Source organism: Phascolarctos cinereus, unplaced genomic scaffold (genome assembly GCF_003287225.1).
Source record: "Phascolarctos cinereus isolate Bilbo 61053 unplaced genomic scaffold, phaCin_HiC Scaffold_3;HRSCAF=262, whole genome shotgun sequence".
Taxonomy (NCBI): Eukaryota; Metazoa; Chordata; class Mammalia; order Diprotodontia; family Phascolarctidae; genus Phascolarctos; species Phascolarctos cinereus.
The window spans coordinates 49981775-51028886 of NW_027555736.1; the positions used below are offsets into that span (position 1 = coordinate 49981775).

A 1047112-nucleotide genomic window follows, 5' to 3' on the forward strand; every position below is an offset into this window, starting at 1 on the left:
AGAACAGTGGGGTCAAACTCAAATATAAATGGATCCCTGAAGCATGTTAACTTAGAAAACTACAAATTAACATTATCTATGTTGTATTGTATTTTGAGGCAGCTAGGTAGCTGAATAGAGTGCTGGGCTTGGAATCAGAAAGACTCATTTCTCTGAGTTCAAATCCAGCCTCAAATGCTTACTAGCTATGTGACCCTGGGCAAGTCACTTAACCTCTATCTGCCTCAGTTTCCTCATCTGTAAAATGAGTTGGAGAAGGAAATGGCAAATTGTTCTGATATCTTTGCCAAGAAAACCCCAGATGAGGTCATAAAGAGTCAGGCGTGACTGAAACAACTGAACAACATTCTGTTTTTATTTATTTTGATAGACATTTTCCAATTATTTTAATCTGGTTCAAAGAATTCCTAGGCCCCTTGTGGGCTGTGGAGGTGTTGCTTGAGCATATCCTGAAGGAAGAGAGCGATTCTGTGAAGTAGAGGCAAGGAAGGAGAGCATTCTGGGCGTAGAGAACTGCCAAAGGTCCAGTGATGGGAGATGGACTGTCCTGTGTGAAGGACAGAGAAGGCCAGTTGGACTGTATTCAATAGTGTGGGAGGGAGAAAAATATTAAATGAAGTTGGAAAGAGGTTGGGGCCAGATTGTGAGTCTTTAAAAGCTAACCGAGGAGTTCACATTTATTCCTAGAAGCAATAGAGATCCACTGGTGTTATGAGTAGGGAAGCAGTTGTGTGGAGGATGGGCTTATGGGAGACACCTAAGAGACCAGTTGGGAGGTGGGTGCAAAAATTGAGATGAGAGGTGATGACTGTGGGATCATGGATAACGATCTGGGAGGGATTTCAGCGGCCATCTAGTCCTTCATCTTACAGATGATGACATGGAGAGAGGTTATCTTACCAGAGATCATAGAAGTAGGAAGCCAAAGGTGGGATCTGAATTCAGGTCCTCTGACTCTTTTCATGGTGGAAGTGGGCTGTGTGAGTCAGGAGGAGTCATATGTAAAAGGTGTTATGAAATATACACATGTAAGGCAGAGGCTCTGCCCTTAAGGAGTTTAGACTCCAGTTGGGGAGATGCTACCATTACCTTGGCGCTCCCCTCTCAGAAGATACAGCTCTCTAGGAATAATGGACAGCCCAAGAACATTTCGGCCTAGGGCCTTTCTTTGATCATTACCAGGCAGCAGTTTTTGGAACAGAGTCACAAATGGCCCAGCAACTGCTCTGAGCTGTCTGGATTTGTTTCAGAGAGACAAGTGGCTTATGTTTGCCATCCTGTACATTTCACGGAGATTAATGAAGGGGGTAAGGGCTCAGTGAAAGGCTGTGAACAAGGCCATCAACCCCTAACTTCCATGGGGGCCGACGAAGGCAAGATCTAAGAAAAGAATTCTTGGGCTGACAGAGTTTTGGGCAAGTTAATTAAATGAATGTGGCTGACTGTGAGATGGACAGCCAGGCTGAAAATTCTAATCTGACTTTGCTTGTAGTAAATAAAACTCACCTTCCCCCTCCCCATCTCCTTTCACGTCTTCTCTGATTCCTTATGGTACATTTAGATCTCTGACTCTCTGCCTTGATTTCCCTTCTGGTACTTACTTATTGTTACCTGTTAACTTGTCACTTTTTCTGACCTTTGCTGATAATTACCTATGTTTTGGGTTCTACTTGTTTACCAGGTTCTGAACCTCAGCCCCTGTTAAGTAACCTCTGATACCTGCTTCAATCCTTCCAGGCTCCCTTGAGACCTGGTCTCTGGAGCTCTTGCCTATTCTGACCCTAATGCCTATCTGGTCCTTTAAGACTCACCCCTCAGTCGCCAAATCCTGGGCCCTGGCCTGGTAATGGTCACAGACATTTATGTAGTTTGGTAAAGTATCTTACAGACATGACCTTGTTTGATTCTCATGACAACCCACTGGGGAGGTATTACAAGTATTTGATATGTGTGTGTGTGTGTGTGTGTGTGTATCTGTATCTATGATTTCCTCTTTGTAGGGAGGACCCAGTAAAGGGAACCCCCATTGCCCCTGTAGATTGGCAGCTCTCCTTGGACTGCTTGGCTTAAAGTGTTGCCTGAACTCTGAGAGTTTCTGTGACTCGACACCACCAGCGTGTGTCTGAGGTAGGTCTTGAACTCACATCCTGACTCCCCGCTGTAGCTTTCCATCCACAATTCATTCTATGCTGCCTCATCCTACCGAGGTTAAGATGCCCACTTTATAGATGAGGCAGCAGAGACTCTGAAAGTTAGATGGACCTGTCTGTGATCAGAGGAAGTGTTTGGGCTCAGCTTTCGGTAACTCTGTACTGTGCCACGGCCCCAGAGACCCTCCTGCCCTTTATTTCCTGGTGTTACACAAGCCATTTGGTTTCTTTTGTTAACTCTTAGCCCCCAACAAGCCACTTCTCCCATTATGTCATTGGGCTGAATTTGGAGTAAAAGAACTTGGGTTCAAACTCCAGTTTGTCACCTATTACCTCTCTGACTTTGTCACTTAATCACTTAACTCCTCCATGCCTCGGTTTCTTCATCTGTTAAAAAAATGAAGGGCTGTACCTGATGACCTTTAAGGACCGTTCTGGCCCTCAACCTTTGATCCTATGATTCTCTAGGCAGGGCATCCAAGCCATTTGCATTTGCCAGGGGAGCTGGGCATCCCTCGCCTTGAGAGGGCAGCCCGTTTGCAGTGTCATCAGGAGCAGAGGACTTTGCTCTCCAAAAGCAAGTTGCTACCACAAACTCTTTCTGGCTCCAGCCTGCTTGCTGCTGCTAATTTCATGCCCCTGTGATCCAGGTAATGCTCTGCTGCCTTGAGCCACCACCCCCGGCTGGAATAGCTTTTTTTCACCCAGCAGGAGCCCAGCTGCCTTTGCTGCAGAGTTCTCGAGGCGGCAGCTGAACAAAAGGTCTTTTGCAGAAACCACTCCGAGGCTCAGGGGCCCGAATCTGCTGCAGCTCATGACTAATTTGCTACAGTTTCTAAAAAGTGCCCAAATAGCATTCAGTGGAGAGAAAGCCGGACTGGGGTCTGCCAGAGATAAACTGGCTAATTTCAGACTTGCCTTCCCCTTCCCCAAACCTCTTTACCTGGCCTCCAAACCCGGAATTAAATTCTTCTGGAGGAGACCCTTAACACAAGGTCTCAGCATGGCAGAGGAGAGAAAATGTTCCTTGTCATAAAATGGGACTAAAATCTGGCCAGCTGGCTTTAGTGGATTTTTAAATTGTGTTTGAAAATGAGGCACTCATTTTCCCTTGGCATCCATGAGCAGGGCTGGAGTTTTACAAATGAAAACGAGTTTCTCCATCAGTATCTTAAATGTATTAAGCATCCCAGGGTCCTGGATCCAGTATAGATTGTGCCATAGACATGACCCCGGTAATCTGGAAATCACTATTCAGCAGTAGAGCATTAGGAGACCCCCTGGGGCAGAGCCTATCCCCTAGAATTAGTGCAGGGCACGTTCCAATATTCCCATAAAAAGGGCCGTTACTGGGGAATGTACCATTAACTGAGAGAGATTTTGGAGAACTCCATGTACTCATGAATTGCAACAAAGCTTAGAGGTTTCCCAAGAGATTGGTTACTTAGCCCAACAGTGTCTTTTTGGAGGTGGCACTTTGTTAGGTGACTTGCCCAAGGAGATTCCACCCCACGTCCTCTGGCTCCAAATCCAGGATTCTTTCCACTGTGCTTCATGAATGTTTATGTTTAGCTATGTTTAATGTGGTTCATTCGATAGGAACTTAAAGGCTATCATTACATTCTTGGACCAAATAGAGACTGCTCTCCTAAAATGAGATCTCATTGAAAGGAAAATAAGGTATAGGTATACACTGAAAAATAATTATCCAAAATTGCCACATGAAAACTCTATTTCCTGTGAAAGGTTTGGCAATGGGTTTTTCAAATAAATGTTTGATTCATCCCCCATCCCTATTATTTTCTTTGGCATCATCACCTTGGTTGGCATCTCTTACTCAGGAGTGATGATAGATCTTTCTTGAGTTTTGTGTGAGCCAGCTTTGGGAAAGGGGCCTCTATGAAGACCAATATGGTAGTTCTAAGTTGTCTCCAGAAGTAGACACATTGTTTTTGGTTTTTTGTTTTTTTTTTTAATGTAAAAACAGAACTCAAACTCAGAGAAATAAAGAAACATTGACAGGGCATTGCACAATGTACCCCAGTGGAGAGAGTCCTAGATTGGGCATCTGAAGTTTTGGGTCCTTTCTGGTGTGACCTCAGACATATAAGTTAATTTTTCTGTGCCTTAGTGTCCTTATCAGTAAAAAAAAATTAAAAAAAAGGTGTTAGACTAGATGGGCTCTGAGGTTTCTTCCGACTCTAAGCCTATGATCCTCAAGGCAGGAAGGCTTTTCCCTTTCGGTCATGGGTTTCACCCACTGATATCAGTGAGAAGAAGGCTGTGGGGTAGGGGCTGAGGAAATCTGTCATTTCCTGGCTGAGATGGGTCTTTTATTTTGGGGAAGAAGGTACCTCCAGGGAAAGATGCTTGATGTCAACCATAACTTCAGATTGCATCTTCTGGTTTTCACGAAGTCCTAGTTAGGTCAAGCAGTCTCCTACAGAGGGCTGGATGTCTGAGCACCCTCATGGGGGAGTACCTGGTATAGGTTGAGTCAGGAGCATTGGGTTCTTGTCTGACTGTGCCACTAACTTACTAGATGTGTGTGGCCTTGAATAAACACTGTAACTGATTTGGGCTACATTTTCCTTATGTGTAAAATGAGACATCACAGCAACTGGAAGGGAACTTACAGGTCACCTGGTCCTACTGCCTCAATTTACAGATGAGGAAAATGGGGCCAAGAAATGTTGTGACAGTCTTCATGTCTTGTAAGTAGTAAATCAGAAAACCAGAATGTGAACCTATCTCCTCCAGAGCTTTTTCCCTTGTATCTGCTCTCTCATAGGCTAGAGTCATAGTTGTAGAGCTGGAAGGAGGCTTAGAGGCTGTCTTTGGGCTGCTGGGCTTGGAAGACAAGTTCAAATACATCCTCAGGTATGGATTTGTATGACCCTGAGCACTGTCACTTAACCACTGTCTGCTTCAGTTTCCTCAACTGTAAAATGGGGATAGTAATAGCATCTACCGCCCACGACTATTGTGAGGGTCAACTGAGATATTAGTAAAGTGCTTAGCACAGTGCCCGGCACAAAGGATGTGTTTAATAAATGCTTCTTCTCTTCTTCCCCTGGCCATCTGGTTCAACATTCTCATTTTACAGATGAGGGAACTGAATCCTGGAAAGGTCATGGGACCTCTCAGATACATTTAGCTCTCACATTCTAAGAAATCACATGACTTAACACATGTGAAAACCTTTGAAATCTGTCAAGTATGATTATGCTTTCAAAGGCATGACCAATGATGATGTTTGGCTCTCAGAGACTACCACTATCCTTCCTCAGGAAGCCAGTGAATTGAAAGTACAAGATAATACCTAGTCCTTCCAGAGTATCGTCATAGGAGGGTGTATGTTAGCAAAGAAATTAGATTAAAACAACTGGAGGAAAGGGAAAGAAGGATGATTACTTTAGCAGCTTTTCTTTGAGATTCAAGATGGTGACAGATCCTTCCTGTTTGTCTTCCATGGAACTGACCTGGGAACATGGTTTTTTTGTTGGGTGCCTGAGGACCAGAATCTCTTCAGAATTGGCCTCAGAATTCCACAGACTTCCTGCCACCTCTGCAAGCCTCCCACTGAACTGAGTGGGTGGCAGGAGTTTGGTTTAGCTCTTTTTGAAGCCTGCCCATGGTTAAAGAAAGCCTCAACAGACAGATCCTATAAGTGACCCACCCCCACCCCAAGTCAAAATACTATAAATAGCAAAGCAGCTGTCCTGGCAAAGCTGAAAACAAAACTGGGTGCACATTTTGGTGGGTAAGGAGTCCGAGGCATTTGTCCTGGGTCATATGTCAAGGTAGTTCAGAGAATCCTAGTCAGGGAAATGAAATTGACCTTAGATACCATCTAATCTACCTCATTCATTTTTAAAAATTACTTTTTCTGGTAAATTTTAAAAATTTATTTTAAACTTAAATACAAAATGAGAAAAGTAAAAAAGTTGCCATGTATACAGCAGAACATGAGAAAGGATTCAATATAAAATAATGAATTTCCATTTCAAGAAAACTTCTATAATAAATACTACACATGGTTTTCAAAGCTGACCAGCTTTTCTTTGCTTCCTTGTTGGTTTTCTTTTGTTCTCTGCTGTGTGTTTTGACTTTATTTTTTCCCCTCTTTCTCACTTTCTCTCCCTGCTCTAAAGAATGCTACAAGTAAACATGAATACACATACATATACATATATACATACACATAGATAGCTATAAACATACATACATATACACATAGACACTCACACACATATATGTAAGACCATACTATGTTTATTTCTATTTGACATCTGTTTATCTGAAGATGGATAGCATCTTCCTTCATAGGTCCAAGTCTTTCCATGTTTTTCTCAATTAACCAGCTTATCACTTCCTACACCACAGCGGTATTCCAACACAATCACATCTTATCCAAGAGATTGTCTATGAAAAATTTCCCATTTCTGTATTCCTTCTATTATTTGACTACATTGGTTTTATTTATACCAGAAAATTTTAATTTAAAATAATCAAAATTATCCATTTTTCATTTCAGCAATGCTTTCATGTTATAATATAGTTTAAGGTCTGATACTGCTGAATCTACTTTCTTCACTTTTTTTCCTCTGGTTTCTTTGAAATTCCTGACCTTTTGTTCTTTCAAATAAACTTTGTTATTATTTTTTCTAACTCAGTACGATAATTTTTTTAGTAATTTAATTGGGATGCATTGAATAAATAGATTAGTTAAGTAAAATTGTCATTTTAAAAAAATTATATTGACTTTGCCTACCCATGAAGAATAAGTATTACTTCAGTTTTTTAGATTTGACTTTATTTGCACAAAAAGTGTTTTATATTTATGTTCATATAGTTCCTGTGTCTATTTTGGCGGGTATACTCTCAGGTGTTTTATACTGCCTAGTTATTTTAAGTGGTCTAAAACAATATTGAATAATATTGCTGACATATAGCATAGTTTCCCTATTTTTCTCTTTTGATTAAATCTATTTTAGCTTTAACTTTGAGATCATGATTACTACCCCTGCTTTTTTTTTACACGATAAATTATACTCCTGTCCTTTATTTTATCTTTGTGTGTATCTCTCATTTTTATGGTGTTTCCTGAAAGCAACGTGTTGTTGAATTCAATTTTTAATCTGCTGTCCATTTCTATTTTATGAGTAAATTCATCCCATTCACATTCAAAGGTATAATTACTTGTTATGTATTTTCATCCTTCCTATTTTTCCTCACTATCCTTCCTACCCTATTTATCCTATCCTTCCTCACTCCTCTACTTTCTTCTACCCACTACCTTCCTATTCCTTAACTTACCCACCCCTCCAAGAATTTCTCCCTTATCCTCTCCCCTGCCCTATCCCCTTACCCTCTAATTCTTTGTGAATTTAGAAGACATATGTACGGATATGTTGTTCCATCTTTAACCCATTCCTAATGAGAGTAAGGTTCCAACATTACCCACCTCCCCCCCCTACTGGCTTTTTCTGTTTGAATTTTTCCTTTTGAACCTTTTTTATCTCTCCCTACACAGTTCTATTTTTGTAAAATCACCCCATCATACACATCATAGAAAGCCTTTCTTTCAAATTGCCCAAATAATGATAACAGTCATAAGAGTACTGCTAATATTTTCACATATAAGAAGTAAGCAATTTTACCTTTTGAGTCCCTTATAATTGGTCTTCAATGTTTACCTTATATTTCTCCTGGATTTTATATGTTGAATTTTCCCTTAACTTCTGCTGTTTTTGTTACAAATGCCTGAAAGTCTTTGAGTTCATTAAATATCCATTTTTTTCCATGAAGGATTATACTTAACTTTGCTGGGTAAGTTACCCTTGGTCATAGTCCCAGCTCTTTTGCTCTAGGAAATATAGTATTTCTAAGACCTACTGTCTTTCCACATAGTAGCTTCTAGGTCTTATGTAATCCTTATTGTTACTCCATGATATTTAATTTCTTTTCCTTGTTGCTTGCAATGTTTCCTCCTTAACCTGGGAGCTTTAAAACTTGGCTGTGACATTCCTATAAGTTTTCCTCCTGGGACATCTTTCAGGTGATGATCAGTGGATTTTTTCTATTTATGTTTTGTCTTCTTGTTCTAGAACTTCAGGGCAGCTTTCCTTAACAATTTCTTGTAATATTGTATCAGGATTCAGTTTTTGATTGTACCTTTGAAGTAGTCTGACTATTCTTATATTGTCTCTCCTTGATGTGTTCTCCAGAGCAGTTGTTTTTCTGATGAGATGTTTCATATTCTCTTCTATTTTTTTATTCTTTTGATTTTGTTTTAGTATTTCTTGGTGTCTTAGAACATTAGCTTCCCCTTCTTCAATTCTAGATTTAAGGAATTATTTTCTTCTTTAAGTTTTTGAGTCTCTATTTCAAATTGGTTGTCTTTCTTTTCACAATTTTCTTGATCTTCTTGGATTGTTCTTTTTTTGTTTTTCAAAATTTTCCCCCTCTATTTCTCTTATTTTATTTTTAAATTTTTTTCAAGTTCTTTCAAGAACTCTTCTTGTGCTTGGGATTATTTGACATTTCTCATTGAAAAAGAAATGGCTTTTTATTTTAGCTCCATTATCTTCCTTTGAATATGATCCCAGATCTCTATCCCTATAGTAGCTATCTATGGTTGGGTTCTTTCTCCTTTGCTTACTCATTTTTATTTTGTTTTAAGCAGCTATTAGTATAATCAAGTTCTAGTCCCGAGTTATGGGGAATGATGCCCCAAGCAGGTCCTTCTTACTGTTATTTTCTGAGGTCTATTCTGGGGCCCAACTTTGGGCTCTCCTCTTTGCCCCTAAGCCACAGCTAGGGCCCCCAGTCATCCTGTCCCACAAATACTGTGGCTGAAAAGTACAGGTGGCCTCTCTGCTCTGGAACTGATACCAGGGATTCTGCTCTCCTGCAAGTGCTCACAGCTAGTAGGGTCCCCACCCCTCTGCTGCTGCACTTGGCAGGCATGTGCTATCTCCTTCTCCTCCTGCAGCCACAGCCCAAGACACATCTGGTCATCACCACTGTGCTTGGCATCCCTCCATAGTGGAAGGTCCTTCAATATTCTCTTACTCCACCTTCACCCCACACCTACCATCTGTTAGGTGAAAGTTCCTGAGGCTGCCTCCCAATCCCAGCTCCCCCAGGGCTTGTTGTTTGTTGATTCTGCAGACCCTGAAGGTGTTTGCACTTCACTCAGACCCAAACTCCTCCCTTGGGGGTCAAATCTCTCCTGGGGTATTCTCAAGTTGTTTTAGGAGGACAACTACTTTATCTCAACTTCTGTTTATTTATGCTGTTCTATGTTCCCTCTGAGGCAATGTTCTGTCTTTTTTTTTTTTTGAGGAGGAAATTTGGAGAGCTGAAAGTTTTCTGACTTACTTTACCATCTTCCCAGAATCCTCCTCACTCATTTTCCAGATGAGAAAACTGAGCCCCACACAGGTTAAATGATATGCTGAATATTGTGTGTGTGTGTATGTGTGTATATACATACACACATATATAGCTCTGGATATGAGGTGAAAGGGAGGGAGAAGCTGAGGATGAATCTGAGGTTCTGTTATTGGGGGGACTACAGAGGAAGGTTTTTTATATAGTTAGATTTAGGGGAGAGAGAGAGACAGAGAGAGAGAGAGAGAGAGAGAGAGAGAGAGAGAGAGAGAGAGAGAGAGAGAGAGAGAGAGAGAGAGACTAATATAGATAGATCTAGATTTATAGATATAACTGTCTCTATATAAATAGATACATCTGTCTATCAATATCTATCTCTATTTATTGGCTTGTGTGGAGTGTTCAGGAGTAAGGTGTAAGGGCCTGCAGAACTCTTTTCAGGGTTGCCCATCCACCTTTAGTGACACTTGACTCACTCACCTCTCACCTGTGGCTCCAAGGTAGCATACACAAGCAAACCCCAGTAAACCATCTCAGCAGACAAGCTAAATCAGGCTGAGGGTAACCAACAGACCCCAGACCTGTCCTTGAGTTAGGAGGAGGTCTATCCCAAGCATGTGAAGACTTTCCTTGGTGGAATGGGCAGATGAGAACAATTTGTTCCAATGACTGTGAAGGTGACTGAAGCAGGTGCTGTGGAGCATGTAGAGCTTGGTCAGATATAGAAGATGCCAAGGTCATCCACTGAATCCTGGGTCATCACCAGTTGGCTTGGCTTTTGTTTTGTCACTGGACTTCAGTGACTCAGGAAGAGAGAGTGAGGCTGATGACTTTGTGCAGCTCTGCCTCATTTAAATCTAATTCACACCCACGAATCAAGAAGTCACACCATGATGTCATTGGTCCTCTTTGAAAAAAGAATGACAAACAACAACATCTCTCTCCTCTCTCTCTCTCTCCCTCTCTCCCTCTCCCCTTCCCTCTCCATCTCCATCTCCCTCCCTGTCTCCCTGTCTCCCTCCCTCTACTTAGAATTCACTCTGTCCTTACCACTGCCTCCTAGAATTCCTGGCTTCTGTCAGATCTGAGCTAAAGTCTCATTTCTTGTATGAGTCATTTCCTGATCTCCCTTGCTCCAAGTTGCTAGCACCCCCTCCAATTACTTTATAATTATTTTGTATATATATTGTATTTACTTATGTGTACATGCTATTTCTTCCAATAGAATGAGCTTCTTGAGGGGAGGGGCTGTGATTTCCTTCCTCCCCTCTGCCCCTGGCTTCCTTCAAAATTCTGCTCAAATTTCACCTTCTTCAGATGTCCTTTCCAGGTCCACCCCTCCCCCCAGCCATGGCTAGTGTCTTACCTTCCATTCCTTCCACTTACTTGGTAGCTATTTTAGTTTACCATTTTAAAAATGTTGTCTTTCCCCTTTAGAATGTAAGCTCTTCAAGGGTAGGGATGGTTTTTGCCTTTCTTTGTATCCCCTATGCTTAGCACAGTGCCTGGCACATTAGTAAATGCTTACTAAAGGCTCTTTTGAATTTTTGTTGAGTGGATGGATGAATAAAGTTTTTTTAAAAATGAAGTTACTTGGGATAGGGAGTAATGAGGACAGGCTTCTTATATGTGGGGGATGTCACTTGAGTTGAGTCATGAAGGGAGCTAAAAATTCCAGAAGAAGAAGGTAAAAGAGAGAGCATTTGGGAGCTGTGGGGGTGGGGCGGGCCGTGGCTTGAGCAAAAGGCAACACAGGGGAATGTAGGGCATAGTAAGTAGACTTATTTTGCCAGAACAGAGATATGTGTGTGTGTGTGTGTGGTGTGTGTGTGTGGTGTGTGTGGTGTGTGTGTGTGTGTGTAATAGGTCTGGGAAGATACACTGGAGCCAAATTGTAAAGGAATTGAAATGCCAAGCTGTTAGAATGACCAGCCCCTGCCACCCCTGGTCTGTGACCTAACTGTCTGAGTCTAAGACTCATGGGAGAACCAATTTGTCTTGGGGGATCAGAGATGGAGCCCTTGTGACTCATCAGCCTCCTCCATGATGATTGCTGACTGACTCATCATCCTTTCCTCCCAATCATGCCAGCCTCTAACTGACCGCCTGTACTGTCTATTTTCACCAAGGTGATGCCATTTTCCTCATTCCTTCCTGGTTTTCTATGTCTGCGGCTAGAGCAGGCCATTATCCGCTAGGGTCCTTGTGTTCCTCTTTGTACCTTAGGGGTGGTTTCACTGACTGGCCCCTCAGGGTGTCTTGAGGGATAAATAACAATAGAAACCCTACGATCAACCCCCAGTCATTAGTGCCAGGGAGGGGAGCATTGGCATGAATAATCCCAAAAATAACTTCTATTTGACTTTGAAATGTACTGTGCTCAGGGCTCAACAAACCCTCCCCCTGTCAGCCGCTGAGACAGTTCAATTTCAAGTCAACAATTATTTAAGCATTTCCTCTGTACACAACACTGTGCTACACACTGGGAAACCAAAGAAAAAGTGAAAAATGTTTCCTGCCCTCAAGTAGCTTCCTTTCTACTGGAGAAGTAGAATGGGCACATCAATAAGTAAATTAATAAGTAATTTGCACTCCTTCTTCAATTACTTGTTAATTTATTTATTGATGTGCTCATTCTGCTTCTCCAGTAGAATGAAAGTTAGCTTATGCATAAGAAAGGGGAGGCCCAAAAGAGGTTAACTGATTTGTTTAAGGTCACAGCAAAGACATGACGCCACTTTAGCTGAGCTTTGAAGTATGCTAAGGATTAAAAGAGGTGAATGGTAAGGAAGGAGTGACTTTTTGCCTAGGATGTGTGGTCTGTAAAGGTAGATGAAAGCCAAACGGTAAAGGTCCTTAAATGCCAAGGTAAGGAATCTGAATTTTGTCCAAGAGGCATTAGGGAGCTGAAGTTTTTTTTTTTAAGCTTTTATTTAGAATTTTATTTTTACCCAGTTGCATGTAAAGACGATTTTTAACATTTGTTTGTAAATTCTATCCAAATTCTCTCCCTCCCTTCCCACCCTCCTTCCCCCTTGAGAAAGTAAGCAATTTGATATAGGTTATACATGTGTAGTCATGCAAAACATATCCATAATTGTCATGTTGTGAAAGAAAACATAGACAAGAAAAAAAAACTCAAGAAAAATAAGTAAAGTAAAAAAAAGTGTGCTTCAATCTGTATTCAGACACCAAGAGTTCTTTCTTGGGGGATGGGTAGCATTTTTCATCGTAAGTCCTTCAGAGTTTTCTTGGATCGTTGTATTTCTGAGAATAACTAGGTGATTCACAGCTGATCATCTTACAATATTGCTGTTACTTTGTACATAGTACATTTCACTTTGCATCAGCTCAAGTAAGCCAGGTCTTTCTGAGAGCATCCTGTTCATCATTTCTTATAGTACAATAGTATTCCACCATAATCACATACCACAACTTGTTCAGCCATTCCCCAGTGGGTGGGTATCCCCTGAACATCTAATTCTTTACCCTCAGAAAAGAGCTGCTATAAATATTTCTGTACATATAAGTCGTTTTCCTTTTAATTTTTTATCTCTTGGAGGATATAGACCTTGTAGAGGTATTGCTAGGTACAAAGGTATGCGTGATGTTATAAAAATGACCCCAGACTCAGTTCAGAAGACTGGTGTCTCAAAGACTTTTTATTAAAGAGGTTGAAGTGCGTCATTTCGATTCTTGAGAGAAGCGGGGCACCTCCTTGGAAGGAGAGAAAATGAGTGAGGTGAAAGAAGCCAGGGCAAGCTTCATACTTAGTAATTGCCTAACTCCTCCCTTCTGGATCAGGATTGGTCCTAATCCTTCTGGGTTACAATCTTCCTTATATGCCCCACCTCTAACATACATCATGTACCTAGAATTGTGTTATCATTCCGCCTAAATGGAGAAGTTAGCCTGTCTGTGCTGATTTCCTATCTACCTATGTGGAAACTTAACTCTTTCATTTCACACATGAGCCACTGAGTTTTTTGAGCAGCTGTGTGGAGGATGTATTGGAGAGGTGAGAACTAGAACCAGGAGGGCCTCTTAGGAGGTTTTTGCAATTGTCCAGGGGCTAAGCTAGGGTGATGGCTAAGGGAGTGGTGAGTAGGGGATAGATGTGGGAAATGTGTTTGAGATAGAATTGATAAGTCTCAGTAACAGATTGGCTATAGAAAGATGAGGGGGAGGGAAGAGTTGAGGATGACTGAGGTTGTGAAGGCAGCTAGGTGGCACAGTGAATAGAACACCGGATCTGGAGTCAAAAGGACTCATTTTCCTGAGTTCAAATCCAGCCTCAGACACTTACCAGATATGTTACCCTGGGTAAGTCACTTAACCCTGTTGGCCTCAGTTTCCTCATCCATAGAACAAGCTAGAGAAGGAAATGGCAAACCACTCCATTATCTCCACTTAAAAAACCCAAATGGCATCCCAGAGAGTTGGACATGACTGAAATGATTGAACTACGACTGAGGTTGTGAACCTGGGGGACAGGAAGATGATGTTTCCTTTGTTAGAAATAACAAAGTTTTTAGGATGATTGGGTCAAGGAGGAGAAGATAATGACTTCCTTGACAGTATTTATTTGAAACTTGTGAGGTTTTTTTTCTTGCCTTTGTCTTCCTTGATTTGTTGGGAACCAGCCTAGCGGGCCTGTGGAATTGTAATAGCTTCTTCTGAAAATGATTCCCCTTCCCACAAGTTCCTTCTTTTTTTGTCTTCCTCTTTGCTTTTTTTTTTTTGAAATGGCAGAACCAGCCCTGTGCATTTACAGATCTCCTCTTGCCAGGCCTATCCCAAAGAGTGCAGACTCTTAGACTTGGAAGGAACCTTAGAGGCCTTGGTCACCTGGTGACCTACAGAGAGGACCAGAGGTGGCTGGTGTAATGAACACTGGCTGATCTGCTTACTGTGGCTGACGGGCCATCCACCTCACCATGAAGGCCTGACAAATCAATGTGGCCCAAAGAATGCTGAGCTTTAGGCGGCTTGCTGTGTTTGGACTGCCTTAGGCAAGAGATCTCTTAGACAATGATTCAGCCTATTATTCTCCCTTTCCCCCTTGTAAACAAGTCAAGTTTACATGCATTTATTAAGGACCTACTGTGTGCCAGGCACTGTGCTAAGTGCTGGGGGATATAAAAACAAAAACAGATCCCATTTTCAAAGAGTCCTGGTCAGGGTATACAGCTTATCCCCTGGCCCAGTTAGAGTTGTCCTCACTTACTCTGGGACAGAATGATTCTCTGGTGGTCTCCATAAGCAAGAACATATTTCTCCCTGTTGGGCGGATGAGACAGCCATTGTATCTTGGGGAGCAAAGTTAATGAGCCCAAGTATTCAGTGATGATCCTTATTCCACAGGTTTTAGCCTGATGCTGAAGCTATGGAGATTCCACCTGCCCCACCGTGGTAGGGATGTGGGAGATTAACCCATTCCTTACTGAGACCAAAATTCCCTCAGAAGAAATAGGCCTGGCCATCTCCCCTGGACAAAGTAGATGGCAAACATGTATTGTCAGATTATTATGACATGCAGTGAGATAGGCAGCCCATTGAGTTAGTCATCAGTGTGTCTGTGTATTTATGTCTTTGATAGACATTGCTGATGGATAGTGACCCAGAGCTGAACATGAGGAAGAGTTTAGCCTTGTATATCATGCTAGGCAAATTGAGCACCATTATTTCAGTGATCCCATGCTACTCATTCCTGCAAAAGTCCATCATTTTATTTTATTTTATTTTATTTATTTTTTGGTGAGGCAGTCAGGGTTAAGTGGCTTGCCCACAGTCACACAGCTAGTAAATGTCACACAAAAAAGTCCATCATTTTAAACACCAGAATTCTCCCAGGGATGCTATGACTACCAAGCATGGAACGTGATCTTAAAAGAAACAAAATTGTAGGCGACTCAAAAGACAACAGAAGATGTTTGGTGGGTGTCCGTAGGCCGTAATATGTGGCCGATGATGACTTGGAGTGGACTGGCAAATGTGGGGGACAGAGGGACCGCACAAGGGTGTTGTGCTGATGTCAGTGGATGAATAATAAAAAAAATAGAAGACTAGGTCCTTTATGAAGAATTTCCTGAAAGACACAGACAAGAATCACATTAGAGGGTAAAGTTTTTCTTCCTTTGTTATGTGAAGGATTGATAACAACAACAATAATAGTATTTATATAGCATTTTAAGGGTGTAAAGTGCTTTACAAACACTGTCTCATTTTATCCTTGCAACAACCTTGGGAGGTGGGTGCTCTAATTATCCCCATTTTACAGGTAAGGAAATTGAGGAAGACAAAGGTTAAGTAACTCACCCAGAATCACACAGCTGTTAAGTGTCCAAGGCTGAATTTGAACTTAGGTTTTCTTGACTCCAGTGCTCTAAGTAATGGTCAGGAAGACCACAGCCTACCTGAGACACTTAGTAGATGTGTGACCCTTGACCAGTCACAAGTCTTTTCTTAACCACAGTTTTCTCATCTGTAAAAATGGAGATGATGATGATGATAATAGCACTTACCTTCCAGGGATTTTTTGAGGATCAAATGTGATAATATTCATAAAGGGCTTTACAAACCTTCAAAACCTACATAGATGGTAGCTATTTTGTTAGTATTATTAGGTAAGTTTCCAACAATACCTGGAGAGGGAATACCCACCCCAGTGAGCTTCCAAACCCACTGAAGGACATATTGACTGACAGTGTGATCATGGACTCACCGAAGTGTGTAGTAATGGCCATGGCTCTGTGTTACAGGTCTCCACAGTGCCTGGCAATTTCATATTGAGTATTTGGGGCTCTGTCTTACTACTGAAATGTATTTCATTGTTCGTGCTCAAAAGCCTTCACATTTTCCAGCCACAGTTGAAAAGAAGTTAGCAGTTGATGACCCCACACAAAGACTTGTCTATGAAATGGGGATCTAGAGGGAGTAAGGTTCTTCACTGTTTTGTGTCCTGGCCCCCTTGGGTGGTCATCCCAGTGAAGCCCATGGGCTCCTTCTCAGAATCATATTTTTGAATACTTGAAGGCAATCCTATGTTTCAGGCAGAGCTGAATGAAAAGCAAGATGTTATCCCCACCCCCATCCAAGTTCTCAGACCTCCTGAAATCTACCCATGGACCTCAGATTAAGAACCTGTGAACCTCTATAGGCTCCGTGGGCATCTTCACCACTGCCATACCCACTCTGGCTTGGACTTGGCTTCCTCTGCCCATCAAACAGTGGATAGAGCACTAGACCTGGAGTTAGGAAGATGTGAGTTCCTATCTGACCTTAGACATTTAATAGCCTTGTGACTCTGGAGAAGTCACATAATCTCCATTTGCCTCAGTTTCCTCATCTGTAAAATGGGGATAATAATAGCACTGTCCTCTGGGGTTGTTGTGAAAATCAAATGAGATGATATTTGTTAAGTGCTTAGCACATTGCCTGGCGCATAGTAGGTGCTGTATAAATACTAGGCATTATTATAATTTACCTGAAGGGGACAGGAGAGGAGGGGCTCCTTGAGTTTCATTTTTGTTTTTATATCCCTAGTACCTTTCTCAGTGCCTGGTGTGTGTGTGTGTGTGTGTGTGTGTGTGTGTGTGTGTGTGTGTGTGTACGTTATATATCACATACATATCATATATTTCATATGTATATTATGTGTGTGTATTATAATATATATATATATATGTATGTATGTTTCATATATATATTGGACTAGGTCTGTGCTTTAACTGGGATAAATCACTTCCACAAGAAACTCCCTTCACTAATATAATTTGACAACTGTTCTCTAATTTCTTATCTTTGGGGCACTGAGAGATTAAGTCATTGGACTCCACCACCAGTGGGTGAGTCTGACCGGGGATTTGAACCCAGGTCTTTCTGGCTTGAGGCTACCTCTCAGTACAGATGCTATTCTGCTTTTCTGCCTAGTACACAGTAGGTGCTTCACAAATGTTTGAATGGGAGTGGGGAGAATAGACTAGGGACCACCTTATAAAGTACCGTGGCCAAATGAAATCAGAGCCACAAATTCAAAATTCAGAGGGATGAAACACCAGTGAATGTGGTCCACCCCAGCTCTTCCTTTGAACATTTCTAGGTCTTTTCAGATCTTTCTATAGACCTTTAGGTACCATAATTTGAGACACAATTTGCATTTGGCAGCCAGTCTACTTAGGATAGCGAAATGCCTTCTTTGGTCCTTTTTTTTTTTAACTGTTTTTCTCCCTCTTCTTAAAACCTGAAAAATTGAAACCTGCCTTTGACATTGTGTGCCCAGTTCAGTCTCTTAGACTGGAAGCCAATTTGTCTAATCTTGGATCAGAGGTGTGAGAACAAATGCTGAGGATGGGGATAGGGGAAGGAGATGCGTGGTGTTTCTGCCATCCTGATTGATCCCTTTCTGGCAGGGCTAGTATTAGTAGGTCTCTGTTCCCCCTGAGCACACATCAAGGGACTTTGTGGGCAGGCAGCCTCAAGGTACTGGCGGTGGGGGGATGATGAAGAATAGACTGTGTGCCTTGCTTAAAACTCTTGGGCGTCTTGGCTTTTCCATTGAGCACGAACCATTTCCAAAGATTATAAAAGTTTTGGGAAATCATGCTGTGGCAAAGGCTGGTTGATTTGGACCAGAGAAGTTAAGCCTCAGAGGAGCTCAGGTCTTCATGGCTGTGCAGGGGAGATGAATGGAGGACTGAATGGAACATCAGTTACTATTGGGGACAGGACAAGGCAGTTCAGAAGAAGAGGTAGTGGGGAACAGAGGAAAAAATACTGAGCCTGGAGTCAGAGGGCCTGGGTTCAAATCCTGCTCCTGATACTACCCCACCAGCGTGGCCTTCAACACATGACTTAACCTTAGCGTCTGAGTCTGCAAAATGAAGGCGTTGCACCAGATGGGCTCTAAGGCTCCTTTCTAGGACTAGACCTGTGACCCTAGATTCAGCTAATGTTTAAGCAACTGCTCTCTCTGTGTGTGGAGAACTATGCTGGGATTGGGAGCGAGATAGAAAGATGGTTACAACATGGTACTGGTCAAGCCTTAAAGGGACCTCAGATACTCACTAGCTGTATGACCATGGGAAAATCACGTAGCCATTGTCTGCTTCAGTTTCCTCAACTGTAAAATAAAGATAATAATAGCACTTATTTTGCAGGATTGTGAGAATTGAGATAATACTTATGAAGAGTGGTTAGTGCAGAGCCTGGCACTAAGGAGGTGCTATATAAATGCTTATTTCTTTCCCTTTCCCTACTGTATACCTCTCTTGTGTACTTATCTGAACTCAGGTCTTCCTGACCCTAGACCCAGCGCTCTATGCACTGCACCAGCAGCTGCCTCTATACGATAAGGCTTCGTGTGAGATTCAAGGGAAGAAAAGTCATTGGTGGCCATGGGCAGGGTGTCAAGAATCAGGGAATGCTTTGTGGAAGAGATGGCATTTGGGTTGGACTTTAAAGAGTGAGTAGGAATTCCGTAGGATGGCCAGGTGGTACCATAGTGCACAGAGCATTGGGCCTGGAGTCAGGAAGACATGTCTTCCTGAGTTCAAATCTGGCTTCAGACACTTACTAGCTGTGTGACCCTAGGCAAGTCACTTCACCTCTGTCTGCCTCAGTTTTCTCATCTGTAAAATGAGCTGGAGAAGGAAATGGCAAACCACTCCAGTGTCTTTGCCAAGAAAACCCCAAATGGGGACACAAAGATTTGGACATGACTGAAAAATGAACAACAACAAGGAATTTGACAGGTAGAGAAGGAGAATATTTCTGTTTATTGAAGTTTTGATATATTTTGTTCTGTAAATCAAGGCTTCTTGTCCCCACTCTCCTTGTTTCTGTCTCCTGGTACATCTTAAGGAGTAGATCAACCCCTTCTTAAAGACCCTCAGGCCTGTGGCTCAGGTCTCGCTCTCTTCCCTGCTCTGTCAATAAATCAGTTTAGAAGCATTTAGTAAGTTCCTACCATGTGCTGGGCACCAGGCGTTAGGCAGAAATGGAATAGTCCTTGTCCTCAAAGAGCTTCCCTTCTGTCAGGAGAGCTGGAGTGTGTGCGCGGGTGCATGTGTGTGTGTGTGTGTGTGTGTGTGTGTGTGTGTGTGTGTGTGTGTGTGTATGCACGACACACTTCTAAGTTGAATCTACAGTATTAACATTTCCCCCATCACTTTCTCGAGTCTGGACAAAGTAAGAGCCAAGCCCTGATTTGTAGCGTTTGTTGATTTCACGCTGAAACTTTAATAATTGCCTCAGGAGCGCCTTTTCAGTGGCTCCAGCTCCCCGGCTCCCCCCTTCCCCCAGCGAGGAGGCATTGGCCCCAGCGTCTGGGGGCCCAGGAAAAGCTCCATGTAGAAGGTGGCCCTTGAGCTGAGTTCTGAAGGAAACAAGGGGTTCCAAAAGGTGGAGGTGAGGAGGGAGGGCATTCCAGGCATGAGGGATAGCCAATGCAAAGGCACGGAGGTGGGAAAAGGAGGGCCATGTGTGACAAATAGTGAGAAGGCTGGTCTGAAGAGTGCATGGAGAATAATTCATGATGAAGTCAGAATAGCAGGAATTACAGAAGAATCTCAGAGTTGGGAGGTTCTCATGGGCCACCTAGTCCAGCTTGTGCTGAACAAGAGGCTTCTCCACAACATAACTAAAAAGGACTCGTCTCCCTGGGGAGGACTGGGTCAGGAAGAGCAGAGCAGATCCCAACAGAATAGTTCAATGGAGACGTGATGAGCGACTGAACTTGGGGAGGGGGTGGGGCCAAGAGGAAGAGATTTTGTGAAGGTAGAAGGGACAAGAAATGGCTGCCTATGGGAAAAGGCAGGGAGAGGGGGTCCTGCTTGCCTACTCTGATGCCACAATGACCATCCTTAAGATAACATAAAGGTCAGCCTACAGGGATTGGCCAGCTCTGCCCAGCTCAGTCCCAGGCTGCCAGCTGACACTGCCTGGGCACCGAGGGGTCATCTGGCACCTGAGTGCCTGGGACCACCCAATCTCCCACTAACTTATTGTTTCTTTTTTTTTTTTTGGCTTTTAGGCAATTGGGGTTAAGTGACTTGCCCAAGGTCACACAGCTAGTAAGTGTCAAGTGTTGGGTCTGAAGCCGTATTTGAACTCAGGTCCTCCTGACTTCAGAGCCAGTGCTCTATCCACTGAGCCACCTAGCTGCCCCTAACTTATTGTTTCTAAAACTCCCTGGAGCAATCACTCTGTGTAGTTCCTGAAATTGCCGAAGTTCTTAAAATCAATGGGTGATGGATGGCTCACTCTTTGGGGGAGACGAGAGAGCCTGGGGATGACAGAAGAGCAGAGGGGAGTGTGTTAAGAGAGTTAACTCGGCTGGGCAGAGGTGGCGGGAGGACATGGCCTGGCTCATCAAGCTGCAGCCTGACCTCCCTAATAAGCATCTGGGTGTTGTGTGTGCTGGGTCGTGATGTCCCCTTGGGCTGTTATGGTATCTGTCACTCTCACTGAAGGGACGCGGGCAGCTTGCCCTCTCACGTGCCTCTCTTTGGCCACTGTGCCTTTTTGCTGACTCCAGGAAAACACACTTCAGTATTAGCCTGGCCACACCACTGCCACAGCCTGGTTTTGACCTTATATAATAGCTCTGCTGAAAGAGTGAATCCAGCAGCTGGACAAAGTTTCCCAGTGGGGAAAGGGACGGGCCACATTTCCAGCAGCTCCCAGCTTTATGTGTAAGGACTGAGACCTTTAGCTGAGCTGTAACAATTGCTGGGTCACTCTTGGAAGTTTTGCCCACAGTAGACAGCTAACCTTAGAAAACTAGGCTAGATGGGTGGTAGCAAAGTGGGCCATCTGGTCTTTCTTACAGCACCAGCATCTAAAGCACAGTGGCCACTTGTGTCTGGAATACCCAGCATCCCACCACTGTGGTGCCCCTCTCCTGGGGTCCACCTCTCCCTCACCATTTGGTGAGGTCTGGTCCAGCCTCTCTGAATGATAGAAAGGGCTCCCCTTTTCCTAGCACAACTGTACCGAGTCAGACTGTTCAGCTGCTGCTCCCACTTCCCACCTCCCTCCCTGAGTTTTCTTCAGGAACAAGAATTCCTAGTTATGTATGACTCTACTCAGGATGTTTCATCATTCCCCCCAACCCTGGCAAAACTAAGGATTTATTCTTTTTTCAGTTTGAGAAACAATTATTGAAATCAGTGGCCTGAGCCTGGCTTCTGGAGTCAAAGGCCCTGGGTTCAGAAGCCGCCTGTGATGCTTTCTACCTCTGGGACCTTGAGGGTGTCACTTCATCATCTTTGGCCCCAGTTTTCTCATCTGTAAAAGGAAGGATTTAGACTAAGTGGTCTCGGAAGTTCCTTCTGATTCAAGATCTGTGGTTCTTCTGTGTGAAAGGCACTGCACAATTAATGGGGATAGAAAAAGACCAAAATGAAATCATTCCTGCCCTCAGGGAGCTTACATTCTACTTGGGGGTGTGAGGGGTGTGCTTCCTTCAACTGTTCCTCATACAGCAGGATTTCAAGCTCCCTTCTTGGCCTGGTCACCCCTTTCTGGATATTCTCCCATCTGCCAATGTCCCTCCTAGAATGTGGGGCCCAGGAATGAATGAAAGAAAAAGCGTTTATTAAGTGCTTACTGTGTGCCTGCCACTGTTACATGCTGATAGTAGAGCTGTAAGGAAGCAAGCCAGTTCTTACTTTCAAAGAGCTTACATTCCAGTAGGGGAATTTAATGCATATAGAGCAGCTAGGGGGAGAGTAGTTATAGGTGTGAAGATGGCTGGGAAATGGCCCAGTGGCCTGGTTCCAGGCATATTCAGGTGAAACCTCACCTTCTCAGAGCCCAGGGCTGCAAGGGGCAGGAGTCTGAGTCCTACTGGGAGGAAGAGGTGGGCCAGAGTGTCAGGGACACGGTGACCCAGTACTCCAAATGTATTCAGAGCATACCATGGACCTAGGATCTCCCTACAAATGATTCTCATTAAGACAAATGACTTTTTTTGTTTCTTTTTTGTTTGGTTGTTTTTTGTTTTTGTTTTTGTTTTTGTCTAGGCAGTGGGGTTAAATGACTTGCCCAGGGTCCCATAGCTAGTAAGCGTTATGCGTCTGAGGCTGGATTTGAAGTCAGGTCCTCCTGAATCCAGGGTGGTGCTCTATCCACTGTGCCACCTAGCTGCCCCTCAAATGATTTTTTAAAAATACAATCACTTGCTTTCCCATTGCCTCAGGACTCATCTACTCAAATTATCCACAAGGTGGGGAAGGTGGGGACACCTTGGGCCACTGGGAATGTGAGAAGGAGGAGGGTTTTGGGAGCTGGTGGTCAAACAATTTCATTCTGACCTAGTAAGGAACTAGGGAAAGTACCACTGATCTCACTGGATTCACTTCATTGTCAGAGTAAGCACTTAATAAATATTCATTCATTCCTTCATTTACTCATTCACTCATTCATTCATTCATTCATTCATTCATTCATTCATTCATTCATTCATTCATTCCTGGGCCTTATAGTTAAAGAGGGATGTGGAGAAATTGGATCCTAACCAGAGAAGGGCTTGGTGTCTGTTTCGAGTATCTGACTCGACTCCCTTCCTACAGTTTTACAACATTCTACTTTCTTTATTTACAGAACTATTTCGAGAGTTACATCTCCATCGCCTCCACAGTGCCTGCTGTTCTGTGCCTCATAGGGAACTTCTTGTTAGTGAACAGGTAAGTGGCCGTGGAACTCTCCCTCACCTTCCTCTGCTCAGAACTCCGCTTCTGCGCTTTTCTCTTCTGTCTTTGGCCGTTCTCGTCTCTGGAGGTAGGAAAAAGAACGCCACTGGTTTGGGAGCCCAAAGACCTGGGTTTGAGTTCCAGCTGAGCCATTTTCTACCTCTGACCTGGTTAAGTCGCTTCCTATCAGTTTCCCATTTGTACAGTGATTAGGGTTGGCTGGTCTGTAACATCCCATCCACTAGTGTGAAACCTTTGCTTTAATCTACTGCTTTTCAACCATTTGTTTTGTCATCGTATAAACAACACCTAAGTCCACAAATGTGACCCCTGCACTCAGACTCAACTGTTATCTCCAATTCCCATCTCTTCTGGGGACCCTGTTTGATCCCACACCTGCTTAAAGAACAGATTCCAGTGACAGGGCATGTCTCCTGAGTGGGAGATAGAAGAAATAAAACAGCCGTAAAATTAGGATGGCCCATAGACCTAAGGGCTTGGTGGCTGTGGCCCATCCCTTTATAGGCTTGAATTTGCTAGGCTTCAGAGGCTGTTCTTTCTTCTTAGATCCTGGGCTTATCATCCAGGTAAGCCTCCTCGTGGTCTGAAGAGCCTGGCTTCCTGCTGGCGTAGGAACAGAGATAGAGACTAGCATGATTTACTCCTGAATCATACTGACAGCAAAGGGCAGATAACAGAACAGGGAGGAGCTGCTGTAGCAGGAATGAATTTCAAATTAGAGCATGGAGCCTCGTGAATTGGTTGGAAGAATTAGCCTGATCACTTTTCTGTCCTTTCCCTCTGCTAGCTGCCCTTCTTTGCCCTGGCTCTCATCTCCCATGGATCGGCAGCCTTGGACAGTCAGGACACTCAGAGTTTCTTCTGAGATGTGGGTGCCCATGGAAATGTCCCACTCAAGGAACAGAAAAGTTCACTTAGAAGAGGAAGTAGTAGCTATTTGGCCTGAGGGCCTCTGTGCCAAAGGGTGCCGCTGGCCCAGAGACCTTCAGACATAGGCACAGGGGAGGAAGTAATGGCGAGTGGGAAGGGGGAAGGGAATAAGCATTCCTATAGCGCCTACTGAGAGGCCAAGTCAAGGTCCCTTCCGGCTCTCAATCTGTGGTCTGAAACCTGATTGTATTGAAGTTGCTGTCTGATCTGATAGACTCATGTACCCTGCTTCTTTTTGACCCTGTCTGTGAATTCACTTTCAGAGCTGGGATAACTCCCCTCCCATATAGCTGAGGGTGATTAGCCACAGAGGTTACAGATCAGAAGGCCAGTCTTTAGTGAGTTGAGGGCCCACTCTGTGGAAATAGGAGCTGGACCTTCCAGCCTTTCCTCAGCATGAGGGTCTAGGCCCTGGGGAGCCCAGAGACCTCAGAGAAGATTGAGTCTAAACCTTGCCTTTTATAGATGAGGTAACAGCCCAGAGAAGGACACCGGCTTGCCCCAGGACACACAGATGGCAGATTTAAGGTCCAAACGCATGCCCCCCCCAATCTGACTTCACTGTTCCTTCCACTATAGGAAGCCTGTCGAGGGAGGCAAACATCCCCCAGCTGGGTGTTGGGGGCTGTCACATGGAGCTGGGAGAGTGACCAGGCTTCAACTCTACCCCACTCCACTGTCTGTTTTCACTTCCTCTGCTGGGGTTCCTACATTCTGGGCTTTAACTCTCTCTGACTCACAGTCTAATCTCACATACCCACAAGCCACTGCAGCACCCCCACGGCTACTTCCTGATATGCCTAAATACCCCTGAGGAATCACAGACCATTTCTTCCCCTTGTGGCTATCCCCTTTCCTGCCCCCACGCCCTGGCCCATTTCTGCACCGCAGAAGGGGAGGAAACCCTCTACAAGGGAATATACTGGGGGTCTCTCCTAACCCCTATAGGATCCCAACCTCTCTGGGGCAAATCTCTTACCCTCCACCCAGCTCGATTTCCTCCTCCTCCTCCTCAGAAAAGAGGGAGAAAAAGCAGCATGTCACAGTGGATAGGGCACTGGACTTGGATGACCTAGATTCAAATCCTGCCTTAGATACTTCCTAGCTGCATCACCTTGGGCAAGTCATTTAACCCCGTTTGCCTCAGTTTCCTCACCTGTAAAATAATCTGGAGAAGGCAATGGCAAACCACTCCAGTATCTTTACCAAGAAAACTCCAGATGGGGTCACGAAGCATTGGGCATGACTGAAATGACTGAACAGCAAATGAGCCCTGCCTTCTGTCTGTCTCCGTCAGAAAGCTACCTAGCTCCTGCTGCGCTGGTGGGTCTGTGTAGGAAAAGCCCTGATGGCTTAGCTCTCCCAGTGCTCCTCTTAAATCTCTGCTCTTTCAAAGCAGCCGTTTTCTCACCCTCTTCTCCCTACTCTCAGATCCTCCTTTCCCATCCTGAACCTAGACCCCAGGTGCATGATAAGAACCCCAGACAGCCCAGATGAGAAGAGGCTTCCCCACGGTGTCATGGACATTGAGTGCCTGGTGTGATTTCTTAGAAGTCGGCTTGTGCCGGGTGGCTCCCGGTTACAACAGGACTCCTGCTTCTCTGTTGAGACCTTTCCCAGCACCCACCAGGTCTTGGGGTGCCAGCTATATAAGCGCACCTGCCAGACCCACTAGGATGTTTGGGATAGGGGTCTCGGAACGCGTCACTCCAAGCTGCCTTCAAAGTCCCCCTGTGTCACAGTGGAAAGAAGACCACGCTTGGAGCCATGGGACCCGAGTTCAAATTGTGGCATTGCTCCTCACTATGTGGGTGACTTTACGTGAGTCACTTACCAGATCTAGGCCTCAGTTTTTTCATCTGTAAAATGAGGATAATAATAGCATCAACCTCTCAGGGTGGCTGTGAGGACAGACTGAGATAATATTTATATTGTGCTTGGCTAGCCTTAAAGCACTAGATAAATGCTAGTTTTGTTATTGTTGTCGTTAATAATGTTGCATCAGCTTTAAAACTCTGGTGGTTGGCTAGCATTGGGCCGTCTGTCCTCCGTCAAGGGCCCCTCAAATCCAGGCCACGCCATCTTAGCTGGCTAGGATGCAAATGTGCAGGGCCGTGTCCTCAACACTAGATGGCGCTGCTGCAGAAAAGCTAAAATCGGCTTCCCTTAAAAACTAGGACAGGGTATAATCACTTGGAGGGGTGGGAGGGAGGATGGGTAAAGGGGTAATGAGTGCCCTGTGGCCAGGCGGGGCAGTCTCGTTGTGCCAAGCAGGGAGCCGTAAGCTCTGTGCACCCCCACGATCCAGCAATTCTGTGCACTTTAGGGTGCAGGAAGCACTTAAGATATATAGATAGATATGATAGACATAGATAGATATTGATAGATATATAATTTATACATAAGTATTGATATATAGATATAGATAGATATTGATATATAGATATAAATTGTTATATATGCATATATGCATACATATACATATGTATCTATATACACATACATACATATACATACATATACACACAATATTTCCATTTGACCCTAACAACCTTCTTGTTATTGTTGTTGAGACATTTCAGTTGTGTCCCACTCTTTGTGACCCCATTTGGGGTTTTCTTGGCAAAGATACTTGACTGGTTTGCCATTTCCTTCTTCAGCTCATTTTACAGATGAGGAAACCGAGGCAAACGGGGTTAAGTTACTTGCCTAGGGTCACACAGCTAGGAAGTGTCTGAGGCCAGATTTGAACTCAGGAAGATAAGTCTTCCTGACTCCAAGGCCAGTACTCCATCCACTGTGCCACCTAGCTGCCCCCTAAAAACCTTACAGGCTATGGTATGTGATACGTAATGTGATCATCACTAATTTTTTTTTGTTGTATCTTTATTTTAAATATTCATTTTTTCAAATTTGAGCTCCACATTCTCTCCCTCCAGCCCTTCCTCCACCCTTTGAGAAGGCAGACAATGTGATTCCCATTACACGTGTGAAGTCACCTTTTAACAGATGCGGAGGGATGGCCAGGTAGGGTGGTAGATAGAGGGCTGGACTTAGCATCAGCAAGAATCTGACCTTCTTACCAACTCTGTGGCCCTGGGAAAGGCATTTAGCCTCTGCCTCAGTTTCCTCATTTGCAAAATGAAGATAATAATAGCACCTACCTCCCAGGGGTATTATGAGGATAAAATAAGATAATTTTTTTTTGTTTTTTCGCTAGGCAATGGGGTTAAGTGACTTGTCCAGGGTCACACAGTTCATACGTATCAAGTGTCTGAGGCTGGATTTGAACTCAGGTCCTCCTGACTGCAGGGCCAGTGCTCTATCCACTGCGCCACTTAGCTGCCCTTAAAATAAGATAATTGTAAAACACTTTACAAAGGGTTATATTAATGCTAGCTATTATTATCATATTATGGGGAAACTCAGGCTGAGGGAGATTGACTTGCCTGGGGTCACACAGCTAGTAACGTATCATTCTGTAGTACCATAGATTCATGGCTGGAAGGTCTCTAAAAGTCCACCTAGTTCATCCATACTGGGAGGATGTCACATGGTCAGACCTACAGGCAGATAACACAGCCCTTTTCCTGTCCCTTTTTCCTCCTCCCTCTTCTTAATCTCACCCCAAGTCCCAAGTGCATGGCTGGCACCCAAGTTTCCACATGCACACTCTGACCCGACTCTCTAATCTCACACACCGACACACACCAGGAATTCTCTGCTGCCATAACCCACACTACTGGTTCTCTTTCCATGCTCTGAGACCTCCGGCTCCATGAATCCCCAGTGGATGTCTGGAAGTCTCGAGGCTCCTTCCTGGTTCTCCTCGATGCCCCTGTACAACTCCTTCCCCCAGCAGCCACTTTGCTGAGGTTCACATGGACCTGCCTTCTCCCCTCCCCCTCCCCCAGCATCACTCCACCTGCCCTTCCCTTCTCCCTGCTCAAGCCACCAAACGCAGGCTTCTGGAGAAAGGAAGGAAGTGGGTAGAGCTTCCTTCTTTTCAGAGCTGGAAATACCACAGGTGTGGGACATTGCATATATTCTAAGGATTTTTCCAATGTATTGATTGTTTTTGCTGATTTTTTCTCTTTTAAAAAAATTCTTTGTTGCAAAGAATGCATCTCTTGAAGGAAGAAGAGGAAAAGGAATACAAGGAGTAATATAGACAATGTGAAAACAAAAGATATCAATATATTTTTATTTTTTTAAAGGAAGAGGATCTGTGCTGGCTCCCAGTAGGGGAGGAGGGCAGGTTAGCTGCCTTCACTGGGACTGAGGCATGAAGGGGGTTGGGGACATTGGATTTCTCAAGTCATATATGGTCTTTCATATCTAGGGCATGATACAGCGGTGTAATGATAAGCCCACACCAGGACCTGCCCTTGCAGAGGGAGGAAAGAGTCAACTTAGGAAAGTATTCCAGTCTTCCATCTGTTTCCAAGCTGGGGGGGAAACAGTTTTTGGCTAAAGTGGTTTTTTATTTAATACGCGAGATTGAAATGTTGCCTCTTTCCCCCTTGTGGAGGACTCGGCTCTTTCTGCCTGGCTCATCTATAATCGCCAAGTGTTTTATTATGTTAAATTTGCAGCATCATAAATACTTATGAGCAGGATTTACATTTTGGAGATTTGTGAGGAAATCAGTCCCCTGGGGTTCAGATCCCTCACGAGAAGGGGTATGGGGAGGCTGGGGGAGACTGGCAGCTAACATGCAGCCTGCAGCCCATTCCCATCATGAGTCAGATCTCAGGAGGACGGCTTTTTGTCAGGAGAGTCAGAACAGGTCTGCCAGTTTAGCATAAATGTGTAGCCCAGACCCATCTGAGACTCCCTGGGTTTCTCCACCTCCCCCCTCCATTGACCCATACAAAGGATCCCACAGAGAAAGTCATTGTCAAAACTTACCTCTGCTCCTTGCTACTTCTATAATCTTGGGCAAGCTACTAACTGGCCTCAGTTTCCTCCTCTGTCAAGTGAAGAAATCTATGCTCACTGCTCTAAATCTATAATCCCATGACTGGATTAGAATTCCCATGAGCTAGCTGAGTTATTTCACCTCTCTTGGTCTCAGTTTTCCTCTATGTAGAATAAGGGGGTTAGGCTATGAGGTTCCTTCTAGCTCTAAACTGGGGGTACTGAGCTATCTAGTCTTTTCATAACTCTTGAAGGGATGCCCCGACCTCCCTCCTAAACCCAAGCAGGCTGGGACTTGGTTACTTTCTTCACTCAGGGAGGCAGGACCAGATAACTGAGCCCTGCACTGAACATTAGGTGCGCTTGGGTGGGCTTCTTTGCACATGGTACCATTTCATAAATTTTTATGATCATTAAAAATAGCCCAGGGCATAATTACTGAGGGCTTCAGGCTCACGTCTGGAGGTTCTGGTCCATGGGGTCAGTTTATTCAGCAGGTTATTAGGAGACAGAATATGCTCGGGGAAACTGGGGCCTCTTGGACTGGAGAAAGCCAGTTAGCTGAGGGACCTTCACTTGGGGGCCAGAGGAACCTTTCAAATCCACTCCCTATGAAAATCCACTTAGGTTTCCTCCTCAGATTCCTTTCTTTCCTGGCCCCAGTTACTTGGATAAGACGTCCTGCTATCTATAAGTAACCTCACATGACGGCTTCAACTGTACTCTGGCTCATTTTATCTAGATGGTTGTTGTTCCTACATTTAGGAAGGACATCTTCCCATCCAGTCGGGAGAGTCACAGCCCAGCTGGTGAAGGGGACTCCACAAGTCAGTTTGTAAACATTTATTAAGCACCTACTATGTGCTACATGTTCCAAAAGTCAATCCCTGTGTGAGCGGCTCACGGTAGATGACATGCCAGCAACTATGTACAGAGGGGCTGCAGAGAGGGTAAATGGGAAATGAGAGGGTTAGACTGGGTTTCATTTTTGTTGTTTTCTCCACCCCCTCCTTGGGAGGAAAGTACCCTCACCAGCAGCTGTTCTGCAGTTGTCTTAAAGAGGGTTAAGGATCACATAGCTAGAATGTGTCAGGTACAGGATTCGAACTCAGAGCTTCCTCACTTCCCAGGCTATCTCTACCTACTACATCCTGCCTAAGAACTGATAGGAACCTTAGAAACCACCCACTCCAAGGGATCATCACCTTTTTTTGTGTTGTTTGACAGTCCAAAGAAACTTAGAGACTCAGTATTTTTTAAAAATTAATTCACAATGAAAGGAAATGCTAAGTTTCAGTTAGAGATTAACAAAAACAATGAAATGAACATTTTAATAATAATAATGATGAAAGTTTTATTCCCATCTAAGTTTGCAGAACACTCCCCCCCGGAATTATTGCCAGATTAAGAACCCATGATTTAGTCCCCCTCATTTTACAGCTGGGGAAACTGAGGCTCAAGAAGGTTTCATGTCCACATAAACACATTCAGCTGGTAGATAGGATCCCAGGTTTAGAGCTAAAGGAAACCTCAAAGACTCTCTAGTCCAACCCCCTTCCATTTTACAGTTGAGGAAACTGAGGCACAAAGCTAGAAACTTGCCCAAGGTTACACAGGTAAGTATCAGAGTCAAGATTTGAACCTCTGACTCCAGAGACCTGCTTTCCCCCTGTACCCACCTTGGAAGTGTTTGGCAAGGTTGCCCTGCACTCTCTTCACTCTGGTTATTCGTTTCTTCAGGCTTTCCTCGCCTAGAGGAATGGGTCGTGGCCACATGGGGCCTGGCCTTGCCTCTCCCTCTCCAGCTGGCTTCCTTTAGACTCACTACTTCTTCTCCCCATTGGCCTTTTGTTACCTTAGTAGCCGGCTGTCACCTAGGCAGCTGTCAGGGTGTGCCTTCTGCTCCTGCCACTGCCAGGTGAGCGCTCCTGTGATGGAGATCTCTGTGGACGGGCTGGGACGCAGGCTCTCCCTCAGTGGAGCAAAGGTGAGAGCTGCTCCCCAGCCCTCGTGGCACTCTTACAACAAATGCCTTCAGCTCCCCCGGGGGCTGTCCAGTTAGCGGCCTCTGAGGCCGCCAGCCAGTGCCAAGCTCCTTGGGCATCCTGGAGACGTGGCAAAGCTGCTGCTGGTCCTGTCCTCTGGCTCTCGGCCCCGTTTGGCCTTTCCACAGCCATGATGCTCAGGATTCTGGGGGCAGTAGAAACCACTGAAAGGTGGGGCCATAGAGGGAGGACAGGGTCTCAGAACCCAGAACTCTGACTCATGGAGGGATCACTGAGCTGGGCCTCTGAAGACCTGGGTTACCATTCAGTGCTTAGCAGAGTGACTGGCACGTACTAGGTGCTTAACGAGCATTTATTGACTGGTCAGTTATTGATCTCAGTCTTGCTTTGACTCAATGGGTGACTTGGCCAGCCATTTAACCTTTCTACTTCATTTCTCTATCTAGATTTTAAAGCAGAGACACCATCTAATTCTCCTTATTCATTTTACAGATGAGGAAATTAAGGCCCACAAATCTCAAGTCCCTGGCCCAGCATCCCACATTGTGTTAAATGGGGCTGATGAAACCTGCTTTGTTTATTTGAAAATTTATTTATGTATACACATATAGAAGCATTTATTAGCCACCTACTGTGTACCAGGCCCTGTGCTATGCCCTTTGTAAATATTATTGCATTTGGAGCCTTATGAGAACCCTATGAGGCATATCTGTAAAAAGAGAGGGTTCAACAGGATTACTCTCTTAAGATCCCTTCCAGCTATAAGTGTGTGTTCTTAAATAATAGATATGAAAGTACTTTGAGAAAGATTCACAATTATTAATTTTTTGTTTTATCCAGCATCTCGGTTCTATAAACTGTTTTTTTTTCTTTCAAGCTTTTATTCCTAAAATTAAAGCCAAACATTTTCTTTTTCTTCTCTTCTGGCCCCATTTTCTTTGGCAACTTTGCCCCTTTCCTCTTTCCCTTGTTCTTTTTCTCGCTCCTCTCCACCTCTACCCCCCCATCCCTACCCAAATTTCTGGTGAAGCTTCCGCCTCCTGGCTCTGTGAGTCCCCCAGTGTGGACAAAGCCATCAGAGAACGCCTCCATCTGGCTGGGGCTCTTTATTTCTTCACCGCTGGGTCTCCAAGTGGAACATTAAAGATTCCCCCTGGGACCTCCACACCAGAAATTTAGCCAAACAAATTAACCCAATCTCGTTGGCAGGGTGTCAGTCCACGTTCGCGTCTTGACCTCCTTGGCCATTCTGCTGGTGGTGTTCGTGGTGATAACGGTTTTGGTGAAAGTGGACACCTCCTCATGGCCTTTTCCTTTCTTTGTCGTCACTGTCATCTGCATGGTGGTCCTCAGTGGGACCGCCACCATCTTCAGCAGCAGTATCTTTGGCCTTGCCTCCTCCTTCCCTATGAGGAATTCTCAGGCTCTGATGTCAGGTGAGTGCAGCCATCTAGATGGGATGGGACCCAGGCTGGCTAACTTCTTCCAGGGGGGGAGGCAGTCACAATGGGGCTAGAATCTGAACTATGAATTGATTAGCTTTGACATGTTATTACTGAACTAGTAGTAAACAAGGCTCCCACCTCCCACTATTATACAGCTTAGAAATGGAACCAATGAGTAACAGACTGTGAGTGGGCAGGGCCTAGGATTGCTAGATTCTTCTGACCTAATTTGGAGTTGACTTGCTTTCTCACAGTGTAGGCCCAGGTGGGGTGTGGTCCACAAGCCCACAGCACTCCTAATTCTGGCCCAAATTAAATTAAAATGTGATTGGGAAATATTGAACAAAAGAAGTAAATCATAGATAATGTTAATATGTGGTTTTCTAAGTGTGTGGCCCCTGGGGATCTTTATACATGGCTTAGTGGTTCCTGTTTCCATGATTTGGGTACTACTGGTGTGGGGGCTACTTTGCTCATTCAGAAAGGATTTATGTGCCTGCTTATGGCCACGTACACGAAAAATGATAACATTTTGAGGGGATGTTTGATTCGATTCAAAGCATTTATCAAGTGCATATTAGGTGGCCAGCACTATACTGGGCACTGGAGATAAAACCTGAAAAAAAGCAGCCCTTCTCTAAAAGGAGATTACCTTTTACTTAAGCTTTTTTGTGTCCTGGGCCCCTTTGGCATTAGACTATAAGCACCTTGGGGGCAGAAACATCTTTTGCCTTTTTTTGTATGCCTATCAATTAGCACAAATAAATGCTTATTGACTGACTGACTGACTGACTGTGAAGCATAGGGACCCTTTTCAGAATAATGTTTTTAAATGCATTGAATAAAATACATAGGATTACAGAGGAAACCAATTAAATTGAAACACAGCTATGAAAATATGGAGGGGTGAGTTCACAGATCCCTTGGAATCTCTCCACAGATTCTCTTGGGGGTCCCTGGACCCTAGCTTAGGAGGAAACATGTCTACGCATAAAATGTGCCTAAAGAGTGATTTTGGCAGGCATTGAGGAGAGATCTGACACTGGGGAAATCAGGAAAGGCCTCGTGGGAGAGTTGTCCAGACCTTGAAAGGAACTAGATATTCCAGAAGACAGAAGGAGGGAGACCCCTCTTGGAATAGGTGGCCAGGCCCTGAAGTGGAAAATGACTGCTTGTAGATGGAGAAGGATTAGAGAGGACCGTTTGGCTGTGACCCATAGAACAGGGGGACTGGAAGGGTGGGCTGGAATAGCAATGTGAAATCATCTTAGAAAGGCAACAATAACAAATTTATAATAGTGCGCTCTGTATGACTATATGTCAGGCACTGTGCTGAACACTTTACAATTATTATCTCATTCAGTCTTCACAGCAGCCCTGGGAGGTAGGCAGACAACATGTAAGTGACTTGCCCAGGGTCACGCAGGTAGTAAGTGTCTAAGTCTGAATTTGAACTCAGGTCTTGCTGACTCTAAGCACAGTGTGCTGCCTAGATGCCCATTTACGCCAACTCATTTAACCTCTTTCTGCCTCAGTTTCCTCATCTGTAAAATGAGGGAGGTAGACTAGATGACCTCCTGGATCCTTTCTAGTTCTAGATCTGTGACTGATGACTGATTTCTAGACCAGTCTTATTAAGAACTTGCTGTGTGCCAGGCACTGTGTTAAGGACCAATACCAGGGAAGCAAAGACAAGAGTATGGTCCCTATGCTAAAGGAACTCATGTTCTCATGGGAGAGACAACATGCAACCAACATGTAAGATACATAGAGTATAGCTAGGGCAGCTAATTGTGCAGTGAATAAAGTGCCAGCCCTGAAGTCAGGAGGACCTGAATTCAAATCTGGCTTCAGACACTTCCTAGTTGTGTGACCCTGGGCAAGTCACTTAACCCTTTTTGCCTCAGTTTCCTCATCTGTAAAAGGAGCTGGAGAAGGAAATGGCAAACCCTCCAGCACCCTTGCCAAGGAAACTCCAAATGGGGTCAAGGAGAGTCGGATGTGACTGAATAACAAATAAAACCCATTCAGTCCTTCCCTTAGAGAGCTTAACTCTAGTTGGGAGGGATATATTATGATTACCTTGGCGTGCACAGATCATAGAGGAGGCAATTAGAATAATGCTATGACCAACTAAACAACCACAGTAACAGGAAAGTACAAATGGGAGCTAATCTCAGAGGGAAGATCAGCAATGTGAAAAGCAAGACCCCTCCATGCTGAAAGAAAAGGCCACCAAGTGTTGGGTACTTTCTTCTGCCCAAGCTTAGAGGCCAATTCTTTCTTCCCCGGGTGCTCTTACCATCTACCAGACTATGACAAAAAGTGACTTCAGCCCTTCCATTTGCAACTGGCTATAAGTGAGTGGTCTTCCAGTCACTCATATTGGTCAGTCTGACATTTGCATTCACCTCTTATGTCATGGCAGATGTATTCAGAGGAAGGGAGGGAAAGATGGTACAAAGCCTGGAAGAGGTTAATGGATGTGGTACTTAACCTGTAGTGTTAGCCTGGGTGTGAACTCTTCACAGACATCTGCTAGGCTCCGTACAGAGAGTGAGAGAAAGGTGAAGGTCCCTCATCATCCCTTTGAGGTTTGGGGGGCACTCTCCATTTGGAATATCATGGCTCCAACATGATCTCTGGTTGTTGTCGCCTTTTAACTGAGGGGAGAAACTACCCTGGAATTCTGTAAGTGTTCATATCTCAGGAAACAATTCATTTGCTTTATACTGGATTTTTTTTTTAAAAAATCCTCATTTGCATGCATTTCCATAACTGATGAGATAAAAGTATGGAGTCATGAAGGATGAGCTCCCTGAAGGCTTGCCTTTTTGTTGATGATAATATTGTAAATTCTCTACAAGGGGGAGAGAGCGCGCTTGATCGAGAGGAATCAGTAGACAGTGATTTTTAGATATTCTTCCTCGGGGCAGACTGGGAATTTCTTAATGAGTTTAACCCCAAATACTACAAGAAGCCCAGGTAGTAATCCTGGTTCCTTAGAAACAGCCCCCTGCCCTGCTGGCAAAGCTTTCATGATGTTATTGCTGTTGAAGGGGGAAGGAGAGGAGAATTGGCAAATACCTGAGGAAAGGGTAGAGAATGTTTAACCCTTTCATCTCCAAATCACCATATCCATAAGTATTCACTGGAGACCAGTGAGCTGATCTCCTTTGGTGACCATATTCTCACTGTTTCTCATATAGCTCTGAGCCATAGAATAGGCAGAGAGTGGGGAGGATGCTGTACGAGGCATCATGCTTATGTCCTACCTGAGGCCAAGATGACAGGTGCCACTGATCAGACAATATTTCAGGAAGAGGGGAAGGTCAGGAGAAGAGATAAGGTCCAAGTTAGGAGAAGGGTTCAAGGATAAACCAGAAGCCAGGTCAGGGTTGGGGGGGTACCACGGTTTCTGAGAAATAGGGGGCTGAGCAGAGCAGGAAGATCCGTTGCCAAGGAAGTCGACAGCAAAAAAGCAGGGAGTGCTGGGGGCTGGAGGGGGTGGGGCTGACTGATTGTCTAACTCAGTCTGATCCCCCAGTTTCAGTCTTTTTTTTTTTTTGCAATTGTAACTGGTTTGCCCTTGTATCCCCTAGCCAGACCTGGCACTGATATGACAGTGTGGCCAGAGTCAGGATCCTTCCAGGCTTCTCAATCAATCAAGCCTGTGCCAGGCAATGAGGAAATGAGAGCAAGAGAGATGGTCCCTGCCTTTGAGAACTTTACAACCTAGTTAGAAAAGACAACATGTAAATCTATAATTATATACAAAATGCACACAAAATAGATACAAGATAATCTGGGAGGAGGGGAGGAAGGTATTAGCAACTAGAGAAATCAGGAAAGGCTTCACATGGAAAATGGTGGTTAAGCTGAGCCAGAAAGATAAGTAGGGATTTGAGGAGGTAGAGGCAAGATGAGATGTGTTCCAGGCACTGGGGCCAGTGGGGTGCGGTGAGGGGGAAGTTGTAGCTTCAGTAAACAGACAAAAACAAGAGATTGAGCGCTGTGTGTGAGAAGCTGTAAGAAGACCAGTTAGATTGAACCATAGCATGCATAAAGGGGAATAATGTGCAATGTGTCTGAAAAAATAATTTGGGGCCAGTTTGTGAAGGGCTTTAGATGCCAAACAGCTTGAGCTTGAGTTAATAGGGAGTCACTGGAGTTGATTCAGTATGAGAGTGACAGGGTTGGGAAAATCGCTTTGGCAGCTGTGTGGGAAATGGATTAGAGCAGGGCATTGCCTGATACAGAAAGACCATGGAGGAAGCTACTGCCATAGTCCAGACAAGCGGTGACTCGGGTGAAGGTGGTGGCTGTGTGAGTGGAGAGGAGGACACAGCTAGGGGAGATCCTGTGAAGGTAGAAAAGATAAAGACTAGGGATGTACAGTGAGTGTGAGTGAGGAGCTGAGGATGGGTAGGTTCCTGATGGGAGTCAATAAGGTATGTTTTGTTTTACTAAGAAATTCTTTGAGCCCATTTGCCGTGGAAGTAGTCCTGAGGGCTGGAAGAGGAGTCATTGGTTGTAAGCTCCCTGATGGCAGGCATTGTTTCATTTTGGCATTTGTATCTCCAGGACTAGCAAAGTGCCTTCTTGAATTAAATTGAGTCTATAGAGTATCAAGGCCAAAGGGAGGGAAAAAGTGGAATGGGTAGACAACATAAAATACATACACACACTCATATATTTATATATATATTTCTTACATACTTGACTCTTTATTCACTGCTCCATTATCTGCTTTTCTTTCTATGACTATTGTCTGATTATTCACAATAGGTGGGGCCATGGGTGGGACCATCAGTGCAGTGGCCTCATTGGTGGATCTGGCAGCATCTGAAGACGTGACGGACTGTGCCCTGGCTTTCTTTCTGACAGCAGACATCTTCATCGTGATCTGCATTGGGTTGTATCTGATCCTCCCCAAGCTTGAGTATGCCAGGTAAGGGCAATCTGCTACCTTGATATCTTCCATGTTCTTCTGAGTGTAGGTGAATTGTTGTGTTTCACACAGCAAGGAGATAAGGGTGAGCTGAGGGCAATGGAAGTGAGAGATGGGATGCCCAACAAATGGTGGAAGTGGGCTTCTTAATCTTGTCGTCAACTAGAGCTTACAAGTTGAGAACAGAGGTAGGGGAGTCTCCAAGATTGGTCTTACTTTTTCCACCAATGCATCTCTTACCCTACCCCACCCCCAGCCTCCCTTCTTTCTCCCCCTTTTTTCCCCTCCTTCCTTTTATGTTCTGCCATTTCCTTTTTAAAAAATAATTTGGTCCTTTGTGCTTTTCAAAGTGCTTTCACATTTGTTATTTCAATTGAGCCCATGGTGATCCCTGGGAAGAAGAAAAGGCAGAAAGTATTATTCTAATTTTTCACATGTAGCAATTGAAGCAAGTATCAGCCTGTTACTCAAGATCACCCAACTAGTCAGTGGTAGAGCTGGATCTACAGAACCCAGGTCTTATGGTGCCCTATGCTAATTTTGACCTGCCAGGTGACCCCCGGGAGCATTATTTAGCTGGAGTAGCAGCATTCAGGTGCTGTGAGCTTGCTGACCCTAGGGTATGGCACTTGCTAGGTGATGAATACATATTTGTTAAGTTACTTGTTTTTCCTTCTTGGGGGGTAGTGGTGCTGAATCTATGATTTGGTTAGTGAAAGAAATTCTCTGTCTCCAGAAGATTGGCAAGTCAAGGTTTTGACAATGGTCTCTAAGCTACTATGTGTCAGGGCAGGATTTGAACCTTACATTTCCTGACTCTAAAACCAACCCCAGCCTCTTTGCCATTCCACCTCTCAGAAGGTGTGAATGAGTGAACACGTGAACCAATCTACCTATTTTGGGTTCTAATGGAAGAAAGTATAGAAAGATCCTCTTTCTTAAAGAACCAGTATTGCTGTTCTATTCTGATCTTTCAGGCATCATCTCCAGTGCCTAAAGGGGGTCCATTGTAGGATTCTATAACCAAGAGAGGAAAGGAGATGCTCTCACATTCTTTTTTTTTTTTATCAGAATACTGATTCTAGTTGGGTGGCTGAGTTGCTTCACCAATTAACAAGGATTCATCATAGGCTTAGCTAACATCAGCTGATTAAGGCTTCTGGAAGGAAGAATTGCAAAGGCCATGTGAAAATGGGTCCTGAAATATTTAGAATTGTCTGGAAAACTTGAACCAACCACTTCAAGTGGCAAGCCCCTGTAGGGGCCAAATTCTGTGTTTCCATTGCCAAGTGATTCTGAATAATGCTGGCACAAGAGGGAATAAGAGGGGTTGGTGAAGCCAAGAAGAGTCCAGAAGACCCCTAGAATCAAACACCATCTCCTCTGGAAAACACTCAGAACAATTCAAAGCTAGTTCTGAACTAAGCATGAATTAAGGGATGCACACATGAATGTCAGCTTGGGACAGCATTTAGTGCCTTTGTTCGTTCAGTGGTCAAAAGTTCTGGGTTTGGATGAAACTATTAGCAGAGAGAGACCCAGGTGGTTTTTCCTGAGTCCACTCAGTCTGAACCAAATGAAGAAAATGCATTTTAATTAAGAGTAAAAGGTATAGCCGTTCAATGACAATGAGTTTGACTTATCTGGCTAACTTGTGAAGGATAGAGGGGTTAGGTAGCATTGGGAGGATATTCCTGTTAAAAAGAAGACTGCTGAAAGGGACAAAGGTGAACTGCTACAATGGAAAGAGAACTGAAAAAAAAAAGAAAAAAATTTAAAAAAAGAGAGAACTGGACTTGGAGTCCAAGGGTCTGGTTTGAATCCCAACTCTACTATTTATTTACTCACTGTGTAACCTTGGGCTAGAGATTATTTTCTGAAAAGTGAGGGGATTGATAGTATTACGGGAAAACAGGGAGCTGTCATCTCCCCCATTAGGCTGTGAGCTCCTTAAGAATGAGGACTGTTTTAGCACAGTAACTGGCTCATAGTAGATGCTTAGTAAGTGCTTGATTTGGCTACCTGGACCCTTCCACCTCTAAATTTGGGGTCATACATATTCATAACCAAAAGAGAAGAAATGGAACAGAGGAACAAAACAGAGCTTGCTCTACCCAATCCAGCTGAGTTCAGACCTGTGGTGACTCCCAGTATGAAAATTCTTTCCACTGGCACAGATTGGCAACTCCTCTGTTGTCTTAGAGAGTTGCCTGGGGGCATCTATGGTGACTTGCCCATGAGCACACAATCAATATGTGTCAGAGGCAGGATTCCAATTTGCATCCTCCTGGCTCAAAGGCTAGCAGCCCTCTACCCACCAAGCCGAGGTGCTTCTCAAATAGAGTGGTGTGCCAGCCAAACCAAAAAGGCAAAGGAAATGGATAATTATCTACAAAAAAATATATAAAATATCCAAATTAAGAAGACAAGGATGAAAAAATACTGCGGGCTGGAACCTGGGGATAAGTGCAGGAAGATGGTGGTTTGGTAGGGTTTGCAAGGCAAGGAATCTTTAGTCAGAGAAACTTAGCCCAGAGTAATCTTCAAGCTGTTTAGAGAAGGGGGAGCTAATGGGGGCAGTCGGGAAGTAAGATGGTTCCTTTCTCTAGGTACTGCTTATGAAATCAAGCAGAATTCAAGACCAAATGAAGCGACCTGTTCAGCTGTGTGTAATTTTAATGCAGGGGAATTTCTCCCCAGCCTGACCTGACTTCATATACATTATCTCATACATCCTTATTGGCTCTCTGCAAAGAAAGTGCAACCCAGATAGTCTCCTGCTGGTTTTCCAGAAACTTGAGGCCCACAGGGGTTAAATTACTTATTCAAGAGTCTTGTCTTCATCCTCTTTTTCTTCTCTCCCTTCTGGAATGTTTTAGAATAACTTTGTCCATAGTTTATATGTCTGCACACATGAACTCTCCCAGGATAATGTAAGCTCCTTGAGGGCAGGCTGGCCCCTGAAGGGCCTTGCACAGCATAGGTAACTGATGAATATTTGTTGAATTGAATTGTGTCTAATCAACTTCAGGGCAGGATATAAGGCCTATTAAGGACTGAAACAACCCACTTTCTGCTGACCTTTGTCCAGGACTCTTTTTCACTAGCCCTTATGTTAGTTGGGGGTATTTAAATGAACTGACATAACTATTGAATTTTTATTTTTAAAGACTGTAGTCTGTGGCTTTTAGTAATTCAGATAGCTTATCAGTAAAATGTTGAAGAGGCTGAGTGCAAAGATTGTCAGAATCAGCAGCAAGTGTCCACCATGTCCTAATCCAATAGAATCCCCAGGTCTGGGTGACTTCGAGAGAGGATTGTTGTGACTTTACATAGTGGGAGTTCCAGGCGGTGCCAATGCAAGGCTCTATTGAGTTTTCTAATGCTTTCATTTGTCATCCCAGCTCTCCTACCCTGCCCAGCCTCAGGGGTCCTCTCTTCTTGTTCTCTGATTGTGTTTTTTTCTTTTGTAGTGGCCAGAGTGCTAGAACACCTGGGTTCGAATCCTGCCTCTGACAATTACTGATTTTGTGACCATGGGCAAGTCAATATCTTTGAGCCTGTTTCCTCATGGAAACAGGAAAAATCCTCAAATGGGGATAATAATACATGTACTACCTGACATAGTATTGAAGGAGGTTTAGATGATGTAACATATGTGAAGTGCTTTGCCGTACTTAAGGTAATATAATATAGTATTCATGTATTTATAAATAAAATATAAATGTTAGCTATTTTTTCAATTTTTAAGTAAATATAAATTTTTATGTATCCATGTTTTCAAGCTGTCATTAATATCCCACATATCACAAACAGTATTCAATTACCACAAAATTCTAGCACCACAGAGTAATCTGAGAATTCTCCCTCCCCAGTCCATACTCCAAGCCTACCTTGAAGGTCATTATGACTGGATTTGACCAAATCTTTCTAACATCAATTCTTATTGTTTTCCCTTCAGGTATTACATGAAACCAGCTCAACCACACCACATATTTTCAGATGGTTCCTTTGATGATGAGGAGCAGCCTTCAAGCTTCCCTAAACCTCTACCACAGACCAGCAGGACAGCAGAACACAGCATGCCACCTCTCCCCTTCCTCCTGAAGAAAACAGCTGTGCTGGGCTTCTGTGTTGTCTATGTCTTCTTCATCTCCATCATCATTTTCCCTGCCCTTTCTTCCAATATCGAGTCAGTCAATAAGAGTTCTGGATCTCTGTGGACCAATAAGTTTTTTGTCCCTCTCACCAGCTTCCTCCTATACAATGTTGCTGACTTGTGTGGCCGACAGATTCCTGCCTGGATTCAGGTCCCACGGCCCAAAAGCAAACTCCTCCCTGCACTAGTTCTCCTAAGGACATTTTTTATTCCCCTTTTCATCTTCTGTAATTATCAGCCCAGGCACCACCTGGAGAAGGTATTCTTTAATTCTGATATATACCCATCCATCTTCATCTCACTTTTGGGATTTAGCAATGGCTACCTCAGCACCTTGGCACTAATGTATGGCCCCAGGATCATGCCCAAGGAGCTGGCTGAGGCTACTGGGGTACTGATGTCATTTTATCTGTGTCTGGGTTTAGCTTTGGGTTCAGCCTGCTCTGCCTTGGTGGTCCATCTCATCTAGGAAGACAGAAAAATATGGCAGTCCTTGTACCACTCTGGCCCTTGAAGACATTTCAAGAACAAAGGAAAACATCATGGGAAGTAACAGATAAGGTACCCATGGTGCCCTGGAGAAGGTGCTCTGGGTCTTCTATAAGGAATCTTTTGAAGAAGAGAAAGATCTGTTGGTCAATCATGGACCATTGGTTGATTTCTATTACCTGCTGTTTTGGAGAGAAACAAAGGAAGCTGAAGACCTGGCTGCACACAAGCAATTGGAAGGCTAAATGGGGAAATAAAGATATGTCCAGACATGTAAAGAACATATGGTTCTCTGAAAGAAGCATTATATGTTAGACATTTGAACTTCACTAAAAGGGACACTGAAAAGAAGGGTCTTGGTAGAGAATGGAAGGCCAGCATTGGAGTCTTGAAGACCCACTGTCAATACACGCAGCTGCTGCTGTGGTCAGATCTCTTCCTCTCTCCATGGCCCAGGCAACTCTGTAAGACTCAAGGTCGTAGATGAGTTGTCAAGTTACATCGTTGGAGGGCATTTCCACTCTGGGATTTCCCTACATTGGTGAAATCATGAGCCCAGGCCAAAATGAGACATTCTGCCTTTAAGTATATTCCTTATTTGCTATGGGTCTTACAATCATATTTTTTAAATAGTTGGGCACTGGTTTCTTACTCTTTTCATCTAGTCATTCACCCTCTTACTTTTGTAGTTTGTGCCAAAACCCACGAAAAAAACTCTTTATACTAAGCTTGAGTTCCTTGGTGGAGCCTTAAAGCCTTGTCTCTCCCTGGGATGTAGTGATATAGAATTTTTGGCTGCTTTCTGGATAGCTCTGGACTGTGTCTACAACTCTTTTCAACCCTCAAGGATTCTTCCTGGGGTGACTTGGCCAGAGGAGCAGTCCTTAGATAGACCTTGAATTCCAGAAGAGATCTTTACATTCAGTTAGGAAGATTCCACTTGTAAGATACATTATCACAAATCATGGCCTGAGAGGAACCTTAGACATTATCTATTCCAGCCCCCTCATTTTACAAATGAGGAAACTGAGGCACAGAGAGGTACCAGAGGTCACACAAGTATTAATAAGAGACATTTACCATTTGCTTTAAACTTCACAAGCACTTTTATTATTTTGTATGGACCTCAAAACAGTCCTATGGGGGTATTATCCCCATTCCACAGATGAGGAACCTGAGGCTTAGCAAGTAACCATGAGCACATAGCTGGTAAGTGCCAGGCAAGATTCGAACCCAGGTCTTCCCAACCCCCACATTCAATGCTTTATCCACTCTGTCATGCTGCTGACTTCAAATTCAGTACTCTTACCACTATACCAGGGATTCTTTACCTTTTTTTGTGTCTTGGACCCCTTTGGTAGCCTGATAAAGCCTGGGGACCCTTTCTTAGAAAGTGTTTAAGTGTATAAAATAAAATGCATAGGATGACAAAAGGAACCAATTATATCAAAATATAATCATTAAAGTCCATGGACCTCCCATTGGGCTGTATCATGGGATCTCTCTCTATGTATGAATCAAAAACTATATATTACATGCAGCATTTTTTCAGCATGAATATAAGCTTAATTTTCTCTGTTTTGCTCCAAAATTTCCCTGTCCCCCTCCTTCCTGGACCTTTGGACCAGCAATGATGAATTCTGCCATTATAGCCCAGAAGTGATCCATAGCCAGGTTACCTTGGGAAACTCCATTCCACAACATGTCTCCTGCCTATCTTATGAATTATCATAGATGATATTGTTGGACTAGTATGAGTGTCTCCTAAAACTTAACACAAAGCATATTTGGAATCAGGAGCACTGGGGCTTGGAAGCGAGTTCTTAGGGGAAGAAGGTGCAAATGGGAGACACACTGAGGGAAAGGAAACAGTCCCTGGGTGACCATGGGAAAGCCACTCAACCCCCATGAGCTCCAGTTTCCTGAAACATAATAAGGGGAAAATACAATACCTACCTCATGAGACTGTGGTGAGGAAAGTGATTTTTCAAACACTATGCCACTTAACAAATATATACAACTGCATTGAGCATTAGTTGAAAGAATGAGGGCTGTTCTCTCTGGAGAAGGGAAGATGAAAGGTGGAGACAGTAGCTCTCTTCAAGAATTTGAAAGATTGTCACATGGAAGAAGGGTTAGACTTGTCATTGCCTGCCCCTGGAGGACAGATCTAGGAGCATCAGGTAGAATTTCTAAGAGGACAACTTAGGTTTGCTTCAAGGAAGAGTTTCCTAACAATGAGAGCCATCCCCAAAGTCAAATGGGCCATGTAAGGAAGGAGTTTAGTTCCCACTTATTGATGGTCTCCAAGCAGGGGCCAGATGACCCCTTGTGGTGCAAGGAACTGTTGGTCGGCTTGGGTGAGCAGACCCTTGAGACCTCTTTCAACTCTGAGATTGTTTGAGTTCTGCCTTCAACAACTACTGATCCTGCATCCGTGGCACACAAAATTGAAAAGGACCTTCCCTTCTGCATTATTGTCATTCATGAGCTTAGGTGGTAATGTGTCTCCTCTCACTGAGCATCTCATATGGATTTACAGATATCCAAGAGTGGTCCAGAGTGGTCCTTGGGGACTGTACAAGTGGGACTCTTGTACTATTGCCATTTATAACATGACAGTATGTGGACATTTGTTTCAGGGACCAACTAATACTTGTGTATTTAATAAAAACTAGATGGTATCTCACTGCTATGCCCCCTCAAGCCGGGGTGATCATCCCATTTATTCTGGGGGGGGGAGAGAGACAGAGACAGAGACAGAGACAGAGAGAAGAAATGGAGGGGGAGAGAGGTAGTCTATTTATTCATGAGCACTGTGTTCCTGAATAAGCTGGTTTGGAAACCGAGAACCACTGATGCTCTGAGCATTTGATGTTTTCCAGGTCCCTGCTGTGCCTTTCGTCTGGTGTTGGGGTATCTGGGTGACTTATGAAGGAGCAGTGTAAATAAGAGGAGAAATGGGACCAGCCCAGAAGGTTGTTCTTTGTGGCCCAGTGACAATGACCTGTCGACTACACTGTAGCTGCAGGGCTCTCTCCCTCTCCTCAGTTGCTACCGCAAGACAGCTGATTAAAATGGGAAACAGTCAGTAATCCACTCACTGGCCGCAGCTTCTATTTTCAAAAGTTTCAGTCTAGTAAACTCTCATGCTTTTTAGCCAGAGAATTGAAGAGGATACTCTTGATGGATTTTTTGAAACTTTAAATCTTTTCTATTTTAAAAAGAACTGCTGCTCCCCCTCCCACCCCACCTTGACCCCAAACACACATTTACACACTCACAGACACTGTCACATGCACACAACCCTCTCAGATATTCACATCCACACATTCACAATACACACATTCATGCACATACACATGCTCACACTCAAACATACACACACACACACACACACACACACACACACACACATTGTTCATGACCCTTTGGGAGCCTAAAACTATCTTCTTGTAAATGGGGGGAGGTTTCTCACTCTCTTTTTGGCCCTGATTTTTATGTTGTTGCTCAGTCATTTTCTAGTTATGTCAGACTATTCATGACCCGACTTGGGGTTTTCTTGGTGGAGATACTGGAATGGTTTGCCATTTCCTTCCCTAGCTCATTTTACAGATGAGGAAACTGAGGCAAACAGGGTTTAGTGACTTGCCCAGAGTCATACAGCTAGTAAGTGTCTGAGGCCAGATTTGAACTCAGGAAGATGAGTCTTAGAGCTGGAAGGGACCACACAGACCATTTGGTCCAAGTGCCTTATTTTATAGATAAGGAAACTGAAGCGCAGAGAAATAAATGACTTGGCTAAAGAAAAATGGTGGACAGTCTTCTGTGTGTTCTCTAGTAACATCCATCCACATTCAAAGACTTCCCAGATCGTCAGGATCTGCCAGAACCTTCAAGAACCTTTGGGCCCCTTGCACACCTTAATGAACCTCTCAATGTTGATTCTTTGAGGGTAATTTTCAATGCCTTGCAGGATTCTTGTGCTAGGATCACTGATCTTGAACACTAGTATTTAGTAATAGAAAATTTATGGATGGAGTATAGGGAAATCTGACCTAAGGAGTGGGCAATATATCTAAGAACTCAGGTGAAAGAACAAGTCACTTTGTGGTTTGGGGGGTAATGAGACTTTGCAATGAAAGTTGGGAGAATCAATCAGTCACCAAGAGTTCAGACACTGCTAGGCTCTGAGTATACCAACATGAAGAAGGAACAATTCCTACTCATGGTGAGCTTATAATCTAGTGGAGGAGACAAGTGTATGTAAAAATACATACAGAATAAATATAAACTTAATAAATAATACATGTATTATATGCATATAGACATATGTATGTGTACACACATACATACACACACATATATGTGAAATAAGCAAAGTAGTTAAATACAAGACCCTCCTGGGTGGGGGGAGCACTAGAAGCAGGACATCAAGGAAGGTTTCACGCAGAAGATGATGTCTGAGCTAAATTTTTTCCTTTTTAAATTTTATTATATTTTTAATGAAAATTTTTTTCTCTTACTCCCCTCATCTCCCCATTGAAAAAGAAAAAAGAAAAACAAAACCCTTGTAATAAATATAAATAGTGAAGCAAAACAAATTCCTGCCTTGTCCTTGTTCAAAAAAAAATGTCTCGTTCTATGCTATCAGTCCATCACCTCTCTGTCCAGAGAAGGGCAGCATGCTTCATCACTGATCCTTTGGTCATTCTATTAAGGAGGGTTCTTAAGCCTTTCAAAGATTTTGTCCTTACAATGTTTAAGGAGTATCTTGAAGAAAGGGACTTGATGAAGTTGAGGTAGGGAAGGAGTCCATTTCAGACATGAGAGACAGTCAAGGCAAAGGCGTGGACGTGGTAGTGGATGAGGAATAGAGAAAAGACTGATTAGGCTGGATGTCAGAATGGTGAGGGATATTTATAGAAGCTAGAAAGGTAGGTTGTCAGACTCTAAAAGCTAAACAAAGGAGTTCATATTTTTTTCCTTAACAGCAATAGGGAACTACTGGTGTTGATTGACAAGGGAGTCACATGGTCAGATGTGCGCTTAAGAAATAGCACTTCATTTTGAAGGAAACTCCACAGTTATGGATATTTACAATTCTACTAGACCTAGGACTGAAGAACGTGGCCAGGGCAAGCCTGTTGGCTCAGGGACAGAAAAGGTGGTTGGAACCGGTCTTCACATTTCCAATCGATTGCTTTATTGGGGGAGAAAATCACAGGCAGTGCGTGACGCATAGGGGCTGTCTGATTATGCATTTGGTGGTCGATTCAAGCCATTTGCTTCTCCTGTTCTTACAGCTGCTCATTTTGGGGATATTTCAGGGTGCATTATCCCCTCCTACAGGGAGTGAGTGGAGGAAATAAAAGTCTGTTTGGCAGTTCTGGTAAAAGGCTCAGTCAGAGAGGAAATTGGAATAATTGGTTCATAGAAAGATCTGTTTCTGGGAACCAGTGATCTTTCTATTACCAACTATTTCAATACGATTTTTGCATTCTGATTGCATATGACATTTCTGGGCCTCTTCAATGAAGTCTCTGATTAATCAATATAATACAAGCTCCTTGAGAGCAAGGACAGATTTCTTTTTTTTTTTTTTGTCTTGGTATCCTCATTGCATAGGACAGTGCCTCTCACACAGTTCAGGCTTTAAAAAAAATGCTTATTGATTAATTGATTACTCAAAAGAGATTAATCTAACAATCCACACAGGAGAAACTGAATGGATGAAGACTGACTTTTGTTTAGACTCTGGCCTGCCAATTGGCAGGCCAGGCCATTGAGTGGATTCCATCATCGTGGATTTTTTTTTATATGGATTTACATGGACAGGCATTGCAAACAGACAATGAATTTGAGTTTAGGATTGAGTAAAAAGGAGGGAGCACTTGGAAAACCCCATGGGACTTTTAATTATCTCAGCTGCTTTCAGGAACAAACCTCATCTTTTTAACACACATGCTTTCTTAGTGATACAAATCCTAGGATACCACAATCTCCGAAAAGTCCACGTTACGAATGGACCACCAGTCAATAAAATGGAATTTAGTGGTTTACAAAGCCCTTTATGTATAATCTCATTTGATCCTCACAACAACCCTACAAAGTAGGTGCTATTATTGTTTTATTCATTTTATAAACAAGGAAACTGAGGCAGAAAAAGGTAAAGTTATTTGTCCAGGATTATATAGCCAGCAATTGGTTGAGTAAGGATTCAGCCTCAAGTCCAGCACCTTCACTGAGGATAGAAAGGGAGATTGGGCTGATCTAAATCACAGATTAACCAAAAGACAAAAGGGAGGTGTATGGTAGATACAAACAGGCCGTGGGATATTATCCAAAAGGTGATAAGAAAAAGCATCCAAGAAAGCGATGATCAGAAAAGGAAATGAGTTGACTATGTAGTAAAAGCAAAGAACCCAGGAAATGTAAGAAAATCCAGGGAAAATCTCTAGTACATTGGGAATATCTTCTATGGAGGTTTGATGGAAAGACATGTACAAGAATCTAAGGGAAGGAAGGGTGTGGACGAGTTGTAGTTTGCACTCAAAGTGTGTCCTCATTCATGAAATCGTGGATTTATTGAAGTGTAAATACTGAGAGACTATGGGGCATGGGGGCCAGAGAGCTGACCTCAGCATCAAGTCCTGCCTTTGACATTTCCTAGCTTTGTGATCTGGTCTTACTGTCTTGGTGCTTTAAGCAACTCTCTAAGACTATGGGTTAAAGAGAAAGTAGCATGTACATTGGTATAGGGATTTCCTTACCAGAAGTTCTCTGTACTAGGGCCTCAGGAATAAGAGTGCCCCACCCCCAAACTCTAGCTTTGTTTCTATCTCCCTCCCCACAGCAATTGTCATGGGGAGCAGTCTTCTGGAAGAGGACCACTATCCTTTGCTACCAACAATACCCATCACTGAACAATTGCTACCAGTGAGCTGGTAAACCCAAGAGTCCTGGGAATAGCAATGCCCCCCTCCCCAAATGACCGGCCTTGCTTTAGCTCACCTTTAAAGCCATCAATCAGTGAGCAATCTTTGTGCAGAGGGAATCTGGCAACTGTAGGAGCTTCAGCGCCTAGCTCTTCAGCATCCAGAGTTAAGGAAGATCCAGAAAAGAAAGTTCTTAACACTGAGTTCTTTTGTGCCACTGAATGGTTCCACAGAGATGGGTTTATTAATGGAAGTGACACTAAAGGTCATGGGTCACCTTCTACTTTGTCCCTACACCCTAAGGACCTTAGGCCTAAGGACTTAGGCCTGCCTGTCTCATAATTGAAATCTTAATATGTATTGTCTCCCAAACACTGCCCCCCATACCTTCCCCATTAGTATAGATGGTAATGTTTGTCTGACAAACTGAACCCTGTGTGAAAGTATTGAGGCAGAAGACAGAAGTGTGCCATATTCCACCACCATGCTTATAATGAACTTTCCTGTAGGAGTCATTCCTACTGTTACTAACATGGCCTCCCCCCCCACCCCAAGACTTTAAAATAGAAAAGAGATCCCAGGCATTGATAAGCCTTTTGACCACTGATGGGTCAGATTCAACATATTCCTCTCTGGGATAGGGCTGCTGATCTCCAAGGTGAATGGGCTATGCCAATGCCCATTGCCCTAAATAACATTTTTCACATGGAGGGATAGTAACAAGTTTTCTCATATTGTAGGTTAAAAAAAAAAGATTATGTGGTCCAATGATAAAGGATTGGATTAGGCTTTATGAGTTTGTGCCTCAAGATAAGCCCCAAATAGTTCTTTGTCTCAGAGCCCTGAGGGGGTTCTTTGCATCACCTTGCCCAACCCCCATATTTTATCATTGAGGAAAGTGAAACCCATATTGGTGAAGGGATATGCCTAAGGCCACACAGCTAGTGAGGGGCAGAGTTGGGATTAGGATCCACGTCTTTGGACTCTCAAGCTAATGTCTTTCCACTCTGCTGAATTCATCCCCTATTTGAAAAACAGACCCCTGAAACCCCCACAAAATGTTAATAAAACCCTGCCCTTTTCTATACTTTTTAAAAATAAATGTTAACCATTTTTTCTAACCATGAATTCTGGAAATGTGATTCTCCTTCATCCTTTTAAAAGTTAGAAGGCTCTTTTAGCTCACAGGATGCTGGTTTTGTCATCCTAACCCTAAATGAAGGCTTTGGTACATTTGACACAGAATTATATTTATTGGAAGCTTGTCTGGTCAAGTGTCTATCCGGAGCTCAGGGCAGAGGCCCTTTCTCCTCTAGTCCATCCTTTGTCCTCTTACTAAGTAAAACAATCTTCCTAAGGCACAGATCTGATCATGTCCTCCCATGCTCATAAACCTTCATTAACTCCCGTTTTGTACAGAAAGAACAAAATGCAAATTTCTTTTCCTTGTGCTTTAGACCCTCCTCCATTTGCTTCCCATCCACCTTTCCAGTTTTATTTGACTCCGCTTGCCTGTTATATGAAACGGTCACATCTTCAGTTCATCAAAATTAGGCTTTTTGTTACTCTACAATTTTGTCTTGCTCTCTCCTGCTTCTGCATATCTGTGCAGGCTGTTTGTTCATCTGCCAGACCACACATTCCTTCCACATGTCGCTGTGGGAAAGCCTTCTCTCTTCCCTCAAGGTTTAGCTCGGCTTCCACCTCTTCCATGAAGTCTTCCGTGATCACCCTCCTCTCCACTCCACCTCCCTGAGCACACTCCTCCTCTCCGATCACCTCCTCCTCAAATTTCCTGTAGCATTTGGTCATGGCTTCGTTTTTGTCCCCACCACATTCTACCTTTTTTAAAAAAGCAGACCTGTGATCTCATAGATGTAGGGAGCTTCCAGGGAGGAAAATTCCTCTACTGATAAAGATCATTACATGTTCTTTCACCTGCAGAGCTGCTTAGGGCATCAAGAGACAAAATGACTTGCCCAGGGTCATACTTGTTCATTCATTTTTCAGTCATATCTGACTCTTCCTGACCCCATTTGGGGTTTTCTTGGCAGAGATACTGGAGTGGTTTGCCATTTCCTTCTCCAGTTCATTTTACAGATGAGGAAACTGAGGCAAACATAGTTAAGTGACTTCTCCAGGATCGCACAGCTAGTAAGTGCCAGAGACCGGGTTTTAACTCATGAAGATGAGTCTTCCTGATTCCAAGCCCAGTGCTTTATCCACTGTGCCACCCAGCCGCTCATTAACAACAGATCTTTATATTATACAGTAAGGTTTGCAAAGCAATTTTACAAACATTAGGTCATTCAATCCCCACGATCACCCTTTGAAGTAAGCATCCCCATTTGACAGATGAGAAAACTGAGTGTCAGAGATGTTAAGTGATCTGCTCATGGTCACATAGAGCATAAACAAAGGAGGTGGGATTCAAACACACATCCCTCCTCACTGAGGCTGCAGTGATCATTCCATTACACTTTGCTGCCAGTCACTAGATTTCAAGCTCCTTGAGGGCAGTTACTGTACTGTACCTTTGTATCCATGGTGCCTGGCACGTAGTAGGGACTGGAGAAAAGTTTGTTGAACGGCATCCTTCTAAGTGAAGGGCTTCTTCCTGGACTCTACCGAGCCGTTGGGTCTGGGGACGAAGCCCAGACATAGCTAGATCGGAGACTGAATGGATCTGTGTAAGGGGAATGACAGCAGTTAGTGAGACTGGACTAAATGTTTCTGCAGTATTTAGCATGGGATCATTGGTAATTGGTAATGGAGGCAGTGGTGCTTTATAGACAGACAAGACATAAAACTCATCCAAGCTGAGGGGGAGATTTACAGGGCATGTGGTAGAGAAGGGGAAGCTTCAAGGCACGGGCTTTACGTGTCAGACACTTAGAATGTCTCAAGTGAAAACTCCCCCTTCCCAGGCTAATCTTCTGGAGTGTGCAGAGAAATATGGCCCAGACAAACCCTTCTGAATGTATTCACTCTTTGGGTAGTGGTTCCTTCTTAGGGGGAAGGAGGGAAAGGAGATAAAGTATGAAATCCTTGCCTATCCTGCTGATCATCCCTCCACAGAGAGCCATATTTGGAATCAGAGGACTTTGATTCAATTCTTAGCTCTCTGAGCCTGGAGCTGAGAAGACCTGAGTTCAAATCTTGCACCAGACACTTGGCTACATAACCCTGGTCAAATCACTTGCCCTCTGTCTGCCTCAGTTTCCTCAACTGTAAAATGGGAATAATAGCACCTACCTCCCAGGGTTGTTGTGGGATAATACTTATAAAGTATAAGCATAGTGCCTGGTACTACAGTAGGCACTTAAAAATGCTTATTACCTTCCTTCCTTGGTACCTTGGGCAAGTCCCTTCATTTCTCTTGGCCTAGGTTTCTTATCTATAAAATGAAGGGTTTGGATTAGATAATAATAGTAATACAGCTCTTTATAGTTTATATAGATTATCTCATTTGACCCTCAGGACAACCCTGAGTAGTAGGTAGTATTATTAATCTCATTTTAGAGATGTGGAAATTGAGGGAAGTTAAGTGACTTGCTCAAGGTCACTCTGCTAGTCAGTGCAGTCACACACCTGGCTAAGCCTGGCATTAAACTTGGGTCTTTCCAGCTCCAAGTTTGTCATTCTGCCCCTATGCCACTAACCTGCTGCTTTTAGTTCTGAATTGAGGACTCCATGATCCTACAAGTTAAATCCAAAAGTCATAGAATTCAAAGGCTAACCGGGCATCCAAGGTCCCAGGGTCCCATTCCCTGAATCTCTGATGGATTACACTTAAGCCATTGTTCTAGGGCAGGTTCTTTAAGGAGTATAGACCTACAGCAAGGGTGTGTGTGTGTGTGTGTGTGTGTGTGTGTGTGTGTGTGTGTGTGTGTGTGTGTGTGTGATGGACCCTTTTGGCAGTTTGGTGAAACCTATGGACCCCTTTCTTAGAATAATATTTTAAATGTAATAAAATGAACTATGTAGGATTTAAAAGAAACCAATTATGTTGAAATACATTTATCAAAATGGTAAAAAAAATTGTAGACCCCAACAATAGAGTCAGAATCCATAACCTCCAGTGATAATTCAGTGATGCCTCACTGTTTAGGATCACAGAATTAGACCCATAAGGAACCTTAGAGGGCATATAGTCCAATTGTCTCATTTTACAGATAAGGAAACTGAGATCCAGAAGGATAAGGGACTCTTCCACAGTCACAAAGGTAGTAAATGGCAAAGCCAGAAATTGAACCCATGGCTTCTGAATCCGAATCCAGCAGCATCCCTCCCATGGCAACAGCTCCCCCTTTCAGGTAGTTCTTTTTCCTGTCCAACCTCATTCTTTCTCACTGAAAATGAAACTGTTCCCTCTGGTTCTGCTTCTAGTGGGGGCAGGGAGCTGCTGGCTGGTGATCCTCTTTATTCTAAGTCTTCCTGATCTTTGGAACAACAACCAAGTGACCTATTGTTCTTCTCTTTTCTAGACTCAACGATTGTACAGCCTCTGGTTTCCCCTAAAGGTCAGTTCAGGTTATCATTTGGGTTGCTTTCTCTAGATGTTGTGAGGACAAGCTATCCTTAGCCCATGCAATCGCACACCTTTTGGAATGCCATCTTCCCAGAGGCAAGGACCAACATTACAGGCCAGTCTTGGAGTATGACTGAGCGCTAACAAGCTACAAGGCAATAGAGACTTTCTTACCAGTTCAGCCTGATGCCTTAATAACGATGTGAAACTGGGGCTGCCAGAATGATTATCCTCATTTGTACAAATGCTTTACATCTGACATAATGATGTCTTCAGAACCACTTTAGTTGCAAGTAATGAAAATGTCATTGTCCCCATTTTACAGGTGAGAAAGTTAAGGGTCTAAGATGTTAAAGTGATTCAAGGCCATACATCTAGTTACTAGTAAGCTGGTATTCAAACCCAGGTATCCTGACTCTATGTGCAATGCTCTTTCCACAATCTCTCTCCAGTTCCACCACAGTGGAGTTAGGAGAGAAGACTGAGGAGCCAGAGTTTTGGTATGGGTTTAGGGACTAGTAGTACTCCCTGTCTCTTTATTAAGTCACTCTGACCAATCCCCAAGGTGGAAAGCCTCTGTAGACTGGATAAGGACTCATGCTACAGCCTAGCTGAAGCCTTTCTGATCTTCCCAGTTTCTAATGCCTTCCCTTTAGAAATGATTTAATATTTATTTTGAATATATTTTATATTGACTTTTCTGTGTACACATTGTTTCTCCCCAATAGAATGTAAGCTCCTTAAGGGCAAGGATTATTTAATTTCTGACTTTGCATCTCTAGTGCCTAGTACATAGTAGGTGCTTAATAAGTGCTGGGTTAATGATTGAATGAGAGAAGGTATCTTTAGTGCCTAGTACATAGTAGGTGCTTAATAAATGCTGGCTGAAGGATTAAATGAGAGAAGGCATCTTTCATGCCTAGTATATAGTAGGCACTTAATAAATGCTGGGTAAATAATCGATTGAATGAGCGAAGGGCCATGAGGAGTCACTAGCAATCTTTACCTGAGTGCATTTAGTGATGGGGGTACAGGGTAAGATTGAGGAAGAGGGCTAGCTCCAGAAGCAGAAGACTTGGGTTTGAATTCTGGCTCTGGCACTTACTTCATACATGACCTGGGTAATTAGCTTCTCCTTTTTCAACCTCATTGGAATGAGGAGGTTGGACTAAGGTTACCTCTTGGGCTCCTTACAGCTCTAAATTTTCTATGATTGCTAAGTTAGAAGAACTTGTGTTTTCACTTCCACCTAAGTGAAAATTTTCACCTACCTTAAATGGGGGGGGAGGGGAGCAGTAGAGGTGGGGATCATCAAAGGTAGGTCACTCAGCATGGGGTATAACACCTCCTTCTTGCCACCCAATGTTTGCTAGCTACTGAGGTGTTAACTGTTTCTCATTTTGCTGAGTCTTTGCTGAAACTCAAAAAGGGAAATGAGGCATTACCAAAGAGCAAACTCTTCTAAAATGGAAACTGAATTGATTGCATTTTCTCTTTTTTTTTTGGGGGGGGCAGGGTTCAAACTTACCAGTCTGGCCTAAGTTTATTGAAATTGGCTTTCTGGGCACCTACCTTCCTTGTTTACAAAAACATTGTTGAGAAAGATAGAGAAACGATCTCCTGGAAAACAATTCTGACCTGCTGGTTCTAAAACAAGGGGCTCATCTGCATAGAATGGCCATGACCTTCACTATGCAGGGTCTGGTTCTTGCCCAGTGACCCCTCTTTTCTTTCCAGTTGGGTTCAATAATTTCCATTGGGTAGAGTAAAGGATGCCTTGAGGATGGAGCTCCACTTCAATTTTGGTTTCTCTTAATTCTGTTCCCCATCATCTGAGCCTATATAAACCTCCCAAATATTGTGTTCTATCCTTTCTTCTTTTCCAACTTCTCTTGTCCTCCCAAAGCTCAGAGTGGAACATAGGGAAAGAATATGGTCAGGTATAGTAGGGAGCCAAGAATAGTTATTGTCTAGTGAAGGGAATCATGACCTTTTGTCTTCTTATCTTTTTCCCTCTTATCTCAAGTCCTGGCACACAGTCCAAAAAATCTAGTTGTCAGTAGTTATGCAGAAGATTGTTTGAATTCCCTAATGATCAGAGAAATGCAAATCAAAACAATCCTTATGTCCATTAAATTGGCAAAGATGATTTTAAATGTTAAAGGTCAATGCTGATAAGGCTGTGCAGAAACAGGCACACTAAACCACTGCTGGGAGAGCTGTGATGGCTTTGGAAAACAATATGGTGGTGTCTGATAAAAACAAAAGCATCTCAGCAGGTACCTTTGGGTCAGCCAATTCATTTATGTGGATGTTTTGGAAAGAACACTGCATTTGGAATCAAAAGACTTGGGTTCAAATTTGAGGTCTTCTGTTCCCTGACTGTGTTGCCTTGGGCAGAGAGAATCCCTCTCAGGTATTCAATTTTCTCCTCCGTAAGATGGGTGGTTAGATGGGATGATCTATCTCTGAAGTCCTTTTTACTTCTAAATCCTGTGACCAACCTTTTGGCTTCCTATGCAACCTTTAGATAATGGCAATCCCCACTCAGACAAGATAAGAAAACAAAGATCTAAGGTATCAGCAAATACCCAATTTCCCTAGCAAGAGGATATCTTCCATTCATATCACCAAATGCCCAAGCCATCTCGACCAGCTGATCCGCAGGTGAATTCTGGGCTTCATTCTGATCAGCTTGTTAGATCCAAGAGTAGCACCCCTTGGCCTTTGCTCACTCCCTGTGCTTCTGGGAAACCGAGGCTCTTTTACACACTCAACCTCATTAGAAGGATGCTTAGACACTTATTACTCCCAGGATTATAAAGGACCAAAGATTTAGAGGGGGAAGGGTCTCAGAGACCATCTGGTTCAACCCCCTCATCTTACAGATGAAGAAACTGATCCTCACTGAATGACTTACTCATGTTCACACAACTAATAAGGAGCAGAACCAGAGATGCAAACATCCAGGTCTTTCCTGACTCCCAAAGTATGGCATGCCACCCACTATACCAAACTCCTTCTTCTCGTCTGCCTGAAGGCAGGGGGCTGGATCAGGTAATTTATCAAAGTTCCTTCTAGCTCTAGAATGCAATGACGAATGCACTTTATTTTTTAATAATGCTTTTTGGCAAAGATAGGTGAGGGGGAAAAGTATCTGAGGTTTCTGATCCTCTATTTGAAACTCTCTGGAGAAAGTCAATTACTGAGATGCCTAAGGAAAGATGCTCATAAAAGAGACAAGTGAATGTATATAGAAAGACTGAAGAACAAGAATAAATATCTATAATACACATATACATTGTATATATATGTAATATACATCTACATATGTACATACTGATACATGGGCAGACTGAAAGAAAATCACATGTGTCAACTGAATTTCAAAAGAAATAGAGGAAGTAAAGTCAAAACATTTTGAAAATTTTTTAAGGACTTGAAACTGCTGGGGATAAGCAGAAATATCCTACAGCTCAGCCATAGAGTGAACAAAGGGGTCTGCATTCTGATCCTTGTCTGATCCAGACTGAACCTGGGATGGCTCCCTCTTTTAAGTCCATTCCAACTCTGGTACAGAATAGCAACCCTTTCCGTAGGGCTTAGGAGTCAAAGGGTATGAACACCTTTGACCTCCTCATTATTCCATATTGAAGATCACAGCTTTGGGGGCAATGTATCAGTGTGCCTGTGTCTCCACAGTCCTATTATCAATTGATGTGATCATCTTAAATGATATTTGCCAATTTAATGGGTGTAAAGCATCATCATGGATTTATTTTGATTTGTGTTTCTCTGATCATCAGAGTTTGAACAACTTTTCTGGTACTTATTGGTAATTTGTGTTTCTTCTTTCAAGTACTGCCTGTTTGTATCTTTTGCCAATTTTTCCATTGCTGAAGGGATCTTACTATTATAAATTTGCACCAGTTCCTGATGGATGATGGGAAATAGATCTTACTATTACAAATTTACATCAGTTCTTTATGGATGTAGTATGTTAGATTTTAATCTGATTTTCATACACATAGGATGTGCTTATTTTAAATATTTACTGCAAAGACAGTTCCCCAATCTGTTTCTTTCCTTAGTACTTATCATTGGATAAAATGATTAGTTTTCATGTAATCAAATCTACTTGTAAAGAGGTCAGTCAGAGCCTCTCTGGAGGAACAGGGGACCTGCGTTGAAATCCCTCCTTGGTCAGGTCACTTAATTTCCCTCCTCCTCAGTTTCCTCAGCTATGTTCCTCTGATCTTATACCTGATCTCTATTGTACCCAATCTCCTCATCTATAAAACGACAAAAAGACTAATTACCATGGGGGTTCTGAGGTCCCCCTTTTTGTCAATCTGTCACCCCCAATCTGTCCACTTTGCCTCCCATAATGTTTCCTATTTGTTCGATAGATAAGAATTCTCTTCCCCTCCACAATCTCAATAAAGAAATCATTCTACTTTCTTCTAATTTTTTTATAATGTGAAGCATGCCGTGCTCCCACTCCTGGCAGATGTAAAATGCTATAGAAATACATGAGGATGGTTTAGCCCCACTGAAAAACCCAGTCTACTCCGGAGCCTGCCAGCTGCAGTCTCTCCCTGCTGGCATCTCCTTGGGGTATTTTATCGTGGGAGATTTACAAGGCAGTGACATGCCATTTCTTTAAATGAAATCACCAAAGAGAAGACCATGCTGAATGAATCCTTGCAAAAAAAAAAAAAAAGGTCCCACACCCACTGTGCCCGGAAAGAAATATGTAAAAGCCTCCATCTCGGGGACATTCAGGTAGTCCAAGTGGGGCCGTTTGGCCGGTGATTTGTGGTCAGGACACGTGGGGGCCAGCAGCGCAGATGTGTGCTGTGTTCTGCCGGGAGCGCACACACGCGCTTAAATCACACCCAGAATTTTTTACTAGTGCTGCAATTGTACGGTATTGGGCCAGGCTGGCCTATTTGGCTGTGCATTAGTAATGAGATGCTAAACAGATGGCTGCCTGAATGCTCCACGAAGGATGGGGGAGCTCAGAAAGTCCTCTAGCCTCAGCCCCGGAGGGAAGGGGGAGGAGCAGTGCAGTGAAGCCGGGTTTGGCTAGTCTCAGGTAAGCCCGAGGGGGAGAAGAAGCAGGCACACCTAGGCTCATACAGCATTAGTTCGACAGGATCTCAGAGATCATCTAACCCAATCTCCTTATTTTACAAATAAGGAAACTGAGGCTCAGAGAGGCCCAGGCCAAATTCCCCTAAAGCCATTTTTGTACTAAGTGGCAGAGACAAGTTTGGAACCCAGGTACCCCAATTCTAAATTCAGTGAACTTTCCGTTGGACTAGGGGTTCTTAATCTTGGGGTCCATGGAGTCTCATTCCCCCAAGGGTCTGTAACTAGATATCAAAGAGTCTATGGGGGAGGGGTGGAGAAAAAAAAACCTCTTTATCTTTACTGATTTCCAATGGAAATTTAACATTTCCTTTAATTACTTGAAAACCTTCTTCTGAGAAGAGGTCCGTGGGTTTCACCAGACTGCCAAAGCAGTCTATGACACCAGAAGCATTAACTGCTGCCACCAATTTACAGCCTTCCATCTCTCAAGAGCCGCAGTCTCTGCATGATACAGGAAGGAAACAAGCATTTACTAAGCTCCTACTATGTGCCAGGCACTGTCTAAGCATTTTACAAATATTATCTTATTTGATCCTCACAATAATCCTAAGAGGTAGCTTCTATTATTATCTCCATTTTGCCACTGAAGAACTGAGGCAGATGGAAGTTAAGTGACTTGCCCAGGGTCATATAGCTAATAAATGTTTGAGGCTGGATTTGAACTCAGGTCTTTCTTCACTGTATCACCTAGGTGCTTCAGGCCCTTACTAGCTGTAAGTGGAGACACTGTTAGATTTGGGAACCTGAGTTCAAATCTGGACACTACTGCCCATACCTATGTGACCTTGTCAACCTCCCTGTCTTGGGCTTTGGTTCTTCATCTGTCAAACAAAGGAGTTGGATGAGATAATCTCTAAAGGCCCTTTCAGTCTATATCTATGATCCTATGACTGGGCCAAGGTCACACATGTGGCAAGATGGTGGTAGAGGTGGCGTCCTAAGTCCTAATGTAGGTGGCATGGTCCAGTGGAAGGAACAATGGACTCGGAATCAGAGGATCCAGGTTCAAGTCCTATCTTCGCAGCTATGAAGCAGCTAGTGAGTAGAGCCAGTGGGCCTGAAGTCAGGAAGATCTGAGTTCAAATCCAGCCTCATACACTTACTGCCTGTATGACCCTTGGACAAGTCACTTCACCTGTGTCTGCCTCAGTTTCCTCAACTGCAAAATATGGATAATAATAGCACCTGCCTTTCAGGGCTGTGATTGTGAGGATTAAATGAGATCCTATTTGTAAAACTCTTAGCACTGTGCCTTGCACATAATAGGTACTTATCAATGCTTCTTTCCTTCCTTCCTAGTAGCCAGCAAAGGACAACTTTGCTCTGAGACAATCAATCAACTTCCAAAAGAAAGACTTGTACTGGGCAGCCTCTACAATGGTTTCCAGGCTGAAATTTGTAGGTACGGAGCAGGTGGGGAGATTAAGTGACGTGCAGAAGGAATCATGGGAAAGAGAATCAGGCAAGCGGGGCTCAGCTCCTCTGTACCAGCTTGTGAGAGTTATGGGCAGGGAGCCTGAGTTGACAGCCTTCAGTTATCCACTTGAGATCAAATTTGGCCCAGATGTGGAGGGATATCATATGAAGATGAGAGGAATCAGAAAGAGCAGATAATCAGGTAAACAACAGAATGTCTAATGGTGGAATTGACTTTGTCAGGAAGAAATGGTACTGCTGATCTTCTGGCTTGGGGTAATTGGGGGCCTAGGATGGAACTTATCTATTGGTCCTTTTCTTGGAGATGGGGCTACCAATGGGGGGCAGCCCTGGTTCATTGGAAGGACGAATATCGAAGCTGAATTTTAAATACTTTGGCCACATAATGGGAAGATGGGACTCACTGGAAAAGACCCTGATGCTGGGAAACATTGAAGGCAAAAGGAAGGGGTGGCTGAGGATGGGATGGATAGATAGTGTCGCAGAAGCAATGAACACGAGCTTGGACAGACTTTGGGAGATAGTGGAGGATAGAAAAGCCTGCTCCATAGGTTCATGAAAAGTCAGACATGACTGAATAAATGAACAATGAGCCTAATGGCCTGCTTGGCCTCCTGCAGATGGGCCCCCTCTGCTGGGGGAAGAAAATTCTACCCTTCAATTAGAGCCAGGACAGCTAGTCACACTAGCATGTACTAAAGAAATCCAAAGTCTTAAGATGGGTTTAAAAAAAAAACCTAACATAACAAATTCTGTATCTCCTTCCAATTCCTTTAAGATTTGGAATGACATGAGGATTTCTGGGTGTCTAAATCAATCAATTAAAATATCTGTGGTAGGTACTTAGGAGAGCTTGGAAGGTTACATAGAGTGATAGACTCAGAGTAAGGAAGATCTGAGTTTAAATTCCACCTTGGACACTTCCTACCTGGGTGACGTTGGGCAGGTGATTTCATGTCTCTGGTCTTCAGTTTCTTCTCTGTAAATTGATGGAGGAGGTTGGACTAAATGACTTCCGAAAGTCCCTTCCAGGCCCAAATCTAAGATTCTATGAAGCCACAAAGTGGCAGGTTAGAGTGTCAGCTAAGACCACCTTGTCTGGGGTGTGGTAGAAGGGATTTCTGCACTGGGTGGGGAGTTGGACCTGATGAACTCTGGGGCCCCCTCTAACTCTGGAAGGACTGGAGATACAGATTTGGGCAGTCTGAATAGATGTTGATTCTGAAATCATGATAGGGCTGAGATCTCTCTAGGGAAGATGAGGTAGGAGGGAGAGAAGAAAAGACCAGGCTTGCTCAGGGCCAGTGCTTTTCAAACTTTAAATGCTATAGAGATGCCAGCTGCCACTATTTTTATTTTTATGAAGACTGAATGTCACACCAAACACTACTTTGGAAAAAATGGGTCTGTCCAGCTGCCAGCCTTCATGTGCCTGAAACTGCCCAGGTGTGCAGACAGAGCCGCAGTGGGCAGCACTTTTAACATGCTCACAGCCAAGGGGCTGGGGCTGCTCCTTGCCAACCCCCTCTTCTGTGCCTCCCTCCCCATCTCCAGATCTTGGCCCCCAGCTCAACACCTTTCACATAAAGCTGGAGTCTTTGATTCCAAACAGGCCTGGAAACTGGGGCAAATTCAAAGCCAGAGGACCACTGCTGGATGCCTCTGGCCATTGCTGGCTGGCCCTTTTCCTTGAACTCTTTCCCGTTCTCTGATGTCTGGTGGTTGGAGTTCTTAGTTCATCCATGTTCAGCTTTGCACATGCTCTATAGAGGCGCCCACTACCATCTCTCCATCCCTATACCCCTGCTTCACTTGGTGAAAGGTCTGATGCATTGGACTTGTACCCCCAGCCCCAGGAGTGGCTGGTTGTGGCATCGTAGACCCCAGCTTCTGCCTCCCTTGGGGCCCAAAACCTCCTTCAGCTGTCTGCCTGACTGATGAACCTTCTTCCCTGAGCTTCCCTACATCCCTGGAAAGAGATGCACTTACGGCAGGACAGTGCAGCAGGAGGACCATTGAATTAGGAGACGTGAGCTGTTACTCCAGATTTGCCACTTAAATTACAATAAAATAAATTAAATTAAATTACGTGATCTTTGGAATGCTGCTGAAGAGAGTATGGAGAAAGAGTTCCGGATCTGGAATTAGGGAAGGTGTTAAAATCCTGCCTCAGGCACTTTTTAGCTTTGTCATCATGGGTGAGTCATTTAACTTCTCGGAACCTCAGTTTTCTCAGTGAAACAGATTATTCCTACCTCATTCTACTGAGAAGGAAATCAAAGTCCCAAGGTCACACAGCTTATGGTGACAGGAACTCTCTGAATCCAAATCTAATGTTTTTCCATTCATGATGCTTATGGTTAAGACACTTCCCTGAATCACACAGGTAGTCAGTGACAGAGCCTCCCAAATCCAGGGATCTTTCCACATTTTCTCTAATCAATTAGTCATTCAATTAACCTGTGCCTACTATGTGCCAGGAGCTGTGCTAGGTATAGAGGATACAAATGCAGAAGTTGGGTAGTTACTACCCTCAAGGAGCTTACATTCTACATGCTATAATGCCATGTTGGGGCTGGAGCTGAAATTATGCTTCGATGACCTGCCATTTCCTAGCACTTTTCCTTCCTTTCATCAGCTAGCTGCCTGTCTGGAGTCAGGAAGACTCTTCAAATCAGGCCTCAGACACTTATTAGCTATGTGACCCTGGGCAAGTCACTTAATCCTGTTTGTCTCAGTTTCCTCAGCTATAAAATGAGCTGGAGAAGGAAATGGCAAACCATACCAGTATTTTTGCCAAGAAAACCCCAAATGGGATCACAAAGAGTCATAAATGACTAAAAAAATTACTGAACAACAACACACCAGCTAGGTGGTGCAGTAAATACAGTGCTGGCCCTGAAATGAGGAAGACGAGTTAAAATCTAGCCTCAAACATTTACTAGCTGTGTGACCCTGGGCAAGTCACTTAACTGCTGCCTGCTTCAGTTTCCTCAATTGTAAAATGGGGATAATAATTGCGCCTGCCTCCCAGCATTGTTGTTAAGATCAAGTGAATTAATATTTGTAATGTAATTAGCATGTGCCTGGCACATAGTAGGAGGTACTTAATAAAAGTTTGTTTCCTTCCTTTTCAAGGAAAGAGGAAAAGGGGGTAGTGGAAGCAACACCATCCTTTTCTGTGCTCATGATCTCCACTCCCCCTGCCCCCCTCTCTCTTTCCTCCTCCTCCTCCTCCTACTCCTTCTCTCTCTCTCTCTCTCCCCCTTTCCCTTTCCCTCTTCCTTTCCTTCTCTCAACTTGTCCTCAGTTTAGTGGGGCAGTGGAGTCCCCAATCCTCTCTTAGGGCTTTAGCCTGTTACCCCTGAGCTGCTAATTCTACCTTCTGACTTAATCATCGTACTTAGCACATTCAATAAGGCTTTTCATCTCCAAAGCCCTGTGCAGGCATTAGCTAATTACTGTAATCTACTCGGCTCTCAAGGCATCCCAAGGTGGTGAGAAACAGGAGGTTTGGGTCTTCCTGGTGGGGAAACCGAGAATAGAATTCAATCATCCATCCATCTGTGAACATTTGTTAAGTATGCGGGTGTGCCAGGCCCTGTGCTGGGCCCTACAGAAGCTGTATAATTTAGGTCAGACACATATCTTGTCTTGATAGTCCATAGCTCATAGTCCAGTAGGGGAATAAGACAGGAATAAGGGAATAATCAATATATACATTTCATAATAAGAGCATAAGCAGAATCCAAAGAACAATTTACACAATGACCACGGTAAGGTAAAGAAAAGAATCACTGAAAAACTTCAATCTCCTGATCCATGCAGGAAGCAGTCATGATTTCTGGGATCCCAAGATGAAGCATGCTTCCTGCCTCTTAGTAGAGAGGTAGTAGGCTATTTATGGAGAGTGAGGCATCCATTTTCAGGCATGGCTATGGTATTTGTTGATTTTTGGCTTTTTAATATAAGGGACAGTTTTATTGGGTTAGGAGAAGTGATTGGTAAACAACATGGATGTAAAGAGATGAAAAGATCATACGATCATAGACCTTATAAATCATCAAGTCCAACCATGTCATTTTACAAAAGAGGAAACTGAGGCATAGAGAGGTTATGTGGTTTTCCCAGGGCCACACAGGTAATAAGTGTCTGATGTAGAATCTAAGCTCAAATCTTTTCAACACCAAAACCAGCACTCTTTACAGTATGTGATGCTACATCAATAACAACTTTTTGAACATGCATTAAAAAAAATGAGGTCTAAGCAGGAAGATTGTAAAAAAGGATTTTTTGATAGAGATGACATGTAAATTGGGCTTTAAAGGAGGAATCAGAAATCACGAGACAAAAAGAGGTAGGAAGGATATTTCAGGCACTGGAAAAAGTGTGGGCAATGCCATAGGGTCAGATGCGTCCTGGAGAAATTGTGGCGGATCCCAGAGTAGTATGAGACAGGACTGGAAAGGCAGGGCAGAGCTGGAGTGACAGAGATGAGGGAAGAAAATGAGGTAAGTGGCTATTGAGCCCTTTGGGCTGTGAGGTCACCTGTGACATCATCTCTGCCACTGGCAGAGTTGAGCTTGCATTGCCCTGAAAGTGCCACACTCCCCTCCTCCCACCTTTAGCTTCTTAAGGGACAAGGACTATCTTTTCTATTTCCTTGAATGCTCCCGATCATTAAGTTAGTATAGGAGTCTGCACACAGTTGCCTCTCAATTACAAACCAATGCAATAATGCAATACAAAAAAACCACATTTCTTAGATGCCTACTATGTGCCAGGCACTGTGCTGAGCACTGAAGATACAAAAAGAAGCAAAAGGTAGTCCCTGCCCTCAAGGAGCTTACAGTCTACTGAGGGAGATAATAACATGCAAACAAATACATGCAAAGCAAATTTGATAGAGGGTGAATAGGAAATAATTAACTGGGAGAAGGCACTGGAATTCAGCAGAATTAGGAAAGGCTTTCAGTAGGAGGTGAGATTTTAGTTGGGACTTAAAGGAAGCCATAGAGGTTAGTTGTCAGAATGGAGGAGAGAGAACATTCCAAGCATGGGGGACAGCCAGGGAAAATGCCCAGAGTAGAGAGGCTAGTGTCACTGGATTGAAGAATACACGGTGGGGAGTAACGTGTAAGGAGACTGGAAAGGTAGGAGGGTGCTAGGCTATGAAGGGTTCTGAATGCCAAACAGAGCGCCTGGTATTTGTACCCTGAGGCATTAGGGAACCACTGGAGTTTATTGAGTAGGGGGTGACATAAATGGAAGATGGATTGGAGTCAGAGAGACTTGAGGCAGTTAGACCCACCAGCAGCTATTGAAACAGTCCAGGAAGGAGGTGAGGACGGTCTGCACTAGAGGGGTAGCAGTGTGAGAGAAGAGAAGGGAGTGTGTATTTGAGAGATGTTGCAGAGGTAAAATCTCCAGGCTTTGGCAACGGCTTGGATATGGGCAGGTGAGAGATAGTGAGGATGGTTTGAGGTCATTTTTATTTGATTCCCCTTAGAGGAGTGGGGAGCCACTTCCTAGCAGGTCTATAGAGGAAATTTGGGCAGGCAGGTGGAATAGGAGTAACAGTCACTGAAATGAGAGGATGCACAATTCTTGCAATTTCCATTGCACAGGAATTCCAAGAGTAATCTCTGCTTTGAGGGTTCGAGTAACGAATGAGGGAGGGGTCCACTTATTGCACCCATGGGAATGCAGTGTCTGATCAGCTCACTCTTCATGTCAGTGGCAAGGGTCTCAGAAGATCAAGCCACTGTAAGTTGGAGGAGAGACCTGCCTTCAGATATACAGCTTGAGCCTGGGGTGGATGACAGAAAAAGAAACATGTAAAGCCAGAAAACAGAGATCCTGGACAAATCAATCAATCAATACACATTTACTGGGGTATTCAGGGAAGACTAGCACCTCTGGTGTGAGGGTTTGCTGAGCCCTTTTCAGGACTAGCCCACCTTTGGTGTCCACCTCTCACTCAGCTATCACCTGTAGCATCTTGTGCAATGGTCATACCCCAGCAAACTGTCTTAGGAGATGGGCTAAACCAGGTTGAGGTAACTGACAGGCCTCACACTCATTGGGGAGTTAGGGGGATGTCTACTCCAGACATGTGAAGACTTCTTGCATAACGAGCAGATGAGAACAATTCGTTCCAGAGGCCACAAAGGCAGCTGAAGCAGGCTCTGTGGAATGTTTAGAGCTTGGCAAGACATCAAAGATGCTAAGGTCATCCACTGCATCCCAGGCCCATTGCCAATGTCCTGATTCTTGTCTTACCACTGCACTTTGATGACTCTGGAAGAGAGAGTGAGGCTGATGACTGCATAATTCTTCCTTACCTTAATCTAATTCATGTAAGAGTCCAGCCATCACATCACGATATCATTGGTCTTCATTAAAAATGAAGGATGAACAACATTTAGTACCTACTACTGCTAGACACTATCCTGAGGCCGGGGACAAAAAGAAAGGTAAAATTCAGTCCCTGCCCTCAGGGAGCTTACAATCCAGAGGGAGACAACTTGCAAATAACTAAGTACAAACATGATATATACAGGATAAATAGGAAATAATCAACAAAGGGAAGGCTCTACGAGGAGAAATTCATGGGAATTTGGCTGGTACTCAAAGCAGTACCCAGCATTCTGAGTACAGCTGACGTCTAAGAGGGAAGCATGGAAGAGCCTGGGAATTCTCAGGAGGGCGCTCATGAAGAAATAGAGAGAGACATTTTCTAAGTTTTAATTCTGGAAAGTCTGAAGCCCTGGGGATGAAACACAGGGCTGGACATACAGTGAGTGATAGACTAGTAGGGCTTCTAGAGAGCAAGACGGGCAAGATTTCTGAACCTTGGGTCCATGGACCTCCAAGGAATCTGTGGACGGATTTCAGGATGCCTGTGAACTTAGACGGGAAAAATTACAACTTTATTTTCACTAACCTCTAACTGAAACTGAACATTTCCTTCAATTATTTTGAAACATTATTTAGAGGATGGATCAATAGATTTCACCAGACTTCCAAAAGGGTCCATGACACAAAATAATAATACTAATAATAACGATGATGATAGTAATTTATTTAGTGCCTTAATGTTTGCAAAGCACTTTAGAAGTATTATCTAATTTTATCCTCACAGCAACCCTAGGAGGAAGGTACTATTTTTTGCCTCAATTTTCAGATGAGGAAACTGAGGCAGACAGAGATCAAATGACTTGTCCAGGGTCATCGGGCTAGTAAGTGTCTGAAGTAGGATTTGAACTCAGGTCTACCCTGACTCCAAGTCAGCAATCTACCCACTGTGACACTTGGCACAAAACCTCTGATCTTGTGCAAACCTTTCATTATCTAGCTGAGGAAATGAATGTTGAGAGAAGAGCAATGACTTGCCTAAGGTCACACAGCCTCCATTTCTAAATTATTTTAAGATATAGGAAAAAAGCCTTTTCTTGCAAAAATAAAACAAAAATCAAACCCCTATAGGATCAGTGTTGCCAGGAGTGCAGGAGCATGGGGCCCCAGGAAATCTGTTAGGGGAGAGAGAGGACTACCCACAGCTTCAGGGGCCATAGGTTAGTGTTAGGCTTATCAGCCTCAAAGAACCCTGCTAGCCTGAAATCTCTGATTCTATGGTCCCTTCCCACCCTGGCTTTGCTGCCACTGGACATCTTGGGAGAGTGCATGCATGATGAAGTAAGCGGCACCCAGGACACCTGGGTCTCCTCCTAATTTAGTCCATGCTTTGTTGCCTTGGCAAGCCACTCCCTATCCTCATCCCTCTGCCGGTACATCTTGTTTTCATTTCCAAACCCAGCTGAAGCCCATTTTCTTTAATGGAATGGTAATATCTCACATCAGTATTGCGCTTTATATAACTTCATCTTCCTCACCTCCAAAATGGGGCTTCACAGGACTGAATAAAAGAAATTGTACAGGCATAGATTTCATGTCCACAGTGCCCCTACCAGTTGGGTAGAACCCTGCCTCCTACACTATGGGTATTTATGAAATGTCCATTGAATTGAACTGAATCCTTATTTTAAACTGAATCCAAGAGAGGTTGAATGGGGCTGCCCAAAGTCACACAACTAGTTAGTGACAGACCAGGACCGTACTTTCCCAAGTCCTAGCATGAGCATAAGATGATGCTGTAGATGCTTTCTAGATGGCTGGGTTGGAATCTTAGGACCTGGGTTCAATTCCCAGCTCTATTTCTTTGCTATTTATTGTCTGTGAAGAAGTGATTTCCTTTGCCTGATGCTTGACTTCCCTTCTCTATAAAATCAGGCATTTGGACTACATGATTTCCAAGTTCCCATTTCCCACTTAGCTGCCTGGTGTTTTTAATTATCTTTGCACATATGTGTTACTTTCGGGGGCATTCTGGAGCCACCTTAGACCAGCTTAAGAGCCCATTGTTAAATTTTCAGTATGGGTTTTTACACTCCAGAAACCCACAATCATTGTGAATCAAGGCTTAATTTATTGTTTTTATTGTTCAGACTTAAGAAAGAATTAATGATGCAGATTATACTTAAAAGTGTGTATGCATACTGGAGAGCCTGGTTGTAAAACATTTACCAGCACACTGTATTGCTCTATAAACATGGCTTGAGCTCAGCAGGAGCTCAGTAGAAGGTTTAAGGAATGAAGTTATCAACAGACTGGAGGCCTGGTAATATAATAATAATAATAGAAATAATGATAATAATTTATATAGCACTTTAAGGTTTGCAAAGTGTTTTACACTCATTAGTTCATTTTATCTATGCCCTGGTTACCTTCCTAACAAGGCTGTAAATTTGTGTTCTCTCAGCACCTAGGACGGGGCCTTTAACACTTGGTGATTGCTATTATTCAAGAATCGCTGTCCACAGTAATTCAAACATTTCTAGAGAGGTTCTTGAAATTCCTGCATGAACTAAAAAGTGCCAATGGATACTTTGGAAAGGAAGCACAGAAAGGGGAAAATTAAAGGTGTTTTTTTTTTCCCTTCCACTGATGTAGAGACTGTCATTGAGTGTTCTAGTGGCTGGAGCTGTCTGCCATGCTCCTTGGCAAATTAGCATCTTTCATTGTCTAGTGTTTATATTTCCCATAGGTCATTACTTCTCAATCCTGGATGGTCTCTAGCTAAAAGTGTGATGCTTTTTAGCCAGGCATGTTTGCCTTGGTGACCCTGTGCCCTCCATACCATTTATGGGAGGTATTCCATCCTCCCTTGGGGTCTGAAGAAAGAGAATGCTGATATGGCCCTGAGGATGGCTCTTGGCTTCATTGGGTTTCTCTGTTGGAGCAGACCTTTGAACTGGTGCCTTGGTGTCCCTGACCTGGTCCCCACTTTAGTTCTGGTATGTGCTAATAAGGGCTTCAGCTCTGATGCTTCTGCCCTGCCTTGTGTGCCAGCTCCCCCCTCTGAGAGCTGCAGAGCCAGCACAGATGCTCTATGACCGGAAGCGCCTGGTGAGGGAGGCCCACTCATCTGCCATTGCTTGCCTGAGATGTATGGTTATTACAGGGCCTGGAGCTAGAGAGAAGACTGCTGATGCCTTCTCTCACCTGCCAACTCGGTCCCTGGCACAGTGCCCTCTTTGCTTCAGTGCCCTGCTGATAGGAATCCTGCCCCAGGGTCAGGCAGAGCTCTTGGCAGAGAAGGAGGATTTCCTAGTTCTGGTTGCAGGAGGCAGACTTTGAGGCATCCTTTTATCTCCAAAGGTGGGGTCCGATAGGTGACCCTGAGCCTGGGGGAGGGAATAGAAGCACTCTGAGTAGCTTTTCCCTTTTCTTCTCAAGGTCATTTTAAGGCAAGCTAACCAGGTAGCCAGAGCCTTAGACTGAGAAACAGGGTTGCTGGGTGGGTAGAGTGACCAGATCACCAGGTAGGCAGGCAAGAAATGTTAGTTTGGCTCCCCATTGTACCACGGATTCCCATGTTTATCCTATCTCCACAAAGTAAGAATAGGGCATGAATTGAACTAATCAATCAACAAGCATTTATTAGGCACCTACTATGTGTCATGTCAGGTATTATACTAGGTGCTGGATACATAAAGGCAATAAATGCAAAGTCTTTGCCCTTAGGGAATTAACATTCTATTGGATTACATTTGGAATGGCTATACCCTTCTTACAAATGGTAGTTATGAGAGGCAGGGAACAGAAACTCAAATACAAGTATGAGTCATATGGCCTCATTTAAGCAAACTCCTTTCCTCTGGATCTTGGATCTTTCTAGTACTCAGCTCCTCAAAGGAGCTATGTGAGGAGACATCTATATAGTAAGGGCACAGAAATCCCCTATGAAAATGTACGGTAGATATAAATAAGAAATAAATGTAGAGTAGAAATAAAGTAGAGGAAGATGGGTGGGCAGGTCTTCTTTTATTAGCACATGGAACACATGTTTATTTTTTCAAGTAGATGATCATTACCCCTGGAAATAAAGGAAGCCTGGCCTCAAGGGGATTAGCTATAGGACATGGACTTCTATGTGTGTGGGGATATGAAACAAAGCAGAAAAGAGCCTTAGGCATCTTGTAAGAGTAATAATAGGGCACTGGGAATAGAAAATAGACTGGGCCCCAGATTCAACATTTGGCCCTGACAGCTGCAAACCCTTTGGAAACGGAAGAGACCTGGAGCAAGAAATGGAGAGGATAGATTTGTACTTAACCTGTAGGTGGTCTCAGAGACTTCAGTGCTGAGGTGGGACTCGAGTGGGGAATATGTACCCATAGCTGTTCCCATTCCTTTCAACTCAGCCGAGGAACCTTCCCTATCCAATGACTTGTTCAACAGGAACCTATCCTGAAACCTTCTCACTGTTCCCACCATCTCTTAGCATCTAAAAGTTAGCACATGTATGATGTTGTAAGGTCTACAGAGCACTTTACAAATATTTCAGTTTATATTCATAACCACCCTAGGAGGTAGGTGCTATTTTGATCCTCATTTTAATAATGAGGAAACTGTGGCAGACAGAGGTTAAGTAATTTGCCCAGGGTCATAAAGCTAGTAAGTGTCTGAGTCTGGATTTGAACTCATCTCCTTAACTCCAGCACTCTATTCATCGTACCGCCTAGTTGCTAGTTATCCACTCATCCATCCACCTACATCACTTAGCACACAGAGAAAATATCTAGAAAACTGCAAACCCGCTGTGTTTCAACAGAAACTTCTAAAAAACACATACAAGCAGTGTTCTTCTTCACTATGCATAAATAGCCTTCCCTTACACCTTCTGAGCTTTGTCCTCTGTAAACTTGACCCCTCCCCTCCAACAAGCCTCTGTTCTGCTGAGCTCAGGATTCTGAGCAAGGCTACAACAACAATTCTCAAATCTTTTCTCCTGACTCCCAAATCTCTCCCAGCCATCACTCTATACCTGTCCTCAACCAATCTGGGATTCTTAAATCTCGCCTCACCCCTTCCCTTTCAGCCACACCCAGAAACCACTGCATACCACTTCATGCTAGAGCAACATTTGTTTCCCTAGGGAATCCAGCAGGCCCAAATACGTCTGGCCAGAAACACCCCCAAGTACTTCCTTGACCGATCAACTCACCAAATTTCTAACATACCTCCATAGTCCATTCAAAGAATCCTTGAGTGAGACATGACTCTGAACTCTTCTTGAAATGCCCTACGGAGGCTCACCCATGTCCTCAGAGATGTGTGACTATAGTTCATAGCACTTAGAACCAGAAGGGACCTTGGATATTTTTTATAGAAAAAGAAACTGAGGCCCAGAGAGAAGTGACTTACCCTCCACCATGCCACTCTGATTCCCCCACATCTTTTTCAGATCCTTAGACTCTTGTTATCATTCTCAGGAAAGGATTTAATAAACTATTACATACTAAAGTGCAAATGACTGATACAGCTCATCCCTCCCCTACATGGGAAAGAGTGTTTGTAATTCGATACCATTCGGTTCCACTCAAGAAGCATTTAATTAAGCACTTGCTAAGTGCCAGACTGAGGACAAAACCCTTAGGGAAAGGAACTCCATTGGTAGAATCCATGCATCAAGTGACAGCTTGTAGGGGAGATGGTTTTTGGACAAGAGACTTGCTCAGAGCCCCTGGCATGCAACTATATTGATGGACACCCATTCCACCACAGAGAAAGTCACCTTGGCTTCATCTCCCCATGACTTCCCTCCACCTACACAAGTCAGTTTCTCACTCACAGAGTGTTGGTGATTGTCCTTCCCTCCCTTACCAAAAATGTCTGAAGCCTCAAGAACCTGCTTCAGAGGAGCACCTGTTCATGACTGAGCTTTCACAAAATGAGAGACTGAGGGAGCAGGAAGGGAACAGCGCCCTCTGCCTCTTTAATAAGAATAATAATGATAACAATAATTGGTCACATTTATATAGCCCTTTACAATAACAGCCATCATTTATTTAGTACTTTAAAGTTGGCAAAGTACTTTATTACTAAATAGCATTTAGTATTGTTAAAGATTATCAGATTTGAATCTCATGACCAACCCATGGGGTAGATGCCATTATCATCCTTATTTTATAGGTGAGGAAACTGAGGGTCATAAAGGTTATATGACTTGCCCGGGGTCACACAGGCAGAAGGTATCTAAAGGAGAATTTGAATTCAGGTCACCTTGTCTGCACAGCCAGGACTGTGCAGGCTGCCTTTACGATCACATCACAATTTCTATGCATCTCATCTGACTCATAACATCCTCATAATAACACCATAAGGTAGGCAAGGCAAGCATCATTATTATCTCCATTTTTATAGATGAGGAAAATACATTTCAGAGAGGTTCAGAGGTTAGCCCAGTGTCGTTCAGCTAGTAGGTAGCAAAGCTCGTACCTGAATCCAGGAGCTCTACCTCTTAGCTTAGCACTCTTTTCACAACATCCAGGACTGTCCTCTGATGCAAAGGGAAGGGAAAATGAGCAGAGAGCCTTTTTCTAGGCACCCTCATCCAGGACCATGGCCAGGGCCAACCTATCAGTGATTATTAATTTGCATCTCTGACCACTCCCAAGCAAAGCCCTGGATCCAGATAAGTAGAGGCTTCAGGGAGCAGGCTAGCTAAGAAGGGTCGCTTCTGTCAGATGAGAACAGAGTTTTTGATTACTTATACTGATGCCTTCATATCACTGGATGCTGTTCTCCAAAGGGAAAGCGGCCACTTGGGGATAGTGATTGAAGAAGCTCTAGTTCCCCTCTAGAGTCAACCCATGGGTGAAGGGCATGGCACAAAGGTCAGGGAAGTTGGAGTAGATCTGATCTGGGGAGCCCAGTACTCCCCAGTGCCCATGGCTCTGTGTGCCAGGCTGTGCCACCATCTCATATCCATGTATAATTCATGCTCCGGCATGCCAGCCTGTGCCAATTTTAATTAGCTTCTAACTTTTTGCCATTCATTTTACTATGAATACTTTATAAATAAATGATGGGAGAGGGAGCAGGAAACAGGGCAGGAATGGGTACAAACAAGCAATGGGTCTTTTGGGGGAGAGAGGGTGGCAATATTTTCTGGGCCAGGTTGTATTCTGGAGCAGAGAAAGCTTGTGACGGAAGAGGAATTTATTTGGGTGTCTTCTCTTGTGCTGACTTGGCAGCCCTCATGCAACCCTATATGCATGTTTTTCATTTTTTTAAAGCTAGAGTTGAACAGACACAGATGTGCCAAGCTCTGCGGGGCCCACAAACCAAACTCCAGAACATACATGCCTGTTTTATAGAGGCAGGCACAACCCCGGGAGGGAGTGAGCTCAGGAAACAAAAAGAATTTGGAGGGAAAAAGAGCCCTTCTCTAACTAGATTAGCAAAGAGAAAGAAATAAAGGGAAAATGTTGCCTCTTTGCTACACAAGGACAAGAGCAACTGATAATAAGGATACCCCAAAGAAAGATACATTTTAAACCCCCCCCCAAAAAGCATGCTGCCTTCATTATCCTCCCTCCAGTTAAGGGGAACATGACAGACACCTCACCAGAGTGGGGGTGGGGCTTGGAAAAGATTCATAGAAAATTAGATCTGGAAGGAATGGTAGACTTCATTTAGTGCAACCTGCTCATTTTACAGATGAAAAAACAGAGGCTTAGAGAGAGCAAGAATCTTTTTCAAGGCAGCAGAGCAGGATTAATTAGCAGGATTTTGACTCCAGGACCCCTTACTCCAGTGCTGTGCTTTCAATATCGTCAGGGGCAAATTTGTTATCAGAGGATTTTGACAGGTTTGATATTTGCGAACAAGTTCACCCAGACATGATGCTTTATTCAATAGGTACTTAGGAGAGCTACCTGTGTACTGAGCCCTCAGTTAGCTGCTGCGAGTGATAGTGATACGCAACATTTAAGACTTGGTCTTTGCCTTTTTGACCCTCTGGGTGTATGTCAGGGTCCTAAAAGAATGAACCTGAACCTAGGAACAGGAACTGCTCCTGTGATTTCATGGGAATAGGGAACTCTCTCTACTAACGCCTGTCAGTAACTTTTATCTACCACTTATAGTCTTAGAGAGTTGTTAAGAAGTTAGGTGACTTGTCCAGGGTCATACAGCCAATATATATCAGAGGTGAGACTTGAACTCAGTTCTTCTTTGGCTCTAAGGCCAATTCTTTATCCACTATGACACTAAGCACTCATCAGACTAACCTGACTTCCTTATGGCACAGGATTAAGTTTCTGTAGATTGAGAGGGGAATATTGGGTGGATCCAAGATATTCAGGTCTGGATGGCGTATTTTAGGAGGCATGTCAACAAAGGGTCATCCAGGGGAGGGTGACCAATATACAGATGGTTCTTGAAACTGTGCCATATAAGGATGGGTTGAAAGCCCTGGAGATACTTAGCCTGGAGAAGAGAAGAGTTGGGGGAGGATGTGAGGGGAGCAGGCATGATAACTCTCTTGTAGTGTTTGAAGTGCTGGCATGTGAAAGAGGGATTAGATTTATTCAGATTGTCTCCAGACTCTAGGAATAGTAACAGAGAGGAAGTTATGAAGAAATCAGCTCAATGTGACAAAAACTTTCTAATCATTGGAGCTGTCCAAAGGTATAAAGGCCTTCCTAGAGATGTAGTGCATTTCTATCACCAGAGGCTGAATGGCTTGTCAAGAATATCATAGAGGGAGCTTAGGCTTCAGATATGGTTGGGCTAGATGACTTCTGAGGTCCTATGCAGCTTACAGAGTCTATCACAGGCTTTTGGGGAAGTTACCCCTCTGTTCCAAAACCAGCAATAGCTCACCTTTGCCCTAAACATAAAATCCATTTACTTTATCCTAGCACTGGAGACTCTCCACTGTCTGGTCTCAACCTAGCCTGCCCATTTAATCTGGGCTCCTAATGTTGCTCTCCACAAACCCTCCCTTTTAGTCAAACTGGTCTAGGTTATCCTCACCACTAGGCTCATGCCTATCCAATAATATAGTGCAATAAACATTTATTAAGCGCCTACTATGTGCCAGGCATTGTGCTAAGCTGTCACCACACCTTTGCCTTTCAGAAATGCCTTCCCTTAATTTGAATCCTACTCATCCTTAAAGGTCCAACTCAAGTTGTGTTTCCTTAAGGAATCCTCCCTTGGCTATCCCAGCCTACACTGATCTCCCCACTCTGACCTTGCGTAGTACTTATTCTCATTATCATTTTTTCTTTCACATTTATCATATACTGCCTTGCCTTGTTGTTAGTGATATTTTCATGTGTGTGTTTATTGTCTCATTAACTAGACTGACAGCTTCATGAGTTCAGTGAATAGCTTATACTTTATATCTCCAGCACTGAAAGAGTAAAAATATTTTTAGCCAGATCCAGAGAGAAGAGTAGGTTCCAGTTACCTAGTTACCCTGTTCACCCAACACTCAGAAGTCCTCTAGTTTCAAAAGGAGCTGGAAACATTTGACTCTCAAAATTTTTTTTAATCAATAATTTAGATGCAGTTTTAAAAGCAATGTTTTCCATTTTTGATTCAAGACCATGAGGGCTAGCTAATGTTAGAGATGACTGAATCAAGATTCTAACTATCTCAATAGATTGAAATGATGGGCCCAGATCAGCAATGTGATATTTAGGACAGATGAATGTAAAGTCCTGTGTTTTGGTCCAAAATACCATGGATCAATGGTTCCTGGCTTAATTACCTCCTTGATAGCCAGCTTTCTACCCTGGGGAAACCTCTCTTTTTATGCTTGCTTTCCTGATTTCGTAGCTTGGACCACTATTTTATGAGATGCCTCAGATATGTTCATTGTCTGTCTCTGTCTCTGTCTCTCTCTTTCTGATATCCTATTTTTATTTTATATATAATATTTTATATAATATTGTGTATATAATATTAATTTCCCCCCAATTACATGATAAAACAATTTTCTTAAATTTGGGTTTTTTTGAAGTTTTGAGTTCTAAATTCTATCCCTCCATCCCTTTTGACCCTCCCCCTCCCTAAAATGGTAGGTAATCTGATATAGGCTATACATGTACAATCATGTAAAATATTTCCATATTAGTCATTTTGTATAAGAAGATTCAAATGAAAGAAAGAGAATGAAAGAAAGTGAAAAATAAGATTCTTCAATCTATATTCAAACACCTCTCTGGAGGTGGATAGTATGCTTCATCATTAGTCCTTTGAGTCTTGGATTATTGTATTATTGAGAATACTAGCTATGCTCTTGATTCAACTCACTCTCCAAACTTCACCTCCTGGTCATCTGCCTTGTGGTACAGCAGCACTCTTTTTCCTTTTTCTGGCTCTCTTTTATGTGTTTTCTTCCCTGATAAGAATGTAAGCTCTTTGAGAGCAAGGTCTGTCTTGCTTGTATCTGTATCCCCAGTGCTTAGCACAGTAGTATCTGTTAATAAATATTCTGTCTATGTCTCCTCTCCCTCCCTCCCTCCCTCCCTCCCTCCTTCTTGCATTATCTAGTTATTACATTTTTGGGCTATCTCTCTCATTGGAATAGATTCTCCATGAGCATAGGGATTGCGTTTTTTTTTAACTTGCTTTTTATCCCTAGTGCTTAGCACAATGCCTGAACTTTGTGAAGACTTAATAAATACTTGTTGACTGATTGCCCAAACAAGCATTTATTAACCACCTACTATCTGCTAGATACTATACTTGATGTTAAGGAGATAAAGACAAAAAATGAAACAATACCTGCTCTCAAGCTTGCACTCACATAATGACTACACCTCTGTAAATGGAAAGAACAATTACAAAACCAACAAAATTGAATTCTATGAAGTTATTGATGAACTTTAGCCTCAAAGATGACATATAAAAAGTACCTCTTTGGAAGCTCATTTATGGTTTGTTCAATTTCTTTCCTGGAAATTGGTTTGTTTAAATTCCCTATTTCTTGTTAAGTTGGGTATTTTACATTTTTGTAAATATTTATTTCATTTAAGTTATGGGTTTTGTTGGTCTAAAGTTTGGTAAAATAGTTTCTTAAAATATCCTTCATTTCTTCTTCCTTTGTTGCAAATTCTCCTTTTTTCCTTTTTTTTTTACTAATAATTTGGCTTTCCTTTTTCTTCTTTTAAATCAGATTAACTGATCATTTATTTTATCTTTTTTTAAAAAAAAGCTTCTAGTTTTATTTATCAATTCAATAGTTTTTTTCCATTTTCAATATTTTAAATTCTTTAATTTTCAGGAGTATTTTGTCATTTAATTAAGGCCCTCTAATTTATTTGGTTTTCTACTATTTTTCACTTGTATCCCCAATTCATTGGCCTGTTCTTTCTCTTTTGTGCTAATATGTTTAGAATTTTAAAAAATTCACCTAAGAATTGTTTTGTTTGCATCCCAAAAATTTTAGAATATTTCATCATTATTGTCATTATTTTTAAATGAAATGTTAAACAATTTCTATGATTTGTTTTTTTGGCCTAATGATTCTTTAACCTTCAGTTGATTTTAATAGCCATATTTCAGTATAATTTTATTGCATTGTGATTAGTAAAAGATGTGTGTGTGTGTGTATGTGTTTGACTAGCAAAGGACATATATATATGTATATATATGTATATATATACATATATATGTATATGTATATGTATATATATATACATATATATGTTATTTTGATTTTCTGTATTTATTTGTGAGATTTTTATGTCCTAGCACATGATTAATTTTTATAAAAGTGCCATGCACAGATGAGAAATATGTATGCTTTTTTCTATTTCCATTTAATAATCACCAGAGTTCTAGGTCTGTCATATCTAATTTTAAAAAATTTATTTGTCATCAACTTCTTTACTGTTTATTTTTTTTTTTTGGTTAGATTTGCCTTGGGCTGATGGGGTAAATCAAAGTGCCTTATTACTATAGTTTTATTATTGATTTTCCCTGTAATTTAATTTTCCCTGTAAGTATTTATAGGCTATGCCATTAGTTTCATACATATATATTATTGGAATAAATTAATTATCAACATTACTTTTCAGAAAAATGCAGTTTCCCTCTTTATCTCTTTTAATTAAGTCTACCTTTGCTGTTGCCTCATCTGAAATCATATTGGCTACTCTGTTTTTAAAATTCAGCTATGGCATCGTGGATTTCTGTCCAACTTTTTAATTTATCTCTGTATGAGTGTTCCTTTATGTTTCAAGTGTGTTTCAACATATTGGTAGCTTTTGCTTTCTAATCCATTCTGTTAATTTCTTTGGTTATATGGGTAAATTTATCCCATTCACATTCATAGTTATGATAGCTAATTTTAAAATTTCCCTACATTCTTTTCTCTTATCATTTTTTCTTTTCTCTACTCCTCTTCCTTGTTTATTTCAAGTTACTACCCTTTCCTTTTTCTCCTTTTAACCTTTTCTTCACTATCCCCTCTCCAAGTTTAAACTCTAAGAACACCGATCAACACAATGACTATTCATGATTTCAGAAGCCATGTGATGAAATATACTATCCATTATAAAGAGGTGATAGATTTAGAATGAGACATATATTTTTGCATAGTCATTAAGGAAATTGGCTTTGTTTGACTATGCAGGTCTATCACAAGAAATTTGTTTTTTTTTTTTTTTAATGTGATGGGAGTGGAAAGTAGAGAAAAAATAGATTTTGTTCACTTAAAATATTTAATAAAAATTAACATACATGAAATGTTTCATGAACTTTCAGATGAAGTCATTGTATTATTAGTTTTACTTAACTATTTTACTTTATTACAAGAGATCTCTCATGAAGTGAGAGTAATCTGAAAATACTTGTAATGTAAAAACAAAACATAACAATAACACCTTTAAAAAATACCTCCTATCATTCTTTGCAGAGGCGGAGGACTATGGATACATACAATTCTGGACTTTGGTTGAGGTGTTGGTTCATTTTGCTGAACTGTTTTTTCTCTCTTTCTTATTATTTGTTATAAAGAACGACTCTCTTAGAGGGAGCAGGGCTATATTGGGAAATGTGGATGTAAAAACAAAAGGTATAAATATTTTAAAAAATCAAGGAAGTGGGTTAGTCATACATACATCTAAAGCAAGGCTCAGCAGCATGACACTGATATCCATGATACATTAAGGATCCTGATACATTGTGTAGATTCTTTGTGATGAAGTCATAGGACATCATGAATAAGAATCAGAGAGGATGAGGAGACATAAGTGGACTGTGTTCTTCACTCTACTCTCTAGGAACAGTGACTTTCCTGAGTAGTACTTTTAATGACTCTGCCCCTCACTCCCCAATTAATCCACTCAGCTTTGGCAACTAATCTGGGGCCAAACTGTTCTGGATTGGACAAGGAGCGAGTCAATTTTCACTGCAACCCTTAAAATCCAACAGTGCCCAGACCATGCATCATCCCATCAAATTCAATCCAAGTGCGTGCTATATGCCAGGCATTGTGTTAAGTGCTGGGGATACAATTAATTTTTTTCAAATGACAGTCTCTGCCCTCAAGGATCTTACAATCTAGTGGAAGGGGGAGACGACACACAAAAGGAGGCAAGAGAGTGGTCGTGGGGTAGGACAGATGAGGAGATATTTTGTTCTGTGGAATTGAAACCAGACAGAGCAGCAGATACAGAGTGGAATGATCCAAAAAGACCAGTTTCTGCCCTCTATAGAAAAGGCATTGGGGGAGTTTGGTATTTCACCCTGCCGTCTTCCAATGTACAGAATGCCAGGGGTCTGACCACTGTGAACATCCTCTCCTCAGCCCTTAATTCTGCCCCCTGCTTTTCACCTCTTGTTCAGGGTACAATAATCGAATCAATATTACCATAGCCTTGGGAAATGGTGTGACAATCTGCTGTCCTCTCACTTCCACCTGTCACCTTCCTAGTCTTCCTTTGAGAGTCAGATCAAATCCCATCTACCGCAGGAGGCCTTTCAGGGCCTCTTCAGCAGCTAGTGCCTCCCCTTTCAGATCACATTCCATCTACACCACACAGAACTTGCATGTACATAGTTATTTCCACACTGTCTCTTGTTTTAGAATGAGCTAATTTTTTTAAAATACCCCAACACGCAGTGCCTAACACATAGTAACTGCTTAATAAATGTTTGTTGACTGACTGAGGGGCTTGACCAAAGGCACATAGTCACAGAGCCAGAAACAGGGTGGTGGTGGTGGTGGTGATGATCTGAATTTTCTTCTGATTACTTAGTCTATGACTTCCTCCATTCTATACCATGACGGTTCCCAAAGAGGAGCCAGATGAAGGTAAACAATATGGACCCAGGATATGTGGCTTGGATAACAGGAAATTTAGAGGGACAGAAGACCTGTCTTTCTGTACTTGAAGGGCTACCCTGCAGAGCGCCACTATTATTCTGTGGGGCTGCAATGGACAGATCTGGGGCCAGTGGGTAGAAGACACACACAAAAAGACAGCTTTCTGTTCCACATGAGGCAAGACGGTCTAACAATTAGAGATGTCTAATCATTGGAATACACTGACTCAATAAGTAGTGGGATCCTTTTTGTGGCAGCAAAAAACCAAACAAAAACAGAAAACAAAATGGGTGCCCATCAACAGGAGGATGGGGGGGGAATCTGTGGTTCTATGAATGTAATAGCATATTATTATTATGCAGTAAGTATGAAGAATTAAGAGAAACATGGGGCAATTTTGTGAACTGATGAAGATTTAAATAAACATAAGCAAAAGAACAATATATGTAATCACTCCAACAATGTAAATGAAAAGATCACCGAAAGGAATCAATGATTATTTCAGAGAAGAGATAATGAAACATCAGAGGGGTGGGGGACTACCACGGCAGAATGCAATATGCATGGTCAAGCGAGGTTCCTGTATTGAGCTTTTATGTTGTTTTTTCTTTGATACGTGGGAGGTTCTTTGGTATATGGATTGGGGGGGAGAAAAATATTATTGGGGTTTCTTAAAAATTTTCTTCCAGAAATGACTGTTGTAAAAGCAAAAGGCAACAGTAAATGCATTTTAAAATTAGGTAGTAAACTGTGAAAAAAAAAGAGGTAAACTGGCATTGGGACTGAGTTTAGTACTAGAAATCAAGATTGTTTGGATTGGAATTCTGACTTAAGACTTTATCAGCTGTGGGGCAAGTAGAAATCTGAGTGTCTGCTTCCCTATCTTTAAAATGGAACTATTAATACTCTCTCTACCTCACAGGGTTATAAGGTGCAAATAAAATATTATGTGCAAAGCCAATTGGAAACTTGAAAGTACTCAATGCTGGCTGAGTGGCCACTTATCCAGGATGCTACAGGAATTTTTGTCAACGCGTCTCCTCCGTCCTTGTACCTGTGAATCAAGATGAACGGCTTCACCTCTCTCCTGGGTAAATTTCACGTTGCTGGTTCGGGCCCAGCGTTTCCATCTATCGCAGGTACTCGAGGGATAGGTTAGACTAGATGACTTAAGGTAAAGATCAAATCTGATCTGCCCCCTCCCCATTAGACTGAATCCGAGAGTGCAGACGCCGTCTTTTGCCTTCCTTTGTATCCCCAGCACTAAGCACTCAGTGCCTGGAATATACTAAGCGCTTAATAAATACTCAGTCACTAAGATACTGTGACTGAACGTTCGTTAAAGGTGTACAACTGCGTGCAATCTTGTGCCTCCAAGGTCGCTTCCAACGCTAAGATTCTGTGATTCTTTGCCTTACTATTATGGTTTGAGGTGTTTATTGTTGTTTTCTGAAGACATGGTGATAAAATTATGGAAAGAGCGTTTCAGCAAGGGGGCGGTGGAGTGTGTAGAACGGAGAAGGGTGAGGGCTAACAGCGAACTCGCTTTATTTCCAGGGAGCCAGAGGGGTTAGAGAGCTCAGCCGGGTGTGCCTGCCCGCGCTGCCTGCCTGTCTTTCTCTCAGTGTCTCACCAACTGCCAGAGCAGAGAGGGGGCGCTTAAAGCCAACAGATAGAGCTAGCACACCTAGACAGGCCACACGTCCCTGTTTTCCTTAGTGCTTCCTTGTAGATTCAGCCTGGAGGCGACACTGGAGGGGATGGGGGTGGGGAGGGACGGCTAGGCTTTCCCATTCCATCCCCTTTGGCCCCTGGCCTCTTGGCTGAGGTGGGAGTCTTCTGCAGGCTCCAGCTTATAATACCTGGGCCAGTCTTTTCTTCCTTCTTTGGGGGGCTCGACGCGTAGAGTTAGCAAAGCAGCAAGTACCGTGACATCAGCCGAGGGCAGTTTAACTCGCACTGAAATATTCATGCCCTGAGCGACCAGAGCCACCGCCTCGCCTTGGGCTTCTCAGACGCGCTCCCCTCTGCAGCCAGGGAGGGGGGTGGGGAAGCAGTGGACCCACTCACTGGACAAGCTGCCCCACCTGGGGACCGGACTGGGGGTCTCGGCTTAGGCGCTGTGCCCCGCGGGAGCGCGAGCTGCAGCCGCTCCTCTAGGGTACCCGCTCTGTTGGAGGAGGAGGAAGAAGAGGAGGTGGAGACGGAGGTGGGGGGTGTGTGTGTGGAGGGAAGGTGAGGTTAGCGTCAAGGAGGCGGGGTCTGGGGGTAGAGAGGGGCGGAGGAAGAGAGGGAAAGTTGTTCGTGGACTTGTGCCTGCCGCGGCTAGGCGAGGATCGGGGTTCGCAGGCCAGCGATGATTTACCGAAGGACTTGTCCGACGGCAGAGGGGCTCTGAGCCGGGAGTGGGGCCGTGCCAGATTGACTCCACCCGGGCTGGGGTAGCGGAACGGATCGAGGGCTCAGCTGGGCCGGCCGGGTGGGCGGAGGGCTGCTTGTCCGGGGAGATGTCCTGCGGCGGCCCCGGGCTCCAGGACCCTCTATCGGAGCCCGCGGACGCCTGTGTCCCGCTCTGCTCGCGTGCGCCGCGGTCCTGAAGTTGCGAACAAGGAACTCCGGTCGGGGGGCGAACAGGAAGTCTTCTTCCCCGGGTGCACCCCGTGGATACTCATTCCTCCCCTCGGGAAGCAGTGGAGCGGGCCGAGCGAGGTTCCCCAGCCAGGGGCCATCGGGGTGACGGCGGTGGCGAAGGAGAAAAACAGCGGAGACCCCTGAGGCGCGGCGCTCCCGCCAGGCAGACTGAAGGTAGGTACAGAGTGAAGGCAACTTGGTTTGCTCCCTGCCCCACGCCCTCTCCCAGTCTCCCAGCTCCCGCGCTCTCTCGCTGTCATCTCTCTACTGAAAAGCCTTTAAAGTTGTAGCCGCCGTCCCTGCCCCGAGCCCGGGAAGCAACCACTTGTTCCCGGCGCTCCCGGCCCTTCCCTGGGGCCGCGTGCGCCTCTCGCCTCCCTGCTGGCTGCCTGCTGCCTGGGCTCGTGCCGCTTCCCACCGCCTGTGCGTCCGCCCGCAGCACTCGGCCGGCTTCGTGCCTTTCCCCCTCTTCTCCCCGCTATCCTCCCCGCTCCATCTCTTTTTCCTCTTACCCCCAGCAGCCCAGAAGCGGGCTTCGCGCCGCTCCCCTGCCCGGGCCTGGACAGGCTCTTGCACCTTTCTTCCCCCGAGCTCGGCCCGGCGGCACTAGCGCTCCCTGGGGGAGGCCTGCCCCGCGGGCGGTTGAGCAGGTTGTCTAGCGAGCTGACTCTGGCAACTTGGCTGCCCGGCTACTGCTACCCTAGGAACTCTTCTTCCTTATCCTTTGGATTGGGAAGGGGAGAAACTTCCTGCCCCACCATCCCCGGCCTCCCAGTTCTTAGCCCCGAGATAGTGAGCGAAGTGGCAGCGCTTGGCCAGCCTCCTCGGGGGGGAACGAACAAGGCTAACAGATTAAGGTCCGTCTGTGTGTGACCAGGGTGGCAAGTGAGCAGCTGCGGGCCGCCCAGCCCTGCCGCCCTCCTGCCCTTTTGCCTGTCCTCCTGCTTCGTTCCCTCTCCTTTTTCTCTCGGGTTCTCCTCTCTCTCTTTCCCAACTCGAGAGCTTGAACTAGGGCTCGGGTACGGTGGAGTGGCAGAGTGGGGCGGGGCGACGGTTCCTGGCACCTGGGCAGATCTGGGGGGCGGGGGTCGCAGGAGCCTCGGCTGCCAAAGGCAAAGCTGTGCTCAGTCCCCACCCCCTCCCTCAGGAGGAGCTAGGGTCCTGGGGGTAGGTGCCACCGGCCGGGGGGTGCCTGGGAGTCCACTATGTCGAACGGGCATCCTCAGAGCAGTGCCTGTGTGGCTGAGGGCGGCTAGCTCCGGGGCTGCTGTGGGCTATCCTAAGTTGTCCTCAGGGAGTCAGGGGAGATTAGTGACACAGTGCCTCTTTGGCCACCTCCTGGAGGCAGTGGCAGCAGCAGGCGGTGCCCATCTGGATCGTAAGTTTGTATTTTAAAATTTTTTACCAGTGGATACCTGGACCTGCCGGTTGGCAAATAGAAAGCAAGCTTGGTGCCCTTGTTGACTGCTGCTAGCCTCCCTGGTCACACCAGTCACCTGCAGACTCCGCCCTCCCCCACTTTTAACCTTTCCACAAGGAACAACGCTATTGATGTTCTTACCCCTCCATCAGGAGAAGGAATTGACTTGCTTGGAGTGGGGTGAGGAGGGCAGGGTGGACTCCCAATCCCACCTCCACAACTTGAGAAAGACCCCTTCCTCTGTGGTAATGTATTTTTCTCTCCCCATACCAATCACTAGATTTATTCTCCGTCCTACATCCACCCTACCCCATTACACACCTTACCTTTGATTTTGAAACAGCGTGCCAATATTGATGCTGCTGGGTTTATTCTTGGGTGATTTTTTAGGGGCTGAGAAGAAATCCAGGGAAAATGAAGGGCTGGGTAGTGATGTTTGCGCACTGTTTTAGTGGGGAGGCAATGATAAGGTGATTTGGGGTTCATTTCCAAGTACTGGCCTGGAGTAAGCTTTAAGGTAGAAGGGACGATGGGCAAGGTTGAAACTGGCAGAGCAGTCCCCTTTTCTTCCAGGGTGGCCCCCTTTTCTTGCAGGGCATCTGGGACAAGGATGTAAGAAAGAACTTGGTAGTCACTATAGCCGTTTAAGGGTTGTGGTAGGAGATGGCAGGCGACTTCCCTGGGCTGGAGATGTACTACTGCTTCAGTTGAGAAAAGGGTGAAATCCACAACTTAGTTAGCCATCAGGAAAGAACAGAGGGGTAGGAAGGGGAAGGGAAGGACAAAGTATATGTGTTAGAACAGACCCTTCTAGTCTGATCATGGATCTCTGAGTTATTCTCCTTCTACCAAGAGCCTAGGGATCCATTTTGATTTTCCCAACCTGACCATGTTCAGTGCTCTATGCCTATTTGGTATGATATGAGGTACCCTTGGAAGGCTTCATTGTCTCCAAGGCTTCATCTGCCCTACCTGGATACTGGAGTGCTTGAGATTCCACCATTAGAAACTTATTCCTTTGGCTTACCCATTTAAATAGATTCTTTCAAAAATGTTGATTCTTTAAAAAAAATTTAAATAACATTTTTAAAATGTTGATTCTTCTGGATAGAGTAATCAATTAAGTCCCTAAGCCTTAGCGTGAATGAATTATCCCTCCAGTGGATATGATTTTAAGGGAATGGACTGCATAAAAGAGGAGGGGGCAAATATAAACTTTGCCTTATACTTTTGCCAAGGCTGACTTTAGCTTCCCTGCCGTTCTCTGCAATTGGGGTTGGTAAAAGCGAAGCCCAGCTATTATTCCCATCCCCATCCCACATTGTGTCTTTTTACTGTGCCTGTGGCTAGATAATTCAAAGCTGGTCTCTCTGTGCTGCTACAGAGCTATAAGCAGATGCCCATTAGTTCTTGTGGGTCCCCATGGAGCAGAAGTAAAATGATGCCACCTGAACTGCAAAGCGGGATTAGTGAAAGAAGGTGGGGGGTGGGGTGGGATTGGGCCTCCAGCCTGAAAATGGAATGTTCTTTGTGCCACCAGAAGGAGGCAAGCTCTGTGAATGTCTCCTGTCGCTTTCCATAAGGGGAAGAAATTTCAAATGTACCCTTTGCTCTCATCAGTCTTTCCCCAGTTTCCTCCTTTCCTGGTGGAATGGTCCATTAATAATGTCTCATGAGGGCCACAGCTCTTTTGCAAAAGGAGATGTTGGCATCTCGGAGTCCATCATGCCACCCGAGTGGCATGTTCCATCACTTCCTTTAAATGCTGGAATTTCCCCCCAGGGAATGAGTAATGGCCTGGCTGAGGGTGCTGACAAAGAACTGGGGTCCACAGAGAGCTTCAAGTATGATGCAGACCTTCTATCTTTCTGTTCCTCACTGCTTCCTATCCCACAGATGTGGGGGAGCTAAGGAGCATGATAACGTTGTTGTCCATAAGCTTCAGGGAGGACAGTGACCCTCTCATCCTCTTGAGTCTATTGAGGAATGGAATGAGAAGACTGGATCATGTAATAATAGGAAAGAGGGGAGGAATTTAGGTTAGGTTGAAAAAAGAATTTCCTGATGGTGAAGGTGATATGGCTTAATCTTAGGAGGCCAGAAGGCACTGAAATTGTTGGGATTTTTCTGAAAAGTGGGATGGTCCAAACATTGCCAAGAAAATTCTGTAGGGCCCCTTTAAGAAGAGAATGGGAAGAGCAGGAAGAAATAAGGAAGGAGGCTGTGTTCAGATCTACATGTAGAAAGCAGCCTTTTTGCAAAAGGGCAAATGAGAGCTGGCCAAGTACAGAGAATTGTTCAAGGGCTTAAAAACAAAGATTTTTTTTAAAAAAAAATCCTTTGTTGATTTGAAAAGCAATGAGCTAAAAACCTGTTTCACTGAATTTTAAACTCAAAGGCTTTACAATTAATTTCAATATTTTAACCATACTGTTAATTAAATGAAGAGTAAAAACCCCACACCTTGACTGCCTTCATTTTCAGACTGAAAGTGCTTAAAAATTTAATGCTGATATATTTTAAGCCTGAATCAAGCACCTCTCTGCACCTGGTCAGTTCCTATCTGCCATATGATAGGTGGGCAGGATCATTTGCAAATGATATAGTTTCTGCCGACAGACCATTCAACATTTATTAATAGCCTCCTATGTGAGATGCACTCACTGTGCCAAGCAATGCAATTCCATAAGCATTTATTAAGTGCTCACTATGTTCCACTTACAGGGCTAGGTAGTGTGGATAAAAAGACAAAATTTAAACCGTGCCTGGTTTCAATGAGCTTCCATTCTCTTGGGAATGGGGTGGCAGAGACACAATCCAAACGCTTAAAATTAAAGACAAAAGCAAAAATAATTTCTGAGGGAGAGGATACTACTAGTTTAACTTGCCACAGAATGAGTTCCAGGGGGTACAATGTAAGGAATAGAGATCTGAGAAGGATGGGGATGACATAGGTGAGTATGAGGGAGCAGGGAGTGGTGGCTTAGGAATAGACTATCTGCAACTCAGAATCACAGGAACTCTTATGGAGCCATAGCATGGTGCATCATCATGCTCTTTCCAGAAGCAATGGTAATGCGACTGAAGATACATTATTTAAAAAATAAATTGTTTCTTGCCCTCCAGGAGTTGGGGTCTAATTGGAATAAATGGATAGGACTGTGTTAGAAATACTCTTCCAAACAGGGTTCCCCCCTAGAAAAGTAAAATTAGAGGCAAAATCATGTAATTGTGAGGAAACACCTTGGGGTCCACCTGTCTCACTTATGGAATATAGATACAGCTTTAGCTTCAGCTACTGCCTTTGACCATCATATGATTCTGTTGGCTTCGCTGACTCACAATGAGCATTTCTCCAGGAGTTGGACAGGTCAGTTCCCCTCTTTCAGCCTCAGTTTCTTTTTCTGTAAAAATGATTGCGTTGGACTTGATGATCTCTAAAGTTGCTTCTAGATGTAACATTTCCTAATGATAAGCCAACAGTTCTGAACTGAATCAAGGAGAATAGTGGCTTTAATTAATTATCATTAATATGATTTGGTTAGTGTTTGGAACAGAATGTTTCTCATCTTCATCATTTCCTCCTTGATGAAGAGTCGGAAGACTGTAATTTCTAGACCTGGCTCTGTCGGTTTACTGGCCACTTGGTGTAGGCTAAGTCCCTTCATTTCTCTGGGCCTCAGTTTCTTCATTTGTGATAAGAACAGGGTAGACAAGAGAATTGACCTGCTTTGATAGTTTATGGTTCTATGAGTAGATCTCTGTTGGTTGTTTTGGTTAAAGATCAAGACTGTTCCAGGCTTTAGCCATGTTCTGTCTGCACTCAGTGATACAATTCCTAGAACCTGGACTACAAATCCAGTGTTCTTTCCATCACCACACACTGCCTCTCTTCAGTCTCTAAAGACTTTTAGTAGCATGATATGCTTCAAAATGGGGCACTCTGTTTTGTTTGTTTTAAGACAAAGACAGGAACAGCTACATACGAATCTCAACATGAACCCTTAGGAAAGAAATAGTTTTCACTATTAAGGATCAAGTTCTGAGACATTAGGGAAGCCTCAGTACAGGAAGGGGCCCCAGCATTTTCCAGAGGATGTCTACTACAATAATGAGAGGACTGAGACTACATCCTATGGGGAACAGTTGGAAGAGCTGGGGTTGTTTGGCCCAAAGAAGAGCACATGTAGAGAAAACATAATGGCCATTGTGAAGGATTTGAAAGGCTGTAAAATTGGCAAAGTACTAGACTTGTCAGACAGAAGCCCAGAAGCAGGACGTAGGATCAATAGGTAGACATTACAGAGAGGCAGATTTTAGCTTGATCTGAGGGAAAACTTCAGGGCTGTGAATTATGTCAGGAGGACCTGAGTTCAACACTGGCCTCAGAGACTCACTAGCTATGTGACCCTGGGCAAGTCATGTCACCCTGTTTGCCTCAGTTTCCTCATCTGTAAAATGAGCTGGAGAAGGAAATGGCAAAGCACCCCAGCATCTGTGCCAAGAAAACCCCAAATGGGGTCAGGAAGTGTTGGACACAACTGAACAAAAACAAAAAAGGGGAAAATGTCCTAGAAATTAGAGCTGTTTTGAAGTGCAATGGGTTGTCTCTAAAAGTAATGAATTTCCATTTACTAGAGATCTTAAAGTGAGGTTAGCATTAGGCGATGATTTGTTGGTGGTATAATCATGGGGATTCTGGTTCAGGTTTGGGTTAGACCAGATAACCCACAAAGTTCCTTCAAACTCAGGGATGTTCCTGTGATTTTTTTTAACTAAGAAAAACAATATAATTTATTGTCAGAGGAGAAAGAATATAAAAACCTTCCTCTCCTCAGCCTGAGAAACCACAAGGTATTGAGTTGAGAATTCAGTGTCCGATTCAGGTTTAGGGTTCACATTTTTAACAATTTGTGAGCCTCTGGTGGGTATTAAAATGCTTCCAGTTCTATACAATGCGAGAAGGATAAATTTATCCTTCAACTGGAAGGTTAACAGGAGCGATCATCCTGGATTCTTGGAGGTGGGAGAGGGGATGCTATTCGCTGACTTGGGAAAAGTAAACCACCTCTTCATGCCCAAAGCCAGTGGTCAGGTCTGTGAAACATAATCATAGAGTCACAGGGTTATAGAGTGTTAGAACTGGCCCCTAAAAGATCAGCTAATTCTGCCTTACAAGTGAGGAAACTGAAGACCAGAGAACTCAAGTGCACTGCTCCAAGTCACACAGCCAGTTATGGGTAGGATGAGATCTCAGCTATGGCAGTTCCCCTTAAGGCACACACGTAAAGGCCCTGAGCATCCCCTCCTTGAAAAAGGTCACTTCCTATTTGGATCAAATGGAAAAAGCCACAGACAGGGAGCCAATAGACTTTGGTTCTGGTCTGGCCTCCACCAATAAATGCCTGAGTAATCTTGTCCAAACTACTTTCTCTGTATTTCACTTTCTGCATTTGTAAAATAAAGAGTTTGGACTAGAAGTTTCCAAGATTCCTGTAAGCATCTAGAAATCCAGTCATCATTTAAAGTAAGGGCTTAGCTCATCACCAGGATGGTAGTTGCTCTGGAACAAGGAAGCTGTAATTTGGGAGCCACTGAGGGTGAGGGAGCAAGCAAAAAGGGGAATTGGAGGCAGATGGAATCTCTCATTAAACTTGCTTCTTTCTCTTCCCCTGCAAATAACAGAGGCACTTTCAGGACCAGGGAAGACCCTGGCTACTAGATGAAGCCAGGACAGGTTTCCCCAAAGAGATTTCTCTTCAGTTTGGTCCTCTTCACCTTCTTATTTTTCAGTCTCAGGGATATAATAATGATAAATAGTGGGCTTTCATGGACCAAGAGGCCACAAATCCCCATATCTTGGAGCACACAGCCAACCAACTATGCTGGAACCTGACCCAACTGTTGCCCACACTCACCCAGACATAACACTGGTCCATAAAAACTTAAGAGCAACCTCTTTAATAGATGTGGCCATATCAAATATTCAGGATCTCCGAGCTACCTGTCATGAAAAGCTCATCCTGGGGGATGACATCAGAATCATGTGGGAATAAAATGAGGTCCAAATCATTCCTCTTGGCCTGTCTGCCACTAGAGTGGTCCTAAGGATGTGGGGATGTGGATGCTTTCAGTGACCCTACAGAGGATGAGCTTACATGCTGATACTTCTATTTAATTCCAAAAAGCAACACATCCCCACCCCCACCCTCACCCTCCATGTTTGGTGGTTCATAGAACATTAAGAATAATAGCAGGGCAGCTACTTGCCCTAGTACTATTTAATCTGAACCTTATTTTAAAAAATGAGAAGAATGAAATAATAATAGTAACAATAATAATATATACCATTTGTATAGGGCTTTATGTTTTTGAAATCACTTTCACAATGGTGTCTCATTTGGTTCTTTTTTAAAAATTCCATTTGGTTCTTGGAACAGAGGTAAATAGTTGAGGCAGTGAATAGAACACTGAGCCTGGAGTCAGGAGTTCAAATCCAGTTTCAGATACTAATTAATTGTATGATCTTGGGCAAGTCCCTTAACCTCTGTTAGCATCATTTTTCTCACCTGTAACATAAGGACAGTAAAAGCATCAACATTCCAGGGTTATTGTGAGGGTCAAATGAGATAATATTTATAAAGACATTTGGCACAGTACCTGGTGCACAGCAGGCAATATACAAATTCCCCTCATTCTCCCCCTCTTCTTCCTCTTCCTCCTTCTCCTGCTATTCTTTCTTCTCTTCCTCCTTTTTTTTCTTTGCAGTTGGCTGGGCAAAAACTTTTAGCCTTATTTTTGTGGAGAGGAAACTGAGATATAGACTTACCTAAGGTCATATGCACCAAGTTAGTTGTAAAACTGTGACTAGAACCCTGATCTTACTTTTGAGTCCAGTGCATTTTGCAGATGAAGAAACTGAGGCCCAGAGAGGTGATGAAACTTTTCCAAGATTACTCTGGCAGCTAATAGTAGAACCAGGCCTGGAACCCAGAGGTTCTAACTCCAAGTTTAATGTTCTTGATATTTCACTTCAGTATACAAAAAGGGGGATGAGATTGGTATATAGCCTGCAATCCCTCTTTGCTGTCCTGTCTTGCTCCCTTATTTACAAATGGGGAAAGAGACTCAGAGGAGGAATGTACCTTGCTCAATATCATACAGCAGATTAATAGCAGAGCTCAGAACTGTCCTCCTCCTCAATACCCCGGTTAACTGGGCTCATGACTTAGTGGTCACAGGGTTTCCTTTTTATGAGAAACAAGTGAGGTGTAGGAGCTGGAAGAAGAATAAGTGATCTTGAAACATACAGACACAGAGACACATCATAGACACAGACACACCACATGCCACACATACACAGACATACCACACATGGCACATATACACACCACATATACATATATACTACCACACACATACACATATACTACACCACAAATCTCGCACGCGCGCACACACACACATACACACACACAATCTTTCTCTGTGGATCATCTCTGTACCTTTTTCTGTGCTCATTCCATAAGAAAAAATAAAAATTAGGTTTAACTTAATATCTTGTTATATTTTGGGTTTTTTAAAGTGATGGATAAGATTGCTTCAGAAAAGGACATTTCAGCAGTTTTGAGGATTTAAAAAATTTTCTTCATTCATGAAAGAGGTGGTTTTATAGAAAAGAGGAACCAGGGACATTAATGAGTCAGATCAATAAACTGTTCCCACCCTTTGACCCAGTAATTTGACTATACCACTAGGCATATGCTCTGTTGAGTTCAATGACAGTCAGAAAGATCATACGTAATAACAGATGGTTCTCAATTGATAACAGGGTATGGGGCCTTTGGGGTCCCCTTCTGATAGAATGGAAACTCCTCAATTTCATTTTTGTCTTTGTATTCCTGAAGCCTACCACTATTCCTGGAACATAGTGGGTCTTAATATATGTTTGCCTGTCAGGCAATGAATGGATGGACTACTGATATGAATGAGGGCAGATTTTCCCTTTTTATCCATTCCCATTCTCTATGCCCTTAATGATCTCTGCCAGGTAGGAAGTTCACCTCTTAATCCAAATGGACATCTGAAGTGTGGGGGTGGGGGGAAGGTTAATCTATTATTAGAATTGTTTTTGATTGGAGAACAATGGGGGAATTCACTCGTTACATCAGTGACATGTAGGATCCCAGAGGATCTCAAAGTACTTCAAGGAAGTAGCTGTAGGGTTTGGTGTCTTTCACTTAAAATAAAGGGCCTGCTCGCTCTATTATTGAGGCTTGGCAGAAATATGCCTTAGAGGAAATAGTGCAGAAGGGCCTTTGTGTCCTAGCCTGTAACTACTCTTGAATGTGTTTTTTCAATACTGCTTCAAAAGGTCTGATTTTCATCAATGATGAGTATTCCTCTACCAACCAAGGTGACAACACACTGTTGCTTCATAGCTGGTTTCATTAGTTATAGTGGCCAAAGAAAAGCTTCAAGTGGTGTCCAACTTAATGACAACGAGCATCTCTCCATTTAACTGGGCTGATCCTTTGAGGTACATACCCAAAGCCTTTGTAGTTTGGTGGGACCTTTCAGAGCTTGGGCTCTGCAGGTGCAGCTCTGCTGGTGCAGGAATTCAGGGTTACCCACATAGCGTGGTGGAGCATCTGAAGACTTGAGTGGAGAGCCTTGTATGTAAGGCTTTGTTACTGCAGAGGCTCAGTTGGTGAATGACTATCATGTCCATTATAGAAGGTCGGAATTGGATGGTAGCTTAATGACAATTTAGTTATAACATCCCTAGTTTCCTTCTAGGCCCAGCTCAGCTGCCATCTCCTGACCTCTCCCCTTCCCCCTAATTATTAGTCTCTCTATACTAAAATTATGTTGTATTACTTTATATGAATAAACATATGCACCTCTATAAAATATGCAAATATAAACATAGTATATGATATATAATAAAATATAAGTATATAATTAATAATAAATAATAATGTATACTAAATTATATATGGTGTATTCCCACCATAGAGTAATCAACTTCTTGAGAATAAGGATTTTTCTCATCTTTTTGTCTTTATGTCCCCAGCGCCTCACCTAGAGTGTTGCACATAGTAGTTACTTAATAAACATTTGCTTGCAAAAATTGCATTAGTCCAATCTTGTTTTCCAGATGAGGAAACTGAGTCCCAGAAATTTGTCCAAAGATACACAGTGTTGGTGTCAGAGCCTGGGACTGGAAACCAGACTTCTGGACTGTTTTCTCTCTACCATGGTGACTTTCATATGATGGTGTGGTTTTGAACCCACAGTATATTTAAGTATCCATTTTAGCAGAACAAGACTTATAGATAGAGCTCAGTGGGCCAGAAGCCAAGGTCTCCTTGCCTTTACCCGGCCATAACTTCAGGTCATTGTGCCCAGCTTGCGGGGATTTCTATCCAAGATCTGATCTGGCGTTCACAGTCAGTCCGGTGATGTTCCAAAGAACTATGATTCTGGAATCAGGAAAAATGAGGTTCTAACTAGCTCCATGACATAGAATTCATTTTCATCACTTAAAATGAGAAAGGATTGGACTGGATACTCTCTAAGGTCCTTTATGCTCTAAAATTTTGTAATTCCAGCTCAGTAATGCGTCTGTGGAGGCTATCATTGGCCATCAGACAGTGAGCTATTAGTTTTCTTTTTGAGAGGCAATCAAGATTAAGTGACTTGCCCAGGGTCACACAGCTAGTAAGCATCTGAGAGCAGATTTGAATTCAGGTCCTCTGACTCTAGGGCAGGTGCTGTATCCTTTGCATCACCCAGCTGCCTCACTATTCATTTTTCAGACTCATGCTAGTCTTGATTCTTGTCTCTGTCCTCTGACGAGGGTAACATAGGATTATAGCTAAAGACCTAGAAGGAACTCTAGGTCCCTTTGGACAATATCTCATTTGTCCTAATTCCCCTCATTTTATTATTTATTCTTTTTTAAATGTTTTATTTATACTCTATTTTACACTGATGCCACTCCCCAATGACACCTTCACTCCCAGAACCTTCCATTGTGACAAAGAAGCAAAAGAAATCCATACATTGTCCATACTTGAACATGTATGTCTCATTCCACAACTATAGTCCACCACCTCTATACCAGGAAACAGCTACAGAATGTTTCCCTTCAGTCCTCTGAAGTTCACTATTTGTTGTTTAATCATTTTAATTCATGTCTTACTTTTCATAACCCCATTTAGCATTTTCTTGGCAAAGATACTGAAGTTGGTTTGCCTCTGCCTTCTTAGGTTCATTTGACAAATGGGGAAACTAAGTCAAGCAGGGTTAGGCAATAGGGTTAAGTGACTTGCCCAAGGTCACACAGCTAGTAAGTGTCTATGGTTGGATTTGAACTCAGGTCTTCCTGACTCTAGGCCTGGTGCTCTATCCACTGTGCCTCCTAGCTGCCCCAAGCTAATATTTAACTCTTCCAGCTTACATATAGGGAGACTGAGAGCCAGAGATGTTAAGTGATTTCCTCAACATCACATACATAGTAAATGGCAGACAATATTTGAACCCAGGTCCTTTGGCTCTAAACCCAGTGCTCTCTCTACTACAAGCTAGCAATATTTTAATATTAGCTTCAGCTAAGCATGATTTTAAAATGTGATGTTTTCTAAAGCTGAATATTGATTCTGTGTTCTCTGCCATTTGTACACTGCTTGCTTTGATTAACACAAATTATTTGAGAGTTTAGAATCATCCTGTGGGATATCCATTGTAAAATGGAGTGGGAAGGATGAGAATGAGAGCAATAATAATCCATACATATGGAATGTTTATGTGCCTCAATACCTCCTTAGGATAGCTCTGAATCCCTTGCTTATTTGATCCACTCTAGGTTTTCTTTCTTCATCCATCTCTGTTCAGGGTTCTGGTCTTACCTCCACTGACCTCACCTCAAGAAGGAAGTTTAGCCCTTAATCCAAAGTGAGATCTGAATGTTGGGGGTTGCTGTATTGCCGAACCTACCATATATTAATTCTTACAGGCAATTGGGATGAGATCTCCAGCCTGGGGCTGCCCAATCTAAAGAGGGCTCCCACCTGGGCTGGGGAAACTGGAGCTGGGCCCTTAAAGGAGGGAGGCCATGAATTATTCAGTGGCAACCTGTTAAATAGGTGACCTTGTTGCACCAATATATTTCACAGCCTGGGAAGTGGGGATACATTTTGGAAGGCCCTGGTGTTACAAGAGATGATATTTTGGTTTGGTGTGTGGAAGTATTGCTCCCTTTAATAAAGCATACTTTAATTTTTTTTTCTTTTTTTGTTCCTCATTCTGTTTCTATTGCCAGAGGCTTGAAAACTCAGCTGTTCTCCCATTTCTCCTTCAAGGTGATGACTGTTGTCTACTGGGACATCACACATTTCCTAAGTGCCTTCTCTGGAGTTGAATCTCTGTTTTGCTACTTACCCCTTATATGATGCTGGGCAGGTCACTTCATTTCTGTGGGCCTCAGTTTCTTCATTTATAAAATGAAGGGTTTGCTCTAAATCCTGGAATCCTGGCCCTCTGCAGGGGGTACTCACTGTGCTGGGTGCTGTCCTTTCAGCACTCCTATAAGATGCACATCCTCAGAGCTACTTGAGTGACAGGCAGGTACTGTGAGGTGCCTTCCTTCAAGCAGGCACTTACTCAAGACAAAAGAGATCACATCATTTTAGGGGTCATAGGTGCTCTTGACTTCCTCTAAATTCCACTTGACTCTTTTTGTGTGGATTTATCATATCTTGTCTCTCCAGAAGACAAAGAGCACACGACAAATGCATGAATTATTTCTTAAAATATCTTCTTCATTTTTAAATATTTGAATTACAGTGGCTTATGAGAATTAAGTTTTTATTCAAAGGAAGTACTTCCCAATTTTTTAGCTTACTCCTAAATTTTGGTTATCACTTATTTTTTTTAATCCAGCATTTTTTTCCTCCCTCCCACCCACTAAAGAAAGAAAGAAAAGGAAAAAAAAGATAAGGAAACAAAATACTGAATCCTTGTATCATATAAGCATAGTCAAGCAAAACAAACTCCCAGGTTATCCATGTCCAAAAATGCATTTTTCATTCTTAGTTAGTCCACTATCTCTCTCTAGCATGAGATGGGCAGCATTCTTCATCACTCCTCTGGAATCATGGTTGATCAGGAATCTTGAGTCTTTCAGAACTGTTTGTTTGCTATAGTATCATTGTTTATAAGTATAATTTTTTTCTTCTCACTTCATTCTGCATCAATTCATATAAGCCTTCCCAGGTGTCTCTGAAACTCTTCCTTTTTTACAGTACAATGATGTTCCATTATGTTAATGGGCATCCTATAAGAGTTTCCAGTTCTTAGCCACTACAAAAAGAGCTGCCAGAAATATTTTGTACATTTAGAACATTTTCCTTCTTTCTTTGATCTCTTTGGAATATAGACCTAATTCTGGTATTGATGGGTCAAAGGGCATGAACACTTTAGCAGCTTTTTAGGCATAATTCCAAATTGATTAGCTGGACTGGTTCTCACCTCCACCAACAATACATTAATGTGCCTGTTTCCCTTTAGCCCCACCAATGTTTGTCATTTACTTTTTTTTTTTGGTTAGCTTTGTCCATCTGATGGGTGTGGAGTGGAACCTCCAAGTTGATTATCACTCTTAATGGTTTATCCTTTAATACATGAAAGATTTTATATACACATGTGTGTGTTTTAAAGGTATAATATGTAATATAAAAAGTACATATAAGGTACACATGTATGTATACATATATAAAGTATAAAAGGTATATATGACAAAGATTTAATATATAAACTAATATGAATATAAATATAATTTATACATAAATATATATATATATGTATAAAGGTTTAATATATAAACTCATGATAAATGGCAGTGCAACATAAGAAGGAGAATGAGATTTGAACTCAGAAAACTTAGGTTCAAATCCTTGTTATTGTTATGACCTTGAGCAAGTCACTTTGGTGCCTTGGTTTCCTCATCTGCAAAATGAGGGGGTTGATTTGAATTTAGGGGGTCTTAACCTGGGGCTTTTAAAAAAGTATTTTGATCTCTATATTTCGGTGTAATTGGTGTCCTTTGTAATTCTGTGTATTTTATTTGATGCAGCTAACAACATTATTCTTTTTTTAAATTTTACTAATTTATTTTGATTTATCAACAATCACTTCCATATGCTTTTGAGTTGAAAATTTTTCTCCCCCTTCCTCCCCCCCCTCCCCAAGACGGCGCACAATCTGATATAGGCTTTATATTTACATACCCATGAAACATATTTTCACATTAGTGAAGTTGTAAGTAATAATTAAAACCAAAAGGAGGAACCATCAGGAAGATGAAACAAAACTCAACAGAAGGCAAAAATAAGTGATAGCGATTCGACTTCCATAGTTCTTTCTTTGGATGTGGACAGCATTTTCCATCCCGAGGCCTCTGGAGATGTCTTAGATCCTTGTAATGCTGAGAAGGGTTCCATTTAACAATATTAGTCACTGCATAATGTGGCTGTTATTGTGTACAGAGTCCCTTGGTTCTGCTCACTTCACTCAGCATCAGACCATACAAGTCTTTCCAGGTTTTTCTGAAGTCAGCCTGTTCATCATTTCTTATAGCACAATAGTATTCCATTACATTCATATACCACAACTTGCTCAGCCATTCCCCAATTGATAGGCATCCTCTAAATTTCCAATTCTTTGCCACCACAAAAAGAGCTGCTATGAATATTTTTGTACATTTGGGTCCTTTTCCCATTTGTTTTTATCTCTTTGGGATATACCCCTAGAAGTGCTGTTGCTGGATCGAAGGGTATGCACATTTTTGTAGCCCTTTGGGCATAGCTCCAAATTGTTCTCCAAAATGGTTAGACTAACAACATTATTCTGAGAATTGGTCCCAGGCTTCACCAAACCCTGCTCAAAGAGTCCAGAACACAAAAAAGGTTAAGAACCTCCAGGCTAAATGATCTCCAAAGTCTCTTTCAACTCCCTAATTTTATGATCCTCATCTTCCTTTAAAGCATAGCTCAATCACTACTTCCTATAAGAACTCCATGCTACAGGCGGAGGCCCTTCCTGATTCCCAGGCTCTTAGGCCTTTCTCCTTGTTGAATTACTTGGTGTTACTTTGTATATATGGTACTTTGTATTTATGTCTCTGTATACACTGTATCCTTCCTATCCCCTTCCTCTCTCCTCCTTCTCCCCACCCTTCCCTACCCCTTTTAAAGGTTCTTAAAATCAGGGATTGTTTTGTTTCCGGCTGACTGGCCCACAACTAACAGATGGTAGGCATTTTAGTAAATATTTTCAATTGACTTGAGTAATCTTAGATAAAGCTTAAATTGCAGCAGGAGAGACCTCCAGGCCTGGGGTGGAGCCAGTCCTACCCATGTGTTTGGAAGGTGGGATTTTTACGTTCAGAGGGAAGGGAAGAGGCTGTGAGTCAGCCAGCATGTTCTTGTGGGTCAGTAGCCGCATTTGCCCTTGCTGTTTCTACACATTGAAGGCCACCATCTTTTAAGAATGGGTGAGGAGTGGTCTAGCCTAGAGGCAGGTAGATGGACTAAATGACCCAGAGGTAGTCTTCTGACCTGGGCACCTGTGTCCAAAAGCCCCCATCCAGGGCTCTGCAGCTCTTTAAATTCCCAGGAGCCTTGTGTATGGACAGTAGAACTCACACACTGTCTGCCCCCTCTTCTGTCTCTACCAAGGCCTTGATTTCTCACAGCAGTCCTCACAATGGAGCCCATTCCCCCCAGCAGGAGCCTGGCTGATGATTTGAGTGGTGGCTTCTAGGGATGCTCATCATCTTTCTGTCCTTTCCCTTGAAGGATCTCTAAGCATGCCTGTGATTAGGAAGAGTGGGAGTGTGGGTGGCTGGCAGGAGGGGAGGGATTGGCTTTCTCTCTGCTTTTGCCTGCCACTTTTTGGGTAATGAAATCCTCCTTCACTGACCATCCATTGTGGTCTTCCCCTTTCTTCCTCTAGTCTGAAAATTGTGCCTCTAAAAGGTTACCTCTTCCCTGGGTTCATGTTGGCATCATTATTTATGTAACAGAAGGGGTCCATTAACCCCTCCTGGACTGGGCTGATGTGCCTACCACTCCAGCTGGGCTCACCACAGTCTCTTTGATCATATAAGGGGGGCAGCTGTGGGCTCAGTACCTTCAGCTGGGTAGTGAACATTATATGAAGCAAGGTTGTTACTAGGCAAAGCTAGAGTCCTCTAACAAGGGAGTCCTCAGAGCTTCTAGCCTTCCTTTCTCAAATCCCTTTCTCCTTGTTCTCTATTAAGACCATTTCTCAGAATAGGATATAACAGAGATAGATAGCCTCATGTTCTGGAAAGAAAGCTGTCCAAAAGGTCTGGTGGACTCCACAGAAAGAGCCCAGAGTACACTGTGCCAGAGTGCTGAGTTTGGCATCCAAAGACCTTGGAGGGCTTGTAAAATAAGGAACCATATTAGATGATCCTCCTAGCTCTAAAGATTGTGGAATCCTTCCCAGACCAGGACATGCAGGTACTAAATCCCACTGGCATATTGGCATGTGGGAGCCAGGGGAGAGTACAGAATACTCTTCAGATCACAAAGTGGGAAGCTTCAAGGAGCTTTATCCTATGCTGCAGTAGGGTAAACTGAGGTACTAAGCAGTGGATGGATATTTACTGATATTGGGGAAGTACCTTCACTTCTCTGGCTTCAGTTTCCTCATCTTTAAAATGAAGGGGTTGGATTAGATGACACCTAAAGTCTCTTCCTGCTCTAAACCTTGCTATGAAATAAGATAATCTATGTAAACACTGTGTGGAGTGGTAGTAGTATGGAATATATATACTGAAAGTTGTAATAATTGTCAGTCAATTATATCTGTGAGAATTAGTCTAAGTCAATGTATTGCAGCCTCACTCCTCCCACTCCAACCCTGATATATTTCCATTTCAGTAATTCTTTCTTTCTTTCTTTCTTTCTTTCTTTCTTTCTTTCTTTCTTTCTTTCTTTCTTTCTTTCTTTCTTTCTTGGCAATTGGGGTTAAGTGACTTGCCCAGAGTCACACAGCTAGTGAATGATATGTGTCTGAGGCTGTATTTGAACTCAGTGCTCCTGACTCCAGGGTGGGTGCTCTATCTACTTTACCACCTAGCTGCTCCCAATAATTCTTTCTAATTTTGGAATAAAAGTGTGGATCTACTGCTAAAGGATTTTCAGGCAATGTCAAACTTGTTGAGAAAGGTCTTTCTTGATGGGAGCAGGAGGGGCTGGACCTCCTCCTTGGAGTCTGGGTTCTCCATTATCACAGAAGAGGGGAATTGGAAGCCCTTGGAGGAATCAGCATGGCTTCATTAAAGAGAAGGCTTTTCTTCCTCTTGCTGACAGTGTTACTGGACTGGTAGTTCAGGGAAATACCATGAACTTCATATACATTCCTATTTACTTTTTATATTTATATTTTATTTTTTCAATTAAAAATCTGTTTGCTCTCTTCTCCACCTCCTCCACCCCCAAAAACCAAAACCTTGGTAACAAATAAATGTGGTCAAGAAAAAAGAAATCTTCACATTGACCATGTCTGGAAAATAGGTTTCATTTTGTATTCTAAATTGATTACTTCTCTGTCAGGAGGTTAGAGGTAGCCTGCTTCATCATTGGTCCTTTGGAATCATGGTGAGTAATTGCATGAATCAGAGGTCTTAAATCTTTCAAGGTTATTTGTCTTTACACTGTGGTTGTTATTGTCTAAATTGTTCTCCTGATTTTATTCAGTCCATTCTGCATCAATTCAAATAGGTCTTCATAGGCTTCTCTGAAACTGTCCCTTTCATCATTTTTTGTCACACAATAGTATTCCATTACATTTATATAACATAATTCATTCAGCCATTGACCAATTATTGGGTACCCCTTGGATCCAAGTTATCTGCCACCTCTAAAAAGAGCTGGTAGAATTTTTTTGTACCTATAGATCCTTTTTCCTCTTCCTTTGATTACTTTGGGGTATATGGCAAGTAGAGGTATTATTGAGTCAAAAGGTATGCATAGTTAAGTAACTTTGGGGGACTTTGTTCCAAATTGCTTTTAAAATGGCCAGACCAATTCACAGCTCCACCAGCAGTGCATAATGTGTTTGTTTGCTGATAACCCCTCCAACACTTGTCATTTTCTTTTTTTTCATTATTTTTGTCATTCTGATGTGTGTGAGTCAGAACCTCAAAGTTGCTTTAATTTAGATTTCTCTAATTATTGGTGATTTTGGGGCGCTTTTTTCAAAAGGCTATTGAAAGTCTAAATTTTTCCTTTGGCAACTGACTTTTATCAATTTGGTAATGGCTTTAAATTTTGTATTTACTTTCACGTGTGTGTGTTGTTTCCCTAGATAAAATGTATGGTACTTGAGAGTAGGAGCTTATGTTATATTTTGTTTTTGCTTTTGTATTTCCAGCGCCTAATATGTAAAAGGAACTTAAGTGGTTCATTGAGTAATTGATGGTATAACTGGATTTCAGCAAGCCATTTGATAAAATCTCCCTTGTCCTTTCGGACAAGGTGGAGAGATATGAACTGGATACAATTCATTGGATTCTGTACCCAAGGAGTATTGGTTAATAGATTAAGGTCAACCTGGAGGGAGGTATCTAGTGGACAGGGTTCTGTCCTTGGTACTATTTACTTTAAGATTTTTATCAATAATTTACATGAAGACATAGATGACATACTTATCAAATTCATACAAAGGTGGTACAAAGCAGAAAGAGATAGTTAATGTATTATAGGACTGAGTGAACATCTAAAAATATTTCAATAAACAGGACAAATGGGCATAATCTAATACAATAAAATTTAATGGGAATAAATGCTCAGCCCTACTCTTTAGTTCAGAAAATCAACAGCCTAAACTCAAGAGATGTCTAGACAGAAAGCAGTTTGCGTCAAGGGCCCTTACTTCCAGTCTTATACTCTTCTATTCCTTGAAACCTGTGGATGGGGGAGTTGGAGGTCATTTGGATACCAAAGGGATCATGCATTTGGATAAAACTAGAACTCCTAATACTAATGAAGTGTTAGGAGCTGCTTCCCCAGGTATGATGTTGGAATGGGTATGAAGTCAGCTTCTGAGGAAGGTATGTCCTATGAAGACCAGTATGCCAACTACTTATTCAGTGTAATTAATCAGACTTTTTAGGAGCACAGCTTGAGAAAGGGTTCGTTTCAGGAAGTTTTCAGCACTTTGGAAACTTTTTGTCTCTACCTCTGACCTTTCTGAGTGGAAAAGGTGCTGTCTTAGTGCACATTTATCATTTGGTGAGGAATCTGACCACAGGTACAGAGCTGCGATTAGATCCCAGACATTCCAGTTTAACATGCCCTCCTCAGGGCCACCCCAACTGGTGGGTGGCTTTCTGTGTTTGAATAAATGTAGCAGGGCCCAATGACTACAGTGCCAGAGACCTGAGAGAGGGATAGAGTTGAGGATCAATGTTTCCCCTCTTCCTGCCTCTGGGACGGCTCAGGGCTCTTACAGCTGTGGAATTCCCTTCTGCATCTCCTCTCCCCCCCCCTTTTCTCCTTGGCAGTCACTGAGTGATTTAGTCCCAGCTTGCTTTCGGAGTTCCGGGAGCCTGCCAAGCCTGCCTTTCATTAGCTCAGACAGTCAGTGGGCCTCGAGCAGTGCCCGAATGGAGACCCGCTGCTTGTCCAAAGTGAAGTGTTCTTTGTGCAGAACAGCAAGCTCTTTTTTGGCCTTTTCCCCCACCCCTGCATCCTCCTTTGCCCTCAACTTCAATGTAGAAATGGTCATTTTCAGTTGATGCTTTGTGCGAGGAGGACCAGTTAGTGCAAAAAGCTAGAAATGAGTTGCTTTTAGGCAAAGATGGGAAACCTTTTTTGTCTTTTGAGGGCTACTCAGAAGTAAAAACAAATTTAAGTCTTTTTGAGGAAGGAAATAAAGCTAAACTCACAGTGGTTTTAAAATTGAGAACAGGGAATGTAAAACTTTATTCAACATGTATAATAAATATTTGAAGGTCTCTCTCAAGTTGATAATTTCTTGAACTATCTACTTCATGGTTTGTTCTTTGTGAAGGAAGTGTTTTGTAAATTTTAAAGTTCTATATACTTACTTGTGTCCGTATTTTATTGCTCCCACCCTCCTCCCCCAATTCTTTGTGGGCAAGGATTGTTTCAATTTGGTATCCTGAGGACCTAGTATTTTGTTTTAATGTTTAATAAACACTTGAATTTGTTAAATATAAGTGTGTGTTTTCACCATCAAATAAGGGAGTGGGGGTTTGAAAAAGAATGACTGAAGGACCTAGAAGTATTTAATCCAGAGAAAACTAAAGGGATCATGATGTTGGCTTTCACTCATTTGAAAGGCTGCCACTTGGAGGAGACAATAGAGTAACTCATTGGGGTTATTCTAGGAAGGACTTATGGGTAGAGATTATAAGAAAGCAAGTTTTGGCTCAATATATGGAAAAAAACTCCCTAGCAATTAGAGCTAACAATAGAATAAACACAGGATGGGACAGTGGACTAGATGACCTCATAAATCCTTTCCAATTCTGAATCTATAAAAATACAACTATCCTTCAGATGGATAACCTATTAAACCCTTCAAAGGCTTTCATGGCAGTGTGGTACAGTAGAAAGAACGTTGGACTTGGAATCAAATCAGAAGAGACCTGGGTTTCAATGCTGCCTCTCACACTTACTACTTGTGTGCATACAGGCAAGTCATTAGATGTCTCTGAGCAGGAGGGTGCCAGTAAGTGTTTAATAATTGGCTTGCAGAAAAAAATGTACTCATGATATGTTTTCAAGTTTAATTTGCATTATTAGCATGTTCTCTATCACTTTAAATCTATGCAATTAACAAAACAGTAAGTCAAACCTTGATTTGTAATGTTTGCCAGTTTCTGAGATGTAAATGTTTGCAATGAAAATTTAATAATCGCTGTAAGAACAGGCTAGAGCATCCCCCTGTCTCTGAACCTCAGTGACTTCATATGTAAAATGGGATAATAGTACCCATAGTACCTACCTCAAGAGATTGTTGTAAGGATTAAATAAATAATGAATGGAAAGTGCTATATGAAAGTGATCAGTTCACATAGATGGATAGACATATGGACCTGTGGACATATATACATATGCACATGCACATACATACACATGATACTTCCTCCTCCAATGGTGTGCCATGAAGATTTGGTGAACTGGAATTTGTAATCTGTAGACATGCATGTGTTACCTAAAGTGTCCTGGGTCTTCTAAGCCTTTGGGGTGGGGGGATAGTGAAATGGAGAATAGTACAGGTTCTGGCTCCTACCACTGAACTTGCAGGGAAAGAGGATGGGTCCAGAGATTATTTATACCCTAGATTGGCTTTGGAACTGGAAGAGTCTTTTATTATTATTATTATTATTATTTCCAATTACATGTAAAAACAGTTTTTTTAACATTCATTTCAAAAATTTTTGAGTTCCAAATTATCTCCCTCCCTCCCCTCCCCACTCATTGAGAAGGCAAGCAATTTGATATAGGTTATACATGTGTAGTCACGCAAAAAGATTTCCGTATTAGTCGTGTTGTGAAAGAAAACATAGACTAAAAAACTCCAAAGAAAATAAAGTTTTTTTAAAAGTATGCTTCACTCTGCATTCAGACTCCAATCAGTTCTTTCTCTGGAGGGAAGATGGCATTTTTCTTCAAAAGTTCTTCAGAACATTGTATTGCTGAGAATAGCCAAGTCATTCACACTTAATCATAGCACAATAGCTGTCACTGTGTATGATATTTTTCTGGTTCTGCTCACTTCACTTTGCATCAGTTCATGTAAGTCCAGGTTTTTCTGAGAGCATCCTGCACAGTAGCATTCCATCACAATCATGTGCTACAACTTGTTCAGCCATTCCCTACTTGATCCCTCAATTTCCAATTCTTTGCCACCACAAGAAGAACTGCTTAAACATTTTTGTACATATAGATCCCTGTCCTTGGAATGCAGACCGTGTAGTGGTATTGCTGGGTCAAAGGGTATGCCCTTTGGGCATAGTTTCAAATTTCTCTACAGAACTGCTGACTCAGTATACCACATCGCCCACAGATCATTAGTATCTCAAATTTCCCAAACCCCCTCCAACATTTGAATGACTTGTTTTCTTCTAAATTTAACTCAGTTCTTTATATATCTGAGAAATGAGACTTTTATCAGAGAATCTTGCTGTAGAATTTCCTCCAGTTTTTTTCCTTCAGTTTTCCTTTTAATCTTGGCTGTATTGATTTTGTTTGTGCAAACTCTTTTAAATTTACTGTAATCTAAATTATCCACTTTACCTCCCATAATGTAAATTCTTCAAAAATTTTTTCCTTATCCACAGATCTTATGGTATTATGTCTAAAGCATGTGCCCATTTTCACCTTATCTTGGTCTATACCTAGTTTCTGCCAAATTGCTTTGAATCTGGAGAACCTTAAGGAAGAAATGAGCCATTAGCAAGGAGAGATGGAAATTGGTGTGTTTCTTCGACTAATCAATCCTACCCTGTATACAGCACCCAGTCACATGCCATTTGGCTATGTGGATATATGTATTAGAGCTTCAAATATGTGCTTAGTACTCTGAAGATCTATCATTTCTGTCTATCTCCTCTCTTCTGGGCAAGGAAAGGCAGAGATTGGTCTGGTGACTTATCCTAGATCACACAGCAAATCTATGGCCAAACTAGAGCTTGGGTCTAGTCCTGTATCTACTTGAGGTAGAAGCTTCCTTTAGCACTGCCCCACCCACCAGCCTGTGTAGACTACTGGGATCCCATTTGGCTGGCAGGGGTAGAGGGTGAGGGGCATATGGGAAAGGGAAGAATAGAATTTTTCACTGGGAACAAATCTCATTTTCAAGAAAGTCTTGACAAAATGAGCCATAAAATTACAATATTTCAAAAAGCATCGTAATTCTATTGCAGATGGCCCTTCATCATGGAATCTGAAAGCTAGGAAAATACAAAACTCATTAGATTAAAATAAACCACCTACTGCTCTGGAGAAAAGCTTATTTATCAATATCAATTTACTTATGATTACTCCGGCCTGCAATTTGTTATTTTTAGGAATTATGATTTGTATATTGCTCATATGGATGTGAATTTTTTTTTATTTACATTGAATTTTGTTTTATCCATTTCTTGAAAGGAGTTTGGGGTGTCATCTTTTGTGAAGGGGGGAAGGGGAGATGGAGGTTCCAGTTACACAAAAACATCATAATCAAAAGCAAGGCTGTCATTTCGAGCAGCTGAATGGATTTTTGTGTGTATGTGTGAGGTGGAGATGAGCCAATGTTTACAGCACAGAAACAGAGGTAAGCTAGGTCAGAGAAGCCAGAAAGGGGAGTTTTGATAGATATTTAAGAAGCTAGTGGTACAGTGTAAAAAACACAGAATTCTAATCCCCCACCCCCTTTGCCACTCACTTGCCATGTGATTTTTAGCAAATCATTTAGCCTCTGTGAGCCTCAGTTTATTCATCTGTAAAATGGGAGGACTAGTCCAAATGACCCCAAAAGTCATTTCCATTTATTTCCATTCCATTTATGAACCTATGAAGCTAAGAACAAGACAGAATCCCTGGGAAGGGAGGAATCAGCAAAAAGTCACCTTCTTCATCCCTTTGCCATCCCCTAGAGACCTTCGAAGGTGCTATTTTGTGCCCCAATTCACCCCTTTGGAAGATTCTTAGAGACTAGAGAAGTCTTGGCCTAGAGGTTTAGGGAATAGCATATTCAGGGCATCTCTCAGAATACCTGTGTCAGCACAGCTGTAGCCAAGCCCAGTCCTGCGCACCTGCAACCCACAGATACTGAGCTGGTTGGCCTGGATGTGAGTGTTATTAATAGACAAAAACTAGGCTTAGCCTATCAGAACATTGAATAGTAGTTAGAATGAACAGCTTTTAATGCTCTGTGTTTACCTTGACCTCTCCCCTCCTTGAGAAGTTAGCAAAGGACCACCATAGCCCTCTGTACATAGATGGGAGACCTGAGGCCCAGAGTGATGCCAGCTAGTTCTGATATGGTTCCAGAGTCAAGATTAGAGCTTGGCTCTTTGGATTCCCTCAAAGAGGTGTAGCATTAGAAACCTGCCTTCCCATTTCCAAATAGACCCAATCTCTTATCTCCACTGAGGTTGTAAACTGCTTGAGGGCAAGGACTATGTTCTGGACTTCTCTATATCCCCTGTAAAGTGCTCTGGGTACAGAGTGAATACTCAGTAAGGACTTACTGACTTGGAAGAGGTTTCAGCTGGGGGTTGAATCCCTTTGCCTCTGGAGTTGTGGTTTGAATCGATATCCAGACCCTTAACAAAAATGAGCACCTGAGCATAGATTAAGAAAGGAAAGAGAAGGGGAGTTTCTTTTTCTAGAAGAAACTTGGAAGCGGCCAGGTTAGCACAGAGGAAGCAGCACCTTGGATGGCTCTATGTGACTCCTTCAGGACCAAGGTGTTATTTGGTTGTCCTGTGGAAATTCCAGTTGAATTTCACCTCTGAATTTGGCAGAGGAAAGAGCAAGAGGACAAGAGAATATTATAGATCTTGGAACTCATCATGAAGTTCTAATTCGTTAATAAATGTTTATTGAGCATCTACTATGGACCATACAGCTTTTTGGGCAAAGGTAGCTTGCCCTAGTGGATAGATAGCATGCTGAACTTAGAGTCAGTAAGACTTGGGTTTGTATCCCACCTTTGACTCATCTAGCTGTGTGACCCTGGACAAGTCATTTAATTTCTCTGAACCTCAATCTTCTCACCTGTAAAATGAGGGTGATAATACCTGTGGTACTGACCTCACAAGGTTATTGTGTCAAATGATAGTGTACATAAAGGGCTTTCCAAGCCTTAAAACCCTATGTAGAAATGTGATTTATTATTTTTTATCATGGAATAGGAACACAGTGTGATGAGTGTGAAGCTTACTTGACTTCTTTGGGTCAGGATTATTCTATGAAAAGGACAAGGGGTGTGTGTGTGTGTGTCTGTCTGTCTGTCTGTCTGTCTGTGTGTGTGTGTCTGTGTCTCTGTGTGTGTGTGACACCACTGAGTTTCCTGCTATTTCTTCAACAGGAAGCTTAGAGGGTGGACAGCGGTAAGATGGCCTTTGGATATGGAAGACTTGAAGTGTCTTTCCCCTGCACACACCATATTTTCATTTAGTTTCCACCCATCCCTTGATATATTCCATCTTTCTGTTGTAAGCATGTGTCACCAGATGACCTATGATGGACATGCATAATATGGTGACAACAGGGTGGTGGGGATCCAACCTAGCAGAAGGTAAACAGTGGGGGGAAGAGGAAGGGATGGATGAGGTGGTAGCAGTGGGGATGAGCCAATACTGAGTCTGAGGTCTGGTACCTGAGCACTGAGCCCCAGTGGCACTTGGCCTCTGGTAAGAGTGGAGTCACAAGAAGAAGAGAGGCATCTCCTCCTTCCAGAGGGATTCTTGCCAGGCTGGCCTGGACACCTGGTTCTAGCATTATGATCCTGGGTAGTTTCATCACCTCTCAATTTGCGTGTTAGTAACTGGGGGTGGATGGGTGAGAATCCAGAGTGTGTGATGCTGCTCAGAACTTTGTATGGATTAGCTGGCCAATTGGAGATGGACTTGGGATTCAGTGTGAAACAGTGAAAAGAATACTTGGAATCCAAGGACCTGGGTTAAATCTAGACTCTGCTTCATATTAACTGTGTGACTGTTGGCAAATCACTTCACCTTTTCCCACCTATAAAATGTTGGAACAGGAGTAGTTGACCTCTGAAGTTTGTTTATAGGATGAAGGATTTAGAGTTGGAAGGGACCGTGGAGACCATTTAGTTTAACCCTCTCAATTTACAGACAAGGAAACTGAGGCCCAGGAAGGGAGACGTGACTTACTCAAGGTCACTATTCAGTCAAACTTCAGGGGCTCCTCTCACGTCCAGGATCAAATTTAAAACCATCCATTTGATGTTCAAAGTCCTTCACAACCAGATTCCTTCCTACCTTTCCAATCTTCATACATATAATTTCCCACCTCCTCTTGCAGTTCAGTGACACTGGCTTCCTTGCAGTTGCCTGAGAGCAGGGACTGCCAGTTGCCTTTCCTTGTGTCCTCAGATCTTATCCCAGTACCTGGCACATAGTAGGTACTTAGTAAATGTGTGTTGACTGACAAATAATTCACACAGACATATTAATAGCTTCATGTATTCCTCTCTTTGAGAGAAAGGTCAGTGACGAATCCAAAGGAATGACTCTCTAATGGTGGAATTTTAGAGAATATGGCAGGTCAGGAAGATGTTTGGGGGGAGGGAGGAGGGAGAGGATCATTTTCTTGGTGTTCTTTTGGTCCTATTGTATAGGTGGACACCTAAATTATCTTAAGGTAAATCTGATCCTTTGGGGCCCCTCATTTCTGTGTGAGATTGGCCTCCTTAAATAAAGAGGCAATGTAGAATAGTGGGTAAAAAGATACACTTGTAGTTACAGAGATCTCAGTTCAAATCTTGCCTCAGCTGGGCACCAATTGAGTGACCTTTAGCCTCAGTTTCCCCATCTGTAAAATAAGGTTGTGTGTGATGACTTCCTTGAAACTATAGAAATGTGATCTTGTGACCTGAGTGTCACTTGTAAAATGGGGGAGTCAGACTAGATGATCTCTGAGGTCTAAGAATCTGAGTCTATATAGATTTTGCTTGCTGAGAACACTGAATTTTAAAAAAATCATTCCCCCATGCCTTAGTCCCAAAGCCTCCGCACCCATCTCCCATTCCTTCTGAAGTCCTACTGCACAGCCATGATATTAATGAGTGCAAAAGCAATCCGAGTGGCATTTTATACAATTATGTAGAGAGGAAGCGGCTGTCACGGGCAATATTGAGAAGATTTATCATTCACCTTAGAGGGAAAACTGTCAACTACTTTCCTACAGAGCATCCATCCCCCTCCACTTCCTCAGTCTGGTGGGAATATAATCCCATGATGGAAGAAATGAGTTTCTTCCCAGCTCATTGTACCTTCTCCCAATTCTTTTTGCCATATGTTACTGTCTCTGTCATCTGGTGACAGAGGTGAATAAGCCTCACCTGGGAGAGAAGATGGCTATATCTGCATTTAAACAGGTTTTGGAGCAGGCAAGCCTTGGCTTCCCAGAAAGGTTGGTGCCTCAGTTTCTAGCTTCAGATCAGAGGACCGTGGTGTTCAGTGACAAAAGTACTGGATCCTGACTCAGAGGATCTAAGTTCAGCTCCTACTCTAACAGTTATTACCTGAGTGATCTGGAGAAAGTCACTTAACTCCTGTAGGCCTCCCTGATAGAATGAGTCAGCAGGATCAATGGCTTCTAAAGCCCCTTCAATCCTGTGAGTATGCTTATTCAATCTGGGGTGTCACCATCTTTTCCGTCTTGGGACAGCTCTCACTACCTGGAATGCTTTCCTTACATTGAACCTAATTCTACCTCTCTTCAGTTTCGGTTCACTGCTCCTACTTCTATCCTTTGGAGTCAAGCAGAACAAATCATCGAGTCATCATGTCTTCCTAAGTCTTTTCTTTTCCAGGTTAAAACACCCCTAGTTTCTTTAAGTGATCATCATAGCACACAGTCTTTGGGCTCTTCTCCCTCCTGGTCACCTTGGAGGCTCTTCAGCCTAGCAATGTCCTTCCCCAAAAAAGGGTGCCCAGAATCCAACGTGACATTGCAGATGTAGTCTGTGCAGGGAAGAATGTGGAAGGATCATCCTCTCCCAATTCCTGGATATTCTGCCTCTTTTAATAAACTATAAGATTTAATTAAATTTTTTAGGCTTTAGTATTATACTGATGATTCATATTTAGCTTGCAGTCCACTAAATCCCCCAGCTCTATCTAGCCATACCTCCCATACATTGTAATTGTGAGACTGGCTTTTAGAAATCTAAATATAAGACTTTACATTTATCCCTTTAAAATGTCGTCTTCTTAGATTCTGCCTATGGCTTTAGTTTTTTGAGATAAAAAAAATTCTAAATCAGTCATCCTACATGTTAGCTGTCTTTCCCAATATTCTGTTATTTGTAAATTGGGTGAGAATGTCATTTATATATTGATTTACAAGTCATGACAAAAATCTTACATAAAGTAGGGCCAAGCATAGGTCCACAGAGCCTTCACAGAGACTTCCTCCTTGACATGACGACTCTTTGGGTTTCACCATTCAGCTGGTTGCTGAATCAAACAACTCCATGTCTCCCCTTTTCTGTTCATAAGGATAGGACAAGGGACACTGTCACATGCTTCCCTAAAATACAGATAAACCACATCTGTAGCATTCTCCTGATCCCAATAACCTGTCAAAGAGGGGAATGAAGTTAGTTTTGTATGACTGGTTGTGGAAGAAGCCACACTGGCTCCATGTAATCACTGCTTCCTTTTCACTAACCCATCCCTTTGAAAACATATTCTAGAACTTTCCTAGAACTACAAGTCCAATTTACTGAGTTCTCAATTTTTTGTAAGCTAGAATAACACTTGTCTTTCTCCACTGTTGAGGTACTTCTCCAGTTTTCCATGATTGTGTCAAGATCACTGCCTATGTTGAAGCAATCACGCCGCTGATTCTTTCAGTTCTCTTGGATATCAAGGAGAGCTAAATGTTCTCTTACTAGTAAGATGTTCTCTTATTCATGTTGCTGTTCAGCTTCCTATTGCTTGTTTTTATTCCATTCACTTTAGCCCAAAGATTATTCTTTGACAAAATTAAGAGTTAAGCAACCCTCTTTCATCTATTATCATTATCTCACCTACTAGGGACAGTGATTCTATCACTTTTTTGATCTTTTACTCCCCAGTCTTGCTTAAAAAACTTTTTATTAGCATTCTTTACAGTCTACAGTACATTCTGAGATTTAGTGGTTCTAATGCTAGTCTGCCCTGCTTGTCATATGTATACACGCACACATACATGTATACACGCACATATATAGTGCATTTACATATAGACGTGAGCATTTACGTATAGCTATAGGTTTTATTCTTGGCTCCTTTCTTAGATTTTTTTTTCCCTCTTGTGAATTACTCAAAATTTCTATTGCTTTTCTTTTTCCTACCTTGTTATTACTTTCTATGGTATCTAGTTTGGCAAATATATGCAAGCAGTTTTCTCCACCAACTTCCCTTTCTTTTCAATTTAAAGTCCATTTGATTAGATTTTCAAAATTCCAAGCAAATACATTTTTATTAACCCTTATTATGTGAACTACATCCTTAGCCAAGCACCTGTCATTTATATATTTTAAACTGTTGCCTAGATATCCAAATTCCATTCCCAAACAACATTGTAAAAATTAATAATATTTTATTTTCCCCAGTTGCATGTAAAACAATTTTTAACATTTGTTTCTTAAGTTTTGAGTTCCAAATTCTCTCTTCCCCTCCTTTCTCCTCTCTGAGAGATGGTAAGCAATTTGATATAGGTTATACACGTGAAATCACGCAAAACATTTCCATATTAGTCTTGCAAACAACATTTTCTTAACTAGCTGGTCATTTCCCAACTCTATCTTTCTCCTCTGAAATCCTATGTCCATTTAAATCCTTTTTAAAAAAAGTTCAGGCCTTCATAATCCTTAGTGGTTTTTCCTTTTTAACATTTCCCTCTGATAATACCATGCTGATAATACAGGCATCATGAGTAAGTGGTGGTCTTATAAGACACAGAATCTCAGAAGTTGAGAGTCAGAAGAGACCTCAGCAGCCATCTAACCCAATGCACACATTAAAGGAATCCTCATTATAATGTCTCTGACCAAATGGTCATCCTGTCTCAGCTTGACAGCTCCTCATTCCAAGGCAGCCCACCATATCTTCAGATAGTGCTAATGGCTTGGAAGGTTTTCCTGACTTCAAGCTGAAACTGGCTGTTTCACAACTTCCACTCATTGTTCTGTGGTGCTGTTTTCTGGAACTAAACAGAAGAGGGATTACTCTTCCACATGACAGCCTTTCAGATCCAGGCTAAACTTTCCTGGTTCCTTTAATGGATTCTCATCTGGTAGAGCATGGTGAGGAACCATGTGGTGTAACAGAAAACTTTGACCTTAGTTCAGGGAACTGTAGGATCATGGGATTTGGAACCTTAGCAATTAAAAATTTAGCCTAACCTCATCACTTTCTACATGTGGAAACTGGGGCCCTGAGGTAGGAAGGGACTCACTCAAGATCATATCACTAGTGGCAGAATTGGGATAAAAATCTAGGTCCTCTCAGTCTAGATGTAGTGTTTTCATCACTACACTGGGTTCTAGACCTTGTTTTGTCAGTATATTCAGCTCAAGTTCTCTCAGAATATCTCTGGATAGCAGAGAATGTCTATGCCAGGGGAGCAAGGAAAAAAGGCCAAGTCTCTTTCCACTCCACCCCCTGTGAACAAGTTCTTCCATCTGAAATCCTGTAAGGTGGTAGCATCTGGGAAGATGTGTGCCCTGGATCACTCCCCAGTCACTAGAATGCTACTGAAAGATGACAGGTACACTAGAATCTTGCTGCCAAAGCCAGCCATCCAGGCCAGGCTGATGAGATGGCAGGCAGTGGAATTCTTATGTAAATGGAATGGTCTGTCTCGTCCCTGGCCTCACACTGCTGACTCAAGGCTCAGGGCTGGGCTGACCCTACCATTCTCACAGACACCGTGAAAGGATGGATAGAAAAGCAGCATGGAGGGTAGGAAGAATTACCGAAATGTTAGATAACCTTATTCTTTCACCAGCAGCTTGGAACTGATGGCTGCTGGGGAAATTGTACTGTTTTCTTTCTCTTCAGTGTAAACCATCACTGCTGGACAGGCAGCTGGGTCAATCAGTCAGTTGCATAGGACCTTGGGGGTATAAATACAAAAGTGAGACACGTGCTGCCCTCATGGAACTTACCTTCTAATGGCAAAGATACCTTCTGTTCATAAATTAGTCAATACAAGATACATATGAAATGAATACTAAGCAATTCAGGTTGTGGGTGTCTACTAGCAAGTGGCAAATCAAGAAAGATCTCTGGAAGGAGATGGCATTTGAGCTAAGCCTTGAAGGAAGCTCAGAACGATAAGGGAGAGCAGTCTAAGTACAGGGGGCAACCTGGGAAAAGGTGCAAAGGTGGGGGATAGACTGTTGCATATGGGGAACAGGAAGAAGGCAGTTTGGCTGCAACATAAAGGGTGGGTATGAGAGAGAATTATGTCTAATTAGCTTGGAAAGATAGACTGAGGCCAGCTTTTAAAGTGATTAATGCCAAAACGATCCTAGAAGTAATGAGGAATAATAATGAAACTTGTTCAGTGCATCGGTGACAGTCAGATTTGAATTTTAAGAGTTAGTTTGGAAGATGGGGAATGAATGAAATGTGCTAGATTTCAGACCTGATTCCTTCTAGGTTGTTTTGGTGTCCAGGGCACGGAGAGGTGGGGAGGGAAGAGAAGAGAAGGGGGTATAGCTTTTGTTTTTTATTTTAAATTATTTTTTCCCACATAATTCAAATTCATCTTCTCTTCCTCCTGCCTCCCCAAGTGAGAAGCAAAACTCTTGTAATAAATACGTGGTCCACTCGTATTCCCTCTGCCCAATGAGAAAGCAGAGATCTCCATTCCTTGAAGAGTATGAATTTGGAAAAGGTATCTAGCAATCATCAACTGGAGAGAGAGGCTAATGGCTAACATTAGCTATCGTTCATAAAGCAAGTGAAGGTTTACAACCTTAATTTATCCAATTTTTATATATATATTATATATATATATATATATATATAATATATATATATATATATATTTCCTCATTTGGTATTAACAGCAACCCTGTGAGGTGGGAGCTGTTATTAGCCCTATTTACAGAGGAGGAGGCTAAGTGACTTGCCTGGGGCCATACAATTAGTACATACCTGAGGCAGGTTTGGAACTCAGAGCTCTTGGACAACAGTTCCAGCACTCTACCCACTGCACCACCTAGCTAGCTGCTAATGCTGATAAACTGACCGGTGTAATCTGAGCTTGCCAGGGAGTGGGAAGAACACTCGATCTTCAGTCAGAGTGTCTGAGTTTGAACTTGGCTCTGCTCCATGCTTAGTCATGTGGTCCTAAGCAATTGTTTTCCTCTCTCTGGTCCTTAGTTTACTTCTCTGTAAAATGAGTGGCTTGGACTAGCTCTCACTGTGATCCTTTCCAGCTTGGATACTGTTGCCATCCAGGAAGGCTTCAATGCCCCCCACCGTGGCAGTGACCATTCAGGTCATTAGTGCCAGGCAGCCAGTATTTTGCCGTACACTGCCCAGAAGGTCATGTGACTTCTTATTGTTCCAGTCCAACAAATTGTTGACATTTTGCTGATTGCATTTAATGCACATTTAACAAAAAAGTTTTAAAATAATATTTTCTTTGGAGTTACTTGCCCTTTGCCTGTTCACTCATATTACAGAAATGTGTGGTCTATGCTACAAACCTTTGACTTGTGTTTCTGCACCTCTTGCCCAGTTCTGCTGGGTGTAGGCTGTGTTAAATCATCTTTGGCTGAGTGCCTCTTCCTCCCTCTTCCTTCAACTCCCAATGGAGCTGAAGTTGGGGAAAGGAGAAGGTGGGATAGAAGATAAGATGGCAGCCGCCAACCATGGTCAGGATGTGAGTACAGGGGAACAGAAAGACCTGTGCCAGCACTGGGACCATGTGGTTGTGTGTGGGGGTGGTCATTGCGTCTTTCAGCATCCCCCCTTCCTAGTCCGTGGAGTAATGTCATTAAGTTATCCTTCGATTCACTTTCCCTCCTCAGCCTCCAGGATTCACAAACTCATAGATTTAGAGATAAAAGGAAGCTCAGAGGTCATTTAGCACAACCTTCCTGTTTTGCAGATGAGAAAAAACAAGGCCCAGGAGATGTTAAGTGACTTGGCCAAGGTCACAAGTAAGAGAACTGACATTGGAAGCCAGGTTCTCTGACTCCAAATCCAGCATTCTTTCTACTGCCTAACCTTCCCACATGGTGTTCCCATAAGATGCATGCAACCTAGGGTCTTGATGAATGCTTGTGTGGAAAAAACAGGATCCTAGGTAGGAGAGAGGGTCAGCCAAATCTAGACCCATTTTAGCAAGGTTGAGGGGGTGTCTCATTTTTATTGCACATTTTGTCTTATTTCACCTTTACTTCCTTCCCCTCTATCCTTCCCTCCCTACTGAAAAAAGAAATCTATAGAAAGGTGGTCCTTCTGTATCTATTCCTGCCACCAGTCTTTCCCTAGGGCAGCCCTCATGTCTCTCTCTCTTCCCTTAGCTCAGTGTCTGCAGGGATGTAAAGCCTTTGACTTTTTCTGGGCCTATTGTCATTGAGAGATGGTAGTATGCTTTGGTAGAAGTATGCCAGCCAGAAAATTCACAGCTACTTGGAGGACTGAAGCATGATTTACTTCACACGCTGCTACAGACTTAAATATGTACATGTTGTCACCTTCTCCACATCCCCTAGGAATCTTGTGGATTTGATTTGATGCATTTAAAAGACTTCTTCTGAGAAGGAGTTCATAGGTTTCATCAGATTGCCAGAAGTATCTGGGACATGAAGAAGGTGAGGAAGGGCTGCCTGAGCATGTAGAACCTTGGGGGATGGCATGGTACACTGAAGAAGCCTCAGAATTTAGAGTCAGAGGACCTGGGTCAAATACTGGATTGGCCAGTTTCTAACCATGTGACACCTTGGCCAAGTCATGTAACCATATCTGAATCTATGGTAACAGGACAGGAAGTATGTGGTCAGTAGGAAGAGATGTCTCATAGGGTAGAGGGGTTCGTTTTGCCCATGCTTAGCGCCCTTGCCCTCTTGCTGAAGTGGGGTAATCCTTTGGTATGGGAACCAAGTCTTTGCTAAAACTAGTCTCATCCATTTCTAAATCTATGATGGCAAGCTAGGGCATATGTAGTCAATAGGCAGAGATGTTTGGTATGATGGACAGATTCAGTTTGCCCAGCTTAGCATCCCTGCCCTCTCACTGCAGTGGGCTAATTTCTAACTCTCACCTTGGGATAAGCTCTCAATTAGTTCAGTTTTTTTACTTTTTTGTTTTGGTGGGGGGAAACTTTCCCATCTGGCCATTCAGCTGCCTCTGCCTACTTCATCTGGAGTTTCTGATAGGGCTCTGAGGGTTGGGACTAGATGATAGATTCCAATCTGGAAAACCATTTAAGCCCCAGGGATCCTGAGGCTCCTGAGCTCGGATATCCTGAGTCATCAAAGAGAGTTCCGAGCTGGCGGCTGGAACAATAGCTTAGCACTTGGAGTATCACAGGGAGCCTGCACTGGATGTGAGAAGCTCTCAGGGGTGGATGAAGGGGTGGAGTTTCCATGTTACCTGGAAACTCTTTGGCCATGGTCAAGCTGCTGGGCTGGACCTGACCAAAACACAGGCAGATGTTTATTCCCTTTTCTATGGAAATAAATGAGATGGGAAAACATGGTCAATATTAAAAGAGACCTAGTGATGAAGAAGGCAGCTAGGTGGCTCAGTGGATAGAGCACTGGGCCTGGAGTCAGGAAGACCTAAGTTAAAAATCTGACCTCAGATGCTTCCTAGCTGTGTGACCCTGAGCAAGTCACTTAACTTCTGTTTGCCTTAATCCACTGGAGAAGGAAATAATAAACCACTCCAGTATCTTTGCCAAGAAAACCCCAGGGACAGTATGGTCCATGGAGTCATGAAAAGTCAGACACAACTGAATGGCAGATGCTTATGAGCGTTGCCATGCCAATTAGAAGCTGTGTATCTGGAGCAGGGAGGTATCCTCCTCTACACAGGGCTGATTCATCCCTATGTAGAAATCCCTTGCATAGACATTCTTGATAGGATGACTAATTGGTTAATCATCCTCCTTGTCATACAAAATTCAGCAGGTGTTGCTAGGTGCTCCTGGGAGCAGTGGTGGTGACCCTCATCCACAATCTGGCCCAGTCTACCTCTCCATTTGTTTCTCTCACCCTCTCCCTTAGAACCTGCACTAGAGGCACATTGGTCTTCTCACTGCCCCCAGAATCTAAGGGGTGCTTATGTTTTAAAGGATTTTTTCAGTGGCAGTATTTTGTTCATTTTAACCATTTTTGATGGAAATCATTCTCCACTTCCCTGATTTTTTTCTACTATTGTTGCCTTTTTCACTAGTCGTGCCCACTTTGACAACTTCCCCTCATCAAGGAACCTTTCCTTGTAACAAAGAAAACCATTTTATCAAAACCAACTGACGTGGTGACCATATCTGTATACCATGTTTCAGGTAAGGGGTGGGGAACCTGTGTTCTCGAGGCCCTTCAGTCAGAGGGCCGCACTTGAGGACCTAGAGGGCCACATGTGGCCTCGAGGCTGCAGGTTTCCCATCCTTGTTTCAGGTCAATAGCCTCCGCTTTTCTTTCTTCTTTATAACAGTGATTAGCATTTATACCATGCTTTAGTGTTTATAAAGCTTGCATTATCTTATTTGATCCTCAAAACAGCCCTGTGAATGAGGTAGGTACTATTATTAGCCCCTTTTGATGCATAAGAAAACTAAGGCTGAGAAATAATTTAAATGACCTGCTTAGGGTCATACAGCAAGTGTCTGAGGCAGGATTTGAACTCTGGTCTTCCTGATTCATAAACTTGACATATCCCATGCCACCTTCCTTTTCTACTCAAAAGTGAAAGGCATGTTTCATTATCAGTTCTCTATGATTGAGATTGTTCATTACGATTCATCAGAGTTTCACTGTGTTTTTGAGTTGTCATCATTTACTACCCTGGGCTCAATGAGTGTGTTCTTCATTCTGTATCACTTCTCCAAAGTCTTTCCCAGTTTCTCTCAATTCCTCAATGTCTTTGTCTCTCACAGCACAATCATATTCTATTACATTCATGTTCCACAATTTGCACAGCCATCCCTTAATCGATGGGCACCTATTTTCCTTCCAGTTTGGGTTGTTTTTTTTTTTTTTTTTGCTGCTGTGGAGAGTGCTGCTATGAATATTTCATATATCTGAGAACTTTATTTCTGTCATTAATCTCCTAGGGTATATGCCTAGTAATGGGATCAATGGAGCAAAAGGTATGGACAGTGGTGACTTTATGCGCATTCCTCCAGACTGTTTCCCAGAATGGTTGGACCAATTTGCAGTTCCATCCATGGTACATTTGCATTTCTGCATTAATTACTGCAGTATGGTGCATAAGTATTGGCCTTTGAGTCAGAAGACCTGGGTTGAATTCCATTTAAGATACTTACTAATGTGTATGACCCTGAGCAGGTAACAATCTTACTGACCCTCATTTTTTTTATCTGCAAAATAGGATACATGTTTCTTTTTTTTTCCTTTTTTTTCTTTTTTTTTTCTTTTAGGCAATTGGGGTTAAGTGACTTGCCCAGGGTCACACAGCTAGTAAGTGTCAAGTGTTTGGTCTGAGGCCAGAATCAAACTCAGGTCCTCCTGACTTCAGGGCCGGTGCTCTACCCACTGAGCTACCTAGATGCTCCCAGGATATGTGTTTCTACTCCCTACTTCATAAGGTTGTTGTGAGGGAAGTACCTAAGTATTAATAAAAAAAAAAGTGTTACATTACCTGGCATTGTTAGTTATCTTTTGAGGTGCATGCCCAGTCAATCAAAAAGTCTTTATTAAGGACCTACTATGTGTCAGGCACTATATTAAGTGCTAGGGGGATGGAATGACAAAAATGTCCTCAAGTAGCTTAAGTTATATTGAGAAACATAACCTGTATGTGCAAAAGTAAAGACAGAATATGTGCAAGGTGAATGTAATTTCCAAGGAGGGGAAACCCCTAGCAACTGGGGATCAAGAAAGGCCATGTCGGCAATGGTGCTTGAGCTGAGCTTTGAAGGAAGCCAGGGATTCTCTAAAAAGGAGGCAACAAAAAGCACATTCCATGGATAGCATGGGGGTGGAAAGTACAGCCTGTGTATAGTGTGGCAGATAAAAGTCATGTGTGAGGAATAGCAAGAGGGTCACAAGTGAACAGGAAGTAACGTGTTATAAACCAAGAAAAATAGGATGGATCCAGATGGATCCGGATCCAGGCTTTAGATGCCAAACAGAGGGATTAGTATTTTATCTTAGCGTCGTTAGGAGAGTGGCTGAAGCTTCCTGAGCAGGGAAATGACATGGTTAAACCCATGCTTCCCCAATATCATTTTGGCATCTGTGTGGAGGGTAGTTTGTAGAGGGAAAGACAAGGAGGGGCCCTGATTAGAAGAGGATTAAAGTAGTTCAGGTAGAGGCCGTAAGGGCTTGAGCCAGGGTGGTGACCATGTGAGCTGAGAAAAGGGGATGAAAGTGAGAGAGAATTCAAAGGAAGGACTGATAAGACTTGGCAATTGAATGAGTGAGGGAGAGTGAGGATTTGGGAAAGGCTCCAAGGAGCCATTGAACTTGGGAAAAGAAGGATGGTGGTACTCTTTGTAGAAATGGGGAAATTGGCAGAAAGATAATGAGTTATATTAGGACAGCCAGTTGGAACTGTCCATTAGGTACTCCAGGATGAGAAGTCAGGAGAAAGATCATGGAAATTGTAGTTTTCTACATAGAGATGAGAACTGGATCCAGGGGACTGATGATATCAGAGAGAGAGAGGAGGAAGAGAATCTTGGACGGTGCCTTGCAGTACACCCACACTCCCCAAAGAAGACTGAAAAGCAGAGGTCAGATAAGAGAACTAAGAAAGCAGCTTCATGAAAATCCATAGGGAAGAGTAAACAGGAGACCATGGTCAACAGTGTCAAATATGGGAGAGAGGTCAAGAACAACAAAGATGGAAAAAAGCTCAATAGATGCGGCAATTATGAAATCAATGATTACTTCAGAGAAAACTTTCAATTTGAATGATGATGTCAGAAGCCAACTTACAAGGGGTTGAGAAATGAGTGAGAGGAAAGGAAGTGAGAATAGGCAGTTCTTTTTAAAATTGACTTTGAAAGGGAAGATATATAATGATATCTTGAGAGGCTGGAAGGGTCAAATGAAGATTTTATTTTTTAAGGATAAGCTAGAATGGGAAGAGCAGGGGCAATTAGTAGACAGCAGAGAAGAAGCCTGTAGACAGGGAGAGATAGAGGATTAGGGAGAAGGGAAATGATGGTGAGGGTAATCTATTAGAGAAGATGGAAGAGGGTGGGAGCAAGGGTAAAAGAAGTGAGATTGGACTTAGCTAGAAGAGCCACCTCTTTATCAGAGAATGGAAGTAAGTAGGAGAAAATTAGAGATGACATCAAAGGGTTTTGAGATTTCAAATAGAAGGGAAGTAGGAGCTCATGGCTAATGGCTCTTTTGTTTCCCAGTAAACTATGAGACAAGTTCCTTTACTGAAAGGAAAGGGTGAGGAGAATGGTAGAGAAGGCTTGTGGAGAGAAGGTTTGGAACAGTTACTGTGTCAAATGGGATGGAGAGCTGATTAGGGAAAAGTAAAAGGATTACTTGTGGTAATGAGGACTGAATTGTGCTTAGATAATAAAAATTTGTAATGAATCCAGTCAGCATGGTTGTGTGATTCCTTCCACTGCTCTCCTTAGCAGAATATGACTAGGAGGGGAGGAGGCCAATGGTGGAGGTCATCCAGGGTAGAGTTTGACAAGGCATTAGCAGTGATCAAACCAGGGGCAAGAAATAAAATATATATACAAATACTATATATGATAGTGTGTGTGTATGTGTGTGTGTGTGTGTGTGTGTGTATATATATATATACACACACACACACATACATCTATATGATAACATAAAATTGAACTGATTAAGTAACTATGATGTCCTGGAGACTACTGACTGAAGAATAGGTTTAGGCCTAAGGGGCTGCCCACCTCTCAGGGAGTGCCTAAACAAATATGGCATAGGAATGTAATGGAATATTCTTGTGCCATGAGAAATGATGAAATGGACAGTTTCAGAGGAAGCCAGGAAGACCTCTATGATCTGTGGCAGAGTGAAGTGAGCAGAGCTGGGAGAACAATTTACAAAATGACAACAATATTATAGAGAAAAGCAGCTTTGAAAGACTATAGAACGGTGATGAATGCAATCAGAAAACACAAGTCCAGAGCCTGAAGAGAAATTACACCATTTGGCCCCTTCCAAAGAGGGGAGATGTGCATTTTTGGACACGGCCAGCGGGGGAATTTGATTTGCTAGACTTTGCATCTTTGTTGTGATTGCATTTTAATCATTCATTGGGGGAGGGCAGTGGGAGAGACAATAAATGTTTGTAAAAATAAATTCATAATTTTAAAAAATAATAGTTTTAGGGGAAACGACTCATAAGGAGGTAAGGAAAGATGGGAGAGTATGGCTGGATAGAGGAATTTCAAAGTTCTTGGTCCTGTAAGTGGGACGTTTGTGGATTATGGTAAGATAAAGGATGTGACTTTCTGAATGTGGCTGAGAAAGGGAGTGAAGGAAATGAATAAGAAGGCCACAGTATTTTGTGGCAGTATCAATAGGCATGTCTATATCCCCTGGTAGAGGGGTAGCAATTGGGATAAAAATGATGCCTGTGAGCCAGACACTGAATTCCTTGAGAGAGCAGGGAAGTGATGTCAGCCAATAACGGCCAGGTTCTTATTTGGGCGATAGATTTTCATGGATCAAATCTCCAAGGGAAAAAATGGTTGCAGAGTGATGGCAACAGGAGGGTCTGGAGATGACACTGGGGAGTCAGGAGCATGCCTCATCCCTGCAACAGGACTGGGATTTTTTAGAAGGATTAGATTTCATATTTTCTTTGTATTTAATTATCCAATGCCTAGTATAGTCTAGGGCAGCTAGGTGGCTCAGTGGATACAGTGCCAGGCTTAGTGTCAGGAAGACCCAAGTTCAAGTGTGGCCTCAGCACTTACTAGCTATGTGACCCTGGGAAAGTCCCTTATCCCTATTTGCCTCAGTTTCCTCATCTGTAAAATGAGCTGGAGAAGGAAGTGGCAAACAGCTCTAGTATCTTTGCCAAGAAAACCCCAAACAGGGTCAGAGTGTCAGACATGACTGAAACCACTCAACAACAATGACAAAGTCTATAGTCAAGGGGTGGGGAACCTACAGCCTCGAGGCCACATGCAGCCCTCTAGGTCCTCAAGTGTGGCCCTTGGAATCCAAGCTTCACAGAACAAATCCCCTTAACAAAAGGATTTGTTCCATAAAACTTGGATGTGGTCAAAAGGCCACACTCAAGGACCTAGAAGGCCACATGTGGCCTCAAGGCCACAGGTTCGCCACCCCTGACTATAGTCAGTACTCAGTAAATAGTTGTTGCTTGATTGCAGCAGGTAAGTCTTTTAAAAACTCTGGCCCTGCCCCTCCAGGTGTTTGTACTCTGAGGATTTCCTGTAAGATTGGGGTTTAGTGGCAACATCTGCAGGATGGGCAAGAAGGACTAACATGTGCACCTAAGACTAACCCTTTGGTAAAAGGAAAAGAAGGAAGCAGTGCACTTTGATGGCCACGGAGGCTGATTGGTTCAGCTCTCATGGAGGAAAATTACACTAAGTCCAAGTACGCCTTAAATTCAGTAGCTCACATTTAAGAGCCTTTTTCTGTTTACAAAAGGGTATGTACATAAAGTCAACTATCCCTAATGGCTGAGGCTTGGATTTGAAGCCACAGCTCCTGACCACTTTCAGCGTTCTTTGTCTACCCTACCCTAGCTCCAAGGTGCCCCTAGTTAAACTTAGGCAATCTACCTAAGCACTTTCAGCCTCAGTTTCCTCATCCATAAAATGGAGATAAAAACAGCACTTATCCTACAGGATTGTTGTGAGGATCAAATGGAATCAGAAATGTAAAGTACTTCATAAACCTTAAACTGCTACATAAATGCTAGCTTTTCTTATTGGGAAACAGCGGGGGTCAAAAAACGGAAGGTTTTGCTGAAGCCCTGACTACAGGCATGAAGACACAGAAAGCTCAGGAGGAGAGTTTGCTATGACTGAGGAGAGAGGGATGAGAGTTACAGAGAGACCAGCTGCTGCTCAGGACAGAGAGAGGTTACACTGTCCCCAGGGAACCATGCCGTTTGCTCCAGCTCTTCCTGCTGAGAGAATCTCTGGGAGCAGAGAAGAGGGGAAGCTCTGGCTGTGGCTCAGCCCAGCCCTTCTGCTGGCTGGGGCTCCAATCCCTCATCTGCAACCTTTACCAGTCAGGGTGGATGAACAAATGGGACTAGGAATCTCAGAGGACCAACCCATGGTTATCTTTGTCCCCAGTGTCTAGTACAGTGCCTGACACGTGGTAGGTACTTACTAATCTTTTTTTAAAAATTGAATCAGAACAGAAATCAGAAAGACCAGGTTCTGGGCTTGGATCTGTCCCTTAATAGATCTGGGATCCTGGACTAGCCACATACTATCTCTGAGACTTTTTTGTCTCATCTGAGAAAAAGGGATAATGATACTGAGCAGTGCACCCATCTCTCATGATTGTTATGAGGAAAAGGAATTTGCAAGACTGAAAAGTGCCCCCCCCAATGTTAGGTATTACTAAGAGACCATAGATCAGAGAGTTTAAAGCTGGGAGAGACTTTGAGTCAGCTGGCCTGACTCCTTATTTTCTATGTATATTAAATACAAGCAGGTAAGGAGAAAAGTTGGGACTCAAGCTCAGATTCTCTAGCTCCTGATTAGGCATGCTATCCATAAGGTTATTACCATCTGCATTAGAGGCAAGTTGTTAGGGTGAAGCAAATTAATAGGCATAGCAGATTGGCTGCTGGACCTGGGTTCAAAATTGTTCTCACTCGCTGGATGGTTATGTATGGGCAAATCATTAATCTCTCTGAGTCTCAGTTTCCACATCTATTAAATTAGGATTAATAGTACTTGTCCTTGTATCTCACAGGGTTGTTGCGAAGCTCATATTGCCATGATGTGTGCAAAGTGCCTTGCAAAGTTTAAAATATCATGTAAGTATTAGTTATTGTTGCTATTATTTGGAGGAAAAATAACGTGAAGCAGAAGTAAGCTGTAGCATTGAAATGTATCACTGATGTCCATAAGAATGAGGATGTTGGGTGCCATGTGCAACAGGCGAGGAGGCAGAGGCTTGCCAAGACAGAGTTCTTTCCTGGACTCCTCAAATTTTTTTGAGCTTCGCCCCCATACCCTCCTCACTAGAGCTCTGGAAGTCTCTGACCTCTTGAGAACCCAGGGAAGGAATAGGTTTCTGGCTCTAAATAAAGATATCTGTATGTGTACATATACATATGTGTTATAGCACATATATTTATGTATAGCCAGTATGCATATATATATACACATACATACACACAGGTTGTATTATCCCCATCGCTATCCTATCAATAGCATAGAAGCTACTATTTTTGTCCTTGAACCCCATTGCCTCCCATAGGTCCTGGCACATAGAAAGTCCTTAATAAATGCTTACTGAATGAATGAATGAATGAATGAATGAATGAATGAATGTCTAGGATGGTAAGTAGAGGAGCTTATTCTTTGGGGTTCCCTCTGTGGAGAGGAGCAATGCTCAGGAGTTCAGACTGATACGTGATCACACCAGATGGGGATGTCCCATGACTTCTGGGAATCTGTGCATACTGGGCTGCCCCACATAGCAAAGGTGCCACAGAGCTCTCCTTTTGTATCCCAGAGTTTGGGGCAAGCTTGATAGAGATAATCAAACATGGCACCCCACGACATCATCCAATCAATAAGCATTTCTTACATTTGTTTTACACATCAGGCCCTTTGCTAAGTGCAGAGAATATAAAGACAAAAAACAGAAGTCGTTTCCCTCGAGAAGCTGATGTTCTACCTGGAGAGACAAATCTGTCAGTATGAGACTTTATAAAGAGCAGATGCAAGGCAGTTTTTGCTGGGGGAGGTGCTAGCTGGAGGAGGAGGCAGAGATAGCGAAAAACCTCATGTAGAAGGTGGTCCTTGAGCAAAGTCTTAGAGGAAACTGGGAATTCTACAAGGTAGAGGTGAGAAGAGTGTCTGCTCTAGCCACAGGGACCATGCAGTGAGTGCAAAGGCACCGAGGCGGAAGAGGGACGGGCCAGCAAGAGGAACTGTTAGAAAGCTAATGCAGCTGGTCCAGGCTCTGAATGAAAAGGAGGAATATATGATAAAGGTGCAAAAGTATATTCAGGCCAGGTTTTGAAGAGCTTTGAATGCCAAAACAGTAGAGAGAGAGAGAGAGAGCAGGACAGTTTTTCCTGTATAGGCCCATCCGCACAGCCAGCCGTTCCAGAGATATCATGAGAATGACAAGCCATGGGCCAGAGGCTCCATAGGTTCCAGCCTCTTCTCTTTCTATCCCACCCCACTTCCACTCCCATGAATATAAATGAATTTAAATCAATTCAACAAGCATTGATTAAGTACTTACTATGTGCAAAGGTACCTACTAGGTGTTCGGCAACATAAGGAAAGAAAAATAAATTCCTCACCATCAAGGAACTTACATTCTCCTGGGGATATAACATCTATGTTTCCCTAACGCAATATAAATCTGTACATAATAACAACAAAATAAACATTTGTTCAGTCATTTTCAGTTGTGTTTCACTCTTTGAGTTCAACTCAACCCATCTGAGGTTTCCTTGGCAAAGATACCAGGGTGGTTTGCCATTTCCTTCTCCAGCTCATTTTACAATTGAGGAAACTAAGGCAAACACAGTTAAGTGACTTGCCCAGGGTCACACAACTGATAAGTGTCTGAGGCCAGATTTGAACTCAAGAAGGTGAGTCTTCCTGCCTTCAAGCCTGGCACTCCATCCACTGTGCCACCTAGCTGCCATTAAGTGTTAGTGACTATTAAGCATCTGCTTTGTACTGGGCACCATGCTCCCTTCCCAGATACTCCCAAGTGAATGCCTCTATCTGTCTTCATTTGATGCCTGTGCCCATCATTTGTTAAACAAAACTGCTAACAACTAGTTGTGGGAACATGACCACATCATTTTCCTTCTCTAAACCTCAGTTTCTTCATCTGTAAATTGGGGGTGCTGGATTAATGTTTTCTAAGATGCCCTTTGGCTCTAACATCCCATGACTTCAAGTTGCTTGGTTCTTTCCCCTCTTTCCCTTCACTGTGCCCCTTCCCTTGCCTATCCTCCTAACCTGACTTCAGCCTTGGTATCTCTGTTCCCACTTCTCATCCTTCCCCTTTCCCTATTACCATCCAACAATTCTTACCTTTCCCCTTTCTTTATCCACAGGAAACATGAAGTGCCACATGCCCACCAGCCACCTCTTCTTCTGGCTTTTCGTGGTCAACTCTGGATGCTGGGGTAAGTCTAATCCTTCCTCTACCGTCTGAGCTTGGGGACCAAGCTGATGACATGAATGGTCAAGAGTTCAGACTGATACGTGATCACACCAGATGGGGATGTCCCATGACTTCTGGGGATCTGTGCATTCTGGCCTCTGCTTTAGCATCACCTTGCCATGTCATCTTAAACAAGATGCTTACTGCTGGCTCTCAGCCTTCTCTACAATATGAAGCTAAGAATACCTGTTTTCCCCAAGGGTTTGGGCTCCAGGGCAAACCAGGAGAGATAGGTTACTTGAGCTCTGAAGGGGAGGGTTGCTTCTGATGCAGTGGGTTCCCCTTTTCTCTGGAGCAGGTGTGAGGCCCAAGGTCATTGTCTCTCCATCAGCCCAAGGACATCCTCCTTGTGTGAAAGGCCAGATCCTGCCTCTTTTACCCCACCTACTTGTACAGTGCATTTAGCAGGAGAAGCTGACCTCTGTGATATGGCCCTCTCCCTCCTCTATGAAACCCGGACCCACTGGAGTTGGCAAGGGAAGCAATTCGGGTATAGGTGTGGGATCAAAGCAACAGGTGTGCACCACAGAACATTGTGGAGGGCTGGGGCTTCCCCTGGGAGGAATCTGAGCCCAGACGTGGGTAGAGACACCACCAAACATGCCTACAGAGGCAGCCATGGGGAACAGGAGGCCCCATTACCTTTGAGCCCAGCAGCCAGCTTGCCTCCTTCCCCTAGGAGAAAACCCCAGAGGAGTTTCTCAAGCCCTGCATTTTTATAGCAGGGGTTCTGAACCTGGTCTACAAATAGACTTCAGGGAGGCCATGGATTTGGATGGGGGAAAAAAACCACTTCTTTATCTTTACTGACCTCTAACTGAAATTTTGCATTTCCTTCAATTATCAATGTTGTCCACAAACATTATTCTGAAGCTTCACTGGGCCACCTGCCAAAGGGGTCCGAGACGCAAAAGAGGTTCAGAACCCTTCCTTTATAGTGATGCGATGATTGCAGGAGTGATCTCTGTGAAACGTGGCCCATAAATCCAAGGTGGGATTCCTAATAGGGAAGAAACTCAGACACAGAGGGGATACCCAGAAGTTCCGCAGCAGAGCTGGGCCTAGAATCGAGGTTCTTAACTTTTTTTGGACCATGGACCCCTTTGGCAGCCTCTGTGAAGCCTATGGGACCCTTCTCAGAAGAATATTATAAATGCATAAAATAAAATATACAAGATTACAAAGGAACACATTATGTTGTGATGTGTATATGTGTGTGTATGTATGTATATATCCCTGCAACCAGACCCCAGGTTAAGAACCCCTGGCCTTGAAAGTAGAAGCCACTAACTCATTGTCCCACTCTGTTCCTCTGGTTGGGAGACTTCCTTGCCCAATCCAATTCTTAATTCTTGCCTTGTTTCTTTCTGATCTGGTTGATGCTGTCCTATAGAGTCATAACAGACTCCAGGCCCAGCTGTAGGCTAAGGCACCCTGGGATTTTTGTGTGAGTAGCTCAGTGGAATGTGCTTCAGTTTAATTTAAAATCTTATCCTCAACCCCACCCCTACCTTGAGTATCATCTGCCCTGGCTCTTATTTTTTTTTTTCATTTTTAATATTTTATTTTTTCCAATTACATGTAAAAACAATTGTTAGTATTCATTTAAAAAAATTTAGTTTCAAATTCTCTCCCTTCCTACCTCCCCCCTGCCCTCTCTGAGACAGCAAGCAAGTTGATGTTGGTTATACATGTGCAGTTATGCAAAACATATTTCCATATTAGTCATGTTGTGAAAGCAAACACAGACTTTAAAAAACCCACCCACAAAAAGTATAGAAAGTGGAAAAATAGTATGCTTTGATCTGCATTCAGACTTCATCAGTCCTTTCTCTGGCAGTGGATAGCATTTTTCATCATGAGTCCTTCAGAACTGTCTCAAATCATTATAACTATCAGAGCAGCCAAGTCTTTCACAGCTGATCATAGTACAATGTTGCTATTACCACATGTGATGTCCTCCTGGTTCTGCTCACTTTCCTCAGCATCAGTTCATGTAGGTCTTTCCAGGTTTTTCTGAAGTCGGCTCATCATTTCTTTCTTTTCTTTTTTTTTAGGCAATTGGGGTTAAGTGACTTGCCCAGGGTCACACAGCTAGTATGTGTCAAGTGTTTGGTCTGAGGCTGGATTTGAACACAGGTTGTCCTGACTTCAGGGCCGGTGTTCTATCCACTGCGCCACCTAGCTGCCCCCTCATCATTTCTTATAGCACAATAGTGTTCCATTACATTCACATACCACAATTTGTTCAGCCATTCCCCAGTTGATGGGCATCTTCCCAATTTCTAATTCTTGCCACCACAAAAGAGCTGCTGTAAATATTTTTGTATGTGTGGGTCTTTCTTTCCTTTTTTTTTTTTTTTGTCTCTTTGGGATACAGACCTGGTAGACCCTGCCCTCACTCTTGCCAGCTAAATCAAGCCTGCCCATCCCAGCCTGGTCCTCAGCATTTTTCCCAGGTCACATGATCCTGCTGGTGTTTACATTGGCTGTCCCCTCATGCCATTGGAAATATCTCCCTCTGCATCTCTTCCTCCTAGCTGCCTTAGTTGCAGGAAGCTGTTCCCAGTCCTCCCTAATCTTAGTACCTCTCCTCTGAGATGACCCCTAATGGATCCTGTTCATAGCTTCTTGGTACATATTTGTCTGTGTGTCGTCTCTTCCATTAGACTGCGAACACCCAGAGAGCAGGACTGTTTTGTGTTTGTTAGCGCAGTGCCTTGCGCATAGCAGGTGCTTAATAATTGCTTATTGACCAACTAAAAATGAGAGAAGTTAAAGGACTTGCCCAGGGTCACACAGCTAGTAAGTGTCTGGGGCTGGATTTGAACTCAGGTCTTCCTGACTCTACCAGTCTCTCCACAATACATACCACTAAGCCGCCTCTTTTTTATTGTTGTCCCCATCTTACAGATAGTAAACTCAGAGAGTTCAAATGGCTATTGTCCCCACAGTCCCATGGCCAGTGAGCATCTGACTTGAACTAGGTCTTCCTGGTACCAGGACCAGCTCTGGAAGCTCTCTCCCACGATGCCCCTTGAAGGCCTGCTAGTTCTAAATTCCTTGAAACCTATTTAGGATGGGATTAAAAGGACAAGAATAAAGCTTAAAATGTATCTAATAGGGGACGAGGAATTGGAGTGACATGAAGCCATCAAGTGCAGCTGAGTCTAGAAGCAGAATTTCTTTCCTGAGCCCCTAGTCCTAGCTGACCCATGACAATGGCTAAGTCAAAAGATTTTGTTGTTCAATCATTTCAGGCCTGACTCTTCATGACCCCATTTGGGATTTTCTTGGCAATGATGCTAGAGTGATTTGCCATTTTCTTCCCCAGCTCATTTTACAGATGAGGAAACTGAGGTAGACAGGGGATAAGTGACTTGCTCAGGGTCACACAGCTAGTAAATGTCTGAAGCCAAATTTGAACTCAGGTCTTCCTGACTCTAGGTTTGGTACTCTTTGCCACCTAGGTTGGGAATGCTAAGGTGCAGCTTCCATCTTGAGTCAGGAAAGCCACAATGTACCACTTCTTCTCAGCAGGCCTCTTGCCAGAACCCCTATTTTCCCAGTTTGCTCCCTGTGGGCCCCAAATCTACCCATCTCCTGTTTTTGCAGACATAATTCACTGGCAGGGTTGAGAAAAACTCTGTATCCTGGTGTGATGACACAAATAACTCCATTTATTTCATGGCTCTCTGTCCAAGGAAGCATACTAGAGTTGTGGGTGCAGGACAGACTGTCTTCTGGAATTAGGGAAACTGGGTTCTGGTCTTGTCTTGTGTGACCTTGGGCAAGTCATATAACTTTCTTGGGCTTCTATTTCCTCTTCTTCAAACTGAGGTTGCACCAGATGAAGTCGCTTCCAAGTCTAGCTCTCTGAGCCATTGGTCCTATAACCAGAAGGCCCCTGAGGTCCTTTCTTGTGCCAGAATCCATGAACTTGGCCTAAAACACCCAAAGAGAACCATTTCCTTACACACAGCCCATTCTGCTACTTGCACCGACACTTGGATTCTCTTCAGCCCGCTCTCAGGAACAGCCAGTACCCAGCACAGCAAAGCCAAGCTTCGGTGATTTGTTCTTTATGGACCCAACATCGTTTATGGCTCCTGACACTGCTCCCCTATAGTTGCTTCATAAAACCCACTTCACTGGACTTAACACAGTCTCCCCCTTGGCCTTGCTCTCTTCACACTGTTTTCCTAGGATTGGGGCCAAATGAAGTTATTTCAGGACCTGCCTACCCTAACTGCAGCGGCAAATGTTTCCTTCTTGCCCCCCCCCCAAACCTCGCCAAAAATCAGGCTGGTATGAATCCTTTAAAAGTATTTTAAGTTATATTTTTTAACTTTACATGGTTTCAGCTAGATTCCCCAAGACTTTGGGCCATGTTCACGGCCATTTTATTCCTTATCTTCTGACAGAGAACAAGCAGGGCAGGTTCTGCCCAAGATGGCCCTTGGACACATGTCCTAGCATACCTGCAGCTTTGGCAGAGTAGCTCAGGAGTTAAGTAGTTATTGTTCAGTCATTTCAGTCATGTCTCACTCTTTGCGACCCTATTTGGGGTTTTCTTGGCAAGGATAATATAATGGTTTGCCCTTTCCTTCTCCAGCTCATTTTACAGATGAAGAAACTGAGGCAGATAGAGGTTATGTGACTCCCCCAGGGTCACACAGCTAGGAAGTGTCCGAGGCTGGATTTGAACTCAGGCTTCCTGACTCCAGGCCCTGCACTCTATCTACTGCACCACTTAGTTGCCTCAGAGTCAGGCAGACCTCTTGGTTTAATTCCCATTTTTATGATGCTAGTATGAGCTCCTAGAGAGACCCTCTCAGGGATGCTCACAGAGAGATGAACTATTGCTTGACCTATTAATCTGGGTTAAGTAGCAAGATAGCTCTGGTTACCTAGAGAACTTTCTGATGCCTTGTTGGGTTATTTCCTTCAGCTTTCAATCCTTTGACCGAGGGTAAGGGAATTTCATCTTTGTGTCTATATCCCCAGTGCCACATGGCACCTTGGCAGCGTATGGTAGATGTTTAATAAATGCTTGCTGACTGACTGATGGACTTTCACATTTCTACAGCTTAAGACCCTGCCAATTTTCAGAGCAGGGGCTCCTGCCTGTGCCTTGGGATAATCACTTTGTCATGAGTGCTAAAAGGTGTTGAGGCTGGCCCAAAGATGCCAAATTAAAATTAACAAGGAAAAACAGTGCCAGCTCCTTTCTTTGGCTTTTGGCTTGGCACTGGTATCCCTCCATCACAGTATGAATGTAAATGAGTTATCTGAGAAGGGCATCCTATTCATTCTTCTCTCTTTGGGCAGGAGTATGCCTCAAGGGTCTGCCTGGTAGAAGCCTATTTTTTTAAAAAAAAAGACATTATTGAGCCTACCTTGGCAGTCTGTTGTTTGGCCTCTGCTTGAAGAGTCTTGCTGGTCTACCTGGACCTTCTGAAGCTTCGGCCAGTCTTCCTTATCTGCTTTCCACTGGAAATGAATGCTCTCTGGCTACCATCTCTAATAGCCTTTTTATGGCCTTCAGGTACCAAATCACTCACTGTTCCTCCCTTTCTCATTATTGCAGCGATTACTGATTTGGGAAAATGACTATTTGGATCAGCATTGTCTGGGCAATATTATTGACTCATTTCAGTCTTGTCTGACTCTCCGTGACCCCATCTGGAGTTTTCTTGGCAAAGATACCAGAGTGGTTTGTCATTTCCTTTTGTAGCTTTTTACAGATGAGGAGAATGAGGCAAACAGGGTTAAGTGACTTGCCCAGGGTCACACAGCTAGTAAATGTCTGAAGCCAGATTTGAACTCCTGAAGATGAGTCTTCCTGATTCCAATCCAAGTACTCTATCCACTGTACCACCTAGCTGTCTAGGTAATGGGACTGGCCATAAGGAGTTATTTTATATTTATATTATATATAAATATATATATATAAAAAATAAATTACATATATATTATATATATTATATTATATATGTTTATATTATATTTCCCTCCCTTTATTTGCCCTACGGTCCAGCCAAACTGGCCTTTTGGCTATCCCCCAAAACCAGGAAGCCCAGCTCACATTGTCTTCTCAGCTTTGAATGGCATTCTACTTCACCAGTCTCCATTAGGCTCCTTAAATGTCTTCAAGGATTAGCTCACATGTGTGAGCTAAAGGAATCTCTTTCAGATTTTCCCAGATTCTAAGGTCTCCCCCTCCTTATATTGTGTTGTATTTCCTTATATTTGTCCCCCTTTGAAGAGATCAGAGAGTGATTTTCATTCTTTCATAATTACCTCTGTGCACTTAACCCAGTTCCATGTATGCATTAGGCACTTAACAAATGCTTGAATTGAATTGAACTAAATCTATTCTATATGTTATCTCAGGCAAGCCCGTCCCATCACTCCAATCCTTCAAGTTCTTCCATCTTTCAGAAGCCATGACTTCCAAAGTCTTGCTGACCTTTTAATGCCATTTCTTATGCATAGTATAGTGACAGAGATCCCAAGGCCCAGCAATTAATCCCTTCCTCCCTGGGGCCTCGTTTTTCCTGTCTAACTGAAGATGATTCCTGACTCCAACAGGGTTGGAATGCCTTCTCATAGGTGTGCACAGAGGACAGATTGGGCGGCCTACCCCGCCTATATTCTATGTGTATTTATGTTCCTTATGGAGAGGGGCTGGGATTGGCCCCTCCTCCAAAGGTCCTTCAGATTTGGCTCTGGCTTCTTTAAAAAATACACTTGGAGTTTTACTTGAGGTAGAATCCCCTCTGCCTAGCAGACGTCAAGAAGCCAGAATCCTGGGCAGAATTATCTAACATGTCACTGTCTTTTTATTTTGAGAAAATTTCAACCTACTCCCATCCCTCTGACACATGCCCCCATGTCTCTTGGAGATGATGCTTCTGATTTCTGGGCACTCCTTCATTCCTGACCCCTATACTCACATCCCTCCTCTGGACTTTTGTCTTAGCCTGATGTCATTCTGTGGGTGCATTCTACATCAGGTCAGATGCTCCAGACTTCCAATGCATCCATTTTAGTATGAGATGAGGTGCTTGAGCGTAAATGGGGAGAACCCTCCCACCATCGACCAATCTACCCTACTCTTTGTCCCAGTTGCTGGTGCTCAACGCTCAAGGCCACACAGCCTTTCGAGGGAGGCGAGTGCTGGCAGAAGACTTGGACAGTTAGTCCAGTGACGCAGAGATCTGCTTGGTATGTGGCACATGATGTCCGAGAACTGCTGCCCATCCGCCCGTGCAGAGCTCTCAGCACCTGATTATTGGCAGGCCCTTTAAAATAAAATTAAAAAATGAACGCGGCTGCCGCAGGCAATTTTCCTCCCTCCCCCCACTGACAAAACCCACTTCTGAATTCCTCCCTGACATCTCTGATCTGTCTGCTTCACATCTAGCTCTCATCACTATGCCTGAATTCTGAGACAAAAACCCAAGGATAGAAAAAAAGGGCTCGGGTTCTATTTAATCAGCATCTTTTGGAGGGTACCACATTTCACTGATTGGAAACTGAGACTCTGTGAGGCTACGTGACTTACCCAAGGTCAGCCATGCCCAGGCCGTGGCTGAGCTGAGCCCCTGTGTACTCATGAGGAGCTAATGATTGTTGTGTGTCTCTACCCAGCAAAGCAGGGGATGGAGCTTAGACTAGGGGCTGAAACAGAGCCAGAAGTGGCAGGGACCCTCCCACCTGTCTGCCTGTTCCTTCTTCCCACTGGATCCAAAGTCAAGTGGTTGTTTTTCCTTCTGGGGTCCTGAGTCAGAGTCAGGGTCTGCTCCATTTCCTGGCCTGTGCCCTGGGAAACCGTGTCCTGTCACCATGACCAAGCCATTTCTCCTCTAGCATTTAACTTAGAATGACTGAGCTGTTCTGGGTGGGGCTCAGGATGGACCTAATTCTTTTCCACAGTGTGACCCCAGCTCTCTGACCTGATACATTCCTGTCTATTCTCCTTTCTCATCATCTGTCACCCAGTTATCAGACCTTTCCATTGTCTCTCCTTATTCCCAAACCCATACCTCATTCCCATCCCCAATCCCCATCCCTAATCCCAGCCATTCACCCCTGGAGAGGCAATGCTGAATAGTGGATGGTGCACTGGACTTAGAATCAGAAGACTTGGGTTTGAATCCTGCCCCTGGACAAGTTACTTAATCTCTCTTTGCCTCCCTGTCCTTACCTACAAGACGGAGGTGCTGGGCATGTTGGCTTATAAGTTTCCTCCCATATCTAAGTCTATGATCCTTTGAGCCTGGAATCTCTTTGGCCCCTCTTCCCTTCACCCCTCACTTTATGCCCATACTTTTTTCCAATCCCACTCCCTATCTTACAAGCCTTGGTCCCTTCTTCTGTTTCTACCTCCCTTCCCTAGTCTGTTAATCTCATTTTTTATGCTGCTCCACTCAACTCATTCCACCCCATCTTCCATGGCCCCACTTTATGGTTGTTTAGTCTTTTTCAGTCGTGTCTGAATCTTTAGGGGTCATTTCTTGGCAAGGACACTGGAGTGGTTTGCCATTTCCTTCTCCCACTCATTTTGCAGATGAGGCAGACTGAGGCAAATAGCATTAAGTGGCTTGCCCAGGGTCACACAACCAGTAAGTGTCTGAGGCTGGATTTGAACTTGGGTCTTCCTGACTCCATCTTCACCTTGTATTATGAGGTAGCTTGTAAATAGTACTAGACTTGTACTCAGGAAGACCTGGGTTCAAATATTGCTTCAGACACTTAATAATAGCTCTTACTTCACAGGGCTATTATGAAGATCAAATGAGGTAATATGCAATGTGTGCCAAATGTCTCGGTGCAGTTTTAAGCTTTTAATTGCACAACTGCACTCAGACTTTTGGGACACACTGTATGTAAATATAAAGCTGAGAGAATCTTGAAGTGCTATGTCTGTGAACTATTTTTGGTAGGATTCCTACCCTCCCCACCTGTTCCTTCCCTTGCTTTATCCCCCTCTCCATCTTTGTTTGCTCCTTTTTTCTGGCCTGGGTTCTCTTCAGCACTTCATTTGGTTCCAGGGATTTTATACGCATGTTTATCTGTGTGTGTGCACACTCTTGTGGTGGGGGCTCTCCCATGTCTGCCCTAAGCAGAGGCATCCTGTGCCCACCAGGAGGCCAGTTGTGATCTGCGTTCATGGAATGCCACTCTGCTGGCACTGCCCACTCCAGGTGAGCGGCTCCTTGGCTCTCTCTTTTTCAATAGGGGAAACAAAGGCACAGGTGTTGAATTGTCCCATGGGGTGGTGGGGAGAGGCACCTCACTCCTCCAGAGGCCTAGATAATGGAATTCAGGAGTTAAGGCCAGTAGGACTCATAGGTCAGAATGGAAGGAAAAAAGGAAAGGAAAAAACCAACCCCGACCTGTCAGGTATTGAGCTGACACAGCACAGTGCCATGAGCTGTGGGGAGCAATGCACAATATTAATCATGCGATAAAACAATAATTGCCTTCTCCCTGGCCTCTAATGCTTCCCCTCCCTCAGGGCCCTTCATGCCAATAACGGGAAGGAAAATGGCCCTCATCTCCCTGGCAGAGACCTGCTTTTCTTTGGAAAAGGTGGAGACTGGCATGTTGGTGGGAGTTCTGGGGTGACAAGGTGGGTGCGTCGCTTCCTCTCAATCATTCAGCACGGGAGGATTTAGACCCTAAATGTCTCAGGCCAGGACTGGCTTTAGAGTGAGTCTTTCCTCCTGGCATCTTGATGGTCCTTGCCTCACCCCCCTTCCCCAGAAGACCTGACATTTTCTTTTGAGCAGCTCAAAGCACTTATTACGTCCTTATAACAGTTCAGTGAGGTGTGTCGGCATGCTTATGATATTATGTGTGGTATTGTAGAAAAGGCAAACCCAGGCTACCAGATCTAGGGTTTAGATGTGGTTCTGTCTCTGTAATTATCCTAGGAAAGTTCCTTCATCTCTCTGGGCTTCATCTTTCAAATGAGTGTATTGATCCAAGAGCTATAAAGAGCCAACACAAATATTTAATGGTCCCATGCCACTCAGTTAGCTTCCCTAATCTTCTGCCTTTCCTTTCAATGTACTCTTCAGCCCTAAGCTTGCCTCAGTTCATAGAATGTGTTCAATAGGTTTTTGCATGACTCACTTTCTTTTTTCTTTGATTCCTAGGTCAGGTGAACCGGCTGCCTTTTTTCACCAACCATTTCTTTGACACATACCTGCTGATCAGTGAGGATACACCAGTGGGTAAGTGCTAAAGCCCTGGGGTGGACCTATGGACTTGTGGAGAGGGTCTGGAATTTGTATAAGACCTTAAGAATCACCTGACAATAATACATTAACATAGGTTTGCAAAGAGCTTAACGCATACTGCCATTTGATTCAAATAGCAACCCTATGATTTAATTACTATAGTTTTTATATCTGCTTTGCAGATGGGGAAACTGAGGCTGAGAGAAGCTAAAGTGACTTGTTCATAATCATATAACTAGTAAATGTTGGGGTCAGTATTTGATCTCTGGTTTCTCCTGGTTCCCCTGACTAGCACCCTTATCACTAGACGCTGCCTTTCTGGTCCAACCACCCATCCTCAACAGCAGTTCTTTGTATATCTAACATTATTAAGAGATGGTCATCAACATCCTGTTTGGCCATCTCCAATGATAGTGGTTTAGCTCTAATTGTTAGAATGTTCCTCCTTCTATTGAGCTAAGATCTGGTTACTTGTAACTTAGACCTATTCGTCTTCTCTCTGGAGTTATGTAGAATAAGCTTAATCCCGTTTTCAAATGTCAGCCCTTGAAATACCAGAACCCATTTGCCACGTATCCCCTTAATCTTCTCTTCTCTGGACAAAATGTCCCCATTCTAGCAGTCTCCTTCCTTAGGATAGAATCCCAGGCAGGCAACCCCACACCAGAGAATCAGCCTTGGCAAAAGCTGAGGAGCACTTTGTCTTAATTCCCTATTCCCTCAGGCCTACTCTCCCTAAGCGAACACCCTCATTCCATCCCCAGCCTGCCCTGTCTTTCCCAAATCCCCCACTCTTTGTCTCCCTTATTGAAACTTATCTGTCCCAGATGTCAAACTCTCAAGGTCCAACACACCAACTAACTCTCTGATAAATAGACCTGTGTTAATGAAAGAGAGAGGACCATGGTCACCCCACGTGTCATTTCCAATTTATGTAGGGCAGGGTTCTTAGGCTTTCTTTGCCGAAGACCTCTTTGGCAGTATTGGAATGCCTATGGACCCCCTTCCCAGAATAACATTTTTAAAGCATCACATAAAATACATAGGATTTCAAAGTAAATCAATTATATTGACATGCAGTTATCAATATTTTTTGAGCATTCCAAGTTAAGAACTCTTAATAAGGCCTTCTGGAGGCAACATCCCCTGTCTTTATAGTCTAACCTGCTTATGATTGGAATGCATTTGGGGGCAGGTAGAAATTTGGGGGGCCCTCATGCTGCAACGTGCAGGCGGCTCCTTTGCTATTCCAATGTGTCGGATTGCATACCAAGTCTTGATCATGGGTGCCCATTGGAAAGGAAATCTCCTTCTGTGATTACTTCTCCTGTAGCAGTGATCAGGGGGTAACACATTGACCCCTTTGATGTAGGTGCCCCCAATGTATCTGTCTCCTACCTCTTTATTATTTCTAACTCTAGGAAATTTTTCTTGAAATCTTGCAAATGGAGGCCGGCAAGGTGACTGGGATGAGGAAAGGTGTAATAGGAACTCAGCCATTTGCAGAGATGTCATGAGGCAGCTGGCTGGTCCACTTCAGAAGTGAGTCACCGCCAGCTGTGACTGGACTGGAAGTTCTCTTTCTTTCTTTCTCATCCAAGACTTCTTTTGTCCATCTGTCTATCTGTGCCTCAGTCTGTCCCACTGAACCACACTGCCACCCGTGGGGGAATCTGGCTGAAATCATCTTTTTGTGAATAGCAAGTGGGGTGAAGGTTATTTCTCAGATTTCGAATAATTATAAGAGCTCAAGTTTATATGTGTGGTGTTGTTGTTCAATCATTTTCAGTCATGTCCAGCTCTCTGTGACCCTGATTGACATCTTCTTGGTAAAGATATTGGAATGGTTTGCCATTTCCTTCTCCTGTTCATTTTATAGATGAGGAAATTGAGGAAAACAGGGTGAAATGACTTGCCCAGGGTCACACAGCTAGTAAGTGTCTGAGGCTGGATTTGAACTCAGGTCTTCCTAACTCCAGGCCTGGTGCCCTACCCAATGGTCCACCTCACAGTCCATATACATAATGTTCATATACACACACACACACACACACACACACACACACACACACACACACACAGTATTTTAAGGTAAAAGACTATGTTTATTCTCTCCTTTGATCACTAATTTTTTGCCCAGAGCTTTTCTTTAATGGATATTCTCAAAACGATTTGTAAAAAGCAATCTGGCCTATGGGATGATAGTAGACTAGAGTTCCTTTCTTATTTTTAAGGCCCCATACATTGTTCTCTTGTAAATAGTGTCAGTGGAAGTGGGTGTGAGGATTGGGTTCAAATCCCACTTTACCACCAACTAGCAACGCAAACTTGTGACCAGTCACAGAGCCTCACTTTCCTTATCCATAAAATTAAGATACTTGGATCAAATGGGGGTTGGGTGATCCCTTGTCAGGGGCGATAAAAATCCCCTATTCAGGTAGGGCCTGAAATAGATTCTCCCCAAGGCTAATTTAGACTCTGACATTCTGTGACTCCACGAGGTAATTTGTCCTTGAACATAGGTCTCAGTATTTCTATCTGTGAAACAGGCAGGTAGGCTTAAGATTCTGAAAGAAAGTATCTATGGGAAAATGAAGAACATTTACTCTAATTCCTCCCTTATTTTAACGTTAATTATTTATAGGTATGTTATATTTTAGGATTTACAAAGTGCTTTTGATTTGATATCTTATTTGATCTTCATAATTCTGTGAAGTAGGTTCTATAAGGATAATTGTACCTATTTACAGATGAGAAAACTGAGGCTCAGGTGACTAGTTCATACTGTTGTTCATTCTTCATTCCCACAGAGGACCAAACAAGTTCATATAGCTGGTATGCATCAGAGCTGGGTTTGAAACTACATCTTCTCCATCCAAATCCAACATTTGTTCTGTTATTTTATTGCTCCCTGGTCATCTCAACCAGGCGGGGTGGAGGGAGGAGACTCAGAGTCCTAGCAGTTTAGAGCAGAAGCCACAGGCCAGAGTGTGAACCTTTGTCCTGTGGAACATGGCTGCCCTTAGTGGGGCAGGGGGAAGGTGATCCTGCTGACTTCCCTTCTGCTGTGATCACGGCTGTGCCAGGAGAAGCTCCCAGCCTTTGGAGTGCTGCTGTTCCTACTGCCTTGGGTTCCCTCCCCTTCCCCAACTCCCAGAGTGAGGATGTGGGTGCATTTCAGTAACAGGTCTCGAGAGACGTGGAAGCCATGAGCATCCTCAGGGAGATTCATTCAAGTTCTTAGATAGTCACCCACCTGGGTCCTGGGTGAGAGCCATGGTGACGGGTGCCATGGAGACATCCCTGGAGAGAATGGAGGAAGTACTGTGTCCTCTGCCAGCCAGCTTCCACAGGAGACACCAGCCCACTGGCCCTAGGGCCTACATTAGGGCATGAGTATCTCCTCAAAGCAGACCGAGTGGTTTGTCCAATGCCAGGCCCCTACACTGGGCATTGAAGGAGGTGTGAGAACATGAAGCCTAGCCTATTTTAAGCATAAGTTTGAACCTGTGTTCTCCCTCAGACCAGGACCCCTAATAGTGTTTCTTGGGTATGTAGTCCTATGAGCTGGGCTGTCCCCACCACTCCTATTCTACCACCTCTTTCTTCAGCATTTGGTCCATTTTCCTTCCTATTCCTCGGCCCTTCCCTCAAAGCTTTCCCTCCCACTTTGGTTCCCTGCCTATGATCCTGGTATCTTCATCTCCTGTGTTATCCCCCCATATTAGTAATAGATAGTCTAGTAACTTGTGAAGTTTAGAAAATGCTATTTTACAATTGCCCTGGCCACCTTCTGAAATAGACATTTGGGTTATTTGTGAAGCCACGGTACAGACTGTGGTCACCATCACCCTGGTGAGGTCCTCTTTGTCTAGAACATAGAGGATCAGTAACACTGATCTTTTGTAAGAGCCCAATAGTCAAGATTAATTTTGAGAGAGGCCTCTAAGTGGTGCAGCCTGGAGTCAGGAAGACTTCTCTGTCTGAGTCTCAATATGGCCTCAAACACCTACTAGCTATGCAACCCCGGGCAAGTCACTTAACTCTGCCTCAGGTTCCTCATCTCTCAAATGAGCTGGAGAAGGAAACGGCAAACCACTCCAGTATCTTTGCCAAGAAAACCCAAAATAGGGTCATGAAGAGTCAGACATGACGTAAAAAGGGAAGACGTAACTAAGCCCTACTGGGGTAGTATGCATATTTAAACTAACATACCTATTTTATCATGTTCTGACCACCATACATACAGACACTCATGATTGGAATAGACATTAGAAGCTATTCTTGAGAATGACTCTCCTCTACAACATGCCTCCAAATGGTCATCCAGTCTCTGCTTGAAGACGGGGAACTCATTACCTCCTGAGGCAATCAATTCCGTTTTTGGACAATTGTTAGGAAGTTTGTCATTACAGTGAGCCTAATTCTGCCTCTGCAAAGTCTGCTCATTGCTCCTAGTCCCACCCTGTAGGACCAAACAGAATAAGTTTCATCTCTCTCCTTCCTGACTGACCTTCAAGGACTGTGAAGATACCTGCCATCCTTCCCCAGTCCTCCCAAGCTCCTTTTCTCTAGACTAACCATCTCCAGTTCTAAATTTGAGGTCATTCACCATTCTGGGTGCTCATCAATGTCCTCCCTAAGACATGGTTCCCAGAACGGAACAAAATCAATTCTGAAGTTGATTTTTTGAACCCGAGGGTAAGACTTTACATTTATTGCTATTCAATTTCATCTCACTTGTTTCTGCCAGATTTTAAACTAAATTCAGTTCACTCAATATTTATTAAGTATCAACCATGTGCAAGGCACTCTTCTGGGAATAAAAAGACACAAACAGAAAGGTCTTTGCCTTCAAGGGGCTTAGGTTCTATAGCTGTTTTTGGATATTTTTAGATCTTGATTCCATCACTCAAAGTGTTATCTGTCCTTCACAGCTTTGGGGCATATGCAAATTTGATAAGCATGCTAATTATCTAGGGCCAAACCCAGATCCCTGGGGCACTCTACTAGAGACCTTCTTCCAATTTGTTATTTCTATGCTGTTTTTCTTCACTAAAAGAAATTAAATTTCTTCCTGTAAAGCAGAGATGCCAAAATGTTACTGGATTCTTTAGGATCTCCTTCTGTGTTATGGTGCCTTTTATGACCTCTCCATATTCTGTATTTAAGACTTTCTAGCAGTGTTTATATGTGTGTGTGTGTGTGTGTGTATGTGTATATATGTATATAGATTTGTGTGCGTCTATATATTTGTATACACTATGTAGTCTCTCTCTCTCTGTCTCTCTGTATATATATAAAATATATATAACATATATATATTATATATGTGTATATATATATATATATATATATATATATATATATATATATACACACACACACACATACTCCCAATATATTCTGACAGTAAAATTTTCACCTTAGTGAATAACTCTGTTCCTTTCACAAGGAGCCTAATAGCAATAATGATATAATCATCATCATCATCATCATCATCATCATCATCAATAGACCATATGCTTCACAGGATATCAGAACTGAATTTTGGTAGAAAGTAATTTTAAAGACCTATTCCAACCTCTTAACCATTCAGAAATCCCTTCCATAGTATCTTGGCACAAGTTGCCCAGTCTTGACTATAGCAATTAACTAGCCCATAGCCCTAGTCATTGGTAGACAGTTCCTGTGTTTAGAAGGTCTCATTGGAATGAGCCAAAATCTTTCCTTGTATCTCACACCCTTTGATCCCTTGGGCAATATAAAACAAGTCCATTTCCTCATGCAGGTGCTAGCCCTTCAAATATTTAGAATGAGAAGGGACCTTTGAAGACACCGTCATGCCTGCTCCAGGTTTACCTAATTCCTTTGACTGTTCCTCATCTGTCATGGTTTCTAGACCTTTCATTATTCTGAGGATGGGTCAGGCATATCATTGTTGTTGCAAAGGAAAAAGATACCGTGCAACATTGCTAAAGAGGACTTCTTCCCACACTTCCCACTCAACTCTACTTTTGTTAACAAAATATACAAACTATATAAATACATACACATATGTATTATGCTAGCAAACATCCACTCTTCACTATTCATCTTATGCTGGATGTAAGCCTTTGAGGAGTCACCTGATACCAGAATTGACTGAAATTGTATACAGTAAAAATCAAAGAAAAAAATCAAGCCAGAAGTAACAGAGTTTATAGGTTTACAAATAAATGCAAAAGGGAACACAGCAAACATTTTTATGGATTGATTTTGTTTTGTTAAAATGTTTAATATGATATTGTAGAGTGGTTTTTTTAAATTTTTTTAGATCTAAGATGTAACTGGTTCAAGTTTGAGGGGTTAATTATTGGTGATTCAGCCCATGTCTGGTTGGTTTGCTGATTAATTGAAGTCTGCTCTCGTTGGTTTGCTGATTAATTGAAGTCTGCTCTCAATGTTGCATTTATAACAAATATATGTTCTTAATTTTTTTTGAGGGGAGGGGCTAGGTAATGGGGTTAAGTGACTTGCCCAAGGTCACACATAGTAAGTGTTATGTGTCTGAGGCCAGATTTGAACTCAGATCCTCCTGACTCCAGGGCTGATGCTCTATCCACAATGCTATTTAGCTGCCCCAAGATACATTCTTTAAAAAGTGACTAGAGAGAAGGATGGTACTGAAGAGGTGATCTGACCATCACAGAGTATGATAAAATTATTGCTTTCAGGGATTGCACACCCATTTGTAGCAGCTTTATCATACTCATATTCAGCTTGTGCTCAGCTCAAACCCTCAAATCTTTTTCATACGAACCTCTAAATTTCCAAGTCTCCCCAATTCCATACTTATGTAATTGATTTTTTCAATTCTAGAAGTTGATTCTTTCCATTTTTTTCTATTCTATTTCACAGTTTTTTCCATTGTCATTTATCCCTACTTAATTTCATACTGTTTGTTTTGACCAAACCAACAAACCTGTCAAGATCACTTTGAATTTTGGATCTGTCATCCATTGTATTAGTATATCAGTTCTCCCTCCCTGCTTGGTGTCATCTGCAAGCTTAATGAGCATGCTTCTAAGTTTTCATCCAAATTACTGGTAAGTGTTACACAGGACAGAGCCAAGGGTAGAATCCTGTAGCATGTCACCAGAGATCTCTTTTCAGATGAACATATTAATCTGCTAATTGCCTGGTTGATGCAAATTTAGTTCACGTTCTTCTCCAGCCCCACCTCCCCCTGCAATGATGTTGTATAAAATCAGAGTATGATTGGTGTTATTTTCAGTAAAACAACATTTTTTTCTATCAAAATTCTCTTATTTAGGGTCAGGGATTACATTCCAGGAAACCTGTGTTTGGACTGAATGGTAGTATTGTTTAGGTAAGTTTCAGTTTAAATAAGGTGCAAATCCACCTAATTGAACTATCACATAGCTCATCTGTTTTTACCACTGTATCTGCAAGGATAGCGTGAGTTACTTTGTTGAATCCTTTGCCAAAATCAGTATGTGTCTATGATACTTTCCTGGCCTACCAAACCTATAAAACCTCTCAGAAAAGGAAATGAGTTTAGTTTGTTATAATTACTGATGTGTGAACTCATGTTGGTTCCAGGTAATCACCACATTTTCTTTCAAAAGACTCACAAACCATTTGTTTAAATAGTCCAGCCTTGAATTTTTGCTGGCACTTCTGTCAGACTTACTGACTTTTAGTCTCTGTAGTCTAACATTTTCCTGTTTTTGAAAATAGTAAAGATATTTTCTTGTCCTCAGTTTGGTGACTGTCCATAGTTGTGATAGTCACAAAACTGAGGACGAGAAAATATCTGAAATATTCTGAAAAATAGGTGATGGTGGTACAGAGATCTCCTCTACTTGGTCCTTTTGGAAGCTTGAAAATGTCATTTAAAAATTTTAAGTTGCCAGATCTTATCTCTTCATCCAAGTTTGGCTTTAATTCTCTTTTGTGCTGCCTGTCTTACCCCTTCCAATTTGAAGATCATTCTCCTTGTTGGGCACAATAGATACAATCCCAGAGCTAAGTAACTCTTCCTCCTCTGTCTCATGTGGTGTGACTTTCCCTCTAGACTATGGCTCTGTCCTCTCCTCTAAACATGCCATGACCTAGCATCTGTAGAGTCTGCCCCCAGGTGGTTGTATGGTGGGTAATAGAGCCTGAGGCTAATGAGACCATGGTCATCATAAGTTTGATCTTTGACTAGTTATCTTCCCCCAACATTCCCTGTCACCAGAGTGTACCGTACAAGGCAGGAAATGGGTGAGCAGGCTTAGATCCCCATCTACCACAAGCAATTCAAGCATCTCTTACCAAGGATGAGTCAGGCATGTCGTTGCTGTTTGTGAAGAAAAAAGACACCTTGCAACACTGCTATGGAGGACCTCTCCACACACTTCCTACCCAACTGTGCCTTTTGTTAACAAAATTTACAAGTTATATAAATTGTAGTTATACAATATATATTATGCTAGCAAACATTAATTATAAATTTAAAGTTGCATGCAGCACTTTGGGTGAAGGTACAAAAAACCAAAACAACCCAACCCAGCAGTTGTGCTCCTGTCCCCTGTACTCCTATGTAGCATCCTAAGACTAAATAACTCCCATCTCCTTTTCTCACTATCTGAATGGCAAAGCCAAAGGGGCAGCTGAGCCTAACATCCTCAGGGGTGGTCCTATCACAAAGCAGTATCTCATTCAGCTTGATGACACTGAATCCATTCCTCCTACTCCTGTTTTGGAGGCTCCATTGTACATAGTGTCAACCCCTGGGAATCTCTGCTTTGACCCATAGTCTTTAACTGCCCCCAGGAAGACCCCCCCCCATACTCTGGTAGTTTCTACTCACCCCTGTTCCTGGACAGAGATAATCACAAGGATACTCTGCAACCCTCCCTTGCCATAGTTAGGCTGTTCTATGTAGCCAAACTATAGTCCCTCCTATTGTTTCCCGTGACTCTGCCTGGTAAGAATCCCCTTTCTCTCCTCCCTCTTGGGCAGCCCTATCTAAGTAAGGCAGTGGTTGCCCAAATTATAATTCCTCAGCCTCAAATAAACGTCTCACTTTATTTATTGATTACCTAGTTGGTCTGAGTTTTTGTACATGTTGACAAGAGTCACTATTCAATTTGAGTCAACAGGGGCAGTTAAGTGGCACAGTGGACCAGAGTTCAAATCTGGCCTCAGACACATAACACTTACTAGCTGTATGACCCTGGGCAAGTCACTTAACCCCATTGCCTGGCAAACAAACAAACAAACAAACAAACAAAAAACCAATTCAACTCAACAAGCATTTCTTAAGTACCTACTATGCTCTAGGCACTGTGCTAAAAACAGCTTATATTCTAATGGAGGAAAATAGGATGTCTAGAGGTAATAATTGATAGCAGTAGCAGTAGTACTAGTAGTAGTAATAATAACTAGCATTTACATATCAATTTAAGGCTGCAAAGCTCTTTACATATATGTTAACTCATTTGGATCTCACAACTCTCTGAAGTAAGTGCTGTTATCCTCATTTTACAGATGAGGAAACTGAGGCTGAGGGTGACTTGCCCAGGGTCACACAGTCACACAGCTAATAAGTGACTGAGGCAGCATTTGAACTTATGTCTTTCTGACTCCAAGTGCAGTACTCTATTGACTGAGGCTCCTAACTGCCTCAGAAAACTAAAACTATATATGTGTGTATGTATGCAGATACACATGTATGCATGTATAGATATATACATTATATATAACACATGAGTGTAATACATAAATGCATGCATATATGTATACACACATTATATATGTATCTACATTGTGTTTTTGTATTATATACACATAAAAAATCACAACAATTTTGAGAAAACATCAATAACTAAGGGAATACAGAAAAGTATCTTGTTGTTCTAAGAGAAAGGGTCTCTTGGTGGTTCTAGTGACCCTTGAGCTGGGCCTTGAAAGAAAGTCCTGGCTTTCGAGGAGCAGAGGTGGGGAGGGAAAACATTCCAGGCACTGGGGGCAGCCTATGGAAAGAGACAGCAAGGGAACACTATTTGCATGGAATAGTTTGTCTGGAATGTCGAGTGTATGAGGGGGAACAGTGTGAAATCGGCCTGGAAAAGCATTCCGCTAAACAGGGGCTTCTGTTTTAGAGACAGTAGGGAGTCAGGGAACCTTCTTGAGCTGGGCAGTATCACCGTCAGACTGATACATTAGAAATATCACTTTGTCATTTGAGAAGGGGGATGGGGTTGGATTGGAGAGAGACTGGAGACAAGGAGACAATGGGGAGGTTTTTGAAAATAGTTCAAGCAAGAGGAGGTGAGGGCCTGGGCTATGGTGGTGGCTGATTGGTGATGTTATAGAGCCAGGCCCAACAAGACCATGGTGGGAGGGATGCCTCTTTGCCTCTTTGAGGGTTCTTGACCCTTACTTTTTCTGCCCGTTTCACCTACCTTGGTGCAAATGGCCCTGAACTTTCCCAGGCAGAACACCCCCAAAACGTCTTAAGCAACAATTAAGGTGATAATGCTTGCTCTAATCACTTACATGAGTAAATTAGTCTTGTCAGGAGCTATTAAGGCGGGAGTGCGGGATTCATTAGGATGGATCTGGCCCAGGGAGCGGCTGGCACTGCTGCCAGCCTGGGCTGATTAATTTCTCTGCAAACACCATCAATGCCCATCTGTTTCATTTGGGCCCAGGGAGAACAGTTTTCAGGTGGGCTGACCCCATCGTCAGCAATCTCCCCCAGACCTAATGAGATGTGTACATGCCTCCTGCAATCACACCTGTGAGTGTGTGCATGGGAGACTGCGTGTGTGTCTAGGGGGGAGGGTGGTCTATGTGGACACCAAGGCATCTTATTCCAGGGGGGCTACCATGCAGATCCCCAAAATGTGGCTAGATAAACAGAGGAGAAACATGCCAAGAATGAGGGAAGGGAAAGGGATGTCATCAGGAAGATTTAGACATCTTACCATCACTTGATGTCTTGATGCCTGTTGTACAAACTACAGAAGACAGAGGTGAGTGAGGGCAGGAGTAATCAGGGAAAACTGCTTGGGGGAGGTGAGATTCAAACTAGGCCTTGAGGATAGGTAGTATAGCTGGAGAACCTGGAGTTTTCTAGATGAGTGGAAAGCCGTGAATGAAGGTTGGCAGACCTTCATTCAGGGTGAATTGGCCAAGGATCTGGGCCAAGGAAAGAGCTTCTAGGAGGGGGAGAGAGAGTGGTCTTTCTCCCTCAGTCATAGGCATCCTTCCTCCTGTCATTCTAGATGAATCCTCTATGGGGATTATAGGAATAAGTGTGTCCTTCATGTGGCCAGAGTCTGTTGCTTAGGTTCATGGGAAAGGGCAGGTAAGGAGAAAATGAGCTCGTCTGCTCTGAGTGAATTATTTCCACCATAATCGATCATTACATTACCCAATCTTGCTACTTGGAAAGGATAGGAAGGGGACCATGATTTGGATTTAAGCAAGGCCAAGAAGAGGATGGAGGGTCTTTCTCTGGAGGCAGCATGATGGCTTGCCTTGTGGCTGGGCTAATCCCAGGACTAGGTAGATGGGAACAGGGCTAGTTAGCCCAGGAAACCACTTACTTCTTGGTTGCCTTAAGGATTTCTTCACTTTAGCTTTCCACACCCTGCAACTCATCAATCCTATACTCTGTGAGTTGTTTTATCTTCCCTTCTTACCTTTAATTGTTAGCAAAAGCCTTTTGAAAACCCCCTTTACTGAATTAAAGAGTAAAAAGAAATATTGAGGCTGGAGCTATGAGTCTGGAGAATCCAGAGGGAGAATCAGAATCCACAGAAGCAAGGCAAAAGACTGGAGGCCATAGGAGAGAGACTGACTGCGTTGTTACCAGGATGGCCCAGGGGGGTGAGTGCAGCCAGATCAGTAGACATTGAGTAAAGGGAGGGAAAAAATCTCAGATGGAAGTGGATCTCAGGTATGTCTGTTAGAGTCAGGGAAAAAGGCATTTTATCCATGGACAGGGGGGGACAATTGCCATTGTAGTCTAAGTAAAAGGGAAAGTCATACTCTGTAAAAGAGCAAAGGGAGACAAGGAGCACCTCTGGAGGTCTTAGTCCCCAGAGCAGCAGAGGCTGATTTTCTTTACAGAAAGCTACCTGTTTTTTGTTTTTGCTTTAAAAGATTATGCTCGCCAGGACTCAGTCTCTCTCCATTTCAGTTTTTTTCACCCGAAGTAAGAAATGCTTTACCCTGGCAAAGGCTGATACCATCAATGACTGAGGACTGGAAGACACTTGGAAGATCGTCTACTCTAATTTTACAGATGAGGAAACTGAGGCTGAGAAGAGAAGGCACAGTTGCTTAGTCATACAGCTCATAGTCAGACATAGTCATAAATGGAAGAGCAGGGGCCAGAAACCAGTTCTCCTAAATCATGTCTAGCCCAGTGCCTTTTTCATTCAACCATGTTGCCCCCCAAGGGGAGAAGCTTTAGGAAGGCTTAAGGAAGCAAGACTCTTTTTCTTTCCCACTCTTCCCTCTCCTCTCTCTCCCTTTGTCCTCTTCTACTCTCTCTACCTCTCCTTTTCCCTCTCCCTCCTTCTCTTTTCCTTTTCCCTCTCTTCTTTCTGCCTCACCTTTTCTTCTCCCTCCCTTCTCCCTTTCCTTTCCCTCTCTTCTCTCCTCTTCTCTCTTTCCCTTTCTTCTTCCTCTCTCATTTCCCTCTCCCTCTCTTCCCCATCTCCTCCCTCTCCTGGTCTTCTGTCTCTCTCCCTCTCCTTCCTCTCCTCTCTCTCCCTCTCTTCCTTCTCTCTCCTCTCCCTCATTTCTCCTCTCCTCTTTTCTCTTTTCATTTCTTCTTCCTCTCTCATTTCCCTCTCTTTCTCTTCCTTCTCCCTCTCTTCTGCATTGCCTCCCTCTCCCATTCTTCCCTCTCTCTCTCCTTTCTCTCTCTCTCTTTTCTCTCTTTCTCTTCTCCCTCTCCTCCCTCTCCCTCTCTTCCTTCTCTCTTTCCTCCCTCTCCCTCTCTTTACCTTCTTCTATTTTATCCACCTCCCCCTTTCCCTCTCCCTCTTCTCCTATCTCTCCTCTTCCTTCTTGTCCTCTTCCTTTTCTTTCCTCTCCTCTTCCTACTTTCCTTTCTATATTGTTAATGTCAATATTCATATAGTTCTAGGTCTTCTAACCTTGCCCCTCCATGTCCTCATATACATTTTTTTCATATTTCCTCATATGCTTCCTATTTATTATTTTTGTAGACCTGTAATATTCCATTATGTGAACATATCATAATTTATTCAACTAGTTCCCAACTACCATTCATATAGGTTGCTTCTGTTTTTTACTCTTAGTGATAGAGCAGTTCTGCATATTTTTGTACAGATAGGTCCTTCTCCCCATCCCACACCTAACCTCCCCACGTCCCCTTTTTTGTGTGTTTGGGATGAAATCCTAGCAAGGTAATCAATGGATCAAAGCGTATAAGCGGATGATCCGATTCGTGGCTTTTGTTGCCTATTGCTGGGTAGACCCCAGACTACAGTCCTGCCTACTGTGTGTTTGTGGCCCCCCCCACCATCCCCCTCCCACCCCAGCCTCCAGGGGTTCATTTGCATTGTAATTGCCACCGATTAGTGGAATCACTCTGAGATTCTGGAGCAGGCTCCCATTGTTATTCTCCAACTTCAACAATGGGAAATTGTTTCTACCAATTATTACATCAACAACCTTAAGTTGTAACATGAAAGGCTTCAGTACATGACCGGCAAGAAAATCAAACACTGGAACTGGAAGCTCAGGGAGTTCTGGCGGGAGAATCGCTAGTCTGAGAAATCTCAAAAAATAGCATCAACGGCATCAACGGCGAGTGTCTAGAATGCTTTGGAGAACTGAAGGCCCCAGACCAGAGAGCCTCCTGGCGCTTCCACCATCCCGTGAGGCTGGCCGTGTCCCCTCTGCAATCTTCCTCATCCACTTCTATTGATTCTCTCTGCTTTTCTTCAGAGCAGTTTAGGTCCTCAAGTGGTTGACTTCTTCAACTCCCAGCTTTGTGTCTTGCTCTTTTAACTACGTATCCAGTTAATTCTCTGTTGGAGAAAAAAATGTTCTGGGTAATGTATTGAGCTCACATCAGCCCAACTGGGGGACCTGTTTAGACTATACTACTACTACTACTACTACTACTACTACTACTACTACTACTACTACTACTACTACTACTACTACTACTACTACTACTACTATCACCACCACCCCACCACCACCCCCCCACTACTACTATTACTACTACCACTACTACTACTGTCACCACCACCACCACCACCACTACTACTATTACTACTGCCACTACCGCTACCATCAGTTTTTGGCCCACCACCATCCTCCATCACCACCAGTACTCCTGCCACCCTTACTCACCCATTTAATCATAATCTTATAGAAAAGGACATAGGCAACCCAGAGACACTTCTCAGGACTTCCAAGATGTGGGAAGAAAGGGCTATAGGAATGTGCCTCTGGTGAGCTAGGCAACAAAGAGGATAAGGGAAGGAGGATAGATACTTTAGTATAAAGTATCTTACTAAAGTATACTTTACCCATAGAGAAGGAACTCTTGAGCCACCAGCAGGAGGGCCTATACTCTGAGCTATTTCTCCATCAATGTGGATGGATTGCCCTTCATTGATTTCCCATAGTCTCTTACCTGAGGCTGTGTAAGCAAAGGTGTCTGTGAAATAGCTGGTCAGCTTCATAGTGCATTTGGTGAGCATGAAATGGAATATAGCTAATAAAGGAATCAGTGTGGTATAAAAAAGAACCCTGGATTTAGAGAAAGAGGACCTGGGTTCAAATCCCAGCTCTGCCACTTTCTACCTGTGTGACCTTGGATAAGCCATTCCCTCCTCTCTGGGCCTCAATTTCCTTATCCTAAAAATTAAGGGGTTGGCTTAGATGACTTTCAAGGTCCCTTCCTGTTACAGATCTACGATACCATGATCCTAATATAGTTATCATGTAATGGAAAGAGCCCAGGTTTTGAGTTATGTTCTGCAAGTTTTAACTTTTGGCTTGGCTGCTAACTAGCTCTGTGATTTTAGGCAAATAATTTTTCGCTAGATTTCAGTTTCTTTCTTCATTCATCAAATGGAGATATTAGTCCCTACCCTTTTTAACCCATACAGGTGTTATAAGGAGCATATGAAATAACATATGTGAGCAGAAAGATGAGGGCCTATACAGATGGGCCAATGGGATGACCACAATTCAATTAATCAACAATATTTATTAAGTGCCTACTACGTGCCAGCCATGGGGGTACAAGTACAAAAAATGAAACAATCCCTACTTGAGAGGAGCTGACGTTTCAATGGAGAATACAAGAAATATGTATATGTATGTATGTATGTATGTATATATACCTAAAGCACAAGCATAAAGTGAATAAATCCAAAGACAGACATAGTCATTAAATGCAAATTAGTTTGGGAGGGAGAGCCCTAGAAGTTGCGGGGGGGGGGGGGGGGGGGCAGGAATCAGGAAAGGCCTTATGTAGAATAGTGCTTGAGCTGCATCTTTTTTTCTTGGGGGTGGGGGGAGGCAATTGGGGTTAAGTGACTTGCCCAGGGTCTGAAGTTAAAGTTGAACTTAGGTCCTCCTGACTCCAGGGCTGGTGCTCCCTCCACTATGCCACCTAGCTGCCCTTCTTGAGCTACATTCTAAAGGAAGAGACCCAGAGTCATGTCCTGGCTCTGCCATTAAGTTTTCTCAAATGTCAGTTAAGGTGCTATAATAGATGATCTTGAAGATCTCATTTAACTCTGACATCCTAAGATAATTCTATATTTTTGGGTGTAACATTTTATTATTAAACCACTAACTTTAGCCCTGTTGGCTCTAAATTCAACTCAACACAAGGCCAACAGCTGGGTATAGTATCTTTTAGTAGTTTGGCCCCATTATGGTCCCTATGAGTGAGGCTGCCCTTGCCTGGACTGCCAGGGGTTGCCAGGGCTCAAAGCAAGTGAAAAATAATTAGAAATTGGGCAGCTGCTGTGGGATTTGTTGGGTCAGCAGCTATATTAGGAGTGGTTTTACCCTCTGGAAACAAGTTATAGGTGTTCTTCGCAAGAGCTAATCCTTGACTAGTTCAGTTTCAGAATGGCAGAGAGAGCCACACTTTAGCCCATTTCCCCAGTGGAGTATTTGCTTTTTAAACAAGTCTTGGGGATCTAGCTACTCTGCCACCACCCAGGGCATATGTAGTGTGGTGGAAAGATGCCGGCTTTGGTGTCAGAGGAATTGGGTTTGGATATTGGCTTAGCCTGTGTGGTGTTGGACAAATTTCTAATTTCTCCGAGTCTCAGTTTCCTCATTTGTAAAATGAGGGGGTCAAACCAGATGATTTCTGAAACTCTCCTCCAGTTCTGGATCTCTGGTTCTATGTACTCTGATAGTCACTCCTGGACCTGAGCACGAAGAGAAATTATTTGAGGCTGTGGGTGAGTCTAAGTTTGGATTAAGGGAGAAGATCTGGCCCATAGTTGAAGTCCTTTCATTGGAATGTTCTCTGTCTCTCTCTCTCTTCCCCTCCATCCCCCTTCCGTCTTCTTCTCCTCCTCTTCTCTCTCTCTCAACAGAAAGTTTACAAGTAAGAAAAAAGAGGCTACAGTTCTGGTTCTGCCTCATGCTAGCTTTAGGGCTTTTGTGAGCATGTGACTCAGTTTTGTCATCCATTAAAATGGGTATAATTACACCTGCCCTGTCTCTCCCCCCTCCCCCAGTCAAGTTGTATCAGGAGGAAAAGAAAAAATTCCATGAAAGCATTTAAAACCTTTAAAGGGCTTTTCCCTCCTCCCGCTGGGTTGCATGGACGTAGGGAGCTTTGATTAGGAAATTCTTTGTCCAAATAAAGCAACTGGTCTGCAACTTGGAGTGTTGGAGAGTTGTCCCAGGAGGTGATTTACTGAGGGTCCCACAGCCAGGATGTGTCAGAGTCCACACTTAAACCCAAATAGTTCTGATTCCAAGTCTTCCCCTCTGTCCCTATCCCACTTCTGCCTCTCATGAAGCTTGCCACAAACATACGCTGAGCCTTCCTTCAAGGCTCATCGAAAAATTCACCTCCTCTAAGAAGATGTGCCTGACAACACCAGCCTTTGTTAATTCTCTCAGTCCTCTGAACTCTGAAAGCAATTAGAAGATGCTAAGACACGATTTAGTACTCAATTATTTCCTGGCTTGTATTGTTTGCTATTGATTCATGTCTCTCCCCAGCTGGATTGTAGGTGCCTTGAGGACAGGAACTGTCTCATATATCTTTGTATCCCCAGAATGCTAAGCATTTAGTGCTCAATAAATAAATACTTAGAAGGGCCTAATGAGTCATCTGTCTGAGGGGCATTTGTGTTTTCCTAGATACATAGGTCGATCTGAGGCAGGGCAGATGATTAACAATTGTGGGAATCTGAGAAAGGAGGAGGCAGCATTTGACCTGGGTAGTAGGGGTTGGGGCAATCCAGACACAGGAACAGTAGAGCCAAGAGTTGGAGGCAGAAGAGCACGGGCTTGTATCAGGAGCAGACAGTAATCAAGGTTAGCCCCAAGGTAGAGAATACATAAGAGAGTAGTTTGTGACATACCTGGAAAGGGAATGTGATGCAAGATTGTGGACAGCCTTAAATGCTGGGCTAAGAAGTCTGAACTTTACTTTGTAGGCAATAAGGAAGCCATTGGATGTGTTAGGTCAGTAGAGTGACATAAAGAACAGTGTGCCTGCAATTTATTTGTATTTTTTGAGACTAGGTTTTTCTATCTCACCCAGACTAGAAGTTCAGTAGCTACTCACAGATCTGATCCCCAAACTAGTTGGCATGGTAGCTTTGACCTCCATTTATGACCTGGGCTGGTTTGGCCCTGATTAGATAGCCAGGTGACCCTCTGCTCCTAGGGGTTCATCCTATCAATGCCAGACTTAGTGCAGACATCAGATTGGCTTATAGACCACTGGAGCTCCCAAGATCAAGCCATCCACCAGCCTTAATTTCCCCAACAGCAGGCATTATAGGCATGTGCTATTACACCCAGTGGCACAGAACCATTTAAAGATTGCTGGATTTGCAGACTGGGGTTCAGATCTCAGTTTGTTACTTGGGTGACCCTAGACAAATCAGTTAACATCTTCTGACTCAGTTTTTCTTATCTATAAAATAAAGAGGTTGGACTAGGTGACTTTTGAGATCCCCTTTCAGCTCAAAATCTATGATTCTCTGACCATAGCTACATGTAAGGAAGATATTTGGAAGAGCATTATAAAGGACGGGCTGGAGGGGAAGCCCTGTTAGAAGGTTAGTGCCATAGTCCAGGAAAGTGTTTATGAGGATATAAACTAGAATGCTGGCAGTGGGAGTAGAGAGAAGGAGGAAGGTTTCCAAGGTTTTGCAGACATTAAATTAGCAGGACTTGGTAATTGATTGGATATGAGAGGTAAGGAGTGGAAGGAGTGAAAGTGAACACTCAAGTTTCATGTGTGGGAGCCTGGGTTAGTCATGGTGCTGCTAACAGTGATAGTGAAGTCAGGAGAGCTGGGTGTTGTGGGGAAAGATAATAAGCTCTATCCTACAAATGTTGAATTTGGAGTGTTGGGACATCCACTTAGAGATTTTCTGCAGGAATAATCATGAATCAAGCATGGTCTAGGTGTGCCAGCCCACACTAGGGGACTATTCCCAATGGCTCTTCCCTAGGAGAGAGCATTCCCATTGGGCCCTCCCCCAAAGGAAAGTGGCAAGAGAAATGACCAATAGGAATGCTTCCCCAGAGTGTGTCTGCATACCTATAACTGTGGGTTCTTTAGAGATGGCGGTCTAGCACTCAGCTGAAAACTGGACACAATCAATTTGGGAGTCATCTGAGTCCAGATGAGAGTTGAAGACAAGAGAGTGAACAAGATTGCCAAGGAAAAGAATGTCCAGCTGAGCTCCTCAACCTTTTATGGGGGTAAATGGACCCCTTGGGCAGTCTAGAGAAATCTGTGGACCCTTTCTCAGAATTGTTTTTAAATGAATAAAATAAAGTGCATAGGATTACAAAGGAAACCAACTATATTGAAATAAAGATGTACTTTTTTCCATAAAAAAAACTGGGACCCTTTGAAAAGTACCCACAGATCCCTTAGCAGTCCTTGGACCTCAAGTTAAGAACACTCGGTATAGAGAGAGAAAAGAAAGCTAAGAGCAAAACTTTGAGCAACCTGTACCTGAAGGAGTTAGAAGAAGCAGAGAAAATAGAGAAGGAATGTTTAGACTGGATAAGAGAATCTAGGGTTGGAAATTATCTTAGAAGTAAGTCTGCCATTCAACTCCCTCATTTGGAAGAGGAGGAAAGCTTCAGAGAGGTTAAATGACTTGGAATGAGAACCTAGATCTCCTCATATACTCAACCAAAGAGATCTGGGATTTGAACCCATGTCTTATGACTCCAAATCAAGGACTTTTGCCCCTATAGTACAACTACCTCTAAAACCATGGCAGGAAATCAGGAGTGTTGCTAATAGAATATAGAATGGAAATAGAATAGAAATGTTACTAATGAAAATAATAGCGATATTTGTATAGCATAAAGGTTTATAAAGCACTTTACATATATCATTTCATTGGATTTTCACGACAACCCTGTGAGGTAAGTACTACAAGTATTATTATTTTATATACAAGCATATAGAATTTTCCAGATAAGAAAAGTGAGGCTGGAAGCTGTTCAGTGGCTTGCTTGGGGTCAACACAGCTGGAAAGAGGCAACTAGATGGCTCAATAGATAGAATGCTGAACTTGGAGTCAGGACAACCTAAGTTCAACTCTTGTCTCAGACACTTAATATTGTATGGCCCTAGCCAAGGCACTTAACCTGCGCCTGCCTCAGTTTCCTCACTTGGAAAATGAGAATACTAGTATCCACTTCTCAGGGTTGTTTTGAGGATCAAATGAGATAATATTTCACAAATGCTTTGCAAACCTTAAAACACTATATAAATATTAGCTGTTATTCATAGTAAGTCTTTGAGACAGGACTTGAACACGATCTCCTTGATCCCCTGAATCTAGCATTCTCTCTAACCCTTACTCTGTTAAAAGGAAAAAAAAACTAAGCAAAAGAAAATACAACAAAATTCCATGGATCTGCCTTAGTCTAGATCTGCTTCAAATTAATGTTAGATATTGAACATTTTTATATCACGGAAATAAAAAATTAAAAAAATATATTTCCATAAGATGAAAATTAAAGAAATTCTCATAGGGAAAAAAAATTCACTGTCGAGGCTGCCTCAGGTTCAAATGCCCTGTACCCATCATCATACAATGAATTTGTAGTAGTGCAAAGATGAAAATCCAGGTGTTCATGGTGCTTTCTACTATCTTGCATTGTCTTACAAATGACCATATCTAACTTGGTGCAACAGAAATACAAGAAGCATGATCCCCTGCCCTCAAGAAGCTTAGCATCTACTTGAGAAGGCAAGATATAAACATATGAAATAGTAGCAAATGATACAAGATCAAATAACTAATAATAAATGAATGAATCAATTATCCCATTGCTAACAGGTGTTGTACAGACCCGGGGAGGCAGAGATTAAATGCATGAATAAGATTTGAAGAGACAGAAAGGAGGGAGCATTCTTGGGGAGGGAAGATATATGCATGAAAGTTTGGAGTGAAAAATGGGAATTGGCATTGATTACCTTGAGCAAAGAGAAGAGCTTCTGAGTCATGAGGATGGGGGGGGGCTCATGCCCATGGTCCCTGGTACTGTCTTCTACTTGTCCCCTCTACTATTGTGACAGAGGAGTTGGTGTGAGCATCACACTCACCTGTTCTGAACCACAGTGATGCCCATTAGCCATTTGCCCCATTGGCCAAAGAGCAGGTGCCACCCAGCTTGGCATCAGCATGACTTGGGTATTACATTGTGACTTGGTCTTAGCCACCTCTGGACCTCACCTTTCCTTCCTGAGTGCGTCTGTGTATGAACTCCAGAGTGAGCATTTACCAGAATTGATTTAGCCTTTGAAAAGGATATTTCAAGATGAATATGCTGGCATCTGACCGTGAATGAGATTGAGATACTATTGAGTTTTGAAACTGCTCAGCTGCTCTCTAAGCACTGGAAAAAAGCCCACAGTTTCAGCCTGGCCAGCAGGGAGCATTTACTTATTGAGCATTCTTAGAGGAATGAGGAGCTGTCCTACTCCCTTCATGAGTTCTGCTAAGAGAGCACATGTCCCTTCTTTCCATGTTACCCTATTGGTGTGCCACACCAAACAGACTGTAAGCTTCTTCAGGGCAGGAACTGGTTTACTTTTGTTTTTATCCCCCGTGCCTAGCATAGTGTATGGCGCATAGTAGGCATTCTCAATTGATTAATCCTTGTTAATTGATTGATTGATCCTTGTGCTATAATCATTCTCCGGGATTTTAGGTGGCAGCTTCTCTTGAGTTGAATATAAGATTCAGGGTGTTGGAGGCTGAACCCTGGGATTACCAAGGAAGGTGAAGGTTTGTCAATCAGTATTTGAGATCAGTCTATTCATCCAAGGTCCACAGACTTTGTTGCTATGATGGTCAGGTTCCTGATGAGGCCAGTTGGTTAATCAGTTAACAAGCATTTATTAAGCACCTACTTTATGTCGGCACTGTGCAAAATACATGAGATACAAAAATATGTTCAGAAAATAGTTCCCATTCTCAAAGAGCAGAGTCTAATTCAGGAGACAGCATTCAAACAACTGACAGTATTCAAACACATTGTACAAATGATAGAAGATAAATGAGAAATAATCAACAAATGGAAGGCACTGGCATTATGGGGATAGGAAAGGCTTCTTGTAGAAGGTGGGATTTAAGCTGGGGCATAGAGTCCAGGAAGGCAGTAGATGGTGATCAGGAGGGAATGAATTCCAGGCATGGGTGACAACCAGTGAAAATGCCTGGAGTCAGCAAGGCATCCTTTTCACAGAACAGGAAGGAGACCATTGCCATTGGACTGAAGAAGACTTGGAGAGGGCCAGGTTGTGAAGGGCTTTGAAAGCCAAGCAGAGCATTTTCTATCTGATCCCAAAGGGGATAGGAAGCCACTGGAGTTTTTTGAGTAGAGGTGACATTGTGAGACCTGTGCTTTAAGGAAGATCAGCTTGACAACTGAGTGGAGAATAGACATGGAGTAGGGGGAAACGAGGCAGGGAGGCCAATAAAAAATTTATTGCAAATAGTCCAGGTGTGAGATGATGGCTTGTAGCAGGAAGGCATCAGAGTCAGAGGAGAGACAGAGGCATATGATAAAGATATTATGAAGATAGAAATGATAAGCCTTGGCAAGAGATTGCTTCTAGGCTAGGGGCTGAGAGAAAGTGAGGAGCTGGGGATGACACCTAGATCTTGAGTCTGGGCAACTGGGAAGATGATGGTACCCTCAACAGTAATAGGTGAGTCTATAAGAAGGAAGGGTCTTGGGGAAAAGATAAGGAATTCAGTTTCTGACGTGATGAGTTCAAGATGTCCAGTTTGAAATGTCCAGTAGCAATAAGATTAGTGATGAGATGGGGCTGGATCCATAGTTGACAAGACGTTGGTGACTTGGAGCAATCCTCTGTGGGAATGGGAGGTGAGAACGGGTGGGAATAGGATATTGCAGAAAGATTTCACAGAGTTAAGTGGCACCTGAGTAAGCAAGAGAAAGATTCTGAAACAGAAAGGTGAGGAGGGAGTGCATTTCAAGCACGAGGATTATCTCTGCAAGGTACCAAGGCAAGCGACGGCATTGGAATTCAGCAAACAGCTAGTAACCTAGTTTTGCTGGGCAGCTAGGTGGCACAGTGAATAGAGCATTGGGCTTGGAATCAGGAAGACCTGAGTTCAAATCGGGCCTCAGTTACTAGCTGTGTGACCCTGGTCAAGTCACTTCACCCTGTTTGCCTCAGTTTCTCATTTGTAAAATGAGCTAGAGAAGGAAATGGCAAACTACTCCAGTATCTCTGTCAAGAAAACCCCCAAAAGGGGTCAGGAAGAATCAGACATGACTGAAAATGACTAAACAACAAATCCAGTTTGGCTAGCCTGTGAGTGAGTGAGAGAGAGAGAGAAAGAGAGAGAGAGAGAGAGAGAGAGAGAGAGAGAGAGAGAGAGAGAGAGAGAGTGTGTGTGTGTGTGTGTGTGTGTGTGTATGAAAGGGAATTATATGAAATTATATGAAATAAGGCTGAAATAGGTCAGACTCTGAATCCAAACTTCACAGAAAAAAATCCTTTTATTAAGGGGATTGTTCTGTGAAGTTTGGATTCCGTCAAAGGGGCACACTTGAGGACCTAGAGGGCCACATGTGGCCTCAGAGCCCAAGGTTCCCCACCACCTGGTGTGGTGGTTTTAGAGTCAGGACTTGCATTCAAGTCTCTGATAACAAGTGATATAATCTTGGACAATTCATTTCCTTCCTTTGGGGCCTCAGTTTCTCCTTCTGTAAAATGAGGGGGCTGAATTAAATGAGCCTATACTCCTGGGCAGGGTTGATAGATACCTGTTTCTTCCATCTGCAAAACTGGTTTAAGGTTCTATTTCTTAAGAAGATCTTAGTGAATTAAGTTACTACATAATGATAAACAACACTTCTTAGCTGAATTTCTATTAGGACTTATGGGGGGGAACCCTCCCCCCTATAATTACATATTACCTGCTTGTGTAGATCTTTTCAGCCTGAAGCTTTGCCTCCACAGGTTTGTAGCTTAGATTGGAGCAAGCAGGAGTAACCTTGGGTTGGGGCTCAAAGGAGGGTCCAATCTTGTATGCCCACTGCAGAGCTTCCTACCTTCACCACATCTGTGCCAGCTCCTGTGTGGAAAAGAGAAGAATTGCTATCTCCAAGAAGAAATAGCTACCAACAAGCTTTTGTGTTGGGGAAGGGAGGTGGGGTAGGGAAGGGAAGAGACCAAAGGAAGTCACCATTCCTTGCAATCCATTTATTTGGACAGTGACTAGAGTAAGGAGATTCTTCTCAGCAGTAATGGAAGGGAGAGAGGACTGGTTCTAGGATCTGAGGACCTGAGTTCACATCTCCATCTCTGCCACTTACTGTATACAGTACCTCTGTGAGCTTTGGTATACTATTTAACCTCTTGGCCTCAGTTTCCTCATCTAACATGACCCCTAAAATCCCAAGTAACTCTTGATATTGTGACATTTTCTGGGAGGGAAACCAAATTGCAGTCACTACCACCCTGGAGACAGTGTAGACTATTGAATTTGGGTGTAAGAAGGGGAAGGAAGGAAAAGTTATGTTGTTTCTTGAAATATTGGTTTTCCTGGAAGATTAATTGTTTGAGATTTAAGGAAGAAGAATTCCTACCAGGTGATTGAGCACCCAAATCCGAGCAGTTAACTGCTATTTGTTGAGTTCTTAATGTATGCCTAGCCCTATGCTAGGTACTCTGGAGGGGAGGCCAAAGCTATAAGTGCCCTTGAGGCACGTATGATCAAGTTGGGGAACAGATCTGAACCAAAAGGGCTGAGTAACCTGGGATTCAGAGTCCATGCTACAGGGTTCAGAGCACCAGTCTCTGTTGAAAGGTAGCCACTGATGGTAGAATTACAATACAGGGTTATTACGTGAATGCTCGGCTTCCTCTCTAATCTTGGTACCTCCACCGGCACCTAGCAATAGGGATTCATGCCTGGGAGGCATTTAATTAATGTTCATTGAATTGAATTACTCTCATTTCTAAAGGTACTTGACAGGCCTTGTTTCTATCTTCATTCATCCTCAGGGTGCCCTTTTGAGGGAAGCTGTCCAATGTACTCTCGTCCTTTCCAGGCAGAGAGGTTTTCAGTAAATGAGAGGATGATCTGGGATCTGGACCCTTGTCCATCTAGGCATCTTTTCACTAGACCTTACAGAAATATTTCCACATTCCATACTCCCTGATCAGGTAGGCCCACGACCCTAAAAGACCCTCTAGGACCTTTTCAACATGGGACTATAGATTTAGAGCTGGAAAAGACCTTAGAGGTCATCTGATCCAACTCCTTCATTTTACAGATGAGGCAACTGAGACCCATGATAGGTAGAGTTTAAGACATCTATGGGAATCCAGTTCAAGATATCTAATAGACTGTTAGAGATGTGGAAATATTTCCACATCCCACACTCCCTGATTGGGTAGACCCCTGGCCCTGAGACCTCTCTGGGTCCTTCAATATAGGACCATAGATTTAGAGCTGGAGGGGACCTTAGAACTCATCAAATCCCACCCCATCATTTTACAGATGAGGAAACTGAGGCTCAGAGAGGTTAACATTAATGTTCCAATCCTAACCTGACACAGCACTTCAGTGGACCTGGGGTAAGTTACCTAACCTCTCTGAGTCTCACCTGTGTAAAATGAGGATAATAATATCACCCACCTCATAAGCACCAAATGCCAGGCACCATGCTAAGCACTGGAGATACAAACAGAGGCAAAAGACAGTGCCTTCCCTCAAGGAGCTCACAGTCTAATGGGGAAGAAAGTGGGTAAATAACTCTGTACAAACAAGCTGTGTGCAGGATGAATAGGAAATAATCAACAGAGGGAAGGTGCTGCAATGAACAGGGGCTGGAAAGACTTCCTGTGGGAGGTGGGATTTTAGCTAGAACTTGAAGGAAGCCAGGGAAGCCAGGAAGTGGAGATGAGGAAGGACAGAACTGAAAATGCCCAGAGTCAGGAGATGTTCATGGATCAAGGAGACCAGGGACATTAGATCAAAGAATATTCAGGGAGAGTGTAAGGTGTGAGAAAACTGGAAAGATGGGGAAGGAGCCAGGTTAGGAAGGGCTTTGAATGCCAAACAGAGGATTTTGCGTTTGTTCCTGGAGACTGCTCCTGGAGATGATAGGGAGCCATTGGAGTTGACTGAGTAGTGGGGGTGGCATGGGCAAACCTGTGCTTTGGGAAAATCACTTTGGCAGCTGAATGGAGAATGGACTGGAGTGAGCATAGTCTTGAGGCAAGGAGACCAACCAGCAGGTTATTGCAATAGTCCAAGCTCAGGTTAATGAGGGTCCGCCATCTTGATGTTGTGAGGATCAAATGAACATTATCTCATTGAATTATCACCCCAACCCCGTGAGGTAGGTACTATAAAATTATTATGTCAGTTTTATAAATCTAGAAACTGAGGCTCAGATTTGCCTAATGTTACCCAGCTGGAAAACATCCAAGGCCAGTCTTCCCTGACTCCAACTGTCAATTTCTTTCCACTATATCCATTTTCTTACATACCTGACTTTGCCTGCCCTTGCCTAGGATACGTTCACTTTCCTGCTTCCCTTTGGATCCTTCTCTATCAATCAATCATAAACATTTATTCAGTACCTACTATGTGCCAGGTACTGTACTAATAGCTGTGTGCTCAACAAAGATTGTGGAATGAGGGAGAGGGGACATGTGAGTGAAGGGCACTGGAGACTGGCCAAGATGGGTGGCTGCATCTGCTTCTGGACAGGCTCATCATTTTGTGTTTGTAGAGTGTCACAGGCAGGAGCCAAAATGGACATGATTACTACTGACAGGCTTCATTTAAGGAGCTCCAGAGCAATTTATGCAGCCGATTAAGAAGAGGAAACCACTTGGCCTCTTCAGTCTCCCTTCCTTCCTCTCCAGGAGGAAGAGCCCAGTGCCAGGATACAGAGAAGCAATAAAGCTCAGGGGCCCAAGTGGCAAAGGGTGATGGTCAGAACCATCATCATCCCCACCACAGATCCTTCCTAGACATCTACTCTGTGCGAGATGTGATGCTAGGCATCGAAAAGGGATCAAAATGACCGAGCAAATTTATCGTCAACTCTTCCCTCTCCCTCCCCTCCAGATCTCTTCTTGTCTGTCCTCTACAACACCTGTAGCATCTGCCCCTTCTCTCAGTTCACATGACCACCACCCTAGTTCGAGCCCTCAGGCCTTCTTGCTTAGATTATTGCCTTAACCTCCTTGCCTGCAGTTCATACTGTTCATACCCCTCCTGTTTCCAATCCATATTCCACACAGCTGGCAAAGTGATAGTCCTAGCACAAGGGAAAGCATTTATTAAGCACTTACTGTGTGCCTGGAATATGCTAAGCACTTGTTGTACAAAACCAAAATTAAAAGTCCATGTCTTCAAGGGGCTGAGAACTTGAGTGGAACCATGGGTCTCATATAGGAAAGAGACAACTAATAAGGCCAGGTAACTTATGATTCAATAGAATTCAACAGGCTTATGGCATATGTTGGGCTTATATACATACATACATACATACACACATACATATATATACACATACACATACACACATATGCATATATGAAAGCCCAACATGTGCCAGGTACTGCCTTTGGTGTTGGAGATAGAGAAACAAAAAATGGCTTTATGAGATTAGATGGATAGAATGTAAACTCCTTGAAGACAGGGATTATTTCATTTTTGTCTTCTAGCTCTTCAAATGCCATCCTTCCAAGGCCCTTCTTAATTATTGACAATAGACAAAGTGTGTCATTGGGAAGTCCCTGTAGGCAGGGTATTACCATAATTTGACAACTCTCCCCATTTCCCTCTACCATTTGTCTCCTACTGTACAACCTGGTCCCTGCCTTGAGTATATCATTTCTACCCTACCTTCCTAATCCCAATCTAGTGCCTGGGGCTTCATGTTATATTCCTCACTCCTTTTGGAAGTTTAGTATGGCAGATTTAGGTAGAGGTTCAGTTAGGATAGGCCAAAACAGCGATGCCCTGTCACCAGAAACCACCGATGCCTGTGGGAACAGAGCTGGCTGTCAGAAGAGGCCCCAGTAGCAGACAGCAGTGCTCAGAGTTATGGGAGCAAGTAGCTATAGACCGCTATGGACTGGGCCATAGGAACTGGGGCTCAGGAGCATTATTCTGTCCCTGGAAGAGAAGTTCTGAATTTAAGGTTCATGAACTTGGCTTTTTAAAAATATTTTGATGACTGTATCGATAACTGTAATCCTATATATTTTATTTTTATAATTTAAACGCATTGTTCTGAGGCAGAATCCATTAGGCTTCACCAGACACACACAAAGATAGAGAACCCTTGGCCTAGAAGAATTAAGAAGATGACAATAACTCACATTTGTGTAAAACTTGAAGGCCTGCAAAGTATTTGACTCCCAGCAAATCTGTGGGTCCTTCCTCCAAATGATGGTTCTCATTCTCCAGCTCTTCCATCCTCTAAACTTTCCCATTTCTGTTGATGGTTCCACCCTTCTTCTAGTCATCCAAATTCATTGCCTCAGACTCATTCTGGACTCTTTCCGCTTCCTCAGTTCCCATAGCCAATCCTTTGTCAAGTCTTGTCAGCTACCTTCCCAACATTTCTTCACATCTGTCCCTTCTCTACATAATAAGCATCACTCTACTTAGTTCAAAGCCTCATTACATCTTGCCTAATTTTATTAACCTCCTAATTGGACTCCCTGTTTCCTGTCTCTCCCTTTTCCAATCCCCACATCATTGCCAAACTTCACGTTGTTCATTTGTGTCCGATTTTTGTTTTTGCTTTTTGGTGAGGCAATTGGGGTTAAGTTATTTGTCCAAGATCAGACAGCTAATAAATGTCAAGTGTCTGAGGCCGGATTTGAACTCAGGTCTGCCTGAGTCCAAGGCCAGAGCTCTATCCACTGCACCACCTAGCTGCCCCATTTTGTGCCCGATTCTTCATGATTTTAGGGAACATAATGTCCATGAGGTTTTCTTGAAAAAGATATTCAAGCGATTTGCCGTTTCCTTCTCCAGTGGATTAAGATAAGCAGAGGTTAAGTGACTTGTCCAGGGTCACACAATGAGCAAGTTTCTAAGGCCAGATTTGAACACCGGTGTTCCTGATTACAGGCTCAGTGCTCTATCCACCAAGCTAGCTAGCTACTTCCTAATTGCCAAACTAGTCTCCCTAAAACACAGATTGGACCATGTGAATCTCCTGCTCAGACGTCTTCCCTGGCTTCCTATTACTTTAAAGGAAAATATAATGCCTTTGTCCGGGATTTAAAACCAAGTTCCAACCTGCCTTTCCAGACTTATTTAATATCACTTTTGGTCATGGACTCTACACTCTGGATAAAGTGCCCTACAAGCTGTTCCATGAACTCAATCAAAAATTCCATCACTCATCTCTGTGACTTCACACTTGGAATATATTCTCTCCCAATCTCTGCCTTTTAGAAACTCTTATTTTAGTACATAGTATGTCCTAAATAAATGCTTTTTCAATCACTTTGTTCATTCACCTTCCTTTAAGACTCATCTCAGATGCCTCTTCTTGTATGAAGCCTTCTAAGAGGTTTCAAATTGTTAGTATTTTCCCACCCCACACATTACTTTTCATTTATTTCTCTAGGTACCTGTTATCTCTGTCTCCGCTCCTCTGGTGGCTCCTTCCCCATCATAATGCCACCTCCTACAGCATAAGGATAGATATTTTGGTTTTGTCTTTGTACACCAGCACCTAGTCTAGGGCCTGGTAAATGCATAGTGATGACTATTCCTTGAATTGAATTGGCTGGGGATCCCGCTAAGTTATGGCTGGAGGAGGTAGATGCACCTGGGTCCCATGGGTCATCATAGATAATCCACTCATTTGTAATTAATGGTTGATTGGACTATATAGCATAGATGTCTCTCAGTGACTAACATACAGTCCTTTGTTCATTGCATAGAGAGAAAATAACAAAGCAGTTTATATTAGAGACCCTTCCCCATTTTCTGATTCCCCTGAGGTTTCACCTCTTTTTTCTATTCTCTAGTAGCTCCCCAGGAAGCTTTTTTTTTTTGGTTGTTCTCTTTGTTCTCCTTGTCCTGGGGGATGTGTAACAATCTTCCCATTTTGCAGATGGGAAAATTGAGTCACAAATAAATAGTAACTTGTCTAAGTTCATCCACAACAGCTGAGAGCAGGATAGGAAGGATAGGGGTCTTGACTAAGATACAGTTCAGAACTCATTATCCAGGACCTCAGTTTCCTCATCTGTAGCAGGAGAGCATTGAACTCTTTGAGTTCTGAGATCTTTTCTAGTGCTAAATACCATGTCTGACACCCCCCTCCCAGGGGTTAGCCTAGCGGTGGATGTCAGAGTTTTCCACCCCCACCTTCCCTTCAAGCCAAAGGCAGCTCTGCTGGTTATGAATTTTTACAGCTGTTTACCTGAAGTCATGTTGTCCAGGAATGAAATAACTCTCCCGAGGCCGCTATGAATTCTTTGCTTCCCTGGGGGAAAAAAGTCCCAGTGATCGGAACATTGTCTGCAGTCCTGTCAGGTACCCAGTGGTGAATGACAGGTGAGAGAAAGCAAATCGGCTAAAAGCTATTACCCTCGTACTTCAGTGGAGTTGGGAAAATAGTCATAAATTTATGCTGTGTGCTGAAAGAGGGGGACGGAAAAAACTTTGGGGAAAAAAAAAGCAAAGTCTCTTCACTGGGAAAATTGCCATTTCCTTCCTCAGGGCAGGGAGGAATAGGATGTTCAGAGGAAAGATAACTGTTGAGGCGCCTGAGGCGCCTGCCACATCTGCCCCTGCCTGGGATTGGTTCTCCCTGAGCCAGGGGCAGGGGCAGGGCAGGGGCAGACAGTCCCTGGAGGGCATTCTCCAACCCCTCACTCCCTCCTGGCTAGTTCCCCAAAGCTGTCGGCAGAGAACAGCCCAGGCAGCTTCCCTGCCACTGCCCAGCTACACATCCCTCATCATTAAATGGCTGAGATATGTTGAATGAAGACTTCGTTTGTGTCTCTTCTTCATTTTATACTTTGCTCATTTCATATCCGGTGGAGACGGACACAGTACATCTCAGTTCCATTGAGAAAATAGCTTGGAGGGGTGTGAAGACATCTAGATGGTTATAAACTCTTTACAGGTTGCTGAAGGGATGCTATTATATTCTATTTGGGATTGGGAAACTGAAAAACGATGATGCCATGTAAGCTGTGAGCAGGGTATTAGGTTTGGTGATGCTACCATTTTGTCTTTGGTAGTTAAAGGGAGTCAACTTTTTTTTTTAACCATGCCAACTAATTAAATTTAAAAAAAAAATTACAAAAACTTCTTTTGTCCTGTATACTGTGCTAGGCAAAATTTTTAAACGGTACAATTCCTACCCTCACAGGGCTTTTATTTAAGCATGCAGACTATGATATGTGCACATAATACTGGACACAGAATGATGGGAGTTAAGAGAATCCTGGGCAAGTACTCTAGAAAATTCTGAGCAGAGAGAAGCTCTTTATTCATATATCCCTTTGGGGAGAGATGGCTTGGTGGAACAAGGCTGAAATGAAGAAGCCATCCTGCAGCTTGGTGTAATGGAAAGAGGCCTCGGTTTGGAGTCAAAGGAGCTGGGTGCATATCCCAGCTCTATTCCTTACTATTTATGTGACATTGAACAAATTATTTAACTTCTCTGGGCCTCATGTGGAGGCTCAGAATTTTCTCATCTGGAAGATGATATGGTTAGACTAGTTTCAGTTCTGTGATGCTATGATCTCTTGCATGTCCCACACACATCAAAAAACAAAACAAAAAAGCAGATTCCAGAGTTCAAAACATAATAATAGATTAGACTGTCAGCCAATTTAAACTAGCCCAAATTAGAATAACAATGCCTTATGGGCATTATAATCCTTTGTATTTTTCAAAGCACTTTGAAAACTTAAATCATTAAAATGAAATAATGTTATTTAATCGTCACTACAAACTTGTGAGATTGTTTTGCTGTGGAGTATTCTTTTTCTTTTTTGCAATGAAAAAAACTGAGGGCCAGAGAGAATTCATCTAAGTTCACAGGACAAAGTACAGGCAAAATCAGGACTATGATCAAAGTCTTTGGACACCTAACTAATCTGCCTTGCCTCTCTCACTGCCTGTCTATTCTATCAGAGATATTTCTAATCATTCCCAAATCCTTCCTTTGGAATCAGATTTTTTTTCCCCTAAAGTTATATTTGCTGTCTTTTGTTTTTCTTTCACTGTCATTTTCAGAGAGGTGCTCTCCACTCCTCCCTACCCAGGGAGCCTTCCCTAGTAACAAAGAAAAGCAATTAAGAAAATCCAGCTAACCTAACATCATTTAGTACCTACCTCATCTCTCCAAGGAAAGGAACAAGATGCACGTGTTTGAAATCAAAATCAAGCTCCTCCTCCCTCTCCTGATAAGAGAGATGATTAAATCAACCTGGATTTGCTTCATTTTGAATGCTGCTACTGGCCATACTCCAGCATCCCCCCTTCTTCATCTGTGGCAGTGTCTGTTCTTTTCACTTAATCCACAATCACACAGTTTGACTAATCTCTTCTTGTTGAAACCTGGCCTAGGATTTTCCTGAGGGTCAAGAAAATGGTGGAATTTATTGAAGGAGAACTTTGGAAAGTAGGTATACAAACACCTCCTTTGGGTCCTAGGCATCTCATCTCTTTCAAGTTAGAGAATACTGTGAGTTTATGGTTAGGGCTGTCCATAAGGCATAAGGTAATGAAAGTCTGGACTAGAGTACCAGTAGTAGGGATGGAAAGGAAATACGGAAACTAAGATTTATTGCAAAGAAGCAACTGGACCGGTTAGGAGACCTAAGGTTTGCTATATCTGGGAGAAATGGGGGAATTATTTCTCCCTTTTTGTTTCAGTTTCTTCTCCTCCTCCTCCTCCTCCTGCTTCTTCTCCCTTCTTCTTTCTTCCTCCTCCTCCTCCTTTCTTCCTCCTCCTCCTCCTCCTCTTCCTTCTTTCTTCTTCTTCTTCTTCTTCTTCTTCTTTTTCTTCTTCTTCTTCTCCTCATTCAAGAGAGAGAGAGAAAGAGAGAGAGAGAGAGAGAGAGAAGAGAGAGAGAGAGAGAGAGAGAGAGAGAGAGAGAGTGAGAATGCAGTGCACAAACAGCTGACTTAAGAGTCAGGAGACCCAAGTTCAAATGCTGCCTCTATCTCACACTGAATACGTGATCCTGGGCAAGTCACTGAATATCTCCATGCCTGAGGTGTATCTAAGACTATAAAATTGCTTGGAAGGTTTGGATATGCTTTGATAGAATGAATTTCCTCCTGAGGAACCAAGCTAGTGGTTCTCAAACTTTTTTTTTTTAATCTCAGGACCCCTTTATATGCTTAAAATTTCTTGAAAACTACTCCAAGAGCTTTTGGTGTGCGGTATATTTATTGGCATGACCATATTAGGAATTAAAATATTTTTATATTATTATGAAAATATTTTTGATCTTGAAGACCTCCTGAAAGGGGAAGAGAGAGGGAGAGAGAGAGTATTCTATTATGCCCACTATGTGTCTGCTGTAGTGCTTACTATGGCATTATACCTAGCATTTACCAAATGTTGTCTAATTTGATCCTCACAGCAATGTTGAGAGGTAGTTACTATTATCACCCTCATTTTACAGATGAGTAAACTGAGGCAAACAGAAAATAAAGTGACTTTGCAGGGTCACACAACTAGTAAGTTTCTGAGGTCAGATTTGAATTCAGGACTGCTTAACTGCAGGCCCATTGCCTCTCCACTGCACCAGCTTCTGTCTGAAAGCATCTCAGGGATCCTGCCAGGTTCTCCAGATCATACTTGGAGAACTGCTGCTCCATACCAATGAAATAACAGGTCTGGTTTTTTAAAAAAGAGTAAACTCTGAAATCATTTGGCCTTTGTAACTGTCAAACAAATTAGTTTCAGAACTCCTAACTGCCCAATCTGAGAAGCAGTGTGATACAATGGAAAAAGAATCTGTTTCCTCTGATTCCTTCTACTTGTATGACCTTAGGCAACTCACCTAACCTTCTCTGCCTCAGTTTTCTCATCAGTAAAATGAGAGGATGGCCTTCTTAGGTCCCTTCCAGCTCTAAATCTATGATTCTGTGACTTCACTAATCAGAGAAACAGCAGGGTAGAGTAGAAAGAGAATTGGATACATAGTCAGAGGACCTGAGTTCAAATTTCAGTTCTGCCGCTAACTGGTCAGTTTAACCTCTTAGAGTTCTGCCACTTATCTTCCTTATCTCCCTTATCAGCCTATCTGCCACTTATCTAGCATGTTTCTTTATGGATGTATGTGTATTATCAATGTGCTCAGCAAAGGTGTATGAAGTCTTTCTTCTGAAAAGGCCAGTTTGTCCATAGGAGACTGGGGCAAGGGGAATCAGTGTAGACAGCAGAGTTTGGAGCACATATTCTGGAACCCATGTAGGGAGATGGATATGAATGACCAGTACCTTGATGCTTAGATGAATCTACAGTCCCAGAATTGGGCCCCATTCATGCCTTCTCCTCAATATCACTCTTATTCATGTCTTTTTTGTGACTCCTTCATAGAGTAACCACCCAGTGGCTGGAGGGCTCCCTCTCGTTTGTACATACAATCTTCCCCTAGAATGTAAGTGCCTGGAGGGTAAGAGCTTCCTCAATTTTGTTTTTGTAGTTCTAGCACCTAGCACCATGCCTAGTGTGTAGTAGGTTATTTGCTAAATCCCACAATCCCCCTTAATGCTAGTCCTTTCCCTCTGTTGATTAACCCCTACATATCTGGTTTGTACATTGTTGTTTGCCACCCATTAGACTGAGAACAGGGACTGGCTTTTGCCTTTCTTTGTATCTTCAGTGCTTAGCTCAGTGTCTGGCACATAGGAGGTGCCTAATCAGTTTTTATTGACTCACTAATGATTTATTGAATTTAATTGAATTCTCCTAATAACTCAAGTGTTGCATCCTTAGCATCTGGGCTGACCATTGGTTGTCTCATTATTGCTCTGACTAGCCAACCTCCTTTTCTGGTGATAAACATGCCTTTAACTTTGTCTTTCATTGGCATTGTTCTTGCAAACTGGCAATGTGCTGTAGCCTACTGAACTCCCTCCTTCTCTCCTCCCATCCCCACTCCAAATCTTCTTTTGCCTTATGGGTTCCTTGTGGTCTAAATTTTCCTGAGATCATCGTAAGAGAGAGAATGGTTTAGTGAAAATATCCCTGGCCTTGGAGCTGGTAGACATGGGTTCTGGTTGTGACATTGAGTGAGGTATTTTAACCCCTCAGAGCTTTGATTTCTTCATTAGCAGAATGAGGATACATAATACTTGCATTACTACATAGTGGGATTGTGGGGAGGGAGGGAAGCATTTTGTGAACCTTATGGTGGTAGGTGAATGGGGAGTTGGGTTATTAGTATGTGATCTGTAGCCCTACAGGATCCCCAGGGGAATCTTGGGGTTAAAATAAGAAGTTTTATTACAATGAGCATTTAGCAATCCCACTGAAAGCATTAAGGGATTGCCCAAATGGGATCCAGTCTAATCTCCGTCTTCTACTTACCTCATCTGCATAGTCTATGCTGGAATACTTCCATAGGTCATGGATCTCACACTCAACTAGTATCTAATTTTCAAAATTTTCATTTGAATTGCAAAAGTGCATTCTTAGCTTGTTAGGCAAATGGTGGCTGAGGTCTGAAAGTACTAGGACAATTTGGTCTTTATTGAAAATCCTACAGGAGTCATGTATCCAAAATAAAAGTTTCTCTTCCTTTGAGCAAGAAGTTTAATACTGGGCTCCCTTAACCACTGACTATACCCTGCACAGTTCCCTTGGCAAGGGAAATTTGGAGTAGGGGACCATTTAGGAAAGAGAAGAAATGCCCCTGATTTATTTTTGTAACTGCTTCTATCCTGAAAGGAATCGTTAGGGAAATCAATTGAGTTGCCATGATGTCCAAGGAAAAGAGGGAGAGTTAGCCCTGTTTTCTGTGCCCCCCTCATTTGTTCATATCCCAGACAGATGCTAACAAACTACAAATACAGAGTGTCCCAAAAACCTTAGTGTAGTTTCCAGGAATTAAAGCCTATGACTGCACTAAGACTTTTGGGACACCCTATATTCAAGGTAAATGATCTCCTTTCTACAGATGGGAAGAATAGGGTATATGGTGGTGTTAGGTGAGAAACCAAGGCAAACCTGGGTATCTTCTGGTATCTTCATGGCACCTAACTTCATGCTATCTTCTGTGGACAGGCAGCCTATGGCTGGGGTGGATCCTGAAGTACTGTTTCTCTTTTCTCTTTTTTCTTTCTCAATCTTCTCCTTTCTTACTATTCTTTTTCCTCTCCTATTTTTCTTTTTTCATCCTTGATATCTTGAACCTTGTATTATCCATGAAAGATTACTAGCTTAATCTGTCTTCTGAACCAAAAATGGCATTCAGGGCTCACGGGGTGACTTATTCCTGCAATCTGGACGAGATCTTGCTAACAGCTGTTCCCAGTGTCTAGCCATGCTGGTCAGGTTCACTCATTCATTCATTTATTCATTGTTTTTTAAGGTTTTTTATTGATATTTTTGGTTTTCACATCATCTGTATTTCCAAATACAGCCCTCCCTCTTCCTCTCCAAGAGAGATATCCCTTACAACGAAGAATAAAAGAAGAGGGGAAAGAAATTCAGCAAAAACTAAGCAATTTATCAACCAAGTCTAATGTTATATGCAGTGTTGCATACCCATTGACCCCCATCTCTGCCGGGAAGGAAGGGTGGCTCATGCTCCTGTTTCTTTGCTTGGGACCAAGCCTGGTCCTAGCATTCCAGGTGATTGTTCTGTTCTTTCCACTTAAAGCCTTTAGGTGTATTGTTTTCCTAGTTCTGCTATCCATTCCTTTGCAAAATTGAAAGCACCATAGAAATATGGTTGCCATGATAATTGGAGCAAACACCTCCTAGTTTAAGGGAATAGAGACAGAGAAGTGAAATCTCAAGTTTCTGCCTTCAGGGAGCTTAGAGTCTGGTTGGAGAGACAGACTTAGAGAGTTGAAAAGGCATGTATTTCCTTCTCTACTTGAAGAATCATGATTTTAGCTGTGTGAATACTCCCTCCACTGATCAATTCATTCATCACCCACTTGGATCTCAACCCCTCTTTGACTTAGCACTCAGTCTTTGTGAGTTGCTCTAGTCTAAAAATTAATAAGATTATAGATTTTGATTTGGAAAAAGATCTTAACAAACATCCCATCCAACCCCTTTACTTTATAAATGGGGGAACTGAGGTCCAAAGAGATTGATGGACCTTCCTGAGGTTACCAAGATATTGAGTGGTAGGCTCACATTAGAATTCATTGTTCGTTCCACTCCCCTTTGCTGGCGTGTTGCCTCCGCATTCTTTTTGGGTGATTTTCTGAGCTTCTTTTCTGACTCTAATTGCATTATCTTGCCAGCTGTCTCCTTTTTCTCTTGTGTGTACCAGTTTGCAGATATGTTGACCCTTTCATTGGAATGTAAACTCCTTGAGGGCTAGGACCAGTTTTGCTTTTTCTTTATATCTGCAGTGATTAGCATACATAGTTAGCACTTAATTGGTGTCTATTGATTAATTCCTTATCTGATTTTTTTTCTGCCTTTGAAATTTTCCTTTCACAATCTAATCTGTTGCCAAATCACTTCACTCTAACACCCCCCCCAAAAAAAAACCCTTCTTTCCACTCCCAGTAAAACCACTGTTATTCAGACCTGCATCTCTTTTTGCCTAGATAATTATGTTGTTATTTGGTTCTTTCAGTGGTGTCCCACTCCTTGTGACCCTATTTTGGGGTTTTCTTGGGGAAAGACATTGGGGTGATTTGCCATTTCCTTCTCTATCTCATTTTACAGATGAAGAAACTGAGGCAAACAGGGTTAAGTGACCAGCCCAGAGTCACACAGAAAGAAGTATCTGAGGCCAGATTTGAACTCAGGAAGATGAGTCTTCCTGATTCCAAGTTATCCATTGCATCACCTAGCTGCCCCATCTAGAGAATTTTAATAGCCTCCTGATTGGTCAGTTTGCCTCCAAACTATTTTCTTTTCAATTTATCATTCACACCACTGCCCAAGAATCTTCTAAAGGATTACCCTAGTCATATCACTCCTCTCCTTAGAAACCTTTGGTGGTTTCCACTGAATAAAGTATAAGCTTTTATAGTGGGGTTCAAGGCCCCCTGTTTGCCCTTCTCTGTCCCAGCCTTCAGTTGTCACGGGCACTTGGAGCAGCAGTGTGCCCAGCTTCTCCTGCTCTCACCAGCACCTCTTACCTATTATGATATGTAATACCATCCACAGCAGCTAAGTTTGTACTTGCCTTATTAGTGGGCCACTGAAGGCTCAGCCTATTGGCAGGAACCAAGGCAACTCTGGGGCAGTTGTTATGGTAGACGCCTCATGGGAGCTGGGCAATGGAGAGGAGATATTGGCAGTGCCACAACTCCCATGGTTTGCTCATGTCCCTCCTCATGTCCCCTTTATCTATTAAGCCTGCTGTGTTGTAAAAGCCAAAGTGGCCCCAGGTGGCAGGATAATAGAGTCTTTAATTGTGCTCAGAACGAGATTAACTTCTTATCTGACAGTTTGACACCTTTATTGTTATTAATGCGGGAATAATGCATTGTTATTTTTATAAACTCCATGGTGGCAAACACTTTCCTTTTATTTGGATTAAAAATAGACATATCCATTTCTTCTTCTTGCCATCCAGGGGCTGAGACTCCAGGTCTCTAACCAGGGAATAGGAGCTGGGAGTAAGAGAGGGGAAGCCACATACCCTTGGCATTCCCCTTTGGCAGTAAGGAGAGAGAGATCTGTGGCCTGTGGGTGAGGAATCATACGATGTTCCCACTTGAAGGGAGAAGCAGCCTTCAGGTCCTAAATCATTGTACCTGAGAAACTAGGAAACATTGGCTTTTCCCTCCTCGTGACCTCAGTTGAGTTACTGGACCACGTTGAGTAGGGCAGAGATAATGATGCCTAGTGGGGGCTTTGAACTTGTTCCCTGGACTGAATTTTTGTGCAACTGAATCGAATGGTGAAATGGGCCACTCTGGGAAAGTAAGTGTGACTTACACACCAGCTCTGGGGGTGTCTGCTAAAGTGCCAAGCTGTGGGATCAGAGGGCAGGACTGGGAGGGACTTTGGAGGCCATCTTGCTTAATCCTCTCATTGTACAGATGGGGAAATTGAGAGCCAGAGAGGTTAATTGACTTGTCCTGTAGAATATAAGCTCTGCAATTTCAAAGACTGGGATTTTTTTTTTTGTCCTTGCATCCTCACAGCTTGGTCCTGTGCTGTATACATAGAGGCTTAATAAATACTTATTGAATCAAAACCCTTAGAGATTGGTTGGGTAATTAAGGCTTGACTTAAGAGAAAACTTCCTAACAATTAGAGTTAACCACTTGGGAAGTAGTGGGTTTCCAACCTTATTGGAGGCCTTCAGGCAAAAGCTGGCTGACCACTCTGGGGGCCATCTCCAGTCATTTTGATCTATATCTGGGCTGTGGACCCAGATGGCTCTAGAGGATAAGGTGAGGCTGGTGACTTTGCACAGCCTCCCTCACTGTAATCCAATTCCCTTGCAAGTCATGGTGTTATCTTCCTGATGTCATGCTCCTTTTCAAGAACAAAAGATAAACAACAGGTTGACCACTTACCAGCTATATTGCAGAGGCAGATTCTTTTGCAGGGATGGGATTGGGCTACATAGGTTTAAGATCCTTTCCCACTCTGACATCCCATGGTTCTATAATTCTGCAAGTGAATGACAAAGCCCAAGAAGAAACTTAGTTTTAACTCATGTTTCAAAGACAGTGTTTCTACTATACTGTATTTCTTGAAACATAATAATACACTTGAAATGTAATAATAACAGTTTACACTTACATAACAATATAAGATTTTCAAAGTACTTTACATATATTCTCTCATTTGATAGCAAGAACACTCTGAAAGATCTCAAAGCACTTTAGAGAAATAATCCAGTTTGTCTACACAAGTCACTGGCAAGGAAAATGGGGCTCAGAAGGTATTGGCAATGTGGCCTTGATTCATTGGCAGAGCTAAGATTGGTATTTTGGGATCCTGCTTCCTAATTCAGGAATTTCTCTATTAGATTTCCCTTGCTAGCTCAGTGCTCCCTTTGGAAGGTAAACATTAGAGTGTGGGTACACAGACAGGTTTGCAAGGACCCTTTGTGGGTGACCAGGTGCCAGGGCCCTGGATTCACTGGCAATGCCACTTAGCCAGTCGTTAGACAGGCTGACAAGGTCGATAATGCCTTCGCCTCAGAGAGCCAGTGCCAACGTCTTTATCAAAGCCAATATTAATTTTCACTAATTAGGAGATGCCGCTAATGAGCGTCACAGCTAATTTAGCTCATCTATAACCCAGAAATGGATATACTTTCTCACTTATGTGCCCGGGCTCCAGCACACTGGATGCTGGCACAAATCAGCCTCATCTTCTGCCCATCCACAATGCTGAGGGCTACCAGCTGCTGTGGGCAGCCTGCTCCTTGAACTGTCTCACCCACTGCCCTTTCTGCAAATCCATGGTCACCCTCCTTCTCCATAGGACTTGGGAGGGGAGACAGGATGGGGTAGGCCTCCTCTGAAGGCTGATTTAAGCTGGAACTTCAATGCAACACTCTCCTGTGGAGGGGGATTTTGGTATCTGGTAGGGTTACTTTGGGTCCCTTTGGTGACTCATGTCTTGCTATGAGGCTGCCCCATAGCATCTTGAATCCATCCTCTGCGTAGTTTGTATCCTTAGCCACTGTCCCTGCCTGGGAGTAATCATGACCAAGATTAAGTCCTTTCTTCTCCAAGAAGCCTTCCCAGTCTGAACAGCTCTTCTTGATAGAGATTTCTTCCTCCTTTGAACTCATAGTAGCTCTTCATATCACTGATTTGTCAATAACTCAAAACCATCTCTTACAGCTCTGTATTATTATTGTCATAATATTGTCATTTTAATAGCATTCTAGAATTGGCAAAGCCCTTTATATTATCTCATTTGATTCTCACAACAACCCAGTGGGATCAGTGCTATTATCATCCCATTTTACAGATGCTGAGGCAAGTGTCTCAGTTAAGTGGCTTATCCATAGTCACACAACTAGTAAGTGATTGAGACAAACCAAGGTCTTCCTGACTCCTTATCTGGCCCTACAGATGTGGCCTCATTTGGCTGTATAGGTGTTTCACTTGGTAATTTAGGTATCATTATCCCCATTTTGCAGAAGGGGAAACTGAGCTATTGGATTGGAACATTCTCAAGGTCACGCAGCTACTAAGTGTAAGAGCAGGGGTTCAAACCCTGATCTTCTGGACTCAAATCCAGTTATCTTTCCTCCATATCTTTCTAGGATTATCTAATTCCTGTATTGCTGAAAATTCTCGTCTCCAGAAGGTTGGCCACACTTTTCGTTACTGCACATATGTTTGCACCATGTTTAAGATGCATATTGGCAGGGACTGTGTCTTATAATTCTATGTACTCTCTCAGCATCTAACACAAGACAATACAGTGGACCCTCAGTGTCTGATAATTGCTGGATTGGAAGTTGACATCTGCCTGATCACTTTCAAGAGGAGAACTAGGACCAGCCCCATCAGTCTCCCTTTCTCACAGGAGTCTTAGGGAGAGAGAGGACTAATGTGCATGGCACTGTGTGCGTGGCCAGTAGTGTGCGTGACCTCCAGGACAGCTGCCCCGCCTCCAGACCAGTCACTCACTGAAGTTACCAATCTTAGAATAACCATCAGCTGTCTTACTATGGTACTTCTTGACTTGAGGGCTGCGAACTTGATGGGGTTTTTTTGCTTTTATTATTTTGATAACTATATTTTAATATAACTGGCTTCACCTATAATCCTACTTATTTTATTTTATGCATTTAACAGCATGATTATGAGAAGGGATCCGTAGATTTCACTAGACACTTCCAAAAGGTTCCATGACACTAAGAAAGTAAAGAACCCTGGTCTTCTACAATAATGATAATTAGCTACTCACACTTATAGAGGGCTTTCCTCCCATCAACCCAGAAAGTACCATCTCCATTCTGCAGATGGGGAAGTTGAGGCACAAAAGTGACTATAACAAGACAACTAATAACTAAAATGTTTGAGTTGGGATTCAGACCCCATTGTCTTCTGGTTCTAAGTCTAGCCATCATTCCACTCTACCATCCAAGGAAGTTACAACTTCTAGCCCAATGTTTTCTTGCCCAATCCCCAGTTCTGTGGCTTCTCTTGCCATTGCTGTCTCCATGCTGTCTCCTTCCACCCCAAGCACTAAATAGAGCTTATTCATCTCATTTTTCTTTAAATATACTTGAAATGTAGCATGAATTTAACATCAGTTACTTAGAGCCTAGAGGAAATAGAGTTTATGGCCAAGAGAGAGGTGATTTCTTATTCCCTTCTCTCTTTTTCTCATTCCTCTGATGTACCCTGTGCTGTGGCTTGAGGGAGGGACTGAAAGGGTGAGTGAGGACCTCTCTTTGCACTTATCACCCGGGAAAAGCGACCTTCAGGCCGAGCCGAGTTTTGGGGAAGCTCCTTCATCCGTGACAGATTTGACTATAAATCTTCAGTATTAATGCCCAGGCTCCCAAGGTCTGTCATCCTGCATTCCAGTGAGACATGAGAAAACAACACACTAGCATCATTAGTCACTGATGACGTGCTCCCGGTCCTGTTGCCATCCCTGGGTGTGTGTTTCAGGAGGTGGGCTAAGAGTGTGTGTTTGGGGGGAAGTTGGAGAGTGAAGGAGTTAGGGAAGGAGGACTGGGCTAATCTGTGGATCTGTGGATGAGAGGAGACAAGTATCTGTCACCCAGTGTTGTATAAGGTGGGCAGCTTTGCAAAGACAGAAAGTTCAGAAAGAAACCAGGAGTTTGGGGATTGGTGATCACAGTGCAGTTAATACTGTGGTTTCATGCCTAGATTATAGCACTCCTGTGGTACTGTGGAAGGAACATTGGGCTGGAAGCCAGGATGCCTGGGTTCCTGTCACAGATTCTTAGAGATGAAAGAGACCTTTGGGAGCAAATAATCCAGTGCTCTCATTCTATAAAGGAAGAACCGAGGCCCAGAGAAAGAGAAATGACTTGTCCTAGGTGACACAAGTAGCTAGGGGAAGAGCCAGGACTGAAACTTGGGCCTTCTGACTCTCAATTCAGCTTTCTTTCTTTTAGACAAGGTTCTTTCTGTAAACCTGGTTCAGCCACTAGAGACCATGAGCAAGTTGACCTTTGGGTCTCAGTTTCCTCATCTGTAAAATGAGGGGGTGGAACTAGATGACACCTAAAATTCCTTCCAGCTCTACAGGTCTAGAGCTCTCCATAAGATCCTTCCAAACCATTATTTGTTTGTTTGTCCAGACCTATCATTTCAGCAGTGCTGGGAACTTCTGTGAAGAGACGCTGTTGTACTCACAGAGCCAGTATACATGGTGGCAGAGGCTTTGAACTCTGGTCTTCCTTGATGTCGAAGTCAGCTCTCTTTCCGCTATCACCCACTGCTTCTCTAAACCTTATTCTGGTTTAGTGAATAGTATAATTGTGTACGTATAGACACCCATAGATACTTATCCCTATGATTAGAAAGGGAGTCATTACTTAGTCAGTAACTTCACATACTTATTTAGCTCCAGCCTTTTACTTTACCTGTCTTCTGTTGATAAATTCAGGTCAGTATTTATGACTAGAAGTTATCAATAACTTCATGTACAAAAGCAGACCATTTGGAAACTTGAAATCATAAGATGTACAACTCGCAGCACATCCAGTTCAACCCACACATTTCATGGATGGGAGAACTGAGGCCCAAGAAATAGTGTCTTGCCCAAGTGAACAACAGAGTTCAGGGGCCTCTGACTCTAAAACCTAGTGCTTTGTTTTACTGGAGAGAATGGAAGATGCTATTGAGGGGACTTGAGGTGTAGAACTGGGAAGAGGAGGGAACTCACAGCTGATGGGCTCGAGTTTTTCATTTTTGTTTTTATTAAAATATTAACAGAAATCCTCTGCTGAGAAGGAAAGAGGTGAGATGGCTGTGTTATATTTGTCCATTAAGCTTCCTTGAGGACAAGGACTGTCTTTTGCCTCTTTTTGTATCCTCAGTGCTTAGCATCATACTTGACAGTAGTGGACACTTAGTAAATATTTGCTGAGTTACTGATTGATTGATTGATTGATTGATTAGCTATACTGATGAAAGAGGAGAAGGTTTAGAACAAATTTAGTGGGGAGCATTGCAATAGAGAATCAATCACAGAAGAGTGTATGAACTGATGTGCAGCAGTGAGGGCCTAGATGAGATTGGGTAACATAAACTTGTCATGGACACAGTCAACAGAGTTTCATGATCCCCTTGCAGCATTCAGCAGCAGGAAAGTAAGAGGACAGAAGGCAGATAGTGGTAGTGATCCTGGGTTGGGGTGCAGAAAGGGATTAGTGGGATAGCAAAGAAGTCAAGGAATTGAAGGGGAGAAAATAATATCAAGTTCAACTGGTCCCCGCTGTGCTTCTGTCTTGACGCATGCCAATCAATTGCCAAGATCAATTTTACACCCACCACATCTCTTATATCCATTCCTTTTCTCTCCTTTCATACAACCAGAACTCTGATTCAACCTCTCATCATCTCTCACCTGGACTATTCAAATAGCCTCCTAATTGATCTCCTTGTTTCCTTTCTCTTCCTGTTCAAACTCATTTTCCGGCAAATGCCAAATTACATTCCTAAAGATATTTCTAAAGTACACTCTCTTACTCAAGACTCTTCAACAGCTCCCTATTGCCCTCAGAGTGAAATACAAAATTCTCTGCCTGGCATTTAAAGCCCTTCACAGTCTGGCTCCAACTTATTTTTAGACTGTTTTCATATTTCTCTCCCTCATGTGCTCAATATTCTAGTCTACCTATCCCATTTGCTGTTCCCCACCCCTACCCCAAATTATATTGTATTATGTGTATTTTGTATGTACTTATCTGTTTATTCATTCTTTCCACCTTACTAACTTCATTGGAACTTTATGTTATGACTAGGGCTTGTGTATTTCAGGAGGATGTTAGGGCTTTATGTAGTCCTGATCTATTCTATCTTGGTCTTGCCACTGAGTTCTCCAGGTATTAAGTGCTGTGTTCTTCAAATGTCCTAGAGGTAACTAAGGCCAGCAAGCTCTAAATTTTTGATAAGCCTTAATTTGTCTGAGCTGGGGTACAATCTGATCATTGCCCTCCTAGTCTGAGCTTTGCAGGCTCCTAACCCCAATTTAGGTCTGGGCAACACAGCTGCATGCTTGTTCCTGTAGACCATTGCTGGCCTGGCCCCTGTAAGCTGACTAGGAAGCTCTGTAGGTTCAGAGCAATAGACCTGTAGGTGCACCCTGGCCCAAAGTTCATAGTCTCAGCCCTTGTTATTCAGGTCTGTGGGCTGAATCCATGATCCTGTTCTGAGATCTAGAATTGCAAACCCACTCCTGCTTGCAGCCTATGCCCTGGTTACTCACTTGTGGGTTGAATCTGAACTCTTGAACTGGAAAAATAATTCACTGTGGTTCCTCCCTAGTTTTCCTGGTTGGTCTGGTATTCCCTCTTGATATTTCTTGGAGTAGTCATGGGAGATCCCTGTATATAGTGCCTCCTCTCACACTGCCATCTTTGCTGGTCTCAGTATACATGAAGTTTCATCCCAAGTAGAATATAAGCTCTTTGAGGACAGGGTCTGTTTCCATTTTGTTTTTATATCCCGAGTGCCTAGCACAGTTCCTGAAACAAAGTAGGCACTCACTAAATGCTTATTGAATTGAATTGAATCCCTCCTCTGTCCCCACCCCAATACTTACCAATGTACACAGAGGTTATGTATCATCCATAACTAACGGTGCTGGTACCTTGTTTTCTAGTGTCTTACTCGCATTCACTTCCCTCTCTCCATCCCTTCAGGAGAGTTATAGATCAAGACATGGTCCACTTTATCTTCTGATGGTCAAATTGGCTACCATCACCCATTCTCTAATCTTAATTTCTTTCTTTCTTTCTTTCTTTCTTTCTTTCTTTCTTTCTTTTTCTTTCTTTCTTTCTTTCTTTCTTTCTTTCTTCCTTTCTTTCTTTCTTTCTTCTTTCTTTCTTTCTTTCTTTCTTTCTTTCTTTCTTTCTTTCTTTCTTTCATTCTTTCTTTTTTAAAAAATAGTTTCACTATACTCTGTACTGTTCAGACCATATTTATGTTGCATTCAGTCATGGACAACATATTTTAATAAAGATATTGACAAACTAAAGTACACACAGAAGAATACAGTGAGGACTTTGAAAAGTCTAAAAACCTATTCATATAAGGATTTCTTGAGGTAATTAGGGACTTGAAACCTGGAAAACAAAATATTGGGCAGAGTTTGGGTTTCTTTTACCAGTTTTCAAACATTTTAGGTGTAGACAAGTAAAATAAGTTTGTATTTTTTTCTTTCTTTCTTAAATTTTTTTAAATATAAATTTATTTTTAGTTTTCAACATTCACTTCCACAAGTTTTTGAGTTCCAAATTGCTCACCCCTCCCCCCACCCCAAGATGGCATGCATTCTGAATACCCCTTCCCCTAGTCTGCCTTCTCTTCTATCTCTCCCCCCCCTTCTCTTATCCCCTTCCCCTTCTATTTTCCTATAGAGCAGGATAGATTTCTGTACCCCATTTCCTCTATTTATTTCCCAGTTGCATGTGAAAACATTTTTTTAAAAAAACATGTGTTTTTAAAACTTTGTGTTCCAAATTTTCTCCCTTCCTCCCTCCCCACCCACCCTCATTGAAAAGGCAAGCAACTCAATATAGGTTACACATGTGCAGTTATGCAAAACACTTCCATAGTAGACATGTTGTGAAAAACTAACTCTATTTCCCTTAATCCTATCCTGCCCTCCCATTTATTCTATTCTTTCTTTTGACCCTGTCCCTCCTCAGAAGTATTTGCTTCTGATTACCCCTTTCCCAATCTGCCCTCCTCTCTATCATCCCCCTGCTCTCTTGTCCCCTTCTCCCCTATTTTCCTGTAGGGTAAGACAGATTTCCATACCCAATTGAATGTGTATGTTATTCTCCTTAAGCCAAATCCTATGAGAATAAGATTCCCTCATTCCCTCTCACTTCCCCCTTTTCCCCCCTCCACTGTGAGAGACTTTTCTTTTCTGTTTTTTTTGTGAATTTACCCCATTCTACCTCTCCCTTTCTTCTCCGAGTATAATCCTCTCTCATCCCTTAATTTTATTCTCCAGATATGACCCCTTAATCTTCAACTCACCCTGTGCCCTCTATCTATCTATCTATCTATCTATATATACATACAATAATTTTTTTCCTCAACTACCCTAATACTGACAAAGGTCTCATGAGTTAAATATCATCTTTCCATGCAGGAATGTAAACAGTTCAATCTTAATAAGTCTCTTATGATTTCTCTTTCCTGTTTACCTCTTCATGTTCCACTTGAGTCCTGTATTTGAAAGTCAAATTTTCTATTCAGCTCTGGTCTTTTCATCAGGAATGCTTGAAAGTCCTCTATTTCACTGAATGACCATTTTTTCCCCTGAAGGATTATACTCAGTTTTGCTGGGTAGGTGATTCTTGGTTGTAATCCTATCTCCTTTGCCCTCGGAATATTATATTCCATGCCCTGCGGTCCTTTAATGTAGAAGCTGCTAAATCTTGTGTTATCCTGATTGTGTTTCCACAGTACTTGAATTGTTTCCTTCTGGCAGCTTGTAATATTTTCTCCTTGACCTGGGAACTCTGGAATTTGGCTACAATATTCCTAGGAGTTTTCCTTTGGGGATCTCTTTCAGGAGGAGATCTGTGGATTCTTTCAATTTCTATTTTGCCCTCTGGTTCTAATATATCAGGGCAGTTTTCCTTGATAATTTCTTGAAAGATGATGTCTAGGCTCTTTTTTTGATCATGGCTTTCAGATAGTCCAATAATTTTTAAATTCTCTCTCCTGGATCTATTTTCCAGGTCAGTTGTTTTTCCAATGAGATATTTCACATTGTTTTCTAATTTTTCATTCTTTTGGATTTGTTTTACAGTGTCTTGATTTCTCATAAAGTCACTAGCTTCCAATTGCTCTATTCTAATTTTTAAGGAAGTATTTTCTTCAGTAATCTTTTGGACTTCCTTTTCCATTTGGCCAATTTTTCTTTTTAGGGCATTTTTCTCCTCATTGGCTTTTTGGACCTCTTTTGCCATTTGGGTTAGGCTATTTTTTAAGGTGTTATTTTCTTCAGTATTTTTTTGGGTCTCCTTTAGCAAGCTGTTGACTTGTTTTTCATGATTTTCTTGCATCACTCTCATTTCTCTTCCCAGTTTTTCCTCTACTTCCCTTACTTGCTTCTCAAAATCCCTTTTGAGCTCTTCCAAGGCCTGGGACTGATTCATATTTTTCTTGGAGGCTTTGGATGTAGGAGCTTTGACTTTTTGTCTTCTTCTGATTGTATATTTTGATCTTCTTTTTCACCAAAGTAAGATAATATAGTCTGACTCTTTTTGTGCTGCTTGCTCATGATCCCGGCCAATTACTTGAGTTTTAAACTCTTTGTTAAGGTAAGAGTCTGCTTCCAATGTGGATGAAGTGTGCTGTCCCAAGCTTCAGGGGTTTGGCAGCTGTTTTCAGAGATACTTGTAGGGACCTGTAAATTTTCAGTTCTTCCAAGGTGGTATGATAAGGGCGAGGTGTTTACTCCTTTCCTGGCCTGACACAAGTACTCCTTTCTGTCCTGTAACTGTGAGGAGGGCTCCTCTCCACAACCACTACAAGCTCCACCACACCAGCGCCCCTCCTCACCCCAGCGCCGCCGCCCAGAACTGTGGCCCAGATGCAAACAAGGACAAAGCAAGAGATTCCTGCCTCAGCACTGACAAAGAGATCCCTGATCCCTCTCTTATCAGCCACTGGATTCCCCCTAATTAACCTGTGGGCTGGAAGCTCGGGAAGCAGCTGCCCCCCCAGCGCCACGCTCTTGGGGAATGGAGCTGAAACCCCGCCTTCCTTTCTCAGCACCAACAGAAACAGAGTTTTCCCACTGATCTTCTAAGTTGTCTTTGGCATTGGTGGATTGAGGAGTCTGGAAACCTCCACAGCTGCCCGAGATTCAGTCCTCTGAGGCCTGCCATGCTGCGCTGCGCTCCCAGCCCAGTGCGATACACCTTTCTGATCAATCATCCAGGTTGTCTTGGGCTGGAAATGTGTTTCACTCTGTCTTTTTGTGGGTTCTGCTGCTTCGGAATTTGTTTAGAGCCATTTTTTATGAGTATTTGGAGGGGTTAGGGGGAGAGCTCAAGCAAGTCACTGCTTTCACTTGGGCCATCTTGGCTCCACCCCCCTAATTTATTTCAAGTACAGGAATTCCACACTGTGGCTTTGTATTTGAGGTCCCAGAGAGAGGTTTGAGACTGAAACAATAGTAACTGAGAACAGTGTAAGAAATTAATGGCTCAGTTATTTGGTAATAGGAAGAGCCAAAAGGCTAAGTCTGGAGAGCTTTGGACTGAAAAGACAGACAATAGGCCTCCTCTTGCCTCACTTCTCCTCCTTTGTGAAGACTCAAAGGTTATGAGATCTTGATATGGGCCTGGGGTGGGGGTGGGGGCAGAAATTAGAGAAGACACAGTGGTCAGAGTGTCTCCTTGGTGTTATACCATCAACTATGTTGGCGTACCTGGGACTAGCAAAGGCCACACTTTTATTTGTTTTTGCTTAAGCTTCTATTAAGTCACCAGGGAGGCCCCTGGTCTGAGGTATCATGGCAGGTGTCTTCCTCTAAACATTGCCCATTTTTCTTCTTTTACTTGCATGGATCCCCTCTGTGGACAGTCACCTCAAGTTCAATGGGGCATAGTGGATAGGGCCCTGGATTTGGAATCAGTGCATTAAGGCACTTAATAGCTCTGTGACATTGAATAAGTCTCTTAATCTCTTGTTTTCAGTTCCCTCATCTGTAAAATGGGAATTAGAATAACATTTGCCACACAGGGTTATTGTTAAGATTAAATGAGATATAGTGATATATGTAAATCACTTTTTGATGGTCTTTTATCTTTTAAATATTTTATTTTTTTCCAATTACATATAAAAACAATTTGAAACTTTAAAAAAAATTTCAAATTCCAAATTTTCCCTCCTTCCCATTCCACTCTCATTCAAAAGGCAAACAATTTAATATAGGTTACATGCATGTAGTTATGCAAAATGTGTTCCATCTTAGACATGTTGGGAAAGACGATACAGATCCTCACAGCTCCGTCTCCCAAAAAAATCCAATAAAAATAGTTGTTTAAAAAAAAGTGTGCTTTGATCTGCATTTGGACTCTATCAATTCTTTCACTTTGGACTTGTTGAAGCACTTTTCAAATCTTTTTTAAAAAACTATGTACATTTTAGCTATTATTATTATTATTAATTTCTGGGAAGAAATCCAGAGCAATTTGCTTAGGGAGACACCATTAGGCTTTAACAGGAAACTAATTTTTCACTTAGTCTTTTTGGAACGAAGGATTCAATTGAGAAAAGAATGGACTTAAGGCACATAAGGACAGTGGATCCAGCACCAGGGCATCAGGGAGGCTTATTGGTGCAGATATTAAGAGAGGTAGCCCTTGACTTAATTGTCCTAGTTACTTAAAGTTTTGATATTACTTTGGGTGCAGGTTCTAAAAAACAACTTAACAAATTCAGGATGGGGGAGGAGTGGGCAGGCCAGAGTTCTTCTGAAAAAGATCTAGGAGACTTCATGGACTCTAAACTCCATAGGAGTCACTGGTATGTTAATGGCAGTCAGGAATGCTAAGAAGGGAATCTTGGGCTGCAGTAAGGGAGGCATGACATCTGGAGAGGTGATGGTCCCACTGTCCTCTGCCCTGGCCAAATCCCATCTGGAGTATTATGTCCAATTCTAGACACTGCATCTTAGGAAGGGTGTAGATAAGCTAGATCAGAGTATCAAGATGATGCCTTGGTGACAGGCTTTGAGAACATACCATATGAGGATCCATTGAATAAGCTGGGAATGTTGGGAGAAGACTTAGAAGGGGACATGACTACTAACTTCAAGTATTTATGGAACTGGCATGTGGAAGGGAGATTAGACTTGTTCTGCTTGGCCCCAGATGGCAAAACTAGCTATGGTAGGGACAGGTTTTAAAGAAGTCAACAGGCTTAATGCAGGGAAAAAATTCCCAACATTTAGAATTATCCTAAAGTGGAATGGCTTGCCTTTAGAGGCTCTATAATCCTCCCTATTAGAGTTTTCTGAGCAAAGGCTGGGTGACCACATACTTACCAGGTATGTTTTGAGGTATGGGTTGTAATAAATGGCCCCCCAAAACCCTTCATACTCCAAGATTCTATAATTCTGAGGTCTATGAGGTTTTGTGAAGTCAATGAGCTTCCATGAGGTAGGTGAGCTTTTGTGAGGGCAATGAGCTTCTAGGATGTCTGTGAGCTTCTATGAGGTCTATGAGCTTCTTTGAGGTCTATGTGCTTGTATGAGGTCTATGAGCATTGGTTCTATGGTTTGAAGCCATTGAGATCTGTCAGTGTTCAGGAGGACCATGGCAGTAATTGGCTTGGATTATTCCTTCTTTCTTTTCTTTCTCCTTTTCTTCTTTCTCTTCTCCTACCTCCACTATCTTGGCTGGGAGTTTCTAAAGTGGTTCATTAGTGAGGATGGTCTTCCAGAAAGCTGTCCAAGCAGGGAAGAGAGTGGTTGAATAGGTTAGGAAGAAGAGCAGAAGGTTGAGAATAGCTTAATTAGGTCATGATCATAAGGGTATTGACCTTACCTCAACCATCTACCAATAGAGATTCATTCCTTTGGTCCCAAAGCCTTTGGGGGTCCTCTAATTTTCTCTATTAAAATTTAAATCTTTCTGGGAGAGATATTACCTTAAGCTAGTTATCAACTAACATTTTAGCAGGTATTAGCTGATAACCAGATAAAAGTACGGAGTAGTACATGGGATAGCAGCCTAGGAAAGGGGAAAGGAGGATGGGCTAGGGCTGATCGAAAGGGAATGGTAGAAGGGTACCAAAGATAAAGCAGTGAAGTTAATAGGATAAGAACATTATTCTTTGTCTGTATCTTATTAGAATTTTTCTCCTTTCTGTTCAATTTTCACAGGAATTTGGGAGCCCTAAAATTATGGGTGACATTGTTAAATATGGGCATATCAGGACAAGGGTTTTTAAGGAGTGAAAATGTCAGCGATTACCAAGACTGATAAAACTTTACACAGTATAGTTTGCTTTTTTAGTGTTCTGTATTCAAATTTTAGCATGTAATTTGTAATAAAAAGTAGAATAATATATCGTACGAACCTGAATGGAGATCTGGGTCCTAGTTTCTTCATCTGTAAAATGGGATAGTTGGACAAGATAATCTTTAAGGACCCTTCCAGCTCTAAATCCTCTAATCCAATCTGGACTGTGCAACTCATGAGATGCGTGACCTTAGCCAAGTCACTTTAACAGCTTCTGTTTCCTCTTCTGTAAAATGATGCTGCCAGACTACTCTTTGTTATATCTAGATCTCAAAGGCAGAGTGGTTTGAGGATATAGGGCCAGCTCTGCAGTCATAACAATTTGGTTTCAAGTCCTGCCTTTCACATAGACTAGTTATATGACCTCAAGAAAGCAAGGTAGCCCATTTAGAGAGGGATAGGAGGCGCAATGGGTCTCTATCTACTGGGCTTGGAATCAGGAAGACTAATCTTCATGAGTTCAAATCTGGCCTCATACACTTATCAGCTGTGTGACCCTGAACAAGTCACTTAGCCCTGTTTGCCTCAGTTTCCTCATCTGTAAAATGAGCTGGAGAAGGAAATGCAAACCCCTCCAGTATCTTTGCCAAGAAAACCCCAAAATGGGGTCATGAAGAAGTGAGGCATGACTGAAATGATGGAACAACAACAAAGATGGTTGTATTAAGTGTAGAGATGTGAGAAGAGAAAGCATAGAATAAATTCTCTTTGTACTGTAGAACGCACTCCATCTAGATCAGTGGAGAGAGTTTTTATACTGGAAATTTTCTGTGCTAAGGAAATCAAAGGTCAGATGAAAAAGCAAAACAAAACAAAAAAGAGTATAGATCTAGCCACGTCATTCCTCTTCTGAGAACTCTTCACTGGCTCCCCATTGCCTCCTCCAAGGATCATGGTATCACTAGAGATCATTCAATCCAACGTCCTTATTTTACAGATGAGGAAACTGAGGTGCACAAAGGGGAACTGGCTTGTCCAAGGTCAGACAAAGCTGGGATAAGTGAAGTCCAAACTCTTTTGCCTGGTATTGAGAATGCTCCACAAAATGGCTTCCTTCTCCCTTCCTGGTCTCTTCTATCACTTCCATCTAGGTTGCAGTCAAACGAGGCTGGCCACTGCATACCCCCTCCCCCTTTTCATTTTCCTGTCCTTGCTCATCCTATGCCTGGAATGTCCTCCCTCCATCTCTCCATCTGCCAAATTCCTATACATTCCATAAAGGCCCCACTGAAGTGCTACCCTCCTCCCTTCCCCGATCTGTTCCTCCCCCAACATCTCATAGCAATTTGTTTTATACCTTCCTAATGCACTTAATATTGTAGAGTATAGAAATCTGTGTTTGTCTTCTTCCTGTGCTAAGCTCGGGGCTCCCTGAGGGACCATAGAAACCAGCCAGGCCAATACTTTCATGGTACAAATAAGAAACTGAGGCCCAGAGAAACTGTACAGTGTTTGAGCTGAAGAGCCTGTGACTGGCTGTTCAACCTTCTTTCCATAGCATCATTCTACAACTAGGTTACTTAAACTTTGTGTTCCTGCAAGGTCTGGGGCAGTGCACATAGTAGGCACTTAAAAATGTGTCTGGTTGAATGAATGTATGTTGAATGTGGGGTGGGGGAGGAGAGATGCTGCATTCGATGAGCCCTAAGGTCTCTCCCAGCTGCCAGATTCTATAATTGCTTTGCAGTCATTCAGGAGTCATTTTGCGTGAGTCTGAATCATCTTTCTGAAAACCACTAACCACAGGAACACCAGCTGAGATAGTTGCTAAACCTCAGAATTGCACATTTAACAGTATTTTCCTCTTCATCCCAGGGACTAGTCAGTCAGCAAGGCCAGATTGGTCAGCATCTTGAGCAGAGCAGTCAATGCTGATGCTTAGCACAGTGCTGGGCACATAGTATTTGGCCAATAGATGCTTATGGGTTGATGGATTGATTGGTGAACAGCTGTTTGTTGACCGGGCACACAAAGTCGTATTTTGTGAAGCCAAAAAGGTGGGGGGGGGGACATTTGCATTAAAAATCATCAGTAGGGTTCCCTGAAATAGCAGTAGTGAGTTCTGCAGGTATGTTTAGGATATGATTTAGTTTATGCAGTAGCCCCTCCCACTCCCTGCCTCCAATCAGCATTGCATTGAGGGGTTAAGCTTGAGTCCTGATTCTTGACAACTTAGGTAAGAGTAGAAGGAAAGGGTAGAGATTAGGGCGTATCCTCCATGTGTACCAGAGGATTGCATGAGATTCAGAAAACATGGATGTGAACCAGAGAAGGAATTAGAAGGAATCTTTGAAGAAAATGATCTTTAGGTAACTCACCTGTCTGAATCTCATTACCAATGGCTGTATGTTGTCCCATCCAGCCCTTCCCTGTTCTGCACAGCCCTCCCAGTCTTCCTTCTGCAACATTTGGTTTTTTGTAGTTCTTTTAAGCAAATGGTCTCTGAATTTAGGAGTCGATACCAGCCTCTCACTAAACAATAAGCAATTAGGGCTCCTGGGGGGAAAAGCTTTTAAAAACTGTTGTCTGAAGGATTAGAAGAGGGTGTGGGAGGCCGGGAGAGAGGGAAGAAAGAGGAAGATTCTGACACTGACTTTTGTGGGATCAATTTCTTCACCAGAGATTTCTATCCAGCCCACAATTCAGGAATCAGGAGACTATACTCTAAGTTGCAGACTACCAGATTTATTGGGGAGAGGGTGGGTAGGTTGGTAAGGGTGGATTGGACCTGAAGTCTCATATCAGTAGGGGCTCCTTTTCTGGAAGGCCAGAGGGTCATAGATATAGACCTGGGAGGGACCTCAGAGACCATTTAGTCCAGTCTCCTCATTTTATAGATGAGAAAACCGAGACCTATGGATGGTAATAAGTATCAAAGATGAGGATTGAACCCAGGACCTCTGACTCCAAATCCATTGCTTACAGTCATGGTAGCATAGATACAGAGTGGAAGGGACCTTAGAGGATATATATTTTAGCCACCCATTTTATAGATGGAGAAACTGAGACTCAAAGAGATGAAATGACTTATTCAGAGTCCCATGGGTAGTGGTGCTGGATTTGTACCCGGCCTCTCTAGCTCTGAATTCAGGACTTTCCTTTACACCAGTCTACAAACGATTGTTGAATGAATGAATCTATCCCCCCACCCTACCCCCACTTTCTCAAGTACCATGAGCAAGGAGTCTCATAAGCTAGTCCTGCTCATCTCTGCTGACTCTTCTTCAGATAGATGCTTCAGAGACACTGTTCTTTTATACACTGAAAATGTCTTGGAGATGGGACTTAGACACCTGGCCACCATTAGCAGGGGATTTGAGAGATAGGTATATCTCTTTGCCCTGAAGCATTCACTCAGAATCTGACAGGGACCCCTTATGGAGGGAGGTCATCAAATTGCCCTTGCTGCGGGTCTACCTTTTGTGAGGCAGAAGTGGCAGCTGAGTAGAACCACTCCAAAGAGCCTGCAATAGAATCTGCAAAAAAGCCTTACTCTGGAGACAAGGAGACAGGTACAATGGCATCTTAAGGTCTGTGGCCGCCTGAAGCAGGGCTTTGCCTCTGTCATTTGTTGTGATATTTAGGGAAGAGGAGGAGGTCACTGGAGGCAGGAGGGTGTTTGGGAGTTTGGTTTTGCATCTGATACAGGCTGACTTTTTGAGGTCAGTGTATGGCTGTTCAAGGTTTGCTGACCCAAAAACCCCAAGCTTCTGTACCTCTGGGACTTGCAGGACTTGGCAGGGTGATGTTTGGGAGCCAGCTCATTATAGTCTGGCAGAGTTGGTCTATCCAACTCTTGCCCCTGCCCTAGTAGGAGTAGAGGATGGCATCCTCCCATTCATCCTCCACAGATGTGTAGCAGGGGATTTAGAGAGGCCAAATCATAGGAAGCTTAAGAAAGTCCCTTTGCTCTTGGTTCCAGGTAGAGGTGCAGACTTGCTCTATACCCAGTATTACCTTTGGTTCTCATTCAGGAGAAGTGGCCAGAATTCATTCATTCATTTTCTCATTTATCATTCATAAAAATATTTTTGAACTGTTACTGTGTAAAGTACTGTGCTAGGTATTTAATGTAGAGAATGATGAAAAACATTGTGTGATCTTGGCTAAGTCACTTCCCTTTGGGCCTGTTTCCTCCTGAGAAAAAATGAGAGATTTTGATCACATGGCTGCTAACATAATTTCCAACTCTAAATTCTATGAAGCCTTGAAATAATCTTTGCCATCAAAGAACTTTTGCAGTCCAGATACCAGAATCAAATTGCAGGCTGGTCTTCCTCATAGAAGAAAAGGTAAAGGGGCTTTAAAAATGTCCTCCTTTACCTGGGGAGATGACATTTTCCTTTAAAAGGAGGAGAGAAATTTCAGGGTGGAAACAAAGAAAACAAGAGATCTAAAGAGATAGAAGGAATCCTTATATGTCACAAGAGATAGAAGTAGGTAGGTACATAAGGGTAGGTTGGTGGATGGATGGATAGATATGTAGATAGATGGATAGATAGATGATAAGTAGTTGGAGAGATAGAGCATTATTAAACACTTACTATGTGCCAGGCATTGTGCTAAGGGCTATAGATATAAATATAAGCAAGCAACACAATCCTTATTTTCAAGAAGCTGGCATTCTATTGAGGGAAAGCAATATATAAAAGGAAGCTGAGAAGTGGAGGAGAAGGGAAGAGTACCTGCTTAAAAGCAAAGCAGCAGTTGAGAAGGAGGAGAAATCTGGACATAGAATCCAGGCTTGAGTGAGGTAAAGCATGGCTAGTGTATTTCCTGAAATGGTGGTCCCAGGGATGGATTCATATATTTGTAAATGAGGACTTCAATGTGGAGGTTTCTCCAGGATGGGAAAAGGAGGAGGGAGGGAGGGAGGGGGAGAGAGAGAGAGAGAGAGAGAGAGAGAGAGAGAGAGAGAGAGAGAGAGAGAGAGAAGAGAGAGAGAGAGAGAGAGAGAGGAAGAGAGAGAGAGAGAGAGAGAGAGAAGAGAGAGGAGAGAGAGAGAGAGAGAGAGAGAGGAAGAGAGAGAGAGAGAGAGAGAGAGAGAGAGAGAGAGAGAGAGAGAGAGAGAGAGAGAGAGAGAGAGAGAGAGAAAGTCTAGGTATGAATAATAGAGCAGAGAAGAACCTCCCAGAGAAGAAAAGGAAGAAGGATTACTGGAGCTGTGAAACAGATACAAGACTCTTGCAGAATGGAGGGAGTTGAAGAGGGAGCAGCGGCTTCTAATCCTCCAAGAAATGATGATGTGCATCCACAGGGGCTGTCAGGTGAACAACAGAGGGGAAAAAAAGATGAGGAGTTGGCAACTCCTTGTTCTCGGGTACTGAGGCAGCTATTTTTCAACCTGATGACTACAGTAGAGAAGTCTGCTGTCTTTTCAGGGCATGTATTCAGAATCCGACAGAAATGTCCTAAGATGTGTCAAATCAGATTATTTCTACCCACTTTTGGTGATTCATGTGGGCACAAATTATATGACCAGAAGGAATTTAGAAAGAATTGATAAAGATAATTGGGCAAGTATTGGGCAAGAAATGAAGACCCACGCACGGGTCTTTAAGAAATGAAGGTTCCAGTCACCATTATCTGCTAATGGAAAACAGGGGCTTCAGAAAAGAAAGGCAGATTCAGGAAAGGAACAGCTGGTGGAGATGATGGCATGTGGATATAGAATTGTTCATTGAATTCATCTGGGCCTCTGAATCATAGCTGAACTGCTAAACTCCCGACCAGGGATGGAGTATACCTAACAAAAGCTGGCAGTCTGTTCAAAGAGATTCTAAAGTGAAGAGGAAAAAAACAGCTTAAGAAGATCCACTAAACTAGAGATTACAATAGCTACAGTGCAGCAAGAATACTAGCAACGGTACCTGAGGATGGGCCTTCACTCCTGGAACGACCCTGGGCTTTGATGGTCTACTTTTGACCTCGTCTTGCTTGGTTTCAGGCTTCCGTTGCACTTTCTGGACATCTCCAAGTGTGACCCTCACCCCAGATTTCTAACTCAGAATGTAAGCTCCTTGAGGTTAGAGATTGTCTTGCTTGCTTTCGTTTTTATCCCCAGCAATTTACACAGTGCCTGAAACGTAAGTATTTAATAATAATAAATGTTAGCCCTCTCTACCTGTCTACCTATTTATCTAATATATATGTAAATGTATACATACACGTATACATAAATAACAAATGTATGTCATATACATGCCTATACACACATGTGTAGGTGTCCAGAAATTGAAAAAATTTCTTATATTTGGAGACAAATATAAGAAAGGTACTAGGAGTTAATTTCATGGCCCTAGATACAAATGCACAAGTTATGGGTAACAAGCAAGATGAATTCTAGGGATTCTAATAAAGGCAAATTTGTCCTCACTTAGTAGTCTGATGTCCTTGAATATAATATGGCTCTGGAGGAATACGCCTTATTTTTTTTTTAAAAGGAAGTAGTGAATGTATTTAGGACAGCATTTTTATATTAAAAAGTTAGACTTAAGAAAATCTAGGAATCAGAGTGGGGAAGTACAGAGATGAACATTTATATAAAGATCAATGGTGGCCAAAACAGAAGCAATGTGCTCACCAATCCAGCCCGCCTGGACAGAAAGAGGAAATAAATCGGTCCTTGGATAGTGATCAAGATGAAGTTCAATTATTTGGATATTTGACAGAGCTCTCTCTGTCTTTCTATCCTATGCCTCTGTCTCTATCACCCTTTCATCAAAGCAGGGCAGCAAATAATGTATTGACTTTACTTTATGATAATTTCATCCACTCCATCTTCAGAGAAATACAGGATCTCACAGTTGGAAAAGATACCAGAAGCCATCTAGTTCAACCCACAATTGAATATGAATCCTTTCTACAACATGATCTGGCAACTTTTTCTTAAATACTAATACTGAATGGGAACTACTGCACATTCTACTTTTAGACAGCTCTAATTTGGGGGAAGTTTTTCCTCATACCATGCCTAATTTTTTCCCTTTGTAAACTTTCACTCATAGTTGCTAGATCTAGAGGCAGAAATGGAAGGAAATATAAACCTAACTCTTACAACTTTAAATGTGAATGGATTAAATAGTCCAATAAAATGAAAAAGCAATGGATTAGATTTTAAAAAAAAAGTCCACAATCTGTTGCTTAGAAGAAATGCATCTAAAAATCAAAGACATACAAAGAATAAAAATAAGAGGCTGGAAGAAAATCTGTTGTGTATCAGATGAATAAAAAAAAATCAGAAGTTACAATCATGCTATCAAACAAAGCAAAACCAAAAATTCACAATATAAACAGAGCCAAAAAGGAAATTATGTTATGCTGAAAGGAACCATAGATAATAAAGCAATATTAATATTAAAATTATAAGCTCCAAATGTCATAGCATCCAAATTCATAAAAAATTAACTATTATGAGAAGACATGGATTATCTTTCTAATTTTATTGGATCAAACCCCCATTCTATTGTTCCCCCCTACTGTTAGCTGCCAGTGAGTAGGGTCCCAATCCATTTAATCAATTAACTTTTACAAAGGAATAATTACAGAGAAGATATTGCAAGAACACGAGTGCAAACATTCCTTTCTGCAATCATTGGACATTAAAGTCTCCCTTATACAACCTTTGGTCCCTGAGAAGAATGGGCTCAAACCTAACACAATTTCTATAGGCTTCACCCTACAAAATTCCCTGGCAAATATGTAATTGCCTCTGGATGAGTCCTCATTTCAGGTACTTCTGGATTAGGTCCCTCTGGTTATTCCAGAAAGTCTCAATTCTAGTCCTGAAAAACCTTTAGTCAGCGTAATTACATAAAGAGAACAGAAATCAACAAAATTAAAAATGAGCAAAGCAAAATTATAACAAAACCAGAGGAAATAAAGAAATATCAGAAACTACTATGCACAATTATATGCCAACAAAACTGAGAACACAAAATAAATATAGGGTTACCTACCAATATATGAAATACCCAAAGTAACAGAAAATTGGTCTACTTACTTCACTCATCATCAGTTGAGAGAAGACTTCCTACTTTGCACTGAAATCATCCATAAAATGATTGTCTTATAAGATGATGAGATGGATAGTTTCACTCAAGTTTCCAGGACCCAACATCTATGCCTTTTCCATCACACTAAGCTATATCTGAAGGGAAAAACAAAGTTCTTTTTTGATAATGTGGAAAACTAGGCAGTATGAATTCTACTTACATTTTATGTGTGAGGAAATCAGTTCAGAGCTGTTGAATGATTTGCCCAGAGTCACAATCTAATGCCAGATCCTCAGTGTCATCCTGGCAATAGTTTCTGACTTGAATGTGTTGTCTAGTGGAACTGGATGTCCACAACCATGGAGAGGCCATCTCTTACCCCATAAGGAAGACCTGGACCTTCTAACTCCATCTTATGATTGGGAAGGGAAGAAGACATGGTGGTTGGACTTACATGGTTCAGTTAGTCAAAGAAGACATGGTGGTTGGACTTACATAGTTTAGTTAGTCAAAGGACAATAATGAAGTAGGCCTCTGTCTTCTGCTAGCAACCACAAACACAAGAGGAGAGCTCTTTTATGGGATTCCCTACCTTCTGAGGTAGTCTTTTTGTTAAACCTAATTCAGACAGGAGGTGAGAAAGGGAAATACATTTATATTAAGAGTAGGATGATTATTTATTGAAGATTTGAACTCTTCACATGCTAAAAGGCTTGAAATGGTTCACTGAAGTAAATAAGCAAGACATATGGGGAAGCATAACGGGGGGGGGGCGGTCCATGCCTGTGATTCTAGCCAAAGGGAGACTGAAGCTGGCAGAACTCTTGAGCTTGCAGGTTTTGAGCTGCACTAAGATTTCATTGGGAACTTCCACTTATTTCAACATCAGTATGGTGAGCCCCTGAGAATGAAAGGCACCAGGTTGCTTAAGAAAGAGTGAACCAGCTCACCTCAGAGATGGAGCAGGTCAAAGGTCCCATGCTAATCAGTAGTGGGATAGGGCCCTTGAATAGCCTTTTTATTTTCAGCCTGGGTGAGATGGGGAGACCCAATCTAAAGGAATGGCAGAAGGAATGGAGAGGAGGAAGGAAAGAGGGAAGGAAGGAAGGAAGGAAGGAAGGAAGGAAGGAAGGAAGGAAGGAAGGAAGGAAGGAAGGAAGGAAGGAAGGAAGGAAGGAACAAGGGAAGGAGGGAGGGAGGGCAGACAGAAAGGGATAAAATAGAATAGGGCCCAAAGGAAAGAGGAACAGAGAGCTTTACTGCTTTACTAAATCATATCATTTGAGGAAAAATGGAAAACAACATTTCATCTATATAAGTTTATTTCTTTCTGGAACTAAACTTTAGCAAGAATTTATCAAGTGGGTCCATGAATAGAGCCCTGGGAGTTTCAGTGGTCTATCTGACAACTTGGATCCTTAAAACATAATGCCAGCTTAGACTACAATAACAGAAGCAACCCATCCATCCTAAGGGAAGTTTTAGATCCACCATGCTCTGCCCTTGTCAAGTATGTTTGGGGTGCTGTGTTCAGTTCTGGGTGTGGTATTTTTGGAAGGACATTGAGAAATTGGAGTGCATCCAGAGGCAGGCAACCAGGATGGTTAGGAGATCAGAGACCAAGCCTACCATTTGAGGACCAATTAAAGTGGCCCAGAGATGTTTTAGCCCAAAGAAGAAAAGACTTGGGGGGGCATATTCACTGTCTTCACATTGTTGAAAGGCTGTCTTGTAGAAGAGCCTCCAGAGGGCAGGCTTAGGAGAAAGAGATGGAAGGTACAGAAAAAAATAGGCCATTTCTGTTCAACATAAGGAAGAACTTCCTCACTATTGGAGCTAACCCGGAAGAGGATGGGCTGCTTTGGCTTCTCCTCCACTGGAGGTCTATAAACTGGGAGTTTGTAGAAGACATTCTTGGTCAGATGGTGGTCTGAGTAGATGCCTTCTGAGGTCCCTTCAAATGCTAAGATCCTGCCCCTTTGTAATAAAGGACCTCAAAGGACACTGGGGAAGAATCTTCTGCCATAATATTACAAGAGAAAAATACACTGTTTACCCAGGAGATTCACCTGTTGACCTTCCGGGAAGGTTGAAATCATAACTGAAGTAAGATATTTTGGGAAAGAGCTTAGACAATGTGGCCCAGTGTTTTCTTGTCTAGTCCAAGGAATAGAACTTGGAACACACTGACACAGTGATACACTGATTTTGTTCATAGCAAGCATTTGATTTTTGGTTTGTTTTTTTATATCTGATCTCATAATCACACACTTATACCTATGCTCTCCAATTCCCCCTGCCCCCTACTCCCATTCTTTTGCACATGCTCTCACCCTTGATCTCACACTATCAGGCTTAGAGTCCCACAGGTACACAGAAACACACATACACATGCACACACATACTGAAGAGTTCTGAAACTCCATGAAGCTTCTCACCAAAAGCTTTCCAGATGAAACCACTGTTCCCTATAGGTCCCCTACTGCATTCCTGATGATCATGAAGTCTAGCTTTAGTTTTCTCAGGCCCAGTGCCCTGATGTGTGGAGTGAGGGGTGTGAGGTCTTGTAGCAGAACTGCCCCATTACTCACAAGTGGGAGGATGCCAGACACCCAGGGCCGCTCTTAAATGTCTCTCCACGTCGCCCTCATTAATAACCGTAATGCCAGCATCACTCGCTCCTAAATAGCCTCATTCATCAACAAGCAATTTACCGTGGCGGGTGGCAGGGATGCAGATAAGCAGATGAGACTGAAATGCCCACATGACACCTGCCAAATCTTTCCCTTTATCCTTCTCGTTCCCTTTCTCTTCCTTCTCCTCATCTTCCTTCTCCTAGGGGAGAAGAAGAAAGATGAAATAGCAGACGAGACATTCATCTAGGATGGGAATTCCTGCTAGGAATGGAAAACTCAGAAATAGATTATCTTATAGAAGAAAAAAAAATCTTAACTGGACCTACTTGAGGCTATAATAAAAGTGGTATGGAGTCCAAATTAAGGGATGGGATAGTATCACCATACTCTGCCCTAGTCAGCCTACATTTGGAATATTGTGTTCAGTGCTGAACACTGTCCTAGGTGCTGATACACCAGACAAGGATCTCACCTTCCATGGGCCAGTGAATTTATCTGGAGATAATTCTTCTCTTATCTTGTTGTCATCTGTCTACCCATTTCACTAGGAGGGAGATAGCTCATGTGAGGATATTTCCAGAGTAAGTAGGACACTGGGGGAGTTTAGAAATCATGTATAGGTTCCTCCTTCTCTTCCTCCTCATCCTCTCCTCCTTCTCCTCTCCCTCTCCTCTTCCTCTCCTCCTCCTCTCCTCTTCCTCTTCCTCCTCTCTTCCTCCTTTCCTCTCCTCCTCCTCTTCTCCTCCTCCTCCTTCTCTTCCTCCTCCTCCTCCTCCATCTCTTTTTCTCCTCCACCAACATTTCACTCCAGTCACATTTTGGAAACCATGCCAATGGAACCCAAATTCTGTAAGACTCACCAGGCTCCAAAGTATATGGATGTAGCAATGGGTTGTGTGTCTGTAGTCTGAAGACCAGTTAGCTGAATTTTGAGGGTCTGGTCACCAGGTGGATTATAGGGTGATGAAATTTTAGGCCATAATACTGCCTGAAGACTGACTACTGAGTCATGATCTATGATCTACATCAGTGGAGAAAGGCCCCTCGCTGAAAACCCACAGAGCCTTGAAGTATTGGTGTCTGCATAGAGTCTGAACATCATTGAATCTCATTTTTACATGCTTTTTTTGTAAGGCAGGCAGGGCACATTATCCCAAGCTTACATATTAGAGTGTTAATTGACATTTGCATAGGGCTTTATCATTTATCCTTTACTCGCAGCAACTCTCCATAGTCTGTTTTATTATCTCAATTTTACAGAGAAGCTAAAGCTCAGAGAGTTAAGTGAGTTCTAATAATGGCAAAGTTGGGATTCATACTTAGTGTCCTTGTTACATACCACTACTCTGTACTATCTCTTGTTGTAGACAAAGAAGTTAATACACAGACTTGCCCAAGGTTACAATGTTGGGTAATGATAAAATTGGGTCCAAAAATGACACATCCCAGCATCCTTTCTATTATACAAAACTGCCAAATCCCTAGGATTTGGGGCCACTGGATAGGATTGCTAGAACATTGGTCCACTGCAATTTTCTGTCCCTGGTGGCTAATAGGTGGTACAGTGGATGGTGTTAGACCTGGAGATGGAAATCCTGAGTTCAAATGTGACTTTAGAAACTTACTAGCTGTGTAACCCTGGGCAAGTCACTTAACCTCTGTATGCTTCAGTTTCCACATTCATAAAATAGAGCTAATAATAGCACTTACCTCTTAGAGTTGTCAGGATAAAATGAAATATTTCAAAAGAGCTTCGCAAACTTTAAAATATTATATAAATACTATATGAATATAAATAAGTACTATATAAATAAAGTATTACATAAAGTACTATAAAATACAATAAAAATTACTAAATATAAATACTATATAAGTACTTCAAAGTGCTATATAAATAAATTTTTTAAATTGCATAAATTATTGCAAGTCACTGGGCATATACTTGATGAACCTTTGGTGATGTTGGTGGTAATAGTTTTGTTCTAGTGCTATCTACTTCTGGTGAGTAAATAAAGGGAGAGGTAGTATGGCACCAGGCAAGGGCTTTAATTTTTTTTTTAGTCAGCCAAAACACATCTACACATTTATTTGCTCTGTCCAAAGTTGTATGCCTTATTCTGCACCTTGAGTCTGTCACCTCTCTGTCAGATACTTCTTCTTCAGTCTTCTGATGTCATATGATTGGCCACAGTATTGATCAGCATTACTAAATCTTCCCAAGAACAAGCTCATACTTTCAAATACGTTGCATTCCCCAGTAAAATGTAACTTCCTGGTGTTCAGGGACTTTATGTATTATCTTTATGTATTTAGCTTTGTACTCTCAAGACCTTTGCACTCTAATGTGGTCCCTTATACATTATAGGTGCATAACAAATGTCTGTTAAATCAAGTTGATTCATACTTTGGTAATTTCATTCATAGTTGGGTAATTAGAAGGTTTAGGAAAAGATACAGCTAGAATTTGAGATTATACATTTTAACATTTTTTTAAGTCATATGTAATATTGAATTTAGAACTAAGGAAGGGCTTTTTAATGTTTTATTTTCTTTTAACACAATACCTGTCATGTAGATACTTATTTATGCTTATTGATTTTAAATATTTTTTAAATCTTTTGTATATCATCTTTATTTCCCAACACATCCCTTTCTCCAATGGAGAAAGAGAGCATTTCAATAAAAGCAAGCAATCTATCAACCGAGTCAGATAGTAGAAAGAGTGCTCCATATCCAGGCCCCCATCTCTGCAAAGAAGAGAGGGAGATGTATTCTTATCTCTTCTTTGGCACCAAGCTAGGTCACTATATTTACATAGCATTTAGTTTCCATTTTTTCTTGTGGTTATTTCCATTCACATTATTGTAGTCATTGTGTATGTTACTTTCTTGGTTCTGCTTATTTCATTTTGCATCAGTTAATTTAAGTCTTCCCATGCATCATTGTAGTCTTCACATTCATTTTTTCTTAAGATATGATAATATTCCATTCCATTCACATGTCACAATTTGCTTAGCCACTCCCTGATTAATGGGCATCTATGTTGTTTCCTTTTTTTTTCTTGCCAAAACAAAGAATGTCAAGGAAGTTTTTGTTTTTTAACCTGCCTCCTTTAGTCTTTCGTTCATATTCCTTACCTTCATGAATACTTCATTCAAGCCAGATTGTATTACTAGCTATTCCCATCTCCTGCCTCTGTAATCAAGGCATTCTGTCCTCCATGTTTGAAGCCAATTCTTTCTAATGTTCATCTTTCAGACACCTTTCCTTTCTTTGAGGTTTAGCACAGGTTCCAACCTTTTCAATAAAACCTCTTTTCTCCTCCTCTTCCTCCCCTTCCCATCAGCTGAAAATGTTCTCCCTCAAAATTTTTAGAGTGCTTTGCCCTGATCATACCTGACCTTGTTTTATACTTCTCTATAATGCTGTATCCACTCTTCCCCAATAGTATGTAAAGTCATTAACCTCTGCAATTGGCATTTAAAAAAAATTTGCATTGCCAATTCCTGGCACAGTGACTGCATGTGTGAGTCCTTAGTAAATATTTGTTGAGCTTAATTTAATTTCTACCATTTCACACCATCTAAAAGAATGGCCAGTATTACTGTAGCCTTGACAGCAGATAGCAACCAGGTTTCATGTGGAACACTTACCTGTAACTCCCTGGCACTAATTGACAGGACAATCAAAGAAGCAGCAGCTACTGTGCATTCAGTTCTGTGTCCTAGATGTTCGGGAAGGGAACAGAATCTCCAAGGTGGAAGGAGCCTCAGTGGCCATGTGGTCCAAATGAGACCTGAAGAGGAATCTTCTCTCTCACATCCCCAACAAGTGGTCTTCAGGTAAAGACCTGAAGACATCTAGTGAAGAGGATGCTGCTACCTCCAAAGGCAAGGGAACTCACTCCATCTTGGAATGGCTATAATTGTAAAGGACAAAAACCAAAACAAGACAAAACAAAACAAAGCTTCCTTTCATCCAGCCCAAGTTCTCCTTGCTCCTGATTCTGTCCTCTGGGGCTGAGAAGCATAGATCTATCATCTCTTCCACATTATGACTCTTCAGTTACTTAAAGCCAGCTATGCTGGTTTCTCCCTTCCTCCCAAACCTTCTCTTTCCTGGGATAAATGTTCTTAGTTTCTTGAGCTGACTCTTACATGCCATGAGTTCAAGATCCTTTACTATCTTACTTGGCTAGTTCTGCTGACAGCTTATCACTGTCATTTAAAATGTCTTATCTAGAATTGAAAACAATGCTCCAGATACAGTCTGATCAGGACAAGGTATAGTGGAATTATCACCTTTTTTGTTACTGGAAGCTATGTCTCTCTCTGTAGCCTAAGATCACATTCTTTTTTTGGCTGCCTTATCATCAAATAAATATCAAAAAATCACTAAAAATCAAAAAATATCAATAAACATCAAACAAATATTTATGAAATGCCTACTATGTGCCAGGTACTGTGTTAAGCACTGGGAATGAAAAGAAAGGCAAAAGATACTTCTTCCTCTCAAGAAGCTCACAGTCTAAGGGGGAGATAATGTGCAAAAAAATGCAAACAAGTTATATGCAAGAAAAATGGGAAATAATTAACAGAGGGAATTAACTAGAATTAAGGGAGATCAAAAAAGGTTTCCTGTAGAAGGCGAGGTTTTAACAGAGAGGAAGTCGGGGAAGCCAGGAGGAGATGAGGAGAGAGAACATTCCAAGCCTAGAGAACAGCCAATGAAAATGCCTAGAGTCAGGAGATGGGGTCATTGGATCACAGAGTATGTGTGTATGCACATGGGGTATGAGGTATATTAAGATTAAAAAAGTGGCAAAGTATTATAAAAGGCCTTGGACATCAAACAAAGGATTTTAGATTTTGTCCAGGAATTGATAGGGATCCTGTGGAGATTTTTGAGTAGGGAGGTTGTCAGTATGAGTCAAACCTACACTTTGGAAAGATCACTTTGACAGCTGAGTTGAAAATGACATGAAGTAGAGAAGAGATTTGTGGTAGGGAGCCCATTTGTTGTTGTCTAGTTGTTTCAGTTGCATCTGACTCTTCATGACGCATTTTGGGATTTTCTTGGCAAAGGTACTGGAGTGGTTTGTCATTTCCTTCTTCAGTTCATTTTACAGATGAGGAAATGGAGGCAAAGTTAAGTGACTTGCCCAGGGTCACACAGCACCAAATTTGAACTCATAAAGATGAGTGTTCCTTATTCCAAACCCAGTGCTCTAGCTACTGTGCCAGCTAGCAGCCCAACCCCAGGCTGTTGCAACTATTCAGGCATGAGGTGATGAGGGCCTGCAACAAGATGGTGGTAGTTGGTGTCAGAGGAGAGCAGTGGGCATATGTGAGACATGCTGTAAAGGTAAAAATTGACAGGCCTTGGCAACAGATTGGGTGAGAGAATGTGAGGAGTCAAGGTGACATGAGGGTTGTAAGCCCAAAGCCTGGGAGGATGGTGGTGCCATTAACAAGAATAGAGAAGTTTGGAAGTGGGGAGAATCTCAGGGGAAAGGTAGCTTGGAGATGCTCTACTAGAAGGGAGCAGAGAGGGTGGGGCTGGAGAAGTAGACTTGAGAATCATTTCAAATAGGCCATGAAGACAGTAATAAATCATGGGAGCCATTGACGTGACCAAGTGAAATACCATAGAGGGAGAAAAGAAGACTTGGGGGGACATCCACAGTTATTGGATGTGATCTGAGTGAAAGTCTAGCAAAAAAGATTGAGAAGGAACAGTTAGACAAATAGGGGAACCAAGATAAAGCTGTGTCACAGAAACCTAGAGAGAAGAGATGGTGATATACTATGTCCAAGCCTGCAGAGAGTTCAAGGATGAGAATTGAAAAAAAGCCACGAGATTTGGCAATTAAAAGGTCATTAGTAACTTGGAGGAGAGCAAGTTCAGTTGAAGAATGAAGTCATAAGCCACACTGTAGAGATTTAATGAGAGAATGAAAGCAAAGAAGAGTCACCTACTTCAGAGAGATTTGAGATGATAGCTAGTGGGGGAAGGATGGAGCAAGTGAGGGTTTTTTGAAGGTGAGAAAAACATAGGCATGTTTGTAGGTGATAAAGAAGCAGCCAGTAGACAGGGACAGACTGAAGATAAGTGAGGGAGTGGGGATGATAGACAGTCCAGGATGTTGGAGAAGATGGGAAGGAATGAGATCACTTGTATATTTAATGGAGTTAGTTTCAGCAAGGAGAAGGGCCATATCTTCACGTTAGAAGGGTGTACGAAGAGTGTTCCCCTTGCCACCAAAACTGCTAGAAGCAAGATGCTCAGTCAGATAAAGTAGAAAGAATGGAGATTTCAAAGACCTCACAGTTTGGTTGGTGCCATAGGGAGGCTGGTAGACCAGGAGTGAGGCCATACAGAGTCAAGTCTCATCTATTTCATTACCCACTTGGATCACTTGGAACAAATCACTTCTCCACTTGGAAACTCAGGTTTCCTTACAGGTGGATTTGAGGAGTTTGACTAGATGGTAGATAAGATTCCTTTCCAATGAAAAATTTTGTGATTCTTTGAAACAATAGTGAGCAATGCAGATCACTACAATTTAATTATGTGCTTAAATTGTGTGGTACATCTGACCATGAATACTATAGGAGTTTGTAGCCCATGAATGGTATGGAAATTCACAGATCATGAATGCTATAGGAATTCAGAGAAGAGGAAAGTCATTGAGGATTGGGGTCATCAGAGAAGGCTTCATGAAAAAGATGGAACCTGCGATGGGTTTTGAAGGAACAGAAGGGTAAGCACAAGGAAATAGGTTGGGAAACAGCACGAGCAAAGGCAAGGAAGCTGGAGAGAACATGGTGTTTGTGGAACAGTAAAAAGACAAGACTAGGATAGAAAGACTGTGTGTTCAAGAGTAGCAAGGTGGGGGAGGGAGGAGTTGGACAAGTAGGACTAACATCATATGGTCCATGTGTCAAAATTGAAGAATCCCTGGCCTTTTCTCTAACTGCAACTGACTTCTAGTCATTGATGTTAATTCAGTTTTACAAACATTAAGTATCTATTATTGTCAAGGCATAAGCAGAAAGAGGGAAAATATGTAGTTAAACAGTAGTTTGTGTGGGGACAGAAGATCTGTGGGTCTTAATAGACTTGAGTCAACAATGTGATATGGCACCTAAAAAAACTAATGTGACCATAGGCTATATTTAGAAAGGCAAAGTGGGAAGAACAAGGTGAGTGACCCTGGACAAATCACACTGAAATTTTGTGGTCAGTCCTGGGTGCCACATTTTAGGATGGACATTAGGAAGTTGGAGAGTCTCCAGAGGAGGGCAACCAGTATGCTGAGGGGCCTCGAGTTAATACCATATGAGAATTAGTTGAAGGAAACAAGAATTCTTACCCTGGAGAAGTGTTGTATTGAGGGAGGGAGTAAGGAAGGATGTGATGGCTGTGGTCAAGTATCTAACAGATCACTGTGTTGTAGAAGGATCAGACTGGCTGACCAGAAGGGGCCAGATGAAATGCAATGGGTGGAAGCCACAAAGAGGCAGGCTTAGGCTGGAAGTAAAGAAAGGCTTCCTAACAACCAGAACTGCTTAAGACAGGAATGGTTTATAGCTAAAGGTGCCAGCTTCTCCTTCCAGATAGGTCATCAAAGGAGACCAGGTTTGTCAGGTTTGTTGCAAAAATCTCATTTAAGTCTGAGTGGACAAGTTGATCTCTGGAGTTCCTTCCAATTCTGTGATTCTGAACACAAGACTAAGATGGTGCAGCACCTCCTCTCAAGGAGTTGCCATTCTAATGGGGACATTCCTGAATGCTCTGTCTTAGGCTCCCTACACTTTTCTCCACATATACTGCCTTGGGATGACCTCATCAACTCCTGTGGGTTTGATTATCATCTTTATGCAGATGATTCATAGATCTGTGTATTCAGCCCCAGTATCTCCTCTGAGTTTCAATCCTGTATCACCAATTGCCTATTAGACATGTCAAACTGGATGCCTCAAAGACATCTCCAACTCAAACACGAAGTAAGTATCCTTCCCTGCAAACCAATGCTTCTTTCAAGCTTCCTTGTTTTTGTTAAAGGCACCACCATTCTTCTATTCTCCCAATCTCCCATGTTCATAACTTTGCTCGCTCTCTCTCTCTCTCTCTGTCTCTTTCTCTGTCTCTCTCTCTCTCTCTCTCTCTCTCTCTCTCTCTCTCTCTCTCTCTCTCTTTCTCATGTCCCCCTCACCCCTTCTTCCCCCTTTCCGTTTTGATGGGTTAGATGACACATATTGTTAGGGAAGGGTGTTTCACTTTGGACAGTCCTAGAAACTCTTCATCCTGGAGGATTACTTCAGCTCCAGAACTCAAACTCATAGCTCAGAAGTACCTTGTGCCCTCGGGGCCCGGGCTTCTCTCAGAACATCCGTTAAAGTAAGGTGCCCAGGCCAGCCCTCTCTTCATTCGTACCAGGCTGCACTGGTCTGAACTTCTCCAGTTCTGGCATTTTCTCTCCCTCCCCCCCATCTTCAGTTTTCTTTTACGGTCTTCCACATTTGAAAGTAAGCTCCTTGAGGGCAGACACTTTTTCTTTTTGCTTATTTTTGTGTTCTCAGCATTTAACACAGTGCCTGGTGCATAGTAAGCACTTAACAAGTTTGTTGACTAAAGGATTATTGAGTGGAACCATAGGGAGCTTGATTGACACACACTTTCCATGAACAATGGCAAGATTGAGAAAGGCTGGTGGTAGCGATAAGGTGGAGGGTGAATATATGGTAGCAGGGAGGATGACAAGAAGTTGGCTAAGTGAAATGAGTCCAGGCCCTCATCTTACAGATGAGGTCCACAGAAGTTTATCAGCTTATCCCAGATGACGCAGGTATTAGTGACAAGAGGTAAAACTTGAATCCAGGGCCTCTGTCTCCAAATCCATTGCTCTTGCTACTGTCCTGCTTCCCTTTTCACTTAAACCTAAAAAGATAGTCCTATCCCTATATCAGGAGGCTTCCAGGGAAGGCCTTCCCATTGGCCCAGTTGGAGGACCAAGCCCTGAAAGTCCTCCCTTTGGGCCAAGAAGAGAGAAATGTGGTGAACATGGAGGGTGGGGAGCAGGCCACTGGATGGGTGGGGAGCAGGCCACTGGATGAGTGGGGCTCTTGGCTACCACCCCATTTGCTCACCATTTGGGAGAAGCAGCTCAACCAACTTGAATTTAGATGTCTCCCATCCCTCTTACTCTGCTCCTTCATCCAAATCTCTCTTCTCCAGCCTACTCCCACCCCTGTGGGGTATGGGCCTGTCCCACAATAATGACATGCATAACTGCAACACTTCATTTTACCTATTAATGCTCTTCATGATCACTTATGCAGGCAGCCTGGCGGCAATCTGCATAATTTACACACATCATGCATATGGCTGGAAGTTGTTATATAATGCTAAGGAATTCATCCAAACAAGAACTCTCCCAGAAATGTAGCCTCATTCTCATCGGATCCTTTGGAAAATTGGCTGGGAAACTTCTGGTCTTGGGATCCAAGGGAGCCTAATTATGGCTCCTTTCAGACTCTTGAATGGACAGAGCTACCACTTCCCCAAAATGTCTCCCAAGCCCTTCGACCTCATTTCTCAGTTCTCAAGTTGCCAATGCCTCTCAGCAATGACTTTTCCTCATGGTTCCTGTTTGGCTCCCTCATGACCTTGACCCAAGATGCCCTCAGTCCCAGGTTCCCTTTTGTCTTTCCCACTCAGCTTAGCTTTCTTAGACTGGTGGAGTTGAAAGGGACTTTTCAAGTCACATGGCCCAACTTCTCCACTTCGATAAGGAACATTGAGTGTGTGTGTGTGTGTGTGTGTGTGTGTATGTGTGACATACACATATTAGACTTAGATTATGTGTAAGATAATTTTGCTTACCTTCTTTTTGCTCTTCTATTTAATTTTTTATTATGAAGGAAGGGTCACTGAGCAAGAAAGGGATGGGAGGCATGTATTTTTAAATGAAGGCAAAATAAAGGAGAAATACAAGTAATTTTTTTAGAAAGTGGAAACACTTTGGCATGTGTGTAGTGGAAGCATGGTTATGGTAGACTCCTAGAATTAAAGCCAGCAGAGATGTGGTTTCAAATTCTACTTCTTGCACTTACCTATGTGGACAAGTCATTCTAAGACTCAGTTTCATCATTTGTAAAATGGGAATAATTGGATCATAGATTTAATCTTGGAAGGGATCTTAGAGGTCATTGAACACAACCGTATCATTTTACAGGTAAGGAAACTGATGCCCAAAAATAATAAGGAAGTGGCCTAGGAGCACACAGCTAGTAAATAGCTGAGGCGGGATTTGAATTTAGGTCCTCCTGATTCCAAGTCCAGTGCCCTGTTCACTAAACCTTACTGCCTCTCATAATACCTTTAGTATCTCCTTCACAGAGGTATTGCGAGACTGAAACTGATGTGTATAAAGTGTTTGTGAACCTCAAAGTGCTGTATAAATGTGTGCCCTCTTATTCTGGCAATTCTTTCAGATAAGTTGAATACCTAAAATGAGTCAAGTTAGCCCCAGCTTGACCTGGTGTCAACTCCTGGGCCTTGCCTACTGAGGTGCGATAAATAAGGACAGAATGGCCAACAGAGCTTATTTCAATTCAGAAATATGGTCAAAAGACCTTTGTACCAAGGAGTCAGAGTTGGTCATTACTGAGGTTGGACAGCTGAGAATATCCAAGCTGGAGTAGGCACAGGTCAGGATCTGAGAGAGGGCAAGGCTGAATCAGGATCCTCACTGAACCTGGGAACAGAAAAACAGAGTGGGCATCCGTGAGCCCTGTGTGGATTAAGAGAACCCAAAGGGCTGTGGGGCAGATACCAGACTGAATTTGAATGCAATAGCCAGGCACTTTCTTAGGAGACCTGGGTGAGAATCTCAGCTCACTCACTCAGGGACTATGCCCTTTGGCTACATGGCTTAACTGCTCTAAGCCTCATTGTCTTCATCCAAAGGATGGGAATGTTAATGTTTTAATTATTTCCTTCATAGGGTGGTTGTTCTAAGAAAACCATTTTGTAAATTGTGAAGTACTATAATAATGTGAAAATTATTTTAAGCAGAGATATGGTGCCTTCTGAGCCACCTCTGGTTCTAGAGAGAGTATATGGGCTGCAACCTTAAAGAGATCAAGCCTTTAGAGTGGTATTGTTTCCATTAGCCCATTATCTTCAGCTTCCTAACCCCAAAGGCCTTCTGAGTACAAAAGTAAAGCTGCGTTTTTGGCAAAGTCAGAGGGCATCACACAACCCAGGGATGTGACTTCCCCCACTGCCTTGGGTTCTTTATCTTAGGTTAGGAGCTTTCTGATTGGCCCATGGATACATGGCTAGAGATCTTTGAGCTATCAGCATTTTGGAAGAGTCCTGACATTGGGCTTCTAATAATGGTTCATTTTTTAAGTTTTCTCATATCTCTTTCAGGAGCCCAGAGCTGAGGCTGCCTTGGGTATCTCTAGACTGACAGTATATTCCAGTATATCTTTCCCTACCCCATCGTTACTGGCTTTGAGAAGCGTTGTCTAAGAAAAGGTGCTTGATGAATAAGTGCCCCTTGACCTTGTAGTGATTGGCAGCTGGTGCGTTCCCATGAGAATCACTCTCTACTTTTCTCCATGTAAGGAGATACCTATGGGAGAGCTGTTAGAATGCAATAAGCCAGAGGAAACCAACATTCATAGGTCTGGATAAGGGAAGAAGAACAGTGGGAACCTCGTAGCTGAAAGGGACTTTCTCTCCTTCTCTTTGTCAAGGCAGTTAACTATGAAAAACAACAGTGGGTATAGCCTGGTAGTGGTGCCCCGACCTAGCTGCTTGTCTCCCCTCATAGAAAGACAGTTACTATTTGAGAATGTGGATCGAGTCTTCATCCAGGATGCTTACGAGACCACATAAATAGGAACTTGTGTTGGTTTTCCTTTCTTCTCTTGCCCACTGATAGGAGTTAAGTTAGCTCCCTTGAAAGCTGCCCATTTGGATCTGGTTCTGCTTCTGGGGACTAGTGTCTCATATGTGTGTTTCTAGGAGAGAGCAGGGATCCCTATTAGAAAACCCACTTGACTCTTTGTGGGTAATAAGAAGCTGAGTGGCTGCTGTGGAAAAAGGGCTTACTTTGGAATAGGAGAACCTGAGTTCAAGTTCTGTCACTATCCCTGGGTGACCCTGGGCAAGTCACTTTACTTTTCTGCATCTCATCTAAAAACAAGGTGTTGGACCAGATGACCTTTGAGGTCACTTCCAGCTCTAAGTCTATGTGCTGAGAGCTAGGGAGCTGGCCTCAGTAAGACTAGGAGGGGGTGTCACAACTGGGGAGAAGTGGCCTCCAACTGAGCTGTTTTGGCTTTGGTCTGAGAGTGAGCTCTGAGATGCCCTATCACGATTTCATCAGTGCAGGGCTTGGGGGAAGATGCTCTTGTCCATTTTACAGCGAGAACTTAATTGATAATGGTGCTCTTGACTTGAGTTTGGCTACAGGACTTTTTTTATAACTGGTCATAAATGGAGAGCAGAGGGCTTTCTGTTGGAGTTGATTTATCAGTGGATTTCTGGCCCAGAGGAGGGTCAAAGGGTATATTCCTGGAATATATTGCAAGGATAACCATTATGTCAGTTATCATGTATAATAGAAATACATGTGTGTGTTTTTGTGTATATATGTATAAATGTATATATGTGCGTATATATGTATATACATATATACATGCACACATACATATGTATCATAGAGAAACACATTTGGAAACACATTTGGTAGAAGATCAGAAGATATTCTAGGGTATATATATAAAATATAAGTGAAGCCAAGGCACCCTTCTCCCCTTGAGGAGTGAGTTTCTGGCTCCAGCTACAAGATGCCAATGTGGTATTCTCAGGGGATACAGTGCTTCTCTTTTCTTGCCATATATATACCCTTCTCATTGGGTCCTTCTCTGTCTTTCTTTGGAGGAAATAGAGCCCATTGCTCAAGCTTTAAAGGGGCACTTTGCTCCAGTTGCTAAAGGGCATCCTTATTATGGGAGTCAATGACTACATGGAGAGAGATGAGAGACTGAGTGGGTAGAGACTAAGCAGAGAAGCTCCCTTAAAGAACATGGTGGCCGGCTGCCTGGCCTGGCCTCAAGGAGATGGGGGAGCCCATGGCAGGATAGTCTGGAATCAGGGGCCAGCAGACCCACTGGCTCCTTCACAAGGGAGAAGGAAAGGAGGAAAGAAAGGCCAAGTAAAGCCACAGCATCTGTTTGAGGGCCCTTCCCCCCGTCCACCCCCCCCCCATCTAAACTTCTCTTGGCATAAACAGTGTTGGGAGCGACATTTGCATAAATCTCATTAGAAAAAAGTGCAAGTTTCATAAATCTTGTGATAAATTAGTACGATATCATTCTAAACATGATGTATTAATTTTAGGGCAAAATGAATAGTGCTGTGATCATTGTGGGTAATTATGAGTCTCCCCAAAGAGTAAGTTATTTCTGAAGGGACTTTTCTACTTGTTGGGGGGGGTGACAAGGGGTGATAAGGGGAGTGTCTTTCTCACCTTTATATTTATTTTTGAGCACCTGCCTTCTTCAAAATAAATTTTTTTCTTACACTTTAGCCTATTTGGTCAATGTCAGTTTTCCTCCACAACCTCCTTTCTGTTTTCCTTGGTTTGGGTCACAGTCCAGAGCTAGCTCCCTTGGAGATGGCCAGTCACCCACTAGATTGAGTGTTGACTGCTGGGGGACTGGTTCACTTTTATAGGAAAGATAGATAGGTCAGGATGTTTGTATAGTTGTATGCCTTAGAAATAAAAATACCAGAAAGGACTTTTGAGATCATTGGATTCATGTGTCATTCATTCATTCACTAAGCATTTATTAAATGCCAACTATGTCTTGGGCACTGAAACATAGTTGTTGAAGCTGTGAAGACAGAAAAAAGCAATCCCTGCCCTCAAGGCACTTCCATTCTGGGGTTAGGATGGGGAAAAGATATTAAAACAGAGAAGGAAACATATATAAAATAGATAAATGTGTTTTTGAGGGTAGAGTTAAGAAGAGTAATAACAACAATAATAATATTCATATAATGGTTTAAAATTTGCAAAGTACTTTATGTATTATCTTGTCTAGCCTCATAATAGTCCTGTGAACTGGATGCTATAATCATCTCCTTTTTTTACAAGTGAGGTAACTGAGGCTGGAGAGGTTAAGTGACTTTCACAGGGCCATATGGGTAGTAAGGGTTTGAAGGAGGATTTGAACCCAAGTTCCAGCACTGCACCAGCTTGTTTCCTCCCAATACAGGGCATGAGGATGGGTTTCTAGTAGAAAGTGGCTTTTGAGTTGAGTCTCAATAGAAGCTAAGGGCTCTCAGAAGCAGAGTCGGAGGAGGAGTCCATTCTAGGCATGGTGGGTAGGGAAATGGAATGTCTGTTGTATACAGGGAATGCTGAAGAGGACAGTGTTGCTATAATGCTCTGTGTATGAAGGAGAATGTTGTGTAATAAGTGAGCTTGGAAAGAAAGGCTGATCATGAAGCCAGATTGTGAAGAACTTTAAAAAGAAAGAAGTTTGCATTATATCCTAGAGTTAAAAGATGGTGCAGTGGATAGAATGCTGGGTCTAGAGTCAGAAAGACCTGAGTTCAAATCCAGCTTTAGACACCTACCAGCTGTGTGATCCTGGGCAAGTCACTTAACCTCTATTTGCCTCATTTCCCTCAACTGCAAAATGGAAACAATAACAGCACCTACCTCACAGAGCTATTACGAGAATTTGAAGAGTGCTTAGGCCAGTGCCTGGCACATAGAGGTGTAATATAAATGCTTATTCCTTTCCTTCTCTCCACTGGAACTTCTTTCTCAGGAGTGACATGGTCAAACTCATTTTGCACATGAAGAAACTGAGGCCCAGAAGCAGGAAATGATTTGTCCAGGGTCCTACAGTGTAGCTCATGGCAAAGCTTAGACTAGAACTCATGTCTCCTGACTGCTTGTGTCATGATCTTCCCACCATGCCTTCTTCAGACTTAAGGAGATTTTTGTTGTTTAGTCATTTTCAGTTATATCTAACTCTTCATGATCCCTTTTGTGGTTTTCTTGGCAAAGATACTGGAGTGTTTTGCCATTTCCTTCTCCAGATCATTTTATCAATGAGGAAACTGAAGCAAAGAAAGTTAAATGACTTGCCCAGGGTCACACAGCTAGTCTTTGAGGCTGTTTTTGAACTCAGGTCTTTCTGACTCCAAGCTCAGCACTCTATCTACTGTGCCACCTAGCTGCCCTCTAAGGAGGTTATTGTGGTGTTTGGTTGATGCCAAGCTGTAAACTTGAATACTAGATTATTGTAAGCTCCATGAATGTCAAAGGCCCAAGTTTTATCTAACTGTTGTACTTTCTCCTAGCACCATCGTATGCCCTACATACACTGGGTGCTTAATAAATGTCTGTTGCCATTTATTTTATGAATTTATTGAATGAATGGGTGCAAATATGAAGCTAGCCATATGGATGTTGAGGTAGGGTAAGATATAGCAATTGTGAGTCTTTCGGGGGTAAATGCTAGAAAAGGAGACCTCCAAGGAAAAGGGGATGAGAGTTCTAAGTCCATTTTCTTTAGAGGGGAAGGAGAGAGAGAGAGCTCGTGATAGGAGAGAGAGGGAGAGAGGAAGAAGGGGAAGGGGGAGAGAGAGAGAGAGAGAGAGAGAGAGAGAGAGAAAGAGAGAGAGAGAGAGAGAGAGAGAGAGAAGGAGGGGGAGGGAGAAGGGGAGAGAGAGGAGGGGTGAGAGGGAGGGCAGGAGAGAGAAAGGGAAAGGGAAAGAGAGAGAACACCAGCATGTGTCTGCCTCTGTTTGGATAATCTCTTTGAGAGACCATAAAGGCCTGCGGTGCTCTGTTTATTTTAATGATAATGTCAAGTTCAATTTGCCATCAGTTTTCCACATTTCCTTTTGTAAAGTTAATATAACTGTTCAATGAATTGAAAAGTTTCAGGAGAGGGGAAAGAACCCACCCCACTATTATCACTGTTATTAAATCTGGAAACCACCACTTGGTTCTGTGGGCTTTTGTGACAGACGTCCAGCCCCGCTGGCCTCTGCTCTCACATAAGGACAATCGAAGGTCGAAGGGACACTGCTGCCTCCCTCTCTGCCTCTGCTGAGGGGCAGAGGGTCCTAAATGTGGATGGCAGAGGCCCCTGCCCTGACACTGACCTCCCCGGGGCTCAGCGTCCTCCACGGTCAAAGAGGATGCTAATCCTGGTCCCCTTAACCCCCAGCATTGCTGAAGTAAAGGGAACCTTCAAGGGCATCAGAATTGGGCTTTTGTGCCTAAGGTGAAATTTTCAATCTGATACATTCAAACAAGTATTTATGAAGCCCCTGGATTCCTGGGATTTGTGGTTGTGGAATTTAGAGACAAAGCAGTGTAGTAGAATGGATAGAGGGCCAGCCTCAGAGTCAAGAGCCCTGGGGTACGTGGTCAGCCTTGGACAGGGACAAATGCTAGTCATGAGACTACTCTCAGGTGCCTCTTCAATATCATTCCTGAGGAGCTGCCAATCTGTGTCAGTGAAAGGATTTTCCCGAACTGGTGCTCCCTCCACTAAAGAAATCACAGATTCGGACCCAGTCTCCCAATATCCCCCTCCCCCCGAATGTGCTGGAGGTGCACATTCCTGCTCTCTCCTGGCCAGTTTTGCGCTTCTCCTCACCCCAGTTTGATTGGGAACTCTGGAGCAAAGGCATCTATGTCTGAGAATAGTAACAGCATTTACATAACCCTTTACAAACATGATCTCTTCTGATCTTCCCAGCAACCCTGGGAGTCAATCTACTGTCATCCCTATTTTACAGGCGAGGGATCAGCACCAGAGAGGCTAAATTATTTACCCAAGGTCACACTAGTAGTAGTAGTAGTAGTAGTCAGACACAGGATCTGAACCCCGAGCCGTGTGGACTTCAGATCTGCTCCTTTCCCCACTCCTCATTGGTGCTGCTTCTCTGTGTTTCTTCAGGCTCTTCACAGCCCCAAGCACAAGGCTCAGCAGAATCCTAGAATTAGAGTCAGAATAACTGGAGCTAGTTCTAGCTCTCATCTAGAATAGGAAGGGGGGGCAAAAGAAAGGGGGCCACTAATCTGCACAGAAGGCTTCCTGCAGGCTGCATACTGACTTCATTTTCAAATGTAATATTATCTATGTTTTATTGTATTTTTATTTATTTTGTAAAGTATTTGCCAATTGCATTTTAATCTGTTTCAGGCAGGTCAAATGTGGTCTGGGGCTGTGTCTGACATTGCTGGTCTAGACCAACCCTTCCATGTTGTAGTTGGGGAAACTGAGGCTAAGGGAGATTGTGAGTGCCCGTCTCAGATAGTTAGTGACCAAGCCAGGAGCAGAATCCTGTGTCCCGGTTCCCAGTCTGGTGTTCTTTCTTGTTCTTCCTACCATGCCTTACTGCACAGAAATATTAATAATATATGATAATTAATATTAATAACTAATCCTGCTCCTCTGCAGTAGAGTATAAGCTTTTTGAGGAAAAGAACTGGGTGCTTTTCATTTTCTCTTTCCATCCTTTATACTTAGCACGGTGCCTCACACATTTTTATTGTTGTCATTTCAGTCATGTCTGACTCTTCATGACCTTATTTGGGGTTTTCTTGGCAAAGATACTGGAATGGTTTGCCATTTCTTTCTCCAACTCATTTTACAGATGAGGAAACTGAGGCAAACTGGGTGAAGTGACTTGCCAGAAGTCACACAGCTAATAATCATCTGAGGTTAGATTTGAACCCAGGAAGATAACTCTTCTTAACTCCAGGCCTAGTGCCCTATCCATTGTACCACCACGTAGTGGAAGCTTAATGAATGATTGATGAATTTGAAACTTTGTTGATGAATTGTCCTTCTTAACCAGCTATGGTCCCAGTTCCTTTGGCTCTGTTGACCAGTATACTGAGTTCTTTGAACCAGAAGCCCCACTCAAGTACTCCTGACTGAGGAGGCAGATACTAGCCAGCAAAATGTGTGAGCAATCCTGGCTTCTCTGCAACCTGTCCCTTAGTAGTAGCCTTGACAACTTCTTGCTCATTCTTTCTGAGCATCCATATCAAAGAACAAGGGATATCTGGTAACATTTAGAATTAGCAGGTCTCATATTTTTTATTCTGTTTTTATTTTGCAGGAGGCAGTTGGAGGGGAGAAAAATGTCAGTGTGTTAGAAGATGGAGTACAGATGCTCCTTGTCAGGTTCAGAACAGCAACTTGGGCTCTAAATGGAGCCAAGTCATTGAAACATAAGGGTTAAAGTTGTTTTCATCCACCAAGACTATTGCCTTTAAGAAGGAAAAAGAAAAAGAAATAGAAACATCTCTTCCTTCTCAGAAGTCTTCTGTATAAAGTGCATCCCTAAAAGATGTATTTAATACATCTTTCTTATGTGTTAATTAGACTTTCCCCTTTGACAGTTAGACTGCATCTGTTTACCCCAAATGAGCCTGGGTGCTGCTTTTCCTCCATCTCTCACAGAGGGTAATTATTTATTGTTTGCTGACTGTTGACAAGTGTGTAGAGAGCACTGGAGAGAAAGTGGAGGGGGAAAAGAAAAGGTCCCTGCCTCAGGGGCTTCAATTCTAAGGCAAACCAAATGAGTTATCTATTAACAGCTGCTAAGGTAGTAGTGTACATACCCTGTAGGGGCTCAGTCAGTGTTGGGAGGTTGTGTGATGGCGAAGAGAGAGAGCGTCATGTATCTGGAATATGAAGATTGGGCTCTAGTCCTGCCCATTCCACCCCTTCCTACCAGGGCCACCTAGCTGTGAGGATGAAGACCTCATGAGCTGATTAGTCAAGTCGTCACCATTGTCTGAAGATCAAGGTGGAGAAGAGGAAGCATGTAGGGTTTATCTGAAAGGTTAAGCCTATTTCCTGAGTCCAAGGGATGAATGATGGGGAGAGCAGATGTGGCATTCTCAAGAATGGGCAAAAGGAAGATAAACCTAGGGAACCATGGCAGCTATTTGGTCAGCACCAAACTCTATGGAGAGAGGAAAGCCATGCTCCGAACCCTGAGTTGGTACAGGGAAGTTTGGGGAAGGAAATAAAGTCACTTGAAGTCAAACTAAGTTCAGGAAGCAGGACAATGAGCAGTAAACAGAGACTTGGTTAAAAGACGTAGTCTCAGGAAAGCGAAAGCCAAGACAAATGGAAATTATCCATAGAAATTAAGAAACTTGACTTCTGTCTGGCCCCTGAGGAGACTAATGGAAACCATGGCTCTGAATTGGATGAATCCCTGAACCTACCTGTGGAATTCTTCCTTGGGCTACTGGCCTAGGCAGAGCCTTTCATGACCAACCATAGTTGGGTCTCACATGAGATTGGGACCCACTCATTACCTGAAGACATACTTTTACTTCTGGCTAATGTCAATGATAGTTGTTTGAGAGTGGAGAGGGCGGCTCTAAGTTTGAATAATAATAGTTATTGGGCTTTCTTGGCTTCTTTGCCTTCCTTCAAATCTCAGCTAAAATCCCCCTTTCTGCAAGAAGTCTTTCTCAGTCCTTCTTAATGCTAGCACCTTCCTCTGAGATTACCTCCAAGTTATCCTGTTTATATCTTGTTTGTACAGAGTTGCCTGCGTATCGTCTCTCCCATTGGATAGTGAGGTCCTTGAAGACAAACACTGCTTTTGCCTTTGTTTGCATCCCAGCACTTAGCACAGTTCTTGACATGTAGAAAGTGCTTATTAACTGCTTGTTGACTGTCAGATGCTTGTCACATCCTTCTTTATAGCCCCAGAACTCTGGGCTTGGGAATCCAGGCACTGGATCCCAATCCTGTCTATGTTACTGACCCATTGCATGCCCCTCAGCCAGTCTTTCATCCTGGCATGGAAGAAAGCACCACGGATTTGGAATTAGAAGACCTGTGTTTAAATCCCAGGTTACTATCAATATGATCCTTTCCTTTCTCTGGACTTCATTTTCCTTATCTTTAAAATGAGTGGGGTGGAGTAGTCTCGGAAGATCCTTTCAAGCTCAAATATGCTCTGATTCTGTGATCTGGATTTGAGTACTATATCTTCAACTAGATGACTTTGGACAAGTCACTTAATCACTCTGACTCAGTTTCCTGGCCTGTCTACTTGAACTCTCTCTCTTTTCATAAGGTGGTTGTGAAGATCAAATATACAAATTGAGTATGACAAGCACTTCCCAGTCCTTTGTAAATGGAAGCTATTCTTCTGCCTCTTATTTGGGAATGTAGTGTCTACCTCTGCAGAATATGGAGATGATTAGTGTGATTGTATGTCATTCCTACCTTCTCCAAAAATGTCACCGATGTAAAGTCCCTGTTCCTGGCTCTTATACAATCATGAAATTGGAAAGGTCCTCAGAGGTCCAAGTCAGGGAGTTCCTCCACAACGGAAGTGTTAAACACATGGCCTCTGGGCCACATGTGACCCACACTACTGCCGAGTATAGCTCAAGACAGATTAAAATGTAGGTCCTTTTAAATTTTAATAGATCATTGTATTAATAGGGGAAAAAAAGGAAACACATTAACACATGCGGTTTTTTAAAGTCAATAGGGATTTTTAAAAATGGTTTAGTTGTCCCTGTTTCTATTAGGATTTGACATCACCACTCTACAACATTCCCTAACAGTCTTTGCTTGAACACTTATGATAATGGAGAGTTCATTACCTCAAGAGCCAGCCGGTTTTATTTTTAACAGTTCTAATTATTGACAAGTATTTCCTCATTTTGAAACTACCACCCACTGATTTTTTAAACTCTATAATATCACAGAATATCTAATAATTTTTCCCTGAAATAAGCTTTTATTTGAAGTCATCTGTATCTTGTCTTCTCTAAATTTTTGTCTTGTTGAAGCTGTACATCCTCATTTGCTTTAACCACTGAGGAGCCATTCAAACTTTCAACATTCTGCCTTTCTATGGATATCTTTTAGTTGTTACTATACTTTTTAGAATGTAGCACCCAGAATGGAACACAATATTCTGAATGTGGTTAGACCATTGCAGAGTACAGTGAGTTAATTTGTTATTAATTTCCCTTGCCCTATCATGGTTTTGTGTTAATATTTGCTTGTGTGTGTAAAGGGGATTTGGCACATGGCCAAGATGGAGTCATGCACATGGAAGATGCTGGAGGCCTACTTCTGGGAGGCAGGGAATTTGGCGCTTGTGTTGATATTCTGTGTTGGCCTACCATGTGGTTGAAAGCAGCCTTTTCCATTAGCTGTGTAACTGGAACTATCCACGCCTTTAAAATGACCTGACTGAGCACAGTTGCTCCCTTTTCCCTGCATTCCTATCTAAGGGTGAAGATTGCCTTCACTTACAGCAGAATGTCCATAGATGCACTAGTTTTCCTGTCTCCCATGAGCAGGTGCCCAGGATCTTCCATATGGGGGACTCCATCTTAGGTAACCTGAACATGCTGTAAACTCCATTACCTATGTCTTATTTTTCCCACTAGAGTTTAAGTTACTTGAGGACGAAGGCTACGTCTTATGTGTTTCCCTCAATACCTAGCACTGTGCTTTGCATATAGTAGACAGTGAATGTTGAGTGAATGTTTCCATGAAGCTTAAAATAATACCTGTCAGTCACCTAGCATTTATTAAGCACTTCCGATGTATCAGGCATTGTGCTAAGCACTGGAGATACAAAGGGCTAAAAACCCATAAACCCACTATTTCTGTCTACAAGGAGCTCACATTCATTAGTTCACATTAAGCTTGCATTTAACTAAATTTCCTATTCCTTTTTCACATCAGCTGCTGTTAAAAAGGACTTAACATTTATCCCTATTAAATATTCATCTTGTTAGTCTCCTCTGGTGATCTTCAGGCCAGACCTGTTTCTCATACTTGTATCCGCCATGCTGCTCACCTTGAACAGACACAGAGAGAGAATTAGACAGCTTTGCCAGCTTCTACCTGGGCTATCATCCCCTTCCCTCATCCTATGGCCATAGCTCCTCCCCTGAATTTTCTGTCCTGAGGACCTAGGTAAGAGGCTGTATGTACCACCCAGCCCTCTTTACCCAGGCCATTTGCTGGCCCATGGCAAAGAAAAAACCGTAGTGGTTTTTACACTGAAGTGTTCTATGTGGTCCCATGATACTCTCTGCACTTTCTTGACATCCTCAATCTCTCTCCTGAGGAAAAACCATGGATCTGGGTCTCCCTAAGCCATTGGGAAATCTACTTCCTGAGATTTATGTCTTACCTGCCTTTGTTTCTAGCCCCTCCCCCTCTTGGTGGTCTAGCTCTTCTTTATCCATAGAATGTGAACTCCTTGAAGACAGACTATTTTTTGGTTTGTCTTTACATTTCTAACATCTTGCATGTTCTTTTTTCTTTTTTACTGTATCTGTAAATTTTTTTTATTGATACAGGAAACTCCTGGTAGGGAAATCCCTTCTAACAATGCACATGGGCACCTGTTCTTCAATTTACAGCCTTGGAGAAGATGTAGTGGATAGAGAGCAGGACTTGGAGTTAAGAGGAAGCTGGGTTCAAATCCTGCCTCTGATAATTATTGGCTATGTGATTCTGGGCAAGTCATTTAATCTCTTAGTGTTTTATACATAGAAGGTGATTCATAAAAAGTCAGGTCAGACCATGTCACACACACACACACACACACACACACACACACACACACACACACACACCCTCCCCCAAATTCAGTACACTCCAGTGGCTCACTGTTGCCTCTAGGAGCAAAAACAAAATTCTCTGCTTGGCCTTCAAAGCCCTTCATAACCTGGCTCCCTCCTTTCTTTCCAGTCTTCTTTTACCTTACTCCCCAATGCATCCAATGATACCAGTCTCTCATATTCCTTGAACAAGACACTCCATCTTTCTTAGCACTGGGCATTTGCTCTGGCTGTCTCCCATACCTGGAATGCCCTCCCTCCTCAACCTTGCCTACTGATTCTCTGGCTTCCTTTAAGTCCCAACTAAAATCCCACCTTCTGTAGGAACCACCAACCCCTCTTAATTCCATTGTCTTCATCCCGTATATAGCTTGTTTTTATATATTTGTTTGCATGTTGTCTCCCTTAATTAGATTGTAAGCTCCTTGAGGGCAGGGACTGTCTTTTGCCCTTTTTGTATCCTAGTGCTTAATACCATGCCTAACGTGGTAGGTGCTTAATAAATACCTATTGCTTGATTAATTAAAATGCTATTTGGATGGGAGTGGACTAATGAAATTCTGGGCAATTCCATCACAGATGTTGCACTGGAATGCAAATAATAATGAAGATAATGAAGATTATAATCTTTTTCATAAACAGCAAGTCTTAGGAGGAGAGAATGGGACATTTGGCTTCTCCTTCCTTTTTCTGTCAAAATGAGGTTGAGCATTGCTGTACTGTGGCTTCAGCCTTGGCCAGACCTGCCTCTTCTATAGGATGTTTGGTGTAGAATCTCTAGATTTGTTTACAGAGTTTACAAAGAAGAAAGTTGGGAGGAAAAGGCTCCCATCTGGGATAGTGGTCCTCTGTGAGAAGCTCTGCCTCATAATAGCACCTTAGATTCATAGTCCAGTGAGGCTGGGGGTGAGTCAGGGAGTACCAGAACATATGCTTATCATATTTACAACCACATTTTTTTAAAGTTTGGGGATTACTGGTTGTAGAATTCCTAACCATGCTTTCCTTCATTAATGCAGATAATGAAGAGTTAACACTATTTAGCTTCTTCCACTAGAGCGGCCCTTAGCATATTTTTGTTTCTCTTATGATATTTATCATAACCTCTCTGTGATGCTGGGAGATGACAGTCTTAGGCTTCTTTCCTGGTCTTCTCTCTCGATTGGCCTCAAGCTGGCTGGTATAGCTAGAAGATGGACGTTGGGGGAGTAGATAAATCAGGTTCAGCTAGGCAGGGGGTTTCACTTAATTCTCCTCTGGTGTCATGATTTGAACTTGAAACCCAGGGCACAGAGTCCTGAAATGATTATTATTAGCCAGCATTTATTTAGCACTTTAAAGTATGCATAGTCTTTTACATAGATTAACCCATCTGATCCTCACATCAACCCTGGCAAGTACAGTAGAGGCTATCATTATCAGCCCCGTCTTATAGCTGAAGAAATGAAGGCTAAGAGAAGTTAAATGATTTAGCTAGACAGTTAGCACATAACTAAGGCAGGATTAGAACTCAGGTCATCCTGATTCCAAGCCCAATACATTGCCTGTTCCCATCTTTAAAATGAGTGACATTGGTGCAACCTCTAGACTAACCTTATGGTGAAACCAGGGAGGTTGAGAGCATCAGGTCCTTTAGACATATTGATGTATCTTATTTGTCCGTTCAGATCATAGATAACAGAGTTAGAGCTGAGCAAAGGGACCTGAGAGGCCATTAAATCCAACTTCATTATTTTACAAGTGAAGAACTGAGAGCAAGAGGTTAGATGATTGCCCAGGGAACTAGACATAGTAAAAGAATAGAATCAAGCCTTGGTCCTCCAACTCCAAACCCAGCCCCCTCCCCCTGCACCACCCTATATCTTGATCTATATCCCCAGAGGATGGGCTAGTTTCTCTATTTTACACATAAAAACCTTGGATCCCAGAGCAGAACATGGTGGTCATACTTTGTTATTGTTCAATTATTTCTGTCATATCCAATTCTTCATGATCCCAATTGGGGTTTTCTTGGCAGAGATCCTGGAGTGGTTTCCTACTTCCTTCTCCAGCTCATTTTATAGATTAGGAAACTGAGGTAGAGTTAAGTGACTTGCCCAGGGTCGCACAGTTTGTGTCTGAGGCTGTATTTGAACTCAGGAATATGAATCTTTCTGACTCCTTGCCTGATACTCTATCCACTGTGCCACCTAGTGGCCCATTATACATAGCAAAATCAATTATTAGTGCCTGTTACATGCTAGGCACTGCTCACAAAACTAAGACAGTCCCCACTATCAAGGACTTGCTATTTAACTGGAAGTTGATGGCAGAGCTAGAATTAGAATGTAGTAGCCTGACTCTCAGGCAAGGGTTTGACTCTAGACTAGGACACTAAACTGTGTCATGGCTAAGCCTAGAAAGGAGGCAAAGTCTCTCTGGAGATTTCCCTGGGGACTCCAAGATAACATATGATGGAACCAGAAGACTTGGGTACAGATCTCAGTTCTTCTACTTACCACATGTGTGACCTTGGACAAGTCACTCCTCCCCTGTGGGCCTCAGCTTTCTCATTAATAAAATGATGGGGGAGAGGGGTGGAGGTGGGACTGGATGGTCTCCCGAGTCCTTTCCAGCTCTAAAGCCTATGGCTTATATTCTATGATAGTGAGAAGCATGAAGAGCATGCGTGTTGGTGGAAAGTCTACTACTGTTCTGGGAAGGTGGAGAATGTGCCAGCTGGGTAATTACAGTGCTTCTCACCTTAAATATAATGTGAAAACTGCACCTTTAATTAGTGCACTTAGAAAAGGTCACTAGCAATTACCTGGGAAACAAAGTGGGAACACGCATGTAATCGGTTACGAGAAAGCCAAGAAGGACCATTCTGAGCGGCGTATAATTGAGGAGAAAATGGATAAAAGTCCAGGAAATTATAGGGTTAGTGACAGCTGAGGTTGCACTGGCCCATCCTCACTCCTCATCCCTCCTTGCTAGGGGTCTAGGCACCAGATCCTAGAGTGCCATAGTTAGGGACATCCTTCACTGTGTGTGGCTGTCTGTGCTGGGTAACTGTATCTCTGATTGATTCTTCACAGTACCAAGTCATCCCCATCTGGCTAGTGACAGTGTACTCTCCACCCCTCACCACTCGGCAGGGGCCACTCAGTGGAATCAGCTGGACACTGAGGTTTGGGGAACATGATGTGGCTAGACTCTCTTAGGTAGACCACTGATTCATTGGGATACTTTGGATGAAGTAATTTGCATGACAGTAGCAGAATGTATAGCACTAAATTTAACTCAGAAGACCTGGTTTTGAACCCCAGGTACTTTATTTACTACTTGCAGGACCTTAAACAAGTCACGTAATTATGCTGGGCCTGTTCCTGTAAAAAAGGGAGTTAGATATGATCATCTGTACTTTAAATCTGTGATCATATTCTCATCATAAAGTGATAGATTTAGAGCTGGGAGGGACCTTAGAAAAACATCTAGTCCAACTTCTCATTTTACAGATGAGGAAATTGAGTCCCAGAGAAGTTAAATGAATTTGCCAGGTTGACACAGCTAGTAATTGTCTGAGGTGGGATTTGAACTCCTGGGTCTTCTTGACTCCATTATATTCATTACATAACACTGACTCTCCTATGATTCAGTTACCTGGCTGACCAGTGACAAAGAGTTATTCAAGAGGCTTCTACTTTCCCTCTAGCCCCAGTCCCCTTATTTCAAAACTAAAGTTCAGAGAGGTTATAGGATATACCCATAGCACCCAGGTAATAAGCAGAAAATATGAGATTCAAATCCTGCTCTTCTGACTCAGAATCCAGCAATCTTTCTACTTACTGGGCACCACAATACCCTGCTTCTGTCCCCTCCAATCACCTTAGCTTATTCCCCATTGGCTTTTGGAACTTCCCTCAGCAGAAGCTATGTCTGACTGCTTTTCATGGAACCTATCAAATGGTGATTCTCTGATGTCAGTGATGTACTATATTTATTTCATCTTGTTTTCAACTGTTACTGCTATTTTTTGTTTTTATCTCACCTATGTTTTCTGGTTCATATACTCCTTTTTCCAAGATCAACACATCAACCACGTCTAATATCATATGCGATAGTTCATACCCACAGTCCTCCACTTCTGCAAAGAAGGGAGGAAAATATATTCTCATATGTCTCATTTGGGGGTCAAGTTTTGTCATTATTGTTTCACAATATTCCATTTTTATCATTTTATTTTATTGCTTTAGAGGCAGCTAGGTGGCACGGTAGGTGGCTCTCTGGATCTGGAGTCAGGAAGACCTGAACTGAAATCTGGCTTCAGACATTTACTAGCTATAATATATACTATATGTAGTATGTGTACATATATATATGTGCATATAAATACACACAGAGAGAGTACTATGGGCAAGTCTCTTATTATCTATCTGCCTCAGTTTTCTCATCTGTAAATGGAAGTAATAATATTACCCATCTCCCAGGGTTGTTGTAAGAGAAAAAAATAAGATAATATTTATAAAGTACTTTGCAGACTTTGTGCTATAAATATGTTAGCTAGTGTTTTATTATAATTTCCATTTACAATGCTGTATTTATTGTGTATAGTTTTCCTGGTTCTGATTATTTCATTTTGCATTGGTTCATATAGGTCTTCCCAGGCTTCTCTGTACTTACCATGTTCATTGTTCTTTAGAAGACAGTAACATTCCCTTATATAAGTGTATTTATTCAGCCATTCTCCAACAAATGAGATAATAATTATAAGGCACTTAACACAGTGTCTGTCACATATTAAGCACTATATAAATATTATTATTATTTTGTTTATAATTCTTTGCTTGAAAAAAAATTGTTACTATACATATTTTGGTGTATATTGGAACCTGCTTTTTGTCATTTACCTCCTTTACCATCTGTTCTCTCCTCATTTAGTGTAAACGTTTTGAGAATAGGTGTTGTTCCATTCTTTGTATTTGCATCTCCCTAGCGTGGTGCCTGGCATACAGCAGGTACTTAATAAGTGCTTATTAGCAATGGAATCCCTAGATTAAAGGATGTGAAATTTTAGTCGATTTCTTATGAACTCCATAAATGCTAAAACTACCTTTTATTGGTGAATATAGAAAAAAATCACTAGCCCTTTTCTGCCAAAAGAATTCCAACCACTTTCATGTCCATTTTCATCTTGACCTTCACAACCTCCCTATAAACTGAATAGGAGAGCATTGTGGGAAAAGTGGGGAAGATGGTATTATCTCTAGTTTTAAAGGAGTACACCCAGAGTGCAGGAATGGTTTACCCTAAGGTCATCTATCATGTAAACACCCTAATCAGGGTGTACTATACATTAGGCTATCTTGCTTAATCAGAATTCACATCTAGATGGATATTAGCTTTGTGAGAACAAGGAACTTGTCTCTTTTGGAGGCTCTAGAAAGCACCTAGAATATGGTAAATCATTAATCACATCTTAAAGCCACCATGGTGCCTCAGAGTGTCCTATACCTAAAGACTGTAATAAACAGGGATGGAAAAGGAGAGAAGGTTTAAGAGTCTCCCCAAGGAGAAGAGAGTGCTGTGCCTGGGGTGTGCTAGGATAGAGGACACTCAGGCTGTGCTTAGAAATCAGCTTTCAAAGCTCTTCCCAGGAGGCCCATGGGCTTGTGGAATAAATGCTGAGCCTGAAATCAGGAGACATCTGGGTTCAAACCTATACTGACAGCAGCTGGTATGTCACCTCAAACAAGTCAACCACACACTTCCCACACCTCAGTTTTCTCATTTGTTGTCAAATTGATCTTCCATAAGTGTGTTTGACCTTGGCACCTCTCTATTCAATAAACTCCAGGGGCTCCCTGTCACCGCCAGAATAAAACATAAAATTTTCCGACTTCTAAAACCATCCATATCCTGGCCCCTTCCTATTTTCCCAGTTTTCTTATGCCTGAAATTGCTCCCTTCTCAAAACTAGATACCCCATCTCCTGACTTTGCATTTTCACTTGCTGTCTCTTATGCCTGGAACTCATTCTCTCTCTCTCTCCCTTCTCTTTCTTTCTCTCTCTCTTCCTCTCTCCCTCTCCCTCTCTCTCTCTCTCTCTCTCTCTCTCTCTCTCTCTCTCTCTCTCTCTCTCTCTCTCTCTCTCTCTCTCTCTCTCTCTCTCTCTCTCTCTCTCTCTCTCTCTCTCTCTTTCTCTCTCTCTCTCTCTCTCTCTCTCTCTCTCTCTCTCTCTCTCTTCCCTCCCTCTCTCTTTTCTCTCTCTCTCTCCTTCCTTATCGCCCTCCCTCTCTCTCTGTTTTTCCCTGTGTGTCTCTCTCTGTGACTATCTCTCTGTCTCTCTATCTGTCGCTGTCTGTCTCCTCCTCCCTTTCCCTGGCTTCCTTCAACTCCCAACTGAAACCTCACCTTTCACAGAAGCCTTTCCTAATCCCAGTTAATGCTGGTATCTTCCCTATGAAACTCTCCCCCTCCTCCAATTTGTCTTCTCTATGTCTTGTGCTATTTGCATGTTGTCTCCACCTTTAGACCTTGAGTTTCTTGGAATCAGGGACCGCCTTTTGCTTTGCTTTGTATCCCCAGAACTTAGCCTAGTCCCTGGCACAAGTAGGCACTTAATAAATGCTTGTTGGCTGATTGAATCATGAAATGAATATAGTAATTCTTGGACTACCTGCCCCCACAGTGTAGTTGTGAGGGAAGGGCTTCGTTTTAAAGCACCACATAAATGCCAATTACTTTTCTGTACAGCTGCCACCCCACCAAATTCCTGCCTTCTCCCCCTTCTGTTTCTCCAGGCACCTCAGTGACGCAGCTGCTGGCTCGTGACATGGATAACGACCCCCTGGTTTTTGGTGTGTCTGGTGAGGAGGCTTCTCGGTTCTTTGCAGTGGAGAGTGACACAGGGGTCGTGTGGCTGAGACAGCCCTTGGATAGAGAGGTATGACTGTGTCATTACCCAAGAGTCTTCATCTCATTTGGGGGAGATGGCCAGCGAAGCTCTACTTAGCTAATTCAACTCTGCTTACCTGGTTCCTTTCTACTAATGACTCCATTTCCCCTAGCAAGTAATGCCATCTTACCAGGTCAAGTCAGATCTCTCTTAAAGGGTTAATAGTTTTCATTTTTTTTTTCTGGGAAACCCCAAAGGAGCTATTAGCCCTGGATTTAGTCTCGAAAAGCAATATAGAGGGACAGCTAGGTGGTGCAGTGGAAGGAGTACCAGCCCTGGAGTCAGTAGAACCTGAGTTCAAATCCAAATTCAGACACTTGACACTTACTAGCTGCATGACCCTAGGCAAGTCACTTAACCCCATTGCCCAGCCAAAACAAACAAACAAACAAACAAACAAAAGCAATATAGGAATGTGAGAGGAGCAAGAATTCTCTCCTGTTCTTTCTATCCCTCAACAAAGCAACCCCTAATCTATGTTTTTCAGACGAGTAGGAAGTGATGATAGACCAGTTCTTAGCCTGATTCCTAGTAGGATGTAAAGTCCCTGAGCACTGAACTGTATGTCTCTCTTAATGTCAGCCAAACCTGCCTCAGACCAATCTCAGAAATCCCAGTCTCCAAATGGGCCTCATGACTACTATCTCATTGCTGGGGGGCATCTACCCCATTCATCCTCTATTCTCTTTATTATTCCTTGGTCTCAATTCTCTGCATAAAAAGCAGGGCTTAGTTCTAGGGAAGCCTCTGAAAACCCTGATGGAAGAAGGTGGCCTAATCTCCTGGGACCATATTGGTATCTTTCTACCCAGATTCCATACCCTCTTATCAGCTATAATAACAGAATGAACCCTACAATGTTTAACTCTTCATTTCTCCACTCTCTTCCAGACCAAGTCAGAATTCACTGTGGAGTTTTCTGTCAGTGATCATCAAGGGGTAAGTATCCCAAGAACCTTATTACCCATGAAGAAGTGTTCCTAAACTTGAGAGGTAGGGGTCCCCAACTTTCTGGGCAGGAACCTTGGGAATTGAGGTGCTACCTTTCTCTCTTTTTACATAGTGGGGTATAGAACATTCCATATCAAATAAGCTAACATATGTAAAGTGCTTTGCAAATCTTAGGGTCAATAAACAATAGTTGATAACATTTATTAAGCACCTGTTGTCCACCTAGATTTTAGAAGTACATGCTGACAGTGGGTATCTTGGCTCTTTTTCGTCCTAGGTGATCACAAGGAAAGTGAACATCCAGGTTGGGGATGTGAATGATAATGCTCCCACATTTCACAATCAGCCCTACAGTGTCCGCATCCCCGAGGTAGGAGCCCAGTACGCCCGTGAGAATGGTGGAAGGTGGGAGGGGTCAGGAGAGTAACAACTCTGTCTCTCCTCCTGACCATGCCACAGTCTTGTTTCAGCAGCAGCAGCTACCACTGGCAGGGTAGTGAATAAATGGGCACTGTAGGGGTTAAGGAGGAAGGTGGTAGTGGTGTTGATTATTGGAGAAACCAGGCTGGTCTAGACTAATGGGTTCTGTCAAGATTGAGGGGAAGAGGTTGAATAAATAGATTTGCGGAGTAGAATTTGGCAAGAAAAGAGTCATGAGTTTTGCCCTTTAATTTTGTTCTTTGGGGCATTGGAATCTGTTTGGTGTGGTTGGTAAAGGGTCGCCCCTGAAGTAGGCTATATCAGGCACTGATTCTGCTCTTCCTAGCCGTGGCTGGATCTGGCCATCACTGATGAGAAGTGAAGGCATCATCCTTAGAGGACAGCGTTCTCCTTAACCATTCTTTATTTCTTCCCCCAAGGACTCGCCGGCTTAGTCTTCTCATTGTTGGACTTTTGACCCTTTAGGGCAGGCTATGAGTGGCTGAGTTTGCAAAATTGCATGTGTGTGAAGTCAAGTAACCTCTGGCGACTTGAGAAGTACAAGTTATTATGTTCCAAAAGCCTCATTAATAAACTGACCCAGTGAGACGTCAATCTATCATCCTCCCTCTCCTTGGTGTCCAGGGACAACTTCACATCTTTAGAAAAAATGGGCTTCAAAGATAGTCCTTGGGATGGATGGGGAATGTGGTACTATTGTCTCCAATATTAGCTTTTAGAATTAAAAGAGAATTGGTATGAATGGTGGATAGAGTGGAAGACTCAGAACCTAAAAGGCCAAATTCAAATCCTGCCTCAGATCTGGTATCAGTTTCTTCCCACGGGTGCTGACAGAGTCTACTACATATTTTTTATGCTCACAACTGAGCTCTTGCCACTGCATACCAAGATCTTCCCTGGTTGGCTATCATACTTTCTTCAGCACCTTTTAAAAATGATTTCTATCTTTATTCTTTTCTGACTTTATTGTTGTTAAGTCATTTTCAGTCGTGTTCAACACTTTGTGACCCAATTTGGGGTTTTCTTAGCAAAGATACTGCAGTGGTTTTCCATTTCCTTCTCCAACTCATTTTGCAGTTGAGGAAATTGAGGCAAACAGAGGGGTTAAGTGACTTGCCCAGGGTCACACAGCTAGTAAGTGTCTGAGGCTGGATTTGAACTCAGGTCCTCCTGACTCCAAGGCCACTGCTCTATCCACAGCACATCACTTCCATATCCTCTTCCCCTCCCCCAACTCTCTCCTCTTTAACTCTAGTATCAGGTGAAAAAGAAGTGACACCAATAGCCAATGACATCTTTGGGAATCCCAGATCCACCCATCCCACTTTCACAAAAGTATGTAAGTACTTGCTGTATTCATTCAATTACTGATTAAATAAATATTTATTGGTATTAGTATCTACTTGTGCCTTTGATCTTATCCCCTCCCCCCCATCTCCATGAGCTTTTCCTTTCAATTATTCCATCTTTTCCTTAATTTTAAATTTCTCCTTTATCTACTGACCCCTTTCCTATTGCTTAAAACCATGTCTGGATCTCCCCAATCCTTAAAAACCCCCAATTATTGAGTCTCCAGCACCCAGCATAGTGTCTGATACTAACACTAATAAATGCTTATTTAATCAATAATTGAATGAATACAACAGGTGCTCCTATGCCTTTGTGAGAGTGGGAGGGGTGGGTCTGGGATTTCCAAAGATTTAGCCCCCAGTGTGTTACTTTATAGCCTTAGGGAAGATGGAAATCTACTAAGTGCCCCTAATACCAGCTCATGCTTTTACAGCCTCATCTCATCCATCTGTCCAGCCTTCTACTCAGGCCATTTTGACATCTTTCTACTTCAATACAGCATACCCCATCTCCTCCCTTCCTTTCCCTTTCCCTTCCCCTACCCCTTTCCTTCCACCTCTTGCTCTAAGAACAGTCATTCAATCAGTAGAACCATTTCTTCTGGAAAGGGCATGTCAACTGACTGCCCTGCACATCCACTCACCATCTTAGTAACTCCTCAGACCCAAATTCCCTGCCATGGCCCCTACTTCCTTTATTGTCTTCTCCTATTAAAACATAAGCTCCTTGAGGGTAGGAACTGTCTCTGTTTTCTCATTGACATTATTAGCCCAGGGCCAGATATAGTGAGCTCTTAATAAATGCTTTTTCCATCAATTCATTCATTCACAGAAAAGTCAAACGGAATGTCCTACTCTGTTTGGAGAGGGAGAGATCCATTTTGATTGGAGGAATTAGTGGAGATAACCCGAGCCCTGAAAGAGGAGGATGCCTATTGGTTAAGGCTAGGGCAGAGAGGGGGAAGAAGAGTATTTCAGGCATGATGAATGGTACATGCGAAGGTTCAGAAAGAGAAGCATAAGGTCAAAGAATCACAAAGAGTTTGGCTGAAGTATGAGCTCTTCAGAAGAAAATGTTATGAATGAAACCAGGCTGGAAAGGTAGGTTGGAGCTGCATTGCGGAGGGTTTAAAATGCTGGGCTGAGTAATTCAGAGTTTATTTGTTAGGTGACAGTGAGCCACAGAAGGTTTCGTAGCCATGCAGTGGGGTACTGATTCAGGAGCTCTGATAGAACTAGCAGTATGGGGCAACGCACTCCAATGCACCATACACTGATGTGGGACTTCCCGCCAACAATACAGATTGCAGCCCATCTCTTCCTGCCGGGTCTTTGTGACCCTTTTCTATGTCTTCCTCTAATTCTGCCAGAGGGGAAACCCCCAAAGTGTCAGGAGCCAGCCTCACTTTCTCTCGCTATCATGAAGATGCTAGTGGCTCATACAAACTGTATTCCTTTGCTTTTTTCATTATATTGATACTGAATATTATTGTACATTTAACACAATTTTATATCCCATCTACAAAATAACAATATTAACAATAGATGGTACATTCACTTAATCACAGGTTACTAAGAAGTACGTTGTATATACATTACATCTAGATCCTAAAATAGGTAATACAAGGGTTGTTATCTCAGTTTTACAGGTGATAAAATTGAGGTCCAGAGAAGGAAAGTGACTTGCCCAGGGTCACCTAAATTGTAAGTGGCAGAGATGATGATGACCAGAGCTAGGATGTCTGGTCTCCCTTTAAGGTTTGCAAACCACTTCACATAGGATATCTCTTTTGACTGAATACTTGCAACAACCTTACAGAGTTCTATTATTATTATCATCCCCATTTTACAGATGAGGACACTGAGCCTAAGAGAAGTTAAATGACTTGCCCACGGGCACACAGCTGCTGTGTCTCAAGTCCTGAGTGCTATGTATGGCACCATCTGGCTCCCATATAAACATCAATCTAGAGCCATAAGGGCCTTGAGAGATCAGCCAGTCCATTCACATCATTTGCAGATGAGGAAACTGAGGCCAAAGAGTTTAAGTGACTCATCCACTGTTAAACCGATAGTAATGGGAGATCTGGGATTCAGACTCAGGTTCTGGGACTTCAATTTGAACCAAGGTTTTCTAATTCCAAACTCAGTGGTGTACCCTCCCTCCCCAACACAGGCACATCCACACCCACACCCACCCCTAAACACCTCCTACCACCCCCCCCCATATCCACCCCACCTTACAAACACCTCCTACACGGCCAAACACCCCCCCACCCAACCTCACACACAAACACCCCCTACACACATAAACACCCTCCCCACAAACACTCAACCCTACCCCCCACACACACACACCACATACATGCCTCCCCAGGTACAATGCCAAATAGATAGTACAAAGTTCAGGTGAGAGGACAGAGAGGTCAGTATTAAGAAAGGGTTCATGTAGGAGTGGGATGGAAGAGGAAGGGGAGACATTCTCGTCTAAGGAAGAGCCTGAGCCTGACTGCCCAGGGAGAGATGTGTATGACTGTCCAATGATCAGCACCATGTGCCTAGAGCCAAGGAGGGGCTGTGCTGGGAGATAAGATCAGAAACACTGCTAGGGCCACAGTGTTCTGGTTCTAGTTTATATTTCCGAAGGTAGCTCCAAACTGAACTAATTACTGTTATTTTATCTTACTCTGCTGTCTCTTTTTACTTTTGCAAATGTCATTATGTCATTCCCTTTGTGCCTAGAACAGGCTTTCTTCTGCTTTTTCCTCAGCTCCCACCCCATGGCCCCTTCCCCAGCAGTACTCCAGTCTGTGTTCCATCCCTGATCACCACCCTAAACCACTGACACCCTTTTCCTCAGGGTCACTTACTCCAAGATGCCTTCCACTTCTGTTTTCCCAAGAATAGAGGTCTCAGACCCTATACCTGGTAACTCTAGCTCTACCTGCAGCTAGACAAGCCTGATTATTTCAGTTATACTCTTTTCTCTGTCCTGACTTCCTGCTGACACTATGAATCCCACCCTGTGCCTCAAACTACAAAAGGACTTTGCTAAAAAAATATGGACAAAATGTCTCCTTGTGACAGCATAAGGTGGGGGTGAGGGGAAGGTGGCATATGTGCCTAGAAGGAGGGTATGAGTGGGGACCCTTCCCTGGGATTCAGGGTGAGGAATAAGGCCCTGAAAGCCTGTGCTTAGAGGGACTTCAGAACTCCTTACTTCAGCTGTTTGCCCTGGGCTTCCCCCAGAATGCCCTGGATTGCAGCTTCATTCTGGGTGCCCTCGCCTGTTTGGAAGTCACCCTAATTTAATTAAGGGTCTCTACGTGCCAGCCTGCAGCCTCAACCCCATGCTCTTTAAACCAAGGGCACTGATGAGAGTTAATGAGCCACAAATCCATTGCTTAGCTGGCATCCTGGCAGATTTGGCTGGCCCTCTGTCGGGTGGCACTCTTCCCATGGTGGAGGGCAGCAGAGAGAGGAGGGGTAATGGGGGAGTGAAAGTGGGAAGGAGAAGTCAGACTGACACCTTCTAGACTCAAGTCCTTTTCATTGCTATAGATATTCTGTCCCCTAAACCAGCAGCCCCCCATCTCCTAGGATTATAGAGCTCAACCTAGAGAAAATCTTATATACCACCTTTATGGTTTATTGTACCCTTGAGGAAACTGAGGCCCAGAGAGGTTAAGTGACCTGAAGGTACCCAAGTACTGACAGAGACAGCATTTCAGCCCAGGTCTCCTGACTCCAAATTCGAGGCTTCTTCCACTGAACCACACCCAGAGTCCTGTCCCTCCCTCCTGTGTCCTGATCGATTCCTGCAGGGCCCAGTATCTTCAGCAGGGCCCCTATCCCTGCTGCTTCTGAAGTTAGAGCAGTTTCATATGGATTCTGTTGGTGGGATGGTGGAACCTGGTGGATAGTGGGACCTGGGACCATAAGGCAAAAAGCCCTGGGTTCTAGTCACTTCCATGCCTAACTCCCTCTGAAGTTGGCAAGCCATTTAGGGGAAACTGAGGCTCTTGTCAAAAGGAGGCTGAAAATGGCCTTCCCCCTGCTCATCTGACAGAGAGGTGGGTTACATGAGAAGGGTCTGTAACACTTAATCCATAGAAGGAAGGAGCCAAGTTAAAGTACATATTGTTTATTTCTTCAAGAGGCCTTGGGTGGCTTTTGCCCAGCTGATACCTGATTCCCTCTTTGCTACTGGACCGTGGACAGGGAGGATGGGGTGACAACCTTGGCCCTCTGCTTGGACAATACCTAAGTGATGCGTGACCTGAGATGGTCTTAGAAGTGGTCAGCAACTGGGCCTGGTGGGGGCTTCCCCCCTTCCAGTGTTGGCCAAGGTCAAACCCAGGCTGTGAGGTCCAATCCTGGGGGTTCAATGACATCCCTCAGGCTCCACCATGGTCTAAGTTTGCCACGGGTGCTGAGTATTTCACCAGGTACCAAATGTACACATACCCTGAAGGAATGGGGATGGGGGAGGCAGAACATAGGCATGAAAAAAAAATTGGTACATGTAAGAGAAAGATAAATGAGTAGGAGGAGAAAGTAGATGCACAATAGACAGGACATTGGACTTTTAAGGGCATCAGAATTGGGAAGACCTGGGTTCAAATCCTGCCTCAGCAACTTACTAGCTGTGTCACCCCTGGGAAAATCACTTAACTTTTCTTTGCCTCAGTTTCTTCATCTATAAAATGGGAGAATAATAGCACCTACCACCCAAGTAAAGATCAAATGAGATATTTATAAAGTGCTTTCCAAACCTGGAAGCACTATAGAGATGCTCGCTATTGTTAGCAGTAGCAATAACAGCTTACTTTAGAGCAAGACAATGTAGCCCAGTGTTTAGAGAGCTGGCCTTCCATCCAGGAAGACGTGTGTTTAAGGCGTATCTCTGATACACATTGGCTCTGTGACCCTGGGTCAGTCATTCAGTCTCTTGGTGCTTTAAGCTGTCAAACTCAAATAGAGATCCCTGCCCACAGTACACTGACTTAGGAAACCACAAGTTAACATCACCTGTGCTGCATTCTCTTTTTATTTATGTTGTTAAGCATTTCCCAATTTCATTTCATTCTGGCTTCACTCGGGAGAAGGACAGAGGGCCTTGAGTTTGGCACCTCTTCCCTAGTGGTCAGGAAGGTGCCCCGGACTTTGGTGGAGGAAGTTTCCTTCCCTGGTTGTTGCCTACAGCAATGAAATTACAGGTTCACTCCCTGCTCCTACCTTTATGGAATACTTGGCAGTTAGAAAGGACTTGGTATACCTCCTAGGAGGTGTGGTAGCCAGGGCACGGGATCTGAATCCAGAGGGACTCAAATTCAAATCCTGCCTCTGCCAGGCATGCCATCTGTGTGTCTTTGGCCCTAGACAACTCACTTAGCTTCTCTTTGCCTCAGTTTCCTCATTTGTAAAATAGGGACCAACAATAGCATTTACCTCTCAAGGTTATTGTGAGGATCAAATGCTATTATATTTGTAAAGCACTTAGTATAATGCCTGGCACATAGAACTATATTAATGTTTATGTTTTTTATTATTATTATTATTATCATCATCTGAAAAGTGAGGGGTTGAACTAGGCTAACACTAAGGCCCATTCTAGCGTTCACACTCCATTATGCTTTACAGATGAGGAAATTGAGGGGCAGAGAGCTTGGGATGTGTCTGCATAAAGCACCATAGCTGCGACTGAAGCCCAGCCCCCTTGACTCCCAGATTTGGGCTCCCTCCTCCCCACCTTCAGGCTGCCTCAGCTTGGCCTTCTTGAGCTGCCATTATACAAGTTGGCAGGGGGAGCTGTGGGAGTGCTTAGAGGGAGAGTTTTGGTGATGATTTTGAATATAGGGAGGAGGGAGAGCTTGAGTATTAAAAAAAAAAACACCCCCCCACCTGCCTGGCCACCTCCCTAGTGCTCTGAGGTGTACATGACCCTTTATAGACATAATGCATTTGAACCTCACAACCTGATTCCAATGCAGCTCCTGCCATTAGGATCCCATGAGATAATATATAATATATAATATAAAAGACCTTTAATCCAATCAAGATTAAAGCTGCACTCAGAATTTTGGGACACCCTGTAGCAATGGTAGTAGTAGTAGAGCAGCAGCAGCAGCAGCAGCAGCAGCAGCAGCAGCAGCAGAAGCAGCAGCAGCAGCAGAAGCATCCCTATTTAATAGATTCATCTATTTCATAATCTATTTCATAATGAAACTTTGCTAAACCCATCAGGGATATACTCAGATAGAGCCCTGAGCCCAGAGTCAGGAATATCTGAGTTCAAACTCAGCCTCAGACGCTAGCTGTGTAACTCTGGGAAAGTCACTTAACTTACATCTGCCTCAGTTTCCACAATTATAAAATGGGGATAATACTATTTCAGCACTAATGGGCAGCCTGCCTAGAGATGGAGAGCATTCTGCGGGAAGCCCAAGGCAAACAGCTGAAGTGAGTACAATAACTTGTACAAAACCGAGGCCCAGAGAGGTTAAGTGACCTGAAGGTTACCCAAGTACTGACAGAGAGAGAGTTTCAGCCCAGGTCTCCTGACTCCAAATTCAAGGCTCCTTCCACTGAACCACACCCAGAGTCCTGTCCCTCCCTCCTGTGTCCTGATTGATTCCTGTAGGGCCTAGTATCTTCAGCAGGGACCCTATCCCTGCTGCTTCTGCAGTTTCATATGGATTGCATTGGTGGGTTGGTGGAATCTGGTGGATAGTGGGGCCTGGGACCATAAGGCAAAAAGCCTTACAATAACTTACAGTGATATAATGTTTTAAGGGTCACAAAAAGCTTTATGAAGATAAACTTAGTGGATTCTCACAACAACCCTGTGAGGACGGTACAATGGGCACTATCCCCAGCTCTTTACTAAAGCTCCAAGAAGGTGACTTGCCCAGAATCACAGAGCTAGTAAGCACCAAAAGTGAACTCCTATCTCTCCAGATTCCACATCCAATACACCATGCTTTTTTCAATACACCATGCTTTCAAAGGGCTGAGATCCCACCTCTATCCTAACCTGAAAGGTTAGATCATCCCCAGGATCTAACACACACCCCACTGAGCCAGTTCTAACCTTCTTCTATTTGGAAGGAAATAAGCATTTATTAAGCACCTACTGTATGCCAGACACTGTGCTAAGCACTTTACAAATATTGTCTCATTTGATCCTCACGACAACTCTAGGAGGCAAGAGCTATTATTATCCCCATTTTATAGTTGTGGAAACTGAGGCAGATGTAAGTTAAGTGACTTGCCCAGGGTTACACAGCTAGTGTCTGAGTCTGAGTTTGAACTCAGATATTCCCGACTCCGGGCTCAGGGCTCTATCTACATGGATGTCTACCTTCCACTCTACAGCTGTCTCCATTAATCCACTTCAACACAAGCAAGGGCCCTTTCCTCTTGGCAGGGCATTTTACATTTTGACTGATCTTTATAGGGAGCTCCAGCCTGCGGAATAGGGTGAGTTTGGTGTTCCTGACACTCTGAGAAATCAAGGCAAAGAGGAGGGAGGGGCTGCTACAGGCAGGACACTTAGTTCTCTGATGGCAGAGCTGCCATTGGGAGGGCACAGCTGGGCAACAGAGGCCCCTCCATCTCTAGGCAGGCTGCACGTTAGCGCTGAAGCGTCACTCAGTCTTGGAGCCTGGACTGTCCATCCAGCAGGTGGGCATGGGCGCAGAGACCAAGTGCTGGCTCATACAGAGGCAAGGGGACCTGCACGCAAGCCTCCCTGGAGCCCAGCTGCCCCCTTGCCACGGCACTAGCTGGGGAAGCAGAGCAGGTGAGTGTTTGGGTTTATTTGTTCTCTGCTCCATCCACACTCCTCTCCCTAAGTTGTTCTACATGTAATTATCCATTTTATCAGGGCGCAAGGCCCTGCAATTCACTTGTCGAACTCCTAACGAGGCAGCGTGGAAGCTTTCAAGTCCATAAAGAAAGGGGAAATCCTGCTAGAATTGGCAACTTAATTCACCAAGCCAGCCTCGACAGACCTCATTAAGTTCCCGTGTATTCATTTCAAGCTAATGGCTGTCATGCTGACTGCTGTTTGATTTGCTGTAATAGACTTTTATAGCTTTCCAATTTGCTAAAACGTGTTTGCCTGTGTCTGTGCCCGGCTCGACTGCTGTAGTACATCCGTTAGGCGTTGGTGCGCCTGCCACACTGACCTTCAGGCGCTCTCCTCTGCTCGCCTGAGCTCTGCTGCTGCTCTGCCCACCCTGGGTGGCTCCCTGTCCCACTGCTTCCCTCCGTGGCTTCTCCCTGTCTGGTGTTCTGGATCCCTGCACAGAGACGTCAGCAAGGAGAGAGCCATGGGCCACCCTCCTCTGGGTGGGGGAGGTAGGAGATACACAGCAGCTGTGTCTAAAGGGGGAGGGGAAGATGATGATGGGCAGAAGTCTGGTTTAAGGTAGAGGGCCCCTTTGCCTTGTCAGATGGGATGGGAAGGGGTCAAGAATGACAGAGTGTATAATGGGTCCAGATAATAACTCAGATATCCTTAAGGAAGAAATGGGTGGTCTTCCTCAATCACTCCTGTTCTTTTCCTCCCCAAATGGTTGTTGTCGTTCAGTCCTTTCAGTCCTGTCCAACTTCCTATGACCCCTTTTAGAGTTTTCTTGGCAGAGATACTGGAGTAGTTTGCCATTTCCTTCTCTAGGTCATTTTACAGATGAGGAAACTGAGGCAAATAGAGTTTAAGTGATTTGCTCAGCTAATAAGTGCCTGAGGCTAGATTTGAACTCAGGAAGATGAGTCTTCCCCACTTGATGCCTGGCATGCTATCCACTGTGCCACCTAGCTGCCCCAAATGACCTTTTATTTATTTGCATATATGCTGTATCTCCACTCCCAGCAATCTCTTTGAGAATAGAGATCATTTTGCTTGCTTGTATTTGTATTGCAATGCTTAGCCCTCTGCCTGGACCACAGCTAGCACTTGATAAAGGCTATATCTATCTATACCTAGCTATCTATCCTCTACCTATCTATCTACCCATCTCCACATGTATTTTTGTTAGAGACAGGACCTGACCCAAGACTTTCCTGTCTCAAAGACCCCATCTCTCCATAACATCAAGTGGCATCTCTTGCCTTCCCAAATTCTCATGAAGCTTGGTGGGTTCTTATTCTACTGCCTTGCATTGTTAATTCTCTTTATAAATGTTTCATCTCTACTATGAGATTATAAGTTTTAACAGGTAGAGGCTATAGCTTACACCTCAAATCCATTGTGGTTCCTATCTGATGTCAGGAGCTCCAGTAAATAGTCATTTGAACAAAACCCAAGATAAATCCTGTGACTTATAAGCATCATGGGAATCCTGGCATCACAGATAGAGAACCATCCTTTGAACCAGGAAGACCTAAGTGTAAGCCTAGCTTCTGATCTACACTGGTTACGAGATCCCATCCCACTTAACTCTTGGTGCCTTAGGCAACTCTAAGACCATATATTTCGCGTGCCAACTTGCGTTGGTAGTGGGAAATCTGGAAGCTCTCTAGGCCAGTGACATTATAGATCCAGTCCCTGTCCCTATATTTATTATAGCCAAGAGCCTAAGGTGAGGATTGAACTCTGTCAAGGGATCCCACTTATGTGTATGTGTGCTGCATGGGCACATCTGTCTCTGATTCTGCATGGTTATTCCTAGACATAGCGTTAAACAGCCCAGGGTCATCTCTGCACCATGATGAGGAACCATAGTAGGACTTCACTGGAGGATCCATTCATTCATCGAATATTATCGAGTAGTTCCTATGTGCCAGGCACTGGAGTAAGGAGGTACTGGCCCTTCCTCATTCCCACAGTTGCTGGTGCCCTCCCCTCAATCACTTTCCCTTGTATTTCTTTTGTATATACTTATTTAGGCATGGAGTTGGTTCTTTGAAGACAGGGACTGTTTTAGTATCCCCAGTATTTAGTATAGTGTCTGGCACATAGTAGGCACTTAATAAATATTTATTGCCGGCTGATATAGGATCATAGGTTTGAGCTAGAAAGGACCTTAGGAGCCACCTTGTTCCATCTCTTAATTTTACTGATGAAGAAAGTGAGGCCCAAAGTGACAATGACGTGACCTGCCTAAGGTCACACAGCTGCTAAGTGTAAGAGGTTGGTCCCAAGATTTGTGCATTGTTAATTCCCTATCTTTGTATTTGTGTGTAATCTTGGATCTCTAGATTATATGTTTCTTGGGGGTAGAGACTGTACTAAGCTTCACATGGACCATAGTACCTACTTCATGTTAACCCAGATTTTGTTGACTTCAAGGCCCAGCACTTTCTAGACACTGCACGATATCTCTAATAGAATGCAAACATCTTGAGGGCAGGAGCTGTTTTGTTTTTATCTCATTCTGCATCCTGAGTCCATCATCCAGGAGGCAGCTAGCCAGATTTCTCATCTGTCCTCTGGAATTGTGATTGGTCATTACTTTGATTGGAATGCTTACGTCTTTATAAAAGTGTTTTGAAAAGGAAGATGAGTATAAAAAAACTCAGGGTATTTTATTGTAACTCACATTCAGCAAGATAAAAATCCTGGCCCTGAGTCTGGCACCCTTACGCATCTTCTAGCTTCCCGTCTAATGCCCATACATGCCCTGGGTGGAACTTTACCCAGGTGATACTTGAGACGGTTTTTGTCCACTGCTTGAGTCACCCGTACCCTCAATTTCCTGTCAACTGCCCTCCCCACAAATATCATCTAGAAATACATTGCTCCATGTAAGTGGGGATGGGTACGTGGGAAGCCCCCTGGTGGCTTAAAAAGTCAGGTGTCCTGTCATGGTAGACCTAGCCAAGGAAGGGCCAGCAGTGATGCCTGAGGCCTCCACCCCCCCCCCCCCCCATCCCAGTCACAGGCTGAATGATTTATAAATTGGATTCTCCAGTTGCAGTGAGAAGAGCTCTCTGGCTGGTATGTTCTGTTCCTTCTAAGCTGCCACCATGGTTCACAAGAGCGCCGTCTGCTGTGCCAGGAGAAGGCACCACTTGACAGGTGGTATTAATTCCTACCATGGGGCCGCAGCTCCTGAAAGGCCCCTCTGCATCCATAACCACCTACCTATTGATCCCGTGGAAGGAGACCAATAAATCATCTCTGGGTCTCACCAGTCTTGCTGTACAGAGCCTAAGTGGCTCTGAGGAGTTTGAACAGCAGGCTCTGATGATGTCTCTGCAGCCCCCCAGGTGACCATTGAGTAATCTGAGCTTCCCAGGCCTTTTCTCTGACCTCCATCCCTTCCTTAAACCAGGGCAGTGATTAACAACCTGGGAAACCTCTTGGTAACATCAGAAAGGTGCCCCAGCCCACAGAAGCAATGGCAGGCATGTTTTGTGCTTTTAGTAGTAAGGTATGGGGACAGGAATGAGGGAGTATACAATGGTGGAAAGAGTCCTGAACGGACCTGGATTCAAGTCCTTCACCAGCACTAGCTGTGTGACCTGGGCAAGTCAGGAGGCAGGACTGGATCAAAGTTCTTCCTGAATAGAAGACCAGTTCTCTCATTGCAACACGGTGCGTCTCTTTCTGACAATGCTATCTCTGAGCTCTCATGCCATTTACTGTCTGCATCTCTCATTCAGTACTTATTATACCTTTCGTTTTTAATTATCTAGTTTGAGCCTCAGTTTCCTCATCTGTACCATGGATATAATATTATATATTATTATTATTATATTGGCTCCCTCAGAATTATGGAAAAGAAAGTGCTTTTCACTCTTAAGGAGCTACATCAATGCATGTTGTTATTATAGCAGCAAAACAACAGTCCCTCCCCCTGTTTCAAAGATGTCCAACTCTTTAGACGATCTGAAGAATGTCATCTTTTGTTTTACCAGTGCATTTCTTCAGGCACCTTTACATCCCCATCTCATTGGGTTTCTTGATATCCCTGTGATGTTAGCTGAGAGCTGTTCTTCCCACTTCATAGAAATATAAAAGCTAAAGCCCAAAGATGATCAGGAACTTCCCATAGTCACACAACGAGTTGGTAAGCCTCGGGTTTCCCAATCCCTCCATCCTGCCTCTTTCTGTTCTGTGATAGACAGTTCGGCATTTCTTCATTCGAGGCAGCTTTCAGTTGACTTCAAGTGGCAGAGTTGGGCTCTTACTCAACTGAACATTTCACATGGAGAGCAGAATGCCAAGGCAGCCTGTTGTCTAAATCCGCCTTGGAAGATGGAGAGCTAGAAGGTCTGGAGGTCCTCTAGCCCAACTCCCTCAGTTTGTGAAGGGGAAAACTGGGGACCAGCAAAGGGAAAGAACTCAGCCAAACCCTCACATCTACTAAGGAGCACAGCTGGAATTCATTCTTAAATCCTTTGTACTCAGTCTAGAGTTCATTTCACATGCATGTGCATGCATGTGTGTGAGCACACACGTTCTCACACACACACACACACACACACACACACACACAGAGAGAAACACACACACACATTACTGCCTGCATAGTGTGAAGTGGCTTGGTTGAAGAACTCTATGTAAAACCTCCTTCCCTCCTTCCTTTCTTCTTTCTTTCCTTCCTTCCCTCCTTCCTTCCCTCCCTCCCTTCCTTCTTTTCTTCCTTTTTTCTTTATTATCTCCATTCATTTCCTTATTTTTAAACTCATTAAAATTTCTGTTGATCTTTTGGGTTTTATATCACCTTAATTTCCAAATATATCTCTCCCCCACCCTCTGTCCAGAAAACCATCCCTTCTGACAAAGAATTTTTAAAAGACAAAAAGAAAAATATTAGTTCTGCAGAGTTCACTGCTGCTATACTATCTGATTCTTCCAGGACAAGAAATGTTCCACTGCCCACTTTCTTGCCTTTCCAACCAAGGGAAGGAGGAGCATTTTGTTCCATCTTCAAGCCCAACTTTGGTTAGTTTAATTAGACAGCCCTCAGCTTCACTGTCGTCATCATCTTTGTTGTTCTTCTTGCCAGTTACACGGTTTCTCGTTCTGTATAACATTGTCCTGCTTCCTATAAGTCTTCCTATGCTCCCCTGAATTCTTCATATTTTTTCATTTCTTCTGACACAATAATTTTCCATTCCATTCCTGTGCCTCAATTTGCTTAGCCATTCCCCCAATCAATAGGTACCTCTTGCCTGCTTTTAAATAGGCCAAGCTAGGCTTTTGACCGTAACCATTTCTGTCTTACGCTGAAGGATACTTACGGCACTTCTGATGCTTGAGAGTATGGATTGTTTCATCCACTGTATTTGTATCACCATTGATTAGTATAGTGCCTGGCACAGTGCAGATGCTTGATATGAATTGTTCCCTGGTAAAGACTATTCATATCATTCTATAGATGAGACATCAAGAAGTCTCTTCAACATGAATCCCATTCTACCATCATAAGAGTTAAAATCAGGACCTAGCCAGATGCCAAACCCAGCCTTTCTGACTTCTGTACTATCTCCCCAACCTCCACCCCTACTGCCAACCTCTGGTATTAAGCCCCCAAATCTTTTCATCAGTCAGTATGTGTAAGGGAAGCATGGAGACCCAGTAGCACAAGACACAATTCCTGCTCTCTCCTCTTATAAATGTAACAATGAAAAATAATGGCTGATATCTACATAACACTTGGCAAAATTGGGTAAAGTTCTTCACATGTCTCACCAGATCTGAATCTCCTTGTAACCCTGTAGGAGATGTACCCTAGGAATTACTATCTGCATTTTGAAGATGAGGAAACTGAGACTTAGAAAGTTTAAGTGACTGTGGTCAAAGGAAGCAAATGTCAGAGTCAGGATTTGAATCCAGCTCTTTCTGATTGCTCTTCCCACATTTTCTATCCACTTGAGCACACTACTTCATTCTACCCAACTGACTAAAACAGCAGTCCCTTTGCCCTGACCAAATGGGCTGATTTCTGCCTGCTGGTTTGGTTTTTTGTTCATTTTGTTTTGTTTTGGCCCTCAGACCCCAACAAAGGAAAACCAGAGGAAAAAACAATGAATTCAGCCCAGCTCAATTTCCCCAAGGGCTGTGAATTTGGGGAAGGAGAAGCGAAGGGCATCTGACCTCCCATTTTTGCCCTTATTATCTGTTGGAGTGACACAGCCCCCGCCCAGGACAGAGCATGGCCTCCTCATTCCTCACCAGCCCAAATCAGAAAAGAGGACAGTGAGGGAGAGGAGGGGGGAGGGGTTAAAAAGAGGAACTAAGATGTAATTAAAATTATTATTTTGTTTTAATGGTAATAATGTTCTTAATTACATCAGTTTCCTAGCTGACTCTGGCTGGGAGTCTTTGGGGGCCCATATAATTCTATTGCAATGACTGCAGGACCCAGCACTATGAATACGAAACAGCAGGAATGAGTATGGAGCCCGAGCTATAGCACATTAGCATTCTCTTACACATGCCAGGACAACTTTTATTATTTTTTCCCCCCTTTAAATAAAGAACCTTTAAATTGAAGGAGATGATAACAGCCCTGATAGGAGAAGATATTCCTGCTGCATTGTTAAGCTGTCAGCAGCCTCACACTGGGCATCTACTTGTCCTCTTCTCTTCTTTTCCTTTTAAAATGGTCTCCTCCTCTGGCCTGAGGGTAGGAAGGATTGAAGTAACCCTTTAGAGTCTCCCCAATCCTCCAGGCAAGGGCTACTTAATTTTATCAAAGAGAAGAAGCCTGTAGTCCAGGTGGCCTTGGGAGCAAATTCCTTTCCCGGGGTCCTGCATGTTAAGTTACTCTGGGCTCAGTTTCCCCATCTGTGAAAGAGGAATAGGCTAATGAAGGCTGTTAATTGAACTCTTAGTGAGAGGTAAGTCAAGTCAGCTAGCACTTTTTAAAGAGTAAGTAGTATTTTATTTTTTTCCAATTACATGTAAAGATAGTTTGTAACATTCATTTTAATAAGATTTCAAATTTCAATTTATTTCTCCCTTCCTCCTATCTCCCCTCCCCAAGATGGCAAGCAATCTGATATAGCTTATACATGTGCAAATCATGTAAACATATTTCCACATTACTCATGTTGTGAAAAAAGAAACAGAACAAAAGGAAAAAGCCACACAAAAAAAGTGAAAATAGTATGCTTCCTTCTGCATTCAGACTCCATAGTTCTTTCTCTGGACATGGATAACATTTTCCATCATGAATCTTTCAGCATTGTCTTGGATCCTTGTATTGCTGAGAAGAGCTAAGTCAATTATAGTTGATCATTGCACAATGTTGCTGTTACTGTGAACAATGTTCTCCTGGTTCTGCTCACTTCACTCAGCATCAGTTCATGTCAGTCTTTCCAGATTTTTCTGAAATCATCATTTCTTATAGCATAATAGTATTCCATTACATTCATATACCATAACTTGTTCAGGCATTCCCCAATTGATAGGCATCCCCTCAATTTCTAATTCTTTGCCACCACAAAAAGAGCTGCTATAAATATATTTGTACATGTAGTCCTTTTCCATTTTTTTCCTTTTCCCTTTTTTATAATCTCTTTGGGATACAGATCTAGAAGTGGTATTGCTGGATCAAAGGGTACACACAGTTTTATAGCCCTTTGGGCATAGTTCCAAGCTGCTGTCCAGAGTGGTTGGATCAGTTCACAACTCCGCCAACAATATATTAGTGTCCTCAATTTTCCCACATCTTCTCCAATATTTATCATTTTCCTTTTCTATCCTACTAGCCAATCTGATAGATGTGAGGTGGTACCTCAGAGTTCTTTTAATTTGCATTTCTCTAACCAATAGTGATGTAAAGCCTTTTTCATATGTATATAGATAGCTTTAACTTCTTCATCTGAAAACTGCCTGTTCGTATCCTTTGACCATTTATCAATTGGGGAATGACTTGCATTCTTACAAATTTGACTCAGTTCTCTACATATATTTAAGAAATGAGGCCTTTATCAGAAATTCTGGCTATAAAAATTGTTTCCTGTCTTTCTGCTTTCCTTCTAATTTTGGCTGCATTGGCTTTGTTTGTGCAAAACTTTTTAAGGTAATGTAATCAAGGTAATTCATTTTGTATTTCATAACGGTCTCTATCTATTGTTTTGTCATAAATTCTTCCCTTCTCCATGGATGTCAGCTAGCATTTATTAAGTACTCACTATATGCCAGGCACTATGCCAAGTGCTGAGAGTACAAAGAAAGGAGAAACCAGTCCCTGCCCTGAGAGAGCTCCCCATCTAATGGTGGAAACAACTTGCAAACACCTATGTACAAACAAGATATAAACAGGATAAATGGAAGAAAATCCCAGAGCATTCAGGGGGACTAGAAAGCCTTCTTGCAGAAGCTGGGATTTCAGCTGAGACTTGAAGGTGGAGCTGAGGAGGGAGAGAATTACAGGTGTGAGGGACATCCAGTGACTATGCCCAGTCAGGTGAGTTAGGGTCTTGTGCAAGGAGCAGTAAGGAAGCCAAAGTCATTAGATCATAGAGGGAAGTGGTGTGTAAGGAGATTGGACAGATGGAAAGGAGCCAGGCAATGAAGAGCTTTAAAAACCAGAGGATTTTCTATTTGATCCTGGAGGTGATAGGGAGCCACTGGGTTTTTTTTGAATAGGAGTGTGACGTGGTCAGACTTGCACTTTGGGAAGGTCACTTTGACAGCTGAATGGAGGATGGACTGGAATGGGGAGAGGCGTTAGGCAGGGAGACCAACCAGCTGGTTATTGCAACAGTCTGAGTTCATGGGAGTCATCCTTGACTCCTCACTCTCTTTCCCTGCCCCCCAATATCCAATCTATTGCTAACTCATGTCAAATCTACCTATATAACACCTCTTGCAGATGTCTCCTTCTCTCCCCTGACGCTGCCACCACCCTGGTGCAGGCATTAGAGGGATCACAATAAGCTTCCTGTAGATTTTACTTGAGCTGAACTTTGAAGGAAGCTAGGAATTCCAAGAGGCCGAGGTTGAAGAGGGAGGGCATTCCAGGTGTGGGAGACAGCCTGGGCAAAGGCATGGAGAGCAGAGAATGTCATGTACAGGGAATTACAAGTAGGTAAGTCAGTTTTGCTGGAACATAGAGTGATTAAATAGACTAATGTGAAATAAGCCTGGAAAGAAATGTTGACTTATTGCTTGGGAAGGTGTTTGGGCAATTCTCATCCTTAATCTGGAAGCTCTAGGGTTTTGAGGGTCCATATTACCATGGCCCACCCTAATGAAGCAGCCTGATTCTGCATTCCCAGAAGAGCCAGCCATTAGCATCCAGATCTACCTTCCTCATCTGCCTTGATTTTTTTACTTAGGAACTAAAATGCCTTGATGAATCCAGCTTTTAAAATGGTGGTGGGGGGGAGGGGGGTTGGGACTTTTCAGCTGTTTGTTTAACCTCTTATGATAATGATGACAGCTAGCATTTATATAGCACCTAGTATGTGCCAAGCACTATGATAAACACTTCAAAAATATCTCATTTGATCCTTGCTATAACCCTTGAAGGCAGGTGACATTATGATCTCTATTTTTACAGTGGAGGAAACTGAGGCAGAGGTTAAGTGATTTGCTCAAGGTCTCACAGCTAGTAATGACCACAAATCAATCAACCAATGAGTATTTATCAATAAGTATTTATTAAACACCTAGATATAGGCACACTATATTCCTGACCCTGTGGCAGCTCTGTAGAATGCTGAACTCAAGGATTGAAAGAGATGGATTCAAAGCTAGACTTGCCAACTGTATGACCCTGAGCAAGTGTCTTAATCTCACTGAGCCTCAGTTTCCTCTTCTATGAAATGAAGGGGTGGCCTCTGAGGTCACTTCTAGCTCTAAGTCTTTGATCTCCTCTGACAAAAAAATTGAAACTGTCCTGACTCTAAAGGAGCTTATGGGCCTGAAGTCAAGAAGATGTGAGTTGGAATCCAGCCTCAGACACTAGCTGTGTGATCCTGGGCTATTCTCTTTACCTCTGTCTGCCTCAGTTTCCTCATCTATGAAATGGGGAGAATAACTGTACCCACCACCCAGGGTTGTTGTGAGACCAAATGAGATACTATTGTCCTTACCAATCATCCCTACCACCCAGGGATGTTACAAGAAGGGAGGAGAAATCTACTAAAGTTCTCTGAACAGTTTGGGGGAAACTTACTTTTAAATCCAAATTGTTAATCATATAGTCAATTATCATCGAATTTTTGTTGATTCCTCCTGACTGACCAAGAGAAAAAAGGAAACAAGGAAGAGCTATACTCAAATAGGATGGGAGAGCTCAGCTCTTTCTTTTCCCCTCTTCTTTTCTTTTCTTTAAATGACTAAAATCCTGAATCTAGAGCTTTGTACATAAGACTGAGTTCAGCCAGGCTCCCCTTCCAAGCCAGGCCAGTCAGTGGCTCCAACTAGGTCTTCAACCTGCAAGACACCACTAATTGAGAATGCAGGGTGGTGCTTTATCAGGTCCTTGGGGAAGATACACAGGGAATGGAGAATGGCACATCAAGCCCTGACCAGAGAAGCCTCCATTCTGTGGAGTGGGTGAGACATGCCCATGAGGAAAAAGATGGACGACCTAAGTCCCAGTGGCTGCCCAGAGCTTTCAATGCTATACTCTCAAAATAAATTATGGCCCATAGATGAGATTCATTAGAGAAGGAATTCTTAATCTGGGGTCCACAGACTTTTGGTCTGAGGATAGATTTCAGAGGATCTGTGAACTTGGATGGGAGAAAAAGTTGCATCTCTGTTTACACTAACTTTTGTCTTCCTTCATAATCTTATCTTTCTTATTTTATTCATTTTAAAGCATTATCCCGAAAAGGGGCGCGTAGGTATCATAAGATTGCCAAAAGCAGAGATGTGCTGAGAGATGTTTAAGAATTTATCCTTTGGAAATATAGGACTCACCTTTAATATAGGACACATTACTAACATCTTCTCCATCACTTTCTTAATTTTAGACAACAAAGTAATGAATCTGGCCCACATTTATAGCATTTGCTGATTTCCGAGGTATAAATGCTCATATCAGAAATTTAACAATCAGCTCTTTTAGCTGACTTCTACATACCCTTGACCAAAAGGAGCTATGACACAAAAAGGGTAAGGGTTAAGAATCTCTACATTAGGAGAAATAGAATAACTAGAGCTGGGTGTGATAACATAGGAAGACTTCCCAGAGAAGGTAAAATTGGAATGGAATTCCTCGATCCTGAAAACTGACTTCATCTCCTTTACCAACATGCCAGTGGCATGAACATCATAGATTTAAAGATGTGTTGTTGTTCAATCCTTTCAGTCATGTCTGATGCTTTGTGACCCCATTTGAGATTTTCTTGGCAAAGATACCAGAGTGGTTCACCATTTCCTTCTCCAGCTCGTTTTTGCAGGTGAGGAAACTGAGGCAAAGAGAATTAAGTGACTTGCCCAGAGTCACACAGCTAGTAAGTGTCTGAGGTTGGATTTGAACTCAGGTCTTCCCGACTCCAGGCCTGTGCTCTTATCCACCATGCCACCTAATTAACTCTAGATTTGTAGTTAGGTACTTACAGATCTTCCCATTCAGTTCTTGAATTGTCCAAATGAGACAAATGAGGCCCAGAGAGAGTCAGTCAATAAACATTTATTAAGCACCTGCTATATACCAGGTGCTGTGCTAAGTGCTGGGAATACAAAAAGAGGCAAAAGACAGTCCCTGCCTTCAAGGAGCTTACAATATAATGGGGGAAACAATAAGCAAACAAATACATAGAAACAAGCTATATACAGGATGAATAGGAAAAAATTAACAGAAGGAAGGCACTGGAATAGGAAGTTTGGTGAAGGCTTTGTGTAGATGATAAGATTTCAGTTGGGACTTAAAGGTAGCCAAAGAAGTCAGTAGGTGGTGATGAGGAAGTAGAGCATTCCAAGCTTGGATGACAGCTAGAGCAAATGCCCAGAGCCAAGAAGCGGAACAGCCAGGAGGCCAGTGCCACCAAATTGAAGAGTACATGTTGGAGAGTAAGGCTTAAGAAAACTGGAAAGGGAGGAGGGGGCTGGGTTGTGAAGGGCTTTGAATGCCAAACAGAGCATTTTGTATTTGCTCCTGGAGACAATAGGGAACCACAGTAGTGCATTGAGTAGAGGAGTGACATAATGGGAACCGCACTCACAGGAAATCATGTTAGTATCTGAATGGAGGATGGATTGGAGTGGGGTGAGACTTGAGGCAGGCAGACCCACCATCCAGGTGTAGGACGATTGAGGCAGCAGCAGCACCCATAGAATGGCGGCAGTGTCAGACAATTGTTTTCCAGAACATTTGGCCATTTCACAGCTCCAACAGCAATCTATTTATGTGCATATCTTTAGCATTCTTCACTGTACCCTGCTGCCACCTAGGACCTGGATATCTCTAAAGCCCCAACCAGCTTTGGGGCCATCTCCAAACTGGTGATCCTAGAATGTATCTGGTGTGCTGGCAGTGGAGATGGATTCACGGAATCTCTGTTCCCAAATCAGCTCCTCTGAGAAGTCTTCCTGGCTATCATCACCCACCTCTCAATTTAGGTTATAGCCCCATATTGTTCATCGAACAGTCATTTCTATTTAGCTAGCACTTCCACATATGTGAGATTCACAACATCGCTGTGGCACTGAAAAGGCAGGTATTATCTCCATTTTGCAAATGAGGAAACTGAGGCTTGGAAAGATGAAGCAACTTGGTCAAGGTCACATCAGTAGCAAGTGGAAGAGCAAGAATTCACATGAAGGTTTCCTGTCTTTCAGGCTGGGATTCTTGGTGCCCCTACAGCTGCCACCGAGTTGTGAGCCCTTCCTGGCACCCAGGAGCGTTTTAGCTCCCAAGAGCAGCAGTCCAGGATGCAGCTTTGCACTTCTTATCTTATTTGGGCTCCCCAGCTCCCCATCGCACATCCTCTGCCCTGCCCACTGTCCTGACAGGTTAATCTGTTGGCAAAATAGCTGAGGGACAGGGCTTGCAGTTCCTGCCGCGATATTGAAACCCTGAGCACAATAGATTTGTTTTGATGTGTTTTGCAGGCTGCCTGGCCCACCTTATTTTCTAGTCAGGAGTGGGGGAAGGAGAGAGAGAGAAAGAAAGCTTTTGGTTGGCAGAATTATAATAATTTCTCTGATTCCTTAGCAGCCTTTAATTACTTTGCAACTTTGTAGGACTGGCTGAGAAGGATGCATGGAAGGGGATGGGCTCTGCCCCGATTAATAATTGTAAGTGGAAGCATTTTGTTCATCTATTAAAAAGCCCTCTCTTCTCAACAGATAATTCCACTGAGAGTCTTCAGCTGAAACATAATCACTAGGTACAATGTAATCTCCCCAGGAGAAGCAATCCACACTGTCTTTCCCACCAATTGGTCAGTCTGTATCTGCACACTTTCTCCTCACCACCCTCACCCCACATCACTGGTACCCGTATGGAAAGAGTGCGACTATGGTGTCCTTGAGAGGTGGGGTCACTATGTACAAATTGTCTCCACGTGATCCCAGACAGAGAAAGACAGAGACATAAGAGAGAGATAGAGACAGAGAGACAAAGAAAGACAGAGACAGAGAAAGAGGGAGGGAGGAAAAGAGGGAGGAGGGGAGAGAGGGAGGGAGGAAGAAAGGGAGGGAAGAAAGGAGGGAGGGAGGGAGGGAGGGAGGGAGAGAGAGAGAGAGAGAGAGAGAGAGAGAGAGAGAGAGAGAGAGAGAGAGAAATGTCATGTGAAGAAATTTCCCTCTCCCCCTTCCCATCTTCCTTTCTTTTTTTTTTCCCCATCTTCCTTCATCCCTAGCATAGTGCCTAGAATAAAGTAAATACTTCATGGTCGATTGGTTGATTGATTTTCTTTTTTCTTCAGTAAATCATCAAGTACTCAGTGAGTGCCTATTACATGCTTCCTCTGGGCTAGGTCTTTGGGTTATTGATGTGACCCATAGCCCAGACTGCAAACTCTGTATTTAAATGTTTGGGAGATTTCACAAATTGTACTTTGTGCCTTGTGCCCCTATACAGGATTTTCCTTGGGAATACCCAAATGTGTCTCATGTCTACATCTCCTTAACCCAAAGAAAAGTGCCATGTAAGCACTCAGGCTAATAGGACATTGATATAGAACAGACTTTCATTCCCCTGAGTCCATAAATAGTCAAAACAATTTTCTTTCCCTTTTTATTGAACCCTCTCCTTCCCTCACCAAGTATCTATATAATCTTCTAGACTCATTGTACTACTCTAAGGTTGAAGTCCCTACCCCACCCCAAACTCCAGCAAAAGAAAACACTCTGCATTGTGAGGATTTGAAGTGGTGTTGTGCAGTCATTTTCAGTCCTGTCTGACTCTTCATGACCCCATCTGGGGTTTTTGTGTCAAAGATACTGTAGTGATTTCTTATTTCCCTCTCCAGCTCATTTCACAGATGAGGAAACTGAGACAAACAGGGTTAAGTGACTTGCCCAGGGTCACATAGCCAGTAAGTGTCTGAGACCAGATTTTAACTCAGGAAGAGGAGTCTTTCTGACTCCAGGCCCAGAGCTCTATCCACTGTTCTATCTAGCTGCCCTGAAAATTTGAAGTAACCCACCTCGATAGTGGACCCCTCCTCCCTAGGGCCCTTATATAGCCATCTAGTCTGCTACTATTTAAAATAAAGGTTTCTTCTCAAGTAGAATGTACTTGAGGTCCACAGAGGGTCAGTCTTTTCCCCCTGGACCTTCAGTGTCCACATCACTCACGGTACCTGTGAAGGGCAAAGTCCGCATCTGTTTTCCTACATTGTTGTTCTGTCCATGGATGCTTCTCATATATGATTCCTGTTTGGCCTCACAATTTTGGCAGTTGATTTAGGAATTCATTGTTTTCTGAGAAATCTAACCCCAGAGGAATCCTTGACTTTTCTTTCTCTGCCACCTTGTACAATATCTAGACATCCATGAGGTCTCTGTCATTCACATCCATCATTCTCTCATGCATGTGGATACCACCCTAGTTCAGATCCTCATCTCCTCTTGCCTGCATTATAGCAATCATCTTCTAATTGGACTCCTAGCTTCTGGTCCCTCCTGCTTCCAATCCTTGTCACATTTCAAAATAATCTTCCTAAAACAGTGACACTCCCATGCTCAAACATCTTTGAGGATTCCCTATAGCCTCAAGGATAGAATATAGACTCCTCAGGTTGGCTTTCAAAGCCCTTCTCAATCTGGCTAGGATTCACCTTGCCTACATTCTTTCTCTTCACACATTCCCTGTTCCTGCCCAACTGGCTTACATCCTATTGCCCAAACTCAACATTCTATTTCGTGACCTCTGTTCTTGGAAAAGCGCCTTCACCTTCTCTCCCTTAGAATCCTTGGCTTCCTTCAAGGCTTAGCTCATGTGCCACCTCCTTTGGGAAGGCTCTCCTGATCCCCTGAATTGTTTGTGCTCTTTCCATTCTCCTAGAATTATCACATATGTATGTATCTGTCCTATGTGTCCTATCCCCTTAGTAGCATGTAAGTTCCTTGAGGGCAGGGACTTTTTGTCATTTTAGTTTTGTATCCCTACAATCTAGCATGGTGCTTTTTACAGAATAGGCACTAATATGGTCCAGTGGATGGATAGAGCCCTGGGCTTGGAATCAGGAAGACTCATCTTCATGAGTTCAAACCTGGTCTCAGATACTTACTAGCTGTGTGACCCTGGGCAAGTCACTTAACCCTGTTTGCCTCAGTTCCTCATCTGTAAAATGAGCTGGAGAAGGAAATGGCAAGCCACTCCAGGATCTTTGTCAAGAAAACTCTAAATGGGGTCATGACTGAAATGATTCAACAACAACGACAACAAATACTGATTGAACTTCATTCTTTCCAGGATCAAATGAGATAATATCTGTAAAGTACCTAGCACAGTGCTGGGCACATAGTAGGTCCTTAATAAATACTCACTCACTTCCTTTATTCCTCTCTGGGAGGTTTGTTCCAACCATTGGGTATTGTCCAGGAGCTCTTCCTCTCTATTCAGGAGGCTTGGTCTCAGAATTTCTCAGCTTGTCTAAGGACATTTTCCTTCCTCGGCCACAGTGATACCATTTGGCTTGCTTCCCTGAAGCTTCACTTTGGTACAGGAATTCCTCTTCCTCCCACTATTGCCATCTGTGGCATCATGTGGTTCCCTTTCCTCTTGGAGTCACGGGGTTCCCTGGTACACATGGTTTCTTGTAGATGGCCTGGGGGCTAGAATCTGTGTGTCTTCAAGCAACTTCTTCCTGGCCCATCTCTATATCTTGAAGTCTCCATTCTCCCTTTTAAAGTCCCAAAGTTACAGCTCAGGAGTATGGCTAGCCATGACTCAGTTAATCAGTGTCAACAAGCCGACTAGGACTCAAAGAAAGAATACCCAGAGTTCACAACTGGTCAAAGAGACAAATTCTCAAATGTAATATCACTAGGGATATTTGCCTTATCGTATATATAGTGTATAGGAAGACATTCTTAATAAATGAGCAAAGACCTAATCTTTTAACCTTGACCAAGCTAAGACCAACATATGCTCCTTCCTTCTAACCTTTTAGTTGGGATAAAAAGACAAGACATGGGCCTCAGTTTCCTCATCTGTAAAGCTTAATTCATCAAACATTTATTTACTGCCTGCTATGTGTGAGGCACTGTACTGAATGCTGAAGATTCAAAGGTAAAAAAACAAGGTAATTCCTTCCCTCCAGATGTTTATAATTTCTGCACCTTGAAGCCCCTCTTTTCTTTCAGGGTCTATTTCAGATGCCATTTCCTCCATGAAGCCTTCCCTGATACACACTCTCGCCAGGTTAAAGTGAACTTTTCTTCCTCAAATTTTTCAGTAAGGGTAAATTTTCAAAAGCAATACTAACCTATGGTTCAGAACTCAAAGAAGAGAACAGCTCCTCTCTAGTTGAGAAGGGACAATGAAACAGAGCAGATTATAACTTTTTGAGCCTTATCATTGCTGCTGCCATCCAAGCCTAGCTCTCAACCCAAGACCAAGTTACACCAAAGCTATCTGCAAAGGGAAGACCTTCCTTCCTCACCTAGGAGATCATTCATCTTTGATGTAATAAGAGAGCAGAGTGGATACATTTAAGACTAAAATTGGTAGAAAAGGTCTTAAGCAACCATGAAAACATGAGAAGTTCTTGGGGGTGAGGGGGATCTCAAAGTAAAAATGCAAATAGGGTAGGAGAGTCAGGAGAGAACTGGTATGGTATGCTGCTCTTGACACTTACTACTAGCCTGATCCTCAGTTTCCCCTTCTGTAAATGAAGACAGTAAGAGCACCTACCTCATAGTATTGTTGTATCAAATGAGATAATATATAAAGTGGTTTTAAAAGCACTATAAATGTCGGTTATTTTTGTTATTTTAAAAGGTACTTACATGAAACACACCTTCCTCTTCTCAGTAAGAGGCAGAGAACTGCCAGAGTCTCCACGGCCAGTGGAAGTCATACTATACTGGATATTTTTGCTCAGCTAGTTTTCTTGTGACATTCTATTCAGTGTGTGTGTGCATGTGTATGTGTGCACATAAATGTATGTGCGGGCAGTGTTGGGAGGAGGAGATCTAGAAATATCTCTTATAAAAAAATAAAACTTGTTAAAAGGAATTTCACAAAGGGCTATCTATTGCTAGCCAATATGAAAGGAGTGTTTTGTCTGGCCCTGATACACTTTATTTCCTCTGATCCCTCAAACAAGATTAGGAGATTGGTGTTATTTTTTTCTTCCTCATTTGGTACTTCTTTCAAAGTTATTTATTTTGTTTTGTATTACCTTAACTTCTGAATATATCATTCTCCCCTTTCCTTTACAATCAAACACCAGAAAAAAGCTGTCTACCCATATTGCCTCTAATTGCTTTCTTCACCTTCTACATGAGTCTGTTCCTGGTTCACACATGCGCGCGTGCACATACACACACACACTGCTTATGCTTCTTCCAATGATGGTGATGATACCTAGCACTTATGTACTACCTTGAGGTTTGCAACATCCTTTACAAATATTTTATTTGACCCTCACAAAAATACTGGGAGGGAGGTGCTATGATTATCCCCATTTTACAGATGAAGAAACTGAGGCCAGCAGAAGTTAAGTGACTTGCTAAGGCTTACATAGATAGCAAGTGTCTAAGGCTGAATTTGAACTCAGGGCTTCCTGGCTCTAGGTCAGTCTTCTGCCTAGTTGCCCCATGACAACTCTGTATTTATCTTACATATATTTTTCATATACTTATAGGTTTATATATTATTTCCCTAATAATATATGAGATCCTTAAGGACAAGGGTTTTTTCATTTTCGTCATCAATTCCTTGGTTCCTGGAACATATTAGGTAGGGACCTAATAAAATGCTTGTTGATTGATTGATTCATAATTACATACATACCTGCTGTCTCCCTTTACTGCTCAATCTAGTTCACTGGACAAACAATTCTGGGTTTTTTTGTTAGTGACCTTGGTCTATTTTCTTAGTAAATGATACTAAATGACTACATATTGTCCTGATGGCAGCCCTCTGTAGGGACCTATGCCCTGTCCTGCTTTCTGAGTTAAGGTCTCTGGACTGTCCCCATCTGCTTCTAGCACGATGGTGCTGTGGGAGTAACAGAGAGAGAAAACCTTGATCCTCAGGAGGAAACAGCAGGCCAAGGGAATCCAAGTGAGCCAACCTTGTGTGGAGGGCTGGCCTTGGATAGAGGTGACAATGATCAAGACCCCTCACCTGTGGCCAGACCAAACTGAGATCAGAGCAGGGATTCAGCCAGTCCATTGATGCTGAGTGTGATGTGTTTGAAATTCAGGGTGTTGTTGCACCAGACCCAGCACGGAGCCAGCCAGTGCATGACAATGAGACTCCTAGCTCCCCAAATTAAGCTCAGTGGGGCAGGGAGGCCTGGAGTGCCCAAAGCTCACAAGCCCTTCTGCAGTTAAGCCCTAAAACAAGAGAAACCAGTAGGAAGCAGGCATGGGGTAGAGGGGTGAGGGATGAGGAGGTCGTGTTGGATGCTGGAGAAATTTTGTTTGAGTTGAGTCGACCTTTGTGGTCCCCACCCCACCAGCCAAACTGGATGTCTATGTACTGACACACCAATCCTAGCCTCCTTTTGGGAAAATATGAAAAAAATCTTTAAAGGCTTCTCATGTTTTCTTCTTTGGGGGGCCAAGACTAGAGGTGGGGAATGATTTGAAGGGAGGAGCAAAAAAGGTAGAAGATGGTTGAAGATATAATTCTACCAAAGCATCACCTTTCTCCTCTCTAAATACCCCTCCCTCTAAGAAGAAAAAATGATAAGCTCACTGGGTCTTCGGGCCTCCGGCTCTTTAAAAAACACCAGGCTGAAAATGGAGATGGAGGGAGATGCAACAGCAGCTACTGGGGCGGAAAACCCTAAATGGTTTGGAAGTAATGTCTAAAGTGTGCTGGAGATTACAGTCATTTCCACCAAGCCACACTCTGGCTCCGTAGGTTGGATATCAAGGTGGTAGAGAAATAAATAAATAAAGGAACGAAAGCTGCAAAGCTAAAAATTAACTATTGCCTTGCTGGGAAGGATGGGATGGGCCGCTGGGGTGGGGGTGGGGCAGTGAAAAAGTATGCGGTCATTCATTCATATGAGAAATATTCATTGACCCTCTGCTGCAGTCAAAGTACACTGTTAGATACAAAGCCATCCAAGATGAGATCCTGCCTTCCTGCCTTGTCACTTCTTCCCTCCCTGTATAACACAGGACAGAGGATAAAACCATCATGCTGAGAATACTTCAGAGTATCGCCCTACGGCTCGCTACCCAGACAAATGAGGTAGATTGGGTTTATAAATCTCAGCAGAAGGATTTAGGTTAGACCTTAGGGTCAACTCCTTAGCAATAAATGTAGCTAGAATGGGAGAATGGATCAGGCCATCGTATCAATCAGCAAGAATATATTAAGTTCCTACTATGTGTTAGGTTCTATGCTGGATGAAAAGACAAAAGTGAAGAGTCCCTGCCTATAAGAAACTTACAGTCTAGCTGGGGGAGTCAACATGCTCATATATAGGCATATGTAAAATAAATAGATATGAGTGATGGGAGGCACTTTTATGGCTATACAGTTGTGTCCAACACTTTGTGACCCCTTTTGGGATTTTCTCGGCAAGAATACTAGAGTATTTTGCCATTTCCTTCTCCAGCTCATTTTACAGTTGAAAAAGCTGAGGCAAATAGGGTTAAGTGACTTGCCCAGGGTCACAGAGCTAATAAGTGTCTGAAGCTGGATTTGAATTCATGAAGATGAGTCTTCTTCCTGCAAGCCCAGTACTCTATCCATTGTCCCACCTAGCTTCCCCCAGGGAGTGAGGGGACATTAGCAGCTGGAAAAATCAGGAAGGCCTGAGATAGAAGGTATGTGAGTTGAGCCTTGAAACAAAGTGGAGATTCTGAGAGATGGAGGTGAAGTGGGAGATGGGATGCTGTGTATGAGGAATACCAAGAAAGGCAGGTTGGATGGAGTGCAGTGGGCATGGACGGCAGTGATGTGCTAGAAAGGTAGATTGAGGCCAGGTTGTCAAGGGCCAAATAGAAGATTTTATATTTTAATTTTGGGGTAATAGGGAACCCCGACCTCATTTTACAGTTGAAGAAACCAAAGTCATGGCAGGTTAAGTAATTTGCCCAAGGTGGTACAAGTAGGAAACCTCAGAGATAGGATCTGAACCCAAGTATCTGATTCCAGAACCACTGTTCTTTCTGTTGTTTGAAGGCAGTCTTGCCTAAAGGTGAGTGGGGAGATAAATGAGATGACATATAAAGTGCTGAGCACATAGTAGATTGCTCCTGAATATGCATTGACTTGATTCTAGTAAACTCTTCACCGTAGACAATTTTCTCAATACAAGAGCCAGGTGTCACTGAACAGGAAAAGAGAAACATTCCTTGTTCTGAGTCTCCCCAAAGGATCTAGCAGTGGGCTCTCTCTCTTGTCTTCACAGCCGTTCCCTTGAAAGGTCCATTCTTGTGGTTGCAATCCATTAATACTACAATGAAGACTCTTCAGTCAGTTTATATTTCTGGCCCTTACCTCAAAATGAACAGGTCTGGAACCAGATGTGGCATCTCTCCCCACAAGCCAGCTCAGACTTGCTTCCTTATTTTTGGTCATTCTACCAACACCTTTCCAGGTTTCGGACTAGAAACCTCTGTTATTATGGACTCTTCTTTCCCCTCTCCATTCTCTATTACCATTGCCACTGTAGTCTATATCTCCATCTTGGAATGTAGCAACAACCTCCATCTAGCCTTCCATACTCCAAGCTTACTTTCTCCACCCCAATCTATCATGGAGACCAGTCAGTCACCAAGCATTTGTTAAACACTGTGTTGAATGAGGAGATCCAAAGACCAAAACAACCCCTATTCTGGACAACCTTATCTTCTAAAGCCAAGATAGTTTTCCTTTAACCTTTATTCTCTTCATTTTGTTTGAAATGCCTAAAAACCTACAGAGGCTTTTTAAAAATTATTTTCAAAACAATTTTAATTGATTCTTTTGTTTTTGCATCTCTTACCTTTCCTAATATATTTCTTGCCCTCTCTCCTCCCAGAGAGCCATTATTTAAAATAAGGAATAAAAGAAGTCAGTCAGTCAATAAGCATTTACTAAGTACCTGCTATGTGCCAGATACAATGCTAAGTGCTGAGGACACAAAGAAAGAGAAAAGATGGTTCCTAAAATCTCAGGAATCTTAGAGTCTAATGAGAGACACAAATGCAAATATCCATGTACAATTCAGATATAGACGAGATAAATTGGAGATAATCAAACAGAGGAAAGGGATTAGCATTAAGAGGGATTGAGAAAGATTTTTTATAGACAGTGGGATATTGCCTGGGATTTGAAACCAGGAAGTGGAGATGGAGACAGAGAACATTCCAACATGGGGGACAGCAATGGAAATGCACAGAGGTGAAGGATGAAGTTTCACCTTCACGGCAAGGAGACCAGCATCATTGAACTGAAGAGTATGTGGGGCTGAATAAGGTTTAAGAAGACTAGAAAAGTCTTCTTGTGATGACAGAGGGCTTGGAAAGCTAGACAAGGGATTTTATTTTTGATCCTGGAGAAAATAGGGAGTTGACTGAGTAGGGGAGTGACATAGTCAAATGTGTACTTTAGATCAACTTTATAGCTGAATGGAGGATGGATTGGAAGGGGGAGAGATTTCAGGGAAGGAGTCCAATCAGCAGCCTCTAGCAATAGTCCAGTTATGTGGTAATAAGAGCTAGCATCATGGTGGTGGCAATGTCAGAGGAGAGAAGGGGAGCTGTGTGTGTATGTATGTATATATGCACAATATTATGAAGGTAGAAGCAACAGGACTTGGCAACAATTTGGATATGGGGATGAGAGACAGTGAGGAGTAGAGACTAACTCCTAGGTTGTAAGTCCTGGTACCTGGGAGAATGGTGATACCCTTGACAGTGATAGGAAATTTAGGAAGAGGGGAAGGCTTGAGGAGGACAGAAGGGAGAAGATAATGAGTTGAGTTTTGTACATGTTGAGTTTAAGATGCCTGTGAGGCATTTGGTTTGAAACATCCAATATGGAGTTGAAGAAGTGAGACTGGAGTTCAGGAGAGAAGTTAGGGCTGGACAAATAAATATGAGAATTATTTATATGGAGATGATCATAGAAATCATAGGAGCTGATACATAGTTTAGAGGGAGAAGAGAAGAGGGCCCCAAAGAGAGAGCATTGCGGGACATCTATGATAAAGGGTCTGGAGCCAAGAGAAAGCAGTGTCACAAAAACCTAGGAAGAAGAGAATATCAAGGAGAAGAGGGTGATGGACAGTGTTGAAGGCCACAGAGAGGTCAAGAAGAGAGAGGATTGAAAAAAGACCATTCGATTTAACAATTAAGAGATCAATGGTAACTTTAGAGAAGATGATTTCAGTTGTGTGATAAGGTTGAAGAAGAAAAAAAGAAATGAAGTTCAGGAAAATTAGCTAACCTATCAAAAAATCTGATGCTATATGCAGTCCCCCACCTCCCCAAAGAAGCAGAGGGAATGTGTTTTCTTGCATCTCTTCTCTGGCGCCAAACTTGGTCATTATAATTTTGCATTTAGTTTTCATTATTTTGTTGTTGTCATCCTTTCCATTTCCATTTTGGTAGTCATTGTGCAACTTAGTTTCTCCATTCTGCTCATTTCACTCTGCCTCTGTTGATCTAAGTCTTCTTACTGCTATGGCTTTCTCTTCTCTAGTGCGTCAAGTCTACATCCTCTGCCTTACAGCCTTTCTGGCATAATCTGACCACGTCCTACTCATTCCACCTCATTTTGCACCACTACCCAATTAAGACTCTCCTCTCTTCTTAGTCTAGTCTTCATACTGGCCCCTATAAATGTCAGGATCATTCCTATGACCCTTTCTTTGGTCATGCTGTAGCCCTTTTCTGGAATGCCCTCTTCCCATCCAAATCCTACTTATCAATCAAGCATTTGTTAATCACCTCCTATGTGCAGGCACTGAGGCATTGGAGACACAAAGACAAAAATGAAGCAGTCCCTGCCCTCAAGAAGCTTACATTCTATTAAGGGAGACAATATGTACATATTGCTTTATGTATATTTGCATTATGCTTTAGAATTTGTTTAGAGCCATTTTTCACAGTTATTTGGAGGAGTTTGGGGGAGAGCCCAAGTAAGTCACTGCTTTTACTCTGCCATCTTGGCTCCACCCTTCCTACATTTGCATTATGCAAATTTGACTTTACTTAAAGAATTCTGAAAGAAATCTGCATTCCCCTAAAAAACTTGTATGTTAATTTTACTGTACAGTACTGCACTCTCTCTCCACTCTTGCCCCTTTGCCTGCTCCACAGCCTTTCACCACCCCCATATCCTTGGATGGACATGGGGTTCCTTTCCTGCCTCCTTCCCTTCCTTCCCCATTTCTGCAGGCAAATTTGCATTACATCAATTTACATAAAGGTCTGCAGAATAGTCCACTTACAGAAAGTAAGAACTGAATCGATGTAAATACATACAATGTAAAAAAAATACTAGGGAATAGGGAGAGAGGTTCTAGATAAGGAGCTGGAAAGAATCTCAGAGGCCATTTTAGTTAGACATCCGCATTAACAGCTGGAGGGAGTCAGGAAAGGTTTCATGTAGAAGGTGATGTTTTAACTGAGCTTTGAAGGAGACTAGAGATTTTAAAAGATAGAGGTCAGGGGAGGGCATCCCGAGCATGGACAGTCTATGCAAAAACCCAGAGACTGGAGACTGGGTATGTAAGGTCACGTGTGAGGATCAGTAAGACATCTAGTTTGTCTGAATTGTAGAAAGCTTAAAAGGGAGTGTCACATAACAAGTTTGGAAAGATCATTTGGACTCTGGTTTGAAAGGCCTTTAAAGCCAAACAGAGGAGACTGTATTTACCTGGAGGTAATAGGGAGTCACTGGAATTTATAGAGCAAAGAAATGACATGGTTAGACTCATGCTACAGGAAACTCACTTTGATGCCTCTAACGAGGATGACTCAGAGAGGGGAGAAGCTTGAGGTAGGGAGATAAATTAGGAGAGCAAGTACCCATCATTCAATGCCCACTTTATATCCCACCTTCTCAATGAAGCCTTTTCCTAAATAGTTTAGTTCAAATGGATCTCAGGCTGCATAATTTCATATCCTCTTTGTCTTCTAGTATGCTGATTGTTGCTTTCACGGGTGTTAACCCTTTCTTTCCAAGTAATCTGTAAGCTCCTGAAAGGAAGGGACCCTATTTTATGTTACTTTCATGGCCCTTGTTTGCCACTGCATCAATCAATTGACCTAAGCTCAAATGAAAAATGATTCCCTACCTCACCCAAAACATAAAGGGAACAAAACCACTTCATGTAAAGGGCACTTTCTTCTGCTCAGAATTCTTTTCTGTTTTCCAGGCTCGTTTCATCAGCTTCTGATGACTTCTTCACTTTCCCTATTCTTCGGACAGAGCAAATTTTGGCTTTCTTTTGGGTCATTGGATGCTCCTTAGCTGTAAAAACTACTAGAGATGTTAACTTACCTTTCTATTACCTCATCAGTTAGTGAAAGGAGCTAGTGAGAAGAGTGTAGAGGCAGTCATAAGGACGTCTAGGTTTGGATATCCCAGATTTAGAGCCAGAGATCATTTAGTCTGGCCCCTTTAGTGTTAGAGGAGAGGGACTCAAGACCCAGAAAACTGAGCCGACTTAGCCAAGATGGTAGCGATAAGACTCAAGCCTGGATTCTCTATGAGCATGAGATTTTGAGTGAGAGGTGCTGGATTTGAATCCTAGTACTTACTATCTATATAACTTTAGGTGAGTCACTTTCCCTAGCTTCCTCGACTGTAAAACAAGAAATCTGACATAGATGCTAGCCTCTAAGGTTCTTTCCAGATATGAATTTATTGATCCTGTCTTTAAGTCCAGCATTCTTTTCACCAAACCAAAGAATTCTTAATCTGTGGTCTGTAGATAGACGTTAGGGGGTTCATGAACTTCGGTGGCGGAAAAATACACCTTTATTTTCACACACTTCTAACCAAATTTTGGCATTTCCTTAACAATGTAGGAAGCAAACTTTCTTCTATGAAGGGGTCCATAGGCTTCACCAGACTGCCCACCCCAAAGAAAGTTAAGTGCCCTTTCACTCAGCCAGATTATTTAAAATTTAAAAATTAAATTAAGATTAAAAATTAAAATTAAAAAATTAAATTTAAAAATAAAAAAACTTATTTTTTTAAATAAACAAACAAAAAGTCTTTCTCTTTTTCCTTTTCCTTCCCTTACCTTGCCATGAACAAACATGGAAATGCCTATTATGACTAGCCTTGTCCTAAATACTGAGAGGGAATGCAAAACATGACAACAACAAAAAAAATCATTTTCTTAAGGTGCTGCCATGGAAAGCACTGGAAGGCAGGAAAGTTAGAAGAAGGCTACCTATGATCCAAAGGACACAGGACATATAGAGAGAGGTAGAAGGAGTGATTGACCTTCTTTCTCTCCCTGTTACTCAACAACCTCTCTGCCTTTGAGGTTCACTCCACCTGGCTACATCATCCTACTCAGATCCTGCTGATTCCCACATCAATCATTCTTCCTCCCTTCTAGAGGAGTCCATTACATGACTTTTATCCCTGAGGATTTCCACAGATGTTTTGCTTTTCCTTCAAGGTCCTTCCAGGTCCTCAGTGTCCTCAATTGCTATGACTTGTACCTTCACACCCCCTACCCAGAGTCAGACACAAATAAAGTCACACCCTAAATTTACCATCACTCACAAGTTTTCCATGGTCATGATCACGAATTCTGAAGCCTTTCTGTTTGATTAGAACCCCCTATCATTTCATCTCTCCCTGTGCCTTACCCCTCCTAAGCCTATTCTTCATTCTCATCATGATTTCCAGTCCATCCATCTCTCGATCAGGACTGTCTCAGGCTATCCCCCTTTCTATGACTTCACATTCCCCTCTACTAATATATGTTAAAAGTTTAACTTTAGGCTGTCCTCATCTCTAGAATCCCTTGTCCAATCATTTCTTATACCTTTGCAGTGAGCACCTCTACTCCTACTCTTGAAATGTAGAATAGTCCTAGAGGACACCATTCTACCATGCTGTGTCAACTGCAAACTTAGTTAGCTAATCTCAATTGGGCCTCCACTGCTACAGGCTGATCTTTTTGCTCTTCTCTAATTTACTGTGACACCACACAGTTACTGTTCCAAACCTTCTAATTTTCTCCTCAAGCCTCCCATACCAACTTTCCTCCACCCTCTCAGCAGAGAATTTCTGTTGAGAAACTAGATGCTGCTTGCTATAAGTTCCCTCTCCTCCCCTATTTGAAGCGGAAAACCTCTTCATATCATACCTATTCTCTCTTCTTTTGATCTAGTCTCAGGCAAAGAAATGGTCCTTCTCAACAAGACTAATCTCCCTTCTTGAAATATGCTTTGGTCCTACAGTCTCCTGTCTCCTTCCATCAATGGCTCCCCAGATCATCCCTTCTTGCTCTCTACTGTTTCATATCTTTTGTCTATTTGTTTTAGCCCTGCTGCCTCTAAACATGCTCAGGCTTCCTCTATCCTTTAAGAAATTGCTAAAATTTCACTTGATCCAACCATCCCCTCCAGTTATCATCCTATATTTCTCTTCCTTTTCACAGTCAAGCTCCTAGAAGGAAAGAAAAAAAAACTTTCTATACTCATTGCCACAACTTCCCCTTTTACTAACTTCTCAACCCCTTATAATCTATCTTTTGATCTTATTCCTAAACTGAAACTGCTCTCTCTGGAGTTACCAGTGACCTTTGCATCGCCAAGTCCATTGGTCCTCTCTCAATCCTCATTCTTCTTGACCTCTCAGGTGCATTTGACACTACTGATCACTCTTTCCCCCTGGATAGTCTCTGATTCTTCATGACACTGCTCTCTCTCTTGTTTGTTTATTGCCTGTATGGCTATTCCTCAGTCTGCTTTATTGTGTCATAAGCCAAGTCTTGTGCCCTAACTCTGGGTGCACCCCAAAGCTCTGACCTGTGTCAAGCAATGCAAGCATTTTAAGCACCTACTATGTGCCAATACCTTCTTAAATGCTGGGATGCAAAGAAAGGACTGTTCTCAAGGACTTCACAGTTTAATAAAGGTTAGAGGAGAGACAACATGCAAACAACTATCTACAAATGAGGTATGTATGTCCCTCTTCTGTTTTCTTTTTTTTCCCTTCTGTTTTCTCTTTTGGGGATATCATCAGCTTCCATAGGCTCAATTATTGTCTTCTGGATAACCAACCCTCATCTCTCTCTTCAGATCCAAACCTATGTCACTAACTTTTATTGGTTGTTTCCAACTGGATGTCTTCTGGGAATCTCAAAACCAACATGACTAAAACAGAATTCTTCCCTGCCCCCTCTCGAAGTCATCCTTCTTCCTACCTTTCCTATTTCTGTGGAAAGCACTACCTTCATCCTTTTCCACTCTATCCACCAGAGGGAATTTATCAGCCCACCAGGGTCAGAGGTGGAAAAGCCATCATTTATGAGGTAGAACAATTTTAAGAGTGTTGGTAGAGAGCCAAAAGCTGGTAGAACCACTACAGAAGAAATCAAAACAGGAAGAACTACACTCTAATCTCTTAAGCTGGCAGCTAGGTGTCACAGTGGGACAGAGCACTGAGCCTGAAGGCAGGAAAACCTGAGTTCAAATACAGCCTCAGATACCTACTAGCTTTGTGACCCTGGGCAAGTCACTTACTTCTGTTTGCCTCACTTTCCTCAACTGTAAAATGAGGATCATAATAACATCTACCTCTCAGGGTTTTTGTGAAGACAAATAATGAGATAATATTTGTAAAACACTTAGCACAGTGCTTGGCACATAATAATCACTTCATAAATGCTTATCAATACAAAAATATATATTCATATTTGTTTGCATGTGTGTCTATTGTTTCTGCCAAAAGACTCTTAAGTTCCTTGAGCACAGTGACTGCTCTCATTTTTTTTAAATATAAATTTATTTATTTTTAGTTTTCAACATTCCCTTCCACAAGTTTTCGAGTTCCAAATTTTCACCCCATCTCCCCCTCCCCCCACCCCAAGATGGCGTGCGTTCTGAATATCCCTTCCCCTAGTCTGTCCTCTCTTCTATCTCTCTCCCCTTCTCTTATCCCCTTCCCCTTCTATTTTCCTGTAGGGCAGGATAGACTTCTGTACCCCATTTCCTCTATTTATTTCCCAGTGACTGCTCTCATTTTTTGTCTTTGTATATGCTGTATCCAGCTTAATACCTGGTAGACAGTAAGTGCTTCATAAATGCTTATTGCTTGATTGATCCATGAGTACAGCCCCAGCCCCCAGAGCTGTCTCCATCCTCTGGGCTTATCCTTACCTGCCTTCCTCATGATGTCAGGATTCAAAGGTGGCTCTGAGGCCTGGCACTAAACTGGAGCATCTGTCTTCCTTTGTCTGTCTCAGACTAAAATACCCCCTAGCCCCCTGCCATGTAGAACATGTCAGTGGCCTGAGCTAAGCCAGTCACCTTGGATACTGTTTCATTTGGTTTAGTAGTGAGGTTTGGGTTCCTGTGTCATCCTCTACTCCACCTTCCACACTGCCAGACCTTAGGTTATGGGTGGGAGAGTTTTTAAGTGCTTGGAGATCTTCAGTGGATGGGTAACTGAAGATTAATCTTTGTTTCTGTTAATAAGTGGCAGCTCACTTAAGCCAAGGTATTTGCTCCTGCAAGAAAAACCAGGCTCCAAGGCTCCCAGCAAAACATGCCACAATCCCAGGCAATCACATTCTACCCCCAACCTTTGCATTCTCTCCCCCTATGATATTGTGATCAGGCACATCCCCCTCGGAGCAGCAGAATTGGACAAATGTGCAGTAAATGAGCTTGGCAAATGTGCTTTCTGTTGTCTCCCTTTCCTCCCCCTCCTTTTCTGCAGCTGGTCTGTCCCTGCCACCTGGAGCATGACAGCTTCTCTCTCGCCTCTGATCTCAAGGGCCCCCTCACCCAACTGGGGCTCTCTTTTAGGACTTTCGCTTATAACAGCCCTCATTCCCAAGGATTCAGAGACAGAGTGGCTCCTACAAATCGTATAGCAAACTTTGACTCTGGCCAGACTGAGCTCACAGAGCAAGGATGTGGCCAGCACAAAATGGTGGGTTCAAGCCAGAAAGGGAAACCAGGAAAAGGGAGGCAGGGTTAGGAGGCTTTAATGAGTGGGAATGAAAATAATAGGAAACAAAGAGTTGTGAGAGCTCAAGATATCAGAGGAAAAAAACCCCAATAGTTCCTGTCTTCAAGGAACTTCCATTTTATTGGTCACCACTCACGTGGTGCTTAGCACACGCTGCTCTGTATTGGTAGCTATTGTCTAATAATGAATGTATCTCAATAACGAGTCAGTGGGGAGTAGGTGAAAGATCTCTGAGGAAGAAGTCAGGAGATCCTGAATTGTCTTACCTTAGTCACTAATTTGTTATATGTCCCTGAGCAAGTTATCCCATTTCCCTCAGTTTCCTCACCTGTAAAATAAGGGGATGAGACTAGTCCCTTTTTATCAGTCTAGATTGTCAACTCACTAAGGACAGGAATTGTGACTTCTACTTCTCTTATACTATTAGGCTTAGGCACACAGTAGGTCCACAATTCATATTTGTTGAATAATTGCTGTTTTTTGTTTGTTTCTTTGGAGAGGGGAATTTTTGTCCACTGTGCCACTAAATCAGGGCTTCTTTACCTGGAGTCTGTGGATAGATTTAAGGGGATCAGAAAACTTGGATGGGAGATCTACATCTTTATGTTCTTTTGTACACTTTGGTTTCTTTTGCAATCCTTTGATTCCATTTCATGCATTTAAGAATATGATTCTGAGGAAGGGTCCATAGGCATCATCAAACCACATCCAAGGAGTCCATGACCCAAAAGTTAAAGGTTAAGCACACCTGCCCTAAATAAAGAGCATTACTTCTGTGACAAGAACCTGAAATTTTGCTAGGGTGTGACCTTGATTGACAGATTGTAGCCCTTCTTAAGTGACCTAGTAGGTGGTCTCCTTCTGATCACAGATTTAGAGGTGGAAGAGATCTTACAGATTGCCTTGTTCAACTTCCTCAGTTTACAGATAAAATCATAGCGTAAGGTTCTCGAGGGCAGGTTCTGTCTTTATATCTCCACAAGCACTTGACATATTTGTTGTTCAGTAGTTTTTTGTCTGACTCTTTGTGACCCCTTTGGGGTTCTCTTGGCAAAGATACTGAAGCAGTTTGCCATTTCCTTCTCCAGCTCATTTTACAGATGAGGAAACTGAGGCAAACAGGCTTAAGTGACTTGCCCAAGGTTACACAGCTAGTAAGTGTCTGAGGCTGGATTTGAACTCATGAAGATGAGCCTTCCTGACTCCAAGCCAGTGTTCTATCCACTGTGCCACCTACTTGCCCCAAATTGACATGTATTAGGTGGTTAATAAGTGCTCGTTGACTGATTGATAATCTCATATATGGGCAGCTGAGTGGCATATTGGGAAGAGTACCGGACTTGGAGTCAAGAAGACCTGTGTGTAAGTGTTGACTCAGACACTTACTAGCTATGTGACCATGGACAAGTCTCTTAACCAGCATCAACCTCACTTTCCTCATCTATAAAATGAAGACAACAAAAGCACCTCCCTCACAGAGTTGCTGTGAGATTCAAATGAGGTCATATATGTAAAGAGCTTTGCAAACCTTACAGAGCTATATACATGTTAGCTATTAGCATTATTTTTTGGGGGTAGATGTATTTTATTTTTTTCCAATTACTTGTAAAGATGGTTTTCAACATTCGTTTTTTATAATATTTAGAGTTTCAAAGTTTTTCTCCCTCCCTTCCTTCCATCCTCCTTCCGCAAGATGGCAAGCAATCTAATAAAGCTTATACATGAGCAATCATGTAAATGTTTCCACATTAGTCATGTTGTGAAAGAAGAAACAGAACAAAAGGGAAAAGCCTCAAAAAAAAGTTAAAATAGTTTGCTTTGATCTACATTCAGACTCCATAGTTCTTTATCTGGATATGAATAACATTTTCCATCATGAATCTTTTGGAATTGTCTTGGATCCTTGCATTTCTGAGAAGAGCTAAGTCCATCATAGTTGATCATCACACAATGTTGTTGTTACTGTGTACAATGTTCTCCTGGTTCTGCTCACTTCACTCAGCATCAGTTCATGTAAGTCTTTCCAGATTTTTCTGAAATATGCTTGTTCATCATTTCTTATAGCACAATAATATTCCATTACACTCATATACCACAACTTGTTCAGCCATTTCTGATTGATGGGCATGCCCTCAATCTATAATTCTTTGCCACCACAAAAAGAGCTGCTATAAATATTTTTATGCATCTGGGTCCTTTTCCCCTTTTTATGATTTCTTTATTGCTGGATCAAAAGGTATGTCACAGTTTTATAGCCCTTTGGATATAGTTCCAAATTGTTCTCCAGAATGATTGGATCAGTTCATAACTCCACCAACAATGCATTAGTGTCCCAATTTTCCCACATCTTTTCCAATATTCATCATTTTCCTTTTCTGTCCTATTAGTCAATCTGATAGGTGTGAGGTGGTGCCTCAGAGTTGTTTTGATTTTCATTTCTCTAATCAGTAGTGATCTAGAGCCTTTTTCATATGTATAGATAGCTTTAACTTCTTCATCTGAAAATCGCATGTTCATATCCTTTGATCATTTACCAATTGGGGAAAGACTTGTATTCTTATACATTTGACTCAGTTCTTGATAGAGTTGAGAAAGGAGACCTTTATCAGAAATACTGGCTGTAAAAAAGTGTGTCACATCTTTCTGCTTTCCTTCTAATCTTGGTTGTACTGGTTTTGTTTGTGTCAAAAAAAAAAGGTTAATTTAGTGTGATAAAAATTATCCATTTTGCATTTTGTAATGTTTTCTATCTCTTGCTTGGTCATAAATTTTTCCCTTTTCTAAAGATCTGACAGGTAAACTATTCCTTGCTCTCCTAATCTGCTTATATCTAAATCATGTATCATCCTTCATATCTAAGTCATGTATCCGTTTTGAGCCTATCTTGGTATATGATGTGAGATGTTGTTCTATGACTAATTTCTATCATACTATCTTCCAGTTTTCCCAGCAGTTTTTGTTAAACAGTGAGTTCTTATCCCAGGAGCTATAAGTCTTTGGGCTTATCAAACAATAGATTACTATAGTCATTGACTACTGTATTTTGTATACCTAATCTATCCTACTGATCTGCCACTTTATTTCTTAGCCAGTACCAAATAGTTTTGATGATTGCTGCTTTATAATATAGTTTTAGATCTGGTATGGCTAGGCCACCTTATTTCACATTTTTTTTTTATCAATTACCTTGATATTCTTGATCTTTTGTTTTTCCAGATAAATTTTTTAAAATATTTTTTCTAGTTCTGTGAAATAATTCTTTTGGTACTTTGATATGACACTGAATACTTAGGTAGAATTGTCATTTTTATTATATTAGTTTAGCCTACCCATAAGCAATTGATATTTTTCCAATTGTTCATATCTGACTTCATTTATGTGAAAAGTGTTTCATAATTGTGTTCATATGGTTCTTGAGTTTCTCTTGGCAAGTAAACTCCTAAATATTTTGTATTATCTGCAGTTATTTTAAGTGCAACTTTTCTTTCTATCTCTTGCTGCTGGACTCTGTTGGTAACATATAGAAATGTCAATGATTTATGTGGGTTTATTTTGTTTCCTGCAACTTTGCTAAAGTTGTTAATTGTTTCAAGTAGTTTTTTAGTTGATTCTCTAGGATTCTCTAAGCATACCATCATATCATCTGCAAAGAGTGATAATTTTATTTCCTCATTACCTAGTCTAATTCCTTCAGTTTCTTTTTCTTCTCTTATTGCTAAAGTTAACATGTCTAGTACAATATTGAATAATGCTGGTGATAATTGGCATCCTTGTTTCACCCCTGATATTACTTGGAAGGCTTCTAGCTTATTCCCATTACAGATAATGCTTGCTGATAGTTTTAGATAAATACTACTTGTCATTTTAAGGAAAGCTCCATTTATTCCTACATTCTCTATTTTTAATAGGAATGGGTGCTGTATTATGTCAAAAGCTTTTTCTGCATCTATTGAGATAATCATGTGATTTCTGTTGCTTTTGTTGTTGATATGGTCAATTATGCTTATAGTTTTCCTAATATTAAACCGGCCCTATATTCCTAGTATAAATCCCACCTAGGTATAGTGTATTATCCTCATGATAAATTGCTGTAATCTTTTGCTAATATTTTATTTAAATTTTTTGTATCAATATTCATTAGGAAAATCGGTCTATAATTTTCTTTCCTTGTTTTGGCTCTTCCTGTTTTGGGTATTAGCACCATATTTGTGTCATAAAAGGAACTTGGTAGAACTTCTTCTTTGTCTGTTTTTACAAATAGTTTACATAGTATAGATTATTCTTTAAATGTTTTGAAGATTTCACTTGTAAATCTATCTGGCCTTGGAGACTTTTTCTTAGGGAGTTCATTGATGGCTTGTTCAATTTCTTTTTTGAAAATGGGGTTATTTAAATATTTTATTTCCTCTTCTGTTAGCCTAGGCAATTTATATTTTTGTAAATATTCATCCATTTCACTTAGATTGTCAGATTTGTTAGCATACAGTTGGACAAAATAGTTCCTAACTTTGCTTTAATTTGTTCTTCATTAGTGGTGAATTAATCCTTTTCATTTTTGATGCTGTTAATTTGGTTTTCTTCTTTTTTTAAGTCAAATTAACCGAAGGTTTATCTATTTTATTTGTTTCCATAAAACAAGCTCTTAGTTTTTATTCAATAGTTCAATGGTTTTCTTTCAATTTTATTAATCTCTCCTTTCATTTTCAGAATTTCTAATTTGGCATTTAATTGGGGATTTTTAATTTGTCCTTTTTCTAGCTGTTTTAATTGCATGGCCAATTCATTGATCTGCTCTTTCTTTATTTGATTCAAGTAGGCATTTAGAGATATAAATTTTCCCCTAAGTACTGCCTTGGCTGCATCCCATAAAGTTTGGTATGTTGTCTCATTATTGTTGCTCTCTTTGATGAAATTATTGACTGTTTCTCTGATTTGTCATTGGACCCACTCATTCTTTAGGATTAGATTATTTAATTTCTAGCTAATTTTTCATCTATCTTTCATTGGCCCTTTATTACATGTAATTTTTATTGCATCATGATCTGAAAAAGATGTGTTTAATATTTCTGATTGTGAGATTTTTATGCCCTAATGCATAGTTTAATTTTTGTGTAGGTGCTGTGTACCACTGAAAAAAAGGTATATTCCTTTTTATCCCCATTCAATATTCTCCAGAGGTCTATCTTATCTAACTTTTCCAAAATTCTATTCACCTCCTTTCTTCTGTCTTATTTATTTTGTGGTTAGATTTATCTAGTTCTGAGAGGGGAGATTGAGATTGCCCACTAGTACAGTTTTGCTGTCTATTTCTTCCTATAACTCACTTAACTTTTCTAAGAATTTGGATGCTATACCACTTGGTAGATATATGTTTAGTAATGATATTACTTCATTGTCTATGGTGCCTTTTAGCCGTGTGTAGTTTCCTTCCTTATCTCTTTTAATTAGATCTTATTTTGGTTTTGCTTTGTCTAAGATCAAGATTGCTACCCCTGCTTTTTTTTTTAACTTCAGCTGAAGCATAATATATTCTGCTCCAGCCTTTTATTCTCTGTGTATCCTTTTGCTTCAAATATGTTTCTTAGAAACAACATATTGTAGGATTATAAACAACAAAAACAGCATAAATCATATGATTATCTCAACAGATGCAGAAAAAGCTTTTGACAAAATACAACACCCATTCCTATTAACATATTGTTTTTAATCCACTCTGCTATCCACTTCCATTTTATGGGAGAGTTCATCCTATTCACATTCACAGTTATGATTACTATCTGTGTCTTTCTCTCCTTCCTATTTCTTCCCATTTATGTTTTTCTCTTTCTTTTCTCCCTTTCCCTCCTCACTAGAGTTTTGCTTTCAATCACTGCCACCCTCAGTCTGCCCTCACTTCTATTAGTCCCCTCCATTTTCTTTTCCTTTTCCTTTACTACTTCTTCCCTCCCTTCTGTCCACCCTTTCCCTTTTCTTCCCCCTTTCCCTTCCTATTTCCTATAGGGTAAAATAGATTTCTCTACCCAACCAAGTGTATATGTTATTCCCTCTTTGAGCCAAATCTGATGAGAGTAAGATTCAAACAATGCTCACCCCCTCCCTTCTCTCCCTCTACTGTAATAGGTCTTTTGTGCCTCTTCCTGTGATATAATTTGCCCCATTCTGCCTCCCCCTTTCCTCTTCTCTCAATACAATCCTTTTTTCATTCCTTATTTTTTTTAACATCACATCAAAGTCAACTTATACCCACCCCCTCTAAGTTTACTCCTTCTAATTAACTGCCCTTAAATAAGTTCTTAAGAGTCACAAGTATCATTTTCCCATGTAGGGATGTAAACTCTTTAACCTTATTGAATACCATGGGTTTTTTTTCCTTTCCTGTTTACTTTTTTATGCTTCTCTTGAATCTTGTATTTGAAGATCAAATTTCCTATTCAGCTCTGATCTTTTTCCTCAAGAAAGTTTGAATGTCCTCTATTTCATTGAATAGCCATCTTTTCCCCTAAAAGATTATGCTCTGTTTTCCTGAGTAGTTGGTTCTTGGTTGTAATCTAAGCTCTTTTGCCTTTTTTTATATCATATTCTAAGCCCTCCAGTCCTTTAATGTAGAAGCTACTAAATCCTGTGTAATCCTGACTGTGGCTCCTTGACCTTTAAACTGTTTCTTTCTGGATGCTCGAATTATTTTCTTCTTGATCTGATAGTTCTGGAATTTGGCTACAATATTTCTTGGAATTTTCATTTTGGGACCTCTTTCAGCAGGTGATTGGTGGATTCTTTTACCTTCTGGTTCTATGATATCAGGGCAGTTTTTCTTGATAATTTCTTGAAAGATACTGTCCAGACTCTTTTTTTGGTCATGGTCTTAAGTCTTAAGTCATCTCTCCTGGATCTCCTGGATCTATTTTCCAGGTCAGTTGTTTTTCCAATGAGGTATTTTACATTTTATTCTATTTTCTTTCTTTTGATTTTGTTTGACTGATTCTTGATGTCTCATAGAATCATTAGTTTTCACTTGCCCAATTCTAATTTTTAAGGAATTGTTTTCTTCAGTTAGCTTTTGTACCTCCTTTTCCATTTAGCCAATTCTACTTTCAAAAGAGTTGTTTTCTTCAGTGGATTTTTTTTTTCATTTGTTTTATTCAGTCAATTTTTGTGTTTCCTTTCCCAAGCTGTTGACTTTTTCATAATTCTCTTGTATCGTTTTCATTTCTTTTCCCAATTTTTCTTCTACCTCTCTTACTTGATTTTTAAAATCATTTTTGAGCTCTTCCAAGAGGACTTTTTGGGCTTGTGACGAAATTCATATTCCCCTTTGAGGCTTTCTCATGTAAGCATTTTGACATTGTTGTCCACTTCTGAGTTTGTATTTTGATCTTCCCTGTTAACATAGTAGCTTTCTATGGTTACAGCTCTTTTTTGTTTTTTTTCTCATTTTTAAAAGTTGAGCTCTGCTTCTAGGGTATGGGGGGCACTGTCCCAAGCTTCTTGCACTGGGGGACAGGGGCCTGGTCACTGGCTATCCGCACCAGGGTCTCTGACACTAACGGCTTACCTACTGCACTAGGGTGGCCCAGCCTAGTCACACTTATCATTCCCTGGATTCTAGAGGGGGCAGTTTGCCTGCTGTGCTGGGGCTAGAGGCCTCATAGCTGACCTGATGCGCCATTGGCCTGCTGAACCAGAGCCATGGAGTTGATCTGTGCTTTGGCTAGGAGCCTCTCACTGGTTTTCCCAGATATTACCTGCATTGGGCTGTGCTCCCTTTTTACCCAAGAGAGACAGACCTTTCCTGAAGTCCTTCTAAGTTATCTTGGACTGGAAAATTGTGGATTCTGTTGATCCAGAATTCTTTTAGAGGCTTGATATAATGTTGTTTGCAAGGGAAAATAGGGAGAACTCAGGCAACTTCCTGGCTTCTCTCTGCCCTCTTTACTCCACCAGCTATTAGCATTATTGCCCAAGGTCAGTCATCTATAAGCCGGAAGTAGCAAACAGTCAGAATTTGAATCTAGGTCCTTTGACACCAAATCCAAGTCAAATCAACAAGCATTTATTGAGCACTTACTATGTTCCAAACACTGTACTAGGCACTAGAGATAGAAACAGAAAGATAGTCCCTAATTTCAAAGAGCTTGCATTCCAATGGGAGAAGACAATACATACAAGGGGAGCTGCAAAGCCAGGGGAGACTGAGGTGGGAAGGAAAAAGGGGGAGGTATCCACAGTGGCATGGAGGCCAAGTCTGGAGAATGTGGGATGGCTAATCTGGGTCCTTCCCCTAAATGGTTAAGAAATGAACTTATCAATGGGAGAATTGGGGCACACAATAATAGATTTAGGAGGCATCTGAGGCACAGTGGCATAGAGAAGAAGAGACAGCTGATCTGGGCTCTTCCAAAATGGAGACTCTTGGGAGAACTCACCAGTGGGGGAGGGGCCTACAATGGTGGCATAGTACTCTTCTACTATGCTATCCCTCTGTTGTTGCTCTGGCCAAAAAATTTATTACTCTGCCTCCAAACCTGGTGATGGAGCTTTTTTGAGCATGGCTGGCCTGGTCCTTACTAACTAGACATAGAATTGAGTCACTAGACATATTGATAGAAATTAATAATAATGATAACAATAATAAAACTTAAATTTTATATAGGACTTTAAGGTTTACAAATCCCTTTACAACAAAGCATTTTATACATATATTGTTGTTCAGTTATCTTTAGTCACGTCCAACTCTTTATGACCCCATTTGGGGTTTTCCTGCAAAGATACAGGAGTGTTTCCCATTTCCTCCTCCGTCTCATTTTCCAGATGAGGAAACTGAGGAAAACAGGCTTAAGTGACTTGCCCTGGGTCACATAGCTAGTAAGTGCCTGAGGCTGGATTTGAACTCATGAAAATGATTCTCCCTGACTCCAGATTATGTGCAAACCACGCCCATTTTAAAAATTAGTGTTCTCAGGACTTAGGTGTCTGGTGATAGGACAACAGTCTTGAGTTCTCTACTGGTGGAACAAGACCTTCTCCATGTCCTCCTCTGTTGTATGGCAGCGAGATTGGTCGCTAAATCTAAATGGACACTCCAGGAACCCAGCAGGAGAGGAAGAAAAGGTTTGAGACATGGGTTATTCTCAACTGATGGGCCCAGCTCCACAGCCAAGAATCCTCGAGAGCCAGACTTTGTGTGTTCCTGGAGAGTTATTCCGTGCCCTCCTGCATCAGCTTCCCCCACCCTCTGCAGGCACCTCTGTCTCCTCTCTCCCTTGTGGGTCAATGCATCTAAGAGCTAAATCACAAGAAAATTGGCTGCAGCCAGCAGGAGGCCTGGAGGACATGGGGAGGGGACTTTGTCAAGGCCATTAAACATGTAGTTGGTGGTAAGAATGCCAACCAGCTAATCAGGAGAGGAGAGACGAACTGCACCCAGCCCAGCCTCCTTCTCTTCTTCACCTTGTTTGTCTGCCCTTTGTGATGCTAGGTTGGTCTCTGCTAATGTATAACATGCTTGCCATGTCTGGACACACACATGTCTGTTGACTGCTCGTGGGGAGATTTGTAATGTCATTGCATTTGACCCAGATATTTGTTTCAGCTTGAATGTGAGCCCAGGGGCCTACCAGAGATGACTTAGATAGACAGGCATAGAGCAGAGAGAGAAGAAGTAGATGACCTTTAGGGGACATAGCCTAACTCCAGCCTACAGTTGGACTGCCTCCCCTTTAGTCCCAGTGGGCTGGGGCAGGCAGAGAGATTGAGCAATGTTGGAAACATTGGAGACAATTATTTCTTGGAGCTGCCTTCAGTAGGGGCTGATGCCCTTTATGACAACATACATAATAAGAGGTATACCTTATGTAGTCGCAGACCACTAGAATACATTTCTATTTTTCCATTCATCCTCCACTTTGCTGCTGAACCTTGCAGTCCAGCAGACCCCCAGAGAGCATGCCTTTGGGTACTCAATCCCTGAAGTGGTGGAATCTCTGCCCTGGGGCCTGGCTATCTTGATTGGTGAGTGAGGGAGTACCAATTTATGTAGCCTGCTGTTCCTAGCTGGTCCCATGCCATCATATCATGCCCTGATCCCCCCTCAGACCTCTTGTAACCTGTCTTTTATATTTATATCCCCAGCACTTAGATTAGTGTCTGGCACAAAGCATGTTCCTAATAAGTGATTTTGATTCAATCATCCATTCACTTACGCATTCTACACTCCAGCCAAAATAACTTACTTGATATTTGTGACATATTCTGGGTTTTTTTATCTTTGTGTCTTTGCTCAAGCTATCCCACCTGCCTGGAATGCATTTCCTCCTTACTTTTCTCTCTTAGAATCCCTTTCTTATTGTCCAGTCATGTCCAACTCTACATGGACTTTGCCCATAGGGTTTTCCTGGCAGAGATACTGGAGTTATTTACCATTTTCTTCCCCAGTGTGTCCCCATTTTGCAGTTGAGGAACTGAGACAAACAGGTTAAGTGACTTGTCCAAGGTCAAGCAGCTAGTAAGTATTTGAGGCTAAATTTGAACTCAGATCTTCCTGACTCCAGGCCAGGTACTGTATTTACTGCACCGCTTAGCTGCCCTTAGAATTCCTAATTGCTATCAGAGCTCAGCTCAAGTACCACCTCTTCTGTGAAGCCTTTCTTGATTTCCCTCTCTCCAGGGGCTAGTGCCTCCCCACCCTAGATTAATTTGCATTTATTTCTGTATGTTTTGTATAGACTTATATGTATACATGTTGTCTGCCTGAAGAATGGAAGTGACTTGAAGGGAGAGATTTCTAGCTCAGTATTAGATATATAGTAGGTGCTTAATAAATGTTTGTTGATTGATTAAGTCCCTCAAAGATAGAATAATCCTTAACATGTGGAATAGTCCCTAGCACAAGGACTAGCATAAGTCAGAATCCATGGGTTGAAAGAAAGTCCTATAGGTCGTTATACCTATATGCAGGAATATGTAGAGGGCCAGAGCTAGACAGATAGAACCTGTCTGAGCTGGGCTTACTGCTGCAGTCAGGATCCATGCATTGCTGTGACCAGAGCAGCTTCTTGGAGCTGCCCAAGGGCTGAATGTGTGTTTGGGGAGTGGGTTTGGTGCTTCCATAGTGTTGATGGTGGTAGAGTATTGCTTGAAGGTCAGTAGGATGTAAGGGCATCCTTACATGTTCCTTCATGTCTTTTCTTACTAAGATTTCAGGGAATTTTAAAAAAAATTCTCTCAAAGACCTAGTGAGCACTTTAGATGAAGCCCTGATTGAAGGGAGAAATTGTGTCCCAGTATCAAGGGATGTAGTAGGAGAGGAAGTCTTTGGGCTATGGTGTTGACTTTGTTCAGCTTGTCTTCAGTAGGTGAAACCAGAAGCAATGGGTAGAAATTGTGGACAGTCTGATTTAGGTGTGGCAGAAGAAAAGAAAGTCCTAACAATCAGAGCTGTCCAGCAGTGTACTGGGCTGCATAAGAAGGCACTCCCTGACTCCCTTTTCTGCCTCCCCTAAGAGAAAATGGCCTTCAAGTAGAGGCTGATGACCACTCATCAGGCCTGTCACAGAGAGGATTCTTGGACACATATAGGCTGGATTAAATGACATCTGAAGTGCCTTTCAACTCAGACTATGATCCACAGAAAGCTCAAGGAAGAGCCCTCATTGTGTTCCCTCTTGCTCGAGCTCATGGATTCCTATTACCTTCTGTCGGTCTCCAGCCTCTGTCTCCCTCTCACCTAGAGTGGGGAGAGGCTGGGCTGGGCTGGTGTTAGGGCTGGGCGGGGCCTCCCATTCTGCACGGTTGCGCTTGTGGCCAAACTGCAGCAGACATGGCTTTTTCGTTTTTGGTTAAAAAGCCTCATTGGAGCGTTATGGAATTGGAATGGGAAGGGTAATTGAGCTGAAAGCCATTCTCTTCCTGCGGCCTGCACGATAGACAGGCGCGATGGAAGCCCCTTCCTCCACCAGCTTCAGAATCTTGATAAAAGAGTCCCTGGTAACCAGCTAGGGCTGGGGAGGGGGAAGGGAGAGAGAAAGAGAGAGAGAGAGAGAGAGAGAGAGAGAGAGAGAGAGAGAGAGAGAGAGAGAGAGAGAAGAGAGAAGAGAGAGAGAGAAGAAGAAGAGAGAAGAGAGAAGAGAGAAGAGAGAAGAGAGAAGAGAGGAGAGAGAGAGAGAGAGAGAGAGAGAGAGAGAGAGAAGAGAGAAGAGAGAAGAGAGAAGAGAGAAAGCACTTATTATATCGATCTAAGCTTTTCCCTCCTAAATCCAGCCCCCCCACTAGCCATGTCCACCAGCCATTTATAGAGCTCAAGGAGAAGTTAGAGGCCAAATGCTCTAATGAGGAAACTGAGGCCCACAGACATTAAGTCAAATATGTAGTTGAAAGTTGCAGGACCAGGATTCAAACTGAGGACCTCTGATTCTAAAGTCAATCCATTTCCTAAGATATTTTACTTCGTCTGGGGAAAGACAGCCAAGGAGCCTTTCTTAGCAGAGTAAGGACAGAAGGAGGCTCCCCAGAGCCTCTAAAATATTCTATATGGTCACCATCTTAACAAGGTATCTCTCCTTTATTTCTCCCAAACTGCCCTTCATCCATGCTTTATATGCCTTTTTTCCCCACCCCACCCCATAGGGTCCTCCCTGTGTATAGGATCAAATGACTAAAGGCTCTGAGAAAGAAGCAGGTCTATTACCTAAGTCCTTGGATGAGGAAGATAACTGAGACATCCAAACTGCGGACTTGCCCAAACCACTAGTCCCCTGGTAGCCTTGAGCTTTTAACACCTTTTCATGTACCTTTACTTCTTTCCTCAGTCTCCCTGTCCTCCCTGTCAACACCCCTACTTAACCATGCATACCAGCTCTCACAACCCCTTCTAATAGTGTGAGTAGTCAGAGTAGAAAAGGATGGATTATGGAATGAGCCATTCTCACTGAATCACCTGAGTTGCAATCCCCCTCTCCATTCATCCCAAGGGTCCTAAACACAGTTCAGCTAGGGGTATGTCTGGAGGAGTACCAGACCTATTCAGTCCCTTCTTTGGTTCTGCTTTCCCTTTTCAGAAATCCAAGTCTCAGTGAGAGGTGCAGGGAAAGGTTTGGAATAAGAGGATGTGGGTTCAAATTCTGGTTGGGTCTTAGTTTCTTCATGGGCAAAACAAAGGGATTGGACTAGACCCCTCAGATGCTTTCCAGCTCTAAATAGATAAATGCCTGATCCTCTGAGAGGTGTTAGGCAGAAAAAGTTGCAGAAGTCAGCTTAATTTCCTTCTGTTATTACTTCTGTGAAAAGCTGGGGACAAGCATCAAGGTAGGAATGACATTCTGAATACCATTGGCCTTCTGCCATGAAGGACAAGGAGAGACACTTTCTCTTATTTCAGGTAGAGGTGGTTAAAAAAAAAAAGCTTAGCCCCAATTCCCATCTTCCACCTCTTCTTCCTTCCCGCTCCCACTTCCATAACTAATACACACACCATGCAGCTCTCCAGTCTCCCCGAACCCCCGAGCACTGGTTATTAATTGCAGTTTGGGCTGAGCTGAATGAGTCCCATTAATATGTGCTCTGGTAGTTTCGGTGAGCCCTGTTGTGTGGAGGAGATGTGGCTTATCTCCCTCGGCCAGGCTTCCCTTCCAGAGGATTCCATTGGCATGTAACGAGTCTGGACACGGTGACTTGTGGGACTCGTTAGCCTTGTCCCAGGAGGGGAGAGAGAACTAGAAGCTGGAGCAAACATATGGAGTACTTGGCAGAAACCTCCCCACCTCATTCCTCCACCCCTACCCCCGGGCTCTTTAAATGGCCTTCCTGACAGCTCATGCCAGAGCCAGAGTCTATTAGAAAGAAAGGGACCATCACCACAATGAGGGAATTTACTTGGTTGTGGGCATAGAGGGTGAGAGGAAGAAAAGAGGGAGGAATCTGAGACAGAATTCCCAAGCACAAATATGATTTCCACTGGAATGGAGTCTCTTCTTCACCCTTCTGATGTGAGATCTCAGGATATTCTTATACAAAGGAGCCATTTACCATCATCCTCATCATTACTGCTCCTGTTAGATGAGGCACCATCAAAAATGATCTGAATTTTATTTCTAGTAGGAAGGACCCATTCATACTCACTGTTCTTTCATTTTTTCATTTTTGTCAACTCTCAGATCCAGTCTTCCTTGTCAGTAGTGGTGATCATATGCACTGCCCAAGGGTTGATGGGTATCCTGTGGCACAGTACATGGCAAAGCTCATGGAGCTGCTAAAGAACTGAACTCACGACTTTGTACAGGCTCTAAACAAGTATACTATATACAAGGATTCTTCCATATTAATCCCCTCTCAGTATAGATGGGTTCCTCTTTCTCTGGGATCATTCTGATTTATGGGTACCTGGACATTCTCCTTTCTAGCTTGGAGTTCTTGTTTCTTTTACAGTGGTTAATATGTTGTAGCAAGTAGCTTTCTCTACTATCAGAAGACATTTGTGCATTACCCTTGAGTCTCCTTTCCCTCTGAATTCAGGACACCTGGCATTCCCTCATCCAGTGTGCTCATAGAATCTAAGCAGCCCTTTGTTTGGTATAATCAACAACCTGCTATAGTTCCAATGCTGGCCTTGAATGAATAGGGCCCTGCCATTCCAGTGGCTAAGATGAGGTGCTGAGGACAAATTGTTGGTTTGATCCCCATGTAAAACAGTTAACTTTACTTTGTCCCCACACCCCCGTCCTTGACCATCAGTTTGTATGGAGCTCAGTAATGGAATGTCAGTGGTATAATATAATCCATCAAAAAATTTAAAAAGATAATATAATCCATCCCTACTACTGGAAAAGCAACTAGAAACATGTCTGATGATAGGTCACCAGTATAATCTCCATGAATGGAGAAGCATGATACTTTTTTAATCTAACAATGCAAAAATTTCAAACATGGAATATCTAAGACTGGGTGGTCAGGAGGAGACACTCTCTCTTGGCATGTACCCCAAAAGGAGGGTCACCAGGGTGGGGTGATGAGACCTAATGTAGTCTCCACAGCTCCATCTCCTCATGAGTCCTACTCCAAACATAAGGACACGTGCTCCAGATGAAAGCCAAGGTCCACGGTTGCTCTTAAATGCTCCACCCTGTCCCTGTCCGAAGAGGCTACTCTAGGCTTAGGAATTCCTCTTAGGGTACATCTCCACTTCAAAAAGCTATCCTCAGCCCTATACTACCTCTCCCATTGTTCACAGCAGAGTAGCTTAGCTATGGGGTTGGTTTTCTAGCCACTGAACCTGTTAGATACTTAATTTTCAAAGCAATTGTAATTAGATGTATAGGTAGAATACACTCAATTAGAAGACAGCCTCCAGGCAAGTCACTTCTTAGCACATCTCAGAGAGAAGCAAGCCTATCAGCCTGACCCTCAGGGGTACTGTGGCTACGGTATTGTGGAGAAGAGGAATGGAGAAGATAGAGTCCTCTTGGGCAACCCAAGGTTTGGGTAGTTGAGTCATCTTGACCAGTGAGGTGATGCCACAGCGAGCCTTTGTCTAAGAGAAGCCGGGTCCAGAATCCCAGCCCCTCCTTCCCTTTGCAGAAAGGAGGCCCTAATTGATGGACTCATTTCTCTGTAGCTGTCACGTGTCATCAGTTCATTACAGCCCCATCTGCCTATGAGTGAAGATGCTCTTGTGCCAGCTTCCCAGGCTGTGTATGAGAGGGAAAGACAGAAAGAGGAGCAGCTGGGACCTGAGGCCCTCAACAATTATCTTGGAGAGTCCAATCAGAGTAATAGCAGGCCCTCCTTTGTAGGGGAACTCAGTGGCCCGGGTGGTGTGGGGGCAGCCTCTGAACTATTGGCCCAGGAGGTTGCAGACTGAAAAACAGGGGTGGGGCTTATCAAAGCAATTAATACCTCTTTCCTCAATAGCCCCAAGTGCCTGGGGCTCAGTAAAGGAAATCCAAAATCAATCCCCGAGACCAGAGAATAATAAGAATAACAGTAAATACTAATTAATAGTGGGATAATGACTTCTACTGGACTGTTCCGATCTAAACTCCTTTGAAAAGATGAGGGTAAGCACAGCAGAGAACAAAAGAAAACTTACAAGGAAGCAAAGAAAAGATGGACAGCTCTGAACACAATGCATAGTATTTATTATATAGGTTTTCTTGAAATGGAAATTTATTGCTGTATATTTTGAATCCTCTCTTGGGTTCTCCTATGCACATGGCAATGCTTTTTTTTTTCTTATTTTGCATTTAAGTTTCAATACGTAAGTTCATAATATGTTTCTTTTTCTTTTCTTATTGTGTATTTAAGTTTTGGGATTTAAGTTTCAAATAAATTAATTTTTTAAAAAAAGAAAAGATGAGGGAAAAAGGGTAAAAATAATATTATCCCTTAAGGTTTGCCAGGTGATAAAAATAAATCATTGCATTGTATCCTTATAAAAACTGTGTGAAGTAGGTGGCCCCATCCCTGTTTTGCAGATAAGGAAACCCCTGAGAAGTTAAGTGACTTGCCCAGGGTTACATAGCTAATAATGTCTGAGGCAGGATTCAAACCTAGATCTTTCTGACTTCCAAGGCTAGTACTTTCAGATATTTGCCAGACTCTCTCCTGGTGCTGGGTGTGCATGTCTGTGTACATGTGTGTATGAGTGCATGTGTGTGTGTGTGTATGTGTGCACGTGCGGGTGTGCCACATGCAGTGAGTAGCAGAAAGTGAGATCTCTTGCCTTTCCAATCTCAGCATTATTTTTAAACCTATCTTAAAGTTTAGATTACAACCTACATGGGACTATTAAATTTAATTAATCATTCCTTCAAGACATAATTACTGTACACTTCCAACCTAGTTGGGAAAACTGGACGGTGCATGTGAAACAGCAACCAGCGTAAGACAGAACACTACCAGGTGCTGCAAATGCCTTTATACAGCTGATAAGGTCTGTAGGACTACAGGGGTGGAATGGAGGATACAGGGTGGGGGGGACAAGAGAGGACAGAGCAAAAGGCTTGTCAGTGGGTAATGGGAAGGCCCAGGGCTCAACCTGGTTTTTGAAGGTCTGGCATGATGGACTAGGAAGAGAAGAGGGAAGAAGCTGTTTCTGGACTTGGAGAAGCAACAGGAGCATAGAACAGGGCAATGAATGTGGCATGTGCAGAGGATGATGGAGAGATTAGTGTGACTAGAGAGGGGAGCCCATGGAAGGGACCTCTGGGAAATAATGGTTCACACCCAAGAAGATGGCATCCCATTCAGCAGAACATTTAGTTATTGAGTGTTGCAATTGAAATGATATTCATTATTTATTATGTGAATGTCCCCTAGCTAAGAATACAGAGTGTACAAAGGGCCTCAGAACTGCTCTTGTTGGAGTGAATGAGTATAGCCAGAAGGATCCGTCTCAAGAGGGCTACTGGAAGACTATTCATGTGAAGATTGTTGAACACGATTGGTGTCCAATCGGCCCTCCAGCTTCTGAGGCTGGGGCAGTGGTTTAGAACTCAGTGTTCCTATCAACCTATCAGGAAAGACAAATGCCACCTGCTGGACCCTGCTAATGGTTGTTGCTCCTCAGCCCACAGAAAAGTAACTAGGAGCCCCTGCCATTCTATGGAGGCCAGAGAACTCAGAAAACTGAATCCTTAGTTTAAGAACTAGGAGAGTCAGAGAGGGCTCTGGGATTAAGGCAAACTTAAGAATTAGGAGAACTTTAGGATCCCAGCCTTGGAAGGATTCTGAGAAGTCCATTAATGCATCTCCCTGCCTTCCTAGGGAGCTTGCCTAGGCCATCAGCTACAGATAAAAACAGATCTCCAACTTTAAGATACCAAAGATCTCACTCAGTCACTCTACATGTTCTAATACTCCTTAGTTGAGAAAATTCTTTCCTGGACCTCATCCCAGTTCTTCACGCTCCTCTTCAGGAAGAAACCCCTTTTTTCTCTTGTTCAGTCTTTGTGGGGGATGATTCCCATAAAAAATGGTGAAGCAAAGAATTAATTGTTAGACAAATACTTATTAAGTACCTGTTGGCTTCATGCCTGAGCCTGTGTTAGATGCTGAGGTTACAATGAGATACTACTGAGGCAGGATTAAACTGAGATAAAAGGGAGCCTGAAATGAAAGGAAAGGAAAGGTCAAGACAGCATGCCTGGATGGAAGATACTTTGCAGCTGCAGAGGAATAAGTTCATCTAACAACTTGGGAGTAAAGCAGGGATATCAATAGATTCATTTGGGGGAGGTTTGGTCCATTCCAGACCTTGGAGAAAAATTTGAACTAGGACACAGCAATGGAAGAAGGAAGGACAGGAATGGGGTGGGGGGGGGCAGAGAGTACTCCAGTTTGACTGAACCATCAAACCACATGGAGAGAAATATAAGATGATAAGAATAACCATTGTAGCTTACATTTGCATAGCCCTTTAAAGTTTGCAAAGTGCTTTATAGATATTATCAGAGGAAGGAAAAGTATAAGCATTTATGTAGCACCTACTGTGTGCCAGGCACTGTACAACACACTTTACAGATATCTCGTTTGATATTCACAACAACCCTGTTAGGTAAATGCTATTACTTTAATTCTCACTTTACAGGTGAAGAAACTGAGGCAGAGAGCAGTTAAGTGACTTGCTCAGGGTCACATACCTAGTAAGTGTCTGAGGCCAAGTTTGAGCTCAGGTCTTCCTGACTCCAGGATCAGTGCTGTATCCACTGCACTACCTGTCTGCCTCACATATGATCTTCACAAAAACTCTGTGAGACAGGTACTATCCTTATCCCCACTTGACAGATGAGGAAACTGAGGCTGAGAGGTTAAGTGACTTGCCCAGGTTCACACATGTAAGTATATGAAGCAGGATTTGTTTTTGGCTCTAAGCTTAGAGCTCTATCCACTGAAATCAGACTGGACAGGTAGATTAGAGTCAGTGAGTGGAGGACTTTGAATGCCATGGTCAAGAATTTATACTTTATTCAATGGTAATAGGGAGCCATTGAGTAGATGAGTGACATGGCCATAGTGATTAAGCAGTTGGGCAGCAGGTGGAGGATGGGTGGGAGAAGGGAGATGGACTAGAGTCAAGTAGGCCCAGGTAGTTGATTATTTGAATGGTGAGGTGAAGAGAGAGGGAGACTTGAGCCAGTGGTGTTTTCAGTGGGAATGGGAATGAGGGATTAGATTGAAAGCTTTGGAAACCCTTTGGGTGTGAAAGGGAAGGGGAAGTCCCATTGAGTCAAAGATGGCACTTGGAACAGCACAAGGAAAGTGAAGGCAGGAGCATGGCTGAGGAAGCTGGATTAGCTGCTGGTGTCAATGGACTTGGTATTTTCAACAATGATACATTGAATAACTGTTTTATGCCTAATGTCTGCCAGAGTCAGTATTCTTGAGCTTCCAGGGATATGCTAGATTATATTCAGGATAATTTATTATTATTGAGTCATTTCCAGTTGCATCCGACTCTTCACGACCCCATTTGGGGTTTTCTTGGCAAAGATATTGGAATGGTTTACCATTTCCTTCTCTAGCTCATGATATTTAGAGCCCATAAAAATACCACACTGTATGGAGGCAGGGCAATAGAGACTTAATTATTCAAGGACTAATTCCAAAGTAGGAATAAAAGAAACTCAATTTCCTGTTATCTTAGACCCCTAAAATGTTAGAACTGGAAGTAGCCATTACCGTCAAATGCAATGACTTCGTTTTAGAGAAGAAACTAAAACCCAGAGAGGAAATGACTTGCCCAAAGTCATACAGCTAAAATCATGAAGTAGAACTAGAACACAGGTCATCAGGTGTCTCAGCCTCTATGTTGGACATGCAGGTTTTAATTGTTTCTGTTATTCTAAACTTCTGATTAGTTGCAGTACACATTCATCATTTATTATCCAAAACTTTCTTCTTCAGTTTATGGGCATGGAATTCTGATTTTCTCTATGTTTTCCGCAAACTGACCAAATCTGTAGGCTCTATATACTAGAAAAGGGATCCCTGATAAATTCAGTTTTTTCTCAATGCAGTTTTTTAAAATAATTTCTGAAATTTTTAAACCTCCAAAGTTTCAGTTGGTGTTTCCTTTTCAGGGTTCCCTTTCCTTATTCCCAGCAAAGGATAATGGATATAGAGTCACAAGGCCTCAGTTAGAGACCCGGGTTTGAGTCCTGATTTTGCCACTTACTGTCTGTGTGACCTTGGGCAAGTCACCTCCATTCTATGAGCCTCAGTTTCCTCATCTATAAAGGAAGAATAATCAAATATGCCCCCTTCCATCACAGGGATGTTTTGTGCCTTGGAGCTCTTTTGTAAATTGTTGAGTCATGTATAGATGTGTTGTTGTCATTATTATTATTATTATTATTATTATTATCCATTCTGCTTTTTTTTCCAATTTAGTTAGAAAATGTTAAATCTTTTCATATGATTTCTCAGAATGAGTCAATGTCTGGAGATTGCTTCCTTGTTTCAGAGTGGGGGCCCTGTCTTATTTCTACCCTGGACCCCACTGGCTCATTCCAAATATCCAGTGGCTTTCCAATTCATTCTAGATCATATGTAGTTGCCTAATATGACAGAGAAATTTATCATCCAAATGTTGACTTAATTGTTTTAATATGAGAGTAAAGAGGGGTGTGTGTGTGTGTGTGTGTGTGTGTGTGTTATAGTAGCTGTTATGGATTGCTGAATTGCCAGCTGCTAAGTAAGGCCTTGGATTTCTGGTCTTAGCTAACTATACCAATCCCAGGTCTGATACTCAGTTGCTGTGTGACTTTCAGCGTGCAAGTCATTGAACTGCTCTGTGCCTCAGATTCCCCATCTACAAATAAAGGGATTGGGTTAGATTATCCCTAAGGCCCCTTGCAGTTCTAAATCCTATGAGCAAAATTTGGAGTCACACTGGTTCTTAATTTATGGATTCTAGAGCATAAATTAATATGCCAATAGAGATATTTTACCTAATTCTTGCTGCTCTCGTCGGCTTTTTCCAGCCCTAGCTCTCACTCCAGTTCCCATCTCCAAAGTCTGTTTATCAGAATTTTTCCACTGCTTCTGAATAACCCCCATCCAATCTTTTTCAGTCCTGCAGTTGTTGCGCTAACCCAATTCAGTCTTTTGGAGTTGACACATATAAACCAAATCCCTTTAGTTAAAACTCTCCCAGCCCAATCTTTCTTAAGTTACCTGTGACTCATAGAGTTCAAAGGAATTCCATTCAATTTATTTGTTGACCCAGCAGCTGCCCTTATCCTCAGCAGCAGATGATCCCCATTTTCCTGAGAATTGTTTGTATATGGAAGCCACCATCTTTTGTGGCAGCATCTGACATGGCCAGGACTCACTGGATTGGGCATCTTGTGAATGGACAGCAGCATCTTCCTGAAAAATTCAGCAGGCATTCTTTAGAGATCCTTGGCTCCCCCAAGACTAAGCTTTCTTCAAATTCCCCCTCTAGTATCCAAAAGAAAAGAAACTTGCCTATTAAATACAGGGGAAACTAAGGTTTTTTGGGAATGTCTCCAAAGTTCTATAATGAGCCACAAAGCAAGGCTGACCGTGGCTTTGCCATAGTATCCCTTACTATCCTAATCATTCACTGTTGAGTTGTCAAACTGTAGTGTTCTAAAGGGACAAAGGCAATATGTAATAGTGGAAAAGGCACTGGACTGTGGTTTGGAGGTCCAGGGTTTGAGTTCAACTGCTGATGCTCACTACTCATGTTGTCTTGAACTGGGTCATTTCATCTCTCTCTACCTCAGTTTTGTCATCTGTAAAATGGGCATAGTAACATTTACATCACAAGACTGTTGTGAGCAAAACAATTTGTTAACTGTAAGAAGCTAGATACATGTGAGTTGCTATTTATTATCCAAATTCAGTCGTCAGCTCTGGTTGAAGGATCAAAGAGGGAAATTGAGTAGAACCAATTAGTCACCTGGAGATTCCAGTTATCCGCTATCAAACCCCACAACAGAGTTAATCAAGAATCGACATATGTTAAGAGAGAGAGAGAGAGAGAGAGAGAGAGAGAGAGAGAGAGAGAGAGAGAGAGAGAGAGAGAGAGAGGGAGAGAGAGAGAGAACTTTTAGTTAAGATTTTCCTACAGGATAATTTCCTGGAGTGTGGTGTTATTACTGGCCTTGCACTTAATAGGCTTTTGGAAGCCTTGGCTGCATCGAGGACTCCAGGCCATTCTGGAGAGTCCAGCAGGCTTGCTACAGTGTCTGGAATGGAGAGAAGTGGTTTCCAGATAACCTGTTGGCCCCTGGGAAGCTCACTTCTCAGGAGACTTTCCCATCAGAAGCTGATTGAAGGGTTTCCGTAGGTTAAACAAACTAGCAACTGAGGGAACTTTTCATTACCAAAATTCTTTAGGGAAGTGTTATTGTATTAGTAATTTCTATGTCTAATCTTCCTTCTGACTCTTTTCTTCTAGGCTTACTGGTCTTTGCATATTTTCCAACTCAGAGCTAAGAATTTATGGAACAAGAGAAGGGGAACAGTAGGGCTGAAGGAAGGAGAACATTATTAGCTTGTCTTAGGGTCTACAAATTATCTCACTTGTGTCTCCCTCACCCCCTCACCCATTAATCTCAGACCAAGTTACTCAGCCTCCTTTGTCCTCAATGAGTATTTATGGTTCCCTCTCGCATCCACCCAGTCCTAGTCCATTCCCTTCTTCACCTCCTTCCTGTATTAACCAACAAATTCAATTCAACAAGTATTCTTTAACCAGCTACTAGGTCAAGTAAAGTCAATGTGCATTTATTAAGCATCAGCTATATGCAGGACACTGTTCTGAGCCCTGGGAGTATAAAGAAATAGAAAGGATATAAATGTTCTTAAATTAAATATGAAGAAATATAAAGAGTATAGAAACAGCCCCAGCCTTGGAGGAGCCCACAGTCTACCGAGGGAGACAGCCAACTATGTACAGACAAGATCTAACCAGTCTGACCTGGAGACAACTTCAGAAGGAAGTACGAGTGTTGTAGAGGATTAGGGTGGGCTTCTTGCAGAGGGTTGGATTTTCGAGGAGACTTGAAGGAAACCAGAGAAGCAAAGGGGTAGAGAAGAAGGTGGAGAACATTCCAGGCATGAGATACAGCCAGGCAATACGCCCAGAGTTGGGAGATGTAAGTGTCTTGGTCCAGTACTACTGGGAACTACATGGAGTATGCAGAGGAGAATAAGATGGAGGAAGACTAGAAAAGGTGGAAGGGGCGCAGTTACGGAAGGCTTTAAAGGTCAAACAGAGGATTCTACATTAGATCCTGGAGGTAATGAAGAAGCACGAGAGTTTATCGAGTGGAAGGGGCTGTGTGACACGGTTGGACGTATGCTTTAGGAAGATTGCTTTGCTAACTGACTGGAGGATGGACTGGAGCAGGGAGAGACTTGAGGCCTGGATACCAGCCAGCACCTTTGACAGTAATCCAGATGGGAGGTGATTAGGGCCTGTACTAGGGGTTGCCAGCTGATAAGCACCAAGGATGGAAAGATAAAAATGAAAACCCTCTCTGCCCTCAAAGATTTTACATTCTACTAGGTGGAATCCACATGTACATTGAGAACTAAATCCCAAATTATACAATATAAAGGCAGTGCTAATTTTATGCTTATAATTAGGGGAATCTGAGGACTTCTGTAGGGGGTGACACTTGACCTGAGGGTTCAGGGATTCTAGAGATATACAGGCTGGGGATGGAGGATGGGAAGGGAAGGAAAAAGATTCTAGGAATGAAGGACACAAAGACACAGGGATGGAATTCTGTGTTTGGGGGAGAGCAAGTAAGTCAATTTTGGCTAGAATGGAAAGTATATGCAATGGGAAATTAATCTGGAAAAATATATTAGAACCAGATTGTAGAGGCTTTAAATGCCAGAGGGCTTTATTTTTTATCCTGGAGAAAACAAAGAACCACTGTGAGATGGGGAGTAACTATTTGCAGACCTATGCCAACGAATGTCAAGGGACAAGGACCATGACTTTAACAGAGGCCTAGGGGATGGATCAGGGAGACGTGAGGCTAGAGGCAAGGAGAGCCATTTGGAGGCTTCTCTAGTAGTCAAGGCGAGGAAGAGGTCATAAAGGTCTGAAAAAGAGTGGTGGTCATGTTGGTAGACAGAAGATATTCTGGAAAGGTAGAATCCACAAGACGTGGATGCTGATTGGATGTGGCTGGCTAGGATGTGTTGATGGAGGGTAAGGCGTCAAGGATGGATCCAAGGTTACAAACCTGGTTGACTGGAAGAATGGTGGTGTCCTGGACAGAATTAAGGAAGTTAGGAGGAGTGGGATTAGAAGGAAAGAAAATGGCATCTGTTTGGGGCATGTTGAATTTGAGATGATAGGACACACCCAGGTGGAAATGTTCAAATAAGCCTTTGGAGATGTGGAGCTGAGAATAAAGAACCAGGCTGCATACATAAATTTGGGAGCCATCTAAGTAGAGATGACATTGGATACCTTCAGGGTGGTGGGCAGTGTGGCCTAGTGAACAGAGAGCTGGACTGAAGAGCCAGGAAGGAAGATGGAAGGTTTGAGTCCCTCCTCTGACCTATACTAGGAGTATTACTGTGGGTGAATCACTTAATTTCCCAGCATTGCAGACAACTTTCTTGTTTTAAATTTTTTAACATTTTTATTTAAAGTTTTGAGTTCCAAATTCTATTCCTCTCCTTTTCCCTTCTTGAGATGCTAAGCAAGCAGATATAAGTTATGCATGTGCAATTATGTACAACATTTCTATATTAGTCATTTTGTACAAGAAGACTCAAGTAAAAGGAAAAAAATGAAAGAAAATGAAAAGTAGCACACTTCAGTCTGTATTCAATCAATATCACTTGTTTCTCTGGAGGCAGATAGTATGCTTCATCATTAGTCCTTTGGGATTTTCTTGGATCATTGTATTACTGAGAATAGCTAAGTCATTCACAATTCTTCATCTAACAATATTGCTGTTACTGTGTGCAGCATTCTCCTGGTTCTGTTCACTTCACAGTTCATGTAAATCTTTTCAGGTTTTTCTGAAATCATTCAGTTTGCCATTTCTTACAGTGCTGTAATATTCCATTATAATCATATACCACAGCTTGTTTAGCCATTCCCAGAAACATGGGCAGCCCTTTGATTTCAGTTGTTAGCTACCACAAAAAGAGCTGCTATAAATATTTCGTATAAATAGGTGCTTTTCTCTTTTTTTGAATGTCTTTGGGATATAGACCTAGCAGTGATATTGCTGAATCAAAGGGTATGCACAGTTTTATAGTACTTTGGGGATAGTTCCAAAATGCTCTCCAGAATGATTGGATCAGTTCACAACTGCACCAATAGTGCATTAGTGTCCCAATTTTTTCCACATTGCCTCCAACTCTGATATTTTCCTATTTTGTTATATTAGCCTCTCTGATAGATGTGAGGTGGCACCTCAGAGTTGTTTTAATTTGCATTTTTCTGGTTAGTATTCGTATACAGCATTATTATATGACTAGACAGCTTTGATTTCTTTGTCTGAAAACCTTGTTCATATCATTTGGTCATTTATCAACTAGGGAATGACTTGTATTTTTATAAATTGGACACACTTCTCTATATATTTGAGAAATGAGGCCTTTATCAGAGACACTTGTTGCAAAAAAAAAAAATTCCCAGTTCTCTGCTTTCCTTATAATTTTGGTTGCATTGGTTTTGTTTTTGCAAAAACTTTTTAATTGTATATAATCAAAATTATCTGTTTTATATTTTGTAATGCTTTCTACATCTTCTTTGGTCCTAAATTCTTCCTTAATCCATAAATCTACAGATAAACTATTCCATGCTCTTAGTTTGCTTATGGTATTGCTCTTTATGTGTAAATCAAGCACCTATTTTGACCTTAGCTTGGTATATGGTGTGAGCTGTTGTTCTATACCTAGTTTCTGCCACACTGTTTTCCACTTTTCCCAGCAGTTTTTGTCAAATAATGACTTTTTGTTCCAAAAGCTTGGATCTTTGGGTTTATCATATCCTAGATTACTATGATCTTTTCTTATAATGTAATTTGTATAATGTAATCTATTCTACTCATCCACCACTCTATTTCTTAGCCAGTACTAGATTGTTTTGATAATCACCTCTTTATGATATAGTTTGAGATCTGGCATGGCTAGACCACTTTCTTTCATATTTTTTTCATTGATTCCCTTGATATCCTTGAGCTTTTATTCTTCCAAATGAATTGTTATTATTTGTCTGCCTCTATGAAATAATTTTTGGTAGTTTGATTGGTATGGCACAGAATAAGTAAATTAATTTGGGTAGAATTGTAATTTTTATTATATTAGCTTGGCCTACCCATGAGTAATTAATATTTTTCCAATTGTTAGGATCCGACTTTATTTGTGTGAAAAGTGTTTTATAGTTGTGTTCATATAGTTCCTGGGTTTGTTTTGGTATGTAGATTCCAGGTATTTTGTATTGTCTACAGCTATTTTAAATGGAATTTCTCTTTCTATCTCTTTTTGCTGAGTTTTGTTGGGAATATATAGAGATGCTGATGATTTATGTGAGTTTATTTTGTATCCAGCAACTTTGCTAAAGTTGTTCATAATTTCAAGTAGCTTTTAGTTGACTCTCTAGGATTTTCTAAGTGTAACATCATATCACCTGGAGAGAGTAATAGTTTTGTTTCCTCATTGCCTATTCTAATTCCTTCAATTTATTTTTCTTCTCTTATTGCTATAGCTAACATTTCTAGTATAATATTAAATAATAGAGGTGATAATGGGCATCCTTGCTTCATTACTGATTGTATTGGGAAGGCTTCTCGTTTATCCCCATTACAAATAATGTTAGCTGATGTTAGATAAATGTTACTTATCATTTTAAGGTAAGCTCCATTTATTCCTATGCTGTCTTGTGTTTTTAATAGGAGTGGGTGCTGTATTTTGTCAAAGGCTTTTTCTGCATCTGTTGAGATCATCATATGATTTCTGTTGGTTTTGTTTTTGGATGGTCAATTATGCTGATAGTTTTCCTAATATTGAACAGCCCTGCCTTCCTGGTATAAATCCCACCTGGTCATAGTATATGATCCTTGTGATATATTACTGCATCTCTTTGCCAGTATTTTATTTAAACTTTTTGCATCAATATTCATTAGGGAAATTTGTCTATAGTTTTCTTTCTCTGTTTTGGCTCTTCCTGGTTCAGGTATCAACACCATATTTCTGTTGTAAAAGGAATTTGTAGGATTCCTTTTTCATCTTTTTTTTTCAAATTGTTTATATAGTATTGGGATTAATTGTTCTTTAAATGTTTGGTAGAATTTGCTTGTGAATCCATCCGGTCCTGGGATTTTTTCTCCAACAACTTTTTAAGACTAAAAATTATAAAGTATTGACCTACATTGGTACAGGAAGTTTTCCTTATCTGGAAGTTCCTTAAACCAGTGAAATCACAAGTATGGTCCCTATCCCTATCCCTGACCTGAGATGGTAATGGAGTTCACAGGCACTGATGAGGTCACCAAGAGGAAGAGTGTACAAAGAACAGAAATGGGCATAGAACAGAACCCAAAAGGTATTGAGAATACAAGTCAGACAAATGAGAGTGTTATCAGGGTTCATGGGACATGGAAGGGTTGTTCCAATCTTGAGCTCATCAAATTTCAGATTCATAGAACGTTACTGCTGAAAAAGAACCTTACAAACCATCTAGTCCAATTCACTCATTTTTATAGTTGAGGAAAGAAACTGAGGCTCAAATCTTCCAGCAAGTTAGTGGTAGAGTCACTATTTCATCCTGCCAGAGAACCCCTGATTTATTCAGCTTTATCACAAATTACTCTCTTTCATGTAGTCTACAGTTCAGCCCAACTGGGCTTCTTACTGGTCCTTGGAAAACTGTCCATCTACTGCCTCTGCATTGACTATCCTAGTTTCCTTCAAGACTGAGATCTAGTACCACCTTTTACGTGAACTCATTCCTTATCCTTCCCAGCTCTTTCCCCATCCCCCACTGCCATCTCCACTGGGTTGTTTGTGCTGTCGCTTCCCAAATTACTTTGTATCCGCTTTGCATGTGTCTATACTTGTGCGTGTTTTCTCACCTGATAGATGTGACCTCCCTGTGTTACATTTTATTAGGAATGTAACACATTCTTGAGTGTCTCACTTTTGTTCTTTTTTTTCTCCATTTATCTGTAGGGGATTAGTCAATCAACCAATAAACATTAAGTGCCTACTTTGCGACAGGCACTTTGCTAAGTACTGGGGATACAAAAAGAGGCAAAAGACAATCCTTGCACTCGAGGATCTTACAATCTGATGGAGGAAATAGCATGCAAACAAAAATACAAACAAGATATAGCCAAAATTGGGGGCAGCTAGGTGGTGCAGTGGATAGAGCACCAGCCCTGGATTCAGGAGGACCTGAGTTCAAATCCAGCCTCAGATACTTACTAGCTGTGTGACCCTGGGCAAGTGACTTAGCCCCATTGCCTGGCCAAAAAAAAAAAAAGATAGAGCCAGAATAAATAGGAAATGATTACCAGAAGGAAGGCATTAGAATAAAAAGGGGTTGGGGAAGGTTTCCTGTAGAAGGTGGGATTTTAGTTGGAACTTAAAGGAAGCCAGGGAAGTCAGTAGTCAGAGCAGACAAGGGAGAACATTTTAGGCATGAAGGACAGCCAGAGAAAATGCCCAGAACTAAGAGATGGAGCTTGTTGTTCCTGGAACAGCCCAGGGGGCCAGTGTCACTGGATAGAAAAGGAGTAAGATGTAAGAAGACTGGAAAGGTAGGAGGGGTCTAGGTTTATTAACAAATTACTAATAATTTATTAATAAATGCTTCTGTATTAAATTGAATATGGAATTCCTTTTTAATGCTGCCATAGGGAAAGTGGACTGACCCCCACTTTATAGTGACAGAGTTTTAGCAGGGCTGTTCTGTATTTCTCTAGACGCGGTTAAATGGGGGAGAAGACCCTCTTCTGTTACAGCCAGGAAGTGGGTGACTTTGTTTATGCTACATAAGGAGAGCTTGGCTCCTTATATCCCCTTGCTCTAGGAGAGCAGTAATTAAGACGGGTGAATGAATGGCTAAACAGCCCTCCTTTATCACTTAGAGATGCTTCCTAAGCAGTTCTCCAGATATGACAGCGAGCCAGATACGGTGCTGCATGCTCTTTCAAGAGATGTTTGGGGACAGCTAGGTGGCACAATGGACAGAGCACCAGCCCTGGAGTCAGGAGGACCTGGGCAGACACTTGATACTTACTAGCTGTGTGACCCTGGGCAAAGCACTTAACCCCAATTGCCTTAAAAAAAAAAACATGTTTGTCAGTCTCAAATAGGTTTGGATGGAGGGTGGTTAGTAGAGGATGTAGAGACTGTGCTCAGCGCTGGCTGTAAGACACAAGGCCTGCCCTTAAGGTCCTTACAGACCTAGTTGGAAGGAAAAGACATGAAATGATACCAAGCAATAGAAGACAATATGTTAATAGGATCTTAGATCTAACATGGGAAAATATCTCCAAGGCTCTGCACTCCAACCCCCCCACCACCACCACTTGTACAGCTGAGCAAACTGAAGCCCAGGGAGGTCAAGGACTTGCCCAAGGCCACATGGATCTTCAGAGGCACAGTTTGGGCTCCAGAATAAATATCCTTTATACTAAATTACATTGCATATAATTGTTCTCTATTTCAGAGAAGAGATGACCATGAGGACTAAAATATTCAGGGAAAGTTCTATCTCAACAAATGATAAATATAAAGCATGTTGGAAATGTGAAAGCCCTATATCAAGGTTAGATCTTTTTTTTTTCTTTTTTGAGAGGTACTGTGGTCTAATTAAAAGAGTGCTAGACCCCAAGTCTAAGCAGCTAGGTGGCATTGCAGCAGATCGAGTGCTGAGGTCAAATCTGTCCTCAGACACTTCTGTGTGACCCTGAGCAAGTCATTTAACCCTGTTTGCCTCAGTTTCCTCATCTGTAATGAGCTGGAGAAGGAAATGGCCAACCACTCCAGTATCTCTGCCAAGGAAACCCCAAATGGGGTCATGAAGAATCAGATAGGACTGAAACAACTAAACAGATTCCAAGTCAGGAGAAACCTGGGTTCCATTTCTGCCCCTGACACAGCTGTGTAACCTGTAACTAAGTAAAGTCATTTCCAGTGAGCCTCAATTTTCTCATCTATAAAATGGAATTAATGCCTTGTATCTCATAAGGTCACCATAAGGATTAGGTGAAATTGTATACTTTATACACTTTGCATACCTTCAAACACCATAGTAATGTCACCCTGGTGCTTATCATTCCTAGCAATGTGAAACTTGAACCTGGCTTTAAAGAAGATGAGGTTCAACTGAGTGAGAAGGACATTGTTTAGGAGAACAATTTACACAATGACTGGGAAGTGAGAAAAATTCTGTCATGTTCAGGAAACAGCAAAAAGGCTTACCTAATCAGATCAGGTGACTGGGCCAGGACAGAAGACTGGGCAAGTGAGATGAGGCCACGTTGTACAGAGACTTGAGAAAGCAAGGTGGAGTTTGGATTTGACAAAACAGGGAGCCATTGAGGATTTTGGAGTGAGGGAATAACATTAGGAAACAACTAGTTGAGCAAAAGGAGAAATAAATACATAAGTATGATTTAGGAGATAGCTGAGCTTGGAGTCAGGAAGACCTGAGTTCAAAGCTGTTATCCAATACCAGCTGTGTGACCCTCAGCAAGTCACTTAACCTCTGTCTGCCTTAGTTTCCTCAACTGTAAAATGGGGATAAAAAACAGCACTTAACTCTCAGGGTTGTTGTGGGGATTAAATGAGGTAAGATTTGTGAAGTGCTTAGCACAGTGCCTGGCACACAGGAAGTTCCTAATAAATCCTCATTTTGTTTTTGATGGCTGTGTGCTGAACAACATATAATGTTGGATTTGCTTGATGAGTTTTGACAAATTGTTTTTCCCTCTTTTTAATTTCTTTATTATAAGGGATGATTCTCTTGGGAAGGGGACAGAGAAAGGATAGACTGGGAAATAAAAGTGATTTATAAAACCAAACGATAACCAAAATATACATTAGCAGGATAAGTGAAGCAAGAGTCAGTGAATCCCAATAGTCTTTTGATCAATGAAGGAAGGATTCTGGAAAAGTTAAGACTTCAGAAGCTAACCTGAATGACTAGTTGGGAATGATGGCAGCCCAGTTTGAGCTGAGACTGCATCCAGAAAAGGCTATTAGTGGTAAGATTGTGATAGTGGCGAGTTTGTCACGGAACAGGGAAAGAGAAAGGAGGGAATCCAGAGAGAGAAAAGAACTGGTGTGGGCTGGGGTGCCCTGAAGGAGCGGTCTGGAAACAAGGATAAATGTCTAGGCCTGATCTATCATATGACAGGAAGCTAGTGCCATTTTGTTCTGATAGAAAAGAAGATGATTTGGGGAAAATTTGTTGTAAGCCTGTATTTCTTGCTGCAATGCTATTTTTAAAGACCCCCAAGTTCTGTCTTGGCATCATGCTCTGGAAACCTGTGCCCACTTCTCCCTAAAGACTCTCCCCATACCAAAGTCTTGCCAAGCCCCACCCAAAGCTTCCAATGGACTGTCTATGGGCAAGTGGCCAATGCCTCTAGGGGAGGGGGAGCACCACCACCCCCAGTCCTATAGTGTAAGAACAGCTTGACTCCCCAATTGAATAATATTGTGGAAATAATGGGATTTCTCCTATAATCATCGTTTATATTTCTGAGCCAAATCATAATGAGAGAGTCATTATAAGTAATAAACACAGCAGAGAGCCCAGGACATGATCTGTCATGGACCTGACTGATGGGATGGGATGGGAGGGAGGAATCCCATTTGAGTTTTCCGTTAGCCAGCAGAATGGTGATATCTCTCCCTCCCCCCCTCCCTTTTCCCCTCCCCAAGAAAGCCAGGGTGAAGAAGAGAACATTAAGACAAGGGATTTTTCTCTGGTGTCATTGGAGATGAGGACAATGCAGACAGTAATAGCTTGCCTCTTGCAAGCTCCTCTTTGTATTTCTTTAAATACTGAACCATTATCAAGGTAATTTCCACATCCTAGCCTTCCTCACTTGACATGCCCTGGAGGAGGCAGATAACGAGTGAAATGCACACATCTCTCTGGATGGTGGCAGCCTCCAACTCTGTTGTGTGTCCTCCCAACAAAGTCTCTCTCCTTTTCTTCTGACTCCCATCCGACTGTTATGTATTCATCTTGATTGGGGAATAGTAAGAGCCCAGCTTAGAAGAGGGGCCATTATAGCACCGAGCGCAGCGCCTGGGACGTAGGAGGCATCCCATGAACACATGCTGCTTGACTGGGCTCCAGACTTCTTTGGATTGTGACCCAGGAAGGAGATGATTGTATCTACCATTTTATACATGAGAGAAGGCAATGCCAGAGGACAAGTGACCAGCTCCAGATTGCACAGCAAATCAGAGAGTGAAGGCAGGGATGTGTTCATCTTGGTTTTAGATCTGCCTCCATTTCCCCAGGGACAGGGAGAGCCTATAACACCTGGCAGAGGGGATAGGTGGGAAACTCATGAGTTGATCTCTGGCTACAGCAAGTGTTAACCTGAAGTTCCATTTCTCCCCCATCTGCAAGTGTATATTAGTAGCTTGTCACCCATTCCCACAGAGGAGTTGTGAAGATGGCAGCAAGGATGTCTGCAAAGTGCTTTGAGGATTTTCAGCTCATAACATTTTCACCACCATCATCATCAGTATTCTCAGATAAGTCTCATATTATTGAATCATGGCTAATGCACTTAACCAAGTGTATTAACGTGGTCTGTGGTTGAAATAAGAGTCTTCTGGTATAGCACAGGTATCCAACAACATTGACTTCCAAACATATGCCAGTGCAGATGCCATTGTATGAGGAACTTTTAATTCCTCAAGACTCTGAGTCATGGGCAGTGGCTGGGACTGGAGTCAGGAAGACTCATCTTCCTGAGTTCAAATCTGGTCTCAGACACTCACTAGCCATATGACCCTGCACCCTGGACCCTGTGTGGCCCTGGACCAGTCATTTAACCCTGTTTTCCTCAGTTTCCTCATCTGTAAAATGAGCTGGAGAAGGAAATGGCCAATGACTCCAGTGTCTTTGCCGAGAAAACCCCAAATGGGGTCACCGAGAGTCATACACAACTGACAATGATGAACGACAATATGAGTCATTGCTGGCTCATTGCTGACTCATGCACAGTAGGGCATATATTATCAATAGACCCTAGGTTTAGATTTTGAAAGAAGAGATAGTGCAGCTTTATAACTGTTTTGCTGTATAAATCTAAGCAAGCCACTTTTCCTTTCATGGTTTCTCTGTGACCTTTGGATAGTAGTTCTGGTCATATCTCCTTCTTTACCCCACCCCTTGCCAACCCCAGCCTGGGCTAATAATGATAGCTGACATTTCTGGAGCGCTTAAAATGTTGTGAAGCATTTTACCTATATTACCTCATTTTAATCTCACAACAACCCTGTGAGCTGGATGCTATCATTTTTATTTTCCCCATTTTACTGATGGGAAAACTGAGTCTCAGGGAGGTAACATCCATAAAGAACTTGGAGTTCCCAGGGAGAATGGAGCTGTAGCTCTCCTACCAAAGGTTAGGAAAGAAAAAAGCATTATTAAAGTACCTACTGTATGCTGGGCACTGTGCTTAGCACTTTGCAATTATTTCATCTATATGCCAGACACAGCGCTAAGCATTTTGCAAAAATTATCTCATCTGATCCTCACAACTTTGGGAAGTAGGTTCTCATTATCCCCATTTTATGGTTGAGGAAACTGAGTCAGACAAAAGGTAAGTGACTTGTCCAGGGTCACAAAGCTAGTAAGAATCTGAGGCTGCGTTTGAACTCAGATCTTCCTGACTCCATACCTAGCTCTCTATCTACTGCTTCACCTAACTGCCAGGTTAGGGCATACTCCCTTTGGTTACTTTGCCATTCTACCATCAGGCACTGGGTTCCCATCAACACCCTTAGAATTGCTCCATCTCATAAAAGGTGAGCTTCCCACCTCTCACCCTACTGGGCTGACGAGCTCCCTCTAGTGGAGACAGAGAAAAAGGATTTTGCTTTTGCTTTCACAGTTCTCTTGTTCCCACAATCTCCCAAAGTTAGTAAGCACAGCTTCTTGTCCTCAGGACTGGGCCAGGCCCCCAAGTACATAAGTGAGGACCAATCTTTTTTAGTTACAAGCCTTTCCAGTCCTGGATCCTCTTATTCAATAATTTAAAAATATCCCACTTGTTTTATTATTGTGCGTGGACACCCCTGCTGATGCTGAAGGAGACAGTCTGTTCCTTTTCCTTGGAATGTGGGGTTCACCTGACCTATTCAGGGTACTGACTTGGATTCCTCTTAGCTCTTCATTTGTTCTCATACCTCTTCTGCCTACAAATTGCTGAAAAGAAACTTTTCTTCAAATGGCAATGAGAAGTCTGTAAAATGCTTCCAGAAATCCATGAGCTCAGGCCCCCCCCCAGTTCCCCCAGTTCTCTTGCCCATTCCATGGCCCTGCCTCTATTCTCTGCCTTTACCCATGTCTTTCTTTCTTGCTCCTTGCTTATGGCTTTGTTTGTTAGACACATGTCAAGCCTGATGAACTAAATGATGCAAAACCAGAGTTCTAACAGCTCTTTTTATCTCCCTTTTCAAAACCCAATTTGTCCCTGCTGTGTCCTGAGGGCTGTACTACAAACTCAACCACTCTCACACTATGAGGACTGTGAGTGTGCACATGTGCACACGGACACACACACACACACACACACACACACACACACTTTATCTCCTCCTCCCCTCTCCTTCCTCTCTCTATTCATTCTCATTCTGTTTCTCCCCCTACTCACTTCCCCTACATTCTCTCCTCCCACTTTCTGTTCTCTCCCTCCCTCCCACCTGATTTTTCATTCTCTCCATCTTTTCCCTTCCCATCCCCACCTTTACTAAACTCATCCCTATCCCTCCTTGGGAATAGGCTGTATTTGTGTTTACCTTACTATTAAATGGTGAAAGAGCAGGTGCGCACACTGATGGAGAGGCTGGCAAGGTTGGCAAGGGTATCCAGGGAGTAAGCTGGCTTCCTAACCCTTTCCTTGCCATCTGGGTCAGGTATATTTTCCCATTTAACAAGAAGCTCCTGAAAGTGCTAATGACTACAGAGGAAAGAGCCAACCTCCCCCCAGCTCCAACCCGGGTGGGGCCTGGTCAGTCAACAATCACCAGGGAGCTGTCATGCCATCCCCTCTCCTAGGGTGCTCACGTTCTCTCCAGATGCCCAATGCTCCCTTTGGGAAGAGTTGAGGTAGACACTAATGCCATCTCTCGTGAATTTCACTCATTCTTTCCCAGTCATTCCAAAGCAAGTGGTTACCCGCATTTACTTGAAGATCTTCAATGATGGAAAATCCCACATAGAATGGTCCAATGAGGAGAGTCAGAGGCCTGGGGTTCAAATCCGACCTCTGCTGCTAGCTAAGTGATCTTGTGCACATCATTTAACCTCTGGGGGCCTCAGTTTCCTCATTTCTAAAATGAGAGGGTTGGTCCAGGTCAACTTAGAGATCTTATCTAAGATCCTATGTAACCTTTCCAAGCAGCCACTTGTGGCCCAAGTCCACTTGTGGCCAGCTCTGATTTCTGAGTACAGGAAGCCAATTTTGGCCTCTCCCACCTTCTTTCCATTTTTCCTAGTTCTACTCTCTGGGGCCCAGTGAAACAAATCAAATCCCTCTTCTCCATGATTGTCCCTCAATTACATGGAGGACAGGAGTCCTGTGCTGCCTATGTCTTCTCTTCTTCAGGATAACCACTCTGTTCTTTCGGTCACTCTTTGTCTGGGATGATTTCAAATGTCTTTTTCATCCTGAGAGCACTTCAGCTTGCCCACGGCTTCTTCAGAAGGCAGAGCCCAGAACTGAAGCCTTCACATGTGGCGACCATGGCACAGGATAGCAGGACTAGATAGTTTCTCTTATTCTAGACATTCTTCTTCTATTCATCAGCTTAAGACCATGGAAAACAATATGGTATAGTGGATAGAAAGCTGTCCCCAGAATCAAGGGGCAATCACTTGTCTGCTACATTATAGAGGGGATTCTTTCATCTATGAGTCAGATCGTATGGCCATGGAGGTCCCTCTAACCTCAGACTCTGTGATTTGGTGAGATCTCTCTGGGTTCAAATCCTACCTCTGATTCCTGCCGATTGGGTGATCCTGAGTAGGTCACTTATTTTCTGAATTCCCCCAAACTGTTCTCTGAGACTCTAAGTGACAGAACAGATGCTGGAATGCATTGGCAGAGGTAATTTCGTCACTGGGAGATGCCTATGCCAATTAAATTATAGGCTTAGTCAAAAAAAAAAAAGGAAAAGAAAAAGAAAAAAAAAGGAAAAAATCCTGCTAGTTTTGATGGATGCCATGTTATGTTATCACCTTTCATTGAGATTCTAATCCACTAAAAATCCCAGTTTTTTTCCTCTATGAATGGTTGTCCTGATGAATTGCCCCATTTTGCATTTATATGCAAAACTGATTTTTTTAAAAACACTTGCAAGGAACTTTGTATTTGCCACTCTTAAACTTTATTTTACTGGATCCTGATTCTTTCATACAACATATTCACTTTCCAGCTTCACGTCATTCACCAATTGGTTAAGCATGACATCTTTGCCTTCTTCCAGGTCACTGATAGAAGTATCAAATAGAATGGGGCCAAGAACTGAGCCTTGTGGCACTCTACTAAAGACACCTTCCTTGACATCAAACCAATAATCCTAATTTTCAGGTGTTTTCATTGAATTGTTTCTGAAATCCACCTAACATTCTTTATCTAACTTAACCATGGATGGATGAAATCCATCCATCCATATGCCACTCTGGTCCATAACAGTATCATTAGAGACATTGTCAAATACCTTGCTGAAATCCAGGTATACTATATCTACAACACTGCAATCATCCATCAGTCTAGGGACTGGCAAAAAGGAAATGAGGTCAGTCTAGAATACATTGTGATTGACGAACCTAGTCTGACTTTCATTGACCATCACTTCCTGTTCTAAACGCTCAAAAGTCAACCTTGTTCCACTGGACATAGGTCCAGCCAGATGTGTGCCACTGGGGACATGAGGAAGATATGACCTGAGGGCGGCCCATCTCCTCCACTGGAAAAACAAAGCATCTGCTCTATTTGGGATGAGTCTGTAGTGTTATCTTCCTATCTCAAAGAAACATTTTATCATTTTCAGAGATCCAGGCAGACATGGGAATATAAGAGCTGTGCTGCTGAGCAGAAGGAATGCCACTGTCTCCTGTAACCATTACCAAGCTTGGCTGATCAGTAACAGAACTTTGGGGTCCCCAATGGCCAAGCTTTAAGCTGTATGTATAGGCCTGTGCCTGGATGATTTCTTGGGTTCTTAGCCTCTCTGTCCAGAGCTGGGAAAATTGCAGGTCATAGAAGGGAGATGACTTCAAGATTACATAGCAATTTTTCCTGGGGCTGGTCCCAAGCTCCCTGATCTCCTTTATGTCTTTTTCCCTCCAGACTAGAGTTCTCCCAAATTTTTGCCCAAGGTCCTTTGGAACTTGAGTGTGTCAGTGCCCCAGTGGTCTCCCAGTTTTTCCAGTTCAAGACCTTGCTCTCTTTTCTCTTAGCACCTCCAAACCAACCTTCCCATTTGGCTTCCTCCCACATTGTAGAGAAGAGAGAATGGACAGGAGGAATGTAAAGAAGGGGCCACAGTGTCACAGAAAGGGCCCCACTTGTTCTTCTCTTTTCCCAGAATTGTCAGTGGAGCAAATTTTCATTCAGCTGATCACCTTCTTGGAAATAGGCAGTCATCATGCACTTAGGGATCTTTCAAGCCCCTTTCTCTCCCTAATAATCCCTCCTCTTGGGGCGGTATTGATTCCCAGCCACCAGCTGCCTCTTGGTATTCTGGGGCCCCGTTTGGTCTGGATAAATCGCTGTGCTGTCATTTTCACTTGGCAATTACCTGCTCTGATTCCTTTCCTCCTGAGCCCTTGTGCCAGCCCATACCACCACACGCCTATTGACAAAACACTCAAGGCCCAGAAAGGCTGGCTGAGAGCCTGGGGGACAAGCAAGCAGTGGCAAGTGAGCAGAAACTCCAACTTTGTGTGGGAAGAAGGAGGCCCTTGATCTAGTCCTCTGGATTATCCTTGGAGGGAGGGAGGCAGGTGCCAAGGACTGAAGGCTGATGCATAGAAGGCTTTGAGGCAGTGCTTCAGAATTTGTGCATAATATTGCACAAGGCTCAAGGTGCTTCTTGAATGGGTAAACAAACCTCACTAGAAATCTGCAGCCTTTGCTCCTTTCCTGCTCTATCTCCCAGTTCAGCTCCCCAGCCTCACCTGCCCCTCCCTATCTATTCTCAAAGTTTGAGGTCTAGTTCTCTCACTAGCTAGTTAAGTGACCTTGAACACTTACTTTCCCTGGGCCTCAGTTTCCTCATCTATAAAATTAGGCAATTGGATTTGATGGTTTTTAAGGTCCCTTCTAGCTCAAAAAAATTCATTTAAAAAATAAGATCCAAGATTCTCTGATGCTTAGCTCTTATTCCTTTTCCTAGCCTGACCCTAAATGTACCTGGAGATCCTCATTTAAAAGGTATTCACTTTTTATGGCGGGGGCTCTGTTACCCCCAGGTCCTCCAGCTGCTCCAGGTCTCTGCCTCCAAGTTCCTGAATGATTAAGGCTCCGTGCCTCACCAGCAGCCCCCCTGCCTTGAACAGCCTCCTTCTGTCTCCCAGGCAGCAAACTCACTGAGTCACCCGCCCAGGCAAGAGGCTGAGATAGGGGCCAAGAGACAGATAATACCAGCCAGGACCAGACCACTGATACCTGGCGTGAAATTGAAAAGCCCTCGGCCTCTGCCCGCCCTCCCTCCCTCCCTGCATCAGCTTCTACACTCTGGTACCCCTTGAGCACAGGGAGCCAAAAGATTGGGAAATGAAATCCAGACCTGAGTTAAAGGAAAAAGACATCCTTCCCAGAGCCTACCAGGCCCAGGCCCATCCCCGTGGGGCCAACCCTGGACAGGGACAAGAGGCTCTGGAAAAGAGCACATGAGGGCAGTTCTGTTCCCTCTGTCCTTCAAACCCCACAACCATTCCACTCACATCTGGGACTCTCTGCCATCCCAATGGCTGAGATTTTCTGGGACACCTTATGGAGCTATTGTTTTTGCCATGGCCCCCCATGGGTCCTGCTGAAACCAGAGAAAAGTCTTATGAAGAAGAAAAGGGTATATGTGTGTGTGGGTAGGGGTATCTATGTATAGTTTTGGAGATCACAGCAACAGTTGTATCAGACATAAGAAGGAGATGGATCAGACAAGGGCTACCTCTCCCTTTCTGAGTTTTTTGGTATTCTGCCTTTTCTTCCTCCTCTGGAATCTGTCTACATTTGCTCCTTTGAGAAACTTGGTGGACTAATGGAAAGAAACAATGAACTTGAAATTCAAAGGTCTTTCTAGTGCTAACTAGCTAAGAGACCTTGGGCAGGTCCTGAGTCTTGGTATGTTTCCTCATCTGTAAATTTCATCTCCTTGGAAAAGCAGGAGCTCATCATGGCTTTCCCCAACAACTGCCCATCTATATTCTGGGTTTTGTTTTATTTTATTTCATTGTTACATTTTAAGTTCCAAACTGTCTCCCTCCTCACCACACCCTAAAGAAGGCCACCATTTGACACATATAAGTAGATAGATAGATAGACAGATAGACAGAGACAGATAGATGATAGATAGGTAGATAGATAGATAGATGTAAAATCATACTATGAATACTTCAATTTATCAGTTCTTTCCATCTATCCTTCTATGAAGAAAAGTAGCATCTTTCTTCATAGGTCCTGTGTAGTTGATTTGAGTGTTGAAATACTCAGAATAAGTTAGTCATTCGGAGTTGTTCTTTGAACAGTTTTGCTGTCACTATATACAACATTCTCTTGGTTCTGTTCATTTCACTCTTCATTATGTTATGCAAGTCTTTCCATGTTTTTCTAAAATCAACCAGCTCATCATTTCCTATAGCACAGTAGTATTTCATCACAATCACATACCATCCCCCGATTGATAGGCATCCCTTCCATTTCCAGTTCTTTGTCACCCCAAGAGAGCTGCTATAAATATTTTAGAACATATAGATTCCTTTCTTTTTTTCCCTTATCACCTTGGGAAACCGACCTAATAGTGGTATTTCTGGTCAAAGAGTATACACAATTTTATAACTCTTTGGGCATAATTCCAGATTGCTCTCCAAAATGGTATCTTCTGGGGTTTTTGTTGTTGTTGTTGTTTTTGGCAAATGAAAATGCAGCCTGATAGAATGTATTCTTTTTCCTCATGTGTGATAACATTGGTTAAGTTAGTATTCTGACTTGGAGTTCTCGATTCACTGGCCACCAGACAACTGTGAACTGGGAGGGGTAACTTTAAAACATTTCTCCCAAAGTCATTGGGTATGTGAATAGATTGAAAACCAGCAGAATTAAGTGTACCCAACTTATGAAACCAAACCTGGAAGAGAGACAGAGAAAAAAATGTAAGAGAACGGTGAGAGAAAAAAGAAGAGGGAAAGGAGAGACAGAGAGAAATAGAGGAAAAGAGAAAAGATGTGAATCAAGAGGAGATAACATTGCATTTCCAAACCCTTTAACCACCTTCTTCTATAAAAGGATGGCTGTGTCTTTGTTCAGGGTGGAAGATGAGGAAGCAGGTCTTGGCTTTTAATCAAAGTTACATTAGATGAAGCTTTTATTATTCACCCAGCTTTATTACAGCTATTTTTACACTGGGGTTAGAAGTTAATATTTCTGGTTTTTACTGAACTCTGGCCAGCACAAGACTGCTGTAGACAGAAGCAGAACTACTCCAGAGTGGAGAGAAAATGGGGGAGAAAAAAATCAAATCAAATAAACTCAATTCACCCAGTGGACTGAAAGAGTGGACGAAAAACAACCTTAATAACATAGGGGGAAGGTTTCAGAGGTAGGAGTGAGATGGTGAAATCAGGCCTAATCAAGCGAGCCAGGAGGGGTTCCAATCACCTTCTGAGTATCCAAGAAGGAAAAGGGTGTAGTGGGTAGGGAAAGATAGGGGTTCCTTGATGGAGGTAGGCTAGGGGCTGGCCGGGCAATCAGTGTTCTGTGGACAGAGCTTGCCATGTAGCTCCCCCCTTATTCATGCTTGCCTTCCTTTTCTCCTCTGGCTAAAGGTTTAGACTTTTGGAGGTGGATGTGCTGGCTGGGGGTTAACTCCTCGGTGGCTGAAATTGAGCACAGAAATAGTGTGGTCAAATGGTAACTGTGTTCTGTACAGGGGTGTGTGTGTGTGTGTGTGTGTGTGTGTGTGTGTGTGTGTGTGTGTGTGTTGTTCCCTCTTAGTATTTGAAGACAGTGCTACTATAATGTGGCTGAAAAAAATCCTACATGATATGAATTATCAGATAAGACCCACACACAGAGGACCTCTGGTCTGTCTGGGTTGGGGAAGAAAGGAGCATTATAGGGGATCTTTTTACTCCTTTCTCTCCCCAAGGGGGTGGGCTGCCAGATGTCATTATTGCCTACCCAGTAAGCTAGGGCCAGTGGTGGCCTGTAGCTGAGACTAGGTGCCCAATTGTGGTTAAGGCCAGGGCTTACAAGTATAGGGCCAAAGGTTACTCTGTGTGTGTGTGTGTGTGTGTGTGTGTGTGTGTGTGTGTGTGTGTATGGCCAAGGTCAAAGTGTCATTCTGGGGCCAAGGTCAGGGTAACTGTCTGTAGCCAGGGTTAATGGAGTAATGGTCTCAGCCTGAAGTTGGTATCAGGGTTTGAGTCTCTGGCCACATTTAGAGATATCAGCAATACCCTGTGGCTAGGGTTAGGTGTGATGATGAAATTACCCTCTCCTCCAATTCAGGAGAAATTATTATCTTTGTTACTGCTTTCTATGGGAAGTACTATGAACAAATATCTGGTATGGCAACTCTCTTTGGGGCAAAGAACTAGTATCTCAAGAATACAGGGAAGTGGGTGGATTCAGAAACAAGGCTGAGACAGGGGTAGAGTACAGATGTTATGGCCCCAGAAACTGCCAATCTCTCCAAGTTCTGAATTTGAAGTACTTGGCTGGAAACCTGAGCTGATTGAAAAGCAGTTTAAGCATACATGTTTACATGCATGTAAACATACACATAGGCAAAGAGATATGGGAGATTTAGAGTCTCCTAGAGGCCAGATAAAATCTGGAAACAGCAGAAGAAAAAGATTTCTACATGCTCTGCTCCACCCCACAATAGTAGGAGATATAGGTCTGTTCTTGAGTAAGGAAAGTTCAAGTCAAATTCTAATCTAACTCCAGCCTGTCTTTCCACTTTGTATTTAGTGTTTATATGTCCCATACTTTCCTGAGAATGAGTTGTACAGTAAGGTCTTGATTAGTGTGAATAATGAATTTCTTAAAATGGTTGCTGTTATTTCAATTTGCACTATTTGAAGTTATATAAAATATGGTGATTGGTTCCAGCCCAATGGAAATAGGTTGTACAAATATGAATAACAACCGCTTCACAGGATTTATTATTCTACTAATTGAGAACTAGTTGTATCTCTCTCTCTCTCTCTCTCTCTCTCTCTCTCTCTCTCTCTCTCTCTCTCTCTCTCTCTCTCTCTCTCTTTCTCTCTGTCTTTCTCTCTCTGTCTTTCTTCTCTCTCTCTCTCTCTCTTCTCTCTCTCTTCCTCTCTCTTTCTCTTCCTCTCTCTCTCTCCTCTCTCTCTTCCTCTGTCTGTCTGTCTGTCTGTCTGTCTCTCTCTCTCTCTCTCTCTCTCTCTCTCTCTCTCTCTCTCTCTCTCTCTCCTCACCAGTATAAGCTGTCTGAAAGCATAGGATGACTCAACCTTTGTTTTTGTATCCCTAGTGCCTAGCACATAGCAGGCAATTACTAACTGCTTATCAACTGATTGATGAAGTAGCCTGATGGAGGGGGGTGGGGTTAGCTGTTGTCTCTCTTCCTGTATTAGGGTATTTCTTCCTAAGTGGTGCAATTTGGAACTAGATAGGGGGTCAGCTTGTAATTCAGGGACATCCTTTCTGCTTTCTCTCCTTACCATCAGACAGTAGCTACTACCGATGGTATCCTCTATGTCATTACTGAGTGTGACCCTCACGTCCACTGTACAAGTTATTGGGGTCTTTGCTATTAGCCCAGTAGCAGCAAATGCAATAACTTGAAATAGACCCTGGTTTTTACCCTGACCTTTCCTGGAGCCCAGAGTTCACCCTATTTGGCCACTTAAGCTGCTTGTTCTGAGCAGACAGAGAGAGAAAAGGCAGGTGTCAGAGAAGGAGTGGGAGTCCGGATATAGAGAGATTGACTGCCAGCCTATCAGCTCCTTCACCGGCAGAAGAGAAGGTAGAAGGTCAAGTTCTGGAAAGAACTGTTAGAGAGAAAAATGAGGGAATGGTGCCCTGATGGAGAGGTCAGTGGCCTGTTGAGGAAGCAGTTTAATGATTCTTATCAAGCCTTGGGTCTCATTAAAAATGGCCACAATACATTTTCTACTCTTCTCTTTATCTCACTGTTCTCCTAACCCCTCCCATCATCCAAGAATGTTGACCATGTTCCTCTTGGGACCTGACTCTCTGGTGGTGCTGTATAGAACTCAAAGCCTGTGCTGAGTAACCTCAAGAACCAGAAAGATTTTATACTGATGACATTTCTAATAGCAGTTTATGGTTCACGAATTGCCTTCCCACAATGCACATTTGTTCTTCCTAGTGCCTGAGCGGGGAAGCTAGGTGACACAGTGGATAGAGTACTAGCCTGGGAGTCAGGAGGACCTGAGTTCAAATATGACCTCAGATACTTACTATCTGTATGATCCTGAGCAAATCACTTAGCACTGATTGCCTCAGTTCCTCACCTGTAAAAATGAGTCAGAGAAGGAAATGGTAAACCACTCCAGTATTTTTGCCAAGAAAACCCCAAATGGGGTCACAGAGAGTAGGACATGACTGAAATGACTCAATAATCCAAAAAACTGACTGAGAATGGGCATCATTATCTTCATCTTACAAATAAGGAAACTGAGACTCAGAGGAGAACCAGGACTCAAACCCAAGTCTTCTGTGTTTGAAGATCCTTCCATTACTTCATATTAAGATTAAGATGTTGTTCACCTTCACCCAGGTGGGGAAAAGTGAGGCACAGAAAAAAAAAAACTTGTTTGAAGTCAAATGACAGATTGATGATAGGCTAAAAGTCAAGCTTAGCAGCCTTGCCCACTAAATATCTTGTCACTGGTGATGGCTCAGCTTCTATCCGTAGGAAACCCTGTGGAAGAACTCCCAGGGCTTGCAGGTAGCTCTTTTTGATATGATGGGGCCCAGGAGGGGGGACAGAGAGGGGCAGAGATGGATGACACAGGGGAGGAGAAAGTTCCAAGGTGGTTGGGTATGTGAGAAAAGAGGACACCTGAAGTTAAAAGGGTCAGTCTGTGGCCTTTATTTGTATCACGGCCCCCTTTGGCAGTCTGGCGAATCCTATGGACCCCTTCTCAGAATAATGTTTTTAAATGCATAAAACATATATGATTATAAGGGGAAACAATGATATTAAAATACGGTTATCAAAACAAAGTTGTGATGCACTCATATCTTTATCAACACATTAAATATCAAGACCACATTTAAAATATAAGAAAGTTAATTTAGAATTGATTTTTATAGACATATCAGTGTGAAGGCTATCGTTGCTTAGCTTGAGTAAGAATATTAAACTGTGGGATGGTCTTTGACAAGACAATGCTTGTGTCATGCTAGGCATCCAGTGGATTTTTAACTGTAACAGAAGATGAAAATATCTGATTTCTACTGGTGACGAAATAACAGGGCCTGCTAAAACAACTGTGATTTGTTGCCAATATTCATAATGGGAGGAAATGCTAAATTCCAGGTAGAGGTTAGGGAAAGTAAGGTTTCTCTTCCCATCCAAGTTCATGGACCCCAGGTTAAGAATTCCTAGTCTATGGCTAGGTTAAGGCTTCGGTTTGTGATCAGTGTTAGGAGGTGCACACCTCCTTCCTCCTCCCACCTGATGAAAGAAAAAGGAGAGATCCCAACCTAAATGGGAAAACTGGCAGCCACTCTACAAGGCCTGTCAGATGCATGGTGAAGGAGTGAATTTCTTGGCTGTAATAGATTTGAGCCCAGCAGTTGGCTCTAAATGCCTCCTGCCCTGACGCTCTGAAAGGAGCATTGAGGGCAGTGGGAGGGCTGAGAACGGGGGAGGGAGCTTCAGAGATGGGGGCCACAGCCTGCCTGTGCCTGCCACTTGCCTGAATAAATACATGTTTACCCGACAGCCACACTCTTCACATCACATGCTGTCACCCTGGCAGCTGGCTCTTGCTGCAGATCTGGGGGCCTCCCTGGGATTTGCATACCACAGTGTATAAGCAGTCAGAAGCAGGGGCAGCAGGAAGGAGCTGTGAAGGGGTGGACAAGGACAAGTGGCTTATTTTCCTCTCTGGTGCCAGTTTTTTAATACTCTCTTCCCTAATTTTGCAGGTTCACGGACAAAAGTAAAAGATGTAAGCTCAGAGGGTGGGATAGGAAAAAGGTGGGAGATCCTGGCTGGGTAGGAGACAGGGAATTGAACCAAGTCACTTAGCTTCGGACACAGGGGAGACTACTTCAGAAGTATAAGCATTTTAAGATAAATATTGACCAGACCCACTGTTGGATTTCAATGACTTTGTATCCTATAAATAATCTGGTGATTTACTGATTTTGGGTTCATCCACATATGTTGCCTCTCTCTCTATAGAATGTGAGCTCCTTGAGGGTAGGAACTGTTTTGGTTTTATCCTCATATGCCCACTGAGTAGCACATTACCTGGCACACTAACCACAGGCTTAGTAAATGCTTATTCTTTGATTGACCCATGTAGTGTGATTGAAGCTAGGGCAAAGCTTCCAGGAGCCTTTCTTTGAGAGATCAGAGTACATGCTAGCCATCTTCCTGTCTCTGCACTCAGGGAGTGTCATCAAGCTTCCAATCACCATAATTGATTGCTTGTGTGAGAAAGACAGTACAGTAAATAATTGCCCCACAAGTTCTGAAAGTGAGCATAATTAGTACACAGTTAACAATCTTGAGTGATGAATTGGTTCATTCAGTACTAGTGTGAAAGGATGAGAAGGGGTGGGGGATGGGCCTGGAATCTTCCCCTGAGATGAGCTTTGTGCTGTTATTGACTTCATCATTGCTGATCTACTACTACTATCCAATCTCTGACTTGGTTTTGTGATGAACTTTGTGAGGGGAACGTTTCTCAGGCCTAGATGGAATGTGTGTGTGTGTGTGTGTGTGTGTGTGTATGTGTGTGTGTGTGTGTGTTGTATGTGTGTGTGTGTGTATGTGTGTGTGTGTATGTGTGTGTGTGTGTATGTGTGTGTGTGTATGTGTGTGTGTGTGTGTATGTGTGTGTGTATGTATGTGTGTGTGTGTATGTGTGTGTGTGTGTATGTGTGTGTGTGTGTGTGTATGTGTGTGTGTGTGTGTACACCTGTATGTTCTGTTGGTGGCCTGCAGAATTTTGTTTCAATAGAGTAGACTCAGAGAGGGAAGAAAGGACCTGGCTTCACAGTCACCTTCAACTGTCATATCTCAGGACTCAGTTGCCAGTGAAGTAAAAGATGAAATTGGACCAATTGACTCATCCGCTGAGAGAACTAAAGAACAGAATTGGAGAATTCCAGGCTTCTGGAACCACAAGGGTCTCAGAGAGGTCATTTAGTTATTTAAAGGCTTCTGGAGAAGGATATCACAAAATTCCCAGGCCTTCAAATAACCTTCCTTCCCTGGGCCATTTTTCTTTCAAATGGACCTGAACTCCCTTCCTTCTCTTGGCCTCTGGTCACAGGGATTGTCTACAAATACCATTCTTTAGAGATTGCTGCCAAGATTGGAGATGGACACCAGAGTGATAGTGGCAATAATAACAGCCTCACTCACATAGGGATCAACAGTTTACAAAGCATTTTTTTACAACCACCCAGTGAAGTAAGAAATAGAGATTTCTTCATCTCTTCCTCTTCAGACTGTTTTCTATTTACTTATCTCTGCAGGTATTTGTCTTTGAACCCCCAGGATTTAGGATAGTGTCTTGCACATAGTATTTGCTTAATAAATTAGTGCTGTTGTGCTATATTGTGTTGTATTGAATTGAATTGATGTGTCCCGTTAGACTACATGATCTCTAAGGTGCCTCCTAGCTCTAATGTTTCTATTTTCATACTATTATATTCATTTTTGACTGATAAAGAAGCTGAGTTTCAGAGAAGCTTTACTCAAGAATAAAGATGTATCCAAATCACACAACTAATAAATGTCAGGTAAGAGAAGGCATTGTGGCATCATGAGAAAAGAAGAGGACTTGGAGTCATGAGTTCATTCAAAGACTTGAGTTTAAATCTTCTTTCCGCTACTTTGTGACCTTGGCGACCTCTCTGGGTCTCGGTTTCTTCATCTATGAAGTACAGAAGTTGAACTAGTTGGTTCTTTGATATGTCATAGCTGAAACTTGAAGCCAAGTGTTTTGATGGTGCATTTGTATGTAACTTGATCAGGAGAGGTACAAAATCCAAATGTTAAAAGGGTCTTCAAGGAGTCATCTAATTCAACTCCACCTCTAATCAGGATAATTGCTGTTATTGTTGTTGTTTGGTCATTTTTAGTTGTGTCCAACTCTTCATGACCCCTTTTGGAGTTTTCTTGGCAAAAATATTGAAGTGTGTTGCCATTTTCTTCTCAACTCATTTTACAGATAAGGAAACTGAGGCAAACAGGGTTAAACGACTTGCCCAGGGGCACACAGCTGGTAAGTGTCTGAGGTCAGATTGGAACTCAGGTCTTCCTGACTCCAGGCCTGGCATTCTCTCCATTGCATTATCTAATCAAGATAGTATCCTAATCCTATCCAACCTCGATTTCTTAATCTAAAATAATCTGGGTTGGAGCAGAGGGATCTTTTAGCTTCAGACCTATAAACTTCTAACAGTGAAACCTGATCTCTCCCCACCTCCCCCATCTCTTGAATTCCTTCTTATCATTCCCTTGTTGTCTCAGCTCTCAGTCTTCTTTGATGATTTTGCTTATATAAGCACATACGAAATAAAGATAAACACAGCCCCTGGCAGCACCTTGGACAGTTCTTCACTTCGTCACAGTCCTTCCTTAGGCAAGACTTCCAGACCTGCAATGGAGACTAAGGAATCTTGGCCAGCCCTTCAGACCTAGGGCTATTCAGTGTAGACTTCTTTTGCCCCAAATGGCTTCCAGAAACACATACCTTCCAACCTCTTCCAGATTGTTATCCACAAGCTCCTCAATTCCACCGTCCATGATAACTCCTGCAAAGATAAAATTCAGTGGTTATGCAATCAGTCATTCAACAAGTATTTATTACACACCTTCTATGGGTAGCTGGGCTAAGCCCTAGGGAAAAAAGGGTCATATCCCCTTTCCTCAGAGAGCTTACATTCCATTGCAGGGAAACCTTATGTATTCAAAGTCATGTATGTAAAATATGTGCTAAGTATAAACAAAACAGGTTTTTGGGGGCTAAACCTTGTCTTCTAAAGCCTGTGCATATGATGACTGCACTTCCCTGTTATTCTAGGCTGGTCTCAATTTCAAGGCAGGGTGGTGGGAAGTGTTCATTTTTTAAAAGGCTTGGAAAAAGAGATGTCCTTTATCTGGTCATGTGTCCTGATTTTTTGGTTTGGAAAACACAGTCATAATACCAGTGAGGGACTGTGCTGGGAAATGGTTGCAGTGAGAGAGTGAATCCTGCAGGTTAGGAGGAGAAATTGCTCCTGGAGGCAAGGGCAGATCCACTGCTTTAGGGAGGTGGGGAGGAGATGAAAGTGCTTCAGGAAGGAAACAGAGAAAGACAACAGAAGGAGGAAGAACAAGGCCCCTTCTGATGTATAGAAGAATGGCCCTAGACCCAGAGCGGAGAGACAACTGACTCCCACTCCAACCAGCAGGAAAAGACAGTCTGGAATATACACACATATCATACATATTTGCGAGCTACAGTACAAACGAGCAGCAAACCTAATGATTCGTGATTATTATTTGAAGGGTCCTACTGTTACAGATTTATTTGTCATTTCTTGTAATAACACCAACGGTAATGAATTCATTTGTATTAATGTGAGTGTCACGAGGACTTCCGTTGAAATTCCGCATTAATTAATGTACCATTAAAACAAAGTGTAGCCCAATTAATATCAAACGGAGGTAAAGCTGCCAGGGTCCCTATCATCAGGGTTTCATTTGTAAATTCATGGTATTAACACCAGGCTTAAAGAAAGTTATTTGCAATTCCCACTAGTGACCTCCCCACCTTCCCCAGGGATGCCAGCATTCAGGTGTGGATGGGACTTAGACTGGATTGATAATGTACTCTAAGGACTTCCCAGAGAAAATAAAGGGGAAACTCAGGATGAAGCCAGTCAAGATGTGAAAGACTGACCTGTTCCCACACCCCTACCCCTGCCCAGGTTGGTCCTTCCTAACTGCCATACCACCATTCCAGGAGGGGAATGAGCATAGAGGTTAGATCTAGAACTGAACGTGACTGTTGTCATGTGGACAAATCCCCTCATTTTCTGGATGAAGAAACTGGGTCCAAGAGAGGCTCAATGAGTTACTCAAACTCACCCAGGTACTGAGTGGCAGAGACAGTGTAAGTTATTGAGAAAGTGGAAGGATTCTTTTTTTTCTTTTTCTTTTTTTAAAATTTTAATTAATTAATTTATTTTTAATTCTCAACAATCATTTCCAAAAGCTTTTGAGTTTTAAATCTTCTCCCCCTTCCTCCCTGCCTTCCTCCCCTTGACAGCATGAAATTTGATATAAGCTCTACATGTACATTCCAATAAATATATTTTCACATTAGTCATGTTGTGAAGAAGAATTAGAACCCATAAGAAGAACCACAAGAAAGAAAAAATAAAACAAAACAGAAGGAAAAAAAGAGCAAATAGTATGTTTCGACCTGCATTCAAACTCCATAGATATTTCTCTGGATGTGGATAATATTTTCCATCATGAGACTTTTGGAGATGTCCTAGATAGTGGAAGGATTCTTTATTGGGGCACAGCATGCCTGGGGCAGGGGAAGCAGATCTCCTCCTGGGAAAGGGTAGCTTTGCCTATAGGTGGGAGCAGGGCTCTTCTCAGCAATCCAGACCAACTTTTATGTTTGTGTCAAGTATCTTAAATCAAGAAGAGGGGGACAAATCTTGAACTCGGAGCAGTATGGTACAAGGAGGACTGGCTCCAGAAGGTGGGGACCTAGGTAAAAAATCCTGTCTCTGACACTCACAGCCTAGGTGACTGGTCAAATACTTTCACCTCCCAGAGACTCAATTTCCTCACCTGTAAAATTAGAGGTTAGACTGGATGGGCTCTGCTGTCTTTTGCAGCTCTAGAGCTACAATCCTATGATCTTACAGAGGTATCTGGAAATGTGTTGAGTAGTTAGTCAATCAGTCAGACATTAAGCATTTATTAAGTACCTACTATACACAAAGAGAAATAAAATACAGTCTCTGCTCTCAAGGAGCTCACAGTCTAGTAGGAGGACATGATAGAAACAACCATGTACAAATAAGCTACATACAGAAGAAATTGGAGATAGTCAATAGAGGGAAGGCACTAGAATTAAGGGGGATCAGGAAATGTTTCCTGTAGAAGGTAAGATTTTTTATTTGGGAATTGAAGGAAACCAGGGCAGCCAGGAGGTAGAGATGAGGATGGAGAGGATTCCAGGCATGGAGGAACAATCAGTGAAAATATCTGTAGTTGGGAGGTGGAGTTTCTTGTTTGAGAAACATCAAAGGAAGCCAGTGTCACTGGATTCTGGAGTGGGGTATGTGTGTGTAAGGTATGAGAAGACTGGAAAAGTTGGAGAGGGGAAGATTATAAAGACTTTGGCTGCCAAAGGATTTTCTATTTGATCCTGGGAGTAATAGGGAGCCACTGAATTTTACTGAATAGGGCAGTGACAGGCTACTCTTTAGAAAGATCACTTTGGCAACTGAGTGGAGGATGAGCTGGAGTGGGGAGATATTTATGGCAGAGAGAACAACCAGAAGATTTTACAATAGTCTAGGTGTGAGGAGATGAGCGCATCAGGTGGGGAGTAGCAGTGGCAGAGGAAAGAAGGGAGCTTATAGGATAGATTTTATGAAAACAAAGTCAATAGGCTTTAACAGCAGATTGGATATTGGAGAGGATGGGAAGAGAGAGTGAAGAGTCAGGGATGACACCTAGGTTGTGAGCCTGGGTGAGTGGGAGCATGGTGGCACCCTCAACAGTAATTGGAAATTTACAAGCAAGGAGGATTTGGGGGGAAAGATCATGAGTATTGTGGATGCCCCCACTTTCAAGTCAAGATCAGCCTGATCCCTCAGACATCAATTATGATCAATGGAGTAGACACAATAACCCATGGTTCCCACACACTTATGATTACCTTAGCCCCTGCAATTGCCTTAAAGACAACTCTGCCCTCCCTTGCTCCTCTCCTCCAGTTATTTTCTTGCTCAGTGGGATTCCATGGGCTCCAAAATGCTCACAAGACTACTTACTCAGTTCAGAAAGAGCTGGCTCAGGAACAGAGGATTCCAGCGTCATGCGACCAAGTATCCAGCTGGAGTCAGTAATAATGATAACAATAACAATAATAGCTAGCAATTATATAGCATCCGCTCTGCCAGGCACTGCAGTAAGTACTTTACAAATATTATCTCATTTGAGCCTCACAACAACCCTGGGAGGTAGGAAGCATTATCCTTTCTCTGGTTCTGTGCTGACCCACTACACAATCACATTTTGATTTCTGAAAACTAATGACTCATTTGAGTAGTGCTTCAAGGTTTATAAAGCATTTGTCTCCTAACTACCCTGTGATACAGATAGTACAAGTCTTACTTGTTTTATAGGTGAGGAAAGTGGGTATAAAAAGGGTTAAATGACTTGTCCATGGTCCCACAATTGGCAGAGATAAATTCCAAGATGTAAAGCCAGTCTCCTGATTCCAGTTCCTTTGTTCTTTTAAAAAGGAAAAGAGAAGGTTTTCTCAATGCTTTTTTTTACATTATGTCATTCTCCAACACACACAAACACACACAGAACCCATCCTTTACCATAAAACCAAACAAACTGACTCATCAACCGTGTTTGACAGCACTTATGTGCTACATTCTTTGCCAGACACCCATGGTCAGCGCCCCTATTCCGCCTTCTTAAGGAAAGACAAGGATACAGCCCAGAGAACTTTGTTTTTGAACTTTCCTTTTGTCAATATAATCATATCATGTAGCTTATCTCTGGGAAGGACAGAGTAGGAAAACGGTAAATTGGAAGCATGGTCTTGAGAGTGGCTCTCCAGTGCTCCCTGACCCTACAGGCGTACAGACCTACAGACCTTATCACTAAGCTGCCTCACTGGCCTGAATCATGTCTCCAAAGAGATGGTCACATTTCCCATTCCTGCTAAAAATGAAATGTAGTGCTCACTGAGAGCACATCATCTCCAGTTGGTCCACCGGTTCATCTCATATTTATGAAATGCCCTTTTCAGGGTCTTTTCCATTGCCTGTCAACCCCAATATGATTGATAGGCAAGGCACAAACAGAGAGGTATCACCCTTTCTCATCACTCAAGTAATCAACCTAATTAATTATGGCTTACTGATGAACACCTCTCCAGAAAATCTCAGAGCTACAAGGAATATCAAGTCATTTAGTCTAACTCGTACCTGACCAATAATGCCACCTACAATAGGTTCAGTAAGTGGTCATGTGGCCTTTATCCGATGACCTCCAGTGAAGAAGAAACCATTACCTTTCTAGGCAGCCCATTCAACTTCTGGTTACCTTAATCTGTGAGGAAGTTTTTCTCCTATCAAACCTGAATCTGCCCCTTTCAACTCTGACCCTTTCTTCCATTTCCTTCCCTCTGTGGCCAAACAGAACAGGTGTAATCCTTCTTCCATGAGAAAGGCCTTCCACATGACGACCACCATGTCTTCCCCATGTCTACCTTTTGTCAACTAACCATATCATGTAATCTATCCCTTAGGGAATTGAAAAAAAAGAGAAATGGAAGGATCGTCCTGAAGTGATATTTCTTCTCCATGCCTCAAACCACTTTGCTCCCAGTATCCAGTGCAAAGAATACTCAATTTAGAGTCAGAAGACCTGGAATCATATCTTGCCCTTGTCATGTCCTAGCTGTGTGAAGTTAAGCAAGTCACTTAACCTCTCTCAACCTCAGTTTCCTCAGCTGTAAAATGAGGATATTGGGCTAGATGCCCTCTAAGGTCCCTTCAGCCTCTAGCTCTCTGGTCCCATGAGTCATTTCTTCCTCATCCGTGCTGTGGTAGAGGCAATTCTTTGCCCATATAGGTTGGACTGAATGGTTGTTGAAGTCCTTTCTAGCTCAGAGATTCAGTGAAGACAGTAGTTCCAGTGACAGGTGTCAAATGCTCAAAGCAGAGGCTGTCTTTGCAAAGGATTACCGTCCCCTTTCCCAAACTTGAATGTGGAAGAAAGTCAGGAAGAAGAGCTCCCAGGACAACAGGTTTAATTGAATCACATAGGAAATCCAAAGACCAAGGTCTGAATGCTGTCTCTACCACTTATTTTGTGTGAGAGCTCAGAAAAGTCATGCTCCTTCATGGGCCTCAGTTTCCTCATCTGTAAAATAAAGGGCGTTGGCCTAAATAATCCCTAAGATCTTATGCCTTTAGTGGCATATGTTTTTGTGACTGGCAGAATTTTTTTAAACCTTTGCATGCTGAAGACTTAGCATGCTTCTCCTAGACTTCTGTATCAAGTTGGAGAGAATTTGGAACTGAGAAAATATTCATAGCTTATAACACCTTTAACTTTTCAAAGTTCTTCATATGTACTACTTTTCTTTTTCCTTATAATAACACTACAAGGTCAGTGGTGTTAGGTATTGTGTTTTCTATAGGTGGAGAAATTGAGGCACAGAAAGGTTAGCTGTCTTTAAAGTCAGATAGTGAATTAGTGGCAAAGTCAAAAATACAACCCTGCTTTCCTAGACTCTGGTCTCTTTACTAGGTAGATTCTGCATATTCCCACTACCTTCTCTTGCATCTTTCATCTTTTTTGTTTGGTTTTTGTTTTACAGCTAGTTCCCTGCTATTTGCCACCTCCCTCAGATAGTACAGTGGGAATGTAGAAGAGAGACAATTAAAAGCCAACCAAATTTCTTGACAACGTGGCTATGACCTCATCTCCTATCTGAATTTTTTCTTACCATTTTCAAGATGAAGGCAAAGGCATTGAGAGACCACTGGACCACCAAGAATCCAGGCTATTTAAAAAAACTCACATTTATAGAGTACTTAAAGTTAATCAAATGGTGTCTCTATCTCTGTGCCCAAATTGAGAATGTAAATGGAAAGTGTTTTAAAGGAAAGGGCCAGAGATTAGACCAGTGCAGATGCCAAGGCAGTATCACCACCAAAGTGACCATTTGTACTTCCTGCCTCAACTTGTCCCTCCCTATTCCCTTTGCACGTCTCCTCTAACCTTCAGCCAGCTGTTGGGCCAGATTGCCAGCCATGATATGTGCTTTCTGTGATGGGGGCTTATGTGCATGTCTCTGCATCCTGATCACCTATATCTGTCTCCATGTGCCCAGTCCTTGGTGACTTTGACCAGACAGATCAGATAGGTGCTATGAGCATCAATTTGAGGAGATTTGAGAAAGCATTTGGAGCTTTTTGTAAAGGAACTGCTACCAATATCCAAGGGATTCTGACGTTGCTCTTTAAGGGTGCTTAAAAGTGGTGTCATATTCTGGATAAGGACTCCCTCGTTGAGGGTTACTCAATGTTCCCCAGTAAACAAAAGACTGGGCGTAGGATGGATTTGTTGGAGTTCATCTCGTCTATCCCTTCATTTGACAGGTAAGGAAACTGAGGACCCAAGATGTTAAGTGATTTGCCCAATGTTTTCAAGCTAATAAGTAATGGAGCCCACATTCGAACTCAGGGCCTATAATTTCAAAGTCTCTTTCCATTATATGACTTTGAAACTCCTTTGAGAGCAAAATTTCCAATCACATATAGCTTGGAAAGTAGAACATCTGTGGGAAGAGGCTTCAGAGAGCCTGAATTACAACATGGTGGGAGAAGTGACATCATCTGAATCTTCCCATTCCTACATGCCCCATAACAGATTCCACCCACCAGGCAGTCAGGTCAAATATATCTGTTAGTCTTTTCATCAGGGCTTGGAAGGGATAGGGAGAAGCAGCTGTGATGTGGTCCCCTGGATGGCTTTTTTTAGTGGCTCAATCTCTTTGGGATAGATACCAAGTCATATACAGGGAGAAAACTTTCCCCAGGGAAAGCAGCATAAACTGCACCAGGAATAAGCAACATGAAGCATTCTCTCAATTAAGCAAGGGGCAGGAGGAGCAAAGGCTTCTGGGGTACCAATGTGTGGAAATTTCTGGGGAGACAGAGGAAGGGAAGAGCTCATCTCCACCTGACATCTGTTAGCTTTCTAAATTTAATTTAATAATTTCTGATAATTAGATACCAAGGTCTTTTGTTCCTATGAAATCAGCCCCCTCTAAACATGACCCTAGAAAAGCCCTGATTGCCACACCCTAGTTACACCTAGGAAGGTTACTTTCCCATTCTCATAGGTTCTCCCAGGCCCAACTCTCCATCCCAAAGGTCGACATTAAAGTAGAGGGAGCCTCCTTGGTGAGACTGATTTTTATTCCTTGAAGGCTCCTATAGGGGTTGTTTGCCTACCATAGATCATGGCCCATCGCAGGTGCTGGTGCTTAATTCACACTAGAGGTAGATAGGTAGAGGAGGGTTCTTCTGAGGTCCCTGCACATCAGATAGTGCCATGGGTTTTCCTCATCATGCCATTGCTGTGCCTGCTGTCCAGCAGATTCCTGACGTCATATTTGTGCAATTTGTCCAACAGCCATGCCATCTAACAAATATTTATTGAACGCCCCCTATGGTATCAGTATTGTGCTAGGCATGGGGGAAAGGTAGGGGAGACCAAAAGAAGTATAAGATGTCATTCCTTCTCTCAGGAAGTTCACAGTGTGATTGGGGAAAATAATTCAGCAGACATTTATTAACAACCTACTGTATGCAAATAACTGTCTTAAGTACTAAGAGAAGTGAGATAAAGTGCTATGTGGAGTTTTAGAAGGTACAACTCAGGTTCAAACATAAAAATCAAAGAGGGCTTCATGGAGGAGAGGATATCTATGTTGGACCTTGAAGGTATTGGAGGATTTCAACAAGTAGAAATTGGAGGGGGGAAAGCAGAAAGCCCAGAGGACAGTCCAACAAAAGGTGAGTATAGGAGAAGGAAAGGGAAAGGCCCAGTTTTGAGCACATGAAAGAGCCTTTCAAGATCAGAAGCAAGACTCAGGAAAGATTTGAGTGCTGGATGCCTAGATAGGGAGCTAATGCCTTATTCAAACTAAGATCATATGGACTTTTCCCTGTCCATAATAGGGAGCTATTGCAAGTCTTCTCTGACCAAACGTACACTTAGGAAGCTAAATCTGGAAGCTATGTACAGAATAGGTGGGGGAAAAGTCTGGTGAGGCTGTTGCAATAGTCCTGGCACAAGGTGATAAGGTCCTTTTTTTGCCTAGAACAGTGGTGGTAGAAAAAGAGAGAAAAGGATGGATATGGGAGACATCATGAAGGAAGAATCCACAAGACTTGGTGACTTGTTGGATTTTGTCTTCTGATTGGAAAGAGGAAAATATGAAGGAAGGAGAGGGCAGGGAATAAGCATTTATATCGAGCCTACTATGCTCCAGGCACTATGCTGAGTGCATTTTACAAATATCTCATTGATCCTCACAGCAACCCTGAGAAAGAGATGTTGTTATTATCCCTTTTTTACAGTTGAGGGAACCAAGACAGATAAAGGTTATGTGACTTGCCCAGGGTCACACAGCTAATAAGTGTCTGAAAAGGGACTTGAACTTGGGTCTTCCTGATGCTAAGCCCAGAGCTCTATCCATGATGGTACCAAGTGCCTCATCACAGATGCCCCTGAAGTGTAGAAGTCATGAGGAGGAAGAAGTTTAGAGAGGAAATGATGAGCCTGGTTTTGGATACATTGAATTTTAGGTTCTCATGGAATACCTAATTCAAACGGTATTTATTGCTTAACATTGTGTGAAAAGACACAAAGAAGATACGACTGCAGTAATATTTACAATCTGGTTTGGAAGACAAGCTTCCTGCATGTGGTGAAATGACGAACTACCCACGTGAAAGAGTGTGCAAGTGAGTTCCCTGCTCATTTGCTATGACCTATGACCTATCCAGCCCCCATATGGATCCTGTGGTTAATCCCTAACTCTTCAAAGAAACTCTTCTAACATCCCAGATTTCAAGTGAATGACATTTCCTCAAGCTTCAGAGCTGTTGGAATCCTAGCTATTTTGGATCAAAAGAAGATTAATAATAATAATAATTATTATTATAATTATTATTATAAATAGCTAGCATTTATATAGCACTTTAAGATTTGTAAAGTGCTTTACAAATATCATGTTATTTGATCCTCACAATATGCCTGGAAGGTAGATACTGTTATTACCCACATTTTACAGATGAGGAAACAGGCAGGTTTTTTGGCATGTTCATGCATCTTTTAAACATTTTTGTATAAAAACATTTTAAACAATAAGCCATGATCTTGTCTGTCCCATGGCAGATAAGTCTTGAGTTTAGGGGAAATGCCTTCCTAGGCACATCCCTACCTCCTCCTTCATCAGCTTGCAAGGAGGCTCAGTAATATCCACAGAGGAAGAAGTAGAGGAAAGCAGCAAGCGGCACTACCATGGAGACCTGAGCTGGAAGGAGGGGGAATAAAGAGTGACTTGTCCAGAGTCTCTCAGCTAGGAAAGTTCCCAGACTGGATTTGAATTTGGGTCTTCTTGACTTCAGATTCAGAACTCTATCCGCTGGGCTATCTACTTGCCATGATGGTTGGGAAAGAGAAATTGTGATGCCAGCCAGCCATGGAATTTGAAGAGATTTATTACAGATCCTGAGCTGAAGGATTGTTGCTGCTGCTACTGCTGCTATGTGTGTATGTGTATGTGTGCATGTGTGAGGCACACACAAGTGGAATAAATGTGACTTCTCCCCGGCCAACAGCCTAGAACTCTGGGAGGCAGTTTGATTCCATGTCTGAAACTGGAAGCAAGATATTTTTCCCCTCACTTCTCTTCATGCCTCTGTTCCTCCAGTAGAACCTAGCTCTCCTAGCTCTGAGTCTAAGACATAAGAACCCTGCTCCTGGTCCCACTAGAAAAAAAACTAGCCATCATATCCTCTTGGATGTAGGCACTCTCCTATCTCAGCCCGACTTTTTCAGAGCCCCCTGAGAAGGGCTCTCTCTAGGGAGCATTAAGACGACCTATAGTACCCTTCAAGGAACCATAAGCATCATGCCTGGCAAGTCTACAGTGTGTGAGACCTAGAGCAAGGAAGAGCTGGGTGCAGATTTTGCCTCAAATACTTCCTAGCTATGTGAACCTTAGCCTCAGTTTACTCATCTGTGAAATAGAGATAATAATGGCTGTAGCACTTACCCCCAGAGTTGTTGAGGTCCAATTGAGAATGATGTGTGCAGGGAGGTGAAGCCAAGATGGCGGAGTGAAAGTAGTGACTTGCTTGAGCTCTCCTCCAAACCCCTGCAAATACTCATAAAAAATGGCTCTAAACAAATTCTGAAGCAGCAGAACCCACAAAAAGACAGAGTGAAACACATTTCCAGCCCAAGACAACCTGGATGATTGATCAGAAAGGTGTATCGCACTGGGCTGGGAGCGCAGCGCAGCATGGCAGGCCTCAGAGGACTGAATCTCGGGCAGCTGTGGAGGTTTCCAGACTCCTCAATCCACCAATGCCAAAGACAACTTAGAAGATCAGTGGGAAAACTCTGTTTCTGTTGGTGCTGAGAAAGGAAGGCGGGGTTTCAGCTCCATTCCCCAAGAGCGTGGCGCTGGGGGGGCAGCTGCTTCCCGAGCTTCCAGCCCACAGGTTAATGGGGAATCCAGTGGCTGATAAGAGAGGGATCACAGGGATCTCTTTGTCAGTGCTGAGGCAGGAATCTCTTGCTTTGTCCTTGTTTGCATCTGGGCCACAGTTCTGGGCGGCGGCGCTGGGGTGAGGAGGGGCGCTGGTGTGGTGGAGCTTGCAGTGATTGTGGAGAGGAGTCCCTCCTCACAGTTACAGGACAGAAAGGAGTACTTGTAGTCACAGGCCAGGAAAGGAGTAAACACCTCGCCTCTTATCATACCACCTTGGAAGAACTGAAAATTTACAGGGCCCTACAAGTATCTCTGAAAACAGCTGCGCAAACCCCCTGAAGCTTGGGACAGTATATTCTCCACATTGGAAGCAGATTCATACCTTGACAAAGAGTTTAAAACTCAAGTAATTGGCCGGAATCATGAGCAAGCAGCACAAAAAGAATCAGACTATATTATCTTACTTTGATGAAAAAGAAGATCAAAATATACAACCAGAAGAAGACAACAAAGTCAAAGCTCCTACATCCAAAGCCTCCAAGAAAAATATGAATCAGTCCCAGGCCTTGGAAGAGCTCAAAAGGGATTTTGAGAAGCAAGTAAGGGAAGTAGGGAAAAACTGGAAGAGAAATGAGAGTGATGCAAGAAAATCATGAAAAACAAGTCAACAGCTTGCTAAAGAAGACCCAAAAAAATACTGAAGAAAATAACACCTTAAAAAATAGCCTAACCCAAATGGCAAAAGAGGTCCAAAAAGCCAATGAGGAGAAAAATGCCCTAAAAAGAAAAATTGGCCAAATGGAAAAGGAAGTCCAAAAGATTACTGAAGAAAATACTTCCTTAAAAATTAGAATAGAGCAATTGGAAGATAGTGACTTTATGAGAAATCATGACACAGTAGAACAAATCCAAAAGAATGAAAAATTAGAAAACAATGTGAAATATCTCATTGGAAAAACAACTGACCTGGAAAATAGATCCAGGAGAGAGAATTTAAAAATTATTGGACTATCTGAAAGCCATGATCAAAAAAGAGCCTAGACATCATCTTTCAAGAAATTATCAAGGAAAACTGCCCTGATATAGTAGAACCAGAGGGCAAAATAGAAATTGAAAGAATCCACAGATCTCCTCCTGAAAGAGATCCCCAAAGGAAAACTCCTAGGAATATTATAGCCAAATTCCAGAGTTCCCAGGTCAAGGAGAAAATATTACAAGCTGCCAGAAGGAAACAGTTCAAGTACTGTGGAAACACAATCAGGATAACACAAGATTTAGCAGCTTCTACATTAAAGGACCGCAGGGCATGGAATATAATATTCTGGAGGGCAAAGGAGATAGGATTACAACCAAGAATCACCTACCCAGCAAAACTGAGTATAATCCTTCAGGGGAAAAAATGGTCATTCAGTGAAATAGAGGACTTTCAAGCATTCTTGATGAAAAGACCAGAGCTGAATAGAAAATTTGACTTTCAAATACAGGACTCAAGTGGAACATGAAGAGGTAAACAGGAAAGAGAAATCATAAGAGACTTATTAAGATTGAACTGTTTACATTCCTGCATGGAAAGATGATATTTATAACTCATGAGACCTTTGTCAGTATTAGGGTAGTTGGAGGAAAAAAATTATATGTATGTATATGTAGATAGATAGATAGATAGAGGGCACAGGGTGAGCTGAAGATTAAGGGGTCATATCTGGAGAATAAAATTAAGGGATGAGAGAGGATTATACTCAGAAGAAGAAAGGGAGGGGTAGAATGGGGTAAATTATCTCACAAAAAAAAACAGAAAAGAAAAGTCTCTTACAGTGGAGGGGAAATGGGGAAGGTGAGAGGGAATGAGTGAATCTTATTCTCATAGGATTTGGCTTAAGGAGGGAATAACATACACATTCAATTGGGTATGGAAATCTGTCTTACCCTACAGGAAAATAGGGGGAGAAGGGAACTGCAAGAGAGCAGGGGGATGATAGAGAGGAGGGCAGATTGGGAAAGGTGGTAATCAGAAGTAAATACTTCTGAGGAGGGACAGGGTCAAAAGAAAGAATAAAATAAATGGGAGGGCAGGATAGGATTAAGGGAAATAGAGTTAGTTTTTCATAACATGTCTACTATGGATGTGTTTTGCATAACTGCACATGTACAACCTATATTGAGTTGCTTGCCTTTTCTATGAGGGTGGGTGGAGAGGGAGGAAGACAGAAAATTTGAAACCTAAAGTTTTAAAAACATATGTTTAAAAAAATGTTTTCACATGCTGCTGGGAAATAAGAAATATAGGAAATGGCGTACAGAAGTCTGTCCTGCCCTGCAGGAAAATAGAAGGGGAAGGGGATAAGAGAAAGGGAGAGAGATAGACGAGAGGACAAACTAGGGGAAGGGATATTCAGCCTGCATGACATCTTGGGGTGGAGGGAGGGGTGAGATGGGGTGAAAATTTGGAACTCAAAAACTTGTGGAAGTGAATGTTGAAAACTAAAAATAAACAACTTTATATTAAAAAAAAGAGAGAGAGAATGATGTGTGCAAAGTACTTTGTCATCCTTAAATGTCAGCTGTTCTTTTTTTTATCTAGTCCCTGTTGGAATGGAAGTTCCCTGAGATGCAGAACTATTTCATTCTTTGTCTCTGTAGCCCCAGGACCTGCCACAGAGTAGACACTTAATAAACACCTACTGATTGATGGTCCATCCCCCTGCCTCCAAGCATATATTACTAAAATCAATTTATCTCTTGTGAAGAAGATTCTGGTTTATATTTCTAATTTAAACCAGACATGAGAACCTGTCCTGTCCTCCATTTTGCAGGGCTTCTACTCAGGAGATTTTTCTTTACAAATAAACAGCATTGTAACTAGCTCCTCTTGTGCATGAAACAAGAATGTTTTGAAAAAGGAGAGGTCTCTCTGCTGCCCCATCCCCCATCCACCACTGCCAAAGGCCTGGGAGTGCAGATGCACCATTTACATATTTTTCTGTGCCCCTTAGTTTTGCCCTGCATTGCTTAGCTTGCTCTTGTTATGGTTTACAATCTAACCTCATAAGCTTCATTTGGCCATAATGGAAGGCCATTTCCTCATCCTCTGTGGAAACAACACTTTTCCACTTGGGAAACTCTACATTCCTAAAGGCCATCATTAGTGCTCTCTTCTCTGAATCATTGAAATCTCGACTTTTTTGTCCCTGGTCCCTCTTTTTGGTTTTCCTCTACCAAAATGTATGGCATTTTCCAGATGATTCCCTGGCCCTTCCCCAGAAGCTCATGGTATCATAGACTCAGAGCTGGGCATAGACTCAGAGCTATCCAGACCTCTTATTTGGCAGATGAGGGAACTGAAGTTTAGAGAGGTTAGTGACTTGACCAAGGTCACATAGGTACTGAGTAAGAGAGCCAGACTCTAAATCCAGGTCCTGTAGTTCTGGGGGCATTTGGCTGTATCCCCTTGTCTCTGTCTCTAATGAGTCTGTCCAGATGTTCCCACTCCTGGCTAGGTTTACCAGCCTTTCCCTCACTTCCCTGGGACTGTCCTAAGAAGGTCTCTGTATCTCCATGGATGAGAGGATGGGGCAGTAAGAGTCCCATGCCTGCCTCAAGAAGAACGGCTGCTCCCCCTTGTAAGCCACTTCAATGCTCCTGCACCTCGGCACAACACCATCTGTCAGAAATTTATGACTAATGCATTTTAGAACAGGCTTTATCATAAGATATTAAAGACTGTAGCTGCATCTAACATGTATTTCACAAATATTAATCATGCCTTTAGAGATGGTACCTCCAATGAACATGTATCAGCTGTAGAGCCTGGTCAGGGTATATTATATAGAGACACAGAGGCATAGATATGCAGAACAGGGAAGCAGGGTGCACCCTAAAAATGAAAGAATGTACATGGCTTACTTCCTTTTTGTTCTCTTTCTCACCTATCCTTGTCTTTTCATTCTTTCCCCTTTTGTTTTTGACTCATTCTCTCCCAGTCTTTCTAATACTCCCTCTCCCTTAGTGAATTTCCCCTTTCTTTCTTTATCTTCTTGTTTCTGTTTCTTCATTTCCTTTGTGGACAAGTCATGTGACCCAAAGGAGGCACTGGAAAGAGAACTGGGTCCAATCAGGATCGTCACTGTATCCCTGGTCCTGCCATGTGGCTTTGAGAAAGTTGCTTCCATTCTCTAGGTCTCAGTTTTCTCAGCTATAAAATGGGGATGGTAACTCGCACTGCCTTACAAGGTCAAAAATCAGATGAGCTAACCCCAAGAAAAGCAGTATGTAAATGTAAGTAATGAGGACTAAATAAGATGACGTGAGGAAGAATGTAATTAACTTAGAATGTTATGTAAATATTAGTTATCATTAGTAATAGTATTACTAATGACACGTATTTTGAGCTTCAATCTCCTTAATAAAATAGGGCATAAAATATATGTGCTGCCTACTTCACAGGATTATCTAACAACTACAACAATAACAATAATAATTTTGCTAACATTCATATAGAACTTTAAAGTTTAAAAACATTTTATATTTCTTGTCTCACTTGAGCCTCTCAGTAATTTGGTGATATAGGTGCTATAGTTGTCCTAGATGAGGAAGGTGAAATGACTTGCCCAGAGTCACACAAGTGGTAAATGAATCAGGTGGGATCTCCGGTCTTCTGGCCTCCCAATTTGGCTCTTTCTCCTTTATGAAGGGCTGTCTTTCTGTCAAAGGAGAAGAGGACATGAATGACTTCATGATCATAAATCATACAATAATGTGAGTCATTCCCATTTGCCCCATGCAGTCTTCTCTCCATCATTTCGCCTTCCTCTCTTCCCCTCTCTCTCCCTTTTCTCATATATTCCACTGTCTCTCCCACTCCCCACTGCCATCTCTTCTCCTTTGCTATTTCTTTGCTCCTCCCCTCCTTCCTCCCAGCCACTCCTCCCCTCTCTCTAGTTCCCTTTCTCTCTGGAGATCTCTCCTTCTCTCTGTCTCTCTCCCTATAATTTGTCCCCACTTCTAATGCTCTACTGAACACACCAAGTCCCCTCCTCCAGAACCCAGAGTACAATGCAGTTCCCACTGCATGTGAGAAGTATGGTTATTTATCATTATTATTAACGAACAAGATCCTTTGCACAGCAGAACTTTCCAGTAGTCTATTCCCTTATCACTCCAGGAACAAAACAAAAAATAAAGATTTCTTTTTCTCCGAAATGCATAGGGTGGCCCACTGTGAAGCAGGCCCTGGAGAGGAGTAGCCTTTTATAAGATCACAGAATTTCAGGAGCAGAAGTGTCTAAACCAACCCTTCACAGGAATCCCTTTTGAAACATTCCCAATAAATGACCCGTCTAGCCTTTGCTTAAATGCCTCCAGTGGCAGGGAACCCTCTTGAGACATTTTATCCCATTTTTGATAGTTTTCTATTGATGATTAGGAATGTTTTTCTTATATTAAGCTAAATTCCCCTCCCCTTAATTTATACCAACAATCCTAGTTCTTACTTTTGAGGCAGAGCAAATCAAATCCCTCTTCCCCTCAACAGCCCTTGGAGTACTTGAAGGTAGCTATAATACTTCTCAGTTTTCTCCAGAGTAAATAATCTTGGTTGGGTTTTTTTTTTTGGTCTTTCTAACCAATGCTGAAATATAGCATAGTTTCAAGTCCTCTTACCATCTTGGTCTCCCAAGGAGGAAGCTAGGTGGTGCAGTGGTTAGAGTGATGGACTTGGGGTCAGGCTTTGGGATCCTGGACAAATCCCATAATTTCTCAGTCTCAGCTTAAGCCTTTAGGGTTTCCTCAGCTGTAAAATGGGTCTAATAATACTGCCTGCCTCACAGAGATGTTGTGAGGATCGAGTGACACCATATATGTGAAGAGCTCCATGAACCTCAAAGTGCTATATAAATGCTGTTATTATCATTACCTTTCCATGAACGCACTGTAGCTTATCCACGTCCCTTCTGGTTTTCTCAGTGGCCTTCTTATTTATTGTTGTTGTTGTTCAGTCATGTCTGACTCTCCATGGTCCCATTTGAGGTTTTCTTGGCAAAAATACTGGAGTGATTGGCCACTTCCTTCTCCAGCTCATTTTACAGATGAGGAAACTGAGGCAAACAGGGTTAAGTGACTTGCCCAGGGTCACAGAGCTAGTAAGTGTCTGAGGCCAGATTTGAACTCGTATGGATGTGTCTTCCTGACTCTAAGTCCAGTGGTCTATCCACGGCACCACCTAGCCCTTCTTACTGGCAGCTCTTAAATATCAGTTGTCTAATGTGTTCTTGCAGTGCCTTCTGTATACAACATTCTACCTTCTCCCTTCATGCCTTTGCCTCGGTTGTCTACTATGGCTGAAAAGTCAACTCTAGTCACCTCTACCTCATAGAATCCCCAGCTTCATCAAGGTGAATTCAACATCTCCACTGTTTGCTCCTACAAAAGACCTATTCTGATCCCCCCTGTTGCCCCACCCCCCAAATTGTTATATTTATTTTGCATAGATATTGGATGTAAGCTCCTTGGAAACAGGAATTGTTTCATTCTTTCTATTTGTATCCCTAGAACCTAGCACTGTGTCTGGCTCAGGGTGGGGAGCCAGTGGCCTCAAGGCCACATGTGGCCCTCTAGGTCGTCAAGTGCAGCCCTTTCACTTTCTGTCCTAGAGGCTGTAGATTCCCCACCCCTGGGCCCACAGTAAATGCTTAAACAGATGATTATTGAATGAATGAATGAATGAAATAAAGGTGTAACTTAATAAAGGATTCTCAGTGCCTGCCTCGTCTGGGCTTGTGGTAGAAGGACTGAGGCAGACTTTTACCTCAGACCCCTCCTCTCTCTCACCCTCATCTATAACCGGAAAGGTGCCAAGAGTTACAGGGGCTGTGTGGCTAGAGGATGCTTAGGGGAGAAGGGGGCTCCAGGAGGAGGAGGGAGGACAGATTCTCCCAGGCAGAGAGGGACATCTTGTCCTCTTCCCATGACAGTGATCTGCCCTGGACCCTTCCTGGAGAGAGTCTCACTGACCCCAGGGCTAATACCAGAGAGTACAGAGTAGCCCCCAACCTTCTTGGGTGGTCTCCCTGACCTTGGGTAGGAAGGCAGGGGTCAGTCTAGCCCATGTGTCTCTCTTCCAGGCTCATCTGCTTGACTGCGGGATGTGCAGTAATCAAAGGGTCCAATTCACCGCCCTCCCTCTCCCTCATCCTCCATCACCACCATGCATACTGATAATTGCCGGTGACCTGAGAGGATTTGCATGTTAAAAGGGGTGTCTGGGGACACTTGAAAAGAAGCCGGCACAGCCATTCTTCAGGAGTGATTTTATTCTTTTCCCTGTTATTATGTCCAGGTCTTGAGTCTGCCTGGCCACCAACCACTTCATTAGCAGTCTGTCTGACTAGAGGTGGAGTTCTCTGACTCCTGGCCACCCAAGGCAGAGCGGGTCCGTTCTTAGGGAAAAGGGGACAGCTGGGCACCAGAACTCAAAGATGATAAATCATTCACTCATTCAATAATCATTTAGTAAATTGCTTTTTTGTATAGCAGACTCTGTCAGGCACTGGGGGAGGTAAAGGTGATCATTGCCACAACCCCTATCCTCATGGGGCTTACTATCTAATAGGATGAATGCAGTGTATTCAGAGATATACTATAACTACACAATAGCTATACTGTGTGATAGAGTAAGAGAGGTATAATCATTATGCAAAATCAGGAAGAGACTAAATCTCTTCTAGGCAAAGTATGGTGGAGCCAGCTCAATCAGGTGAGAGATGAATGTTAAATTGTGAGCATTTACTCATCAGAAATAGGAAAGTGCTACAGACTAGGGCCTCATTGATTGTCTTCTTGAATGGCTATACTTAAGAAAGTGCGAATGATGTTGATGAAATGTATGTCCTTTGGACTTTCTGGACAGTTGGCTGTTAAATATTTGCCAGCAGTCCCCTGCTTCCAGGGATTATAAGTGAATGCTTTATGGAAAAAATGACACTTGAGTTAGGCTTTGAAGGATGGGTAGTTATTGTGCAGTCATCCCAGTTGTGTCCAACTCTTTGTGATCCCAGGTGAGGCTTTCTTGGCAAAGATTACTGGAGTGGTTTGCCATTTCCTTCTCCAGCTCATTTTACAGATGAGAAAACTGAGGCAAACAATGTTAAGTGACTTGCCCAGGATCACACAGCTAGTAAGTATCTGAGGCCAGATTTGAACTCAGGAAGATGAGTCAGGAAGATGACTTCAAGCCTGGCATTTTATGCCCTGCAGCAGCACCTAGCTGCCCTGATTCCACAGTCATCCCCTCTCTATTATGCATCTTCAACCTTTCCTTGCATTTTTTCTTATCTGTCTGTAAGCTTGTTGAGATTCCCCCACTTCAAAAACATCCCTTCTTTTGTCTCCTTACTATTCCATCTAGCTACCGTCCTCTTTCCTCCCATTCACAGTCACACTTCACCAAAAACCTGTTTACCTCCAATTCCCAAGTCCAGCACTGTGCCACCTAGGGGCCATCTAGTCCAATCCCCACCCTTTTTAACACCTGAGGAATCTGGGAACCAAAGCACTTGAGTGACCTGTTCATTGCCATACAGGTGGTAGCCTCAGATAAGGTAACGAAACTCAGATCATCTAACTCCACATCTAATTATCTTTCCTCCACATCGTGCTGGAACTCCTTCTGACTATTATTTCTGTCAGTGGCACCAGGGTTATTTCATGTTCAAGACCTAAGCACCATCATTTTCTCATTCATCCCTCTCCATCACCTCCTAAATCCCATCCATTATCAAAGAACTCTAAATTCTGTCTCGGTGATATCTTTGCCCATGTCCCCTCTTCTTTTTTCTTACTGCCACGACCCTCATTACCACTCACTAGGACTACTGTAGTCATTTCATAGCAGGGTTCTTTCCTGGGGCATTACCTAATGGGTCTGCACAATGGCCTTTCAAATTAAGAGGAGCCAGTTTTCAGCCCTTCTCCATAGTAAGTCCACAGAAAGTGAAATGATCAATCCGATTATTTTTTTCCTTCTTATCTCATACTAATCCTGGTTCTTTTTAAGCACATGAGTAGGTCTTTGCTCATCCAGTTTAGAAACTTTTCCCAAATTACATTGGAAGAGGTATTAAATGTAGAAATTAGATCTTGAAGGAACTTCAGACTCTCTCTAAGACCATAAAAAAAGAAAGGGTTCTTAACCTGGAGTAAGGGAACTTGTTTTTAAAAAATAGTTTGACTACTATATTTCAATATAATTAGTTTCTTTTGTAATTCTATGTATTTTATTTTATGCATTTAAAAATGCAAGAAATTCTAAGAGAGGGTCCATAGGCTTCACCAGATTGCCAGAGAGCCATGACCCAAAAATGGTTAAGAAATCCCTGATCTAATCCAATTTTATACCATCTATAGATAGAGAGGAAAAATTGATTGCCCAAAGTCACATAAGCAAGGTCATCAGTCTAGAGCTGGGAATAACCTCAGAAGCTGCCTGATCCAACATTTTACACATGAGGAAAATGAGGTCAAAGGGAAATTAGGTCACAAAGGTAGTAATTGTCACATTTAGGATTTGACTTAGGTTCTCTGACTCTGTATCCATTCCTTTTTCTACTGTACTATGCTACTTTGTCTGCAATCCAGAAAAGTCAATAACTGATCCTTAGCTAGAATTTTTCCTTATTTCCTTGATCCCATTTCCCTGGAGCTTGGACTTAAGGTCCCTGATAATTGAAAGGCCAATATGGCACCAAGGATAACAGGTTATATGTCTTCCCATCCTCAAGGAACTACGTTGAAACCTGGTGTTCTCACAGTCATATCCAGTCTCCTACATTATAAGAATTCTAGACAGATTCTACTTTTAGCTGGATGCTAAATGATCAGGAATGCCATTTATCAGCAACGCAGGGGGTTGACACTGCTCTGAAATCTAAATGTGTCCATCTTGACTTGCAGGGCTATGCTTGTATGGCATGAACTGTGTGCTGATGGAGTGTTTTGCATTCAGTTCTGGGGGGCTGATTCCTAGCACTGGCCAGAGACCAAGTAGCTTAGCTTGCTTAACAGAAGGATGATGGTAAAAAAAAAAATGGTAGCATGTATAGGGGAACTTTTTCCATGACATTAATCAAGGCCAGAACTAGGGAGGTGTCCATGACACACAATGGAGGCATAACAAGGGAGACTTTGAAATTTTATTTTTTAATCAATGCACATAATTTAAATGCTAGGACATTCTGCTCCCCATGCCACAGAAGTGGTTGTTTTTGAGATTAAGTCAAGCCCTACATGTTACAGTGAAGCCTCAGGGGGATAATAATACACAGAGGCAATTTTCAACCCTTTCTTAAGGGGTACAAATGCCTTAAGAGGCAGCTGGGTGGGAGAAGGGCTAATGTTGGAGACTTGGAATTGGGAAGACCTGGGTTCTACTCCTGCCTCAGACACTTGCTGGTTGCATGACCCCGGGCATGTCAATTACCCTCTCTTAGTCTCAGTTTTCTTTTTCATAAAATGATAATATTAGCACCTACCTTCCAGGGTTGTTGTGAGGATAAAATCAGTTTAACAGATGTAAATGCTTCACAAACATCAAAGATCCATAGAAATGTGATATATTATGATTATATATCAACTCCATCTTTAGTGCACCTTTTCTCTACTGCTACTGCTGCTGCTACTACCACCAGCACCAATGAGTCCCATCTCAATGTGTGCATGTATGGGGAAGAGGGAAAGCAATGAGCATTTGTTAAGCATCTATTATATACAGGATGCTGTACTAAGCACTTTACAAATATTTTCTCATTTTATTCTCATAACACCCCTGTAAGATGGGTGAGGAAACTGAGGTGGAGAGGGGTTAAATTACTTGCCTCAGGTCACACATCTAGTAAGTATCTGAGACCAGATTTGAACCCAGGTCTTTCTGACTCCGTGGCCAACGTTCTATCCACTGCGCTACCAAGCTGCCTAAATGTGCATGTATATGCACATATATGTGTATATATAACATATATATGCACATGCATATGTGTACATGTATGTGTATATATGTGTTATATATTTATATGTGCATACATACACATATAGAAGCAAAGTGTCTTAGTATTTTAAATATGTGCATTTATTGAATAGCAATTTAAAAATTTCTCCCCTGTTGTACCTCCACTGTGTGTCATGAGCAGCTTCTCAGTTCTGGTGTTAAATGATGTAACAAAAACAGTTAACCTATAGATACTGCTACCAGAACCCCTCTCTCACCCAAACTGAGCTATTTTCTCTCTGACCAGTGTTACCAATCAGTCCCCAAGAATTTAGTACAAAACACTTCATTGTGTATGTGTATGTGTCTGTGTGTGTGTGTGTGTGTGTATGTGTGTGTGTGTATATATATATGTAGGACATAAATCTGTGTGTATATACACACACATATGTATATAGGTAACTATAAATAAATAATTCATATTTATTCAGTTTGTAGCTATGCTTTATATATATACAGGGGAGGAGAGGATATGTGTGTATATATAAATGTATATGTGTATGTGTGTATACATAAATACATATATACATACACACATTCATTCATGAGAACATAAGCTCCATATGTGCAGGAACTGTTTTAGTATTTGTATCTTTATCTTTAGGGCCTGGCACATAGAAGGCTTTTAATAAATGCTGGCTGATTAATCTATTGATTCATCCTGGCTTATAATATTTTTCTAGTTTATAGCATTTCTTATGGTTTGTTATTCTATTTTCTGTTTTGTATATTTCTTATGCGCTTTCTTATATTTTAGTTTATAGCCTTTATAGTTGTGCCTGTCCTGGACCCACCCAACCTCTCCTGCCTTATTCCACATTACTCCCAAGGGTCCAGTTGGATCAGGAACCATGGGTTGCTTCCAAAGACCTCTCCTCCAAGAGGGCCTTTCCATTTGCCCTGAAACTGAACCCTCCTCCCATTAGAGTGTAAGCTTCTTGAGAGCAGGGAATATCTTTATCCTCAGAGCTTAATATAGTGTTTTGCACACAATAAGTGCCTGATTCATGCTTTCAGTCCTTTTCCATGTCATTCTGTTTCCCACCACAGACTGAATGGTGCAGGCAAACTGACTTCTTGCTGTCCCTTCCATAGTTCATCTTCCGCCTTTGCATGGGATGTACCTCCTGCCTGGAATGCACTCCCTCTTTACCTCCATCTCTTTGGATTCACAGCTTCCTTCGTTCCTCAGTTTCAGCACCGTCTTCTGGCTGTTCCTTCTTCTCTGTTGTTCCCTATCCCAAAGTTATATTGTTTGTTTCAGTATTTGGTTTTCACATGTACACATGCATGTCTATATAATGTCTATTATAAACATATGTATACACATTTGTGTGCACATGTAAATATATCTGTGTGCATGTGTATATGCACATGTATACGTACATATATATATGTGTATATATACTGCCACTTCCATTAGAGTGTAAGCTCCTTGAGGTCAGTGACCATTCAATGTTTGTTTTGCCAGTGGCCAGCCCAGTGCTTAGCACTCAGTAGGCACTTGATAAATGTTCTTCTTCCCAACAGCCCTATAAGGCAGATAGTGTGAGTAGTATTTTTTCCATTTTATGGAGAAGCAAAGTGAGGCCCAGAGACATAAAATGCCCTGCACAGTGTCAAAGAGCAGGACTGTTTGTGTAACTTTAGACTCCTACCTCCATGGTTGACACCACAGGTAACATCACACTGTCCCTCAAATTGCTCACTTAAAACTAGTAACAGTTAATGGCGGCTCTAGCCTGGTTTTATTAATCTTACTGCCAGGGTTAGGGTGGATTGGTGAGCATTGCTTTAAAAAATGTGTAAATGTGAGATGAGTGCATTTGCAAAGTTGTCCTAGAAAAGCAGCTATGACATAGGAGAAAGTGCATTAAATTTGGATTCAGAAGACCTGGGTTCAAATGCTGTCTACACTACTTTCTAGCTGTATGACCATGGGCAAATTACTTAACCTCTCTAGAGCCAATTTTTCTCATCATAAAATGGGCATAATAAATAAGCTACCTTGACACCCAAAGGGTAAGATCAAATAAGTAATTTATATAATTTGTAAGCCAATGAGAACTATAGAAATGTTCCTATTATTAATGCCCTGTTAGCTAATTCTTCTAGAAAGGCATAGTAGATAGAGAGGCCAAAAAACCTAGATTCAAGTCCCACCTACAGCACAGACAAGCTGTGTGACCCTGAGCTAGTCATCTTACCCTTCATCATTCTAGGCAGCTGAGACTTTAATAACATGGAGGAAAAGTGCCATTTTTCACTGGTAGAGGGAAGTATTCCTCACCTGAGAATTTCTTATACCCATAAAACCACAGGTTCAGTCCCTATCTCTACCTTTTATAGGACACTTTACAGGCCCGAAGGCATGGCATGAAGGGTGATGAATCTGGGTCCAGGCTACCTATGGGCAATGCTCACCACTCAGAAACCCAGAGTTCCAGGGTGGGGAACATAAACTACAGGGTGAGAAGTAGAGGCTGGGGCATCAGAGCCTAGCAGAATGAAGATGGCTAGGGAGGAGTAGAGGGTCGGGGTCCAGACTATGTACCATGTGAATCCTTGAGGGAAATGGAAGCAGCTTTGGCCTGGTATACTGGGGATGGGCCCATCCTACTTTGTGGAAGATCTGTCCATACCTCTGGCCTGTTCACACCCATGTTTGTGCCCTCAGCCTGTCCAACCTCTGGCCTATTCACCCCTTTCATACCCTTAGCCTGCCTGCACCTTTGGCCTGTTCACATGCATGTTTATGTTCTCAGCCCGTTCATGTCTCAGCCTGTTCACACCCTGGCCTGCATCCATCTAAAGAGGTTTAGGGGCGAATACTAGAAAGCACTTTCCAAATGGTCTCCAATCCAAAATATATCATTCCCTAATGACTGTGGTCAAGACACACAGGCCCTGGCTCGAATTTTAACCACATAGTCACTCTTCACTCTCTTGTTCATCTCTGAACTGCCAGATCCTTGGGTTGCCAAGAGCCACTCTGAAACCAGACTCTGTGTTTAATCTCACAGCGTTACTCTTGCCAATTTGACTTTTTATCCTTTAGGGGGAAAAGTATGGAGATAAAACCCTTTATTGTTATCTCCCTTATTGGCACATTTCTCCATCTCACCCAAGGTCCTTCTGTCTCTGCCTAACCTGGAGGCCCAGGTCCTGAGAACAATGCCTTGAAGTAATAATTGGTTCCTAATGAAAATTAGTGATCCTTCTACGCCATCAAGCCTGCCTGAACAGGCAGAATTTTCCTGGCTTTAGTCAGCTTGGAAGGCAGAAGCCAAATACAAAAATTGTCCCCTAACACTTGGCCCTCTTGACAGTAATTGCCCAACCTTGGGGATCCTGGCCGGGGGGCCTGAGTGGGCTGAGTACTGAAGTATGGACAACAAACACCGATGGCATTGGGCCATGTCTCTGACCCAACCTAGCCGAAGAGGGTGGCAAGCAGGACTCCTTCACCTTTTTTGTGTCCTGGACCCCCGTGAAGGTCTGATGAAGCCTCTGGACCCCTTTCCAGAATCATGCTTTATTGCCTACAATCGTGAAGGAAATGCTAAATTTTACTTGGTTAATGAAAATAAAGTTGTTATTTTTTTTCTCTATCCAACATCATGAACCCCCTGAAGTATATCCACTGACCCCTTGTGGGTTCATGGTTGAGTTAAGAACCCATGGCTTATGTGGTTAACAGTTTGCTGTGTGAACATCCCTGTCCTAATCCTCAGCCCTGAATGGGAGTGAGGAGGATATAGAGTTTCTACTAGGCCTTGGTTTTGTAGACTGTGGACCTGAGTTCAAATTCTGCCTCATCCGCCTACTCTCCCCATATGATCTTGGATAAGATACTTACCCTCCCTAGGCCTTTTGACTAAATGTTCTCTGTGGTTGCATCCATCTCGACATTTGTGATCCTGTCATTCTATGACCCAAACCTCTACCTGGGTGGGTGGCACAGAGACCATATAAACTGGCATCATTTGGGTAGGTAGGGGGAGTAATTCTATCCCTATTTTCTCATAAAGAGCAAGACTAAATTCTCACCACAGTTAAAGGAATAAATGTAGCAAGTTCAAGGGTCTTTCTAACAGCAGCCAAGAAACCATCTCTAATGCCCAACCATCAGGTAAAGTCTCCCAAGGACATGGGGCAAAGTGGAAAGGGGGATGAGGAAATGAAGAGGATACTGTTGCTTCTGACTTCCTGCTGCCTAGGAAATTACAGGTGCCCAGCTCCCCCATTCCGTTCCCAGAAGTGGCCCAACCCTGATTGATGAGGAGTGCTGAGAAATAGGGGCTTGAGAACAAGTCCAGAACATGATGATCACTGTATTGGGGACTGTTACAGCTACCAGGAGGCCATCATAAAAAAATAGATATGGCATTTTAAAGTCCTTTGAACCCACTCAGAATAAAAATGACAAAGCCTTTGGCTTGGTTGGTTGAAGGGATGAAGCTAATGGGCTTTGGGGGAATAGTCACTGATAGATGCAGCTGTTCTGTTCACCTCACTCTTTATTTGCTTTTCTCTTTTCCCCAGAACACACCAGTGGGAACACCCATCTTCATCGTGAATGCCACAGACCCTGACCTGGGAGCAGGGGGCAGCGTCCTTTACTCCTTCCAGCCGCCCTCTGAATTTTTTGCCATCGACAGTGCCCGGGGCATCGTCACTGTGATTCATGAACTGGATTATGAGGTTACTCAGGCCTACCAGCTTGTGGTCAATGCTACGGTGAGTTACAAAGGGACAGGGCTTTGTGTTACCAGAGAGCATGACTCTTCCTGTCCTGGTGGTTTTCCTACCTGTCCCATCTTCACTGGTCCTCCCTGGAGTTAGGGTAACAAAAGGTTCTGTTTTTAGTGGACACATGGATCCGGTTCCATCTGAATCTGGGAGGTGTGTTCACACTGCAGAATGACCACTTTTATTCTCATCTGTGTAAAATGGATGTGTCAGGTATAAGATGCCTCCTGACCCCACTTAAAATATACATGCTACACCAAGGCACCGTGGAAGTTCCTTAGTGTCAGCAAAGCTCTTCTCTATCAGCTTGTCCATCCATAAGCCTTGGCCCCAGCCAAGGGACTTGGGGTAGGGGAGCCGCACCCCAGGGGACTGAGTCGCCTTCTGGCCCACCTGCCAAGCTGATGATTTACAGCACAAGTGGCCTCAGGGTGTACGTGTCCTTTGCTGTGAAAGGTTCAGGCCAACAGCAGAATGAGCCAAGCGAGTCCCTATGAGCCCTCCAGGACCCATTTGCTCATCTCACAAAAATTGCCACCTGGTGCGCTCTTACTGGCAGCCTGGGCATAGAGAGAAGCGGTAGAGAGCCTAGAGCCAGAGGAAGGAGCTGCACATCCACCCCATGCCCCTAAGCCGAGCTTGCTGGGGGCCAGGGGAGAAGAGAGAAGAGGGAGACGGAAATCAGGAACGGGATCAAAGTCTAGACGAATGGAGTTCTAATAGCCCAGGACCAAGAAATACAAAAATCATACTACCTGCCCTAGGTTAATGGGACTGGAAAATTGGAAAATTAATCATATTGGAAACTAATTACGTGGGAAAAAAGAGTACAGAGTGGTCCAGTGGACCACTTACTCTACTTGTTGTGGAGCAAGAAGATCTGGGTTCAAATCCTGGCTCTGATACCCATATGACCTTGGGCAAGTCCCTCACCTCCCTGAGCCTTAGTATTTTCATGTATAAAATGATGGGATTGAACTGGAGAGCAGGCAAAGTGTCTTACCACTGTACATCTAAGATTCTTTGACCCTACAAACATTTTTAAAAACCAAACCTAGGAGAGCAACAAGAAGATAAATTAACATCTTCTTCTCCTCCCCTACAAAGTACAAATGGATAACTAAGTTGAAGTCTGCTTTCTACTGTCACTATAAATTTGGAACATTTGCAAACCTTTAACAGGCATTTTTCTTGTCCATGCCCACACAAGGCCACCCAGGCTGCCACACGCACCCACAGACCAACACAACACCCTCTCCCACATAGCCAGTGAACATAGCCAGACATATAACTAGGTGGATATATGTGCACACACACAGTCTGTACTCCTTGCTGGGTAATTTTCATCTAGTGGGAAGGTAATTCAGGGTGATACCAGAGCATCGAGTGGGCGGGTGGGAGCCTGTGTGACCACAGGTTATCAAGAGGCCCGCACCCAAGCTGTGATGGTGAATACATGGCAAATACAGCTAAATTACTACTAATCTCCCTGCAATCAGGCCTCGTGTCCTTGAAACTGCGAGAGGAAAAGGGAGGGGGGAGGGCATGGAACTCCCACTGATGGCTGTTCTTTGCCATAGTAATGTCTTTCACTGCCTTCTCCTTGGGTAAGTGGGTTGTATTATTGAGTCACATGAGGGATGGCATTGCGCCCTGTGCCACTGAGCATCTCTCCATGGAAGCTCATTGTAATGTCTAGTATCTAGTGGAGTGGTAAGGGGTCACCAGGAAGGCACTAGAGTGGGATAGCCCATTCCACTGTCTCTGCCAAGAAAACCTCAAATGGGGTCATGAAGAGTCAGACATGACTGAAAACAGCTCAACACCAACAGCAAAGTCCTAGAGGATGACACAGGAGACTGTTTGCCATTCCTCATACATGACTTTCCATCTTCCACCTCTGGGTAAAGTGTGTATGTCTTTTGTTTTTATATCTCACATGTTTCCCCCTTGTTTCTCTCCTCTGCCCTCCAAAACAGCCATCCTATTACAACAAAGAATCTTTTTGAAAGAAGAAAAAAAAATCAGCCAAACTGATCAAAACATTAAAAAAGCTGGCTATATTTGCAGTTGTAGTTGTAGACAACTCCCTCCCAACCTCCCCCTTCCCCTTGCTCCAAGCCTGCAAAGGAGTAGGGCAAGGGGGATTGTCTTTTGAGATCCCTTTTTAAAGTTGTTGGTGGTTTGGATTTGTTACTAAAGCTGTCCGAGAAAAAACCAAGTAAGATCTGACATAAGAGCACAATTTCCTGGAGCCAGGGGACCTAGATTTGAATCCCATCTCTGGCACATACTACTTGGGTAACTTTGGACAAGTCCCTTGACTGTCCTGACTTCCAGTTTCCTCATCTGTAAAATGAGGGGGATGGGCTAGAGGGCTCTTGTGGTCCTTTCCTCCTTTAAAGAAACCATCTCCCACCAGGGAGGAGCCATAGAGGAGTCAGCTAATCTTCCCTCTGCTCATCTTACAGATGAAGACTCTAAGGCCAGAGAAGGAAAGCCATTTGTCCATGAGACCAAAGCATATATAACAAAGCCAAGATATGAACCCAAACCTTCTGACTCCAATGCCAACCGTTTTTCCTACATCATGCTGAAGTACCTTGGAAAAACCTAAGATGGGCTTCTAACATCCTTCCTGGGTGTACTTTAAAACCAGCCAGATGGCCATCTCTCTAGAAAACTTTAGACATCACCTGCCTGAAGGCAGGAGATTGTACCTCATGACCTGTCCAGGTTTCTTGACAATGGAGTATCTTTGAAATGTTGTAGACCCTGGGACTCCCACTGGGGATTCCTTAATAACTAGCAATGCCAGGACCCTCCAGCTGTTCATTACTTCTCACGTTCCTAGAATCACAGGTAGGATCAGAGAGTTGAAGAGAGACTTAAAGGTCATTTAGTCCAACACTTCATTTGACTTTTGAGGAGACTGAGCCCCAAAGAAGAGATATGACTTGTCCAAGATCACCCAGCTAGACCTGTGGGTCTGGGTCCCTTGTTTCCCAGCAGGGAAAGATTTAGCTCAATGTAAGGAGAAACTTCCCAACAATTGGAACTATCCAAACCAGTCTCAATGAGAGTCAGAATTTCATGCCCTGAAACGTTCGACTGCAAGCCCCTTGAGAGCAGGGACTGTCTTTCGCCTCTTTTTGTAGCTTTAGTGCTTAGCATAGTGTCCGGAACACAGTAGGTGCTTAATAAATGTTTATCAATTGATCAATTGGTCAATTGAAACCTACCTCTCTTCCTAACTTCCCTGTTTTTGCCAAGGACTCCAACATCTTTCCAGTTACTTAGGTTCTCAACACTTTTCCTCACTCCCCGTATAGAATCAGTCACCAAGTCTCTACAGCCTAACTCACATCTCCCCCCTTCCCTCTCTTCATAGTCACATCACTCTAGTGCAAATCTCCCACCCAGATCATAGCAATAGCTTCCTAATGGTTCTCTCTGCTTCCAGACTTTCTCTTCTGCAATCCATTATTCATACAGTTGCCAAGTTGATATTCCTAAAGCATAAGTCTGGCCACATCGCTCTCCTTCTCAACAAGTTTCAATGTTACTGCCTCCAAGACAAAATGTAAAGTCCTCTGTTTGGTATTTAAACCCCTTCACAATCTGCCTCAAAATGACCTTCTCAGACTTATTTTCCATTATTCCGTTTCACAAACTCAACTTCCTGGCCAAATGAGAGTATTTTCAGTTCCTTGTACATGACATTCCATCTCCCACCCTTCTGCTTTTACACAAGCTGTCCCACTCCCTTCATTCCATCGGAATGCTCTCACTCATCACCTTTTTCTCTTCCCTTCCAGGTTCATTTCTAGTGCCAGCCCCTACATGAGACCTTTCCTCAACTCCCCAGTTGTTACTCCTCCTCCTGACCACCAGAGATCGTGGAGTAGGCCTATAATCCCAGCTGTGATCCCAGCCAAGACCAGTAGATCTCTTGAGCTCAGGAGTTTTGAGCTCAGTCTTTGACAATCATGCGTCTATATTAAGTTCAGCACTGATTATAGTGAGCCCACAAGAGTAGGAGACTACCATGTTGCCTCAGGAGGGGCGAAACAGCCCAAGTTACAGAATAGGATCCACATAAACCTTCCACTTCTAGCCTGGGCAAGATAGAGAGACCCAAGTCTTTAAAAAAGGGAATGATTCCTCTGCTCTAAAATTGTTTGTATATATTCTGTAGTTATATCTCCACATGCATGCTGTTCTCCTAAAGAATGTAAGCTCTTTGAGAGCACAGACTGTTTTCATTGAGTGGTGGTTTAATAAAGGCTTGTTGACAGGGCAGTTAGGTTACCTTTTTTCTTGACATTGAGCCTACATTTGCATCTTGACGACTTCCACCCCTTGCTCCTGAGTTCTGCTCTAAGTGACACAGTGGATAGAGCACCGGCCCTAGAGTCAGGAGGACCTGAGTTCAAATCTGGCCTCAGACACATAACACTCACTAGCTATGTGATTCTGGGCAAGTCACTTAACCCCAATTGCCTAGCCAAAAAAAGAAAACCGCTTGTTGAATTTGAACTGAATTAAATTTTTAAGAGTACTCTTAGATCTCAATCCCATCTGAATAGAGAAGCCAGTTTTCAGAGGAGGTCACTTGGGGAATTAGTAAAATACTTAGGGTAGGTCAGAAATATTCTAGGAGGGAAGATTCTGTTTGATATTGTCCCCAACATATGTGTACATATATGTTACTCTTTGTATATATGTGTGTATTCTATGGATTTAAGAATGTCGTCTGATTTTTAAAATTTTTAAAATTTGTTTCTTTTATCTGATTTTTTTAAGGACCAAGACAAGATGAAACCTCTGTCCACTCTGGCCAACTTAGCCATCATCATCACGGATATACAGGATATGGACCCCATTTTCATTAATCTGCCCTACAGCACAAATATCTATGAACATTCTCCTCCGGTAAGTGCCTCCACCAGTCTCCCTTTACTCACTTCCAGCGACACCCCCAGTGACAAGCTGGCCTTGAGGGAGAAAAGCCAGGGAACTAGGGCTTCACATTCTGACCTCTTCCAAATTGGAGTGCCTCCTTGAGTGGCACATCCTTGGGAGGTGTTGGGAGTCAGTGAGGCATAGCAGAAGGAGTATTGGATTGAAAGTCGGTTGATTGGGGCAGCTAGGTGGCAAAGTGAGTAGAGCACCCACCCTGGAGTCAGGAGTACCTGAGTTCAAATGGGGCCTCAGACACTTAACACTTACTAGCTATGTGACCCTGGGCAAGTCGCTTAACCTCAATTGTCTCAAAAAAACAGTCAGTTGATCTTAGAATCATAGATTTAGAGTTGAAAAGGACCTTAGAGGTCACAGAATTCAGCTCCTTTTTTTAATTTAAATTTTGTTTTATTTTCAAAGATCCATCTTTTTTCCCTTGTCCTCATTAAGAAATCAAGAGAAACAAAACCTATGTTACAAACATGTATAATAAAGCAAAACAAATTCCTGCATTGACCATGTCCAAAAACAAAACAGTCTCAGACTGTATTCTGAGTCCATTACCTTGCCTATTTTATCACGAACCCTATGGAATTATGATTGGTCATTATGTGGATCAGAGTTCCTCCAAGTCTTCCCAAGTAGTTTTGTCTTTACAATGTTGTTATGATTGTAGAACTTTTTCTCTTGGTTCCACTCATCTCCTTCTGGACCAGTCAGTACAAGTCTGCCAGGTTTGTCTGAAACCGTGCCTTTTATTGTTTCTAGAAGCACAAGAATATTCCATCACATTCATTTAACATAACTCGTTCGGCTATTCCCCAATAGAAAGGCATTGCATAAGTTTCCAATTCTTTGCCACCACAAAAAGAGCTGCTATAAATATTTTTGTACATATACAACCCCTTCTTTTTAACTAGTATGGAACCTAAGACCCCAAGAGGTCAAGTAATTTGCCGTGGAGTCAAGTCCCATCTTGGCTTCTTGTGATAGGTTAGGAATATCACCTCATCCAGAACCTCAGCTTTCTCCTATAAAGTTAATTCTTGTGATGCCTTTGAGATTGAAACCTTATAATTCTTTAGCTGCTCTCTTGGTCAGTCTCTCTCCTACCACCTCAGGCTTGTCAAAAAGGTGATAAGAAAGTGTGACTAAAACAGGGATGTCCCTTAACTTTCAAAAGTCATGGTGGAATCTTTATGCCTTTTGAACAGAAAGGTGGACATAGGATCATAGCCTTTGTCAGCCAGAAGGTACACTAACTGAGAGAAGGCTGGAAATTATGGTGATTACAGGAGAGAACTAATGAGGAACTATAGCAATAGTGAGGAGAATGAAGTCATATTAATGTTCCATCCAGTGGAAATCCATTTATGATCATTCCTATGTGGTTAGGAGGTTTGAAAGCTAGTCTTGCAAATTACAAAAATCTGGTTAGTTCAAATCCTGCCTTAGATGTTTACTTTGCTGTGGGACCTTAGATAATCCTCTCAGCCTTAGTTTCTTCACCTGTAAAGTGGGGTAATAATAACACCTGCCTCACAGGGTTGTTGTGAAGATCAGGGAAGATAATATATGCAAAAATATCGATGCTGGCTTTTATTATTAATATTACTGTTACTAAGATAGATCTGTGATGTCACTGGCATGGATTCTTTGCACTATCCTTTCCATGCCTTCTCATCCAATAAAATTCTAGTTCATATCTCCATGTAACTCCATGTTAGAGGATCCATCCAACCCTCTGGAAGCCTTTCTTTTCTTCGTTTAATATTTCATGGTACCCAAATAGTACCTGAGTTATCCAGGCTGCTACCTCTCACTCTCAGCATTTGAGAGTCCTGCTGCCTCTTTTCCTGATCACACATGTTCCCAATGGAATCTTTTATAACCCCTCTTGAGCACAAGTGGCCATTGGTGAACTGCAGGTGACCTATGCCCCCATGTCTTATCCTTGGGTCATCTGCCATTTTGATTCTTCTGAAGTCATAATGTTGCTCAGACCTTGACATCCCATTGACATACCTGAAGTTGGAGAGAAGATTGTTATGATCATGGATGGAGCCAGTTCCATATATTCTGTGGCACTTAGATGATTCACAGCCATGTGGCTTTGCCAAGAGAATGCGGATTTTAAGAAGAAATTTTGCTGCAGCAACTTAGGCTCATTGAAAGCTGGGTAGTTTTCCATATGTAATCAAGCCCAGCCAACTCTTATGAGATCAGCTCGTTGTCTACCCACAGCACTTGCCCAAGATCTGAATCCCAGTTCTTGTAACCTTGGGAAAGTCACTTAACCTCTCTGGGCCTCAAGTACTTTCCAGCTCTGTGCTAAGTCATAAATGACATTGTACTAACCTAGGGCTATAAAGTATTCTATATACATTATCTCATTTCATCCTCTTGATAGCCCTGAAACAGATAGTATCAGTTATCCTCATTTTACAGATGGGGAAACTGAGACTCAACCTAGTTAAAGTGATTGGCTGAAAGTTACCCAGAGAAAAGTTACCCAGTTCCATGATTTCATTGGTACAGGAAACTTAATCCACTGATCCAGAAACTTACATTCTCTTGGAATCAGGGTCTTAAACCTAGGTCTTTTGATGCCAAATCCAATTCTCTTGCAACTAGACCACATCGTCTTCTAGTTTTAAGAAAAACTGGTCTATTCTCTCTTCTGGCAATTGAAACTTTGTTCCTGTGTGCCTCAGTTACCCTGCATGATGCTGGGTTTAGGATGGAAGAATTAAGCAAACCAGTTGCTTTAAAGTATGTGTTTGAGCATGCTTTAGGATGTGGAGCTGTACAGGGTAGAAAGTATTCTGATCTCATCAAGATGGAGCTCTCAATGTCATTGCCATTCTTATGTCCCCACTGAAGTGAGCAATATCGTTCAGGACCTTACTCTACATTTCCAACCTTATTATCCACTGCTTTGCAACACTCGCCATCCTTTCTAGTTAAATTAAACTTTCCACCATCCTGCCATATTCTCTCCTACCTCTTCTTCCTTGCTTATGCCATTCTAAGCTACTTGAAATGCCTCCTTCTGTCCTTCCCACTTCCCAAATTCCTGCCCAGTAAGATTTTGTGAGTCTTGAAGGCACGACTTATTGCCACTTTCTCCATGAAATCTCCTTGACCATTCCATCCTTCTTTCTCTGACTCCGTTCTCACCATCTCTTCTTCCGCTGACTTCCTCTACTGCCCATTAGCCTACACCACAAAATTGAGCACTTAATTCCTGCTTTGTGTTCTTCATTATTCTTTCAGTAGATTAGTTTCACTCTCTACCTAGATTGGATGGTCTACAATTTTGTTCTTCTTTTCTTATCTTCTTTGATACATTTCAGGATGTTGGGCATATTAACCATGGGGGGGGGAGCAGTTCCATGATTTCATTGGTACAGGAAACTTAATCCATTGATCCAGAAACTTACATTCTCAGAGAATTGCCTGGGCCACTGAGAGCCTGACTGACTTGTGCAGTATGAGTCAGGAGCAGGACTTGGACCATTGGGTTTGGTTCTGGCTGCCCCATTTTAAGAAGGAAAATGATCAAGTGCAGAATGTCCAGAGGAGGGCTACCAGGAAGGTGAAGCGCTTTGGTCATGTCACATGAGGACTGGTTAAAGGAACTGCAGATGATTGGCTGGAGAAGACAAGACTCAAAGGAGACATGATTATGATTTTCAAGTCTCTGAAAGGCTGTTGTGTGGAGGAGGGATTATATTTGTTCTCTTTGACAAGGAAGGAAAGGAGGAAGGAAGGAAGGAAGGAAGGAAGGAAGGAAGGAAGGAAGGAAGGAAGGAAGGAAGGAAGGAAGGAAGGAAGGAAGGAAGGAAGGAAGAAGAAAGGAAGGAAGGAAGGGAGGGAGGGAGGGAGAGAGGAAGGGAGGGAGAGAGGAAGAGAGGAAGAAAATGAGGATTTATTAAGCATCTAATATGTGCCAGGCATTATGCTAAGGATTTCACAATTATTATCTTATTTGGTCCCCACAACAACTCTGGGAGGTAGATGCTATTATTATCCCCATTTCACAGTTAGGAAACTGTGGCATATAGAGGTGGCATGACTTGCCCAGAGTCACATAGCTAGTAAGTATCTGAGGCCAGACTTGAACTCAAGTCTTTCAAGAATCCAGGCTCAGCACTCTATCCACTGTGTCACTTAGGGCAGAACTCAGGAGCAAAGGATGGAAGTCGTCAAGACACAAACGTGGGCTTGACATCAAGGTAAAAGCTCATAGACAGCTGGAGCTTTCCAAAGTGGCCAGGCTGCCCTGGGAGATGGCAGCAACCCTGCCTGCAGGTCTTCAAGCGGAGGCTGGGTGGCCATTCTCCAGGTGTTGATGGCAGGGATTCCTTTTGCAGATGTGTTGAACTAAATGGCCACAGAAATCTCTTCTGACTCTCCAGTTCTGTGGCTTGTGACTCAAAGGCAGCCTTCTCTCCTCCCAACCACACAGACTTCTTAAGGTTTCCATATACATTGGCTTCGTAAAACAAACTGTATTTATTTCTTTTGTTTTTCTGTAAGCTAAACTTTGCAATGCATCTCTCCCTACTCCTTCCGGAGACTATCCTTTGTAACAAAGAATTTTAAAATGAAGCAGGGGAGGGAGGAAAAGTTCAGCAAAACTAAACAATATTTTTTAAAAGTCTGATATCACTAAATGCACTGTTTCATACCTATAGCTCCCCATATCTGGAAAGAAGCTGAGGACAGGAGTTGAGGAGGGGGGAGGAGGAAGAGGAGTAGGAAGAGGGAGGTGAGAAGGGGGAGGGGGAAAAGGAGAAGGAGGAGGAGAAAGAAGAAGAGGAGGAGGGAGAGAAGGGGGGAGGAAGAAGCAGGGTTTTTCTTCATTTTCCATATTTGTATCTGCAGTGCTTAGCACAATCCCCAGCACATAGTAAGTGCTTCATAAATGTTTATTGTATTATTTTGTGACTGAGTCTCCCATTCCTGAGGGATCAGCCCTAGTCCTCAATGTTAGACATTCATAGCCCCTTTCCAACCCCTGGTCATGACTCCCATATAGCTCTTTGGTTAAGTAGTGGACAAGTCAAGGAATTCCTTTTGCTAAGTCTGGCTGATGCAATGTTAAATTTAAGGCATTTTTGATACTCCCTAGGCAGCTATTTCTGGTTCCCTGGGCAGCTAGGAGGACAGTTTTAGCATCCCTTAGGAAGCCATTTACTCCCAGAACACCAATGTTTCCTCTCCCCAGCTCCATTTGCAAAAAGTTATTTCAATTCCACATCTCCTTCCCATCCCCAGATTTTTCAGTCTGTCAACCGGTCAATCAACTAGCATTTATTAAATGCCCACTACGTGCCCTGGCACTGTGCTAAGTGCTAGGAATATAAAGAAAGCAAAAGAAAAAAAAATAGTCCCTGGTCATACAGAGAAGGTAAAAAGTAGTCCCTTAGAGATTCCTAATTTCTTTGGCAATTTCCTTAAAGCCTGATTTACCCATCATCACCATCATCAGAATATTAATGAACATATAGCACTTTGCGTATATGACCTCATTTTATTTAAACATTTCCATGGCACTTCTTCATTCTTCCATAAGCCTTTTAAAGTTCAGAGCCCTGAATTAGACACAGTCCCATCATTAACCCAGACAAGTACTAAAAAGTTGATTACCCACCCTTTGTCCCCTCCATGAGGGAGTAGGACACCCCACATTTCCATCCCAGCACCAGTTAGTGAGAAGGCTTCACAGACCCTTCCACCACTGTCTCTCATGCTCCTTTTTTATCTGTGGCTCCCAGCATGTCTATGTTCCTCTATCTATGTATCAGGTGAGAATGCTTAATCTAAAGTGTATATATTACCTAATAAAATCCTTCTTATTTGGGATTATTGCATCAAATTTTAATTTCCTCACTCGAACAGCAGCATGTCAGCCTGCCCGTCAGTGCAGGGGCGATAGAAGGCAAAAAGAGCAGATAGACGGCAGCAAATTCCTGCCAGCTGATTCTATCAGCCCTTTGACTGGAATTGACTGGAATGAAGGACTGCAAAATAGGATTTTCTGCCTCTGAATCTGCTGTGGCAGCTCTCAGAAGCCCCCGCTGGCTCTCTTGCCCCATCCCTCTGCCTCCTCCCCTTTAAGGGACTCCTCCCATCCCGTCACGGGACTGTAGATTCACCTTTCAAGTCCTTAATCTCGTAATAGAAGCCAGGAAGGGAAGAGAGCAGATAAGAAGAATGTTCTCATAGTTATGTGTATAAAAGATGAGTATAGATGAAGTGTGGAAGAAGAGGAAATAAGTCCTAGAAAAGAGAACTTCCCTGCTTCCTCTCCAAGAGCCCTCCCAAATCCTGCTCCTATTCTTAAGGATGCCCATATTTGATAGAGAAATATCTTAAGCATTCCAATCTGTTCAATGAATATTTAAGTATTGACAATATGCAAAAGTGGCTATAGAAAGACAAAAACTAAGCAGCACCTGCCCTCTGGGAGCTTGTAGTCTGCGGGGAGGAGGATACAACATTCATAGACATGACACAAGGGATCTTGAAGAAGAGAGCTCTGGCCAATGGAAGGATCAGGGAAGGTTTCCTGAAGAAAGATGCACCTGAACTGAACCCAAAAGGAAGATGGTGGAAGGTGGCAATGACGGGTGAACGCATTTGAGGAATGAGGGATATATAACTTGGGGAAATGTTGAAGTAAGGAATGTAGAGGAAGCATTTCGAGTGTGGGAAATCACTGGCAGTCCATTTGACCTGGGACATCAAGCACTTGAAGAGAAGTGTACATGTGATGTAGATAGAAGTTGAGTGTGGTGGCCCACACCTATGTAATAGTCCTTACAGCTGGAGTGGCTGAGGCTGGTGGATTGTGTGAGCTTGGGGGTTCTGAGCTACAGCAGGGCTAAAGCTGATAGGGTATATGCAATCAACAGTATGGTGAGCCTCTGGCAGTAGAGGGCCACCAGGCTGCCTAGGGAAGGGAGAACTGGCCCAGGATAGAAAAATGAAGCAGGGAAGGAAGAAAGGAAGGAAGGGAAAGAGGGAGGAAAGGGAGGGAGGGAAGGAGGGAGGGAGGGAGAGAAAGAGCAGAGGGAGGGATGGGAGGAGGAAGGAAAAGATGGAAGGAAGAAGGAAGGAATGGAGGGAAAGAAAGAAAGAAAGAAAGAAAGAAAGAAAGAAAGAAAGAAAGAAAGAAAGAAAGAAAGAAAGAAAGAAAGAAAGAAAGAAAGAAAGAAAGAAAGAAAGAAGGAAGAAGAAGAGAGGAGGGGAGAAACAGAGAGAGAAAGAAATAGAGGAAGGGAGGGAGGGAGGAATGAAAGAAGAAACAAAGAAGAAAGGAAGGGAGAAACAGAGAGAGAAAGAAATAGAGGAAAGGAGGGAGGGAGGAATGAAAGAAGAAAGAATGAAGGGAGGGAGGGAGGGAAAGAACAGGGAGAGATGGAAGGAGGAAGGAAGGGATGGAGGAAAGAAGGAAGTGGGGAGGAAAATGAAGAAAGGAAGGGGGAAAGAAAGGGAGGGAAGAAGAAAGGGAGGGAAGAAGAAAGGGAGGGAGGAGGAAGGAAGGAAGGAGGAAGAGGCAAGGAAATGAAAAAAGAAAGAAAAGAAAAATTTCTGAAAAGGTGGTCAGAGGGCCCCCAAATAGGTCACCACTAATCCTCTGTGCCATTTATTATTCCCTCCTTAGGTACATGTCCGTAGCAACCTGAGAAGAAGATTGACACTGAGTTAGGGTACCTTTGATCCCATCCCCTCCCATCTTCACTAACAAACTGTCCCCTCTATCATCCCCACTCTCTTTTATCTTCACTCTCTCCCTATCTACTGGCATCTTCACTGCAGTCTACAAACATGTTCATGTCTCTCCCGTCCTTAAGTTGCTCATTTGATCTAACCATCCATGCTAGCTATTATCTTGTATCTCTCCTCCTCTTCTTGGTCAAACTTCTTGAGAATTCCATGGATGTCTCCAGTCCTCTCATCTCACTTGCTCCCACCAACCAAGGGGGTCCCCTGAAGTGCTCGCTCTCTCTCTCTCTGTCTCGCTGTCTCTCTCTCTCTCTCTCTCTCTCTCTCTCTCTCTCTCTCTCTCTCTCTCTCTCTCTCTCTCTCTCTCTCTCTCATCCCACCAGCTTCTGTAGTTTCAATTATGTCATCTTTATGCAGATAGTTTCCAGATCTATATATCTACCTATAGTATCTCTCCCAAACTCTGTCTTGCATTTCTAGCTGCTTTTTGGACATCAACATCATTATAATCACTAACATTTGTGTAGCACCTTTATGTTTGCAAAGTGCTTTACATGGGTTATCTCATTTGATTTTCACAGCCCTTTTAGTTAGGTGCTTTTAGATCCATTTAACAGATGAGGAAACTGAGTCTAGGAACTATTAAATATGACTTGCCTGGGGTCACACAACTGGTAAATTTCTGAGGCAGAATTCAGACCCAGTTCTTTCTGACTCCAAATCCAGTGCTCTACCCACTGTGCCACCTCTCTGCCTCTCTCATTTGACATGATAAGCATCTCAAACTCAACATGGCCAAAAAAAGAACTTATTATCTTTTCCCTGAAAGCTCTCTTGTCTTTCCAACTTTCCTATGACTGTCAAGAACCCTAGTACCAGCTCAGATTCTTATAATCTAGCCACTGCTTACTCATGTTCAGATTCCTTAAGAGTCTGCCCAATGTGATGGATGTTCCAATAAACCTTGTCTTTGGCTGAAAGAAGGGTTGGGTCAAATTCTTTTGGGCAGGACCCACATATTATGAGATTGGGGTCCCAGGACCCTGAACCCCTAAACTGCATCATTTTGGTGGGCCATATGGGGAAACTGCCTAACTCCAAGTTCTTCTCCAGCCAAGACTGGAAGTCTTCAGTTCCTAAAAGAACGCAGTGTTGCTGATCCAAGGAGAATCCCAGCCCTCACCTCTGGTTGGATGTGTGACTTTGGCCACCCCTTGGGGTTTCCTAAACCTGCAGCCCCTGGATCTTCATCTTATTGCGTGCTTCATTGTGTGCCCTGGACCAAGGCTCAGAAATCAGGATCAACCCTGTCTAGAGCAGACACAGAGAAGAGGGTCTCCTCTCCCTGTCCCCTCCTTCTTCCCTCTCCCCTAGGGCTCCACCTTGGACTCTGCTATCCATGTGCCCCCCATCGCCTTCATAATCTGTTCTTAAACTTAAATAAATGCCAACTTACAAAAAAAAAAGCACTACTACCCTCCCAGTTCTCCAAGCTTACAATCTTGGTGTCATCCTCAACTCCTCAGTTGCAAACCACACCCATATCAGATCTTGTTTCTACCACCACAGTCTCTTTTATAGATGTCCCCTTTTGTCCACTCACACAGCTATCACCTAGTACAAGTCCTCAACATCTCTCACTTGGACTGTTACAGTAGCCTTCTAACTGGTTTCCATCACAGGCATTTCCCCATTCCAGTCCATTATCCACTCAACTGCCAAAGTGAGTTTCCTAAAGGTCAGTTATGACTCCACCTTACTCATTAAACTCTAGTGGGTCCCTTTGAGGTTGCATTGAAGGAACTAGGGATGTTTATCCTGGAGGACCATCCAAGATTAAATACTAAATCCTCCATTTAACATTTAAAGTCCTTTCCTACAGTTTCCATCTTTTACTTTCCTCCAGGCACTCTGTGATTTACTTACACTAGCCCACACCTGCTGTCCTTCACACACAACAGTCCATTTCCAATCTCCAGGCATTTGCACTGGATGTCCCTCATGCTTGGAATGCTATTCCTCCTCATCCTTTACTCCTAACTTCCCTGGTTTACTTGAAGACTCACTTCAGATTCCACTTTCTGCAGATCTTTCCCAACCCTATGCTAATGCCTTCTCACTGAAATTACTTTCTTGTATGCACTTAGTTATTTGTGTTTCCCATTTCCATTAGAATATGAGCTACCTGAGAACAAGGACTGTTTTTGTCTTTCTTTGTATCCCCAGCATTTAGCACAGTGCCCGACACATAGCAACTACTTAATAAATGTTTGTTTACTGATTTCCCTATAGAAACTCACATTCTAAAAGATTACCCATACCTTGAGCATTTTAAAGGGGCATCCTCCTCCTTCCCAGCAGACATTCATCATCTAGTCTGTTTATTTAGTGTGAGAGGACCAGGCTGGGTATATTCCCAGCATGCTAAGCTGCAAGACAGGGGATCTGGACTGCCTGGAAATCTCCAAACCACAACTCTGAGCCCTCCACCTCAATCCATTTGTGCTTCTCATCTTTTCCCTGATTATGACCCTGTAGGACCCCCCTGGGCTGTAGTCTATTCCAGGAGCCAACAGAGTATATTGTCCAGCCCCATAATCAGAAAGGGCTTTCCCTTCTTCCTGCCTTTAGAAATAAATGTCAGTATATTGAAGAAATAATAATTTAGAAACTGAAACAAGTACTTCGTGTTCCCAGGAGCATCCACTCCTCCCAGTTAATTCCTTCCTATAATATCTCTAGCCTTCTGACTGTACCTGTATTAAAAGCTCAAGGTTTTTATTAAAAATGGATTTATTTACAAAAAAAAGGAAAGAAACCCCAAACTTTGTCAGATCATCAGATTCTGCTTGCAGCAGTCCAGGTGTGTTTCTCATCACAAGCTTTTGTCCTTGTCCTCTAATCATCCTTTCCTAGTTGAAAAAGCCACCTACTCCCCTGAATTTCCTAAGCACACCCCAGAAGACCCATATAGAACCCTGCAGGTAAAGAGTCAAGAGCCTGACACCTAGTCGCAGCTCTTCCACTCATGAGACATATGGGTTTGAGCCAATCACTTTACTTCTTGGGATTCCATTTCTTCACCTGTCAAACAAGTAGCATTAGATTAGATCAGAGGTGTCAGATTTGAGACCATATTGGCAGACCTCCCAGGTGTGTCCAGAACCAGATTAAAATGCAGTTGGGAAATGTTTACCCAAATGTATAAAAACTACAATACAACATTTGTTGTTGTTCAGTCATTTCAGACTCTCTGTGACCCCATTTGGGGTTTTCTTGGCAAAGATACTGGAGTGGCTTGCCATGTCCTTTTCCAGCATATTTTATAGATGAGGAAACTGAGGCAAGCAGGGTTAAGTGACTGGCCCAGGGTGATGCAGCTAGTAAGTGTCTGAGGCCAGATTTGAACTCAGGAAGATGAGACTTTGTGACTCCAGGCCCAATGCACTATCCATTGCTTCATCTCACTGCCTTACAATACAACATAGATAATCTTAATTTGTGATGTTTTAAGTTGCCTCTTAACATTTCAATTTGACACAACTATACTAGATGACTGGCCTCAGAAGGTGCTGTGCTATAATTATTGTAAGAATGGGCTCTCTACCAGGTGATGAGGATATTTAGAAGCTCTTTGAAGTCTTCTATGGCTAATGTGCCTTCTGCCCACACTGGACATCATTGGTTGTCCTGTATCCATTCTCTTTCTGGCACGTATTCCTATGATCTGTCACATACCTGTAGTAAGTATTTAATAAATACTGACTATACATCAGTTATGTAAGATTATATTTATGTATATTATATTTATGATATAATATATAATTTTATATATTTGTATTTATATATAATATATAATGTTTATTTTATATACTAATTATGTACTATGTTATATAGTATAGTATAGTACAGTACAGTACAGTATAGTATAGTATAGTATAGTATAGTATAGTATAGTATAGTATAGTATAGTATAGTATAGTATAGTATAGTATAGTATAGTATAGTATGGTATGGCATAGTATAGTATAGTATTGATTATTCAAGTGACTCCCTAAGTATGCTGCTATGTGGTGGCTGCATGCACAAATAAACTGAAAGGCCAGACCTGCTCTCAAGGGGTTCTTGATCTAAAATTGGGTGTAGACCACACTGAGTGGATAGAAGTTTGAGTCTTCCCCAAACTCACCTCCTATAATTAACATTTTTTAAATGGGATACTGATCAGTGTGATTTTCACTCTGACCTCCAAGCCTTGCCCTTCTCCTGAATTCTCCTAGTAGAAGTAGCTACTGGCCTCCTCTATCATACCCATCCTACTCTTAGGAACTAGTGGAAAGCAAACTGAATTGGGTAGGATAGAATTCTCCTAGCTGGGATCACAGCCTTGTCCAGAGGGAGGAGGAAAAGGATGGAAAAAAATCCATTTGCACTTTCTCGGAGGGAGGACAACGGAACAGGAGTCAGAACCCCTAGATACTTGGTTCCATGGGCTGACTAGGTGCTTATGGACCAGCCTGGCTAGTTTGACAAGCTCTTCCAGACAACTGGATTCCCTGCCCCTTCACACACTCAATATTCTGTCTCCCATCTGAGTCCCTTTGTACAAGCTTCCCCCCACCACCACCGTGCCTAAAACATTCTCTCACCATACCTCCGCCTCTTGGAATCCTTAACTCTATTGAAGGTTCTTATCAAATGTCTGCTCCTAAATGAAATCTTTCCTCATGCTTTCTAATCATTAACCTCCCCCAAATCACTATATATATATATATATATATATATATATATATATATATACACACACACACACACACATATACATAGATATGTATATATATGTATACATGTATATATATGTATATATGTATATATATGTATATATGTATATATGTGTATATACACACACATATATATGTATATAGGTATGTGTATATATGTATGTATATATGTGTGTATGTATATATATATGTATATATATATATGATAGTTACATAACTATTATATATGTGTGTATGTATATATATGTATATATATATATGATAGTTACATAACTATTATATATGTGTGTATGTATATATATATGTGTATTATATATATATATATATATATATATATATATATATATATATATATATATATATATATATATATATATATGATAGTTACATAACTATCTGCCTCTTGCCTTCATCCCACCTCCCTCAGCCCAAGGAGATCATAAGCTACTAGAGTGCAGATATTGCTTCATTTTTGTCTTTGCATGCATAAATGCATTATAAGTGGGATCATTTCATTCTCTGTGCTTGAAATCCCCACTGCTGAGGCAGTGTCTGCCATTCAGTAGGTGCTTAATAAATCTGATGATTGAATTCTTATTATTGAATTGAATTGAGGAAATCCAATGGGAAGATGACCCTTTGTATATTACAAGAGGGGAGGAAAGGCCTTATTGAAAAATACTAACTCTGGTATCAGTTCTGACAAATATGATCTCTTGAACTCTAATGGTTCCTTTATGAATTAAGATGAACCATTAGCCATTTAATCTTTTATCCTACCAAGGGGCCTAAAAGGGAGGGGAGAGGGCCCAAAAAAAGAGTAAGAGGGGAACCACCCAAGGAATGTACTAGGTGACTTATGAGTGGGATTTTCTAGACGAGCTTGAATCAGGGGAAAGGAACTAGGGAGCTGGGCATCCCATAAGCCATGTCAGCCAAGATATTGTGTGGCTGGACTTTGATTAAATACAGAATCTATCTTCTCTGAGGTCATCCATTTTTTATGCTTTTGTATATTGTGGAGGGACTTTTGGATTTTACTTTCCTTCTGCTTTATCATTAATTCAAGTTCCTTCTGAAAACGCCTAACTTTGTCATAGCTAGACTAAGTGTAAAGGAGATTTTTTTCACATTTTTGCAAGAAGGAACCAGTATCTCAGTACCACCAAGGTGAGGGTTAGAGCAGGAGGTTGGTAGCAAGATTGGGCCATCTCTCATATCATGGAAAACTGGTGAAATTGAGGAAGAGAGTAGGGATAGAGTTAAACTCAACCATGGCTATTAGCCTCTTCCCATCTTGGTGATAGGATTCAAAGATCATATATTTCTAATAGAAAGGAGTTTTAGGAATGACCAAAACCAGGAATTCTTTACCTTTTTTTGCCATGGACCCCTTTGGTAATATGGGGAAGCCTATATGCCCCTTCTCAGAATTATATTTTTAAAGGCATAAAATAAAATATGTAGGACTATAATCAATTATGTTGAAATAAAGTTATTAAAATATTTTTTAGAAGAAACAACGTTGTGCATCCCCAAGCTGGGAACCCCTGATCTAGTCTAATCCCCTAATTTCATGGGTGAGAAACTGAGGCCCCCAGAAATAAAGTACCACTTGACCAGAATCACAAAGACAGAAAATAGCAGAGCTTAGATTCATCAGGTTTGGGGAATCCAAAGATGGGGAGGGTCTCTTGTCTGCTTTTTTGCCAGAAGTGTCTGTTCCTTGGCAGTTTGGCCTCCCCTTTTAAGTTGTACATCATTCAGGACGTAAGGACTGATATTAAGGCAAGTCGGTATTATCAGCCTAAAAATCCAGCCAGAACAATGGGAGGAGGAGGCCTGAAGGGTGAGCTATACATTGGACAGGAACACTCCGTTCCAACCTTCGACTGATAGATGATGACACTGGCACAAGGCTGCCAGGGCCTCCTGGGTGCCCTATTAGTTATGCAAATACTTCTGCTGACATTCTCCCTGAGGGAAAAAGGAATGCCTCCTGGCCCTCTCCACACACCAATACAAACATAGGAGCAAAGGGCTATAAATGCAATGCACAGGACATTAATTGTGTCTGCTGTCTGGGGAGAGAGCAAAGGCCTTCATGGTGAGATGGGGAATCCAGGAATCAGGGGCTACCTCCCTTGGATCTCCCTAGGCTCTTCCCCAAATCATTGCATTCTTGGCCATGGGGCCCAATTGATTGAGCTCTGTGGTTACTGCTGTTGTAGCCTGCCCCATTACCAATTTTCCTGTCTGTTGGTTTGATAATGGCATTTAATATTCAGGGTAATAACCAAGCTAAGGTATCTGTCCTGCTCCTCTCAGACCCAAGAAAATTCCTAATAACTTCTATGACCTAGCCAAGTTTTTCCCGTTTTTTATACTCTTCATAGAGTTGGAAGTGACTTGAGTTAGGAGATGTTGGGTTCTACATTCCAAATAACACACTAATTCCCTCTACAATGTCCCTGGTCACGTCACCTCTCCTTAAATGTTACAAGGACAGAGAGCTCACCACCTCACAAGGCAACCCCCTCCATTTTTGTGTCAGCATTAGGCAGTGTGGTACAGCAGACAGAATGCCAGAGTTGGAGTCAGAGGACTTAGGTTTGAATTCTAGCTCTGCCATTTATTACTAATGTGATCATGAAGAAGTCACTTCAGGGACTTGACTCCTCTGGGAGTCAGTTTTCTCATCTGTAAAATGGATGAGTTGGATGAGATGACCTCTGAGGTACCTTTCAGCTTCTTTATATGGAGCCATAATTTACTTAATTATATAAATTACACAGTTTATTCCTAGTAACGTCTGTTCATTGGCCTAGTCCTTCCTTCTGGTTGTTTATCATACACCCCTTTAGTACTCTCTTCATCGGGCTAAGAATCCTTTTCTTCTCCTCATGTAAATGTAGTATTTCTTGAATTAAATTCAATTGCTTTGAATATCCAACAAATTCAAGATTCTTTACCATCTTCCAAACACACGCACACGTTTCTTCTCAATGACGCTTTTGAAGTGTGGAGCCCACAACTGATTATGGCATTGCAGGTGCAGGCTGACTAACATGAAGTACAGTAGATTTATCTTGTTCCTTAAGAGAGACAGCATACTTCTATTAATATTGTTGTTATTCAATTGTTTCAGCCATGTCTGATTCTCCATCACCCCACTTGGGGTTTTCTTGTCAAAGATATTGGAGTGATTTGCCCTTTCCTGCTCCAGCTCATTTTACAGATGAGGAAACTGAGGCAAACAGGGTTAAGCAACTTGTCCAGGGTCACACAGCCAATAAGTGTCTGAGGCCAGATTTGAACTCAGGAAGATGAGTCTTACTGACTGCAAGTCCTGTGCTCTATGCACTATGGCACCACCTAGCTCTCCCTTCTGTTAATATAACCTTAGGTTATGTTAGCCTTAGGATGGCTACATCATGCTGTTAGCTCATGTTGAGCTCGTAGTCAACTGAAGCCCCTCTGACTTTCTCACCTGAACTATTGTTTGTCTCAGTCTTCCCAGTCCTATACTGGTCACTTGATTTTTTAAAAACTAAAATGTATTTATCATCTTCATTAGATTTATTCTAGCCTGTCAAGATCTTTTTGAACATCAGTTCTGTCTTCTAACTATCCCTTCTAGCTTTGCCTCATCAGCGGATTAGATGCACTTACCTTCTAGGTCTTCATTCAAGGCAATGATGAAATTGTTGAATTAGATGGAACCAAGTACATCCCTGTAACTTGTGCCAGGACCTCAGGTTTGATGTTGATCCCTCAACCTTTCCTTGGGTGTGCTCATTCGACTAGCTGTCATTCTGCCAAACTGGGCAGTCGTTCAGCCTGTATTTTCAGACTTTTAACAAAATATCTTGAAGAGACTTGATCAAATGTCTTGCTGAAGTCGATATACTGTATTTATGTTATTTCCTTGTTTAACAAGATTAGTTTGGCATGAACTGATCCTTATTAATCTGTGTTGGCTCCTAGTGATCACCAAAATCTTTTCCAAATGTTCTCAAACCATCTTCTTGATGACATCTGTAATTTTGCCAAAGATTGAAGTCAAGCTCATTAGTCGGTAGTCTCTGCAATCTATTATTTTTTCCTATTTTGAAAACTGGAACTATATTTTCTTTTCTTTTCTACTAGAACCACTTAATTATAATTACTCAAAGATTCCACAGAATGGTTTGATGATTGCACCTTTTAGTTTTTTTCAGTGCCTAGATATAAAATGTATTTTACTTTCTAGAACTGATTTAAAAGCAATTAAATGTTTTCTTAACATTCCTTCACCTATCTTGGACTTCAATTATATTTTATCTATCTCTGTTCCATCCTCCTTGGAAGCAATGAACGTGAGCTTGGGCAGACTTCAGAACATAGTGGAGGACAGAAGGGCCTGGCATGCTATGGTCCATGTGGTCACGAAGAGTTGGACATGGCCGAACAACAGCACATTCTATCTTTTTCTTTTTGAAGATAATTCTTTCTGGTAAAGAAGATAGAAACAAAACAGGAATGGAGTAGTTCTACCTTCTTTCAATTCCACCAGCCTTTATTATGCTTTTTCTGGTTTCTCTTCATACTATCTTCCTCAAGCCATGAGCTTAATCCCCATCTCACTCTTCTTGCTGTAAATATAGGTGAGGTTTAACAGTCTCTTTTGTTATGCTTAGCACTTTTCACACAGCTTGGCTCCTTCTGAGCTTCAACCTTCCTGATACTATTTGTGTAAGTTTGTGGCATTCTTTTAAAATTCATCTTTGCTTGCACTCTCCTCTCCCAACTCTTGTACATTGGTTCAAATGAGTCTTTCTAATTCTTTGTCAGATACCCCCATCTCTCATGCCATAGTCCTGTTTAGAGGAGCAACATTCTATTTTGGTTATTTTGGTAAAATATTATTTGATAGAAGAAATTTCTTTATTTCTATATATCCTGATGAGGTTCAAGAAGGGACAATGACCTATGTCCATAAAGATTTGATGGTGTATACAAGAGTAGAACCCAGGTGTTTCCTCTTCAGGCCTACAATGCTATCTCTCCACTGGGTGACTCATTTGACTGGAAGGAGATGGGAGGTGAGGATGGATGTTGAGGAGAGAAGTCAGTCTAGTATAATAGAAAGATTGCTAGATTTGATGATAGGAGAGTCCTGGCTTTTAATCCAGCATCTGATACCATTTGGGTGACCACAGACAAATTATTTAACCTCTAAGTCTCTGCCTCCTTATCCATGATATGCAGAATCCCCATTGCTATGACAATCAGCTAAAGTGGGATGTGTATGTGTGTGTATGTCTGGGTGGGTGTGTCTATATGTCTGTGTGTGTCTATGTAAAGCACTTTGTAAAGTTTAGAGGACCATACTTGTCAACTATTATTACTTTTAGGATTAGCCTTCTCCAGAAGACATTTATCCAATGACTTTGGGGCTTAACCGCCCATGGCAGAGAGGGAGCAGAAGTGGCCTCAACCCCTGGACATTCTGCTAATTGGCCTGGCATCATGAGGATTTTCCCAGCCGATGTTGGGAGAGGTCCGTCCCTCCAGGGATTGACTTGGCTAGAGTGGGTAATAGGAACAGCTCTTGGAAGGACAGCTAACCAAGGGGGACATGAAGTGCCCATTGTGGTACTCATGGGCCTCTGTTTTTGTCTCTGGCAGGGCACAACAGTACGCATGATCACAGCAGTTGACCAAGATAAGGGCCGCCCTCGAGGAATTGGCTACACCATTGTCTCAGGTAAGTCTGTATTTGTGGGGAAGAACTCCTCTGTTTTACTGGTAAATAATCTGGGCTATTGGAAAACTATGTTTTTTCCAACTCCACTTGGACTGAATCCTGAGCAGAAATGGGTTGAGATAGCCCTCTGTAGAGAGCAATCACTGTGGTACTGCTATCCTCGGGTAGCTCTTATGGAGAAAACCAATTGTTAAATTTTTAGCGTGAGCACTTACAACTCAGAAATCTGCAAACACTACAAATCAGGACTTGACTTATATTTTATTGACTGTCTAGACTTAAGAAAATAATGGAGATAATAATGCAGATTAAAATTGAAAGTGCATCTTGCATCCTTTTTTTTTTTGGAGAGCCTATTGTTAAATATCTACCAGCACACTGTTGGTCCAGGGTTATGTGACCCCAGAACAAGGAGGTCCTTATGAGGATGCAACAGCTAGGGAAGAGGAATAGGGATGACAAGATGGTGGCTGACTGAAGAAAAGATTCTAGGGAGTGGAATCCCACAGGCTGGGGAAGTCACCCTGTGCCGTCGATTGAGTTGATCCATCAATTTCCTTTGGTTTGGTTTTTTCATATGAGGGAGTGTTTTTGAGCTGGGAGGACAGCTGAGAACTATAGCCTCAAAGAGAGACCATGGGTACACTTCCCAGGGAAGGGATACTGATGATGCTAGATGTCTAATTTTATCTGTCTTTTGCTACTCACTAAAGGTGCTGAGCTCTGTCCCCTCCCCACCCCCATCAATGAATCCCTGCGTCAGTGTCTGTTTGTTCCATGACAGCCTCTGGCTGACTCTACCAAGGAGCCTGGAGTTTTTGCTTTGATGCCAGACACTAGGAATGATTTTGAATGCTGGGAAATCACTGTCTCCCACCTTCCCCTCCACTAGCAACCCCACATAAAAACGCTTCTAGCAGCCGAGTGCCTAAGAGTACCGTGCATGATGCTGGTTTCCAAGGCACAGCGGCTGTCTGCTCCTCAATCATCCTGCCTTGTCAGATCCCTGCAGGGAGAAGAGGGAATCCGGCTCAAGGCTCTTGGGGCCCATGGAGTCAGCAGCACCAGGGGCTCTTCATGCTTCAGCCTGTCTGTATTTTTTGAGTACTGGCCTAGCTGGGCCTCTGGGTTTGAATCCCAGTTCCAATCAACAAATATTTATTAGAACACCCCCTTTAGATAAAAAGACGATAAATGAAAACAGTTAAAACCATATACGTGATGACCATAACATCATTGGAAAGAACGAAAGACAATCCAAAGCAAACATCATATAATTAGAAAGCACAAGCTTGGCCCCCAAGAAGAGAGAGCAGAATGCAATGCTCTCTCTTCTTTGCAAAGGTGGGAGACTATGAGGGTGGAACCCTCCACATACTGTGAGACGTGGCTAATGAGTAGGTTACCTTTGATGGACTGCCCTTCCTCTGTTAGAAGAGATGGCTCTGGGAGGGGCAGAAAGGAAGACTATCTAGGAAATGATCACATAAAAAGTAGCATTTTAAAAAATGAAAAACATCCCATATCCTCAGGGATTTTGCATTGTACCCCCAAGAATGGGACAAATGGTTTCCTTCCCTGTGTTGAAAACATCAGTGTTAATTTCTTTGTGTGGTTGGTTCCTCTGAGTTCCCTCTGAGGCACCAGCCATCCTGGTGAAGGATCAAAGGCTGTTTGAGGAATCTCTGCGCCCTCACTAGGGGGCTGGAGGGAGTCATGGGACCGGAGATATTGAAGCAGAACTGGGGAAATCCTGGGCCCTAGCCCCAGCTGGTAGAGGACATTGAGGGAATGAAGAGGGAAGCAAGCCCTTTTTGTTTTCCTAAATTACAAAGCTAAGAGCTGCCCAGGGCAAGGTGACATGTGGCTGGATCGAAGGAAATGCTGTGTGTTAAAAGGATGCCGTATGGAGTGGGGGAGAGGAAGGGCAGGGAACTGCATGTAGCTGGGTAGAAAGCTTTGTGACACTGATGATGTGTTAGCAGTGTCAGAAAGAAAAATCATAGGATTTATCAAAAGCTCTGGGCTGCTCTCCTCCTTTCCCTGCCTGGGTGTTATACAACAGAGAGCATCCTATATCTTGTCTCCATTGCCAGGGATTTCCAGGTCAACCTGATGGGTAAAGAGGACCAGTGGGTGGATGAGTTGGCCATAAGAGAGAGTGAAAAATGGTCAGTTGACATTTATTAAGTACCTACTATATGCCAGGGGCTGTGCTAAGCACTGGGTCCTGGCCCAAGAGGAAGCAGAGATACCTTATTACCAATATTGGTCCCAAGCCTGTCCCAAACTGCATCAAGGACCTTTATTAATTCAACAAGCATTTATTAAGTGCCTACTATGTGCCAGGCACTGTAATAAGCACTGGAGATTAGAAGAGCTTAGAATCATAGGTTTAGAGTAGAAAAAGTTCTTAGAGACCATCCAGTCCAGTCTTCCACATTTACTCTCTAAAGCCCAGAGAGTTTAAGTGATATCCCCAAGGTCACACAGGAATTGGACCAGAGGCAAGATCTGAACCCAAGTCCTCTGAATCCAGGGTCAGTTTTTGTTTGTTTGTTTGTTTTGTTTTTTTAGGCAACTGGGGTTAAGTGACTTGCCTAGGGTCGCACAGCTAGTAAGTGTCAAGTGTTTGGTCTGAGGCTGAATTTGAACTCAGGTCCTCCTGACTTCAGAGCCAGTGCTCTATCCACTGCACCACCTAGCTGCCCCCAGTTTTTTTTTTCCTGCCCTCTTACCCAGCCCATAGAATTGCTGACAAACTGGGATGATGTTGAAATTTGGGTAATTTGAGTATGCATCTGAGGATAAAATCGTAGGCCGCCCAGTCCTGAATCTAGCCCATGGAAGCCCTTTGTATGAAAGATGTTTCTAATTTTCCCCATCCATCATGTGTAGTTCTCAGCTCCTCCACTTATTCCAGCCCACACTGGTCTCTTCCTTCTCAGACCTCCTCTCACAGGGATAAGCAATGCTAAAACTATTCAGCATTTGATAGAGAAGGGGAAGCTAGGTGGCACTGAAGTGGATAGGGCCCTGGGCTTGGAAGCAGAAAGACTCATCTTCATGAGTTCAAATCTGGTCTCAGACACTTATTAGCTGTGTGACCCTGGACAAGTCACTTTAACCTGATTTGCCTCAGTTCCCTCATCTGTAAAATGTGCTGGAGAAGGAAATGGAAAACCACTCCAGTGCTTTTGCAAGAAAACCCCAATGGGATCACGAAGAGTGGGAAATGACTGAACGACAACAGGGATAGACTGAATTACTAATTTCATTGATTTAAGGAAATTCCCAGGTGAAGAAACTCTTTCTATCCATGAAAATGAGTGTTTTCTTTGCAGTTTATATTCTTAGAGTTGCCTAGAGCGAGGTGTCAAACCCTTCCCTTGCTACAAGCCCACAACACTACTGAGTGCTGCCCCAACTAGATGAAAATGTAATTGGGAAATATTTAATAAAAATAAAACTAAAACCTAGAAAATATCACATTTTGAAATAGCAAAGGGCAGGAATCCTTATGCATGGATTCATGGCCCTCTTTTCTATTTGAGTTTGATGCCACTGGCCTAGAGTACTGAAAGGTGAAGGATTACATAGCCAATAAAGAGAGAACTTGAACCCAGGTCTTCAAAGCCAACTCTCCACCCAATGCATCATGCTGCTTCTCACGTGAATGATCTAGAATTATATCATCTATAATTCTACCTCTCCAATTAGGCTGTCTATTCCTTGAGAAAAAGGTCTGTGCCTTCTCTTTATCTTGTTTCACTCACAGTGCCTAACATAGAATTGAGCCATAGGCAGTCCATGATGTTCTTCTTAGACCCAGGGCATTTGACCTTGCTCCTTGGGTCCTGGGCTGTCTGATTCTAAGGCTTAGGTAGGGAGCAAAGCACCTAGGAAAACAGGAGGGAGTTGGGATTTCAGTTCAATATCTGGCTTTTTTAGCCAGTGTAGGGATAGGGTGAATGGAAAGGGGTCTATTGTGTCCTGATTCCCTGTCCCTGGCTCATCCAGATGACTTCTGTAGCATTTGTGGGTGGCTGGTCGACTATCCCTTTTGCAGAAGAGACAATTGAGAATATCAGAACCTTAGGGTTGGCAGAGATCTCAGAGGCCACCTAGTCCAACCCTACCTGGAAACAGGATTATTCTTTATGGCATCCCCAACAAATGATCCCCAGCCTCCATTGGAATACTTTCAGGGACAGAAAACTCTCTCCCTCCCAAGCAGTTCCCACCATTTGTGGTTGGTCACCTCTTGTTGTTAGGGAGCTAGGTATTTTTTAATGTTGACCTAAAATCTATCTCCCTGGTTCTAGTTCTGCCTTCTGAAACCAAGCAGAATGAATATTATACATCACAAAGCAATTGCTTGAATATTTAAAGATTTCAATCATGTCCCCACTAAGTCTTCCCTTCCTTTGGATAAACCTCTAAGAGTTCCTTCAACTTATCCCTGTATAGTATGTTTTCAAGTCCTCCTACCATCCTGGTCATCATCCTCTGGGCCAGCACCAACTTAAATATCTCTCCTTAAATGTGGTACCTGCAGCTGAACCCCATCCAGTGATCCCCTCCACCTCATGACTTTCCCCATTGTGGTTTCACTATGTTGTGGGTTGGCATAGCTGAAGGGATCAGGAGAAGCCATTGAGCTGAGCTTTGGAGGAAACTCAGGATTCTCAGAGGCCAGGGTGAGGACGGAGTGTGTTACAAGCTAGGACAATGGTATGTGCAAAGGTAGAGGGACAGGAGAGGGAACACCATGTATGAGGGAGAGCAAGAAGACCAATCTGGCTGCACCACAATCATGTCAAAAGTAGGTCTGGCTTGCTCCAAAGGCAGTGTTCTATGGGGCATTCTGAACTTCTATAGATGTTGAATATAGACTTAGAGAATCCTTTTCTGGCCCTATTTTTGAAGGAAGCAGATTCTGCCTTCAACCCCTTTCCTCTCTGTTGATTCTTCACCTCTACCCTGTCATCTTTGGGCATCCATCTTGCCCCCTCAGCCACTGTATGGAGGGTAGATTGTAGGACTGGTAAGGTTGGTCAATAATCAAATCCATCCTATTCCCAAGAGTGTCATAACCTGGTTCTAGAAATCAGGGCCTGGCCATTTCCAACTGGAGAGAAAAGAAAGAACTGCTACCCCTGGATTACAGGCTTAAGAGTGCCAATTAGTCAGTAAAGACAGTGAGGGACTCTACAGCCTGAGGCAATAGCTGAGGCCAGCTGGGATGCCCCTAGCTCTTTACCTAAGCATCCCAAGAGCTGTGGAATGGCAACCTCTACCTGTTGGTACAAAATAGATCAGAACCTTAGAATATACTCTGAGGGCAAAGGGCATGCATTCCACACCAACTCCTAGACTTTGTAAATTGGATAATATTATAATTAATTGCATTACAAATATGTTCAAAGGCAGACCCAAATGGTGATGATTAATGAACTAGAATCACTCTGAAGGGAGGTCTCTAAAGTTCCACATGGCTCTGTCCTCAATTTGGCCTGATTCAATATTTTGATCAGCAGCTTGGAGGAAGGCATCAATGACACATGTATCAAATTTGTACATGGTACAAAACTGAAAGATATCTAACACAGATGATAAAATCAGACTAGAAAAAAGTTATCAAATTGTAAGAATCATAGGCAGAATCTGGTAAGATAAAATCAAACCGGGATAATCAGAAAAACAATTGTGTGAGTACAAAGAGTGGAGATGTGCATCTGCTGGATGGTGTTAAGGGTCATGCATGGTGAGGTCACACTTTGGGTGAAGGTGACCTGGTGACATTAGTGGGCTACAGCTTCAATGGGATGAGTCAACAAGATGGCATTTCATCAGCCACAAAAACTAATGCAATCCAAGTCTCATTCACCAAAGCATACTGTCCTGGACAAGCTCTGTCATGCTCTGCCCTGCTTGGACCACATATGGATATGGTGTTCAGTTCCAGGTCATATATTTGAGAAAGGACCTTGACAAAAGAATACATTCAGATGAAGGTCACCAGGATAATGATGGAGCTGGAAATTATTCCATACAAGAATTGGTTTAAACCATATTAGTGTCACAAGACACCTTGGACAGCCTGGAAAAGGCTATTGGAGCTACTGGAGAAGACCCTTTCTCAGAATAATGTTTTTAAAATACATCATCCAAAATACATAGGATAATAATAACTAACATGTATATAGCACATGCTATGTGCCAGGCACTATGTTAAGCACTTCACAATTATGATTTCATTTGATTCTCCCTGTGAGATTTTACAGATGAGGGCACTGAGACAAGCAGAGGTTAAGTGACTTACCCAGGGTCACAGAGCTAATAAGTATCTGGGGCCATATTTTAAAGCACATCTTCCTAACTCTAGGACCAGCACTCTATCCACTGCGCCACCTAGCTGCCCTCAAAGGAAACCAATTATACTGAGATAGTTATCAAACTAGATTTTTTTTAAGTTCATGAGCCCCAAGTGAAGAAGCAAGCATGAAGTGACACCCCCTCAAAGGGGGTATAATATCTGCCTTAAATATTTGAAGGACTCTCATGTGGAAGAGGAGAGAGATTGTTCTGCTTGGTCGCAGAGGGCAGGAATAGCTGCAATCAGTGGAGGCAGAGAAGCCGATTTCAGCTTATATAAGGGAAAACGTTCTGCTGATGAAAGCTGTTCAAAATGGCTTGGGGGGCAGGGGGCAAATCTGACTTGAGAAAGGATGGGTTCTCATCACTAGAGAACTTCAGACAAAGCTGTAGAGGCTGTTCATCCTCAGGCATGGCTTGGAATAGGCAACCTCTCAACTCCCTTTGAGCTCTGACTTTCTCTGGTTTTGTGATTTAGACAGGTTTAACCTCCTGCGGCACTCTGTTGTTCCATCCCCCACTGGGGCCCCAGCAGCAGGTGGGATTTATATCCTCCAATGAGCAGGTCTTCCCTTTACTAATGACCCTTCTGTTTTGCCAAGTACAAAGAGCCAGCTTCACAGTTTTATCAGGTAAGTTATGGCCCTATTTCCATCATTTTGTTCTCAGCCTGTCACAGCCAAACTGAGACTGAGGGATGACAAGGTGATTTTCCATGGGAGGGACCTGGCTCAGATCCCACCGTTCTCCTAGCAGCTGGCCCCTGTCCCCACCATGAGCCAGCAGCTCCCATTTCTCCAAGGCCAAACCTTGGCAAATAAGAGAGGAGGTATTCCAGATAAACTGAGGCAGAACTCAGTTTCCTCATTTGTAAAATGAGGTGATTTGACTAGATGATGTCTAAGGTCTCTGCCATCTCCTCATATGGCATGTAATAATATTTAGCATTTATAGATGGCTTTAAGGTTTGCAAAGCAAAGTGCCTTATTATATGTTAAATCATTTGAGCTTCGCAACAACCCTACGAGGTAGGTGCTATTATTGTCCCTATTTTACCAATGAGGAAATTGAGGCACCAAGAGGTTAAATGACTTGTTTAGAGTCACATAGCTAAGAAGTATCTGAGGCAGAATTTGAACTCAGATCTTTGTATCTACAAGTTTTATACTGCATCTACGTGCTACCCCATGTCACTATGGCACGATCTTGAAGCCCTTCACCATCTTGGTCACCATCCCTGATGCTTTCAGCTTATCAATGTTCCTCCAAAAACACAACTGGGATGTCACAGTCTCATGGCTATGATTAGCTTCTCCAGCCTCAAGTAAATAGCAGCAGCCACAACAACAACAACAATTGTAGACTGTGCTTGGTATAAGGAGACATTTAGTTTCCTTGCATTTCTTGACCAGACCTAGCAGTTTGCTGGCCACTTCAGGCATAGCTACATAAATGGTCATGACTAAGGTATGGGAACCACACTTGACATTAAGAAGGGAAACCCAGGGAGGGGGAGAAAATTCAAAACTCAAAAGCTTTTGGAAGTGATTGTTGAAAACTAAAAATAAATCAATTAAAAAAAAAAAGAATGGAAACCCAACTCAGAGTCACTTGGATCTGTCCCCAAGAAGCCAGACTCTGGAACAGAGTGTCCTGGAGCCTTGGGCCAGAGCCAATAGGACAGGATTATTTCTCTTCCCCCACCCTTTTTCCCTGAGCCAGGCAAGTACCCCATTGCCCCAAGAAAGATTTCCTAGCACCCTACCATCTCTAGGACATTCATTTCCCAATTCCTCTTCCTCTTTCCATCTAAGCTCAGACCCAACATGGCACATAAGGTTTCCCTGGATTCAACTCAGGCCCCTCCTTAGTCAACTCAGTTCATCACAGTAAACAATACCTATTATGAATACCTACTATGAACAGTATGTACACCATGCTAAGTGTCATTGTTGTTTGGTCATTCAGTTGTGTCTGACTCTTTGTGACCCCAGTTGGGGTTTTCTTGTAAAAGATACTGGAATGGTTTGTCATTTCCTTTTCTAGCTCATTTTATAGATGAGGAAACTGAGGCAAACAGGGTTAAGTGACTTGCCCAGGGTTGCACAGTTACTAAGTGTCTTAGACCAGATTTGAACTCAGGTCTTTTTGACTCCAGTCCTGGTGCTCTGTCTACTATGCCACCTAGCTGCTAAGTGGTAGGGACACAAAAAAAGATGAGATTGAAGAAGCAAGGCCTTCCACTAAGAGCTTATTTAGTAATTTGGCTTGGCTACTTCTGTAAAGATTGCTTACCTGTGGCCCTAAGAAATTAACGTGGGACTTGAATGGCAATTAATTCAAAGAATTTATTAAGCACCTATTACATGTAAGACTGTGGGGTAGGTGCTAGAAATTCAAAGACAAAAAGAACAGTCCCTGTCCTCAGGATCCTTACATTCTACTGGAGGGATGCAATATTTTTTTTTCAGTTAAGGAAATCAATGTATCTCAGCACTCTCAACAAGCTAACCCATAGGAATCTCCAGGCAGACTTATTCCAACTGTCTCTCATGTCAGACATGAAGATCCCCATTTTCCAAAGAGAGAAACTAAGGTATGTAGGGCAGTAGAAAGAACACCGGATTTGATTTTAGAGGACCTGAATTCAGATCTCAACTTCACCATTTTCTAAGGTTTGACCTTGGTCAAATCTCTTAACTTTTCTGGACCTGTTTCCTCAACTATAAAATAGGGTTGCAAGGGGTTGGATTAGATGGCCTCAGAGGTCCCTTCCAACTCTAAATCTATGAATCTTTGATTCTAAAGAAATCACCAACTAAGACCACAAACCCCCAACTCTTAGCTGGAAGAAGGGTGGCCTCTCTGAGTGATCATCCTTGGTCTATGGGGATTATAGAATCTTGCATTTAAAGCTAGGAAGGATCTTAAAAATCATTTACTCCAACCCCCTCATTTTACAAATAGGAAAAATGGGGCAGAGAGAGGTGAGTGACTTGCCCAAGGCCATTTAGGTAGCAAGTATGGGATTTGAATTTAGTTTCTCTGACTTCAAATCTCACACACATTTGGACCTGGCCCCAAGAAGCTAGGCTCTGGTACAAAGTGTCCTAGAGCCTTGGGGCAGAGACAACAGGACAAGATTATTTCCTTTCCCTGTATTACATTGTCTCAATCTGTCCTCACCATCGCACCTTCCTACCACCACTCCCCAAGAATCAGATTCTTTGCAAACAAATCAAGCACAAGAAGGAGAAAACTGCGCATGGAGTGTGAACTGACAAGCAGACTCACAGACCAACATGCCACCACATATGCCAATAACTTAATCGGTGCCCCTGGGTACAGCCTGATGGGGGGGAAGCTATCATAGCAGACAATCATGCAGAATACATCAAAGCCACCAGTGATTAAGCTGTTTTGCATTTTTCTCCCCCTTAAAAGATGAAAACCCAAGGAAAAGCATAACTGCCTGAAAAATCTCATTCACAAGCCGCTGTCCGTGGTATCAGACCATCACAGCCGATTTCTAGGAGCCCCATAAGCCTGCCATGGATTCCTGGCGCAACAAGGAGATTAGGCTGGAGCGAGAGCTCACACTTATCGAGTCATAGATTTCAAGATGGAAGGGACCACCAAGGTCAACTAATCCAACCCCTTTATTTTACAGATGAGGACAATGCAGCCCAGAAAGGTTAAGCTTCTTGCCCAAAGTTAACACCGGAAACAAATGACGGGGCTAGGCATTTGAAGCAAGATTCAAATTCCTAATCTGGTGTTTCCCCTGCCTCCATGTTAGACCTAAAATTCAACATGTGAAACAGGGCCAGGTTCTAGGAGTCCTTGAATGCTAAGGAGAGTTTTTGATCAGGGATGGGATAGAATCAAAGCTGTGATGATAATAAAATATAATAATAAAGGTAATTCTGGAAGAGATTGTTAGGATGGATTGAAGCTGAAAGAACCTGCAGTCAGAGAGCCTTGCAGACCAAACCTTGAGCTGGGCATTGGTATTTGTGGGTTGTGCCTGTTTCTACCCCTGTGTGACTTGGGTTTTATTGGCATTCCTTCCTAGATGTTGAGTTCCCTGTCTATAATGTTCTTCCTTGTCTATAAAATTCTCAGCCACTAGACATTTAAGTGCATTGAGATCTTCAGAGAAAGAGCTTTATGCAGAGAATGGCCTCTTTTGCATGCAAAACCTCAGTTTCTCAGCCTGGAATAGTAAACAGCTTGTAAGACTTGGAGTCAGGAAGACCTGGGTTTAAATCTGCCCTCCCTTTCTTTGGACTCTTCTCCCTCCCCCCTTTCCTTCCAGACCACTGGACCTCCAGAGGGTTCATGTCTCTCTCAGCTCTAGAACTCCACTCGTGGGGCCCAAGGTGCCTAATTGGTAAATGCACCATACATGTCCACCTCAGTCTTCCCAGGCCACAGAGCAGGAGAGGAGGCCTTTGTCTCTACTACTTGAAAGAAAGGTATCGATGGGGGCAATTAGTTAATGTCTCTAGGATGCTTTGAATGAGATCCCATCCCAGATTCCCAACTCCTCTTTTCAGTCAGCTCCCCAGATGGCTGCTCGATGAAACATGCTCTTGAGTAGACCCCAGCTAGCACTAATCTGAAATAAAAGTTTTTATTTATGTAGCCTGATACCTGGCACAAAGTTAAATCATACAAGAGAAAAAGCAATAAAAGAGAGAGATTACGTGTAAGGCACTGTCTTAGGCCTGCCCTCTTGCAATATGGTTACAAAGATATTAAGCTCAAACTCACCCATGCTCCTGCCCTCTCCCCTCTGTGTCTCCTGGATTTGCTGGGGGAGGGGCATGCTGGTCAATGCTAAAGCTAATCAGAGAAGAAGGGAGTGAAGTAGGGAGGGAGAAAGAGAAAGAGACAGAGAGACAGAGAGAGAAGGGGGAGAGAGAGAGAGAGAGAGAGAGAGAGAGAGAGAGAGAGAGAGAGAGAGAGAGAGAGAGAGAGAGAGAGAGAGAGAGAGAGAAACTAGGGAGAAAGTACAGGAACATTTATTCTGATTCTTACCCAAAGAAGGGGGATGGAGGAACTGGGTAAAGGCTTTGCATCTCTAACACTCCATCTCTCTCCCACCCCAAAATGACAGCTGCTGTTGTGATTTCCAGAGAAAATACTAAGTGCTGACCTCTACCATTTGTAGGGGAGAAGGTAAATTGAGTTGTTAATCAGTCTACCATAAACTACCACAAAGCTCACACCCCCAAGAAACATTAATCCCACGAACAAGCCATCTCTTGAGGGCCTGTGCTAGGCACTATGGGAGATATGCAGAATTCTAATTTGTTGCCTCTGCCACACAATAGAGGATCTCATATTCGAGGTGGGGAGACAAGTCATAAACACACAAAAATGAGATTAATTTTAACAGACAGGGGCCAAATGAGGGGTATAGACAGGAAGGTCTGTAGCAATTCGGAGGCTTGAACAATCACTGGCGATACAAGTATTATGAGAAGAATGCAAGGAAGAGGTGCCACAATCAGTTCACAACCATTTATTTAGCAGCTACTACGTGCCAAGCACCATGCTAGGCCAGGGAGTAAAAAGACAAAAAGGAAATTGTCCTTGCCCTCAAGAAACTTATATTCTACCAGGTGAGAGAACATATGCAGATATAAGTATATACAGAATAAAAGCAAGGTAGTCTTTAAATAGGAATAGGATTTACATAGATGGAAAAAACTTTTGAGGTCATTTAATCCCAATTCCTCCTTTGACAGATGGAGAAGAGGGGGGAAAGATATGAACATAATCTCCGAGATGGGAATGGGCATGGCATATTGGGTCCGGTGAAGGGTTGGGTGAAGGAGACATGATCTGACTAGAGGAAAGAGTTTGTAGACAAAACAGGGAGAAAAATCTGGGATGGTGAGTTGGAGTCAAACTATGGAAGCCCTTGAACACTTAAGAAATACCTACTCCTGGTGTTCCCACAGCCCCTAGGTGAACATTCAGATTGGCTCAGGTACAAGAATTAGAATGGAAGCTTCCCAAAGGCAGGAGCCAGTTCATTTTGCCTGTGTATTCCTGGTGCCCAGCCAAGGGCCTGCACAAATCGATGTTCATTGAATGGAATTGAAATGGGACAGTACAGCATTCCACTGGACTCCTTGAACACAGCAGAGGCCCGCTTTGTAGTCATGTCCTTCCCCTGAATCAATTAACTGGCTGGCCCTCATTCAAATATTTGGTCAATATTCCAGAAATGGTGATTTCAGAGGCAGATTGAATGAGCCAGATAGTTACAGACATTGATTGAACTGAATAAATATTCCCACACAGAATGAATTTATTGTGCCAAACCATGTTCTTCTTTACCTCCCTCCCATTCCCATCCTTCCAAAAAAGGCATCCTTTGAGCCGACTAAATGGTCTTAGGCTTTCCTGACTACAATCCCTAAACTACCTAGGTCCAGTATCATAATTTAGCCATGTCCCATGTCATTTAGCTCAAAGAGAAGTCTGAGATGGGGGCAACTTGGCACCAGCCTCTCTGCATATAGAAGGTTATTTTAAAGGGCAGGGTACCTTGCTCTTCAATGAAAATTTAATTTAAAAAATGAGCTTAAGTCACAGCAGTAGAGATTTAGATCAGACATAAAGAAGCACTTCCTCATTGAAAAAGCTAAAGATTCTCTTTAGATTTGTTTAAGTATCAGAGAGATGTTCATTAATCAGATAACAAGTATTTTTGAACACCATCTATGTTTAGGGCTCTAATAATATATGTTAAAGGACATATAATTAATTCATTTGGAAAATGCCGTGATACTTTAATGAGTCTGGGATCTCACTGATGTAGGTAGTTCCTTCAAGAGTGCACATCACAGCCCATCCACACTTTCTTGCCCTTGGGTGACTCTGTCCTTCCCCTCCAATAAATCCTCCCTATGGTGCCCACCTAACTGGAAGCCTTCCTCTAATGAATATCTGTTGACTTTGAATGAATCCCAATGGTGCACTCAGAATGTTCATCCTTCATTCTAGATATACTCCCATCTCATCTCTTTTTCAGAGGATGCATCTCTGAAAACATCCTTCATGCTGCCACTTTTAGGCAATGCTTCACTGGGAAGCTAGGTGGCACAATAGATAGAGTGGCTTCAGACACTAGCTAGGTGATGTTGGGCAAATCACTTAACCCTGTTTGCCTCAGTTTCCTCATCTGGAAGGAAGTGGCAAATCACTCTGGTATCTTTGCCAAGAAAACCCCAAATGGGGTCACAAAGAGTAGGACACAATTGAAAAAATGACTGAAAAACAACTCATTGGAAGCATATTCAGCATACTCCTACCCACCATCCTCCTCTCCATCACCCTTTGGGGAGCCCACAGCTTTGATTCTTCAGACTGGTATTTCATGACTTTAAGCCAAATAGTATCACCAGAATTATGTTCTGATTTTGAAGATGAACCTATTTTCCAGGTTAAAACTTGGAGTCATTAAAAGTACTGCAGAATTTCCCGAAGACAATCCAGCTCTTCTTCCTGTCTAGCTCTAGGCCAAGTTCATTGTTCAGTAACTCCACCAGGCAGTGACTGATCAATTCCAAACTGGGCAACTGGAGAGGATGCTAGAGGAAGTCAGAGATTCCGGATGGAGGATAAACAGCAGGTTGCATGGAAAAACTGTGATGGACTTTTCTTCATTTGTAAAATGGGGAGAGCAGCATCTGCTTACATACCCCATCACATTTCTTGAGGATGAATCATAGATTCTTAAAATCATTCAAAAGAATGTTAGAGATCATCTAATCCAACATTTTAGCTAAGAAAACTGAGATTCAGGGAGGAAAGTGATTGTCCAAAGTCTCCCAGGTAGTAAATACCAGAGCCTGGATTAGAACCTGTGCTTTCTTGGACTCTTAAGTCCAGTGTTCTTTCCACTACCCCTGCATCAGTGACTTTTTGAGTTGGAAGGGAGCTCAGAGGTTACCTCCTCCAGTCTTCTACCAGAATCATTATTCTCCTCTATTCTGTCCCTAGTAAGTGGTCATCTAATGTCTACTTGAAGACCTGTAGTGATAGAGAACTCACTGCCTACATGGTGCAGAACACTGGGCCTTGAGTCAAGAAGTTGTTGTTTAATCATTTGTTGTGTCCAACTCTTCATGACTCCATTTGGGGCTTTCTTGACAAAGATACTGGAGTGGTTTGCCATTTCTTTCTCCAGCTCTTTTTACAGATGAAGAAATTGAGGTAAACAGGACTAAGTGACTTCTTCAGGGTCACACAGCTGGTAAGTATCCAAACCACATTTGAAAGCAGCCCTTCCTGACTCTGTTCTGGGTGCTCTATTCATCGCACCACCTAGCTGCCCCTGGAGTCAGGAAAGACCCAAGTTCAAATCCAGCCTTATATACTTCCTAGTTCTGTGACCCTGGGCAAGTCATTTAACCTCTTTCTGCCTCAGTTTCATCTTCTATAAAATGGCAGTAATAATAGCACCTACATCCTAAGGTTGTTGTTAGGATAAAATGATATATTTGTAAAGTGCTTTGAAAACCTTGAAGTGCTATATACATGCTAGCTATAATTATTATATTTCATGTACAACATATCACTTAGCACTTTAGTAAACTAAAACATATCAAAATAAGATTTTCTTACAATTAAAACTTGGCTCACTTTGGAGAAAGGATGGGGAGAGCACTTAACAGGGGTAAGGGAGAAGGGCATGAACAAAGGCAGGAAGGTGAGATTAACTTTGGTGTACTAGAGGAACACAAATTAGAGAAAAAGGAACTTGTTGGTGAGTAGAGGGCCCAGTAAATGCTCCCCCTGGGTGTGTGATCAACTGAATCAGGGAAGAAGAGAATCTAAGTTCCTTGAACTGTCTGAAAGGCCAGAGGCTCTTCACCTTTTTGGTGTCATGGACCCTTTGACAATGTTGAAGCCCATCAATCTCTTCTCAGAAAAAAAAAAAGTTTCCAAATGTATAAAACAAAATATGTAACATTACGAAGGAAACCAAGGGTCAGTGAGTATGTGTGTATGTGTAGATATGTACATGTATATATATGTGTGTACATATGTATGTGTGTATAAAAAAAAATTTCTATCCAAGTTCATGACCCCCATGAAATTCCTTGGGTTAAGAACTTCATGTTAATGAGAGAAAAGGGACAGTCTCACTTTTCCATTTGTATCCCCAGGTGCTTAGCACAGTGCTACACACAGTAAGCTCTTAATAAATGCTTATTGATTACAGTTTGATGGAAGACTAAAAGAATTGCTTTGCAGCATGAAGGACCCATTTCAGGTTAAATAGTGTCAATGTGTGGGGGATCTAGTCTATGATTTCCCCAGCACCACTTGTTGATTTAAGAGTAGGAGCAGAGAAGTTCTGGTGGAGGTGGGGGGAGGGTGACTCAGAGTTGAGACCTAGCAGGGGATGGCCCAGGGAAGGACAATCGGGGCAAGGCATTCCAGGGTGGAAGATACTACCACCTTTGTTCACCAGTTTGTTTGCTGTAAAGTCAAGACAGTAAAGGGAGGAAAGTTAAGCTGGAACTGGGATGATGGATGGACCAGGAGTTGAGGGAAGAATTGGAGGAATAGACATACTGGTGAAAATGAAGAGCAAGTCTAAGAAGAGTAAGACAAGAGGAAAGATTGAAAGGCAGAAGATTGTTAGCAGAAAGGTGAATTTAAGAGTCCAATGTCTCTTGAAGCGAATCAAGTCTTAACGTGTGAGTGGCTAAGATAGAGTTGAGTCAGAAGTTATGGGTGTCACACCCACCAATGAACTAGGAGGCCAGGATTTTGGAATGATTTATTAATGTAAGCACTGAAGTCACTAGGTAAGAGGGCAGAGGTTGGGCTGAAAAGGAAGGTACCAAACTCATTGAGGAAGAAATTTGCCTAAGGACAGCAACTGGGAGGTTGCCCAGGGAGGGTCTGGGAGACACCAGACAGGAAGGAATATTCCAGCTCCTCTTCCTGGCCCTATCTGTGTAGGAGGGAATGGGGTGAGGAGGAAAGGGAGAATGGTAACAGCCAGTACTGGTCTGGAGAGGCAGGCAAAGGAGGAAGTACCTTTAGGAGAAAGCCAGGTTTCAGTGAGTACCAGAGGATGAAAAGTGTGAGAGGGAGAGAGACCTTGGAGGAAATGGATAGAGACTGTTAACAATACACTAGGCAGATGACATTTCAGGTCCTTTGCAATTCCTGTTCTCTGATTTTTGAGATTCAGTCCTAGAATGGTAACTCCCTAAATGACCCCCCCTCGAAGGGGGCATGATTTGTGCTCTCCTTACCAGCCGGATCAAATACGCACAAGCTTTTGTCCTCTTTAGAAGATACACAGCTGCCATGAATCATGGCTGTGCCTTCCTGCCTCTGGTTCCCTTCTGTAAAATGGGATGGGTCCCTGGCTCTCCAGGGGGTGAAATGCCACAAGGTTGAGCCTCAGCTCTTTCTCCTCCTTCAAAGTGTGGTACGGAATGAAAGGATTTGTTTGAACTCATAATTAAAAGAGACTCAGACTGGGAATAGAGACCTCTTCTGCCCCCAACCATCCCCCCCATCCATCCTTAGCATCTGGAACACCTGAACCTCAGAGAGAAAAGCATTTCTGTAAATGTTGCCTTATTACAAGAAAATCTCCTGTGGAGAACAGTCTGTTTCCCTTCTCCAAGAGGAACCACTTTATAGCCATGTCTGGAGACCCATGATTTAGGTCTTGTCCGAAGGAGAAGGACAAGAAATGGAAAAACCTGAAATAAATCCCTAACTTTCCAATACCCCCCCCCACTTCTACCCTCTGAATCATACTTGTACTTTTATGGTTCCCACAGGCTCAGGAAATTAAGGAGCACACAGAATGTTATCCAGGGAGTTAAAATACAAAATCTTATCCTTTGCATGTAGAGGGAAAAGTGAGGTACAGAGTGAGAAAATGGTGTGTGTCTTATGAAGAATATGTTCATCTTCCTCTCTGCCAATCCCTATTCCTCATCTCCTTCTCATTGTAGCTTCAGACTCACCTCCAACAGGAAGTCAGGAAGTCTGCCCTGACTAACCTTACCCAACTCTACTCATGACTTTGGATCTCTTTAGTTACCATGAACTTAGTCTATTTACTTGGAAAGGAACATGGTGCATTGGAAAAGGACCTGGAATTGGGGGTCCTGTGTTCAAATCCCAGCTCTTCTACTTACTCCCTGCATGGCTTTAGGGAAGCTACCTAACCATTCTGGGCCTCCCACATCATGCCAAGCACCACAGCTTGTATGATCCCTACAATCCCTTCCAATTCTACATTCTTTGGATCAAACTCTCATAATTATGTGCCTCATCAGTTAAAAAATAAAAGCACATACCCTCAATATATGCAAATTTATTTATAAATTACACACATGTACTACTGGGTGATTTACTCTTTCCAACCCAAAACAAAATGGGGAGATGAGGCTATTGTTCGCTAGTCATTGTGCCTGAGCTTACAGAGTCTACCTTCCAGTGGGGCAGGGGCTGAATGTTCATGGTGTTGGGGGTTAAAATTTTCCCAGAGATACCTGTTTAGCTGCTGTTATGGGTACACTGGCATCATCAGATAGGTTATAACTACCTTGAGGGGCCAATATGAGTATAAGTGAGGAGGGGAGGAGGTTGAAAGGGTATGGGAAGTTTGGGGATAATGGCTGAAGGATAGATGTGGTTATATTGAAGACAAGTCCCATGGCTGTCTGACTATTGGGAAAGGGATATTTGGTCCATCTTCCATGCCTTTGATTAGTTAACCACACGTCTCTTGGGGTTACGTTACTACTCCTCCAACCCAGTGTCCTCCCCCATACACACATTGGAGACCATTAGACCCAGGTAGCAAGTGGTGGAGTTGGGATTCAAACCCGTGTCCCCTTGGTGGGAGGTCCAAATACAACACACTTTCTACTACAACAAACTCTTATTTCTAGTTTTCTCCTTTTTCTTTCCCCGTATCTTCTTTAATTCTTTCAATGTTCCCAACGTATACTGTCTGATCAGAGACTGAAATGCGGTAGAGGGAATTCTTGCATTGGGTAAGGGGCTTCTTCCCAACTCTTAAGAGCCTGTGATTCTAGGATAAATCACGGTCATCTCCCTACCCTCAAGAAGCTTATATTCTAGCTGGAAAGACAAGACTAAGACTCATGGGGCAGGTATATGGATTCTGGAGGGAAGGCAGGAGAAGAGTATGGACAAAGACACAGAGGTGGGAATGCATTTGTTGTCTGAGTGGGAGACAAAGAGAACCCTGATTGATGAGATGAGAAATTGGCATATTGGTGAGGAGTAGGGGATAAGCTTACATACAAAGGATGTAGTCAGATTGTGTAAGACCTTGAGAACCAGCCAGAATAGTTTCAACTTGTAGTGGTAGAAAATAAGAGACATTGTAGGTTCTTTAACAGAGTGGTAATATGGTGGGCAGCTAGGGGGTATAGTGGATAGAGCCCTGGGCTTAGAATCAGGTAGACTCATACTCTTGAGTTCAAATCCAGCCTCAGACACTTACTACCTGTGCAAACCTGGGCAAGTCATTTAACCCGGTTTACCTCGGTTTCCTCATTTGTTAAATGAGCTGGAGAAAGAAATGGCAAACTACTCCAGTATATTTGCCAAGAAAACCCCAAATGGGGTCAAGAAGAATTGGACACCACCGAAAATGACTGAACAGCAAATATGACCTTCTCCAGCTTTGGTTCTGTGTTGTTTTAAATGTTAACTTTTGGGTTAGATAAAGGCATATATTGTATTTAAACAAGTTTGCAGACAAGATAGCTAAACTATTGGGTGACAGAGTCAGAATCCAAACAAACCTTAATAGCCTAGAACATTCATCCTAAGTCAGTCAGCTAGCATTTATTAAGCACCCAATATGCGCCATGAAACTGAATATGGAAATGCAAAATCTTACATTTAGGCTCAAAAAATCAACTTTGCAAATATAAAATGCAGGAGATACAGTTTTGATAGCAGTTCATCTGAAAAATATCTGGTGATTTGGGTGGACTATAAGCTTCATGCGAGTCAGCAATGCAACAACAGCGTCCAAAAACACTAAAATAATCTCAGGCAGCAATAGCAGAGATGTGTGTCCAGGACTAGGGAAGTCAATGTTTTGCTCTCTTCTGCCTTAGTCAAAATATATCTGGAATATCATGTTCCCTTCTGGGCTCTGTGTTTTAGAATGGACGTTGGTTAGCCGAAAAGTATCCAGAGAAGGGCGCCCAGGACACTGAAGGGCCTCAAGGTCGTGCAGATCAGCTAAAGGAATGGGGAATGTTTAACCTGAAGAAGAGGAAGCTAGGGATGGGGAAGGAGGAACACTCAAACACAGAAGGACTGTCTATTAGAAAAGGCATTAGACTTATTCTGTTTGGCTGCAGAGGTCAGAAGTAGGAATGGCAGGGAGATGTTTCAAAGAGGGAATTTAGGTTTGATGCAGGGAGAACTTCCTAACGATGGCCATCATCCAAATGTGGCCCGGTCTGTCTCAGAGTATTTGGCCTCACTAGAGATCTGAAGGACCGCTTGCTAAGGTGTCTTGTAGAAGGGTATTTTTTGTTTAGGCCAGGGTTCGAGTAGCTAATCTCTGAGGTCTCTTTCATCTCAGAGATTCCATGGGTGGTATTTTAGGAAGTGTCTTCATCCAGGAAACCTACCCTGCTTATCCCTGTGCCCAGCAGCCCTTCTCTCTGCCAACCAGAGTTCTCTTGGCAAATTGGCAATGCTCAGCCGCCGAGGTTAAGGCTTTGTTTGAAGGACAGATAATTAATCCTGCAAAGTAATCCACGTCACCTGTTTTGGCGGATTTATGGAGATAGCCTCTGTCCCGGGGACTCTGCCTCATCATCTTTCATTTCCCAGGCAAAGCAAGTGACTTGTTATATAACAGGCCCCTCTTCAGATAAGACTTTTCATTTAGGGGAGTTCTCCAGGCTAAGGGAGATTGATATCCCTTGGGCAGGGGCTGTAACCAGCAGCAAAATTGGGGTCAGGGCAGAGGGAACAAAGTCACAGGGAGGGAAAAGACCAGGGCTGGGGGCCAGCTGCCCTTGGCACTGCCTGCATCCTGACCTAACCCATTCTTTTCCCTACTTAACTGGAGACAGGAACTGGGTTTTTCAGAAAGGATTAACTTTTCAGCTCTGGGTCTGTGTTGTCTTCTGTAAAATTCTTGAGCTAGATAATAATTATTACAATTATGGTAATAGTAAGAGCTGACGTAAAGTTTACAAAGCATTTGTGCATCTCCTTTGGACCTCCCTAACACCTCATGTGGAAGATACCACTAGTATAATCATCCTAATTTTATAAAAGGAAAAAAAACTGAGGCTCAGGTAGGCCACACAACTTGCCCACAGTCACACAGCTAATTATTATCAGAGACAGGGTTTGAGCCCAGTTCTTTCTTGATGCCAAAACTAGCATGGTATCTACCATAAGAAGTCAAAACATGTCTTAATCTAAGGCTGGGCCATCCCTAGGGTCTGTAGATGAATGTAATAGGGTTACAGTGCCTGGCACATAGTAAGTGCTTAATAAATGCTTGTTGTTTGATTGACTGATAGAAATCAAGAGAGGCAGCTAGGTGGCACAGTGGATAGAGCACCAGCCCTGAAGTCAAGAGGACCTGAATTCAAATCCAGCCTCAGACCAAACATTTGACACTTACTAGCTGTGTGACCCTGGGCAAATCACTTAACCCCAATTGCCTAAAAAAAAAAGAAGAAAGAAAGAAATCAAGAAAATGATCTTACTGTTGTTGCTATTATTATTATTATTATTATTATTATTATTATTATTATTATTATTATCATAGCTAACATTTACATAGGGCTATGTGCCAGGCACTGTTCTAAGCATTTTACAAATATTATCTTATTTGATCCTCACAATAGTTCTAGGAGGTAGGTGCTATTATTATGCTCATTTTACAGGTGAGAAAACTGAGGTAAACTGAGGTTAAGTGACTTGCCCAGGGTCACACAGCTAGTAGGTGTCTAGGGCCAGATTTGAATGACTCCAGGCCTGAAGGTTTGTGCAGCATAGTGCCACCTCACTGGGAAATTATGTACTTAAAAAATAGTCAGAGCCAAGAACTGGTTCATTTAGAGAGCATGCAAATCTTACCCTGAGATATCCCTGATAGGACCACAGATAGCCCACTCAGTTCTCTGAGGCTTCTCTAACCCCAAATGACCTTGTGCCAGGCCTGGCCACCTCACTGACCCAGAAGGGCCCTGCAGGCCTCCAGTATGTGGCCAGTCCCTCCATCGCCAGCTCAATGCTAGCTTCTCTCCTCATTCTTCCTGCCAAGTACATGGTTTTATTTTTTTAGTTTGTATTTTTTATTTATTTATGTGTATATTTTTATTGACTCTTTTTATTCTTCTTTAAACAAGCAGCCTGAAGAATAGGGGAACAGGGCAGAGGGAAGGTCCAGACCTCCTTCACCCTTGCCCATTTATGTCTTTGTTAGGTTATTTGCCTCCTTTTCCTTATCAATAAAATGGGTATAATAATAGCACCTACCTCCCAGGGTCATTGTGACTATTGGATAAGATAATATTTGTGACATGCCTAGAGCACTGCCCAGCGCGTAGCACCATGTAAACGTTAGCTATAACAATATTAATAAATAACAGCAATGACAGCAATTATTATTATTCTCTTGATTTCTAGCAGTCAATCCAACAACAGTGGATGGAAGAACAGCTCCCTTAGCAAGGCTGGGGAGGATCTAGGATTCTTGTTCCCATGGGCCCCAAATCCTTCACTCCAGGGGCGGCACAGGGGGATGGCATCTAGCCAATCTGTCTAGCAAGCAGGCCTACTGGTAGAGGTCGACTTTCTAGTTGCTAAAAGATACCAGCCCTACTGTGTCAAGTGGGTGAGGCCTCCAACCAGGACCTGAATTTGCCCCATTTTTTATAATCCTGTACCTGCCTTAGTTATATTAAGTGTAGCTCGACCTGCCCTAAGTTGGGGATAAGGGAAGAGAGAGGTCTGGTGAGATGTCTGTCACCTGGGCTGCTGGACCACCAGGCTGAAGGGTTACAGGTTGCCCCAGGGCAGGAAGCTGAAACTCGTGGATAATTTGGACTCCACCCCTGGCAGGCAGCAAAACCTCCTTGCTGACTGAGGGCGGACAGTACGAAAGAGCTGCTAGGCTTTGGAGGAGCTGAGTAAAAAGCTGGGCTTGGGCCTGGGCAGAGGATGGGGGTGAAGGTCGAGGTACACCTCATGCACCATGTCGGCCAAAGGCTGATTAGTAGAGGGAGGAGGTAGGGATGGCAGCCCCAGTTGCTGCCTACGGTGCTGAAAATTTAGGAACCAGGCCTTGAAGGCTAATTTTCAAAGCAGGCAGGAGTTTGTTTTCAGCCCATTTCCAGGGCTGGAAGGAATGATATCTATCCCCAGATGCTGTTTAACCTATTACATCTCTCCCAGACCAATGGGTCTGCATCACAATAATTAAACAGCAGGTATATCTTCCACTACATTCAGTACCGAGGGTGTAAACATTCCACCAGCAATAAGAGCAGTGTCATTTTATCAAGAGTCTTGAAAGGTATTTAACCAAAGAGTCAAAGGGCTCTGAGCCCCTCGAGCGCACACCTTAAAGAGGGGATGCTTCTCATGGAAGGTGGCCTGAAAAGGATTTCATTCTCATTTCCCAACCCAGCTGTTGTTCTCCTTCTCTTCTCCCTTAAGGCATCTTCCAAGCCCCCCTTCCAGTGGAGGCTCATTCTTATTCCACCCCATCCCTCCTCCCCTGCTGATCCCCTGGCATCCCTCATCCCTCATGCTCCCTTCTCTAGAGGCCTGGAGCCCAAGCTCACCTGTTGGCTGAATGCTGAGCTTCTCCTACAATACAACTACAAAACCTTTACCCATGTGCACCCCGGTATGGAGCAAGACCCTAGGAAGGCCCCCTTCCCCAAAATGGAGAGAGGATCCTGAGATGCTAGCTTGAGGAGGGCTACAGTGAATTGGTGCTAGCCCAGATTTGTATCCTGAATGAGCAAGCACCCAAGCTCCTGTGATAACCCAAGCTCTGTGCTCAGCACTAGAGATAGAGACAAGTAAACAGTGCCTGCCCTCAGACAGCTGATATTCTATAGTCACAATTATTCCATTTGCTGCTACACATCCCCAGGCAGATCTCTTGTCCTCTCTGGCCTTGGTTTCCTATAAAAGGAGAGGATTGAACGGAATGACCTCTAAGGTGCCTCCCAGCTCTAGGTCTCCCCCTGAGGTCACCTGGGCCTCAAACACAGAAAGAGAGCTGAGAGTGAGAGAGGAGACAGTCTGCAGGAACCCTGCCAAAGATTCTAGCAAATGAACAGGATTCTTTTCCAGATTGACTCCCCAGCCTATCCTAATTAAAGCTCTATGTCATGAGGAGGCTGAGGGAAGAAGAGAAAGCTGGGAGGAGGGCCTAGAACAGCTGGTATATTGTCCTGTGGGCCGTACTCCAGCCAACGTCCCGATCCATCCTGCTCGAGCCCAAGAGAGAAGTCAGATGGGGGCCAACTCGACAACAGCTCTTGAGGGCCCAGAATAAACCCAGGTCTCTGTTCCTTCAGATCCTTGGGTGTTTTATGCTAAGAACCTAGAGTCAGCCCCCTTCTCTATAGTTTGATTTTGCATTTGGGAATTGGCACGGGAGTAGAGGTGATGGGGTGGGAAGGGGAAGGGAGAGAGAGAACCCAGTACAGGGAGGGACCTGAGTCCCACAGTCAAATCTAATAATCAGTGTTGCCAGGCAACTGATACAGGAAGAAGAGCACTCAGAGGATCTGGGTTTGTATCCTTACTACCTACCTGTATTACCCTGGGCAAGTCAACTTTCATTTTGTGACCCTCACTTTCTCATCTGTTGAACGGGGATACTTGTGTGCTATCCACTTCACAGATTGTTGGGAGAAAAGTACTTTGTAAACCTTTAAAGCACTATATGAACCGTCAATCAGTCAGCATCAGTTAAATGCCTGCTGTATCCCAGGAAGCAGCTCATGGGGAGAGAGCTGATCTCAGAGCTTGGAAGACTTGGGTTCAGGTCCCACTTCTGATGTATACTGATTGTGTGAGCCTGGGAAAATCACTTAACCTTTCTCTACTCTAAGAAAGTAGACAAGGTGTCAGGCTGCATTGGGAGAGGGAGTTTAGACACTAAGTCCCAATGCCAATAGGGTGAGTTCTTAGGAGTGTGGCCACCAGGCTGCCTAAGGTGAACTAAGCCGGGGGGAAACAGACCAGGTCAAGGCTACCTAGCCAGTCAATAATGGGGTCAGGTCTGTGAAGGGCCAGCTGTTTCCAGCCTTAACAAAATAGGGAAACCTAGCTTTTAAAAAAGTAAAAATAGGGGCAGCTAGATGGTGCAGTGGATAGAGCACCAGCCCCGGATTCAGGAGGACATAAGTTCAAATCTGGCCTTAGACACATAACACTTACTAGCTGTGTGACCTTGGGCAAGTCACTTAACCCCATTGCCTAGCCAGAAAACAAAAAATAAAATAAAAAAAAGTAAAAATAACTGAATAAGTGTGAGCTGTTACTCTATTCAGTGGTAATGGTAGGATAACAGAATAGCCTGCCTCCCCACAGCTGGGGTGCAGACCCAATAGAGAAAGAAGCCCATGTGGGGCACACTCTGTGCCCCTGTCCCCTCCCTGCCTGGGATCAGTTCTTTACAAGGGGGTGCTCTGGCGGGCCTGGGGGCGACACACTCAAGGTGAAGAGCAGTGTCATGGTTTAGGCTCTGATGGACTATTTCTATGATGATAACTGTGTCTGTGGCTGACTCCCTGAACCTCGTCCGACCACATCTATTTCTGTGCCAAGGAGCCCTGACGGAGCACAATTTGATTCATAAATTACCCAGCACAAAGTATGTGTGATGGGCTCCCCTTCCACAGTTTCTGAAAGTCATCTGCTCTACTTCTCCAGGTCAGTGTAGAGGCGGGAGTGGCTGGCACAGGCCACTCAGGAGACTGGCACCAGAGAAGGCAAGAAGAGCCAGCGTCAGCATTTCCAAAGAACTAGAGGCTCAGCAGGTAGTGACAGGAGAAGCGGGGGGCCTTCCCCTCTTTGCAGGAAGCAGAACACTGGGAACTGAGCCCAGAAGGCCACGTCTACTCTGCTTGGTTCTAGGCTGGAAGGAGAGAAAGCAGTTCTCCCAATCTCTAAGGGGCAGATAAACTGATACTCACACCAAGTCCCTGGCAAACCCTGTTCCCAAGCTCATCTCTGCCAGAAAGCCATCTCTAATGTGCTCCTCTGGCCTTTGGCCCTGCTGCTCTTAAAATCTGACTTAGAATTAAGGAAAGGGAAGGTTTTAAAGGTCATCTGGTCCAAACCATGCCCTCCAGCCCTCTGCCCTCCATAGCCAATGCCATCAGCTTCTACTTTTCTTAGGCCTCTTTATCAGGGCATGATGGTGGAGCAGAATGACTGTTACCTTGGTGTGAAAAGACCCAGATTTGGGGCAGCTAGGTGGCACAGCAGATAGAATCAGGAAAACCTGAGTTCAAATCTGACCTCAGACACTTACTAGCTGTGTGACCCTGAGCAAGTCATTTAACCCTGATTGCCTCACCAAAGCAAACAAAACAAACACCAAAAAAAACCCAGCCTCAGATCCTCACTCCAGGACTTCCTAGGCGGACAAATCACCTAAATTCTGTGGGTCTCAGTTTTTTCATCTATATATATAAAGGAGTTTGGGTCTAAGGTAGTCTCTAGTGCTACATCTAAGATCCCGTGAGGTAGGAAGCATAACCTACAGCAGCAGTGGATAGAGAACTGGTCTTGAAGTAGGGAAAATACGAGTTCAAATCCAGCATTTTAGCTGGGTGACCCTGGGGCAAATCACTTTGCCTCTGTCAGGCTCTGTTTTCTCACCTGTAAAATGAAGATAATAGTAGCACCTAACATACAGGTTGTTATGAGGATCAAATGAGGTAGTATGTGTAAAGTGCTTAGCCTAGTACCTGGCATACAGTAGGTACTTAATAAATGTTTATTCCTTTCCCTTTCTTCCCTTTATTTTTCTGGGTGAGGAAACTGAGACCAGAGGGTATAAGTAACTTGTTCAAGGTAACAGATGGAGTAAGTAAGCAGAGCTGAGATTCAAACTCAGATTCTGTGACTCTAGTTGAGTGTTAAAGGCTTTGTAAACAACAAAGTATTTTAGAAATAGTAATAACATGAATATCTAGCATTTATATGCTACTTTGGGCAGCTAGTAGATAGAGTGGACATGATGGATAGAGCAGTGGGCTTGGAGTCAGCAAGACTCATCTTCCTGAGTTCACATCTGGTCTCAGATACTTAACTAGCTGTGTGACCCTGAGCAAGTCACTTATCCCTCTCAGTCTTCTCTCTGTAAAATGGGCTGGAGAAGGAAATGGCAAACCATTCTAATATCTCTGCCAAGAAAACCCCAAAAGGGTCATGAAGAGTCAGACAGGACTGAAAACAACTCAAGAAAAATAACAAAATATGCCACTTTAAGGTTTACAAAGTGCTGTACAAATATTAATATTCCTATTTTACTGATGAGAAAACTGAGGCAGACAGAGGGGAAGTGACTTGCCCATGATCACACAGCTAATAAGTGTCTGAGGCCAGATTTGAATTCAAGTCCTCTTGACTCCAAGTCCCAAAACTCTATCTACTGTACCACTAACTCAGTGAAATGTGAATTATAATAATAATTCTCTATCTATCTATGTATCCATCCATCCATCCATCCATCCATCCACCCATCCATCCATCCATCCATCCATCCATCCATCCATCCACCCACCCATCCATCCATCCATCCATCCATCCATCCATCCATCCACCCATCCACCATCCATCCATCCATCCATCCATCCATCCATCCATCCATCCATCCATCCATCTACCCATCCATCCATCTATCCATCTATCTATCCATCTGTCTATCTATCTATCTATCTATCTATCTATCTATCTATCTATCTACTATCCATCTAGTATATAGAGAATTACTATTATAATATATGATATACTATACATAGACCATGTGTATATTTTATGCCTTCTGTATGCAGGTATCTCTCAATCAGTAGAACTGACAGTGTGCTCTCAGGGGCATCTGTGGCCCTGTTACCCCTTAGCCCCATGGCTCTTCTCTGTTCCCACAGACCTTGGCAGGGTAGACCATTTGTCAGGTTATGGACAGCTGGGATGATGGCTGAATCCCCCACCCCAACTCCTCTCCTTGAGTACCAGATCGTTGTCCCCTTTGTTTTCTTAAATGTCTACCCTCCCCCCCAACTCCCTCTGCTTCTCCCCTGAAAGACAAGGCCTTTTAGATCATCAAAAATGAAATGATGCTTATGAGAGGTCTGAGATGACTTTATCAGAGCGCGTAAATCACTGTGATCACACAGCTTCTCCACAGTGCCAAGATTCTGGTGAATTATGGTAGGCACAGGGCTGAGCAGTGGGAGAGGGGACACTGTACATCGGAGCAGCTCCCTGTCATCAGGGCCAAAAAGTGAATCTCAGCCCAATCTGTCCCACAAACCCCAGATCCTGAATGAAATTGGTCTCTGATCCGTCCTGTTGGCAAATAGAGCCCTCGGCTTTAGGACTGCCCTGTGTCCAGGTCTGAGCTATTCCCTTTCCCAGAATCTCTCCATCCTTGAGTGGGGGCTTACTCTGCCCTAGTTCCCCAACTAACCATCCCCTGGGAAAGTGCTGGAGTTGGGGAGGAAGGAAATTGGACCACATCAAAGCAAAAGCAATTAGATCAGGAACTGGGGTGAGTCTACATGCTTCTTCCTTCTTTAGGACCCCCTAGCAAATGCCAGGCAGGAAGAGGGTCAGCTCACCAGTGCTAATCCACATGACATTTCACTGTTAACTCTGATAGGCCCATCTCCCCAGTTTGCAGGGTAATGCCCTTACTTGGTTTCTGTGCCTTCTGTACCTGTCTGCCAGCTCCCCTGGACTGCAGAAACTTCTCTTCTTTAATTCAACTGAGACACTGGGTAGGGCTTGGAGTGGAGGTGATAGAAACTAATAGACTTCCCAAAATCTAATAAAATAAGAAAAATGCAAGGGAAAGAGAATAAGCATTTATTAAACACCTCCTAGATGCCAGGCACTGTGCTAATATATTATCTCTTCAGTCTTCACAACAACCCTGAGAAGTGGCTGCCATTATTATCCCCATTCTGCAGATAAGAAAGCTGAGGCTGAGAGAATTAAGTGATTTTCCCTATGGTTACACAACTAATAAATGAAATCAAATGAATTTGACCTCAGATCTCCTAACTTGAGGCATGCACTCCTTTCCAACACTAGGCTCTCTCTCAAAAAGTAAAATAAGGGGGGCAGCTAGGTGACACAGTAGATAGAGCACCAGCATTGGAGTCAGAAAGAACTGAGTTCAAATCTAGCCTCAGACAAAATATTCACTAACTGTGTGACTCTGGGCAAGTCACTTAATCCCAACTGCCTTATCAAAAATAAAATAAAATAAGGCATAACAGTTTAGGATGGTCAGTTTATATAGGCAATCTGTCCTTTAATTCTGTCTATCCCGGCCTGCCAATGAACATCTGGATTTGTGATCGAAAGACCTAGATTTGAGTTCTGACTTCCAATTACTCCCTCCTTGACCTTGGGTAACTTCCTTAACCTTCTGCCTCTAAGTCAATGAGCCCAGGACCTCTGAGATCTCCTCCAACAGCGTCTCCCTTATACCTCCTCTCCAATGTGCTCAATCCTAGGCTTCAAGACAAATCTCAAGTCCTATCTTTGCCAACAAGTATTCTCTGACTACCCCCAGTCTGCAATGATTGTTTACTCATTTGGGAACAATTGGATGAAAGAAAAATGCTTGTGTGTGTGTGTGTGTGTGTGTGTGTGTGTGTGTGTGTGTGTGTGATCTGTGTCTGCATATCTGTGTCTGTGTGTTTTATTGTCTTTGTGCTTTGAAAAACTTACAGCTGCCGCTGATGCTGCTACTCACACTTGGCATTTACTGCCCTATATTGATCTTTTCCTGATGTGAGGCTTGTCTCTTCAGCTAGATTGCAAGTCCTTTGAGCACCAGGACTGTGGTTTCTACAGGGGTCCCTTGTGCCTAGCACAGTGATCTGTGTGCAATGGGTACTCGATATATGATCATGGGTGACAATGGTGCCAGCGACCTGGAGAAACAGTCGTTTATGAAGGTGACTTGGTCAAACACCAGCATATTCATATCAGCTCAGAAGGCTAGACTCTCAGGTTCATGTCATATAAACTGGGGCATTCTTATCTCTGCAATAGACAATAATAATAGTCAAACATCCCACCGTTGTTATTGGGAGACAAGAATCCCACCTGCCCCATGGGCTCACTGCATGCTGCAATCTGTCTTTATGTCTACATGTCTACAAGGTCATCCTTTGACCCCAAGTAATCAGTAACCTAAGAGCTTTTGCTATACCTGCCCACTTGGGCTAATAACATCCTGTAAACTGGAGCCAGTTACTAGTAAATTAATTAATCAGGTCCTGTTAGTAGTCCTATTATGAAAGATATTCATTTAAATATGGTCCTGTGCTCCATAAGCATGATCATTTTAGGACAATGCTGAAGGAGACTAGGCCCAGACTAGGAAAAATAAGACTATGTAATTCACATATATTTGTGGAATTCAAAATGTTTCATCTAGGGGGGATAGGGAGGAAATAATAACTAATATATAAGTATATTAATATAAAATAATAATATTGTTATATAATTATAACAGCTATAAACTGAAGGAGAGTTCCTTTTACTTAAATAAGCAAATAATTATAGTTCACAAATGAGCTCTGTTAGAACGGTTCCTTCCCTCATCTGTGAAGTTGATTGTGTTATTCTTTGTTTTCAATCTCTGTTTTTATTTGTGGGTTTTTTGGCTTTTAATTTTGCTTTTTGGTGCCTGGGACTTCCTATCCAGTCTAGCCTGGAAGTACAGGGACCATTCACAAGGCTGAGCCCACCGCTTATTGTCATGGGAGCTTTGATCTGCTCCATTTTCTCCCTGGAAACTCCTGGAAGAATTTTCCCCTCCTTACACAGCTTGGTAGCCCCCAACCCCCTGCTCCCAGGAGCTCACCCTGTAGGGGCTAGACTTAGAGCAAACACCCTATTGCTTTAGCCCCCATTGCATCTCAGATGCTTCTCATTGCATCTTGGGAAACCAAGTTCAATGAACCCATTGGCATCCTCCTTCCCGGTAACAAGGACTACAGGAACATCCAGACTGTTCTCAGGCTTTTGGCTCGTTTCAATTTCCCATGATACGTTTTAATTTTTGAGGTGGGAAGAGTCTAGAGCTATGCTCTCTTGAGTATAGGAAATACCTGGTGTGAAAATTCTCTCCTCCCAATGCAAAGCAACAACTCCTATATAATGTAGAGTCATAAAGAGTTGTCTAGGACAGCGGTGTCAAACCAGGGCCCTGCCTGACAATACCAAGTACCTACCTGAACAAGATTTAAATGTATTTGGGAAGTATTTAACAAAACAAATAAAAATGTAAGAAAACATAAATGACATTACATTTTAAAACTAAGTCAATATGCAACCAGCAGGGAATCCTTATGTGTAGATCAGCCATTTCCCTATCTCTGTTTCTATTTGAGTTTGACATCAGCCCTAGGCTACTGTCCCAGGTCACCCTGAGTCACTATGTGTGAATAGAAGGTTTTCCTAAGTCTGAGGCCCATGCTTTGTGTCTCTGTTCGCTGTAGATCATCTGTGGGCAACTAATATTAATAGCCTGTATGTATATAGGGCTCGAAGGCTCACAAAACACTTTGTCCACATTAGCTCATTTGTCCCTCACTATGAGGGACCCTATGAGGCAGACAACGAAATTATTCCCATTTTATAGCTGAGGAAACTAAATCTCAAAAAAGTTATCACTTGAACAGAAATGTACCTACTAAGTGTGAGAGCCGGGATTTGAACCAGGCGTCTTCTTACTCTAGAAACTAAATGTTTTACACTCTCCCGACCACAGGCCTTTAGAACTGGGTTTCTGTTGGTTTTGCAGAGACTTGGGGGGTGGAAACTCCTTTCCATCCACAGCCAGAGAGCTTGAGGTAGAAAGGTCAGTGAAATTCTTAGCCTACCTCTCCAGCCCCAACTGAAAGAGCAGCTGTAATCCAAACCTCTATATGCCATATGTTTCTCATGAAGTTATTGACTCCAGCACAGCCTGTGGACAGCCCTAGTAGCTGGTCCTTTTGTCAGTGGGCAGCTAAATAACAATCTTTAATTTATAAGGCATCTTGCATTGAGCCCATATCTCAAACAGGCTTCCAGATTTAATTATACATTGACGGAATTATATGGCAAGCTAAATTATAGGCCCATGCTGGATGGTGTTGGGTCTGCACTCGAGTCAGGTAAAAATGCCTGGAAGGAGTAGGAAGTGGGGGGCTTTGGTGGGGGGGGGGAAGGGCTGCTCAGAAATAACTGTTTAATGGGATCGAGTTTGGCAGAGAGAAGGAGAATCCAGGGCCCTTTAGAGAGAGACCTTAACCCTTTCAGACCCATAGATATTGGGTACCAAGAGTTTCAAGGTTTAAAATAGCCTCGGAGAATCACAAAATGTCAGAGTTAGAAGGGACTTCCCAGGTCATCTAGTCCATCTCAGACCTGAACTAGAATTCCCCCCTCCAACAGCCATGACATGTAGTTATCCAGTCTTTGCTTAAAGGCCTTCAGGAAAGAAAACCCCACTGTTTTCCAAGGTAGCCCATTCCACTTTCAGAGACTTATTATTTCGATATAGCTGCTCCCTAGGTAAGCTGAAATTGGTCACTTCATGGCCTCCACCCATAGCTCTGCCCTCTGGAACCAATCAGTAAGCATTTTACAAATGTCTACTATATACCAGTCATGGTGGTAAGTGCTGGGGTTATATAGGACAAAAAAAAAATTCCTATCTTCAAAAAACTCATTCTGTGGGTAGGGCACCAGCCCTGAAGTCAGGAGGACCGAAGTTCAAATCTGGCCTCTGACCAAATACTTGACACTTACTAGCTGTGTGACCCTGGGCAAGTCACTTAACCCCAATTGCCAGAAACAAAAAACAAAAAACAAAACCAAAACTCATTCTATTGGGGGAGAATGGCATGTTAACCTATAAATAAATAAATAAAAAGTTACAAAATAAATTCCAGAGATGTATTAATATCCAGGGGACAGGGAGGAGTCAGGGAGAGCCTCATGTAGGAGACAGAACATGGGCAGAGGTTTACAGGAGTTGAGGACAAAGGCAGGGGTCCTTGAAGCATTCGGGTCTTAGGGGCATTCAGAGAGGACAATGAGGGCCTTCCTATGACTTCTCCTCTGAGGCAGGGACGGACACCTGACCTGAAAGAACCCAAGGTGGCTGGCCCAGGGAAAAGACTCTATGTTCTGATTCATGGAAAATGGCAGCTGAAGTAGCATTTGCAATTAGCGGGCTCTTTTGACATAAATATTGACATAATAAGGCCCCAAGGATATGCTGTGATTGAGTGGCTCTTAAGATAAATATAGCCAAAGCTCCAGGCCTGCCCACGTTCCTGGAGGCAGCCTGTATCAATGAGGCTCAAGAAGAGCTGATTGACTTCAGACCAGGGGAGTTTGGGGAAACTAAGAAACATCAACGATGTGGGAGCAGCAAAGATGGCTCATCCACCTCTTCATCCCCGGCCCAACTGAGTCCTGGGCTCAATCCCTGGAGGGGATCGGCATTTAAGAAAGCATGGGCCCTCAAAAGTTAATTAAGGACCAATTAGGCTACAAGCTCCTTGAAGCCTGTTTACTACCCATCTCTGTGCCTCATTTTCCTCTGCTGTAAAATGAAGGTGTTGAATGGGATACTCTCTAAGGCTTCTTCCTCCTCAAAATCCTGTGGTTCCACTGTGTGTGGTAGTAGACACTTGTAACTCCCTCTCCTGTGGAGGCTAAGTTGATAGGATGTTCCCACGAAGTGAGATAGTGATGCGGTGAGCCCTTGGGAGCAGCGGCACCGACAGGCTGTCTTCGGAGGGGTAAGCCAAGGGTAAGTCAAAGCTCCCAACCAGTCAGAGCAGGACCAGATCTGTCCAGGTAAGATAGGGAAACATCTTCTTAAAAAAAAAAAACTATGATTTTGCTTTTTAAAAATCATTATTCCTTACAGCTTCAAGCATAGAACTGGGCACACAGTAAATACTACATGCGTGCTGAATGATAATTCCAAAGATTTGCAGAGAAGCAATGGAAGAGGGGGCAGAGATAACTGAGATCTTTAACAGATTGGCCTTCTCTGAGGAGTGCTGTTAGGAACCGCATCTCCTCCTCCAGCCCACATCTTGCCCTTGCTGCCCATGTGACAAATTTCCAGGGGCCTGAGGAGAGCCCACATCTCCCTCCAGAGTCAAGGAGAAACCAAGACCAAGGGAGCCCTTGATGCTGGCTCTTCTCCAAAGCAGAGGAAAGGGACGGGGGGGGGGGGGAAGGAGGGAGAGGAATTGCTGTTAGCCCAGTAGAGCAGACAAACCAATTGAAAGCCATCAGCCCGTGTTGCCACACGCACTGTCAACCACTCACTAAACTGCTTTCAAACCAAGCCAGACCTCTTCACTGGGTCAAGAAGCTGACAGGGAGATAACAAGAGAACAAGGAATGGAGAAGAGATTTTCATAGATGGGAGGGGGAGGGCTGTTGGAGAGGAGGGGGTTGGGAGAGACCAGTGACAGGCCAAATATGTCCCTGAAAGAGGAAGGAGTGAAAAAGTCATGGTGGGGGCCTCAGTAAAGCTCTCCCTGCCATTCCTCTCTGCTCTCCCCCATCTTCCATCTTGTCTCAAAAGGAAGAGATGTCCCTTTTGCTTTCCATCTGTTCTCTAGAGCTCATCCTGACAACTCCAAAGAAAACTTGCTCCCTTACTTAAGCTCATAGATGTAGACCTAGAAGAATAGTCAATTCTGTAATTTTTCAGATTAAAAAAAAAAAACAAATAACTGAGCTGAGGTCCAGAGACTGAGGGACTCATCAACATTCACATAGCAAAGAAGTGGCAAACACAGGATTCCAACCCAGGTCCTCAGTCCAAACCCATCATTCTACTCAGTAGACTCTACTGTACCACCATGATTCCTCCCCTCATCATCATATTCCACCTCTCTTACAATTGATTCCATCCCTTCTGCCTTTAGGCATGCATAAGTCTCACCCATCTTCAAATTAACAATTCTATTCGATAAACATTTATTAAGTGCCTACTATGTGCCTGGCACATGCTAAGCCCTGGAAACCAACATCCAAATGACCCTTAAACTTGCTTGATCCTGGGCCTCCTTTAGCTTTCTCTGGCCTTCAGGGCCAAACACCACGTATCAGTGGACCCACTGCCTCCACTTCCTGATTACCAGTCCTCCAGTTATGAAAGTCATCATCACCATAGATACTGATATCATTTTTGAGGTTTACAAAGCATTTTGCACACATCATCCCATTCAAAACTCACAAAAACTCAGTGAAATAAACACTGCAGGTCTTACAAAGAAGGAATCCTGGTCTCAGAAAAGTAACATGATTTGTCCAGGGTCACACAACTAGTAAATGTCAAGGGTGAAATCCAGTCCCATGTCCTTCCAAACTCCAAGAAAAGTGCTCTTTCCACCCACTAGACCCCACTCTCTGACTGCTAATCTGCCTTCTATCCTCAGCACTCTGCTAAAATTACTATCTCCATAACTCCTTCTTGCCAAATCCCACAGCCTTTTCCCAGCTTCAATTTACCTTGTCTTCTCTTCAAGTACTTGATATGACTGACCACTCACTTCCTGAAAAAAAATTCTTTTCTCCAGAGACAGCCAAATGGTGCAGGAGACAGAGTACTGGGTGGATTTCTAGACTCAGGAGGTCTTGAGTTCAGATTTGGCCTCAGATACTTACCAGCTCTATGACCCCAGGAAAGACTTTCTGTCTACCTCAATTTCCTCAACTGCAAGATGGGGGTAATAATAGCCCCTACCTCCTAGAGTTGTTGTGAGGACCAAATGAGATCATATTAGCAAAGTGCTTAGCACAGTGCCTGGCACATAGTAGGTGCTTAATAAATGCTTATTTCCTTCCTTCTCTTGTTTTTTGTGACATAGCACAGTTCTGGTTATAATAGTAGGTCACATTAATGTAACATGTTACAGTTTATAAAGCACTTACACTGTTAGGTATGAATTACTTGCATTTATCATCTCCAAATTACAGATAAGGAAACTGAGGTTCAGGGACTCATTCACGATCACAGAACTGGTAACTGACTGGGCTCAGTACTTGAACACAGATCTTCTAATTCCACATTCAAGGTTCTTTGTCCTACATGAAAACTGCTTTCCTTTCTACCTCGGCGTGACTGGTCTAAAAGGCAGATCCACCTGCCCCTCTGACTGTCCCTTCTCTGCCTTCTTTTTCTCCTCAGACCACTCTATCTGTGCATAAAATGTGGAAAACAGGCTCCGACCTTGGCCCCCAATGGAAACGGATGCTGCCTTGCAACTTCCCCTCTCCCTTCTGTGCCAATGACCGTTAAATCAGTGACTCCAGCCCCAGCTACATTCATTTTCATCCAAGTTCCAATTCCATATCTCTTACTGCCTACAGGATATTTCCCCTTAGACTATCTGCCATCACTCCAAACTTCAATAATATTTAGGAGTTTATCTACATGCTTCCAGAACAGTTTATATTTTTAGCCTACACTTCCTCAAGCTGTAAAAATAAGCCTCATTGGTTTAATCTCCACTGTTTAAAGTAGGATTTTTTTATTCAGCCAAAATTTATCTCTTTCAAGTTTCAAATAGAGAGACTTCTTTCTCCAGTGTTCTAGTGAATAAGGTTATATTCTCCCAACCCCCTACACACACACACACACACACACACACACACACACACACACACACACACACACACATTCACACCCCTGTACCACGCACATACACCCACTTATAACAACTTCCTAGTTTTATAGACTTTACTCTTACCCTGTGTCTTGCCTACCTCAAGGGGCCTAAATGCTCAGGCCTCTTAGAGGTGGGGGCTACCCTGGGAAGAGAAAACCTCCCCTGCCCAAAATGAAGCACCTATACCCTCCTTGCCTAGGTGCTTAGAGTTGTGATTTCCCAGAATCCTTAGAGCTACGACTGAATTTTCAGAGGCCACGCCCCACCCTTAATTCAGCAGGGCATCTTCCTTTCCCAGTTATGAACCACCCCACCAGGGCATCGAGTATCCAAAAGTGAAGCTTCCCTCCTGCTCAGGGGTGGAGGCTGAACAGGTGAGAGACGTCAAAGGCAAGAGGGGCTTCAACCACCTTCAGTCCGTATGCCCATGGGATCTGGGAAAAGAATGCCTCAGGCTGGGGGCTGGGAGTATCAGTGGTGTCACTTTCCAAGTCAGAAATAAAAACCAGCTTGGAGTGCCACAGGGCCAGCTGCCCCATGGGATGGGACCTTCAGGCACTGAGGCAGGGGGCTTCAAACTATCAGATTTCCTCTGTCTTTAGATAGCTGCTTAACCCAGGATATGAGGATATAATTGCACTCTTGACATCGCTGGCCAAGGTTCTGAATGTGATCATAGCTCATAGGGCCATAGAGCTAAACCCGTAAGAGAATTTAGAAGCTGGAGAGTCCAGCTTTTTCATTTTAAGCATGAGGAAACCAGGGGCCATAAAAGTTGTGACTTACCCAAGGTCACGTATCTGTTAAGTAGAAAATCCGGGACTGAAGCTCAGGATCTCTGACTGCAATTCCAACACTTCAGCAAAGAAGTGCAGTGGGCCTGGAGTCAGGAAGACCTGAGTTCACATCCAGCCTCAGACACTTACCAGCTGTGCAACCCTGGACAAGTCACTTAACCTCTGTCTGCTCAGTTTTCTCAAGTATAAAATGATGTTAATAATAGCACCCACCTCATAGGGTTGCTGTGAGGATCAAATGTACATTTAGTACATAGCTCTGTGAATGTTGTCTCCCCCCTCTTTGAGGATGAGAAAAGTGTTTTACCTTTCTTTGTATCTCCAGCACTTAGCACAGTGCCTGGAAAATATTAGGTGCTTAATAAATGCTTATTTCCTTCCTACCATCCTTCCTTTCTCCCTCCCTCCTTTCCTTCTTGCCTTCCTTCCTCTCTTCCTTTCTTCCTCCCTCCCATCCATCCTTCCTTCCTCTCTTCCTCTGCCCCTCCTTCCCTCCCATACTTTCTTCCTTTACTGTGTTCAATAGCTATGGCCTATACCCTTGTGTTTACATATACAGAATCATATAAGGTCAGATCTAAAATGAACTATGGAGATCATCTATTCCAACCCATTAATTTTACAAATGAAGAAACTGAGGCTTAGAAAGAGGCAGCAGTTTGTCCACAGCTAGTGTCAGACATAGGACTAGAACCCAGGTCTCCAACCTCATATCTTTTCCTACCCTACCTGCAAATGTGTTTCCTTTAGCAGACCAGGTGAGAGCCTGGGGATAGGTAGATGCCAGCTCATCCGACTAATGGAAAAATAACTCAAAATCTATGTCCCTACTATTATTGAATTGGTAGCACCATCTTCATATACTGAGGATGGCATTTATTTTTGTATTTTTTTATTTCTCTCCCCTTCTTGTCTAAGCATCAGAAAATTATACAGTACCTTTTGCCAGACACTCTAAGCGAAACATAGCACCCGGTAAATTAGACTCAGGCCCCTGCCCACTGTGTCAGACACATCATGTGGGTGAGTGGGTCAAGGTCATTCACGCATGATTAAGCAAATGGCGAAATACACAAACCAGGCCGGGCAGAAAGCTCACTCCTAGGACCCACACGTGGCTGCTGCTCATTTTCCCCGAGAATGTAGACACTTTGAGGGAAGGGACTGTTCCACCTTTGTCTGTGTCTCTCCAGTGCCTAACACATATCCTGAATGTAATAGGTGACTAGTAAATGCTTATTATTAAGTGATTGACTGATGGAAGTTTTACAATATTACATTCATGTTAAGGATTAAGTGTAGTTTAGATTGAAAAAATAATTAACAGACTAAGCACCTCCCACTTCCTGATTGGAAAGAGGCAGGGATATCAGTCATTTCTGCTCTTGACAGTCTGAGAAGCTTTCATAGAGGAGGTGGGATTTCAGAGTCTATTTGAACATTGTAAGGGAAATGACTTGGACGACCCAGCACAACCCCGTCCTTTCTCTCTATCTTCTCTCTCTCTTAAGGAGGTGAAAATAGCTCCATGCAGGATAAATAAGGTTTGTTACATAGAGAAATTTCATTCCCAGTGAGGAATTCTATCCTCAAATGAGAGGTTCCATCTCTCAATGCAATTCAAAGCAGCAAACATTTAAGTCCCTATCATGCGTCGGACACTGTGATCTCTTCCCAGTCTAAGAAGGAATGGGGTGGGGGGGGAAGTCGCATCCCAAAAGGACCCCCTCAGTTGAGCCTACATTTGTTACTCTCCCCTTCAGTGTGAGCTTTCTTCCTCTTCCTTCACTTTCCATGGGGCATTGGGAATGCTCTGTCCCCTCCCAGAGCCACTGGGTTGTATTCATGCCAATTCATCAGTGAGGATAAAGTTTGTGGGTGACAGCTGAGTGGGTCTGATGCATAGGCCAGGGAGTTAGTCCTTTTCCATTAGGCAGGTGGCTGTGGCAGGTGAACTCTTCAGAGACTGAAGTGTAAGAAATAACAGATCGTGTGTAAAGGATGAGTGGGAGGGAGGTGAAGGGCTGGGTGTGGCTGAGTGTCTGGGGCTAGGTGGATGTGTGAGGCCGTGGGTGTTGGGGAGTAGCGGGGTGTGTGGGTAGAGCTGTGCATGTGGGTCTGCTCAGGAAAAGGTGGCTGCATGTGTGTCTTTTGGATGGTGGGTGGCCACATGTCTGGGAGAGCTCCTTTCAGGTCAGCCTACAAGGAGTGAAGAATAAGATGTGGGCCTGAGCCATGCCCAAGCCAGGTCCCCTGGGCAGTTCTGCAAACACTGATTATAACATCAAATCTCCCCCTCTGAGGGGAGCTGAAAGCAGGGAAAGGGCTCTTGTTTGTTCAGCTGGTTTCTTATTGTGCAATTTTATTAATAAGCCTCAACCCCACTGGCAGGGAGTCACTCTGGGGCCAGCCCCCTAAGACAATTAATTAACAAGCTTCAGGCAATTAATTTGGATCTTCTGGGGATTGGAGATACCTAAAAGAGAGAGAAGATATAGCCTGAGGATTTTTTTTTTTGGAAACCAACTACTTCCTAAGGTCTTGACCAGGAGGACCCACCGAGACTTTAGGGCCCCCCCCCCCGTTAGACAATTCAGCTGACTTTCCACCCAGCTTCTCATATATATTCTCTCTTAGAAGCCTCTTCCTCAGCTGCAGAGTACCTGGATGAAGTTACCGACTGTGGGCAGCCTTCCCTTTCATTTCTTTCCCCTTTATTCCCTCCTCTCCCATTGCTCAGTGCCTCAAGCCAAGTGAAAAATTATCCAGCCCTTTTCCCCAGCCTAAACAAATCCTGAAGAGTGTTACTGATACCTTGGGAATGCAGGAAGCAGGTGGAAGGGAAGAGAGATCAGGGGTGATGGGCTTACCACCTTGGCACCTTGTTGACTTCTGGCCCTTTTACTGGCTGTACCCAGGTCTGGGATGCTCTCCCCTCCCCTCTGACTCCTGGCTTCTTCCAAGACTCAGCTCAAATCCTATCTTTTACAAGAAGCCTTTCCTGTGGTGCTCTGAGATCACTTTCCGTTTCCATTCTGTATATTTTATATGCATGGTTTTTTTTTCATGTGGTCTCCCATTAGAACGTAAATCCGTGGAGGGCAGGGTCTGTGTTTTTGCCTTTTTTTGTATCCCTGTCACTTAGCACAATGCCTGGTACATCATAGGTGCTTAATGAATGCTTGCTGATTGACGGATGCAGAGCTCAAAGATGTCTCCGCTACAGCTGTGACTCTAAATCCACCCCATAGTCATGGAAGGCTTCCAGACCAGAGCTCCTGGGAGATGCCCCTACCTTTGCCATCACTGGAGGATAGTTCTGAGCCTCCCTCCTGGTCCCCTGCAGGAAAGCAGGGCTTCCTTTGATCCTGGCTCTACCCTATGACCCTTAAACTTACAACTCCATCTAAGGAGCTGCCACTTGGAAGAGAGTGAACATGGAACCATCAGTGGCATTTTCAAAGAAGCACATTTAGGTTTGATTGAGAACAAACTTCCCAGTCATTAAAGGTGTTCACAAGTACAGTGGGCTGCCTCAGGAGGAAGTGGGCTCCTCCCTGTTAGCAAAGGTCTTCAAGTCCAGGGTGGCTGGAGATCATAAAGAAGATTCTTGGTCAGGTACAGCTGGGGAGCATTTAGTCTTTGAGATCATCTTGGACTGAGATGATGTGATTCTGTGGCTCATATAAGCAAAGGGAAGAATGAGAAAGTTATGTGTAATCTGCCAAATGAGACTTTAAAGACTAGAAGGGACAAGTTGGGGAATAATGGGAAATGAAGTCGGTTGGGCAAGATGGGACCCAACTATGGAGAACCTGAAAGCCAAGCAGAGTTAGCTAAAGTTGACATCAACAGCAATAGGGATGCTCTCTAGGTTGTAGAGCAGGAGAGTAACCTATGCTATTTTCCATAGGAAACAAGTTATTCCCTGGCCAGATGAGCAACAGAAATCACTTCCTTTTCCATAGCTCCAGGTTGATCTGTGAGTTCAGTGACTTTTTGCTGATAGCAGTTGGTGTCTTTTCCAGGTAACACCAACAGTATCTTTGCCCTGGACTACATCAGTGGGGCGCTAACCCTGAATGGTGTGCTGGACCGGGAAAACCCTCTCTATAGCCATGGCTTCATCCTTACAGTAAAGGTAGGAGAGCTATTCCCCTTCCCAGAGGAGGTTGTGGGAGTCACCTTCCAAATCCAGGTCCAATCAGTGGGGTGAAGGGAACATACCCTACACTATACCCCAGAAAAGTGAGCATGTCCTAGGTCCTCTTTGGCTTCTTGGCCCCTCCATTGGGAACCTCCTTTCTTGTTTCTAGATGGAAGAAAAGGAGAGACAGGAGAGTATAGCAGAAAGAGGCCTGAGCTTTGAGTCTGAAGACCTGTGTCCGCATTCTGGCTCTGATGCTTACACTGGCTGTGTGACCATGGGCAAGACATGTCATGTCTCAGAGCCTCAGTTTCCACATCTGAAAAATGGCAAGAATAATACTTGCACCCGAATGACTGTTGCGTGAAAGGCACAACTGTTTGTGTAACTCTTATTATTCAAGACACTCTATTTCTCTGAGTCTCAAGGTCCTGATCTCTAAAAGGAGAGAGTTGGGCTGGAGAACCTCCCATGTCTCTTCTTGCTCTAAATACCTTGATCCTGTTACCAGCCCAGAGGGAATTCGCACCCTGCCCCAACCAGCTCAAGTGAAGGACTCTGGTGGAATGGTGATATGTGGACAGGATGATTGGATTCATGAGAACTGAGGCCTTAAAATGGAGTCAGAATGGCTGGGTCCGAATCTGATCTCTGTCCCAGTAGTACTGTATGGTTTGGGAACATATCAATGAGCCTTTTTTTTTTAATTACCAGAATTGTAATTTCATTGCTATAAGGAATTCCTGGGTCAGAACTCCATCTACCAAAACAGAGGGCACCTGAGATGTTTCACTAAGTCAACAGAGGCTGTCAGACATGAGAGGGGGAATGCAGCCAGTATGTGCCAGAGGTGGGAGGAGTCAGAAAGACCTGAGTTCTAATTTTGATTGTGTTACTTAGCAGCTGCATGACCTTGGGAAAGTCATTTGACTTGCCTCAGCCTCAGTTTCCTCATGCATAAAATTAGGATGATAATAATAGCACTTACTTCATCAGGGTGTTTTGAGGATCAAATGAGATAATATATAAAAAGGAGTTTACACCACTGAGCGCACTATATATATAGTCAAGTCAACATGTATTCATTAAGTACTCACTAGGTGCCAAGTTATATAATTATCATTATTACTATTATTTTGCCACACTCATCTCAAAACTTAACTTACTGATTTTTTAAAAGTTTAATATGGAAAAATCTGTTTGAAATTTGTTAAACTTAAGTTTTTCCAGTTATAATTTTGCATTATATGAAGCATTTAATGACACGATAGTAAAAGATCTTGAGAAATTGAAATGTGACACATTTTTCTCCAAATATTTTAAATTCCACAAATGTTTAAAAATACACATTGAACTCATGTTTCAGACACTCTAAACTTTCTAAAATCTCAGTACCACAAAAGATATAGAATATGCTCTACAGATGGGGAAAAATCTAGTTCATATATAATACTTTTCTCACCACTTACAAGTTTATTACATGAAATGCACATATTCACTTTAAAATCCTAACTTCTGAGTCCCAAACTATTTACTGATTTTTTTAAAAAGGAGGAATAATGAGCCAGCTCTACTGTAGTAGAAAAAGTATTAGGTTTGAGTCCAGGAGACTCGAGTTCAGATTCAGACTGCGCCACTGGCCAGCTGTGTGACCTTGGCCTCATAACCTCTCTCAGCCTCCAATTCTGTAAGGTAAGCTGGAGAAAGAAATGGCAAACCACTCCAGTATCCTTACCAAGAAAACCCCAAATGGGGTCACAAAAAGTTGGACATAACTGAACAATAACATGTGATATATATCTCTTATGTGTATGTGTGTGTGTATATATCTTGTATGTGTCACATGTATATTCATCTTATATGTGTATATGGCTTGTGTATATATACAGATATATGCATATGTATATATATTTTATGTACATACCACATTTGTATATGCATATATAAATATATGTATATATATTTTTTGTTTTCAGTTTTCTGTTACTCTCTGTGACTCCATGGACTTTGTTTATGGGGGTTTTTTTGGCAAAGGTACTCAAGCGGTTTGCCATTTCCTTCCCCAGTGGGTTTTACAGAGGAGGACACTGAGGCAAACAGGGTCAAGTGACTTGCCCAGGGTCATACAGCTAGTAAGTGTCTGAGGCCAGATTTGAACTCAGGTCTTTCTGAGTCCAGGCCCAGCGCTCTATCCACTGCACCGCCTAGCTCCCTCATGTATATACAATATACATACATATTTATTTTTATGTGTTATATATATATATATATCATATATGTATATATTACATATACTATATATCTTCTAACTGTATATGTATATAATATACATCTTATGTGTATCTTACCTGTGTATACTATATTATCTCTTTTATGTGTCTCTGTGTCTATAACTTATACGTACACAGCTGTTTGTATGCTGTCTCCCTCATGAGAACATGAGCTCCTTGGGGGCAGGGATTATTTGCACCCTTCTTTGCATCCCCAGTACTTCACAGATGTTTGTTGACTGACTAACAGAACAAGAATTGGTCCACACAATCCCTCCCAAGACATCAGTCAGACTTTTTTGAAGACCTCCAGTGAGGAGGCGCCCCCTGCTTGCCCAGGTGTCCCATTCCCCTTCTGGGTAGCTCTAGTTGTTAGGACATGCGTTCTTACGTGGTGCTCAAATATGTCACTCCTACCCATTGCTCCCTGGGTCAAACATATCACAAAGGCAGGGGAGGAGGGAAGGGGGGTGGGGTGAAGGGCAGGGCCGGGGAGAGGAGAACAAACAACGTTTATTAAGTGCCTGCTATGGGCCGCACACTGTGCTAAGTACATTACAAACTTATCTCATCCGCTCCTCATAACAATCCTGTGAGGTGGGTGCTATAATTAGGCCCATTTTACAATTGGGGAAACTGAGGCAGATAGCAGTTAAGTGACTTGCCCAGGGTCACAGAGCTAGCAAGGGACTGAGGTAAGATTTAAATTTATATCTTCCTGACTCCAGGCCCAGCATTCTATCCATTTCACCACTAATATTCCAGGCCTCTTTTCTCCGGGCTACACATTCCCAGTTCCTTCAACCACACCTCACATGGCACGATCCCAAAGCCCTCTGTTGCCATGGGTGGCTTACCCTGGGTGCCCTGTCTGTCCTTAAAGGTGGAGCCCAGAAGAGAACACAACGGTCTAAGTGTGGTCCGACCTAGGCAGGGAGCATAGCAAGAACCGCCTGCCTGCCCTGCCCTTGACTCTGGACCGTTCTTAATGGCATCTAAGGTCAGGTTGGCAGGGTTTGGGCTGCCATATTGGACTGTTTGCTCATATTCAATCCAATTCAACAAGCATGCCTAAGTACCAGCACCGTGCTAGGCACTGGCAATAACAAAGACAAACAATGTACTTCCTGCCCTCAGAGAGCTTGCAGTCCACTGAAACACTCAGGTATTTTCTTCCGACAAAGTGTTGTCCACTTTGCCCTGTTTCTGTCTCTGAACCCCTCTCACATAGGTGGCGCAGTGAACAGAACACCAAGCTTGGAGTCAAGAAGACCTGAGTTCAAATCTGGCCTCTGACACCTACTAGCTATGAGACCCTGGGCAAGTCATCTAATCTCTGTTTGCCTCAGTTTCCTCATTTGTAGAATGGGACTAATAATAGTACCTACCTTCCAAGGTTGTTGTAAGAATCAAATGAGATAAAATTGTAAAGTTCTTAATATTTGGCACACAGCAAACAATATATAAATGTTGGCTATTATTGGTATTATTAATATGCTATTGCAAGAGGAAGCACGGGACCGGGCCATAACACAGTCTGGGCAAGGAGGAATGGGATGGCCAGAGGATTGGGGAACAAAGTCTCTTAGGGGCCTTGGTGAGGAGAAGCAGTAAAGCATAGAGTATAACAGCCCAACCCCCTCCCCACTTACCGAACAACCCGACCTCTGATCACAACCTTCCTTTTAATTAAAATCAATATGGAGCTGGGTTTGTGGCTGGGAAAGCCATTTAGGAGTATGGATCCAGCCCAGGCCACAGGGTCCCAGGAGTTGGTGTGAGAGGGGCCATTGATTGAGGAAAGGGGAGGGGGGGGAGCAGGCAAAGTCGGGAAGCTCTGGGCTCAGGAAGTGACTGTGTTCTAGCAGGTTGGAACGGACAACCAGCGAAATTACTACACTTAACCTCAGTCAACAAGGCCCTCTGCTAATAGCCAGAAGTCAATAAGACTCCTCTCCTCTCCACTGCCCCTTCTTGCTCTTTCCTTTTCCATCAGGATGCCTTAACTATTTAACTCAATGGGGAAAGAAGTGTTTGAGTTGTTTGAGGGGGAGCAGAGGCGGAAGAGGAGCGCTGGTTTGGGAAAACGACACTATTGCAAAAAATCTTCTCTGTGCAAGGGTCAACTGACACATGTCCTTGCCCTACCTTGCATTATTCTCCATTAGATAATCTTTCCTTGGGGTCTAACTCTGCCTCTCACCCACTTCTTGCTGTCCTGCAGTCTCTGAGACTATATGACAGGATTCTTTCATCACTCCCTGATGCCAGCACTCTTGTGGCGCTTAGCCTAGTATCTTGACTGTAGTAGACATTCATTGAATGGTGGATTGCTGATGAGTCTGTGCCTCATTTTCCCCATCTGTTATTTTGGATAGGGCCCCTTCCTTGCTCTCAAATGGGTCCTTATACATTCCCTCTCCTCCTTCTTTCTCTCTTCCCTCCCTCCCTTCTTCCCCATTCTTCCTTCATCTCCTCATAGCTAAAATGTATTTTCTCTGGCACCCAGGGCACAGAGCTGTATGATGACCGAACCCCATCAGATGCATCCTGCATTACCACCTTCAACATCCTTGTCATTGACATCAACGACAATGCCCCTGAGTTCAACAGCTCCGAGTACAGTGTGGCCATCACTGAGCTGGCCCAAGTGGGCTTTGCCCTTCCCCTCTTCATCCAGGTGGTGGACAAGGATGAGGTGAGTGCCGTGGAACAGATACTAACCATCCCCCAAGATGTCCATGTAAGCCATATTGCTTGGATGCTTAACCACTGCTGCATTGTATGTGACTGTGAGTGGGTTATTGGCCATTTCTGGTGTTAAGGTTCCCCATAAATAAAGGAGGGATGCTATTAGGAAGATAAACACAACCACACACATGCGACTTTTAGAAGAAATACTATCCCTAAAAAAAAAAAAAGGAATACTATCCTTAAATTCCAAGGGTGTTCTCATACTGTACCACCTACTCTATTGGAAGAATGCAAAGTACTATGAAAAAGTGGAGACTTTGATTTGCTTCTAAAGTGCTTGGGAAGCAGTGGGCAGACATTAAGAAGGCTCCACTTGGGGTCAGAACCCAAGGAGCCTAGCCCTTGCTTACCCCAGCTTCCCAGGACCCTGGGGTGAAGATGGGGAGGTGGAAGAAGGTACAAGCAGAGCTACCTTCAGGCAACTTAAGAACAAGGCTGTTCCAAGTTCAGACTATAACCACTGTGCCCACATTCCTTACCTTCAGGTTGAGCCTATTCAGGTTCAGGCAACTTAAGAACAAGGCTGTTCCCAGCTCAGGTTATAACCACTGTGTCCACATTCCTTACCTTCAGGTTGAGCCTATGGTACCAGAAATGGGGATTGCTAGGCTCTGTCCATTGGGTTTGACCTCTTCTCCTGTCCTTGCTCCCTTTACCCCCTCCCAAGAGCCCATGCCTCACCTTCTGCCTGCAGCTGGAGTTCCTTTGCAGCCATTGTTAATGGCACTCCTGTTTATTATCCCCGCTCTTGGACCATTCCACTGAGAGATTCCATTAGATTTTCCAGCCCTGAGGTGGTGCTCTCCAATTACTCGTCTTGTGGGCTCCTGCGATTCTTGGCTACCTTTTTCCCACCTCTCTCTCCTCTCCCTTTCACCATCTTGCCCTCTATAGTGTCTGATTGTCAAGCCATCTCCCCCTGCCACCTTCATTAACCCTTTCTTCCCTCTATAGGTCTTTGTCAACCCAAATAGCTTTATCTTCTATTCTTGCCTACATTTCCCCAAACCAGTCTTTGGTCCCACATAACAACAGATCCCACACAAGGGAGTACGGCATTTCCAGGCCAGAAGAGAACTGCCCTGCCTCAAAGCTCGCGAGTCCATCCCCCTACCTACAGATGGGACAAAATCATTGCAAAGGGATGATGATGATAGCCAGCCATGATGGTTCATGCAGAGGCTGGCAGATCTGTTGAGGTTTCTGAATCACAGACAGCTGAGTCATATTCAGTGAAGCATTCATTTGGTGAGCCCCTAGGAATGGGAGGCCCCCAAGATGTCTAAGGAAAGAACCCATTAAAGTTTCCATGATTCCACGAGCAGCTGCTATTCTTCTAGCAGGTAGGGAGCAAAATAGGGATATCCAATCTTTACTGAAAGAAAAAGAAACATGGCTGATGGCCTGGATACCCTATTGTAGCAGAGAGTATGCACTGGGTTTGGAATCAGAAAACTTGGATTTGATTTTTCACTGTATGGGCCTGAGCAAGTAATGTAACCTCTGTGGACTTTTGTTCCCTTCACTATAAATACACCAGCTGACCTCGAAGGTCCCTCCCAGCTCTCTTGATCTGCTTCTAAAATATCTACATAAATGGAACTGCCATAGCTCCCTCAGTGACCCATCATTGTCATCAAACACATCGCTTATTGACCACCTGCTTTGTGTAAGGCATTGTGCTAGGCTCTTTGGGAGTGGGAGAAGAGTTTAAGAAACAGCCCCCTGCCCACAAGGAAACTTACTGATGAGGAGAAGGGATCCATACTTGTAAAATAAGAGTGTTGTCGGCAGTATACATGTGATCGGTAGATGTTATGGGGTCACCTCAGGCTGGGCTTACCAGGAAAAGTAATGGCATCCTAGGGAAGGAGCTTGGACTAGGTAAAGGTGCAAAGGCAATAAATTTCAGTTCAATCCAGCAATTTAGCATCTACTGTGTGGAAGGTACTCTGTTAGATGGTAGGGTTACTAAGATGGAAAATGGCCCAGTCCCTACTTTCAAGGAGTTTACAGGAAACTATAAAAGTCAGATTTAGAGCACAGTAAGCTAAAAAGTTTGACTGGAGCATAAGAGTTTTGATTGGGAGTGGGAAGAATGAAATTTGGGGGCCAGATTATGGAAAGCATTTGAATGCAAACCAGTGAGAATGTCTTTGGAATTTCCAAACTGTTTTCTGGGAAGTACAGTTACTATAAAGGGGAACTACCTTGCATGAAAGACAAGGAAGTCACCTTTTTAGCCATCTTACTCTTGCTAGCTATGGACCCCATTAACTCCAAGTTGGCCAGAGCCCACAAAGGCCAAGGTTGTGGATTGTTAGCATCATTCGGAGAATTTCATTCCATTGAATTCAATTCCACAAACGTTTGTTAGGTGAGAGCCCTGTTACTGGGCTAGCTGTTCCATAAATGCATCTTATGGGTCATAAGTGAGGCTGAGTGAGGGAATGTGGATGGCTCAGTGCAAACTTATCCTCACTACTAACAAATAATTCAGAGAACATGTGATGGGTTAATTACTAGATCTTGGTGCAGAGTGGGAGTGGGAGGCTGCAGAGACTGCGTAGAAAAAAAGGGAAAAGAGATTCACTTGGAAGAACTAGCAGGTTAGCCTGCAAGCTGAGGTAAGCGTGTGACACACCACTATACTAGGGAAATTACTCATTCAACTGAATGAAGCTAAATGATCTGTAAGGTTTCTTCAAAATCTAGAACTCTAGGTCACACCCCCGCTGGTTGTCAGGTCCTAGACTCACAGAATCTAGAGGTGGGTACAGCCTCAGAGGTCATCTACTCCAGAACAAGGATCTCCTTTCCAAACATCCCTAGCAAGCCACCCCCAAGCTTCTGTTGAAGCCCTCTGGCACAATGGAGCCCATCACCTCCCAAAGCTGCTTTCCATTTTGGAGAACCAGCTCTTTATGTATGTAACAACTTACATATATTATCTCCTTTGATCTTTACCCACTGAGGTAGGTGCTATCATTCTTTATCTGCATTTTATAGATAAGGAAACTGAGCATGGTAAAGGTTAAGTGACTTGCCCAGGGTCAGTAAGTGTCTGAAGCCAAATTTGAACTCAGCTCTCCCTGACTCCAGGTCCTGCATTCTATCCACTGTACCACCCAAGCGCAAAGTGATGTCAAAGGCTGTGTAGTCCAACTCTCTCATTATACGTATAAACTATGGTGAAGTGACTGGTACAAGGTCACATGGGTAATAAACATCAGAGGTGATATTTGAACCCAGGGCCTGAGCTCAGAGTTGGTGCTCCTCCCACTGTGCCACACTGCTTCCTGCCTTCCTTCCCCAAGTCCATCCTCCCAGAAGAGCTGGATGCCTTGGCCAAAGCCCCATGAGTAACTTTCCTCCCTGTCTTCTCTACTGAGACTAAAGCACCAGCAGCAGGGAGGGGGAGGGCATAGAGAGAGCCCAACCACAGCCAATTCATATAACGTGAGTCATGATGTGAGAAGCCCCAAGGTGAATGTGCCCATAACTCACCACCACGAGCCACTCTGGCCTTTTTCTTGGCAGAGCTAATGGTGGTGGTGAGCCAGGCTCTACACTGCCGCCAGCCTTAAGGCTCTCTCAATGTCGGTGTTGGGTTGTGGGGCCCACTAGCCCTTTCCCCTTTCCCTGGGATCTTAATTTTCTTTCTGCTTTACCTCTTGGGCCTTCTCTGGGTCTGCTCTCCTGCCCCCTCCTGCCCCCTTCCTCCCCACTGGGAACAGAACTATTCACAATAACATTCCTTCCCAGCTGAACCACGGGCAGTAATGTTGTTCTGTCTGGGTGGGGTATGGAGTATTGCTTCTCTTATTATTGTTTGCTTTAATTGTCCTGGAACCAACTGATGGCTAAGCACAAAATGGAGAGAGGAAAGGCTGCCTAGTTGATAGAGACTTGTTGGACTTAGAATCAGGAGGACCCGGCTTCAGATTTTGCTTTAATGACCGTGCGACCCTTGGCAACTTGCTTAGTCTATGGTGAGCCTCCGTTTTCCTCATCTGTAAAATGGGTAAAAGAATAGGCCCTGCCTTGTAAGGGTGTTGTGAGGATTGATGAGATAATAATGGACAAAGCATTTTGCAAACCTTAAAGCAGGGTGTAATATTCTCTTGCGGACGAACCAGGGCAAGAATCAGGCACTACTAGAGTGGTGGGGCCAGACCAGTTGTGGGGGGAAGGCCAGGATGAGGTAGAAAGATGACGAGTCTGTTCTAAATATGTAGAATATCCATCGTTTCACGTTCTCTATTGGCTGCTCTGTTCCATTAGCTGGCCTAATTGAAACGTGACTGTTTAACCCCTACCAAATCAGGGAGCCAAGAGAAATAACTTAGGTATTTAGGAAGTTTCTTTTCAGGATCACAGAACACCTCTGTGTGTGTGTGTGTGTGTGTGTGTGTGTGTGTGTGTGTGTGTGTGCATATATATGTATATATCCAGAAAGAGAAGTGTTCATCACACACACATTAAATACACACATACAGTTGTGCTGCTGAGTCATTTTTATTCATCCCCAACTCTTCATAACCATTTGGGGTTTTCTTGGCAAAGATACTGGGACAGGTTGCCATTTCCCTCTCCAGCCCATTTTACAGATGGAGAACTGAGGGGAAACAGATTTAAGTGACTTGCCCAGGGTCACGCAGCTAGTAATTGTCTAAGGGCGGATTTGAACTCAGGAAGATGAGTCTTCCTGACCCCAGGCCCAGCTCAGCTCAACTGAGTCTCCTCTCACTGATTCAGATTAGCAATTTACCTATAATTTACAGTCTTAGAGAGTTGTTTGGGGCCCTGAGAAGTTATTACACGGCTTTGAGGCCATTAAATGAGTAAGGACAGTCTTAGTGATGGTCCAGGCTGAATTTAAGGTCATGAAGACCTGATTTCAAGCCCTACCTCAGGCCCTGACTAGCTGTGTTTCTCTGGGCAAGCCACTTCACCTCTGTGGACCTCAGTTTCCTTATCTGTCAAATGAAGGATTGGAAGTAATGACCTTCAAGGTCCCTTCCAGCTCTAAATCTGTGCTCCTACGATCTCTTGTTTGCCCAAGGTCTCAGAAAACATCATGTGTCAGCAGCAGGACCCAACCCCAGTCTTCCTGAGTCCAAGGCTGCCCATTCTTTATCTGACATAGTTTCTCTTCTTTCTTCATTTTCTCCTTTCCTCTGTGCCTCTCCAGTGTTTTTGCCACTGTCCTTCAGAATAGCATCTAGAGGCAAGGCAGGCCATGTTGGATCATTTCCCCTCCATAGACGGCTAGAGCTGAGGTACCAGGGTTGCCACCACTCTGAGAATGGGAACCATATCACAACGACTCTCTGAGCTTCTCTAGTCCAGGCCCCAGGCTCCACAAAATGTCTCTAAATCACCCAGGACAGAGGAGGGGCCTTACCTCCTCCACACAGCCAGGGGAAGAGATTTCACAGCCTCCCATGTCCATCCGCCCCCAGTGGGAAGGTCTTCCTCCCACCTAACCTAAGTTTCTCTTATAGCTTCACTCTTTTTCTTTTTGTTTGTCCTTAATAAAGGCAGAAAAACCCTGTTTTCTGACTAATGAACCTTTAAAAACCCAAAGGCTTTTCTGAATTTATGCTTAAGATAAGAGAAATTGTCCTAGCACCCCTTGCTCTGCTGATAGAAATTCTACATCTTCCACTTCCAAAGGTCAAGGCTTAACAGGGTCTGAGGGGAGGGCTATGAAAAAGGGGATGTGACCTGAGTTTCAGCCACTGATCTCGGCATTCTGGGGCAGTATGCCAATTTAGATACCCACAAAGGTCAGATGGCTCAGTGCTAGGGTCTTAACCAGGCATCCTCCAACCTCCTAGGATCGCATGGATTCATTTCAAAGGGTCCATGAACTTCAATGGGAAAAAAAATCATTTTTATTTTCATTCACCTCTAATTGAAATTTAGTATTTCCTTCAATCATTTGAAAACATGACTCTGAGGACCCCAATGGCTTGACCAGACTCACTGCCAGAGGAGTCCATGGCACAGATGACCCCCAAAAGGCTCAGAATCCTCAGTTTAATGAAATGAAGACTGGCCCCAAATTCAAGAGACCTGGAGTCTCACCTTGGCTCTTCCGTTAACTAGTTGAGTATCTTTGTGTAAGTCATTTTTCCCTCTCCAAGACTCAGTTTCTCCATCTAGAAAATGAAAGAGGTGCATTTTAGCTCTAAAAATATCTATGACTCCAAGAGTTTAGGAGAGCAAGTAAACATCATCACCCCATCTGTTTCTATTGACCCGCTCCTCCTTGACCCTAATGCTCTGGTTTTCCTTCCTGTCCCACTGCTGTCAGGGTCACCCACATCACTTCTGCTCTCCTCACATACAAGCAAGGGTAAAACTGCCTCAACTCCTCTTTTCATCCTTCCTTGAGAAGGAGGCCTGGGACCATTCAGGACCCTCTGTGTATTTCTCCTGCCAGCTCAGGAATGTGGCTTTTCATTCCTGCCTAATACCTTCTTCAAAAAGGCTCAAAGGTATGATGCTTTTCAGCAGTGTGCCATTTATAAAACCACTTGGAGGATAGAAGATAAGGAGGAATCAGGGCAGCAGAGCAGTGAGCAGAGAGATGATAGGCCCCAAGAACAAAAAGAAAGGTTGGAGTGAAGAAGTAGAGCCTCAGGGCTTGAAATGGAAGTGACCTTAGAGGTCATGTAGCCTGATCCCTACTTGTGCAGATGAGAAAAGTGCATCTTTGAGAGGGTGGTCAAGCCCAGGAAGAGGACTCAGGAGCTAAGCCCTAGCACAATCTTGTTACATCATAGGAAATTACAGGAGTCCTGAAAAGGTCAGAGATCTTCTGGCTGTTGGTTAAGAGTCCGTCCTATCCAAGAACAGGTCAATAATCCTATCTGTGTCCATGTTGTCTCCCTTGTTAGAATGTAAGCCCCTTGAAGGCAAGGACTGTTTTATTTTTGTGTTTGTATCTAGCACCCAACATAGGCCGTGATATACTTAATACATCCTTGTTGATTGATTGATTAGATTCCACATTCTCCAGGTCAAGGATTCTAGGGCTCAGTCATGGAGTTGGGCGGGAATGAGAGGTCAGCCTGGAAGCTTCAGCCCACAGAGAAGGCCTCTCCTTGCCTCCATTGTGACAGAAAAGGATAGAGGAGGGCAGAGACAAAGGCTGGAGGGAGGGGAGGTTCTCTTCTCCCAACCCAGAGGTTAACAGGGACACATCTGGCAGAAGACACATCAGTACCATGGCGCTTCACGCTGAAGATGGCACAATTCATTTGTTTGAGGACCACAGGAAAAATAAAAAAAACTCGCACAAATCAATAATAACAAGAATTAGCCAACTCCCCAGGGAGAGAGTGCTCCAAAATAAATAAAGAACCAGGGTTGGGGAAAATCCAAATCTAGGACCAGAGTGGGGTTTATTGCTCTCCACCTTCCTCACGTCCCCTTCCATAAGTGCCCTGCCTGTCAGATACCCACTGTATGGAACCTTACATTTATTTTAACTAATTTATTCATTTTTATCATTTTCTGTCATTACCCAATCTGTCTGTGCCCATATCTCCTCATCTGCGAATTGACTTCTCACATATCTTGCGCATTAAGGCCACAAACTCCTCCCTTGCTGCATTCCCAGGGAGATCCAGGTGCCTCCTACAGACCCTCTCTCACCTTTCTTAACCACATCATATCCAGTCCTAATTCCTAGACCTGGGCAAATACCCCCCCCAACCCCCTGAACAGAGCTTTGACCACAAAACGTCAATATTGACTAACATTCCAATAATTGAAACCAGCACCCTTTGTTAGAGAAGAATAAGAGATGAGGCCCAGAGAAAGCCAGCAGTTTGCCCCAGAGTCCTAACAGGGCCTGGTCAATTGTGCCAGGATTAGAATTCCCTTCCCTGTACTTCTCTGGGATGTTGCTTAATTGGGCCCATGAGTTATAGCTGACTCCTAGTTCTATTCTTTGAGACTTTTGTGGCCAATTGCTGACCCTGGTGAAACACACAGTATGCAACCCAGAATCCTGTCTTCCCCATCTGTTCTCCCAATCCCCACTCAGAGAATCTCAGCTCATTTGCCTGAGAAAACCTAAGTAGAAAGGGGGGAAAAAATCCTACAAGGTCCCAAACTCAATGATGCTGGTTTTTATCATTATTTGGTATTTTGAATTATCTGAACTATTCCTATTCCTCCATTAGTGAAAGTGGTCAAAAGCAGCCTGTCATGCGAAGTGGGGGTGGAGAAGGAAATGTAAAACACTCTGGTGTCTCTGCCAAGAAAACTCCAGATGGGGTCACAAAGAGTCGGACAAGACTGAAAAAACAGCTGAACAAGGACAACATGCTGAAGGAGACTGTGGGGGCAACTAGGTGGCACAGTGGATAGAGGACTGGCCCTGGAATCAGGAGGACCTGAGTTCAAATCCGGCCTCAGACACAACACTTACTAGTGACCCTGGGCAAGTCACTAAACCCCAACTGCCTCACCAAAAAAAAAAAGAAAGAAAAAAAAGAAGAGACTATGGGGCCCAATGGAAAGTGGACCAGTTCTGAAGTCAGAGAACCTGGGTTTAAATTCCTCCTCCATTTCCTACCACTTCTATGACCTTGGGCAAGTAACTGAACTGCCCTGGGCCTTAGGTCTCTTATGAGCAAAATGAGATCAGGGATTATTAACTGGTGTCCATGAAATTCTTGGGTTTTTTTCCCAAAAATATTTTGATAACTGAAATTTTGGTGTATTGATTTCCTTTATGATCCTGTGTATTTTATTTTATGCATTTTAAGGCATATTTCTGAGAAAGGGCCCATAGGGCCTCACCATACCCTGCCAAAGGGGTCCAAACCAAAAAAGTTAAGAGCCCTGGGCTAAATGACCTCAGAGGTCTCTTCCACCTCTGAATCTGGAAGCTTCTTAATGGCCCCCTTCCATGCTCCTTAGGGAAGTGAAAGGAACTCATATAAATTACTTGTCCAAGCAGTCTCTTGGTTCAGGGTAAAACTACAAGGCACAGCCTGAGTTAGGGGAAAGACAGGAAGAGGGAGAGATGCAGGCCATCATTCTGTTCAGTTGTTTCAGTCATGTCTGACTCTCCATGACTGCATTCAGGGTCTTCTTGGCAGAGATGCTGGAGTAATTTTCCATTTCCTTCTCCAGTTCATTTTATAGAGGAGGAAAGTGAGGCAGGCAAGGTTAAGTGACTTGCCCAGGGTCACTAGTAAGTGTGTGAGGCTGGATTTGAACTCAGGAGGATGAGTCTTCCTGACTCCAGACCTGGTGTTCTCTCTACCTCACCATTTAGATGTCCATCATGCCCACCCTGCTCAAAATGATGCCCAAGCAAAGGTAGGAGGAACTGGGAGGTGTTAGGACAAGTCAGTGTCTCAAGGATGTCTGGAGAGGTGCTTGTACCACTTATGGCAGCTTCAATGAGTTCATGAGCCCCTGGCCTACTTTCACCACTCTGTCCCACCCCCAATTCCTCCCTCTTTGCAACAATAATAACAGCTTTTCTTTAAAAAAAAAGAAGAAAGAAATTAAAAAAAGAAAGAAACCTGGGCTAAATTGCCTGCTCCTGGTAAAAACTTCACTGACCAGCACAGATTACTACCTTCTCTCCAAACTGTGGTCTTAGAATGGGCATTAAGAGGTTAATGGGCTTGTCCAGAGTCATGCAGTCAGAATGTGCAAGAAATGGGACTCGAACCCAGGTCTTCCTAATGTTATATCGAACATGCTATCCATTAGACCACACTGCCTATTGCTAACTTTATGCCTGGGGTGGGGGTGGGGGGCAAGTCATATAATTTCTTTGAGCCTCAGTTTTTTTCATCTGTAATATGAGGATGGTAGTGTGACATAATGAAGAGAGTCCTGGGCTTGGAGTGAGCAAAGCCTGGTTTAAGTCACCCTCCTCCCCCGCCCCCTCGACACATTGGGTAGGTCTCTAAAGTCTGTAAGCTGTAGATGGCTCATAATCTGTGCTGGAGCTCCATGAATGACATCCAATGCAAAATTATTATGGGCATAACTGGACTACTTATCTTGCAGGGTCGTTGTGAAACAAGCTTGTTAAGAGCCAGGACTAGGGTAGTGCCATGTATACAGTAGACATTTAATAGATGTTTTTAGAGTGGGGAGCACTTTGAACCCATAAAGGGCCATAGACACAGGAGCTGTTATTATTGGCGAGTGAGTGACACTTGTGAGGCAGGCCTTCCTTAGGCTTTGGGCATCAGCTGACATTTCCAGGGTCTCAGCCCCCCACTACCATTGGAGTGCCCAAGGGATAGATGTGTAGACTTCAAAGGAAATTCCATCTCTGGAAGAGAAGCCAAGGACAGCACAACCAGCCAGCTGGTTCTTTCCTCCCATTAATTTCTCTCCAGTTGCCTTCACTGAAGTTCTTATTATGACAATGAGAGTTGTTATTATATTTTATCTAAGGCGGCCTCCCGTTGACTTATTTCCTCCCTGCCATCCTAAGCTGCTCCCCTTTCCCCAAGGATTATGTGGTATCCTCTGTGGCATTTCAAACACCTCCTAATTTAGCCTTATCGGAAAGTTCAATTAGCAATGCTTTTTACATGAGGCCCCAGATTGTTAGTTGGGGAAGGATGCCAGACATGTTTGGCAGCCATGATGCCCACCTCTAGTCTTATTTCTTTCTTGTGCCCAGACCCCCTGGTTCCCAGTTCCTTAACTGTACTCCCTAGCCTTCTGGCACTGAGCCAACGTCAACCTGTTTGAATTCATCTTTCCCACTGACTTCTGGAGTTTTCTTCTTCCCCCCTTTTCTGAGCTGCTGGAGAAATTCCTCCACTCACCACCTGGTAGGTCCTCTCTATGGTGCTTCTGCCATCATCCTCTCTCAGCGTTTTGCAAAACATGAAGTGCTTTATAAATTTGAGTTATTGCTGTTATCTGAGGAAGAGGATACTAATCATGCTTCCCTAAAGGCATCTCATTTAAAAGCAGAATGCCACAAAAAGAAGATAAAGAAGGATGAAGGGAAGACCCATCTTATTCCTTCCAGATCATAATCATTTCTTCTCTCTCCCAGATGTCACGGTACAAACCTGGCAGTCTGTATTTCCATTCAGCCATCCAGATTTTCTAGTCTGACTCCTCTTGGGATAGCTTACTTCTATGCCATAAGTGGGATGATCAATTTCATATAGAAAAAAATCTCTGTACCCCAAAGCCTCAGACTGCCCCCCTAATCTCAGCCAGTGCCATTCAAAGTTGTCATGATGGAGAGTGTGGATGGCTTAACGCATCCCATCCCCACTTCTCGAATAATTCAAAGCCTATGTCTTCCCGATGGGAGATTTCAGAGTACTAAATTTCGGTGGCACTTAGAATTCAGGATCCTATCTTAGTCTCTGCCCAGGGAAGCTGTATTGCTGACCTGAGAGTCATAGAATCACAGAATTTTTGAGCTAGAAAAGAACTTAGACATTATCTGGCCTAAACCCCTCATTTTAAAGATGAGGAAGCTGAACACCATAAGGCAGAGGGACCTGTGGGAGAGGGACTGATAATGACATTCAATTCTCCTGACTCACAATTGTCTTTCCCCAATTTCAAGGGTTCTGAGCCTTATTGGTGTCATAGACCCTTTTAGCAGTCTGGTGAAGCCTCTGGATCTCTTCTCAAAATAATATTTTTAAACACATAAAATAGAATACAAAAGGTAACAAAGAAAACCAAATATATCAAAATGCAGTTACCAAAAAAAACTTTTTTTTAAAACAAATTTATGGATCCCCAGCTAAGAACCTCAGCTACATTATGAGGCTCGTTCAGAAAGGAACTGGTTATGCCAGCAGCCAACCCCCATCTTTATGGCCTCCACAAAATCTTATCCTCATATTCCATCCATACATTTTAGTTGCCCACCCAGCCCAATCTCAGAGTTTGTGGCTTTCTGTACTCCTTCCAAAATTTTCCCTGGGGCAATTACCCAATTTGCCACCTCCTAGTTAAACCTCTGCTGGGAATAAATGGTCTTGTGTATCCTGCTTCCTTTAAGGACTAGCTAAGCACTTCTCAGCTGGGAGTTATACTTGTATCTATCACCCTATCACCGTGATCATGGGCTGTGAAATACCCTAATCAGCAAATAACAGGAGTATACAGATCCCTGCTGGGGCAGGTGGCAAGGGCATGAAAGAGAATGCAACCATCTTCTCTCCTCAGCCTCTTAGACCTTCTCTCCAAGATGCCTTTTCTGGTGTCTCATCACCCCCATTTCAAAGAAAGTGGGAAATCATGGGTGGATGATGGGAAAGGGGACATGATGTCCTTTAACATTAGACATATCCTAATAGCAGAATTAAAATACCCTGATGAGTGCCATCTTCTCCCAAATCTGTCCCCTTTCCCATCATGCACAACATAAGGGAAAGCCTCATCTTTGGTTTTCCCAATAGTTAACCTTAGAAATCAAAGCATTCGATAACTGTGTTGATTATGCTAGCAGTCCCCAACAAGGAAAATGTCCAAATAAACAAACCATTAGGTTGCAGTGAAAAGAGCCAACACAAATACATTCTGCTAATTTGCTAGTTGCTGATGGACTCTAGGACAGGTTACCGCCTTGTTTTTTCATAACTACCAATGGATTCCACCCTTGGCAACCTGTCCAATAATGATAACTCAATTATTCAATCTTTTCCAGTTGATTTGGTCCTTACTACAACCCTGTAAGATAAGAATTAGAAATATTGTCATGCCCATTTTACGGATGAGGCTCAGAGAGATTGAGTGACTCTACCAAGGTCATATAGCTAGAAGTAGGATTCCAATCTTGTGCTTCTGCCTCTCAGATGGATACAACAACAGAGTGCTTGCTAATTTCATTTTCTTCTTCTTAGTTTCTCCCACTGATGTCCTCTTGTACATACATGTACATATAAATTATGTGTATGTTCTATGCGCTCATAGACACCTTGGAAGTGTCAGAATGGTAGGGCTGGGTGGTAGCTACGGCTTCTAGGGGACACAGAAAATCAAACAGAATTGAACAGGTGAGCTTATCAGTCCTGTGTGTCTGGGGTCGTTAGCCTGCTAGATGCATGGTAAGTGCCAGGGGTAATTAGGTAGCACTCAAAGCTGGTTGGCTCCTCATACAGATCAGAAGAAAAATTGAGAGCAGTCACACGGCTGCCCAGCATCTTGGTTTTCCATTAGAAATAGGTCATAGATTATAGGAGCACACACTTAGAGCTGAAAATGACCTTAGCAGTCACCTAGTCCAAACCTAGTCAATTTTATGATTTATGATAACCAGGAAACTGAGGCTCGTATACATTAAGTGACTTTCCCAAGGTTGCACAGATCTAGTATTCAAACCCAAGGTCTCTGGCTCCAAATCCAGGGATCTTTCCATTGGACCACCCATTCACCACATTTTTAATCCTTACAAGTTCCCAGGGGGACATCTTCATTCACTTGATATTTCAGCCCTGCCCTGGAGGGAGGGGATTCCAGAAGCACTTTGGATAAGACTGAATGTATTTAAGCCAGAGCCCACCAATTTCCTCATTTTTCTAAGCTGGACCAGCCTGCTCTGATAAGAGGGGCTTAAGAAAAAGATATGGGAATGGAGAATAATAAGGGGATTGGGGGAGGAGGAGGAAGTGAGTAGGATAGGAGATTCCCCGCATCTTGATGTCAAATCAAGCGCTGCAAATTCAATGCAAATAATACCAAAAATTAGAGCTTCATTCTAGGACAGGCATTCTTAAGTTGGCATCTGGAAACTTTTTTAAAAATACAGAGATATAATAATACTTCATCATAATTGGCTTCATTTATAGTCCCGGGTATTTTATTTTATGTATCTACAACTATTCCTCTAAGAAGGAGTCCATAGGTTTCTCTAGACTGCTTCAAGGGGTCATGAAACAAACAAAAAAGAAAAAAAAACATTAAGAACTCCTGGTCTAGGGTCAACAGCTCAGGCACTTTTAGGAGACCCCTCTGCTTCCTCATTCCCCTCTTTTTCTTCATCCTGGGTTCTAGTCCTAGATTCTAGAATCATAGACAGAGCTAGAGGGCTTAGCCTGTCCAAACCCCTCCTTTTTCATATGAGTAAACTGAGGTCCAGAGAAGCAGCTTGTCTCAGGTCTCAGAAGTAGCAAGGAGCAGGGCTAAAGTTTAAACCAGCAGGCTTCCCTCTGCACTGGGTTCCTCTTTCTGTCCTTGGCATTTAGTTGTCTTGGGATGCCCAACTTTGGGCCAGTGATCTTCATTCTACTGTCCAGGCTCCCTCTAGGTGGCCACCAGAACAGAACAGGGCAGTAGAATCCACATTCCACTGAGACATCCCTTGCTACTTCCTACAGGCCGCGGTGTCCTTCATTTGAAAATGAGGACCAGAGAGGGCAAGGAGTCTTCCCAACCTCCCAGACATGAGAAAACCCCCAAAAGGACCCAGAACTCCTGCCTCATGTTGTTGTAGTTGTTTCTCAGTCATTTCAATCAGGTCCAACTCTTAATGACCCCTTTTGGGGTTTTATTCACAAAGATACTGGAGTGGTTTGCCATTTCCTTCTCCAGATGAGGAAACTGAGGCAAACAGGGTTAAGTGACTTGCCCAGGGTCACACGGTCAGATTTAAACTCGGGTCTTCCTGACTCCAGACCCCGGGCTCTCTGTGCACTGTGCCACCTAGCTGCCCTCCTGTTCATAGTCCAGGCCTATTCCCAGCTCTCTGTTGTGCTTCTGTTTTTCCAAGAAGGTGACACAGGGGGAGGGTGCTGCTCCCAGCTCCCTCCCTGCCACCCAGAGGGTTAGCCAAGATGAACCTGCCAGTGTTCCTAAAAAGGTTTGGAGTCCAGAGGAGAAAGCCCACAGCTGAATGCAAAGTAGTGTGATTAGTGGATGGCAATTCCCCCCTCCTGATTTCCATAAGGCATTTAGATTTCTTTGCTTTGCTACACATTCCTCTCTCTGTGGGAACAGGGAAATAGTTTTAGCATAGCAAATAAAGAGGGGCGGGCTATATTAGAACCAGAAATTCTTGACTCCATATCTTTCTCTCTCTCTCCCTCCGCTTCCCTGCTGTGCTCCAGTATCCACCAAGGTGGGGGGGGGGGAGGTGGGGAATGACCAGAGGGCTGAAGGTCCCCTACCAAGGCTGGACACCTCCTCATTGGCTGATGCAGGGCTTACTTTTCCGAGTTCCTTCAGCGGCTGGCCAGCACCCTCAGTGGAACACCGACTACGGACAGACCCTTGCTGTGAGGAGACCCAGAGACAATAGCAAATTTAGTCCTTGACCTCTGGGAGCTGTTGCTGTACCTGGCATGGGCAGAGCAGGATATTAAGGGGACCTGCTAATCAGAGCTTGATACCAGTAATCAGATCTAAATAACCATCTCTGAGTGGGAATGTGATGCCCTGACAAGGATGATCACTGGGTCTATGTGATTGAAAAAGAGTTGGAGAAATGGACTCTGGGTTACACCCATGGACACTGCTGACAGCCTGGAGGTGGGGGAATGTCTGTACCTGCAATTTCATTAGGCCAAAGCTCGAAAGCAACTGGCCCCTTTCTAGCCATGGTGGGCTATACACTGCTGACAATTCCCACCCAGGTAGCAAAATCACAGGGTGTGACACTGGCCTCCACTCATTAGAATGCTGAGATAACAAAGCTTAAGTCCCAAGTTCAATCCTTCTGAGCTGGGGGGGCAGACATTTCACCTTGCCCAAACCTATTCTTCTAATAGCTTGTCAGTTGCAAGGAGATGTTGCTCAAGGTATCTGCACATTGCAGCCACAGCCCTTCAACCACCTGAGAATTCTTCAAAGCATAGGAGAGGTGGAGGGGTGGCTGGTAAAAGAATGCTGGACTCAAAGTCAGGAAATATAGATTCAAATACTGCATCTGATATCTATTAGCAGTGTGACATTAGGCAAGTCACTTAATCCTTCTTTGTTTCTTCATCTGTAAAATGGGTATGATAATATCCATAGTGTCTCATTGGATTGCTTTAGGGATCAAATAACATAATGTATGTATAGCACTTTGTAAACCTTAAGGGACTGTATACATGTCAGTTCTCATTACTATACTGTGTGCAAGGTGATAATATCTAATACTAGCTAATTTTATATAGCACCCACCATGTGCTGGGCACTGTGCCAGGTGCTTCACCGTGATGGCCTCTTTTGATCCTCAAAACCAGCCTGGAAAGTAGGTGCTATTATTATCCCCATTTTACAGATGAGAACACAGGCAAAAGGAGGTTACATGACTTGCCCAGGATCACACAGCTGGTGTCAGAGGTCAAATGTGAATTTAGATCACCCTGGGCAGAGAATCAGAATCATCTTTGATGTGTAAGGTAGAACACATTCTTTTTAAATGTAGAGGATCAGGGTCTCTGAGCTCTGCCACTTACCTTCTGTAAGTGAAGAGGAAGCCACCTCCCCTCTGTGGGCATCAGTTTCCTCATCTGTAAAATAGGAGATTGTACTGGGTCCCTCAGAGAGCCCTGTCGGCTCTGCGCTCCTTTGTCTTTCTAAATCCTGTGGTTCCAGGTTACTCCTGGGTAGAATGAGAAACCCTTCCCTTCCTCTGTAGCATTTCTCAGAGAGACCTTTCCCAGCTTCATACAAAGATTCAGGAAAGCAGGTGGCTGGACATGCTAGGGGTAAAGTCTACTGAATAGGGACCTTTTGGGGTCCTCAGAGAGTTCATTGTTACTGAAGTAAGTGATACTTATAATGGTGTTCACATGCTCTAGGGAGGGCCTGAGGAACCGGTAACTTCAGAATCTACGGGCATAAAAGTAAGACAAGGACACCTGGGAGTGAAGAATTAGCCAGACTCTTGATTTGTCTAATTCTCATGGGAGCTGGAGGCATTTGGCTATATATAAGCAAATAGGACCCATAAATCAGAGAAAATGAGAGCTGAAAGACACCCCATTGTCTAGTCACAGGTCAGAGGATTCAGTGCTAGCTGGGGGGGAGGGGGCTTTAGAGATCATTCAACCCCCCTCCCCCACCCTTGTCTTTGTGCAGATGAGGAAACAGGCCCAGAGGGACCTGCTTGGGTCACAGAGCTCTCTAGGGGCAGTTTTGTTATAGACTCAAAGTCACATCTCCTGACTACAGAACTTTCTACTAAGAAAAATGGCCCCATTTGTATAAGACATTCCATTTGCATAAGTTGTCTCATTTAATCCCTGCAATGACCGTACTTTAGGCATCATCAATTCCATTAGGCAGATAAGGAAACTGAGGCTCAGAGAAGAACTTGCTTTAGAACCTGCACATTTCTGAGGTCAGATTCAAACCCAAGTCTTCTTGCAGAGCTCTGTCTCCTTTACTCCCCTGCCTCCATCCAAACTGTCTCATTTTACAAAGGATGAAACCAGGACCAAAGGCTCAAGTGGTCTACCTGAAGTCACACAAAGAGGGACAGTGCCAGGACCAGTAACCAAGCCTCCTGATTCCATTGTTCTCACCACAAAAACAAGGCGCCTCTTAAAAAATACACATCAAACCTGAGTCCGGGCAGCTTGCACATGCATATTCTAAATTCATTTGCCAGGAGTGCCAAGGGCCCCAATGTGCATGTGCAGGTGTCCCTGCAGACCAGAAGCACCTGCCTGCCCTCTTCCCTGCTCTATATCCAGCCCACGTTGGACATATAATACACACATACACAGGATGAAATTGACGGCTCTCCAGTATTCTTTCCCAAAAGTGCCAGCTGCCAATCGGATTGAATTAGATTTCACAGGGGTTTTTGCAATACATGGAATTCACCAGCAAATTACTCTTAAAGAGGGAAAATCAATCATTTGGAGCAGAGATAAGCTGAAGGCAAGGCAGCTTCGGATTGATCCCGTCTGTGCAGGCGTGTGCGGAATTCTACAGATAACCTGGGGAGAAGAGGGAGGGGAGGGAGGAAAAAAGGCAGGCAGGCAGGACAGAAGTAGGAGGGGGTGAAGGAAAGGAGAGGGCTCACACAAGGACAGAGAAGAGAGAGAGAGAAAGAGAGAGAGCAGTCACACAAGGGCAAGGAGACTGAAAAGGGGGGATCATGAGAATACAGCTTTATAGCAGAAAGGGAAATTAGAGGTCACCTACACAGCCCTCTTATTTTGCAGATGAAGCCGCACACGGTTAAAGGACTTGTCCAAGGTAACACAGGCAATATGAAGCAGACCGAGGGTGGGAATCCAGGTCCTTTGACTCCAAAGTTGGTGCTTTGTCCGGTAGCAGAGAGGAAAAGAAAGGAACAACAGAAGGGGTAGGCGGGAGGAGAGAGAAGCTTGGGAGGAATGGAAGAGCCCGAAGGGACCTTAGGGACTATCTAGCCCTACGACCTTATTTTACAGATGAGGAAACTGATGCCTCAGGAAGGGAAGAGACTGATTGAGAGACACACAAGAACTTTTTGGCAGGGATGGGGTTAAAGCCCAATTCTCCTGACTCCCAGGCTGGGATTTTGTGCCCTGTGCCATAGAGGAACAAAAGGGAGCCTATTTAAAACAAATCAGGAAGACCAAAGGATAAGATCTTTATGCAAACAAGGAGGTGACAAAGGAGAAGAAGAAAGTGGTTTGGGCTCTGCTGAGATTTTTGGAAGACATGAGGTGGGAAAGCTAACTAGCACTTATGTAGTTCTTTAAGGTTTGCTTTGCATGTTATCTTATGTGATCCTCACAGTAGCCCTATGAGATAAGTGCTATTATTATCCTTATTTTACAGAAGAGGAAATTGAGACTAAGAGAGGTTTAGTGATTTGTCCACGGTCACACGGTCTAGTAAGTGTCTGCGGCAGGATTTGAACTCAGGACTCCCTGATTCCAAGTGTGGTGCTCTTATCCACTATAGCACCTAGCTGCCTACTTCTCCAACATTTTCTAAGGCCCAGGAGTGATAGACTTTGGTCTAGGAGGATTGAAATGTGGAGGCAGGAGGATGGATGAGAACCCCCAGATATCCCTTCCCATTCCCAGTTTAGTCCCTTGACAGAGCAAGAGTACTCAGCAAGAGTGGGGAGCCTGGGTACATCAACAAAAGTCATGAAATAGCTGCTTCTGAAATCTCAGAATCTCTGAACTAGAAGGGACCTCTGTGATCATGGAGTCCAACTTGTCCCTGAACAGGAATGCTCCCTACTAAATACCTTGTCAGGTTGTCATCCAACCATCACTTGGAGACCTCTGGTGAGGGAAGACTCATTACTACCCAATGCAGCCAAATCCCCTTTTAGATATATGGAAATATTGCCGTATATGAAGCCAAAAGTCTGCCCCCTACCCCTTTGTTCCTAGTTTTGTGGGGACCAAGGCAGGCAGGAAGAGAGCAGAAGATCTCAACTTCTCTCCAAGGTGTAGTGAAACTGAAGATAGGGGACACCTCCCTAGCCACGGGCACTCTGGACATCTGCCTGGTCTTAATTAAGTGAAGCGATGGATGATGGAGTGATAAAGAACTCAGCACGGGGGCAGTTTGATTTTCTGTCACTCAGTAGCATAGATTAAGTAGGAACCACAAGAAAAGAGGGAACAGCCATTCCTTCATAGTCCACTGGGAACTAGGAGCTATTTGGGGGTGACCTGGCCCTCAACCTTGCCCATTTTCATGGCCAACGCCTCTCCCTCTAAGCCACAGCTAAGTCACGGACCTCTTTGGTGAACATGAAAAAAAGCCACTAGCATCTCTCTTCTCTTGCTTTATTCTCACTACCACCCCCCCCATATACTCACCCCTAATATAGTGGAAATGAAGATTCAGATACTCAGTTACTGGCCATTTGCAAGCATTGTGCAGACACATATAGCTGCCCTTCCTCCAACCCTTGGCCATATTTAATAGCACCAGAGAGAATGTCTCCTAGTAGGAAATCCCCTAGTATTTTCTGTCTTGATAGAAACATGCCACATAGGCTTTGACTCCCCAGGGATTCCACTAAGACAGGGACAAGTCCATGCAGAGTTCAGAGGATGGGAAGCAGTGCCAACAGTATACAGAATAAAGGGTAGAGATAAGTCCCTGTCTTTATGGATCTTCCGGTTTGAGAAGGGACGGCTCATGAGATCATCACCATAAAGCTGAGAGGGAACTCTGAGCTCATTAAGTCTAAGCATTCTTAACCTGGGGTGCATGAACTTGGGTTTGAGGGGTTTTGACTCACCCTAGATCAATGACCTGGGAGCAAAACTCAGATCTTCTGCCTCCAAACCCAGAAACTCTTTTCACTACCACCATGCCAGTCCTCCCCTGAAGCACATAAATACTGTGATTATCACGTTGTATGCTGGGAATGGGCAGTTTAGGGATAGTGGTGCTGACTGGACAGAGGGCATAAGAAGGGTATGTGTCTAAGGGTTTCCTCAGGAGGTTCCTAATACAGAATGTGCAAAAAGTAGAGACTGGGGCATCATCAGCCAGGGCTGTTGTGTATCAGCCAGGGGATGGACCAGATGACCTTTTGAGGCCCTTCTAACTCTGCAATTCTTTGATTTCTGAAGGAGATGGCTTGGAGCTCTCAGAGCAAGAAGATGACCAAGTGATTAGGGTAGAAGGAAAGGGGATGACGGCTAAGCTCTTCTCTGGCTTTCATCCTGGCTCAGCTTCACTTGCCAAATGATCTTATGTAGGGAAATGCCCTTTTCTGGACCTCTCTCTGCTCTCCTTTCTGAGAAATGACATTTTGTAGGATCTGAGCCTGGCAGGGAGGGTGGCAGAGATGCTGAGCAGGTTTGGCTCCTTGGTATCTGGGACTGTTTCTACAAGCGCCAATTTCTGGTGGTAGGCAACACCAGTGGGAAGCAAGGTGCTAGGGTGCGGCTGCCTTTGTGAGATTTCCAAAATCCCTATCTCTGATGTAGAAGTGGAAAGGGTGGGGAGAAAACCCATCTTTTCCCTGGGGAGGAGGGTGTACTTAATAGTGGTCTGAACCCCCTCAAAACACACTTCCCCACAATCTGGTCCCTTGAGGACAGACCTAGGACATCTTGGGGGGTGGCTCTCCAAATGAATATTTGATTTTTCACACACACACACACACACACACACACACACACACACAAGATATGAACACCAGCATGAGAGAACACTTTATGAAGTGTGGGAAGTGAGGGCCCAGATAGGACCGCTTGTTTCCTCCTCCCCCACCACTTGTTCCCTGATATGTTGGGCTTTTCAAACCCTAACCAAAGACAGAGAGGAAAACCTACCCAGTCAAACCAGAATAGGTGAAACCTGGTGGGGGCAGGGAGAAGGAGGGGAAAGAAAGGCCTTACAAAGAGACCACTCCATTCTTAATGCTCTCAAGACCCATCCTCTCCTCTTGTTGCAGGATCAGGGAGGTAGGAATAAGGGGGTGGGGGTGGGGGAATGGAGAAGTTGAAAGTTGCAAGCCAGCCCCTTCTGGCAGGCAGCTGATAACGGGGGACATGGGAGGATTGGCATTCTGCCCTCCACGGGGGGCACAAAGGCTTCAGTAACCAGGAGCAAAGCAAACTGCATGGGAGCAGAAATCATCAGGGGGGGAATTATTTTATGTGCTGAGCTCCCCTCCTCCTCCCTCCACCTCCCAAATAAATAAATAAATAAACCTGAGCCATCTCAACCAGCCTCCCCATGGGTAGATGGGGCCCAGCTCCCCCCCCCCCAAGATGACACATGGTGAGGTGCAGCCGCTGGGAATTGGGGATGGCAGCTATCGCTAGTCGGATCATATTTCCCAGCTGGAAAGGAATTTCATTCACTAGGCTCCTCTGGGCACATGCTGGGGTTCCTTTTGATGTCCTCCTCTATCATACTTCCTGACAAAATAGCCCCTCAATAACCCTTCAAGGACCCCCTACCACCCACACCGACCCACAAAAAGCTGCCCATGGCAGGCAGCCCAGGAAAGTGCTGGGTGTGGGACTCAGAGACGAGTCGTGACCCCTCTCTGAGTCCTTTGAGGGAGAAGGGGTAAACAGGCACTTTCAATCAATATAAAATGTTCTTCCCTCCTTGTGCCTTTGAGGTGATAGGATCTTGGACACTATCCTCAACTTGTCTTGGCCTCACTTTCGCAATCTATAAAATGGAAGCAGAATAGTTTTGTGTCTCTCTGCTTTACAAAATTTCTTGAAGAATCTTTGGCTGTCTCATTCCTTCCCACAGCTTCCAGCTACCACCTCCATTCAGATGAGTCTCCGCACCATGATGCCAGTCTCCTCGGTTCACTCCCATAGTCATTTTTTTACTCCTCAGCTTTCCCTTCACTTCTGATCAATTATGTCTTTCCCCTTCATTTTCTTAAGCGTCCTTCTGATGTGCTTTCTCTCTTTGCATTTTCATAACTCCCTGTACCTCAGACCTTTGTTACTTCCCACCTGCAGGCTCTGAGTTGGTGAGTGTCTTGGCTCAGAACCTGGAGAGGGTATCTATGGGCCATTGGGATAGGTTTGAAAATGTTGGGGGGAAATCCACATTTGAAAACTGTGCCTCTTCTGTGTCTCTGACCACAGTGGCTTTGAACTTCTACCGGTAACACATGTAATCAGCACTTTGAGAGATAACGGTTTTTTCTCTCTCCACCTAGATCCCTCCTTCTCCCCTTAACAAACAATCTTAGCATTGATATGGTTTTAAACTTTGCAAATTGATTTACAAATATCTCATTTGAGCCTTGCAACAATGCTGGGAGGCAGGTGTTATATTTTACAGATGAGTAAACTGAGGCAGGCAGAAGTTCTGTGACTTGCCCAGGGTCACTGCAGCTCGGAAGTGTCTGAGGCTAGGTTTGAACCCTGGCTTTCCTGACTTTAGGTTCATTGTTCTATCCACTGCACCATCTAGCTGCTAAGGCCCCACGTTCATCTTCTGACATTCTATCTTCTGGTCATGAACTTCTCTATTTTAATGTCAGACTTAAAGTCAGGAAGACTTGGGTTTGAATTCTGCCTCAAATATTAGCTATGTGACCTTGGTCAAGTCACGTAACATCTGCCTCAGATTCCTCCCTTTTAAATGGGGCTAATAATGGTACCTACTTCACAGAGTCAAAGTGCTTAGCACAATGCCTGGCACACAGTAGGTTGTGACAGGGATACAGTCTGCCACCAGATGCACACTGGGAGGCCATACTGTCCAGCTTGAAGGACCTGCCAGAACCTCATTCCCCAGCAGCATTGCCTTGGCAGACTCAGGGTCACCTCCATAAGGAACAGAAGGAAGAACTCAATATTTCCAATCCCCTTTTTATGACATTATTTCATTTGATACTCACAACCACCCTGTGAGGTGAAGAACCCAGTGAGATAACTTGACAGGCTCTGCTCACTCTGAAAGTCTACATTATTACATAATAAGCAAATACAAAGGATGTCAAAGTAATGCAACATAATATAAAGAGAGAGAGGGCATGGACAGTAGACAAGAAGGAGGAAAGGGCTCCTGTAGGAAGGGGGACCTGTGCTAAGCTTTGAAGGAAGTCAGGGATGCGAAGAAAGAGGGAGGACATGCCAGGAATGGGAGACAATGGATGCTGGAACGTCATATGTGGAAATCCTCTAGCATGTCAACATGACTGTGGGGAGGAGAATATTATGGAGTGAGACTGGAAAGTGGGTGGGAGCTAGATTGTGGAGGGCCTTCCGTAACAGGCAAGGAGGGGCCAGCCCTGGAGGTCTCTCCTGTCATATGCATCTGAAGGACCAAGGGGAAACTGCCAAAAGCAGATCTATAGCATGGGCCAATCGGGGAGGAAGGGAACCCTCCATAGAGAGAGGGCTAGGGCATTTGCTTTATGGAATCCCCATTGTCTGATCAACAGGTTTTTATTTATCAGGCATTTGCTATATGCCAGGGACTGTGTGAGGATTTAGGGGTACAAAAACAAAGATGAAACAGCCCCCACCTCCACAGTGTTCAGACAGGTCCACAAGGCCAGTGCTCCATGGCCTGACCCACCCCCCAATGCCTGCTGGTTCAGCCCAGTCACTCACAGGCTGCTGTTTGCTCAGCCCACCTCGGCATCTTTGCTCAGTCTGTTCACTCCACCTGGAACACTCTCTGCTAATCTGTGTGTGTGTGTCCTTCCTTTTCTCTCACACTCAGCTCAAGACTCATCTCAGCCAGGAAGCCACTGCTTAATCCTACCAAATTGTTTGATCTTGGTTTTCACTGCGATAATTTGCATGTTATTAATATGGCTGTCACAAATATTCTTCATTCATTGCGTGGCTGTATGTACCCAATTCTCTAGCCAAATGTCTAGTAGCAGGACAGTCATTCTTTCCTTCCTCCCTTCCTTTTCTTCTTCCTTCCTTCTTTCTTTTCTTTCCTTCTTTTCTTTCTTTTTTCTTTTCTTCTTTCTTTCTCTTCCTTTTTCCTTTCTTTCCTTCTTTTTTCTTCTTTCTACCTTTCCTTCTGTTCTCTTCTTTTATTCTTTTTTCTTCTTTCTACCTTTCCTTCTGTTCTCTTCTTTTATTCTTTCTTTATTTTCTCCCTTCCTTTTTTCTTTCTTTTCTTCTTTTGTTTTTTCTCCTTTTTCTTCCTTCTTTCTTTCCTCTTTTTTTCTTTTCTTCCCTTCTTTCTGTCTTCTTTTTTTTCTTTTTCTTTCTCCATCCTTTTGGCCACTAGGGTAGGCCAAATCTTGCCTCTGACACTTCATAGCCAGGTGACCTTGGGCAAATTCCTTCCCTTTCCTAGCCTCAGTTTCCTCATCTATAAAATGGAATGAATAATATCAGCATTATCTACCTTATGGGGTTGTTGAGTTAATACATATTAAGCACTTTGCAATCTTGAAAACACAATATGTCAGTTATCATTATTATTATTATTGGAGTCATACTGTGAAGGGCTTTAAATGCCAGGCTAAGAAATTGATATTTTGTTTCATAGACAATATGAAGCACCATTGATGATTCACAAGTAAGAAAGGGACATGGTCAGACTTGTGCTTTTGGAATATTATTTCGGCAGCTGTGGAGAGGACATATTCAAGAGGAGATAGACTAGAAGCAGGAAGAACAGTTAAGATGCTGTTGAAATAATCCAGGGAAGAGGTCATGAGGACCTGACCAGGGGCATGGGGGGGGAGTGGGGGTTGGCTGTGTAATAGAGAGAAAAGAACAGATGCAAGAGATGTGGCGGAAGCAAAGTCAACAAGACTTGGCAGCTAATTGAGTGCAGTGGGAGGGGCAGAGCCATCAAAGCCCCTAAATTGTAAACTTGAGGGAAGGGACAGACAGTGAGGCCAACAAGAGAAATGGCAAAGTTTGAAGGGAAAGAGGGATTGGGTGGGGAAAGGACAAATTCAGTTTGGGGCATCCTAAGTTTGAGATATCCACAGGATATCCAGGGGAAAATGTGTGGTTTGTGCTCTTAGACAACATAAAGAAATAGTAGGGCTAGTTATACAGTTGTTATTTTTTTTAAGATCTTAATTGAGCCTGTGGGAACAGACAAAATCACCAAGGCAGAGAATCTAAGGCCAGAAAAGGACCTAGGACAGCGCCTAGGACAAGCACTCATAGACAGCTTGAGATGGATGGTGATCCAGTAAAGGAGACTGAGAAGGAGCAGTCGGATAGACAAGAGGAGAACTAGGAGAGAGAAGGAGATGGCCCAGAAGCCAAGGAAGAAGAAACCATTCCGAAGGAGGCTGTAGTTGATGGGGGCAAAAGCAGTAGAGATGTTGGAATGAAGACAGGGAAGAGGCCATTGGATGTAGTAGTTTAAAAGTCATTGATCACATTGCACAGAGCAGTTTCACTGACACAGTGAAGTCAGAAATGAAATTATTAGGGGTTATGAAGGTTTGGAGAAGCCAAGTCTTCTCCCGAAGCAATCTCTCCCTTCTCAAATCCTACTAGAGTAATTTTCCTGGATTGCTCCTTTTGGCTTATATCTATTATTGGTCTATGTGTTCTATGCCCATCCTTTCCCAGCCCACTCCCAAAGAACTTGGAAGGCTCCTTAAGAGCAGAGAGGATGGCCTTTTTTCATCTTTATGTCCCCAGTGCCTAGGCTAGTGTGTTGTGCATAGTAGATAGTTCGTGGAAAGCATTAGTATTGAACCTAGAAGATCTGTATTTATGTCCCAGTGTTGAAACTTATTAGTTTTATAAACATGAGCAAGTTCTTGGTCATAAAATCACAGATTCAAAGCTGGAAGAGATCTGAGAAGCCATTGATTGCGACCCCCTCATTTCATAGATGACGAAAATGAGGTACTAGATCCCACAGGGAATGACAGAAGCAGGATTTGAACCTATTTCCTTTGATTCCAAAACCAGGACTCTTTCCACTGGACCATTGTCCCCATGACACCAGGCTTTGATAGGTAAAGTCTTGTCTTATCTTGTCCAGAAATAAACTGTCATGTCACTTCCTAGCTGCTATTTCTAAGTCATGCCACCCTCTTTGCACCCACACCTTTCTAGCTCCTTTTTGTATGTTATCTTTACTAATTAGAATGCAAACTCCTTGAGGACTCGCTTGTATTTGGATCCCCAAGACTTAACACAGTGTTTGGCACATGGCAAGTGCTTAATAAATTCTCTGTCTATCTGTCATCTATCTATTGATCGAGCTATCTATCTGTCTGCATATTGGTCCATCTATCATCTATCTATCCATATCTATTTCTCTGCATGTCAGTCTATCTCTCTGTCTATCCATCTATCTGTCAGTCAGCATCTCTATCTATCTATCCACCTATCTACCACACCACTTGTCAGAGTCACATTTTTTTCCTCATATGTAAATGAGGATAAAAATGCTTGGATAACCTAACTCACTATGTTGTCGTAAGGGAGGTAATCTGTGCACGATACACACACATAGACATATACATTTATATACAATTATTACTATTGCAATTAAAATTTTAATTAGCTGGGGTGAGGGCATGTCAAAGAGTGATAGTGGCAGCCCTGGCTTAGAGCAGAAGAATCTGGTCCTGAGTGTTGACTTGGGAATTGGGAGACGGTGGTCTGGGATATAGAGTACTTCCTGGCTCTTCTTCATGTTCTAATGTAGGCCACTGACCAGTCAGGTGTATCCCCAAAGCTGACTGCCAAGGGAATTGGGGAAGGGGCATGCAACCATGTGATCTCTGTCCCGGATCCTTGCTTAAGTCTCCCCCATGAGTTGCTGTCTTGTCTCTCTGTCCTGTTTCTCTGTCTTGTCCCTTTGTCTTGACTTTGTCTGTCTTGTTTCTCTGTCTGTCTTTCTGTCTTGTCTCTATCTCTCTGTCTCTCTGTCATGTCTCTCTTTGTCTGGTCTCTGTGTCTCTCTTGTATCTCTCTGTGTCTTGTCTTTATCTTGTTTCTGTGTGTCTTGTCTGTCGGTCTTGTTTCTCTGTTGCTCTTGTCTCTCTGGCTGTCTTTTTATCTTCACTTTGCCTTGTCTCTGTCTTGTCTGTCTACCTGTCTTGACTCTCTGTCTCTTTCCTTCTCTCACCACTTTAATTTCATTCCCACTTAGAGACCATGGTAAGTAACTTAGAGACCCAGTAGGAAGAACTGGATCAGGGAGGATCAGGTAATAAGATGTCTTTGCTCGAGTATCTCCCCATCCTCTCCCTTATCTCTGCAAAGGGGTCTCCAGAGGCCTGAAGCCTCTCCCATCCCTGTGGGACTGGAGGGATGGGAGCATCTCATCCACAGCTCACTCCCTCTAGAGGCCCTGCCAGGGAAGGACTGGTCTTTAGGTCCAGGAGAGGGGAGAGAGGGAGATCCTCTGTCTCTGTCACCTGCTCAAAACTGTTACGCTCTGACAGCTTTAGCTATTAGTGACCCTTCGGGCATTTAATTGATACCCTCCTAACAGGATGGAGTCCACAAGGGGTAAAATTGAAAATTCTCCTGTTAGGACCAGAGAGCTTTACCGCCATGGCCTATACCAGGTCACAGTCCAAGAAGGGGAGAAAAAGAAGATTTTTAAGTAAGAGAGTCTTGCAACAGCCATGTGCCCTTGGGGAGAAGGGTCCCCAAGGATGGTCAGGCAGATGCAGGAGAGGGAACCCAGGCAGGGTAGGAACCAAGGTGGCCTCTACATATGCCACCAAGGTAGACTATCTATAGCAGATGGCATACTCTATCGAATTTAACAATTCAATTGGACAAACATTGATAATAAGAGAAACAACAAAAATTTATAGAGTGCTTTAAAATCCACAAAGTGGTTTCTTCACAACAAGGTGTGGTGCAAGTATCTTTATGCCCATTTTAGAGATGAAGAAAGTGAGGCTTAGAGAGCTTAAATGTTTTGTCCACAGTCACCCCTCTAATAAAAATCAGAGGTAAGGTTAAGAAATAAGTCTCCTACAACTGAACCCAGAGTTCTTTCCATGCACCATGCTAGCATAGATGGGGGAAGAAAAGTGGCACAGTAGATAGTGTGCAGGGCTTGGAGTCAGGAGTTCAAATCTGGCCTCAGATACTTACTAGCTGTGTGATCCTTGGCAAGTTACTTCACCCTATTTACCTCAGCTTCCTCATCTATAAAATGAACTGGAGAAGGAAATAGCAAACCTCTCCACTGTCTTTGCCAAGAAAATCCTAAATGGGGTCACAAAGAGTTAAACACGACTGAAAAATGAGAAACAACAAAAATCATAGGTGGGCATGTGCTGTGCTTCTGAGACCTGAGGAAATACTGGGCCCATATGTGCCCTTTGCCCACATATAAAATGGTCAGAACCCAAGTGACTTAGTGACAGACACTGCATTTCCTTGTGTAATAGCAAGTGGGTTCTTTATGTTTGTCCCTCACCCTCCAAAAGGCAGCTGTTTATTTCATCCTCTTCAGAATAAGACTTCTAGGAGAGAAGCTGTATTATTGAGAGGGATGAAGCCGTCCATGACATCGTCCCCACACTCTTTCTCATGCAGTAATGCACGAAGTAGGGCTGGGGAGGGGGAATAGCTACAGGACAGCCAATGGGAGCCAGAATGGCAATGGGGTCTTCACCCTTACAGACCAGGAGATCCTGCACAGGCCAAACAAGGGACATTATACAGGAATCTCTCCTCAGGCAACAAAAAGAGAAATTTCCACCCTCACTGACCAACGTAATGTTTCCCCCAATTCAGTACTATCTGTCCAAAGGCATTACAGTGAGATCATATCTCAATTGGCAGAAGATCCAAGCAGCTTGTCAGTCAGTCAACAAGCATTTCTCAAGTGCTTGCTATGTGCTAAGCACTGGACATATGGGGGGGGGGGAAGCCACTGTTCCTGCCCCCAGGGAGCTTACATTCTAATGGGGGAGACAACATGCAAACTATCACGTCCATACAAAATGTAGACAGTGTAAATGGGAGGTGAAGATCCTAATGGAGGGAGAGAAAGGAAACTAGGAAAGTCTAGGAAAGGGAAGACTCTTGCAGAAGGCAGGATGAGGGATGAGTCTTGAAGGAAGCCAGAAGGTGGCACTAAGGAAGAACATTCTAGGCATGGGGAACAGCCAGGGAAAGGTGTGATATGTATGGGGAGATGGAATGTAACATGTGAGGAGCAGCAAGAGAGTTAATATCACCTCCTGTTAAAGTGACCTACCAAGTGATTGCAAAGAAACTCACGTGAGCCGAGGTCTTCATCACTGAGTTCATGCAGCCCATTGGAAAGGACTGGGGTCTTCATTGGCCACAAAGGTGTTCTTTTAGAAGGAGGTTGATCGGCGTCTATACCAGTATACACTGCCAGTGATGGTTGGTGTACAAGAGTTACCACTGATGACCAGTGTTCTTGATATTGATGTCAAGAGAATAGATGTAGTCGTGGTTCCTAGGATTGCTGATCTGAGGAGATGACCATATTGCTATATTATGACAGAATTTAGCCAATCTTAACTGGAAAGGCCCTAAGATCCAAGCCAAAAGAGCAAAGTGAGGATTTCCTTCCTTCCCATTTGTTAAGTCCATATCAGTATTCCCATCCTCTAAACCATTTTTAGAAAAAAGTCCAATAAGTTAGATAGATATCGAACTCCCTCCAACCCCCTCCTGAGGTTGTTCCAGACCAATCTTGTTTGTTGTTACTTCCTTACTTGCTACCCCTCTCCTTATGTGGCTTTGGTCTCCAACCAAGCTATCACCATCCTGCTCCACCCTCCCCAACTTATCTTCTGCCTAGACCCACATTCCCTGTGGCCCCAGCACCCCAGTCACCTGTGTCACTGTGTCATGGAGTTCTTTGCCTTACATTCCTTCAGGGTCTCAACAGCATGTTTGAAGTATATCTGGTGGGTAACAACTCTCACCACTTCATCGTCTCCCCCACCTCCATCCAAGGGAAGGCTGACATCCGAATGCGAGTAGCCCAACCACTGGACTATGAGACTGTCTCCCGTTATGATTTCGATGTAAGTATCCTCCTCTCCTCTTTCTTTCTCCTTGGGTTGAAGTGGAGAGTGCAGATTCAGGCAATTGAATATGATAATATAATATCTCTAATATCTCTGAGGGCCTAAGATGGGAATGGTCCTGAGTCAGGCAGGTGAAGAGACTGGGGCAGGTTAACTTTCACCAAGGACAACAAGAGAATTTCTGCAAAGCCAAACCAGTGGATGGTTCTTCACAAGGACAGACATGAGAGAAACCCATTTCTGAGTAATGGTAACAGCCCATCACTAAGATTCAGGAGTTAAATGCCAGAGCAGATTCAAGTTCACCCCAGAAAAATGCTACCCACTGAACAAATTTCCTGACAACATATCAAGTTAGATAGTGGTTTGGGCAGCTGTATCTGATCTTTATGCATAGGCTGAGTAGGAGGTGGCTGACTATGGAATATGAGTTGAGAAAATTACCACAAGGTCTCTTCTAAGACCCCAAATCTCTCACTTTGCAGATACCATCCACCATTAGCCCTCTTTCAGGGTGAAAATTATTTCTCCCTGTGAATCTCACTACCCTGAGAATGACAGGAGTACAGGAGGGAGAGGGGACACTTTTGGACATTTCAAGACAACAAAATATGAAGGCACAGGTTACCTGGGGGGGGAAGGGGACATTGAAAGAGTGAGGTTTGAGTTCAGAATGGAAAGAGAAGGGTGATCCAAGACCTACTTCAAAGAACCGCATCAGGTCCAACTCTGCAAGTGGCCCAGCTGCCCTGGGATTCAATGGGACTTGGGCTTTTTGGTAAAGCAGGGAAGAGGTCTAGAGGGGGCAGATCTAAAGGACCCTGGATCCAGGGTGCAAAGATGCCAAGATCAGAAATGCAGAGAAGAATCCACAAGCAGGAACTCGGGTATTCTCAGAGCGATGCCCATGGCCCAGGCTAGGAGTTGGGGAGGACTCATGATTCCTGTTTCTCTGGAGCTGCATACTGACCAATCAACAAGTAGAAACAGAGGTGCCAACCTTCTCAAGTCCCCTTCCTTCCTTTCTCCAAGCAAGAGCTGCCACCAAACACAAGGTAGCCACCAATAGGGAAACTACACGTTTGCTGAACATAAGCCAATGGCATATGTCCTTATCAGACTAGGTGATGGGGGTCCAGGTGCTCACGTTCCCCGCTGACCCAGTCCAACATCAGTCCTGGCAGGCAGGGCCAATAGCTCCAAATGGCTTTCCAGAGAGACCTGCAAAAGCAGCAGTTGGAAGAATAGAACCAGGCCATCATCCCTTCTTGAGGTGGGGGGTGGGTAGAGAGAGGCCCAAGAAAGACAGGTGGGTAGAAACTGAGGACAGATATTTTGGGTTGAGATGGGTAGATGTTCCTCACCCAGTAATAATACACTGAAGGATGATGATAGCGATACATTCGGAGGCAAGGTGCTCACCCACCCTCTTTCTTCTCCCTGCCAAGATGTTTGCCAATGAGAGTGTGCCTGACCACGTGGGCTATGCCAAGGTGAAGATTACCCTTATCAATGAGAACGACAACAGACCCATCTTCAGTCAGCCACTATATAATGTCAGCCTGTATGAGAATGTCACTGTAGGGACAACGGTCCTGACAGTTCTGGTGAGTCCTTCTGTCCTCCTCCTCACAGGTCAGTGATCTCCTCTAGATGGCTAGATTTGATAAGGCTGGTAATTAATAATCATCATCATATCATTATATTATTATTTATATTGTGTTTTAAGATTTGTGGAGCACTATATATATATATATATATATATATATATATATATATATATATATATATATTTTTCACAACAACCCTGGAATGGAGGTGCTATTATTATCCCCCTTCTTACAAATGAAGAAACTGAGACAGACAAAGATTAAGTGACTTGCCCAGGGCTGCACAACTAATAAATGTCTCAGGCTGGATTTGAATTCGGGTCTTTCCGGTTCCAGGCCCAGTGCTGTCCATTGCACAACCTAGCTGCCTCATCCAGCTGAATTTTACCCAGGCACCTTGGGCCATCCCTGGACATCTCCAGCCCCCAGTATTAGCCCTGACCAAGATTATGTATTCAGTTAATGTGTATTGATTGCTGGAGAACATCTAAGACTCTGCAAAAGACCAGGGCACCACTGGACAAAACTGAGCAAATGGTGTCCAAGGATCCAAGAGGAGAATCCCAAAGACAGAATGAACTTATACCTGAAAGTGATGGGGGAAATCTGCCCAATTGGGAGAGGCGTTTTAGCCATATGCCTGGAAAAATGCCCAACCACCTCTGGGATAGACGTCCTGTGTTGGCTAAGGTCATAGCCCCTAGGAAAGCAGAGGCAAGTGAGAGGCTTAAAGGTCCCTAGCCATCTAGAGTGGGCATACATCTGTCACCTACAACCTGTATCACCTTGGACAAATTATTCCTTCTCTCTGGGCCTCAGTTTCCTCATCTATAAAATGAAGGACTTGGACCACATGATTCTTAAGGTCCCTGCCAGTCTAAATATGTGATCTTACAGTGACTCCAACCTATATTCTCCCTTCCTCATTCTCTCTCTCACCCTAGGCCCCAAATTCAGGTGCATATGAATGTTCCCATTCCATTTCTCCAGATTCCCCACTCCCACCCCTAAGCAGAGACAGGAGAATGCCTCTTTGGCTCATGGGGTCCCACATTTAAGTGTGTTTACTCTACAGACAGATGGCGTGAAACTGTATTGAGCCCCCGGGCTCTTCCCATCTGACAGTTATTAATATTTCAAACAGATGTTTAGCTAGTCAGGCTGTCAGACGCTAAACTATAAGTCTGTGCTTGCCATTGGTTGCTTCGCCTCCCCCCACCCTCTGGCTCTGCCAGCCTTCACTGAGGCTTGCCCTTGCCATAAATCAGCCTGTGCACGATGCCACCCAGGGCCTCCAGACCTAATATGGAATGCTGCTGTATGAGGAGAGTCTGGGGATGGCTGTTGGCACACTCTTGACTCTGCTCAGCTCTGGAGTACAGATTATATTCACTCATTCATTCAGCAGGAATGTGTTGAAAGCCTACTGTGTGCCAGGAATTGTGCTAGATGCTGAGGATAAAAACACGTACAAAAAACCCAGTTTCTGCCTTCAAAAGAATTTACTTTCTATTTGAGGGGGGCAGGGAGAAACATGCCCCCAAAAAAATTAAGCATAAAGTATCTACATGAAGAGGAGAGTCTGAGAGGTGAACTTGGAACCAAGCCACCATGTCACTTTCTGGACATTTCCAAGCAATGCCACGTGCCCTTAGACCATCCTCCTTATCCTCCTCATCCTCCTTCTACCAGAACCTTGTACTCTGCCCCTGGAAGAAGGCTAGGCTTTAATAGGGGAGCTTTCACCCTACCTTGCTCAGAATCAGACCACTATGTCACTTTCCATTCATTTCCAAATCATGCCACTGAGTACATCCTTCCCACCCCCATCACCCCAACACACACACACACACACACACACACACACACACACACACACACATACCTCCTCTCCTGCCCCTCCCACTTTCTAGCTTTCCCTTCATGGTTGTGTCCCACCATTAGAATGTAGTCTACATAGTAAGTGCTTAAGAAATGCTTTATCACTCATCCATTCTGAGGGGAAGGGGTCTAGCAATTGTGGAGATGAGGAAAGACTTCCCGTAGGACGTGGCATCTGATTTGGTCCTTGAAGGAAGCCAGGGATTCTAGGAGGCAGAGAGTATATTCCAGGCACGGGGATGGCATTAAGACAGGAAGTCAAATACTACATGTGGACCAAGGTGAGCAGGCCTATTTGGCTGTGCATCAACGAGAGCAGTGGCCTGGAATCAGATTGGAAAAGGACTTTAGATGCCAAAGTGAAGAGTTGGTATTGTTTTCCTAGAGGTGTTTGGGAACCACTGATGTTCATGCAAGTGATATGGTCAGACTCATACCTCCAGAATAACAATTTGGAAACTGCATGAAGATGGATCAGTGAAGAGAGAGACTGATCACAGGGAGGCCAATTAGGAGGATATTGTTAGAATACAAGTGAGTGGTGATGAGACTCTAACCTCGGATGGCAACTCTGTGAGGGGAGAGAAGGAGACAGAGAGCTGTGAGTGAGATTAGGGGGGTAGAACCAAGACTTGGCAGTTGATTGGATATGAGGGGTAAGCAAAAAGAAAAGAGTTAAGAGTAAAAGACTTTGGGCAATGTAAAATGCTATGTGGTCAGAGGACTTCCTCTTATGCCTCTGCAACAGGGTTGGACATTCTGCCCACTTGCCATGTGCCTGTACCCTGGGAGGAGCCCTTCAAAGGGAAGCATCGTGTTCATCGTCCTGTAACTTTGGGCCTTGACACCACCCAGATATCCTGGTCGACAGAGAGACACCCATGGAGAGTTCCTGCTTCCTAGTGAACTGAGTATTTTTCCATCAGTTCAGACCTATGATTTCATCAGCGTGAGGAGCACCCTTTCCTCAGGCATCTTATTTGTAGCTTATTATCTTAGTGGGGTTCAATTTGTGTCAGTAAAGGAGGTCCACATTTTGACGCTCTTGCCAATGGCTCTAAAGCATCCTGCAATTGAGTTAAATCAATTTCACCTCCCAGGACAGCCATGACAGTCCATATGTAAAGGACCTGAGGAGTTCAGTGGGGTCCCAGTTCAATGTGGTCCAACGGAATTACGTGACAGTAAAAGCAGTGGACGTGATCAGTTGATGTGATCGATAAGAGCTCAGTGGTGAGAAAGGGGGAAAGAGGTCCCTGTCTTGCTCCACTTGGCCCCTGGTCAAACCACCTCCAAAGGGCTCTTTTCCATTTGGGACGCCACATTTTAGGAATTTCTTCAGGATGAGACTAGAACATGTCCACAGGAACATGGTTACAAAGGTAAGAAAACTAATAGTGAAGGTCTCTCTATTAGTAAGCACTAGATGCAGGATTGAATCCAGATCCTCTGACTCCAATGCCAGGAGCCTTTCCATCATTCCACACTGCCTCTGAGATGACCTCTGAGGTCCATTCTAACCCTCAGACTCTGTGAGTCCATGACACTATTCCATGCTGGGAAGGACAGGTCTTACATTGAACCCTTCACTATTCTAGAACTCAGTACTCTAGTGTTTCTACAGAGGAAGAAGATAGGCCATGGGAGAAAGACAGCTGTAGCTTTTACCTAAGAATAACAGCAGTAAACTCTTATTAGGCACCTTAGTAGTTTATTATTAGGTTAACTTATTAGGTTCAGAGATCTGTGCCAGGTACCTGGGGAAGGATGGATAAGAATTCATCAAATAAGGATGCGTAGGGAGAACATTCATACCAAATGTCAGGGTGTGGCAACTGCCATCCTAGTCTCATCTCACCCAAAAGCACAGACAATAGCACAAAGAAAGACAAAAGGGAGGAGGATTTATGGTATCTTAGTGGAGTTTGGGGCAGCCAGGTGGTGCCAAAGTGCATAGAGCACTGGACCTAGAGTCAGGAAGACTCATCTTCCTAAGTTCAAATCCAACCTCAGACACCTAACTAGCTGTATGACCCTGGGCAAGTCACTTAACCTGTTTGCCTCGGTTTCCTCATCTGTAAAATGAACTAGGAAATGGCAAGCCACTCCAGAATCTTTGTCAAGGAAACTCCAAATAGTGTTGTGAAGAGTCGGACATGACTGAAAAACAACCAAATAGTAGAGATTAGAACATTTTGACTAAAGTCAAGAGTGAATAGAAAGGAGTAATGTGAAACAAGTTTGGGAAGATGCCAGATCATAAAGGGCCTTGAATGCCAGCAAAATAAGTTTTAATTTAATTTAGTAGGCTGTAGGGAACTGATGAAGATTTTCTGAGCAGAAGAGTGATGGGCTCAGATCTCTGCATAAAAATACTAATTCAGGGAATTGTATGAAGGAGGACTTGGACAGGGGAGGCAGTAGAGTCAGGAAGATGTCAGTAGTCCATGTAGCCAGTGATCAGGGTTTATCCTAGGGTGGTTGCAGCAGGAATGGAGAGTAAGAGAAAGCAGAGATGTCACAGGGGTGGGATTAACCCCAAAACCCTGCTCAAGTCAGTCTTCCTTTCTATCTCTAGAGTCAATGTGTCACAGAGGATACAGTGTTGGCCCTAACAGTCAAGAAACCCTGAATCTGGCCTCATCCACTTATTAGCTATATGACCCTGGGCTCAGATCCTCAGTTTCCTCATCTGTAAAATGGAGATAATAATAACACCTACGTTGTTGCGAAGAACAAAGGAAATAATATATACTATATATAAATAAATATATACCATCTACTAATAATAAAAATAAATTGACTAATACCATACATATATAAACTAATTCTATAATTATAAATCTATTATATAAAATATATAAATATGTTATAAAATATAAAATTAAAATAATAAAAATATACTATGTAATAAATACTATATACAAAGGAAATAATATATACAAATACTCGGTAAACTTTAAGATATATCATGTATTATCATCATCATCATCATCATTATTATTATTTGTTATTATTATTATTATTATTCCATTCCCCACCCCCTACTCAGGAAGAGAAGTGGGATTGTTCAGGCTGAGGAACTGCCTTGGATTTGTTAGCACACTAACCACTGAAGAACCATGGCCCACCCCTAAGCTATCCCCTCCGGCTGCTGGGGAGCCTGGGATCTGCCTCTAGGCATAGAGGTAGCTTTTCTCCTGGAGGTACTGAAAGAATGGAGCAAGGCAACCCATTCAAAGGCAGCCCTGGTGAAGCCAGGCTACATCCAATAGTGAGAAGGCTCGTTGAGCCGGGACAGAGGCACACCTACTGCTAACCATTGTGGCCAGTTTCTCAAAGGAACCTGGCCAGATCATCTCTTCCCTTAACCTGAACAGAGAAGGTGGTGGCCTGGAAGAGTGGGGAGAGAATCAGACGGAATCCCTTGGAATCATTAGCTAAAAAAGACCTCAGATATGTAGTCTAACCATCCCACTTTGTATGGGAAGAAACTGAGTCCCAGAGAGATAAAGAGGTATCTCTCAAATAAAGCTAATTAGCAACAAGCCAGAAGTAGATCCCATGTCTCAGTTTCCCCTTATGTAAAACTAAGGAGTTAGAGTAGGTTATCTACCCTTTCAGACTTTTAAGAGTTTATCTGAAAGAGCATCTGTGCCTTCCCCAGTTCCACATACCCCCCTCTTTCAAGACTTGCTGAAGAAGGGCAGCAGCCCTGCTGGAGGAGATCAGAAACCTTGACCATGGTTCCTCTAAAAATGCAAAGTGATGAGATCGATCATGAAAGAAGTCCCAATATGGGGAGATCTTTACTGATTCTGGATAGCTCAAGATGCACCCCCCACCCCAATAATCACTCAGAGCTGCTGTTGAATGACAGAATCCTGTGCTGTCCCAACTAAGCCCCTCACTCACTGTGGCAATTCCCTTAGGGCATAGGCTGAGCCCAAGCCCTTGCCTTGTATGGGCAGGCTCAGACAGTCAGTCAGTCAACAAGCATTTCTTAAGCACCTACTATGCGCCAGGCATAGCACCAAGCATTGACAGCTAAGATGTGCATGGAAGGGCTGGGAGATGGTATTTCTGGATGACATCAAATGGCAAGGTCAGGACAGGCTTCCCGAGGCAGTCAGATCTTGCTATCACTGCCCCCTTCCTCCAGAAGAGCACCCAAGGCAAATGGCACCCTCTCCTCTGTGGTGCCTCCTTCTCACTCTCCCTCCCTTTCTCCAAATCTGTTTGATCCGAGGGATGGCAAAGCCCTTCCACCCAGCCCATCTGCCTGGAAGTCTTTTGTTCCAAGTCTGGTGAGGTTGTCTGTTAGCAGCGCACGCAGAGAGGACCTTGCAGATGACACGCAGGGGCTCCCGTGAAACTGGCACCTGCCTGAGGGGGAGCAGCAGGAAGGGAGCCCTGGGGTGGAGAAGGGGCTGGGAGGGGCTGCCAGGATCTGCCTTCTCATAGTCAGGGGAAGACTGCATCATGTTCCCAGGTTCAGAGACCCTTTCTGCAGGAACTGGGTGCCTGGCAGGACCTTCATGAGTCTTTGGGAAGGACGAAAAGGAGGACATGAAAAACTGAGACAAAGGCAGCATTAGTAGATATAGATATGGTTTTATAGTATTATTAATAATAATAATAATAATAATACTAGCATTTGTATAGTGCTTTAATTTATTTGATCCTCACAACAACCCTGGGAGCTGGATGCTATTGTTATCCCCATTTTACAGATGGGGAAACTGAGGCCAGGAGAGTAAGTAATTTGCCCAAGGTTACACAGGTAATAAGTCTCCAGGGCAGGTTTTGAACTCAAGTCCTCCTGATTCCGAGTCTCACACTCTTGCCAATGAGCCACCCGGCTGCCTGTGTTGGACTTGGAAGTTTGGAAGGCCTGAGTTTTGAATCCTGCCTGAGACATTTAACTGGCTATGTGAAGATGGGCAAGTCAACCTCTCTTGGCCTCAGTTTTTCTTCTTATGTTGCAAAGATCAAATGACGTGATTTAGATACAGTGCTTTGTCAGTCTGAAAGCCTTGTATAAATGTCATAATTTTTGAAAGGGTCCTCAAGGGGCTTCCTCTGGCCTCAAGCTGCCTTCTCCCCATCTCCCTCTTTTTTCCTCATCTTGGGAGAGCTGGGAGAAAGCACTGGAGGCTGGAAGGAGGTCACACATGCAGCCGAACCTCAGGGCCATTCTTACTCATGGTGGGGTCAGGAGCTTTGGAGACTCACTCCCCTTTCTGTCTAGGGCTGGTTCTTTGCACCTGAAGTATGTCCCACAGGTCAGATCACCTCCCTGCATTCCCAGCACCCAATTATAGTGGACAAATTTGTTTCTTTCAAATTGGAAACACCTGAAGATTGTTATGCTCAGTTCATAATCCCACCCCATCACTTAAAAACCAGGCTTGTCCTACTTGTCGTGTTGTGATAGGAACCCTCAACCCACTCTGTCCTTCCCTCCCCTCTCTCATGGCTCCAAAGTCAGCCTCGAGAGAACCCGCCTGCTGAGTGAGAGTCAGGAATCGCCAGGAACATGACCCACACACTGTCCTACCTTACCCATTCTGCCCCCTACTCCCCCCATCCCTGTCCTGCCCAGCTCAGCTCCTTAATGGGGCTGCACTCTTCTCACACCTCCCACACACTCACTTAATTTTGGGGAAGACCAAGTGTTTCTGTCTCCTTCACTGCTAAAGGGGATGAAGTTATAGCTGCTTGCTCAGAGACTGTGAAATTCCTTCTCCCTGACCTTTTATGTGATGTTATTAAAAGGTTTCATGGCCAGTTGTTTCAGAAAAAAAATTAAGAAAAAAAATAAAGTATTTCAATATCCATCGAGAGCAGGGACAGAATCTCCTGAGACTGGCTTCTCTCCTGCTTACTTCTCCCTCCCCCAACCCCTCACCACCCCCTCTGCTTGCCCTCAGGTACTGCCCTTCCTAATGCTGGAAGAAAAATGAGTTCTTTTTGAGAGGCCTATTGTTTAACCAGCAGAAAGGGTCATCTGGAGTGGTTACGGAGTCTCCCCCACTAAAGGGACAGAAAAGGCATCCTTTGGATTGGAGAAGAGTGAGGTGTGTCTAGGTAACAGCTAATCTGAAAGGACTTAAATAAACAGCAAGGTCACAATGAGTCAACACTATGATGTCACAGATGAAAAAATGCATATGATTTGAGGCAAAAGGAAACATCCAGAATGCAGGAGGTGAGAAAGAGAGTCCTGCTGTACTTGGCTTACATCAAGTGACATGCAGAGGATTGCCACTAGCTCTGGGTGCCACATTTTTTATTTTTTTTTAATAAAATTTCATTTTTTTCAACCAACAAATATCTGACTCCTCTCCCTCCCATATCTCCCTCCCCTACTGAGAAAGAAAGAGATAGATGAGCCCTGTTACAAATATGTATCATTGAACAAACAAATCCCCTCCCTGGTTGTGTGTGTGCGTGAGCGTGAGCCTGTGTGTGTGTGTGGGGGGGGAATCTGTGCTCTCAGGAGGCAGGCAGCATGGTTCATCATGAAGCCTCTGGAGCTGTGATTGGTCAGGGGGTTGATCAGAGTTCTGAAGCCTCTCAAAGCTGTTTGTCTTTATAGTATAGTATAGTATAGTTATGCTATAAAATGATCCCTTGGTTCTCACTCTATATCAGTTCCTACAAGTCTTCCTGGATTTCTTCGACACTATGTTTTCTTCCTCCCTTCCTCCCTTCCTTCCTTCCTTTCTTTCTTTGGCAATTGATGTTAAGTGACTTTCCCAGGGTCACACAGCTAGTAACTGTCTGAGGCTAAATTTGAATTCAGGTCCTCCTGACTCCATGTACCAATGCTCTATCCACTGCACCACCACCTAGCTTCCCCATTCTTGTATTTCCATCCCAGTATTCCACCCCAGTCCTATATCATAAGTTGTTCAGTCATCCCCCACTTGATAGGGGTGCATCATTTTAAGAAAGGCATTAATAAGCTAGTGAGCCTCAAAGGGATTGGGGGGGGGAGACAACCACAATGATAAGGAGGCTCAAAACCACACCCAGTGATGCTCTGCCCATATCACAGGATTGTATCGCATATCACATCGTACAGGGTATTTTCTGAATATGGGTTGAACTACATAATAATTAAAATTCACTAGCATATATGCATACACACACACACACACACACACACACACACACGGAGTCCCTTAAAGTTTATAATGTTTTCTTTTTTCCGCATGGGATTAAATAGTACAACTATAGTTGGCCCTTTTTCATAGATTAGGAAAGTGAGGCTCTTAAGAATAGATAAGTGTGACCCTCTGAGAGAAAGTCATAAATAAAAGGAAATGTGGATAGAATCAATGTTCATTGACTGAAAGACTCATGCTCTGACCAATACCCCACCTCTCACCTAAAGAGTTTTTCTGCCCATGGTCTTATTGATTTCAGCCCCACCTTGAGAAAAGGCCTTGATTGTCCTGGCCAAATAATTCCTCACCAATGTAGGCACTGTGCTGCTGGTCAGCCTCTCCATTCTTAACTCATCTGGGCTTTGGACAGGTACCATCCCTTGCCGAGACCACACTTGGGGTCTTTCTTTCCTCTTAGTAGAATCTGTTTGAGCTCATTGGTGTTTTCTTGTCATTTTCCAGACCCCTGGGTCACCTCCACACCACAATGAGGCGCTGACATAGTATTTGGAAAGGTCTATAGCATGGGCAAACTAACTTCCGTACAGGGAAAATTTACATGCAGACATGGACAAGCCCTACCTAAGAGAACACGATGGGGCTGGGTTGTGATCTTTATCAACAGGCATCAATATCAAGACCAGAACAGGGATTGTTATGGACATTACTTTGCTTCAGTTCCTACAGATCTTCCCAGGTTTCTTTGAAACCATCCTTTTCAGCTTTTCTTTCAGCAATAACATTCAGTTACATTCATATACCATCATTTGCTCATTGAGGGGCACTCCCTTAGTTTCCAGTTCTTTGATGAGTTGCAAAGAGCTGCTGTGAGTGTTTTTGTACATATGGACCTTTCCTTCTGTCTTTGATCTTTATCCTCCCACCCAATTTCTTGATACTTCATTCCTTAAGCAAGTTAATTCTCTTTCTAAACTTGTTTTCTCCCCTGTAGAAGTATGTCATATTAGATATCTCTAAGGTCCCTTCAACTGATCAATAAACATTTATTAAGCACTTACTATGTGCCAGGCACTGTGCTGAGCCCTTCAGATTTTAACTCCTATGATCCCATGTTGGGAATTCCACGGCCCACATCGAAGCGCCTTGTCCTTGCTCACTTCCTCCTTAGGCTTGCCAGTCATGCCTTCCACAATTCCTAGGAGTCTCTCAAGAGAGGGAAGTTGTTCTGCTTTTCCGGGGTCACTCCTGGCATCCCAGATCTGCCTCCACATTGTAGCTGAATACTTTATACCTCCTAGGAATCTGGGAGAATTTGGCTGGCGTAACTTTACCTCTGGTTTTCTCCCTGATTAGTTAACCCTTGGATGAAGACCCTACCTCACCCTATTTGTATCTCCTGACAATCCCCTTTCTCTTCTAAGCCAACAGCCTGGAGAAGAGTTCAGGGAAGGGGTATATTATCTACAGTTTGCAGCTTCTAATAGGTCCCTCATTCATGCAGTTGATACTATCTCTGTTTCTCACCCTGCTTAGCCCACCTTACTGTTGCTTCATTGATTCAGCCTTTCAGGGGCTCACTGGGACAAGAGAATCGATAGAAACTTTTTCTTCCCACCCCCAGACTCCACCAGTTCAGGCCAAGGTTGAGAGGTGGAGGAAGAGTAATAATGTGGCCCTTTCCAAGCTGGACCGGAGAGCAACCAACATCAATATCGTAGCATTTAAAATGCTGATCACCTTCCCTTTCAGCTGGCAGGCTGCATGTAGGGCCGGCTCTAGGAGTGGCTCGGGCTGCCCACAGCTTCCAGACCCGGAGTACACAGAATAAACTTGGCCCTTCCCTGTGGGACCACAATGCAGAACTTCGGGACTGTGTCTTGGTCTCTCTTGGTCTATTCTATTCCAAGAAATGGGCTGATCCTTCTGTGGCTCAGTTACACTCCCTGGTCTCTCAGACAGCCTCCCTCCCTCTCTGAATACCCTGTCATTCTGATTCCCGGCTAGGAAGGCACTATCTCCCATGATTGTTTTCTCCAAGCATAGGCAACCTCAGACAGGATAGGGGAAACCTGCTTCATTAACCCCTTCTATAGGGGGCAGATGCAAAGAGCAATAATGGCCTGAGTCTCTAGGTACTTGGGTCTTGGCCAGGCTTCCTTCCACATTTCAGTCCAACCCAACAAACATATGTTGAATACTCACTATGTCCAAAGGCCTCTGCTTGGAACCGGTGCTTAGGATGAATTACTCTTAGTCTGCCCTCACATAGCTTATACTCTAGCACAGGCAATGCGAGAAGCTCATTAAAGCACTTACCACGTAATATTTTGTGTTATACAATGCTAAAATACCAAATGAGTGGTGGAGACACATAACTCTGCCCTATAGGAGTTCAGGTCACTCCAAGGTGGAGTGATCAGGGCATGTTTCATGGAGAATGTGGGGCTTGAATTGAGTCTAGAACCTGAATAGAAAGGAAGAAGAAGAGAAGGAGGAGAAAGGAAAGAATTTGCAGAATGGGTTTATAAGGATTATGGACAAGAAGCTCATCCCACTTCTGGCTATCCCCCAATCCTTAGCTGCTTCTTCTTCATATTTCTAAGCCCCTGACTCCTGTCTCCCATGTTCTTCAGGCTGTCAACAGTCTTCATTATAAAAATAGTTAGCACTTACGTAGCACTTTAAGACTTGCAAAGCACTTTATAAATATCTCATTGCATCCTCAGAACACCCCCGGGAGTCAGGTACTACTATTATCCCCATTTTATGATAAGGAAACTGAGGCAGATAATGGTTAAGTGAATTGTCCAGAGTCACACACCTAGTAAATTTCTAATGCAGGATTTGAACTCTCAGCTTCATGAGGATAGGTCTAGCACTCTACACCACCAATGAGCTGCTTCAGTCTTCTATAATCATTAGGGTACTTGCAGGTCTCTACCAAAATCCTTGTTTGCCTAGCTCAACCCAGACTTTACCTCTTAAAGCAGAGATACCCATCAGTTCTAAAAGGTGCAAACCATTGTCTGGAATCTGACCAGCAAAATTTCTCTCTCACTCCAGTCAAATTCTCACTTTGGGGCCAATACCAGGGCCTGAGAGGCTGAATGAACTCCCCTGTGAGCTGGGGGCTGTGAGCTCCAAGAACAGACTAGGCAGACCCCCATAAGGTCAGGTTAACCGGGGTTGGCCACTGATGCTGCATGGTCTTGTTATTTTTCAGTTAGTTTTTAGCCATTTTTGATTCTTTGTGACCCCATTTAGGGTTTTCTTGGCAAAGATACTGGAGTGGTTTACCATTTCCTTCTCCAGCTCATTTTACAGATGAGGAAACTGAGGCAAACAGGGTGAAGTGACTTGGCCAGGGTCACACAGCTAGGAAGTGGCTGAGGCTGGATTTGAACCACAGAAGAGGAGCCTTCCTGACTCCAGGTCTGGTGCTGTATCCGCAGCACCACCTACCTTCCCCATCACTGCAGTTTGGAATGTCCAAAGAAAGCTCTACAGAATTATTAAATCTCAAACTTGCAAGGGAACCTAGAGGCCATCTAGTCCAACTAATAGCTGAATCAGAATCCCCTGTGCCACATACCCAACCAGATGCTCATCAGGCCTTGGCTTTAGTTCTTTTAGTTGGGGGTATGCTCTACCTCCAGAGGCCATCCATCCTGCTTTTGGATAGCTCTCATTGGTAGGCCTTTTTCCCTTGAACTGGGTCTAAATCCTCTGCACCACCATTTCTGTCCATTACTTCCTGCTCTGTCTGCCCTCTGGGCCAAGCAGAATGAGCCTAATCCACTGATGCCCTTCGAACCTTTCAGGTACTTGAACTCAGTGAGCATGTCTCTCCTCAGGCTTCTCTTCTCTAACCTAAGCTATTCTTGCCAGGAGAATGTTTTCTAAAAGTTGTCCATGACCTATATATCTCAAGGTTCCTGTTGAAGATTTAAAGCCTCAACCCCGCTTAAGACCTCTCCACTCATGGCTCAGTATGCTTTATGATGCTACAACTCATCACATCCTCGGGGCCAGAGGTCTCTTATGGTATCTAAACTCTTTTTGTCCCAGACTCCTTCATCTAGTCCTTTCCTGGCATTCTTGGCAGTTTGGGGGTAGATCCCAGGAAAAGAGCTGATAGTAAAATGGGGAACCTGCTCCCCAAATCCTAAAGGCCATTTAAAAGGATCACCGATACAGGGCTGGGAGGTACCTCAGGGATCATCTAATGTAACACCCCCATTTTACAGATGAGAACCCAGAGAAGTGACTTTTCTGTACACAGGGAGTAGGTGCTGAGGTCAGCTTCTCTGAGTCCTTTCTATTACATCACATGGTCTCCTGTCCTTGACTGTTGGGTCAACTAAGACAGAAGTCATGAAGTGTGGTGGGGCTGCCACCCTCACTCCTGGAGATGCTCCAGGTGTCCTAGTCTCAAGAACAAATAAGCATCTTACAGGGAAGGCAGGAGCAAAGAGAGTCAGAAAGCAGTCCTGCATCCCATGCCATAGACTCTAATTGGCAGACCAATGGACAATCACCTACTTCATCCCTTTCTTCCATAAAGCTGGTTTGAGAGAAGTCCTACAGAGAACTTTGGACTCTTAAGGAAAAGTACCCTCTAGACATCAGCCATTATTAGTCCTTGCCTTCATTTTTATAGCTAACTTGTAGTTTCTCAAAGGATATTTATCCACTTTGGGAGTTATTTCACATGAGAGCCTTCTCTTCTCCTCCCACTTGTAATGTTTGCCTGCTACAGTGCAGCCAGCTATCAATTAATCAATTATAAAGCACCTACTACAAAAGGACAGAGGAAGACAAAGTCAGTATCTGCCTTTGGAGCTTATAATCTATTGAGGGGAGACATGTCCATGCGTAGGGTAGAGAAAAATTAAACATGATATAGTTTGGGGAGCAAGTTCTAGCAGCTAGGGGTATCAGGAAAGGCTTGATGTAGAAAGTGTCAATGAGCTGTGATTTGGAGGAGCCAAAGAGATGTAAAAGGCAGAGGTGAGGAGGGAGTGCATTCCAGACATGGCACCCAGGAAATGGATTGCTTTGTATAAGGAATAGGAAGAAGGGAAGTTTGGCTAGACCATGGTGTCCTTGAAGGGGGAGGGATGTGTAATAAGGTGGAAGGCTGAGATGAAGCCAGGTTCCAAAGGGCTTTTAATGGTAAACAGAGGAATTTATACTTAATCCTGGAGGTAATGGTGAGCCACTCCAGTTTATTGAGTGGGAGCAGTGAGAGATATTGTCTGACCTACACTTTAAGAAAACCACTTTGGCAACCCTGTGGAAGATAGATTTTGAATGTATTTGAAACACAGAGACCAGTTTGAAGGCTCTTGCAGTAGTCCAGGTAAGAGGTAATAAGCCCTGAGCTAGGGCAGTGATCATCTGAGTGAAGAGAAGGGGATAGATATGAAAGATGTGGAGGTAAAAATGCCAAGATTTGGCAACTCAATGGATATATGGACTGAGTAAGTGCAAGGAGTTGACATTAATGTCAGGGTTTTCAGCCTTGGGTGGCTATGTATCTGACCATGTTCCAGACCCCAGCAGAAATCAGTTTTTTTTAGCATTTGTGATTTGGCATTGTGCTTACTCTTCTTTCCCCCTGTTTGCATGCATAGGTTAGGGTTTATCAATCACTGTCTGACAATGATAGCAATTAACAACAGTAATAATTATTATATGTCTGATACTGATAGAAATTATACAATAATTCCTCATTAATTACTGTAGGCCCAAGATATAACATGGACTCAACAAGTAAGGTCAGGCCTGGACTCAGTTGCATAGGACCAGAGAGGAAGGGTGGGCTGGTGACCCACTGTGCCCTTTGCCCAAGGAATATCAGGAGCCCCAGTTTTCATACAATCCCCTACAACCTCCTTCTGCCCTTCCCCTTTCTCTCCCTCTCTCCTTCCATCTCTACATCTCCCCCCTCTTCCATTGGCATCTTAATTGATCTCATTGTTCTCCAACCCCTTGAGACTGGAGACTCCAGCTGTGCTTAAACAGAACAAAATCTCTTCCAATTTCCCCACCGTTTAAAAGAAAATTGAATTCTTTATCTGCAGTGGGGGGAGGGGAAAAGGAAAAGGGGGGCCAATAAAAGACTGACAGGCTAAACATAAATAGTTAAATAATCTGAGACTAGCTTCTAAATTGGCCAAGAAGGCAAAGGCAAACAGATTCTTGCCTTTTGTTTTTGAAGGGGGAGAGGAGAGAAGAGACTCTCATGGTTGTATTCCTTGTTCCTTTCCAATCTTATCAGTTCATCTTTCTAAACAAAATTAAAGAGGGAGGGGATGGTGGGGGGGAGGAAAAAAAATGCCAGGAGGAGAAAAGAGACATCGTGGAGTGATTGGCAGCTCTGAAGTCCTGTCTGTCTGTCAGGCCTCAGTGCTCTTTGGCTGTGTTTATCTCTTTAATCTAAATATCAACCCGTAAAAGCGAAATGGGATGGAATAAAAGTCATGACGGGCACGAGAGAGAGAGAGAGAGAGAGAGAGAGAGAGAGAGAGAGAGAGAGAGAGAGAGTGCTAGCTACTGGTGGCAGCTTTTAACCACCATTGCCACTGTCCTAGGTCCTGATGGAGCTCTCATCAAAGTCTCGGCTTTCCAAAGGAGACACGAGGGGACAAAAGGGGGTTAGGGTTGAATGAAGACAGTGTCTAGACATGTGCTTACCCAAATACTGTCTTTGCTCTTCTCAACCTAAAGGAATTGTCATCATCCTTCCTGCTCAAGGAATCCTGGAACCTTTAAGGATTGTTTGATGCCATCCTGTCTATCCTCTGCCTCTAGGTGGGGTAGCTTGATTCTATTCTTTAAAATCTCCCATGACAGAGAGCCCATACTCTCCTCCTGTTGTTGGCCTAGCATTTTACAGACTCTCACACCAGGATGTCATTTCTGCATTTGACCTCAAGCCCCTCCACTGTGATTTAAGCTCGTTTGCTCTCACCTTGTCCTGAGAAGCCAGAGCCCTGGGCTCTAGCAATTGCCCTGTGACAAGTGACTTCTCCTCTCTAGGGCTCAGCCTCTAAAATGGGAGGCTGGACTTGCCAGGCATTGTCTCTGGCTGGCTGTCTCTGTGCCTCAAATTCTCTTCCTACTCATCTCTGCCTCCTGGCTTTCCAGGTTTCCTTTAAGTCCCAACTAAAATCCCATCTTCTACAGGAAGCCTTTCCCAGCCCCTCTGGACTTCTTCCTTTTAATCATTTCCTATTTATCCTGTATGTAGCTTGTTTGTTTGTTATCTCTCCCACTAGACTGTGAGCTCTTCAAGAGCAGCGATTGTCTTTTGCTTTTTTTTTTGTATCTTGGGGCTTAACACAGTGCCTGGCACATAGTAGGTGCTTAATAAATGTTTATTGACTGACTAGATGATCTCTGAGGCCCTTCCCAGCTCTCTGCCTCTGTGATTAGATGACCATTCAAGATTCTCTGAGAGTCTGTGATTCTATATATTCCAAGTCTATCAGAGTTATCCTTCAGTAATCTAACAGTTGGTTGGTTTTATTCAGCATAACTGCTAAGAATAGAGAGTTGTCCCTTGAGGTTAGGGGATGAGGGGTGAGGGGGACAAACTGCTAGTGGGCTGACAAGGGCCAGAAATGAGTTCATTGATGCAATGAGTTGAATGCTCTTTAAAAAGTCCACTCTATCAAGCACTAAAAAAGATTGAGTTCTAGGAGAGAGAAGGGGCCTGGAGGAAGCCCAGTGGTGGAACACTGGCGATCCTAGACTGGAAGGTTATCTGGGAAAAGGTCAGGGAGTGGGGAATTGCTGAACTGAAGTATATGGCCCTTCAGTTGTTTGCCCTCTGTAGCTGGGGAGAGTGGGGAGGGGGAAGAAGAGGGGCAAGAGAGGTGAAGAAGAAAAAAAGGGGAGTATTTGTGCTGTTTGGAGCCAAAAGAGGAAAATGGTTGCTAGAGTAATGCTACTGATCTGCTCAGGCTTTCTTACCAAGGAGTTCAAAGTCAGGCAGCATAACTTATTAAGCACCTACTGTGTGCCAGGCACTATGCTAAGTGCAAAGGATACAAAGAAAGGCTAAATAAAGAGATGGATTAATAAATATATACCATTGATAAATAAATGGATGGATGAATAGATAAATAGATAAAAAATTTTGAAAGGCCCTGCTCTCAAGGAGATCCCAGTTTAATGAGAAACAATATACAAACAACTATATGCAAACGAGATACACATTCACATGCATATACAGGGTAAGCTGGAAGTGATCAACAGAGGGAAACTGCATGCATTAAAGGCAATTGAGAAAGGCTTCTTGTAGAAGGTGGGATTTTAGGGTTGTGACTTAAGTATCATGTAACTTATTGTGAAAACAAAGTTCATCTTTGGAACATAGAAAAGGTTCCCTCTCCTGTGTTTTTCGTGGACCAAGGTTGTGATTTATTTCTTTACAAATTTTTAATTGATGCCTTTTGTTTTTTAATATTGCGATCAATTCCATATAGACTCCCTTCCACCTCCACCCAGTGACCCAGCCAACACACTGACCACTTTTCTAACAGTGTATGCAGCATTCCACACCCAAGATCTCCTACCTCTGCAATTAAGGGAGTGATTGTGCATCTTCTCAACTCTTCTCTCGGGACACAGTTAGTCATAATTATAGAGTTTCAGTTTCCTTTCATTGCTTTTGTTTACACTGCTGTAGTTATTTTGTATCTTGTTTTCCTGGTTCTCTGTACCCATTACACAAGTCTTCCTATGTTTCTCTGAACTATTCATATTTGTCATTTCTTATGGACAAGCTATGTGACATAGTAGATAAAGCGCAGGGCCTAGAGTCAGGAAGATCTGAGTTCAAATCTGACCTCAGACACTTAAGAGCTATGTGACCCTGGGCAAGTTATTTAACCTTGTTTGCCTCAGTTTCCTCACCTGTAAAATGAGCTGGAGAAGGAAATGGCAAACCACTCTAGTATCTTTGCCAAGAAAACTCCAGATGGGGCTATGAAGAATTGACATGACTGAAAAAAATGACTGAACAACAACATGGGACAAAAATATTCTATTACATTCATGTACCACAGTTTGTTCAACCATTCTCCAACCAATGGGCACCTCCTTCGTTTCCTGTTCTCCGCTACCACAAAAAGTACTGCTATGGATATTTTGAATTCTATGGGACCTTTCTTCCTGGAGTGCGTATGCCTAGCATGAGGTCTGCATAGGTCAACAAGAATGAACATTTTGGTCACCTTCCCAGTGTAATTCCAGATTGCTTTCCTGCAGGATTGACCATTTCACACCTCCACTAAAGGGTGGTGTGCCCCACACCTGTGATATCAGTCTTGTCGAGAATTCATAGAATCATAGATATGGAGCTGAAAGAGAACTTAAAGGTCTTCTAGCCCAAACTCTTCATTTTCTGAGTGAGGAAACTGGAACTCAGGAATCTAAGGGGTTTGCCCAAGGTCACATAGGCAGTAAAGCTGGGATTTGAACCCAGGGTCTGTGACCCTAATGCTAATGTTGTCTTCACTGTGTCATCCAGACTTCTCCTTGTGTGGAAGCTTCCTCAGTTGATGGCCAACTGCAGCTTCTCTACATAGCCTCAGAGATGCCTGGGACACTGAAGGGTTTGTCATGGATCACATATCTTAGGAGGAAGACTTGAACCCAGGTCGTCCTGAGTCCAAGAAAGGTTTTCTAGTTCTAATACCATGCCACCTATCTCCCCATTGTACACATGGGGAAAATAGAGGCTTATGGTGGGAACTTGCCCACTGTCACCCAGAACTCAGTTCTCCTACCTTCTGGTCTGGATATAGTCCATGAATAATATCAACTAGCATTTGTAGAGTGTTTTAAGGTTTACAAAGTGCTTTACAAATATCTTATCCTCACAACAATGTTAGGAGCTAGAAGCTATTATCATCCCTAGTGATGAGAAAACTTACAAAGGCAGACAGATGTTAAATGACTTGCCTAAGGTCACACAGTCAGTACGTGTCTTTTGAACTCAGGTCTTCCTGACTCCAGGTCCAACATTCTAGCTGTTGTTCAACTTAACTGCTATTCCTTTAGCTAAGGACCCTTCAGAGTCATCCCCATGGACCTCATCACCCAGAAAAGTGCCCTAGCAGTGAGCCAGGTGGTGTAGTACAGTAGGTAGACTCATTGTCTTAGAGTCAGAAAGACTAGGGTTTGAACATTTACTAGATGTGACCATGAACAAGTAACTTAAACCTTAAAATAGCACTTACCTCCCCAGGATGCTGTGAAGATCAAGTGAGGTGATGCATATGAATGTAATAATTCATGGTTTCATAGATCGATTGCCATAAAGGACCTCAAAAACCACCTAGTCCAAGCCCCTCATTTTACAGGGAGGCTTGGGTTCAAATCCTGTCTCAGACACTTACTGTGTGGTCCTGAGTTCAAACCCTGTCTCAGACACTTACTATGTGGTCCAGGGCAAATCATTTAACCTCTCTATGCCTCAGTGTCCTTATATGTAAAGTAAGGGTATTGGACTGGGTGGTCTCCAAGGTCCCTTCCAACTCTAAATCTATGATCCTGGGATTTGTCTAAAGTCACACAAATTGCAACCATCAGAAATAGGATTCAAGGGGCAGCTATGTGGTTCAGTGGATAGAGCACCAGCCCTGGATTCAGAAGGACCTGAGTTCAAATATGGCCTCAGACACATAACACTTACTGGCTGTGTGACCCTCGGCATGTCACTTAACCCCATTGCCTAGCCAAAAAACAAACAAAAGAGAAAAGAAATGGGATTTAAACCCAGGACCTATGACTCTAGAGGCAGTACTCTTTTCACAATGCCTCATAAAGTACTTTGTAAACCTTAAAATACTTTAATAAATGGGAGCTGTTGTTATTAGAAATAAGCCCTGGCCTTGAATCCTAACAACAGTGACGAGTTATGACTAGTCACCTTCCCGTTATCAGTCTCCCCGACCTTGAACCCCAGTTAGGCTACATGAGTACCCACCTCCTCCCTTAGAGGAGAAATCTGAGATGGCTTCTCCTCTGGGGTTCTTGGGAATAGTCTTTCTCTTGCTCGTCTTGTGCGTGGCCCATTTTATTGAAGCATTCCTCAGAGTCAGTTGGGACCCAGTTTTACCATATGACCAGTCATCTCCTTCACTCATTCATGGATTCATTCATTCAGCAAGCATTTCTTGAGGAGCTAATCCCTAGATACTGGAGGTACAAAAACAAAACACTGGTCTTTGAGGCTCTTGTACAGAGACAGGTGCCAGCGTAGACAAAAGGCCCAGGCCTGGATTTAGATCTGCTCTGGCTTCCATGATGAGAAGTTGGAGGGGGAGAAACTTACCTAGGACAGTCCCCAGGAAGGCACCTTACTTAGGTTACTTGATAGAGCTTCATCTTCTGTCTTCAAGGAATCCCCAGATTTTCCCCACCATCAGGTCCTGTCTTTTCTTGGCCCCTTCCAGTATTCACAATGTAAGAAGAGCTAGCGGAGGCTGCCGTATATCATTGAGAAGAGTTCAGGAGAGAATCTGCATATTCTCCTTCCATTTACTTATTCCCTTCCATTAAAGAATAATGCTAAAAGGCCCCATGGCCAATGGGCAGCTAGAATCACATGAGCTCAGAGCTGGGCAAGACCTCAGAAATCATATAGTCTAATCCCATGTCCTGCCCCACCCAAACTCCCCTTTACAAAGGTGGGGCCAGACCTAGGTTCTAAACCATATTCCTTCCCTTGCTCATTGTGTGAGTTGCTTGTCTTGGTGAGTCCAGGCTTCTCTTTCTGTCAAGTCAGAAGAATGACTTTTGCCTCTCTCTGCCTTCCAGGGATGGTTTCAGAAGAGACGAAATGACATGGATAAAATCCCTAGAGGTCCTGGGGAAGAAAGCCTATAAAAATCAGTGCAGTTACTCCTCTCTGAAGGAAGAGACACATTTTAATAATGATAACTCATATTTATATGGTGCTTTAAGGTGTACAATGATGCATCGTGCCAGCCTGGGTCAGGAAGTTCTAACTCCGGAGGGGGGGGGGAGGAAGGGTGCGCAGAAAGAAGTGAAAGAGTGCAGTCTGAGGATGACTCGGGTTTCACAATCACAGGTGCCTTGCCTTTCCCCCTCTCCCACACCTAACTGTACCCAGATATCACTGTTTTTTCACTGTCCAGCTCCTAGGGCAGCTGGCACTGCCCACTGGCAGAGACGGAGAAACACTGGGACTGGCTGCAGTAAAACACCCCTGCCGGCAACTATCTTAGAGATCATTGGTGATTTATATTTCCTACATCAGACTTTGACCTTAATTTCTGCTGTTGGGATGGGGCTGTAAAATTCATTAGGGGCCTAAGAGAGGAGTGATTGAGATGTCAGTCGGGCAATCGTGTGGTTATTTAATCTATCAGATGTGTGGTTTGCCATTTAGCTGGACAACAAGAGAATATGAAATCAATATGGTTCATTAGCAGGGAAGCTTGCGCCTGGCCCAATCAGCACCCGCCAATGACAGCAGCTGAGGCAGGCATGCGGGCACACCATCACTGTGTCACCTTGGAGAACGGACATGTTCCACCACGCATGGGCAGATAGGGTCCCAGCCAGGCAGAATCCCCACTCCTGGAGCTCATTCCTCCAACGGTATTCCACAGGCATTCTCTCCCTTTCTGTCATCACAGTGGGCTCCCAGGCTGGGAACCCTCATCTAGCAACCTGTACATCACCTAGAATCTCAGTCAAGGAGGGCCCCAGCTTCTGAGAACACAATAGATAGACACAGCAGGTGGGAGCTTTCATAACTCCCCCAGGGGGTTGATTGGACAATGTGGGTTTTTTTCTCCTCCTCCCCATCACATCATCATTTGCCAGGCTTTTCCATCTCCCCAGCTTCTCAAGTCCCCACTTAGCAAATCTCTGGACCTCCTGTCTTTCTCAAGGCATATACTTCAAAAGCCTTCTGCCTGCCCTACTCCCCCGCCCGTCACTCTGACCAAACACACACGCCTACACCCAGTCCCCATCATTGTAACTGTGATGAGCAGTGAGGCTCAAGTAACTTCTGATTAGGAGTTCTTCCTCTTCCTACACTGTTCTTATAGCTAAGAGTGGCAGGGTGGGGGGAGCTGGAGAGGCCTTTCCCTTTGCTCTCCAGCAGAAATCAAAATGCCTAATGTCACTCACCTTGGCTTGCCTTAGAGAGGGGGAGGTTTGGGGGAAGGGAGTGATGAAGTCAGGCTTGAGGCTAGAAATGGGTGACCATGCATAGGTTTGCTTGGCTGGGACCAAGGATCATGGGAGGGGTCCAAGGATGGTAAGAGATGAAAGAGTCATTGTTAAAAGAATCATGGATTTAGGACTAGAAGAAGTATAGTAGGAAGGACCGTGGATCTAAAGCCAGAGGCCGTGGGTTTGAAGCCCAGATCTGACTTTCACTACCTGTGACTCACCTCATTTCTCTGGGCCCTAGTTTCCTTGTCTACAAAATGGGGGGGTTCAGAAAAAAATGACCTTGAAGATACAAAGCCTCCAACTTTGTCTCTATCATTTTATACAGCTGAGTTCATATCCACATTTAGCTGCTTGATGACTACAGACTAGTCACTGCCCCTCTCTGGATCTCAATTTCCTTAGTTTCTATGCATAAGTTGGGGATGATTATAAGAAACAAGCCAACTCATAGCATTGTCATGAGGAAAGCACTTTGCAAACCTTAAGAGATCTCAAAAATATGAGCTATTGACCCTGATGTAATTAGATGGATGGTGATCTCAAAGCCTAGGCTAAATAGGGAAGATGGAGGCTGAATCAGAAGACATGGGGAACAATGGAAACTCAAGGCTAAAACAAGCTGTAGCCCACAGAGCATGACAAGGAACAAGGGCCATGGCATGGATGTTATTGCTCAGATGGGCTCAGGGGGTGATGCTTCCAGACCCATAGCACACAGTATGTCAGTGTCTATGCTGGAAAGCCAAGTCCCTGTACTAGGGAGATTTACTGTTGTCCTAAGGAAGGGACCCAGGTGGATTGGTACTAGTAGAACAGGATACGGAGAAGAGTGACTCACAGTACCAGCCTTGATGAGTCTCTGGTACTTGTCAGGGTTCTGGTTTGCAAAGTCTATCAGGAATTCAGAGTACCTTCCATTTCCCTATCCTCCCCACTACTGCTACTGCTACTACTACTACTACTACTACTACTACTACCACTACCATCATTACTACAGTTACAAGTAGTATGACTATTATTATAGCTAGGTGGCAGAGTGGACAGAGTGCCCAGGCCTGGAGTCAGGAAAACTCATCCTTGTGAGTTCAAATCCAGCCTCAGACACATACTAGCTGTGTGACCCTGGGCAAGTCATTTACCCTGTTAGCCTCAGTTTCCTTGTCTATAAAATGAGATGGAGAAAAAATGGCAAACTCCTCCAGTATCTCTGCCAGGAAAAGCCCAAATAGGGTCATGAAGAGTCAGACACAACTGAAACTACTGAACAATACAACAAAATTAATAATAGTAACAATAGCCACTCATTTTTTTATTGCACTCACATACAGCATCTCATGAAATCTTCATCACAGCCCTGTGAGATAGGTGTCCTTATTATTCTGACACGACAGATGAGACCACGGCTCAGGGCTTGACCTGCCCACACTCACACAGGTAGGAAGGATCTGAGGTGGGATTCAGACCCAGGACTTCTTGATTCCAAAGCCAGCATTCTGTCTGCTGCTTGTTTCCCAGTGTCCCTTCCAGACTCTCCCTTTGTGACCATCGCTCAAGGGATGTCTCCTCTTTTGGACTTTGGGCTATCCAATGTCATCACCAGCCCTGCTCGTGATGGCTTTGTCTACTAGCCCCTGACCATTCTCCTGCCTTTCTCCAGGAGTTCAGTGCCTGGCTTACTGGTCACCCTGCCTCAAGCCTCAAGCTTCTCCCCCTCTCCAATGCAGCCTTCACTCAACTGCCAAAGGGATTTTACTGAGGTCTGACCCTGTCCCTTCCCTACTCAATAAACCCTAATGGATCCTTATTACTTCCAGGGTCAGATGATAAAGTTCCCAGTTGGGCATTTAAAGTCCTTCATAAGTCAGCCCCTTCCTATCTTCCAGGCTTCTGATGCTTTATTTCCTTGTATGTATTCTTTGGTCCAGTGACATCGGCTTCATTACTGCTCCTTCCCCATGACGCTCCATCTCCTAAACCTGTGCCTTTTCTCTGGCCGTGCCTCCAGTACACTCTCTCCTGACCTCCACTTCCTGGCTTCCCTCAAGACTTGGCTCAAATCTCACCCTCCACCAAAGCACTTTTCTCATCTTCCTCTCTGCTCCCCCTCTTCCCATCCTCAACCCCACACCTTTCTTCTGAGACTACCTTTCATTTACATTGTATATATAATATGTGTGTATTATATATGTACCCATATTAGATCTGTGTGTGCATGATATATATACACACATGTATGTATCATATATATACATATTTTATACACACATAATTTTTTGAGGGAAATGACCATTTTTTCTCCTTTCTCTGTATCCTAACACTTAGCACAGTACATAATTAGCACTTAATAAATTAGCTTGCTGACTGACTGAGTATACATTCTTTATATAATGCTGTATGTATAAATTGTTTTCTGCATCAGATTGTAAGCTCCTTGAGGGCAGACACTGTTATTTTTGTTTTGTTTTGTATCCTCAGTGCCCAGGGCAGTGTGTAATACTTAGTAGGTCCTACATATGGCTAGTTCTTGCTTTATGTAAATTCATATTACACAAACTGTTTTATGTAAAGAATTCTGAAAGAAATCCGCATTCCAAAAAAATGCCTGCTCAGTGCACTGTACAGTACTGTGCTCTTTCTGTCCGTTCCTGCCCCTTGACTCAGCACCTCACAGCCTCCCATCCCTCCACCGAAAACAAAAACAAAAAAAACCTCCAAGTAAAAGCAGAAGAATGGACTGCAGAGATCACCATTGCCACCAGAGTGAGGGCTTGGTCTGAGACTCCCTATGCAGAGACAGGAGACCCTTGTCCTGTTCTGCCCACTCTTGGCCCCTTGGTGTCTGTTTTCTATCCCATGCTTGGGTACCAGGTATCTGTTCCCTGCCTCTACATGTCACCTGTCCTCTCCCGTCCTCATCTGTGTCTGGTCCCCACATGTCTGCCTCCTGCGTGTTCTTCTTCCAAGCCCTCACGTGGCTGGCCCCCTGCATGTTCCTCCTCCTGCTCTCACTGCTTTGTCCCCATGAGTTCTTGAACTGAGTGCTGGCTCCCTCCCTTCCCAAGGCCATGGCCCTTTCCTGCCTGCTCTCCCTTCCCCAAGTCTACTGGCAAATCCGCATTACATAAAAATCACCTTACATAGAGGTCTGCAGAATGGCCCATTTAGGTAAAGCAAGAACCATCTGTAAATGTCATCCATCGGCTACTACACCACTTCCTCCTCAAGCCTTTCCCCGCACTTATCCTGTGCCAATCTCATTATGTCCTGTGGGTCAGTGTGTGACCCTTCAGCTCCAGGGACTTCTACCTCAGTCACTCTTAATTATGGAACCAATGTACACCAAATGAACAGGTCTTTCTCCAAAGGCCATTGTGCCCAGAGAGTCTGCTTAACTTCGGGAGAAAAGAGAGAGAGAGAGAGAGAGAGAGAAGAGAGAGAGAGAGAGAGAGAGAGAGTGATGGGGAAGGGAGGGGAGGGAGAGGGAGAAAGAGGGAGAGAGAGAGAGAGAGAGAGAGAGAGAGAGAGAGAGAGAGAGAGTGATGGGGAAGGGAGGGGAGGGGAGAGGGAGAAAGAGAGAGGGAGAGAGAGGGGGAGAGAGAACGAGAGAGGGAGAGAGAGAGAGAAGAGAGAGAGAGAGAGAAGAGAGAGAGAGAGAGAGAGAGAGAGAGAGAGATGCCTCCTGCAATAATTAACATTCTGGCTAGGGCTCTTGAGAAAGCCACCAGCCTTAACAATCTCAACCTCCAGGTGACTGCAAACCACTGGCTCTTTCCTGATTTCCTTTTGGATTTGCATTGGGAAAGTGGACCTCCAACCCTGGGCCCTATCCACTTCAAAATCTGGTTGGTCCCCTCACTGTCCTGAATCACAAGCAGTTTTCTCAAGGAATGCCAAGACCTGCTCTTGGGATCTGGATGTGATGTGAGCTGTAAAAGGGTAGAGCCCCATTGCTTTTTCCAAAATGTCATTGAAGTGCCTTCAAATGGAAATAACAGGTCCATATGGGAAAGCCTACCTTCTCATCCTTCTTTACTCCTATTCTCCTGCAAGAACTCTTTGATGAGCAAAAAAAAAAATCATAATCTTTACTTATGGAAAACACCTTGCAAAATCCTGCCTCTTTATCTTTGCTCAAGCCATCCCCCTCCCCCAACCTCCAATGCTCTCTTCTCAATGTACCTTTATCTAATCCATCCTTCAAAGGATAATTCAAGTTCTACCCTCTTCTGTTCAACCTTAGCACAGTACTTAGCACCTAGTAGGTGCTTAATAAATGTTTGTTGAAATGGACTGAAATGGAACCTTCTATAATAATCCCAATCTAAAGTGATTTCTTTCTACTCTGAATAGAACATGGAATTTACCATCTACTCTCCTGTATGATTAGTTATCTATTTATATGAGTATGTCTTACCTGCCCAACAGAAAAGTCAGCTCCTCCATTGCAAGGACTGGTTTTATGCTTCAAGACCCCAAAGTGCCTAGAAGAATGGCTTGCTAGATGGTAAGCCCTGAATGCATGTTAGTTGACTGGTTAATTAGGAATCTAGTGTCATCTTGAAGGCTGGCTTAGTTGGGTTTCTTGGGGTCCTCGACTGACGTTTTAGAAATGGATGTATTATCTTCCCTTCTCTCTGCCTAGGGCCTCCCCATAGGATCAGAACCATAGAATGTAAGAATTGGAAGTGTTTAAAGGTCCCCTACTCCAGCCCCCTTGTTTTACAGATGAGGCCGAGAGATATTGAATGATTTGTTCAAGGTGTATAGCATGCGATTGGCAGAGCTAGGCCTAGAATCTAGGTGTCTCCTGGCTTCTACAACACTACATACAATTCTGACGGGTACCCCTGATTCCCTGTTTACTCCATTCCTTCCATGCCCCTCCTTCCATCTGCTGGCCTCTAACTCACCCCATAGTGAGACTCCCAGCAGTGCCAAGCAATCAGCTTTGGGTCGGTCACCCTGCAGTCCTGACAGGCTTTTGACATCCCATAATTGCTTTCCTGCTACGACTCCTTTAAGCACAGAACTGCTGGCCAGAGCAATTTGCTCCCCATCAATTTTTATTTCCTGGTTTTAAAATAAAATAAAAGGAAATAAAGAAGAAGGTGGAGGAGACAGGGAAACAACTTTTTGTCTGCAATAACAAACAAACTGGGAGCCCCATTCCACGAAGGCAGCTGTGTTGGCCTGAATTCCCCTCTTTGCCCTCTCTAACCCAGGCAACTCTGCCCTGCTCAGAACAGCATATTAATAAAAGTGGATCTTGTCCTGGCTGGCCCACACATCCTCATGGCTCCTGACTCTTATTTCCTCATCCTTCCACCACTGGCCTAGCCCCTCCGGAATCTGGAATAAAGTGTCATAGATTTAGAGCTGGAAGGGACCTTAGAAGTCATGGAGCCCAATGCTCTCATTTTACGTTTGAGGAAACTGAGGCCAAAAACAGTTAGCTGACTTCCTCAAGGTCACACCAGTAGTAAGTGGTACAGTGGGGGGAAATACGTTATTTACAACCTTCCTTTAAAAGGAATCACTTCTTTAAATTTGGTGGGGGAGTAAGAAAGGGAGTGGCCAGTAGTTTCCCCTCATCTCTATTTAGGACTCGGTATATTAGTCACCCGTTTATGATAACTCTTGAAGAGATTTTCACTCAAAAACAGTTACAATACAAGGCAGTGAGAATCATGATTTGACCCATAGAGAATGGAGTATCTATTGGGTAAGGGGGCATCTGATATTAGCCATTTCCTATAAGTACTTATAGCATAACAAAAAAAAAAAAAACACCATCATGCCAGGCTTCTAACCAGTCAGCTTTTGGCCTTGGGGTAGTTTGTTGTATAATGGTACAGTGAAAGTTAAAGCTACCCCAAAATGGTGGCTCACTCTAAAATGGTATTCTTCATAACAAGAGAAGGGAAATAGGTATTTCTTCTCTCTTTTTCTCTCTAGATCACTCTTTCTCGGCCACCATGGTGATGAGGTCAAGATTCAAACCCATGTAGTCTGACTACAAATCTAATGTTCTTTCTGCTACACTGCAGAAGAAAACTGGGAGATTTGGGGAAATGTATGCCTTCTGTGCCTCAGTTTCCTCATCTGTAAGTGGGCTGGAGAAGGAAATGGCAAACCACTCCAGTATCTTTGCCAAGAAAATTCACAAAGAGTCAGATACAAATGAAAAACAAGTAAATGATAACAGCATGCCCACATACATTTTCCTCACTTCTCTATTATTTTAGTGATCTATTTCTCTCAGTAAGACCTTGAGGTCATAATATATATATGCTATAATGTTCCGGAGTGAGGACGTTTACCCATGACTTTTCCCACCCAAAATCCTTTTAGTGTTTCTTTTTCATTGTCATTAGTTGATATTTAATGGGACCTCATTCTGTACATATTCCTAAATTGTGAGTTTCTAGGACTTTATGGAAAGCAAAAAAGAAACAGTTTACTCTCAGAGAGCTTATTGTCTAAATACAAAAAGATAGCCAGGTACCACTCTTCTCTTTCTTAATAGATCTCAAAGCCAATCTTCTTTTACTTGTACAGTTGCACTAATTTCCCTTTTCTTGATACAAATGACTACATCAGTATGCTTATTCTTTGCAAAAAAAATAATCAAATGTATTTACTTATACATTAGTTAGCCAACAAGTATTTATTAAGCACTCACTATGGGTCAGGCATTCTGCTAAGTGGTGAAGATATAAAGAAAAGCAAAAAACAGTCCCTTTCCTTAAAGAGATCATATTTTAATGGGGGAGATAATGAGCAATTAATTATATATGTTGTAATTATAGATAATATAAATAATTCTATTATAAATATATAAATAATTCTGTACAAGATATAGATACATATGTATATAGATAGATGTAAATGTTGATATAGATATATAGTGTAAATAGAAGGAAATCTCAGAGAAGAGCAAGTAGGGGGAGGGGGTGGTAGGTAAGTGCTCTTGCAGAAGGTGGAAATGGAGTTGAGTCTTGAAAGAGGTCAGGAAAGCCAAGAAGTGGAGATGAGGAGGAAAGATCATTGTAAGTATGGGGGACATCCAATGAAAAGGCACAAGGTCTATCAATGGAGTGTCACATGAAGAACAGCACATTGGCCTGGGTGGCTAGATTTTAGAGTAAATGAAGACTGATGTGTAAGAAGACTGAAAAGGGAGCAGCTAGGTGGCTTGGTAGATACAGCAATGGCCCTCAAGTCAGGATGACCTGAGTTTAAATCCAGCCTAGACACATAACACTTACTAGCTGTATGACCCTGGGCAAATCACTTAACTCTAATTGCCTCACCAAAAAAAAAAAAAAGAAGAAGAAGAAGAAGACTTGAAAAGATAGGAGGGGGCCAGGTCTTGAAGGGCTTCAAATGTCAAGTGGAGCACTTCATATTTAATCCTAGAGTTTATTAAGTTGGGGAGGAGAGTGACATGGTCAGGTCTATATTTAAGACAGCTCTGGCAGCTGAGTAGGGGGTGGAGTGGAGTGGGGAGAGATTTGATGCAGGGAGACCAGCCAAAAGGCTATTGAAATAGTCTAGGCATGAGGTGATGAGACCCTATACCAGGATGATGGTTTTATGGGTGCTCTGAGCCTTTTCATTGGCTGTCTGCCATACCTGGAATGTTCTCTCTCCTTATCCTTGCCTTCTACTTTCCCTGTCTTCCTTTGAATCCCACCTTCTACAAGAAGATTTTCCCAGTCTTCCTTAATCTTGGTGCCTTCCTTCTGAGATTACCTCAACTCTATCTTGTAGATATCTTGTTTCTACATAGTTGTTTGCATGTTATCTCTCTCATTAAACTATGAGATGCTTTGAGACCAGGGACTGGTTTTTACCTTTCTTTGTATCCTTTGCACTTAGCACGATGCCTGGCACATAGGTGCTTAACAAATGTAATTAAACTGACTGGCATACAAGAGATATTGTGAAGGGAGAAACAATGAAACTTGGCAACAGATTGGATATCTGGTATGAAGGCAAGAGGAGTCAGGGGTGATACTCAGGTATAATCCTGGGTATCCGGGAGGATGGTGGTGCCCCCAGCAGTAACAGGAAAGTTTGGAAGAGGAGAGGGTATGGAGAAAAGATAACGAATAGTGATTTAGACATGTTGAGTTTAAGATGCCTACAGGACATTCAGTTTGAGATATCCAAAAGGCAGTTGATGGTGTGGGACTGGATCTCAGGAAAGAGATTAGGTCTGGATATATTGATCTGAGAACCATCTGCATAGAGAAGAGTTAAACCTATGGGAATCGTCATGAGATAGCGTGAGGAAAGAGTGGAAGGGGGCATAGGAAAAATCTTTGGGGACACCCATATTAGTGGACATGTCTTAGATGAAGCAAAGGAGACTGAGGAGCAGCCAGACAGGGAGGAAAAGAAGCAGGAGACCCTAGGCAAGTCACTTAACCCCATTACTTAGCCAAAAAAAAAAAAAGAAAAAGAAAAAAAGAAAAGAAGCAAGAGATGGCAATTTCAAGAAGATATAGAAAGAAGAACCTCTCTTGGATCACTGTCTTGTCATGGCTGATGGATTTTTCCAATAGTAACATACAACTGTGAGAGTTGTACTATCAGGAAAGCTGAGCACAGCACCACAGAATCAACTCTTTCAAATTGTGGTGCCGGAAAACCCCTTTGAGAGTCCCTTGGATAGCAAGGAGATCAAATCAGTCAATACTTAAAGAAATTAATTCAGACTATTCTTTGGAAGGACAAATAGTGAAGCTGAAGCTTAAATAGTTTGGCCACATAATCAGAAGACAGGACTCATTGGAAAAGATCCCAATGTTGGGAAAGATTGAAGGCAAAAGGAGAAAGGGACAGCAGAAAATGATGTGGATAGGTAGTGTCATGGAAGCAATGAATATGAGCTTGGACAGACTTCAGGAGGTAGCAGAGGATAGAAGGACCTGGAATGATCCACAGAGTCAGACATGACTGAATGACTAAATAGTAACAACAAAGAGAAGAGAAAGTATCCAGGAGGAAAGGATGATCAACAGTATGCCAAATGTTGCAGATAGGTCAAGAAGGATGAGGACTGAGGAAAGTCTGGGAGATTTGGCAATTAAGAGATCATTGGTCATTTTGGAGAGAGCAGGTTCCTGGCCTCATCAGGTTAGGAATCAGTTTGCAAAGATCTTAGAAGCAAGTGAGAGGAAAGGGAGTGGAGCTACCTAGTATAGATTTTCTCAAGGAGTTTAACTAAGGAGAAGAGAGGTATTGCACAGTAGCTAGTACAGGGATGATTATATCAAATGAGGGTTAGGGTTTGAGGTTTGTTCATAAGGATGGATATGACATGACCATGTTTGTAAGTAGCGGGGAAGGGGGCAGTAAACAGCAACATACTGAAGATTAAAGAGATACTAAAGATGATAAATATGGAAATCGACTAGAAAAGCTGGGAGAGGAAGGGGATCAAGTGTACATGTTAGAGCATTTGCCTTGAAAAAGAGATAGGCCCCTTCTTTATGTAATTTGGGCTGAAGATAGGAAAGAAAACAGTCTGAGTAATATGAGATGAGAAGGGAAAAGGAGAGAGAGCTCTCAGCAAATGACTATAGACCTTTTTGTATCTTTAAGTGTTTTAATATAAGATGTGTTTTCTTAATTTTAGCCTGTCTAGTGGAGTGTGACAGGCAAGTTTCCAGGTCACTGAAACATGTTTATCTCCATATCTCGGATGAATTTCTTAACCTTATATGATGTATAGGATAGTACAAGGACATATGTTATGATGCAAAATCGTGTTGCTATATCATGCGTCCTTTTGGGATTTTCTGCAATTCCAGAATAATCCTTCTTCTCAGTACATCATTCCTTTAATGAGATAATACTTCCAAGTCAACTGGAAATAAAATATTCCCAAAATATTTGGCAGGATATGTTTTACACTCTGATGAAGATGCTTAGGTTTTATAAGCTCACCTGGACTTCTTCTGACAAGAATTTTGGCATAGACTTGAATGAAAAAGTGATCTCCATCAGTAAAATTACTTTTTTCCAATCTTCAGGTTTCCAGTCTTTATATTGTGTTGCCTGTGATTCATATTTTCCCATTATAAGCAATGAATAGCAACTGTTTATTTTTATGTTCCCCTAACTTAGCACAATGCCTGACACATAGTAAGTGCTTAATAAAGGTTTAGTTGAATTGAATTGAAGCCTGTATAACACTGTAGGGTATAGGTTCTTATATTTTATGTGCATGTCATAGACTGTTTTGACACTTTGGTGAAGCCTATTAATTCCTTCTCAGAAGTGTTTTTAAAGGCATAAAATAAAATACATAGGAAGCCATGCAAAAGAAACCAAATATATTGACATACACTTGTCATTTTTTTTAAAAATCCAAGTTCATGGACCCCAGGTTAATAACCAGGAGAAGTAACCTCTCTAGCAGCCAGGTCTGTCTGAAGGTCTTTGCTTATTTTCTAAATATAAATTAAGTTGTTTTCCTGCAATCGTTTGCCAGTTTGGCATTATTTTTCTTTCATAATTTTACTTTTCCTTTTATTTTGGTACTGATCCTGTTTCACTGTAAGCTTGAATCATCTTTGAAACATTTGTCTTACTTATACATTCAGCAGCTGCTACAATATCTCTAATAGTCATTGAAATGTGCTCCTTAAGAGCTATAATTTCTGCATGTTTCTTTGGACTAATATTCATTCTTAAAAAACACAGAATTAAAATATAACAAAAGAGAAATGAGCTAGGAGTATGGCACACAATCTAGCTCTCCTGTGATATAGAACTAACTAAAAGGGGAAGCGGGAGGGGGAGGGAACCAGCTTAATCCAGTCTCATTTAGTCGAGTTCAGATGTTCTGAGTCACCCTAGTGTCAGTAGAAGAGCATACACATGATCATTGCTGCCACAAAATTAAACCATTATATGGTTAACATTTATATAGATCTTTAAAGATTACAAAGTACTTTACATATATTATCTCATTTGATCCTCACACCAACCCTGGATGATAGGTGCTATTATCATTCCTATTTTACAGATGAGGAAACTGAGGCAAAGAGAGGTCACAGATAATATCTAAGGCAGGATTTAAACTTGGATATTCCTATTTCTAAGTAGAGCAATCTATCCATCGTGCCACCTAGCTTTTTTTTTAACTTTCTTATCAAAATCATTGCTTGCCTCAAGTAATTCATGCACCACCTTGTCAGTTACTGGCTTCTTTTCCCTTTGCTGCCTCCTCCCTCTATTTCCCTAACCATTCCATCCCCAGTCTCTATTACTCAGCTTCCCTAAGTAGGACTCCAATAACTTTCTCCAGTCCTGAGGACCTCTCTAATTTTCACTTTGGAAAACATAATAGTGCTTTATTATCCTAAATCTTTTATTCTTTTTCATCTCAACACTCCTTTCTCTCACTCTTCTTCACCCTCTTATGTTCCCATGTAGTTAAAAAGAAGTCCTCATAACATTCCCTACCCTGAACCATAACTCTTAGCTTCTTGCCTCTCATGTGAAATCCAGAGTTAGGCACTTCTTCTCCATCCCCAAAGTCATAGCCCCTGCTATATTAATCCCATCTCTACCCAGAAGCTTCTCCATTGTCAGCATCCCACAACCCCTTGACACAGTAACACCTGAGAAATGAGGGCAGGATTCAGACAATGTTGTCAAAGATACAGCTGTCACTGACTTTGTGAAACAACTCCCTTATTGCCAAATTCTTCAGCGTTCTCTGATGCAGATCTCAGGGATCTTACAGCACAGTGTGGCATTGTATCATAAATAAGATTTCCCCAAGGACACACCCAGAACTCAGAGGCACATGAGAAAAGCTACCCAGAAACTACAGACCACCACAGCAGTAGGGCTTCTCCATAAAATATCACCTGGGTTAGCATAAGTGATGCCTGACTTGAAAGAAAGACCATTATACATAGAAGGCTAAAGAGTTGCAAGGTCCTTATCAATAACCCCACCCAACCTGGGACAGTGATCAGGATATTCTCTCAACACTGGTATTTGGTAGAAAAGGCATGGTTAAGAAACAGATTGTAGGTGTTTGTACTGGAGAGTGTTAACTGAAACCAACTGATACAGTGGAAAGAGAGCTTAATTTAAAGCCAGGGGATTTGGATTCAGGTCCCGATTCTGCCATCTGTGCCCTGTGTGACTATGGGCAAGTCATGTAGTCTTCTCTGGGCCTCAGTTTCATTTGGGAGGAGGGATTGGATTAGAAGACCTTCAGCTTTGAAATCTATAAGCTCTATAAGATTCATTGGTCATCCACTTGACAGGAACTGGCTTTGTTTTCAGACAAAGTAGTTTCATACTCTTCGAATTACAGCCAGAAAAACTGAAGTACTATTCCATACCACCCAGGGGCCCAGGGATAGACTGTATGACCTTCTACCTCTAGGGTGGCCAACTGGAAGATCCCCTCCCCAGGCCCTGAAGAGGCTTCCTACCACACATTGAATTCAGAAGTCATGAAAATACTGAAGTGAGCAACAGGGCATCAAGACAGCTTAGCAGACTTGAGTAGAAGAAAGCGCTTTCAGTTTGCAGTCTCTCTCACTCTTCTCTCATCTAGTACATTCTTTCAGCTTAAGTCCTTCCTTGCTTCATACCCACACCCCTCCCTTAGCTATCTCAGAGGCCCCTCCAAAGCTTCCAAGACTGGAGTTAATCTCATACAGTTTAAAGAGTTATTCAGTGGGGCTTGGAGAATGATGAATGTTGAAACCATTACCGGCAAAGCACCAGGACTCCATGGAGCTGTTTAAAAATGCATTCTCCCATGTAAATTTCTGCTCCATCAATCCTTATGACATGTCAAACATTGCTATTGTTTCCTGAACAAATTGTACGACATGCCCTTTTCTGCAGATTTGTGCAGGCGAGTAGAACCACTCGGTGGCTTGGCTGCCACTTGCGCTCAAGACTGAGGGTAGTTGCATCAGCAGCTGTGCTCACATTGCTTCAGAGCAGAAACCCTGGGCAGAGCAGCCAGGTGTGCATGGAACTGGGAGAAACATGCTCCAGTGGCTGGGGAGGTGTGAATGTGGCCTCAGGTACAGTAGAGGAGAGGAAGTCTGTGTGTGTGTGTGTGTGTGTGTGTGTGTGTGTGTGCGCACGTGTGGGTGTGCATGTGAAGGAACATGACAAGATGGGGGAGATGTGAGAGAGAGAGAGAGAGAGATATGAATATAGGAAAGAGAGAGGAAAATGTGAGTATAAAGGCTTAAGGAGAGAGAGGGTTTAAAAAATGTAACAAGATCCTATTGATGGTGTAAGACAGTATAAGAGAAGAGAAAAATATAAGGTAGGGATAAAAGCTGTAAGAAGAGAGGAGAGGTAATATGAGGATTTAAGTATAGGATATAAGATAAGGTTGGGTGTATAAGGGTAAAAATAAACATGTGTAAGAGGTCATAAGGAGAAATGGGATAAGATTTGAGTGCATGAGGATATTAGAGGAGAAGGATATAAGAACATAAATGGAGAGGTATGTAAGTGAGCAAAGTCTTGAGTCATGTTGCCTGCTAACCTGTAGGTGTGAACATGGGTAAAGTAGGCCCTGAGATACAGCTGGGATATTGAGCGGTAACAAAACAAATCATCATGAGGTCATAAAGGACATGTGTATTGGCTGGACCAACTACTGTAGAAATGACATTGCTGCCAAGGGTATATGGAAAGTGGGTTGAGAAAGCTGTATGTGCTCAAGAAGGAAGTGGAGGAGACTCCCTGATAAAGCTATAGATTAGCAGAGTGTCTCAGAAACTGTGGTGAGAAAAGACTGTCACAGATATTGAAGGGTTTCTTGATATCTGTGGAAAGAACAAAAAGAATGAGTGTGAAGTACTCAGTGCTCTTCAGAAGTCCTTTCTTTAGATACACACAATGTGGGTCATTAAGGGGAGCCAAAGATCACAGAATTTGGGGGTTGTAAGAGACCTCAGTAGCCACCTGGTCCAAAACAAACCTAAGAATCCATACTCAATGAGGAGCTGTCCAGCCTTTGCTTTGGACCTCCAATGAGGGTGAACCCACATGGCCCCAGGCAAGCCCCATTCTACTTGAGGCTAGCAGCTCCTCCTCCCATCAGGTCTAAATGTGCTTCTCTGCATCTTCTCATTGCTCTTGGTTCTCTCATCTGGTCCTTTTTCACATTATGGCCCCTGAAATATTTAAATTCAGCTATTTTATCTTATGTATATACCCCACCCCCCAAGCCTTCTCTTCTCCAATTTAAATATCCCCTATTTCAGCTGATCTTTGTATGGCATTTTCAGTCATCCTGATTAACCTCCTCCAGACACATTCCAAGTTCTCAGAGCCCATCCTAAAATATGATGTCAAGGATTGAACACGATACTGTGGAAATGACCTATGTAGTTCCCCTGCATTCTGTCCTAGTAAGTTAGGACCACCCAAAGTGGCCATCAGAATGAGGACCATTTCTGGGACTTGTAGGAATTTCCAAATGAGATTTAATCAGTTTTCTTCTACTCATTTCATTGACCGCATTTGGTAGCAAAGGCTACTCCAAATGAATAGATTATGGGGTATATCAGCTTCTATACCAGGGAACGGAAAAGAAGAAAACTTCCAATTAAGATATGTCCAAACAAGATTTATTAAAGGATATTTTATACATCTAACCAAGACCTCAGAAAGATTGGAAATGAGAAAGGGTGGTGTAGTCATTCAAGTCTATGTCCAAACTGGCTGTTGGAACAACAACTTTCCCCCAAAAAATGCCTTCTTTTTATAGAAGTTCTATTTCTGATGTGTTAAGGATATTCCCTCCATTTTCAGGGTGGTAATTGGTGGGGAAACAAGATGTTTTCTGTTACCTCCACTCCCAGATTCATGGTTTGCGGTTTTTTAAGCATTGTAATTGGTTAAAGGGTCAAAAGAGGAAGGAAGGGAAGTGTAGAGTGGGAAAGGAGACCGTCAAATCTGATTGCCATTCTCAGAGGTAGGAGCCTGCTCTTTATGGCCTTAGCTGGGCTTCTGAGTCTCCTCTGCACAATTAGCTAAGAGCTCACACAATGAATGAAAGGGCCAAAGTTTTGTGCATGGGCTGAGTTTCTGCTTTAACTCTTAGCTCTCCTGAACGGGTCTCCAGATGTTCAATTTCTAAAGCATTCCACAAGTACAGGGAAGAGATAAAAGTTCACTCAAGTCCTCTTGGTCCGTATTGCTTGTATCAGGAGTGTCCCCCATCTGTTAGATGGGTCAGCAGGTTGCCCAGGGTTTCAGAAGACCCTAATACCTGCCCAGACCACATCTGGAATATTAGTGGTGTGGATATCAAATTTTGGGAAGGACACTGAATTGTGAACTAGACAGGATTATGAGCTAGAACTGAAAGAGAGCTCAGCAGTCCTTTAGCCTAGATCTCTTCATTTTCCAGAAGATGAAACCCAGAGACAGAAGTGGCTTGCCCAAGATTAGATGGATTAGTGAAAGGACTGGGATTTGAACTCACAAGATCTGACTCCAGACCCAGAATTCTTCTCAGTGTAATCGTCACTCCTGGATCATTTTGTAGCCACTAGATCTGTAGGGTAGAAACCTTTGACCTAGTATAACAAGTTAATTAATTATCTCTCCCAGGAATGTTTAAATTAGAATCAAGGAGATGGAGTTGGAGTGGTGGAGCAGCTAGAGAAATTCAAGAAAGAGTGTGGAAAAGGCTTAGATTGAATCTCAGGAAGTTCTACCATCTAAAACCTGGAAACCAGAGTTCCCTCCTGCCCTTCAGGGTGATTCAGACATGCCACTCCAGCCAAAGATGAGTGAGACAACTCCAGTTGGGGCCAATGGGGGGGGGGAAGGAAATAGCCACCAGGCCTCAAGAACCCTCACGGACCTGAGATTTGACTTTGGGTCCTCCTCCCTGGAGATAGTGTTGGGAAAGTAGGAATGTTTTTGCGGATCTATCAAGAACTGAGTCAGGAATTCTAGTTTGGCTTGTCAAATTGGCAGAGGTGGTGAGAGTTGGGGAGAAAGGACCTTGGTAGAAATTATCTTTTAAGGTCCTACAGAAATACCACCTTCCCACTTCCCTAAATGAGGGAGCCCACCAGGACATCTCTTGACCAATGGGAAAATTCCTTTCTCTTCCTGTTAACTGTGGACCTCCCCTTGGGGTAGTCATCATTGGCACAACAGTCTTCCCTTACGCCTCAGATGTCACTGCTAACCTTGTTTTAACCTTTAGTGAGTTTTTTCCTCTCCTCTGTCTGTATTTTGGTTTTTTTTCCATTTTTGTCAGCAGAAGAAAATTACACTTCAGCCAGCATTGTCCGTCACTCAAATAAGCACTTACAAACACAATTATAAAGACCCAAATGAGGGAATTAGTTTTGCTAGTAATGGCAATGCTCCTAAGTGTTTTCCAAGAGGCTTTCATAAATCATGACCTCATCACCAGCCATTCTTAATGGCCTTGTTCTCACCACATGCCACCCGCTTCGATGGGGGCATATGGTAGGAGCTGATTGGCCACCATTGTCTTTCCAAAGTCATAGAATGTTCCATTAAGGGATGGTGGATGGGAGAGAGCTGAATAAGCAGATATGTTCAGAGCACTAAATAGAGAAGAAAGGATCCTGAGGTCAATGACTACAATTGTGTCCTTAGTTTTAGTGCCTTGATTCTTGTCATGCTGGTGGGTGGTACGTACTATAAGCTGATGCCATTTTGGGATGTGTGTATAGCCAGACATGAATGCATCTTCCCAAAGAAAATTTTGTACTAGATTAGATATGATAAAAGAAGTAAGAAGATGAATTTAAATGATTATAGATTTAAAACTGGAAGGGACCCTCAAGGTAATTTATTGCCATGCTTTTATTTTATGTGTAAAGAGATCAAGGCCAAGGGAAGTGAAGCGACTTGTCTAACGTTACAAGAGAGTAACGGGCAAAGCTGGCATTCAAACCTAGGTCCTCTGGCTCCAAATCAAGCATGCTTTCCCACCACATCATGCTGTAAATTAGGGACCAGGCCCAAATAAGTTAAAGTCTGCCCTTTTAATCACCTTTTATATTGGTTTTCATAGGCATCTTTCCCTGCCCCCCTCTGCCAACCTGGATTATCAAGAAAATATCATGAATCATTGAAATCCATCATGGTCTCAGACCCATTTGAGCATTTGGGGAATGTGAAGGTTTCATAAGAAGAAGAGAGACTAGTAATGTGTAAAGCAATAGACCTTAATTATAGTTGGTGTGTTTTAATGCACACAAGAGTTACCCAGGAGGCAGGGCTAGCAGGGAACAGAGATAAGGGAAAATGATGCCATGGGTGGCTCAGTAGCCATGGGGAGGGTTAACTGCTGAGCCTCAGGTGAAATGATCTTTAGGAAAAATGAGGAAATGGGAGTGAGATTTGGCAATGATCTTGAGAGGTGCCATCTTCAGACTCAATATTCCTAGGTTCTTCCAAGCTCTCCTCTAAGATGGGGTGTAGGACAGTTGGTCCACCCCAACACCAAGACAGCCTGATGATGCAGCCAAAAGTCTTGGGTTTTATATGGAGCATGGGACTCATGGATGTCTGGTTTCCTATATCTGGTGTCATAGACAGGGAGATGTTAGGGGCTGGCCCACTGGGCCCTAGTTGCAAAAGCAAAGGGCATAGTAGTTTTCAGAACAAAGAATAGCAGATGAGGGGAGGATGGTGTTAGACAAAAAGCAGAGGAGGATTCAGAGTCAATCCAGAGTGTGCCAATCTGCCACAAATGCTCACAAGGGCTTTTGGTACTATCATAATAGATGATGCAAAATCCCCATTTTAGCCTGCTCCCTTGGACAGCATCAGACCTTTCACGTGGAGATGTGACAAAGAGAAGAATGTGCTCATGTGTTTTTCCTTCCCTTACCCCAACCTTACTGCAGAAAGCCTAGGATAATTTAAATGACCCTTTCCTTGTTATGAGCGGGAGGTGTACATTACTTTCTTTTTTTTTGATTAAAGTATTTGTAAAATTGTAAAAAAAAAAATGTAGTGTAGGTCTTAGACAAGCCAGCAGGCAGTAGTCATGGTTGGGTCCTTTCCAGCTAGAATATTTCTTCATGTATCCAAATATCTATCAATCAAGCAGTATTTATTAAGTATCTATTCTGTGTGTCACCGAATCTCACTGAGCCTCTGGTTTCTTCATCTATAAAATGAAAGATTTGGAGTAGATGACCTCAGTGGTCCTTTACAGGTCCACATTTGTGAACCAAGACACTGTCCCAGGTACCAGAGATACAGAGACAAAGTTGATACCAAAAGCATTGGTTTTGTGTAGTAGGAGAATCTGAACTAGAGCTCAGCCTCTGAGGCTCACTACCTATATCAGCTTGGGGAAGTCTCTTCATCAATTTGGGCCTCAGTTTCCTCATTTTTTAAATGAGGGGGTTAGAATAGATGGACTTCAGAGTCCTTTCCAGCTCTGGATCATTGATGATAATAGCAGTTGACATAATGGAGCTCTTTAAAGTTTATAAATATTATTTCTTTTTATCTTTGTAACAACCTTAGGACATAGGGGCTATTATTAACCCCATTTTAGAGATGAGTAGCTGAGGCTGGAAAAGTTTAATGTGACCTTCAGAGTCATACAGCTATATGAGGCAGGATTGAAGCTCTTCCTGACTCAATCAGTAAACGTTTATTAAGCACTTACTATATGCCAGGCACTGAGCTAAGCTCTGGAAATACAAAAAGAGACAAAAGACAGTTCTTGCCCTCAAGAAACTCACAATCTAACAGATTCTGAAGTGTCCAGAAATCTTTCTCTCCACTGGACCACCTAATCCAATAATTAGCTGAAAAAGGTTGGATATCATGGGGACAGCGTGTGGGGTGGATCTCAATTGGGAAAAAGGTAAATGGGGAGGGGCACCCTGGGGAAGCATTAAGGGGTTTGGGATAACTATCTGTAAAGCTACCATTACAGTTAGCCTGGATCAGAGCAGGGTGAATTAGCCCCTGAGAAGTATGGACCTGCCCTCAGGAGGCTAGGTCACTGGGCACAGAGCCCAGGTGCTCTGTTCCTTTGTCTAGTTAAAAAGGGCAAATACATACAAGTTATAGCCTGGATAGACACCCCAGTATCCTTGAGAAGAATCTGTACCTTTCTCTCCTATGTGACCAGTTAGAGATAAAAATGGTAATAATTATTATTAATGATAGTAACAATAATAGTAGTAGCTAATATTTCTAATATTTCTTTAAAGTTTGCAAAGCATTTTACAAATATTATCTTATTTGGTCCTCACAACAGCCCTGGAAGATAAATTCTCTTATTATCCTCAATTTATAGATGTGGAAACTGAGGCAGACAAATTGAGTGCCTTGCCCAGGATTACAATAGCTAGTAAGTGTCAGAGACCTGATTTGCATACAAGTCTTCCTAACTCCAGGTCCAGTGCTCTATCCAATTATGTTCAGCATCAAGATGTGAATTTGATATCTACTAGTTAAGGTCCCCCAAATTGTTGTAAAAGGTAACTCAGCAGGCCCAGAGCCTCTGGCCAAATAGGGGATGGCCCTGATGACTGGGAGGCTGTGTGAGCGATCCTGCTCATTGCTACTGGCCGGGAGAACCCTTCACATCAGCAGCTTACCAGCTGACACTTGCATCCGGTCTGAGTTGTCCCCACGGGAAGATGCACTAATTAATAGAACACACTGATGGATTGTGGCAGACAAACAGGAAGTATGGCGCGCCTGCTCGTAAGAAAACAGGGCCCGTTGCCAGGCTGGCAGCCTGCTGGCATCATCCTGGAGCCAGGCAGAATGCTTGGGGATGTGACCCTTTCCTGAGGTAAAGCTGACTTTACAAAAGAACAACCCTGGGCTTGTCCTCTGGCTCTGTGCCCCAAAGCCAAGATCCTGTGGCCCACAAGTCTCTCTGCCCATCAGTCATTCATTTAGCAGCTTTGACCAGGCCTGGGAGAGCTGGGAGAGAGACCAGGTGTCAGTGGGGAGCAGGGTAGGATGCTTCCTTTGCTGAGTATGATGCAGACTCTCCTGATGGCAGGCTGGTGGGCAGGGTCTCCAGGAATTCAGAGCACTGCTCCTTCCTCCCCAACCAGAAGAGAACAAAGGAGTGGGTGCTACACACACACACACACACACACACACACACACACACACACACACATACACACATGCACTGATTCTCTTCCTCCTTCTCTAACCATTCTTCATTCCTGTACTTTGCTTATTCTTAATTCTCTGCTTAATTTGGGCATTACTCAATGGTCTGACCATAGTCCTCTTCTCTCCCCTCTCCACACTCTGCTGGGTCAATCTCTTTCACTCCTATGGCTCCTTACCTCACAGAACCATAGACCTAGAACTTAAAGATGCCTCAGAAACTATTCTAGTCCAACCCCCCCCATTTTACAGTTCAGAAAACTGAGGCTCATAGAGATTAAATGATTGCCCAAAGTTACACAGTGCCACAGGCAGGATTTGAACTCAGATCTTCTGACTCCTTAGCCAGTGTTCATTCCACTGCACACTTCCCACATCTCTTGTTCAATCATTTCAGTCATGTCTGACTATTTGTGAGCATTTGGGGTTTTCTTGGCAGAGATGCTGGAGTGGTTTGCCGTTTCCTTCTCCAGCTCATTTTATGGAACAGAAAACTGAGGCAAATAGGGCTAAATGACTTGCCCAAGGTCACACAGCTAGTGTCTGAGACCAGATTTTAATTCAGGAAGATGAGTCTTCCTGACTCCCGGTCTAACACTCTATCCATTGAAATACCTAATTGCCCTGCACATATTTATAGATACATATATGTATATATAAAGCACTCTGAAAACCTTAAATTGCTATAACCAGCATTGTAAAGGTTAGTAGTAGTGGTATTATACAGGGCATCTCTATCTGGGTACTAACACTTCAAAACTTGTCCAGAGCCAAATTTTCTCCCTTCACTATGTCTACCTGTGGAATCAGCATTTGCCCTCTCTCCCATGATTAGAATCAAGGGTTATGGTGGCTTTTTCCTTCCCCTCATCTCTCACATCCAAAGAGCCACCATGTCCTTAGAACTCCACCTCTGCATAGTCCCCGCAGCCGCCACCCTCTGGACAATGTGATGCAGGGGAAATTATGACCCAAGTTTGCCTCGTTGAGCAAATCTTCCTTCTGCCTCTCCACCATTCTCTATCTTTTCATTTCCTTTCAGGCTTTTTCTTGACCTTTCCCCTCACCCTAATACTCTCTCCCAAGCACCTGGCAGGACCCCCTAAGCAACACAGAAGTTTTCAGCTTATTATTATTCTATTTCTCTCACTTTAAAATAAAATTCCTTCCCCTTTCTTGGTTACCACCTTGGACATACATATTTCATACGGTCATTATATGCATGACATTAAAGCTCTTATAAATCTCCTATGGCTAATGTCAGAGACCTGGGAAATTCTTAGCATCCTCGGGGATGTAAGCAGGTATTTGAGCCCCTACCTGTCACAGGGCTCAAAGGAGAAAAGCCAGTGTCTGCTAAGAGAAGGGGGGGGAGAGGAGAGGAGAAGAGAAAGAGAAGAGGAGAAAAGATGGGAGGAGAGGAGAAGAGAGGACAGGAGGGGAGGGGAGGGGAGGGGAGAGAGGGGAGGGGAGGGAAGGGAGAGGAGGGGAAAGAAGAGAGGAGAGGAAAGGGGAGAAGAGGAGAGAAAAGAAGAGATCAGGAGAGATAAAGAGAAGATAGGAGAGGAGGGGAGAAATGGTGGGAGAAGAGGAGAGACAAGAAGAGGAGGAGAAGAGAAGAGGAGGAAAGAGACAGAGCTCCATGTTCCCCCCTCAAATGGCTTCCACTCTTCCTGTTACTCCCACCTTCCCCATAGGTATATTGGATATCTCTATGTGGTTGTATGAGCAACTAACTGTCCCCTCCTGCAGTGACCTTCACAATTAGGTTCAGCCCACCTTTCCAGTCTTATTACACAACACTCCTTTCACACACTCCACCATCCAGCCACACCAGCATTCTTGCTGTTCCTGGTACACAATAGCCCATCTCCTACCGCCATGACTTTGCACAAGCTATTCTGCATGACTGGAATACCCTTAAATCCCAGTTCTGCCACTTACTACCTGCGTGATCTTGGAAAAGTCATTTAAACCTTTCTGGGCCTTAATTTCTTCACCTGCAAAATGAGAGGGTTGGGCTGGATGACCTCTAAGATCTCTTCTAGCTACAAATCTATGGTCCTGTTGAAGTACTGACTCACTCTGGAACCCAAGACAGTCTGGGCAGTTCAAGCCCGTATCCTCTGCCTGAAAGTGTTCCCAGGCTGAGAGTAAGGAGACCTAGGTTCATGTTCTGACTCTCCTAGCAATTTGCTGTTAATCCAACAGTTAACCTATAGACACTGGGTTAATCACAAAACCTTCCTGGGCCTCCATTTCCTCATTTATTAAATAGGGAAAATAATGCCTCTTCCTCCTCTTCCCTCTTCCCCTTGGGTGATTATAAAGATAAAGTGGAAAATTCCGTGACCAAGTTAAAGATACCACCAAAAGGTAACGTGCTGATGGTCTTCATTCCCAAGAGAAGCAGGTGGCAGGTCTCTCCCCACCCTTGCTACGGAGCCAATTTTCAGATGCTAATTACAGAAGTCAGAGCAGAATTTGAAGGTTTTGGGTCCAGGGCATCAGCATGGGTCTAAGTTTAAAAAAAAAAAAGTTGCTGTGTATTACTAGAGTCAGAAGAGAGGGAAAAGGAAATAGGGATCTCACCAAAAGGTTCTCCCACTTCCTTCACAGAAAGCCTCTGGGCTATAATGCCTAGCAGTTCACTGGGCAGATGACTGCCATGGCAGCTGGATCTTCCTTCCCTTTTAACTTCTATTTCACTGTATCTGGCAGTTATGAACTCTTATTCTCATTTTTCCTAAGGCAACAGACAACGATGCAGGCAGCTACGGAGATGTCTACTACTTCCTCAGCGATGACTCTGACAGGTGAGATTCATCAGATGCAGCAGCATCCCAGGGATCTTTAGGAAGCCTTTCAATGCCCGGCATTGGGGTAGTGGTTTCCCAGTGGTTAAAGTAATGGGCTGCCTGAAAGCTTCTGCTTCTCCTCCCCTCCTACCCAGTTAATGAAATAACCTTGGTCAAATCACTTAAACTCTCCAGGCTTGTTATCCACAAGAAGGCAGGACTCACAGTCCCCACACCCTGAGGGAGCTTAGAGGATAAATACCATCACATCTTAAGAATGCCTTGAACCTGGCCAAAGAAAGGTGCTTTAGAAATCACCTCTCAGTTGTCCACATGTGACTTGTTCACTTAGGATTACCTATAGGAGAGGTTAAATCCCCAGCTAGATTCACTCAGGTACCCAGCACTGGAATAGGAGGACTAGACAACAGTTCACATTTAAAGGGCCCAGGGGGCTCAGTGGAATGCAAACTCATTCTGCGTCAACAGAATGATGAGACAGCCAGAGCAGCTAATGTGATCTTACACTGCATTAAGAGGAGCGTGGTTTCCAGAATGAAGAACCCATCCTGCTGTCCTTGGCTACTGGTCAGACTACATCTGGAGGGTTGGAGGCAACATATAATAGGAAGCTTTTCAAGATGAGTCTAGTATATGTTCAAAGGATGTGGACTAGGGTGGTGAGTCGACTTGAAATTATGCCATATGAAGAGTAGATGAAGGTCTAAAAGGAGACATGTTATTTCTTCAAGTGTTTGAAGGACTCACATCTAAAAAAAATTGATTTTTTTTCTGGCTTGCCCCATAAGGCAAGGTGGGAATTGTAAAGAGATTTTGGCTCTATATAAAAAAAAATTACCAATGAGGGAGCTGTCCAAAGTGGAATACAGATAATTTGGAGACATGTTGCCACTTTATAATATCTGTCCTAAGCCAGTATACTCTTCCTTTGTTGGGTATTATTGAGAGCAGACTAGATGATTCTTACATCTGTTGGACTTCTTGTTTTATAATGAAAAAGAAAGCTGATTGTTTGAATGGTTGGTTGAGTGTTGTAACAAGGGATCTCTTGAAATTGAGTTTATGCAAGAGGCACAGAATGGAATTTGAAAATGTCCTTTTCCATGCTACCCGACTATGCCAGAACCCATGTATCCTGCAGGTAGACCCGTGCTTATCTTAGGTTTTCCTACTCCTGCCCTGATTGTCCTGACTGAAAGCTATCCTGATTTCCAATTTGAGGCCTGCCTGCTAGACGCCAGATATCAACATAAATGTCCACTGACAATTCACTGAAGGTTCCCACTCCCAAGGGAGAAAACTCAGAAGAAAGGGATAGAAGTTCTGTTTCACTTTCATGCCTATTTCAATGGCAAGGGCTATCGGCAAAGAGGCTCCAGGGTCTCATACACTTTACCCTAGGTAAAGGTGATCACCTTTCCTAGCTCATTGCCCTATCTACCATCTCCCAAGTGGGAATGCTGAGATTCTGAAAGGTTCAGGACCCTCCCCACAAAAACCAAAGTAACAAACAAGAGTCCAGGAGTCCTGAGATAGGTACCCTCTTCACCAGATCATATTACCTCTCCTGCTATAGACAAGATCCAGGAACTGATTGATGATTAAAGTAAGCTGAACATAGTCTTGGAAATAAACTCCTATCTGTTTGCCTTACAAGTAGAAAAAGAATGATGACTTCAAATTCCATTCACTTTTCTTTAAATGTAAAACTGCCTTGGTGGGAGATGAGGGTGGGGTTGACTGCTTACTTTGTGTCCTTATTTTCATGACTGCTCTAACTCTGGGATTTTTCCCATTTTCCTACTGGGGACAGGTTCTCTCTGGACAAGGACACAGGCCTCATCACACTGATAGCCAAACTGGACTATGAGCTGATCCAGCGCTTTACCCTGACCGTGATTGCCCGAGATGGGGGTGGTGAAGAGACAACGGGGAGGGTCCGAGTTAATGTGCTGGATGTCAATGACAACGTCCCCACCTTCCAGAAGGATGCTTATGTGGGGGCTTTAAGAGAGAATGAGCCTTCAGTGACCCAGCTGGTGCGGCTCCGGGTAAGGAGCCAGGCATCCCCCACCCTTGTTGGCAAGATGGGGAGGGGCCTCCCTCCCAAAGTAGCATGGAAAAGCACATCTACCCCAGAGGGTCATGTGCTTGTGGTTTCTGAGGCTGTGTTTTTTCCTGCTCTATACCTTCTTCCTCATTTTCCCCTCCAACACCGTCTAAAAGTGAAGGAGGCAATAGATTCTCCCTTTAAGGCTCTTAACCTTCTGAGGGTCACAGATCCCTTTGGAAGTCTGGCAAAGCCCAAGAATCGTGTTTTTAAAAGCAAAAAAATAAAATGCATAGGATGATGAAGGAAATTAATTGTATTGAAATACAGTATCAAAATTTTTTTAAGTTCACAGACTTCTGGTTAAGAACCCCTGGTCTGGAATCAGACAGACCTCAAGCCCCCCTTCCAGCAGGGATAGAATCATAGCTCTCAAGCTAGAAAAGATCTCAGAGGTCATGTGATCCAACTTCCTCTTTTGACTGATCAGGAAACTGAGGCTTATAGAGAGAGATGAAAGGAGTTATCCAAGGTCACACCATGATGGACATCATGGCTCGTGAGCTAGAAGGGACATTGGAGGTTACCTAATGCAACTCCTGCTTTGTACTAATGGGGAAACTGAGGCCAAGAGAAGTGACTTAGCTAAGGTCACAGAGAGTGACAAAGGCAGGTTTGAATCCTGGGTCCTCAGATCCACTGCTTTCCACCCCATCATACTGCCTCATGGAGTGGGAGCCAGCTGCTATGGAGCTGTGGCATTTCTCTTGGTCAAGACAGACAGCAAGTAACTACCATACCAGGTGGAAAGAGTACTGGGGGAGAGCAGGAACCTCAATATATATATTCTAGAACTTGTAGGGAGCCTCCTCTTCCCTTATAAGAGCAGCCCTCTTTGGGGCCTCCTCCCATTCCCTTCAGAAACTGCTTAGCATCAGAGTCTCTTAGACCTGCCTTAGGCACCTGTCAGAGCATCTGGCCAGGGGTTCTTAACCTGACGTCAATAAACTTGTTTTCAAAATACTTTGATAACTGTACTTTGGTATAACTGGTTTTCCTTGGAATCCCACATATCTCATTTTATGCATTTAAAAACCTTATTCTAAGAAGAGGCCCATAGGTTTCACCAGACTGGCTGGCAAAGGGGCCATGCCGCAAAAAAGGTGAAGAATCTCTGGCCTGGTCATAAGATCACAGACTTCGAGCTAAAAGGGATGGATCTTAGAAACCATCTAGTCCAATCACTTCATTTTACAGAAGAGAAAATCAAGATCGATAGAAGTTAAGTGACTTGTCCAAGATCACACAAGCAGTAAGAATCAGAAGCAGAGTTTGAACTCAGGTTCTCTGGCTTCAAAGTGTTCCTTCTACCATATCATGCTGCCTCCAACCTTATTAGACACTTACTAGCTGTGTGACTTTGGACAAGTCACTTAACCCTGGTTGTCTCCGTTTCCTCATCTGCAAAATGAGCTTGAGAAAGAAGTGGCAAACCATTCCAGTATCTTTGCTAAGAAAACCCCAAATGGGGTCATGAAGAGTCGAACACGACTAAAATTAGGAAGATTAGAATTCAGGACCTCTGATTCCTCAGCCAGAGGATGGTAGGTATACTGAGGTGACAGAGACTTATTCTCCCTCACATGCCTTCACAATGGGTTTCCCTTCTTGGGGGCATATGAGACCCAGGGCTCTTTAATAATTCCCTCAACCACCTAATAGGATATACCCCACCATGAGACAGGGGTCTTCTAATGTTCATTTCATCAGCTCTCATTTCCATAGGAGTGGTTCTGGGGGAGAAACTTGGAGGGGGCAGTGGGGGGAAGAGAAGGACATGGAAGCTGCAGCCCATCTGTTCACCTAAATGCAACAATTACTCATTAATGTGACTGCCTCATGGCAGCAGGTCTGGCATTTCTCTCCACACCCCTCCTCTTTTCCTCCTCCCCTCCTGCCATCATTCGGAGAAATTCCGTGGGACCAATCAGGCCCAATTATGTTCAGAGTGATGGGGGCTTCCCTGAAGGCTCTCTCTTGAGTCGGTGACAGGACTGGAAGGAGGCTAATGAATTCAACAAAATCAGAAGACAGGCCGAATAGGGGAGGGAGAGGAAGCAAGCAGCACACAATTCCATTCCATATGCCAGGGGCATCTCTGCTCATAAACTTCCTCTGAGCTTGGACGGATGTCCTGGAATGCAGTGCACTCACTGAAGGGAAAGGGAACTCCTGCCTGTGGGCAGAAGGATCACTGGACCATCAGGCCTGGCAGATAAAACAAGGGATGTACAATCTATATAAAACAATGCCTACCTTGAAGGGGATGAGCAAGAATAAGATATCCCTTTTGGAGACCCCCTCCTCTTCATACCTGAACAAATATAAGACTCTGCTAGTCTCAGAAGGGATGCCCTTGACTTTGTACGGCTCTGGGATCACACACTGTACTCTCCACCTCTCCCCAGGCCACTGATGAAGACTCCCCACCCAACAACCAGATCACCTATAGCATTGTGAATGCTTCTGCATTTGGTAGCTACTTTGATATCAGCGTCTATGAGGGCTATGCAGGTGAGTGTGGATGAGAGCTTTGAGTCTTGGAGGGCAAAAGAAAGAACGGGCTTGGATATATGGCTCCTCTATCCACAACCCAGAGTTCTGTTGCCCAGGAGAGGGAAATGGTCTTAAGACACCACTTCGGCAGTCTCTTCCAATCTCTTCAAATCAAGAGTGGGCTTGGTTAACTGGGTCAGGGTTGAGTGAGCGCTTCCTCGGGCATTGACTCCCCAGTGAGTCAGGATATTTTATCTCCCTCTTATATCATCTCAGTATATTACTGTTGGTTCCCTTTTGTCAGAACTGATGATGATTCTTGAGTACATTCAGGATAGGTCTGGATTTCTTAGGGAGCCCCTAGGCAGAGTTGAGAAGGAAGAGAAGTTTGTTCTTGGCCCACCACCCCTTCCATTCAGACAACCAGAGCCCTCAAGTTGCAATCCCTGGAGATCCCTAGTAAGCCCTGGAAAAGCTCTATGATCCAGATCTTCCCTTCCCTGAAACATTCACACACACACACACACACACACACACACACACACACACACACACATACATGCACACACCACACATGCACACACAAATTACCCACCATGTTTATCTGAGGGCTAAGATAAATAACCAAAACTAATATCGTAGAGGAAAGAAAAGAAAGAAGGTTGGATGGGGGAAAGGGGTAGAAAGAGGATCACCACCTTTACCTTGCCTGTCTCTCCTCATCATGGAATCCTAGGATTTAGAGTTCAAAGTAGCCTTTGCACCCATCCTCATTTTCAACAAGCTTTTTTAATTAGTTCAAGTACTGGAGATGTATGGAACTATTGAAAGCTACTACTGATACTAATAATAATGGTTCCCATTTAGAAAAAACATTGGGTTTATAATAAATATAATAATAAAATGCTTCCCTCACAGCAACACTTTAAGATAGATGATGCCAGAATTATTATTCCCATATTACAGGTCAAAAAACCAGGAACACAGAGAAGGAAATCAGTTTATCCCTAGTCATTTAGCTAGTGAGAATCAGGGTCAGAATTTGAACCCAGCTCCCTCGTCTCCTAATCTATTGCTCTGTCTACCATACAACACTACCTCTCACAATTTACAAATAGAGGGTGATTTATGGTTTACCAAGAACTCCACATTCATTTTCTCATTGGCCCATCACAAAAAAAAAAATGTGTGAGATGGGAAAGGCAAGTTGGGTTAGCATCATTTTCAAAGATGAAGAATTTCCTAACACAGCTATGCCAAAGCGCAGTGGCCTGCCTCAGGAACTAATAGGTTTCTCTTCATGTGAGTTCTTTAAAGGAAGACTGGATGACCACTTGTCGGAGGGGCACTATAGAGAGGATTTGGGGGTTGGACTAAATGGCCTCAACTCTGAGATTTTGACATGGTCCTAGAGTCTCTGCTTCCTCCCCCCCTCCTCCTACCACATCTCCTGTCATTTCAGTGATCAGTGTCAACCGTCCCCTGGATTATGAACAGATCCCCAATGGAATGATTCACCTGACCATCATGGCTAAGGATGCTGGCAACCCACCTCTCAACAGCACTGTCCCTGTCACCATTGAGGTGTTCGTAAGTACTCAGAAGCATCTATTTTCTCAGTTACCCAATCAACAAGTTTATATTCATCAACTTGATCTACAGAGCCCTAAGCCTACCCACTGGGTACCCTCACTTTCTCCCACTCTTTCCTACCCTATTCCTTGTCTTAGCTATTTCAGTCAGCAAGCATCCCAACCCAGACTGACATCTCCCCTGCTGTGGAGGGCACTGCCTAAATCTATGGCATGAAATGAGATTTCTTTCAAAATCTCTCTCTCTCTCTCTCTCTCTCTCTCTCTCTCTCTCTCTCTCTCTCTCTCTCTCTCTCTCTCTCTCTCTCTCTCTCCCCCCCCAACTCTGGCTCTCCCTTCCCTCCTTCCTCCCTTTCTCCTCTTCTATCCCCCCTTTCCCCCATTTTCTTCCTTTTCCCTTCTCTAAAAATCTAAAGGTGCCTGAACCCAAACTGCAGGGAGGCTCACATGAATATCAAGCATGTGTTAGCACTCCCCGTGTCTGAAATTATCAGTTACTGAATCAATCTCTGTGCCTTGTTTATTTGCCTGTCATCCCAGTTGATTCAGGGTTGTGTTGCTTCAAATTGTTGTACTGGAGGCCATTCTTTGCCTCTTCCCTCCTGAGACCCTGTTCTGATCAAAGCTGGTGTCCATGGGAGAGGGTGTGTATGTGTGTGTTGATGGAACAGTTAGTGCATTAATGAGACTCCAGCAGGATTAGATCAGATTGTCAGATCTGCAGATGCATTTTGATTTGATGAAAGCAGAGGAAAATCTCAGCCCTGGAGTATGTTCACTGTATAATCACCCAAGTTTTCTGAGACCCATGCTAGTGTGGCATGCTGACCTAGGGCCTAAGCTTACCCAGGGCACAAGGGCAAATGCCAGATGGGGTCTCTTTAGTCTCTGTTTAGCTCTACTCCTCTTTTTGGTGTGGTTTGGTGCTGGCAGTAGGATTGGGGTGGGGGGGAGAAGTTAGCAGATTGGGAAGGCTGGACAGAGTCAGAATCAGATAGAGAGAGGGAGCAGGCAAACCTCTGGACTTTGACCTTGTTCATAATGAGATTACCTGGAGAGCAGAAGGAAGAAGGGGGAGAAGTAAAATCTAAAAACTTTGGTTTGCAATCTCATATAAATTGAACTGTTTGTTAAGATGTATAAATTGGAAGAAGTAGTCAGATGAACCAGCAAACATCTTTAAGAAGTATTTGAAAATGCACATCTTTTTTTTTATCAAGAAGTTGTCATCTTGAATATTGCCATTACTAATGAAACAAATTGTTTTCTTTGTCCAATGGTTTGTTCACACACATGTGCACTCATGCATGCATACATGTATGCACACACATACCCTTTCTGGAAAATCAAAGAGTTGAAAGCAGGAGAAAAGCAAAAGAATTTTGAAGGGTCACCTTGCACTGGTTACCCTGACCTGCTTCCCCCAACCCTGAAAACATCTCATTCCTGAACATTACCCATAAATCCAACCATTACCCCAACCGCAGAATAACCACAATTCAATTTAGTTCAACAAATGTATTCGTTAAGTGCCTAATTATTTATGTGTAAGGCATTATGATGCAGATTGAAGATTCAGCGACAAGAGTGAAATATGTAACCTTGAGAAGCTTACCAGGAGATGCACCATGTATACAGATAAACAAATACTAAGTGACCAGAGAAGGAAGACTGGGAGGATCAGGGAAGACTTCCCAGAGGTGAAGTAAGCACCTGAAGTCAGCCTTGAAGGAAGAAGAGAAGGATGTGATAAAGGGAAGGAATATATTGCATAGGTGAAAGTCACTTTTACTCAGGCAATAAATCCCATATTTCCTGAGCACCTTCTAATATACAAGGCAAGGTGCCTTGGGTATATAGGGCAGGGCTGGGGATGAGGTAGGGAGGTGTTAGTGCTGAGATGAGCAAGACAAGTCTGTCCTGGAGGAACTTGTAGTCTAGTTTGGGAGAGAAAACTAACTCACGTGAAAAGATAATTCAAAACCCCAGGCAGTGTTTGGTAAGTGACACTTAAGTAGAATGTAAATACTTTGGTCCATAGAGGAGGAAGAAATTCCTCTTTGAATGATCAAAGAAGACTTCCCAGAAGGCCTTGAAGAATAGTGGAGAAATTATGAATAGGAGATTTAGAGAGGGAGGTGTTAGAAAGTCATGTGCTTAGCAATGGAGGAAGAGAATTAACCTGGTGAAAGAATAACCAAAGTTCTTGTTCCTCAAGACAGATGATTGTAGATGCACTTTCCTCAGGGAAGCCAGAGAAAATCCAGAATTGTGCACAAACCTCAGGTTAGGCATACCTGATGGTCACTACTCTCAGGAATTCTTTTCATGATCTGCTACCCAGCTGGGAAACTGACCATTAGGCCAGCCCTCTCCTCACCCCACCCCATGCCCACCTTCTGATAAACACTGGGATGTTACCCAAGCAAACAGGAGACAGAGAAGCCAGGCTCCCTCATTAATCCCTACTCTGGGTAAATAAAAGAGATAGCTGAGTGGCTGACCAACCAGTGGCCAGAGAATGGTCACTCGCACCAAGCACCTCAGCACAGTTGGCATCAGGAAGGCCAGACAAGGGAGACAAACATCTCAGCAGTGACCAGCATTGTCTCCTCCTCCACACTGGACTTTTGGAATAGACTCGTCACTTGTGTCCAAAGATCACACCTGAAAAGTTCATTGCCTTCTGGGCGATTTCACACGTGGGTGATTTTTAAGTAGCCCTCCCTTTCCTGGCTCTCTCCACTGAAGGGATTTTCTCTCAACTGAAAATATAATCAGCTGATGATACAGCAATTCATGTCATCACTTAAAGGAAAAAGAAGAAAGGGGCAAAAGGGGAGAAGAGAGAGACAAGGAACAAAGACAGAGCAGGGGAAGGCAGGAGGGGAAGAGAGGGGCAATGTGGTTTCTTTTTTTATCTGCTGCTTGTTGGTTTTTAATAAAGAAGTCAAACTCGCTTTGTAGATTTCCCATTAGGGGACAATAAGCTTTTGTAGTGGGAGCTGCTGATTTAGAACTAATAGCAAGCTCAGCGCCAGGATCCGGAGAAATATCACCATTAATAAGTTTCCGCCTCATGCTCTGTCACTGACATTCTGGACACCGTTTTGTGCAGTGAAGCAGAAGGTTTGAATATATATGTATAGGTATGATTCATGCATCTACATACATGTATGTGGGGCAGGGGTGTGGTACTAGGGCTTTGGCTAGAAGAGTTTGGGCAAATGGATTTCCCTCTTCCCCATTTGCCCCCATCCCCCAGCCCTAATGAAAAGCACTGTTAGCTTGAATAGGACCTCTCGGTCCTCTAAGATTAGGAATCAGATGTGAGCAAAGGACAGAGTACCCTCTGAAGGTAAGGGGCAGGTCTGAGAAGCCAGCCAGTCTTTGTGCCTACCAGTTGGAGCCATAACCAGGACAGTGTGAATGGGGCTTTTCACCAGGATGCTGAATTTAGAAGGTCCTGACAGCACTCATCTTACTACAACAGTATAGAAATATCAGAGCTTAGTGTCCATCTAGTTTTTAAAAATTAGTTAAAATGAGGATTTATTTGTTGCCCAGCAAGGGGGGGTTCTTCCCCCTCACCCTGCCTAACTCCCACCCTAACTTTCTTCATCTGAGAATACTATTCTTGACTCTCATTCTAGACCTGGTTTATGATACTTGCCCCAAAATCTGGAAAGCTGAGAATCCAGCTCAGCCCCAAATAGCCTGCCCTCCTTTATAGCGTCCTTCCATGGGCTGGGTGCTAAAAGGGTGGGCTGAGGAATTAAAAACCCACTAAGCTCAGGCTCTTCCCTCCAGAAGATGACAGTCTAATAAAGGAGACAAGATGGATGCATGTGAAATATGAAATGATAGTATAGAAGTTAAGTAGAAGTAAAGACAAGAATAGAAGGAATGTTCTCAAGACAGTAGGCAATTAATAGCCAAATGAGTGAGTGTTGAGGTATTAAGTGTTGCGCATTCAGAGGAGGGCCAGGTCACTATAGGCCAACATGGGTCTGGAAAAGCTTCAGGAAAGAAAAGACTTTGTGTTCAACTGGGAAGAAATAAGCTTGTTAACATTAGAAAGGTCAAGAATACCTGCCCTGTGCTCATCCTTATGGTCTTTCCTGGCTTTCTTTTCTTGTATTTGTATCACAAGAGCTTGGGACAGTGCCTGACATCTAATGAGGGCTTATGATTGTCACCTTGCCTTGACTAGCTTGAAGAGGTGACCTTCTCTGAAGGTGGTGCTCCTGTAACTGAAAAATGGGCTTCCTTCAAGCTCCAGGAGTCTGAGAAATGGGCCCTTTTTCTCCCTCCAATCATCTTCCCCTTCCCGTTTCCCACTAGCTTTGCTCCTTACATAACATTACTTAATGGATTTCAATTGCTTTTCCCCATGTCTAGATGCACTCCCTTCTTACCTCTACCTCTTGGAATCCCTAGAATTTTGGAATACCTGGTCCTCCTCCTCCTCTCTTCGCAGCTGTTACTACCCTCTCTCTCTAGAAATTACTTTGTATTCTTTGTATATACCATCTTAAATTATTTGTTTACACAATGTGTGAATTCTCTCTTTCACCAGCCCCACCAACAGAATGTAAGCTCCTTGAGGGCAGGGGCTGGTTTTTCCTTTGCATTGGCTGACCCTAGCAGAGCACCTGGCACATAGTAATCAGTTAAGAAGTATTTTTTGAATCAAACAAAGGGAGAGAGCCTGTCCTACTCTTGCCCTGTTGCGTATCAGCTGCACTTAGAGGCCAAGGCCACCCTAACCCAGGGGTTTTATCCTAGTGTGTGAATGAATCCTGAGCTGCTTTGCTAATTGTTCTTACCTTGTCATCTTCTCTTCAGGATGAGAACGACAACCCCCCAACCTTCAGCAAGCCCTCCTACTCTGTCACCGTCGTGGAGAACATCATGGCAGGTATGGGAACTCCAGGCCTTGTGAGTAGATGGCTGACCCATTTCCTGTTCTTTTGGGAGAATTACTGGTCAATTAACAGCTAACCAATCCATCAACAATGCAATTATTTGGGTACCTACTATGGGCCAAATACAATCCTGGGCACTGAGAGCACAGAGTATAGCTAAGCATAAGACATGGTCCCTACCCTCAATCATCTTATAGTCTTGCTAAGGAGATAAATATGAAGCAATTTCAAGGATGAACTATGTGATACTAACTGTAAGTACAGTAGAATTTTAGAAAGAAGAGGTAGGTGTGTATAGGCTAGAAATAATCAGGTAATGGATTCATAGAAGAAGCAGGACTTCAGCTGTCCCCTAAAGGATGAACAGAATTTAGATGGAGGAGTAGGGAGAAGGGTATTCCAGACCGGAAGAATTGCATGAGTGAGGGTGAGTGAGCATGGGAGACTCAGGGAGGTGAGAATGAGTAATTACAAACCTTAGGATCACCTACCATTGCTCTGTAGGTAAAAGTGGGTCCTATTTGCCATCTAAGCAAGTTCAGTGATAATTAGGTCTGGGGGTCGAGGTGAGGTAGGGGTGAGGAGGAGACAAGGTATCTCAAATAGACCCTATCTTCTTTGGGCATTATCCAGAACTGGTTTTTAGATGGGTTTCTCACATTCCCTCAAGAATGATTATAAATGAATGAGTGAAAAAACATGTATTAAGCATTTACTACATTTCAACACCATGTTGAAAGAGAGAGACAGAGAGAAATCCCTGCCCTGAAGGAGCTAACATTCTAATAGAAAGATATAATACAACAGAAGAGTGATGGTTAGGGTGTTTTGGTCTGGGAAGTCAGTATTTCATTCAATTCAATAATCATTTATTATTAAGTGTCTACTATGTACCAGGCAATGTACTAAGTGCTGGATATGTCCATACTCTCATGTGGATGTAATACCCACAGGTCCCAGTCACTGCTGCCTGTGGTCTGGGAAGCCCAAATAGAGACTCCTCTTCTTAGAGCCACAGCCCTCTCCACACCATCCCCTGCCCTATCCCTGCCCACTTCTTGAGGCCAGACTACCCCATTTCTATCCTGCCAGCTTGGAAAAAGAGAGGTCTTTATAAGGGCACTTAAACTTGCTTCTAAATTGAATTCAAGGGATTGATTTATCCTTGTCCTTTCTCCCTGAGTAGCAAAGCCAGCCCCAAGTGGACAGTAGTCATGACCAGGGACAGGATATTCCTGATTCCACATATCCAGAATGGCCAGGGTGTCCTCTCCATCCTTCAACCTCCACACCCCCAGGCCCTATACTCATCCCTGGAGACCACAGAACTATTTGATCTGATTGTTCTTTATTCCTCAACCACAGCAAAGCCATTCACAAAGCATCTCCAGGTGCTCAATTAATTAACATTTGCTTATTTTACCTCTGTATAAGACACATTTGCTAGGTATCGTGGGAATAATAAAAAAGAATGTTCCCTGCCCTCTGAGAGCTTCCAATCTGGAAGAGGAAAATGGACTCACCTATAAACAACTCTAATAAAAAGCAGACTGTGGAAGAGATTCATTAAATGGTATGGTAATACAGGGAAGTGTCAGAGTCAGGGGAGATAGGAGGAGAGGGGAGCTACAGCCCCAGCAGATCAGAGGCCCTCCTTAGGGTCTAAGACATAGGGCTAGGGAATGTTCCCTAGGTGACCAGGGAAGTCAGGGTGTGAGAAATGTTTTCAGACCCCTAAATTTTCAATAGTTTGGAGGAGGCAGAAATAGTCAATAAGAGAGAATAGATTTAAATGGATCTTGAAGGGAAGAAATATAACCCATAAAATCCTACTTTTAAACAAAAGATTGTGACTCAACTATAAGATTAAGGGTCATAAAGTAAATAATGTAATATAAATTCTAGAGAGATTATTCATAAATAAAAATGCTAGGTGATATCAAGTTTGTTATAAGTGCCAACTGGAAACACACACCAAGCACTCATTAAGTGATTTCTGTGTGCCAGGATGGTCCAAAGTATGTGAGAGGGAAGAAGGAGAAGGTATCCTGCTTCAGCCAGATGAAATGACTGATGATCCTTCAAGGCATGAGTCCTTGGCATTTTGGCTTCCTTGAAATTATGCTAGCAAGAGAATTAGAGTTGTGCTCAACAGAGCCACTTATAATTGCCAGTATCCAAGTACTTTGGACAGCTCATGTGGACAGAATCATGGGCTGTAGCAGGTCATTTTATCTTGAGATTTCTATTCGATTCTTGCCTCTAATGGGCAGGTACCATGATCCAAAACTGAGCTTTTGTTGAATAGAGCTTCCTCTGTCCTTTGTCCCTTTAAAGGTGCCACTGTGTTGTTTCTGAATGCAACAGACCTGGACCGCTCCCGGGAATATGGGCAGGAGTCCATTATCTACTCTCTGGAAGGCGCTTCACAATTTCGGATCAATGCACGATCAGGTGATTCCCTCTCCCAGACTCCTCTCCATTTGTTTTCCTTCTCTGATTGTGATTCCTTTCTGTCCACCTTCACCTCAGCCTCCATCCCTGAGCACTAAAGATGCCTTCAAACTCTTATCACAAGTGGGATGGATTATTTTTTAATTTTATTTTTATTTTTCCTTCCAAATTCTCTCCCTCCTTCCAGCCCCTCCCCCACCCATTGAAAAAACAAGAAATATGATAAAGTGGGTTTCATTTTAAACAAACCCAATATGTGAAAACCCAAATCCAAAATATAAATGACCCAATTCCCTAATGGGTCCATGACTTCATTTAGGTATACTCTTTATCAACACAAGTGGAAGCTCTTCCATGCTTTCCCATACTATGTACTTACTATTCATGTCTTTCTATAAGTTAGAACAGCTGGTGGTACAGTGAATAGAGTCCTGGACCTGGAGTCAGGAAGACCCGAGTACAAATCTGGCCTCAGACACTGAATAGCTGTATGATCCTGGACAAGTCACTTAAATGCTCTTAGCCTCAGTTTTCTCATCTTCAAAATGGGGCTAATAATAGCACCTACCTTCCTAGGATTGTTGAGGGGATTAAAGGACTATATAAATGCTAGCTATTATAAATCTTCCAGAAAGGATTACTTCGATGTTCTGGAGGCCTTCATCTTTAAATTTCTCAGTGGGTACCAATGTACTTCTTAAGCTGTTCCCATCTTATTTTTCTGCTTCCCAATACATGATTACCTCACCTCTCTTCTGAGCCATATATACCCCTGATTCTGTCTTTCATGCTGCTGCCTTCACAGGAGTCATCATTGGTAGGATGCTACAGCCAAAGGCAACCCTTTGAGTTATCTGTGATTAGGGTTCTTCAGACATGGTGATGTTCCATCACAAAGAGTTGGGCAGTCATGTCAGGAGAATATTTGATGTTAACAAGATAGGCTCTGGTCACAACAAGCCACTTACGAGCCTTGAAAATGTCAGCAATTTCCCAAATGGGAAAATATAAATTGATGGTTTTAAAAAGATAAAAATAAAGGACTAATTCACTTTACCACATTTAAAGAACTAAATTAAGAACCAATTCACTTTACCACAGAGTGATTCATTTTATAAAAGGATTCACCATAACATCCCTTGAAATTACTAGTTCTCCAAAGTGTGGTTTGATTTACCAAAATTTGTAGCATGTTCCTGAAGGAGAAAGAGCAATCATCAGTATTCAAGGGACTTGGGTTTCGATCCCAATTTTCACAGTTTTTAGCTCTGTGGCCTTGAACAAATCAGCCAGCCCCTCTGAACCTCCACTTCCCACTCTGCAAAATGCTAATCAGCTATATTGCAGCCTCCTCTGCCCAGCCAAATCCCTCTTCATCTTGCAGTTCCTTAAAGCAGGTGAGATATTGAGTCATCACCATTAGGGCACTGGACTTGGTCAGGGAAGGGTTGGGGGGGCAGCAGTTCTCTTCTGTTCCCTCCCTGAAGTCTTTGAAGTCCTTGGAGCTTGGGTAAATGAGCTTAAAAAAAAAAAAAAGAGCAACACCAGGGTCAGCTGAGTAAACTGATCCCCTTTCCACCTGGAGTTTTCCCTCACCAGTCACAGCTGAAAATTGATAGGAGAGGAAAATCAGAAGAAACCAAAATACCTCCACCAGCCTGGGTCTCACTTTCTAACTCTATACAAATGGGTACAGTTTCTCCCCTCCTTATAGATGTAGGCACTGACCATGGGCACATCTCAGCAGGATTTAGAATGATGAAGGTTATGGAAGGGTTAGAGAGACGCTCATCTGCTCAGAGAGTGGGGAATACACCCTCCCCAGCCTCTCCTCCTCCTTCTCTCTCCCCCACACAGGGAGTCTAGTTCAGCCGGGGGGGCGGGGGTATTAATGATGATATAGCCATTTTCTTCCTGCTTTGACATCTCTCCTTTAGCTCCAGACATGTGAACGTTTTCCTCCAAGCTCCTTGGTCAAATTAGCCAGCCTGCTCCGTAAAGGTGGCCTTAATTGGATCTAATTTCTCAGACAGGAGAAGCTATCCATCATGCCGACAAGTTCATATTTAAAACTTTTTAGAGATTAATTTCTTCCTCGCCCTGCCAATTAATCGACACCACCCCAACCCACAGAGCACATCTCTGTGGCTCAACCCTTTGCCAAGCTTCCCTGCATTGGCCTTTTCATCATGGTCGGCCCTTGATACCAGTCCCCAATTTAGTGGTCAAAGGAGTACCTTAGGAAGGGGGAGAAGAGTGAACTCATTCATCTCTCCTATTAACCTAGTGACTTTCTTCTGGTTGTCCCAAAGCCCTCAGCAGCCAATATAGAACTTCAGAAATGGAGGAAATTTTAAAGATTAGCATGGTATAATTAAATGTGTACTAGCCCTGGAATAAGAGGACCTGAGTTCAAATCCTGTCTCTAATACTTGCTCCCTGGTTGGCCTTAGACAAGTCACAGCCTCCTTGGATCCTGGTTTCCTCATTTATAAAATCGAAATCAAGGATTCTTAACCTTTTTTGTGCCATGGACACTTTTGGCAGTCTGACCAAGTCAACAAACATTTACTAAGCATCTATTGTATGCCAGACACTAAATTCTGGGGATACAAAGAAAGGTAAAAGACATCCCCTACTCTCAAGGTGCTTACAGTCCAACGGGTAAAGTCTATGAACCCCTTCTCAAAACAGTCTTTTTAAATGTATAAGATAAAATACATAGTAATATAAAGGAAATAAATTATGTTGAAGTAGTTATCAAAAAAAATTTATTTAAGATACAGTAATATATCTAGCAGCAGGTCTAATGACTAGAGTAATTTCAAAGTGATGATGAGCATAAGAGATATTTTGGGATATCTGCAACAACTATAGTATGATATGAAAATATCTGTGATTTCTATTCATCAATAGAACAAAATCACAGGTACTGTTAATGCTACTGTGGTTTGTTGCCGGCATTCATAATGGAAAGGAATGCTAAATTTCAATTAGAGGTTAGTAAAAATATTTTTCTTTTCCTATCCAAGTTCACAGACCCCCACTGAAATCTATCCATGGGTCAGTTGGGGGATCTGTGGACCCCAGGTTAAGACTCCCTGGACTATTTAAGAACCCCTAAACCTCTGAGGTCCCACCTGGCTCCAAATCTGTAATCTCATGATTATTTATGTAATTTTATTTATGTGATTTCATGAAGGTATAAACAGAGATGCTGCTTTGTTCCAGTTCTCATAGTGAGCCAATAATAAAACAGAATCTGAAGTCTAGTTCTCCTTTCTCATAATCCAGCTCTCTTAACATTGTACCAAGGGGCATTTTCTTTCTCCTTACCATGGGGTCATATTGCATGGCCTCAGAGCCCTGGCTCATACCCAAGAGGGAGAAAAGAGGCTTTGCTCCTTCCCCCTCTCAGATAATCTTACCAGCCTTTGGGTTTTCTACTGGTCCCTTAAAGACATAACAGATTTTGGTCCCAGATCTTCCTCGTGCAGGGAGCTGAGATGAATCATAAAGATTCTTACTTCATGGCCTGGAGAGGTAGAGGTATGAAAGAGCATGTGGTCTCACTCCTTCCTCTCTCTCTTAGGTGAAATCACAACTACATCCCTGCTGGATCGAGAAACCAAATCAGAATACATCCTCATTGTGCGGGCAGTGGATGGGGGCGTTGGCCACAATCAGAAGACCGGCATTGCCACTGTGAGCTCCTCATCCTTCCTGTCTCTCCCTCATCATCAGCTGGGGCTGCTTGATGGCTTTCCCCTCAAGCTTGTCCGAAAGCTTGGAGCTGCCACTTAAACCAAGCTCTAGCTATCTATTTCTGCAGACAGAAGGAAAAATAGGGGAATGGAGGAGGTTATTGAAGAGAACCAGGTCATTGCTAGAATTCTCCCATCCAGAAGGGATGGATCAAGAGAGTTCCACCCCCATTCTCAGCCTGAGGACAGCAAAAGGTCTGCCTTTTTTCACTAAGAGAAATACCAGATTCACGTAAGGAAGACAAAATGTTGAAAATGGACTATGAAACAGAGCTTTCCATAGAAGGGAATGGAAAGGCATTTCCTCCCAAGAGATGCAAAATCCTTGGAGAATCTGATTATGAGTGGGGCAATGGAAAGCAAGAATATGCCAGGGGCCCTTCCTTGTATTACCTCCAGCCAAGAACAGGATGCAATAGTCCCATCAGAAATATTTGCCTGTTGACAAGAGGCAGAATCCAGAAGAGCCTTGAGGGCTGACAAAATAGAATTTATGCACATGTGCATGTGTGCACACACACATGCATGCAAATATGCATGCAACCATTTGATGGAGATGCGGCGCCATTTTACCAGATCTGCTCATCTTGAACTTTACTGGTGAGACAAGGATGAGGGACAGATTCCCCCCGATTTCTTTGCTGCCTAAAGGCTCCCATAATCTCCCCCTCCCCCCCAAAAAAAAGCTGTGGAAACAGTGGGCAGCTGGCAAGAGGGAAACCAATTGGGTCCCCAGCTACAGAAGGGCATGGCAGAAAAGGATGTGACATTCTAACCAAGCATCAGTAGATTTCTCTCCTAAAGAGTGTCTGACTTGAATGGATGGTTGGTAGAATTGAGAGTGTTTAGCTTAGAGGATGGAACTCTTAGGAGGCTTATGATGGGCATCTTCAAATATCTAAAAGGCTTGTGCCCATTGGAACATGACCTTCTGGAGAGAAGGCAATGTTTCATTCTTGGTATCCCCAGCACCTAGCATAGTGCCTGGCACATAGTAGGTACTCAATAAATGATGACTGACTAATTGTAGTGTAAAAGAAGAAGCAGAAAGAGGAATGTAAATCTAGAAGGAACCTCAGAGGCCATCCAGCTCAATGCCCCCATTTGACAGATGAGCAAATTGAGACCAAGAGTAATTAATTGACTCACCTGTGATCACCTAGGCACCTGTGTCAGAAGTAGGCTTTGAACCCATGTTCTCTGACTTGAAAGTCAATATTCATTCCCCTGGAGTATGCTGTAGAGCAGGGTCCATTGCTCTTCAAGAGTGCAGAATTAGATCCAGTGCAAACAGGCAGCTTTCAGATAGAAATGAGGAGAAATGTTGTACCATGAGTTATCACATGAACTGGTAAATTTCCTATAAACTTTTTAAGAAGAAACTAAGCCACCTTCTATCAGGGACCCCAGTTGTTCAGTTTATTTTCTATGGACCTCAATTTCCTCTTCTGTAAAAAGAGGGCATGGACTAGATGACCTCTAAGATCTCTTTGAATTCTTGATTTGAGATCTATGTGCAAGAATGCTGTTGGAGAGGGTCCTGCCTTGGGAAAGAGGTGGTCAGATTGGCTGGATCAGAGATGTCAAACCTGGGGCCATTGCCCGAGACATCCTCTAGTTCAGACCAAACCAGATTAAGACGTAACTTAGAAATATTTAACAAAGTAAATGAAAACACAAGAGAACATAAATAATGCTAGTGTGAGGTTTTCTAAGTCAATGTGTGATCCACAAGGATCCTTATGTACAGTTTAGTGCCTTTTGTTCTATTTGAGCTTGACACCCCTGAACTAGGAAAGCTCTTGGGTCCCTTTCAACTCTTAGACTCTCTGGTTCCTTGATACTACTTAGGAGGTGGGGGAGAGCAGGAAACAGAGAGGAGCAGCCTCTGGTGGTGCAGAGTGGGGCTGCCTTTAAAGAAAAAGATGCCACAGCCCTTACTCAGGTGACCATGGTGACATTCAGGAAATCCACAAATCTCCCCTCTCCAGGACACAGGCCCCCTGGTAGACAACACTCTGATGGGCAGAGATGGCAATGTTTAATTCAATCCTATTCCATTCTGCAAGCATTTACGTGGTACCTACCATGTGCCATGTTCTGGGGATACAAAAGAACAAAAGCAAAGCAGTCCCTGCCCTCAGAGATGCTTAAAATCTACTGGGAAGAAATACATACACAAACAAGTCAGCACAATATATGTGTATGTGTGTGTGCATGTATAAATACATATATGCATACATATGCACATATACATTTTATATTATATATATATATATATATATATATATATATATATTTATATATATATATATATATATGTAAGCGAATACAAAATAATTCATCCAGAGACCTGGTCCCAAGCCCCAAATTACCCCAAACAGTATACTGTAGCCCCAGAGTGCCAAGCCTTCACTGAGGCTGATTCCATTAAGCTCTGAGTAAGAAGGAGCAAAGTTTGGGTAGAGTCCAGTCCTGCCCCTCCTCCCCCTTCTGAGCTGGGAGGGTGCCCCCTGGCCTTTCTCTGAAGTGTAGTTTAGCTCTGATTGCAGGAGGGAGGGCCAGGGGCTACTTTGGCAGAACAGAACATCCCCAGAGCTACCTCAAGAGCTATTAGGGGCACACTCTGATTAGGGTCCTAATCAGAGATCCAGAAGCTCCATGTTCCATTTTCTAAAGTGTCACTTTAGAGAAGGAGGGTGTTATTAGAAAAGAGAACTACCCTTCTCTCATTTGAGGTCCCAGAGGCAGGTTAGGGCCCCTGAGTCACATCACCCTACCCACAATCATGTTCTCCTTTTGTCTTCATCTTTCTTCCTAGCTCCTTCCCACTGGAGCACTGAGAGAATAGCTCTCCTTGAATTTGGGCAGAACAGCAACCTACTATGTGCTAGGCATAGTGTGCCTCTTTTAGTCTTACCTCATCTCTTTGCCTTCTGCTATTGACAAGAATGATAAAAGATTTGACCTAGAAAGAACCTTCCTTTGAGATCCTCTGTTCCAACCACTCAGTTAACAAATAAGAAAACTGAGTCCCCCAAAAATGAAGCAATCTGCAATCAATAGTAAATCAACATTTATTAAGTGCCTACTGTGTGCCAGGCACAGCAAATCAGTGACAGACCTAGACTGACAATTCAAGCCTCCTGACGCAGGGCTAGTTCCCTTTCAACCTTATCGTGACAGCTTCTACAGATGTTAGGTTACATTTTCAATGGTCTTCCAGAATGCCTGCAAGACGATGAAATAAAAAGTTACCGCCCCAAAAATCAACCAGGACCTCTGTAATTCACCTCAGCTCCCATCTCCCCCATTGCCTCTTTACATACAAACTAAACATCATTGCCACCTAGAGCTCCTTACCCTTTTATTCTTCTCTGGGATTTTCCCTCTGCTTTTGTATGCCCGTCAGTCCATTGTCTGTGATCTTCTCCCTTCTAACATACACATACATCCTTTCTGCTACTGATTCTCTCCAGTCCCTCATTGCCTAGTGTTGTTCCTTGCTCTCCCATAGATTTCGAACTCTCCCACTAGCTCATTTTCACATGCACCCCTTCCTAGCACCACCACCAGCCATCCACTGCTATGTCTCCTTCCCCTGCCTGTCAGAGTGGCTGAGGTGGATGCCCCATGACACCGGTGCTCTGAGGTGTTACAGTGTATCCAGAGGTCTCCTCAGTAAGTAGGCAGTATACCTGAAGGCCCCTCAGTAATAGGAATTTGGAACCTGTAAATAATTTACCATGGCAGCAAGAGAGTAAGGAAATTGCTTGGATTGAACCTCAACCAGGAAGCTCAAGGGATTCTGATGCACATCCCTGTATATGTACACACACACACACACACACACCCGCACACACGCACGCACACATGCACACATGCACAAAACACCCCTTTCTCACTGGCCAACACTGGACATCTCACTTTTGGCTCAGAAATCACTCCCTGGTGCCTGTTACTTTGCTCTCTGCCTGGCCAGGGCTATAGAATTTTAGGAAGGAAAAAAAGAATCCCTGGGTTTCAGGAGGATGGGTTTCCCAGAGGTCACTTTGTTCATCCCTTAGTGACATCACAACTACAAGTCATCATGTTTCACCTGTCAAATGGGGGCATTGATCTAGAACTGACCTTGAAGGTCCCTTCCAGCACTAAGTCTGGGATCCTGTGGTACTAGGAACCTGCCCTTCCTCTTGTTAAAACCTCCTAGGGAAGGGTCCCCTACAAAGACCCTTTCTCCAGCCTACCCCAATTCAAACCTCATTTGTAGGAGCTTTGGAATGACTAGAAAGAAACTAACCATTAAGGGGATGAAAATGATGCAAAAATGGCCCCTCTGAAGGCAAATTGGCATTCTGGAAGACCATTGAATGGACCTATCAGGAAATTCCGGGCATATTAGATGGTAATAATTATAATTATAATTATAATAACAAAAAACTGTACTGGAACCATGCCATTATCACAGACAGAACTGTTGCCCACAAGTTGCCTGGATATCAACATTGAGCAGTAAAAATTTAAGAACAATATTTAACCTCCATCCTATGTAGAATGGAATCAAAATCAAATAGAAACAGGGTGAGACCCAGTTTTATCACGTCACAGTTTAAGGTCCTGGGATTTCCAAGATGCTTTCAATGAGTCTACAGAAAACAAGCTTACACCCCAATCCTTTTTATTCACTTATAAAAAGTGATGATGTTATCCTTTTATTGCATGAAATACAGAACATTCAATATGAAAGAATAATAATAATAACAGGATTAGTGACGTGTGTGAACTGTTTCTGTATGAACTCAATTGAACAAGAGAATGAAGTTATCGTTACTTCTAATAATGATGGTGATGAACTGCACAAAGTGGAGTAAGGTACCAATTTTGCAGGCATATTTCCATTGGACTAAAACCAATTTACTGCATTTTACATGCTTACAACTTTCTGAATAGTGCGAGTTTGAATACACACCACTACATTGGGGGACTTGGTATTTGCACTAATCGGGACCTAGGTCTCCAAACATTCATGTGGACTATTGGTGCCCAACCTGTGGTAGAGCCTTCTGAGCTCATATTGGTCCGATCAGTCATAGTTGGACACACTGTGCCTTGACCCCAGTATAGCGGATGTCATATTGGTACTCTTTGAGAATGAAGGACAACAACCCATCAGGATCTGGGTATTGTTAGTATCTCCACCTGAGAAATAATCCACAGAACACTGAATATTAAGGATGAGAATAGCTGGATAGAAATTTGTCCCAGGAGGCCACCCCTGGGAGAATGGCCCATCCCACGTTCTCCCTCTTGACTTTTCAGGTGAACATAACTCTCTTGGACATCAATGACAACCACCCTACCTGGAAGGATGCTCCTTATCACATCAACCTAGTGGAGATGACACCTCCAGATTCTGATGTTACCACGGTAAGGTTGGAGAAATGAAGTCGATTCCAGTCCTAGGAAGAGGAAAAACACAGAGATGACAGATAGGTCAATAATCCAATGTGGCTGAACTGTAGAGGACAAAAGGGGACATACTGTAAGATAAAGCTGGAAAGAGAAGTCAGAACCAGATTGTGAAGGTCCTGGGATGCCGGGACATATAGTTTGTATTTAGTTTGGTAGCCTATGGGGGAGTCCTTGAAGGTTTCTGAACAGGACATAAGGGAGTTTGCAAGGGTAGTGATGTGAAGAAGGGATTGGAAAAGGAAACACCAGAGACAGAAAGGCCAGAAAGAGCCTATTGCTATAGCTTAGATAAGAAAAGAGAAGTCCCTGAATTAGGGCTAGTAGTGATAGGAACAGAAAGGATGAACGTAGAGGAGAGAGGTTCTGGAGGTGGAGTCAGCAGGACTTGGCATCTGATCAGATGTAGGGGAGGATGGGAAAGAGAGAAGAGGATCAAATGACTTCTTCCATGGGTTACTCTCCTGGGCTATTAGTAGTATACAGAAGGTAATATTTTTGCCCTAAAGTGTGGTGCCTACCTGGCCCCATCCCTACTCCAAAGCTATTTGCCATAAATCCCCTCTCAACAGAGATTCAGGTCATACCAGTGGCTGCAAGAGTGACCCAGGGCCAGCTAGGTGGCATAATGGATAGAGCACCAGCCCTGAAGTCAGGAGGACCTGAGTTCAAATCCAGCCTCAGACCAAACACTTGACACTTACTAGCTGTGTGACCCTGGGCTTACCCCAATTGCCTAAGGAAGAAAAAAGAGTGACCCCGCCACATCAGTTCTTCCCCAAGGCTACTCACTAGAGATGGCCTTGGCATCCTTGGACTTCCCACAGGGCACCAGAACCAGCTGAGGTCACAGAACTTACCTGGCATGTCTAGTAGCTAAACAGTCTGTGAGTACCCTGGTCAGTGCCCATTCATTGTTAAGTATGTTGGGATGTTGGGTATATTTGTGTGCCCACACACCCATTCACTGTTGCTTTTCACATGTGTGCATGCACTGCGTACATGCTTACATATGTACACTATAGGCATGCATGTGCATTCGTATATGTCTCTGTGCATACATGCATGTGGGGTGTGTGTGTGTGTGTGTGTGTGTGTGTGTGTGTATGTGTGTGTGTGCACACAGCTGCATGTGCTGATGAATTCCTGTACTGTAAGTAAGATTCGGGGCCAACTTTTCCTCCCCTCTCCTGCAACCTCCTTCAAGGACCTCTCTGATTCGCATTGATTTAGAACCTTTCAAAGCCCTCCAGCAAAATAAAAGAGAGGGGAGAGGGAGAGAATTATTCCCCGTCAGGCCAGGAGAAAAATGACGGGCGTGAAATGGGAAATAAATGAGGGGAAAGTGGTGAGAATCCACAAAATGATCTAACTGGGAGGAAGGGAGGTGGCAGGAGAGGTGGTGAGGGGCCATGTCCCCCCACCCAGTGCCCTGGGCTCCATAGAGAGCCCAAGTGGCCATCAGAAACGTGGCTCATAGTGGGGGAAGTGGGTGCCCCCGTCACCCCACCAGTGTGTGGAAAGAGCCTCTCTGGGACATACAATCGATGTGAAGGAGGAAAGGGCAAGGCATTACTGTGGGTGATGAACGGCCTGGAAGTTAGAAAACCTGGGTTCTAGCTCTATCTAGCCCCAGCCGATGATTGTCCATCTGGCCCAAAGTAAATCAATTCACTTCACTCTCTGGGCCTTACTCTTCCCATTGATAAAATGGGGAGAATAACAGCTGTCATGCCCATCCCCTAAATAGGCAAATGATCAGAAGGAGAGAGCAGAAGAGGATTTTCCCTTTTTTTCAGTTAGAACTATATGACACCATGACCAACCATGACTCTGGAGGACCCTCACAAACAGAAAGGGAGGGAATGGGTTCAGAGGGTAGGCAGGGACAGACACCTTCTGAACGTGACCAATGTGGGAATTTGTTTTACTTGACTATGCATATTGTTTGCAAAGGTTTGGGTTTTTTTTTCTTTTTTCCCCAGTGGTTAGGAAGTGGGAGATAAAGGGAATGGACATTTATTAAGCACCTACTATGTGCCCAGAACTGTGCTAAGCACTTTACAACTATTATTTCATTTCATCCTTACCAAAACTCTGAAAGTTATTATCATCCCCATCTCTGAAGCAGACAAAGGTTAAATGACTTGCCCAAGGTCACACAGCTACTAGGTATCTGAGGCTGGATTTGAATTCAGGTCTTCCTGACTCCTGGCCCACTCTGTCCACTATGCCACTTAGCTGCCTCTTGGTATTTTGTTTTGTTTTGGGGAGAGTTGTATACAGAAAATTAATTACCATCTTCTTATCTAAGCAATAATTATTGACACCCTATTATTACTGTTCTTTGAATCATCAGCCTTGAGCTCAAGGATGTATGCCATCTTCCCTGTTGTCAAGATGGGACGGGTAGCTGGCCAGTAGGGGAGAAAGTGAGGCCCAGAGAGAGTAAACAACCTGCCTGTTTTCCCAGCATGAACAGGGCAGGGCCCAGATGAGAATCCAAGGTTTCAGTCCCTGGTCCATCCACCTTCCTCCACCGGGGACAGAGAGCTAGCTAGGGATGAGGGTGCTGGCACAACTGGAGTGGCTCCTGGTGGTAGGAAGTCAGGGGTCCGTGCAGGGTCAGCTTACAGGCCTCACCTTCACCTCGCCTCCTCCATCAGTTTCCCAGCTCCCCCTGTCCCGCTCCCATGCCTGACTCCCGAGTCCCCGGGTTGGCCAAGTAAGTACTTCAGGCAGATGGGAGCTGGAGGCTTTTCAGCAGCCCATCTGTCTGTTCTGGTCTGCTGGCCCCAGAGACACCTCTGCAAGAGGATTAGGTGGGGGAAGGAAATATTCTGCTGACAACGCAGAAAAAAGTCCCACGTCAAGTAACACAAAGGAGCTGATCCCAGAGTGTCCTGGAGTTAAGGATGGGGCTGTCCTGGGCTCGGCCACTGGGACATCAGCTGGCCCCTCCCTGAGAGTGATTGTTCTAGTCTCCTGAAGTGCCACAGGTGAAGTGAAGGAGGGCATTGCTGCCTGGCTGAGATCCAGAACCCCTGGCTTCTAGAACCAGCTTTGGCCGAATTGCTTCCATTTCTGAACCTCAGTTTCCCCTACTGGAGAGTGGGATAGCTAGATCAGTTGAGAGAGCCCTTAAAGCACAGTAAGTCATAAAAGACAGACAAAGGAGAAGTTCTGCTGATGAACCCCTGGTCCTTAGTTGTGGCAGGGTAGAACGATGCAGCTTGGCCTGTGTGGATGGTGGGGAGAAAATGAGAGTGAGGAGGGGAAGGGAACCAACCAGTCAAGGACACTACTGGTGGTAGTTCCTGAGGGGAAAGAAAAAAGTCTTGGGCATTTTCCTCTTGGGGACCATCAGTCCCAAAGACCTCCCCCTCCCCCTGCTCAGCTGGGGGGCCAGAGAACAGAGGGAGCAGGTGGGCACAGCCCCAACTGCCTCTCCCCTCACTCCTCCATGCCGTAACTGCTCTAGCCCACACTGTTTCTGGCCTGGACCTTGGGAGTCCTTACCCCTCCATCCCCCTACAATGTCATCCCACCGCTGCCTTTTGACATCACAATTGGTGGCTGTGGACATAATTGTTGTGTTACCAAGATGAGATGAAATCCAGTCTGTGGGAAAGCAGCAGGAAGACCCGAAGCATCAAAGGACTGATTCTTATGCAAATGTCCCTGCTACTAGAGTGTCCCCTCAGAGGAAGGGAAAAGGTGGCTGTGACAAGGGGGACAGGCTCCAGAGCGAAATAAATGTCTGGAAAATGTCCTGTGACCTTCAGACACCTGGCCTCCAGCCCCCAATTCAACAAGAATTATAGCATTCTAGATTTAGAGCAAGAGGAGACCACCTTGGCAGACCCCCTCATTTTACAACTGAGGAAACTGAGGCCCACAAAGGTTAAGTGATTTTTCAAGGTCACACAGGTAGCAAGTGTGTGAGGCAGGATTTGAAGTCAGGTGCTCTGACTCTAGAGCCAGGGTCCCCCCCCACTGTACCACACTATCTTGTGTTAACACTCAGTAATGAAGCCTCTTTTCAGATACACTGAGCAGGAGGCAGCCTTTGGGACAGGCTGTGTAAGATGTCAATAAACTGCTGCTTCCCAAGGACCACAGAATAGGTTCTTTCTTCATCTTCTGCCAGGTCCTATCGGTATGCTCACATCCAGGTGGCTCAAGCCACCTACTGGCTCTTTGTTAAGAGCCAATTATTAAATTTGAAATGCTACAAATCAGGGTTTGGTTTCTTGTTGGTTTTCTTGATTGTCTAGGGTACTAAAGAAAATGATAGAGAAAATACTAACAGTGCAGATTAAACTGAAAAATTTGCTGTTTTTGGAGAGCCGGTTGTTAAATATTCATTGTGAGCATTTACGCCTCAGAAATTGCAAAATATAACAAGCCAGGATTTGACTTCTTGTTTTGTTGACCTCTAGACTTAAGAAAATGATGGAGAAAATATTAACAGAACAGATTAAACTGAAAAGTTTGTCATGTTTTTGGAGATCTGGTTGTTAAACCAGCCCACATCCTTCTTTCCCACTTACAGAACTCATAACGCAACACTGTCAGCCCTGAAAAGATTATAACTTTTCTATTTCTGAAGCCAAGGTCTGTGGAGTGGAGTGTACACAAAGCAAAAGTTCACCAATGTATTCACTCACCTATCAAAAACTTAGTAAGCACTGCATACGGAGGTCAAGGGCTAAAGGAGATTCAAAGTCTACTCAAGATGTAGCCCCTGCCTTCTTGGAGCTTATGGGCTAGCAGGGTAAGAAAATGCAAAAGCTGGATTAATTGGGAAATAATCTGGATGCTTCCATCAAGAGAGAAGCCCCAGTCTCTGAACTTCAAGCAAGGCAGAGCCCCTGGGCTACCCCCTTCTCAAGGCCCTGCCCTTTCATGCTCTACTAGCTTGTGAGATGCTCATTGCCCAGTGTACTCCATGTGTAAGTCCAAATGCTACTGGCTTTGTTGTCCAATTTATAGGATCAAGGGGTTTGAAATGGGAAAACTCCTTGGATCTCACTTTGTCCAGTCCCCGTATGTGAGAGAACTAAGACCCAAAGTAAAGGCAGTGACCCACCCAAGGTCACGCAGATAGCAAGTGGAAGAGCCAGAGTGCTAACGTGGCTCCATGTCCTCTCTCTTTTCCATTTTGCATCTTCCATCTGGCCTACAGGGAGCAGAGAGGTGCTGACTCATATTGGTAGGGAGGGTCTCCTTGTCCTAGTACCTGGCCCTTCTGGCCCAATGAAGCCCCTTCTGGTCCTGGGAGATGGAGAGGTCTTGACAGAATGGGAAAGGGGCCAGGTCTTTGCCCCCTGTGCTACAATGCCATGGAAGCAGCCTGATGAATTCCCAAACCCAGACCACCTCTCTCTTACCCGCCATGTGGGTGTCACGATCCTCAACTCCTCTCCTAGGTGGTGGCTGTGGATCCCGACCTGGCTGAGAACGGTACTTTGGTGTACAGCATTCACCCTCCCAACAAGTTCTACAACATCAACAGCACCACAGGGAAGATCAGAACCACCAACGTCATGCTGGACCGCGAGAACCCCGACCCCGAAGAGGCAGAACTCATGCGCAAAATAGTCGTCTCTGTCACCGACTGTAAGGAGCCCCACTCACCCCTCTGTGCCCCAACCTGCCTCGCTCTCCCAAAGCCGCCACTGTGCCTTGGCCAGTCCAGGCATGGGATGCCCCACGTTGAGAGCGCCATGGGTCCTTGGATTTGCTCTCACCCTGTCTGTGGAGGTTGCACCTCTTGTCATCGGACTAGCTAGGAACCCTGGTGCGGTCTCCCCATCTAGCTTCTCCTTCCAGTCACCCAGGTGATCCCTGGACACATCTGGAGAGGCATTCGGGGAGAAGGGGATGGGTCTTCTACCTACTCTGGCTTATCAAGGAGCCACCTCTGACATCCCTCCTCAAGGAACCACTTGAAAATGGGGAGGAAGGGAAGGGAACAAGCATTTTTTTAAGTACCTACTATGTGCTATACAATAAAGAGCTAGCACTTTACAACTATTACCTCATTTGATCCTGAAAACCACCCTGAGGGATAGGTGCTGTTTTATTGTTATCATTGTTTATTACATTTAATTATTTATTTATATTTGTTTCATTATTGTTCATTCATTAATTAATTTAAAAATTGCCATTTTCCAGCTGAGGAAACTGAGACCAACAGAGGTGAGGTGACTTACCCAGGGTCACACAGCTAGTGCGTGTCTAAGGCCAGAGTTGAACTCAAGTCTTCTTGATTCTAGTCCCAGCACTCTATAACTACTCTATCACCAGCTGCTTCTACCTGATTTCTTTCTTTCTCCTCTTTCCCCTTTCCCTCTCTCCATTTCCCCCATCCTTGCTTTCTTGATTCCCTTTAGGCGGCAGGCCCCCACTGAGAGCCACCAGCAGCGCCACAGTCTTCGTGAACCTATTGGACCTGAATGACAATGACCCCACTTTCCAGAACCTGCCCGCCATCGCTGAGGTGCTGGAAGGCACCCTCGCCGGGACCTCAGTCTACCACGTGAGTCTCCCATCCCCAGGAAGAGCGCCAGTTCCCACAGCAAGTCCTCCCTCCCGTCTGACGCTTCCTCCCGCAGTCTCTCCCTCTCTCACCCCATCTCGAGCGATCAATCCTGTCCGCCAACAAGCACTGACTGAGGCTCTGCTTTTCAGCCCTGTGCTCCAGGGCAAACAGAAGACGTGTGAGGACAGCCTCTGTCCTCACCAGGCCCACACTCATGTGGGAAAGACTTGAAACAGCCGAAAAAAATACCAGAGAGAAGTACTTAAGATTGCAATTTTAGGTGTGGTTTGACCTGTACGGCCTCTAAGGCCTCAGGGAGCTTACAGTCTGATGGGAGAGAAGCCAAAGAATGCACATGAGCACAAAATCAGCAGATAGGAGCCAAGCACTTAGAGCTCAGTTAGTTGAAAGGCATGGGGAATCTGGGTAAACTCAATATTCTAGATCCCTTGGCACTCAGCAAAAACACTCACTTCAGCACAAGTGGGTACAAATCCTTCCCAAATGTCCTCCCTTCCTTCTCCTTCAATATCCAGAAAAACCATATTTTAAGCCTTAATTTGTCTCATAGAAAGTCTGGAAAGGGTGCTGCCCTAGACTGGACATGAGGGCCTTAGGGACAGCCAGTAGCTGCCAGAGATGAGGCAGCTGCCAAACAGAGACTGCACGGTGCATTTGTGTGTCCTTGACAATTGGGCCCTGAGGGGCAGCTAGGTGGTACAGTGGATACAGCACTGGCCCTGAAGTCAGGAGGACCTGAGTTCAAATCCAGCCTCAGACTAAACACTTGACACTTACTAGCTGTGTGACCCTGCGCAAGTCACTTAACCCCAATTGCCTGAAAAAAAAATAATTGGGCCCTGGACGTTCAGAAAGGGACACAGATGAGCAAAACAGTGTTGAAACTACTGGGGTTAAATTTAATATATACTTTAAATAAAATATATAGCACTTCACATGTTATCTTATTTTATCCTCATATTAACCCTGGGAGGTAGGTGGTATTATTCTCCCCATTTCACAGATGAGGAAACTGAGCCTTGCTCAGGTCACATGGCTAGTATCTCAGCCAAGATTCACACTCAGAGGGGGCAGCTAGGTGGCACAATGGATAGATCACTGGCCCTGGAGTAGAGAGGACCAGAGTTCAAATCCGGCCTCAGACACTTGGCACTTACTATCTGTGTGACCCTGGACAAGTCACTTAACCCCATTGCCTAACAAAATAAACAAATACATAAAATAAAAGTAGAATTATAAAAAAAAAAGATTCATACTCAGGTCTTCCTGATTCCAAGTCCAGCACTCTATCCGCTGCATAACCTAGCTGCCTCTAGGTTAAAAAAGAAAAAAGAAAAAAGCTGTATGTAATAGAGATTTATGGTTTCATATATAATCCTCTTTTTCTTTACTCCTTTGGATATGGAAATGTTGATGTTGTTGATGTTGTCGAGTTCATAATTACAATTAAAAAGAAAAAATATTATTAAAAATGTTCTAAAAAATTTGCCTCCCCTGCCGCATGTTATAGACCAGCCGAGACTTTGAGGGTTTAAAGTGACATTTGCAATTTGACTTACTTCACTTAAAAGCATCTAGTATTTCATTGAGGTGGTTTTGCCTCCACCAATATAGATTGCAATCCTTAGTAGAAGTATTTGGCCAAAAGAATCATCACCTGATCGTAAGCCTCCCCCAACTTAGCTAAGCAGGTCTCCAGACAACAGTCAGCCCCAAAGCCATCCTCAAAGTGTTACCAGCTCAGTAAAAGCCTGTGTACAGTGGCTGCCTTAGTCTCTAAGAATCCACTCAGGGTCACCTCCCACTCCCCACACTCAGCCATCAAACCCTAGTAAAGATACGACTTTACCAGACCCAGCCACACTGGATGACTAGCTGTTCACCAAACTCAGCATTTCTCTTCCATCTCTGTCCCCACCTCCTGTGCCCCTTTCCTGGGGTAAACTCTCCCCTCAGCTCTGCCCCTCAGGTTCCTTACCTTCCTTTAGGTTCTGTCCAGCTGTCACCCCCCATTTGACACCCCCAATTTCTCCACCATTCCATCACCACCACCAAGTTGTTGACACTCTCTCTCTCTCTCTCCTCAGGGTGCTGTGCTTTGCACAGAATGATAAATATTGCTTGAATTGACTCAAATTGAATCACATCACAAGATAGGTACCTTGGAGAGAGGAAATATGTGACCCCAACAAGATGTGCATTTATTTTAAACAAGTGCTCCATACTGCCCACTTTCCTTATATTGCATGTGGGGGCTACCTCTTTCTAATCCCTTCTCTTTTAATAGGCAGCCCCCAGTCCCACACCAGTGATGTTCACAAACTAAAGAAAGCCCTGGAGAGAGTAGATCTGGGAATTAATTGACAATACTGCTTTCTTTCCTGCTGGAGTCAGTTCGCTTGACTGGAGTTGAGTCTGAATCAGGGAATATTAAGAGCCAGGAGTCAAGGTCAAGAAGGAACCAAAAGTCTTCATTTGAGTATAGGCAGAGCAGCCAGAAAATCTAGAGGAAGCATCAGTGACCTGTGGATACCAGAGGCTTTGATCCTGGGGGCCATACTCTCGACACTGATGTCTAGCTGTTCTTCTTACCAGGTGGTGGCCATTGACCTGGATGAAGGCTTGAATGGGCTAGTGACATACCGCATGCAGGTGGGCATGCCCCGCATGGACTTCGTCATCAACAGCAGCAGTGGCATGGTGACTACCACCACTGAGCTGGATCGTGAGCGCATCGCGGAATACTACCTTAGGGTAGTGGCTAGCGATGCCGGCACTCCCACGAAGAGCTCCACCAGCACACTCACCATCCGAGGTGAGTCAAGACATTGCTATCCATCCATATTGGAATGGGGTCAAGAGAGTAGGCATTTGGAGCAAGTGGCACGCCTGTCCCAGGGTCCTTTAAGACCCGTCTCTAGGGGTCTAGTCCACTGTCAGAGTTTCTAAGGCCTTCAATCATTGCTCTAGCTCCCATTCCTGGAAAAAGGCAAATAGAGACCTTTCCCTCTCTTGAGCTCTACACACATGGTTCCTAGTCCCTAACACTAGTTAGCTGCTAAGCCCCAAGTCCACCCTGCCTCTCTCTGGGATCTGCCTACTCCCAAGGGGCCTGGCATCATGGGAATTTGCTTGGTTACCCAACCTGGAGTACGTATACCCCTGGGGAGTAGAAATTTTTATGAAGAGGCACAGGAAATATTTGATAAATGTTAGTATTTGGTAAAATTTTAAGAAAAAATAAATACTAGCCTATTAAAATAATTTAATCCATGTTGGTTCTTATGAGTGGTAATGCATGGTAAATACTGGAATTTATTTCTTTTCATACTGAATAGTTGGTTTGAGGAAGGTTCACTGAATACCAAGGTGTATAGGAGTTGAAAAAAAGTGGGAATCCTTGGTCCACTTGATGGAGCTTGCCCCACCCTACCCAGACACCAGCAAGGGAATCTCATTAGGAGTCAGGGTCCCAGGGCCTAAGAGCAGTCACTGGGGAGGTTTCATTTTGCCTCCCCTGTATCTGTGATATTAAGAGGTTCTGATAAGAAGATCCCCAAGATCCTTTCTACGTCAAAGGAGAAGCACATGGTAGAACTCTTGCAAAGGGGCTCAGGGGAGTTAATGGATGGCAGAGTCATGCTGGGGTCTTAAAGATGCTTTGCAGATAATCTTTAACTCAAGGAAAATAAAAACTAGGCCTTCCTACTACAGATCCTTCAGTGACCCACAGACAGTGTTCCCATCTTGTTGGCAATGAGAGGGATAACTCTGATGTTATCATATCCATTAGGATTCAGTTGACACTTCACTGTGGGACCTTGGGAATATCACTAACCACTCTGTGTCTTAGGATTGTCTTCAGTAAAAGGAGTATCCTGTGACCTTCTCATGTTGAATCAGGGTCCAGCATCCTTCAGCATCCCCCCATCTCCCGTCACTATTTAGGGGGGCCTCCAGGAGCGTTGGGTCAGCCAGCACCAGTGAAACAACCAATTCAAATCATCAGTATAGCACAATGCCTATGGACTGTTCATCCAGATGGTGACACTGGTGGGAAGAGAGAGCAGGAATAGTCTTCCTGTCCATGTGTGCGTTCCCCGTGACTACTTCTGAGGCCTCATTAGTACAAAATTTCTGCAGAAAGCTGTGTTATAAAACCGACCCCTATCTTCTCTCTGTGTCCTCTCTAGTGCTGGATGTGAATGATGAGACCCCTACCTTCTTCCCAGCCGTGTACAATGTCTCCCTGCTGGAGGACATCCCCCGAGATTTCCGAGTGGTCTGGCTGAACTGCACAGACAATGATGTGGGACTCAACGCCGAGCTCAGTTACTTTATCACAGGTTCTGGCTCTCTCCTCTCATGGGCTCCTCTGCCCTATACCCATCCCCTGTGCCCCCCACCAATAGCAATACCACCCCATGCCCTTTGAGGGTCTAGATAATATCTAGAGGATTCGGGAGGGGCGAAAACTTTTAAATCAGAACTATCTCTCATTGGGTTGTGTAACTTATTGTTGTTTCACTTGGGATTTACATTCAGACACACATATATACACATGTGTACATACCTACACATACATACATGCATGCATTTATATGCACAAACATGTGTGTATACATGTGTGTGTGCACGCCTAACTATGTACACATGTGCATATACATGCATGATACATAACGCAAATAAGTTTGATGTGATGGTGGTTCTGTACATGCGTGTGTATGTGTCACATATAACCTACCTGTTCATAGCTATAGATAGGAGTATGGATCTCGCTCTCTCCTAGTGCTTTCCAAAGGACTCATTCTTGCCTGATTGATGGTACCTCTCTGGCCGGAAGCTGATTCCCTTGGGGCTCTTTCAGAACCTGCTTGAGCAGGGAGGGATTCTGAGATAGCCCCAAGCAGGAGAAGCAGTGCCAACCAGTGGCTAGAGAAAGCTGGCCAATAAGTCCAGAAGACCAGGGTTCAAAACCCTACCTCTGCCCCCCACACACACTGAATGTGTGACTCTGGGTAACTCACCAAACTCCTTGGTGCTTTAGGCAACTCTAAGTCTATTAAGGTGCAAAGAAAAGCCTGGCCTTCATTAGTGAAGGGAGTTTCTGGAGCCCGGCAGTCCACTCTACTGAAAGTGCAGGCCCAGTCCCTGGATCACATATAGTGCTTTTCAAATCTGAAAGCACTAAATCAGAGCTGCTTTAGGGTCATGGACACTTTGGGCAGTGTCTGATGAAGCCTGTGGACCCTTTCCCAGAATCATGTTTTTAAATCCATAAAATAAAACATATAGAATGACAAAAGGAAACAATTATATTGAAATATAGTTATCAAAATATTTTTTAAAAACCTCTTCTTCCTCTCCTCCTCCTCCTCTACTACTACTACTGCTATTGCTGCTTCTACTTCTCCTCCTCCTCCTCCTTCTTCTTCTTCCCATTCCCTGTCTCCTTCCCCCTCCCCTTCCCCATCCCCCTCCACTTTCCCTTTCCCCTTCTCCTCCTCCTCCTCCTCCTCCTCCTCCTCCACTGCTACTACTACTACTTCTACTGCTGCTGCTGCTGCTTCTACTTCTCCTCCTCCTCCTCCTTCTGCTCCTCCTCCTCCTCCTCCTCCTCCTCCTCTGTGGCCTAGGTTTAGTATCAGCATGGCAAGAAGGCAAGAGAGTGAGTGACTCCTGAAGTGATGACTATTTCTTAAGTGCCTACTATGTGTCAGGCACTGTGCTAAGCACTAGGGATACAGTCAGTCCCAAACAAAACAGTCCTGCTCCCATTCCCTTGGGGGGAACAAAATGCACCCCAATGACCATATACTAAATCTATGCAAAGTGAGTAAGAGACAACTTTGTGGGCAAGAGATGCACTAGCAGTTGGGGCTGGGGCAGGGGGAGGGCGTGGCGGGCCATGTTGAGCTGGATTTTGAGAGAAGCCAGGGATTCTAGGGGTTACAGGTGGTCAGTGTGTGCACTGTAAGCCTTGGGGACGGACAGCTTGTGCAAAGAAAGGCATAGATGTGAGAGGTCTGGTGTTATGTGTGAGGAAAGATGAGGAGGTCAGTTTGACCAGGGCATGAAGGGAAGTCACGTCTGTTAAAGCTGGAGAAGCTGGCTGAATCCAGGCTGGGGAGGATTTTGTGCACCAAAAGGAGTTCAAATTTGGTTGCTTGGTTTGGGCGGCTGTGTGGAGGGTGGATGGCAAATTAGTGTGCTGTTGTAATAGGCTGGGGAAAGGAGCTGAGTGCCCATATTGAAATGGTGGCTGCGTGAGGAGAGGGAAGGGAATAGAAACAAGAGATGTTTCTGAGGCAGAATCACAGTATCCAAGTTCACAAAGCCAGTGGTTGCCGTAAAGGCAGCAGTCTGAAGCGATACCTGAAAACAGGATGGAAACCTTACCATGTTTATCAAATACCTGAGTGACACAAAACTGGGAGGGGTGGCTGACACATTGGCCCACAGAATTGGGATCCCAAATTAGGACAGAATTAGAAGCCAAAAAGATCTCAACAGGACAGAATGATGGGCCTCTTCTAAATAAGATGAGATTTAATAGGGACAAATGTAGGACATATTTGGGCTCAAAAAGTCATCCTTCACAAATTCTCCATGGGGAAGATATGCCTAGACAACAGTTTAGGTGAGAAGGGCCCCAGAGGGGTTTAGTGGAATGGAACTCACTGTGAGTCAATAGGTTGGCATGGTAACTCAAAAAGCTGATAACCCATTTGGGACTGCATTGAGAAAGGAATAAGGTTCACAGTGGGAGATGTGATAGTCCTACTGTACTCTGCCACAGTTAGAGCCCACCCAGAGGAGTCTGATCAATTGTAGGGGCCATACTTTTAGAAAGACAGAGGAGGTCAACCATGATGGTAAAGAGCCTCAAGATCAGCCCCTAGGATTGGCTGAAGGAGCTGGGGGTGTTTAGTCTGGAAAAGAGATCTGGGGGAGACCCATCAGCTGTCTTCAACTATCTGAATGGATTTCAAACAGAGCACAGAGTAGACTTGCTCTGCTCGACCAAAGAGGGAAGAAGCAGCCCAATGACCTGGAAGCTGTAGAGAAGTTGAGTCCAGCTCAGGAAAAGGAGAAACTTCCTAACAATTAATATTCTCCCAAAGTGCAACAGACTGCTTCAGGAGGTGGTGGAATATGCCCTCACTACAGGTCTCCAAGCAAAGGTGGAAGGACTACTTGAGAAAAACGAGGTTTAACAAAATGGCATCTGTACCTCAGGGTCCTTTTGATCTATAAAAGGTGGCTGACAAACTCTTAGCCATCTATAAAGGTCCCATTGAGCTCAGCATAATGCTTCCCATTATTTTTAAATCTGTGAATGTAATAGTCCACACAGGGGGAGAAGTATTAAATCCATCCCCCACCTTCAACCTTGCCTAGTCCATCTAACCTTTATATTTATCTAGTCATCTGTGCATCTTGTGTCCCTAATGCATATGTCCACACGCCCACCTTCCTCACTCCTCCCCAACACAATCACCACCTCTTCTGCCTTCCACCTCACTTCCCCTAAGTCACAGATTGGCAGAGGAGAATAAGGAGCTATAGGACATCAGACCTCGATCAAATTGCAAAGCTTGTCTTCACTTCCCCCAGCTCTTTCCTGCAGCCTTCTCCCATTATCATGGTATGATTCATCTACCCTCCCTTCCAAGTGCCCACCACCTTGAGAACTCTTCTCTTCCCTTTGATAAGACTTGTTCTCAGAAAGTTATAGATCTGTATTTACTCATGTCAATTTAATTCAATAAGCATTTATGGTATGTGCACAGTACTAATATGCAGGGATAGAAAGCTGGGAAATGATACAGCCCCTGTCCTCAAGAAGTATATAATCTACTCAAAGAGATGATACAAAGTAGGACACGATAGGACAAAATCAGTCAGCAAGCATTTATTAAAAACCTGCTACATGCCAAATATTGTGCCACGCTCTAGGGATACAAAGAAAAGTAAAAGACAGCCCCTGCTCTCAAGGAGTTTACAGTCTAGGAAAGAGCCAAAGTTCTGTAGGAAAAGCTGAAGAGGGGAGATACTAGTTCCACCATAGTATGAATTTGTCCCCATGTACTTTCTCCCAGGAATCATCATGAAGGTGATTTCCTACTTCACTTATGCATGAGGCTGTCCTGCTGATGTCTGATAATATGATGTTGTGATTAGGGAGTCAAGATTCTTGGGTTCTAGACACTAACTCATTGGGTAGTCTGGTTCTCATTTATGCAATGACCAGTTGGAGCAGATAAACTCCAGCTCTAATGGTTCATGAATCTAGGTCTCCACAATACCCCCAAAGTGTCCCAGCATTCATTATGAGGAGCAGAGGCCTAACTGACTCTGTAAGAGCTCTTCTAGCCCTCAGGTTGTATCATACCAGCATTCCGTGAAAAATATTCCCTGATTGAGAGATGCTCATGAGAGGCGCTTTCAAACGTGGTAAAACTTGTGCTTTGGCGCCCTCTGCTGCCCAGAACCCAGCATACCATCTACCCCTTGATCGTGTCTTAATCCCGACGGACCAGACCTTAAAAATCATTCTCTTTCAATACTCTCATTTTTATAGAGGAGGAGATTGAGGCCCCAAGAAGGGCAAGAAGTGGCCATTGAGCACACAGGCAGTAAGTAGCAAAGCTATTGTGGAGGAACCCACCAACGAGGCCGTCTTCTCCTTTTCTCCAGTATGTCCCCTCTGTGCCTTGACCAAATGCTTGGCCCCTTAGTGACAGGTGGTAGCTTGTTGGGGCCTTTTTCCTCATTGTCCAAGAGGACTCTGCTGTTCCAGGGCCCTGCTTCCTGACCTTCATTCTTGGGCCCCCATTCCTAGCACTGAGATTGCACTCCTTTCCCACTCCCCACCCCCATTCATCCCTGCTATTCATGCTTGCATCTGGGGGCATTTAATATGCTTTGGATTGAGCAATTCAGGCTTATGAATCATCAGACAATGGGAAGGGCACTGGAGCAGGACTTGGAACCTCTTCCACCTCTTAAGTCATACTGGGCTGCTCTCCTTTTCTCAATCATGGTGGCCATTCACAGTCAGCATCCTCCAAGCCTAGAATGCATTCCCTCCACATCTTAAGCTGTTGAAAGTCTTTTTTTCTTTTCGAGGGCTATTTCAGACACATTAATAAATACTGGTTGGCTGACTAGCCCTCCAGCCTTCTCCATAAATCTTTTCTTGCCCCACCCACCTTCCAGCTGGAAATAATTCCTCCTTCTCCAAGTCACTCAAACTTTGCCCTTTGCCCCCCCTTACATACTCATCACATTTTGCCTTGTAACAGTCATTTGTGCACTTGCCTTATCTCCTACTTGATAGTAAGCTCTTTGAGGGCAGGGACTATGTTGTTTTCATCTTTGTTTTCTCCATAGTGCCCTTTCTGTTGTTGTTCAATCATTTCAATCAACTCTTCCTGACTCCATTTGGGGTTTTCTTGGCAAAGATACTGGAGTGGTTTGCCATTTCCTTCTCCAGCCTATTTTACAGATGAGGAAACTGAGGCAAACAGAGTTAAATGACTTCCCCTGAGGCTAGATTTGAACTCGGGTCCTCCTGACTCCAGGACCAGCACTCTATCTACTGTGCCACCTACCTGCCCAGATACTGCTCCCTAGCTGTTGCAGGTACTTAATAAATTTTTGTTGTTGAATAAACTTGAAGACCTGCGTTCTAGTTCTGCTTCAACCATAAAATTTCATGCTAATCATTTCCCCTTTCTGGGTCTGTTTTCTCAGGTAAAATAAGGAAATTAGATTACATTTCTAAGGACCTTTCCAGTTCTAAAAATATATTGCATATTCTATAGTTCCTTCCATCACTAACATTCTATATTGTGAGTTGTAAAATTTATCTCTAATAATCTATTATTTTAATATCTCAGCCACCATACAAAGCTCAAGAATCCCGGGGGTGTCTCTTACCTTCTGGATAAAATTCACACTCATTAGCTTGACCCTTTATACTCTCTCCCTAGCCTACCTTTCCAGACTTATTTCACATCACCCTCCATTCACCGTATGCACTAACCAAACCGGCCTGCTTGCTCTTCCCTAAACTCAGCATTGCATCTCCCACTTTGGGAGAGGAGATCCTCAGTTCCTGGAGTTCTCTCCTTCCTCATCTCAGCCTATTAGAAGTCTTAGTTTTCTTCAAGACTCAACTCAAGCTCAAAGGAAGACTTTCCAGATCCTCCCAGGTGTTAGGATTCTCTCTTCCCTCAAATTATCTTATATTTACTTATCTATGTGAATGTTGTATCCCCAAAATAGATTGTAAACTCCCTGAGGACAGAGGCTATTTTTCATCCTGGCTTTGTATCCTCAGCACTCAGTGAAATGCCTGGCACTTAATAAATGCATGTTGCCATGTTCATTGAAATTTGGGCTCACCCCCTTCCTCAACTGTACATCTATCCCAACCATGTGAGCCACACCCTGAATGAGCTCTGCTCTGGAAACTTAAATTAAGACTGACAGAATAACTGTAGCCTTTCCTCATATTCCCATTTGACTTGACCAAGTGTTTTCACAAGCATCGTCTTGGAAATTCTACAGCCCATGCTGACAGTGAACCTGTCTCAAGGTCCTGTTCAGATCTGGGACCACATATCTCTCTCATGCTCATTTTCCAAAAAGCACAGGTTCTTGACCTTGAGTTCATGGATAGATTGGGGGTAGGGGAATGAAAGAAAAAGGTAAACTTTATTTTCACTAACTTCAGTTTCCTTCATAATCCTCCATATTTTATTTTATGCAGTTAAAATATGATTCAGAAATGGAGTCCATAGGCTTAGTACCAGACTGCCCAAAGGTTTCAGTTCACAAAATGGTTAAGAATGCCTACCCTCAAGAAAGGACTTCTCTCTTTGGAATCCATTGTCTTTGGTGGGCTCTTTTCTGGTCTATCTCTAAAGAGCTTCATCCTCTTTTACCTGCAGGAGGAAACATTGATGGTAAATTCAGGATTGGCTATCGAGACGGCGTGGTCAGGACGGTGGTGAACCTGGATAGAGAGACCACGGCAGCATATACCCTGATCGTGGAGGCTATTGGTAGGTAACCCCAGTCCCTCTCAAATAACTCAGGCAAGGCAGCCCATTCCAGCCTTTTCTTTCTAATAGGGTGCAGCCAACATGGGGCATCTTTCCCCAGTTCTCAGTCTTGGGACCTCTACTGTACCTTCCCCAGCCCCAAGTTCTTGCCCAGAATCCTGCCTGCCCCCACATAGCCTTCAGATGAATGAATGAATGAAGAATATCTTAAGAGCTTACTATATACAAAGCACTGGGCTAAGTGTTGGGGATACAAATAGAAGAATAACACAGACCCTGCCCTCCAGAAGCTTTTCTTCTAATTAGGGAGGTTTCAGCTGTGAGTCAGATGGAAATGTCCCATGGCCCTTAGAGTTCATCAGCAAAGCAGATGTTAATGCTTCTTTTTTCCCCTGATAAAAATTACATCCCTTTCTGATGTTGAACCATCTGACCAGCATCAGGGACTTTGGTGGAAAGAACCCTCTTTTCTGAAAGGCCACTGCAGGACAGTGGCCAGGCTGTCTCTCCACAGCCATTGTTTTCCGGGATAGTGGCTGCAGGCCCTGGGCTGGGAGCATGGCTACTGCCAAGGCTTTGGGGTTCAGGATCCTAGCCTATCTCCATCAGGGTCTGAGGGGAAATTGAGGTGAAAGTGATGGTGGTGGTTTGACTCCCCTGGCACACATTGTCTCCCTCGGGGTACCTTGCTCTTTCAGCCTGCCCTGTGGGTGGCAATTAATTGGTTAGCAGCTCATGGGGATGAATTACCTGTTTCCATCTTCAGGTGGGATATGGGATCTGGCTAGAAGGTTGCTACAGAGTCATCTGAGAGAATCCAAGAAAACCTTCTGGGCTGGGAAGGGGCCCATCCTTCTTCCCCTAATATCCTTTCCCTAAGAGCCAGTCTTCTTCCTTTTATCCCAGTGGAATTGTTCTTCTCCCTAGAGAGTAACAAGATGTAACTTCCTCCTCAGGCAGCCCCAGGAGAGCCTTGTACTCCCCTTCCAGGGATAGCCCTGTGCCATGTGCTGGCACTGCCAATGCAGCTCAGTGACAGACTGGCTGGAGTCTTCTCTCTGGACACAGTGATGTCCACAAAGTGAGATCCATAATGGTTAGAACAGTGTCCTCTGGTGGCCTGGACAGCCCAGATGAAATGATTAACCTAGGACAAGACTGTAACCTGGGCAGTTACAAGCACGAATTTACCCCAAAATTCTCCACTTGATGGAGAAAAAAATTGAGACACCCATTTAGGGACTATTATAGGAAAGTAATAACCCCATCTACATCTAAGCTACAATCTCATCACTTGAGGTATGGGCTAGATGGGAGGGGGATGTTCCCTAGGAAAGTGTCTTCATATGCAAGGCTTCTCCAGCTACCCTCTGGTTACCTCCACAGTCCACTGGCTCCTCTCTGGCAGAATATTTTCCTTCCTTCCTGAATACCTGAAGGTTATTTCAACATAATACTTTCAAATTGTTTAATTTTTTAAAGTAGTTACTGATTTAATTAAATAGCAGTTACTATGCATGGAAATGGCTCTTTTGAGTAGAGCTAACTGGTCCTGTACATTACTGCAGGGTGGCCAGTACTCTGATGTTGTAAATATCAGTAGTAGTAGTAGTAGTAGTAGTAGTGGTAGTAGTAGTAGCTGCTTTTAATTCTATCCTATTTTGCCACTTACAAGTTATTTCTTTCAAAACAGAAATATGAAGTGGGTAAATGACCCATGGTGGGAAGAGGGACAGAATTCACAGATGAGCCCCCCGGACCTACTACTCTTTGTGAATTTTCTCTTTGCCGGCTTACATTCCTGAGCCTTGGGGTGACAGCCCCTCAGTCCTGACTGCCCCCTGTCTCTCCTGGGCCCCTGAGGCTCATGGACTCCCCAGCTCTCTCAGCCTAGAGTAATTGGAGCTAAGGAAAGAAGAAAGAATGTGAGGAGGGGGGCAGGCAGTGCTGCTTATCAGAGCAGATCAGAGAGGCTTCGAGAAAGGAAAACCAGGTCCACGTGGCCTATATTCTGATTTAGGTCCTTTCCCCTTGACCCATCTTACTTATGTTGGCTTACTCTGGCCTTATGTTAGGGCAGTGGGTTCTTGCCCCAGAGTCCATCAACGTTTTTATTAGCATTTAGATAATTGTATTTTAATGTAACTGGTTTCCTTTGTGCTCCTATGTGTTTTATTTTCTGAATTTAAAAATATGATTCTGAGAAGGTGTCCATAGAATTCACCAGACCGCCAAAGGGGTTCAGGACACAAAAAATATTAAGAAACTCTGGTTTGTGGGATTAAGAGGAGGGTCTTCATACTTGTTATTAGGTAGGTTATTAAAAAATAAAAACAAATCTTTAAAAGAGAGATGTCTGTGGCTCAGCTGCGTAGACTTTTCCCCTTCCCTACTGGAATATTCATGGCTAGTTGTCAGCCCTCCTCTTTTCCCATTTTTAAAGCCCAAATAGAGCCTTTGGGGTGGGGGTGGGAGTGGGAGGGAGAAGAGGAGACATGTCCCAAGAGACAAGCAAAAAGATCTCTGCTCTGCATAAAGACCTTAACGTCTCTTCCCCCTTGTCCCTTGTGGTAGGAAATGTCTCTGCACTCATAACCCCAAGGATGACTCCAGTCCCAGAGCCTTTCTGTAGAGGTCAGAGCTCAAGGGTGGGTCTGACATCCTGCCTATGGAGTGCCCACCTGAACATGGCACTAGGATGGCTGACTTTGTAAGAGGCAGAATAGTGCAGTGGAGAAGCCATTCTAGTTTTAGAGCCAAAGGACCTGGGTTCACATCCTGCCTCGGTCACCTTGGGCAAATCACTTGTCCTTTCTAGCTTCAGTATCTTTACGTAAAATGAGCGTGCTGGTTGAGATGCGCTTGGGCCCCTTCCAGCTCTAAGGTGATGATCCATACGTCACCCATGCCTTTCTGGAAGCTTGGTTATCTCCAGTATTCTGAGGCAGCAAGAGGGGTCCCCTTTGTTCCTAGCACCTAACATCTCACCGGCCCAGGAGTCACAGAGCAGCTGATCTGATCCGGTCTCTGTTCTCTTTCCTTGTCCCAGACAATGGCCCTGTAGGGAAGCGGAGGACAGGCACAGCCACCGTGTATGTCACCGTACTGGATGTGAATGACAACCGGCCCATCTTCCTGCAGAGCAGCTATGAGGCCAGCGTCCCCGAGGACATCCCTGAAGGCAGCAGCATTGTACAGGCAGGTGGCCGAGACCCTGGGGCAGAGCCATGGGTGGGGAGGGGGACTGACAAAGAGGACAGAGGACAGATCCTCTCTTCAGCCCTCATCATCACACATCAGTTCTAAAGAAGGAAAGTCAAAGGAGTGGGGAAAGGAAGGGGGAGACTGTGAACACAAGGACTCTGGGAAACTGGACTCAGAAGGAATTAGAAATAAAACCAGGGGAGCTGACCCTCCCTAGCATTGGGCCGGACCCACCTCCAGAAGGCCCCTGTTGCCTGCCTCCCCACTCACTCCCACCTTCTCGACTGGGCGCCCACACTGACATAATAGTAGGCCAGGCCCCTCCAAGAGGGGCCTGGTCCCTTTAGTTTGCCCCTCTTCCTCCCCCTTGGCTTTCCTGTACAGGGAGGGCTCTTCACACCCAGGCTGGGAGGGACAGCTTCCCAGCTTGGGGAGGAAGGGAGGGTGGCATAGGGGTGGGTGGTAGGAATGTCAGATTTTCCCGGAAGGGAGGAGACAAGAGGAGGCACAAGCCAGGACTCAGCCACAGCCCAGAACAGAGATGCTTTCATCAGGCTTTGGCTATAGCTTTCCTCAAGGGAAGTAAACAGGCTAAGGAAGAAAGGGCCCCTTTGCCAAACTGGTAGGAATGAGAGCTGTGAGGATCTGAGAGGAGGGAAAGGGAATGGGTGATTTTTTTTTAATGAGGGGGATGCATGTGAATGCCATTCACCATCCTCCCAAACACACACACACACACACTCACACACACCACATATATCTAGGGATACATCAGCTGCTGGGATAGGGGGAGGAGCAGAAAGATGAGTTGGGAATGAATGACTGTTTTCAACCATAGCCCAAGGGTTTCCGATTGTGAAGTCAAGCCAACAAGTGAGGCCAAGACTAGCTGTTTCAGCCTCTCCTGGGAGGGCTGCTCAGCCCACTCAGCCTCAGATGAGGATTCTGGGGGGAAGGGGCTGTGCCTGTACCCAGGACCATGGCTGGGAGCAGAGAAGGTTGGCTCCTGTGGGATCATGACAGTCACAAGTGGACAAAAGAGCAGGAGAGATGAAAGAAGGGACAGAGAAAGGTGAGGAACTTCTAGCCCTTTCTTGCCATCTGAGGATGGTAGGGAGGTTCCCAGAAAGACAGACAAGGAGATAACATTCCATTACTTGGAATTACCAGCTATAAGGATTTACACGAAGCCATGTTAACACTGACTCCCCTGAAAACGTAGAAGTGCCCCTTCCACCCCCGACACAAAAAAGGAGACTTTCCCTAGGCTCCTTCTCCCTTGAAAGAGCCCTGGTTATGGAATCAGAAGATCCAAATTCAAATTTCATTTCCACACCTGAAGGACCTTGGGCAAATCCCTCCTTGTCTCTGGGCTTCACTTTCCTCCTCCAAAGATTCCTTCTGGCTCTAAGTCTCTGGATCCACCATCCTTAGGTCCCATATTTACTCTCAGTGCTTGAAGGGACTTTCCTACTTTCTGGTCAGCCTTATTCTATCCCAGAGCCTGGCCCTGACAGCCTGGTGGAGCTTGGTTCTCCCTATTAACCTTTGCAGTTCTTCCTTCCCAGCCCCCTAGCTCACCTGGTTTCTGTTCCTGCCCACTGGCGTGCCTGATACATCACCAGCCAGCATGGGCATATGTGTTTAGAAGCAGTCACTCCAGAGAGAAGAGCATGGTTTTTCAACATTGACTATGAATCGGTATCCACTTCTGTTGTAGAAGGCAAGGCTGGGCATTAACAAGGACAGGGCTAGCCTATTTGTTCAAGAGAAAGACAGCAGGTCCTTCCATCAGGCAGACTTCCATGTGCCCATATTCCAACCTCAAATAATAAGACTTTATTCACCCAGTACTGTTTGAAAGAGGAAAAAATCCCATTCAAAGTATATAACTAAAAGGTTATTAGTTATTAACAACTCGAGTTCTTATTTCACAAGAGGGAAAACTGAAAGACAAAAAGTTGAGTGATTTGCCCAAGATCCCCTAGGGACTTAGTGGTCAGGCCAAGGTGAGTCCTTGAAGCCAAGGACAGAGAGGGAAGCAGGAGGAGGTCACGATCTTCAGAGGACGTTGGTCTTCATTGGAAGATCCATCCCAAGGAGGACCAGTGAATCAGTCCCAGAGAGCTCAGTTCCACTGGATGCCTTGAATCCAGCTCCAGACCTCACCCTGGCTTGAGGGGAGTGTTGTTCTCATCTCTTTCCTCCCCATCCCCTCTTGCTTCTGGGAGGGCCAGGAGGAGCAGCTGGAGGCAAGCTGTACTCTTCCGAGGGTGGGTTAGAACATCTCAAGCATCACACCTTCCCAAGGGCTGACACAGATATTGGTAGTGCCAGGATGGGGATGTGGCTGTATCCTTTACCCAGGTGAGCGTGGTTGAAATAAAGGAGGAGGTAGAGAGTGAACCGTAGCTGGTGCTGGCTGCTTTGCGTCCCTTGGCAACCCTTCAGCCTTGTCCCCTGGCCCACAGAGCTGTGGCAGAGGGTTACGCCCTCTTCATTTGTCATCACACAATAAATATAGTCACCACTTAGGGGTAGGAGTGAGGGGGAGGGAGCAAAAAAAGGATGACAACAAAGAGCTGGCACTTTGTTCTTAATACTTGGTGGCTGTGGATTTGAATATTGTGTCAGATAGGTGAGTTCACTGGGGCAGGGGCTAAGAATGATCTGGGCTTCCTGGGAGCTCTTTGTGACCAGGTGCCCAAGGACACAGTGATGGACGAGTGTGTCTGAGGAACTTGCCTTGATGTGCTCAACAGAAGCACTCCTAGAGAGTGGGATTAGTTAACTAATTGTCCATGAGGAGGATATAACTCAAAACCTACCTTCTCTCTACTTGGTTACAGCCTACCTCTAGTTTCTGTACACTCCTGTATTTTATATTTTTTTCGTCTTTTGACCTGGACCTGTGATTTTATAGTAGGGCTTAATTATTTAAGTTTCATTTTGTAGCAGTGCTTAATAAGTGCATGCAGAATGTGGGGTGGGGGGGAAATATCATCTGAGTGGGGAACTACTGGTATGGAAACTCTCTCCACTGAGTTATCCAGGGCATTGAAAAGTTAAATGATTTACATGTGGTCACACAGTCACCACTAGAACCCAGGTCTTCTAGACTCTGAGGTTGGCCCTCTGTCAGCTATGTTATACTGCCTCTTATATGGCCCTGGTCACTGACAGGCAAAATTGGTATGCAATACAGTCCTCAGACCCTTGTCCCATCCAGTTAATAAACAGAACAAGTAATTACACACTGTGCATTGTACATGATTCTTTTTGACCACAGAAGAAGGGGCTGGCTGAGGAAGGGGCTCTAAGGAGAAGCCTGAGGTCTGCAGAGCAGGTAGGGTGTTGCTTATTATCACTATGGGCCAGTAATACACTTCCCCTCTCTCCCAAACCCATTACACTCCCACAGGCTGAGCAGAAAGTAAAGGGTCAGGCAGAGGCAATAATGGGCAAGCCTCTTTTCCCTTAGGAAATGAGAGTGGCTGGTGACATTTCCTAATCAGAGCTCAGGTGTCACTTACAGCTGCAAACAGCACCTCGTCCTCTGGCCCCTCACTTTCTGACACCATGCCAGTGACAGGCTCTTAACACATCTGAAGACACCCCTACCTGATTGATCCTGAGGCCTTCTTATTGAAGGAGTGCCTCCAGACACATCTGCTGAGATCGTGATTAGATATAAATATATGACAGCCTCCGGCTCCCTCCCTCTCTGACGGGTAACTAGGCACCGCACAGAGAACACAAGGCCCCAGCTCTCTGGAGTTTGGCCATCCAGCAGCCCGCTGGGGAATAGACCAATGCCCTTGGTGGACGGGAGGCTCCCCCAATTGTCAATCAAGGCTGGTGCTTCCTCGTGGGCTGTCCAGCTATGGAGGAAATTCCCCCAAGCCTGGTAAGGATCAACCAGGACAATGAGATTTAGGTGACCTTATTGATGGTGCTCAGAGCAGTGTGGATAGAAATGGAATGGATGGAGAGCCAGCCTTAGAATCAGGCGTACATCAACTCTGTAATCCTGGGCAAGTCACATCCCTTCTGAGTCTCCCAGGCAACTCTCTTAAGACCATGAGTGACAGAGCCAGTGCTTTTCTGCATTGGTAGAGGGAGTTTGCCCTCTGGAAGTTCCTTATACCAGTAAAATCAGAGGTCTAGTTTCTTTTTATAATGGCCAATGTAGGATCTAGGGTGAATGTGCCCTAGGGTAGGAGCATCTCAACATCCATCCCAGACCTCAAATTCTATGGCCCTCAGTTCAGGGAACATTTTGTATTAAATGATCCTCCCATTCCCCAAATAATGACCTTGATCCAACCCCACCCCCATCTACAAGGCCCCATCCAGTTCGGAAACATCATTTTAGAAGGATGTCAATATATTAGAATATGCCTGAAGGAGGGTGCTAGGATGGTGAGGAATCAGAGCCCTTTGCATGAGAGGACTAGTTGAGGGAACTGAGAAATGTTGAGCCTGGAGAGGAAGAAGCCAAGGAGAGAAGTCTCATTTTCAGATACTGGAAGAGGAAGCAGATTTGTTCTGTGTGACTGGAGAGCAGAAGTAGGAGCAGTGGGTGGGAGGCACAGGGAGGCTGGTCTCAGCTCAGTAGAAAGAAGGATGTTCAGCCCATCCTGGCTGCTGACCCAGTCACAGAGCTGACCAACACTGAAACAGGCTGACTCAGGAAGAACCAAGTTCCCCATCACTGGGAGGAATCACACGGCAGCCAAATAATCTGACAGAGGACAGGGCTTCTCCATTGGATGGGAGATGGGCCACGTTACCTCTGACTCTTAAGGCTCTATTGGAACCCAGAGCCCTGAGAAGTGTTGGGTTATAACTGAGGAAGCATGGTCTTTGAACCCTCTCTGTCAGCCTTATGGGGACACCTTTCAAGGTCTCAGGGGAGCATTCTTCTGTCACCCTCAGAGACCCTGGAGCAAGACCATTCTATTGGGAAAAACAATACGTATGTGGGGTAGTGAATGGAGGGCTGACTTCATTACTAAAACAACCCAGGTTCAAATTCTGCACCTTCAACACACTGTTGTTATTCAGTCTTTTTCAGTCATGTCCAACTTTTCAAGACCCCTTTGGGATTTTCTTGGCAAAGATACTGGAGTGGTTTGCCATTTCCTTTTCCAGCCCATTTTACTGATGAGGAAATTGAGGGAAATAGGGTTAAGTGACTTGCCCAGGGTCACATAGCTAGTAAGTGTCTGAGCTGGATTTGAATTCAGGTTTTCCTGACTTCCAGCTCAGCGCTCTCTCCACTGTACCACCTGTTTTGGCTGACTGACCCTGAGGAAGAACAACTTAACCTCTCAGTACTCTAGGCAACAAAGGCTAAAAACTTCAGGGAAGGTGATGACTTGCATTGGTGAAGGGAGTCTCCAAATCTGGGAGTGAACTCACAGGTGTGGTCCCTGCCCCCTATAAGTAAGTCCAGGATATACACAAGGTAGGTACAGAGTGACAGGGAGGCAAGAGGGAGAGCAATCAGGAGGAGCTTAAGGTGGGATATGGCAGGAGCTGAGCTTTGAAGAATCATCCTAGATAGGAGGGAGAGCCTGTGCAAAGTCCCGGAGGTGGGAAACACAGTATGGGTGACTCCAAGCACACCAATTTGGCTGGAACAAAGAGGGTGCAAAGGGGACTCATGGGTAAAAATAGCCTGGAAATGGAGGCTGGGATCCAACAGTGAAGGGCTTTAGATGACAGGCAGTGGAGTTGTTATTTAATCCTGTATACAATAGGGAAAAGGAAGAAGCATTTATTAAGTGCCTACTGTATACCAGGAGGGCACTGTGCTAAGTGCTTTGCAGATATTATTTCATTTGATTTCTGAATGGGAAGCCACTTCAGCCTTTTGGAGAGAAAGAATGGCCTGATCAGTCTGCCCTTTAGGAAAGTCAATCTTTCAGCTGTGGAGAGGATGAGCAGAGAAGGAAGAAAGGTCTCAGGTCTCATTTTCTTTCATGAAGAAAAAGGCATTTAAGCATTGTACACTGAGGTAAAAGGAGAAGACAGAGTATTCCTTTTATTCTCTCTGACTTAGAAACTTGGAGCATGTGCCCTCAGCCAAGAGACCAGAGTCCTATGGAACAGAGTTCAGCCATCCTCCAGCATTCTTGTAGGAAGGGAAGGTGCAGCAACAGCAGAGGGTCTTCTCAGGCCATCAGGGAGACCACTCCATCACCCCTTATCCATCCACCCTGGAGTCACCAGGAGTAAGAATGTAACAACAGGCTCTTTATTGATGGTCCAGAGGACCCGCTTTGCCTTTCATCTGGATGTCCCTACATGCGAAAGAGGCTCCAGCTAGAGGTATCCCCTCCCAGGCCCACCAACCCCTCCACCAGAACCCATCCCTTTATAACTTCTCCTTCCTCCTTCAATCAAGCCATCCCCACCAGCTGCAGACTGCCAGCTCCCCTCTCCTTCCCCCAGGTACAGAGAGGGATTCCTACTGATTAGTACTCCAGCTGCACAACAAGATAGATCCCGGCATTACTGGCATAATTACCTCCCCTCTGGGAAGCTCATCCTCTTCCCTTCCCAGTGTTATTCATTACATCCATGGCCTTGCCTGTTGCTGGGCCAGGAAGAGATGGCAGAAGACAAGAGACCAGTTGGGAACTTATACTTTAAACCAGACTCTTCCTTTACACAGGGAGTCCTGGCTTCTAGTATACATAGCAGTCTGTGCCCATTGGTCAGGAAAGTTCGGTGCCCAAAGAGCCAAAGGGCACCACTTCCCGCAGCCTGGGAGCTCCATCTCTCCTGCAGTGGTGGAAGTGAGCTGATGAGTGTAATAGGGGTGTGAGGAGGGCATCCTAGGATCACTGAGTCTAGGACAGGAGGAACAAGGAGACCTCATTTACCCTCCTAGGAGATAATTCATTTGTACCAGCCCCCCACTCATCCTTATCCCCTGCCCAGACCAGTCTTGAGAATTAAAGTAGAGTCCTTTGTGGAGAAGAGCTTGCCTGGGAATCCTTAGCTTTGGGACTCTGACAGTTTTGACCTTGGTTGGAAGAAACCGCTGAGCTAAACAATGACTTTGGACTGTTTCAGAACTTTCTCTGGAGCTAGGAAGGAGGCAGCCTGGAAGGATGGGTAGAATGCTGTGTCTTCAACATCCAAAAGATGGTTTTTCAAAGGAAGTCAGGAAGCCTGGAATGGGCTTTTCAGAAAACATTGCTCCTTCACCAAAGGGCTCTCCAAGGGAAATCCTTGCTTTGCTTTCTGAGTACATCCCGCTAACCTGGATACAATTCTCCAGTTTGTCCCTGGGTAGACTTTCCAGTGAGAAGCAAATGACCACATCCAAGATCTGTATCTGGGGTGGAATGGTAGAGTCTAAGGACCTTTAGCTTTTTTTGTACTTTTTCTAAGGGCAGAAGGGTTGAGTTGGGGCTAAGTGGGGTCACAGTGGAGGTGGGCTGCCCAGTAGACCAGGTTGCCCCACCCGCACTTGACCACCATCACATGTGGGACAGGGACAAGCTAACCTCCATTCCCTCACTATACCTCATCACATCTTGGTTGATTCCATTAGGCTCCAATCTCGATCAGGTAGGGGCTGGTGGATGGCCGGCCTAGGGTGCTGAGAGCCAGGTCGGCCACGGCGGAAGCTGTGGATAGACTGGCGCAGGGAGCCAAGACGCTTCCAGAAGCGGAGCTGGGGCTCACTGGGTGTCTCTGGGTGGTAGGGCATGCATTCATGAGGGCTGTGACGGGAGGGGTCCATGGCTGCCGGCTTGCAGAGGGTGACAAAAAGTAGAAAAGTTGCCAGCAAAAGGAAGATGCAGGCCAGAGCAATGATGATGGACAAGGGCTGCGGAATCTCCCCTGGCGGCAAAGGGCTGGGTGGAGCAAGGTCAACAGAGGTCGAGTTGGTCAAGAAAGCCGGGCTGAGAGTTAGGGAGCTCTCGTGGGCAGGTTCCTCAGTGCTCATCTCTCCTGTAATCCATATATAATGGAAGGACTCAGAAACCAACCTTGACACAACAGTCCTATGGGGTAGATACTCTAGTCATTGTCTCTCTCCAATTTACAAATCAGGAAGTTAAATTACAGTGGTTAAGTGACTTGTCAAAGGTCACACAGCCATAAAGTTTCAGGCCCAACATTATCCACTCTCCTGCCACATCTCTCTAAAGCTCCAGGAAAGAGAGCTGGACGTGGGGTGAAGAGGACAGAATCCGGGCTTTTTAATCAGTTCTTGTGGCCCAAAAGATGAAGTCCTATGCTAGAAGTCCTGGGATCTGGGTTCTTGCCTAACTAGCGACATTGTATGATCTGAAATGTCATTATACCTCTCAAAATCTCAGCTTTCTCCTCTACAAAATGAGAAGAATCATCTCTCCTTCTCTATTTCCCTTTCTTCCTCCCTCCTTCTCTTCCTCCCTCCCTCCCTTCCTCTCTTCTTCCTTCCTTCCTTTCCTTGCTCCCTCCCCCTTCCTCCTTCCCTTTCTCCCTCCCTCTCTTCCACTCTTCTTCCCTCCTGTCCTCCCTTCCTCTCTTCCTTCCTTCTTTCTGTCCTTCCTTTCTCCCTCCCTTCCTCCCTCCTTCCCTTCTTCCTTTCCTCCTCCCTCTCTCCATTCCCTCCTTTCTGTCTTTCTTTCCTCCCTTCCTTTCTTCCTTTCATAACAAGGATTTGGGGGGTACATTTTAGGTTTTTCTTTCTTTCTTTTGGCCCATACTTTTATTGGTATGAGGAACTCCTGGTGTGGAAACTCCTTCCAATGCAGACACTGACTGCTGACTGCTAATTCATCATCTCAAACTGGGGCAGTCAGAAGTCAGGTGACTTGTCTAGGGTCACGTAACCAGTGTACGGCAGAGATAGGTCTTCCTGACGCAAAGGTTGGCTCTCAACCCACTGAACTACGATGCTTCTCTTCAGAGCAAAGATGTTATTTATAAAGACAAAACAAAATCATGCACCTGGAAATAGACAGATAACAGGAGATCAGGGTGGTAGCCACTGGCCGTTCCCAGAAGGGACAGTAAGAATGAATGCTGTAATCTGTAATAATGAATGAGAAATAACAGTCCCCTCTGGACTGTCCTTGTTCCTGGAGGGAAGCAGGAGCACCCCAAAATTAATTCTTTTTGGCTTTGGACAGTGTCATATTTAAAGGACAGCAGATTCGCCTCTTCAGTGATATTTATCTTGAGAAAATATTCTAACAGCAAACATTAAGTGGTCCTCATTTTCACCTGCTCCTATATAAGAGATAGCCCAGGGTAGTGCCACACTTGGATCAGTTTGGGCTGGGCCTTTTTTTGTTTTTTATTTTTTGTAATCACTATGGTCCATGAAAAAGTGGTAGTTGTCATGCTAATGCATCCTAATCATTAAAGTAGCAACCCAGCTCCCCTACTCGTCTCCTCTCCCCCTGCCGCTGCCCCCATCCCTCCTCAGAACTCACCAGTCATATCAGAAGCAAGCTCTGGGTCCCTGCTTCTCCTTTTTCAGTCCTGCCTCAGTCCAGAGGCAGGCTGGCAGTAAGCATCCTGACCCTCTTCCTTCTGCTCCTTTCTAGGCAGTGGCCCAGCTCTCCCAACTCAGGCCTTGTGGAAATTCTGATGTCTGTCTAGCAATTCGGGGGCCTCCACCTCTCAGGCAGCCAGCCCAGAGACCAGTCTGGTCTCAATTCAAATCCTGGCTTTTTACTCATTTCTAGAAGGGAAAGGAGTCCAGGTGCTCTCTGTAGTTTGCCCTGGGGCCTGAGAAAAAGTAGGTTTTCCCTCATTTAGAGGGAAATATAGAGGGGACAGAGAAGAAGGGGGGTAGGTGGGGGTCTTTTTCCAAGCATGGTGTCTGCAAGCTTCTCTAATTTGGACTGATTTGGAAGAAAGCCTGTCTGAATTAGGGAGATGTCTAAAGCATTTGAAGTAATATTATTGTATTATCTTTGAGGCAAAACGTGCCCTCCAACCTGCCTTCCCCAAGATAATGTCTCTAAATAAAATTATCGGTGGAGACCCCAGTCTGCTCCACTTAATAACTCCTAATTATTTCTAATTAGTAGAAGCAGTATATGGTGAAAGGTAAATTGAAGTCACTGGATCTGGGTTCAAATCCTGTCTCTATTTCTTTTTATCTGTGTGACCCTAGACAAGTCACTCCTCTTGTCCTCATTTTCCTTGCTTAGAAACTGAGGGGATTGGAATAGATGACCTTTAAGGTCCCTTCAGTTATATCAGTGATCCACATACCCATATGGGGTTAATAATGCCAGGATTTAATGAAGAAATAAGAATTACTTGCAATCAGTGAAGTGGTCACCACTGAAAGGCCTGAATAATTGCTCACATTTACGTATCTGAATGTTTGTAAAGCATTTTCCTCATGATGACCCTGTGAGCTCAACAGTACAAGGATTATTGCCCCTATTTTACAGATGAGGAAACTGAGGTTCAGAGAAGTCAAACGATGTGCTCAGCTCATGCAGTGAGAGAGAGAGCTGAGAACTCAGATCCCTGACTCCGAGTCCAGTACCCCGACCCCTACACCACATTGCTGAAAAATTGCAAAACCACTCTCTCTTTGAGACTCAAAGCTGGCTGGGCTGCAGAACCCCCTCTATTTATTCTCTCATAATGTCCCTTTAGTGACAGTCACCACAGATGTCCACTACCGGTGTCCTGGAGACAGCACACTGGGAGAGAGGAAAGCTGCCAGCAAGTGGTGAATGGGGGACAGCAGGTCTGGGGGCCGAGGGAGGAACCGTCAGAGGCTACATCCCTACTCTGGCCCTCCGTGAAGACCCATTGGATAGATTGTCTGGACTAACTTCCTTCCTTGGTAACTTCCCCAAGGGAATCTGAAGGAAACTCCCAATTCTCAGGCCTTCTTCCAGAGATGCTATTTAACCAAATACATTAAGAAGGTGAAGCAAGGACTGAAATTTATGCTGGAAAAGGATGCCCCAGATCTGGGGACACAACCCTGCTTCTCTGAATTTTGCAGTAAGCTCCTGCTTCCCCTCTGCTTCATTACCTGCCCCCCACCCCAGAGAAGCCCAGGAATCAATCCATTCTTGTTGTCCCCCAAACCCCCTGTAGCTCTTTCTGGGGAGAAGGGGGTATAGGGAACTGACCTCTTCTCAGTGCACTCAGTTGAAAGACTTCTTGGGACGATGCAGCCCTGTCCAGGTCACTCTAAAAGCACAGAGGCTCCTCAGTGGTCCCTGGAGATGGATGGCCAGTCTCTCCTTCCTGGTGACCTCTTCTTGGGTCTCTGGAGTTTTAGCTGCTCTCGTTCTGCTCTGGCTTGAGCTTTTAATTTACTTTTGTCCCCCTGAGGACAATCCTAAGAAGTGGGATAAAGTGGGCCTCCCCCCACCCCCCTACCCCTCTCTTCTCTCCCAGGGCTGTTGGTCCTGACTTGGGGGGAAGGGAAGAAGAAGAGGGGATGGGCAAGGGGTAGGGATGGCAACTGAGAAGTGGAAAGAAGTTCCCCAGACCAGCCTGGGAGCTCTCAGGGCCCCCAGCCTAGAGGATTGTCATGCTTTCCCTCATTCCCTTGAGGGGAGGTAGTGGCAATGGCAGAGTTAGGGCTGACAGCAGGAATATGGAGGGGAGAAGGCCAGAGTGGAGTGAGAATTAGCCTTTTCTCAGCCCTTCAAGACCTCCCAATGCTCTCACCTTCCCCTGGTGAAAGTTTGAATGGTACAGTCTGACTATTCAGTGCCTGCCAGCCTCCAGGTTACTGAGGGAGTGGGAACCATGGGAAGGCAGAGGGAGGGAGGGAGGGGGAGACTGGAAGTGGGCCCCTTTCCCCAGGGTTGCTGGCTGCTTCTTTGGCCTCCCAGCATCCCGCAGCCCATCTCTTCTCTCTTCCCTGCCCCCCCAACTCTTGTTTGGACATAAACCTTTCCCTGTATTTCTTTCCTTTTCCCCTCCCTCGCCTCCCAGTGGAAGGAGTCATGCAGAATGGTCGGTCCAAGGCAACCGACAGGCAGAGGAGATGGTGTTTGATGGCAATCGTAGTTGATGTCCTTACAATTTGGGTGGCCTGTACCCGAGACCCTCCAGGAAGTAGCCATCCCTCCCCTCCCCCACCCCTTCTCTCCCACTACCCCCCCCCCACACACACCCCATCCCTTCTCCCTGACTCTTCAGCCTCCTTTCCCACAGAAGCCAGAGTATAGCAGCTGCCCCTAGCAACAGCTGGCTGGCTCACAAATGAGACTGAGAGATTCGTCAGTTTTAGCCAAGGATGGAGCCTCCCTAACCAGGAGAGGAAATAACAATAACATCTAAACGTTTATCTGGTACTTTGAAGTTGGCAAAGCATTTTACATAAATTATTTGATCCTCACAGCAACCTTGTGAAGAAGGCACCATTGCTATTTTACAGATGAAGAAACTGAGGTGGAGAGCGGTTAATTGTCTTATGCACACTCATTGAGCTAATGTCTGAGGAAGGATTTGAATTCAGGTCTTCCCTATTTCAAGTCGTATCCTCTTTCCATCATGCCTCACAGCTGTCTTGTTTTACTCAAAAGCTAAATAATGTGAAATATGGCTCCTGGGAATTCCAGAACATGGGGGAGCCTTTAGTCTACCTGCTCTAGTACTTAGAGCTCTGATTCTCCTCCCTCCTCCTCCCTCCCATCCTGGAGTCCCACAAGCCGCACCCTTGGTGCAGCTTCAGTGTGAACGGAGGGCTTCTGGGAGATGTGGCTCTCCAGGGAGTAAGCAGCCCCAGGTTGTGGGGTGGGCGAAGGCGCTGGCTGGGGAGATCAGGTGTCTGTAACTCAGACCTGACCCACTCCCGCACGAGCATGGTTCTCACCTCATTCATCGTTCATATCTCTCCCACATCACCCCCAGCCTTGTTAGTTCCCACTCCCCCCTGTGATACCGCCGTGTGTTATAACTAATTTGGAGGATGTGAATCCTCTTTCTGCCAGCTTACTGACTCTGTGACTTTGGAAATCAAATTCAATAAAAGTTAAGTGCTAAGTCCCCCAGGGCTACAAAGACAGAAGGAAAAAAAAAAACACTGTAGTTTAAGATACTTTAAAAAAACAAAAACAAAAACAACCACAAGAGCTTAAATTCAAATTGGGTGGGGGAGGAGTACAATATATACACCAATATATCTAATGTAAAAGGAAGGAGAGGGGAAGAGACAGTGCTAATAACAGGGAATCAGGAAAGGCCTTGTGTGGGGAGAGGCATCTGAGCTTTAGCTTAGGATTTTAAGAGGTAATTATTGTACTTCTGTGGACCTCAGTTTCCCCATTTATAAAATAAGGTGGACTAATTAATCTCCTAGGTCCCTTCAAGTTCTAAATGTACAATCCTTTGACTTAGGGTGAAGGGATCGGCACCCCAAATTGGATCTGTGAGGTGAGGCAGAAGGGAGAGGCAGTGACAGGCAGAATGAAGTTGCCCCCTAAGGACAAGGAGGTCTTCACTTTTGCCTGGGTCAAGTTTTAGATGGGAGAAATAGCAGATACCCTGAAAGCTCTGTCTGGTAATCAAGCACTGCGGGAATTTTCCCAGCCTATAGTCTTCAGCCTCAGAAGGCTGCATTGCCAGAAAAGTAAGTGGGATTTGTACCCATTTTCAAGGTGGGAATGCGGAAGACAGTGCCTCGTAGTAAAGGAAGGTCTCCAATCAGGGGAGCCCTGCAGTGTATGGCAGAGGCACCAGGTGGAACCACTAGACTGCATTTCCTCCCAGGGCAGAGGAATTGTCCCAATCCTTCCGTTGATTTGCTCAAGGTCTTCAGCTGATGGAACTTCCCACTTCCTCCTTCTCATCCACCAGCCCTTCCTGTTGAGTATTCAAGACTTCCTGGGGAGGCTGAGAGGGAAGGGGAGGGGAAGGGAGTACAGTCAATCAGGGAGCTAGCACACCTCCAGCTCTTGTAGAAACTAGGAGGGCCCCTTGGGGGGAACAGTGAACAATGGGAACCCACCTGAAAAGAGCAGAGGAGACTGTACCCCTGCCCCAGACTCTTCTTCTTCCAGCATTCCCTGGGTCTCTGGAATATTCCCTTATTATCCTAGGGCAGCCACCACTTCAGACCACAAACCCTGATGTCAGATTACTTCCAGGATGGGTAATTTTTTTGGTGTGGGCAATCTCTCCACCAACGATAATCAATAGCCCTCTGTGCCTCACTTGATTTTGTGAATTAATGTGATGGAGGAAAAAAAATCATCACTTCCCTTCAACCAACCTTTGAAGTGATGAACCTCAGATTTTAGCTAGACCAGTTCTTAAAACACAGACATGGTCTTCCATTAAACCCATTTTCCTAGATTTAAACCCCAAAGGGGTCTCATGGACAGATGAAGAAAATAGAGGCCCAAAGATGATGGCAGACCTGAGATTCAAACTCAGTTCTTCTGAATCCAAGTCCAGCCCAGTTCTTTTATACTGATTCCTACTTTAACAATGGGTTCTAAGGTCAGGAGTGTCTTCATACTTGGCATTCAAGAAGGCTGATGACTGACAGTAAGAGAGGAGTAGTTACTCTCACAGAAAATAGATATATACTTTTGGAATGAAAGAGGACTAGAAACCAAGCTCTTCCCCCACCCCCCCATCCCTCCTTAAGGTATCATGTTAGAAGGTGGAGCTCATCAAATCAACCCAAGTACTTATTCTTACAGAGGAGGAAACTGAGTCCCTGGAGAAGGAAAGTGGCTTGTTCACTGTAACAGAGAAAGGTTCATTCAATATATTAGAGATGGACAGCCAGCTTTGAAACCAGGAAGATCTGGGTTCAAAACCCACCTCTGTTAACACCCCATCCTGGCTGTGTAACCCAAGTCAAATCATTTAAAGTCTCTAGGCCAGTCTCTAAGACTACACATTGCAGAGAAGTCACTGACCTCAGAGATGTCCTTACCTGACTTTTCTCTATGATAATGAAATCACAGGTCTAAACCCTATCTCTGTATGACAAGCACTGGATATACAAAGTATAAGTAAACAGACCCTGCCCTCAGGGAATGCACATTCTAAAGGTGAACAAAATCAAATCCATTGAGGTTTGAAAGGGAGAGGACTTCCTAATCACCTTGTATTTAATTTCTGTGGAAATATCCTGAGTTTTCTTGGCAAAGATACTGGAGTGTTTTGCCATTTCCTTCTCCAGCAAACAGGGTTAAGTGATTTGCCCAGGATCACATAACTAGTGTCTGAGGTCTGATTTGAACTGGGTCCTCCTGACAGCTGGGCAGGTTCTATGCACTGCACCACATAGCTTCCCTATTTAGTCTCTATATTTCTTCTCTATTGTTTGTCCTTCATTCTCCATTGGTTAGCAGTTGGTGGTGGTGGTGGCAAGGAAGGGGATCCTCTTCTCCCCAAGAACTGCTCCCCTCAATCATGGCTGCTGTGGCCAGGCTAGAAAGCAGGGCTAATGGTCTAAAGGTCATTGCAAGTCCCAAGACCCTGGGGCTCAGAGTCCTGGGCTACCTCCATCAGGTCTGAGGGGAAAATGGTGGTAAAGAGTGGTTTGACTTTCCTGTCACATGCTGTATCCTGTGTTTCCCTCAGATTGCCTTGAAGCAAGAGTGCAATCTCCCTTTTTTTTCCTGCCTTGTCACCCTGCCTAAAGGGTCCCCTTCTGTGCTGCAAGGCAGCCCATGCTGTTGGCAGGGAATGGGGAGCAGCTCGCTGGGCCAAGGAAGAGGGACATACCCCACTTCTAGACCATGCTAGAACTTGGGTTCCACTAATCCAAGCCCCAGCTGCTAGGAGCTTCCTTTTTCTTCTCTATCTAATCATCATTCCAGCTTGACTACAGCTCCACCCATGGAGTACCATCCTACTGCCAATCTCTTTCTTAGAGTACAGTTTTGTCAGCTGTTCTTTAAGTCTCCAGCACTGGGACAAATTTCTGTGCTTTAAGAAATTTCCCACATGGTTCCCATCATTCACTTGTTACCTACCTTTGTCATAACTCTGAGTCAGAGGACCTGGGTTCAGCTGCTATCTCATTTACTAGCTGTGTGGCTTTTCACCATTCTCAGTTTCCTCATCTGTAAAATGGGAGAAATAACACTTGTTCCTACCAAGGTTGTTGTGAAAAACAAAAGAGATAATATCAAGTGTCTTGTATACCACAAAACATGATATAAGTGTAAGATATTGTTATAAAGACTGTACACCACATTTTGAGAAAGACATTGACAAACTGGAATGTGTCCACAGGAGGGCAATTGAGGTGGCAAGGGGCTTGGAGGCCATATCATTTGGAGGAAATGAGTATGTTTAGCCTAGAGAAGAGACAGGGTAAGATGGCTATCATCAAGTGAGGCAGGATGAGGCTTGCTTTTCTTAGCCCCAGAGGGCAGAACCAGGGACAGCGGAAAAAGGTGCAGAGAGGTATTCAGGTTTGATGTCAGGAAAATCCTCCTAATGGTTAGATCTGGCCAAAAGTTGAAAGAGCTGCATTGAGAAAGAGTAAATTCTCCATCACTGGAGGTCTTGAGGGGAGATTAGATGGCCATTTATCTGGATGTTGTCAAGAAAGGATTTCTGTGTTACTAGGGGCTGCAATGAGGATGATTCTGTGACTTTTCTAGCATCAGGAGCCACTGTATGAAATGGGGCTGTTGGTAACCAGGAGAGCCCTAGGAGGTTCCAAGGAGAGGGGGCAGTCTATGGGGAATGAGTCCAAAATCTTCTGGATCAAGCAAAGCTAGCAATGACCTCGGGTGGGATTGGAATGATCCTATGTGCAATAACCAGATGCCTTGAAGAATGTGTGGGTCATCAGTCTCCATATTGATTAACACATTTAGTTAATGCCTCTTATTTGTTAAGACCGGGTAAATTTAAGCAACTAGTAGTAATTAGTAGTAAGACTTTGGCTTCTTCTCTTCTAAGGAAAAAGCATGAGAGTTAAAAGAACACTAGACTAGAAATTGAGAAACCTGGGTTCCAAATCTGCTTGACACTTACTATCTATGGGCAAGTCACTTTGCTCCTGTGAGCCCCAGGCATATCTTCCCTTTACCTACTATACTTATCTCACAGAGTTATTGTGAAACTCAAATGAGGTAATTCATAAAAAACAAATTTTAAAACAGAGATTATTGGCCTAGAGAGGAATCCATTTTAGAAGGTCCATGAACTTGGATGAAGAAAAAAATATATATCTTTATTTTCACTAACCTTTGCTTTCCTTTGCAATTCTGTGTATTTTGTTTGACACATTTAAAAACATTATCCTGAAAAGAGACCCACAGGTTTCACCAGACTGCCGAAGGGGATCTTGACACAAAAAGTGGTTAAGAAAGCCTGCTTTCAAGTGTTGTATAAATACATTATGTTTTTTGTTTTGTTTTTTTTAGTCAGTTGGGGTTAAGTGACTTGCCCAGGGTCACACAGCTTTGAACTCAGGTCCTCCTGACTTCAGGGCCAGTGCTTCATCCACTGCGCCACCTAGCTGCTCCTTAAATATGTTATTCATCACAATAATAATCCTAGCTGTGACTTTTGGCATTTCTCTGGGCCTCAGTTTCCTCTTCTGTAAAATGAGAGGGTTGAATTAGATGACCCCTTAATTCCTTCTAGTTCACTTTCATAGATCACTTTGTTAGAGTGATATATGACAACAACCCTGGGAAGGAAGATCTGTGATTTCATCTGCAGGGAGAATTTCCAGTGTGGAAACTCCCTCTACCCAGTGTATAACTCAGTAGGTAAGTCCTAGGGAGTGGTTCGAGGCACATAGTAGTTAAGTGAATAGCCCAGGGACATACAACTGCTAAGTACTACAGGTGAGCATCAAACCCAGCTTCTTTTGACTCCAAGCCCAGCAATCTACCCATTTTGTCAAGGCTGCCACTGAAACAGGCAGGGATTAATTATGCTCCTTTCATAGCTCAGGAAAATGAAGCTCAGGAAAGTGATTCAATAATTTCATTTTGTTAAGGTAATAAGAGGAATAAAGACCTTAAGATGAGGTCCTAAACTACTTGGAAAGACCTTAATGCTCTTTTAAAGCAGTCCTCCCATCACCTATTTTCTCCTACCCTGATTCTGCCTGTTTCCACACACATGTCCCACATTGGTAGTAAGAGTCAAGAAACAACTAGCTTAGAGACAGACCAGAGCCCCCATTGTGCTTGTGGGAGTTCTGGATCCTGCTCAGTCCCCTATGGTGGCATGAGCTAAACTGGATGCAGTTATCCCCAAACTCCCTCTTTGGCCAACTGCTAAATAGGGGAAGGGACTAATGGAGGTGGTGGGAGAGGGAAGAGGAATGCTATAAAAGTCATTTCTTCTAGAATGGTCTAAACGTAAGGAATTAATATCATCTCTCCTCCTCCAGCTTATGGCCACTGATGCAGACGAGGGTGATAACGGACGTGTGTGGTACCGCATCCTTCATGGTAAGTGTTACAAACCCTTATTCCTAATGGATAGGAATCATCACTCCCTGGTTTAGAACATTAGTCCCCCTCCCAAAAGGTCTGCACCTTGCCCTGACTCCCTGTAGCCTATAAATAACCATGAAAAGGGGGGAGGGGGTGGAGAGAAAAAAGGACAAACTTTTCAATTTATATATATGTGAGTGTGCATGTATTGTACATGAGGATGGATGGATAGATAGATAGATAGATAGATAGATAGATAGATAGATAGATAGATAGATATAGAGAGGGAGAAGGAGAGGGAGAGGGTAAGAGAGAGAAAGAGAGAATTACAACATTTGCAATTATAAATTGTATCTATGGCACCCTTGCACACAATGCCTGGCACATAGTAGGTATGTTATAAATTCTTTGATTGTTTTCCTTTTAATCTTTCCTGGGTTCTCTGAAGAACTGAAATATTCAGTTTTGCTCCTTGAGCCTGAAAGGGCTCAGTGTTTCGGGGGTCTCTTGAGAACTTTGAAGTATTGGAACCAACATCTAAGTTTTCCAAGTGCCAGGGTCCTACAACCTCTGACTGTCAGGATACAATAACCTTTGACATATGCATACCCAGGAGAATAAAAATATTATGAAGGATACAGCCATCTTTGACCTTATGACCTAAAGTATCATTATGAACAAAGACATTTTGATGATTCCTTAAGTCTGCCACCACCACCCCCCTCATAGATATACAGTAACCTACTATGTGAGATCCAGCCCCCCTAAACCTACATATAATGTAGGAGAACACAAGCCTGGACCCCTAGGGAAGGCCACCCAATTAATTAACTGCCAAAGTTGTTCTGCTTTGCCACACAGAGGTCTCTCCTGGCTCTCTTGCTTTCCTTCCATCTTCAAACCTGCAATATAAGGACCAATTTTAAAAGACCAGTCCAGAAACGTGAGTTAATTCTACTGTTATAGAGTAATTGGAGGAATCAAGTCTGGAGCTCAGGTCAGGATTATTAGTGACAGACAAGTCCTTCCTTCCACAGATTATTCATTCTACCTTTCTGATCATGGTACTATTAGCCCACCTACTCTACCTCCAACCCATCTTCCTCCCTACCCTTTCCTAGGAGGGTGTATGTGATTGGATTTCCTTACATGGGCCTGAAATATACTAGCTCATTACAGCAAGGCATTGACCTCGTTGCTCCATTTTGGCATGCCCTCTGGTTGCCAAGGTCTTGACATCTGCCTGCTAGCCAGCCACCTTTACTTGAAACCCCTAATCCACACAGCTAAGTCATACTATAAAGCATCCATGCCCAGCATTTTTCTCATGGCTTCTCATTCTTGCTTTTCTCTTGAAGAACTTGTCCATGTTGATGGCCCCTTCTGGCCTTCAAGGTCCTGCCAGGAGGGGCAGACTGCCAGCTCCCAAACTTCTTTCTTTAATTTCCCTGCCTGACCAGAGGCTTAAATCTCACAGCCCTGTAGATAATATCCCTGGGTTCTCCCCTTCATGGCAAAGAAGACTCTGATTGGCTGCTATCCCCAACTTCTCTTGACTCCAAGTTATAACTGCTAACAATGGAGTTTGGGGAGGAGTTAGAGCATAAGTTCCCAAAGCGGGTGATACCACCCCCTGAGGGCTCTGGAATGATAGGGAGTGGTAGTAGCCTTGGGTGCAATTGGGGGTCATTGAATAAAAATAAGGAGGGGAAGCATAAGGAATGAAGATAAGAAAAATTTTAAAAAACTGTTTGTACGTGTTTCATCTGTTGTATAACAGAGTTAAAGTCATAGTGATTACATTATTTTCCAGATAAAGACACAAAATTCAAGTTATAGCTGATCAGTGGTCAAGTCCGCTGATAAGTCTTAACAAGCAAGTGTTGGCAAGGCAGCATGTCATGTGTTGTTGGGAAGTCCAGCATGCATCGGCAGGAATACGGGGGTGTAACGACTTGTTTGCAATATGATACTATGTGGTTACATGGCGCAATATTAAGTCATCAAAAATTTCAATGCAGTAAGAAACCCACAAATTTACAATAAATTATTAAATTAAAGATGCTTCATTTTTTTTTCTTTTTTCTTTTTAGGCAATTGGGGCTAAATGACTTGCTAGGGTCACACAGCTAGTGTCAAGTGTTTGTTCTAAGGCCGGATTTGAACTCAGGTCCTCCTGATCCAAGGGCCAGTGCTCTATCCACAAGATGCATCATTTTTAAAAAATATGTTTTATATTTTTGAAATGATGCAAATTTAAAAAAAAAAAAACATTAAAAGGTTGAAAAAAGTAGATTTCCAGGGGGGCACTGAGTAATTTTTTAGAAGGGGGTGGTAGGCCAAATAAGTTTGGCCTCTGAGTTAGAATCTAACCTCTGAGTTAGAACCTTGCCAAGCCGTAGTCAAAGGAGGGGTTTTGTTCCTTCCCCGAGTCCTTGCAGCCCTACGACTATTTCTCAAGAGTCCATGTTGACCATGACCCAAATGGTTCTCCCACCCTTCCATCTTCCAGAGCAGTGGAATGTTTTCCTGATTTTCATCCCTCCTAGAAAGCCTTCTTTTTAGCTGTGACCACCAGCTGGAGGAAACTTATTTTCTGAAAAGGGCACACTTCACTTTCTTGCTTACCGTAGTTGATATAATTTCCCAGAATTGAGTGTAATCTGTGCCCTGGCCCCTGGCCTAATCAAAATCCCGTGGAATAAGTTTCCTATTTCTTATTTCCCTCCCCCAACATACTACCAGGTTAGACTAGGGCTCCCCACGCTACAAACACCAGCCCTGGTAAGCTTAGAATAGCAAAAGTTCCCTCTGACTGGTCTCTCTTTGCCTAGTCTTAGGGTTCCTCTTACTTCCTAGGATTCCTCTCCTATAGTCCCTAGCACAGGCTCACCAGCACAGGCCGGAATGATGAAGATTGCCATATTGGAAATATAGTTCATAGTGAGCTGGGCACTGTCACCTTTAGAGGGAAGCCATCTCTGACTAACTGGAGCCCCAGCTGCACAAGCTTGGGACTCTCCAGCTGCCTCAGGGGCTTGGTGTATTTGGGATGATCCCAAATCCGCCCTCTCATCCTGTCTTCCAGTCAGTCAGATGATCATGTCCAATAGAGCTGCCAATTCTCTAAGCACAGACAATCCCGTTACCTTTACACAGTGCCTCCCTGAAAGCCTATGAGACTGAGCTCTCAACCATAACCCTCCACTCCCAACTCCATGAATCTCACTGGCTGTCCCCATGCCTGGAATGTTCTCCTTCCTCATCTCTGTTTCCTGTCTTCCCACCATCCATAAGAAGTCCCTCCTGACCCCCCTTAATGCCTAAGTCTTCCCTCTGTTAATTACCTCCTATTTATCTTATAAAGTATCTTTTTTTGTACATTATTGTTTGCATGTTGTCTCTCCCATTAGACTGGGAGCTCCTTTAGGGCAGGGACTATTTTTTGCCTTTCTTTGTATCCCCAGAGCTTAGCACAATGCCTGGCACGTAGTAGGCACTTAATAGATTGTTGCTTACTTGTCTTGAATAGTGCAAGTATTGTTATCCCTATTTTACAGATGGAGAAAGTGAGGCTCAGAGTGGGCGAAAGGTTTGCCCAAAGCCATATAGCCCAGAGCGTCAGAGCCAGCTCTCCTAACTTGGGGTCCTGGGCTATATTCCCTGTGCCATATGATAATGGCTGCTATAACTTCCCCAGAACCTTTGTCCCCAAACAAAATCAGAACAGCACATGCTGGAGACATCCTAAGTGCTAAAGGATTCATCCATTGATTCATTCATTCCCCTTCTGGCCTTCCCACCCCATCCCCATGGTCTCAGCCCTTTCTCAAAAGGATCTGCTATTGATATTTTTGTTGATTGGCATGTTTTGTTTTCAAAGAAATTATGGCTATGAAATCAGGAAGACCTGGGTTTGAATCCCACCCTAAGCACTTACTAACTGTGTGACCCTGGGTAAGTCACTCAACTTTCCTCAGTGTCCTCATATGTAAAATCAGGATGAGAAAAGCACCTGCCTCACAACATGATCACAAAGATCAAATAAGAGGATGCAAAAAAAATAAAGTAAAATAAAGGTCTTTGGATTTGAAGGTGTCATGTAAATGCAGCCGCCATTATATTTGCCTCTCTGTGCATCTGTCCAGGTAACCATGGAAACAACTTCCGCATCCACGTCAGCAGTGGACTTCTGATGCGAGGTCCCCGGCCTTTGGACCGAGAACGAAACTCATCCCACGTGCTGGTGGTGGAGGCCTATAATTATGACCTAGGAGCCATGAGGAGCTCTGTCAGGGTAAGACCCCTTCCTCCTCATGACCCCAGTGAGGGGCAGTGTGGCGTAGTGGGTACAACCTTAGACATGGAGGCGGGAAGTTCTTGGGTGCTGTGGGACCCTGGGCAAGTCACTTAAGAACCTCGATTTCTTCTCCAATAAAATAGGATAATAATACCTTTAGAGCCTTCCTTATAGGTCTGTAAAGTACCTTATACACTATTTAAATACTATCCATCCCCAAAATAATACCTGTTATAATTATTTAGAGACTGACTTTTCTGTAAACTTTTTAAGGTTTTCATAATGCTGTATATACATTATCACATTTGAATCTCACAACAACCCCGCAAGGCAAGTACTCCAAATAGTATTATCCCTGTTTTACAGATGAATAAAGAGAGGCACACAGAGGTTAAGTGACTTGCCTAGGGTCATGCTGCTAATCAGTCGCAGAGGCAAGATTCAAACCCATATCTTCCCAATTGCAGAATTCCTAATTCTCTATCCATCATGCCATATTGTCTCTCTAAAATATCACAGAGGTCTTAGTCATCTGTGACATTAATACCAGCCATGCCACGGGAGTAGTGAGAGGTTAAAGTGAGGGATTGTTGGTGTCGTGGCTGCTAAGTGGCGCCATAGGGAACAAGGCCTGGAGTCAGGAAGACCTGCATTCAAATCTGCCCTCAGATACTCACTAGCTATGTGACCCTGGGTAAGTCACTTGACCTCTGCTTGCCTCAGTTTCCTGATCTGTAAAATGGAGATGATAATAATAGCACCTACCTCCCGGGGTTGTTTTGAGGATCAAATGAGAAAATATTTGTAAAGTGCTTAACACAATGACTGGCTCATAGTAAGTACTATCTAAATAGTAGCTATTATTATTATTGTTCTTATTATTAGGGTTTCTCTTTAGGATCAGGCACTCTACTTACTGCCATAGATTCAGCCTTGTCTTCAGCCTTGGATAAATCCCTTTGTTCTATCTTTGCCTCAGTTTCCCCAACAGTGGGAGGAATGCACTGAGCCACTCACAGGGGAGCAGAGGGTGGGAGGATGATAGAAATAATCATCAAAGTAAACCAATAGATGTGAGAGATATCTTTAATGTCCACATAAAATGTATATCCACACCTAAGCTCTTCCAGTCCCCTCCCCAGTTCTTACCTGCCCCTCTTCCCATCAGTCTGAAAGAGACAAAAAATCAGCATCCTTTCCCAACAAGTAGTCCCAAATCATGATCCTGTGAAGCTGAATGGGAGAGAGACTTTAGGCCAGTCCCCTGAGCATGATACTTAACTGAAAGTTTGTACAGTAATAGAGCCCTTCACTGGCCTGGCCCAGGCAGGGCACAAGCCTGGGTGTTTATTGGAAGGAATAAGCCAAGAGGAGGCCACACACCCTTCCTCTGGGTCAAGTGTTGTTAGGTAAATTATAGCCTAGGTCTTCATGCCTTTCCAAGGAAAGCAAGTAGGGATGTGAGCCCTCTATATGATTTAGGACACACTCGTTAGGATTTACAGATTCTCTTTCATTGCTTAATTTTCTGGAATGAGTAGCCTAGGGCAATTCTCCTCCTCTTGGAGATGGAAGGAAGGGAGGGAGGAAGGAAGGAAGGAAGGAAGGAAGGAAGGAAGGAAGGAAGGAAGGAAGGAAGGAAGGAAGGAAAGGAAAGGAGGGAGGGAAGGAGGGGGATGAAGGAGGATGAAAGAAAGAAAGAGAGAGGAGGATGAAAGAAAGTGGAGAATGAAAGGAGAAAAAAGAAGAAGAAAGAAAGAAAAGGAAGAAAAGAGGAAGATGAAAGAAAGAAAAAGGAAGGAAGAGAAGAGGAGGATAAAAAAGAGGAGGATGAAGGAAAAAGAAAGGATAAAAGAAAGAAAAAGAAAGAATGATGAAAAAGAGAAAGAAAAAAGGAAGGAAGAGAGAAAGAAGAGAAAAAAGAAAAGAAAACCAGGAACAAACAGGTCAATACATTTTCATCTGAATGGGTGGTTTCTCTGGGGGCAGGGAAGTGAGTGAGATGATTTCTCAAGGTCTCCTACAAGGTTCCATGAATCTCCAGCCAAACCCCCATTCTTAGGGGAAAAGGAAAGTCAGAAGGGTCAGGAACGTATGCTTCCCCAATCAGAAAAAAAGGCTTCCAGACCCACCCAACACCTACCACATTAGAGCCCCTTCCTCTGGGCTAGGCGGAAAGTGAGTCAAGCCAGAGAGACAGTGAGTGGGAAGAAGATGGGAAAAGATGAGGAGGGGACCCTAAAGGGACTTTTGGCCCATGCTGAACAGGGCAGAATTGGCCCCGTCTTATCGATTTCATCACTGCACTCCCCGGGGCCTGCCTAGTGCCCACATCAACAGCAAGGGGTGGAAATAGTGAGCAGGAACTATGCTCAGACACTGAGCAGAAATCGGGGGGGAGGGTCTGGGGGCAGACTGCTTCTCATTGCCTTCTGCCCACACACCAGCTGAAGTCCTAAGAGAAGTAATTGTCACACCTCAGCCCTGTGTAGCAGCTTCTCCCTGGAGAGAGATGTGCCCAACTGGGTTTTAGGAGGAGGAAACCTGCCAGTGACTTCATCCTTCCCCCACCCAGCCAGATGTTCTAGGAGATGGAGGGGCCATAAACCTTCTCAGAGCCACAGGGAAGCTTCCCTCTGGGTGGTCTCACCTTGGAAGTGGTTACAGGATCCAGGCGACTGATAGTCACATTCTCTCTCTCTCTCTCTCTCTCTCTCTCTCTCTCTCTCTCTCTCTCTCTCTCTCTCTCTCTCTCTCTCTCTTTCTCTGTCTCTCTCTGTTTCTCCCTCTCTCTTCCTCTCTGTCTCTCTCTCTTCCTCTCTGTCTCTCTCTCTTCCTCTCTGTCTCTCTCTCTCTCTGTCTCTCTGTCCCTCTCTCTCTCTGTCTCTCTGTCCCTCTCTCTCTCTGTCTCTCTCTCTGTCTCTCTGTCTCTCCCCCTCTCTCCACCTCTGCCTCTGTCTCTCTCTCTTCTTCTTTCTGTCTCTCTCTCTGTCTGTCCCTCTGTCTGTCTGTTTCTCTCTCTTGTCCTCACCTCAAAACAGACGTATGTGCATCATAATATACAAGGACTTCCTCAAAATGCGTCCATCCTAAACTCATAAACTTAAAGCTGCCAGGGATATTAGAATCATTCTTTTCCAATGTCTTCATTTTACAGATAAGGAAACTGAGGTCCAAGGAATGAAAATGAGTTATTTCTGGTCACACAGGTGGCAAAGTCAAGTTCTGAACTTCTGACTCCAAATCCAGGCCCCTTTGTACTGTGCTGTCTTCCCCAAAAGAGTGACACAGATAGCAGGAATTTCAGGCCCCCTGATGGAGGACTTGGGGGCATGGAGTGCTTCATGGTACCATGTGACCACCTACCTATTCCACATCAGCATCAGGCCAGCTGTGGTGCTTCATCTCTGAAGATGCTGTTTCTGACCTACTGTTAGTGATTGACTTAGGGTTATTTTTTTAAAAGTTAATTAAATTTCTTTAATTAACAAGCATTTATTTTCTCTCCCTCCCATTGAGAAGGAAAAGGAGAAGAAAATTCTTGTAGAAAATACACCTAGTCAAGCAAAACAATTTTTTTAATTAAATTTCTTGGAGCTATTTTCCCCAGCAGTAGGGATGGGTTTGCACCAGACCATCCTCATTCTCTCATGCAGTAACTATCGTGACCCACAACGCATTTCTGAAGTGGGCAGCCAGGGTTAGGGATGCAGCCCAGGAACTGGGAACCAGCTACCTTCAATGGAATCCAACTAGCCTACACAAAGATGGTGCCTACAACCTGAAGCCTATTAACACATGCCCACACCAAGTCACTTCACTTTTCTGGATGTCAGTTTCCACATCTGTCAAACATGGGAGCTGGACCAGCTAATTTCTGAGGTCTCTTCCTAGCTCTCAAGCTCCCTAACACACCTATGAATGTGTGCATACGTATGCACACTCACCTGCTTTAAGCTCCCTGGACAAAAACAAAGTTGAGTCAACATTCAATCTACTGGCTTCTTGTTGCAACTACCTGTTGAATAAGAGGCCTACATGTTTCCTCTGTGCATGTGACACCCCATCTTTTGGAAACCACATGCCCTCTGGCACAATGTCTCTACACGCCTTCCTTTACACCCCAGATAAAGCCAGAGGACTATGAGACTCCATCAGACCTACCTCCCTGCAGCTTTGCCCTTGTTTTACCAACATTGGAGCCCCTGATTTTTTTAGTTTTTTTGTTTTTCCCATAACTGTCAGCTGCCAAGGCCATTTGGAGAGCAGACACAGGAGGGGCCGCCATTGTGATGTATACGTGTTTATTTTCCACTCACCATAAGAGTTCCCGAAATTCCTCCATGCAGGACCCCACCCCTCTTCCCCATCAGAGCATCCCCAGCCAAGTTGTTTGTAGCTATGAAATCAGGTTTCAACCTGGAAAGCAGCTGCATCCTGGCCTGGTTGTTCTCATTTGCATGTGGGGTCTGAGTTCTTGTGGTAAAAAAAAAAAAGGTTCTGATGACACAGCATTCATTGCCTAGGGCAGAGAGGTCCTTGAATCAGGGGAAACTGAGAAAGAGTGCTTCAGAAACAACATTCAGCTTGGCTGTGCCCCCATGCCAGGCATCTGGTACCATCAGCCTTCCTTTTCTTGGGTCCCTCCCTGCTCTAAATTGGATCTTTTATGATATTTGTAGATTATTCGCAGCAGTCCAGCCTCTTCCTCCTCCTCAACCTTACCCCGCTCCATTCATATCCCAGGCCGAGTCAGGAGGTGTGGTGAGGGCTGGACCCAGAGGCTGGTGTGTGTGTGTGTGTGTGTGTGTGTTGTGTGTGTGTGTGTGTGTGTGTGTGTGTAAGAAAGAGAGACAGAGAGACAGAGACAGAGTGTGTGTGTGTGTGTGTGTGTGTGTGTGTGTGTGTGTGAGAGAGAGAGAGAGAGAGAAAGAGAGCCAGAGAGAGAGCCAGAGGCAGAGAGAAAGACAGAGAGACAAACAGAGAAAGACAGACAGAGACAGAGACAGAGAATTCCAAATAAAATACAAAGGATTTCAAAAGATCACAGGATCATAGAATTTAAGGCCAGAAGAGCTCTTACCAGCCAGTTGAGAACTGACCTTTCCTGAAATCTCTACTCTTCAGCGCTGGCCTCGTGTAAGTTGGGGCCAACACCAGCTAAGTAGGCAAATATCTGTTGGGCAAGAGATCTCTGAAGACCCCCCTCCATTCCTCAAAGTCAAGGATGTGCCCTGGCTAAGTCCTTTGGGCCATCCAGGCCCCAGCTCCACTAGAGGCATTCAGTTCATCATCTTCATCCAGGCCAGTCACTGACGTAGAGAATTAGAGAAGGTGCTTAGGCCTCAAGTCTGGCTCTGCCCTGCCTGACCTGGACCACATCAGCTTCTACATGCGTGGGCCTGCTACCAAAATCATCCTCACCTGCTCCCACAGCCTTGTGGGATTGTATAGAGGATGCTGAACAAGGATCTTTCTCTCCCAGGGTGTGAATCTTCTCTGTGCTGACTTGGGGGTGAGGGGACAGGAATTCTTTTAAATGATTAATGATACTGAGGATTATGATGCTGGTTAGCTTTTCCAAGTGTTTTCCCATGAAATCAGCTCATATCATCTATACATGATGGATGCAGATCTCTTTGAGAGAAGCAGGGTGATATATGGCTAGAAAACCAGTGTTGGGAAGTTAGGAAGTCCTGGGTTCGAATCTCACCCCTCACCCATACAGGCTGGGTGACTCTGGCCAAATCGTTGAATCTCTTGCTGGGTGTAGGCCATTCTCTAAGACTCTAAGTTGTGGGGCAGTCACTCATCTGCATTTGTAGAAGGAATGCCCTCACTGGGAGTTCCCTACACCAATTAAGTCATGGGTCTAGTCCAAAAAAAAAAAATCTTTAAAAGGCCCTTGTCTAGGGGCAGGTAGGTGGCATAGTGGATAGAGCACTGGCCCTGGAGTCAGGAGGACCTGAGTTCAATTCTGGCTTCAGACACTTGATACTTACTAGCTGCGTGACCCTGGGCAAGTCACTTAACCCCAATTGCCTCACCAAAAAGAAAAGAAAGAAAGAAAGAAAGAAAAAGGAAAGAAAGAACCTTGGATCTTAATGCATTTTCTTCATTTTACATATACTTCTCCTCTCTCTTCCAGGTGCTAGTATCTTCTCCCCACAACTATCTCTATTTATGTGTGTATATGTATACATATAGTAGGGATGTGTGTGCCTCATTAGAATGTAAGTGTCTTGAGGGCAGGGACCGTTTCATTTTTGTCTTGTATTCTCAGCTTCTGGAATAGTGCCTGGCACTCAGCAGGTGCTTAATAAATGCTTTTGATCAATGGATTGATCTATGAGGAAACTGAGTCCCAAAGAAATTGTTACCTGCCCAACACCCACATGACTGAGACCCAGGTCCCAGCCAACAACTATTCCCTTACAACCCTCCCTTCTGGTCCCCTGTTCCACTCCAGGTTATTGTATATGTTGAAGACGTCAATGATGAGGTCCCAGTGTTCACCCAGCAGCAATATAGCCGCCTGGGGCTACGGGAGACCGCAGGCATTGGGACATCCGTCATCGTTGTCCGGGCTACAGACCGCGACACAGGTGAGTCCTCCCTTTCTCCCCTCCACCAAAGAGAAATCCAGTCCATGTGTGCTCATCCATTGGGAGAGACGCGTCATGAAATGTAATAGGGATAAATATAAAGTTCTACACTTTGGTTCAAAAAACAAACTTCCAAAGTAGAATATGGAAAGCACCTACATAGCTCAGCTACAATTCACATGTTAGTGAACTGAAATCTCAATATGAGCCAACAATGTTACCTGAAAGCCCCAAAAGCTAGTTAGGTAATAATAACAATACCAATACTAATAATGATAAATGATGACGATGATGATGATGATGATGATGATAGCTAGTGTTTATACAGCACTTTAAAACTGACATAACATTTCATAAATATTTTCTCATATGATCCTCCTAACAACAGTGGGAGATAGGTGCTTTATCTCTGCTACTTACAGAAGAGGAAACTGAGGCAAACAAAGATTAAGTGACTTACCCAGGGTCACCCCAGCTAAGAAGTATCTGAGTCTACATTTGAATTCTGTACCTCAACCCTTAATCCTAAAGGTTAAAAGCTTGGCTCATGGAGGAAAGGGCACTTACCCATGAGGTAAAATTCTACCCATTTTCAAGATGAGAAAGCTGAAGTTAAGTGATATGCCCATAGTCATATAGCTAGGGACCATCCAGGGTAAGATTTGAACCCAGTTACTGGCCCCAAGTCCAGCCCTCTTGTTCACTGCACCATGAAGGTGTCACTGCCTTCTCCAAATTAGCATTCACCTACCTGTGAAAAAGTCATACTTCAGATCCCCTGGTTGATGTGAAAGTTCCCAATTGACATTGATTTTAGCAATCAGTAAGATGACATCACTGCAAACTTCCATTTGAGGAAATCTGCAAAGATTTGTAACACTATTCCTGAAAAATCACCCTTCCTCCTCCTGCTCAAAAGCTTTCTTGTTTGAAACTCCATTTAGTTGTGTGAATCTCAGATTCTGCAATGGTTAAAGGCATGGTTGACAGAGGAGCTTAGGTCATAGGTGATCTTAGAACCAATACTATGTGCAACATCTCTCACTTTTCCCTACATTTCATACCAAAATCCAGACCAGAGAGGTTGGGAAGCAGTGCATGCTGGGACACTCCATCTCCATGGGCCCCAGATTAGGTCAGGGGGTGGGGCAGGTGCAAGATTGGACCAACCTGAGTCCAGAGTAGGTTGTTTGGGAAGGGGAAAGATTATTTTGTAAATGAGATACACAAACTTCTGCCCTACTTCCAGGGGACGGTGGGCTGGTGATCTACCGCATCCTGTCGGGCTCAGAGGCGAAGTTTGAGATTGATGAGAGCACAGGTCTCATCATCACCATTGACTATCTGGACTACGAGACCAAGACAAGCTACCTAATGAATGTGTCAGCCACTGACCAGGCGCCCCCGTTCAACCAGGGCTTCTGCAGTGTCTATGTCACTCTCCTCAATGAGCTGGACGAGGCCATACAGTTCTCCAATGCTTCCTATGAGGCAGCCATCATGGAGAACCTGCCCTGGGGCTCTGAGGTGGTGAGGGTACAAGCATTCTCCATTGACAACATCAACCCCATAGTCTACAGATTTGACCCTTACACCAGCCCCCAGGCCCGGGCCCTCTTCAAAATCGATTCAGTCACGGTGAGTTAGAAGCCACGGAAAGGATGGGCATGGAAAGAGTGGTCAGCAAACTAACTGCCTACATGCTCCCTTTGGTCACTCCCTGTCTGAATCCTCCCTTTCCCCAACAGGGTGTGATCACTGTCAAGGGCCTGGTGGACAGGGAGAAAGGAGACTTCTATACCCTGACAGTGGTGGCGGATGACGGAGGGCCCAAAATTGATTCTACTGTGGTAAGTCAATACTCCACCAAGAGTGGTGCAGGGAGCCAGCCTGATTGACAGCTTGTAGCCCAGAGAGCTTTGACGGACCTGGCTGGAGGACAAAGTCTAAATAGGAGAGATGAGGTCAAAGGGATGAGTATCAGTTCAGGTTGGGAGAGTAGATTCCAGGACTGGTCCTGGGGTCTAAGTGGCCTAGAATAGCCTTGTACCTATGATATTCCTGAATCATGCTGTCCTGGGCCTAAGCTACAGCATGGAACACACCCTTCTCAGGGCCCACCTGGACCAGGTTTCTCAAACTCATACTCTGGGAATTAGAACCCGGATGGGGGGAGTGAGGATGATATAAGACAATCAGGGCATCCTTCCCCACTCATCATTATCGAGTCAGATACCCCAAGTTCTTCTACTAAGCCCTCCTCCCATTGACCAGCTAAGTACCAACTAGAAGGACAACTGAATCAATAACCATTGTATTTTTCTCTACTTCTTTCTTGCCAACCCTTCTGCAGAAGGTGAGTAAGAAGATGTTCTGGTTTCTTTTCCCTTTCTATCTTCTGGTCTGTGGGCACTGTCTGCTCCAGCCCCTGCATGACACTTAGCCATGAGCCTTCAGCCAGTCCTCCTTCCTTCCAGAGGACAATTCTAAGCAGAGAACTCAGGAGCTCTCCACCTTTGCCCTGCATGGATGTTCTCTGTTCTGCTCTTTTTTGCCCTTAACCCAGCTCTGCAGAACAGCTCAACAAGTATTGACCATGGTCCTCTCAGGTGCCCAGGCCAATGTGAAGTCCCATCGGGGGTACAAGAGGAAAAGAAATACAGGGGATGTTGCCCCCAAACATTTAGATAAGGCTGACACACAAATTGGAAAGCCATCCATAAGCACTGTTCTTGGCCAAGTGCTTGATTCATTGATAGATAACGTGCTTCGAGGAGATCTCAGTGAAAAGGGAGATCACTTAAGGATCTAATAGTCACAGGAGACTTTTTCATAATTGCAGGACTTGAGAAGCAGGTTGGTACAAAGGGAAAGTTCTGGCTTTGGAGACAGTGGTCCTGGGTTTGAGTCCCAGCTTAGCCATTGGGATTCTCCGCGTAGATTCCCTCTTTACCCTTGGGATCTCTCTGGGTCTTGGTTTTCCCATCTGTGAAATGAGGAGGTTGTATTAGATGGCCCCCCAAGTCCTCCCAGCTCAAAATCTATGATCCTATCACTTCAGTTTGGCTTTGGAGGGAGGGAATGATTTGGATCAAATTGTTAAGGACACTGTAAGAGGGAAGAAGAAGGGAAAGCTTAATCCTAGAAAAAGATGCAATGGCTGACCAGGTAGGCATTAATGCCTGAGTTTGGGAGGAGGGAGAAGGAGAAGAATGGCTATCATTTATATATGGCTTTAAGGTTTGCAATTTATAATTACTACTTCGTTTGATCCTTACAATAATCCTGGGAGTTAGGTGTTATTATTATTCCCATTTTAAAAATGAGATAATATTCGTAAAGCACTTAGCAAAGTTACTGGCATGTAATAGGCACATAATTTACATAACATTTACAGTTAGCTATTACTATTATTTTACATATGGGAAAACTGAGGCTGAGAGGAGTTAAGTGACTTTCTCACAGTCACATAGCTAGCATGAGGTGGGATTCAAATTCAGGTCTTCCTGACTCTACACTTATTTACTAGCCACCTACCTGCCTAGGAGAATCGGGGGGTCTCTCATAGACAATTTTCTGTTATCCGTGTGTGCATCATCCAGGCAGGATTCCCCTATCTACCCAGCATGGGTTTTGGTGGCTTGCTCCCTCCATCCCCCTCCCCCTTCATGGTCAGTTGGTATGCTCTCAGGATGGATAGGCTCATTTTAATATTGGCCTAAGAGAGTCACTGGAAAGGAAAATTTGCTGTGGGAGAAATAATGTATCATGCATTTCAAAAGCCAGATATAGCTATCTTTAGGCTATTTGCATCACTGCCTCCATCAAGAAAATTGAGAATCATCTGCATCTGGTTGCTTGGTAGAGGTTCCAATGCAATTTGTGAAGGGACAGGTTGGCTTTGAGCAGCTGTCATGCCATTTGGTCTGTGACACTGTAAAGAAACTGGTCCCCTGACCCACCCCTTCCTAGTGTTTTCTCCTTCCTGGTGGGACCATAGAGTTAGAGCTGGAATCGACCTTCAAGGTCATCTAGTCCTCATTTCATACCTGAGGAACCAGAGACCCCCAGAGGTTGTATCCTCTCTGAAGTCATACGATACTCGTCTCCACTGAGCCGTATCCCGTGGGCTGCTGCTACAGGCTGGCCTACTTCTGTTCCCACAAGTGCTTGCATGACTCCCCCCAGAGTCTCCTGACCTCGGAATAGATCCCTCCTTGCTTCACCTCAGTATCCCTAAGACAGAGATTGGCCACACATCCTCAACATGCCCAAAACTGAAACCATCCGTCTGCCTCCATCTACCTCTTCTCCTAACTTCCCTCTTTCTGACAATAACATCACCATTCTGCCAGTCAGCTCAGCTTCTTATCTTGGACTCTTCCCCCTCCCACAACATCCTCATTTAATTAGGTGCCAAGTCTCATTGATGCCACCTTGGCAACATCTTCCCCTTTCTCTATACTCACGTCGTCACCATCATCACGGTTCAGGCCCTTCTCATCTCTCACCTGAATTATTGCAGTAGCTTCTGTTATGGTCTCTGCGGTCTCTGCTTTCTCTCTTCTCCATCCCTTCCTCCATACAGCTGCCAATATCGCCTTCCTAAGGTACAGTTTCCATTCTAATGTCACTCTAGTACTCAAAAGCCTTCAGTAGCTCCCTATTGTCTTGAGGATAAATTCTAAATCCTTCAGAAACCTTGTATTTAAGATCCTCCAAGATCTAATTCCACCTTACCTTTCCCTGTTATGTCCCTGTAAGTATTCCTGGCATATTCCAGGCAAACTGGACCATGGCTACTCCCCAAATTAAAGTGTGATCTCCTGCCTCCCTGAATTTATTTCCTCCTCATCTCTCTGCCTTTTGGAATACTTTAAGGGTCAGCTCAGGCACCATCAATGTTCTTCATATAGCTTTTGCTGATCTCCCCTCCCTGAAAATGTTTTCTCCCCCACATTTTCTTAGAGGTGAGGGGGAGCCCCTGGAGTTTACTGAACAGGGAAATGACATGGTCAGATCTGCACTTTAGAAAAATCCCTTTGATAGCTGAGTTGCCAGAAGCTTGTGGTGGGGAGATCAACTAGTGGACTACTGTAATAATGGTGGTGAGGGGAGGGAGCGCCCCAGGGTGGTGGCAGTATTAAAGGAGAGAAAGGGGTGTATTCTGGAAGTGTCATAAAGGTGAAATAGACAGTCCTTAGCTAAAGTAAAGGGGAGTTTGGAAGGAAGGGTTACTTTGGGGGAAAACATAATGAGTTCAGTTTTAGACATGTTGAGTTAAAGATGCCTATAGGTCATATAGTTTGAAATGTCTAAAAAGCAGTTGGAGTTATGAGACTGGAGTTTAGGAGAGATTTAGGACTGGATATATAGATCTGAGAATCATCAGTCTAGAGAAGATCATTGAATCCATGGGAGCTGATGGGACCACCTAGTAATATAGCCTAGAAGAAGAGAAGAGGGTCTGTGGGAGGCCCACAATTAGTGGACATGGCAAAAAGACCGGAAGGAGTGGTCAGATAGGTATGAAAAGAACCAGGAGAGAGCAAGGGTCATGAAAACCTAAGGAAAACATCAAGGGAAAGATGGTGGTCGGGGGCAGGTGGGTGGCACCATGGATAGAGCACTGGCCCTGAAGTCAGGAGGACCTGAGTTCAAATCCAGCCTCAGACCAAACACTTGACACTTACTAGTTGTGTGACCCTGGGCAAGTCACTTAACCCCAATTGCCTAAAGAAAAAAAAAAAGATGGTGGTCAATGTGCCAAAGGCTTCAGAGGAGGCAAGGAGGATAAGGATTGAGAAAAGGGCATTAGATTTGGCCATCAAGAGAGTGTTAGGGACTTTGGAAAGAGCAGTTTCAATTGAATGATGAGGTTGGAAGCCAGACCACAGAGAGATAAGAAGAGTGTGAGAGGAAAGGAAGTAGCGGCACCCATCATAGACAGCCTTCTCAGGGAGCTAGCTACAGATGGAAGGAGAGCTATGAGACAACAGCTACTGGGGACAGATGGCTCAGATGAGGGTTTTTGAGGATGGGGAGACAAGGGCAAGTTTGTAGGCAGCCAGTAGACTGGATGACAGGGGAACAATCTGCTGGAGAAGAGGGGATAAAATGGGATCACTTGCACATTTAAAGAGGCTTGCCTTGGTAAGGAGAAGGGCCACCCCATTACATGAGACAGAGGTGAAGGAGCAGACAGTGGCAGAACAGAGCTGGGTGACGCAAGATGAGGAAGAGGGGAGAAGAGACAGCTCCCTGCAATTTTTTTTCGGTAAAATATGAAACAAGATTCTCATCTGAGATGGTGGGGGAAAGGAACTATGGGGGGGGGGGAGATTTGGAAGATCCACTGTGGAGAGTTAGCAAGTGACCCAATGTTGTACTCAAGGAAAATGGCCCATTACCCATTTTCAACTAATTGGAAATGGGGACCCAGGCCAAGGAAGATCTCCCTTCAGACATCAATTGCCAAGGGAACATGTTCCTATTTTCACTCTCTTTTCTCAATAACTAGTTGTTGAACTCAGTGTAATTTCCTTCAGAACAAAGACTACTTTTTTGGTCTTTGTCGCTTTGTAAGTGCTGCAAATAGCAGGCACTTCATAACTGTTTGTTGACTGACTGCTGAAGAACTGCAAACAACATCAGCCCCCTGGGGCAGAGTCCCAGTTAGCCCAGCCTAGTTATTATGATGGTAACCAAGCCCGTTGTTTTTCTTACAGACCCAGGGACAGGGGATTGCAAGGTCTGCCGTGGTTGCCTATGGCAGTACATAACCACTCTCACGTTAGCTAAGCCTCTACCCTATTGCTTACGTTGAAGTGACAGTACATTAACAAAGACGTTCTTCTTGTCTCTTTTTTCCTAGTCACTGATTCCTTTCCAGGACACACAGTCCATCCCCTGATCTCTGTTCTCCGCTTTCCCATAGCAGAACCTCAGGCAGGGGTACTGCCTTAAATATACCAACTCTTTCATCCCTCCACCCCCAAACTCTCTCTAACATGTGGGGGGAGTGTGGGCAGGGGCCTTTTAAAGGTGACACAGTTTCCTCTGCTGATTCTCAGATCAGGAACCTGAAACCACAACTCATCTCTACCTTTCTGCCCTCCCCAGAAGCCTCTTCTTCACCCGCCCTGTCCCTGAGATGCAGGGCCACAGTGGACAGACTCAAATGCAAAAGTTCTCTAACGACAGCCATGGGATTTGTCAGCCCTGAGCATCTTCCCACCTCAAGATGTTGGAAAGGGGAAACAGGGTGCCTCTGCCTGCATGACATTACCACAGAAAGGTCAACCACATTCCTGGCTGCTCTTTCTCTGATTCTCTGCTCTTCTCGCCCCTGCGTTGGTTAGCTTCCCCTCTCAGAGGCCTGGCTGTCCTCGTTACTAACGATGTGCCTGCTCCTTCCTAAAGTCTCAGCCCCCTCACCATGGCCAAGGTCAAAGGACCCCAGTCTTCACACTGCTCTCTGCAGCTTTGGCCAGTAGACAATCGTGAAAAATGAGCATAGATAGGAACAGATCCTGAAATAAGTGTAGCCTGCCTTTTGCTGCACGCTCAGAGGAATGGCCACAGAAGCCTTGGTGCACCCAGGACCCCTCCTTCTAACTGGTCAAACTGCCTAAAATGTCTTGTGTTCCAATGACTTTTTCCTTAATCTGAGACAGAGTTAGAGTTCTCAGGTGCCATGACATTAAACAAAAAATTAAGTAAAACTGTTTGAATATCATTTCATTAGAGTGAAATAGGGAAATGGGATGTTTAAGCCTTAGTTTTCTCATCTGTAAAATTATCTCTGAGGCTCACTCCAGCTCTAAAATACTATAGCTAGTTGGGGGGCATGAGCAAGTGGAATAGTTTGGCCATGAAGAAATGGAATAGCTTATCTGAGAAGGGAGGATTATGAGATGGTTTTAGGTCCTTCTAGGAAGATTCTCTCTCTTTCTCTCTGTCTCTGTCTCTGTCTCTGTCTCTGTCTCTGTCTCTCTCTCTCTCTCTCTCTCTGCATTTGTCTGTCTGTCTCTGTCTCTCTGTCTCTGTCTCTGTCTCTCTTTTTCTCTCTCACACACACACACATATTTCAAGTCCTGAGCTTTCAGCATTAGATAATGTCAAAGCCACATCCAAGATCCTTGGGGGGAGCACAAAGACCAAGCCCTTCCTTTACATGCTTCCTGTAAGACAAGAGGGGGCAGGGAAGAAGGGTCAAAGACGGGGAGGGGTTCAGGATCATTAATTTCTCTCCCATCACTGAAAGGTTGGGATCATGGAGAATGAAGTTAGGCCTAAAGAGGGAAGGAAAACAATTACAAATGAACAGAGGGGGAAAAAAACCACATTTCCACTAAACTAAAGAAAAGTACAGATACTCACATAATCTGTAGGAAGCCATGCAAACCCCACAGTGCATGGATCAGGAAAAGAGGCTAGAAGCTAAAGGTTTAGTTAGCCCTTCTCCCCTGCCAATCTTTAGGGACCAGTCCCCAGCAAATCACAGAGCTGCATAAAACGGGAGACAGCCAGGGCAAGGAATACCCTGTGTGGGGTGTGTGTGTGTGTGTGTGTGTGTGTGTGTGTGTGTGTGTGTGTGTGTGTGTGTGTATGTGAATATGGGTAGCATGAGGAACACACCCTGGAAACACTATTCAGCATATTCAGCCACTTCACAAGAAGGCCAGAGCTGTTGACTCAAAATAATTGTGTGAATTTGCATGTACTTTGCATGTTCCTCATGTTACATCGATAAGTTACATTGACAAGCATGGAAACCCTCTATTCTTTCCCCTGCACCAGATTGCTCAGCCTCCTCCTACTCTACACTCCAACCCTTACTCTGCAAAGATAAGTCTGGGTCCATTCTGTGAAAACACCAGGTTGAGTTGAAAGTAGTAGAGCCTAGGTAGATGACCTCTGCTCCACCCCAGGCCACGCCCATCTTCCAGCCTGTGAGGTTTTGTCACTTAATTCCCCAAGATGGACTTAGATTTCAACCCACATCAGTCAGGACATCAGTGTTGTGCTCCCTGACGAGTGTGAAACTAGGAGAACATGGAGGTCTTGCCTCACCTCAAGGCCTTTAGCAGCCCATTTTCTGGCTGAGAATGGCCTAAGGCAGAAAGAACAGGGCCCTCTGACCACATCCCTCCACGCTTCCCAGGTCTACATCACGGTGTTGGACGAGAATGACAACAGCCCTCAGTTTGACCCAACCTCTGACTCGGCTGTCAGCGTGCCTGAGGACTACACCGTGGGACGACGGGTAGCAGTGGTCACAGCTCAGGATGCTGATATAGGGAGCAACGGACAGGTAGGGGGCACACCACACTACCCAAAGTTCCTCCTGAGGCCTCCCCAGTGTGAAGTACAGCATGGATGACTCAGCTGGAGGGGAGGGAGGTCGTAGGTTCATAAGCACAGTTAACCCAAACTGAGCCTTGAGCTAAAAACAGAGCAGGGCAGATGGAGTCTTCATTCAAGCTCTTAGATGGAGAGTTGGACCAGGCAAGGTGGAAAGTGGGGTCCAGCCTCCCAAGGAGGGAGTCATGGACACCAGCTGGCCCCTCCTCAGGGTTTGCATCCTGAGTGTGGTACCCTTCTTGAGCTGTCAATCAAATAATCACAGTGAGCACATTTGCACACATTATGTGTACATCGTGGGAGGCACATGCTTACTCACAACCCCATAGCTCCCAAATCATCCGAGCAAATTCAAACCAACAGTTATCTAGAATGTTTCTAGCACATAGCTAGGCACTGTGGGTATTCTTTTTGTCCAGATCTGTGTTTTCATCATTTGGGAACTCCCAGGCTAAAACCTGCCTCCACCAATGAAGATCCCCAACTTGTCAATAACTTAGCATCTCAGAAGCAGTGAGATGTTGACTGACTTGCCCACCATGACACAATGTCAGAGGCAGGTGCTGAAGCCAAGTCTTTCTGACTGTGATTCACTATTCAGTAAGCCATGCTGCCCTAGTGATATAAAGATAAAAGCAACCCAGTGCTGACCCTCAAGAAGATTACAATCATGGTGGGCGCACAATGCTATTCATCCCCAAGCACCAGACCCAGTACCTAATCCAGCCAGAGTCAGAGTCAGAGGACTTGTGTTCAGACCCAGCCGTCATACCTCATACTGCTTGTGTGACCTTGGCTAGGCAAATCATTTCCTCTCTCTGGGCCTCCTCATCTGTAAAATGAGGAAACAACCTGTGATCACATTAACCCCTTTGAGCTCTTTGAAAGTAAGTCTATTTTTAAAAAAATGAAATAAAAGGGGCTGCGAGGTGGCACAGTGGATAGAGCACCAGCCCTGAAGTCAGGAGTGCCTGAGTTCAAATCCGGCCTCAGACCAAACACTTGACACTTACTGGCTGTGTGACCCTGGGCAAGTCACTTAACCCCAATTGCCTAAAAAAAGAAAGAAGAAAGAAAGAAAGAAAGAAAGAAAGAAAGAAAGAAAGAAAGAAAGAAAGAAAGAAAGAAAGAAAGAAAGAAAAAGAAAAAATGCAATAAAATAAAAAGAAAGAAAGTCTGTCATTTTATATAATTTATGTTCCTCCATGGAGCTCTATGCTGGGAAAATCATGATGACACATCAGAGAAACTGGGACTTGGATGCAAGTCCTGTGTTCCCTACAGACTGGAAGCTCCCTGAGGGTAGGACTCTCTTTTGCCTTTCTTTGTGTGCCCAGCCCTTGGCATAGTGCCCACGGCATAGGAAACACTCGATTGACTGACTGGCTGCACGTGGGCAAGGCCGTGTCGTCCCCTGCACTTATCCATCAAACAACCAAACAGCTAGTAAGCATTTTTTAAGTCCAGGTCCTGTGCCAGGCACTGTGGTTGGCACCAAAGTGCAAACAGAAAGTGAGACTGTCCCTGCCCTCAGAGAGTTTATGTTTTTTGATCAGGTGTGAGGCCACAACATGTCCACAGAGAAGTTAATTTGAGACAAACAATCGCACCATAAGAGTGACATATGCCTTTTGGAGTGGATTGAAACATTTGAGGGTATACCTAATAAACTACTTTCATCAAACTTTCTTTGCAAGTGAGTGCTTGCAAAAAAAAAATGGTCCACACTTCTCCAGAGAGTAAGCTTGGATAAGGTTCTAACATCTGGACCATCCTGCTTCAGATACAAGAGAGTAAGGGCAGAATGGCGACTTTTACTTAGATGGGCTTGAGCCATCTGCTCAAGACAGCTGGTTGTTAAATTTTCAATGTGAGCATTTACACCTCAGAAATCAGCAAACAGATACAAGTCACTGTTTGCTTTGATGTTCTGTTGATTGTCTAGACTTAATAAAATTTTAATAGTGCAGATTAAACTTTAAAGTATATCATGTTTACATTTCTTTTCAGAGAGCTGGTTGTTAAACATTTATCAGCACACACCCCTGCCTCCACTGTTCTCTCACCTTCCCAACTCTCCTTCTCAATATCACCTCTTCTTCCCCTGGCAGGTGTCTTTCCACCTGGCCTCAGGAAACACTGGTGGGGCCTTTGAAATTCTCACCACCAATGACTCCATTGGTGAGGTGTTTGTGGCCAGGCCCCTGGACAGAGAAGAATTGGATCATTATATTCTCAAGGTAAGTAGGCCCTGCCCATCTCACCTGAGATGCTCTAGAACCCTGAGAGGTCTGACTCAGTGGAGCAAAGCTTGGAGAGCTTTGATGATGGCCACACACTCCATTCCATGAAGGTACCTTTGAATCTGGAGTCAAATCTGGGTCAAAGTCTCAACTCTGCCATTTAATTCCAATATGACCTTAGGTAAATCACTTAACCCTGTAACCCTCCTTATCTACAAAATGTCGGCATTGGACCAGATGGCCTCTTTGGTTCCCCCTAGCTCTAAATCTGTGATCCTATAATCTACTCTCCCTACCAATTTGGGTTCTTTCCCATTGGTCAATACACCTAGGTCAGTATGGGGTTCACAAGGTAAGAAGTACACAAATGAGCCATTTGTCTGTAATTTGGCAACACAATGAATTTCTGGAAGGATCTAGAAGTACATGTCAGAATCTAGGTCTTTGACCAAGTCACTCTTCATTATCATTCCATGGGAGGAGAGCGAGAAGGGATGGATAGAGCAGTCTTGTGTCCAGAGTAGGAAATGACTAAGGTTTCTATAGGGGCTGTCTTGACAGCCAAAGGTGGTTTGAGGAGGCTGGAGGTACTTAGCTTCAGTCACTAACTGTCACTAACTCACTACATGCCTCAGTTTCCCCATCTGAAAACTGAGGAAAATAATACCTACCCTACCTACAGGAGTGGTGCAAGAATCAAATGGGATGAAGTATGGGAACATATCTTGGAAAATTAATCAACTTTTTTTTCTGGGTTTTTTCTTTGTAACAAGAGACAATTTGGCAGGGAAGGAAGTGGGTTCAGGGAAAGGCAGATTAGGAAATGATGATGATTGAAGATTCATAAAGACTTTTTTGCATCACACTAACATTTTTCAAAAAGAAAGGAAGTTAAAGGATGTAGATAAAAAGTGACCTAGAACCTAAAATTTCAGAGTCATTTGTGACTAAAAAGAGTAAAGTGACTTGATTATGGTCACATAGCTAGTTAAGTATCCAAGGCAGGTTTTGAACTTGGGTCTTTCTGATTCCAAGACCAAAGTGCTATCCACTAGGCAACACGGCCTCTTATTTTAAGAAGGTATACTTGATAAACAAATTCAAATTGCCCATTGTTGCTATCTTGTAGCTTGGGTGGGGCCTGGGGAGCCCTGGCAGAGTGCTGTCCAAGACAGAGCCAGCTGGACACCTGCTCCAAGAAAAAATATCCTGCCTCTCCTGGGCACTGGCCACTACATCCAGCTTAGGGTCAGTCTCCTCCGGTGCCACACAGAAAAGACTTCTCAGAAGCTCTGGCTCTGTCAGCCAGCTACAGTAAATCCATTAAAGACAGGAACCAGAGGCAGGGTCCTTGGTCTAAGGTCAAGCTCAGGAACTGGAATTTAGGAGCCAGACAAGGGCAGGGTGGGGAGGGGTGGGGAGAGAAAGAGAGACAGAGAGAGAGCTACAAATGTGTTCTAAGCCAGGGTCAGAACCAGGAGACAAGCAAGCTAGAGTCAGAGTCAAAGTCAGAACCACAAGTCTGAGCAAGGGTCACAGCCACCAGGTAGGTTGGAAGGTAGACAGGTGCAAACCAACATTATTCTCGGTTTTCCCTTACCAGTTGAAATCATGGTCCAGGCCAGCCTAGGAGGCCAACGTGAGTCAGTAGGTTCCAAGTTTCCTTCCTGGCAGCCAATCTTTGTCACTGTTAGACTCCAAAGCCATAATCTGTTCTTCCTCCTGTGATTCCATGATTACCACCCTTTTCTGCTTTCTTCTCTCCCTCCCCCATAGATTGTAGCCATTGATGGTGGCTCCCCTGCTAGAAAGAAAGACCGTATCTTGCGGGTCACTATTCTAGATGTCAACGATAATCCTCCCATCATTGAGAGTCCATTTGGGTACAACGTCAGTGTGAATGAGGTGAGCTCAACCTTCTAACACTCACACTACTGTCCTATGTGGTCAAGAAGGATTCCTGCTTCATTCCACAACCACTTCCTTCTGTGACCTGAGTGCCTACAAGGGCCCATTTAATCATTCATTCCACAAATATTTGTCGAGTCTCAACAGCGTCTTAAGTATCCCCAACAACATTCATTCATTCAGGTTAATGGATCAATCAATCAATCAACAAACATTTATTAAGCACTTACTATGACTTAGGCACTGTCCTAGGATCTAGAGATGTGAGTCCATGTCTGTGAGGATTGGCTGGAGGAACTGGGGATGTTTTGCCAAGAAAAAAAGAAGACTCGGGGGGGGGAGGAGATATGACAGTCAAACTCCAGTATCTAAGAGCTGACATTTGAAAGAGAGATTAAACCTATTCTAATTAGTCCTAGAGGGCAGAACCAGGAGCCGTGGGTGAAATTTGCAAAGAGGTCAACTTGGGCTTGATGTCAAGAAGAACTTCCTAACACTTAGAACTGGCCAAGATTAGAATGAGGCAACATGAGAGATGGCAAGTTCCTTCTCCCTGGATGTTTTCAAACAAATGCTAGGTGACTCCATGATTGGGAATGGTATAGAGGGTTTTACCAGAGTACCACTGAGGTCCCTTCCAACTCTCAAATCCTGTGAAGTATTTGAAGTGCCTACCGTGCCCAAGCCTTTATCAGAAGCTCTGAGTATCGAACAGGAATAGAAAATATGGTTGCTACACTCTACGAGTTTATAATTTCTTTGGGAAATCATTGGATTTCATGAAGGCTTCCCCAACTCATCAGGTTCAAACCTGCACTCATAGTTCCCCCACAAATCCATACTTCTACCAGACTTCCCAGAAAACCTTCCCTGATCACCATTAAGGACACCAATATCCTTCCAGTCCTCTAGATTTGCAACTTGGGTATCATCCTCCATGACTTACCCTCCTTCACCACACATATCCAATTGGTTATTGTATCTTGTTGTCTTGTATCTCAACAGCATCTCCACTCTCACAGCCACCAGCCAAGTTCAAGAACTTGTCACCCTTCTCACCTCTTGAACTATGACAATAGCTTCCTTTTGGGTCTCCCTGCCTCTAGTCCCTCCTTACTCTAATCCATCCCCCACACTCCTATTAAAATGATCTTCTTAAAAAGCAAGTGTGATACTATCACCACTCCCCACACTCAACAAATTCTAATGGCTCCGCTCTTGTCAGTAGGATCAAAGACAAACTCCTCTGATTGGCATTTAAAGCTCTTCACAGCACTTTACTCCCTTATGCTCCAGCTCTACTGGCCTACTCACTGTCTCACCTACAAATTGGGGGACTTAGATTTTCCATCTCCATGCCTCTGCACTTTCTGTGACTCATGACTATGCTCCCTTCTCATCTCTGCCCTGTCTAATCTCTGGTTTTCTTCAAAATTCAGCTCAAGCCTCACCTTCTTCATGAAGACTCCTCTGATTCCCCCACACCTTTAAAGAACTCTCTCCTCAAACTACCTTGTATTCATTTTCTATATGTTTTATACATACTCATGTATACATATTGTCTCCCCCAATAGAATACAAGTTCCTTGAGGGCTGGGACTATTTCATTTTTGTCTTTGTGTCTCTAGCACTTAGCACAGGTCCTGGCATGTGATAGAAACTTAATAATTGCTTGTTAATTGATTGATTGATGACTCACACACATGAAAGAATAGATAATAATAGAAAGCATTATAGAGTAAGTGCTAATGAAGGCTATAGAAGAGTGGGTCCCAATGTGTAGGATATGTTAAGATCAGATTATAGAGGGTCTTAAATGCCAGGCTGTGGATCCCTCTTCACCTATAGCTCCTTCCCAAACCCTACTAGAATTATAAATCTTCCTGAAATAGAAGGGATCTTGAATACTGAGCATCTTTCCCTCTTTTTTAAAATTTCTTATTGATGTTTTTTTTTTAATATTATCATTTCCCAATGATTGCCTCCATCATCACTAGTAACAGAACCAATGACTAAGTATAGCTTAGAGAAACAAGCCAATACATTGGCCACGTCCGAAAATGTGTGCCTTGTTCCCCTCCTATGGTCCACCACCTTTCTGCCAAGAGCCAGGAGCTCCATTTCACTGTCAGCCCTCTGAAGTCATAGTTGGTCCCTTCATGGATCAGAGTACTCAAGTCTTTCAATGTTGTTTTTCCATATGGTGATATGATAATCATTTTCTTGGTTTCATTTACTTTGCTCTGCATCAGTTTATTTAAGTCTTCCCCAGTTTCTCTGAATTCCTTATACTCATGGCTCTTCTGGTACAAAAATATTCTATTATTTTCATATACCACAATTTGTTTGGCCATACTCCCTTTCTTTTCCTCCTGTCAATTCCCAAGGCCTGAGAAAGAGAGCCCTATTCCATCTCCTACAAAACAGATATACCCAGATAGCCAGTATCCAAAGAAATGGTTTCTCATGCAATCCCAAGAATGAGTCAGTCCCAACTAATGTATTGTTGGGCCCCATGCCAAATTAAGCATTATCTAAGAACTCCATCTCTTTGAATAACTCTGAGCAATGATAAGGGAGAGATAGTCCATAGACCCAAAAGTTATGGAGGTTACTGCATATTGAGATCACACAGCTCTCAAAACCAGGTCCTTGGTCTTGGCAGGAGCACCAACACATTGATGCCATCACCTTGGATCTGGAGTAACCTCCTTCTCCCTCTCTCTTTCACAGAACGTGGGTGGGGGCACTGCTGTTGTTCAGGTGATAGCCACTGACAGGGACATTGGAATCAATAGTGTCCTGTCCTACTACATCACCGGGGGAAATGAGGATATGACCTTCCGAATGGACCGGGTCACTGGAGAGATCGCCACCCGGCCCTCTCCACCAGATCGAGAACGCCAAAGCTTCTACCACTTGGTGGTCACCGTGGAGGATGAAGGCACTCCGACTCTCTCGGTAAGTGATGGGGCTGCAGAGAAAAGGAGGGAGGGTGAAAGGAAGTGGGATGCTTTGTGGCCATGGGGAACAGGAATTCTCTCAAACTGGTAAGACTACTGAAGGCAGAGCTTCAGTGAGTGGAAACTAGACGCTGTTGTGTGGGTGCATTTACTAATATTTCTCATTTTCCTTCAATAAACATCTGTTTAGTGTCTCCTGCTTAGTGCAAAGGGAGACAATGCTGAATACTGAAGCACTGAGTCATTTCTCCTGGTCCTAGCAGTCTCTCCCAATAGGGGTTCTATCTCTCTTCTCACCAGTGACTTGTTGGCTCTGACGTATGCTTGGAGTTCTCACCCAAGTAGATCCTGGAGGAGTTGGGGGCTCAGAAAAAGATCATGAGACCCAAATAGAGAATGAGCTTTCAAGGTCATCTATTCTAACTCCTTCATTTTACAGAAAGGGAAACTGAGGTCCACAGAAGTAATGCAACTTGTCCTAGAACACAAAGGCAGGGAAGGGAGGGTCATATGGGTAGGGGGACTGTACCCTACAAGATCATGAAATGATCTCTCTAGGGCTGGAAGGAACCTCAGAATCATCTAGATTATACTAGAATAATCTAGTACAAGTGCGTCAAACTCAAATAGAAACAGTGGCCACTAAACTGTGCATAAAGATCCCTACAGGCCACATAACGACTTAGAAAACCACATATTAACGTTATCTATTTTTATTTATTTTGTTAAATATTTCCCAATTACATTTTAATCTGGTTCCTGCATACTGGGGATTGTTGGCAACAACACAGGCATGTTTGACACCTCTGATCTTGTCATCCATCTTTGTATTGCTAAGGAAACTGATGTCTAGGGTCATTAAGTGACTTGTCCAAGGTCACCTACATAGTAAGGATCAGAGGTGGGATTTGAACCCAGGTACTCTGCATTGTACTATTCTATCTCCTGTAACTATGAAACATGTCTTAGTAGTATCTCCTGGAAAATCAGGAATTTGGACAAATAGGCATCACTGTAAAATCTTGACAGCATTGATTTTATAACAAATATATAGTAATAAGACCATGCTATCTCTACACTCCATACTCTACTTCATCTACACTCTCAGTTAAATAAATTCATTTTTTTACATAAATTGACCACTTGCCTGGCTTCCTTTCAGCCACATTTGCATAATAGTTTGGGAAACAGTTCATCCTAGAAGCAGGGGGCTGGTCATAGTGTTCTCAAGGCCTGGACATCTAAGATTCTGTGTGTCAAAGGCTACCAGCCTGTTTAGTTCCCAAGGTCCAGTAGACAAACAAGCCTGGAGGAAAAGCACAGAAAAACCACCCCTACCTGTCAACTCAGATCTACAAAAATGATTGAGCATCTGCTGTGTGCACCTAGCACTGTGCTAAGCCTTGGAAGCTCAAAGGATGAAAAATCATGGCATGCTTGCCCTCATGGAGCTCACAGTCTATTATGGAGAATGGAGTAGGGGAAAATACACACAAGAGTAGCCACAATTAAACTATGATTAAGTTCATGACTGAAGTCAAACAGAGGTAAGGCATGAAAATTCAAGGAGGGAGAAAATGCTTCTAGCAGGAGGTGGGCATAGGGTACCAGGGAAAATTTACCAGAGGTCATAGCTTCCTACACTGGGCCTTGAAGGAAGAGAAGGCTCGCACCAGGCGGAGATGAGAGGGAGTCCATTGTAGACATGGGGAACCACATGCATCAGTACACAGAGTTAGAAGAAGAAAAGATGAGATGGGGAAAGAATGAATAGGCCAAGTTTTATAAGGTAATAGGAAGGAAAGTAGTACAGATTGAGAAGCCAGATTGTGGAAGCACTTGAATGTTGGGCTAAGGGATTGATACTGTGTTTAGTAAGCATTGAAAAGTCATTTAAAGCTACAGAACGTTAGGAAAATTGCTAGCTTGATGTTAAGTTGTTTTTCAGTTGTGTCCAACTCTTTGTGACCACCTTTGGGGTTTTCTTGACAAAGACACTGAAGTGGTTTGCCATTTCCTTTTCCAGCTCATTTTACAGATGAGGAAACTGAGGCAAACAGGGTTAAGTGACTTGCCCAGGGTTACACAGCTGAGGCCAGATTTGAACTCACAAAGATTACTTGAACAATATTCCTAATAGAGCCTAATAGGCTTTGCTGCACACGTAACAGGAGAGATGACACTAGGCGGAGCAGACAGAGGTGGTCTCTCTTTGTTTTTCGAGGGTGGATTGTTAATCTGATCTCTTTTGAATGACCCTGGATCTCATTGAGAAGACCCCCATAGTCTTTCAGGCCTCTACATAACCCACACAATGTCATCCACTAATGTGAACATATGGAGAATGTCATCAATAGGGAATCTCTCTTCCATTGAGGAGTTGGCAGGACGTCCTTCATGGCACTGGCGAACACATTTAGTAAACATCTGTCTCCTTGTTTGCTGCCTTTCTGGATACGGATCTCCAGCAGATTGCCGAATGGCGTTATCTTTGCAGTCCCATCTGTCACGGAATCCTGTATGGTGTTAAGTATGCAAGAGAGGCGCCTTGTTGGAGAAGAGCCTCTATGAGCGCCTTGAGAGCAATTTGTCCTGCTGAGACAAATTGGTAGGGATTTTGTATTTTGTTTCATTTTCAACAAATAATAGACACGGAAGTGTGTGCATTTTTAATTCCTGTCGGTTGAGCCACAGTAAAGATGTGATCTATTAGAGAAAGTGATCTACAAAAGCTGCCTGTCGTATTCTTGAGTTTTCATGGAGGATACCCTTGGTGTTTCTCATGACCGTTATCACACAGACTTTGTAGGAAGGACAAAGCTAGCATGAGGCTTGACCCTTACTGATGTTTTCTGGCCATTTTTTTTTTGCTAATAGTACTTTCTGTGATCTTTTCCATTCTTTTTGGCATCTCTTTGAGAGATCTTGAAAACTGATCCATAAGTTCATGTAAAATCATGATACCTCTAGCATAGCTTCTGCATTTTGTTGTGGTTGTTAAGTTGTTTCAGTCATGTCTGACTCTCCGTGACCCCATTTTGGAGTTTTCTTGGCAAAGATACTGGTTTGCCATTTCCTTCTCCAGCTTATTTTACAGATGAGGAAACTGAGGCAAATAGGGACTTACCCAGGGTGACACAGCTAGTAAGTGTCTAAGGCTGGATTTGAACTCAGGAAGATGAGTCTTTCTGATTCCAGGCTCAGTGCTTCGTGCACTATGGAGCCACCTTCTTCTGTACATATTCGGCCAAATCTACCTGCCTTTCTTTTCATGTATATCTTTGCCACTTTTTCACCTAGTACATAATACATGGGGTACAGAGGTGACAGAGTCCAAATAGGATGGTCATAGATGAAAGTAGATCAACATTGAAATGTTGGAAGATCTGTTCCATTTCATAACTATTTGTCACCTTCATTCACCTATAAATGCTCTAGGGAACATTTGGATCTCATGAAGAGTTTTTTGCAGATCCAATTTTACCTTCAACTGCTTTTTGCTGTTTTGAGACCTGATACTAGTTGCAACATTCTGTTATCATCCTCCTTTGGGGCCAAACAAAATGACTCTGCTCCTTTCACATATAACCCTTCAAACACTGGAAGATTACTACTACATCCCCTCTGAGTCTTTCCTGTCCTTGACACAGAACATTTATTAAATGCAAGAGATTTCACTAAGGAATAAAAGAAAAAGTATAGACCCATGGTCCCTGCCTTTCAACAGCTTACAATTGGGGGACCAGGCATATACACATAGAAAAAATAATCACCCTTACAAAACAGAATACAGTAAGTGCCAAATCTGTAGTGCAGAAAATAAACGTCACTCTCGGGGGACATCACTGTGGGCTAGGGTGTTCAGTAAAGGCTTCAAGGACTTTGAACCAAGCCTTAAAGGAGAATTAAGGTTTTCCAGTCCAGATCCCTTGAGTGACTCCTCTTCAGAGGCTGTAATACCTGGGCAGATGGCACTCTCAACTGCCAGTCCTTATTTCCACATGCTCCCAGTTTCCCTTCTGCCATCTACATGATAAGCCTTGGCTTCCCTGTCATGGAACCATAAAGTGTACATGTTAGAAGTGGCTTTGGCCCCACTATCAACCACAACCCATTTAAATGACTTGTCCAAAGGTTCGTGGCCAGCAGAAGGAAAGGCTAATCAAATCAATAAACTTTCAGGTATGTAAAGCACTGTGCTGGGATAGAAAGAGAAAAATAAATTAACTTTGAGGAACTCACATTGTTCCATAGAGGTGAGTTAAAATGCACACACAGCTAAGCAAATACAGAGCCGATGCAAATACAAAGTAATTTCAAGAGGGAGGGAGGGAGAGAGAACTCGTAACTGGGGTCAACAGCAAAGGTCCCAGGTGGGAGAATAGCAAATGGGCTGAACCTTGAAGTTGAGTCAATGAGGTGAAGGCCAGGGCAGAGTAAATCCAGGAATGGGAGACCACCTCTGTGGACCTGCATAGGCAAGAGCTGGAAAGGTGGCTCTATCTGAACAACTAGTAAGCCAGTATGACTGGAACGGAGAGTGTACAAAAAGCGATGACATGAAATCAGCTTAGAAAAATGGCTGGCCTCCAAATTGCAGAGGACTTGAAATGCCAGGCCAAGGATTTTGCGTTTTATCCTAGAAGCAGCAGGAAACTACTGAAGATTTTTCAGTCGGGGAATGGTATGGTCTGATCCCTTAGTCCCATGTTCTTCCTTTTTTAAAAATCTAATTTATTTTCAACTAACAAGAGATTGATTTTCTCTCCCTCCCACCTCCCCCTTGTTGGAAAAAGAAAAGAAAAACAAAACCTTTGGAATGGCTACACATAGTCAAATAAAACGCATTTTCACCCTGGCTGTATCCAAAAATTCATGTCTCAGAATTCATCCCGAGTTCCCCATCTGCATTCTGCAAGTCATTCCCCTCTCCATTAGGAGGTGGGCGATGTGCTCAATCATCTGTCCTCTGGAATGGTTAGGCTATTGTATTTACCAGTGCTCTTAAGTCTTTCCGACTTGGTTTCTTTTTACAGTGGTGTTGTCACGATACAAACCATTCTCCTGGTTCTGCTCACATCAGTCTTCCTCCGTCCATACAAATCTTCCCAGGTTTCTCTGAAACCATCCTTTGCATCCTTTCTTATGGCACAATGGTATTCCTGTACATTCATCTGTTCATCTATTCCCCATTCAACTGATGGGCCCCCTCACAGCTTCTTTCAATCAGTATTATATCCTTTGAATAAATGAAATTATATTTGTAAAGCACCTAGCACCGTGCCTGGCATAAAGTAGGTGCTTAATAAATGCCTGTTTTCTTAGTATATTATACTTCTCCATAGCTTTTCAGGAGAGGGTCTGGGAGGAAGAGTGGTATAGTACAAAATCTCTGGTTCTGGAATCAGAATCCTTGAGTTCCAACCCCATTTCTGATACTTAGTCCTTGGGTGGGTAGAGCACCAGGCCTGGAATTAGGAAGACCTGAGTTCAAATCCAAACTTACTAGCTGTGAGACCCTGTGTGACTTAACCTTTGTTTGCCTCAGTTTCCTGATCTGTAAAATGGGGATAATAATAGCACCTACCTCCCAGGGTTGTTGCGAGGCTCAAATGAGAAAATAATCATGAAGCTCTTAGCACAGTGCCTGGCATATAGTAGGTGCTAAATAAATGTTAGTTATTATTGTTATTATTAGCCCTAGATAATAATAGCTATTATTAGCAATTATTGGCTAGGGAGAATCCCTGAACCACTTGTACCTCAGTTTCTTCGGGAGCCTTTAGACTCAACACAAACTGAATCTAGGTAACGAGAAGGGAGACCAGGACCTCCTCCCCTTGCCTGAACAACAAAAACAAAAACAACCCCAAACCCACAGAGATACTCCACACCCAGGGGGTGAACAGTAGGAGGATGAAGGGAGGTAGGATGGGTAGAGGTGGGTGGTGATGAATGGAGATGTCAAAGTCCTGAAACTCAGAGTTCAGTTCACTGAAAACAGGAAACCACCAAGACTCATTTTCAGGGGCAAAAATAAGAGAGAAACAGAAAGGCCTGTGCAGGAGGAAGGCCAGCAAAGGAAGCAGCATATCTCTGCTCCAGCCCTCTTCCTCCCTTGTAAGGAAATAGGCCCAGACAAGAAGAGGGCCAGAGCTCACAGCAAAACCTCAGGCCCAGCCCTCCTCCGTAGCTCTTCTTTGTATTCTAGTGTGGAGATGGCCGCCTCAGCCCCCTACTGTTGCTCCCAGCCCAGGCCTGGCCTCTGGGGTACTTCCATTCACACATACACACACATACACACACACACACACTCACCAGCATGGACATGGGCAAACTACCTCATCACCACCACTATAGCTTTCCAAAGAGGAAGGAAGGAAGGAAGGAAGGAAGGAAGGAAGGAAGGAAGGAAGGAAGGAAGGAAGGAAGGAAGGAAGGAAGGAAGGGAGGGAGGGAGGGAGGGAGGGAGGGAGGGAGGGAGGGAGGAAGGAGAAAAGAAAGAAAGAAAGAAAGAAAGAAAGAAAGAAAGAAAGAAAGAGAAAGAAAGAAAGAAAGAAGAAAGAAAGAAAGAAAGAAAGAAAGAAAGAAAGAAAGAAAGGAAAAGAGGGAGGGAGGGAGGAAGGAAGGAAGGAGAAAGAAAGAAAGAAAGAAAGAAAAGAAGAAAGAAAGAAAGAAAGAAAGAAAGAAAGAGAGAGAGAGAAAGAGAGAAATAAAGAGAAGAGAAGGAAAGAGGGAGGGAGGAAAGGAAGGAAGGAAGAAAGAAAGAAAGAAAGAAAGAAAGAAAGAAGAAAGAAAGAAAAAAGAAGAAAGAAAGAAAGAAGAAAGAAAGAAGGAAGAAGGAAAGAAGGAAAGAAGGAAAGAAAGAAAGAAAGAAAGAAAGAAAGAAAGAAAGAAAGAAAGAAAGAAAGAAAGAAAGAAAGAGAAGGAAAGGGAGGGGGGAGGAAGGAAGGAAGGAAGGAAGGAAGGAAGAAAGAAAGAAAGAAAGAAAGAAAGAAAGAAAGAAAGAAAGAAAGAAAGAGAGAGAGAAAGAGAGAAATAAAGAGAAGAGAAGGAAAGAGGGAGGGAGGAAGGAAGGAAGGAAGGAAGGAAGGAAGGAAGGAAGGAAGGAAGGAAGGAAGGAAGGAAGGAAGGAAGTGAAAGAGAAAGAAAGAAAGAAAGAAAGAAAGAAAGAAAGAAAGAAAGAAAGAAAAGAAAGAAAAGAAATTTACTGAAAACATAACTGAAAGGTACAATGCATAAGATATCATTCTGAGATAATCATGGTCTAGGGCAAAGGACGCCGGCCTTAGAATCTGGAGATAGGGAGTTCGTTAAAGCCCAACTTCGTCACTGACTGGCTCTGTGACTCAGACAAGCCTGTCCACCCATCTAAGCCTCAGTTTCTTCATCTGTAAAATGAGGATAATATGCTACTGAACAAGGTTATTGCAAACAATATTTTAGTAATTCAGAGATCAGCGATTCATTGGCTGGCCATACACTGTTCCCCCTCTCCTTACTAGACTCTCCATGAGTTGCTGTGACTGAAAATGTTAACAATCTGCGGCCACCCTGGTGAGAAACCTCTCCGGTCTTCTCTGGGATGATGATTAAATGACACACAGGTCTTCTGCGGGCTCCTCCTCAAAGTCTTTGCAATCCTCTAGTTCCCATAAGCGTTTGTGCTAACAAAACCCGGGAGCCCTCTCCATGCCAAACTGAGGCATCTGAGAAGGAGTGAATTGAGGCTGGCCCTTTGCACTGTTTAAATGTGAGTTGTTGTTATTATTATCATCATGTCTGTAATTAGACCACAGAGGCTGTGACAGGAATAACTGGTATTTATATAGCACTTTCATAGGTTGCCTCACTTAATCTTCAGAACTAGGTGCTATTATTATCTCCATTTTTAAAATGAGGAACCTCAGGCTTGAGGTTAAAGGTACTGAGTCACACAGCTAATAAGCATCTGAGGCAGGATTTGAATCCAGGTCTTTCTGCCACTAGTCACTGCGCTGCCTGGCTGAACACAGCCAATGGGCCTCCAATCTGGCCAAGCCCCACCCTGGCGCCCAAGCCAGCTGCCAGGCCCCTTTGGGAGGAATCCCCAGGGTGAGACTGGGTTTGAAAGCCAGAGTCATAACCCGCCTGGGGAAATGGGGGGAGAGTAGCTAGGGGCGCTAACAGCAGCCATGGTCCTTCCAGCATTTAGCATGTAAGTCTAATCCTAGGAAGATGCCACTAGGAGTAAGCGCCTTCCCCCAGCCCCACTCTGGGTGCAGTGGCCTCCTCAGAAGTGACCCCAAGTCAGCCTCCTGAGGTCTCTTTCTCCCCACTACAGGATGGTGACCCAATCACTCCCCATCACCTGGGAGGATAGTTTGTGATGCTTTGCTCAGAAAGCGAAGATTCCTTGTCACCCTCAAGCACCAAGCCCTTTTCTCCCACTTCAAAGCAGGCACCCTTCCATGCTGTGCCCCTCCCATCCAGTTTTTCTAAGTCCCTCCCCCTCCCCCCCCACTTCCTTGAGTTCACAGGTGACGAGTCCTCTGCCCCATGGAAGGCTCTTCCTGAGCCGCTTGCAAACAGTAGACACTTCTATTCCATGTAACTGGAATAAAATTTCATTTCTACCGACTCTTCTATATTAGGATCATTTAATCAGACCCCCCTCCTCCTGGCACCTGGGTCAAGAGTGCCAAGGGAGGGCTGGCAGAGTGAGCCGGGGCAGAAGTGAGAGTCTCTGAGGTTGGTGTCTGCTTCAGCAGAGAGGAGAAAGAATCACTCCCTTCCCTCTCAATGCTATGAGGCTTTTTCTTTTCTAATGGGGAGATGGGAAGGACAGGGAGGAAAACCTGATCTTTGGAAATAGGCTTGTTTACACCAGTCCAAGCTCCCAGTGTGAGTTTCTCCCAACTCTGGGTCCAGGTGAGCTTGGCCCAGCAGATGGGCATAGAGGGGGGACAATTTCCATCTCTCCTTCCTCCCCTTCATTTTCCTCACTTCTAGGGGGACCCCTAGGGATTCTAGGCCAAACTGAATCCCTCCCAAAGCACAGCAGCCTTGAAAACCTGGTCCCAACTGTAGACCAGGTAGGGTTGAGCCAATACAGCACAGGGAGAAATGGACCCCTGGGGAAAAATCCCCCCCTCCTCACTTAGAACCTAGAGCTTCCCACCTACTGGGTCCCATTGGAGTTCTACTTGGCACCTATGATGCTGTAAACTGCCCCCTGCCCAAGTCAGAGGTGTTTTCTCTTCATCTTCCAAGCAATCCAAAAAACAGAATTATTCTCTGGGTTCTTTAAAAATCCTGTAATTGCAACTTCAAAAAAAGTGTCCCCTTTTTGCTTCTATCTCTATGTAAACATACACACACATTTTATTAAACAAATGCAAACCCAGGTACAAATTCATACATACAAAGCAGCCAAAGTGAACAGATAGCAGAGGGCTAACAATGCCTTGTATTTACAGAGTGCCTATTCATCCTCCTCCTCTCCATCAGCTGAGGACAAGGCAGGGATAGTTTTCCTGACTCGGTAGGTCAGAGAATGAAGGCCCAGAGGAGGCAGGTAGAGTCCTCAAAGCCACCAAGGCACGCCAGTGGGGCCGAGCACTGAGCCCCAGCTCTCCAGAGCCCCTCAGCTCTCCTGGGTCCCCTCTGGTCAGCAAATGTTTACTTCCTTCTTGTCACTATGACAGTGCCCACCCCTTGCCCCATCACTCCCTGCCAGCTGCCAGGAAAGGATACTTCATCCCGAGAGTTCCACCCCTGATTGCCCAAGATGTCAGATTGTTCACAGGGACATAGTACCCCCCAGCTGCCACTTCTTGTCTGGGGTGGAGGGTGTCTGGCCAGCCCAGGGGGGCTAAAGCCAATGGAAAGGGAACCCCTGAGCCCAAAGCCTTGTTTCCCTGTGATCTTCTGTGACCTGGGGCTTAGCTTATTCACAGCTGCTTGGATGTGGGCAACCTTAGAATAAGGTCAGGAAGTCTTCCTCATTGGCTGGCTGGACTCATTCCCCACCTCACTACCTCCTCGCCCAAGGTCTCAGTCTTTGTTAAGGAAGGCACTCCCACAGATACACACACTTCAGGATGGGTTGATGGGTCCTTGATTGCATAGTGAGAATCAGCTGGTGGGGTCTTTCCCTACAGATCAAGTTCAACATTCCCTTGGTAGCCTTTAGGGGAATTCTGGTTTGCTTGGGAGGAAGGCGAGAGTTCAGTATATCCTGGTTCTAAGGAATAATGACAGAAGAGCTCAGAATTATGGGGAGGATTCTCAGCATTTTGTCCCAGGATGTTGAGTGTGGCTGATAAATCATTAGTCTCTCAGAGGAGTAGGTCCCATGGTATCTCTGGCGTCCAAGGGGCCAAGGGAGATGATTGATGAGGCATTTTTCTTCCCCCTAGGTTGGATCCTGAGTGATCATCAGGACCCTTAGGTCTGCATGGGAGGGAGAAGGCCAAGAGAGCACCAAAGAACTGTAGACAATGAGTCCAAGGGGGAATCAGTCCAAAGGGCCAATCTGTGGACTGCCCGGGCCTAGCCCCTCTCCCTCAGCAATGCTATTATCATCCCCCTCCATGCTAAGCAGTTCTAGACTGCTTCTGTATCAGGAGAGTCAGGGACAGGATCTGCAAGAGAACAGAAAACCGGAGTAAGAGCAGGACTGTCCCCCCATGCTAACCCACTCTGACCCAATAAGACAATGAGAATGAGGATGATGCTGTGCATGCATTCTCTCCTTTCATTTTCATGGCCTGCAGGTACCCCCAGAGAATCATGGATGTTGGAATTCGAAGAAGCTGCAACAAGCTCCCAGAGGGTTGGGGTCTAAGAGAGAGCATTTACCTAGTGAAGGGAAGAAGACATCCCCAAGGCCAGGAGGAGATAGCGGGGTATTGGGTTCCGAGAGAAGGTGCCGTCCTGACTCAGAAGGCTGTCTCTGAGCCATGTAGGACAGAGGAGGCTTGGGCTTTGATTCAGGGTTCCCATGAGGCACGGCTTCAAAAACGGGGTTCTCAATACCCTGTGCATTGCTGTAAGAGAAGTAAACAGTGAGGAGGTCCTACACATGCACCCAACTGGTCCAGCCCTTGCTGGATCTCATTCCTAACTCCTTTCCCTGACTCTTTCCCCTGGCTTGAGACTCAGCATTCTCACCCATACCGAACTCATGACCCCAGAACAAGGGTTCATTCCCCTCCCCCATTCTATGAGAGAAACCAAGGTAGGGTGGACCAGAGCATCCAAGGACATCAGGCTTTCTTTCCTTGGCATCAATCTCCAGGGCAAAAGACTAGCCTTAAAATATTCTTAGTTTCCCTTATTAAGCTATCATGAGTCTATTCTATTATGATCGTTATTCTACTGATAATATTCATCCTGGTATAATTAATTCTCTAAGTCTAGCTTGAGCTGGATAGAGGGTCTATTGGGTGGGAAATCAATCTTAGAACACTGGATTCCTGGAGTTGGAAGGGAGTCCAGCCTATACCTAAGCCAGCATCCCCTCAGTACGGATCTCTACATCTTCTTAATGCCCAGACCTGATCATTGCTTAGACCCCGTCAATGGCTCCCCATTGTCTACTAAATAAAGTTAAAACTGCACCTGGCATTCAAAGCCCTCCACAGCCTGCCTCCAACAGAGCTTTCCAGCTTTATCAGGAGAAGAACCCTTGAGGCAAACTCATTACTCACCTTTGTTCATCTTTCCTCCACCTAGAATATCCTCTCCCCTCCTCCCATCTCTGCCTGCTAAAATCCTACACACCACCATTCTCCGAAGTCTCTCCTGATCCGCTAGCTGAGAACATTCTCTCTTTTCTTTAAGCACAGGATGGAAGATGGAAATTCTTGTAATCACAGAAATGAAGGTTCGGATCATAGAATTTCCAAGCTGGAAGAACCTTAGAGATTATCCAGCCCGACTCTATCTCAAGCTTCTTGTAATATTTATACGGCGCTTAAACTTATGTGCCTGGTACCATGCTGGTCACTGAGAATATAGGCAAAAATAACCCTGAAATAGCTTCTATCTATCCTACTAGGGGAGGGGAGGGCTGGATGGGAGGACACATGCATAGATCCTTGAATACAAAATGCATACACAAGTAAGTACAAAGTGATTTGAATCATTGGGCAGAGAAGAAAAGGCCAGTGTGTGAGAGGAAGTGTTTGAGCTGAACCTCACAAGGAACAAGGGGTTTCAGGAGGTGGAGGTGAGGGAGGCAGAACATTCCTTTTAGGTCCCTTCCAACCCTAAGATAATATTATTCTAAGTAAAATGACTTCCTTTTATTTGTCTTGAAAACTTTCTCAGGCTCTACAGAGGATCTCCATCCCAAATTCAAGTGCCTGCAGGCATTTATCCCCCTTCCCATCCCACTCACAAAAGTATGGACTTGGTCCCTGCCCCCTCTAGCCTCCATCTCTCCAAACTGAAATATTCTAACATTTTGAACTCTTCGACAGTGCTGGGCCAAAGGGCCCCAGGTGTCTGAGGCCAGGACCTCCTGGAGGCCATAAACTCCTAGGCCTAGCCCTAATTTGCATTCTTAGTTTCAGTGTCTTTGAGATCTTAGCTGTTTTCTCCCTCACTTCCCAGGCTGCCCCTGAGATTCAGTGTCTGACAAGAGCCCTTCTAATGCACGTTAATAATACACAGGCTTCCAGATGTGGGAGCCAAGCTATGCAGAGAGGAAGAGGGCCCCTGGAAATAACCTGCTTAGGATATGTGTCCCAAGTCCTCAGTAACAAGGCCTGGGGTACAGCTCTGACCCCGACTGTCAAGACAATTCAAAGATAGAGGTCATACTGATGAGCCACTAGCCCCATGAAGTAGATGGCTATCTCTATGGCACAAATTAAGGGTCCCCAGGAGGCCCTTCTGCTGTAAAAGCCCTTCCTCACCAATTAAGTAACTCCTTGGGGCTCTCTGAGACATGTCCATTTGGATGGAGTTAAAACATTATATAACCTGAGAAATGGAACACATTCTCTAGTTAACACATTAACAGGGATTAGCATTCATTGACACCTAGCTGAGAGTGGCACTCTAGGGAAAAGTACATGGCTAGTGTGGAAGAGAAGATTGGGGAGGTTAGGCAAAGGACCCTGGCATAGATGGGTCACTGGGTACGGGGAGTGGGAGAACTCTGAAAGAGTTCATGGGATCTTTGGTTCATAGATTCGGGTGGCAGAGATCTTAGAGTCCATCCAGGCAGTTTGATTAATTTGTCCAAGGTGATGGAAGTGGGTCATCTGATTCCAAATCAAGCATTCATTTCATGAGACCGTGATTAGACAGGACAGAAGACAGGAACGGGCACTAGGGGAAAAGAGGAGAGAAAGGGGAGGGAGTAAAGGGGGGAGGATAAGCAGTGATTCCCCCAGTGAGGAATGAGAAAGGTTATTCTATACGGTCAGCCCTGAGTGACCAAGAATACCCTCCCCCATCCTTATAAACTCCAGCCCAGGCCTCTGGGTGTGGGTCTAGGAAAGGAAGGAAGAATGGGAAGGTGCCAAGCCCTGCAGCAGGGAGAGTCTAGGGAGAGTCTTGGGAGAGCCAACAGGAAAGCTGAGCAGGACCACCAACAGGCCTTACCTCTCCATCCTCACCAGCTCATGGGCACCTGGAAGAAGACAAAAAGGGTCTAGGTCAGAGATAGGAATCCTTGGGGGAAGGGGAAATGTGTGTTTATAAACATATGCCAGGGAACAAAGATTAAAGACAAGTCCTACAGTGACCGTATTCTTCAGTCTTCCTCATTTTAAAAAGCAGGAAATATAAATCAATGATTTATTTGTTGACCTAACAGGTCCTGATTACAGGTCACTAGTGGCCATTAAGAACTGTTTGCATTTCACAAATATGTTTGAAATGTCACATTTCCCAGTGGAAACCAAATCGGCCAACGTTTTAATACAGAAACTGCCCTAAATAAAGACCTAAAGCAAGACTTAGACCATAGTCCTTTGGAACTGAAGCACAAACCATAGATTTGATAGCTGGTTTTCCTCTCTATAAACATTAACCACTTTCTCGTTTTGAGCTTTAACTTACTCATCATGGCTGTAGCTGGAAAGTTACTGATGGATGACTTTTCCCATTCCCTGACTTACCAGTCATATCAGATCTTGAAAGATGGTACTGTCCAAAGGGCAGGTAATTATGAATATTTATACTTTGGGAAGGACCCCTATAGGACAGCAGACCTCAACTGTGAGCTCCTTGAGGGTAAAAACTATTTTTTGCCTTTCTTTGTACCCTGGTGCTTAGCATCGTGCCTGGCACGTAGTAGACATTTAATAAATGCTTGTTCATTGACTGACCGACTAACATTTCTATAGTTCTCTAAGGTTTCCAAAGCACTTTTTATACAATCTTGTGAGGTAGTACCAAAGTAGTGTTATCACACTAATTTTTCAAAAGGGGAAACTGAGGCTCGGGCACATGCCGGGGACCATGCAGCGGATACATCACAAAGTCAGGGCTCTCCAGATTTCAAACCTCTTCACCAAACCATGCCACATCTGTGTCAGCTCTGAAGGGCTTCACTCTCTTTGTAGGGAAGCCCCCTAACCCCCCCAGCTAGGACCAGGGTTGACACCAAGTAGCTGATGAAGCACTCTGTGACCTTTTTAAGAGCATCTAGAGGCAGGATGCTAGGGGATTAGGCCATTCCCACTCCCTCCTGTGTTGATGAGTTTGTTTTCCCTGAGTTCCAGTTCTCTATTCTGGTCCCATAAAGGGGGCAGTGTTGCGGTTTGGAGCAGAAGGAACGGAAACCATCTATTCATCTAGAAAATAAGCCTCAGATTATGCAATGCAGTTGGCTGGGAACTGTCTTCCCCCTTATCCTTTTTCATTTTTTGCCTTCATGAAAATGTTTTATGGATGAGTGTGACCCAAGAGTGGAGGCTGGCTAATTGCTTGGCAGTTTTATCCCTGATGGAATTGGGAGAGGGGGAAGGGAGCACCCTTAATCGGGCCCCTCCTTCTGCTTCTATTCTAAACACCCGTAATGTGAAGCAATCTCTTTCCTGTCAACAGCAGGAACCACCACTGAGGCTGCTTTGATTTTGGAGAAGGGAATGTGGGGGCCTTGAAAATAAAACCGCAAAGACTACAGCTGTCCACTCTATGGGGGCCATAGCCTCACCATCCCAATTAGTCCATACCTGTGTTCCCAAGGTCTAAAGGAAACAGGTAGTGAGCCTACAGGATCCTGCCTTTCCCCCTCCCATCTTCATGGTAGAGGGAGAGTCTAAGCTAAGCACAGGTTTGTGCCTGCCTCACGGGGGTGATGGCTGGGGCTGAGGTGGGAGGGAGAGGGCTTACAAAGAGGTTGTATTCCCACTGCAGGCCAGTGCCCGTGGCTTAGGTTGGGAGACCCTGGAGTGGTCATGTAAGGAGCAGAGGAGATAAAAGGCATCGGAGTTATTGTCTTGGCTTTTCTTTGAGTGTTAGACTATGAACTCCATGAGGGGAGGGACAGAGCCTTAGGTCTCTGTATCCCTAACCACCCATCGACAGTGCTGGGCTCACTCAAATCTCACTTTGTGACTGACTGATTTGCAGCAGCAGAATGCTTGTGGTTTCTTAACTTAGGTATTTTGAGGAGCTGGTGTGACCAGCTTGGGGTGAGGCACAGTGGGATGGGGAGGAGGGACAGTATTGGTAAATAATAGGGTAGGATCCAGGCAGATTTTGCGGACTGACAGTAATTAATTAATATAGTAAATTGTCTCAGAATGTTAAAGCTGGAAAGGACCTGAGAGGTTACCTAGTCCTATCTCTTCATGTTAAAACTTGGGAAATTGGGGGCAGCTAGGTGGCGCAGTGGATAGAGCACCAGCCCTGAAGTCAGGAGGACCTGAGTTCAAATCCAGCCTCAGACCAAACACTTGACACTTACTAGCTGTGTGACCCTGGGCAAGTCACTTAACCCCAATTACCTAAAAATAAAATAAAATTTAAAAAACTTGGGAAATTGGCTTCCAGAAGGAAGAAAGGAGCGTAGAGCGCTCTCTCTCTCTCTCTCTCTCTCTCTCTCTCTCTCTCTTTCTCTATCTCTCTGCAAGCATGGCCAAAGCAACCTTCTCTTTATTCGGACAATGTGACCACATTGGCGCAGAGGTGGCTGACACCCAGGGCTAGGCAATAGATGACAGAGGTCCAATTCCTGGCCAAGCTCCCGGCCCCCAAGTCCCTCATTCAGTTGGCATCTTGCTTTCCTTCTATCAAAAAAAGAGAAGGATGACTCCTGCCTGCTCTTTTTCCCATTTCTAGGGGAGGCGGGCTGTGGGTCACAAAGCCGTCCTCCGTGATTCCTCACGGCTCCCTGGGAGAGATGGTGCCAGAGATACTTACGCCTGTGGGAGGCCGCCTGCTGCTGTTTGTAGACCAGGAGGAGGATCAGGGGCAGACAGAGGATGCCCACAATGCAGGCTCCAGTTGCCAAGGCTGCCGCAGTGGTATCTAAAAAGGGAAGAGAGATGTTGCAGATGAGTCCCTCAGGCTGGGTCGGGGGGGGGGTATGAGACAAATGAGTTCTGCAAATCTGCCTTTCACTTCCCAAGTTGGGGGAGGGGGGGGACTAAGGTCCAGAGAGGTCAAGTGACGTGTCAAAAGACAGACGGTAACGGTGGATGTGGAGAGTAAGTGTTATCAGAGCTCACTGGTGGCACCCCTTGGGGACCTTCCTCTCTCTGTGAGGGGTCACGACTTTGCAGCCTCAGGGACTAGAGAATCTACTTAGCCCCCTCTTCAGTGCCCACAGCGCACACGTCTAGCTGTCTGAGAGCTGGCACCCAAGAGGCCATGTGGCTTCAGGTTCTCCCTTCTGACCTTTCCAGTTTCCTTATATCTTTTCCCCTCCTCTGCAACCCAGTGACACTAGTTGCCTTGCTGTCCATCTCCCAACTGCAGGCATTTTCACTGGTTGTTTCCCTGTGCCTGGAATTCCTTCCTTCCTTATCCCTATCTCCTGGCTGCCCTGGCTTCGTTCAAGCTGCAGACAAAATCCAGCCTTCTATGAGAAACCTTTCCTGACCCCCCTTAATGCCAGCACCCTCCTTTTGTGAATTAGCTCCAATTTATCCTATATATATCACACTTGTACAAAGTCCTTAGGGCAGCTAGGTGGCTAAGTGGATAGAGCGACAGGCCTGGAGTCAGGAAGACTTGAGCTCCAGCCTCAGACACTAGCTGTGTGTGATCCTGGGCAAGTCACTTAACCCTGTTTGCCGCAGTTTCCTTAATCTGTAAAATGATCTGGAGAAGGAAATGGCAAATCACTCCAGTGTCTTTGCCAACAAAACCCCAAATGGGGTTATTGAGAGTCAAACATGACTAAAACAACTGAGCGACAAAGTTGTTAGCCTGTGGCATCCCCATCGGACTGTGAGGTCCTTGCAAGCAAGGACTGTTTTTTGCCTTTCTTTGTCTCCCCAGGCCTTAGCACAGTGCCTGGCACACAGTAGGAACTTAACAATTGCTTGTTGACATGAAGTTCCAGCTGGGCCACTTACTGCCTGTGAGACCTTGGGCGGTCACTTAAACCCTGGGGACAGAGCGTGCTGGTAAATGCTTGACTAGAGAGGCATCAGAAAAATTTCCACTTTGATCTCTGTTGTCATCACTTTCTCCATCGCTTCTCAAGTCTAAATAACCAACAAGACGAGGAACCAAGCCAAGATTTGCAGTTTGTTGATTTCTGAGGCGTAAATGCGCACGCTGAACATTTTAAAATTGACTCTCAAGCTCCAGGACAGCCCTCATCCATGGGCCCACTTTCCTCATCCCTCAAAGGAATGGGCTGGACTTCCTAATGTCTAAAATCTCTTCTGGTTCTTAGTTAGACCATGCCTCTGGGGAAGTAAGAGACCCCTGTTCTCAAACTTAAGATGACTACTGACCCACCTGCTGTGACTCTGATCTCTGTTCATTTACCAGGAAGGGTAGACCTGGCTTCCTACAAGGACCCAAGCCAGACAGCAGAAGCTTCTAGGGCAGCCCCCATTCACCCACTCAGAGGCCCCTTCCCTCTGTGGGTCTGTGCCTGGATTCCACTCCATTCTTCTGTTCACACTCATGGTAGCCAGTATGAGGTGGGCGGGGAGGGGGAGGGGGAACATCCCAGCCAAAAAACCAGGAACCAGAACAGCAAGGGAAACGTGTTGAGACAACGCGCTTCTTCCAGTTTGTGAGATCCTTAGCTAATTTTAACACCGTCGATTCCAAAAGCTAGCATTAGCAAACGTCCCCTCCTAACCACAACCAGCTACGATACAATTTCCTCTTCAGCCTCTGTCCATGCCCTGGGCAGCATCTGAGCCTGGCCCGTAGTGAGACAGAAATAAACAAAAACAGAGAATCTCAGGGTCTATTAGATCCTAGATTTAGAGTTGGAAGAGATGGGACTCTAGGGGCATCAAGTCCAACCCTCCCATTTTACAGATGAGGAAACTGAGGCATAGAGCAGTTGAGTGACCTGCATAGGATCACATGGTTAATACGGGTCTGAGGCAGGATTGAATCTAGGCCTTCCTGACTCCAAATCCATTCCCCTATCCCCTATACCACACTGCCTAGAAATAACCCCAGCTGTCATCCAGTCAGACCTGACCCAAGAAAAGAATTGACATAATATACAGAATCAGCATTTCAGTGAACAGAATTTCAGCTGCACTGCAATGATCAGCATAAACAGAAGTGTAGCATTGTCTACTTAAGAGCCCACTTCTCAAGTATTTTATTTTTTGTTCTTTTTTTAAAATATTTTTATTTAAACTTTTGCCTTCCAAATTCTATCCTTCTCTCCCTGTCTCCCCTCCGCCCTCCCCAAGACGGTAAGCAATCAGATATAGATCATACATTTGCAATCATGTAAAACATTTCTATATAATTCATGCATTTTAAAAGTATTCATCACATAAAGAGTGTCCCCATATGACCTTAGGGAAAGCATTTATCCTGTCCGCACAGTTTCCTCATCTATAAAATATGACCTCAGTTTCCTCATCTTTAAAATGGAACTGAGCTAGATAACCTCTAAGATCCTTTCCAGCTTTAAATCTGTGAACCTGTGACATGTTGATTGCAAAACATTTCTTTTTCTTATTTATTAAAGCATGTCCCTGAGGAACCTCCACTAGAAAGCCTTTTGCCTTTGTTAGTTACAGCACATTGCTGAAAGTAAAAATATTCTGCAATTCTGACATTTCACAAACTCAAACTTGGTTGTCTCTCTTTGACTACTGCCCATTGGGGAAGTTAGATGGTGAGTCCTAGGCTAGCCATCGGACTGGCAGGAGGGGCAGAGAGGAGGGAGATGGCTGCTGTTTGCATCCCTCTAATCAGGTGGTTTCTCAGTGGTTTTAAAAAGAGGAATAATAGCCAAACATATCCTTCTCTAACGAGTATCTAAGAGACTTAACTGAGTATCAAGAACCACCTTTATTCTCCTTCCAAAGTGAGTCAGCTTGAGATCTTCTTGAGGAGGTGATCCCAGTTGGGGTGGAGAAGGGAGGAGCTGGTGAGGGGGAAGGAGGCAGCCACCCACTCCAGGATCAAAGAAGTGTGCCAGATCATTAAAACTGCAGGGCATTATGGGAAAGACTGGACTATAGGTAACTGGCTCATTGTTCTCAGGACATACCAGGTGCCCCCACTCTTTAGGAGGTGAGAAAGGAGAGGAAGCCTGGTGGAACAGGGAGGATGAAGGATGTCAAATTCCCTAGGGCAGGGGTTCTTAACCTTTTTTGTCATGGACCCCCTTGAGCAGTCTGGTAATGATGGGGTGCTCAGGCCCCAGCCCTGAGATCATGTCCCTAGAAGCCTCAAAGGACTCCTCAAAATCATGTTTTTAAAGACATAAAATAAAATGCAGAGCGTTCCAAAGGAAATCAGTTCTACAGAAACATGGTTATCAGAATATTTTGTAAAGATGTTCTTGCTTTCTCCCTGCGGAGGGGTTAAGGGAAGGAAATTCAAAACTTGAATTAATCTCAGAAATTGAATTTTAAAAACACAAGTTCCCCAACCCCTCCCTCAGGGAGAGGCACTTTGGGAAGAGTAGATAACCCATAACAACCCCATCCTCCAAAAGACTTTTTCTACCCCATAGGTGTGGCAGCCTCCACCCCACCCTTTTTGGTGATTTTGAAATAATCCTTCTGCAACCCAGAGACAGTTTCAAAAGCATTTCCTCCTGTGGAGAAAACCAGAAAAGAGGCTGTTAAGAAGGATGGGCCTCCCCTCTCCCAATCTAGTTGGCTCTTCATTACCTTGAGACCCTGGAGTAACTAATAGATGGGAGATAATAACGATAACAATAATCGCTCACATTTTAAGTTGGCATAACACCATCTCATTTGACCTTCAGAAAGTATATGTAACCCCGTGGGGGTCCGCATTTAGAACTGACGGGGCCTCTAACCCTGGCTTCATTTTACCAATGAGGAAATATGTGACAGAGGTGAGAACTGACTCTTGGCCCTGCACCATGCTGACAAGTGCTACTATCATCCCCATTTTACAGATGAGAGAACTAGGCTAAGTGACTTGCTCAAGGTCACACAATAAGTAAGTCATCTGAGGTGGGATTAGAACCTAGAACTATGCCACACTGAAGATGATGACCCTCTGTTGTCTAACTTTCCTTAGGGTGATTTGGGCTTGAACTTCATAGATTAGGAAAAATACAAAGATATACAGTTCAATAGGGGAAAAATTTCTCACTATGAAAGCAGGATTGTCACTAGAACAGATTACCAGGCATGTTGTGGAAGCTCCCTGGAGAATTTAGAACACACACAAAAGAAGTGGGCCAAGGTTCTTACCCTTGTTCTTCTGGACGAGGTGTTGCTGACCAAGGACTGGGGCCACAGGCGTGTTACTATGACAACTATCATGGCAACCTTGGGAGCAAGTGTCGCCATGTTAGTTTGGGGGAGTGGGGGGCGAGGGTGGGGAGTGGCTGGCAACAACCAGTCAGACCTTGTCTTAAAGATTCTGAAACACTCTAGCTGCAGTCCTGCCTACACGCAGGGGGATGGATAAGTTGGTCCACAAAACCAGTCCAGCAGTAATAAGCTCCCTACCTTTCTTACAGCTAGCTTTTCATAGAGGTCCCCACTAATCCTCACTTTGTCCCTGTGAAGGAAGGATAAAAGCATTTCCATTTCTCAGATAGGGAAATTACCACACATGAAGAGGAAGTGAGTTGGCCAAAACCATACACCAAACCCAACCACAAAACCAAACCTTTATAGCTTTTGTTTATCTGTTTAAAGATTCTTGCTCCTGATGAGAGAATCTAAGTCAGTGACATTTCTGAATCCTGAGACATCTGGGTGGCTCAGTGGATAGAATCCTGGACTTGGACTCATGAAGACCTGAGTTCCAAGACTAGCTCAGATACTAACTAGCTGTGTGACTGTGGGCATGTTGATTAACTTCCCTGTGCCTCAGTTTTCTCTTCTATAAAATGGGGATAATAAGAACATCTGCCTCTCAGGATCATTGGGAGGATAAAAAGAGAAAATATTGGTAAAGCATTTTACAAAGCTTAAAGTGCTATATTAATGTTAGTTATTATCATCATCATCATGGCATCTCTGCGGTTGACAAGAGCCCCCAGGAAAACACTGAGAGGGACCTTCAGAGGTTATCTGATCCTATCCCTGGGCACAAATCAGGCATTGCCCAAACACCTTCTGACGTGTGTCTTCATGGCCTTGCACAGAAAGGGAGAGTGTTAGTGGTGTTCTCTGTTTTACAGAGGCAAGGCTAGTTACCAGTTGAAAATGTCTCACAGGGCAAAGAATCTAGGAGATCAAATCCACATGTAACTGAGAATGACAGTTTCCATCAAAAAAGGGCAGAAGTCTTGCCAAGAGAAGATTCCAGACCATCCCGGTCAAATTCCTCTAATGCACCTCTCTATGCTGTCCAGTTAATGTGATGCTGTAGTGATAAGAAATATATATTGTAAACTTCCTGAGTAATGTCTCTTCTAGGTCAGAGTCAAGAAGAACCACCCACGCAATTTGCCCCCTTTCTGTTTGTTTCTAGTTCTTCCAATCCCTTCCCTTTTGGGTTCACTCAGTACTATCCTCAAGGCCTTCCAAACTAGACAGCTAACTTTTAGATAATCAGGGTGTGTGTTTCAGTTGGAAAGAACATTTTGAGTTCTATAATCTGGCTTCTAGGCCCAACCCTGACACTAATGTGACCTTGGACAATTTCCTGGTTTCCTTATCCATCAAATTCTTATTTGATGAGGCTTGGGCTGGATAAAATGTAAGGCCCTGTCCTAATTTTAACATTCTTTAAGGCCCCAAGGGAAGAAGGAGGGTGGAAAAGGGAGGATAAGAGCTGAGTCTGAAGTAGGGGAAGTGGCCAGTGATGGACTCATGAGAACTGTGACTAAACATAAAAGGTGTGAGCTTTACCGCAGTCACAGAAATGGTTATCTCAGATTAAAGAGGTTGGATCTGCTCGGCCCTGCTGCCCCACACAGGCAGGTTAATTCAGAGTACTGAACAGTGTCCTCCACTCATTGGTAAAGAGACTCTAGGGGCCTCAATCTCTTCATTCAGGAGGGAATATTTGAGATGTCCCATAATCCATTAGGGGTCAGAGAGTTTCTAACACTAGGAATAATTTCTCCACTGAGAGAGGTCTGAGGTGCAGAGCTTCAAACAGATGCTCAGTGGGAATAGTAGCAGTGAGCTGCTGTCACATGCGGAGATCAGGGACCTTAATTAAATGAGATATTAGCTTGACTTGAGTCTGGGTCAGGCAATATTTGGTCTTCTAGATTGGTTCCAGGTCAGTCCTTCCAGAAAAATGAGTCGGCTTGCTTCCAGTTTACATTGCTAGAAAGGTGGAGCTGGGAGGACCCTTGGAATGCAGAATGTTGGAGTGAGAAGGGACCTTAAAACATAGGATGTCAGAGCTGGAAGAAATCTTAGAACACAGAATATCGGAGTTGGAAGGGGCCTTAGAAGATAGAATGACAGCTAGGAGGGGCCTTAGAACACAGAATATCAGTGCTGGGAGGGGCCTTAGTACATAAAAGGGCAAAGCTAGAAGAAACCTTAAAACACAGAATATCAGTGCCAGGAGAGGCCTTTGAACATAGAATATCAGAGCTAGGAGAGGCCTGGAATATCAAAACAGAATGTCTGAACTGGAAGGGATCTTAGAACATAGAATGTCAGAGCTAGAAAGGGCCCACAGAACACAGAAAATTTGAATTGGAAAGAGCCTTACTGACCATCTAATTCAAACTTCTCATTTTTCAGATGGGGAAACTGAGGTCACAACGAGGTAAAATGAAAATGTATTGATTGCATAGTTTTAGAAATAACTAGCCGATTCAGTCAAAATTTAATGTAGAGATTCTGTTTGGGATTTGCCCAGTAAACATATTTTAGTTTATTACTTGGTTTATGGTGAGGAAGATGGAAATCTTAGGGCATTTGGTGCCCAAGAGAGAGACAAACTGTGGAGAAGATGAGAGATCATTGGACCTCCCCTCTTAGTTACTAGAAACTAGACTCTACACTTCAGGAGTGTAGGGACTCCATCTGACTCCTCACTTCCTAGGGACATGGGCCTTTAGAAGTCTATCTGCTTCCCCAGTCTTCATCCCCAACAGTGAACGTCTCCCTGTGAGGACACTGTACCCTGGGACTGCATAACCCCCAGACATGAAAAGAGAACCCTGCCATGCCTTCTCCTTCCCTGTTTGTGCCCCAAGCTTGATTTCCTGGCATGAGAAGGCAACTGCAGATACCCCCCCTCAAAGCCAAGGAGGACTGAATTCCTTCCCCAGCCTCCTGCTGAAGCAAGCAGTCTTAGGTAGGTAAGTCCAAAATAAAGGATAACACAAAGATGGCCTCTGAGCCTTCCTCACCCCCGTCCCCCAAGCAGCTGTCCCGCTTGCCCAGAACTCTCTCTCTCTTTATCTCCATCTCAAGAGTCCCTGGTTCTTTCAAGTCTCCGCTAAAACCCCTTCTACAAGAAGCCTTTCCCAGTCCCCCTTGAGGCTAGTGCCTTTCCTCCAATTACCTCCGATTTATCCTGCACATGTCTTGTTTGTACAGAGTTATTTGATTAGTTTTTCCCATTAAAACGTGAGCTCCCTGAAGGCAGAGACTGTCTTTGTATCTTTCTTTGTATCCCACTGCTTAGTACAGAACCTGGCAAACAGTAGGTGTTTAATAAGTGCCTATTGACTAGGCTCTGACTGGCTATAAAGTACCTACCTGTAGAGGTGAAATTCATTGAAAAAATGTCCTGGGCTGTCCCAGGCCCTTCTCCTCCAGAGCTCAATACTTTGTGGTGGGCTCATAGGATTTAAAAGCCTAAGAAGTGTCCCAAGAAGATCCTTGTGGGGATGTCTCCATTGGCTTCCCAGCTCCTCATCAGGCCAGGACGCAGGAAGAGATATGGGGGCTCTTCCCAGAGGAGGCCAGGCTGGTTTCCACAGTGCTAGAGGGCTCAACAGATCAGACCATTACTGCCCCTCTCCCTTGTTTCAAAAACAAAGTCTCACTGATTACTTCAGCAGACTAGATGCCTGATCCTTGTCTTCTTCCTGAACTCAGAGCCTCAGAATTCAGAATTCAGAATTCAATCTTGCCCCTAATCTTGAATTTGGGCCCTGGAGGCAGTCTGGGTAGAACTGATGGTGTCTAACCTTCTTGCTTTTATAAATGAGGAACATGGAAGCCAGAATCTTACCTTTTTAATGGGGGGGGTCCTTTTCCCTTTCCACTGATTCCCTCCAGGGGACATAGCCTCAGGGAGGCCGAACATCACCCTCCCACCTCACACATGGAAAGTCATCAACCATAATTAGGGCAGGGAAGGCAATTGGATTGGGGTGGGTGGAGAGGAATCACCTGCCCCTTCATGGTCCCCACATCCTCTAATGACAGTCGGGTCTCGAAGCCAAGGGGTGGACATCTCCAGCCCTGATTGCCCAAGAGTAGTTACTGTTAATACCCTCAGGCCAGATGAAGAGGGAAGTGACTAGGAAAGGGAGGAAGTTGCTGCCTCCAAGCTGAAGGGCTAGAATAGGGTAGCCCTCAGGTTCCCTTCCCTCTTCTTCCCTGAGGTCCTCCCCCAAACATCTACCTAAGAAGCACTAGAAAGTAGATAAGCAGCCATCTGAGACTAAACTTCTGCATCCAAGATGAGGGTGAGGGCTCAGAGGGAGGGGACAGGTGACCCAGACAGAGTTCAGGATTGGGGTGGAGCTCAGAGACGTGTAACATAAAGTATAACAGTTCACACTGAGTTAGCGCTTTTTCCATCAGTAAAGGGAGTACTGACCACCACAAAATTATAGGTTGTCAAAGTACTGTATTAATTACAGAATGATTTACATAGATTATAGAATTAGAAGGGACCCTGGAGGTCATCTAGTATGACCCCTTCATTTTCCAGGTAAGGAAACTGAGGCCCAAAGAATGCAAGTGACTTGCCCAAGACTACTAGGTTGTTAGGACTGGAACCCAAGTCCTGTGTCTCCAAATCTTTCCACCATGCTGCAGTTCCTCACATCTGACATTTTTATTTCCTGTTGAACTTCAACCAAGTCACAGGAATCAGATTTAGATCTGCAAGGGACCTTAAAAGGCATCTAGCCCATCCACTATCTCCTTTTTTCCTCACAACAAGCCTGTGAGGCAGATGCAATTGTTATCCCTATTTTACAGATAAGGAAACTGAGGCTCAGACCAGTTGAGTAACTAGAGCCACGTAACAAAACAGTGTCAGAGGCAGGATTCCAACCTTGGCTCTCCTAACGCCGATTCTAACAGTCAATCTTCTGTTACGCTAACTACAGGGTCCAAACTCAAGCTTAAGGAAGGGGCAGAGTTCTGTGAAATGGGATTGTAGGCCTTTAACTCAACACAGAGGCCAAGATCAGACACATCATCAGCTAAGCTAACTTGTAGGATTGGCATTGTTTAAAAAGAGGGGGTAGAGGAGAGTGGAAGTCGTGCTCTGACCTGCCTAGTCACCTAGAACAGTGGGAACCTTCCTGGCCTCTTCTGGGAAGAATCCCCACAATCCTCCTGGAGTTGTACTTCATCAAGGAGCTGGGGAGCCTCAGGGGCATTCCCACAGGCAGCCTCCTACCTTCTGACTTGGACCTTCTGTGGTCTGCTTGTGGCCTAAGGCTCTATGGGGCTCCCCTGCTAAAGAGCCTCTCACCAGGCTTCCAGGCCTGGCCCAGTCTGATCCTCTCCCCTGTTCACCCCCTCCCCATCACTCGAAAGGAGGTAAGAGGCTTATGGGACCCACACACATGCCAGCACTGGTGCTGGGCAATTTGCCATCTGGTGTTTTTGGCCCCAAGGGGTCAGGAACATGCTAGGGCATGCTAAGGGGAAGAGGAGAGAGAGAGAAGGAGGATTCTTACTTTCACTTTCCTGGGTGGAGGCTGGGTGCAATATGCATTTGGAGAGTGGGGCTTGGCCTATGGAAAGAAAGAGAGAACGAATGAGGTGAAATCCCTTCTTCCTGTCCCTGCTTTTAGGTGAGAAGCCTGCTGATGCATTGACTGTACATTTGCACAGATCCTCACACTCATGCCCTCGTGGAATTGCACGCAGGCACACGCTAACCCAAACACACAGCAGCATCTTAAATGTTCTATCCATGCTAATGGGAGATTCCGAGGCCTTCGCATTAGCAACACTCAATCTCACTCATCATAGGAACAAATGTAATGTTTTCTACTCCCGTATTTAATGACATTCTCCCATCATCGTATGTCCCCTGTGTGTGTGTGTGTGTGTGTGTGTGTGCATCTGTCTCACACATACATACATACATGCACACACACACACACAGCTTGGGTTCAAATCCCCGCTCTACCCCTTATAACCAACTTGAATTTAGCTAGGCAGTTCACCCATGAAGACCTCAGTTTCCACATTGTAACATAAGCGGATGAGACTGGAAGGCTGCTCTCAGTTCTGAACCTGATGAGTGCCACACGTGCTCCCACAGTCACACGATCACACACTTACTTTCCTCCACACTCCCACAGCGCCAGACACATGCCACGCTGTCACCGGTGCACAAGGGCTCACCTTTCTGCACCTGGAGCTCCACAATACCGTGGACCATCTGCTGAGAGTGATGGTGGTTAAATTCCACCACCAGACAGCAGTAGATGCCACTGTCCTGCACAGTCAGGTTGAGCAGGGTGACAGAGAAGTTCCCGTGGTGGTCGGAGCTCAGCTCCACTCCATGGTGCAGAGTGAGGTCCTTGTGCCCAGCAGGATTCTGGCTGCTGTTGGTGTTGTGATGCCCGCCATGGTGCGGGTGCAGCTCTCGATCTGTAACATTGCGGATGGGCCTTCTCTCTGAGCAGCTCTGGTTCTCTTGGTGGCCCATGTACCACGTCTTATAGAGTGCATCATGTCGGTCTGCGAGTGGGCCCAAGACCTTGCAGGTCAGGCTGACGTTCTGCCCCTCGGGGCAGACGTAGAGGGAGTATGGAGTGGTGAGCTTGAGGGCTGCCACCTGACCTGGGGGAAGAGATGGAAACCCAGTTACCCCAGCCTAAGTACCCATGGGTCAGTCAACAGGCATTTACGAATCATCTACTGCGTTCCAGGCACTGGCGATACCAAACCTGGAGGCCAGCCCTGAACACGGGGTTAGGCTGGTCCCCATCCTGGAGAAGAGTATCTGTGTGCCAGAGGCCAGACTCCTTCTCCAGAGAAGCATCCCAGCTCTGTTGATCTCCTTCCTGTGTTAGCTGGGCACAACAATAATTGGGTCAGACACATTCATCCATCGTAAGGATGCTACAGTGGGCTTGAATTAAACTTCCAAGTGCTACGGAAATTTTTATTATGAGGACAGATGTCCATCAATCGGTCAGTCAGTCAGTCAACAAACATTTAGTAAGCACTGGGGATTTGAAGAAAGGTAAAAACAGGGCCCTACCCTCAAGAAGTTCACATTCCAATAGAGAAGATAATATGCAACAACAAAAAATATTCGTAATAGGATATACACAGCAGAAGTGGAATCTCAGAAGGAAGGCACTAGGGTGATAAGGGATATGGTAGGGGGGAGGGGGAACTGGGAAAGGCATCTTGCAGAATATGGGTTTTGAACTGAGTCTTAGAGGAATCCAGGAAAGCCAAGAGGTGAAACACTGCAAACGTGGGCGACGGCCAGTGCAAAGTCAGGAAGTGGAGTGTTGTGTTTGAAGAACAGTGAGAAGACCAGTGTTGCTGAATTACAGAGGACATATTGGGGGATAAAGTGTGAGAAGACAGGAAGGAAAGGCTTGGGGAGGAGGGAAGGCAAGCCACAGAGGAGAGGTCCAAGGTGGTGGCAGCTGCCTTAGAGATCTTCAAGGTGAAGGAGTCAGATTTCTTATATTTGATTCTGGAGCTAAAAGGGGTCCATTGGACATTACTAAGTAGGTGACAGGCACAGGCCTGTCCTCTAGGAAGATCACTCTGGTGGCTGACTGGAGGATGAATGCAAGTGATGGAAAGTGGCATTTGAGGTAGGCTTTTAAGTGTGATTGGTACTTAGGCGAAGAAGGAGGAGGACATTACAGGCAGAACCTTCTGAGTTAATAAAGCAAGATGGACATTTAGAGGACTTCCACCAGAGTCCTTCTCTGATAGTCACCAGGGCATGGAGGTGACTTTGAGTTCTTGAAGGCTATACCAGCAAGGTGGAAACTCTGAATGGTGCTACAAATTGCCGCAGTTTTAAGCAAAGGCTCCACGGTGAGCTATGAGTCTGTTTAGTTTACTTGTTAACAAAATTGTTACTGTTAAGCTTTCATTTTCACATCACCTTCATTTCCCGGCATATCCTTCTCCTCTCCCCTACCATGCCCTTATAACAAGAGAAAGAAAAAGCCTCTCAGTGGAACTAGCCCAGGCATCTACACAATGTCCCATACCCAGAGACCCCCTGGGCAACATCTTCAGAGAAGAGAGGGAGGCCCAAGCGAAGTTTAGAGAGGGCTCTTGATTCCAGGTGTGAGTTTCAGCCACAGCAGCTCCCAGAGATGGACAGCTAAGTTACAGGAGGGTGACAGTCTCCATCAGTGGAGTACTCGTTCCCAAGGCAATGGTAGGGACTTGAAGAGCTATGAGAAGCATATTCAAGCAGCTACAGATAAGACAGCATTTCCTCTTCACTCACCCCACTCCCCACATCAGGACCAAACAACTAAATTCAGTTAAATCTGGGGGTCTTGATGTGGAAACCACAGTTAGATGTCAAGGGGTCTGTGAACTCAGATGGGAAAAAAATTACATCATCATTTTCACTAACATTTAACAGAAATTTGGCATTCCTTTCAATCATGAATTTTTTAAAAAGTCACTATTCTGAGAAGGGGTCCAGAGGCTTCACCAGACACTGGCGGAGGGGTCCATGATCCCAAAAAGGTGTAAAATGCCCAAGTTTAATTCAATTCAACAAGCATTTATTAAAAACTTGCTGTGTGCCTGTCCCTGTACTGGCCCAGACAAAAGAATACTCCCTGTCCTCAAGGAGTTTATGTTCTTCTAATCAAACAAAGATGGGGAAAGAGAACAATCCTCACAAGATTTCTCTTGGAGAGGTTAACTGAGGCAGAGCAAAGCTCTGACCGTTGATAAGCATTGAGAGCAAAGCTGACCACTGATCAACACAGCCCCAGTTTGGCCAAACAAAGAGCCCTGAGGGTTGTTCATACACACACACACACACACACACAACACACACACACACACACACACACAAGCTCTTGAAGTGAGCGGCTTGTACATCTTCTTAGTCCACCCCACCCTCCTCCCAAGCCTGGGACTGGAGTCTTTGTACCCTGCACTTGCTACATTCAGCAATGACCCATTCACCATCCCTGAATGAAAGAAACCTCAGGAAAAGACTGGTTCCTCCCAAGAGAAATTGAAAGCGGAGGCTGTTTCCGAGCCGAATAATCTCCCTGCACGGCTGCCAAGGCCGACTGCCGAACAGGCAGGGTGGGAGGGTCAGCCAATGGGCTTCTCCATTCTAGCAAGACAGGAGAACACCAGCGCCCTGTGTCCACTGGCCTCTTGTGAGCTCAGCAGAGACCTTTAAGGAGGCAGGTGGGGCCGAGTGGACAGAGCCCTTGGCAGCAGGCTTGCATCCCAGCTCTGCTCCTTGCTAGGTGCATAACTTTGTCCCTGTGAGCCTCAGTGCCCTCAACTATAAAAAAGGGAATGCTAAGTAGCACCTATGCCATGCACATCCTAAGGCCTCTGGAAGGATTGAGTGCCATATTTTTATTTTCTTTGGACGTGTCCTAGACTCACAGGCCTGGAAGGTCTTTCCAGCAAGCCAATATACCAGTCTTTGTCCAGTGTCCACTACGTACAGGGCCCTGGGTGAGGCCCTGAGTGAGGCCCTGGGTGAGGCCCTGGGTGGGCAAGACTCTCTCTTTTTCACCAGGATACCCTTGGAATCTTGGCTCTTCCTCTTATTAGCTGTGACCTTGACCTAGTCACTTAGTCTGTCTAAACCTCACCTTCCTAATCTGGGAAAGTGGAAGACTATCCATACCACCCCTCCCAAGGCTACTGCGAGGCCGCCATTTGGTAAACCTCAAAGTTCTCTAGCATAACACATTAAATAACCCTTGAAGGCTTCCAAAGTGCTTCCCTCCCAGCACCCCTTGAGGGACATAATTGGGCATTATCATCCCTATTTTACAGATGAGGAAACTGAGGCCCAGGGAGGGAGAGCCACTGGCAGGAGAGCCAGCTGGGTGTCAGGGCCAGGGTTTAAAGTGAAGCCTCCTCACTCTAAGTCTAGCACACCGTCCAATAGACACTGTTTCTCATGCCAAGAGAGGCAAGGACAGATGGAAGGAGCTGGGGGGCATCTGAGCAAGGTCTCTTTCAGGTGGAGGTGTGGTGGGCCACCATGGGCAGGGCTGGTAGGGGAAGCCTATCTTAATGCTTCCCACCCCCCCTTTCTCTGGCCCTCAGGTAGCAGGGTCCCCACTGGGCAAAATTAACCCTCTGCCAACCATGTCAGAATACTTGCTTTCTCTAAGGCCCTGCCTCCAGCTACTTCTGGAGCCCAGAGGTCCCCCAGTAGGTTGGGGTCTACTAAGAAATCTGACTCCCTGCCTTGGAAGATCTCTAAGGCAGCTGCCACCTCCCTAGGTCTCTTCTCTGTGGTTTGCTGAGATTCTAGGGGACCCCACTATGAAGAGAGTCCTGGGCAAGGCCCTATTTGGGCAACACTGTTTCTCATCCACTAGAAGACCCGGCCTTGGCTCTTTCCCCATTAGCTTCAACCATGAGCTAATTGAATGGGAGAGGGAAGGAATGACTACAGATAATAAAGTTCCCTCTCCTGTCTCACTGAGCATTCGGGTCAATGCCCCACCATCCCCTCCACATACCCCTCACTCTCTGATCTCAAGACTCTGAACAGTCAAAAGTAACTTATTAAATTAAATTATATGAAGTAAAAATAGTTTAGGAGTCTGAAGGGACTTTGGAGATGCTCTTCTCCAGACCACCCCTCCCCCACATTATAGGTGAGTCCCAGGCAAGTTCAGCAGTTTACCCAAGGTGTTAGAAGCAAGATAATGGCAGAGCTGGGATGGAATGCAGGTCTTCCCTTCCCTAGCTTCCTACACTACACACTTCTCTACCTGATAGCTGACATTTGCACAGTGTCCACTTACAACCTAATTCAGACTGTAACCAGTAGGCAATGTGAGTACGATTATCCCCATTTTACAGAGGCAGACACTGAGACTCAAGTTAATGATAATGATGATAATGATGATGATCATAGTTAGCATTTTTATAGCATCTACTATGTGCCAGGCACTATGTTAAGCACTTTACAACAGCTGCAGAAGGTAGGTGTTATGATTATCCCCATCTTACAGTTGAGAAAACTGAGGCAAACAGAGGTTAAGTTAGTTGCCCCAGGAAGGGCATCTAGTCCAAATCCTCTCTCTTCACAGATGAATAAACTAAGGCCTAGAGATGAAATTGCTGCCCCTAGCCCTAAGGAGACTTTCTGGAGACAAATGCATTGGTAACTGAATTGAAAAGACCTTCTGTTGTCAGGAATACAGGAACAAATTAGCCGGTATTTTCATCTGATTGACTCATTAGCACCTACTGTGAGCTAGCAGAAGTTAGCTTCCTGAAGGAATAGATACACAGGACTAAGCTGTGGTGAAGGGATGGGGAGGGAAAAGTCTGGGGCATCATCAAAGTTCTAGAATGGGTCAGAGGAAGGGATGCCCCAGGTAGTCGAGGAATAGCATAGGGATGTGTACCTGAGGGAGGGGATACCCAAAGGCCAACCTGAACTCGATGAAGAAACACGTGATCCGGGCCCCAACTTCACCACTATTAGGGCACAGGTCATATCTTCACAACCTTCAGGTTTTCCACAAGCCAGCCCTGCCTTCTCCCCAAGCCCAAGGATGACCCAAGGATGATCTTGTGATCAAGGGAACAGCACCAAGCTGGAGATGTCAGTCAGGGATTGCCACTCAAGGACATAGAGAAGAGTGAAGACGGTGGAAGCGGAGCAGAGAAGGTCAGAGGGCAGGACTTCAGGCCAAGTGTGCTAGAGAATGGAAGGAATAGGGAGACAACGGAAGGGTCCCGATCATTCAGAGATAACAGCTGGGCAAGAGGGATGAATTCGAGAGACGTCCCTTTCCAGGGCCTCTTCCAGCTTTAGAGCATGAGGCTAAGACAAAAGAAATCAGTTCAGCTGCCTGTCCCACCCAGCTTTTGGACTTGTGCCTGTGTTCTTCCCTTTCCTCTTCTCTTCCTCTTCCTTCTCCTCCCCTAAAGGTCCAGAAGAGAACTCAGCTCAGGCAATATTTCTCATCAATGTTGTCTCCTCCCGTTAGATGATAAGCTCCTTGAAGGCAGGAACCATGGGGTTTTTTTTCCCTTTCTTTGTATCCTCAGCCCTTAACACAGTGCCTGGCACATAGTGGCCAGTTAATAAATGCTTATTGACTGACCCACTGACATCAGGAGAGACTGGGGTGGCTGGGACAGCTGCAGGGAGTTCAGAAAGAAGTGAGGGACAAGGGCTGGCATTTAGAGGATGGGACGGTAGAGAGAAAGGGATGAGGCAGGCAGAATGAAGGTGGAAACAGAGGAAGAAAGATTGGAATGAAGGGGTGGACATGGGTCAGATTAAGGTGGTTGGATGGAGTTACAGAGGACAAATAGGTCAGGGTCAACATATGGACGGATAGAAGGTACTGGGTTAGAAAGATGGGTAGGGTAGGACCAGAAATGTGGGATCGGATCAACATAGAGGTTGGGGTGAATGAAGTTAGAACAGAGATTAACTGATTAGGATGAAGGTGTGGCCATGGGTCAGATTCGATGGGTTGGAGTAGAGCTATGGACAGAGGGCAAAATAGGCTGTGGTCAGGGTATGGACAGGAGACAGACAGCTTTGAGATAGAAAAACAATAGGGACAGAGAGATGGAGATGTGGAAGAGGACTGGGAGGGGTTGTTTGTTGAGAAGCTGGTATTCCAGCAGGGAAGACTCAGGCCTAGGCGGCCCCAGACTTTTTGTCCATTCCCTCCAGGTGTCCTCCCTGATTCCAGGATGATACCACGCCTGAAATCAGCTGGGAAGATGGGCCTTCTGGCCTGTGGGGGGAGCAATGGGAGCCCTGTTTATAACATTCAAGGCTCAGCAGCCTAATCCCCTGCCTAGTAACAAAGGGATTTTGCTGACCTGACCACAGATAATCTAGGGACGAATTTGGAAGAAGAGGCCTATGTAATTCAAAACAGCAGACAACACAAAAAGCCTTTGGAACATAGAGAGAGCAGCCAAGCCAATGAGTGGTTATCAGAAGCGATCCTCAAATCTGGGTAATCGAGAGTTGGCTCCAGTAGGAATTGTAGAGAGCATTGCCCCATGGGAGCTGGCCAGGGGATGCGGCAAAGCCTGGGAACCAGAATCTCCTGCTGGGTAGGAATTTGGCAGAGCCAGGAGGGAGCAACGAGGCCCAGGAACATGGGACTGCAGAAGGAAAGAATTTGTACAACACTCATCTCACCCCCAGTCCCTCCTCCAGTTCACATTCCCATCCCCCACCCCCAGTCCTCCAGGGGACCTCTTCCCTTTTCAGAGAAAGGAGAAGAAAACCCAGGAATTCAAGCCTGTGGAGCTGAGAGGGTCAGGGAAAGAGGCGACAGGGCAGAGTACTGGGAGTGGGGATGGCAGCGTGAAGGAAAAGTAGAAAGAGGGAGAAGAATGATCTGAGATTTCAAGCTTATTGAGAAACAAGCCAGTGAGGAGGTAGGTGGGACATTCCCAGGTGCTGGCCTCTCCCGGGTGAGGCTCCCACCCTGTGCCCCTGCCAGGAAGACCAGTGGACTTCAGGGGCTGGCCCTGGGTTAGCAGAAAACATCCCTCTGGTTGGTTTGTACCCACGATAATTTCAAGTTTGGGTTTAAGAACATGGACAAGGTTGTTCTTTGCTGGAATTTCAAAAGGTTAGAAGATTAAAAAAATAAAGTTAAAATACAGGTGGGCAAAGGCAGCTGCCTAAATACATGCACGTATGCAGTATGTCAAAGAATTCTGTTCAATTCAATAGAAGGTTAAGGGCACGCTAAGTGCAAGGCACAGGGAGTACAAAACAACCCCTGCCCTCAAGGGGCTCCATTCTACTGGAGGAATGTAAGGACTAGAGAATGTTAGCAGTCAATGGGCTTCAGAGGGGACCCCTCATTTTACAGAAGAGGAAACTGAGGCCCAGAGATGTCAAGTAAGCTAACCAAGGGGCCCCAGCTAGTGAACAGCAAAGCCTGAATTCCAATCCTGATCTCGACTCCAAATCAGGGACCCTCACCACTCCCCAACGGGTGCACCCATATTTTACCCATGGAAATCATAGGAGGATGGGGCCACGGGAACTAAGGCAAGGCAAGTGAAATGACTGGTCCAGAATCACACAGTTATACAGACTCAGGTCTAGGATTCAAACCTGACTCTGTAGTGAAAGCCCTTTTAAAGGCAACGAGGCAGTGCGTGGACAGAGAACTGGTCCTGGAAGAGCTGAGTTCCAATCCAGCCTCAGATATTTTGACTAGTGGTGTTACTCTGGCTACTTTGTACATGTCACGTAATCTGTTTACTCAGCTGTAAAATGAGGATGATAAGGTTGTCGTGAAGATGAAATGAGATAATATTGGCAAAGTACTTGGTGAACCTCAAAGCACCATATACATGTTAACTATCATTAATTATTATTATTATTATTATTATTATTATTATTATTATTATTCTCTTTTCCCTGTACCAAGCTAAATCTTTTTTTATTGTACTATGTTATGGAAATGCTTGTTTTATTCCATAAATTAAACATACTTTTTTTTTAAAAAAAGATAGCATGGCATAGTGGATAGAGTAGATAACCTGGGAGTCAAAAAGACCTGGAGGCAAGAATTGCTTCTCTCACTAACTGTGTGACCCTAGGCAAGTTACATAACCTCTCTGAACCTCAATTTCCTCTTCTGTAAAAATGAAAGAATTGGGCTAAATGACCTCTAAAAGCCCCTTCCAACTCTAATCCCATATATAGACATACATGCCTATATATGTATGTGTGTGTATGTGCTTTTCTACATATATAAAACAGCGTAGCTGGAAGGACCATTAGCTAGCTTGAGGATATGTTTTTCTATTGTTGGTAGCAGCAGGGCTTTTAAGACAGGCCAGATGTGCACCTGGGACATTGTTATGGGCCCTGGATGGAGGGGGAAGGGAAAGGGGGAGCTCAGGCTCCAGAGTTTTGTGAGAAAGAACTTGGGGAGTAAAATAGTCCATGTATCCACAGACGCCCAGGCCCTAAGCCAGCCAGGCTAGTGTACTGGCCTCAGGAGGCAGTCACAGGCAGGCCAGCCAGTTGGCCCCACGCGCATAATGTGCATCCACAGAATGGAAAGGTTGCCCCTCCCTCCCTCCTTCTGTGAAAGGGAAGCAGAATGGAATCCGGGGGAAGCTGGTGCCTCCCTCCTCCCTTCTCAGCTTCCCCCACCTCCCCCAAAGCAGAGCCTGCTGGACAGAGTGACCTTTCATTGGCCCTGAGTTTTGTAGGTGGCTCTTGGCCCCTCAGCACTTAGCTATCTGGAGGGTGCTGGATAAGCCTGGGCTGCCTTCCACAGGTTTCCCAGTCCTGCCCATCTCACACCCAAAAGAGGATTTGGGCTTTGCTTTCCAAGCCCTCTGCCTCTTTTAAGAGACAGTGTGAGATAAAGTGAGGGTTGAGGAGCATAGTTCCTGTCTGGATAGTCATCCGGGCCTGCTCTCACATCCATGGCAGGCAGAGGCTGGCATCCTCTATTGGTCAGTGGGCTTCCTGCCCGGGCTGGGGACGCCATTGTGGAACCAGTCCTGGCACTGGGGAGAAGCTCCCTTCAGCCCACAGAGCACCAGTGACCCATCCCTGCCTGGCCCAGGGGCCCCAAGCAGTGCCAAGTATCTCCCCAGGGAATGGTGAAGTTGGGTTAGAATTACTGTCCAACTGGGCCACTTCCCTCTAAGGCTCCAAGGAAGGTTCTCTTCCCTTCTGAGAGGAGTGGGCCAATAGCACCTCCCTCCCATAGGGGCATTGCAGATGGCCCAAGTGCCCCCTGGGGATCTCTATTATCCACTTTATGCTACTGAGAGGCGGGGGATTCTGTGTGTGTGTGTGTGTGTGTGTGTGTGTGTGTGTGTGTATACACACAAGTGTGGTACAAGAGAAGGGAGGTTGTGGTACCTGACGAAGATTAAGGAGATAAGAGAAGGAAGGACTCAGAGGCCAGTAGACCTGGGTAGGCCCTCTCCAACTCCCCAGAGTTGCCCTATTTCTTTTGAACAGAATAAAGTCAAAGTTGTAACCTGTTACACAGTATGCAAATATAAAATACTATGCCTGCCAAGAGGCAGGGTGGAGATGTGACTAGAAATCAGTCCTCAGACCCCAGCCAGGAAGACGTGGTGTCTCGCCTCTGACACATACTGACTTCCCTAGGGAAGTCACTCAACCACTCATTGGCCCAGCCACCTCTAAGACAAAGAGCTGCAGAGAAGCAGGTGAGAATGTGTGCTGGAAGACAATCTGCCTCTTTGGGATTTCCCTATTCTGATGAAATCGTAAGTCTGGTTACAGGGGTGTGCTCCCGAGGACCCAGTGAAGTTTGCATTCAGTCAAAGGGCCACATTTAAGGCCCTAGAGGTGTGTGGCCTCAAGACCACAGGTTTCCCCCCACCACAGTATGATTTTTTTCATGACTACACCATCCCTCCAATCCCCTCCCACAAGGGACCTCAGAGGTCATCTAATCCAGCTGCCTCTTTTGACAGTCGGAGAAACTGAGGCCTTGAGAGATTAAGATTGCTATCTTCTGAAATACCCCAAGTACCTGGATAGATCCTGAGTATTCCTATACTAAGGCTTTGTTGTGGCTATTGTTGAGTCCTTTTTCAGTCTTACCAACTCTCCGTGACCCCATTTGGGGTTTTCTTGGCCAAGATGCTGGACTGATCTGTCATTTCCTTCTACAGATCATTTTATAGACAAGGAAACTGAGGCAAACTTAAGTAACTTGCCCAGGGTCACACAGCTGGTAAGTATCGGGGCCAGATTTGAACTCAGGACCAGTTCCTGACTTCTGGCCCCACACTCCATCCACTGTGCCACCTAGTTGCCCATACCAAGGCTAGGTAATGCCAAAAAGATTATTACTTATTCTTGAGAAGGAAATTCTGTTCCCTCTGTTATGGAAAGTTCTTCCTTAAGTCTGACCTAAATCCCTCATCCGTGCATCTTGCTAGAAAAGGGAATATACCTAACTCTCCCTCAATTTCCACATCTGTAAAATGGGAATGTAATTTGGGTTTTGATAGCAGGACCTAGAGTCAAAGGGCATGAGTTTGAACTTTACCATCTGAGATCTGCCATTTCCTCAGAGTGAGACACGGACCAAGTCATTTCACAGGGTAAGTGAGGACCTTAGAACAAGGGAGAGATGCTTTAGATGCTGTCTCTGGGAGCAGAACCACCAACCAACTGCACTGTCCCCAGGCCCCTCCGAACCTCACTCGACTCCCCCAGCCTGAAATCCACCACGGAGAGCCCTCAATTCAGCCGAGAATAAACGCGAGTCCAAGAAGCAGGCCCGGCCCTGGGGCCCGGCAGCATTCTGGAAGGGGGCCTCAGGGGACCTCGATCTGAGCCCTAGATCAGGAGCTCTGTGAGGCCCAAGGACAAAGGGAATCTCAGACGAGTCCATTGATACCTGCTCCAACAGGAAGGGCCCCATTCACAGCAGAGGCCCTGAGGGAGACAGGGAAAGGGAAGCCCGAACTCTATTGAAGGAAGCAGAGCTTCCAGCACCTTGGAAAAGGGGCCGTGGGATTCTGGACTGCAGGGCCTCTCTATAAGGACCTCTCCAGGGAAGGTCCTGGGGCCTACCCCCCTTCCCCAACTCCCCAGATCACTCCTCAGTTGCCATCAGATTACCCCAGATGAAGCCCAGCCCGGGATAGCTCCAGAGTCCCCACCCCAATACGTCAGGCACCAATAACTCACTATAGGAAGAACAGATAGATGGACATGTGCCCAGGCCAGTGAGAACACAGGCGGCCAAGGGTTCCTGACCCCTGAGGAAGAGCTCAATTCCCCCCTTTCTCTTCCCTTCCTTCCTCACCCCTAACCGTGGCCTGACCGAACCCTGGATGACTGGTTGGCCCCAGCAGCAGGGAGGGTCCCACAGCCTAACTCAGTGATTGTTTATTCATCCTCTTTACTTTGGGTGGGATCTCTAGCAACTGGAAAACCCCAGGCCACGCACAGCTCAGAAAAACACTCACAGGCCTGCTCAGAAGGGAACCAGCTGAGATGGAAATTATCGGGTCCCCTTGCCAGCCCTGCTTGCTTAGGGAAATGTTCCCCTTCCTAGATGACAGAGCCAAGAGAAGAGGCTGCCCGGGGCTATCTGTGTCCAGGAAAGGCTTCAGGGGCTCAGAGTATCCTAGAGTTAGAAGGATCCATGAGAGGTCATCTTGTCCAGGCCCCTGCTTCCACATAGGACTGCCCGATTGCAATTATCTAAAGTTAAAGTGAGGCAGATGGGGTCACTACACCCCACAATAGTGTGACTGATTTTACTGACAGATAATACAAAGAGAAAAACAAATGGCCTTCCCGCCTCACTTGCATATCACCTTCTTGAGATGTCTTCCAGTCCCCAGAACTCTAGAAGTTAGCATATGTGATCCTAGGAAGAGGAATCTCTTCCTTCCTTGCCCCCTGCCCTTGCCTTCAGAGCTCTGGCAGTTGGAAAGGGCCAGCAGGGACCCTGGAGAGAGGTAGATGGACAGGAAGCCGATGACTTGGGTTTCATGTTGCTGAGAAGGGTTCCTAGATTGGAAGCATCAACTGGGAAGAGAGCAGATCTATTTGCCTCCCTTCACCCAATACCTTGAGCCAAGTAGGAGCTTAATAATTCCTGAGAATGGAGATGATAGTAAAAGTGATGGTGACATAAGTGGTGATCACTGATGGTGATGATGGTGATGGTGATATTGTTGGCAATGATGGTGATATTGATGGCTCGGTGCCAGGTGCAGTCAACGCTTTAAAAAATCCATATTAATGAATTGCTTGGGGGTGATATTGGTGGTTCTCATGGCAGCAAGGATCCCATTACCAACCTCTAGCCCTCCTTCTGGCCTTCTTTCTTACAATGTCAGACTACCATTAAATATCTTGTCCACCTGAAAGCCTTCACTGTCCTGCACCAACGGGACACAAAGGGGTCAGTCCCCTGAGAGTTGAATCTGAACATCAGCTTTTACTCTCCAGACACGGCTCATCTCACCTGCGGGGAAGTATGATGCAATCAAAAGTACACCAGACTTAAAGGTAGAAGACAGGAGTTCTAGCTATATGAATAGACTTCTAGCTCTCTGGATCCCAGTTTCTCTATCAGTAAAATAGGAGTAACCAGATTATCCCTTCCAATCTCAAAGGATTGTTGGAAGAACCCAGTGAGAACATATTTAAAGGCCTTTGTAACTACACATAGTTATGTACCTGTAAACTCCAACGTTTCAAGGAGCCATGAGTTCATCACAGGGGATTCTCCCACCCCACTACATGTGAGTAGATAGTCTTGGAGAGCTATTGTGCCCAAAAAATTCACCAGGTGTGGCCAACTTGGTGTCTATCCTCTGCAAACATTTCAAGACCAGCAAACACCCAGTCTGTCACTAGACACTCAGTCTTTGAGAACAAGGACTGTCTTTTGCCTTTCTTTGTATCTGCAGTACTTAGCACAGAGTCTGACACATAGTAGATATGTTATAAGTGCTTATTGAACAACACTGACTTCAAGTCTTTCTAGCTGCTGATAGAACCCATGGGCAGAGCTTTGGAGAACCCAGAAGCACCTCCTCACCATCATAAGGCATTAGAGTAGAGACATACATAATCTGGGATGGCAATGATAAGCCCCCAGTATCAGGGACCCAGACCTTGCAGCACCATCCCCTGTTCCACCAGAGGCTAGGAGACTACTCCAGAGAGAACTATCCTGGTAGTTCTTTCCTAGCAGAACTAGGAACTAGGTCCAACTCAGAAAACTTCCCAGATTCTTAACTTAGATTCTGAAAGTAAGAGGAGAGTGAGAGCAGGTAACAGAGGACAAATACAAAAGTGGGGTGGAGTACTGTATGTAAGAACTTCCAAGTCAGGGTTGAGCTGGGGCCAGCAAAGAAAGCCAATACAACAAATAGGGATTTTTTTAAAAAGCTATATTGGGGAAAAGAGGAGGATCTAAGAAAGGAGACAGCTGATGCTTGGAATGGAACAATGTCAATGGATGCAAATTTGGATGGAGACTAAATATATATTTTTCTTCAACATGATTGGCCTCCTTTGCAATTTTACATATTTTACTTGATTCATTTAAAAACATGATTGTGAGAATGCATCCCATAGGCTCCACTCAACTGCTAGAAGGGTCTTAGACACACACACATACACACAAAGGGTCAAGAATTTCTGGTTTAGAACATTGCACTGAATCTAATAAGGTGGAATTTAATAAGGATAAATGTAAAGTCTACATTTGGGTTCAAAAAATCTACTTCACAAGCACAAGATGGGGGAAGCTTAGTTATGTAGTGGCTTGCCTGAAAAAGATCTGGGGGTCTTAGTGGGACTGCAAGTTCAGGGAGGCTACAGTGTTTAATACAACAGCCAAGAAAACTTGGCCTACAGGAAGAGAAGTGGAGTCTCCGGGAATAAGGAAATAACCATTCCACCTCAGTCAGACAACAACTGAAGCATCTGGTTCAGTTCTGGAATCACAAATGAGGAAGGGCAGGGATAAACTGGAGACTGTCCAGAGGAAGGCAACCAGAAGAGTGAAAGGCTTGGAGTCTGTGCAATACGAGGACTATTTGAAGGAACCGGGAGTGTTTAGATTAGAGAAGAGAAGGTGGGGGGAACAGTATGACTGTCTTGAGGTGTTTGAAAGGGTATCATATATGGAAAAGGAACTCTACTTGTGGGGTTTGACCCTGAAGGTCAGAACTAGAAATAGTGGGCAGAAGGTATAAAGGGGCCAGTTTAGACTTGATGGGAGGGAAAACTTCCTCACAATGAAAATGGTGGAAACAGCTGGCTCAGAAGGTAGAGGTTCCCTCTCCCTGGAGATCTGAAAACAAAGGCTGGGTGACCACCTGCCTCCTATATTGCAGTGGTAACCCTTTATCAGGTGTGGGCAGACTACAATATGTGGCCGCTGAGGCCTCTTGGAAATTCACAATTCTAGGATTATACCAAGAGAATATATTGCAAGCAGCCTAAGGCAGCGGCTGCCAACCCTTTTTGGTAAGGCACCCTTACCAGCGAAATGTATTGAAGTGGACACCTCCAATATTTGTAGATTTACAAATATTGTCTGAGTAACATATAAGGGTGTGTTAGAGCCACCTCAAATTGTTGATTGTTGAATTTTCAGCATGAGCATTCACACCTCAGAAATCAGCAAATGCTACCAAATCAGGGTTTGGTTTATTGTTTTCTTGAGTGTCTACTATGGCCAGGCATTGTGCTCTCATTAGATCTTAATAACCCCCTGGAAGGTAGGTGCTAGTATTATCTTCATTTTACAATTGAGGAAACTGAGGCAAAGAGGGCACTAAGTGACATGCCCAAGGTCACACAGCCAGGAAGTGTCTGAGGCTGGATTTGAACCTTTACTATGCCACAAGCTAACTCTGTGATTAAATCTAAAAGTGCACTGTGTGTTTTCAGAGAGCTCACTGTTAAGCATTTATTAACACGCCTCTGGTTATATTATTATACTAATAATTATATGCATCATGAAATACAGAAAAGAAGACATTTTAAAGGATGAGATGAATATGAAATAATATTTGGTCCTAGAGTCAATAGGAGCCATTGAAGTTTATTGAGTAGGAGAATAACATGATCAGACCTTTTCTTTAGGAAAGTCCCTTTCCTAAAACTGTGTTAGAGGTTAGCCAAGTGGTGCCACCATGCACAGAGCACTGGACTTGGAGTTAGGAAGACCTGGGTTCAAATCCAGCCCCAGATACTTCCTAACCTTGTGATACAGGGCAAGTCACTGAACCTCTATCTGCCTCAATTTCCTCATCTGTAGAACAGGAATGATAATAACAGCACCCACCTCCCAGGGTTGTTGTGAGGAGCAAGTGAGATAATACACATAACACATATTTGTCAACATTAAAGAGAATTTAAATGTCACCTGACCTCAAGAAGAGGCCTCTGTGGTGTAGGACATGGGTTACTACCTCTTGTCCGTGTGGTCCATCCTAGCGATCTGCGTAACTTAACCATGACTGCATCAGAAGCTTGCACCACTGGCTTTCGCAACCTGAAATGTTGAAGAGGGAAGACATAGGGCTTCCCCTTTCCCCCACCCTCCAAACCAAAACAAACTAATGCAATCTCAGTCTACATGAAGAGAAGTATAGCATCTAGAAAGAGTTGGAAATATTCCCACTGTGCTCTGCCCTGGTTGGGCTGCATGGGAAGTATTGCGCTCTGGCCTGGACGCCATGTTTTAGGCAGAATGTTGATAAGCTACAGAAAGCATCCAGAGGGAACAAGCCTGGGTGGTGAATGATCCCTGAGATTGTCGTTGTATGAGGAGCCTTTAAAGAAACTGGGGAGGTTGCCTTTAGAAGAGGAGGCTTGGTGGAAAGGGAGGGAGTTGGGTAGGGAATTCATGGCAGCTTTCTTCAAGTATTTGAAGGGCTGTCCCTTGGAAGAGGGCTTAGCTTTCCTCTGCTTGGCTCCAGAAGGCAGAACAATGAACCACGGGCAAAGGGTACAGAGACAAAATTCTAGGCTTAATGACAGGAAAACTATCCCAACAACTACAAGTAGATAAGCAGATTGTATGATGTCCTAGGAAGGGGGAAAAATTTGGAACTCAAAATCTTATAGAAGTGAACATTGAAAACTAAAAAGAAATAGATAAATGAATGAATGAATGAATAAAGGGGGGGGAGTAGATATAGAAAGGGCTGCTTCCAGAGGTAATGAGTTCTCCTTCTCTAGAGGGCTTCAGGCAAAAGCTAGACAAGCATTTCTCAGGTTAGTTATAGAGGGCTGCCAGCCTAGATAGTCTCTGAATTCCCTTCTCATTCCTGAGATTCTGTGATTAGTCAACAAGCATTTATTAAGCACCTGCTGCATGGAAATCTGGTGCCAATACCAGGGATGCAAAGAAAGGCAAAAGACAGTCTCTGTTCTCATGGAACTTACATAAGAAAGGGTGGCCACTGCAAATTAACAAACCTATTTTTTCCCTTCCTTGGACTTGGTCTTCCAGCTTTACCTATGTCTACAGAAAATGGAGAAGAGGCCCTACTGTTCTCCATTTCTCTGAACCAACCCCCTCTGCCCACCCTTCTTGGTTTGGGAAAGAGCTTCAGGCATCATAAATAATAGATAATAGCTAGCTTTTGTATAGCACTTAATGGTTTGCAAAGTACTTTACAAATATTATCTCATTTTACATCACAATAACCCTGGGAAGTAGGTGCTATTTTTAATCCCCATTTTATAGATGAGGAAATCAAGACTGAGAGAGGTGTCATTTGCCCAGCTTCACATAGCAAATAAGTGTCCAGGGCAGGATTTGAACTCAGGTCTTTCTGACTCCAGGTCTTGCATTCTATCCATGGAGCTACCTCCTACATCTTTGCCTTCGGTATATCCTCCCCAGCCACACCCCATAGGGTGGTCATCCTCTTCCCAGCATGGTTCTGCCATCTCAAATATTTTTAAAATTTTCCCCAGTTATATGTAAAAACAATTTTAACATTTATTTTTAAAACTTTGAGTTCCAAATCTTCTCCCTACCCCACCCCCATTGAGAAAGCAAGCAGGTTTTTTTTTTATTGTTGTTGTTTTTGGTGAGGCAATCAGGGTTAAATGACTTTGCCTAGGGTCACACAGCTAGTAAGTGTCAAGTATCTGAAGCCAGATTTGAACTCAGGTCCTCCCGATTCCAAGGCCAGAGTTCTATCCACCACACCGCCTAGCTGCCCCTGGCAAGCAGTTTGATACAGGTTATACAGTTCTGCCATCTCAGAGAATGAAAGAGGCTCCCCCAACATGCCCCAAGTCCTTGACCGACCATCAGGACCGTCCATGTTCATCATGCACCGGACCCAGCCACTAGCCTCGATGTTCTTCACCTTGAGCTCATCAGCATTCACAATGATCCTGCCCTTGATACTCTCAGCTAGGCTCTCCCAGAAGAGTTCAGCCTCAGGCTGCGCCTCATGCCAGCATCTTTCGAGACCTGTGACCTGGTAGAAATTGCCCTTCTCGGGGCAGCTAGGTGGTACAGTGTATAGAACTCCGGCCTTAGAGTCAGAAGGACTTAAGCTGTGTGACCCTGGGCAAGCCACTTAACTCTGATTGCAAAAGAAATTGCCCTTCTCTTCCCCACAGCAGTTGGTACCAGACCTCATGGATTATCTGCCAGGTGAATGTAAGCTTCTTGAGGGCAGGGACTATCTTCATTTCTATCTTTGTATCCACAGTACCATAGTGCTCTGAATACAGTAGGTGCTTAATACATGCTCATTGAACTAAATTGTATTGAACCCATAACCTAAGAAAAAGCACTTAATGGTCCCCCATCATATCTGCACAGTGCTGTATATTTTTCAGAGCTTTTTCCTATCTCTTCGTTTAATAGTCATAGTGTAGTTTGAGGTATTAGCCCCATTTTACAGGTGAGAAAACAGAGGCTCAAGGATATTTGGTTATTTTCCCAATGACACAAATTAGCAGCAGAGCTGGGAACAGAATCCAAGTCTCCCAACTCTCAAATGAGGGTTGCTTCCCTCAGACCCCCTCTCCTTCTAGGACCTTTGGGCATTTAGACATCACCATGGACCCTCAGATGACAGGAAGGTTTTTGTAACCCAGGACTCCAAGGCTATTTAAGCCGAGACCATAAGAAACTAGAAGCTGCTTGAGTATCCTGGTGTTAGGATCGGTTGGAGGGGACTCTGATGGAGTGAAAATTCAGATTTCTTGACTCTGCTATGGGGTGAGCCTCTGTGAACTATCCCGATTCTGTCCTAATTAGGAACTCTCCTAATTCTCCCTGCACACAGCTGGATTCAAAGGGTCATCCAAACCTCTCAGCCCTACGAAGATCATGGAATCACAGACTCTCAAATAGGAAAAGAATATAGAAATCACCTATTCAGTCCTCTCCATTTTACAGATGGGGAGAATCGAGCCCAGAGGCAGGAAGTCACTAACCAGGGTTACACAGGTAAGGAGGAGCTGAACCAGGATTCAGATCCAGGTCCTCTGACTCCAAATGCGGCCCTTCATGCTGTGAGTAAGAAGCCTGTGGCCCTGAGCCTGAAGCCCAAATCTTAAAATTGGAACACAGCTCAAGCTGGTCTAGCCCTTCCTGAATAGGACCCCCGCCCTCCAGAGGAAAGTCTCCAGTGAAGGGAGCAAGGCAGCCCAGCCAACTTGCAGACAGCTCTAATCGTCAGGAAGTCTTTCTTTACTCTGATCTCTCTTGCACATGTCAGCCCTACAAATACATCAAGAACCTGTGATTTTAGGAGAATGGAGGGTCCTCACCCACACCACCATGACCACAAGCACAGCTCAGACTTTGCAATGCATTCCTAACTAGCCTCTCTGGAGAGCAGCTAAGGACTAGAAACTATTACGTTGCGCCCATCAGGAACTCCCAGTCAGGAAGCTGCCTCCCTCCTGCTCTGCAGGACTGAGCCTGACACCAGAGCTCCCTGCCCCAGCCCTAATCTTTGTCTTCTCCAGGCTAAGTATTGTTTAAGTTCATATGGTTGGTCTTTCTATGCCTCAGTCTCCCCAGCTGTAGAAATTGCCCTTCTCGGGGCAGCTAAGTTGCACAGTGTATAGAACTCCGGCCTTAGAGTCAGAAGGACCTGAGTTCAAATCCAGCCTCAAAAACTTACTAGCTGTCTCCCAGCTGTAGAGTGAGGGCAAGGCCACAGGGTAGAGTGACCCAGCTTGGTGTCCTGGAATGAATAAGAAATACCCAGTGGCATCGTTTTAGGGAGAGAAGAAGAGGGGGATGATGACTGTTGGTGCTACAGTGGTTAGCACCCTGGGCTCCGAGTTAAGAAGAGCCAAGTTCAAATGATACCACAGACACTATCGGTGTGACAGTGGGGGAGAAGTCTAAACCTCTCTCAACCTCCATTTCCTCATCTTTAAAATGGAGATAAGAGTAGCACCCTCTCAGGGTTGTTACCAGGATCAGATGAAGTAAGATTTGTAAACAGCTTTGTTAACCTTAAAGGAACATTTTTATTATTTATAAAGTGCATCAGACTTGGAGTTTGGCCTGGTCTAGTCTCAGTTCTTCTTATTTACTGCATGGTCTTTAGCCAAGTCCTTTAAACCCCATGAGCCTCAGTTTCCTCATCTGTAAAATGGGCATAGTGAAGCCTGCAATGCCTACTTCACAGGATTGTTGTGAGATTCAGATGAATATTGAATGGGAAAGTGCTTTTGTAATTGTATAGCACCCAAAAGTAAAATCTCTCTCTCTCTCTCTCTCTCTCTCTCTCTCTCTCTCTCTCTCTCTCTCTCTCTCTCTCTCTCTCTCTCTCCCCCTTTTTTCTCTGCTCTTCTCTCCCCTTTCCTCTCCCCTCCCCCATCTCTCTCTCCCCTTCTTCCTTCCTTCCTTTCTCTTCCTCTCCCTCTCTCCCTTTCTCTTCTTCCCTCCCTCTCTCTCTCCCTCTCTTCCCTTCTTTCTCTTCTGTCTCCTTCCCTCTCTCCCCTTCTCTGTCTCTCTCTACCTTTCCCTTTTCCTCTCCTCTTTCCCCTCCCCCTCTCCCTGTCCCCTTCCCTCCTTCTCTCTCCTTCTCCCTTCCCTCCCTTTCTTTTTCTTCTCTCTCCCTCCCTCCCTCCCTTTTCCTCTCCCCTTCCCCCTCCCCACTCTCTCTCCCTCTCTTCTCTCCTTGTCTCTGTCTCTCTCCCTTTCCCTTTTCCTCTTCTCTTTCCCCTCCCCCTCTCCCTCTCCTCTTCCCTCCTTCACCCTCCTTCGCTTCCCCTCTTTCTCTTCTCTCTCCCTCCCTCTCTCCCTGTCTCTGTCTCTCTCTACCTTTCCCTTTTCCTCTCCTCTTTCCCCTCCCCTCTTTCCTTCTCTCTCCTTCTCCCTTCTTCCCTTCCCCTCTTTCTCTTCTCTCTCCCTCCCTCTCTCTCTGTCTCTGTCTCTCTCCCTTTCCCTTTTCCTCTCCTCTTTCCCCTCCCCCTCTCCCTTTCCCTCCTTCTCCCTCCTCCCTCCCTCCCTTCCCCTCTTTCTCTTCTCTCTCCCTCTCCCTCTCTCTCTCTCTCTCTCTCTCTCTCTCTCTCTCTCTCTCTCTCTCTCTCTCTCTCTCTCTCTCTCTCTGTGTCTCTGTCTCTCTCCCTTTCCCTTTTCCTCTCCCCTTCCCCCTCCCCACTCTCTCTCCCAAGCCTCCAGCACTCCCTAAACACAATTTCTCAGTCCGTTTGGTATGGAGACTCATAGCCTTTTCCCTTTCCCTCTCTTTTCCTCAGCACTGTCACCCACCGGCTCTTACCTGGAGCAGGGTCTCTCGTTCTCTCCCTCCCTGGGCCCTGGGTCAGTGAGCTGCAGCCTCCCCGCTTTGCCAGCCTTACCCTTGTGCCTCTCCCTGCTCTCGGGGGCCCTAACACTCAGCTTATCAGAGGCCCCCAGAGCCTGGGGCTCCTCAGGATGAAGATAAGAGGCTGCCTTCAGAGTGGAGTATGTGAGGCCATTTCTGGGGTGGTACCTGGTCTCCCTACATACTTTCTCTACAGCCCTGCCCCCTTCCCTCAAATCCAACCAGTCTGGCTTCCACCCCCTCTGAGGCTCTTGGAGGGCTCCCTGCAGCCAGGGCAGGCTCTGTCCCTCCTGGACGGTGAGGTCTCTAACAAGAAAGTAGAGGCTCCTTACCTGTCACACAAAAGGTTTGGTGACTAGGGACACTCTTCATAGGGTTAGCTGGTCCCCACCTAACTGTGCTCTCTGTGGGCAGTGTCTGCGTATAAGGGAGGTGTCAGGTAAGGGGGGAGATGCAAAGGAAATAGCAGCTGAAATCCCACCTTCCAAGGGCTTCCCCCCCACCCCCAGGGCCCAGCACTCGGGCAGCATATAAAGGGCTTGACATTGCAGGGAGGGAGAGCTGGACTAAGAAGGGCCTGGAGGGGTGGGCACTGCTTCTAGTGAACCCATGGAGATCACTGGAGTCACACCATAGTTGACTCTTTCCAGGGGTGCTGTCTTTCTGGCCTCCCCTCCAACCCTGAGTCACTGACTTCCCTCACAACAGAGAAAAAGTAGGGACAGCTTCCCGAGTCTCCTCCCCTGTCCTCCCACACCCAAATAATGCTTGGACCCCAGAAACTTCCGTCTTCATCTCAGGCAAGCATCACCCCCCCCCCAGCCAGAAGTATGCTCATGGTGGGACACAGCCCCGGGGAATATTCCTTCAGAGTAACAGGAATCCCGAGTAGCAGCTGTGGGTTTGCACACCAAGCCGCCCTGACAATGTACAGATGGCCTGTGTTCCTGCTGTTCCCAGACTGGCACCATCCCCAGCAATGACGTTCCTCAGAATCAGACTACCCTACTAAAGAACCTCGGGGCAAGGAGACCCCTCCCTCCTGCTGCCCCCAGCGGGCCCACGCCGGTACATCCCGACATTCTAGGGACCCTGCCCACTTATGGCAAGGTTAACCACTGCAGACTGAAAAGGGGTTAAACGTGTAAACCCCTCCTTCCCAAACTTGCAATAACAAGGTTTCTCTTTAGGTTGTCAACATCTTGTCCTTGGTTTGGGCAAAACAAAACAAAACCAAACCCTAAACCCCACCCTACATAGCCGAGATCCAGAGCTTCCTCCCTCTTGCCAGGCAAGACCCAGCCTGACAGCTAATCTCCCTGTCCCAGCCCATCACTACTCCAGGCTCAGCCTTCCTCAGACTTTATTATTGGGCAAAAGATTCAGGAGGAATGCGATTGAGACCCCGCTTCAGGGAAAAGTCAGCCCCAAGCTGGTCCTCTCCCTCCGGCCTCGTCATTCCCAGCTGTGCCCAGTTCTGAGGAGGAGCCAAGGGTGGGTTTCTCTTTCGTGATGGGGACAAGGAAAAGATCGGGAGCTTACCTCTGGAGGAAGCCAGGAAGAGAACAAGGAGCAGGGGACCCCAGTGTCCAAGGGCAGCCCCTGGATGCAAATCCATCTTGGGGGACTTCAAAGTGAGCTTCGCTCTGGCGGAGGGAGTGAGGACTGTCCAGAGCCTCCCACACACGGAACCCTGAGCCACAGCAGCCCGAGAACTTAGCTGACAGCGGCCGGGACAGCTGTCCTGGCTTGCAGGAAACCTCTCTGAGTGGCTGATCACTTACAACTCAGTCAGCCAGCCAGAGTGAGAGTGATAGAGAGGGACAGCACCCCCAGGAGGTGAGAGGGAAACCCAACCCTCGGTGCTGGGCTGCTGGGCGGCTGCTGCTGCTGCTGCTGCTGCTGCTGGACTCAACCTAAAGCTGGCTTGTTTGCAGGGCTGGGAGCCTACCAGAGCAGATCACCACGCACCTATTCACAAACACCCACGTCCAGGAGAAGGCACACATTCCTACACATGTTTACACACTTCAGAACACATCTCCCCACTCCTAGACACATGGGCACCCAAACCCAGAGGCGTATTGTGCCTTCTTTTGGTATCTTTATGGTAGACTGTAAGCGCCCTGAGGGCAGACACTGTCTCACTGTTGCAGTTGGACGTCTAGTGTTTAAATGCTTGTGGATCAATTGATGAGCAGCTCTCCTGGCAAGATCTCTTGACTACTGACTGTTATTCAACGCTCAGAGACAAGCTTGGGAGCCCACAAGATGGGCCAGGAAGGGAAGAGGCAGCACATTGGCTGAAAGGAAGACGTTCTGGCTCCTGCGGGTCACAGTTCTATTTAGCATCAAGGGTTTAGAGCTAGAAGGAATCTTAGGGGACGTCGAATGCAACCCCCTCATTTTACAGAAGAGGAAACTGAGACCCAGACAGGTTAAAGTCACTTGCCCAGGGTCACAGTTAGCAGATAACAGTGGGAAAACTCAAACTCAGGTCTTCTGACTTCCCATGTTATGGCACGTATCCCCTGTTTGCTTCACAGAGGGCTGCAGATGAGCCCTGTACATTCATCACCCAGATGCAAGGCGACTTCTGACCAGAGGAAGGTGGCCAAGGCGAGAGGGAGGGATGGAGGCTGGGGCCGGCATAAGAAATGAAAGGACCCCAGCTCCAGTAGAGGATAAATTGGTTTCCCTGTCTCTGGGAAGAGCCATTAATCTCCCACAATCCCCTTGGGTAGGAAAGACTTGGGCAAAGTTAGCTGGAGATGGGGAATACAACTGTCCGAATGAATAAGGAGAGAGAATGGGAGTGGGGGTCAGACAAGACCCTGGAGCAGGTTCTGTGATGTTTGGGTGCGTCTTTGGACGTGGCACAGGTACACTTTTAACCTTGCCAGATTTCCTTTGAAATCTGGTCAGTGATTGATTCCACTTCGAAGGAGGTGCTGCTGTTTATGAGACAGAGCCGGGTAGTAGATAGAGCACTGAACTCAAGGTCTGGAAGACCTGGTGTGGAATCCTGCCTCAGACATTTATTAGCTGGGTGACCTTGGGCCAGTCACTTAACCTGTTTACCTCAGTTTCCTCCTACATAAATGAAGCCATTGGACATATCTTCTAAGCTTGCAATCTATAACCATGTGATGCTCTGAGCGCCAACCTCCCCCTGCAAGAATCCTTCCTTGATTCCCCTCCACCAATTAATACAACCTTGAATGAATGAATGAATGAGTGAAGCATTTAATAAGTGCTTACTGTGTACAGAGCACTGTGCTGATGACTGGAGATACAAATCAGGCAGTCCCTGCCCTCAAGAGGCTCTCTTTCTCATGGGTATGACATCAAATATGGAAGGTTGGAGCTGCAAGGCAGATGATACAGCCTCTTCTTTGATGCCATTTCCAAGGATAAAATCATATCAGTTTCTGAGGTTGAACCATTTTGTCAGTGCCAAGGACTTAGGTAGTAAAAACCTTCTTTTCTGGGCCTTCAGTAGATGAAGCTATGGCGCTGACCAGCCCATTCTTTTACATAGATCAAGTTAACTTCTCCAGGACGATTCCATTATAGGGGGCCACCCGCATCTCCTCTCCCTACAGGCCTGTGAGCTCCGTGGGGACAGAGGCCGTGTTTTATCCAAACTCAGACGTCCCCAGCACCTAGCCCAAGGAGCAGCACACAGTAGGTGCTCCTTAAATGTTGACTGATTGATCACTGTGGGCAGCTTCCTCTGAACTCCCCTTGTGGGCACTGAACCCCGGCACACTGACCTTGCACATGTTATGACTACATGCCCAGCATCCTTTCTGAAATCTTCAGTTTCCCCTGCAAGCCTCTCCTTCAGCAGCAGCTCATGCCAGTCCTAGCTCGCCAGAAATAGCTTTAGTGTTTGGCTTTTTTCTTTCCTATCTACACCTATGATTTTATCAGTGTAGGTCAGGAACTCCTGATATGGAAACTCCTCTCTCTCTCTCTCTCTCTCTCTCTCTCTCTCTCTCTCTGTGTGTGTGTGTCTCTCTCTCTCTGTGTGTCTCTGTGTCTCTCTGTCTCTGTCTCTCTCTCTCTGTGTATGTGTGTGTGTGTGTCTCTCTGTCTCTCTGTCTCTGTCTCTGTCTCTGTCTCTCTCTGTGTGTGTGTGTGTGTGTGTCTCTCTCTGTGTGTCTCTGTGTCTCTCTGTCTCTGTCTCTGTCTCTGTCTCTCTCTGCCAGTGAAGAACATTTAGAATAACAGGGAGCTATGAGAGCACAAAGAAGGTAAACTCAGGGTCACAAAGCTCATGAGTGTCAGAGGCAGAACTTAGATTCAAGTCTTTCTGACTCCAAGGCCTGCTCTTTAATCACTAAGCAAACCTACATGTAGGTCCCCCTAACTCTCTAAAAGCCTGCTGGAAGGAGAGGATAAATAGGCCTATACATGGTGGAGTGAATAGAGCTCTGAGCCTGGAGTCTGGAAGACCTGAGTTCAAATCCAGCCTCAGACACTTACTAGCTGTATGATTCTGGGCAAATCACGTAACTCTGTTTGCACCATCTGTAAAATGGGCTAGAGGAGAAAATGGCAAAATGCCATAGTATCTTTGCTAAAAAAAAAACCCCAAATGGGGTCACAAAGAGTTGAACGCAACTGAACAGCAATGAAGTTACAAGGAAATATTACAATTCTTTTTTCAACCATAAGATTACAAATGTTTTAGGTTTTCTGCGGACTTACATTTCAGCCTTCATCTTCATGAAAATGCAGATTCATCTCAGAGGCTTGAAACAATATTGCAAAATCTTGGCAGGGTTTTAGTATCTTCAGTCATGACCTCATTTGGGGTTTTCTTGGCAAAGACACCGGAGTGGTTTGCCATTTCCTTCTCCAGCTCATTTTACAGATGAGGAAACTGAGGCAAACAGGGTTAAGTGACTTGGCCAGGGTCACACAGCTAGGGAGTGTCTGAGGCCAGATTTGGACTCAGGAAGATGAGTCTTCCTGAGTCCAAATCCAACACTCCAACCACTGAGCCGCCTAGCTAACACCAATAACAGTACTCAAACTCTTTCAGCAGGTAGAAACAGCACTGATTTTTATCGAGCAGAAAAGAGTGTCCTAGTAACCCTAGGAGGCTATGAGATGACCATCCTCTTTGGTCTGGTCCCATCTCATTCCACACCTTGGCATCCTGCTTGTGGTCTACCTTGAACTTCTGTCTTTTTTCACCAGGCTATCCCAGGGTACCTCCCCCTCCAGGGCCCGAGCTGAGATCTAAGACCCCTCTCCAAGGTCTCTCCCCCACCTCTCCCTAACTGAATTCATCCTGCAAAGTTGCTTTGAAGGTCTCTTTCATGTTGACATGACACGCCTAGCGTGAACATTGCAATATTGCAAACCAATGGTCAGTCGACCTCCTAGAAAATGAACAAAATGATTTTCGGTCACAGGGCCCCAGCAGCGTAGATTCAGAGCTGGAAGGAACCTTACTGAATCCAACTCCTTCATTTTATGGATGTGGAATCTGCAGCTCAGAGAATGATTTGATGAGAGTCACAGAGTCAGTCAGGCAACAAACATTGATAAAGCACTTACTATGTGCCAGGCACTGTGCTAAATGCTGGGTATACAAAAAAGAAAAAAAAAACATTGTTCTTGGTATGGACAAAACAAAATTTGAACCCAGGTCCATGATCTTTCTCTGACACCACAAGCTGTCTCTCTCACAAAGCCATCATATAGTATACTAGAGAAATAAAGAGATTTACTATTCTAGAGATGTTTAAAGTGATGAAAGAGAAAGTGTAACTTCTTAATTGAGTGAATACAGACCGGATGCTGTAGAGGTGACCTTAGGGTAACCTCTTAAAATTGTTTTACTTGTAGATTCTGAAGGCTGTGCACATTTACTCACAAGAAAAGGGCACTTTCATTCGGCTTTATATTCCCCAAAGGAATTTGGTTCACGCCCTCAAGCCTGATAGAATTGGCTATTTTATTTCAAGATCTGCCTAGTAAATTCCTTATTTGATCCACAGCCAGGATGCCAGGCAGCTCAAATTCTGCCTGGTCTGTGAGGATGACCCGGAGACAAGTCAGACTTTTGTGTCTCTTGAGTCATCAGAAATAAAAATAAATGAACGTGCAGCGGAGTTTGAGGGTTAAGGAGATTGCACACTGAAGTGTGGTTGTTGTTAGCCAGAAGAGCCAGTTTAATGGGATCTCCCCATTTCCTAACCATTCTGGAGGGAAGAAAAGAGGGAGGGAACAAGGACTTAAGCACCTGCTCTGTGCCACTAAGTGCTCTGCAAGTATTATGAACGGGAATCTCCTTGTTGACCTTCCAGGTGGAATTCAGGGATATGTGGTTCTTTCAACAGATGAATGTTTACTTAATTTTACACTGTGGGGCGCATTGTGGAACTTGAGGAGCGTTCTACCTAAAAATGTAATAAGACAACATTGTCTAGGATTGATTTGGGAGCTCGGAGATAACACATATACCCAAAACATAGTTAGCTTCTCCGGGTTTTGCTAACTCTAGTTATGCCCTGGGGGATTCCATTTAAGTTGTGGTATTTCTGAATCTGAGTAATAATGAGCTGTAGTAGAACTGGATGAGGCACTATCATGTAGCAGGACACCACTGGCTATGGAGTTAGAGGACCTGGATTCAAATCTCACCTCTAACTTACTACCTGTGTGACCTTGAGCAAGTCACTTAACCTGGCCTTCAGTTTCTTCATGTGTATACTTAGGGGGATTGTACTCAGTGGCCTCTGAGGGCCCTTCAGGCCCTGCATCTATGATCCTAGAAACATGTATCTCCTACATGAAAGTATGGCACCCTGGAAAGGAGTTAGACTTGGAGCCAGGAAAATTTTTTAAAGTGCTCTAAAGTACCCATTTTACAGAGACTGAGGTTCAATGTGGTTCAGTGACAGATGGGTCAGAACTGGGCTTCAGTCTTGAACTCAGATCTTTGGATCCTAAGACCAATAACCCCTTCTACTATATTAAATACCCCTCTTGTACAGCCTCACTGTGATCACTGCTTCCCTTCCTAAATGCTCATAAAACCATGCCTTTAATAATAATAATTCTTATTCTCTCTCGATAAAAAGAAAGTTCATTTGGGGGTTACCAGTGGGTAGATCATTGGGGGAAAGGTGGAAAAGGGGTGTTGTTATCTTAAGGATCCTATAAATAAATGAATCCTCAGCTTGATGGAGACCAGCTCTCAAGTCACAAGGGTTTGACTTCTCTCCTATAGTCAACTTTTACTATCCAGTCCCCCAAAGCTGCTGAGGAAAGTAGTCCCTTCTGTTTCCAATTCTGCCACCAGTCCATGCCTGGCCTAGGTGCGTGCGTGCGCGCGCACACACACACACACACACACTCCTTTCTTCCCTTAATTACAACTGAGACAAAGGTTGAATTTTTTTGGAAGGTTTTTACAACAGAAAGAGAGTTGGTTCATGGGTCAAAGAGTCTAGGTTCAAATCATGCCTAATACTACCTAGCTCACCTTGGGTAAAGCATTTGGATCCCTAGAGCTCAGTTTGCTCATCTATAAAGAGGGGGTTGGACTAGATGGTTTCTGAGATCACTTCCGGCCTTACATTTGCTCCTTTCAAGGTACAAAGGTTAGGTTTTCAATAATCCTGGAATCTTGTGCTGAGATCACTTAATCAAGATATAAAGGACCAGCTCAGCTCCCTGCATAGCTATCTTTCTTTCTCACTAATAAGTCTTATGACCTGGTCGTACCTAGTAACCGGCTACCATGTTGCCTCTAAAGAAGCCATGTCACATACTACCCAGCTTTCTGTTCCTTCTTCTTGCCAGCCCTGCTTCCCTTCTGTCCCCTTTCTCCAAATCCCAAGAGAAGTTTTCCAGGTGCCCTTAGGCCTCTATATTAGGGGACAGTTCCCCAAGTTGGATGAGGCATGGCTTATCTCCCCACCAGCCCTGTGAGAGAAGTGTCCCACCAAAGCCCCCCAAAGCTTATAGTACACAAGCCTCATAATGCTATCTCCATGCAATTCCCAGCGCCAAGAAGGGAAAGGACATTTCCTCAGTTTCCCCCTCCTTCAGCCTCCTCCCCTGCTCCCTAGTCTGTCCTTTTCCTCCTGGTTGGGATTTATGGGAAAACAGATGGATCTGAGATTTGCCCTAAGGCTTTGACCCGTGTTCACTGGGGAGAATTGCCCTCTTAACAGTTAAGTGGCATGGTAGATAGAGTACTGAACTTGGAGTCAGCAAGGCTTGAGTGTAAAACCTGCCTCAGATACTTTGTAGTAGTCTGACCTTGGGGAAGTTGCTTAACCTCTCTGGACCTCAGTTTTGTTTCCTCAATCCATAAAATGATGAATTGGATTCCATGGCCTCCAAAGCCCCTTCCAGATGTAAATCTGTGTTCCTAGGATCCTGTGACCCCTTCTCTAGGAAAGGGGAGCAGCAGCAGCCTCTGATGCTGGATGAAGATGGGCCTAACTGTCTCTGTGGACATAGGAGATCACAGCCTGTTGACCGAGTCAGACCTGGTGGGACAGAGTCCACCAGCTCCTCAGTCATCAGTGAAAAAATAAGACCTCCTTCCAGCTCCTCGGCCCCTCTTCTCACCAGGCTGGAGGAAGAGGCAGGGAGGGAGTATGGGGAAGACTTGGGGAGAAGGGACCTTGGGTCCTGTCTCTCTTCTCACCATGAAAGCTCAGGCCTCAGGCAAGCAATGAGGTGGACAGACAGCTCCGAGTAGGGACTACGGAGAGGAGATGAGGCAGACACCAAGATGGAAGAAAGGTGGGAAGAATTTTTGCCATCACCCCAGTAACCACAGAACCTTTTGAGATTGCATCATGGAGTCTGAAGACACAGGGGTGCTGGGAACTAGGGGTGGGGGCAGCATTGCCCAACTTGTAGGGAACATATGCCACTTGCTCAATGCCCGGGCATTTTGAAGAACTGGTAGAACATTGAGAGGTCTGGAGTGGGCAGTGAGGGAATATGGGCATAGCCTGAACTTTGGGGTACTCAGCCCTAGAGAATGAGCTACTTACCACCTGGGTGAGGTTGGGCAAAAACTTTCACTTCTCTGGGACAGTTTGCTCATTTATAAAATGAGGGGGTGGGCTAGATGACCTCCAAGTTCCCTCCCAGTTTTAAATCTACTCTGCCCACTTCTCAGCTCTAAGTGAGGGGCCATCTGGCCCCCATCTGGATCCTCTGACCAACTCTCAGACCCCAAATCCACACAAATGCAGTGATAACCCAGAGAATTACTGTCCAGTGGAGTTTGAGGGTTAAATAGAGTTTACATTTGAAGTGTGGCCATTGTTAGCCAGACCAGCCAATTGAATCAGATCTCCCCATTTCCTGACCATTCTGGAGGGAGGAAAAGAGGGAAGGAACAACCACCTATTAAGCCCCTCTGTTCTCAGCCAAGGCCAGCCCCAGGCAAACCTGGGAAGTCAAGAAGTTTGCCTAGCTCCTTCTCACCGCTCCACCTGAATCTGGCGTCCTATTTAGTGCCAGCCAATTGATAGCTGGCTGTCAGCTGATCTCCAATAAATAGTTAGTTGATAAAAGTTTTCCCTTCCCCGGGGTATTAATACTTTAGTAAGGTGCTATTAGGAGAGCCTTAAAGACATAAAGGAATGAATCTTTAATAATGCAAACTCAGTCACAACAACAGATGGCGGGAGAGATCTTTTTTTGGTGGAGAAGTGGGGACCATTTACAGACGGCTGTGGCATAGCAAGATTGCCAGATCTGGAGTCTGACAAGCACAATATAGTGGAATGGATGCTGCAGGTAGCATCAAAAGGCATGGGCTCCCACCATAGTTTCCAAATTACTTACTACCTGTCTAACCTTGGGCCAACTGAACAAGACGATCTCTAAGCCTGCTCCATATTTGTGATTGGATGTCCAGGATTTGAGTTCTAGTTCTACCATGCATTAGCTATGTGGGTAGTTTCTGGACTCCCTGGACCTCAGTTTCCTCAGAAGGGTAGGGATTTTTCTGGTGCGGGAAAAAAAATAAAGTCAGCTTCATCTTCCCCCCAACAGGAGTGAAGCTCCTGAGGTGATTTACATGGACTCAGGTAAAAACCAATGCAATGATGGAAATTGAAAGGAATCTTCATATTCTAATATAAGAAGTTATAGGTAACATGGTGTAATGGATAGGAGACTGACCCGAGAATTAGAAAGATATAGGTTTAAGACCTGCGTCTGGTATGTACTAGCTTTGGGACCAGGGGTGGATCACTTAGTCTTTCAATGGCCCAGGAACTCTCTATGATAAGTTAAAGACTCATATGTTGGTGCCCCACACTGAATCAAAGGTTCAGGTCTCTCCCCCAAAAACAAAACAAAACCTTAAAGTGTAGTCTCCATTCAAACACAGACAATGCTTAATATCTTCTCTGCCTGGCTGGCTGGCTGGCTATGTCCATGGGCTTGAGTCACAAAAGAGGTGAAATAGCAAGACCATGGCCTGAGCCAAGAAGTGGGAGAGATAAGGAGGACGGAAAGGGCAGGATGGAGCTAGCAAAATGAAAGATTTAAACAAGATGGTCACTAAGCAATCTTCCTACTCTAATAGTCTATCACCAACTCTCCCTGAAAAAGAAACTAAAAGAGGGGCAGCTAGGTGGCGCAGTGGATAGAGCACCGGCCCTGAATGCAGGAAGACCTGAGTTCAAATCCATCCTCAGACCAAACACTTGACACTTGCTAGCTGTGTGACCCTGGGCAAGTCACTTAACCCCAAATGCCTAAAAAAAAAAGAAGCTAAAAGTACCACTTAGCTCTCTTTTTTCTTTTTTTACTTTGTAAAGTTGACAAATATCAACACACATGAACATTTACATGCATAAATAGCAGAAAAAGATGATATGAAACTATGATTCTCTATTATATGTAGGTCCTTTCTTTTTTAAAAAATATATATTAAATTTTAAATGGTAGTCTTGTCTGGGTTCCCCTCTGTAGTTCTTCCTGCTCTCTTCTGCGTATTTTTAAAGTATTTCCTGAACATTTTTCTTTTGTTTCTTTTTTCACAACTCTATCCCATTCCATCTAAAAAAAAAAAATTCTCCCTATTCAAAAAAATTAAAGCCCTCCTTTAAAACAAATAAGTATAGTCAAGCAAAGCAAATTTATACATTGGTTGTGTCTGAAAATGTATGTTTTCTTTTTCATCTACTATCCATCACCTCTCTGCCAAGAGGTGAGAAATATCCGTCTTCTGGAATTGTGATTGGTCATTGCGTTAAACAGAGTTCTTAAGCTTTTCAAAGTTGTTTTTATTTGCAATGCTTTAGTCAGTTGTCCTCCTGGTTCTGCTCACTTCATAATGCATCAGTTCATAGAAGTCTTCCCAGGTTTCTCTGAATCCTTCTTTTCTCACGTCTTAACATGTTAACTTCTTAATATAATGGAACAGTGATGCTCCATTAGATTCATATACCATACACTTTAGAGCCCTAGCTCTAACGACTGTAGTGTGCCATGACCCACTGTCTCCTTATAACCCAACCCTGCCTGTGTACAGGGTTTTTTTGTCCATTTCTAGCCTTCCAACACCCTGACTCTGTTATTTCTCCCTCCTTCAATTACTGCCATATCATAATGAGTGAGCCCAGCCTGGGCTAGAAAAGAGCTAGAAAACTTTTAGATTATAAGACCTTTCATATGGTATTTAATAACATTATTGTTATAGATCTTTCATTGTTTTTTTCCTCAGTGCCTGGCCAGTAATAAATGATAAAGAAATGCGTGTTGGTTGATGATAGACCATGCCCAGTTTTGTAAGATTGGGATTAAAGGTGGATTTCCCTTGCTTTTTTGTTTGCTGAATTGGAGCCTCTCTCCATTTCTTGTTCAATAGGGAAAACTCCTCACCATTTTGCTAGAGAAGCCCCTATTTTGACTCTTCCCTCATGGTTTTCTCTCTAGGCCACCACCCATGTCTATGTGATAATTGTGGATGAAAACGACAACGTGCCCGTGTTCCAGCAGCCACGCTATGAGATCTTGCTAGATGAGGGCCCAGACACCCTTAACATCAGCCTCATCACAATCCAGGCACTTGACCTGGATGAGGGCCCCAATGGCACCATAGTCTATTCCATCGTCGCTGGCAACATCATCGACACCTTCCAGATTAACAGTGTCACGGTCAGTGCTCCCCTCTATGTTCCACCCTAGCTTGGTTTGGAGAGCATGGGTGTTGCAACCCTGCCTAGTAGGGACAGGCAAAGTCTCAAAAGCTGAATCCACTGGGTGGACTTCATGGACACAGGAGACTCCAGGGAATTGGTGGAGGTCTCTGTGATGTCTGAAAGAGTCAAGGGCAGATACATGTATCCTGGAGTTCAAGTGGAATGGGGAGGAGCCTGGAACAAGGCAGTATTCAGGGAAGCACTGTGGTATTTCCCACTTTCTCTGTTGGCCTGGGTGGCATGAGACAAAATCTATCCTGTTGATCTCTCCCCAGACTGAGGAACGGGCACCAACGCTGTGAGTCCCTGAAATCTACCTGTGCCCCAAGTCCCGCCTTTAGCTAGGCCCAGCCAGATGCAATAGGATCATCCCACTACAAGGGAGAGCTGAACTTCTTTCCCAAGCTCTCTGTTGTTCAGAGGGCCTTGAGTTCCAAGCTTTCCTTTCCCTCTGATCATCACACCCTGTATGTCTCTCCCCAGGGAGTCATCACCACTCTGAAGGAGCTGGATTACGAGATCAGCCATGGCCTATACACTCTAATCATCACTGCCACTGACCAGTGCCCTATCCCATCTCGACGCCTTACTTCCACTACTACGGTATGTGACAACCCCTCTTCCTTGAAAAGGGTCACCAACAACCCCGCTGGGATGGGGAGAGGGTGAAGGGCATCGAACTCTCATTGAAACAGCACATAGCTAGTTGACCTAATGTCTGGTCTTGTCTCTGTATGACCTTGGGGATGTCACTGAACCTCTTTAGGACTCACCTCTCAAGAGGAAATAATCCTATCTACATCACTGTCTTCACAGGGATGTTATGAAGATCACAGAAGTTAGAATACTCAGAATGGAATAATAATAAAATTAGTATCACCTAATAGTGTTTTACAGTTTTCAGAATGCCCATAAAAGTATCTCGTGTGATCCTCACAACCCCCCTTTGAGGCAGGCAGGCTGTAATGATCATTCCCTTTTCTAAATGAAAGAACTGAGCTTTAGAGGAGTGAAGTGGCTTTCTCTGGTACCAATGCTTCTGACAAAGCTGGGATGATAGAGTCAGGATCCCAAAAGATCTCAACAGGTCAGAAAACTGAGTTGAATAGAATCAGATGAAGTGTAATAAGGATAAATGTTAGGTCTTACACAAGTTTAGGAAATCAACCTCAAGGTACAGGAGGGATGCTTAGACAGCAGGGTCTTAGCAGCTCCTGAAAAGGAGCCAGAAGCTAATTTAGGGGACTGGAAACTTGATGAGTCAATAAGGAACCCAAAAGGCTCATGTCATCTTGGGCCGTGTTATGGTAAATGTAACTACAAGGAAGAAGGAACTAGTGGTCCCAAAGCCCCATTTAGACCATTTCTAGAGCATCGCATTCAGTTCTGGGCACCACAGTTTTGAAAGGACTTTCACAAGATGGAGAGGTCAATCAGAATGACAAAGGGCCCTGAATCCATTCCACAGAAGAATCAGTTGAAAGAATTGGGGATGTTTCCTCTGGAAGAAAAGGCTCAAGGGCATGTGAGAATTGTCTTCAAGGACGTGAAAGCCTTTTGAAAAGATGTCATGAGGGGATTAGACTTGTCCTCTGATGCCAGGAGCTTCCAGAGCCTTAGAAGTTGTTTGCAGCCCTTCTTGCCTTCAATGTGGTATGGATTTCAGGATTCCTGATACTACCGGGAGATGTTTCACAGGCTGTGTGAACCTTGACCAAGCTGTCATTCTCCTTACAGGTGCTGGTGAATGTCAATGATATTAATGACAACGTGCCCATCTTTCCCCGGGACTATGAGGGGCCTTTTGATGTCACAGAAGGCCAGCCTGGGCCCAGGGTGTGGACCTTCCTGGCTCGGGATTTGGACTCAGGCCCCAATGGACAAGTGGAATACAGCATCGTGGCTGGGGATCCTCTGGGTGAGTGGTGTTCCAGGGCCAGGATGGGCCCTAAAAGGAGCTACTTCCAACCTTCCTCCATCCCATGGAGGTGGATGTCCCCAAGCCAAAAGACATAACCCAGATGCCCCTTTCCATGACATCCCCAAGAGCAAACTATTCTGCCTGTTTTCCTATGAGCGCATAACACATGTTCACAACAAGCTCCATGCACAAACCCATAGGACCACACCTTCATGTAAAGAGTAACAATAGCAATACCTCACGTTATCTGTCTTTAAGATTTATGCAGCATTTTCTCCCATAATAACCCTGTGAGGTAGGTAGTGCCAATGTCATCCCCATTTTACAGATGAAGAAACTGAGATTAAGTGACTTTCTAAGGTCAGAGAGCTAGATCTCTCGGGAACCTTTTTGCTCTAAACCCTAAATCTGATGACCCTCAGTGGCAGCATCCCTCTGGGCTGGGTCAGCTCCAGACCTTTCCTTACCTCCCATCCAAGCTCCCTCGGGGCCTGCTCTTTGCCAAGGGATACTGGGGCAGCAATTCAATTGGCCAGAGTTTGCTGAATGCCTCCCACAAGCTAGGCCCTGTGCAGTATAAATAAGAGAGTCCCTGCCCTCAGGGAGCTTAACATCTACCCGGGGTGATAAAGAACACAGTTAAATATAAAAGCACATATGATCAGACCTGAGAAAGAGACAAAGAGCTGTCAGAATTCACAGGAGGCAAGAATCGCTCCTAGCTACGGGTTGTAGGCATGGGGAAATCAGGAAAGGCCACAAGAAGGAAATGGCATTTTAGGGAAGCCTCATGGATTAAATATGTTTTTCAAATTTTTGAGGTGAAAATGAGTTTCCTCAATAGTACTCATACCGCCATCCCCCCGGAGGAGACTACAGAACAGAAAATGCTTATGATGTAATCGATTATAATCCAGAAAAACGTATCAGCCCCATTAATAGCACCTATCTTTATGGGGTTTAAGGTTAACCTGGTGAAGTTTGCATGGTGCTTTCCTCACTGTGAGGATGGTACCACCCGTATCATTATCTCCATTTGTGCAGAAGGAAGTGAGGAAACTGAGGCACAGAGAGGTTAAATGCCAATCAAGGTCACACAGCTAGCGTCAAGGAGCCGTCTGGGCAGCAAGTTAAGGTCTTCTGACACCAAGTCATAACTGGCACTTATCTATTGCTTTCAAGTTTGTGAAGCATTTTACTCTACATACAAAATCTCGTTTCAGCCTCAGAATAGCTCTGTGAGGTAGGCTTTCCTGCTAGGAAAATTGAGGCTCAGATGAAATGACTTGCCTACCATCACACAGTATGTATCACAGGCAGGATTCGAATCCAGGTCTTTCTGATTTCAAGTATGCTTTCCTCTGTACTATATTGTCTCTGTAGTCCAGGAATTCTTAGCTGTTTTTGTGTCCTGGACCTAAGGCCGTGTTAGAGCCATCTTGTACTTGCTTTACAGAGCCAATTGTTAAATTTTCAGTGTGAACATTTATACCTTTGAAATTTGCCAACACTACAGATCAGAACTTGATTTATTGTTTTTTTTGATTGTCTAGACTTGAGAAAGCAATAGAGAAAATGTTAATGATGCAGATTAAATTGGTAGGTGTGTAGTACATACAATTTTTTCCAGAGGAGCCAGTTGTTAAGCATTTACCAACACACCATTGCCTGGACCCCTGTCAGAGCCTTTCTTAGAATTATGCTCTTAAATGTGTACGATAAAATGCAGAGAAATGAAAAGAAAACTAATTCTATTAAAATGTATTAATAATTATAATATATTAATGGCGTGATTAATATAATAATAACTTGATATTATAACATTAAGTTCACAATTCCCTGAAACCTGTGGGCCCATGAGGGCCCCAGGGTAGAGTTCATAGACCATTTCAAACACTAAGCAAATGTAAGTCAATACTATTATAAGACCATTGGAAATACTTGAGAGCTGACGTCATTTCTATTCAATCACATCCAAGTGTTCATTGGGATTGTGTGATATTTGATATTTGATCTGGGTACGACTCAGATGAACTGGTTCCTTTCAGGGCACTAACCAGCTAAAACGTCTCTGTCTCCAGAAGGCCTTAGGGGCTGAGGAGGCCACATATGCCAACGGGGCTCTCCACAAACGACTTGGTGGCTCGAGGTTGCCTGCTCCCTCCCGGCTCAATGCCCACCCTGTACTGGGCCTGGCTGAGACCAGCTCTCACTAGCACGACCCCCACCCTGAGCTTCCAGCATCAATCTGCCCATCCCCACTAGGGACTAACAGGGTGGGGCCGATTTCTCTCCCACACGCCAGAACAAAAGCGCCCTGCCTAGAGATTGCAATCCAACCACCAGTGCGGAGAGGAGTCCCTGCTCCTCCCCACCCCACCCTCACTGACAGTAGGGGAGTGGGGAGCAGGAGGAGGGCTGTGGAGGAGCTGGGAGTCCCCATTTCTTTAGAGACACAGAACATCTGGCTCAGGAAATCCTGCTCCAAACAACATCCGCCTGCCCCACAGGGAAACTTGGCAGCCTTTTACTATCGGGAGGAAGGGGCCGAGGGACTTGCCTGGGTAGGGGCCAGGTGGGAAGAATGTAAGGGACACGGACATGGGAGGGGCTGTTGGGAAACCTTGGCCGAAGGTTTGCCTGTCTCTTTATGTCATTGTAGTCAGAGCAGGAGGAGCCCAGGGCCAGGCTGGGAAAGGGTGGAAGCTTAAGGGAAGCAAGACAGGCAGGAGAGATCGTGGGGGAAGCCAGGACTCAGTTCTCAGCCTTGAGCCTGTGATTGCTGTGTGACACCTGGCTGTTTACTTTCCCTTTCTGGGCCTCAGTTTCTCCCAGCTGTCAAAGAGGAAAATAAAAAGTAAACTCTTAGCCTCCTAGGTTAGTACCAGTTTGTCTGAAAAGGGTAGAAATCCCCAGTGTGGTCAATCCAGCAAGCCAGGGTAGTTTCTAAAAACCGAAAACAAAAGGGCATGGACCTTGCCAACTGTATTACGGCCTCCTGCCACTGATGGTTGACATGTGGAAAAGTCAGAATTTAGTACAAACCTGAATGGACCTAAACAGAATGAACAGTAGCTTAGGATGAATCAGAGGTAGAGGTGTAGACCCTGTCCTTCCTGATAGGGTCACTCACTGTGCTGCTGGGTAAGTTGGTTCACCTTTCCTGGCCCCAGCTGCCTCATCTAGGTAGATGGAGCAGTGGGCCTGGAGTCAGGAAAACCTGAGTTCAAATTCTGCCCCAGAGCTGTGTGACACAGGCCAAGTCAATGAACCTCTGCCTCAGTTTCCTCCTCTGTAGAATGGGGGTAATAATAGCCTCCTGGGGTTATTGTGTGGCTCTGATGAGGTGATATTTATACAGTACTTTGCAGACCATAGAAATGCTAGCTATGGTCGTTATTATCTATAAAGTGAGGGGGCTGGGCTAGATTGATATTCAGGTCCCCTACAATGCCAGCGTTCTGGGATTCTGTGGGTTTTAGTCCAAGTGTAAATGGATAACCTCACCCTGTGGTATTGAGGAAAGTGAGCTGCATTTGGAAGCCAGAGACCTGGGTTCAAATGCAGCTTCTGACATTATGTGAACCTGGGTAAGTCCCCTCACCTCAAGACCTCAGCTTCCTTATCTATAAAATGAGGAAACTGTACCTCTAAGGTCCCTTTCAGCTCCAAATCGGATTCCATGATCTCATATGACCTTCGGCCAATACAAAAGAGCCCCCAGGTGCCCGTGTGTATATAAGGGGAAAGGAATTGTGGGACAAGGGAAGAGGAGGAGAGATTGGGGCTGGGAGATGGCCCTCCTGCTATGCTCAGCCAAGGCCTGTTACAGGGCTGGTCTCACGCAGAGGCGTACTAAGTGGTCACCCAAGCTGGGTGATGAGGGGCAGGGGGGTGGCCCAGACTCCCCCAAATACATCTCACGCTGCTGTGCCACCAAACCTAAAATTCCATAACTAACCAATCAGTCTCTTGCGTTGAGAAATGTCAGCTTGTTAAAAAATGAACAGATTACCTAGTCTAAGATTTCACCACTAAGTCTCTCGTGCTAATGAGTTTACCAAATGATTTTCCTCGGGGCAGTGTGAGCTCACCAGTATTCAAACCTGGAGATGCCCTGGGATGAAAGGTAAAACAGCTGTGTCCAGGAGGTTGGGCTGGGATGGAGTTAACCCTGAATTTCAAGGGCTGTTTAAAAGCATTGAGGAATATCCTCATTGCTGGTGTTAGAGATGAAGTGGGAGAAACTAGCTCCCTGGTATGTGGAAAGGAGAAGAGGGAGGGGGTCAGAAAGCAGTGTGTTCCTAAGGGAATGAGTGAGTAGAGAATGGAAGAGAGGGAGGAGAGAGGAGAGAAGGAAAGAAAGGGGCAGGGGATGGGAGAGAAGGGGAGAGGAAAGGAAGAGGAGAAGAGGGGGGAGTGGAGGACAGGAGGAGAGGGAGAGAAGGAGGCAGGGGTGGGAGAGAAGGGGAGAGGAGGAGAGGACAAGAGAAGTAAGGATAGGGGAGGGGAGGGAAGAGGAAGGGAGAAAAAAAAGGAGATGGGATAGGGAAGGAGGGAGATAGGAGGAGAGGGAAGGAGAAGAGGGGATGGGAGGGGAGGGAAGGGGAGGGGAGGGAAGGGGAGAAGAGAAAGAAAGGCCATATAGAAAGAATGGAGGTGGGGTGTAGGAGGAGTGGGTCTGTGCACGAGAGAGAAGGAGATTGGCGAAGGGTTCCAGAAGTAAAGGGAAGAGTAACTAGCTAAGTGGGCAAGGGAACTTGATGTGAGCAAGTGTGTAGGGCTGGGGTACCCAAGGTTCTGTTCTGGTGCTGCCCTCTGTGTTGCAATGCCCATATGGCACAGAATATCTAAGAGGCAGGTGGTCTGGAGTCTCCACAAGGGCAGAACGGGGAGGCCCCTGATCCAACCTAGACCACAAACCATGGGTGACCACAGTATGACTGCAGAAGATAAGTCCGTGACAACCAGATGCCTGAAGGGAAGAAGGGAGGAAGGGCATGAACAAAGAGGACCCATTTTGCAAGCTTCACAATTTGGCCAAGGGCAAGCCACAGCCTGCTAATCCACACCTGGGGACTGGAGGCATTAACAGAGAAGGGTTGGGCACTGAAGGCTGAAGGAAAGGATCATTCTCCCCAAAACCAAGACCCCAAAAGAGAAGGTGATTTGTCTGATACCAGAAGCACATAAGGGATTGGACAGGGAACAGAATTTGGATCTCCTGTAATCCCTTCTCTCCATAATTCTCTTCTTACATTCCTCCCCCTTTCCCCAAACCCTTGACACTTCAAGACATTTGTTCCCTACCCCATCCTTGGCATATCCCTCTTCAAATCTAAAAAACATCTCAGGAAGGAAAAACAGAGGCACAAGCCCCTGACCCTGGCTTGGCTTCTAGTCCAATAAGATTTTGTTTTTCTTTTATAAAATCTGTATTGATATTTTTTGTTTTTTATCACCTTTATTGTTAAATATATCATTTCCCAGATAAATAAGTGGTCTCATATATTAAAGAATTTTTTTAAAAGAAAAAGAAAGAAGGGGGAGTGAGAAGCAATATGGCAAAAACTAATCAACACATCAACTGAGGCTGACAGTGTTTACCCCATTCCAGACCCACAGTCCCCCACCTCTGCAAAGAAGGGAGGGGTGGTACATCTTCTCATCTCTTGTCCAAAGTCAAACTTTTCATTAAGGAAGGGGAAAAGTGGAAGGGGAGAGGGCTGGGCTCTGTTCAGTTCAGATGGGACTCCCCAAAACTTTGCTTCCTCCTGAATCTGGTTCCTGTCTTGGCCTCCAGGTGAGTTTCTGATCTCTCCTGTGGAGGGAGAGCTTCGGGTCCGGAAGGATGTTGAGCTCGACCGGGAAAACATTGCTTTCTACAACCTCACCATCTGTGCTCAGGACAGGGGGATTCCCCCACTCAGTTCCACGGTGAGTCTGTGCACAGCGAATGGCACGTGGCTCTCTCACCCACAGCTGCCCTTTCCTTCTCCTCCTCCTCCTCACCTCTGACCCTTGTCGGGCAACTTCCTTCTACCCAAAATTTGAACAGGTTCATATCTTCTGTTACCTCAAGATTTAATCTCATTGGGCTCCCACAGTTATCCCAAGCTTTGCTGGTGTTTGGACTTCCTGGGCTTTATTTTGCCCTATGCTCATGGCTGGGAGGTCGCTGTCTACATTCTAGGAGCCAGAACCCTAAACCCTACCATAGACTTGCCCAATAACCATACCGACTGGGCTCGTACAAGCTAGGTGGCACAGGAGGTACAGCACTGGGCCTGGGATCAGGAAAACCTGAGTTCAAACCCAGCCTCAGACACTTACTAGCTGTGTGACCCTGGACAAGACACTGCCTGCCTCAGTTGCTTTATCTGTAAAATGAGGTAATAATGACACCTACCTCCCAGAGTGTATGTGTATATATAGTTAATTAACTTGAATTTAAAATTTAAATGAATATATATAAGATTATATTGATAAGGCATTTTACAAGCCTGAGTGTTATATAAATGCTAGCTTTTATATAATAATAATATTAATATTAATAATAATAAAGTAATTGTTATTACTACAGTAGTACTGTTATATAATTTACACAATACAGCCCAGCAATGGGAATGCTGTCCCTCATACCCTAAGTGGTCTAACTAGCATTATCTGTGGTGAGTTCTAGACCTTCTTGTCTGGGACCCTCTGCTAGATTTATTTCTGTCCTCAGATCCTCTTTCTTCTCTTCTTCCCCTTTCCCCCTCTTTCCTCTTCTTCTTTGCCATCTTACTCCTCTTCTTTTTTGTCCTTTTCTTTCCCTTCACCCTCTTCCTCTTCCTTCTTCACTTTTCCCAGTAGACTCTAAGTTCCTTGAGGGCAGGGACTCTCCTGTTTTTGTCTTTGTTTGGCCAGTGCCTAGCACTTAACGAATACTTCGCAAATGCTTATTTTGGTGAAATGAATTCCTCCTTCTCTCAGTTTTTCCCCTTCTTCTTCCTCTCCATTTGCCCTGGACTCATGCCGTTGCCTCTTCTCCATCCCTTGTCCCAGATGCTGGTGGGAATCCGTGTGCTGGACATCAATGACAATGACCCGGTATTGCTGAATCTGCCCATGAACATCACCATCAGTGAGAACAGCCCTGTGTCTAGCTTTGTGGCCCACATCCTGGCCAGCGATGCTGATAGCGGCCCCAATGCGCTCCTCACCTTCAATATTACTGCTGGCAACAGAAACAATGCCTTCTTCATCAATGCCACGGTGGGACTCCTTTCCTCCTCTTGACTCTTTTTGGGCAGTGATTCGTACAGTACACACACACACACACACACACACACACACACACACACACACACACACACACACACACGGACATGGACACAGACACGGACACACCCTTCTGCCCCAAGCCAACCACCAGCACTCAATCCAGCAAAGATGTGTCCTGTTCTTGGGAGCTCATTGAACCTCCTCCAAGATCATGCTTAACCATATCAAAAAGACAGAAACCATACTCCTTGCCTTTGTCTACTTTTCCTTGGCCACTCTGTGACCCATAAAGAAAAAAAAATATGTATGCCTTTAAGTGGAAATGTGGTCTTGGGGACTTTGGTTTGAATGTTACCATCCTTTTCCTATTCCCATCCCTGCCTCTACCCTCCCTCTCAACTTAACCCTTAGCCTCGCTGTCAAGGCTGATCCCCCACTTGGTTATGACCCACTTGGTGCTGGGATTTGCTCCATGGGCACCACTAACTTGGTCTGTTATTAGTATATCTGTCCACATCAATGGTCTGTCTCAGCCAGACCGTGATGCTATTTGTTCGATTACGGAGATTTAGCCCTCACCTCAGGGAGGGATGGAGGGGAGCATTACATGCCATGTTTTGTTGTGGTGGTTTGTTAAATGATAAAAAATTAAAATCCAATTTCTTTGGAGAACTTTATAGCCATATATGAACCAAGGCTGGGAAACACTGCCCCCCAGAGGTCATGAACCTCATCCATGAAACATAGTCTTCTGAGCCTGCTACGGTGGCTGCAACTCATCTATCTCCAGGGCCAAAAGGATGGAAGGCCTCAGAAGAGGAGGGATCTTTCAGGTGGGGAGGGACCTCCTCCCCAACTAGACCCTCAAACACATATTCATTTCACCTCTTCCCTTCGCAGACAGGGATAATCACTGTGAACAGACCCTTGGATCGAGAAAGGATTCCTGAGTATAAATTGACTATTTCTGTGAAGGACAACCCGGAAAACCCACGCATTGCCAGAAGGGTGAGTGAGTGTCAGAACTAGGGGCAGGGTGGGGATGGGGCAGAGGACAAAGGGTGAGATAGGAAGATGGGAAGACTCCTTCTCTTTGTGTATGACGGCCCTTACCTCCCATGTACACAGGTGCTCTCCACAGTCCTGAAAGGATCCTCAAATGTCAGTTAGGTTGAATCATTTCTTCCCTTTGCCATTATCAAAGCAAGGAGGAACAGTTTATGTCCAGGAGATCGCTTTAGGAAGTCTCTTTCTCTCCCCTTCCCTATGTGGTATAGCGGAAAGAGCAGAATTCACTTCCTTCTCTGAGTCTATTTGCTGATCTGTAAAATGAGAGGGCTAGTCTAAATGAGATCTTAGGTGCCCTCCAGCTCTGTGTGACATTATCCTAAAACTAGATTATCTCTGAGCCCTTTGAGCTTTAAAAAATGTTGACGCTCTCAATATCTCCCTCTTCTTCTTTGTGTTGTTCTGCCCCCTCTGCCTTTCTTTGATCTCTGCCTTTTCTTTTTCCTCTTCCCATTTGTTCTTCTTTCCTTTCTTGCGTATATCTTAAGGATGCCCGTGGTGGGGGAGTGGGGAATGTGGTGTAGGAATGAGAAAACCTGGCTCTCAATCTCATTTCAAAAGCACAGTTAAATGGAAATTCAGCAGCTGTTTGGTCCCACCCACGCCTGAATAAGACAGACCTCTACAACATACACGGGAGCCATCATGCAGCTATTGCTTAAAGACCTCTGGTGAGGAGGCACCCCCTCCCTCCCAAAGCACACCATTCCACTTGGAAACTGCTGTCATCAAGGAAGGCAGATTTAGGGATTCTTCTTACATCAGGTCGAAGTCTGTTCTGCTCTTTGGGGCCGAGCAGAACAAAGCTATGCCTGAAGAGAGCTCTCCTGCCAACCCCTCCCCCCGTCTTATCTTCCGCTCTTCTTCATCCTTCGCCAGTCCCCTCGCCATCTAGATCTCCCACTGAACTCCCCACTCACCTACTCTTGGCTTCGACTCTATTCAATGAGCATTTACAGTATGCAAGTATATGCACTTGTCATTGGTACGTGATGCCCAAGCCTTACTCTGTGCGATTATAAAGTCACTCGTAACTGTGCTGGTAAGTCTTTGGAACTCTATAGGCTTGATGTAGGCATATAACATCTCTGTGCTCTAGGAAACTGAAAATGCCACTTCAGTCTCTTGGGGGGATGTGCAGGTGATTGCACTTGTGAGGACATGATCGGTGTCCACAGGTTTCTTGATGCCTCTTTTTCATCAGTTCTTCAAGGATCCATGATTTCATTGGTCAACAAACAAATAAATATTTATTTATTAAAAGCCTACTATGTGCTAGGGACCATGGTAAGTGCTGAGGATACAAAAAGAGACAAAAGATAGTCCTTACCCTCAAGGAGCTTACAATCTAATGGATTACTCATATCAATGAGTAATCACGGATATGAATAATCCCTCAACCAATACAGATCACCACTTCTCTGGGCCCTAGTACACGGTGTTTGGAAGTTACTGTGACCAAAGAATTTGTCAGCCTGTGGCCAACTTGGCTTCTCCCAACTATAGCTAGACTGGTCCTCAGATCACAGGCATTCAGTCTCTCATTAAATCCATACTAAAAGCCTTCCCAGCTTAGTAGAATACACGAGACCTTGCACCCTGCTCCCATAGCCTTGGAGAACCCAAGGTCACCTCCCCACAAGGCATCAGAAGAGGACTTTGGTCAAGGGACAGAGCAGATGAGTGAGTAGAAAGTGGAAACAAGATCCATGACAACCCCCAAAAATGTAAATGAAAATGTCACTGAAAGAAAGATGGATTCTGAGTAACTAAAACTCCAAGTGAACGAATGAGACAACACACTTCTCTCCTCTCAGCAGAGAGGCAGGCAGAATGACATACAGATATCCTTTCCATCAGAGTCAGAGTGTTGGATGTTTTTGCTTAACCGTTTTTCTTAGTTAAAGGGAAGGTTCAGTTTTGGTAAGAGGGTGGAGAGGAATTTCCAGAAATGACTAATGTAAATGCAAAAGGCAACAGTAAAACTTTAAGGACAAAAAAAAAAAAAGAAGAAATAAACAGATGGGAGTTGTCCTGGATATGACACATAAGGAAAAAAGCAAACTAAACAAGATGGATCTCAGGGCCCCGGCAAGCCATCTCAATAACAAAACTACTCATGATTTCTGAGCCCTAGTTTCTCCATGTTCTGAAATAATGGTGATAATTACCCATCATACCTATTTCACTGGGGTGTAGGACCAAATGAGAAATCACTGAAAAATAGAAAATGGCAGACAAAGGCAAAATGTTATTGTTTTCTAAAAGTCACTACCCCCTCCCTTTTCTTGTTTCTGCGTCGTCCATCTGGTGTCCCATGCTCATATTTTGCAGCCCTCTGCCTATAGTATGCCCCTTTGAGAGTGCTGGCCCCTGCCCCTGCCCTGTCCCACCACCATCCTCTTCTTCCCCCCACCCAGGATTTTGACTTACTGGTGGTCTCACTTGAAGATGAAAATGACAACCACCCACTCTTCACCCAGAGCACCTACCAGGCAGAGGTGATGGAGAATTCTCCTGCAGGTATGTCCAAAAGAGACCCAACCCCTGGGAAACCCCTAGGCAGGGTGCCAGGACTTACAGCGATGGGAGGTTGGGGAGATGAAAAGAGGGAAAGAGAATGTCAGTTCATTGAGTTATTTACTGAGCCCCTGATCTTGGCCTGGGCTTTACTAGGCAGTGTAGAATATGAGCTTTGTGAGGATAAGGACTGGTCATTTGGTCAGGCATTGCTCCTAGTCCAATGCCTGGCACATAGTAGTTCTTTAATGATTGTCTTATTGCATTAAATTGAACTGTGGAAGTTTTCTATGTTAAGGGGACAGAGACCCTTGTCAACATAGCAAGAGCTACCAGCTCCATTTCTAGTGTTGCCACAGCTTCCACAAAACTTATTACTGCTTTAAGGTGCTAGCCACGTGGTGTCAGTGGAAAGGAAACCACTTGCCCTAACCTGGCAGGACTTGGGAATCTCCCATTGGGTGTTGGGAGTGAGTGGTGCAAAACTCCAGAGAAATAAAAGACATGAGCCCCACTTTTAAAAACTGCACAATCTCATTGGGGAGAAAAGACACACTAACTTGGGAAATGATGAAATGGTGGATGGGGCAGTTGATGAGGAAATGCCAAAGGGAGCCCTCTAGCGGCTTATGGAAGGAAGAGTTGGCTATGGCTTCTAAGTCTACCTCCTTCAGGGAAGGAACCCAAATGCTGGCCCTGGGAAGATGGATTTGACAAAGACTGTGAATTGGGCAGAGGCTCCTCTCCTAGGAAGCAGAGGAGGTGGTCTCAGATCAGTCACAAAGAGTTTTCTAGGCAAGATTAACCCTCCCACTGTCCTCTCTGATGGCCTCCATTCTGTCCCTCCACCTCAGTGACAAGAGGCTTTAAAGAGTATGCCCTGCCTCCTTTAATGCCAGCATATGGGCTTCTGCCCCCTCTCTACCCTTACCAACAAATTTCCTCCAAGAGTCTGAAGATATCAGGCAGCAGATATCTCCCCACTATTGGCCATAAGGACAAGGCCAGGCATCTGCTTCTGTATTAGAGCACCAAACTTGACTAGGCTGTTTGGTTTGCAGAGTCACCATAAGACCACGGATTTGGGGAACTCAAAGTCAGGGTAGACCCATGTGGCTATGAGTAGACAAGTTGCGCCACCAGGAGGCAGTCATTGCCCAATCATACAACCCCTGGTCACTGAAGCATTGAATGGTGGAAATAAACCTCCTGGTGCATCTATTTCCACAGTCCTAGCTAAACAGGAGTGAATCTTGGGAAGGGAACTAATGTCCCAAAGTACAGCCTTTCCTTAGGCATTCCCCAGAGATCAGATTCTCACACACTTACAGATACATGCCCACAAACATGTGGGTGAATACATACAAGAGATAGCCATGCGTATGTTTATGTACACTTATATACTCAGGTGATAAGCATAGCCCACATTTGCATGTGTACATGTGCACTTGTAGATATGTATAGATATATGCACAAATATAAAAAAGTACATACATGTACATACAAGTATACCAGCACAAACACATACATGAGTGAACATGGGATGCTATGCATGTGCTCAAATTCACAGCTATGTGCTCATGAATGAAAACAGGTACTCACACCTAGCCACGTACAGAAGTTTGCATGTCAGAGGGAAGTCAGGAAACTGCCCAGAGACTCTCCAGGGTGATTCTGCTTCAAAGGCTGCTGGGAAGGCAGGCCTCAGGTCCCAGGCTCAGCCCTGGCCCCCAGTGGGCTTGCTCACAGTTATGTTTTGTTTTCTCCCCCAGCAGGGCTTTGAGGCTGCTCCCCACCTGAGTTCAGTCTGCCAAGGCTACCACAGCCATCGCTCCATCACTTGTCTCAACCCCTGTCTCCATGGGGGCCCTCACCCCATCTACCTCACTCATTCATTGTCAGCCATGGGTCACCTGGGGAAGTGGGAGGAGGGAGGGGGCAGTGGGGACTCATCCCCTTCCCAGAGGTGATGTCTGCATTCATCCATCTCTCACAGGGACTCCCATCACAGTGCTGAATGGGCCAGTCCTGGCCCTGGACGATGACCTTGGCATTAATGCAGTGGTGACCTACAGACTCCTAGGGACCCAGAGTGACCTCTTCGACATTGACAATACCACTGGTGAGGCCTCCAACCCTCCATTTCTTAAGCCCCTCAGTTTCTCATAAAGTCCCCTGCTGGGGGAGATCAGCCCCAGGGCTGATTCTCAACAACCTGGCTGGGGAAACTTCAGAGACTCTGTCCACATATCAAGCTGACAATCAGATTTCATCACCAACTCATGTCTTTTGTGGTCTGAGAAGCTCCAGCTGGCCCCCAGAGTCCTTCCCCTTACCAAGAGATGAGCATACGGTTATGGGGCCCCTCAGAGAGGAAACCATAATGAAAACACTCCCAATGACTCTATGAAAGAGATGGTGTAATTCTCCCACTTTACAGATGAGAAAGTGAATCTCTGAGAAGTCAGATGATTTGTGCAAAGCTACCCAGCTAGTAAGTGTCTGAAGCAGGAGTGGAAGTCAGGTCTCCTGAGACTCTGGATAATGTCCTCTCGCCATTCTGAGGCAAGATAATGATTCGGAGGCATTCTAATAATAACAACCAGTATTTCTATAGGGCCCACTATGTACCAGACATTGTGCTAAGCACTTTACAAATATTGAACTAGACTGAGAAAGACCTGAGTTCAAATCCAGTCTGTGTAATCCTGAGCAAGACACTTAACCTCTCTCTCCCTATTTCCTCATCTGTAAAATGGGGATAATAATAATACCTACCTCATAGAGTTGTTGTGAAGATAAGATAAAATGATGTTTGTAAACCAATACATAAAAGCTAGCCATCATTATAATTATTATTCCTCCATACTGCTGTGAGTGAAGACTGTATGGAATGATAACCTCAGGGCTAAATCTAGCAGCACAGCTACCCGAGGAGACTCCCAAACTCACCACAGCTGAGCCTTTCCTGCACATTCACTGGGAGATGAACTCCCGTGCTTTTGTCTGTGGTTAGGACCAAATGAAACGCCTACCAAAGATGGAGAAATTTTGCCAAAGTGCTTGTTTCAAAGGGTAGGGTTCAATCAACAGGTCACCGGAGGAGTTTCCGTCTTCTGCTGGTTTTGTCGTTTTATTGTTGTCTTACATAGAAACATTCAGTAAGTGAAAGTAATATCAGCTATACCGCAATTCTGGAGCCCTTGGCTTTTCATATACAGCCTCCATCTCTCCCTAGTATAGGCGCCTTAGCTTGCTATCTGATGATGAAGGGGAAGTAGCTTTCCATGAACTTTCTTTGCCTTTCTTTGGCCTCTAGGTCTTCAGGACTCCTTCTCTTAGTACTTCTGCCCATAGGGTCCCCAAAACCAGGTGGCTTACAAGGGAGACCCTTGCTGTCTGCCCCTATACACACCCTAATACTAAACCCATAAGCACACACTGTGTCAAGGCCCTAAAACTTGAAGGATGGAGGTGTTAAGCAGCTTCTCACTATTTCTGTTTGGCAGTTGATTATGAAATCTGTGTGTTTGGGAGGGAAGAAGTATAAGTTTGCAGCATAAGGTCTGAGGAGTTTCAAAAACTCCCCCAGTTACTGGCCTATATTCACCCCCTTGGCCTTTACTATACACTCAGAAGAATATTCTGATGGTCAGAGAGACAGCAGAGATACAGAGAAAACTGCCTTCCTCCCATGGGTCCCCAGAAGCTTAGGCAGATAATGCCAGAACTGAGAGCTCCCCTCTGTCAAGATTACCAGCCTTTAGAAGAGAGGATCACAACTTTTATCCTACGTAGGAGACTGAAACCAAAATATTTGAGTTCCTCTCATAGAGCAGCTCCAACCTGGTGTCCTGTGAACCCTAACTTCATTCATACAGCAAGGCGACTCTCAAGGATTTCAGAAGGGGCCTTGAGAAAGGATCAGCAATTGGAAGGATGGGAAGAGAAATATCAGTTTTAAGAGGGAAATGATTTTTCCTTTCTCTCTTCTTCCTTCCTTCCTGAGGCATCTAGGTAGTTACAGTGGATAGAGCACCGGACCTATACTCAGTAAGACCTAAGTTTAAATCCAGACTCAGACACTGTCTGTGAAGCCCTAAGCAGTACAGCTTCTATCTGCCTCAGTTTTTCTCAACTGTAAAATTGGGATAATAGTAGCACCTACTTCCCAGAGTTGTTGTGAGGATAAAATGAGAATATTTATAAAGATCTTTGTGAACCTTAAAGTGCTATATAAATACTAGCTATCTCTCTAATTTTTATCTTTTTTCTATTTTTATACTTTCTTTTATATCTATTTTCTCTGCCTGTTTCCCCCATCTTCCTTCCTTGTTTTTGCCCATTTTCTCTATTTCTACCCTTGCTCACTCTCTTATACTTTCATCTAACCATACATTCCATTTCTATGCCTTATTCTCTCTCTCTATCTCTGTCTCTGTCTCTGTCTCTCTCTCTCTGTCTCTCTCTCTCTCTCTCTCTCTCTCTCTCTCTCTCTCTGATTCTCTTTCTCTCTGTCTCTCTCTCCTCCTGTCCTTCTTGCTACCACGACTGCCTGTCTCACTGTAGGCGTGGTGGTGGTGAAGCAAGGTGTTCTGATTGACCGAGAAGCTTTCTTCCCGCCAATCCTGGAGCTGCTGTTGCTGGCTGAAGATATTGGGCTCCTCAATGGCACTGCTGAGCTTGTCATCACTATCCTGGATGACAATGACAACTGGCCTACATTCATGCCTTCGACCCTAACTGTACACCTACTAGAGAACTGCCCTGCAGGTGAGAGAGATCCCTGGGGACACACGAGGTCCTAGGTGTCCCAGGCTAGTAGTAAGATAGAAGATGAGTGTTTGGCCCTCATGGACCAGACCCATTAGTCTACTAGGGGCAATATAATCAGTCAGTCAATAAATATTTATTAAACACCTACTATGTGCCAGGCAGTGTGCTAAGTGCTGGGGATACAAAGAAAGACAAAAGACAGTCTCTGCCCTCAAGGAGAAAAAAAAAATCTGATGGGGTAATCAGCAAAAGGTGGGGCTAGAGTTTTAAATCATCTGAAAGAGTCAAAACTGAGAACATAAAATGAATAAAATGCAAGCCTATGAATTGCTACCCAGAGGTTAACATGAGACCCTGTTTTCCCTTCTTTGTACCCACAGGCTTTTCTGTCCTTCAAGTCACAGCCACAGATGAAGACAGTGGCCTCAATGGGGAGCTGGTCTACCGAATTCAGGCAGGGGCCCAAGACCGTTTTGTGATCCATCCCGTCACAGGGGTCATCCAGGTTGGCAACATCACCATTGACAGGGAGGAACAAGAATCCTATAGGCTGGTAGTGGTGGCAGCAGACCGAGGCACCGTGCCCCTTTCAGGCACCGCCATCATCACCATCCTTATTGATGACATCAATGACTCCCGGCCTGAATTCCTCAATCCCATCCAGACTGTGAGTGTGCTTGAGTCGGTTGATCCAGGTACCATCATTGCCAATGTCACCGCCATCGACCGTGACCTGAGTCCAGAGCTGGAATACTTCATTATTGACATAGTAGCCAAGGATGACACTGACCGCCTAGTACCCAACCAGGAAGAGGCCTTTGCTGTGAATATCAACACAGGTATAAGAGCTTACTCTCCTTTTTCCTTCTCTTTCTCAAGCTGGATCTTCCCTCCTCCTTTTCTTCACTCCTCCTCTCCTCCCTTGCTCTCTGTTTTTCCCCCTTGCTTCTCTTTCCTTATGTATTCTCTCTTCTTGTAATAAAGGAAAGAATGCAGAGTCAGAGTAAAAAGACCTGAGTTTTGGTCCCTTCTCTACCACTTACCATGGGCAGTTTGAATGTGTTTCCTCATCTATAAAATGGGGCTGAAAACACTTTTGCTGCTACCTTATAGAGTTGTTATATGGAAAATGCTCCTTAAATGGTAAACTCCCTCTGGCACATATTGTCTGTGGTTGGGGCAGGTCAATTGACCTCTTATTGCCTCAGGAAACTCTCCAAGACTTTAAGGTACAGCCAAGTTGTTGATCTATATTGGTGGAGAGAGTTTTCATGCCAGAAGTTCCCTATATGCATGAAATCAAGAATCCAGCCCCTGCCCAAGAGCTAGTGTTATTGTTATTTTCTTTACTAACATTAATACTCCCTTCTTTCTCTTCTTCCTTTGCCCCTTCACTCTAACTTCTCTTCCCATTTCTAGCTCCATTGATTGCTAACTCTCCTTTCCTTCTTCCTCCATTCTGTTCTTCTCTTTCTGTCTTCATGTCTTTCTTTCCCTCCTTCTTTGGTATAATCTCCATTTCCATCTCTTCTCCCAACTAAATACCTCTCTTCCCTCCCAAGCCCCATCTCACCTCTTCATTTGGATTTCATCTCCTATTCTTGTCTCCTTTTCTATCCTCTCACTTTATCTTCCTTCTGTTTTTCCTTCTCCCCTTTCCTTTTGCCATTTGCCTCTCTCTTCTCTCTTCTACTCTGCCCTAATTGCTCTGGGGTCTCTCTCCCTATGTCCTCCACCTTTGGTTATTTCTCCTATACTTTGAACTAACTGGTTTTAATCCTTTTCTCTCTTTCTCATGGCTGGCAGGCCCACAGGTTTGAGCTTTCTATTTCTTTATCACTTCTCATCTCATCTCTTGTCTGCTTCATACCATTATCTCTCTTCATATCCACTGCATCATTCCTCATCTTCCCCATCCTGTGGGGCTGCCCACTGGGGCCATCGTCAGCCAAGGTGGTAGATTGGCCTTTGCAGACTGAATCCAGCCATCCCCTCCCCTTTCCCCACTCCCCAGACCTGGGAAGGGGGAATTAGAGGAGGAGAAAAAGGAGGAGGAGACCACTGCTGGGGTAAGTGACAGCCCACATTGGTCTGGGGGACTTTTGAGGACTGGGGGCCTGCTAGATAGGCCTCAGGAATCTCAAGCAGCAGATTTAGAAGAGACCCAATGGGGAAGGCAAGAAGTTTCACATCAGAATTGGGGGTGGGCATTAGAGGTTACCACTTCACAGTTGGGGGAAGAATGGCCCTTCCAGATCCTCCCCTTAGACGTGGGAAATCCAAATGACCTCTGCTGTGAATGACAAACATTCACATCTGAGGGGTGAAGAACTCATCTGTTGACTTGGCAGTGTCTCTAGGAGACAGCCAATAGAAAGGAAAGAGATGATTTCAAAAAAGATTTGAGGCATATATAAATATAAATATGTGTGTATATATCCCATAACACACACACACACACACACACACACACACACACACACACACCCCAAGACAAAGGGGAACATTGCCTCACTCTCTTGCTACAAACACCCACCAGGTTTCCCACACCCTGGGACTTTTCCCATTTAGAGTTGCCCTCAATATCCATTTTAATATTGTAATCTGATTCTGCCTGGTTATTAATACTGGGCAAGGAGAAGACTGTGACCCAGAGAGATTTGTCCAAGACTTCACTGGCCAATAGCAAGAGGTCTGTATATTGCACTGAACCTTGAATGGTTCCAGATGGCCCATGCACTCTGAGCCAGACAAGGCCAGAGAAGTCTATAGGACAAGAAATGATTTCTTCCCTTCCTTGCTCTCTGGGGAATGGAAGTGGGGGGAGGGGCTAGGAGGAAGAATTGGGAGAATAAAGGAGGTTGTTATTTAGGCAGGGACTTCTGGGGGAGCTCCCAATGAGACTAATGGTAGGACTGGTCTGACTTGACAGGTTCTGTGATGGTGAAATCGCCCTTGAATCGAGAACTGGTTGCCACCTATGAAGTCACCATTTCTGTGATTGATAATGCCAGTGATCTGCCTGAAAACGCTGTGAGTGTGCCCAATGGTAAGTAAGCCATGTCTGTAAGGCCCTTACCTCTTTGGCTCAAAAGCTTAGATGTCTGCAAGGACTTTAGGCCAAACTTATAATTATCTACATGTTCTAGGAGCCTAAACATTAATTATAGAAGTTCTTAAACTGGAATCTGTGAACTTTTTTTAATATCTTAACAATTGTATTTTAACATAATTGGTTTCCTTGGTAATTCTGTGTGTTTTATTTCACGCATCATTAAAAACATTATTCTGGGGGGTAGCTAGGTGGCACAGTGGATACAGCACTGGCCCTGGAGTCAGGAGGACCTGAATTCAAATCTAGCCTCAGACCAAACACTTGACACTGACTAGCTGTGTGACCCTGGGCAAGTCACTTAACCCCAAGTGCCTCAAAAAAAAAATTATTCAGAGAAGGGGCTCATAGGCTTTACCAGATACTGCCAAAGAGGTTCAGGACACAACGAAAGGTTAAGAACTCCTATTCCAATAGATGTGATATCATTGATCTAAGTATTCCTTCTAACAATGCAGCCCACAATCCATCCATGCCTGCCTGTCTTAAGACTCTCATCCATGTCTTCCCATGAATTTTACACAAGGGATCCATGCAATGTACTAGAGGGATTCCTTGTGTTCTCTTTACATTCCTAAAAAGTAGAGTCAAGTCAAGTCAATTAGTATTTATGAAGCATTTGCTATATGCCAAGCACTATGCTGAAGTACTGGGGATATAAATACAAGCAAAAAAAAAGCAATCCCTGCCCTCGGGGAGTTTACATTCTAGTAAAAGAAGACAACTCAGAAAAGGGAAACTAAAAGAGGAGGGTGGTATGGTGTCGAAGTGTGGAGAAATGGAAGTTCCAGGAGGTGCTCACCAACAGGTGAAGGGGCAGAGGAAGAAGGTAGTTGATGCATGGTGTCAAAGTCTGGAGAATTTAAAGAAATTAACATAACAATGGACATAAGAAAGGTTAAAATAATAACAACATATGACTGGGTAGGATGGTTAATGGTAAGTGACAAGAAATACAGATCATGTTGGACAATCACAGACTATATAAAGAACCAGACCAAAGATCTCCAGCACCCTGGATAGCTCTCCTGCTGGAGGATTTATGGAATGGCACAGATAGAAGTCCATGAGAAAGCAAAATGGGAATAGACTACAATCTGAACCTGAGTAAGGTAATTCACCAGTGAGATCCCAGATCCATGGAGACATAAAAGTATGAAGAATAGCACATCTTTCTGAAGCATTTAAGACTGAGGCTCTGGGAGTTTGAATAAGTTGCTCAAGGTCACAGCTAGTATGTGTGTAATTCAAGCCTGGGTCTTGAAGTCCTTTGCTTTTTTTTACTGCTGGGATTGTTCAAGTCTAGAAGAGAAGGCTGAGCAGCAGAGACTTAATGCAGGATGAATATGTACAACTGGAAATAATAGGGTTTAAGCTATTAGAGCAGCTAGCTGGCTCAGTGGATAGACTTCCAGGCCTGGTGCCAGGAAGACCTGAGTTCCAATCCAGCCTCAAACACTTACTAGCTGTGCGACCCTAGGCAAGTCATTTGATCCTGTTTGCTTCAATTTCCTCTTCTTTAAAATGAGCTAGAGAAGTAAATGGCAAACCTCTCCAGTATCTTTGCTAAGAAGACCCCAAAAGGAGTCACAAAGAGTTGGACACAACTGAAACAACTGAACAACAACAACAACCAGGAAGGAAATTTAGAAAGAAAAATCCAGGAAAATATCCATGTAAAGAAATGAGTCAGACTGGCCTTTTGAGGATGGAGGTGCAGGTGCCTTCTCTTCCTTCAGTATCTCCCACTTGGATTCAGACAAAGCATTGGAGAGGTAGGGTCTTCTGGGATTTTCCCTATGACCCTTCCAGGAGCAATGATTTGCAAAACTGGGACATAAGAGGCATTGGTAGAGCCTTGTGTTCTTGAGGCAGGAGGACAAAGTCAGATTAGACAGAGTACTAGTTAGCTGCTAAAATAGGATGCTAAGGGGAAGGATGTAGTGTCCTTCCCCAGGAGGGTTGTTGGAGGGATAGTAGAAGAGATGCCCATTATCTCTGGGATATTTTAGAGTCGTCCTATTTGGAGGCTCGATAAGAAAACTTCTCTAGTCTCCTATATCTGGACAATATTTTATCTAACCCCCTTCCCAGTATAGAAATCCCTTCACTGGACTGAGAAGTAGAAGACCTAACATTGTACTCACTCCTTGGAGATCTCCCTAGCCCAAAACCAGCAGAGGTGTGATAGCTAGACAATCAGAAGCCCTGAGCTTCATGAAAAGGAAAAGAGACATTAGCATCTTCCCTAGTGGTTTGGGCTGAAAGCCCTCAACTGGACTCATTTCCATTTTTAACACTTTCTAGGGATCAGCCAAAGACTGCGTCTTATTACCTCTCACAAGGACAGTACTTAGCTTTGGTGGTGACTCCAGAAATTGCCCTTCTCATTCACAAAAGGATCTACCCACACTGAATATTTGAAACTCTGACTACATATCTTTAAATAGAGAGTAGTATTGGTAATTCATGACCTTTCACTAATCCTGGCAGGATTTGAACCCAGGTCTTCCTTACTACTAATCCATCCCTTTTCACGTTAAACACACCCTGGAAATAGTGTATTTGGAGGTGGACCTGACTTAAAGTCCTGGCCTCTAACACTTACTGTTATTGGTCCAAACATAAACTATCCTGAAATGTAAGCTGTTCCCAGGGACATGCTGGAGCCAGCTTGGACAGGAGCTCTCAAGAGCTAAGGGGAGGGATACAGTGTCCAGCCCTAGTGGGGGGGGGGGATGTTTAAACAAATTAAAATTATTTCATTTTCAGTGTGAGCATTTATTATTTACACCTTAGAAAATGGCGAATACCACAAATCAGGGCTTCTTTGTTTTGTTGTCTTGTGGATTGTCTTGACTTTTTGTTTTTTGGTGAGATAATCAGGGTTAAGTGACTTGTCCAGGGTCACACAGCTAGTAAGTGTCATGTGTCTGAGACTGGATTTGAACTCAGGTCCTCCTGATCTCAAGGCCAGAGCTCTATCCACTGTACCACCTAGCTGCCCCTGATTGTCTTGACTTTTAAAAGTGATGGAGAAAATATTAATAGTGCAGATTAAACCAAATTACATGGCTTTTGTACATTTTTTTGGACAGCAATTGTTAAACATTCACCAGCATGTCCCTGCCAGCACCCCCAGAATAACATCCTTTTGAAAGAGAAACTAATTTTATACACATATATGATATATTACACATATATTATGCACTCATGTTTTACATATGTATGTATATATGTACATATACACACTGAAACAGTAATACTACACGTAAGGACTACTCTCAGGTTTTACACAAGGCAGACTAAGGAGAGGAGCAGTCAATATTTGGGCTACTACCGCCCTAGCTATGTTTTCTTGAGCAAGTCTCAGTTTCCTCATATTTAAAATAAAAAGAAAACTACCTGCATTGGACACTTTGGAAGATGGTGGCAGAGGAAGCACTTTGTAAGCCATTAAGTAATAGGGAACCTTTGGGACAGGGTGGAGAAATCGGAGGAAAGCTGGGGCAGCTGAGAACTGAGGCTAGGGGGCCAAGAGTGGACAAGGCGAGGCCTGAAGACCCTTCTGGAGAGCACGCCTGGGTCTCCTACCTCATTTTCTTAAGATCCATCTCTCTACATGGAATTCCTTCAGACTCCTGGAGAGATGGCCATTAAAACCAACTCTGGAGTACCTACTCAGCTCTTACCTTTCATTTTAACTCTCCTGTGCCCCCAGATCATTTTCCAGCCCATTTGTCCCTATGCATCCTAAAGCAACCCTCTCTGACCCAGGTCTTCCTCCCTACCCAGATGAGCAGTACCCTGAGAATGTAAGAAGAGGGCCTAAGCAGCAAGAAGACAGCCTCCCTCAGCTGAAATCATTTGTCTGTCCTCACCCCCTTCATCCTCCTGCACCCCTGGTCACTGCTTCTCTCCTCTGTCTCCCCTTCCCAGCCAAGCTGACGGTCAATATTCTGGATGTCAATGACAACACGCCCCAATTCCGGCCCTTTGGGATCACCTACTACACGGAACGGATCCTGGAGGGGGCAACGCCAGGCACCACACTCATTGCTGTGTCAGCCTATGATCCAGACAAGGGGGTCAATGGGCAGATCACTTACACCCTGCTCAACTTGGTGCCCCTGGGGTATGTCCAGTTGGAAGACTCCTCAGCGGGTAAGCTGGACACCCAGATGATACCAGTGTTCTTTTGGAGGGGGAATAGATGAGCCTCTTCTCTACCCTTGGGGAGATGGGAATTGGTGAGATATTACCAATTCTTCAGACTTAGACCACACTTTCCTTCCCTATTATTTTGTGTTTGGGCCAGGCTCCAAGGTGGTAATGTTCCCATTCATTCTTTAGTCCAATGATGAGGGAAACAAGGGATGTGCCTGGCCCTGGGTTGGGGCATGAACCTTACAGGAGATATAACTCACCATCCCCCCAGTTACCACTAGAAATCAGTGTAGGGCAGAAAGGCCAAAGGGGAAAGCTATCTGCATAAGAATTATTAGCCTGTTGGTGTTGACTATTTTAGAACCCTAGGGTTTTCTTCACCCCTCCACCAAAGAGGGTAATTAGAACATAATCCAGTTACCCTCTAACTTGGAGGTCCTCCAGCTAGATGCTGCCACCTTACAAGAATATCTCCTAAAGAGACTTTACCTAGATTCATCTTCTGGCCTCTTCCTGAACCAGCTCCCCATATTACCTGATAGTATCATAGAACATAGAATTGTAAGCAATTGATCAACTATCATTTACTAAGCACTTAGTATGTGCCAAGCACTGTTTTCATAAGACATACAAAGAAAAAGCTAAAACCGTCCCTGCCTGTTATATTCTAATGGAGTAATACATACATGCACACATACATGTATGTGCATATGTATATGCAAATGCTAATATAATTCATATGCATGTATATCATGTGTATTTATACATATACATGTATCCTGTATACTTCTACATATGTGTGTGTGCAACATACATACCAAGTAAATACCAAGTCGCCTTAGAGCAGAAGGCAGTAGCAGCAGGAGTACCAGGAAAGGCCTCTGCAGAAAGTGAAACATGAACTGGGTCTTGAAGGAAACCAGAGATTCTAAAGGAAAGAACTAAGTTGGCACATGGTAGGCACTTCATACATGTTTATTGACTGACTGAGGAGAGAGAGCGTTCCAGGCAGCCAATGCAGAGATGTGGAAGAGATGGAGCTTCCTATGTGAGGAACAGGAAGGGGGCTAGTATGGCTGGGCCACTGAGTCCATGGAGGGGAGGGATATATATGAAGACTGGAAAGGTAAGAGTGGGTCAGGTTTTAAAGAGGTTTTGAATGCCAACAAGAAAGGTTCATATTTGATCCTAAAAGTCATAGAGAATAGGGGCAGCAATGGTGACACAGTGGATAGAGCACCAGCCCTGGAGTCAGGAGGACCTGAGTTCAAATCCAGCCTCAGACACTTGACACTTACTAGCTGTGTGACCCTGGGCAAATCACTTAACCCCATTGCCTAGCCAAAAAAAAAGTAATAGCGAATCACTTGAGGTTATTGAGTAGAGAAGACCTGCATCCTAGGAAAATCACACTGGCTGCTGCATAGAGGATGGGTTGGAGGGGAGAGAGATGAAGCAGGGACATCAGGTCAAAGGCTATTCCAATGGTCTCATTGAAATGGTCGGGGCTTGACCCAGGATGGTGGCTGAATGGGAGAATATATGAGAGATGTCCTGGAGAGAAAGACAAAGATTTGAAAACTGACGGGAAATGTTGGATGAATGAAAGGAAGGATCCAGGATGATACTGAGTTTTCAAAACAAGGTGACAGAAAGGATAGAGGTGCTTTTGACAGAACTAAGGAAGTTTGGAAGAGGGATGGATCTGGAGGGGAAAGACAGGAGTTTCGTTTTGAATATGAGATTGAGAAGTCCATGAGACAGCCGGCTCAAAATGTCTAAAAGATAGGTGATGATTCAAGACTGGAGGTCAGGGAGATGTTAGGACTGGATAAATAAATCTGCATAGAAATGCATCAAAATGATCATTGAACTCATGAGAGCTACTAAGATCACCAAGTCAGTTAATAAACATTTGTTAAATGCCTACTATGTGTTAGGCACTGTGCAAAGCCCTAGAGGTACAATGAAGGGCAAAAGACAGTCATAGAGCTCTCAATTTAATGAGGGAAACTATAAGCAAAAAATATTTACAAATGAGTTACACACAGGATAAATAGGAAATAATTGAGAGAGGGAAGGTACTAGAATTAAGAAAGGTTTCCTGTGGAAGATGGGATTTTAGTTGGGGTTAAGGGAAACCATGGAAGCTGGAAGTGAGGATGGAGAGCATTCCAGATACGGGGGACAGACAAGCAGAGAGGATGCCTCCAGGACAGAACCTTGGGGTGTGCCCGCAGTGAAGAGCAAAGTATCCAGAAGGAGGAAGCAGTGATTGGTGTTAAATATTGCAGAGAAGGGAGGATAACTGAGAAAAGGCTATTGAATTTGGCGATGGAGAGATCCCTGGTAACTTTGGAAGGGATGCTCTCACTTGAATGATGGATGAGATCTGAAGCTAGAGGGAAGAGGGTTTAGAAGAGAGTGCAAGAAGAGAAAGGGGTAGCACCTAATGGAGATGACTTTTTCAATGACTTTAACTAAGGAAAGGAGAGTTATAGGACCTTATCATGGGGATAAAAGAGTCAAGTGACCTAGCAGGGTTTTTTAAGGAGAGAGGAGGATGATAGTCAAGCTGGTGGGGAGCAGGGAAAGTGCCAGCAGATTGGGAAAGACTGAAATTTAAAGAAGGGGGATTATAATAAGGTCAGTCTTCTGGAGGAGACAAAAGGGAATGGGATCGAGAGTTCACGTAGGAACTTTAGAAACAATTGAGTACAACTCCCTTCACTTTATAGGAGAGGCAACTGAGACTCATCAGAGAGGGAAAGTAGTTTGCTTGAGTTCACACAGGCAGCAAACAGAATTGGAACTCAGGTACTCTGATGCCCCTTTCTGCTGCCCATACTTGCCTCCCAAGTGAATTTTAGCTCCATGCCCCACTCAGCTCTCACTCTTATTGAGGAAGGCATGGGGAGAATTGGTGGATTCCTATATATTTCAGGGAAGATCATCGCTAACCGAACTGTGGACTATGAAGAGGTACACTGGGTCAACTTCACCGTCCAAGCTGCAGACAATGGCTCCCCTCCCAGGGCTGCGGAGATCCCTGTCTACCTGGAGATTGTAGACATCAATGACAACAATCCCATCTTTGACCAGCCCTCCTATCAGGTGGATGATCTTATATCATTGAGGCTGCTGGGAGAGGTACAGGATGGGCATGGCAGGCAGAGATGAGTGCCATCATTTCTGTAATGTAACAAGCCCTGGGCAAGTCTTCCAAGGGAAGGAATGGTGAGGGATTTGTGATATCATGTAGAATGTTACTTGGAGGTCAGCCAGTGATTTAATATAGCCCCTATCCACAACCCACCAGACCTTGATCTTGGGGCATCTAGGTAGAAAAGTGGATTAGAGTACTGGACTAGGAATCAGGAAAACCTGAGTTTGAATCCCACCTCAGACACTTACTAGTTGTGTGGCCCTAGGCAAGTCACTTAATCTTACTCAGCCTCAGTTTCCTCATTTCTAAAATGGGGATAATAACAGGAATACATGGTTGTGACCTAGGTGATATGATGTATCATAAAGTGTTTTGCAAACCTATAAAAATGCTAGCCATTAAGATTATTGTTATTATTTTTGTTAAGAGTGCCAGAAGGACCTGCCCTGTATCCCCCATTTACCCTCATGCCAGAGAATCCACCAGCCTTGATCTCCCAAGCTTAGACGGGCAGTGAAGTATTAAGAACCTTTACTAGCTGATGCCTGACTGTCTCTCCCTTCTGTCTTCCTACTGGCCCCAGGAATCTGTGTTTGAGGATGCACCAGTGGGCACAATCATCCTCACTGTCACTGCCACTGACGCCGACTCAGGTCCCTTTGCCCTCATAGAGTACAGCCTGGGTGATGGAGAAGGCAAATTTGGGATCAACCCCACCACGGTAAATGAGTCAATCACTAAGTATTAATTAGGCACTCGGGATGTACTAGATGCCATGCTAGGCACTGGGGATTCAAAGAATAAAATGAAAAATGGAGCTGTCTTTCATATCAAGGAACTTATAAGGTCGAGAGGGGATGATAAATGCATGAGAGAGACTGGATGGAGAGGGGATGGTAAATGCATGGGAGAGACTGAGGGGTAAGAAGGGAGGAGAGTAATGGCTGAGGATCCCAGGACTGTAGACTTGAAAGACTTCTAGAGATCATCACATTCATCTCCATTCCTCTGGGTTCAACCCTCCCAGACTTATGGAGATTTAATTTCCCAGTATAGCCAATTCTGTAGCAACCTTCAGCCACTCTTGAGATGGCATCATGATTTGATGGAAAGATCACTGGAATAGGAGATACGGGCTCAAGCCCCATGTCAGCCACTAATAAGCTGTTTGGGCACGTTATTTTTCCCCTTTGTACCTCAGTTCCCTTCTCTGTAAAATAGGTGCAAGAAGCACAATGATCTGTAAGGTTCCTTCCAGTTCTAAATCTGTGAAGACCATTGTACCAGCCAGTGATGCTAATTATCAGATCATTCTTAAAATTTATGAAAATCTCTTAATTTCTGCTGCTTCTTTCTTAGCAGACAAGCAGGACAATGAGTCACCATGCTATTTATAATAACCTTTTATAGCCATTAAGAGATTTATGAATAATTCTTCCCACATTAAAGAATCCCTTTTTTCCTGTCCCAGTACTTGGTAGAGTGTAGGAAATGCTATCTCCTCTTAAATCAGTCACCAAGTAAATATTTGTTTTTATAGAGATACAGTGTGGCTAAGTGGATAGAGAACTGGCCTTGGAATGAGGAAAAACTAGATTTAAGTCTCACCTCTGACACATACTGCCTGTGTGACCCAGTGATTTAGGAAACTCTCCAGGGCGTGGGTTATTAACCTGATGTTCTAACCAACTCATGATTCAAACTAAGAGTATATTGATCTGGGATTCTTGCCAGGCTTACAAGTTTGACATAAACCTCTCCCACTTTTTCCAGTGGTTATAAATTAGCTCCAAGCCCCCAAGTCATCATTCACTGACCAGAGTTCCCTGGCTCTGAACAAGGAACACTTTCTCCCCTTCCTATATACATATGACCAATAAGTAAAATACAATCTCTCAGTTTTGTTGGCTTTTATGTTAGCTAAAAGCCTAGAAATTAAAATATGCATTTAAAAACAAAGTCTAAGCTTCCCCCACCCAGAAATAAACAACAAGGCTAAATCAAATAAGCTAACAGCCCACAGAGGCATTCAGCGCCTTCCTAGAGAAAGAGGTGGGGAAAGAATGCATCACTACTTTCATACGGAACAGTCACTACCAATATGAGATGATGTTCCCAAAAGGTACAAATAATAAAAAATACAGAATATCAGAGATGGCAGAAGCCACCTCACTTCATTTAGAGGAACAAAGTTCAGCAAGGGTGCATTTCCTGCCACAGATATCACCCAGTAAGATAACAACCAGCCTCTCCTACCTCCTTTTGGGGGCAGCTAGCTATCACCTAATCTCTTCATCACTGCACTCCCCAGTACAGGCCTTAGACTGGCCAGGGCTGGGCAAGGAGAACAGAGACTGAACCCATCCCCTCCTGCTCTTCTAGGGAGACATCTATGTGCTGTCCTCCCTGGACCGAGAGACAAAGGCTCACTACATCCTTACGGCCTTGGCCAAGGACAACCCTGGGGACATACCCAGCAACCGCAGGGAGAATTCAGTGCAGGTGAGGAATGTGGCTCTAAGGGATACTGAGGTAAAGGAAGTAGGGGATGGGTTGACCAGGGGATGATTTTGGAAGGACATAGGGTCAGTAGGGATGGAGACCAGCTGTCACTGAAGGCAGATTCTTCCAGGAAATGGATGCTGCCAGGTGTGTAAGACAAGCCCCATCTTCCTGCCACCATGCTACTAACATCCCTACTCCTGCTTCACATTCACTTAATCAATCAATAAATAAACATTTATTAAGTGCCTATGTTCTAGGCACCTGACTGAGAAGCTCTGGACAGTGCAGAAGCAAGAGTATAGCAGGGTGCAGCTTTCTGATATCAGACTTGAGGTGAAAAGGGTAGTTTTCATGGAAATTTTTGACCCCTTCAAAGCCACCCTACTCCTCTCAAAGCGACTCTAAGTGGGATATTTTAGTTGTCAGGAAAAAAAAAAGGCTTAGACCCATTCTACTTCAAGAATCTGTTTTTTTCCCCCAAGATGCATACTTTCTCCATCAACACAGATTGCAACATTTGTAGACAGCTTTTGAGAATTGGTATGACTGAAAAATTTGCCACCAGCCTGGTGGTATGGTGAGCCTCTACAAACCTATCAAGGTTGGTCACCAGGCAATAACACAGACACAGTACCTTTCCATCCCTGTATTCAAAGCCTTTTTTCTTTGCTTCCACAGCCTTGGATTTTGAAACCCTAGGGTTACCTCCATGCTTAATGAGACCTCAGAAGAAACCTTTAGTAGAGACTGAATCACTACTGATGGGTCACCCGGGATCAAGAAGAGAGAGCAGTCTGGGTCAGGTCACCAGGCCAAATGATCTAAGATCAAGATCATGGGGCAAACACTCAACAAATAGGACCCCAAGTCAAGACTATCAGCTATAGTTATATACAGATCTAGATATATGGATAAAGATATATGTCTGAGGTCAGAAATATCTAAAATCAGGAGGAATTGAGAGAGTGTCACAGAGTTCAGGCTTATAAGGTAGGGTCCTGTCCATAAACAAAGAATAAGACCCTACCCTAAGGAACTCATTGGTATCCCCTCCCTCATCTAAGGCTGCCTCACACATATGTCCAAACACCCAAAGGGTCATGACCTTTTATCTTTCATCTATGGGGAGGATGACTTTTGTGCTCATCATCTACCCCCCCCAAACACTAGGTGGTGATACAAGTGTTGGATGTCAATGACTGCCGACCTCAGTTCTTCAAGCCCCAATTCAGCACCAGTGTTTATGAGAATGAGCCTGCGGGCACCTCGGTCATCACCATGATGGCCACTGACCAGGATGAAGGGGAGAATAGAGAACTGGCTTATTCCATTGAAGGCCCTGGTGTAGGTGAGTGGCCTTATCAGGAGGCTTAGAGAAGAGTTGGGAAAAGACTACTTTAGCTGTGGCCCCTCCCACCAGGATGCCAGGCTTGTCTACCACCCCATTCCTAGGTGACCATGAGTTGGGTACTTCTCTACTCAGCTTCAGTTTCCTCAGTAGGGAGCATTAGCCAGAATGCCTTGGGAGTTAATTAAGGGATGTGATGTCATATACATGTTAACATAGCAACAGGTGATGGTTGAAAGACTCAGGGAATGGGTGATGTGGAGTAAGTAGGAAACAGGATGAGTGGTAGCTCCTGCATTGAGATGGCACAAGGGGAGCTAGAGGAAAGAGTGGGAACTGGGAGTAGAGATGACTTGGAGGGAACATGATGGATGTTTTGAGAATTTGAAGGACTCGTCGTGTGGAAAAGTAATTAGACTTTTCCATTTGACCCTAGGAGGCAGAATTAGGAGCAAGGTCAAGGTCACAGAGGTAGATTTCAAATCGATGTAAGGAAAAGCTTTATAGAAAATAGTCATCCACAAGTAGGATGGGTTGCCTTGGGAGGTAGTGGGCTCCCCATTGCTGGAGCTCTTCAAACAAAATCTAGGGAAAAAACCATGTCAAATGTGTGATAGACAAAACTATCGTACAAGTGCACACTGATCTCTTTCATCTTTGAAATTCTGTGAGTGATGAGACAGTTCCTAAAACAACCCTCCACCCTGACAGAGGCATTCCAAATCGACAAGGATTCAGGCCTGGTAACAACCCGGCGGCCGCTACAATCTTATGAGAGGTTCAACCTGACAGTGGTAGCTACAGACGGTGGGCAGCCCCCACTCTGGGGCACCACTATGCTCTATGTGGAAGTCATTGACGTCAACGACAACCGGCCAGTTTTTGTCCGTCCACCCAATGGTACTGTCCTTCACATCTTGGAGGTATGACATGTGTCCCCCTCCCAGGCCACCCCCATCCCTACCTCAGACCCAAAACAGGGGGGCTTCCTAGAGAGTACAAAGTATAGTTACCATGGCAACTAATTTCCCCTCCTCAATATTTGTCTTAATTACTTCTTATATTATTTTCACATTATGAATACTGTTGATTTGACGGTACTGCTGCCTGCCCCAGCTTGCTACTTGTCCTAAGTGCCAGAATTGCTGGTTATCACTCTGGATATGGGCTGCCCATGTTCTCTTCTGTACCACCAACACAATTACCCTCTGGTAGGCTCAAGCCTTATTCCGGAAGTGAGGAAGGATGGTGCGATTGGCACTTCCTTACCTTCCCCTTCTGAATCAGACCTCTGAGATACCATGACAGTAGCAACCATGAAGTCAAACAGAAATCTTATAGGACTCTGGAGGGTTCCAAGGCCATACCCATCATGGGCTGCCATGAAGACCATGGGACACTCAAACAGGAAAGAAAATAAAGTTCCCTGTGGGTTTTCTGGGTATCTCACTAGGCTCCCTATATTACTATCTTTGCCAAAACTTACAGATCTATGTTCATCTCAAGAGGCTATGAGGAGAGGGAAGGGACCAGCTCCTAGACTGTGGAGTGGGTTAGAGATTGGTTTTTCCTCCCTGGTACAGAGAAAGGGTCAGTTCCCAAGCACAGATACAAGGTGGCACAAACAACTCCTCCCTCCCAGGATACCCTTCTAGGAATTGGGATTCTCTCTGAGGATTCCAGGAGCTTTAAATAATCTGAGAAACAACTGGCAAACCAACCTCCCTGTGCTGTACTAGGAAATCCCTCTTCGGTCAAACGTTTACGAGGTCTATGCCACAGATAAGGACGAAGGGCTCAATGGGGCTGTTCGCTACAGTTTCCTGAAGACAGCGGGGAACCGAGACTGGGAGTATTTTACAATCGATCCCATCAGTGGACTTATCCAAACTGCCAAACGTCTCGACCGAGAGGAGCAGGCTGTGTACAGTGTAAGGATGCTCTGGGTGGCACTAATGGCCATGAAGACCTAGGTTTAACTCCTGGCCCTGACGAATACTGCCTACATAACTCTTAGTGAATCACTTACCTTCTTGGTGCCATAGACAACTCTAAATTGCAGAGAGGGTGCCAACCAGCATTGGTAGAGGGAGTTTTCTCACCTGGAAGTTCCCAATGCCAATGAAATCACAGATCCAGTCCCTAGCCATACTACCCCTAAAGGCATTGGGTAAAATGCCCAGTTGCACTTGTCATTGGGAGTGGGGAGGGGTGGAATATAAGGGATAAAGAAAGCCGTCCCTGGTCTCTCCACCACCTAAGACAGCATATCCCAAGCCACAACCTGTAGAACCCTAATGGCCTGAGACCTGTGAAAGGGAGCTCCATGAGGATGCTTTAGTTCTAGAAACGATTCCCTCAGAAATATTCAACACGAAACAGCAGCAGTATCCTCCACCAAAGTCCTCCTCGTGTGCCTCCCTGTGCCAAGGAGATTACCACAGGCTCTCAGGGGCTGTGCTTGTGGTATGCAAGCTCCAGTCTGCCCTCAAACATGGCCTGATGAGGCTGCTGTCTGAGGGCCAGCCCAGCTGAGGGCATCACCAGAAGGCTATCCAGCAGGTGATGGGGCTTTTTTGGCCACAGCCACTCAGCAAGGGCAGGGATGGATTGAATGGACATCGGTGCGGGGAAGAGTGCCCCACCAATGACATCTCTGACCCTGAAAGTGAATAACCGAAATTTTCAACATGTGTAAATGAATTTCTCCTACATTATAGGAAGCTTCATTTTTCTCTATTTTGTTTTAAAAGTTTCCTCATGATACCTTTATCCAAGGAGAATCAATTGCCCCCCAGGTCACCCCTAGATCGTTGTTCATGGGGTCCATCAATATACTTCAAGTCCAGAAGCATTCTGCAGCCCAGTGAATTGGGAAATGTTAGCCTAGGGACATCTAACTGGCCAGCACCAATCCCTCATCACCTCATTCGTTGCTTCATCCAGCACCTCTAGCAGTATAACCTTAGGTTCAAATCTGGTGCAACACGTGCCATGCCAGGCCCTCCTCAGGGAGACCCTCCTTGAGAGAGAGAAAAAACTTGGAGAAGCATCAGACACGTAGGGGAGCTGCTGCCTCAATATATCCCCAACTGCCAACTTGCTCCCAAAAGACTTTGGGGGATTTCCCCTTAAATTAGAGTCTGAGCAGTTGGGAGTGAGATATCTCAGCTCTGTCTACTGCTTCCCAAAGTCTAGTCTCTCCCTGAAGAGGGTCCTCTCTTGAAGCTGGAAGCAAGAAAAGGGTCTTTCCTTTCCCAAGCCCTGGCCAATTCTGCCCCTCAATGCAGATGCACAGCATTTCCATCAATGAAGAGAGTCTTAGACAAATGCACCTGGCTTGATCCCTGGTTTACACCTGATTAGAAGTTTTCCCACCCTAGTTCTAAGATCCCTTGAATTCTCCCTATCCCCGTCTAAGGACTTCTTGGTTTTCTGGGGAACTCAAGGGCCTCTCTCTAACCTCAGTTCCTCCCTCCAGCTGATCCTGGTGGCCAGCGACCTGGGCCAGCCAGTGCCCTACGAGACCATGCAACCCCTCCAGGTGGCACTGGATGACATTGATGACAATGAGCCCATCTTCGTGAGACCCCCAGTGAGCCCAAAGCCTTCTTTCCCTACCCCTTCCTCCCACGTTCAAGTAGGGCTCTGGCTGGGTGGTAGGAAACTGACCTGGGATTCTCCAGGCAGCATCCTCCCCCTGTTCCCTGTAGCAGTGATGTGAGCAGAGGAGCACTGCCCACCTCCTTTCTCTCTGCTCTGCTCCCCTCCCTTCTCCAATGTATATAACACACAGTCTGTAATCCATCTCAGCCAGAGAAACCAGCTCCACCCCCTCAAACCAAAAGGAAATCAGACTATGAGATTTAATTGACTTTTCTGGTCCTTTTTCTTTCTTTTTCTTTTGAGCATGCATGTCTGTAAGTCATGTGTGTATACTTGAATGTCATGCATGTCTCAGTATGTACATGTACATGCATTCATGCACACATGTGCCTGTTTGGTCTAAATGTGAATCCATGTATTCTACTCTCTTCCCTCCCTTTCTGAGGACAGATATGGTGTCTAATGACCACATCCTGTGTCACCAGGCAATGAGTCACCATGTTCTCATGGTCCAGCCCTTTTGTGCAGAAAGGCATTCTTCTTGTGTCCCTCCCAAGCATCTGACCCACTGTCCTTCCCAGGGGTCTCTGTCCACTCCCAGCCCAGGGAGGCCTGGCCACTGGCCCATCCCTAAAACCTGTGACTGCTCTCCTGGTCTTGCAGAAAGGCAGCCCCCAGTACCAGCTACTCTCCGTGCCTGAGCACTCCCAGCCTGGCACCCTTGTGGGCAATGTGACAGGAGCCATGGACGCAGACGAGGGTCCCAATGCTATTGTCTACTATTTCATCGCAGGTAAGGAGGGCAGTAGGTCTGGGGCTGGATTGAGCCTGGGATGGGGCCTCGGCTGGCTCCGCCATTTCCCTTCCTCACCCCACTGAATCTCATCCTCCCTCCCCAAGCTGGCAATGAGGAAGAAAACTTCCTGCTGAAGAAAGATGGAAGACTCTTGGTAATACGGGATCTGGACCGTGAACGTGAAGCCCTCTTCTCTATCATTGTCAAGGCCTCGAGCAACCGGAGCTGGACGCTCCCCCATGGTCCGGGGGCTTCCAAGGCCCTTGACCTCACAACTGACCTGACACTCCAAGAGGTGCGAATTGTCATAGAGGACATCAATGACCAGCCTCCACGCTTCACAAAGTCTGAGTATACTGCAGGTGACATGAGGGGGCAGTCTGGGGGCCCGGGACTGGGGGGATGGGGAGTGAAGGGGGTCCCATCTCAGCTCCCTCTCTCCAGCAGGACTTCCCCATCCCCCAAGGCCCAAGTCACAAGGGTGGGGACTGTGATGAGCATAAAACATCCATCTCTGATCGACCAGGGCTGCCCTAAGGAGAGGGTCCATGAGCTGAGTGGCCAGTGTCTTTGATGTTCACCTAAAGGATGGGGATTTGTATTGCTTTCTGTCCTGCAAGGGACAGGTAATGGAAACACCCACTCTTACAATGGTGGCTCAGTGAGTCTTTGAGGGTCCAAGAGGAAAGGAGAGGCAGCCCCTACCATGGCAGCATTAAAGGAATATGGGAAAACCATGGTGTCACAGTACACCCCAAACCCATTTACTCCTTCTCAACTCACTGACTGCTTCCCACAGGAGTGGCCACTGATGCTAAGGTGGGATCAGAGCTCATCCAGGTGCTGGCTACAGATGATGACATTGGCAACAATAGCCTGGTGTTCTATAGCATCCTGGCCATCCACTACTTCCGAGAGCACTCCAATGACTCAGAAGATGTGGGCCAGGTCTTTACCATGGGTAAGGGCCAAACTGTCCTCAGTAAAGGTGGGAGGAAGGGGGGCTCCGGACCCATCTCAGGGGAGAGAAATCTTGCCCACCAGCCCTCAGATCCCTCACTCAGAGCCCCCTAGGCATTAGGCCTAAACTCGTATAGGATAAAAGGAGGGGAGGTCAGTTACCCTAGAGTTTTCCAGGGAAGCCTAGCTATGGAGCTAGAGTAGGAAGTGGGATGAGGCTAGGCTCAGAGGGCATATGTATGTATGTGAGTGTGTGTGTGGGTGGGTGGGTGGGTGTATGTGGGTGTGTGTACATGTGTGTCTCTCCTTGAATGCATACTAGCTGACATTTGTATAACATTTTAACATTTACAGGTCACATTGCATCATCATCTCATTATAGCCTCACTGATTCTAATGAGATAATGTATGCAATGTATAATGTATGTTGGTGAGGCAAGTGCCATAGGTATTCCTATACCCATTTTATAGATGAGGAAACAGACTCAGGAAAGTTAAGTGACTTCCCTGCAATCACAGCAGCTACTAAGGATCTCCCACCCTTAGTAAGAGCCAACCCCAGGCCTTTCCTGACTCCAAACCCAGTCTTCTTTCCACTGTGCATGTGGGTGTGTGCACATATTGTTTGGAGTACCCAAAGTATGTAATCGGATTATGAATATATATTTTATTGTGTCTCAGAAACCATATGTGTGCATGTGTGTGTATGTGCCTAGGTAGGGAACATGGGCTCAGGTGTGCGTCTGTGTGTCTTGTGATGTATCCGGAGTAGGCACGTGTTAGCCACCAGGGGGAGGTGGTGAGTAAAGCAACCTGAGTTTTCAGTCATCTCCTGAGCCAGAAGACCTGTAGGAGCCCCCAGACAATTAGTTCTGCCCCCACCACCCCTTCCCCCTGGAAGGAACTTTCTTTAAGCACATACTTTTGGGGCAGTTTTTTGGAAACATTCCTACTGCTCCCCCTAAACTGAACAATTTTTTTAAATTAAAAATAAAACCCTCATAAGCAACATATAACAGTCTAAAAAATATTTCCATATTGGCCATGTTTAGAAGTAGATTTATTTTAAGTCTGTCACTTCTCTGGCCAGAGCTAAGTGGCATGTTTCATCACTGATCCCCGGGACTTAGGGTTTATCATTGTATTGATCAGAGTTCTGAAGTCTTTCAAATTTTTCTTCATAATGCTCACATTGTAGAAATTGTTCTCCCACGTCTGCTCACATCATTTCACATCAGACAGATCTTCCCAATTTCCTCTGAAACTGTTCATTTCATAATTCCTAATATTCCATAATTCCTAATATTAAATTGTATTCACACACTATAATTTATTTAGCTATTCCCAAATAATGGACATTCCCTTAGTTTCCAGCTCTTGGGTTCTATGCAAAGATCAGCTCATCTTTTAATTGTGGTGTGGCTTTCCCTTTCTGAGCAACTCACTCCCCCTCCCTTTGTGGGGAAATGGCTCTGTGGAGAAATCCCAGCAAATGGAAGAAAATGCCTTCCCTGTGCTCGTTTATAGGCTGGGTTCATGCTTTTAAACTAGGAATATCTGGATTTAGTGATTCTTTGCCAGGCTTGTAACAGTTCAGTAACAGTCCGCTTTGTCCCAACACTGCTAACCCCAGGCCAGCCACTCATGCATTTGGAACTAATATTTCATCCCCACAAAGCAGAAGCAGGAAATGCTCTCTCTCTCTTCTCTTTTTCTCTTTCCTCTCCTCTCCTCTCTTCTCCTCCTCCCTCTTCCTTTTTTTCTCTTCCTCTCCCCCTCTCTCCTTCTTCCTCTCCCTCTCCCCCTTCTCTCCTCTTTCTCTCTTCTCTCTCTCATCTTTCTATTTGTAAACACTAAATAAAATACACACACATTTACATTACATTACACTGTACAACACTTTACATTGAATAAAATGCACACACAACTTGATATTTCCACCGTCCAACAGGGAAACACAATCTAAATAATGTATTACTTTACACACATGAACTGAAAAAGGAAGAAGCAGCTGTGGCTCCCACCTCCCCAGGACTTGGGATCCCTGGCATTGCCCCTCTTGCCTATGCCTGGTCTCAGCACAGAATCAGTCTTGCACCCCAGCAGGTCCTCATGGCTTATCTCTCACCAGCTTTACCTGATTGATTGCAACTCACAGGTGTCTCTCCACTTAAGATGGCTTCTTCCTTGACTCTGCTCACTTTACTTCTTCCTTCTTTCACTTAGACATTTCATTCTACTCACTCAGACTTCTACATTGCCCTATCCAAAAGCCCCTTAACCAAAGTCAGTTCAACAGTGATCTTGGTAGGCTGCCCACAGATTAAATCCAAGGTGGTCTTAGATACAGAGAATACTGGGAAAAGATTTTTTTTACCAGTAGACAGCCCCCTGCTCTGCATCCAAGCCTTTTGCAGAGCTCAAAAATTGGGTTACACATATAATAATATATTCATTCAAAAGTGTACATTTATGTATGAAAATGTACCCAAGTTGATATATGTCTGCATCAGCACATGTATGTAAGTGAGCATGGTAATGAGTCAGTTATTTATGGGAAACTTCAGGAAAGATACCTCACTTCTCAGGACCTCAGTTTACTTGTTTGTAAAATAAGGTGGATGTCCTCAAATGCCCCTTCTAGCCCTAAATCTATGGTCTTCTTATCTCTTGGTGGGTTTAGAGATTATTCATGTGCTTGGCCCCTTTCCATAGCACAGATAACAGAGTCTGTGATTCTCCTAGTGTGACAGTGGCTAGGGGTGTAGGAGGTAGGGTTAGGGAAATGACTCAGCTTAGCTCCCTGGCTTTCAACACCTTCTTTACCTCTTTCCCCACTCAGGAAGTGTGGATGGAATCCTGCGCACATTTGACCTCTTCATGGTCTACAGCCCGGGCTATTTTGTGGTGGACATCATCGCTCTAGATCTGGCTGGTCACAATGACACTGCCATTGTGGGCGTCTACATCCTGCGGGATGACCAGAGAGTCAAGATTATCATCAACGAGATCCCTGACCGGGTGCGTGGCTTTGAGGAAGAGTTCATCCGCTTGCTGTCCAACATCACGGGCGCCATTGTCAATACCGATGATGTTCAGGTACTGAGACCACAGGCAAGAGGAGGGAGAAGTGGAGGCAGGGGAGTGCTGGGCCAGAGGGAAATGGGACCAGGTCGGGAGTGCAAAAACACTGGGTGACTCAGGCGAAGGGGAGCAAGGTCAATGTGAGAGCAGGGTCGGGACCAAGGAAATCACAATCTCAGGGCACGTTATTTTAAGGCTGATGCTATTTCTTACCTATGCAGGTAAGGACCTAGTCCCATTCTCCCCTCTCAAAGGTGCTGGTGCCCGCAGGACAGGGAAGCAAGTATGAGAGTAAGAAGCAGAGGAGAAGGACGTACAGGGTACCCTAAGTGGACAGATTGCTGGACTAAGTTCAAAAACTTCCTCAGACGCTTATTAGCTGGGTGACCCTGGGCAAGTCATTTTTGGCCTCAGTTTCCTCATCTGTAAAATGAAGATAATGATAGCACTTACCTTCCAGGGTTATTATGATGACAAAATGAGATGATATTCGTAAAACACAGCAAAACTTCAAGCACAATGTAAATGATAGCTGTTACGAGTACTACTATGGGAGATGCAGGGAAGGGGGTAGGAGGAATGAGGAGAAGGCTCCAGATAATTGGAAATTAGCTTTCTTTCTTGTGGCCTGGCCAAAGTCACAGGTTTCACTCCCCCATTCCTCTCCCACCCCAGTTCCATGTGGACCAGCGGGGCCGGGTAAACTTTGCCCAGACAGAGCTGCTCATTCACGTGGTGAACAGAGAAACCAATCGCATCTTGGACGTTGATCGGTAAGTGGGAATCAGTCCATCCCATGAACCGTGCCTTATTCTAAGCACTATGGTGAGGGAGGAGGGAAGGGGCTCCAACCATCCTGGGAGGCGCCATTGCTTCTTTGGGGGAGGAACTCTCTTGAAGGAAGAGGTGCCTAGAAGAATCACTAACTGCAACTGGTTACACACATAAGGACTGATGGTTCTAATCAAGGAAGGCTTCCTGGAGAAGGCAGAATTTTGAAAGCTGCTAGAGGAGCAAGGAGAGTGCTCCAGGTTGTGGATGTGGGCTAGCCTTCTGACAAATAGCTCTTAGGTGGAAGGAGGAGAGGGGAGGTCAGGAGGTCTGATGTCTCCCCTCCTCCATCTCCAGGGTAATCCAAATGATTGATGAAAACAAGGAGCAGCTGAGGAACCTCTTCCGAAACTATAATGTGCTAGATGTCCAGCCGGCCATCACTCCCCGACTCCCTGACGACATGTCAGCCCTGCAGGTATGAGAACAAGGGACAAGGAGTCCCCAGGGATTGTGAGGAGGGTTAGACTGTCCCACACTGGGCACCTGCCCAGTGGCCTATGCTTTCCTGTAATAGGGAAGGTTCAAAGATGTGGGTGGCTTCGAATAGCATCCTTCATCCAGGGGTTCAACACCCTAGGAATGGGCCCTCCACCATGAGCAGAAGCTGTCAGACCCACGTCAGACTTCTCTGGAGAGAACTCCAGGGGCACTCCTGGGAATATGAGGGCCTCACTAGGTACCTCCCACCCCAGCAGCTCACTCAGTGATTCCCCTCCAGATGGCGATCATCATTCTGGCCATCCTCCTCTTCCTCGCGGCCATGCTCTTCATTCTCATGAACTGGTACTACAGGACTGTGTAAGTGACATCACTCACTGGACCCCTCCACCAAGACTCCTCTCCCCACTCTTCTGTTCCCATCAACCCAAATCCCATAGACATTTGATGTTGCCTTGATGCCCCACTCAGGCTGGACACTCCACAGGGCCCAGGCCCCAGTCCAGCCTTCAATAAATCACTCAGCCTGCACAGCTCCATCTACTCTATGACTTGAAAAGCTTTTTTTTTTTGAAGACTCACTTAGAATCCCAGGCCTGTTTTCTGTTGTATTCCTATTTCAGCCTCTGACTGGTTTAGACCTGGGAGCAGATCCAGAGGAGCCCCATTCACACTTCCACTCCTATCTCCCTTGCCAACATTATCTTGGCTCCAGGCCTCCTTCCTTAATCCATACTTTCTCTGCTTCTCCCCAGACACAAGAGGAAACTCAAAGCTATTGTGGCTGGATCCACAGGTGAGTGGTAGCTGTGGGCTGTCCTGTCTTTGACAGACAGGAATAAAGGAGAGAAACAAGAGATTGGGCCTATTGGCGATGAAAAGTTGTCATCCTTCCCCCACCCCATCTTCCCTCTGGGACCCGGGAATCCCAAACAGACTCCCTATGGAGGATGTGCTGTGAGGCCTATTGCTCCCGAATGGTCTCTCCAACTCCCCCCTCCCTCCCATTGCCTTCTATCAGGGAACCGAGGCTTTATAGACATCATGGACATGCCCAACACCAACAAGTACTCCTTTGATGGGTGAGTGTGTCTGCGCGGGCTGGGGGAGGAAAGGAGCCGCCATTGGCATGGCCAGGGTCAGCTGCTACCCAAGAGTCAAACAGACCTTCTCGTGGCCCTCTTAGGGCTGCATTGCTGGCTGTAATGACAAGGAGCACCCCTCCCCACCACTAAGTCGTGGCCTTGAAAGCACTAGGGACCTCTTTGCTCCCTATCCTGGGAAAGTTCCATGAGAAGCCCAAAGAGCCAGGGAGAATGACATGCTTATAGTTTAGTGAGCTAAGCTAAAAGGGTCCTGGAGTTCCTTAGAGTACCCCACGAGCCCTTCATTCTCCACCCTGGGAGATTCAAGCCTCAGCTTCTTCAGCTAGCCTTCCCTGATCACACTAACTGGTTGACAAGTACAGCCAAAGGCACTGAAGTTAGCTCTGAGGACTGGGTGGACAAGGCCAGCAAGTCCAGCCCTGTGTGGCCCAGAGCCAGTTCTGTGCACCCTCCCTACAGGGCCAACCCTGTGTGGCTGGACCCATTCTGCCGGAACCTAGAGCTAGCTGCTCAGGCTGAGCATGAAGATGACCTGCCAGAGAACCTCAGTGAGATCACAGACCTGTGGAACAGCCCTGCCCGCACCCACGTGAGTCCTTAACCCTCCCTGACCCTCTGTCCCTGCTGCCAGACCCTAGCACCTCTCAGCCTTCCCACCTCTACCAAGGTACAAAACAGGCCCCAATCCCAGAGGAACTCTGGTCCCAGGTCCAACTCTGTGAGGTCCTCCTGACCTTTGGGAATTCAGTGGTCACCTCCCTTGGTCACCTCTGCCCATATTCTTAGCTGGATGCCAGAGGAACTAGAACAATCCAAGTGGGGCAGGTGGGGATGTTTTAGCCAAGCCCAGCCACCTTCAAAGCGATCTTCCTGCTCCTTGCTTCCTTTTTACTCCATCCCATCCTCAGGGCACATTTGGGAGAGAACCATCAGCTGTCAAGCCAGAAGATGACCGCTACCTGCGAGCTGCCATCCAGGAGTACGACAACATCGCCAAGCTGGGCCAGATCATCCGGGAGGGGCCTATTAAGGTGAGGTCCTGGGGGTCTGTTCCATCTCTCCTCTTTAAGGACCTAGCCTCCCTCGGAAATGGGGTGGCCTTTCCAGGGAGAGGAGGCAGCCTCATCCTCTCTTGGTCAGCTCCCAGCCCCAGGGTAAATCTGTGACCCAGGTCACAGATATAAATATTGTATGAATAAAAAAAAAAGGAAAATTGCAAGACCTTAGAATCTTAATTCCCCACCACCCAAGCATAGAACCAAAACTATTCGAAAAACCATTCTGTCCCCTCCCTTTAAGCTTTCACAAGAGGTTTCTCTCCCCCCCCAGCCTCTCTCTCTCTCTCTCTCTCTCTCTCTCTCTCTCTCTCTCTCTCTCTCTCTCACACACACACACACACACACACACACACACACACACACACACACACACCTCTTGACATGCCTTGTTTTATAACTTAAGTGTTAGTAAGTTCTTCCCAACATTGACTAGGCCCTTCCCACGATGACCTAAGTGTAATGGTGAGCCACAAATACCATTTGCTTCTTATCTCTCACCTAATCATCCATTCCATCCCCTAGGCTTGATTAATTTTCTTGAAGATGGGCTCATCAATGACATGAGAAAACAGCCCAGTTGGTCCTTATACTCCACTAGCCCCCGCCACCCCACCCCACCCCCGTGCTGCAGTTCGACTTTGGCCACTGAAGGGGACAAAACCAGGCTTTGCCCAGACAGAGACCAGCACCCCTGCTCTGGATCATGGGCCCATCCTCCTGCCTCCAGGCAGGCCCACCCTTAGGAATCTCAGGCTCTTGCAGTAACAGCCTAGGCTGTAAGCGACTCTCATCTCAGTCCCTGGCCTGAATGGCCTTCTCTGCGATAGAGCTAACCTCGATCTCTCATGCTGGATAGCTCACACCCCCTTTCCCCTTGATGGCTCTTAACCTCTGTGTAGCAGCTGGAAGATGAGAGCAGCCCTCATCCCCCACTGAGGCAGTGCTGAGGGCCTGTGGAGGAGGGAGGGGGTTCAATACTGTTACCTCCCTCAGGGCTCACTGCTGAAGGTGGTCTTGGAGGATTACCTACGGCTCAAAAAACTGTTTGCCCAACGTATGATGCAAAAAGCCTCCTCCTGCCAGTCCTCCATCTCAGAGGTAGCCCGGCGGGCCGAGGGGGCAGGGAAGCTGCGTGTGGTGCCCCAGCCCTGGGGATGCGTGTCTCCTTCGCTCTTCTCCTAGAACAGGGCCTGTTGTCTCTGCCTTTTGACTTGGATTGTTTCAAGAGTGTGGTGTTTGGGGAGCTGGATTTGGTTGCTAACTTGTGTTCTTTGTGCTAAATATGGTAGGGAAAGAATGGGAGGTGGGGGAAGGGAGTGGGGATGGAGAGAGCAGACAGGGTGGTCACGGGAAGGTATTGACCAGACCCTGCAAAGTTTGCTCAAGTGGCCGACTCCCAGAAGTGGCCTTTGGAAGAACTGAGCAATAACCCCATGACTGCTAATCCTTACAGCTAATCCAGACAGAGCTAGAAGACGAGGCGGGTGACCGGAGCCTGGGCCAGGGCAGCCTTCGCTTCCGCCACAAGCAGCCCATTGAGCTCAAGGGGCCAGACGGAATCCACGTGGTGCACGGGAGCACAGGCACCCTCCTGGCCGCCGACCTCAACAGCCTCCCTGAGGACGATCAGAAAGTCCTGGGCCGGTCCCTGGAGACACTGACTGCCGAGGCTGGGGTCTACAACGAGCGCAATGCCCGCACCGAGTCCGCCAAATCCACCCCCATGCACAAGATGCGAGAGGTGATCATGGAGAGCCCACTGGAAATCACAGAGTTATGACTACAAGTGGCATCGCTGGTGTGAGGGCATCGGGGCCCGGCCTGGGAGTGGGCAGGCAGCTCACGAGACTGCGCGGAAGAGGTCACCCCAGAGCAGAGGGGCCAAGGCAGCCTCCTTATCCTAGTCTTGGGGAGAGGGCCCGGGGGAGGAGGGGTCGTGACCTGGTCTCCCTGGAGCAACCTCCCAAGCCCCCAGTATCGACCTCTCCAGACTCTTTACTTTTACCAGACGCTCATCAGCATCTGATCTTTACATTCACAAAATTTGTTATTTTTTTAAGAAAACCAAACGGATCTATTAGCATCTACAGATGACATCAGGGGAGCTTAGCCCTGACTCCTGGGGGCCCAAGAGTTTGACAAATAACTTATCTGAGGACAAGAACAGGACAAGAAGCTTCAGGCTTTTGCTGCCCTCTTCTCCTTAAACCCCACCCCACCGCAGCTCAGGCTGATCCATCCCCCTGTACGGAGAGGAAGCCATTGCTTAGGCAAGGGGTATCCAAGGAGGGAAACAGCCTTTGCCCTGAAAGCTGGTTTGACCTACCTCCCTCCCCATCCTAGCACCTTACTCCTAGTTAAAATCCCGCTGCTTTTAACCCATCCACGAGTCCATGCCCATGATGGCGGCAGAGTCTGTCCCATTGCCCCAGCCCTGGAAGAGGAAGGGAGGCGCAGGGAAGAGGGTCATTTCCTCCATTTTGCTGGCTTACCAAACACATACAGCTAACCAGGCAAACCAACTGAGGTTCCCCAGGTTTTTGAATGTCGCGTGTTTGTTGTGTAATTTTTAAAAATTAATTTATCCCTCTAACTGCCCCCACCTCACCTCAGTTTCATTTCTCAGTTGTCATTGTTGAAAGTTTTTGGAATGGTCTGTTTAAACAAAGGAACTGGAAATACACTCTGGATTTGGTAAATCTCACCTGTGTACTCTTAGGTGGTGGGTAGGAAGGTGGGGGTGGGGGAGAACTTCACCTTGGCCTCTTCATTGACCTTCAGGAGCCTCCAGCTAGATAGGAATATGGAAGACTACAGAAATCACTCTTCTCTGGGCTGGGCTTTCTCTGCTTCCCTATTCCAACTAAGGGGAAGATTTCCACATACCTGTGATGGATGAATTATCACAAACAAAAGTCTCCAGTTTATCATAACTTTTATTGTGAATCATAGAAAGATTTAGGGCAAAAACAAACAAAAAAAATCATCAGTATTTAGTCTATTCCATAGTAGAGCTGAGGGTGCAATTATTACAAGGAGAGAGGAAAAACCAAATCCCAGCCTCCTTTGTGCTCATCTAGGACTGCAACTGACAACCATTTTTCTACTAGGAAGAAAGAAATGCAGAATTTTAGGGGCAGCTAGGTGGCGCAGTGGATAGAGCTCCGGCCTTGGAGTCAGGAGGACCTGAGGTCAAATTTGACCCCAGACACATAGTACTTACTAGCTGTGTGACTCTGGGCAAGTCATTTAAGTCTAGTCACCTAGCCAAAAAAAAAAAAGAAATGCAGAATTATTATGATAATTAAGGTAAGCCCTCTAAGAAGGGGCTACAGCAATGACCTGGGACTATGTGATATGTGCCCAGAGTTCTATGTAAGGCATGCCACAGACACTAGCTAACATTCACCCAGAGCTAGAAGAAAAAGATTCATTGACCTTGAACTAAACAAGCATTGCTGTAGTTATACAAATCAAGCTCTCAGAGAAGGAAGAACTCACCACAATCCCTCCCCCAGGCATTCTCCCCAGGGCAACCCCTCCTGAAACACAACCCCAGTTACTGCTCTGCCCCACTTCCCCAAATCTACTTCAAAGCAAAGATTCAGGAAATGTATCACAAAGAAATAGAAAATAGGAGAAGGCTAGAACTCAAGGGTGGGGGTGTTCAAAAAAAACACATTAAGAGCTGGACTCCCTCAATCCAACTATGGCAACTTCAAAGCCTCACCTCCCCTCACCTTCCCCTCCTCTTCCTAAGCCAATGGCAGCTTCTGCCAGTAAGGAGACTGGGACCCCTTCACGTTGTTTGAAAACCAGTTTAAAAAACCAAGGACTCTGGCTCTGAGGTCTTACACTTGAGGACAAACTATGCCTTTCTTCTGCCCCTAATATAAGGTGACCAATAGGTTAAGGGTGCCAGTAATAGAGCGAGGGGCTCTCACAGCCTCTGCCTAGGACAGTTCTAAACACAACTAAGTGATTATAAGTTTGAAGCCCCTGATCTGGCCATCACTGGTGTTGGGCCCATGCTTCTGTCATCCCTATCCACAGGCTCCCACCTTCCACCCAACCCACGTCTCCACCATCCCACCCAGACTCTAGTCCATGATGCAGTCATGACACATTGTTCATCTAGCAGAGGTGGAAAGAGCATGGCGACATGGCCAAATAGAGCACTTCTCAGACCCATGGAAACAATGGACAAATGGAACAAAAGAGAGATGGGATGGAGGAAGAAGAGGACATGGGCTCATCTGAAAAACAGGAAAAAAAAATCAGATCTGTATATTCCCTTCCCCGAGACACACAAATAGGAAAGAAGTTGCAATTTCTCCAAGACACAAGAGCGCTCCTCTAATCCCGTTCATGTTTTTTGCAGTGCTCAATAGCCTAGTAGGGAGACAGAGAGAAAAAAAAAATTAGGCCTTTCCAAAGCCAATCACCCCAAACTATTTCCCTTTCCAAACCTAGACCTAAGACAACACCAGGAGCTGTACCCAGTCCGGGCACTCATCTTGAGGGTGTGGTGGGGATAATAATACCAATATTAAGTGCTTAATAAATGCATGTTACCTGATTGGCTGATAAAGCAGAAGATTTCAGAGTGGGTCTTCTTAGTTGAACCCTAAGAGTGGTGCCCCCAGGGTTTGAGATTGATGAGGTAAAAAGAGGTCTAAGCAGTTGATGCAGGGAGCAGGGCAAGATGCCACGCATGTGATAATAAATGCTTGCTGACTTCACTGCCAATGGAAACAGGCTTTCCAGCCTCTGTTTCCTCTCTGAGAGAGGCAGGCAGGGCCCACAAGTGCCCTGGAAACATTTTTCCCAGGTAACCTATGCGGTCTCCCTGGCATGCGGACATAAACCCCAGGGAAAGCATAGCCACACAGAGATAGAAACCAAGTTTCACCTACTTAAAGCGATTGGCTAAGCAATGAAGACAGCTGACATTTGTCTAATTCTTGGGTCATGGACCCCTTTGACCATCTGGTAAAGCCTTCTATGAGACCTTTCTCAGAATAACGTTTTTAATGTAGAAAATGCAAAACATTACAAAGGAAATGAATTGGATTGAAATGTAGCCATCAAAATATACTTTTTTTTAAAAAGTTTAGCAGCCCCAGGTTAAGAAGCCTGGCCTTATGCTTTCTTATTTACAAAGAGCTTTATACACCCACCTTCCACATGATGCTTATGACACCCCTAGGAGGCACTTAGTAAAAGTATGGACATTATCCCCATCTACAAGGCAGCATCCATTCCTTGAAGGTGCAAAGTGACTTGCCCCAAAACACACAGAGAGTAAGTAGAACAGCCACAACATGAACCCAAGTCATCTGACCTGAAATCCCGGGCTATTTCTGCTATGTCACTGTGAGCTGATTGTCACTAAACCCTAAACAAAACATAAGACTGAGCAGAGAGGAGAATTCATCCATTTTTCTGACATCCTCTGGGCCAAAAGACCCAAGGCTGATGACCTAGAAAGCCTTCCCTCTCCCCAGGCTGCAGTGGCCAAGCCCGGGAAGAGAACCAAGCAGGAGACTTAACGGATCATGACGGAGCGCTAGGCAAGAAGAGGGGTTCCAACCTCCTCATCAGCGGGACCTAGTCCTGGAGAAGGGAGGGGGGTCTTGTCTCTGCTGTCCTTACTTAGCCCCAGAAGCAAAGCCAGTAAAGAAGCAGCAGCTGTGCCATAAAACACGGGACTGGGGATTTCTTGGGCTTGTCTACGTTTCCTAAAGACATTGCCAGATTTCCCTTGGACCACAGTTTTGACCAACGCCTCTATATCTATGGATGCAGGTATGAATTGAGCCTCAGCTCAGCGTTTCCATGGGCCCAATCTCAAACTCAAGGTCATTTCCCCAAGAGCCAAGGAGAACTCTCACATTCCCCTTCTGCCCTGAGTTGTCAAACAAAAAAAAAAAACCTTCCCTCTAAACATTACAGATAACCACAGCCAGTTCTTGGCTTAGCCTCATAAAGCCCTACTGGCATGTAAGGAAAGAAGCCCTAAGTCTAGACAGACGCTACTAAAGGATAAGATTTGGACAGCCTCAGACTCAAGGTTCAACCAGTGCTTTCTAGGCAAAGACACCAACCTCAGAAAATATGACTCACTCGTTAAAGTCTGCGGGGCCACCAGCCTACCCACTATATGAGATTTGATAATCAAGGCTGGGGCTGGTCATGATAGAAGCTAAAACATGACCAAAACAGAACCCATGCTGGAGGAAAAATACTTCTGCATGCTTCTAAGACACAAGAAGCTCATGCCGCACCAAACATCTGCTGCCTGACGTTGAGCCCCCAAAATAAGAGGCGTATCGCACACGGAGAGTGCTTACCTTGGAATCAAGAGGCTTGGTTTTGATTCCCTCTCTACTTGAAATAACTTTCCTGGGTGTAGCCTACCTATCACTCAACCCACATCCCTACCAGTTTCATGACCTGCTTTCCTCACAACACCCCAGTGAGGAAAGTAGGGCAAAGGTAAGACCAAAGGACCTAAGGTCTCTTCTAGCTGAAGTCTAAATGAACAGCACCTTCAACCCAAAAAAATCTAGTAACAAATGAAGAGACTCATTATCCAGAGATGCCCTGGGGTTTGGGATAAAGTGGTGGACAGTGGGAGGTACTTACGTTGCACTGAGCAGCTGTCTCCATGTTCTTATACCAGTAGCTTGGGCCCCTGACACATTGCTCCGCTCCCAATAGAGGCTTAGCAGGAGCTTTGGGGCAAGCTCCAACTTTCTACTTGGGGAGAAAAGGAAGTGAAAAAGTAGAATGAGATGCACCCAGGTGCTCTTCTCCCTCTATACCTTCCTCCTACTTGTGAGTAAGTGACTGAGTTCTAGGGAAAGTGAAGTGGTCCTTAGACCAAATTGCCAGGCTCTCTTGGGTTCCATGAGGTGGGAAGGAATGCTGGCATGGCCAGACCCCAGAGATGGGCTGGTTGGAGGAAAGGGTGTTCTCCCACAGACCACAGGGATGATCCCGCCTCCCCAAGAAGGGTCTTAGGGCCTAGAATATTGTCAGCTCTCAGGAGGTGCCCATGGGCTCCAAGAACAGACCCACACTGCCATGCTCACCAGACACAGAGAATCAGGACTCATCTCATCATGCAGGGCTGCGATCAGGACGGGCTCATACTCTTTCACAAACTCATCGCACTGTTCAGCAGAACAAAAGACAACACTCAGACAGCCCAAGGGGGCTGGGGCCACACAGGAGTCTCAAGGAGCCAGCAAACTCCAACCACAGAGCAGCCCACTTTCCCAACATGCCCTGGCCACTTCTGAGCCATCCCCTCCACCTCAGACCTCCCCAAGCCCATTGTCTCCTTCCCAGGAGAGTCACAGGATCTCCCTGCTCAATTCAGAGGCCTGTCTTGGGCCTGTCAGCTAGCCCAGCTTTAGGAATGAGTCCTCAAAGACCACTGGCTTCAGGATGAAAAGTAAAACCCTCTATTTAATGAGGACGGGAGGAAGATCATCAGTGCCAGCACTTTGGGGCCCCATAGATAGTCCAGACCTTTCTAACTCCAGGAGTCTTAATGCCCAGCATTACCTCATCCTTGTAAACTCCTGGCAACATGCTACAAGCCTTCTCAAAGGCAGAAAGAATCAGGGCCTTGGTGCTGTTCTTATCCAGGTTCCGGTCCAAATACCCATCAATCTTTTTGCACACCTCACAGAAGACACCGCTCTTGAGCCTGGCTACGTTAACTGCAGAACAGAGGGGACGGGAAAGGGGACATGATGTGTGTGATAACCAGTCACATACAGTCATAAGCCCTGAGCTAGAGGTCCACTGGGGTTTTTTTCCTTCCTTACCTGCATGTGCTGATCTTTTGCCTTGGCAAACATTAAGAGTACTACACATGAAGTCAGGGTCAATCTCCTCCAGGAGTAGATGCATAATACTCAGGCCAAAGGTGTCGACCAAGTCTCGGCAGCTCCCAGCTACATAGCCAGGGATTACTGAGCACACTTCCTCTGCTGCGTTAATCACATCCTCCTATACCCCAGGAGACAGTGCATAAGATTGACTAAGGTTCTGATGCTGTGGTTTATAAAGGGTTGGGGTTTGTTGGGGGGATGGGAGAGGGGAGAAGGACAGGGAGGAGGGGAAGGAGGATCCCAGTCCCATCTCTATAGAGCCCTAAAGTTAAGCCAGCTGATTGAATTTTAAGCATTTGCTGAAGTTCTGCCCTGCTGTAGAAAATTTGTCTTCCTCCTCTGTGGCTGTGATTTTATGGCCTAAGAGGACCTGTCCTAGGTGCCTGGGGAACTAGGAATTGGCTTATTCATGAGAACAAACCCACCTTGCCCATCTCACTCTCATACTGAAGCAACCCAGCTTGAAGGGGATAGAGAATGGGCCCAGACCTACAGTGCCCAGCCCCTTGGAGGGACTCAAGAGATGTTGGTAGATCCTGGGGAAGGAGATGACCACTGAGCAGACACACCTTCGTCTTGTTGCCCTCCAGCAATTTGATGATCTCTTTGATAACATACTGGCACAGCTCACAAGTGGGACCAGCCTTCATCTGAACCAAGTTCTTCTGTTAAGAGAACACATGGGGACCTCCAGGTCAGTGGGATGGTATGAACCTTTCTCCAGACAGCCCCAATTCTCCAGCACCTAGTACACACTGCTCTAGAGTCAGGGCTATGCCTGGAGTACCTGCCACAGGCATGGGGAAACAGACACACAGGGGGCTGGGGACTCAGGTAAATGCTGAACTCTGACTCTAGATTGGGGTCTCCTGACTCTGAATTCACAGGGAAGCTGTGGGGTTCAGAGGGAGGAGAGCCCTAGCGTGGAGCCAGAAGGCCTGGGTGCTGCTGCCAATACGCACACCTGATTAACCATATGGCCCAACCTTCATGGACCTCAGGGTTCTCATCTGTAGGATGGAGACAAACACTCTACTCACTGCTTCTCTCCATCAGGCAACATGGAGCCCAAGATGGCAGCTTAAATTTAGACAATAACTTTTCTTTTTCTTTTATGGGCAGGTGGTTAGGTGGCATGCCTGGGGCTGGGGACATGGGAAGCAGGAAGGGAGGGAGTGTTCTGGAGATGTAGCCAACCTTGATAAACTGCCTAATTCTAGAAAAGTCAGTACACTGGGGAGAATGGAGAAGAAGAAAGTAGACTTAATAAACCAACCAGAACTTGATAGCACTTCTGTATGGAGGCAGTGCAAAGAGCACTGACTCATGAGTCAGAGGACCTGGGTTCAAATCCCACCTCTGCTGCTTACTACTTGTGTGACCTTAGGCAAGACACTTAACCTCACTGGGCCTCAGTTTCCTCATCTGTAAGGACCAGACGGCCTCTGAGATGCCTCCCAGCTCTACATCCATGATTCCACAACTTCCTAGAGTGTAATTCAGGGAATGTTCACCATCTCATTCAGCTCGAGTGAGCCAGTCCACACTTGGATGATAAGGCTTTAAGCAAAGTAAGCCCGAAGCTAAAAAAAGGCACTGAGCCCATGAAGCCCAAGCCTTAGGGAAGGCAAGTACCCAGCCGAGGGGGCCGGTTCTATTCTCTGACTGCACCACTTCATAAATGTGCAAATTAATTGTCAAAATGGGTAGATGCCAGGCTTATAAGTGTGTGAAGCAGAGCTCAGTATGTTGGTGTGTGTTTGGGAATGAAGCTACCAAAAGTTTAATATGAAGGTAAAAATGCCAGCACTAAACTTTACTCAAAGGAAACATCATCTTCTAGTCCCCTGGGTCCACAACCTCAGTTGTCAGTCAGTTGTGCCCGACTCTTCATGACCCTATTTGGGGTTTTCTTGGCAAAAGTACTGGAGAAGTGTGCCCTTTCCTTCTCCAGCTCATTTTACAGATGAAGAAACTGAGGCAAACAGGGTTAAATGACTTGCCCAAAATCACCTAGCTAGTAAATGTCTGAGTCCAGATCTGAACTCAGGAAGCTGAGTCTTCCTGACTCCCGGCCCAGCACTCTATCTATCCACTTTGCCACCTCGCTACCTGTGAATGCACAGCATACTTATTTCTTAAGAGCCTGGTTACCAGGTTTTTTTTGTTTAAGGTTTACTTTGTCTTAATAATCCAGTAAATAATCAAAACCTCTTCATCAACAAATTGATCAACAAGGTATGCTATTGTTTCAATGCAATATTAAGTGGGGAAATAAGAAATAGCAAGGTTAGAGAGAAATTTTAAATTGTTATATTTGCCAGAGTGAGATTTCTGGGTGGGGGGCTCAAAGTTAGAGTTATTAATTTATTTATTTCTACAACATCCTAGAGTAGAGAGACTACATTCACCAGGGCTTCTCTGGATAAATGAGTCAGAGGGGTGGGCTGGCCCCGCCCCAAGGTCTGCATCTACCATTACCAAGGCCTGGTTTGAAAGGAAAAAAAGCAGGAGTGACTAGAAAGTCGTGCTCTAAGTGGAAGAACAGATAAGCTCACGAACAACAGGGAAGGGGGTGGAGTAAGAGCAGCTGACAGACAGATACCCAGCAGCCACCACCTCTGCTGTCCTTTGCACACCTGCCTCACAATGGGTTTATAATCTAGTAGGAGAGTTCAGATACTGTATAGGTGACTCATACAAGGTAGGTGTGGGGAGGGGGGGCATTCAGGAGGACCAGCACCTCTGGTGTGAGGGTTTTTGGAGCCCTTTTCAGTGCTTCTCATTCACCTTTGGTATCCATCTGATTAAACCAACTTTCACTGTGGCTCCAAGAAGCTGTAGCATGAACAGTGACCACACCCCAGTAAAACTGTCTTGGCAGACAGGTTAAACCAGGTTGAGGGTAATCGACAGGCCTCAGACCAATCAGTGAGTTAGAGTACACCTACACCAAGTACGTGAAGACTCTCCCTGGTGGAATGGGAAGAGGAGGACCATCTGTTCCAAAGGCCATGAAGGTAGCTGAAGCAGGCTTGGTCAGGCATCAGATACCAAGGTCACCCACTGTATCCTGCATCATGGCCATATTCTGTCACTGTATTTTGATGACCCAGGAAAAGAGAGGGAGGCCAATGACTTTGTGTAAGTCTGCCTCACTTAAATTGAATTAACAAGCAAGTCATCACCCATGATGTCATTGATCTTCTTCAAAAAAGGATGAACAACAGAAACTTGTTTTATGTGGGTCTTCTAATCTACATCTGCTCATAAATACATCTGTAAAATAAGGCTTAGCCTAGATGATGTCAAAGGTCCTATTCAACTCTAAATTCCCTGATACCACCTAGCTATATAAACCTACAAATGAGCTATAGACAGGTTAAATGGGAAATGATCAATATCATCCCCACTGTGGTTGTGAGGCTGCTGTGAGGTGAGAGAAAAAGAGGGGTAGTTCTTAAGAGGCACCCCAAATTCTCAGTTTTAGGGTCTAAGTGGCCTTCCAATATGGACAAGTTTCCATGGGGCTATGCTGAACAAGATAGATGTTGTCTCTGTGAACACTGTTAGATTTACAGACAACCTAATGACACACTTCCAATTTTACTCTCATGTTAGGAATTTGAGTCCTGTAGGAGGAGTGGGAGACAGAAGCATCACTGAATGTCTACCCCACCTCCCCTCCCCTCCCCCCACCTGAGCATTTATGTTCACCACATCTCAAGACTTGATGACAAATCCCTCACTTTGCTGGTAGGTTTCACCAACTTCTCCATTTGGAAATGTCCTGGAAATAATAAGAGCTTTCCAGCCTGCTTTGAAGCCAGCAGAGCTCTGGGAGCCCGGGTACCCAAGGATCCAAGCTGGCTGATGAGAATTAAGATGTGCCAGTATCTAGGAAGCCTCTGTATAGGTTAAGTATACAATGATGCTCATTCCTTTCCAACCCACTGGATTTTTTATCTGGGAATCATGATTTGCTTGGCATATTTGATAGGATTGAAGGTCTCCACAGAAAGTCACTTAGGGCCCTCCAGTGGTAGGTGATATAATAATATTCACAACAATAATAGCTAACATTTATATAGTACTTGCTACAGGACAGCTAGGTGGTACACTGGGTAAAACATTGGGCCTGGAGTCAAGAAGACTCATTTTCCTAAGTTCAAATCTGGCCTCAGACATGTACTAGCTGTATGACCTGGGCAAGTCACTTAACCCTGTTTGTCTTATCTGTAAAATGAGCTTAAGAAGGAAATGGCAGACTACTCCAATACAACTCAACAAACAGCTAGCTAGAGAAATAGAAAGATAGATAGACAGATAGATAGAGAGAAATCTTGTACATACACAGTTCTTACATATTGTCTCCCAAACTAGAAAGGCAAAACACAACCAGTTTCTGCTCTTAAAGAGTCTGTCATCAAATGGATTCAATACAACAGTCCCCATGGACATCAATTTCCAATATAATGGAATATAATTCCATTAGGATTCCTTGAAATTTTATTTGTCCATTAAATGAAAATATATTTCAAATGGATCACTCATAGTTTCATTGTATTAATCCACAAAGACAATAATCTACCCATCACTGTATGAAACTGATCCAAACATGCAGTCTTCTACCACAATGATGCTATAAATCAATATTCTATGGCAAATTGACCCCTAGCAAGTGATAGTAGAGTAAATATGTAAATTAGCAGTTTGGACAGTAAGAGGATTATATTTGCAGGAAACTCCAGGGGCAACTAGGTAGCACAGTGGATACAGCACCAGCCCTGAAGTCAGGAGGACCTGGGTTCAAATCCAGCCTCAGACCAAACACTTGACACTTACTAGCTGTGTGACCCTGGGCAAGTCACTTAACCCCAATTGCCTAACAAAAAAAAAAAAAACAAAAACAAAAAAAGGAAACTCCAGAACAGTGGTGCACTAAACACCATTAAATAATAGTCTTTCACATGCAAATCTAGTTGAGCTAAGGACAAAGGAAACAAGCATACCAAGGGAGGCTTATCGCCAATGGTAACCAAATTAAAAAACAAGCAAAAGAAAACCAAAAGCAGGAATAGGATTCAAACAAAATTCAAACGGAAAAAGTCTGTGAGAGAGACAGAAAGAAATACCATAAGAAAAAAACAAAAGCATACCCTGAAAGGAATAAAGCTTTACCCCCTAAGTCCCAGAAGTCAACAAACTTTCCCAATAATGGCAAAAACCAGTGGGCTACAGTCAGCTCTGAACTTGAACTATCAAGTGAAAAATAAAAGAAAAAGTGTAAAAATGAATTTTTTAAAAATCAAAATGAAAATTTTCTTAATACAGGTATCTTTAATGCTTGTAGCAGCATTGTTGGAAAATTCAGATTAAAAGTAGCAGGAAGAAAGAATTAAAGTAATATTTAAACTCTCAAACAGAGAAAAAAATTAAGTTTGAAAATAAAGATCCTGGGTCAGCTAGGTGACACAGTGCATAGAGCTCTCGCCTTGGAGTCAGGAAGACCTAAGTTCAAATCTGGTCTCAGGCACTTGACACTTACTAGCTGTGTGATCTTGGGCAAGTCACCTAACCCCAACTGCCTCACCAAAATAAATAAATAAATGAAAATCCTAAATAAGTTCCCCCTTTTAACAGTGTTGGGAGGTTGGAGTTGTCTGGTTTAGAAGGATTCCCCCCACCACCATTCTCTTTCCCAGATCTCTACTTTAGTTGTCACCTAGGCAAGATTCTCCCTTAGTCAATGCCTTCACTGTGACACTCAGGAAGCAAATGGGGACCTTTGAACTGCCTCTGGACAGTGAACAAGAGAAAGGATATTTGCCTAAGGCCAGTCTGAGGAAAGTGATTCCAGCTTTCTACTTCCCAAGCTTTCTTCCCCCAATGCCACTGCTTGACTTATTCTGATAGTCCAAATGCACAAAGCTTACTCCTTTCCCTGCTTTGAGAGAGTTAGTACTATTTATTTGTAAAATCTCTTTGGTCTGTTTCAAGCCCCAAACTGGAAAACACCCTAGTGACTTAGAAAAAGAGCTTCCTTCATGCTCACATTCTCTCTCTCTCTCTCTCTCTCTCTCTCTCTCTCTCTCTCTCTCTCTCTCTCTCTCTGTCTCTTTCTCTCTCTGTCTCTCTATCTCCATCTCTATCTCTGTCTCTCTCTGTGTCTCTGTCTCTCGGTCTCTCTGTCACTTTCTGCCTCTCTCTCTTGATCACTGCCTCGACTGCCCTTGAGAAAATGAAATACCTACAAATCAAAAATGTCTCAGGTTAACTCTAATTTTACGCCAAAGCTTGAACAGAAATGTAAATGATTACACTTTAAAAATATAGAGATAAGCTTTGGAACAAATACTTTCCCTGGCTGAGGAGAAACAGCACTATCACCATTCCAGGAAAATAAAGACAGCTACAATTGGCTTGCTATGGCTTCCGCGTAGTTCAGCCCCTTAATAGTTACAGTAGCAACAACAGCAGTGGCGATGCCGATCTCTCATAGGAAGACACTCTTCCTATTTCCTACTCAGTCGTGTGGCGGAGGAACTCTAGACCACTCAAACTCCAGTCTCTGTTTGTTGAAGCCACTTGGGTAGACAGGCAGTTGAAAATTGGTATATCCAGTAGCCAGGTGACCTGGCCTCCTTTCTGCTGTCTCCTACCTATGCAATGGGCTGCTAGATGGCACAGTGGCTACAGTGCTGGGTCTCAAGTTGGAAGACATCTTCCTGAGTTCAAATCTGGCTGCAGACACTTACTAGCTGTGTGACCCTGGGCAAGTCACTCAACTCTGTTTATCTTGGTTTCTTCATCTGTAAAATGAGCTGGAGAGAGAAATGACAAACCACTCCAGTATCTTTGCCAAGAAAACCCCAAATGGAGTGACAGAGAGTCAGACACGACTGAACAACATTTATGCAATAGGGCTGGCTGTATGTTTTGCCCTCCCCTTCACAATCAGCTCACCTCAGGCCTTATAAGGATCAAGGGGGAAAAAATCTATGGGAATTTCTGTCCTAACCAACAGGCAACCATTCCAGCCTACATATCTACTTGACATCTGAAAAGGTACTACATTTAAGTGAATGATGTAAGTAATTAGATTACTCCAGAAAGATTTAGGAAAGTTCAGAAATAATGATTGAGTAAACACACTCACCGCTGTTGCCTCATTCCAGAGAGTCTGTTGGCAATGTTCAGTGGCCCCACACTCAGATGCCGTCTTGGAATTCTGACACCAGACCTCAGAACCCTTTGCACAGCCTTCCTTCGTGAGCACAGAGCTAGTATGGGCTGAAAATTAAATATAAACCCATCAAAAAATTACACCCTATCCAGCACACAAGATCCTGTTTTATCAGAAACATTAAAAACTGCTCAGAGCATTTCCTCGCTATAAGAAGCTCAGGATCAATACCTACTTGCCTAATATACTATCAAAGGATATAATAAGCTTTATGTGTGAAATAAGGAGTTGTGTTTTCTTATAAGTACAGCCTAAGAGAGATCTACACTTGTTCTAATGTACCTGCTCTCCAAACCCTATAGTATCCAGACCATCCACAGGCACAATGTGCTAACCATTGGTTCTTAAAGTGTCTTATCATTAGAAGGAATTCCATGAAAAGCTAACTTTATGAATTATTCTTCTAATATCTTGGAAGAGTGGGAATAATATCTTAGGGAGTGGGTAACAAGGAGAAGAAATGCAATACAAATAAGACATATTTCAGTGAAAAACAGGCCCATCAGTTCTCTCTCAGGAAGTGGAGGGCATTTTGCAGCATAAGTCCTTTGGAATTGTCTTGGATCACTGTATTGATCAGAGTAGCCAAGTCTTTCCCATTGGACAACATTGCTGTTATTGTATACAGTGGTCTCCTGGTTCTGCTCACTTTACTTGGCATCAGTTCATATAAGTCTTGCACATGGGGGAAATTCTTACCAAAAAGTATTTAGAGAGAGAAAATTTCCCCTAAGGATTACTTTGGTTGAATGTTTGTAAGAATGCCTCTGTCTAGAGGCAGCTAAGTGGCACAGTGGATACAGCTCTGGCCTTGGAGTCAGGAGGACCAGAGTTCAAATCTGACTTCAGACCTTTGACACTTACTAACTGTGTGACCCTGGGTAAGTCACTTAACCCTACCTGCATCACCAAAAAGATAAAAAGAGAAAGAATACCTCTGTTAACTCAAATGTTTCAGGGAGCCACCTCTAAGATTGCTACTTAGTGAATGAATGAAAAAGCATTTATTTAGCACTTACTATGTGCAAAGTTAGTATGCTGAGGTCCAGAGATACAAATAGAAAATTGAGACAATCTCTGTTTTGAAGGACTTTATATTCTAATAGGGAGAGGGTTTAGCTGTAGGGAAGATGAAAAGATCCACTGGTCCAGACTACACATAATTCAGTTTGGCTAGAGTGTGCATGGAGAGACAAGGCTGGCACACAAACACATCTTCTTTGGTGTCATTCGACTGATAAAACCTTACGTATTTTTAATGTGCTAAGAACTTTGGTGCCCAGAAGATTCCATTCTGGGTTCTTCAGTAGCTGTGACTTCTGAGAAGTTGGGGAGCTGTAGTTCCCCCCCACTGGGGTTGCCCACCTGGGTGATATCAGACAGAGTGGGATATCGAGGCAAGGCCAGTAGCCTCTGTGAGGCACTGCAACTCGTGAGGCTCTTGGGAAGCTGTGTCCACCAAGGCTGGAGTGTGGATGTTGGCTATTGTGGTAGCAGTCTCACCTGCCTCACTAATGCTGCCTCCAATGTCTCCCTCTGAGGATACCTCAGCTTGGCAGGACTTTTCCCTTGTCCTCTTTTTTTCAGGTGACATAATGCAGCCCCAGAGACCAAAAGTGGTTTCCCAAGGAACATAAAGACATGGGGCTGGGGCAGGAGAGCAAAATGTATAGGATGCCCGAGGACCTGTGCCCTGAGTCTCACTTCTGCTCAGTAATGAAGAGAATTTATGCAGAGCTTGGACCTAAATAGTCATAGTACAGAAAGAGCTGGAAGGGGCCTCAGAGATGACTTCATCTACCCTGTCTCATGTTACAGGTGAGGCCCAGGCAGATTAAGTCATTTAGAGAGAGACAGAGCAAGTGAATAGCAGAACCCCAGTCCCTTCATCCCCAGTACAGTTCTTCTCTCACTGCATCAAGCTGCCTGCCTTGGCATAGAAGAATACGGATAAGGCTTGGGTGTCAGGGAGCTGGGGCCGCTTCAGAGCTAAGATAAGGATGACTCAGGCCAGGTGGCCCGGGACTTATCAGTTCCTTCCATGGAGCCCAGATATCCCACTGAATCTAGGTTTGTATTCTACCAGAGGGCAACTGGGTATACTTATCTGATGGCCTGTCTGGCAGTACTGGGAGGGACTTGACTTGCTCATAGTTTTACAAGGTTCAGCAGCCTACGTCCCTGAACACCCTGCCTACTAAGATAGGCATTTTGCTCAACCTTACATGAGGCAACCTAAAGTCAAAAATTGGAAATCCAACAATCAATTAAGTGCCTCCTCAGTGCCAGGCACTGTGTAAAGTACTGGGCATACAAAGTCAAAAGTCAGATAGTTCCTGCCCTCAGGAAACTTGTGTAACCCTTGTGTTAGTGGATGTTGAATGGAGGTCAGCTGCTTGGCCAATATTTCTCTTCAGAGACACACCCTGCAGTAACACACCCCAGTTAGAACAATCTGCTTCTTTTTTTAGCTAGGAGCAATGTAATGCCCCTCTTGGGTCCATATGGTCCCCTTCTCTACCATTTTAAGGAGCTTGCATTAAGTATAAAATTAAGCATACCATCTAAAGAGCTCAGAGCTCTCTGTCAAGAAGCTAGCTAGCTCTCAGTCCTAATTTAAACTGATATTCATCTCTAGCTGGACATATTTGGATAAAAAAGAAAGCAGAATATTTTACAATGTTTGTTAATGGACAGGCCCTGGGAGAGAAAGAAAAAAAATGAGCAGACCTTTTCTTAGAACTCCCCTCAGTCTTTAAAGAGGCAGCTTCATTTAGGTGGATTTCATGCTCTAAAGGTTCCTTTCCTGGTTTATGGTCCCCCTTGACCTCTCCCTTCTCTGCCACAGACACCTCAGTCCTTCTTTCTTGCTCAACATGTTAAGTCGTGGATAGGGCTGGGAAGCTTGACTCCATTACTGCTACTGCTTTTGAGGATTCCCATCTTCTCAGTCTGTCTCTCAAAGACTGCGTGTATCTTTTTAAGAACTCCAGGGGGTGCTTCCTAGACCAAGGTTGTTCACCAGGCTGAGAGTATTGCCCATCCCCCTGAACTACAAATACCAGGGTGCCAATCAGCTCTCACACCCTTATTACATTTACATTCTAATGGTGTCTAAGCAGAAGGAGCTTAGAAAATACTGTGAAAGCACATAGCACCAAACCCTCAGAGGTTTCCTAAAAATTAAGAGTTGTATGAACAGTGCCTTGATCTGAAGTCCTTCATCTCATTGGAATCAAATGCCTCATCACTTTCACAGAGAATCTTACTTCTCTCCCATTCTAAGATCATTAGAGTCTGTCTTGCTCACGGTGACCAGACTAAGAGTTGGAATTATCTTTGTTTAATCCAATAAAAAGAAGTATCCCTTCATTTACTTCTGTCCAGATAGAAAGGGACATCTTTAGAGGGCATTTCAAGAAGCTGTTTTTCCCCCAAGGTGGGCCACTATTAGCATGAATATTGTTCTGCTTGGTAAATCAAAACCCCCTAAACTATATATCTTGGTTTTAGAGGCAGCTAGGTGGTACAATGGGTAATATGTTCCACCTGCAGTCAGGAAGACCCGAGTTCAAATTCAGACTCTCTCTTGATCTGAACCTCTAGTCAAGCAGAAACGCTTCTGTTTTAATAAATCATCTCTGATAGATTTTGGTTGAAGTGCAGTTGTCTATTGATTTCTTCCATGATGCAAAGCAGCAGATAATTAGATAATGCAAAAAAAAAAATCATTGCTTTGCCTTTAGAACATTCATACCAGGTACAATTATACAGCAGACAGCACATGCTTATCAGTTAGCTTTCCACCTCATGCCCCACCTCTTCCTTCTCTCCTTGTGCCATCTCAAGTCCATACCCACTTTCATAATATGACCCACATAACTTCCTTTGCACGAAACCAACCACACAGCTAATAGGTGGTTACTAGGAATGATCCTCAAATACAGGTAATCGAGAGCAAGCTCCAGGAAGGACCAGAGGGACTGCACTCACAGGAGGTGGCGGCTGTGGGAACCAAGGAATCCTTCACTGCTCTTTCCTGGGAGTCCCACCAGCTCCATTCCCCCCCCCACCCTGAGAAGGGTGGAACAAGAAGAGGAGGGAAGAGTATAGCATTGATTTAGGGCTGAGAATGACTTTACAGATCATCCGGCCCAACCTCCTCATTTTACAGATAAGGAAACTGAGGCAGAAAGCAATTAAGAGATTTGCACAAAGTCAGACACATAGTAAATGTCAGAGGCAGGATTTGAACTCGGTGACTCTAAATCTAGTGCTCTTTCCACCCCTCTTTAAGCACTTACCATCCTCCTTCCCTACTCATCCCACCCTTCACATCTTCCAGGGGACCACTTCCTCTTTCAGAGAAAGGAGAAAACACTGAAATGCAGGTTTATGGAACAAGAGGGAAGGGGAAAGAGAGATAGGAGCAGAGTATAGGGGAAGTGGATGAAGGGATTAAGTAGGACAAGGGAACAGAATCATTTGAGATTTAAGCTTATTGCAAAATAACACTGAGAAGGAAAGCATGAGGCATGCCTTTAATACTACCTTGACCAAGTTGGATTTTCCATATATAGCTCTACCTAAAGGCCAAGCAAACTAATGAGCTTGGCCTTGAGTGGCAGAAAATACTCCCATTGTTCATTTGTTTCACCCTTTGATAATTTCAGATTTGGGGCCAGAGGCTGAGAGATAAGATGCAAGAAGTAAAATGCACATAAACAAAGGCTTGCACACACATAGTATATCACGCGTCATCAAATCACAGATCTTGACCTGAAAGAGTCACAGAATTCAGTTTAGTTCTACTGGCTTAGAGCTGTCATGGCCGAATCCTTGTGACTAGCCTCATTTGGGGTTTTCACGGCAAAGATACTGGAGCGGTTTGCCATGTCCTTCTCCAGCTCTTTTTACAGATCAGGAAATTGAAACCAAAATAACTGAAACCAAAAAAGGGGTTAAGTGGCTTGCCCCAAGTCATACAGTGTCTGAGGCCAGATTTGAATTCAGGAAGATAAAGTCTTCCTGACTCTGCACTCTATTCGCTGCACCACCTAGCTGCCTAAGGCAGTTGGCAGAAATTAGACTTAGACAAATATATTATACCATATTCCATAGTAATGCAACAAATTCAAAACAGATACATGACCTTGATATTAAAGATCATACCATTAAAAAATTAGATGAAAAGCAGTTCACAGCTATGGGTAAGGGGTAAGTTCTTAACCCAACATGGGACAGAGGCAATTACAAAAGATGAAAAAGAAAATAGATGAGTTTTATTACTTGCAGTTGAAAGGTCCTTGGATAAAGAAAACTCATGCATCTAGGAAAAGTAGGGAAGTGTTCTGGGGGGGGGGGAAATCGGTGTCAAATATTTCTGATAAGGGTGTGATATCCAAGATATTTATAGAACCAGGAAGGAACCAGTAGATAAATGGTCAAAGGATATGAACAAACCTCAAAAGAAGAATTGAAAACTATTACCAGTCATATGAAAGAATGCTCCAAATCATTATAAAAAAAAAAAGAAATGCAAATCAAAAGGCCTTAAGGTTTTACTTCTCATCAAAGCAAATAGGCAAAAGTGATAAAATATAGGAATATTCAATATTAGAGGGGTTGTGGAAAGATAAGCTTTTTAGTGTATTATTGTGGATGGAGCTGTGAATCAATACCATTCTGGAAATCAATTTGCAACTATGGAAAGGCAGTGGCTAAAATTTCCATACCTTTGACCTAGAGGTTCTACTAGTAGGCATATATTCCAGGGAAATTATTAACATTAAGAAAGGCTAGGGTAGGTAGGTGGCACAGTGGATAGAGCTCCAGCCCTGGAGTCAAGAGGACTTGAGTTCAAATCTGGCCTCAGACACTTGACACTTAATAGCAGTGTGACCCTGGGCAAATCACTTAAACTGATTCACACACACACACACACACACACATACACACACACAGAGAGTAAGGAAGGCTCCACCAAAATTTTGTTAGCAGCACTCTTGGCTTCCAAAGAATTAGAAACAAAGTAGATGCCCATAAATTGGTGAATGGCTAAACAAATTATGGTGCATGACTGTAATGAATACTATTGTGTTATAAGAAACAATGAACATGGTGAATACAGAGAAGCATAGAAAAACATGGATGAATTAATTCAAAGTGAAGTAAGCAGTTAGGAAAAGAGTATGTGGAATGACAACAACGGTGTAAATGGAAAGTACAATAGCAACAAAATAATTCAATCTGAATGTTGTGAAATTATAATAATCTAGCTTGGCCCTAAAGAAGAATATGAAAAAGACATCCTCTGGCTCCTTTGAGAAGGTGGGGGTGCACTGGTAGGAAACACAGCATATACTGTCAGACATTTTCAATGTGTTGAATGATTCTGCTGAATCTTTTTTCATTTCTTCCCTCCTTTTTTTTAATGCTTAGTTGGATTTTGGGGGGGGGGTTGTTTTTGTTTTTGTTTTTTGGCAAAGCAGTTGGGGTTAAGTGACTTGCTCAAGGTCACACAGCTAGTAAATATCAAGTGTCTGAGGTCAGATTGGAACTCAGGTCCTCCTGACTCCAGAGCCAGTGCTCTATCCACTGTGCACTTAACTGCCCCAATGCTTAGTTTTAAGGGATAGCTCTCTGTGAAGGGGCAGTAGATACAGAGTGAAATATAGGTGATATGAAAATTAAAAATACCAATAAAAATCCATTTAAAGAAAAAAGATAATTCAAGTCAATAAGCTCTTTTTGGTTAGGTGTCTACTATGTGCTAGGAATTGTGCTAAACTCTGGGGATGTTAAACCAAAAACAATACAATACCTGCCCTCAAGGAACTTCTAGTCTACTGAAAGAATTATAAGAACCATAGAACATTAGAGTTGGAAGGGACTTTAGGCGTCATCTAATCCAGCCCCCTAGTTTTATAGAGGTGGAAACATAGCAAAAATATGTTAAGTCCCAAGGTTCCACTGCTAGTAAGAAGTCGAGCTAGTGGAGGGGATGTAGGAAAATTGGAACACTAATACATTGTTGGCGGAGTTGTGAATTGATCCAACCCTTCTGGAGAACAATTTGGAACTATGTCCAAAGAGCTATAAAACCGAGCATACCATTTGATCGTGTGATACCACTACTAGGTCTGTATCCCAAAGAGATCAAAGAAAAATGAAAAGACCAATTTGTACAAAAATATTTATAGCAGCCCTTTTTGTGGTGGTAAAGAACTGGAAATTGAGAGAATGCCCATCAATTGGGGAATGGCTGAACAAGTTGTAGTATATGATTGTGATGGAATACTATTGTGCTATAAAAAAGACAAGGGGATGGTTTCAGAAAAATCTAGGAAAACTTCTATGAATTGATGCAAAGTGAAGTGAGCAAAATCAGAACATTGTATATAGTAAAAGCAATATTGTAACAATAAGCAACTTTGAAAAACTTAGCAATTCTGATCCATGACAATTCCAAAAATTCCATGTACCTCCAGAGAGAGAACTGATGAAGTCTGAGTGAAGATTGAAATGTTTTTACTTTATTTTTCTTGGGATTTTTTTGTTGCAACATGGCTAATATAGAAATATGTTTCAGATGACTTCACATGTATAATAGGTATCATATTGCTTGCCTTCTCAATGGGTAGGAGAGGGGCTGGAGGCAGAGAAGGAAAGAATTTGGAACTCAAAATTTTTGAAAGCTAATTTTAAAAGGCATAAAAAAAAGAGATAGAATTCAAACTCAATCCATTGTCTCCAAATAGGTCCCTTTTCACCATACCACAGCTGCCTCCTTATTTTATAGATGAAAATTATAGGATCATAGAAAATAAGGTTAAGTGATTATCCTGGGGTCACACGGTTCACAGCATCACAAATCTCAAGCTGGAAGGAACTGTGGATGTTCTCAATGAGTATCAGGTCCAGAACTTAAACCCAGATCTCCTGACTCTGGATCTAGTTATCTTTCCTCCTCACCGCACTAATGCCTCTTTCTATGTAAAAGGCAACTAAGGGGAGCCACAGTGCACAGAGGGCCTGGAGTCAGGAAGACCTGGGTTCAAATGTGATCTCAGACACTTATTAGCTGTGTTACCCTGGGTAAGTCACTTAATCCCTGTGTGCCTCGGTTTCCTCATCTGTAAAATGAGCTAGAGGAGGAAATGGCAAACCCTACCTTGCCAAGAAAACCCCAAATGGAATCACAGAGTCAGACATGACTGAACAACAATGTATGTGAAAGGCAAAGTGCCATAGTAGATAGCATTGGAGTGAGGAACACCCACATTCCAATATTGCCTATGTTGTGTGACTATGGACAAAACATGTCCCCTCTCTGATCCTTAGTTTCTTCATCTGTAAAATAAAGGGGTTGGGCTAGATGACCTCTAAGATCCCTTTCAGCTCTAACCCTATAATCTTTTATATAGAGCAATTAACCAACCTGCATTTATTAAGCACTTCCTGTGTGCCAGGCACTGTGGTAGGTATGCAGGACAGATACAAAGACAAAAATGTTGCAGTTTCTGCCCTCAAGAAGTTTCTGTTCTATTGGGGGAGGTAACATACACACACACACACACACACACACACACACACGTAAGACATATACAAAGCAGACACAAAGTAACCTGGGACAGGAAGGCATTGGCTTTTGAACTGAGTCTTGAAGGAAGCCAAGGACTCTAAGAAGTAGAAGTGAGAAGTGAGAGCATTTCAGGCAGGGGGCACAATCAGTTCAAAGGAGTAGAGATGGGAGATAGAGAGCCTTGGAGGAGAAACAGCAATAGAACAGTGTAGATAGACTGCAAAGTGAAGGGGAAGGAGTCATACGAAGGAGACTGGAGAAGCAGGAAGGGGGCAGGTTGTAAAGAACTTTAAATGCCATATGGAGAAATTTAGATCGGATCCCACAGCAATGGGGAGCCATGGAGCTTATTTGGGGGAGGAGGGGACAGAAGGAGCAAGACATTGAGCTGCACTTTAATCACTTTAATAACTGCATTGAGCAGAGATGCTAAACCCAGGCCCACTGAAACTCCACCAAGTCAGAATAAAATGTAATTGGACAATATTTAATAAAAATAAATAAAAATACAATGGAACACAGATAATATTAACATGTGGTTTCCTAAGTCAGCACTAGCTGCAGAACAATGGAATCAAACTTAAATAAAAAGGATCCCACACATTGACCTAGAAATGTTCTATAGTGTTTTTATTTATTTTGTTAAATATTTCCCAATTACATTTAATCTGGTCGAGGCTGCACTGGGCAATAGACTGACATCTCTGGTGTGATGGGTTAGTTGGAGTAAAGAGAGAGGAGATAGGAACCTGTCGCAAAAGTCCATGTGAGAGGTGGTTGCTGTCCAGTTGTGTCCGATTATTTGTGATGCCATTTGGGTGACAAAAAAATGCTGGACTCATTTGCCATTTCCTTCACCAGCTCATTTTACAAATGAAGAAATGGAGGCAAACAGGGCTAAGTGACTTGCCCAGGGTCACACAGCTAGTAAGTGTCTGAGGCCAGATTTGAACTCGGGAAGAAGAGTCTTCTTGATTTGAAGCCCCTAGAGGTGGTGAGGTCCTAACTCAGGTGGTAGCTATACGAGAGGGGGATAAAGATGGAACAATACGTAACAACATGTAACGTGGCTAGAAAGTCCATTCGTGGGTTTGAGGACACATTAGCTTGTTAGCCCAGCAGGGATCTTAAGACAGGCCAGGCCTTTCACTCTCTGTGTACCTGGGACATTATTATGGGTTCTGAGTAGAGGGGGAAGGGGAAAAGAGAGGCTGAATGCAGAGTTTTGAGAGAAAGCAGTTTGGGGAGTAAAGCAATCTTTGTGCTCACTCAGGCTCAGACCCAAAGTCAACCAGGTCAATCTATTGTCCTCAGCAGACAGCCCCAGGCTAGCCAGCCACCCAGTCCACACCCATAAGGCATAACTATGGACTGCGGAGGTGGCTCCTCCCACCAACCTCCCTCCCTCTCTCCAGAAAAGGAAAGTGGAATAGAGTTCATGAAAAATGTGGCCCTCCCTCCTCCATCTCCTTTTCTCTCACGTTCCCCAAAGCAGAGCCTGCTGGAGGAGGCAGAAAGAAGGTGCTGGCAGAGAGAAGAAGGGAGGAAGAGTGACTTCCCATTGGCCCTGAATAGACAACTTGGTATTTGGCTCCGATGGGGAGAAGGGGAGAGCCCCAGGCTGGCTTCCCATCTCCCTGGTTCTCATCCCAAAGCCAAAAGTTTAAAACTCATCCTTCAGCATTACTTCCTAAGTACAGGACTTTGAGACAGAAAGGTCTGGGTTCAAATTCTACCTCAGATACATACCAGCTACTAGCTTGGTGACCTGGGCAAGTGACTTCATTTTTTTTTTGAGTCTCAGTTTCTCACCTGTAAAATGAAGGGGTTTGTCTAGATGGCTTCTAAGGTCCTTTCCAGTTCTAAATCTATGGTTGTATTATCCCTCCATCTCCCTCAGTGAAGGGGCCATCTTAAGGATGGAGGTCCCCTCCCCTCTGCTGCAATCTTATACTGAACTCACAGACACAACAGGCATAGGGTAGTCTCCTCCATTGGTCAGAAACCTTCCTACCCAGACTCAGGAGGATGTCATGGAATCACTCTTGGTCATCTGGGAGAAGTTCCCCTGCACCCAGAGATCACTGCAGAGCACCAGTACACCAGCCTTGCCTGGCCCAAGGCAGGCACGGGCAGCTGAACATCTCAGTTAAGGTAGAGCGAGGAGAGCTGCCCAGCTTCCCTACTTCCTTTTTAAGCTCTGAGGGAGGAATTGTCCCTGATAATAATGATAATAGTGATATGGACGATGGTGATGGTTATAATATTAGTGGCAATGGTTATATCAATGATAGTGATGGTGTTAATATTGGTGATGATGGTGACTGCAATAGCGACAACGTTGGTGGTAATGGTAATATTGATGATGGTGATAATATCGTGGTGATGGCAATATTAACGACAGCAATGGTGATCGTATTGGTTGAGAGGCTGATGATGGCCGTGATCATGATGTTGGCATTGATAGCCAACAGGATCCCACTACTAAGCCCTAGTTGTCTTCCTTATGAGGTCCTGTCCCTGAAGGCTTGATTTCCTGAACACCAGATTTGTCCTATGTCAACAAGATCATCAGAGATCAGTCCCCTGAGAGCTGGTTCTTAACCCCATTACTAACTGTCCCCCCACTGGCCACCTCAGCTTTCAGGGAGCATGAAAAAGTAAGAAACACATTGGCCTCCAAGTCATAAGAGGGAAAGGAGCTTAATAGCTGTGCTCATAAAATAGGATAATTGCCCTACTTGTCTGGAAGGATTGATGTAAGCTAACAAGATAAGGGATGCAAAGCCCTTTGCAAACTATAGTTGTTGCAATGCTACCTGCCCAGGCTATATAGAGTTGGTTCCAATTAGAAGCCTCCATTCTGGGGGGCAGAGGCTAGTATCCCCTGTCATTTTGGTCCATCATACTTTCCTGCCTTTCTCACTCTCGCCTACACCAGAGCAAGCCTGATATCACTGAGTTTCACAATCTGGGCTGCCAAAGTGGGGATGATTCTCCAAAGAGAAGGTGCCCCACTTCTCCATAGCCTCAGGGTGTGGACCTATTGCTCAGGCAGAACCCAATCATCCTGAGCAGGTCTCTGAGTAAGCTCAGAGTGGAAGTAGGTGAAGGGTAGGGACAACAGCTTCTCTGGGCCCTAATCTAGATGGTGTCTAATGCCCCACAGAGTTTAGATCTCTGGAATCCATGAGTCCCAAGTTTCCTATTTCTTCTTCTCTTTAGCAGGCTGGATAGCAGCTCATCTCAAAAAGATATGGAAGTTGGGGCAGCTAGGTGGCACAGTCAGGAGTCAGGAGGACCTGAGTTCATATCCAGCCTCAGACACATGACACTTACTAGCTGTGTGACCCTGGAAAAGTCACTTAACCCTGATTGCCTTACCAAAAAGCCAAAAAAAAAATTAACATGTAAATGCAACTTTAAACATATAACTATTGCAAAAGGCATCTATTTTCAAACTCTTGCCCTAAAATATATAACAAGCTTTTCAGCTTTATCTTCTTGACTAAAAAAGTATCTTTCCAAACAGACCTTTCTCCCCCAACCTCACATTTTGCCGTAAGATTTAAGGCCCGCTGACCAGATGTACATCCTTTTAAAATTAGAAGTCTAATTCTTGTTCTCCTTGCCCATATCAATCAGAGCCCCATAGATACAAATCTGTGGAATGGGCCATGAAAGACATATTGGCCTGAAGAGTCAAAGGGGAAAATATTGTCAAAGTCAGGCATTCTTTCCTTCTTTGAATTATGGACTCTTTGGGCAGTCTGGTGAAATCTAGGGATCTCTTCTCAGAATAATGGTTTAGGGGTCAGCAACTTATGGCCCAAGAGCGAAATCTGGACAGTCATCTGTATTTTATGGCCTGCTAAAAATTAATTAAAATTAATGCAAGACCATTCTTAGCTCCTCAGCTATACAAAAAAACAGGCAGCGGGCTAGATTTGGCCCGGGGGCTGTAAATCACAGGCTGCTGACCTAGATTCATGATTGGGAGAAGAGCTAAATTTTAGCTCAAGATGAGAGTAAAGATGTCATTTTTTTCCCCTATCCAATTTCACAACCTCCTCGTCCACACACCTGCTGCCAGTCTCTCAAATTAAGAATGCCTGGTCTAGATGGCTTTTCCTTGAATCAAGCTGAGGTCCCTGGATAGGATTATAAGGACATATGGGTACAAGAAGGAAGGGGCAAACAGTCCACCTAACCCCACTAGAAACTGGACTCTGCCAAGCCAAAGTCCCAGCTGGATATCTAGGCAACAATCCTTACAGAGAAGTCCAGAAGCAGGTCAGAGAGGAACCAGGCCCTGAAGGACAACCAAGGCCCTGGATGTGCTTCATTCTTTCTTCAGAATCAGAGACTTTGGAAGGGGAAGCAGAAGAAGGAAGAAGGGGAGAGCAGCAGCCCTGGCATCCGCAGCAGCTAAAGGTCCCACTGGCTGGGAAAAATGACCCCATCCCCAATAGGCTCTGGGTCATGGTAGCCCCTCTCAGCCCCAGGAAGAGGGTTACTGGACTGCTAGGGTTGACTGGACATGTTGAGTCCACTCAGTGCTCAGCCACTAGGCAAAGATGGCCCCAGGCTGGAGCCTCTCATTCCAAATTCATCATTGCCAGCTCTCAGCAGGAGTCTAGGGTGGAGTTTTCTCTATCTCACTGGGAAAGACAAAGACTGTGAACTTACCTGGGAAGAAAGGTAGGCAGACAGCAAGAAACAGGAGCCTCCAGGATCCAAGCAGCAAATTCATCTTGGGAGGACACCAAGTGTGCTTCCCTCTGGGGATGCTGTCTAGACTCTCAATCTCTCTCTCTCTCTCTCTCTCTCTCTCTCTCTCTCTCTCTCTCTCTCTCTCTCTCTCTCTCTCTCTCTGTCTCCCTCTGTCTCTCTCTTTCTCTCTGTCTCTCTCTGTCTCTGTCTCTCTTTCTCTGTCTCTGTCTCTCTCTCTCTCTGTGTCTCTCTCTGTCTGTCTCTCTCTCTCTCTGTCTCTCTCTCTCTCTCTCTCTCTCTCTCTTTCTCTCCTCTTCTTTTCTCACTAGAACTGAGCCAGGGATCACAGCAGAGACTTCACTGACAGTAGCTGGGATGGCTGCCTTGACCTGCAAGAAGTCTCCCTGAGCGACTGATCCTTATACAGGACTGAACCAACCAGCCAGCAAGAGTCAGAATGATAAAGAGACAGCACACTCAGGAGGGGGTGAGAGGAGGGAAGCCAGGCTCCCAGTGCTTGGTGGCAGCTCCTGCTGGAATCAGCCTGAGGTAGGCTTATTTGAAGGAGGTTTGAGCCCATAAGGGTGGAGCACCCAGCAGCTATTGACAGAGAAACTCCTTCCTATAGGCAAAGGCACCTTGGACAAAGTCACATGTATGTGCACACTTTGGAACACATGCACCCACAGACGCACTTGGTGAAGCTGTGCTGTGCCAGGCACTGGGGATACAAAGACACAGAATGAAACCGTCCCTGCCCTCAAAACACTTACAGTCTGTTGAGAGAAAGACTGCATATACACCTATGAGTGCATACAGAAGAAATACCAGGGAATTGAGTACAAGGTAGTAAGAGAGGGAGGGCAATAGCGCTGGGAGGGGTGTCGGGAATCAGGAAAGATGCCTGAGCTGGATCTTGAAGGAAGATTGGGATTCTTTGAGGAAGTCATGAAGAGGGAGGGCATTCCAGGCATGGGGAACATGGAGTCGGTAGTAGAGGCAGGACTCCAATCCTGGTGTCCTGACCCCCAACACAGTGTGTCTAAAGGTTGTATTCTCCTAGTCCAGAGATTCTTAACTTGGGGTCACTGAACTTGTTCCTGGTTTTGTTTTTGTTTTAATATTTTGATAACTTTATCTTGACACAATTGATTTTGTTTGCACTCCTATGTATTTTATTGTAGATATTTCATAACCTTCTTTCCAGAAGGGATCCATAGGCTTCACCAGACACTTCCAAAGGGGTCCAGGACACAATATAAGATAGACAATCCTTGTGCTAGTAGAATGTAAACTTCTCATAGGCAGCGACTAGACATCCTACTTTGTACTTGTGTCCAAAGCTCTTAGCATAGTGTAGGTAATTCAATAAATGCTTAGTGATAGGTAGTCTATAGTGAAAAGAGCTCAGTACTAGGAGTCAGGAAACCAGGGTTCTAGTCCTTGCTCCAAGAATTTGAAGGAGTGTCCTATTCATGAAAGAGGGATTAGCCTTGTTCCTCTTGGCTCCAGAAGGCAGAACAAAGAATGATGGGAGAAAGGTACAGGGAGGCTGATCTAAGCCTAATGAAAGGGAAAATTTCCCAACCACTAGAATTCCCAGTCCCGATGTAGAAAGAGCTGCCTCAGGAGGTAATGAGTTCCTCATCCCTGGAGGGCTTCAAGGAAAGGCTGGAGGATCACTTGTCTGGTCAGTCGTGGAGGACAAAAAGCTGTTTCCTCATCTGCACCTCCCAGCTTCCTTCACATCCCAGCTAAAGTCCACCTTCTACAGGAAGCCTTTCTCCATCCCCTTATTAATGCTAGGGCCTTCCCTCTGTTGATGATGTCCAGTTGATGCTGTCTATAGCTGGTCCCTCCACAGTTGTTCACTTGTAGGCTCCCCCACTAGACCATGAGGGCCTCCAGGGCAGGGGCTCTCCAATGCGTTTCTTTGTATCCCCAGCACTTAGCACTTGGCACATAGTAAGCACTTTTTAAAAGTTTGTTGGCTGACTCGGTGGCTTCTGAAGTCCCTTCCTACCTTTGAGATTCTGTGAATGGTCATGCACAAGGGTTAGCAAGAGATTTTAAATGCACAAACATATACTCTTTCCCTGCCTTGGCCCTGGTCTTCCCCACTCTCTCTATGACTATATGAACTGGGGATCAGACCCCAATGTTTCTCATCTCTCTGTATCAGCCCATTCAGCCCATCTGGGCTGAAAAAAGATTTCAAGAGTCATAAAAGAAAAGGTCCATTATCTCTGCAGTTATTCTTCTTCCCACCTTCTTCATCTGTGCTCTAGACATGACCCTCTCCACCCTTCCAAGCACGGTTTTGTACTTAGCTACATTGTATTTTTTCTGTATGCACTTAGTTGTATATATGTAGCTCTCTTAATAGAATATAAGTGCATTGAGGACAAGAACTGTTTCATTTATCATCTTTGTAACTCCAGAACCTAGCACTACATTGTAGGCACTTAATTCACTGATTGAATGATAAATTGTAACCATTATGCCACACTGTCTCTCTCACCCTTTTTCTGACATTCCAGAGTCCCGTAAGTTCCCAAAGTGGGTGACATTGCCCCCTAGGGGTGCTGGAATGATCCTGGGGAGCAATAGGAGCCTCAGGTGAAATTGGGGGATGTTGAATAAAAATAAGGGGTTGGTGGAAGCATGAGGAAAGAAGAGAAGAAAATTTTGAAAAACCGTTCATACATGTTTTATGTGTTGTGTAACAGAGTTAAAGTCATAGTGATTACATTATTTTCCAGATAAACACACAAAACGCAAGTTATAACTGATCAGTGGTCAAGTCTGCCAACAGGTCTTAACAAGCAAGTGTTGGCAGGCGAATGTATCCCATGTTGTAGGGAAGTCCAGCATGCGTTGGCAGGAATATATGCATGTAATAACTACTTGCTTACAATATGATACTATACAGTTACATGATGCAATATTACATCATTAAAATTTCACTGCAGGAAAAACCCCACAAATTTACAATAAATTATTAAATTTAAGATGCATCACATTTTTTTAAAAGTTTATATTTTTTAAATGACCCAAATTACAAAAAGAAAAAAAATAAAGGGTTAAAGAAAGCAGACTTCTAGGGGGGCGCTGAGTAAATTTTTTTAAAGGGGGCAGTAGGCCAAATAAGTTTGGGAATCTCTGCTCCAGACCTTCATTTTTAACTGTTGGCTAATAGACATACTCTTCACTGGGAGGTCCTACCAAGACACTGAAATTTACATGTTCAAAACTTGACTCTTCATCTTCTTGCCAAGTTCCCCAACGTGCACGCGCGCGCGCATTCACCCACCCACACACACACACACACACACACACACACACATACACACACACACTCACACACACATCTCTCTAGGTATGGAACCCCTCCTATTATCCCAGGCACCAGCCTAAAGACCTTCAAGTCATCTTCCTCCTCCTAGTCACCTCCCCTCTCTGGGTCTCAGTTTCCTCATCTAGGGAGAGAAACAAGATGGTCTCAAGGCCCTTTCCAGCTTTGAATCCTAGGATACTTTATAACTTTGTCTACAAGCAGAGAGTATTCTACCTCCATTGACTGAAAGATAAAATCCAAACTCCTCAGGTTGGTATTCAAGGCCCTTAATAACCTAAATCTAAGCAGTCTTTCCAAACTTATGAAAGATATGTGTGGGGGTTGTCTAAATATATACATGTTGCTCATCGACAGCAAGAATAAATAGCATTTGAAGTTGGAGCCACCCTTCGGAAAATTGGAGCAGGGCTATATCTTTGCTGTCAGAATGCCATCTGGGTGGAGGGGGAGGGAAAGTTGATTATCTCTGAGTCTACACAATCTCCCCTTCAATACCAGAGAAGGCTACTGGGCTAGAATCATCTCTATAAGTCACCCCACTCAATATTTCTGGTCTAATGATACAATCAGTTTAGAACAAATGTCATTTCCCTGATCACCCTTAATGGTGCTCTATAATGCCTTTTACTCGGGCAGCTAGGTAAGGCAGTGGATAGGGCACTGGGCTTAGAATCAGGAAGATTCGTGTTCATAAGTTCAAATCTAGGACTCAGATACTTACTATCTGTATGACCCGGGCAAATCACCGAACCCTGTTCGCCTCAATTGAGCTGGAGAAGGAAATGGCAAACCACTCCAGCATCTTCAATGGAGTCATGAAGTTGGACATGACAAAGATGACTGAACAACAACAAGCCCTCCACTTATATACAACATTTAACCTCTCCCCGAACACTAACTGCACAAAAGACCATTAAAAATAGTGAATAGCAAATATACTCATTTACCCAAGTAAAACAGCAAACAAAAATGGAGATATCTCTCTGAAGAATGTGTCTGGAACCAACGTAGTCTCTTATGCAGGTACTCGCCATTCTCTCAACCAATCAGAAGTCATTTCTCTGCATATAAAACTCCTCCAGATGTGGGTGGAAGCCAAGTTATGCTTATTCCCCACTACTAGCCTACGTGCATCCTCATATCCAATCAGGTCAGCCTCCTTTCTGTCCCCAAAACATTCTGTACTCATTCCTGCCTGTTGCTCATGCTGTCCCATTGAAATCCTACTCATTCCCTAGTGCCTAGTTCAACTCCCGCTAGTAAAGCCTTTCCTGACTAATGCAATTCCCAATGATCTATTTCCCTGGCCTCCTGGAGCACTTACTGTCACATTCTTGAAGACAGCCAGTGACATCAGTAGGGTGATGTCTTGACTTGGAGGCATCCAAACAGGTGCTGTTTTCTCATTATTTTTTCTTCTTATTCTATTTCTGTCTGTCTCACTGTTTAAACTGTAAGAATCTGGAAGCCAGGGGCAATGTCTTAAAGAGCCATGTATTTCCCCTCCTCCTGCCACCACTGCCATCCTGTGCCTATCAAATAGATATTCAATAATAGATCATTTTAACTTTTAACCAGAGGGGACCTTAGAGACTCCGTAGTCTACCCTCCCATTTCTCCCCCCAGAGCAGGAAACTAAGACCCAGAGAGTGTAGCCACAAGAGAGCCAGGATTTGAACCCAGAGCCTGAGACTTTAAATATACTCCTCTTTGCACTAAACTACACTGTCTCTCTCAACTAAGCTTCAGACCTTCACTTTCAACTAACTGCCTGCTGATGGATATGATCTTCATTTCGATGTCCTACCAAAATACTAAACTCAACATGTTTTAAACTTAATTCCATCTTCTTGTCAACTCATCCTCTCCCCACACACCCCACCCTGGTTACGTTAGTTACCCAGGCTCAGCTACATCTTCCACTCCTACCTGTTTCTGACCCTTTCCTACCACACATACATCTGATAAGCTACCTTACTTCACCAATTTGCCTTCAATAATATAGCTAGCATATGTTGCTTCTTTTCCATTCCCATTGCCACAATTCTTTGCCATAGGAGGTTCTCCTTCCCTTCCTTGTTTGGGAAGGAGGAGTTGATAAGAAGACACTTGATCAACTCATTCCCTCCAAACCACTTAATAAAATTATAGAAAGGGATGCATATCAGTGACAAAGAGGTGTGAAGATTTTGTCCATTTCAGATTTCTAGTGGTTATAGTCCTATAACACTTATTAAGCACCTGCTATGTGCCAGGTACTCTGCTAAGCAGTAAGGATACAAAGAAAAGCAGAAGACGGTCCTTGCCTTCAGGAGGAGAAGACAGTATACAAAAAGAAACAGAAAGGGAGTGGGGGAAGGGAAGGGCATGATCGGGAGGTCCAAAGTAGAGCATCTGGATAGGGAATGAGAGGTGGCTGACCTAGGCTCCCTCCTTAAGTGGAGTTTCTGGGGAAGAAAAGCTTTCTGCTCTTTCCAGTCAGAGGCAAGGGGGGACCCCAGATTACTGAAGGTCTGAGTTCCAGGGTGAAGAGGTCTTGCAGGATGAAGAAGTTCCTAGGGCACAAAGGTGATGTCCAGAAGAGGACAGCCTGATGGGAAATGCTTGTAAACTGTGAGTGGCTTACACCCTGAATGACAGATTTGCAGATTCTAAACACTTAAGAAACAGAGAGACTCATCCATGCCTTATAAAGGATGCATCCCTTTCAAACTCTGATGAGCCTGGGAAAGGAAGTGTAATGAAATGTTCACACTTCACTGCTTTAGAAGGTATGAAGAAATTCCTCAATCAATTCATTGGGCAACCAGCCATTGGCTTGTTGAAGGATTTGCTCTGCCCTCTGGTGGCCTTCATAAGTATGAGCAAGGTTTGAGAAGGGAGTACTCCCTGGCAATTGAGAAGAGAGCCAATCACGGAGGGAAAAGTTTTGAAAGGGAATTCCCTTCACCTTTTTCCTCAAACTCTCTTCTCCCCTGCCGCTGCCAATGACATCTTAAAATGAAGCAACTCTCCCAATAGTAGATGCCCAGAGGCGTTCTGGAGTCAGCTTTCAGCGCCACAGATCCAGTTGTTAAATCTGTCAGGTGAGCATTTATCCCTTGGAAATTGGCTAATGCTACAAATCAGGGCTGGATTTTTGATTCTGATGATTTGAAGACTTAAGAAAGTGATGAAGAAAATATCAATAATAAAGATTCAACTTAAAAGTGTGCCATGCATACATTTTTTTTCTTCTGGAAATACAGTTACCAAAATTCCCCCTGGAGATGCCTGTGCCCAACAGAAAGCAGGCCCAAGAAGTCCAGCTGCAGAGAGGAGTAGGCCCAGGGAGCCAAGCATAGATGACGTGATCAGGAGAGATGCTGAGGGCAGGGGCAACCACCTGAGAACACCAGAAAGGAAACATCAGGACCCTCCAGTGCTAGAGGGATGAAGAGCCTTGACTATTTTTACCTTCTCAGCTTGTGGACTCAATGTGTTTGCCCACTTTCCCCACTGAAACCATGAGTATTTGGGGAAAGAATGCACACCAGGTTTACGGGGGAGACATTTTGTGGCCACTATTATTGTTTGCCATTTTAATTAATGCCTTTGCTTTGAGCTAATTTGCTCTCTGTCTATAGTGGGTAAACCCACTGATGGGGGCTCGTAAGCTATAGCGTCAGGAGTGCAACATCACAGAGTCCCTTGAAGCTGGGGTAGTCATCCCCTGAGGCACCCAACTTGTAAGTGGGAGTTGGGCAGGGGAGAGCCCATAGGGGACACTCCATTTGTATCACTTCAACAACTTCCTATGTCTTCTCCTCCAGTGCCCCTTACCTATCCACAACAAAGCAATCTTCAGAATAAACACCTGATCACTTCATTGCCCTGCTTAAGGACCTTCCATTGCCCAAGTGATAAAGACTAAGGTCATCGCTCTGCTACATTTTCTTGCTGCTAGCAATCAATCAACAAACATCCAATAATATAATTTATTTATTAAACACCTAGCATGTATACTACCCTTCTCAGGGAGCCAAGGCTCAACATGTAAAGAAATAAGAGGAAGGAAGAGACCCCAATTAAGGGGATCAGCAATACAATGACTAACTCCCATTCCAGAAGATTGAAATGAAGCACGTTACCCCCTCCCAAAGTGGAGGATGGATTCAAGAAGAAGAAGAAGACAGATATCCTCCCTCACAGACCACATGGGAATTGGTTGTGTCTGATTATGTATATTTGTTACAAGAGCTCTGTTTTTCTTTCCTTTTTTTTTCTTTTCCAATGAGAAAGGAGTGGAAAGGCAAGGAAGCTTAGGAAAAGAGAGGAAAAGACAAAAAGGGTCATTGGAGCATCTTTTTTTTTTAATGAAGAAAGAAGAACAAAAGAAAAGTCAGAAAGAAGCACAAACAAGCAGGAATGTTTGTCCCACATCTTCATCAGTTCAGATCCTACTACCCACCACCATCATGACCTATCTGAAATGTTGGCCAGTCAGTTAAGAAATATTATGCACCTGATACGTGCCAGGCACTATGCTACGTGCTGGGGATACAAAGACAAGCAAAAGACAGCCCCTGCTCTCACCTTCTCCAGGAAGTCTTTCCTGACGCCTCTGTCCCATGAACTTATTACCCTTTATTTTTATTTTATTTCATTTTTTTTTCAGTTAACATAACGCCATCTTGTCCCTCCCATTCACATTCCACCATTGAAAAAGAGACAAAGAAAGCCCTTGTAACAAAGGCACACAGTCAAGCCAAACAGATTTCCCCAGTGGCCGTGTCATAAACTATGTCTCAGTCTGCACCATGAGCACGTCACCATCTGTCAGGAAGCAGGTAGCATGTTTCAGCATGAGTCCTCTGGAGTTGCATGGTGGGTCATTTTGTTGATCAGAGTTCCTAAGTCTTTCAAATTTGTTTGTCTTTCCCTTTGGCCCTCTTGGCCTCTTCCATAAGTGAAAGGTAGAAGCAAAGTACAGTAGAGAGAATGCTGTTGTCATTCATCCTTCATTCTCAAAGAGAAATCAGGAGGGTGATGCCTTGACTTGCAAGTGAATTGGATTTGAGTGAGGCAGAGCTGTGCGGAGTCATCAGCCTCACTCTCTCCTCCCGAGTCATTGGAGTCCAGCTGCAAGACATAGGTCAAGACAACTGGCGAGGGCCCCAGATGCAGTGGGAGACCTTGGCCTTTTGAAGCTGGGTCTTTCCCTTTAGCGTCAAAGGACCTAGGCTTAAATCTTGGATCTCCCCGACCTTGGGCAAGATACAACCTCTCTCTGCCTAAGTTTCCTCAGCTGTAAAAAGGTATAGGTGTGGGAAGGGCATAGACTGAACAACCTCTAAGTCCCTTCCACCTTTAAATCTATAATGCTGTGATCTTGTAACAAAGCTATTGTCAAGTCAGGGACTGTGATTCATCTATTACACACACACACACACACACACACACACATGGACAGGATTCTACATGTTGTTGTCATTCAGTTGTATCTGACCCTTCATGACTCCATTTGGGGTTTTCTTGGCAAAGACACTGGAGCGGTTTGTCATTTCCTTCTCCAGCTCATTTTACTGGTGAGAAAACTGAGGCAAACAGGGTTAAGTGACTTGCCCAGGGTCCTTGCACTTAGCAGGTAATAAATATTTGCTGAGTTGAATAGAATTAGAATAAATGATGAAAAAAAATGGATGAGGTTGTTGCAACATTACAGGAGGATTTAAGGAAAGCTAAACAGAGAGGGAGAGAGGAGAGGGGAAGAGAAGAAAGGGAAGGGGGGGAAGGATGGCCCTGGGAGGGAGCACAGAGTCTGTTAAGCTTGTCTTAGCTAAGGCCTCCAGGTCTATTTTCCCCTTAAAGAGGTTGGGAGGTCTATAACATCAGTGATGTCTTGGATTCCTCAGGGTTTTTTTACCCCACATAATAATCACTTGACAAAACTTGGCATTTCTTTCTGCACAATATCTGTCCCATCCCTTCACTTTCTTCACTGAGTCCACCTTAGCTTAGGCCCACCTCTCATCTCCTCTGGACTATGGCAATAGTTCCCTAATAGACCGCTCTGCCTCAAGCATCACCCTCTCCAACCCATCCTTTGTACAGCTGCCAGTAATTTTCCTAAAGCAGAGGTCAGACTATGACATTCTCTGCTCAGTAGACTCCAGGGGCTCCCCATTACCAGTAGCATCAATTAGAAACTCCTGTTTTGCATTCAAAGACTGGCCCCCACCTCCCTTCAAAATTGTTGTTGTTCTGTCCTGTCTGATTGTTTGTGACTCCATGAACCATACTATCCTTGGGACTTTCTTGGCAAAGATACTGGGATGGTTTGCCCTTTCCTTCCCCAGCAGATTAAGACAGAGTGACTTGACTTAAGGGTCATACAGCTAGTGAGTGTCTGAGGCTGGATTTGAACTCCAGTGTGATGTTTAAAAAATTCAAGAGACATGGTTTCTGGGTAATTTAATAAAAAATTAATAAAAAGAGGTCAGTGGCACTCTCAAACGCCAAAGATCCCTCATGGCAGTGGGTTCACAGTTTATATGCCCTTGGAAGAATAGGTGTTCCTGAAGGTGGCCATCAACTCTGGTTAACAATTAATGAAAGAATGTATATTACAATGAGGGGCTGGCCTATATGAGGGCCTTGAGGTAATGACTTGGATCACCCAGGTCTTGGTCAAAGAGACTTGTCAGTTTCAATATCACCTGTTGGACATTTTCCCAGACCTGTCTGAGCAAACACAATGAGTGGGAATGCACCTATTGGCCTGAACTTAGAATTTCTTTTGCTATCTGATTAGATCTTAGCCTGGGTAAGTCTTTGCCTAAGATTTCCCACACTATGTGATTTCTGAATGAGGAAGTAGAATAAAAGGGGGGAAACCTTGGTCTTGATTCAATAATTAATTATTCATACAAGAGAATTACCCCTTCTTCATCGTGACTTTTCCCATTTCGGTTTTGATATATCAATGGTCAGCATAAGAAATTAAATGAGAATTTTGGGGGAGTTTTGCAGAAGCCACAGACGACACGTGAAAGTCAGCAGATGACCCAGAAAAAGTTTAGAAACTCAGAAATGCATAAAATATGTGTATAGTATTAAATAATATCAACATATTTTATCTTGTAATACCATAATAATTCAGACTTCTTCTCTGGTGCAAAGGGCAGGGCAAAGATTTTTACATGGATTTCCCAGATCGTAGCAGCACCATGTCCCTTACTCTGACATGTGGAAGGGGTGACTGTAATCATTTCTCTCACAGACCTTCCCAGCACTCTATCCACTGAACCATCTAGCTGCCTCCCTTTACAAATTACGCAGTCTCTATCTTGTGTCCGCAACGCCATCTCTCCCAGCTAGACTGTAAGCTTACCAAGGGCAAGCATCGTTTTACTTTTTTTTTTTTGTATCTCCAGCACCCGGCATATAGTAGGCACTTAATAAATGCTTATTGATTGAGTTGAAAAGTGACAGTGGTTTTACTTTTCCTTGAATGAAAGGCAGTGTGGTGTAGTGGACAGAGATCTGGCCTTGGAACCACTTTGGACATATATGTGACCCTGGGCAAGTTTCTTCTCATATAACTCTCAGGGCCCTGGGCAACTTTCTTATAAATCACAGAGAAGGTGACAACTTATTTGAGTAGAGGGAGTTCCCTCATCCAGGAGTTCCATAAATCCCAGCGGCTTCCCAATACTTCTAAGGATCCATTTAAAATTCTGTTTTTCATTCAGAGCCCTTCACCACCTAATCTCCAACCTACCTTTACAACCTTATTACACATTATTCCCCTTCACATGTTCTTCTGTCCACCCAAACTGGCCTTCTTTCTGAAACTCTAGAACTCTCCATCTCCCATCTCCAAACCTTTGCACTGGCTGTGCCCTATGCCTGGAGTGCCCTCCTTCTCCACCTCTGCCTCTTAGAATCCCTAGCTTCCTTCAAGGCTCAGCTCATGAGCCGCCTTCTACATGGAACCTTTCCTGATTCCCACAGCTATTAGGATTTTTCCAGTGAATAGAGCACTAGACTAGGAGTCAGGAAGACTCGAGTTCAAATCCTGCCTCAGATACTAACTAGCTATATGACCATGGGCAAATCACTGCATGTCCTCAGCTTCAGTTTCTTTACCTCTAAAATGGGAATAATAGTAGCACCTACCTCATACAAAGTTGTGAGGTTCAAATGAGATAATATCCATGAAGGTCTTTGCAAACCTTAAAACCCTGCATAAACGCTATTATTACCATTGTTGTTGTTATTATTGTTATTACTATATGTTGGCTCTCCTAGCTGGATTGTAAGCTACTTAAGGCCAGGGACTGTTTCACCTATGTCTTTGTATCCCCAGTGCCTGGCATATAATGGGTACTTAATACATGCTTGATTAAGTTTAAAAGTGATATCAGAAATCAAATGAAAATGATGGGGTTTTTTAAAACCTTTATCTGAATAAGAGGCAGTGCAGTGCAGTATAGTGGATAGGGTGCTGTGCTGGTCTTAAAACCAGGAAGATGTGGGTTCAAGCCCAGCCTCTGACCCATACTGACTGTGCGACCCTGAACAAGTCCCTTGAGCTCTCAGTGCTCTGGAAAACCTCTCTCTGACTATGAGATGCAGAGAAAGTGCTGACCTAGATGGAGGGAGTGTGGTAGGAGCCAGTGCTGGCTTCAGGGGCTATTGCAGTGGCTGCTGCCAGAGCTAGTGCCCTAGGTGAGCACATTGGCTCATCCCTCACTTGGTGGTTTGACTATAAAAAGTCTGGCCCAAAGGCTGTAAGACGGTCAGAAAGGGTTGTGGGGAACTTGATCTGCCAGAAGGATGCTTTTTTCAGTTCCTGATTGAAGAATGGGAATTATGCTTTCTATTTTTTTATTCTCATTATATTTTTAAAATCAATTTTATTGATAGCTTTTGTTTTTAAATCACCTGAATTTCCCTCTATTTGTTTTTTTTTTTATTTTTAGGCAATTGGGGTTAAGTGACTTGCCTACAGTCACACAGCTAGTAAGTGTCAAATGTTTGGTCTGAGGCTGGATTTAAACTCAGGGCCTCCTGACTCCTGCATCACCTAGCTGCCCCCTGGAATATTTGTTTTTAAAGAAAAAAGGAGGAAACAAGAAAAACAATCGGCAAAAACAATCAATGTATTGAAAAATGTCCCACACTCATGGACCTCCCTCTCCTGCCAAGGTGGGGGGGGAGGTCCTCCCATCTCTTCTTTGCCCCTCCCCCCTCCTCCACAAAGTCGCAACATTTACTTTCCATTGTTTAGAGGATATTCTTTCCACTGACATTGTTGTAGTCATTGTACACATTGTTTCTTTGCTTTGCTTACTTCACTCTCCAACCATTCATGCAGATCTTTCCATGCTTCTCCATTACCGTATTCATTGTTTCTTACTTCACATTCCTTCATTTCCCACAGTTTGTTTGGCCATTCCTCAATCAATGGGCATCTACTATTTCCAGTTCTTTGCTACCACAAAAAGTGCTGCTATAAATATTTTGGTATATGGGGGGGAGGGGAATTCTTATTATCAACGACCTCCCTCCTTGGGGTATAAGCCTAGTAATGGCATCTCTGGGTCAAGGACTATGGGTATTTTATTCATTTTAGTTGCATAATTCAAAATCATTTTTCCAAAATGGTTGTGCTAGTTCACAGCTCCACAATGCTGCCTTAGTGAGCCTAAATCACCCAACTCCTCCAACAGTGATCATTCTCATCTTTTGTCACCTTTGCCAATTCACTGGATGTGATGTAAAACCTCAAGGTTTTAATCTGCATTTCTCTTATTATTAATGGATTTTTATTCTTCCTTCAAGAGTAGCTGAAAGAGGGGCAGCTTTTGTATAATTTGGTTTGAAGTCTAAAAGTGCTATTCCCCCTTCATTCCTATCTTTCTTCATTATTTTCTTTCACAGTCTAGATCTCTTATATTTCCAAATGAATTTTGTCGTGATTTTGAGTTCCATAAAGTTTCCCTTTGATAGTTTGATTGATATAGCATTATAAACACAAATGAACTTGTATAATATTATCATTTTGACTATTTGGGCACCAACCAGTCATAGCACTGAATATTCTCCCGGCTACTTAAGTTGTTCTTTACTTCATTAAGGACCACGTTGTAACTGAACAAGAATTATGCTAGTATTCTCTGTGCTTTAGTAGATTACCCCCATCCCCTACCCCCAATATTTGATGTATTTAATTTCTTTCTTTCTTTTGCCTTATTTGATATATTTTTAGTTATTTCTAATGAGATTTTCCTTTCTATTACAGTATCTTGGATTTTATTATTATGCAGAAATACTGTTTTTATGAGCCTATTTTATAGGCTGCTATGTGAAGCTATTATCTCAATTAGCATCTTATCTGATTTTCTAGAATTTTCTCAGTAAACCATCATGTCATCAAGAAGCAGGAACAGCCAATTATCTTCTCTTTAACTGTCTACTGCCTGCTTCCCTCCTACCTACAAATATGCCCCTGTCTCTGTCGCCCTCACTTCATCCTTCCATCCCCACTAGCAATAATCCCAAATCTCTCCTCCCTTTTGTGGCCAAACTCCTTCAGAAGGCCACGTACAATGGATGCCTCTACTTCCTTAACCCTCTTCTTAACTCTCTAACAGTCTGACTTTCAACCTCATCATTTTAACTAAAACTATTCTCTCCAGAGTTATCAATGATCTCTGGTTGCCAAATATAGTGGCCTTTTCTAATCTTCGTCTTTCTTGACCTCTCTGCAGCCTTTGACACAGCTGCTCACCCTCTTCTTGATACTCTCTTCTCTCTGGGTTTCTGTGATGCTACTCCTTTCTGACTCTCCTACTCGTCTAACTGCTCTTTTTCAGTCTCCTTTGCTGGACCTTCGTCCAGTTAACACCCAGAAGGCAACCCTCCAGAAGTCTGTCCTGGTTCCTCTTCTCTTCTTCTTCTCTTTTCTCTCAGTCTATTTCACTAAGTGACTCTATCAGCCCCCATGGATTCAATTATCATCTCTATGGTGATGTTTTTTAGATCTACTTGTGTAGCCCTAACCTTTCTCTTAACCTCATTTCCCGCCTATTAAGCATCTCAAACTGGATGCCCATTAGACATCTTAAACTCAACATGTTCAAAACTGAACTCATTTTTCTAAAAAAAGAACCTTGCTCCCTTCCAAACATCACTATTACTGTGGAGAACACCACCATCCTCACAGTCACTCTGGCTTCAAACCCAGGTTTCAAACCCTGACTCTTTTCTCTCTCACTTCCAATATCCAATTAGTGGTAAAGTCATGTTGTTTCTCCCTCTAGAATATCTCCTATATATGCCTGCTTCTCTCCAAAACACTGCCACCAGCCCAGTGCAAACTCTCATCACTTCACGGCTGGACTATGTAATAGCCATCTGGTTGGTTCTCCTTCTTCAAGTCTCTCCCTCCTCAGTCCATCCTCCACTCAGATATCAAATTAATCTTCCTAAGTTGCAAACCTAACCATGTCACCATTCCATCTCCCCCGTTCAATAAATTCCGGTGCCCCCTCTCTTCTCCAGAATCAAATATAAAATCTTCTCTTTCATATGCAGTTTTTCAGCACCTGGCCTCTTCTTACCGTTTCCTGTACCCCAATATACTATTCTACCTAGTGACTCTGGCCTCCTTTTCAAAATATTCTGATTCCAGACATTTCCCATGGCTCTGTCTCCTGGCTTCCCCAGCCTCCTTCAAGTCCCAACTAAAACACTTTTACAAGCTTTTCCTGCCTCTACTTAATACTAGTGCCTTCCCTCTAGGATGGTCTCCAATTTATCCTGTAAATTATTTGTACATCATTGTTTTCCTATCATCTCTCCCAGTAAGGAAGTGTCATTTACCTTTCATTACGTCCTCAGTGCTTAGCATAGTGGCTGGCACATACGTGCTTGATAAACACTGATTGACTGACACATTCCTGGAATAAACTCAGGATTTTATCTAAAATGTTTGAATTGATATACACTAATGATAGTCATCTACAGTTCTTTTCCCCTGGTCTAGGTATTAGTACAAAATTTGCCTTTAAAAAGGAGTCTAATAAAGGACTTTGCTTTTCAATTTTTGAGAACGGTTTAGGCAGTATTGGTATTAATTATTCCTTAAAAGCTGGATAGACTTCTCCTCCAAATCCACCAGTGTCAGGAGGTGAGTTTTGTTGTTAGTTTTTGTTATTTTGGCCTTATTATAAATTCGGAGTTTTCGTATCTTTGAAGGTAATCCTGGTTTTGTTTTCAGTTTTGTCACCATATAACTGTGCAACGGACTCCACTCATTCTTTTTTTCTTGGCATGTTGTGGTTTCACCTTGTTCATTTGCTATTTTATTTGACTCCCTCTCCCTGAATTTTTTAAAAAGCCAGGTTGGTAAAGTTTTATCAATGTTATCAGTCTTCTCATAGAACCAACTTAGTTTTTATCATTTCCAGCCTTCTATTCTTCAAGTTATAGATTTTCAGTATCTCCTCTTTTGTGTTTATTTTAGGTTTTTTAATTTTTTAAAATGCACAGTTCATTAATCCTCTCACTTGATATTTTGTTAATGTATGTTTAAGGGATATTTTTCTCCTAAATACTGCTTTAGAAAGACTCCCAGAAATGCTGGTATGTTTCATCATTTGCATCATTTCTCACATCATTGGTTCTATTTGTTGACTCGATTTCATTATTGACTCTCCATTTGGGTGTGTGTGTTATGTGTTTCATGAACTGATTGTTAAGGGTCTGAAAAGTGTTTATTATTTCTGCCTAATTACATTCATTTGCACTATTTCTGTGCTCTAATAACACACGATTAATTTTTATAAAAACTTCATGCAAAGATGAAAAATACAGAGTTAATACCACTTAGTTCTTTTAACTCCAATTTCTCCATCTGTTCAATTCCGTATTTTCCCTTTTGATCATGTTAAATTTATCCAAATCCAAAAGGGACATTAAATTCTCCTATTATTACTATCTGTCTTTTTCAAAATTAATTTTCAGATCTTCATTCTCTACTTCCTCACCTCCTCCCCATTCCCTACCCCCATCCCATTTTGAGAGCAAGAAAAATAAAATCCTAGTTGCAAACAGTCAAGCAAAAGAAATTCCTGAATTGGCCATGTCAAAAAAAAAAATTTCATCATGACTACTCTGTAATCATAGTTGGACATTGTGTTCATCAGAGTTACTAAAGCTTTCAAAGTGTCTCAACAATATTTTCTCCTGATTTTACTACTCAATTCATACAAGACTTCCCAGCTTTCTCTGAAACTATCCCCTTTATCATTTCTTATAGCACAATAGTATTCGATCACATCCATATACCATTAACACATTGAGACGTTTTGCAGTTGATAGTATCCCCTCAATTTCCAATTCTTTTGACACCACAAAAAGAGTTGCTATATTTTTGTACATGCGGGTCCTTTTCCTTTTTTTTTTTTTAATCTCATTATGGGGATTGACCTTTTACTGGAATCAAAGGGTATGCACAATTAAATAAGACTTGCTGGGCACTGTTCCAAATTGCTTTTCAGATTGGCTGGATCAGTTCCATTCCACCAACAGTGTATTAATGTATCTGTTTTCCCACAGCTCATCTAGCATATCATTTTCCCTTTTTACCTATTTTTGACAATATGATGGGTCTGAGGTGGACCTTCAAAGCCGCTTTAATTTGCATTTCTCTAAATAGTGATTTATTTTTACCAGGTTCTTGATAGCCTGGATTTTTTTCCTCCAAAAACTGTCTATTCATATCCTTTGACTATATCAATTAGGAAATGGCCACTATAAATTTCAAATCTCATTTTTATCCCCATTTACTCACTTCAATTGTAATTCTAATTTCATTGGTTTTGTTTACACAGAAAGTCTGTTATCAAAAGTGCCCATTTTTCCTTCTGGAATCTTCTCATTTGGTAACAAACTCTTCCTCTCTCCATAGGATGGGGGATTTCTTCTTGTTTCTCCAATGTTTGCATCAAAGTCATGGACCTTTTTGGAACTTCTCTTGGTATACAGAATGTGAGGTGTCAGTCTATACCTAGATTGCTGCCAGACTGATTTGCAGTTTTCCCAACAACACTTGTTGGAATAGCCAAGTTCCTACCCCATGAGCTGGGATCACTGGGTTTACCAAACACTAGAATATTATGACTGTTTCCTTCAGTATAGTGTACCTGATTTGTTTCACTGGTGAACCTATTTCTTACCCATTAATGATTTGTCTTGGTGATTACTGTTTTGTAGTATAGTTTGGGGTAGCTAGGTGGCAGAGTGGAGAGTACCGGGTCTAAAGTCAGGAAGATACATCTTTCTAAGTTCAAATCTGGCCTTACACACTGGCTGTGGTAAACCTGGGCAAGTCACTTAACTGTGTTTGCCTCAGCTTCCTCATCTATAAGAGCTGGAGAAGGAAATGGCAAACTACTCCAGTATCTTTGCCAAGAAAACCCCAAATGGGGCCTCAGAAGAGTGGAGACTAAACAAAAGTATAGTGTAAGATCTGGTATTGCTGGGTCCCTTTTTCATTAATTCCCTTGATAATTCTTTTTTTCATCAAGAGAAATGGTTTTGGTTTTTTTCTAGTTCTATAAAGTAAGCCTTTGGTCATCTGATTGGGGTCCCACTAAGTAAATAAAATCACTTTAAGGAGCCTACAGAAGAACCATTTGTCTCTAATTATTTAAATATCTTCGTGTAGTCTTGTAATTTTGTCCATCTATTTCCTGTGTGTCTTGGCAAGCAGACTCCATGAAATTGCTGTGGCTCTTCCTTCTGGATTTTGTTGGTAATAAAAGTGCTGATGATTTATGAGTTTCTATCTCTGTCTTCTTGTAATTCAGTTAATTTTTCCTCTGAATTTCGATGCTATCACATTTGTATCATTTGTATTTGTCAGTTTAATAACCGATGCCAATTTGTTCTCTATGGTTCCTTTCAGCATAATAGAAATTCATTATCTGTATGTTATGACTGTTTTTCCTCTGCCTGATAACATGCTTGCAACTCTTGCTTTTTTTAGACTCACCTGCTTACAAAAATACATTTTGTTCTAGCTGCTGATTTTTATTGAAATTGTCTCTGCAATTTAGGTACCTTTCCGCTGGGTTTTCTTTTCTGATACAGTCGCTATCTTTCATTTTACTGAGTTAGCTTCTGTTTATCTGTAATACTGCTTTCTTCTGAATTAAGATTTTCACTTTAATATTTTGTTTTTCCCCAATTACATGTAAAAACAATTTTAACGTGGTTTTTTTTTGAGTTCCAATTTTTTTTTCCTCCCTTTCCCTGCTTCCCCTCCATCGAGAAGTCAGGCAATCTGATATGTCATACATGTGCAGGCATACAAAACCTATAATCTATGTTAGTTGTGCTGTGAAACCTTTGTCTTCTTTGAAGACTGTCTCAAGTTACTTTTGGTTAATCTATTTGAAGCCAATCCTGTTCCTATAGGACAGCTCTCTTTTCCCCATTCAATTGTACCCAACACAAACACATCACTTCTTACTCTAGAGACAAACTCTGTAATGACCAAATGAGCACAATGACTTCAATTTACTGTAACTTTTATTGTTCATTACAGAAAGCTTTAAGGCAAAACCAGAACAAAACAAAAATCATCAACATTTAGTCCATTTAATAACAGCAACACGTCTAGCCTCCCTGAACACCTAAGGTAGAGCAAAAGCTGCTATCACAAGAGGAGAAACTGAGGCCCAGCCTACACTTGGTAACAAGGAAGAAACTGGCACTCAGGTGGGTGGGCCACATTTCTACTAGGAAGCAAGAAAAGCAGGATTTTGTCACCCATGTTAATTTTAAAAATATAATAATTAAGAAATAACCTCTAAGAAAGGACACTAGCAGGGACCCCAAGATGCATTGTGTGTACTCGCAACGCTAAGACACCCCACTGACACAAAGACCCCCGCCCAGAACTAGTCCTCTCCGGACTCCTGGGCCTTGGACTAAGCCAGCACCACTATGGTCACTGCACAGGTCGGGGCCTCAGAAGAAACAAGTTACAGAATCTCTCCCCCTACCCCCAGATACACCCCAAAGAGTAGCCCACCCTGATACAGCCCGTTACAGCTCTTTCCAACTTCCCCAAATCTACTTCAAAAAGCGAAGGCTCAAGAAAAGTATCACAAAGAAATAGAGAACAGAAGAAAGCTCCAACCTAAGGATGGGGGTCTTCAAAGAAACTAAACTGAGAACTGGACCATCTCCATCTGGCTAGGGCAAATCAAAGCCTCGCCTCTCTCCTCCTAAGCCAAAAGCAGCTTCTTCCAATGAGGAGACTGGGGCTCTTCCACAGTGTGGGAAAACCAGTTCAAAGTAACAAGAAGGCTCTGAATTCCTGCACTCAAGGACAAAGCTATGCCTTTTTCCTGCCACTAATAAGGCAGCCAATAGGCTAAGGGGACCAAACTGGAATAGGGTGAGGAGCTCTGACAGCCTCAGCCCAGGACAGTTCTAAACACAACTAACCAATTAGAAGTTGCAGACCAGCTGAGACCATCAGTGGTTGTTTGAGGATGCAGTCGGGCCGAGCTGTCACCTCTATCCGCAGGCTCCCACCATCCTATCCCAACTCAAGTCCATAATGCATCCATGGCATGTCATTCATCTAGTGGGAGTGGGGTTGGGGGGAGAGCATGGCAACATGGCCAAGTATGGTGCCTTTCAGACCCATGGCAATGAGGGACAAATGGAGCAGAAAACTGACGGGGGGGAGGAAGAAGACGAGGTGGGCTCATTTAAAAACAGAAAAAAAATCAGATCCGTATGTTCCCTTCCCCCAGACACACAAATAGAAAAGAAGTTGCAATTTCTCCAAGACAGAAGGGCTCTCTAATTCCATACATGGCGCTTGCAGTGCTCAACGGCCTAGGAGAGAAAAGAGAGACAGAAATGAGGTTCTTCCAAGGCCCATCACCCCAAACTATTTCCCCTTCCAAACCAAGAGCTAAGACTCAAACACAGAAGCCAGCTCCCAGCCCAGGCACTCGTCTTCAGGGTGTGGGTGACACCGCCAACAGTAAGTGTGTAATAAATGCAGGCTGACTTACAGACAGTGGGCCCCTATAGGGATTGAGAAGAACAACAAGTACAAGAAACTTCTTGGCAAGGGGCAGCTGTAGCTAGAGCTCTGGCCTTGGAGTCAGGAAGACCCGAGTTCAAATCCAGTCTCAGACACTTCACACTTGCTAACTGTGTGACCCTGAGCATGTCACTTAACCCTGATTGCCCCACCAAAAAGCAAAAACAAACGAGAAAGTCTTCTACCCTGTGCATGTGGCATGTGGCAGGTGGACTTGGCATGGGCAGTGGGAGGTACTTACGTTGCACTGAGCAGCTGTTTCCATGTTCTTACACCAGTAGCTTGGGCCCCAGACACATTGCTCCGCTCCCAATAGAGGCTTAGCAGGAGCTTTGGGGCAAGCTCCAACTTTCTATTTCGGGAGAAAAGAAATGATCTTTAGACCAAATTGCCAGGCTCTCTTGGGTTCCATGAGGTGGAAAGCCATGCTGGTATGGCCAGACCCCAGAGATGTCCAGCTGGGCTGGGAGGAGGAAAGGGCACTCTCCCACAGACCACAGGGATGATCCCGCCTCCCAGAAGGGTCTCAGGGCCTAGAATATTGTCAGCTCTCAGGAGGTGCCCATGGACTCCAAGAACAGACCCACACTGCCATGCTCACCAGACACAGAGAATCAGGATTCATCTCATCATGCAGGGCTGCGATCAGGACGGGCTCATACTCTTTCACAAACTCATCGCACTGTTCAGCAGAACAAAAGACAACACTCAGACAGCCCAAGGGGGCTGGGGCCACACAGGAGTCTCAAGGAGCCAGCAAACTCCAACCACAGAGCAGCCCACCTTCCCAACATGCCCTGGCCACTTCTGAGCCATCCCCTCCACCTCAGACCTCCCCAAGCCCATCGCCTCCTTCCCAGGAGAGTCACAGGATCTCCCTGCTCAATTCAGAGGCCTGTCTTGGGCCTGTCAGCTAGCCCAGCTTTAGGAATGAGTCCTCAAAGACCACTGGCTTCAGGATGAAAAGTAAAACCCTCTATCTAATGAGGACGGGAGGAAGATCATCAGTGCCAGCACTTTGGGGCCCCACAGATAGTCCAGACCTTTCTAACTCCAGAAGTCTTAATGCCCAGCATTACCTCATCCTTGTAAACTCCTGGCAACATGCTACAAGCCTTCTCAAAGGCGGAAAGAATCAGGGCCTTAGTGCTGTTCTTATCCAGGTCCTGGTCCAAATACCCATCGATCTTTTTGCACACCTCACAGAAGACACCGCTCTTGAGCCTGGCTACGTTAACTGCAGAACAGAGGGGACGGGAAAGGGGACATGATGTGTGTGATAACCAGTCACATATGATGTCATAAGCCCCAAGCTAATGGTCCCCCCAGGGTCTTCCCTCCTTACCTGACTTTTTGTTTTGGCAAAGATTAAGCAAGCTACAAATCAAATGAGGGCTCGTCTCATCCAGAGCAGATCCACAATGGCCGGGCCATAGGACTCTATCAGGTCCCGGCACTCCTCAGCCATGGACTTGGGGATCACGGAGCACACTTTCTCGACTGCATGAACCATATCCTCCTAGAACACGAGAACTGGCATTAGACTGAGTCAGGCTCTGGTGCTGTGGGCTGTGGGAGTTTGGGGGCTGGGGTTTTCTGTTCTGATTTTGCTGGGAGCAGAGATGGGGGGGAGGGAGAGGGAAGGAAGGAGATGACAGGAACATTTCTGGTCCCTATGGGAGCCTAGCCTAGGTCGCAGAGGCAGGACACTCACTGTCTTCAAAGATTTATCAACTAAATTGATACTGAAATCTCTGCAGAGTTCAAACCCAGCTTGCCCAGCTCACTCTCACACCGAAGCAACCTGACTTGAAGGGGACAGAGAAGGGGCCCAGACCTACAGTGCCCACCCCCTTGGAGGGACTCAAGAGATGTTGGTAGATCCTGGGAAGGAGATGACCACTGAGCAGACACACCTTCGTCTTGTTGCCCTCCAGCAATTTGATGATCTCTTTGATAACATACTGGCACAGCTCACAAGTGGGACCAGCCTTCATCTGAACCAAGTTCTTCTGTTAAGAGAACACATGGGGACCTCCAGGTCAGTGGGATGGTATGAACCTTTCTCCAGACAGCCCCAATTCTCCAGCACCTAGTACACACTGCTCTAGAGTCAGGGCTATGCCTGGAGTACCTGCCACAGGCATGGGGAAACAGACACACAGGGGGCTGGGGACTCAGGTAAATGCTGAACTCTGACTCTAGATTGGGGTCTCCTGACTCTGAATTCACAGGGAAGCTGTGGGGTTCAGAGGGAGGAGAGCCCTAGCGTGGAGCCAGAAGGCCTGGGTGCTGCTGCCAATACGCACACCTGATTAACCATATGGCCCAACCTTCATGGACCTCAGGGTTCTCATCTGTAGGATGGAGACAAACACTCTACTCACTGCTTCTCTCCATCAGGCAACATGGAGCCCAAGATGGCAGCTTAAATTTAGACAATAACTTTTCTTTTTCTTTTATGGGCAGGTGGTTAGGTGGCATGCCTGGGGCTGGGGACATGGGGAGCAGGGAGGGAGGGAGTGTTCTGGAGATGTAGCCAACCTTGATAAACTGCCTAATTCTAGAAAAGTCAGTACACTGGGGAGAACGGAGAAGAAGAAAGTAGACTTAATAAACCAATCAGAACTTGATAGCACTTCTGTATGGAGGCAGTGCAAAGAGCACTGACTCATGAGTCAGAGGACCTGGGTTCAAATCCCACCTCTGCTGCTTACTACTTGTGTGACCTTAGGCAAGACACTTAACCTCACTGGGCCTCAGTTTCCTCATCTGTAAGGACCAGACGGCCTCTGAGATGCCTCCCAGCTCTACATCCATGATCCCATGACTTCCTAGAGTGTAATTCAGGGAATGTTCACCATCTCATTCAGCTCGAGTGAGCCAGTCCACACTTGGATGATAAGGCTTTAAGCAAAGTAAGCCCGAAGCTAAAAAAAGGCACTGAGCCCATGAAGCCCAAGCCTTAGGGAAGGCAAGTACCCAGCTGAGGGGGCCAGTTCTGTTCTCTGAGTGAACCACCTCACGCATGTGCAGCTCCTGTGCCTTGAGCCTCACAGCCAAGGAGCTGTTCATAGAAGAAAACCCCCAAAGGCTCATATTCTCAATTACTTAGCTAGCTGGGTTGAATGACACGACTATCTCCGTGCCTTCTGTGTGTCCGCACTGTCCCCTCTGCCCCAGAAAGACTTAACGGCCAATGAGTCCCAGCTCACCTTGATCGGCTCCACCAGCTCCAGTGCAGGGATCACATTGGTGGCGGCTACATGAGCTGGGACCAGGGTCTGCAGAGGCATCTCCTTCCCTGCACAGAATCCAGCATAGCCACAGATGTCCTTGGGTTGCTTTAGAGAAGCAAAGGAAGGAGTCAGCTCCAGAAAACGCCAGCATACACACCCCCACACACACACACACACACAGCCCATAGGCCTCCCACAAATGGAGACCAACCCAAGGTGGAAGCACTGGGGGTGGCAAAGAGTAAGACAAAGGTCTGCTCTGGCAACACACTGGTGGAGGAAACACTGCACTGTCAGTCAATACTGGTGGAAACAGGGCCTATTCCAGGCTTCTTCTTGTCCCTGTTCTACTGAAGGAGCAATGATACCACTGCTTAACTCGATGGACCTGACTCACCCAGAGGGCCACATCCAAAGGTCATCTCTGTCCTCAGGATGTTGGACACAAGGGACCAGTTACTCCTTTAAGCTAGCACTAAATAACAAGAGAAGCTTTGCTTTCCAACAGCTCCCAATGGCCCAGTTAAGTCTCCAGAAATCCATCGAGCTGGCTAAATGGGTCAGGGCCTTATGGACCCAGGGTCTAGTTTTTTAAAAAACGGAATTTATCTGAAAGATCAGAAAGCTGTTTGAAGGTGTTGCCATTTCTAAAAATGCTTGAGGGAAATGCCAAAACTTTTTACCACCAAGCGACAATCACCCAAGTCTACAAATTAAAACCAGGGTCCCCCCAAATCTGTTCAGGGGTTCTCTTCCTTTGTACCATTTAAGCAGCAAACCTAGAGAACCAGACAGAGCTGAGGTGTCAATATGTTAGTCTAAGACACATAACTAGAGGTGGCTGTTCCCAACAGAGCCAGCAATCCTCTCAGGACCTCACTTAGAACATTTCTCAGAGGGACAAATACCACAGGCTTGGCCTCCCCTCCCCTTGCTTTACTGGACATAAAAGGAGACTGAAAACAGGCAGCAGGCCTCTGGTTTGTAGCCAGATTTCTCAATATTCAAGGATGGCTATGCCTCCCAAGGATACTAAAATCTGTCCTTAAGTCTACTTAGCCAGACAGGAATCTGAAGTGACATAAAAAGACAGAGTATCTAATTAATGAAAAAACTGCTGATAGCAGGAAGACCTGAGCCATGGTTCAGAGCCCAAAGGAAGCCCAAATTCAAACTTCCAGGACCATTTGCACTATGGTCTTTCCCTAGCCTCAAACGCCCTTGGCAACCCAACTCTTAAACTTCTCTGTGTCTTGGACCCTTGGGTAGTCTGTGATGATTCCCTACGGACCCCTTCTGAGAACGCTGCTGTTCTTGTTTTAAATTCATAATTTAAGGAAATGATCAATTTCAATTAGAAGTTAGCGAAAATGAAGACGTAATTCTTTTCCCATCCAGATGGGGGAAAGGGGTTAAGAGCCCCTCATCTACATATAGCCAGTTCTACAGGTGCTTCCTGTGACCATATCCCTAGAGGTACAAAAGGTTAAAGGTCCCCCCCCACAGTGCTTCTTTCAGATGAAGAGTATTCTCTGGTCAGGTGGCATCAGCCAGTAAAAGTCTACTCTTTGATAAGAAAATGAAACATCACACCCGGAAACCATTCCTTCAAAAAGGGGGAGACTGGCCCAGTTACAAGAACAACTGTCACCTAGAATCAACACAGGCCTAGCCTAGGCATGATGACTCCCCAGGCACCCAAAGAAGGCAGAAGCCAGAACCTGGAGTCCCCATTCCCTGGATCCAAGAGACCTGCTATGTGGTTTTGAATCACCATGCAGCAGAAGCATTTCCAAGGTTATGAAAAGCAGGTCTAGAGGCATGCAATGCTCAGCTTGAAAGAATAAGGTCTCCATCTTTGAGGAATTAGTGAGCTGCTGCTCATTCCGGTCACTATGCAGCCCCTCAGACTGAAAGAGGAGGCAGGCATGTCTGCAAGTGGCAGCAAGATCCCCTCCCCATCACTGCAGTCAGAGGGCACCCGCACTGGACCCTGCCCTTCTCCTTTCTCCCCAGGTTTCTGACTGAATAAGCAAGAGGTAAAAAAGGAGAGCCCTTGAGACAAAGCGGGAAAGGGAATTTGACAAAGAGAAGCGGCCACCAGCCAGCATTACGACTACCACTAACAAGTTTCCCGTCACATACCTGATCCTGTGGTTGAGAATAAAAACAGGAGGTCGGAGTGGAAAATCAGAGAAAGGAAAGGACATAAGAGGTAAGAAAAAATGTTAAACAAAACAAAATCAAGCTGAGAACCACACGTAAACAGAGGCGTCACAAAGAAGCCGAGCAGACAGTCTGTCCGGGGGGGAGGGGAGCAGGTGGGGGTGACCTACCGTGGTTCCACCTGCCCGGCAGCCACATGGCCCAAGGGGCTCTCAGAAGATGGCTGCGGCTCCCGGGCAGACTGAGCACATTCTCCAGACACTGCATGGTAAATACTTCAACATGCCCAACACCTCACTGAGGACATATGATTTGAGTCCCCCCCACTCTCCCTTGAATACTGTATGTGGTGAGGACTAAAATCCCCAATTCCATAATGGATAGAAATCCTCCACTCCTAAATCTCCTCACTGAGAAGATGAAGAATTCTGAACCACAGAATGCAAGGTAGAGGAATGCTAATTGAGGCCCATTAAGGAAAAGGAGAGAGAAGTTCCCAACCAAATTAAGTTAATATTGGTGAGGAGAGGACTATTCATAAAAGTTCAGTTCTCTCTGTGGGGTAGAGTTCATCCAGTTACATTATGATACTCAAAATATTAATTCAGTGTTTGTATAGTTCTTTAAAAAACCATCTCTAATAGGCACCGACCTTACCCCCTACCTAATTCTCTGAAAAGTGGGTCTTTGATCACAAGCGGGGATGTGGAAAAGGAATGTGGATGGATGGACAGATGGCTCAAGACAAACCCATCCTTACCACCAGAACGACCCATCTCATGTGAAGGACAGGACACTGCCCACCCTTCACCCTCTTAGCAGGGGAACAGAGCACTGAGCGCCATACAAAGGTCCTTTGGGATTCCAGGGGGAAGCCTTGGCAGAACAGTCAAGGTGAGCATGCCATATCTGGCTTTAAGCAGCACTGGCCCTGATGTCAGCTACCCTGGTGAACCAGTCCCGAACAGCAGGATCACAGCCGCTCCCTCCTGCCCGTCCACTGCCCCATCCCACCTCCATTTCAGCGTGAGGGAGGCTCAAGTTCAAGGATCCAGGGATTCTGAAGCAGATGGGGGAGGGGGGCCATCAGGGAATGGCAATCAGGCTAACAGGCACCTTCAGACCCCATGAGAGGAGCCAAAGCCACCAGAGGTGCTATGTCCCCTCCTCTGTAAAGGAGAGAGATCCTGAAAAATCTAAGGGGGGAAGCAAATTAGTAAGTTAAGAGATGGTTAATTTTGCTGAAATCCAGTCAATTTAAGGCCCAACAGGCAGTGGGGACAATTCTGAGGCTGAGATGTTTGAAGGATTATTTGGCTTTTGGCTGAAGAGGAAACCTTTGTCCAAAGACAACACTGGAAAGCTCTTCCCTCCACTTACCATGTGCATCATCATTTCGACAGCAATGTCAGAATATTGGCTGATATAGTTCTTGCACTGTGGGTGAGGAGAGAGAAAAGTCAAGTCTAATTTAAAGTTCAATAACTATCAATCTAACAAGGTATCCAACCCAGAATTTCCCAGATCCTCTATCTAAGCTCCAAAAAATGGAGCTGGCCTCCGCGCATACAAAGACAACACAGAAACTGCCTGCCCCAAAGAGCTCCCATTCTGCTAGGCCTTCGTAGAAACCACGGGGGCTCATTCTAAGGCCCACCCTCCCAACACACACACACACACACACACACACACACACACACACACACACACACACACACACACACACAACGTGCCTGCTCTCCTCCTCCAGTATTCATGCATACCACTCAAGGAGCGCAACGCTGCACAGCCGGCCATTCGCTGGCTTTCCACCCTAGGCCCTTCCAGCACCTCTTCTACACCACCTCCAACCCTCAGACTCCTACGGCTACTCCAGCTTCTCAGCAGAGCCTCTCCACACCCTGAGGGCTGCCTCACTGGCCTCCCCCCACACCACACTCAAAACCCCTCCCCATCTTTGCCCATCCTGTGAGGAAGCGGGAGCCAAGCTCCTTGCCAACACCAATGGTTCTGCTCATGCTCGAGCCCATCTCCTCCTCCTCCATCTTTTTGTCTTGGCAGTCTTCACTCTTTCCCTATCCGCTGTCTATAACTCTCTACCAGCAAGTACTTCTGTGAACAAAAACCTCCATCTAGCCCTGCTATCCATCCTCTCCAACGGCCATCCATCATCTCTTCACTGTCCCTTTATTCAAATAAAAGCCATCAGTGGCTTCCTCTTGGCTCCAGGAGCTGGCATTTAAAAGCCTCCACAATCCAGTTCCAACCTACCTTTCCAGCCTCATCTTGCATATACTACATTCCAGAAGGATCAAGAACGTGCCTTTAAGAGGCAGCTAGATGGCGCAGTGGATAGAGTACCAGCCATGAAGTCAGGAGGACCTGAGTTCAAATCCGGCCTCAGACCAAACACTTGACACTTACTAACTGTGTGACCCTGGGCAAGTCACTTAATCCCAATTGCCTTTAAAAAAAAAAAGTGGAAAAAAAAAAAAAAGAATGCGCCCTTAACTCAAGACTCCATCTATTGCCTCGATGCCTTTGCACGGGCCAGCTGCCATACCTAGAGTCATTCCTCAATTCCATTTCTCAGAATCTTCACCTTTCAAGGATCAGCTTACAAACCAGGAAGACTATCCTGATTGTCTTCCTCCACCCACCTTCTGCCCCTGCCCCATGAGTTAATGCTTTCCCCCTCTCCCGCAGATTATTTTGTATCATCACTTTATGGACATAGTTATTCCTCCTAGGAATCTAAATTCCTTAAGGATAGAGATAATTTTGTTTTATCTCTAACTAATACTGCGCGCGTAAGTAAGAACTTGTTAAATCTGTTGCATGCCTCTTGTTCCTAATTTTTAAATAAATCTTCAAATTTCAAATATTTCAGGGCCCTTGGCCCCAAACTCCCATCCCAGCCTTCTCTAGCGTGAACCTCTCCTCTACGTATGACTTGGGCCTAGCTGTATTCTCTCTGTCTTGGCTGTGAAATCAGGGGACTGGACAAGATAACCTTACCTGAACCTGCCCCAAGGATTGCTATCTATGCAACCTAGCTCACCCTGTTTATTTCCCTTGGATCATTTGAAATTGTGTCATTAAAAGCCTCAAAAAATGGCAGGAAGGCCACCACCTCAACATAAATTTAGTTCAGACAAAACTTTAGATTGTAAGCAAACTACTAGGATTCCCAGGCCCAAGAGAAAACTCTGGATTAGAAAATCTTCCTTCTGGCAAAAGCTAAAGAGATTACCATGTCGGATACACCAGGCCCAAGACGATCACACTCTTCCTTGAGATGATCCACTAAGGCCTCGACGAAGCTGGAGTTGGTCTTTACAGCATTCTGAACATCTGTCACTAAGCGAACACAGTCTTGGCACACATCCTCTTCAGCCTGAAGAAAGAAAGGACACAATTCAGCGTCCTAATCGTCCCTGTCTCCCATTCCCTCAACAATCAAAATGGCACAGACATCCAAGAGAAACAGGATGAGAAACAGGATGCTCCCACCTAGTTTTCTTCACCCATTCCATACTTTTTTCCAACCATACTTTCATCATGACGAAAAGCAACTTAACTCTCAAACTGTTGGGAATTCAGAGTCTAAAAATCTAAAAAGGCTAAAAACCATGAGAAGTTTCCCAAGAGGCAGTGCATCATGGTGGACAGAGCCAGCCAGAAAGACCTGACACATCTTGGCTGACACCTCTCTGTGCCACAAGCACATCTCTGAGACTCTAAGATGCTGGAAAGGCGGCGACTTGCAGTGGTAGAGAGGCCCTATCCCTTTCATGTGAATGAGTTGGTGGGAGGAAAACCGGTTCTCTGGATGTTCAACCCCCGGGACACAAACCTTCACCCCACATGAGGCCAGGCCAGGCCACAGGAGCCTTCTTCAGGAAACCTGACAATGTGATGGAGTGCCCATCATCCCCACTTAGAGCCCCTCCTGTTACTCCACTCCCATCCCCCTCCCCAGCCAGCATCACCATGAGCGGCCTGGCCTTCTTACCTCTGGCTGAGGGGACTTCTTCTGGGTCTTGTCCTGAGGGTAAAGGAGGAGGGGGACATTGGCCACAAAGGGAGCCACCATATCAGACATGCCCGCTTCCGAGATCGAGTTAGATGCCAGTTCCTGCTGATGCTGACTCAGAGCAGCCAGATGTCTCTGAAGGGACCGGCAAAACATGAGGGCACTACACACCTCCTCAGGATTGCTCTAAAATTGACCAGGGGAGGAAAGCAAACCGGAAATTACTTCTGCTGACAAAGTCATCTGAGACAACATCCCCCTTTCCTTGGAGCTGGCATCCAGGTTTAATCTACCCCACTATTCCAAAGAGTGACCTCCTGCCCACGTGGAAGCCACCCCAGACATCTTCTGGGGCAAAGCCAAAGACCACACACCCAGCTGGCTCTTCTTTCTGCCCAGGTGAGCATGTGTTCCAGTGGGGCAGGTGGAACTCACTGCTTCCTCCTCTATGTCTTGTACCAGTCAATGAGAGAAGTCCTAGGCCTGTATCCATGGAATCACAGATACTCCGAAAGAGAAGGGCTCTTCCAGGTCACCTAGCATTATACTCATCTGCCACAAGAATGCCATAGTCAACAATCCCAGAAAAGGGTCCTAAGGAGCTTCTTAGCTCCTCAGCTTAAACCTTCAGTTTGAAAAAGGAAGTTTGCTACCTCTAGAGTGACCTTCTCTATTGCAGGGCTCTCTAATGGCTGGTCAGGTTGTCATACCGACCCAAAATCTGACTTTTTACCATTATCTACCCATCGACCCTCAGTCTGGCCCTGAGGCCAAGCAAGTTTAGGTCTGGACTTTCTGCCATGCCACCTGCCAACCCTTCAAATAACGGAAGGCTGTGAACCATTTTCCCCTTCACATCTATTCTGCAGGAAAAACACAGTTCTGTTTCCCTCAATTGCTCTTCACCAGGTATCACGTCCAGTCCTCTTTAGCATTCTCATTACTCTCCTCTGGACCCATCCCAGCCTGTCCAGGTCCTTCCCAACATGAGGCGTGCTCAGCTGAACACCATCTCTCATCTAGGAAGTGATCTAAAGCAGGACCTGTACTTTCTTGCCCCTCAAGCCACCCCCCTGCCCAGCTCCCTTTTCTACTGCTTTTTTTCTTCTGATTCTTTTTTTATTTAGTATTTTATTTTTTTCCCAGTTAAATGTAAAAACAATTTTTAACATTCCTTTTTAAAACTTCTGAGTTCCAAATTCTCTCCTCTCCTCCCTCCCCAACCTCCCCCCATTGAGAATGCAAACAATTTGATACAGGTTATACATGTTTACTATTACTAACACAGCCCAACACAACAGTAACTTTGCTCCCCTATGGCCTGCTGCCACATTTCCCCCATTCTGTACGTATTCCAGGTGCGGCTGGATCAACTCTAAGTATCTCAAGCCCAGTACACATCATTGCCATGAGAAAGGCCAGCACAACCATTAAGCCTGGGGTTTTTCTCTTGGTGGAGACTGGTCTCACCCACTCTCTTGTCACTTCCAGGAACTGGGAGATACCAGAACCAACCCAGTCCGTAGACTAAGAAGTGCCCAGGTGCTCCAGCACTGGGCTCAAGGCATCTTAGAACCCCTTCTACATCCAGATGGTCCCCAACATTCTTTCAAGTCTTTAACTGGGAAACACTTTCTCCCTTCTCTGTGTCCCAAGCAACTCCACTGATGAGAAGTCATGGAGATTTATGGTTTTTAAGTAAACTGTATCATTTTTCCCATTTTACAGAAGAGGAAACTGAGACTTGCCCACCATCACACAGCTAGCTAGCTAGGTAACCTAATTCCAAGGCTAAGTACCCTCTCTCCTGTGTCACCCTGTCTCTCCAGTGCTCCCCTCCCCCAGCCTGGAGTCAGGACCCCTGCAGGGCAAAGGGAACAGAGGCTTCAGAAGGCCCTTGGCCTCGAGAACTGAGAGTCAGCAGAGGGTCTCCTGTCAACGTCCCACCACGGGCCTGCTTCTCAGGCCTGGGTTCCATGCTAGCCTGTGTCCCTGGTTCCTATTCTGTTCCCCGCCCCCCACCCCAAAGGGGCTTACACAGGCTGCGTCCCTCTACACTACACCTCCAAGCTGGGTGGGTGATTGCAGAGCAATCTGGCTTCCCGCTCTTTCGTCCCTTCTTTCTGGGGTTCCCCAGGGGTGCTTGCAGGTATCAAGCATCAAAAAAACCCATCAACTTGTTAAAAACTTAGATTTTATAAATGCTAATGGAGGATGGATCTCTGGGTACTGTAAGGGCTGAAGATTTTTCTACATTTCAGGGGAAGAATCAGATTCAAATTATGATGAACATTTCATCAGGTACAAAAATTCTAGGGTAAAAAATCCATAAAGATGAAGCAATAAGGTCACACGACAAGTTGCTGGGGAGGTAGAGCTGGGCAAACCAGTTCTACTCCACAACAGACCCTCCTTTGGAATGCCTGGCTGCCCTAACCTACTCAGCTCATACCTGATGAGGCCCAGGCTTCCCAGCAAGCCTCCTCTCTCCTCCTCCCGCAGTGCAGGGTTTGGAATCAAGATGGAGAAGGCCAGGCAAGTGTTCTACCGGGTTCACCCGCTAACTGGCTGTCTAGTCGCCTCAGGAAGGTTCGCCTAGCCCTCCCCCAATGGACGCCCTAGCCCTTCTCCAGAGCTTCCCTTCAAGGTTCCTATGGTGCCATCCCCCCCACCTATGAGAGCCCTGCTTCACACTCTACCACCCTCTCTTCTTCCCCTCCTCAGATCTCTATCCCTTGATAACATCACTCACGTGTCTTCCTTTACTCCAGTGGCAAACTATTCTACATGTATGTGTATGTGTATACATGCACATACATATATACATATGTGTGTGTGCACATACATGTAAACAACGTGTATGTATGTACGTAGGTGTTTTTCATCTTCAATCTCTCCTTACCTTGTGGTTACTTCTTTCTGCCTACAAACATACCCAAACTAGAAACTACCACCTTTCTCTATCTCTCCTGCTCTTTTCAGCTAAATTCCTGAAACCTATGTGAAGGTTTTGCAAGACTGTGCTTATCTGATATAAGGGAGGCTCTTTCATTTAACTTTTTGGGGGAGAAAAGAGGGAAAGAGTAATAGCAATACTAACAGAAGAAAGGAGGCCAAAAGAACATTCATGAATTACTAAAAAATAAATAAGAGAGTGAATGAAAAAAACATCTGTAAGTGCAAAGCCCTGGCGATGCAGATAAAAAAGCAAGAAGTCCAGGAGGCCACCAGTAGGCAGAGCAGTTAAATCTGGGCCTGCTGCCCCACACCTCACAAAGCCCAAGCTGGCCATAAGTTGGGAGGGAGTTTCAGAGGCAGGCCCAGTGTTTGTTTTTCTTTGTATACTAACTCCAAAAACCAACACCCTTCTCCCCACCCCCAGCCTCAGGGCTCTCCTCACTCGCTTCTCAACCCTCTTCAGCCTAGCTTCCAAGCTCCATCAAATGAAAGCACCCTCCAAGTCACCAAGGATCTCTTCATTTCCAATGGGCTCTTGGTTAACCCTCAGTTGACTTCCCCGCAGCACCTAATACTGTTTCTTCCCACCCTCTGCCTCCTGCAGCCACCCTTTCCTCTGGATTCTTGTGACAATGCTGGGTTCAGGCTGTCCTCATACCTGTCCAACCATTCCTCAGACCCCTGGCTGCCTCATCACCCACCCCACATCACGCCCACTAAGTAGGGGAGAGTCGCCCAAGGCTTTGTCCTGGACCCTTTTCTCTCTACGCCCTTACTGGGTGACCTCACTGGTTCCCAAGGGCTCAAAGATATTCTGAACTGGATGCCACACAGTCCTCATGACCAAGATAGGCAGCCTTGGGTCCTTGATCCCACATTGACTGACCCTTCAATCCCTGCCTAAGCAGCCCCTTCCTTCTCTCCTCTCACACAGCCACCAAGGGGATACTGAGGTACAGACATGACCATGCTCCCTCTACCCCAGATGCCAGTGACTCCCTACTTCCCATGCAAGGATTGGCAGACTACGAGTGCTACGAGCTGAGGATAGTCTCTATCTTTCTAAATACAGCAAGGTAAAGGACATAAGAGGCCCAAAAGCAGGCAGTGGGGCACAAGATGGGCCAGATGTAGCCCAAGGGCCATGGGGTGCCAAACACTGCCCCCTAGAGGACCACCCATGAAACCCTGTCTGTCCCTCTCTGCCCACACTCTGTGACTCCATGGTCCAGTCATACAGGCCTACTGGCTCAGTGCCTCTGATGGCCATACACCATTCTTCTTTGGCTCACTTCTGTCTCTTGAAAGCCTTGGCTTCCTCCAACGACCAGTCCAATGGCCATGTTCTACGTGACGCCCTCAGCTATGTGCCTGCTGCCCTGGCCTTGTCCCCCAGGTCTCACACATTAGAATGTAAGCTCCCAAGGGCAGGGATTCACTTTTATCTCTGCGTCCCCAGGGCTCCAACAATGGCTGACTGACGCATTTCTGTTGTGGTTTAGCTCTTCCTGACACCATTTGGGGTTTTCCTGGCAAAAATATTGAAGTAGTTTGCCATTTCCTTCTCTAGCTCATTTTACAGATGAAGAAGCTGAGGCAGACAGGTGAAATGACTTGCCCAGGGTCATACTAGTAAGAGCCCTCTGAACTCGTGAACAGGAGTCTTGCTGATTCTAAGCCCAGAGCTCTCTCCACTGCCTTGCCTGATGCATAGTAAATGATTACTGCTTGGTGAATGACTGGTTGAACCTGAAAACTGGATCTGTGTTCTGTTGTAGGGCTCTGGCCTGCTCTAATCTTCTACCTAAGGAATGTCACAAGATCATTTTCCAGAAACCAAGAGCCTGACTGACCTGCCCCAACCCGTCTTCTTACCATCTCCCCTTCAATTGCATTGATGACAACTGGTAGGTAGGACGCCATTATCTCCTTGCACTTAGATACCCAATCCTCTTGAGGAAGCATCTCACACTCCTTCTCCAGGTAACTCTCAATTTCAGCCTAGGATGAGAAGTCACAAGCAAACCATTAAGGCCCGAAATGGGCTCCTACCTTATCTGTTCAAAGCAGAAAAAATTCTAGTGGGGGATTCCTTCAGCTGTGGGTAGACAGGAGATGAGTTCTGGTGTTCCCCTGAGAACAGCACGCTGAAGAGGTAACCCTTGGGGGAGCAGCCCAGAGACAGCTGACACAAGTCATTATCAGTCCTCATCAGGACTAGGTGGGTGGAGAGAAGAACTCCCAGTAAGGCCGGTCCCTCGGGCTGGAGCCTGAGCCTGCCTTCCCAGTCTTCAATCAATCCCTCCCTCTGTCTCAAGAGCACAAACACCACCAAGCAGAACCAATGTCAGCGTTACAAATTCTCTCAAATATTGATTCGGTTCCCTTTAGCTGCTGGGGGGGGGGGAGTCAATTAGAGTCACCTTGCAGGATGGGGAGGCACGGGGGACACACACAAGAATCTGGTTAGTTAAGATGCTTTCATTGTCCTGCTAAAGTTACTTAAAAGAACCAATGAGACCTCACTTAGCTCTCACCCCCATTTCTCTAACACAAGACCCCCTACCCATGACAGCAACAGCCTGCTTACCTCGGTGCCATTTTGTTTCAAAAAGTTCTCAACTACTGTAACCACCTTCTTACACGCTTCACAGGGGAGAGATTTCTGAAAGAGAAAGCAGAGATTAATTCTAGTGAAGGGCTCTGAAGTGCAAAAGTGAATGCTGGCACGTTGACGGGGCTGCCTTTCCCTACAAACGCACCCGCAACTCCAGACTACATATTTCTGAGTATATGTTACGTTTTCCACAATTAACTAAAGGGAAGACAACACCCCCCTACCAGACAACACCACCTCACAAACCATAGCCCACATTGCATTTCTCTCTCTCTAGACTTGTTTCTTCATCTGTAAAATAACACCTAACAGAGGCAGAACTGGCAAGATCTAGCAACTAACTGAACATGTAAAGCAAGAAATGGGGGCTGACGCTGAGGCTATGGACCTGAGAAGGATAGAAATGAGTATAGACATGTTGAGTCTCCGGGACATTTGGTTTGAACTGTCCAACAGACAGGGTAGTGATAGAAGAATCTGAGGGGAGAGATGAGAGATGGATAGATCTGCCTGTGAATCATCTGCAAAGCAAACCCCTGATAGTGTACAGAGATAAGAGGCACCCAGGAGGCACCAGTGCCTGGTACACAGCACGTGTTCAATAAATGTTTATTGACTGACTTATTCAATTTGTGCTTATGGGATTGAAAGGATTGAGCTTTTCAATTTATGTGAAACTGTTTGGAAAAGGAACTGGAATTGGATTTCTGTTTGGACCCACAAGGTTAGTGCCCAGGACTAGAAGAGGAAGAAAAGCAAATTTGGGTGTGGCAATGAAAATCTTCCTAAGAAGGCGAGCTAGCCCGAAGTACAGTGGACTGCCAAGGCCCTTCCGCGGAGGCCTTCACGCAGAGGAGGCTCCAAGGACTCACGGGGCTTGCTGGAGAATGGACTGTTGTTCACAAACAGGTGAACTAGATCAGGGTCTGAAATCCTTCCAATTCTGAGATTCTGTGATTTAGATAAATTTAATTAAAAAGCAGCTTAGAAGGGAAAAAAAGAAATAAGAGGGCCCAGGGAAAATCCACTTCGATGCCATAAAATGGATGATGAGCCAGCAAAGTAAACGCAGATATACAGCAGTTGGACTGCAGAACAATCAAGAGAGCGTCATTAAAGTCCAGAGAGTAGAGACTCTCCAGGGAGAAAAGGGCAGTCTACAGGGACAGAGGCAGAGGGCGCTTTCAACTGAGTCAGATTTCAAAGAGCTAAGGAGTGGAAGGAAGTGGAAGCTGTTAAGACAGCTTCTCCCAGGAATCTGGTTGAGAAAAGGAGGAGAGATATAGGACATTATCTTGAGACTAGGGCATGCTTGAAGGCATGAAATGAAAATGAAAATGGGAAGTGGGAGGGAAGTAGAGGAATGGGAGGACAGCCACCAGAGAAATCGGAGAGGATGGGAGCAAGATGGCCTTTGCACAGAGCCTAGGGGCAAGCTGCACTGGAAAATAAGGTTTGGAATACTTTCTTCAAAGACTACATGAGGGAGGACTTGCCTCATGGTGCCCAGTTAGCACGGCTTTCTTACTTCTTCCAGCTCTCTCTGGCAGCAAAGGAAGGGACCGGGGCGGGGGGGGGGGGGGAGGATGTTGGTAGTAACACAAGGCTGGGGATTGGCAAGGGATGACCAGTGATGAACAAACAAGGGTGGGAGGGATCCAGACTAGAGAATAAGATGGACCTGAATTGGCTAATTGGTTTCAGACTGTAAAGGGGGAAAAAAAATGAAGTCAGAGCAGGAGGACTGGTTTAAGAACAGAGTGAAAGGGGGCAGCTAGGTGGCACAATGGATAGAGCATCAGCCCTGCAGTCAGAAGGACCTGAGTTCAAATCCAGCCTCAGGCACATAACACTCACTAGCTGTTGTGACCTCGGGCAAGTCCCCGCTGCCACCCCTCCCCCCATCCCCGACTAGAGGCACAATTTAAACCTGGAAGCTACTTTGCCCTGGGATTTACACCCACATAATATAAGTAACCTGCTTACTCCAGAAAGCATTCAGGGAATTCTGAAATAGTGAAGACTGAGCAAACACTCACCACAGTAGGCTTGCTCCAGACAACCTGCCGGCAGTGTTGAACAGCGCCACACTCAGACGCTGACTTCAAATCCCGACACCAGACCTCAGGACCCTTCGCACATTCCTTTTGGAACACAGGGCCAGCCAGAGCTGAAAAAGATACATACAAGACTGTTTAATCACAAGAGTTCATTCATCAGGGGCCCGATTCCCAGCACTTCCTTGGTAGAAGCACCCCAGGACTGACAGTGACTTCCTAGGCCATTACCAAAATGCTTAACTAGCTTCATCTTGATCTAGTGTCCCTCTCTGGCAAACAATAGAGCCCTGGGCCTATCCTAGGCATGCTGTGCTAACTAACCCTTCATTTTAAGTCCTGAAAGGCAAGGTCAAACAATAGATCGCTGAACTTGGAGGAGGATTTGGATTCAAATCCTGCCTCAGATAAATCTGCTAAACTCCCTGGGAAAGTCCTTTCAATGCTCTGTGTCTCAGGTTCTTTATGTGTAGAATAAGTGTTAGATTTGAGAGCCCTGCAAGAACTTTCCGGCTGTAAATTGATGATCTTGTTATAAGAAATCCCATGAAAAGCTTAGGCATTCTCCTGATAGCGGTTTCTTTTCCTGCTCTAAAAGAGCACCAGTCATCACCATATCAAATCCAGAAGCCAGAGGGTTCAAGAATATCTAAGTGATAATGCCAACTTCCTTGGCACAAGGGCAAACCAGAGGGGCTTTGTTATTGAAAATGAGGAAAAGGGAAACCGCAGGTGGCAGGTTGGAGGCTAGACCTCCACTGGCGGCCATGCTGACACTTGTCACATGCCCACTCGCCGCCCAGAGTCACTAGAAGAGGCACCTGAAGCTCTCCCTCCCTCCTGGCCTCAGCAACCTGCAGACCAGACCATGAGAAACTGGAGACAAGACACACTTTGAACAGCTTATCTGCGATCTGTTGTCCATAAGAAGAAACAAATGGATAAATAAGTCCTGTTTTCCTGCAGAAGCTGAAGATGATTTTAACCCAGAAAGCTTCTGATACTGAAGCTCCCCAATGTGCAGAGACTGTAAAAGGGGTTAAGGGGAAAATGTGAAATGAAGGTTTTCAGGGATCCCTCCTAAATATGAAGGGCTGAGCCCATAAAAATTTTGCTTTGGAGATTTGTCAGAACCCATTCTTATTAACCACAGAAAATCCTAAGAGCAAACTCCACTGTCAATTTTTAGATTTTTTTTCTTAAGGCCGTAAACATGCTTTGAACTTGGGTTTCCGTGGCCTCGTCTTAATTTTAGGTAGGCATGGGACTAAAGTTTCACTAATTTAAGGTTTAAAGAGTTCCCGTGACACCCAATTTTTATACTGATATGGTTATGTATAGCATTTAAGGCAGGAAGGCAGCACAGTGGAGAAAGTGCTGGACCTGCAGTGAGGAAGAACTGAATTCAAATCTGACCTCAGACACTTACTAGCTCTGTGACCCTGGGCAAGTCACTTAACCCTGCCGGCCTCGGTTTCCTCATCTATAAAATGAGCTGGAGAAGATACTCCAGTATCTTTGCCAAGAAAATCTCAAATGGAGTCACAAAGAGTTGGACATGATAGAACTAAAAAATAACCCTACTGAAGGGGATCAAGAAAGGTTTCTTGCAGAAGGTCAGACTTGAGCTGAGACTTAGGGAAGCCAGGAGTCAGAGAGGAGGGACAGAATTCCAGGCATGGCGGACAGCCAGTGAAAATGCATAGGAGCCTGGGAACAGCAGAGGCCAAGGTCACTGAGTCAGAGTTGGCTAGGGAGTGGAAGATGATTCAGAAATGCAGGAGGGGACCAGGTTATGAAGAGCTTTGAATGTCAAACCAGCTTGCATTTCTCTAGCCCATCTCCATCCCCCCCCACCAGTCTTCTCAAAGGAAACCGAGTAAGTCATAAGTGTTTGGTTCATAGACTAATCAGCCACACAATCATGGCTATTTTGAGGATGATATAAGACTAGATTACTAATGACCGGAAATACCAAATGAATTTTCAAATTGTTTCCATCATTCATTTAATGTCTCCTCCAATCATAACCTGCTACTTACAGCACCCCCCTCCTTAAGCTTATGATTACTTCGGCTTAGAGCTTCTTTGATTGTTGGGGGAGAAAAGCAAAGAAAAAGAAAGGAACAGAAAGAAGAAAGACAGCTACTCCCCCATCTAGGAAGAGGATGTATTCCAAATGGTTTGTTTTACATGTCAGCAGCTCCACATTGAGAATATACTCTCAAAGAAATATTATAAAATGACAAGCAGTTACCATGTTTGTCTAGAAAAAACTTTATCTCAATGAGGTTACTTCCTGCTACTCTAAAATTAGTCCCAGCTCTGAACAGAAATCTATGCAAGGAAAAGCTATGCAGTGTACACGTTGAGTGGGCCAAGGAGGATCTGATGAGGTGGGGAGGTCTACATTCCAGAGAGCTGGAAGCCCTACTCCACCTTGGAGTGACAGATTGTATCTGGAGTCTTGGGCTGTCTTGGGCTGTTTTGGGTGCTAGGCTTTAAGGGCTGCCGAGACAGGGCACCCAAAGAAGAGTAACCAAGGATATCTGAGCAACAGGCAAAGCCCCAGAAAGTGCCAATTTTCTGTGCCTCCTCACTTACATCCCTCTATGTAGTTCATTTCCATCCTCTAGATGGATGTGGTAAAGAACAGGATAAGGTTACTACAAAATAAGGCAGACATTCCTTATACAGTGGCCTAGCTCCACAAAGACTTACAGGTTAAATGCTAAAAGCTCTCCCAAGTGAAAGTACCCCACTGTCTGTACAGAGAAAATATCCAAGCACTGAATTCTGAGAACAAAGGAAATGGTCTGTAGGAGAGAAAGAAAGAAGCTCTTTAAGATCTAAAAGATTATAGATGACATACTTAACGCCTTTTAAAACCAAAGTATACCACATCAAGGCTCACCACCTAATGGAAGAGGGGAAGGGAGGAAGCTCTAATTGAGAGACACATTCATTCCCTCCATTCCCTTCAGGCTGTCTCCTCTCTTCTCATCCACACTGCTCAGCACCGTGCTTCCCCAAAGGTCATCCGTAAATGAGCAAATGCAATGCAATTAATAAAACACACACATACACATACGAGGTTTATAATGCAATCTCTCACAAGCTCATATTGTGACTTTAAAAAAAGATTCCTCATCACCTAACATCTTGATTACTGCAATAACCTACTAGTGGGTCGGCCCACCTCAAGTCTCTCCCTACTCCGATCCATCCTCCATTCAACCACTGGTGATTTTACAGGTCTGGATCGTGTTGTCACTCAGGGGCTCACTGTTACCTCCGAGACCAAATATAAAATCCTCAAAGCCCTTTGTAACCTAGGCCCCTCCCACCCTTTCCAGTCTTCTTACACCGTCCTCCCTATAGTCTATACATCTTCCATTCAGTGACACTGGCCTCCTGACCATTCCTCGTACAAGATATTCCCCACTCTCCAGCTTTCACCGGCTGTCCCAGGCTGGAGTGTTCTCCTGTTCCTCTCTGTTCTTAATCTCTTTGAATTCTGGTACTGTCTCTGTTATTTCCAATATATCCTGTATATGGCTTCTTTGTTCATAGCTTCCTTCCTCTCCAATAAACCGTAAGCTCTTTGTGGGCAGGCACTGTCTTGCTTCTTCATATCCCCTATCCCTATTGCTTAACATAGTGCCTGGTACATAATGGGTGCTTAATAAATGTTTACTAAATAACTGACTTATTGGAATGTGGAGTGAGAAGTGGAAGATGACACTGAGATTAGGAAAGATGATAGTGACTTCCACAAATAGGGGAATTCAGAAGATGAGGGGTGGGGAATAATATAATAAGATCTTTCCAGCAAATACTAACCCATGCTTGCCTGCTTATCCTGTGGCTCTCACCCCAAAATGGAACCTGGTAAAGTTTAGGCCCAATGCCCTAGAGTCAGAGCCCACCACCTGATGTTGTGAGTGCCCAAATGGTGGTTAACATATTGCAATTGCAACAGTCCAAGAATAAGGTGGGGGGATCTGGCAGTGTCAGAGCATAAGAGGCAAAGTAAGGAAGGTAAAATCAATTGGCCTTGGCAACAGATTAGACATGGGAGGTATGAGAGTAACGAGTTGAGGATGAAACCTGGGTTTTGATCCTGGGGCACTGAAAGAATGGTGTTCTCCTCAATGGAAGGGAATTGGGCTGGAGGGGAAATAGACTGGGTTCAGTTGGGGACAGGACATCCTTCTTGAGATGTCTAACAGGCAGCTGGAGGTGCAAGCCTAGAAGTCAGCAGAGAGGTTCGGACTGGATGGGTAGATGTGCGACTCAACAGCAGAGAGATGGCCATTGAATCACCAAGTGAAGAAGTGTAACATTTCACCTCCAAGCAATGCCAAATCGTGGCATTTCTGTCTCTCTTGCATTTGCCTGCTTCTAGTACCATTCCGATTCTGCTTCTCAGATCTGTTAAGAGATCAAACACTTAGCCAAATGGGAAGGAGGGGTTAGGAATCCTAGGTTCTGGTCCTGGCTCACTTACTGGTTGTGAGCAGGCAAATCACTGGGGCCTCTCTGATGGGGAGGTTACCCATCTATAAAATGACCTGGTTCTTGGCCTGGCTGACCCCCAAGATCCCCTGAAGCCCTTCTACTTGATGAGTCAGTAGCTAATTGAGTAGAACTGATGAGTAAGATTATGCTTCCATAAAAGGCAAAGCATCATACAGCCTATTCTAGAAACTTGAAACAATACATCAAGTGTTGGGGTCAAGGTAACACTGATTAAGGCTATCCTAGACAAGTCCTTTATCTGAAACAGGTCTGGCACAAGCCCAGAACAGCTAGGTTATAGTCTGATCTACTGAATCTAAATGAAAATCTCATTTTGGCTCCTCTGATTAGAAGACACCACCTGATAAGGGCTAGAGGCAGTCTCCACTAGAATAGAGAAAGTCTATTATGTTCCTTATCTTACAAGGATCTTTGACCCAGAGCTCCAGTGCTAGATACATACTCCAAGGATGATGATTTTTAAAAGCTCCCTAAGTAAAGCAGTGAAGAACCAGAAACAAAGTAGACCCCCACTGATTAGGGAATTGGTAACTGAGTTGTAGTAACTATGATAAATGACATGTCAAGAAGCAAGAGAACTCTTCCATGAACTGATGCAAAGTGAACGGCCAGAGGCTGGGACCGGTGTCCAATCCATGTCCTACCTCAGACACTAACTGTAAGCCCATAGCACAGTACCTGGCATAAGAGCATCAGCTTACTAATAAGGGGCTTGTTTATTGAATTGACCCTGTCTGCCTCAGTTTCCTCAACTGTAATGAGCTGGAGCAGTAAATGGAAAATCACTCTACTATCTCTGCCAAGAAAACCCCAGAGGGAGACAAAACTGAAACAAATGAACACCGAATGCTTATGTCCTTCAGCAATATAAATGCAAACACAACTGAAAACGAATGCTGATAAAGCTTAGCTTCAAAAGACATTAAACTTCTTCCATTTCAGGAGTCAGGAGGACCTGAGTTCAAATCCAGCCTCAGACACTTGACACAACTAGCTGTGTGGCCCTGGGCAAGTCACTTAACCCCACTGCCTAGCCAAAAAAAAAAAAAATAGTAGCAAGACACTTCCTTTCCTATATGTGCTTAGGGAACGGCAGGGTCCTTCACCAGCTCCCTCACTGATGTGGAGGAAGGCAGCCGGTGAGATGCAGAAGGAATCGATGATCATGACTAGAGAACAGTCCTGAACTGCAGCAAGGTGCTCAGTACAGTGACAGCACTTAATATTGCAGCCATATTCCAGAGTTCCCAGGTCAAGGAGAAACTCCTGCAAGCAGCCAGAAAGAAACAATTCAAGTATTGTGGAAACACAATCAGAATAACACAAGATTTAGCAGCGTCTACATTAAGAGATCAGAGGACTTGGAATATGATATTCCAGAGGGCAAAGGAGCTAGGATGAAGACCAAGAATCACCTACCCAGCCAAACTGAGTGTAATCAATGAGGGGAAAAAACTGACATTCAATGAAGAATTTAATGCATTCTTGAGACGCCAGAGCTAAATAGAAAAACGACTCTCAAATACAAGACTCAAGAGAAGCATGAAAAGGTAAACAGCAAAGAGAAATCACAAGGGACTTATTAAAGTTGAACTGTTTACATTCCTGCATGGAAGGATGATACTTGTAACTCATGAGACCTTTCTCATTATTAGGGTAGTTGGAGTGAATATATATATAGACAGAGGGCACAGGGTGGACTGAATGCAAAGGGATGATATCTAAAAAAGAAAATTAAGGGGTGAGAGGAATGTACTGGGAGAAGGAGAAAGGCAGAGGTAGAATGGGGTAAACTATCTCACATAAAAGAGGCAAGAAAAAACTTTTACAGTGGAGGTGAAGGGAGGGAGACGAGAAGGAATGAGCGAACTTTACTCTCTCTGGATTTGGCTCAAGGCGGGAATAACATACATACCCAACTGGGTATGGAAATCTATCTTACCTTACAGGAAAGTAGGGGGAAAGGGGATAAGAGAAGGAGGGGTGATAGAAGGGAGGGCAGACTGGAGGAGGTAATCAGAAGCAAGTACTTTTGAGGAGGGAGAGGGACAGGAAAGACAGAATAAATGGGAGCTGGGATAGGATTAAGGGAAATATAGTTAGTCTTTCACATCATGACAATTATGGAAGTGTTTTACATAACTGCACATGTACGGCCTATGTCAAATTGCTTGCCTTCTCAACAAAGGTGGGTGGAGAGGGAGGAGGGGAGAGAATTTAGAACTCAAAGTTTTAGAAATGAATGTTAGAAATTGTTTCTGCATGCAACTGGGAAATAAGATACACAGGCAAAGGGGTATAGAAATCTATAAGGGGATAAGAGGGAGAGGGGGACAGTTACAGAAGGCAGAACAGATTGGGTAAAGGGGGAATCAGAATGCAGGCTGTCATGGGGTGGGGGAGGGGAGAGATGGGGAGAAAATCTGGAAATCAAAATCTTGTGGAAGTAAATGTTGAAAACTAAAAATAAATAAATAAATAAAATATATAGAGAATATTAATTGTTCATGGGTAGTAAAAATGACAATTCTGCCTATACTAATTTACTTATTCAGTACCATACCAATCAAACTACCAAAAATTATTCTATAGAGCTAGAAAAAATAGTAACAAAATTCATCTGGAAGAACAAAAAGTCCAGAATATCAAGGGAATTAATGACTGGCTAATATGACAGATGAGGAAAATGATAAAGATTGAAGATGTAGGAAAACTGGGACACTAATGCATTGCTGGTGGAGTTGTGAACTGATTCAACTATTCTGGAGAGCATTTGGAACCATGCACAGAGGGCTATAAGAATGTGCACACTCTTTGACCAACACTTCTAGGGCTATATTCCAAAGAGATCATAAAAAAGGGAAAAGGACCTAGATATACAAAAATATTTATAGCAGCTCTTTTTGTGGTGGCAAAGAATTAGAAATTGAGGGGATGCCCATCAATTGGAGAATGGCTGAACAAGTTGTGGCATATGAATGTAATGGAATACTGTTGTGCAACAAGAAATGATGAGCAGGCAGACTTCAGAAAAATCTGGAAACTTATATACACTGACGTTGAGTAAAGTGAGCAGAACCAGGAGAACACTGTACACAGTAACAGCCACATTGTGTGATGACTAACTTTGATAGACTTAGCTTTTCTCAGCAATGCAATGAATGAGTCAAGACAATTACAAAGGACTCATGATGGAAAATGCTATCCACATCCAGAGAAAGAACTGATGGACTGAATGCATATCGAAGCATATTATTTTCACCTTTATTTTTTTCGTAGTTTTTTTCTTTTCGGTCTACTTCTTCTTTCACAACTATGACTAACATGGAAATGTGCTTTACATGACTGCACATATATAACCCATATCAAACTGCTTACAGTTCTAGAAGAAGGGAGGGGAGAACAATTTGGAATTCAAAATTCTGTAAAACTGAATGCTAAAAATTGTCTTCACGTATAATCGGAGGGAAAATAAAATACTAGGAAAAAAGAGAATCATGGTAACTTTGGAGAGAGAAGAGGAAGTGAAGGCAGCACCTGTGTAGACGACCTTCTCAAAGAGTTGAACCACAAAAGGAGGAATGATATAAGCATGATGAATAACAGTCAGGTTCATTAGACTTTGAAGGGGAATACATAGTCGATGTCTGTTTAACCTGCTAGAGCTGTTTGAAAAGTCAGTTCATATGCAGAAAAACTTTACAGAACCTTTTAGCACATATTTCAAGAAATACGTACTAGGGAAAAAGAACCCTTTAGCATACACTTTAGGAAATGCACACTAAAAACCCTTGCAGAATATTCAGTAAGCAGGTGTCCTAAGAAGTGGAACAACGCAGAGTTGGCCGCCCAGGTGATTCACTCCAGAAACCAAAAGGATGCTATGACGCTGTGATAAATGAGGTCTCTAGAGGCCGAAAGGACCACACATGACACAGAGAAGCTTATTACCTACTGCAGTTCACCAAGAGGTGGTGACTGAAGCACGGTCTCTGCCCTCTGATACAACTCACTGTGTATCTATGATGTGATTTTTAATCAGCACCGAGTAAACTCCCTTGCCAGCCACAGCCCAACCCATCTCCACTGCCCCAGCACAACTAGACAGACCTTGAGGATCTGTATGTGTGGCAGGAGAGAACTAAGAGTTGGCTTAAAGCCTCTCTTAAAGCCTTCATCCCTTCTCCCATCCCTTTGTTCTCCACCCCAGGTTTTTAACCTCCTTCTGTCCTCTCCCAGACCAATATGGGACAAGGACATTCAGAACAGCGTGGCACGTCTCAAGGGCCAATTTTGATTTTTTTTTAAATTCCTTACAACTAGAAATATCCTAAGGCAAATGGGATGCTTTGTAAAGAAGAGGCTCCAATAATCGCTAAAGGTCTTTAAAGAGGCACAAGTGATGCTTGGAGGTCTTGTTCAGGCAGTGGCTAGACCAGATGAGAGGCAGGCAGCCAGAAAGCCTGGGTTGGCAATCTTTGTATTTATATACAAATGTTTGGTTTTTTGTTCCCTCCAACAGAACGTAAGGTCCTGAAGGCAGAGACTGTTTCACTGTTAACTTTGTATCCCAACACAGTACCTTGCACACCACTGGCACTTATTAAATGCTTGCTGATTCATCAAGTGGTCTTGAAGGGGCAGCTAAGTAGACCAGTGGACAGAGCTCCGGCCTTGGAGTCAGGAGAACCTGAGTTCAAATCAGGCCTCAGACACTTGACACTTGCTAGCCATATGATCCTGGGCAAGTCACTTAACCCCACTGCCTCACCCAAAAAAAAAAAGCATCAAATGGTCTTGGGCCAATCACTATCACTCTACCTCTGAGCCTCAGTTTCCTCACCTACAAAAATGAGGTTTAGGGGCAGCTAGGTGGCACGGTGGATAGAGCACCAGCCCTGAAGTCAGGAGGACCTGAATTCAAATCTGGCCTCAGACCAAACACTTGACACTTACTAGCTGTGTGACCCTGGGCAAGTCACTTAACCCCAATTGCCTAAAAACAAAACAAAACAAAAAAACAAAATTAAGATTTAACCAGATTATTTAAGATTCCCTCTGACTCCAAACCCTATGATAAGGCCTGAGGTCCCTGCCAATTTGGAGCCTCATGCATGAAACATGCTAGACCCTGGGGAATGGGCATACACATACACACAAAACTTGTGAACAACTGTATTCTAAGCATGATTCGTTTTACCTGCTTGTTGTGATGGAGAAGGGTAAAAGGGTGATAAACTGTGGATACAAGAGGGATAAAGATACAAGGCCTAGTGATCACTGAAAGGAATTTAAGGGAAAAGATTATTTTCATGAGATTGTAAGTGAAAAGTTGAAAAGAATTATTAATAGCTCATAGGACAATCTCCACACGCCATATTATTTTCCTGTCCAACAAAAACATCTCCTGGTAATAAAGAGAAGAAATCAGGTGACAAAAATAGAGATAAACCTCAAAGTCTTCTTAGATGTGCTCATAAAGAAACACTTGATCCAGATCCCTTGAATCAACACTCTCTAACAGGAAGGCCTAGCCAGGTTCCACTAAGAAGTAACTGCATGACTTCCAGTCAGTAGACCCAGTAGAGATCAGTGTGTTTACCTTTGGCCCCTTGTTCCTTACCCCCCTTCTTTGTAACATAGCTCTAGGAAAAAGAGATCCAGTTTTTGATGAGACGTGTTCCCATTATATATAAAGCCTGGCTACATCAGCTGAAGCCAATGAGCAAACAAACCATGGTATAGTTATATACCACATCCATATACACACATATGTGTGTATATATGCATTCTAATATATATATTTAACTATATATATCATATATAGTTTAAAATATATGGTATATGCGCCATCCAGAATAATGGAATAGTACTGTACTGTTAGGAACGACCAAAGGGACGATTTGAGGGAAACCAGGGAAGAGGCCGAGGAATTGATGAAAAGTGAAGCACGCTGTAAGGACAAGCTAAATCATGCAATGACCACCCATGATGCCAGAGGACGGATGATGACTATAACCTACCTCATCACAGAGTAGATGGACTCAAGGTACAGAAAGAGACACAGCCTGGCAATGGGGAAGTGAACTTGCCTGTTTTCCTTAACTGCATAATGGTTACAAAAGTTCTAGTTTTCTTTTTTTTTTCCAATTGTTGAGGGGGATGAAGGAAAGAGAGTGAGAGAGCAGCTATGGTAGGGTTGCAAAAGGAAGATCATGCATTGAAACATGCTTTTAAAATGCACTGAAAAGAACTAAAGGCCAGGAAGGAATCAGACAAGCAGGGCAGCTTTGAGAAGAATGTCATAATATTTAAATAAATTTATCTTAGAAAAAGAAATCCAACAGGCCATAAATGAGCTTCCATGCATCAGAATCAGATGCATTTACAAGTGAATTCTACCAAACATTTAAAGATCAACTAATTCCAAAGTCAAATAAATTATTTGGAATACTAAGTAAAGATTCCTACCAAATTCCTTTCATGAAACAAATACGGTATTGATACCTAAACCAGGAAGGGCAAAAACAGAAAAATAACTATAGACTCCAATTTCACTAATGAATAGTGATGCAAAAATCCAGATTATATGTTGTAACCAAGAAGAATTTATACCAGGAATGCAGGGCTGGTTCAATATTAGGAAAACTATTAACATAATTCATTATATCAATAACAAAGTCAACAAATCATATTATATCAATAAAAGCAGAAAAGGCTTGACAAAATAAAATACTGATTCTTATTAAAAAACACTTGAAAGCATATATAGATATATATATATATATATATATATATATATATATATATGAATTTTTCCATATAACGATAAGAAGCATTCACAGGTAACATTATCTCTAATGGAGATTAGCTAAAAGTCTTCCCAATAAGATTAGGACTGAAGAAGGGATGCCCATTATTACCAATATTATTCAGCATTGTACTAGAAATGCTAACAACAGCAATAAGAGAAGAAAACGAAGGAATCAGAATGAACAATGAAGAAATAAAACTATCTCTTTTTACAGATGATATGATGGTATGCTTAGAAAATCCTAGAGATTTCAACTAAAAAATTAGTTGAAACGATAATTTTAAGCAAAGTAGCAGGATACAAAATAAACCCACATAAAATCAGCATTTGTAGATTATCACCAACAAAACCCTGCAAAAAGAGATAATAAGAGATATTTAATTTAAAATAAACACAGACAATATAAAATACTGGAGTATACCTGCCAACACAAACCCAGGAATTATATGAACATAATTATAAAACACCTTTTATACAAATAGTCACACTTAAATAACTGGAAAATATATATATATATATATATATATATATATATATATAATAAAAGTGACAATTCTACCTTGACTATCATGTTGAATTTCCTGTACACTTAAAAAGAAAAACTGTACAAACAGATTCAGTTTCATGTATGAGCCTCTCCTGAGTATACAAGTGCTCATTTTAGTTGTTCACTAATTTTCTTTTAAAGAGAAAATACAACCTGATTTCTCTTTAAGAGTCTGATTCTGGGTTTATTAAAGATCTAATTTAAACTATATCTTTGAAACTAACTCTAATCAGTGTTTTTCTACTAGCTTCTAGAATAAAAAGGCAGGATTAGAGCCCTGCCTCTCCAGTTTAGGTGGTATAGCTATTCTGGCAGGCCATATGACCTTTCTTCAATTATAAAGTAACAGTATCAGAGATGAATAGAAGCCCTGGGTTCAAGTACTGCTCTGGCCACATCCTACCAGTTCTATGTGGCCCCAGGCTAGGTCCTTAAACTTTTCAGTGTCTCCATCAATTCTCAAACACTAAGTTTCTGAGCAGATAGCTTGTCTGCTCTGAGGAGAGCCTACACTATGAAATCATAGATTCCGACAAGAAAAAAAAATATTCATCAAAATCGTTAGGATTAAATTTGATTCCACAGGCAAAGCCAGTCCTAGCATAAAGTATCATAAACAAGAGCTATATGAAAAGCCTGTAAAGCATGACCATGAGTCATTCAATGAGTCTGCCATCTTCATCAAATAGCACCTGCAGCTTTAAGCTCGTTCTCTCCCGTCTCAGAGGGCCAGCTCCAGCCATCATCCCCGTGGTCACTTGTAATAGGTGAACTGCCATGATTCCTTCTCATTGGCCTACAAATCTATCAGAATACTTTTTCCTCCAGTCTTGTCCTGTCCAGCTCCACAATTCTCTCCTCTCCTTTACTGACAAATTCCTCCAAATAAACTTGTCTACAACTTAGTGCCTATACTTCACCACCTCTTTCTTGAATTCCTCACAAGCTGGTTTCCACCCTCATCAAAGTACTGAAAGAGCTTTTGGAGGCCCCCTTTCCTTTTGGATAACTTCCCTTGGCTTCAGAAACAACTACAGAAAACGTTACTCTGTGTCTTCCCTTTCCAATCCCTCCTCCTTTGCTCAATGCCTTATCCTGACCCCAGAAGACAGAGGTTCCCCACAACGTTCTCTCCTTGGTCCTTGTTTCACTGTATACCCTGACTTAACTCCATTATTCTCTGGCCTCAATCATTTCCATGCAATGTCATGTCTCAAAAGAGCATTTCAAACTGCCACCAGCAACGGAAACCTGTCTTCAGCTGAGCTCATCTTTCTTCCCTCTGGCCTGCTCCTCTCACTACTTCAACAGTACCACACCCAAATTAAGCCCCAGGCTCCTCCACCCTCCCAATCTCAAAGATTAACGGTGTTATCCAACTCTTCCTACTTCAGCACCTCATAATGAAGAAATCAATTCCTAAAACCCTCCACCACCCCCACCTCAGCTCTTTCTCGTTTATCTCATTATGAATTCCCACTGCTTAGGATGGATTTCAGTGGATTCTCATTCCCACCTCCTTGCAGGTCTCCCCATCTATACTCTCTGCCCCCCCCCCCATGTCTATGTAATCCTTCCTAGTGCTACCAGAATAGTTTTCCTTACGCAGAGATCTGGTCATGAGCACAAGAAATCCTGGTGCTGCCGAGACCTAATAACCTTCAGACTCTGCCTACACCACCAGCACTGCACCCCATCTTTCCAGGCTCATGTCACTACCTGAAGCCACATACTGCTCTAGCCCAACTGGATCACTCCTTGCCCTAATCTCCCATTTGGGTTCCTCTGCTCACCTCCTGTGCCTGGAATGTCCTCCCTCTGCCCTCACCTGGTGATTTCTACCCTATATCCTTCAAACCCAACTCAGATGCCAGCTTCTCCCTGTCTGACCAATGACAAGCGAAACCAAAAATCACTTAGTATGTTCCAAGCACTGTGATCTAAAGGTCAAAAAGTCATTATGGCAAGTCAGAATTCCTGTATTAAGTACATTACAGCTCCATGAATTTAATTAACCCTGAGGGTAACCATGGAGACGCCCCTTTACCCATAATGGGCAAGGAACTGAATGTTTGGCTTGAAAAGTTCAGACTAATGACTGCCACACTTCAATGAATCAATTAACATTTATAAAATGCCTGCTACATTCCAGGCACAGCTCTAAGCACCTGGAACACAAAAAAGGGGGCAGAAGACAGTCCCTGACTTCAAGGAGCTTACAATCTAATACAATTTAACTACTGCTGAAGAGTATTTTTTAAAAGATAGGTAAGGATCATATATCCACATTAGGGTCATCATTTCAAAGACCTAAATACAGCAAAAAGTTGTGTTGTTGTGGGGGAGGGAAGTAATCCTCATTTGGAGACTACAAACAGGAGTTTATTATACAAACCATCATGGAGAAATAAGATATCTAGGGAGCATAGGAGCCAAGGTTTTCCAAGGAACGGTGAATGAAGGTGACCTTTTCTTCTAGAGTCAACAGTATTTATTGTAATGCAGAACATTATTTTACCATTTAGGTAGTAGGGCTCTTTAGGCAATGGAAAGCAGAAGTTGCTGCTTAATCTTGCCCCAGACCTCTTTCCTCCTAAATCTAAACAATAGTGAAATGTACTCCTGCATAGCTTAAGCACAGCCCATACCTCCAAACCAAATGGATAAGAAAACTTGCAATACAATGGCTTTACATAATTATGTTTATACCAGAAACCAGGACACCTGGTCTGGTTTGTGTGATCCCTGACCTGTAATGATGCTTGTGCTTATACTTTTGCCCAAAAATGCCTCCCTAGTCTCAGAAACACTATCTCTAACAACCACTCCCCAGCCCAAGGACGCTGTGCCTAGCAGTATTCATGCATGGGCCTCAGCAAGATCCTTATCTGGCTGCTCAGGTCCTAGCCCTCAGATCATATCTCTGGAAACCTCCAAATTCCTTAGCAAGACCCTTATCTGGCTGCTCTGGCCACAGCCCTCAGATCATATCTCTGGAAGCCTCCATTGTAAGAAAGTTTGCAGAGCATTATCATATCTACACAGAGGGAGAAGGGTGTCCCTGACCAGCCAGACTTCAAAGATCCATCCCCCTCCCTGTCCTGTATACTCCCTATATAAACCCTAGCTCGACCCCTGATGGGGGCTGCTTGATTTGGATGTGAATATCCCTGGCAGCCGTGCGTTAATATAATAAAGTCCACAATTTAAAATTAGCCTGGGTGGTCAACTCGCTAATTTCTCGGTATAACATTATGAGCCATATGTACAAAAGGTACAAACAATTAATACTGCTATTCATTCAATTCAGAAGTCACAAATGACTTTCCATTATCTTATCTATCATGGTAAACCTCTTTACTTATACCTCTATTTGCTGCCAAGATTCCAAGCCATGTTCTCCATTTTCTAGCCCTGTGGCTAAGGGGGAGTGAAGAAACAAGTAAGGCACTGTGCTAACTCCCAAGAACAGTCTTTCCAGCATGCTACTATGGGGCAGCTAGGTGGTGCTTAGGTGGATGGAGCACAAAGCCTGAAGTAGGAAGACATCTTCCTGAGTTCAAATCCAGCCTCACTCAGACGTTTACTAGCTGTGTGACCCGGGGCAAGTTCTCACCTGTACAAAGAGCTGAAGAAGGACATGGCAAACCACTCTACTACCTTTGCCAAGAAAACCCCAGATGGGGTCAGAAACAAGTGGACTGAACACCTGTCTCAAAAGGCCCATGCTATTGCAAGGATCTAAGACATCTCCAGAGGCCTCGGGATGGAAAATGCTGTCCACATCCAAAGAAAGAACTATGGAAGTCGAATCGCTATCACTTATTTTTACCTCCTGTTGAGTTTTGTTTCATCTTTCTGATGGTTCCTCCTATTGGTTTTAATTTTAACTTACAACTTCACTAATGTGAAAATATGTATCATGGGTATGTAAATGTAAAGCCTATATCAGATTGTGCGCCGTCTTGGGGAGGGTGGGGGGGAGGAAGGGGGAGAAAAATTTTCAACTCAAAAGCATATGGAAGTGATTGTTAATAAATCAAAATAAATTAATAAAATTTTTTTTAAAATTAAAAAAAAAGGCCCATGCTAGTTATCAAATAAGAAAGGAACTGAAACTTAGAGATCTAAAGTAACCTAGATTTACTTACCTCTTTTAAAGGGCCAAAAAAAAAAAAGCCCTGGAAATGCTCAATTGTACAGTCTGATGCTTAATCACACATTTTAGGTGTCTTCTACCTGCTGATGGGCAACCTTACTCTCCAATAACCACATTTTATTAGATTATAAACTTCACTAAGGGACCCTGTCTTATTCACAGATTTGGTTTTTTTGGGAGGCAAATGGGATTAAGTGACTTGCCCAGGGTCACAAAGCTAATAAGTATCTGAGGCTGGATTTGAATTCAGGTCCTCCTGACTGACTCCAGCGCCGGTGCTCTCTCACCTGTGCCACCTAGCTGCCCCTTCATTCATCCTTCTATCCCATCTTTCCATTCTGGGCATGATACAAGAGGCACATAATCTATCTGAACTGAATCTCAGGGAACGGACTTTCTCATTCCTAGTTTTTCCTCCCATCAAAATGACTTGGGCTGCCAATAGTATGTGTGTGAGAGGCAAAGGTCCACTTTCCCTCATATATTATCATACCAGGGGCCAATCAAAAGAGAACTGCTAAGGTTCCTATGAGCTCCCTGCTAGTACTCTCCATCTCATGAGACGCTTGTACTGCAGTATGCAACAAGAGGTAAAATCGGGATCAAATAACCAGCCACACTGCTCGGGAAACTCCATCAAGTAGGAACAGTAAATGTCCTACGCATCAACGTCTCTGTGCATTTACCTTTCCCCTGAAACACAGCTGCATGCCCAAATCCCAGGGGTTTTGCAATATTGGAGCCCATGAAATGAGTCAGCATTTCATAGCGTTTGCAAACAGAATGGAAACTTCTGATACCTTTCAGCCTCTCATCTAAAGAGATTTTGAAACTCGACAGCCCTAAGCCACCTACAAATAAATACAGCTCGTTACTTCTCCTGAGACTGGCTTGGAGTCAACAGCTGATTAAGGCAGGCTCCAGGAAAGGGGAAGGCGCTGATTCCAGAAAGGATGCTGGGTCATGTAGTTATTAACCCGCACCCATGGCTGCACCAAGATGCAGGACAGGGGCTTCAGAAGCCGCCGACCCTCAGTGACCAATCCCCCCACGAAATCAACATTTAACTTGCGCCTGCCGTGTGCCGAGCACCAGGCTAGGAGCTGGAGGGGACCCAACCTCGAAAGTGGACACAGCCCCTCCCTACCCCGAATAGAAGGCTCCCAGCCTAGTTGGGGAAGGAACGCAAGGGGATGGCGATTAATAAATGCTTATTAAACCAAAACGATCATGCCCCGGAGGCCTGCAGTGCCCAAGAGCAGGAGGGGGAGGAAGGAGTCTCGCAAGCCAACAACAGTGAACTGAGGGCTTCTGAAGGGCGGGGGCAAGGTCGCGAATCTCCGATGGGTTGGGGTGCGGGTAAGGGAGTTAATTCAGGAGGGCTTCGACACCAGAGGGCAGCCCCCCAGGACCCCACGCCCCAAGTGGACAGCATGCATTCAAGGGCCGGATGCAATCCCCTTTCTCTCCCGCCCCTGCACCTATCTGTCGCCCCCACCCCACCTGTCACATTCACCCCCCCCCGACACCGCCCAGGGAAACAGGGGGTGGGCCAGGCTGGAAGATCGCGCGAGGCACAAGGAAACCAGCCTCCACGGGGCGGGGGCGGGGGTCGTCGTGGCTGCAGAAGCTCCGAGACCCGGGCCCCCCACCTCTTTCGAGGGGTGGGGGGAACGCATGCGCAGAGCGCGCCTCCAGCCCGGACCCGAACCTGCTGAGAAGTGGGAGGGGGCGGGGGCCGCAGCGGCCTCTCGAGGTTCCCCGCGGCGTACCCCTAGCCGGCTTACCCGCGCCCAGGAGGCCAGGCAGGAGGAGCAGAGCGCAAAACATGGCTCCGGTGGACACAGCCGATCTGCAATGCGGGGAGTCAGCTGATCCGCCTCGGCTAAAAACCCGGCGTACCCAGAGCCCCGCACTGCGCAGGCGCGATCCCGGCCCGGCCCTCGCCTCCGCCCCCCGCCCTCCTCCCGCCTGATCTTGACTCAGCAGCCCCAGAGCGCCTGCGCGATCCTGGGCGGGGCGGGAGTGGGCGGAAAGGAGGGATGGGGGAGGCAGGGGAGGGGCAGGGGGGAGAATGAGATGGAAATGATAAGGAGGGAGAGGAGAGGAGGTGGGGAGCATGGGGCCTCTGCTTTTGAACCATCTGACTCTCTCATCGGCCGGCAGGAGAGAGGGCAGTGGGGAAGACAATGAAGCTGGCATTCAGGAATCCCCTTAGGACGACTGCCAACGCTCTTGCTAAAATGTTACTCCTTCTCAATCCTGCAACAAGAAATTCCCAGGGCTTGCCCTGTCCCCCTTCACCTTCTTAGTAAAAATTGGCATTATATAACCGACATTTATAGCATTGCATAGACAGGGAGGACGAAGCCAGGCTAGCACTAGTTAGGGCAGAGCGCGGAGATCTGAGCTCAGATAAGACCTTGGACACTTAACTGGCTGTGGGACTGTGGGCAAGTCACTTAACAAGTTCTGCCTCAGTTTCCTCACCTGTAAAATGGAGACAATAATAACACCTGCATTCCAGAGTTGTGAAGATCAAAAAAGATGATAAATGCAAAGTTTCTGCTATATAAATGCTAACTATTACTAATTCTGTTGTCTGTCCTTCCTTACTGTCCATCTGGTCTAGAGGTCTGGCTGGCCTGAGATGCTTCAGAAACATTTGCATAGGTCTTCCTTAAATTCTCAGTAAGATTTGGGAGTGTAGGAGTTGTGGAGTGGGAAGAGAAAGTAGGGTGTGCCAATCAAAGTCTATCAAACACCCCCAAAAATAATTGGTTAATTTTCTTTTGGTCAATCAATAGGCCAGGCTCCTACTGTGCTACATGCTAGCGATACAACGACCAACATAAAGCAGCCCCTGCATTGTAGGGAGCCACCCCAAAAAAATTATTTTTTTTTCTTTTTGCTGAGGCAATTGGGATTAAGTGACTTGCCCAGGGTCACATAGCTAGTAAGTGTTAAGTGTCTGAGGCTGGATTTGAACTCAGGTCCTTCTGACTCCAAGGCCAGAGCTCTATTCGCTGTGCCACCTAGCCACCCCCCAAAAATTATTTTCTTAAAGAGTTGCGGGAGGCCCTGAGAAGTTAAGCAATTTTAATCCTGATTACATAACCTGCCCAAGTGTCAAGGTTAGCTACTCTACCACTGTCTCTCCTTCATTGAATATAAGCATCGGAAAGTACTATAAAGACTGTTCCCAAAGAGAATGTTCCTATATTCCTCAAAGCCTAAAGTACAGCATAGAGGTTTTCTCCTCCAGGCTGCAAAGAAAGGGTTAAAAATAAAAGGGGAAGGGCAGCTAGGTGGCACAGTGGATAGAGCATCAGTCCTGGAGCCAGGAGGACCTAAGTTCCAATGTGGCCTCAGACACATAACAATAGCTGTGTGACTCTGGGCAAGTCACTGAACCCCAATTGCCTCACCAAAAAAAAAAAAAAAAGAATTATTCTCCTCTCAGGATCTCTCAGTGAATCTATGCTCTCATCAATGTGAGTGATCACAACTACCAATTACAATCCAGCCACAATTTCCCATCCTGTATGGATTCCCACCTAAGGTCTACTCAAAGTTCTGGAGGAGACTTTCTCTTAACATCCTGTGAGTACTGGTACAGTACTTGGGTGATCCCTACTGACCCGCTTCCTGTTTCCATCATCTTCCTAAGTGATATTCTTTTCTCTACTTCTTATTCTCCTCTATTAAATATGTGTGTGTGTGTGTGTGTGTGTGTGTGTGTGTGTGTGTGTGTGTGATATATATATATATATATATATATATATATATGTCATGCCTTTCAGAGTTTAAAAAAAATATCTAGCTTCTTCATGGAAGCACACAAATCTGGAGTCGCAAGGCCAGAAGACATATACTGGAGGGAAGCTTAGAAGTCATTTCATTCAAACCCTTCATTTTACAATAGAGGACACTGAGACCCAGAGAGATGTGGTTTGTCCAAAGTCACATAGCCAATTATCACCAGGACCAATATCAATAACAATAATAATAAGTGACATTTAGAAAGTATTTTCTGAGCACTTTCCGAAACACCAAGCAAGCCTCCCATTCTTAAACACAAAAGGCTAAGTCAGAAATGGGATCTCTTCCCCTCCCGTTATTGGCATGGCTTTCTCTTGAAGTTTTGGTCACAGAGCTGGATTTTCACTTCCCACTTGAAGGTGCTAGATGGAGGAAGGACTTGCTGAAATGAAGAAGTGATTCTGAGTCAACAGTGAAATATGAGTTTAGTAATACTGTGGAAGAATTTGGCTTAAACTAGAGGAGAGGGGAAGGGGAGGGGGACTTCAGGTGATTGTCTGTCATATAAAGACTAAGTCTGACCAGGGATGACAAACTGGAGGACAGTCATAGGAGCAGATGGGGGACTTCCCAAGCTGAGTACCCCATTGTACCAAGGTTAAAGTGCTTACAGCTGAGATTTTCAGAGTAAATCACTCCTCCTGCCATCTTCCTTGAGATCTTGTGTCTATAGAACCAAGAGCCTACTATACATTGGGATGAAATAGGCCATAGAGGGAATTGAATTCTAAGGAATAGACAAAGCGTTCAGGGATATAATGGACCCCATTCTTATTGCCTTTAGGGCCAATTGTTAAATTTCCAGTGTAAGCATTTACACCTTAGAAATCAGCAAACCCTACAAATCAGGGTTTGATCTATTGTTTTATTGATTTTCTAGATTTACAATGATGGGGGGAAATGTTTATTATGTTAATGTTAATTATGGAGATCAAACTTAAGAGTGTGTCATATCTACTTCCCTCAGAACCTGCTGTTAAAATACTTATCAGCACACACTCCTGGTGAAGACCCTGGGACGGTATATTAGAAAGAGGACGGATTTGGAATGGGATCTAGGTTTGAAATTCTGTGGGATGCTGGGAAAATACTTAACTTCCACTGGTTTTAGTTTGCATATCTATAAAATGAGCATTTTGGACCTCTGAGACCCTTTCAATTCTACATTGTTCTATGCAGAGCTATAACTAGGCTTTGTGTAACAAGGGCTTTTCCCCAGAGTACCAAGATGGAGAAGACGGAACTTTATTAAAAGGGGAGAGTCCCTCCATGCAGCTGTCCAGAAACCACCATCATCTCATCTTATAGACCTCCCCCCAGAGTACCAAGATGGAGAAGAGGGAACTTTATTAAAAGGGTAGAGTCCCTCCATGCAGCTGTCCAGAAACCACCATCTCTCATCTTATAGACCTCCATTGCCCTGACACTACATGAAATGTGAGGAGTTTCTATGATGTTATGATTCTATGACCTTGCTGCCTTACCTGGACCTAAGGCCCCTACCCCTGTGACATTCCTTCCCTGGAGATTGACTTCTCTTTCCCAAATCCCTGGTGATACAAGCTGGGGGAAGAGTATACCCTCAGCAGACTGTTCTTGGAACACTCTCCACCCACCTACCCAACAATTTTTGTCTCAGGTGAAAGAATTCCTATTTATGACTCTACCTGCTGCCCAGCTATCTGTGTCACTCTTTTTCATCTCCACTGCTGTTGTCTCACCTAACTTGCACAGTTCACAGCCCAAGGACATCTCCAGAAGACTTTGGTGGCTCTTCAGGAAAGTAATAGCAGGTTTGGATACAGAAAAGTATCCCAGCTCAAATAATTAGCACAGAGGTTGGCATATAGCAGGTGCTTTATAAATGTTTATTGACTATCAGCTTAAGATCTTGAGTTGCCCTGGCCTCAAATGCTAACCTTTATGCTAATATTTATGAAGGAGAATCTTCATTGTCACTTTATTTGCTGTTAAATTAAAGATATTCTACATTGAACCAAGATGTCCTCTGGTTATCTGGTTTAAAAATAATACACACTGGTGGGAGCTCTTGAGATATATTTTTGAAGAGATGTTGATCCTTGAACCTGGAGGAGCTTTTAGGGACCTCGGTAGGAGAGGGGAGGGTGACTCAGGTACTACATATAAATGGTCGACTATTATTATAACTATTCTGTTACTGAGTAAATTCTCCAAATCTAAGTAAACTTCCCCCTTTCGCTTTCTGCATTATTCATGGATCCAGCCTTTTGCTGGCTTATGTCCACAGAATAAAAGAATTTCTGAGCATTATCAAAAATATTTTATGTCAACAGACAGCACACTGAAAAATACCAACAATAAGATTTTCTAGTGTTATGTATACCAGTGCACAAGAGAGAACACAACTGATAAAGAAGTAATTAAAATATATAGATATCGCAAAAAAGACAAGAAACAACTTAAATGGTAGGAAATTTACATCCTTTTCTGACTATAGCTTTTCTCCTAGTAGCACCCTTTTTACTGTTTCAAAGGAACAAGTCTTTTGGGGAAACTAACCCAGTGAAATCCCTTCAGAATTGCTTAATCAAAGTTTCCAAAGGTGACAGAGGTCAAATGGCTTGAACACAGAAGGGCCACATATGACACTTTCCTTTGCAAGCATGTCTTCTTGAATTTCTCTATTTCCCCCAAATGACAAATTAAGTCAACAGTCCTACCACCCATTCCTCTGAGGTGCCTTGCCTGAAAGCTATAAATGTTGCTCTAAATAAAAAAGCGCAGGGTGGGATGGATTTTATGTATTTATTTTTGCTTTTATAAAGTCTGAACTAAATACTGGATTCAAAATCCAGATATCTAGCCAAAATATCCCAACTTGACCAGCATTCCTTGGTTCTTATGGTCCTTAGACTTGTCACCACCACCCCACTGCCCCCAGGATCTGGAGAGTGGGGAGACGTGTCTACCCAGAAGGGAAAGGAGTGGGCAGACTCTTAAGACCCAGACTTCTCCATAGTACCAACTATCCTAGCTGACCCCTAGAGTACCTGAATAAAGCACCCTGGTCCTTGTTTTCCATTCTGAAATCTCTCAATGTCCATTGATCCCGGGGCCAGGGAGCCATTAGGGTTGGGGGTGATGGGGTGCTTGGGTGCTTGTGCTTGAACCCCAACTTCTCCCTAACCTCAGAAACGATATCCCTGACAGTTTCTCCCCAGCTCAAGGACACTGTGCCTAGCAATTACTCATGAGTGGGCCCCAGCAAAACCCTTATCTCTTTCCCGGGTGCAGTTACAAACAGCACTTGAAGGAATTATTAGTTTGAACTGGCTTTGCACTGGGTCATAAAGACATTCTTACCCACTGGACTATCTGTGCTACTGCCCTACCTCATTATCTACATCCTGGACTCCTCATTAACTGTATTCTAGACTTAAGACATATGTATACTCCCTACATCTATTTTGTCAAACAAGACATTAATTGGTGGCAGACTGGACAACTCTCAGTTGTCCCTGACCGCTAGTTAACTTAGTGACGTAGCAGGCCTAAAACAACACCTCCATGTGGCCCCCCTTGTGGGCTTTTCCCAGTGAACTGTGGGTAAAACACCTGTGCAGTAGGTACAAGAAGTGCAAGTTCTTTTAAGAACTGACCACTCCTTAACCACTCCTTAATCCCACCCTAAATCACCTAGTTAGCATATTTGGCACATGTTTTATTGTATTTTATCCTATATAAACTTTAACTGTACCCCTTTAAGATCACAGGATCCTTAAGAATCCTTGCCTGCTGAAAAGTGTAACAATAAACTTTTTGCCAACTTGACTTGAAGAATGTTTGAGTCTGTGAATTCATTCCAGACTACCTATCGTGTACTGCAGTTTTTGAGGGGTCACAACCTCTCAACTTCTCAAACCACAACAGGGGGACCGAGTTATATGTGAATGAGCACCCCCAGAAGCAATTGTGTCTAGTGAAGACAGCCATTTCCTCCTTGAGCCAAGAAAGTTTGTTCACATCGCTGGGCTCCTTTCCCAGAGGCTACTCTTAAAAAATATTATTTCATTTTTCACATTATTTCATCAAAGACAAATGGATGAAGAACAGAGATCTAAACTGTAAACTCCTTGTGGGCAGGGTTGTTTTTCTCTGTATTCCCAGCATTTAGCAAAGTGTGTGGCACTTTAGTAAGTGCTTTTAATAAATGCTTTTGTTCTTTGGGAAGAGAGACAGCCAAATGACCACCCTTTTTTAATAACCTGCTGGCCTTATTACTAAAATGGTTAAATTACCCAGAAACTGTGTCTCACGAATCTTTTTAATCATCACTGTTATGACTATGACAAGATCAAAGCCTTTTCCCTCTAAATTCTTAAAAATGAGCTTCCCTCAATTGGGTCCATGTGGAGAGTTTCTCCACAAGGAGAATTCTCTGTTAGGACTCTGGTGGTGATCTGACTCTTCCTTTTATCAGTAAGTAAGTTTTATCTGGGTAAGCATATATGGATCTAAATGTCTGTTTTTAGTGTTTGTGCTGCAGCTTCTTTCTAATTTTCACTCTTACAGGGAGGCAATCATCACGGAGATATGTCTACTTGAAAAAGATCCTCTGAAGTAAGCCATATGGGGATGAGAGAGAAAAAACTTGTGTGCACAATAAAGGGCCACCTGGGAAATTCGGGGTATTATGGATACGAAACCAATTGCTGGTGAGCCCCAAAAGCACTAGCAATATATTATGAATTTCCCGCAGGAGTAGGGTTTCAAACTGTGAAATCCGGGCCAATATTCTGTGAGAGAATCTCTAAAGCTACAATCCTTGCTTTCTAGCATTTGGGGTTACATATGAATTAAGCTGTGTGTGTAAGGAACTCTGTAAGTAAAGGTGTAGAGGTGTGTAAAACTGCCCAAGAGGGCCCTGAGGCCCAATTCTTAGCATTTTCAGGATCTTGCTATCAGGTAAAGTGAGTAAATTTAAGTGAGATATCAAAGCAAGGAAAGAAAGTAGCTTTTTAATCCCAACTTTTGGATTTCTGGGTCACTAAGGCTCTGTGTCATTTGTCTCTGTGTCCTTTTGTGTGAGGTTTTCTAAGATTAGCTTGGAACTGGAAAAGCAGGGTGAGACTCTCCAAGGAGTTAGTTTTGGAGGGGGAACCAGGGAGAAGATTTTTTTTCTGAGCACTTCCTTAAAGTAAAAGGCCCAGTTTTTACAAAGGGGACCAGAGCTGGAGCCTTCAAGGGCTGATGAGGGAAAGCCACTTTTGATTTTTTTAACTGGCAAGTGGATCAAAATTCAAATTCATCTAAAGTGAAACTAAATAGCCACAAAAGGGATTTTTTTCCTGTGCCCAAAGAAGGAAAGACAAAAGACAAAAGACAAAAAAGGGAAGACAAAAAAACACACAAAAAGGACAGACAAAAAGCCAGACCTTTCTGAAGAGTATCCAGTTTAAAGACCATGCTGGTAACCAGGTGTTTTTGCATGACACCAGAAGTCCTAAGGCTCAGTATGACATCATGAAGTATTTATTATTTGAAAATGAGACTGAAATAGAATACTATTATGCTATAAGAAATGATGAGCAGGCAGATTTCAGAAAAACCTAGAAAGACTGACATGAATTGATGCAGAGTGAAGTAAGCAGAACCAGGAGAACACTGTACACAGTAACAATAGCACAGTTCAATGACTGACTAGACTTGGCTCTTCTCAGCAATACAATGATCCAAGACAATTCCAAGAGATTCATGATGGAAAATGCTATCTACAGCCAGAGAAAGAACTATGGAGTCTGAATACAGATGGAAGCATACCATTTTCATTTTTTTGTTGTTATTGTCTTTTTCTTTCTTATGGTTTTGTTCTGATTCTTCTTTCATGACGTGACTAATGTTGAAATGTGTTTAACATCATTGTACATGTATAACCTATATAAAATTGCTGGCTCTTGGGGAGAGAGGAGGAGAAGGAGGGAGGGAGAAAAATTTGGAACTCAAAATTTTATGAAAATGAATGTTAAAAACTATCTTTACAGGTAATTTGAAAATAATAAAATAATAAAAAATAAGACTAAAGCTCCGGTGGAAATGGGCCGGTTATCCCCAGTGCTCCACTTGGTAAAGATTTCACCATTCCTAAGGAAGCCATAGTGTGGGGCTTGTTTGAGCCAGACTCCCCCATGCTGTGTGCGTGAGAGCTGTGGCCCTGGATCCAGGAAAACCCCACAGGAGCAGGACCCTAAGTGTTGCTTTGACTGCTTTCCACTCCAGAGCGAGAGATTTCCAAACAAATGATGTGACCTAGTTGCCTCCACAAACCTGGAGCTCTTCTCAGTAGAGAGATGGATTGATGTGGGTCAACTTCAGGAAAATCTCGCTGAGTTGAGTGAATGGCCTAAACCGAAAATGAGTTCCATCAGGGACGAGTGGGAATTAAAATAAAACAAAAACAAAAACAAAAACAACTGCACTCATCAGATGAGGGACTCTACCATAATTTAACGTTTTCATTTCCTGAGCATGTGTTTTTAGGCAAAAGCCCCCTCCTCCTCGTTGGCATTCTTAAGATGGCCGTTGGAAAACAAAAAATGGAATCTTTATACAAAAAAAAAAACAACCCAAACCCCAAATCAAACTTATTTGACTATCTACTCCTATCTTTCTTCCATCACAATATGATTCAGAAAAGGTGTGGAGAAGAGCTACTAGAGAATTTCAGTTTCTAATCCATTAGTGAATGGAAATATTTGTTCCCCCATGTATTTGGTTGATATAAATGAGAGATGAAGCTGTATTCCTCTATTAATGAGGTATTCACACCCAATGATCCCCTGAAAAGAGTTCGACCACTTCTTTTTCTGCTGAAATGGACTGACTGACACCATGCCATTGCAAAAAATAGTTTGACCATCATTCAGGTCGGGTAGGAGCCAACAGCAAAAGAAGAACCTGGCCTGTGAGAAAGAATCACTCTTGTGAGGAAGGAGGGGGTTTATCTCATCGCTCTTCCTCTCTAACACCAACCATAGCACCCAAGTGACACCCTTTCCAGCAGTCAGAAAGACAGTACAAAAGAGCTTGAATTAGAGTTGAGGCAGACGCTGATACAAGAAGACAATTACTTAACACCAGAAGCTGCTACAAGAAGCATGACCTCTGGTTGAAAAGAAGAAAGCCTTCTGTGGACTCAAAAAAACTAGTCCTTGCAATAAAGGTTTAGATTGCAAAGAGAGAAAGGACTTTGAGGCCTCCCAGGACTGGAGAAGTAAGGAGCTTTGGTCGTCTTCCCTACTTATTGGTCACACTTATAATAGTCTAAGATTATGCCCACTCATTCCATGAGGGTCTTGGATATTTGTGGGAAAGTGTGACAGTGTTCTGAGGGGAATGATTTGTAAAAACTATTTTTTACTATTTTATTTTAGCAAACAACCAAACAGTTAAACCTTGCTATGAAACAATGCTTGTTGACTTGATTTGGGGATGTGGTTGTCAACCTCTGGGAACAAAGGTACCTTCAATAAATAATTTTAAATTAGTTCTGTGCTTTGATCAGGGAAATTAACACCTCCACGCAGATCAGGTATTAAACATCTCCTACAATGTTGAGTGTAATGGCGTTTTGCATTGCTGGGTGAGACCGAGAACCGTGGAAACCAGCCCTTACTGAAACATTAAAGCGTCTGCCAGTTTCACCAAGCTGTGGTGCACCACAAGGAAGACTGTCTTGTGATAGGGTCCTGACAAGGCCGCCTGCAAGGTTCTGCTCCGCAGCTGCTCGGCCTTTTTTTTTTTTCCTCTCTTTGTTTTTAATGCCCCCCACCCTTTCTTACTTTATTTCCCTTCCGCCACAGCATTATTTGAACAAATATACATCTATATATCAATTCTTCAAAACTCATTTAGCAGAGGGTGGTTTCGATCCACCGACCTCTGGGTTATGGGCCCAGCACGCTTCCGCTGCGCCACTCTGCTTGGCGAAAGCATGCTGTTTGAATACAGCCCTATCACTGACCACACACGGACTCTGGGAGAAAATCCATTGTCTAGTTAAGGTGGATCTTCCGTGAAGCAGCCTGAGAGACTGCCTACCCCCGTCCTTTCCATTTCACTCTGCTAGCCAAAAGAATGAACCCGTTTCCCAAGGTCACAAGCAAAATGTTTATGCTTCCAGGGATGACCCTCGGGCTGTTGTGTAAAAGCAAAAGTGGGAGAATGGCATCACAATAACAGATCCTGTGAGTGGGAAGGGGTTCAAGTCAGAGCTCTGCACCAGCTTCGCATTGGATTTTCTTAATTTTGCTCCTTTGCTCACAAACCCCTCCCATAGCTCTTGTATGAGATGATTTAATGGTCAGTAGATGTAAACTCCTCCTCCAACCAATCAAACAATCAACAAGCATGTATTAAGGGCTTACTACGTGCAAGATAATAACAACAGACAGTATTTATTTCTCTGCTTTAAAGTTGGTATGCCTGTGCTCAGAGGAGGAAGGTAAGTGACCTGCCCCAGGTTGCACAGCTAGTACTTTGGTTCCAAGGCAAGGTTTGATGGATTCCAAATTGCACACGCTATTATCCAATGCACAAAAATCGAAAAGGTGGCAGGCATGGGCGTGTTTCGACCTGTCTCTCTTCATTGGCTGAAGAAAAGCCTGGCCAAATTCCGCAAGCCTCCTAGAGAGTATGGCTGCGGGACCGCGGGGTTTCCGGCCATAGTAACTCTGAACTGGAAAGGAATTTCCTGCTTCCAGAAGCGGGTATGTGTTTCCAGGGAGACCGTTCATGTACAGTGGCTTCCATTGCGAGGAGACATTCAACTCTATTATTTTCATAATTTCTCGGCATCTGCTGTTTTTTTTTTAAAGAAAAAAAGAGGATTTGCACTGTATTTTCAAAGTCTCAAACAGCTCTTGTTCTCGCAGCGACCACGTGGCCTAATGGATAAGGCGTCTGACTTCGGATCAGAAGATTGAGGGTTCGAATCCCTTCGTGGTTGGGTGTTTGGTTTTTTCTTTTTTTGCCGTATTGATTTCAGTTCCTCACCCGATCACCACAGTGGAGCTGGGGCTGGGGAGAGGCTGGAGAAAATTACAGAGCCCCTTTTTTTATGCAGACTCTGCACCATTTCCTTATCCACAGGGAGAAGCCCTAACAGTCAGATGAGCTAGCACTAAGGGGAACTCATTGCTCTGAATGCCCCTTTTCAAAGGAAGAGACTTCTCTCTAAGGCTTTCAGCCCAGATCTGCAGGCAGAAAATTTCCATTTCATCAATGTCTGATCCACAAGTTCTTGGGAAGCCCATTACCCGTGGATACTGCTGCTTTTTAAAGGGAATATATCCCACTCCAGAGGGGCTGTGTGGATAATAGAGCCAGATGCGAAACCTGGAAGACCTGAGTTAGAGTCAGGCCTTTGACGTATACTGGCTGTGACTCAGGGCAAATCCCTTAACCTCCCAGTTCTCTAGGAAACTCCCTAAGGCTACAAACTGCATAAAAAGTGCCAACAGGCATTCGAATTATAATGATCAATGGATTTACAGGTCCAGTCCCTCTGCCAATCCTATTCCAACGGTTTCAGAAAGTTTCTTAAATGAGAAGGAAGCATCATGTAGGAAAGGACTCTACTATTATCTAATATCAATTTGATTTTAATGGAGCCGGACCAGATCTGTAATTTCAATGATGGAGGGAATTCCCAAACTGAGAAAACTCCCCCTACAATTCAGGTTGACAAATTATCTAGAATGTGAACCCAGATTTTCCCTTCTCAGTGGCCAGGATGCCTCAGATGATTGCTTACTGTCTGCAGAGATAGAAAACTTGAAAGAAACACTGTCTCTGGTCTTTTGTGTCTTCAGTGTAGGAGGACAGAACGCAGCTGATTCCCCTAGACTGTCCTAGCCCTCAGGAGACCCTGCCCTCTTCCAGAGGGAAGTTATTTCACTAGGTTTTGGGATTCTCCTCAGAGCTGAACTGCCTTGATTTGAAGGTAATACAATCCTCACCTCTATGACTAGCTAGTCCCAGACCATGCTCCATCAGTCCCATCCACCCATTCACCAGGACATCAATTCGTCAACCAACAACCATTTGTTAAACTCTTATTATGTGCCAGGCACTGTACCAAGTTCTAGGGATGCAAAGAAAGGCAAAAATAATCCCTGACCTCAAGGAGCTCATATTCTAATGGGGAAAAAAAACCCATAATAATAATAGTTTGCATTTACATAGCTCTTTGAGCATTTCTTTAAAAATGTCATTTGATCTTTGACAACCCTGGGAAGTAGGTGCCATTATAATCCCCATTTTACAGATTAAAAAAAAAACTGAGGCAGACTGATGTTAAATAATTCACAAACTGTGATACAGCTCGTAAGTGGCCGAGATCAGATTTGAACTGAGGTCTTCCTGACTTGAGTCTATCACTCTATCCAGCAAACTCTGTAAATATGTAGATATGTGCAGAATATGCAAAAGCAAAGTACATGGCATCTTGCCATCTGCCCTCCTGCTCCACTGGTACCATTCTCTTCTCTGATCCCATCTCCTCTTCAACCTCATGCTCAAGGAGTGGTAACCTAAAATTAATACCACCACTGCTACCAGAAAAGGCATAACAATGCCCTGCCCTCCTTACAACTCTTTCCACCAGCCTTGACCAAAGCTGGCTTTCCTGGCCACCACTGTCTAAAGTGTGTTGTATGAGACACCCAGGCGAATGTAAGCCCCTTCAGGGCAGGAATATCTCACTTTTATCATTGTGTCCCTAGAACTTAGCCCAGTGCCTGGCACATAGTAGGGGCTTTAACAAATGATCATTGCTTGAGTGATTGAATGGAATGAATGAAATACTCTAAGGTCACCTGAAATCACACCCAAATTCTGACATTTACTAGTTGTGTGATGATGGCAAACTTTAGTGTAGTAGAAAGGGCTTGGTGTCAAAGAACCTGGATGTGAATCCAATTGTAAGGGTGGAGTCATGACCTTGGAGAACCCTTGATTAATTTGATGAGATCAAGTTGGTGAGATTACAGGACATTTGGAGGCATGCGAAGGACACCACCCCAAGAGGGTGTAGATGCACTCATTGGCACTTTGCTGATGAGACACAGGGAATTGCAGTTGATTACCTGGCTGGAACCCAGGAAGTGACTCATCAAACTGTCTTTGTCTCCATCTCACTCTTTGTCTCTGTGTCTGTCTGTCTGTCTGTCTCTCTGTCTTTCAACAGACCAATTTGAAGCAGAGTTGGAAAACCAACTTTCTCCTCCCAGAAACCAGTGAAGTTTAGGTGCCACTAGAGAACTCAATAAAGACTTGAGCTTTTTTCTTTAAGAGTCTAAGGCATTTGGGCCTAGAGACACAACAGTTCCTTTCCTCCTGCTATTTCAGGAGGCTTAGTTATGCCGATTATTAAAGAAAGTCATTCAACTCAGAGCCTTAGATCAGGGAAGAACTGTGAATGACTTAGCTCTTCTCAGTAATTCAAAGATCTAAGACCAAAGGACTCAGGATGAAAAAATGCTATCCACCTCCAGAGAAAGAACTGATGGAGTCTGAATGAAGAGCGAAGCATACTGTTTTTCACTTTCTTTTTTGGGTTATTTTTTTTTGTCTGTTTTCCTTCACAACATGACTAATATAAAAATATTTTGCATGATTGCACATGTATAATCTATATCAAATGGCTTACCCTCTCAAGGAAGGGGAGGGAAGGAGAGGGAAAGAGGAAGAGAATTTGGAACTCAAAATTTTAAAAAACAAATGTTAAAAATTGGGTTTTTTACATGCAATTAGGAAAGATAAAATAGTATTTTAAAAATAAATTATTTTTTAAAAAGATCACAGATATATGGAAAGAACAGATGATCAATTGAGCCTCCCACCCTTCTATAGTGAGGTAGAGTACTACATTTCAAAATGTTGTATATTTTGTGCAGATTCAGGGGAGAGACAGTATCCAGAAGTGGCTATGATATTTTTTTTAAAGGCAGCAATAAAACTTTTTTTGTGGTACATGGTGTGAGTGGTTGGTCTAAACCTAATTTCTGCCACGTTGTTTTCTGGTTTTCCAAGTGGTTTTTGTTAACCCAGTAGTTATGGTCTTTGGGTTTAACAAACACCATGGTGTTGTTAGATTGATCTCCTTGAACAAAAGGATTGTTTTTTACCTTTACTTATATGTTCAGTGCTTAGTACAGTGCCTGGCACATAGTAGGTGCTTAATAAATACCAGTTGACTTGATTTGAATATGTTTGCTTCTACATACTATAATCCTAAGCTGTTCCATTCATCATTTTTTTTTTAGCCAGCACCAAATAATTTTGATGATTGCTGTTTTATATTCTCATCTGAGACCTGGTGTCAAAGAACTGTTCTCAAAAATTGGGGATGCTCACTTTGCTAATTTTTATTTTACCAATTTCTTAATTCCAGCTATTCCTCAGAAGATATCCATCCATGACCCTTTGAATCTCATATTTTCAATTTCCTCAGTTTCTTCGTATATGCAGGGGAGTGAGTGCTTGAACCTAAAATCAGAAGACTTGGTTTATGGGAAAATGAGGTGGTCAGGATGGACTAGATGACCTCTCATGGACCCTTTCACATCTAACTCTGTGTCTAGCAAAGGAGTTTTATTTCTGACAGTTTATTAGCTTCACTCTCTGCTCCTCATTTTTTTCTGTTCTGTAAAATGGTAATACCAACACTGCTTTACTTCAGAAGAGAATCCTTTCGTAAGTCAAGTTCTAAAGAACAATAGCATTGTACATTATTCCAATAAATGGAATTGTAAAATAATTCCCATACATGGAGCTGATAAAAATGTGGACGTTCCTCTGTCACATATTTGCCCCTCACTCTCTTCATTTCTCAATACCCAGTTCCCTTTTTTAGACCCTGAGACTGTATGTTTGCTCAAACGATTAGTGTCAGTGTGAGGATGGTGATAGGAAGGGATGAGAAGGTGCTGAACAGAAAGACAGAGACAGAGATGGTTGAGATTTGCAGAGAATGAACCAATAACTTTCTTGGCTGAGAATTCCTCATTGTTTCTTGGGCTATTTTGACACTTTACTTATTGCTTGAAATACGTCTCAGCCATTAATTCATTAATTCTCAGTCACATTAATTCAAGGAACAAACCAGGTAATAAATATAGGATATACAGGATGTCCCAAGCTTAGTGTCCCAACACTAAGACTTCTGGGGACACTCTATCCACAATAAATTTACAGTTATACTGGAGAGGCCACTAATAATTAAGATGAGATCACAGATCCATTGGAATATAGAAGTAATACCTGGATTAGCCACCTCTCAGGGCTATTGTCAAGCTCAAATGAGATTATGTTTGTAAAGCCCTAGTCGCACTTTAGAGTGTTATATAAAGACAGGAGGAGGAGGAGGAAGGGAGGCGTGAAGAGGCATCCCCATTCCTAACTTCCCCTCGCCCTGCTCTTTCGAGGTTTGGGGGTTTAGGGCTGTGGGCAGTGCCAGGAGCCAGACAATAGAGATGGGAGAGAATGTTGCTTGTGGAGAAGTGTCCCAGTGTGGCTCAGGCCTGAGCTCTGGCCGTAGGTCACTGACTATCATACAACAAACCACAGAACAACAAAAGTCATCAGTCTATAGTTTTCTCATCTGTAAAATGGGGATAATAATAGCATCCATCTTCAGAGGGTTGTGGTGAGGATCAAATGAGATGACATTTGTAAAAGCACTTAGCGTGGTGCCTGGCACAGAAAGGCTTCCCCTCTACAGAGCCACAAGCTGGGGACCAGTTGTTACAGCTGTTGTGACCTCCTTCTAGTCACTTTCAAGAGCCTTGAACCATCCTGAAGCTGACAGCCTGTCAGGAACTCATGCCATGCACAGGCTCTACCCACCCACATCCTTCACTTCCCCCCATCTCAACCCACAGAAAACAACCAGTATGTGTGAGAAAAAACTTCACCACACTTCCCCCCAACTGCCAGCGCCCTCCTACCCTATTTACCTCCCTCATATTTATTTTGAATTTATTCTGTGTGTACATGCATGTATGTGTGTGTACACATATATACTTGCATATATGTGAATACACACACACATCTAGCATCTAGCCTAGGGTCTGGCATACAGCAGGTACTTAATAAATGCCTATTAGTCAATTTATTGTCCCTACCTTTCCTCAGAGTATTGAACTCTCTCCCTGCCTGGCCTCCTCTAAGAATGCTCTCATCTCTCGCTTTGGAGGATCTTTCTGAGCCTGGCAGAGATTTCCTAAATCCATACAGAATAATGAATTGAATCAAAGAATCTTAACCTTGGTAGTCACCTCGTCCACCCCATTCCTGAAATACAAATTCATTCATCCTCATCCCAGAAAAGTGTCTATTTAGCTTCCAGACAATGACTTCCAGAGGCCAGGAACTCACCCTAAAATTCTTTCCCCAAAACAGTCCCCTGGGAATTGAGACAGTTCTGTTAGGAAGATCTGTCCCTGTAATCTTTCTTTGAAATCTGTCTCCCCATGACTTCTCTCCCATTGACACTAATTCTGCCCTTTCATGCCAAGCAGAATAAATCTAATCCTTTCATATAGCAAAGCTTCAGATATTTGAAGACAGCAAAGCATATCATGAGCCCCTTAGGTCTTTTTTTCCCCCTTCAAGTTCCTCTAGAAGTTTTCATAGGATAGGTTTTCTTCAAGACCCTACTGGCCTCTCTTTATCCACTTGTAGCTTGAATTTCTAAAATGTGTTGCCTAGGACTGAACACAATACTCTACATGTAGCCTCATTGTTGTTCAGTCATGTCCAACTCTGTGACTTCATTATGGGGTTTTCTTGGCAAAGACAGTAGAGTGCTTCTCCATTTCCTTCTCCAGCAGGTTAGGCAAACAGAGGTTAGGTGATTTGCCCAGGGTCACACAGCTAGCATGTATCTGAGGTCAGATCTGAACTCAGGTCTTCCATATTCCAGGTGTTGTACCAAGAAATCAGCAAGTGAGACCCAGATGTAATTTAAAATGTGGATTTATTAGCCCGTGGCTGCCAGGGGTATGCACACCCAAATTAAGAAGCCCTGATCAGGGGTTGAGCTAGGGTTTATATGGAAAAGAGCATGGGAAAGAAATACCAGGAACACTGACGAGGTAATCCAAAGGTGCAGGTGTCTTTGGGGGCTATGGATGGGAAAGTACAGGGAGTATACGGGACAGGGAGGAGGATGGATCTTTGGAGTCTGGCAGGAGGAAGAGTCCTTGGGCTGGCCAAGGACACCCCTCTCCCTCTGTCTTGATGACAGAATGCTCTGCAACAAGGGAAAGCTTTCTCACAACACAGGAACTTACTGAGGAATTGGGAGGCTTCCAGAGCCATGATCTGAGGGCTGGGGCCTGAGCAGCCCAGCTCTGTGTAGCTGTACCAGGGAAAGAGATAAGGGTCATGCTGAGGCCCATGCATGAATAACTGCTAGGCATAGTGTCCTTGGGCTGGGGAGTGGTTGTTAGAGACAGTGTTTCTGAGACTAGGGAGAAATTGGGGCACAAGTACAAGCACAAGCACCCGAGTACCCCATTATTATGGGTCAGGGATCACACTAACCAGACCAGGTGCCCTGGTCTCTGGTATAAACATAATTATCTAAAGCAATTATATTGCAAGCTTTCTTATCCATTTGCGTTGGAGGTATGGGCTGTGCTGAGCTATGCAAGAGTACATTTCACTGTTGTTTAGATTTAGGAGGAAAGAAGTCTGGGGCAAGATTAAGCAGTAATTTCTGCTTTCCATGGCTTAAAGGGCCCTACTACCTAAATGGTAAAATAATGTTCTGCATTACACAGGTCCAGCACACTATCCACTGAGCCGCCTAGCTGTCTCCATGTGACCTCCGCCAGGGTCAAACGCAGCTATCACCTTTCATGTTCTGGACCCAACCAATACAACCCAAGAGACTATTCATTCTTTTAGCTGCCACATCACACTGCTGCCTCTATTAAACTCAAACTCCAGGACTTTTTGACATAAATGGTTTTCTAACACTGCCTCCAGTCCATCCTACAGGGATGGTTTTTTAAAACCCCAGTGCAGGACTTGACATTTCTCCCTATTACATTCTATCTAATTATCTTTGACCCAGATCCTGGCCACGGCATGGTCATATTGTGACTCAAGACAAGATTAGACTTTTTCAAAATAAACTTTATCTCAGTCTGTTACTGAGATTTTCTTGTGGTTAGCCCTTTATCCTCAAAGAGGACCATAACATCAGGAAGATGATGTCATGACATGCAAGTGAATCAGATTTAAGTGAGGGAGGACTGTGTAGTCCCCAGCCTCACTTTCTCCTTGGAAGCCATCTAGGTCCAGTGGCAAGATATAGATCAGGACTACTGGAGATGGCCCAGATGCAATAGGGATCCTTGGCCTTTTCAAGCTAAGGCCTTTAACAGGTCTCAGTTTGAGGCAGCACCCATTCAGTGATTAAGTCTTAATAAGAAATGAGATAAAGAATGGTGTCTTTAAAAAAAAAAGGATAGGGGCAGTCAGGTAGCATAGTGGATAGAGCGTTGGCCCTGGAGTCAGGAGGACCTCAGTTCAAATCCGTCCTCAGACACAACACTTACTAGCTGTGTGACCCTGGGCAAGTCACTAAACCCCAACTGCCTCTGGGGAAAAAAAAAAGATCTGGGAGAAGATCAGGTTTCAGAGTTTCTGGCTAAAACAGAAACAATTGTTATTTACATTCATTCATACCAATCAGGGCCCAAACAATGACTAAATAGGGCTTGGCCTGGGACCTATAGTTGGCCAAGGCCAGTCCAGGAGGATCAAAAAAGAAGACCTATCCAAAGATCTTTGCAAACCTTTAGCTATGTAAATGTAGATACCTAAGGGTTCAAATTAGTAGAGGAAAGGAAAGGAGTTTTTATTATGCATCTACTACTGTGCCAGACTTTTACAAACATTATCTAATCTAATCCTTACAAGAACCCTCCTAGGTTGGTGTCTTCATTATCCTCAGTTCACAGTTGAGAAAACTGGGGCAGGCAGAGGTCATGACTTGCCCGGGGTCATACATCTAGTAAGTGTCTGAGGCAGAATATGACCTCAGGTCTTCCAGACTCTGGGCCCAGGCCTCTATCCAAGGTTGCCTCAAGGAATAAAGGAAGGCTATAACCACAGAAGTTGCCAGATCTTGGGCATCATGGTCTCTGGGCTGTGGCAGAAGGTAGAAGGACCAATGATGGTCCTATTCCTTCTAATCACTGTGACGAATGACTGGGGTCCCTCTGCCAACTGATCCCTAAACTAGGGCAGCACCCAACACCTCCAATACTAGGACAAAGTGTCACCTTCCTACACTGGGGCCAGGAGCCAATACCACCATTACTAGGGCAGTGGGCCAATGCCACACCCATACTAGAACAGTCCACAACCCAGAGAAGTCCAATCACAGGAAAAGCACTGAAAATTCTATGGGCCAAGGGTTCTAGAGAGAGGTCAGGGTCTCATTTGGGTGCATTGGCTTGATTTCCCACCTCTGGTTCCACAGAGAGGGAATCATCAATTAGCAAAGTTTCCTGGGGCATGAACATTTCTAGAGTGGAAGGTTCTAGACATAGAATATTCCAGAAAAAGGGGGAGGTGCTGAGGAGGAGGAGGGGCAGGTCTAGGAAAGAGGTACCCCATTGCAAAAAAAGACCAGCATCTTCTTACCCCTCCTTTCCCAAAAAACAACCACCATCATGAGTTTTTTGGATTATCACTAACACGTGAGTAAACAAGGAAGAAAAAAATTTGAAAGCTTAGAAAATTGTGTGCTTACCAGCACAAATTTCTTATAAAAATGTAGATCAAATTTAACCAAAATTTGATGTGGCCGGGGAGAGTTAAGGGACACCTGATTGAGCATCCTTTTGCTTGCTTCTAACATGTATTCTGTTTTGACCAGAAACCCTGAGGATCTTCCCCTCCCAGACTGATGTATAGACATTTATCTATCTATCTATCTATCTATCTATCTATCTATCTATCTATCTATCTATCTATCTAGTATATATATGATATATGTATATATCATTTATATGTGTATCTATATCTATATAATACATATGTGTATCTATGTATGTTTGTTTGTTTTTTAAACCAGGTACAAGAGGCCATTCTTTGCCTCATTTCTTACCTAACCTTAATCACTAACTGGGTGATGCCTGAGTCAAACTGAGACCTGGAAAAGACCTTAGCTTAAAAAGGCCAAGGTCCCCCACTGCATCTGGGGCCATCTCCAGTCATTTTGACCTATTTCTTACCACTGGAGCCAGGTGGCTCTGGAGGAGAAAGTGAGGCTGGTGACCTTGCACAGAATCTCCCTCACTTAAATCTAATTCACTTGCATGTCTTGTCATCATCTCCTGATGCCATGGTCCTCTTGGAGAACAAAGGACAAACAATAATAACAACATGTAGAACTGAGGGGGAAAGCATGTGGGGGTAGGGTGGGGGGTGAGAGGGAGGTATTTATAGTTGGAGAAAGATTTTAAGAGGAATGAGGATGGCCCCAGGAGGCCAAGTATCTCTGTGACCCTGTTTCCTGAACAGAGGTGGAGAAAAACCTGGACAAAAGATTTGAGGCAGCACCCTCAAAAGGTGGGGGAGAGGAGGTGAGGAGAGGCAGGTAGAGATAGCTGAGAGTGCTGGTCCCTTCCTCGGTGGTCAGGTTTCTCTCTCAAAAGACACTTTTAGAGTTGCCCCTGGTGACAGCCAACATTCTTTTCCACCACAGTCTTCTAGTCCCATGTCTAAAAAGTTTGATGTTCTTGTTGATTTTTTGGTTTTTTGAGGTATTTGAGGTTAAGTGACTTGCCCAGGGGTCACATAGCTTTAAGTGTCTGAGGCTGGATTTGAATCCGAGTCATCCTGACTCCAGGACATCACCATGCCTCTCTTTTAGACATGGTAGAATCTGGGCCCAGATTCTGGAACAGTATAGTCTAATTCAGGGGCACAGAACCTGTGGTTTCAAGGCCACATGTGGTCTTCTAGGTCCTCAAGTGCTTCGCAAGTTTGGATTCAATCAAAGGGCCACACCTGAAGACCTAGAGAGCAGCATGTGGCCTCAGAGCCACAGGTGCTCCCCCACCCCGTCCCCTCTTTCCCCACTGGTCTACTTGCAGATCCACACAGGAAATCCAGGACATGCAAACACATGCCCTGTGTGTTTGGAGCCTGTGACCACCTCACCCAGAACACCGGTGTCTGGCCACAGACCCAAGCACAGAGACAAAGGGAAGGTCCCTTCAGTGCTGCAGACCACAGGGACCACACCCGCAGCTTTCACATCTTCATATTTTGGCTGGTTGAGAGTGTAAACCAGTCTCCAATGCTTCTTTGCTTAAATGCCCTTTCAATAAATTCCTAGCATGGACCGAAGGGTCCGGTGGCATTTTGACATTTGGCTCCTGCCCCACCCTCCGTTGCTCCTTGCTAAAGCATTCAACAACAACAACAACACCAACAGTAATAATAGCTAGCATTAATATAGCACCTACTGTGGGCCAGCATGACTATTATCCCATTTGATCCTCAAAACAAGTCTGGTCGGTAGGTGCAATTATTATCCCCGTTTTTACAGAGGAGAAACCTGAGGCAAATAGAGATTGAGAGCCTTGCCTCAGGTCACACAGCTAGTAAGTATCTGAAGCCAGATTTGAACTCAGGTCTTCCTAACTCCAGGGACAGTGATCTATCCACCAGACCACCTAGCCACCTCAATAAACATTCATTAGGTACTTACTAGAAAGCAGCTAGGTGGCTCAGTGGATGGAGCACTGGGACTGGAGGTAGGATAGACCTGAATACTGGCTGTGACTCTGGGGAAGTCAGTCTTAATCTACTGGAAATGGCAAACCAAGGAAACCCCATGGTCCACAGGGCCACTGAGTCAGACAGGACTGAACCACAACAAGCACCTACTATGTGCTAGGTCCTAGTGATACAAAGATCGCAACAAAGTAGTCCCAGTCCTCAAGGAGTCAATATTCATAAGTATATACAAGGTAATTTTTTGGATGTCACCTTCTCGAAGCCCACCCTCCCTGCCTAAGCAAGGACTCATCTTTCCTCTGAGTTAACAAAGTCCTTTGTACCTCCCTTAAGGCACTTTCACATTCCACCTTTCATATTCAGCTTTCCCCCAGCTGGTGCATTCAGCATGAATACTGGCAAACAGTCAATGGGTACAAGCAGACGTAGCAAACTCACACACCTACATCATAGCTTTTGACCTTGAGGGAAAACCAAGTGCAAAAGGAAGAATCTCTGCCTCATCGAGTAGACCTTGACCTTGTCATAAAATGCCTCTATTTCATTTTATACTCCTCCTCCCTATTCATTTCAGCAAAGAGGCAGAAGTCAATAGTTCAAGCTAATGAAATGATTTTATAATTTCTTTTTAAATAATGTATCATCTTTTATTTTGATTTAATTGTAAGAGAGTAAAAAGGAAGACACTTGAATACTTTGTTCTCATAAGTGTATGTAAATGCATTTTCCCCACATAAGTAATGTCATGTTGGGGGCAGCTAGGTGACGTAGTGGATAGAGCACCGGCCCTGAAGTCAGGAGGACCTGAGTTCAAATCTGGCTTCAGACCAAATACTTGACACTTAGTAGCTGTGTGACTCTGGGCAAGTCACTTAACCCCAACTGCCTAAAAAAAACCCAAAAAAACAGTAAGTAATGTCATGTTGTGAAGGTTGTCTCCAGTTTGCTTTCTAAAATACATTTTATAAATAGCTTTTATTTTCATATCATCTACACTTTCCAAACAATCCTCCCCTGTCCTCCTTTTCTTCCCAGAGTAATCCTTTATAATAGAAAGGAAAAAGAAATTAACTAATATCAAACAAGTCTGACATTATATGCCATGTCCCAAACGCATAACACCTCATCTCTGCAAAGAAGGGGGAGGGTGTCTTCTCACCTATTTCAAACTTAAATTTGCAACAGAGTTGTCAAGGTTATCAAGATCATTCAGGATTCCTTGAAAGATGTAACCACAAAAATAAACCTGTTCAATGATCCTTTGAGAATAGGAAAGACCAAATGGATTTTTAAAAATCTGTTCACCAGCCAATCAATCAATCAACGTTTATTAAGCTCCGACCCAGGCACTAAGCTCTGGGGATACAAAAGACAGCCCCTGCCCTCAAGGAGCTTAAAATCTAATGATTTCAACATGCACCTGAAAGGACACTCTGTAGAGTTTATCCAAAGGATACCCTATGGAGTTTATCTCTCCAACAGTATGTAAATATGGGACAGACAGCACAGATAGACGATAAATTGGACCCAAAGTTGAACAGGAAGAGGAGAGGGGGCTTGATTGCTTTGGGGAAATTGAAAAGCTATTTTACTGATCCAAACTTTCCATAAGAGCAATGGCCCAGCTTTTTAACATTTCACTGGCCTTGTTGTATGGGAGCAAGACTTGGAATACCCCTGCCTCAAAACGACAATCACAGAGGCCGGTGCAAAGGTGCATGATGAGTGTGAGCAGGCAGCAACATGTAACCAAGAAGGAACTCTGAAGAAGAGCAGAGTTAAGGATGTCAAGGAGGAGCCAGTATGTCCAAAAGGAAAGATGGGCTGATCACATGGTCAGGGTGAGGGGTGACAGATAGAAGGCCAGAGGGCCTTACCAGTACCTTCTTGATGTTGGTAGAAAGCCAAGAAGGCCTCCAGCACATTGGATGGATCCCCTGTGACAAAATTTTAGGAGAACATAGATGGGCAGGCATGGGTATGTTGCCATCTGCATCACTGGAGAGAACTCCCGGATCAATGAGATCACTGATCCATTGAAGAAGTAAATACTGAAGAGCTCTCTTTACTACCTGAAGTAGTAAACATTGAAAAAGCTCACATGAGCTGCCTTGGTAGGTAGGGAGCTCCCCTCCGCTGGTAGTTTTCAGAAGGAGTCTCAATGACTTGTCAAGGATATTATGAGCATTGCTTCTCAAGTTCATTTTGGGCAGAAGACCACTGACGCTCCTCCTAACTTTGAGAGGCTATGGTTCTTTCACTTTTAACTCAGAATTATGTAGTTAACTTTTTGTTGTTAGTGATACCTGGGATTACACATGTATAGGGACCTTACAAATAAAGAAATTCTCTCTACCAGTGTATCTTTTGTCCTTCCTCTCTATCTCCTCCTTCATCTCTGCCTGTCATGGAGACGTGGCCCTTCTTGTATGCAAGGCAAACTCCTCAACATGCATCCTTGATCCTATCCACTCCCACTTTTCCCAGCAGATTGATCCATCATTCTCTCTCTCTCTCTCTCTCTCTCTCTCTCTCTCTCTCTCTCTCTCCTTCTGATGGTTCCTTTTCTGTTGCCTACAGACACACGCATGTCTCTTCCATCCTCAGAAAACTCTCATTTGATCCAACCATACCTGATAGCTACCATCATTTATATTTCCTCCCCTTTGCTGCTAAAATTCTTTGGAAAGTGGTCTACAACAGGTGCCTCCATTCCTCTCCCCTCTCTTGCTTCTGAATCCACTGCAATCTGACTTCCTACCTCATTATTCCACTGAAAAGACTCTCTTCAAAGTTACCAACAAATGGCCTTTCCTCAGTTCTCATCATTCTTGATTTATCTACATCATTTGACACTGTCAATCACCCTCTCCCCCTAAATACTCTTTCCTCTCTAGGCTTTAGTCATGCAATCTGACCTACATGTCTGCCCAGTTTTTCTCAGTCTACTTTGCTCCATCTTTATACAGTGCATTTCTACTGACTGGGGGTGGGTGTCCCCCAAAAGTCTGTCCTGGGCTCTTTTCTCTTTCCCCTTGATACAGTGGTTCTTAACCTTTTTTGTGTCATGGATCCCTTTGACAATCCCTTCTTAGTATAATGTTTTTAAATGCATAAAATGAAATATAGAGGATTACAAAGGAAACAAGTAATATTGAAATACAGTCATTGATGTATTTTTTGAAAAAAACAAGTTCATGGACTTCAAGGTAAGAACTTCTGCTGTGCTATCTTACTTGATGATTTCTTCAATCCCCATAGGTTCAATTATTACAATTTCTGTGCCAATGATTCCCAGCTCAATACATCCAGTCCTACTTTGTCTCCAGAGCTTCAGTCTCATGTCACCAACCACCCCTTATACATCTCAAATGGAATATCCAATGGTCATTTCAAATTAAATACGTCCAGAAGAGAACTCCTCTTTCCAACTTCCCTATCATTATCACCGTTCTACTAGTCACTAGGCTCCCAACCTTGGTGTCACTTTTGATTCTTCCTTCACGCTCATCTCACCTTTGCAATCTATTGTGGTCTCCTCAGTTCAGCCTTCATAACGTTGCTCATCTACGTCCCCTTTTCTCCCCTCATACAGCCAGCACCCTAGTGCAGGCCACTATCACCTCATGCCTAGACTCTTGTATTGGTCTTCCAGGTGATCTCCCTGCCTTAAGTCTTTCTCTTATCCAGTCCATCCTCCACTCAGGGATTTTCCTAAGTCTGATCATGGCATGCCCCTTCCTCTACTCAATAAACTCTTATGGCTCCCTGTTACCCCCAGGATCAAATATAAAATGCTTTGTTTGTCATTTAAATCCCTTTTTGGCCTTCTTTTTCAGTCTTCAGGGGGTCTTCAGTCTGCCCCCATCCTTTTCAGTCTTCTTACAGAACATACTGTGCTATAGCTACATCAGCATACTTGTTAATTCTCACAAATGACAGGATGCTCCATTCTCAGTCTCTGCCTCTTCACTGGCTTCTTTCCCTCCTCTCAGTGTCCAGGCTCCTGGCCTCCTCCAAAACTTACCTTCTTAAGGGGTGCCCCAGCTGTTCTTACCTTCCCTTTGAGGTTACCTTGCATTTATAATTATCCCTTCTACATTGTGACTTTTTTTTCACCTAATAGTATTTTATTTTTTTCCAATTACATGTGAAGATAGTTTTCAACATTCATCTTTGTAAGATTTTGAGCTCCAAATTTTTCTCCCTCCATCCTCTCCCCCCCCTCCCCAAGAGAGCAAGCAATCTGATATAGGTTATACATGTACAATCATGTTAAACATTTCCACATTAGTCATGTGAAAGAAGACTCAGAACAAAAAGGAAAAACAATGAGAAAGAAAAAAAACAACAACAAAAGTGAAAATTGTATGGTTCGATCTGCATTCAGACTCTACAGTTCTTTCTCTGGATGTGGTCCCCGTTGTGATTTCTATATAACACAGGTTGGCATAAGAAATTAAATAGGAATTTTGGGGGAGTTTTGTGGAAGCTGTAGATGACACATAAAGGTCAGCAGACAACACAGAAAAAGTTTAGAAACTCATAAATGTGTAAAATATGTGTATAGTATTGTATAATATTAACACAAATTTTACAGTAAGATACTATAAAAGCCCTCTAAAAGAAAAAGAAAAAATTCAGACTTCATCTCGTATGAAAGGAGAGTCAAAAAATTTTATGCAAATTTACATGCCCCTAACCCCTGCAATGTGGCAGGGACATGGGTTTGTATATATCTTGTATATAAACAATTATTTGAATGTTGTTTCCCCCATCATAATAGGAGCCCTGTGAGAGGCCAGGCCATATTTTTGCTATTCTTTGTATCCTCAGTGCTTAAGACAGTGCCCAATATTTGGTAAGTGCTTAATTGTTCTGAAACTTCCAGTCTTAGAGAGTTGCTTAGACCACTGAGAGGTTAAACACTTGCCCAAGGTCACTAAGTCAGTAGATATTTGGAATCAAGACTTGAACCCAAGGCTTCCTGACTCTCTTACTATTACACATGATGACCTCTCAGCTATCCTTTAAGAGCCACAACATAGCACAGCACTTGCCACAAGACACTGGCCATTGCAAGAACTGAATGTGGTCTTTAAAATTTTATTTGAATTTGTTATTAACTCTCCCTATTCCTTCACTTGGATTCTGGAGGAGTGTCCATGAACAGAGTAAAGCCAGGTTAGAAGGAGCTAGCCAGGCCAAATCCTAAATTTGATCGTTAACTCTGCTTTTTATTGCACACCAACACCTGGGGAGACCTGGAACCAGGTCAAGAAGAGGAGGGTTGGACACACAGACTTGTCCTGGTCAGATCCAATAAATCTGGGATCCAGGGGACTGCCCAAAAAGCCTTTGGCACTGGGCTTAGATTTTGTGATACTGAACTCTACTTAAAACAATAGGGTTCAAATTCTGCGATTTTTGTCTGACCAAGATTGGCATTGCAATAAGAGCATATATTTCTCTGTGTGTGTGTGTGTGTGTGTGTGTGTGTGTGTGTGTGTGTGTGTAAAGTGCTTCGCGTACATTAGAGTACTATTTAAATGCTAACCCTTCTTACCTTTCTTTACCCTATAAGTAATGAAACTGACAGGGTGACATTAGTGCTTTCTTTCTCAGACTACTACCAATTTATCATATATATGGGCGAATCTCTTGAGAGGTCCATTAGATTGTAAGCTCCTTGAGGGCAAGGCCTATCTTTTGCCTCTTTTTGTATCTCCAGCACTTAGCACATTGCCTGGCACATTGTAGGAACTTAATAAATATGTTTATTGACTGGTTAAGATAAGCAGAGTATAGTGAAAAGAACATGTAGAGTCAGAGGTCCTGAGTTCCAGTCCTGGTCCTCACTACCCACCTATAACTTACTGCCTATGGGACTGTGGGTAAGTCACTATATTTCTTTTGATCTTAATTTTCTCACCAGCCAAATGAGGGGGTTGGCTTTGAGGGTGGCCTTGAAGGGTTCTTCCAGCTTTAAACCTATGATGCTGCCAGAAGTTTCCTCATCTGTAAGATGGTGACATCAGTATCTCAACTTCAGGAGCTCTGAGTAGATCCATGACAGTGAGAGAGGGCCGCAGGGTATAGAGGCAAGCAGGTAAAAGGCTGGAGAATCATAGAAGGCATTGGGCAGGGCAGATGATAACCCTCAATGGACTTTGGCAGTGGGAAGGATGATAATAATACTAATTTTCATCTGTCAGTACTTGAAGGGTTTAAAAGTGCCTTCTTCATCCCAGCCTGGCAGAATGGCTGCAGTACTGGGCTTGGAATCAGGAACACTTAACTTCTGGCCTTACCTACAATGGAGTCAGGCAGACTCATCTTCCTGAGGTCAAATCCGGCCTCAGACACTAGCTATGTGACCCTGGGCAAGTCACTTAACCTTGTTTGCCTTAGTTCCTCATCTGTAAAATGAGCTGGAGAAGGAAATGGCAAACCACTCCAGTGTCTGCCAAGAAACCCCAGATGGGGTCATGAAGAGTCAGACACAACTCAACAACAACGACAACACAATACTTTACTGGATTTGGGACCTTATTAGTGTGAGTATTCCTTCCAGTGGGGCAGATTGCCATTCATCCATAAACTCTCAGTGTCTCAGTTTCTTCATCTAGAAACTGGACAGGAGGGAGAAGAGTGGAGATAACCTAAGATTAGATGAGACATCATGAAGTTTATAGTGTAGCAGTAACAAGATTGGAGGTAGCTAGGTGGCTCAGTGGACAAAGGGTTGGGCCTAGAGTCGGGAAGACCTGAGTTCAAATCCAGCCTCAGACACTTACTAGCTGTGTGACCCTGGGGAAGTCACTTAACTTTGCCTTAATATATGGGAGAAGGAAATGGCAAACCACTCTAGTCTCTTTGACAAGAATTGCAGAGAGTGGGAACACAACTGAAAAAATGACTGAAAAACAATAGGCCACTTAATCTCTATAGCATCCTTGGATATATCTACAAAGGCAAAGACAGTAATCCAGGTAGGTAGTGTAAGCATTATCTATTATCTGACTATTGTGGGAATCAGATGAGATCAAATTTTGTCACTAAAAAAGGTTTTTCATTGTGTAATGTAAACTATAAATTATGTGCTATGTCCTTCTTTAAATCTATTGCTGCCCACAGAAGGTTAAAAGGAGATTTGTCCCTCATTCTCTTTCTCATTTTAGTCAAGCACCCTTCAATCCAGCTCCCTGGGCAGCACGTGGCTCCTTTCAGACTGGCATTTCATGCCCAGAGGTAAGTCGCACTCAAAAAGAGAATTGGCTGATCTTTGGAACCTGGTATGCCTTTGCCTTTCTCAAGAAAATCAAAGCCCAGCTCCCTTCCTGGCCTGAGGTCACCACTTAGAGCAGTAATGTACACAGTATACAATTTAGAGTGCTTTTTAAAAAGAAATCAATGTTGTACTTGGAGGAATTTGGAGAAGTTACATCAATAGATTGTTCCTTCTGCAACCCTACCTGAGACCCTCAGGGTTCTGAGACTGTCTAGTCTCATTTCAAGAAATGCTGGGAACCAGAAGTACACAAGCAAGAAAGTGATTTAAGTGCCTCCAAAATAGATTAAAGGACTGTGATCATGAGCCTGAGAAAGGCAGGAAGTTCATAAGCCTCTTTAGTTTCCAGAACAGTTTATAAACAATCTGGGTATTTTTTTTAACTTAGTAAATCTTTAAAAAAGAAAGACAGAAAGAAAGAAAGAAAGAAAGAAAGAAAGAAAGAAAGAAAGAAAGAAAGCAAGCAAAGTAGCAGATTGCCTAAAGTCCAAAAATAAAATGGTAGAGGTGAAAAACCTCTTAATGTTTAATTTCCCCAGAGATAAGGCCATGGAGATGTCTTTTCTGTATTTTCTATAGGGGATATGTGTGAGCAATGTTGTGAAGGTTGAAATGAGACTCATCACTAGACTGGAGAGGTTAGTCTTTACCTGGATACTCCTGCCACACTTAGTCAAAGTCTTTCTTCCCAGTTAGACCATTCTGCCCTACAAGGCCAGCAGGAATACAGCTTCCCAGGAGTTTCAGAGTTAGAAGGGAACTTAGATCATCAGCAACCTCATTATTTCATCAATAGGGAGATAAAAGCCCAAAAGAGAAAAGAGGTTTACTTGAATAGGCAGTAGAGAGACCCACCTCTCTCAAATTCCAACAGCATTCCTGGCACATTGCTTCCCTCACCATCTTTCCAGTTGAGAGAAAAGGGAAAACTCTCTCTCTCTAACTCTCTGTCTCTCTGTCTCTGTCTGTCTCTCTCTCTCTCTCTCTCTCTCTCTCTCTCTCTCTCTCTCTCTCTCTCTCTCTCATGCTAGGTTCACTGGCAGGGGACAATCTCCTAATCTTTGGGATGAAGGCAAAAGGCTTCTACCTTCTCAGTACCTCACTCCCTATTCTAGCTTTCCTAACATATATACCTTGTTCACTCTAGCCTCTAAACTGTCAAATCATTCAGTTCTCCCATATCTCAATATCCTTCACAAGGCACAGGGTCTCCTTTAGGGGAATCAGAGCAGTAGTGTACACAGTATGCAATTTAGAGAGCTTTTTAAAAAGAAATCAATATTGTACTTGGAGGAATTTGGAGAAGTTACATCAACAGTCTGCTACTAATCTGGGCCAGGAAAGTCACTTAGTCAGCCACTTGGCTGTGTAGACCACTGCCAGATTCCCTTTAGTTTGGTCCTCTGCAGCTGGAGAATTGAATGTTCTTTTCAGTAGGAATACTACTGTGCTCTTTCAGCTCAGATACTGAATGACCTTTAATTTAGGATTGACAGAAGTCTCTCCTCTTTGACTCACTCAAAATCTCCTTGCTGGGGTTTGTCACCTTCAGGTAAGAAGTGTGAAGTGAGCAGAACATCACATACAATAACAGCACTATTACATGGTGATCAACTGTGAATGACTTAGCTCTTCTCAGCAATACAATGATCCAAGACAATGCCAAAGTACTCGTGATGAAAAATGCTATCATCTGCCTCAAAAGAAATAACTGATTTTGTCTGAATGCAGACTAAAGCATACTATTTTTCATTTTTTTTGTAGTGGTTTGTTTTTTCTTTCGGTCTATATTTTCTTTCACAACATGACCAATACAGAAATGTGTTTTGCATGATTGCACATGTATAAACTATATCAAATTGCTTGCCTGCTCGATGATGGGGGAGGGGAAAAAGGGAAAATGAGAATTTGGAACTCAAGATTTAGAAAAACAAATGTTAAGGATTGTTTTTACATGCCATTAGGAAAAAAAATATATTAATTGAATGCTAAAAAGAAAAAGAAGTTGGAGAAACCTAGCATCTCCTTTCTCTCACTTCCTCTTGATGAGGTTTAGGGGTTTAAGGACACTGGGACCCCAAAATCATGACACATAGGTCCTATCCAAAAGAATTCTACCCAAGCCTTCTTTCAGCCAAAGACAAGGTTTATTAGAACAACCATCATATTGGGCAGACTCTTAAGGAGTCTGAATGTTAGTGAGCTATTGGCTAGATTTTAAGAATTTAAGCAGTGGCTAGATTATAAGAACCTAAGCATTTTAAGGGAGACAAAAGACTATGGGAGGGATCTAGGAGTGGCCAAGTAGTCTATGAGGTAATATCTCAACTCAGGAGTTCTATCCTGTGGTGGCCAAGGGAGAATGGAGCCTAGATAGGATTAAGGGTGGGAAGTGGGGGGGGGACGACACATAGGGAGGTCTAGGCTAGGTTAAGGGTAACAGATTGGGTTTAGCCACAACGAAAGGCCCATTGATAGGATTATAGCCTCAGGGGAATGCCAGAGTTTTGGCCATGTGGGAAAGTCCAGGGTTTTTCCTTTTTGGGGTCTAGATCCCATCCTCATCACTCCTGCTTTAGGCCCAATTCTTTAAACTTGGAACTCTTTCTTGGTTCATGCTGATTAATTCCAATTCAGCCAGTTTCATTCTATTGGGGTCTCCAGTAGATCACCTCTAGGGACAAAAGTGGGCCTGTACCTTGTGCCCTAAGAGCAAGTTTGTTGTCTTTAGTGGCCCCTTCATAGACAATAGAGGTATTCCACCTTCCAGTCTAAGGTGTACAATGATTATTTTCCATCTGAAGACCTTTTTCTTTGCGTTTCAGTGTTTCTGCCCTTCCCCCTCTTCCCAATGTTTCAGCTTTGCTGAAGTCTCCTGGGGTATACTCTTACATTAGTGTGTGTTCTCATGTCCTTTTCAAGTTATTTGCCCTGCATCCCAAATGAGTATGCAGGCTGCTCAAAGGCAGGAATCCTGTCATATTTTCTAAATGAAAATAATTGCAGCTTATGTGCCAACATCTGTTTTAGATGATGAAGAACTTATTAAAATCTACAAAGTCAAGTTATAGGATCATAGATTTAGGGCTGGAAGAGACTATCCGATCTACACACACATACAAATGCTTTACAGGTGAGGAAACTGAGGCCCAGAGAAGAGAATGTCACACAGGTAAGAAGTGACAGAGTCTGTATTCAGATTTGGGTCCCAAGATTCCAAATTCATCCCTCTGTTGTACAATGTTGCCTTCTGGTTTTCCTCTGTCTAACAAGAAGTCTATTCCTTAGATATATAATCTCCTCCTACCTAGTATCCCCTCCTTTCTGCCTTATCTCTTCTCTAGAATCTCCATATCTAGATTCTCCTATTCAAGAGCAAAATCATCCAGTTTGTTAACCACTTGGCATATCCTTGCCTTTGCCTTCAAGACTGGGAAACCAAATAGATCCAGCTGAGCAGGACTCCTCACTATAAAACATCTGAATAATACTGATCCAGGAGCTGCCATGACCCCTAAGCAAAAATAGGACATCTGTTCCAATGGGTTAGGAAGTTTGGTTGTACCTCCTGGGCCGTCTATAAATTAGCAAGCCAGTTCAGAAGGAGGGCTTTTCCAAAAAGTGGATTGGGTAGCTCCCCAGCATACCACTGAGGAGAAATTACCTGGGGTAGGAGAAAGAAGGCCCTCAGCTTTGATTGTATCTCCTTCCCCTGACTTTGGCTAGAAGAGAATCTTCCATCTTCAAGAAATCTATGGGATGCTAGATTTCCCATTTTCCCTTCAGTGTCCTAAAGAACATCCTCAGATAGCCCTGCAAAGACACCACACCATATTGTACCTGAAGGACATCAATGGTTCTCATAATCTCATCTGTGTCCCAGGAGCATCCTATGATCAGTTAACAGCAGTGTCTGTTGTAGGAAAAATATTTTATTCCTGTTCAGTCATTTTTCTAGTCTTATCTGACTCTTTGTGACCCCATCTGGGGTTCTCTTGGCAAAAATACTAGAGTGGTTGGCCATTTCCTTCTCCAGCTCATTTTACAGATGAGGAAACTAAGGCAAACAGGGTTGAAGGACTTGTCCAAGGTCACACAGCTAGTCAGTGTCTGAGGCCCAATTTGAACTCAGGAAGATAACTTCAGGCCCAGCACTCTATCCACTGCACCGCTGCCCTAAATACTTTATTATTCTTTGAACCTAGCTTTATGGGGCTAGAAACTTGTGTAACCTGAAACTGTAAGTCATGTTGACCTCAGAGACCCTCCAGGAAAGCCAGAGTGCTTATTGTAGATCTACCCACATATTGGATCCACCCAAACATTTGTATTTTGGTCTTGGGTCCACCCAAAAAGCTTGTGTTTTGCTTTCTCTAATAGTTTGTGTTTTGTCTTTGCCCCAATTTTATTGAGTATTTATACTACTAATACCTACCGATATCTTAATAATACCTACTTATGTTTATACTACTAATACCTACTGATATACATCTTAAGCAAACTACGTACAGGAAAGACTTCCTGTACTGGTACCTTTATTTGAATTATACCTAATGTAAACCTCAGTGAGACTTGAGGAGGTGGTCACACCTTTTTCCAGCTCTCTCCTCCACTGAACCAATTTAATAAAATTCTTTCCAAAAACCTTTTTAGGTTTCAGGGTTTGTTCTCAACCAACAGAGCCAAGGATAATCTAGACACAAATATTATGCTTACAAGGAACTTCTTGAGCATCCCACAAAGGGGATAAAAGGAAATCCAAGAGCTATGAACTACCCCCTTTGTCATATGGACTCTCTAAGCTTAACTCTGAACTCTGTATGTACTAGTGAAAGGATATGTCACAGACTTGGGTGGAAGGGATGTTGTGTCGCAATTATATCACCTTAGTAAATATCCTTTTTTTTTTCTAATAAGGCAATTGGGGTTAAGTGACTTGCCCAGGGTCACACAGCTAATAAGTGTCATGTATCTGAGGTCAGATTTGAACTCAGGTACTCCTGACTCCAGGGCTGGTGCTGTATCCACTGTGCCACCTAGCTGCCCCATAAATATCTCTTTCTGAAAGCTACTTTAAGTCTGCTGACTAAAATGATTCTCAGATGCTAATCTTAGAAGGGAAGCACAATGATGGGGGCTCATGAACTAGGGAACTAGAAAAGAACCACACCCAGTGCCCCCTGTGACTCAGGGTTATAAATAATTTTAGTGTATGTGGGACCTAAAGCAGCCACAAATTCCGGGGACCCAATTAATTAGTGGGAGTATGTGTACAGTCATTTGCATTCACATACCACAATTTGTTTAGCCATTCCCTAAACAATGGGCATTTACTTTGTTTCCGGTATTTTGCTATTACTAAAAGTGCTATTATAAATAATTTTGGTGCATATGGAACCTTTCTTTTTATCATTAACCTCCTTGGGGTATGTGCCTAGCAGTGAGATCTCGGGAACCAATGATATAGATATTTTCATCAATCTCTTAGCATAATTCTAAATAGAGACTGTGTCCTAATAGGGGAGAAATGTACTGGCTTTTGATATGGGAGTCATCTCAGAGTCACGTCAATTGTCTGTGTGCAGGCAGATTATCTGATAGTTCAGACAAGGGTCACAATACCAGACTGGAGGAAAGGATAAAAATGATACCATACTATGCAATTACCACAGCTCTGATCTGACCTACACAGACAAGCTCTTGGTGAAGGACAGTCTGGAGAGCCAATGAGGAAGCCAAAAGAACCCAGAAACCAGCTCAGTTCACATTTTATCTTTCCAGAGAGATCTGGCAGCAAAAGACAATACTGGTTTAGAAAACAAGCTCATTTGCAAAACATTAAGGACAATTAAAAACTAGGAGAAATATTGCTCCACGAAACTGAGAAGGGGAAAAAATAAATCCACATAAAACTGTTTGCAAGTGTCACCTCAACTAGATCATTGTGAGACAACTCATAGATGACACTGGAAGGAGGACAATAAATACTCGGGAAATGTAACAGATTCACCGCATTTCTCTGACAAGCCATTTTCGTAGATGATGATGCAAGGAAATGCTTCCATTCAGATTCTACCATGGGAAAGAAAATGGCAGACAGATAGAACTGAAAAAGGAGAAGTTACCCAGGTGATTAGAAGGGCTTTGGAATTGTGATGGAGGTCAGAAGAAATCAAATTTGGGGAGGGGAAATTTGGAAGAGAAGTTGAAGAAGAAAGACTTGAGGAAGAGAAGCTAAAGGAGGTAGCGAGAGAACTCTAGCAGAAAAAGGAGTCAGATACAGAGAAGAAATAGGGGAGGGAGGACCTGAGGAGAAGATAAAGGTACTGGTGAGGGATTGGTTAGACAAAGGAAAGCAAGCATCTGCCAAGGTGTTTAGTAGGTGTTAACAATCTAGTTACAATCTAGAGTTACAATCTAGTATGCTAAAGCCTGCTCCAGAGAGCAAATGTTAAATTTTCAGTAAGAGCATTTGCAACTGGGAAATCAGTAAACGATACAAATCAGGGCTTGATTTAATATTTGGTGATTGTCTAGATTTGAGGAAGTGATGGGGAAAATGGGTAATAATGCAGATTAAACTTAAAAGTGTGTCCTGTATATATCTTCCCTCCAGAAAGCTGGTTGTTAAACATTTATCAGCATACCACTAGTCTCATCCCCAAAACCTTCATTAAAGAATGACTTGAATTTTGAAAGGAGAGGAGGAGGATTTGTTCTTCTTGTCAGCATTCTAGTGGTGTGCCAGCAATATCTGTGACTAATAGCAGCGTATACATTGGAAGCTAAGGACAAAGTAGACACACTTAAGAAAGGCAGTTTTAGGACTCCCAGCAGAAAGTGACTTCACACCAAAGGGGACCACTCTGGGGACCCTAGCAAAGGGATTTGTGAGTTACCTCTTTTGCTGCATATGCTTTAAGCTTGAGCTCACTTTCCCCTGGACTCTGTACTTATAGGAGAATCTATCATGGACAAAAGTCCCCCTAAAAAGGGGAATGTTTGTGCCAACATTTCTTACTATAATACTCCTTTCTAAAAGCTAATTAACTCTGGCTAATTTATGTTGACAGATAATGGGAGGGGTGCGGAGTATACAAGCAGAGGATCATACATACCATTAGAAATATACCCTCCTGCAGTCCCACAGGGTCTCCCTAAAACTTTGAGTAGAAAAGTATCAGTCAGTCTCTGGGGATCTGACCCACCAGTGAAAATGGGGGCCTGGGATAGTAACCCAGAGCTTGATCTATATGTTTTACTTTAAAATCCTTTTGATTGTATTTGAAAATTGTAAGAAAATACATTTTTTACAGTCCTCGTTAAATGCACTCCATCCCTTGCCCAAGAGATATCGCTCCTATCTTAAGCCATAGCCCAGAAATCCAAATCTTTTTCTAAGACTGTTTTCTTAGCCTACCATCTACTTCCCAAATCCTTTCTGGAGGCCTTGCCTTCCATGTGTAGCAAAATGAAACCACCCGTGCACATACCTGAGGTCTTTAGTTTCTTGCCTAACACTTTGTGATCTTTAGAAATATTTTCTTGGCTCTTTCTAGCACTCATTTACACTCAATTCCCTTATTTGTTGTTGTTGTTCACCCTTCATTCTCAAAGAGCACTAATGACATCATGAGGGTGATGTCTTGACTTGTGTGTGAAATGGATTTAAGTGCGGCGGAGATGTTCAAAGTCATTGCCTCACTCTCTAACCAACAGAAGTGGGTAACAGGTGTAGGATTAGATAAGTCTTGGGAAGTTCTTTGTCACATCTTGAATACATGTTCCCCAAAGAGAGCAGATCTTCAGGTTGACAACTAGCTGCCTTAGTACCCCAGAAAAGGAAGTCCCCCAACCACCACTTCTTCTTTCTCTGACCAGCACTGAATGATCTTTCACTTGCAGGCAACTGGAAAGCCAAATCAGCATTCCTTGGATGCTTATTACTTAAGAGGATACAATTCCCTTCTCTTTAGGAAAAGATTCACACCTATTACTTTTCTTCAAGTATTCAGTAGTTATGCTTCTCTCTTTTTTGCTTGTTTTCTCTTCTAAGAAGAATGATCTTTGGACTGGAAAGGATGGAACAAACATAGTTAACGAAGAGGTGAAACTGAAAAGAAAGGATGAGATGGCAAGAAAATAGTTGGGTGCCCTCCCCAATCCCAGATAGATAACTATAAGTAAGGTGGATTTTTGTTGTTCTTGTTTAGATAGTAGTTCCCAGGATCATAGATACCATCTCCCAGGATCCATGGTCATAACAATCTCAAATTCCCAGGCTCATGACTTGTAAACATCGCCACCATGCTTGCACAGCATTATATAATGATAAATAATACAAACATTTGTGCTTGAGTTGTAAATATCCACTGTGACTGCACAGTGAGATATAATGATGAGTTAATGTAAACTTGTGAGGCTGTTGCTGGCAAATTGCCTTCTTAGTCTGTTATTCTATAAATCAAGTGGACGCCAGTCAGTAAGGGGGCATTTGGGGAATGCATAGGGAAATGCATGTCTGTCTGGCTCAGCTGGCCCCCATTGAGGCATAAGGGGGGAAGTGCACTAGTTGGAATGCTGTGTGTGCCTTGATTGGCCCCCGTTAAGGCTTTGTGAATGTGTTGCTTATCTCAACTGGCTGCTATCGAGACTTAGGGAATCCTGTAGGAGTTGTGCTCCTACCATTCTTGCCCACCCTTGCAAGAAGAGTAATTAGGGAATACTCTAAGAGTTGGTGCTCCCATTATCAGCAACCCCTCTTGAGAAGACTGGGCTACAATAAAATAAGATAATTATTTAACCCCTCGTTATATCTCCATTCCTGTCTTCCTGTTTGCCTGGATCAAGAGTGAACCTGCTGGAACAGCTGCTAGTGTTAGAAGCCCTCCTGTATCTCCTGCCCAACAAATAGCATAGTCAGCGTCTCTTGCATTACAACAACATCCCAGGGTACAGAGAGGACTAGGAAATATAATTATTGAGCTGTTCTTGGTGATCATTGAAATCAGTCAGACAATCAGTTCATCAACCACCCACAAGATTTATTAGACAGCAACTGCATGCCAGGGACCATGTACTGGGCATACTCAAATGGACCTGGGATCTCACAGATCTGCCCCCTCCCAATTCTCCTCTTCCTAATCTAGTCTGTATTCTGTCAACCTGGTTCTAACTTGCTGTGCAACCTTGGGAAAGTCAATCTCATCTGTGACTCTGTTTCCTCCTCTGTAACATGAGGTTTTTGAGCTAGATAATAATATCTTAGGTACCTTTCTACTCTGTTTTATTCCTTTCCTGCTCAAGTATTCAGAGCAGGGGGGCTCTGTTTAAAAAAAAAACAACCCACAGTTTTGATTGTTCTCCATTTTTAACTTATCTCCAGCGACTCTTCTGAGCTCTAGGGCTAAATCCCCACGGATATCTCCACCTAGACATCTCACTCACATTTGAAAAATTAACATGTCCAAAAGGGAGTTTAATATTCTGCCCCAGCTTAACCTCTCCCTCCTCCTGACTTGACCGTTTCTGCTGGTGGGGCTGTCATTCTCCCAGTTTCCTGTTCTAAACTTGGCTGTGATTGCTGGTTCTTCTTTCTCACTCACTTCTCCTATTCAGCCGGTTCCCAAATGCTGAAAGATACTCTATAGCAGCCCTCACCTTAACAGTTACACAATTAAATGAAAGGGGAGAGAATGCAAGATCCCTCTACGGTGATTATTCAGTGACTGCAAAACTAGCTGAGGAGGGAAGGGAAGAGAGGAGAGGAAGGGAGAGGAGAGGGGAGGAGAGGGGAGGGGAGGTCAGAAAGAAAGAAGCCCAGATGACTAGGACAGCTTAGAAAGCTATAGGTTGAATTGATTTTATCCTTGAAAAGGAAATCAGGCTGTACAGATCTGCAGTTTCATGGACTCTCTGGTCTTCTGTTCTACTCTGCATATGAAAATGTTCATTTTGTTTTATTTGATTATATTTGGTGTTAAGGTCACAATAAACACTCCCTCCAAAAAAAGCACTTAATTTTCTAGAGGAAAACTTGCTTCCTGGGCTCTCCTCCAGAGGTATCTTCTATGCACATCGTGGAAGAATGTAAAGACCAAGGTAACTTTGATAGATCTGCTGATTAGTGATACTAAGCAAGACACAGTCCATCTCCTTGGGCTTGTTGGTTGCAGAGACATTATTCTAATTGGAGACTGACGTCAAACAAAGGCTGGGTTTAGCTGACGCTTAAACAAGGGATTGCTTGAATAGCTCAGCAGGCCAGGGATTTGACACTCCTGAACTTCTCAAACAGGGCTAGGGACTGATCATTAACTCCTGGCACGTGGCTAAGATCATCCTCCCAAGGCCTTGTGGATGATCATCAGTGTGGCGTCCTTTCTTTGTGTGATTCAGTAGGAAAAAACCCCAGATAGAGCAAAAGCTTTTGGGACTGAAAATAGCATTGTGTCTCAGATGTGATTCAAGCAGTGGCCACACGATATAAGTAGCTCAGAGGTCAGTGACTAATTAGGCACAAGAAAGAAACTTCATTTTGGTTAACTAAAATATGAATTGAGTGAACACTGGGTGAATGAAGTGCCCTGTGTTATAGGAGGAGCTAAGGTTCAGAAGTGTGAAGGGATCTACAGCCTAACAGATGTGAGCAGTATATACCCACCACCAAAGAGCACCAAAGTCATTGGTGCAAATCTTGACTCTGTCACTCGCTATCAGATGACAAATTTCTTAGCCTGTCTGGGTCTCAGTTTCTTCTTCTGTAAAATGAGGCCAGTGGGTTTTAGGTGATCCCCTGCCAGCTTTAAAATCATAATATTTACAGCTGAAATGGCCAAGTCCAACCCCCACATTTTTCTGCAAGCAATTAAAAAATGTTGGAGTAGTTGTACCTGTATGTGATGAAAGAAGAGAGCCAAAGAGATTGTCTATCAGCAGCAACCTGGGAATTCATGGTCAAGGACAGACAAATAATCCAGTGTTCTATAGGGCTTCCCATGAAGGAACTGTCCAGTATATGTTAAATGAAATGAACGAATTTTAACACCTTTGTTCTGTAAGGGTCCTGAAACAATATTCTGAAAAACTAACTTGACTTAACGTTTAATTTCTAATTAACCTGTATACGCAGCAGGAAAAGAGATGAGTACACTCAGATACACACACACACACACCCCCATCCCAGGGTTGAAAGAGAAGTTGTTTATTAGGTTTCAGTTCTCCAGGTCACAGAAACAAGCTCATAAAGGGTGGAAGAGGCTATGGAATTGTGGGCATTCATCTCCTTGGGAATGATTGACCTTTCAGAAAAGTTCCTATATGTGGTATTGGCAACTTAGTCCAAATCAAGGCCCCATCTCCATGGAAACTGGGGCTGTGGGAGGAAAAGAGAATCAAGACTGAGAAGACATCAATAGCCCAGTTCCCTTTATGCTAAGATGGAGGACTGACATTTAGCTGCATTTCCTCTTGTTCTTGCTCATCTGCAAAGCCACTGCGGTCAGAGAATGGTTTGCAGTTCTAATAGGATCATAAATTTAAACCTGTAAGAGACCTTAGTGGCAATTAAATCCAACCCCTTCACTTTACAGATGAGGTAACTGAGTCTGAAAGCAGTTAAGAGGTTTGTGGTGACACGGATACTATTTTTTTTTCTTTTTAGGAAATTGGGGTTAAGTGACTGGCCCAGGGTCATATAGCTAGTAAGTGTCTGAGGTCAGATTTGAACTCAGGTCCTCCTGACTCCAGGGCCAGTGCTCTATCCACTGTATCACAAGCAACCCTAACATCACCACTTTCTTAGTTCAGTTTTAACGTTAAGATGAAATGAGGCACATAGTCATTGAAGAGTTAACAAAAGGAGGTATAGTGTGGCCTAACACTACAAAGATATGCAAAGAGGATTCGAAGGCTTTTAGCTTCTCTGCATGTGACACCTTCCTCATCTCCATGTAGAAATACTTCTCTGGTCAGCAGGCTGAAGGGTGGTGAAGGATGTGGTAACTCTTGTGGTCTTCAGGGATTCACCAAATTGTAGGGACCCAACTTCACATGGGGAAGACTTTTTATGTCCTTGGGTAGCCAGGAAGCTTTCAGAGAAGGAGGAACCAATCAGATCATGGGACTTCTTTGTTGTCTTTTAGGGGAAATTATTCCCTATTTCAGCAAATGGGAAAACTAATCCCATTTGGGGAAACAGGGGAACCTTGCTCCTACCACAGTGACTAAGTAGCAAAGGCAGGATTTGAATTCAGATCTTCCTGACTCTAAGTCAGACCTTTTCCCACTACACCATGTTATTGTCTAATCACCTCTGACTCTTCATGACCCCGTTTGGGGTTTTCTTGGCAAAGGTGCTGGCGTGGTTTGCTATTTCCTTCTCCAGTTCTTTTACAGATGAGAAACTGAGGCAAAGAGGGTTAAGTGACTTGTCACACAGCTAATAAGTGTCTGAGGTCACATTTGAACTTGTGAAGATGAGTCTTCCTGATTCCAAGCCAAGTACTCTATCCACTGTGCCACCTAGCTATACCATAATGGCTAATTAAAGTCTGGAAGTCCAGATTTGTGCCTCTGATACATACTAATTGTGTGATATAAGGCAAGCCACTTTCCGTCTTTGAGACTCAGTTTCATCATCTGTAAAATAAGATGATAATACCTGACATACTCACAACAGGGTTCTTATAGGGCTCAAATGAAATAATGTCTATAAAAACATTTTGTAAACTTTAAGGCGCTATTGTATAGGGTGTCCCAAAAGTCATAGTGCAGTTTTAAGCTATTAAAGCTTAAATGTCAGTTATTAGTGTAATTAAATTTAAACTGTGTTTGTAATTTTAAATGGTTTGCTATTATTGGATTTAAAATGATTTTTCCTTGCCAATTCATTTTCAGTGGCTGGATTTCAGTTTTTCTTTCAGCCACCCAAGGACAGAAATCATGTCTGTTATAGTTCTACAACAATAATAAAAACTGCCTTGGTTAGATAGTCCTTCAGAACCTTCACACACCATTCCTCATATATACATTATACGTTATTGCCTCATTATACATTGCTATCTTTCCTGTACTATTTGGCCTAGCAAAATGACATTGTTGTTGTTTATTGTATGTGACGTTTCATCTCCCATCTCCAGGCCTTTGGATTGGCAGGCCCCAGTTCCCAGAATGCTCTTCTTCTCCATGCCCATTTCTTAGAATCCTTTATTTCCTCCACGACTCAGCGGGAGTACCACCTTCTACATGAGGCTTTCCTTGCTTATCCTCCCCCAACTTCTAGCGGCCTTTTCCTCTATTTCATCTTATATTTATTCTGTATTTATTATGTATATAGTGTATATGGTCAGACTTTGCTTTAGGAAGATTGATTTGAAAACTGAGTGAAGGATGAATGGGAGTGGGGAGATTACCTGAGACAAGGAGAGCAGCAAGCAGGTTATACCGGTGGTCCAGGTATGAGAGTCTGCATCAGGGTGATAGCAGCGACCCAGGAGAGAAGGTTCCCCTACAACCCCAATTAATCACAAGAGGCCCAGGCATCTCAAGTGAATACAATAATTGTGCCCCTGGAAGGGCTCCTGTCTCCTCCCACCCAGAGGTCGATCACTCCACAACTGAGTGGCTCTGAAGAAGTTTGCTGTTTTTATACACAAGCCAATCACCCATGACTGATTTTTTTTCAACCAATTACAAAATATTTCCTATGTGGCAACAGCTGTTTTCATCCAATGACTTGAAATTCATTAGAGATTTATTCATATCTAATTCACTTTCTTTAATTTCTTGATGCAGTGGTTATTGGGACTGGGACTTCTGTGATAAATTTGGGTAGTTTTTGCAACAGTCCCTCTTTGGTATCCCTGCCCCAAGTCTCTACCCACTCCAGTCCATTGCCATACTGCTGCCAAAATGACTTTATTAATTATTTTATTTTGAATTATCAACAATCACTTCCATAAGCTTTTGAGTTTTAATTTTTTCTCACCCTCCCTCCCACCACCCTCTCCAAGACAGTGCGCCATCTGATATAGGCTATACATATACATTCCTATCAAACATATTTTCGCATTAGTGATGTTATAAGAATTAGAACCAATAGGAGGGACCACCAGAAAGAGGAAACAAAACTCAACAGAAGAAAAAAAATAGCAAATAGTATGCTTCGCTCTGCATTCAAACTCCATAGTTCTTTCTTCTTTGTGGGTAGCATTTTCCATCAGGAGGCCTTTGGAGATGTCTTAGATCTTTGAATTGCTGAGAAGGGTTAAGTTTATCAGTATTAGTCATTGCACAAAGTGGCTGTTATCGTGTACAACATTCTCTTGGTTCTGCTCACTTCACTCAGCATCACTCCATTCAAGTCTTTCCAGGTTTTTCTGAAGTCAGCTTGTCCACAAAATGACTTTCCTTAAGGACAGATCTGATCAAGCCATTCCCCTACTCAGTTAACTCCTGTGGTTTCCTATTGCCTCCAGGATCAAATAGAAACTGCTCTGTTTAGCTTGGAAAACCCTTTCAAACCTGGTGCCAACTTAACTTTTCAGACTCATAAACTTCATTCTGCGATACAGCCATGGCTGTGCTGGAAAATGTTTAACAACTGTTGGGTGTAGGGGGAAATAGAGCAGGACACACTTTTAAATATAATCTGCATTATTAATGTTTTCTTCAGTCTGGACAATCAACAAAGCAATCAAACCCTGGTTTTAGGTTTTCCAATTCCCAAGTTGTACATACATGCTCTAGGTGGACAGAGTGCAAGTGGATAGAGTGCCAGGTCTGGAGTCAAGAAGGCATGAGTTCAAATCCGACCGCAGATACAAGCTGTATGACTCTGGGCAAGTCACTTGACCCTGTTTGCTTTGGTTTCCTCATCTGTAAAATGAGCTGGAGAAGGAAATGGCAAACCACTCCAGTGTCTCTGCCAAGAAAACCCCAAGGCGGTCAGGAAGAGTCAGACATGACTGAAAAATGATTAAACAATCACACATACTGACAATGGAAAATTGAATAATTCAGATCCATTTGCTGACTCCAGCACACCCCTCAACAACTGAAAGGGCCTCTCTTCCTCACACAAGACTGCTCATCTCCAATCTCTGCCTTTGCATTTGTCTCCCAAGCCTGGAATGAACTTCCTCTTAGGCTTGTCCTGAGGATCAGATGAGATAATATTTGTAAAGCATTGTGTAAGTACCCCTGAGATTAATGTGTCCAGGCTCACTGCAGACTCCTGGTTGGCTCCTTTCAGCAAACAGCCTTCTTCTGCGTCCATTATATCTGCCTGGTAAGGTAACACAAAGAAAATAGATGGATTAATCTCAGGGGTACTTCCATAGCACTTAGCACAGTTCCAGGTATAGAAGAGGTACTTAATAAATGCTTGTCCTCTTCCTCCCTCCCTCCCCTCTGCTTTACAGAATCTTTCTCTTCCTTCAAGCTGTAGCTAAAGAAACACAAAAGATGTAGCTAAAGCACTTCCCTCTGTATGAAGTCTTTCCTAAAACCCCCAGCTCCTCTCATCATCCCACCCTTCCTTGTATTTATTTGCATTTATTCCCTCTATATTTATTCTATGTGTACTTATGTTTGTTGTCTGCATTTTTTGTAAAGTAAGCTCTTTGCTCATAGGGATTGTTTCATTCATGGTACTTGTATCCCCAGTGCCTGGCACATAGTAGGTGCCTAATAAGTGCTTTTGGAGTAACTGAGGCCAGATATCCAGGGAATGACATGAGTTGGCAGTAGAACTCAAATCTACTTTCCAGCTGCCCTCTCTCTGACGTTTGGCTTGTTCTCACTATCCCATAGCAACATTCTTGCTAAAAGCTTCCAAATACAAACCTAGATGCTTTGTTCACAAAACAATGTAGTCACTGACTTGGAGGCCCTGTGGGAGGGTGGAAAAAGCCTGGGATTTGGAGTCATAAGACCTTGGGTTAGTTGATTATGGAGGCAGATAACAAACTCTATTGTAGGTATCAGCAGGATAGCCTAGTGGTCTGGGAATAAATAACAGTAAAGAGAAAGTACTAGAGAAAATGTTGGGAGTCTCAACATAGATTGGGAATGTTCTCTAAAAAGGGAGAAATAAAAGTGAGCGCCATGCCTGGCAACAATAGGTAGCATTCTACATCCATAGTCCCCTACCTTTCCTAGGGAGCCAAGCAAGGCTGGTACGATTATACATAGTTTCATTTTATGGTGTACATTGTCTGCTTACTCTGCTCTGTATCAGTTCATGCAAGTATTGCCATGTTTCTCCGAATTTTTCACATTCTTGCAACAAAACAAGGATATGTGCTACAATTCACCAATTGGTAGCAACTTTGTTTCCAGTTCTTTCCCCACTCTCTCTCTCACACACACACCCCTACACACACCCTACACACACACACACACACACACACACACACACACACACACACACACACACACACACTACTACTACTACAAATATTTGGGGACCTTTTTTTTTTCACCACTTTGAGGTATATGCCTACTAGGGGATCTCTAGGTCAAAAGGTCAAAGGTCAAAACCATTTTCTGCACTTTTTTTATATTTTTGGTGAGGCAATCTGGGTTTAGTGACTTGCCCAGGGTCACACAGCTAGTATCAAGTGTCTTGAGGTCACATCTGAACTCAGGTCCTCTTGACTCCAGGACCAGAGCTCTATCCACTGTACCCCCTAGCTGCCCCCTGCACTTTTTTTTAAAGGCATCATTCCAAATTGCTTTCCAGAACGGTGGGACCAAAGCAGAGCTCTACCAACAGTGTATTAGTGTGCCTTTCTTCTCCCAGTCCCTCCATGTTGACTATGTCAGTGCCAAACTTTGTGAAAGAGGAGTCTCTGTCTTCTGCTTTCATTTCCTTACTATCCACTAATTATTCGAGTCCTTACAATGTAGCTTCTGTCCCTGTCACTCCACTGAAATTGCTTTCTTAAAAGTCCCCAATGCCAACCAAACCCAGTTTGGTGACTAGACACTAAACCCAATGACCTTTTTCAAGTCTTGGTATTACTTGGCTTTTAACATATGATTTACTTCCAAAAGAGAGTCATAGAAAAACACTGCCTCCAGTCACTTTTCAACTTCTTCCAAATTGGCTTCCAGGCCACAAGCCACCCAGCCACCATTTGCTGAAAACTGTTCATTCAAGGGTTACCAATGACCTCAATGGCCTTTTCTCAGTCCACATCCTTCTTGTCCACTCTGTAGCTTTTGACACTGCTGACCCCCACCTCCTCAAGAATATTTTCCTTCCTTTTGGGTTTCGTGACAATGTTATCTCCTGGGCTTTCTTCCCATCTAAACCCTCCTCAGTCTCCTCTAACATTCATACTCTATGTCCTGCCACATAAGTGTTGGGATATCCCAAGTCTTTGTCCTGGGCTTTCTTACCCCCCCACACATTTGCTCTCTTTTTTGATGGCATCTACTCCCCCGGGGTTAAATTAGACAGATAACTGCCAAATCCGTATAACCAGTCTCTCCCACCAGTTTGTGAGCTCCTTGAGAGCAGGGACTGTCTTTTGCTTCATTTTGTTTACCCGGCACTTGATGCACTGCCTGGCATGTAGTAGAGTACCTGGTGCTTAATAATCAATGTGTCCAGAATGATGCCCATGTCTTCCCCCAATCCCAGCACTCCCTCAGACTCTCCATTTCTGTTGAAGGCTGTCATCTCAGTCACTCAGGATCAAAACTTGGGACTCAACTTTGGTTCCATATCCAATCAATTGTCAAGGGTTATTGATTCTATCTATCTATCTCCCCGACTCCAGTCTTTCCCTTCTCCAGCCCAGCCTCCATACACAGCTGCCACAATAATGACTTTATTTTTATTGTACCCAGCTGAGATCTCTATCGCACCCTATCCTTCACCCACAATAGAAGTAAGGTCCTTCAAAGAGAAATTATTTCCTTTTTGTCCTAATCTTGAACAATGGATAGCCAGGTACTACTAAGCTGAGGCCCTGGGGGCTGGCAGCTTGCTCCACGGCCAATCCCTACCCTTTCTCTGCCTTTCCACTTTGTCTGGGACTCATTGTTCCTGAAGCTTCCTGACTTTTGAGTAAGGGAAATGGATTTCCCAGTTCTCACATTCCTTGGTTCCTGTCTTCATTCTGGACACTCTCATTAGAATTTCTAATTATAGAAATAGTTATGGGAAGTCCAAGGGGTCTCCAGACCAAGGAAAAAAAATAAAAAAAGGCACCCAGAGAATATAAACATGAATCAGACAAGAAATAGGTAGTCTGATGCCACACAGAAAGTAGAAGGCTAAACAATTAGAACAGCTAGCATTTACAAAGCACTTTCAGGTGGTACAGTGGCTACAGTGGGCCTGGAGTCAGGAAGACTCATCTTCCTGAATTCAAATCTGGCCTCAGACACTTACCAGCAGTGTGACCCTGGGCAAGTCACTTAACCTTGTTTGCCTCAGTTTCCTCATTTGTAAAATGAGCTGGAGAAGGAAAAGGCAAACCAGTCTAGTATCTTTGCCAAGAAAACCCTAAATGGGGTCATGGAGAGTCAGCTACTAAATGACTAATTGAAATGGCTAAATGAAAAGTGCCTGAACAGCAACAAAGCTCCCCTTTCTCTTATCTCCGGTCTTTTATGTCAACTCTTCCTTGGATCACATTAGAATTAAAACTGGACCTTCCTGCCTTATCCACTCTCAAGAGATATCTTCTCAACAAAATATTCTTGGTTAATCTTCACTATCCATATTTAGGCTTAACTCACTTGTGATTGAGTAATTCTGTGGCAGACTTGAGTAGGCCTTACACTCCTCAGTTCTCCCCCTCCCCCTCCCTCTACTTATTTGCAGTCTCCATTCCTTTCTCTACCCTTTCTTTATCTCCCTACACTCTCTTTTATCTCCCTTCATCCCTCCTTACTTCTCTTCCCCTTTCCTGCCCTCCCTTCCCTTCCCAAGACTTCAACCATCTGAATTGCCTTATCAGAATCCCTCTGGTATTTTATCTCACTAGCTAATAATGCCTACCTATTTAGGCAAGGAACAAAAGAGTCATACTGCATTGGAAGTACCCTGGAACTAAGGATTAGGAATCCTGGCTTCTAGTACCATCTCTGCCCCTAACTAGCTATGTGCCTCCAGGTAAATCATTTAATGTCTCTGGGCCTCAGTTTTCTTATCTGTCTAACCCAGTTTCCAACCATGCCTGGGGTGGGTTTGCTATGCTCCTGTATGGAAGGGGCGATTCCTTATTGGCTGAGAGAATGATTAGCATGATGCTGCATGCCTTTCATAAAGGAATTATTTCAGTTGGTTCCAGAAACTCTTCAAAGAGAAAGGACCTCCTGGGAAGCAGCAGATAGAGACAGACTTTTGAGGTAAGGTCTACAGCCCTCTGATCTGTATGTTTATACAGGAGAGTTGGCACCATCAAGTCCCTGCCCTCCACTACCTACAATGTCAGAGACTTCTGAGGAGAAAGGACCTCCCCTGGATGAGATCTTTCTCTCTCTTCACTTGAGCTGAGATCACTTCTTGCTACCAGATGAAGAGCTCATGTTCTCCAGTATTTCCTGGCATATTCTAATCTGTAGGACTCTCCCAGATTCTGTTTGCTATTTTGCTTGGGTGATTGGTTTGTGATGGTCCTTTGCCTAAATTGCCAAATGTAGACTAAGGGTTACCCATTTCCTTGAGCCATCAGAGAAGCAGCTTCCCTTCTGAACCCAGATTCATATCCCTAGACCAGAGGCACCTGAGGAGTGCTAGATATAACCTGAGATTCATACTCCTCTTGATAACTCAGATTAAATTTTAAAAGTGTGTCCTGTATACATATATAAATATTTATGTATAATACATATTTATATACAATATAAATATATAAAAATAAATATTTATACACATGTATAACTAGAGTGCTGGGCCTGTAGTCAGGACAGACCAGAGTTCAAAACTGGCCTCAGACACTTATTATTTCATTTGGGCCTTACAACAACTCTGGGAAAGAGGTGCCATTATTATCACTATTTTATAGATGAGGAAACTGAAGCAAACAGGGGTTGAGTGACTTGCCCAGGGTGACATAGTAATTGTAAAACACTTATCACAGTGCCTGGCATGCAGTGCTATGTAAATATTAGCCATTATTATGTTAAACATTTCCCAACACACCCCTGCTTCCAGTGCTAAGATTCTGAGACCTGGGTATCCAGTAACCTATCAGTCAATCTCAAGTATTTAATTAAGCACCTACTATGTTCCAGGCCCCATGTTAGGTGCTGGGGATACAGCAACAGAAAGTATAACAATCTCTGCCCTCCTGGAACTCCCATTCTGTTGGGCAAACAACCTGCTCATATATGGGTGTATAAAATTAAAGCAACCTGATTGGGCAGAGTCACTAGCTGTGGGGATCAGGAAAGGCTTCAGGCATAATGCAATGCTTGAGCTACAACTCAAAAGATATATCTGAGTGATTCTAAGAAGAAGCAGTAAACAGGGGAGGGCATTCCAGGCAGGGCAATAGCCCATGCAAAGGTGTGGAGGTGGGACATGTTGGGTGTTATGAATGACAAGGTCAGCTTGGCTAGACCAAGGATCCTTAACCTTTTCTGTGTCATAGATCCCTGTGGCAGCCTGACAAAGTTTGCAGCTCCCTTCTCAGAATAAGGTTGTTTGGGTTTTTTTTTTGGGGGGGGGCTAGGCAATAGGGTTAAATGACTTGCCCAGGGTCACACAGCTAGTAAGTGTTATGTATTTGAGGTCATATTTGAACTCAGGTCTTCCTGAATCCAGGGCCGGTGCTCTATCCACTGCGCCACCTAGCTGCCCCCACAGAATAAGGTTTTTAAATGCATAAAATAAAATACATAGAATTACTAAGAAAAATAATTACATTGAAATACAGTTATCAAAATATTGAAAAAATAATAATTTCATACACCCCAGGTTAAAACCCCCAAGTGAGACCATAGAATATAATAAAGGAAATTAACGTTTAAAAGTCTGGAAAGGTAGATTGGGGCCAGGTGGTGAAGGATGCCAATACTGGAACTCAATTGAGGAATGGAGTCAATCAAGGTTTCTACCCTTAAACCATATAGGGGACTTTAGAGGAAGTTTTCTCTGCCCCTTTAGGAGACCAGTTCTCTAATCCTTCCTTAGTCTAAGGGTTGCACAAGACCAGGTCACATGCAGCTCCTGAGAAGATTTTGTAAGTGCAGACTCATGTAAGGCAGGCTGAAAAAAATTTTTTTTTAACCATGATCTTATAAAATGTAATCTAAATGCCACTCCTCCAGTTCTTGTGGGGTACAGAAAAGCAGAAGCAAAAGAGGAAGAGAAACTGTGCTGAGCTGTTTCAAATAGGTCACTGTGGAATGTGGGAAGGAGTGGAACAGTATGCAGGCAGACTAATTATCTAACCATATTAATTGTTTTCCTCATATATGGAGTGGACTATAGTCTCCAACCTCTGGGGAAACAGGGATGAGACAGGAGAAGGAGCCCCTGCCAAGGAGAGGCTGATAATATAGCTGTGGGTGGAAGACATATAGTGTAGCTGACAGGTAATTAACAGACACAAACAACAAGGTGATATACTCAGTTCTGGCCTCAAAACCTGTGCTGTTTTCAAGGCTCAACTTAAATCTCACCTCCAGTCAGTCAATCAACATTTATTAAGCACCTACTATGTTCTAGGTACTGTGCTAAGCACTGAGGATGCAAAAAAGAGGCAGAAGACTATAGTCCTTACCCTCAAGGAGCTTAGATTCTAATGAGGGAGACAATAAGCAAACAAAAATGCACAAACAATTATATACAGGATAAATAGGAAATAATTAAGAGACAGAAGGCACTAAGGTTAAGAATTTGGAGGGGCAGCTAGGTGGTGCAGTGGATAGAGTACCAGCCATGGATTCAGGAGGACCTGAGTTCAAATCCCACCTAAGACTCATTAACACTAGCTGTGTGACCCTGGGTAAGTCACAACCCCATTGTAATCGGCTACAAAAAAAAAAGAGTTTGGGAAAGACTTCCTGTAGGAGGTGAGATTTTGTTGTTTTCAGTCATGTCTGACTCTTTGTGACCGCATTTGGGTCTAAAGTGGTTTGCCATTTCCTTCTTCAGCTCATTTTACAGATGAGGAAACTGAGGCAAACAGGGTTAAGTGACTATCGGAGACCAGATCTGAACTGAGGAAGAGGAATCTTCCTGACTCTAGACCTGGCACTCTATCCACTGTGCCACCCAGCTGCCCCATTTTAGCTGGGACTTAAAGGAAGCCAAGAGGTATAGATGAGGTGAGACAGTAGTCCAGGTATGGAGAAAATGCCCAGAGCCAAGAGATGGAGTGGCTTGTTCGTGGAACAGTCAGAGAGTGGAAGAGTAATGTATCTGACCCTAGGAGTGACGTAGTGAGTCACCAGAGTTTAGTGAGTGGTTAGTGAAGGGAGGGTGACACGGTCAGACCTACACTTTAGGAAAAAAGAAGGAAAGTCACTTCACCTTCATCAGCCTCAGTTTCCTCATTTGTAAAATGAGGGGGTTGAATTAGTTGGTCTCTGAAGTCCTTTCCAGCTCACCATGATCCTCCAGGAAACCCCCCCAACCCACCAGAGCCTTCTCCAGTATCGTCTGTGGCTCTTATTTATCCCTTCTTCAACAAATTTGATTCAATTTAAAATTTTTTTAATTTGGTACCTAAGCTAGGGGAAGGGGTGAGAGACACCTGTGCTCCAGAAGTTCACAGTTTAGTAGGGGAGATAAGACATAACCATCATTACCAGGTAGAATGAGAAAATGTAATGAAGTGAATTGCAAAACACTATGGTTGGCCAGAGGAGGGAAGAAATTATTTCTAGCTAAAAATCCTCCTTTGTACTGGCACCATCCCTTAGAAAACAGACCTCAAGTTTGTTGAAGGTAGGCACTGAATCTTCCCCATGTTCCTATAGCGCTTAGCACGGCGCCTTTTACCTAAACAGCTAGGTGGCACACTGGATATAGTGCTAGATCTGAGTTCAAATGTGGCTGCGGACTATTACTAGCTGTATGACCCTGGGCAAGTTACCTGTCTGCCTCAGTTTTCTCAGTTGTAAAATGGGGATCCTAATAGCACCTAACTCCTAGGAATGCTGTGAGGATAAGATAATACTTGTCAAACACTTTGCAAACCTTAAAGCGCTGTATAAGTAGCAGCAATTTTGGAAAGAGCTGATGCGGAGGAGGGGTGATTGTTATTAACTAATTGATAGTGCAAATTGATGACTAGGCTACTGAGAGCTGTTGAGAATGAGAGATCAATATTGGGTAGGGTTCTTTTGCTTCATGATTCCAGAGGACCAATAATAAAGAGTGCCACCTCCCTGACAGAGTAATGATGGGTTCACCGTGTAGATTGAGACAAATGTCTTTCGATATGGCCATTGTAGAAACTGGTTTGATTTTGTTTGCCTACGTATATTTGTTAGAAAGGTTTTGCTTTCCATATTATTCCCAGTGTGTGAAGAGAGTACTAGGAGGGAGAAAATTAATACTTGTTAATGGAAAAAAATATATAATCAAAAAATAAATATTCAGATTAAATGAAGTTAATATTCAATTAATATTTATTCTTTTAAGAAAAGTGTGCTAGGGAAAACAATTTGGGTCGGGTTAGTCAGAGGGGTATACCACACGTGGCAAGCATTTATACATCATTTGAACAAATGGTTAAGTAACGAGAATAAAATGGACATATTCCAATGTGTTGCTCTGCCTCTCAAACTATTATCTGCTCCCAGAAAGTCACAAGAAAAAGACGCCCTAAAATTCACTGCATTAGGTTTTATCTGGAGATACGTTCAAGGTACGTGAATATGAGTCATATCCCTAAACCGCCTGAAGTTCTGGTAATAGAGGTGGTGGGGTGGCTATTAAGAAAAGCAAGCATGGACCTTGATGCCCCCTAGTGAGCAAACAGTTCCATAACAACCTGTAATATAAGGGATTGCATCCTTCCTTAAGGGGCTGACTGTACTGCTTACTCTGAGTAGCTAGCTGATGCCCTGACCATCTTTGCTAATTTTTGATTCTAGATTTTTCCCTTGGGTACCAGCAGTGCCCTGAGATACTTTGCACCTTGCAAATACAACATACCACACTCCGGACCAATGACTAGCATGAAGACTAGCCTCAATTGGAGAAAAGATATTGCGCCATTGGGGCAAAGACACAGAGATTTGGGGGCACAGGTGTAAGGCCATTTTTGGCAAGGTCACTCATCCCACCCTCTATCTGGAGATCTCCAGATTGAGATAATTATTCTCAATAACTAGATGCTAAGCTCTGTTGCTTCAACACAAATGGAGGACTTCAAGATCTTTCAGCATTCTTCAAATTCAGCACTCTCTGAATTCAGAGCCCTGGACAAAAGTCCTAATTGTTGTTCTGCAATCCCCAGGACTTACCTGCTGATCCATCTCATAGATGCAAAACACCCCCAAAATATGAAGGACTGAACAGAATCCCTGTATGTATGTCAACCAGTCTGCGGCACCTGTAAAGAGAGCAGACTTTGGAATCTAGAGACCACCTGGAGAGAATAAATAGTTGTTAGAATATCAGGCAATGAACAAATTTAATGGCACATATGTTTAGCCATTTTCAATTAACCAAGCATCCCCTGAGCCATGAAACCCTAAAGCCATATAAATAATAGATGTGGGACTCAAGGGCAGCCATTAGCACTCTAGGCTTGGAGTCAGAAAGACCCGAGTTCAAATTCAGCCTCAGAAATTTACTAGTTGTATGATCCTGGGCAAATGACTTAACCTCTGCTTGCCTCAGTTTCCTCAGCTGTAAAATGAGGATAACAATAGCACCTACTCTGCAAGGTCATGAGGATCAAATGACAAATATTTGTGCCTGGCACATAGTAGGTGCTGTATAAATGTTGATTCCCTTCCCTTCTCCCATGTGAAGGAGTGGGCTTCTAACTATATATGTGTAGGCAGTTAGGTAGCATGCAGTGGATGAAGGTCTGGGCCTAGAGTCAGGAAGGCTCATCTTTCTGAGTTCAAATCTGGCCTCAGACACTTACTAGCTGTGTGACCCTAGGCAAGTCACTTAACCCTGTGTGCCTCAGTTTCCTCATCTGTAAAATGAGCTGGAGAAGGAAATGGCCAACCACTCCAATATCTCTGTCAAGAAAACCCCAAATGGGGTCACAAAGAGTCAGACATATCTGAATACCATGTAGTGAACAATAAATTGTTGAAGTTAGCCATGAGGAGAATCAAAATCCTCTCACGCCTCTTTTAATTATAATGCCCGAAGAGCCAAAAGAATAAATAGATTTGAGAGCAGAGGAGAAAGATAATACATTAACACCTTAGCAATCATTGCCCTAAAACTCTTGGAAAATGAGGAAATTGGCAAATACATCACTGACCCTTCTGAGATAGGGCATTTACTATATACATATATGTGTGTACACATACACACATATATGCATATGTGTGTATATACATGTATGTGTATGTGTGGATAGCTCGGAAGGCATTTTTTTGTGCTTCTTCAAAGACCTGATTTATAGACTCAAAACAAGATGCAAACTTACATCTGCAACACTCCAGATGGGGGCCTCTGCTGGCTGTTAGAAAAAAGGGGGGATTTTTCAATAAATCTCTCTAAGATATATATATATATATATGTTTTGGGGCAGCTAGGTGGCACAGTAGATAGAGCACTGGCCCTGGAGTCAGGAGCACTTGAGTTCAAATCTGGCTTCTGACATTTGACACTTATTAGCTGTGTGACTCTGGGCAATCACTTAACCTCAATTGCCTTGCCAAAAAAAAAAAAGATATGAGTTTTGTGTATGTGCTACCTTTTATTTCTCTGATTGGTTTAATATAAAATCATCTATTTAGAGAGAATTTCCTGCTATGGTGAGGAAAATGGACAGGATCCGTTGGTCACCCCTCCTGCTTCCCCCAAAGCCCTCCAAGAACCCCCACACTAGTCTCATTTATAGCTCTGGATGGCAGGTTATGACATCACCTTAGAGACTCAATTGATCATCATTTATAAAGTGTCCCTTATGTGTCAGGCGCTGTGGATACTAAGACAAAAATGAAACCCTCAAGGGGTTTCAAGTCTAGTATTGAGACAATACATTGGTTAATCATAGCATATGTGTATGTCTTCACAGAAGGGAAACAGTGCTGGACTTCAAGAAGCTTACATTTTATTGGGAGAGATAACAGATATACAAATCAGTATATTGAAAATAAATGCAAGATAATTTTGGGAGACAGCATGCTAGCCTTTCTGGGGATCAAGGCCAGCTTCACGTGGAAGATGGCTCTTAAAGTGAGTCTTGGAGGAAATGAAGGATGGTAAGAGGCAGAGCTGAAGAGAGAGAGTATTGCAGACATCCAGGACAGGCAAAGGTGTGTCACGTATAAGGAATTACAAAAAGGTCAGTTTGGCCAGACTTTACAGCCAGTGAGGGGAGTAACTAAAACTAGGTTGGAGCCAGGTTGTAAAAGGCTTTCAATGCTGAACAGAGGAGTTTGTATTTAAACCTAAAAGTAAAGAGAGTTTATTAAGCAGGGAAGTGGCATGGTCAGATTTGTGCCTTAGAAGAATCGCTATGGCACCTGTGTGGAGGAAGGATTGGAGAGGGGAGAGATTTAAGGCAGGAAAACTAATGTGGATGTTCTTCCAAGGCAGTACTTGGATACTGTACAGTACTGAGGATAGGGTGGTGTTCTAGACCTGAACCACTATTAGACATTTCCTATCCTAGACATATATGCTTATTAGACATTTCAAACTCAATATCCCATGGGCATCTCAAATTCTACACAGCCAAGGCAGAACTCATCTTTATCCAAAAATTCACCCATCTTCCAGTCTTCCGTTCTTCTGCCCACCTTTAAGTCATCCAGGTTTACAACCTGGGACTCCTCATTCTCCTTCTCTTTACATCTCCAGATGCCAAGTCTTGTTAATTCAGCCTTAGCAATAATGTCTCCTATGTGCGTTCTTTCTATTCATTCAAACACCCTCTATTTCAGACCCTTATCACCTCTAACCTGGACTACTGCAATAGCCTCCTAATTAGTCTCCCTGCCTCAGATCTCTCCCCTTTCCAACTCATTCTCCAGTCAGGCAATCAATAAGCATTTATTAAGTACCTACTGTGTGCCAGGCATTGTGCTAATCACCCAGGATGCAAAGAAAGGCAAAAGACAGTCCTTGAGCTCAAGTAGCTCACAGTCTAAAAAATGGTACTCCTAAAGGACACGTCTGGCTATGCCACTCCCCTGCTCGATTAACTCTGGTGATTCCCTATTAACTAGAGAATCAAACGCAAGTTCCTCTGGCATTCAGGCCCTTTACAACCTGACTCAAACCTGCCTTTCCAGCTTTATTATACATCACTTCCCTTCGTGCATTAGTTGAACCAAATCGTCTTTCTTGCTGTCTCTCACATCCAACACTCCATGTCACACATGCTGCACAGACTAATCCCCATGCTTAAAGTCATGCCCTTTTCACTTCCACTTCTTTTTTTTTTTTTTGGCTAGACAATGGGGTTAAGTGACTTGCCAGGGTCACACAGCTGGTAAGTGTTATGTGTCTGAGGCCGGATTTGGACTCAGGTCCTCCTGAATCCAGGGCTGGTGCTCTATCCACTGCACCACCAAGCTGCCCCCTCACCTCCACTTCTAAGAAGCCCAAGTTTCCTTCAGGACTCAACTCAAGTGCCACCTCTTACATGAAGCCTTCCCTGATTCCCCTAAGAGTTAGTGCTTCATCCCTCCCCCCTAAAAAACCAAATACCCTGTATTTATTTGCATATATTTTGCATATGCTTATTTTGTCGATACTCATATGAGAACATGTTTCCTCCATTAGATTGTGAGCTCCTAGAGGGCAAGGATTGTCTTGGCCTTCCTTTGTAGTCCCAGCACTTAGCACAGTGCCTGGCACATAGTAAGTACTTTCTAAATGCTTTTGCTTTGCCTTTGTTTCCTGAGCAACTGGGGCAGTTCCTGGCATCTGCATTTAATAATTGTTTGTTGATTGACTCATTACTCAATCTGCAAGAATTAGAGCATCATATTCCAATAAAGATCTCTGGCAAAATAAATAAAACCATGATTTTTTGAAAAGCCACCTAGCCACAGTATCCCAGTATATACTCATAGGAAGCTGGGTGGGTCTGGCCTTTGTAGTAAGAGCTCAGAAAGTCTTGTCGGAATTATCAAGGCATGGTGTGGCATAGGAGATAGAGGGCCATGCCTGGGGTCAGGAAGATTCAAATACTGCCTCAGAAATGGCAAACCACTCTCGTATCTTTGCCAGACCCCAAATGGAGTCACAAAGAGTCAGACACGATTGAATAACAAACAGCATGGTATTGGAGCATGAGAAATTGCCTGGGAGACAGGAAACCTGGAATCTGGTCCCAACTGGGCTGTTTGTGAGATCTTGGAAGAGACAGAGTAGCTTCATCTCTTTGTTTCCCAGTTTGCTTATCTATAAAATAATAATAATAATAGTACATATAATACTTACATTGTTGCTATGAGGATAAAAAGAGATAATTAGTATAAAGCCATATGGAAATGCCAGTTATTATTATTCATGACTACCCACAGAAGCAAATATATAATAATTATTTCTATTTTATAACAACTACACATTTACATGGTCCTAAGGTATTATTATTCACATTTGAACAGTTCTAATTGTTTTGTTGTTTTTCCCTTTGAACTCAGAGAGGACCAAAATGACATCATTATGTATTGGTATGAGCAGCCGCAGCCAGACACACCGTGCTAGGCCTAATAAACAAAACTGATTTAAGTATTTCCCTACTATGTGTCAGGCTCAGAATTTTTTTTTTACTTTTTAAAAATTTTATTTTATTCCAAACTTCATAAATAAAACAAGCATTTACATAACATAGTAGAATTGGGGGGGGGAAGGTGATTACACATGAAACTACACATATATTATGTACAACATGCTATTCTTTAAAAATATGTAATAAAGTTATCATGTAACTTTTTTCCTTTTTTCCTCCCACTCCCCCTGCCCTAGAGATGACTACCATTAGACACAAATGTGTATATGTAGATATATGCATATCACACACACATGTAAAATCATTCTATATGTATTTCTGTTTATCGGTTCTTTTTCTGGATACAGATAGTGTCATACTTCATAGGTCCTTTGTAGTTAATTTAGTTATTTATAATAGCCAAAATTACTTAGCTGCTCCAAGTTTTTCTTAACAGGCTCAGAATTCTTAAACAAGAAAGAGACTTTAGGGATCACATAGATTCATTGGAAATGAACCCAATCCAATTCAAATAAATTTAATTGAACAAATGTTTAATTTATGAAAGATACCATGCTAGGCACACAAGATACCATCTATTTTTGTTGAGTCCTTTCGCTCATGTCTGACTTTTCATGACACCGTTGGCATTTTCTTGGCAGAAATACTGGAATGGTTTGCCATTTCCCTCTCTAGCTCATTTTATAGATTAGGAAACTGAGGCAGACAGGGTTAAGCGACTTGCCCAGGGTCAAGTTATAAAGGCAGAGGATGGAATGTTGTGTATAGGGAATAGCTAGCTGGTCACTTTGAGGAATGGAGAGTACATGAAGGAACGTGTTATCAAGTAAGATTGGAAGGATAAGTGGGAGTTACATTGTAGAGGGCTTTAAACACTAGACTAAGGATTTTGTAATTTAAATTAGACACAACAAGAAAATATTGAAAAATCTTTGAGGACAGAAGTGAAATGATCAGATCTATGGTGGTTGTTTTTTTTTTTAGAAGATCAATTTAGCAGCTCTGCAGAGGAACAGTCAGAAATGGAAGGGAATGGATAGAAGGAGACCATTTAGGTGGCTATTACAATAGTCCAGGTCAAAAGTTGTGGAGGCCTTAACTAGTGTGGTAGCATAGAAAGGGTGTGAGAGCATAGAGAATAATAATAATAATAATAGCTTTTATATAGCAATTTGAGGTTTACAAAGCACTTTACAAATATTATAGAGTTTGATCCTCATAACATCCTGGGAGGTAGGTGCTATTATCAGTTTCCTTACACAGATGAGTATATAGAGGCTCAGAGAGGCTGGGACTTACCCAGGGTCACACAGCTAGTGTCTCAGGTCGGGTTTAAATTCAGGTCTTCTTGATTCTAGGTCCAGAGTTCTAACCACTTTGACACTCACCTGCCTTGGAATCTCTGTTCCCAAAGGGACAGAGCCAAGAGATATGGAGTTAGAATGAATAAGATAGCGGCTGATAGGATGTAGGAGATGAGAAAAAGGGTAGAGCCAAAGATGACTTCAAGGTTGCATATCCGGAAGACAAGAAAGATCATGGGAAACAGAAAAAGGGTATTTTAGAGGAAGGATGGATTTTGGGGAGGATATCATAGGTTCTGTTTTGGACGGAGTGAGTTTGAGGGGTAGTTGTCTGGCAGGCAAATGAACAAACAAGGCACAGTGACTGATGTTGGACTTTAAAATTGTTTTTAATTACATTAAAATTAAAAAACAAGAAAGACGTTAAGCTTCCTGCAGCCAGGGATTATATCACATGCTTCTTTGCCTCTCTACTATGCACATGATAGGTGCTCAATTAATAGCTGTGGACTCATTTTCCCAATGCTTTTTAAATGGCGGTATCACACAGAATCATTTTCCTTCATCTGGCCATGGGTAGAAAGGCCAAGGTTTTTACCCTTTGCGCCCACCTAAGTGAGGTGCAGCAGCTTCTAGGACCTGGTGAGATTTCTATCACAACAACCCTGTCTGTCTCTAAAGACAAAACCCGTATATTCAGGTGAGTGGCAATTTCGCCTACCTCTTCTGGTTCCTGGAGAACAAGGCCACGTGCTGAAGTACTGATGTTAGCCACAAGGGGGCAGAAGAATACAAGATTTGATACACAAATATTTGAAAAGGTGGTTCTGGTTCACAATTCACCAACTGTAGCGAAGTTTTGTACCCTATTCACACAATAGCAGAAAAACAGCAGGAAAATAGGAATTCTGTGGGAGACAGTGCCCATTTAGCCATAAAGGTCAAGTAAGACAGGCTTGCTAGTACAATATAAGGGTCAGTAGGCAGAGTAGGCTTCTAGGGTATGACCTAAGGGTTAGGGAGGGTACTCCACATCCAAAAATGTCCCACATTGATAAATAAAATTCCACTGTTAGACAGTCATCCCTTTGGAAAAGTTATTCTGACCTAGGATGAAGATAGTGTGGTGAAATGCTACCAGCACAGATCTAGGGAGCAGAGAATGTGAGTTCTGGTCCCAGCTGGGCCACTGACGTGTATGACCTTGGGTGATTCAATTCAACAAATATTTATTGAATTTTTGTGATGTGAGAGAAAGGCATGGCATGGTGGCAAGAGAACTATCTACTGAGTCTAGATTCAAGTCCCACTTCTGAAATTAACAACCTGTATGATCCTGGGCAAATCCAACTCCCTTGGGTCCAGCTGTAAAATAAGGGAGTGGACCTAGATGTCCTGTGAGGGCCTTTAGCAGCTCTTGGTGCTAGGCAGCAGACTCAGAAATCACAACGGTCCTCGCAGTCCCTGTGGAGTCACCTCCTATCAGCAGACACACAGGCAAGCAAACAGAGTAACTTGTTAAAGGAAAGAACGCTCATGTTTGGAGGGAGCAGGAAGGATTTCACGGAGAATTTGCCTCCTAAGGGGAACTTTGAAGAAAGATATGAAATACGAGAGGCGGAAGTGAGGAGGGCGTATATTCCAGGCACGAGAAATGGCTCCTGAACATGCACAGGGTTGGGAGGAGATTGAACGTCAAATCTAGGGAACAGCTAGTAGTCCTGTTTGGCTAGGATGTAGAGAGGGATGGGGGGATGCTATGAAATAAGGCTAGAAAGGTAGGATGGAACCAGATTGTTGAAAGCCTTAAAAGATCATCTAAGGAGGATGTCTTTTACCCTAGAAAAAATAGAAAAGGAAATCTTCAAGGTTTCTGAGCGAGGGAGTGACCAGGTCTGGCCTGTCCCTAGGGAAGATTAGTTTGACAGCACTTCAGACCATGGACTGGGGACTTGGGAGACCAATTAGGGGATCAAAGAAAAGAAGATTAAAGTCACTTCCCCTTCAGGGTCGAAGGCTCCTTTTCTGGAAAAAAAAAAAAGGAGGTTGAACTAGATTCTTTCTAAAATATCTAAAAATCTGATTCTAATTGCCTTCTTTTATTTTATTTTTGCCAGGTGATTGGGGTTAAGTGACTTGGCCAGGGTCACACAGCTAGTAAGTGCCAAGTGTCTGAGGCTGGATTTGAACTCAGGTCCTCCTGACTCCAGGGCTGGTACTCCATCCACTGTGCCACCTAGCTGCTCCCTCCTTTTTTTTTTTTTTGCCTTATTTTAAATGTGAAGTCCTTCAAGGGAGTTCTCCAATTCTCTGGAACTGAAAGTATACCCCCAAAGGGAGTGCAAGATAATTACCCCATATATGTATTGCTGAGCACCTGAAATCATCAAATCTGGAGGCAGAGGAAACGTTAGAAGTCGTCTAGGTCAAACCCTTCATTTTAGGTCTAGGGATTTAAGTGGTTCATCTAAGGTCATGCAGGCCATGAGAAACGGAAATAGGAATTGACTTTTGGATGTGACACCAGCTCTCTTGCCCTGAGCTAGAAGACAACTTGGCCTGCCTCCCAGTTGGGCCAAGAGAATTGCGGGGGTCATGGGAAGTGGACTAACCATAGACAAGGGCTTAGGTTCTCTCTCCAGAGACAACGTACTATATGATCTAGGGCAAATCACTTCTGTTCTCTGAGACTCATTTTTATTTCTTCCTATCTCACAATCTCATAAGGATTAAGTAAAAATATTTTTATATACAATATAATGCTATATAGAAAGAAAGCATAGCTATCATTATTAAATACTTGTTAAATAGGCAGCTAGGTGGCTCAGTGGATAGAACACCAGCCCTGGAGTCAGGAGGACCTGAGTTCAAATCCAGCTCCAGACACTTAATAGCTATGTGACCCGCAAGTCACTGCTTGCCTCAGTTTCCTCATCTGCAAAATCAACTAGACAACAAAATGGCAAACCACTCCAGTATCTTTGCCAAGAAAACTCTAAATGGATTCACAGAGAGTTGGACATGACTGAAACAACTCAGAAACAACAACAAAAATAGAGTAAACTCATAATGAAAGCACTCACCCAAGACTGATTAATTAATTAATCAATTCATTCAATATAACATTCCCTCTGGAAGCTATTCACCCAATTTATTCCTGTAGATTGCACTTTGAATGGGGAAGGGGCTGTGGGAAACTGCCCCCGGGTTCAAGGGTTTTTTGTTTGGTTTTGACTGATGGAAAAAATTTCTTAATCTTTTAAGATAAAGTATGTGCAATCAGCTTTCGGAAAAATCAGACATTCATAATGGATATATATTTTTTTAAAAAACAGAGGTTAACCTAAAGTGCTAACAATGAAGGGCCTTTTTAAAAAAGTGTTTGATTTTTTATAATTCCTAAATCTGATACATCAAGATACCTTTATCAAGACATCTTAGTAATGAGTACCTCCAAGATGGAGGAAGATGGGATGCTATAGGGAAACAAGTTTCAGAATGACAGAGAACTTACTCAATGCAGAATAGAATTAAGAGATAATTTTAAAATTTAATTTCAATATTATACTTCCTTTTAAAACATATTACAGATTTGTGTTTATACATGTGTATATGCAGGGTGTCCCAAAATTCTTAGTGCAGTTTTAAGCCACTAAAGCTATTAATACTTAAAACCACACTAAGATTTTTGGAATGCTCTGGACACACACACACACACACACACACACACACACCCACTATATGTATATATGATTCTCTTTTTAAAATCAAATTAGCCAATAGTTTATTTTATTGTTGTACGGTTTTTTCCCTCACAAAACCAGCTCCTCATTCAATTTTTTAGTTCAACAGGTTTTTTTTTTTGACTTTCAGTTTTATTAATCTCTCCTTTGATTTTCAGGATTTCTATTTTGGTGTTTAATGGGGAATTATTAATTAGTTGTTTAAAAGTTGTATACCCAATTCATTGATTTAAACTCTCTTTTAGTATGTAAGCATTTAGATATATACATTTTCTCCTAAGTACTGATCTGGCTGCATCCCATGCATTTTGATAGGTTGTCTCATTGTTATTATATCCTTAATAAAATTATTGATTGTTTATATTTCTTATTTGACCTGTTCATTCTTTGGAATTAGATTATTTAGTTTTCAGTAAATTTTTAATCTATCTTCAACAACCCTTTATTGAATACAATTTTTCTGGCATTATGGCCCCCAGAGGGTACATTAAATATTTCTGCTTTTCTTCATGTGTTTGTGAGGTTTTTAATACCTTAAAACAAGGTTGATTTTTGTGAAGGTAACATACACAGCTGTGAAATAGGTATATTCTTTTCTATTCCACTCAATATTCTGTTATATCTAATTTTTCTAAAACTCTGTTTATCTCCTTAACTTCTTTCTTATTTTATGGTTAGATTTATTAAACTCTGAGAGGAGCAAATTGAGGTTCTCTGCTAGTATAGTTTTACTCTCTATTTCCTCCAGTAACTTAACTTTTCCTTCAAGAATTTTCAGTATTGATATTAACTTGTTGTCTATGTATTTTCCCTTATTGTATCTTTTGGGGGGGTGAAGTGACTTGCCCAGGGTCACACTGCTAGTGTCAAGTGTCTGAGGCTGGATTTGAATTCCAGGGCCGGTGCTCTATCCACTGCACCACCTAGCTGCCCCCAGCCCTTATTGTATCTTTTAATTAGCTCTAATTTTGCTTTTGTTTTGTCCAAGATTGTGATTGCTGCCACTGCCTTTTTAAAAAATATTATGCTGAAACATAATAGATTTTGTTCCAGCCCCTTATTTTAACCCTGCATATGTCTTCCTGTTTTAAGTATGCCTCTTGTAAATAGCATATTATTGGATTCTGGTTTCTAATCTACTCTGTTTTCCACTTCCACTTTATGAATGAATTTATCCCATTCATATTCACAGTTATGATTGCTATTTGTGTATTCCCTCCATCCTATTTTTTTTCTTTTTATACTTCTATTTTTTACCCTGTCCCCCCACAAGTCTGTTTTGTTTCTGACTACTGCCTCCCTTAGTCTATCCTCCTTCTTATTCACACTTTTCTCTTAGCCCCTTCCCCTCCTACTTCCCTGTTGAGTAAGAGGAATTTTTATATGCATCTGGATGTGCATATATAGTTTTCCCTCTTTTTTTTTTAGGCAATTGGGGTTAAGTGACTTGCCCAGGGTCACACAGCTAGTAAGTGTCAAGTGTTTGGTCTGAGGCCGGATTTGAACCCAGGTCATCCTGACTTCAGGCCAGTGCTCTATCCACTGTACCACTTAGCTGCCCCTATAGCCTTCCCTCCTTGAACAAGTTCAGGTGATAGTAGAGTTTCAAACATTGCCCACTTCTCTCTCCCCCACCAATTTCCCTTCCATTATAAAAACTCTTCCTTGTATACCTCTTTTATGTGAGATAATTTTCCCTGTTCTTCTCCCTTCTTCCTTCTCCAAGTGTATACTTCTTTCTCACCCTTCCATTCTTCCTTTGAGATCATCCCAACATAATAGACTCACTCCCATGCCCTCTAAGTATACTCCCTCAGACAGCCCTAATGATGATAAAATTCTTAGAGACTATATACATCATCTTACCATATAGAAATGTAAACAGTTTAAGTCTCTTACAATTTCTTATTCATATTTACCTCTTTATGTTTCTCTTCAGTCTTGTAATTGAATGTCAAATTTTCTGTCCAGCTCTGATCTTTTCATCGGGAATGCTTAAAAAAACCTTATTTCATTAAATATCTGTTCCCCCCCCAGAGTATTATACTCAGTTTTGCTGAGTAGGTTATTCTTGGTTGTAATCCTAGCTCCTTTGCCTTCCAGAATATCATATTCCCAGCCCTCTGCTCCTTTATAGTGGTAGCTGCTAAATCTTGTGTGATCCTGACTATGGTTCTATGGTATTTGAATTATTTCTTTCTGACTGCTAACAGTATTTTCTTCTTGATCTGAGACTCTGGATTTTGGCTTTAATATTCCTGGGAATTTTCATTTTGGGATTTCTTCAGGAGTGAACAGTGTATACTTCCACTTTTCTACTTTATCCTCTGGTTCCAAGATATCTGGGCAGTTTTCCTGTAAAATTTCTTGAAAATGATGTCTAGACTCTTTTTTTTTTGATCATGGCTTTAGGTAACCTAATAATTCTTAAATTATGTCTCCTTGATCTTCCAGATCAATTGTCTTGTGAATGTGAGATATTTCACATTTTCTTCTCTCTTTTTCAGTCTTTTGACTTTGTTTATTGTTTCGTGGTGTCTCATGGATTCATTAGCTTCCACTTGATTAATTCTAATTTTTAAGGAATTATTTTCTTCACTGAGGTTTTACCAATTGGTCAATTCTGATTTTTAGGGAATTATTTCTTCAGTATTTTTTGTGCCTCTTTTATCAATCTGTAAATTTTCTTGTCATGATTTCTTGAATTTCTCTTATTTCTCTTCATTTTTCCCTCAAACATTCTATTTTATTTTTAAAATAGTTCTTTCCTTTAAAAAAAAAAAACTCTTTAGTTCTTCTTGTTGGGCTTGTGTCCAATCTGCATTTTTCTTTGAGGCTTTGCTTGTAGCTATTTTTAAAAGTCATTGTCTTCTTCTGAGTTTATTTCTTCCCCATCACCAGAAAAAAATTTTAAGGTCAGGCTATTTATTATTCATTCATTCATTCATTCATTCATTCATTCATTTTGCTTTTTTGGTCATTTTTCAGCTTTATTTCTTGACTTTGGACTTTATGTTAAAGTTGAATTCTGATCATTTTTAGTGGGGTGGGGTGAGATGGCTGGCCACCATTTCTATCTTTTATATCCTTCTGCTGCTTTCACAGCTCTGTGGTGGCCTCTAAGTTTTTGGTGCTTTTAAAGTGATGTGATCTGGAGAGAGAGCTGTTTGCTGTCCTCCTGATCTGTACTCTGGTCTTTGCCCAGGTAGGGTCCCTGCTTCCTCACAACCATGACTGCTTCTCTCTGCCCTGGAACTGTGACCCAGAATCCCAGTAAAAGTGACAGACCTACCAAATGGAGCCCAATCCCACACCCAGTGCTAGAACAGAAGTCCCCTGACATCTCTTTGTGGCCAGTTATTGAGTCCCCTTATCAGCCCTGTGCACTGGGTTTCTCCCTATACCACCAACACCATAGCATACAGCCAGTGCCACTTCTGCCATGTTGTGATCTTAGACAGCCCCTACCCCAGTGTCCACAGATCTCACCTTCTGTCTTCCTAAACTGTCCTAGGATGGAAAAAAAAAAGACTTACTGCGACTTATTCTTGGCTTTCCCTCTCAGAATTTGGTTTGAAATGTTTTTTAAGTTGTTGTAGAGGGGGATATGTTGGGAGAGCTCTGAAAAAATTCTGGCTTCACTCCACTATTGTGGCTCTACCTCCATGTATATTTATCAAAGTCTTATCAGCAAACATTCTAAAAATTCCTGAAACAGATACTTTTCATGCATTCAATTTATCATTAATATACACTGACATTTTAACACTTCATAGATTTTTTAAAAAATTATAGGCACATTTTTTTTGATAAATAGGAATAAAGTCACAGTCTTTATTGAGTTTATTGCTTAGGAATGTTTGACCTTTTTACTAGACTACCTCATTCTCTGAGAGCGGATGCCATAATTTCACATTCCCAAAATTGTAGCTCTTGAGCCCCTATCAGTGCACTGACATTTAATAGTCATCCTCTAAGATACAATTAACTCAAAGTAAAAGCATTTACTATGGTGGCCTCACAAGAGTATTAGTAATAAAACATTCCCCCCATAAATCTGGGATGCACTTTCCCATGAGTGTATATAGCACCAGTGGGAGAAGTAGCTACACATGTATGGTCCCTTAGTGGAGAGGCACATACTCAAGGAACAAATGAGACCAAGACAGCTCATGTCTCTGATTGAGTAGCTCTGCTGCAAGACACCATGGGTGATGATACCAGTGGAGAGAAATTCCCTTCCTCTCCTTCCCCCAAGAGTCAAGGAATAATTTTCTCTCATGGACTGAGTTTTTCTTCCATAGCTGGCTCCCTTCTTGACTCACCGAATTCTAATGCCTCAGAACTGTATCCTATTTCAACTGCTCTCAAAAGCGTATCTTGCTTTTTCAAAGGTTCACAAAGAGTTGTGGCCCCAGTCTTCAGCCAACAAATAGCTAGAAGCCATCGTGCTTGACTGAAGGTCTTCAAATGTGATAAAGAGGTAACAAAGTGAAGATGCTTATTTTCAACTTCTTTAAGACATTCATACCTCTTTGTCTCTTACTGCCCCTATAATTTCATTAACTGGACTGGAAGGAAGTCAATTGATCCAGCATCCTAATCAACTCCCTCTCATCACACAAGCACCTACTATGTGCAGGGCACTGTGCTCATAAATGAGAATATAAAGACAAAATAGTCACTGCCCTTAAGAAGTTTATATTCTCTTGGATCCAGTCCAGAATTGTCTCTAAAGCAAGAGTTTGCTTTGGCAGGGTGAATAAGAATCATCTCCCCCAATCTTAATCTACAGACTCTTTATAGTGGTTAAGATCTTTGCTCTACGCTATAAAGAAAGAGGTGTCTTTAGAAGCTCAGCTTCTATCCTAAAGAAGGCCTTTGTTGATTTCCCCCTGCTTCCTGTTTTAGGGGCTCTCCATCCCCAGATTACTTTGTAAAACTGTTCATCTTTCAATTTTCAGCTAAACTTCCTTATTAAGGGAATCTCTTCCCCTGGAAATGCCTCTTATAGGGACACCCCCATCCCCACCAAATGCCCTGAGCTAGCCAGCACCTTCAGTTCACATATGTGGAGCAGCTGAAGGCCAATTACCTCTGACCACTGTAGCCCACGGCTAGCTCCCACCACCATGTCCTGGTATCCTGGTTTTAGCATCCTTTCCTATTTTCCTCTGCATCATGTCTCCACATATCCCAGACCACAAGAGTCTATTTTTTAGAGTTTGTTCACAAAAGTAGAAAAGAATATACAAATTTAGAAATAATACAGCAGGCTAAGGTAATTAGAAGTCCACGTAAAGGAAATCTACCCAGTCCCAGACCGAGTGGCACCAACGCCTTCTAACCTAATTCTTAGCTAAGATCCCCCAGGCTTTACAGAGCTGATTACTTTCTTTAGGTTGGGAATCTAACCCCAGGACACAAAATCTACTCAGCTCAATGGACTTTGGGGTTCCCCAACCTGGGCTCTGTGAATTGAACCCATTGGTTCATTCTCCCAATCCAAGACTGAACCCTCAGTTAATCAGGAAGCTTTCTGATACCATGGCAAGTTTTTACTATTCCATACCTACTACTAATACTTTGCTAAGGCAAGTTTAGGCTGTAGGAAAAGGGTGGACTTGGAATCATGGAAGACCTGTGTACAAATCTTGCATCTGATATTTACTACTATGCAACTTTGGACTGTGTTAGCCTTTTTGGGCCTCACTAGGCTACCTAAAGGGGGTAAATGAGCCTGGGATGGCAAGGGAGCAGATCAAAGCCTCCACTGATCAGTGACAGGGTCAGAACTGAGAGTGGTCCCTGGTTTTCCAGCCAGGGCAAGACAGGGAGACCCAGTCTCCAAAAAAAAATTGTGCTTTGCTAGTCCCAACAAGATCTCCATATATATGAAAAGTTGTAATATATAGATAAGACACACTATTTATTTGTTCTACAGAAAGTATTTACTATACCTTCCTTATTTATTGATTATATTGAGTCATCACTTTGAAGGCACAGTGGGAAAAGGGCTAGACCTGGAGTCAGCTAAACCTGGGTTCAAATCTAGCCTTTGACTGGAGCTTTGTGGCAAAAACCAAGTTTGCTCCCTTTGCCTCAGTTTTCTCATCTGTAACACAAGGCTAATAAGGATAATAAAAGCTTTAATATCTGCCCTGGGAGTGCTGAAGTTCAAGTGAGATCTTGTCTATAAAGTATTTTGTAAACTTGAAAGAGCTATAGAAATGTCAGGAAGATGTGGGCTCAAACATGGCCTTGGCCATAGACTGGCTGTGTGACCAAGATGACCTCTCAGTGCTCCACGTGACTCTCTGGGAGTAAGTTACAGAGAGGGGTCACTGATTGGGACAGGGAGTCCTTCCACCGAGGGAATCATCGTTCTGGACAAAACAAAAGTAAGTTTCCATTGTTCATGTTGCTGCTGAGTCGTGTCCAATTCTTTGTGATTCTATTCGGGGTTTTCTTGACAAAGATGCTGCACTGCCTTTTCCTTCTCCAGCTCGTTGTTGTGTTGTTATTTTAGGCAATGGGGTTAAGTGACTTACCCAGTGTCACACAGCTAGGAAGTGTTATGTGTCTGAGGCTGGATTTGAACTTGGATCCTCCTGACTCCAGTGCACTGTGTCCAGCTCATTTTACAGAGAAGGAAACTGAGACAGAGTTAAGTGACTTGCCCAGGGTCATACAGCTACTAAATGTCTGAGGCTGGATTTGGACTCGGGAAGATGAGTCTTCCTGACTTCAGGCCCAGAGCTCTATCTGCTGCATCACCTAGCTGTAAAGATCAGCTACCCTTTACTAAACGCTGAGGGCTGAAGCTTCTATGACAGAAGTAGAGAGAACGCTGGAGTTGGAGTCAGGAAGATCTGAGTTCAAATCCTGCCTCAGGCATTTACTTAGCTGTGTGGTCCTGGGCAAGTCATTTAATTGCTCTCTACTTCAGTTTCCTCATCTGTAAAATGGGGATAATAATAGCACCTACCTCACAGGGTTGTCGTGAAGCTCAAATGAGATAAACAATGTAACATATGGTATGGTATTAATGTTAGAGAGTAATAATAACATTAGTTCATATTAATGTAGCTCTCTCTCCATACACACACACACACACACACACACACACACATACATACAGATAGATAGATGGTCATTTTAGCTTTACAGTTACCCTGTGAGGTAGGAGCTATCATTACCCCCATTTTACAGATGACTAAACTGATGGGTTAGATAACTTCCCCAGGATCAGTCAGTCAGACAATAAGTATTCATTAATTAAGCACCTACTTTGTGCAAAGCACTAAAGTAAGTGCTAGGGATACAGAGAAAGGCGAGCCAGCCCCCTCTCCAGGAGCTCACAATCTGATGGGAAGGCAGCATGAAAACAATTTACAGACAAGATGTAGACAGGATAAATTGGGGATGGATTCCAAGGGAAGGCATGAAGTACTTAAACCACAAGATTGTTTTAGACTTAAAGCATCTGTGTATGTGCTCTACTTAGCTAGATCCACTGAGACAGGTGCTATCATTAGGAGCACTTTCGGTGACAGGGAACTTACTACCTCCCAAGACAGACCACTCTGCCCATCTTCTGCAGAAGGCTCAGGAGAAAATCCCAGGAACCGGACAATAACTACCAGGCCGACATGGTCCCAAAGAGGCTGACACTCCTGCCATGTGGGTCTCTGTGCTTCAGCACTCTGGGGAACCCAGCAGCGCGGTGAGTCGGGACTCTGAGGGAAGCCAAGACACTTGTCAGCAGCGCCGTCTGCTTAGTCACTGAACAACAGACTTGGGAGGATTTCTTCCGGGCTCACTCCACTCACAGCCTTCTTTCCTGCACATACTGACACATGCTGATGCTTACTGTTTGTCTGTTTCTCTTTTTCAATCTCTGTTTCTGTTTCTTATTCTCCTTCCACCTTCAAAATCCTTAGGGTAAAGCAAAAACCAAACAAACAAATAAATAAATAAAAGTAAATTCTATCTCTTTTCCTACATTTCTTAAAACATCCCATCGGACACCTTTTGTCTGCCTGAAGAGCAGGATAAGAGAAGGCTAGACATTCTGGATCCTTAGTACTAGCTCTCTAGGATTCATTCATGACCATATAGTTCCCACCCAGAACTGTAACCAGGGTGGGGTGACTGGGGCTTTGCCTCAGGGCACCAAAATTTAGAGAGTGAGGACAGTACTTCCATTCCTTCATTAGCCTAGATACAAATGAGCCTACGAACACCTAGTTAGCAAGGCTAATTAATTAAAACTGGAAGCTACCAAACTGCTCCATCCCCCCTCACAGCTGTACCCTAAGGGAAATCACTCCTGATCCATCCCTATCTTGCTTCCCCATTCAATCTCCAGAAACTTTCCTAACAGTTTTCTTGTAGTGTTCCAGTGACTTTCCTCCTGCACAGCTTTATGCCCTGGGTGGGTGGGGGTGTCTCTACCTCCCCACTGAGTCTGTCCTGGTCTGGGGCCCTGGGTAAAGCTTCACAAAACATTCATAGGGTACATTTTTTATTGTTTGACCTAGTCGTGTTTTGTGAAGCTTATCCCAGGAGCCAACTTTGCTAGTTATTGGGCTCTAGCCTACCTCTATAATTTCTCTTCCATGCAAACCCTCCATATCACCATACTGGACTATTTACCAACCCAAAACTTCAGTGTCCAATCCTAACCAACTGGCCTATAATGTAGGGCCTGCAAGGTCAAGAATCAACTTTTCTAATTCTCTGTATCCCCATCATGCTTAGCACAGTGCCTTGAGTATCAGTCATCAACTGGCATTTATTAATACTTATTGCTACATGCTAAGTGCTGAAGATGCAAGACATAAATAATATGGTTCCTGCTGTCAAAAAGCTTACCCATACATAATACATGGTTAGTAAAATGTTCAATGACAATTTCAATTTAACAAGTATTTATTAAGATTTCCTAATTGGAAATGACCAATATGGTGGCAAAGAATTAGGAAATGGAGAGGATGTCCATCAATTGGAGAATGGCTGAACAAGCTGTGGCATGTGATTGTGATGAAATACCATTGTGCAATAAGAAATGATGTCAGGATGCTCTTAGAAAAACCTGGAAAGACTTACATGAGCTGATGCAAAGTGAAGTGAGCAGAATCAGGAGCACATTGTACACAGTAACAGTAACATTGTATGAGGATCAACCATGAATGACTTAGCTATTCTCAGCAATACAATGACCCAAGACAAATCTGAAGGACTTATGAAGAAAAATGCTGTCCATCCCCAGAGGAAGAATTGATGGAGTCTGAATATAGATCAAAGCATACTTTTTTTTAACTTTGTTTTTCTTGGATTTTTTGTTTTGGTCCATGTTTTCTTTTACAACATGACTAATGTGGAAACATGCTTTGCTGTCCATGTATAATCTATGCCAAAATGCTTGCCCTCTCAATGAGGAAGGTGGGGAGAGAGAGAGAATTTGGAACTCAAAATTTTAAAAAAGAATGTTGAAAATTATTTTTACATGTAATTGGGGAAAAATAAAATACTAAATAAATAATTTAAGGAAAAAGAGATTTCCTGTGTGCAAGGTAGTATGATATTGTAGAGTCTGGAAGAACTGAATTCAAACCCCTACCTTGATGCCAGGCAAGTTTCCAAGATGATAAATTGCAGAGAAATTAGCAAGACTTTCCTCTTTGAAAGTTGTCTCTCTCAGTGAAATCACAGGTGCAGTCTCTATATGTCAGGTACTGTGTAAATGTGGAGATACAAAAGGTTTTGTTTTTAAAAGGATGCTCCTGCCTTCCCCTACCAGGATTGTGGAAGGGGAGATATTATTAAGAAGAACTGGAATTCAAATAGCACTTTGAGATTTTCAAAGCACCTTACACATATCTCATTTGACCGTTACAACAGCAAGATGAGATGGGTGCTATAATTATCCCCATTTTACAGATGAGGAAACTGAGGCTTCCAAAGATTTAAGTAACTTGCCCAGGTCACATAGCTGGTAAGTGTCTGAGGTGGAATTTGAACTCAGTATTCCTGGCTGCAAGCCCCACACTCAACCTGCTATGCCACCTAGCCACCTGACTGGTATACTGTGAAGTGCAGTCCAAAGAAAGGGGGGAGAGGAGAGTTCCAGTTAAAGTCCCTTAGGAAAACCTAATCGGGCAGAAAATACTTTTTGCTGGGAGCGAGGGGGAGGGAGAGAGCTGGTTCAGGGAAGGCTTCATAGGCAGAAGAAGGTGATGCAAGTTCCCTTCATTCTCCAAATTCCTCCTTTTTCAGGCTGATCATAGAAAATAGAAACACTTTACGTACCCCTGGCACCAACACCTTCCAAGACAAATGAGGCCTTGGATAAGTTCCTTTTTCTTTTCATTGCTATGGAACACCAGTTTCAAACTGGGCTAGTGAGGTGACCTATGAGCTTGGCAGCCCCAAGTCTAAATACTTCTGCCTGGTATTTTATTACCAATTAAATAAATGTATTGTTTTTCCACCTGGGTAACCAGGGGGGAAAAAGCCTGTGGCTGGCCCTCCCAATACAGAGCCAAGCAACAGATGGAGAGAATTTAACTCTTTGTACTCTTGGATTAATAAGAGAGAAGAGAGTTTATTCCACCTTTGACTTTTTTTTTTAAGGCAATTGGGGTTAAGTGACTTGCCCAGGGTCGCACAGCTAGTAAGTGTCAAGTGGTTGGTCTGAGGCCAGATTTGAACCCAGGTCCTCCTGACTTCAGGGCCGGCACTCTATCCACTGCGCCACCTAGCTGCCCTGACTTCTTTTTTTTTCACCTTTGACTTTCTGCCAAGCCTCAGATTCCTTCTTGTCTTTTTGCCTCAATTTCTCCATATGTAAAATGGAAGCAGTACTTTATGTCCCAACCCAACCCCCAAAGCTGTAGAACTCATTCATCCTCATCAGTTTTTGATCCATTTGATTTTATCAGTATAGGGAGCTCCCAGATGAAGAAACTCCTAAGTGTATGTCTCACTCTGCATCCCGAGTCCATCACCTGTCAGGTGTCTTTTTTTTCCCTTAAAATTATTTATTTAGTATTTTATTTTCCCCCAATTACATGTAATCTCTGGTATCATGGCTGGTCATTCATGGATGGCCAGTGAGAGTATTTACAACTCATTTTGTCTTTACAATGTTGTCGTTAGTGTATAAACTGTTCACTTGGCTCTGTTGTCTTCACTTTGCTTTGGGTCATTCAAGTCTTTCTATGTTACTTCGAAATTATCTATTTCGATGCATAATATAATTGTACATGTAGAGCCTATATCAGATTGCGGGCTGTCTTGGGGAGGGAGGAGGGAAAATTTAGAACTCAAAACCTTATAAAAGTGGACATTTTAAAAATTATGTGGATTATAAAAAAAGAAACAAATCATCTATTTCTTCATTTCTTGCAGCATAATAGTATTCCATCACATTGCTATACCATAGAGCTCCACTCAGAGCTGTTAAGTAGCAATTCTGGCAGCACCAGGGGTGGGGGTGAAGGGTAGGCAGAGAGACCTTGGACTGGGTTGTCTTTTGTTGCAATTCTTACTTAGCCCTTACTCATTGAATGGGCATTGCCTCAAACAACCTGAGACCTGGAAAAGACCTAATTTATTTTTTTTGTTTGTTTTTATTTATTTATTTTTTTGGTTAGGCAATGGGGTTAAGTGACTTGCCCAGGGTCACACAGCTAGTAAGTGTTATGTCTGAGGCCGGATTTGAACTCAGGTGCTCCTGAATCCAGGGCCGGTGCTCTATCCACTGCGCCACCTAGCTGCCCCCAGAAAGACCTAATTTAGAAAGGCCAAGGTCACCCACTACATCCTGGGCCATTGCAAGTGGCTTTGACTTTTGTCTCGCCACTGGGCTTCAGTGACTCTGGAGGAGAAAGTGAGGCTGATGGCTTTGTGCAGCTCTTCCTCACTTAAACCTAATTCCCATGCAAGTCAAGATGTCACCCTCGTGATGTCATTGGTCCTCTTTGACCGTGAAGCAAAGGTCCAGTGGGCCAAGAGACCTCTAGGCCCCTTCTAGGGAGGCTCTCACTAGCAGAGGGAGCATGGCAGTACCAATCTGGAGAAGTATTCTAGAGTTTGGCCAGATCGAGGGAGGAAACAGGTCATCTGGTAACTTCCTTTCTAAACTAATAAGTCTGGCTAGATAGATACTCAAGAATCCCCATGGTGTGCTGGATAGAGAGTTGACTTTGGAGCCAAGAAGACCTAGGTTCAAATCCTGCCACTGATACTGGTCATGTGACCCTGAGCATCTCAGTGCCCAAGACAAATCTCTAAGACTATGAGTGTTGATAGATACTGGTGAAAGCCCTTCCCTGTAAGTTCCCTGTGATGTGAAAGCACAGGATACCTTAAAAAACAACAACTACCTCCAATTCTAAGCTCGGTTACACCTACCTGCTAAAGAAGTCTAGACCTAATCTGGCCATTAGGTGGCACAATTGATACTGTGTTAAATCTGGATTTGGGAAGACCTGAATTTGAATTGGGCTTTTGATACTTACTAGCTGTATGACCCTAGATGCATCATTTAACCTCTCTCTCTCGTTTTACTTATATGCCAGATAGGATAATAATAGCACTAGGTTACAGAGATGTTGCAAGAATCAATTGAGATAACATGTGTAAATGCTAACTATTGTTATTGTGTTCAGTCCTGTCTAATTCTTTGTGATCCCTTTTGGGATTTTCTTGGCAAAAATACTAGAGCGTTTTGCCATTTCCTTCTCCAGCCCATTTTACAGATGAGGAGCCTGAGGCAAACAGGATAAAGTGACTTGCCCACAGTCATGTCACACAGCTAGTAAATTTCTGAGGCTGGATTTGAACTGGGGTCTTGCTGACTCCACACACAGTGTTCTATCCGTTGTGCCACCTAGCTGCCCCTCTCTAGCAATTCATGACAGTTAAGTTAGACAAACATTTAGCTAGCACCCACTTTGTACGAGGAGAATGGCAGTATGGAGTAGGTGATCAAAGAATTGACCTCAGAGTCGGGAAGACCTGATTTCTCTGAGATGTTCTGGCTCTGTGACCCTAGGCAAGTCACTTAACTGTCCAGTGGTCCCAGGAGATTCTGTAAGAATCAGGTAGAGAGTAGCAGATCTGTCTTGGGAGAGAGAATTTCCACACTGGGAGTCCCCTATGCAAATGAAATCCTAGATCTGGACAGAGGAAAAAGCATACAAGACCTTGTACTAGGTGCTAAGGCTACAAGGATATAAAGGAGAAAGTCCCTATCATCAAAAAAACCTTAAGGCCCATGGGGTGGGGGGAGAATATCATATGGATGTCAGCATGTGTGGTATAATCAAGGCAGTTTGGGGAAACAGAGGCTCCAACAACTGGGAGAATCAAAGAAAATGTTTTGTAAGAGGGAACATCCAGGTGTAGACTTGAAGAAGACAAGGAGGTAGAGACAAGGAAAGAGTACATTCCTTGAATGAGGGATGACTTCTACCAATGCATGGAGACAGGATATGGAGTATCTATGTCAGGAAAAGGCTAGTAGTCCAAATAATTATGTGGGAGAAGAGGACATGAAGGGAAATAGTATGAAACAAGATGGGGGAGGTAGGTTGGAGGCAGATTGAAAAGGGCCTCAAATGCTAGGCTGAGGGTTTGTTTGATCACAGAGACAATGGAGAGCCACTGAAGATTAAGCAGGGGAAAGACCTGGCCAGGTCTGTGTATTAGGAAAATGATTTGGTGGCTATGTGGACAACGGATCAGAGAGGCGGGAGCACTAATGAAGAAGCTAGGTAAGAAGTGAGAAGGGCATGAACTGGGACAGTGGCCTCAGGAGTGGAGAGAAGGTTTCAGATGTGGACGTATGGCTGAGGGGAGGGAGAAAGGAGAATCAGAGTGACTCTGAGGCTGTGAACCTGGGTGATGGGGCGTGTACAGTGCTGCCCTCAGGAGGAAGAGGGAAATTTGGAGAATTAAAGGGAGAAGAGAATGAGTTCCATTTGGGTTGTGATGTTTGAGCTTCCTACAGGATAAGCAGAAAGAGATGCTGGACAGCAGGTTGTTGATGACATTGGAGTTCAGATGAAAGATTAGGACTGGAGAGGTATATATAATAGGGGGAGTTAGCATCAGCTGTGATATCTGAACCCATAGGAGATGGTGAGATCTGAGAGAAAGAGAGCAGAAAGAGAGACAGACAGACAGACACAGAGAAAGAGACAGAGAGAAAGAGAGAGAGGGAGAGGGGGAGAGAGAGAGAGAGAGAGAGAGAGAGAGAGAGAGAGAGAGAGAGAGAGAGAGAGAGAGAGAGAGAGAGAGAGAGAGAAGAGTCCCAGAACAGAGCCCTAGGGGCCATTCCAACTAAGGGTACAAGAGGATGAGGACACAACAAAGGAGACTGAGGAGAAGTCATGGAAGCCAAGGTAGGAAAGAGATACCAGGAGAAGAGAAAACCAACAGAAGCACAAGCTCCAGGGAGTCCAAGAGGATGAGGTCTAAGAAAAGGCCAGCAAATCTGGCTGTTAAGATATCATTTGTAATATAAGAGGAAAGTATACCAATAAGAAATATTGCACAAGGATAAAGTAATGAACATAAAACTATCATTAGTATAAAGTAATTGGTGTAAAGGGCTGTTAGGTGGTGCTGCAATGCGTAGAGCACCAGAACTGGAGTCAGGAAGACCTGAGTTCAAAAACCAACCTCAGGTTACATGACACAATGTTGCATCATCAAAATTTCAATACAGGAAAAAAAAAAACCCTACAAATTTGCAATAAATTATTAAAACTTTTTAAAAATTTAAAAAGATCTCAGACATTTACTAGCCGTGTGACTCTGGTCAAGTCACCTAAACCTGTTTGCCTCAGTTTCCTCATCTGTAAAATGAGCTGGAGAAGGAAATGGAAAATTACTCCAGTATCTTTGCCAAGAAAACCCCAAATGGGGTCATGAAAAGTTGAACACAACTGAAAAAACAACTGAACAAAGTTCATAAAATCTTTTTTTCTTATGGAAGACAGCCTACCTTGGTAGGTAGCCAGTAATGGAGCTAGGCCTATATACTGTGTTGGAAGCAGAGATAATGTGGCTCTCTGCCATTTTTTTTTTTTAGGCAATTGGGGTTAAGTGACTTGCTCAGGGTCAAGTGCTTGGTCTGAGGCCGGATTTGAGCTTAGGTCCTCCTGACTTCAGGGACCGTGCTCTATCCACTGCACCACCTAGCTGCCCCTCTGCCATTCTTTTAAATGGAAGAATGCTGAGATTTGTAACTAATGATTGGCATTGGCTTGCCAGCTTTTCCATCTTCAGCCACTTCTATTCTATTCATTTTCTTATTCAGGCCTCAGGCTTTAGAGAAATCTCTTCCTCCTTTTTCCTTTTCTTCCCTTCCTCTTATTCCTCTTTGTCTTCCTCAACTCCACCTCTTCTTATTCCACCTCTCCTCTTCCTCCACTTCCCCCCCTTCTTTATAAAAAAAAAAAAAGGTTTTCAAGAGGTCTATGAAAAAAGATATGTAATAGGACCAACCACGTGTAGCTAAGTATAAATGGGCACCTTCCCCATCTCACCCTGTAGGTCACCTACATCAGCCTGCCACTTAATATTTTCAGTGTATTTAATTTTATCCTCCCAAGCTCTGTAGCAATTTAGGGGTATGTTTGGACAATTTATTTTCTCATTAAAAATTCTGTGATCTCTTTTCATTAGTTAATTAGCTAGAGATCATACTCCAGTTCATTAAATATCAGTTATTTAATGACCTAGAAAAACTTCTTTTCCTAATAGCAATCACTTTTGTTACCTATAATTAGGTAAATATTAAAATTTATATGTAATATAGCTTATTAGTGAATGAGAGCAAGAAGGGTAAATATAAAGACATATATAATTATATGTATTATTTTGACTGTGGCCAGTTTCACATCATGGGTCCCCTCAAACCCTCTCTATATAATAGTAGTTGATTTTTCTTCACTTGTCTAGAAATTCAGTCTTCATTCAGTTCACCGAATTAAAGTCTTTTAAGAATCTTTATATTTCTCTCCAAGAATAATTCTTTTTTTCCTTTGTCTTTTCTTCAGTAAATACAAGCAACAGTCTTTCAAGTTCTCTCAAGCTCTGCATAGAATTCCCTTTATAGGATTTCTTCATAAACAAACACAAGATAGTTCTCACAAGACAAAAGTCCATCCTCACCTTCTTTCTCTCTCTTTACCATAGAGTCTTTATAGCTCCTCATGCACTTCAGATAAAATACGCATTTTCTTTGTAACTCAAAAGGGTATTTCATATCAAGCTATATTCTTAGCAAATCTTTGCATTTGAGCTCTTCTCTGCCTTTCAAAGTTTTAGTAACTGTATCTTTAGCTCCATTACTGGCTACCTCCCAAGGTAGGTTGTCTTCTATAAGAAGAAAGATTAGCTTTTTATGAACTTTGCTCAGTTGTTTTTTCAGTTGTGTTCAACTCTCCGTGACCCCATTTAGGGTTTTCTTGGCAAAGATACTGGAATGGTTTTCCATTTCCTTCTCGAGCTCATTTTACAGGTGAGAAAACCAAGGCAAACAGGGTTAAGTGACTTGCCCAGGGTCACACAACTAGATCGACAACTGTAACAGAGGTTACAGTTTTCTCTGTGGCCAAATTAAGAGCAAACATTCATATACTGCTTTAAGGTTTGCTAAGTTCTTTACAAACACGATCTCATTTTACCCTCACTGTTGTTGTCACTATCCCTATTTTACAGATGAGGAAATTGAGGCAAACAGAGGTTAAGTGACTTGCCCAGAGTCCTGTAGTTAGTAAATGTCTGAGGCTGGATTTGAACTCAGGGTCTTCCTGACTGCAGACCCAGTGCTCTACCAAGTATGCGACCTAGCTGCCTTTAAAAAGTTTCAGGTCCCTAAAAAATCAATTAGGAGTGCATCAAGCCAATCTTAATATTATATTCAATACACGTATCATAATGCAAAGAGCCATTGGTTTAGCTACTTTAAATATTTAGGAATAAGCTGGGTGAGGTGGTACGTGCCCATGTATAAGTTGCAGGGAAGACTGAGGCTAGCAAGGCATTTGCAATGAGGAGCTCTGAGCTGTAGTCGGGCTGCAGCTGATCAGAGGGAAAGTTCAATATACGTAATTTCTGGGTAATGAATCATTTTATTAATTATAGCTAGTGAATAATAAAAAGATGATCATTTGGCTTTCTCTCATAAACCCCTCATGGAGGTCTCTTGATGTCTCTTGATATTTGGAAGAGTGGATGTTCCCAATAGGTAGAAATCAACTTTGATTAGTTAACAGTTCATGAGAGAATGAATATTATAATGAGAGGTAGACTTTTTCTAATGAAGGGCAGCGGGGCTAAGGGGGCTTTGATTATGTCACTTTTACTCCTCTCTACTCAGACTACCCCCCTAGCCTGATAGCCTAGACAAAGGAATCCACCTCCACCCAAGTCTGCCTGAATAAAACACAATGGGCCGGATTTTACTTAGATTAGATTCTTTTTACTCATTAATCAGAACTAAACTTCCCCAATTGGATGGGGTCTCCAACAAAATCTTAAACCGAGTACCCTAGGATTTGGGCTATCTGGTCTACCAGCAATGTCCTTCAGATGCTGGTTGAATAACCTACAAGGGGCTGATTTCTAAATGAGGAAATAGAAAAGGGAAAAATCTTCATTTCAATTAATAATTGATTATTAATATAAGAGAGAGAGAAATTACCCACATGAAAACTGGAACCAACATCATGAGTTTCCAGGAATGTAGGACTACCAGGCTGCCTAAGGAGACGTGAACCAGCCCAGGTCAGAAAAATGGAGCGGGTTCAAACTTTTATGCCCATCAGTATTCGGGGTCAGGCCAGTGAGTTAATGCTGTGCTTTCACCCTAGGTGAGATAGGGAGACTCAATTTCAGATGATGATGATGATGATGATGATAATGAAGAAAATAAATATATAGGAACAATATAGTAAAGTGATAGTAATAATAATAATAATAAAATACAACACAGCATAATAATATTAATAATAGTTAAATGGAATATTAATGGTGCAGCTAGGTGGTACAATGGATAGAATGCCAGGACTGAGGTCAGAAAGAATCTTCTTCCTGAGTTCAAATCTAGCCCCAGGCACTTACTAGCTGTGTGAACTTGGATGAGTCACTTCACCCTCTTTGCCTTAGTTTCCTCATCTGTAAAATGAACTAGAGAAGGAAATGGCAAACCACTCCAGCACCTTTGCCAAGAAAACCCCAAATGAGGTCACGAAGAGTTGGACACAACTGAACAACAAGAGTATTAACACATATTTAACGTAAAAAAATGCAAGACGTTGCATATGATTCAACAATGAACTGCAGGTAGCTGATGGAGTAGCTACTATAGGAGCGATAGGTCTTTTGACCTATTGATTTTTCTACATCTCTATCTAAATGGGTGGAAATTATAGGCTCATTAGCAGTTGTTTATTTAACTTCTGTGCCTTGTTTCTTTATTCTAAAGGACTCTGCAACTGAAAAACTGATCAAGCAAAGGACTGCTTCTGGGTTCAATCCAGTAGTGTTCTAGTAATGTCAAATAACTGACTCTCTGGAAAAAAAAAAAAGAAAGAAAGAAAATATGCCCAGGCAATACTTATAAGTTTAATCTAAATTATTAACATTTTCTTCACCACTTTCTTAAATCTAGATGATTACCATGACAACAAATCAAGCCCTGATTTGTAGCCTCTGAGATGTAAATGCTCAGCCTGAAAATTTAACAATCAGCTCTCCTAAGTAGGTTAGAGTTGGCTCCAGCACAGCCCTGCTACAGTCCTTCTTCCCTGACCTGGACCAGCAGCCTGTTTAGTCATAGGCCAAACTATTGGGGTTCTATTTGCAGTGTTTGATTTACTCCAAGCAGTACCTCGCTCTGTCGTTCTCTGCAGCCCAGAAAGCCTCCGAGGTAGACATACTCGCCCAAAGTTGCTTCAATGTGGGGTTTCTTTTTTAGCCTCTTTATAGCTGGTCTTTGTCTCAGGTGTTTTGCTTGAGACATTTCCATTCAATGTTGTTGTTGATGACTTGTGCTTTACCTCACTGCCCTATTTCTTCTTCAGTCAAGATTTTAAAGCATTTCTATGTGGTAATCAACTTTCTCCAATATCGTCCAAACCCCTCGGGCCCCCTACCAGTGCTCATTTCACAGCACTGACTAGATGAACGCTGGCTTCCACTGGACCACATGATGACTCTCCTCACAAGGATACTTGACATACGTATAACCATCTTTTTCCTCCTTTTTCTCCTTTCTCTTTTATCTCTTCTTCCCATTCTTTTTCTTCCTCTTTTTCTTTCTCTTCCTTATCTTCCTCCTGTTCATGTTCATCCACAAAATATCCATGAAGTGCTTAACCACATATGCCCTGCTAGGACAGGTCCTTGCAATCTGCGACCAAAGCTTGCGAGATTTGTCTATTTTCTACCCAGACTATCGGGGTAAATTTTTGCCACACTGACTCTGCAAGTCCCTTGGTTTATCCGATAGTCACAGATGATGTCCTCTAACCATTCATTGCCCTGATAACATGGTGCTGTTGGTACCTTGCCAAGCTGCCAGGGTTGAAAAGGAATCTAGGCTAAACAGTGGAATGAGAGCTTCCAAGACAAACAGTCTGGGACAGCTGGAGTTGTTTTTTGGAATAAGTTCCAAAGAGTATTATTATGGCTTTTGGCCTCAGAGTGGAGCAATCTCATTTTTGTTTGTTTGCTTTCCTTCCAATATATTAAGACAATAGAGTAGGATACCAGGAGGGAGGAACATGTGAGTGACCAGTGGTTGTAGTATCATGAACAGCCCGGACTTATTCTGTTGTATCCCCCATCCATAAGAAGCTCATTGTTCATGGCTCATCAGTTATCACTATCACAAGCCTTTGCATCCAACAGCTGCACATGAAGGAAGAGAAAAGGATGTATGTTTATACGTCCTGCAGGTACTGCTTTGAGATGTCTATGAGACCCAGAAATATCTTATGTTCATAGGATCTTACAATTAGAGACGGAAAGAATCTTATGGGGCATCTAGTACAACCCTTTCATTTTACAGTGGAAGAAAATTATTCCGAAGAGTGTCAATGACTAACCCAAAGTCATATAGGTAATAAGTAGCAGAGGTGGGACTTGAACCCAGGTCTTCTGCCTAGAAATCTAGTTCTCAGTAAATATCTAATCTAAGGGATTCCCTCTCCAGCTCTTTCTCACTGCCTTCTTCTTAGAGACCTGTGATCAGATTATACCAATCACCTTTTCTTTCTTTCTTTCTTTCTTTCTTTCTTTCTTTCTTTCTTCCTTTCTTTCTTTCTTTCTTTCTTTCTTTCTTTCTCTTTCTTTCTTTCTTTCTCTCTCTTTCTCTCTTTCTCTCTTTCTCTCTTTCTCTCTTTCTCTCTTTCTCTCTTTCTCTCTTTCTCTCTTTCTCTCTTTCTTTCTTTCTTTCTTTCTTTCTTTCTTTCTTTCTTTCTTTCTTTCTTTCTTTCTTTCTTTCTTTCTTTCTTCCCATTGGTAAATTCTGTGCAGGTAGCACCACTCTGACACAGGTCAATGATCGTTGCATCTTGAGTAAGGGAATGACTTGATCTGATGTGTGCCTTAGGAATACTGATTTGTCAATGGTGTGAGGGATGGTTTGAAGAAGGGAGAAACTGCATATGAGGAAACCAATTAGAAACTTATTACAATACTCCAGGCAAAAGTGATGAGGACCTGGACTAGGTTAGTTGTAGTATGAGTAAAGAGAAGGAGACAGATGAAAGAGATGTTGAGGATATGGAATTGGCAAGAAGTGGCAACTAATTGGAAGGGGCTAAAGGAGAGTGAAGTGTCAAAGATGATTACTAGATTTCGAAACTAGATGACCTGGAAGACTGTTGGTGCCCTAAACATAAATAGGGAAGATGGAAGGAGAGGTGGGTTTATGGGGAAAGGCAATGAGTTCTGTTTTGGACATGATGAATTTGAGAGGCCTATGGGACTTTGAGGTATAGTTGTTTAGTAGGCAGTTGGAGATACAGGGCTATAACTCAGAAATGAGAAATGGACATGCAGATCTAGCAGTCATTCACAAAGAGATGATGGTTGAATCCATAGAATATGATAAGATCACCAAGAGAGAGAAAATAGAGTGGGGGCCGAGGACCGACCCCCATGGCAGGGGCATGGGGTAGAACACATTGATGGTGAACCTTCAAAAGAAACCAAAAAGAACTGGTCAGAAAGGTAGAAAGAGAATCATGACAGAGAAACATACAGAAGAGAAAAGACCCAAAGGGAATAGCCAGCAGTGTCAAACATGGAGGTCAAGAAGGATGAAATTAAGAAAAAGACCTTTGTATTTAATAGTAAAAAGATCTTGGTAACCTTGGAGAAAGCAATTTTAGTCTGGTGGGGACAGAAGCCAGATGTCAAGGTGTTGAGATGTTAGTGGGAGGTGAGAAAGTGGAGTCCCATGAGTATAGATATCTTTTTCTACGCATTTGACTATAAAAGGAAAAAGAGCAGTAGGACAATAGCTTAAGGGAATGAAAGGGTCTAGCGAGAGGTTTGTTTTTGTTTTGTTTTGTTTAAGAATGGGGTAACTCTGATGATAGTAATAGGCATCAGGGAAGGAGCCAGTGGATGGGGAGAAAATGAAGGCTGTGTGTGGGAGGCATGATAATCAAAGGAACAAGACCCTTGAGGAGCCTGGAGGAGAGTAGATCAAGGGAACAAGTAGAGGGGTTGGTGTTGGCCAGCAGCAAAGGGGAACAGGATGAGACCAAAAAGGCTAACAAGATCCAATGTTACATTAAGAAAGGCATAGCTTCCAGAAATTGAACTGATGTATTCTGCCCTGGTCAGACCAAAGATGAAATATTGTGCTCAATTATGGGTCCTAGAGTTTCAGACACTGATAAGTTAGGGAAAGAAATCCTGGGGAAGGCAACCAATATGATGAAAGGTCTTGAGTCCATGAAATTTGAGGACTGGTTGAGGAAACTTGGGATATTTAGCCCCAAAAAGGAAGCACTCAGAGGGAACATGATGGCTACCTTGCCTTCTTGAAGTATTTTGTAGGGATGTTACATGGAGCTTGAATTAAACCTATTCTGCTGGGCTCCAGTGGGCAGAATTTGCAACAATGCATGGAATAAAGACTTGTATTTGGGAATATAGGGAATAACTTACCAACAATTGAGGTTATCATGATTTGGAATGGGATGCTGGGAATGTGAGTGTGTGTCTGTGTGTGTGTGTGTGTGTGTGTGTGTGTGCTGGTGAGGATGAGGTAGTACAAATGTTTCCCTTCATTGGTGGTCTTTGAACAGCGACTCAATGTCCATTCACCAGGTGTGTGATTGTGGCACTTCATATTTGAGTATGGGTTGGCTTACACGGGCTTCTGACATCTCTTCCAATTCCCAAATGCTGATGACCATATTTAGTTAAATTTCATTTTAGTCAATTCAGTCCAGTATTCTAGTCTATTAGATCACTTCTAAATTTTGACTCTGTCATCCAATTTTGTGTCATCTGAAGATGTGATAAGCACAGCTTGGTACTCTGCTGGATTTAGACTCAGATGATGTGGGTTCAGATCCTACCTTTCCTCCTCTACATAACTTTGAACATTTAACCTTCCTGGAATTTAGTTTCCTCATTTATAAAATGAGAGGGTTAAACTAGACAATCTGGGAAGTCCCTTTCAGCTCAAAATCTATGACCCTATGATTCATCAACACCTTTATCAGAATCATTGAAAAAGAAAAAGTAGAGTATCAACCATGAATCCCTGGGGGCATTCCAACTAAAGATCTTCTTCTAGACTGACATTGAGCCTATGAAGACCACTCTTTGGGTCATCTTGGTGGAGACAGAAGGTTGTCATTGGATGGGTAGAAACAAAGATGTCAAGTAATCTTATGGCTACCCCAAAGATTGGGTATTTACCATCATAGTAATCAAAAGGAATTTACTGTATCAAAGACTGATTGCCATTGGAATTTCCACATGCAGAGCTCATTTTTTATTAAGGGAAACCCCAAGGATCTTTAAAAAGCAAACAAAAACAGGCACAGGAAATTCTTTCAGGTAGTAAGATAAATAAAATTGGCATTCTGAACCCAGCACAGATTCTTCCAAGGCAAGTGGCTATCTGCTAGCCTGACCAAGACTACCAGCTGACAGTACCAGTAGCCTGGATTGCAGGGGAGGGGGTGGTCTTTTGGTTGTGAACAGAGGCTCTCAGGCTCGACTGGCTCAAATAGGAACACATACAGCAGGGCCTCTCCTATTTGGCAGTGGATGTTTTAAGCTAAAGGGATGGAAACTTCCTCCTGTGGTATGGAGTCCGCCCATTCCCAGTTAAGGACAAATTTGCTACTTCCCTATGTTTCCCACTAGCTCTCCAAATGAAACTGTAAACACCCTAATCAGAAGGTTATTTTTATCTATGCCAAGCACCAATCTGTTTGCCAGCCCTGTAATTTGTAACCTTGGCCACATTGACGTTGTAATTCCCCAGCAGATGCTCCTCCCTTCCTTAGGGTTCACATCTTTCGCTTGGTTTTTGGTGCTTCCCATGGGAAATCAGTCACTTCTAAATATTAAGAGACTAGGCATGATGGGGAGGTGAAGAGAAGAGTCGGGGGTGAAGGTTTCAAGTGAACTTATGACTTTGGGAAATGCCAACACTTTACATTCACAGAATCATAAATCTGTGATGCTAATGTACTGTTGGTTGAGGAGAGAAATTAGAACTATGCTCAAAGGGCTATAAAACCATGCATACCCTTTGACCCAGCAACACCGCTACTAGGTCTGTATATCCCAAAGAGATATAAGACAAAAAGAGAAAGGACCTATATGTACAAAAATATAGCAGCTCTTTCCTGGTGGCAAAGAATGGGAAACTGAAAGGATGCCCCTCAATTGGGGAATGGCTAAACAATGATGATATGTGATTATAAAGAAATACTCTTGTGTTATAAGAAATGACAAGTAGGATGCTCTCAGAAAAACCTGGAAAGGTTTACATGAACTGATGCAAAGTGAAGTGAACAGAACCAGAAGAACATTGTACACAGTAACGGAAATATTATGAAGATGATCAACTGTGAATGACTTAGCTATTCTCAGCAATACAATGATCCAAGACAGTTATGAAAAATGCTATTCACCTCTAGAGAAAGTGCATACTTTTTAAAAACTGTCTTTATTTTTCCTGGGATTTTTTTGGTCTGTGCTTTCTTTTACAATATGGAAATATGTTTTGCATACAATGAGAGGTGAGGGGAGGAAGGGAGGGAGAGAATTTGGAATTCAAAATTTTTTTTAAATGTATGTTTAAAAATTGTTTTTACAGGTAATTGGGGGAAAGTAAAATTTTGACAAAAAAGAATTATAAATCTAAAATGGAAAAGACACTTTAGAAGCCAAAAGTCCAGCCCTCTTACTTAACAGATGAGGAAACTGAGGCCCAGAGAAGTTAAATGACTTGCATAGGATTACTCAGCTAGTAAGTTTCAGAGACAAGATTTGAATTCAAGTCTTCCTGATTCCCAAGCCAGTGCTCAAGTTACTATGTAACACTTATTATATATCACATAATGTTATATAATATATAATATAATATGAGTAAATAAAAAGGCATTCATTACATTGAGTTTATTATATGACATACGTCTCCCCAATAGAATCTAAGTTCCTTTAAGGAATTTTTGTCATTATATCCCCAGTGTCTAGAACAGTGCTCAGCATGCAGTAGGCTCTTAATAAATACTTGATTGAACGAGGTGCCTTGCCCATACATCTCTGCATGCAGAATCTGTTTTGTGCATAAGGCCTGCTTCATTTCATAAGCAGGTTAGTTCCTCAAAATTTTGTCCAACAGAATTTTAGCTGATGTTCTTCTATTTCTATAACATCAGAGATTTAGAGGTAGGAGGAACCTTAGAGGTCGTGGAATTCAGCCTGGGTCCAGAGAAGTGAAATGACTTGCCTAGGATTACTGGGTAGTAAGCATAGTAAGTGGCAGAATTAGGATTTGAACCCAAACCCTGTCACTCTAGATATAACATTTCTACAACTCCATGCTGAGCTACCATATCTTAACTGCATACTTGCTGGCCTTTACTTGGCTCAACGCAGAAGAAGAAGCCTATGGTTAAAAGGGAGGCTGCTAGGTAGCTAGGTAGCGCCATAGTGCACAGAGCACCAGGCCTGGAGTCAGGAAAACTCATCTTCCTGAGTTCAAATCTGACCTCAGATACTTACTAGCTGTGTGACCTCAGGTAAGTCATTTAAACCTGTTTGCCTCAGTTTCCTCATCTATAAAATGAGCTGGAGAAGGAAATGGCAAATTACTCCAGTATCTTTACCAAGAAAACCCCAATGCGGTCACAAAAAGACAGACACAATTGAAAAACAATTGGGAAACATGATTTAAAGAAGTTATACTGGGGGCAGCTAGGTGGCGCAGTGGATAGAGCACTGGCCCTAGAGTCAGGAGGATCTGAATTCAAATCCAGCTTCAATCACTTACTAGCTGTGTGAGCCTGGGGAAGTCACCTAACCCCGATTGCCCCTCCCCCCAAAAAAAAGCAATGCTGGGGGGGGGGAGCTTTTGTATACATCAAGTCAAATACTTTTCAGTCAGTCAAATAGTCACCTCCTGACTGGTCATCCCCAAGTTCTTTGATTAACTAGGTTTTATACAGTGGGAAGAAATGCCTACCTATTGTACCCCTCCACCAAAGCTGTAAGTCCTGATGAGTCTTGTACACAAAGGTCCTGTCAGAGGCCGACAAGGCCTTTGTCTATTTAACTGCCATCAGCCCTATGCCTTTTCAGATTCTGAGACTTAATCATTATTTCTAAAGACCCCTTCCTTCCTCCACATTCTAACTCTAATGCAGGTATCTGCACCCAGGCGCCTAATAAATGTGGACTGACTGTCCAAAAAGAATAATAAAAACACAATCCTCATGGGCATTTTTTTTAAAGGGGAGGGGAGGAACTCTCATGTAATGCAAAGACTTCACACAGGAAAAGAGAAAGGAAAGCATACCATCTGGTAGCTCCAGTTTCTATTTTAACGAATTATTCTTCCTAACTAGTTTGAGTTAAACACAGTTGTTTATACACAGATGAAGGAGTGTAAGTGCTGTCAACACCTTCTAAACTCTTGCACTGTGGGACAAAGCCCCAGTTGCTCTACCTTAGTTATAGCTCTGCTCTGGGCTCTCTAGAGATTCACTGATCTACTGTAGCCATGAAAGAATGAGCATTTCTTCTTTGGGACCTCTTTGGAGGGGGCTAGGGACCAGCATTTTCACATATGTTAATATTCCTCTTTCAGAGATATCTCTTCCTTCGAATGTATATACTTATTGCTATACATGTTGTTTGAGTATAAGCTGCTTGAAGGCAGGCCCTGTTTCATTTCTACTTTTTTAACCCCGGCACTTAGCACAGCCCCTAGCACACAGAAGATGCTAAATAATAGCTGATTGATTGATTTATTCAGCTATAGGAAGAGAGGGGATAGAGGAAAGGTGAGGTAGCAGACAAACTGGAACAAAGATCAAAGTCTCTGATCTTCCAGTTCCAAGCCCTGAAGGGCAGAACTTTCTGCTCTATCCACTGCTCATGAGAATGAATTCTTCTCTTTCACTGACAGGCTGTATCACACCAAGCACTGTTCCTCCTCTTCAAAATAAGGAAGTTGCCCTGTGCGACCTCAAAGTTCCCTTCTAGTTCTTATACCCCATAAATGAAGTATTAACCTAAGCTTTACTATCTATGAGACAGAATGCCTGTACTAGCAAGTCCTGCAGAGAGACAAGAATATGTAAGTCAAGGGTTTTGCGAGAATTTGCTGGAATGCCCAGTATAAGCAAGGTAGAACGACCACATGAGCGGGCTGAGTTCTCATCATCCTAGCCTGAAATTAGGGACAGTAAAGAGCTATAAAGAAGGCAAAATCAAGTTTGGATCCTCGATGTAGAGCTAAAAAAGGACCTCTGAGGCCATCTAATCCATCTCATTTTACAAAGAAGATTAAGATCAAGAGACTTCCCCAAGATCACGTGGGTACCAAGCATCAGAAGTGAGATTTAAACCCAGGTCTTCTGAATACACACTGCTTTTTTCTGCTGTACCACACTGCCTCTAATCTTTCAGGGCCCTTCTCTGTTCTAAGCTACCATTGTTTATGGTATACATTCATTATTAAAAGCTAGGCACTGGGCAAGGTAAGACTATGTCCTCCTAGCAGGCTAGGACCACTTAGCCCATGAGGGTGTTTAGGCTCTGGGCAGTCTGAAGGAATGGGTTTCTGTGTGATTACAGGCACTAGAAGGTGGAGAAAGAGATAGAACAGTGAAGGAACACTCATATGAACCCTATCTGCTTCCTCCCAGCCCAGTTCTAGAAAAACTTAGCCACCAGTCCTTGCAACCAGTATTTTCTGAGTCAGTCTGGACATTGAATTAAGAAGACCTGGGTTCAGATCCCACCTCTGACATCAGCTGTATGACCATGAGCAAGATTGCCTCAGTTTCCTCAGATGTGAAATGGGGATAATGAGAAAGCAACATGGTATGGTAGATAAAGAGCTAGAGTCAGGACAAACCTGGGTTTGAATCCTGTCTCAAACACTAGCTGTATGACCCTGGACATTTCACTTCACTTTACTTCTCTAGGCCTCGGTTTCCTCAGCTGTAAAATGAAAATAATGAAACTTGTAGCAACTACCTCACAGGATTGTTGTAAGGCTCAAATGAGACAATGCACAGAAAGCATGCTACAAACCTTTAAGCACTATATAGATGGCAGTTATTATTTATTTATCATAAATAATATATAAGTATGAATTATATATTATTTCATTTTCTCTCTATGTTCAGTGGAGCTCAAAGAGAAACCATCCTGGAACAAATCAATATCCTACTATCATTCTTCATGTTGGATTATGCAGGCAAATCATATAATGGATTTTGAAAAGTATTGGGATTCAGGTCCCTCTTTTGTAGACTTAATGAAAGCATCATTGAGCTAACTCCAGTAGTGGATGAGATGGCCAGAAGATGTGTACCACCTTCCTTTTACTGCATGGTTTTGGTTTCCTCTACTAAGTCTCTATGTTTTTAGAGCTTTTTATTTCACATAGTTTAGAGATCAGGCAGTAATGATGATGGTGATAACTGACAGTGCTTCAATCCAGAAGAGTTTGTCTGTTGAACTCTGAGGGTCATGAGATCACAAATTTAGCACTGGAAAAGACCTTGGAAACCATTGAGTCTCACTGCCTCATTTTACAAATGAGGAAAGTGAAGTTCAGAGAGATTAATAACTTGTTCCAGGTCATGCTGCTAGTAAGCATTTGAGCCAGAACTTGAATTCAAATCTAACACTGCCCTGTGCACCACCTAGCTGCCTTTGAGGTGTGTATTGGTAGTTCAAGGATTTTGCTCTTCACTATTTACTAAGACTAGTGAGTTTCTAGTATGCAATTTTTTTTTTGGAGGCAAATGGGATTAAGTGACTTGCTGGGGTGGGGGTGGAGGGTCACACAGCTATTAAGGATCTGAGTCTGGATTTGAACTCAGGCCCTCCTGACTCCCGGGCTGGTGCTCTATTCGCTGGGCCACCTAGTTGCCCCTCTAGTATGTAATTCTGGATATTATTGTTATTATTGTTGTTGTTGTTACTAGTAATTGTAGCAATAGTATACCAGTATACCAGCAATGTAGGAGTTAATTTCCTAAAACTAATGCCTTAAGAAAAAAATAATGACGCAGTAGACACATCACCAGCTTGGACCAAAATGTAGATATCTAAATCTCCAGCATGATAATTAGAATCAGATGGTTTATTTTATTTTATTATTTTTTTAAGCAGTCCAGGGCATTCTTGTTACCATAGGAACCCATACCCTTTGCTTCTTTTCTGATGTCATTCCTGGGCAACATTGTGGTGAAGCTCAGCTGCCAGGCCACTCTTGCCGCTCAGAGCCGGCCTGAAGGGAGAAGACCCTCTCTGGCTGCTGCCTGGCCAGCCGATGGAAAAGAGGATGAAGAGTGAAGAACAGTAATATTTTGATTGGGTTTCCCTGGAGCAATCCTGTGAGAGACATAGACTGTTCTATTTTCCCCACTTTTCAGATGAAGAAACTGAGCTTCAGAGAATTAAAATGACTTGCTTAAGGGAAGACACCTAGTAAGTAGCAGAGTCAGGATTCAAACTTAGGTTCTTTTTTTTACCCAAAAGCCAATTCTCTTTCCACTATGCCATATTGTCTCACAATGATTAGTTGTTTCTGAAATGATGACATTAGGGACTGCGTCCAGATTCACATGACTTGTCAAGGGTAAAACCTAAGTTTTCTGCCTAACAAAGCATTGTTCTTTCCATTAGGCTACACTGCCTCCACTCATTAGTCACAGTCTTGTGCTATTTTAGAAGAAAATCATAAACACCGTTTTCCCTAGGTTACTTGGAGAACTTGGAACCAGGGGAATCAGGCTGCCATTACTCTGTTCTAGGGCTACCATTTATTACCTGTGGACTCTTTGAGCCTGTTTCCTCATTTGTAAAATGAGGGTGTTAGACTAGATAATTCTAATGTCCCTTCCCCCTCCCAATCTGTGGTCCCGTGAGTCAATTTAGTTTAGTTTTCAGTGTACTTTGCTGTCCAACTCAAAAAATCCCACCTATAAGATGAAACTGTTATCTTTCTTGTGAACAAGGAGTGTATAAAAACTATTGGGGAATGAAGGATCAAACTCGGGAATTTGAATGGAATTTTTTTGTGTGCAATAAGAAATGATGATGATGAAGGATTTAGAGAAATGTGAGAAGATCAGCGTCAACTGATATAGAACAAAATAGGCAGAAGCAAAAGAACAATATATACCACGACTATAAAATTGGAAAGTAAAGGAACCAGTCTCGGTCCTAAGTAACAGATAATGAAACTGGGCCCCCCCATTTCTTGGCAGAAAGGAGGGAGAAACTTTGGGGGGGGGCAAAGTGTCAGGTACTGCATCAATTGTCAGTCACTGCATTGTTTTTCCTTAATTTTATTTTGTTGTTGTCAGCTTTACAAGGAAGGATTCATTTTGATATGGGGGAGAAAGAATGGTGAATCCAGAAATATTACAATGTAAAAAACAAAGAAATTAAAAGAACTTTTTTAAAAAATGGAACTTATACCTACTATCCAGATGAATGGGAAATATTGACTACATTTTTGTTGCTGTTTACTTTTGGTACTTCTGACAGACAACCTATGATTTATTACCATTATACCCTACATGATACCATGAAGCTTCAGATGTACAGAAATGATCACAGGAATCCTCAAGAGAAGGATGAATTAGATCATGTCTGTCTGCAATTCCCCTGACATCAATTGGATATAAATAAAATGAATCATTGATGTTAACACTGATGCATTAACGAGAAACATACAAAGAAGGCTGCTAATTCTTAGGAGTCTTTTGCCAGTTCAGCTAATGCACTGGGAACCTCAGAACCCAAATGCTCCCATTCCTCTGTTATTCCCATCCTGGGTCTAATGAAGTCTGATGACTTAGAAGTCTGACATTGGTAGCTGCTCAGTCAGGCGGTGGAAGCTGGAGACCAGAGGAACAAAGGGTATGAGCTCCCTGGGTGTTCTGGGTGAGTGGGTGGGGTGGGAGGGAAATCATGAATTTAGAGCTGAAAGTTAAAGGCCTTGGTGGGCCTGGGCTAATAGGCACATATGTGGGCTCTGGCCTTGAAGCTCATTCATTCATTCATTCATTCATTCATTCATTCATCCATCCATCCATCCATTCATCAAGCATTTATTTAAGCACCTGCTATGAGGAAAGTGAACTTTCCAGTTTGGGGGGGGCCACGAGAATTTATGCTCTCTTGGTGTAACCTTCACCTTCACCAACACAGGGTCACGTCCCAAACATGCTTAGGTCTGAGACCTAAGACTTTGGCAGAGGACAACTAGATTCTGGCCTAGCCTTTGAGAGCAGAGGTCACAGAGTTGAGCAGAGACTCGGGCCTCTGTGTGGGGAAACTGGGGTGGGTGGGTAAGAGAACATGATGCAGACTGGGGAGACTGAAACTTTCAAAGAGCCCTGGGGATTTCTGCAAGGACCCAAGGGAATGAGGCTGAGGAGAAAGAAATAGGAGGGAAGTAGCAGGGGGACTCCCCCTCCCTTTTTCCTTGGTCGTGAGGATCCCCAATACCCATCGAAGGAGCAGGATGTGCAGTTGAGGGGCGGGGAGGAACAGGGAGAGGCTTCAGAGAGGCAGCCCAAAGAGGGGGGTGCAGGGCCGGCCGGCCAGGGAGGCGCGCAGGGAACAAAGGCGCACACAGGGGTCCTTGTTCGTTCTTCGCTCCCCGGAGGCGGGGGTGGGGGTGGAGCTAGGGCGCAGGGAGCGAGAGTAGGGGGAGTGCAGGCTTTGGGCGGAGGGGCCACGGGTCTGGGCAACTCCTTCCCTTCTCTGGTCTCCTCCTTTCTGTGCCCCGGCCGCCTCGGCTCCTGCAGCGCCCAGCCTGGAGCACCAACTTTGCGAAAGGTTCCCAAGTTGCCGGGCGCGAAAAGGGGTGGGGGTGGGGGCGAGAGAAGGAAGAGGAGGAGGGATTCCCAGGCGCCTTGGAAGGGATACAAGAATCCGCCGCCCGGAGATAGATCGGTAGCGGCCTGAGCCCGGGAGAGAGAAGCGGACGCTGCTGCGCGGGACGGACGGGCTCCGGCACCCCCTCGGAGCCCCGGGCACATGGGACCCCGGCGAGGTGGCCGTTCCTCGGCTCCCCTGCCGCCGCCGGCGCCTCCTCCCCTGGCTCGGTGATCGCCCAGCCCAAGCCGCCCCCGGGCCCGGGAGGTGCGAGAGGAGCCCAGGACAGAGAAGGCGAGAGGGAGGGCTCCCGGGCTCCGGGAGCAAGGGGCAGGCCCCGGGGGACCTTCCTTCCAGCGGGAGCCTAGAGGAGAAAGTTGCCAGTGGATGCTGCCTGCTCGCGATTCCATCCCCAGAGAGCCAGCCATCCGCCCCCGGCCAGAAGAAGCTGGGCAGGGTAAGGCAGCCTTCTTCCTTCCCTCCTTCCTTCTCTCCCTCCTTTCTTCTTTCCTTCCTTCCCTCTCTCCCTCCCTCCCCGGCTCACTGCTGATGTGGGGCCAGAGGGGGCCCTAGCTCCCGAGGGAGGACCGCCGGTAGGCTCTCAGGCCAGTCAGAGGCGACAGAGGGCTTCGCGGCCAATCCTTGCGCCCCCTGCCTCAGACCCCTCCATCCCCTCCGAACCACTCCCAGCTTAGCCCCCTGGGCCTGGGGCAGCGGAGTGGGCTCGAAACTTCCAAACTGGACGAGTGTCATGGCCCAGGGCAGAGCGGAGGAGAGAGGAGGGGGCTGCGGGGCTGGGGCAGGGAGTAGGTGAGCCTCCCACTGCTCCAGGACGCACCCCCTGGCCCAGCCTAGCACACTCTGGCGCCCTGGAGCTAGGAGCCCTGAGATCTTCACCCCTCGCACGTTCCCGCCCCCTTCCTCCTCCCTCCTCAACCCCCTCCCCACCCGAACAAGCCGGCTTCTTGGTCTGGAGCCAGTGGGGAGGTGCTCGGAACAAGCTGGGTGCCGAGGAGGGGAGGAGCTGGCCAGAGCTGTAAAGTCAGGATCAGGCCCCCAAACTGGTGGGTGGAGGGAAAAAAGAAGCATTTCGGCCGGGCCTCGGAGTTGCAGTTGGGTCTTGGAAACTTGGTGTCTGGGCGATGTGTCTGGGTGTGCGCAGCGCTTCCGGAGGTGAGGCGAGGCAGGCAGGCAGAGGGAGGGAGGGGAGCTAGAGGAGCGGACGGAGTGATTCACAAATCCCAGAGCCTGGCAGCTGGGGTCCGTCAGCAGAGTGGGGAAGGCCGGCAGACCCGGCGGGCTGTTGCTGGGCCATGGAAGCAGAAACCTGGAGCAAATGAGAAGCTCAGTCGTCTGCCTTGCCTTGCCTCAATTCCTTCCCCTGTTAGAGTGACTTCCTGGCTGGGAGTAAGTTGGGGGACCTGGGGACCTTGCCTTTAAAGAGGGACCCTACAACACCGAAGGGTCCCACAGAAAGAGGCCCAGTCTGGTCTTGGCCAGAGGCCATGGCTGGCACTTTCGGCTTCTTGCTCTTCTGACCAGCCCCTACAGCTGGCTTTCTCTTTTCTGCCAATGACTTTATGATACCCTGAAGACAAGAGCCGGCCTCCTCTGGGATCAGTCAGGGCTGGGTCAGCCAAGGAGCAAATACTGCATTTCCAGATACTGCAATATTCACCACCTTAACGACTCTTATCTCCTTCCCCTAGTAGCTACTCTAAGGCAGATTAGGGGATTTCAGATCACAGAATCTCGGAGCTGGAAGGAAGCTTGGGGGACATGTGGTCCACCAGCACCTTGTACAAGTGGGCTCCCAGCCTCCACTTGAAGACTCCAGTGTTGGGGAAGTCCTTACCTGGAGACTGGTGCTGGGTGCTTTTCCAGTCTTTTGGGGGCTTTCCATGCAGATCTATTCCCTTCACCTCCCTCCTTTTTAACCTAACATCTGCACCTCTGGCCAGTATACCTATCCTGACCTTCCTCTCTTTCCCTTTTGGTCCACCAGATTTAGAACTCCCCTGGAGTCTTGGCATCTACAGTCTCTGCTGTCTTGGTGGACAGATGCATTGCTGCAGGCCAGAGTGGGGCCTACAAACTCAGCTCTCCTGTGAGTATATTCTGAGCAGGAACTGGGAGGTGGGGTTCAGCAGAGGAAAGCTTAGTTAAGGTTTCCTGTTATCCAGTGTAGGTCCTGAAATCAATTGATGTGGGGATCTGGGGGAGAAGGGGAGAAGCATAAACAGGAAGACTTGACATGAGCATTTGTGTTTGAAATTATCCTTCAATTCATTCCTGTTCACACTCTTGGACACAGGGAAGGACCCTTTCATTGTGTGGCTAAAGTGGTAAAAAAAAAATGGTTGTTAGATAGGATGTCATTGTGGGATTCCAAAGTGCCCTACTATAGATTGGGGAGGGGAGCCCTCTATCTGGGAATTGTATACCAAAGTCAAAAGGCTACTCATTTCTTGTGATTTAGTTGCTGTGTGAGGATAGTTGAAAGAACACAGGGGTTAGAGTCAGAAGACCAGGGCTCACATTCTGGCTCAGCCATTTATTAGCTATCCAATTCAATAGGCATTTATTAAGCACCTACTGTATTCAAGACCAAAAAGAAGTCTTACTGTGAGGTGGGGACTACTTGTACACAGAAAAGTAAATACAAAATCAGTCAATAAGCATTTACTATATGCTTACTATGTGCCAGGCAAAAGGGTGCTTGATAAGCATAGAATCACTTGGTAGGGAACTAATATCTGGGGACATCAGGAAAAGTCTTGGAGTAAGTGGTACTTGAGCTGAGCCTTAAAGGAAGTTGGAGATTCCAAGAAACAGAGTTGAGAAAAGAGAGCATTGTAGGTATCGGGGACAGCCCAGGCAAAGGCGCAGAGGTAGGAGATGAATTGTTTTGAATAGAGAACACCAACTAAGCCAATTTAGCTGGAACACCAAGTGCATGAGGTGGGGAATAATGCGTAATAAGTCCAGAAAGATAGGTTGGCATCTGAGCCGATTGTAAAGGTCTTCAAATGTTGTGCGATCTTAAGCAAATCATCACCTCTCAGGGTGAAGTAAAATTTGAAGGTTGGGCTAGACATGGTAACCACTATGGAGGTATGTTGCCCTGTTAGGTAGGACAAACTCTAGAGACCAACCCCTACTGAGCCATGTCAGTTACGCACACAACTCCCACTGAGGCTGGGGAAGAATAGACTCTGTGTGTGTGTGTGTGTGCGCATGCCACAGAATTTCATGCAGGAGAGAGGCAGGAAGATATCGTTATTATTATCAATAGGACCCACCCATCCCTATCACTTCTTGGACTGATTTACTGATCCAGCAGGAGGAAAGGAATCGATCTCATTAGATCCACCCATATGCCCACTGGGTTTTAATGGAAGAGGGGTTTAGGTTGCTTTGTCTTAGAGGCAAGGTGCTATGTCAGTGTTTTCCAGTGTTTTCTCTAATTTGCAGTTTCATTGGTTCTGAAGAACTCTCATGTATAGCATATTCCCGTCACTGATGAAGACTGGCCACCTTTTCTAAATGAGCAGTTTTAGGAGCATTGCCTACGGGCACTATAAGGTTGGAAGTTGTCCAGGGTCAAGTGCCAGAGACAGACAGTCACTCCCTCTGGCCCTCCCTGCTGAAGACAAAATGACAGGAATGTCCCAGGAGGCTGCCACATCTGTATAGGGGCATCCAGCCCCACTACTGTAGGGCAGGGCAGGGGAGGAGGCAGGAAGGAGGTGCCTCGAGACAAGCCCGCATAGCTCTGGGGAACAAACAGACCCTGCATTGACTTCCATTCCCTGGAGCTCTTTCAGGAGGGGTTAGAAGAGTTTCTGAGAACCAGAAACATTCCTGCCTCAGGGACCCTGGGTGGCAGGCGATCTTAGGAGTGTTTCTTTCCTAACACTGGACCAGAGGCTCCCCAGATGTGTGGGAGGCTTGGGTAGGAAAATACAAGGAATTCAGCTCCCCTGACAAAGAATTGTTGGGCTTTGCTTGTAGTTGCAGGCACGTAAACCTGCCTTGGAGCTATAATTAGGAAGAGGCAAAATCTTCAGTCCTTGATGGAAATAGAGGCAGACTCATACCCACACCCGCTGGCAAAACCCAATTTCAGGGCATATTTTAGATCATCACTACTATCCCATTATCCCATTTATCCCAAAGCTGGAGAACTTTCTCACTTCTTTCTTTTCTTTCTTCTTTCTTTCTTTCTTTCTTTCTTTCTTTCTTTCTTTCTTTCTTTCTTTCAGGCAATCGGGGTTAAGTGACTTGCCCAGGGTCACACAGCTAGTAAGTGTCAAGTGTTTGAAGCCAGATGTACGCTCAGGTCCTCCTGGCTCCAAGGCTGGAGCTTTATCCACTGTGCCACCTAGCTGCTCCAAGCTTTCTCACTTCTTCAGAGGTACTCAACAGGTCCCAACAGCAGTTAAAAAGTCCTGATGTAAGAAGGAAGGAAGGAAGGAAGGAAGGAAGGAAGGAAGGAAGGAAGGAAGGAAGGAAGGAAGGAAGGAAGGAAGGAAGGAAGGAAGGAAGGAAGGAAGGAAGGGAGGGAGGAAGGAAGGAAGGAAGGAAGGAAGGAAAAAAGGGAGGGAGGGAAGGGAAGGGAAGGAGTGAAAAGAGGAAAAGGGAAGGGAAGGGAAGGAGAAAGGGTAGAAGGAAGAAAGGGAGGGAGGGAGGAAAGAAAGGAGGAAGGAAGGGAAGGGAAGGAGGGAAAAGAGAAAAAGAAAAAAGAAGGGAGGGAGGAGGAAACATTTATTAAGCATCTACTCTGTACCAGGCACTTTATAAATATTATCTCATTTGATCCTCACAACAACCCTGGAAAGTAGGTACTATTACTATTTCCATTTTACAGGTGAGGAAACTGAGGGAAGTAGAAATTAAGTGAATTGCCTGGGGTCGCACAGCTGGTAGTTGTCTAAGGCCAAACTTGAATTCAGGTCTTCCTGACTCTAGGCTGTACCCAATGTGCCACCTACAATCACAGGATTTTAAGCAGAAAAGGACCTTGGGGGTCCTTTGTTCACCCTAACTAGTAAGCATCAGAGGCAACATTTGACCCTACTAGCTCTAACTGTAAGTCCCATAACCCAGGTGCTACGCCAGGCTTTGTCGTCTGCACCAGCTGTGTGTAGGGAGCTCCCCATGCCACCCGCCGTCCCCACATCGCCTTTCTTTGCCAGCATAATATAGTAGCAAGAGCCGCCCTGGATGCAGAGTCGTGGGATAACAGATTTCGAGCTGGAAAGGACCTCAGAAGTCATCCAGTCTGACACTCTCATTTACAGATGAGGAAACTGGGGCCCAGAGAGGGGACTTGCCCAAAGTCAGACAGGCAGTATCAGAGCTAGGATTCAAACCCAGGTCCTCATATGCCAAATCCAGTGCTTTTCCACCACGCCACGCTGATACAGAAGACTTGAGTTCAAATCTACTACTTCCTAGCTGTGTGACTCTAGATAAGTTACTCTATCTCTCTAAGTGTGGCCTCATAAAAATGAGACCTATTGCTGCACCTGACAAGGTTATCTTGTAAATAGTACAGTCTGTTGTAAATGGAAGCTATTTTTGCCACTGGAGCCCCGGTTAAAAAGCAAATTGTGCTGAATCTGCTCTCAAGAGCCTACTGCGAGTTTTTGGTGTGAGCGTTTATACCTTAGAAATCCAAAAACTACAACTGGGACTCTATTTATTTTTGTTGTTGTTGTTGATTGTTTGGGCTTTCAAAAGTGACAGAGAAAATGTAAATCCTGCAGATTAAACTTAAAAGTGTGCCTGGGTACTTTTAATCCCCCCCGGAGGGCCACTTGTTAAACTTTTACCAGCATAGCTCTGGTTAAAAAAAAAAAAAGCACTAGACAGCCAGGGAAAGTCATGTCCCTAAAGTCATGTTTGAAGGCTTACTATAGAGGAGCGCGTTAACAAGCAGCTCCGTGTTTCCCTTCCCCATCCCCATCCCACTCCTCGTGAACTGTGGGAACCCAACTGTAAAGATATTCCAAGCCCTTCATGTCTCTCTCATTCCCTTCCAGAATGGGCATTAGCAGTGCTGCCCCAGCTGGCCCCCTAATGGAAGGGCCAGAAGAGAGCCGCTAACACCAGCTGTCTTGTTCTCTCATTGCAAATGGGATGGGTCAATATTTCTGGGACCTTAGGATGCCTAAAGAGAGTTTAGAAATGGAACCTCCCTTCAACCCCTGGACCCAGCCAAGGTCTTATCTTTTGACTCCGCAGCTGTTTTTACAAGCAAAGGGAGTCACAAACTGAATCTTCTTCCTCCTTTTTGGATGTCATAGATCTAATGTTGGAAGGGACAGCAGAGGACATCTGGTCCAGCTGCTTCATTTCATAGATAATGAAACTGAGGACTAGAGAAATTAAGTAACCTGATCAAGGTCACACAGGTAGTAAGCATCGGATATGAGAATCTAACCCTGCTCCTCTAACTGGAGTGAATATCCTTTTTAATTGTACCTTGCTATATGTACTTGGTTTTATGGGGCGTAAAGATAAGCAAATACAATTCATATCCCCAGGGAGTTCATCCACACCCCGATCTCTTCTGGCTGCTAGAGGGTAAGTCTGGAGATTAAGACTAACGCTTTATTTTATGTAGGTATCTTATGTAGGTGTCTTCCTTTCCTCTCCTCCCCTCCCTCCCCTCCCCTCTCCTTTCTCCTTTCTCCTTTCCCCCATCCACTGTCTCCTTCTTGGGCTTTATAACACACCACCTACCTTCCTTCTTTTCACAAAGGCTGCTTGTCTGTTCAGGAGGTTGACCTCTTTTCCAGTTCCCAGGGAATTTATCAAGGAGGGATCTGGAGGGCTCTCAGAAAAGGATTTGGAGGGAAAGTGTGGAAAAATAAACAAGCCAGTCCCAGCCTGACCTCCCCAAGTAAACAGTCTAGAGAAGAAAACCTCAGAGCCCAGCTTGGGAGTTCTGCACTTGGGTTCCAGTTCTCTTTTCTCTTGCTCCTCTCATCTTCAGACGGCCACCCTGAGAAGGGGCAAGTCCTTCTTCTTCTCTTCTTGTGACTCAGACTTCAGCCCCTCCGATTGGAAAATAGGATGCCCTGGCCAGTATGCTCAAGGCAGGAGACAAGGGGTGGAAATAGATGATGGGGATTTCTGGCCTTCTTGGTGGTCCGGGTAAGTCATCAAGAGCTCTCCCTTCCCGAGACAGACAGAGTTTGGTTTATTCCTTTGTTTGTGAGTTTGGCTTTGAAAGATTTGGGGGAAAGTTTTGTTTTCTCTTATTTTTTAAAATTCTGGTTTTGTGGAATCTAGAGAAGAATCGTTCTTTGGCCACACAGGCAAACATCTAAATGTTTCATAAAAGGTTGAGGTTGGAAGGGTGGAGAGATTAGAAAGCGTCTGAGTTTTCTTCAGTTGTGTCTTTTAAAGAGCTGGGGTAAGGAGTCATAGGAACGTAGAACTAAATCTGGAAGAAGCCTCAGAGACCATCTAGCCCAGCCCTTTCGATTTACATATGAGGAAACTGATGCCTAGGAAAGTTAAGTCTCTTGCCCAAGATCACACAGAATGGAGTCCCAGAGGCATTTATGAACGCAGGACCTCTGACCCCAAAGCCAGTGCTCTTTCTGCTGAACCAGGCTGACTCCTGAGAGAGTCTATCTCCAATTCAGGGGGCTGCTGACCCTACCTTCATTCACATTTCACATATTTCTGGAGTTGCTGTTGGACTCCCCATCTACGAGGGGCATGGCAGCCCGGGAGCCATTAGGACAAGAGAGAACATTCCCCATTTATCAGCATCTGACCTCCTCTGTCTGGCCTCTGGCAAAAGAATATAATGGAGTAACAACTGGAACCCCAACTCTCATGAAGACTCCCACTCTCCCACATTCCAGCTTTATGCAACTGGCGCAAGGTCCTGGACCTTTCAAAAACTCGCATGGGGAGCTCAGCCCTTCCCTAGAAAAAGAAAAGGAATTTGGCTCATTGGCTCTATTATCTGGTCTAAGGAACCCTGCTAAGCCCTAGTAAACCCAACTGTGGAAACTGCTGGACAGCCCCAGGTGTGGACTGTGGTAACAAAGGCAGCTCAAGCTGGAGGGAAAACCTCAGGGACCCCGCAGCCTTGTTGAACCAGAACGCCAGAATGCCTGGAATGGCCAATGCAGCCTGGCCCATCAGAGGTGTGGGGAGAGGAGCTTGGGGAGCAGAATAAGCACATACATACTCACCTCACTGATAGGCACACGTCTGCAGACATATGCTCACGCCTCCTTGCAGACACTGGTGTGTTCAGAGACCTGCAAATCCATCTATGATATTCACCAACATGGGCATATTCATAAACATTCGCACAGACTACTCAGTCCACAGAGTAGGAGAATAGAGAGATGAACACTCTCAGCCAGATATATTTGGGGCGAGGTGAATTGGATGCAACACTGGCTCTGAAAGGAGCCAGAGGTCTAAGGTTCAAATCCTGTCCATAATACTTAATACTTGTGTGACCCTGGGTAAATCACTCTACTTTGCTGGATCTTAGTTTCCTCATTTGTAAAATGGTGGGGGTGGGGGTTGGATTAGAAGACCTCTTCAGTCCCTCCCAGGGACTGGGATCTAGGATCTTGTGAATTGACATCAGTGTACGTGATCAATTAAGCTAGTATTTTTGAAGCTCTCAGGTGTGCAATGTTAGATGTATATAGCTATTCAGAATTCATAGGATCATAGATTCAGGATTGGGAGGGGCCTTAGATACTATGTAGTCCCCCCTCCCCACCTCCTATTTTATTTAAAACCTTAACATAAAGAAATGAAGGCTCAGAAATATTTTCCCCAAGAAGTTGTGCTATTGAAACACAGCTTGGACAATGTCAGGCAGAAAAAAAAGGATTATTTTCAAACAGAAAAAAAGGGTATTTAAATTAATCAATGCAGAGAGAGGCAGAATAGGGTAGGGTAGAGGTATCACATGGCCCAAACCAGATTGAAATGTAATTGGGAAATATTTAACAAAATAAATAAAGATAAAATCGATAATAACACATTTTAGAATTAAGTCAATATGTAGTCCATCAGGATCCTTATCTATGGGTTTAGTAGCCCCCAGTATCTGTTTGAGTTTGACACTACTGGTATTAGTGAATGGACAGAATGACTCAGAGTTCAGGAAGACCTGGATTCTAGCTCAGCCTCACTGGCTGTGTGACCCTGGGCAAGTCACAACCACTCAGTTCTCTAGGCAGTTTTTCTAAGATTATAAATTGCAGCACAGGTACCAACTTGCATCGGTAGAGGTGGTTTCCTTACTGGGTTTCCCCATACCAACAAAATAATAAGTCAGTTCTAAATGTATTTGTCGTTGCCACTGTCTAGTTGTTTTTCAGTTATGTTCTAGTCTTCATGACCTCTTTTGGGGTTTTCTTGGCAAAGATACCAGAGTGGTTTGCCATTTCCTTCTCTAGCTCATTTGACAAATGCAGAAACTGAGGCAAATAGAGTGGAAAGACTTGCCCAGGGTCACACAGCTAGTAAATATCTGAAGCTGGATATCAACTTAGGTCTTCCTGGCTCCAGGCTCAGAGTTCTATCTACTGTGCCACCTAGCTGCCCCTCTAAATGTATATAATAATGATTAAATTAAATTAACTAAGTCATTTGTGCAGCAAAGTATTCCAGATGTGTGTGTATACTAGGGGAAACAGCTTGAGAAGTCTCATTTACAAATGAGGAAACTGAGGCACTGAGCTGTGAATTGGCTTGCCCATGATCACACGCCTCATGAGTGTCTGAGCCAGGATTCAAGTTTCCCTTGACTCCACATCTAGTACATTAATCTGCTACTGAATGCTGCTTTGGGTTGGTCTACTTTTGTCTTCCACATTGGTGTTCACACATGTAAACATACATGCCCACACATGCCTGCTTCACACACAACTGAGCTTCGTCAGATCTGCTTTTCCTTCCCCCCTCTCATTCCCCTTCCCTCCTTTCTCATAGTCTACAAGGCTTCGAAATGCGCTAACATGTCCAACTCAGCCAGCTTGAGTGCAGGAAGTATGTTAGAAGCGAATGACTGATGTTTTCTTGCTTGTGTGATTTTGCCAGGAATTTCACAACTCCAGAGAACTGCAGCCCTGGTTTTCTAGGGTAAGGGACGACTAGGAAGGGCAAAGTGGGGCAGGGAGGAGGAGGGTCTGTGGTGGGGTAGAGTGGAGATGAAAGGAAGAAAGAAAGAGGCCCAGCCCTGAAGGGGTAAACGGTGGACATAGAAGGGATGGTAAGATTAGAAACCATGAGTCAGAAACTGAAAGCTAGCTTCTGGTTGAGGAAGAAAAAATGTCAGTAACCACAATTGATCTGCACATCCCCATCCCTTCCTTGGCCATTTCTAGAGATGTTATTCCTTTCCACATACCTCCTCCTCTCTCTCTCTCTCTCCTCTCTCTCTCTCTCTCTCTCTCTCTCTCTCTCTCTCTCTCTCTCTCTCGTATCAGAGGGAGAGGGACCGAAGGAGGGACCCAGAAAAGGTTTCTAAGAATTCTCTTATGTGATTGAAAGCAGACAGGAAGAATGAGCAGGCTACTGAGAAGATAAGTGTCTAAGATAGCAAGGAAACCTCTCTTATTTATGGCTAGACCCATATGGCTGGAGGAGATCTGGAGATCAGAAAGCTGGATCTGCCTGTGAAAGGGGGGACCACTAAGAGTAGGAAATGTTTACAAGTCAGGGCACTGCAAGAAGGAAGCCTGTGAAACTTAGCTTTTCCTGAGCCTGATTCAGGTGCCCCCTGGGTGACCCTGCCCCAAACGGCCTGAATCAATTTTCCAGTTGCATAGCCGAATCTTGTGCAAGACCTTCATTCTCTCATGTCTGCACCCAGAAGGATAAACCAAAGGAAATGGGATTAATTTGCAGGAGGAGTGGCTTAGGTCTGATGTATGGGGACCTGGGAGGGGTTGGGGAAAGAAAGTTTCTTCCAATTTAAATAAAAATCTACTGACCTTGGAAGACAAAAAGGCTAAAGGAGGGAATATGGTATTGTGGAAATAGTCCTGGCTTTGGAATCAGAGAACCCGAGTTCAAATCCTTCCTCTTATGTTTACTTCCTCTTATGTTTACCTTGGACAAATCACTTAACTTCCCTGTACATCTATTTAGAAAGACTTAATCCAGATTTTTTATTTCACCAATGTGTGGAATTCCTCATAGAAATTCCTTCCACCAATGCAGGTGGGTAAATGGGTGGGTAATTTATAGTTTTATAGAGCTTCATGGCTCACTGAGTGGTTAAATGCCTTGTCCATGGACACACAGTATGTGTCAGAAGCAAGACTTGAAGTCAGGTATTCCTGACTCCAAAGCCTATCCTCTAAACACTAAGCTAGGATGCATCTTTTACCATTAATTAACCGAAGATTAAATAGATTTAGGGGTGGGAAGGTCCTACAAAGAGTCTATGAGTGGGCAGTAGCTGACAGAGTCCACTCCCTTGCCTTGAATCTTGTTTACTTGCCACTATTCAGTGCATTTGCTTGCCACTGTCTGGTGCCATTTATGGGTGTAAATCAATTAAGAAATATTATTAGTTGGAAGGATTTAGCAGACATGGATATTGTATGTAAATACAGGGCTTTATGTATCTTTAGGGGAATCTCTGATAGCAATAATATAAAATTTCCCTGAAGAATTAGCAGAAGGCACCTTAGTCTGTTCTGGACCCCTTTCAGATTTGGGGGTCCCAAACTGTACAAGGGCTTCTTGTGCACTTAAAGTCAAGGCATCTGGAATATTGATAACCCAATTCATAGAGAAAGAAGGGACTTTAGAGGCAGTCTGGCGGAACACTCTCATTTTACAGATGGGGATATAGAGACCCAAAGGGATCTGACTTCCCACCCCTGCTGCCCACTATCTCACTCTTTTTTTTCCTTTTGCCTATGATAGAAGCCAAGGTCACACAGGGAATGACAGAAGTGCCCAGGCTATTTCCACTATACTGCCATGATGCTCTCCATACCAGCCTTTGTTCAAGTGATCTTGGTAGCTTAACTTGACTCTGGGTTGTTCAGACAGCATACCTTGGCTACCCATGTTCCTTGAGAAACTTTAAAGGTGATTCTTTTTCTCTCTTCTGTACTATGGGAAGGAAGTCTACCGGAAATAATATACTGTTCTTCATTTACAAAATGACATTATAAAACCACCACCCTCTGTTGGGTAAGCATTGCAGTCAGCTTTGAGTTGTGGGTTCTTGTTTTTTGGTGGGTTTTTTTGCTAAGGCAATTGGGGTTAAGTGACTTGCCCAGAGTCACACAGCTAAGTGAGTTATATGTCTGAGGTCAGATTTGAACTCAGGTCCTCCTGACTTCAGGGCTGGTGACATTGAGTTGTGTTTCTAGAAATAATGATGGGTTGTTCTGAGCCATCTATGCTCTTGGCTAGTTCCTCCATTCCATGGAATATTCAAGATATAGTCAGTGGTCCTGAAACATCACTGTGCCAAGTACAGGCATTCATAGGATTGGGAAGGAGAGTTGTGTGTGTTACACACTTGCATCTGTTCCTTGTTTTATGTCACAAATTAGAGGTGAAAGTCATTTAGAGGTCATCTAATCTCCTTTCTGACTTTCCAATAGGGAACTGAGACCCAGAGAGGTTAAGAGATTTGCTCAAGGTGGAGGAGGAGGAACTTTAGCCTCAGTGCTAGGGAGTCAGACTTGAAAACTCTTTGTAATCCTGCCTCAGACACTTCCTGTGTGACTGTGTAGAAGTAAGTCACTTAGCCTCTAGATCTCAGCTTCCTCTTTAAAATGATAAAAATAAAGGTGTTGGATTTGATGGCCCCTACAACATCTTCCAATTCTAAACGTCTGATCCTCAGATGCTTCGGCTCTCAGGCCAGTGGTTTTCTGATCGTACACCCTCTTGAGCTGGGTTTGAGCAAAGTGGAGATGGAACAAGACCACAGGAAGGAAGGGATGGCGATAAGTGCTCCGAAATTAGATCTCAGGTGGTTGTCACTGCGTCCTTTGGGGGGAAATTGATCTCATTCAATCCTACCTTCCTTCCATTCTCCCTGGCAAACTTTGTGGCAGCAGGAATTTCCCAGCCAGTGAGGTGGCTTCTGCTCCCCACTCTACTGGCTGTCAATCCGTGGAGGGAGCTAGCCCCTTCTTTCATGTCTTCCAAGCCTTCTTGCTCCTCTTTTGCAGCTGTCATCTGTGACAGGTGACATCCATCTTGCACGCCTTTGGTACTAATGCATTCCTCGGCCCCACCCGTGCCCATGCCCCTAAGAGCTGAGGCCTGGAACTTTCTGGAACGGGAGTGTGACAGGAGAAAGAGGGCTAGATAACCAAGCTGGGGCTCTCCTTACAAAGAGGCTGTGAGAGGAGCAGGGATGGAAGGGAGCTAAATGGTGCGTTGGCCCATATACAGTTTTCAGTGTTCTGCAGCATTTCGTTCAGGGGCAGGGAAAGTGGGAGAAATCTGAGCCCATGTTAGGATTTGGGTTGGCCATTGAAGTCACCTCAGGCTGCCGGCCAGCTTGGGATTCCAATTCTATTTAGAAAAGTGATTGTTTGAGCTGCGCACAGCTGTAGGCTGCAGGCTGCAACATGTTGCTAAGGATGGCATGCATATCAGAAATGCAGTGAATAGGTATCCTTGAGGAGCTCTGGGATCAGAAAGAGAGGTGGGCAGGTCATGTAGCCAGAAAGGGGGGAGACAGAGGAACAGCCTGAGGGTTGGACTGCATGGGACTCCTGGAATGTAAAAAGGCCCAGACATTCTTAACCTCGAGCACATGAACATCTCATTTTAATATTTTGATAACTGAGTTTCAATATAACTGGTTTCCTTTGTAGTTCTATGTATTTTAATTTTTGCGAGGCAATTGGGATTAGGTGACTTGCCCAGAGGCACACAGCTAGTAAGGGTGATTTGTCTGACGCTGAATTTGAACTCCGGTCCTCCTGACTCTGGGGCCAGTGCTCTATCCACCGTGCCACCTAGCTGCCCCAGTGGCGCTCTTTTTAAAGCGCTTTCGTTGTTGTTTAGTCGTGTCCAGTTCTTCCTGCCCCTGTGGTCATACTGTCCATGGGGTTTTCTTAGGAAAGATCCTAGAGTGGTTTGCCATTTCTTTCTGAAGCAGATTAAGGCAAACAGAAGTTAAGTGACTTTCCAGGGTCACACAGATAGTAAGTGTCTGAAGTTGGATTTGAACTCAGGTCTTCCTGACTCTAGGCCCAGCACTCTATCCATTGATCCACCTAGCTGCCTCTTTAAAGCACTTTGCAAGCCTCAAAGGACTATATCAGAGCTGACTGTCTCCAAACCATTATCTTTGCTCCCCTGAGGGATGCATAGGTAAGAAATGTTGATCTAAAGTGCCTTCCTTCAGCCATATGCTATGACTCACTCAGATTCCTGGTATTTCTATTGGTATTACCACAGCAAAAGTGATACCAACTTCAGGAAAGATCTGTGATTTCTTCAGCCTGGAGCAATCCAGTGGCCAGTCAACAGCCCTGCTATGAGCTGGTAGATAAATCCTCCCAAGTTGCCTGAGATACTAAGCACATAGAAATGAAGTGGCCTATCCAGGACCACACAGCTAGCAGATGCCAGAGATGGAATTTGAACTCATAACTCTCTGACTCCGAGCCCAGCACCCTAGCCGTTATGTACTCCCCTCCCAGCTTCATACACTTGTGTGTTTATAAATCCAAGACTAAGACGAACAAGGGTAGACCTTTAGTGTGAGAATGGAACTCACAAATGGAACTCAGAGGTTGGATTTGAACCCAGGTCTTTCTGCCTCCAATACCATCATGAATCTGACCCACTAGGCTATTGTCTTTACATTATTAATGATGGCACACAATTTTATAGTAGGGATCTGGTGACAATGAACTTTACAAACATTGTCTCATTGGATACTTGAAATAATACAATGAAGTCAAATCAGCCAGCATTATTAAGTCCCAACTGTGTGCCAGGCACTATACCAAGTACTGGGGATGCAAAGGAAGGCAAAAAACAATCCCTGCTCTCAAGGAGTTCACAGTCTAATGTGAGTATCACTGTCGCCATTTTACAGGTAAGAACGCTGAGGCTCAGTGGGGATGAGTGGTTTTCACACACATCTAGGTGAATCTGGGACTCAACACCATAGGGAGTGCTCCCCTTTCTGGGAAAGCATTGGGGGATTGCCACTATTGCCCTTCCAAGGGGTAATACAGCCGCATGCCTGTACAGGTCCTGAGCCACCATATGTAGCGTTCTCCTGATGGCTTGGCTTGGCTTCCATGATGAGCTTGCCCAGCTTCCCTCCTCCTTCTCCTTCTCTTCTAAATGGCCAAGGATGGAGGGGGGCAGGAAAGCTGACAAGGTAAACTCTTCCTCATCCATGCACATGCAGCACTATGTCTGTGACCCTGAGCAAGTCTCAACCTCTGTGCCTCAGTTTTCTCATCTGTAAAATGAGGATAAGAACATCTTTCTTGTAAGGATCAAAGGAGATCATAAGATCATAGATTCTGAGCTTGAAGGCACTTCAAAAGTCATCGAGGCCAACCCCCTTGTTTTACAGATGACCAGAGAGGTAAGTGAATTACCCAAGATCATACAGATAGTAAGAGTTAGAAATAAGATTTGAACCTGGGTCTTCTGTCTACAGAGATGGTGCTCTTCTTAAAACACTTTCATTGTTGTTGTTGTGTCCAATTCTTCCTGACCCTGTGGTAGCACTGTCCATGGGGTTTTCTTAGCAAAGATACTGGTGGCTTAAGGAAAACAAAAGTTAAGTGATCTTTTGTAGGGCTGGAGAGAAAGCATATTCAAGCAGAAAGAAAGCCCAAGCTGTCAACCTGGCCTGGTCTGAATCCAATCTCAGACACTAGCTTGTTCTGTGATCACAGGCAAGACACCTAAACTCTCCTAGCCTCAGATTACTCATCTGTAAGATGAGGGCAATGATTAGAAGGGTTGTTGACTGGTAATAGTGGAAGGATTGCTCCAGGCTAACGAATCACAGAGCCTTCCTGAAGGCAGCACCACTATTAATATGGTATCACTGGTTGCAACAGCAATAGAAATACCACAGGTCTGAGAGAGTCGTGTATGCATCACAGGGTTGTTGTGACATATGAAGTTTTTGCAAACCTGTGTAAACAATGATGGTGACAATTGAGTTGGAGACTTGTCTCCACCATTGTGTGACTGTGTGGAGGTTATTTAATGTCCCTCCTGTAAAACAAGGAAATTGAACAAGATGTCCCCAGGTCTCCTTATCAAGCTGAAAGCCGTACTCCTATCCAATGGCTTACTGAGTCCTTGCTTCATGTAAGGCCTTATATTAGGCACAAAGAAATAGGAATCTGAGGACTTGTCTTCAAAGAGCTTATAGTCTAGTTAAAGCTGGCAATTTCAACTGACATGATAAGATAACTGAACGAACATACCAGCCCATGTATGGTGAGCTCCAGCAGGAATGCTGAGGAGGCAGAGCTCCCAGTGAGCTGGTATTCTCAGAGGTTAGTGTTAGCCCATGAACAAATCTGTCCTTCTTGTTCAGCATTGTATCTGACTCTTTGTGAGCCTTTTGGGGGTTTTCTTGGTAGAAATGCTGGAGTGGTTTGCTATTTCCTCCTCCAGCTCATTTTACCGATGAGGAAACTGAGGCAAACAGGGTTAAGTGACTTACCCAGGGTCATACAGCTGGTAAGTGTCTGAGGCCAGATTTGAACTCAGGAAGATGAGTTTTCCTGATTTCAAGCCTAGTGCTCTATTCACTACACCACCATGCTGCCCCCTAATCATTTAGGACTAACTTTTGAAGGTTTATCAGGTTGGAAAGTCCTGATCTAAACATGTGTGTACATTAAGGTACATGCCTGTTAATGTCTGGGTTATGTTCAAAACTGAGAAACTTGGACAACTTAGCAAAGCAATTTTTTTAAATGGACTTAATCCCATATAGGGGCTTTTTTGTCCATCAAAGCAGTTTTTAATCATGAATTTACTTCCCCCTGTTACCCAGAATGCTTCTGAACTGTCCTTTTCTCCACTTCCAATTCATTTGCTGGAGGAATGAGAATTCATTAACATTTTATCTAGGCACAACAACTGGGAATCTGCAGGACTGAGCATTATGGCAAAACCAAACAAAAATGCACTATTTTACTATCTATTGTTTGGAATTATCAGGGCCTCCCTGATTCCCCATGGAGGATTTTGAAAGCTGACGGAAATTTAGGACTCTGGAGCTCTTAGGAGTGTGGGATCACAGAATTTAAGCTGGAAGGGGCCATGACTGCCCACTGAGGAAACTGAGGAGGAAAGAGATGAAGAACTTGTCCAACGTCCCCCCCCCCCATACATAGGAGTAATCCGTAGGGCTGGTGCCTTCCTATCTGATGACATTAAAATGCTGTATCTCTTTTCCCAGGGACGTCCCTGGAGGCTGTTCCCCCTCTCCAGTTTTCCAGCAGGAAAATCCATCTCCATGAGTGTTCAGGACTATGGAGGGTGAGGTAGCTAGCACAGGAACAGGTGCAGGGCTAACACAGTTTTCTGTGCCTACAGCCTGCCATCCTTGCTTAGGTCTGTGACATGCTCCGGTTTGAGAGAAGGATCATGGGATCAGAGATTTAGAAGGAGGAAAGGACCTTAGTTAGAGATAGATCATATGAGCCAAACCCTCTTTTTCATACATAAGGAAGTGGAGATTCAGAGAAATAAGTGAGCTGGCTGTGGTCATGCCGCTAACATCAGAACCCAGGTCCCCTGCCTCCATATCCCAGGTTGCTTCTCCATAAGGCTACTTTAAGGGCCGAAAAAAGACACCTTGTCCTGTCTGGCACAAGGGACTAAAGGCAGGTGGTTTCTATAATTCATCAATTCCTATACATATTTTCTCACTTGGAGAGCAGTTCCCCCCGACCCAACCCCCTTTCCAAGTTACCCTTTCCAATGCACCTTAAGAACTTTCAGTAACTCAAAGGTGCCAGGGGCTGGTTAAATACCACAGGAGGCCAAAAGCTAGTTGACCTTTCAGCCCTCAGGGTGTAATAGGGTGAGATGACCTCCCTGAAGAAAATTCCAAGGAAGCCAGCTCACTAAGGCAGTGTCCAGAGGCTCTGGTCATAGCCTATCCCTCACCCCGGAAAAAGTCCAAGCAGTACAAGATATACAGTGGGACTCTGGGCCCAGATACAATGCTCTCACAGAGTCTCCTCTGCTCAGTGATTTTCGGAGCTCTGTGTCCAGTACAAGGGGATAGGCCTAGATGGTTTTACAAGGAGCGTGTTTCCTGAACAGAGACAGAATGCTGACTCCATAGAATGGAAAGTGCTGAGCTTAGATTCACGGCCTGTTCGCCTGCAGGCACACACAGTAAGGCCCTCTCTTACCTGAGAATCAGATAAATGTTAGAAATTTAAAGAGGCCTTAAAACCCCAGATGGGAAAACTCTCAAGGTAATGTAGCCAGTGGCAGATCCAGGACTGACTGGGCAGGGAGGATGGTGTAAGGGAGAGTTTCCACTGGTAAAATCTAAAAATAGAATATTTTTTTAAATTAAATTTTTTTTTAGCAAAAATCTATTTTTCTCCCCTGTCCCTATTATTGGGGGAAAAAAAGAAAAAAGAAAAGAAAAAAACCATACAAAATATGCACGGTCAAATAAATAAATTCCTCCATTTGCCATGTCCAAAAAATATATGTCTCATTCTGCACCTGAGTCTCTCCTCTCTCAAGAGTTGAAGGTCTTGCCCCTCATCAGCTCTCAAGAATCATGGCGGGGGGTGGGGTGGGGAGGCAGCTAGGTGCGCAGTGGATAGAACACCGGCCCTGAAGTCAGAAGGACCTGAGTTCAAATCTGGCCTGAGACTAAACACTTGACACTTATTAGCTGTGTGACCCTGGGCAAGTCACTTAACCCCAATTGCCAAAAAAAAAAAGAATCACGGCTGGTCTTCATGTTGATCAGTGTTCTTTCACTGCAGTCTGCCTTTATGGTAATATATATGTTCTGTATCTCTTTGGGGAGTGTTCCATAACTAATACACCATTACCCCTGTGAGGCCTCTCCAACAGAGGCTATGGGCAAGACCAGAAGGCCTAGTTTTGAATCCCAGCTCTACCACTTACTCTTTTGGGAGGAGCCTGGGCCTCCCTATATTGTCCAGGCTGGATGTGCCGCTGACCCTCCCCCTGGTGATCAGCATAGAAGCTTTGACCTGGGCTGGTTCTCTTCTTTGTAGATAGCCTGGTGGCCACCCCTGACTGCAGCCTACTAGCTCAGAACTTCTGACCTCAAGTGATTCCTAGCCTTAGTCTCCCCAGCAGCAAGGGCATCTAGCTGGCACAGTGGATAGGGTGCTGGGTCTGGAGTCAGGAAAACTCATTTGGGATGAGTTCACATCTTGCCTCAAACATTTACTAGCTGTGTGTCCCTGGGCAAGTCACTTAACCCTGTTTGCCTCAGTTTCCTCATCTGTAAAATGAGCTGGAGAAGGTCATGGCAAATCACTCCAGTGTCTTTGCTAAGAAGACTTCAAATGGGGTCACAGAGAGTTAGACACGACTGAACAACGACTATTTACTTTCAGTAATTGTGTAACCTTGGGCAAGACACTTAACTTCTGGAACCTCAGTTTCCATATCTACCAAATTAGGATAATTCTGCCTGCCCTACCTTCCTCACAGAATTGCTGAGAAAATGAAATGAGAAAACAGTTGTAAAGCATTTTGGTACAGTGCCACAGAAATAGAAATAGAAATGGCTGCTATTATTATTATAAAGAAAGATTTGTCTGTATTTACTGTCCCTCAGATTCCAACTCAGTGGAAAGCCAGAGCCTTGGATCACCTGGGGAAAAAGTTTTTAAAAAGAAAGAAAGAAAGAAAGAAAAGCAGTACAGGAAAGGAGCCTATTTATGCTACACAGTTTGCATTTCCAATTTTGCCCTTTTAGTGGGTGGGAGGGGGGTGAGGGAAAGCAGGGCGCAGTGTACCTAGCCAGCCCTGAGCAGAGATGGTTGACCCCAGGTGGGTTTCACTGGTTTCAGAGACCTGACTCAGCCTTCCTGTCCTTATAAGCTAGCCTCTTTCCACGTACTTACTTACTTACTAGCACCCTCCTCCCAAGGCTGGCCAAATCATCAACTGATGATGGGGTTCCTTGAGATCAGGGGACAGGCAGTCCCCACTCCCAACACCACACGTAGGCACACAGCCCCCTGCCCCACTCCCAGCCCAGGGCAAGGGCCCCCTCTCCTGACCTCATCAGACCAGCTCCCAGGCTGGTGGTTAAAAATTGCTCATTTAGGAGCCGGCCCTCAGCTGGGAGCAGCTTACCGGAGAAGGGGAGTGTTAAATAGTGTACAGAGACCCTCTGTTCCCATTAACAATGGCCCATTTATGACTTAATTCTGCCCTATGGTCCCCGTGAGCTCTGAATGGACTTCTAGGAAAACAGGAATGGCAGTCTCCCCCCCCCCCTTGCCCCATACACACCTCAGGCAGCAGTGTTGCTGTGAGGATGGGGTCTAGCTCCCCATCCTTAAATCTTTGGAAAGTTCCTTCTGTCTCCTTCGCCTTGTGCTGGCTTTTTTTTTAAATTAATTTATTTTGATTTATCAACAATCACTTCCATGAGCTTTTGAGTTTTAAATTTTTCTCCCTCACCCTCCCCGCCTCCCTTCCCAAGACAGTGTGCAATCTGATATAGGCTATACACATACATTCCTATTAAACATATTTTCACATTAGTGCTGGCTTTTTTTTAATGCTTTTGACAGCAGCAAGGAGCAGAAGTTGATCACTGCCAGAGTGTTAGCTCACTCCTAACAGCATGGCCTCTTAGAGGGGTCTCAGGAGCAGGAAAAGTGACTGATTAGGTTTTTTTCATCTCAGTTTCTTCAATCAACTGTCAAATATCAGTTGAATGCCTGCTACACACAAGACCCTATGCTACATGAGCTGAGGCATACAAAGGTCATTAAGGAAAAGACCTGGTCCCTGAGCCCACTAGGGTAGGGCAAATGGGGTTTTGCCTCAGGGTGCCAACATTTAGAAAGCATTGATTAGATCGTAAGGTCCTTCCTTAAATTGTAAACCCCTAGTGGTCAGGAACTGTTTTTTGCCTCTTTTTGTATCCCCAGAGCTTATCACAGTGCCTGGCACACAGTAGTACTTAATAAATGTTTGATTGAAAGCACACTCAGCAGACAGAAACAAATGAGCTCATCAATTAGCAAAAATAATTAGTTAAAATAGGAAACTACCTTCCTTCCCCATCATGGCCCCATCTCAGGTGAGCTCAGGCCTGCCTAGGGCAGTGACTCCCCCAGTAATAATTCTTGTGGGAGCTCTCCCTTTGGGGCCTCGCCTCTCCCCTAGGACTCCTCTCCACTATCCCCTGCTCAGCTGCTGGTGGTATTTCTAAGCCTGGCAGAGGAATTCCCCATTAGCATTCTGCCCAGCCCTCAGGATACTTAAAGCCTAGCTGGGGAGATAAGATGGATACCCACAAAAAGATAAATAAAAGTACAAGTCAGTATATGGTAGGCATCCAATGAAGATCACATTCAGGAAGCATCAGTTCAGGAGAATGAGAGATTGGAAGGAAGGGGTTCAAATGTCAGGGAGTGAAATCTTCAGGAGGAAGTAAACTTGGGTAGGATTTAGATAGGTGGAGAGGAGGGAACTTGCAGTGTAAAGAGGGGCATTGCAAGCACAGGTATTGATGAGTCAATCAATAAGTATTGATTAAGTGCCTGCTATGTGCCAGGCACTGGGAATATGAAAAGGACATACATTTAGAGCTATTCAGAATTGGATTGACTGCCTCAGGAGGTAACTAGTTCCCCAAATCTAGAAGTCTTCAAGCCAAGTCAAAAGCATTCACTAAGCATCATGCTAGTGCTATAGAAAACAGGGAATTGACCTGATGTCACTGGTACAGAGAACTCCTGGATGAGGCCAATAAGATGTATAGCGTTAACTAGGGGTGGGGAACCTGCAGCCTTGAGGGCACATGTGGCCCTCTAGGTCCTCAAGTGTGGCCCTTTGCCTGAATCCAAACTTCACGGAACAAATCCCCTTATGAAAGGATTTGTTCTGTAAAACTTGGACTCAGTCAAAAGGTGTCAAACTCAAAAAGAAATGATCCCTGCATGCTGCATATCGACTTAGAAAGCCATAAATTAATATTATCTATGGTGTACTTTTATTTATTTAATTTTAAAAATTATTTCTATTTCTTTTGTTAAACATTTCCCAATTGCATTTATATATATATATATAATTTATTTATTTTTAGTTTTCAACATTTACTTCCACAAGATTTTGAATTCCATATTTTCACCCCATTTTGCCCCTCCCCCCACCCCAAGATGGCATGCATTCTGAATACCCCTTCCCCCAGTCTGCCCTCCCTTCTATCTCCCCCCCCCCTTTTATCCCCTTCTCCTTCTATTTTCTTGTAGGGCAGGATAGATTTCTGTACCTCATTTTCTGTATTTCTTATTTCCCAGTTGCATGTGGAAACTTTTTTTTTAAACATGTGTTTTTAAAACTTTGGGTTCCAAATTTTCTCCCTCCCACCCCACCCACCCTCATTGAAAAGGCAAGCAAGTCAATACAGGCCATACATATGCAGTTATGCAAAACATTTCCATAGTAGACATGTTGTGAAAAACTAACTCTATTTCCCTTAATCCTATCCTGCCCCCCATTTATTCTATTCTTTCTTTTGACCCTGTCCCTCCTCAGAAGTACTTCTTCTGATTACCCCTTTCCCAATCTGCCCTTCTCTCTCATCCCCTGCTCTCTTGTCCCCTTCTCCCTATTTTCCTGTAGGGTAAGACAGATTTCCATACCCAATTGAGTGTGTATGTTATTCCCTCCTTAAGCCAAATCCTATGAGAATAAGATTCCTCATTTCCTCTCACCTTCCCCTGTTTCCCCTCCACTGTAAGACCTTTTCTTGTCTGTTTTGTGAAGATAATGTACCCCATTCTACCTCTCCCTTTCTCCTTCTCTAGTATAATCCTCTCTCACCCTTAATTTTATTCTCCAGATATCACCCCTTCATCTTCAACTCACCCTGTGCCCTCTATCTATCTATCTATCTATCTATCTATCTATCTATCTATCTATCTATCTATATACATACATATAATTTTTCCCTCCAACTACCCTAATACTGACAAAGGTCTCATGAGTTATAAATATCATCTTTCCATGCAGGAATGTAAACAGTTCAGCCTTAATAAGTCTCTTATGATTTCTCTTTCCTGTTTACCTCTTCATGTTCCACTTGAGTCTTGTATTTGAAAGTCAAATTTTCTATTCAGCTCTGGTCTTTTCATCAAGAATGCTTGAAAGTCCTCTATTTCACTGAATGACCATTTTTTCCCCTGAAGGATTATACTCAGTTTTGCTGGGTAGGTGATTCTTGGTTGTAATCCTATCTCCTTTGCCTCCGGAATATTATATTCCATGCCCTGCGGTCCCTTAATATAGAAGCTGCTATATCTTGTGTTATCCTGATTGTGTTTCCACAATACTTGAATTTTTCTTTCTGGCTGCTTGCAATATTTTCTCCTTGACCTGGGAACTCTGGAATTTGGCTACAATATTCTTAGGAGTTTTCCTTTGGGGATCTCTTTCAGGAGAGATCGGTGGATTCTTTCAATTTCTATTTTGCCCTCTGGTTCTAAAATATCAGGGCAGTTTTCCTTGATAATTTCTTGAAAGATGATGTCTAGGCTCTTTTTTTGATCATGGCTTTCAGATAGTCCAATAATTTTTTAAATTCTCTCTCCTGGATCTATTTTCCAGGTCAGTTGTTTTTCCAATGAGATATTTCACATTGTTTTCTAATTTTTCATTCTTTTGGATTTGTTCTACTATGTCGTGATTTCTCATAAAGTCACTGTCTTCCAATTGCTCTATTCTAATTTTTAAGGAAGTATTTTCTTCAGTAAGGTTTTGGACTTCCTTTTTCCATTTGGCCAATTTTGCTTTTTAGGGCATTCTTATCCTCACTGGCTTTTTGGACCTCTTTTGCCATTTGGGTTAGGCTATTTTTTAAGGTGTTATTTTCTTCAGTATTTTTTTGGGTCTCCTTTAGCAAGCTGTTGACTTGTTTTTCATGATTTTCTTGTATCACTCTCATTTCTCTTCCCAGTTTTTCCTCTACTTCCCTTACTTGCTTCTCAAAATCCCTTTTGAGCTCTTCCAAGGCCTGGGACTGATTCATATTTTTCTTGGAGGCTTTGGATGTAGGAGCTTTGACTTTGTTGTCTTCTTCTGGTTGTATGTTTTGATCTTCTTTTTCACCGAAGTAAGATAATATAGTCTGACTCTTTTTGCAAAGTTTGCTCATGATCCCGGCCAATTACTTGAGTTATAAACTCTTTGTTAAGGTAGGGGTCTGTTTCCAATGTGGAGAATGTACTGTCCCAAGCTTCGGGGGTTTGTATAGCTGTTTTCAGAGGTACTTGTAGGGACCTGTAAATTTTCAGTTCTTCCTGGCCTGAGCTCTGGTCTTTGAGTGACCGGCCACAAGCAGTCTTTTCTCTCTTGGAACTGTGAGGAGGGTTTCCTGTCCACAGCCACTACAAGCTCCACCCTGCCAGCGTTCCTCCTCACCCCAGGACCGCCACCTGGAACTGTGACCCAGATCCAAGCATGGGCAAAGCAGGAGATCCCTGCAATCCCCCTCTGATCAGCCTCTTGATTCCCCCTCAGTCAGTGGGCCGGAAGCTCAGGACACAGCCACCGCCCCGGCACCCACCCTCTGCACTCTGCGCTCTGGAACTGGCTCTGACCCAGCTCTTCTCTCACTGCAAAAACAGACTTTTCCCACTGACCTTCTAAGTTGTCTTTGGCGTTTGTGGATTGAGGAGTCTGGAAACCGCCACAGCCGCCTGTGATTCGTTCCTCTGAGGCCTGATCCAGGTTCGCTGAGGCCTACGAGCCCACTCCGAACTGCCGTCCTCTCCCCAACGGGCTCAATATGCCTTTCCAATCAACCATCCAGGCTCTTGGGCTGGAAATTTGTTTTACTCTGTCTTTTTGTGGGTTCTGCTGCTTTAGAATTTGTTTAGAGCCATTTTTTTACGGGTATTTGGAGGGGTTTGGGGGAGAGCTCAAGCAAATCACTGCTTTCATGCCACCATCTTGGCTCCACCCCCCCCATTGCATTTTAATATGGCTTGGTGATTATACTACATGGGGACTGTGGGCCCCCAAATTTGACACCTCTGAGACCACTGAGAGGTTAAGGGACTTGCCCAGGGTCACACAGCTAGTGTATGTCAGAAGTTGGACTTGAAGGCAGGTCTTCCCTGCTCCAAGGCCAGCTCTCTGATCACCACCCCTCAGGGATACAAAGGCAAAATGGAAATAGGCCATGCCCTCAGCTAGCTTATATTCTATTCACTCAAGCAAAGACTGAATGACTCCTTGTCATGTCTGTGCCAGAAGGGATTGGTACAAGTGTGGGTTGAACTAGATGCCTTCTGAGGTCTCTTCCAGCTCTGAAATGCTGTGTTGGGGAGGGGAGAGGCAATTATGGTAATTCAACAAACATTTATTAAGCACCTACTGCATGTAGAGCACACTACTAGGCCTTGGGAAAGATACAGACACTGTTCCTGCCCTCATAGAGCTTATGATCTAGTCGGGGAATGAGACAAATAATTGGAATACAGGAGAGGCGCACCTTAACAAATAAGTATATGAAACCTAATGGGGAGAAGACTAGGGCAATAAGGAAGGCTGCCTGGAACATGTGGAACATATGGAGCTATACTTTAAAGGCTGGGTAGGAATTCAATAGGGCGGCTAGGGAGCGCCCTAGTGCACAGAGCACCAGGCTTGGAGTCAGAAAGACTCATCTTCCTGAGTTCAAATCTGGCCTCAGACACTTACTAGCTGTGTGACCCTGGGCAAGTCACTTAATCCTGTTTGCCCCAGTTTTCTCATCTGTAAAATGAGCTAGAGATAGAAATGGCAAACCACTCCAAGATCTTTCTAAGAAAATTCCAAATAGAGTCATGGAGAGTCAGATATGATTGAAAAATGACTGAAAAACAACAAGGAATCCAACAGGCTGAGCAGGGAGAGGGGACAGGCTAGGCACAGGGAGCATCATGACCAAAGACCTGGGCATACAAGATGCACTCAGGGGGTGTCTGGAGTGTAGGATTCAAGCAGGGAAGCAAAATGAGAAAGACTGAAAAGGTAGGGGTAGGTACTGCACTCTAGAGGTCCTTGAATAGAAGGCTAAGGAATTTCACCTTTTCTCACCAGGCAACAGGATAACGGGGCCAGTTTGGCTGAAAAGGATGGTTTTTGTAAGGGAGCGGTGGAAAGGCAGGTGGATGCTAGATTGTGGTGACCTTCGATGACAAGCTAAGAATTTTGGTCTTTCTCATAGATAATGAGGCCAGTGGGTTCCTAATATGGCTCCTGTTTCATCTAATTAAGTGCTAGACCCAGAGTCAGGAAAAGCTGGTTTCAAATCTCATCTCTGATGCGGCCTGAATAACCTGAGGAAAGCCTCTGCGGGCCTTACTTTCCTCATCTAGAAAATGAGGAGCATAGACTAAAGGACCTTGAAGCTGTGTCCCAGCTCTACATCCGTGTAGGAGCCTAAGATTCAGTTTATTGAAACCTGTTCAAAGCATTTTCACCTATGCCCCATGGAAGAATTTGAGCTTAGAAACTGAGCCCCTTAAAGACTCAGACAAGAAGCAAGATTTCTTTTTTTGGCTGAGAACACCTAGAACCGACTCAGAGAACATTCCTACTGATTGTAGGAATTCTCTGTCTTGGAGAGGTAGGGGTGGTGTAATGCATTGAGGGTTGCTTTCAGAGTCAGTAAGACCTAGATTTAAGTTCTCCCTATGAAAGATACTGACTGTGTGACCCGGGGCAAGTCACTTAACCTCTGAGTACCCATAGGCCACTCTCTAAGTCACAGAGCAGATCTACACTGATGCAGCTCACTAGAACCTGACTCAGTTCAACTGGGCTCACCAGGCCTCATAAAATCACAAGTCTAGCGTTTATATTTTTGAAAGCCTTCCTTGGTGTAATTCAATATGGGGGCCCGTTTTAAGTGAGTCACTTTGTAGGCAAAGTGATGCTTCAAACTAGGTCCCAGAAGTTTCCTGAGTACTTATTCTCAATCTCCCCCTGCCAGGATTGCCCCATTGGTACTCCTCCCTGATGTGTGACTCACGATTTGTCCTTGCCAGCCTTGATTCTGAGCCCTGAAAGTAGTTTAACATCCACTCCAGCAGCAGCAACACGCAGCCTGTTTGCTTCAGTTATGTCAGCCTAGATTTGTCTGACAAGTGGAGGAGGAGAGCTGTCCAAACCTGTCTTCTCAGAGGATGTTGAAAAGCAGTGACCTTAACCATCAACCAGCTAAAGAGAGGTGGAGGAACCCATCCAAGGTTACAGAGCTGAAAACAACATCACAAGGGGTGGAAATGGGAAATGGCCAGGATGGGGACAAGTGCTAGTCCTGAATTCCAAGGAGCCACCTGGGGAAGGGGGTTAACTCGCTGGGGGATGAGGGGATTGACCACTGGTGTGCCAAGTGACTCAGGCAAGATGGCAGCCAGTGGTCAGCCCTGGGCTGGGCTATTAGTCAAAGGACTAAAACAGGATGGTGAGGGCTTAGCAGTAATCTATTCACAATTTTATCATGAAATGATGTTGGGTGGGGCAACATCAAGGGGAATATTGTCTGTGTGTTGACTCATGTTTGTGAGAAAACCCCAAAACCGTTTTAGAAAGAAATTTATTTCTTCACTTGGCAGGGGACAGCAAGACAGAAAGAGTGGGAGGTTTACATTATATAGGATTTAAACAAAGGCTCCTTAAGGCGGACCCCCAAATATGCAGTTAAGCAATTTTACAGAGAGGGCAACTTGAAAGCAAGGTTGATTGAGATGGATGTTGGTAAGTATAGACATTCAATAAAATTTGGGTCAAAACTCAAGTTTGGGTGGCTCCAAAACAAAACCTGGATGAGAATACCTAAAATATAAATATTTCGGGTGGATCTATGACTTGGGGGAACCCTAAATTCTTTGTAACCATCCCCAGAATTATTGGAGAGTTAATGAGGTCAGGGCAACATTCTGGGTTCAATCTCTAGTCACATAAAGTTAGATTTAAACAGTATAATAGTAAGTTTACTGAACAATATAATAAAACATTTCCCAAATTTTCAGGCTTATTAAATCTCAGGCTTATTAAAGTCCAACATTCTCATATAAGCAGAAGCAGAATTACAGAAGCAAAAAAGCTGGGTTGTGGTATCAAAAGGAGTTCAACAAACTAGCCTGAATCACAAAGGGATCCTCATTATTCAACTTGTCAAAAGCTTGATATAATCCCTTTAAGAAAGAATAGTGACAATATTGGTGCCAGACTTCTCCCAATGTCTTGTGATCAGAGGAATCAAATTGAATAAGTGTCAGTGGCTGTCTAGTTAGGAGGCCTAGAATTGCAGAGGGAAATAACTGTGCTACACAACCCAGGGAGATTTCCCAGGCATTGAATATGCCCACAGATATCACAAACCCCATTAGAATCTGTTTATGCCATTCAGTGCCAGCCAGCCATAAGCATAACCAGGCCCACCAAACATCAACAATGGAGGATTAGTGGATACCTAAAGCCAATTGCTGTAGATTGCCTGGGGGGTTCAGGAAGATGACTTTTATTTGAAATATTAAAGTAATACATACCCTGAAAGTCTTGGCCACCGGGGTTATACTTGAGCAAAAGATAATCAATAGGGGCAGTCCTATTTTCTAATACCGCTCCTCTTATTTCTCCAAATTCTGTACTCAGGGCAGATATTATAGAGGAAGTGAGATTGATAGATTTGGTGAGGGCACAAGCAAGATTGGGCAGGTAGGTGTAAGTAACTATGGATAGGCCTGGTATGTCAACAAAAAGGGAGGCATAAGAAATATACTCAGCTTCGGAAAGGAGATTGATCCTATGCTCACAGCTCTCAGGTAGTGGCAAGGAGCTCCTTTTCTGCCTGAGTGGTGCTATATGGGCATCAATAACTTGATGGTTTGGTTGTGTCATTATTAGTGTGATTGACACTTGGTGTCATACAATGCACAAATTCAACACAGTATGGCTCATATTAGACAGATGAAAATTAATCATTGTCTCTGACCTCATTTTTTAGTAACATATGATTCTAAATCATAGAAATTTCTATAAGACACAGTTAAGTTCTTAATGAGTTCAATAGTGAAGGGAACCCCTAACAAACATGTTGTCATAATATCACCTGCCAACGTTTCTTCTCACTCCTTTCCAATTGTTAGGACTCCATTTTCTCCTCTGCACAACAGGCTGTATCATCCTCTTCAGCTCTAATATGTTAGGACTTCTCACTTCTGTGGCAAAGTCCCCTCCCAGCTACAGCATCCAAATTGCTACCCAATTTGGCTTCTCTCTCTTCTCTCATCTCAAAACCCCGACACTGGGTAGTTAGTCATCTTGGAGACACTGAGCAGGGCTCAGGAAAGCTGCCCAGCTCAGGTGGAATGCCAAAAAGCCATCAATCCCAGAGCTTCCCAGCAGCCTCCCAGACACACATTCTATCTGAAATGTTTGCTGACAGCTTACACTAACAAGGTGCTAAGTAAGACACACAACGAGTGTGGAGCTCCTTCAGTGTGTAGTGTCTAGTGTCAACAGAATGGGGCAAAGGTAAGGCTGCAGTGAGGACAGGGAGGGATTCCAGCGTCCAAGCACAGGGTGACAGACTTCTTAGAGACTGCTCCCAGGCTCAGGGGCAGAATCACAGCCCCTAGAACAGTCACTTGCCATCTCTGTCTGCAGAGAATTGTGAAGCTCACACCGCAGTAAGTTATAAGAACTCTTAAAAACTGTTCTGTGATCATCACCTTTCTGTAATATGTTTATCTTCAGTTCAATGGTGTTTCTATTCCTTTCCAGAACTAAATCTTATGATTCCATTTTGGGCCCCATATTTTAGGAAGGACACTGATAAAACAGGGAATGTGGGGGAGTGAAGTATAGAGGCATGATTAACTGTCTTCAGCTGCCTGAAGAAGGATCCCAGACATAATTCACCTCTCAATGGACTCATCTCATTTTTCTTGCCTGTAGCATTTTTCCCTCTACTGTTCCACATCCCCTTACTCTGGCACCCCTATAGGCATTCTTCCCCATTAGAATGTAACCTCCTTAAGGGCAGAGAATATTTTGCTTATATTTGTATCCCTAGCACTTAGCACAGTGTTTGGTATACAGTAGGTGTTGAATAAGTGCTTTATCTATCAATCTATCTCTCCATCCATCTATATATCTTTCTATCGTGGAGAAAGAAATGGCAAACCACTCTAGTATCTTTGCCAAGAAAACCCCAAATATGGTCATGATTGGTACAACTTAGCAACAACCAAGTCTCCTAAAGGTCTTAGAACACTGGCTGGACTTGTGTTATGTCATCAAGGAGGTTATCATTTTGTGTTTGGATCCCCTATCGCCCAGCACAGTGCCTGGCATATAGAAGGTCCCGAATAAACACATGTTGACTATCAGTAAAGGAAGAATTGGCCTGGATAGCTTCTAAGATTCTCTCTGACTGGGGGAGATCCTCCTTTCCTCGCAGCAACTCCATGAAATGAGATGTCTAAGCATTATTGCACCCATTCTGTGGATGAGGAAACTGAGACCTGGAGAGGAAAAGGGACTGGTCTTCAGTGTCAAAACTGAACCTTAAACCCAGGTCTCCTCACGCCTCATCCAGAGATATTTCATTTATGGCACACCATCTCTTGTTTCAAGGAGTCTAACAGGTATGGGCAATCTGTATTACCATCAGCCCTCTTTATACTTTTAGTTGAGTGTTTCATGAGACCTAAAGCATTTACTTCGAAAAAGAGTATTCAAAGCAGACTTACATTGTCTAGATATTGCAGCTGGTAATAATGGAAGAACACCCACTGGAAGTTCTATTTTATTGTTTTTTTGCAGCTGTCCTCTGTCCTTGGCTGGACACCCTCATCGGGAGTATTGTGTTCTGTTCCAAGTTTTAGGGTTTACAGAAGAAATTGACAAAGACGGACCCAAGAAGGGTAGCCAAGAGAGGAAAGGGCCTTGAGTATAGATAGACATACTTAGATTGCCTCACTGCCTGGGGCAGGCTTAACCTAAAACTACACCCTCGACCTTACCTGAGCTTGAAAGAAATCGGAATACAGGAAATGGGGTACAGAAATCTGTCCTGCCCTACAGGAAAATAGAAGGGGAAGGAGATAAGAGAAGGGGGGGGAGAGATAGAAGGGAGGGCAGACAATGAGAAGGGGTATTCAGAATGCATGCCATCTTGGGGTGGGGGAGGGGCAAGATGGGGTGAAAATTTGGAATTCAAAATCTTGTGGAAGCAAATGTTGAAAGCTAAAAATAAATAAATTTATATTAAAAAAGAAAAATTGGGATCCAGAGCAGGAGTCCGACCTTCTGTCTTCAGTGAGAAAGTCCCGCAGTAAAAGATTAACCAGAGATTTTTTTCTGAAAGGCTGTCTTCCTGGGGGTCAGAGTCCTGGCTTGACCTAGCTTGGCTCTTCAAAAACTGAGGTGGTTAATTAATAATAACCTAGGGAGACAGTCCGAGCTATACCAGCAAACAGGGTTTATTACGCCTGGTTTGCTAATAAATCATGTGACTAGGATTGTCTCCTTCACCACAATATGAAGGAGCTGGGCATGTTGATCCTGGAAAAGAGAAAACCCAGGAAGAGTATTATTTAAGTCATTGAATGGTTGTCATGTGGAAGGGCAGCTAGACATTGGCCCTACAGGGGAGAATCAGGAGCGACGGGCAGAAGTTGCAAAAAAGGCAAATTTAAGTTTGATACCAGGCACAACATCTTACCAATTGAGAGCTGTCCACAAGGGGCATGGGTCAGGCTCTCCCTCCTTGTAGTATTTTAGCAGAGGCTTGTTGTCCTGCTAATGTGGGGGCTCCATTCATGTGTGGGCTGGATCAGCTGCGTCCTGGGGTCCCTTCCAACTCACAATTTCTGTAATTCTGTGACCGTGCTGAGCATAGAGGGGATGCAAAGATACAGTAAAGATGATACAAGAAAATAGAAGATTAGGAGCCTATTGGTATCTAGTAACAAAGATAAGATACAGACACGTGAAAAGATGATAAGCAAACCCCATAAATGGTGAGTGCTGATGAAGGCCACAGCAAAGCAGTGATCTGGGAGTTTGGTGGCAGTCAGGAAGGGTTCCATGGAAGAGCCAAGTCCTGAAAACTGGACAAGATTTGGATGGGTGAAGTAGAGGTAAAAGGACAAAGGTAAAAGGTAAAAGGCAGGGGAAATTGATGTAATAAGACCATTAATATGAAGGAATATGCAAGACACTTTTGTGATACAGTTTGACTGAAAAAGAAGATTCATGAAGGGGAGTAGAGATGGAGATGGAAAAATAGTCAAATAGTCAGTCAATTAACACTTATTAAGTTCCTAGTATGTACTAGGCTCTGTGCTAAGTAGGTTAGGTGCAGGATGCAAAAGGCCTTGACTTACATTCTAAGGAATTTGACCATTATTCTAAGTACAAAAAAAAAGAATTAAGTTTTATTATTGCCATTTTAGGAGGCAGCTAGTGGGTAGAGTGCTGGGCCTGGAGTCAGAAAGACCTGAGTTCAGATCTGATCTCAGACACTTACTAGCGGTGTGACCCTGGGCAAGTCACTTACTCTCTCTTTCCCTTAATCTGCTGGAGAAGGAAATGGCAAACCACTCCAGTATCTTTGCCAAGAAAACTCCATGGATGGTAGAGTCCACAGGGCCATGAAGAGTCAGACACAACTGATACCAAGAATCAGAAAAGTTAAATCACTGCCTAAGGTCACACAGAGCTAGAGTCAAGACTCAAACCCAGGTCACTGGAGTCTGAGTCACTTCCCACTTCCTACAATGGAAAGAACTCTGGTCCGGAAGCCAAGGGACTTGGTTTCTGCCCTGTGTGACTTTGGGCAAGCTATCTTGGCTTTCCAAGCCTCAGTTTCCCCAATGGGGCTAAATGATCTCCAAGCTCACTTTTGTCCTTCTCTGCTTCTGTGATCCAAGCAGAGTTTTGAGACCATGACTCAGGTGACAGGATGCAGGATTTTTTGGAGGGGACTTGTTAGAATGCTGGTGGGAAGAATCCCCCTCTCCAGGTTGTATCATGGGACAGGGGAGTAGTTAGAATAGAGTAACCAGGATGCCAGAGGCTACCTGGAAATATGGGTCTTGGGGCTGTCATTGACAATGTTCCCCAAGTCCATAAATTTCAACTTGTTCTTAGCCCCTGAAGGGTGGGGTCTTTGGCCTGGCATTCTGGGCACCTCTTGTACTCATTCTTCTGCCAAGAGTCAGAGGGAGAGTTTATTCTTTGAGTTTTCACAGGTGTCCGATGGCTTGGCTTTTGCTGGCACTGTTGGCACTGTACCAAGCCCACAGAATTGATTGCACTCCATCTGGCCAGCGAATGCCACATGGACTCTGTGAACTCCCCCAAAACTACCCTTGTTCACTGCCAGCTGGGATGGGGAAAGGATGGTTGTATCAAAGCAGTCGAGGGTAAGAGGACCTAGTTTTTCCTAGGTATTACCTTCCTGGTGGTCTTCAGGTCATTTGTGAAATCTCCCAAACCCTAAGTCTGGGAAGAAAGCAAGTGTGATCCTAATGGGACCATAATGGGACTCATAATGGGACAGTGAAGGTTAGGTGAATACTGGAGGAGGGACGCTCCTGGGCCGCCAGTTCACAGCCACTCCATAACCTAAAGTGTTGTGGCAAGTCATGATCCTGCCTGATGTACATTTATGATTTCCCATCAAGCTAGGTGATTCATTGGCTAGGACGTGATAGCTGGGCAGAGGATTTATTAAGCTTTTGGCAACTGGTGGAGCAGTGGATAGAGCTCTGAACCTACAGTCAGGAAGACCTGGCTGTGTGAACATGGGCAAGTCACTTCACCTCGATTGCCTCCAAAGAGAGAGAGACAGACAAAGATAGAGACAGAGACAGGAGAGAGAGAGGGAGAGAGAGAGAGAGAAGAAAGGAGAGGAGAGAAGAGAGGGAAGAGAGAGAAAGAAGAGAGAGAAAAGAGAGGAGAGAGAGAGAGAAGAGAGGAGAGGGAGAAGAAAGGAGAGAAAGAGAGAGAGAGAGAGAGAGAGAGAGAGAGAGAGAGAGAGAGAGAGAGAGAGAGAGAGAGAGAAAGCGATGAGTTCTAGCTACAGACAAGTCACTAGCTGGGTGACCATAAGTGAGTCACACTCCCACTCTTCCCTACCCCAGTTTCCTTATCTGTAGTTGGGTTAGAGGCACTGTGGTGCAATGGATAGAGAAATGGCCCTAGAATTAAAAAAAAAAAACCTGGGTTCCCATCCTACCTCCGAGATTCACTAGCTGTGTGACTCAGGACAAGTCACTTAAACTGTCTGTGACTTGGTTCTTCTCAGCTATCAAATGGAGGGGTCAGTTGCACTCAGTGGTGTCCTTCTGGCTGTGGCCTTTTGCTAAGTCTCGAGCCCCAGGATGGGCCCTGACTCTTGAGGCCCCTGGCAGGTGGCAGGCTACTCTGTTGGGGCTCCAGGTCTGATCTTGACAGAGGATGTGAAACCCCCAGAGCTGAGTGGGCCCAGATGAAGCCACTAAGATGTCATCTGCAAAGAGAAAGAAGACACCCTGAACTCCCACCCACCCCAACCCCAAACCAACCCAAAGTCTCAGTTGAAAAAACCTCTTTCACAGAAGAGGCCCAGGGCTCAGGCACTCTTGCTGGGGAGCTCAGAGCAGCTTGCTTGTCTAAGCTGTCCCAGCATTCATCTTTCTCTGCTCACCTGAAAGCCAAGGAGCCCTCAGCCTCTGTTTCCAAGGGTCAAGAGCGGCCATCCTGCCTTTCCCGCCAGGGCTAGCCTTCAGGCCTCATCTTTGCACCCTGCCAATCATGGGGCCCCTAGGGCAGCTCCAACCAGCATCATCCTCTAATGAAAGGTACTCGCAATTCTTAAAAAGACCTAGGACTTTTACAGATCTTCCAAACTGCTTCTCTGTGATGAATATATTCTTTCTTGAGAGGAATGGGTGGGTCAGGGGTTTCATTCCCTTCTGTCTAGATGGGGAAACTGAGACTTGAGGAGGTTGAGGATGCTTGGGGCCCATTTCTCTCAAGGGGGGCCGCCATCCATGAGATTTTAAGGCCGCGAGGTGTAATGCACAGAACATTAGCCCTGGTGGTAGGAGACCTGGTATTATTCCAGAGTAGGGCCACTAATTTGTGTGGTGCCCATAGGTAAATCTTTTCTCTCTGGGGCTGGAGCTCCTCAGCTGCAAAATGAGGCAGCTGAGTTAAATGATTCCCCTTCCAGTTCTGTGGTTCTGAGAACAGAGCCAATACAGCCATTCTGGCTTCCCCCCAAATCATCTCTACATGTCCCTACCTAGTGAGAGAGAATTCAGGCTGGATCAAACATCCAGAGCATTTCTTGTTTCCTAATATTTATAGAGTGAAAATTTTATGCTCAACCAAGCACTTTTAACATATGTTATCTCCTTAATCCTTGTGAGGTAGAGGCTTGTTATCTCTATTTTATAGATGAAGAAACAAAAGTTAAGTGACTCGCCCAAGGTCACACAGCTGGTATCCGAGTCAGGGTTTGAACCTGGGTCTTCCTGACTCCAGGCCCAATGCTCTATCCACTGAACTTCTGTCCAGAGTTCCCTGTCTTTAACTCATTTTGCAAACCATTGGCTGCACTGTCCCTGTTTACTTCATTTCAGATAGTGGTGTTAAAGAGACACATTTAACTTCCCTCTTTCTGGTAACTTGGGAAATAAGATCCATGGTATGGTAGATAAAAAGCTTTGGGAAGATGTGGGCTCAAGTGCTGCCCCAGACACTTACCAGTTGTGTGTGTCTGGGCAACTCATTTAACCTTGGTATGCCTCAGTTTCTTCCTCTGTAAAATGGGTACAATAATGGTTGATACCCCACAAGAGTCACAATATCATTGTCAGTATCAATTGAGGTAATGTATGTAAGTAATCTTTTGATCCTTAGATGGATAATGAAAGGAGAGGTAGGGAATACTACCAACTTTCCAGGTTTATGGTGAAGAAAGTGTCTGTTCAACCTTAAATTCTATAGAAACGTGAGTTCTCATCGTCATTATCATCATGCACTCTTCTAACTCAAAACCTCTGGTCCTAGAGCACATAATAGTTATTTTGTACAACTAGATTGTCAGGGACAGCGTCACATCTGCAGGTCATTTCTCCCCTGTGACTTCACACAGGGGCCATAGAGGGCAGTTCATAAGTATTTGTGGAACGGAGGTGACCCTGAATCTGCTGAGCCTCACACGTCTTCGTCATCCCTTTGGCCCTTCCCCCCTCCATTTTCTGATCTTTTTTCCCTGGCCCTCAGGAAGGATACACAGAGCCGGCAACAGCAGATAACACAAACCTAAAATGTATTTCCTGGCTTTTGGACTGAGTTGAGGAGTTTTCTCGACTGATGCAATGCCTGGCAGGATTTCTCTTACTTTATCAGGGCCCTGGGACACATTCGTACACCAAGTGTTAAAAAGTCAGTCCTTTTTCTTTGCAGTGTAAAGGGAGGGAGGAGCCTGTCCCCAGCCCTGCTTCGAGAGAGCTGGCCCCTGGTGATGTGTCAGACACACGAGCAAGCCTGGCACCAGCCCCGTCATCTAGATAGAGAGGTAGCTTTGGCCCCTATACCACCTGTTTTTATCATTCAGGGGACTAAATCCTGGTGAAAGAGCCGGGTGCCAAGTGGCCACGTGTTGGATTGAACAGCCAGGAATCCTTCTGGGACAGAGTCCAATTATAAAATCCAATTTATTTCATTTTAAAGGGATTTTTTTTTGTTACAAACTTGATAACCATTGACAAAACACTCAACTAATCATACAAAAGAAGCAATAGAATATTTTTATTTTATTCTTTTCCATTTTTATTAAAATATCCATCCTACAAGTTTACAATTTTCTCTGGATATGCAACAAGCAAGTCTGGAAATTAGGCTGAATAATGACAATGATGATGAGAACTTGTATATCTATAGCACTTTAAGGCTGACAAAACATTTTCCTCACTGCAAGATTGTGAGGTAGGTATATTTCCTTCCTCCCTTTTAATTACTTATCTAAGGATCGAAAGATGACTTAAAATACTTACTATTTAACAGTCGATTCCACAAATATTTATTAAGTGCCTAATATGTATCAGGCACTGGGGATACAGATACAAATGCGAAATTAGAACAGTCTGCCCTCAAGGAGCTTACCTTCTACTAGGTTGTATTCTGTAGGGCTCATTCATAATATATTATTAATGATCTCTAACCTTGGTTGGTAGGTCCTCGTTCTACCACTGACCATGTGACCTCAGGCAAGTCATTTCCCTTTTCTGGGTCTCAGTTCCCTCATCTGTAAAATGAGGTAGCTGGCCAGATGGCCTTTGAAGTCCCCTTCTAGCATTAAATCTATGATATTACAGTCCCTATTCACAAAAGGAGGTCAGAACAGAGGAAAGTGTGACAATTAGCTTAGAAGGGGTAGGGCTAGGCACAAAACTCTAAGCCAACAGCCTTCTCCTTTCCATTATCATCATAAAACAAACCATCTCTGTATCATTTTATATCTCACCCACTTCCTTCTTATGCCTCCTGTAGGATTTGACATTCTTATCCACAAGTCTAATATTAGTACAGAATTGTGAGAGGTGCTTCTTTCAAAAGCAATTCAATAAATAGTGATTGAGTCCCTCCAAGGAGCCAGGCCCTTTGGCTAAGCACTTCAGATACATGCTATGAAGGTTCTGCCTTCAAGAGGTTTCCAGTCTAGTAGGAGCAATAAAACAAGTTTCCAGTCCACTTACCTCCCTTGGACCTTCACCAATTTGCCAGCATCCCCCTTATTCCCTTACAATATGCTGCCCAACATTGTACACAATCCTCCAGATGTAGTTTGACTAGTGCAGGGGTACAGAAGAATAATTATCCCCTTACCTCTGTTCTCACTGGGCTTCTTTCTATCAATAGATCTAAGATTGAGTTAGCTTTGGAGGCAGCTATGACACACTGCTTACTTGTATTTAGCTTCCAGTAGACTAAAAAAATCTCTCATCTTTCCCCCAGGAACTGCTTTCTCATTCAAGTTTACCTCACCCTAGATTTGCACGATTGATTTTTTAAGCCAATGTGCAGGACTTGACATTTATCCCTGATGATCTCATCTTACTGGTGTCAATCCATGGAGCCTGTTGAGATTTTTTGGAATCTTGATTTTGTCACAACTTCCTGTGACCCCATGAGGTATCAGCTATCTTTCCTAGCCTTGTGCCACCTGAAAATCTTCTATGCCTTTGTCTGAGTCCCTAAGGGCTGTGGACAGAAGGGAGGGTCATGGAGACAATAGTCCAGTGGAGATTGTACAGCAAGGCATCTGGTACAAGGAGAGGCAAAAATAGGAAGAAAAAACACCAGCCAAAGGGAAATATCTGGTAATGTTACTAGTTTATTTCCTTAAGGGCAGAAATTATTTAATTTTTGTCTTGTGTCCTTAAGGACTAGCCCAGTGCCTTGAATATAGTAGGCACTTAATAAATGCTTGTTCAATGTCATGAGATGCAGGAAGGATGGAGACAATAAAATAGCAGCACCTAGAGCAGTACAATGTAAAGAACACTGACTCCCATGTTCCCCTGGGCTCTACTTTCGCCTCCTCACTATTCTGACCCCCTACCTGCGGGCAGGACACAGTGTGAATACCAGCTCATCTGTCTGCCCCTCACTGCCAGGAGCCTGAGTAGCCTGGTCTGAGACACATCCCCCCTCCCATCATCTGTCCTTCTCCCTGCTAAACTTCCCTCTTGTTGAGAGGTGTATGTATCTAGTAGGAAATGTAGGTTTACAAGCTATCCTTTTTCTCTCCTTCTGTAGGTTATTCTCATATGAAAAAATGCTAAGTGCTTTATAGTCCTTCAAAAAAAAACCAAAAAGAGGAACGAAGGAAAGAAAGAAAGAAGGGAGGGAAGAAGGAAGGAAGGAAAGAAAGACGGAAGGAAGGAAGGAAGGAGGGAGGGAGGAAAAGAGAGAATGAAAGAGCACTATGGAGCCAAAGGTCCTGGGTTCGAATTCCACCTTAGACACTGGGCAAGTTACTTCTCTCTGGGCCTCAGCAAGCAAATCCGTAAAATGAAAGGATTGGATCTAATGGTGTCTGAAGTCCCTTCTCCTTCTAGATCTATGATGCTATCTGTGTAACTTCATCCAGACATTTTTCCTAGCTGGGCCTCACTTTCCTCATCTGTAAAATGAAGAGGTTGGACTCAATCATCTCTCAGGTCCCTTCCAGTTCTTGATCTACAAGCTTATGGACAGCAACAACAATAATAATAATTCTATGTGTGTCGTACATTGTTTTCAAAGTACTTATGTGAACGTGCCATTTACTTAGGAATGATTATCCCCATTCCACGTAAGAAGAAACCATAAACATTTAAGCATCTCCTCCTCTTTAGTTCTGCTTTGGGTCCCTTATCCTGATACTGCTCCCATTTCACCCACATGATCCATGGGCCCTGAATCTCCTATGGCCCATGCCATTTGTTACCCCCTATGTCCCCTCCAGGCTTCTGGCGCCTTCAGTTTCCCTCCCAACCCTTTAATCTCCCCCAATCCCCTTCCCTTTAAGGTCTGGAAAGCAGACACAACTCAGTCTCAGCGTTGTCTGCCCTCCAGCAGAGCAGAGGGTCAAAAAAGTTTGGGTTGTAGGTTATGTTGGACGGCTCTCTTGTTTTCTCTCTTTTGTTTTTCCTTTTAAAGCAATGCTGAGAAGGAGTTTATTTTTGCCCCAGGGGAGGAGAAGGATCCTGGGGATTCTGAAACCAGGTCAAAAATAGAAAGAGCCCCTGGAGAAGGGGGCAGGAAGCTCAGACAGACAGAAGAGACACACCCCTCTGCCAGACCAACTTGCTAAACCTCCTTATAGAATGTTATAACTGGCAAAACCTTGGGGATCAGCTGGGGCAGGGGTCCTTAACTTTTGGGGCTCATGGACGTCTAGTGAAGTCTATGGGCCCCGCCTCAGAATAAACAAAACACATAAAATGCACAAGATTCCAAAGGTTAATGAAAATAAAGGTATAATTTTTTTTTCCCAGCCAAGTTGGGGGACCTCCTGAGTTCTGTCCATGGGCCTTCAGGTTAAGAACACTTGATTTAGAAGAAACACATTCTCATGGTCCTCCCCCTTTTCTCCCTTATTGACACCCTTATTGATCCTCCTTTCACAGGGAAGGTACTATTCTCTCTCCCCTCCACACTTTGTTCCTTCAGGGTTCTGGGCCCTCCCCAGGCCTTCAATGATCACCCTATTCAGATTTATTCAGAAAAGATCTCGGTCTGTGGCTCGAGCCCTTACCTCTCTCCAGAGCTCCATTTCCAGCTGTCGCCTGTACATCTCCACCTGGATCAATCATTCAATCCACAAGCATTTATTAAGCACCTAGTACATGCCAGACATTAGGTTAGAGTTGGGAATAAAAGTACAAAGAATAAAACAATCCCTACTCATCAGGGGCTTACATTCTAACTGCGGAGACAATATAGACATATATAAATATATATATATGCAAAGTAATTGGATACAAGGTATTTTGGGGGGCAGGGGATAGGGGAAAGTCAGGAAAAATTTCATATAGAAGGCAGTGCTTGAGCTGAATCCTGAAGGAATAAAGGACCGTGTAACACTGTCACCTCCCACTCAACATGCCCCAAACTGAATTCATCATCTTCCCCATTCCTCTGTTTCTGCCAGTGACATCTCCACTGCCTCTATTACCCAGGCATCTTCACCTCCAAACCTGTTATCTTTGATTCCTCCCTGTCTCTCGTCTCCCCCCCACCCACAACATCCAATAAGTTACAAAAAGTCCTGTCATTGCTGCCTAAGCAGTATCTTTGCATCTCTTTTCTCACCACCTTCCTCAGCACTGTAAGGGACCTCAGCGCTCCCCAGACCAACTCATGCCTGAGCAGACTCTACGAGAATGGTCATTCAACTTTTGCTTTAAAACCCTCAGTAAAGGGGCATCATCCTCCTGGGGTAGTCTGTTCTGCTTTGGGAGGGCTCTAATTGTTTGGAAGCTCTTCCTGATTTTCTAAATCTCTTGTACCTTCCACCCACCTTCCACCCAGTTCTGCCCCCAGGCCAGACTGAAAAAGTCTAATCCCTTTTCCACAGGACGATTCTTCAAATACTTGTAGAAAACAATCATGTCTCCCACCTCCCGATTTTTCTCTTCTCTCGGTGAAACACTCAAGTTCCTTCAGCCTGGCACACAGTAGGTGCTTTATAATACTTGTTGACATCTTGGCTTGACCTCCCTATGGTATGGTATGGAGGTCCTTCATCATTCTTACTGCTTTCTTCTGGACATTTTAGTTTATCAATATCCATTCTCCAGGGGAGCCTCCCCTGATTGTTCCCTCCCCACAAAATATTCTGCTTCTCCTCTGAGCCCCCACTACACTTTCACATCCTACCTGGATTACAATTATTTGTATGTGTGGCCCCATTTCTACTGTCATACTGTAAGCTCCTAGAGGGAAGAGACCATATCTTACTCTTTATATCAGTGGAATAGGTCTTTGGATGTTGTTGGACCTCAATAAGCTCCATTATTGGATGGATGGATGGATGGATGAATGGATGGATGGATGGGTGGATGCATGGATGGATGTATGGATGGATAGATGGATGGATGGATTGATGGATGGATGGATGGGTGGATGGATGGATGGATGGGTGGATGGATGGATGGGTGGAGGCATGGATGGATGTATGGATGGATAGATGGATGGATGGATTGATGGATGGATGGATGGGTGGATGGATGGATGGATGGGTGGATGGATGGATGGGTGGAGGCATGGATGGATGTATGGATGGATAGATGGATGGATGGATTGATGGATGGATGGATGGGTGGATGGATGGATGGATGGGTGGATGGATGGATGGGTGGATGAATGAATGTAGTCCAAATCTCTAATTTTATAGATAGTACTTAGAAAGACTACCTAGTTTGCCTAAGGTCATATAGCTAGTTAGAGACAGAACTAGGATTAGCCTTTAAGTCTTCCTTATTCCTTATCTAGTCATCTGTCTCATTATACATCCTGGCTTCAGCTCAAGTCAGGTGTCCACAGCAGGAAATCCGACTGAGAGAAATGATTATTTCTTTCTTATGTTAATAGCTAATTATTGAATTAGGACCAAGTTTGTTCCTCTTTTCTACTTCCTCATCCAGAAATCAAGTAGTGTTGGAAATCTTAGGTAAAGACTTCCCCGGGCTAAGATCTAATCAAAGACAGTAAAATGAATTCTAAGTTTAGGCAAATGGGTGAATTTCTGCTCATTGTTTACTCAGACAGGTCCGGGAAAATGTGGATTCTCCCCTTTGTCAGACAGGTGATATTGAAATGAATGTCTCTTTAACCAGGACTTGGGTGATCCATGTCACATATCCCCAAGATTCTCATTAGAATGAGCCCACATCTCATTATAATATTCATTCTCTCATTAATTATTAACCAATCATAGTCAATTGCCACCCTCAGGAACACCCCCTTCCAAGGGCATATAAGCGTTGAGTGGGTTCCATGAGAGGTCTTTGGTATTTGAGAGTACCTCTGACCTCTTTTATTAATAACGTGCTAGAATTGTTAATAAAGTGATTAGTTACCCAGAAACTGACTCCTGAACCATTACACTACAGTGGGCTGGATATAAAAGAAAAAGAGATTGTGTCTCTAACTAATCACCATTTGCTGTGCGGGTAACGACCATACATCCATGCAGAAGGCGTGAGTCATAACTCTTGCTGGGAACTTGTCAATAGGTCACGCATGATATCATAAAACCCAGTACGACTTGTTCCATTTCCCAGGGTGTCCCAGGAAGAGGAATGCACTTTTCCTCTTGGGGAATCTACCCTAGCTTTTGCCTCCCTTCTAAGGCAAAACAACATCTCTGAGAAATATTCCTGCAATCAAAGCAGCCATAGAGACAAGGAGGATCGTCCTTCTTATGTGAGTCAGAAACGAGGAGAAAGTTAGAGCCGTCTTGTTCTTGACCCTACACTTAGAAACTGCCTGTCACGGGATCACAGATCTGGAATTGGAAGGGACTGGAGAAATCATCTAATCCAACGACTTCATTTGTTGTTGTTGCTTAGCTGTTTCAGTCGTGTCCGACTCATCGTGACCGCATCCGGGATTTGCTTGGCAAAGGTATTGGAATGGTCTGACATTTCCTTCTCCAACGCATTTTACAGATGAGGAAACTGTGGCAAACAGGGTTAAGTGACTTGCACAGAGTCACACAGCTAGTAAGTGTTTTTGTTTTTTACAGATGAGGAAACTGAGGCACATGGAGGATTAGGGGATTTTTCCAGGGTCACGCAGGTAATCAGTGTCAGAGACAAGATTTGATTCCCAGGTACTCTGATTTCAGAGCCAGAACACTTTCCCACATACTGCACACAGTCAAATTGTTAAGGAAAAAAAAACCAATACTGAAAACACACATGACCACCCTGTAGTAAAGGAAGTATGATACAGGTTAAAAAAACAACACAGTAGTAAATGGCATTTATAGATCCCACTCCCTGGGCATCTACGCTCCCTTGGTACCTGCAACAAAACTATCTCATTTTTTCTTCTCTTACTTGTCTATTCACTCTTCCTTTCATTCATACCAGGCTCCCAAACTGTGGGTACCCCCAGTGCTCTATGTTAGGCCTTCTTCTTTCTCTATCATCTCTCTCAGGGATCCATCAGCTCCTATGGGGTCAGTGATCTCTCTCTCTCTCTCTCTCTCTCTCTCTCTCTCTCTCTCTCTCTCTCTCTCTCTCCTCTCCCTCCCTCTCCCCCTCTCTCTCTCTCTCTCTCTCTCCCTCTCTCTCCCTCCCTCTCTCTCTCTCTCTCTTTCTCTTCCCCTCCCTCCTTCCTCCTCTTTCTCACTCCTCCCCTCTCTCTCTCCCTTCCTCTCTCCCTCCCCAATCTCTGTCTCCCTACATATATATATATATATATACATATATATATGTATATGCACATGTGTGTTGTGTATGTATATATATACATATATAATATGAAAGTAAATATGCAGATATATATCTATATATTTTTTTTATTATGAACTTAGTAAACATAAACAAACCTGAACATTCCCATATGTGAAGAAAAATAAGGAAGGAAATTATATAAAAAACTATAAACTTCTGTTATATACAATTTGCTGGGGTTTTCCTGCTGTGTACTTATTGTTTGGCAGGTTTTTTGGTATAACTCAGATTTTACTGGGTAGCTTCAACTGCTCTGTTTGTCTTTGGCTCCTTCTGAACTTCTGCTCTCTTCTGTTTATTTTTAAATGTGAGCTTTTCTTTTTAGTATCACTATTACTCCCCCTTAATTTCCTTCAATTATCCCTTCCAAAAGAAAAGGATCCCCCCTCCTGCCCACCCAGGCTTGTAACAAATAAGTATAGTCATGCAAAAGAAATCCACACATTGACTGTGGCCAAAAATGCGAGTGTTCCCCTGCATGTCTAGCCCAGCACCCCTGTGCCAAAAGGTGGCAAGTGTGTGGATTGCCAGGGCTCTGGATTTGGAATCCATCACTGTACCCAACAGCCTTGTTCAGTCTTTCCCAGGTATTTTTCTTTACTGTTGCGGTCCCTGCAAAAATTGTTCTCCTGGTCCCTTTCACATCACTCTCTGTCAGTATACGAAACCTCCCAAGTGTTTTTGAGATTGTCCCTTTTGTAATTTCACCTGGGGAAATAAGAATTCACTGTATTCTTTTGCTAAACCAGAATTAGTTCGGCCAACAATATTTCTGTATCTAGAAAATGATGGGGTTTGACTGTAAGACTGTTCACATTCCTCCCAGCTCTAAGTCCCATGTTCCTGTGAAATATCACTGAGGCAAGAAAATTCAGCCAGCTGTTTCTCTTCCTCCCTCTCTGGGAAGCCACAGAAAACTCCCAAGCCATCCCTTGGCAATTTTTGGCAGGAGAAGGAGGTGGATGGGAAGGATCTACTCTGTTTCAATTAGTTACATTATTTTTGTAGTTTTATGACAGAAAGGACCTCAGAGGATCATCTAGTATGACACTTTCATCTTACAGATGAGGAAACTGAGGCCAGAGAGGTAACTTGACCACAGTCACACTATTGCAAATGGCAGAACTGGAGCTTGGATGAAGGTTACCTGGCTTCCCAGTCTTTGGACATGTTCCCACTATACTGAAAACCAAACAAAAAAAAAAGCCAGTGTGTTTTCCATGCTAAAGATCCTATCCTGCTGGGGAAGTAGGAACTCATTCCTCCTTACATTCCTCCCAAACTTGCTCAGCACATGACCTTGGACTCTTAGGGGGTCTCCTGAATGCTGCTTCCCGTGAGCTGGCTGATAAGATATTGAGGAGATATCTTCCTAGGAAGTAACCACAGTCCTCAGGGGCCATGCTGTCACTGGTATCACTGGTGCTGTGTACATGTCCTAATGGGAAGTCTACAGACTTCCTGCCAGGTCACTTCAAATGCTGTTTTTAGGAGGGATTTTTTTTTTGTGATGGCAATTGGGGTTAAGTGACTTGCCCAGAGTCACACAGTTAGTGAGTGTTATGTGTCTGAGGCCAGATTTGAACTCAGGTCCTCCTGACTCCAGAGCTGGTGCTCTATCCACTGCACTACCTAGCTGCCCCTTAAGGAGGAGATTTTGAGGAAAGGAAGTTGGAGTATTCTCAAGAGCAAAATGTAGCTGTCTCTGTGTTTCCTCAGAATGGTTTGTAGATGGCTAGAGTGACAGGTCCTCACATAGTTCTTCACTGAGGGAAGCCCCCCAGAAGGATGCCTTCACCCAAGAGTGACCCTAAGAATGCTTGCACTGGGTGGTATAGTGGGAAGAGCACCAGATTGGGAGTGAGGATAGACTTGGGTTCAAATCTCTCGTTAAACACTTACTCATAAGATTAGAGCTAGCAGGGACTTTAAAGGGAGTTCTGTGACCATGTCATCTGCAAAAGGAGGACAATACCTCACAGGGCTGTCACAAAAAATTAGTCAAGTCAACAAGAATTTATTAAGCTCCTACTATGTGCTGGGCACTGTACATATGACATAATGTATGTAAAGTACTTGGCAAATCAGGTTTTGCATCTACTTGAGTAGAGCGATGGTTACAGAAATGCCGGCATTTGCACTCTCTCTGTCTTCCCACCTTCTCCCTTGGAATTGTAGGCTGTTCCCATCTGCCCTTCCCCTGATATGATGACACCAGAGGCAGCCATCATGGAGAGGAAAGATGTCTATACCCTCGCTCCAAGTGATGGCAACCAGTAGTCAACCTATTAATAAACCTACAAGTGTTTATCCAGCTTCCTATTAGGTGCCAGCCACTGTGCCAGGTGGTGGGAATATAAGGACAAAAGTGAGATAGTCCCTGCCCTCAAGGAGCTTATATTCTATTGGAGGAGAATATAACTTATTCATAGATAAGTAAATACAAGGTATAGAATAATAACTGGCATTTATATAGGGTTTAAGGTTTGTAAGACACTTTATATGCATTCATTGAATCCTTACAACAACCCTGGGTGTAGGAACCATTATTATCATCATGTTGCAGATGAGGAAACTAAGGCAAACAGAGGTTAAGTGACTTGCCCAGGGTCACACAACTAGTAAGTCTCTGAGGCAGGATTTGAACTTGGGTCTTTCTGACTCCAAGCCTAGCACTCTATCTACTCCTTTGCCTTCCTTTCTTTTTGCTTCTGACTTCCATAGTACATGCCCCGTAATGAGACCTCTTTGTCAAAGAACAGTTTAGTGACTTTTCTCACACATTTTCAAATTATTTTCCTAAACTGTTGGAACAATTCATAGTTTCACCAACAGCATATTAGTGTGTTCAGGCAAGTGTGGCCTGTTTTCACCCTGAGTTTAATACTTCTCTCATTTGGGCTGTGGGCCCTCCAGGAAGGAATCATGTTCAGGCATGGCTCATATTGGTGTTCACTCAATGCTATTTATACTATTAATAACCCTCTAAATGAGTCCAGTGCTGTTCTCAAGGACACCCAGACATTCAAGGCAGTGTTGTTTGCTCTAACTTTTTTTAGGTGATCTTGAAATTGGAAACTTGAACTTGAACTTGGAAGATCGTGAGACAGGCAAGGCCACTGTTGTTTGATGTCTTGGTTTCATGGCATGGTCATCATAGGACATGTCTACAGTGGAAGATGGTGGCCTTCCATTCCCTCTCTTCTTCTTCTTTTTTTTTTTAGGCAGTTGGGGTTGAGTGACTTACCCAGGGTCACACAGCTAGTAAGTGTCAAGTGTTTGATCTGAGGCTGGATTTGAACTCAAGTCCTCCTGACTTCAGGACCGGTGCTCTAACCACCGTACCACCTACCTGCCCCCCCTTCTTCTGCCATACATCTAAACTTTCAAAATAGGGGTGGTAACCCCTCAAAACCCCTAGCATCTCCGTCTCCATGCTTGGTACCACCCCCTTAGCCCTTCCCTGCAGCCCACAAGCTGCACCAGCATCCATGTGGAATTAGGTCTAGAAAAGTTCCAGCCCTCCCATGCTTACATTTTTCTAGCATTCATCAATGAGCTGTTTTTAACACTTGGAAAGCTTACATTCCCACAGGGTCTCTCCTCACTCCATAGGCAAAGAGCCAACTATATTTCTTTGGAAAGGACAAAGAGTCTCGTGCATTCCAGGAAAGTAGTAAAACATTCAAAACCCAGAAGGTTTCATTCATTCTCTTGCCTTGTTTCCTTCTTCATATCACCTCCTGAGGGAGAGTTTGAATTCCATTCCCTGACTCCTTCAAACCCCTTTTGTTGTTCTTTCTAAGTCCTTAAGTTCAGATGTTTCCACTAATCTCTCTCTCTCTCTCTCTCTCTCTCTCTCTCTCTCTCTCTCTCTCTCTCTCTCTCTCTCTTTCTCTCTCACTCTCTCCCCTTCCCTTCCTCTCTCCCTTCCTCCCTTTCTCTCCTTCTCCCTCTGTTTCTGTCTGTCCTCCCACTCCTGCAATTTCATTCATGTAGAATTCACCTTCTGAGGAAACTCCTGCCAAAACAGATCCACGCCTGCTCTGCGATTTAAAGTCTTAGGAGTTGCCCATGTACACTGAGAGGTTAAGTGATTTGCCCAGAGTCACACAGCCAGTATGTGTTAGAGACAGCAATGGAATCTTGGTCTTCCTAACTCACTCCCATGGGCTGTCCATCCATTATGCCAAGATTCGTTCCTCCCCTCCCCCATTTTACACACAAGGAAATACAGACTCAGAACAGTGAGGTGACTAGTCCAAATATAAGTTACAAAGAGGCAAATGTGGAAATTTAACGATCTCAGGAGTCAGAGGACCTGGGTTCAAAACTGTCTCTGATGCCTTTGTTACCTTGGGCAAGCTAAAAACCCTAACTGGGCCTCAGTTCCCTCATCTATAAAAGGAGGGGGTTAGGCTGGGTGACCTCTAATATCCCTTTCAGCTCAAAATCTCTGATCCTATGATTCCATGTAAGCCAGATACAAGGAAAAACTTTTGAAAAATTAGAGCCATCTGAGAGTGGAATGGGCAGCCTTGGGAGTTAGTGGGTGTCTACAGTCAATTCTTCTCACCTTCTACTTAATTCTCTCTGTCTGGCTTCTAACATCATCATTCAACCAAAACTTCTCCCTCCAAGTTACCAATTGATATCCTAATTGACAATGGCTTTTTCTCAGTCTTCATTGTCTTTTGCTCTCTGCACCTTTTGCCACGGTCAATCATCCGCTTCTCCTTGACATTCTCTCCACTCTAGGTTTCTCGGATACTACTCTTTCCTGCTTCTCCTCCTCTTTATCTGACTGCTCCTTCTCAGTCTCCATCCATGAATCTTCATCTAGGTCAGAACTCCTAAGAGAAGTTATCCCACAGGGCTCTCTTCTCATCCCCCTCTTTACTTATCAATTCCCACAGATTCAATATTCATCTCTATGCTTAGTACACAGTAGGCACTTAATAAATGTGACTGACTGATTGATGGTCCAAAGGGTGGCTGAAAGGTAGAGGGGATTCTTATTCTTATTCAGAGAGGGATTGGATGGGGAGGCAATAGAAAAACACTGTTTGCAATTAAGTGACACTATTTACAAAACACTGTGCTAAATACCAGAAATACAGATTAAAAAGTGATACACATAAGAGTCTCTGCTCTCTAATTGGTGGAGACAGCACAACATGGAAATGTCCTGTGGTCTTTAGGGCTGATGGCAAGTCTGAGTGGGCAAAGTGGGACCACTAGAAGATGAAAGAAAGGATCACAGACTGGTCCAGTGGGTAACTGCCCTCTGAGCAGGTGGGATTTGGCCTTAGATAGCTTCTGACACCTTCAAATCCCAAATTTCAGTTTCTATGATTCTGTGACCAGAGGTTTTTTTTTTCCATAAAGCTAAATTCCAGGGACCAGAAATATCATAGACAGTGTTGGTTGCGAAGATATTTGAACACAGAGGTTTGGGAGGAACAGACGCTATCCCTACAGAATGCAGAGCTCCATGTGAAATCTGGCCCACTGCCCCATGTCTCTGACCACCCACACACAGTTCTCCTTGCTTTCATCCAAGAGGCCAGAACAGGATGGGGATTCAGAGACCTGTAGATTCTCTGTTGAAGGAAGCTCAAATGGAGATGCTATGATAGAGATTCCCTCTTCCTTACTCAGTGGTTTCTAGAAAAGCCTCAGGGATCCTCTGGGGAAATAGCTGGTGTTGAAGGATTCTGAGCCCATGAAACTCATAAAGTATTTTGCACAGTGGGAAGTGAGTAGGATGCTTCCAGAGAGAGAGGAAGAACACCAGGGAGGGGAGCTTCTCTGGGAAGACTAGTTTTGCCTAAGGGAAATATGTTGCTAATGTAGGTTGTTAGGGGAGGTAATAATTTGTTTCTAGGAATCTGCCCCTCTTGGTATAAAGATCATTGAGAAAGAAAAAACAACCACCACCGTCTTGTTTGAGACATGGACCATTCCAAATGACAGAGTCACCTTTGGAGAAAGCAGTGCTGTGATCTGGCTCTCTAGATGTGCAGCACATCTTTCCGAGGTGGTCCAAACTCTTCAGTGCTCTTCCTCAAGCTCCGTCTTCTTTGATCTCAGCAGCTTTGGAGGATGTCGACCACCCCGTCTTCCTGGATGATTTCTCCTTTTTGGCTTCCATTTCTTGCTTCCTGAAGCAACTAGGTGGAGTAGTGGGCAGGATGCTGAACTCTGAGACAGGATGTCCCGAGTTTGAATTCTCCCTTAGATGCCTATTAGCTGTATATCTCTGGGCCAGTTGCTTAATCTTTCTTCACCTTCAGCTTCCTCATGGCAACAACCTCACAAGGTTTTTGTGATAGGTCAAATGTGATAATATAAGTAAAATGGTTTGCAAACCATCAAACATTATATAAATTTTAGGTATTATTATTCCTTAACATTGCCCTACTAAGTATCTTCTTATTCTCTCTCTCTCTCTCTCTCTCTCTCTCTCTCTCTCTCTCTCTCTCTCTCTCTCTCTCTCTCGGCAATTGGGCTTAAGTGACTTGCCCAGGGTCACACAGCTAGTAAGTATCTGAGTCCAGATTTGAACTCAGGTCCTTCTGACTCCAGGGCCAGTGCTCTATCCACTGTGCTACCTAGTTGCCCTCATCTCATTTTTTTTAAAGTGTTTTGTTGATTCTTTTAAAAATTTTTTATTAAATTATTTTTATTTATCAACAATCACTTCCATAAGCTTTTGAGTTTAAAATTTTTCTCCCCCTCCCTCCTCCCTCTTCCCTCCCCCCTCCCCAAGACAGTGCACAATCTGATATAGGTTTTACATATACATTCCTATTAAACATATTTCCACCTTAGTGATGTTGTAAGGAAGAATTAGAACCAATAGGAGGAGCCACCAGAAAGAGGAAACAAATCAAAACAGAAGAAAAAAAAATAGCAAATAGTATGCTTCAATCTGCATTCAAACTTCATCGTTCTTTCTTCGGATGTGGATAGCATTTTCCATCATGAGACCTTTGGAGACGTCTTAGATCCTTGCACTGCTGAGAAGGGCTAAGTTTATCAATGTTAGTTATCACACAACGTGGCTGTTACTGTGTACAACATTCTCCTGGTTCTGCTCACTTCACTCAGCATCAGTCCATGCAACTCTTTCCAGGTTTTTCTGAAGTCCACCTGCTCATCATTTCTTATAGCACAATAGTATTCCATTACATTCATATACCACAACCTGTTCAGCCATTCCCCAATTGATGGGCATCCCCTCAATTTCCAATTCTTTGCCACCACAAAAAAGCTGCTATAAATATTTTTGTACATGTGGGTCCTTTTCCCATTTGTATGATCTCTTTGGGATACAGCCCTAGAAGTGCTATTGCTAGGTCAAAGGGTATGCACATTTTTATAGCCCTTTGGGCATAGGTCCAAATTGCTCTCCAAAATAGTTGGATCATTTCACAACTCTGCCAACAATGTATTAGTGTTCCAATTTTCCCACATCTTCTCCAACATTTATCATTTACTTGCTATGTCATGTTGGCCAATCTGATAGGTGTAATATGGTGCTTCAGAGTTGTTTTGATTTGCATTTATCTAATTGATAGTGATTTAGAGCATTTTTTCATATGACTAGATGGCTTTAGTTTCTTCACCTGAGAACTGCCTGTTCATATCCTTTGACCATTTATCAATTGGGGAATGATTGTTGATTCTTAAAAAAAAAAAACTGTCATTGTGACTTCCAGTCAACCCCGAATAGAACTCACCCTTAGAACAGAAGTAGAGGTGAGCAAAACAGCTAACATGTTGACTCCTCCTGCTTAGCTCCATGCCTCTAATTCACCACCTCTCTTCTGAGAGAGGGGTATGTTTCACTCCAAACAGAAATGGAATGGACGGCCTTGGGAAGCAGCTGTCTTCCCTCTCACTGGAAATCTTCAGCAAAAACTGAGTGGGCACTTGTCACATATCTTACAGAAGGGATGGCTCTACATGAGCTGATGAGTCATCCCTTCCCACTGGGAGAAAAGGTGACTCTGTCATTTGGAATAGTCCATGTCAGGGTGAGGGTGCGTGGGAAGATAAGATGCTATTCCAACTTTTCTGGTTTTAGAAATATTTTGCCTTCAGAACTGGTTCACTTAAAAAAAGTATTGATTACTATTGTTTTTATGTCACCATCATTTTCCAATCAATTCTGCTTCCCTCCCATACCCATAGAGGCCTCTCTTATAAAAGAAGAAAAAGGTGGGAAAGGCAGTTCAGCAAGCAGTAACAGCAATAACAAACCAGTCAAATCTGATAGCCCCTCCCCACCTCTGCAAGGAAGGGAGGGGAAGGCACATTCTCATGTCTCTTCTTTGGGGAAGAAGATTCAGGAAGACCTGAAGCGCAAATTCAGTCTCAGACACTTACTAGCAGTGTGACCCTAGGCAAGTCACTTAACCCCATTTGCCTCAGTTTTCTCATCTGTAAAATGAGGGCATACTGGAGAAGGAAATGGCAAACCACTCCAGTATTTTTGCCAAGAAAACCCCCTGGACAAGCAACCATGGAGTCACATAGAGTTGGACACAACTGAACGACTAAACAACAATTCATTGTATATATTGCTTTCTAGATTTTTCTTGCTTCACTTTGCATCAGTTCATAAAAATCTTTCCATGCCTCCTAATAGTCTCCACAGTCATAATTTCTTATGGCATAGCAGTACCGTCACATTCATCTACCACTGCTGGTTTGGCTGTTCCCTGAATCACTGGGCATCCTCCTCTTTCTCCAGTTCTTTGCTGCTATAATAAGCACTGCTAGGAATATTTTGGTTTTCCTGGGACCTTTCTTTCTATCCTTGACCTCCTTGGATTACATGCCTAGACCATGAAGTTTTCTTTGAAACATAAAAAAAGATAGTGTTGCTTCTGTTTGTGGTTCAATAAAAATCATATTTGAGTTCAATTCAGTTTCAGATTCCAGCCAATCCATGTCATTCATTTTGCTTTAGGTTTCCATGGATAAGGGCTGTAGTTATTATTTTTCCCACTTAATGGTATTTTATTTTTTTCCAATTACATGTAAAAATAGTTTTCAACATTCATTTTTATAAGATTTTTAGTTCCAAATTTTTTTCTCCCTCCCTCCCCTCCCCCTACCCAAGATGGCAAGCAATCTGATATAAGCTATACATATACAAGCATATTAAACATATTTCCACATTAGTCATATTGTGAAAGAAGAATCAGAGTGAAAAACCATGAGAAAGAAAAAACAAAAGAGAAAATAGTATGCTTCCATCTGCATTCAGACTCCATAGTCCTTTCTCTGGATGTGGATAGCATTTTCCATCTTCAGTCCTTTGGAATTGTTTTAGATCATTGTATTGCTGAGAAGAGCTAAGTCTATCAAAGTTGGTCATCGCTCAATGTTGCTGTTACTGTGTACAGTGTTCTCCTGGTTCTTCTCACTTTACTCAGCATCAGTTCATGTCAGTCTTTCCAGGTTTTTCTGAAATCTGTAGGGGCTGTAGTTATGTTAAGCCCCTGGAAGGATGGAGTCCTGCATCTACTGGCTCCAACATCCTTTTTTTCCCTTGTTTCAAAATGCAAGATGTTTAGCTGACATCACTTTTCTCTTTCTGCAGGACGTGGGTGTCCTCCACTGGATGACAAGATCAAAGATGTGGTCCAGCTAACTACCCAAGGTTAGGGGCTGGACAGCTTTTGGGAGGGGAAGGAGCTCCTAGAGCCCCTCCCTCCCTCTCCCCAACCGATTCCCATGGAAAGAGGACATTCTTGGCCTCAGGATACTCGGGACCTTCTACACAGCCTGAGAATGAGGAGCAAATATGCTCTTTTCCTCCTGTTTGTGGTTATCGTTTTTGTCTTCATTGAGAAAGAAAATAAAATCATATCAAGGTAAGGATGAGGCAACCATTATTCCTTATTTTCATGAATTCCTTCATTCATTGAACAAAAGTACCTACTGTGTATGAAGCATTATGTGAGGCACTGGGGCCTATGCAGAGTTTGGATAAGACATTATCCCTGCCCTCATAGAGCTTGTAATCTAGTAGGGAGATGAGACTAAACAATGACACAAAAACCTTTTCGACCCCATTTCATTCATTCATCCATCCATCCATCCATCCACCCATCCATCCACCCATCCATCCATTCATTCATCCATCCATCCATCCATCCATCCATCCATCCATCCATCCATCCACCCATCCATCCATTCATTCATCCATCCATCCATCCATCATCCATCCATCCATCCATGCACCCATCCACCCATTCATCCATCTATCTATCTGTCCATCTATCTATCTATCTATCTATCTATCTATCTATCTATCTATCTATCTATCTACCTACCTACCTACCTACTTATCAGCTGGACCTGTTGTTTTACTAGTATAGGGAACTCCCAATGATGAATCTCCTACCAATGCAGATTGGCATTCACTTGAGGACCAAAATCAAATACCATACATATTTATTATAAGAGTTTTCTTTTTTCGTTCTTTTTCTGCTGATTGAAGGGAAGGTTGGAAGGAAGAAAAAAAATTGCTTCATAATTGGGTGGGAATTATTTTTTCCTTATTACATTTATTATTATTATTATTAATTTATTTTTAGTTATCTGCAATCACTTCCAAATGCTTTTGAGTTTAAAATTTTTCTTCCCCTCCTTCCCCACCTCTCTCCCCAAACCAGCCTGCAATCTGATATAGGCTCTACATATACATTCTTATTAAACTCATTTTCACATTAGTCATGTTGTAAGGAAGAATTAAAACCAATAGGAGGAACCACAAGAAAGAAAAAACAAAACAAAACAGAAGGAAAAAAAATAGCAAATAGCATGCTTCAATCTGCAGTGAATTTTTTTTTTTAAAAAGACACCTGAGTTCTTTCCTGACTCTGCTACTAACTTTTATCTTATTGAGGGGGGCCCAGTCGAGATTAAGTGACTTGCCCAGGGTCACAGAGTAAGTAAGTACCGGAGGGCTGATTTGAACTGAGGTCCTCCTGACTCCACTGCACTGAGGTACTCTCTCCACCATACCACCCAGCTGCAGCTGCTATTACTAGGTCTTACTGGTCCTTACTTTCTTCCTCTGTCAAATGGAAAGTTTTGAATAGCCTTAACATCCTCGGATTCTGTTCCCTGAGTCAGGAACTGAACTAGAGAGAATTGCTCCAAGGAGGTTTCCTGAAGGAAATGGCTGGTGTGTTGACATTTGGCTGCTTGCATAGATACTAACGCTAGCAGTGATATTATTTTAAACAGAATTAGATATTTGTAAAGTGCTTTGCAAACCTTAAAGTGCTGTATGGGTTCTGCATGCTATTATCATCATCATCGTTACTATTATTTTCTTTTGTGCTCACAGGGTCTCCGACAAGCTGAAGCAAATCCCACAATCCCTAATGGATGCCAACAGCACCGACCCAGCCCTGATCCTTTCGGAGAATGCGTCCCTCCTATCCCTGAGTGAACTGGACTCTTCCTTCTCCCAACTCCAAGAGCGGCTCCGCAACCTCACCCTGCAGCTGGGCGAGGGGCCCGAGGAGCTGCCCCTGGGCCCACGACGGCACGTGCTTCTGATGGCCACCACCAGGACCGGCTCCTCCTTCGTGGGGGAGTTCTTTAACCAGCAAGGCAACATCTTCTACCTCTTCGAACCTCTGTGGCATATCGAACGGACGGTGACCTTTGAACCTGGGGGAGCCAATGCCGCTGGCTCGGCCCTGGTCTACCGGGACGTGCTGAAGCAGCTGTTCCTCTGCGACCTCTACATCCTGGAGCACTTCATCACCCCTCTTCCCGAGGATCATTTGACTCAGTTCATGTTCCGGAGAGGGTCCAGCCGCTCGCTCTGTGAGGAGCCTGTCTGTACGCCCTTTGTCAAGAAGGTCTTTGAGAAGTACCATTGCAAGAACCGCCGCTGTGGCCCCCTCAACTTAACCCTGGCCGCGGACGCCTGCCAGCGCAAAGAGCACATCGCCCTCAAAGCCGTGCGCATCCGGCAGTTGGAATTCCTTCGCACCCTCGTAGAGGATCCCCGCCTGGACATGCGGATCATCCAGCTGGTCCGGGACCCCCGGGCCGTGCAGGCGTCCCGCATGGTGGCCTTCTCTGGCAAATATGAGACCTGGAAGAAGTGGGTGGCGGAAGGAGAGGCCCGCCTGCGGGAGGACGAGGTCCAGAGGCTTCGGGGCAACTGCGAGAGCATCCGCCTCTCGGCTGAGCTGGGCCTGAGCCAGCCCTCCTGGCTGCGAGGCCGTTACATGCTGGTCCGCTATGAGGACGTGGCCCGCCTGCCCCTGCAGAAGGCCCGGGAGATGTACCGTTTTGCGGGCATCACCCTCACCCCCCAGGTGGAAGATTGGATCCGTAAGAACACCCAAGCCCCACGGGACAGCAGCGGCATCTACTCCACCCAGAAGAACTCCTCGGAGCAATTTGACAAGTGGAGGTTCAGCATCCCCTTCAAGCTGGCCCAGGTGGTACAGGGCGCCTGCGGCCCCGCTATGGAGCTCTTTGGCTACAAGTTGGCCCCTGATCCAGCCACCCTCACCAATCGCTCCATCAGTCTGCTGGAGGACCGGGGCACCTTCTGGGTGACGTAATGGCAGAAGGGGGGACTGGATCCTCAGCCATGATCCCCATCCTCACCCCCCTGACTTCCTACTGATGTCAACTGAAACTGAAATGCAACAGATAAGTCAGAGCAATGACACAGAGCCTGAAGAGGGTGGGGGTGTGGTGGCAAGGGTCATCCAGTAAGAAGTTAAATGAGCCAGGTACATCCTTCTTGCTAGAGAAGTAGGCCTTATCCCCACTCCAACCCCACCCCCATTTATCACTTTTCTACTTATTCTCTTGCCACCAAGATTTCCCAGGACAGAAAGAGACCAGGGCAGGTTCCTGACCCGCTTAGGGGACTTTCAACTTCCATCTAACAGGGATGAATTCTCCCAGGGAAGGTTGTGGGAGGGGCGGGGGGGGGGTTGACGCTAGGCTGGGCTGGTGGATGTCCTGACTTCATTTCACCCTTTGACAGCACACTCTGCCTCCAACCCCATCCTCCCCATCTCCATACAAGTGCCTTCCTGTCCCTGCAGGGTACTTTGGTACTGAACACCCAAAGCAAGTCCACTCACTTTTATTATAATTGTTGAGGAATATGGACGGGGAGGTGAGAGAGACTCATCACCTACTTGGGATAATAAGACTGACAGGAGGGTGTCATTTAAAATTACAAACTCCCAGTTCTGAGTGAGACCCCCTGCCTGTCCCTGGTTCTCACTACTACCTCCTTTTTTCTGTAAGTTTCCTCACTTTTGTGGCAGATGGGCTGCATTAAACTGGCTTTTGACCAACCCTCATACAACTTATTTATGACACCCCACCCCACCCCACCCCCAAGGGCCTTATCCAAAGTCATTTGGCTCCTACAGAGCCTCTCTGTCCTTGAGGGCTGCCCAGGCCTACCCCTGGAAGGCAGGATCAAAGCTTTGCCTAGAGGGGACCAACAAACAGCTCCTCTGGTTGGCTGGCTGAGTGGGGGAGGGGATTCTGAAGCTGGAAGTGCCTAGGGAAGGTTCAGAGGAGAAGGGAGAACAGGACAGCCTCTCTACAAGGCACTGGTTCTTTTCCTACCCCTTCTTCAGACCACAAACTAGCCATCAAGGTGACAAATCAGTGTCTCAAAGCCCCCCTCTCCAACCTCTTTGAGGTTTCTGGGGAGAAAAACTGTTCAGCTTGGTAGGGGACCATTATTTGAGGCTTTAAATTTATTTATGGTTTGGTTTCTTCCTTTGCTATTTTTCTTTCAGCAAGAAGTATTGGTTGGAGGTTGTTGGTAGAGAAGGCGGTTGGGGCCTTGAGGGAAACTTGAAGGAACCAAAGTCTGGGGCCATTGCTACAGGGGGGTCCCCAGAAACACAGTGAGGCAGCTGGAGTCAATTTGAGTCTGCTCAGCCCTACCTCCCCTCCCACCACCAGCCCTGCTTTTCAGGAGAGTTGTCTTCATTACCTCTTTTGCTTCCCCTTTTCCTCAGAGAGGCACCCTGGCCTCAGGAGGCTGTCTCCATGTACATGTTTTGCCTCCAAAGACGATGTCCAGTGACAAGCTCCCTCTCTCCCCTCCAGGGCCATGGCCTAGAAATTAAAACACAAAAAATGCAGTTGTTCCACATCGTTAATTAATTCCACCAGCATTTATTAAAGTGCCTTCGAGTTACCAAAGCTCTGTACCAGGGACTGGTCATCCAAAGAAAAAAAAAAAACAACAAGAAAACAGTGCCTGCCCTCCGGGAGCTTCCATTCTCTTGGGCAATTCAGCATATACAAATTACACATGAGAGTTACACATCCGGTCATCCCAGGCCAGCATAAGTGGTGAGAGAAGTGTGACATTCTATCTGGTGACTGGTCATAGCTCAGGGGAACAAGAAAGAAACATTCCTAAAAGCAGCCAAAATACAGAGTGTCCAGAACCGTGATGGATCCATCTTTGGTTTGGAGGCTTTTTCAGCTGGGGGAGATGTAGCTGTGCATGGATATCTCCATTCTTGATTTCATATTCCATATATGGGCCGTGCAGGCATGTGTCTCTAATGGCCTCCCCCAGTAGATCTTCAGTTTGAACAAACTGGACTGAGACTCGGAGAACCCACCCAGCAGCACTGTATAGGAGCCTCTTCCCACCTCAGGATGGGGTGTTGCTGAAGACATATCTGGCAGGTCCAGAAATGTCTTTTCCTACCGAGGAGACTACTTTCTCCCTCCTCCCTGTCCCCACCCCTCCTTTACCTCCTGGTTCCCCAGAGTGGGAAACTTCCAGCTCCAGCCAGCACCTCACTAACAGGCTTCGAGGGGTGATGGAGGAGCCATTACCTCCACTCCCAGCGTTGTTTTCTGGGGGGCCTAGTCTTGCACATGCCACAGGCTCCCTGCTCCCCACACCGCCATCCTGCCTCCTCCCACCACAGATTTTTGGAGAACTCTATTGAGAATGAACTTGGGAGGGAAGGGTTTCCTATCTTTGGAATATTGTTCACTGCAAATTGAATTAATTTATTTATTTTGTGAAGAGATGAAAAATAAAAAATAGTTTATTTGCAGGGAGTCTGTGTTATATGTATAAATACACTAAAAACACGAGAGAGAGAGAGAGAGAGAGAGAGAGAGAGAGAGAGAGAGAGAGAGAAAGAAGAGAGAGAGAGATGCACATAGTTAAAAATAGAAATGAGGAAGAAGCCAGGAGCTGTAGGTTCAGGATGAGTCCCTGATAACTCATTTAGGACAGGTCCCAGGATGAGCTTTTATCAGGAAAAGCTCCATAGTTATTCTTCTTTTCAACTGAAAAGAAGTTGGAGAAGTCAGGATTCCCAGGTTTTCTGCTGTTACCTTCACCCAGGTCTTCACATATTCTCATTCTCATCTTTCCATTGATCATTATGACTGCTTATGAAACATGGGGACTGAATCTACTGACCATCCAGAAGGGAGGAATGAGGAGCTCTTGTAAGCCCATGAATAAAGTTAAGATAAAACAGCACTTATGCTCTGAGAGCTCTCAGGGCCCTAATGGAGATCAGGAGCCAGCCATTGACTTTGTACCTATGGGAGCCAAACCTGGAATCTTGGGAGAAGTATATTGGGTACTTTCTCTTCCCATCTCTCCTGCTCCCCTCCCATCCCAGCAGATCAGAACTGAGTGGATCAAAGCCCCTGCATAAAAGCAGCAGTGCTGGGGAGAGGGGAGCAAAGGATGAGGTGGAGGCAGTTCATCCTTGGAAGTAGACACCCATTCTTAAGACCAGACCCAAATTCCTCTTCTGCCCTTTCTGGTTCACCTTGGGGAGAGGGGCTGACTCTCATGGTGGGGGGGAACTCAAAGACAGATGAAGCCATTCAGCTTTTGCTTCAGCTGGTCCTCCAGCTTTCCACCAGCATAAAAGCCTCATTCAACAATTAGTCTATTTATTTAGTTCCTTGATGGACACATCTTCAGTTCAACCTTTATAAATAGTTTGGAACATTCCAGCCTGTGGGTGTGAGAGGACAGGGTCTGACATCTCACACACCAGGCCTTCTCCCTTCCCTGCCCTTCTGCCAACCCTTTTAGATTTGCTGACCACAATTGTGTTGTTTTCATAAGCCTAGGAGAAGAAATGAGAGGAAAGGAAGGTATCCTGTAATAGCAGAGATTCCTCAGAGGAGAAAGCTTCTGGACAACAGGCTGCTTACAGCCCTGATTGGGGGAGGGGAAGGAGTGAGAGAAGAGAATGAGTGATATCAGTAGGAGAGAAGTGACTTGGGTAGAGATCAGGAAACCCAGGGTCTAGTTCTGACTTTACCATGTCACCTTCATGGACCTCCTTTCCTCATGACAGAAGGAGGGAGTTTGATGAGTAATCTCTAAGGCCCCTTCCAGCTGTGCTGTTCTGTTATACCTGTCAAGGTATGAAATGTTCCTTTTGGTAGGGAGGGCAGCAGAAAGGGTCTTACTGGGTCACATCCCTTTCATCTCCCTCCTCCCAAGAATCACGTGGTCACCATTCATCAATGACAACTCCTTCCAAGGTGTTCTCCTTTCCTTTGGCTACCAATCTCCCACCATTTGGGTTTGCTAAATCAGGCACTGTCACTCCAAACTCTGCCAGAGAGATGAGGCAAAGTCTACTTTCCTGAATAGACAGAAAAATCCTGCAGGGAGAGGAGTCTAGTGAGGGAAAAGAAGTCTGACCAGAGAACAACTTGAAAGGAAATCCTTGGCCAAAGACTGGTGGGAGGAAATGTGTGGAGACTAGGAAAATATGAAAATTTCTGTTTTGTTTATTTATTTTATTGTGAAGAATTCCTGAGCTCTTAAGCAATTCATTTTAGCTAGGACAAAGCACCAACCTCCCTATATATCTGCCACCCTCCTCAACCAGTCCATGTACACACCTTACATCTGTGGTCCCAGTGACTCTAGAACAAGAATTCTTAACCCTTTTTGTACCATGGGCCCCTTTTACTATCTTGTGAAGCCTATGGACCTCTTGGCAGAATAATTTTTTTAATGTATAAAATACAAAGGGTTACAAAGAAAACCAATTATGCTGAAATACAGTTATCAAAATGCTCTTTTTAAAATCAATTTCACAGACCTTAGTTTAAGAACCCCTGCTCTGATGGTAAGAACACTAGATTTAGAAGAGAGCATTAAGATTCCAGATATTTCAAGTCAATATGCTCTCAGATCTTCTACGTTTTCAAGACAATTGAAGCAGTTTGCTATCTCAAAAGAATGTAGGAGGATAGGTTAAGTGCTTTGAGGTCATTGGATCAAATCTGATCTGTAACTAGATAATTATATGTGTAAATGGTCTTACATGTATAATTATAGATACAATACATACAGTGAAAGTTTGATCTAACATAGCTCATCTAAGTTACGTGCTTCTATTTGGATAATTAGTAGATCATGCAGCCTCTCCAGATCTCCATTTCATTATAAAATGAGAGGACCAGACAAAATGATTTCTAAGGTCCTTTCCACATGGATTCTTTTCTCCTTCCAACAGTGATTGGTGTTGCTCAGACTTTTCACTGGACCCTGTATAGAGTCAGAGATTGAGAGCTAGAGGAGACCTTCAACATTGTCTAGTTCAGTTTTACTTGTGGCTGAGGAGAATAAGACCCCAAGAGGTGAAGGGAGTCACATGGTCTGACCTGCATGTGGCCAGAAAATATCAATCGTCATAGGAATTAACCTGACCAAATGGTTGACAAATTCAGCTCCCTATGGAGAGTGCCAGGTCTAGGACAAGCCCAGACTCCCAATGAGACCAGACAGTGAAAGGTAAAAGGAAAACTCAGGGTAAATTTCAGCAGAATGCTGAAATCAGCAATGAAAGGAACACCATTTTTGAGCACAGAGGACTTGAGTTCAAATCCTGACTCTATGCTTACTACCTATAAGAGTTGGGACAAGTCACTAAAACCTCCCTGCCCTTCAGTTTCCTCATCTATAAAATAAAGGAATTACATAGTAATAAAATAAGGTCCCTTTTAAAATAAAAGGACATATAAGGTTACTGACGGCTCTAAATCAATGGTCCAAGCTCTTTGGTGCTTCTAAAAGCAATCATGAATGTCATATTTTTAATGTCATGTCATGTCATGAATGTCATGTTTTCATATGTCAACTGGAAGGACAATCTCTAATGATAGAAACATAGATTTAGAATTGGATGACCTTAAAGGTCATCTAATCCAACTTCCTCATTGTACAGATGAAGAAACTGAAGACCAGGGAATAATTTGCCCAAGGCCATACAGGCAATCAGTGTCAGAGGTGAGATTTGAACCCACACCTTCTGACTCTTAAGCCAGAGCTCTACCAGCATTCATGAAGCACCTCCTACTTGAAAGGCACTGGGATAGCCATCGGAGGAACAAAGAAAAAAACCCAGTCCATTCCCTCAGTGAGCTTATATTCTACTAGGGGGATACATGATACATGGTATAACTGTAAACAGATACACTGGGGTTTGAGACAAGTGAGAGGGAGCGCTAACACATGGGGAAGATCAGGGAAGGCTTTCTGTAGGAGGCAGGTCATCAGCCAAACTTTCAAAGAAGGCAGAGATTCTAAGGGGCAGAAATGAAGGAGGCACAGGGCTCAACCTGTACAAACACTCGGAAGTAGGAAATCACAGAGTTGGAAGGAACCTCAGAGGTCTTCTCATCATCGTTAGGCCAGTCTGGCTGGAACTTCCAATGCACGAAAGGTAGTAATGGGCGATAAGCCTGGGAAGCACAATGTGAAGCCAGATTGTGATTGGCTTGAAACACCAGCCCAAGTTTGCATTTTATCCTAGTCAAGACCTCAGGCAGCATAGCCTGGTGGAAAGTGACCGGAGATCTGAGTTCCTGTTTGGGCTATGCCTCTAATGCAGAATTTTAGAGCCAAGAAGGGACCTTAGTTTTACAGATAAGTAAATTAAACAGTTCGCCTCAAGTGATCACGGCAAGTGTAGGGACCTCCTGACTTCTGGCCCACCTTTATTTCCAGTACACCACATTGACAAGGTCACTGTGCTTTTCTGGTCTTCATAAAGTGACTGGGTGCGACTAAATAACCTCTAAGTTCTAATAATCGATTCCAGAGAGTTAATTTTTTCCCATCCGATAGCACGTAAAGCTGTTACCAATCATTCATAACTTCATGAGCATTCATTTTTTTTTAGATGCTTTTCTGAATGAATGAGAGCTCCCAAGGGGAGCAAAAGGGAAGGATGATTTTCGACCCTAAAAGGACAAATTTGAATAAAATGGTCCAGGAAGGGTCCTGGGCCCCTGAGAAGCATTGCGAAGGCCCCAGTGAAGAGAAGATGAATGCAGAGAGGGAGGTGGGAAGGCATCATTTCATAATTTTACCTAGGGCTGGCCTGAACTTCAGTCCTCCATCTCAACTCAGAAGATCACTGAAATTAGAACTGGAAGAAATCTTAAAGGTCATCTAGTCCAACCCCAAACCCATTTTACAATAGAGGAAACTGAGACCCCCATCAGGGCTGTGTCCTGCCCAAGTTCACACAGCTAGTAAATGTCCCTCTTTCCATGCTTCAGTCTGACTCATTCAGGAACTGTGTTGACATTAATCCTGAGAGGAAACGCTTCAAACGATTTCTCTCCTGTGCTTTGGTGAGGCAGAAATGACCCTCTCAGTCATCATGACTGCGGGAGAGAGCGCACAGACTCGGTGACGTCTCAGGCTGCGCTGCTGAAGGAAACCTAGAAATATCATTAATTTTAGCGCTTGGTTTGTTGCCGCTTTTTCCCGACACAAACGGCATCCTGGAGAGACACATTGTTCCTAATCATAGAGCAGAGAAGTGCATTTGATGGGAAAACTGCCCACCCTCTCTACCACAAACCAAGCTCGGATCTACTTCTCCTCTCCCTTCAGCTGGTTTCTTCTTCGATGACGCCAAGACCTTGTTCTAGGTTGAGCTGACCCAATCCAAGCAGGTATGCCTGTAGTCACAGTCCCACTAAAGTGTTTCAGCACCTGAGGGAAGACTAGTAACCCTTAGCCTCTGGAACAATGCTTCTAATGAGGTAGCCTAGGGCTGTGGGAAAAGCCCTGGATTTGCATCTCATCGCTGCTACCTCCTAATGACACGATCTGGAGAAAGTTACATCCTCTGTCAGGGTCTCAGTTTCCTTATCTGTAAAATGGAGGGGTTAGACTGGAGGTCCTCAAAGATCCATGTCTGTTCTTCATTCTGTAATTACAGCTGACAGTCAGTGATGTGCTGGTAAAAGTTTAACAGTAGGCTTGGGTGGGGGTGGGAGTATGCAGGACATACTTTTTTTTTTTTTTGGTGAGGCAGTTGGGGTTAAGTGACTTGCCCAGAGTCACACAGCTAGTGAGTGTCGTATGTCTGCGGTCAGATTTGAACTCAAGTCTTCCTGACTCCAGGGCTGGTGCTCTATCCACTGTGCCACCTAGCTGCCCCCAGGACACACTTTAAAGTTTAATCTGCAGTTTAACATCATCTCCATCACTTTCTTAAGTCTAGATAATCAACAAAACAGTAAATCACTCAGTGGGTGGGGGAGGGAGAGAATTTGGAACTCAAAATTTAAAAGAAATGTTAAAAAAAACATTAAAAAAATAAATCAAGCCCTGATTCATCGTTTTTGCCCATTTCTGAGGTGTAGGTGTCAATGCTCATGCTGAAAATTTAACCATTGGCTCCAGCCCCCTCTCTAGCCCCCGTATTGCCTTTTAAAGCTTACAAAGCCCACAACATACATTATCTCTTTTGAACCTTGAAACAACCCCGTGATCTGGTTATAGTAGGAATTATTTGCATCCATTTTACAGATGAGGAAGAAGCTAAAGAGATTAACTAATTTGTCCATGGTCACAAAACTAATCAGAGTCAGAATCAGAATTCTATCAGAGGTCCTCTTCCTTCAGTTCTATGGGAATTCAGTTGGAAACCCAAATCTGGATGGGAGAGTCCTCAAATCATTTCTCTTCATTTCAGGATAAGGTAGAAACAACTCATTCTCAGGACCATTACCAGGTCCTTGGAACAGGTGATGTCCTCCAAAGAAATAAAAGGAATAATCAGAATATATTATGCACAGTCGTATGCTAACAAAACAGAGAACAGAGAAGAAATAATTCAAAAATATAAAATGCCCAAACTATCAGAAGACCAGATAGAGATCTTAAATAACCTGACCTCAGAAAAGGAAACAGATCTAGCTGTAAAGGGACTACCAAAGAAAAATCTCCTGGACCTAATGAATTCACAGGAGAATTCTATTAAACTTCTGAAGAATAGTTGGTACTGAGACTTCACAACTTATTCTCAAAAACTGAGAAAGAAAGCATCTTACCTGGTGCAGCTGGGTGGCACAATGGATAGAGCAGTGGTTCCAGAGTCAGGAAGAGTCATCTTTGTGGGTTCAAATCCTGCCTCAGACGTTGCTGGCTGTGTGACCCTGGGCAAGTCACTTGCCCTCAATTGCTACTGAAAGAAAGCACCCTACCAGAATCTTTCTATGTTATAAATATGGTCCCGATACCTAAACCAAGCAAAGGTAAAACGTGGGGGAAAATATAGGCCAATATCATTAATGGATGTTGATGCAAAGTTTTGAAATGAAATCTTATCAAACAGACTACGGAAATTTATTCAAGAAATCATTTATTATAATCCAGGTGGATAGATACCAAGACTGGTTCAACATGAAGAAAACAATTAACATAATTCTATTAAAAACCCACCTGATATGAAAGGAGAGTGTGACTGAATGGTCAAGAGGGAAGGGCACACGCACCAGACCGGGGTGGGGAACCTGGGGCCTTGAGGCCACATGTGGACTTCTAGATCCTGAAGTGCGGCCTTTTGACTGAATCCAAATTTATAGAGCAAATCCTTAAAAGGAGCTGCACCAGACACTTCAGACCTTAGTTCACCTCTAGCACCATTTTAGTATTGTCTGAAAGACAGATAGGTCAATGGATGCCTCTCAAAAACATGGCCTTCATAGAGCCAAGGAGTCATTTTTGGAGAAGCATTTAATGATGCCAAAGTTTCCGTCTTGTTCCTAACCACAAGACTGCAGTTATCTCTGTCAATGGGCCCCTGTGAGACAAGGCAAGTAACTGGAATGGAACTGGAATGGAAGCATAGTAAAGTGGGAAAGTATTATAGATTTGGGGTTAGAGGACATGAGTTCAAATTCTGCCTCTACACTCTCTGCCTGTGTGACATTGAGCGAGTCACTTAACATCTCTAAACCTCGGTTTCCTCATCTGTAAAATGAGGGGAGTTGAACAAAATGATCTTGAAAACCAATTCTAGCTCTATATTAATGATCCTATGAACTCTCCGGGTCTCCGTTTCTCCATTTACGAAGTGAGGGAGCCAGACACAATGACCTCTAAGATCTCTACCATATCTAAAATCTGTGATCCTCTGTGCCTCACTTTCCCCAGCTGTCATGCCAGGTCAACACGCATCAGAGAATCTCAGTGTTGGAAGGGTCTTCAGAGACCATCTAGCACCAGAATCCTCTCCACAATAAGTTACCATCTCCCTTCCACTTGAAAAGACAGAAAGGGAGAGAGAGAGAGAGAGAGAGAGAGAGAGAGAGAGAGAGAGAGAGAGAGAGAGAGAGAGAGAGAGAGAGAGAGCGATTCCTGAGGTGAGGCAGCACATGCTGTTTTTGGATAGCTCTGTTGGTTAACTTTGCATTCCGTGGAACCACCTTTACAACCATCATTACTCTTTAGTTCTACCCCCTGGGGCCAAGCAGAATAACTCTAATCCCTCTCCCAAGTGCCAGGCTTCACATAACTGAAGGCAGCTAGTAAGTTCCCTTCTTTTTTTGCCTTTTTGGTGAGGCAATCGGGGGTTAAGTGACTTGCCCAGGGTCACACAGCTAGTAAGTGTCATGTGTCTGAGGGCACATGAACTCAGGTCCTCCTGACTCCAAGGCCAGAGCTTATCCACTGCACCACCTAGCTTCCCCAAGTAAGTTCCTTTTAAACCTCCACTTCTATTGGCAGCCAGATAACACAGTAGGTGGAGCTCTGCACCTGGAGTCAGGAAGATCTGAACTCAAATATGGCATCAGACACTTACTAGCTGTTATACTTACAGGTAGCTAGACACTTACAGGTTATGCCAGCTGTGCAACCCTGGGCAAGTCACTTAATCTGCCTGCCTCAGTTTCCTTATCTGTAAAATGGGGATAATCATAGCACCTACCTCCCAGGGTTGTTGTGAGGATCAAATGAGATAATAATTGTAAAGCGCTGAGCATGTGCCTGGCACATAGTAGGTGCTATATAAACGTTAGCTATTGTTATTGCCATCTCATAGCAGGTGTTGTAACACTCACATAGCAAAGGGAGGGTCTTGGGAAATAAGTGATGTCTATACACCAGATAGTTTCTCTTTGAGACTTTTTCTTTGGGTGGTTCTTAAAGGACCAGGTTCTAAAGCTGTCAGACAAAGGTTAGCAATAATAAATAGGTCCCCTGGAGGTGTGAAAAAGCTCGCTAAATGCTGCTATACAACTCACTGAAAGAAGCAGCAGGCAGTAAAAGCCCAGCAGGACAGGGCTTACCCAAAGGAAACCAAAGCTGGGGAAAAAAGGGCCTTTGACCAAGAATAAGCAGGTTCTCATTCCCAGGGCAGCTGAGCAGAGGCAGTGATGCTGAGACTGAAAAGAAGAACAATCGCTTATATTGGCACAGTTGCATTTTGCAACTGTGCAGATGCACTTGGCAAAGAGCTTTACATTTATTGTCCAATTTGACCCTCGCAAGAACCTTCTTAGGTCAATAAAGCAGGTATTTTACAGAGGAGACGGAGGCTATGGTTTTAGGATTTATTTGTTCGAGGTTAAGTCCTAGTCCGGAGGAGAGTCAGGATTGGAAACAAACACTTTTGAATTCTCCCACTGCTGAGGCTCACGGATCACACGGAGGAAAAGAGATTTAGAGCTGGGAGGAAACGTTGGGGTCATTCAGTCCAACCCTCTTGTTGATGAATAGCTGCTTGACAGTTGAGGAAACCGAGCCTCTGGGAAGTTAAGTGATTTGCCCAGTATCACAGGTAAGAAACAGCAGACCTGGGGTCTGAGCCCAGGGTTGCTGCCTTCAATCCCTGAGCTCTTTCCGTTGTATCGCTTCCCACGTACATGTGGGTTGATAGGGCTTTTCACCCACATAAAAGCCCATCCTCTTATAGCCCCCCTAAGGTCTGAGGCTTCCATTTCCCCCAAGCCACCTTCATCTTCCAAGATTTTGTTTCAAAACTGGGTGAATAAGACACCTTCTTCATCTCCATCCGACATGCCACCTGTCCTTGAGATCCTGATTCCATCTCCCAGGAAAGCCCTCACTCTCGTGAGTCAGACTCTGTCCCAAGCAGCGGCCAACCCTGAAACAACAGCCCTATCTAGAAATAAAGCTAAGAGGAGGTTGGATTTAAGCTGTCTAGAAAATACAGAGCAGAACTGTTTAAAGGGCTGCAGCTGTGTCACAGAGCTGGAGGGAAGGCTAAAAGATCTCATCTGGATCTGTGCCGCCTGTCAGGGAACCAGGGGACCAGCAGTAATGACCTTCTGGGACTCACCAAATTAAACGAAATGGAAAAGGCCAGTGAGAATACTACAGCTCCACTGTCTCCTGCCAGTGCCTGTGCCCTAGCGGGCTTTGGATCACCACCTCTTCATTGCAAACCTTGCGGAGGAGGCTCTGAAGTGGCACACAAAAAAATAGTTCCCCTGAGAGGAAGAACTGGCTATTGGCAATGGGGGCAACATGGAGGACTGAGAAAGGTGGGAACCACAGTCCTTCTAATGGCTCATCTTCTCAAACTAAAAGACAAGATGGAAAAACCTCTCTAGTTGCGACTACACCTGGTTCCATGAGGAAGATCTGTACACACTTTCACCAAAAGGATATTATAGGGGTCTCTTTGCTACCACTGGGGGCAGGACTCTGTTGCTTTGCCCATACTCAGATCCAGGTAGCAGTCCTGGTGGCAGTCCCAGGGCGAGGAGGAGCACTGACACACCAGAGCTTGTGGTCACAGCAGAGCAGGAACCTCATCATAGTTCCAGGGAAAAAAAGAGTGCTTGTGGTCATTCATAGACCAGAGCACAGGCCAGGAGAGGAGTAAACACCTCTCCTTAGATCATACCACCTTGGAAGAACCGAAAGCTTACAGATCCCTAGAAGTATGACAAGAACTTTCTCATTATTAGAGCAGTTAAAAGGAGTACATGTAGACAGAGGGCGCAGGTGTGAGCTGAATATGAAGGGATGACATCTTTAAAAAATAAAATTAAGGGGTGAGAGAAGAAAGTACTGGGAGAAAGCGAGAGAGGTAGAATGGGGTAAATTATCTCACATAAAAGAGGGAAGAAAAAGCTTTTACAGTGGAGAGGAAGAGGAGGGAGGTAAGAGGGAGTAAGTGAACCTTACTCTCATCAGAATTGGCTCAGAGTGAATAACACACACACTCAATTGGGTACAGAAATTTATCTTACCCTGTAGGAAAGTAGGAGGAAAAGAGGATAAGAGAAGGGGTAGGTGAAAAGAAGGGAGGGCAGATGGGGGAAGGGTAGTCAGAAGTGAAACACTTTTGAAGAGAGACAGGGTGAAAGGAGAGAGAGAATAGAATAAATAGAAGGAAATAGGACAGAGGGAAATAGTTAACAATCGTAACTGAAAAAAATTGTGAAGCAAGTTTCTCTGATAAAGGCCTCATTTCTCATGTAAAGAACTGAATCAAATTTGTAAAAAAATAAAGAGCCATTCTCCAATTGATAAATGACAAAAGATATGAACAATTTTCAGACGAAGTAATCAAAGCTATCAATAGCCATATGAAAAAATGCTCTAACTCACTATTGGAGAAATACAAATTAAGATAATTTTGAGGTACTACCTCATACCTCATGCCTATTAGATTGGCTAATAGGACAGGAAGGGAAAATGACAAATGGTGGAGGGGATATGGGGAAAATGAGACATTAATGCATTGTTGGTGGAGTTGTGAACTGATTCAACCATTCTGTAGACCAATTTGGAACCTTCCCCAAAGGGCTATAGAATTATGCATACCCTTTGACCTAGCACTACCACTACTAGATCTCTATCCCAAAAGAGATTTAAAAAAAGGAAAAGGACCTATATATAAAAAATATTTATCGTAGCTCTTTTCTGGGGGCAAAGAACTGAAAATTGAGAGGATGCCCATTGTTTGGGGAATGGTTGAACAAATTGTACTATGTGATTATGATGGAATATTATTGTGCTATAAGAAATGATGAGCAGGATGCTCTCAGAAAAACCTGGAAAGACTTACATGAGCTGATGCAAAGTGAAATGTACTGTGTCCAAAGTAACAGCAATGTTGTAAGATGATCAACGTGAATGACTTAGCTATTCTCAGCAATATAATGATCCAAGACAACTCCGAAGGCCTTATGATGAAAAATGCTATCCATTCCCAGAGAAAGAATTGATGGTGTCTGAATACAGATTGAGGCATACTTGGTTTTTTTTACTTAATTTTTCTTGAGGGTTTTTTTTTGTTGGTCTATGTTTTCTTTCACAACATGACTATTATGGAAATGTTTTGCATGACTACACATGTATAACCAATATCAAATTGCTTGCCTTCTCAATGGGGGGGGAGAGGTGGGAGGGAGGGAGGGAGAGAATCTGGAACTCAAAGTTTTAAAAACAAATGTTAAAAATTGTTTTCACATGTAACTGGGGAAAATAAAATGCTAAATAAATGTAAACAAAAACAAAAAAAAAGAACAGTTAGTACAAGATATCTCCTCTAGAGTTTGTGACATACTCTCCCACAAGTACATTCAGAGTCCAGTGGAAAGTAGGCTCAGGTTTAGGGAAATCTTTGTGCATCTGTCCTTGGCTCCTGAGGCAGACAGTACTACCAGCTGATCTTGGAATGCAGCTAGCACACTGATGACAAGATTTGAGGTCCAACATCCCCTTTCTCTGACCCTTCAAAGTTTGTAAGATCCTGCTCCATCCCAAAGGGGGAGGGAAGGAAACTTGGCTAAGGCCAAAGCTGAAACTTCCCCTTCCCTCCATTTTGTTCCTTTTCAAGGAAGTGGAGCTAGAATGCCATGCTCACTCCAGTTTTTAGAATCAATCCTTTCTCAACTCACTTGATAATTTATAGATGTCCTCGAGATCATGACCAAATTTTCATAGCCTATTAGAATAGACTTCCTGTCTGGCATCACTTTACTCTATCCAACCTTTTTTGGAGACTTTTTAACACTTTATGCAAGGTCTTTTGATTGGTTAAAATATGTTCTCTCTAGTCAAAGTTTTAAAGATAAAATGTAAGGGGGATGATTTCAAATCACTCACACATCTATCTGTCCAGGAGTATGAGAGAATTCGAAGGGTCTTAGATACATGCAGAGTCATCTGTGTCCAAAGATAACTTTCCTCCCAGAATACCAAGGTATGTGCATTCTTCCCAGAGTATTCCTCATCTCTGATCTCTTAATAAGAAGAAGCATTTATTAAGTGGTTACTATAAGCCAGATACTGTGATAAGCACCGGGGATACAAAAAAAAAAACCTGGCAAAACCATCATTCCCACCCTCAAGTAGCTCACATTCTAACAGGAGAGGCAATGTGCACAAAAATTGTACATTCAACCTATATCCAGAGTAGATGAAACCTAATCTCAGATGGAAGGCTCAAATATTTAGGCTAAAGTTGCTACCTCCTCAGCATCCCTAACTCCACTGCGGCAGACAACTTGGAAATCTGGGATCTGCATGGGGTCTGCCCAGAACATGATGCTGCAAGACCCAGGATCGCATAAATAAATTCACTGGATCTTCCCAACAATCACAGGAGGTTGGCAGAGTAGAAGGGCACCTTTTGTTCCGAGGCTGCCTCTCCATCCCACCCAGGTTGATTGACTGTCGTGGTCCCAACTGCTGCAGTTGCCAGGCTCCTACCTCTGATTCCATATTAGAACTCACTTTCCCAGTCCCACATCCCATCTAGTCAAAGGGAAAAATTAATCCTGGCCATCCTCCCTACTCAAACTTATAGGATTTCAGATAGTTTCATCCCATGTCATCACCTATACCTGGAAGCAGTCTAGGGCTCTGGCTTAGGACAATCCCGTCTGATGGATGCTTTTGCAAGGCATCCATGCTCTGAGTGTGCTGAGATATCCCTACAAATGAATGGGGAGGTAGGAAGTATGGGGAGGGGGAAGTGGGGGCCATTACTGACCTTTGGTGAAGGCTGCTAAGCTGCTTTCCCAGATAAATAGCAAATGAGCTATTCAAAGTTTCCTATCCTTTCTCCCATTCATGAGCATGAAGTAGGCATGTGAATCTACTCAAAGTCTTACATCCTTTACAAGGTACAAAATGATCCACTCAGTTCAGAAAGGGGCTCATCTTTTACAATGTCCACTTACAGTCTAAATGGATCGTGCCCTCCCATCTCATTACTGCTGTTACTTACCCCTTAGATCCTGAAGATTTGCCCAAGTCTCAAAAGGACTTCCATCCAGTCTGACTATGGTCCTACAATACACTTTCACTCTCAGCTTTGTTTCTCCCTCTAAAGCCTGACTCTGGAGTAAGAGAAACTGGGTTGGAATCCTACTGCTGATATTTACTCCCAATATTAGGTTAAGTAGACAAGTCACCTAATCTCCCTGGGTCTCAGTTTCCTCTTCTGTAAAAGAAGGGGTATTAGAATTGATGGACAGCCAAGTGGTGGTCCTGGAGTCAGAAAGACTTGAGTTCAAATTTGACTTCAGACACTTACTAGCAGGGTGACCTTGGGCAGGTCACTTAACCTCTGCCTGCCTCAGTTTTCTCATCTGTAAAATGAGCTGGAGAAGGAAATGGCAAGCCACACCAGTATCTTTGCTGAGAAAACTCCAATTGGGGTCACAGAGAATTGGTCACAGCTGAAATGAGTGAACAACAATAATTTGGACTCATGTTCTCTAAGGTCCCTTCCAGCTCTGGGTCAATGAGCCTGCAATCCCTGGGGCTGGCTATGAGAGAGGATGATCCCTGACTTAAGTTAAAAAGTTCATTCAAAAGAATGTAGTCAGGGCCCATTCTCCCACCACACCCAAGAAGGCTGGCATCCCCTCAGTTTCTAGAGAGATTCTTCTGGAGTGGATTTGAAGCCTAAAAAAGAAATTGTTTTCAGAACTCAACGAGCCAGTCGGGACTGAAAGTAAGCCTTTGTATTTGGTGTTTGCCAGAAAGGCAGGAGGCTTCACTGGAGACACCCAAGGGAGCTGGGAGCTGGAACAACCAGGGAAAGGCACTAGGGGATGTCAATGAGCTCCTTACACTGTGATGGGAAGAGCACCTCTAATTAGGGCAGTCCACCAAGTCCCTCCGAGTAACCGGGAACTGATGGTCCAAGCTAGGTAGTCGACTGACCTCCCTCCCACCGGGACAGGACTCCCACCACCAAAGTGGGACTTGTTTGTAGGCTTATACAACAAAGGTCTATAGCTAAAAGGAAACTCAGAGATAATCTTGTCCAACCCAACCCTCTCCCTTTACAAATGAAGAAACTGAGTTCCAGGAAGGCTAAGTGACTTCAGAGAATGATAGATTTCAATCTGGAAGAGACCATCTAGTCTCATCCCTTCATTTTTTCAGATAAGCAAACTGAGGCACAGATAGATTAAGTGATTTGTCCAGGGTCACACAGGTAATAAACATCAGAAGTGAGATTTGAACCCAGGTCCTCTGCTTCCAATACCTGTGTTCTTTATACTGTACCATGATGTCTGGGAGGGGGCAGATAAGAGTTATAAACAGTTATAAACATTCCTGTCAATGATAGGAATTCAGGCCAGGGCAAGGAGTCCACAATGGCTTGGGGCTCCTGGTTCCACTGGTGAGGGCAGCAGGGAGGTCAGAAGCCAACCTTCAGCCCTGGGAAGTCAGATGTTTTCTTAGGGAGGGGCAAGGTCCTACTCAGGGGAGTTTGACTGGTTTCTTATCCCAGAGGTCATCTTCAAGAGACAGCCATCAGCTGGAAGTTTCTGCTTTATATAATTCTAATTATCATGGGATTCTAGAGCCAGGTCTGTAAGGGACCTCAGAGGTCATCTAGACCAACCCCTTTATTTTATAAAATGAGGAAACTGAGGTCCAAGGTTATGTGATGTATCCAGTGTCACACAGATACTATCAAGAGTGGAATGTGAACCCAGTTTCTCTGACTCTATGTCAGGGGCAGGCCAGAAAGGAGAGATGGGAGACCAGGAAATATTCAGCCTGATGGAACCAGAAAGGCTTGGGAAGAAAATCTGAAGGTTTTTCGCCTGGACTATAACACAAGCCCTGTGCTGCTCAAGGAGTCCAGGGGTTCACAGCGAAGGCAATGCACTGAGGGGCTTTTATTCAGCTTAGCAAGGGGGTTAACAGCCAAGAAAGCAAACCCTTTGGGAATAGTTAATCACGGGAAATGGGGTCTGGAGATTAGCTGCAGCCATACTCAGAGCTGAGAAAAGGCATTTATATAACCTAGGCGAGGTCTGAAAATTTTACATTCAGTATGTCCCCTGGAAGCTTGAAGCCTCTGTCTTAACACGTACAACTTCAATGGTTGTACTCGATGGAACAGTTCAACAGACATTAAATACCTACTGTATGCAAAACACTGGGGATACCAGATAGCTACAACACAGATTTCATTTGTAACTAGCCTAGCCTCGGGGCTAGCTGACAGTCAGCCATGATAAGGTCTCACAGGAGCTCAGGGTACCAACCTCTGCCCTCTCTGTACCCAGTCATGCGTTTGTGCACTGGGTTCTCTGGTTAGGGGGTGCCTGACTTCTCACTAGGGGAATTAAGATTCCCAGGACTTGCTTCCATAGCCATCTCAAATGCCTAAGAAAAGTTGCTGCTTAGAGAGTTACCAATTATAAAAATGGTTAAGGGCTCAAAGAGACCCACAAGCAGGGGGACAGAGGTGTACCCAGTTTATCTGATACTCAGAGTAGATCATTTTTTTTGTTTAAAATTTTTGCATCTATATTCATTAGAGAAATTGGCCTATAATTTTCTTTCTCTGTGATGACTCTTCCTGGTTTAGGTATCAACACCATATTTGTATCATAAAATGAATTTGGTAAGACTCTTTCTTCACCTATTTTCCCAAGTAGTCTATATAGTATTGGAATTAATTGTTCTTTAAATGTTTGTTAGAATTCACATGTAAATCCATCTGGCCCTGGAGATTTTTTCCTAGGGAGTTCATCAATGGCTTGTTCAATTTCTTTTTCTGAGATGGGGTTATTTAAGTATTTTCCTTCCTCTTCTGTTAATCTGGGCAATTTATATTTTTGTAAATATGTATCCATTTCACTAAGATTGTCAAACTTGTCGGCATATAGTTGGGCAAAATAATTCCTAATTATTGTTTTAATTTCCTCTTCCTTGGTGGTAGCTTCACCCTTTTCATTCTTGATACTAGTAATTTGGTTTTCTTCTTACTTTTTTAAAAATTAAATTAACCAAAGGTTTATCTATTTTATTATTTTTTTATATAAAACCAGCTCTTAGTTTTATTTATTAGTTCAATAGTTTTTTTAATTTCAATTTTATTAATTTTTCCTTTGGTTTTCAATATTTCTAATTCTATGTTTAATTGAGGATTTTTGATTTGTTCTTTTTCTAGTTTTTTTAGTTGTATGCCCAGGAGTAGATCATTTTTTAACAATCCCTCCCTTTATGTGGCAAAATAATAATCAGGAAATGAAACAATAATAGTGGCCAAAAAAAGCAATACCAGTGGAATATCTTATTTATTGAACTTCACATATGTAATCTTGCCAGTAAAAAGAAATTAATATTACAGTACAAAAAAGAAAAAAATGGAATAACTTTTAAATTACATTAATGGGTTTGTTGTTGTTGTTGTTTTTAAGGGAAAAAACCTTATCGCTATATATGGTCAATTTCAGTAATGAATAATAATATTAGAAAGCCTTGAATGCCAGACTAAGGAGTCTATACAGTTAGTTCCGCTATAATGTGACATATCAAGTACTGAGCTATGCAAAATCACGCGATAAAAACCACATGGTTCATGGGGGAAATGGAATTAGGGATACAGCACTCTAAGATACGTTAAAAAAAAAAAAGTAGCACAGTGTTAACTATGTTAAATGGTTAAGAATACATACATATCACAACAGGCAGTGGTGGCGTCCGTGGCCTCGGGCTGTCTGCGGCCCAGCCAGGGGCCACCTCTGGGCCGACAAAGTCTCAGCGGGCCGGGCTTCAGGCCACAGAGGAAGGGGGTTCTGTGAGGACCAGCCCTCCGCCTTCCACGGCTCCTACCGCACCAGAAGAGAGAGCGTCTCTGTGGCCCGTTAGCTTGACAAATATCTAAAGTTTGCATGTGAAAGGTTTACAGCTTGTGAGTTATTGCCAAGTGCTGCCTTCAACCTTTCTGAATTCTCAGCGTTTTGGAAGAAATGTACATTAGTAAACTCGGAATCCCGTTAGAACAAAGCAAGCATTACAGCAAAAAGAGACTGCACTTTCTTTTTTAGGCAATGCAGAGCTAATTAAGGTTTGTTTGTTTTGTAGAACAGTTTTGTAATCAGAACAGTGTATTATAAAGGTCGCTTGGATAGTGGAATGAGGGATAGATTTAGAGAAGGAGTAGTATGGAACCCGGAAGACCATGCCCATTAAATGCCTGTGCTCCCTGAAGTGTGGGATTTTCTGGCATTATTTCACAAATATAAAAAATTGTCCCTTCTTGGCCTGCCCCTTCCCTCTCCCTGTGCTCTTGGGGGGCAGCTGTCCACATTTCTTCCGCCTGGTCTCAGCTCCGGTGGTATTGCTAGCTCCTCAGTTTTATTACCTCCCCATACCTTTTAATTCTAGACTTTGAACTCCTGCCCCCCACTTTTCCTTCTTCTCCTTCCCAGAGCATGGATAAGACAGTACTTTATACATGGATGGCAAAGCCCTGGCTACCCAGTAAGTCCTCCAGGTGGGGAAAAGACAGATCCCCAGAGTCCAGGGAGCTGGATCCATTCCCATGAGTCCCCTGCCCAGCCTTGAGTGAGTCTATTGGCTTCCTTTCTTTCAATGTTTGAAATAGAAAGAAGACTCAGCAGCTGCTAACTTCCTCAGGGTGGCTTGAGTCTGCTAATTAGAAGGATGCCATGGTGATTCAGTCAGAGGGCAGGCAAGATTCTGCCCTTCAACCAATGGACACATCTTTGTTCAACGCGGAAAGGGGCGGGTGAAGGGTCTAAGAATAATTGAGAAGTAAAAAGTGGATCAAAAATGGAAAGTGCCTCACCCCCTCACCCTTTTACCCCCTCACCCCCTCACTCCACCCCAGGGAGCACCTGAAGGCAACATGTCTTGAAATTGGTTGAGAGGCCATGAATCGGTTTACGAAGGAAGACATATTCAATGTCATATCCAATCCTTCATGATCCTATTTGGGGTTTTCTTGGTAGATACTGGAGTGGTTTGCCATTTCCTTCTCCAGCTCATTTTACAGATGAGGAAACTGAGGCAACAGGGTTAAGTGACTTGTTCAGGGTCACACAGCTGGTAAGTTTCTGAGATTTGAACTCAGGAAGACTCATCTTCCTGACTCTAGGCCTGGTGCTCTATCCACTACAGTGCCCCCTAGCTGCATCTATCTTGTATATGACGATAAATGTATGTCTCAGCTGATAAAATGTAAATTCCTTGAGGGTAAGATACCCTCACCAGCTCTTACTGTAGTGGTTGACACATAGTAGGTTGATCATTATTTATTGAATGCCCATCCACTGGAGGAAGGGCTGACAAATTATGGGATGTAAATGTAATGAACTATGATAGATGATAGAAATGGCAAATATGAAGAATTCAGAGAAACATGGGCATCAAGGTGGAGCAGTGGATAGAGTGCAGGACCTGGAGTCAGGAGGACCTGAGTTTGAAACCTGACTCAGGTATTTACCAGCATGGCCCTGAGCAAGTCACTTAACTTCTCTTTGCCTCAGTTTCCTCATCTGTAAAATGAGAATAATAATAGCCCACAGGGTTGTTGTGAGGATCCAATGAATGAAGATATATAAAGCACTTTGCAAATCTTAAAGTAATACATAAATGCTAGTGATTAGCCACCTATTATGTGAAAGAACTTGTATGAACTGACGCACAGTGAAGAAATTAGAACGAGGAGAACAATATACACAGTGATTATAATAACGTAAACCACTTGAAAAGGCAGTTCAACTCTCAGTCACTCAACGAATCAATAATCAATCACTTACTAAATGCCTATTATGTGTCAGGCAAGGTACTGGGTGTGGGAGACAGAAGGGCAGACAGATCAGTTCCTGCCCTCAAGGGGCTTACAACTCAACTCAGAATAAATGCAATGACCAATATTGACTCTGGAAAGAAGATGACCATGGATGCCAAATATAATAGCTGTGAACAGATACGATGCTGTGTTAGTTGATTTTGTTTGAATTTCTCCTCATTACAAGTAAGAATTCTGAGAAGTGTGTGCAGAAGGGTAGATGGGAAAATAATTGTGATATAAAAAATGTAAAGACATTCATAAAAACTATTTAAAGGGAAGACATATCCTTCCTTCCTTCCTTCCTTCCTTCCTTCCTTCCTTCCTTCCTTCCTTCCTTCCTTCCTTCCTTCCTTCCTTCCTTCCTTCCTTCCTTCCTTCCTTCTCCATACATTAGATATGTATCTCCAACATTTGGGTGTATATGGGGCCTTTCTTTTTGCCCTTGATCTCCTTGGAGTCTATGCCCACTACTGAGAATGCTGGGTCAAAGGGTGTGTAATACACGCTGTAGTAATCTTCCTCATATAATTCCAAATTGTTTTTGAGATAGGTTGGGCTCCCAGAGCCTTTTCCTGAGAAAGCACATGCAAGAGTCTATTCCCACACACACTTTCAGGCTGACCCCCAACCTCTGACAGTTTGAAAGAAAGCTTTCTTTGACTCTGAATGTTCTGGGCCCTATTTACTTGTCGATTTATTTAAGCATCATCCCTTCAAGAGAAGAAATAACTTCTGTGCTCTGGCTCACAGTGGGGGAGGTCAATACCTGAGAACCAAGAGAAACCTGGTTTCAGCCAATAGGACCAACCATCTTTGCCACCAGCCTGGAACCGCCTCCTCCCCCTCACCAACCCACAACCCAGCTCCAGGCGCTCTAAACTGGTTTCCAGTGTGGGAGTCATTTGTCATTGGCCCTGAAGCCTACAGCATCCAGACACATGGTTTTCTCAGCAGGAGAGCAGAGACACAGAGCTGCAGGCAGAGGGTTTGCATTTCAATTCTGCTTTGGATATTCTGAGGCTTTTCTGGGCCTCAGTTTCTTTATCTGTTAAATGGGAGGGGGGTAGCATAAAAGAACTTTAAAATCTCTTTCATGTGAGAACTTCACTTTTTACTTTATATTTATCTAGTTAGCATTTATTCATTTGTATTCCGGAAAATCTGCAGAGCTGTTGTGCTGACTTCATCGTTCTGTGCCATGAAACGTGGATGGCCTATCAGTGCCGTGCCAGGAAACTGAATCGCTTCCGTTTGGATTGTCTTTGAAAGATCCTGAAGATCGCCTGGCAGGATAAGGTACTGGATACTAAGGTCCTTTCTCGAACTAAGCTGCAAAGTGTTCAGACTCTCCCGCAGAGAGCACAGCTCCGCTGGGCTGGCCATGTTGTTCGAATGCCAAAAGTACATTTGCCTAAAAGACTATTTTATAGAGAACTCAAACAAGGCAAGCGCTCACATGGAGGTCAGAAGAAGCAATATAAGGACTCTCCCAAGTCCTTCTCTAAAGAACTTTGGAATCAATTGTGTGACGTGGGAGACACTGGCACAGGACCACTCAGCATGACGTGCCCACCTCAAAGAAGGCACTGTGCTCTATTAGTGAAGCAGAAAAAATTAAAGGATCTCAAAAGAAAGACGAGATGCGTAAATTTAGAGAATCCACCCCAAATGTTCACATGCACTATTTGCGCCCAACCTTTGGTAGAGCCTTCATATTGCTCTGATCAGCCACAGTCGGACACACTGTACCTTGACTCCAACATAGTGATCTCATTTTTGGTCCTTTTCAAGAACGAAAAGAAAACTATAAACCAACCAATTTATTTGTATTTATTCTGTATATTCTTACATATGACCTTGTTATCTCCACCTTTCAAGTTAGCATTGTTTCATTCCTTAAATTTGTATCCCCGGCAGGAAGCACGGCCTGCAAATAGATATTTAATAAATGCTTGTGGTTTGATTGCTTGATTATAATGTTAGTGATGAAAGATTGAAAAAAAGAGTATATAGGACAGGGATAGAAACATGTCAGGCTGAGACAAGATGTTTCATCATTTCTTCAAGATGTCAGTGTGCCTTTCAGCAGCTGGCACCAATGTGGGTCTTAGCTGTCTCTGCTCTCCTCATCCCTGCCATGAAGCTAGGGAACCACCACTCTTCCATCCATATCTTGCCAAGTTTTCTTTCCCAAAGACGACCAACTCAGGTTTCTGACTTCCCCACAAGAAGACTACTTAAGTCTGAGCTTCCCAGGTTTCTCAGATCCGTCTATAAGCCCTAGTAATGCTTTTTTTAAAATGGTCATGAGTAATTCATTCAATCCTCATCATAGAATTATGGGATTACTTCAGGATATGGGTGCAGTGGGGATTCCTGGATATCTCAATATCTTATTATTTTTATAAGCATTTATTATCTTTCTTAATGCTCCCCCATTGGATATTTTTTTTAAAAAAAAAAGGCCTTCATAATAAATACAAAAAGTCCAACAAAACAAATCCCTACATTGTCCATGTCCAAAAATATAGGTCTCATTCTTGATTTTAAGTCCATCGCCTCTCTGGCCAGAGGTGGATTGTACGTTTCAGCTTGGTCCTTTGGACTCATGGTAAATCATTGCTTTGATTAAAGTTCTAAACTCATTCAAAGTTATTTTTTCTCTAGAATGATGTTATCATTGTATAAATTGTTCTCCCTAGTTCTGCTCACTCACTCTGGAAAAATTCATACTGGGCTCCCCAGTTTACTCTGTAATGGTCTATTTCATCATTTCTTAGGGTACAATAGTATTCTATTACATTTATATGCCATTATTTGTTTAGCTATTTCCCAATAGATGGGCACTCCTTTAATTTCCATTTTGGGGCCACTATAAAAAGAGCTGCTATAAATATTTTTGTTCATACAGGTCCTTTTCCTCTTTCTTTAATCTATCTGGGGTATAAGCTTAGTAGGGTATGCACAGTTAGGCTACGTTTCTGGGTATAGTTTCAAATTGTTTTCCAGAATGGTTGGACCAATTCATAGCTTTATCAAAAGTATATCAGTGTGCCCATTTTCCTTCAGCCCTGCCTGCATCTGTCTTTTTCTTCTTTTGTCATTTTTAACAATTGGATGGGATCTCCCCACTTTTTTTTTTAAGATCTATTTTTCCCTAGGTTCCCCCAGCCCTTGTCCAGAGAGACCAGTTAGAGCTGTCCAGGCCATATTCATGAGCTTGCCCCAGAGCGAGACGGAAGTTAAAAAAATGTATTTGGGGGGATGAAAAAAAAATACGACTGGATGTTTGATTTGGTCAGACAGAAGGGGCATTGACAGGACAAAGAGAGACTGGGGAGGGAAGGAAAAAGGACCTTTCAAAGAGGACTAGAAGTCTGTCATTTATTGCTTTAGCTTCAAAATGTGTGTGTGTGTGTGTGTGTGTGTGTGTACACGCTTACTTTTAGTGATGGCCACCTCAAGTTCAGGGCAGCATCTGGTCTCAATATGTGACTGATTTTAATAAATCCAAGACATCTTCTCTAATCCAGCAGACTTGGAAAGAATTGGTGAGGGGCAGGGGGATGCAGAGATCCTGCAGCTTTGCTAGAAGGAGCAGGGAAAGGGAAGGAGAAAGAAAGTGATTAATGTGACAAAACAGAGTGAGCCATGCATGACTTGGGGCAGGGGGTTCCTGTAGGCATAGGTTCCCATCCCTAAAACCTGAGGGATCTATATCAAGCTAGATGGGCTGCGTGCCTTATCAGACTACTAAAGTCGATAGTGGCCTCTGGCAAGGCTCCATCCTTTAGTTAGTCGGTCTCCCAACTTACTGTGCACCCCATTCTTCCATCTTGGGCTGCTTAAAAAGCTTTCCTTTCGGTGTCGGGCCACCATTTTCTTTGTTTCTACTATGGGGAGCCCCCCTTCCCTCCTAGACTGCTCTTCTTAGCCTTCACTAGCCAGCATTCAGCAGTTCTAAGGCACAGATTTCTCCTGTTGGGGAAGGGAGGAGGAGGAAGAGGAGGAGGAGGAGGAGAAAAGGAGGAAGTGTTAGTTTTTCCCACCTCCGGGCTGGGAAAGTGAAAGGTTAAGGAGTTCAACAGAATCTCTTGCAGATGTGTGGAACAGTGAGGGGAATTGGCAGCCTGCTATCTTTTGCAATGGCCAGAGAATATGAGGGAGGAGGAGCTGCCAGCAACTCCAGTTCTGTTGGCTTCCAGCCCTCCCTTCCGTAGGCAATTGAATCCTGATGATGGGGCGGGGGGAGAAGAAGAAGAAGAGCTGTAGTTGGTAGATAGAGAGCCTAGGGAAAGACGAATCTTTGGGGAAAAAAAAGGAGAGAATTCTCATTAAAAAGTCGTGAGGTCCCTAGAAATCCCCCTCCACTCACATCCTGCTACAGCACTCTTGTCAGTTCCATGATGAGGTGTGAATGAATTCCTCCTGGTCATCCTTTATAATCAGCTTTAGGGCTTGTATTACCTGTCCCGGCTTATTTCATGTTACTCCCCTTCACATGTTCAAGTTCCAGTCAAACTGCTCTACTTACCGCTCCTACAACTCAGCCTTGCATCTCCAGCCTCCCAGCCTTTACCTAAGCGCTGTCCCATACCTGCATTCACCGCATCCTCCTTTTCTCCTTTTAGAATCTGAGCATGCTTTAAGATTCCATTCAGGTGTCAGTGACTCTGGGAGCCCTTTCCTGATTTCTCTCAATTGATCTTCATGTTCTTCTCAAATTATCAGGTGTACACTTACCTGTTTACTATCCTGTCTTCCTAGTCAAACATGAGGGCAAGCAAGGATTGTGTTTCATTTTGTCTTTGAATCCCCAACACCCAACCCAATGCGCTGTACTTAGGGTAAGGAAAGGGACCAGACACATGCTAGTGACCTGACTGGTATAGGGAATTCTATTTTACTACTAATGTGAGCTGGTACCTTCCCTGCAACTCATAGACTTAGTTTCTTGATATACTGGGAATTTAACTGACTTGTCCACAGTCTCACAGCCAAAATATGCCATCCAAGCCTCCCTGGCTTCAAGGCTAGCTAGCTATCCATTACACTATACTGCCTTTCACACTGCACATAGTAGGTACTTAATAACTGTTATTGGATTGAATTACACTTATTTATTGCCTTAAGGGTTATAGAGGAACTGGATCTGCAGTCAGGAAGACTCAAGTTCAAATCCAGCCTCAGACACTTACCGGCTGTGTGACCCTGGGCACATCATTTAACCGGTGTCTGCCTCAGTTTCCTCAACTGCAAAATGGGAATGATAATAATAATATCTCCCTCCCGTGGTTGTCATGAGGATAAAATGAGATGATATTTGTAAAGCGCTTTGTAAACCTTAAAGTACTATATGAATATTAGTTATTTTTATTGCTGTTATTATTTTACATACATGATTAATGAAGATTCTGTGTAGGGTCATTAATGTGATGAACTTCTGGTGTGGGAACTTCCTCCACCACATGTTGCAGGGCAGAGGACAACCTTTTTATGACTTAAGTAGTTCTAAAGAATCGCCAGAAGCACTTAAAAATCAAGTGACTTACCCAAGGTTACATAATTTGTGTCAGAGGTAGGATTTGAACTCAGATCTTCCTATCTCCAGGTGTTGGGTACTATAATATTATACTGCAATATGATAATATAATCTAATAAAAGCATTTATAGAATACCTTAAGATTTCCAAAGTGCTTTAGATATGCTAACTCATTTGATTCTTACATCCCTGGGACACAGGTGCTATTCTGATACTCATTTTACACATGAGGAAATTGAGTCTATGAGAGGTTAAGTGACTTCCCAGTGTCCCACAGCTAGGTAGTGTCTGATGCTGGATTTGAACTCAGGTCTTCCTGATCCCAGACCCAGCTCTCTATCCACTGAACTGCTTAGTCGTAAGTTCTATTCCCACACTACCCCTCTGCTGTTTTAATTATGCACATAAGTATATTATATACATGTATATATACATATATATACACATAGACGTATATACACATAGGCATATATACACACATATATTTCACATACAAGATGATGCATGTATATATGTGTGTTTGCCCAGGATAAAGTTAACAAAGTTAGAGACTCCTAGTATAAGCATGGAAATCACAGAAGCAAATCCATTTCCAGATGCCCCCAAACTTAGCTTTTCTTTCATTGTTGAGTTGATTCTCGAACTATGATCTTCAAAGACACTCCTCCCTCCCAGGAGTCAGTGGGATGGCCTCTCGTGTTATTAATATTTATAATCTTGTTGTTGTTCAGTCTTTTTTTGAGTCATGTCTGATTCTTACTGACTCCATTTGGGGTTTTCTTGGCAAAGATGCTGGAGTGGTTTGCCATTTCCTTCTCCAGCTCATTTTACAGATGAGGAAACTGAGGGAAACAGGGTGAAGTGACTTGTCCAGGGTCAAGCAGCTATTAAGTGTTTGAGGCTGGATTTGAATTCAGGAAGATGAGCCTTCCTGACTCCAAGACCAGTGCTCTATCCACCGTACCACCTAACTGCTCCATATTAGCAATCGAGCAATGATTATTCCAAATCTACCTTTGGAATTAATCAATTTACTTGAAGGCATGAGGTACAATGGAAAGAACACTGGCTCTGGAGTCCAAGAACCCAAGTTCAAATCTCACCTCTGTTGGGCTGTCATCTACCCAATTGCTCAACTATATGTGACGTTAGTCAAGTCACCTTATTTCACTGTGCCTCAGTTTCCTCTGTAAACTGCAGGGGTTGAACTAAGTAGCCTCTGCAGGCCCTTCTAGCTCTAGATGAGATGATACCATGGTCAACTTGGCATATTCTTCATACTGGTAAAAACACTTGGTCTCCCTGCCAAGTGGAGAGATAGATACAGCAGCCAAAGACAGCATCAATTTAGAATATAAACTTGTTTGTAAAATCTCCGGGCAGAGGATGATGGGAGATGATGAGCGGCACTGCCTTGTAAATCAGCGAGCAGCTGGGAAGGGGAAAACAAATAGATGAAAAGCTCAGCCAGAGACCCACCGAAGCCACATTATTCCAAGAGCATTGAAGGGTGGAACCGAAAGGTCGACAAACAGATTAAAAATGCAGTAAAGATCTGTCAACATTTTCCTGACAAACCATTCTCTCCATCAAAGACTGTAGGGAAGCCGAGTCTGGAGTCTAACATCACGTTTCAATGCTTCCTCTGCAGAGGGAAGGAGATAGGACTTTAAGGGTGGACGGCCCTGGGAAATGCAGCTGGATGCAACCAAATCCACACAGAGGAGGTCTGTGCTGGAGGCAACATTGTTCTGAGGTCACCGAGATCAATTTCCAAGATTGCTTTTGAAATGGTTAGGAGAACACAGGGGAGCATCTGCCAGGAAATTCAGTTCTGTGGCCAGTGTGGGAATTTGTTTCGTTGGACAATGCGTATTTGCTTAAAAAAAAAAAAGGATTATTTTTCTTTCTTCTTTATTGTCCAAGGTGGGGGAGTGGGAGGAAGGGATAAGATATGCTTACATAAAATAAATTTTTTGATAAAAAGGGAAAAAATAAAGTTTAAAAAAAGAGAAAGAAATCCGACACTGGTTGGCTCTATCCCATCGTTTTGTTTTTGCTCCCTGGCCTAGTCTGTAACAACAGTTTGGGGACTTTTCGGGGTTGTCAAAAAAAAAACAGACAAGCCAGTAATTCTTAATGCAATAAGTCTTTATAATGGTACATGTTAACCTACACCAGGGAAGACTTAAGACACCAAGGGATGGCAGCAGGAGTAACTAAGGTTACAACCAGGGTAGTTGTCAGAACTTCTGGTTTGATGGTCTTCAGGCCAAGGTAGGAGCTGGAAGTATTTGTTTTTGTTTTTGTTGGTGAGGCAATTGGGGTTAAGTGACTTTCCCAGAGTCACACAGCTAGTGAGTGTCATGTGTCTGAGGACGGGTTTGAACTCAGGTCCTCCTGAATCCAGGGACGATGCTGTATCCACTGCGCCACCTAGATACCCTAAGAACTGGAAGGTGAAGGGAGGAGAGGGGAAGTAGAGAGAAAGCTGTATTAAACTTTTAACAATCAGCTCTCCTGGAGGGGGTGGGGATGTGCCCATGACACACTTTTAAGTTTTCAATTAATTTATTTACTTTTAGTTTTCAACATTTACTTCCACAAGATTTTGAGTTCTAAATTTCTCCCCATCTCTTCCCTCCCCACCCCAAGATGATGTGCATTCTGAATACCCCTTCCCCCAATCTGCTCTCCCTTCTATCACCACTCCCCTTCCGTTATCCCCTTCCCCTTATATTTTCCTGTAGGGCAAGTAATATGCATTATTAATATTTTCCTCATCACTTTTTAAACTCTAGACAAAACAGAGAAATAACAGGGATTGGCTAGCAAGGCACAGAGTGTGGAAGTTTCTAGAAAAGAGGAGGAAGAGGAGGCATGTCCACAATAGAAGCAGCTGCCATGAGCACTCAAAGAGACCAAACAGGACCCCCACCTTCAAAAAACTAGAGAACTCTTTTGGGAGACTATCACATCAAAAAAAAGGCAAGAATCTCTCCACAACCTCCTGAACAAGCCCCTCCCAGTGATCCTTAGAAAAACTAAGGCCCTCACTTCATCTGAAGAACCCCACAAAATAATTTAAGTCAAAGAACTGTCATCTCTGAGTCCTCTTCAGGAGTCCTGTTGCAACTTGCCCAAGCCCTAGCAACTAACTGATCAAATTGGAGATTGTAAGAGCCATAGCTAGAGATTTTTGTGCCCAGGGCAAGCAGCAGGAAATTCACTCTCAATTCAGTGAGTGAGGCTGGGCTAGGTAAGAACTCATGTGGGAGCCCCTTTTCTGGACAGGAAGCCACCACGGGGTAGCTTCCTATTTGACCTAGAATTTTAACCTATTTAACTCGTTCCCCAGGTGCTGAGGTCAGTTATTTCGGCTTTCAGTGCTTCCTCCCTGAGGGACAGCCCCGGTCACTTTGCCCTAGTTTTGGGACTAACCCAGACTGGTCATCTTGCAAGACCCAGAAATACTGAGACAGCTCTACCCAGGATTAAGAACAGATTTTAAAAAGACCAAGTCCAGCCACACTATACAGAGTCTGTTTATAGGATCTGACAGGATGCAGTTCATAGGGGTTCCCTCTCTCCCTTCCCATTGTTCTTGAAAGGATACCTGGGCAGGGGCAGCACGGGGGTGGGGGCGGGTGAAGAGTCGCCTGGGCCGGTGCACCAGCCAGTCTTTTCCCCTGCTCCCAGCCAGCAGCATTAAGGCTGCCCGGCTCCCCACCCCCGGGCCCCGCAGAGCAGTGACCCCTGACCCGCCCAAGGCCTGCCTTGGAGAGCATCTCCTCTGAGACGGGCGCACCTTCCCCAAGCGCGGCCAGATGGATGGGCTGTAGTGCACGGGGATGCTTGAAGATGGGAGAAGGTCGGATTCCTCTCCGTGACAGACATAAGCCGTTGAAGTTTGTCATGACCAAGGGCAGATAGAAACACTAACAACGATGATAACATCTGTGTGACTCTGAAGTTTGTGAAGCTCTTTACAGATATACCTCCTTTGAACCTCAGAACGACCTCGTAAGGTAGGGACTGTTACTATTCCCATTTTAGAGGTGAGGAAGCCGAGTCTGGCGGAAATTAAGCAGCTTAGTCAGAACCACACCGCTAGTATGTGTCAGAGGCAAGATGCAAACTCAGGTCTTCATTGCTCCACATCCTATATCCCATATCCTATTCACTGTGCCACCCAGCTCCCTCTACAAAGCAGGACTATGTGTACATCCTGTACTGTTAGAAAAAGTCCGTAAGGCCTGTAGCCATCCATCTTTGCTCACTCCGATGCAGGAGCAGCTCAGTTAACAAGTAGAAGGTTGCTGCCCTCGGATGGGGTCAAATCTGTGACATCTCATTCAGAAAAAGAACATTTTGCATAAGTGGGAACAAAAGCCCAGGATGCCTACACCTTGAGTTGTTGTTGTTGTTTTTAAGTAGTGTGCATAGGAGAAAGAACATAAGATTTGATGATAGGGACTTGAGTTCATATTCTGCCTCAGCTACTCATTACCAGTGCTACTTTGGGCAAATCACTTCCCCTCACTGAGCTGCTGGCTCTTCATTTAAGATGAGGGCATTGACTTATGGTCCCTGAGGTATCCTCCAGCCAGAATGTCAGCTCCTTGAGGACAAGGATGCTTTGTTCTAGGCACACAGTAGGTACCTATTCAGTAAAGTCTTATTGAATTGAATTTTAATTCTAAATTTCATGACTTTGTTGGCCATCAGGGAGGGGATCCATGTGTGCAAATGGAAAGAAATTAACTCCTCTAGAACAAGGCTATGAGTGACCAAAGAGCCAGGCAAGCAGCTATTTGACTCTTGGTATTTGAGTTATTCCTAAAGGGGGACACCTGCTACCATCAGGTCAATTTGACCAACCAAAGAGCCAATGCTATTCCTTAGTCCCATGCTTCTTAGCAAGCAGAGCTTCCTGATCAATGGAAGATCATGGACTTCAAGTCAGAAGGGACCTTCAAGAGTCCAATCTCTTCATTTTATAGAGGAAAAGGAAATGAAGTGATAGAAATCAGGATGGACCCCATCTGGCTTACTCAGAGTAAGCTTGCAGGACCCTATATTTGGGACTTTCTTTACCTCGAGACAAAGAGAGTCATCTAGGGAACTGAGCCCTGCTTCCACTTTCAGAAATCCAACAATACTCACTGGTGTAGAATGACATAGGAGATAGCAAGGTGCCATGGAAGGAACAGTGAATGTGTTGCCAGATGACCTGGGTTGGAATCTTGGCTCAGTCTCTTGAAACCTGTGTGATCTTCGGTAGACCACCTTACTCTTGGGGGCCTCATCTTTCTTATCTCTAAAACAGGGGGTTGGATTGGGTTGGGTTCTTATGGCCCCTTCCAACTCAAAGCTATGGTCCTATAACAGATTTTTTTCTTTTTTTCTTCTTCTTTAAACAGCCCTCCAAAGATACTCCATGATTTGGGGGCCTTTTGGGTAAATTGTATTAGAAGAAAACATAGTGACAATCTTGGGGTTACAGGGGCAGTGAAGGAGACAGGGAGAACAATGGGACAGGAGTTTTCATTGCTGAACATTAATTGGCACTTTCTATCTGGAACTGTGTTCTTCCTGGGTGTGGGAGGCAGGCGTTAGGGGCCACAGCACACAGGCCTGACACAGAGGCCTGCATTCCTCCAGCAGGGCTTAATCCAAGCCAGCATGCTGAGCACATGCTTTTGGTTACTGAACATCGTGTAGATCTGAGAACTACATCTGAATGTTGTTTCCGTACCCAAGACCAACTGAAACCTTTTATGGAATACATTCAGTTCCTTTACCAAGAGATGACAGGGCTACTCCCAGCTCAGGCACAGCTGCCTCATTCCTTGGGAAGAGCAGGCCTGCGCAAATTCTTTTGGTAAAGGCCGAATGTGAAGGAGGCTGCAGTCACAGATTCCATGAGTGAATGAATGCATGAAGGAATGAAGTAAGAAAAAAAGCATCTATTAAGTGCCTGCTGTATATCAGGTACTGAGCTAAGCACTTGGCGGTGCAAAGATAAAGATGAGATAACCTCTGTTTTCAAGGAGTTCATATTTTAATGAGGGAGATGTGCCTTCCAACATGGAAGGTGGGGCAAGAGAGAAGAGGGGATTGGTGGCAGGGCAGGGAATTATGTCTGGGATAGATGACTGGCTGGTTGGGATGTGGGCAATCAGGAGGATGGACAGAGAATTCTAGGAATGGATTAACTCCCCTATGTCGGAGAGGGAGAGCCCTGTTTGGGGAGGGCAGGAGGGTGCTCTTCCAGATTGGGGGAAGGGGCATTAGTGGCAGGGCAGATGTCAAGATAGCTCCATGGAATAGGAGGATGGGTCAGTGCTGCCTGTCCATCTTAGAATCACACAGCCCTTCTTGTTCCGGAATGATCTATGTCTGTCACATCACAGGAAGGGGAACCCATGACCTCCTGAGACAGTCCATTCCACTTAGGAAGACCGTTAGGAAGCTTTTCATGAAGCGGATAGAGCACTGGTCCAGGAGCCAGAAGGGCCTGACTTCAAATCCACCATTACTTACTAGTTATGTGACCCTGGGCAAGTCACTTAACCTCTTTCTGCCTCAGTTTCCTCATCTGTAAAATGGAGAAAACAACAGCAGCTGCCTCTTAGAGTTGCTGTGAAAATTAAATGGAACATTTGTAAAGGTCTTGGCACATACTTATCCAGAAGACCAATGAAGAGCATGTGACAGTGATGGATTTAAGTGACATACAATTTGGATATGACCAATGTGGGAATTTGTTTTGTCGTCTATTCATATTTGTTACAAAGGTTTTTTTTTTTGGGGGGGGTTTCCAAAGAGGAAGAGAGAACTAGAAATAGAGGACAAGAAAAAAAGAAAGGAAGGAAGGAAGGAAGGAAGGAAGGAAGGAAGGAAGGAAGGAGGAAGGAGGAGGAGGAGGGAAGGAAGAAGGAAGGAAGGAAGGAAGGAAGGAAGGAAGGAAGGAAGGAAGAAGGAAGGAAGGAAGGAGAGAAACAAAGAAAGAAAGAGGAAGGAAAAAAGGAAGGAAGGAAAGAATGAAGGAAGGAAGAGAGGAGAGAAAGAAAAAGAGAGAGGAAAGGAGGAAAAGAAGGAAGGAAGAAGGAAGAAAGGAAGGGAGAGAAAGAAAGAGAGGGAAGAAGAGAGGGAAGAAGAAAAGGAGGGAGGGAGGAAGGAAGGAAAGAGGAAAGAAGAAAAGAAAAGAAAGAGTCAGTGAAGCATTTTTAAGTGCACAAAAAAGAACAGAAAAAAGGTCAGAAGGAATCACAGGCAAATAGAGCAGTTGTAAAAGCTACATGTTGAATTTATTATACACTTAAAAAGAAAAGTAAACTGTGCAGAATGGAGATTCCCAGTTTTAGTGAAATCATCCTTTTCTGTTCTACTCTGTATATGGAAGTGCTCATTTAGTTGGTGTTTGTTAACATAAGAATTTTTTTTAATTAAACGAAGTGAATAGAAAAAACCAAATCACAGCCTGACTGGTGAGTGGTCCCCCAGCCTCTGCTGAAAGAGCCCCAGCGAGGGCAGAAGCCCCTCCTCCCTAAGGCAGCCCCTCCCACTTGGGGATGGCGAGAATTGGGAGGATGTGTTCCCTTCCACTGAGCTAACACCTGCCTCTGGACACCTTCCATTCATCTCTCCTCTCACTACCCTTTGGGGCCAGGCAGAACAAATCTACCCCACCTATTAGACCATCTCCACTATTTGCCACTACTGACCATGCATAAGTTCTTAAACTTTCTTCTCTCTTGCCTTCTAAGACACTGCACCTGTCTATCTGTCACTGCCTTCAGAGACCATTAGGTGGTGCAGTGGATAGAGTGCTAGGCCTGGAGTTAGAAAGACCTGACTTCAAATCCAGCCTCAGAAACTTACTAGCTGTGTAACCTTAAGTAAGTTACTTAACCTCTCTCTCTGTCTCAGTTTGCTCAACTGTAAAATGGGACTAATAATAGCTCCTACCTTATAGGGTGGTTGTGAAGATCAAATTAGATATTTGTAATGTGCTTAACATAATGCCTAGCACATAGTAGGTATTTAGTAACTCTTGTTCCTTTCGCCCCTTCTTCAGCTGGTACCTCTGTTTGGGTCACCTCTTCCTCCTTTTTATCCTCACCGTGGGCATTCTCCAAGTTCTCTCCTCTGTTCTCTTTTCTTCTCCTTTGCACTCAGGGCTTCCACTGCTATGCAAATCATTCTCAAATTTGCATTTCCATCCACTCCTCTTTTGTGCAATCTACAGCAATTTTTCTCCACTCAGATGTCCTGACATCATCTCAAACTCAACTTTTTCATGATTGCATCCTCTTCCTCCCTGTCCTCCTTTCCCTCTCCTCAGCTCTTCTCTGTCTCAGTGACCAACTCCTGGTTCAGTCTCCCAGTTTTCAATCTTCCCCTTTCCTTTACCCTATGTGTCCAGGAGGTCACCAAATCTCTGCTGGGGCTGCTTCTTCCTTGAAGAATTTAACCCCTTTCTCTCTATTCCTGTTGCCACCTCATGATACTAGTTTTTTGAAAGATTAACAGATGCCATCCCTACCCTGGAGACATTGACATTCTAGCTGGAGAAACCACACACTCACAAAATAGCTCATATTTAATAGAACTTTAAGGCCTGCAGAAGAGTCAGTGTATATTATCTCACTGGATTTTCACGATAACTCTGAGATAAAGCGCTATTATTATCCCCATTTTGCAGGTAGGCACACTGAGGCTCAGAGAGTTTCAGTGACTTGTCTAGAGTCACCGCAGCTTGTGTGTACTTAAGGTGTGAATTGAGACCTTCCTGACCTCAAGTCCAGTGTTCCACCCATTAGGTAATACTGCCTCTCAATTGAGGTTGTGAGTGATTGGGTGACAAAATGAATAGGACAGACAATCAATGCTGGAGGAGTTCTGAGATGATTCATCATCAAGAAGGTCAGTGAAACCCAGTCTCTTTTTTTTAATCGTTTGGAAACTGTAGTCTAACAGACTCTGAAGTCTTAAATAAAACAGGCTGATGCAAGTCTTTGGACTGGCATGCCTTTGCTCCAGCATCCATCCAGCTTTTGGCTCAGAGCCCATCTGGGTATGAATCATCCAGTCGAGACTGTGCAACCCCTGACTTTTCATCTGACAACACTTAGCAACATATCCTTTCTGCCTCCTGCCCCAAGCCTGGCAATACTTAGCAAAGACCTAACAGATGCTTCAGAAGATGACTTCACCAGAGTCTGTAGCCCAGGTCTCTGGCATCAGGAAGGGCTTGGGGGCTGATGCTTGCCTAGCCAAGTTCCAGGACTCTCTGAGGGGTTAATGCACGGTCCCTGGAACCAGATGTTCTGTCTATGTTGCCTTAGACCAGTTCCTTCCAGATCTCAGTTCCTCCATCTTTCTAAGGTAAGTAAATCTTTTCACCCTTCAGTGCTTTCTGTGCCCTTTGGAGCTGAGCTAATAGAAATTTCAAATCTAGCAAAGACAGGTGGCTTGTGTCAGCTCCTTTTTAATGCATTCAAACTCAAGAAATAAAAAAATTGATGATTTATAATAACAGTTTATACATATTGCACTTCAAGTTTTACAAGGTGCTTTACATTGATTATTTCATTTGAACCACCCCACCCAAAAAATCAGCCCCTATGAGGGAGAGGCTATTATTGTTGCCATTTTATAGATAGGGAAACTGAGGCTTAGAGAGGTTAAGTGACTTACATAAGGTCATGGAGCTAGTAAGTATCTGAGGCAAGATTCAAACACAGAAAAAAAAAAAGATTCAAACTCAGGTCTTCCTGGCTCCAGACTCAGTGCTCTATCCACTACACTATACTGCCTTCAAAAAGGACATTTCTGATTTTTAGGAAATGAACATTCCTCTCAAATAAGAGGTGAGTGTCCAATTTGAAGGTGGATAATCCTACAGCCTGAGTCTTCACAGATTCCCTGGAACCTGCTTCCTTTACTGTTTATCCCACGTGGTGAAGAAAGAAGACAATTTTTGTCCTTTTTGTCCTTGTCAATCAAAGGGATGGATCTGTTCATATGTGAGAACCAGCTGATTTGGCCTCTTAGTAGCTAATATTAAACTAGCTTTCGATAGGGGGGAGATGCCAACTAACACTCCCTTCCAGCTCTGTTTACCCTATCCTTATATCCTCCCATCTCCACTTACACCATCTCTTCTTTTTCCTTCTTTAAGAAATATTTTTACATCACTTTCATTTCTGAATATATCCCTCCTATCTCCTCTGCCCAGAAAACTATGCCTTGTGCTGAAGAATAAAAAATAAAGAGTCCAAAAAGCAGTTCAGAAAAACTAATCTGTACGAGTCTGATAGCATTTGCAATTCTGTATTCATTGCCCTTCCCCCTCCTCCACCCACAAAAGAAGGGAGTACATCTGCTTGTTTCTTTTATGAGACAAGGCTTGATCATTATGATTACATATTGTTGTTGTTGTTTGTCCTTTGTTCTCGAAGAAGACCATGACATCAGGGAGGTGATGTCATGACGTGCAAGTGAATTGGATTTAAGTGAGGGAGGGCTGTGCAAAGTCACCAGCCTCACTCTCTCCTCCAGAGCCATCTGGGTCCAGCGGCCAGGTATAGATCAGGATGACTGAAGATCACCATGGATGCAGTGGGAGACCTTGGCATTTTCAGGCTAACATCTTTAATAGGTCCCAGTTTGACTGAGGGCAACACCCATTCAGTGATTAAGACTAGGTAAGAAATTAGGCAGAGAATAACCTTTTTTACCTACTCAAAAAAAAAATCAAACTGGGAAAGGAAGACCCTCAGGATTTCTGACCAAAACAGTACATCAAACATGGAGTCAGGAAGACATGAGTTCAAATCTTGCCTCAAACAATTCCTAGCAAACCACCTAACCTCTCAGCCTCAGTTTCCCCATCTGTTGAATGGTGGTTAATAACAGTACCTATCTTATAGAGGATCAAATGAGATGACATATCTTTGCAAACTTCAAAGTGCTGTGTAAATAATAGCTATTACTTTTATCATTAATACAATTGTAGTATTGTATATACTATTTTCCTGGCTCTGTTTACTTCACTCAGCATCAGATCATCTAATTTTTCCCCATGCTTCTGCATGTTCATTCATTGATTCTCACAATTCAGTAGTATCCTGTTACATTCATATGCTGTAATTTGTTAGTCATTCCCTAATTACTCATCTTTGTTTTTGAGTCTCTTTCTTTGTCCTTCATGCTCCCATCAGATTTCCATAGTCACCAAAAGAAAGAGGAAATGTTAGTATGGAGTATGATTCTAGAGACAGGAAGACCAGAGTTCAGATTTGACCTCAGATTCTTATTAACTGTGACCCTGACCAAGTCACTTAACTTCTGTTTGTCTCAGTTTCCTCATCTGTGACATGGGGATGATAGCACCTACCTCCCAGGGTTCTTCTGAGAATCAACTTACAGAGTGTTTATGAAGTGCTTTGCAAACCTTAAAGTGCAATAGAAAGCTAGTTAGGAGGAAGAAAAGGAGGAGAAAGATGATGATTATTCTATTTAAAAGAGCAGAAAGGAGAAAAGCCATTGGTTACGTTCAGCGTGTGGGTTTTTTAATATCATCTTCACCCCTCAAACCTCCTATAGTACCTCACTTTGGCATGGCATGGGGTTGAGTCAGGTTGTCCAAAGCCAGGCCAGCAGAACACACACTCTAGCAGACCCTTGTAAAAGCATTCAGGATGAGACACCTTTGACACTGCCTTTGTTCTCCAAAGACCAGCCTAGCCAAGTACAGCGAAGGTTGTTGGCCCTTTGGGGATGAATTTTCTTGGGCCACAGAAACCCATGAAATGGTCTATATTGAGACATGGAAGGATTGTGATTTACAGCAGCCTCCTCCCACATCAATTAAATCACAGGTCTTTGAAGCATAGAAGTCACCTCATTGTGTAACTGAGATCTCAGTCTTCTCATACTGTCTACATCTTGTATATACAAATATTTGCATTAAAGTATGAGGTCCTTATGGGCAGAAGCTATGTTTGTTTGTTTTGCCTTTCTTTGTATTCCAGCACTCGGCATAATGCCTGACACAAAGAAAGCATTTTATGCTTTTTTTATGTGTGAAGCAGCTCTTTTTGTGGTGGCTAAGAATTGGAAACCAAAGGAATGGCCATCAATTGGGGAATGGCTGAACAAGCTGTGGTTTATAATTGTAATCGCATATTATTGTGCTATAAAAAATGACAAGCAGGATGATTTCAGAAAAACCTGGAAAGACTTACATGGACTGATGCATAATGAAGTAAACAGAACCAGGACAATGTTGTACACAGTAATAGCAATATTGTTCGATGAAGAATTGTGAATGACTTAATTCTCAGCAATACAATGATCCAAGACAATCTCAAAGGACTAATGATAAAGCATACTATCCACCTCCAGAGAAAGAACTGGTATTGATTGAATATTCGAGTCTTCTTGTACAAAATGACTAATATGAAAATATTTTACATAATTGCACATGTATAGCCTATATCTGATTGCTTACCATTTCAGGCAGGGGGAGGGGAAGGAGGGATAGAATTTGGAACTCAAAACTTTAAATAAAAATGTTTTTAAAATTGGAAAAAAATAAAAGTATGCCAGGATTAAGCCCCCCTCCTCTAACTGCTCAATTGAAAGTATGTTTTCCACATCACAAGATGCCAGAAAAAGAACTAAATCAGAATCCAAGGAAAGGGGCATTGAGAATGAGGATGGAGGGTGGAACATGACAGAGTGATAGACCAGCCATGCTCTGCCCTGGTACCACCTCTGGAGTATTCAGTCCAACCTTCCCAAGCTGTGGACGGTAGCCACTCCCACCATACAGGTTGACCAAATTGGCTTACTCTTGATTTGGCCATGTCTCGGGCTGAGCTCTGCTTGCCACCCTAGTTATGGCTTTCTTTAGGTTAAACATCCCCAAGTCCTTCCTCTCATCTTCATATGGTGTGATCTCAAGGTCTGTCTGTGAGAGATGAGAAGCATATTTCAGAACAGACATTGATAAACTGGAGAGCTTCCAGGGGAAAGCAATCAATGTGGCAAAGGCCATGAGTTCATGGAAGATTGCTTAAAGGATCTAGGGCAGCCTAGTGCAATGGAGACAACACTGGATCTGAAGCCAGAGAACTTGGGTTCAAATCCTGCCCTTGATACTCACTTTCCGTGTGACCCTGGATAAATCATTTAACCTCTCTGGAGCTCAGTTTGTTCATTTGTACAATGAGAGAGTTGGACAGGATAGGTCCTGAGGCTCCTTCCAGCTCTAACGCTGGGCTCCTAGATTTAAGTCTCTCATCGTATTCCCAGCACAGTGCCTAGGCATGACAGGTCCCTGATAAATTCTTACTGAATCTGACCAAAGGGCAGCTCTGCTATTTATTACCTCTGGGACACTGGGTGAGGCACTTCCATTCTTTAGACCTCAGTTACCTTATCTGTAAAATGAGGAAGTGGGACTACATCCCTAAGAACCCTTCCAGCTGTTTCCCGGTGCAAAACAGTCCAGCTGGGTCATAGTCCCAGCCTCCCAGCAATAAAAGTAGGAAGAACCATCCTCTATGGTTCTAGGCCAGCGGCTGGAAGGGTCGTGTGAATCACAGCTCTAGAACAGGAAGGACCCTGGATCCCATCAAGTCCAGCCCCTTCACTTTGCAGATTAGGTAACTGAGGCCCAGAGAGGTTAAGGACTTGCCAAGGGTGACCCAGCAAGTAAAGCATCAGAGCTGGGATTTGAACTCGTGCCCTAAGACTCAAGTTTGTTGCTCTTTGGCAGGAAGCAACGATGAGGGTCAACATTCTTCAACTAGGTGACATTGGCACCTGGCTGTTGACCTTCAAGAAGTGGAGGAATTGTACACAAATGAGTCTTCCAGAGGCTTACCATGCAGACAAGAGTCTCTGTCTCCACACCTCTCCATTTTAGGAGTCTCTGTATTTCTCACATCAGTCCCCTTTTCTCTACTCAATTGGCTCTCTCCCTCCCTCCTACTTCCTCCTCAAGTTCAGGTCTTCATCAGCTCTCATCTGCACTATTTCAACAGCCTGTTGCAGTGGACTCTGGCTTCCACACTCTGTGCCTTCTGATCTATCCTCCCCATAACAGACAGAATTTGATCATGCAATTTGTCTGCTTAAGAAATTTAAATCATGTGGGCATCTAGGTAGCACAGTAGATAGGGCTTCGACCCTGGAGTCAGGAGGACCTGAGTTCAAATCCAGCCTCAGATACTTGACACATACTAGCTGTGTGACCCTGAGCAAGTCACTTAACTCTGATTGCCTCTCAAAAACAAAAAAAAAGGAAAAGAAAAAAATTTAAATCCCACTGTGGCAAACTAAAAATGCCTCAGCTTGTCATTTAGAAAGCCTTCTCAGTCTGGCTCCAACCTGTCTTTTTAGGCTTCTTGCCCGTTACTCTCCTTCGTGTGCTCTCTGTTTCAGCCAAATTAACTGCTGTTCCCTGAATCTGACATTTCAGTTTCCCACCTCCATGCCTTTGCATGGGTTTTCATCTCTGTCTGCTCTAGCTAGGTACTTCCCCTTTCTTGTGTGGATATTTTACCTGCTGAAAGGGATAGGAAAAGAACATCTGTGTGAGAAAAGCAGCCAGAGAGGGTTCTGAGGACCAGACGGCCCCTTGGATAAATGCACTAGGAGCACCTGTCTGACAGCAGCTCAGAGGCAAGTGCGCTGGCTCAAGTAAAGAGGGCTGCTACGTATTGTTGTCCATCAGCTCACGGGGGGAAGTTACAGAGAGGAAGACCTAAGACGAATATTATGAAAACTTCTAAAAATTTAGAGCTGTCCCCAAGTAGAATGGGTTGCTTGGGTGGGTACGAGGCAGTACGCGCTTCTCTCTGGAAATTCTCAAACGACATCTGGAGAATTGCTTATTGCTATGTGTGCTTGATTATTTGTCCGGGTGGATAGCTACTAAATTGATAATTTTTAAGTTTTTTTTAATCTCCTCTGGAGATGTAAGGCGGCAGGAAGATACACTCTTGGCTAGAAGTCGGAGGATGGACAGGATCTCTCAAAAGTCTTATCCAGCCCATGTCACTACTGTAGGATCCTGGAGCTTCCAGACACAGCTGTCTCTGGTGGACACCAGTGGGTGGGGGCCTCTCCTCACAGGACTTTCAATGAGTACATTGGGATATTCCCTGACTCAACCCTCCTTCTTGTCTCCTCCAGACTTGACGCAGGTCCAGCAGACAGGCCACCCCTCCTCCCTGGCTCCTAGGAAACACTCCTGCTCTGTTCAGGAGCAGGGCCTTGGCCAACAAGTGGACAGTGCTCATTGAATTTGGCCCGAGGCCCAGGATCTGGACAGAATCCCAAGAATTTCTCACCTGCAAAGAAAACATCAACAGCCTCTCTTTTTTTGTTGCTGTTGGTGGGGTGGTTTTAAAAAATCTCCATTAAAGAAATGAAGTAGCCCTCCCAGGCTTTCCTTCTTACCCTCCCCATTTTATACCAGTGTACACTTTCATCCTTATATCAGTATCATGCCCTTCCTTTCAAAGCACCCACAGATTTATATCCAGAATCTACAGCAGAAATGCCTTGGTCAAGTGAATAGTACACTGAAGCTAGAAAGGATGAAAAAAAGAGAAAGCAGGGGAGAGAGTGGGGTGTCAAATCCAATGAACCAGCATTTATTAAGTTCCTACTATGTGCCAGGCACTGTGCTAAACATTGGAAACCCAAAGAAAGGCAGAAAGAGTCCCATAGTAACAAACAAACAACTCTGTGTAGGATAATTGGAGATAGTTGTGGACAAAAGACCCTCCAAAGTTAAGGAGGAACAGGAAAGACTTTTTGCTGAAAGTGGGACTTTAGCTGAGATTTGAAGGAAGCCAGAAGGCAGAGATGAGGAGGGAGAGATGAAGGCATGAAGGACAGCCTGTGGAAATGCCCAAAGTTGAAAGATGGTGTACCTGTTCAGGCAACAGCAAGGAGGTTAGGGCCACTGGATCTCGAAGTATGTGGGGAGTGGTATAAGATATAAGAAGACTGGAAAGGCTGTGGGGGCTAAGTTATGGAGGGTTTGAAACAGAGGTTTCATATTTGATTCTAGAAGTGACAGGGAGTGGCTTTCTGCATAGGCCTGTTGAAATGGAGTCATGGAGTTGGGAGGGGCCTTAGAAGTCATGCAGTCTGACCTTCCACTTAGTGAGGAATCTTGTTAATAGCCTCTCTGAGAGAGGACTGGCTGGTCAGCTTCTGCTTAATACCAAAATAAAAATTCTCACTACCATCCAAAGCAGCCCATGACATTATCAGATGGCTCTAATTGTTCGAAAGTTCTTCAGTCCATCCAAAAACATTCATGAAGTGCCTCCCATGTGCTGGGCAGTGTGCTGGGAGCTGGGAATACAAAGGAAAAAACAAACCTAATGTCAATTACTGGGCCTGTTCCCTATCAGAGAGAGCTCTTCAGTTCTTCAATAGATCCATGATGTCTTCAACGCAGGTATCCCAATCACCAGGGAAGACCACACTCCACCCATGCCTTCTCAGTCTGTGTGATTCTTGCCCTGGTCCTCCCATGAACTCTCCATAAAGGATCTAGAGGCCATCTGCCAGGGCTTTGGTGTTGTTCGGTCATTTTGGTGATGTCTGAGTCTCCGTGACCCCATTTGGAATTTTCTTGGCAAAGATACTGGCAGGGTTTGCCGTTTCCTTCTCTAGTCCGTTTTACAGATGGGGAAATTGAGGTAAGCAGGGTTAAGTGACTTGCCCAGGGTTACACAGCTAGTAATTGTCTGAGGTCAGATTTGAACTCAGAAAGTTGCAGGCCCAGCACTCTATGCGCTGTGGCGCCACCTAGCTGCCCCTTCCAGGTCTTTAATATTCTGTTAAAAGAAGCATCTGTTTTAGAGCTGTCATGGGGATGAACTGGAAGGTGTTTTAATAGAATGTCCACATATTTCAGTTACCAGTGTGTTTACTTATAAGGACAAGTGATGACAGAATCCTAAAATATCAGAGTTGCAAAGATCCTTGAGACCATTCAGCTGCCTAGGGAAGCTAGGTGGTACTGCGGCTAGAGCCCTGGGACCAGAGTCAGGAAGATCTGAGTTCACATTTAGCCTCCAGACACTTCCCAGCTGTGTGACTGCTCAAGTCACTCTTGGGGCAGAGTGGCATAAGGGGATGGAGGTAGGTTGACACTTACTAGCTGTATGACTCTGAGCAATCCATTCAGAGCTTGAAAGGGAGCCTCAGTTTCCTCATTTGTAGAGAACATGCATGTAAAGTACTTCGTAGACATTTAAGGGCTATATAAATATCATTTATTATTATTACTTCACACCTCCAATGTTGGGGAATCCACATTCTCCAACAAGCAGTCACCCAATTCTCATTTGAATGTTCTCATGATAAAAGATGTATTTTATCTATCCACACCTGGGTTCAAATCTCACCTCTGCCATTGACTACCTGTGGGACCTTGGAGCAGTCAATCGCATGGCTTCAGCTATAAAATGAGGGAGTTGGATTGGGTGGACCCCTTGTTTCCTTTCAGTCTATGATTCTGCAAATCTGCCCAAGGGTCTTAAAGTCCGTTATGGCAGAGCCCAGACTAAAAGAAGTAAGTAAAGGCAATTTATCACCCAACTCCAAGAGGAGGCAGGGCACAAACTCTAGGCCAAATGACATCACTTCTTCCATGATGTCTGGTTATAAGTTGTCAGTATATATCAACATTCCCCTCAGTGTTTATTCTCTGCTGCCCAGAAGCAAGCCTGTGACCCCCACCCCCACCCCTGCCATCACAGAATGTCAAGGACACTTAGCAATGGGAAGGAAGCTCTGGCCCGAGGTCACCAGTGACCCACAGGAGCACCCACTCCCTCTTTGCTCCAGCAGAAGCAGGAATCCAGGGCACTTTCTTAAGGCACACATCTCTCACATCCTAAAGGAAGTGGTCTATGGGGCTTCGCTCCTGCCTCAAGGAACATGTGTCCCTCTCCAAAGGGGGCCCCATTTCACAGCTCTGCTACCTTCTCTCGCCCCCAGCTCTGGGCTCATGGCTCCTTTTCCGGAACAGCACAGACCAAACTTCGAGCTGACTGCACACAGGAGGGTTTCAAGTTTAAATGCCAAGTTCATCATTTCAAAAGGCCTGCCAGAGACAGCATGCCCGATCAGACCACAGCTCTTGGTCAGCATCCCATATTTACCCTGTAGCTTTCACCTTGAGACAAAGGGCCCTTGTCTAGGGTGGTGACTGGTTTTTAAGGACACAGATTTTTTTTTTAACATAAGGTCTCAGCTCCCTCTCTTATAGTACCAGGAAGAGGGAAAAAATGACTCCCACCAATCTCACAGGAAAGTGAGTCCCCATGAAGAAAAGGAACAGCCAAAGCTGCCAGGATTTCCCTGAGCCTCAGCTCCAGCTTCCTGCCTATAAAACAGAATCCATCTTGAAAAAGTTGGCCCACCTCCAACATGAGCATTTGAGCCCCCTCTTCCTTTCCAAGGCACAATGATAACATGGGTCACAGAATCACGAAGCTGGAGGTGGACAGCGTCTTAGAAGGTTTCCTGGTCCAACACTGTAATTTTCTAGATGATGAAATTAAAACCCACAGAGTAGAAGGGACTTGCCCAGCAGGGGCAGGATTCAAACCCAGGTCCTTCAGCTTCTTTCCACAGCCCCAGTCTGGATGATGGTACTGTTTGGACTCCATGCAAACAGTCTAACTGACCCTCCACTCCCATGATGAGCATATGGTCTATTTGACCATGAAGGATCAGAGCCCTAGAGCTGGAAGAGATCTCAGAGGTTACCTAGTGGACCTCTTTCATTTTACAAAGGGGGAAACTCAGGGAGAAATGAGATCTGGGGAGTCTACTGTATGTTCAGGCTCAGCCCCCTTCAAATGATGATTGCTTTACCAATGTCATCTCATGTGGTTCTCAAAACAACTCTGTGATGGGGCAGCAAATAGAGCTCTGGCCTTGGAGTCAGGAGGACCTGAGTTCAAATCCAGCCTCAGACTCCTAACATTTACTAGCTGTGTGACCCTGGGCAAGTCACTTACCTCAATTAACCTAAAAAAAAAGAAACAAAAAAAAAAAACACAACTCTGTGAGGTAGAAACTATTATTATTATAGATGAGGAAACTGAGGCTGAGAGATGTTAGTGACTTTTCTAGGGTCACACAGATGGATGTAGTCCTAGCCAAGGTCATAGAATCTCCAAGTTGGAAGGGACCACAGTCCTGTTCAATACATGAATCCCCTGAATAATATCCCTGATGAGGTGATCAGTCATCCATCATCTACTTAAGTACCTCCATCCATGGGGAACTCACTCCCTTACAAGGCAACCTATTACCTTTTCAGACAGTTTTCATTTTCAGATGTGTCTTCCTTATACCTCCCCTTCCCCTTGAGAAGGGGGCACAGAACATAAGTGTCCACATTTCCCAGCTGGTTGTACTTATTTTAGACTCATTTGGTGTCTCCATCATGACACCTCCAGTACTTTCCACTCTTCTCAGCTTTATTTGTGTGTTTTTCTTCTGGGTCTTGACTTCCCCCATTAGATTGTAAGCTCCTTGAAGTCAGGAGCTGTCTTTCTTTTTCATATTTGTATCCTCAGCACTTAGCACAGTGCCTGATACATAATAGGTGCTTTAAAAATGTTGATTGAAAATTTATTTTAAAATTATTGTTAGGGGCAGCTAGGTGGTGCAGTGGATAGAGCACCGGTCCTGAACTCAGGAGGACCTGAGTTCAAATCCGGCCTCAGACCAAACACTTGACACTTACTAGCTGAGTGACCATGGGCAGGTCACTTAACCCCAATTGCCTAAAAAAAATTTATTGTTAAAATTGTCTTTACGTGTAATTGGAAAAAATTAAATACTATTCAAAAGAAAAAAGAAATATGTTTTGTATGACTGCATGTGTGTAGTCTCTGTCAAATTACTTGCCTTCTCAAGGAGGGAGAGAATTTGGAACTCAAAATTTTTTTTAAATAAATGTTAAAAATTGTTTTTACATATAATTGGAAAATAAAATGCTTAAAGCTGCAAAAAATGTTGATCGGCTAACCAACTTATACTGGATCCAAGGCTTTCGTTCCTATAACTTCTGCTCAATGGTCAGAATGATAGACTCTCAGAGTTGGAAAAGACTTGAGACATTGCCATAGACTCTCTCAGTAGGATTGTTGGGCTACTGGAAAGTAGGGTCTTCTTCGATTGGTGAATGAGGAAGAAAGCAGCCAGCCTACCATTTACGAATAATGACTCACATTTATAGAGGGCTTTAAGATTTTCAAAGTCTTTCCTCACAACCACACTGTACTATTATCTCCATTTAACTGATGAGAAAACTATTTACCTGCCCTGATCAGGAAAGTTAGAGGAAGAGTGAGTCAGGCTTCCAGCAAGTTGACTAAGGGCTCTACATGGCTTCTAGTAATTTTAAAATGAGGAGACTTGATCAGGTTCTCTTATTCACTTCAATTGCTATATTTGGCGGCAAAGACCTCTTTCTATGAATGTCAACATGGTAGGCAATTCAGCTTTGAAAGTAGGAAAGGGAAAAGGCAAAAAAAAAAAAAACCTATCCATAAGCCTCCTTAGTACGGCTTCTTCTGGACTCCTGTGTTTAGTTATGGGCTTCAAATTTGGGGAAAGACATTGATGACCTAGCATACAAAGATGGAGGGAGGGCAGTTGGAGTGGGAAAGATCTGGCACCCATGCCAGGGATCAGTGGAAGGCACTGGGAATTTTTCTCTTGGAGAAAACTTGATTGGGGAGGGAACTTGATAACTTTTGGAAAAGGTTTCCATTAGCAGAAAGACCGGACTTTCTGCTCAGCCTCAGAGAGCAGAACAAGGCCCATTGGGTGAGAGTTTCAGAGTTAGATTTAGGCTTAATGTAAGGACAAACTTCCTAACAGATAGAGTTCTTTAAAAGACGATTGGGATGCCTTGGGATATATTGGGTTCCCTCCCAGTAGGGTTCTTCAGTGATTAGACAGCCACGTGTTGGAGATTTTGTAGAAGTAGAAGACACAGTTTGGACTCTGTGGCCTCTCTCTGAAGTTTTTTCCAACTCTGAGAGTTTATTTTTCTGACTGTTGCTTAATCAATATGAGTTGGGTTGAGGATGAATTGAGTTGAATTATATATTGAGTTAGTAGAGTGATACAGTAAAAGGATCATTAGTTCTGAAGTTGGAGGCCCTAAGCTGATCCCCCACTACCACCACTACCCATACTTACTACCTGTGTGACCTTGGGCAAGTCATTTAACTTCTTTGGCCTCAGTTCCCTCATTTTACAGATGAAGGGTAGGACTGGAAGACCTCCAGGATTCCTTACAACTCTAGGTCTATGATCCTATGAAATGCTTCAAGGATCAATCCATTTCTTTTCTAAAGAACCATCTGTAGTCTCTTCTTTCCCATGACCATTCTCCCCTCTCAGCTCCCACAGCATTTAAGATAGAATCTGCCACACAGCTCCACACTTAACTGTCTTACTCCACTCACTATTGTTCTAGTGTGTTCCCCTAGCTTCTTCACCCAAAGTGTAAGCTAACACAGAATGAGACACATTTTTAGACATGGATGATATTGGAATTTGTTTTACTAGACTACATGTATTTGTTACAAGACTTTTGTTTTTTCTTTTTTTTCCCCCAAAGGGTGGGGTGGGTGAAAGGAAGAGAAAATAAATACTTGTTAATTGAAAAGTGAAGATGTAAGCTGCTGGGGCTGTCCTTCCCTAAGGGTTTTCATGCAGGGCAGGCCTTGGAGGCAGGGAGACCTCAGCATGAATCCTGCCTCTGCCTCTTCCTAGATGTTTGACCCTGGGCCAATCACTTAAACTCCCTGAATCTCAGTTTTCTCAACTCAAAATGTAAATAATAAAGCACCCACCTCACAGGGTTGTTATGAGGAGCTCTTTGCAAAACTCGAATTCTCATATAAAAATGTGAGCTATTTAGTAGTAGTGGTGGTGGCAGTGGTAGTACCAGTGGTAGTAGCTGAATTAAAGACATTGGGTGGAGTGGAATAGATGGTCAATATCAGAGGACCTGAGTTCAAATCTTGCCTCCGAGGCTTACTGCCTTGTTACCTTAGGCAAATCACTTAACCTCACTGGGCCTCAGTTAAATAAAAGTATTGGATTAGATGGCTTCTGAGATCCCTTTTCACTGTAAATCCCATGATCCCACTTACTGATTTTTCCCTGTTGGGGAAAGGAATGACCCTCAGCTTCCCTTTTTTAAATTTGTCTCATCTGGTTCCACTGAGCTTAGCCAACTCATTTCACCAATGAGGTGGGGACATCCTTGCAAAGACGCCTCAGGATGGTCCCCACTCTGCTTCCCACCCATGTAGTCAGGGAGTCATTAATGGGTGAGGGGGAATACAGTTTAGAGAAAGGGCATGGGATGCCCTTGAAACCTGGCTCTGCTCAAGCACGAGGCTCACAGAATTCTCAGAGAGCCTGAGCCCAGCCCAGAGAAAACACTCAGCTCCCTCCTTCGTGCTGCTCACAGGTCCGAGTCTTTTTCACAGCCTGAACACCAGGCAAATATTCTTGTTGTCAAACCTAAGGACAGAACAGACCCTCTTCCCCCATTGGCAGTGACTTCATGGACTCTTTTTTTTTTCTACTGCCATTTTGAAACTTCACAGTGGGATGTGATGGGGAGGGGAAGTGGTTAGAATAATAGAATGAACCATAAAATGATAGATTTAGAGACAGAAGCTGTCTCAGAAATCATTTAATCTAACTCCTCCCTATTTACAAAGGAAAAACTGAGGCTCAGAGAGATTCAGGAACTTGCCCAAAGTCACGTAGCTGGTAAATGGCTGAGATAGGATTAGAACCCAGGACCACTGACTCCAAATCTTCAGCATGCTGTCCCTCTCTTTGTTCAACATCCTTCTTTTTAAATTTCCTACTGCATTTGGTTCCTCCCATTTGCCCTCTCACACATCTTTCTCTATATCCCTTGCCTTCCTCACCTTACTAATCAGCACCATCAAAAGGAAGACCATCTGAGATGGAAAAATCCCTTCATAGGTGACTTTGGGTGATGTCACCCAGGAGCTGGACGTGAGGAATTCATTTCTGGACATAGGAATAATTGGTTTTTCTTGAAAAAACAAAACATACACACAAGCATCTCTTTAAATGTGGAATTTATTCGCCAAGCAAAAATAGTTAATGTTGACTCTGATTGACCAGCCAGGAAATGGTTTGGGTTTTTTCCCCTCCTCTCCTTGGCTCCTTGGTCCATACTGACCTCATTCGATCCCCCACAATCCAAGCTACCAAAGGAAGAAGATGGCTTCTGTATCCCATTCTTTCTCAGTCCCAGGTCTCCTCTAGGCTTTCCACCTAGACACACTTAAAAAAACTCCATTACTGATTCAGCCTTCTTTAGAGGCTGCTCTGGAGAGCAGAATCAACATGGGCTTCCTCCATCAACATCAATGGCTTCCTACTATGTGATCATCCAGGGTCAGATAGAATCTTCTCTGTTTGACATTTAAGCCTTTCACAGCCTGGCCCCAACCTACTTTTCCATCTTTATTATACCTTATTCTCCAGTGAACTCTTTGTTCCACATAAACTATTCGTCTTGCTATTCCTCCTACGAGACACTCCATTTCTACCGCCATACCTTTGTACTGGCTGTCCCCCGCGCCTAGAATGCCTTCCTTCCTCACTCTCTGACCCTTAGAATTCCTAGTTTCCTACAGGACTCGTATTACCTTCCACACAAAACTTTTCCTGTGTACCCTGCCTTCCCCTCAAAATTACCTTGTATCTTTTGTGAGTATGTTACATGTATGTAGATATTATATACGTATATGTGTGCTGTGCATGTGTAAATACACATACACATATGTACATACATATATGTTGATTTCCTTAGTAGAATGTAAACTTCCAGAGGGCAGGGATTGTTTCATTTTTGTCTCTGTATCCCCACTTGTAGATGTGCAAGAAATACCTGCTGATTGATTGATTGATTAGGGAGTTGAGTCCAACTTGAATAGCTTTCAGGTCCTTCCATTCCCTGTTTCCTTGTTCATAAGGAAATTTCCTTACATTATTATATTATGTTATGTTATGCTATATCATATAACATTCCTTAAATCACAACTAGATCTACCTGGGAGGTACACTGTAAGAAGCTATTCAAGAAAAATATAAGATGTCTATCATTGTGACTTTTGTCTCCTTCCCTGGCCTTCTCTAAGGTCTCTGATGAATTCATTCTGGCTGGATGAGGTTTCCTTTCCAACCCAATCAATCTTATCTGACCTCAGACTGCAGCATCCTGTGATTTTGTACATTTGGAAAATGAAAAAGGCCTGTGCTCTGATGAGCAGTGCCCTAGAGACAGAGAGCTGGGAACAAGGGTTTTGGTCATTGACATCCCCAGAAAGATATGTGTCTGTGCCTCAGTTCCCTAATTTGAAAACAAAAGACCACAATCTATTCACTTGTAATCTGAGAGTCATTAGCAAGTTCTAAGACCCCTGTAAATACAACGCAGTTTTTTTAAAAAAAATTTATTGGTATTTTTGCTTTTCCTTCACTTATGTTTTCCCGTTTCCCTTCTCTGTCCTTTCCTTTGAGCCATTCCTTGTAAAAATTCCTTATGATAAAGCAGAAAAAAGGAGGAAGAAAAGAAAAAAGAGGAAAACAAAATTAGCAAAACTAACAAACATATCCAAAAGTCTGACGTGATATGCAGTTGCACTGCATGGCTCCACTCTGCAAAGAAGCAGGGTGAGAAACTTTCTCTTATCTCTTCTTTGGGAACAAACTTAGTCATGATAATTTCACAGCAGTCAGTTTTAATTGTTTCATTGTTTCCATTTAAGGAATTCCTGGATTTTCCTGGTTCTGCTTATATTACCTTGCATTAGTTCACTTAAATCTTTGCTTGTTTCTCTGTACTCACTATATTCATCATTTCCTAAGCCATCTTCCCTTCCTGTACCACAATTTGTTTAGCTGTTCCCCAATCGATGAGCATCTACTCTGTTCTCAGTTTCTGCTGCATCAGACAGTACTCCTATTAACATTTAATATAAAATGTATTGCTACTACTTACCCTGAATTTATTTCTTATACACATTGTACATATTTACATAGGTTCTCATCTCTCCTCCACAGAATGTAGCTTCCTCAAGGGCAGGAAAGGATTTTCTTTTTTTGTTTCTGTATCCCCTGTAATTAGTATAGTGCCTAGATTATAGTAAGCACATCATAAATGCCTGTTAATTGATATTTTGGTAAGAAGAGTTGAATAACCAAGCAGATTAGTTGAAGGACAATTTTTTGAGATGGAGAGATCTTGAATATCTCTACCTGCCAGCTAATGTTTGAAGTGGCAGGATGAGACAAGGTATAGAGTCCTGTACTGACTATCAAGGGACCTGAATTCTAATCACTCCCCATCACCTCCTCCCCAACCCAACCCCAAAGGGATATGTTAAGAATGACAAAGCAATCATAGAATGTTGGGTTCAGAAAGGTCTTAGAGTTATTTAGTCCATACTTTATCCAAGAAGAAACTGAAACCCAGAGAGGCGAGTGACTTGTCCAAGGACCCATGGTCAGTCAATAGTGAGTCAGTAACTAGAATCCAGAGTTCCAGTTGACTCACAGTCCCCTCTCTTTCTTTCCACTCCAGCAGAGCCAGTAAGTCTAACTCAAAACTCTCGTAGAAGAACATTTGCAGGGCAGTGGGATAGAGTGGAGAGAGTAATTCAATTTAATTCAATTCAACAAGCAGGTAATAAGCACCTGCCCCGTTCCAGCCACTGTGCTAGACATTTGAGACCAAGTCAAATACAGACCCATCTCTACTCTCAAAGAGTTTCCATGAGCACTGGCCCTGGAATCAGGAGGACCTGAGTTCAAATCCTGCCTCACCAAACACTTGACACTTACCAGCTGTGTGAGCCTGGGCAAGTCACTTTACCCTAATTACCTAAAAAAAAATTAGTTTCCATTCTATTGGGAGGATAAATATCCACACAGAGCAATACCTCTGGAATCAGAGGCCCTGGATTCAAATTTCAGCTCTGCTAGCTTGTTATCTGTGTGAGTTCCTTCCTCTCTCTGGGTCTGTTTCCCCATAGTTAAAGTAAAGCAGTTAAATGGTGCCCCAGGACCATACAAAAAGAGGCAGCCTCTAGATTTGACCCATGGGCCATAGTTAGCCGACCCTGGTTGAAGATCTGAAATGTCACTTGAGGTTCTAAAAGCTCCGATCTCTGGCCTTGGGTCCTAATCACTCCAGCTTCAGTGGCCTGCAGAGATGGCCACTAGTGACCAGGGGCATGGCAGCCAAGCAGAAAGAGTCGGAACTATAAACTCTCTCTCCCAAACAAACGCTTACCTTGCAATGTGCAGACAGAGAAATTACAGGCTAGAGTAATGAGAAGGCAGGGGCAAAGGATGGGAAAGCAAAACCAAGTAGGGTGACAGGAAAGAGAAGAGTGGGGAGGGATGGACCACACACTTCTCAGGGTACTTTTATAAACATGGACTGTGGCTTTCTCTACCAGGCATGAGACAAGTGGGAGCTGGGGGTGGGGAAGTGAGGTGGGGAGAAGCTGCCCGGGAAGGAAAACCTCCCCAATGAAGGTGCAGTTATCTTGCGTGCATTCACCCTCCAACCTCAGCCCCCACCCAGGGCAGAGAGCCAGAGGCTGTTTTATATCAATATGATTCAGAAAACCCTACTTTCGATTGTTTTCTTTTGCATCTCTTCAATTATTAACGAGGTCAAGCATTTGTAATTATTAACAATTTATGTTTGCCCTTTTGAAAATTGTTCATCTCCTTTGATTGACCATTTATCTGTCGCAGATGAGAAGTCTTAAATTTGTTCGTTTTTAACAATTTTGAAAATAGATTTTAGATGTCAGGCAAATATGAGGACTGTAGGGAAATACAGAGAAAATCTTTTTGAAATAATGCAGAGTCAAAAAAGACGAACGAAGTATTCACTAATTACCACCATTTGAGATGAAAAATGAATGAGAATGAAGAGACAAGAATCCTGATGGAGACTCAGCAGGGGTGAAATACACATTGTCCCTATATTTTATGGGCTGAAATTCATTGCAAACACTGGCAAAGTTTAATTCCTTCATTCACATCAATTCAACCATCATTAAGTGCCTGGAGACAAAGAGAAGCTCCTATACTTTTTAGTGGGGGTGGTTGGGAGAGGGGTTGGCCTGTGTAGGAGGCATTTAGGGCAGCAAAGACTAGAGAGAGAGAACAGACCACAGGATCACAGGATTTAGAGCTACAACAGACTTTAAAGGTGGTCTATTCCAACCTGTTCATTTTACAGATGAGGAAACTGAGGCCCAGATTGGTTAAATGACTTTCTCACAGTCAAAGTCAGTTAACTTGCCGTGATTGGAGTGGAACCCTGTACTCCTACTACATTGGCTCAGGTCGGGACCATGCATTGCTCATTTGAGGACTAGACCAGCTGAGCTAAAAGGCTCATGACCTTTGGTTGACCATTTGGTGATGATGGGTCTTTTTGGGCACAACGGCTCCCAGAACCACCAGCTAAGAGTGGGTTCTGCCCCTACATATGCTGGGTGACAGCAGACAGGTTATTTCACTGCTCTAAGTCTTAGTGTCTTCAGCTGTAGAATGAGGAGATTAGAGTCTGATAATCTCTAAGGTCCCTTCCAGCTTTAAATCTTTAACGACCCTAAGAATTAAATATATATGCATGCATACGTGCGTGTATATATGCATATGCATATATACATTCATTTGTATAGTATGACATAATATATCCTCTTTATCATATATACATATATGTATATATCATCAGGGAAGCTAGCTGGAGCCAAAGTGCACAAAGTGCCAGGCCTAGAGTCAGGAAGATTCACCTTCCTGAGTTCAAATCTGGCCTCAGACGCTTACTAGCTGTGTGACCCTGGGCGAGTCACTTAATCCTGTTTGCTTCAGTTTTCTCATCTGTAAAATGAGCTGGAGAAGGAAATGGCAAACCACTCCAATATCTCTGCAAAGAAAACCCCAAATGAGGTCACAAAGAGTCATATACAACTGAAAACAACTGAACAATGACAAATATATTATCTCATTTATATATATATATATATATATCATATATACATATATATTGATATATGAATGACTGAGAACATAAGAAATGTCCCCCAAGATCACCCTTATGGTCCATTCAGGCTAGACTCTTGCCTCCAAAGAGAATAGTAAGAAATATGTTAGGGAAGGCCACAGATGTCATTCTTGATATCAACTTTTATAGTTAATAACATACCCTGAGAAACGTGTCTATTATCCCTAAATTTATCTATACACATCATATCACCCTGTATTTCTATAGCTCTTCTCCCTGAGGGGAGGGGAGAGTTCTGATGGAGTTATCCTGCTTTCTAATCAATATCTGGCTCTAAACTTTCCCCCCTTTAATTCCATAATCCATTAATCAACTGGAGAGAGAAGAATTATCTAAAATCTGCCTGCTGTTCCAGTAAGACAAGAGCTCCTCTTTAAAGTGGCCTGGCAGGTACTTTTCAGTATCTGCTCACCAGATGTCATCTCCACCCCCTGGGAATTTGACAGTGTTTATGCAGGGGCAGAAGTACACACACCTGCAGCTGGTTGGTTCACCTTCCTCCCTGCCTGCACATCCTCAGGCAGCTTGCCCTGCTGACCAAGATGGCCTCTCTATTTGTCTCCAGTCCCATGCCCACCACCACCACCACCTCTGCTCATAAAGGCTCCTTTCTCTAGCAGCTGTTTTCACTGGGCTGCTCCTCAGGGTTGGCCCTGTCTACCCCTACTGGGACGGCTCCAGATGTTGTTGACTGGGAAGCAAGGAGGTGACCTCTGCCAGCTGTTGGGGGAGGGAGTTGGGAATAGGGACAGTGATGGAAGAGGAATGGGCTGTGCCCCAACACACCAGAGGGCTATAAATTGTTTACAGTCTGGGGCACTAGACAATCTCACAACTGTCAGGTAAATAAAGTCCAGGGATCAAGGTAACCAGTCCCAGGCTTTACCAAACTCCCTGTAAGCCATGGAAGGAAAGTAGTTAAAGGCTCATGCCAATCTAGTAGAAGGGGTGACAGAGGAACAACTAACAGAGGTGCTATAGGGAAGAGGGAGATAACGACTCTGTAGCAGGCAGGAGATAGGCTGCAGGATCCATTCCCAGCTCTCCCCATCAGTTTGCTGATCCCCATCTGAGCCACAGATGCCTGCACTGCCTAAGAAATGACTATGTTGTTGCCAGTGTGGTAATTATGGTAAGCTCAGTCTAGAAGGAGCTTTAAAAACGGGCCATGATTTCTTCTGAGTCCTCCACTGTTCCCACTGAAAGCAGTTTAAAACACCTGGAGTTAAGGAAGAAGAAATAAGGATGGGGGTGAGGCAGATGTGTTAAGTACCAGCAGGACTTAGAAGTAAAGCCCAGGAAATCTCTCCTTTCTTCTTCTCTCTTCTTTAGAGGTAACTAGGTGGTGCAGTGAATAGAGTGCTGAGCCGGGAATCAAGAAGACCTGAGTTCAAATTTGGCCTCAGATGCTTATTAGCTGGGTGACCTTGGGCAAGTCACTTAACCTCTGCCTGCCTCAGTTTTCTCAAGTGTAAAATGGGGATAATAACAGCATCCACCTTGCCGAGTGTTATGAGGATCAAATGAGATAATGCTAGTGAAGCGCTTAGCATTGTGTCTGGCACATAAACGCTAATTTCTCCTTCCCTTTTCCCAGAAGCTCCACTTAAAAATATTCACATTCTTACTCATATAACATCAGTCTTTGTTCCTCCGAGGTGAACTGCACAGGAATGAATTGAATTTTAAAAAGCATTTATAAGGTACCCACTGTGTGCTAGGCACTACGTTATGTACTAGGAATACAAAGTGAGATGTCCCCTGCCCTAAAGGAGCCTACAACGCATCTTATAGGAAAGGATGCATAGGATAACAATAATAGTAATGGCTAGCGCTTACTGTAGTACTTTGAGGTTTGCAAAGCCTTTTACAAATATTAGCTCATTTAGAAATCATCAAAGCTATCTGGTACTGGCTAAGAAGTAGAGTAGTGGGTCAGTGGAGTAGATTTAAATACACAAGACACAGTAGTCAATGACCATAGTAATCTAGTGTTTGATAAACCCAAAGATCCCAGCTTTGGGGACGAGAACTCACTATTTGACAAAAACTGCTGGGAAAACTCAACATAATATGGCAGAAACTAGGTATAGATCAACATCTCATACTGTATACCAAGATAAAGTCAAAATGGGTATGTGGTTTAAATGTAAAGGGTGATGCCAAAAGCAAATTAGGAGAGCAAGGAATAGTTTACCTGTCAGATCTATGGAGAAGGGAAGAATTTATGACCAAACAAGAGACAGAGAGCATTATGAGATGTAAAATGGATAATTTTGATTATATTAAATTAAAAAGGTTTTACACACACAAAAAAAAAACAATGAAATGAAATTTAGAAGAAAAGCAGAAAACTGGGTAAATTTTTTTTTGCACAAAGTATCTCTGATCAAGGCCTCATTTCACAGATATATAGAGAACTGAGTCAAATTTATAAGAATACAAGTCACTCCCTAACTGATAAATGATCAAAGGATATGAACAGGCAGTTTTTGGATGAAGAAATCAAAGCTGGCAAATGCTCTAAATTACTGTTGATGAGAGAAATGCAAATCAAAACAACTCTGAGGTATCACCTCACATCCATCAGATGTGCAGAAAAGGGAAATTATAAATGTTGGAGGCAATACGGGAAAATTTGGCACTGATGCACTGTTGGTGGAGTTGTGAGCTGATACAATCATTCTGGAAAGCAATTTGAAAGTGTGCTCCAAGGACAATCAAACTCTACATCCCTTTTGATCCAGGAATACCACTACGAGATCTATATCCTTAAGAGATCAAAAAGGTGGGGGTGGGCAGAGACCTATTTGTACAAAAATATTTATAGCAGCTCTTTATGTGGTGGCAAAGAAGGGAAAATGAGGGGATGCCCATCAATTGGGGAATAGCTAAACAAGTTGTGGTATAAGATTGTAATGGAATATTGCTGTGCTATAAGAATGATGAGCAGGCTGATTTCAGAAAAACCTATAAAGACTAACATGAATGATGCAAAGTGAAGTGAGCAGAACCAGGAGAACATTGTACACAGCAACAGCAACGTTTGTGTGATGATTAACTGTGATAGATTTCACTCTTCTCAGCAACACAAGGATCCAAGATAACTCCAAAAGACTCATGATGTTTCCATGCTAACCACACCCAGAGAAATAACTAATGGATTCCATGCAGATGGCAGCATATATTTTTCACTTTATTTTTTTCATGGTTTTTTCCTTTTGGTCCGGTTTCTTCTTTCACAACTGTGACTAATACAGTAATATGTTCTGCGTGATTGCCCTTGTATCACTTATATCAAATTACTTATTTTCTCAGGGAGGGGGAGAATGGGGAGGGAGGGAGAAAATTTGGAATCAAAAATTTTTTTAATTTTCAAAATTGTTTTTACACATAATTGGGGGGAAATAAAATTATTTTAAAAAACAAATATTAACTCATTTGATCCTCACAACAATGCTGGCAGGCAGGTGCTATTATTATCGCCATTTTACAGATGAGTAAACTCGGGCAGACAGAGCTTAAGTGTCTTACCCAGAGTTACACAGCAAGTAAGTGCCTGAGGCCACATTCAAACTCAGGTCTTCCTAACTCCAAATCCAGCACTCTAACCACTGCACCATCCAGCTGCCTATAAAGGATTGGTGGCCAAGGAAGAGACTCTGCCCCCACCCCAGGTTGTTACAGAAATGGGCACCAGTCACAAAGCAGTCAATTGTCGTGGCCCTTCTAGAAGAGAAGAGAGCATTGATTTGATTACTGCTCCCAACGCGAGATAAGAAACAGAGGGAGAAGAGAACCCTCATAGCTGAGTGGATGGCAAGATATCCAGTCACATCTGGATTGTATGGACTGTCAACAACAGATCACCCAAGGCATTGTTTCCTCAATCACCATCCAAAAGGCTTAGGAATCATTTTCAATCATTCAATCATTCAAGAAGCATTTATTAAAGGCCTTGTTATATGTCAGGTGGCACAGTGGGTAAAGCACTGGGCTTGGAATCAAGAACTCATCTCCCTGAGTTCAAATCCAGCCTCAGATACTTACCAGCTAGGTGACCCTGGGCAAGTCACTTAACCCTGATTGCGTCAGTTCCTCATCTGTAAAATGAACCGGAGGAAAAAAAATGATAAACCACTGCAGTATCTTATATTTTTCTAATATCTTTGCTAAGAAAACCCCAAATGGAGATCACAAAGAGTCAGACATGACTGAAACGACTGAACAACAACAATATATGTCAGGCACTATGCTACATACACTTTAGGGATACAAGGAAAGGAAAAAGACGATCCCTGCTCTCAAGGAGTCCGTGGTCTTACAGGGAGACAGCATGCGAACACTATGCACGAACAAGATATAGACAGCACAAATTGGAGATGATCTCAAAGGCACTAGATAAAGAAAACCCCAGGATCTAACAGCCACAAGGGAGGTCGGAGGCCACAAGGGAGGTCGGAGGCCGTCTAGTCCAAAGCGTCCCTAAAATAAGACTCCCCTGGACCAGAGTCCCTTCTGCATCTTGAAGCTTTCCAATGAGCAAAGGAACTGAGACCTCCCTAGGCAGCAGGTCATACTGTTGGACAGCTCTCATTGTCCTGATAACAAGCCTCTCTCAGAGGTTCCTGGCCCTGCTCCTGGTTCTGCCCTCTGGGCCAACCACAACAAATCAAATCTCTCTTCCAACATGACAGTCTTTCAAGTACTTGCACAGCAATCACATCCCCCATGTTTTCCTTCCTCTAGGCTAAATATCTTCAGTTCTTCCAACCAGCCTTCACGTGATATATAATCTTAAGGCGCTCCATCATTCTGATCGCTTTCCTCTGGACGCTCTTCGAGTTGTCAGCAGTAATCATTTATCCCAGGCCGATCCCTTCCCTTGTCTGGTTCTCAATTTCCTAAGCTGACAGGTTTGGTGTCTAATGATCCCTTCAAGCCCAGTGATTTATAATTCTATGATTCACACTCGAAGATGCTATGTCTGCCTGTGGTTCTCTCGTGTTATATATTCTGTGTATTCCTTCATAGAGAGGTCAGTAATAATTGTTCACTCTTGTCACAGGAGGCAGTATGCCCCAGGACAGTGATTGTGGCTATTCCCTAGTGAGTCTTTGACTCATGGCTCACAGTGGTCCTGCCCTAGACCATCTTTGGGATTCCCTCCTTCTCTCCCTCTCTCTCTCTCTCTCTCTCCTCTCTCTCTCTCTCTCTCCTCTCTCTCTCTTCTCTCCCCCCTCCCTCCCTCCCTCCCTCTCTCTCCCTCCCTCCCTCCCTCCCTCCCTCTCTCTCTCTCTCTCTCCCTCCCTCCCCCTCCATCCTTCTCCCTCTCCCTCTCTCTCTCTGTCTCTCTGTCTCTCTCTCTCTCTCTCTCTCTCTCTCTCTCTCTCTCTCTCTCTCTCTCTCTGTCTCTCTCTCTGTCTCTCTCTCTCTCTTCCACCCTCAACACAGCAACTCGGTGAGGGCTTTAAAATAGCAGTAATAATCGCTATTAATGACTTCTGTTTTTATTTCATAGTCTAGATACGTCCCCTATCGACTCAATGAGCCCTCTCTTGTAATGGAGAAAAATATTCAAGCAAAATCAACCAACATAGGCACTGAGTTTGACAGTATATGCAACACTCAGCATCCATAGATCCCCACTTCTCTACTGAAAGGAGTAGGATGAATTTCCTCTTCTTTGGGGCCAAACAGAAGGTCAACTAAAATTTACAGTACCAAGCACTATGCTAGGCATTGGGTATAAAAGAGCTAACAGCTCTAATTTATATGGTGCTTCCTATGTGCTAGGTACTATGCTAAGTACTTAATAATTATTGTCTTATTTAATACTCACAACAACCCTGGAAGGTAGGTGCTATTATCCCCATTTTACAGATGAGGAAACTGAGGAAAACAGAGGTGAAGTGACTTGCCTCTGATCATACAGCTAGTAAGTGTTTGGGTCTGGATTTGCACTCAGGTTTTCCTGACTCCAGGTCTAACAGCATGCCACCTAGCTATCTGAGATTAAAAGCATCATTATTCTTGATAAGCGTGCATTCTAGCAAGGAAGACAACGTGTCTACACACTCCTCTGTTTACTCTTTAGGTCTTTTGACAAACTGCAGCCTTCTTACCTTCCAGTTTTCTACTATACTTGCATTCTCACACTCTACATTCCTATCATATTATCCTACCTACAGGTCTGAATAAAGGGTATGTTCCGTCTCCCATCTCCTTTTTTAAAACAAGCATCCACATATATACATATACATATGTGTATATGTGTATGTGTATATCTGTATATATATAATTTTCCCTCAATTACATGTTAAAACAATTTTTAACATTTTTTCAAAAAGTTTTAAGTTCCTAATTCTATCCTTCCCTCTGTCCCTTTCCTCTCCCCCTCCTTGGTAAATAATCAGATATAGGTTATACGTGTGCAATCATGTAAAACGTTTCCATATCAGTCATTTTGCACAAGAAAACACGAATAAAAGAAAAAGAATGAAAGAAAGAAAGTGAAAAATAGCCTGCTTCAGTCTGTATTCAAACAATATCAGTTCCTTCTCTGGAGGTGGATAGTATGTTTCATCCCTAGTCCTTTGGGATTGTCTTGGATCATTGAATTGCTAAGAATAGCTAAGTCATTCACAGCTGATCATCCTTATAATAGTGCCATTACTATGTACAACTTTCTCCTGGTTCTGTTCACTTCACTTTGCATCAGCTCATGGAAGTCTTTCCAGGTTTTTCTGAAATCATCCTGCTTATCATTTCACATAGCACAATAATATTCCATTACAATCACATACTACAGCTTATTTAGCCATTCTCTGATTAATGGACATCCCTTCAATTTCTAATTCTTAGCCACCACAAAAAAGAGCTGTAAACAAGCATATATTAAGCACCCACTATGTTCCAGGCACTTTACAGATATTACCTCATTTAGGTTTTAATATCCCTATTTGACAGTTGAGGAAACTTAGGCAAACAGAGGTGACATGACTTTTCCAGGGTCACACAGTTAGTAAGTGTCTGAGGCCAGATTTGAATTCAACTCCAGGCCCAGGAGTACCACTTCTCCACTGTACCACCTAGCTAGCATCCCCTATGTCTAGAATGCACTGCTTCCTCATTAGAGCCTCTTGGAATCTCTGGTTTTCTTCAAGATTTTAGGGTTATATCCTGAGGGGCTGTCACTGTCTGATCCCACTGGTGTGTTCCCCATTGACTGCCATCCAGGAGGCTCAATTATCACTTAGCAAAAGTATTTACTTTTGGGGGTATAGTAGAAGGAGGTGGTACAAAATATCCCTCCCAGATTTACAGGGGCTGATTATTGGAAGTCCTTTTTTTCTCTCTTCATAGAATCTTCATGAAGCTCCTCTTAAGGTATAACTCTTGGGGCAGCTAGGTGGCGCAGTGGATAGAGCACTGGCCCTGAAATCAAGAGGACCTGAGTTCAAATCCGGCCTCAGACACATAACACTCACTTAGCTGTGTGACTCTGGCCAAGTCACTTAACCCCAATTGCCTCACCAAGAAAAAAGGAAAAAAAAGGTATAACTCTCTGCTGGACTCTAAGGGTTTGTGTCTCTGGACAGTCCACAACTGACAATTCTCTCTGCCTCCAGGGATCAGCATGGTTCCTGGTTGCCTTTTCTCTAATTTCCAGCATGTCTCTGAGCATGTATCTATGCTTCCAATGCAGAAGCTATCATTAGCTGCTACCTCTCCAGGCTACTACCTCCTACCAAGGCTGATGAGAACTCTGATGAGGCCTCTGGATCTCTTCAACTGACCAGATCACTTGAGTATGATCATCTCAGAATACTCTTTGGATTAAGATCAGGAAAGAATAAATATAAAAGAAACAGAGTTGCCATGTGCTCACGGACACATGGTGCTCAGGGATGCATGGTGGCCAGGTGGGACACAGGACAGCTACCTTTCCCCTTTGCTCCCTCACAACATTAGTCCTGAGGCTTGTCACCTTCTGGAGAGGTATAGACTCTCCTTTTCTTGAGGAGCCTTTTATTTATTTGCCTTCTGTATATATCTCTCTACTCTCAATTGGATGTATTGTCTCCTACTCACCCATTTTCTCCAATAACATAATCAAAGGAGAGAGGGGAAAAGAAAAAGAAAAACTCTGTCCTCCCTGCCAAAAGGTTTCCTTCTCAGGGACCTAGCTTCAAGTCTTGAACTGAAATCCTCCAAACAAAATCCTCCACCTCTGGCCTGGACCCTGACAGACAAAGCAACTACCTAAGTAATTTTTCTCTTTAAAGCCTCCAGAGGGGAAGTCAGCTTGTTTGGTGAGCCAGCAGACTTTTCCTCTTCCCGACCCAATCAGGAAATTTCTCAGCTCATAAAGGGATCACAGAGTATAGATAAACTTGTTTACCTATTTTTAAAAGTCATGCCTCTTGATTGGATAATTGATCCATAATTCAAAGTGAGGATTCTCATCAGATGAGAATAATGATGATGATAATGATAATAATAACTAGTGTTTATATATAGCACTTCAAGGTCTGTGAAAGCTTGACAAATGTTATCTTATTTGATCCTCGCAAAATTCTGAGAGGTAGGTGCTATTATTACCCTCATTTCATTAATGAGGAAACTGAGGCTGGGTTATATAGGTAGTAAATGCTTGAGGCTGGATTTGAATTCAGTCCTTCCCAGCTCCAAGCTGCTCTATCTAGTGTATCCATCTTCCTTGATAAAGGTGTCCAGGTGTAGATTATCTGCTTAGTAGAAGTGGGAGGAGAATTCCGTCCCTTAACCATGTCATATCATGGTTAAAATGCCAGGTCCTTGAGGGCAGGAACTACTTTGTATTCCCAATATCTAGTACATGGTGGGCACATTAAATGTTTATTGAACTGTCTTTGAAGCAAGTATTTGTATCACCATCTTACAGAGGAGGAAAATGAAAGCCTGAGAAGCTGACTCCATCATGGTTACATAGTCCTAACCATACCAGTTCAATGGGAGAATGTTTGGGGGCCAAAATCCCTTCCCAGTGTGAAATCGCTTGGGTGTGAAGGAGTTATCTCTCTTACCCCTGTGAGCTCTTCAGGTAGGAATCCCTTCAATTAAAAAATACCTCCAGACCCAGCCCTAGTATAGAATGAAGGCACCATGGTCCATGCTCCCTCTAGTGGCTGCATGAGGATCTGTACTTCATGGCATCCTGGAAGTATTGGAAAGGACTTGGCAGCATCATTTCATCCAATCTGATGAATTCCTTCTGCAGCACCCATGAAAAGTGGTCATATAGCCTCTTCTTGAGCCCTTCCTATGATGGGAAACTCATTACCTCCCAAGGCAATCTATTTCATGATTATTAGGAAGGTCTTCCTTATATTGAGTCAAAATCTGCCTCTTGATAACTTCTACCCACCAATGCTAGGTTTGTTTCTGGAGCTGCTCAGAATAAGTCTAATCCCATTCATCCATAGGGCAGCCATATACATCTCTGGAAGACAGCTACCATGTACCCACTCACCCTAAATCCTCTCCAGGCTCAATAGCAGCACAGCCTAGTGGATAGAATGCTATTGTTGTTGGCTTGAAAGGAAGACTTGAGTTTGAATCCTATCTCTGCTGGTACTCTTAACCTCTACGATGCTCAGTTTCATGTGTAAGATGGTAAAATAAGGTTGTTGTGGAGCTCAAATGAGATCATGTGTGCAAAGGATAGGAGATAGGGAGGAAAAGAGAAGAAGCATTTATATAGCACCTACTACGTGCTAAGCACTGTACTTACGTCTTTTACAAATAGGATTTCCTTTGATCCCCATGTATTATCTCAACTGACCCTCATAACAACTCTGTGAGGTAGATGCTATCGTGACCCCCATTTTTTACCACGACTTGCCTAGGTGCCATAGATATTCCCAGCGTCAAAAATCTCATTTGAACTCAGATCTTCCTGGCTCCAGGCCCACTGCTACCACCAGCTGCCTCAAAGCAAAAGCTACATAAGTGTCAGATATAGCTATTTAAATATCCCTGGCAGTGGATAGAGCCATAGGCTTGGAGTCAGGAAGATTTGGGTTCAAATCTAACCTCAGACCCTTACAAGCTGTGTGCCTCTGGGTAAATCACCTCACCTCCATCTGCCTTAGTGCTTAATTGTATAAACAGTTGTAACAATAGCACCTATTTCCTAGGGTTGTGAGGATCAAAATAGATAACATTTGTAAAGTTGTTAGCATAATGCTTCTCACATAGTAGGTCCTTAATAAGTACTAATAAATATTAATAAATATTTAAATAAAAAATTAATAAATACTTAATAAATAAATGTCATTCTTTGTGGGACAAGGCTTTTAGGCCCTAGCTCAATCAGCCAAAAATTGTTCAAGAGAGAATGACATCTCAAACTTACCCTTAATCAGAGACATCCCAGGCCTTCCCTAGGAGTGACATCTCTTCTCTGTTCCCATTCTTCCTCCCTGGTAGCTGGTGTTGTCAAAACAGGTGACTATTAAAGATCTAGCCCTGTTCTAGGCACTAAGAAATTGGAGGGGGCTACAAAAAGGGATAATTATAAACTCTAGCCCCCCCAAGCAAGAGAGCCTGCCCTCTGTGACCAGGAGAAGAGTGATGAAAAGGGGAATGAAAGCTACCCTGCTGCCAAAATATCTCTCCTATAGAATGGTTAGGCTAGGAAGGGACCCAGCTCTTTCCACTAAGTCAGCCTCATCCATGAATACTGAAACTCCTGCCATTCTCAAAGCATTCCTTTGGGGTAAGGAACTGTGTCTTCAAAAGGCTCCTTTAAAAACTCGATTCTACTACATGAGAGTAAAGAGGAAACAAGAATGAGCATTTATTATACACCTATTATAGAAATGGCACCTTGCATGGAGCCGGGAATTAAAAGATTAAAAGTTACATAACTGTTCCCTCAAAGGAATTTACATTCTTTGGGGAGGATATGACCCGTGCACCGATTAGTAAAATACAGCATAGGGAGGGAGCGAGGCGAAAGAGAGACGAAGACAAAGAACTCTAGGAATATTTGAGGGAAGTTCTTGCAGGTGAGGCAACTAGGTAGGCTTCTAGGAGGAGGTGCTCCCTCCACTGAGCCTTGAAGGAAGGGGATTCTGATGGCTCTGGGTGAGGAGCCAGTGTGTTCCTGACATGAAGGAGGGGATGTGTGAATGTGTGGAGTCCGGAGGTGGTGTGAGGAGCTCAGAGAAGAGCTTCCAGTCTTCCCAGAACATGATTTGCCCAAAGCGGAGGGATGGCGATTTCAGATGCTGGTACCTGGGGGAGGGCGAGACTTTGGAGGTGGAAGAGGAGGGGTTCCATGAAACCAAATTCACACGTACCCTAGGGGACCACCTACTCCCGCTGTTTTTTCAGAACAAGTGGGAGGAGAGTCAGCACCAGGGCTGTTTTCACTGTGGCATTTTGAAAGACAGTCAAATGCAGTTTCGGCACACATACACCCACATCTCTCCTTCCCGGCTGGGGCTCTGATGAGGGAAATGTTGGAGGCAGAGGGATAAACAGCAGGAGAAAACAGGACAAGACATCAGACAAAGGCAGGAGGAGCAAGACAGGAAAGGAAGAGGAAGATGCTAAAGGGAACAGGACCCTACTGCCCTCTGGAGATGCAAAGTCAGTCGACCTCAGTCCATCCTGGCTTTATCCCGTGTGAATGGGCCAACCCTGCCCCCTGGTGGTCATATTTGGCCTCTGCGCACCAAGTCCTTAGAGTCACAAAATTCCAGAATTTTAAGGAACCCCAGAGGTCATCTAGCAACCCCTACCCAGACAGGAATCCCTAAAAAGTGATCATGAAACCTCCACTTGAAGGACCTCCAATGATGGGGATTTGCTACCTTCTAAGACAACCCATTCCACTTTGGGAAAGCCGGAAAGTTACTGTGTATCTGGAGATGGATGCTTCCTTTCTAAAAATGCCTCCTATTGCTCCTAGCTCTGTCTCCTGGAGCCAAGTAGATCTAGTAGTACACATGGCGGATGACTGGAGGTAGCTTTGAGTGGGTGGAATTTCCAGCAATTGGGGCTGTCCAAAAGTAGAAGTCTGCCAAGGCGGGTAGAAAGATCCTCCCTCAATGGAGGATTCATTGGACCCTCTGTCGGGTGTGTGGTTGGGCAGTTTCTTGGTCAGGTGTGAGTTGGGACCAATAGCCTCTGAGGTCCCTTCCAACTCTGAGATTCTGTGGTATCTAATGCCTCTTCCACACAAAGTCCATCAAGTACCACCTCGGATCCCCCTGAGTCTTCTCTCCTCCCCAAATCTTTCAAATGATCTTCCCCCAATTTGGTTTCTAGGCACCTCACCCTCCTAGCTCTTCTTCTCCTCTGGTCGGCCTCCAGTTTGTCAGTTTCCTAAAATGTTGTGGCCAGAACTGAACATCTTGTTCCACATGTGGTCTGACCATGACACAGAACAGCAAGACTCATCTCTCTGTTGCTTGTGTTAATGCAGACATTTGCATAGACATACGTGAATGGCCGCAAAAATAGATAGATAGATAGATAGATAGATAGATAGATAGATAGATAGATAGATAGATAAACAGATGAATGAATAAATAAATAAATAAACAAATAAATAACAAGTAAGTAAATAAATAAATAAATAAATGAATGAATGAATGAGTGTGTGAATGAATAAATATATAAATAAATAAATGGAACAAGACATATATGAATGACTACACCAACAAATTTCCTACCAAAGTTGCACAAGCAGCTGAATGGTCCAAGGAAAGAAAGAGAATAAGAGGACATTCCCAGGGGAGGCATGAGTCCTGTAGAAAAAGGTGAACTCGATGGGCTTGGCATGGGCCCAGGCAACTGAAGTCAAATCCCTGGAGAGTCCTGAGCTAGAAAGCAGAAGGCTAATGAAAACTCCTGTCCCTGGGAGGAGGCGTTTCATCGCCTGGCAACCACATGAGGGGAGCAGCTGTGGAGAGAAGGGCAGTGATGCCCATCTGTCAGAAGAACGGAGTGGTATTTCTGGCTCGATTAGGGCATTTCAGAAATGGAGGGGACTTGAGTCAGTGCCCACTAGTCCAACCCAATACCTTTAAAAGAATTCCCTCTACAACATTTCTAGCGACACCAGCGAGAGGAAACCTACTACTTCCCCAGGCAGCCATCTTGGGACCGCTCGGGGGGGGCGGGGAATGGAACTTGGAGCCAGGGTTCGAGTTGGCCATTCTGATATCTCTGACATTTACTTGCTGTGTGGCCATCAACACATTATTTAATTGTTTTCAGCCTCAGTTTCCCCACCTGTAAAATAAATATTATGATACTTGCACTCCCTAACATCACAGAGTTGTGAGCTCAAAAAGAATCAACAATATAATATAGCAGCCAAGAAAACAAAGGTAATTAGGCTGCATCGAGAGGCTTTGTGTCCACTAAGGTTGAGGTCATAGTCCCACTGTACTCGGCCAGGATCAGATGACATCTAGAGTATCGGATTCGGTTGCGTGTGGCATATTTTAGGAAAGATGTTTATAAGCTGGACGGCATCCAAAGGACATTGGAGGGTCTCAAGTTCATATCATGTGATGGTGGCCCAGTGACAGCTTTCGATGTGGGAAAGGCTGTCATACAGAAGGCAGGGGAGATTTGTTCTTCTTGACCTCAAAGGGTAGAACTAGATAAATTGGGAAGCTGTAAAGAAACCAATTTAGATAGATGGAGATGATAGACAGAGAGACAGACAGATAGATGGGAGTGCCTACTATTGCCAGGCACTGTGCTAAGCACAACAGAGACAGACAGATAGAGACAGAGAAAGACAGAGAGACAGAAAGACAGAGAGAGGCATAGAGAAGAGAGATAGATGGTAGATAAGACAGACTGACTGATAGACACTAGATAAAGAGAGCTAAATAGAGAGATAAATAGGGCATTTATTAAATATTTCCTTTGTGCTAGGCATTGCACTAAATGCTGGGAATACAAATTAAAGCAACCAAAACAGTCCTTACCCTCAAGGAGATTACTTTCTAATGGAGGAAGACAATACAAAAAGGGGTGCCGAGAAGTGGGGGGGGAGGGACAAAGGTATGGCGGTGGGGAGAGATGGCGAGGAAATAGCAGGGAGGTGTCGTGGGGTCTTGGGTCCTGGCAAGATAAAGCAAAAACTCCCCTATCACAGGCAAAGGGATCCAGGGGTTTAGTCTAAGTTTCCAGTGAGTTGGAAATGACTGAGGAGCTGGGCCCAAGAGAGGGGGAGGTATTGTGGACATAATTTGGACTTGATATAAGGAAAAACTTTTCACCAATCAGAGCTCTCCCTGAGTGGATGGGGCTGCCCCAGGAGGTGGGTTCCCCTTCAAATAGAGGCCAAGTCAAAGCTGGTTGGCTATTTGTTGGTTCTGTTGTAGAGGAGATTCCCAGATTCCCAGAGATTCCCTCTGAAGCCTCTTCCAACTCTGAGATTCAGTGTGATCCTAGGTGGGCTTTGTAAACCTTAAAAATAGCATGGATCTTGTAACTACTTTCAGAATGAACACATTACAACTGTCCCAGTGGACAGCTAGGTGGCGCCATAGTGTACAGACCACAAGGACCTGAAGTCAGGAAGACTCATCCTCTGAATTCAAATCTGGCCTAAGACATTACTATTTGGGTGACCCTGGGTAAATCATGTAATCCTGTCTGCCTCAGTTTCCTCATCTGTAAAATTAAGCCGGAGAAGGAAATAGCAAACCACTCCAGTATCTCTGCCAAGAAAAACCCAAATGGGGTCACGGAGAGTCGGACAAGACTGAATAACAATGAAACCTTCCCAGTCTTGCCAAATGTCCCAGCTTCTACATATATATTTACGCTATTGATAAGACTTCACTAAAGTCCTCCACTAGTGCCTCACTGAAGCATAGAGGCAGCCCTGGGTGGTTAAACCTTAAAGCCAAGAAACGCAAATTCTCGCAGGCCCTACCAAGCTAGAATGGCTTCGGGCAGGCCCAGCAATGGACTGTGTGTCTACCATCCAAGGGCCAGACTGGCCTGCCTTGGAGAACTCCATCACCAGAATGTTGGTCTCTAGGAAATGAATAGAATATTTTCAATTACAAGACCATCGACAAAGGCACGCTGTGACCCGCACAAGTGGAGGGATGAGGTCACACATCTTTCATAGAACTTAAGTACCAGGCTTCTTCTTACACCCACATGGCCCCCCCACATCACTCATTAGAGTCAGGGCCCACATGCACGGGATAGCTCCCAAGAGGCTCTTCTTCCCCATCTCTCAGGAAGGCTGAGAGAAAATCCTACCTTGTGCAGGAGCTCTGAACTCCTTACTTTCTCCTCTTCAATCTGTCTCTCTTCCAAACTTCTCCATTTTTTGGAACACCATGATTCTTCAGCTACCTACAGCTCCCCTCCTTTACCGCTCTCCTCCTTGGCCAATGGCCGAGTCTTGTCAGTTCCATCTCTACGTCTCTGCTGTCAGCCCCTTCTCCCCATTCACACGGCCACCATCCTGGTGCAGACCTCATCCTACTCTCCTGGCCTCTCATAATAGCCTCCTAATGGGTCTCCTTTCCCTCAGTTTCTCCCCTTTCTAAGCCATACTCACACAGCTGACCAAGTCACTCTTCTGCTCAAGCCAATCGCTATTGTTTCTAGAATAACGTTGAAAACACTTCAGTTTGGTGTTTAACTCCTACCTTTTCCAGCAATATTTCATAATACTCCCCTTGGTGCCTCTATGTTCCGGTCAAATTGATCAAATTGCTGTCTTCAAACTCGTAAGTCTCTGAGCCTTTGTAAAGTCTCCTTCTCCATGCCTGGGATGCACTCCTTCTTCACTTCTGCCTCTCAGACTTGTTGAAAAATTGACTCTTCATTTTCTTAATTATCTAAGCCACTTCTTTCTCTTGGCGACAAAAGGAGAGCCACATTCCAGGCGTGGCAACAGGCGCCATTTTCAAGGTCATTTCTAAGCTAAGAAAAGGGGGTTCACTTTAATCTTATAAGTGAACTGAGCAGACAACGTCAAGGAGGCCAGAACAAAGTTGAAAGACAGATGGGGGTAGTATAGAAAATGGGGTACATACAGATGGAACATTCCAAGAAGAAGTAACATATTGAAAGGAAATTTGATTATAGCATATTGGGTATGTGTTACTATCGCTCTGACTGGAGATAGCAAGGTTTCCCACAGGAAAGACAACTTCCTAGGATCCCTCAGGGTAGTGATGTTTCATCTACCCATAGTCCTTCGCAGCAATGTCAAGATCCACAATTACAACAGAAAGGACAGGCTTACAGTTCTACTTCCACGGAATCCTGACACTTCTTTCAAGGCTCAGCTCAGCTGTTAATTCCTATAGGAAGACTTTCTTGATCTCATCCATCACCACCCTCAGTGCTTGGTGCCTTCTCCTTCCTCAAATTACTTGGCACTTATTTATCTGTTTAGATGCTTTAAGCCTTCGGTAGAACGTAAGCTCCTTTGGGCCAGATTGTTTTTTTGTCTTTGTACCCCTAGTACTTGGCACTATGCCCCTCACATAGTAGGTACTTAATTGTTGGATGGAATTGAATGGAATGGGCTTGATTCTAAGGTTCCAAGTATCAAATGGACTGACAAGTCACAAGCCAGTTTCCATGACAGGGCAGCTGGGAGGGCCCTCAGCAAGGTCAACCTTGCTGAGAGAGAGAGAGAGAGAGCATGGTGATAGAGGCAGACAGAAAGAAGCTTGGAGCTCAGGCAAGGTTCACGAGAGAGGAGGGGAGCTCACTGCAGCCTAAGTGAGAGTGTGGATGGCTGGGCAGGGCCCAGAATCACTGGGCAGGGACAGGGGTGGGGAGAGATCTTCCCATCAGTTGGACAAAGCTCACACACAAGGACAGGGAAGCTTAGCTTTAGGCCCAGAGATCTTATTACATGCTGAGATCCCCTTCTCTAGGTTCATTTCCCACTTGTTCCCGAGCAGATGTACTCCATGCTGGGCATCTGGGAGCTGCCAGCCCCTAGGCAGCTTCCCCACCCCAGCAAGAAGTATATGTGAGAAATGGAGCCCTGGGACAGCTGCCAGGCACAACAGGAGTGGGGGTGGGTTGACAGAGTGGATCAAGAGGATCCTTCCTCTGCCCAGCTACAGATTCCTCCACCCTTGGTTTCCCACAGGCTCTCAACCTTAACTACAAAGGGGGTCACTGGGGCATAGGGGAGGACCCCACCCTCGACATGCAGCCAAGGCAAAATTTCCAGCTGAGGACAATGGGTCCTGGGCCTCTGCACACATTGTTTAGTGCCCTGATCCTCCTGGAGATGCGCCCAGCCTGTTCAAAAGAGGAAGCCTTAGCCTAGAGAGAATCGTAATCTCCAGACTTCATGTTCTGGTGTCCCTGCTTATCCTAGGCTTCCCTCTGCCCTCATTCCCTCCAAGCTCTCCTCATTCCAGGCCAAGAACTGCTGAGTTAATAATAATAATAATAATAATAATAATAATAGCTGTAGACCCCCTTCATAAACAGTGGGGGCAAACTGGAGAGAGCATTGGGCTTAGAATCCAGATGAAAAATTTCAAATCCTGCTCCTGACACTGGCTGAGTGACCCTGGGCAAGTCTTTGAACTTCTCTCTATGTGCATAAAACAACTCCCTGGAACTTTTCTATTAAGTCACAGAGGAGTTGGGATCTGCATTGACGGAGGCAACTCCCATACCATTTAGGCTGAAAAGTATTTTAATGCAATGTAATCAAGAGGTAAAGTGACTTTGATCGTAAAATCATAGACTATTAGAGTTGGAGGAAATTAACTAGTCCAGAAGTTCTTAAATTGAAGTCTCTGAACTTGATTCTTTTTAATATTTTGATAACTGCCTCTCAGTGTAATTGCTTTTCCTTCATAATCCTATGTATTTTACTTTACGCATTATAAAAACACGATTCTGAGAAGGGTACGCAGGTTTCACCAGAGGGTCTATGGCACAAAAAAAGTCAGGAAGTCCTGATGTAGCCAAACTTTGTCATTTTTCAGAGGGAAGAAATGATTTGCCCCAAATTAATGGAAAGGCAGAACTTGGAACCCAGGCCCCCCCTAGTCTAATGGTATTTGGATCTCACTCTTTTAGGAAGATTCATCTCATTACTATCTTCTAAGCCTTAAGGAATGTTGGCTCTCTAGATGAGCTATGCTGAGCACTTCAGAGGCCCTGATTGATTTTAAGCTAAACTAAAAACTCCATTTGGCTTTTAAATCAGCCTCTCACAGCCTGGCCCCACCTGTCTTTTGAGCCCCATTAAGTCCATTATTTCTCTTCCTGCATTCTGCAGACCGACCAGACTGGACTCCCTGCTATTCCATTCTGTCTCCCATCTCCATGTTTTTGCACTGGCTGCCCCCAATGCCCAGAAAGTGCCCCCTGCTCCTCTCTACTTCATAGAGTCCCTTAATGTTTTCCAGATTCCCATCAGGCTACCTAAGCTAATTTACTTATTCAGTGCCATACCAATCAAACTACCCAAAAATTATTTTATGGAGCTAGAAAAAATAATAACAAGAGTCATTTGGTCCAGAATATCAAGGGAACTAATGAAAAGAAATGTAAGGGAAGGTAGCCTAGGTATTCCAGTTCTTAAATTATGTTATAAAGCTAAGAAATAGAGTAGTGGATAAGTGGAATAGGTTAGGTATGAAAGACGCAGTAGTCAATGACTATACTAATCTACTATTTGATAAACCCAAAGACCCCAGCTTCTGGGATAAGAACCCACTCTTTGGAAAAAACTGCTGGGAAAACTGGAAAAGAGTATGGCAGAAACTAGGCACAGACCAAAATCTCACACCATATACCAAAATAAAGTCAAAATGGGTTCAGGACTTAGATATAAAGGCTGATACCATAAGTATACTGGGCGAACAAGGAATAGTTTCCCTATCAGATCTATGGAGAACAGAAGAATTCATGACCAAACAGGAGATAGAGAATATTATGAAAAGCAAAATGGAAATTTTGATTACATCAAATTGAAAAGTTTTTGCACAAACAAAGCCAACACAACCAAGATTAGGAGGGAAGCAGAAAACTGGAAAAGACCTTTTACAAACAGTCTCTCTGATAAGGGCCTCATTTCTAAAATATATAGAGAACTAAGTCAAATTTATAAGAATACAAGTCATTCCCCAACTGATAAATGGTCAAAGGATATGAACAGGCAGTTTTCAGATGAAGAAACTAAAGCCATCTATAGCCATATGAAAAAATGCTCCAAATCACTATAGATTAGAGAAATGTAAATCAAAACAACTCTGAGGCACCACAACACACCTATTAGATTGGCCAATGTGACAAAACAGGAAAATGATAAATGTTGGAGAAGATGTGGGAAAATTGGAACACTAATACATTGTTGGTGGAGTTGTGAAATGATCCAACCATTTTGTAGAGCAATTTGGAACTATGCCCAAAAAGCTATAAAAATGTGCATACCCTTTGGCCCAGCATAGCACTCCTAGGACTAGATCTCAAAGAGATCATAAAAATGGGAAAAGAACACACATGTACAAAAATATTTATAGTGGCTCTTTTTGTGGTGGCAAAGAATTGGAAATTGAGGGGATGCCCATCAACTGGGGAATGGCTGAACAAGTTGTGGTATGTGAAAGTAACGGAATACTATTGTGCTGTAAGAAATGATGAGCAGGGGCAGCTAGGTGGCCCAGTGGATAGAGCACCAGCCTTGGATTCAGGAGAACCTGAGTTCAAATCTGGCCTCAGACACATAACACTTACTAGCTGTGTGACCTTGGGCAAGTCACTTAACCCCATTGCCTAGTTCAAAAAAAAGAAAAAAAAGAAATGATGAGCAGGCAGACTTCAGAAAAACTTGGAAAGACTTGTATGGTCTGATGCTGAGTAAAGTGAGCAGAACCAGGAGAATGTTGTACACAGTGACAGCCATGTTGTGTGATGACTAACATTGATAGACTTAGCTCTTCTCAGCAATGCAAGAATCTAAGACATCTGCAAAGGTCTCATGATGGAAGATGCTATCCACATCCAAAGAAAGAACTATGGACTTTGAATGCAGGTCAAAGCATACTATTTGCTTTTTTTTTCCTTCTGTTTTGTTTTGTTTCCTCCTTCTTGTGTTTCGTCCTATTGGTTCTAATTCTTCCTTACAACATGACTAATGTGAAAATATGTTTAATAGAAATATCTACATATAACCTATATTAGATTGCGTGCCATCTTGGGGAGGGAGGCGAGGACGGAAGGGGAGAAAAATTTAAAACCCAAAAGCTTATGTAAGTGATTGTTGATAAATATAAATGAATTAATAAAAAAAATTTTAAAAAAGATTCCCATCAGGCTATACCTTCCATGTGAAGGTTTTCCAATCCCCAGATGCTGGTACTCTCCACCTCCAACCTATGCTGTGATTATTTTGTATTTGTGCTTCACATACTTGTTTTGTACATGTGGCTTCACTTAATAAAATTGCAAGCTCCTTGAGGGCAGGGACTGTTTTGTTTTTTTCTCTGTATCCTAGCATTATAGTGCCTAGCATTACAGGGACTGATTGACTGAATACACCATTCAATAGCCCTGTGAAGGTACTATTAGAGCTAGAAAGAACCTTAGAGGCCATCTAGGTTAATCCCTTCATTTTACAGATGTGGAAACTGAGGCCAGTGAGGTAGAGACTTGCCCGAGGTCATATAGGTAATAAATGACCAAAGTAGGATGTGAACACAGTTCCTCTGATTCTAAATTCAGTGCTCTTGGCCCTGTGCAATGCTTTTCTCAATAATATTATTATTCCCTTACAAATAGGTAAACTGAAGTTTGAAGCAGTCAAATGGCTTGTCCATAGTCACACAGCTAGTAAGTGCTGGGGCAGCATTGGAACCTCAGTCTCTACTGAATTTAAACCTACTACTCTTTCCATTACACCACATTGTCTGGAAGGGACGTTCACCAATTCAGACCTCTGTTGTCAAGAGAAAACTCTGGATCAGGACTGTCAACTGGTCTGGATGATCTCTGTGGCTGTCTCTTAATTCTCTTGGAATTCCTACAGTAGAAGGGGGACTGATCCAGATCACCTATTAGGTTCCCAGCTGACACCAACAGTCCATGATTCTATCTGCTGCACACTGTGACTTAGATCAAAACCATTCTCCACCCCTGTGCCAACCAGTACATTACCAAGGCACGTGTCCCATAGTCAGTTAAGGCCAACACAGTTGGGTATTCTGATAGTCAAATGGATCTGTAATCACATCAACTTAGATGTTGCTACCAATGATGCAGGTTGCAACCCATCCATGCCTGACTATTCTATGTGACTCTTGTCCATATGCTGCCATCCATTCACAACAGGGAGACTGCCCAATGTGCTGGAGGCCTTTTTGCTTTCTCCTGACATTATGAGGGTGCCAACAGAAAACTCAACTGTCCACCTGTCACCTTTCATCACAGGATCAGCCCCTCTTCTCCCCCTACCACTCATTTTTCTCATGATACTTTTTATTCTTGTCTTCAAAGTTCTTCATTGGTTGGATGTGGAAGCCTGCTCATGTCCAAGCACACTTGTTGTGGTCTGGGACTACTAGGATCAGGGGACAATTAGGAACCCCATCTATCAGATCTTTACCAGGTAGCTCCTTTCATCAGCATCAGATTCTGTCATCCCTAAGTAGGAGTCAGATACTGCTCCTGGGGGGGGGGGGAGAAAGATGAGCAGCTGGCTAGTAGCTAGGACAGCTCTCATGGGGCCTCCTCCCTGGTCCCCCTAGCTGGCCCAGGGGAAGGGGGAAACTCAGGGCTGCTAAGATACAAGAGTAATTACCGTATTTATACAAGGTTCCAAGACTCTGGTTTAGATACTTTCATCATTTGGGCCAAGCGATGGTCATAGAGGGAGGTGCTAACATGAAAAGTTTTGAGGGGAGTAAATGGATTTCACTCACTTTTTCCAAATGAATGAGACTAGATTAATAATAATAATAACAATAACATACAAGTATATTTAATTATAAAGAAGGAAGGAGAGGAAGGAAGAAGGAAGGAAGGAAGGAAGGAAGAAGGAAGGAAGGAAGGAAGGAGGAAGGAAGGAAGGAAGGAAGGAAGGAAGGAATGGAGGGAGGGAGGAAGAAAGGAGGAGGTAGTGGAGGAGGAAGAGGGAAGGAGGTCAGGAAGAGGAGGAAAGGAAAAGGAGGAAGAAGAAGAAGAAGAAGAAGAGGAGGAGGAGGAGGAGATCATAAGCTATTAGATGATATTCAGTACATGCTAACCAAATAGCTAATATGTGGATCAAAGAAAATTAAAATATGGAAAATAGGAAAACCCCAGAACAAGAACAAGAAGATGCCACTTTCCATTGTACCCCAGCCTCCTGCAGCACAGACCCCATTTAAACCTGCTCCCAACTATGTCCTGTGACCAATCCCCTTAGCTTCATTTGCTGTCATCCTCACTGCCTCCCTGTCCACACTGCATTCACTCTCACCTCCATGGCTTTTCTTGTGCCACCTTAGGGTGTCCTCTGCCCTCCTTGCTGTCCAACGCCTATCCATTGTTCAAGTCCCAGCTCCCTCATGAAGCCTTCTCTCCCTCCTGTGACCTCCTGGGCACCATTCATATGAGATTTGACAAATCCCATCCTCTACTGTTCATTGTCTCATCCCCCAATCATACCTCAGCCTCGATGAGGACTGGCATTGGTCTTTATTTATCTCTGCATCCCTCACAGAGCTAAGCACAGAGTTCCTCATGCATCCTAGGCAACTCAATAAATACGAATACTGACTGACTGATAGGTCAGTTTGCCTCCCTCATTCTCAATCTCTGGCCCAGCTCATTTTCCCTTCAAGCAAACTAGTTTTCAGGCCCGTCTTTCCCTACCATCACTTACTTGCTCGACTACCTCTCTCTTCAATCATCCTCTTCGCTCAAAGCAACCTCTCCATGGGCAGACAGCTCATCATTCTTCCTGCTTCTCCTCTACGTCCTTTCCTCTACACTCTCTGATGGGGAGCCTCTCCAGAGCCATCACAGCCTGACAGGTAAACTCGGCAACTGGAAAGTGGAAAGGTATATAGCAAGAAAACACAGCACCCTCCTCAGCCTGGAAATCTGTTGGGCCTGCTTGCGAAAGTTCCAGAATACCAGGGAAATGCCATCTTCCAGGACACTGAGCCCAGCCATGCTGGGGACCAGGAGGTGAACGTCAAGAGAAGGGCCCTAGCTTCTGTTCCCCCGCCTGGGTGGTGCCTTCTCTTCGGTTCCGTCACCCCCACATTCTGAGACATGAAGATAACCAAAGCATAACTGTGGAACTGGGATGGATTCTGGATGTGAAGAGCACTGGATTTTGGAGTCACACAAATCTGTGTTCAAACCTAGGTTCTGCCATTTAGGGCCTGACTTTGGGCAAGTCTCCCTCTCTGAGCCTTAGTTTCTTTATCTATAAAATGAGGGCTCTACTCATGCCACCTGACGTTAGGAGTTGGTGGTGAAGGAAGTGCTTTGTAAGCCTTAAAATACTTGATAAACTCAAGTTAAAGTTTCTCTGTAAAATGCCAGTGATTTGGGAATTTCATTGGGGTTAGAGGGAGAAGAACAAAAACAAAGTATAGGCAAGAGGTAGCGTTTATAAAGTTTTTATTTTCATTTTCTTAAAAATAACATCTTATTTACTTATATGTATGTGTATGTACTTGTCTCCTTAGCGTCTTAAGTATTAGGCAGATAAAGACAACACAAGGCTGTGTTCCCGAGGGGGGAAGGGGGACACACAAGGAGGAAGAAAGCGGGCCAGGGAAGGGGAGAGGGCAGAGGGGCTCTGTAAAGCTGATCCACCGGATGCTTCAGTGCCCTTCGATGCACACACACATTCTAACACTTGGTTTTTCTTTTTTTGTGATTTTTGTAAAAACATCTAAAATTACTGAGTTATACAGTGTTCGCACTTAAATATACAGCACTTGAACACAGTTCGTAACTGTAAGGTCAGTTATTGCACATAAGACTGAATATGTTTCAAGCTAAAAGCGGTCTACTCCTCTTAGAAGTCAATCACGATTTTGCACACCTATCCCTCCCCTCCCTCTGCCCCTAAATATTCCATACCAGGCCTTTCCAGGCGCCCTAACAACCCCAGAGCCTTCCCAGATGAGGACGGGCAGCCGGTTCCACTCTTCAAGGCTCAGGGCCTAAGGTTGGGGGTTTTTTTGGGGGGGTGGAGAATCTTTACAACAACCTCAAAAAACCTAGTCCATGGTGAGGCTGAAAGAGGTGGGGATGGGGCTTTGAGGGTAGCCCCAGTTTAAAAGTGTGAAAGGTGGCTCCACACACTCACACACTGTGCCCCAAAGGCCCCACGTGTGGGCATGGGTCAGTCCCATGCTTCTCCTTTCTCAAGGCTCTGTCAAGTCTGGACCAAAAAGGGAGGTCAGAGAGGTCCCTTTATGGCTCCACCCTGGCAGGGGGAAGGAAATGAGGGACAAAGTGGTTCCTGGGTATTCTCTCAACAAGGCACGAGTTTTCTTCCCTTCTTCCTCCCATGACCCCACCAAATGTCTTATTCCAACCTCCTTGGTATCTGTGGGCTAACGAGACCAGGTGAGGCAAATTACTGACTTTCAACACACTGTTTGGAGATGTTTTCCATCTGACCCCATTGCCCCTTCTGCAGCTGCCTGGGCTCCAGGCTTCCTCTCCCCACCACTGTTCTTTCAGTCATCAAGGTCTTTCCCCCCAGGGAGGCTGAACTTGCTCAGAGGCCTGGCAGCTGCCTTGCTGTAGTGGGAACAGTCAGGTGTAGAAAGAAGGACATTGCAGTGGCCCCAGGGGTTCAGTGGGAGAAAGCCAGAGCAAGGCCTAAATCTCTTACCCTAGCGTGAGAGAATTTCTCCTCCCCCTAGTCCCCAGCTCCTCCAAGCTCTGGCTCATGGAGAAAGAAATGCCAGACAAAAGTTTGATTTGGAAACCATTGGTAAGTAGAAGGCTGAAGACTTCTCAAGCACAGGGACATTTCAGTAGCCATCATGCCCCTCAACCCCAGCTATAGCAGTGAAGAAGGACCACCCTGGGGAACCTCACATGAGAATTCGATGGGAGGGCAACAGCAGGACCTCAGAGAGAGGAGAGTGCAGGATGGCAGGAATACTCCTAGCACCCAATATGGCGCCTTTTGCTTTCTAAAACATATTTACAAAGTTATATAAACGTGCACAACCAGAGAGAGACCCAGGACAAGCAGACATAGAGAGCACAGGCCTCCTCAGGGAGGGAGAAGGGGGACACAGGCCTTCCTGCCCTCCAACCACCTCCCTCCCAGCCACCAGAACACGGACTGAGGATGAAAGCGGGCAAGAAAGCAGTCAGTGTTTGGGTCGGGTCGGGGGAGGGGGAGAGAGTTACTGAACCCTAAAGACACCGGAAGGGCTCAGGTCACTCAGGGACACATGAGTGGACCCCTCGGGAAATGTGGGGGTGGCAGGGGAACCTCAGACAAGCTTTCCCTGGACATAGGGAGGGATTCAATTGAAGAAGGTGATGGGGGAGTGGGTGGGTGGTTTGGGGAGAGAGACAGCCAGGAGGGAAGAGGAGGATTCAGAAGGCAAGACACATTTATTATCAGAGCTGAGCGACAGAGAGTGTCATTTCCTATGGTACCACTTCGAGCAGTTAGCTGGGATTTTGGAGCTTGACTCCTCTCAGGAGAAGAGGAGGGAGTCCCTCAGTGGGAGGATGGGAAGGGGGAATGTCAGGGAGGGTCTTTCAAAGCTGAGCTCAGCCCAAGCAATGGGATGTGTAGGGAAAAGTCAAAGGTAGGCAGCCCAGAGAGACATTGGCACAGGACTACCCTTCCTCCCACCCTCACTCCCTCCCATGCCCATCACACACACACACACACACACACACACACACACACACACACCACTGACTGCCCTTAGAAACACGCACACAGACATAATGCACAGGCATCTGTGAGCACTGGGTGTCAGGATGGTGAGAACATGAGCAGGGAGCCTTTTCTCATCAATAGGAAAATTCTGTCAATTATAGGAGAACCTAACAATGAGAAAAACAGAAGGAAAAAACTAGTGGTCCCCTCCCAGCCTGGTCTGTAACTTGTCCTAGGAGAAGCCTGACAAACCGGACCTTTCCCAGGCCAGAAGCACATGGTTATTACTGTCGCCCCAGGACCCTGACTCTCCCTTTCTCCTTCTCCTCTGGCTCTTTAATCTTCCCAGGGATGCTGTTACCTATCCAAATGCCCCTGCACCAAAAGCAGTGAATGGGAAGAATCCAGGCCCTTTGGTGCTCCCGTCAGAGGAAAAGGCCAGGGCAGCAGAGAACAGCGGGCCCAGGGATCAGGCCCAGGAGTACAGAACCAGCCTCATCATAGCCACTGCCTCCGATAAGGGCGCTCAAGCTGCCTTCCCTCCCAGGCCTTCCTCCACCTCATCCCCAGAATCTTTAGCTTCCTTTCAGCCCAAGTACCAGCTCCTATATCCGGCCTCTCTTTGCTCCCCTAGGCGCTAATGGCATCAGGCCCTAAAATTACGTTCTCTTTCCCTGTCTATATTTGGAATACAGAGGTACATGTTATTTCCCTCCTTCCCCAACTGAATGTAAAATCTTGTCTTTTTTCATCTTTGTATGCCCGGTGCCTAGAGTACATAGTAGGTGCTTAATAAGGGCTTGCTGAATGAATGGATGGGTGGGGGAAGGAAGACTGAGGCCCAGAGAAGGCAGGAAAGTAGAACGCCTCCCTACCACCCACCGTCCATCTCCAGAGTCATCTGGCCAGCTTCGAAATTTGTTTCAAAAACTTATATGGGATTGCCTGTTTCCATTGGTTCAGGAAAGGAAGGGGAAATTCTGGTAAAGGGGACAGGAAAGAGATAGAGACATGCTCCAGGTATTTTAATTTCTATCCCTAGCAAGACCCAGCATCCTTAACACCAATTTATGGGGGCAACAAGTCACCACAGCCCAGCTCTTGGGCAGGAACCAGGAGGGGAAGGTGGATGGAATTGCTCCCCAAAGAAAGCAGTCCTGGCTTTAAACTGGGGTTTGGGGAAAATCACTGCTATAGGAAGAGGCTAGGCCATGCTCCAGCCCAAGAAGGCCCTACACCGATGATCTACAAGTCAGAACTGTTCCAATCCTCACCCCAAAGGTATCCAGTCTTTCAACTCTGTGGAGGTGCTCCCAATCCTGGGGACAAGGAGGTAGACGCTGGGCAGCCATCCATGGGGACCTGAGCCCACCCCAATGATACCTTCAGCACAGCTTTGTAGGAGCTGTTGGGTAGCAAGGCCTTCTCCATCACCAACCCTAAACTTCTTCCAGTAGCTATGGGAGCTTTTGTCCCCTCCCCACTCATCTCCCTACCATCTCTCCCACAACCCAGGCTGGAAGAAACTCTCTGGCCTTACAAGAACCCAGCCATAGGAAGGGCTCACTCCCAAATGGATAGCTTCTCCTCCCTTCTGAGGCTAGTGACAATGGTTGACAGTCTCAGTGCCAAAACAGCTCAAGAGTCATGGCCCCTGGTCTTTGGGAAGGGTGCATACACTGAGAACAATTTGTATTCTCCATGTTGGTGGACCACAGGACATTCTCCTTTGGAGCTAAGGCCAGGACCTCAGGCAAGTGGCTGGCTGCTTCACCCCAGGATATGGAGGAGTTGGGCCTAGTATAAAAAGCCAGAGAGGACAGGGACAGATAGGATGGACAGCAATCACAGGGCATTTGGGGTAAATGGGTGAGTCAACTTCTAACTTTGGGAAGGCATATCAGGGTATGGAGAGGGAAGGAGTATCACATCTCATCAATTTTTAATGTAGTATTAAAAAAAATGAGTGAAGGCTGGAGGTGACTTTTGGTGGTTTGGTTTGCCAGGAGGGGCCTCATTCAATGACACTGCCCACAGCTGCAGGTCATGCACATGCTCACTTAACACACCCATCACACACACACACACACACACACACACACACATACACACACACACACCCCCATCACACACTCCACAAATATACTACATGCTCACATGCATTCATTCTTCCCCACTGGAGTCAAGTTACATTCGACTGTGATTTCCTGATCAACTCACTAAGCTGCCCTGTTTCTACCCAGTTCACTGCTTTTTTGGACCCTCCCAGTTGTCAGTACCCCAGCATCCTCCTCCCCCCAGGCCTCCCTCACTGGGCTTCTACCAGATATAGCCTCCATCATCTGCCTCGCCCGCCTCGCCCTCCTCCTCCTCCGCTTCTTCACCCGCCTCCTCCGTCTCCTTCTCCTCCTCGTCCTCCCAGCCAACGCCACTCCCAAAGTCCCCGGAGAACCCAACGATGTCATCTGTGGGGTGACAGCAAAAGGAATGGGTTAGAGTCAGGGATCCCCACCTCAGAAAGGAAGCCTAGAGAGTCTCCTAATGTAGAAACCCTTCCCAAGAGCAGAGGAGCCTCAGGTCTCAGCTAGTGTGAAAGGAAGGGCCCCGCCTTCCCTGCCAGAGGAGACTCTTCATTCAGAGACCAGCAGGCAGCTCCCAGTGCGTCTGCAGACCTCCCCTCTCCCAGCTTACCACAGTCTGGGCTCCCATGTAGCCGGGTTCCTGTCAGTTCTTGACCCATCTGGTCCACACACCAGCAGTCACCACTGCCCTGATCACATTGCATCTTTCTGTAGTAGCCATCCTCATCACAGCTGGGGATGAAGATGCCTAGGAAGGAGAACACAGAAGTACTGGAGTGGTCAACAGGGCCTTTGAAAAGGAGCAGTGGAGTTAGGCACCAACAAGCATTTATTAAGTGCCTACTATATGCCAGGACTGTGCTAAGCAGTGGGGCTGCAGAGACAGAAATGGAAGAGCCCCTACCTTCAAGGAGCTTATTTCTATGAGGATTGACCACAGGTCAATCACATTATGAAAAGATATAAATTAAACCAAGGTAGTTTGGGGAAGGTCAGTCACTAGGAGTTGTGGGAGAAAGAAAGGTTTCATGCAGAAGGCAGAGGCTGAGCTGAGGCCTGAAAGCCACGAAGGGACCCCGTGAAGGAGAAAGAGGACGTTCCAAACCCTGGCATGGGCCGGTGCGAGATGGAAGATGGCGCGTTATGTGTGAGGATAGCAAGGAAGCCAGTTTGTCTGGCCTGCAAAGTCCAGGAAGGAGTGTAACGTGTTGAACCTCAAGGCCAGGTTGTAAAAGATTTACTTCACAGTCACATGAAATTCCTATTTCACCTTAGGGTTAAGGAAGCCACTGGGGTTTCTCCCAGCACTCAGCACAGCCCATCTGGACAGCCAACGTTCCTTAAGGCTTAGAAGACAGTAGGAAGGAGACTAATCTTCCTAAAACACTGAGGAAAGTGCAGTGTGGTGGAAATGCCACTAAGCTAGGAGTCAAGAGGCCTGGGTTTGAGTACTGACCTTTCACTAATTGGCTATGTGATTAGGGACACATCACTTTCTCTCTTTTCTCTTCTGTAGAATGTTTTGGTAGGGGCAGCTAGGCGGCACAGTGGATAGAGCTCTGGCCTTGGAGTCAGAAGGACCTGAGTTCAAATCTAGCCTCAGACACTTGACACTTACTAGCCCTGGGCAAGTCAATTGCCTCACAAAAAAAAAAGGAAAAAACCACAAATTCAATGCATTTGGCATCTTTTGCAATTCTGTGTGTCATTTTGTATGCATTTAAGAACCTTGTTCTGAGAATGGGTGCATGGGTGGGAGGTTGGTGGCACCAAGGTTAAAAACCCGTGGTGTAGGTGATTTATTCTCATTCTAATAGGCTACAATTTTGTGATCTGAATCTCTTCACTCTTTACTTGTGCTATGAACAAAGCTCACATTCATAGAGTTTTAAGCTGGGCCAAGTCCTTTAGATATGTTCTGCCATTTCACACTGGGTGATGATTAAAAAGATTAGAGAGATGTAGTTCTGGGTAATTCAATCATTGTATTAATAAGGCCAGCAGGTTATTAATAAAAGGATGGTCATCTGGCATCTCTCTCTTAGATCAATGACAATCATGGTGACAGGCTCTGGTTAACACAATCAAAGGTGTTATATATGTTAATGGAACGTGTCACATATTAAAATGAGGGGCTGAGAGTGACTTCATGTCATCCTTGAGCAGAGAAACTATCTCTGTACCCAGACCACCCCCAGCTTTGGGCTATCTATTCAAAGAGAGAAGGCCTTACCCAAGCCTGATCAGGAGACAATAGCAGGACCCAGGGTGGGTCTAATCTCATCATCAGCACTGTCCTTCAATAGGCTGAACTTTTAAAATTAGGACTTTAAAAGGAGAGAACTCCGGATCTCCCCAAATCATGCGTTATTAATAATCATTTCTCTCAACTTATCATTCTCATTTTGCCGAGGACAAAACTGAGTCTCAAGAAGATGAAATGACTTGCCCAGCTTCACAGAGCTGGTCAATATCAGGTGGGATTTGAACACAGGTCCTCCCGACTCCAAGACCATTTCTTCTCTCTACCACCATATACCTCACAGAATTGTGCAGAGGGGCACTTCACAAACCTAAAAGTACTATGAAAATGTAATCACATCCTCAATTTGCCCATTTCACTGGGAAAGAAACTGACTCACTCAGGGTCTTCCAGCTCATTGAGTCTCAGGCCACATTTGAACTCAGGGCTTCCTGATTCCACGTCTAACACTCTACCCACTGTGCCACCAGCTGCCTCAATAAAGGCTCATTGCCTACCGAACCACATCTAAACTCCCTGGGAATACTAACTGATTCAACCTAATCTCTTCCCAATCTGAAGCTCCTACTCAGGCCAGTCATCTGACCATCCCCTGCTGGTTCTGATCCACTTCTACCTTTGCCACTGTTCCTCTTGCCTAGAACGTCCTTCCTGCTCTCCAGTGTTCCCCTCCTGACTGTCTATGGCAGCTAAGGGGCACAGTGGATAGAGCGCTGGGCCTGTAGTCAGGAAGACCTGAGTTCAAATGCAGCCTCAGATACTTACTAGCTGTGTGATCCTGGGCAAGTCATTTAACCTGTCTGCCTCTATAAAATGGGGATCATGACCTCATAGAACTGCTGTAAGGATCAAATGAAATAATATTTTTAAAGTGCTTAGCACAGTTCCTGGTACATGGTAGGCACTTAAGAAACATTCATTCCCTTTCCCTATTCAAATCCCACTCATTCTTTAGAGCTTGGCTCAGTCTTCTGTCAAATCAACTCCAATCCCTCCATTCCACACTGAGCTCCTCCTGCATTTGTTCTCATTGTTGATGGGTCATTTCAGTCCTGTCCAACTCTCTAGGACCTCTATTTGGGGTCTTCTTGGCAGAGATACTAGACTGGTTGGCCATTTCCTTCTCCAGCTTATTTTACAGATGAGGAAACTGAAGCAAACAGGGTTCAGTGACTTGCCCAGGGTCACACAGCTGGTACGTGTCTGAGGCTAAATTTGAATTCAGGTCTTTCTGACTTCAGACCCAACACTATGGCACCACCCAGCTGCCCCCTACTGCCCTTAGCAGCATTTAATTCATTTATACGTAGGAGTCATCTCAATTTGATTAAAAACTCATTGAAGGCAGGGATTGACCACATCTCCGACATTTTCTATTTACCCCCAGAGCATCTTAACCAGAGTCAGACACCCGGCATGTGTTCAATACTCCTTAATTGGGTGGGGCTACATTTCCTCCCACAGAAGAAAAACAAGGTGAGGTTTCTTTCCTCCGGCCACCCCAGATGAAAGCTCGCCCTGCATGACCATAGTCTCTGGTCCACTTGGCGCTCACAATTTCCTTCTGAGAAGTCTCCTTGCTACCAGGTACTCACCGGGTTTCTTTTTAGCTGCCTCCTGGATCTGAATCCTCTCCAGTTCAGCCAGGCAGGGGGGTTCTGAAGAGGACACAGAACGTATCAATCCATCAATCAACCAACTATTTTAAGCACCTACCATGTGCTTCGGCATTGTAAGGCATGGAAGCTGCCCCGAAGACATGGTGAAGCGAAGAACACCCTATAAAAAGTGGGATGCTGTTATGACTGGTGATGAAGCTAAGTAATAATCAGTAATCTGCTTCTAGGGATAATAATATTAGCAAACATTTATATAGCATTTACAAGGAGCCAGGCATTGAGTTAAGTGTTTTAACAAATATTTTCTCATTTGACACTCACAAAAGGATCAGGTAAAGGTAAGTGCTGTTACTATCCTCATTTTACCACTGAGGAAACTGAGGCAAACAGGGTTCAGTGACTAGTCCAGAGTCACACAGCTAGTAAGCGTCTGAGGCCACATTTGAACTCAGGTCTTCCTGACTCCAGGCCCAGCACTCTGCTATGCCCCCTAGCTGTCTTGCAAGCAATGTATGCCAGATAATCAGGAAAGAGCCCTGGTTTCATTTATCTGGCCCCCTGGGAATGTCTGAAAAGGAGAAAGATCATCTAAGAACTGACCAGGTTGGCAAATGTTTGGTCTTTACATTTGCAAGGTGGCTTGGGTAAGTGACCAAGTGGACTGGCCCCCCCAAGTTTCCAAGACCCCCTGACTTCCGATGGCCCCTTTCCCTGCCCCCCTCTCCCCAAGGGCCCACGCACTCTCTCTCCAGAAGCAGAAACACCACTCAGCGGTGGAGACGCGGCCGTCTTTGTAGGTGTCACAGGAGTTGAAGAAGGGACGGATGCAGATCTCATACTTGTCCAGATTGATGGCCGCGAGCTCGGACTGGTCCAGGAACAGGTCATTGCTCGTGTCCAGTTTGGAAAACATCCAACCGATGGAGTCCTTACAGCTGGCCCCCAGGCTTTTGTCCAGCCCTGGGGAGAAACGGGATGCCGGGACTGGCCCCTCAAGCCACCTGCTGACCCTATCCCCACTCACACCCCTCCACACACCCTCCACATCCCCCTCCAGTCTCCCACCCTCTCCCATTTACCTCTACTGGGCACAGCTTAAACACAAAGTCTGAGAACCCTAGTGGGCTCCAAGAGGCTTACTTCATCCATCTATCTACCCACCTCCAGAACACTCCTCCTAAACTATACAAAACCCACATGTCCCTCTTGTTCCTCAAGAAATCCAAACAACTGCTTATGTTTCAGGTTTGCAAAGCACTTTTTGCACCTATTAACTCTCCTGCTCTTCTGGGAGATAAATGCAGCTATTATCCCATTTTACAGATGAGGAAACTAAGGGACAGAGAAGTTTAAAATAATAATAATATCTAGTATTTATATGTTGTTGTTGTTCAGTCCTGTCTGACTCTTTCTGACCCCATTTGGGGTTTTCTTGGCAGAGATACTGGAGTGGTTTACTACTTCCTTCTCCAGCTCATTTTACAGATGAGCAAACTGAGGGTCAGAGGGGTGAAGTGACTTGTCCAGGGCAGTACAACGGGTCAATATCCGAGCAGGAGTCAAGCTCAGCTTTTTCTAACTAAATTCAGCAACCTCTGAAGAAAATGTTGTACTGTCCTTGGTCACCTGTTTCACTGAACAATTCTCCCCACGGTTAGGCTGCCTCCCTCCAGCCATAGTTAGAAGCTCCTTCCTCTCATTCCTGGATTTGGGTTCTTCCCTGGGGGCTTGAAATGGGAGCGCCCCAAGGCAGCAGGAGAAAGCGGAGGTGACACCTCTGGCCCCATCCCTGCTCGAAGCTCCCAGGGTTTCCTCCCCTTCTCCTCCAGCCCCCATCCCATCCAGTCCCGGGCCCGTCCAGTACCGCCGGCAGGGTTGGCTCCGACGCTGGCGGTGCCGTTCTGTTTGGAGTTCTCATGAAGGAGCTGAAACCAGTCCCGCAGTCGGTCCCCCAGATCTGCCAGGTCCTGCCCCGTGCAGGTTTCTGTGGCCAATACAACATGTGAGGGGAAGCGGTTGGGTGGGGAATAGGGAGGGAGTGTGAATGGACAGTCACCTCTCAGCACGGGCTCCCACCCCCAAACCCCAAATAATTACAGTCAAAGGGAGCACGAACAAGGAGCAGGGCCAGGAAAGGGGATCCACCAGGTCTCTCCCTCTGCCTCACACTCCCCCCTGGCCTGCTCTCCTAGCCCCCACCTGCCCCTTCCCTCAGACTCCATCCATTATCAGTCCTGTAGCCCCCCACCCCAATTATCTCTCCTTCCTGATATTAAAAAAAAAATCCAGGATTTAATTAAATTCAGGATTTTAGTCTCTACAAGTCCTCCACAATTATGCTCATCAGTTACTTCTTTCAGGACACCCAGGGGAAAAAATTGCACAGGGCCTGGAGGTAAGTTCTAATTTTGTGTGAACACCAGCCCATCTGAGCCTGGGGCTCCTCGGGCTTTCCACCTCCTTCATCCAGAGTCATAACTGAGAATCTTAGCCATGGGGCAGATTCAGTTGGTGAGGGAGTAGATAAAGGAGCCAGGAAACTCCAAGGCTGAAGCGGCACTGGGGGTCTTGCAGGGTCTTGCAGGGTCCGAGCCCTTTGAGCCCAGGAGATGCCCAGACAATCAGACCCATTGGGGAGTGGTCTAGCCAGCATCAGGAAGATGCCCATAGTGAAGGGCATGAGGAACGTGACCTTGGGGAGGTGGCCTAGGGGCAAGTAGGAACTGGGCTTCTTCTATGCTCAACCCCTCAGGTCAGCACCCGGAGACAAAGCCCCTGTTGCCTAGTACTGGTTACATGTCTGTCCTCCCCTTCTTTTTCCTTGGTTTCATTGCTCTTCTACCTTTCTGCTCCCCATCCATTTGTTCTGCTGGTCATGGATCTTTCCAACCCCAACCAAGGTTCAAATAGTCCTCTACTTCAAGGAGAGGGGAAAGTGGATTCTGTCCCTATCTCCAAGATCAGACTGAGTCCTACTGAAGCAGAAACTGTCCTCTCTCCGCGGGAACAGGCCGAGGCCACAGGACAGTGCATGTTGTCCCTGACCTCAAGGAAAAGGCTGAACTCTAGAGAGGATGGACACTATTGCCATGCCAGAGAGCAGGCTGGGCCTGGGGGTGAAGAGGGTGCTCCAGCTGTTCTTACCTTGTTTCGTGTCTGTGGTGGAGGCTGGGGCCTGCTCCGTGGGGCAAGGACACTGACCCTCACATTTCACTGTCAGCTGCTTGCTGCTCAGGCAGGCCTGCTGTTCCATTTTACACTGTAGGGGAGAGAAGGGCCAGACAGCTAACCGCTGAGCCTGGGATCACATCCCTCCTACCCTGAGCATCCTGGGACGAGATACTGCCCAAGCCTCCCACTTCAACCATACCCATTCAGATAGGAAGAGAGCTTTCCCAATTCTTTTTCATTAGTGGAGATGGGTTTATGCTGAGCCAACCACACTCTCCCAACTTGTCTAAGCAGGGTCAATAAATCCAAAAGGTTGGCTTGGGGGAGGGGGTCAAGTCTGTGGCTGGGCAGTAAAACAAAACTAACCCCATAGATATTCAGTGTGAATTGGGGTTCATTAGTACCAAAGTCTAACAGAGCTTGCTAGTCACAAACCAACCTGTCTACTTTTTTCTCCTGTCCTGAGAACACAAATATATGTACATGTATGTGTATGTACATAGGTAGCACACATCTACACACACATGATATATATGCACCTAGATGTATGCTTGCATGTTTATACCAATTTCTACCTCTGTATACATATATGTATGTATACATATACACATTCACACACAAATAGAGGCAAGGTAATTTAGAGAGGAGAACACACCAGCAGCTTGGGGAAAGGGATCAGAAAAGGCAGAAGGTAGCATTGAGTCTCAAAGAAAACTGGGGATTCTAAGAGGTAGGGGTGAGCAGGAACATCCCCTAACTGTGGGGGAGGGCCAAGATAAAGGCACAAAGATGAGAGATAGAGTGTATGATGCATAATTAACAGTAAAAAAAAAGCCATTCTGGATGGATGACAGGATGGACAGAGGGGAGGAACATACAATAAAGCTGAAAAGGTAGATTGCTACCATGCTGTGAAGTGCTGTAGATGCCAAACAGAGGGCTTCATATTAGATCTTAGAGGTAACAGAGAACCATTGGAGTTTACTGAGGAGGAAAATAATATCATCAGACTTGTGCTTAAGGAAAACTCTGGCTTGTGGATAGAGGATAGGTTAAAAAGGGGAGAGACGTGAAACAAGGAAACCAGTGAGAAGTTGTATTCCATTTGCTGGTGACCTGATGATTTACTTAGAAAACTCTGGAGAATCAGTAAAGAAACTAATTGAAATGGCCAATTGCTTCAGCAAAATAGCAAGATTAAAAACATAATAAACCCACCCCCCCAAAAATCACTGTCATTTCTATATAACAATAACAGAATCCAGAAGGGAATAGTAGAAAGGGAAGTTCTATTCAAAATAACTACAAAATTCATAAAAGATCTGGAAGTGTACCAAAGCATACTCAATATCTATAGAAATGTGTTACAAAATGCTCCTTTAAAAATAAAGTATAACTTAAATAATTGGGAAGATATTTAGTATTCAAGGTTGAGCCATTGCAATATAATAAAAGCGGCAATACTGCCTAGGTTTTAGGGCCATACCAATTATACTAATAAAAGAATACTTTAGAGAGGTAGGCAGAATAACAAAACTGATTTGGAAGGATCAAAAGATCTAGAATATCAAGGGAAATCCCAAAAAAGTAAGAATGGAGGGGGAAACAGTATTTCTATACCTCAAACAATATCAGTAATCGTCAAAACTATTCTGAACTTGTTACAAAATAGAAATGGAGTACAGAGGAAGAGGTGATAAGGGCTTGAACTAGGTTAGTGGCTGTATGGATTGAAAGGTGCTGTGGAGGTAGAAATGACAGGGTTTGAAAACTGAGCTCAGTTTGGGATATGTTGAATTTTAAATAGCGACAGGAGATCCAGCTTGAAATGTCCAAGGGGCAGCTGGTGATGCAAAAAGGACACTCAGGAGAGTGGGAGTCATTCTTAGGGAGGATAAGTAAGTTCATAGTAGCTGATGAGGTCGCCAGATGAAAGAACTCAAGACAGAGCCCTGGGGTACACCCACTGTTAGGGGGCATGGTGTGAATGAAAAATACAGGAGATAAAGGAGAAAAAGAAAAGGAAAAAAGGAGATAATGCTGTCTCATATGCACAAGACAGTGCTCTCTAAGCTTAGTCTTATCAGCTCTACTTCTGTTGAGGGCAACCACGATATTTCCACTACCTGGTTCAACACCTTAGAATCATCCTTGGTTCTTTCTTCTCCCTCAATCACCCATATGTGATCAGTTATCAAGGCTTGTCAATTTTACCTCTGAGGCATCTCTCAAATCTATCTCCTCTCCACTCACACAGCCACTCCCCTAGTTCAGGCCCCCATCACCTCTTGCCTGGACCACTTCAACAGCTTCCTAATTAGCTTCCTGGCTTCAATCAGGAAAAACCCGGTTCCTTCAATCGTGTAGTTTAAAGTCTGATGGGGGGGGTATGGAAGTTAGACAAGTAAATCTACTACAAAAGAAGGTAAAAGCAAAGGGCTATGTGGTGCTGAAAGGACTCTGACTGGGAGATCAAGGAAGGCTTCATAAAGGAAGCACCACTGGACTCGGACTTTAGAGGATGGGATGAATTGGATGGGGCATTCCATACATAGGGAAAAGTGTAGGCAAAAGCACAAACATAAGAGTAGATTGTGCATTCAGGGGACAGAGAGGAATTAAGCTTTGCTAGAGGATAAAGCAAACAACAGAGCTAAGGCTAGAACATCGATGCCGGATTGTGGAGGGCCTTGAATGCCAGTCTCAGAAGTGTAAACTTCCATTAGTCAAAGGTCTGGCTGACGCCATGCCCGTAGCTGGAGAGGTTGTGAGTTCTAATGTCGGGCTGAAGGTAGGGATACCTGAGGTCAGACTCGGCAATGACCACCCCAAGTGACTGTCCACATCTAAGAGGCCCAGTGTCCTGGAGAAGGGATGGGTAGATGGTCAATGAAAGCACCTTGGGAGTCCCAGCTTCTCGGATGGGCCCCCAAGTTCAACATCAGAAACACAGGATGTAGCGTCTCTGCTGCTCCTAGACTTGACTACCCCACCACCCCCATTCCACGAAGAAGGGCCTACCACAGAGTTGTACGTGTGTCCATCGAGCCGCAGACAGAGGCCAGCTGGGTCATGTGACATGGTTTACAGAAGCCTTCTTTGTTTTCATGGAGCTTCAGGGCAGGCTGCTTGATCCTACCGGATGAAAAAGAAAGGGAGGGGAAGAAGAGTTAAGCAAGACCAAAAGAGAAAGGAAGACAGGAAGGAGGAGGGAGAAAAAGTAATTTGTTGGTAATTGTGGTTTTCAGTCGTGTCTGACTCTTCATGACCCCATTTGGGGTTTTCTTGGCATAGATGCTGCAGCGGTTGGCCATTTCCTTCTCCAGCTCATTTTACAGATGAGGAAACTGAGGCAAACAGGGTTAAGTGATTTGCCCAAGATCACCCAGCTAGCAAGTATCTGAGGTCACATCTGAACTCAGGAAGATGAGTCTTCCTGACTCCAGGTTGGTCACTGTGCACTCTGGCACCACCTAGCTGCCTTGCTGGTAATTGATGGGATAACAAAATGGAGTCGAAAAGCAAAGTGAAAGGAAGGAGAAAAGAAGTGTTGAGTGAAAGGAGAGATGATAAAGGGACACAAGAAGAGATCCAAAGAGGAAGCAGAGAGCAGGGTGTCTGAAGAACCATTTTATTTAATCACATGCATTCTTCCTCTTTCTTCTCTCCTAGGATCACAGAATTTCAGGGAAGCTCAGCAGCCAATTAAGCTAACCCACATCCAAAATGAGATTCCTTTACAACAGACCTGACCTTTGTGTAAAGACCTCTAGGGAGTTCAAGGAACCCCCCAAGGCAGCTCCCTCCACCTGTCTTCTCCCACACTGATCCCCTACCCAGGGGACTCTGAATAGCTTCCTGGCCTTCTGGGGGGAAGGCCCCAAGGGTTCAGCTGACCTGAAACTCATCCTTCCTACCTGTGCTCCAGCTTCTTCCGGCTGATACACATGGCTCTCTGGTAGCCCTGAGCGATGCACACCTTGTGTCGGCTGCATTTCACCTTCTGGCAGGGGTCCTTGGTGGTGTCCAGAGCTGAGAAGACAGAATTGGGAAAGAAATTATCTCAGGGGTCCACAAGAAAAGAACCCAGGGAATTTTGACTTCCAAAGCCTATTGCTTGACCATCTTCTCCCTCTGGCACCAAGCTCTCTAGAAGCTAGTAACTCCAGTCATCTCCCTTTTCAGGGCTGAGATCCCTGAGGATCCCTCAGGTCAGAGCCTGGGACTCTCCAGTTTATCCTTGACTCTAACTGGTTTCACATACCCTTCTCCTCACCCCCTTGCAACTATTTACCTTCATCTCCTTGCTGATTGTCCTCCCAGCTCTTGATGTAGTCATCCTAGGAAGGAGGAGAGGGGAAGGGGAAAGAGGAGTTGATCAGAAAAATGAAGTATTGAAATCCTAGAGAAGAGATGAGTGGTCAAGCTCAGTGCTCAGGGTGGACAAAATTCAGCTTTAGAGAGTGAATAGGACTTGGGGGTGGAAGAAAAGAAGAGAAGGGGAGGGAAAGAGGAGAAGCAAAAGGAAGGGGGTGGAAAGAGTGATTCCCTGTGCAATTATTCCTCATTCAAACTTTTCCTCATCCTTACCAAAAAGACTTCCATCCTACTTGAGCTCTTACAAAGGTTCTTCTATTCACTTACCCCATCCCCAATCACGGTCAACTACCCTTGTATATCTATAATTTGCCTTCATAATCTCCTTCAAATCTATCCACAGAACCCTTCAATTCAATGTCTGCAGTGTCGAGTGTGTGTGTGCGCGCGCGCACACACACACACACACACACACACACACACACACACACACTGGGCCCTGTTGGGAAAAGAGAATTGGGCGGGAAAACAAGGGAAGGGAAGGGGTATCCAATGCCAGAGAAATGAAAGTCACTGGAGACTCAGGCAGTACTCACCTCTACCTCCTGGGCTTTCAGAGGACAGTAGGCCACAGAACATGGGGCAGGAGAAAAAAAGAAAAAGAGAAAAATCTAGGAGTGAGGTCCACCCCAGAGAGGGTGATTGATACAATCAAATGGCCACCCCATATTTTATTGGCTAGAGTGCTGAACTTGGAGCCAGGAAGATCTGAGTTCAAATCCAGCCTCAAACAATTACTAGCTGTGCGACCCTAAGTAAGTCATCTAACCTCTCTGTGCCTCAGTTCCTTCATTTGTAAGATTGAGGGATCAATGGCCTCTAAGATCCCTTCCAGCTCTAAATCAATGATTCTATAATCCTTAACTGAAATGGCAGCAGGCCATTGCCCAGAGCTCTTTCCCTGCCTCACTTGCATTCACTAAGCTGAAGTGCCCATCAGAGCTATAGCAACAACAGCTGATTACAATAGCTCTCTGATTTCAAGGTGGGGAATCAGGCCAAGCAAACAAGAGACTACAGCTAGAAATCAAAGCTGTGAGAGTCTAGGGAGGCCTGGGGCTTCAGGGTGGTCTAAAAAGTATTTTTTTTTCTTTTCTAATAAGTATTCTTAACTCTCTGGCCCTAGAGTAGTAAATTAAGGGACAATTCCTCTCCACCCTTTCATCCTCATCATCAACATCATCTGGGAGTCTTCCCAAAGGGCCCACATGCCCTGGCCAGTAACACTGCCTGGACTGCCTAGGGCAAAAGAAATGGGGGGCTTCTGACTAACTCACTGTCTCAGGAACCATAAGGGTAGCTCCCTCCACCCCGGCTCTGTCACTTTCCACAAGGGCTTTTTCCTTTTTCCTTCAGTTCCTTTGCCTGGAACTAATCCTGCCTGCTAAGGATTTGAGTGAAAGGAAAGGGCCCTTTCCTTAAGGTGAACCACTGAATTAAGAAAATATAAATGAAACTACTACTAGATCAGGTTCAGACTTTCTTAGCCAAGGTGACTGGAGCAGGTGGCAGAGGACTGTTCCCTTCCTTGATGCTTGGCTTCCAGGCTTCTGTGGCCCAGGTCTATTCAGTCACAAGACCAAAGAATATCATATCTTGGGGATCTCCTAACCCAACTCCTTCATGTTACAAAGGAGGAAACTTAGACCCAGAGGAGTTCAGGGATCTGCCCATGGTTATATCATCAATGGCAAAGCTGAGGCTCAAACCTAAAACCCTTTCCAATGCAGCATACTACTTCTAAAGCACGGGGGGGGGGGGGGGGGGGGGGAAGGGAAATGAACAACAGAAAATGCACATTAGATAAAAAGACTCTGGAAGACTGCTGTCTGCCCTTGCCCCAGGGGGCTGTCCTGTGCCAGCTGATCCCCCAGCTGTCTGGGGACTGAGTCGCTATATCCCACACTAGCCCCCTGGCATAAGACTCCAACTCCTTCCACTACCCCTGCCATCACCAGGCCCAGCCTCTGAGGGGACTGAGTCACCCATGGAAAATTGACAAATGGCTCCCAGAGAGACCTCATTGTTGAGACTCATGATTCCCTGACAGGTGGTGGGAGGGCTGCCAGGCAGGGATGCTCTGGGGCCAGAGGCTTGCTGCATTGAGGAGCCAGCTGCCAGCTACAGCCTCTGGGCTAAGATCCAGGAGGGACTGAGAGGAACTGATGCAGCAAGAACTAGGAGGTTAGGTGGATATGAGAAATCTCTTTCTTCTTTGCCTCTACCTCCCTCCATCACCTCTACCTATGCATCTGCTTTGTAAGAGAAAATTGGCAAAACTACACTTGAAGTGCCCTAGTTCACAACTAACCAGTCATGGAGATGACTTGGACTAGCAGACTCCTGGATCCCTTCACACATGAGATTCAAGTAGATGGTACTCAAACTGAGAAGATTTCAGAAATCATGAGATACTGCTGTAGCAACATGATAAAGCAGTTACTAGCACGAGATAATGAAATCTCAAGGTCTCACAGCACGAGGATCTTTGAGTACATTCAGTGGCTCCCATGAAGTCAATGAATGTCAGAATATATGAATCCAGAGGGAACACATTCTTATATGGTTCATGAAGAGACACTAAGTCTAGCAGAAAAACAATGGAGGACCAGGGCAATGAACAGTCAGCACCATGGCCAGAGCTTCAGAGATTGTATTATTACCTGGCACTATATACAGTGAGTGGTGAGGGGGCACAGAGGGGTCCATGTGTATAACTGCAGTAAGGGGCTAGGCACACTCACATATGACTGTACCAGAGAAAAACCAGATTACCAAGAGCAAGAGTGATTTCTATTAAAAAAAAAAGGCAATAAAATCCATCACAGGGGACCCAGCCTCAAGTCACAGAATCAGCTTCTTGTAACTCTCTTGACTGATAAAGGATTCTGTTCAGAGGCTTCAGCCTCTGAACACTTAGAACCCATTAAGCCTTATAGCTCTGGGAATTCCCTACTAAGTGGCAGGAGGGATGGGAGTCTAGGCATCAAGAGAGGAACGAAACCAGAAGAGAGGCAAGAAGAGGAGGCGGTAAAAAGCAAAAAGAGATGAGATGAGGAAAGAAAAGGCATGGCCTCCTCTTATGCAAGGGTCTCTGTCCATCTTTCCTCTCATCACTCCTGGGCAGCCTTATACCACATCATCTTCACTCTTGGAAGTCATGATTATTGCAAGGCCTCTGTTCTCTAAGTTTGGAGTAAAAGCTTGAGGCAGAGCCTGAAAATGAAGTGAAATAGAAATGCATTTATTAAGCACTTACTAGGTTCCAATGATCACTATGCTAAGCACTGAGGATAAAAAATATAAGATCATGAGAGTGCCTGATCTCAAGGAGCTTACATTCTAATTGGGGAGATGACATGTAAATAGGCCAATGTGCACCTACTAAGAAGTTGCCTGGTTACTAGGTACAGAGAAAAGCAAGAAGCCAGTCAATCAGTCAACGTATTTATTCATCAAGTATTTCTTAAGCTGTGCCTGGAACAATGTTAAGCAATGAGGATCCAAAGAAAAACAAAACAAACAGTCCCTACCCTCAGAGCTTAAATTCTAATGAGGAGATACAATATAACCAATAAGTGTGTACAGAGAGAATGGATGGATGGTAATCTTAAAGGAGAAGGGCCTGGCAATTAGGGTGACTAGGCAAGGCCTAGGGTTGGGTTGGTGGCTTGTTAAAAACCAGGGACCATACAATTGGAGAGCAATGATCCCCTGGCTGCCCTTCATTCTCCCAATAATAATAACAACTGACATTTCTAGAGTGTTTTCAAGTTTGCAAGGTGATATACACACATATTATTTGTATCTTATCCATTATCCTGCAAGGTAGGTGCTATTATTATCCCCATTTTAGAGATGTGGAAACTCTAGTGAAGAGAGGATGAGTCACTTGCCCAGAGGCATATAGCTCATATCAGAGGGAGAATTTGAATCCAAATTCTCCTGACTCTAGGCTATCTGGGGTGGGAGTGGGGGGACTCCCATAGGGGTGACTTGGGTTCCAAGGAACTAGGCGGTTTCTACTCTGGACTCCACCCTTCACCCTAGATCAGAGTACAGATAGGGTACAAACAAGGGCACAACATACAGGAAGAGCCATAATATGCATTGGAGACTCTTTAATAGAACCATATATTGTTCAAGCTGGAGAAACTTAAAGATCACCAAGTCCAGTTTCCATCATTAATTTTTAATATAAATGAACATATTGCTAAGTTTTGTGAGGGCAGAGACTATTCATTTTTGTCTTTGTATCCTTAGCACTATAGAAGGGGCTCCATAAATGCTCCTTAAACTCAAGTGAATTGTGGGATATGCAGGTGCATGCCTTACTTTAGGAAAGGCTCAAAAGCTCCGGTGGTGGACAGCGACATACAGGGCATCCTACTTTCCCAGCTCACCTAGTAAGCGCTTTGTCCCAGCTAAGCTGTGGACTTTCCCTTTCAGGCTCTCCATGGCCATGTCCCCAAGTCACCCCCAGATGCCTCAACCTCCAATAGAGACATTAGGGGAAAAGCCTTCAGAGCTCAGTACAAAGTAACTTATTGATGGTCAATACTGAACAGCAGGGAGGATGAATTCTCTCAGGAAGTCCTGCCAGGAAATTCAGATGGGAAATTCATGAATGACTGTGAAGGCAGGCAGGTGCATGAGAATAGACTTTTCATCAAAAGCCCCTAGACTATTCCTTCTGCCAAGCACCAGAGGATAAGAAGAGTCTTCTGACCACCCCAGAAGAGGAGGGGGAGACTGACTCACTCTCAACAATCAATCCACAAATATTTATTTAGAACATATTATTTGTACTTTAAATAAAATATCCTCTCCCCACACCTCATGACCCTGGCTTCTATAAGGCTGTGTCATCAGAGCAGATGGAAAAGTTTCAAGTATGGATCCAAAGACAGATTGTACATCTCTTGCCTCAGGACTAGTCTCACTAAATTTGCAAAAGCTCATCACCAGGTTGACAACTCTCAAAGACCATTAACGATATTACCTATAGAGGGCTTGTCATGTACATGGGTGAAGGGCTTACCCACATTGAAGAAATCACAGATTCTTAAGCATAGAAGTATATACTTTTAGTAAGGCACACCCTAGGGAGAGCTGAGATCCAAGGTAAAAATCAGGGGAAGGCCTTAAAGTCTAAGTGAAAGGATTTCTGTTTGGCAGTTAGTGGGATAGGGTTGGGCAAGAAGGAAGCTTGATGCTTTCTGAAACCTTCATTTCTGGACATAATGGGAGAGAGTGGCCCCAGGGAGATGAGTGAAGAATAGATTGATTCTACTTCAGCTCGAGAGATGGGAGAAAAGACAAAAAACATTGGAATCAGAAGGGAGAGTGTGGAATGAGGAGTTGTCACAGTGATAGCAAAAGAAAAAACAGCTTCCTGGGAAGGAGAAAATTTCTTTGAAAGGCTGATGGGCCTGCCAGGCTGAGATTAGCTGACAGTGAAGACTGCAGTAAGTATAGGAGACTAACGTAGGACACCAGGCCACGTTAGGGGGCTAGTCCTCCAATTTATGAGAGACCAGAGAGGCCAAATTTAAGTGCCCCTAGGGCAAGGATTACACATCAGCCCCATAACTCACTTCTATACCCTTTTAACCAGATATTGTACTTGTGCCATTTATCAACCAAAAAGAGAGATTCATTAGCAAGTGTGAATAATGCCACTGGAATGTGTTTATTTATATCACCAAAGTGGGCTCATTAACATTTGTGAAAAATGACCAAATAATGACACCAGAGTGTGTTAAGGAATCAAGAGAATCAGGAGAATCAGGACACTCCCAGCTCTGCCACTGAGCAGGCCCCTTCACTTCTCCAGTTTCCTTATCCAAATAAAACGAGGCAGCTGAACTAAGCCATCTCCAAGGTCACTTTCATACAGCTCAAAAATATTCTGCTTCTGATCTGAAGTCACTCCAGATGGTTGTGGAGGAGGGTAGGGGGAGCTGATACAAAACTGGTCATCACATCGCACTGGCCAACACTTAGCAAAGATCTTAACCAATCAATGCTTGCTCAACCAATGAGCATTTTATTAAGCACCATGACAGTGGTTCTTAACCTAATATGTGGAAACTTGATGGGTTTTTAAAAATATTTTTATAACTATATTTCAATGTAATTGCTTTATAATCACACGTATTTTATACAATTAAAAATATTGAGAAGGGGTCCATAGGTTGGTTTCTCAAGACTTCCAAGGGGTCCATGCCAATGACCATGTTAGGGGGTGAAAAGGGTAGGGATCACACAAAGCAAGGGAAGTAACCATACAGCTCAAAGGAACATGAGTCTGACATCCAAGAATCCTTTAAAAATCAAAGCTCCAGTTTTTAACTAATTGTTATTTAAGGGCTGGACTATATCATAAAATCATGGAATCATAGATCTGGAAGGATCTTTCAAGATCATCTTTTCCAATGCCTTCATTCTACAGAAATATAAAAGCTGAGCCCGAGTGAGGTAAAATGATTTGCTCTGAATTATTTACCTTTTAAACTTTTGAATAAATGTACATATTGTTGACTTGCACATTTATTTTGTGACATGTTCTGTTGGATACCTTACGGAGAAGTGGTAGAAACGGGCCAGGTACTTGGGTTCTAGGACCCCAAGTCTAGTGATCTTTCACTAAACGCCACATTTTCCCTTTAACAAGGCTACATACTGCACAAAGCAAGGGATGGCAATGATGTCTGTGGACATCAATCAGAATCCCAGAATGTGAGATCTAAAGGGGATCTTAGTGGCCACCTAGCACGGCCCATGGCCCAAGAGGAGTCACTGCTATAACATCCCCAGCCAGGTATCACCCAGCCCCTGCTTGAACACCTCCAAGGAGAAAGAACTCTACCATGTAAAGGAATATCTTACATTTGCAGGGGTTTTTTTCATTTATGAAAAGCACTATTATCTCATTTTATTCTCACAAAAGGTATATAAGGTAGTTACTGCCCTCCCCATTTTACAGATCACAGAATGTTATGACATAGGTAAAGCAATTGGTTTAAGGTCACAATTAGTGGTGGAACCCTAACTCTATCTGGCCCTTACTAGAGTTTCATAGGTATATGTCTAACTACCTTAACAAAATCGTAAGCTCTTGAAAGGAAGTGACTAATTCCCTACTTCTTCAAAACCTCCAGGTCTAAAACAGAAAACTTGAATACAACTGGTGCTCAATAATAATAGCTGATTAAATTAGTGATTGACTAGAACTTTAATGGGTGCAGCTAGATGGCTCAGTGGATAGATCACTTGCTGGCCCTGGAGTCGGGAAGACCGGGAAGACCGGAGTTCAAATCCAGGCTCAGACACTCACTAGCTGTGTGACCCTGGGCAAATCATTTAACCTCATTTGCCTCAGTTTTCTCAGCTGTAAGGTGAACTGGAAAAGGAAATGGCAAACCAGTTCAGTATCTTTGCCAAGAAAACCCCAAATGGGGTCACCAAGAATCGGACACGATTAACAAGAACTTAAATGTCTTGATTTCCACCTCCTTTCAATGGGCCACAAAACAGAATCTTGGAATCCCCAAATCAGAAAGGACCTCGAGTATCCCCCAGTCCAACACTGGCACATTCTCCCTTGTGACCTGTTTCTTGGTTTTTCATTTTCTTCAAGGCTAAGTTTCACCCCATGAAGCCTGTCCAGATTCCTTTAATTGTTAATGCCTTCTCTCCCTGTTCAAATTACCTTAGACTTACTTACTTATCTGTGTTCATGTTGTATCTCCCTTACCCCAGGAGAACGTATGAGGCTCAAAAGCAAGGACTATTTAATTTTGCCCTTGTATTCCCATAGTCTAACATAGTGCTTTGTTTTTAGTTGCTGCTGTTTATTTAATTTTATTTTTATTAATATCTAAATCACTCTGGTACCTTCACAGCCCCAATTAATCCTCCTTTGTATACAGTACAGCATTTCTTATACGGCTGTCAAATCTGAGCAGGAACTCCCATCTACAGCACCCCTGATCAGTGTTCATTCAGGTCTTGGGGGAAACTCTTTCAGGAGGAGGAACTCATCACCTCTTTAGGAAGCCCATTCTCAGAGTTTTAAGTGCTCAGAGGGGGACAATGGTCAAAAGAGGCATCGTGTTGTATTAGGGAAGAGTTGGATTTGGAGTTAGAAAATCAGGGACTGACTCCAGACTCTGATACTCACTCTATGTGACCGTAATTTAAGACAAGTCTCAATTTTCTCAGACATAAAAATAGGATAGTACCAGTACTATCCTATCTCACAAAGTCATTGTGAGAATCAAATAATATCAATGCATTATGGATTTAGACCTGGAAGGAACCTTAGAGGCCATCTCTTCCAACCCCCTCATTTTACAGAAGAGGAAACTGAAGCCTACAAAGGTGAAATGATTTGCCCAAGATAATATATACAAAATGTTTTGGAAACCTTAAAACCTATATGAATGTCTATCACTGTTATTATTGGAAAATTTTACCTAACATCAAAGTAAAGCTATCCCTTCATAACTTCCACCCACTCTTCCTGGCTCCACCCTCTGAGGTCAAGTGAAATAGAATTCCATTGGACAGCCCTTCAACTTGTAGGGCAGCTATCATGTATCCCCAAGCCTTCTCTTCTTTAGGATAAATAGCCTAGGCTTACAAGAAGAAAGGCAGTGACAGGGTCAGGGACATAACCCTCTCCATCAGAGCACTCCTGGACAGCTCCATTGAAAAAAGGGGGATTCAGTATGGGTGGGTAGCAAGAGGGAGGCACACGCTGCACGCTCTCTCTCTCTCTCTCTCTCTTTCTCTCTCTCTCTCTCTCCTCTCTCTCTCTCTCTCTCTCTCTCTCTCTCTCGCTTTCCCTCCTTTCCCCTTTCCTCTTCTCATCTCTTCACTCTCTCTCCCCCCTTCCTTCTCTCTCCTTCCCACACTCTTTCCTTTCTTCTCTCCTCCTCCTTCATCTCTCTCTCTCCCTCCCTCCTTCCCTTCCTCCCTCTCTCTCCTTCTATTTCTCCCTCTCCCCTCCTCCTCTCTCCTTCCCTCTCTCCTCTCTCTTCCCCCCTCCCTCCTCCTTTCCTCCCTCCTCTTTCTTTCTCCCTCCCTTCCCCTTTCCTCTCTCCCTCCCTCCCTCTCACCTCTCCTCTATCTCTCCCTCTCCTTTCCTCTCTCTCTGTGTCTCTGTATCTCTGTCTCTTTCACACACACACACACACACACACACACACACACACACACTCCTATGTGGTGGTTTGAAGCTAACCCACCTCCAGCTTTGATCTCTGCAGCTCTGCTCCGTTGCCATGGAAACATGGCCCACTGCTGCAAGCTCAGAGAAAGCCTGGGCTTGGGAGATTCCCCCCTCCCACCCCCCAGCCAGGCAGGGTGGGTAAGAGCCACACTGTGGGAGTTTTCAGTTGTTGCTGTTTATTTCATTTCATTAATATCCAAATCACTCGGATACTTTCACAGCCTAAATCAACCCCCCTTTTCCTGGCCTTTCCATCTTCCACACACTAAGGGGGCCTCTGAAGGCTAAGTGGTCCCATCCTATGGTACTAGGCAGAGAAGAGGGGGTTAGATGACATATCTTGCAAACTGGATGGAACCTGCCTTCCATTCGTAGTCTTTCCTGGCATGGAAATTAAGAGAACCTGGGATTCCCAAATCTGCTCAAACACGGGCCTTCAGGGAAAGGGCTAAACTCTCAAATTATACAGATCACTGAAGAAATAGTCATGAGTTGGAGGCTAGGGAGAAAAAAGATGGCCAGGACACCTTGGAAGGCAAGAGAGCCCCAAACACTTATCTCTTCCATTCCATCCCCTCCCTCATTCCTGAGCTTCAGAATAGTCTTCATAGTTGAGGATTTATAAATAATTGGCCTTCAGAGCCAGAAATACCTTGAAAAGCTACCTGTCCATGGGGCAAAAGAGGAGAAGAGAGATTACAGAAGGAACTAAATATGGGAGTTAACTTTGAGGTAGACTGGAGGTAGGGAAGGGAGAGGGAAGGCGAGTCATTAAATATTTACTCCCCTCTTGGAGAAGCTGGAAGAGGGTTTCTGCTGAGCCCAAGCAAACAGAATGAAGTTGGAAATCCAATCTTCTCCACTCCCCAATCTGAGGAATTTTTTGCTAGGGTAAGAATGTGCTTATCACTCACTCCTTTGGTGCCAGGCACAGCTCCGAGCTAGGATCACATGCCTGGCAGCACTGATACATCAATACAAGGGCCCCAGCTTCTCATCTACTCCCACTGCCTCCTCTGCACCGGTGAGGGTTTGGGGACATCATCCACAATATAACATTCACTCTCCCTTGTGACTCCCGAGTTCAGCACTGAAAGGGATGGGGACAGGAGAGAGAAAGACCTAGACCTCAAGCTAAGAAATCCGGGTTCTAGCCTTGTGCTTTCATTTGTGACACCCTCTGAGCCTCTAATTTTCAATCTAGGAAATAATTCCAAATCAATAGGAGGTAAAATAAAATGCAAAAATGAAGAAAAGAAATAACCCCCAAAGCCCTAGGACATCTGGAAGGATTACATAGTGGAGCTGTCAAATGTATTACAAGTATTAGAAGTTACGGAGATCTAAAGTCCTACTTCTCCTGATTTTGGGTCTAATGGAGGAGTATTAAGGCTATAAGCAAGAAGCAGAAAGACAGGCAGGTCCCTAGTCTGGGACTGGTTTGTCCTTTACTTGTAAGTTGTCACATTAAAAAGAGAAAACACTTCTTTCAAAAGTGGGAGCCAGGGACAGCTAGGTGGCGAAGTGGATAGAGCACCAGCCCTAAAGTCAGGAGGACCTGAGTTCAAATCCGGCCTCAGACCAAACACTTAACTAGCTGTGTGACCCTAGGCAAGTCACTTAACCCCAATTGCCTTAAAAAAAAGTGGGAGCCAGACAGGGGCTGAGTGCCCTACCTTGTTCCTACCATTCAACCCCAATATTGTAGGAGAGAAAGGTACAAGGATAGGACAGGAAATTCTACCACCACCACCCCAGCCTTAGGAAGCAAGAGCATCACACAGTCACAGAGTATATCTGATTGGGTAGGGAGCCTGCTCCTGAAAGAGGAGAGGTCTGAACTTACACAGGAAAGAGAAGAGGGAGGAAACTAAATGGTGCCATCCATAATATCTGTCAAAGCTGCATGTTGTTGTGGGTGGGAAATAGGGCAAGAGGCAATTTTATTTCATGCATTCATTTCACACCTAAACTAGGGGATGCATAGCGCAAAGGACCACTAATATTGTTCTCCACTTAACCAGCTGTGAGTGTCCTCATCTGTAAAATGAAGGAAGATACAGACAATTATCAAGGTCTCAAATTCTGCGATCCTAGAAATATTTATTAAGAAAGAACCTACTGTGTGTAGAGCATTGAGTAGGCTACAAAGAGATATAATTCACAGTCCTGGCCTTTAAGGAGGTTCTAGTCTAAGTGGAGACGCAAAGCACACTATTCACATTAAATATTAAAAACAGCATAAAACTTAAAAAAAAAAACAAAATGGGGGATGAACGCCGATGGGATGATAACTGCTACAGGTGCAGAGGGCAGGGCAGGGTCTCTCTAACTGGTGTGGTCAGGACGAATCCACAAAGGAAGAAACACCTGAACAGAATTGCTGCCCAATGCCCCCATTTCAAATCGAGATGTGAGATGGCAGAAGTAGCTGCTTCTGGAAACCAAGATAGGTCTCCTTATCTGTGGATTTCAAAGCCAAGGAATACAGAGGGTAGAAAGATACTTTCATCGCTCCATTCTCCCCACCCCCTCTGGGGAAAGGAGACAAGTCCTGGTGTCTGCCCCTACCACCATCATTGCCACTGTTCCAACCATTAGCTACAAACCTTGCAGGGAAGAGAGCTGGCTTCTTTTAAAGACTCCTCTCTTTCTTTCTTCTACCTTAAAAAGACAGAATGACTCTAAGATCTTCTTATTAATAAAATCAGAACTAAAAAAATGTTCCTGGAGCTGCACCTGTGTCTGCTTCTTGGACAAGAGCCCTGACGGATGAAGATATTTACGCCTTAAGTACAACTGGATGCTGTGGCCAACGGTTGGGCCCAGACTTGCCCATTCTACCCACCCGCAGGTCTTCCTTGACAGATAGCTTTCTATCCAGGTATGAACCTGTGCAGATACATTATCCCACACATGTGCACAATTATACAAATAACTATTTTCACATGAAAAGAAACATAGTTCGATAGCCTGCAACATAAGCTCCTACACTCCCTTCATGTAAAGAGACGCTACTATTGTATCCATATCCCACCACCCACCCTGCCTTGGAAGAGCACAGACCCCTAGCATGACTTAGCCAGGGACATAAGAATGAAGGCTTCTTCCTGGAGATGTAGAATGGAAACTCCTTTCCTAAACAACCTTCCAGCTGAGGCTTGGAGGGAGGGCATGGGGGAGAAGGGAGGAGAAATCGCCAGGTTAGCTTCTTTAAAAGCTTTCAGTTCAAGCACAAGAGAGAACAATCTCCCAGTGTCACACAAGGGCCCTAGTGGTCTAGGGCTTCTCCTGCCCTCCCACCCTCCAATTCTCAGAAATGGGAGGGGGAACACTTAAGCCTTCATGGGCTGCAGATCTGCCAAACTGAAGATCACAGCCTCCCAAGTCAACAAGGGAAGCTCTCAGTCTTCTCTCACCTTTTTTAGCGTCTTTCAGTGAGTCCATCTCAGTGTCCATGAAATTGTTTTTAAAATATTCAGATAATTATATTTCAATATAATTAGTTTTCTTTGTAATCTTATGTATTTTACCCTATAAATTTAAAAACATTGTGAGAAGGGGTCCTAATTTTTCACCACATGGTCACAGGGGTCCGTGACACACAAAAAGGCAAAGAACTCATATCTTAGAATAATAGGATTTTAGAGTTAGGAGGGACCTTTAGAGATCAACCAGTCTAAATCCTTCAATTTACAAATGAGGAAATTGAAGACTGGAGGGCACAGTGGATAGAGCACTGGGCCTGGAGTCAGAAGGACCTGAGTTCAAATTTGGCCTAAGACACTTTACTAGCTGTGTGACACTGGGCAAGTCACTTAACCTTGTTTGCCTCAGTTTCCTCATCTGTAAAATGAGTTTCTAGACCACACTCTTCCCATACCTTGTTCCAATAGGACAAGATAACCTTCAGTCCACTCTCTTTACTTTCCTGGCTCGTAATCTTGGGCCCAGGCAAGAGACATAGATGTATCACCTTTCATATTTGTATTTCTGAGAGGTGCCAGTGCTCTTTAGTTAGGGAAAGGATTTTAAAACTGGAGTGGAGGGAGGGGCTTTTACTTAGAGAACCTTATCAAACTGAGGAGGATGCAGACCTACCTGTCCCCCTGTTTTTGTCCCTTCCCAGAACTCACTAAATTCAGTCATAAAACATCAATGTGGGTCAAATTCTGAGATCTTTTGACCTGCTCCATCTCACCCACCCAAAAGCCCTTATAAAGGTTGGCCAAGACCTTGTAAAAAGGGAGTCCTCTGGGGCTCAACAATTGTAATTGAGACCATCTGGTATTCATAAGACTATCACAGATGCCACACTGTGTCAGGCCCTTGGGGATCTCGCCCAGGGTTCTAAAGAAAAGTTTGGAGATGGCCATAATAATCAACCTCAAGCATAACCCCCAAACATCTGAGTTCCTTTTAATAATAATACATTATAGATTTGTGATCCATTAATTATCTATGCTTTTAAACTTATATTTTCAACACACCCAGCATTCTAGGTATATCAAAATCTATAAGCTCAGTATGTATTGTGTAGACTCCCTCATGGATATTAGAGTATCCGTTCTATCAACTAGTTAGGGGTTGATGCTGATTGGTGTTCTCTGGGTAAAGGCTCTATCTGTAAAACAGAAGTACCCTCTTCCCCACCCCCCACCCCAGTTATAAGCCATAGTCCTTTTTTTTCCCCATTCTTACTTTCTCTTCAAAGAGGAGGGGGCCACTAAGTTCTTAATATCAAGCACTGAGGGCCTCTAGCTGCTCTCAACTGTGAAAGCTAATGGCAAGATCTTCAGTCTTGGACCCCAAAGACCTAAATTCCAGTTTGAGCCCTGGTGCTTAATAGCTACAGAATCTTGGACACCTCACTTAGCAAGCAGATTCTCAATTTTTTCATTTGTAGAAAGAGGTGATAACATTTAACATTACCTACCTTGCAGGGGTTGTTGTGAGGACCAAATCAGATAATGTGTTAAAGAATAAGAATAATAGCCCACACTTCTGTAGAACTTTTAAGGTTTCCAAAGCACTTCTTTCACAATAATCCTGAGAGGTAATTAGTGAAAGTATTATTATCTACATTTTACAGATGAGGAAACTGAGGCTCATAGAACTTAGGAGGTTTGCTTCAGATCATACAACTGGCAGAGTTAACAGAGAATCCAGGAGTCTCTCCTGGCTCCAAAATCTACCAAGCAGGTTCCAAAAGTGCACTCTATCAACCAGAAAGTACTCTACCTTAACTACCATTACTATTCCTTAATTAAGCCCATCTGGTGTTGGGCAGCATTAAAAGAAGCATAACATCCAGGATGAGGGAAGTAATGGTCCCTGAGTAAGCCATAGCTGAATTTCTGTGTTCAGTTCTGGACACTACATTTTAGGGAGAATACTGATAAACTGAAGAGCAGCCAGAGGAAGGCAGCAAGGATAGGCCTTGAGATAATGATGATGATGATGATGATGATGATGATGATGATGATGACAATGATGGCATTATTGCAGTTAGCATTTACAGAGAGATTCAAGGTTTGCAAAGCACTTAACATACATGATCTCATTAGATCTTCACAACATAACCATGTGAGATAGGTGCTGTTATAATCCTCATTTTGTAAGTGAGGAAAGAAGCACAGAGAAAGTGACTTGCCCAGGGGTCACACAGCTAGAAAGAATCAGAGACAGGACTGTGATTCTAGTCTTCCTGACTCCACACCCAGTGCTTTCTTCCCTACACCACCAACAAGCCTTCTGAGGGTTAGTTGAAGGAACCAGGGCTGTTCAGCCTAAAGAGAGGGCTCACTGAGAACTAATAGTTGTCTTCAAGAATTTGAAGGGCTGTTGTTCTGCTTGCCCCAGAGGATAAGACTAGAAACAATAGGTGGAAGCTGGAGAGAAGTAGATTTAGGTTGGAATAAACGGCCTCTTCCTTTTCCCAAACCACCAGCACCAGCCATTCAATGAGAATGTCTCCCAGGCTCAGGTTTAGGGAATGGACTTTGACCTCCTCTAGCAAAAGACCTCCACTATCTTTCTCACTTTCACTGAGGGTTCAACTGGGATTTCCTGAGAAGCAAACAGAAGAGGAATTTAATTAAAGGAGAGGAGAGAATTATGAAAAGAGGGAACCGTGAGGTCTTGCCAGCCAGGGTTCTAAAAATCCCCATTCTGATGAGAATGCTGTGTAATGGGCCTGTTTCTTCTTAAATTTCCATCGGGTGCCCTTGGTGCCTGAAAATCCACAGTCAAGTCCAGTTCAGGTTTTTGACATCAGAACAAATAGGAGTGGGGGGAGGTGTCCAGCTTCTCAGAAACCAGGGTTACTGCAGGGATGGACAGAACAAGGTTAGTGAACCAGATTCCTGGCTTCTTTCTTAACTGACTTGGAGGACATTACATTTCTCCACCATTGGCAGCAGGGCATTAAGAGTTATAGGGGGGGAAAGAAAGAAAAAAATTACCAAAACAATTCCTATGTAGGAAGTAATGATACTAAATACAGAACACTGTTTTGTTGTAGGGGAGAGGATTTAACCATCAGATAAATGCCACTATCCATCTCATCGCAGTGCTAACGCAAGGGAAGCAGACAGCTCAAACTATCCTGAGCTCCTCTTGGGGAACAAGCATGTATTACATGCCAAATATGTGCCAAGTACTTTATGAGTATTGTGTCATTTCATCCTCACAACAACCCGGAGGGGTGGGTGCTGTTGTTCTCCCCATTTTACAGTTGAGGGAACTGAGGCAGACAGAGGTTAAATGACTGGCTCAGGACCAAACTCCTAGCAAATGTCTGTGGCTGGATTTGAACTCAGGTCTCAATCAACTCAGGCCACATAATCTTACCCCAGTCCCTCAAAATCCCAAACAAGGGCATTTCTTGTTTCCCCTGGACTCCGTCATACTTACTCTACAAGCCCTCTACCCACAAACTCCTCCAAGTCTATGAATCTTCCCCCATTTTGACTCTAAACTCCTTTAATCTGACTCCATGAAATTTTCCATCCCAGGCTTCTTCCATTTTATTCATCAGCACCTCTTTAATATAAGCTTCCTCTATCCTATTTCCCAAGACCTCTCCTCTACCTATCCTTCCTCCTCCACCCCACACACATACTGTACTACAGTGCAAAAGAAGGGAACCCCATTTCTGTGGCTAACATTTTTAAGGACAGGGCTAAGGTCCAGACTCATCACATCACATCTATGACCTAGGCTCAACCACCATTTAAAAAAAAAAAAGAATCTCTATCTCCTATGAGAAGTAAAGGGAATAAATTTTCAAAATAGGACCAGCTTCCAGGAGACCACACATGCCCAAGGTCAATATTGAAATACAGTTCATTGTTACCAGGCTCAGTTTGGACTGACTATCTATCTCGCTTCACAGCAGGCACTGGTTTCGGGAGGGGATAAAGGAAGCAGAATTGGCTGCAATGGTAGCATACTTCAGCTTTCCTGCAGAATCTGCTAACAGATCCCAAGGGATCAATTCCCCACCCCTTTCCTCTAGCAGCTAAGACAGCCTCTGTTCTCACCGCCAGGGCCTGGCACCTGGTATGTGATGAGGCTTTAAAGGGACCTCCTGCCCTGAAGAGATGATTTAAGACCACCCAAATTGGTATGCGCCCTACACCTTCCATCAGGCAGGATCCCAAAGGATTTCAAATGTAGAACCTGTCTTCTGATAGATGTAGAGAAATGGTGGGGAAAGGATTAGAGGGATAGGGTTTGTGTGAAGTAGGGGCCAAGTGATTAATCGTCTGTTCCCATCAACTGACCTGGCAAGTGGGAGAAGGTAAAAAGTGAGGATATTCTGCAAACTTGTTTAAAAAACAATTACAATTTTGATTACCTACCCATGCATCTACTAATATCCCTATTCCCCCTACCTCCTCTGACCTCCACAGATTTCATCTTAGAGGGGCAAATTCCCAGACAGGCTGTGATTGAGGCTCTGGGCACAGTGACACATGGTTTTTGGATCACACCATCCTAGCTCCTGCCCCCTCACTGGGCTGGCTGTTTTCAGTGCAGTAATAGGAGATTGCAGCTAATCTGCCCTCTCTGTTCAGGTAACAGTAACTGAGTGGGAAAAGTAGAGATGACCTGACTTTGGCTCCTCAGCTCTCTTTGTAGACCCAGTCTTGGGCAATGAAAAACACAAAGACCACTGCTCCAGTTAAACACAGGGCCCCAGAATTTAGCCTGGGCTGATTGGCAGCTGTCATGTAATCCCATTCTAGAACTATATCTATTGGGCTTTCTTAAAATCTGTAACCTCAGGCCTTTCCCATTCTACAGCAGGATGTCTCATGTTGTGTGTATGTATGTGTGCACTCCTGTGTTTAAAACATATTTCAAATCAAATTCCAGATGAGCAGTATATATTAAGGGAAGAATGTGGGGAAATGTTTTCATGCTGATTCTCCTAAACTGATTCCAACCAGGAGGACTGAAGAATTCGGCAGCAAAAGGTGGAGAATGCCAATTTGGCATCAAGGGGCCCACTGTCTCTAGGTCAATTTCATGGGATTATGTCTTCTCCTTCAAAAGTCCTCCGAGTTTCAAGGTCCCAGACAGTCCTATCCCCTTCCTACGACTCCAAGGTTGCAATGAGAAGGCACTTCTGGGAAAACTGCCCTCTATCATTTCCTTTTTGATCTACAGGTGCCAGTAAACAAAGTGCTGCATCAACACTGGCCCAGAAGCCTGTCTGCACAATCCCTGCAACTTCCTCCCCACCCCCAGCCCCTCCTTCACTGCAAAGCCCTGACCAAGGGGAAATTGGGGACTGAGTAGAGTGGAGAAAGAAAGCATCTCCCCCCTCTCCTCCAATCTGCTCCAGTCCAAGCAGGCCCTCGGATATGCAGGTTCTTTCTCAAACCAAATCTTACTCTGATTCAGATTTTGTCCTTTATCTAAGCCTGGTTCCTTCATCAATGACTGAAAATACAAAATGAGGCCCATGGCTGTCACCTACCTACATCAGGGCCTGAGCAAAGGAGCCCAGGATGGCCTAGGGAAGTTTCCCTTCCCCCACACAGTTTCAACCCCATTACCTTATCCTAGTTGTTCCAGTGAGCAAGGATTACGTCTCTCACCAGCCCCCTTGCCAAAGAGGGGTTACCAACAGATTAGACCCCCTCTGGCCCTTCTTACTTCCGTCTGAGCAAAGTCTCTCAGTCTATTTGAGGGGCTGGAAGGCACAACGCAGAGTCTGAGGTTGGGCATTCAGGAAAGGGCAGGAAACTACGACTTCACAAAAGAAGCAGGGGAGAGAAACCTTATTGAAGAAGAGACAATCTTTTTCCCTCTGACCTCTACGACCACCCCCATTTCTGCTGTCCCTCCTGAAAAAGAAAATAGGTCTCCATCCTGATTTGCGAAGATGAGGAAAGACCTTTCCGTGGTCTCTTCCCCATTGTCCCCATCCTCTAACCCTCAATGGCCCCAAGGACTGGCCCCACCCCTCCCACCGGTGTCCCCCTTTGCCAGAGATCCCAGACCCCCACCCTCAAGGGGCTGAATCTCTGGGGTTCTCCAGGATGGGAATGATGGGCCGGCGCCGGGTCTTCCCACCTCCCTCTCCTTCAAGGAGAAGAGGAAGGGTGAGGGTCACCCCCAGCCCCGCGGGGGCTGAGGAGTTGCGGCGGTGGCGGCGGCGGCGAGCTGGCAGCTTGGCAAGAGCTCCGGGTGTATGTTGTTTACTCTCACTGCCGAGGCAATTAGGAGGCTCTGCCGCGAAAGCTGCTGGCTGCAACACGCCGCCGCCGCTCCCTGGCTCCTGGCTCCCGGCTCCTTGGCTCCCGGCTGCCAGCCTCTCGGCCGCTCCGTTTCTGCACCAAACCCCCCTCCCACCACCCGGTGCTCCGGGCCGCCTCCACTGCTTGCAAAGCCCTAAGCTACTCTACAAGCCCACTCCCATCGCCCAGCTTCAGCCCGGTGCACCCGAAATTCCCATCTCTTCCCCGCTCCTGGACGCTGGAGCCGGGAGGCGGGCAGGGCCCTCACCTTCCAGCTCATCCCGTCTGGTCCAACCTGGTTCTCTCCTCCCTACCCTACCCTACCCCACCCCACCCCACCCCACTCTACCCCAGATCAGTCCCACGCCGCCGCGGGGCTGCGGCTCTGCAGACTCACGTCTCGGAAGCGGTTCCAGTGCTTGATCTTGCCGCTGTACTGGGAGATGGACGACAGCCATTGCTCGTCCTCCATGAAATTGCCAGGGGTCTCGCCATCCTTGACCCCCTTAGAATCTCCCTCCGCCGAGCCGGGTGCAGGGGTGGCGATGAGCAGAAGGGGCAGCAGCAGCAGCCGCAGCCCAAAGCCCTCAGAGCTCATCTTTGATCTGGATTGGGGTTGGTCAGTCTTTGTTTTATTTTTTGGTTTTGCTTTTTAAATTTTCTTTGCCTTAATTTCCTTCCCTCTCTCACCACAATGCAGTCAAAAGTCTTCTCTCCTCCTCCTCCACCACTGAAGTGATTGGGGAAAGAGATGGATGGTAGGTCCTAGATGAAATGTGACCTGATTAGGAGATGCGCTTGTCTGAAAACCCCCAGAGCTGGAAGCAGAAAGGCAAAGAGAATCAGAGGCTGCGCCAGGAGGGGCTGTGTCTGTAACTGTAGCATCAGCATCATGTTTGACATCATCATACCTGGCTTGAGGAGAAAAAAGGGGGGAGGGAGGGGAAGAGAGACTGAGAGACTGAGATACTGAGATAGTGAGACAGAAAACAGGAGCCCAGAAAAACTGCAGGCTGCGATTTCCAAGCAAATGGGCAGATCGGAAAACCAAACGTGATCAACAGTTCAGCCCAACTTAGCTCACAAATGGAGTTGAAAATAAGGGAATCCAAGTTCCACGGAGGGCACTGCCCTGACTAACAAGGAGGACAAAGGGTAGGAGGGGGCAAGGCCCATCTTCCCAGCAAGATGGGATTCTGGAAGAAACCAGAGGGGTTTCTAGACCTCGTAAAAGGATATTTTGTTCCAATTGTCCTTTTCTTTTTTTCCCCTTTTCACCCCAAGTCCAGATTTCCAAGACTAGAGCTGTCTCTAGGACAGGGGTAAGCCTCAGCGCTGGCCCTGGGTATGGCAGCTGGGCTCAGCTACATCGTGGTAACGGGGGACTCCATTAAGACAAAAGGAGTCTAAGAACTGGTCGTTGGTCTTCAGACCCACATGCTCTTTTCAAGACACAAGGGCTAGAAACTGAATGGATGGAAAACAGGACAGATGTCCTCCCTTCCCAAGCAGCTGGCTGGGGACTATCAGTCCTCTTGTCAGCTCTCACCAATTCTAAAAGGCAAAAGTCTGCCCATTTCACATGCCAAGAGGCTGCATCCTTGGTACTCTAGATGGTCATATTTCCTCATTGTCCTTATTGGACTTCACCTCAGATTGAATATGGTGAACCACTAATATAGGGAAGGGAGGGGGAGCTTAAGCATATTCTGTTGTTTCTTTCAAAAAAGATAACCTAAAAATTGATCAATTTTATATATATACATATTTTTTTAGTGGCCCCTGTAAATTGCTTGTTGGAATTTGGGAAAGCAGGAATAAGGTGATGTTTAAAATACAAATAAATTGAAAAAGAAAGCAGATAATCTAGCAGCATAGAACATGTTAACTCTCAGGACTCAATTATATTTTCATTCAAATTTAACTGCCACTATGACCTGAAAAAAAAAATTGAACAGAACTGACAAACATGATCTCAATCTTTGGAAAGAGAAAAAAACAGATTAAGATTTTTACATTTAGCCTAGGTTTGGTCTGTTTTGGAATTAAATATGAATACTTCAGCCATCTGGACTGGAATCCCATTGGAAGAGCAGAAAACAACCGATCCATTTCTGAATCTTATTTATTTTTGCCAATTTAATTAAGAGGTGGTACTGGATCAAAGGTCCTAGGCATTGATGCCTTCATCTAATCCCAACTAACGAAGTCATGCTTTCTCTTGGAAGGGAAGGGGTGGACTGTAAACCCATACAATCCTTGAGATCACTGAGCCACTCAGTCACTTAGTTCTATTAGAGGCCTTGCTTTTCAGTAAGGAATACTAAACCCATTTCTGTACATGTCAGCTTCCCGACTGCTGAACTGTTAACATACTGGACTGAATTTGAGATGGGAATTCTAGATGTTATAGTTCTTCTCCAATATATTTCAATCTCAAATGAAACCCCTTCCCAGAAAGGTGTAAGAAGCAACAGTCCAGCTGTGGGTCTGGAAAGGCCAACAGGCCACCCCATCAGGAAATGTGGGTCCAGGTACTCAAAGGCCATATTTCCCACAATCCTCTGTATCAGCTCCCTTTTAAAGGGCCTTTAAGGTAAATCAATATGAGTTCTATGCTGAAAGCAAGTAAATGATCAAGGTTTTCAAATAAGCCAGAACCAAAGTTGTAAAAGAAAAGAGGTTTCATTTTTCCAGACTGGTTTGGAATTGGGGGTGGAGGGGAAAAGATGACACAGAATGAGCGACAGCTTCACAAAATGGCTAGACGTTTGGTTTTAAAAAGAAAGAAAACACTAGAATTTTCTGTAAGAGAGGCTGTTCAAACTAATGAACCAATCTGTGTCCTAGAAGGAAACAAATTTGACCACATTTTCAAAACTTGCTCAGCTGTTACCATTTCAGGTTTTTACAATGTACCTGAAGGTTTAGCTAGGAACTTCACCAAGCATATGGAGTTTATTCCATGGACATTATCAAAGAGCATTCGGGAAATCCCAAATACACTGCAGCACCACATATCTCACGACCGTTCAAGATTGGTGATAGATTTCTCTAAACCTTTTGTGGTCAGTTAGATTCTGGAATTGTCGGTAAAGTCAGTGATTCAGAACACAAAGTTGTACTTTACACAATTTATTCACACAATAAATTTCCAATACATCTCCAGAGAGTTTGAATTACAAGGTGACAATGCTAACAGGGGAAGTGAGGTCACATACAAAACACCAACCTCGTCAAACAAAATCATGATCTGATGAGAAATGGACCTCTGAATCTGGAACACACGTTTTTGGCATCCTCCACAAAGATGCTTTGGGAGCTTCCTTACGTCACTACTTTAAAAACAAAAAACAAGTCCTTACCAAAACTACCAGTCACTCTCCTTTCTGAAGCAGCAGCTCTATTTGCTATTCCCAAAGAAATGCTGGCTTATTAATGCTCCTTCTAGTTAAAGGAAAAGCGGATTAACAACCTTCTTGAAGGGAACAGCAAAGACAAAAACTGTGTGGTATTCTGTTGGGATTTTAGTATTTACTACAATTTCTCTCATGATGTATACTTTAGGTTAATGACTAGAGCCTAGGAACGTTATTCCACATTGTTCAAACCGGGCGCATAATTTGACACCGTAAGAATTCTGAAAAGGTCTTTACCAACCAGATAATAAGATGCGGATAAGGGAGGGTAGGAATAAACAGGTAATAATGATATTTGTTAAGAAAGAACTCAAGAGAACAAGATCAGTGCTGGGATAAAGGAAATGAACTCTAAACTAAGCCGTACTAATCAATCAATACTATCCCTCCAGTGAGTTCCTATTCCCAGATGCCATCTAAGTAGTGATACAGGAATAATCTGTATTTAGGTAAAATCTAAATTTAATACAAAAATGAGTGTTATGAAAACCAAGTCCTTTGCAAAATGGGGAAGGGAAGAGAAAAAACCAAATAAAATAACCCATGTAGAGACTGGCCCACAGAGTTCCTAGACACAAAATTAATAACAATAACTAACATTTATATAGCACTTACTATATATCAGATACTATGGATAAAAGCATTTTAATACCAGTTTTATTTTTTATTTTTTAAAAGTAATATTTTATTTTTTCCCTAGTTACATGTGAAGACAATTAACATTTATTTTTAAAAACTTTTGAATTCTCTCCCTCTCTTGCCTACCCCTCCTAGAGATAGTAAACAATCTGTTACACATGATTAATCCTGCAAAGCATATACCATATTAGTCATGTTGTGAAAGAAGCCACAGGCCCAAAGAAAAAGAAACACACAAAAAAACACAGAAAATGAAAAACAGTATGCCTCAATCTGCATTCAGACTCCATCAGTTCTTTCTCTGGAGGTGGGTAGCATTTTTCATCATGAGTCCTTCAGGATTGTCTTGGACCACTGTATTGCTGAGAGTAGCCAAGTCACTCACAGTTGATCATTGTACAATATTACTATTATTGTGTACAAGGCTTTCCTGGTTCTGCTCACTTCACTGTGCATCAGTTTATATAAGCCTTTCCAGGTTTTTCTGAAATCAGCCTGCTCGTCATTCTTACAGCACAGCAATATTCCATTACAATCACATACCACAACTTGTTTGGCCACTCCCCAACTGATGAGCATCCTCTCAATTTCCAATTCTTTGCCACTACAAAAAGAGCTGCTATAAATATTTTTGAACACTAGTTTTTCTTTTTAAAGTGATAAGTTTCTAAACAAAAGCAAAGTCAGAACAAAGTCAGACATGAAAAGGATGTTTAGAAATACTAACGAAAAAAGACACATTTAATTTTGGAAATTATTTTATTTGCAAATAAGCTAAAGAGTTACATTATTATATAACTCTAGAAGCATTCCTCATATGTTGTGAGACCTTGTTAAAAAATTAGTAGTTGGACTTTGGGGGAAAGGAGGAAGGAGTGAGAAAAAGGATATTATGGGAAGACTTTGGGGAAAGTCTTGATCATCCACCTTGAATACAGCCCCCAAACTTCTGAGTTCCCCTGAGAAAAAAAATAAAAGGAAAGGAACTTGGAGTGAGGGGTGAAAGAGAAAAACAAATTAACAGTCAGTACACCAGCATAAGGAGGGAAGACTGGGATGGGACAAAGCCAAAGCTATGAGCACTTCTCCCTCTGCTGGTCTGCAGCAAGAAGTGAGCAGGTTCTAGCACTGACATTCTCCCAGGGAACTTTAGCACAGTCCTGCTGATACCATCAATGTTTTCACTGCTGCTGTCCAGAGAAATGAATAAAAGCCACCACACTGACTGCAGTTCCATTAGATACAAGGCGTTGGGTAAAATGAAGATCTGAAAAAGAAATGTAAAGGTATCAAACCTGCAGCAAAGAGAAACCCTTCAGCATCATGGAGAACGAGAACAAACTTTTAATCTTAAATCTTAAAATATTCTCCCCAGTAACTGTATAATAGTTAGATATTAAGACCTAAAGTAGTAAACAAAGCGACTGAGACACCTAGAAGGGAAGGGCTTTCAAAAGGGTGCAATCGTTTGCTGAAGATTATGAATTTTTAATATTTTCAAAGCACTTGTACTAATTCCGGGAAAACCCAAGGAATAAAAGCAAAACCAGTCAAGTTAAATGGAAATGGGGACTGAAGGAGGGATTCATAATTTAAGATTAGGGAACCCAAGAAATAAAGGTCCATAATGCATGTTTCAGAATTTTATTATTTAATCCACTATTTACACATTCTGAAGGGTCCCAGAAATTCATTTGTAGAGATGGACTTTGGAAAAGAAGGTGGATCTGGCTGGCAATTGAGAGGTTAAGGGCCCTATGCCCAATTTTTGCTTCACCTACCTCGGCAGTCAGGTTGGTAGCTATGGATTTACTTGAGAGGCTATGCCAAATCTACTTTCCATGGATCTACCCTAATAAGCTATTGTTTCACATCTCCTGGACTCTACATCTTCCTTGCCAAGTAAAACAAGGACAATCCTTTGGACACTTGCAACATGAAAATATTCAACAGGTAAACATGTAAAAGAAAGAAATAACAGCACCTCAGGAGAAGTCAACTTGCCCGGAGGAAGCATAGTATCCAGAGCTGTCTGTGGAGAATCTCTGAGAGATGTGAACTGAATTGAGGCACAGATCCCCAAAGCTGAAGTTTTCAAAAAGCTGAAAGAAAAATCAGAATCCAGAATGAGCTCTCTTAGGAGAATCAAAGCAACTTCTAGGTGTAAAGACAACACCTGAATGCCCACAGGGACAAAATACCAAACTACAACAACCCCGACAAGTTTCAGAAAGAGCTTACCTCTCAATCACAAACCCAAGCAAAACTCCCTTCTACAACCTACCCTTCCAAAGCAGTCACTTCTTCCGTCTTTGGAGATCTCAAGTGAAGGGTTGGGGGTATATATAACCTCCAGAGGCCATCCATTCTGCTTTGAAACTCTTAAGGAAATATGTCTTTCCATCAAGTCAAAGCCTGACTCAACAACTTCCATCCACTGTGAGGCCAAGCAGAACTCTGATCCCTCTTCTACCAGAAAATCCTCCAAATACTTAAATACAGCTGTCACATCCCCACCAATTCTTTCAACTAATACTCATACGGACATGACACAAAAGCTCACCCATTATTCCACTCACCCTCCAGCTTATCAATATCCAGAACAGAGTGCAATGCTCCCAATGTAGTCTGCCTTAATAGGCAGACTACAGTGGAATTATCACTTCCACAGTTCTAGACATTATGTCTTTCTTAATACAGCTTGACTACATCATCTCCCATGGCTATCATATCACACTTCTGACTTCTGTTGAGTCCACTTGCTTGTTTCAACTTCATGCTTTCTTCCTGTCAGCATGTATGAAATCTCTAATTCTTTTTTTAAATGTATCAACAAAATATACTAGGTAAAGATGGTTGGAAAATCCAGTTTTATTTTTAGCCACAAAGCAGACAGGCATGAGGGCTTCTAGCATAGTTACCACTACTGGGTAGGGTGAAGGGAGACTTAAAAATTCTCAGCACTAATTTAGAAAGACTGACAAAATCAGTCTCTGTGCTTTTTTAATCACTACATACAAAGACCTAGGTCTTCCTGACACCAAGACCAGCACTCTAACCACTATGAAGCCCTTTCAAGTCTCAATTCAGACATATTTGATCTGTGACCCTGGACTAGTCTGTTAACCTCACAGAATCCTAGGCAATTTATCAAAGACTAAGTTTCAGGACAGTTGTAGGTCTGCATTGCTAGAGGGAATTTCATCCCCAGGAGTTCTCTTCACCTATGAAATCACAAGTTCAGCCCAAATACATCTACAAATACCTACTAAAATACCAGCTGGAATGACAATTAAAATGGAGAATTTTACAAACACATATTGAGCCAACAACATTTATTACATACTTTGAGCAGTACCCCACACCGGGTGGAAAAGGAATAAAAGATAAACTGCCATCAAAGTACCCCAAAAACTCAGTGGAGAACATAAAGATGTATGCACCCAAATCAAACAGCTAAAGAATGTCTTTACAGGTACACGTGATAACCTTTTCCAAATGTTCTTAATTGGGCATGGATTCAGGTTAGTGTTTCTAGAGGTAAAAGGCTCTTTACTGCAATCTTTCTTTACTTCATAAAAGCTTTCAAGTATGTGAAGAAGGGATAAGTCTGATCTAGGAAGGACAGGACCTTTTAACACATGTATAATAAGGCAGACCCAAAAATTTTTATCAGAATTCATCACGGGAAAGTTCAACCACACCATTGGGATAAGTAGAGTGTCAAGGAGTAAAGTACTCTTCCCATTCCTTTAAGATACAGAAAACTTCTTTAGAATGCCAACAAGGCCTTAGGAAAAGTCTTTTCATAAATGTATTGCATTTTCCAACTGAATTCCTAGACTAATGCTTGAACAGCAATCTAGGTGGTGATGTCTATCCACCTCAGATGAACTGCTACCTCCTCTCATTTGTTTGAGTCTCTATTGAATTTTAGATCTGTCTCTAAGACATGGGCTCCTGTCATCATCACCTTTTCTCTTCCTGCCACTGATGGCCAAGCAAAGCACCTAGGGTTCATTAAAGGCTGACTTTACAAAACCCAGGAAATAATGATCCTTCTATATGTATGACATCAACTTAACCCCAAAGATCTATTTAGAGTCTGTAGTGCATTGTATCTTTTTTCAGAAAGGAATCCAGCTCTTGCCTGCATTGATTTACACAATTAACTTCTCCTGCTGTCTTCGGCAGCCTGTACAGATCACATCTACCCACTTTGTGGAACAAATTCAGCTTGAAATGGCTGCATGCTAATCCTTCTTTGCTGGCCTTTAATCTGATATGAAAGCTATGTTGGGATAGATGACAAACTGAGCTCTGGACCCAAAGTCTTCCAATTCCATACAGAAGCAGCATAATCAGAAACAGTGAAAATAAACAACTCACTTCAACAAGTCACTTTTTTAGAGCTGACATGTCTTTTCCCTATGCTTTGATTTTTCAAGTTATGGACATTCAGGAGCAAGTAAAAGTTATACTGGCTCTAGCACAAGTTGCTTTATGCATTTGTATTTCAAAAAGACATGAGGCTCCATGAAAATTTTCATTCTTAAGTTTTGAAGTTAGTATTAACACCAAGGATGAAGCTAAACAGAATGTGATTTAAAAGAACTGCAGAAATTATGAAAGACTATATTTAAGCCTATTACAACTACCTATGCACTGCCCCAAGCTTTCAAGATCTTTGTCCATTTGGATCCTTTTCTACTTTAACTACACAGACAACAGCCTATTGACTACTTTCCACATTATCTGACAAACCATTCAGTAATCTAATGGATCTCATCATCTCAAAGTCTGCAGACCAGCATTTATCTTAATTTATCTCTGTTTTTACCTTCTCATCCTTTAATAAGTAATTTCCTTTTCTCTTATTCTTTTGTTTGGGCTACAGATTACTTAGCAATAATTGTCCATGGTTATCTTGTAAATGGGCACACTCCATACTATGATGTCTCAATCATTCTTGGTGGGTTAGTCTTTTTGTTTTTTTTATCCTTCCTTTCAACTTTTCTCTAAAATGTCTTCCTTTTGTTTAAATTACACTATTGGTCACAAGTAGAATTAAGTATTGCAGGTGTCACTATTATAGTGCTTGTAGAAGAAGAAGGGATAGACAATATATAATACAATGAAGCAAGGAAAGCCTATGAGACTGGTCACATGACCACTGTGTGCCACTGTGAAGGCAGACAAAACTATCAGATTAATCAGCAAGTGGTATTTGGGAGACAGGATGGCATAATGGAGAGTGCTAAATTGGAGACAGGAAGTTGAAGGTTCACATCCTACCTCCAAAGATGATTAGCTATGTGATCACGGACAAGTAACTCGGCCTCTCTGAACTTCAGTTTTGTGAAATGTAAAAGGGAAATACCTGTGGTGGCTACTTCATGGTATTCCTATATTATCATGGTATTATCAAGTGAGATAATGTCATTATTATTATTAATGATGATGATAGTAGTAATTCTGGCAATGCCTCATTTGAGGAAGTGCCCATACAGCCAGGCTCACTTTCAACCTGGCCCAGCCTCTGAGTCCTCACACTACTTCTCTACCTTTCCCCCCCAGGCCTTCTCACACCAGCAATGCCTTCCAGAGCTGCCTCTTCATTTTAAAGCTTCCGCTTCCATTTGCTTTCTAGGGCCCTTTTAAGTACTATGTTCCCCTGTTAGAATGCAAGCTCCTTGAGGACAAGTACTGTCCTTTGTACTTGTACTAGTATTCCTAGAGTTTAGCACAGCGTGTGGTACATAGCAAGCATTTAATAAATGACTTATTGAGACACAGAATATTTTGATCCCCATCCAAAAATCTTAGAGTGGCAATATTCTTTTAATTATACAAGGAATCTTTTCCTCTTTAAATGACACCCTTCCTAGTCTCGTTGTTAACCAAGAAAATATACTAAATATGAGTTAATAGTCTTAATAGCAAAAGCAACAATAATCATGTATATGCTAAGAAATAATTACATGGGAAATGTAAAGCAGCTAAACCAAATATGGAGACTAGAGGACATTTAAGTAAAATCACTATCCTTGGTCAGTAGATGAAACGCCTTGGAAAAATAAATGGTGATTCATTATTTGATAGCTTCAATAATAGAAGGCAGTGTTTCAGGAAAGTTCTCACAATATCTATCTCCAATAAGAGTATTACATTCGTGATTAATGTCAAGTTTGCTGCTATATAGGATTCTTAATGTAATGCAAATAAAAACAATAATAATGAACCACTCATATGAGATTCTTTGAAACACGGCTCAACTTAAGGTTCAATTCCACTACCTTCAAGTTACAATGACAGGTCCTACCATAACTGACTCCCAAGGTCTGAAATGAATAAATTAATCTATCAACAAGCATTTATTAAGCACTTACTATTTCTTGGCACTGTGCAAAGCACTGTGGATACAAATACATAAATGAAATAGCTTTTCTCTTCAAAGAGCTTGCATTCTATTGGAAAGACAATATGTATATAAATACATGTGTGCCTATATGTAAGTAAAAATTATATACAAAATAAATGCAAGGAAAAATTGGGAGGAGCATTAGTAGCTAGGGAGACCTCAAAAGGTTTCATGTAGAAGGAGTCACTTGGAGATGGGTAATGGAATGTGAGGAATAAGAAGAAATCCAGTTTGGCTTGACTGAAAAGTACAGGGATGGGAGTAATGCATAATATGGTTGGAAAGGCTGGGACCAGGTTGTGAAAGGTAGAAAATCAAAACAGAGACTTATACCCCAAAGAAGTCATCAATTAAAAAAAAGTCCCCATATACTCCAAAAAATTTGTAGCAGCACTTTTTATGATAGCTAAGAACTGGAAACAAAGGAGATGCCCTTCAACTGGGGAACGATTATTGTAGTACATAAATGTAATGGCATATTACTGTGCTGTAAGAAATTGTGTGTATGATGAATA

At 43.9% G+C, this 1047112-nt stretch overlaps 10 protein-coding genes, 2 long non-coding RNA genes and 2 other non-coding genes across 26 annotated transcripts in view; 4 read left to right on the top strand and 10 right to left on the bottom strand.

Moving 5' to 3' along the window:
- The window catches only part of SLC29A3 (solute carrier family 29 member 3), a 71670-nt gene extending 26818 nt beyond the window's left edge, over positions 1 to 44852 (top strand). For both annotated transcript variants that reach the window (XM_020994622.2, XM_078150821.1), the window contains exons 3-6: positions 23154 to 23236; positions 32329 to 32555; positions 37353 to 37515; positions 41477 to 44852. In XM_020994622.2, the coding sequence (XP_020850281.1) occupies positions 23154 to 23236; positions 32329 to 32555; positions 37353 to 37515; positions 41477 to 42143 (1140 nt within the window). In that variant the 3' untranslated portion in view covers positions 42144 to 44852. The remainder of the gene's footprint in view (positions 1 to 23153; positions 23237 to 32328; positions 32556 to 37352; positions 37516 to 41476) is intronic.
- Positions 44853 to 83210: 38358 nt separating this feature from the next.
- Positions 83211 to 689445, top strand: CDH23 (cadherin related 23). Of its 2 annotated transcripts, XM_020994435.2 has the most exons (69): positions 83211 to 83726; positions 128234 to 128305; positions 138513 to 138590; positions 230840 to 230982; positions 231886 to 231933; positions 232223 to 232315; positions 346156 to 346350; positions 351169 to 351297; positions 369516 to 369594; positions 410791 to 410903; positions 415689 to 415877; positions 446139 to 446288; positions 447740 to 447898; positions 493072 to 493136; positions 494953 to 495190; positions 497658 to 497763; positions 499208 to 499335; positions 504186 to 504258; positions 506603 to 506719; positions 510312 to 510424; positions 515803 to 515910; positions 521385 to 521574; positions 522351 to 522496; positions 525116 to 525335; positions 526714 to 526866; positions 533482 to 533595; positions 536645 to 536793; positions 555134 to 555194; positions 559328 to 559476; positions 565949 to 566084; positions 567334 to 567722; positions 567833 to 567934; positions 568438 to 568440; positions 575251 to 575400; positions 577562 to 577690; positions 579470 to 579598; positions 582335 to 582562; positions 642759 to 642980; positions 643508 to 643627; positions 644762 to 644942; positions 650749 to 650882; positions 651993 to 652202; positions 653112 to 653219; positions 655700 to 655802; positions 657796 to 657921; positions 660369 to 660572; positions 660956 to 661414; positions 663508 to 663624; positions 667627 to 667851; positions 670799 to 670968; positions 671604 to 671741; positions 673403 to 673522; positions 674696 to 674873; positions 675585 to 675796; positions 676613 to 676804; positions 678355 to 678468; positions 679143 to 679272; positions 679380 to 679637; positions 680075 to 680236; positions 683078 to 683334; positions 683995 to 684092; positions 684448 to 684568; positions 684872 to 684951; positions 685347 to 685387; positions 685613 to 685673; positions 686157 to 686286; positions 686606 to 686728; positions 687749 to 687853; positions 688209 to 689445. In XM_020994435.2, the coding sequence occupies exons 2-69, from the start codon at positions 128239 to 128241 to the stop codon at positions 688533 to 688535; spliced, it is 10065 nt and encodes a 3354-aa protein (XP_020850094.1). In that variant the 5' UTR covers positions 83211 to 83726; positions 128234 to 128238; the 3' UTR covers positions 688536 to 689445. The 2 variants fall into 2 exon arrangements, with proteins under 2 accessions (XP_020850094.1, XP_078006948.1); XM_078150822.1 differs by lacking the exons at positions 83211 to 83726; positions 128234 to 128305; positions 138513 to 138590; ... (38 more) ...; positions 651993 to 652202; positions 687749 to 687853 and having other exon boundaries at positions 652973 to 653219.
- Positions 507850 to 515922, bottom strand: LOC110213895 (uncharacterized). Its single transcript, XR_002326147.1, has 3 exons — positions 515844 to 515922; positions 511633 to 511781; positions 507850 to 508238 (listed from the first exon to the last, which is right to left on the bottom strand). It is a non-coding gene; the product is annotated as an uncharacterized LOC110213895 (long non-coding RNA).
- On the bottom strand, positions 543110 to 545756 carry CUNH10orf105 (chromosome unknown C10orf105 homolog). The gene is made up of 2 exons (XM_020994443.2): positions 545517 to 545756; positions 543110 to 544773 (listed from the first exon to the last, which is right to left on the bottom strand). The coding sequence occupies exon 2, from the start codon at positions 544766 to 544768 to the stop codon at positions 544346 to 544348; it is 423 nt and encodes a 140-aa protein (XP_020850102.1). The 5' UTR covers positions 544769 to 544773; positions 545517 to 545756; the 3' UTR covers positions 543110 to 544345.
- VSIR (V-set immunoregulatory receptor) lies at positions 591904 to 653440 on the bottom strand. 5 transcript variants are annotated; one of them, XM_020994439.2, is made up of 8 exons: positions 630771 to 631141; positions 625461 to 625543; positions 609684 to 610124; positions 609008 to 609064; positions 598933 to 599040; positions 596164 to 596191; positions 593407 to 593594; positions 591904 to 593189 (listed from the first exon to the last, which is right to left on the bottom strand). In XM_020994439.2, the coding sequence occupies exons 2-8, from the start codon at positions 625504 to 625506 to the stop codon at positions 593152 to 593154; spliced, it is 906 nt and encodes a 301-aa protein (XP_020850098.1). In that variant the 5' UTR covers positions 625507 to 625543; positions 630771 to 631141; the 3' UTR covers positions 591904 to 593151. The 5 variants fall into 5 exon arrangements, with proteins under 5 accessions (XP_020850098.1, XP_020850099.1, XP_020850097.1 ...); XM_020994440.2 differs by lacking the exons at positions 625461 to 625543; positions 630771 to 631141 and adding an exon at positions 653325 to 653440; XM_020994438.2 differs by lacking the exons at positions 625461 to 625543; positions 630771 to 631141 and adding an exon at positions 632358 to 632627.
- A 1651-nt stretch (positions 689446 to 691096) lies between the features above and the next one.
- On the bottom strand, positions 691097 to 695366 carry LOC110213944 (prosaposin-like). The gene is made up of 6 exons (XM_020994535.2): positions 695232 to 695366; positions 694597 to 694780; positions 694331 to 694488; positions 693853 to 693933; positions 693404 to 693514; positions 691097 to 691147 (listed from the first exon to the last, which is right to left on the bottom strand). Exons 1-6 carry the CDS (start codon positions 695310 to 695312, stop codon positions 691112 to 691114), a joined length of 651 nt encoding a protein of 216 aa, XP_020850194.2. The 5' UTR covers positions 695313 to 695366; the 3' UTR covers positions 691097 to 691111.
- A 38764-nt stretch (positions 695367 to 734130) lies between these two features.
- Positions 734131 to 770770, bottom strand: PSAP (prosaposin). The gene is given in 15 exon segments (XM_078150825.1): positions 734131 to 735471; positions 735927 to 736037; positions 736287 to 736367; positions 736765 to 736922; positions 737031 to 737096; positions 737099 to 737204; positions 737602 to 737697; positions 738901 to 739029; positions 742471 to 742527; positions 744344 to 744487; positions 745106 to 745312; positions 749960 to 750085; positions 750675 to 750749; positions 752741 to 752871; positions 770608 to 770770. Coding segments are annotated over 15 exon segments (1566 nt in total). The 5' UTR covers positions 770651 to 770770; the 3' UTR covers positions 734131 to 735435.
- Positions 770771 to 780532: 9762 nt separating this feature from the next.
- On the bottom strand, positions 780533 to 780604 carry TRNAM-CAU (transfer RNA methionine (anticodon CAU)). The gene has a single exon. It is a non-coding gene; the product is annotated as a tRNA-Met (tRNA).
- A 951-nt stretch (positions 780605 to 781555) lies between these two features.
- TRNAR-UCG (transfer RNA arginine (anticodon UCG)) lies at positions 781556 to 781628 on the top strand. The gene has a single exon. It is a non-coding gene; the product is annotated as a tRNA-Arg (tRNA).
- An 82055-nt stretch (positions 781629 to 863683) lies between these two features.
- Positions 863684 to 866799, bottom strand: LOC144456386 (uncharacterized). Its single transcript, XM_078151600.1, is given in 4 exon segments — positions 863684 to 865097; positions 865100 to 865823; positions 865974 to 866598; positions 866714 to 866799. Coding segments are annotated over 4 exon segments (1734 nt in total). The 3' UTR covers positions 863684 to 864798.
- CHST3 (carbohydrate sulfotransferase 3) lies at positions 865661 to 924655 on the top strand. 5 transcript variants are annotated; one of them, XM_020994661.2, is made up of 4 exons: positions 865661 to 865749; positions 867298 to 867399; positions 919155 to 919428; positions 920913 to 924655. In XM_020994661.2, the coding sequence occupies exons 3-4, from the start codon at positions 919289 to 919291 to the stop codon at positions 922150 to 922152; spliced, it is 1380 nt and encodes a 459-aa protein (XP_020850320.1). In that variant the 5' UTR covers positions 865661 to 865749; positions 867298 to 867399; positions 919155 to 919288; the 3' UTR covers positions 922153 to 924655. The 5 variants fall into 5 exon arrangements, with proteins under 5 accessions (XP_020850320.1, XP_020850319.1, XP_020850321.1 ...); XM_020994660.2 differs by lacking the exon at positions 865661 to 865749 and adding an exon at positions 866270 to 866465; XM_020994662.2 differs by lacking the exon at positions 865661 to 865749 and adding an exon at positions 866509 to 866699.
- LOC144456257 (uncharacterized) lies at positions 867819 to 872776 on the bottom strand. Its single transcript, XR_013485182.1, has 2 exons — positions 872043 to 872776; positions 867819 to 869743 (listed from the first exon to the last, which is right to left on the bottom strand). It is a non-coding gene; the product is annotated as an uncharacterized LOC144456257 (long non-coding RNA).
- A 76697-nt stretch (positions 924656 to 1001352) lies between the features above and the next one.
- Positions 1001353 to 1036985, bottom strand: SPOCK2 (SPARC (osteonectin), cwcv and kazal like domains proteoglycan 2). Its single transcript, XM_078150827.1, is given in 11 exon segments — positions 1001353 to 1006082; positions 1006309 to 1006446; positions 1009557 to 1009619; positions 1010322 to 1010540; positions 1011445 to 1011564; positions 1012725 to 1012839; positions 1015773 to 1015798; positions 1015801 to 1015886; positions 1016669 to 1016783; positions 1017046 to 1017091; positions 1036516 to 1036985. Coding segments are annotated over 11 exon segments (1275 nt in total). The 5' UTR covers positions 1036717 to 1036985; the 3' UTR covers positions 1001353 to 1005936.
- A 3931-nt stretch (positions 1036986 to 1040916) lies between these two features.
- ASCC1 (activating signal cointegrator 1 complex subunit 1) overlaps positions 1040917 to 1047112 on the bottom strand; it is a 145148-nt gene continuing 138952 nt past the window's right edge. For all 3 annotated transcript variants that reach the window (XM_078150831.1, XM_078150829.1, XM_078150828.1), the window contains 2 exons: positions 1042161 to 1042278; positions 1040917 to 1041443 (listed from right to left, as the gene is read on the bottom strand). In XM_078150831.1, coding sequence (XP_078006957.1) covers positions 1042162 to 1042278 — 117 coding nt within the window. In that variant the 3' untranslated portion in view covers positions 1040917 to 1041443; position 1042161. The remainder of the gene's footprint in view (positions 1041444 to 1042160; positions 1042279 to 1047112) is intronic.

Coding starts and splice junctions, on each gene's coding strand:
- CDH23 (XM_020994435.2), top strand. CDS start 128,239: ATGAAGTGCCACATGCCCACCAGCCACCTCTTCTTCTGGCTTTTCGTG. Junction 533,596..536,644: donor CCTGATCGTGGAGGCTATTG/GTAGGTAACCCC, acceptor TCCTTGTCCCAG/ACAATGGCCCTGTAGGGAAG. Junction 670,969..671,603: donor TTGACCAGCCCTCCTATCAG/GTGGATGATCTT, acceptor TACTGGCCCCAG/GAATCTGTGTTTGAGGATGC.
- CUNH10orf105 (XM_020994443.2), bottom strand. CDS start 544,768: ATGAGCACTGAGGAACCTGCCCACGAGAGCTCCCTAACTCTCAGCCCG.
- VSIR (XM_020994438.2), bottom strand. CDS start 632,433: ATGGATTTGCATCCAGGGGCTGCCCTTGGACACTGGGGTCCCCTGCTC. Junction 596,192..598,932: donor GCAGGCGGCCTCCCACAGGC/GTAAGTATCTCT, acceptor GTCTTCTTCCAG/GTGCCCATGAGCTGGTGAGG. Junction 593,595..596,163: donor GAGCTGGTGAGGATGGAGAG/GTAAGGCCTGTT, acceptor CTTCTCTTACAG/CAATGCACAGGGTATTGAGA.
- LOC110213944 (XM_020994535.2), bottom strand. CDS start 695,312: ATGAAGGCTGGTCCCACTTGTGAGCTGTGCCAGTATGTTATCAAAGAG. Junction 693,934..694,330: donor CAGGAGTTTACAAGGATGAG/GTAATGCTGGGC, acceptor TCTGCTGAACAG/TGCGATGAGTTTGTGAAAGA. Junction 691,148..693,403: donor AGACAGCTGCTCAGTGCAAC/GTAAGTACCTCC, acceptor TCTCCCTACTAG/GCTATTGAGCACTGCAAAAA.
- CHST3 (XM_020994661.2), top strand. CDS start 919,289: ATGGAAAGAGGACATTCTTGGCCTCAGGATACTCGGGACCTTCTACAC. Junction 919,429..920,912: donor GAAAATAAAATCATATCAAG/GTAAGGATGAGG, acceptor TTGTGCTCACAG/GGTCTCCGACAAGCTGAAGC.